Genomic DNA, 1,092,407 nt, shown 5'->3' with positions numbered 1-1,092,407 from the left:
CAACCAGATTTTGTTATTTTCGCATCAAAACTACTCTAAACTTATCCTTTTGCATTGGACATGAGTATTTTTGAAGAAACAACTGAGGTGGTAACTGATCAATTAGCCGTTGCCGTAATCCATTGGCTCTCCGAGTTTTTGGATTCCCCTTTGAAAGCAGACGCATCACCATCAACTTTAACTAACCCAATTGTGTTGTTCAAACTTTTTAAGATCCTATTGAACAAAGATGATTTCAAACTGGAAGCTTTTGACACGGCTATTTTCGCCAATGCATACGACGTCGTTAACTCAGAGACTTCTACCACAGTTCCTTTGCCAATGTGGTTGCAAATCGATGTATTGAATCAGCTGCTAGTAACGCATCTCAAAAAACATGCAAACTCAATTCACCAACTTTCTAAAGTTGATTTCTACAAATTAATCATATTACGGGACAAGAAGCAAATAAAAGCATTGTGTCAAACCCTCATTGTTCTTGGCACTTTTTCATCAAAGATGGCATCACGGGGACAAGCATTTATTGAGTTTTTACTGGAGGATGATCGCATGTTGCTCAAGAGGTTCGATATTTTGCAACGGGACGTGGATCACAAAACACAGAGACAACAATTTGATTCCCTAACACCCACCTCTATAAATCAAGGCCAGATCCCACTCGACACATCGGCTGATCCTGATTCAAACGAAGCCTGCTATGTCATTACTGAGGAAGAGTTGAAAGCAATTGAATGGGAATGTCAGGTGTTCAACCAGGTTATCAATAAGATTTGTTGTGAGAAAGAGCAACTTCATTCGTCTACTTAAATCTAGATAAAGCAGAATCTAATACATCCTCCTCAACTTGTTCACCTTGTAGCAATTTCAAACGTTTCAATCTGGCCTCCTTCTCATTCTTCAAATTCTTCTCAATCCTCATCTTTCTTTGATCAATGACATTCTCTCTCTTCCTTCTCAAATGTTTCCTTAGTGCGGAATTCTTACCCTTGACATCAGGCTTTATGGCCATCTTGCTTGTGGCATCTGTAGCTGATTCAGTCAATTCATTAATTTCGCCAGGTTTCAATCTTATTGACTTGGCCCGCTTGTCAACAGTCCCGATAGTATTTGGATCTAATGCAATCGAGTCAGCCGGAAGTTTGTTGAGTAACGATCTAACCTCCAGTTCCTGTCTTTGTTTAGTTGTTTCGAAGGGGTTCAATTCTAAAGCATCATAATTGGCTTCACCAGCTCCAGGAACTATAATTGAACCATATCCTTGTTGGTGACCAATGCCTAGTATATCTTCGAATGGTGCAAACTTGACCTTGTCCACTTTTGATCCAGGGATCAAATGGTTCATGTACGGATCAGCTTGATGCGATTTTTTGAAAACATCTTTCCATATGGTTACATGTGGACCCCATCCAACAGATAGTAATCCAGTGTCAGAAACGTCTAATGAGGTTGCAGGCGTCTGTGTGTAATAGTGATCCACTTCCTTGAAAGTTCGAATATCCCAGATTTTCAACGTCTTATCGGCACCACTAACTGCCATATATTTGCCTTCTCTATCAATCGCCAAATCTCGAATGGGCCCACGGGCAGATTGTATCTTTACCAATGGTTCTGGAGCATTAGGTGACCACAAAGTTACTTGCCCATTCCCGTGACCTAAATGTATTACCGCATTGTATGGATTGTGTTTCATTGCTAGCGTTGGCCCAAGTTTGGTTCTTATTTCACTAACTAGTTCACCAGTGGAAACATCATGATACTTCAAAAACCCTGTGTGTCCTGCGGTTGCCAAAAGAAAGTGATAGGGCAAAAAATCCAATAGAGTAGCTTCAACATGCTGTTTGAGTCGATGGAGCTCTGTTCCTTCTTTGTCGTAGATAAAAGTGTACTTCTTTTGTGCCACTGCGAAGTATTGATCATTGTGTAGATATTTAACAGCATTTACAGTTTCATTGAGGTGGAGCTCACACCCCAAAACTCCGGTCTTCCAGTCGATAGATGCAACGTGTCCCTTTTTACCCCCAAGAAGGAGATCACGTCCATTTCTCGAAAAATCAATCTGATAAGGACCAAACTCAGGGAGCTTGAGTTCGAATTTCTTGTTTGCAGTATTTGTGTCCACCTCCTTTGTTATTTCTTCTTGCTTGAATTTGAAGGTTTTTTCCATAGGACCATCGGCTTCTAAGAACCCCGCTTCTTCTTGTAAAAGGTAGTCAGTACCCTTAGCAGATTTCAATGCATCCTTGTACTGGTTTTCTATTCTCTGCAACTTAGAATTGAGTTTCTTGTCTTTGGAAAACTTGTGCTTCCTTTGGCTGGTGTTCTTCTTCCCTTCACCCTTTTGGTGGCTGTGATCATTCTTTGACTCGTTCATGGAAGAAGTAAAGCTTAGTACGGTGTGTAGAAGACGACTTTCTTCATCAAAAGAAGATCATCTCAAGAGAAAAGGGAAAAAATTCTGAGCTACCCATTTTGCACCTAATTCTTTTTCTCGGTTTTTCTCTGTTGTGTATAAGCTCACATCTCTATCAACTGATTTCCGCTTTCCTTTTCAGTCATCTCACAACAACTCAATTGAGTCATCAACAATGTTTCCCAAAAATCCATTATTTAAAGCCTTCTCTAGACATTACAGTGCCAGACTCAATGGCAGGAAGATTTTGAGATCAAGCTTTTTGCCCGGACCAATTACACTCCTTGTCGGTGGAGCTTTAGCCGGTATTGGAGGTTATTATCTTCTTGATTCACGATCCTCCATTCATGAATACGTGTTATGTCCACTTATAAGAACATTCACAGATGCAGAGCAAGGACATAAATTGGGTATATTTTTTATGAAATATGGCCTAGTACCTAGGCTTTTAGACGAAGGAAGAAATGATCAAAGCGATGTGTTGGGTGTTAATGTGTTTGGCCACACTTTGAAGAATCCAATAGGATTGGCTGCTGGATTGGATAAAGATGGAGAAGCAATTGACTCGTTGTTCAATGTTGGGTTTTCCTACGTCGAGATCGGTTCAATCACTCCCGAACCTCAACCAGGAAATCCTCAACCTCGATTTTTCAGATTGCCTCGAGATGACGCAGTTATTAATCGCTACGGTTTCAACTCTACTGGGCATTTCAACGTCATAGCAAGATTAAGGGTTCGTTTTACCAAATTGTTTGAAAAATGGGAGCGCAGTCATGCTGCTGGTTTAATGCCATTCTCCAATGCTTTTCAACAGGGAAAATTATTAGGAATAAATTTGGGAAAGAACAAGACGGGAGACGAAGTTGAGGATTACGTAAAAGGAGTGTCTAGACTTGGGCCTTATGCAGACGTACTTGTTATTAATGTGTCGTCACCAAACACTCCAGGATTGCGTGATTTGCAAAATGAATCTAAGCTCACTAACCTTTTGACCACTGTTGTGAAAGAGCGTAACACATTGCAAACAAATCTACTCGGAACAAAACCTCCAATTTTGGTTAAAATTGCTCCTGATTTAACCGAGCCGGAAATCATGTCTATCGCCAACTCGGCAAAAGAGGCTAAAGTAGATGGTATAATCATTTCAAACACTACAATTCAAAGACCGAAGGATAAACTATTGACCACTGATGAATCATTGATCAACCAAACTGGTGGTCTTTCAGGAAAGCCATTGAAGCCGTTGTCATTGAATGCATTGAAATTGTTGAACAAATACACTAAAGGCTCAGGTTTGGTCTTGGTCGGTTGTGGTGGAATTTCCAATGGTAAAGACGCTTTGGAATTCGCCAAAGCTGGAGCAACTTTTGTCGAGTTGTATACGGCTTTTGCATATAAAGGACCCGGATTGGTCGCTAAAATCAGAGATGAATTAGCAGCCGAGTTGAGAAAGGAGGGTAAGACATGGCAACAGATTGTTAATGAAAATGCGTAATCGTGGTGGTGCTACCAATGACATTGTGTATATTTGAATGCGCAAAAAAAGTGTAAACAAAAACAAAATCAATTGATATATCATATCTCTTTCAGTTATAATCTATTAATCTACATTAATGTCGCTTTCGAGACCAACTACCCCGATAGGGGATAGAAGACAGACCAATAGACGTCATCTGAGAAGATCGTCTGGTATTCCACTACCATCGCAATCACCACATCATTACCCAGTTGATGCTGACAATCTACCCATGGACTGCCCTGAAATTCAAAACAAGTTCAAGGATATTGCAGATGGGTTGGAGGATCTAGATGTAAATGTCAGAGATTTAAATCATATACACAATGCTGTTGCCAGTCAATTCAACGAATCATTTGCCAGCTTCTTGTACGGGTTGTCAATTACGATGTGGTGCGTTGACCTTCCCAAATGCCCGTCACGGAAAGCCTGGCAAAAATTACAAATGAGAAAGAGGAAGAAAGAGCAAATTGCCAAAGTCAGGAAAGAAATTGAAGGAGCCGAAAGATTGAATGCAGAGTTGAAGGAAAAAGTAGCCAAAGAAACAAGGCCGATTATGTATTCACGTCCAATGGGCACGCAACTACCAAAAAGAGCCCGACCTAATAATGAAAATGCCAAGCCTGGCATCAACCTCAACAAGCCAAGTGCTCCCGCAACACGAGTTTCTAGGATCCCTCAGCCTGTGTCTGGGATGCTAAGAACACAACCAGGACAAACTATATCACGTAATAATGCCCCAAACTTGGACCAGCCACCAAGATACATGCGAGGACTATTCAACAATGGAGTGCAGTCAACTCCAATAGGGCCAAATAGCAGAGTACAAAAGCCACAAAGAGCTCAACACTCGGGTCGAAGACCCCCATTTAGATGAGACTTTGGCATATAGTTCTAACCACCATGTATTAATTGAAGTTTCAATTCGTAAGTAACTTGAGCTATGGATTTCTTTTGTTGAGCCGCAATCAACATTAAGTAGTCAAGATTGTCCAAAGAGTTCATAATCTTTGTGCGCCTAATTCTCTCGTGGTCATTCATGGGTAACGAGTTGACACCATTAGCAGTGGAATCAGTCAGTTCTTGGTTGTCTGACATTGTAAAGCCGTGGCTTCCTTGATTGTGTTCAATTCGTCAATTTTTTTTCTCCCTCTTTTATTTTTCCTCATTGATTGAATCCATCTACAAGTTACTTCAATAAAAGACACCGGTCATGTCGACATCAACCAATGCCACTAACTTGAGTGAGGAAGAAAAGCGAAGAATCCTTAGGGAGAGAAGACAGGCCAAGATGGCCAAAGGAAAGGCAAGTGACAGGTTGAACAATATTTTAACTCAAGGAGCCTCAGTGAAAACTTCTACAGTGACTTCAGTTTTGGACAAGCCAGAGCCAGCTGCTGCTACTGCATTACCTACTGCCCTAACACATGATGATGATGATCCAGATATCCAAGATATCTCCACTATAACTGCTAGCGATCCTCCTTTGGGGGAGAAGGATCCTCAAGTTGAAATGAATGAAATGTTCAAATCCATTTTCCAGCAACAACAACAATCATCTCAAGATGATGCCAACCCAATGGCAGAGATTTTCAAAATGCTTGGTGATCCTAATTCCGTTGATGATCAGAACATTCAGTCTCCCAATTCAGCACAATCTCAGTATGAACAACAATTGAATCAGTATCACATGTACCAAAAACAAGTATGGAAGTTTCGCTTTTCAGTTGTGAGATTCTTGACAATAGTTACATTTTTCTTCTACCACTATTGTTCTATACCTTCTTTTACGTCATCAAATCATGCCTACGTCAGAGATTTGACTGAAGTTTATCCTTTGAGTGGATTTGCTCAGGGGTTCTTCACATTGGAGGTAGCCATCATTGCTAGTTACTACTTTATTCTTACGAAAAATGGCTTGTTTCATGCCGCACGCCAAAACAACCTTGTAATGAAAGGAGTGCAAATAGTGTCGATGTTTGCACCACAAGTGCAACAATTTGCACCTATTCTTCTGAGAGTTCTCGAATACAAGGAGTTGTTGGGAATTTTCCTAGTTGATCTCTCCATAGTGGTGGTACTATTCGGTTTATTGAGTTTTAGGGATTGATATATACAAGTAAAATATGATAACGGACTACAACAATTTTTTCATATCCTTTCTCTTGGCATCAATGATTCTCTCTGCACTCAGGAATTGTTTTCTCTTATAAGTAGAGTAAAGTAATAATCCAGCACTTGCAATAGAAACTCCAAACCAGGTGATCAAGTATTGCAAATGATTATTTGAAAATTTCATCGTCGGTTTGGCTGCAATTGGTACTCCTTGCTTTATGAATTCAAACTCTTGATAAAACAATGAGTCGTCAGATTCATCTTGTATGTAAAACGACTTTTCTTTGGAATCGTCTTTGGATTTGGTGAAGAATAACTTGCCGAAAATAGATGGATCGGCTCCCTGTGCCTCCAAAGTTTCCTTGGCTTTGTAGTCCAAGTGGTCGCTCAAATCATAAATCATTTGACAGTAAATTGGCAAGGATCCACTTTGTTGAGCCATGGCGGGAACATCAATAACATTGAACAACTTTGCTCCCGGTTCGTGCTCAAACTGTAGGTTAGATCTCTCAGGCATACATCTAAACAACGCTTCTATTTCAATTTCTCCTTGTGGCATTGCCAAGTGTGATAAATAGCCAGATGATCTAGTTGAAGGTATCACCTTATCCTTATGAATCCAACCACGTTCAATTAATATAGGCTCTCCTCCATTCGATCTAATAAATGGGGTAACAACAAGGTATCCCAACACACCATCTTTGATCCTTGGTCCCAAAAACATTTCTTGATCATAGTCAAATTTACCCTTGCATTTAAACCGTCTATATTCAAATTCATTTATGACATTAGGATCGAGGGTGGGCGGTAGTTCTTCAATAACAGGAGCAGCCAAATTATTTTCACACTTTGCAATCAAGTCATTCTTCCATTTGAGTCTGCGAACTTGCCAACATCCCAATCCAAATGAAATGATGGGCATCGCAAACATGAGTCCAAGGAGCACCCGTCTAATGATTGGTGTCTTTTTCTGATGAGTGATTGTCCTTAAGTTCCCAGGAACCGACTTCACCGGCTTCCAGTCAATGGTGGAGGTTTTCACCGAGCGTGAAAAGCGAAGTAGTCGATGTGGGAGAATGAGAATTTTGCCTCCGAATAAGGTTGGGCGAAGCATCGTGGTTTATAAAATTGTGAGGTGTATAGGGTCAGGGTCATAATTATTTTTTTCTTTTACTCGCTTATGTTACAAATTGATATGTAGGCTAAAGTGCACACACGCTCAAGAGTTTGTCATTGGTGCTTTCCCGCCTGCAGCTGGCTCAATCTTGATCCAATTGGCTAGGGCTACACCTTCGATGTAGCCATACAAAGGCGAGGTGCCATGAACTACGTTTATCCCCAAAACACCGATATTTTCACTAAACACTATTAATCGCTATTACGTTTCCACATCCGTGTGTCCTACAACATTAGCGAATTACATCTGACTAAACTTAACATCAATCAATCTCAGTACACCTGCGTAAAATGACTATGCGGAATAAGTCGGTACACAGTTTGTTTCGGAAGTAAAGCTTTCTATATTTGCGCAATTTTACTCGCTCCCCAGAATACCCATTTTTTTCCCTTTCCCCCTTACTTTTTCTATTCCAGTCAAAAGGATGCTGCTGGAAACACCAAACGATGAATCACTAGTCAGTGAGACAAAACAACAACGTCACGATAGGTTCTCGAATCAACTTTGGCAAGCGGCAGCAGCAGGTGCTCTACGTGGAACGTTAATTGCTTTGGTAACGGGGTATGCATTGTCTTTCAAGTACAATCATGGCAAAAACAAACCATATTTCCGCAATGTTTACAAAGTTTGGTGGTTTGTGGGCTGGAATATTGTGGGGGTGACATTTGCCACTGATACAGCAAAGAGGAACATAAGCAGGCAGGCCGCACTTGAAGACGAGATAAAGAGAACCAAACTTTACGAACAAGAATTTGCAAAGTAGATAGATAAAAGTTACTTTTGTTGAGTACGAATGATGTTTTTCCTGCAAGACAGTTGTATGCCTTGTTGTAGATACACACTTTTATTTACGAATAAAATGCCTCCTCGTGAAATTTCAACCCATTTTCACTTGACCATAACTTCACATTTTCAACCAATTGTCGTGGACCAGCTCCAATCACCCAAATTTTTTCAGCATTGATATCTTCTTGAACAACTTTGTTGCGTGGTAGGTCTCGACAGCAAATAAGATTATGATTCTCATCTTCCACTGGGCCTGAGCATTGAGTGAATCTTTCGTTGATACACCAGTTGTAATATCGGTGGCTTAGCTTTGGGCGTCCTTTATATATCCTCTTATCAACGTTTAATCTCCGCGTTGTTTCTTTGAATTCAGTGACCCAAGATTTGACTTGATCAGTTGAGTCATAGCCTGATAATGGGACAAATGGCTCATTCATGGATGACCTAAATGACAGACGTCGAGTATTGATGGTATCATTTGTCACTTCAAATTCATCCAAATTATTGCCTTGCTCCAACGAGCTCGCATCTTCACCGAGTACTTCGTCAAGATCAGCAAATTGCTCAGGGGAGGATTGTCTGCATAACGAGGTAACTTCATGCCGTGTACAATTTGAGTTGTCATCATCATCACCATCATTATCGTCATCTGAGTTGACCACAATCTCAACATCTTCATCTTGATTCTCACGATTTAAAGTCACCATTTGTGCATTTTCAGCTCCCCCTAGCAACGGAGTCTCCTCATTCTCCAAATCGTAGTGGGCCGAAGGAGCGGCAGACTTTTTACTCAAATTGGAAGCGTAGCTATAAGCATTCCTCAATTGTTGTTCCAGCTCTTGGATTGTTTCATTACCAGTAATGAAAATCTCCAAATCATCGCCATGTATGATACCATCAAAGTATTTGAGAACCAAGACATCACGAAAATCTTTTATAACCCACACCACCTTGGTTGGTATCCCATGGTAATTCATGACTCGAAGGATAGGAAGGGCAAACGATATAGCTGACCCTCCAACAACGATCAATATTCTTTTCGCATCCACGTGTAGCTTAGCCAATGAGAACTTTTTGTTCAGCGAGGTTTGTTTGTAGTTTAGAAATAGTAAATGGGGATCGTAAGTGCCTGTAATCAAATATCTATGGCCGTTGTAAAGCCGAAAATTACTCTTTCGAATAAGCAATTTCTGCACTCGATCTTGTGGTAATGATACCAAAGTATATGGATGGTAGTTGGGGATTAGTTGTTTGAATATCCTCACTATTAAGCTAGAGCTATAATTGGTCAAGCGAATATGAGCACCGGGAGCTGATGCCGGTTTTGCAATCAAAGTGTTGGGGAATTCAATGAGCGCCAAATTGGGTGACACATCAATGACCCTGACCTCGTCCTTTTGGGAAACTCTAGTTAGATAAACTCTGTAACTTATCTGGCCAATTAATATCAAACAGTTAGCAATGGTGTATAATGTGAAAGGCTGTGGCCTGATGTGTACTTGCAACGTAAACACAATTATCCACGTGCAAGTGTAGTGCAAGAAGTAAAACATCTTGTACCACTTGACTCTGAATCTTGACAATGAGGTCACAATTATCATCAAAAATGCAGCCAACGCCACCCAACCATAGATGTTTTCCACCTTGATAGCTTTGGCCCATGTTCCATTCCTATTGAAATATGCAAGATATATCAACGTGTGAATCACAGCTTGGAGAATTATCAACCGGCTTAGCCATTTGTGAATGGGGATAAGTGTCAAATAAAGTGTGTTTGGCAAAGGTGAAGGTCTTAATGTGAGAAACAAAACGGTTGGAAGACAATTAGCCGATACCCTCCCTAGCCTTTTGGCCAAGAATATGAGATCTCCATGATAAATATCTATGAGCGACAATGAGGTTAAAAAGCAGATCCAAAAACTCAACTGCACAATTGTCGAATAATGTAAAAGTATCTTGAAAGCAATGGCTTTAGTTGTGGCTGCTACCGTTGTTAATAGTTTGTCCTTCCAAGAAGCCGTTACACAATTTGGATGATGTTGGTGAAGTATGTAATGGTTCAAATTGGAATTAAATGATCGTAGGTAGTGGAATTTTGATCTATAATTCTTCACCACCATGTAATTATATGCTGGTATTGAAACGATGAAAACAAGGAGCAATATCGTGGTGATGTTTCCATACTTGTTTGTAATGTAATTTCGTAGATCAGAATATTCTTTGGATTTACCCTTTGGGAAATGGAAGTAATGTGAATATGCCTGTGTACAGTTCATTATTGTCTTGCTTCTCTATTTGATTATAACGAGTGCCAGCTCAATTTGTAACGTCCACCGTCTTAGCTAGGGTAGTGGTAATGATCTGATTTTCGCCGTTTCGGTTGCCAGGTAATGCTTTCCCTTATCGGATTATCCTTGGCTAAACTGGAAGAGTGGATATATAATTTATTATTTTATTTGATGCGAATTTCTATGTGGTTTCGTTTCACTATATAGATCAAATAGATAAAAAAAAGCATGATTCGGAATTGTTCGTCGGTACACGACATTTAGCCATGACGCACGGTTGCACGGCACCACATGGTCACAATACCGGGCCGAGTCTAATGAACATAAAACGAATTTACGAAGATAAAAGCTGGAAGAGATAGAACAAGATCGAAATAAATAACCGATGCGCTTTCTATACTAATATCGTATGTGCTTCTTTTTGTACTTGCTTTTACTATTGTCAATCAAACCGCTTCTAGTTGGTTTAGTTATTCTGCCACCCTTATTGCTACTTCCCACAAATCCACTTCTCGATGGTGGACGACTCCCGTTATTTGAGCTGCTACCATAGCCACTTCTGCTATACTCATTGTTGCCAAAACCGCTTCCTTCGTATGAGTTGTTCCCATATCCATTATTACGTCCATAACTGTTGAAATTGTTGAAATTTCCATTTTGATTCCTACTGGATGGACCAGATGGGAATCTAGATTTTCCATTATTCATTGGAATAAATCCGGTTCTAGAAGGTTGTTGCTGGCCATGTGATGAAATACTTGCATTGAAATTAAAATTGTTTGTGCGTTTTGTAGGTAGTCTTGGATCATATTCTGAGTCGTAGTCTCTTGATGATGCAGTTTCGCTCCGTTTCAATCTGAGAAAATATATAGGACGTAAATTACGAGGTAGATTATTACCACTGAAAGCACTACCAAGGTTAGGAATTCGCGATGACCGCTGCTTATCACATTCGTCTCCAAAATGTTCATCAGATGCACAATTATAACAATAAATATTAGGCAATACCAAACTCTCTTTTTCTTCATCGTGATTCCTTTTTGTCAAGTATGATCTCCATATACTTGGACAATCTTCATCTCCATGTTGAAATGTATCACAATTGCGACAATACTGCTTCTTCCGTACTTTGCTTTTACATTGCAGGATATAATGACCCTTTTCTCCGCATCTCAAACAAACCAAAGTTGACGGGCATTGACTCTCGTAGTGATCGCCCACTTTTCCACACTTGTGGCAAATGACAACTTTGCATTGTGCTCGTTTATGACCACGTTCATGACAATTATCACATATAGGTCCCAGTGATTGTTGGTTTTCGCTGTCTGGATCTGTAGCTCCGAAGTATCTTCCTTCACCTCTCAAGTTTATTAGTTCATCTGGGTCATTATTGACCTCTTCTAGAGCAAATGAAGTGATGGACTCATCCTTTTTGTTTGTGGTAGCAGGAGGTGATGTAGATGATTCATCACCCCGTATTATCGACTCTATCAGCACTGGTGCAAGTTTGTGCCGCTTAACTTTTTCACCTATAGTATCTTCAACAAAGGGTAGTATTCCAGACATATGATTATTGTGCTTTCCTGGGTGTGATGAATATACTTGAACAACTTTGTTTTTTTTTTCAACGCTGATGTCTTTTTTTTTTTTTACGAGAGAGTATTTCTTTGTTTGTAGGCACGATTCATGAGCTTTTGGTGAAGAAAAGTCAAGCGCAATGGAGAGGCGAATTAGGGTAGAGAGATCACCAATACAAGCTTCAATTAATTGATGTATTACATCAGGACCACTACACAACAAAAGAGACCCAAAAAGCCACCTTCTCTTCCTCTTTTTTATTCTTTTCAATTTGTTTCCTACAACACATTTCTAACGACATGCTCTCCAACTTGTGCCTCTAAAGCACCTCCCTGTCCTGTACCAGAAACGTCGATTGACGACTTCAAATACTCTTGATGCTTGGCTGCGGCTAAGGCATAACAAGCAGCCGATAACGTGAAAAATACTGCAACAACAATCAAACTCGTAGCTTGCAATGTTAAACTTAGGTATTGGATGGCTGCATTCAACAGATAGAATCCACATCTTGGTAAGTTTCCATCAAATTTTCTCACAAAATTGGTAAAAGTGTCTGTCAATGGACATATTCTCAAAAGAAATGGTATTTCAACAAATATAACAATTAACCCTTGAACCAAACATATGATTGAAAAAATAATGACCAAATTGAAATGGAATATGTTGGCTATTCCTAATGCTATGCATAAAAAGATGGTGAAGATACTGATCCATTGCCCATATAGGGAAAAATTCTTTTTCTTGAAGTCGTTTGAAAGTCCGCCAAAAACATTACTCGCTAATGATTCCCAAAGTGCCATCTCGGTTTAGATTAAAGTCAATTGATTTGTGTAGGAGTATATTTGATTGCAATGAGGGTGTCCTAAACAATGCGTTGTTGTTCTTTTTCCTTTTTCTTTTGTCTCAAATCCTTTTTCTTTCGAACAACTTCAACGGGCTATGCGCTATATGCAGGATATAGTACAGGTGCAAACGGCAAGCAGTTGTTCCTATGAAAGAGTTCAATAGTGAGTAAAGAGATAAGAAGTGATATTGGGAGGGCAATCTACATGTTGTTAAGGAGTTCAGAGAAGTTATTGAAGCAATTAAGCATTGCTGGACAATTCGCTTCATTTTTGCAACAAAACAAATCAAATTACAATCTAAAAGTGTCCATACTGCGACAAAATGAGTTCACTTGATTGAACCCAATACTTAAGCAACAGGAGACGAGAATGTTGTCAAAATGGGATTCACTCAATGAACTGTCAGGCATACAATATTGAAATAGGTATTTGGCCGTTGTTCTCATCACAGCGCTACCAAATACGTCAGAGCCTTTTCAAAAGTGAAAAAAATCCAAAGCAGCCTCCCATTATACCGAAAACCTTCTTCTTCCAAAAACACACAGTGAGCCAGTACGTCTCCCATGGGTAGAGAAATAGTAATTGGACTTGTCGGAAAACCATCGAGTGGTAAATCAACCACCTTGAACGCATTAACGGATGCAAATGCAAAAGTTGGTGCATTTCCATTCACCACTATCGACCCCAACAAAGCTACTGGGTATTTGGAGGTGGATTGCGCTTGTCAAAGGTTCAACAAACAATCGAAATGCAAACCGACTTATGGCTACTGTCGAAACGGGAAACGTGGAGTGCCAATCATGCTTTTAGATGTTGCTGGATTAGTCCCCAATGCTCATCTCGGTCGAGGTTTGGGGAACAAATTCTTGAGCGACTTAACAGAAGCTGATTGTTTGATCCACATTGTTGATGCTAGTGGAACCACTGATGCTGAGGGGAAAGCTACTCGAGGTTATGATCCATTGAATGATATTGAATGGCTACAAGATGAAATATTCCAATGGATTTTGGGTAATTTAAAAGAACGGTGGGGTTCAGTTGTACGAAGACATGTTGGAACGAAATCATCAACATTGGAGACGCTAAGGCAGCAATTGGGTGGATACGTAGCTAACAAGCAGATGATTGGTCGCGCATTGGATTTGATATCCGATTTACCTCCATTGCAAGATTGGGATGATGAGATGTTGGAGAGGGTGGTGAGAGCTTTCATGGAGGTGAAATTCCCCACGGTGCTATCACTCAACAAAATGGATCACCCTGACGCGGATAAAAATGTATCCAAGATTATATTAAAATACCCGAAATCAAAAGCAGTGCTAACATCTTCAATCACTGAAGTGTTGTTGAGGAAATTGGCTGCACAACATTTTGTCAAGTACGATCCAGGAACGGAATTTGTAGACACCAAGGAGGATCTACCAGATGACCCTGACTTGAAACCAATGGATGAGAAATTACAAAACAGGATTGAAAATATCAGAGATTTGGTGTTGTATAGATTTGGATCAACTGGAGTGGTACAATTACTACAAGCAGCTGCAGATTTATTGGAATTGGTTCCAGTTTACCCTGTGAGGAATATAAACAATTTTACTGGGTCAAGTGGTGATTCGGTTTTCCGCGATTGTATATTGGTCAAACGTGGTACCCCAGTTATATCAGTTGCAAGGAAAATTATGGGTGATGTGACGATTGCAGCAATTGAGGGTGTTGGTGGAATCAGAGTTGGTGAAGATGATACAGTAGACAATGGAAAGAATGATATATTGTCGTTCAAATTGGTGCCTGGAAGTCGGAACTGAGTGAAGGAGACAATGTAAGTGGAGATAGGTCAATCAAACTATCGGAGTTTATAGACGTATTTGTAGATGGGACCAAAGTTTAATGGTTATTTTATTCTGTTTAACGGATAAAGGAAAAGAGAATTATAAATTCCGCGGATTTCTCGTGCCGCCGTTTAGAGATGCCTCTCCACGCATTTCTGAAGTGCAAAGCAAACATATAAATTTACACAATTCACCTTACCTTATGTGGAAACTAATGCTATCATCCAATTCTAAACATCCTCGAATAACTCACAAATTAAATCAAACACAGCTTGAGCCTATCCTATCACCATGAGCAGGCTATTCATTCTAGGATCTACAGGTTTAGTTGGTGGTTTTGCCATTGAAGCTGCCCTTAAGTCCACTCAGTGGAGCACAATAACCACTCTTACCAGAAGCAAGCCCAAATTTGCCAACGATTCCAAAATTGATGCGATTGTTGACCCAGAAACTGACAAGTGGCCCAGTATCATCGGAGATGTTGAGCCAACGCCGTTTGCTTACATTTCGGCATTTGGTACCACTAAAGCAGCGGCTGGATCTGATGAAAATTTCAAAAAGATTGATTATGGTGTAAATTTGGATGCAGCAAAAGCAGCCAAAGATGCTGGAGTTAAGGTGTGTGTTTTGGTGTCTGCCACTGGAGCTAGTACAAAGTCGCCATTTTTCTATTTCAGAACTAAAGGGGAACTAGAAGAAGCTATAATTGCATTAAATTTCGATTACACAATCATCCTAAGACCAGGTATGTTGATAGGTAAAAGAAATGGCAAATCAGATTGGGCACATAAATTGGCTAAGTTTACACACAATCCTTTGCTTTCACCTTTGTTTAGATCAATTCATGCTAGTGATGTGGGTCAAATTGCCGTCTTTTTTGCTGATCGTGTGAAAAATGGCGATTTCAACGAAAAGGTTAAGATTGTTGATGGTGGTGAATTGTTGGATCTAGTGGCAAGCGAAAAGGTAAAGTAAGGGGGAGGTGTATTTTTTGTAGTTATATAAGTTTTGCTTTTGGCGCATTTAACTCTCTGCAGTGAGGCTGTATTGATTACATGAATCGTGTGGGATTTGTATTTGCTTTTGCTTTTGCTTACGCTTTTGTTCAGTGAAGAATATATAGACTGAAGGGTTGTAGAGGTTCTTTTCCGGAACGGATTTTGTATACTTTGTATACTCAGCCGTGAAAAGCACAGTAGAAAAAATTACAAAAGTGTATCATATGTTTATTTTTTTTTTAAATTAAGGGTTTTCTAGATTAAAAAGATAAAAACATATATATCTGACTGTAACTGATTTTGCATACACCAATTGACTATGGCTGAAGAAGCACCCAAATCGACGAATGCTCGTGACATTGGTGATGACAATGGTGTAGTCACAACTACGAAAGATGATTCTAAACCTGTCAAGGCTGTAGTTAACGATCACGAGGATGTGAAAAACACCATCAATTCAACCACATTGACCACCGACCAAGCTACCAAACTTGCGAAACTTATTGACTTGATCCCTAAAATACTTGCCAAATTAGACAATCCCAACTACGATGAAATATTCGGATACAGAATCAACACAAGCGACAAGCCACATGTTGATATCAATATTCGAAATGAAATCTTGCTCAAATTTCTTGCTGCTGATGACTATGATTTACAATTGAGCACTCAACGATTGATCAAGTGTTTGAATTGGAGAAACAAATTTCAACCTTTGCATGCTGCATTCAAGGAGGAATTTGACCCAGAGTTGAATTCATTAGGTGTCATTACTGATTTCTCTAAAGCTGATGATAATTTACATGTCATTACGTGGAACTTGTATGGCAATTTGAAGAATCCGAAAAAGATTTTTGAGAAATTTGGTGATAGTGGTGGTAGTGAATCTGCTGACGATGTTTTACCAGGAAGTCAATTTTTGAGATGGAGAATTGGATTAATGGAAAAATCGTTACGATTGATCGATTTCACTTCTAAAGACAATCATAAAATTGGTCAAATCCATGATTACAACAACGTGTCAATGTTTAGGATCGATCCAGGGATGAAACAAGCGACAAAGGAAATCATTGAGATTTTTGGTAGTAATTACCCTGAATTATTGAGTACTAAATACTTTATTAATGTTCCATTGATTATGGGATGGGTTTTCACATTCTTCAAAACAATTAGGGTCATTAACGAAGATACATTAAAGAAATTTCAAGTATTGAATCATGGTGATTTGAGTGAAACTTTACCCAAGAGTGAATTACCCGTTCTGTATGGCGGTAGCGTAGGTGGTAATGGTGGTGGTAGCAATGACAAATTAAAACCCAAAGGAAGTGATTTGTTTAGTTTGGACGTCAGTGATACAATCAAGTTGAGCGAGTATGGGGAATACGTATTGAAGCAAAAAGCCGATGAAGATGAAGTCAAACATGTGAATGACGAAGTAGAGTAGAGAGGCTAGAATAGAGTAGGTTGAACCAATATACGTTTAATATAATTCGAAATGATGATGAGTGACGTATTCAACATGTGAAGAATCCTAGTTGTGACAGGGTTGAAAAAACCCGTTTTGAGAAGGAGAAACTAGTTGGGGACTCCATCACATAGCTAAACTATGTACTCGGAGTTATACTTGCGAAAACGTGACACGAACATAAAGGGAGACAACAGAATTTAGATTTTTTTAAAAAAAAAATTCTTGCCCTTTTTCTTGAACAATCTCCCCCACAACTCTAAATTCTAAATCAAGGGGGGAAGAAGGGGCAAAGTAGATATTGAATGACTGCTGGAAACAGGGGAAAAACCCCTCCCATTTATTGAAACAGTTGTTGGTGTTCTTCTCAAAAGCAAATGATTTCTGCGGAGGAGCTCTAATTTTTAACCGCCTTACGCTCCTGCGCTTGTCGTGTTATTTTTCTGCCCAGGTTCTTCTTCTTCTTCTTCTTCTTCTTTTCCCTTGTTAAACTGACTTCCAACTATTTTTGTGTCGGAGATTTTTCTCGTATTTCCTTTAACTCAAAGTGGACGCTTTTGGCAAACACCTACACCCCCTGAATGTAATGTATGAGCAAAGCAATCAAGTATGTTCATAATCATTTACATAGCATGGAAGTGTCTAATATTGAGCTGTGGTAATAATAATAATGACAAAAATAGAGTGACAATATTTTTGCCGGAGATAGATATTATTACCGCCTTTGGATTTTAATAAATGCTTCACAAAATCAAAAGTGTTAAGCATTGAGGGCTTAGATGTGGGCTGATGAGCGATCAAACTGCACGGTTGTTCTTTCAAAAGAAGAACAGACACGCACATACGTAGAAAGAGAGGGAAGAAAGGACTGTGACCCCTTCATCAGCTTTCCACAGTGCTTTTTAGTATAATGAGCCAAACAGGCACTCGAAAAGAGGAGTGCATAGTAGTAAAACTTTAATCTTTTATTTTTATTATAAAGTATGGTGTTATCAGTGATTGTAAATATGTTGTTGAAAATAGAATGATGGTGATGAAAGTGATATTAGGGAGTGATAATATATAATTCTATGACTAATGCTAATACTGATACTGTTGTATAATCATACAACAGTTACAATTGGTTTTGATTAATTAATTCTCTACACTGTTCAGTGCTTCAGTGCTTCAGTGTTTCTGTGTTTTTCCTTTGTAATCATTTAGTTTTTACAACCAAAGAAAAAATAACACTCCAATGGTATCACCTTCTTTAGTTACTTTATATCTTTCTTTCAACCAAACCAACTATAACTACTAAAACATCCACCCCCCCCCCCCCCCCCACCATCATAAGAACAAACATATAAACATACGTGCCATCATCTAATCAACAAACTAATCACATCTACCTTCACCATTTGCATGCACAAACTAATCGTTGATCCTTTTTCTTCTTTTCTTTTTTTGATTGGGGACTTTCGGATAAACTAAATACAACTTCTTTTGCTATCATTATTTAATCAGACAACGATTTTACAAAGCTCTCACTATATTGAAACATGCATCATCCTAGGAGTTTCAGCTTTGATAAGTTAAAGAACAAGGTTACTCACCGTCGACATTCTAATGATTCCTCAATGATGGAGCTTGTAAATAGTCATTCAGGTAGAAGACATAGCTCAGATACGTCTACATCACTCCATCATAAAGTCGAATTTTTCAAGAGTCTATCACCACCAAAAGAATCTTCGCGTTTGAGATCTACATCATTTGCACTTGTCACGCCCGATCGTGAAAACAAGGAGACGTCAAATAAAAGCGATGGTGGCGGCGGTTTCAGTTCTCGATCACGGTCTAGATCTAGATCACGTTCAGTTACACATGTACAAACTTTATCCCCATCTAGCATTTTCAAACCAAGGACAAAGGATTTGGTTAAACAGGAAACTGCATATGTCATACTGAAGAAACTACAGATTATGTTGAAAGATTTGGGGTTACAGAATCCAATACCTTTAAAGACGTCAACACTGGGTTCAGTATCTAAAACCATCAAGGTATATGTCGCCAATTCAAATGACTGTATTTATCTCCCACCAGCGTCGTCGGCAAGTTTTACATATGAGGATGTCGAAAATGGAGGAGCGATTTTGACTGATGATATTGAAGATCCTGGTACTACAATCCTGGATAGTGATACACAATCTAATTTGGGCCATAGTATAGTTAATACCCCACGCGACAACACAAGTGAGGACTCGTCCTTGACCCATATTGAGGATCCAGTTGCAAACACATTATATCAAAGAATGCGTTCGTTGCACAGTCCAAACTATTTATGCACCAAGATTGATTCTGAACTTCCAATCCCCCACACTTTTGCAGTTATAATAGAATTGAGTAAAGATTTGTCAACTGTTAAAGATTTGATATTCAAGTTTCAATCAGTGACTCAAATAATGTGGCCAATGGGGGATCCATACAAGGACCCATACAATCGAGCAACTGCAAAGGAAAAATTTAAAATCGGAACCATGCAGTGGAAAACAACTTTGAATGATGCGGATTACTACATTAGTAGCTCGAACTCGAATGACGTGAAACTGAAAAACATTAGCCCCGAGGATTTGGCGAGGCGGACACGTTCTTACGAGCTAGTTGATTTTAAAAAGAAAACATCAAATTCAGGGGTCAGTGGTGATGAAAACACCGAAGAGTTGAGTTCATCTTCAACGTCAATCAATACATTTCCTGGAAGTCCTATGTTTCAAAACACCGAGCATAAAGCTGGTCTTTATGTATTTTTGTTACCGATACTCTTGCCAGAGCATATACCCGCAAGCATCGTGTCCATAAACGGTTCGTTGATTCACACATTGCTGGTGAATTTCAACAAAACCAGTGATAAATTGAATAGAAAGTTAAAGGTTAGCGCATCATACAATGTCCCCATGGTTCGTACCCCACCAAATTTTGCTAATTCAATAGCCGATAAGCCCATTTACGTTAATCGTGTTTGGAATGATGCTGTCCACTACATGATTACTTTCCCACGAAAATATGTATCTTTAGGATCAGAGCATGTCATCAATGTTAAGTTGGTACCTCTAGTGAAGCATGTTGTTCTCAAAAGAATTAAATTCAATGTGTTGGAAAGAATAACATATGTGTCCAAAAATCTATTAAAGGAGTTTGATTACGATTCTGAGGATCCTTACAATTTGCACCCTAAATCGAAAGAGAATAAGGTTCGAGAACGTGTTGTTGCATTGTGTGAGTTGAAAACCAAGACTAAAAATTCATCCAACACTGTGGGCGATCCTTATAAGGAAGAAGTGATTAAATGCCCTGAAAATAATTTACTATTTTCATGCTACGAACCTGAAAACGATTTGAACCCACGCAGGAATACGAAGAGTAAGGATAATGACAAGGACAAGACAATGATTGCATCACCTTTGGATATCAATGTTGCATTACCATTCTTGACGACAAAGAGCGACAAAACATTATTGACTTCTTCAGGCGTTAGCGATTTACTGGGAGTTAATGACGAGTCGTTGTTTAGCCAAATTCACACAAACAACCAATCTGCACCTAAGGCTTCCCCTCGTTCACGCCAGGCTTCAGTTGATGCTGCCAGTAGTCCCACTTCGCCAATAATTGGTGCCTTGGAGACTAATTTGGCTAATGTGGATGAAATTGGTCTTCATGCTGGTACTTATACTCGCAATTCTCGAGCACAACCAAAAACTGGTAAACCACAAGTATCGAAATCGAATTTTCGTTCGCCCAATACGTCAAACTATTTATCGGATGACATGTCGTCGAAACACATGCCCCCAGAAAATATCAAGAACGGGTACACGTTGACAACGAGGGCATTATACCCAGACTCAAACTATCGTCATATTCAAATTAGTCATCGATTGCAAGTATGCTTTAGGATATCGAAACCTGATCCCAAGGATGATTACAAGATGCATCATTACGAAGTTGTGGTTGACACGCCACTTATTTTGTTGAGCTCAAAATGTAACGAAGGATCAGTGCAATTACCTCAATATGACGAAATTGATACAACAACAACCACGGACTTGGGAGTCGTGGACTCTCAACCGCCGGAAAATGGTCCAAACTACACCAACAATGGAGTCTCAATCAAACCATGGAATCAAAATGAAGATGATCGAGGAATTAATAGTTTTGGTGATCAGTTGCCATCGTTTGAAGAGGCAACATCAGCTCCCAACTCACCAAAAACTAGGTCTGTCTCCATTGCTGAGGACCCATTGAGTGAAATACCATCTATTCCTACAGTGTTACCGGATGAGCCAGCGCCGGCTTATGATTATGAAGAACAATCACGACAAACGGAAGAATCTCAAACTCCACTGCTCGACTCTGTCAATATTGACGAAATAGTCAGTGAGGATTTATCAAATACAAATACAAACTCAACCACCTCGAGTGCCATGTCTCCCACAAACTCGTCAATATATGCAATTGGACAATTGGCGCAACATCGGAAACCATCAATTAAGGAAAGTTTATCATTGTCATTTGCAAGAACGCCAAGTGCTGGAAAAGATCAGGGTAGTTTACATTTAACACCACTGGTAAATGGAACCGTGTCATCAACAACGTCTTCTTTAGATGGAGCAAGCTTACGTCTGGCAGGAAGTAGCGGCAGCGCTGGATCACTCATGGGAGAGAGCGCACAGGTAAGAGGTGAAAGAAGTGAACAAGGCCAGGAAAGTTACTTTGGAGAAGAAACCAATGGCGAACTTCGATCTGGAAACCATGCTAGATCTACACCGCCTTCATCAACGGTGCCAGATCGTAATAGCTTATCGAGCAATGCTATTGAAGAGAGTGAGACTGGCGAAGACAACGATATTGACGATGATGTAGGTGATGGAGATGGAGATAATGATGATGATGTATCTCAAGTGTCACCAAAGAAAGTAACTTGTCTCAATCAAGATGTCGAGCTGTCTGATACACTGTCAATTACGCCTTACGGAAATTACGCTCAATTCGAGGACGCTATTGTCGATGATGAAGATGACGAAGGCAACATTGACGACCTGGACGAGGAAGATGAAGATAGTGATATAGAGCATGAAAATGGGTCTGATCCTGATGATGACGATTTGAGCAGTTTGGAGTTGCAAGAGACAACATTTGATCAAAGATTACCACTTTTACGACACATTAGCACCGATACTATACGTACACAATCATCGAGCAGACTACCACCTAATATGTTGCATTTAAATCGAACTATTTCAAGTAACAATGCTGCTCGGTATGGGGGCGGCAACTTTGCAGCTTCAGCTTCACCTTTACCTACCCCACAAGGCACTAATGTCGTCGCTGTTCATAGTTATTTTTCACCTATGGCGTCTTCCTCATCGAACCCGATGAATAGAAAACCGAGTCGGGAATGAAAACAATGGGCGGTGGACGCATCACTGAACGAGCAAGTTTCAAGAATGACAGTTTTCTAGTTCTATAGAGTTGTGACGTAATATGATATTTTTGTGATTTGTCTGCATCTAAATCTGAACGTTAAATAATTCTTTGGGTAATGATAAGTATGAACTCTAATAAGTGTCCTCGAGAGAGTTGAAATCAAGTTTTGAGATAGCAATGCAGGGGCAATTTCGTGGTTCAATAAGTCTTACCAATACTATCAAGTAAGGATGGTCTAGGAAAGCGAACTAATCGAGTCTAAAATCAATCTCAAACTGGCCCCCCGTCGATACAAACAAAGGGTGCCGCTTTACATTGATAACTAAGTCTACTATATAAATTACTCTAATAGAATATCACCCGCCTATTCAAATTCTAAAAAATGTCTCCTGTGCCTTCCAACTTGTGTTCCTTACGTGCTGGCCAATACTTTCCATTATATTCCCAATACAGGTCGCCAGTCACTGGATGCTTCTTTTTAATGAACCAATTAGGTACATAGTTAATCTTGTTTTCTTCACGGTACTTTCTTGCTTGACGTTGTTTCACTTCAACCCGGTGTTTTTCATCAGCAGCACGATCATAATTACCATTTTCCATATCTCTCTGATCAGGACGTAATCTGGTATCAGTTGGAGCTAACCAAGATTTCAAATTATCATCAAGACCATTCAAAGTCAAAGCAAACTGAGTCAAGTTGAATGGGACTTTTGGTCTGGGTGCAACTTGCCAAACCAAAAACTTGGATCCAGAATATGGATCGGTTGAGGTGGTTCCAGCACCTGCTTTACCAGGATCGTCCAAAATCGACATTTTCCTGGTGTTTCCCAGTGAATCCAAATGATCCTTGTTGATTTTTTTGGCAAAAATCTTGGAATTCCAATGTCCACCCAATGCCCATTGTGGTGTGCCATTTCTATCCAATGCCTGTCCTGACAATTGATAGGCTGAAGATGCCCTCCATCCACGTTGCTTCATATCCACGGTGATCTTATCACCAGTTGTATGATTCTCGACAACCATTTTACCATAATTGTCAACTGTTGGATTACCAACCATAATACCGACAACGGCCGTGTTGACTTTCTTCCAGCTGTACAACTCTTCAGCAACAATGTTTCCTTTTTTATCCTTGACTCCAGTATTTGGTCGCACTACACAAAACATTTTACCCAAATGTTTAAAGTCAAATGAACGACCGTAAAATTTTGAGTCAACTGCATTTTCTCCATAATACTCCCATTTGGGGGATGTTGCATGACAAGCACTGATAGGGGGATGATGACTGACTTGCTCGACAAATAGCCTATAATTTTGATCGGGTCTTGAGTACTCAAACGTTTCTCCTAAAAGTGGATTGAATGGCTTTGCAATTCTGTCAATGGTTGACGAATATTCGGTGGCTGCAAAAGTTGCCACATAAATCAATCTCAATGTAGAATCATCATAACCAGCTGCAGTGTTCAACAAGTCATTATACTCAATATCCTCAGCCAATCTTTGAAGCAATGAAGTAGGTTCATTAAAAGACACCGGCAAAGTCATTCGCGTCATGTCTTTACCAATCATCGACTTAAGAATACCCCATAAACCGACCTTAGGTCTATTGTCCTCATCCAACGCTAATTTTTTTCTTGGCGGGTTCTCATAACCCAAATAAGACCCTTCCTCATGTAGTGCGCGGTTGATCTCGCGTTGTGGTGGGTTGAGATCTTCATCGCCTGGAAGTGCTTTGGCCGATACATTTTGACCACCTTGTGAAGCCGCCTCATCTACCTTCGTTTGCTCAGATGGTGCAATCAGCTCAGAGCCATGTGGCACATCATTGGGTCCAATTTCTTGTTCCTGAACACCTTGATGGTGAGCAGCTTCAGCGCCAGCAGCGCCAGCAGCACCGACAGCACCAGCAGCACCGACAGCACCAGCAGCACCAGCTTTATCAGGACTTGCGTGGGGTGACTTGGCTGGAGTTTCTTGTTGTGGTGCAACTGCCTCAGGTTCTGGCACTTCGCCTTCTCTTGGTACTTGAGTTTGTTGTTGTTCCTCTGGAGGTACACCATGTTCCTGTGTAGATACTGCCTCCGGTTGCTCCTGCTGCTGCTTTGCATCTTGCTCGCGCAATATCTCATCACTTTGAACAATCTCTCTCTCATCTTCACCACCCAATTCTTGTTCCTCCTCTTCAAATTCATCAGCGTCGAAAAACTCATCTTCAGATTCATCACCCAACAACTCATCAATAACTTCGTTATCCAACTCAGGAGGTGGCGGGTGCAAAGGTTCAGCTTGAGCTTGAGGGTTGTGCTGCACTGCATCTAGTTTAGCATCAATTTGATCAACTTGTGTCTCGTCTGGGCTCTTGCTCAAAATCTCGCCGCTGGCAACACCCACGGCATCCCCATCTCTGGCGTTACTTGTTGCCACAGGTGACAATGTGCCCGCAGTTTCTCCACCCGCAGTGGCTCTGCCTGACAAATACTTTCTCAATTGCTTTCTTTGGCCCTGGAACACAGCTAATTTTTCCTCTCTTGCTTGGATTTCTTGCTCCAATTGTCTTATTGACTTTTCCCACAATTGATTAACTTCCAACTGTCTATCCAAGTTTCTTCTTAGCTTCGAGTCTCTAGCGTCAATGTTGAGGTTATATTTTCCAAGTAATTCATTGATTGCTTTGATAGTATTGTTCCCCACTATGCACACCTCCGCTTGTTTGGAATTTGGCTGAAAAGTGTCACTGTTCATAATCTGACTAAACAATTCCAACAAAGAAGATAACTCAACTTGTAGAGCTCTTCTAGATGCTGCAATTTCGTCATTCAAATGATTGACTTCAGCCTCATTCTCGGCATCGCTTTCATCATCGTCTGGCTCGGTTCCATCAGCATCATAATCAAAATTTTCATAGTCCATTTCTTGAGTACTGTAATTGTCATCCAAACTGGCTCTAGAAACGTGGTTGCGTGGATTCCCTGTTGGTGAAGCCATGGTAGAATCGGTGCTGGCACGTGAATTGCCAAAACCAGAACGTGATCTATCAAAGGCAACGTCATCAACTGATTCCTTGGACATTTGACTAGTATTGCGTTTGTGCTTGTTTCTTCCCGGGATCCTGAGTCTGTGTCTTTTCTTTTCCACTGACTCTGTGTCGTCAGTAATGGATGAGTCATCAAACTCCTCCGCTGAAGTACCATCACCTGCAGAGGTATTTGCTCTAGATGGATGTCTCTTTTTGATGTTATCTTTGGCAATGGTGATTGCGTTTTGCAAAGTCCATACCCACCTATTGGTTTCAATTGGATGATTAGCCTTCAAATGCCATCTAAGACCATTCTTACCATAAATTTCAAACTTCATTTTTTCTGAAGAGTCGAGGTGTAATGTGGCGTATCCCAAATTCAATGAGCCACGACAAGAGTTGATTGTGTCCTCTTGGTTTGTATAATACGACAATATTCCGTTCTGATCCAACACAAAGTACCTCAATTTGTAGCCGGAGGCAAAATTGGTCCATTTACGCAAGTACCCCTTGTAAACTGGTGCATTGCCGCTTTTAATGGCAGAGTTTGTTGCAGCAACGGGGTCCATAATTGTTTGATCGCGAGTCGCAGCTTTGATTAACTTCTTTAATGGCTCATCCTTGGAATTGACTAAATCTATTGGTAGCTTGCCATGCTTATCTCTTTTAAAAGGGTCACCACCGTGCTTCAAAATCCAATCACACATTGGCAAATCGTCCTTTTTGATAAACTCGTGTAAAACTGTATTGCCGGACTCTGGATCGGCACCATTTATATCCAACAACTCTGAAGCTCTTGGGTTTAACACCAACAACTTTTCCAAGTTATCAAAATCCCTCTCGCTGAAAAATTGTCTCAATTGAGTTGCTGATTTTTCAACAAATTTTGCTCGTTCAAATTGCATCAATTGAGCAAGGTTCAAGTTTTTGCAAAGCTCAACTGGTTGTTTTTTATCCAAATTAACAATGGTATCATTGATATCCGGCAAGGACAAAAGATACTTGACAACGTCTTGTCTCGTCGCGATTGCTGCCAAATGCAAAGGTGTATTTCCTTGAGGATCTTGTGCATTAATGTCCAACTTATACTTCAGAGCATTATCAATCAAGTATTGTATTGTTGGCAAAGTGGCAACTTGTACCGCATAGTGTAAAATGGTCAGTTTTAAACGATTCAAATCCTGATTTTGAATTGTTGTTTTGCAAGAATTTACTTCACCAATAATTGCGTTGATTTTGGAGGTATCTCCACTTCTCAAAGCATCCAAAAGCTTCAACCGGAGCAAAGACGCACTAACTGGTGATGCTTCCGTCATTTTTTCAATAGCGTTGTGATGTATATCGAAATTGTGATGCAAAAGTTGATCTGAGTCTAACGGGGAAGAAATTGACTGTCTATCTTTAAACTCTTAGTCTCTAAATGGTTCTCTATGTTGCACTTTAGTGTTATAGCTACTGTAATTTCCAAATGTCAATGATAATCTTGGTGTGTAAGTGTCGTCGTATAAGGCTAATAAGAGGGGGGGAGTTGATTGAGTTTATTTCCTTCCAAAAAGAAAATTAAACAAAATTGTGTGGTTTGAAGTTTTGTCCTGTTTTATTTACTTTAACTTTTTTTGTTTCTTTGGCTTCTTTCCATAAATTGCTGTCTGTGTGAAATAATTAAATCTCTCACAAAAAGTTGTATACCACTAGACCATTAAATAATATAAACAAACAGATTGGGTGATAACTATGTTACGTTTTTGATAGAAAAAGGAGAAATAAACCTGCTTACGAGTAGTTGTGTTTATTGACATCTTATGTACACCTTCATGGAACTTGTGGATGTGGCATCTAAAAGTTTAACTATGTATCCAACTATATTGTAGACTGTGATTGGTAGCAATGTCAGTAAATATTATGTCGTCATAGCAAAAAAGATGATTGAAGTATCCTTACACAAAAACTTGAAAATTTCAAATTTGGAACTAAAACCGCGGAGATTGGGAGCAAGCAACAAACCAGGAAGATGATAGTACGTTGGGCCTGTCTTGTCCAGCTATAGTTGTCATGACGTGGGAGGATATGGTGACACCACCTTTTTAACATGCCCCTCCGTACCAAGTACATACTTACCAATCTCCTCATTCGGTTTTGGTGGTCATCGTTAACTGATGCTCCCCCTAAATTGGCCAATGTCTAATTTACTCGCACATAATGCAGGATGGGTAGTTTCTATAGTCAAAGTGGGTTATATGGTGAGGGGACACCTCAAGATGAAAACTTTCACCCCTCTTCTTTTACTACCCGAGGAAGAAGAAATTGTTGTTTCTATAAGCAGAAGATTCAATGTGTACAATGCCAGCACAGTTTACTATTTACATGAGTTTAACAGCGTCAGTAAATGAATTGCTAACACAATCGGGAACCCCGAGTCCTTCAGCAAATACAGTGCCGCCAAATGATAGCTTGTAATTGTTTTTCTCCAAAACATCAAGTGCTCTAGCTTTCAACTCTTGGTATCCCAAATTGTATTGCGGAATACAATCTTTATGCAAGGAGTAGCTGATTACGATATCATTGGGCTCGATTGAATCCACTTCCAACTCTTGTCCTTCATCAATGACTTTAATATTATACTTTGATAGATCTACTTTCAACTTCTCCTGCAACACATCCCTGACAATTTTCAAGTTCAATTTGTTTGATGGGATGTTCCAACAATTGTAATAATGACCACCCATCATTATAGTTATTTTGTTGCACTCATTTGGAGTGGCTTTTTCTCCAGTAAATAAGCCTTGTACATTATTCTCGATATCTGAATCGTATATTGTCCCAAGTAGCGCTTGTGGGTTCCTATCAATGTTTTGATGACGTGGTCTCAAAAATCCAAAACCTGGTTTATTCTTTGGCAACAAAACTGGCTTTTTGGTATACAAATTCGTCAAGAAAATGCTAACATATTCAACTGACTTTAAATCTGGCACAAGGGGATTCTCCTGAGGTAAAGCTTGAGCTAAAGAGTGGCTGTTGATTGTGCTTCTAACATGATCGAATGACTGCCCATTCACCTCTCCTAATTTAGGATCACATTGTCGAACTGGAGTCCCATAATGGATGTTTGTGTTTGTGTTGTTGACCAAGTACTTGGCTAAGTGTTTGGGAAAAGTCTCCATCCCATCCTTGAGCTTAATCATAGGAAATGCTTTGAGGTCATCTTGCAAGGCAAAGAAATTAGCCCCTGGTGAAATCAACTTTTCATATAATTGCAATTCAGTCAGCAATTCCAACCCATTCTTCTTTGCCGATTTTTTCACAATTGATCTTAATATGTGTTTTACAATGGATCCAGATTGGGTTTCCACATCCTTCAAAAACGGCATCACACTTTTCATACTCAATTTACCAATGTCACCAGCATACACACCATGCATGATCGCACTAGCAACATTATCAGTCAATGCAGTGCTCCCAAATCTTCGCTTGAAAAACTGTTCAACAGTCTCGTCGTGAGCCAATGGTTTCACAAATGGCTCTTTTATCAACCCTTTGATCAATTTCCCGTCAACGCATTGAACGTGTTTGAAGAAATCAATTGTCGTTGCCAACGAATTAGGAACCTGCACAATTTCACCTTGTGCATCAGTTATGTATTTTCGATTAGCATTACTTGATTTGTGAATAACTTCAACCTGATCTTGTATGTTCAAGTCTCGTAAGATATCAATCATAAACAAACTCCCATTTTTAATCCCTCGTAATGTTCGTGGTCCTTTCTCCAACAAAATAGACTCACCGGTTTTAGTAACATGAAGGTGTGGCAGATACATCCAGCCACCTGGTCTATTGGATTTTTCAAATATTTCAATGTTCAAGTCGGGTCGCAATTTACTCAAAAAGTATGTGAATGTAAGTCCCAGGATTCCTGCTCCCAATACAGCGACATTGGAGTTCTTCGGTAGTGATTTCAACGACATGTATATTATTCTATGTAGGTTGGTAGTTAAATGACTTTGTACTGTACCAGCCTTGGCTGCATTTCTTGCCTGTTCGCATTGGCGGCCCTTGAAACGCACGCATCTTGTGAAGTGTTTTTTTTTCTGCCAACGAATTACAAGCGTCCGAATGATAATCACGCCATTCAGCCCAAGAAAGTGATACATTGTCATGACAAGGTTCTCAGTTCAGGTAACGTTTCCATACCCACGCGTAGCAACTTTCATTGCAATAACTATTTGATCATTTTGACGGAGTCAAATCAAGGTACTTGTATATACCAGTGGGGTCGCAGATGTCAAGAAGATAACAACTATGTATATCAAGATTACTTGGTATATTCGTTGATCAGGAAACAGTCGAGAAAGTTCATACATTTGGAGTCTTGCTTATCAAGATGATATTTTAGCAAACGACGGATAAGGTTTGACAGTTGGTAATGCGGGAATCTAGATCCATTTTGTAACTTGTTTACATATCGGATTTAAATTCAGCTCCTTTGTCTTCCCCACATTTCAATTTCACGAAGCATACGCTATTTTCATCACATTCATACGTGTAGATTGCTTCACGATACATCAAGATTAGCTCGTTTTAATCAACACCCCCTTGACAGCTCATGCGATTCTCGCTGACTGCATTCGTTAAAAATCGATTATGTTATTCAATTTCACCAAAAGGAGAAGGTTGGTCCGTAGAACAAAAAAAGCGTGGCATAGCTAGTTTATGTGCTAAGTCCGGATACGTTACCCATCAAATATTGAACACCTCTACAAGGCCGACTTTTTGCTTTGTTTAGTTATTTTTCTTGGTGATCCCCCCCCTCCCTTCCCCACTAAATCAGACCAATTATTATTATATAGTGTACCCCACAAAATCATCTACAGTGCTATAAATATGATTGGCATTGTCCTATCAAGGATGGAACCAAATAGCCAATCCTGCTTGAGATCATCGTCGCTTTTTTTCTAACCCACGTAACGAAACACCCACCATGTCTACTGAAATCCCTAAAACTCAAAAAGCCGTCATATTTGAAACCAATGGCGGCCCATTGATGTACAAAGACATTCCAGTGCCTCAAATCAAGCCTACGGAAATCCTCGTCAATATCAAGTATTCTGGTGTGTGTCATTCCGACTTAACTGCATGGAAAGGTGGCTGGCCAATCCCATACAAACTTCCCTTGGTTGGTGGTCACGAGGGTGCAGGTGTTGTAGTTGCAGTTGGTGAGAATGTTCAAGGATGGTCCGTTGGTGATTTAGCCGGAGTGAAATTGGTCAACGCAACATGTTTGAATTGTGAACATTGTCAACAATCAAATGAAGCTATTTGTCCTACCAAAACTTTAAATGGAATCACCATGGATGGTACTTTTCAACAATACTGTGCTACTGACGCCATTCAAGCGGCAAAATTACCTCTGGATATCGATTTGAAATCAGTGGGACCAATATTGTGTGCTGGTATCACAGTTTACAAAGGCTTGAAATCATCAGAAGCTAAACCGGGCCAGTGGGTTGCCATTTCTGGAGCTGCTGGTGGGTTGGGGTCTTTAGCGATTCAATATGCTAAAGCCATGGGGTTGAGAGTGGTGGGGATTGATGGGGGTGAAGAAAAGGGGGAATTTATAAAGAGTTTGGGTGCTGAAGCATATGTCGACTTTACCAAATCAAAAAATGTTGCTCAAGATATCATTGCCATTACTGATGGAGGTGCTCATGCAGCATTAAATGTCGCATCTTCTGAGCAAGCTATTCAAATGAGTGTGGATTATGTTAGAGCCAGTGGAACTGTAATCTTGATTGGATTGCCACCAAACGCAAAACTCTCAATTGATATCTTGACTGCTGTTGTTAAACAAGTTACTATTAGAGGTTCATATGTGGGAACCAAATGGGACACTACCGAAGCAATTGATTTCTTCCATAGAGGTTTGGTTAAATGCCCAATTAAAGTTGTTGGTTTGCTGGAGGTGGAACGCGTGTTTCAAGAGATGGAAGAAAATAAAATATTGGGTAGATATGTTCTCGATACTTACAAGTAAATGAGATGGTTTAATGAAAACGTTCTATATTTGAATTACATCCAATACTCAAGGACTATCAAACCTAACACAGTGATTACTTCAACTCTTCAAAAGCGGTGTGTAATGGAGAGTAGATTGTCTTTCCTTTGTAGAATTTAATAGTTTGTTCAGCTCTCTTGGCAATTCCTTCTGGAGTAAATTCAAAAAACTTGTATAAATCACCAGCTTTTCCTGAAGCACCGAATCTGTTCAAACCAAATTGTTCATGAGAGTACTTGGACCATCCGAAAGTGGACAAGACCTCAACCGACAAGATTGGAACACCATCTGGCAAGACCTCCAATCTGTATTCAATTGGTTGCTTGTCAAAAGTGTAGAAATCGGTAACGGAAACAACAGAAGCCTTAACTCCCTTCTTTTCCAATTCCTTAGCGGCATCGATGGAGATGGAAACTTCAGAACCAGAAGAAATAATAATAATGTCTGATTTTTCTTGTGGCCAGACAGTGTAAGCACCCTTCAAAGCCTTTTCAATGCTAGAGTGTTCCAATTGAGGAACACCTTGTCTGGTCAAAGCAATAACAGTTGGACGATCAAGACCTTCAATGGCGGAAATGTAAGCAGCGGAAACTTCATTACCATCAGCTGGTCTCCAAACTGACATGTTTGGAATAGCCCTTAAATGAGCCAAAGTTTCAATAGGTTGATGGGTTGGTCCATCTTCACCCAAACCAATAGAATCATGAGTGGCAACAAAGATAACACCTTGGTGTGATAATGCAGCCAATCTAACGGCACCTGCAGCGTATGAAACGAAATTCAAGAATGTACCACCATAGTTTCTGTAGTTGGCACCGAAAACATCAATACCATTCATAATGGCAGCCATACCGTGTTCTCTTACACCATATCTGATATATCTACCAGAATAGTTACCCAAGTCGGTAGATGGTGGTTGGAAATCAACAGAGTTGGCAGCTCTCGTCAAGTTAGAACCAGTCAAGTCCGCAGAACCACCAATCAATTCAGGAATAACAGGATACAAAGCATTCAAGACTGTTTCTGACAATTTTCTGGTAGCAGCTGGCTTGTCTTTGGAAGTATAAGTTGGTAAGGCCTTCTTCCATCCATCTGGTAATTTACCATCCAATCTTCTTTGAACTTCAGCACCCTCCTTTGGATATTTAGCTTTATATTCACTGAACAATTTTTCCCAAGCTTGTTGTTCCTTCTTGTTTTCTTCAACCTTTTCGGCAAAGTAGTTGGCAACTTCATCTGGAATGAAAAATTGTTCTTCAGCATCAAAACCCCAGCTCTTTTTCAATTGCTTAATATCGTCAGCTGCTAATGGAGCACCGTGAACTTTTCCGGTACCGGCAAGTTCGGAACCGTAACCAATAGTGGTGACCAATCTAATTAAGACTGGAGCACCCTTGATCTTCTTGGCTTCATCAATGGCATCAGAGATGGCTTCAATGTTGGTGTTGGCATCATGAACTTCCAAAACTTTCCATCCATATGCCTTGTATCTTTCTGGAACATTTTCAGTAAAGGCACAAGCAGTGTCACCATCAATGGAAATTCTATTGTCATCCCAAAATGCAATCAAATTGTCCAACTGTAAGTGACCAGCCAAAGAAGAAGTTTCAGAAGAAATACCTTCCATTAAACAACCATCACCAACAAATGAATAGATTTTGGAGTCTGAAATTGGAAAATCTGGCTTGTTATAAGTGGCGGCAAATTGCTTTTGAGCAATGGCAATACCAACAGCATTGGAAATACCTTGACCCAATGGACCAGTGGTGACTTCGACACCTTGGGTGTCCAATCTTTCTGGATGTCCAGGGGTCTTGGAGTTCAATTGTCTAAATTGCTTCAAGTCATCAACAGTTAAATCGTACTTATACAAAACCAACAAGGAATATAACAAAGCACAAGCATGACCATTGGACAAGACGAATCTATCTCTGTTGATCCATTTGGGGTCTTGTGGGTTAAACTTCATCTTTCTAAACAAAGCATGAGCAGCTGGGGCTAAACCCAATGGAGCACCTGGGTGACCAGATTGGGCGGCATTGACGGCGTCAACGGATAAACCTCTGATAGTACTGACGGATAACTTATCAATTGCAGACATTGTAGTTTGAATTCTTTTGGTTTGAGTACAATTGTTGGAAGAAGAGAAGGAGAAGAAGAGAAGAAAGAAGAAAGGAAGCAATTGTTATTTATAATAAATTGCTATAAATTTGACAAATTCACGTTTTTGTCGGAGGAAATCAAAAAAAAATGGGCAAAATGGCAAATCCTGCATATACATACGCAATTTATTAATCAATTACATAATAGTAGTAATAGAGAACTTGAATTTCTTAACGGATTTGTAACTACAATCTTTCCGAGACACCCTGAAATAGCAAAATTGATGTCCTAACCTGTAGAGAACTTGATCTAGGCTACATCTCGATCGCCCCGCCCCAATTGTGAATGAAATATGGGGCAATTTTTTTCATCAACAACTACTACTTCGCACAAAGCTATTGTCAATAAGTTACATTTCGGACAACAGTGAAAAAAAAAAAAGGTTTCTTTTTCATCAAAACCTCATTACATAATGTTGCATTCTTTTGCTATATTCACTTCAAACGCAGACATACTTGATTTGACACATTGATGTTACTCTTTAAACGCATATTTACACACACATACACACACACACACACACAGAACGGCTCAACTGTATAGCTACACCAAAGCGGCTCTAGCGACAGAGGGCAGTAGTTTTACCACCACCCAATGACTTTGTTACCCATTCCGGAAAAGCTTTTGGTTGGAAAAGTTGTACTTTAAACACAAAACTCATAACATCATCCCCAACAAATAACATTTCTGTTTCTCCCAGATTTTTGCTTATCCTCCTTCCCACGTGAGATTCGTCCAGCAAATTCATCATGTAGAGTATACATAACTTTGTGTAGAATCCCCTTTGTTTTGTTGGTATTTAACGTTTCTTTTCGTTTTGTATCATTTCCGCACTATCGGATATAGGAAAACTTTTCACTACAAAAAATGGTGGCTCGCTACCCTTCACTAACGCTTATGTCCTACAATTAGATTCAGTTATCTTTTGTCCTTAAATATGTCTCTAATCACTACCGTCAGCAAATGGACTCCCCTTGCGATTCGACTCATCAAAAGCAATATTTGACGGTGAAGATGCAGAATTGTCCTCAAATTCAATGTCAAAAAGGAATGATCCAACAGTGGATGCAACATCTCGATTGGAGTCAGTATCATTATATCGAATCACATCAGCAGGAATATGAGATATATTCAGTGACGATTCACTGTTTATCAAAATCTCCCGAGTATGCGCTAGACTACTTGGCGTGTGATCTGAACTTCTCATTGTCGTACCTTCAACATCGGAATGACTAATGCTTTTCTTATTCAATCGTTTCACTGATGTCGCTCTTGTAATTTGACCAATATCCGAATCAATATCACTATCATCTGTGTCATCCCGAATTGACTTTATAGTAAATCCGTGATGGGGGATTATATCAAATGAATCTTCATCCTCTTCATTCAAATCTTCATCTTCTTCCTCTTCCTCTATCTTGTCTACATTTACCAATTTAGGTTGAGCTTTGATTGCAGTCATTGTCGCTGGAGATGCATTTGTAACAGCACCTGTGCCATTACCACCTCCACTTGGGGGAACACTGGCTGCTTGTCCTTGAACACCAGCTACATTCTCTCCAACAATACTGGCATTCTCAATTGTGTTCAAATCAGAAAACAAAGACTCTGAATCATAAGAATATAAAGACCTCGTATTGTTCTTAGTTGGTCGAACGGTGACACCGGGAATATAGGCAATTGGTAATATGTTTGACGCATTGGAAATCGATGTGGCAACTGAACTCCTATGTGAATGATTCATGTAAATTTGATTAGCTCCATCGCTTCCCTGTGGATGCTGCTGCTGCTGTTGCATGTGCTGCTGTTGTTGCTGTTGGTGCATATTAGCTTGTTTGATAATCTTCTGCTGCCTTGCTCGCCTTTGTTGAGCTGCCAATTGTTGTTGTTGTCTTGACTTCAGTTTAAGAGCATTTGGACGAGTGAATGATTCATATGAAGATATTCTTCTTTTGGCTTTAGCCCTTGCCTCACCAGAAAGTACCCGACGCATGGGCGGTCGTTCAAGTGTAGCTGAGCCAGCAACTGCACCATTATGCCCCCCGTGAGGACCCTTTTGTCCTGCTCCTGCCCCTGCCCCTGCCCTTGCCGCAGTTGCTGTTGTAGTTGCAGTTGCAGTTGCAGTTGCAGTTGCAGTTGCATCTTTACCAAAGTGAGTATGTGTTGGAGAAGAGACCGTATTATTCAAGTGACCTTCGCGTTTACCAATACCAGAGAAATGTGACTCTGTTGGACTTAATTGGTCCAGAATGTTAGACCGTGAGTTATTGGCTCCTCTACTGGCCAAACTATGCAACGCATATCCTCCCCCCTTATCGGAAACAATCCCGTCTGTATCTTCATCCTGATAACTGTAGTCATATTCGTCATCTAACAATACTGGTGGCTTCTTCTTGTACACACGAAAATAATAATATAACGCAGCGAGCAAGGCAACAAGCACAACTCCTCCGATAGCCCCACCAACAATTGCTCCTGTATTTGTGTGGTGAGATGACGGATCGATCTCACACTTGTTGTAAGCACATTTGGCACATGTCTGTGAAACTTGAAAACAAACTTCATTCTTTTTACTACAAACACACTTGGGTAGTGTAGGACAGTTTGTAACACACCCGTCATTATCTTCATCTCTCTGTACTAGGTCCCCGTATTCAAAAATATACGAATTCGTGACCGCCATTTGTCTCAATGATGATTATGTGGTGGTGGTCTTCAGTACTTGAATGGGTCAATCTGTTATGTCTTGAATAAAAGTTGTCTTCTTGGGAGCGATAGTGAGAGCCTGAGGCTTTGTATAAGAAAGTAAGTTAAACGAAATAGTTAAAAAGTCAAATTACCAAAGGCGATGCTGAAATCGTACCGTTTTCTGCACAAAGGGGAGGAAATAAAAAAAAAAAAAAAAGTTTTGGACAGAAATTACACGAAACAAGATTAAAGACGTGGGTCTAAAAAGGGGTGCAATGTTGAATTTTATGAGATATTTTATACTTTAGGTAGACCAGTTAACTGTTCCTTTTGGTCGGCTTTTACTCTCATCCTTTTAACGATCCTCCTACAAGCTTTTCACTACACTCTCAATCCTAAATTTGTTTCACGACTTCATTTTTATCTTCTGAAAATGGAATCGCGTGAATCACGTTGTTTTTGTGCAACACACTTTCGATTCTTTTTTTTTTGCCCTTTCCTTTACGTTTAAGCGAATATGGAAAATCAATTTGGGGATCTGGTGGTCTCGAAGTACAAAATTTTGGATCGAGATTGCCAGAAAACCGTTTCTCAGACCAGTGTTAGCGATGGCGTGTGTGTGTTCTTTCTACAACGTACAGTTAACTGATACCGTATTCACCCTCGGCTTTTCGCTTTGTGATTTCTCTTCTAGGGCATTCTCTACTGTGACAATCAGTTTACATCCATTTCATCATCAACTTTTTCTAAAGTTTATAATACAACAACTACTTAAATATTTCAGAATTTAGGCGGGTGTACACAATTGAGTAAAGTTATGTATGTACGGAACAATTGGCAGTACCACTATACTTTCTTCAGGTTTGCATTTCTAACGAGCCATGTCTTTTCATCAAAGTATTTCTTAAATGGAGCATCACCATTAACTTCACCTTGAGGTTCTACAGAGTCTTCCTTTTGAAGCAACATCAGCAATCTCTTTGATCCAGAAGGTTTGGTCTCCTTTTTGGAAAACCATTGACCGACTTCAGTATTAAATACCCAACCTCTTTTCGTCAACTCATTTGCTGCATTGAATTTAGCAAAGTTGTCAATACCTTCACTATAGTAAAAGCAAAAGAACAATGTGTCATCATCAAATCTCAGCATATAGTGTGCAGAATTCAATTCAAACATTGGCTCTTGAGGGTAATCAATCAGCGACGGATGAACGTTCAATGGCACATATTGACGTGGTTTTTCTGCATCAAATGAATCAGGACAGTTTAACAATGATGTCTCTAGCAAATTGCCAACAGATTGAATGGGTAATGGATCATTTAATCGACTGCTGGTTATATTCATCAACAAATTGAATGAGTCACCCAAACCAGAATCATAATTAGAAGCCGATGACGCTTGTGAAGTATTTGATAACTTCTTCTTTAATTGCTGCGATGCTCGCTGATCCATGTCGTTTAAGTTAGAGTCACTCGTAAGTGGGGACGCAGATTGCGACCTCACAGATGAAAGTGGCTGACTCAAACCTGGGGGTGGTGCTTTGATAGGTGTACTGGAAGTAGTAGACGCCAACGCTTTAGCAAGAGGTACATCATTGTTAACCTTTGGAGTATTGTTTGCACTGGGCATATTATTTGGTACAGACGAAGCGGTTGATTCCTGAGCATTGGCTGCTTGTGCAGCTTTGATCGCACTTGAATAAGAAACAGTACTGGTGAGCGGTGGGGGAGGTGCTGGCACCACATTCATTGGCTTGGCTTTCTTTACTGGTGTAGTAGTAGTAGTAGTAGCAACAGTACCATTTGCCAGCACTTCAGCTTTCACACTACCGGTAGTCGTGTTTGCATGATGTTGCCCGTGTGAATGAGCATCCGAGGATGACGACACAGATCCGGATTTTGCTTGGCGTGGCGGTGGCGGTGCCGTGGATGAGGATGCAGAAGATTGGCTTGCCCTCGTGGCTTCTGGCTGTTGGGTTCCCAATTGTTGGAGCTCCAATCTCTTTCTTTCCTCTTCTTCAAACGATTCTGCAGCCATTTGTGCCAAACTTCCTTCCACTTCCAACTCTTCTTCTTCGTCATCAGCAACTTCCAACTGATCGTAAAATTCATCATACTCAACATAATCTTCGTCTTGGTTCATCTCAACATAGTAATCTAGATCATCCTTGATATCATCAATTTTGGCAGGATCTAACTTGTCATTCTCTAAATTATCCAAAACCTCTTCTAACTTCTCAATGTGAGTGTTATTTCGGTCTATCTTGTACTTGAGATCCTCTATCGAACCTTGTAGAGAATAGCCACCTTTTTTTTTCAGTTGAGTTCCAAGTGAATCCAACTCCTGGTCCAATTCTTCATTCTGGTTGTTCAACTGCTCAATCACTCCTGAAATGTAATCGCATGCCTCTTGTAGTTTCTCTACATCTCCAAAACGTGACAGCTTCTTGCTCTCTCGTTGTAGCTCTAACCCTTCGTTTGAAAATTGCTTGATTTTGGATGACTTTTCCAACTCCTTGAATATATCCATAGAGTGTTCGATCTTTGTTCGATTTTCTTGTAGTAAAGATTTGTCTAGTTTTATACTACTATCACCCAACCATATCTTTAACTGATCTCGCGACCTTTGTAGTTTCTTCAACTCCTTCTTCAAGTCATTCTCCAACTTGTCTCTTTGTGAAGGAACTTCACAACTTTGCATCTTCTCCTTGGTGTCATCGAACGCCGCAAGACCCTCGGCAATCTTCTTATTGACCTTATCAAACTCCTGCTGTAGTTTTCTGGCACTCATTTTTCGAATTGATCGATAGAGATTATCTGAAAAGCTTGTGGTGACTTCGAAAACTTGTGTTGTAAAAATCGATTTCGAGTGAGAGTGAGAAGCAAAAAAGAAAAAAAAATTCTTCGCAACCAGCAGCTCTCTTCCACAGAGAACTAGCACACCTTAAAAAGCTCACAAATGTATAACTTTTTTCTATAATATCACTATCTACTCTAATGTTCCTATTTCTTGTTTCAAGAACTCATCAGTAAAATGACAGATTTGGTTAAAGTTGTACTTAAATCCATCAATGCCTCCATAATAAGGATCTCCCACAATTTTATCAAACTCCATATTAGTTCTCCACCTACCAAACAAATCAACAACCGCCTTGCTTGTTTTTGGTTTCGTATACATCAAGTCCGATAAGTTACTTTCATCCATACCAATAACGTAATCAAACCTCTCGAAATCTTTGGAACTGATTTGTTGCGCAAAGTGTTGAACGGGCACTCCATGTTTTCTGCAAGTTTTGGCCGATCGAGAATCTGGTGGTTCGCCTATGTGCCATCCCGAAGTACCGAATGATTCAATATTTTTAAAATATGGTGCGTATCCCAACTCTTGGACTCTATGCTTGAAAATGGCTTCTGCCATTGGGGACCGACAACTAAAGGACAACAGTTAGTACTTGTCTAGAACGCAATGGGGGGAAGAGAGATTATTGTGTCATACATGTTGCCTAAGCATACAAATGCCACTGAGATTTTCTTATCTTCTGGGTTGAATAGCGGGGCCATATTGAATTCGATTCACGGTGGGTGTTTTTGTTGATTCATATGTCATAATTTCCATTTTTTTCGAGTCAACTTTCGCGAGCCACACAAACATTGAGCATGAAACTAACACACTCAGTTGAAACAAGCCTACTCTTTTTCAATTTATCGTGTATTAAAATCCCTAAAAAACGTTTTCACATACTTCATCAATTTCTTGAACTTGTCTAAAACTAGTACTTATAGCACAAAGTGTAGCCGCAGAATTAACGCGCGACTCTTTACTTTGTCCATCCAACTCAAGAAGCTTTCTCAAAGACTCAACAAAGAACTGTTGTGGGTCAGTGAGGGAAAGCTCCCTTCGCTTAACCAGATCGCTTGACATTGAAAAAATGTCAATCTCTGGTGTGGTGTGTGTATTTGGCGTGGTCCCACTAACAGTAGCGGGACCTGTAGATGGTGCGGTTGTTGCAGGTACACTAGGCGGGGCATTGGGTTTCGGTGTTGGTGCTGATGGGGCTGGAGTGCTTTTGATTTGCGGAGATTGCAATGAATTTTGAATCTGTGGTGTAGCCACATTATGGGGTGTTTTTATAGACGATGCAATGGCATTAGGAGTGGCTGCGGCGGCTGCCGTACTATTACGCTTTTTCTTTGGTGGCGCCTTCTTGGGCTTTGTTTGCAGCACCGAGTTGCGTTGTTGTAGAGGTACCTGTTGCACACCTTGTTGTTGGCCATTAGGAGCAAATTGCTGTTGCATATTATTTTGTACGTTACCAGCATTACCCCACGTCTGATTCATTTGCATCTGCTGCTGAGTTGGTTGAGGTCCCAAACCACCCACCATTGGCATGCCTTGGTTTGCAAATTGCTGCTGCTGCTGCTGCTGCTGTTGTGGTATCTGAGGAGGAAGACCCTGGTTGAGTTGTTGCGGGGATTGATTGAAAGTTGGTGCAAACAAATGAGGCGAATTTTGCACATTCGAATTTCCAAACATTTGTTCAATCACTCCTTGAGCATTCTGTACCATAGGCTGGACACCTTGAGCTTGCATCTGAGGTTGTGGTGGTCCTCGTGGTTGTGATTGTTGTTGCTGCCCTGGTGGTAGGGGTGGTTGTTGTTGCTGACCTTGAATGGCGTGAGGTTGCGGAGGTACCCCTGGATTCCTGCCACCTACAATTTGTTGTCTGCGTTGGGATATTTGCTCCTTAACATAATCAAAATATTTGGCATACTGATTTCTCAACTTGTCTAGCAAATCTGGGCCCGCTAAGTAAACTCCTCGCTTCAAGTTTTCCAAAATGTTTTTTGTCATATACTTCATTTGAATGAGTCTCTTTGTTCCTTCGATATTTTTAGTGAATAAGTAAAAATAGCTTATAATCGAATCGACATTTCCATATTCTTCCTGGATTCGGTTCATCGAGTCTCTTACTGCACCCTTGTCTTTTGGAGAAAGCAATGTCGTCACATCTCGCAACAATACGTTGTTTCTTGAGACTTCCTCAATTAACTGTCTGAGACGAAGTTTTGCCTCATCGGTAAGAGGAGGGAGTAAGGAGCTCAAACTGGGGTTAGCAGCTGCTGGACCAGCCCTTCCAGGAGGAGCCGAAGAGTCATTCATCACTGGGCCCCTCTGGTTCGGTACAGGGGACGATAGATTGTTCAGTGGGGCCATATTAGGCTTCATCAGTGGAGTGTTTGACGTACCAATCATAGGCAGTCCTTGTTGGGAGATTGGCACTTGTTTACCTTGCAGATTACCACCATTCAGTTGCATGGGGATTGGGACATTTGGAGCGATTTGAGGGATGGGTTGCTGAGCTTGTGACTGGGCATTTTGTATTCCTAGTCCCGTTGAGCCACTCTGCGCTGCGATTTGTTGTTTCCAGAGTTGGTTTTTTTGATGAAGGATATACTTTCGAATAAAAGTCTCCTTCATGTTGGAATCAAGCTGACCAGCAATTTGCTTTTGCTGTTGTAAACGGTTGAGCAACGTTAATGCGTCGTTTGAATATTTTGCGTAATCTTGTTGAGTAACTTGAAATTGTGGTGGTCTTTGATCAAATGACTGCTGAGGTTGCTGTTGATGCTGCTGCTGCTGTTGCAGTTGAGGATGTTGGAATGGCGCTTTTTGAGCGGGAACAGGCTGCTGAGGTACAGGTCGAGGGGGGCCTTGTTGGGATAACCCTTGTTGCTGAGGAAGACCTTGTTGACCAAAATCTTGATTCAATCCCGGCCCAGGTTGATTTGCTCCCAGTGATAGTTGACGTTGTTGCTGCGATTCGCGCTGCCTTTGTAACAACTGTTGTCGCTGTTGAGGAGTAAGGTTGTTAAAGTTTACCTGTCCAATTGGAGGGTTTCCTTGATTCGTTTTTAATTCGTTATCATTGATTTGATTCGTATTGTTACCAGCTATATTACCCTCATTACGAACATTCATCTTTTGTTGTTGTTGACGCATAACCAATTGCATATGAGTAGAATGGATATCCCTCACCAAGGGAAGAATATCTTGAGAAATGACTTTTCTTTTGATGCAATCAAAAATTTGGTTCCAAGTAGTCACACCCTTGGGTAAATTGGGTATTTTGGTAAGTAAAGGTGGAGGTATGGGGGAGCTTCGAATGAGCTGAAGAAGTTGAGGAGGAACCTGTTGATCTGCGCCTGTGGGGCCATTGGCATTCAATGCTTGTCTCTGTGTGAAATTGGTTTGTTGTTGTTGTTGTTGTTGCTGTTGCAGCTGTTGTTGAGTTGTCTGCTGTTGTGGGTTTGGTTGTACCGCCCCCAATGGTCGAGATGATTGCATTCCTTGACCCTGCTGACTATTGACCATTTGTCGAAGCTGTTGTTGTCGTGCCTGAATTTGAGCTTGCGATTGATTACGAGCTTGAGCTTGTTGTTGTAAAAATTGCAAGTTCTGTGGATTTGCGGGGCCCATATTTGGATTCGTATTCAGTGCATTGCGTGCCATTTGTTGAGAAATCTGCTGCTGCTGTTGGTTCACCTGGTTGTTTGGTGAAACTGATTGGCCACCGTTCACTTGTTGTTTCTGCAATCTCAACTGACTTACCTTCAGCTTAATCGCTTTCAAATAATCATCTCGTGATGGAGATTTCTCATAAACTATTCTCTCAAAATCTTGCGCCATTTTTGTCAACTTTTGAAAATCAAAGTTTGGGTTTGTGCCATGAAGGTCAGACAAAGTATCCATTATAATCTGAACAACTCTCTGTCTCTCTTCGCCTGTATACATGCCATGCCATGAAGGAACTCCGGCCATGTTGTTACCATTTGGGACACCATTGTTGATATTCATCATATATCCTTTGATAGCTCTTTATTGAAGGAAAATAATAAAAAAAAAAGGACCACTGAATATTATGCTTCTTCTCCGCCTTCAGCACTACTTTGTTAACTGCTATCAAACTCGGACAGATCAGATACAGGGTTGTATTACAACTGATGAATACAAAAAGAGTTGTACTAACCCGTTTGAAAAAACCAAATGATGTCGTAAAGTCTTGTAAAGTTGTTTGAAAACTCTATTCCTAAGAAAAATAAAAAAAATAAAATACATTAACAAAATAATAAAGAGATTAAAAAGCGTGCGGGAAAAAAATGTGGAAACGCTACCTGAATAAAACGAACCACATATGGAAAACAAGTCGGAGTGACTGCCCTTTCAGGGTAAACCAATGGATAACATAGGGTTGCAGCTGTGAAGATTGTTAATTTTTAATCCACTATGAGCAGTATAAACATTTCAGACACAAGTAATACAGACGAAATTCATTACACTACCTTCTATATTGTTTTATACAGTCTCTTAATTGCATGTTTATCATTATATTGCCGTTGCTCTTCCTCATCAATAAACTCTTGTGAGTGAGTTAGCTTCCATTGTTGCTTGATAAACCTTAAACCTTGAGTGTTTACCCCTAATTTTGTGCTTGTCTTTGATATATTGTCACGTAATTGCTGCTTGACAGCAATCAATTGATTCTTTATGTGTGGATCCTTTTGATGAATCAACTCCTTGGAATTGGATGAAACTATATCAAACAAAACCTTGCAGATTAGTGACAATCGGGTCACATTCCTTGAAATGTTTTCTTTATTAGTCCAAATTTCCATTACTTGCAACAATTTTAGAGAGTATGAAAAGGGCAAAACAACCAAAGCGTCATCAAGTTGTGACGGTTTAATCTTGATCAAAGTGTCGAGGACATACTCAGGTCCCGTCATATTGAAAGCAAGTAAAGCTGCATTCGGGGTGGGTCTGATTGCGTGTTTGTTTGTTTTCAACTCCAATTCATAGGCTCTGGTGGCTTCCAAATCCTCAATACCAATGTCCAACGCCTCCATCAATTTTTCACCCGCTTTTAGTGTCTCCATTGTTTGCTTACCAACTTTGGCGACATCACCACTTCCATCTTCATCTTCTTGTTCCACATCTCCTTCAGCTCGCACGGGCTCATCTTGATCTAATTGTTCTAATAACTTCGTTTCATACAATTCTTCCATTTCCTTCTCCCTCTCTTCTTCTAAAAATACCTGATCGCTTGTAGCGGACCACAATCTAATTGAATGGTCATGAGATGTTGAACACATGAATAATCCATTCTTGCTAATAGCCATACACCACACTTCACTTTGATGTGCTGGTAGCTGTTGTATGCATTCAAACTTGTCTCCATCCCAATACTTGATAAGCCCGTCTTTCCCACTGGAGAAAAAATTGTGAGTTTCTCCAATGAATTTGACATTCATGACCGAGTCTTGATGAGCAAAGATTGATTTATGACAATCACCGAAATCCAATCCCCAAATCTTGATGTTCTTGTCTGCTGAGGAAGTGATTATAAGTTTGGAGTCAGAAGAGATATCAATTGATAACACTGGTAGCTTGTGTCCATACAATGTTAAGAACAATTTCAACGAATCCAAGAAAACCACTTGGACATTATTATTCAACAAAGAAACAGCAAGATACTTGTCATCAGGTGAAACTCTCACACATAATACATCTTCATTCAAATCCAAAGTTTGCGTATGAACAAATTTGAGTTGTGATACGATAGTATTTGTCCCAGGGACTATATCCTGCTCAACTTTAAAGTTCCAAAATTTAACACATTTATCATTGCCACCTGTCACCAATGTCTTACCATCCGAGGTCAAATCCAAAGACCAAATTGCTGCACTGTTGTCATCCCCTGATGCATCAACCACCTGATGAGCTTTTTCAACGCGATCAACAAGTGACGAAGTGGCTAAATCGTACAACTCCAAATCTCCATTCTTGAACCCAACAACAACTAAAGATCCACCAGGTAGGAATTTACAACAAAGAGCATAACCACTTTCCAAAACGAATGAACGGATAACATTATATGATCTGGTGTTCCAAATTTTTAACTCACCGTTTGAAGCAGTAGCGAGTAATTTGTCATCGTCAGGGGAAATATCCATTGCTCGGATATCGAACCGGTGGCCCAACCTATCTATTGTGTGTTCCTTTACTGCATGTATATCAGTGGGTTGGACTTTTCTCAAATTATCTGGAGTACGAATGTTGGTATATTCGATACTATTGTTGCTCAATGCTGCTAAGATATGTAACTTCTTTCGACTACTTGTCCACAAACAGGAGCTAATTTTTGCGTGTAGTCTGACAGTTGTGAATGGTGTTATAAGCATGCTTATTTCAGAGCTTTGAATTGATTCCAAAATCTCTTCATCATCTAAACCTTTATCCTTTAATCTCTTCATCCTCTTTGTAATTCCTTTCTTCATTTCGTCTTCGGATCTCACGCGGAATATCTCCATGGTTCTGTCGGCATTCTGTACTAAAAATAGCTCTATTGGCACACCCTCGTGTTTAATATTCTTGAAATGCAACTCGTTGCCTCTGGCTTTACTCGTTTTCTCAAACATACCTCTTTCGTAAATCTTTTCTCCATCCTCGCGACTAAGATCGACTCCCCAAACTTTGACTTGATCTTTGTTCCCTGTGGTAATTACCATACTTTTGTCACTATTCACTCCCATCGACCAGCATTCACTACTGTGTGCTAAATGAGTCTCTATGCATTGTTGACTTTTCAATTCCCACAATTTGAGTAGCCCGTCTTTTGAACTTGTAAGTATGTAGTCATCCATACTATCAAAATCCAGGTCTTGCTTTGATTCTGACAAAAATTCCAACCCTGTAATGGGACCTTTATGTCCTTTCAATTTGAATAGCCCCAGTTCTCCTACAAGATCCCACATGATAATGCTGGTATCATTTGAACCACTAACTAATCTAGTTCCACTCGTGTCAAATTTCAACACTGAAATACTCGACTTGTGACCCTCAAATGTCATCAAGACAGATTGAGAACTTGCATCCCAGATCTTAATCTTTCCATCGTTGTACCCTGCTGCAATCAACTTTGTGTCTCTGTGGTACGCCAAGTGTGATACTGGACTAGGTGCTGTAACTGTACTAGCATTTGATGCTCCCGGTGTAAGTCCATCATTTAATCGTTGTAGCAATTCACCGGTCTTGATGTCCCAGATGAGGATCTCTTCTAATCCTGATGTTAATGCTCGTCCAACAGATGTGGACGATTGGGAGTCACTTGGCGGAAGCCAGATTATATTCGAGTGCGAGGTAATAACCCCAAAGCACTTCTCCTCGTCGTAACGGTTATACGATTTGACCATGGCTGGAGTCGAGTACTATCTATCGTTGTAAATAAGGTGAAAAAAAAAAATAGAAGCGATGCTCAAACCAATTCTTTTTTTTTTTTTTCTCGAGATGAGGCCAAACAACATCGAAACCTCGCTACAATGATTACAACGAATTGAAATCTATTGAAATGTAAAGCTTCTGGCTCAGTTAGCCAATATAGCTAATAATAAATTACCTAATAAGAAGAAAAATGACGGCTGTCCTTTATTGATCACTCCATCGTTCTGTTTTGAAGAAGAGGAGTTCTCGGAAGATGTGGATTCATTATCTGATGATGACGATGTCTTAGAGGTTGTTTCTGATGATGCAGGTGATGATGTTGCTGTTGAAGAAGATGTTGAATGAGCGGATGAAGTTCTAAGTCCAGTGATTTCGCTCAATCCACTAGCACTACTCACAGCAGCAGCCTCTTTAACTCCTCCATTCCAGCAATACTCCTTAAAACATTGTTTACATTCATCACTTTGCTCTTGGCCAAATCTTTCTTGTTGTCTTCGTATGATGGCGCATCCCACACATGTCAACCACTTGTCATCATCGGTTAAATTGTTTCTTGACATGACTTCAAATCCATTCCTAATGGCGCCATACTTTTCGGCATTCTCATACGACAATTTGAAAGTGGAAAAGTTTGAGTAGTAAGATTCATGATGATTCGACACGTAAACAACTAACGGCACGTCAGTGGCATTTACATCACTGTTGTTATGCCAAGTGATTAGTGCATCCAAATCGGAAGCATTGCATCCAAAAAACACTGGTTTCGATGACAAGTCTTCGTCAAGAAATGTTTCAACATCGGGGACAAAGGGGAAAGGTGTTCCTTTACCTTGCTGAGCAAACTGTCTTTTGTAAGTCAGAATGATTGATGTTGCATTGGGCCAGCTTTCATCAGTATCAGCTGAATTGTCAAATGCAAAGATTACATCAACATCACGAGTGTTTTGAATCAACGGGTAAAATGGGACATTTTGCAAATCTTCACCTCCATCAACCAAATATAACGTTTCATTCTTGATCATAGCAACAGATTCCCCACTCTCTTGTCCAAAGAATGGATTTGGTTCATACGAAGCAATATCCCATTCAGCATAACTCAAACGAGACAACAACCCAGTCAAGATTGATTTAATAACACTATTGATATCGTAGTTTCCCAACTGAAGCAAAACTTGATTGAATAAGGATGATGATGTACCCATAATGAACCCAGCATTGTCGAAATTACGCACACATATATTTGTGTCATTTGGATTCCCCGAGTGCACCGATGATCCCAAATATTCTACATCGGCAAATGCATTGAGTGATGGATCCCACAGGCCCAACTCATACGGAGAAACCTCAATGACGGTACTGTTTTCATTGATGATTAAGTCACCTGGCTTTCTTGCATTACTAACAACCATAAAGTAAGGCATCGTGTGGTCTTCAAAATGAGACATGTTCCGAACACTTGACCATGTTATATTTTCTCCACCACTTTCATCGGGAAAAAATTGATACGACAAGGCTCTGCCCCAAATATCAGTAATAGTGGTATCGAATCCGGCTTCTTCCTTTGCTAAAACCGCTTCTCGTAGGCCATAATAGTATGCTATTGTCTTGTCAATACGAATACCACTAGGGTTCAATATCGAGTCTTCAAGTTGCCAGATCGATGAACTCCCATTGACTATTTCTGCGACAGAAAGCCAGTTATTCATTACCAAGCTACCAACAAGCCAGTTTCCACCCGAAAGACCGGTGATGTATGTTGCTGATTGAAGTAAGCCGCCAACACCATGTTCATTGGCATCTTCGAATCTATCATCAGTAGCTAAAAGTTGACCTGCTCCACAAAGCATAGCTCGATAGCCACCACCACTAAATGCTAACCCTATAGTGATATTGTGATCTTTGGCATTGTCATTTATAAATGATTCAGCATCGAAATCAGTCAAATTTGACTTTTTTTGAAGAAAGTCAATCAAGTTTTTGTTTGTGATTTCTTGCCTTTTCTGAATATAGTTCTTTTCTAGATCCGAAATGTCGTTTGCATCTCGTGTCAAAGATCCCGACGGACACGTGGTATTGAACGGCGCATAAGGATTAGAATCATCTGTTGAGGCAGCTCCTTCTGTGCTACTTGATTCACTTCCATCTCCACCAAAGTTGCCCACTACTGACTGAAACCATGACTCTCCATCATCCGACGGTTGACTAGTCTCTGTCGAGTCGCTGTTGGTAGACGATGAACTACCTGAATCAAATGGCCATATTGCTTGCGCTTGAGCGAGTACGGCTGCTGATGCGCAAAGTATATGCAAAGCTTTCATTTTTGATTGTCCCTTGGAGGTAGAGCTAGGTTGTGGAATTAGCTATTATGGAATATATAGATTTTTGCTCATAAAGTGATGAGGGTTACTATTTATAGTTTTATCCGTTTCTGTTTTATATTCACCGAGCGGGAATCATTGTGGGATCTTTCATAAAAGTTGTGCAAAAAAGCTTAAGTGTGGATGCACGAAGTGTTAAACTCTAGAGAGCAAAAACATGCAATAAAAAAGAAAAGAAAAGTTGACAATATAGTCATGTAGCAACTTCTCTACTGTGACTGGGCAATCACGAGAAAGCTTACTTCGATGTAAAGATGAGGCCAAACAATAAGATTTCGTAATAATTTGTGTCCTCGGCTGTTGGTGGAGAATATGTGTTGCTGGGTTTGTGTACTTTGAGTTCTTTCAATCCTAATTAGGCAAGAGCAATAAAAGAAATAAAAAAGGATGAGTATGTTACACAAAAATTGCCAAAATACCGAAAAATCATATTTGTTTTGAAGAAGCTACTAGTGCGGACTTAAGAAGTATATATCAACTACCAAGTATTTATATCAACAGACTACGAAAGATCTCCCACAAGAGAACTCGAATCACATAGGAAAAGCAAGCAAAACACCAGAGAGTGTAGTTTGTGGGTAGGGGTTCCTTGTTTCTCAACGAAATGTATTCTACATGATAATTGCCCTGTCCGAGATGTGGCTTGAATTCCCCACCTCACTTCTATTTTGTTAAAGCCTTGTCCTCTTCCCTTCCCCCAACTAAAGATACAAATCTGTTTTAGAATCATGCTTTCATTACAGCGGTGACGTGCAACCGATATGTGCAGCTTATACAATTACTCTTTTTCAGGTTTATTCTAATAATCGTCTATTTCTAATTGCTCTATACCACGGCGCCTAGGTTCTCCTCGTTCCTTTAACAACAATAGGAATCATACCACCAGTAGAAATGGTAAAATTACGATGACCTAATACATTAATAAAACATCGAATAGTACCAGCATGAGAATAAGTTGCAATAAATGCATCTCTTTCAGCCAATTTTTCATCCACTTTACCTTGCTTGGAATCATAATCCAGTTCAAACAAATTTTGTAAAAACTTGTTGATTCTGATCGATTGATCAATCATTGATTCTCTTTCGTCACCAAACGCCACATCTTCTTCATCAACAACTCCATCAGTATTGAAATGAGGGAACCGTTGCTCAATTACACGTTTGGGTGAACGTTTATCACACAAGTTTTTCCCAATTGTTTCCCTAATCAATTCATCCACGTATGGTACAATTGTGTCTGGTTTGAGATCGTGCCAAGTGATTTGCAAAGTATTGCAAGATCGTTGCAAGGGCGAAACAAAGAATTTTGCCGGGATAGGTGCACCTAGTTTTAACTCCTGTTGCCATAACCGATGATTTTCTTCAGCCTGAGCCATCCCCAATGACGTCAATTGCGGGTCAGGTGCATATTCAATGCCGTCAATATGTCCCAATTTGTGCAACTCCTTGTTCCAGCGGTCCAAGCCATAAGTTTCAACAACTTGATTATGATATCCATTCCCATGACGGGCCAAGAACAAGAGCTTGTATTCGACATTATCGGGAGCATCTTGATTCAACTGGGTCAAATCATGAATGATCTCTTTCCATGGTTTCAATCGTCCCATGTGATCAGTAGCGTAGTTGAAAACAGCATCATCTGTACTAGATTCACTTTGTTTGAAAAATCCTTGAACTACTTTAAAATCCCAGGGAAACTCCAATTGTCCCTGTGGGTTACGTTTATTTTTCAATTCAGTTTCCCACAAGTGTTTGTATTGCTGTTGTTGCTCAACACCAGCGTGGGCATCCAAGTAGTCATTTTCAGTTGGGATTAAGAGAGAACCAGTCATATTTAGCTGCTCTGCGGTTGATGTAGCGTGGGCTTTTTGTCCAACGAATGTTTGGAAAGTTGAGAACAATTTTGGACGGGAAGGGAATTGAAGCATTTTATATGAACGCATTTGCGACTTGAAAAGAGATGCACAAAAGTGTTTCAATTCTTCCGAAATCTTTTGTCGCGCAAATAAGAGAGAATGAAACCGACAGAAGTCCGAAGAAGATGGTTGCATCTACTCCACTTTATTAACAATTGAAGGCATTTCTCTAAAACACATACATTACATATCATATATACTAAAATAAAATGAAACACACCAACCCAAAACAACTGGAATATACAAAATCTATCAAAAAAAAAGAAAGAACACAACATCGCTACAAGTGCAACGAGCATCTAGAAATACTTATTTCTTTATTTGAAATTTGGCTAATATAGGTACATGATCCGAGGGGAAATTTGGATCAGGAAATCCAATACAATGTGATACATACTTTTTATCAATTTCACCCAATAACCCCTTCACTTGAAGCTTCGACGTTGAGTACCATATGTAATCAATATTGTCGGTAAAGGCCGGTGACAAGTTTGTAAATGGCAATTCTCCAACAGCATCATAAGCCGATTTTAATTTAAAAGGATGATGGAATCCGGACTCGGTGAATTTTCCATAATCCTTACCTGATAAATCACTATGATCTTTGGATGATCCGGTGGAGAATAACTGATACACGGCTGATTGTTTGACTGAATTGAAATCACCACAAATGACAAGAGGTGCTTTTTTAACTTCTTCCATTGATGATGTTTGTTGATACTTTTTGATAAAACCTTGCAATTCTTCCAAAAGAATACCAATTTGTAATGTCTTGACGTCATTGAATGCTGGATCCCAGTGTAAATGGGTATTGACAAAACAAATACGTTCTCCAGTTTCCTTATGTTCCAAGTATGAAATCAAGGCAATGTTGTCTTTATTCATAAATCTATTGAATAAATCTTTGGTCTTTTTATATTTGTCGGATCCCATGCACACACTATTGTATTCAAAATTTTGCTTATGCACCAAGGTAAATTTATCCACCTTGTAAAAAGTGGCGCAACCATCAACTTTCTTCGAATCATTTTCACTCATTGTCTTTGATCTCGTTTTGCTAAAAAACAAACCCCTGTAACCCTTTTGTGCCAACAATGGTGCCCAAAACTCCATATAAGTTCTAGTTTCAACCTCTTGCATACATATCACATCAGTACTATAATTCAAAACCTCCTTCTCCAACAACTCTCTTCTATACTCCCATTGTAAAGCCCATGAAGGAGTAAATTTGTACATTTTGGGTGTTGCATAATGCTGACACAAGGTGTTGTATGACATCAATGTGAATGCATTACCAGAACTTTGCTCGTGTTTATAAGGCTCCTTGGTGTCAACAACCTCACCATCATCTTCCACTTGTAACCAATGACGAGGTTCAGGTGATGTTGTTGTAGACTTTTGATCTCTAATGGCAGCTATTAGTTCCTTTGTGCCTTTTTCAGCCACTAAGTTGGCAATGTTCAAATCAAGCGGGTTCCCCTCTACACCAAGGAATTGAAGCTCAAACAAATTACCAAAAGAAGCAGGTAACGACCTGATATTATTGTCGAAAAGATACAAGAACCTCAAGTTGAAACATAAGCCAAGCTCTGAGGGTAATTCACCAATTCGATTGTGCGATAAATCAAGAGTTCGTAAACTTCTCAATTTGCTAATATCAGGTGGTATACTAGTCAACTTGTTATTGTTTAGGTACAACGACTCCAAAAAGTCATAATGAAACAACTTTGGTGAAAGGTTAACCAATCCTTGTCCACTTAAATCAAGTTGGCACCACAATTGACGTCCTTGAGTTTTTAACCGCATTCTTTGTTCCTCCATTGAATCATCGTCAAGACCTTGGGTGATTTTCTTATTATGTAACAATGCTGCACTTGCTGGGTCCCTGGTTGCAAGTTTCTTTTTCTGTTCTTCTTCTTCAATACTAGCAACAATGACTTTCGTAGCTTCAATGAGTCCGATTGATTTAGTTTCAGCATATGGGTTCTTTAATTTTCTTGAGTTGGATGCATATTGTCTTGCGTAGTTGTGAGGATCAGTTGATGCCCTGGAAATCTGACACAACTGTTGTTGATGTTGCCAGAAATTAGTGTTGGGATTGTCAACGTGCAAAGTGCTAGCCTTTTGAATGGGAGTTTGTATTTGAGATCCTTGTAATTGTATCTGTTGTGCTTGGTGTATGTTCTGTTGTTGTTGCTGCTGCTGTTGTTGTTGTTGTTGTTGTTGTTGCTGTTGTTGTTGCTGCTGCTGCTTTTGAAGAGCCACAGCTTGTTGTTGGTTATAAAACTGTTGTTGAAAATGAGGCCCTTGCCTTGGTAAATGATTAGCTTGATATGGTTGTTGCAATTGCGATGTACCACTACCAATATTGAGGCTATTTCCGCCAGCCTGCTTCAGCTGATTTTGCTGAAACTGAGGGAAAAATTGTTGTTGCAAATTTGGCTGAGCTCGCAGATAGTTGTTTTGATATAGCCCATTTAAATTGTCATTAAAACTTTCACCTGGTTGGAATCCAGCACTTAGTCCATTAGATGATACTTGTTGCTGTGGCTGTTGCTGTTGTTGTGGTGGCTGCTGCTGCTGTTGTGGCGGTTGCTGATGCTGCTGCTGCTGCTGTTGTTGTTGTTGTTGTTGTTGTTGTTGTTGTTGTTGTTGTTGTTGTTGTTGTTGTGGGTGAGACAGCCCTTGGTGAAGTTGTTGTAATAAAATTTGTTGTGCTTGAAGATTCGATTGGGGTTGTTGGCCCTGGCTTTGTTGGAATTTACTAGCCAAATTCATGTTATTACTCTATGTGATGTGACGTAGTAGTTTTACCTTCCCCACCCTTTTGTTCACTAATGGGTCCAGGTTTATTCAATTAAGATTGCCTTCAGTAGATTTCTCCGCCTCCTCTATTTTTCTGTTTCTCAGCACTAAAACTTGACACGATTCTTTTGGCACTTGGATAGTTGTTTGTGATTGATCTAGAATAGCTTGATTGTATAATTGTCAATATCATGCAACCAAAATAAATTAAAAAGTTTGGGTTATACGAATGATGGATGCAACAACCTGTGCTTGTTTTTTTTTTTTTTTTTTGTTGAAGATTTTCGACTGGCATTTTTATTTTTTTTTTTTTCCTCTTCCTTTTTGTCATCATCATCTTGTTAACTTTTTGGAAATCCACACACGACTTTAGTTTGCTGCACATTTGTAACTTGTTGAAGTGCATTTTTTGCAACAGAGAAAGTGAAAGGTGTGACAGACAGATAACATGTGCTACTATAAAAGTATATTTGAGTGCTGTATCAATGTAGATTCTTGATCTAAGAACATATAAATAAAATAGTGAATAAATGAGTAAATGAGTAAGCAAATAAATAAATAAATAAATAAATAGTGATTGTGATTAGTTCACTTGTGGGATACCTCCACCACCAATGGGATGTGATCAGATGGGAACTGAAGATTAGGAAACCCATTTACTTCCCTTTGTTCACAATAACTTGGATCCACTTCTCCCAACAATCTATCTACTAATATATCATCACTCACAAAAACATGATCCAATACGTCAGAAAATCGCGATACAAAACTAGTAAATGGTAATTTATCGGAACTGTGTAAGTCTTGATACACGTTGTGCAACTTGAAAGGGTTATTTATGAATCCATTGGAATCTATTAATGGATTATTAATTCCATATTTGCGGTACTTGAATTCAGGTGATGATGTAGTGTTTATTGATTCGCCATTTAGTAAATGAACCACATTGGAATCGAAATTGGAATTCAAGTCGCCTAGGAGAATTATTGATGCATCGGGTTCCGTCTTAAACTGTTGTAATTTGTTTAATAGAATCTTTATTTGAAGTGCTTTGACGTCATTAAATTTTGGTGACCAGTATAAATGAGTATTGGAAATGTAATATGTTTTTCCTGTTTGCTTATCACGAAGCTTTAATATTAAGGCAACGGTGTTTCTTGATATGACTCTTTGGATCCAATCAGAGGTCAACTTGTACTCTGATCGATGATTAACAACTTCTTTGCCAAAATTGATCTTCAACTGATCTAGAACGTCGAATCTGTCAGTATTGACAAATATGCCCACTCCGTCTAATTTATCATTGTTGTATATCTTCAAGTTCAGTGGACATTGTTTTTGAACATAAAAACTGTGGTATTTATCGTTGGGGAATTGCGAACACCAAAACTTTTTGTATACAGAATACTCCATTTCTTGAAAACACATAATGTCACAACTAAATTGTTTGATAGTCTTGTTGATTAAAGGGAACCGATGGGTATCCCAATCTAGATATTTACGATCATTGTGATCATATACTCCTTTCCATATATAGTGTCGTGAAAGAAGATTGTAGGTCATGATTGATATCTTGTTGGAGTCATCTGTCAACTGATCCTCATTGGCATTGACCCAATGACGATATTTCATGGCATCATAATTGTCTATACTCATACTTGAAGAAGATTGAAAATTGCGAAGGGGAATTGTTAAAATCTTTGTTGAATAAAACTGTCTCGGTACAAGGATCATGAGCACCAGAAGGAATATAAAGCAAATAGTAAGCTTGTGGGATGTGGATGTGCTGAACAACGTGAATGTGTTTTGTGTGTGTGTGTGCGGGGAGGGGGGAGGGGGGGGGGGGGTATTATCAATATGCTTTATGTGGATGAAATGACTGTCGGGAGCTTAGAGCTTAAACAATAAATGCCTCTACTCAATAAGATTGCCAATGGTTGAATTATTCCGCAAATGCTCGGATTCTCGGATAAGACGATTTATAGATGGGAGGCTATAGTCATAAGTTATTGACCATAGATTAGTTGCGTAGGTGGTGAGAAATGAGCAACGGAATTGAAAAGGTTGATTAAGCTAAGTATACAATTACATCATCTTTTTCGGAACAGTCCCAATTCTTCAAGTTTTTCTACAAGGGTGCGGCTCTTTTTTTTTTAATTATAAAACAAGTGAGAAACAAAAGTGAGATTTATGTTGTGGCTGCAAACAAAGAGAATATAGGGGCCATCACAGACCCTCTATTGAGTAGTGGTGAGCAGAGAAGTTTGCTTAGTATATTCTAAATACTAGAACGGAAAGTAGAGAATTTTGTGAAGCAATTTGTTTTTTTATTTGGACTACATTTTGGCTCCAAAATTATTGCAAAAATTTCTACAAAACCTCCATCAAATAATATAAATACTATAATGTAAATGATGGCCACTAGTACTAAGGTACTAAAGATGTAAGTTTGTGTTCAGGAGAAAGTCCATTTGGTATCAACGTCTGTTGGCTTTTGTACGTAAACATCACGAACTTTCTTTACAGTTTTGATTCCCTTGGAGACGTTTAAATGATACAGGGAAGGGGTGCCCCCTTACTACTACTGTGCAAAGCCACAAATACATACACAAAGAGAGGAGAAAGAACAAGTATGTATTTTATAAAACAAAGTGAAAATAGAACCTTTTTTTGTTTTTGTTTTTTTTTTTTTTTTTTTTTTTTAAATTTTAGCCTAGCAGAATCAGGCTATACTTTATACCTATGTATGAAAAGTTTATACTAAGCGTAATGTGTGAAAATTAGGGTCTAAACTTGGTATAATACAGGGAAGGAAAAAAGGAGGTGGTAATTGTACCCCTTTTTCTTAACACTTCTTCCGCCTTGTGACATAACACGTCAATATGTGTTTTTTGAAGTCTAATAGGGCAGCAACACGTGTGAATAAAATAAAAAAGAGATCAACTCTCTTTATACTCAATTGAGTTAAATTTCGTTTGTGTTTGGTAGCGTCGGTTGTAACATTTTTATTTTTTTTTTTTTTTTTCTTCGCATGGGCAATCATTCGACTACATGCCGTCCCCTCCTAGAATTTTTCATCAAGGGTAGTTGGCAGTATAGTTGAGTATGGATAAGAGATAAAGCGGCATCTCCTTGATGTTACCCTTTCAAGTTTTCAGCATCATAGAAAGAGGGTACTTAGTATATGTTGTATGTGTGTAATTCCCAAAATTCAACCAGTTTGGGAATTAGCCGATCAAGAAAATGTCTCTGTGTGTGTGTTTACATTTTTTTGTTTTGTTCTTTTGTGTTTTGTTTGTGTTTTGTTTGTGTTTTGTGTTTTATAGTGAGCACAAAAGGTCGACACAAACACGTCCCTCTGTTCATTTTCCCCTTCCCCATTTTATAACAATAGGAGCCAGTGTAGAACGAAGAAAAGAAGGCCTGTTTGTTGTTTTTGGTATGGCAAGTAATTAGACCAATATTCAGACGGGTGATCTACAAACAAAAATCATAGTCAATAGTGTTGGGCTGATTGACACGTTTACGTGTTTTGCTTTTCCTCAAAACAATAAACAAACAAAACACGTGAGTACCAACTGGTTATCTCATTGTCGTTGGTTTTTGGGTGGTAGACAAATATACGTAGCAAGTAATGTTAGGGTGTTTATGAATAAAAAGAAAAAAAAAAAAGAGGAATAAGGGTTTGTTACAAATACATCAAGGGTATGGTTTCACACTCTATGCATAATCTATATACAAAACACATATACAAACACATATACAAACACATACACAAATAAACTTGGATATACATGTGTATCCAAATATATCTACTTTCTGTAGGAGTTGTTTAGTTGTTCAGTTGTTTAGTTGTTTAGTTGTTTAGTTGTTTTGTTTCAAAAACTGCCCTCCACCTCCCCCCCATTACAAACAAACAAACAAACCAACAAACAAATACAATTCCTCCTTTTTTTTTTTCTTTTTGCTTTTTTTTTTCGCTCTGCTTTTTTGCTGTTTTGCTTTTTTGGTTGTGTTCGTCTACTTTTTTTTTTTATTTATTTTTTTTTATTTTATTTTTTCTGGAAAACAAATTTTTGTAAAGTCTCAACTTTGAAACTTCAACCATTTGCATTTGCACCAACCAACCTACTCCACACTAGTCCTTTCTCACACCAATACTATACTTACTTCCTTGAGAAAGTGACATACCCTCAACTGTTGACTTTTGCGTCTTGTTTTGCTACACACAACTACTAAAACTGCATCTAGATTAGTTGTTTCATAATTGTAGTTAATTTACAACCAAAGATTTATCACCCAATTGCATATACGTATATATATATATATATACACACCTACACACACACCTACACACACACCTACACACACTAACAAACACATACACATACAGACACACTAACAAACACACACATGACGAGTGTTTATAATTCAGATCTCAAAAACCATAGACGGGCACCACCACCACCACGTCCTCCTCCAGTAGCGACACAGTCTACATCATCGTCATTGGGGTTTCTGAACACATCAACACTGGGGCTAGGGCTAAACTCAAAAAACATCAACAACATCAACTCCCTCCCACAAACAACTTCCTCCTCCTCCTCTGCCTCCTCCCCTTCATCCAATCAAATTCCTATTAGTCTTGGCTCAAACAAACGTCAATCTGGTTGGGTACATGTTAAAGACGATGGTATATTCACTTCATTTAGATGGAACAAGAGGTTTATGAATATGAACGATCGCTCACTAAACATTTACAAGAATGAACCTAGTATAAATGATCCAAATAGTCCTGAATTGCTTTTGCCATTGAATTTGATTAGTAATATTGTCTTGAAACCACAATCAGGACACTCTAAAAATTGTCAATCATTTGAAATTATTCCTAAAAACTATGGCAAATCTATCTTGATCTCAGTCAAGTCAAGCAATGAGTACCTCGATTGGTTAAATGCATTTTCGAGTAAATGTCCCTCGGCTCAGATTGGACAAGCGGGAAACTCAAATGGAGTTGCAATTGCTGGTTTTCCATCGTCTACATCAGCATCATCATTATCATCATCATCAGCGACTTCATCATCTGCATTGGCAAATTCATCATTACAGTCTAATCACAATTTGGCATTGTCGTTGAATGGTAGTAGTGGACTTTTAAATGGCGGCAATTCAGGAGTTTCAAGTCCAATCAACTTTACCCACAAAGTTCACGTTGGTTTTGATCCTGCTAGTGGTAATTTCACTGGATTACCAGAAACTTGGAAAAGTTTATTACAACATTCAAAAATCACCAATGAGGATTGGAAAAAGGATCCGGCTGCTGTTATTGAGGTATTGGAGTTTTATTCTGACATCAATGGTTCAAATCCTTCAACTCCAATGGCTTCACCCCAAGTCAATATGAACAAGAATGTGACCAACACTATTGACCATAACTCAAACTTGCAAGAATGGACTAAACCACCTCCAAAGAGTAGTACTACTCAGTTTAAACCAATGCGTTCAGCACCTAAACCCCCATTACCTTATCATTTAACCACGCAACAATCACACAATGAAGGTACAGCAACAGTATCTCCCTTGAGTAATTTACTCAATAAAAATGCCGGAACAACTGCAAACAATACCACTGCTACACCACCGGATGATAAAAGTGATCTTGTACCTGTAAGAAGAGCACCTCCACCACCGACAGGATCCAGTGTAGGAGGATCTTCCAAATCGCAGCAACAACTGCAGCAACAACTGCAGCAACAACTGCAGCAACAACCGCAGCATAGTCACCAACGTCAGCAATCTACTTCCAAACCACAACAATTGCCGCCATCATTGCCTACTGGTGCCAGCTTCAACAGAACACCAACATACAAGGTTCATCCTGATTTAAAGATTCAACAAAGTAGTACCAGCCTTTCACTGGATAAAGAAAATATGAGCGACAAAAGCATCAAGCATTACTCTCCAACATCAAAAAACAGCTCACCACTGGAGTCACAACACGCAAATGTTTCAGTTGTTCAATCACCTCACCATCACAAACCACATCAGCAACCACTTACCGGTCCAACTGGAGCTACTCATTCAGTAACGAAACCGTTGAATCCGCTAAATGAGCCGGTGAAGCCATTGCAATTGAAGTCTAAACAAGACCAAAGCACTCAGCGATCAGAAGACCAACCGCAACTGTCACAACAGCAGCAAGACAAATCAAAAGTCAAACCAAAAGTCCAATCACCACCTCAAGGCCCGGCTGTACCCAAAACTGCCAAACAATTGAAAAAGGAACGAGAGAGATTAAATGATTTACAAATCATTGCTAAATTGAAAACAGTTGTAAACAGCAACAATCCTAAACCATTGTTTAGAATTATTGAAAAGGCAGGTCAAGGTGCTTCAGGAAATGTATATTTGGCTGAAATGATTTCCGAGGGTAAAAAGATTGCCATCAAACAAATGGATTTGAATGTCCAACCAAGAAAAGAATTGATCATTAATGAAATTTTGGTGATGAAGGATAGTCAACATAAAAACATTGTTAATTTCTTGGATTCTTATCTTATCGGAGATTCTGAACTATGGGTCATTATGGAGTATATGGAAGGTGGATCATTAACTGAAATTATTGAAAATAATGAATTTAAATTGAGTGAACGACAAATTGCCACCATTTGTTTTGAAACTTTGAAAGGATTGCAACATTTACACAAGAAACATATAATTCATCGTGATATTAAATCCGATAACGTGTTGTTGGATTCAAAAGGGAATGTCAAAATTACTGATTTTGGATTTTGTGCTAAATTAACTGACCAAAGAAATAAACGAGCCACAATGGTTGGTACGCCATATTGGATGGCACCCGAGGTGGTTAAACAAAAGGAATACGATGAGAAGGTTGATGTTTGGTCATTAGGTATCATGACTATTGAAATGATTGAAGGAGAACCACCATATTTGAATGAAGAGCCTTTAAAGGCATTGTATTTGATTGCCACTAATGGTACTCCCAAATTGAAGAAACCAGAGTTATTGAGTAACTCCATCAAAAAGTTTTTGTCCATTTGTCTATGTGTTGATGTGAGGTATAGAGCTACTACAGATGAGTTGGTGGAGCATTCATTTATTCAGCACAAGTCAGGAAAAATTGAAGAGTTGGCTCCGTTGTTGGAATGGAAAAAGAATCAAAATCAGCTGCATGGCCATGGGGAATAAGTGAGAAATAGCAAGTGTAGGCTTATTTAGGTATAGACAGTGTTTGAAAATGGAAAAGATGGGATTTAAAGTGTAGTTCAATTTCCTTTTTTTTTAAGGTTTTGGGGTTACATTTGAGCTTAATCTTGGCATCTGTCAAATATTTGACAGCCAAAAGGCTAAGAGAAAAAATCATCGTCAATATGAGCAACATATGAGCCTGTTATACGCAATTGGAACAAGTGACGACGCAATAGAATAAAAGATATTACCTCGTCCAATCATATCGGTTTCAAAAAGGAAAAAAAAAAAAAATTGACAAAATACAAGGTTAGACCAAAAAGCAGCTATTACGTTAAAAGGCTAGTAGCAGAAGTAACACAAAATTAACAAAAGAGAAAAAAGAAATTTTTGTTTTTGGAAAATACAATTTACCCGCCGAAGAGTTAGAATTGAAGATGATCATAAAAAAAAAACAATGGAGCAGGGTATAAGCTTAGATGAAAAGGCATCATCATTTCTCATCATTGAATCAAAAGATAGCTTTATTGTTTTGATAAGCTTTGGATGATGATCCAAACGTTTCTTTTTCCCCCTCTCTAAATGTTTTCCAAATGAAAGCGCCTCATTTCTATCTCCTTCAAAAACAACTAAATTAAATTGAGTCGCTACTTTGTCTTGTGGCTCCAATCGTTTCATTTCCACTTGAGCCATGTATATGTATAGTTGAGCAAAGTCAATGCAATTCACCATGGGTCACACGACAAGTTGCCCCAACCAAAAAAAATGGACAATTTTTTAAAACGTTGTCTCCTTTTTGTGTGATAGCATTGAGAAATTACTTTTGCTTTTCTTTGCTTTCTTTGCTGCTTTCTTACTGTATTTGCCCCAATTCTTACACTTCATTTTTATTGTTCTATTAATTCTGCAATTTAAGGTTATTCGTTTTGATTGTTACACAAATAAACAATCGATGTCTATATGCTATAAATTTTTGAATACAAAAAAAATTTTTTTTTTTTTTTTTTTTTTTTTTTTTTCAAATAGCCCAGTCGGAATTCCAGATTGTATATAAAGTATCCCATTTACTTTCTCAATTTCTTGTACGGTCAGAGATCACTGTTGAGAGGAAGGAACGTATTACTCATTGCTGCAAAGGGAGATTAAACGAAAATAGACATCACCATTTATTTGAAATATTCACATTACTTTCTTGCATTAAGTCCTCATAGATATATATCCACTGGTTTCTCACAATGTCATACTGACATCATTTCAACTGATTTTGACACTTTTCCTATTTCCTTTGATTCTTTGACTGACTAGATAAGGACTACATTCACAAAAGACAGAACGCATATACGCTGAAAACCTTCCCTTTGCATAATTATCGCAGCACCGTTTCTTTCACAATTGTACACATTATACTATGAATTTTACTGCTGATTCAACAGTTCCTTCAGAATACTATGATGAAAATTTCATCCCCGGTACAACAAATATCCTTACTGGGACCCAACACGATACCAACTCCATCTCATCAAACAAATCACTTAAAAGAGACAAGAATGGGCTAGTCTTGCTCCCGCAACCTTCAGATTCAATTAATGATCCCCTCAATTGGTCCAAGCCTAGGAAAACATGGCATTTGTTATTGTTGGCATTCATCACGGCATTGACTGCTGCCACTTCCAACGATGCCGGTGCGGCTCAAGACTCATTGAATGAAGTTTATGGCATTTCTTATGACTCCATGAATACTGGAGCCGGTGTATTGTTCATTTTCATTGGATGGTCCTGTATGTTTTTCGCACCAGCTTCATCATTATATGGAAGAAGAATCACTTATTTGATTTGTCTTTTGTTTGGTACTTTGGGATGTATGTGGTTTGGTTTCAGTCGCAAGACTGCTGATACCATTTGGTCACAAATGTTTGTTGGTATTAGTGAATCATGTGCTGAAGCCCAAGTACAACAAAGTCTTAGTGATATTTTCTTTCAGAATAACTTGGGTAGTGTCTTGACATTGTACATTTTGGCAACTTCAGTAGGGTCATTTTTGGGACCTTTGATTGCGGAATTGATTGCTGAAGACATGACATTTAGATGGGTTGGCTGGTGGGGAGCCATCATCAGTGGAGCTACTTTGGTGGTGTTGTTTTTCGGTTGTGAAGAAACGGTTTATGATCGTCAATTGAAGATTTATGAAGCTGCTAGAATTGAAAATGGGAGACAAGGTGGTGGTGGTGTTGAATCGTCGTCACTTGTTGATGAAAAGCGTCGAGATGGCGATGGAGATAAATATGCAGAGGTTAAAACCATCACCAATGACATGACGAAAAGTGATGATAAAAAAACAAAATCGGATGTCTTGGCTACTATACAGTCACCCACCATTGATAACCGCAAAAACGATCCCAATTATGACATTGAAACCACTGATGAGAAACCAACTCCATATTTGAAACGAATTGCATTGATTACTCCAGCACCATACTTGCAAGGTTTCGGATTCAAACAATACCTCAACCGTTTTGTCATTTACTTCAAAGTATTTACCCTTCCAGCAGTTTGGTTATCTGGTTTACTTTGGGGATTACAAGATGCATACATGACTTTTTTTCTAACTACACAAGATACTTTCTTTTATGATCCACCATGGAACAAGAGCAATACTGGAGTGGCAATCATGAATGTTGCCACTTTGATTGGTGCTGTTATCGGATGTATCATGTCGGGTATATTTTCCGATAAACATGTTGTATGGATTGCCAAACGAAACAATGGAGTAATGGAACCAGAATACCGGTTGTACTTACTTTTTATCACATTGATTATCTCACCACTTGGACTCATTATGTTTGGAGTTGGTGCTGATAAACAATGGCCATGGCAATGCATATATGTCGGGTTGGGTTTTATTGGATTTGGATGGGGGTCAATTGGTGACACTGCCATGTCGTACTTGATGGATGCTTACCCAGAAATTGTCATTCAAGGAATGGTGGGGGTTTCAATCATTAATAACACCTTGGCTTGCATTTTCACATTTGCATGTTCGTACTGGTTAGATGGAGCCGGTACGGCAAACACATATATTGCTTTAGCAGTGATTGATTTTGTCACCATTGCTTGTATTATTCCATTCTTGTATTTTGGAAAGACATTTAGAAAAAGGACAAAGAATATTTATATCGGCATGGTTGAGTTGACCCAAGGAATGGGTTGATTTAAAAATCTCTTTAGCATTTCATCACAAATAGTGTGTACATTTTATATTAATACGTAATTACATTGAACTATTTTTTTAACACTTCAGCATCTTTATCCATTCATATCTAGATCTGTATCTACATTTCCTTGCTCAGGAACTCCATTCGATTCACCAGCATCACCATTGTCGGATTTACCCATATAATCGTTCAACTCTTTATCCAATTCCTCGGCACTCTTTTTCGGTGCTGGTCCTCTACCTGATCTGCTGCCTGCACCGGCGCCACCACCACCACGACGGCTGGAAATCCTTCCTCTTGATCCTCCCCTATTTCTCACAGCATAACCACCAAGCCCTTCTCGTCTCACTGGTCTAGGAGCTATACTAATCCTATCAGCCAAACTGATTGTGTTTTCAACAATTAAAATCTTTTGCATAGCTTTCTTACCATCGTATTTTTCAATTGCTTCTAAATTACTACGTTCACAATCATTTTGGAAACATATGTATGCAATCGTATCATTCTTTTCGTCAAACTTGATAAAATCAACATCATTAATTGTTGAAAACAATTTGTTTAAATCATCACCATTCAAATCAGGGTGGATATTTTTCAATCGTAATGTGGGACGTCCATTGGCTAATTGCAATACATCTGGAGGTATGCTTGAAGAAGAGCTTGGCATAGTGGTTGCCTCTGCTGCTCCACGAGGGATGTATACATCCGGTTGTCGTCTGCTATACGGTGGAGATCGATGTTGACGGTGGAAACGTGAGATTGGTCCTCTTGGTCCTCCTCCTCTGCCTCTTCTATTTGTGGGTGTAAACTTTCTTTCGGGTTTCTTTTCCCCAATTATGTCATCTAGTGACTTTTCTAATATATTTGACATGATTGTGTTTGTTGTTGGTATCTTGACTCTTGACTGGGTTGGTCTCTTTTTGGTAGAAATTTTTTTTTCTCTTCATGTCGTTGGATCTTTTCGTCAGGAGGAGAAAGAGAATTTTAATGACAAAATGACTAGAAACTAAAAAACGGCTTCTCAAAAGGTCTATTTAATCTAATCTACAAAAAAACTCAAGCACACATTCTAACTTCCCTCTCTAACCTCAATTCTTCTTCTTGCTGATTCCTTTGAAATAGTCAGTCTTTTCAAACTTGGTGCCAGTCACTTTACCATCAGCATCATAAGTAGATTGTTTTCTCAAGTAATCCAAAGGAACCAATCTTGGCCAATCAACATATTGGTAACCATTAGCAAGAATCCAAGATAAACTCCTAACATTAAAGATCAAACACAAGGCAATTATTGCCAAATTTTTCAAATCCAACAATGATCCTCTTGGGTAATACAAAACTGCCAACATAATCAAAAATGACGTACCCATCAAGTATGGCAACAATTGAACATAAGCTGGTCTCACGTCAATAAATGGTGATTGAACTGCATCTTGGTATGGTTTGTATTTACCAAGAAACAAATCATATGAATCTTGTCTACTTCCATCGGAATAGTTATTTTTGTAATAACGAGTAAGTGAATTTCTCAAATCTTGCAATGCGCCGCGATAGCTTCTCTTACCAGTACGTGTATAATCAGTTTTCAAAGCACCAGTTCCTGAGTATGCACAACTAACAGCGTCTGCATTGTCGGCCCAGAAATTTTGAAAAAACAAATTAAACAGAGGATCAACTTTGGCAAATGGAGTTTCAATTGATTTCAAGTATCCCGATTTAACCAATGTGTTTTGTAAGACCCATCTACCAATGGCACCTTGAACAACATTGGTTCTGTCCAAACAATCCATACAATTCGTTCTAACCACTGATTTTTGTAAATGAACAATTTGTCTTGCGTTCAAATCGATTTCAAAGTAATTGTCTGAAGTATAGCCCAAGTTAATCAAATGATCCAATAACAAGTTGATTCTGTCGTATCTCATACCTTTACATTCATGATGGAAGTCGAAATAAATGTAATGAACATGAGCTTTCAACTTTTCAGGTAAATTTTCCACAGCCGCTTCATATGCTTGTTTCACAGGCTGCTCGTATCCCAGTTGATTGACCAAGTTTACCAAGAAGTTGTCACCATAGAACTCCACTTGTTGAGTGAAATGTGCTGCAGTTGCATCTCCTGAAGGTTGAGTACTAATCTCCAAATTAGGCTTGTAACGCAAATTGTTAACTTCAGCCCAATACACTGGCACTGAACCTCTTGTTTGCAATACTGAATAGATGTGATTGTCATCAGTGGTGACAAATTGTTCCGTTTCATTGAAATTGGCAACATTACCTTGAGCATCAATACCACGACGGAAATATCTAGTTCCAGCTCTTTCAGTTGAACGACGCGTTAATAAAGCAAATTGTAATGCTCTACCATTAAAGATAGTGGCATGGGACTTAAAGTATCCGTAAATGATTGGAGTCGTGAATTCAAATCTAGAATCAGCTTCAAGCAAAGGCGTTGAAATAAATTTATTCCACCAAAATCTCTCATCAATTTTGGGGTGATCAGTAGTGTATTGTTTCTGCAATGAGTTGGTAATATCATATTGATTGTCAACGGAATAGTACAACGTACCACTTCTTAACTGTTCATCCAAAAGATCCAAATAAATCTTCTCCTCACTTGTTGGCTTAGCTCCACTCAACGATAAGATCTTGTACTTTTTGATCAATGCAATCTCTTTGTTTAAGATGGACCCAGTCACAAGATGCTTATCGGCAATGATCACATAGGAGTTCACTTTTAACTTGATGACACCAATGATGCATGAAATGATGCTGGTGTTGGTATTAGTCAATGTTGTTGGGTATTCCTTAGTAGTCTCAATGCTATTACCATTGTCGCCAATTAAAAGGAAGTTGTTGGCTAGCTTATTGTGAAAGATGTGAGTACCATCCTTGGCTATTGAATGAGTCAAAACCATGGTGAAGATGTACCTAGCAAGAGGAGGATGTACTGTCGAATAATACGTCGAGTAGGTTATATGTGTCAAAATGGGGAGAAAAAAAAAAAAGAATTGCAGATTCAAAGTCATGTGATAAAGTTTTTGCAATATCAAACATGGTGATAGTGAAACACCCATGAATATTGTTGACCGAGCAAAGATTAGTATATCGACGTGTCATGAGATTACCCCTCTCAGATCATGCATTTATATTTGATTCAGTGAGCCTAAGGTATTCGAAGTGCGTAACGAACTCTTTGCGTATGAAAATAACGTATAAGAATAGATATATTTCATTAAGCTAATATTTAATAGTACTTTTTCGATCAACTGCAGTGATTACTCAAGCAATGTATAGTACCATCAAAGGCGTGTTTTGGGTGCAAAAATGGTGGCCATAGAGTGCTTTCAGCACGCGTCATCTCTAGCTTTGTTCAAGAAGGAAAATTGATGTATTCCTTATACACACTATTAATCCAATCTCATTTGCACATCTACAAGACACGGTTCACCCAAGAATTCAGCAAAAAAGGGACATGGTACTCCAAATAAGAAGATACCCAATTGGAGCCCCATCAGCAGAGGAGCCAAGGAAAGATGTTGTACCATTGACGTGCGAACAGATTACACGAGATTTGAAAGCACCACTTGTGAAGCCATCAACTCACATTAATACAACACTCACGACCGGTAGTGTGCAGACCTTCAAAGGAGCTCTTACTATCACAAGATGAGAAGTTTAGCGACGATGTTGTTGGACAAAGTTCTGAAACGGTTAAAGAGTCTACTTATGCACCTCTTGCTCCAGAGAGGCTAATGCTGGCTAACAATGCAACCAGTCCAACATCTGCTGAACAAAGAGGTAAAGTGTCAATTGAAAATTCATCGCCAGAGGAACCAGCTAAGAAAGTCGTGGATGCCTAGGCTAGCAATATCGTGGACGTTGGTGAAACTGCAACAACGAGTTTTGTATCGCATGCCGTACAACCCTCATCCAAGCAGATCATTGTGGAAATAATTGAAACACTTCCCCGTACTTCACTGAATGACATGCTTATGGTTCCATGTACGCGAGATATTGATATTTCATTGCGAAAGACAATTCCACTTGACCCCCCTCTTGAAATTGTCTCTGGGCAAACACCAAAAGCTTCAGCAAAAGAGGCATTATCCACCAATGCAAAGGAGCAAGAGTCCCTCACAAACTTCATGAAACGTTACCAGATTAGGTAATAATTGAATTGCTTCCTGTAGAGGTCAATAGAAAGTTATCTATGATCATCGATGACAACCCTGAATCACAAAATATCGAGATGCCAATAAGAAAGCGTACAGGATCAATATGCATAGACCAAGATGACCTTGTGCAAGGTATGAATAGAAAAATGTTGAAACATGAAGAAGATGTCGAGCATTGGCGACAAAGAGTCATACACAGTGAGGAATTATTTCAACTTGCTTCAAAATTGTTTTATAAGGCGTTGAAGAGAGGTGGCTACGCGTTAAAAGAGGAAGAGTATGATAGAACGAAGGAGAGCTTTTCACTAAATCTTATTCGTCGTGCGCCCAGACATTGAAAAGCACTAGAGCCAACACATATGTTTTAATGGAAGTCACATCAGTCAACATGAAGCTCACCATACACAATAGTTGTTATAACCGATACAATTGAAACAATTGACCACGTTTTGGTGTCCACTTGGTCTATACATCGGGGGTTAATACTTAGAGCCGTTCAATAGATGAAATTAATAAAAAACTTCGAATAAGCCACTGTGTCAATTGTATTACGTCATAGCAAAAACTTTTTGTTGCGTAGAATTTATTAGAAGGACAGAGAGAAAGGGAGGGAGTATGTACAAACCGCTCACACCTCCTACTCGCTGTGTGCAACTTGAATATCTATGCTCCATCGAAAGGAGAGTCTTGCAAACCTGAGTCTAATCACCACAGAATATTGTAGATCTCGTAAACATGCATTGCCAAGAATTTTGACTCCGGAGTTTTATGGTTATTCTTTTTATCTCCAGTCATATTGACCCCTTTGACAAAAAAAAAAAGAAAAACCCCACGGATAATACAGCAACCGATAATCATAATAGCCCACAATGCTTTATATTGATCAACATTCCTTTGCGAGTACAAAGATAGACTCATAGTAATGCGAAAGTGAAAGTGAAGGATTAAACATGTGCTACATACGCATTACGCATATGATGCATGTAAAGAGGGACACAAATAGACCTCTTTTAAACTTATAGCAATCAATGTTCTTTCGTATTCTATAAACCTGCACCATATAAATAGGTGATCAATTCCATGAAAAAAGAAAAAGATAACCCCCGCCGATGTTTAAACCTAATCGATTCACTTCCCTTTATCCACGATTCGTTAGACATTTCACCAAATATCCACCCACAATGGTTTTAAGTAAACACATTGACGCTTATGATCTCGAGTATGAGTTATTGAGAGACTCACATAAAGTGAAATTGACATCGGATGAATTCAATGATGAGTACAATTCATCCAAATTGGTTCCAAGATACGTTATTCCTGAAAAATCAGCTAGTGAAGGTGACATTTACAAGTACTTGAATCAGGAATTGGCGTTGGATGGTATCCCCACTTTAAACTTGGCTTCGTTTGTAAACACTTATGTTGATGAACATCAAAAGAAATTGGCGGTTGAGAACTTGACCAAGAACTTAGCCGATAATGATGAGTATCCTTCTTTGATTGATATTCAAAACAGATGTGTTACCATGTTGAGTAACTTGTGGCATGCTCCTCACAAGACTGACCCAAAGACCGGTGCCAAGATTGTCAACTCCTTGGGAACTGCAACCACAGGATCTTCAGAAGCAATCATGTTGGCCGGATTGGCTTTGAAAAAGAGATGGCAAGAAAAGAGGAGGGCTGAAGGTAAATCCACCGAAAAGCCAAATATTTTGATGGCTACTTGTGCCCAAGTTGCGTTGGAGAAATTTGCTGTTTATTTCGATGTTGAAAATAGATTGATTCCAATCAACCCCGAGTCTGGTCATTTGATTGATACCACCAAGATCAAAGAAAATGTAGATGAAAATACCATTGGTATTTTTGTGATTATGGGATCTACATTCACTGGTGCTTTTGAACCAGTTGTTGAAATTTCCAAGATTTTGGATGAAGTGGAAAAGGAAAAAGGATTGAATATTAGGATCCACGTTGATGGTGCTAGTGGTGGATTTGTCGCTCCATTTGCTTTCCCTCATTTGAAGTGGGATTTTGCTGTTGATCGTGTTGATTCGATAAATACCTCGGGTCATAAGTTTGGGATGACTTCTGTTGGATTGGGTTGGGTTATATGGAAAGATGAAAGTTTGTTACCTAAGGAGTTACGTTTTAGTCTTGATTACTTGGGTGGTGTTGAAGAAACATTTGGTTTGAATTTTTCAAGACCAGGATTCCCAGTGATTTTGCAATACTACAATTTCTTGTCATTTGGTAAAGAAGGGTATACCAAGATTTTTGATGGCTGTTTATCCAATGCTCGTTTGCTTTCCAATTACTTGGACAAGAGTACTTATTTTGATGTGGTTTCAGTTATTCATAAATCAGCCACTCCCGAGGAGCAAAAGAAGCTCTACACTAGAGAAGTCAAGCACTTGCCATCATTGACTGTTAACGAATCATTCCAACCAGGTTTACCTGTTGTTGCTTTCAGATTCTCCAAGGAAGTTAGAGACAAGTATCCTGAAATTCCTCAAGAGTTATTTTCGACTTTGTTGCGTAAACGTGGATTCATTGTCCCTAATTATCACTTGCCACCAGATGAAACCAATGTTGAGATTTTACGAGTTGTTGTTCGTAATTCTCTTAGTTTGGCGCTTTTGGAGAAATTGATTGAAGATTGTACTGATATTATTGAATTGTTGGTTAAATCAGCTGAATCTGTTAGAGAAATCTTGTCAAACAAAGAAGAAGCTTCAGAACACAATACGTCAACTATTCATGACTTGTTGTTGAGTATTGCTTCCGGTGGTCTTCAACCAATTAGACAAAAGCAACATGAAAGAGATGGCCATAAAGCTGGTGTTGCTAAGAAGTCGTACCGTGGAACGTGTTAGTAAAGAGGTGTATAGTAGAATAAATACTTGGAGATTGTAGAGATACGATTTTGCAGGATATGGTGTAAAAGACTAGTTGTTACAGATGTGTATAGGATTTACACAATCTCTGAGCAAAACAATCATCTAATGTATATTTATGAAACATATCCATGTTACAATCTCCACAGCGAACGGCACAATAGTAAACCTCTAAATTCTAATTCACACTCAAGAACGGGACCTACAGGATGCACATAGTTTTACGTTAGAAATTCAAGGCAGTCGGCTGTTCTTTAACAGGGTGATCACTAAGTAAGTCAGAAAACAGCTATATATATCCAAGATGGACCGACTGTATAGCTTCTTCAAATGCATTGGGGATGCTTGTTAGCTTCAGCTGCTACCACAAAGAAAGAAGCGCAATGCGCAAAATGCTGCATGAAACTTTCATCAACCACTGATTGAAAGCGTCGCGAGCTTGACACTCAAATGGAAATTGCCTACGTTGTTTTCTGCAGTGACAACTCTCTACCTGTACTTGCTAACCAGTAACAAAGAGTTTTCAAAGGACCTTTTCGAATAGGCCACTATGATCCTGTGGCACATTAGAGAAGAGTAAAGAATAAAAAAAAAAAAGTTTCTTAGGTTGCGCAAAACAAATCCAATTAATTTTTTAATCGTCTGCATAATCCATCATACAACATTCTACTCCGAGACTGGTGTTTTTGGTAATATTCTTTATGCTGGGGTAAAAGCGAGGTCCGAGCTTATGTCTACATACTATATTGCCTTGCATTCTTTGAGTAGTTTCGGAGTTTTAATTGAGATATACCAATAATGTGTTTAGTATAATTTTTTATGATTGCTATTCTAATTTATTCAATTTTGATTTTGTGTAACTCAATCATCTCACTCCTTCGACTTCTGTGAATTGTTTAAAAAGGAGTGATCATCCCACTCTTTAAAAATCAGAAAAAAACATGAAGCATTCGAGTACATTTCAAATTGATTCATAGCTACAACGCTTCTTTAATCATGGCTGAAACTGATCAACAACAATTAAACACTTACAAGGCAGTGTCAATCATTACTTTGATTCTTTCCATTTATGGAGGATTAAAATATTCCGGAGTTCCAGAAAATTATTTATCTCATACTCCATACTCTGGCAGTAACATCTTGTTGATCATCTACTGGGGGGTATTGTATCTTTGGCAAATCTTGTACACGGTACAAACATTTTTCCCTGATGAATATCGTTTGCTGATTGTTCAATTGGTTGGATGGCATTTCCCCATTTTCAATGTATTGCATTATGTTTGGGCCGAATTGTTTACTTCAGGACATTACTTTTGGAGTGAAGTAATTGTCATTGTCAATTTGTTCAATATCTTGGGATTGTACTTCAGTCACAAGACTTTTACATTGAGACCAGTTGGCAATTGGTTATTGATTCATGCTCCATTGGTTGCTTTGCCATTCTCATGGTTGTTGTATGTACTTTTCTGGAATGGAGCTGTTTGGTTACACATTCACAAGACTTGGGGTAGAATTGTTGCCAATGTCTTTATTTGGGATTTCTTGTTGGTTCCAGGATTGTTTTTGTTGATTTTTAATGATTGGGCTATTGGGTTTAGCTCCTCCTATCTCATGTTTGCCTTGGCTTTTGGACAATTGGCAACTAAAGTCTTTGCTTTGCAATGGATCTTTGCTTTTGTTATTGCTGGTATTTTGGTGGTTTGGAGTGCTGGATCAATGATTATTGGTGGGGTAAGACAAGCAAGTGGAGAATCGGCTCCTTTATTGGTTGTTGAAGAAGAAAGAGTTGGTGGTAACTAAAGAGAACCCGAGAAAGAGGTCGGGAGTTTAAAAAAAACTATGCTGTTTTTGTTTTGGAATGGATCTATTGTTTTGATTTGAAATTTTGTATATGACGAGATGAAAAATACACCAGACCTGTCATTCAGAAGAGTTTTGTAGAACCTACTTACTAAACCGAACTATACACTATGAAGCAAGCAATAAAGTTCTCTTACTTTTGACGAGTCGCTAGGACGATTTATTTTGAATCCTCTTCTTCAGCCTGCTGAGAAGCTTGCATTTAAAACCCTAGGTGTCAGGACTTAATGTAACCAGTCCAAAAATTGCATTTTACCTCTTTGCGATGGCATCATGCCGTTTCCCATTAGATGTGGTTGCGTCCAGTTTAATCTTTTTAATCATTTCTTGTTTCATCAAATTAGGATGCTTATTAGTCACAATCAGATTATAGTAGTTTATATGTTTATGATGAGCTAGTGATGCTATGGTATCATTGTAGGTCGTTGTGAGAAACTCATCACGAGTAGTGTCTGCATTGCCAATCCCTGGGTATTTTTGTTTCAAAAGAGCATATTGATTTTTTTCACGTATCTTATCTGCCATGGCGAACCGGGATGGGGAAGTTTGAAAATATATGTGCTGTGTAAGGCATCCAGTTTTGGGATGGGGGACTTTTGTTTTGACTTGACTGGCTGGTAGCGACGTGATTCGTAAAAAGCCAACTATGGTGCCCAAAGCAACAAATTGGAGGTTAATTACGGGTCAAAGCAATAAAAATGACCCGCTGTGACTGAGCTGACTAGGCTGACGAGCTCAAACGCGTTTAAGCGATGTCATTCTACAAAGAGCGTTGCAAAAAAAATATAAAGTAAAAATTTGTATTTATCTACAACCCATTTACATACTAAGTTACTTGCAAATCTGAGTATGTGTTAAGAAGATATTCGATTTGTGGAAGGTTCCACTAGATTAAACATGTTGCGAGACATGGAAAAGTTGTCGAGTTTTCGACCAATTGATGACTTCTCCTGACACTTCTTTACCCCTCCTTCTAACTCTTTTTTTCAATTTCCCAAGAAGAAGGATAAAGTTTTAGATGTTGCATCAAATCTAAATGAATACCCTTGAAGGCGTGTGTATGTATGTGCAGCTTCTTCGGCATTTCTATAAATTTCCAGGCAGTTTTTGTAACTTTTTTCAAAGGGAATGGAGGGGTATACATCACAACATATTTTGTGCACATGCTATTGATTTGACAAAAGACACGCACAAATGTACCTACTCACTGCGGAAAGGGATGTCTCAAACCGCGAGTGGGACTATACATTGCCTATGTAACTCCTTGCAAATCCTCTTTTGTTTGTTAATGCATTACAAATTTAAAGGTGTTGGCGAATAAGCTTTTTCTGTTGTTGTTGTACTATTGAGAGATGTAATAGTTAAAAACTGTTTGTGTGTAAAATTACAAAGATGGTCCAATGGAAGTAGGAGCTTGCTGTTGTTGCAATTCCATCATGAAGGTATGTCATAGACTCACTAGATTGATCAGTAATTGCAAGGCATATCAACAAACAGCTGAATTATATTGTCCAGCGCTTTTAGTTGTGTTTATCTGCGAGTATAGATTTCAGTTGAGCCAATAACTAGGGGGAGTTAACCAGTAACCAATCAGCTCCAGAAGTATGGCTCTAAAGTTTCCTTTGTGTCCGATGGTTTGGATTGTCATTAGTTTTTAAACTTCGTCTCCACTTTGTTTACCGAAAATAGACTTAATACGAATGTACGATACAAACAATTATACAAACGCTGACAACAAAAGAGTGTAGGACTTTATAAAAAGGGAAAGCCTAATTAGAAATGTTATTATATATAATCTATCTTATATATGTTAATATAACTATGGTTTTAAGGTTACTAGTATATTCAATACCAATATTGTATTATCATTGTAAATAAATTAGTAGACAAAACAAAGACAAAGAGACAAAAAAAAATTATTCAGTTTACGGAGTCTCTCTCTCTTGATAGACCCATCATCTTCCTTTACCGTATTTGATATTCATCTTATTCAAACTATTCAGTACTCACAGACACATCCACCTACTACTGCTTCTACTATCGCTGCACAAAAGTATCCACGTACCTGAAAGTTACAATTTTGGTCTTCATTTGATCATCTCCTATAGCGTTTTACAGTAGTTTGACCTACTGGTATCAAAAAAGCTACTGATATTCCATGAACCAAATTCATTCGCCAACGACAGACAACAAGGAAGCACAAGAGAAACAACAACAACGACAAGAACAACAACCCCACCACCTGCCGCCACTGTCGTCATCTGCCAACAAGATGGCCACAATTCCCCCTCCAGCCATTGCTTCTGTAACATCTTCTTCCTCGGCTAATGATTCACCATCAATACACGATCTAATACAAGATGACGACAACGCATCGATGGATATCTTCAAAATGTATCAACACAAGAGCTATCTACCCCATAATCAAAGGATTTCCAATTTAGCTTGGAGAATACAAAATAGGAAAATACTCGTCAATAATGGTAATAGCACCAAATCAAACATTGGTAGTAAAGAAGGCAGTGGTAAAGTCACTACTAATGCAGGTGTATCCAAACCGATGGTTAGAAGAGATTCAGGGTCCAAGAACAACAATTTAACGAAAAGTGGGGTTTCAACTACCACGGCTCCTTCGTCAAACATCCTCAACAGTATAAATAAATCGACTAAAATTAAGCAAGAGTCAAGTAATGAGCCAAGTTTGGATGATTTTGATTATGTGGCTCATATTCGAAGAATAAGTCAAGAAGAATCCAAAGTGGACTTAATCAATGCAAGAGCTACAATCACTGTCAATGATGGTAAAAATGAGAGTATGGAAGACGAACAATCAAGCAACTACTTATCCACCTATATCAATAACCTTGAGTCCAATTTGAAAAATAGCTCCCTTATGCAACCACCAACTGGTGCTACAAGTACAACTACCACGTCGATAAGTCAAATGTCACCTGCCAACATGCAACACAGTAGGTCAATATCGGGTATTTTTGCTCCATTTGCGACAAAGCCTACAACATCTTCATCTTCTCCTCTAGTAACAACACCAGGTCCACTCCAACATTCAGCAAACCCTAATAAAGCCACTGCTGCTGCAACTGCTACTACTGCTTCTACCACTACTCATTCATCTCCAAGTTCTTCCTCAGCAATGTCAATCAGTGGCAGAAGTAATGGTTTACTCAATAACGGACGTAAAAAGATTTTACAGTGCACCAATTGTGAAACCAGGACTACTCCATTGTGGAGAAAATCTAATAATGGGGATTTATTGTGTAATGCATGTGGATTATTCTACAAATTACATGGTACTTTGAGACCATTGAGGAATAATGACAACAACAAAAACAACAACAATAATAATAGCAATAGCACCAATAACAGCTATTCTGCTGGAGATGTGAGCAAGCTCAAAATGAGAAATAGTGATGACAAAATCATAGGCAACACTAATATCAATTTACTTTCGTCAGAGTACACAATTGGAAGTAGTGGTGGTATTACGGGTGTGGGCAAGAGTGCAATTCATGATGGAGGTGAATACAATACCGGCGGGTTTGTCGGATCATCATCAGCACCAGTTTCAAGCCATTTTTCATATTCACAATCTCAACCAAAATCTCATCCACAACCACATCCTCAACCTCAACATCATCTTCATCATCACCACCATCTTCATCACCATCAACTCGATCCAACTAGCGAACCACAAAGTGGTGACTTGAACGCCAACATGGATCTTGATTCACAATTTAATTTTAATGGCAATCACAAACAAGAAGATAATGCCGATGCCAATGTCGACGCCAATGGATCATTTACCACTCATCAGATTGATAAATTGCTCAATTTGAATTTGTTCCAAACTGACTTCACATCGGATGGCAATACTAATGAATTGTTATTTCAACAACAATCATCATTCCATATGAACAACAACAACAACAACAAGAACAACAACCACCAACATCAACATCATGATGAGTTTGATCTATTGGATCCTAATGGACTACCTCCATCTTCAATCTCAGTAAATGATGAGTCGTTGGGGAGAGGAGGTGATGGCAACGACGGTGGTAATGATATGATTGCCCATGATGATGATGATGATTTGACATTTACAGGAAAATCCGGTGCTCAAGCTACCACCAACGATAATGCTCATCATCCTAGTCAATTCACGGGGAATAATACTACACCACAAGAAATTGATAATTGGAACTGGCTACAATTTTAATGCTGCTACTTTTCGAGTGTTTCTGAGATGTATAGATAAAGCTTTGCTTCTTTTAATAATATTTTTGATGAACTCTGAGTACCTACTTTTGGTAGACTCTTCCTCTTTAATTTAGATGATTTGACCTGGTGTAGTAGGATTTTCAAGTGGAGTCGGAGTTTCGAGTGTTACACAAGATCCTTGTTGTGTTTGACCAACCTTTGTTTTCTTTTTTTGTGTCATTTGTGACCTGTAACGATTTTTCACAGCCAAAATAATTGACTTCTTAAAAGATTAAATTAAATTCACCTTTGAAGGGAGGTAATGGTATAATAATGGAGAAGCGGTAGTTGCATTGGAGTCCAAAGTTTGGAGGGGAGCTTTGACTTGTTTGTGTGTTTGCGTGTAAAGCGTTGTTTACAGGAGCAATTATTGGGTGGCAATCCTATCAACATATAGTAGTTGCTCGCGTTTAGTTGATGTGTGTCTTAGCTGTTTGCTGCTTTTCTGTGGGGGCGGGGATGTAGTTGTGTGGCAAAAGCTGATTAGAGTGTTCTTGCAAGAAACCTTTGAAAGGGGGAAGTGAGAGTGTGTCTATATACATTTCTTTTCCAAGCTTTCTCCACAGTATATAAATAAAAACCACACATCCTTCTCCCCCCCCCCTTTTTCCACAACCTTTCTTCCCTTATAAATACCTAAAATTGTTTTCAAAAGTACACCAGGTGACCCCCATATATCAACAATGGCTAGTCAAAGTGTTCCCATGGACGAATTAAAACATGATTTGCAAGTTGAGCCTGATCATGGTGGGACTTGTAATGAAAATATTACTGATATGGATGTGGTTGTTGAAGCTGAATTAAAAATAAATGGGGACATCGATGTCACAAGAGATGATGAAGGGGTAATGGAACCTAATGGTGATGGTGCGCAAGATACTGTTGAAACTGAAGGTGCTGTTGTTGATGCTGATAAAGAGAATGATGTTCCTGATGTTACTGAGTCCAATGGGTTCAAGTCCAATGGCGAAGTTGTTAAAATATCGACTAATACACCAACTCAATCAGATTCATTGACTAAAAAACAGGGCAAGACTAAACGTCGCTCAAGCTCATCATCGTCTTCAAAACACAAGAGATCCAAACCAAAGTCAGCTACAGCAACAACTACAATGACAGTGTCCGAATCGACTAAACCTTTATTGTTTGGTCTTGCGTCTTACAATCAACATCAAATAAGGGATCCAATTGTGGCATTTGAAACATCACTCGAATCAACTAGGGATTGGATCACTTGGTTACGTTTAGAATTGATTGAAATTGTGTTTGATTCAACCTGGGACAAACCGGTTGAAGATGAAACAGCAATGTTGCAACAAAATTACTACTCGTGGAGTCAAGTGATTGGTGAATTTATTTTGATTGGGTTTACGTTGTCTGACTATGCGTTTAGGTTTACAGTGGTTTTACTTGTTTCGGTTGTTAAATTGTATTTGCACTTGATGCGTGGATTGGTTGGTACGGGGTTGAAAAAGATTGGGCTTGCTAGGGGTTCTGTTGCGCTGAAATGAGGAGGAAGAGAAAAGGGATTTAGGCTACATCTGTATAGCTCCAAGAGTAAAAAATGGGTATCGTGCAACGAATGTCATTATGAAAATCACTGTATCTCTAAACATTAACTAAACACCAGACCCGTTTTTCATCTTTACTCATAAAACAACACTTGTTTACCTTTACCATCTTTGAAATTTGATAATCCTTGCAACAACACTTTAGATATTTCCTCTTTACTGCCTTGCTTATAACGCAACTTGTTATAAGGAACATCTTGAATCTTACCGGTCTTGTACAATTCAATCAAATGCTTGATGGTGTCAACTTTACCTTGAGGATCAGCAACAGTATTGGCAGTCAACCAGTACCTTCTCGTAACCAAATCTTTGGCAAATTGTTCTCTAGCACTGTACCTAATCTCTGCACCTCCCAAGAACCCATAACTAACCAACTGTCCCTTGGTTGACAAGCTCTTTACCAAATTAGCCACGGTTGAGTCACAAGATCCATTAAGAGCTAAACGGACATTGGCTCCATTGGTGTATTTCGTGATATCGAAGTTTTCATCATTAAACTCCAGGTGAGAAATGACATGTTCTGCACCATATTTTTTTAATTCATCAATCTCCTGTTGTGGTTTACCATCACGAACTACAGAAATAGTTTTGACATCATATAGTTTGGCAATTTGTGAAACGTACCTCGAGACTTGAGAAGTACCCAGATTTTGAATAACATAATCACCTTTTTGCCAATCAGAAATATAGTTGTTTAACAATTGATAAGCAGTTGCTGGGTTGATGGATATAGTTGCTGCTTGATCCACTGACAAGCCATTGACAATAATCAAATTGTCGGCATCGGCAATGGCATAACTTCTCCAAGTACCAAATGAAGGTAGCTTGGGAATAACCAAATCTCCCTCTTTGAGTTGTGAGGCATTGGATCCTGATCCTGCCTTGACTACTTTATAAACACCTTCATTACCACCAACATGTAAAGGTCCATTTGGTTCAGTACCCAATTGAATTTCAGGACTTTCATTATATCCACCACGAAGTTGCATTAAATCGGCTGGGTTCAATGGTGTTGCCAATGCTTTAATTACAACTTGATCCGGTTTGATTTCATCGGGGTTGATTTTGAAATTGGTGGTGCCCAATAATTTGGGGATATCAGAGCCATATTCGGTATAAGTGACCGCACTTCCTTCAATTGTCATCGTGAGCTGAAAAGGATTGTTGAGATAGGAACTGACTGATTTTTTGGTAACTTTGAAAGGATGATGTTGCTTATATATGCGGAGAATTGGGTAGCAACTCTGCAATTGGATTTGTAATATGAAGAAAATGTGGTTCAAGGTAGCGCATTCCGGCTAACGGATAATTAAGTCTATTGTGCTAATATGCTATATCCGTGGATACTTTGATCTTGCAGCCCTCTTCAAAGAAAACCTCTCTCATTGGGAGTTCATTGAACCTTGAATACGTGTAGTGAATCATTGCAAGTCGAGAATTTTTTTTCCAACGTGATGTCACCTTTAAATGGTTTGAAATTGACATTAGGCGCTTATATTCGATTCCCAGAGATGAAGAAATTCCAATGTTAAAAAGCCACTTTCACGTTCTGCAGGCTACTGCCAAAATGGGCTTAGCCTTTATGATGTGCGAGGGATGGCTAAGGAGTGCACAGTAGAAATTTCACTGGCCACTTTCATTGTGTAATACGTTTGAGACCTTAATTGCATTTTATATTGCCGTTGATCGTTGCGTCAGAGAGTGTGGCTATGTAGGACAGAGAGAGTACAAAGGATCTTGAGTTCTTTGTGAAATTATCCCTCGTGGGAAAAAGGGCGGGAGAGAGACAACAAACAGACAAGGGGGGGGGAGCAATAATAGCATTGTCTCCATCTAGGCTGTGTAACAAATGGACTTGTAACACCTACTATGCATACCACGTTTCAGTGCCTTGTTGATTCAATTCATTCTTTTGAAAGCCACTATACAGGGTCCACGATCGCTTTAGATAAACTCCTCATAGATTTTTGTATTTCACCCCTCTTTTCTGGGTTTTTGGGTTCCTAAGTTCCTGGGCTTTGTTTGAATCGTGTGTAGCGTTTCAAAAACTTCGTAAATTGTGGTTACGTTTGTGTTATATTTACTTTCAGTAAATATGTTTGTTTACAATTAGTCCTAATTGGGAAATATGATTGCATAAACAACCTATCCTTGTTTCATTGAATCTATACAACCCAACATCGACAACAACAACAACAAACGTACGAGCCGAAGGTAAATACCTCATACTTTATTCAAGGAGGTTTTTCTTCTTCAGTAATGGAAACAATAAGTCAAGATACATGTAAAATTTTATCTTTATGCTGGCTCTCGAAATTTGTTCGTATGATCTTTTAAACTTACATTTTACTTAGACCAAAATTTTCTTCCTCGTTTAACTTACCTTTATAGTTTGATCATCATCGATATCACATTTTCCCTAGTGTCAACACAACTATTCATTGCTACATTGCAACCACACTCAAGCACAACTTGTCCTTTTGTTCCCTTCCTGTTTGTTATTTATATTTTTCTGTTGGGGGTGGGTTTATTTTTAGTCACAGAAGGAAAACAAAACCTTAAACTACAATAAACGATTTTTTTCAATAAAAGCACATCACTTCAAATTCATTTCATTTGCTGAGCTATATATATCGCAACCTGTTGAATATAACCACATCCTCATTCAAATAAACAACCTAACATTGAAAAATGGGGTTGTTCGGTTTGAAAGTAGGTAGTAATCGTCATAGTCACGCCCACGACCAGCAGCAGCCTCAGCATCAGCACCAGAATCAGCTTCCGGGTCTGGGCTCATACCCCCTCCATCGTCCATTGCATCCTCAACAGCATCTACCACCTCCAGGCATAAATCATTTGCATAAAAGATCTGAAACTACAAACTCGTATACTGAAAGTGACTTTCTGTCAACTGGATCTTCATCGTCATATACTTCAACTGAGTCAATTGGATATCATCTGCATCCTCAACATACTAAACCTTCATCATCACCCAGACCGATGAAGAAGGTTCCTCTTGCATTGAGACCTAATTTGGATATGTTAGTGGGAGCAGGACAATCTAGGGGTGACAATTTTGAAACATTGCACAATGGCCCTCAAAGTGACCACGGAATTTCATCTCAACCGCCACAAACTCTACAACAACAAGCGGCTCATAGTGCTCCAGCACGTCAAATGAAAAGAGAAGATGTCGCTCGTGGTGTGGCTGTGAACCAAAAACAAGAGCAACCTCAACAAGCTCAAACTATCGTCCCTCCCAAACAGCGTTCTACACCACGCAAGCCTTTGCCTCAAGCTCAAACACCAGACAAGCTTTCTTATGCCAATTCGCAACCAGTATTAACTCCTAAAAGTTCAACTCCCCAAGACATCGATTTGAACATTACACCTACATTTGGCACTTCAGCAAATGTCAGTCAGCAATCATTGCCGAGAAGTCAACCTGGTGGACAAGTTAATAATGTGAATACACCGAGAAGATCTTCTGGTCAAGAGAACGCCCCACAAGTGTTGCAGCAAGACATCTCACAGTATTATAACCAAGGATTATACTTTAAACATCAGCAGTCACGTGTAAACCCCGTTGCGCTGGAGACAACGAAGGAAGTAGATGATGCACAAGGCGAAGATGATGAGCTTTCTGAAGATGATGATTCGGAAACAACCAGCACTGGCTCTTTTCAACCTACACAACATCCTTATTACGAGCAATGGAAACGGTACTACCAAGCTCTTGCCTTACAACAGCAGCAGCATCAACAACAGCAACAACAAAGGAACTCAGTGTACTTTCAACAAAACGACCCACAGTTTGCATCTCAATACAATCAAATGATGCCATACGGGTATCCTCAGATGCCACCGCAGTTTCCAAACAATGGCATGAACTACATGATGCAACAACAACATCAGCAGTACCCACAGTTTAATCAGGAAATGCAATCACAGGTATTTCCAAACTCGCAACTGCAACAGTCTCTTGTGAGTAAACAGAGGAGAAGAAGTTCACAGACTCCACATTCTCAATCATTGCAAAATTTGAAACAACAACAGGATACAACTATGCCAGGTACATTCCATGAGTCTAATTTATCCCATTTAAATCAACAACCACACGATTATTTACAAGCATACCAACGCACCATGAATGTGGCTTCTGACAATGTGATTGAAACCGATGAACTTGTTCGGAATTCACGCAAATCCACAATCAAATCCGCTAGGTCAATTTCTGAGCCCCAACATGCATTCAAGAAACCAGGTAGTGGGAATAGAATAGCCTCATTAGAATCAAACTTTAAGCCACAGACTTACAATGTCTATAGTGACAGTGATGAAGAAGTCGAGGAGCCATCAGTTAATGTTAACGATTATAGTGAACAAGATTCAAATTTCAACCAACAAATGTCAAATTTGGTCTTGAGTGTAGATAAAGATGAATCTTCTGGATCAAGACAAATTTCCGATTATACAAAGTACTTATTCGACGATGATGATGACGATGAAAGTGCAGAAAAAGGAAACGACCAAAAAGATGAAGCACAAGAGGAACCTAATGAGACTATTATTGCCGATAGAGCACCATCACCAGTCGTCAATCACACGCCAATGGAATTGAACAGAAAAGACACCACTTCATCAGAAGATTCTTACAACTCGATTCAAAAGGAGGAAAATTTCCAGGTGGCGCCATATCCATCATCCACAACTTCCAAACTGTCACCAACTACTCCTCTGAAGCAAAAGAAGGGAAAGAAAGCACAGGTGCAACAAGATGGCTCACCCTCTACACTTTCACCACAACAGTCAGAATTGACCCAAATGCCACATCCCTGGCAACTGCAAACGAATTTCGACATGGGAAACAACATGTCTATGTCTGATTTGAATATGATGCCACAGACTAATCCAATTATGTCGATGCAAATGCCAATGAATGTACCCCAGCACATGATGATGCCGTACAACAATATGAATATGATGGCAATGAATATGGGTATGGGTACGGGCATGGGAATGGGCATGGGTATGAATCCAATGATGTATCAAAACGGAGCAGGATATCCAGCCATGAATCGTCATAGTATGATGATGATGATGCCACAAGACTCGAGACGTCAATCAATGATGATGTATGACCATATGCCATATGCTAATAAACGTAATAGCATGCCTGTGGGGTGGCATGGCAAGCAACATTCTCAACCAAAATTGGATGCGGAGACTCGAAAAAGAATCAAGGAGTTTAGGAAATTGCGTGGTAATATTGCTTCAGGGAACAAGACAATGGAGTACCGGTTACTTTGGACAAAAATGTTGATTACAGCCACGAATTTCAAATTGTACAACTACATCAATCTTAAAGGTGATTTTATTCCTCAGCAATCGCAACCACAACAAATTGAAAATAACAAAGCGGCATTCATTAAAGCTTCAGTGACGCATATCACGAAAATCATCACTGAAATTGAATCAGGTAACGATGAAATCAAAACCAGTTTAAAATGTAAAGCATATTTCATTTATGCGTGCTTGTTGAAAAATGATTTCGTTGAATCATACGAACAAGATTTTGGCATAGACAAAAATGTGCCCTCAGCAATCAAGTATTTCAACAAGGTGCTTGATTTGAATCGTCGTGATCCAAGAGTTTTGTACAAAATGGGTGAGATTTATGAGTACGATATAAGTGATGAAGATATGAGTAACATGGTTCATGCAAATGGTGGGATTGATGAAGTTACTAATGCTATTGATAAGGCAATTGAATATTACACCAATTCAGCTCAGTACGGGTATGAACGTGCCGAGGCTAAATTGGCCAAATTTGGCATTACTATAGAATCGATATAGATTGAGGTTGACTTTTTCAGTTTTAATTAAACAAATTCATATAGATGATTGGATAATTCTTGTGTAGTGCTTCGTAGGTTTGGTTAGGTTGCATTTTGATTTTTGTGTCTATCGGCGATTTGTCTCGATGCGGCACTTTCTATCTTCTCTGATTTCTTTTCCTATAAATAAAAACACAACAAAACTTCTAACTGATAAGGAATAATATCTCCCGTTGGTCCTCCACTACAAACTTGTGCAGTTTCATTCTTTGATCCTAAAGGACTTTTTCAACTCGTGAACCTGCTACTCGAATACATACTTCATCAATATGTCTACCCCTCAAGATATAAACAAAACACAACGAAGACGATCGATAAATTTACTAACTAGATCACCGTTATCTGGATCACCATTTGCAACAACACCTACGGGAACAGCGGCAACCAGTATTTATGGCCCACGACGTGGATCTCGAGGAAATAATGGTTCTCGCGGTGGGTCTCAGAGTAATTCATTTGTTTCAAATACGCCTTTTTTAAGAGATGGGCATGGCCTCACTGCGCCAATGGGAGTAACCAACTCCCTTACTAATGCTACAAATGAAGACCAGGAAGTGGCTATTGTCGATACTTCAAGTTCAGCCTCTCCCCCCTCGAGGAAAACATCGCTTCATGGACAACTGAACCAGAATCTATCTCAATTCACCAATAGCAGAGATGAAAACTTTGGAACAATTGATTTCAGAGAAGGTATGGATGATTCTCGTTTGATTTCTCAATTATCTAAACATTTGCCTCCTCGGGAAAACAGTTTAAAACTTGAAGGTGGTGATATCACGCATGATTTGTATAAATTGCAACATGAATCACAACAACTACAGCAAAAGCCGAGTTTACACAAGTCCAAGAGTTTTGATGATGAATATGTTTCAGATAATGGTCTGATTAAGTCGCGGGCTAGTTCTTTCAATGTACCTGGTGGGTTTCGAAGAGAGTTTTTAGTGCATCAACAACAAAAACAACTGCTGTTGCAGCTGCTGCAGAAAAATGTTTCAAATCACGTTCAAGATCAGCAAACTGCATACTACGGGTACACCGACGATGTTGCGGGGTGCACTAAACCCACGCCCAATTTTTTGACAAGAAACTTTATTGAGTTTCTAAGCATTTACGGTCATTTCGCAGGTGAAGATTTGGAAGACGATGAAGGTGTTCCTAGGTACTTCCACGTGCGAACTGATGAAGAGACACCGCTTTTAGAGCCATTGTCAACAACATCGCTAATAGCTGACGCTGATCACACTGATGTCGACTATAACCCAAAAGGTACAGCGACTGACACCAAAGCATATTTCCTACTCCTTAAAGCATTTGTCGGGACAGGTGTCCTATTCCTCCCTCGAGCATTTGCCAATGGTGGATTAGCATTTTCAATTGCAACATTGACAATTTTCGCCTTGTTATCATTCTGGTGTTATTTGATTTTGGTGTATGCAAAACTAGCCACCAAAGTGTCGGGGTTTGCTGAAATTGGATCGAAATTGTATGGTGCTTGGTTACAACGGTTGATCTTGACGTCGATTGTTATTTCGCAAGTTGGATTCGTGGCGGCTTACATTGTCTTTACGGCAGAGAATTTGCGAGCATTCGTTAGGAACATAAGTGTGGGGAACGGCTCTAATGCTGGTGCTGGTGCAGGTGCAGGTGGGTATGAGGATTTGGATATTGCTTGGTTTATTGCATTACAAGTTGTATGCATCATCCCCATGAGTTTAGTACGTGACATCACCAAACTATCAATTTCATCATTATTGGCAAACTTGTTCATCTTGACGGGACTAGTTACAATTTTCTACTACATAGCCTACGAATGGATCGGGTTGAACCATGGACAATTTGGCCCCCATGTCGAATTTGGGTTTAATCGATCACAATTTTCGTTATTCATCGGCACTGCGATCTTTGCATTTGAAGGAATTGGATTGATCATCCCCGTACAGGAATCAATGATTTACCCCGGACATTTCCCCATGGTGTTGGGAAAGGTTATGGCCACTATTGCCATAATTTTTATTGTTATTGGTGGATTAGGGTACTTGACATTTGGTGCAAATGTACAGACAGTGATTTTATTGAATTTACCCCAGGATTCAGTTATGGTTATAATGACGCAATTTTTCTATTCGTTGGCAATATTGTTATCAACTCCATTACAGTTATTCCCAGCTATTCGATTACTTGAATCACGATTGTTCAAATTGAGCGGAAAACTATCTTTTCGAATCAAGTGGTTGAAAAACTTGTTTCGCACATTGTTTGTTGTATTTATCGCTTATATTGCCTTGATTGGTGGTGAGAATTTAGACAAGTTTGTTTCATTTATTGGTTGTTTTGCTTGTATTCCTTTGGTTTATATGTATCCGCCCATGTTGCACCTACGTGGATGTTGTGACATTAGTGGAGAAGCGAAGAATAGAGGGTTGAGTGAGAAAGAAGTTAAAAAGCGGTATTGGTTGGGAGTTTCGGATTATATCTTGATAGGAATTGGTGGGTTGGTGTTGGTTTATACAACTTATCAAATCCTCTTCACTTAGAAGACGGGTATATTATAGACTTTTTTTTTTACATTATAGAATAGACAACTCGAAACCACTATTGACTCGAAAGAAAAATCTCCCTTTATTTCCAAACGTCCTTCCACTTCATTCTCAAATCATGCACTTGTTCAATCACACAATCATTGAATTGCAACCTCGACACATTAGCATCATGTCTCCATTGTCTCAACTGACGAAGCAATTCCTGGCGACGAGCAAAAACTTCAGGAACATTTTCCACTTCAAATTCATCATATTGATTCATCAAATTGTCAAATGTCCGTGGCATGAAATATTGTGTAGCCACACCACCGAATACCAATGGCGTAACAAATCTAACGGCAATGTTTCGATTACGTACCAATATACTACCAGTTAATCCTGCAGTTAAAATATATATGGCATTAGGCAACACGGGTTCTTTGACAATGGAATTGAAATTTGATTTCAAATTTTGCCATTCATTAAACCCAGCCAGTTTTTGAGTTTGTAATTCAGCTTCGAAAACATTGAATTTGGAAATGATAAATTGACGGAACTTGTTGCTGTATTTTTCCAAATTGGGTGTGGTTCGAATTACCATGCCATCAACAATCGATGCGTTTTCGCCATGGATCGATTCTTGTTGTTTGAGTTTTGATGTGATGGGGTCGATTGTGCCTGGTTTATTTACAATAAGCTCATCATCTTCGTAAAAGTGTCTGCCCATGGTGGTGGTGGTGGTAGTAGAGGTTAGGTGTGTCTTAAAGATTGATTGTGAATTTAGATTTTTTTTTGTCCATTTTGTAATGTATAATACAATAAATCAAGAGGTATTCATTTCTATGATGCTACCAGTTTCAATACCCCTTTAGATTTACTTAAGTATAATGTTATACACCAAGGTTATACTCATCTGGTGTTAAAATCTCACTTGCCAAGACTGTATTATGTTTTTTAATTACTTTTCTATCAAAGATCTTACCGTTGCTGAACTGAAAGCAAATATCGTAACTATAAAAAAGCATTTACATGGTGTTATTTAAGGTTTAAGAATTTTTACAAGGATGCAAATTTTGAGACCAACTCTTAAAATTAAAAAGTAGATCGTTTGGAAATTGTGGTATTGCAAATTTGAATGATGTATAAGTCGATGAATTGTTCTATGAATTTAAAATAACATTGAACTAAGTAATTTCAACACTGCTACAAAGTTGAGTTAACCATTTATTCAATATTACCAAGTTAAACTACTACACGCCTATTATCACCAACGGCTGTTAATCATGTTTCTACCCCCAATTACAATTCAATCCTCAAAAGTTGCCGCCTTCAATCCATTCTTGGCTTTTAGTTTATTCAAAATTGCTAGTTTTGCTGCTGACGAGGTTAAAACTCATCAATTTTTCAGAAATGACCCTCCGAAAATGCCTCCACCAAAACACACACATAAATTCAAGCCTGCAGCTGATTCGTTATTAGGTATCTCTGGAAGGGGGGGAGGCGTAGAGCAGTTGTGAGATGTAGGACTTTAGCCTGTCACGTGACTGAATATAATATAAAGGTTTGTTGATTAATCTTCATGGATTGAGTTTGGGGCTTGGGAATTAAAGTTTATGTTGATGAAGAAAATGTGGTCACGTCGAACCTTATTGGGTTGAGCCTTTACTCTTATATGCTGATAGCTACTCATGGTTTACAATTACATATCAACAACGATCTTGTTGGGATGGTGGTAAAAATTAATTATCTCACTAAATTACTTAGACCCTAGTGGACTCTCTTTCATGCGTTCTTCTCTTTCTCGACTGTAAGTTATGACTCTTTAATTAGTCATTTTGCACTTGTGATCTCCTCAGTAGATACCACAACGATCCCAGAAACAAAACGACCCAATCACGTACTACTAAAGACCAATTGAAGTTGCACCTTCTCTCTACAAGAGCAAAACTCTTCTTATAGCACTACCTTGAAAACTTTCTGTTATGAGTAATACGTAATATATATATATATATTTATGTACACCATCGCAACAACAACAACAACCTACTTCTACCATTTTCCCTACTTTCTTCCAAACAACCCTTTCTTCTTCTTCTTGTGCTTGTCTCCACCTTCTTTATTCAGTTCGGCAATACCACCCAACGGTTTTGCATTTTGATTATAATCTAAAACAACAGGTACCTGTAGCTTGACTTGATCATTATCTCCACTAGTCTTTGGGGTATCATTTGTATTGGTGGATGATGATGAACTATACATATTTGGTGGATGCAAAAAACCATTTGATTGTGAAGCACTGGATTCTTGATTATTCAGTTGCGATTGCTGCTGTGCGGGAGGTTGCAAATGCTGTTGCAGTTGCAGTTGCAGTGGCTGACTATTGAGCAATATTGGATTACTTGATGACCTTCTTGCTTGTTGTGTTGGTGGCAATGCTGAAGAATTAAATTGGTGAACCATTGATTTTCTACCAGCTCCAGGCAATGGCATTCCACCACGTCCTCCCATGTCCAACCCATCAATGTTTCCCATCATTGGCATTTGCGAGCGACGATTGCCACTCTTTTTAGTAGTCTTGAATCGATGCTCTATAAATGGATCAATTGGAGCAGCGTTATTAAAACTGGGTGAATTTCCATAGTGTGGTTGTTGAGGGTTGTATTGGTGATGTGATGGTGGTTGTTGCTGGAAATCTTGAAAATTGTTGATTCCTCCTGGCATAGAGTTTAGCCTACGTGGTGCTTGGTTATACCCACTGTATTGTGGTTGCATTGGCTGCTGTTGCGACTGTTGTGGGTACCCATTCATATTGGTCATTGAGCCATTCGATTTCAAATTCGGTGGGAATTGATTTGGAGGCATTCCGCCACTGGGTAACCCGTGAGGCGGTTGTTGGTCAGAGTAGCCATTGGGAGGACCGTTGAAGTAACCGGGTTGATTGTAGTACAGACTTTGGTGTTGATGGCTGTGCTGTTGTTGCTGGGGCGCATACCCATTTGGTTGATATTGCGATTGTGGTGGGTACTGGCCATTACGTTGAGGTGGGAATCCACCAACACTTCCATTTCTCTCCTCACGAGCTCTCAAAGCTTCTTCTCTGCTCTTCAATTCCAATTCCTTTTGAAGTATATGTGGTGGCAAATCACCACCACTTCCGCTACCTGCATCAACAAAGTTTTCTGAACTTTGGCCATGACTAGGTTGCATTGGTGGTTCCAACTTGGGAGTGTCGGTAGTACCATTAGGAACAACATCATTATACTGAATTATATGCTTGAAATCAGCCAATCCATCCTGACTCATGACTGATTCTCTATATCCATTGGGTTTTGTTTGATCGTCTTGAGACGGAGTTGGCTGTTGCATTGGAATAGACAATGGTGGACTATTATTGTTGAGTTTTTGCTTGGCAAAGCTAGATTCCAAATCCCGTAATCTTTCATTATATTGCTGATTCAATGATCTAAATTTAGCTTCATGTTCTGACTCCAAAGATCTCGATTTTTTCTCAAATTCATACAGTAAATTTGATAATCTCGTCTCGGTATCAATAATTTGTTGTTCAAGTCCTTTCAAAAATTGTTGTTGTTTACGAACATCATTGTCAATACTAATTTTGGAAACTTCAAAATCCTTGATTGATTTTTCCAATTCTTGGTGCTTTTGAGTTTTGGTTGCGATTTCTTCTTCCAATTGTTTTGCCGTGATTAATCTATCAGATGCAGGCTCATCAGTAATTTTGCGTTTGAAAAAAATCGACGACTTGTGATTAATCTTGTTATATTGGCACATGATTGAATACAAGTTTTCCAAATATGGGGTTCTTATTCCATTATCGTCTCCCAACAAGATTGGTTGTAATAATAACAAGTCAAGTTCAAGATCCAATTTGTGATAAAAATTGTAAAACAACTTGGGTGAATTGACATAATGATCATTTGTTTTGATTGATGGGTAGTACTTGGACCAACTATCCAACAAGTTTGCCTCATTTTCAAACCCTTTAACCAACTTGCAATCCATCTTTTTGATAAGTTTGAACAATTCATTGATTAACCCAGTAATCAATGGTTTCGACAATATTTGATTTTTCAACAAATCAGGGTACTCAATTTCAAATAAAATCAATACTGGATCAAAAACTATGCGAGGTAAGGCCAATTTCCATTGATATGTCATGAACTCCTTTGGATTGCTTGACTTGAGTAAGCTGATTGCACCATTACTATTTTCTTGAACATATTGTAAAAGTTTATACATCTTTTGATAGCTTGGATGTGATGTCAATTTACTTGAGCCACCAGTAGTGGTACCGAAATAAATACGCGAATCCTTGTTTCTAACTTGATGAACTAAGGTATTTCTTGATGTCTTGCGCACATCACTTTCATTCATGATTGACATAACCAACAATGATGATGCAGTTGCTTTAGGAAAACTAGCAGTGACAAATGGTTCAAGGTTGATATAACCAGTACTTTCAACAAGAATTATTGATTTATCATGAATAATCTTGCCCAAACCTGAACACGTTGTTTGAAAATCCTGTAATGAATTACAATTTAGAATAACAACATCATATCTCTTGTGACTGGGGAGTTCTTGTATAGATGAGTAAGCTTCGTGTGGTGAATACTGACTTGCCCCCAACAGGGTTGATTTCCAAATAATCGGCCTTGTTTTATCAAATTGTGAGTCAACAATGGTTAATTCAACTGCCTTGACTTGGTATAACCTCCATGCGTAAAATGAGACATTGGGATTGGATCCAACTATAAGAACATCAGTTAGTAAGGAAAACTCTGGCATTTTGAAGAAAAACACAGCAATAACTAAAGCAGCTTGAATCGTGTGAGGTGTGGGTGGATCTAGGGCAAAGAATATCTGCTAAGAACACAGAAAGGGGGTAAATGATCGAGGATTCTCTTTTCAAACAACAATCACAAACAAAGTGAGTAGAAGTAGAACGTGGAAATATAAAAACCGAGTGATATGTATCAAGACGTGTGACAACTATCTATGTTTGAAATTAATGTAAAGTACTTTTAAAGTGGTTGATATTGTGTAGGTTGGTAATTTTTCACACTGAAAGAAAAAATGAAACACGTATGATGACACACACACAATATACACTGGTAGTCACATAAATTCACACTGACAGACTGACACACACGTGTAAAAACTTATATTATTTTCTTGGTAGTGTGGTGTGTGTAGTGTGTTTGTGTGCGTGAAAAATAAGAAGAGTCTTCTCCAGTGAGGAAACTTTTGGATCGGTACCTTTTCGATGAAAATGCAAAAGTATGCGTCTGTATGTACGCGTGTGTGTGTGTGTGTGTGTGTGTGTGTTGTAGATGTGTGTGTGCGTATATGGTAGGAGTGTATTGTTGAAGATCTTATAATCTGATACCTTCCCCCTCATTCCTCTATATCGATCCTTATTCCCATTCTGTTGTTCTTGATGTTTGTTTTGCGTGTGCCTTTGAAAAAAAAAAAAAATCTGTCCCTCTCTCATAGCCTCGTTTTTGATTCCTCGAAAAGCTGCTGTTGCTCTTACCGTACAAGCTGGAGCCGAAAAGACGGTTGGTAAAATGTATACATACTAGTTAATACTTGTTGAAGTTGTTGTGACATAGCTAGTGAAAACTGTTCTTTATACTCAGTATTTGCTGATAGTTAGTTGATTCTATGTTAAGAATAAAAAAAAAAAAGCGTGTTTCTGTATGAAGATGAATTTTTTTTATGTTGTTTTTTATTATTTTTTTTTTCTTAGCTTCTGGGGAGCGTAAAAAAAAAAATAAAAAATAAAAGGTATAATTCTTGAGTGTCTGAAATCTTATAAAAGTGTCTGTCCTTTTCCCTTCCTTTGGCGGTTTAGCTAATAGCTAGTAATTTGATGAGTTTATGGTTGATAGTTGAGGGATGATAGAATAAGCGAATGTAGAAGTAGTAGTGTTGTTGTATATGTTGGTTTGTCAGTTGAAAAGAAGAGTAGTACAGTATGGGTTTGTTTTTTGTTGTTGTGGTTTTGAATTTTTTTGGTTGCTAAGACAAATCTTTTTCTTTTGGTTAAAATTCAAAAGAAAGAAACGAGGTTTGATTTTGAGTGACTAACAAAGACAAACAGAACTAATAAAACTAACAGCACTAACAGCACTAACAGCACTAAATCTCTTACTGTCTTTCTCTCTCTATACGAAACACACGATTGTGATTGCTATTGCTATTGCTATTGCTATTACAATACTACTACTTTCAAAGAGTATACTCCCTAGATCAACTAATACCTTAACACAAACAATATTTACTCATGCCACAAGTTTCTATTAGCAACTTGTGGCATGTGATATGTCAAAAGACATCTTAAGCAACTCAAAAAGAGCCTCACAATGTATATGTATAAACTCAGCCACTTTCAATCTATGGAATTAGATGGCGTACATATCCTCTTCTTGTTCCAATCTCTACAAATATTGATGCTGTCTCGGATGTATAAAATCTACTCAAAGAGTTTCATTTGGGTTATCATTAACCACAATAAGTTTGAGTTTTTACTCCATCGAAAAACACACTACTCCACCACTCCATACACATTTTTTCATACACTAGTAAATTCTACCTTCATGAGACTCTGGGGTACATAAAGTATTTCTTTGTTGATTGTGGTGATGCCTGTATGTGTTGCAAATCGGGTAGAAAAAAATAAAATTAAAGGAGAGAACAATAAGAGAGAAAATATTTTTTCGGCCGATCCGTTGCAAAAATTTAGTATGTGGGCACTTTTTTTTTTCTTTTTTTTTCTGTTGTCCGCAAGTTCCGATTCCGATTTGTTCCCATTAACCCCCTTAAATGAAAGAGAGAAACTAAACTACAAGTTAAAAAGGGGGAAAGTAATTTTAAATGTGCGGAGTTGATTACTATACACATTTATTTTTTCATAAAACCCTAAAAAATGTAATTTATACATAAGTTATATAATTGATGATGATCAGTGATGGTTTTTGTATTCGATTTGTGTTGTGTATCTAGATTGATCCCCCAATACTTTTTTTTTTGGGTGAAGAAAAGTAACAACTTTTCCTAATTAGGAAATACTATATATATATATATACGGATTCTCGTATGTGTCGTGTGACAGTTAAACGATACTCAGACAATTTTTCACAGCTTTTGTTTGTTTCTTTTTTTCTCTCGTTTTTTGAAACTCATACACTACCCTTTTGACACATCCAATCCAGTTATTCACTAGGAATGAGAGACAACTATTTGACCGACATAAAGCCATGATGGTTTATTCAGTGGTAAATGAAGAGTAATATTCGTTTTGAGGGTTATTGACTTCATTTTTTTTTTTTTTTTAATTCTATTGGTGTAGTCACATGTTTCCCTTCTTGGAGATTTTTCATTTTTGCAACAGTTTTAGATCAAAACTATTCAAATCGATTGAAGTACGGTTTAGGAACAGGGACACCTATTTAGAATCTAGGTTCAAGTTGCCATTCACACCAAGCGGTAATTTTTATACAGTCTCACCAACCACGGTGGCCACATAGCTTTCGATGAGACAATTATTACAAGATTGTGAAAAAAGCCTAAGATCTCAAATAATATATTACCTAATCATTCATTGATGCTTGTCGCACAGAGTTGTAAACATAAAAAAAGGACATTGCTGAGAAAAAGTCATCACGATTTCTCTTTCTTTCTTTCTTTCTTTCTTTCTTCTTCAACCCAATCCATCTCAGCGGCGTCGTTCTTCATTGTACCCATTTGATTAACTTCTTGATAGCTACTGATATATATTCATTGGATCTAAACAGCATCTCTGTTCCTTTTATGTGGAATAGAGAGGGGAGACATTGCGTTCTTCTTTTTGTTTTGATTATGAATATGAAGTAAAATGATGGATGTTGGAGATTGAACAAAGAAAGGGTGTATCTCCGGTTGATGAGCATTGGCATTGATTCTTTCGGTCATGAACCCTTTCACATTTTGTGTATACAGTTGCGTATATGTTTCTTCTTTTAGCTAATCTCTATTTCATCTCCAAAAATTTCAATGAACGTATTTTCTTTTCACAACGCGTTCTCAGCATCTTTCATTTCCAACAACAAAACTTTTGCCCCATGCTACGTGGACAATTGATTTTGATTGAAGGGTTAGACCGATCGGGTAAATCTACTCAAGCTTCAATACTAGCTTCCAGGTTCACTCAATCCAAGCTCATAAAATTCCCAGAACGATCAACTGCCATTGGCCAATTAATCAATGAGTACTTAACCAATAAACAATTTCAACTAAGTGATCAATCAGCACACTTGTTATTCCTGGCTAATAGATGGGAATTGAATCAAGAGATTTTGAATCTATTACATCAAGGATATTTTGTCATTTTGGATCGATATATATATTCAGGAATTGCCTACACACTCGCCAAACATAAAGACATGGAAACAACTGGAGCCACAGAGGCTACGAGTGTTGACAGTTCAACAAACCTATCCAATGTTGAATGGCTATTGGCACCAGATAAAGGGTTGCCTAAACCTGACTTGACCATGTTTCTAACTCTAGATATGGATGAAATAAGTTCAAGAAAAGGTTGGGGTGATGAAAGATACGAAATGGTGGAGTTTCAATCACGAGTGAAGCAATGCTTCTTGGAAGTACTTGATGATGCCAGTGATCCTAGTGTTAGGATTGTTGATGTGGGAAAGAAGTCGATTGAACAAGTGGCTGATTTACTTTGGAATGTTGTTGAGTCAAGTAAAGCGAACGTATTGACTGATAAATCTATAGGTCATGTATAGAGAGAACAGTACTAAGAGTGCTCCTTTGACAATAACACCTTTTCAAAACGCCTCTTTCAACGCCGTAGTGCTATTCCATCGAGTCCAAGTACTGTAATCGGTCCAATATCTTTTGCTTCAGGATATCCTGAATCTCACCACCAAGATAAACTTCATCCAATATGAAATACAACTTGTAAAAATTGAACACCAAATCAACTTCACAAACATTATTAAAGTAAACATCCAAAATCTCAACAAAAAAATGCAAGCTCTCCAAATATGATAGCTCGTTATCTAGTAAATCTATCGATATGATGAAGAACAAACCAGCATATCTTCGATAACATAGCTTGTGATTCTGAAACAAGACGAAATTGGATTGGTGTTTGGAATCTCTTGAGGATATTAATCGGTGGATATCGGTTATATTCTGTTGTTTTTGAGATGGTGTGTATGAGTTGTCAAACCATTTCACTAATCGGGATTTACCTTGACGATTGAGTACTAGAATGAATTGTATTGACATGGTGAAGTGAGTTTATAAGGAGGTTGTTAGTTGGAGATTGAGTTACTGGGAAAAGAATAAAAGCTGCTTGGATCGGTTCGGTGTTTTTTTTTTTTTTGTGCGCACTGATTGAGAAAAACAACCAAAGAGAGCAAAACCTTTATCCTTTACCAACGCGTTTTTTTTTACAAAAGTCATGTCTGACGATTTGGATTCAGATGACAATGACAATGATCAATTTCAACAAAGAGAGATAAGAGAAGCAGTGTCGTTTTTGATCGAGATAACTCCCGATATTTTGGCACCGCAAAACGACCTCAATAAAACATCACAATTATTTGAAATACTAAACAGTATCAATGATTTGATACAAGACTTGGTTATAATTGCACGCAGCACCGGTATTGGCATCTACTTTTACAATTGTGCGACTACTGCACCATTGAAAGCAATGAAGTCGCCCCCGGGGTTCAATCGATTATTCCATCTAAATGTGTTAAATTTAACCAATATGAAGGCTTTAAATGATTTAATTCAAAATCTTGATCAACGTCCACTAGATTCAATATTCAAATATGAGCCGATGAAACAAGATGTTGAACTATGTACTGTATTGAGCAAAATGATTGATGAGTTTATGCAAAAACGTGAGTTCAACAAACAACGAATGATTTGGATTACAAGTAATGATCATCCATTTCAACAGGATTCCACTTATGAGTCCTTGTTTCGAACAATTAACGATTTTTATGCATATGGTTTTTTCATTGAACCGATTTTCCTTGAACCCAAATCACATTCATTTGATCATCTGCAATACAAGTTGATTTTCATGAATTCAAACTTTATGAAACCATCACAACAACAGCCATCGCAAAAATCACAAGGGGTCGTTCAAGACACACAAGTGGATGATGCAAAGCAGTTGAGTGGGTTTAGTGACAATAGTCTCCTTTTCGAAAAACTGGTTCTATCTAACCAAATTCGTCAAAGTATCTTGAATATCAAACACGTTCGACGCGTTCAATTCACATGCAACTTGATTCTTAGTGACAATGGCAATCTAGGTGGATCAGTTGGATGCACCATCAAGGGATACAGCCTATACAATCATGAAAAAATCAAGAAACGTGAATTGTTGCTTTATACACGAGGTGAATTGCTCAAACGTGTGTATACTGAAGTTAATTGGACTAGAGAGAAAGATGGAACCAAGATTAATATCAAGAGTGCTCAAGAAGGAGGGGGATTATCGTTGGCTGATAGAAAAGCTGAAGCGGGAATCAAAAAGGGGTTTGAATTGGGTGGAGGTGCTGATGTTTTGTTGTTGGATCAAGAGCAAATGAAGTTTTTAAAGAATTATACATTTGATCATCGAGTTGAGAAGGAGAAACAAGGCAACGAAGAAGGAGAGGGTGAGGTAAATGATGACGAGGAAGAAGAATCCAAGAGTCATAAACCCCTTTTATTTTCACCTCCGCCATATTTGAAATTGATTGGATTTCGCGATATATCTCACTTCAACTATGCTTATTCATGCAGTGCACCAATTTTTATCACCGCTGATATCCATAACGGACTAGGTGGCAGCTCACATAGTTTAAATGGGGGTTTCAGCAATTCACGATCGACATTTGCATCATTATATCGAACTTGTATCAAGTTACAACAGTATGCCATTGTATTTGGATGCACTAGGTCGAATTCAAAACCACGGTTGTATGCAATGTATCCTACAAGAGCTGAAGGATCAACTAAATTAGGACAAGATAAAAGTGGCTCAGGGAGTGCTGATACTGATGCCACTGGTGGTAAAGATTTCCCTCAAGGGTTCTTACTAATTAAGTTGCCATGGTTAGAAGATGTACGAGCACTACCAGCAGCCTACATCAATGAAATAAATAATGCTAACATTGGATCACAGGGAGAAACAGGTACCGTGAAACTGGAGTACACATATGAAGAGAATAGTGGCTCGCCGTATGATGAGACTTTGGTGCAACAAATGAAATCAATTGTAAACCAACACAAGTTGCAAGTATACAATCCTCAAGATTATCCCAATCCATCACTAAATTTTTTTTACGATGTCATTAAACATGAGTTGTTACAAATGGAGTATGAAAAGTAAAGAAAATAATAGTTTGACGGAATCCAATGGGGTGGGGATGACATTGTTGGGAAGGACAATCGCGTATTTGGTTCTTGTCACGGCAGACACCTACATCTTTGAAATTGCTTGGTATTTTATTCCGCTTACACAAAAATGACATAGGCAAAATACGAGAATATCAAAAAACTTTGCAACTATATCTTTGAAGTTAAATGTTGCCATTGAAATAGCCACAAAAAAACCTCCTTTCTTTTCATTGTTGGCTAACTATACAACTACAACACTACCCAAGTACTGATTGCCGCTTAGGCTTATCATCAAGTCAAAGGACATTAATATTACAATCAGAGATTCAATCAAAGTTAAAGTACTACACAGCCACACAAAAATTAATTTCACCCAAATGGCGTTAACAAGTGTTATTGACAAAATTCTGTACCAGCTACATTAGGTATGGCACTGACGGTATGGCACTAACGTCAGTGCCATACCTAATGTAATAGCTCTAATCGTGATTTTATATCGTATACTAAAAACATCATCTTCATATGTATTTCTTTTCTACCAACCATTTGATGATATATACCATAATCAATTCACCACTACTAATGATGCAACGGAATGTGAAAATTATGAAATGCAGGATTTGGGTAATACGCCAGAAAGCAATGGTGTTGCAACCAATGTTAGACGCTTTCGGTATCCACGTTCTAGAAGAAGGGCTATTGTGATGTTGATTGCAACTCAAGTTATTTATTGGGGAAGTGTTTTGGGAACCGTACTCGGTAGTTATTATGTGTTCAATAACGTTTACGACGCAGAGTGAGAATATGAAACATTTTTGTGTTTCTTAAGCATTGTTTCTACACGAAAATGCTCTATCAACATCTCCATTGGCATATCCATCTGCAATAGATGCTATAGCTCCATAAAGTCCACCCACACAGATAAAAACAGCAAGAACAATACATATGGTGGCCAAGAACACCGGCACCTTGTTTTTGGCAAATTTTCTTTTTGATCTCCTAAACCAAGTAAGTGGCAGTTCATATGTTTGAACTTTACTATTTCCAAGCTCGTACAAAATCATACAAGCGGGAATGAAGAATGTGAATGAAGTTCCGATTAGGGCACCCATCAATGCCAACAAATTATCAAAAAATGGTATTGCGCCAGCCACCACAAATCCAGCAATACCCACGAGCAACATCATACTTAGCCAGGTAATCCAATGTGTCTTTGTGTTACTTTGCAAATGTCTTGTGCCTCTAAGTATACGAATATGGGCATATTTTGCAGCAAGATGAGCGGTAAAAAAGGATGAAAAAAATAATCCGGGTAGAGCAATGCCGTACCCAATTTTTTTAATCAAGCTACCAGCGGACCCAAGTGCAGGTGATGCCACATATTGTCCAACTTTGGCATATATAATGATTGCAAGAATAATATAGTTGAACATGACCAAACTTTGTCCCATCAAGACTGATTTTCCATACTGCTTTGGATCTCTCATTTCCGCTTAAATTGAAAAGAATGACGCAGTACCATTCAAAGAGAATGATTGAATTGCAACAGCTGAGGCAATTTTTTTGAATGGAATTCCCTGTGAAGCAACTCTAATCATTTTGTTTATGGGTTCACCTTTAGGAGCAGCTGCAGGCTCATCTTGAGCTAAACAAGCAACGGCAACTATCCAAACCGCCACAACGATACTGGACATGGCAAAATACCCCAAGCACGACAACACTTTCATTGTTCTGATTGAAGCGCCAAGCATGATTGAGATAACTGCAGCAATAACCACCCAAAACACGGTACATATTGGATGTTCAGTCAAGGCATTAAATGCAATTGATATAGCAAGCACGGCGGATCCATAGCATAGCATGTAAAAGATCCAGAAAGCTACCCCCATCAATTCACGAGCCCATTTGCCGAATAACATATAGGCAGCATCATCAATGCAATAAATGTGAGGATGGTTGTTTCTAAATTTCCCGATGGTAAACCCAGTATATGTGCAAAGAAAGCATAAACAACAAAGACAAATTAAACCTGGTAAAAACCCCAAAGTATTCAAAGTCGCAGGTAAACCAAGCACGCCCAATGCCAATTGAGACTTGGCAATCAAAATCGCGGCGCCATATGTTCCCACTCCCCGGAAATTGGGACCATCTTGCTTTGCGATTTGAAAAACTTCTTGCTCCTCAAGTTGATCTTGTGATGCTTCCAAGTCCAAATGCGCACCAACACTGGATAAGTCATCGTTGTTTGGGCAAAGTTCGTTCGCGTGTTTGATTTTCGATTCGGAGATTTTGATATCACCTTTTCCTGCTGTGGGCATAACTGATACTTGTATGAGCAAAAGGTGGGTGCATTACTAAAAGTAACAGAGATAGGATATTGATGGGGAATCAACTATTTAAGTGGTCGATTGAAGAGCCATTGCAAGATGTGTGGGGTGAGAGACATGTGCGCTCAAAACAATGTGGATACAGTTACCACATCAATTCAAAGCCCCAACGTTGCTAAATATTGTCTTAGACAGTCCTCTTGATGCTGCATGAATGTAGCCGCTTAGACACTAAATGGCATGTTGAAAGAGGAGAACTATTCGTAGTCATTCCAAATAAGAAAAGCTTGACCTATGATTCGCGGGTTTTAACGTTTACGACATGAAAATTCAAAATCCCAACTAGGTTGGCAGAAGCTATACCCAACTAGAGGGTAACAATATAGTTGCTTTAGGAGAGATTTGGGTGCTGGATAAAAGGTGTCTATGTAAACCCACCTCAGAGCACACAATTTGTCACGCCATTAGCTTCGTACGAGTTATGAACTTGTTTCAGGTTTAGCAACATATTGGAGGGGGGGGTTAATTACTTTTAGTCTTTGCAAAGTTTAAATTCACTCTGTCGGGGACCATATTGAAAGTTTCGGTATAGACACAACGATTGTCGATTTTTGCTTTTTTCAATGGAAGAACGTCAGGATTTATGGGTAACTGAAGCGATAAGAACCCGGTTAACTGCCAATCACACTCAATGGAGGCAACAGAATCGAAAATATCATGTGAGTTGATGCGAAACTCGTTTATTGTTTGTGTAGATCTTTAGTACTCGACTCGAGTCAAACTCCAAAAAGGGGTAATAGCGAGTAAGAAAGCGCAATCCATTTGTTCGAAGCAAAAAATGAGGGGTGGTATCCATAACTCAAGCTAAAATTATTGCATCTGTTTTTATTTATAATAATTGGCAAGTTCCCAAAATGAAATAGTTTTCATCAACTTCGATCAAAAAAAAAAAAGTGGTGGGACCGCAATGAATCAAGATCGATTAATTAGTACAATTGAAACACATACTGGCGGTGAACCATTTAGAATCGTGACAAGTGGATTACCTCGTTTGAAGGGGGACACAATCGTTGCTAAAAGAACATGGATCAAAACTCACCACGATGAAATCCGCAAATTTCTCATGTATGAACCACGAGGACATGCTGATATGTATGGAGGATATTTGGTTGACTCTGTTAGTGATGATGCTGATTTTGGGGTGATATTCTTGCATAATGAAGGGTACAGTGACCATTGTGGACATGGAATAATTGCTTTGGCGTCAACGGCAGTGAAATTGGGGTGGGTTGAGCGTACACAACCAAAGACGAGAGTTGGTATTGATGCTCCCTGTGGATTTATTGAAGCATTTGTTAAATGGGATGGGGAAAAAGTGGGCAATGTACGATTTGTCAATGTGCCTTCGTTTATGTATATCAAGGATGCTACAGTTGATACACCTTCTTTTGGTGAAGTAATTGGAGATATTGCATTTGGTGGTGCTTTTTACTTTTATATGAACTCCGCTTCATTGGATATTCCAATTGGGTTATCACAAGTTGAAACGCTAAGAAGATTAGGAAATGAAGTGAAAATAGCAGCTAATAAGAAATATAAAGTTGTTCATCCAGAAATTGCCGAAATTAATCACGTGTATGGTACCATAATTGATAATATTTCACCTGATGGTGGTGCTAGTCAATCCAATGTGTGTATTTTTGCCGATCGACAAGTTGATAGATCACCCACAGGTTCAGGAACAGCAGGAAGAGCAGCACAGTTGTTTGCCAGAGGTGAATTACAAGTAGGACAAGTTTTTACCAATGAATCGATAGTTGGGTCTGTTTTCAGTGCTAAAGTTGTCAAACAAGTTAAATATCATGGGTTTGATGCGGTGATTCCTGAAGTTGAAGGTAATGCAAATGTTATTGGTTATGCTAATTGGATTGTTGATCCCGATGATGAAATAGGAAAGGGGTTTCTAGTGAGAGAATAAAGAAGAGTTATTGAAAATGCAATAAATTCCAGTATCTGCTGATCTTGTTTGTTGGAGTCCGTCTCCAGCTGGGAAAATACTCTAAAACGAAGTACCCGTCATTCTTTTTCCTTTCTTACTCAAAACAGTGAGGATTTTGATCAGTTATGTACTGTTTTATGAAGATTATGTTATTAGCTTGATTCAAAAGTAGAAAAAATGTATTGCCTCTGTGGTCCCTTGTTTAGCAACCGTGTATGTATTGTAAGATAAGGGCGTTTGCCACAAAAGGACCGTTGCATTTCCAATACTTATGTTTGATTAAGGAATGGAAAGCAAAAACAATAAGAGGCGCATAGTTGCGTCTCTTATTGTCGTGTCGTGTAAATTGGACATTGGACATTTCTTTGTTGAGTTGTCCTGTATCGTGAGTTAAAACGAAGAGAAAGAGAGAAAAAGTAGTGTCAATTTTCTTGGCTTAAGGAACAAATTGTAACTTATTGGTCTGGTGTAATTTGAGTATGCACATACTGTTATATATACTTCGACTTGTACTTTGCTTTTTTACCCCTGATTAGCGCTTTATCTGAAACAAAGACGCATATGCCACATTTCATAGAGCACTAATTGAGACTTACCATCTGTACAAGCTGGACAAGTGTTTTTTAATGCAGTAGTGTTGAATGTGGGGTAGGAATCACATAAAGTATTTTGTCGCGATTAACCTTCTCGCGACATGCCAAAAATAGACATTGCTACACTCGATGATTATCAAATTAACCCCTTCTACAGTATGTACAAACAATGATATGTACAGTGTCTTATTTCTATTGAGTAAATGACGTCGGATATATGACCAAGTGGGCTGACACGACACACACAGTCATGAATCCCCTTTTCGATCACACCAAACATAAAGTCGGCTTAGACGGTGTTGTGATTGATTGCTAAGATGCAAGTGTCTATTTTTAGAATTAACAAAAGTAGTGTGTTAATTAACTAATAAAACCAACGCTTTTACGAGATATTGCTTTATATATGTGTTCAATGGGTTATGAGCAAACTTGAACAATAAAAGTTAACTATCCTTTTGTTAATCATATAGTGTAATTTTGCGCTCTTATTGTTCTCTCTTTCTCTTTAATATTTTTGTTCTAGATCAATTATTCATCAAGAGTCTTTTTTTTTTTGACAAATTCTAATTTTAGGTACTACCGAAACACTTTGATACAGGGCGTAAGAAGACAGATGAGGTTGAGGTCAGTCAGAAAACACGAAAGGGTCGTTGCAGTACCAGCAAGGATAAGAGTAGACAATTCGTTTTATCAAGGAGCGAAGAAGAAGAAGATAAAAATAGCAACACAACAAGGTGGTTCAGTGGTAAGCCTTTTCCTTGTTTCTATTTATATATTTGAAAGTGTAGTACAAACTAGAAATAGAGTCATATACTTTCTTCGTTTGCCTCTTTCTATACAATGCACTATACATGGTCACTCTTATTACAACCCTACTTCTTCACTGGTAGTTAGTGTTGGAATTATCATTTATATACATGTTGCAAGCCTGTGACTTTTTGACAGTTATGTATCATGTTTGATATGCAAAATGTATCAATGTTGTGCTAGACACGACCTTTTTTTTTATTTTTTTCTTTTTTCCTCCATCATTTATATTTTGTATATGACAACATACATACATAATATGCTAGTGTAAACTGTCTTTTAACACTATATGCATGAAAATTGGGAATAAGTAACAAAAACCTCAAACACGTTTAATTTTTAATTCTGTTAGAAAATGTTAAAAAATTTAAACCATCCAAAGGAGGAAAAGGAAAGATCGCCAGATTAATCTTTTCAAATCCGTTTTACTTTCTTTTATAACAAGTATTCAACATACACAGCCAAACACTATATTCACAAGATAACCCATATCTGTTGGAAACATCCAAAGTTACCGGGCAGTTTTTTCTTTTTTTTTTCATCACACGAACCTAAACCGATTTTAGACAGTTAGGAGTATCATACCACATCCCAGAGTCACCTTCCACGTTTGCAAACACCCAACCAAAGCTATCTACAAAGTTTTTAATTTTCACTTTTAACCTGCTGTGAATTTCATCTACCTTGATACCCGTGAACGACACCCCGCCCTTCAAATAGCAGAAAAATTTACACAATCAAAATACACCTACTTCACCAACACAACTGTCTTTGTATGTCTACTCCTTGGGTCTCATCTTGTGCTAGTACCACTACTAGTAACCACATACGTCGATCAGTATCCAAGTTTAGTTTTGAATCTTCAACACCTCACGCATCGGATTTCAACGCCGCTACCGCTGCTGCTGTTGCTGCTGAAAGTATCAAGAATTTCACACCAACCAGATACTCACATGATAATATGATGCCACTTGAACCAGAGCCGGGTACTAAAACGGCGAGAAACAATATATCATCACCAAATGGCCAACTCAATACGCGCACAAATGGAAACTCAATCGCAAAGGTGCATCACCACCAGACGTCGCCTAATCATCGAAATAATGACCATCATCGTCCATACAGTTTTGAATACTCCCAACTGGAACTAGGGGAGTCGATTTCGAATTCAAACATAGAATCATCGCCGAAACCAGAGGAAGAAATTACATCTTTAATGAATGGAAAAGTTGGAGTTGATCGCGTAAATATGTCATCAATATCCCCTCCACAACAACAACAACATCTTCGAAATGTACATTCGTTTCAACAACCACCAAGCAATGTACTTTCTCATGGTTATAGCTCATCAATTTCATCAGTGTCATCTACAGGCTCGATACCCTCCTCACCCGGAATGATCAACTATTCTCCAAAACACTCAAGAATAGCAAACTCGTTCAACATGCATAAAAATATGAAGAATCTATCATTAAATTTAAATGCTTCAAATGGCTCGTCCAACCCACTGCATCATTCCACACTTGCGGCAAAGAGGCTGAAATTATCTGACTCAACAACAACAACAACAACCTCATCCTCGTCAGATAAGCTGCACCTACTTCATTTTGCCCAACCCTTATTCCACAACAATACGATATACTCTGAGGATGCACTACAAACTCCTTCAGTTACTCATACTCCAACTTTACCACCACAAAATTCTAAACAGCATCATCACCAAGTGCAATCCCAAATGGAGTCAGACATGGATACCAATAGCATCACTACTGCTCCTACTAAGCCTTACAAATTTCCCCTGGAAATCACTGGCCTGCACACAAACCTCGAAATACCGCTACAAAGTGCGACCACAGATTTGTTCAACGAACGTATACAACCACCAATGCCACCTCCGTTTGCACCAAACTCCAAAGCATCACCATTGTCAACGCCACCTAGGCTACAAAGCCCCATGGGATTGGACAGAAAGGCGGTACAAATTCAGCAACACAATTCGCCAACAAAATTGCTGCGAAATATCAAGAAAATGTCAATTGAGTCGCCATTGGAGACAAATTTCAATAAACATGATGTCAATTCGTACCTGCATTCAAATACTCCACAGAGTGTAACTTACAACTCGAAGAAATTTCATGCCCCGGAAGAGCTTCAGGAAACTTCTGCAATAAATGCTTATCCTAATGGGCCAAGAAATGTTCTCAATTCCAAAATATTTCTTTATTCAGACCCATTAGACAAGATTGACATAAATCAATACAACTTGGTCATTAATGTTGCCAAAGAGTGCGCCAATTTGTCTCACTATTTTGAAAACCAACAACCAAATGTGCGCGAATATGTACATTTACCATGGTCTCATACATCTGCCATTTCCAAAGACTTGATGGCATTGACTCAGAAAATTGATTGGTTTTACCTGCAAAATCTTAAAATACTTGTGCATTGCCAGTGTGGAGTTAGTCGAAGTGCTTGTGTAATTGTGGCATACTATATGATGAAGTTTAGTATTGGCGTTAATGCCGCTTATGAAATGTTGAAGAATGGTACTTTGACTAACTTGGATTCAAGAGAAGCTGATGGTATTACCGTGGATAAATGTGAACGCATATGTCCCAATATGAGTTTGATCTTTGAGTTGATGGAGTTTGGTGATAAATTGAATAAATCAGAGTTTAGTACACTGCAATTGTTGGCTGGCTCACCAACTCAAATGAGCTTGTGAGGGTAAGCTTAGGTGCTTTTATAGAGGAAATGTCTAGTTCCGAATATTTAGCTGATACCAATGTAAAACTGCTAAACAAATACGTGTTGCATCTTTTGTAGACTTAGAATATAAATGTAGAATTGATCCTCGTAGTAAAAGGGTTTATAGTTCGTATACGATTAATTGGGCATTCGCGCACGACATTAAATTTCTGAAAAAAAAAAAACGTTTCCTCAAAAGTTTAATGTAGAAGTGACAACCAAAACCAGACAGCCAAAATAGTTGGTAGTTTCCACATTAAAACCACCACGAAAAAGCAGAAACAAGGGAGATAGCTCATCGAATACAAACACAAGGCCATAACTGTACCGCCTCCGATCTGTATATATGCAACGACCTCATACATCACTACACCTATTTGTGTCTACAAGATTTTAGAAAACTTTGATAATCAACTTACTACAATCAACTCACACCATGTCATACAATAGTACTCATTATACACCGCGGTACAACAACAACTCGTCACGAAAGTTGCATGAGCAGGCCAAGAACGATTCCAAAACAACAACTGGAACTACAACTTCGTCTGCGTCTAACACATCTTCAGCGCCTAGTTCAACATCACGAGTTAGAGATAAGAACTTCACATCATCAACAGGAGGAGCTTCATCCTCAGGTCAAGGTCCAGGGTACGGTCGTAGAGACTACTATATCGGAGCGGGGTACGCTAGTAGTACAGCTAGTAGTCGATCACGATACAACGACTCGTATATCCTGCTGAAATCGTCAAATACAACTGGACCACGCGATGCAAAACCTTCCATGTCAATAACACCAGCATCAAGCTCATTGTCGCTGGGCCATTATGGACGCAGTAAGGATTATAGAGGCATGGGTGAGAGATCAAGTTCATACTATGGATCAACAAGTGCGTCAGCGATTCGAAAAGGTGGTCCTCCCCTACTTCATAGATATGGATCAAGTTCAAAATATTCACTGGATTCAAAAAGTGGAGAGAAATTTATATCCCGTGCTGGACCAGTGACGGGTTCAAGTGGAGCTACAGCTGCCAAATCTAATACCAATGCGAATACAACATCGATAAGTTCCGGATATCGCGATGAACGACGTTCAAAATCAGAGTTAGATGAGCTGACCTCTACCGTACCTACTTGTAATGAAAAAGATGTGGATGTCGTGTCATCAAAGTTGAGTCCACCTGATTCTGAACCATTCATTTCAACAACCTCACGCAATGTCAAGGGAAGCTCATCTAGAAAGTCGAGTGTTGAAAGCATCACAAGGAAGCTGATAGGTAACAATGGAGTCACCGGAGCAAATTCAATTTTCGATATTTCGAGACGAGATGAAGATAGGAAAGAAAACATCGATCATGAAATGCCAAAAAGGGCTAAAGGTGATTTTACTTCAAAGAGTGAGAAACTGGATGAGAATATAGATCCCCTTTTGGGTCATGAATCGGTGCTGGTGAGTAAAATTCGTGAGCAAATTGGTGAATATGTGCCCAAGTCAGTGGAACTTGAAAACACGGTGGATCGGGAAACAAGTTCAAAGGAAGATGCTCCCCAGGTGGATGAAAAGATAAAAGATGACAACAGCAAGACTGGACAAAGCGACAACGAAAAGACGAGTGCATCGCCAAAAGATATGAATTTGCATCAAGAGACAAGCAGCGACACGAGTAGAGACCAGTATAAAGAAGAGCCTGAATCAATCGAGTCCGGACCAGCAGTGCTTGAATCATCACCACCTTCAACGTCTTCTTCATCAGCATTATCAACTTCAACAGGTATGAAAAAAACATCATTGAGTGATTACTTGAAGAAATCTAAAATTAAAAAGAAGGCAATTGAGTCTGCAACCAAATTGGATGTATCAGTATCACCCAGTGGGGATCAGAAAGTGAGTACCGATGGACTTGGAAATGGTGCTGGGGTTTCAAACCAAGTTGAGGTGGATGATGCTGATTCTAGATCTAGGGAAGACGACGTTATACCCGTTACCAATATAATGGAGGATGTCAAGATGTATGTGGATAAGGAGGAGTCAAAACACAAAGAAACTGATCAACCGGATTCAGTGGAAAATGAAAATTCGGAGAAACTGTTGTCGGAAAAGGTGCATGGAGTAACAGAGGATTTTGTTGATGACAATGACTCCAACGTTACAAGGATGCGTGATAGAGAAGATGAAAGGGTGGAAGAGTCAATTGAACAAATGGCCCAAGATGATGAGGAGGACATCGAAGAATCAATTGAGCCCAAAGACCAAGTGGATGAGGATATGAAAGATGTAATTGAAGGGATTCCAGACTCCATTCCGGAGCTTCTGTCGAATGATCATGATGTAAAGGATGAGTCCAAGTACGCCTCAACGCAGCAAACACCGGAGGCGGCAACTTCAGTCAAGTTTGCGGAAATTCACTCAGACACCCAGCTTGACAACGACAAGGAAATGCAAACCACTGACAAGACTGAGATTTTAAGTACTCCAAGAACCAAGTTGAGTCGTTCTGATTCATATGGCGAAGATATTTCTACGTTATCACCTGTCAATGAATCTGAATTTGATACTAATTTCAACTTCAACGATATTGGCACTATGCCCGAAATCCCTGAGGAAAATGAAGCGGGAGAAAAGGAAGCCAAGGATGTGAAAGTGGTATCGAAGCAAGAGAAACCACAGCATTCATTCGCTGAAAAGGAGGATGATGACATGGACAAATATTCAATTACTCAAGACAAGGATGATTTGTCCGAGGCTGAAACAGTTATCGGTACGCCATCACCTCGCTCGAACCAAGGTGTAAGCTTATTGAAGAGGAAATCTTTTGATAGTGATAGGCACACTTTGAAAAAGAAAAAGGTAGTCATCAGCTCATCTGAGGAAGACAATGCTGAGGAAGAAGCAAACCCACAGAGATCGCAAAAACCAAGTGATGATGAGTCCACTGAAAAGAAGGCATCTATTCCCGAGCCGAGATCCGCAACATCCATTGAATCAAAGGAAAAAAAAAACGTTTCCGGGAAAGCAATAAAAAAGGCACCATACAAAGTCAAACGCGATTCAAGTGGAAGATCACTCCTACAACGAGCATGTAAAAAGGGAAACATTGAAGATGTTCGTGATTTCCTAAACCGAGGTGCCAGTGCTAATGAAAAGGACTTTTGTGGTTTCACATGTCTTCATGAAGCGGCTTTAGAAGGGCACGTTGAAATTGTTCAACTTCTTATTGCCCATGGAGCTAATGTGAATGCCAAAGCAGATGAAGCTGGTGATTGTGAGACACCCTTAATTGACGCTGCTGAAAATATGCATCTTGAAACAGTAGAAATTTTGTTGAAGAATAATGCTGATCCAACTATTTTCAATATAGATGGGTTCACCGCATTGACCAAGATTTATAATGAACATTCCGATGAAGAAGGTTATGAGGATATCATCAAGGTTCTCGAAGAAGCTACAAGCAAATACACTGGTCGTAAAACCATTGTAACTACGTCACAACTGGGTCCACAAGAAGAAACTGAATTTGAGATTATTGACGACCCTAATGAATTTTATTTTGCTGGATTGATTAAACGTAAAGGAATTTTCAAATGGGCTGCTGAGAATCAAAAGGAAGTTGTCGCTAGTCATTTCGTTGCGGGGAATAGTCTTGAAGACAAGCCCGATATTTTGATCCTTGCTGCAAGGAATGGTCATTCAGAGTTAATTGATATCATATTGGGCTTGAATCCAACGCCTTATAACATAGATACCGAGAGCAAGTGTGGAGTCACGGCATTATTAGCCAGTGTGGGGAGGGGTCATTTTGATGTCGTACAATCATTGCTTTCCAAAGGTGCTGATCCATTCAAGACGAGAAAAAAGGATGGATTAACTGCGTTACAAATTGTTCAACATTCTCCACATTTTGATCCAAGAGAAGTTGAAATTATTCAAGAAGCAATGGAGAAGAAAAGTGGGACCAAGGTTGTATCTGCTGTGCATTCGAGAATTGTTTCACGAGCTACTTCTAGAGCTACGTCAAGGGCTCCTTCTGTGCCTGTGTCGGATGAAGAACTGGACGACAGGGAGAACCATGACGTTCACGATGAGGATGACGATGAGGAGACAGTAGGTCCTTCATCGAAAGTACCTTTTGTTGATGAAAAGGAACCTGGAGCAGCTGTTGAGGATGAGAACGATAAAATGGATATTGAAGAACCTGAGAAGGTGAAATTTGAAGAGCATGAAAACGATCACCGCCATGCAAATGAAAATGTTTCCAAGAAGATCAGCATGGATGAGGAGATAAAGAAGGAAAAATACGTGTCTGAGCCATCTCGTCATGAACATCATGATAAAGAACACCATTCCAAGAAAATTCATCATGAGGGAGAACCGAAGAAAAGAAAACACGAACATGAACCAGTTTCATTTGATCATCTGTTGAAGAAGGCAAAATCGGAGAGTCTGGTTAAACAAATTGAGAAGAAACTAACCCCTTCAGCATCAACAGCAGCATTGAAACCCAGCCCTAGTGACTCAACTGTACCCAAATTGCACAACCACCACAACAACAAGACCACCTCTGAGAAATCCACATCCTCACCCAACGTGGTCACCGCTCCATCTCATGATTACGTTGCTGATGCCAAGGTAAAAGCTCGCTCGCCACCTCCCTCATCACAGCCAACATTATCAGCTGCAGCACTAGAGGAACAAAAAGTAAAGAGTGCTGAAGAAGCTCGCGTATGGCAAGAGAAGGTTGAAGCCAAAAAGAAGGCACGTCGTGAAATGTTTCTCAAATTGGAAAAGGAAAAAGAATTGAAGAAGAAGGAAGAAGAAGAGAAAAGACTCGAAGAAGAGCGAGAATTGGCTGAATTGAAACGCGAACAGGATTTGAAATTGGCACAAGAATTGGAGCGCAAATCGAAGCTATTGGAAGCTAAAAAAGCCGCCATAACTCAAAAGAAATTGTTGGATTATTATCCTATTGGGTTGAGAAAATTGAAATTGAACTCTCAACCTACTGACGCTTCAATTGCCAAGTATTTGCCATTATATGTATTTGTCATCAATGATGTTGAATATGTTTTGGATCTCCAATTTTCGTTGCTCACATTAACTAAATTTATTGAAATTGAGTCTCAATTGACTATCAATGAAGAACAACCTTTCCTCAATGTTGAATCAGATGATAAAGTCAAACTATGGAAGCTATTCTATAAATTCATTGGAATGAATCACAAGTTGAGCAATGTTGCGGAAATCATCAAGTTTCGCAAGCAAGGTGAGCAGTTGTTTGATAATTTACTAATGAGGTTCATTCCATATACTGATGAGATAAAGGCAATCATTGAACGCCAATTTCCTCAAGTTTACCATAAAGTTAATGAACTGAAACCTGTGGCTGTATTGTTGGACTCGTTACGGGGATTTGATGATTTGGCCGATAAATCGGCCCAGGTAAACAATAATGAGGAGGAGTTTAAAGAACAAACTGATGGTGTTGATGGAAGTGATGTCAATGTGAAACTGTTGCCAAGATTTATTCCACCTCATTTGAGCTATAGAAAGGATATTCTCAAAACGGTTAAAGCTGCTTGCAATCCACTTTGGTAAGTGTACGGTTTCAAGGAAATGAAAGTTGTCGATGAAACTTCAGTGTTTGTGCCTATTTATTTTATACTTGTTTTTTAATGTTGTAATATTACCTGTGTTTAACACTTTTTGTGTAAAGTCAGCGGAAAGAAAAAGATTCTCCTATGATGAGTGTGTACCTCTCACAACGAAAGATTCAATGATGGGAGAACAAAAGTATGTCAAGTACTGAAACATATACACTTGTGTCTTTTACTAACTCGCAGTATAGAATTTCAAGACAAAGCCTATATCATGAGGATTCAGGGTCAGAAGTCGAATCAGACTCTGATGGTGTGAGTTACATGCCGCCAGATATGGAGTTTGAGTTTGTTGAAGTGGATAACTCTGCTACACCTCAAGAGGATGACAACCAACAACAGGGTATCGAAGAAGAAGAAGAGCTTGCGTTTCCGTTGTTCGCATCGGCGACCACTATCCAGACTGTTGAGCCAAAAGAAGCTGATGACTCCAGTGATCGAGGTCGATTGAAAATCAAACAACCAATTCAGAAAATCTCCTTACGTGAACATTCAGAAGAACGAATAAATAACGAACGTCCTGAATCGTATTACTTTGCATCATACACACCAAAAGAGAAACTACAATTTGCCCAAGTGGCTGTATCAGCGAATGACATTTATGCGCAATACTTTATCCAACCAAATCTGCATAAACTAATCAACTTGAATGAACATAATTCTCTTATAGAGAGAGAGCTAGAAAAGGAGAAAGCTCGTAAAAAGAAAAATAGACCAGGTAGAAAAAAGAGACAAAGTAGGATTGTTTGTCGTGAACGAAGACTTGAACGGGCTGCCATTGCAAAGAAGGAAGAGAAAGAACGTAAATTGAGGGAAAAACAGGAAAAGTATGGCAAATTCAAAAAGCAAGGAGGAAGACATGTGAAGAAAACATTTAATAAAGGAAAGCCCAATCGTGGTAAAAACACCGTCGGTAATACTAAGTATAGAACAGAGTAAAATAGTGCGCGATAAGATTTAAATTTTTAATGAAAACATTATTACGACGAAGTACTAGGTGATCGAGGGGATTATATGCAATACGGTCATAACACGATAGTTCAACTCTATATTTAACGATGTATAATGCCTTAATAAAGCTTAAAGAGAAGTTCTATTAAGGTTACCTGTAAAAATCTTTTCCCTCTTGTTCAGGATGAGTGTTGAGGAGTTTTGGTTCGTTCACGCCTTTTACTTCAGTAGCGGGATATCTTCTTTCTCGGACAGGTACAACTCGCAGATACCGAGCACGAAGGTTTATCAACGGAGGATTTTGGGAAGAAATTTTGAAAGCTTTCGGTAATGAGCCACACCTAGGACATAACTGGCCATATTAAGTGATTGAAAAATCTCCATGGATAAGTATGTTATCAGCAAAACTGACAGCGCAGAATAGAATTTACCGGGTCTCTTTATCTGGTATTCAAGTTTTTTTCGAATATTATATTGATGTTATAAAGCGGTATAAAGTCGCAACGTAATATAAACGAAGCAGGTGTCTTGTAACACCAAACTGGAAAACGAAAAGTTGTTAGGGATAGTCAGAAAAATGGCAAGTATACAATGAACGGTGATATCAAGGACATAATCACTGTTATGGAAGCAATTTCTGCCGACGGAAAAAGGTTAAAAACTCCAAGAGTAAAACGCTTGTGAGCAATCAAATTTCAACCGACAACAGCACAGAAGGAGTTTACGCCGTAACATAGAGAGGTTGGGTTACTGCGGGCACCTTTCGGAACTGGGAGAGGAACATATATGTCCCTCAGAAAATTCTGAGGGGTACCGAATTTTGATCATGGATAATTACTTCACACATTACAACGACACGCTCAAACTGCTCCTAGATGAAGCCAGAGTGATCCTGGTTTACGTGCCAGCCCATAGTCTGCATTTGATGCAACCCTTGAACGATTTTGTCTTCAAACCTATTAAAGATCGTTAGAGGGGCATTCTTTTCAATTATTTTGTCCAAGAAAAGAAACTCATTGTGCCAAAAGATGAGTTCATAGAGCTTTGATCTACCTCTAGAACGGAGAATATGAAAAAGGAGAACGCTTTGAGCGGTTTTGGAAAATTTGTGCTGTGGTCAGTTGAAAAATAAATGGTTTTCGATCAATCCCGAGCTAACGAGGAAAACTGACCTCGTTGTTGATAAAAATGCACCACTACCTGCTTCTTTGAATACGAAATTATGTATAAATGAGGTCTCTGGGGTGGTTTACCCGGAGGATTGTTCGGTGTCAACTGAAAGAAATATTCAAGCCAAAAAACGAAAAGAAAACAACTCCGTATTGCTTGACAAGCAAAATATTAAACAGCAGCATAAGAGAATAGATAACTTAAAAGCCCGCATTGAGCAATTGGAAAAGTTTACGAAAAATTAATTCCAATTTCGAGTGTTTAAGATCGATGATGATGCTAAACCATCATCGGAGATTAAGCTTTGACTGAAGAAGATAAAGCAGGAAAGGGAAGCAAAAGAGGCAAAGAAACAGAAAAAGAAGCCATTATCCGATAAAACCAACACTTACAGTTCATATTAGCTAAACGAGAATACTATCCAACGTTATTGTAGCACCATTGTAGGCAATACTTTTGTAACTCAGATGGTGAATTTTAAATTTTTCTCTTTGCCTTCGCAACCTCCTGGGAACGCGCTGTAGTATAGCGTATGTTTTTATTGCTTAGAGGTCACTACATCCAATGGTGGGTGAACACTACTGATTGGCTCCAAATCCTCCAACTTAGTACTTTCGGATGTTTCTTGTCCCATGGCAATTCTTTCTTGTTCCTCTTTTTCCATTGTCTTGTGTAAATTGAAAAAGTGAATCAACAACACCACACCAGCCAAGAATGCAACACCAGCTACAACTGCAAACACCACGACCAAATGAGGATCCTTCAACGCTGGAGTTACAGCCAAACTGATAGCGGCACTGATTGCCATAGTGAAGAGAAATAGTGCTGTGGTAATTCCTTTCATAGCTGGAGCTGCTCTGGTGTACGCAAGTGCATATATAGTGGCCATCGCAAAACATTCTGACGCACCAGTTAAAATGAAAAATGACGATGCCTGCCAAGCACTGATTGGTGATGGTTCAGGACAGTTGGTTGAGTGGTTGCCACATGGCGAAGTTTCATACACTCGGTGCTGCAAAACAGCTCCAGCAACTTGGGCCAGAGCTGCAATCACAAATCCAAGAAACACCCGATGAATTGGTCTGAAGTTGACGCGGTACCGTCTCAAAAGTGGGTAGACGATGTAGTCTAAAATCGGAATCACAACAATGATTGAAAGGGGGTTGAAATTGTTGAACAAGTCATTTGGTACTCCATTCAAATCCATCGCCCCTGCTAATGAGGTGGTAACTGAGGACAATCCATTGTCTGCCAAGTTGTAAAAGATGAAATACACAAACAACTTGCACGCGTCCAAAGTTTGTTTGACGTCAAGAACGTGCTGGTCGGTCCAGTTGATTGGGGAACCCTTTTTGAAATTTTCGCGGCCCCTAGCCCTCATGACAGATGGTTTGGCATATTCCCAAAAGGTGCCATCGAATACACGTTTGATAAAATTGCCCGAAAATGAGACAATGAGAATTTTAAGCACCACTCCTAATATTGAACCACTTGGTTTTTCAAAAACCAATTTCGGTTTGACCCACCAGAATGCAATTGGCATGACAAGGTAGAGTACCAATGGTACAAAGAACGCCAACCAGAAGCCTACACGCCTGGCGCAGTAGGATGTTGCCAACTGGAAAAAAGCACCAATATTGATGGACCAATAGAACACCAACGTGATACTTTCCAAAGTCTTTTCCCTATCAATGAGAACTTTTTCACCACTCTTTAACACTTTTACCCTGTTTCCGGACTCTGGGTACTGGTCCAACATCAACGGCAAAAGGTTGGGTTTGATGAATCCTGATCCGATTGCCAACGTGAATATAGCAAGAATACAAATTGCCAAACCAGCTTTGCCATTGGCAATGACACTGGGAGCGGCAGCAACAATAAACAAAACGTGCGAAATTCCACCAAACAATACACCCCACTGGATTGTTTTCCATCTTCCCCAAGTGGTATCAGCCAAGTAGCCACCAAACAATGGCACAACGTAAGCCAAAAATGTGACCAAGTTGGTCAAAGCACTAGCAGTCTGCAATCCCCTATCCAACGCACCAGCACTTTCACTACCACTGTTTGAAGCCGGTGCACCCCACCCGTGAGGCGAACCTTCTGGCAATGGTCTTTGCACAAAATTTGTCAAGATACCAGTAACAGAATAATACGAAGCTCGTTCTGCAAATTCAACGACACAAATCAAAATAATGGCAAAATTGATCTTGCCAATCACTCTTCTCAAGGATTGCTCCTCGGCTTTGGTTGGAACTCGTAACCCATTAGGATTGTATTGGTCAACATAGTTTGTGCTGTAATTGTTTGGGTCACTGTAATCGTATTCCTCGTCCAAACTGCGTTCGTCTGTTTGGACAACAACATTTTGCTTTTCAGAGGTGGCGCTGGAGGCACTGGATTTCATCTTTGGTGGCGAGTGAAAGAAAGGAAAGCAAACCGGAGTGGTGCTTCTGCCCCCCATATATAATGTTGAGCAATTCACATACCTGTGTTCTGTAAATGGAGTCGAAAAATGCCCTAATCAACCTATCAAACCAAAGGTATCCATATTCCAAGAAATTGGTCGTAAACACCACCCAAAGGCGTACAAGACATATTGGGCCTACTGTGGTGTCATTTTCGTGCCGTGCGTTAAATCGGGCTTGGCTGACAGTAATATCTTGGCATAATTTCAAGATTATACAGCTTTCGGAATAACTTTTAGATGTGGAGTGCGGATGTTACGCACATTGCCAAGTGATTACAGAAGATGTCCTCACGGCGTTTTTTTTTTTCTATTTTATTTCTCCATTTGATGAAAAATTTCTTGTCGTGAAGATAAGAAGAGGACGGTAACACAATCTATGTTTTTCTCGCAACAATAGTGAGATAAAAGGGCATATCATTTTATCAAAGTATAAAATCAAAACTATTTCAAACCGAAACAACTTTTTTTGTTTTTTCAACGTGTGTGTCTGTGTGTGTGTGTGTGTGGGGGGAACATTCTCTTAGTACTCAATTGCAATATCAGCAATCTTTTCTGTCACATCGCCTAAATCAATTTCAGCAATGGATTTGATGAAAACACTAAAGTCAATGTTTTCATGGAACCCAGCCAAGCCATCTTTGGTGTTTAACACTTTTTGCATCAAGTATGGGGAATTTGAAAAAGCGTACATGCCAACATCAACCGAGGTGTGTTGGATCGAAGCCCAAAAAGTTTCAGCTCTTGAAGCAGTCAAATTGGAAATGGTCGTCAATAAACTGCTTTCCCTACCAGCAGCAACCAAATTGGCAACTCTATCAACCTCTTCATCAGTGTAGTTTCCCAAGCCTAAACCTTCTTCAAAAATTGTTGACCTAATGAATGAAACTCTAGCATACATCCAAATCTATGCTATTTATTACGGTTACCTTGTGATTTACTTAGAATCGATTGATTACCTTTCCAATTGTGTTGAGCCGCATGCATAAATTTATAAATTTAATGGTAGCACTTCCAATGCCCGATCTCGGGCCTTCACTACTCTCTTTCTCCAAGGTACAACGATGATGCAACAGAAGTTTGGTAACTATACTGTATGGAATTACATAGCATTCAACTATGCAGGCTTTGCTTGTATAGCCGCAATAGTTTTCCTCACATCTACTCAACCATTTTATATCAAGGAAGTTATTGGGATCGAACCTAAACCAGGCAGTAACAAGGACACAAAAATCGGGCGTATTGTTGGGGGATTAGGATTTTTTGACGAGATCGTTTCCATGTCGACAGCTCCGATACTAGGAGCTGTTAATGATATATTGAATTCTCAAGGGCTTGCTGGTGCCAGAATAATCCAAAGTTTCAGTTTTATTGTCATTGCATTGGCGTTGTTTGGGTATGCCTTGAATCGCAATTTAATACCAACCATGCTTATTCTTAGGGGAGTGTTTGCTTTGGGAGTTACTGGGTGCATGAGCATGGTGACGGTGATGTTGAACCAACTTTCAATGTCCGACTTTTCATTTAAAAAGTTGTGGGGAAAAGATGATGATGAGGGGGAGGGGGAGGGGGAGGTGCTGGTGCTGAACGCACCGCGCAAAAATGGTAAGTTTGCAGCTATTATGGGCGTTGCCACAGGGATTGGAGCTATATTTTCTGTCTCTACACTAGTCACATTGCCAGTGAAGTTTTCAGAGTGGTCTGATATGAAATCGGCTCTTGCAGGTTCGTACATCGTGGTTATGGTGTTTGCCTTGGTATCATTTGCCATCCTTTTTATATTTTTGTACAAACCAAAGGTTGAGCCAGAAAGTATACACCATGGCCACTTTCTCAAAGAGGGAATACAGTTTTCCAAACACAGTAAGGAAGCTCAAGTGGCTTTTGTTGGTGCATTTGTGGCTAGGTCAACCACCGTTGCTACTACTCTCTATATTCCCTTGGTAGTGTACAATTGGTATTACAACGTTGGCGAATGCAAGTCAAAGGACAACTGGGCGGGTAAAATGACTTGTTATGACGGCTACATCTTTTCAGCCATATTAACTGGCGTTGCACAAACCGTTGCCCTAGTGTCTGCACCGTTTTGGGGGTATTTGGGTGATTCAAGCAGAGTCGGCAAATATCGCACTCTTGCCCTTGCTGGGTTGTTTGGTGTTTTGGGAAATTTTGGGGTAAGTTTGGTTACCACCATAACAAACTATAACCCCAAGACCGTGTGGTGTTTTCTTGGCGTAAGTGTGATTGGATTATCGCAAATTGGGTTAATCATCAGTAGTATGAGCATACTAAGTGGAATAGAAGACGCCCAACAAATCATGGGATCATTGAGCGGTCTTTACAGTTTTGCTGGTGGACTTGGTATTATGATCATTACACTAATTGGTGGATTACTAGCCGATGTATGGGTTTTGGGACCCTTTTTCATTTTGGGGGTGTTTAATGTAGTTTTGTTGATGATTTGTTTGAAAAGGGATGGCCAGGTGGTATATGAGGAAGAGGAAGTGAGATTAGTTGATGAGGAAAGGTGAATATAGAGCTGTATAGAATAGTTAAAGATGATAGTTTTATGTTGGGATTGGATATAGATACGTACCAAACGTGGTAAGGGGAGCATGGTAGCGCCTCGCCACAGTTTGCACCCACACGCAATTTATACTCTCAAAATAGTCAAAGTTGAAGGAGATTGTTGGCTCTTGAGGAATAAAAAGTTTCCACGTCGTTGTAGATTGTGTATGAGAAGAGAACTGCGTTAACTCCATGAAAGAAGCCGATGCGAATTATGAGTATACGCTTTCACTCGCAGGAGTCGTTTCGGTCTTGCTAAACCAACCATGAATCAATCAATACTCGAAAAGTATACATTGATCAAGGAATGGTGTCTAGACAAGGAACAATGTGTCGTTTTCCGTTCTTATCATAAAAGACATAGGATTGTTAGTGAAGACACTCAATTCACCAGACACTCGGTTGTTCAATACGTTCCTCCAACGAGCAACAGAAGATTACAAAGTTCTACCAAAAAAAAAACTAATAACAAATATTTCTCAATTATGTATTTAATAACCTACACCAATCAAATAATCAGCCAACTTTTCTACAATGGTTGTTGCTTCTCCAGGTTGCACTCCCCCTGGGTAGTGTGCAACTATGATGGCTTGTTTTGTGCGAACACAAATCAAACCTTCTGCCTCGTGCTTGCCGTAAATTGATCTTTCATCATTCCTCAACAAAAAATATTTCTGACCTTGTGCATGCAAGCCGTGGCTTTGCAAGTTTGAAGCATCATCAAAGCCGTTGGCGATTTCAGTGATTTCTTTAGGTTCCAATTGGAATGAGCCTGATTGAGCCCATAATGAATCACCAGCTCTCGAGTAGAGAGCGGCTTTATCCAACTTTCCAGTTGAAACTAAATTGGTGGTGTATGCGTCCCAAGACATGTTATAGATTCTGTTTTCGTGATGTGTAGTAAGGTGAGGATTTGAACTATCAGTCAACTAATTGAACTCGAATGATGTTGCAATTGATTGTCTTGGATTTAAAATTGGTTTGAACTTTATCTACCTTTAATTGTTCTAGACAACAGTTTTCGTTAGTAGATTTCTGTCGTTGGTGGTTGGTAATACTACTTTGTAGTGATAATTCTGCAAATAGATTTTTCGAGAGCAAAAGAAAAACCAAAAGAAAAAAAATGAAAGTATTACACTACTGTGCACTACTTGTCGAGAATGTTAGTTTTTTTTTTACTTGATGACGTCGCGCGGATTTACTTTTCTCATAAGTACACAAAAACAACAATTTGCTTTAATAGGCAAACTCCTTTTCAATACAAGAAATACCTTTACATTTTTCCTATCTAATGCTCCTGTGACTGATGCTGTCTCTTTGCCAGTGGCTCCACAATCTCCACATCAGATGCGTCAGATACATTATCAGGGGTTCCACCCTCAACCAATTCAAAAGCCAGCTCATCACCATCAGATTCAACCTCCTCTTTAACGGGCTTCTTCTTGAGAGTGATACTTGGGAAGCGAGTTTCATCGCCAACCACTAAGTACAATACTATGTTCTGCAACCCTTCAGAGTCGTCCTGTACGAGTATACCCTCGTTTAGTCCAGAAACTTGACTTAACTTCAGTTGGAGATAATCATCAAAATCAATGTCATAAATCAACCTTGATTGCCCGACTTGGATAGAGATGTCTGATTGGTAGAGGGATTTCAATTGAGCAACAAGCCATTCCAACGTTAACGAGTCAAAATCGTGTTTGCTCACATAAAGCACATCACGATATGCCGAACAACTGGGACATTCTGGATTCGGAGGACCAACTGGTGCAGAAACAATGGCTGTTTTGGGTGCCATTGTGGTGTGAACCATATGAAGGGACCCATTGTTTTGAAAATATTGTATGCCAATTGCACTGGCAAAACCGGATATAACTGCATTAGTGGTGGCAATTGCCGGTATGATATTACCAGCTATCTCTTTGATATCAAATTTAGACTTTAGCTCAATGTGAAACACAAACGATCGTAGATTAGATGCAGCTGCGACAAACGTCATAGTATCATCATCGTCCTTGTCAAATGAAATAAACTCTTCATTTTGCAATCGGCGCTGGAGATTTGCACTCGATGCATATAAAGCATACAAGTTTTCCGTAATTGACCAAACCTTTGTATCCAGAAGGGGGGTCTCCACTACATCATACTCTTGTAATTGCAATGGCGTCGGTGGTGTTCGCGTTTCCCACAATGCATCAATTTGCAACAAACGCTCAATATCTACCTTGTAAATCTTGTTTATCAAGTCTTGGAAAAAATTGTTGGTGTGTTTAATCTTTGACCGCAACTTTGCCAACTCGTTTGCCTCTTTGGCCATGTTTTCAATCTCAGCAGCGTTTTCTGTCTCTTTGGAAATCGCCTCTGAATCATTAAAACTGCTCTCTTGTTCATCAAACAATTGATAAAACAAAAACTCCTTGGCCCATGTAATGCAATGCACGGGAAGTGAAGGTGTTGATCTAATCGTGCAAACTGGGTACGTCATTGGTGTACTATGCGTCAGACAATCAAAGCAAAAACTGTGGTATGGTAAAATGGGGTGTACATGACCATTGTATCCTTCAGTCCCACTCTCCATAAACGGAGTTTTCAATAACAAGCACATTGAATTGACATAGCTTCTGGCTTCGATGTTGTCCAACGCGTTGTATATGTAATTGAATTGTTGCCACCACTGTAAGGGAAATTGCTTGGTGTCCATGATATTCCCATGGTGGGGCACAAGCTTGGTACTGAGATAATTGAATGACTCCACCGCTTTTGCCACTGTAATCGACTTTGATTTATCGATATCAGTTTTGCGAAACAAGAATTGACGATTCAAATTGGACAATGTGATGGTGTCCAAGTCAACAATGTGAATCTCACCGTACCCTGATAAAACAAGGTCTTTCAATAACTCACAGCCCAATCCACCAGCACCCACCACCAAGACGCGTGATGCCTGGATTTTAGTGAAACAGTCGTCTCCAAGGACCTTTTTCAAATACGTGTTCATAATGGGAAAACTTTACTCGTTGAACAAATGGTTTGTTTTTTTACTTTTTTTTCTTCAATCTATACACTAGTAAATAAAGACCAGACACCTTTGGCATACTGGACAATTTCATCACCGCCTAGCTTACTCTCTCCATATAACCTATCAACGAAACTGATTGGGACTTCACCAACGGTGAATCCTAAACTTCTAGCTCTCACCATCATCTCCATTTGAAAAACATACCCTTTCGATTGGGTGACGTCGATAATCTTTTTCAACACTGGTGTCTTGTATAACCTAAAACTTCCAGTCAAGTCGCTAACGTTTGGTCTAAGCACAACAGTGGCGAGAAAATTGGCTCCTCTTGAAATTAACTTTCTCTTGAAATCCCAACCATAAACACCACCATCGCCGGCATATCTAGTCCCAGTGACAATATCAAAATCTTCGGTCTCTTGTTTGGCAATGAATTGAGGGATTGCTTCCGGGTGATGGCTGAAATCAGCATCCATGATAATTACAAAATCTCCAGTCACATATTGCAAGCCATGAACATAAGCAGTGCCCAATCCCAATTTACCAGCTCTAGGACGTAATTGAATATGTTCAGTGCCGTAAATATCGATCAATTTCTTTGCAATTTCTTGGGTACCATCAGGCGAGTTGTCGTCAACAATGACAACCTCCCAGTCTAATTTGTTTTCAGTAAATGTTTTATTTAACAAATAGACAAGGATAGGTAAGTTCCTTCTCTCATTATAGGTGGGTAATATGACAGAGTATTTGGACATGTTCTTGCTGGACAAAAGTTACATTACGTGTTTATTTTTCTATAAAATTTAGTGAATTCATTTTTTCTGGAAGCGCTCTTACAAAATTGTTGTAAGGCTGACCACTGGCAGTGGCAGCAGCAATAGCAGCAGCAGTGGTGTTGACATTGTGAATGGGTCCTTGTGTGTAGATGGGCTTTGACGACCCACATTTCAAACAGCACAAATTTTTGGCAAAATTGTGATACTGGCACGTTTCGCATTTCCAGTCTCCAGCACGAAATGGGACATTCCTGTGAGACGTAGTGGAGGTGGAAGTGGAAACAGATTTGAAAGTAGGAGTGGGGGTGGCAACGTGGGTGACAGAAGAGTCAGCAACCGAGGCTGGACTAGCATCGCCATCACTCTTGTAGATCGACTCTTGGATCGCCACGGCACTGGAAGCCGGGAATGAACACCTAAAACAATGTGTTCTTCTTTGAAAATTGGAAAATCCACATGACGGACACGTCCAATCACCAGGTCTCGGCCTGTTTTTCGAAGCAGGAAATGGCGTTAGCAAATCACTCGCCTTGTCAAGCACCAGCGTTGACGATGGCTGAACCTCAATTACACAATCATTCAATGCTTTACCATTCATGGCTAGCGACTCGGTAGCTTCCTCGTGGGTACCAAATACAGCAAACCCGGAGACACCTTTACCACTTAATGTCCAGTATGCCACTGGACGGCCACCATATTGCGTGAACCAAGACTCCAACTCTGACTGAGTGGTATCACTTGGCAAATTCGAAAGATAAAGCACTTTTGATTGTTCAGAAACAAATGCCTTGACATCTTTGGCAATATCATATGGTTTGGTGAATACATTAGGATGATCTTCCACTGGGAGAGACTTTTTCAACAATTGTTTAGTAATGCTGGAGTACACATTTGGCACTTCAGCAGGCTCAACTTCCAACGCAGTTATCATATTTGTTAGAGACGGCGTTGTATAGCATAAAGCTTCTGGGTGGCTCGCAAGCCATTTTGAGTATTCTTTAGGCAAATCAAAAACCCGTGGGTGTTGCAAGTATGGAGGCAATACAACTCCCTTATCGCGTGCCTCTCGTGGGAGCTGAGCTGTTAATTTTGACAATTCAAATGTGACAAACACAAATTCACCTTGAACGGTTTGTATATACAGATCCAACTTGTTAATAGCATCCTTGAATGATCCGGCATCCCGAACATGCTCCCATGATAGTTTATACTTTTGTTGGCAAAAGGGAGTGATTGGTGTATTCATGGGGCGGACCAACACCGTTTTCTGATGTACACTCTCCAACGTTGTAACATCCAAAACTGTCCATGTCAATGAAATCAACTCCGTAGAGTCTTTTGTGACGTAGGTATTGGTGTTGTCACAGGTGGTGCTAGTATCAATAACAATGTAGAAGTCACTCATGGGGGATCTAGATCGTTACAATTTTCATATTTCGTATTGATTTATTTTTTTTTTTGTATCTTTTCTTTTTTCATTCTATTCTCACATATACATCGGTGTCTCCAATACAGTTCTACATGCAACATTGTTTATTTCTTTGTTGAAGTTTTTAAAGTCGTTCAATACACCATCAAAAGTAAAGTCGTGAGTGTGGTGGTGGACCATGTCGGTCAATTGAAACCAATTTGCAGTGCGGAGCCCGATTTGTTGTGAGCTTAGATGTGTATTCAAAAGATAACAGCGTGAGTCAGCGATTAAGCATTAGTAAAAGTCTACTTAAATAAATATAATTCCCCCCACTATACACTCTTTGGTTTCTTCTTTTTCTCCCTCTTTTTGCTAGCTTCTGCAACAAGCTCCTCAAACACTCGGGCCTCTTCATCTTCTTGTTCTGTCCTCGTAACTGTACTAAATACTTCACCCATCAACTTCAAAGCTTTGGCTCTATTTATCCTTTGAGTGATGGTTAGACCCTCTTCTTCCAAAACAGCATCACATACAGCTCTTAAAGTGCCCTGTATTTCAAACTTTGAACCATTCCAAGCAGCAGCAAGAACTTTGGCAAGTAAATATTTTTCCATCTCCGCCAATTCTTCGGCAGTGTGGTTCGGTGGTTCAACCTGCGCTTCTTTCTTGCCATCAACTGCATGCTGTTCACCGTCCTTTGATTCCTTCTCCTTCTGTCTCTGCACTTCTTCCAATTCTTCCTCAAGTTTTTCCATCTCCTGCTCGGCCGTTTGTTTCGCTTCTTCCTCCTCCTTCTCCTTCTTTGCGTGGTACTCATTATCTAGTTGCATTTGCGCATACTCTTCCATTGTTCTTTGTGCATCCAATGCCGCTGATACCGTCCTAAAGGTATCCTTCACTACACCACCTTTCTCCTTTATAGACAGCCATAATCCTCCCCAACCAAAAAGCGTTTGGCTCTTCAAAAATATTTTCGCTTTGCTTTTGTATACGTATCCCATGGTGTGTAAAATCTCCAAACCAAAACTTTCCATTTTTAATGATTCAGCTTCATAGTTCATCTTCGCCTTGAACGATTCCACAACATCATCTTTCATATCGGTCTCGGTGAGCAACGACAACTTATCGACAAGCTTTTTAGCGAGCTCGGCCCTTGTCTCAAGTTTCTTTATCCGACATTCCTCCTCAAATTTTTCCAACTCCTCTTTCTTGCGCTTCTCTTCAACTTCTGCATTCAGTTCAGTTTCCTCGTGAGCAGCATGTGACAACTTTTTTTGTTCACCAGAGGAAGCACCTTCGGTTTTCTCCACTATGTCTTTCTCCTTTTCCGCCTTTTCCCCATTCTCATCCTTTTTGTCTGCCTCTGACAACTCTGCAGTTTTCGATAACTCCAGTAGCAAAGTCAACTCCCCAATCCAATCTTTGAACGCTTCGCCACCAAATATCATTGAAAAGAATTCAGCGGGATCTTCAAAACCCTCCAGTGGTATAGATTCTTGTATTCCGTACTTGTCATATTTGCGACGCAACTGGTCATCACTCAACACTTGATAAGCCTGTCCTACTTCTTGAAACTTTGCTGCAGCATCAGGGTCATCGGGGTTCTTGTCAGGGTGTAGCCTGATAGCCGCCTTTCGATACGCCTTTTTGATTTCTAGTGAAGTTGCTGTTGTTTCGATGCTTAGGAGGTCATAGTAAGTAGTATCGACGACCATGGTGATACGATGATGGAAAAATGGATGGGTAAAGGATTCTGATATGAATAGTTGTGGAAGGGGAAAAAAAAAAAAATTGCAATCTTATTAGTTTACACGCGAGCACTATTTACATTAGTTCGAGTAATACACTTTTCTCAACTCCACAACTTTTTTACCTCTGTTCAATGCCAACTCTTCAATCGATTTTTGCTGTGTTAAAGCTTTGAAAAACCCTTGTGCAACCAAAACTGGATTTCTCGACTTGTGCACTTTTCCTCTGAGGTCTTTAATACCAGCAGCTTGGCATATTTCAAAGATATTCCTATTACATCTCAATCCGAAACCTATTGGCGCCGATTTAAATTTCAATTTGGTCGCATGGTATTTAAGTTCAAAGGAGCCGAGAATTGTTCTGTTATCGTACCTTTTTACAGGAGTCAAATTTTTGACTGCATTCCAATGTGCTTTTGTTGCAGCAGTACGGATTCCATCTCTTGATTTTCCAATACCAATACCCAACATACCGTTCTTGTCTCCTGCCACAGACATGACAAAGAAGTTGGCAATGTTACCCTTTGCCGTCTTTAAAGATACACGCTTCATTACCAAGGGCCTGATGTACAAGTTTCGTATATATTTTTCATCCAACCCCGTAAGTTGACTCAATTCTCTGGCAATCTGACTGGTATTTTTCACAGCTGTACTTGATTGTGGTGAATCATTTGGTGCCCTTGGGGCATTACTAAAGCGTATTTTCAAGTCACCACGATCTGGTGATTGTACTTGGGGGATTTCGGGATACGGTGTGCGGCCCAAACCTTGGTTTGGGTATAGAATTGGCTCATTCCATTCAGGGTCAGTTTTTGAGTAATCAAATGTCAATTGGGGGGCAACTTTCGATTTACCTTCACGGCCTTGTAGTTGTAAGTTCAAGTAATCCTTTGGATCCACCACCGACTCAGCGAGTTTAATGCTTTCTAATAACTCCGGGTTGTAGTAATTTTTGAGATACTCTAAATGTTTCTCTACTTTGGAGGCACCTGATTGCTTGAGGAGTTGCGACGTGGTACCAAAGCACCTCCTTAGTGATTTGAACATTTTTGAGCTCTTGGGTGGTGACTGGTGGTGCCAGAAAAATTTTCAAAATGTCAAAAAGAAAAAAATATTCTAGTATCCAATGTCGTAAAGTGACAATTAATGACACTACAAATAGTTCGATAATGTCTTATTCACTCTACAGAAACACCTTCATTCTCTTTCATTTCACCATTCAAATCATAATGTTTCACATCTTCCCCATTCCGCGGTCTATTCACAGGGGATGACTGCAATTGATGATTCTCTTGTTGTAATTTACCAACTTCTACTTTCAACTTTTCAACCTCCTTTTCTAGTCTCTTTCCAAACACATCAATGTACCAAGTGGCACCATTGTAACTTGCCCATATAAATATAAAAGTAACAAATGCGCCACATGCATGTTTGTATCTAAACCAAATCGGGCATGGCAACATTGTTAGTAATTGGTATCCAAATTGAATTAATGTGAACGCCAAGGTTTGCATCCACAAATAAGGCAATCCATTGACAAATTTTCCCAATGGTGTAGATTTGTTTTTCTTTTTCAAGTACGAAAATGAGGTCACTTTGCCCTTTTCAATCTCGGCCTTACGTTTAATTGTGATAAAGTAGTGGTAAGATACTTGCCAAATGGTGTAATATATCGACGTAATGACAAGACTGGTGAAAAAATTCCAGCTATCAATGGCAGCAATTCCAGGATACCGCTCTTTGACATACACTGGGTCTAGTTCATGAACAATAACAAACATTGTCACTGGTGGCATAATGTGAATAAAAGACGATGTGGTTTTCTCAACAGAATGTAGTACTAACGAGTTTCTCCAAGTGATGACAGCCCATGACAATGTTCCCAAGGATAACGAAAACACCGACACAAACAAAGTAGGCGACTGAGGGAATACCCAAATGAACAACAACAACAAAAGATTCACATAGTAGCACAAATCTGCCAAATAGTACTGGAAAGATTGCTTGAAATAAGTGTAAAATCTAATCGGCATCAAAACGAGAAATAGTACAGTGTGAAAATGGGGAAAGTATTCCGGGTACTTGCCGATTGTGAATCCAGCACATGCAATAGTAAACACACTAATCGCATAAAACAACTTTTCAGTAGACGTACTGGTAAGATTTTTATGTATCCTTTCATCGAATTTGGACAATCTTTGGTTCAAAATTTCCTGCAACTTATCCAACTCAATATTCCCCTTCTTGTTGTATATGCTAAACTTCTCCCTCGTCTTATTCTTGACACTATTGATTCTCCTTTTCGTTGAATTGCTAACCCCATTCAAGTCTAGTCCAAAGTCGAAGTCCCTAGCAAACACTAGCTTGGATAGATCCAAAAACGGAACTGATGTAGATGAATCGCTACGCATCAATTGTGGTGAGTCATTAAACAGTGACGTGCTTCCGTTTGAAGAGGCGTAAAAGTCGTCATCGTCAGCAATAGCTGAATCAACGTTGTTTGATTCATCTTTCAAGTTCGATAAGATTGGTTCGCTGTTGACCTTCTTCGCCATGGTTGTAGTTTGATGAAGTTGCTGTTGTTGTTGTGGTTCAATTTGATTGCACTATTTTTTGTTGATACGCACGTGTGATATTTGACAGACATGATGCAAAATGCGAGAGCTACCATTGGGTTAACCATTTTGAGTCAAGAGAGGTGTGTATGCGGTCACAAATGTGGTGGTTTATCGTGGGTCAAGAGGTAGATAGGCTTAAAAGCATGTCATTCTAGAGTTTCGCTGTAGCCACGAGAGCTTCAAGAGGACCATCGAGAGAATATATTTTCAAATCAGAAAGTTACGTTACTTATTCGATGTGTACTACATTAAGTCTTTGGGAGTTTATGCAAATTACATCGTCATTCATTGATTCGCCTATTTAAGTGGAGCAAACCTTTCTATTCTCTCCCTCCTTTCACCCAATTTGTCTAATTTAATTCCGGCACCAAATTGTGGGCCCCATGGAGAATGGGCTGGTATTAAATTCGTGTTGGTAACCTCTTCTCCACTTCCTCTTCTATAAGCTGAGTTACCAAATCCAGAGCCACCATTATCAGCGATATAAGTTTTGATGAATCCCATTTTATAACGACTCTCATATTCTCCTTCTCTTAAATGGTCACGTTGTCCACTCAATTCTTGGTCAAAAAGTCCTGACTTGAAAAGAGGCGTTTCAGTCTTGTCTTTGTTCTTGTAAAGAAGTATCCCTCCAACTATGGATGCGACAGCAAATATTTTGGCAAAGGTAATTTCAACTGGTTTCTTTTCAACATGGTGAGAATGAGACGAGTTAAATCTTTTTGCCAACAAAGTAGCACGCAAAGCTTTCTGACTGATTGAACTTGAAAACATTGTCGGAATATGTCAAGTAACGGTTGGCTAGAGTTGCAAAGAGAACGTAGTCGTTGATTTTCGTTACTTTGGTGTTTTTTTTTTCCTTTCGTTCTTTCTCTCACTCCTGAGCCAATGAAAAAGTTGGTGAAGAAAATCATCTTATATGCAGGAAGCATATAAAAGAGACGATTAAACAAACTCAAACCGTGTATATCAATGCCTATAAACTTATATGCTGTTATTTATGCTGTCGCGAAAGATAAACTGAGATGTTCCAACCGTGTTCCGCAACTAACTCTTTTATGAACCCATTCTGCGAAAACTTCTTCCAAAAAAGACCAGCTTTTCTGCTAAAAAAAAAAACACTCCTTCCCTCATTTGCCCTTTGACTCTTCCCATTCTTGGATCCAGTTTGATCTATAAGTCCTGGGATTATACGATGGGAGGTAACTTGTTGATGGTGTTGAGCTAGTAGTTTTGCGTGCTAATTTTTTTGCACTTCCAGTCAGTGAAAATCGGGTCAATGCAAAATCCGTGGCAAGTACAAATAAAGGACCTAGTAATAGTAGACTATTCGTAGGGAAATGTTTCATATGCATGGTCATCGTAAACGTCACCGTCACCGTCGCCAGTAAATTGGAAATCGAAAGAAAGCGATGTAGGAGAACAGCTGTTTTACAATATGGAAATTGAAAAAAAGATTTGTCACTTTATATTATATTTTGCTACAAAATCTTCTTTCTCATTTCTTTTTTCAATTGCGCTTCGATTTTGTGCAGTCTCAAAATAGCAAATCTCGTGACTTAGAGCAAACCAAATTATTGCTGCCATCTTGGCATGATAAAACTCTGTGTTTTGAGTATATGCACAGTCTGATAATCAAAGCCACGAATTACAAGTAGTCGCCTTACCGCCTAGGCCAAATAACACTTGGTTATAGTTGTTTCAATGGGTTTATAAGAGGATACCCTAGCACATAGGTTTTGACGGTGGCCAGTGAATTAATGTCTTTAGTGGAGAGTAAACTTTTGGATTTTGCAAATGGCTTCGCGAGTAATGGCCTATAAGCAGCGAAAGTTGAGCTCACTCGTACCTTCTCCTAAAGGTTGCAGCACAAGTATTTCCGCAGTACTTGCAGACACGACAACTGAGTAGCATATTGTGGCTATCCTCGCGTTTTAGATTTTGCAAACATGATGCCACCTGATGGACAATACTTTTGAAACAAATGAAGAAAGAAAGAAAGGGCTCATACTGGATCTTATTTTTACTCTTGATGAATCGATAATTTGAGGAAACCCCTGCAATATTATGTAAGAAATGTGATAGCCATTCCTCTGTAGACCCTATTTAAACAACAAATAGGTGACAAAAAGCTACGACTGTGTGCATTTTTTGAAAGAGCCCCATTTCGAGCTAACATGAATATCCCTGAGTATCGTATTTTACATAAGTTAGATGCTAATAATACAGAAATCGGTTATCGTTTTTTGTATACTTCTGATGAGTAGAATGCACCACACCTTACGTAATACATCATCCTCCCCGTAAAAAATTATTGCAACAGCCCAACAACCCACTATTTTGGTCCATCCATCTGTTTGGCTGCAAATAAACAAACAGATACGGAATGCATTGAATTTTTCCATCTTTGTGTAATATAAAGTGGTATGCAATAATAAAAGTATTATCATTTTTTTCCGTGGTTAATCAAAACAATAGAAACAATAACAGATGCCTTTAGAGTTATCCGTAAAGTAAATGATTCACTAAAACCACACATCCCTTTTACACAAAAGATATTGATGGTCGGTTATACTGCGGCATATAGATCTAGCCAGTAGAGAAAAGCCTTCCAAGCCAATTTCATGGACCGATGTCGGTGCTGATATTAAAATTATGGCTTCCACAAGACTAGACAACAAAGAAAAGCCAAGGGGTGGTAATGCCCACCATTACAGCTTAGTTCATCAACCACTGTTTCATTACTTTGTTACCAACTGGTTAATGTCCGACCACGGTGTGCGTTGCGGCTTGAAAAAGTGTTAGCCGTTTCCGAAAAAAATAACCGTTGTGCATAGGCGCTTCCATGCATTCAAGGATTGCTTGCTTTTTGCCATAACCGGGTATGGTGGTTCCGAAAGCAGAGTTCTTCTAGGCCCAATGAGTGAAAACATCGCTAAATATATAAGAAGCTGCTATCCCCTGTTTCTTCCCATTGACAGTTTCATCAAGTAGAGTAGCCAACAGAATGTCCACGTCATCAGATAATCAAAGTAAAATGGTCACAGATAACGATGACAACAATAGCTACTTATCTACAAATAGCAGTCAGGGGGAATTTGCCATTCACAACTTGGCTGACGTCACATCAATACGTACTGATCCAGAGAAGAGTTTGAGACTAACGCGAACAGAAACGAAAAGAGATTTGCAATCGCTAGGAGTCACTAGTGAAAAGCCACCTCCATCAATTACAGCTCCTCCAATCGAAGATCCCATTTTTCCAGAGGAGTATGGTTTAGAAACCACTACAGGGTTAGTTAAAGTGAAAACTTTGGAAAGTCTAGGAAGAACCAAGTCTCACAAGAGTGAACTCAAGGAAGACACAGAGTTTGTCACATTTACCATTGGCGATCCTGAAAATCCTCATAATTGGCCAATGACCACAAAGTGGCTTTACACATTTTTGCTTTCAATGTTGGTGATTAGTGCTGCTTATGGATCTTCTTGTCTATCGGGAGGATTATTCACAATAAATGACAAATTCGGTGTATCAACAGAAGTGTCAACATTGACGGTGTCTTTGATGGTGTTGGGTTTCTGTGTCGGTCCTTTACTCTGGGCACCATTGTCTGAACAAATTGGAAGAAGACCGGTGTATTTCATCAGTTTCGGAATCTACACCATTTTAAACATTCCATGTGCATTGTCACCAAATATTGGTGGTTTGTTAGCTTCGCGTTTTCTTTGTGGCGTGTGTGCTGCTAGTGCATTGACCAATGTTGGTGCTAGTTTGGTAGACATGCACAACGAGACTCGTGGTGTGGCAATTGCATTTTTCAGCTTTTGTCCATACAGTGGTCCAGTCTTTGGCGGTCTCGTGAATGGTTTCATTAGTGTGGGTACCAATAGATTTGACATTATGGTTTGGGTTAATATGGCTTTTGCTGGGGTAATGTGGATCATTGTTTCACTCATTCCAGAGACCTACCCTCCTGTGATTTTAAAGAAAAGGGCCAAAAGATTGAGAAAGGAAACTGGGAACATGAACATTATGACAGAACAAGAAGCAACACCATTGTCGTTTACGGAATTGGTCAACACCAATCTACTCCTTCCTTTGAAATTCACCGTCACTGAACCCATTTTGGATCTAGTTTGTGGGTTTGTTGCCTTAATTTACGCTTTGTTATATGCATTCTTTTTCGCTTACCCATACATATTCAGCGAATTATACGGATATAAGGACAACAAGATCGGTCTCATGTTTGTTCCTATCTTGATTGGAGCTGCATTCGCGTTAACAACCACGCCATACATAGAAAAGAAGTATAAGGAAATGTCCAAGAGGAGGAAACCCGAGCCTGAAGATAGACTTATTGGTGCCATGATTGGTGCTCCCTTCCCGTGCATTGCTTTATTCATATTAGGTGCTACCTCATACAAGCACATTATCTGGGTTGGTCCCGCTTCCTCTGGTATTGCATTTGGTTACGGAATGGTGTTGATTTATTACTCATTGAACAACTACATTATCGACACTTATGCCAAATATGCGGCATCTGCCTTGGCGACCAAAGTTTTTCTTAGATCAGCTGGTGGTGCTGCCTTCCCATTGTTCATTACATACATGTACGAAGGGTTGGGTTTACAATGGGCCAGTTGGTTGCTTGCATTTGTTTGTTTGGCCATGATTTTGGTGCCTTTTGGTTTCTACAAGTACGGGGGAGCATTGAGACAAAAATGGTGCAAGGAAGACTACACTATGCATTTAGAATAGAGTTTTAGATTTTGAGTTAATATACAAACTTTATTTATTGAACCTTTGTCTTTAATGATGTCAAGAAATCTCTATAAGATGGCTCAGAACCAGTCTTATCCTCAACCAAGCAACTCGATGCCCACATTCTCAAAGCCATGAGATCACGTTGTTGCGAAATCTCAATAGGCTCATTTGATGAAGCACCAACAACCACGTACAAGTTCTTCCAAATAACAGAGTCTTTTTGCTCCCTAATTTTGTTGATTATTTGACGAACCCTATAGTTGAATTCACTTTCCTCAATCGAATATTCTGGCAATTCTGTTTTACCAGTGGTGATTTCATACAAGTTTTCTGTTCCAAACACATCATGAATCAATCCCGGAACCACATTTCCTGAAACCCAAAGGAACAACTCACTACCATTGTCAATCAAATACAATCCGTAATTCTCCCAAGAAGTCTTTGTGTCATTGATTGGTTCGGGCAACACGACATCAGTTTCAGTATCTTCCAACCCACAAGCATCAGGCATGTTGTGCAACGAATACACAGTAGGATAGATCGAGTTTATTAAATGAGGGATAGGTAATGAACCTAAATTGTTCAAAGCAGCAGCTCTGTGGTCAGACGGAACGCGATCGCTCCTGAAAGCCAAGTTTTTGGTCAAACACAACAACAATAATGGCAACATTCTTAAGTTTGTTGATATTTGTAACGGAGATGCACCAGAAACATTTCCCGCAACCAATTCTTTTCTGTACACATTTAATATATCAACCACCTTTGAGGTGATAAAGTCTCTTGCTTCAGGTAAGGATGAAGATAATGCCTTTTCGATGGCTTTGTGAGTAAAGTAGTTTGTTATTGCTAATTGATCAGCAGATGCATATACATCCACCAATTTGGATGATGTTGGCAAAGCCAAGTTCATCACTCTGATTCTCCTCTCACCGAATGATGTAGAGTGCAACACAGCTGCTTGGAAGCAAACAATTGGTTTATTTATAGTCTCTTCAATTGCAACCTCAATAAGGTATGATTGGTCTCTTGGAAAAGTTGGGAAAGAACACAAATCTGAAGACCTGTTGAAGAAATTACCATAAAATGATGACATTCTCATTCCCGTAGAGCCTCTGACTCTCAATACTGCTTCCAACGCAATATCCTGAGACAAATGGTCGCCTACTTCTTTGGATAACTTGGCAACATCTTCATATTTGTTACTGGTCCACGCAGGATAAAAGTGAGTTTGGCCGGCAGTGTATCTTGGCAAGTTGGACAATGTAGCCACATCTTGGTACCCAGCGGATGTCAAAAACAAATCCACAGTCACTTGAGATGAGTTACAAGTAACGGCGAACGATTTGTAGAAGCTGTCGGCTGGGGTTAACAATGCCTTTGCCTCTTTAGCCTTTCCGGCAACACTAGCCTCGTCCCTTAAACTTAATTTACCTTCACCAACGTTGGGTAAAGTGGCACCAAAGCAGACTAATTTACCACCAACATTACTTATCAACTTGTGACCTGCCTTTAATGCAGGGCCAAGGGCAAAACCTTGATTTGTGGTGCTTTCGAAAAAGGAGGGAAAGTCGAGCAATAACTTCTCAATGGGTTCTCGATTCTCATCCAAGTTGACCAATAAGCCACTAGGAGATGGTAAGAATGGTTCTTCGGTATCAGCAACTACTAACACTTCGGTACCTTCCAAACCTTCATTGAATTTGATATAATGCAAGTTTGAATCTACCCCAATGAATGCGACTCTAGCAGTCTTGTTGACGTTGGGGATTCTGTCTAAACTTTCAAGAATGGTCCTGGTAATGGTGCCTGTTAATCCACTCTGCACAGCATGAACAGAAACATCAATGATGAAGACATAAACGATTGGTTGTGGAACTCTGGCCATATACTCTTTTGGTGCAATAAATTCAACAACTGCATGGTTCAACTCAACTCTGTCAAATTTGTTTCTCACCTGTCCACTAATCTCGTCATAATCAAAAGCACTTGGAATATCATTGAGCAAGTTACAAAAGTTACATCTCCAACGCCTTCCATTCTCGGCCAACGTCACAAACGGATTTATGTAACCACGACAACGGCGACATCTACTAATTGTAGTATCACATGTCACAGGAACATTCTCATCCTCAATTTTCAATGCATTGTATGGCTTGACAACTATTGCCAATGGTAACTTTGATTTTTTCAAAAGTGATCCACTATTGGGCACAACATTCAAAGTGGATCTAAAATATTCTGGGCTGGCGTTTGCTGTTTTTGATCCAGGAATCAAGGTTGTTGTATCAGGTAAAGTAATTGGTGGTGGTTGAAAAGATAACTCAACAATTGGAGGAGGTAAATCACGAGACAAGTCAGTGGTGTACAACGCATTGTATTGTATACCGGCGGCAATATTGTTTGGTTGCCCATATGCGCCTCCATACCCTGACACGCCACTTGCTGGAGCGGCAGGTGCTGCCCCTCCTGCTGCCGCTGATGGTGGAACTCCACCCATACCTTGACCATAAACGCCAGCTTGTGGCTGAGGATGGTATGGATCGTAGCTTAACTGTGGAGTGGCTTGAAATTGATCTGCTCCTGGTTGCTGATAAGCTGGATTAGTAGCACCAACATTCAATTGCTGAAATTGATTTTGCAATTGATCGGCGCCGTATGGTTGTTGTCCATTCATTGGTTGTTGATATTGACCTTGAGGTTGTGGAGGTTGACCAAATGCCGGCGGAGTTGCTGCACCACCTGGCGCACCAGCTGCATACTGGGGTTGTGGGTATGCTCTTCTTCTACCTGACATGTGGTGGTTTGAATTGATGGGGGACTCTACTGTTATTGGGGATTTAGATATTAATTTTTCAATGAAACAGATTTTGAATTTTTTGTTTGTTTGTACGTGGTCAGTTTTGACAACAGAAAAAAAGAAAAAAAGATAAACAGAGACGAGTGTACACGACTCTCACTTTTGGTAACACGGTAGCTGCTTCTTAACTCGCACGTGATCTGGTCTCATTTTCATCTATTACGATTGCGAAATTCTGTGTTAAGATCAATCAACAAAAACTTTCTCCGTTATCAACAATTATTACTTCTTCTCATGTCAGACTCAACCGAAATATATGAAAGTTCCACTGTTGACAATAGTTTGTCACGAAAGGCTAAAGACATTGCCGCTGGATTTGTGGGTGGTGCAACCCAGGTCTTGATCGGCCAGCCGGCTGACTTGGTCAAAATTCGACTTCAAACAACTTCAGCTACATCTTCATCACAAGTTATCAAGGATGTTATAAAAAATGAGGGCCTTCTAGCTTTCTACAAGGGAACTTTGCCACCGCTTTTTGGAGTTGGGGTATGTGTTTCCCTTCAATTTTATGGTTTCCATGAAGCAAAAAGACAAATTTTGCAATACACCGGTCAGTCACAATTGAATCTTTGGCCTCAGACTTATATTGCTGGTGCTGTGGCTGGTGTAGTAAACTCGCCTGTGACTTCCCCTGTGGAACAATTGAGGATCCTCAGTCAATCATCATCAGGAGAACTGATCTCGCTCACATCAACAGTGAAGAAAATATTTGCTGAACATGGTATACGAGGCATATATCGTGGGTTTGACATCACTTTGATTAGAGAATTTCAAGCCTATGGTGTTTGGTTTTTAACATACGAAGCCCTTATAAAGAAAATTGTTGAGTTGCACCATTACAAAAGCAGAGATCAAATAGGTACACCAGAATTACTTGCATGTGGTGCCCTAGCTGGTAATGCGTTGTGGCTTAGTTCTTACCCATTGGATGTCATAAAGTCCAATATCCAAAGCGACGGATGGGGAGCTAAAAGTAAATTCGATGGAAGCGCCATCAAGGCAGTAAGATACATTTACGCTCACCATGGTTTTACTGGGTTTTGGAGAGGAATAGTTCCTTGCTTGCTAAGAGCTGTTCCATGTAGTGCCGGTACTTTTGCAAGTGTCGAGTTAGCACTTAGACTAATGGGGTAAAATATACATCATAATTTATTTAACGAGAAAGACCTCCTAACGACCCAGAGCGTTGTTTGTGAAGAGAACTGCTTTTCCTATGCAACTCCGAAAAGCTTGTAGAACCTTCTTGCAGCAAGGACGTAAACGAGTTTGATCTCGACAACACCGGCTCTTCGTCTAATGGGGTTACTCTTCTAACGGTGATCAATAACACGGTACATATGAGCAAAACAGTACCGGCGATAACGAAAACGAGTCCAGGTCGATGTAAAGTACTAACGGAGTATTTGTACACGGACAAATAAAATACGGGGGTCACCAAGGCAAAAATGTTCTTCACCAACGCCAATGCACCGAAAAGTTCTCCAATCTTTGACTCTGGGTAAAACTTGATGATTGAAGAGTTTATTGATGGACCAATCAATGTACCAAATCCACAGAACACCGTAAAGATGAAAAAAATTGACGTTGTCGGAGCAAGGCTATAGCCATAAAAGCCTATTGTCTCACACACAAGGCCGATCAAACACATCGAAAAGTCTACCATGTCAAGTTGCGTCTTAAACACTTTGAATTTGAGTCCATGCTGAAGAATCTTGTGATTGATAATGGGTGATAATAGAATCAAAACAACAGCTTTACTTGAGCAACTAATGGCAAGTAGGTGGCCAATACTGTTTTGCGCCCAGTCGTAATTGTAAATTCCATACAAGATAAAGATTTCACCAAACGACATGGCCATGGTACTCATGACACAATCTATGAACGCCAACACAAGAATTGTAAACCTATCACGACTAACCTTGTGCCTGTTGGATTGTTTCACCATTTCATTTGGAATTGCAAGCATCTTCAAAGGTTTCAAAAAATTTAGTTGATTATACAATCGTTCATACCATGGAGACCGCTCCATCTGTCTAAGGTTGATTTCACTCAGAGAACGCGATAAGGTCCTCGATTTCTTTTTAGCTTTTTCTGATCGTGATTCTGGTAAGATAAAGGTTGTCATTAAAAGGTTCATAACTAGAATTGCAATTTCAAATTGCAATGGAATAAATTCTTGTTTTCTTATGTCAGCTTGCGGAGACAATTTTGTTGTTAAAGCAATAATAAAGTTCCCCACCAATGGTCCAACACTCAATCCAACAAACATGGCGGCAAAACCAATGCCTAGTGCATAAATTCTCTGATGGGGTTCAGCTACGTCTGATATGTAGCAATTGCACAATGCTATCAAGGACATGAGTCCTCCTCCCATATTGCTGACAGCCTCGCTTGCAATCATTGAATAAAACTGTAAGGTGTTGTAGTTGTACATAAAGAAAAACTTGAGTAACTTCCCCACCAAAAAGCAAAGAATCACCATTATAAGAAATGGACGTCTTCCATACAAATCGCTCAACGGTGCTATCTTTCCCGATGAGATGAGCATAATGATAGCTCCAGTAAGTGTGTAGCCCAATTGCAAATTAGACATTAAAACTTGGGCAGAATCCTTGTTGCATTTCTCTGCTCCAAGGCTGTTACATGCAAGTTTCAATGTGATAACTTGTCTGGTTGCCTCAGCACTTGAAATAGAAAAAGCCAATAAGAATGTGATGGTGGACACCATCAATACGCTTGGTCTTTTCAACCAGTGTATGCTTTTGTTCAAAAGCCGCTGTTCTCTCAACCACACTACATCCTCATTGTGCTCGTCCTCGTCATATTCTTGGTCATTTTCTAGAACTGCTTCGTAAATGTCATTTGCTGCTAGCTCTAAATCCGCCAAAGCTTGACCATTATCAGGAATTTGTGGCGTTCTAATTTGCCGACTCAGATTCGACTTTTGTGGTAAAAGTGGATCAATATCGGTGGGATCTTGCCGATTTGAAGGAACTGAAGACTCTGGGTACGACATTTGATAGCAAAGTGAATGAAAGTGGTATCCAAAGGTAGCTTGGAAGCTCTAATCAAAAGAAATAAAGGAGTGAGTACGCTTTCTTGATCTTGTTTTGAAATTGAGTTGCTATCAAAAATTAAGCGAACGGCTCAAAAATAAAAAAGAAAATCATTTCAGTGCGGAAATTGATTGACTATTTGGGATATAATTCCGTCCTGGGAGGGTTCGCAAAGGAGAGTGCCATACAATTCAGGGAAAGGAGATCACATTGTTTTCTTACACATAATTGGCCTCTGAGTGTGCTGGCACTTCGTAGACAAAGGTTAGAGTGAGGAGTAAAGAAGCCGAGTATAATTTTGGGCAGATTGCATTCCGAAGTGAGGATTGTTTTCCACCACTAAGTGTAATACCGATAGTAACCAATGCTAAAACGGCTCGTTTACGTCTTACAACTATCAAAGCCGCGAGTCCACAGTCTTGACGTGGGGCTTTGTGCATCTGTTAATGTGTGTCCTGGTTATTACTCAGTTAAGAAAGGGGCGCCTCATTGTTTAACTTCGTTACTCCAAAAGAAAAAAACAGAGAAAACCGTCGACGGAGGTTTACATCACACCAACACGATATGCTATCCAAACATACGCCTAGGGTTTCCAAATCCACCTTGAACATCGTCGCTCGCTTTATCTGGAACAATCACAAGGGCTCCAAACATTCCGACAATGAGGCTCTTGCTGACGCATTAAACCTTCTTTCGAAACCAGCAACAAAACCTACGTACAAGCCATCATTATTGAAATCATTGACAAAAGGACCAATGGATGAGCAGATATCCAATATACAACAAGATGTACACCTTAAGCAGGAACCTCACATTAGTGAACATTTTGTAAATAACCTACTATGGGGAATCAAGTCATCGTTGTTGGATTCCCGAATTAATCATTCACAGCTTTTAAACGATATGAACGTTGAAGAGTTGAGTAGCTATATCAAAAGGATTAAAAATGAAAGTATGTTACGTGAGATTGTGCAGCTTTTCTGTAGCCACGACAGATTGACGCCCAGATTATTGACTGACGTGTTATTGAATAAGTCATTGAAAAGTCTAGACGATTTCCCTATAGACATCAATACATTTGAAGGAATAGCGGGGATTGCCGACAAAGCAGCCGTCCACTTGAAGATCATTATGTTGAAGAAGTATTTTGATTTGAATCAACCTTTGGATATTATACGAAATTTGAAGACGAATTTCTCAACACTATATCTTCCATTGATCGAAAGCCATCAGCTCGCTCCCTTTTACGAGCGAATCGTATGGCGTTTTGTGTTTGAATACTTGCGACAGTATAACGAGGAGCACTACATAAAAACGTTGCAATCACTTCAGTCGAGTTTCTTGATATGGGAGTCATCGTCATACCCTTTAAGCCAATCAATTGCAAAGCTCATTTTGGAAAATCACGCTGGCATGGCCAAATTACAATCATTGTTTTTGGAAATTGCTTGTTTCGCAAAAACTTCGGAGGTGCCTAAATTGAGAAAGATATCAATACGACATAAAATTTACCACGATCGCGAAGACAAGAAACACCTTTACACTGTGCTTAGTGAGATGGAAAATTTTTTGATCTCATCGCAAGCTCTCGAGCTGAAGGCTTTACTCGAAAATTTGGCTGTTTACAGGCTCGAGTTAATTCAAGGAGTGTATGATAAACCCATTAGTTCGCTCGAGCGCTTGGAGTTGAGTAAAGCTTAGTACCGGACAGTGTAATTAGATTTATAAGGAGTGTAGACGAAATGAAAATGCGCAAACGTCAATTCGTGTGGTGGTTTATAGTACTCGCTTAGTGTGACCGCGGTTGTTCGCTGTGTTTTACTTGTTTCATTTGTGAGCCGCGTAGATTAATTAGATATTTTGCGCTTCTCATATATAAAAGAGCCAGCTAAGACAACGATTTTCTCAAACACCAATTGACGCTATAAAAGACGATGAAGGTCATTAGAGATAAAGATATTAAATCATTTCTTAACAAAAGGTTAACAAGGGAGTCCATTTTTAGTCAATTCCAACCGGTATTGTTGCGTGGTTTAGCCACTTACGCAGCTAACCCAAATGCAATCGTTCCTCCAAGAATTGTCCAACAGTCGAATAATTCTGAGTCAGACACTACCCATGTGTTCATGCCATGTATTTCACCTACCGAAGTGGGCATAAAAGTGATTAGTGGTGGTCCATCGAACAATACAAAGGGGTTGGGGTTTCAAGGGTGTGTTATGATTTTGGATGAAGTAACTGGTGAATTGAATGCAATCTTCAATGCCGCATGTTTAACTGCTTTCAGAACTGCATTAGCTAGTGTATTGGGTCTTACCAGAGTTGTGCCTGTTGACTCTGTCGACGTTTTGCCGGAATTGTGTGTGTTTGGGGTAGGTCAACAAGCTTATTGGCATGTCAAGTTGACTTTACTCTTGTATAAGGAGAAAATCGCGAAGGTGAACATACTAAATAGAACATTGGCAAATGCAGAAAAGTTGAAAGAGGAGTTGGGTAAAGAATTTGACAATGTTGAGTTCAGAGCGTTCCTGTTTGAAGAGGATGAAAAGTTCAAACCGCATATGGAAAACAGTTCAATCATATACGGATGCACTCCATCGACTTCAGCTGTGATAAAGAAAGACCATTTGAACAAAGATCCAAAATATCGAAAGTTTATTTCTCTCATCGGTTCGTACAAGCCGCACATGATTGAGTTGGATTTGGAATTGATGAATGATTTCAAAAACAATGGCGTCAAAGTGATTGTTGACTCAAAGGAGCATACGTTACATGAAGCTGGAGAATTGATACAATCAGGTTACACTAGTGACCAGTTGATTGAGATTCACGAATTGTATGAAACGGAAGAGTTCAGTACGATTACAGATGCAACAACCGGTACAACCGTACAAAAGATTGTAGGATTATCAATCATGGACTTGTGCATGGGGAAGTACATTTATGAAAACATCCAAGACGATGATGCAGTTGTTGTAAATGACTTTTAGACCAAATTTGAATGTGTAAGCATCCGTTCAAGGTACACCTGTTCATAAACGAGCTGTTTTGAGTGGATCTAGATTTCCAGTATAACATTTTCTGTAGGAAGGCTTGGCACATGACTCTGGTGCTATGTTGCATAATTTCTTTTTCTTTTTTCTCTCCTGCGTCGAGAAGTATTTTATTACATTCGCGTTATCACTGATTTGATCAAGTCAAATAGTGGCTTTATTTATAGCAATACCCCATAGCATTCACTAAATCATGCCCAAACGTGGTGAGAATTTGCCACTACTTGGTGGAGACACCTCTGTATTCAACAGCAAGCCCAAATCAAACACGAAGAGAAATATCTCATACATTTTGAATGTGGTTGCGATAGTTACCATCGCTATATTATTATTCCATAATTCGTCCAAGTCTGATACACCAAATGTGCCTGCATTTGATCCACACGGTAAAAAGAATATTATTATGATGGTCACTGATGGAATGGGACCGGCAAGTTTATCAGCAGCAAGGTCATTTCGTCAGCTCAAGGATAACTTGCCCATCGATGACGTATTAATCATTGACAAATACCTCATTGGATCATCAAGAACCAGATCATCGAGCTCTTTGATTACTGATTCAGCAGCTGGAGCCACTGCATTTTCATGCGGACTTAAATCATATAATGGTGCTATCGGTGTTGACTCAGACAAGACGCCATGTGGTACAATTTTGGAAGCGTTGAAATTGCAAGGGTATTTGACAGGTTTAGTGGTAACTACTAGAATTACTGACGCTACGCCTGCTGCATTTAGCTCACATGTTGATTACCGTTTCCAAGAGGATTTGATTGCCCAGCATCAATTAGGTGAATATCCTTTTGGCCGCGCGGTTGACTTGATCTTAGGTGGCGGAAGATGTCATTTTGTTCCAATCGCGAACGGTGGATGCAGAGCCGATGACAGAAACTTGGTCAAGGAAGCAGCCAAGAAAGGTTGGTCGTATGTTGGTGATAGAAAACAGTTTGATCAGTTGGATGGAGGTAAAAACGTCAGCTTACCATTGTTGGGTTTATTAGCAAATCATGATATACCGTATGACATTGATCGTGAAAGCAAACAATACCCATCTCTTGCAGAGCAGGTCAAGGTTGCATTGACTGCGCTCCAAGAGGCGACAAAGGACTCTGATCAAGGATTCTTTTTATTGATTGAAGGATCAAGAATTGACCATGCTGGCCATCACAATGATCCAGCAGCACAAGTCAGAGAAGTGTTGGCGTATGACAAAGCTTTCAAAGAAGTGATTGATTTCATTGATTCTACCGATGTGGAAACTGTTGCTATATCCACTAGTGACCATGAAACTGGAGGATTAGTGACTGCTAGACAAGTGACAGAATCGTACCCAGATTATTTATGGTACCCACAAATATTGTTGAACAGCACTCATTCAGGAGAATACTTGGCAAGAAAGATTTATAGCCAAAAAGTCAAGTCCGGTACCAAATTTACTGAATACATCAGGCAAGAAATATTAGAAAACGATATGGGTATTTCTGACTATACCGAGGATGAAGTTAGACAAATTGCCTCCAAATCATCACAACCAGATGCGCTTTTATATTTCTTGAACAACATGATTTCATTTAGAGCTCAAATTGGATGGACTACACATGGCCATTCGGCTGTGGATGTCAACATTTATGCGCATACAAACTCACCCTCACTTTTACATAAATTAAAGTCAAGAAATGCTTATGATGGATTGACTGGTAATCATGAAAACATTGAAATAGGTGCATTTATGGAAACAATAACTGGTTCGGATTTGAATCAAATTACAGAAATGATCAAGAAAACGGTCCATTCTCCTCATGGAAAGAGTGATTTGTCAGTGGATGAATTCCATGCAAATGTCGTACCCTCATTATAGTTAGATAATACAAATTAGATGAAAAAAAAGACCACTTAAGCCTACTCTATATCCCTGCATCATTTGTAGTCAATCATGGACAACGCATCTAATATGCCTTGCTTGATAGTGTCATTAGCAAAGTTGTCCTCAATTGAATTCTTGAGTCCTTGACTGTACACTTTTAAATTCTTTGCAATGGGTCCACCTCTAGCCATAGTGGCAACAATGTTTCGCTTCAATTGTTGGGCCAACTTTTGCCAGAAGATCGACAGCAACGAATCAGCTTTGTAGTGGTTTAGCAGCACCAGTAACAAGCTTTCATCCGATTTGTTACTACTATCATGTGGTAAATTCCATCTTGTTAATACTTCATCAAGTTTATCAAAATAATTTGAGCTACTTTGTTGTACCTCAGTCATTATCGCCGTGAAATTTCGCGGTGATTGTAATGCTTTGGCCAATTGGTTCCCACTGGTGGAAACTTGTCTTTGTATAGTTGATTTATCAAGCACTTGATAAAATTCGTTGGGGTCTAGGATATGTAATGCTTGCAAGTTGTGACAAAGTTTTAAATTTTTCACATTCAATGAGGTTGATCGATTAGTTTCACTATTTATCAACATTGAACATTGATGGATTAAACTTTGTCTCTTGGTTATTGCCGTGGCTCGATAATCCCGAATCAATTTTATTGACATTATGTTAGTACTATGGTCAGATTTGGCACTTTCATTGGGTGAAGTTGCAGATTCATACAAATTCATCAATTGTAAATACAATCGACTGGCTCGAACCACATCTGCATCCCCACCACCAGTTGCTGCTGCTGATCCTTGCAACTCCTCCAATTGTTGAATAATGAATACAAAAAATGAAGCCGTGCGTAACAACTCCAAAGTTTGATGTAGATTCTTCAAAGCATTGTTCAACTTAACAGCATCATCAAAAGGTTCAAGAATTTCCTTTCGAATCTTTTCAAATGGTCTGTTTATAGTGACCAATTGAGGATTAATACGATCATTCAAAATAGTCTTGTATTGTTCAATTTGTGCGCAATTCAATGTCAATGATTCATAGTTTGTGGATGAAATCCATTTCATTCGTTTATCTAGTTCAACCAAGTCGTATTTCAATTTTTTCAAAGGTGTTCGTAAATCTAATTGATTGTTGTCGTGACCATTGGTCGATATGACTAACGAATTGGCAAAGTTTATTGCATCGAAATCTGGTTCGAGGTACGCTTCAAAGTCCTCTAGGTCGTTACGTTGGGTTCCGTTTGAGGTCATGGCAGGGGATGGCGCCAGGTGGAGAGTATATCAAGTTCAGTTAAGTGTCCTTTGAGTTGAATTCTAAGAAAATTGATGAAGTTTATTGAAGTCAAAGCGTGCGCGAACCTAAAAACTCCTCAACACTCATCCTCAACAAGAGAGAAAAGATTTTTACAGGTAACCTTAATAGAACTTCTCTTTAAGCTTTATTGAGGCATTCACCTTGCATATACATCGTTAAATATAGAGTTAAACTATCGTATTATGACCGTATTGCATATAATCCCCTCGATCACCTAGTACTCGTCGTAATAATATTTTCATCATTTTTTTTTCGCAAATTCCTGGAATTCGCAACCTCATGGGATTAGTTACTATATATACATGCGTGCGGCTCAAAGCAACTGCAAAGGTACCTAGTTGATTCAAAGTAAAGCATATTGCAATCGTAATCAGTAGCATAGATCTGGATATATGCCAGTTTCATGTGGAGGCATTACCAAACTGAAATAACAGCCCTTCTGAATAAGTAGAAAGGTTCATGGCTTTCTTTGTACAAGCTCTCCCCATTCCCAAGACGGTCCCACATGCAAATACAGCAATTTTCTGCACACGAAGCTCATTACACACATGTCTCTATGTAATGTAAAGAGGAAAGGCGATAAAGGAAAGGGAGTAATGGAATGGTGCCAAGACAAGAAAAAAGAAAGCCACTTTGAAAGTTTTTCATTGCCCATGTAGTAAAGGCTCTCAAGAGCTGGCTTAAGCATGACAAGGAAGGTTGAGGAGATCAAGTCTACGTGCGTTAAAGGAGTGGTACGATAGGAGTGATATTGAATCCTCCAAGAGCACACCACCAGCAATGAATTGCTATCCCACCACTTGGTTCCCATATGGATCCTACTCCACTTGGGTCCAATTTTCCGCGCCAAGATAATTTTACAACTTTATCCACACTTTGAAATTTGCCCATGTGGGCTCTATATCGACATTGAGAAGCTGAGTATACTGTTAAATAATGGTGGTGGAGCTTCAATGGATGTTGGATGGACACGAGATGGATGTGCCCTAGATGTACCATGGACCCTTGGATGCACCCTGGATGCACCACAGATGTATGGACCTAAACTGCCTCGAAAAGATACCCAGAAACAATCGTTAACCTACAGTGTTTGACAAATTGATTGTTTACAATTAATTTAATTATGAATAGGGGAAGGTGCCCACATGGGCTATTCTCCTGTGGTATAAATAGGGTTGCAAATAACCCCAATTAATTAAAGGTAATCCCTCTCCTTTCGCCCTCCTCAAACCAAATAATGGCCTTCTTGTTCCCTAAATTATTAAACGTCTCGGTTTTGGCCCTTGCTGTCTACTTTTACATCTTTGCTGAAGTTCAAGCCGCTCCAATTGATAACTCCGTTTCTTCTAAAAAGAACATTATCTTTTTGGTTGGTGATGGTTTGGGTCCAAGTGGTGTTACCTTGGCTAGGTACTTTAGACAATACAAAGATGACTTGCCAGTTAATGATTACTTGGAGTTGGACAAGTACTTGATCGGGATGCAAGGTCACAGATCCAATTCGAGTTTGATAACCGATTCTGCTGCTGCTGGTACTGCATTAGCTACAGGAAAGAAAACCTACAATGGTGCGATTAGTGTTGATGCTGATGGGTTTCCAGTGGGAGCTGTGGGAGAAGCTTTGAAGTTGCAAGGTTACACTACTGGTGTTGTTGTTACAACAACTGTTACTGATGCTACTCCATCAGTTTGGTTTGCTCATGCAAAGAACAGAGGTTCCCAAAATTTGATTGCTGAACAAATGGTGGGCGAGATTCATCCATTAGGATTTGTTCCTTCATTGATCCTTGGTGGAGGAAGAGAGTATTTCCACGGTTTAGACCAAGGCGGTTTGAGAAAGGATAACAGAAGTTTGATTGAAGAAGTGCAAAACAATGGAACATGGAACTATATCGGTGATAGAGCTGGATTCGACGCATTGGATGAAGGTAGAAATGTTGAATTACCATTGTTGGGCTTGTTTGCTGAAGATGACTTTCCCTACAGAATTGACAGAGATGATTCCGAGTACCCCAGCTTGGTACAACAAACAAGAGTTGCGTTAAATGCGTTAGCCAATGCTACTGCAGACTCTGAACAAGGTTTCTTTTTAGTTATTGAATCTTCAAGAATTGATCATGCTGGTCATGCTAATGATTCACCGGCTCACGTTGCTGAGACATTAGAATACGACGATACAATTGCTGAGGTGTACAAGTTTATTCAAAACACTGATGTTGACACAATTGTCATGGCCACTGCTGATCACGAAACTGGTGGATTGGATCTCATGTCAACATCTTTTGACACATATGACGCTATTAGCAATGCCACCCATTCCGCTGAGTTCTTGTCCAATGCCATCTCCGATTTTGAAGACAAGGAAAACACGGAGTCATTGAATTCATTCATTAGGTCAACAATTTTTGAAGAAGGTTTAGGCTTGGGAAACTACACTGATGAAGAGGTTGATAGAGTTGCCAATTTGGTTGCTGCTGGTAGGGAAAGCAGTTTATTGACGACCATTTCCAATTTGACTGCTTCAAGAGCTGAAACTTTTTGGGCTTCGATCCAACACACCTCGGTTGATGTTGGCATGTACGCTTTTTCAAATTCCCCATACTTGATGCAAAAAGTGTTAAACACCAAAGATGGCTTGGCTGGGTTCCATGAAAACATTGACTTTAGTGTTTTCATCAAATCCATTGCTGAAATTGATTTAGGCGATGTGACAGAAAAGATTGCTGATATTGCAATTGAGTACTAAGAGAATGTTCCCCCCACACACACACACACACAGACACACACGTTGAAAAAACAAAAAAAGTTGTTTCGGTTTGAAATAGTTTTGATTTTATACTTTGATAAAATGATATGCCCTTTTATCTCACTATTGTTGCGAGAAAAACATAGATTGTGTTACCGTCCTCTTCTTATCTTCACGACAAGAAATTTTTCATCAAATGGAGAAATAAAATAGAAAAAAAAAACGCCGTGAGGACATCTTCTGTAATCACTTGGCAATGTGCGTAACATCCGCACTCCACATCTAAAAGTTATTCCGAAAGCTGTATAATCTTGAAATTATGCCAAGATATTACTGTCAGCCAAGCCCGATTTAACGCACGGCACGAAAATGACACCACAGTAGGCCCAATATGTCTTGTACGCCTTTGGGTGGTGTTTACGACCAATTTCTTGGAATATGGATACCTTTGGTTTGATAGGTTGATTAGGGCATTTTTCGACTCCATTTACAGAACACAGGTATGTGAATTGCTCAACATTATATATGGGGGGCAGAAGCACCACTCCGGTTTGCTTTCCTTTCTTTCACTCGCCACCAAAGATGAAATCCAGTGCCTCCAGCGCCACCTCTGAAAAGCAAAATGTTGTTGTCCAAACAGACGAACGCAGTTTGGACGAGGAATACGATTACAGTGACCCAAACAATTACAGCACAAACTATGTTGACCAATACAATCCTAATGGGTTACGAGTTCCAACCAAAGCCGAGGAGCAATCCTTGAGAAGAGTGATTGGCAAGATCAATTTTGCCATTATTTTGATTTGTGTCGTTGAATTTGCAGAACGAGCTTCGTATTATTCTGTTACTGGTATCTTGACAAATTTTGTGCAAAGACCATTGCCAGAAGGTTCGCCTCACGGGTGGGGTGCACCGGCTTCAAACAGTGGTAGTGAAAGTGCTGGTGCGTTGGATAGGGGATTGCAGACTGCTAGTGCTTTGACCAACTTGGTCACATTTTTGGCTTACGTTGTGCCATTGTTTGGTGGCTACTTGGCTGATACCACTTGGGGAAGATGGAAAACAATCCAGTGGGGTGTATTGTTTGGTGGAATTTCGCACGTTTTGTTTATTGTTGCTGCCGCTCCCAGTGTCATTGCCAATGGCAAAGCTGGTTTGGCAATTTGTATTCTTGCTATATTCACGTTGGCAACCGGATCAGGATTCATCAAACCCAACCTTTTGCCGTTGATGTTGGACCAGTACCCAGAGTCCGGAAACAGGGTAAAAGTGTTAAAGAGTGGTGAAAAAGTTCTCATTGATAGGGAAAAGACTTTGGAAAGTATCACGTTGGTGTTCTATTGGTCCATCAATATTGGTGCTTTTTTCCAGTTGGCAACATCCTACTGCGCCAGGCGTGTAGGCTTCTGGTTGGCGTTCTTTGTACCATTGGTACTCTACCTTGTCATGCCAATTGCATTCTGGTGGGTCAAACCGAAATTGGTTTTTGAAAAACCAAGTGGTTCAATATTAGGAGTGGTGCTTAAAATTCTCATTGTCTCATTTTCGGGCAATTTTATCAAACGTGTATTCGATGGCACCTTTTGGGAATATGCCAAACCATCTGTCATGAGGGCTAGGGGCCGCGAAAATTTCAAAAAGGGTTCCCCAATCAACTGGACCGACCAGCACGTTCTTGACGTCAAACAAACTTTGGACGCGTGCAAGTTGTTTGTGTATTTCATCTTTTACAACTTGGCAGACAATGGATTGTCCTCAGTTACCACCTCATTAGCAGGGGCGATGGATTTGAATGGAGTACCAAATGACTTGTTCAACAATTTCAACCCCCTTTCAATCATTGTTGTGATTCCGATTTTAGACTACATCGTCTACCCACTTTTGAGACGGTACCGCGTCAACTTCAGACCAATTCATCGGGTGTTTCTTGGATTTGTGATTGCAGCTCTGGCCCAAGTTGCTGGAGCTGTTTTGCAGCACCGAGTGTATGAAACTTCGCCATGTGGCAACCACTCAACCAACTGTCCTGAACCATCACCAATCAGTGCTTGGCAGGCATCGTCATTTTTCATTTTAACTGGTGCGTCAGAATGTTTTGCGATGGCCACTATATATGCACTTGCGTACACCAGAGCAGCTCCAGCTATGAAAGGAATTACCACAGCACTATTCCTCTTCACTATGGCAATCAGTGCCGCTATCAGTTTGGCTGTAACTCCAGCGTTGAAGGATCCTCATTTGGTCGTGGTGTTTGCAGTTGTAGCTGGTGTTGCATTCTTGGCTGGTGTGGTGTTGTTGATTCACTTTTTCAATTTACACAAGACAATGGAAAAAGAAGAACAAGAAAGAATTGCCATGGGACAAGAAACATCCGAAAGTACTAAGTTGGAGGATTTGGAGCCAATCAGTAGTGTTCACCCACCATTGGATGTAGTGACCTCTAAGCAATAAAAACATACGCTATTGACTAATATATTTGTTTTGTATTTTTTTTTGTTCTCTCTCAAATAAAATTTTACTTTCATCTTCTATTACTGCTGTTGATCTTTACCCTCCCCATGCTAGAGGTGTTTATTACCATCGTCCCTTCGATATGCTGGCTACTATACCACTTTTATACCATATTGCAAACGCCAGTGGAAAATATTATTGAAGATTTGAACATCGAGATACCACATATACCGACCATCTGCATTGATTCCATAAATGAGTCCTCGATTGTGATTCATTGGGATATTGAAGTGAAAAGTGAAGAGAACTTGTATTATATTGTTTTGATTAATGGCCAAGAAGTTGCCACTTTAACGTCAACATCGTGCAAGTTGAACAATTTAGAGCCCAAGCAAGTTTATACAGTCGAGGTGATTGCCAGTAATACAATAACAAATTTTAAATCCAAATCGAGGGCTATTCACGTGGAAACTTTAAACAAAGATGATGTCAAGGATTTTGTAGAAAACACCGATCTTTTGGAACCTATGTCTTTGTCAAAGGAGGAAAATTTGAATGCGATAACGATTGAGCAAATCAAAGATATTGATGACCCCGAGTTGGTGAACAGCTACTTGACCAAAGCTCAAAACGAGCTTTCCAAGTGCAACTCAGAATACAAAAGTTTCCAAGCATCTATTAGTGAGGAGCAGAGGTCCTTACAAGAGGAATTGAATTTTTATAAATCAGAATACGAAGAGGAGACAGAAACAAAGAATAAAAAAGACCATGATGTAAAGTCATTGGAGAATGTTAAGAATACCCTTTCATTCAAAAAGTCAAAATTGATGTCGCAACTAAACAATTTGAAGAACTCGTTGGCGATATATAATACAAAGTTTCAAGAAAATGATGCAAAGATTAATAAATTGAAAGAAAGAAACCTGCATTTGAGTGAGCTTGAGGAGCAGGCCCGGGCCAAAATTAATGTACAGATTGAGAAATTGCAACGAAGTTTGAATCATGATAAACAGCAATACGAAAGCATGGAAGAGTCTTTGAAAAGTTTGACAGTGGAGAAAAAGGACACTGTTATGTTGATGAACAAGCTCAAGCCACTTTTGGATCAATTTAATAATTTGCCAACGGCCGAACACTCCACGTCACCAAGCCCTGGCCCAAATTGCTCCTCAACTTCACTTCATCTGTTAAGTACATCTATATTCAACAAGGATGGGTCTCTCACCAAGAATGCATTCGACGCATTATTGAAAATCTTTCAATTGATACCATCATGGCAAGACGAAATAATGCTGGAAATCAACAATTACCAGGAGATTGAAAATCAGTGGAAATCAGCGTTCAAAGCGGAAGTGACAAATTTTGTTGCCGTCCATCAAGCATTAGAGATTGCCAAGTTGAACAAGGACGACAGCTATCAGCCAGTCAAATTGAACGAGTATCAAGCATCGATCGAGTTTGGTGGATACGGAAATGCATTGCCGAAACCCAAGTTCCCCAGTCATGGAAAAAATCTATCAGAGAGCAAGAGAGCCATCGAGGAGATTGACACTTTTCATAACTATTACGGTCAAGTTTACACCAACGAGAATCAAGCACCTTCCAAACAACCAACTTCCTTCACTCAGGACAATCATTACGACGAGCTGTACTTGCCACCATCACACGTTGCTCCAATTTCCGAATATCAACATAATAGTGGTGACCAGTCTTATATCAGTTTGAAACAAATCAATGCTATGGCACGAGGCGTGGACATGACCTCACCATTACAATCTGAATTTAACGATCCTACCTTGAATGAGCCTTTCAACGGAGGATTGCCTGTTTTTAACGAGCCTAGCATGGTGGCATCTCCTCCAGCTCCAAATTCATCATTGTACAGTAGCCTAGCACCTCCATTGCAACAAAGCTTGGAATCTAGATTCTACAATCCAAGCCATTCAACATCATTATCGGAGGTGTGGAACCCACAACAAGCGACAACAACAGCAACCGGCTCCACCTTGAATGACTTTGTTCAACCCACCACAGGGCGTGCGCAGAATGGATTTTTAGTCTCGCCATCACAAAACATCTGGCATAACGAAAGAGGTGCTGCTGCCGCTGCTGGCCTTGGAGCAACTGGATTATCTAGCAACTCGCCAATATGGAGGAATGAACTTTACGCTAATCATAATCAGCACTCAACTTCGCCCCAACCAAGAGAATTTCAACCGTTTGGAGACCACATTAATTTGCTAAACTCGGGAAGTCAATCTTTGGCCCTGCTTCAACCAACAAATTCAAACAAACACAATTCCTCTGAAGATCTTGTTACGTTCAACTTTAAGCATGAGTAGATTACAGTAAATGTAAGTACATAGAAAGTTCAGCTTTTGCAAGATCTCGCCCTGAAAGCTCCTCGCTTTATGTTTCCATTTTCACTTTTGTGTTGTGACCGGGGTTCAATTGTAGACACCTCTCCTGTGGCGTAAACCCAAAGCTTCAGAAAATCCCTCCCCGCGAATCCACCTCGAGATCCATCTCCCCCTACCCCCTCTTTCGCCTCCTCCAACCTCCAACCTTCCCCCCCTGGAAATGATCCGCCTTGTAACCTACTCCTAATTCGGTTATGCTCGGTGTATTTTGTGCGGCATTTATAACCGTTTAAAGGATTACCCAAAAAAAAAATAAAAAAAAGGAAAAAAAAGAAATCCATGCAGCAACCCCTCCCTTGATGAATGTCACTGTTGCGAATGGCTCTTTCGCGGGTCTCTACCGGAAAATTGGTGTGAGGTGTGAGGTGTGGAGAGAGGGGTGAGGATGTGGCGATTGGTCTACGTAATACCCTTCTAGCGGCAGTGCCTTTATCCATCCCCGTGCTGTCCCGTCCGATTGCCATTTCATCAGAATGCCTTTTCTTTTTCTTTTTTTGTTTTTGCAGACGTATGCCACAAAAATGCCTTTCGAGATGAAGGCACAGAAACGAGAAATTCTAAGCAAAATCGCTCGGAGTAGGAGAGATTTATATAAAACTAGAAAGTCATGACTTTTGAAATACTTTCTCTTCTTTTGCGTGTCACTATACAATATGACTGTTGACGAGGAAGAAGTATTTACTACATCTAATGAATTCAGAAGTGATACATTCACCGTACCCACGAGATCCATGATCGAAGCTGGATTTATGAATGCAACTTACGGTGACTCAGTTTATTGCGAAGACCAAGCTACTCTAGACTTGGAGGCTCGCATGTGCGAGCTCACAGGCAAAGAGGCTGCGCTTTTTTGCGCATCCGGCACTTTATCAAACCAAATTGGACTAAGGGCAAACTTATACCAGCCGCCTTATAGCATATTATGTGATTACCGCTCACATGTATTTTTGCATGAAGCTGGTGGACTAGCCACCTTGAGCCAAGCCATGGTTCATCCGGTTGTTCCATCAAATGGCAACTACCTAACTTATGAAGATGTTGTTCTGAATGTGACCTTTGATGATGGGGATATTCACGCCGCTCCAACAAAAGTCATTTCGTTGGAAAACACCTTACACGGAATTATAATGCCCTTGGAGGAAATAGCCAAAATTAGTCAATTTTGCAAAGAGAATGATATAAGGTTACATTTAGATGGTGCAAGACTATGGAATGCATCAGTCGAGACTGGTATCGGTATAAAGGAGTATTGTTCATACTTCGACTCAGTGTCACTTTGTTTGTCAAAGTCCTTGGGTGCCCCAATGGGCTCCATACTCGTTGGAACGTCGACACTCGTCAAGAAAGCAAATCATTTCAAAAAGCAAAATGGTGGTGGAATTAGACAAGCAGGTTTAATGGCATCCATGGCTTTATACGCAATTGAGAATCACACACAATTGTTGAAGAAGTCACACATTTATGCAAAACAAATTGGTGATTTTTGCCATGCCCATGGTATATTACTTGAGTCACCGGTTGACACAAACTTTGTATTTGTTGATTTAAAGAGGAATCACATGGATGACAAGTTGCTTATTGAATTGGGTAAAAAATACAACGTTAAACTTATGGGTGGCCGTATTGCATGCCACTTTCAATTGAGTCAACAAAGCATTGATAATCTCAAGCAATGTATTTTGGAATGTTTTCAAATCAATCAAAAAAACCCTCACAAGGCCGATGGAAGGAATAATAAGAAAATGTACAACTTTGATGCTATAAAGAGGTAGGAAGAAATTGTATAGAGTTAATCGATTAAAACTATATCTACCTTAGCTGTACAAATCATCCTCTTCTTCTTGATTTTGTTGTTCCGCGCCAAATGATGCACCTCCCTGGTTAAACTTGAAGTTAGTAAATTGGCCTCTCGAGGCCATCAACTGCAGGGCATATGCCTCATAACGACGTAGTTCAGCATCAGAGACCGATCTCTTTGCTGTCTTCATTGCCTCTTCAAAGTGTGAGGTAGTGATATATGGAACAGGATCAGATTCTTCCTCAGCAGCAGCACCATCTCCCTTCATTTCAACATCTTCCTCTCCCTTCTCCTTGCTGGCCCTAACTTGAGCCTCGATTGAGTCCTTAATAGCAAATTTGGCAGCTCTTTGCACAATGTAGCTCAAATCAGCACCAGAAAATCCATGAGTGATCTTGGCAATTTCGTTCAAGTCTAATCCGGGTTCTAATGGAGTGTTTCTCAATTGAGCCTTCAAGATTGAAAGTCTAGCCGCTTCATCTGGCAATGGAACATAAATCAATTGATCCAATCTACCGGGTCTCAACAATGCTGGGTCAATTTGATCAGGTCTATTGGTAGCACCGATGACGAAAACATTCTTTTTGGCATTCATACCATCCATTTCGGTCAATAACTGGTTAACAACTCTATCCGAAGCACCACCAGCATCACCATTGGAACCTCCTCTCGATTTAGCAATGGAGTCCAATTCATCTAAAAACACAACTGTAGGAGCAGCAGCTCTGGCTTTGTCGAAAATGTCACGAATGTTGGATTCAGACTCACCATACCACATGCTCAATAACTCAGGACCCTTGACACTGATAAAGTTGGCAGACACTTCGGTGGCAACGGCTTTAGCCAACAAGGTTTTACCTGTACCTGGTGGGCCAAAAAACAAAACACCTTTGGTAGGAGCCAAACCAAACTTTTGATACTGCTCAGGATGCAATACTGGGTACTCAACGGTTTCTTTTAACTCATTCTTAATGTTGTCCAAACCACCAATGTCGTCCCAAGTAACATTGACGTTTTCAACAACGGTTTCACGCAATGCCGATGGGTTGGAGTTGCCAAGGGCAAATCTAAAGTTTTCTTGAGTAACGCCAAGTGAGTTCAAAACATCGGCATCAATAGTTTCTTCTTCCAAATCAATAAGGTCCATCTTTTCACGAATTTGTTGCATAGCTGCTTCAGAGCATAATGATGCTATATCGGCACCCACGAAACCATGGGTCTCCGCTGCAATAGCTTCCAAATCAACGTCATCAGCCAATTTCATATTCTTGGTGTGAATTCTCAAAATCTCCATACGGCCCTCGGCATCAGGAACTCCAATATCCACTTCTCTATCAAATCTACCAAATCTTCTTAATGCCGGGTCAATAGAGTTTGGTCTATTGGTGGCAGCGATAACAACAACATTGGATCTTGCCTTCATACCATCCATAAGAGTCAACAATTGAGACACCACTCTTCTTTCCACTTCACCATTGGTTTTGTCTCTCTTTGGAGCAATGGAGTCAATTTCATCAATGAAAATGATGGATGGTGAATTCTTTTCAGCCTCCTCGAATGCCTTTCTCAAATTTGATTCGGATTCACCAGCCATTTTCGACATGATTTCTGGACCATTGATCAAGAAAAAGAAGGCACCTGTTTCGTTGGCAACAGCTCTCGCCATGATAGTCTTACCAGTACCTGGTGGACCGTACATTAAAATACCCTTTGGTGGTTTAATACCAATGGATTTGAACAATTGTGGGTGTCTTAATGGCAATTCAACCAATTCTCTTATTTGAGCCATTTGTTTCTTGCATCCACCAATATCATCATAACCAACTTCATTCATATTATTTTCTTCATCTTCACGATTAATTGGTTCACCTTCACAATGAATAATGGTGTCTTGAGCGACAATTGCAATCTCTTCTGGGTCAACCTCAACAACCTTGAATTCAACTTGTCTCATACCACCCCTTACAGTAAAATAGTCACCTTTCCTGACTGGTCTATACGCCTCGACGAAATATGGCTTCAAATAAAGATCAAACAATGATCCCGTGATACCTTCAATGGTGTCTGCAATTGGCAAAACAGAAATCCTGTTGGCGTATTTGATATCAGGGCATGGATGAACAGTGATGATGTCACCTAATCTGACGCGCAAGTTATTACGCACACAACGATTGATTCTGGCAACGCCATCATCCATGTCGTCGTCCGCGAGAACAATTAAAACTGTATCCTTTCTCTTTTTACCCTTAACAAGGACAGTGTCACCACGAAACAATTGCAACAATTCCATTGTGTTAGATGACATTGTGATAACTGAATTGTCGTCATTTGTGGCGTCATCAACAACCAAGGCATTGTCTTTCTTCTTTCTCCTTAAAATGGCGGTGGCTGTTTTATCATCAACAGCGGATGCTCCTGAAGCATCGAAATGTTGTTTCTTGTCTTCTTCTTTTGTCATTTCTGTTAGGATGAAGTGGTTGTGTAAGGAAGAAAGTATAAGTTGTTGGAGATTTTAATTTTGATGGCAAATGGAAATTTATTTGTTCAAAAGTGTCGGAATAAGAGAAACCACGACAATGAAAAAAGTGAAATAAGAAAGCGGGAGAATAGAGATAAGAATATAGAAGGCAGGCGCTCCATCTATAACAAAATGATATTGAAGAGCAGTAAAGTGCTAGTACATGCTTTGTGGGGCAGAGATAGGTGAAGTAAAAATGGTGGTATAGCTAGCCTCCGCCACTCTCAGCAAAATCATACTCAGTCTCAACTATGTCCATGTGTCCTTTTTGGAGTTGATTTGGTAGCACATCTCATGATTTCAAGTTCTCCCCGAGAAGAAAATAAGGAGTGGAGATTTCGTCCCCGTACTTTTAATTCAACCCCAATGTCGTCAAACGCTTCTTGTATCTTTTGCAAAATCATCAAGGGTGAGATCCCTTCCTTCAAGTTAATTGAAACCGCGAAGACTTATTCATTTTTGGATATTCAACCAACAGCCAAGGGCCATGTATTGATTATTCCTAAACATCATGGGGCAAAACTTCACAACATCCCCGATGATTATTTGAGCGACCTTTTGCCTGTAGTCAAGAGATTGGCCCGGGTTTTGAAGTTGGATGAAAACAATTCACCCGATGGTGAAGGATACAATGTTTTACAAAACAATGGTAGAATTGCTCACCAAGTTGTTGATCATGTTCATTTCCACTTGATCCCTAAAAGGGATGATAAAACCGGATTGATTGTTGGATGGCCAGCAGAGGAAACCAACTTTCCAAAATTAGAGGAATATTACAATGAATTGAAGAAGGAATTGGAAAAGGAAGAGAGTGAAAAATTGTGAGTAGGATTTGTATGTATTACAAAATTCCCCCAATTAAACCACCAAGGTAGCCAAATATATAACTTGTGAAAAATGTTAGCGTTGTAGCACCAAACGGGAAATAGCTGACAGTGTAGTATGCAACAGCCAAGATTTCAATGATACTAGTGAATATTGTAAGTAAACTACTCTTTATCACCACGCTTGAGTATAGGGTCAATAGTATCGACGTGAAAAACACCGTGGTGAACACTATCCTGTCACGAGACAACAAGTGTCGTATATAGCTGTGTGGTCCCTGCAATACTCCAAACGAAACGAGAAACAAAACCGAACCTCCTGTCCAAAGCAACCCAAACTTCCTTGGTCTTAGTGCCAAAACGGGGAACATGAAAAAGCACAAGACAAAACACAAGATTGATGCTCCAAGACAACAACTAAACCCAACTAACCTTTCTAGTCTAGATAGTTTGAACCATGATGGCTCTTGTGCATTGTTTGTAGCATCTTGAATTGATGTGGGTAACCTACTGTAGAGGTCATTAGCGCCGGATGTGAGATAATCTGTCCATTCCAGTAGCACAGGTTGATTACTACCATTCCCCAGTTGTGTGGATCTCACGTTCCAGTTGCGAAACAGTTGTCTAAACACGTTCTCTGTATCACTGGACATACTGTGGCAATCAACAAAACAAACAAAAAAAGTCAACTTCAAGGAAAGGAGAAAAAGAGAAAAGAAATTCGATTAAACCAGAGGCTATTCACACAGTTCTACCTTAACTTAATAATGGAAGATTTCTTGAAAGATAGCCCCTCCGAAATTCCTGCCACGCAGGACAAGAACAATGAGGGATTCAATAATTTTGTTTATACAACTCAGGATAATGAACGCTTTGGCAATGAACACTTTGACAATGAACGCTTTGACAATGAACGCTTTGAAAATGAACGGTTCAACACACAATCACTTAACTTGAACTTGGATCCAGATAGGCAGCAGAATTATTCCCTAGACTTGACAAATCAATACGATGAAAACAAGAATGATGCCTCAGGAACTTATTTCAGTAGTGGAAGCAACGTAAACACCAATACTCCTGCCTCGGGTTTCAATTCCAATACTCAATTATCGGGAGGTGACTACTTGAGTCCAATGGGGTTTTCGTATAACCAGCAGGGCCTGCAAACGCAATCGCAAAATACGGTCAACAATCAACCACAACAACACGGCCACCAAAGGATGAATTCGGAGACGTTTTCCGGCTCCAATCCAGGCTCATTTACTAGTGAGCCATTTTTGGATGATGTGGCGTTTTCACAAGCAGTTTTGGGTCCACAATTAAATGTGTCTCAATATGGATCTAATCAAGACAACTTGTCACCACAGCTGTTTTCACCTCAATTGCAAAGTACGCAACCCTTTGTCGCTAATTCAGCAAACTTGGATGAATTAATTTCGCCTGGGAACAACTACGAGGAAAGTACTTTTCTCAATCCCCAGTACTTTTCGCCACCAAACCGGCAAGGCAACCAATTTAATTCTTTGCGTTCGATTGCTGAGGATACTCTTGATACAAAAGGAGACATTTTTAGTCCAGAATTGTCGAGACATGGAAGTACCAGTGGACCTCCTTATGGTGGAAATAACATTCCTCAAACCAATTCATACTTGTCTCCCCAATTGAACCCTGCTTTTTATGCTTCGCCCGATTTCAATGATGGTTCCTATTTGAGCTCACCGCCGCAATACAATCCCAATAATGTTGCTTCCAACATGAGTACTTCCATTCCAATAAGACAAGAGAAATGGGATTCCTTATCCCCTGTACCCTCGCAGTCTACTGCACTAAGTACATCGGTGCCTAATTCCAAGCGTGATGTGCCTACCAAACAACTTTCGAAAGAGGAAAAGTTGAAAAGACGTCGAGAGTTCCACAATGCAGTTGAGCGAAGGAGACGCGATTTAATCAAGGAGAGAATAAAAGAATTGGGAATCATTGTCCCACCTTCGTTATTGAATCCACAATTGAGTGCAGTGCAAGCCTTGCAACAAAAGACCAGCATCAATTCGGGCGACTTAAGCGATTTGATCAGCTCAATCAAGGTGAAAGAAACCAAGCCAAACAAGTCAACCATTTTGAACAAATCGGTTGACTATATCAACCATTTAAATTACGTGTTGAAACAACAAGAGATTGCACGAAATCAATTGACGATGCAAATAAAACAATTAGAGTAAACAGATAGTTTTTATAGGAGATAACCTTTTCGTTTTTACAAATAACTTTTTTCAATCGTTTATTGATTAATGACATAAATAAAGCCCCATTGAAAAGCTTTTTCCAATTTGGAAGTAAAGTTTATTGAATTTGTGAGTAACCAGAGAATGGGTTGGCGTTCTTTGACTTCAAGTACTCGTCCGACTTCTCTTGCCATTCTCTGCCCAAAGATGCTGGAGCTGGTTTAGCCAACATCTTGATACCAGCAAACATAAAGATTGATCCAATGAAACAACCAGTGACGATCCAAAAAATTTGTGATTTTTCTCCTGGAGCATATAACGGTCTTCTTGGTCCCCATTCTCCAAAGGAAATGTAGTAAGCAGCCTTTTTCTCAGCGGGAGACAACTCTTGCCATGGCAATTCCATTCTTGATTTCAATTCCTCTATGATGGTTTGTTGGTCCTCCTTTGGCAAAGTGGTCCATCTTGATTCTAACTTGCCAATGTATGCATTGGACAAAGCTCTAGGTGCTGACTTTGCAACTGTGCTGTTAAACCTGATGGCTTGTCTTTGTAACGATCTGGTGAACATTGTCAGTGGTGGGTGGGTGTTGGTAACGTTGATGGGTTATTATAAGGTGACAATTTTTTAACAATGTTTTATTTTTTTTTTTTCTTCGTCTTTCTCTCTTTATAATTCTTTGTGCGTGTAAAAAAATTCTCACCTTATTTGATTGGATGAAAAAACGTATACATAGAAAAGGGAACCAGTGTGGGAAGAGAGTGGAACGCAAATGCAACTGATATTGATGTGTATGCGGCGTACCTGTGTCATGAAAGGGACCAGTATATAGGGGGTAGTCGCGGGTGAGGGGTTGGGTTGGAGAAAGGATTTGATTATCCTATTCGCAGTACCACTTTCAGTCACTTTCCCTGTCCCTGTACTTTCGGGGACAACTAACCTACTTCTATACCTCTTTGCTACGTTTCTGGAGGGTATCTCCAAGTGTTCCTAACAGGTCTCAACTGTAACTATTCGAAACTCTATTTTACTCGTGCGCTAGGTGAGCAAAGAAAAATCAGGTCATATTCATGCACCTCAATTGGTCTCCCTTCTATAAACAATTCTAATTAGCGATCTCCTCAACAGTGAATCTGTAACCTCCTTCAGCTCAATTTTAAAGTGAGAGTTTTTGATGGAGTTGAAATAAGTCAAGAATTCAATCACTGAACCTCCAACGCCAAAATAGATATTCTTTGCTGCTATTAGAGCTCGTCCCTGTTTGGTGTCTGCGTTTTGAAGAATCTCCTTGACAGACTCGGCAACCACCGGTAAAGTTTTGGTGGAATAGATTGTCTCTGAACTGATGATAAAGTCAATGTTGTATCCTTGAACTATTTTATTAAACTCTCTACCCCAAGATCCTGAGATTGGAATGAGCTGGACACTGTATTTCAGCAACTGGCATTCAAACTCCTCGATTAACTTCTTTGACACAAACACCTCATTGTTTTCGAACCGGCAATTTATATCATCGGTGGTTAGCTCATGAAGCTTTTCAACCGGAAGAGTTGATGCCCAATTGATTAATAAATTAGGTATGGTGACCAATCTGAGCACCTCATAGTTGAAGTCGGATAAAACAATTTTCATTGCTTGGTGATTGTCTTTTTCAAACTTTTCTTTCAAAATATAACAGCTAGGCAAAGCCGTACCGCATCCAAGTTCCAAAATTGACAGATTGAATAAGCCATCAGTGATTGATTCGTGTATCTCATCAACTGTATCATATGAACACTCCCAGCTTTTGAAACCCCCTTCGTAAACATTGGTTTGCACATCAGCATCATTTTTGTCAATTAATAATTCGCTTAATTTCAGTACATCTTTATCCTCCATCATGATTTGATGCTTTACGTCATAAAGCTCCCTTCTATAGATTAAATGGCCATTTGGTGTAGTATAATTATCAAGTGTAAGTCGTACATTTTCCAATGTCTTGAGGATATCTGCAAGAGAATAAACTTTTGGTTGATGCTCAGGAAGTACTTGAAAAGTCTCTAAAGCACATTCTTTTCTAGTTGCAGCCTCCACCTGTGTGTTATTTTCATCAAGATCATCATCACCGAGATCTTTATTGGTGAATCCAAATGCAAATGGCATATCTGGGTTTAGTGCAAGATGCTCATCGGTATTTGAATCCGTCAAATGTGTCGCACAAACAAAAATATATACTAAGTAGAAGAGTAATATCATTTCACAAATATCAAATCGCGGTAGACCAGTATCATTATCATAGAAGCCAAGATTTAGCTGTGGAGCTATCATACCTACAAACTTAGTGCACATATTCAAATGGCGATTTGTTTGCAATGAAGAGCAACTTGTGTGAGTGACACTATCAGTGATATACAGTGTCAACAGGTACAATATTACTGCCGAGTTTCAACAATAAAAGCCGTATCATGTACCATCGAAGCATAACTACGAGCCATTGAAGTAGTATTATGGGCCATTGAAGCCATATTTTACATGCTTAACACCGCATTTCTCACGTCAATGCCAAGAGCCCATCGTGATGGATCTATCTTCAATTACTGATCAAACTATTTTATCAATGTGTTTCTCACAAGTATTTGTTGGGACCGAGACCAGTTGGAACAATATTGGGGAAGCAGTTTCCTGTTGCTGAGCTTGACGAATTTAAAGACCTCAAAAGCTCCCCTGGAAACCTTTTTTACAAAACAACTGTTTAGCAACTTACACAATTGCATTGCACCGTCATTCAAGTGTACATCCGAAATATTTTACGTCTGATATTTGCATATGCTTGCCAGCGCTGCCACTACTACATTTTATACTCAAGTCCCAATATCAGTTTATATCAATGTGATCGTTGAAGGAGGTTGCAGATACACCACATTTATAGGCAAGTGAACGACCCCTTATTCGACTTGGGAATAACCAGCACCCTCCTGACTGACTTCGCCTTAATTTCCTAGCATTTTAGTACTCACTATTTGATTGGCACTAAATCGACTTTCCAGATCTTGTTTGCCATTTTAAAGTTTGTGGTTTCCTTTCATCGACGTTTCTCAACACTTGAAATCCCGTGATGCAACTGGGTGGTCTTAAATTCAGTCGAAGAGGAAACTCCACTTAATGGATTCCAGGTTTTGTCAGTTGAAAAGAAGAACCGGCTAAATGGTTGAGCATTTCAAATTTACCGAGTGGAGAGTTTGCTAGTAGACTTTGGGGCGAATATATTCGCAGCACGGAGGTTGTGAGAAAAGTTGTGCCAGCTTGGCTGATTCAACTTGAGCAGAGATGCCCGGTGTGAAGCTACTTTTAATACTTAGACTTGAAAGCAGGAAGCTTATTTATTGATCTATGTATAATCCTCAGAATCTAATGACTTTTTGAAGTCACAGTTGTCATCGATGCAACGAACAAACTTGGGGTATTCATTTTTGGAAATGGTAACACGAACTATGATGTCACAAAGCATGCATAATCAACAATGAGAAGGGAGGGACATCAGTTCTACTATCTACATTAAGATACTCCCTCCATTGTTCCTGGGGTATCCTATATATGTGATTCCAGAACCACTGCTCATAACCAGAGCCATTGAAGGCTGTTTCCCCTCCCATTGTTAAAAGCATATGCCCTATTCTAACCTATGTGATTTAATCCCGTGGAAGCAACGAGAGCCTCTCAATCAAGAACCCTCCATCAAGAACCCTCCATTCACACTGCACCACTCGTTCAACTGCTTAACCACCAAAGGCAACATAAGAAAAGCGACCACCTGCATATTGTAAAGTATCCCCGGTGTATCCCCACAGAAGGGGCGATCATGTGTAAACAATAAGCATATTCAGCTTCTAGATCATCTCTACCAACTCATGTGTGGCCTCAAAATAAATTACAGTAAATCACAATAAATCGACAAAAAAATTAAAAGGAAATGAGATCACTCACAAAGCTCTACAAAAGCCTCCATCCCCGTCGGGCTATTCCATCTCTATTCTGTGGCTTGAATATGCGCTATTGTTATCTCAAGGGTACAAATAGACGTTGAATTTCCCTTTGTTGCTGCGAATTGCAGCCGTTTTATTTTTTTTTCCATTTTCAATGGTGTTGCGGATGGAGCTAAATCAACAATTCGGTTTCTAGGTGTGTATTCACTATGCTGCCATGTGGTGACTTATAATGATTGTGTAGTGGGGATTTCAAATGTCGGTAACCTTGTGGTTCCACATGACTACCGGGTAGCCCCAGTTCAGATCCACTACACAGCCGCGAGGAGCAGTGGGTTTTTCCTAACTCGAATTTGATAATAATTATTAATCGACACCACAGCTATCCACAGATCTGATGCCGGGATAAAGGGCAGTCCAGTCCATGTCTCCTGGTATGGTTGTCACCCTGGATCATGAAGACCTGTTGTTGTTATCATTTTGATGCTTTTCCCACTACACGACCTACCTAATAGTTGGGGATCTGCCAGGATACAAAGGAAATTCAGGACCAAAAGTTTCCACAGGGCAGTTGCTACCAATAATGGGGTAAAGTGGAGATACTTCGATCCCGTCGCCCTAACTCCCCGGTGAAAAGCCACATGTCATTCGACCCTGTTTTTTCTTCTCATCCAGCCGCTATTTTCAAAGGGTGAGGTTGTGGGTGTCGGGTCAATGCTCTGAGAAAGGTTCAACGAAAGAAGGTGTCTGCTTACGGAAAACTACAAAGAGAGAAAAGAAAGAAAGAATCTCAAAGGAAATAAATTTTTCGATTCGATTCGATTTTAAATCTTATAATTCACCTCGTCGACACCTTCCATTTTTTTTGGCAAACGCACGGCAATTCCTAATGGGTAAATTTGAACACTGTCGATGTTCCAGATACCTTCCTTGTAGTAAATGTCCCTCTTCAAAAATTCAATGATTTCTTCTCTTGAGTTGGAAGCTAAATGGAAAGTACTACCAGCAAATTTTGTTTTCGATTCATCGGTGTAGATTGCCCCTGCGGCACGGACTGGATTGGGAACGTTGGCGGGAATATCAGCAACATGTTGTGGGCGAACCTTGGTTCTGTCGGTGTGGGGAAAGTCGTAGATTGTAACCAAGTATTCAGATGACATGTTTCGTAAGCAAGTTGAAAATCTTCTAATGGGGGATAACACACTGACTTTAAGCATATAGATTGTGTGTGGGGGAAGCTTTTTGTTCGAGGGTTTGTTGCGAAGAATTTTTTTGTTGGCGGATTCTGCATCCGCACACAAAACTGAGCTAGCCTTTGAAACAATTTGCCAGCTTGCGACAATTGAAATAAGATGCGGTAATTGTTCCATTTGGTTTAGGTAGCGCCATATGACTAATCTGGTAATAAATATTAAGCGCGCTTAATTAGATATCGCAGGGAGAAAGAAAAAAAAAAATTTCCACTTTTTCATATCACTTTCTTTTCAACAATCATGTCAAAGGGAAAAGTTTGTTTAGCGTATTCGGGAGGTTTAGATACCTCGGTCATTTTAGCCTGGTTATTAGAGCAAGGATATGAAGTAATTGCGTTCTTGGCAAACATTGGTCAAGAAGAAGATTTTGAAGCTGCTGAGAAAAAAGCATTGGCTATTGGTGCCACCAAGTTTGTTGTTGTCGATGTTCGTAAAGAGTTTGTGGAAAAGGTGTGCTATCCAGCAATTCAAGCCAATGCTGTTTATGAGAATGTGTACTTGTTGGGAACCTCATTGGCAAGACCGGTCATTGCTCAAGCACAGATCAAAGTTGCTGAAGAAAATGGGTGTTTTGCTGTTAGTCATGGGTGCACTGGTAAAGGTAACGATCAAGTTAGGTTTGAATTGAGTTTTTACGCTTTGAAACCGGATGTTGTTGTGATTGCACCATGGAGGGATCCAGAATTTTTCAACAGGTTTGCCGGAAGAAAAGATTTGTTGGAATATGCTGCTGCTAAAAACATCCCTGTTGCTCAAACAAAGGCCAAGCCATGGTCTACTGATGAAAATTTGGCCCATATTTCTTTTGAAGCCGGTATTTTGGAGGACCCTAATACCACTCCACCAAAAGATATGTGGAAATTGACTGTTGATCCCACCGATGCTCCAGAAAAGCCAGAGACCTTTTCTGTGGTTTTCGAAAAGGGTTTACCAGTTAAGTTGATCTTGGACGAGCAAAAAAAGACATTTACTGACCCAGTTGAATTATTTACCGAGGCAAATGCATTAGCCAGAAGAAATGGTGTTGGTAGAATTGATATTGTCGAAAATAGATTTATTGGTATCAAGTCTAGGGGATGTTACGAAACTCCAGGGTTAACCATTTTAAGATCGACTCATATTGACTTGGAAGGATTAACCATGGATCGTGAGGTTAGAGCTATTAGAGATCAATTTGTCACGCCAACTTGGGCCAAAATATTGTACAATGGTATGTATTTTACCCCTGAGGGTGAATATGTGAGATCGATGATTCAACCATCACAAAACACGGTAAACGGTGTTGTTAGAGCTGCATGCTACAAAGGATCCTTGACGATTTTGGGTAGATACTCAGACACAGAGAAGTTGTACGATGAGACTGAATCATCCATGGATGAATTGACTGGATTTTCACCAGAAGACACATCTGGATTCATTGCCGTGCAAGCTATCAGAATAAAAAAGTATGGTGAAGCTGCCAGAGAAAAGGGTAATATATTACAACTTTAGTTAACTAATGAAACAATTGGATTCTTTGTTACCCGATTTGTAGTGAACTCCTTCGCAATTTCGAGAATGCCATTATGTGCAACCTGTCCTTTCCACGAACGTTTATCTCTCTATGAGCTCTCCACGAATCGACTCATTTACATGGTGTCTTCAGCTGTGGTTCCTTTCAACGATTTCAATGTTTCTAGAAACTGTTTCGGGTTGATCAGCTTTGGAATACTTTTCTTTGCTGTTTGGTTTGTTTTGCTCAATTCGAGATGACGCTCAAGGTGATGCACCCAGGCATTTATAATCTCTGATCCATTTTCAACCTCTTTAAATTCGTCTCTGTGATTTGTGTAGTAAATTGCACTGAGCCAGATGACTTTGTTGAACATTGGGAATCTGAATTTTGTTGGGACTTTGGTAACCCGTTCTATGTCGTAAATTTTCAACTGCATGGGCATATCGCGTAGAGTTAGATAGTTGCCACCGATAACAATGGAATCTTGTGGCGTGTGCACACAATGAATCCATCCACTGGGGATTATGAACAAATCACCTGGTTGTAGGGTAACCTTAAAACCACCTGTTGGATAAACTTTCTCCTTGTTGCGGTAAACAAAATGTTCAGGGTACCAAATGAAATTCTGATTTGGCTTCAAGCACCACGACGTGTATATGTCAAGATTGTTCTCAGTTGGTGGAAACATGAGAAAGGACTTGCATCCTTGGATTATAGTATAGTAAACTGATGTGCCACCAAAATCAATATGGAAGTCGGTAAATGAGTTTTTCACTGACATGAGACAATATTTTGTCACTTTACTTCGGTCTTGTTCATCATCCCACACCTTGTCCACAAGATCTAACTCGCGAACCAACTTTGGTCGTTGGAACTTGGTTCCTAAACCAGGAGCATCAGATATCTCTAACGAGATGACATTGCGAAGTCTATCACGATGGTGCTCCTCGGTTTCAAAGTAATCACGCCATTGCTGTAGTTTCCACCCTGGTGATACACCTTGCTGCGAAATGACATCCATAACCTCAACTGGTCTATCAGGTCCACAACAATCAGTAATGTAGTCAATGGTAATCTCTTTTCTCGGCCGTGGTAGTTTCATTCCACAGTCAGCATTGGGAACAAGAATTGGTTTGTTCAGAATAATCAAGTCATTCCGCACAGCTATATCTTTCTCACCCGTGAATTGAAGAAACTTGGGAAGCTGAAAGTGGGATGCTTTATCTAGAGCAAACTGGTCTCCTTCATTCAATGCCACGTAGTCGATTGCAGTTCTTGCTCTCTTTGACCTTCTCTTGTGTTCAGATGGACCATGTTTGTCGGTGCATTTATTGCAATGGTAGGAGACAAAGTCACCCAAGCTGTAGTCAGCAATTTCCAAGCATCTAGAATGAAACCATTGCTTGCAATGGGTACACTGAATCCACATTACATGGTCGCATGTGCCTAAACATACGGGGCATTCATCTAGCATTATGGGTGGGGTGATTTACAAAACAAAAAAATTGAAAAACGCCAATTCCCCACGAAAGCGGAACCTTTTTAGCTAAATATAATGAGACCAGTGACGAGATGTGTGCAAAGATGCCTCCTGTCAGGGCAGCAGCAGCAGAAGTTTCTCGAAGAATACAAAATCAGAACAATGTTGGAGCAACCGATTTTCCATTACTCAAGAATACCCTTACCACCACTTCTGTTGACTCATTTGTATAAGCAATCAGAAAAACTATCACCAACTTTCATTTTACAAAATGCTAGAGAGACCATTGAGAATTTGCTTATTTATAATGCGAGACGTTTGCGTGAGTTTAGAAACCTCCCCTATCTTGTTGTGCTCAATCCATCGATTCTGGAGAGTTATGACTCGTACCTTCAACTGATGAGCTCGTTGTTAAAGGCTAGTTTGTACACTCCACACACGTTAGAGGAAAACGCCACCCTAGAAACAGTTTTGAATGAGTTTATGGATATACATGCAGATACATTGCCCAGTTTGTCGAAAGGTTTTGCCGAAGTGAGTAATCTCTTGAGTATGAGCAAGATTGCACACTTTTTGGATCGGCATTTGAAAGAGAGGATCAGCATGCGCTTAATTGCCCACCAGCATATCGAGCTATCGCGATCTATTGCTGGCAATTATGTCAAGGGCGGAAAATACAATGGTATAGTTAAGATGCTTCACCTACCTGATGTGATTAAAAAGAATGCTGAGTTAGTTAATGATATAACAATGATGAAGTATGATCAGTCGGTGCCGGTTGAAATTGATACAAGCAATGCAGCATCATTGGACTTTCCTTACATTGAATACCACTTGGATTACATATTTATGGAAGTTTTCAAAAACTCATTTAGAGCGCACATTGAAAACAAGGTTTTCGACCCAGTAACTGTTACCATCTCCACACAACAAGCACCTCGATTTATGGAGATCCGTATAAGAGACAGGGGTAAAGGTATTTCCAAGCGCGCTTTGAAACACATATTTGACTATTCATTTACAACTTACGAAAGTAATGAAGGCGAAAGTTTTAAAACGTTAAATGTTCCACCAGAGCATTTAGGTGGTGGACACTCCGTTGCAGGAATGGGATTTGGCTTACCTATGGCAAAGCAGTACATTGAAGTGTTTAACGACACAGCTGAGGAAACAAAGGGGCTGTTGACGGTGCAAACATATCCACAGTGGGGCACCGATGTGTATATAAAAACAGTAGGCCAATAGAAAACCAATAAGAAATAGAAATTGTGACCGTTTCATTGTGCTCTTAGTAAGGTACGTTGTACTGTTTAAGGATGTGAGTTCTATTATATATCACCAGAATCAACACACGAATGTTGCAGTACGGCTCTTTTTTTTTTTGGATAATTTTTCAGACCACGTAAGGTACATTTTCCACCATTAAAGCTTTGCCAGAACATGAGCATCATTGACAGCATCAAAAGCAAGTTCCACAAATTGGACCCATCCACGCAATCCAATTATACTGATTTCAAGGTAAATAGTACCACATTGGAATTGAGCGTTTCATTTGAAGATAAAAAAATCGAGGGAAAAGTTTCTTACGATTTGATCAACAAAGCCCATACCGGTGAGCTTATTCTTGATACAAGTGTGCTCATCATCAAAGAGGTAAAAGTTGATGGCTCTGTCGTTACTTTTGAGTTGGAGGAGCCTAAGCCAGTTTTGGGGTCAGCTTTGAGATTCCCGATTCCCCAAAACCCCGCCGTGAAAGTGGAAGTTTCATTTGAAACTACTAATAAATGCACAGCAATTCAGTTTATTAAAGGAGACACTGGTCCTTACGTGTTTTCCCAATGTCAAGCTATTCATGCACGTAGTTTATTCCCATGCTTTGATACGCCAGCTGTGAAATCACCATACAAATTCATTGGCAAATCGCCAGCAAAGGTTACAATGTCAGGAAGACCGGTAGCTAGCGACACTCCCAATGTTTACGAACACGATCAGCCTATACCTATTCCATCGTACTTGGTATCCATTACGTCTGGTAATTTGCACAAGGCGCCCATCGGACCTAGATCAGATGTCTACAGCGAGCCAACAAATTTGAAGCAGTGTCAATGGGAGTTTGAAAAAGATATGGAGAGCTACATTCAGATTGCTGAAGCTTTGGTGTTTGATTATGAGTGGGAAAGGTTCGACTCGTTGGTGTTGCCATCGAGTTTCCCCTATGGTGGTATGGAGATTCCCAACATGACTCAATTGACACCCACCTTGATCTGTGGAGACCGTACTCAAACAACTGTCATGGCACATGAACTAGCGCATTCGTGGTCAGGAAATTTGGTAACCAACTGCTCATGGGAGCATTTCTGGTTAAATGAAGGCTGGACAGTGTACCTTGAGAGAAGAATTTTGGGAGCCATTGCTGCCAAGGAAGCCAAGTCGCAAGGCAAAAGTGATGATGAATCAAAAGCATATGGTGAACAGGCTAGACAATTGGATATGATATCGGGATGGAACTCATTAGTTGAAACTTGTAACACTTTTGATCCACAATTTACTAAATTGGTTATTGATTTGAAAGGAAAGGATCCAGACGATTCCTTTTCAAGAATCACATACGAAAAAGGGTTCTTTTTCTTGTACCATTTAGAGACAAGATTAGGTGGAGTTGAACATTTCGATCCGTTTATCAAGTACTATTTTAAAAAGTACAGATATCAATCGTTAGACACTGCACAATTTGTGGAAACATTGTATGAATTTTTTACCCCTTTGGGAAAGAAGGAGATTCTAGACAACATTGACTGGGATAAAGAATTATTTTTATCTGGTGCCCCTGATGAGCCGGTCTTGGACACCACTTTGGCCAATGAAGTTTACACGTACGGTGAAAAGTGGATTGATTACATCAAAAAGGGCGATTTTTCCAAAATCCCATTTAGTGAAGCTGATGTCACCTCCTTCCTGGGAGCGCAGAGCATGTTGTTTTTGGAATTCTTGCTGGAAAAATTCAAAGCGTTGAATGTCCCTGCTGATCTTGTCAGAAAGTTGCCACAAGTTTATCCAAAGTATGCCAGTAGCCAAAATGGCGAAATTCTTTCAGTTTGGAATGACATTTTGATCGGAAATGGAAACTACACTGCAGAAGATGGCATTGTCAACATTTTTGCTGATTGGTTGGGTCGCACGGGAAGAATGAAGTACGCCCGTCCTGGGTATTTATTGTTGAAAAATGGAGTGAGTAGTGATTACGCCATTGCCCAATTCAAAAAGCACGAATCGTTTTACCACCCAATCTGTAAAGCGATGATTGAGAAGGATTTGGGATTGGCTTGATTTGCTGAATCTTAGAATGTGATTGGTACGACCAAGATAACCACAAGGGTATTGTTTAAAATAGGATGCAGCGCTTGAAAACAACGAGGATAGGTAGTTAAAGACAAGAAACATTGGACTACACGTCAAATAGGAAATTAATGTTTTAATATACGGAGGAGGACCTATTGAATAAATCACCTCTGCGATTGAACCATCGATTGAATCATTTTACGGTAGTCCATCAAGTGTCACATCTCAGTAATCAGGGGTAGAGCATATTGGGACGGCAATCCACATGATAAATCAGCGTTGGATGAGTAATAGCCGTATCATGAGCTACTCAACCCGTGTTTTGGGGGATTGACACCGCATTTTGGAGCTCGATGCTGTGAGTTTAAAATGTCGGATCTATCTGGGACAAGCAAACATTGTAAAGATATCTATGTGACCTGAACGTTGTAAATCTTGCCATTGCTTGTGAGTCTTTGTTATCATCAGTGGTTCACTTACTCATTTACTTTAACACCAATTGAAGATAGAAAGATGCATCAACAGTTCGGTAGAAGGACTTTATCTTCAAGAGCCATTATGGCGAGATCAGATATCAGTGCGTCATCAGTACCATGCTCATCTCAGTTATCACCGAGTTCCGCCAATGCTCAAAATCGAGTTTCTCTCACTTAGCACCGCATTCGTAGAGCATAACCATGCCCCGTACACCATAGGGCTGACGGTTTAACATACTGAGACAGAGGGGAATAGAGTGTCACTTAGATCTGATATGTGATTGCTACCGTAAAGCATGCTCTAAGGGATGTGACCTCTATTATCAACAAGATAGTAGAAAGCTGTTGACACCTGATTAGTTGGAAAATTTTACTCTTTAAGGAGTAACCACTCTAATCGTCTCCACTCTTGTGTGTTGATGCTCTTAGACGCCGCACTTATGTACACCACGCACGTGCTGTCGTGTCACAACACTTACAGCCGACGCCACAACACATATTTACCACACTTTGGTCACAATCAGACTCTAAAATAGAAAAGCGGCAAAAAGAGAACATCAGCGTAAATTTGAATATACATTTGTTTGGTGACGGGATACTTGATCTAAAGTTTATATGAGTTGGTAGCGTTACTTCACAGTTGCATTTGGCACCCACAAAAAGATCACATGCTGACACTCTAAACGATTTTTTAGCACTTGGATGACTCAAGAGTGAAGAATTTTAGGACCGACTAAGATTGCTGGTGGGCTTGTTTTTGACAGATCAATTTTTTTAAACACAATGGATGGATAAATCTTCTGTAAGAGCGACCTAATTATAACTTCTCTTTTCACACTTTTGCTTCATAAGTATGCAAAATAATAACAGCCCCCATAAGATTTAGTGCAATCGCAACGTGAGCTCTACACATATACTATTGTGCCCGTAAGCACTACCAATGCCTTCCTACGTCCTGCCATACACCTAGGCCCTTTGCCCTCTCGCATAAGGCAATTGCTTTCGATTGCAAAAAGCAATCCAAGAGAATAAAATTCGATGTGTCAACGGAAAAACAAAAACAAACTATCAACACAATCGAGAGTCTCGACAAACCACCAAAAAAAAAGACAAAAAAAAGACAAAAAAAAAAGCTTAAAAAGCGAAAAACTAAGAGAAAGATACCACTAAATTTGTCATACATCTCCTCCACGGCTGCCTCAATATTCAATAGTTGGTACACTTTTTAATATCATCAACGTGTCAAGAAAAAGCCTATCATGGATCAAATAAAAAATCAAATCCCAACCACAACCGAGGAGCTCCATTATTATGTCGAGTTGGTCATGTCTAAACTCACAACACATTGGGACCAATTGACCGACATAGTCCACCACCACACTCACGACTTGACTTTTGATGGTGTAATGAACGACTTTAAAAACTTCAACGTTAATTCTGTTACAGTGTCATTGACCTTGGTTTCGGTTACCACATTGGTTCTTTTGGGAAAGGTGCTTGGTGCTGGTGCTGGTGCTAGTTCTGGTGATGCTGGTAGCTCTGATAAATACCATGGTGCCGCTGATGCAAAGAAACATAAAAAGAAATCTGGAAAGAAGAAGTTGAGTAGAGCCCAAAAATCCAACAAAGAGATTCAGGAAATCTTGGACTACGTCGAGCTGGAATATGTACCTGAAATTGACAAGTATATTGAAAGCTATGAAACGTTATCCAAAGATGACCTCGAAAACAAGTTTAAGTTCTATGATGAAATGTTGTTGAAGGAGTTGGTCAAATTGGACGGTATCGACGTCACTGGCAACGACATTCTTAGGGAAAACAGAAAAAAAGTCATCAAATTTATCCAAGACCACCAAAAAAGATTGGATAAGTTCAAAAGAGACATCAGTGTATAGAAAAATCGAATCGAAAAATTTATTTCCTTTGAGATTCTTTCTTTCTTTTCTCTCTTTGTAGTTTTCCGTAAGCAGACACCTTCTTTCGTTGAACCTTTCTCAGAGCATTGACCCGACACCCACAACCTCACCCTTTGAAAATAGCGGCTGGATGAGAAGAAAAAACAGGGTCGAATGACATGTGGCTTTTCACCGGGGAGTTAGGGCGACGGGATCGAAGTATCTCCACTTTACCCCATTATTAGTAGCAACTGCCCTGTGGAAACTTTTGGTCCTGAATTTCCTTTGTATCCTGGCAGACCCCCAACTATTAGGTAGGTCGTGTAGTGGGAAAAGCATCAAAATGATAACAACAACAGGTCTTCATGATCCAGGGTGACAACCATACCGGAACTAAACAAACACCACTAGCTTAGACTAACTTGTAGCCCGACAACTGAGCTAGAGCCAGCTGTGGTGTTTGTTGTAGCCTGCGTGCAGAAAAAACTCTCTGCTTCTCGTCGTCTTCTGGTGGGTTATAGCTGGTATCACCGAGCCGTCAAGCATGAAACAACATTGCACTGACCTCCATGATCCTCAATCTCTTCAAATTAGTTCTGCATTAAGTAGTTGAATTAAGAGCGGAATACGCGCTAGTTTAGTTTGAAACGCATACGTCACTTTGCACAAATGACAAATTTGAATGATTATTGCAAAACATCAAAAGCTAGGATTAGCTCAGCGTTTGCAGTCATGTCCACGCAAATTTGTGATTACTTTAGATCCATAAAACTAGCCCACAAAGGTTCCCCAGGAGATTATCTAACCCTCTCCCCTCTTATATTACCACGCCTCTACTGTTTTGTTTCGGCTTTTGCCGGCTCCTGTCGGCTCTAAGTTCGGCATATAACCCACCAATTATCTGGTAGCTCATAAAAATAAAAAAAAAAAATGTTGATTCAGAGTCATTCGCTTTTGAGCACCCACTTTTTCTTTGCATCATACAATGCTTGAAAGCCCACCTTATACCACCTACAAATCATCCAAACTCGGAGTGACTCACTCTATACGGCATAAGCTAAATTTTCTTGATGATAGATTATGGAAACGTTTCAGCGCTCGCAGACTCGAGTTGATTGATACTATGGACCTTAGTTCTCGAAAAGCAAGTGAACAGGAATTGGAAATTAGAAAAGTGGCCGAGACATTGCGAATAGAATTTCAGTATGATGAGTCGTATACAGATGATTTTGATAAGTTGGTGCGAGCTGCAGTGCAGTCTGTGCGAAGAAACAGAAAACGAAACCTCAAAAGAGAACGAGAGAATGAGCACACCAAGAAACAGAAACGAAATAGCACTTCCTCGAACGAAGGGAGCGATCGCTTCTTATCGGAAATTGTACAACACGAAGATGAGGTGTATGACGTCAATTACAGTAGGACCAAGAAGTTTTCTTCTCATGACCATGCGGTGGATATGATAGAACATATGACAAAACCTCGGCTCCCTCCATTGTCTAATTTTGCCATGCCAGAGATTAACCTGCCGCTGGCAGAGGTTGCCAAAAAGACAATTTTGAACAGAATTGAAAGGTCCAAAACATGCAACGAAAGTTCCAACGATTTGCGGTCAAGCAATTTGCAATTTCTAGGTAAATCTGTCATGATGAGTTGCATTGGATACATTTGTGAAAAGTCCTTCATTCATGTGAACCAACAGTCATTGGATTATCTTAGAAACAAACTTTGCCAAGATGCTAATTTAGCCAAGTTTTTCCGAGAATTGGATCCACAAACAACAACCACAATCAATGACGAAGTTGCTGTTATTTCGTTGTACACTTTGTTGGGCGGGTTGATTAAAGATTTCGGATTCGATGAGATTATCAATCCGGTGAGTGAAGTTCTATACGTTTCTGTTGTCAGAGAATACCCTTTGATTAGCCGGAATTCAGTACCCTTCTCCTCACAACAAGAGGATACATTTTCATTAAACAAGTTAGCTGAGGTTGCATCAACAATTCAAAACGAGAGTGTAAATGTTCATGACCATACCCACCTGAGATCACACTCACCTGCATTTACCAGAGAAAGCTCAATTGACAGGAGAGCACCTGCTGAGCCAAAAAAACGCATAATCTTGAAATTCTTAAATCAATCGTTGGAATTCCTTTACCCATCAGGGTTATCCGCAACTCCACGATTCTGTGAGCTTTTGGAAAATGCTAAAAGTGCATTCAACATTTCCAATTCTATACTAGAGTTTCGATACGAAGGTAACGTGATTCAAACTGACCAGGAGTTGGAGAAAGTTTTTCGAAATGCCAACCCAGTGATTGAGCTTGAAATTTCTACTCAAACAACAATTCCAATTCAGCGCTTTGCTGCTTTGCATAGTGCACAGCAGGCTCCATACACAGGAATAACAACAAGTGACATCCAACCAAAGATAATTCTCCCACCGCCTTTGCAAACTGGGGAAATGCATCAATTTAAGCCAGAAGAGTACCATAGACCTCAGCCTATGCTACCGAAATTCCAGCCTCTATTGTAAATGTAAACTGAGACCTACGCAAGAGGATAGATTGCCCCACGTGATTAAATCCTAGAATAGTAAAAAGACAGGTTTTATCAACCACTCTTTGCTGTAGTGTTTACTCCCTTTCTGACGTCAATAATCATGCATAAAATAATTCTCAACATAAATTTACGAGCACAAAATATTTTTTCGGAGTCCAAACCCAACAAGACAACAAACAACAAACAACAAAACTTTTTTTATGTTGGGAGTGAAGAGTAATCTCTTACGACAGTCGCTAAAATGCCACATGCGACATTGTTCGCCTACTAGTCGGTAAACACTCCACTTCGTATAACCAAAGTGGTTTCAACTAGATGCCGCTGGAACTTAACGGTATGATTATTGAAGTCCACTACTTACACAGTACACGCACACAATTCATACACGAAGTCCACGCATACAGCCCACCAAGTTTATTGCTTGTCCGTTTTTACAAGCTTACAAAAGATTCAGATGTCTTTATCGGTTATATGCACACCGGCCTCAACAAAAAAAAAAACATACATAAACGCCAACATTACACAAAAGGTCGGGTTATGTAGCATCAAGCTTTGAAAAGTTTAGTATTTATTCAAGTTTGAATCCTCCATTGACTTTGAAACTTCATGATATGGATTGCAAAGGATTTATTCATAATCTAATCCATTAGTTCTTAGGAGTTTTACCACACTACATCAACGCTATTCACAAAGTATTCATTAATAGGTATGTATTGGCGTGAAAAGCCAATATCATCAAGGGAAGCCACCACTAAGGATGAACCGCAAAGGATGGATTGCATAGCAAGGACGGTATAGCGTGGACCGCATAGCATGAACAATATATGGAAGGGCTTGTGACACACCTATGTTATGAAGCTTGCTCTAGCTAACTATCAATTTTTCACGCGTGAAAATGTACAAAAAAAAAATACCCATCTTGGCATCCCCTTCAGTTCATGACATGGAGACATACTAACCTATTCACCAGACTTAGATCATTCTACAGACCGTTTAATAGATTCCGAACCATGTCAGAATCACCAACTCCGAGTATCATGCTGGACTATTCTTCATTACATAGCAACTTGGCGCCACACTTTCTCGGATTAAATTCAGTCTCCAAAGCTGAACCTTCAAAAGTCACCGATTTTGTCAAATCACATCAAGGACACACAGTGATAACCCGAATTTTAATTGCCAACAATGGTATTGCAGCCGTCAAGGAAATCAGATCGGTTAGAAAATGGGCTTATGAAACATTTGGAGATGAAAGAGCTATACAGTTTACAGTTATGGCAACTCCAGAGGATTTGGAAGCAAACGCGGAGTATATCAGAATGGCAGATCAGTTCGTTCAAGTACCAGGTGGCACAAACAATAATAACCACGCTAATGTTGATTTGATTGTGGATATTGCCGAAAACACCGATTGCCATGCTGTATGGGCTGGGTGGGGTCACGCTTCTGAAAATCCCCTTTTGCCAGAAAGGTTAGCAGCATCTCCAAAAAAAATTATATTTATTGGACCACCAGGGTCTGCTATGAGGTCTTTAGGGGACAAGATTTCGTCAACTATCGTTGCACAACATGCCAATGTCCCTTGTATTCCATGGTCAGGAACTGGTGTTGATGAAGTTTGCGTTGATCCCGAAACTAACTTGGTTTCTGTTAGTGATGAGGTTTATGCTAAAGGCTGTTGTACAGGTCCCGAAGACGGGTTGGAAAAGGCGAGAAAAATTGGATTCCCAGTTATGATTAAAGCCTCCGAAGGTGGTGGTGGTAAAGGTATCAGGAAGGTTGAAAGCGAGGAAAATTTCACCACATTGTACAACCAAGCTGCCAATGAGATTCCTGGTTCACCAATATTTATCATGAAGCTCGCTGGTGATGCAAGGCATTTAGAAGTCCAATTATTGGCTGATCAATACGGAACAAATATTTCCTTGTTCGGTAGAGACTGTTCTGTTCAAAGAAGACATCAAAAAATTATCGAAGAGGCCCCTGTCACTATTGCCAAGAAGGAGACTTTTACCGAGATGGAGAAAGCTGCCGTCAGATTGGGTAAGTTGGTGGGGTACGTTAGCGCCGGTACTGTTGAATACTTATATTCCCATGCCGAGGACAAGTTTTATTTTCTTGAATTGAATCCAAGATTGCAAGTTGAACATCCTACAACTGAAATGGTCACTGGTGTCAATTTACCAGCAGCTCAATTACAAATTGCTATGGGTATTCCAATGCACAGAATTAGAGACATTCGTACTCTTTACGGAGCCGATCCTCATTCTGCTACTGAAATCGATTTCGAATTCAGTACTGAAAATGCAGTGGTCAGTCAAAGAAGACCATCACCAAAGGGTCACTGTACTGCTTGCCGTATCACTTCTGAAGATCCCGGTGAAGGATTCAAACCTAGTGGAGGTTCCTTACATGAATTGAATTTCAGATCCTCATCCAATGTTTGGGGTTACTTTTCAGTCAGCAACCAATCATCTATTCACTCGTTTTCTGACTCACAGTTTGGTCATATTTTTGCCTTTGGTGAAAACCGTCAAGCTTCAAGAAAGCACATGGTTGTGGCATTGAAAGAGTTGAGTATTCGTGGTGATTTTAGGACCACAGTGGAGTACTTGATTAAATTGTTAGAAACTCCCGATTTTGAAGATAACACTATCACCACAGGATGGTTGGACGAGTTAATTACAAAGAAGTTGACAGCTGAGAGACCTGACCGTACTGTTGCTATTGTTTGTGGTGCCGTGACCAAAGCACATATGCAAGCAGAGGAAGAGGAAAAAGAGTACATCCAATCATTGGAACGTGGTCAAGTCCCTCATAAAAACTTGTTGAAAACTATATTCCCCGTGGAGTTTATTTATGAAGGCGAAAGATTCAAGTTTACTGCAACGAAGTCATCTGATGATACCTACACGTTGTTCCTTAATGGTTCCAGCTGTACAGTTGGTGCACGCCCCTTGTCTGACGGTGGGTTGTTATGTGCATTGGGCGGAAAATCTCATGCCGTTTATTGGAAAGAGGAGGCAGCAGCAACAAGATTATCGGTTGATGGAAAGACATGCTTACTTGAGGTTGAAAATGACCCCACTCAATTAAGAACTCCATCACCGGGAAAGTTGGTCAAGTATTTGGTTGAAAGTGGAGATCACATCAACGCTGGTGACACTTTTGCTGAAATCGAAGTTATGAAAATGTGCATGCCATTGGTGGCTCAAGAGAATGGTGTTGTTCAATTGATTAAGCAACCGGGATCCACTGTGAATGCTGGTGACATGCTTGCTATTTTGGCTTTGGATGATCCAAGTAAGGTCAAACATGCAAAACCCTTTGAAGGAACATTACCCGACATGGGTGCACCAAATGTTCGTGGTTCAAAACCTGCCCACAAGTTTAACGATTATTCAGCCATTTTGAGGAATATCTTGGCTGGATACGATAATCAAGTCATTATGAATGCGACATTGAAAAAGATTGTAGAGGTTTTGAAGGATAGAGAATTACCCTACTCTGAATGGCAACAATGTATATCAGCATTGCATTCTAGATTGCCTATAAAGTTGGATGAATCCTTGACCTCATTGGTGGAAAGATCCAAGTCCAGAAATGCTGATTTCCCTGCTCGTCAAATATTGAAACAAATTAATAAAGCAGTTCTGGAGGAGGCATCATTGAAGGATACCGTATCACCTTTAATTGTCATTGCCACCAGATACGAAAAGGGTTTAGTGGAACACGAGTATGATTTCTTTGCATCTTTGATTGATGAATACTACAATGTTGAAAGCTTGTTTGTGGGACCAAATGTCAGAGAAGATGACGTGATTTTGAGATTACGAGATGAAAACAAATCCGATTTGAAGAAAGTTATCAGCATCAGCTTGTCCCATTCAAAAGTGTCGGCAAAGAATAATTTGATCATAGCCATACTTGAGGAATATCAACCGTTGTTGCAATCGAATTCATCGGTTGCAGCTTCAATCAGAGACTCTTTGAAGAAGTTGGCACTGTTGGACTCACGTGGGTGTGCCAAGGTTGCATTAAAGGCGAGAGAAATCTTGATTCAATGTTCATTGCCTTCAATTAAGGAAAGATCTGATCAATTGGAACACATCTTGCGGTCATCTGTATTGCAAACTTCTTATGGAGAAATGTATGCCAAACATAGAGAGCCAGATTTGGATATTATTCAAGAAGTTGTCGATTCAAAGCACATTGTGTTTGACGTTTTGTCGCAATTTTTTGTAAACTCTGATGAATGGGTTGCCATTGCTGCTGCAGAGGTGTATGTCAGACGTTCGTACCGTGCATACCAATTGGGCAAAATTGAATACGACTTCCACGATCAGTTGCCCATAATTGAGTGGAAGTTCAAGTTACCAAGCATTGCCAATTCTAGATTTAACGCTATTCAACAACCAGCCAGTGACGAGGAAAATACAGCAATGAAGCATTCGGCATCAGTATCTGATTTATCATTTGTTGTTGATTCAAAGACAGATCAGATGGAAAGAACTGGTGTTTTGGTTCCTTGTAGACATCTTGATGATGTCGACGATATGTTGACCGCCGCATTGGAAAAACTTCAACCAAGTGACGCTTTAACCTTCCAGGCCGGGGAGGAACAAACAGAGTTGCTTAATGTACTCAATGTTGTAATCAACAACATCGACGGTTATGGAGACGAAAACGAATATTTGGCAAGAGTCAAAGATCTTTTGGAGGAGTACAAGGATGATTTAGTCAAGGCTAGTGTGCGCCGTATTTCCTTTGTATTTGCCCATCAAGTTGGTTCATATCCAAAGTACTATACATTCACTGGCCCTGATTACTTGGAAAATAAGGTTATCAGACACATTGAACCGGCATTGGCTTTCCAATTGGAGTTGGGAAGATTAGCAAACTTTGACATTAAACCAATTTTTACAAACAACAGAAACATCCATGTTTATGAAGCTGTGGGAAAGAATGCACCATCCGACAAGAGATTCTTTACAAGGGGTATCATCCGAACCGGTGTGATCAAAGACGATATAAGCATCTCCGAATATTTGATTGCCGAATCCAATAGGTTAATGAGTGACATCTTGGACACTTTGGAGGTGGTTGATACATCCAATTCAGACTTGAATCACATCTTTATTAATTTCTCAAATGTTTTCAATATTCAACCAGCTGAAGTTGAAGCGGCATTTGGTTCCTTTTTGGAGCGATTTGGTAGAAGGTTATGGAGGTTGAGAATTACTGGAGCTGAAATTAGAATTGTGTGTGCTGACTCTAAAGGTAATGCCCTTCCACTTCGTGCTATCATCAATAACGTCTCTGGTTACGTTGTCAAGTCGGATCTTTACTTGGAGATGAAGAATGCTAAAGGAGATTGGGTATTCAAATCAATTGGCCACCCAGGACCTATGCACTTGAGACCAATTTCAACAACCTACCCAGTGAAGGAGTCCTTGCAGCCAAAGCGTTACAAAGCCCACAATATGGGAACAACTTACGTCTACGACTTCCCTGAACTTTTCCGTCAAGCAACGCTTTCCCAATGGAAGAAGTACGGTCAAAAGACACCTAATGACGTGTTTACATGGTTGGAATTAATCTCAGATGAAAATGGTGGATTAACTGCTTTGGAAAGAGACCCTGGTTCCAACAAAATTGGTATGGTTGGGTTCTTGGTTACCGCAAAAACTCCGGAATACCCTCGCGGACGTCAATTTGTCATTGTTGCAAATGACATTACCCACAAAATTGGTTCCTTTGGTCCTGAGGAGGACAAGTTTTTCAACAAGTGTACCGAGCTTGCAAGAGAAAAAGGCATACCTAGAATCTATCTTTCTGCCAACTCAGGTGCGAGAATTGGCATAGCAGAAGAATTGATTCCGTTTTTCCAAGTTGCTTGGAATAAGGAAGGATCACCCGAGGAAGGATTCAAATATTTGTACTTGACACCGGAAGCCAAACATGCATTGGACGAAGATGGTAAAAGCGACTCATTGGTCACAGAAAGAGTTGTCGAGGAAGGGCAAGAACGTTACGTTATCAAAGCAGTTGTTGGTGCTGACGATGGATTGGGTGTCGAATGTCTTAGGGGTTCCGGATTAATTGCTGGTGCAACATCAAGAGCTTACAAGGATATATTCACTATTACTTTGGTAACCTGTAGGTCAGTCGGTATTGGTGCCTACTTGGTCAGGTTGGGACAAAGAGCTATTCAAGTTGAAGGGCAGCCAATTATTTTGACAGGTGCTCCCGCAATCAACAAAATGTTGGGTAAGGAGGTGTACTCGTCCAACTTGCAATTGGGTGGAACCCAGATCATGTACAGAAATGGAGTTTCGCACTTGACAGCTAACGATGATTTGGAAGGTGTTGAAAAGATTATGGAGTGGTTATCGTATGTGCCAGCTAAGCGTGGAATGCCGGTGCCAATATTGGATTCTGAAGATTCATGGAACAGAGATGTCGATTACTTCCCACCAAAGCAAGAACCTTTTGATGTTAGATGGATGATTGCTGGTAAAGAGACTGAAGATGGCTTCGAATCGGGATTGTTTGATAAGGACTCTTTCCAAGAAACATTGTCTGGATGGGCGAAAGGTGTTGTTGTTGGAAGAGCACGTCTTGGGGGTATACCTATTGGTGTTATTGGAGTTGAAACCAGAACGGTTGACAATTTGATTCCTGCAGATCCCGCAAACCCTGATTCTACTGAAACACTTGTTCATGAGGCTGGTCAAGTTTGGCATCCAAATTCTGCTTTTAAAACTGCTCAAGCTATCAATGATTTCAATCATGGTGAACAACTTCCTTTGATGATCTTGGCTAATTGGAGAGGATTCTCTGGTGGTCAAAGAGATATGTACAATGAAATTTTGAAATACGGATCGTTCATTGTTGATGCTTTGGTTGATTTTGAGCAACCAATCTTCACATATATACCTCCATTTGGTGAGTTGAGAGGTGGTTCATGGGTCGTTGTGGACCCAACAATCAATGAAGACATGATGGAAATGTATGCTGATGTCGATTCAAGAGGTGGTGTTTTGGAAGCCGAAGGTTTGGTTAGTATCAAGTATAGACGTGATAAGTTGTTAGCTACAATGGAGAGATTAGACACAAAATATGCTGCGTTGAAATCAAAAATGAATGATACATCGTTGACTCCGGAAGAGCACGCAGAAGTTAGCCGCAAATTGACAGCCAGAGAAAAGAAATTGTTGCCGATATATCACCAAGTGTCAATACAGTTTGTTGACTTGCATGATAGATCTGGGCGTATGTTGGCAAAGGGTGTGATTAGCGGTGAGGTCAAATGGTCAGATGCCAGGCGTTTTTTCTTTTGGAGATTGCGCAGAAGATTGAACGAGGAGTATGTGTTGAAAATGATTGGAACACACCTCAAGAATGCCAGCAAGTTGGAAAAAGTGGCACGTTTAAAGAGTTGGATGCCTTCTGTCAATTATGAAGATGATCAAGAGGTAAGCAACTGGATTGAAGAGCACCACAGCAAATTGTCAAAGAGATTGGAGGAGTTGAAGCATGATGCAACAAGGGCTGATTTGATGAAGTTGTTGAATACCGATTCAAGTGCAGCCTTGGCCGCCGTGAAGGAGTTTGTTGAAAAACTTCCACAAGATAGTAAGACTGACTTTTTAAATTCTTTATAGAAGCAAAAATATAAAAACATTGAAGATTTAGATTTTTTATTTTCGCAACCAGAGTAGTTTTCGTTATTGATATGCACCGCTTTATCTTGTTTGCACTGTTCATTCTATTCACAAGATGTGAAACGACCACATTCATAGTAAGCCTCAAGCCCAAGGAGACACTTGATACGTTTATGCAGTACGATGCTTCCTACCCAGAAGAGCTTCAAGTCAAAGAGTACATCACAAGATCATTCAAAATAGGCTCATTTTCTGGGTTCACAGGAGAATTCAATGACCAGGTTCTCGATCGACTATCACGATGCCCTTTGGTTGATGAGATATCACTGGATATTGTCGTCTACTCCTTGGACACCCACTTTCAGATGTTCGCTCCTCGTCATTTGGCACGCTTGAGTAGACGAAAAAGATTGTTACCTATAAGAAAGTATCCCTATGTATACAACAACGACTTCGCTGGCAAAAAAGTGAATGCTTATGTTATCGACTCTGGGGTTTACATTGGGCATCCAGAGTTTCAAGGTAGAGCAAGAACTGGTAGAGATTTTTCGAATGAAGGAGAGGGAGACAACAATGGTCACGGGACACATGTTGCTGGGTTGATAGGGGCAAAGTCGTATGGCGCAGCCAAGAATGTCGAACTTTTTGATGTCAAAGCTTTAAACTCTGTTGGCACCGGTACATTGAGCACAATTATCGCAGCTATTGAATTTGTCGTGAATCACCGGTTGCGCAGTGGTAGACCAGGAGTGGCAAATCTATCTTTTGGTGCACATCATAATGCAATATTGAATAGTGCTATGGAACAAGCAACCCGTACTGGCCTTGTTTTTGTCGTAGCGGCGGGGAATTCAAACATTGATGCTTGCTTGATGAGTCCTGCAAGTTCGCCCTATGCTATCACTGTGGGAGCTATAGATGATCATGGCGATTCAGTGTCCGGCTTTTCCAATTGGGGTCCATGCGTGGACATATTTGCAAGTGGGTCGAATGTCAGAAGTGTCGATTTCAAAAACATTTACAGGTCTCTGATTTTATCGGGCACATCCATGGCTAGCCCTATAGTGGCGGGAGTAGTAGCAACATTACTAAGTGAAGGAGTGAACCCGGCGTGCGTCAAGGAGAGATTGATTGAAATCGCGACAACAAACAGAATTTCCAAGACTAGTTTGTATTTCAGGCCCAATACACCGAACAAAATAGCTTACGTCGAAGTGGAAGAAAATTTCATGAAAGCGGGAAATGACAGTGAGTCGGAAGACGAATTGGATTCATATGAAAGCCCCAACCTGCCATGAAAAATGACACCCACTTTCCGGAAAGTATCGCCAAATTTAAGGAAATTCCAATTGACCATCTTTCCATCTTTAGCGTTCAACTCTTATAATTTTTCCACTTCGATTTTTTGTTATGCTAAGATTCCAAATCTTGTTGTGTATTTAATCCGAACCATAAATACGTCTCAGATTCCCAGTAGCTATGTTTATAGATTTTGGTACTCTGTAATGCTAATAAAATCCAATTTGCTATTGATTGCTTTGGTATGCATATGCGCCGCAGATGAGCCATACTTTGTTTCTTTGAAAACTACTGAATCTTTGGACAATTTCATGGAATACGATCAAAGATATCCCAAACATCTCCAAGTACGAGACCTCATAAGCTCTTCGGTGTCAATCGGCGAATTCAAAGGTTTCGCAGGGAATTTTCCGAAAGAAATTATTGACAGGTTGAAACGGTGTCCACTAATTCAGGAAATCATCGAAGATTCAACCTTTGAAAACTTAGAATACGAAGTTCAAGACAATGCCCCAAGGCATTTGGCACGGGTCAGTAGGAGAAAACGGTTGAGGCCAAATAAGCAATATCCATATATTTATGATAATAAATTTATGGGACAGGGGGTAAATGCGTACGTCATTGACTCTGGAGTTGAAGTTAACCACCCGGAGTTTGAGGGTCGGGCATCAGCAGGAATCGATTTCACTAACGAAGGATCAGGTGATTCAAATGGTCATGGCACTCATGTCGCAGGGTTGATTGGTTCTGCAACTTACGGGGTGGCCAAGAATGTGAATATCGTGGAAGTGAAGGCTTTGAATAGTAATGGAGCAGGCTCATTGAGCACCATTCTTTCAGCTATCGATTTTGTTGTCAAGCATCGTATCGATTCAGGGATGAAGGGAGTCGCAAACTTGTCCTTAGGTGCATACAAAAATCATATACTCAACAAGGCAATAGAACATGCCACCAAGACGGGACTAATATTTGTGGTGGCAGCGGGTAATTCGAATATAAATGCTTGTACGACAAGTCCGGCTAGCTCAAAATATGCAATAACTGTAGGGGCTATTGATGATTATAATGATTCGGTGGCAGGGTTTTCAAATTGGGGTGAATGTGTGGACTTGTTTGCAAGTGGGGCTTATGTTAAGAGTGTTAACGCACGAAACCCTTATAGTTCCCTGGTTCTATCTGGTACCTCAATGGCATCCCCAATAGTCACGGGGATGGTTGCTAATTTATTGAGTGAAGGAGTGGCTCCTTCAAAAATTAAACCCACCTTGTTGAAGATGGCAGCAAAGAATCGTATAACAAAGTCATCACTCTTTTTGAGGAAGCATACACCCAATAGGATTGTGTACAATGGAATCAAAGAAAAGGCATTGTTGGCCGAGAAACTATCAGATGAGAATGAGAATGAGAATGAGAATGAGAATGAGTGATTTGTGCACCACAGTCAATTAGACATGTATAGATTTAGAGTAGATTATATCGGTGAAATCATTTGGTTCACTTTTGCAACACAAAAAAAACATTCTTCTGAGTATCTCTCCCTTTTTTCTTACAACCACTTTTCAACCACGCAACTTTGTTAACCCTCCATGGCAGCGAGAAAGAATAAAGCTTCGAGAAGGAGCAAGGAGGAGTCGGATCCAATTGAGATATTAAAAAGGACAGCAACTGTGATTGGTAAGAGATGACACAGATTTTGATGCTGTTTTAAATTCCCCGTACAACCCCTTCTTTTGGTACTAACAACAAACTCCATCCATAAAGATAGCAATGCAGAGGGATACGCATCAGGATTTCCAATGAGTGGCTTTAAAACACCTCATTTTGATTCCAAAAAATGGGCAGAGGTTGAGAAGGTAGGACTCGGTGAAAACAAGGGGTACTATCATAGAAATCCAGGTGAAACTTTAGCAGAGAATGATTATTATGATATATATTCCAACAAATTTGATCCATATCCTGCTTGGAACCCAAAAGAAACCGTTCCGATTACAAGAGAAGATATCGAAGCGGTATTTTTGCAGTTGACTGCAATATTTGGATTTCAATTTGACAACACAAGGAATATGTTTGACTATTTGATGCGACTTTTGGATTCGAGGGCATCACGATTAGGACCCGAGCATGCATTGCGGTCTATTCACGCTGACTATGTCGGAGGAATCAATTCCAATTTCCGAAAGTGGTATTTCGCAGCACAAATGGATTTGGATGATTTTGTTGGATTCGATAACGTGAAAAATGGGAAAGTCAAAGACACCAATGAAGCAGTCCCAACTCTTGAAGCTGCCGAAGAGCAATGGGTGGCAAACATGCAGGCACTATCCCCCACATATACCGTGATACAATTGGCATTGTATTTATTGATTTGGGGAGAAGCTAACAATATAAGATTCATGCCGGAATGTATTTGCTTTATTTTCAAGTGTTGCAACGACTACTACTTTTCGATTGATCCTGATGTTCCAGTTGAGAGAGTGACTGTGAGTTTTTTGGATCATATCATCACACCTTTGTACAATTTTTATTGCGACCAGTTATACTCTTTGGTGGATGGGAGATACCACAGACGCGACAAGGATCACAGCACGGCCATTGGTTACGATGATATGAATCAGTTGTTCTGGCACAGCAAAGGGCTAGAGAGATTGGTGTTGCTGGACAAAGAGACCAAATTGATAAAACTTCCCCCTAGAGAGAGATATGCTCGGTTGAATGAAGTGCAATGGCACAAGGCATTTTACAAAACATTCAAAGAGAAGCGAAGCTGGTCTCATGTTGTTACAAATTTCCATAGGGTGTGGATTATTCACTTGTCGGCATTTTGGTATTACTCAATTTACAATTCCCCCACTTTGTACACACATAATTACCAATCATCGATGGATAATCCTCCGACATATCAAACTCAGTTATCCTTGCTTTCTTTAAGTGGGTCTGTGGCTTTGATGATAAATTTGGTTAGTCTTTTGTTTGAATTTTCGTACATTCCTCGGAAATGGCACGGGGCACAACCAGTTGCAGGAAGATTACTAGTGACTTTGCTATTTTTTATCCTCAATACTGCACCAACTGTTTACTTGCTTGGATTTCAAGGGACTGGAAATCAATCAAAACTTGGGTTAACAATTGCATCCATGCAATTTACATTGTCCATTTTTGTTGTCGTGTATTTATCTATTGCTCCCTTAGGGAAAGTGTTTCTGAGAAAGCCAAGTTCCGCCAACCGCAAATACTTACCGCAAAAGTTTTTTATCACCAACTTTTACTTGCTCACTGATACTGACAAAATAGCATCTCATGGTTTGTGGCTTGCAATATTTATATCCAAATTTTTGGAGTCATACTTCTTTTTGACGCTCTCAATGAAGGATCCTATTCGTGAATTGAGCATTTTGAAGAATATAAACTGTTCAGGGGAAAGCTTGTTCGGTTCATGGCTATGCTCAAAACAACCGTATATTATTTTGTGCCTCATATACTTGACTAACTTGGTGTTGTTCATATTGGATACCTATTTATGGTACATCATTTGGAACACCTTGTTTTCTGTTTGCCGCTCCTTCTACGTTGGGGTTTCTATTTGGACGCCATGGCGGAACATTTTCTCAAGGCTACCAAAGAGAATATTCTCCAAAATAATATCAGTAACTAATGAAAAGAACCTCAGATCAAAGTCTTTGATTTCGCAAGTTTGGAACTCAATCATCATTTCAATGTACCGAGAACATTTGATATCATTGGAAAATGTTCAAAATCTCATCTATAAACTGATTGAGGATCCAAGTCAAGAAGGAGGCATCATTTTGAAAGAACCGATGTTTTTCGTTTCTCAAGAAGACCAGTCTTTTAAGTCGACATTGTTTAGCAAACAATCTGAGGCTCAACGACGAATAACTTTTTTTGCTCAGTCGTTGTCAACACCTATGCCGGAAGTGGGACCTATACATTTTGTGCCGTCATTTTCTGTGTTAGTTCCTCATTACAGTGAAAAGATTATCTTATCCTTGAGAGAAATTATAAGAGAGGAGGAGCAATACTCACATGTGACAATGCTTGAGTACTTGAAACAGTTACATCCATTAGAGTGGAGCTGCTTCGTAAAAGATACAAAAATGCTCGCCGAGGAATTTGAGTCAGACTCAGCATCAACCGATACTGGGAAAGACAAACTTGATGACTTGCCGTATTACTCTGTTGGATTCAAAATTGCAACACCCGAATACATTCTCAGGACAAGAATTTGGGCTTCCCTTCGATCGCAAACATTGTATCGTACAATCTCCGGTTTTATGAATTACGCAAGAGCCATAAAGCTTCTTTTTGATGTGGAAAATCAAGGATCCAGTTCTTTTGGTGACGATGCTGAGAAAATAGAGCATGCTGCAATCATGGCTCACCGAAAATTCAGAATCATCACATCAATGCAAAGAATGAAATATTTCACGCCGGAAGAAAGAGAAAACACTGATTTTTTGTTGAGGGCTTACCCAGAGCTTCAAATTTGTTACCTTGATGAAGAAATTGATGAAAATACAGGGGCAGTTACCTTCTACTCGGCACTCATTGATGGGAGCTGCTCATTTTTGGAAAATGGAGATAGAGAGCCAAAATATAGAGTGAGATTATCTGGCAATCCGATTTTGGGAGATGGAAAGTCGGACAACCAAAATCACTCGTTGATATTTTGTCGTGGTGAGTATATTCAGCTAGTTGATGCAAATCAAGATAACTACTTGGAAGAATGTCTTAAGATTCGCAGCGTATTAGCTGAATTCGAAGAAGCAACGTTTCCGTTGGATCCGTATACAAACGAATTAGAGCGTTCAAATCTGGCATTTCCAGTGGCTATCATTGGAACAAGAGAGTACATTTTTTCTGAAAATATTGGTATTCTTGGTGACGTGGCTGCAGGAAAAGAGCAAACATTTGGTACCCTCTTTGCCAGAACTCTTGCCCATATTGGCGGTAAGCTACATTATGGCCATCCTGATTTCTTGAATGGGATTTTCATGACCACCAGAGGCGGCGTTTCGAAAGCTCAGAAAGGTTTGCATCTCAATGAGGATATTTACGCGGGAATGAATGTTCTCCTCCGTGGTGGAAGAATCAAGCATTGCGAGTATATGCAATGCGGTAAAGGACGGGATTTAGGATTTGGATCTATCCTCAACTTTACAACTAAAATTGGAGCCGGAATGGGCGAGCAAATGTTGTCGCGAGAGTATTTTTATTTAGGTACTCAGTTGCCCATTGATCGATTCTTGTCTTTCTATTATGCACATCCAGGGTTCCATTTGAACAATGTATTCATCATTCTTTCGATCCAGTTGTTTTTGTTGGTCTCAGCAAACCTTGCATCTTTGAGTAGAGAAAGCGTTATATGTGAGTACGACAGATTTAGACCAATCACGGATCCGAAGAGACCCTCTGGTTGTTACAATTTGATTCCTGTCATTCATTGGTTGCAAAGGTGTGTTGTTTCAATATTCATTGTGTTTATTATCTCCTTTGTCCCATTAGGTGTCCAAGAATTAACAGAGAGGGGATTTTACAAAGCTATAACAAGACTCAGCAAGCAATTTGCATCTTTTTCACCATTGTTTGAAGTATTCATTTGTAAGATCTACGGACATTCATTAGCAAGTGATATTTCCATTGGTGGTGCGCGCTATCTTGCAACAGGGAGGGGATTTGCAACAATAAGAGTTCCATTTGTAACTCTTTACTCAAGATTTGCCGTGGAGAGCCTTTACTATGGGATCATATGCGGATTACTCATAATTTATTGTTCCATATCAATGTGGATCACACTGCTTTTGTATTTTTGGATGTCTGTTGTTGGTTTGCTAATTTGCCCTTTCTTGTACAACCCTAATCAATTTTCGTGGAATGATTTTTTTTTGGATTACAAGGAGTTTATTCATTGGTTACTTCGCGGCAACAGCAAGGCCAGAATCTCTTCGTGGATAAATTTTACGAGATTGCGAAGGAGCAGAATCGTCGGCGTGAAGAGCAAAAGGATGAGCTTGAATGAGGAAATCAAAGTGGTTAGTGAAGTCAAACCATCAAGAGCCAAGCTTATGTTTACCGAATCAGTTTTTCAATTGTCAGTGATTGCAATCATTGGGGTGGCATACTTGTTTGCAAATTCACAGAATGGCAATGTCAGGGCTACACCGACGAACAGCGTTTTGAGAATTGCTGTTGTAACTTTCGGACCCATAGTAATCAACTTTGTGCTCTTGTTGGTCATCTTTTTTGTGTCCATACTTGTTGGTCCAATCTTCACATTCTTTTGCAAAAAACTTCCATCATTTTTGGCTGCCTTTGCTCATTCCTTGGCCGTAATCAACCACGTTTTCTTTTTTGAATTACTATGGCTCTTGCAAGGTTGGGACTTTGCGAATACGATTTTGGGATTCACTCTTGCCACATTGATTCAATGTTGGTTTTTGCAAATGACGACAATTATATTCGTGTCAAAAGAATTCAGACACGATCGATCCAACCGTTCCTGGTGGTCAGGGAAATGGGCAACTGCTGGATTAGGTTGGTACGTAATCACGCAGCCAATAAGGGAATTTTTCTGCAAGACTTCGGAAATGACCTACTTTGTTGGTGATCTATTTGCAGCACATGTCATATTGTACACTCAGATTCCGATCTTGTTAATCCCGTACGCAGACAAGTGGCACACCTTGATGCTTTTCTGGTTGAAACCAGGAAATCAGATTCGTCCCCGTGTTTTGTCAAAGAGACAGAAGAAAAAACGCAGGTTGCAAGCTATATTGTACTTTTTCCTTTTCTTATTCAGCATGCTGTTATTTGCTTTTATTTTTGTTATTCCAACGATTTTTACTAAATATTTAAAGATTGACTTAACAGAATATGTACCACGCGCTTTACAAGTGCAACCAACAGGGCCATGGCCTACCAATAGGAAAGTAGGGTTTTTGAAAAGTTTGGAAATCAAGCAATTTTAGGTGTTTAGATTAGCTAGATAATATATTGCCTAAATTGATCCAACATCAGTGGATATTTATGCTCCACAATTTGCAAAATCTGCTCTTTTACGGCAGTGTCACATTCATTCTCTACCAAGTTGTAGTGCTTAAACTTTGCAAATGACTGCAAACGATTACAGATCACACATTCGGGGTCTTGTATGAAGTGGTCATTGTCCAACGCATAACGAGCAGCACACAAGTAGAACTCTAAGAATTCTTTGTCTATTCCAGAGTCCTTGAAAAGCTCAACGTAGGAGGTTTCGTCAAGATTCAAAACAAATTTGTATCCACCTATTTTCTTGTCATCACTCATATACCTCAACGCCGTGAGATAACGCATGGGCAGAGCAGCCGTAGGCGGGCCCAAAGCATCCAACCGATTTGGATTCGAACTTTGGTTTTCGTCGTCATTCTTAGACACGCCATTTGTGATTCGTTTGGCCCCCAAAGCATCCAACCGATTTGGATTCGAACTTTGGTTTTCGTCGTCATTCTTAGACACGCCATTTGTGATTCGTTTGGCCCCCAATTTGGCGAGCTGATCATGGGTGCTGTGGTTTTGGGGATCCAAGTCAAGAACTTTTTGAAGCGCCTCTTTTGCGCCCTGAGTCCTACCAAGTCCCAAAAGAGCGTTGGCACGCCGGTAGTGGAGCTTCACCGCAATTTTGCTTGATCCTTCAAACTTCAATCCATTGTCTGTATCCTTGAGGGCCCTCTCGTAATCGCCTAGTTGTAAGAAACATTGCGACCGATTTGCGTACAATACGGGATTACACGTATCTATTTGTATTGCATCGCGGTAAAATTTTGCAGCCTTCCTATATTCATGATTGGTGTATGCTTTATTCCCTTCTTGTTTGAGTAGCTCAGCTCGATTCATACCAAACACATCAAAAAGTTTAAATTTTCGGTTCAACAATTCCAGAAATTATTGAAGTTTGCAATCACGAAACATTCCTCAATGTCAGTGGAAGAACTAATTGACGAGGTAAATGCGATTAAAGCTATATACCCAGAATCTGTAAACCAGGAAGCTCCGCAAATTTACAGGTATGTCGTACCCAACCATGAACTGATTGAGATCCAGCTCCATTTTCCACTTAGTTATCCTAATCAAAGTCCTGAATTACTTTCAATTGCAAATAAAGATCAGTTAAGATACACCGACACCGTATATTTGGTAAAATTGGTCACTTCTTTGATAGTTAAAACCTTTGTCCCTGGTCAAGTCATTATGTACGAATTATTGACTCACTTACTGGAAATTCTTGACGAATATCTCGCGCATCGTAAACCGCCGACCAACAAGGAAGCAGAGGTGCAACCAGAGTCGCACTTAGAAGATTCGCCTGCTGAGAATGAATCGTCGCTTGCAGAACAAACTGGGCAGGCGGGAGATATAACAATTAATTGGGTAAATTCGGACGTTATAACTGATCGCCGCTCTACGTTTATTGCTCATGCATTGGAAGTTCACAGTTTAGAGGAGGCAAAACTGAGTATAGAGTGCCTACTACTGGATAAGAAAGTTGCAAAAGCTGCACACAATATATCAAGCTGGAGGATCAAAAAAGACAACATAATCTATCAAGATTGTGATGACGACGGTGAAACAGCCGCCGGAGGAAGATTGCTACATTTACTTCAGGTATGTATTAGTTGTTTATTTGCGACGGCGACCATTACTAACTCTAGTGCAGATGATGGATGCGTGGAATGTGGTTGTAGTTGTCAGTCGATACTTTGGTGGTATTCATTTAGGGCCCGACAGATTTAAGCACATCAATTCTGTTGCAAGAGATGTCATAACGAAAGGCGGATTCATCCAAGAAGCCAACAAAGAGAAGGAGGCAGGTCGTAGCTCTAAAAGAAAATAGCAGGGCAGTATGCGTTTGGTACTTTACGTAGCTCGCCTCTTGTTTCTTCTGTCTGGAGAGCCTTCCGGCTTTCTCTTCCTCCAAAGTGTATCAAGCTCTCCAACATTCGGTACGTCTTTATGTCGACTGCGACTAGGCTCATATCTCTCATCATTATTAAGATCGGTTTTATTTGTAGCCGCGATCCATGACTTTCGGCTCGTATAGTTTCGATCACTCATGATAGACCCATATCCGAGTACTTCAATCTTTGGTTTACGCTGTGCCAATTTTAAAATCTTTGACAGCAGCGGCAACAGCCATTCGGAGACGTCATCAATTTTTCGCCTCTGTTCTTCACGATTATCGCTCACCTGAGTGCTTTCTGCTTTCTGCATGAATTTCATGTTCATGACTCGTGATGATAGACTTCCTGACATTGTAGCTATTTGATGATGTATCAAGAAGCACTCACTCGTAACAAGCCGAAGATCATCGCCAATTTTTTCCTATTTTCTTTTTTTTTTTTTCTTGCAGAAATAGAGGTAATCTCAACTCATCCCAAGAAGAGGTCCCAAACCATCACCACTACATTTGCAATGAGATCAGACTTTAAGTTCTCTAATTTGCTTGGAACAGTGTACAAAAAGGGGAACTTGGTATTTACGGAAGATGGAACCAAACTTTTATCCCCTGTTGGCAATAGAGTATCATGTTTTGATCTAATAAAATCTCAGTCGTTTACTTTCAGCTACCAGCATCGCAAGAACATACAATGCATGGCTTTAAACAAACAAAATACGCTTTTGATATCCATTGACGAAGATGGACGAGCAATACTTTTAAATTTTGTTTCTCGGGTAGTGCTTCATCATTTCAACTTTAAATCCGAAGTTAATGCTGTTGCATTTAGCCCTTGTGGGAAATACCTCGCTGTGGCCATTGGAAGATTTATTCAAGTTTGGAAAACTCCTGATTTCACTGAGGATAGACAATTTGCACCATTTGTTAGACACAGAATTTACCTGGGACATTTTGACGATGTGTTGAATATATCGTGGTCTCAAGACTCTCGATTCTTCATAAGTACAAGCAAAGACATGACAGCAAAGATTTATTCCCTAGAGTCAGATGAGAAAAACGTTGCTAGAACCTTTTCAGGACATCGTGATTACGTTGTAAATGCGTTTTTCAGCAAGGATCAGGAAATCATTTACACCGTTAGTAAGGATGGAGCGTTGTTCAAATGGGAATTTTCTGAACTAGACCATGAAGATGAGGAAGATGGCGATGAGCAAGGTCAAAAAGTTTCAAACCCAGATTGGAGAATCACCTCAAAGGACTTTTTCTACGCCAATGGAAAGCTCAAATGTGCCACATTTCATGCAATGTCTTCTCTATTAGTTGTTGGATTTTCCAATGGAGAATTTCGAGTTTACGACATCAGTGATGGTTTTACTCTTATACAACTGTTAAGTATGGGCCAAAACACTATAAACACTGTAAACATCAACAACACCGGGGAATGGCTCGCTTTTGGCTCTTCGAAGTTGGGTCAGTTGCTAGTTTACGAGTGGCAAAGTGAATCATATATCCTCAAACAGCAAGGTCACTTTGATTCCATGAATACACTTTACTATTCACCAGACGGTTCACGATTGGTTACAGGCTCGGACGATGGAAGGATAAAAATTTGGGATGTAGCTTCTGGTTTCTGTTTGATGACTTTTAATGAGCATTCAGCTCCTGTAACTCAAGTACAGTTTGCTAGAAAGGGACAGGTATTGTTTTCGTCGTCGTTGGATGGTACAATTCGTGCATTTGATTTGATTCGGTTCAGAAATTTCAGAACATTTACTGCCACTTCTAGAATACAATTCAATTGTCTTGCTGTGGATCCAAGTGAGGAGGTAATTGTTGGCGGGTCTCAAGATAGTTTTGAAATTTATGTGTGGTCGGTTCAGACTGGAAATTTATTGGACTCGTTGACCGGTCATGAGGGACCAATCTCTTGCTTATCTTTTGGTCAAGAAAATTCTGTTCTTGCTTCCGCATCTTGGGATAAAACGGTTAGAATATGGAATATATTCTCCAGAAATCAAACAGTTGAACCAATCGAGGTGCAAAGCGATGTCTTGTGTATTAGCATGAGACCGGATTGTAAAGAGTTGGCAGTCTCCACTTTGGATGGGCATATTGCTGTTTATGACATCGAGGATGCAAAGCAATTACATTTATTGGATGGAAGAAAGGACATCATTAGCGGAAGATACCTTGAAGATAGGTTTGTGAGCAAGAACTCAAAGCGTGGGAAATACTTTTCCACTATCACGTATTCCTTTGATGGTCTTACGCTATTGGCTGCAGGTAACAACAATTCTATTTGCATGTATGATATCGACAGTGAAGTTTTGTTGAAAAGGTTCGTTGTGTCTGAGAATATGTCCATTGATGGAACTCTTCAATACTTGAACAGCCGCAAAATTACAGACTCTGGTCTCAACGCTGACTTGATAGACAGAAATGGTGAGAATAGTGATTTGGAGGATAGGCTTGACAACACTTTACCAGGGTCACTGAGGGGAGGAGATCCAAGTGAGCGTAGGGTGAGACCCGAAATCAAAGTCACCTCAGTCCAATTCTCACCAACAACATCCTCATTTGCTGCTACAACCACAGAGGGATTATTGGTGTATTCCGTCAATCAAGACTTAGTTTTTGATCCATTCGATTTGGACATTGAAGTTACCCCTGAATCTGCATTAGAGTCTTTAAAAGAGAAGGAGTACTTGATTGCATTGGTTATGGCATTGAGATTGAATGAAACTTATTTAATTCATCAGGTCTTGGAAAGTATCCCTTTGGTAGATATCAAGTTAGTGTGTCAAGATATTCCCGAGATATATGTTGACCGAGTTCTTCACTTCATTGGGGAACTATTGAACAAGCATGACTCCCCTCATATTGAGTTTTATTTAATCTGGATCAAGTGTATCTTGATGCTGCATGGAAGGTTCATCGCTGCAAATAAATTCGGATTTCGTTCGTCGTTGAAGTTGTTATCTAGGTATTTGAATAAGGTTGCGAAGGAGATGGTGAGAGTTGGAAAAAGGAACGAGTTTTTGATGACCTTTTTGAGCGCTAGCAAAAAATTGACTGAGGAGAATACCAAGGATGGTGGTGACATGGTATTTGAAGTGGACGAAAGTGACAAAGACTTAGAGAGTGAAAATGATCTCGACGACGATGAAGGCTGGATCAAACCAGATGTAAAAACATCCACAGGGAAGGATGCGTTTGCAGATGTAGATAGTGGGAGCGACGATGAGATGATAGAGGTATAGAGACGACACGTAATTTGAATTCAACCCTTAATTTAGCTATTGTTAATAAAGTTCCCCCTATTCTTCTTCTTGACGTTTCAAAGCTCTTAGCAACTCCAAACCCTTCAAAAGTTGGTTCTCCGCTTCATTGAAATCCTCAAATTGTAAAGCCGAATTGGCAAATTTAGTGTGCTTCTGAATTTGCACAACTACATCATCCCTATTTAATATTTCCTTGATATTCTCTTTACTAAGCGGTTTTTCATGATGAGCTGGACGCGTCATTTTTACACTTGCTTGTTTCGCGCTTTCTGTCACAGATTTGGTATCGCCCTCAGGTGAATTTGGGGCAAATACTTGAATTGATCCGGATTTGTTAATGCCAGCTAAGTCGTCAGTTGGTAAATATTTCGGTGCATGGGGAAGTTTCACACCTTCGGAGTCTGATCCTTCGTCTGGAGTGAAATGGGGAGCCCCTGGGAGATTCATATCATCTGTACCAATGTTGTCAAGATTCAGATCAGAGGTATTTTGTGATAAGCCACGATAGACAGCTGTAGCTGCATTTGATGTGTCCACTTGGTGAGACTCGTTTTCAATGGAATCATCTTTGATTGGATTATCCGATGAAGAAGGGTTTTTGGGAGTGGCTTTAGCATCTAGCGTGATGTCATCATCTTCTTCTTCACTTTCAATTCTTTCAGTAGTACCTTTCTCAAATCTTTCATCACCCTGGTCAGTGCTTAGTTTGTTTAATTCCTCTTCTAGCTCTCTTTCCAAATCAGCGTTGGTGGATTGTACACCCTCCTCCAGTTGTACTTCATCCTTCGCTAATCTTGTGAGCTGGTATTTCAACACCTTAAGTTTCTCTTTGTTCACGGCTTTGAAATCGTTCCAATCTTTAATCTTGGGTCCAAAAATCGCCGCAAAGTCAATGCTGTCACTTGAGCTTTCAAATGCATCAAGTACATTCAAGAAACACATTGCAGCTCTGAATTTAGAGATCATCTGAGCTTTGTTGTCAGCATTGTAGAACTTTAGACTTTCGAGACATGAATTGAATAAGCTATAGGCAAACTTCACAACATAACGAAAAGATAAGTTCTTATCATTCAAAACAGTATGGAGACCTTCATCTGTTGTATCCTTTTTCATGGACTCAGTGTCATCTAAGAGCTTGATGGTGAATTCTTCATTGGACTTTGATCTCGTATGGATCTTGTTGTTTAGGATATATTCAAGCACATAAATCTTATTAAAGTAACTAATTATTGGCTCAACGTTCTCCAATTCAATTGCTCGATGAATGTATGGACTAACATTTCTATCTGACCTAAGCTCTTCTGGAATTGAATTTTTTGCGATTGACATATGTAGACTACTGTGGTATATAGTGAATGGTAGATTGCCCTTAGAGAATCATGCGAATATAGAATTCACTTGTGTTACACAAAATTGCAATCCTTCCCAATTTGGCCTCGAGAGAAGAGTGAAGCAGGGTATCATAGTTGCTTATTTCACATAACTTCCTTTTTATGGCCATCCGTCTCACCATTGTTGCTACTGGCTGGTACAATCAAGATAGCTTAAACCCCCCTTCAAATAAGTTTAAATCTGATACGCTACAATATTACTGGCGCAACAGTATTATCCTAGATTTCCAAGTCAACATCCTCGTGTATTAGAGAAGCTATGTACAGACTTCTCAGCCCCTCCACCCTACCAACGTCTTTTTCATCTTTCAATTCTTAGGTTTGAGGAAATCGCCTTCATCCAATTCAGGCATTCTCAATATTACGCGTTCTTTGTTTTCAGCTTCTTCCTGCAACAACTTCAAGATCTTTGAATCTTTCCACTTATCAGGCAATGGTGTTACTTCAAAATTCTTTGTTGCCCAGTAATATATATCCCAATCAGCTTCATCTAGTAATTTATCATATTCATCCAACTCTTCTTGCGTCATTTTGTTAAGATACTTTTTAGCGAACCTGCTCAACAATAAATCGCTTTCTAGTATTCCTCTCTTGCGTGATTGGTAAGTTAACCTAGCACGCTTGATTTCAATCGTTTCCCCAGTACGAACGATTGGGGCAATTTTCAATTCAATCGTTTTATCTATTGGTGGATTTTGTGGCTTACCGTTGTTGGCAAGACACAAGGCAGACTTAGAGAACAGTCTTTTTGAGAATGTAGTGTATCTGAGCATTCTTGGAGTCGGAGCAAAGTGGATTAATGTAATTACTAAGTAAACCTAGAGTTGTCGTTTGCAAAAATCTTTCACCTTTTCACCACGATATTTATATACAGTACATTGCAAGAAATTTGCTATTTGTTTACAAGGCAATCTCAGAGTGAACAGTTGACACAGAGAAGAACACAATTCCCCAAAGTCAATTCAACATCGACGATAATTCAGCCGCCTAATAACGTACGCACTCACAAACACACTCACTCACGCACTCAGATACCCATTTACACACCATCAATTATTGAGCTCATTACCTCTGTCATGGGAAAGGCTGCATCAAAATTGTCCAAAGACGACCTCAAAAGACTTCAAGAAAATACATACTTTGATAAACGAGAACTCCAGCTGTGGTACAAAGGGTTTTTGAGAGATTGTCCTAGTGGCCAACTAACTGAAGAGGATTTTGCAAAGATTTATCAACAATTTTTCCCCTTTGGCGACCCAAAAGACTATTGTCATTATCTATTTCTTCAATTTGATCAAGATAATTCCAACTTCATCGACTTCAAAGAGTTCATTTTAGCATTTAGCATTACCAGTCGTGGAAAGATTGAGCAGAAAGTAACGTGGTCGTTTGATTTCTATGACTACAATAAAACGGGGAAACTAAGATATAATGACATAGTACCAGTAATAAGTGCAACGTACAAGATGATAGGTCCCATGGCTGCATTACCTCCAGATGAGCTGACTCCCGAATTAAGAGCAGAGAAATGGTTTACGCTATTGGGGAAAAACAAAGATACAGATGTAATAACACTTGATGATTTTAAAAGGTTGGCTGAGATTGATCCGCTGATTAAGGGTGCGTTGGCTGAGTATCTGGATTTAGTATGAGGTGCAATTATTTTGTAATGAATAAAATTTATATTACATTAGTTGAAACAAACTCTATACCTTTCAACTCTCAACAGCTTCTAGTAATCCATCCAAAAGATCGTCAACCTCATCGATCCCCACATTTGTACATATGCTAACAACGTTCTTGAACTTTGCTGTTAATTCACTGTAATCGATCAAACTTTGTAGTTCATTCTCCAACTTTGCATTTATTTGTCTATAAGCATTTAATCGTGCCTTGAGGATCTTTGTAGGCGGTAGTTGTCTTAGGAAATTCTCATCACTCTTGAGATTCTCAACCGATTCGTTGTTTGATAGCTTGTTGAATAGTTGTGGTATGATAAATGGCTCGTCAGCATCATATTGCTGGTTGTCATCAAATTTGACCTCATCTTCAGCGACCACTTCTTGCTGCGATAAAAGTAATTTATCTGATACGTTTGCAGCTTGCAATTTGAAGGTGTCTAGTTTTTCCAAGTTTTCTGTCAATTTCTTTATTTGGAATCGATTATTAGCAGTAACGATAGTTGCATCGTGTAAAGCCAGATCCAAAGCTTTAATCTGCTCTCTTTTGGAGTTTAATATATTAGTATATTCCAGACTAGTATCAGACAATAATTGATGGATACTGTGAAAGATTTTGTCGGAAACATTTCCCAGAATAACCAGTGATGAATCGGGAGCTGTTGAAGGCTTGCCACCGTTATACTGTTCCAAGTCCAGAATCTGTTCCATTCCCACAGTATTGACGCGTTCCTCAAAAAACTCTTTACTAGTTTTGATTAAATCAAAAATGTGATCGTCCACATTCACTTCCGACAAGTCATTCAATATTTCAAAATCTTGACATTTGATTCCAAGTTTGTTAGCAATGCTTGCGTCAGCACCGAGTTCCAACAATAGCTTCACGAGCCAGCGGTTTTCTTTTTCAATTGCAATGTGCAAAACTGTGTTGCCGTTGGTATCCTGGGCATTCAAAATTTTTTCCTTGAATTCCACAAGTTTCTTGTCGCCATTCAATAGAACATGCTCCAATAATTTTGTAATGTAATATTTGTAGCTTTCATTTTTACTTGATTGTAAGGCAATATGATGCAACACGGTTTGATTCTTTTTATCTAAAAGCCAGATATCAGGGTGTAGCCATTGCGACAATATCTCTTTGAAGTTCCCCTTTTCCATAGCATTTGTAACCAGAATGCATGCAATCAATGGAGATTCGCCATCGATATTACCCCGAGTTGGAGAATTGAGACCCAATTCAATGAAACCAGAAACGAGGTTTGCAGATGCCAATGTCAGTGCAAAGTGTAGTGCTGTTTGTCCTCGTTGATCCAATGGTATATCTTTTATATCATCTTTCGCGTAGTTTTTGAGAATCAGCTCAAACTCTGCACTCAAATCACTTACAGAAACCCCATTCTCAGACTGATCATCTTTCTTAAAGACCTCACCAAGAACCCGCTTGATGTCATTCGCAAGATCCATTTTCGTACCCTCCAATGTCACCGGCGGGAGCGTATAAGGAAAATTTGGATTACTTTCCACTTCAGTTGATTTAGTTGTAGAAGAGTCTGAAGACTTGTTGAGATTTTCGTTAGTTTTTTGTCTCTTGGAAGGAGATCCTTGCCCTTCATTGCTTAAAACAACATCACCATCTAAGGTTCTCTTTTTGTATTTGGGAAGTGTTTCATAATCATGAACATCAACAAGAAACAACGATTTTGTCATGTCATAGATATCGAAATCCAATGCAATCTTGACTCCCTTGTTGTAAGGAACCCAGATTCCACGAAGGGATCTATTTTCATGTTTTGAATAATCTAAAACTTGTAAACCATCTTTTGAGGTAGGATTTCCAAAATACTCCAAGTTAGACAAAACTTCATTATTCAAATAGTTTTTCACTTGTGTTTGCGCCAAAACATTTAACCTAACAAGTATTTGAAGTAATTGACTCGCATTGATAAATGAATCTTGTACTCTTCTTAGCACAATTATCTCATCTTTGCTCTTCTCTGGAGTCATACTAGCCTCATCTGAGATTTTTACCAGCAATTGTATAACTTTGATCCCAGAGTGTACCGCCGCAGTGATTTGGGTGTCGACAATGCCATCTATATGTGTGTTTGATAATTTTTGTTGAATTGATAAAGTGGTGCTATCACCAATATTTGCAGGTGAGTCCATATCCAAGAGAGAGGGGTATAAGATACAATAACTGGTTCTAAAGTATTAGTAGTGAGTAGGTTTATAATCCGGGTGTGGTCAAACTATTGGTGAACTGGGCGTATGATATGGTAATATACCCAGAAAAGGGAAATTTAAAAAAAAAAAAATGAAATAAAAATTTCGACGTGTTTTCCAATGTCGCAAAAAGTTCCGTATGTCGCGAAATTGACAAAACATCCAAACAATCGTAAGCACTCTTTGGTGTCTCATCTCATACAAAACTTACACACACATCAGTCATGGACTACTCAAATCGTGTTAATTCCAAGAAGGGGGCAGGAGGAATTGCAAGTACTGAAGATCAAAATGTGCACAGTAAGAAAAGGGTGCAAGAACTTTTGGCTACACATATTCTTGACATTGATAACGACCCCTATGTATTTCGAAATCATCTTGGAATTTTGGAGTGCAAGTTGTGCTTGACTACCCACAATAACGAATCATCTTATATCTCACACTTGGGAGGAAGAAAACACCACTTGAACCTCGAGCGAAGAAGAATACTAGACGAGAAGCTGCGACAACAACAAGAGTTCCAACGAAAAGTTCAAGACCAAATCAGTATAAGCAATGTGGAAAAGAGACAGTGGAAAAAGATAGGACGGCCAGAGTACAAAGTTATCAAAATACGTGATCCAGAAACCCTTCAGCTTGGTATATTAATTACCGTGAAATGTTCCAAGATTACTATTGATGAACCATTTTTCAGGTTGATGTCGTTTTATGAGTTGACGTCCAAGAATCAGAACTTAGGTATGAAATTTATCCAAGCGGCAAACCAAGAGGAAGAAGAAGAAGATGATGATTTAAAGCCAAGTGATGTACAATATCTTGTGATTTCTGCAGAACCTTACGACAATATTGCCATAATTGTACCCAATAAACAGGAAATTGACAAGCCTCAAGAAGAAGGCAAGATGTCCAAAACATACTGGTGGTTTTGGGACAATGATACCAAGGAGTTCTTTTTACAGTTGTTGTATAAAAAGTGATGTACAAATTTCTGGAGTTAAATGTATCGATTATAGTGTATTATTATATTGATGTCTTTTCCGATTCGAAATTGCATCTGTGTAGTGTCGGATATAAATCAAAATTAATCTTCTCCCTCTCTTTCTCCATAATATTCCCATTTTCTTTTCTTTTATTTTTTTTTTTTTTTTCAACTTTTCATTGTAAATCGAAATTATCTCCAACAATGACGACACAAGAGCTTACGAAACAACAGATAGGGTTCTTTGAAAGGTGCGAAGAGTGTTATCACTTAATTCAAAATTTTTTAAATGGCACGTTGCCTAATGGCTTGGTGCCATCAAGGCACAAGAAATACGAATACGATCCAGCTCTAAGACAAGTGGTAAAAGAAAAGATTAAATCGAGCATGGATAAGCTAGAGAAATCGATAGACCTTCACGGGTATGTACTGGCACGAAACGTAACTTCAGAAAATAGATTACTCGTACTAACAGTTTAATCCAGGTTGAAGGAAATTGCAATCTCATATAATGGAGGTAAAGATTGTTTGGTCATGTTGATTTTACTTTTAGCTTCGATCTACAAGAAATTCCTCGGTACCCATGAAACAAATCGTGGTGAAAATTTCTATTCGAGCGGCATCATACCCCACGACTACAAGCTAGATTCCGTTTACGTCAATGCCGAAACTCCATTCCCGCAGTTGACAGAATTTATCAGACAATCTACACAATACTACCACTTGAACCCAATTTTTATCAAAGATTCAATGAAATGTGGATTTGAACACTACTTGAACGAAATTAATACAAATGTCAAATCAGTTATAGTGGGAATCAGACACACTGATCCTTATGGCGCGCAACTTCAAGATGAACAGTACACCGACAGTAACTGGCCCAGATTCTTGAGAATTCATCCTATACTAGATTGGAAATACGTGGAAATCTGGGACTTTTTGGTGGGATCCGATGTCAATTATTGCACCTTGTATGACGAGGGATACACAAGTTTGGGTGGTAGCAATACCACTGTCCCCAATCCAGAATTAATGATTCCTGGCGGTGAAAACAAATACCTACCCGCTTATATGTTGAAGGATAATGCTGATGCTTTGGAAAGGCTAGGCCGGGTGAAAGTCCAGCAATAATTGTTCATAAACATTACACTATAGCAAAAGGAATAAATAGACATTCTTGACAACTGTGTAGATAACTTGATTGATGATTGAAACTACTACCCATTGTAATTCTTTCTTGACGACTTGCTCGCATTTGCACTCTTCACTAAAACATCTTTAAAGTAGTCCTCTGAACATGGCCCAACACCAATTTCTCCAAGGGCTTTTTCGGCACTCGTGTAACCAATTCTTATAGGTATACTTTCATTCACAACCCCATTATTCTTTTTCTTCAATTTAAGCGTCTCCAATTTCATGATCAATTCAACTTCTTTTCGATTATTTTCGTCAATCAAATTCTGTAAAGATTGGAGGTATTCCACTGCTTTGGTTAAAATTTGTCCCTTATTTGGTTTTCCGTCTTTTGTTCCGGTCTTACCTGCAGTATTGTTCACATCGTCATCATTGGGTGATCTATCCGAGGGACTGCTTTCTGTCTTCAGCTTCAGCTCCTCTTTAATCTCGAAAAATTCACTCGGAATCAAAGTCAACAACTCTTGTATTTTATCATTAATATTATCTCTTCGTTTCCTTTCATTTCCTTGGCCGTTTTCATTGTCATTATTTTCATTGTTATCCTCAGCATCGCTCCCCTCTTGAGATTTGATATAAGCTGAATTACGTCTTGAGTGAGGTTTGCTGATACCACCATGATGTACGGTGTTAGTACCTAATCCACCCCCACTACTACCGCCGACGGTACCATTATTACCCCCACTGCCACCACCACCACTACCACTAAATGATTGTGATAATTGACGCTTGATATCAGCCGACCCGCTTAAGAAGTCGTCAAAATTTTCTCGTCTAATCTCAGGGATTGAGTTCTGGTTCGCACCACGACCATGGCGAGTGCCATCCTCCTTGAATTGATCGTTTGCGTAGTTCTCAAGATATGTGTCAAATTGTGACATTTTGCGAATGGATATAAATCAGCTTTAACCGGTGGCTATTCCCGTTCCAGATTATAGTTTATTATCCTTTTTTGTTTTATAAATAGAAATTGAACTCTCGCATGGTCGTGCATATGGACATAAAGACATATTATTTTTTTGAACCAAGCACGTGATTGGAAAATTGGCTCAGTGAAGTATATATACAATCTATTTGCAGAGATGAAGATCTCATAGTACAAGCTCATCCTATTTTATCAACTGATTTTTAAGTCGTTTTTGCAACTTGTGAAACTCCTTGGTGAGATAAGCGATTCTTGAGTTATCATCTCGTGTTAATACTCTCGACCCATACTTGTTGAAAAAAGAACTACCACTCAGCATTGCATTGTACTCATCAATAACTGTTTTGAGAATATTATAAGTGACAAAGTCCCCTTCAAACCCCAAAAACTTCATTTCCGTATACACTTTCTCAAATTCGGATAAGTCAATGTTACCATTGTACACCCAAATTGTTCGTAAAATTTCATTATATGTTTGTTGATTGCAACATAGCGTGTATAAATGTATGTCATCCTTCAATTTGTTGAATATTGAAAGCATCAAGTTGCCATTGAATAATTGATACCCGAGCTTTTTAAACACATGGTTGGTGATGGTCGGGAGAGTTAAAATGTTGGCATTGAACTTGACCGGGTCAGATCCATTGTCGGCGTATATTTTGTCAAGCACATTGTCATACAGTTCATTCCATTCATGCATATTCCTTTCAAGAAATACATTTCGCAAATAGAATCGATCATTTAAAGTGTTTTCCTTTTTTGCCGTCTCTAAATCTTCAGAAACCCTCCGCAATACGCCGTCAAAAAATTGGTAAATCTCAACTGAAGATCGCATATCGTCTATAATCGTTAACGTTGGAATTAAAGCTGCTTCACATTTCTCGTACAACCTCTCGCGAAGATCGAAATCCAAGGATTGCACCGTTATTCTGCTTTGAAAACTAGGTGCAGCTTCTTTGAAAAAACCCCCACTCTGTTGTTCATCACGTTTGTAGCTTGTAAGAAGAGAATCAATATTCACTGGCTTTGGTTCAACTTTCGATTTCTTTTCATGAGGTCTCTTTTCGTATGCTTCTTTTATGAACTGACTCAACCTTTGGAAATCTATCTTGTTGTTCGTGGTGAATAAATCATCGTGTGTCATCAGATGTAGAACTCCTTTCGGCTCCACATCGTCCAATTGGTCTATTGAAGATTCAGAAATAGGGATGGCACCACAATGGTCTGAAGGGGGTTTATTCACACTGTGTGTGGTTTGCGATGCTTCATCCAGCTCAGTCGCATGGTGCATTGACTCTATGCGGTTTGTATGCTGAAGTCTCTTTTGACATTGAATAGACGCTCTCAATCCGCATAGCTTATGATAGTGCAAACTTTTAGATATCATATGCCGTAGACTCATGTCTGTTAGGACAAAGATGGGTTGGAAAAAAAAAATGAGATCTACAGGGATGGATTTTCGTGTGAGTGCGAAGAAATTGGGCCAACTTTAAACTAGCACGATGCAATTTATTAAACTTCTACTTAGCGCACCCTTCATCTGCAACCTGCCATGTGGTATCACCGGTAACCTGCTATGTGACTTCACTCGCAACCTCGAACATTAACACGATCATCTCTTCTAGCCATCGTCATTAAAGTCATCACCAGAACTGGTTTCAATGGAGCTGCTGTTATGAGGTGTTATACCATTCGGTTGTACACTTTGCGGGGCTGAAATGGCATCCTTCACTTTCGAGTTAATATTTTCGTTTTCATATGCTTGACTTGAGCCATTGAAACTGCTTCCTGTGTATAGTAGAGAATCTCTCCAATGTACCGCACCTACCTTCATAGTTTCATTTCCAAAATTGTCTGCTTTCACCACATCATTTGACATAGAGTTTTGATGTCCATTGACATTCAAGTGTTTTGGTTCGCTTTGCTGAAGTTTCACGACACTTGATCCTTCAGGTTTTGCACCCTCTGGTACCTCAGGAGTGTGCTCCACCTTATGGACTTTGGATGTCACTTTATACTCCCGTAGCTCCGCATCCACCAATTCAATCTCCAAATGTTGTCCATTTTTGCCTCGTATATTGTCATAATCCTTGTGTAGCAATTTCCAGTCGTCCCCCAACTTGTTGGCGATAAAGCTGATTACCTCATCACAGTAACCCAACAAGCTCACATCAAAGTTGCAGTGCTCTATTGGATCCTTATTAATCAAAATTTGCGGCACGTAATGCGGTATCTTGTCAACAATATCGGCCACAGGTGCCACTTTCAAAGATGTACCGATACTAATCAACAAATCGCAGTTTATTATGTCTTCACCAATATGATCATGAAATCTTCGTGGCAATGCTTCGCCGAAAAATGTAATATCAGGCTTATAAATACCAAAACTTTCAGAAATATAACAGTCTTCGTCCTTTTTTAGTAACCTTTCCCGCTTGCGGTCGCATGCCTTACATCGGGGTAGCTCCTGTTTACGTATCTCTGGAAATATACTTTCACCAGGAATATTATCTCCGCAAGTGAGACACGTGGCAGTGGCAAATGAGCCGTGGCATTGAACTAAATTCTCCGGTCGTATTCCAGCGTAGCTTTCAATATTGTCAATATTCTGAGTGTAGTTTCGGAGTAATTTGTTTTTTGATTGAAGCACTTGGATAAATGAATGCAAAGGTGTGAAAGTATGTCCTGGAGGTAGAATCATGTGAGCTATGGAATAAAAAAGTGTTGGGTCTGTTTGAAATATCTCCAAGTCAAAAACCTCTTGTGGGTCACTTAGACCTAAATGCTTAACCATGGAATAAAATCCCTTTGACGAACGAAAATCGGGTATTCCTAAACTCGTTGATATACCAGCACCAGTTATGACCAATATTCGTTTACTATCACGAATGAGATTTATAGCGTCTTCGTATGTGGACACATCATCAAGTCTGTCTCGTTTTGAGCGTACTTTTTCCATGGCACGATTAAGAATCTGTACACACGCCAGTAAGTCAACGTTATCAAAGTTGACATTTTTCGGTATAAATCCTAGCTTCAAAACAATCTTAATAATATCCTGTCCCGATGCTGATGCTGGTAGATATTTTTCAAGAAATTGTAATCTTCCCCTGTCTTTTAGATATCGCCTCGTCTCTTCAATCTCTTTTGGTGGGATGGGAGTGAAAAAGAATTCTGAATCGTGAGAAACTTGGAAGTCATTTTCAGCGGTTCCAAATCTCACTCTTTCATCCCCGTCCTCACCTTCATTCTCACTGAGATAGCCTTCAGAGCTTTGGACGTTGCTTGAACTAGTTTCTTCGTTGCTATTTTCGTTTCGCGGCAATCTCGTTTGTTGTGGCCATGTCGTAGTCATATCACCTGTCAAGACATCTCTATAACCATTATCGCTACCACCACCACGACCCACACTTAGTTCCTCAAAAGACGCCGAACGGGACACATTTGTTGACGACGATGACAATGATGATGATGACGAAGATACTCCTTCAAAGGGTCTTGTCTTGGGTGCCAGATTAGTGGTAGGATTGGCTTTGAATTTTTTTGGAGGTGGCGGGTCACTATCTGTATCTGAATCGATTATGACAATATCAGCCATTCTTTGGGTGAATACACGGTGAGCGATTTCTTCAAAACTTAGGTTAATAGTATTTGGCGCTATTGTGATGCAGATTCCTGCTCAAAACTGTAACCAAAACAATTCCTTAAACTCGCTTTAATTATTCCTTTCTTTTTTTTCCGAGGCACAAAAGTCAAAGTGCTACCATGATTGTTATGGTTTGACTAGCCTAGCCGTATTTGGCACGTGTCTCTCCCCAACCAATACAAAAAACAATCTCCCTAGCCCAGTCGTCTTAATACAGTCAGATCCCCCAATAATCTCCTCTACAAAATAAAGAACATCACGTTGAAATATTTGCAACTTTAATAAAACTATACAATAAATACAAAAAAGTTAAAAGTTACCAGTAACTTTCCATTCAGCTTATAATTTCTCACCTGGAATAGCTCTACCAACGGTAGTGATATCATCGTAAATCAAAGTTGTGACGAAATCAGAGTATCTTTCACCAAGAGCTTCTGGAGCAAAGTAAGCAAATGCTTGCTTGAACTTGTTGCCTGGTTTAGCATTCTTGGTCAATTTGGCGTATTCTTCATCTAATAATTGTTTGACATAATCCTTGGTAATAACCTTGCCAGTGTTGGTCTTGGCACCATGAGTGACCCATTGCCAAATTTGAGTTCTTGAGACTTCAGCAGTGGCTGCGTCTTCCATCAAGTAGTTAATTGGAACGCAACCAACGTTTCTCAACCAAGCTTCAATGTATGAAATACCAATAATGATGTTTGCTCTGATACCACCTTCAGTAATGACACCTCCTGGAACAAATGGACTCAACAAGTCTCTTTGTGTTACTGGCTTGAATGGTTCCTTTGGTGGCAAGTCAATTTGGTTTGGACCCTTCATGTGTTCATTGAAAACTTTCAAAACAACTGGAACCAAAGCTGGGTGAGCAACCCAACAAGAGTCACAACCCAAAGAGACTTCCCTCAATTTGTCTTTAGTGACATTTTCTAATGCCTTTCTGTTTCTTTCTTCATCATCCTTGATTGGAATTTGAGCAGCCATACCACCCAAGGCGTGTACCTTTCTCTTGTGGGTGGTGTGTACCAACAACTTGACGTATGAAGACATGAATGGAGCGGCCATGGTGACTTGTGATCTATCTGGCAAGATAAACTCTGGGAAGTTTCTCAAACACTTGATGTAAGAGAAAATGTAATCCCATCTACCACAATTCAAACCAGCAGAGTGCTCTCTCAATTGGTAGATAATTTCATCCATTTGGAATACAGCAGGGATAGTTTCAATCAAAACGGATCCTCTAATGGTACCTCTTGGAATACCAATATAATCTTGTGAATAGTTGAAGATATCGTTCCACAATTTAGCTTCCAAGTGGTGTTCCATCTTTGGTAAGTAAAAGTATGGACCAAACCCTCTAGCCAAAGTTTCTTTGGCATTGTTGAAAAAGTAGATGGCAAAATCAAAAATACCACCAGAAACTGGCTGACCATCAACCAAGACATGCTTTTCAGTTAAATGCCAGCCTCTTGGTCTAACAATCAAAGTTGGAATGTGTCTACCTTCTTTCAAGTTCAAGGCATATTTTTTACCATTTGTTTCATAACTCAAGTTTCTTCTAACACCATCGTACAAGTTAACTTGACCGTCAACCAAGTTTCTCCATGCTGGAGTTAATGAATCTTCAAAATCAGCCATATAAGTAGCAACATTCGAGTTCAAGGCATTGATAACCATCTTTCTATCAGTTGGACCAGTAATTTCACATCTTCTGTCAATCAAACCTGGAGCCAATGGTGGGCCAGTCCAAGTTGGGTCATTTCTAATATGTTCAGTTTCTGGCAAAAAGTTTGGCAAGTAACCTTGGTCTCTTCTCTTTTGTTCTTCTTTTCTATTGTTTAACAATTGTTGTCTAGTCTTTTCAAAACCACGGTGTAAAGTAGCAACAAAAGCTAAAGCTTCTTGTGAAAAAATGTGTTTAGCATTGTCTGGAATTGGGCCAAGAACTTGGACACCTTTAATTTTTTCAGCAACAGTTGGGAATGGACCTGACATTGTTTTATAAAAAGTTATACTCTGTTTATATAAGATATGAGTAGGTTGTAAAAAGAAGAAAAGAAACAAAAGGAATCTTGGAAAAGGAATAAAAAATCAAGGAGAAAATCAATTGTATTTATATATCAAAGAAAAATCTGGGGGGGAAGGAAAGGAGGATATTGTCTTAATTGAAAAATTAAAAGAAAAGAACTTTAACGGAGGTTGGTTGAAGACGGACATTTCACAATAGAGGGAGAGAAAGACAGAGAAAGCGACATTTATCTCTTTTTCTCCCTTTTACCCCAGATTTCTTAAACAAATGTCTAATAAAATGTCGCATTTATTAATGAAATCAGATGTCGCAATCTATGATAAACTGCATACAACTTGTTACCCTCGGGTGGATGGAGTTGCCCGAAATAGTCACACGCATTTTGTTTGACTCTGATTGGTGTTGAACTAAAGACTAAAAAGCGGTTTTCGGAAACGCTCAAAAAAGACAATGAAAAAGAAGTGAGCTAAGACGTTCGAAGAAGCTGCTATGTACTACGAGTACAATGGTTGTGTGCCATTGGTGTTAGACCTTAGTACTGGAGATGGAAATTCCTCTATGAGCGCAGTACTAGGCTCATTGATTTTCCAGTTAGCGGTGAATTGTAACAAGAATAGATGAATTTGTGACTTAACCGAGGAATAAAAAAAAAAGAAAATGTAAAGCACAACAGGAAAAAAAGTCAACCAGAGTCAAAAAGAAAAAACTGCTAGTTTGAATAAATAGCGTCGATAACAAAAAGAATTTCGTAAATCTATAGGTTGGTTTAATTGGATTAGGGGATTGGGTAAAACGTTTTTTATCCAGTTCGCCGAATCATTTCAATTGGATAACGATGGTTATGATGTAATTGGGAATACCTCTGGTTGTTCCGTCACAACCTAATGCGTTACCAGTAAACATATTTCAATCAAACTCTGTCAAACTTGTCCCGTTTACAACATTACCCACCGCAGTGACAATCAATTACATCCCTTACATGTCCCCCGTCATTTACTTACATCCGTCAACCCTGAGTAATAGAGCATCTCATTCAACGCGACCGTTTTAGTCAAAGTCTTTTAATTCTGACTCGTCGTTATCACCACGCATGGAAAGTTGTTCTTTTCCGACACTGAGACCCGCTCGTTATTTCCTTATTGGGAATACCCAGCACAAAAAGTAACTGTTTATACCTCGGAATTTTCTTCTAATTTTCAAGCGTGTCTCCTACAGCAAAGACTTCATATGCAAAGAGTCATGGTCATGATTCACAACACAAACGAATCACCTGTTTTAACTGAACCATAAAGTCCGAAAAAAAAAAATTACATTACAAATGCAAAGCTATTTTGACTTTCTATCTCACTATGTCTATATACATAAAATTGTGAAATACAATACAGCGCAATGCATGCATTAGCTCTACACTCCCCCTCTCTTTTAATGCCAGTTTGTAAACTCTTTTGTCCATTTGCTGTTTCCATTGATAGCTCCTTGAAGACCCTGTTGTTTTGGAACGTAGTTGATTCTTCTATAGGAGTTGAGGTTCTTTCTCAAAACAAATTGGTAACAAGTTGCAGTACCATTTCTACTAGCCACGACTGAACTTGACAAAAAGAATTCCCAAATTCTATACCACTTGATTCCATACTTGTTGACAACTTTATCCTTGTTACCAATCCAGTTTCTGTACCATCTCCAAATAGTAGCTGAGTAGTGTACACCAATATTATCAACACTAACAATCTCAAACCCAACCGATTCAAAACAACTAGCAACAAAACTCAATGGAGTTGACGCATCGGCACCAGGGAAAATGTACTTGTTCATAAACAACCCCCATTCCAAATCCTCGTATTGCCAATTCTTTCTTAAACCTGAATATTGTAAAAAGAATAATCCATCATCTTCCAATGCATCTCTACATTGTTCCAAATAAGCAGTTAATCTTCTAATACCAACATGTTCAGCCATTTCCACCGAAGTGATTTTATCCCATTTACCATTTGGTTTACCAGATTTGGGAGCATCACGATAATCACAACAAACAATCTCTGATTGGCTTGGTGGAACACCATTATCTTTTAACCACTGGTTACCCCATTCAACTTGATTTTTGGCTAAAGTGATACCGGTTACTTTGGCTCCATATTGAGTAGAGGCATAGTTGGCCCATGCACCCCAGCCACATCCAATATCCAAAACATAATCACCTTTTTGCAAATCAATTTTCTCAGCCATAACTTTTAATTTATTATCTTGCAATTCTTCCAAGGTTTCTTCTCTAGTGATATCACTAATAACACCAGAAGTATAAACCATTCTTGGACCCAAGAACCACGAGTAGAAATCGTTTCCTCGATCATAATTTTCTCCAACTTGTTCTTCATCTTGTGATTGTGAATGGAAAATAACTTCAGGAATCATACCAAACAAGAAAAATTTAAATAATCCCCAAGTGAATCTGAAATTTGCCCATTCGTGTTTATATTCCATAACATCCAAAGCGTCTCCCTTGAAGGAAACTTTACCATCAAAATACAATTCTTGGAAAGTTTCAATGGGGATCTTGGTACCTTGTCCATTGTTTGAATCTTGATACTTGGCCTTCAATTCAGGAGTATGGTACTCCAAGTAGTAAGAAATCGGTTTATTGGGGTACTTGACCTTTTCATTGATTCTTGGTGAAATGGTTGACATAACTGTCCAATAAGCCATCAAGATTGGTAACGCAAATAAAATGAAAAAGAACAACCAAGTCTTGAACCCTAAACCAAGCTTATAAGTTATAAATCCAGGAACTGAAGTCAAAATACCAAGTAAGATCCAGTTTGAAAATGAAGTTGAGCCGGGTCCATCTGCTGGCAAGGGAGCATTGTGAATCGTCGGTGAATCAGTAGTCCAAACACCGCTTTCATTGGATGCTGGTGGCTGTGGTTTAGCAGCTGGTGTTTTGATAAAAGTCACACCGTCAATCATTTGTGAGTATTGATGTATATAGTATCAATTGATGGTCAATTGGTTAAATATATCTACAAATGGAATAGAAGAAGGAGTTTTCAAAATGATAATTTTTTTTTTTTGTCTTTTGTCCTTTGTTCATGGACCCCTTTCAAAAAGATGGTGAGAGGAGAGTGTGTCTGTTTATACGGGACAAGGTGTTCAAAATTTGCACTTTTTTTTTTCTGACGCGTCAAAACAATCTACATGTAGATCTGAGACATGTCAAACGCTCATTGACCGATGACCAAATGATGATTTCGTTCGAGGTTACAAGAAAACACTAACCGACGAGCATCCGGCTCCCTTGTAGTTACTGCCGTTGACACTACTCTACATGAGATAACAAGCTTGACATGATGGGCCATATACTTATATATATATTCATGCTAATATAAAATATGCGATACAAAGTCAAAATTGTGCCCTAATGTATAATTTCCTCTTCAACTGGACATAATCCAACAATAAGCCACCATCGTCAATCAGCATCTCCTTAGAGCTGCTTTGACAACGTTTTTTCCTCCTTGGTTCTCTCAACAATATAGGTTTTAAATGCAGATCTTTAAAGAATATGCTTAAATAGATATCATTGGCTCGTATGTTGGGTTTTTTACTCATAATCTTGAACATAATGACATTCACCAACTCATTGATATCTTGTAGTTTATCCTTCCGAAGTTTGATGGCAATAAAGTCATGATGGTCTGATGCAGAGGACGATGTCGATGACGGTGATGGCTCAACTGGTGATCCGGAACCTCTCGAACCTGGTGCTGTTGCGTTTATTGTTGCAAGAGGCGGGGTTGATTGTGAGTCTTCAAGGAATATATTGAGTCTAAGGAAAGGGCTAGGTTCAACCGGTGAACAACTAGCTTGTGAGATTCGTGACTGGATGGGAGATGTCGTCTGTACACACAGACTAGGCCTTTCCCGTTTGAGCGTGGACGGTAATATTTCATCTAGTGCTCTCAGATCTGAAGTTTTTGATCCTCGATATTGTGGTGGTGTGCGAAATATGTCAGACTCTCCTCCTATGCTCATGTGTTTGTCAGCAAAATTGTATGCGTTATCAATGGAAATCATTGAATCGTTAGATGCAAAAGTTGAATCGAAAAACCCGGAAAAATCATCATCAATTCGAGGAAGCTCAACTTGCTCACCAAGGTCTGTAGATGGAGATTGTTGAAGGTTAACTTTTGTAGCATCACTAGTATTAACAGATGATGTAAGCGACGAGTGGGATAATTGTGCTAATGGCGATTCCATCAGGATACTTTTAAACAATTCCAGTCCTTGTGGTGGTTGTGGTGATCCCAGCTCACTCACGTTACAAATTTTGGTTTCATTTCTCAGTGGCGTCGTCAATGGTGAATGTAGTGTTTGAGGTCGCGATATCCGAACTCTAACTGAATTTGTGGATTTTAGATTTACGCTCTGGTTTTCTTCTTCTTCTTCTTCTTCTCCTGGTGTTGTGGGGCACTTTTCGAATGAAACGGATCTTGGCTCAAACTTGTTCGAAATTGGAGAAAGTGGAGTGACACTTGTATTTGCAGCGTTAGTTGCAGGTCTCTTTGCTAGATCCAATTCTGATCCACTTCTCAATCTTTGTGAAAGACGCTTCATGAAACGTGCCGGTGATGTCAAAATTCTCTTTGATGTGCTTGAAGATGGCGAGCTTGGCTCAGATGTAGTCCTGTCACCATCAAGTTGTAAATTGGTTCCTGAAGGGGATCTTTTGGGGGGCGGTTTGAAAAAACCCAAGTCATCCTCCTTTGGCGTAACTGGTGGTGTCGATATCGTTAACGATGGAAGTTTTGTAGTTATTTGTTGTTGGAGTATTTGAGATTGTTGTTGTTGTTCTTGTTGCTTGAAGGTATCGGTCGACTTCACTGAACTTAGTGGTGTCAGTGCCCTACTCAGAAGTTGTTCGACGTTGTGATAGTCTTCTCCTTCTTCATCGTCAGATAACTCGAGTGGTGGAGTGACATACAAGCTCGTGGGTCTTGCAGGAGATGAGCTTAGGCTCAATGGTTTTGGTTTATTGAGTTGAGATGGCATGAACAGGGAAACAGAATGGAATGTGTAAACTGGCTTTGGAAATATGGCTGGTAAAAATGAGCGGGAAGATTGTAAAGAATGTGTTTTGGTGGGACCCGTGTTGCTAGAGAAATACAATAACGAATGTGAATGACTTTGCTGTTTTAGATCGTCACTTGTTTAGGGATGTAAACAATCTTTTCCTTTGAAAATATATGCTATTATATACTCTCAAAGGTTGAATAATCAGAAAATGTGAAATTTATAGAAAAAAATTATTATAGGCAAAAAAAGGAAAAGAAACGAAAAGCTATCACAAAGTGAAACTAAACCAACCATAACTTTAATTGTACACTTTTCAAGATTATTATTAGAAAAGCACTTTTACTATATTCCCTTTAAAGGCAGAAAATGAAAAGAAAGTACGCAATGCAATAACCTTTGCAAACAATTGGGCTCACTACTACAAGAAGTGAAGCTTTGAATAACTTCTGTTCTGGTAGAGGATTAAATTGGTAGTTTGAGACTGTAACAAGAAACAGAATGCAACTTTTCCCTGCGTTGCATGTTGCATTAATTATATATGCACTGGTTGTTCGACATGAACCATTACATACTTTTTGCACATTGATCGGCGGCTCTTCCGAGATAACCACAACTAACCGTAGGTATATTTTCCATATCGAACCTCAATTGCAGGATTTGAAAGAACCCTTCCATGCATTAGTGAAATCATGCGATACTTGTTTACCTACCCAATTTAGGTATACACCTTTACCAAAAACTGCTTCTTTAGAGCTATGATGAGTTCTAATGGAAATTTATACTACAGAGAGTTACTCCATTTGGAAACGATATTCATACTTCTGTTGTATTGGGACAGTTTAATAGACTTTCGGGCGTCAAAGTAGTGCACAAAATGCTAAAAAAGAGAGTGAGAGAGAGATTCAGTCTGGATATTACACAAAGCTCTGAATATGTTCCAGTTGCCAGCTTATTCTATTGTTTTCTCTCCTTTGATACTGAAACAGTCAATGGATTATACGAAGTTTCAATGGCATTGACACATTTTATGACTCAAAGGGGGAAGAGTAGAATCACTTTCATTTGTGTGACGAAGCGAGTAAGAATATTACAATTATACTGTTAATAAGCTTCTCTTCTAGATCTTTGCTAATGAGATTGTTACCAAGTGCAACTCTACATCAATGAGGTTGGCTATTAACTTCTTCGTTGGGAAAATGATCGATTAATATTGTATTACACAAAGAAGAATTATTCTTTCTAGCACATCAGTGAATCTCGAACCACTTTTTTTTTTCCTTTTTCTTCTTTTGTTTTTCATTTTCTTATGAGGCAAAAGCACTAAAAGGACAGTCTTCTTCTCATATAAAGATTGACTGACTGGCTACACGTAAAAGACATAGCCATCGCATATACTTAGTTGTTACGAAAAGCTTCCAAATGCTGGGCCTAAGTGCTTTTGCATGCATATGTATGCAAGAACATCTAAGTGGCATAATTGATGTAAACAAAACTACATGGAATGCTTGACGACAACAAAATTTTGAGTTAGAGGGGATCACAATTACTAGCGCCTTCCGGTCCCAATTTTTTTTGGACATTTTGAAATAGCATTGGGAACGTTATAGTTGTACTTAGGGGGAAAAGAAGTAACAGACGATCGACGGAGCGTGAAACAACGACAATCAAAAGATGATCATTTCTTACATAACGTTTTCCATTCTCTTTTGATACATTGGCATGAGCAACCGGAGTCGCGTTCCTCACAAAACGTGCGTGGTATCAGTTGTCGCCCGTAGGCTGCTTGTGACAAATGCAAGAACAGCCTACCAAATCTACAAGTTTATAAACTGGGTTCATTTCTCGGTACATTAGACATAACAATGTATCTTAGATGTGTATAAAAGCATGGTATCAAAAGTAGTCACCACATCTCTCTCTCTCTCTCTCTCTCTCGTGGAAAGAAAACAGATCCACAAACCAGCATCACCCTCTCTCATATTATTGACCTCGATTATGACGAACCAATTTTAAATTGCACTTGACTTTTTCCTTAACATAAACTAACATTTCATCATCAGTCCATGCCTTATTTCTTTCTTCATCATTGTGTGACAACAATGGTACCAATTCATAGTGTTGGATTAGATTGGCATCATGATAAATCTTGCGACTTAGTTTCAGTTTGATATAGCTCATGGACGATAACTTATCTTTGTTGATCTTGAGAACAATGACATCATTGCTGGAATTTTGTAGAAATATTTTTAATTTGATATACTCTGGCGCTTGCTCTTGTTGTTGCTGTTGTTGTTGTTGCTCTTTTTGTTGCAGCTTCTTTGCGATGTGAAGTTTCTGCGGTTGAATCTCTGGTTCTTTAGGTTCCAATTGGGTTAAATTATCACTCTTTTTCAGCCACAAATTCTTCTTTACGTTCAATGGCTTAATCTCATCTTCCAACTCGTCATGAGGATTCGCTTTAGCTTTGGAAGAGCTTGTATCTTGTGCATACACTTGTTGCAATGGAAGAGTAACATTTGCAGACGAGAGCTTTCTTTGGAAATGTGGATGTTGTGGGTGATGATGATGAGATAATGGCTTTTCAAACTTGTGGTTGTTGGCCATCGATGAATCATTGGTGAAAATTTCTTCATTGAGTGTGGTTGGTGTTAATGGGGTAGTTGGTGGAGTAGCAAATTGACTCAAATCTTTGGCATCTTCGATGGGATTGTGTTGACGAAGATCCAATAAACTTGCATCACTAAGAGTACTTGAAAGTTTCCTAGGTTTCACAACATTCAATGGCTCAAATTTGGTTTTGTTGTCTTTTAGTGTTGATGTATCCAGATCCTGCTGGTTGGTTTCATGTGCATTTACGGGGTTTGTTTGGTTATTAATTGACGTTTCTTTGGTATCAATTGAGAGACGATGGGACTCAACACTTGAGTTTGAAGTTGAATCGGCTCTTCTATTGAGTTTGGAATAGTTTGAATTATGTGATGAATGTGATTGTGATGAGTTATGAGACTGTTGTGGCGACCGATTTGCAGTACTTCCCTCGCATAAATTCCCTGTACCTGCATCTACACCTATCGTTGTGCTTTCATTCACGTTTGTATCATCAAATCTCAACTCACTAAGCTCTTCTCTAGTGTTAAGGTATTCGTCATTTTCCTCCACTTGTGCATTATCCTCCTCTTCCTCTATCTCATCTCCTTCATACTGGTCAAATAATGATGTGTAACTTATCAAAGTGTTTGAACTCAATGATTCAGGTATGGAGTTAATACTACCACCACTAGCTGTTATCGCCTCCAATTCTGGCTGATCGGGAATTTTGAATACACGACTAGTAGTGCGTGATTTAACCAATCGTCTTGTGGGAGAAGTTATTGAAACAATTGATGATGGTGATTTGGAGGGTGAGTAAGTGTAGTTGCTTTGGTGCCCGGATCTACAAAGATGTTGTGGCGATGTTGTAGCAGTTGCTGCTGCTGATGCTGAGTGTCTAAATGACTTTCTCAAAGTTGAGGCAGTCATGGTCTTGCCAGTTGTTGTCGTAGTTGTTGATTGGTCATAGTATTGATGTATTGGTGTGCGAGGCGATGTACTACTACCAAGAATCTGTTCACTCTGGCGACGATTCTGTTGTTCATAGATTTTGTGTTGATTTTGTTGTGATGGTAGTGGTGCAGTAGCCGAATATGTAAAGTCATGTTGTTTGTAAGGCGCGAATGAAGTAATTTTATCAATTAAAACTGAACCAGCCGATAATTCTTGAATAGCAGATTCGATATGATTCTCCTTGTCAACATTGATATAGTTACCCGAATCGAAAATGAATGAATGTAATTGTTTTTGAAAACGATGCTTGTCATTGCATCTTGAATGCTTGACAACTGTTTGTAAATATTCGTTCAATCCTATACAGATCTGTTTCAATTGAGTAACAACTGTGGAGTTTACTTTTGTCACTTCTCCCAAATTCCACTGCGGAAGACTAGCATTGACATTGGACAAGCCAGCATCAAATTGAATAAAATCTTCAAATGAACGACTAGCGAAAACAATTTGTAAATCATATTGCATCTTGACACAAAACCATATACTTTTGGTGGTTATATCCTGATAAATTTCGTCAATCAAACAATCAGTAGGTATTAAGCGTTTGCTACTTTTGTTGGATGGAGGGTCAGTCTTGAATTCATGGAGCCATTCTAACGTAATTGGTCTCGTAATATCATTAATGGCAATATCCAAGTAAGAAGCAGGAACCAATCCTAATTGCAGATTATCTTCCAATTCACACACTTTTAACCAGCCGTTACCACATTTCTCAAGTAAACGGAGAAACTGTTTTTGTTTGATTGATAGTTCGCGCGGTGATTCGGCAATGAAGGCGTATTTTGATACTAGTATAACCTGTAGTGAATTATCTTCAGAGTCAGTAGTGTGTTTGAAACTTTTATGATTATGATGGTGGGATCTATGAAGAAATGAATGGTGCGAAGCTGTATGTTTTGATGAGTGAGTGGGGGAGTGTTGAGTTGCAACAAAGTTACTTAGCCTTTTTTTAATTGGCGAGGTTACTTGTTGTTGTTGTTGGTGATGATGATGGTGCGTGTCTTCGGTCAGGGACCGCGTATGCAGCAGTTGCAGCAGTTGCAGCAGTTGCAGTTGTTGTTGTAGCTGTTGCTGAAGTTGTTGCAGTTGTTGTTGCTGCTGTAGCTGTTGTTGTTGTTGCAATTCTGCATTTGTTAACGGACCCGAAATAACAATATGTTTCAAATTCTTCTTCAGCTTGAACTGTTTGGATCTGAATAGACTTGTTGACATACTAACAAAAATGTGAAGACAAATCTTATAAAGAACGTATGCCTTTCGATTGGGTTACCTCTGATGACTGTCTGATGAGAGTGGGCGACTAACAGCTGAATTAAGTCGGCGAATAAAATAAACGAACGATTTTGATATGAGCGTGGAAAAGGTTGGACCTAGCGTTGAAATTCACAACACAATAACAAATACAAAGGTGTATGTTGGGGCCAGCTGTGTTGAATGGGTGAACTGCTGATGCTTTGGCTTCTTGGATAAGAAAGAGGTTGTTTCGTGGTATACTTTATAAATCTTCCTAAAGAAAAAAAACTGTACGATTTTTAACCCTTGACGCTTGTCAATTGTGGTTTTGTTTTCATTTAGGCCTTTGTGAATTGAACTTTTTTAAAAAGAATAACACAACAACAACAACAAACAGATAGATAGTCAAAATCATAGTCTTGTGGTCTACTACTTATTACTGTTGTTAATTTCTCAGCTTTGTAACTCAAATTACAAAAGCGTTTGTACTTTGTGTAATATTAAACATTCTTATGTTGTTGAGACCAATAAAAAAAATTTTTAACAAAGACAATAAAGCTAATTTTAGTATAGTATTTTACTATTGTTATTTTTGTTGAACTGATTTTCTTATTGCTCTTGTTAAGTCTTCTTTTGCATATTGTAAAAGTGGGCTCTATGAAGATCCTTACATTGAGCGCTAAGGAAAGAAGATCACGTTTTTAGAGGGTGAAGAAGGATATTTTACGTGAGTAGTGAGTTAACTGCCATTCGATGAGATACATTGCTAGATCTTGGTCAATTTTTTTTTTTTTCTTGTAGCCTTTTCATTCAGTGCTGGCTGTTCATCCTTTTGGTGGAAGGGGGACTCCACAAACGTGGTGCAAAACACTCAGAACATAATCTGAACAGAGCAAGAATTAGAAATGACAATGAAGCCTTTTAATTGTACACACTTCACGCGTGTTGATCGTGTGTAATGAATCTGTCTTTGCCCTCGTTGTCAATTGTGTTTAATACTAGGAGTATTAGTACTTTTCATCTATATTACTCAAATTTATCCTTTTTCCACTCAATTGTCTTGTGCATGTCGTCTATTTTTCAATTGTTTTTCTTCTTCTTTTGTGCTGTTTCATAATGTACGTTTATGTCAAAAGACAATAGAGTAAATAGGCACAAAAAAAGCAGATAAAGCTCATAACCGAAAATAAGTAAACAAAGAAAGGCCACACAGACAGACATCAAAAAAATATTAACAAGTATGCTGGATACTGCCTCATATTAGAGGTTTTTGTACTACAAGGCTATAACCTTATCGGATTTAATTCTAAACTCCTATGGGGAGGAGTATTGGACAATTATTTGGGTATAAAAGTTTGTGTGCGTTGCTTAGTTACACAGCAATCATCATGATGAAGAAAAAGCCAACCAAGCATACACACTCACTTTCAAAGCACATCTTCTCACAGCTGAATTCAGTTTCTGTTTGTTGGGAAAGCATGAATTCACCAAAAAATATCCCAACTTCGCACGCACCGACTATAGCGCATTTCCCTTACTTTGTTATATAGCGCTCTTTACCACGCTGTACATCTTGTGTGGTACTATTTTGTACATTGCACAAAAATCAAATAACCATGTCTGGTTATGATATTTCGAATTTCATCTGCATAGAACAACCTGCTCTCAAAGACACTGTAGTGGTCGTGGGAGAAACAACTATTGGACGCATTTGTATACATCGCCTTGAAACGAGTTTGCACTCCTCAATTATTTGTTGGTTCTTGTTGACGTCATTGTGTATGAGAACCCCTTGTCTTCAAATCGAGGCGGAGGCGACCACTAACTACAGTGACACAAGCAGAACAGATTTAATTTTTGTATGCTCTTGAGAGCCGCATTCCATGCTTCCTCGGTCATACCACATTATGTGTAGTTTCTTCTCATCCACTTTCTGAGACAGTGACCTGTTCTCTCTATACGTTTTGCGCTGAACCCTGCATATTCAAGAATGTGCATCACACAACGCATGAGAAAAGAGAAAAAAAGTGTGCATGTAAGTCGGAGATTTGCATTCAAGGCGTACGTCTTTTATAGAAAAAGGTCGCGATATACAACCATTGATTATATGAGGAACACTTTCGTGGTTGCAATAAAATTCGGACGCTTGGATTGTAGCCAGCTGGGAGCCAAGTCTTACTTTGAATACAATGTGACTCGAAACTTATGGTGGAGTCAGCTTCAGAGTTATTCATATACAAGTTTAGAAAGGACCTCCATTCACGAAAGACACATTCTCGGTGGAAAATGTTAGGCGCAACAGTTCCGTCCTCGTTTCACCACCTTCTCTGCCTTTGAAAACTACTAAACTCAAACAGACCCAGGTTCTTTATGCAAAAATTTTGCTAGACAAAATAAAGTTTCAAATGTCGCGAACCCGATGATCAAGAGAATATTTTATTAAGCTTTCGCTAATTCACGTGTATGGTTTTGTCCTTTTATTATTTTTGATCAACTACAGAAAAGGATCAAATTTTCTTGGAAGCTTTGTGGGGGTGGTGAAGGTGGCAGGAGGTAGATTTAAAGTTGAACTAAGATGCGCAGACCAAATCATGGAAAGAAAGATAGGCCACTATCCAAACAAGACTATATATACTTAGCTCTCCTCAACCCTGGTTTGGAACGTCACTTTGTTGTCATTCTGCTCCTCCTCTTTTTTTTTCATGCAGCTGGTTTATTTAGTTTGCTTATGAGTACTTTGTTTATGCACTGGTTAAGAGTTTATGGTTAGTAAAATAGCGTGTTTATCATTTTTGTGGATTGGATCTTTTGTTGACAAAACATCAATTGCCAACCATACCGAAAAAAAAAAAGACAATTACTAATAAAAAGGACTAAAGATCGACTACGAATTTTGTCTACTGTTTTGATCTCTGACCAATGCGTATTAATGCGTTCCTTCATGAATTTGTTGAACTGTATGTATAGACCATGCATTCGCATCATATACATCCTTGCATCTCTATTACCACTGGCACATATAATCGAATGATTTTTGCATATCTCCAAACCTCTTTCGCATAAATACTGGTCCGAAACTCATAACCATTCGCACTAAGACCGTTTTTAGCCCTGATATAGGTTCCAAATTCTTGATGTCATCAACAAGAACAATAGTGCTCAACTAAAGGTGGAATACAGACAAATGAAATCATGATGAATGGTAGTGTTTCAGTTGATAAAAAAGTCGATTCAAGCACAGCCTTCAAAAGAGTGCACCCCCCCCCCCACCCACACACACTTTTCAGCTTCTGCATAAACGCACTTGGATAAATCGTGTTTTCTATGCAAGAGTTTCTACTTTCGTATGTTATACATCGTCATCCGCTACCTTGTTGGTAGCGGATGGAATTTGGATTGACGTGAAAAAAATTGTTGTCTTTGTAATACACGCTCATTGCTACACTCTTTCTGTGTTGCGCGGTTCACACAAAAGTCACCCACAAAATTTCGCCACAATTCTTAAAAAGGTTATCAACTTGATCATTGTGACTAAGGGGATTGATGTGGTAGGATTGTGAAGGAGGAGATGCAATCTAGCTTGGTAAAGAAGAGAGTGTAGGGTTGGAAACCTTTTTTTAGATTTTACATCTGAAAAGCAGTGACGAATGTTAAAATTGTTGTTAAATGGGTGGGATCCATTCATGAAGTTATTTATTGGTTGGACTTGGTGCCGATTATTCTCTCATAATTTAAATACATTAATGCAAAAGTGGTTTTTGTCTCTTACTGTGTTGATGATTCCAACCAGTTGAAGGAAAAATTTATCTCAAATTGTTGCAAAAATAATTTCAGCCCCCAATAGACTCAAAACTTCTTGGGTCAACATTGCTTTTGGATATGAATTGCTACCTTACATACAAAAATTGTCCCACGTGCTTCATTCTATAGAGGCAAGTACATTCTCTACGTTTGAATTTTCGGATCTTAAACACCGAACACGTGCTTACAACTTTCCTAGGCGCTACCAAAGCGCCGATTGAATTTTCACTATTACAATCGATTTAGAACGCACTTTTGGTCACTAACCATGAATTGCCGGCTCATTCAGTTGGCATGGAGTTCCGTTAAGCCACTTCTTCAAGCTTTTATTTGAAAGAAGCGCAAGATAGAAGAAGAGCCTTCACTCTCCACCCCCTCCACATGGGTTTAAAAAACCGCGATAAATGCGAAAACGTAATAAATTTTATACACAAAGCTCGATGTTGCTTAGTTAAAGATTTTGGACTATGGAAAAGAGCCATGCGAGAGGAGAAGGAGAGGCTTTAAAGCCAAATTGTTCGTGGTTTTTGTAAGGGCAGTAGAAAATTGACAGCAATTTTAGAAATCGTTGCAAGCTTCTGTATGCAGGATCACCCCTTGAAACATGTGGTTTTCGCTTCGGAGTTCCCTGCAAAGAGCCATTCCTGATAAGTGTTTATGCCCACCATTGTAAAATCACCAGTACTTTGGATACGGCCAGGATTATTCTGTGGACTCTACGGAAGTTGATTTGGTATAAAGCAAACAACAGAGAGAGCACGAGGGAAGAGGGGTATTTACACGGAGAGAGACAACAAAAATAAGCGCTATTTTAAAATTTTAGCCAATAATAGCAACTTTAAAGCGACTTACATAATGTAACCACAACACTACAATCGTTGCTTCCTTCCCCTTCCGCCCCCCATCCCCCCTAGAAACGTTTATATGATCTATCTACAATCTCTCCTCGTTTCAAATGCATCATTGAAACGTGGGGACAAACACATGTGAGGGCCTCGAACTGTTATTCAATTAGTAATAACGTGAGGCTTCGATAGCAAACAAAACGGATAGTTTGAAAAGAGAAAAAATATTATCCGCGCTTTTGCAACCATGCCAAATTGTGTATAGAAGCCAAATATTTATTATGCTTGCTCCATCTAACTTTTATTCTTTTATCCGTTAAGTCATCGTGCATATCTTATCCTAAAAGCAAAACTACACAACTTCAAACTTGAGTATGGATGACATATAGATTTCTTCACTCCCCCTATTGTTTCAGGTATTGTGTTATAACATTTGTTGCTCAATAGAAAACCACACATACAGAGTCAGAACGGTGGCCTTTGGGAGAACCTAGAATTGCTACTGTCTCAAAGTATTTAAACATGGGTTAATCGCAGTATTTCCTCAATTAGATTCCTCTATCTCTTTTTTTCACACCTCAACTAATTTAAAATTTTAATTATGGCTCCAGTATTCACAAACTCACAAGGTAATCCAGTGCCAGAACCGTTCGCCACTCAAAGAATTGGTAAGCATGGTCCATTGTTGATGCAAGATGTCAACTTGATTGACAACTTGGCTCATTTCGACAGAGAAAGAATTCCAGAAAGAGTTGTTCACGCTAAAGGTTCAGGTGCTCATGGTGAATTCGAGGTTACTGATGATATCACTGATATTTGTTCTGCCAAGTTTTTAGACACCGTTGGCAAAAAAACCAAGGTTTTCACTAGATTTTCACAAGTTGCCGGTGAACAGGGTTACCCTGATACTGTTAGAGATCCTAGAGGATTTTCCACAAAATTCTACACTGAAGAAGGTATTTTGGATCTAGTATACAATAATACTCCGATCTTTTTCCTTAGAGATCCATCAAAATTCCCATACTTTATCCACACTCAAAAGAGAAACCCCCAAACTGGTATGAAGGACCCAAACGCCTTTTGGGATTACTTTGTTTCCAACCCAGAATCTGTCCACCAAGTTACCCTTTTATTTACCGATAGGGGTATTCCAAAATCATACAGAAAGCAACATGGTTTTTCGGGTCACACATACAAATGGTCAAATGCTAAAGGTGATTGGTATTACGTTCAAGTTCACTTTTTGTCTGATCAAGGTATTGAGAATTTGACTGTTGAGGAAGCTACAAAGATTGCTGGTGAAGATCCAGATTATCTCAGAAACGACTTGTTTTCTTCCATTGAGAAAGGTGAGTACCCATCTTGGACTTGTTACATTCAAACAATGACTGAGGAACAAGCCAAGAAGGTTCCATTTTCCGTTTTTGATTTGACCAAGGTTTGGCCACACAAGGACTTCCCATTAAGAAGGTTTGGTAAATTGACTTTGAACAAGAATCCGGATAATTTCTTTGCTGAAACTGAACAAGTTGGTTTTGCACCAGCAAACACAGTTCCATCTATGCAACCATCGGCCGATCCAGTTTTGCAATCAAGGTTGTTTTCGTACACCGATACACAAAGGTACAGATTGGGCTCAAACTATGCCCAAATCCCAATTAACAACCCAAACAATGGTGGCAAGGTTTTTGCACCAAATGTCAGAGATGGTTTTATGACTGTTAATGGCAACCTTGGTGCAACACCTAACTACTTGGCTTCCGATGTGGATGTCAAATTTGATCAATTTCCAATTCAACAAGATCAAGAAGTTTGGGAAGGCGCTGCTACTCCATTCCATTGGAAAGCTACTCCAGCTGAATGGACTCAAGCCACTGAATTTTATAACAAGGTCTTGCCTAAGCAACCTGGTGGTCAAGAACGTTTGGCACACAATATTGCGGGACATGTTTCTGCTGCCAGACGCGATATTCAAGACAGAGTTTTCAAATACTTTGGTGGTGTTAGTCCAAAATTAGAGGAAGACATCAAGAAGGAAGTTTTCGAATTAGACCCAAGAAAGTAAATTAGACGGCTCTATATAGTTGGTTTTAAAGTGAATGATATTTATTGCATTTAGAGTAATTGTTGTAGGGGGGGTATTTATTTTGCTAATTGAGAAGCGAGAGGATCGATGCTTAGTCATTTAGTGCTACTCTACATTGTAGGTGTTTTGAAATGGTTTCATTGTGATATACCTCCCTTGTTTGCGACTGAAATTCATTTTCCCTTTTTTAACGTTTTCGAATTACAACAGGCCCACTTCGAAGCTCCACGGACCTTACCACTCCGTGTGTCCCCCCCCAATAAACGAAAACCATTGACTTGATACTTGATTCTTTCGACCTCTTATCGTTCATTAATTTGGGCTGACTAATAGTCCGCAAATTGCTATACCTTATACGGTATGCGTTGAATTTGCGATAATCTCCTGCATATAAGTTTTTCTCTTTTATCAATATTCTTCAATATTCCACCACACCAAAAACACTTCACTATAGTTATGGTAGATTTCCATGGAAGAATTTTATTCAGTAGATATTGTGCATTCAATGTGCGAAAGCTGTTTTTTGTGTCCCCACTTTAGAACTGTGGTGGTCGTTAGACTATTGCTCAAAATGCCACTGCAATTGAGATCAAATGATATATAAATGGCTGGTAGACCCATCAAAAGTGGGCCCTAGATCTTGAGTGCATTTCTTTTTCAAGGTAATCTATTACAAAATGACTCCTCCACCAGTGCTCACTAATTCTCAAGGACAAGCTATTCCAAATCCACCCTATGCCACCCAAAGAATTGGCAAACATGGCCCGTTGTTGTTGCAAGACATTGACTTGATTGACAATTTGGCCCATTTCGATAGAGAGAGAATCCCAGAAAGAGTGGTTCATGGTAGGGGTTCAGGTGCTCATGGTGTTTTTGAAGTTACTGATGACATCACCGATATTTGCGCTGCTGATTTTTTGAGTGAAGTTGGTAAAAAGACCAAAACATTTACAAGGTTTTCTCTTGTTGCAGCTGAATCTGGTGCCAATGACTCTGCAAGAGATGTTAGAGGTTTGCTACAAAGTTTTACACTTCTGAAGGAATTTTGGATTTTGTTTATATTCACACACCAACGTTTTTCATTAGAGATCCATCTAAATTTGTTGATGTTAACCATGTTCAGAAAAGAAACCCGCAAACTAACTCCAAGGACCCTAATGCTGCTTGGGATTTCTTTACGTTGAACCCTGAAACTGTTCATCAGGTTACTATCTTGTACACCGACCGTGGAACTCCCGCTTCGTTCAGACATATGCATGGGTTTTCAGCCCACACTTTCAAATGGGCCAATGCTAAAAACGAATGGGTATACGTGCGTATTCATCAATTGACTGACCAGGGTATTAAGAATCATACCGCGGAAGAAGCCACTCGTCTTGCCGGTGAAAATCCAGATGCTGCGCAAGATGATTTGTTTCAAAGCATTGAAAAGGGTGATTACCCATCGTGGACTTGCTATGTTCAGACAATGACCCCAGAGCAGGCTAAAAAGGCTCCTTTCTCTGTGTTTGATATGACCAAAACTTGGCCACATAAAGATTACCCATTGAGACGATTTGGAAAATTGACATTGAATGAAAATCCGCTCAACTACTTTGCTGAAGTGGAACAAGCCGCTTTTTCACCAGCAAATACTGTCCCATCGATGCAACCATCAGCTGACCCCGTCTTACAAGGAAGATTGTTTTCTTACACCGACACTCAAAGATACAGGTTAGGGGTCAATTTTGCTCAAATTCCGGTCAACTGTCCTCTCAGAGGTGGTGTGCAACCCTTTGCCCCTTCCGAAAGAGATGGGTTTATGAATGTTAATGGAAACCTCGGTGCAACTCCAAATTACTTGACAAAGAGAGAACGGTATACCGTCAAGTCATTTCCACTTCAACAGTTTCAAGAAATATGGGAGGGTCCCGCTGAACCATTTGAATGGGTTGCTACCCCGGCGGAATTCGACCAGCCCGCAGTGCTTTACAATGAAGTGTTGTCAGAAATCGAAAAGAAACACTTGGCTCATAATATCGCCATTGATGTAGCTAAAACTGAGCCCGAGATCCAGGATAGGGTTTTCAAATACTTTGGTGGTGTCAGTCCTGAGTTAGCCGAAGCTGTCAAAAAGGAGGTGTTTCAGTTGAGTCCAAGAAAGCAGGGCAACCACATCTCTTGAATTATTTAACGTTTGTCTTTTAATTAGGAATGTACAGAGTGATTTTTGTTTCATCATGAATAGTAATACATTTATTCTAATACGAAGAGAAATATACAAAAAAGACGAATTGAAATAGGGGTAGGTGGGATTATATATAACCGTGGGTTCCCCATAATCAAGCAATTCTCAACAATACCCTATCATTGAATTTTAAAAACTCAGTAATATTAAACCTCACAACATCAATATTCTCAAAATTGTTTAGATTGGGTAATTTGATGTACAATTTACTGTAAAACACTTTACTCTTAATTGCATTTTTAAAATCACCAACTGTTTTAATTTGCGACTTGGGCAATTTGAAAGCAATTATTTCATCGTGTGGATTGACTATTTTGCATTTGATGTATTGATGTTTCAAATTGGCGATTGTATTGGCTGAAGTTGGTGAAGGTGATCCTGAACTATGAGAATAACTCGAAATGGCAGATGTGTGGGGGTTAATTGCATTACCACCAACATTAGACTGAGTGGCATTGACATAGCCACTAATTGGGAAAACCTGTGGATTGATACCCATGGGTGACATTTTGGTAGGCATGGATTGTGGCAATTGGTATGGTTTGTCATTATTAGGGTGAATGGGTTGGTGTGGTGATTGCGTTTTGACCTTTGGAAGAGCGCCGAGCTTGGGGCTATATTGTTGGCTCTGAGGATGGATAACAGGGCTTGACATTGTTGGTGGCCTCTGCTGCAACTGTGGTGAATGCAGTGACAAGGATGTTCCATTTGGCTGTTTCACATTCTGTGGTGATGAAGCGTGTCCATTAGACAAAGGTGGTACTGATGCATTTGTTGTAGATTTGGGTTTCAACGATTTGTTGCGTGCTATTTTGACAGTGTGGGAGCCACGTGATGTATCTGGTGAATGCCCGCCTTGTTGGTGGCCTTCCTCAATCAAGGAGAAGGAAGCAGCTACACTGTTGGTCGATGTGTCTGCAAGATCTGATTGCTTACGGAGCAAATTTGGCAGATTTACCACACTGTTGGAAGTTTTGCTTCCATTACGCTGGTTTGCTTTCGAGTCGGCTCTACTTAAGGATACCGACCCTTGTCGGGAAACTTGTGCCATTGACATTATATGCGACGCTTGTTGATAGTTGTTGTAAATATTTTTTGACTTGGTTCGTGCAGGAAGTTCAGAGTCATCAACTTCCACAGCCTCTTCTTCCTTTTCCTCTTCTTTGTTTCTCATAGCTTCCAATTCTTGCTCCCTCAGCATTTTCTTTTCCTCGTAAACTTTAACAACATCAATTGAATTTGGAAGGATCCTGTTGCTGATTTCTTCGTTTACCAACTCCGTTTCATATTCCTCATCAGTTGGCTCCACCACAAAGCCTGGCAAATTCTTGTACCGCAACTCTAACCATGTGATCAATTCATTCGATGTCTGGAAATATTTGTTCAAGATGAGCTTATTGATGTAGACGTTCAAGTCATTACATCTTTTCAACAACATGTTAACCTCAGTAGTCTCCTTTTCTAAATCTGCCTCAGATTTGGTATTTGCATCGCCGACAGTTATTTTATCATCTTTGTAGTGATTTAAGGTGGTGGTTGTTGGTAACGGTTCAGGCAACTTTGGCAACTTCAAGTCTTGGCTACTAATCCTGTTGACTAAATCCAACATCGTTATATGCAAGTTGTAAAAATCTTGATAATAGCGACACAAATGTGCCCTGGACTTGTCACTGTATTGAATGTCCAATCTATACCAATACCTCTCTTTGAACAAAAGAAAGTTCAGAATTGATGCAGAAACTGGATATGCTTTGTTATTGATTGTTTGGAAAATGGCCTCAACCTTGTTGAATTGTAAATTTAGATAATTGTGTTCTTTCACAATGTCAACCTTATCAATTCCATGGAGCCAACTCAAGGTGATTGGATTCACTTGGTCATTAAGTGCGATATCAACATATGTGGCTGGAATTAGACCTGGAGGACACAATCGCTCAATACATTTCACCAATAGCCAACCGTCGCGAGGCTCGTCTAGCAACTTCAATATTTCTCCCTTATTGACACTCAATTCATTTGAAGATTCGGCTGTGAATGGAAACTTGGTAACCACGATAATGGTAGGTCTAAACTTGTTGGATCCCCCACTTTCTATTTTTGCTTTTGGTTTAGAGATTGTAAGAGACCTCAATGGCGTAGCAAGGGAACGAGACGTGGAACCTGATGAGTGACTTTGGTTCGTATTGTGTGATTGGTGTGGCTGCAGTTGAGGTGGTATGGCTTCGGCCAACTTGTGATCGGGTTGATGCGTTGTGGCGGGAGGGGCCATAGTGATCATGATTATAACAAATTATCTCCTTGACAAAATTTCCTTGTGATGCTAGTCAGCTTTGATTGTTGAAAGTTTCGATAAGTGTGGTTTGGTAAAAGGAAAACAAAAGTAGGTAAAGCCCAAATATACAAAAAAATAAAAATACATAAAAAATTTAGACAAGAGATAAATATAAGGCGCTTGATTAATTTTTATGTACATGCCGATGCAAACTAGTTACCCCTATTATGCACCCAATTTAACCAGCAAAAAGCGTGTGACAGTTTGGCCATTGAAAGCTCTCATTGTGGACCCTCTTTTTGATGTGCTCGCCAACTCTATATGAGGCCAATGCCAACTTAAAAGCCGAAGGAATGTGAGAACGCCGTGCGCGTTTCATTGAGAATACGAGAGCTAAAATTTGAGAGTTTGTGTTGCGCCATTGTGTAACTATGACATTTCTTTGTTTACACTTTCTTTTTCTTAGCAAAGCAAATGTTGTTGATTGAAACGCGTCGGCGTTTTTTTCCCATGTGGGCGATGGGGTTAGGGTCTCATTGGTAAGAGCAATTGAGGATATTAGCACTGTAAATCGCATGCGATAGGGAAAATCTCGAAAGAAAAAAGAAAGATAACTGATTAATCATATAATGCTGTGGTCCTTACTCACCTGAATACTGCTTTAGAGTAAGTAAAGCCATAGTCATAGTCATAGTATTTCTCCAGCTTCCTCTTAGAAAATTGTATCCATCATGCGAACCAAAGAAATTCAAAAATCATTGTTAAGATTACAAAGAAAGTTTTGGATTATTAACGATGGACGTTCTCATAGTTATCAATCTCCTTCCAGCCATTTTTGCTTAACTAAATAGATGTAAAATCAGTCTCGCTGGTAATCCGGAAGTGTGAATATGTATGTAGAACAAGAGAAGAAAAGAAGAGATGAGAGAGTATTGGAATTTTTTTATTTCACTTTTTCTTCTTTTGGGCGTGTCGCCAAAAAAAATTAGTTGAACCATATACACGACCTTGGTCAAGTGCTTGTCGAAGTTGTATATTTTGCAAAGTCGTTCCTCCCGACTAATACGACACTGGGGATGAACCAATACCAGGATCAAACTATTGTTGGGGGACTAGTACAGATGTTCAAGTGCCCCGAAATCCGAAGCATCTTGAAAGTCGCTATAATTGAGGTTTGGGCGAATTTCACACAATAAGGAGTTCTTTATCTTTTTGAAAACGGCGCCTTCAAGCTAGTCCATTTGAAAGCTCGGAAAAACTAAGAAAATAACAATCGCTAAAAGAACATAATATTTGTGTCATTTCGCTTGTAATTGTGATTCGTGGCGCTTTGAGTCAAGGTAATATTAAACGTTTATAAGTTTCCTTGCATTGAACATTCTCAAGTGATACAGATCCACAAGGTCATTCATCTAGAAAAAAATTAATCAAGACGCAACTAAACAAAGATAGTAACTGCGTTTACGGACCCTGTTCAATTGCTTTGAAGTGGGTCAGTTTAAAGTGCTTGGTGGTTTTCCAAGTTGATGCTGCAATTACAGTCAGTTGAGCTATATGGAGTGTAATTGAACTCTTAACAATGGTGTCAGATTGAGCGATGCTGAAGTAGATGAAAAATTGAGCAGAATTTCAGTTTGTTCGGGGTGAAATTGAAATCTTTTTTACGCGTATATGCACCGGCGATTATGTATCTGACATGTAAAGGACCCAAATTGCGATTTGAGATTACTTTGACAAGTCGGTACGAAATTGGAATTGACTCCTAACCACATGCATAATTTTTTTTCCCTGAAATACGTCAGCTGATTTCATGCCATTTAGCAAAAGCAAATGCATCTTCTTTGTTCCAATGCAGCAGAATTGGGTGACTTTTGGTGTCTTATTTTTGCGCTTCAAACCCCTCTGGCCCTACAACGAAAGAAACATGCAAAGAAAAAGTTAAGTATTGGCTCTCGTACATTGTTGAACTTGTTTGATTACGCTGAACACAAATTGGGTGGCGACATAGACATCGCCTGATTTACAAAATTAGATAGCTGACCCAAAATGTCACAAAACTAGCGGTGTCGTCTATTTCAACCTCAACTGAGTGTTTTATATCACACACACTGAATTACTGAAAACTAGTTGATAATAAAGCTTTTTATGTCCGGCTGAAATTACCAAAGATGGGGGCGATCTTTATGGTTTATTAAAGACTAACTAATTCTTGTCAGAAACACACCCTGAAACTCAAAAGCAACAGAAGCGGCCGGTTGTCATGACAACCGAATTTTACGAAATGTAAGTGATGAAGGAAAAAAAAAACAGAAATGAATAAAAAAAAAAAAAAAAGTACAAGAGGGAACAATAGGGCACTACATGGGGAGATTTTTGCGAACTAATATTTGCATATTTACTGTACACCCTTCCCCTATTGATGTTTGTGCAGATTTCAAACCCTATTCTGTGCATCTCTTTTTGTGTTGTCGCTACTCTCTCTCTGTACAGTCTAGCCCCAAGTGATGTCATATTATTTGACCTTTTAGAACCATCTCACTCGATGGCCCTTACTCCACTTCCTATACTTTACAAAGGAACAAAACGCTTATTACCGAGAACCTTGTGGGAAAACCAATTGATGTAACGTATGTGCAAGGGGAACCAGTGGGCAGTGGATGTTGTAAATCCGCATTACCAGATACGACCAAAGCGGACATTGGGTATAGCTCATTTAGCATACACTGCCGGCACTATGGTGCTTCTACGCGGAGACGGAAAGCAGCATAAGAGCCGAAATGAGAACGGAAAAATCTATAAGTCTTTCCTTGTCACTTCCAAAGATCGAATTGGGTACAAAAGAAGGAAGCAAATTATTGGTAAAAGTTGCACCATTCCTTTCATTCGGGTACTTAGTTTAGTGGTTTTGATGTGGGCTGGGATAGGTCTGGCCACAATTGGGCTATTGTTCCCGGACTTTGACTAAGCATCTGATTAATGGTCTGTTTATAGTTGGTGCAGTGATGTAAAATCTATTTGCGGGTTTTGTTTAATTGAGCGAGTGTTTTATGCAGCTTTTCCCACAATTGTGAATCGATCGATAACCATTTGATCACAAGATCCGTTTTGAAGGCAAGTTTCAAGCGGGAAGTTGGGAGGTTACGCTACGCACAAAGCAAACTGTTGTCTGTAGAATTCAAAAGAACGAGTTCAATGCAAATCTTATGTTATATACAAGCACCGTCTGTCAAATAGAGGAGGGAGTAAAAACAGAAACACAACAAGCTCAGATTATAGCGTGGTTCTTTGCTAAGGAGGCCTTCCGCGGAAATGCACAGGAGTCTAAAATTGGTGTCCAGTAAGGCTATTGTTGCAATGAAAATAAAACTTTTTCAATTTGATTGAACTTCACATGCGTGGCTAAATTTACCCAATTGGTTAATTTCCAAATCTCCAAAAAAAAAAATTGGGTTTACAGCAAGAAAACACACGTTTGGTGGAAGGTTAAAGAGCATGCAAACGTTTCATGCATATAGCCTTCAGTCAGAGTTCCATATACTGTAAAACAGTGGTACTTTCGTTTGTTCCTAAGTACAATTGATTTAACCATACACACAACTGTGGAGTCTTTTTACATCCAAAATATTAATTTGCTTATCTTGCATTCAGCAATTAGCCTAACAAAGCGAACGGCATTTTGAAGACTTTTTTTTTGTTCTATGTTTTGGTTCACAATCAATGCAATCAATGATAAAATAATATTTTGTTTTCATTACATCAATAAACGGGGCGATATCACAATACCAATTGTTGAATAAAGCAAACAAAAGTCGCCAATGCAATGGAATTAGAAACTGGTTTTGTTTTGTACCCTGAATAAGAAATTATAAAAGCGCCCAACTTGTGGACATCTGTACCTTTACTTAAAACGATGGACTCACTATATGCAGAATTATATGCACAATGATGCCCTGAATAGTTTTTAAACCCGATTTTCTTTGTTTTGTCTTAGAGTATTGGTTCTTGCAAAAGCCAGAGAGTGTCCAACATCGGAACGGTATTCAAGCAGTGTCTAATGTGAGATTTCGCCAAAGAGTGATCGGTGTTATGCTCTTTTGGTGTTGATGTTGCTGCAGGGTGATCCAGGAACTACATTGAACCTACCCTGTTGTCCAGTTGTACATAGCTTGCCCGATTGAATGACATACAAGGAATATGCAGCTTATGCAAATAGTGCTATAGGCAAACAAGTTTCGCCACAAGCTCAAGAAACAAAGCCTTCTTTCAAAGTAAGGTTTTTTAAAACTGAGTTGGATGGAAATAAGAATTGTAAAATTTTAGCCGTTCTTGAACAAACGAGTCAATGTGCAATGGGGGGCGTTTTTTTAACCAAGAATCTTTTACATATTGAAAGTTAGCACAACTGATTTATACAGATGCCCTTTTTCGTCTCTGCGTTTACGATTTTTAATACTAGCTAACAATTTGATCTCTTTCGTAGAGTCTTGTTATCTTTTGCATTTTTTGGATCTGTAGAACCAAGTTTACTCAAATCAGGAGACCTGCATTTTTGTGCCACCAAACATTTACACCCTCTTTGCAACCAAGAACTCACCAAGACAGAGAAAGAAGGGACCGCAAACCAGTTCGACTGTAGAATTGAACAATTGATGTGCTCTCAGACTAGGCTACGGGGTTTTCGTTTACTATTATTTTGAACATGTCAAGGGGTTGCCCCACTATGATTTTCTCCACTAAAAATTGACAATTGATGGAGTTTACGCAAGGTTACCAAATAGAAAATATACAGGGCGGATTACCATGCAAAAATGCTAGTTGACATTTTCCTTATTCATGTACACCACCACATGACGCAACTTTCCGTTGCGCCAGCCAAAAAGGTCAAAATCTATTCACTCCGACGTCCCGGAGAGATGCTGAATCCTTGCATCATGCTAAAGGAGCTTATTTTCAAACCTTTGTCAAGTATGCATAAAAGGGCACAAATGTGAAATTGGCTCAAGTAGGTAGGGGGTGTAGAGGGGTGACAGTGCCCCAATCGTTTGTTCTTTGTTGCATTGTATGGCTCTAACCTGGCAAATGCAAACAAAAAGAACTCCCTCCTCTTCTCTCCTCCACCAATGACGGGAATAGATATATCCTAAGAAAGAAACCAAAAACAAAATAAAGTAAAAAACAATAGACCAAATATGCTGATTTGGTTAAGCTTTTAATCATTGGGCGCTCTATGGTTTTTTTATGCAAAGTTTACTATTTTTTTCATTTTTTTATTTTCTTATAGCCTATGAGACAATAACTTTTCCAATGTAATCTATAGTCATCTTTAGAAACTGTGCATTAAATGAGAAGTCCCCTACTACTTGAAATACTTTTAAAAAACAAGTGCTGTACATGCGTTGAGATTAATAAGCAATATCTAATGGAAAACAATAGAAAAAATAAATAAAAATAAAAATAACCTTACCGCAAACCTGTATTGTTTTTTCCACTGGTACGTTTGTGCTACTACGTTAAATTTCAATCAGACACTAAATTACAAAGAACCAAAAAACTGTGTGTGAGAGTGGGTGTGTGTAACAGAATTGAATTTTTTTCAATGGCTCTAAGGGCTCAAGACCATCATTTAATTAATTATACTTATATATATATATATATACAGGACAAGTTTTCCATTGCATGTTTATAAACCAGTAGGGAAAACCGAAAAAGCGCTCACTTTTCAGGTTAACGTATACAATTGAGTACTAAGGCTCAGTGACCAATCAGTTGCACCAGTCAAAGGCAGAGTATCGCCCCATTACATATAACCTTATCAACTGAAATTGACTGCTGGATGTATTGTTTATATTCATCACCATCAGCAACGCCAATCCATTAGATTATCATCATTCATCAACAAATCCAACCATTCCCTTATTCACAGAAATCTACCACATTTTGAAATACAATTATTTCGTCCTATCGTTTGAAAGCTTATTCAATTCACACAAGAAACATTTCAATTCACCAGAGTAACTCCACTCATTACTTTACAACAATAGTCACCTTACAACCTATTTAACGCTCACAGTTTAAGCGCCAGTAAAACTTGTTGACTACCCCACGTGACGACCGAAACAAACAACGACCTATTCTCCCTATCCGATCATTGTTATCGTTCATTCGAACAATAACTCATCATAAAACAGTCCTAGTTGTGTCCCTGAAGACATTCTTCATTCAGAAGCAGATAACAAAAAGTACCGTTGATCAGCTGTGCGTTTTTCGGTTTTTTTTTTTTACTTAAAAGGGACATCGAACACAAAGTTTAATAGTCTTCTAAAAACATAGTAGAGTGGAGACGATAAATAATTGAAAGGAATTAGAAGGTCAAGACTGTTGTTACAACACATAAGGTCAAGAGAGAGGAGAATCATTAACAAGCCTACTATTTTTGCGAGATTGTAAGTATTCCACTTCAATTGCGTCTGCTTCTCATTTCCATTCTCCACCAAGCCAAACACAGCAATCTCAACCAGTCACCCAACAAGGACAGCATAGAATTGAACCATTCAACACAATCCTGTGATTACCATTTGTGTGGAGTTGAGGTCTAAAGGTATTAAAATTTTTTTTTTTTTTGTTTTTTCAATTCACAAACACAATCATAGTCAACGCTTGTGAACAGGCCAGACTATACCACATACACATCCACACATCAGTAATTTACTGTTTGTAAAAGTTTATTCATCACCACCAAACAATAGGAGTAAAGGGTAGACAACTTGGCTTTTGTGCTCTCAATCGACGCATCGGATTTAATTTTTTTTTTTTCACTTTCCATTTCAGGTACACACAATACACTACCAAGTGAGCTACCACGTGACTTCATCAAAACAGACCAACCCAATCAAACCAATCACACAAGCTCCACAGACTCAAAATAGTTTCTGATACCATTAAAAAATCAGTCGGGGAAAAGTTACATTCGGATATACTCGCTTATTATTTCGTCGCCACGTATGGTGAAGGATCCAATCACCGAGTCTGCAAAAACCTCATCATCAAGAGCTGCTGACGATACTATACCAGTGGAATCATCATCACCGCAAATGGAAATGTCATCGCCATTGAGAGCACCTTCTCAGCAACCCAACACATTATCAATGCATCATGACAAGACACATTATCATGAATTCAATAACAATAGTAACAACGAATTTGACCCCACACTTCAACAATTTAATCAAAACCTGCTACTATATCAATTAATGAGGTTTGATAATACACCTGATATACCTTTTCCCCCGTCTGTACACCCCCATGGTATGCTCAACAGGCTTGCAACTAATGAGCCTCTTTTACATCTGCATTATCAGCAGTATGCTTTCGGTTCAGGCATGCCCCAGCTACAACCTAGTGAACAGAAAACATTGCAGGCCCAACGAGAAGCTTACCAGGAAATCATTGCACAGCAAAACGAAGAGCTACATCGCCAGTATCCATCGAGTGTACCTTCACAATTTCCAGTGCCCAAAGGTGAAATTGCATTATCCCAAACAAACTCTGCCATTTCATTGAATGATTTAGACAGAGACAATAGCAATCGCAACACCGCCACTCAAGCCAATTTTTATCAAGGGAATGAGACATCTGGAAGTTTCTACGGTGATGACGCAACTGATCAAATCCCATTTTCAGCGAACGAGTCAACAACCACCTTTTTGAACATTCTTGACCCCAATCAATCAACAGATGCTGTATATGAATCAGTAGCTAGTGAATTCAGCATCTACAATGAGTATGATGCTACCAATGCTTCAACTGATTCGCTTCATAATTTCACTCAAACAACGTCTGGCCGTGCTCGTCTGTACCAACACCCCAGTATCAATAAGGACTTGTCGCATTTACAGTTTCTCGATGTAGCATCTCAGCGTCGATTTCAAAGTGTCAATTATCCACCTATTAACCAAACCACCCAATCATTGGAAACACAGTCTTTCATGACACATCAAAATATGCAGTCTATGGCGGTACAAGACACAAATATGGACCTATCGGCGACACCAACGTTTTCTGATATTTCAAGCTTCACTTCCAGTGCTTCACTCCATCATCCAATTGCAACCACTAGCTCCTCAATGAACACTTTTGACCCCAGCCTCTCCAATGACGCAGTGCCTACAGCCACCATCAAGACGCCAGTTCGTGCATTGAACAGTCCCTTGGCAAATGCTGCCATTGGCGCATCTTCAACTAGTCATCACAAAATTTCTAAAAAACCATCATTGTCAAGATTGAAAACAACATCAAGAAAGAATTTGAAGCACATTCCCGGTGCTATTGTTTCATTGGAGGGTAACAAAGCTATTTCATCAACAAGTCCATCACCATCAACAGTTTCTGCAAGATTAGAAACATCAAAACAGGATGCCCAAGCTTTTACAAATGAACCCCATTTGCAAGAAAATTCACCAATCTCAATAAATGAATTCCCTTACCTAAGATCTCAATCGCAGCCACAATCACAAGCACAGCCACCGCATCAACCACAACCACACCTATTAAGAACATTTTCAAACGCATCACCTAGCTCAATGGCTGTTGCTTCAACTGGTCGTCCAAGCGTTTTGACCACTCCAACTAGCGCCGGCAATTGTCCCAGAAGTGCCAATGTGTTTCGCCAAGATTTCGGTCCTACAACTGCAATTGCATCCTCTTCCATGTTATCACCAGGTGTTCCCTTTTCGCTGCCCAACGCAGAATTACTCCATAGACAAGAACTTTGGAAAAAGAACTACAGTTTGAACCACGGAACACAAACTGGCAGGTCCAATGTAACCAAGAGGAAGATTCAAAGAAAAAAAAGTCTGAAACTTGTGCACGGTTTGACTAAGGTGGATGACAATGACGTTCTCGACCCAAAGGTGAAACCAAATGACCAACGAGATCCAGTTTTAGGAGTTCAGCAATCTACAAGGTCAGCACTGCAAGGCAACGCCATGGGTTTCAATTCCGATGTCAGCATAGATAATAACGATGGTGTGGAAGTTGGCGATTCCGTTGGATCAGATTTCGGAAAGGCAACACTACAGCCAACACAAGGCAAAGCTAACAAACTCAGAAGGTCCAAATCGACGCCGTTATTGCCAAACACTACAAGTGATTCGGGAATCAATAAGGACCAACCTGTGAAGAAAAAGTACACGAGAAGAAGGTTGCTTCCTAGGTCAAAAAAGGGCTGTTGGATCTGTCGTATCAAGCACTTGAAATGTGACGAAGTTAGACCTTCGTGCGGGGCTTGTGTCAGGTTCGGATTGACTTGTGATTACAGCCCTACTAAACCTGATTATGTCACTGACAAAGAGTTGAGGCAGAAGAAATTGAGTGAGATAACAATCACCAGGAAACAAAACCAAGCTTTGGATAAAGGGCTAAGCAAAAAAGGAGGTTAGTAAGAGTATTTTCAACCTTACACCATTATTGCATTTCTACTATAAACAAAACATTCATACCCATTATTACTTTTCAACTATATTCAGTTCTTGTGCATACTATACAAAAAATTTATTTATTTTACCAAAATGTCAGTGATTCAATTTCATTCTTTAATTTCAATTGTTATTTTACAAATTTCAACCGTGATGGACAGAGTAGTTTTTCAGAAAATAGAAGAAAGAGATTTTTTTATAATTTGTGTAAAGCTTGTGTTTGCTCTATTGTTTTTGAGTGTCTGTCATTTGTACATCTCTCGCACGAAGAGCTTCCTCCCCCCCCCCCATGTTTGACTTTGTGACGCATCACAAGACTCCACTTGAATTATTATTGTCGGTTTTGCGTAAATGGAAAAACTCTACAATTTCTCCTCAATTCCGTACGGCATTTTGGAAGTTGGGGTTACAAACAGCCGGAATGTGGATTAATTCAGGAACAATTGACAAAAAAAAAAATTAGACGATGAGGAGATTAATCCGAACATTCTGAGAAGCACAGAGAGCCACAAAACAAACTAGAATAGTGTTACGTTTGTGTGAGGAAAATTAGACGACAAAAGCTGATGGGATGAGAGAGAGAGAGGGGTGTGCGTATGGGCCCGATACGCTTGATCCGATAACTGCTAGAGTACGCATTTTTTAACTCGATTTGCTGAAACAACCCCATTTGTGGTTCTATTTGATTTGCTTCTCCGTGTGGTATAGGTGAAACAATTTTTATTAATTGCGATTTGTTCTACTAAAATTTGCATTGCAAACTGACTTATTCACTCCCATTCGCTAACCGAGAGCACTTTGTTAACAATCACCTCTGTTTCTGTTGACGATATTATGGTACCATCGTTTGTAGATCCATATTGACCATTCTCCAAAATATTTTCAACACCACCTCGGTACTCAACAATCGAAACGACATTGCCAGTAAACCCAACCCATGGACCATTTAATGGATCAATCAACGGTGGATATGTATAGTCGGTAAATTGTTCACGTTCTTCATCAATAGTTGATTTTCTTCGCCTAAGTTTTTTTTGTGACTGGTCCTCGTTAATCACCATCAGACCATTTGCGTCGTCGTCTCCGGCATTCAAAACGGATGATTCGTCCAAAGGTCCATCACCGTCATTCACTAAGATTGATACATTGTCGCCTTCTTGATCTTGATCTTGATCTTGATCATCTAATATTGCTGATGTCGAGCCATGCTCACTCTGACCATCCCCTGAGTTGAACAGTTGGTCATCGTTTTCAAACAACTTGTTGAAGTCATACGGATTCAAAATGGCCCTCAAAGCAATAAAATCACATAGTGGGACATAGTTCTTTTCAAAGTTGTACAAGACACCAAGTGTTACAAATATCAACGGCGTACACAATAGCGATAACAAAATGGCACTATCCAAGGCCAAAGTCCCACACATGAACAATTGGAAAATTATCAAACCCAAAATAACACGACGAAAAACTATGGGCCAAATTTTTCCAGTGGAGTGAGATGGATGAACAAAGTTGTACACCAATTGGTACTTATAGACAAATAATCCCAAAATGAAGTAGATCAACCCACAAGTGACAATCTTTGTCGACACAACTGAGTAGATCAAAATGATCATGAATATCATGATATGTTGAGGAAGATTTATTCCAAAATCTAGTATTTGCGGGGTGTAGTAGTAGGACCTGTAATCTCTAGCCGTTTTCAAAATGAATGATTTTAAAAAGAAGAGTTTCCCGATAACGTTCAACAAGAATAAGTCCCCCACTTGCAATAACTTTACTGGAAACATGGTCAATCCTTGTAACAAAATCAAGTCAACGTAAAACAATGACATTCGTCTCAAAGATGTGGCGAGTTGAGTGGCAATTTTGGTGGTGTCACTTATGTAAGACATGTAGTCCCAAAACGTACCAGCGGCAACATAAATCAAAAACAAGTTAAAAAAGATGAAGAAAAAGTTTTTCGATAATGTTGACAACTCGAGTTCACTATTGGATGAGTATCCTTGAAATCGAGACAAGTACCGGTAAAAGTAGGGAAACAGAATGTTTAACAAGGTAAACAACAATGGTGGAAGAATACCAGTGACAAAAGTTGTCAACCATTTGGATTTGCCAATGAAATGACCCACAGCTGGCCAGAATTTGGTGATTGTTTTCAAATCAAGCAATGACGTCAATGGAACAACTAAGAAAATAATGAAACCATAACTCAAGACAATCAAAAACGTAATCATGTAGGACTTGACTAGTTTTTCACTGTATTGAAATTTGAAGCTTCCCCAAATGATGTCTTGTGGTGCCGGAGCCAAACTCACAATCAACTTGTAAACACGAGGATCTAAAATAGCTTGAGCAGCCATTTGAGCAGATGCGACTGAATCCATGGTAATGAATGCTGATGGTACAACCCTAAATTCAGGATGTTGTTTAGCGTCAATAGTGGTGGATTCGGGATCAAATTTGTTCTGGATAACTCTTATACTTTCATCGAGTTCAACAAGTTCTCTTGACAATTGGTCAATCAGTTCTCTAGCTTTGACATTATCCAAAGGTTCGTTCCATTCAGGGTTAACCGCAGGAATGCGTTGCTGGTTGTAAATATTGATATCCATTTTGTACTCAGACGCATATGCATATTCTAATTTTCTCAACAATTGCTGTCTCTCATCAAATTTGGTTTCAAGCGGGGTCCAGTCGTAAATCAACTTGACATCCATAACTCTTCCTATTCCCAAATCTTCAATGAATTTTTTAATCCTTTCTCTACTGAGCAATCTCTTCGGTATTCCGTCCAAACGGATCGTTCTATCGGTTATGGAGTTCTGTGAGGCTAGATACTTTTGTCTTGTTTTCAATACCTTATCGGTATATTCATACAAGTAGTAAAAAACAACAACGGAAAACAAATATGTGAAAATTGGATATACCCATAAGAACCTGGGGAAATCATCATGAAAATCGGGATTCTTTGGTTTCAGGCTTATACCCTCCTTGTCATAGTTTCCTGTGAAATAGTACCGTATAGGACTCAAGATGGCCACGGAGAATATAGCCAACACAAAGAAGATTTTGATCCCCATTTTGAAGAATGACAAATAGACATAGCAGTCCAACCCTGAGTAAGACAATACGTCTTCGTCTTTCAAATTATAAACCACTTTGATCCAGCCAAAAAGATTATTAGGTAATGGTTTCAATATATTTTTAGCCTGTTGTCGCAACGTCCGAACAGCATAAATGTGGGGCCATCGGTATCTCATTATACAAAATAGTAGAAACAATAGAATACCAGATGTCAAAGTCAAGACCAACTGTGCTGCAAACACTCTTTGCGGTCCAACTGAGTGTATTGGTTCAGGATTTTTATTTCCGTTTGATCCATTTCCTGTGGCCAAGGACCCATCTCCTATAACTTGCCAAGTAACTTGGACGAATTCAAAGATGGACATTGACTCTTGTGGTGCTATGATGTGTCAACTTATGACGGAAAAGGAGTGTGCAGTTGTTATTGTTGATGCTCTAGCTAAGACGGTCAAACTCTATGATATTTAGTTCTTGTTTACGATTGATTTTTTTTTTTGATTTGTCACGCTATATGCACAGCATAAACAAAACAATAAATAAAGTTGTAGCAAATAGTAGTAGTTGCACCAATGACACCTACGAACACGGTACTTCCACTGAACATGAGCTTACAGCTAAGAGCATGCTAACCACTGTTGAAGGAACGTTGGCTTATACAGACTGTGGCTCACATTGGTATAGATATACAAGGTGTGACGAACACCTAGACGACACTCCTGCATATAATTTGTCATTTCTAAAACGCGCTTTTTTGTCTTTTGAAATAGCGCTTTGGAGAATCGCACACAACGTAGGGGGAAGAATACTAGCAGGTTGTCCCAATGATTAGTAACTTATTCAATTGCAAAGGGTAGCTCGCATGATGTATAGGTGAAGGCAATGCTGGATATATATATGAGGTTTCCACTTGGTGTCATACTCTGGGTGTAACTTTGTGAGCAATCGAGAACAAGCCGCACTTAACGCGGCCTTTACACCTCCAGCTAACCCATACCCAAACTTTGTCATCAAGGCGTTACATCTTCAGTCTTTATACCACTATTGTACGTCTATAAACAACACTATTGCAACTAGCTACTCACCGCCAGTTTCTCCTGCGAAGGAACCAACGCTAGAGGTTTAGCCTTGCATTTTCGAATCTTCACACGACCTTCATTTTTTCTTTTTGGCTCCAATTTTCTAAATTTAGGAATCATCAGAGAACAGTCTAAAACAGGGCTATCCATTTCATTGACATTTACATCTTACTGCTTTCACAGATACTAGGGTCACCCATTCACGTCACATCTTTGAACTAACTAAAGCATCTTTTGTCTTTCATGAACTTAACAGCAGGTATTTTCATGGCTTCTCTATAATAACATTATGTCTCAAATATCAAATTCAACAAGAGACGGTAATTATGCTAACAACACAACTTTCCCCAGACCATTTCAAGCTCCATCTAGAGCATCGACAAGCATCTCATTTGCGTCTATTACAACTTTGCCTGCTGAAGATGAAGAGCGTGATTATTTTGATGAAGAACTCTCCTTAATTTTAATCAATAGTGATTCTCAAGAATGCAATAAAAACTTTTCCATCTTTATCAAGTGCATCGTTGACAATTTGTACAATAATGATGCTGACACTAAACCTACTTATGAGAGCTTGTCACTATATGCGCTTAAACTTTTAACCCTGAATTTATTTGTCAAGAATTTCAAATTTTGCATTGGGAAAATATTAGCATTTTTGGAGACTTTCACTACAATTACCAACTACAGATTGGAGTTTACTGATGACGGAAACAGCGAGAGTGAGTGGGAGGTTAATGATCAAGTGGCATATGAATCTGAGTGCTTGAAGGAGTTTTTGTGTATAACTTTGCTACTTTTACTCAAGCTAAAAAACACTTCCAATGATCAAGATTTTGCTGACGAATCAAGTGATGTACTGAGCACATCTTCAGCAACTTCAAATTCATTGGATTTAGTCAACGGTGATATCTTATTCAAGACGTTGGAACAATGTCGCTTTATATTCATCATGTCACAATTTATATCAACTCAGATTAAAGCCGTCGCTAAGGAAGAATCATCGTTTGTCATTTTAAAATTCGGCTGTGATATCATTTTTGAATACTTTTATTATGTTGAGATATTGTCACCTACAGAGTTTATGGATTTGACATTCAATAATAATGAGGTGATTGTCACCATCATTAAACATTTATTATCGTCAGAGGGTTTCAACAATTACGATTTGGAAAGTGATGACGATTTCCACAACGAAGCCAAATTGGTTGCCTATGAAGAGCTAAAGCTCTTGCTACTCATAAATGAGCAGTTTTTAATGAGTTCATATTCGCGAAATGAACACTCAAACAAAGTTTTTGAGGAATTGATCCATAATGATGATAATTCGAAAAGCAACGTTAACAATATTGTTGGATTTATCAATTTGCTCATATATCATTTGAATCGTGAAGAGTCACAAATCATTATATTGTTGATTTTAAAATTTTTATATCTCGTGTTCACCACTTCATTCACAGCTAAATTAATTTATCGAAATGATTTGAAAATCTTGCTTGATATTTTTTTAAGAGAATTGGATAATTTAGAGCACAAGGATAATATTTTGATTGTGACGTATTTGAGAGTATTGTTCCCCATTCTCATGTTTTCTGAACTAAATGAATGTGGCGGATACAAGAGTCACGAACTTTACAATGTATTGAGTAACGTTGTTGTTAATTCAGGTCAGAAACAAGACGATGCCAATGAAGGCAAGTTCATTCTGGATTTAGCAATGAAGTGCATGAATGTCAAATGGCTTAAAAAGTCATTGTCGAACCACAAAACTAAGGTCAATGAAGCACAACGGGAAAAGGAGTCTCCAGAGTTATCATCTCCCGAAGACTTAAAAACAGTTGAACGTGAATCATCAAGACTATTTACTCGTATTGCTTCGGTTCGATCATCGAGTAGAAGCGATTATCATAAACATACAACAGCACACAATTTTTTGGAGAGACAAAATAGTGAAAAATCAAAATCAAAACGAGATCTAGATCCAGGAGCTTTGGCTCAAGCATCATCATCACCTTCGATATTCATGGAGAATAACAATAATGTATTTCTCGCTGATTTTTCAAAAAAGTTGACATTGGGTGAGAATGGTAAATCTGCTCTAACTGGCTTAGATTTGAATGGTTTATCCACCTCCGCCACAATCAAAAACAAGAATAACAACAACAACAACAACAACAACAACAACAACAACAATGTTTCTGGTACTGGTTTCGATTACCGTGACTCAAATATCTTAGATTTACCTAATGAATACCTCACATCAAAACCATTACCCAAGATCCCTATACCGGAAAAACGACGTCGACAATTGTATCAAAATGGAACTGCATCATCTTCATCAAGCTCACTTGAGTCGAATTCATCAATAAAGCAAAAGGCTTTGAAAAAGAAGGCCCCACCACCTCCTCCTCCTCCGCCAAGACGAAGGAGATAACACCCAAAGGACAACAGCACATGTTAATTAATGTTTTTTCTTTTATTAAATCTACCAAATAAATGTAATAGTAATAATCATGTACATACCAGTTGTTAATAAGTAATGCAGAAACGTCTATATATTCGTAAACATATACAAATTTTCTTTCTCACATGGTGATATCCTGCTTAAAACTCAATACATCATCAAATCTCAATCCATTAATTTCGGTCTTTGTATACGAGTCCAATTCGCGCTTCAACACTTCTTCTTCAGCATCATCTTGATCATTGGTATCACTAGATGCAACCAAAATGAGTCCTCTACTACGAATTAATGGGATTAGTTTCGGTACAAGATCAAGCAAATGAATGGATGTGATTAGACCAAATAAGTTGTTGTTCATGGTAAAATTTACTGCCTCTTTGATGGATCTGATGATCAACTCTTGATAATTGTTCAATTCAGTGGATGATGATAAAGATGGGGAGGTGGTAGTGGAGTACTTGTTGGAAACTTTATTTTGTTGATCTTTCCCTTCGTCAATCAATAATCCGTTAGTTGATCGTTGTTCAAATTTTTTAAAGTTGTTGTTATAAGTAATTCCATTCATGATTAAAAACACGGGGAAATTTGGTTGTTTCCAATTCAAAATTTTACAAATCAATGAATTTGAAGAAAGGAGGATAATTGATCTTGATGATTGATGATGGTTATTATGGTTGTGTTGGTTTTCCTTGGATTTGAATGGCTTGATGTGGTTAAACACATCATTCAATGTGAAATCAATATAGTTGTTTAAATTTTTTTGAATGTTGCCGACAAATGGCAACACCTCCAATTCATAAAATGATGGGAAAATCAACTCCAAATTGATATTAATTTCAGGAGACAAAATTTCCAAAACGATATCCAACGGCAAATATATAATACGTAACAATTTTTTGATTAATCCGATATCCTTCACGGTCATGTTTGATAAATCATGAATGACCTTAGAATAGTCAAATAAATCATTGGTTATGGAGCTAAGTTGTTCAAGTGATAAATTGGGCAAGTATAAATCAATAGTTTCAGTAATGGCAATCGACCAATGTGGACACACAACTGGTGTGCCATCGTTCAAGAGACATACTCTGATTCGTAAGTATTCTCCTGATAATGAAGTTGCGGTGACAATTGATGATGATGAAGATAGATATTCTTGTTGCACTTGTACTGGGCGCGCATTGGGACCATGGTTTAACCCACTGGCATTGACAGCGGCATTGGCATTGGGTGATAAAAAATTGTTTGGCGATAACCCACCCGCGGCATTCAATTTCAAGGTCTGTTTGTTCTTGATGATACTTGTTGACGATTTCCAATACGTGTCGAATTTAGTAGTTTCAAGCACAGTTCCTGAAAATGGGAAAATTATTTGATAGTTGAATTTTAATTGACCAATGTTTCTCAACCTTAAATCGAACAACGGCAACTCAATCGAACTAATCTCTGGCGATGTAGTATCAATATGCGAAAACGACAATGCGGTAGTCTTGGCAATTAATCGCGTTCCAAATTTGGGGAAAATCTCAAAATCGATACGAAACTCATTCAATGAGTCAACATCAGTTTGGAAAACACAATTGTTATTGTTTGCACCACCATGATGATTCTTATCTTCCAAAGGCAACAAAATATTTCTCGGAACAATATCGGAAATGTTCGACGTTAATGTAATTCTCCCTGGTTTCAAATCAGTGATTGAATTGAATAAATTTATAAAAGATTGATCATCATGAGGGAAAATCAATTCAATTAAAACCTTTTGTTCTAAGAAATTGTGGCCATATCGTCTCAATGGTAGGATCGGTGGTGGCAATTGCAAATCAGGAATACTATCGGCATTGTTTTTATCAATCGATTGACCACTATCTTCTGAGTCATCATTATCATCGCTCATTCGGATAGGATCACCTTGGATCGACATTATTTTGCCCGATTCAACATTCAGGTGATTATCCAATTCTGTATTCATATCCTGATGATAACTAAGCAATTCATTAATCACACCAACGTGCCCCTCTACAACACAATAGTACAACACATTGTATCCATCTTCATCCAAAATATCCAACTTGGCGCCAAATTTGACCAATTCTTGAGTTGTCTTGACATGCCCTTCCGCGGCAGCATAAAATATCGGTGTCCACTTGTTGAACCCATCAGTCTTGTTCACCTCGGCTCCGTACTTGATCAACAATGTAATCAATTTGTAATGACCCTCACGAGCAACCACGTGTAGTGGAAGTAATCCTTCAACATCTTGTTCATTCACCAAAACTTTCACCAAATCAGATGACTCTTCATTTGATAACAAATACTCCAAGACTTTGTAGTCGCCGAATTTACACGCATAATTTATGGGCAAATACTGAAGTGTTTCTTTATTGGTTCTAGGAAATGGATTTGATCCAAATTGAACCAAATTCTTGATGATGTTTAAATGCCCATGTTTAATTGCTAGCAATAACGGCGACATTGAATCGTTATCAAGGTCGTCGATATGCGTTGTTGGGAATGCCGGAATAATGATATCCAACAAGTCACTTCTATTATTTTGAGCCGCGTAATGTAGACAAGTACGTCCATTGAAATCGCGTCTCTTGAGCAAATTGCTCACTTCTTGTGGTGAATACGTCTTCATAATATACTCCACGATAAACACTCTAGAATGATTAATTGAATCATTTGAGTTTATAACTTTAACGCCATTGTTTATGACAACATGATGGCTTTCATTGTGGGTGGATGCAGGTGGCATAGAACAACATTCATGAAACACAGTCTTGTTGTTGTTGAAATCATCATTAACAAATGTGAAATCAATATCGAAATTGATTAGTTTCAAAAAGGATTCTAAAAAGGAATCGGATATTTTGAGGTTTGTGATTGATAAAAGAAAAATCTTAGACGCCTTGTATCTGACAGTGGCATCAAAGGGTTCATTGGCTAGTTTTGGCGATCCATTGAGTTTCTCTACCCATCGAGCAAGTAACGACAAGTCTGGATCCTTGATGGTTGCAACATTGACAAAACTAGAATATAATTCATCAACCTCGGTGTTGCTATTGGGTGAAATCAGAATCGAGGTTTGTCTAATGAACGGTGGAGCATGATTATTATGTGATGCCGGTGAGTTTGACACTATATCAGAGGCTGAGCCTGATGCTGAAGGAGGAGCAATATCTCGTTGTACCGAATCAGATTCAATCGATGACGAGATAGTACTGTGAGCATTGTAATTAACCAAGCAAGAATAATCTCCATCCATAATACTCTCAATGTCAAACAATGACAGTGTCACCAAATCACTCAATTCATTGATTTCATTTTTATGAAACACTGGCTGTACACTAACAGCAGTACTAATAAATAGCTCCTTTGTATGAGATTTTGATCTCTTGTCCCATTTTTTCACCACTTTAGAAAACCCCGTTTCATTCAATTCAATAAATTGTTGTAATCGAATAAGATCCTGATGAATTTTTTTGAAATTTTGATACAAATTAAGAAATGAAATGGAGTTTCTGAAATTCAAGTATGCTGCTGAATCCACATTGGCGGTGGTTCCATCATGTGAATGTTGAAGAAGAAAAGCATGAGATTTTGTAAAGAGTTCATCTCGTTTCAAAACAAGTAGATTCAAATTAATGGCCAAGTTGGCTTGTTTTTCAAGGTAAAATGAATTAACCTTATCCAATTCTCTTTCAACTCTAAAGAAAAACGTGGCCTTGTTTTCCTTTAGAGATTGTTGGATTTCCGATATCGACAGATTACTGTTACCTGCAATCACTGAACTGACCGTATTTCCATTTGTTTTGTTCGTTGGTATAGCTAGTTGCTTAATCAACTTCTTTAAAGCCTTGTAGTCAATGAAATGACCTGAATATTCGGGCAATTCCAATTGTCTTGACGCGAGATATTTACCAAACTTCATCTGTTCTGAGGAGTAGTCGATGCAAGATCAAAAAAAAACAAAAGGTCTCTTTCAGCTGGTTGATCCAGTGAGGTGCCCAAAATTGTACGAAAGGTTGATTTGGGAAAGAAAAGCAGTTAGATCATATAAAAGATTGAAACTTTTGGTCAAACAATTCCTTGGGTTTATGCTTTTGATAAAATCTTTCTTTTGTGTCAAGATGAAAATAAATTTTTCTTTGGCGCACGTGGACCACTTTGTATGTAACTATAGTAACTGATATCCTTTTGAGTAAGATGTGTTGTTCTATGTTCGACTGGCGGTTCCGGCAGGAAAACAATAGAGGAAGAGCACAATGTCGTGAACAACAGTTTACATCTACAAAACCTTCCTACACCTTGATAATTACATGTACTTTACTGACCAAGTCAAAACTATATGCAACTTATCTACTTTACACATATACACTCCGCTATACCCCATTCCACTCCTTAGTTCTTAGCTTCTTTATTCTCGGCTTGAGCTTTTTCAAAATGTTCCTTGAATAAATCAGCATTTTCCTTATTACCAAATCTAATAGCTAGAGTTTGTGCCTCGGGTTCACCTTCAGAAACATCAGCAGTAACAGTATAGACCCAAGATCTATCGGATCCGATATTTGGTTTCAACTCATAATCTGGTTGAATCAAGTGATTGGCACAAATTTTCAAAGTCTTGTCTCTTCTCATAACAATACGAGTTTTGCCCGTTGTCTTGTGCTTGAGAAATTTCACATCACCAGTTCCTCTTTCTTTCCATTCCTTGGTGTCAGCGTGGAAACGGAAAAGCTTGGCACGCACTTTGTATACTACATCTTCGTCTTCTTCGTTGGTCTTGACTTCAACTTTCTTGTCCAAGTGGATCACGGGAGTAAACTCAACATCAGCTTCTTCTTCTTCAGCAGCTGCTTCATCGTCATCAGCAGTAGCAGTAGCAGCAGTAGTAGTGGCGCTTGCTTCTTTCTTGTTCTCCTCTGATTTTGATTCTTCCTTTTTGGAGTCAGTTGCCGCTTCTTGTTGTGGCTCTTCCTTCTTTTCCTTCTTGGCTCCAAACATAGAAAATACATTTGAAGTTGGCGGTTTTGGAATTGATGATGATGATGATTCCTCAACACTTGGTTTCGTTCCTTCAGCTGACATTGTAGATATCGTAAACTTTAATTGATGTGAATGTGGTATATCAAACTGAAACGATTTCTGTTGAAATCAAAAATTTTCTTTCCTTCTTTAGTTGCACTTTTGGGTTTTTTCTATTCCTGCACAGAAACAATTGTCACAAGAGGACAACCAACCAACACAACACAACACAGCACAACGTAACCACTCTGATGTGACTACTGGCACATTTTAACTCTATCAACTTCTTCTTTATATACATATACAAGATTACATCTCTCTAGTTGGATCTAGTCAATACCGAATTTGTCAACAATTCCAATGCACTTCTGGCATCAGATTCAGGTAATATACGTAAATTAGCCAATGCATCCATACAATACTTTTCCGCCATTTGTCTAGTTTGTTCAACACCTTGGTATTTTTCAACAGCTCGACGTGCAATTTCAACATCACCAGGTTCATTAAACTTTCTTGCAATCAATTCCCCCAATTTAGGTTCTTGTTTCCAAGCAAACAATACTGGTGCTGTAGCCAATCCCAATTTCAAATCAGCTTGACTTGGTTTACCAAACGCCTTATCGGAACTTGTGTAGTCCAACATATCATCAACGATTTGGAAACACAAGCCCAAATTACGACCAAATTGGTAACAATTTTCAATAACATCATCTTCAGCACCACTAAGCACGGCTGCGGCACGGCATGATTTAGACATCAACGACGCGGTTTTCAAATAAGTCTTGTGCAAATAGTATTCAAATGCGGCTTGAACATTGGTATCATGGTCAACGATATCTTCTTCATTGACTGAATATTGATGCTTTTCAGTGGGTACTTTGCCAGTTGGTTGTGGTACTCTTTTCTCATCCCCATCATTATCTATAATTTCTTCCCCACTATTACTCAATACGGTGTTTTTCAATTGCATAAATTCTCCTTCAACCAAATTGGCAATTGTTGTACTCAATAATTCAATAACTTCAGGGTTTCTCAACCTAGCGATGGCAACAGAAGCTCTACCCAAGAGGAAATCACCACCCAAGACAGCCATCTTGTTGGTGAATGCAATATTACCACTAGGTCTACCTCTTCTTGCATCCGATAAATCAATAACATCATCGTGTAATAAACTAGCAGTGTGGATCATTTCGACAATTTCTGCCAATCTTCTTTGTTTGGGCAATATGCCATTTTGTTTATCCATTTCAGGTAGTCTATCCATTGGTTTACTCAAAGGGTCCAATATAATCTTGGGATTTATTCCATGCAAGATATTCAATGGACTTAAACTATCATCAACACTATACCCAGCAATTGATTCCTGACCCGGTTGTGGTGTACCTTTAATGTGTTCTTGTTCAGTAACATCATACTCATCAATCTTGATTCTTTGACGTTGCAGTATAGGAATCTTCAGTAATGCTTTACTCAAGATTAGCACAATTAAAGGTCGAACATTTTTACCTTCAGCTTCGAAATAATACGAACTTATTCTATTCAATGTTGGGTGGCCAGAACCAATTAAACTAGCAATGGATTTGGCTAAATTGGACATTTCATGACTGACGATGGAAAATGGATCTTGAAATTTAGTTTGAGCTGGTGGTGACACCAATTTTTCAGCAGTTTCAACAGCTGTCTTGAATGAATTAGTACCGGTGGAGTAAGAAGCTCGTGGGTGGAAGGAATACTGGAGCCTTCGACTCTTGACTATGTTTCTTAGCATGTGAATGGAGGATGCTTTTACTAATGAGTGTGGTGGTGGTGCTAGTAGAGTATGCAAAAGTTGAATAATAAAGTACACAGATGTGGTCTATCTCATGGAATCTGTTCCTTTGTCTCTCTGGTTGCTAAAAAAAAAAAAAAAAACAGAAGAGAATTTTTTTTTTTTCTTCTCTGTTTTATTTCACTCGGATGTTTTTGTTGTTTTTGACATTTGTGTTTATAACAAATACAATGTACCCAATTGATGTGTAAATAACATCAACTAAACATCTGGTAAGCAAATTGCCCATAAGCACAACACATCTACATATAAGACATTCATCAATGCAAAAAGCAAAAGTTGTAGAATTAAATAAGTACGAAAAAGAAGAAACTATAGGATAGAAAAAAGGCCACTGTATACCAACCATATCCTTTACTATAATGCTGAAGAAGATTTTCAATGCCCAGCAACAGCTGCCGTAATAGCCACACACAACCTATGTGCTACTGCTACTTCATGTTGACACCACCAACAAAACTAGCACCGGCTCATTGATATCCTTTCCTTTGAGATGGATGCATGTTTCTCAAAAACACATCGGGTGGAGTCAATGTACCCAAGGCTCTTTGTGCATAAAGATCCAAAAACGTTAATCCAAACAAGTAGGATGCATTAACCCATCCAAAACCTTCAGTAGCAACACCTTTAAAATCTAAACCTTGGTTACCATACTCGGCATCCACTCTGATGGGAACTGCACCTTTCGTGACATTGTATTTTTCAACAACAACTCCATTGTAATCAACAAATGACTTTGTCATCATGTAAAGCCATCTATAAGCTAATCTTCTGGCAATACCATCAAATCCATAATTCACCAACCCAATCCAAGCCAAAATTTGTTGTGGAGCCCAGCCAAATGGATAATCCCATTGACGTGAGGGCCTACTCAATCCAACTTCACCTCTCGATTTCAACGTACCGGCAACTAAACCTCCGTGTTCTTCAAATTTGGGGATTGAAACATCAACTAATTTCGCAGCTTGTTCTTTTGAAGCTAATTTAGAATATAAAGGCCAGAAACATGTTGCTGATTCATAATCTTCTTGTTTGTGTTCATGCACGTTATAATCGTAATAGATGCAATCTTTTTCATTCCAAAGATACTTGTCGACATTTATTTTCCGTTGTTTGGCCCTCTCAATCCAAATTTCCGATGAATGGACTTTACCATCTTTACCTTCCAATAGATCATTAAAGCAATTTGAAATAATAAATGCAAGATCGTTTTCATACTTGTACAAAAGTGAATTCAAATCCACTGTGGCCAAGTATGCACACTTACCTTCTAATCTGTATGAAGTATCATGACCAGATTCTCTAACTGCTCTATCGTGCAAGAAATACTCATCCAATTTGGGTTCTTTAATCTCTTCATTGTTGTATTTTTCAATAAACTCTGCTTGACTAATGCCATATTTCTCAACATAATCTTTCAATATAGCATTGAAATGAGAAGCTTCGGTTTCAGGTGGAATACCTTTACCCTCTGGGTGATAACATGATAGTCCTGTACGTTCATCCAATCTTGGAGAACAACACCAAACGGTTTCGTACTCCTTGATAGCAGCCAATGCTGAACGACGCAAAAAATCAACCGCTTCATTGACATCACCAGGATCGGTTTCCACGATCTTGTTAAATACCCTCAACGCCATATCGGTTAAAAATGGTGGTTGCGAACGACCCAAATAATACGATCTATTTGCGTTTAGGATTTTCCCATAATATTCAATCTCAAATATGAAATTTTCAACCATTCCTCTAGCAAGTTCCAAATGATCAAGGTTTTGGCCAGGATGAACATCAGTTAATAAACCAAGAGTTTCCATGTATGAATCCCAACCATACAATTCGTTGAATCTACCACCTGGTACAACGTATGGCCACCCAGTCAAATTATTTGGATCATTCGGATCAGGACGCGATGCAATGGCCAACAAACCTGGTTTCTTGTTGATTGATTTTATATAGTCAGCATCAATCTTTTCTGGCAAGTATTGAACATCCAAGGGAATATCCTTTGAGCTATTTTTGATCTTCATAAGGAAATCATATTGATCCTTGCGGTTGTGGGGAACATAGATTCTATAACTTTCTTTGCCTTCATGCAATTTGCCATCTTCATCAACATAAGATTCCTTAATCTTTGTATCTCTGGACATTTCAACAATGTTTTCCCTTGTGATACGTCTAGTTAAATTCTTCCAAAACGAAGTTGAAATCAATCGTTTCATTCTATTGACGGGGTTCTCGTTCAATCTTGCTTCGTCCAAAACAATTTGGTGTCTACCAAATCTACTAGCAATGGTCAATTCTTGCAACAAGTTACTCAACATGTAAGTGCCTCTAACTGATGACAGTTTGAATCCATTGGAGTTCGCTGTCCCCAATCTCAACACTTTGGGACCAGTATCTTCGATTGTAATTTGGCAATTGTTATCAGTATCTTCATTTTCCAACAACTCCTTTAAAGTTTCTTGGACATCACTAATGTAGTACTTTTTCGGACGAAGAATGGAGTCATCCAACGATGCTCTTCTGAAATGAAGGGTGTTTTGAGGTGGCGGTGCCAATGATTGTGAGTTGTCTTCGTGTTGATAAAGAGGTACAATGGAAGGTTTCTTTTTCATGGCCAGTTCAGTTGCTTGTCTAATAAACCTTTTTTCTTGAGCTCCATCGATATCAATATCATCGGGTGTGACAGAGTCTGGTGACACCTCGCGACTTAACTTGGGAAATTTCTTCTTATCAAGGGTCTCTTCCTTGTCGTATTCTTCGTCTTCGTCAGCATCAGTATCATGATTCATATGGAGGTTGAAATTTACTTTGGCACCCGAACCTGGAGTGTTGCAAAATGCAATTCCTCCTCCATTATCTCCTCCTGCTACTTGCAGCAGTGGAGATGGTGATTTTGACTCACCTGAACTTGGAGGCTCGGATCCTTCCTTAATGGAGTCAGTAATGGGATGTGGTTCATTCAACTCCTTTAGAAACTGTTGCTTTGTTGATGTTGATTCAAAGGTACTAAAAGTCCGAACCCTATTTAGTGGGGAGTTTTTACCAAAATTCTTTTTCCTATTGTCACCATAATATTTTTCAGCTAAAGCAAAAGGATCTTCGTCACTTGACATAGAAGATTGTCTTCTATGGTGTCTAGTATGAGATATCTGATCGGTAGTACTCAGTTGAGACAGCATAGTTGGAAGTAGTGGGTGTATGTGTTGCAATAAATAAAATAAAAAAAGAGTAGTTGTAAAGAATACTTTTGTTTTTGAATTAAGTAGTTCAAATGCAAATTGAAGATGTTGGGAGTTGAGTTGTGATGAGAGTTAAATGAGCAAATGAGATGAAATACGATATATAAGTGTGTGTGTGGGTGTGTTTGTTTGTGGGTGGGGTGTCGGATGTGTGTTGTTTCGTTGATGAGAGACTATTTATGCAATGAAGATTAAAAATAGTCACTCTCACACTAAATCAAGAAAATGGTGTTGCACCGAAGATTACGGAAGAACTTGAATTATGTGTGTGTACTACTGCATATAACTTATATTAATAAAATAAAATACATTCCCTTGTAATTGTGTTGATGTACACGACTTATAAGTAAAAAAAACGCTTTTATGACGTATTATATATATATATATATATATATACATGTATACATATATAAATATGTGTACACCATATGAATGTTACATCTAAGAACAAGTAACCTTAATGGTACAACAAGATGAAAGGACCTTTTCTTCCAGCATACCGTTCGAAAATTGGATAAAAGTTTGTATATGCAAAATAGATTATTGGGGTGCAATTGTACGTCCAAGAGAATTTCAGTTTGTTGAGTGTTATTGCACGTGACTTCTACTAAAAGTGTGTCTCCTATTTTTTTCAGGATTCTATTAAGTCAGATTACCCACCAGCCTTTTCCACTGAATCAGATCGTCAGTTTTTGGTACTCTACTCAACTATTTGTGCGTCAGATCACAGTTTTGAGAGCTTTGTTTTGATTCTGGATAATCTTCAATGTGGAGATTTGGAAACTCAATAACATTTTAAGCTCCCTCTATCCTTCATTTGGGTATTCAACTGCGTAAGAATGATGCTTAAATCCAACGGTTTAACAATCTGTGGTTTAAACGATTGGACTCAAGCTAAAATAGTTTTTATAAAAGGACCCCCTTTTAACTTCCTCGGTCAAAATCGCATGTGTAATTTCTACCTTGTTTTACTTCGTCCCCCGGAGAAAGTTGGAGTGATCTATTGGTTTACGGCGAAATGCGGAATGTTGAAAAATATTTCACAGCAGACACTTTACGTAAGTTAATCGTAACATATAACGTACTAATTAACTAAGCAAGTGGTGGATGTATTATGTAATACGGTATGGGGTAAAAACACACCACAAACACACACTAACACATACATACATACATACATACATACATACATGCTCACACACACAATATAAAACGTTTCCATTGGGCGTCAAAATATTTATGTATTTGTATATAAATATAAACATAACTTCAACAAATTATTCCACCTCCTTTGGAAAAAAAAAAATTGAAAACTATTTTCATTAGAATCAGAGTCAATTGAAATACAGGTATTTCATATTCACAACAACTACAACAACAACTTACATACTACTACATTATAAAACACAATGGTTAAAGTCGCAGTTTTAGGTGCCGCTGGTGGTATTGGTCAACCATTATCTTTATTAACCAAATTGAACCCCAATGTTGATGAATTGGCATTATTTGATGTTGTCAATGTCCCTGGTGTTGGTGCGGATTTAGGACACATCAACTCCAACTCCACTACTGAATCATTTTTACCATCTTCAAAGGAAGACAAGACTGCTTTGGCTAATGCGTTAAAGGGGGCTGATCTTGTTATTATTCCAGCTGGTGTTCCAAGAAAACCGGGTATGACTAGAGATGACTTGTTCAATATCAATGCATCTATTTGTCAAGGTTTGGCTGAAGGTATTGCTGAAAATAGTCCCAAGGCATTTGTTTTGGTTATTTCTAATCCAGTCAATTCAACTGTGCCAATTTTTGCAGAAACTTTGAAGAAAAAGGGTGTTTACGATCCAGCTAGATTATTTGGTGTTACTACTTTGGATATTGTTAGAGCCAATACTTTTATTGCTCAATTGTATCCAAAGGATACCAAGCCAACTGATTTCAACGTTAATGTTGTTGGTGGTCATTCGGGTGAAACCATTGTTCCCTTGTACTCAATTGGCTCTACCAAAAAGTATTATGATGAATTGAATGAAGAACAAAAGAAGGCTTTGATTCACAGAGTTCAATTTGGAGGTGATGAAGTTGTTCAAGCCAAGAATGGTGCTGGATCAGCTACTTTGTCAATGGCCTACGCTGGTTACAGATTGGCTGAATCTATTTTGAAGGCAGTTAGAGGCGAAAATGGTATTGTTGAATGTACATTTTTGAACTTGGATTCAAAGATTAAAGGTGCTTCTGAAGCCAGAAAATTGGTTAAGGATTTGGATTTCTTTTCATTGCCAGTTAAATTGGGCAAGAATGGTATTGAAGAAGTACAATATGATATCTTGAATAAGGTTAATGATGATGAAAAGAAGTTATTGGAAGTTGCTATTGAACAGTTATCTAAAAATATTGAAAAGGGTGTTGCATTTGCCAGCAAGTAAGAGGACACAACACTCTTTTGAAAGTATAATCTACAATATGCTTTTATAAAAACGATGATTTAGTATATATCCAACTGTAGGGTGTAAAATTCCTCCTTCTTCTACTCTATTGTAAACTCATTTGAAGTGACAATCAGCTTGATGGAGGCGTACTTTTGTACAAACTCTTGAAATACAACATCAACATCAATGTCTTCAATCGACCCACCACGTGTCAAATGATTAATAAAACCCGGTATATTCAACATGAGAAAGGCCAATTGCTCCATGGATAAATCAAACCCAATTTTCAAATCCATTGCATCAACTTGTTTAACCAATGCAGATATGCTTTGTAAGTGTTGTTGCGGCAGTGAATTTTTACCCAAGTAGTTGACAATTATACTCTTGTTTGTTTTCAATAGCATCATTTGGAAGAAGTTGTATATGTACCAATCTGATTGGTGTAGGATTACAAATGTGAACTGATTGGCATCAATGTGACCGAGAAACTCAGTTAAATCTTGTTGGAGTTGTCTCGTATCGGTTGTGGTACAATCAGCCTTTATAAACCAGCAGGATAACCAGTCTACAGTTGATTGCAAGGTGATTTCAATCATATATTGGGAAGGTATCCAACTTGTTTTCCGGTTGTTGTAATCCCCCCCAATTTGGTTGCAAAACTGAAAGAAAACATCAATTTTAAATACTCAGAGTAGAAAGACAAGGGATCTATAGTATATAAACAAAACAAAACAATTGATAAAGAGTACAAGAAGTAGTTTTAAGGAGGGAAGAAATACATTTACTCCATACTTGAAACGAATTGTTCGTTGAACGGAAGGGGGGGGGCGAATGAAGGTGTTCTGGGTACTAACTACAGTTTTTAAAACAAAATGTATAAGAGGAGTAAAACTATAAAATGAACAAAGTTGAAAGTATTTGGAGTATACACAATTTGGATTAAAGTAGATGTAAAATCATATTACATTATATGCCATCAACTGTAGATCCTACCATTCACTTTTGTAAACTACAATTTAGTATATGTTCTTCCTCTGGTTCCTCTTTCTCAATAGTGTTTGGTGTGTTTTGTTGTTGTGTTCTTGTCGCAACTGAAGTGCGACACGACACAAATGAAAAGCTAATCTTGATTATCTCCATTTGCTATATATATATATATATATATAGATACATTCCTTCTTAAATATATATCTATATATCCCTTAGCTTAATAACACTAACTTGTAGTGTTTATAGTAAGCTATGCTATACTATATTTGTAAAGTGTTTGTTGTATATTGCTTGCGTCTTTGAACTATAAAAACAAAGTGGCAAAAGAAAGAGACGCAGAAGAGACAATGACAAAAGACAGAAGCAGAAAAAAAAAAATCTTCTACACCTTAAGAACCAATACCAATCAGAATTCCAACATTCCCATCACCACATTACATTCATATATATATATACACACACACACATACACACATACACACATATATATCTCTTATCAACACGTCAAGCACAGCGACAACCACAACTAATCAATATACCAATCCATTGACTCAACAGATTGATTCAGAGTTATTCAAAACGTATCAAATCTCACTGAATTTGGAACATTTAAAACAACCACACCCACCCACTAAAGAGTAGTCATCACACATCTACCCCTCCCCAAAAAAAAATGGAATCAATATTGGACTTTTCAACTGATCTAGACATTGCATTGTTTGATCAAACTGTTGATGCTTTTTACAAAGGTTCTGGTGAAAATCAGAAACAAGCACAATCAGTATTGAATCGATTTCAAGAACATCCCGAATCATGGAAATTTGTTGATAATATTTTGTCCAATTCTACAAACCCGCAATCTAAATACATTGCCTTGTCATGTTTAAACAAATTGATTCAATATAGATGGAAAATGATTCCTGAGGAAGAAAGAATTGGTATTAGAAATTTCATTGTTAATATGATTATCTCGTTATGTAATGATGAAACTGAATTTGAAACTCAACGTGCTTTAATCAATAAGATTGATTTGACCTTGGTGTCGATTTTGAAACAAGAATGGCCTCACAATTGGCCAGAATTTATTCCGGAAGTCGTTGCTAGTTCAAGATCTTCATACAATGTATGTGAAAACAATATGATTGTACTCAAATTGCTCAGTGAAGAAGTATTTGACTACAGTCAAGATCAATTGACTCAAGCTAAAGCACAGCAATTGAGAATTAGTATGAAGAATGAATTTGAAAAAATTTTCAAATTGTGCTACGAAGTATTGGATAAAACCACCAAATCATCATTGGTTATCGCCACATTGAATGCATTATTGAGATATATTCAATGGATTCCTTCAAATTACATTTACCAAACTAATTTATTGGATATCTTGTCAACCAAGTTTTTAGCTCCAGTTGATACTAGAGCAATTGCTTTGAAATGCTTGACAGAAATTAGCACCTTGCCAGAAGAAAATGCCAAAACATTGTTATTTTTCAAAAACACAATGGAACAATTTTACAATATTGTCCCCATTACTACAAACTTGAAGGAAAGTTATAAAGTTGCCTCTACAGCCGATCAATCATTTTTACAAGATATGGCCATGTTTTTGTGTTCGTACTTGGGAAACCATTTATCGGTATTGGAACAACATCAAGAAGCTAAAGATTTACTTCAAAATGCGTTGATTTACTTGTTACAATTGTCAAGAATTGAAGAACGTGAATTATTCAAAACTTGTTTAGATTTTTGGCAAATTTTTGTCCATCAACTATTTGTTGAAACTAGAAATTTACCCAATAATGAGTTGAGTCCGATGATGCAATTGACTTATGGCAGCACCATAAAAGCTGGTTCATCTGGTGGTGCTCCTGATCCCGCAGAATTGGCCAAATTCCCATTAAGACAACATCAATATGCTGATATCTTGTCGAGGTTGAGATTAGTTATAATTGAGAATATGGCTAGACCTGAAGAAGTTTTGGTTGTAGAGAATGATGAAGGTGAAATTGTTCGTGAATTTGTCAAGGAAAGTGACACCATTCAATTATATAAATCAATGAGAGAAGTTTTGGTTTACTTGACTCATTTGAATGTTATCGACACTGAACAAATTATGATTGAAAAACTTTCAAGACAACTTGATGAAAGTGAATGGTCATGGCAAAATATAAATACCTTGTGTTGGGCAATTGGATCCATTTCTGGTGCCATGAATGAAGATATGGAAAAGAGGTTTTTGGTCAATGTAATCAAGGATTTGCTATCATTGACGGAGATGAAGAGAGGTAAAGATAACAAGGCAGTTGTCGCTTCCAATATCATGTACATTGTTGGTCAATATCCTCGATTCTTGAAAGCTCATTGGAAGTTTTTGAAAACAGTGGTTAATAAACTTTTTGAGTTTATGCATGAAACTCATGAAGGTGTTCAAGATATGGCTTGTGATACATTTATCAAAATCACCACCAAATGTAAACGTCATTTTGTTGTTGTACAGCAAAATGAACGTGAACCATTCATTAATGAAATCATCAGGGATATTCAATCAATCACCGAAGATTTGCAACCACAGCAGGTGCACACTTTTTACGAAGCGTGTGGTATAATAGTCAGCGCTCAAAACAACAAAGAAGCTAGAAACAAATTGTTGAGTGAATTAATGGCATTACCAAATATGGCCTGGACTTCAATAATACAACAAGCGGGTCAAGATCCTACATTATTGACCAATACTGAAACTGTGAAGATCATTGCCAATATCATTAAAACCAATGTTGCTGTTTGTAAAGCTCTAGGTCCCGGGTTTTACCCACAATTGGGAGGCTTGTATGTGGACATGTTGTCATTGTATAAGGCCGTTTCATCAATGATTTCCGATGCAGTTGCAAAGGATGGCATCATTGCTACCAAGACCCCCAAAGTTAGAGGTTTGCGAACCATTAAAAAGGAGATTTTGAAAATGATTGAAACGTATATAAACCAAGCGGAAAACTTGGAGGAAATTGTTAGAGATTTGACTTCCTCATTATTTGGTGCCGTGTTAGAAGACTATAGCTCCAATGTACCTGATGCTAGAGATGCAGAGGTTTTGAGATGTATGACTGCATTGGTGGCAAAGGTGGGGCCATTGATACCCGATGGTGTGGTTTTAATTTTGCAAAATGTATTTGAGTGTACTTTGGACATGATCAAGAATGATTTTGTTGAATACCCTGAACATCGTGTTGAATTTTACAAACTTTTAAAAGAAATCAATGCCAAATCATTCCAAGGGTTGTTGCAATTATCAGGCGAAGCGTTCCAATCATTAATTAATGCTGCACTTTGGGCATTCAAGCATAATAATAGAGATGTTGAAGATAATGGATTATCATTGACGTTGAACTTGATTGAAAATGTCGAACACTTGGGTGATACTCCCTTCACCAAGGCATTTTATGAAAATTTCTATTTCCAAATCTTGTCTGATACTTTGTACGTATTCACGCAACCCGATCATAAAGCCGGATTTAGATATCAAGCGCAATTATTGGCTCAATTGATCCATTTAGTTGAGGATAATGTTATCAAGTATCCACTTTACACATCTTCACAAGCACCAGAAGGAACATCAAATTCCGATTACTTGAAACAATACCTTTCACAGTTGCTTTCATCGGCATTTGATAACTTACAACCAGAACAATTGACCAATTTCTTGAAAGTTATTACTTCAGTTTATGATGATTTGTTCAAATTTAAAGCAACATTGAGAGATTTCCTCGTTCAGTTGAAACAATTTGGTGGTGATCCTACTGATTATTTGTTTGCTGAGGATAAGGAGTTGGAGAAGATTGAAATTGATCGAAAGCAACGTGAAAAGGATTTACAAGTTGGTGGATTGATTAGGCCCTCTGAATTGGATGATGATTAGAGGGGCAGCTTAGCTGGGATGTGGGAAGGGGGTTAGTAGAAGTAGTTGTTTTAAAATTTGTATCTTCTTTTTTTTTTTTCTTTCTTAGTAGCTAGGTGGTAATAGCTCTATGTATAATGTCTATTTGAATATATAAAAGGTTCATATTTCGATTCAATGGATGGAGTGGTGGTATGAATGAAGGTGTGGATGCAATTTGCCTAGGATTTCTCTTTGGATCACGTGCACTATCAATTTACAATTTTCAATTATCAACAAAGAGTGAACTCTCGAACTCTTTTGAAGAACAGAAAAAAAAAGATTTTCTCGTTTCTTTTACTTCTTCTTCTTCTTCTTCTTCTTCTTCTTCTTCTTCTTCTTCTTCTTTCTTCACACCAGAAGATCAATTTCATCAACGAACATGGTTCTTGTCTTTTCCCAGAACCATCCGGGAATTGTCTTCCGTTTTAAGTCAAATGGTGTTTTAATTGTTTTAATTTTTGGAAACCTTTTTCAACTTTTGAGTTTTGAAGATGCTTCAATCTTTATGTTGTTGTACTCAATCAAATTTCATTTCCTACTTTTTGGGACAATTCAAGTCGGGTGATTTGTTGTTTTAAAAAGATCAAGATGGAGTTTGATTGATGTGGATGATGAAATAGTTATGAACGAGGGGGTCAAGTTAGGTCAAGTTGTCGATTAGTTAAACTGCACTATTTATCTCTGTTTTAGGACGTTCTTTTTTATGTACAAGTACACACCTCTCTATCTCTACTCTCTTGCAAGTTGATTCAATGATTTGCCGTACAACTTGACGGCATCAGAGATTCTAACAATACCCTTATTTGGACCTGGAATACATCCTTTCAAGATCAAAATTCCTGCTTCGCCATCAACATGCAACACTTCTTTATTGAAATCAGTCATGTTTGAACATCCCATTCTACCGGGCATCTTTTTACCAGGCAAGACCCTACCGGGGTTTTGATTACCTCCCATTGCACCTGGAGTTCTATGGGCTTTGGAAACACCGTGGGTTGCTCTACCACCTTTGAAATTCCAACGCTTCATAACACCAGCAAAACCTTTACCCTTGGTAACACCTTTAACGTCAACCAACTGTCCTACGGCAAAATAATCAGCTTTGAGTTCAGTGCCTAAGGGAATCAAATTAGTGGAATCACGGACTCTAAATTCTCCAAACTTGTATTTGGGTGATGTGCCTGCCTTGTTAAACATTTCCAATTCGTGTAATCGTGGATAATTTTTCAACTTGTCTATTGTGCCAATGATGTTGGCATCATAGCCATACTCTTCTTTAGTCTTGTGGCCAATAACTTCAACAGAATCAATCTCTAAAACTGTTGCTGGAATTTGTTCTCCCTTTGAAGTAAACCAAGTTATCATACCCTGTTTGATGCCAAATAAGCCCGGTCTTTCTAGTAATTGTTTGCGCTTGTTGCCTTCTTCAACTGAATGGTTCTTCGTGGGTGGAGTAGTTTTTAGTGATGTGATGGCATGGATGGATGTTAGTTGTGCTGCGTTTCGTATAAACTGAGTGGAAACAGGAGCCAAAGTTGCACTTAGCAGTTTTATACAAAACATGGATTTAGTTGGCTATGAGTGTTTCTGCTAATTGCAAATGATATTGATGGTGTTTTTTTGGTTGATGAAAAAAAATAAAAAAATTTGGTGAAAAATTGATTGACTGAGAGTGTGCTGATGCAGAAACTACGAGGTAACTAGTATTTACAAAACGTGCAAATAAAACAGTATTTACATAACAAGAAAAGCCCATGAGGCCATCCATCTATTTGATCTTTCTTTCTTTAAGCACAATGGTCTCTCCGTCAACAAAGATACCTTTACCTTTATAAGGTTCAGGCTTCTTGTACTCTCTAATCAACGAAGCAAATAATTTAACTTGCTGCTTATCGCATCCTTCAATAACCAACCTAGCTGGGTTAGGACTACTCACTTTCAATCCAGGTGGAACAACCAACTTCGGCGTGTATGGGAACCCAATTTTCAATGCAACCACATCTTCTCCCTTTTCATTCTTTTCAATTATAGCTCTGTACCCAGTACCGACAAATTTGACGATTGATAAATGACCTTCACTTGTCCCTATAATTGCATTTTGTATAGCTGAACGTATCGTACCCCATAGAGACCTTTGGGTTTTGTTGAGTGGTCTTTCCACTTTGACTGAGATTTGGTGATTGTCACCCTCTGGTGGTGTATGAATATGTATGAATTTAGGCAATTCGGTTCTAATTGCACCAAGTGGTCCTTTCACTACAATTTGTCTATCCAAGACAAATCGTTTGTTTCTCTTTGTAAATGTTTTGCAAAATTCTATGGGGATCGATTCGATTGAGTAGGAAACACCATCGGTAATTTTGATTGGTTTTTTACCAATGTTTGATAGGCAGAGCCTGGATGTTGAAAAGTAGCGAGTCAGCGTACGCCATATGGAATACATTATGGAAACTTGGTTGAGTTGGCACTGAAAGTCACAAAGCTTTTAGCGTTTAACTTCGTTCTGAAAATTTTCTGAAAATTTGTTCCAGAGTGGATTGCGCTACCGTTACATTTCTGCCCTTTTGAAAAATTGAGTTCGAGTTATTCAAAGCTCATCTCTTGTGCAAAAAGATCTCCAACTCGCTCAACTTAAAGTCAGTCAACCACGTATTAGTAAACCAGCATGGTCAGGGCATTAAAACATCATGAAAAGAAGCTTTTAAAGAAAGTCGACTTCCTTGACTGGAAGCAAGATCAAGGACATCGAGATACCCAGGTGATGAGAACATACCATATTCAAAATAGAGAAGATTACCATAAATACAATAAGATATGCGGTGACATAAGGAAGCTCGCCCACAAGCTATCACTACTCAAACCAACAGATCCGTTTCGTATAAAACACGAGCAATTGTTACTCGAAAAGCTATATAATATGGGGGTTTTAGCCACCAAATCCAAAATCAGTGATTTAGAAAACAAAGTTACCGTTAGTGCCCTTTGTCGAAGAAGAATTGGAGTTGTTATGTGTAGGTTGAAAATGGCGGAGACTTTGGGAGATGCCGTCAAGTTTGTTGAACAAGGTCATGTTAGAGTTGGCCCCAATGTGATTACTGATCCCGCTTACCTTGTAACTAGAAACCTCGAGGATTATTTGACTTGGGTAGATGGTTCAAAGATTAAGAGAAATTTGCTTAAATATAGAAACAAGATTGACGATTATGAGCTATCATAATAGATCTGGAAAGGGATTTGTTTATGTAATTTTAAATGCGATTAATACCAATGATACAAGATCCTATTCGTATCCTTTAGTGCTTAAATATTACACCCGTAACCTTTGCTCTAGCTCCCTCTTCACTTGTGGTTCCATACTTAAATATGGAGATCACTTTCGTGCAAAAAAAACAAAACAGAGAAACAATGTTTTAGCGCATAGACTAGAAAACACACTTTGGTATCACCACATCTTAACTATATTCAAAGGGTCGATTTCCCCCAGTTGCACACGCTTGATACAATCAATGTGCAGGCAACATGTCATTTCCAACTATCAATCATTTCCAGTCTCTTGGAGTGACTCCCACAACTTCCTTTGCTGATATAAAGCGAGCTTACAGAAAGCTCTCGTTGAAATACCACCCAGATAAGACACCTGACAAAGCCCATCATGAAAAATTTAAGGAGATCAATGCCGCCTTTGAGGTGATACGAAACCATTATGAAAAATATAATAACACTACAGGTCCCCAAGTACCTACTAGCGCGCCCAATACACCACCAACTTTTCAACCTTCGTATACAACTTACGCACATTTCTCAACATCAGGTCCAGGGCAAACGTTCTCTAGTAGACAGTACTACAGTAGGTTTTCACATAGTGGGCATACTGCATCCAATGCAAGAAATAGTGGTGGTAGTGAGGGTAAGTCTGGTACACATTCAACCGAACAAGCATACTTTCAAGCATTCCACAAGTCACAAGAAGAGCAACGAAGGCAAGCTGCTGCTGCTGCTGAACGGGCGAAAAGGAGTAGAGAGCGATTGGTAGAGATGTTGAAGGCAGAGGCAGAAGCTAAACGAAAGGAGGAGTTGCGACGAGCTGAAGCTAGAAGAAAGGAGATTGAGAGAAAGGAAGAAGAAAGGAAAAGAATGGAGGCTGAAATAAAAAAGATGAAGGAATCAAAACAGCGAGAGGCCGAAGAGCAAAGGAAGCAAAGGAAACAAAGGAAGCAACGAGAAGCGCAAGAAGCTGACACCGCATACACGGGAAAGACCGCTGGCCAAAATCAAAGTACAAATGGAGCTTCTGAACCCCCCCTTGATGACCCTAATGAAGATTATAATCCATACGACCACCAACCACTGCATTCAAAAAGCCAGCAAGAAAACAAAGAATATCAAGAAGCAAAACAAAGGCGACGAGATATGATTGATGCTGCAGAAACTGCCAACCAATTTTTGAAATCCCAATTGAATCCCAGCGAGGAGGACAAGTTTTATCAATCAAAAAAAAACCAACCTAATGACTCAAATGCAACAGAGGAACAGTATATGCCCACAAGCAAACGTCGCAAAAATGGTGATTCAAGTGGGGAGAAGAGGGCTAAGTTTAAAAAAGCACAAATCAACCCATTTACATCAAACAATGACATACCCGATATTGAACCCATAATAATATCGGATGGATCGTATCATCTGGATGATGATGATGATGATGATGATGACGAAATTACTATAATCAAGGAGACACCGCCTGGCATGAAACTGAACCGTTCGTCAAATGCAGTACCTAGAAGTGATACTACTAATACCCAGAATGGCACTCATCCTTTCACTGACGAGAAAGCTGATGCTGAGTACGCCCCTGAAAAATTAGATGAATACATTCCATTCAATGTGAAACCAAAAGCTCCACCAAGGAGTAGTACTACCTTGCCAACAAGACCAGACAAGAAGAGCTCACCCATTTCACCAGGCAAGCCAGCACCACCACAGACGACGTATACGCGACATCGAATGGCATCGCCGCACAAACGATTTAAAATCAGTACTAGTCACAACTCCTCAGCTTTCGATATGGGCAACTTGGATATCAATGTAGGAGACATCGAAGAGGTTGATTTCCGAGATTTGGAGGATAGCCTCCCAGAAAGTCTGAAGAGAAAGCAACCAAACACAAACTCGGAGAATATTTCAGCAAACACCACATCGAGGAGAACACGATCGGCTCAGTTCACTGACGGTACGTCAAGTGCTGAGACTTTGGCAACGCCATTGAATAAAAATACAGTTCGCGGTCATTCAGCTGCCCGGTTCCACACTAGTGACGAAAGATCATCAGCTCGACGACTTAGTGTATTGGATTTCCATGCGTCCCCCGAAGTTCACAATTTTACACCGCCAAATCCTCCCCCTCTTGATCTTAGTCCGAATATAAGTCGTACAAAGTGGAAGCGATTCGTCGAATCAGTGGAGAATTATCAAATGTTGTTTATTGAATACAAGGAGCTTATAGTTCAGTATCAGATCGAAAGAACTCAAAGAGACTTTGCCTATTTTGAAACAGTGAATGATTTACAGGATACACACAACCTAGGCGTGTACAATACCTGCTTGCAGCGAGACTTGGAAGTGATTACTAAATACCAAGAGGCTCTCCGTGTGTTTAGTCATACTATGACATTGTTTCAACAAGGCTGTCAATGGATCAGGAAGATCAAAGAACACGACCCCAACTGGGTTTGATAAAGATATATAGAGTGTAAAAAAAAAACACAACAAAGCCTGTTAGTAGAACAACAACCTTAGTGGTGATTGTAGGGGGACACAAAAACTCACAATGAATTTTCTGAAAATTTACGCGTTTTTATTCAAGAGAGCTATTTTTTTGCACACGTCACATAGCAGAATTCGTAGAATAACTCTGTTCACATCCATCCATTCATTCATTCGCTGCAGACAACAGAGTCTCACTCACATTATCATGGATAGGAACAGAAAATTGCTATTGTCAGTTGGGTTGTTGTTCCATTTTTTCTATCTATGGTCTATTTTTGACATTTATTTTGTCCTGCCTTTAGTGCATGGCATGGACCACCACGTTTCCACTTACGATCCACCAGCGAAAAGAATCTTTCTCATAGTAGGTGATGGACTTAGAGCAGATAAGACGTTTCAGAAGTTGACACATCCTCGAACAGGAGAGTATAAATACTTGGCACCATATTTACGAAGTTTGGCATTGAATAATGGAACGTGGGGAATATCAAACACGAGGATGCCAACGGAATCACGACCAGGACATGTCGCAATGATTGCTGGATTTTATGAGGATGTTTCTGCTGTTACCAAAGGATGGAAAGAGAATCCGGTGAATTTCGATTCATTTTTTAATCAATCAAAACATACCTATTCATTTGGAAGTCCCGATATCTTGCCCATGTTTGCCTATGGAGATGGTGTTGTTCCCGGGAGAATTGATGTCTGTATGTATGCACACGAATTTGAAGATTTCAGCAAGAGTTCAATTGAATTGGATTCATTTGTGTTTAATCATTTTGATGATCTTTTGAGCAATCTGACGAAAAATGCCACCTTGCATGAGGAACTACACCAAGATGGAAACGTATTTTTCTTACATTTGTTGGGGCCAGACACCGCTGGTCATGCTTATCGTCCGTACTCAGCTGAGTATTATGAAAATATCGAGTATATTGATTCAATGTTGAAAAAGGTTGTTCCGCAAATCAATGAATTTTTTGGTGATGACAAGACAGCTTTCGTTTTCACTGCTGATCACGGTATGTCTGATTTTGGATCTCATGGAGATGGTCATCCTGATAATACGAGAACTCCCTTGATTGCTTGGGGTGCTGGACTTAACAAGCCGGTTCGTTTAAAAGATGTGGAGCACTTGGAGACCCAATTGCTTAAGCAAGATCCAATTGCCAGCGGATTTGAATCTACTTACTTTGACACGTGGGAGTTGGATCATTTGGTTAGAAATGACGTGAATCAAGCTGATATTGCTTCATTGATGGCTTACTTGATTGGTGCCAATTATCCAGCAAACTCTGTTGGTGAGTTACCATTGGGGTATATTGATGCCGACCCACAAACCAAGATCAAAGCACTTTACGCAAATGCTTTGGCCATTGTTGAGCAATACATCGTTAAGGAGAAGGAAGTTTATAACCATCAGTTCAAATTCAAACCATACGAGCCATTTCAAGAAAAGACGATTAAAGATTACCAAAAGGAAATCGAGAGCATGATTGAATTGTTAAAGGATGCACCAGATGCAGAAGTCGAAATGTTGGCCATTGAAATCACAGAAGAGTTGATGAAGAAAACATTGGCCGGGTTGAATTACTTGACCACTTATAATTGGGCCTTGCTCCGTTCTATTGTCACATTGGGCTTTATTGGATGGATCGTGTATTCGTTTATTTTATTTTTGAAGCTTTTCATTTTGTCAAAGAAGGACTTGAAAAAGGTCAAAAGTCTGTTTGCACCAGTGACTTTATCATCATTTGTCGTATTGGGTGCGTCACTTGCCTACTTGCTATATTATCAAAGTTCCCCATTCAACTATTACATGTATACCGCTTTTCCACTATACTTTTGGTACACTATAGTGGTTGAGTCGCGACACTTGGTTGATGGCGTTGGTGAATTGCTACGTGGAGTTTCACTTGGTGGTAAGATTCTTATATTCACCAGTTTCATAGGAATGTATGAAGGAATAGCTTATGGATTTTTCGAAAGGTTTACATTTTCAATCATATTTTGTATAGTTGGTGTTTACCCAGTGTTTATTCTGGATTCATACAAGGTATCAGGATTGATGAAATTTTTATGGTTTTTCAGCTGTCTTTTCATGTGCATATTCACCAATTTAAACCCAATCAAAACGGAAAACTTGCTTCTTATAAACTTGGGTGCTATAATTGCATTTGCAATTAGTATTATTGGATTCAATGAGGTTGAAAAGAGAAGTTATGATATTGGTGTTCCACAAAAAGTAATCACGTGGGCACAAATACTCGCTATACCGCTCATCACATACGCTACTGATACATCTGTGGTATCATTACAGTCGAGAAATGGGCTTCCCTTGTACTCGCAGGTTCTTGGTTGGGTTACATTTGTGGCTTCACTTATAGTGCTACCTGCACTTCACTCCATCTACCCATCAAAAGATTACCGATTCAGATTATTGATTATATTCATTACATTTGTGCCAACATTTGTGATCTTTACTATTTCTTATGAGTTATTATTCTACATTGGCTTCTCATTGGTGCTTTTACAGTGGCTTACAATTGAAGAGCTTCTCAAGTACTCTCAAGCAGAAATATTAATGAAGCAACAAGAAACGGGGAAATTACCACAGGGGTATTGGGTTCAAGTGATTAGGATTGCCATCATTGGTTTCTTTTTTTTACAAGTGGCATTCTTTGGAACCGGTAATGTTTCATCAATATCTTCATTTTCTTTGGATTCAGTTTACCGTTTAATACCTGTTTTCAGCCCATTTGCAATGGGAGCGTTGTTAATGATCAAATTGATTATCCCATATGTGTTGTTATCTACATGTTTGGGTATCATGAATCATCAGTTGGAGGTGAAGAGATTTACAATTTCGACATTGATTATATCAACGAGTGATATCCTTTCATTGAATTTTTTCTTTTTGGTACGGACTGAAGGGTCATGGTTGGATATTGGAGTTTCCATTTCCAATTACTGTTTGGCAATCTTGTCGTCGTTGTTTATGTTGATTTTGGAGTTGATCAGTTCGATTATATTGAGTGGCGTTGAATATACTCAAACCAATAGAAAATTGGATTATGAGCCTATCAGTTACAGAGTGAGGAAAAAGAAAGTTACATAGACTACCAGGGTAATGAATAAAAGTTTCAAGAGTGTTTTTTTGTTTTATGATGTTGACGATGTAGTCTTAGACCATACAATGAGCTTTAGTCACCTGCAAGAGGGACTTCCTCGGGTCGGTTGTTACATGAATATGACTCAAACGCAGACCAAATTCGGAAAAACTGAAAAAAAAAAAATAAAAAAAAAAAAAAAAAGAAAAGGAAAAGAAGAAAAAGAAGGCTCTTAGTCAGATTCGTTTGGCTCTAAGCACCTCATCTAGCGACAATGGCAGACTCTTCCTCCGAACCTAAAAGACATGTGTTGATGATCGATAATTACGATTCCTTCACATGGAATCTATACCAATATTTACATCAATCTAGTCGATGTGGCAAAGTTGATGTTTACAGAAATGATAAAATAGACATTGAAACCATTGAAAACAAGATCAAGCCCGATATAATATTCATTTCACCAGGACCAGGACATCCCTTAACTGATTCTGGTATATCGCGTGATGTAATTAGACACTTCAAGGGGGAGTTACCTATATTCGGAGTTTGTATGGGACAAGAATGCATCTTTGATGTGTTTGGGGGTGATGTTTCATACGCTGGAGAAATTGTTCATGGTAAAACTACCACCATCAATCATGATGGAAAGGGGATGTTTGAGGATGTACCACAATCAGTAGCAGTTACTAGATACCATTCACTTGCTGGTAGCGAAAAGACCTTACCTGATGTTTTGGAAGTTACTGCAGTCACTGAAACAAAACCCGAGGTCATCATGGGAGTAAGACACAAGACGTATACTATTGAAGGTGTGCAATTCCACCCTGAATCCATCTTGACAGAGTCAGGTCAGTTAATGATTGACAATATTTTAGGTGTACATGGAGGAACATGGGAGGAAAACAAGGCATACAAGTTGAAGCATAAACAAGTGGCCAATAAATCATTTGCCAAAAATGAAAATATTTTGACCACGATATACAGGAAAAGAAAAGAGGACTATAAAGAGATTGAGAATTTACCTGGTCGTTCATTCCACAATTTGGAAGTTGCTTTATCACTAGGTGTAGCTCCACCAGTGATTAATTTCTACGAACGCCTTAAATACACTCAAGAAGTCCTTCGTCAAACCATTATATTGTCTGAGTTTAAAAGAGCTAGTCCTTCGAAAGGGGACATTAACATTAATGCACATGCTGGAACTCAGGCTTTAACTTACGCCATTAATGGTTGTTCAACAATTTCAATCTTGACTGAACCAAACTGGTTCAAAGGCTCGCTTGAAGATTTGTCATTGATTCGTAAGGTTATCGAGGGTCCACAAACTGAAAAGGTGGCCAATTATAAACGACCAGCAGTGTTGAGAAAAGAATTCATCTTCAACAAGTATCAAATCTTGGAAGCTAGATTAGCTGGAGCAGACACTGTTTTACTCATTGTCAAGATGTTGGATGATTTTGATTTACTACAGGAGTTGTATTCATACTCATTGGACTTGGGGATGGTCCCCTTGGTTGAAGTCAATGATGATAAGGAGTTGACACAAGCATTGAAATTGACTCACGACAATGCTACTTCAGAACCATTAATTATTGGAGTTAATAATCGTAACTTGACCAATTTCAATGTTGATTTGGGAACTACTAGCTCTTTAGTTGAACATGCAAAGGGTGAAAACAATGGTAGAGAGGGCGATGTTTTGGTTTTGGCATTATCTGGAATCACTAGTGTTGATGATGTTAAAAAGTACAAGTATGAGGATAATGTCGATGGGTTCTTGATTGGTGAAAGTCTAATGAGAGCTGAAGCCAATGGGAAAGCAGGTGAATTTTTGCATGATTTGTGTACTTGCTAAGACAGAAAACGATTTTGATAGGATGTGTATATATTAATAAAGACAAGTTCATGTATGACTTACCAGTTGTATGGAGTTTCCTTCGATGATTTGAAGACTTCGCGTGAATAAACAGTTTATAAAGGACGCGTTTAAAAAAAAAAATAGAAACAAGTGACACACAGTACATTCCCCTTCAACTCAACCAGATCTACTCGCTCATCATGGAAGCAACAACTAAAAGAATAGACGCTACGCTCTTACAACTGAACCAAAACAACCTAGTTCGAATCATCGGCAAATGTGAATCATACGATGCAAACCACCAACAGGCAATTTTGATAAGTAATGGATCAATCAAACTAGATTTATCATCAGCAGCAGCAGCATCGGATGGATCCAACGGTAATGGCACATTACAAGTGAATAAGAACTACGAAATCATTGGAAAAGTGAGCCATAACCCATCTGATTTGAAAGTACATGTTTATTCAATTGTTGAATTGACTGATAATTTGAATTTGAAAGCGGCGGAGAAATTGGTTCAGTATACTTATAAAGTACCGGAATTGTTTTATCAGGAAGCATAGAGATCAAGTAGTAGAGTAGAGCTTAGTTTTAGATTTACTGTGTCATCATCAACACGAAATGTATGTAACGTTTAAGCAATTTTTACTTTCAAAATATTGTAGACGTGTTTTATATTCTCTATAGAAGTGCCAAGTCTTGGGCAAGATCACTAAATCTCTTTTCCTTTGAGGAGTACAACTCATTCCATTTCTTCAACCATTGTGGTGGTGGTGCTGCTCCCGCGTTGGAGTAAGCATTTGCATACTTGAAATTTCCATAAGCAATGGCCAATCTATACCCAGCTTCAGCTGAAGAACTAACCACAACATCACCAATTTTCTCCACAAGGTCCAATACGGGTGCTGCTGAAGTTGATGAATGACAATTCAAACCTGTGGTTTTGAGTTGGATTGTTGACAAGTCATACACCAATGTAGCTAATGCAGTAATTGCCGCGGAATAAAGCTTTGCTGAAGAATCCAATTTCGTTGTTTTATCTCCGACTTGGCTTAAAATGTGGCTGAATGAAGTATTGTAGATGTATTTGGCAGAGTCACCTTCGAACGGATCAATAAAAGCTTGGATAAACCCAGCGCCATCAATGAAATTAATCAATACTTTGATAATCATCATGAATAGTGTAGCACTCGATGAATCGACGACTTCCAATCCCAGTTCAATCAGGTTGGAAACTGACTCAGCAATGGTTTCCTTGGTCAAAAAGTCATGAGCTGTGATTTTAGGGATAGCAAGTCTAATCAAATCGAATCCAATTAATTTGGAGGACGTTTCCCAAGACGAGATAATTTTGGTGGCATATTGCAAGATTAATTCGATGGCGCCGTCGGATGATAAGTTGGAAACCAAGGATTCAAAAGTAGATAATTCATCTGGTGTGAATTGGTTGGTTTCCTGTGATGCATTCAACTTTTTCAATCCATTAAGTATAGATTCCTTTTTGAATTCTTTGTATGCAATAAACTGCTTCTCAGGGATTATTGACGTTGCTGAGGGGTGACTCTCAGGTTTTCCCTGGTGTTGATGTTGTCTGACATACGCATCTGAATAAGGGTCATTCACCAAGGCCGAAGTCGACAGGTGTGCCAGATTGGCATCAGCTGCTGCATCTTCACTCAATCTTGCCCCGGCAGTATTGGTCTCTAGGAATCTCACCACTTCATCAGTATAAGACGAAGGTAATTCATTATCAGCAAGAAACTTTTCTGCAACTGTATATGGATTTTGATTTAAATTGTATGGCAATTTCAATGGTGGTTCTCCATCTTTGATATCAACGTCAAATACATAATCGTATTCCTTTCCTTCATAAACCTGTTTCTTTGTCGAGCTTGCACCACCAACAACATCACCAATCTTGTGCCATTCTCCACTTGACCATTGATGAGCCTCAATTGTTCCATTGGCAGTTTTCACCATAATGGTTGCACCTTCTTTCTTGCCTGGTTTCGACAATGCCTCTATTCCTGGGATATCAGTCTTTTTCAAATCATCCAATGATTGTTCCGAAATCGACGATGATTGTACTGCTTCGGTGAAAGCTTTCAACTCTTCCTGTGACGCAACGCGATCAGACACCAGAGTGAAGACGCGTATCAAGTTATCCGAACCACCAACAGCAAAGTCTCCATTGTTCAATACAGTGACACACCAGACTGAAATACAAGGCAACGTAATCACTTGTAATGCTTCACCTTTTGATAAATCCCAAATACGCACGGTACGATCTTCACCAGTTGATACAAGATTCCCATTAGGCAACAATGCTAAATCATAAACAAATGAATCGTGACCAAATAATGTTTTCAAGATCCTGCCTGTTTGTAAATCCCAAACTTTTATGGTTCCATCATTGGCGCTAGATACAAATTGATTACCACCAGGTAAAATCAACAATTTTCGAACAACATCAGTGTGGCCCAAAAACTTTTGAATTTCATGATCCCCTTGCCATAGTCTAATTGACTTATCAGCCGATGCAGTCAAGAATTGGTTCTTGTTGTTGACGATTTTACAATCCCATACTGATGATTCGTGTCCTTGAAGGATAAATTTGGGAACAAACTCTTGCAAATTCCATACAATTGCAGTACCATCCCATGAACTTGAGATGAATTCACCATGAGCAAAATCCATTGCACATACATTGCCTTCATGTCCAATCAATTGATATTTCCCATCTTGATCCAAATCGGTACTATCAATACTGTGTAAATCACTCAAGTAAATCATGGTATCTTGTCCGCCGCTAGCTGCCAACTTTTCCCCTACGCCATTTGGTTCAACTATGGCAACTGAGTTGATAAATGATTTAGTTGGTGAATGGAAGAGAATTTTTGAATCTGAATCCAGTGAGGTATTGACCTGATTCCAGACTCTAGTGGTGGAGTCTCTCAGCACCGATACAATCATAGGTTCGTCGCCAATTGTTGAGCTGGCCAAACCTCTGACATCTTGCTCGTGACCGGTTAATGTGGAACTAAGTTTGTACGACATGGTTGTACTCGTGATTGAGTCTTGGAAAATGACAAACTTGCAGTGGCAACGAATTTGATTCACTTTAGTTGGTGTTGGTAGCGTTGGGGCCAAATTGCAAAAACTCAACCATACCATTGTTGCATGATTTCTACAGGACAATCACAACCCCCACCTATGTATATCTCTCTAAATATCTATTGGAATAATACTAATAATATAAAATGTCTACAGCCTCTAAAATTTAGTGGTGTTTAACCAACATGGAGTCTCTAGCTGGACCAGTACCAACCCATTGAATTGGCACTTGAAGATAGTTTTCAATATAATCAAGATACTTTTTAGCATTTTCTGGCAAGTCTTCATAGCTTTTAATCTTGGTTATATCAGTTTCCCAACCTGGTAAGGTTTCATAAACAACTTCAACATTGGCCAAATCGATTAAATCTTCAGGGAAACTTTTCAATTCTTTACCATTCAATTTATAAGCAACACCAACCTTGATTTCCTTAAACTTGTCCAAAACATCCAATTTGGTAATGTTTAATGAAGTATAGCCATTGATCAAATTTGAATATCTCAATACAACCAAATCTAACCAACCACATCTTCTTTTTCTTCCAGTAGTGACACCATATTCGGCACCTACATCTTGTAATGTTTCACCAACTGAATTCAATTGTTCAGTTGGGAATGGACCTTCACCTACTCTGGTGGTGTAAGCCTTGACAACACCGTAGATGTTTCTAATGGTCTTTGGTGGAATACCCAATCCGGTTAATACACCACCAATACCAGTAGAGGATGAAGTGACATAAGGATAAGTACCAAAATCGATATCCAACATCAAGGCATTGGCACCTTCAATCAAAATCTTTTTTTTTGCAACAATGGCTTCATGCATGTACTCAACAGTGTCAACAACAAATGGTCTCAACTCTTCTCTGTATTTAGCATATCTGGCCAATTCTTCTTCGTAATCATAATCAAATTCCCCATATCTCTTCATTCTAGATTCAACTAATCTCATATACCTAGTTTTGAATTCCTCCCATGCCTTTGGATCAGGATTGACTAAGTGATGAACTCTAATACCAGATCTCGAAGCTTTAGTAGAATAAGTAGGACCAATACCCTTTCCAGTGGTACCAATTGATTTCTTATTTTCCGACAATTCAGCTTCCTTCAATTTATCGGTTCTTTGGTGGAAATCAAACACCAAATGAGCTCTGGAACTAACAAACAAACGACCACGACAATCAAGACCTTTAGATTCTAAATTTGACAATTCTTCGAAAAAAGATGGCACGTGGACAACAACACCTGATCCAATAACATTTTCACATTTAGGGTTGACTAATCCACTGGGTAACATATGGAAATCATATTTCTTGTCACCAACAACAATAGTGTGCCCGGCATTGTTACCTCCTTGACATCTAGCACAAACTTCAATGTCATCACATAATAAGTCAACTAATTTCCCTTTACCTTCATCACCCCATTGGGATCCTAAAACAACGTCACACATGATCTGGTGATCTATAGTAATTCTATTAGATGAATCTAATTCTTTTAAACTTTTAGAGTGTATTACCCAAAAGTTGAACGATTGAAACCGTTGAAACCAAAAAAAACCCGAAAGAAGAAGAAGTCAAACATTGAAAAAATTAAATTTGGACTTGACTTTGGTTGGTGCAAAAACACAATTGGACGATTTGAAGCAAAAGAAAAAGAAAAAGAAAAAAAAGAAAAAAAAAAAAAAAAGAAATTGTGTCCGCATTTGCACGACCGTTGGGGTGAATCATACAAATGTGAGATAGCGATCCAGATATATATAGCGCCTAGAGGTCTCAATAAAAAGTATCAAAAAGGGAAAAAGGTTGCTTGGTGACCAAGAATCAATAGCTTGCAATCTTTTCCTCCGCCCATTAAGCTCAAGCATGTGCAGCCAATAGGGCCCAATCTACAACATAGCACGGACGTGTGTGTGTGTCTCCAATTGTATATTGTCACCAATATTGATAGTCTAAAGAATTTTACTAACTAATATAATATGCCACCACTATTCCACCACCCTTCATTTCTGCTCTTTACTTCTTCCCTTAATCTAATTTGTTGATAATGGCTTCAGTAAATTCAGTAGTTGATGAGTTACCACCGATATCCTTGGTTCTAACCTTACCATCAGCAATAACATCATAAGTAGCTTGAGCAATCTTGTCAGCTTCTGTATTCAATCCCAAGTGTCTCAACATCATAGCGGCAGACAAAATCATGGCGGTTGGGTTGGCAGTATTTCTACCTTCAATGTCTAAACCAACATGACGACAACCTGGTTCGAAAACAGCATATTCTCTACCAAAGTTGGCACCAGGAACCAAACCTGGACCACCAATTAAAGCAGCACCAATGTTTGACAAGATGGAACCATACAAGTTTGGAGTAACCAAAACATCAAACTGTTGTGGTTTAGCAACTGCTTGCATGGATGCATTATCAACAATTAAATCATTAACGGCAATACCAGAGTAATCTTGTGCAACATCCTTGACGGTTTGTCTGAATAAACCATCACCCAATTTCATAATATTGGCCTTGTGGATAGCAGTAACCAATTTTCTATTGTTTTTTTGAGCAAAATCAAATGCAAATTTAGCAATTCTTTCCGACTTGAATCTGGTGATAACCTTCATCGATTCAACAACACCTGGGTATGATTGATGTTCCAAACCAGAATATTCACCTTCAGTGTTTTCTCTAACCAAGGCAAAATCGATACCTTCATAAACTCCTTTAACACCAGGAATGTTTTTAATCAACACCAAAGAGGCATAAATATCCAATTCTTTTCTTAAAGCAACATTCAAAGATTTACCTGATTTGTCAGATGGAGTATACAAGATACCTTTTAAACCAACCTTGTTTCTTTTCAAAGATTCAACGGCTTCATCAACACCATGATGTTTACCAGAATCACCAGCAACACCACTAACATCAACAACTTCCCAATCAATTGGAATATTTTGTGATTTGAAAATGGTTTTAACAGAGTCAGTGATTTCTTTACCAGCACCATCACCTGGAATCAAAGTAACAGTGTATCTTCCACCATACTTTTTTGGTAAAACTGATTCAGGAGATGAAAAGGTAGCAAATGAACGAATTGCTGACTAGAAGAAGCAAAAGTTAGTATGATAGTTTCTTTTGTAATGTAGTCGGTTACACATGTACACTTTATTGACGTTGTGTGCCTGGGTCTGACCTCTGCTGTGAGGGAGAGTTCTCGGAGTTGCAATGGACAACGTCATTTTTAATTGGATGTTCGGATAAACTTTTTTTTGACCAAAATCAGTGCAACAAGTAAAACAGGCAAATTGTGTGAACTCTTTTAGCATCACGTAGTGTAATTGAGGTGGTATACATACTCTTTGAGCAGAGGCTATGGTTCTAAGCATGATTGTATAGTATTACTGTAGTGTTGAATAGATTGATGTTAAAATAAAAGATGTGATATCCTTTTGGTCTATTTTTTTTTTTTTTTTTTTTTCGTTCTTTCTGTCTTTCTGCTCTTTCAAATATTGAGAGAATTAAATTTAAATTTTTTTGTTGCCTCAAAACACACAGACAGACACACACACAGACACAAACACTTAATAACAGAAGAGACTCTTGTAGTAGGGGTGTATTGTTGGATACACATTGAGGGTGTTATGTTCCAAATTCAATCCTACGTAACAATCATTTGCTCTATTTAATGTAATTGCTCCCTCTATGACACCAGTCAGGAAGAATCCACTTTGAAAGGAGGACAGTTTTGAGTTTTATAAGTGCTTGGTTGTTGCAAAAATCATACTTTTTTTTTTTTTTTTTTTTTGGAAACAGTCTTACACCAAAAGTAAACACCAAAAGGTCATCTTCTAAGCGGGTCATTGTTCAAGGCATCCGTGCTTCCAAAAGGATCTTGAGCTCTACTGGTGTTACTCTACTGTGTTGTTCTCAATCATACTCTCCTCTCATGAACCATCGGCTTTATAATCATTTTGTGTGCAGTATTTCACTAAAATGAAAATAATTGTGTTTTTGATGTTCGACTCCGAGATCAGAATTCTTTGATTGACTTCTAAGATCAACAGACTAGTTAATTATACTGGATGATGTAAGTTTTCGATTGAATTGCCTTGCTGTATCATTCTGCAAGATCAAAATTATAATAAGGAGCGAAGTAATTAAAAAGAGAGTGAGTATAGACATACTGACCGATGTTCAAATTGGATTGAAGCTATTTGATTGGTCCAATGGAAACGCAGTTACAAAGGGAGTAAAAAAGAAATTTTAAAACTCCGAAAAAAAAAAAATAGATGAAAAAGAAGTGAGCCGCATTCATTACTCGTTATGGAGTTTAAGTATACGCTATGGCAAAGCCCATCATCTCATTGCTTTTGAAGCAACTGGGACGACGATGTGATCAAAAATGATCCAACATGCCAAGTTCGGATAATCAAACAATACTGGAATTGCACCGTTGTAGCAGTAGTAATGTACTTTTCAATTAGTCTTTTCTTTTTCCTTTTTTTTTTTTTTTGGGGGGGGGAGGGGGGTCACATGTGTGTTTGTTAAGACAACGACGCAAGAGTGAATCGATATTCAAAGAGACAGGCATATCAAAAGCCATACATTGTCTAATAAAAGCTACTCCAATTTGACCACTTGACAGAATCCGTTTCTCCAATATTCAACAATCAAAATTTAATAACATAGTATGTTTTCTCTTGTTGTAACTGACTGGAAAAGAAAAAAAGAACCGGCTGACAACATCCGGGAATTGGTTGAAGTTGAAAAAAGCCACAAGCTGGTTATATAATAATATATACAGTTACTACAAATCCAGGTATAAACTTTGAGCTTGTCACACATATTTGGAATTTATAACCGAATGTTATGGGGCATTCATTTGCCCATAGGCAATCCCTTTTAATGATCCGTGAGTAACTGTGCTCCACCGAAACAATGCTAAGGTATACACTATTACCAGCACCACCCTTTTTCCTTCTATTCTTCCCCCCCCCCCCCCCCCCTCTTCCTCTGATGGTTATATATGCAAAAGGGATAGCTGTGTGTGTGTACCATACGGAAATGCGACCCGAAAAATTTCGAGACTCAATACCTTAATTTCAACTCTGTCTGCTTGTTTTCAATTGTACATGTCTAACAAATGTCACTTGAGTCAGATCCGTAAGAGCATTGATCTAGTCCATTTTGTTAACCCAAGTAGAAAATTGCCCTCTGCGATTTTGGCCGTTGGTCTCAACCGCTGAAAACGGGATCAACGGCGGAAAAGGTTAAAAGAGGAGAGAGAAAAAAAAAGTGTGTGTTTGTCGCCTAAGCATTGTCGTATTTCCCCAAACGCGACATTGATGAAACATGTGGAAAAATGCTTTTGGGGGGATGAAGGTTTCTTCCGTATTCCATAGCTCTCCAAACAAGATGACAATTGCAACCAAGACATTCCCTACATTCAAACAATTATACCGCGTTATTTCACAAGAACTACTCGCATACGAAAACAAAACGTTAGCAGCACAAGCTCAAAAGGAAAATACTAAATTAACGGCGTACTATACATACTTGAAATCAGTAGCTCAACGAGATGGTAAATCAGTGGATGATTTAAACAGTAAACTAGACTCGTTGAAGAAGAACAAGTTGCAAACAAATAAAGAGGGCGGTGGTGTTTCTGGTGCTGCTACAGAGAACACTGAGTTGCAAGATTTGACTACGTTGCACAATATAATTGATGACAAGATTGGTATCAATAACAATTACGAATTGAATAATTTAAACAATGTTGCTATATTTTTAAAGAATCAACGAGAGTATTTTGAATTGTTGGTGAGGTACAATCCTGGGTTATTGATGGATCAACAAGAAAATGTATCAAAGTCAGCCAATAGAGTTGGATTGGATGTCCCTGAATAGAGGAGTTGCATGTTTGCAATCAATTACATATGCTACGAAAGTGTTGGTTCATTTGTCGTGAAGACAACCTCTTTTTGAACAATAAGAAATACATAATGATACAACATTTTCAAATAAAAAATAAAATACACACACAGTTGAACCTCTTGTCTACTGAAACATTTTCTACACCGGTTTTTTTTTTTTTTTCTTTTTTTTGGGCTCCATTTTCTAATGTAGTTTTCTTTTTCTATCACCACCAACCATAATTTCATCCCCACCTCCATTTCCATTTTCATCATCAACAGCAGCAGCAGCACTAGACCCCGATCCATCTTCACCAGTCCCCATAGATCTCTTGCATCCATTCATCAACAAATTGGGATTTTCCCTCTTTAATTCGATATTTTCACCATAAAATTTCTTTAAATTCTCCATAATCAATAAATCGTCATAATAATTCAATTGCAATTGTCTTATAGTTGGACGTCGCTCATAAATCAACTTGAATGAATTGTGATAATTGTATCGATAACAATCCATAAGATAAGCAATGGTTAATCCGGTTGATAGCGACCCATTACCATCTTCAGATACAAAAAGACATTGTAAATCATAATTGATCAATTTAAACAATGAAATCAATCGAATCAATTTGAAAAATTGTAATTTCAAATTGGATCCGGTAATAATGGGGCTGTCAATTGACAAGTGATGATTTGATGGTAAATTATGGATCAAATTGTTGGCATTGGGGTTACTGAAATAAAATGAATTCATATAATTGTGTAGAATTTTACTGTAATCTCGAGTGAATCGTTGCATCAATTCCTGCCCCTGTTGTGGTAGTGCTGCTGTACCAGCATCAAATGATGGATCTAAACTCAACACCAATACATCCGATGATATGGAAACATACGGCGAGTTTTCAATCAAGTCAAGAAATTTCAAAGTTGACCCGCAATTGACAATAATCTTGATGTTATTATTGGATACGAAATTGTATCCTTCAGCAGTTGCCGATTGAGTTTGTGGTTGAGGTGCATAATGTAAGTTGTTAATGACTTGAGGTGTAGTTAATAATGAAGTATATGGTCCTAACCAAATACCAGGACAAATTTCTTGTGCTGTATCAGGATTGAAAAACATTGATTCGTTAAAAGTGGCATTGTAATTGTGAAAGTTGCGAGGTTGCAAATAGTTCTGTTGCTGCTGTTGTTGCTGCTGTTGTTGTTGTTGCTGCTGCTGCTGCTGCTGCTGCTGTTGTTGTTGTTGTTGTTGCTGCAATTGTTGTTGCTGCAATTGTTGTTGATCTTGCTGTTGTTGTTGAAACATGGCAAGTGTATTAATATCGTGTGACTATCTTCTTCTGCGCTTAGTGAAAAGTTTTTCCAGCTGGGATTGATAACGATAGGCAATCTGACAACGTATGGCACACAATTTTTCTGAGGTAGTGGTTGTCACTCTGTATAACCTAAACAAGTAGTGGTTGAAAATGAATGCCCTTGGTTGTAGCTTTTGAAATTCCCTTTTCCTTCTTTCTTTTTTTTTTTGCAACACCAAGTATTCCCGTGGGAAAGAAAGAAAAAAAATAAAAATTAAAAAAAAAGAAAGAAAAAAAAATAAAAATTTAAAGCTAAGCTGAATTTTTCTCCCTTTCTTTGTTTGATGTGCACGCACTGGGTTGAGCCAATGTAGGGCAGTTTTTTTTGTTGAAGTAGCCAAATATAACTGTGGTGCCAAAATAGGTTATACTGTTCCTCCTATGAGTATAGTGCTGCAAAATGAAGAACGAGGATGAAATTTAAAGATTAATAGAAACACATAAAAAGAAAAAAAAAAAAAAAAAAAAAGAAAGTCATAAAAGTAAAAAGAACCAGTGAGATATTCTTTTGGTGGTCTTTTATATATATATATTATACACACATATATATATATATAAGTATGTATTGTTGTTGTTTAAGTATATGTGGTATAGTTTATATTTTTTGAGTAGAGTACTACATACTACATACTATACATACTATACATACTATACATACTATACATACTATACTTACTATACATTCTATACTTACTATACTTACTTTATTTGGTAATAACGCGTAGGCGGGTTTTTTTTCTTTTCTTTTCTCCTGGAGGGGGTAGTGTACTTTTGACATAAAAGCCAGCCAGCTAGCCAGCCAGCCAGCCGGCTCTTAGGCTACAGAGGAAGAAGAAAAAAGCAAAAAGCAAAAAGAAGCACAGTGAGCTTATATAACGTGTTATGTAATCAGAACAAATTTCATCTCTAAAAGAGAAAGTAGTGCACTGTATGACAAAATAATAATGTATTTCACAACAAGTACACGACTCCGTAGGGGTAGTGCAAATGTGTTCACAAATACTAATTTTATTTTTTTTTTTTTTTCAGTAAATCCTCATTTTTTGAATGCAATGCAAAGTGATCAGCGTTTTGATGTAGACTAAAAAGTTGAGCATTTAAAACGTATAGTCCCTAGAGCTTCTTCGATGGTTGCTGCTGCTTGATTTTAGTTGCAATGATACATTAGTTTGTATAACTTGCTCTGTTAACAAAATAAAAGAAATAAATGAACACCAAAGACGCGTAATGAATGGCGAGTTACACTGGTCAAACCCAGTTCACACATTCTCTTGAACCCGTTATTCAACTTTTCTGTGTAAAACAACGCAGAGATGTGTCTATGTTTGTTTGTTTGTTTGTTTGTTTGTGTGGCATAGCGTGGATACCGGGTGGTCGTGGAATATCCGTTGGTGTTTTGGTGTAATGTCGCAAAATAATCTTGATATATATGAACTAGACTTTTCACGTGACTTTCTCTCTCTCTCTGTCTCTCTCTCTCCCAACAAAAAAAAAACACCTAATTGCAATTTCTCGGAGTTAAAAACAACGTCTCCACGTTTTGTCTTTTCACTTTTTGATTGCTATCAGGTAGCTCTCGTTTTTTCAAATGCAACCGCTTATACTACAACTGTTCAACTTGATGAGCAACAGGTGCAGCAGAAAGGACGTACTAAGCTGTTTCATCGTATCTCTTTTTAGTGTGAACTTATTACTGTTGTTGTTGTTGTTGTTGTTGTTCCTCTTCTTCTTCTTCTTCTTCTGTCACACTTTCTCTTTGTCTTGTCTTTTACGTAGGCAACACAAAACATCATCCCCAAAACCTCCATTCTCTTTGGCTTCTTTGTTTTTTGTTTTTTGTTTTTTTTTGGTTTTATTTCCGCTCTAAACTCAACAATTAATATATCCATATCCATCTGATTCTTTTTGTTTTCACAAGCTTTTACCTACTTCTTCTTCTTCTTTAAATTCTCTTCATCTTCAAAGCCAAAAAGTCATGTTTAGAACATCATTACCAACTATCCTTAATCGTTCAGCAATTGCATCAACAAGATCAATTAGATTCTTGTCCAACAGCAGCAAACCCACAGTTTCATCAGCTACCAACTTCTTATTACCAACAACAACCAAAAGAGCATCATCATTAAGTACTGTTTTAGCCGCTGTAAAACAACAACAACAACAACATTCCAACCACAGTTATAGATCCAATTCCTCAAATATTTTCAAATTGTTGTTTGCCAGTGCTGGCGCTTCATTTTTACTTACTGCTTCATTTGCCAAATCCATTTATAATGATGTTGCTGCAGTAACTCCAAGACAACAAGTGGCTTCAAATGTCACAGTTAATCCAGTCACCAAACCTGCTCCAACAAATGCAAGGTTTGGCAATTATTTAAACTATGAAGAATTAACCATTGGATCAGTTACTGGTTTATTCTTGGGAATCATTTTGGGTAAATTGTCTCAAGTGTTTTTATTTATTTCATTGAGTTCGTTTTTACTTGTTGAGTTTTTACAAAGCAGAAACATCATCAATGTTCCATGGAATTATATCTTTACTATTGGTAAACAAAAGATTGATTTGAAGCAATTGGTGTTTGAAAAACCAAGTTTTAAAATTTCCTTTGTATTGAGTTTGATTATTGCTGCTTACAATGTATAGACGAAAGAAATGACAATTTCACATACATGAAAAAGTACAGTTCAACTAATCATTACTATTAAAAAGGTGCATCAACATTCTATTTATACTTCTATAAGAGGAGGAGGTGGTGGTGGTAATCAATACTTAAATTGTATTAACTCGTAATAATGATAAATTTCGATTCCTAATCTTTTCGGAAACTGATTGTGATATTCTAAATCTTGGTTCAGTAATTAATGATGTAAAGTAATCATTATCATTCCCATGAAATTGTAATAGAGTTAGTGTTGAATTTGGATGCAAATATGAATTAAAATCAACTTGATAAACTGCAACATCTTCTTCTTCTTCTTCTTCTTCTTCTTCCTCCTCCTTTTTTTCTATTTTACCGTCAATGAGTTCCACCCAACTTTTATCAGCATCATCATCATCTTCTTCTTCTTCTTCTTCTTTATAATATTCAGATTCATACTCTTGTCCCTCTTCTTTATCAAGTAGCACTTGATCAATTGATTCCATCTCAAATTCAAGACTATACAATTGCCGTACAAGCAAATTGCACTTTATATTATCTTCAAATTGGGCATAACTTGTCATTGTCTCTATTGATACAAAACTTACTACATCAGCAAACAACAACTTCGATGACATAACAAAGTGAAATAAAAGTATTGCATAATAGGGTAGTTACTTGTCCTTTTTATAAAAAGTTTTGATAAGATCAAATCATTGACTATCAAACATACGTATATATATATATATATATATGTACATATATACATACATACATATATACATACGAGCACATACGCTTACACAGCAAGTATAAACAAACACAGTTGGGATTCGAGATGTGTAATTTATTTTATGGTCACGATATCACCTTACTTTTTCTCCTTCCAAATTTGTGACCCTTTTTTTTTTTTTTTTTTTTTTTTCAACTGTCTTTTATGATATGCTTCTACTACTACACTTTCCCAATAAAATCAATATCATCAACCTTTCTAGTATTAAACTAATATACAGATCACTCAGTTTTTTTATCTAAATTAATCAGGAAGTAAAGTAAATTGATCCTCCCCCTCCCCCTCCCCCTAACCCCTCTCTCTCTCTTTCTCTCTCTCCTCAATTTTCAATTTGCTTTGGCAACTGAGCAAATATATCAAATGATCCAGTACCAACATTTGTTAATTTACCCATAACAATCTTGGCCGAAGGACTTTCCAATTCTTCACGATCACCATCCAAAACAGCCTTGGTCAAGAACTGACACGTGGTTTCATACGACATTTTCATAAAACTCGAAGTTGAACTATCAATACCTTGTCTATTAAATGCCAAATAACTTCCTTCACGAGTCATCATATCGGCAATTAAATCCAAATGACGTGATGAAACACTGATTCCATACGTGTCGAAAACACGATAGACTTCATTAACAATGGTGTTTCTTGCGGCTTCAACTCCATACGTACGCAATACAGAAGCAATGTCATTTGATGTAATGGCATTGACACTGATGAAATCATCTTGTTCCCACATGGCTTTGAAATTGACACCTTCAGTAGTCAAGATTCTCTTACCCAGCAGGGCATCTGGCTCTGGTCGCAAACATCTGCCAATGTGCGGTATTTGACGTACAACTGTTTTGCGTAAAAGCTCTTCAACAATGTTTACCATCAACAATTTTTGCGTTTCATTCCCATTCAATTCAAGTTTAAATTCACACCATTCACCATGTTCATCATCAAAATTGAATTTGGTAACCATGTTGTGTTGAGCTATAACTTCAGCTTGACGATCTTTGGCTAAACGTGATAACTCTGGTTTCTTGTCCATATTGGCATCACCATCGGCATCATTACCATTCTCCTCTTCATCCTCATCGCTATCACTATCACCATCACTATCAGAAGAAGACGATTCATTGCTTTCTTCTGCATCTTCCATCTCTTCGTCGCTGGTTTCTTCTGCACGTTTCATTGTTTCAATCTCATCATCATCTGGTCCGTCATATGACACGTGTTGTTTAACCTTTTGTTTCAGTTGTTCCAAATCTCCTCCATCTTCTTCTTCATCAACATCGTCTTCATCATCATCGTCTTCATCCCTCAACTCTCTTATTTTACCACTAACTGTTTCCATATCTGTCTTACCAGCAGATTTTCCCACCGTAGGCATGTAATCAGGTTTCTTTTGCTTCTTCACTTCTTTAACAATTTGAGTTTCCAAAGAATGGATAAAAGATTGAGTAACAACATTTTCCAATTGCTCTTGACTGATATCATACTCAGTTTCGTATTCATCTTTAGTATAGAATCCCAAATGAATCACATAAGATCGACTATTTGACCCATCTTCATCTTGTGAAGTCGTTTCAGTAACTGTTACATTATCAACAAATTCAGACAAAACAACTTTGGCGATTGATTTACAAAATGCATCAGCTTGTTCATCACTAACATCAGGCAAAATCGGCAATGTCATTTGTGGTGTCTTGATTGCCGCTGAGGCTGTCATGATGATTTCTCTCATACGTGGGATACCCAATGTCACGTTGGCAGCACCATGACCAGCGAAATGGAATGTGTTTAATGTCATTTGAGTTGATGGTTCACCAATGGATTGCGAAGCAATAATACCAACTGATTCTCCAGGGTTAATCAAAGATCTCATATACTTCAATTGCATCAATGCTCTAAACTTCTTTTCAGTTAGCTTGCCAGTAGATTTAGCTTCTTCTTTTGATTGCGCAAACAATTCTGGATGACTGGTGACAAATTTGTCCATCTTTTCTTGAAATTTCTCCGACACTGAACCAAGATACTTGGCAGGATTATAGGTATTGATAACTGGATCATATTTAATCTCTTGTTCATAATGTGGAACATCCTTTTGTTTCTTCAATGATTTACGAACTTTTTTCGAATATGACAATGCTTTAGTAGTGTCCAAATTCTCCACCATATCACCTGGATTATATTTCGCCAACAATGCATCGTAATTTTCTAAACAAAATTCAAATTGATTCATATGTGATTGTTTGGTAGTATCAATTGAATCACCACCATAAAGAAATTGAATCAAAGTTCCATCACCATCACGTACAGAGTTATCATAATTGACATGCACACCTTCTAATTGCTTAGTCAAACAACGTTGCAAGTAACCTGATCTTGATGTCTTGACGGCGGTATCAATAAGACCTTCTCTACCAGCCATACAATGGAAATAGTACTCTTGTGGCCTAATACCCGAATAGAATCGTTGCTTGATATATCCACCGGCTCTTGCATCAGTTTCAAATGCTTTAAATGAAGGTAAAGTTTTTCCTGAAACCATTACTGGTACCCTTCTACCTTCCAAAGCTTGTTGCCCCAAAAGACACATGATTTGTGACACATTGACATTGGATCCCTTGGCACCTGATAAAGCCATTGCTTGCATAGAGTTATATGGGAACTTTTTCATTGTACCTTCAGGTACACACTTGGAAACAACTTGGGACGTGATGGCATTGACTTTGGATTGAGTTATAGCATCCAAAATACCCAATTTGTCATCATCACGCAAAATCTCCTCCAATCTTCTTCTCAACTCCTTGTTGTCATTGCCTGTGTCGTCTGGCAAGTTTGTAACTTCAGTTGCCGCTTGTCTACCAACGTCAACCGACAGCTTCAAAATGTCCTTTCTCCAAACATTACCATCCTCGGTTAACCTCAAGTCATCCATACCGCAAGTGAAAGCAGTCATCATGATGTAATTGGTAAACAATCTTCCCAACACACTTAATGCCTTTCCAGCAACTTCAGGACCATAAACTTCGTGCAATGAATGAACAATACCAAATTGAGAAGCACCATATTGCGACTTGTCCAAAATACCACTCAATAATTCACCATTTTTGAAAATAACCTCATTTTCAGTACTGTGTTCACCCCAATAATCATTCTTGATTTTATTTTTGGAAATTAAATTAACACCAGGTACATTGTCAGGCTTGATGTTTAATAAAATAGTGGTAATCACTTGTTTACCAGTCCACAACATTTCAGGCTTGAAAATAGCCGGAGGCAATGTAACAAGCCTTGATCTTGTCGTGTGTCCATCTTCTGGTCTAATACATCCATAAATCAATTGTTGGTATGTTTCTCTTGTGAAGAAAGAATCTTTACTAGTCAACCATACACCAGCGGAAATGTGATCTTGGATCAAACCTCTCAATGGTGCACCTGAAGTTGGTGTCAAATACTGTGAGTCAGTATTGGCCAAATTCAATGCCTCCGCTTTAGCATTTTCATTTTGTGGGAAATGCATATTCATTTCGTCACCATCAAAATCAGCATTATAAGCACCAGTGTTTGCATAATGTAATCTCAATGTCTTTTCACCCGGTAAAACTCTCACCTTGTGTCCCATCATTGATGCTTTATGCAAAGTAGGTTGACGATTCATAATCACCACATCCTTGTTCTTGATATGTCTGTACACCTTTTTACCAACAAATGAATTGCTTCCTGTTGGTGTCAACAATTGATTAGCCAAGGCTTTTCTTTGTTCTAAACTCATACCAATCAATGAAATCAAAGAGCCATCTTCATTTTGAATTTGTACCGCACCTGGCCATTTCTCAGGACCATTGATGACAGCTTGTCTCAATTCGGCCGCATTATGTGAAGTCACAGGTTCTGGATATGTCAATTTTTTGGCAAACACTGGGGGGACACCAATTTCATTAGTCTCCAAATTTGGATCTGGTGAAATGACTGAACGAGCGGCATAATTCACACGCTTACCCATCATATGCTTTCTAAACAAACCTTCTTTCTTTTCCAACGCTTGCTTAATACCAGGGTTTGGCACTTTACCCGCTGGTGCATTTTGATTCTTGGTTGAATCTATAAATGCATTGACATCGTTTTGTAAAGTGACAAAAGAATTCATCAATCGGTTAAATGCAATTTTTTTCTGTTCCCCACTTAATTTAGCCTCATACATTTGAGATATCTGAGTGTTCAATTCAGCAATCAAAACTGTTGTTTTCAAAATATTTGACAACAATTCATTTTGTGCATTTTCGTGGATTTCATCTCCCAATTTAGAAGGTAATCTAAATCTAGTTGGTGGCACCAAAATGGATTGTTTAAAAAAAATGTCGCCACTGACATACTCGTGTTGGTATGGTCTTGAGTGGAAAACTTTTTGTAAAACTGGTTGCTCATTCTTGAAAACAGCCCTAATGATATTTCTCACTTCTGATGACAAGACATACTTCGATCCACCTTTGTGCTTAATGTTTGGAATATCACTAGCAGCTGATGAGTTGCTACTTCCATTCTTTTTAATCATATCTGGACGTTGCAAACCCCTAACTCTATTATTGGTGATTTGCTTGTCATTAAGTGAATTCTCAAAGATTTTTGTAAAACCATCTTTTCTAAAGCTGGGTGAATACATTCCACAATTGCTACACTTTGGTCTACTCAACAACCTGCGGTAGAAGCCATGTATGACTTCCTTTCTTTCTTCTCCTACAGATGCAGTGATAATCCCCTTAGCGTTGGTTCTCCCATCCTTCAAAGCTGCTGAAATTGCATTCTTTACAAATTCCTCTCTTCTCTCCATCAACTCCTTCTTTGTCTTTGCATCAACAGACACACCTTCATCTTCTTCATCTTCATCGTTATTACTCATCTCCTTGGCCGATTTTCCAGCAGGCATGATATTTTCCAATTCACTGCACTCCAACAACAATCCGTACTGTATAAGCTGCAACTTACATTTGAACAAGTGCACTTCAAGATGGCTCAACTTAAAGTGGTGGCAATATAAACAAGAACTTCTCAAAAAAATGTACAACTGGTTGAAAAACATTGGATTGTAAACAGGTACTGGCAACTCAATGTGACCCATGTGACCAGGACAAAACTTCTCATCTAATCCACATGTAGTACACACATTTCTCAAAAATGCTCCGAGTGACAAGTCATATAAACCACCATTTACTGGATGGCCCAAGTTGTCAAATACGATTGGGTTGGTGATTTGTTTTGAGGACAATTTTTGGACTTCATTATCCGATAGCACTCCGAAATCAACAGATGTGATTTCTGAACCAACTGGTTTGGAAATATCCATGGTTCTTATGTAATTAAGTTGATTCTGGATAAAGGTGTAGATTTGTGATTGGATTGCAATGAAATTTTTTTTTTTTTTCGTCTCTGCTCTTCTCTCTTTGCTACCACGACGAACACAAAAGAATGAAATGATCATCTCATCATACACAATATGATACTTACTTTCAAAACAACTTTCCCCTTCACATTATATTATACAAATGACCGAGTTATAAAACTACAAAAGATTATTCCTTTTCCAGGTCACCTCCTCCTAAGTGTAACCCTTTTCTCAACCCTTTGAATCCACCTCCAATACCCTTTCCAACACCTTTTCCTACAAAACCGACACCCTTACCAACACCTTTTCCTACACCCTTTCCAACATTTCCCACTGTACCAACAGCGGATTGACTCTTTGGCTTAACGTTCAAAACAAATTTAGGTTCAAATGATAAAACGGCATATGCTTTACCTGCTGGTTCTCCATCCTCTCCTTCTAGTGGGATTTCCACTTCAACAGAACCATCCTTCATATCATACGCACTCAATTCAACATATCCGACACCCAAGAAATCATCAGCATCCACAGCATCCCAGTCGTAACACTCGAAACGTAAAGTCGAGTCGTACTTGTTGGCAACTTCAACCTCTCCCTTGTGATTCCAAGTTGGATCAAGCGTCCTTTTGACTGTTTTCGTTTTGGTGAATGAATCCTTTTCAGTGTTGAGATATACTTTCATGTAAGGATCAGACTTTCCGTTTCTATCGGAAGCTGGTAATCCCTCTGCCTTCTTCACCTCAACATACAAGATACCTGAATTGTCCTTTGAATCTTGTGGTGGAACTCCTGATGCATAGATTAATGGAACCCAAGAGAATTGTACTTTGAAAGATGCGCTTCCATTTCCTGACAAGTCAAGAGTCATTGGCTTTTCTAAACCATTTTTAATTAATTGTAATGTGGGGATGGTTGTCTCTGCAACGCATTTGTCCAACCTATTGTCGTCCTCATCCTTGACAAGTCTGAAACATGTTTCAGCCCATTCAAGCTCAGTAATGACTGTATCACCAGTCATTTCAAGTTTCGATTTGTGTTTTGTTAATTCTCTGCTAACGTAGTCTGGGTAACCTTGGTTTCCCGAGTACACCTGCAAGAATGTATCACTCTTTGATACTGTACCTTCAAGAAGCTCAAAAATTAAAATACCACTCTTGTATTCAATCAATTGATCAACAGATAACCTGAGCTTCTTACCGAAATTTTCATCGTCAATTTCGTCATCATCAATATCCTCTTCCGGTTTAGCTTGTCTTTCCTGATCAGCATCTTCCAATCCCCCAGGGTTCTTGTTGGTTTTCTTTTCCTCCTCCAGCTTCTTCTTTTTCTCTTCGGCTGCCTTCTTTTCTTCTTCCTCATCTTTGTAATCTTGTGTGGTCATGACTGGCAATGCTGGGTAAAATGATAAGGTATAGGTGATTGAACCCTTTGGTCCCTTTTTCAGAACCAATTTAGACGTCCTTTCCTTCTTGTCCACATGCTCAATGTACAATCCCCTTTCATCTTTGTGAATGAATTCGTTCAATTTGACATCAAATGATCCAAGAGTACGATCTGCGGAATGACTCTCAACATCCATGGCTTCAATAGTCAATTTTTGATTGGCCGAGGAAACTGTGACATAATGTATTTCGTTCCATGTTGGGTCCAAGGATGAATCCACGGCCGCGGTCCTTGCTTTTTCAAACCCATTAATCAAGATTCTTGCATATGGGTCAATTTTTCCGATGTGTTCCAAGTTCCGCAAATCTTCAGCATGTTCAATGCCAACTCTGATAACCCCAATAGGTGGCGTGTATCCACCAGCACCACCAGCTCCCTCTAATTGGACTGGCTTCCAGTTAGTACTAATTCTAACCTCACCTCCTTTGCTCAATGGAAACCAAGTTTGCTCAACCTGTGTTGCATCAATCAATTCATTCAAACTCTTGACGACTTGACCAATGGGCTTTCCATTCTTGTCTTTAATGATAATCTTTGCTCTAGCTTTTGCACGATTGAAAACAATCTGTTCTGTGACTGCGCCCCAACCTGGGTTATTAGTGTTCTTTTGAACCGGTGTCTCCAATACCGATTTGCCATCGAAAATGAGTTGCACGCTAGTGGAAGCACCCTTGTCTCCCCCTTTCAAGTTTCTGGCTTCGGGAATCTCAATTCTAGCAACACCAGTATTCAAGTCAGGAGGAGGTGTCGTGGCACCATCTGCCTGTTTGACCTCTTGTAAAACTGGTTGATATGTCATTCCAAAAAGAAGTTCACCCACAGGCTTATTGTTTCTCAAAAATGCAGCAGTAAGGTGATCTTGTTGAGGATTATCAACCAATGTTTCCAAATCAAATTGAACTGCACCAACCTGTCTATCTTTTCTAATATCATTGTAATCTATAACACTAATAGTCAATGGCTCCGATAACGATGAAACTGGGATATACACAGTCTCGTTCCATACAGGTTGACTTGTGTCATCAATAACTTTTGTCTTGGCCAAAACTTTATTCAAAAATCCAAATGTCAAGTAAGGATCCAATGTGTTACCGAGATATTTGAAACCTTTCAAGCCACGAGCAGAATCAACGCGAATTGTCAACACACCAATTGCTGAGTCCAAAGCGTTACCAGCCAACAATTGTTGAACGTTCAATTGGAATGACATAGGATTGAAAACAATTGGTCCCACATATTTCTTTACCATTTCATTGATCAAGGGATATAAACCTGGAATTGCTAAAACTTCCCACCACCACGAAGATTCCCCTAAAAGCTTTGTATTGAAATCAAATTGTGGAGGTTCGATCATTGATACATTCACAGTCTCCACATGAGGGAAGGACGACATCAATCTCAATCTAATTCTGGCCATTCCTTTGAATGAAACATCAGCAATGGTTACTGGAATCGTGACCCCAAAAATTGTCGCTTTGACAACAATTGTTTCGTTGACGTTGTTCTTCAATTGTTTGTTGTTTGCGTCAACATTGGCGTTTGGAGTGAATGAAAACCCCCAGTCCATAACGACAACATCTGGTGCTGTACCAATCAAAGTTTTTACGCAATCAATTCTTGGTGGTTTTGTTCCCAATGAAAAACTATCAAGCCAGACTGAAGTAACAAACGATGGAATAGGTAAACCAGCCAAAATAGGATTTGCTTGATCACAAACGATTTGTGAGATAGATGGCTCCAAGTAGTACCAAAATTTTTCCAAAAAGTAGTTACACCAATCCATTGTCTCGTAATCATCCTCAATCGTCTTCACCGAAAACTCTCTCTGAGCTTGCTCTCTCAACACTCCTCTATACTTTTTAACCGAAGCACGATACAAGATTGCAAAAACCACCATGACAAAGAATAATGGAGCAACTGAGAATCTGAACCATCCAATAATCCATGACAATAAACCACCAACAATTAAAAAGGCAGTATTGTGATACCAATCACCATATGCAGCAGATGGCAAGTATTGATCAAAAACAGACCCCCTCGACAACAAGTCAACAGTCTCATCAGCTGCGGTCAATGCGTCGTTAGCCTCAAATCCACCAACTTCTTTCCATCCTCTAAAAGTTGGGTCAACTGGTTTTCTTGGAGGTGGTTTACCTTTAACGTTGGTCATGTCAAAGTCCTCACTTGGAGTAAGACCAGATGCATTCTTTTGACCTGAACCAAGTTGAGACGTCTGGCCAGAAGTGTCTGAAGTAGTTTGCTTTTCAACTTTGGAAGAAGGGGTAGTTGATCTCCCTGCAGAGCTATCGTTTGACGAACTATTGATTGGTTTCACAGGTGAGTCGCTCCTTCTTGCAGGCAATTGTCCATTGGTTGCGCTTCTTGAGGGACCAATGTTATTCTGGTTCTCTGCTAAAGCACCATTTTGGTTGGGAGGATATCTTTGGTCCACATTACGAGGAGCGTTGTTTGCGACATTGGCATTCTTTTTGTGACTTCCGGAAGGTGCCTGTTTTTCATCTTCCAACGGAATATTTGGAGGAGGTAACAGCGGTGGTGGGCCAACCAGTTTCTTATTCAATGAGGCCTGAGATCCATTTTGTCTCTCTTGGATACTCCTCTTTTGGTCATTGCTATGAGTTGAACCTTTTGATTCCTCTGGCTGAAGTGCTTCCTTCGGTGATGGCGCTTGGTCAACTGACACTTGTTTTGGAGGCAGGAGCATGTCATTGGGCTGTAGTAGCGTTAGTAACTCACGACTTTTCAAGAAAAAGGGGGTGTTGAGCATGAGATATACATACATTTGATGCACCACCAGTTTCTGGTGCAGCTGTTACATCCATAATGACTGTATTTTATTCAATTGAAATGACTAGCAGATGTGAAATATTCAATTGATACAATATGTTTAGCTCTGGAAAGTAAATCGATTAACTTCTTGGTTAGAGTTTCGTGGTTGTTTGATTCCCTTTTTTTTATTTTTCTGTTTGCTTTTTTTCTTCCGGTGCGGATGTTTGCTGCTGCTGCCAATGAAATTTAGAAACTTACACAAAAACCACAGTGAAATTTCATGTTTGATTTAGGGACAATATTATAATGAAGACAAAGCAATAAGAGGAGGGGGGAGGAAGTCAACTGAAAAGTACAAAAAGTACAAAAAGTGATTGCAAAATCCGTTCAGATGTTGTATTGACGCTACGAAACAAAAAACAATGGTTGAGATAGGCTATTACTTTTCTCTTCTGACACTCCCGGTCATCAAATCAAAAAGGGACTTTGACAAAAAATATTGTTGTTGAAGGAAGTTTAATTTAATCTGCCAAGAATCAGGTACAACTTATACACAATGTGGACTTTGAATGAGCTGCAAGACGTAGCAGTACACGTCTATTAAAGTAGCCACCGATGATGTATCATGTCAAGCAATCTCTATCTGAAAACAGCGTGAATACTGGATGACTTCTCGTATCGGCACTTGTTGGACCAAATTTAACAAGGTTTTGTGCAATGACGTAACCTCTATTTGTTTGGCATAAGAATCTCCAAGAATTACGCCACAGAGACAACCTTGATGAGCTAGGGCTATTCCAGTAAGCACTTAAAAGTGATTTACGGGTCCTCTTTTCTCTTTTCTCTTTCTCAACTTCAACAGCACGACAAGTACATTGTATCTTTGCTTCAGCTAAGCCGTGTTGTTTGAGAAAATTACACAATCACGAGATGGAAAAACGTTCCTCGGGATGTTCCAACAATCAGATTACTAAATCAATCCATAAACAGTATCTAGTACATGCTTGATTTATGACATGGTCATTTGCCAAAATATGACGAGGTTGAATGTATGACAGTATTCTAAGTACTGTTCAAGTTGATAAAAATGAATCAGAAGTGGCATTATCTTGTCAACCAAATGTATAGAAAGTTGTGCGCTTCCTCATAGTCCAATATTGAACTCTCAACATATTTGGTATTGCAAATCACATGAGTTTTGAAGGATTTGGGATCAAATGGGGCGTTATTGGCCAAAACGAAGGCTCTTTTAAAGTATATCCCCACGTACACCCTATATCTTTTTCACGTTTGTTTCAGCTCTTTTGCCACGCTAGACGATACATGGTTCGCTAGATAACGTCTTTATTGTCAATTGATCTAAAACTTTCATCATCCTTGAAATAACTCAAACTATTCTCAGCAAATAGCATATGTAGCTGCTTACGAAAGTACAAATTAAACCTAGTAGAGATAATTTCGCTGTGTAGACTGACCACATATTCACCGAATGGAAGGACTCTAAAGAGTTATTGCATTGGAAGATCCGAAAGTTCCCTCGATGACATCTTAGATTAGCTTTCGGGAAAATGTAGTTAATAGTCACAATGAGACTACTTTTGTACTCTTCTGGATGAGAAGTTCTTGCAGCCAACACAGTTTGCTCTGAACTCAACTATAGTTCAAACTTTTTGTTATGAGATACATAAAAATCTGCTATAATTGCAAACTCATTCAAACCCATTTGCAGCTTCCAGTGAATGACGCTAACTACGACTTCAAATATTGACTAAACCGTTTTGGCGCCCATCAGCATTTCCACTTGCGACAGCTCAAAATGAAAGTGAGGGTTGCCTTTACGCCATTCTTATCAAAGTTACTTCTGCGCGGAGTGGCATCAATCAAGGAACTTTCCGTCGGGAAGATCGTATCATATTGATTTTTGTCTTAATTACAGATTTTGCGACACTATTCGAAAAAGTGCGATGAGGTTTTGAAAATTTGTTTCACCAAAAATTTTTAATTACAGTCAGTCACCTCTACTTTTTCGGTGATCTTGTTACTTCAAGTGCCCCATATAGAGAAAATCTTCACTTCTCACAATACTCACCTCACTCCTATAAAATGTCTACCAATCTTGAGGATGTACCAATCGAAGTTTCCAAAGTTTTCGACACCATCTTGGTGTTGGACTTTGGTTCTCAATATTCCCATTTAATCACTCGTCGTTTGAGAGAGTTTAACGTTTACGCTGAAATGTTGCCTTGTACTCAGAAGATTTCTGAGTTGTCGTGGAAACCAAAAGGTATCATTTTGTCTGGAGGTCCATACTCCGTTTATGCTGATGATGCACCACATGTTGATCATGATATTTTCAAATTGAATGTTCCAATCTTGGGTATTTGCTATGGAATGCAAGAATTGGCTTGGATCAATGGAAAAGGTGTTGCCAGAGGTGATAAAAGAGAATATGGTCCTGCTACTTTACGCGTTGAGGATAAGGAATGTGCCTTGTTTAAAGATATTGATCACTCGCAAGTTTGGATGTCACATGGTGATAAATTGCATGCTTTGCCAACCGGTTTCAAAGTAGTGGCCACTTCAGACAACTCTCCATACTGTGGTATCTCCAACGAGACTGATAAAATCTATGGTATCCAATTTCACCCTGAGGTTACCCACACTTTGCAAGGTAAACAATTGTTGAGAAACTTTGCTGTAGACATTTGTCAAGCTCAAACCAACTGGAGTATGGAAAACTTTGTTGACACTGAAATAGCCAGAATTAGAAAATTGGTTGGACCAACTGCCGAAGTTATTGGTGCCGTTTCTGGAGGTGTTGACTCAACTGTTGGAGCCAAGATCATGAAAGAGGCTATTGGAGATAGATTCCACGCTATTTACGTAGACAATGGTCTCATGAGGTTGAACGAAACTGAGAGCGTGAAAAAGACTTTGGATGAGGGGTTGGGTATCAATTTAACTGTGGTTGATGCCGGTGACTTGTTCCTCGGAAGATTGAAAGGAGTCACTGACCCTGAGAAGAAGAGAAAAATTATTGGTAACACTTTCATCAATGTATTTGAGGAAGAAGCTGCCAAGATCAAACCACATGATGGTTCAGAGGTTGAATACCTCTTACAAGGAACTTTATACCCTGACGTCATTGAATCCATCTCATTCAAAGGACCATCTCAAACTATCAAAACCCATCATAATGTTGGTGGTTTGTTAGAGGATATGAAATTGAAATTGATTGAGCCATTGAGAGAATTGTTCAAAGATGAAGTCCGTCATTTGGGAGAATTGTTGGGAGTACCACAAGATTTGGTTTGGAGACATCCTTTCCCAGGTCCAGGTTTGGCAATCAGAGTCCTTGGTGAAGTCACTAAAGAACAAGTTAAGATTGCTCGTGAAGCAGATGCCATTTTCATTGAAGAAATTAAAAAGGCTGGCTTGTACAGGCAAATTTCACAAGCTTTTGCTGCTTTGTTACCAGTTAAATCTGTTGGTGTTATGGGTGACCAAAGAACTTATGAACAAGTTATTGCCTTGAGAGCCATTGAAACCGTTGATTTCATGACTGCAGATTGGTTTATTTTTGATGCTGCATTCTTGAAGAGAGTAGCATCCAGAATTGTCAATGAGGTTGACGGAGTTGCACGTGTAACCTATGATATCACTTCCAAGCCACCAGCTACTGTTGAATGGGAGTAGTTGTATCGAGCGTTTCTCGTTTAATTTATAGATGTTCTATGTAATTTTTTTTCTACGAACTATTCGAATACAAATTTGTGAAACCTTTGTCGTAAAACCGTGGCAACCACTAGTGAGTCATCATGCGATATACTCAAATGAAATTCCTCGCAATTGGGATCGTATTTGTCATTCCATATAAAGGGCTTTCCTGTTTCATCATTGAAGCGATACCATTCATTGAAATTGAATTCGTTTTGCTCGTCTTGTTGTAAAGTTTTGAACAATGCTTCTTTCGCAGCCCAAGAGCCTGTCAAAAATTGAACCTGTCGATCGGTATTCATTTTATGGAACCTCGGCAACTCTTTTGTAGGATGTAATATTCGTTTACATAGCCTTTCAGCAAATGATGATGTCTTTGCTTTGAGTAGCTTCTCAAAGCGCGAAGCTTTGATGACATCAATTCCAATCCCAACTACTAATCCCACTTTCTTTGCTGTTGTTGGTGGACACCGCGTCATTGATAATGCCAGATTTGGTGGTGGTGAGACAACGTTCTGCATCCGGTCCGCGTTCTAGGCAGCCACATCAAATTTTTTTCTTTTCAGGTCCAAGTAAACATATACATTTTTACTGAGTCACCTAGTTCATAACTCTCTCCCCAAATATTACGCCCATGTCATCTTCAGTCCCTGGATCGGTACCGTTACCTCAGTCAAGACATGACTTGAACACCTACTGGGGTCGTGTGAAGCACTGTGCTGAAATCTCGGATCCCACCATGCTTCTAAATTCGTCGAAAGATATTGAAACTGCCAAAAGAATGATTTGGGATTATAAGAATGGAGTTATTCCAACCATGACTCCGGAATTATGGAGAGCAAAAAGAGTGCTCGATTCTACTTTGCATCCAGATACTGGCGAGACTGTGTTTCTCCCGTTTAGAATGTCTTCTTGTGTATTGTCGAATTTAGTGGTGACTGCTGGTATGTTAACCCCTAATCTAGGCACTGCTGGAACATTGTTTTGGCAAATTGCCAACCAAAGTTTGAACGTTGCTATCAACATTGAAAATTCCAATAAATCTCACCCCTTGACGACAAGAGAAATCGCTACAAATTATACAATGGCTGTCACGGCTTCGTGTTCAGTTGCCCTAGGATTAAACTCAATAGTCCCCAAATTGAAAAATATCAAGCCAAATACAAGGCTCATTTTGGGTAGGTTGGTTCCATTTGCTGCCGTTGTCTCTGCGGGTATTGCCAATGTGTTTTTGATGAGAAGTCAAGAATTGAAAAAGGGAATTGTGGTGTATGACAAGGAAGGCAAAGAAGTGGGGACTTCCAAAATTGCAGCTTGGTACGCTGTTGGTGAGACCGCGGCAAGTAGAGTGATCAATGCAACACCTATTATGGTTATACCGCCCTTGATATTGGTAAGATTGCAAAAATCTAGACTATTAAAGGGAAAGTCAAAGACTGTTGAGACGTTGACCAATATCGGATTGATTTTTGTCACCTCTCTAGCTGTTTTGCCCTTTGCTTTAGCTGTTTTCCCACAACGTGAAACTTTACATGCCAGCAGGTTAGAAGAAAAATTCCATCATTTGAAGGATGAAAAGGGAAACCAAATTACTGAACTAGAGTTCAACAGGGGTATTTAAGAACTTGATACACTAATGTAATCCTTGTATATACATGATTAGATCTCAAATATATAGCTCTTTTTGGTTACCAGAATTTCCACTCTGGTACATTTTCCACAGCAAGAGCAGCCTCAATCTCTAAACGGTTAGCATAGTTGCAAAAACGCTCCAATGAAAACTTTTCGTCATCTGCCACCAGTTGCAACAACATTCCTACCCCTTTACCACCCAAAGAGGTTTCAAAACTTTCATAACCCTGACGCTCATACTCCAACATTGTTTGGTGTATAACCGTTTCCTCGACATCATCATTAACCAAAGTTATCGCACATCCACCACCACCTGCTCCTGTCAATTTAGTTGCGCCAATTTTCAATTCATCTCCAATCATTTTGACCTTTTCCAACGAAGGATGCGATACCCCTAATGCTACTAAAAGACCGTGGTTGATGTTGACTAGTTCACGCAAAATTGCAGTTTCTTCGGAACCAAAGTCCGGGTGGGTCATAACACGATATGCTTCTTGTACCAAACTTCCCATTGAATCTAAAACTGGTGTAATGAGCGAGGGGTACTTGTTGTTTAGTTTTCCAACACCACCAACTAACTGGGCAGTGCTCTTTGGGACTTTAGTGTTGGTCAACAACAATTTAACGGGAGGCAATGTTCTTATGTTGGTTCTTACGGACGGTTTTTCCGGCACTGACGATCTTTGAAACATCACTGCACCGCCATGTGTGGCTACTGCATTATCGATTCCTGAAGGGTTTCCATGAAAGCATTTTTCACCAATAAGTGACCACCTGTCAATGAATTCGAGATCGGGTATATCTTGTTTTGGTGTAGCCTCATTTTCATGCACATGTGGATCATTGATCCAGCCTCCTAGTTTTGACAATGCTGCAGAGAGACAAACAGCAGTTGAAGCAGATGAACCCAATCCAGCTCCAATTGGCAATGTGGACCTAACAATGAAAGTCATCCCAGAACGCGTCTCATCGCAGAGACATACGTACAAGTAAAGAAAGCAAAAGCAGGCCAAGTGATGGATATTATTATCTTCAAACCCACCAAGCATACCAGATAACTGATCTACAATCTCTGGTACCAATTCTGGAGGAGGGACTGGTTGATCCTTCGCATCAAACTTCACGTAATTTTGAATATCATTCCATGGGATTGAACTCTTATTCCATGTGTGATCAAGCTCTATGTCTGGGAATTGTAATCGTATGTTGTTTGGGTCTGGTGATGGTACGACAAGTAAGTAGCATCTTAGACTCAACGCAGCTGCAATTGCTGGCTTTCCATAAACGGCTGAGTGTTCACCAAATATTATGACCTTCCCTGGAGCACTAACAATGAATGGCTCGGGGGATTTAAGTGACATCTGCTATACTTAAATTGTCGTATGGGTACGATAGTAAAATTCGTAAACAAAAGATTTCACCATACAAAAGAAAAGGGAAGAAAAAAATCTCTTCTATCGTTGAAGAGCTGCAGCAACAAAGCCATTATAGACTAAACAATCTCCTCCTTTGCAATGCCATCATCCACAGCGTCAGTCGGTGGATTGGCGTCGAAAAATTTACCGCTAAAGGCTATTCAGCCGACACAGAACTGGACTTTTGAAAATGTGTTGGCATTGATAAACAATTGTCAGGATCCATACATTTCAGAGGCATTGGATGAATACTTGCTACTTATTAAAGATGTCATTTTAAACCCATCACCCTTTTCTGTTGAAGAACCAACATCGACGTCTAAGATCACAACGCAAGAAATATCAGTAAGAGGTATACTATACACGAATATCACCAAACAAAATATCCAAGATGGGGAATTGATCCAAAAGTATCTTAACTTGGAGCTTAAGGAGATTGTCAGGGTCATTGACCAAGTCTGTAAAAAACTTCCACCTAAAACTGTACTCAAGTTAAATTTCAAAAGCAAGCTCAATGACGATAAGGCCGCTCAATTGGATAATGAAAGAATAGGGCTTTATATTTACGATGTACTACGAGAAAGAAGAACGGTTTTAAAAATTGCACGAGAGAGCTTAGTTAATAAAACTAATCCGGATACATCTTTTGTTATACGAAACATTGGTAAAGAATTGTTCTTGTCGAAAGACTACATTGAAAAGTTGATCAAAACTCTCCAGAATACTTTGGACTCCATTGTTAGTGAATCTTACAAAACTGGTTTATCCAGGGAAATAGATGATACTATTTTCAATGAGTCGATATTATTTTCTATCGACTTGTGTAAAGTTTTGATTGAAGCTGCTGCTCAGAATCCTTTGGTGACAAAGGATCTAGTGAAACAATGGTTTGAGTTGATGCAACAAACAAACTTTTCAATTGCATTAGGACCCCACTTAAAGCACCCAGAGTCATTTGAGTTGATTAAAACATTATTTACAGTGATATCGATTGAGTTTCTTGATCTCGATAATGCATATGACTCATTAGATGATGACAGCGGCTCATATGTATCTGATGTGGAGGTGTTTTCGTTCATCAATAACGTTGTCACTAGTGATTACAGCGACAACGCGGTTATAATTTACTCATGGGGAATCATCCTTTTGAGAAAATCGTGCTTTTATCAAGAGTTTCCCACCTCTTCATCTGCCAAAGCATTTGAAAGAAGTTTTTCTATTCTTTCATTGGAAAGCATTATCAACCAATGTAACTCTAAAAGTTTGGTGTTGGATGTTTTTGGTTCATTAAAAGTTTTAAACGAAAGGGCTAAATTTGATAAATTGTATTCGACCGTGTTGTCATCAGTTATTACTGCCTCCATCGCATTGTTGGAGTTGACTCCGCAAATCACAGATGCAATTGCCAGCATTATCAGAAGCTGTCCAAACACTGTCGTTGAAAAATTCTTCAACAATGAAGCAACGATTGAAGCGTTCATAATCGCTAGAGCGAAATTCCCGCTCTTGCTATCGCCATACATCAAATTAGCTTCCATAAATGGTGACTTTGCGTTGCACGAGTTTAACAATATGAAATCTTATATTCAAGTGTACAACAGAGACTTGTTTGATAAATTGTACCAGATTGACGACCAAAACCCCGAGCTAGTGAAATTGACTGATGGAGTGAACTTGTTCCCACCATTTGAGTCAAACAAAAAACTCGCAATGGCTCTCACCTCAGGCACCCGTGCTAAGATGCTCCCCGCTGCCAATCCCAACGAAGTATTGGTTACATTCTTGCATGAATACAATGGTTGGGCTTTTATTGGAAGGGTACTTTACAATATATCAAAGGGAGTAGTCAGCATTGACGAAACAAAGGAAGGGTTGATTCTTGATATTTTGAAGCTAATGATTAGTGTTCTGACAGATTGTGGTGAAGATGACATTAAGTTGATGTTGGAGACTATGTCAGCATACACCGACGATTCTGATATTGTTGAAATTGTTCTTCGATTTTTCAAGCAATCTTTGCACACCAGGAATATCGCTATCCTGTCTACTGTGTTGAAATTGTTGTCCAAGTTGTTTCCGATTATCGCAGATAGAATTTGGCCGTACTTGCCCAAATTGTCATTGTTCACTCATGATGGCAAAGAGGGTCTCGCATCGAGAATTTTTGGTGCTGTGGAGATAGTCAATGGTGATTTCCGTTTTTCATTGAATCTTGTTGAATTTGCCAATGCATTAATCAGGGATTGTATCAAACTTCCAACTACTTTCAACAAACCCAGAGAGGGTGTTATTTACCAAATCGTTTCTCATTTGGTGTTTTTGTTTGAAAACTTTTCGCACTGCCATTTTGCTCGTGTTTATGACAAGTTCAAGCTCGGTAGCTCAATATTGGATTTCCTCACCACCGTTTTGACAACAACTTTCGGAGTAGAGAAGGACTGTGTACCAGAGAAAAAGCTCACAAGGGTGTTTGCCCTTGGAAGCAAGCATATATTGAATTGCTTTTTGGCGACCGATACAAACTACACCCGGACGATATTGCCGTTGATAAATGTAGTTGATGAAACCACTCGGAATATTGATTTGTTCGAATTGACTGACATATCTGGATGTTTGTTTGACGAATGGATTTCCCATTCCTTTTCATTTGCTGAGTTAGTTATCAGTTTGCGAAACCAATTAAACTTGGCTCCACTGGCCTTAGAGAAAATATTATTCGAAAAAGCGTCAGATTTGGTCACCATTTTTGCCAACAACGAGTCCTACAAGTTGAGTTCAATAAAATTACTCACGAGCTTGATAGGAGGAAAATGGGAAAATGAGCCAACGCCTTCATTGTTATCTCATTTAGGGCATTACGATGCACAAGTCTTGAAGCAATCGTTGATTTCAAGCTTAAAGAATTCGTTGGATGACTATAATTTGCGAGCAGCTTTAAATGAATTTATTTGCGCTGTGATGAGGAGCCGACAAGAGGGTCTCGTTGTGTTATTCAACACTGGTAAGAATGCATTTCCTTTAACAAAAAACACGAGTGATTCCCTGTATAACGAACCGGAAGGCCTGAATGAGTCTGTTGTACAAGTTTTGAAAAAAAGTGCTCGAGATATGAAATACTATCCAAATTTTGTCAGTCTTCATTTAATTGACGCAATTGCTTTATCGTGTAATTCATGGACAACAGTGAAGGAGACTAAATTTGATAAAGAGTTTATTCAGATAATGATTGATCGGGTCAAAGTGCAAACAATAAATGCGCCAAAATCGATTGACGAATTCATCGATAGAAGCTACGAGTTGATGTTGGTGGCGAAGATTGCCGACATTCTTGCATTGTATCTATTCACCACCAAAGATGGAACATGCCGCAATCAAATAGTTGAATTCATCAACCTGGGACTGTTCATTGATATGGCCAAGCGAAAATTTGAAATTAAGCATTATCAACATTCTTTACATGCTGATTTGGAAAATTCATTTACATGCTCATTTCCAAATCTCGAGCTTGCGAAATTTACGAGCTCATTAAACAAACCAAACACTATTGGACTCAACTCAATCTACAATGTAGCATTGATGGACAAGTTATTTCACAATCAAGTCCAGTGGCTGGATATTAAAGAACAACTCATTGCATCCAGTGTGAATAGTCAATACTTGATGGCTCAACTCACCGCCGCAAAGTCGTTTGGTACCTTGTTGGCAAGCTTTTGTCGTCGTTATCAGGGCCCATTGAACCAGGACTTGTTGAAACTAGTTGATTTCTTGTTGAAGGTTGATATTGCTGAAAGCATTCCTTCGGAACAATTTCGTCAAATATATTTTGATCGAATTGAACTTGGTTTTTTTATCATTTATTCTTTTTTCAATGTCCAGGGTGATACCAAACGTGATGAAAACGAAGTAGTGTTTGAAATTGTTAAAAGTGCAAGCACATTGTTGTCATCAAGTAGCTTGAATTTTATTACTGATTTGGTTGCGTCAAAGGGCACTTATCGACCTTTGTTACGGATTGTGTATTGTGCATTGAAAATGATTAAAGGTGAATCAAAGACTATTGTTAGACATTTGAGTTTGTTTCAAGATTTGTTTGATGCAATCATCATCAAAGGCATCAAATCTTTGTCAGTTGAATTGCAAAATGATGTTTTCATGTTAAGAAGAAGCAACGATAAAGACTTATCGCGATACAAATTTGCTGAAAAATTTGATGATTTACAATTGATTTTATCAATTTTAAAAGTATTTATCGCATTTAAACCAGATGAGCCGTTATTGTCCCTGTGTATTGCGTCGTCTATAAAACAAGCCGGCACAGTAAAGACATTGTTGCACATGTACACCATGTCGTATGCAATTGATACTGGTGACGAATTTGCATTTGCGCAAATGAGTTTACTGTACTTGATGGAATTGATGTCAATTGATTCAATGGCGCATTCAATCGTGTCAATGGGTCTTTATGTGACTTTGTTGGAGAGTCCCATTTCACGTCCAATACGAGCTGGTGGACTTTCGGTATTGAATGAACTGAAGCATTATCGATTATGGATCGATGGTATATTGCCGATAATTATTGCCAGCATATCAGTACTAGGCGCCTCAATTGTGCCTGAAATTTGTGTTGCGTTACAATTATTCGCTAAACAAATTGAATATTGTGTCAATAGTTGGGGCCGTGATTCATCAAGTTTGAAAATTTCGAGTGGTGCTGTTTTTGAAACTAATCAAATATTGGTGATTTACAATTTATTGAAAGCAATGAATGTTGGGGATTATTTGAGTTCAACAATGTCGGACTGTATGGATCACCAAGGAGTTCGTCACGATGACTCCTTTGGTGATTCACGCGATGAGGATAGTGATGCTTCCACTGTAATTGATATGAGGATCTTACCTGGATTGGATTCAGAATCAAATCGTGATGATTTTATTGATTGTATTGATAATCTACTTAAACATCCCAAATTCCTCACGTCAAGAATAATTGCCAGTTCTGCTGAAGAAAAGATGATTATTGATCGGGGTGGCGAAAGATATGAAATGTTTGTGAAGAGCATTTTCGAAGATATTAGAGAAATGAAGAATAGTTTAGCATAGATTGTATCTTTATATAATAGTTTAGAATTTTTAAAATTTCAATCACATGAATGTCTATATAAATTGATCAATTAGTTTTTGAAATAGTAGTTCTTGTGGGTGTTGACGGGAATGTCTCCATCGGGTTCACTAGATTTAGTCAATTTGATTTCAAAATCATTTACAAACCCAGGAGTATTCTTCAAGGTAGTGTTGGTAATACTGGGTAATTTTGCATCATGTTTGGTAACTTTACCATCAACCAAGTTGCGCCAACTGGTATTACACTGTTGAACGATTTCAACAGTCTCTTTAGCCGACTTGAACTGGCCATCAAACGCAAATGCATTGGCGGGTTTACCATCAGCCAACTTGTAATCTCTAAACCATTGTTTTGTAGCTTCCAATAACCCAGGACACAATTGTACAACATCGTTTACGTCATTGACTCGCAGTGCCAATTCGTCCTCGGTATCAATCACAATTACTTTCCAATCCATTTCTCCATCATCGATTAACGCCAATGATCCAAGAATCTTCACCCGTTTCACTGATCCAGTTGACAACACATTAGATCCAATTTCACACACATCCAAAGGGTCATTATCACCGTACAAGTTGTAGTGTTGTACAAATGGATCTTCCCAAGTTTGTGGGAACGCACCATAATTGTGAATATATCCATGATAAGGAAATAAATTTTTAACAAATCGTACTTTACCATTTTTGGTATCTTGAATAATGGGGTTTCCCGGCACCCTTGTCGCAATTTCAAATTTGGCATTTGACCAACGTGGTATTTCACAAACAAAATTGGCTTCTCTTGTACGGGGGTCTAAATCAAGGGGGATATCGTGGAAATAAGACATGATTTTACCTGACTCGGTAGTGGCATAATTGGCATATGTGGCGGTGTATTTGGTACCCTGACCAGTGGGGATCACCAAGGGCGCTTTTGCGGTGGTTTTTATGGTGGTTTGTGAATCCGGGGCTGGCGATGTTGATGTAGTTGTGGTAGAACCACTTGTACGAGATTGTTGAAGATGTTGATTAGTTAGTGAAAGTCTAGCTATTGCAGTAGTTGGTGTTGGAGTTCTCATTGTTGTTGATATTCTGGTTATTGATGTAAAGGTGGAAAATGGTGATCTATGAGTTTGATGAAGAACAAGTCTCAGCATCTTTTGATTGTATGAAAAGTAAATATTTCAGGCGGGGTAAAAAGGGGATTTGGTAAAACAATGAACCAAATAAAAAAATTTTATGAGCCGAGAGAGTAAAAAAGGAATTTACTTATTGGAGATAACTAACTCCACTTTCATTTGATTCCACCTACACTTACAGGTTTAAATTTCCAATGACAAGCTATGCTTATTCAATTGATTTGCTGCTCAGACAACTGACTTTAAATGCAACCCTTTAATCTCCATCCGTTTCCATCTCCTATGCCCCATCTTACACTAATTTGGAGGTTTACCCAAAAATTCAATTCTCCCCTTTTCATTAAAACCAGCATTTTCGTCACTGATATCAACAACACTCGACAATTGCTTAACTTCGATATCAGCTAAACCCATTGGATCTCTAGGAATCCAAACCCCAGGACATTTGGCAGAAATAGCTGGAGCATCATAAGCATGCTTATCGTCAGTGGGCTTGGGTTCAACATTGTATGTTGCCGGAACCAATTTCTTTACATGACGAAAATTGAGAAACACATCAGGTCTAATGAATCGAATCAAGAAATTGTTTGATTTTGTTGACTTCATATCACGATCGGCTAGTAATGGAACCACGGATATGTTTGATGTATCAATATCAGTTTCAGGGTCATATTGACGGACTTTTTCAAGCACGCTTCGTTTAATCCGCTCTTCCTCTTGTTGTTCAGCAAGATACTTTTTCTCAAATTTGGGATCATTATCATGCCTCTTCCTTTCAATAATTCGTTGTTTAAACTCAGATTCTCCCTTGAATGAACATGTTTGGGAAACACCATCCAACGCACGCATTGCATCCAATGGAACAACTTGCAACAAATGACTAAATGATTGATAAAGGTTGACGTGAATGAAGATTGTCGCCACAAGGGCAATAACTTGCAAAACAATGGGGCCCCAACCTTTACCAACAGCAAATATGGCAAGCATACACAATTGTCCAATGTAAATACCAGTAAATGTTTGAAATAATGCTCGAGGATAATGTTGACCTCTAGTATCAGGCCCTTCAACAAAACAATACGTGAGATTATGACAATATGCAATGTAGATTAATGCAAATCCAATCAATCCAAAAGCAATAATCAATGGTGAAATAACAGAATATGCCAACGAGATTGTGGCCAATTGAGTGAAAAGGGGAAATACCGTGCCCCATGCAACTGTTCCCAATCCACTAAATCTATTCCATTTCTTCCTCACAGTGTTATCCAACATATACCCCAAAATGTAATACAAAAACAATCCAACAACTTGAAACAATGAGGCACCAGCAATACCCATACCTTGTAAAGTCAAATAAGAAATGTAGAAATTCGACGATAATGGTAATTTTGCCGCCAAGATATCCAATGCAGAAGTTGGATCTTCAATAATTTGTGTAACAGTTGCTGTTGCTGAAGATGCCAATGCAGTAACCAAGAAACCATTGACAATTAAAAATCCAAAATAAGCCAGTTGTGTATACAATTCAATACTTTGATATGAAATGGCACCAGCAACTTTAGCCATGGCACGAATATACATTGGTAAAAGCATATTCAAAAGCGAAAGCATTGCCGTGGGTAAAATACCTGTAACTATACCCAATAATTGGTCTGGCAAATTTTCAATCCATCTTAACCAATGTAATTTATTGGTCAAGTAATTGAAATTGGAAATAACACCAATAAATGCCACGGGAACGGCCCAGAATACAATAACGGCGCAAATTGCCGCAAATGCCAATGCTCTTCTCGTCAATCTTTCCCACCAAAAAATACGCAAGTTTCGCCATTGTACATCCTCAGGCGCTACTCCAATATAAGCAGGGGATACACGAAGTGGATTGTGATGAATCACTGTTTGATAAGCCAATTGTGCATGGTATTGATCATAAAATTCAACAAAGAGAGAATTGTTTGGTTGGGTGTGTCTAAATTTCTTTTGCAATTGTTTAACTTTTTCATCCAAAATGGGAATTTGTTCCTGGCAGTGTCTTATTGTATCCACTTTTGATGAAAAGAGTCCACCTGCTCTATATCTAGGACGTTTCTTTTCCGGTACATAAGCACTGATTTCATCAGCTGGTTCCAAAGTAACCCCCTTTTTATCAGCCTTCATTTTATTCTTGACGGCTTTCTTCAACAATTTATTTTCAGCAATTTCCAATCGATTAACCATTGCTGCTCTTGTATTGACTGCATCTTCCAATTGCTTTGAAGTTCTTGATACATAAATTCGCTTAACACCATTGAAGATTTTGAAAATTTGTTTGCCATCCAAAAGGGAATCAGGTACACATTGAAACAAAACTGTTCTTGCCGGCAAACTCATGGCATATTTAGGTGTTGATAACACTGCATTTTTCAATGAATTGAAGAAAAACAATTCGCGGTAAATTACATAAATCACGGCGCCATACCATATCCAACCAATAAATACATGAGCATAATATCGCTTTTCATGTTTAACATTGGCAATTGATAATTGGTCAAATCCTTCAAGATGATTTCCATTAGAGGCATTAATAGGTAGCAATATGATCCAAGTGAGTAGGCCAAAAGTAAACAAGTAACCAAACATTTTCAAATACCTTAAAAAGAAATAACCATCCAAACCAGCTTGTTGTAGTATAAAAGACTCTGGTTTAGTCAACAAGATAAAGATCCATCTAATTGGATCCTTGGGTAGTGGTTCTGGTTTCTTTTCCTCGGGAACTAAATCAAATGAAGATTTAGGACTGTAGATACGTCTAAATTTCAATCGTAAGAGGATAAAGCAACCAACAAATACCCCAAATAGTACAAGATTGGCAACTAATGAGGATACTACCGTTGAAGTAGATTGTGAACTTTTAGCAACCATTTGCGATGGGTTATTCTGAGCTAGTAGTGGAAGCGATGTGTAAAATGATCTGTATCGGACCTAGTCTTGATATACTCCAATCTGTTGATTCTCTTTTGCAGTAAATATTGTACTTTGGTTATGATGACTAAGGGTGATATTGAAATGATGATGTGTCGTCTTTAGATGATTATTTATTGCATATCGTCCTCTCTTTCACCCTTTCGTGAATAAAAATTCTTTCCCCTTTGTTTCCCTTTGTGGTACGTGGTATGTTGTCATTGTTGTTGTATGTTTTCATCTCATACTTTTTGTTTATTGCTATTGTTCTTCAAATGATGGTAGCGTTTTACACAAAATCAATATTCATAAGAGAACAAACGTTGTGATTGATTTATATGCAGTACGTTAGGAAAAATAGTAATGTAACAGCCCTTTCATCTTATATGCACTACTACTTAATGTTCAATTTGGTCTTATAGTTGTACCTGAATTGTTTTAGACATATACTGTTATCAATTAGCTTACATGGAAAAGACTATCCTACCCACCCTCAAGAACATTGTTGATAGAAAGCAAAGTCAATTCTCTTTATGAAACTGGACCTCGGTATAGTTTCCTCAAAATCCCCTTTCTGTGTCATAATTTCACGCAACACACGACAAATGACAACCACAAGAGAAAACAAAAAAGAAAAAAAAGAAATTTTTATACAAATTGCGTGTCTAATTACGTAAGTTGAAGCTGTTTGATGATGTAATTGTCAAAAAAAAAGTCATACACGTGACTTAGTTTAAGAATCTATGATAACAAGTAATGACTACTGCTACTCTGAAGGACAACTTATTGATGAATACTATCATACATAAGCATTGTATATCTCTTCAGTATCTATTATGCAACTCCTCACAACGAAACACCAGCATCCATTCCCACAATTGAACCAGTAGATGTAGCCAACTTACTCAACAATACATATTGCGCAGCACACTCATCAACATCAGTAATTTGTCCAATTGGTGATCTCAGCTTAGCGACATCAATCTTGTCCTGGGGAAACTTTTTACCCCATTCAGTTAAAAGTAAACCAGGGCAAACCGCATGTAATCGAATTTTGGGACCTTGAGTCTTGGCTAAAAACTTGATTAAATGAATCAACCCAGCTTTAGAAACAGCATAGGGGATTGAAGATCCATATGAAATACGACCAGCAACTGATGCACTAGCTATAAATACACCACCATCTTTATTGGCATCAAAGTGCTTCTTGGCGGCTTTGAATAGAAAAAAATGAGCTTTAACATTGGCATTGAAAGTACCATCCCATGCTTCTTCATCCATACCTTCCAAATCGTCATATTCGATAAATTTGGTCCATCCAGCATTGGAAATCAAGATATCTATCCCACCCAATTGCTCAACTGTTGATTCAACCAATTGACTCAATTCATCCATTTTGAAAACATCAGCTTTTAATACAATGGTTTTAACACCATACTTGTTTTGTATTTCATCAGCCAACGTCTCTGCACGTTCCTTGTTATTGGCATAATTAATAGCAATATTGACACCCTCTGCAGCTAATTGATGAGCTATTGCTGCACCCAAACCTGCACTTCCGCCAGTAATTAAGGCATTTTTACCGTTCAATTGAATCATGTCTTGATCTGTGCTGAGGTTTTAGAAAATTGGAATCTGTAGAAACTGTTGGTTTTAGTGATGATGGTGGCGATGGTGTATTTATATCAAGCCTCGGAAATAGGGGGATTCCAATTAACTTTTGTCTATTTTTAAAAATCATTATTATGTTTTCTTTTGTCAACAGCGAAATGCGGAGATATATTAAGATTTCAAAAGTGCATTATTATGCATACACGCTAGTGTGGGGGGGCGAAGCGGAAAAATACATAAACAGAGCATGAGATTGTTGTGGACGAAGAATACAAAATCTTCCATCTTTAATGTTAGTTACAACAGGAGTGATACATCTCAAGCTTTTGTTCGAAAAATTGAAATCTTGTGAGGGACCTACGAAATCCAATCGATGTGCCAAGAGAAAGGAATTATTTTCTCTTTTTACAGCCTCATTAGCGGGACCCTACTTTTCAAAGATTTATTCTTTCGCTAGAAGAATTTCAGAAACATTGGTGTAATTACCATTAGTTGAGCCCTGTTTAGTTGAGTTTCTATGATGACTCGGCACCTCTTCTTTATGATGCAAAACACACAAAAAGCAGTAATCCTCGCCACTTCTATCCACTCAGGAAACATTGTAAATAAATGAATGGAAAGATCAATTTTAGCAGGCACAATAAAGCCAATCTTTGAGCTCCGTCTCTTGTGCAGCCCAAAGAAGCAGTGAGATAACTATCTACAGCTTCCAAGCACCCTGAAGCACCCTGTCCTAGACAATGCATCAGGTAGATCTTTGAATTGCCGTCAATCGAGGCTTTCGTAATTCCAATGCATGAAATGCCACCCTCAAAAGAATAATAGAACACACATCGTGATAATGGGTAGAAGAGAGCGTCTTTTTAGGCTTACTGAGTAACCAAAAGATCTTGAAGGCATCAAATTTGGCTTTCCAAGCTTGCAAACCACCAAAATAAAACCATTTCGTGTGTCAAAAATTAACTATCGTAATTTCCATCACAAAAACCCAGATTTCAAATTTAAAAAAATTAGGCTTGATGGCTTAGTGGTCAATTCACCACTTTAAGTAAGTACTCCTAATTTTGTATGGCAATGTGACCGAGTGGTTAAGGTGTCTGACTCGAACTTTTGAATTTTCTTGAGATTAATTCATTTAAGTGATCAGATGGACTTTGTCCGCACAGGTTCAAATCCTGTCATTGTCGATATTTTTTTCTTTTTTTCTCTCTTTAATTCTTACTGCTTCTTTCTTTAGACATCACTGAGACGAGATCCGTATGACTCTTAAGATTGGTCGTCTCTTCATTTTTCAAGAGTGTAGTACGATGTTGCCCTATGTTACGGAGTATCATTGGTTGAACTTCATATTTCTTGTGTGGTTAAACTAAAAGGCGCCAAAAAAAAAACCCCCTCCCGAACTTCAAAACAAAATGCTCATCAATATAACAACATCTCTTCAAATCTAATCCCATTTCATGCCACGCTCATCAAAATCAGCCAAACTTAAAATCAAAAAAACATCACCACCACCACAAGGTTACGACAAGATTGCCCCTACGATTCTCAAATACAAACAGAAACTTAAAACAGCAACCACTAATAACACCACCAATACCAACGCATCTTCTTCATCCACTACTGATACATTCCCACCAGGCACCAAACCGACATCACTATGGCCCATCTACAAAATTACCCACGACGTAACCAGATACGTCTACGACCTTTATCAACGAGACAAGATTAGTAACGAGCTATATACATGGTTAACTTTACAAGATTATGTTGATGCATTGTTGATTGCTAAATGGAAGAAACAAGGTTATGAGAAACTATGCTGTACTCAATGCATTGGAGGTGGGGCTGGGGGAGGTACTTGTATTTGCCGAGTTCCCAAAGTGGAGTTGTTGAAACGTGGTCAAGATGATAAAGTTGATGTGGAGTGTGTTACTTGTGGATGTCGTGGTTGTGCATCGAGTGATTGAGAAAAAAAGAGGCGACAGAGAGAGAGAGAGAGAGAGAGAGAGAGAGAGAGAGAGAGAGAGAGAGAGAGAGAGAGAGAGAGAGAGAGCGATGGTGGTTGTGTGGAGTTTACGGTCTTGAAAGTTGCATTTAATGTTATCACATTGAATTAAAAATTGATAAAATTACATTTGTTTCCCTATACTAAACCTTGTACACAAAAAATAATACCCAATTGTCCCATATCCATATTAAGCCCATCACATCTACCCAAAAACCCTATCCAAAAGCTCTGTTTTTTTACAGCTCGTGTTGCAATTTCTCCAATTTTTGAGTCAAATTCTTGTTCTTGGACTCACTGAATCCACGTTTCAAAATTGGACTCGATTTGAAAGCGGAATATCTGTCATCATCATAATCATCGTCATCATCAACGTCATCATCATCAACGTGTTCATCATTCTTCATGGTGCTGCTTGCCACCACATTATTCAACTTCAGATGCGATGATGTACTGGAAGTACTTGACGACGATGATGTAGAATCTGACAACAACGTCAGTTGCATCAATAACGAACTCGAGGCTGCTGCACTTGCACTTGTTGATGGTGGAGTCTGTACATAATGTAATGGATGCAGTGCAGGAATGTGTATGTTACTAGCTTGATGTAATTGATGTATTTGTGGTTGCTGCTGTTGTTGTATACTTAGTTGATTCTCATTCAATGGACTAAAGTATTCTTCAAGATACGAAATGATTGAATTTGTAGTTGGCGTTTTGCGTAATGGCGTGGTGGTAGACTTGGGCGTCCTTGTCAAGATAAACATTTGTTTTGAAGTCGATCCAAATATGCTATTGCCATGTTGTAGTTGATAATGCAGCAGTGCCAGTTTCACCAGCAGCGGTTGCGATTGCGATTGCGATTGCAGTGGAGCAAATTGAGCTATGTGGTACAGCAGGCTTGCTTTGGAGTTGTTATTTGCTGGTGTTACCGGTTCCAATAGTGGGCCAGTTTCACTTGTTCTCAATGGTGATAATTCAAAATTTGAATTGCAGCTGAATGATGACGTAAATGTCAAGTTTTTTCCAGCGAGTATATTTTCGGGGGATTCAGTGATATGAAATTGGGGTATAGTGTTGTTGTTGATGTTGTTGCTGTTGTAGTAGTTGCCCCCTTTGCATGAGTTGCTTCTAGGAGTTGCTTTTGGAGTTGACAACACTGAATTGGTAAGGTGGGAAATGGGTGGTAGTTTAGTAGGTGATTGAGAATATAAAGTATCAGCTGACCATGGTAGATCTAATGAATAGTTGTTATTATCTGACTTCAGTTTCAAAGATACTTGTAATAACAGATCGTCTTGATCATCATCATCATGGCTAGTTCTTTGGGACTTGAATTTTTTGATTGGCGGATCCAATATAGTGATGTCTTCTTCTCCATAGCCATCATCATTGTCCTCAGAATTAGTGGAGTATTGTTCTTCTTCAAGTGGTCTCTTGTAAGATATAGTTGGTGAAGACATTAGAGTGATTGGCTTCTTTCTAGTCTTTTTTTTAGATGTAGTTGCCATCTCCAGAGATTTTGCATCCACGTTTTCACTCACTTGTGTTTGACTATTCGATTTTTGAGCAGCAGCAGCAGTAGTGGCTTCCGCTGCAGCCATTGCCGCATTCATCTTTGTGGCATAGTTTAGTTGATCCATGACTTCATGATACGAAGACTTTTTGACACTTCTACTTTTCAAAAATTGTTCTTCGAATCCTGGTTTTATACACCAATAATGGCCTTTACCGTCTTTCGATCTCTCTCCTTTTACAAATGCCTTGTTTAGTGACAAGTTATGTCTTATTGAATTCTGCCAGCCAACATCTTCTTTTTTGTAAAATCTAAATGTATCAGATATCCACAGATAAATATTTGATAAAGTTAATCTTTTTTCAGGGTGAGACAAGATTGATATGCCAATAAGTGTGGCATATGAATAAGGAGGTTTCTCTTCGGAATATAAACTAAAAGGTTTACTAATGGATGAAGTATTGTTTGTGGTGCTTGTCTCGTAAGGAGTTGTAGATTCATTTTCAGTTGTAGTTGATCTGTTTCTTTTTTTCTTAGTTGGTGGTGATCCCTTTTCTTTTTCAGATTTGTCTGCCAATGGTGGTTGTTGTTGTTGTTGTTGTTGTTGCTGCTGCTGCTGCTGCTGCTGCTGTTGTTGTTGTTGTTGTGGAGATGAAGATGCTGGTGACAAATATGTAGATTGCATACTGTACAAACTCAGATCATAGCTTATAGTTGATAATATTGTTGGATCTAAATGAGTAGTACGTAATGGAGTATTGAATCCAAACGTATTAAATGGGCCTTGATTCAGTTTTTTGATGGAACTGGTACCAATAGTACTTGCGCTTGGAGGTGTCTGTGTTGATAAGCAAGTGGGTTTGATTTTGGTTGATTTCGATGGTGTGGTGGTAGATGCGCCTACGGTTGAATAATAGTTGGTAGATTCCAGTAATGGAACCTTACCACCGGATGGTTCGTCACTTGTGAATAAAGATGACATGATGGGGGGGGGGGGGATTGGAAAGGTGGTGATATTACTTGTGTATGTGGTTGATATGTGATGGTTTTTGATAGGTGTGTGGTTGAATGGAAATACTTTGAGTGAACTATTGGTGTGTGATTGTGTGGTATATTTAGGTATTGATATATGTGATGATGAAAGTTAAGTGGCTGACTGGGATTAAAAATAAATAAAATGTATAAAAGGGAAGATAGGGGGGGGGGATAACTGAGTGAATTAGTTGAAATCTTTGACACTTGAAATGTGAAATGTGAAATGTAAAATGTGAAATGTAAAATCTGATGACTTGCTTAATTTAACTTGGACACTAACACTAACTTTAACTTAGCTAACTTTATCGATTGCTCAATTCTATGTTTAGTTATAGATCAAATGTAGTCACGATAGGCAGCAATCCTACTTGGAATAAGGATTTATTACACGCGTAAGTAAACACACGTATATATACCACACAGAGTTCTGGTTAACACACATGAAACGCACCTTATAGGAATCCTAATGACACAAACAATAAAGATGATATGTTTTATTTGATGGTACAAAACGCGAAATCTGAGATGTCTCCAATGTTACACAAAACAACCTAACTTTCACGCCTTTTGAGAAGCAATTATGTTACACAAAGAAACACGACTTTTTTTTCTCTAAAAAAAAAAAAAAAAAACGCGAAAAAATTCATTTAAATTTTCCCATTGCTACATCATCAAATTACACATATTGTACATGTTGTACATATTAATAGAAATTCCATAAAAGCCTTCAATACAGTTGTATGTATGTAGGTAGGTATGTATGTGTGTATGTACAGGTAAACATTGAGTAGATGCAATCTTTGTGCATCTGAATCACGTGCTTTTTTTTTTTTTTTATACTTTCTCATTCTTCTTTGCATCTAAAAGGTATTACCCCATCACGTATTGTTGTCATCACCAAACTGCTGTAAGCAGTAGATTTATACATTGCGATATCCATCATAGTTTAATTTTCTACATGCAACAACTTCTTCGGTTGGCTGTGGAGAAAAACTGTGTCATATGTAATGTCTAGCTCCACATCACAAGTAAAATGACACCCTCCCCATCTCTTCTACGATTTACAACTTTCTCTTTGTATCTAGTAACAAAATACCTTCAAAAGCCACACTATTTATAATACCATGAGCCGCATGTGGTTGCTAAATCTTTTTATTATGGTAGCAATCAATGGTAGCAGACAAATCGTAATCCTTTCTCTCCAAGAGTAGAAAGCTATCGTACACCTACACCTTTCTTAAACAAATGTATGGTCCTTTTCCTTTGGATAAGTTTTCAATTGCTAGTGATTGGTGTAGTGTCAACTTCAATCTTTTTACCACACGTTTTTGCTAAGACTCATAATTTAGTCCAAAATTTGGGCAAAAAATTTACAAAATCTTTTGAAACAATCAATTTCGTGTAAATATACATTGCAGTTGATATAAATGCATATTCAAAGTTGAGAAGACAGCTTTCTTTGAGCATTAATCAAAAAGCCACCTTTCGATTTGTCCCCTCTTCAATTGGAATTATACGCCAAGGAGCTCCAAAAACCGAACAAACAACTACAAAGGACTGGCGACAAGCTGCTGTAATGTTATAAAGCTAGCCATTTTAAGCTTCGCTACTATAATATCTCAACTTCAATGCATCAAAAACTTCATTGACAGATAAGTGGGCTCAATTCCAACCACACTTCCACTCCACCCAAAGTTTTGATTCAAATTACACGACCTAAAAAATGGATCAACCACAGAATAATAAGAAAAAAAAAAAAGAGAAATTGGAACTTCACTCAACTCCATCTTTGACTTCACCAGCTTGGTCATTAATCATTCCTTTCTTTCCTTCATGGACGATTCAGTCAGGTCTTTAATCAGGTTTGTTAGCAGAGGTTTTTATTCTTCACCATATGTCTTGATTTTAGATGCTGTGTTACGTCATTCTGTCTTATCAGAAGATGATTTAATTCATTTAATTGGTATTAAACGAAAAGAATTACGGTCACTTTGTAACCGATTAGTCGAAGATAGATTATTGATTAATCATATTCAAAGAGAAGACAATGGACAACAGAAATATGTCACTAGAACATATTTCTATATCCACGTTACTGAGGCTATTGACTCAATAAAATGGAAAGTTCATACCATGGTTAATCAATTAAAACAAGAAATGTCAAGTTTTGGTAATCCACAAGGGTATGTATGTCCTCGATGTGGTAAAAAAGTATCACAATTGGATGCCATATCTTTATTAAGTGAAGACAAGACTGAGTTTATATGTGATGTATGCCAAGGAGTATTGATTGAAGATGATTCATCACAACAAGCAATTTTAAAACAAGAAAAATTGGAAGATCTAATGTCACAAATCGACCCTATAATCAAGTATTTGAAAATCATTGATGATTCACAAATTCAAGATAATGATTTTGAAAGTTCATTATTGCAAGCAATTCCAGCACAATCAACCACTGCTGCTCAATATACTTTATCTAATAAAGTTAGTTCTAAATCAAGGTCAGGAATTAATGCTCAAGCAATGCAAAATGCAACAGCTAGATCACAAGCTACTTTACACGTTTCCATCACTGCTAATGATGAAAATTATGAACGAGAACAATTGGAAAAGGAAAGAAGAAGACAAAAATTGGAACAAAATGCATTGCCTTCATGGCATTCAAATAGTACTGTTGGTAACTCACAAAATGTTGATTACGTAAAAGATGAATTAGACGGTGATTCCACCAATAATATTCAAGACAATGGTGAAACAAAAGTTAAATCAGAGAATGATGATAATAATAATGGTGTTGCTATTAAAGAAGAAGGTACTAGCGAAGTAGAAGATGGGAATGGTACAGAGATGTCTTCGGTATTGCCTACTCCAGAACCTGTATCTTCGACTGTACCGCAACTGTCCTCATTCAGTAACAACAACAATGTTGCTGCTCCTACTAGTACTACACACACCGATCTCAAAGATCAAGAAGCACAGAATGCATTGGCTGAGTATTATGCTCAACTTGCTGAACAAGAAGGTGACGATGATGATGATGATGAAGATGATGACGATGACGATGATGACGACGAGGACGAGTTTGATGATTTGATTTAGTAGAGCCATGTCGTGATATTATAGAGTGTGTATGTATGTATGTATGTATGTATGTACGTATATAGCCGAGTAGACTTAATTGCCGTCCAGTGCATTTTAGTCAAATACTTTGTATAACCAATACTTGCTGGTTTAGTGCAATTCTCATCCACAACAAACAGTACATAAAAAGAAAAACTTACAGTGCATATACAATTCGGATTTCTCTCCTATTTTATCCGACCGAGAAATGACTTTTTTGTCTCCGGGGGAAATAAATTTCTACTCCAACCAAAACGAGAAAAGAAGAGAAAGAAAGAGAGAGAGAGAAAAAAAAAACCACCTGTTTTTTTCTCTTTACAAAAACCACTTTGATAGAACAACAGAAGGAGGAAGATATTACAAGATAGATATATATATACACAAACACACACATACACACAAGTATACACAAAGGAACCAATTGGCCAACAGATAGAACACCTACTCTATAATATCTAACTACAATTATATCACCAATGTCAGGACTTGTTACCCCACATTCTCGTCCAGGAACTCCGTCTGGTTTAGCAACCACCACTGGTGGAAGTAGTAGTGGTGGTGGTGATCAACAACAGCAGCAACTGCAACCAGATCAATCTTCTTTAACACCATTGTCCGCGTCAACGCAAGGACATTCCATTTCGAGGCCCTCGTCTGCAGCAGCAGCAGCAGCAGTAGCAGCTACAGCTACATCGTCGCACTCGTCAAGTAAACCATCGGTTCCTTCTTATGAACGGTCGATTTATGAACAATTTATGGGATTGTACAAAAGTTTGCTTGAGATTAAAAACAATCGAAATAAATATATTGATCTGAAACAAGTATACTCAATATATGATACTTTTCTTGATGCTATAAATGAATTGAAATTGACAAGAAAGGATGAAGAATTGAAAGGAATGAAGTTGGATTTACCCAATAGTAATGATTCAATAATTGATGATATTTTCCAATTGTTGAGTTTATGCTTTGTTACTTGTGGATTAATCAAATTTGCTCCTGCTACTTATTCAAGTTTGAGTACGGTGATGAAGTTGTTGACTCACTTGAAAGAATGTAAAGTTTACACAATGGCTGATTTGGAGCCTGTTGGCCAAAGATTATCAGAAATTAGTGAGATTATATTGTCTAGTCAAGATAAATATGCTGCTGATGATGATGAAGAACAACAACAAGGAGGTGCTGATGGTGGTAAATTATCGCAAAATCATCAAATTGAGGAAAATTTGTTACGTAACAAGTTGAACAAGTGCGAAAATTTGTTTAAAGAGTTGGTTGATAATTTTGAAAATATACCTCATGATTTAGAACCAATTTATCATGCATTGATTGATTTAAGACATCAGTTGTTGACTTTTGTTACTGATTTTAGTGGTCTGGGAGACGATGACGATGAAACTAAACGTAATCAATTAAAGGAGAAGATATCCGGATTCAAGAATGAATTGAAACAAATTGAAAAATTACGTGATGAATCCGATGGTAAATTCCATAGTCTGGAAGTTCATGATGAACATCAATTGGATTCAATACAGGCAGTGCTTAATGGATTGATTGATGATTGTAACAACTTGATTTCTGATTTATTACTCCACGATGAAGCATATACTTTGGAATCATTGGAAATTAGTGATGATGCCAGTCCTGAATTAAAGAAACAGTATGATCAAGTATACAAAAGCTTACAAGATATGAAGGCAACATTGGAGAATATCTTGTTGACAAGAAGATGGACATTGAGAGAAACAGATTTATACAATTATCAAAAGACATTGAAAACAATTGATGATTCAAGAATCAAAATCTTTGATCAAACTCCCAAAGGTACATACAAAAAGTATCAAACATTGATTTTGTACTTGTTGAGAAAATGTTATTCAATAGTTTACAAATTATTGGAGAGTAGTGAACCGGTGAGTGAAAGTTTAGCTCCAATACATAATCAATTGCAAACGGTCAAGAGATGCTTATTGGAGTTGAAACGTGTCGATGGATTGAATAATTTACGTGAGTTGTATCCATTTCAATTCAAGTTGGCTTCAATTGACAATTTAAGAAAAGATGGGAAATTTATTATCCATCAAACTGTACCTGAAGGTCAGGGTGCTGTTTGTGCTTTGTTGAGTGAGTGTTTTGATATCCTACAAGAAATGAAGATTGATTTGGAAGAGAAGGAATTGGAAGATGAGGATGACGAAGAGGAGGAAGAGGAAGAAGATGAAAATGAAGGAGCACAAAATGCAAAGGGACAAACCAACAATGACGAAGAAGGTGCAGGCACCAATAATGATCCAACACTGGGTGGAACGACAACCACTACAAATGGTGCTGCATCGCCCACAAAAACTGGCAAGGTTGCCATTAGTGGCAGTTTTACCAATTCCAAGGAATCAGGTGAAGGTGGATTAGGTACAAATTCTGAAGTTGATGATGTTGAATTAAAGAGAAACCGGTTCAAAGAGTTCAATGAAGCTGATTATGACGTTGAAAGTGAATCAGCATTTGGTGGTGATTATGATGACGATGATGATGCTTTGAGTATAAATGATAGTGAAGTTGAAGGTAATGACTACTATTGATGTGGAACCGACAGTTTGACAGGTGTCAGTGCGTGTAAATTGTAGTTGTATATTTTTTGAGTACTATAACGTTTAGCTTTCGAATATAAATTTTTTTTTTTAGTTTTCTTTGAATTGAATATATGTTGTATAGATGCCAGTTGCTACACATGGCTTGTATGCTCTTGGTAATGGCAAAGTATGGTGTGATGAAAAACGCTACCCTTTAATTGCTGGTGCAATTTCAACATTTCAAGAAATTTCTTTTGTCTTCGTTTGAAAAAGAGAAACAGAGACAAGAGATACAAGAAGAGGATACCGGAAGAGATAGAGAGTTCTAGTAACACCAAATAGAGTGGGATTTATCAGAAGAAAACCACCATATCACCAAACATAAGGGATTTTCAACAACGTCATTGCTATTACAAACATCGAATAGATTTTGAAATAAAAGTCTATTTACTAAAACATTACTACTGAACAACGCCATTGCATACAATATTTGACAAAGTATATCTCACCCAAATATCTTTTTCCAAGTGCGCCACGATGATGTCAGCTGGATTCCAATGGGGAATCAATAACACCAATGACAAACTAACCAATCAGCATCAGCATCAGCATCATCTTCATCATTGCCACACACCACGATCGTCATCAGTAGTCGAGTCAAGCCTATCGAGAAAAAGAAAAAGAAGAGCCGAAGATGGAGATGGAGATGTCGATGATATTGACGTTGCTAAAGCAGATAAACAACAAGATGACAAATTTACAGGCAAATCGTTTACATCTAATGATCGCGGGCATAGTCATCGAAAGCAATTTAATTTCAATTCCAACAACAATAGTAACACAACAAGTTTCATACCTAAGACGACCACATCCACATCGTCATCAGCAATAAAGTACAAACGAAGCAAAACTCCCCGCATTATTGGACAACCACTACCACCATCGCGCATAATTGAATCGTTAGATAAATCCGACTTGACCAAACTCATCACTTCATTAATCGACATCCACCCAGAGCTTAATCAAACCGTTTCAAAAATCGCCCAGCCACCAAATATGAACAGTATCTTGCACATTTTACAACAAAAGCACGAATCAATTTTGAAAGCACTACCTTATAAATGCGATTCTCGTTCCGATTACTCATATTTGCGAATCAAACCTAACCTTGTTGATTTCTTAAATTGCTTGGAGGATTACATATTGTGGATCTTGCCTCCTAATCAACATGGCCATGATTTGATCACTCAGTTGTGGTTTTTGCATGAATTGACAAATTTGATTCATAAGTTGCCCAATTTCACTAATCTGGAATTTCAATATACGAGGAATTTAATTTATGAAACGATTATCAATTGTTGGATTATTATATTCAATGAGGATTTGGCTAATGATGCCATTTTTGAATTTTTCCGCAAGAGGCAGCTCAATGGAGATGTTGGTAGGGAAGAGAAGGAAGATGGAGAGGAGGATACCGATGATGAAGATGAGTTGATTGAAAAATTGCGGGTGCATCAACGATACTGTTCCAAATTTGGACAGATTGTTGAGATATATCAAGAAAAGTTGCATCAGTATAAACTAGCCATGAGAGAGCAGTACATGAATGGTAGTATTGGTGGAGATGGTATTTCTGCTGGTGCTGCTGGAAGTGGCGCTACAACGGGAAACAGTGGTGCTGGTGTTAATAACGGCAATAATTTTAATGGAGATGGCACCGTTGCTACAAATGCCAGGTTAAATGAGTTTGTCACTGTTGATTATTCACAATATTCACTTAATAACCCATTTAGGTGAGTCAAAGTTGTATATGAGTTTTACACTACTTTAGTTGCATTTAACAAGTACATTGTAGAGCAGTTTCACTTTATCTTCTGCAGCATAGCCTTGATTATTGCGCAAGTTTGTCAATGAAGTGAACTCGTTTGAGTACTACGAAGATGAAGTGGCCAAAGAAAGAGGCCTCAATTTTGGTAGCTCCAACTAAGGCGGTTCACGACTTTACAATGATCAAGTGTACAAATCTCGACAGACAATAACTGAAACTAAGACAGTGGGTGGGCTATTGCGGAGGGAGTAATTTGCTATGCATAGGTACATATATATATATGTATATATACGTGCCTTTATAGAAAAACATAACCACGATTAGATTCAGTCTTGTTTTGTAAAGTGGCTGAATGGTGGCTGAAATCGTGACACGTCGAAAAAAAAAAAATTGTAAAGAAAAAACAAGAGAAATTTCAAATGCGACATTAAGAAAGTCAACAAAAAAATAAAATAAAGAACAGCCATATCATATACTGAAGATCAAGTCTTTGGAGAGATATACTTGTATTGATTCACACTCATCTTATTTAGGACCAGTCAAGACATACAAATCTAGAGAGAAATAACATATCATCATCATGTCACAACTTTTAAACTTATCAGTACGTCATTCCAAAAATAATAAAAAAAAAAAAGAAAAACATTAGCTATTCACATAGTTCAATTTACTAACAGTCATCTTTATTTAGCAATTTGCCAACTTATCCGATAGGTTCAGTGTCGAAAGATTAAAATCAGATTTTGCATCATTACAATCAACAGTTTCCAAATTACGTCCACCACAAGAGTTTTTCGACTTTAGACGTATTTCCAAACCAGCCAATTTTGGTGAAATTCAACAACGTGTTTCATACAATTTGGGTTATTTTTCAGCAAACTATTTGACCTTTGTTGCATGTTTGAGCATTTATGCATTGGTTACTAATTTACTCTTGTTGTTTGTGTTGGGGTTTGGTATTTTGGGAGTTTGGGCCATTAATCGATTAAATGGCGAGGATTTGGTGACTCCCTTTGGTAGATTAAATACGTCACAGTTGTATACTGGGTTATTGATTGTTACTGTTCCATTGGGATTTTTAGCTAGTCCTGTTTCTACTTTAATGTGGTTGATTGGACTGAGTATTGTTGGAGTTGGAGCTCATGCTTCGTTTATGGAAAAACCAATTGAAACTGTGTTTGAAGATGAAGGAATTGTTTAAAGAAGAGAGAAGGACAGATGGGTTGAGGGGTTGGAGTGAAATATGTGGTTGTTTGTGGGTTGAAGGAGAGTTGAAGTTTGGAGCGTGTATTGTATAGATTAAAAAACACAACACAAATTCGATGTTTTCTAATTATAATCAAGTGGAGTCTAGGGATAGTGTATCGAAGTGACTAGGCTTCATTTGTGAAGCTTTTTGTTTATTCTCTTCCGCAATCATGAGTCTCTTACAATGTGTTCACTCTAATGCTAATAAAATTTATATTAAATGCTTTAGAATCCACTATACATATACTTTACACATCCAAGATAGGATACAGCACAACAAAACACAGCTATACTATTACTCTCTATTTCAGACAAACAGCAACTCTCAGCATACAACAACCTTTTGAGTGCAAAAAAACAAATACACATGTATTAATGGACTCCATCACAATGTAAAATATAAAAATAAAGATGAACAAGAAGAAGTTGAGGTTAGGTGTAGGCTAGTCATGATTGTAAATGAATTTCGATGATGTATAACTGTTAATGATGACGTTTGTATCAATGAAATAAGCTTAGATACCCAACTTAGTTCTTCTCCAGTGTCTTCTCTTAGCATTGTATCTGATCTTGTTATCAGTTCTCAATCTGATCCATTGTGGCAATGGTCTGTTTTGTTTTTGAGCCTTGGCCAATTTTTGCTTGGTTCTGAATGATTTTTGAGACTATAAAGGAAAGCAAAGTTAGTATACAATGTTGAGCTCATTGCAGGACGTGGTTTTGAAGGAGCGCTTCGTTTGAGCCTCGTTGATTGCTATAATATCTCGCCGTCATTCACGTTGGCTCTCATCCCACTCAGATGGCGTCTTCCTCTTGAATCCAACTCTTTTTTTTCAAGGTTCAACTGTGGAATGCTATCGAAATAGCTGCCTTATCTGACTCGCTTGTTGAACAGTAGATCTCATGATATCCGCATTCCTCCAATTAACCAATATAATGGTTAAGTACATACAGGCATCGTTGATGTTATTCAAATTTGATGTATGAGTTTCTAAAGGAGAAAATTTTTTTTTTAAACCAAAAGTTGAAAAATTGAAAAAAACACTTTCTTGGTTTCCTCGTTTGTTATGGTAGCACTGGTGGTAGCGTTTAAACAATTTTTTTTTTTTTTTTTATTTTTTTCGATGTGCGGTACGTGAGTGAGAAAGACCTAAAGAGTGAAAAATTTGTGAAATTTTATCAAATCGCTTTTACACAACCACCACCCAGTCTAGTTCTACAGTTTTAACTCAACAATGACCAGAACCTCAGTCTTAGCAGATGCTTTAAATGCCATCAACAACGCCGAAAAGACCGGTAAGAGACAAGTTCTCATTAGACCATCATCAAAAGTCATTATTAGATTCTTGACCGTTATGCAAAAACATGGATACATTGGTGAATTCGAATACATTGATGACCATAGATCAGGTAAAATCGTTGTTCAATTGAACGGTAGATTAAACAAGTGTGGTGTCATTTCACCAAGATTCAATGTCAAGATTGGTGACATTGAAAGATGGACTGACAACTTGTTGCCAGCTAGACAATTCGGTTACGTTATCTTGACTACTTCTGCTGGTATCATGGACCACGAAGAAGCTAGAAGAAAGCACGTTTCTGGTAAAATCTTGGGTTTCGTTTATTAAGCGGGAGAAAGCCAAAAGAGAGGGAATTGGGAGAGTTATTTGCATCAAAAAGAAGAAGCTTAGGAGACGCCACTTTCCCACTTTAGATAATGTGTGTACTATAGAGATATCAATCGGAAACAAAGCGTAATTTAGCATTTTTGCCATACCCTAGGATGTAGCTACTTGTAGTTGATTACTTACTCTGCCAAATTGCAGAAAGGAAGAAATTAGGGCTACAACCATTCTATTCATTTAAACACGTGTGCACATTATTTTTTTTTTCATTTTCCTTCTGTACTTGTGTGCACTACTGTGTGCACCAAACTCAATGTCATTTTTTGTATTGGAAAAAATTAAAATTGAAATTTTTAAGCTGTTTGAAAGGGGATCTAGAAGATACATACAATCATAACAATCACCAATATGTCAGCTGGTATGTTTCGAATCAGTTCAAGAGAGATACAAGTTGATGGCCCTTTCATCGGAATGGAGACGTAATGGAATAATGAAGGGTTGGAGAATCTGCCGAAGGGAGTCACCGACTGCATGGAAGATCGTCATCGTGGAAGAAACGCAACCATAGGTCATTAATGAAAAGACCGAAACTAGTCTATAAATTAATGCGTCGAACCCATCAGGATACTGAAAGACCTCCAGGATGAGTAATGCATCTCACATCAATGTCTCAATAGCTCAACCAAATGTTGCAATTTTATTACAATGTATCCACTTTCAAGGGGCCATCACCATGTTTAACGCATTCCAAATACTAACATTTCCAATTCTAGACCGTTCCCAAGTTTTTGGTGTTGCCAGAATTTTCGCTTCATTCAACGATACTTTCGTCCATGTTACTGATTTGTCCGGTAAGGAAACCATCTCCAGAGTCACTGGTGGTATGAAAGTCAAGGCTGACAGAGATGAATCATCTCCATACGCCGCTATGTTGGCTGCCCAAGATGTTGCTGCCAAATGTAAAGAAGTTGGTATTACTGCTGTTCATATCAAATTGAGAGCTACTGGTGGTACCAAGACCAAAACCCCAGGTCCAGGTGGTCAATCAGCTTTAAGAGCTTTGGCTAGATCCGGTTTGAGAATTGGAAGAATCGAAGATGTTACTCCAGTTCCATCAGATTCTACTAGAAGAAAGGGTGGTAGAAGAGGTAGAAGATTATAATCTTGTTGTTGTTGTTGCCGCATTTATTATGCTTACATCAATCATGTTTATCATCACGTTTCATCAATAATCCCACTAATCACCAGTGCTACTAATATTTGTCATTTTTTCCAACCATCGTACCACAGTTGATAAATAGAGTACATTATTTTGTATTTCAAACAAAGAAACCAAATTTAAATATATAAAATTTAGTAACGAACTGATTTTTTTGTAGTTGTGTATGTTGATTATTGTAGGCTCAATGATAGGGGATTGTTTTGTAGACTCTTGGAAGGGATAGTAGATTCCAGAACCCAAAAATATCAATTACCCTGCACATCGAAGCTGATACACATTTATGTTCCAACTACGGCATTTTAGGGGTCCCCTACAAATCTCGGTCCTTTCGATTACAAGATGGTCATCGATATCTGTACGACATATATCGTCAACTGATTGTAAAGAAAGAGCGATTATCCATTGCGCTATCAATTTATTGTTTCCTGGTTTAGGTGATCGCCGATACAATGCAAAATATGAAGAAATTAACCAACAAATAAACAAGGCTTCTTTGGTGGGGGACAATATTCATGGAACTGCTGTTAAGGACAGTCCTTCACTATTAAGATTCAAATTCAGAGGGATAGAAAGAGAACAAGATTCTATGAAAAAGTTGGTTGACAGATGCGAGGTTTTAACTGATCTTAAAAGAGAATTACCCTCGTCACCCGCGAAGGACTATATCGACCCCACCATATTATGCAACGAGTATAAACCGCAATTTGAATCTGAAGACGAATTCTATAACGAGGTTTTGGAATTTGACAAATTCAACCATTTGACAAAGTTTAATCCATTGATATTTTGCAAAAATTCGTACCATATCGAAAGATGCGCCGAAGTTCTATTTGAAAAGGAGTGTGATAGTCAAAAAATATCTGTAGCATTGAGTAATCTACGAAAAGTTGGAGCCAGGGCTTTGAGAATATACTGGCAAACATATTTAGAACGAAATTTAGACTTGAAAAGGTTGAATTATTCCACAATTGTCAATGCATCGGGTATACTCAACATGTTGAACATTCGTACGAGAAATCTCATTAAACGAAATTTGCAGACCGAAATTCATTACAGCAATGTCTTTTACCAGTACTTGGGTCTATTAGTGGTGGAGAATGGACAATTATCACCACACTTTATTCATAGTTTGGCGAGGTTCCTCGAAAGCGGCAAAAGACTTGGAAATACTTACTGGCCTATGAAGGAGCCTTCACCTGAGCAAGTTGAGGAAGTTGAGGCTACCATCATCAATTTACAGGACGATAATGCTATACTGAAGAAATTGATTCAATTTGCTGAGTACACATTGAAGTTGATTGGCAAGAGAACTGAACTACTTCAAGGTCACCTGACACAGAAGAAGTCTTTTATCGAGATAGTCAAAGAATGCTATCCAGCATTAAATGATGAGACCAATATGGCAAAGTTGGGTCACTTGATGATCAAAGATTACAAAAAGTATGCCCTTGACTTGTTAGGATTTGATGAACCAAAGCTTAGCTTTGTATCGAAACTGCATTTAATCAAGGTTTTCACAGCATCCAATTTTGAGCTACCCGTGGTTCCCAATTATATTCCACCAATAAAGTCCCCATATCAAATTCTACCACCCATTTTGAATTCCAACTTAATCAATAGAATTCTACTTTTGAGCAAGCATTTGTATTTTGGCACTTCAGAAAATGGAGAATTTATGAAACTGACTCTTCGAAACTTTCAACTATATGGTGTCATATCATATTCGTTTTTTACAAGGTTGGCTTTAGAAAGAATGGAGGCAACGAGCTTGACTACTAATCAATTGAGAAAACTTAATGAAATTGTCGACAGCCATTCATTCAAATCCTACATTGTTGATTTAATGAAATTTTTTGAGAATCAAGAGGACAGAAAATCGTACATGAAAAATATTGAAATTTTACTGGTAAACTACTTACTACCATCAGACCAATTTCATCTGATATTTGGCTGCTTGTCAGAAAGACAAAAGGAACGTTGGTGCAATGACTTGATCACAAAGATTGTCACCGTGATGATGCAATTGAATTGGCAATACATTGATGATTTCCTTGTCGAATTGAGATCTCAGTTGTTGAAACGAAAGGAATACTTCAACTCAGTACCAGATAAAGCCCCACATACAAGCAATAGCATACTTCTAGAAGATTCACAAAATGGACCCGTAATTGCTTCCGAAATGGAAACGTCACTTTACTACAATTTGACAATGGAATATTTATCCTACTTGAATATAAAACACCACATCGGCCAACCAATTGGGTTTCATAAATGGTGGCTGGGGGTATTTGAGGAGAAACTTCTACGAACGTATGGATTTGACAACGTGGCCCGCATTGGATATTTATTGGATGATGTAGCGAATGAATCAATTGGAATGGATGTGGTTAAAGAGTTTTCAACTAGGAAAGAGGCTATCGACAAATCTTTCATGGGTGCTTATATTAACAACAAGTTGAAGTTTCGTCTTGGTATACCAACAGGTCCATTTTGGAACTATGTATGGAGTCAGTTGCAACCGCCAAAGCTCAATTTTGAATCCACAATCAACAAGTTTCTTTTGATGAATTACAAAATAGCACCTCAATTTTTCGCTAAAACTGGACTAAAGCAGTTACAAATTCTTGATACGATTTATATCCATGGTGAACTCGGCAAGAGATACTACAGATTTATAATTCTATTTTCTTTAACCAAGTCAAAGTTGCCGCCTGCTACACTAGAGGCTGTGCTCAACCTCTTCATTGATAAAAGGTTTAAAAAAAGGTTAAATTATGTGACAGGAGCGCTGAATCCATTCATGGGAGATTTTAAAATGAACCACATCTATCATACATTAATGGCTGAATACATGACATCAGAATTTCACGATCTTACTTTTCATAATCAGATTTTTCATCAATTCATAGCCATGCAACTTGCCCAAAACGAGATGGACTTGGTTAATTGGATCAAGGGGTTGATTGAACCTTTAATTAAACAGTTGGAAGGATGCAATGATGAGTATGATAGACAGGCTGTTCTATTCAAATTTGAGCGAGCGTATCAGTAGAGGTGTCGATGCAATGACATATGTATTATGCTTAGTTGTGTTAGTTAGTGTAGTATTATAATCATTAATGACCTATTAAATGTTTTTTATAATTATTAATATAGTACTTACACATATATTGGATTCAATGTGTAATCGAATACAGATATGTAAATAAGTAAGCTAGTTGTATATATAAAAAAATGTAACATAAGATTGCAAATAAACTTGAGTGAGAATTGTCGAGATTTCAGGTGCAGGAACTCAAAAGGTAGCATCTTATGTTTTAAATTCAAAGTAGAACAGTATGACAATCATGTCAGTTGTATTGTGAATGATCTCATGGTTGCTTGTACTCCTTTTGGGTTGTGTATGTATAGAATATCCCAATTAGGTTGCAAAATCCAAAGCGCACAAAAACAACAAATTGTTTTGCGCATTGCAAAAAAAAATAAATACAACTTGAAAATAATATTTTCCTTATCATCACTTTTGCAGGTTTTTACTCAATCGGAACAATCTATCCCATTATGTATTACTGAGTACGATAGTACATATACAGGCACCAAAACCGTGTCAATTTTACATTTGCAAGCCTTCAATAGATAGAACATTAATCAACCTCCCTTTTCAAGCATGTATAACCTTACAAGTTTTATCACCATATTGACATGCATAGGTATATTATTGTATATTGCTCGCAATCTAGTAACAGCCTTATACAAGTCAATTTTCACAACTAAGGCTGTTGTTTCTGATAAGGAGAGAACATTGTCCTCCAGCACTGCTAAACCTACTACTTCCTTATATGGCAAAGGCAATGATACAATCCCAAAACCAACGCCATTATTGATTACCCCCGAAGATGTGAAGAGCTACGATGACAGACCATGGAGGCCATTTCGGTGGCCATACCACCAAACAATGTCTATTTTCAAATTGGATATTAATCACTGGCTTGATATGGACAAATATTACCAACATTATATCGACGAGAAAGAGAGGATAAGACTCAAATTTGGCGATGAAAATTTTGGTATGCTACCTGAAGGTCATGATGCATGTATAGAGTTGATGGAAACAGTTGTTGATCACATGCTTGAAAGATATCCTAAATTGTTCACTGTCATTAAAAATGGAGAATGGGATACCACTGGTAAAATCATTAGAAACGAGGTCACCAAGGAAGTTTTAGACATGACAATACCTCTCAAGAATGAGCCACTAGTTTATGTATCCAAATTGGCAAAAGAGGATTTTTACGTCGTTTTAAAGAGCTCTAAAGACGGGTTGCATTATATGGTTGCCGGAGCCGTCCCATTTCCTGGTGGCTCATTTTTCATCAAAGACAAGTTGGGTAAAAATATAGACACCATCCATCAAAAAGTCCCTTATTATGAAAAAAGTTTGCAAAAGTCAATGGAAAGATGGTTTGGTAGATTGACAGCCCAAGATCCTGTAGAAAGGGCTAGTTGGTACATTACATGGGACACTAAGTTGAAGGTTAGCAATATCTATCAAGCGGAGAAATTTTTTCCAAATATGAAAAAGGATCTTGAAGAGACGGCACCACGTCAGTTCAATGTTCGTGTTGAGAGACAAACTTTGCGTCGTTTACCGAGAACTGAAGCCATTATTTTCACCAATCATCCCATTTACTACTCAATTGAAGAAATGAAAGATGAACCAATGGTCCCATCACTATTGAAGAAAATCATATATGAAGGACCAGAAGATATTCTCAAGTACAAAAACTTTGAAATGGTGCGGGATAAGTTGACACCGTATTTGGATGACTTGATTCAAAGACAAAAGGATTTGGGAATTATAACTAATGAAACACCATTGAAAACCCAACCCAATTACCCATTTGCTTATTGGGTCAAGGATAACGTGAACATTTCTGAAACAGAAGGGTGGACAAACCCAAGTCCTGTTTACAATAAGAGGCATATGAAAACTGAGGGGTTCGATGCATCAAAGTTGGCTGATAATGAATGATTGTTAAACGCACTAGATTCGTAGTTGAAGTAGTCATTGGCGCAAGGGCTTTTTTTGCACAGGTTTCTTAAAGAAATTCTCGGCGAGCTCTTATACTTGTTTACAAAGTATCCTATAAATAGCACATGTTCACACATATGTTGTGAGGGGTTGCAGGCGGGGAATGGAAAATATATTCTGCCATAATGCGCAGCGCAAAAAACTCCGGGTCGTGTACATTGAGCTAAAAACTGAGCCCTGCTTTTGCTAGGGAAGGCTGCTACCAATCACAATCACAAAATGAAAAGTAAACTAACCAGTTTCGAAATGATCAGTTGAAAAGTGGTTACAATCCACTTCGACGATTGAGTTGACCTGCTCTTCAATCGCTGATTTTATTTACTTACATAATTGATGAAGCTTCAAACCTTATATGTGAACTGATATCAACAAAACTCAATACCTACCAATCATTAGATAGTCAACAACAGGATAATGCAATATACCATTTCTAGAGTACTACCATCAGTATCGATAAAGACCATCATCACTTGTCTCTTGTGGTACGCTGTATCAACAACGACATCACAGTTGACCAAACGTATCTTGACGGAGTTACCCTATCCGTTATTTCTATCACAATGTCAATTTTTAGTTGGAGCAACACTATCTTTTGCAACAATCATAATGTGCCGAAATGTACCTCACGTGAGTGAACGATTTCCACCAGGAAGTGTGCCAGATTATAACACCAACAGCCAACCGATATTTTCATTTCGCATGCTACTAAAGATTTTCCCGTTGGGTTTGTTTCAATTTGTTGGAAAGTTCTTTTCATTAACTGCCACTTCATTGATACCACTAGCCACAGTTTCAAGTATTAAATCATTGAGTCCCTTGATTGTGGTTTTTGGGTACAGAGTTGTCTATAATGTTATATTTCCAGTTGTAACGTATGTGTCATTGATACCATTGCTTCTTGGGGTCATATTAATCATATTGTCCGACTCAATTAGGAACTCACATTCCCATACCAATTCGTTGACGAGCGAGTACGGTGAGTTCAATCCACAGCATTTAACGGGGATATTCATGTGTTTGATGAGTACAGTTGTATTTGCCGCTCAAAATATTTATGGGAAACAATTGATAACGTGGGACAGTATGGACGAGAAGGTGCGAAATCCAGTCTCGTTAGTATTGCATACAGATACCAGACCATCGACACCTGATCCAGAAATTGAGTTGAAGTTGCAGCACTCGAAGACAAATGGTGATTCTTTTTCCGATCGAAACCGTCTTTCAATACCAATCAAGACCAATATGGGGACACTTCCATTTTCCACATCAGATCTTACATTAGACGAGATAAAGGAATGCCGTTTATACATACCTCCATTACAACCACAAACTAGCTCGTCGGCACAATACACACGAGCAGTTTTGAATAGTTATACAAACGCTTACAATCCATTTGCATTTATTGTAAACAAGTTTGAGCTCGATAAGATTGCCAAGCCAGATAAGATCTCAATAATTCTATACACCTCGCTCATTGGATTCTCATTTTCCATTGGCGGGTATTTATGCAATGAGTATCCGCATATGTATCAACATTCAATTTTCAACAAGTTATTGTCTTTAATCCTTTTAGATAGCTTATCACATTATGGACAAACATTACTAGCACTTCATCTTTTAGGTTCAATACCAGCACTATCGTATTCCATTGCCTCGATGATGAAGAGGATCATTTTGATTTTGATGAGTATTATACTAATGGTGAACAGAGACTCAACCAACTCATACTTTGGTAGAGTTACTATGGAGCAGTTTATTGGAATCACCTTAATTGGAATTGGGTTATACTCTTATGATAGGTGGGGTTCACGGACTCTTAAACCAAGGCAATGAAAAGAGAAAGTCCTACAAATAGATTAATCTATATACGTACCAACTCTATTTGATTGAATGTGCGGAGGCTAGAATGCCCAGTTGAGAACTCTTTGCGAAGTAAAAAGCAAAAGCAATGCATCTACATCACAAACTCAACCACGCCCGTAATTTCCATGACTAATCATCCCTCTATCTATCCTCGAATGGAGGAGGTAAATATTGAAATGACTAGTGTTACTCTAGTATGCGTTGTAGAGAGCAGCAATCGTGGGGTAAACGAATCTAATTCAAACTGAAGCGTCTGATTAAATAACAAAATTGTCGCCCTACAATAATACGCATACAGGTATAATACAATGTAGAGAAGAAGAAGAAGAAGAAGAAGAAGAAGAAGAAGAAGAAAGTGTTGAAAATTTTTTGAAGAGAGAGAATCAGCGAGCAGGAGAAATGATGCTGTGTTGGATTGAAACCTTTTGTGTAACGCACATTTCGCTTTCGTCTTTTTCAACACTCAACACCTTTCGCCGACTAATACTACTCCATTGAAAGTGAGACCCGACCATGTATTACAGTTCAGTGGTCATTGCGCTTGCGTGCTTTCTCAATACCATTACTGCAATTGGATTCACAGGCCAATTTAAAAACATACCCAATGATGTACCAGAACTAGCTAAAGAGTTGCGTCAAACAATTCCGAACTTAAATAACTACCCTCTGAGGTTCATGGTGGATTTGTACAGAATCAGTGATAAGGGTAAAAATCACAATTTTAGACCTATATCAGCCATTGTTGATCAAAACTACCAGTTCAAATATAAAGATTTAGCAAACGGGGAGTACGAATTGATTGCCAATTCTTATGACTTTACATTTACAAATAACAGGTTTAAGATAATAGTCGATGACGGTAAAATTGTGGCATGTGAAAGTTATTTGGGCCAAGAGCAATCTAATTCATCTGAAGTTACAGAAATCAATCACCAAACTCCATTGGAAATAGAGTTTAAAGAGGTCAAGCAATTTTACGAAAAATCTGGTGGAACTGTATACGATATGCTTCTCAATAGTCCCTTTGGATTTATTTTCAAAAACAAGACATATACAATAATTTTCATTGTGGTCTTGACGATTTCAGTGGCACCTACAGTTGCTCAATGGATTAATCCCGAGTTTGTTGAACAGTTCAAAGAAGTACAAGTGCAAGCAGCACAACTGAGATTGGAAAAGTCAGATGTCGCAGAAACTCAGGATAATCCAATAGGGGTAGGCTCAACAGGAGCCAAAAAGTCTAGTGGATCAGTTAAAAAGAGAAGATAGATAATTCCGAGTAAACGGTCCTGTCTTTGTTGAAACGTGCTGGTATGGGGTTGTCCCAAATGAAAACTGTCGTAGCTTCATATCGTCATCATTCATCTATACAACATACACTTTTCCTGTAGAATCACCAATCATCAACTTCAACACTCCACGTATTAATTTATCTTCGTTGTCGATTTCTGAGCATTTCAATAAACAAATTGTCGTAATCTTCCCGCTGATATCGCGAATTGGAAACCCTTGTAAAAGGTTCAACGCCCATCCAGCTTCAGAATCATGCAACAACTCCCATATCTCCACTCGCTCTTTCCGTGCTATTACCACAAGCTCATTGGGCCAATATACGTGACTATGAGAAGTACCCGGTCTACCACCACTAACTCCTGGTATACTTGCCGTTCCAAAAGTTATTGTTGTCACGTTGTTGAAATCATCAATTGCTCTGGAAATGATGTGGCCGCCATTCACATTGTATAGACTCAACTTGCCCTGGTCTTCATTTCCTCGTAGTATGGCTATCATTCCCGAATCATTTGATATGCTGGCAAAACATCTTGTAGGAGAGTCATCGACATGGGTAAACTTTCTAACAAATGTGAATCTTGTCAAATCCCATAAAATAACTACGCCATTTTCGTCCACACTGATGCCAATTTTGAAACTCTTACTACAAGTAATGCTTGTAATTGGGCGAAAATGACCCCTTAATGTATTTATATGATCCAATGATAGTTGAGGTTTCACGTGACATTTCCAAACTGAAATCAATCCATTCTCTGCTCCAGTTAAAAATGTCTTGGACCCAATCTGCAAGATGAATGTGATATCACATGAATGGATGTTGGTGAGGGTGGTGTCGTTGATAATTAAAGAGCCATTGGCAAAGTTTGACAACTTTGACTTTCGAATCAATAATCCGTCCTCGCATGAAACACATTTGTGCCTTCCAACCCATCGATGAGGATTTCTGACGCTGATCTCTAATTTAGTTATTGGTTCCTTAATCTTTGATTCAAACACCAAAGCAGGCGAAACTTCAGTATTCAACAACGTCAAGTAATACGAGGGCAAATTTAAAACCTCTTTCATTACATGTGGTTTCGTAAACACTTTTGCTGGAGTTTGACCAAAATTGTTAATCATACCAATGATTGCACGCTTTTGCACATCATCTTCGATATTATCCAAATCAATTGCTCCATTATAGGAGTAGTGATGGAATACATTCAACGAGTCAATGGCATCTTGCCCACTTTGCTTGAATCCAAAAATCAAATCGATCCACAAATGCAAGTTTGCTGAAACATACGGACTTTCCAAAGCTTCCCTATTTTTCGCAATAAACAATTTCGGATCTCCTTTAGCCCATGGAGGCAATTTAACGTTATCACATTTTTCCCCATTTTGTAAATGTCCAAATTTGAAATTGTTTGAATTGATAAGGAAATCGGGTAAATAGTAAAATTCGGGGATTAACTCTCTAACATCCGTCGTGTTCTCCCGTGAAGCAGAAGTCCATGCTTTCTCGACTGAATTGAAAAGTCTGTCGGCGTGATCAAATTTCCCTCCTTGTAGTAGGAGGTAAGATTGAACATATGGCTTCAACCTAATCAAATAGGATGTGACAATCATGGCGGATGAATAATGTGTTCCGTAATGGAAAGGGGGTGATTCTCGATCGTCCAAACTAGCCAATGCATCAAATCTTTCAACAAACTGATTAGCCCTACTAGGAGTTTGTGCACCCATAGGCTTTGACAAGTCTCTAAATGTTTTAGGGTCAGCCAAGTCCAAAGTCTCGCTAGTGTAATCTGCAATCACCCAAGGAAATACCGGATACTGTGTTAAATCATTGAACGTTCTTCCTGCTAACGTGTTTATAATCATCAAGTAATAAAAATTCGAAATCTCTCCCATTCTCCACCTCTTGGTCGCCGACAGATAAAGATAGCTATTGAGCGAAGTATTGGAAAATGCAGACACCAATTTGGAGGAGATGCTCTCATTGTGCACAGTGTTTGAATTCAGTGTCAATGCTTGCGCGAGATCAGGCTCGATGTCTTTACCAGTAGCATAGCGAGACAATTTGTTGTAAATAACGCTACTTTCCTTCGTTGTTGAACACGTTATCAAAATGTTGGAACCATCACTGAAAAACATTTCAAGTGCGTTGTCACGGAGCAAAAACTGGCGTTTCGATATGCAACTCAATTTTTTCAAACCCCAGCTCTTGGTTCTATGAGAGTGACTCATTAATTCTAACTTGCTTGATTGCAAGTTAACCAACTGCATGATCGGGTCCCTCAATTCCTTGGGAGCATCGTTTACATCAACAATATTCCCATCCCTATCGTGGAAATAATTTTCAATCAAGTACAAATATTTTGATCCCAAAATCAACAAACTTTCCACCGGCACCAATCCGCTAATTTGGCATACATTCCAAAGTGACACAATTTGATCACCAACGAATAGGCTTCTACTAACTCTCCTGTTCTTGTCATCAAAATTTTCATCGCTTTCATCATCGTTACTACTGTCTTGACTAGTCGATGTATCTGAAGAATTGGTCATACTTCCTAAAAGCTCGTTTGACAAATCCAACGTATCAATGCCGTTAGGAACAACAGTAAAGTTTGACTCATTCGACAGAGTCGTTTCAACATCAGATTGTACCAAAGGTACTTGTACTTCATAGCTTGGTTTTTCCGATTCAGACAAAAGATCTTCAATCACAAATCTTGGTCGCATCCTGTCATCGTTTTCGATGTAATCAAGCATGCAACAATCGGGGACATAAAAACCAAAGATTCGTGCTGTTTCACGCTTCAAAGATTGGTAGACTTGATTGTATTGAGACATGTTTTCATTACGATCTTGAACAGTTCGATTGTACTTGATCCTCTCTGATTTCAAGGTTTGTCTTTTCATAACTTGACAATCATTTTCAAAGCTTTTCACGTATATACTATTGGTTTGGGCAAGCTTTGCTCCACTATGAAGACTAACTTTCACAATGCTTGATACTTTCAAACGCTCTTGCTTTAAATATTCTTGCTTTAATGCCTGATAGTCTTTCAAAATGCTCTTGACAATAGGAGGATATTTTTTTAGCTTTGACAAGGTGTCATTATCATCTCTTGTCATCAAATTTGTGAAAAACTCATTCATCAAATTTGTGTCAAAACCTAAGTTCAGTACTATTTGTGGAAAATCATCCATCCACTGCAAGTATGCTGTTCTGAGAAAACTGAACGTGATTTCAATCGACACCTTTTCATCATTGGGCCCATTTGTTAACACCATGCCTAGGATGAGCTTGATGATAGACACCAACAGATCTGGTCCAAGCAAGACCTTATTGAAAACTGTCACCTGTCTGTAAAGAAGTTCCTTGAGCAAGATCGTCAATTGTTCCGAGCTGGAACCGAATGCAATGTCCATCTCGCACGCAATCTGCAGAAGTAACAATAAAACACTTTCAGACAAGATGTGATCCAACATCTTCACTTCTTTCGTTTGATTCCTTTCCAACAATACAGCTTGACACGCTACACAATCTTGCAAGTTTTTTGTTGCAACAAAATAGGATTTACTTGAAAAATCTTTGTGAAATATAATCAACATCGTTGCTAAGTTTTTTGAAAACAGAGCCTCATCATGAATGAAGTTCGCAACAGTGATAAAGTCTCTAATTTGCTCAAAAATTTTGGGAAAAATGTAATCTAATGATAAAAGCTTGCTAAAGTCGCTCAATGCGCTGAATGAGGCCTCAAACCTGTTATACAGTAGCCTGGAAGTAAAGTATTGAGTTATTATATCCAGGAGACGTGTAAAAAGCGAGGCAAAACCATTTAGGGTTGTCTCATCCGAAAACCATACCAAGCTAAGCTTCAAGTACCCTAAAATACGTATTAATCCATCCATAAATTGTGGCAGTTTTTCCATTTTTGACAACACATTGAACTTCTCTAGCCAGTTGCAGTACAAATTTATCAGATGAAGGACATTGAACGATAAGGATACATCCTCTGGAGAGTTTTTTTTAACTGGAGTGGAGGGAGCACTTCCCACACTCATACCAAAACTGGTACTCAAAGAATACATCGCATTCAATTCCAATTCGTTGAGAAGCGATAGAAATTCGGGAATACGAATATCAACACCGTCCATATTAGAATCTTTCATGTCGTAATGGAATTGTGAAATGCCAAAGGAGGCATGGATAATTGCTGTCATAACGTTCCCACTTTTCCACCAAGACTCAAGGGACAGCGTCAACATATCAAGCCCGTGGTTTTGCAGAAAGAATCGAGTAACAATATGCTTTCCCAAGACGCTCAATAATCGCGTTAGTAATCGCACTCCACAACACACCGCGACCTCGATCTCACTTTTGAATAAAAGATTGATCCAGTGAATAGTGATTGACCGCGAAAATTTCTTCAAAACTTTGATAGGTGTTTCTGGATCACATATAAAATTTGTGAGAGCCTTCAAAACAGCAATTGCACAGGTTTTTGAGGTTTTGGGATTATAGATGGCAAACACGATGTAAGATGATACTACTAGAATGGATTCCGCAGTTGCATCTAACGGTAAAATTGTCGTTACCAATCGCAATAACTTTTGCTCAAAGTTTGGTGATAATGAATCATCTTTGACTTTGGTACTCTTGAGAAAATGTAACAACCTTTTCAATAAATTTGCTTTTCTTATGTAAAAGAGGTTTTGCTGTCTGTAGTCGGAAGTTGCAACCAATGGATACACATGGGAAAGAAGAAAATTGAATGAGTCTGTTTGGTAGAACAAGTCAAAATTCAAAATCAACGTTCTGTAGCAATTGAAATCGATTATAACAGATTTAGTCGAGTTAGCAAAATCAAAACCACAATATTCTAACAATGTATTTAATAAATTTTGGCTGTGGCATCCAGAATTTTCAACATCATTGTGCTCCGAAGCTCCATCGTCAACGTGGAAAGTAAGACTTGGATTGACAGCTTTGTATTGAAAAAGTACGAGTCCTAGCAAGTTATAGCCATTGAATTCTTCAAAATGTTTGCAAAGTCTCCAATCATTGGAGATAAGTTTAAACAACAACGATAAAGTTCTCAAAATGAGGGAGTCTCTCAACGATTCGTCGTGCAATTTGCAAGCATCCTCCATAGTCTCTAGTAACCGAGGCAATGCCCCAAGTGTATGAAAATGATGATGTAACGAAGTTGGATTACAAAACATAATCTTTGAGACGATGTTGCCGCCTGGGTTGATACTTTGATACATGTCACTGAACACATCATTGCTATCAAAAAGCACATTCTGTTCATTAACAGCACACTGATGCACTCCTTTCTGTAACTTGCGCATAAATGTTATACGCAAATCTTCTGATTCGTTTTTATCACGTTTGTATTTGGCTGGAGTCGGTCTCCCCTTTTGATTGCTTGATTTACCTTCTAAACGTTTAGAAACAATTTGTTTCCTTGTGAAAGCAAATAAAGTATTGTGCGATAGTTGTGCTTTTAAATTTGATAAAGTTGCTTCGTTCAAAGTGGAAAGCCGAAAATTGGTGCCAAGTCCCATGCAAAATAAGCATTCAATCAACTCACAAGCTAGACTCACATTGCACAAAGTAATATTTCTGACAACTAACCCGCAATTTGTTTCACCAATCGAGATCTTATTCCAGCTAACACTATCCTTGTGAAGACCCACACATGGAATGCTTTCGTGATACTCCCCATTAATGTATAGATTGAGATTACTTCTCTCATCAAATGTTAAAACAAGTTGAAATGGTTCATCGAAAGCTTCGTTAAGGATGTAGTTGAAGGTGAATTGTGACCTTGATTTATTTACCGGATTTTTTAACTCCACCATTATCTGGTTTCCGTTGAGGATTCTAAGTGAGAAAACAGAGCTTGTGGATGAATCTGAGCTTGATAAGGATGCAATGCAAAAATTATTGCTCAGACTGTTAGCGTTAGTTAATTTAATCCATCCGTATATTGAGAATGATTTATTGATGGCAGTTGAAATGGGAAAGTTAATTTGCTGGTTCGTGAGTACGAATGGATAATGGGTTGGATATTTCTCCAAAATTTGATTGAAGAGTTCGAACAAGTCCTGACACACCAAACCATTCGTTTCTGTGTACAACGGGGAGACGAGATTTTGGAATGTATTCACGTCACAACCGAGCTCCATCAAGATTAGGATTAACTTCTTGAGCGAATCTAGCAAAGCATTACTGCCATTGCTTTTCAAAAGACTCATGTACTGTTCAACTAGTATCGGTAGGTTCTTATGATTTTCTATTCGGAGAATTTGGCTTCGAGATAGTAGGGAATGTATTATCTCCAAGGCAATGCAGCCAAACATATTTCCGTCGTGGAATGTCTCGGATATCGAGGATAGCAAAGCCCCTATATCGTGATTGAGAGGTAGCATCACATTCTCCAGATCATAATGCACTATGTTTGCAATTGTTGTCTCAATCCCGTAGTTCTCAATGTTTTCTGACAATTCCACTTCCCAGTTGATTAATGCTTCTTCATCGATTTCTATCAGTGGAAACGATTCTTTGACTTTTTCCAATATTTGTAGCTCTATGGAACGACTGTCAGCATTGTTGGTAGGTGTCATAATGCCGGCGATGTGGTTCCGCTCTTTCCGAGAAGACTTGTTTCGATAATGCAATTAACGAGGGAGGTGGCGGTAAATGTTGTATTGTTTGTAAGTTTTCTCAGTGTGTGATATTATATATATTTGTGGCGCGAGCGGATGCTTTCTGAGCGAGCACCACCGGACACGGTTTTTGCAGCGTTTTGGGCCAGCAAAAGCGTTTTCAGTAAACGGAAGTTCCAGTTTTGTATGACTTGGACATGTGGAGAGGTATCAGGAGCATTAAGTGTATGGGTTGAGTCTCAGTTTAACACATTGTCTCAAAAAATGTCTACGACTGTTCTCTTTACATATATGTATACATAATAAAGACTTTCCAGCTAATCACTATATAATTATCTGGATTTCGAAATCGTCTTCCAACTCGGTGTTTGCTACAATGTCATTAAGGTCTAGTTCTTCATCGTCGAAAATCATTTTCACGGAGGGCAAGTTGATTGAAGATTCGTCGATTCCCTTTTTCTTCAAATAAAACTTTAAAAGTCTCTCAATTTTGGTTTGAGGAGTCACCTTACAAGAAATCCGCTTATTATCTTTCCCTTTAAGTCCTATCGAGAAAACCCCTTCCTCGTCATTAGCAAGATCTACCAATTCATCTTCTTTGGAATTGGGCTCGTCCATATCATCTTCTTCATCCTCACTGCTAGATTGCGAAAGTTCTTCCGCAATAGTTGTCTCCTCGGTCTCTTTAATCTCTGGCTCAATTACACTGGCTCTTAGTTCTGGGTAAACATTCATAAAATTCTCGCTATTGTCCTTGGGTATTAGAAAAAAGTGTAGAGTTGTTGGTGGCATTGTCTCCACCTTGTCAACCAAAGCATTGAATTCTCCACCCGGTGGGGCAATTCTAAGCGTTCTTGGTGTATAAAAGGAATTTACAATCATCTTTCCCTCGACCCAGACTAAACTGCAAAGTTCAACATCGTAACGATCAAGTAATATCGGAGGCAACTGACTGGAGTAGGTGCTTTTGTAAAAATCCACTGCGTATTTGATTATCTTGCTAAATGATTTCATACCTTTACAACCAAGATCTACCTCGACGGTAGCATCCACAGGCGCCGGAAGCTTCGATGTAATCTTAATAATGTAACGTCTCTTCTTTTCATCAGCTTCGGAAAATTTGTAGCCATGATCCTCTGCTGACGACTTCTTGGTGGGTTTTGTCTTTGGAGAGCTCTTAACAATCTCTAGCTCCAACACCTCCTCGTCTGAAACATCAAACACTGGAGTCGATGATTTTGCTTCACGCTCATTGACTTTTTGCTCAATCTCGCGAAGAATTTGCTCTTTGTCTATTATTGGCGGTGCCATTACCCCTCGAGTGACTGTGGTAGTAGTAGGTATGGAGTTAGCTTCAGGTATGGGGACAAAATCCAGCTTTATTTGGTTTGCAGTGTTTGCTTCACAAGAGTTAGGTACTTGTTTAGAAGGTAGAGCGCCTTCAATCTTGATGGGTTGCAAGGGTGCATCAGACGAGTTAGGTGTTGCATCTCTGCTCTTGTGCTTGTGCTTCCTCTTTTTCTTGTCAAAGCTACTACTCAAGGAAAAGAAATCATCTTCTAAAAAAGACCTTTTTTTATGTTTTTCTTGATCATTTGTTGAATGAGGTTCGTCAGCTTGGCTTGTTGTCATTGGTATTTCATTGTTAAAATCAGGCATCATTCATTACGGGTTTTTCATCACAAGCATGTAACCACAATTCTTGTTTAGTTTAATTTTCCGCGCTGTTCAAAATATAAACAATATACATTGGTATATGCAATGGGATTAAGCAATGAACTTTAGAGGAAAGTTTTTGCTGAACTATGGTAATAACGAGCGTTTCTACGACATCGCAAAGCAGTATAAAGCGCATTGGGGTGAAAAGTTGTTTATCTTGGATGAGTCCCTAGCACAACGATTCAAAGATGCGTCAAGAGAGAACCTCTACATTCCTCCCGAAGAGTTAATGATTGGTGAACTAACAGTCAAGGAAGTGGACTCTGATTACGTGAAATTTAGGTTTGATTCTGATATCCTGGTCCATGTCAGTTTGGGGAAAACGTCACATGACGTCACTTTGGGACCAAACCCCACGGCGTTGAATGAATTTACAAACCGAAATGTTTTTGCCGTTGGGGTGGGTGGATGTATAACATCTATGCAATGGCTACTGGATAAGTTGGACAAAAAGGACGGTACAAGCTACTTAGCTATTGGGGTCATCAGTGGAGAAAAGGGACTCTCAGAAGTCAATGCTACTAATCCAGAGTTGAATGTTTTCAACAATGTTCCCCAAAAGAATATCCAATCTTGTATACAAATATGGGAATACAACGCATTTTTGAATGAGTTGCACCTTAAGCACGTATTGGTGACTTCAAACTTTGAAGCTATAACAGATATCCAATGGGCCCCAATCTACACTAACAGTCCCGTGATAGGTATCCTAGGTTGCGTCCTCAAAAATGGGGAGATTCACTTGCTAAGAGTTGACGACACTTTGCCCCAGTTTGGTGTTGTTGAGGAACCGTCTTGCAGATACAGATCAAATAGCAAAGGTTCGTCCAATCTCACTTGTTTCTCATTTGTCGGTGCTGACAAACTACTATCAGGAAGTGCAGATGGGTATATAATGGAGTTTGAATTACCTTTACGTCAAAATGGAAATATATCACAGCCTAATTTCAAAACATTTGTGTCGGATGGACCGATTTCGAGCATTGTATCTGTGCCCATTAGTTGTGATAACGAGTATGTGAATATCATCAATGGCCAGGCATACAGAGGAATGGCTTTTTCAACCCTGGATCCATTAGTCGATGTATTTTGTCCATTATCAGAAAAGTCGACAATAAAGCCCACGTATAATTACATCATACAGGATTTGCTTCTTGCGCATAATCCCGAAAATAGCAATATCTTGTGTCTTCGATCGCTACAAGATACATCTTCGACAATGTTGAGGTTGAATAGTCATATGACAACGTTCAAGCTATCGGAAATCTTGGGTCATCCATTCATGTTAACCGGAACAGATGCAGGTGATGTTATATTGATGAACTATACAAGAAAATTCTTTTCCAGTAAAGGAGGAAATAAGGTGATGGTCCCATTAAAACTCTGGAAAGTCACTTTGGACGAAACCAGCACCATATCAATATCAGCCGATTACGAGAAAATGGACATTGAAAGCCCAATCCAAGCATCATATATGCCATTGCAAGTCATGATTAGCTCCGTCGCATGGAATGAAAATGTAATTGGTAGTTCAGTATATGCTGCTGGAACGGCATCAGGTATTCTACTAATTGAAAGGTTGGATCCCAAATTCAAAAGCTAGTATTTAGGAATCGATGAGTTAATTACTTCTGACCATTTGTCAATCCCACCGTCTATACTTTTCGCATTTTGAAAACCTAGGTCGTGTAACTTTTTAGTGGCTAATTGAGAATCATTGCCGTACCTGCAAATCAAATAAATGTCATCCGATTTTTGAATGGGTAGATACTCCTCTAACGACTCGAGCTTTCTAAATACGGGGTCCCATTCAATGTTTACAGAATTGGGAAGTTTGGTGATGTTGTACTGTTCCTTTGGTCTGACATCAATCAACTTGTGAACCTTGCCCAGATTTAGTATGCCATGGTAGTCCTTTACAGACACTCTATGCTTTTGATCCAAGGGCTCATAAGCAACCTTCCCACAAAATGCAACATAATCAATCTCGCCATTCTCAATCTTCTCCTTGGTTATCTCTCTCCTCTTTCCACAAGCTATACAATTGATCTGTTTGGGTCTCATTTTGAAATTCCTAATTTGTTGATGGGGGTAGGCTGAGTACGACGAAAGAAAAGGTTTGAAATTCTCTTCATTGTAATATTCCGTTAGAACCTTTATCGTTTCCATAGCCATCGCAATCCCAACCATTCCAATTGCTGGACCTATAACCCCACCATCTGCACAAGATGTTACTGTGCTTGGGCTTGGTGCCTGGGGATAAAAACATCGATAACAAGGACCAATATTTCTGAAATTCAATATTGTAAATTGTCCATCCGCTTTGAGGCCAGACCCACTCACGATGGTTTTCCCTAAAAGCACACACACGTCATTAATGAGATACCTTACTGCAGGGTGATCTGTACAATCAAGAACCAAATCGTATTGATTGAATATTTCAAAAGCATTGTCATTGCTTAATCTCATGGGATGGGTAAAAATGTTCACATGAGGATTGATCTTTCTGATGAAGGCTTTTGCTGATTCGCATTTAAGAGTTCCCACAGTAGTGGTCTGATGTATAACTTGACGATGGAGATTGCTCATATCGACAATGTCATCGTCAAGTATGCCTATTGCGCCCACTCCAGCGGCCGATAAGTACTCCAATACGGGAGACCCTAGGCCGCCCGCACCAACAACTAAAATCTTGGACATCTTTAACTTTTTTTGAGACTCTAATGACCCAAACTGCGGCACTATCATTTGCCGACCATATCTCTTGTACTCGTCAAGGCTGAAGTACTCGTCGACTTTTGAATACACGTTGGAAGTCCGCTTCAGCAGTCTTAACGTTTCATTTTCGAGTTCTAGTAAGCGGATCTTATCACGTAGTTCGTCTTCTGTTGTTGGTGTCATCACTGGGTTTGGAAAAGATTCACCAAATAAATGTTCGCGAAGAGCTGATGTTGTTGAAAAAATACACTTTGATACAGCTTTATTTCTAAACTTAATTAGCCCTACTCAAATTTACACAATCTTTTGCTTAACAAAGAATGATTTCAAATGACGCAATTGATAGACACATGTACCAATCAAAACAAACAACTGGACAATAGACCACTTTACAACTCTTGAGTTTGTAGATTCACTTTGATCTCTAAACAAAGCTTCCCTCTCTCTCATTGTTTCCTGTTCCCAATGGATCTTGTCCAACTTTTCGTACAAAGTGTTGACTCTTTTTGTTAATTCGTCAACCAGCTTGGTGGATTTTGAATCAACATAATCATGAGTTGACCCTTGGACAACATCAAAGAATATACGATGTAATTTATTGTGAGTGTTATCGGAATACACTGGCGTCAAACAGAACTTGTGTTCCCCAGAATCCAAAGAAGTGAACGTGAATTCACCATTAGGTGACGACTTTTGATCAATGACTTGATGATTGTTGTCAAATGTTTCCTAAGATAGTTAGTATTAATTGAACGCAAAAAAGCATTTTTGATATATACATACAACAATTGTGATTTGTACTCTTAATTTTCCATTCTTTGAGTATTCGTTTGAATGATCGTCCTTTTCATAGGCGTCAATCTTACCAACAACCAAAGTATCTCTTTGCAATTCTTCAAAAAAGCATTTGGTTTCACCTGTGCGAACATAGAAATGCAAAGCATTCGTAAGTTGAAGTAATACAACAGAGACAGCAATTAACCTCGACAAACTGAGCATTATGTGTGATGTGAAGGAAAGTTTTCGTGGAAGGAGGAAATGTGATTTTACACGTATTGCTCTGATTTGGCACTTTTTTTTTTCATCAATTTTTTTTTGTTGTCGATTTCTTACACGTGACATTTTCATACGCGTTTCGATTATACAATCTCTACACATCCATCACTTAGCAATATGGGATAACTTTTACTTACCTTTCCGCTTATTAATAAGCTTCTTCTTCACGTGCTTTTTCATTTTAGTTTTTCTCTTTTCCTGTTTAGCCAATTTCACTGCTTCTTTTCTTGCCTTCTTTTCATCCTTGTCCTCATACTTCTTTCCCTTGGGTTTGTTGTGTTCGTCCTCGTCCAGCAGGTCCTCATCCTCGTCCTCGTCATCATCACTATAATCCTCTTCAGAGCCTTTGTCGGTTTCGGTTTCGGTTTCGTTTGTCTCTTCATCTTGCGCCTCATCATAGTCGTCGCCATTGGCTGCGGTTGTCTCCTCAGACGGTAGGGCGGGTGCAACCAATTCCCTCATTGTGTCAACACCTCCTTCTGAAAACTTTTGAAAATCTCTTTCGTCCAAATGCTTTAGGGATCTAACCAAGTGCAAGGATCTGAAGATTTCATCCTCAATTTCTTGATCCTTTGTCGTCTTTAAAGGAGTTGAATCTAAGTAAGAATTCAAAGCTTGTTCTATATCCTCAATACCCAAAGGTTCAGTAACAAACGTGAATATTGCTTTCTCCGGATATATGTCAATATTTTGTCTCGCAAAATAATCGTTTACATTTTTGATATCCATTCGTAAGAAATCAAGAGCCATGGGATGGTCGGGCTCTACCGACTGTGAAACATCAATAATGTACAATTTGTCCTTGTGCACAATAGAGTTGTATTCACTTAAATCCGCATGAACTAATCGACAGTTTTGAAACAACCGCCTCATGCAAATAAGCATTTCTCGATAATATTTGATAATGTCTTCAATATTTTTGAATGAATAGTCCTTCAATTTAGGAGATGGTTGATCATCACCTTCAGTTAAATACTGCATCACCAACACATGCGATTTAATGACGTACGGCCTGGGACAGGGCACGTTGCTTTGGTAAATCCTGTTCAAATTTCTAAATTCCTTTTCAGCCCAAATTTTAACCATTTTTCTTGGATTTCCTTGATCTTTGGTATTTCTAAATCTAAATTCTCCGTCGACATACCTCTTTCTGTCCTTAAAAACCAAAATTGAAGTTTTATATATTTTCACGGCAAACTCTTCTGTAACACCTTCGTCATCATGAGTTCCATGGTAAATGTTTGCTTCCTTCCCAGTGCTTATGCAGCCATTGATTCTAGTTATAAGACCAGAACGAAAAATTTTACCCAAAAATCGTAATGTTCTAGCATCCAAAACTTGCTCAACAGTTGCCCTCTTTGATCTATCTTTTGTAACTTGTGGCCCCTTTTTGAATGGCTCAGTCTTTATTTTATCGGCATACTTGGTAACAATATCCTCCTTCTCCAATGGTTTAGAAGCTAACGGTTTACTGGCCTGACTCAGAGTAGATTGCTCATTATCATCTCCACTATCAGAATCAGTATCACTGTCTATCTCCAGATCAGAAAAATCCAACTGGCCCAACTTCGACTCTATCTCTTCGGCACTCATCGATTGTAGTTGCAAATGCGATGAGAAGCTTTTTCTATCACTTGTTGCGAGGTTGAATCAATGGAAAAAAGAAAAATAAAATAAAAAAAATTGGAACACATTGAAAGTGTCTGTGATCGTTTCAAGCTAAATATGGCAATTCCATCCAGTCTACAACGATTGTTACCGCAAGTATGTTCCAAAAAATTAAGTTCACAAACGGTAATGTACTAACTTGCAAGAAATTTTTGGGATTCGTCCCATTGTTTATTGGCGTTGAGGTCATCCTTGGAATCACAATTCTCAATAAAGCCGGTGGTTTATATGGTATTCTATCATTGTTTACGGGCCATCCTATAGACTTTTGGCAGTGGCTTTACAATTCTTTGGCTCTTATCATGTTGCCAATATACGCCACGGCTTTGATAAATTTGAGACACAAGTCACGAAATTTGCGAAAAATATCCTTAGCCACGGTTGTCTATCTCATTGACACTATTATAGGAACCTTCTACACAATTTATTTTGTCTTTTTTTGGTTCAACTCAGAGGATGCAAGTGGTGAAGATGCCAGTGGTGATGCGTTGATGAAAAGGAAAACGGATTCAAGTGACGAAGGAGCTGATTTATCCTCTCAGTCTGCTTCAGCCGGTAGAGAGTTGTTTTTTATATTTGCTACAACCATAACAATGTGTTTTGTCAGGATTTACTTTTCATTAGTCATGGTAAGCTTTACAAAAGCGTTGTTGAAGAAAAATTCGATGGAACGACGCTATAGAGATGGATCAAGTGATACTGTTGATGCCGACTCTGAAGAAAACGCAATTTTAAACTCAACTGGGCTCTATGGTGAATTCAAGAAAGTCATACTTGATTTGGAAGTTCGAGCAAAGGAGTTCCTCGATGAGTTGTTGAATTGACGTGAATAGTTGTTCATAAGGATTCATTCTGAATATAGAGGACCAGTGAAGGAATTTTGAGCAATGAATGGTTATGTTTGTGCAAAATTTGTTCTAACACGCGTATGAATAGTGTGGTATTGAGTAAATGGAAGCACTACAGCCTGCTCTTTTGATAGACATGATGTTGTTTGTTCATTATATTAACTACTCCACTAACTCATGACACCCTGATCTTTTAGAATCGATAAAAGATACGGGAACAAATAACGTTTGTAGCAGTCATCAAAGTTCATAACGTAAAACTTTTCAGAGATTCAACGATTTTTTATCCTGTACATTCTGAGGAGTTGTACTCATATGAAACCACCCTGGAAAATCTCTCCAGGTTTCTTCTAAGGATTTGTTTCAGGATACTCTAACATATTCAAGAGGCAAAGGTTTAAGGAAGCTGCTTTATAACTTTGTGGGAAGCAAAATAATGACCATGCTAATCTATGCACCTCTAACTAATATACGCAGCTACACCCATAAACAGTTTCAATTAACACTCCATAAGAGGCTACGAATTTTCAATAACCATCGTTCTATACACGTCAAAAGCGTAGTTGACCAAGAAACACCTTAGGACCCGGAGTAACTTCTTATGAGACAAAATCTGGGGAGAAGAAAAATAGGGATCGGAGAAAAATAATCTCCGCCCAACCCCCGATCTTTGCTACGCATTTTAATCATTGTTGCTCAATGGGACAAACACCAAGTACAAACCGGGCAAATGACCCCAATGGCGGGCTTCTGATTACCCTTACCAAAGCTGACGTCTACAATCTTTTCTACACAAGATGCTTGCAAGTGCTAAAACCGCTGGAACTTGCGTTTGTTAGATTCGTAATAGATGAAAACGATAAAACAACCATATCGAAAGCTGACTTGAAAACCAAATTGAGTTTCGGAAAGGGTATATCGCTTGAACTATGGAATGAACTAATGGATGATGTTCTTTTTCTAATGATGAAGGGTTTGGGCAAGTTTCCGTTTTTGATGGATGACAAAGAAGCGAGTGAATACTTGACAATTCAAGAATTTGTCATTGCATTCGTTTTCATGCTGGGGAGATATAATAAAGTGTTGAGTCAGGATTTTGATTTTTTGAAATTATGGTTTGCGTCTTTATCAGAATCACGAATAAAACAAGTTGTTGATGACAAGGGGGATGTCGCATTGGAGGTGCCTTTGTTACTTCCTTTTGAAGAGTCTGATGAGATAAGCCTTAGAGCGAAGAAAGTGGATTGGAAAAATGCCCCTTTTTGTTCATTGAAAGACATAGATTCTGATCTGTTGCAACTAGATGCGAAGAGCTTCGTTGAAACTAATACCATGTTACTCATTGCCAGTTCCACCCAATTGCAAAAACGAGGGTCAATGGGGGCACAATTCATTTCACGACTCAAACAATGGAACGAGTTTGAAGTATATGCGACATCAATTTTGAGGTTCATTGATGTCAACTTGCTGGCAAGTAAATTGAATGAGGAGTCAATTCTTTTTGATCAGTTCTCAAAGGGTGTTTTGGATCTTTTGCCCAACTTCTATCAAAATAGTTTACAGAGGTTGTCGACAGAACTTTTTACTTCATCGACACTTGTAAATGATGAAGCACATTCTAGTGAGCTATTGCAAAAGGGGATCCAGTTTAAGCCTACCAAACTTGTATCAGTAGCAACGCTCGCTTATATATCTTCTGTGTTAAAAGGAATTGGGAGTGATTTGCAAGTAACGACAGAAAATGCAGTAAAATTGTACGCTGGGTCAGAGTCTGGCTTCTCGATCCGTTCTTTAGAAACCAAGATCTTCAAATGGCAGGCTCCCACTTTCTTAATTGTTAGTGGAAAAAGAATCAAGCAAAAAACAATGGAAACCAACAGACGTTATCAGAACTTTGATGAAGCATATCCAAGGTACTTTTTAAAGCAAGAGAATCATTTACGACCATGGCAGAATGACAATGACAGAATTACTTATTGCGTTGTGATTAAAGAACCTTGGCAAAGCTCTAACAAGAAGAATTTTGGAGATACATCTACAGTAATTTTATCGATGACTCCTCGTGCTGATTGCTACAAAAGTATTCATAGTGATGTGACGAAAGGAAAGCTGATATACTTCAATAACCAGGGGATGGGTTTGGGGTTTGGTAATTTGCAACCATTAAACAAAAATGGTCATCAAAGATACTACCCAGGAGATGTCTCCTTGACTATAGAGGCCAATTTAGAGTTTGCTGTATTTAGACATTTGGTCCAGCTGAAAAACAATGCCACCAACTTCTTTAAACCATCAACTCAGGTCCAGCTCGCCAATGAGAATTTTGAGGATAGGTTCACCATCACTGATCTCGAAGTATGGGGTATTGGCTCAATGAAAGAATTAGATGAACAAAGAAAGCAATGGGAGTGGGAGGAAAAGCAAGCCAATGCTAGGCAAAGTGTGAATGTACGAAGTATGGGTGAAGAAAGAGCATTTTTAGAAATGGCAGGTTTAGTTGGTAATCACGGTAGCTACAATCGATAAAGTCACTCCTAGACTAGGTAATTTTGTATAAACAAGAGTTTAGAATATAATTGGTTCCAGAGTTACTCTAATGTCTGCGCAACACATGTAAATGGTTAACCGTTAGTTACTATTGCCTTTTTTAACACGAGAACTATTTCACTTTACTTTTCAATTTCTTTGCAATTGATTTTGCATTATCATAGTCATTATCCTTGATTTTACGTTTTTTGTTGTCTCTATCATGACTTCTGCTGTTTCCATTTTTGTTTCTGGCAGATCTTTCTTTCAAAATTTTTTTCATTGTCTCAGTTTTCTTGAACTCACTACTGGTTGGATCTATCGCAAAGTCATGACTTTCAAAAACTTCATCGAATCTAGGATCATTCAAGTTTGCTTCAAAGTTGTCTTGAACCATTTCTTGATCAATGTTCTTCTTTTTTGATTTTTTGTTCTTCTTTGACTTTTCATTCTTGAGCACGTCCCTCATGCTAAAATGTTCATGCTTCTGATCATTATCCATGAGCACCAACTCCAATTCGGCCTTTTCCTTTTCAGATACATTATCAGCTTGTTTACCACGACGACCCTTGCTTTTCTTCTTTGAAGCATTGCTTGTCTCCTCTTCATCTGGTTCCGTTTTCAATTTACTTTCCTTGAATTTGTTGAGTCTCTTTTGACGTCTCTCTTTCTCTTTCATCTTGTAAGCTTCGATGGTTGTTTTCTCAGAGTTTGCTTCCACTGCTTCCTTTTCTGATGCGTCTTTTAAACCTGGGTCAAATGTTATTTCCATATCCACGTCGTCGCTTTCGTCACCCGAGTCTCTACCCTTTTTGAAAGTTTTCCCCAACAAGCTTTGATATTTGGACTTCAAATCAAATCCATCACCATTCTTTTCTAATTCGTCATCTTCATCTGAATCACTAGCCAAGTATGCCTTGAAATCATTTGCCTCTATTTCCTTCTGAGAAAGTGGTCTTGAAGATAACGTGAGCCGTTCCTTTGGAGTCTCATCCCATGTTAATTTCACTTTGGAGTGCTGCAATGCATCAGTCACAAATCTGGATTCAGGCTTGTAATTTGGTGATACCTTGAAGCACTCGTCTTTCGCATCATTTTCATCAAACTCCATATCCTCTGGTACATATCGCAAGTCAAAAACGTTTGCTGTTGATTCGTATTCCGTACCATCAACGTTTTCATATATATTTTTCGCCGTTTGAACAGAGTCACACTTCACGATGGCGTAATAATATCTTAATCGCTGGAGTTGATATCGACGTAAAGCCTTGCTGTCGTAATCCTCTTTTCCATCATCCTGCTCGTACAATTTACGTGTAACCCTTTCCAATTCTTTAGGATCTTGGATGTCAACATCGGAATCTAAATCTGACTCTGAATCCGACTCTTCCATCTTCTTACCCTTTTTTTTGAACAATTCCCTTGGTGGTCCTTCTATTTCTTCCTTCTGCATCCTCTCTTTTCCAAACTCTGAAGGGTAGATTTTAACCGATTGGATATTTCCACCTTTTGGTACAAACGACAAGAATGTGGCCATCAAATCTTCTGCTCTCAAGTTGTCCCAGTCCATGTTGACAACAGCAAAGGATGAGGTTGGGTCTGCTTCTCCTGGTGCATTTTCTTCCAACTCAATCTCAGACTCGCTCTCCACTTCCTCTAACTCCAGTTCACTATCTGATGAAGAATCATCAGATGACAGCTCAGATGAGGAACTAGCAAGACCTTTACCTCTTGCTCTATCCAACTCTTCCTCTTCGCCTCGAATTCTGCGACTCAAAGCTTCCACATCATCCTCCTCCTCGTCCAGCTCCTCTCCCAGGTGCTCTTCCTCACTTTCCTGGCTTGAGCTTTCGTCGCCATATTCATAGTACTTGTTAAGTTCTTGATCTTTTTCTTCAAGCTTTCTTCCATACCTGTCAATCTTGACTTTGCTTCCGGTAAGCTTTTTCAATTCCTTTTTGCTGAATCTATCATCTACCTTGACTTTTAAATTCTTGAAATTTGGAAATTTGAATCTGGGATCATTATGAACCGATTTGAACCTCGAGTCCTCAGTGACCGGTTTGATATCGTTTGGTTCCTTATTCTTGCCAGTGCTTGGGCGATTTTTATTTGGATTTGCCATTGCTTTATCAGTGATGAGATATTTGGGTAAAGACTCTTACAACCTCATCTCAATACACAAGAACGCAAAAACAAGGGAATTAAAACAACTGTGTCGCGAATTAATTGACTGTTTACAAATCTTTGCGACATATGTACAATCTCATAATTGGGTAATCTATATAAACAAAATGTGCTAGTAGAATGGCTTAATTGCTTCGCGAAGGGTTGAATCGACTGAGACACAGTATGGTACCTCTGCATTATTGACAAGTCTATATATATAGATCTTAACCTTATATGGAATCGCAATGAATTGTCTGGTTTTCCTTAACTTTGGGCACGTGATGTCATAAAAAAGGTAAAATTCGTAAAAAGTCCAATTGATGCGACAGCTGTAAATAGGTCTATCTCTCTCTCTCTCTCTCCCTTTCCCTTTGTTTCTCTCACAAGCTTTACTTCAAAATCAAACAATCCTTTACACTTTAATTTTTTTTTGCCACACATTTTCAAAGATAAGTGTATAAAAAATCCAACCAAAAAACAATAGCAGTATTTACATTGTGCATCAAGGAACTTGCAAGCAAAGTCAAAGTGGAAACCTTGATTAGATCTTTTTACCAAATACAAGTTTGTCGCATTTACAGCACTTTTTATACTCCAATTAGCATTGAAAGGGGTCCATTAATAACACAGTTTATATTGTTCAAAGATAATATTTGCATTTGGTTTTTAAGCGACACCGTACAATACTCAAAGACACATCCACAATTAAACCATCACGCGGTGTAAAGAATGTCCAGTGAACATACATCTAACAGGGCTTCTAACAATCAAAACAACGCCAGAGATTACAAATCTCGACTTGCATTACCCAATGATTCTGATGATTCTCAACTTTCTGACGAAGATGATTCACTTTTGAGACTTTCACAACAAGCACAACATAGGAAGTTGAGTCAACTGCAACTTGTCAACGAGGAGCCTCTTGAACCACTGGAACCTGTTGTTACAGCAGCTGATAGCGGTAGTGAAATAGACGAAAATGAAGACTTTCACAATGATCCGATTATTGAAGAAGAAGACGAAGACGAAGAAGACGACGACGACGACGATGGCGAAGAAGAGTCATTTGGCCGAAGTGATAACGAACGAAATGAAGAGGATGAATTGGAAATGCTAGAAACTGCCGATTTTCTTCGTCAACTTATGCAAGCTAGAAGGGTAGCAGAGATCAATTCTGGATCTGGTGACGACAGAAACATCAATCGTGATAGCAGTAGCTCCAATGAGGAACAAAGAGCAGAGGGGGATTTAGATGATACCCGTGCTGAGTTCCTTCGTGCAATTGGTGCTTTGTCGGGAGCAAGAGGAAGTGAGGCACCAAATGAAACCGCCGCCGGAGGGAGTAGGAGTGGTACCGACAGAGATGCCCCCGCGGGGTTTGTTGACGTCATGCAAAGATTAATGGGAGGTGGTATTATGTTTGGTGGTAGTGGTGGTTCACAAGATGGTGAAAATATTGGCGCACTCATCAACAATTTGGAGCAAAGGGGAGACACTTTTATTATTCTTGAATCATTGAACCAAATCTCGGAAAATTTGCTCATGATGAATGGATTAACTGCTGAGCGTTTGATTCCATCCAACAGATTAGCCAAGAGTCTTGTGAATATAATGGAGGACCCAGCATTAGAGGATGAATTGGAGTTGCACCTTGTTGCCTGTCGTTGTTTGTATAACTTTTTGGAAGTCAATCAGGATTTTATTCACGATGCATTGAACAACAACGCCGTACAAGCATTATGCAATAAGCTTTTAGAAATAAAGTATATCGATCTTACGGAGCAAGCATTACAGACGCTTGAAATGATTTCCAGAGATCCCATATCACATAACAGTATTATTTTAAACAATGGGTTAACTGCTTGTTTGCAATACCTTGATTTCCTAACAGTCCATGCCCAACGGAAATGTCTTAGTATTGTGTCGAATTCGTGCACCAATATCTCCGTGTCGAATTTCAACAAAATCAAGGAGGCTTTCAACGGCATAACCGAAGTTGTTAGAGCACATAATGACCAAAACGTTGTTGAAAATGCATGGATCACAATCGCAAGAATCATTGAATGCTTTAAGAATAAGCCAGAGTATTTGAATGAGCTCTTTACGGGCAAGGAGTTATTCTTTAAAGAGTTTGTCAATGTAATCTTAGTCAGTTGTAACAAATCGCTGAATACCAGTGCAGAGTCTGAACATGTTGCGTTGTCTTTTAGCTCGTGCCTAAGCTTGATCAAGTCATTGATCATCTTGTCGAGTGTCAGCATTGAAGTGTCCAAGATTCTATTGAGTGATTGTGACATTGGGTCAATAATTGTAAAATCGTTGAATAAGTTTGCGAGAGCAAGGCGTGGGGAAAACGGTGATTCCTTGAAAGGTGATGACGTTGAAATCTCGATTGAGGCGTTGTTAGCTGCTCCCAAAGAGTTGGTGTCACAGTTTTTGACTTTGATAGGGTACTTGGTACCAATAAATTATACACCAAGAAAAGCGCTTTACTTGAAACCGGATTTCGAAGATTACGAGGAGAGAGTGTGTGTTAACAATAAAAGAGAAGAATTGTGCAATGAGATTATTCCTGATGATTATTGGAAATTTATCAACGAAATTTGGACATTGCTGATTTACAGTATTCAAGCAACAACAGATGTCGACATTAGGCGAAGAGGGTTCATTGTTTTGTACAGAATCGTCAATTCCATGGATGCATCTCGGTTGGGGCAAATTAAGCATCATGAGCTTGTTTCTGGATTATTAGCTTCTGTTGTCAATCAATACCTGCCACAAGTTTTGCAAGGATTAAAGAAGTTGTCAGAGTCCAGAAAGCAAGATGAGGATGTAGACATGCGAACCAGTGACTTTGAAGATTTCGATGATGCTCATGACCATCTTTCCAGTGACGAAAGAAACAATGATGAAAGCGATGAAGAGATGGATGAAGAGAGCCATGACCCTGAAGAGGAGGATGAAGAGGATGACGATGATGACGATGATGACGATGATAACGATGATGACAATGATGACGATGATGATGATGAAGATGATGATGAAGATGATGGTGAAGACGAGCATGAAGACGACTTTCCCATCACTAACCGGGCAGATGACCTCAAGAGTCTCAACTCAACCATGTTGATATTAAGTGCATTGGAGATATTAAATGTATTGTTGCAAAAAGCGCCAGGCGTATTCTTACAACCTTTTGAAAGAGAGGGATTGATGAATGACGTTGCTTCTATATTAAAAAGCTCCTCGTTTTTAAGGAGAAGATCTAGGTCACGATCTTCGCAAAATCATTTTCTGACCTCATTTGCAAATAAATACATCGACGTCGAGTTTACTAAAGAGTACGAATATAGAACTTCGATGAGGGATGTTTATTTCAGGATAAAATTGGCAGTTTCTGAAATTCACAAGGCATACAATGAAGAGAAGATGTCTCAAAGCAGTGAGCTTTCCGAACACATGCACATATTACATCATATCAAGGACATCTTATCCGATACAAAGGCTACCAAATCATTCAGTTACGACCAATGGCTACAGGTCTGGGAACAATTCAAGTTTGCTTTAAAGGGAGGATCTTCTAAGGTTCACGTTTCCAGTTTCGAGCTCATTTCTACCGGTGTTTTTACACAACTAACAACCTTGTTGGCACAGAATGATTCAGAACACGTTTTTGAATCTAATCCATGTTATCGTGCGTTCATCCACTCGTTTTTTAATGACAGCTGTGCAGATGCAAAGTTGCTCGTGCATCAATTGCTTGAAGCTTTAACAAGGTCAGAATCTTTTGAGATTGTGGCAGCTGGAGGTCATAATCATCACTCAGCATCGTCTCGTGATCAACATCAAGCTACCTTAATGGCGAATCAAATTAAATTGAAATTGAACTTGGAGGGTGATCTGGGCGATGTCAAGATGCCCACTAGCTTGCAAAACACAGTTGTGTCTGTCCACGCAATTGCTACATTTAAATCAATCCTTTCATTCTTAAAACTGAGGCTACAATTTATGGAACAATTATCAAGTATGGGTTCCAATCGAAGTATAGGTAATGAAGATGACGGCAAAAAGTCAGACTATAGCTTGGAATTTTTGATTAATGGGGAAGTCATTCCCGTTGAAACAACAATATATGGAGCTATTTATAGAGCAGCTCAATCGAAGCCAGATGAAATAGTTGATCCCAAGAAAATTTGGAATGGAGTTCACCAAGTAACCTTCAGAAAAGTCAGTACCGAAGTGAGCAGTGAGAGTGTGTTCAAAAACTACAATACCACTGTTGACGATACTGAGTTGGCAATTTACGATAAAACTACGATTGGTGTTTTGCAGCTATTAAAAGTATTGTTCAAAATGAATACATTTGTTCATCATAGTGGTAAACCCAGTGTTCCGGTTAAAGAATTCATCAATTGGAAATTAACAGCAAAATTGAATAGACAATTGGAAGAGCCTTTGGTTGTGGCTAGCGGTACATTACCTGGATGGAGCATAAACTTGACAAAGCAATTTCCATTCATATTCCCATTGGCAACGAGGATATTCTTTTTTCAGTCTACTTCGTTTGGCTATTCACGTTTGATTCATCAATGGCAATTGAGGACAAACCAAGATTACGAGGACGGTCGAGGTAGTGATACCTCAAATACTAATTCTGCATATAACCAAAGACCGCAATTGGGTAGACCAAACAGACACAAGGTTAGAATATCGAGAAAGATGATGTTGCAAAGTGCATTAAAAGTATTGGGTATGTATGGTTCCACTCCCGGTATTTTGGAAATTGAATACTTTGATGAAGTTGGATCGGGATTAGGACCAACTTTGGAGTTTTACTCAACAGTGTCCAAAGAGTTTTCGAAACGCAAATTGAAGCTATGGAGGGATGAGGACAGATATGATGGTGACGCCGAAGGGTATGTTGAGAATAAGCATGGTTTGTTTCCATCACCAATGGATAAGCAGCAAGTTAATAATGAAAACGGGAAAAAGATTTTGTATTTCTTTTCATCATTGGGTAAGTTTATCGCCCGGGCTTTGTTGGATTCAAGAATCATTGATTTCAATTTCAACCCCGTATTTCTCAAATTGGTGCAATTTTTCAATCAAAAGAACTCATCTTCACAATTACAACCAATGAATCAAAAACTAATGAAAAAGATTGTTTCTTTACAAAATTTGAGAATGGTTGATCCCGAGTTGGCCAAGTCATTACTGCATTTGCAAAAATATGCCAGGGGTTTTGAAACTGTTGCTCCAGAACAAAGAGATTTTGTTGAAATTGATGGCGCCAAACTTGGTGATTTGGGGATATATTTTGAATTACCAGGTTACCCTAAATACGAATTGATACCCAACGGTAGCGATACATTGGTTCAAGCAGGTAATTTAGATCTTTACATTACCAAAGTTCTTGAGCATACATTGTTTACTGGTGTTGTTCATCAAGCCAAAGCTTTTATGGATGGATTTTCCAAAGTATTCCCCATAACTTCATTGGTAATATTTTCTCCACAAGAGTTGGTTGAGTTGTTTGGTAACTGTGAAGAAGACTGGTCATATGATGCGTTGTCTTCGGCAATTGTGGCTAATCATGGATATAGCAAAGATTCGCCAGAGATTAAAGATTTGATTCAGATTTTAATTGATTTCAATTTGGAAGAAAAGAGGCAATTTTTGCAGTTTCTTACTGGATCTCCCAAATTGCCCATTGGTGGATTCAAGGCATTGCGGCCGGAATTGACGGTTGTCCGAAAACATGCTGAAGATGGGTTGAAGGATGACGATTATTTGCCTAGTGTTATGACTTGTGCTAATTATTTAAAGATACCAAAGTATTCCAGTAGGGATGTGATGAAGGAGAAGTTGTTGCAAGCAGTTAAAGAAGGAGCTGGTGCATTTTTATTGTCATGAGGTTGGAGTCGTGATTATGTTTACAGCAAAATAGCATATTGTCAATAAAGGGATAAGAGCGGGATTGTTCTCAAATGAATGTAGAGAAGGATTATTGTGTGCGGCGTTTGTTGCTCTTTTTGGTGCGAATCTCTGTCAGTGACGATCAAATCCAACAAACTTTCGGTGCAACACCAGCAACGTGATTCTGGATCCACAAACACCCACACACTCTCTCTCTCTTACGGTCCACAATGTCCGTTAAATTTGAAGAATTGGTTACTTCATTGATTCAAAGTGCACCATCGTCCGAGTTACCTCAAGTTATCAGCTCTTTGAAGACAATATCCGGTGCATCCAAATCAACTATTGACGATGCTATATCTGAATATATCAAATCACAACCAATTGTCATATCTGACTACATCATCAGCTCATTAAACAAAGACCTTCATTCATCGAAATTTATTGATCATATCAAACAAGAGAAATTCACTTTTGATATAAGTAAGCAAGAAATAATTGATGTCGAATCATATACTCCTGATGTTTCAGTGGATTCCAGCTTGGTTGATAAATTGCAACAATATGGTGAAGACAATTTCCAAGATTATACATTTACAATCATTCCTGAATCGGAAAAAGTATATACAGTAGTTATAATTGGTGAAAAGTTGAATCAAGATAATTTCTACACGGGGAAATGGCATAGTCAATATGCTGTCAATAATGGCCAAATCACTGGTTCAATCAATTTAGACATTCATTATTTTGAAGATGGAAATGTTCGTTTGAAATATAACGAATCAGGGGTATCGAGTTCGAGTGTTGGTGATGGCGGTGGTGAAATTAGTGGCTCGGTTTCCAATGCTAGTGATGTTGTCAATTTCATCAATCAAGCTGATAATGCCATTGAATTGAAATTGATTAATCAGTTCCAACATTTAAATCAACAATCATTCAAGAATTTGAGAAGATTGTTGCCTGTGACTAGATCCAAGATCAATTGGGGTAGTGCTATTGGAAACTATAGATTAGGATCAGATGTAGTTAACAAAAAGTAAACCTTTTTGTTTCATAAATACAATCATGCTGCCAACTTTCAGGTCAGCAAATAGACCATGCCCGGTATAACTCCCTCTCGTCCTCTCTCCCTCTCTCGCTCTCAATCAAGGACCAACACCTCCTCCTCCTCCTCCTTTTCTCCCCTTTTTAAAACAACTTAAACAACATCCAAATCACAAAAAACCCCAACAATATAATCCCGACAATTCTCGTCAACCCAGCATTTCGATTCATAACGTTGGTCAAATTACTCAGTGTACTCTTAACCAGCTGCATCAAACTTGAAAAATTGTCATTTAATTGATGTAATAATCCCAGTTCTTGTTGTATTGAATCATGAATGTCGTTATTGACGGTGGTTCTAAATTGATGTAATGTGTTGGCTAGTTGTTCGAATTTTTGATTGTTTTGTTGTTCTCTATGTGAATATAGGTTACTGCTCATGTTGGAGTTGCTGTAGTAGTGCTACTGGGTTGTTTTGGTAAACTTTTGGTGGATGGAGTTGTTGCGGTTGTATGCGGTGTTTTGCTGGGTGTAATTTTTTTTTTGCTGTTGTGACCAATGCCCCCCACTCCACGAAGTTTGATGAATCTTCCACGAGAGCACCAAAGTATCTCAAATCTACGCAATATGTGAAATAATAAAGAGGCAACGTGTATGGACTACTATAAAACTACTACGTTAGTACCCAGAGTTACCAAATCCAGCGCTAGTGTTTTGTTGGTTAATATGTTGTGGGTTAGCGTAGGGAGGATATTGTTGCCCGCCACTGTATTGAGCATTATAGCCTGTACTTTGCTGATACAGCGGATGTGAAGGTGGTTGTTGTTGTTGTTGGAATTGGAGCTGGGGCTGAGACTGCGACTGCGACTGAGACTCTGGTGCTTGCTGGTGATATTGCTGTTGCTGCGTACCAGCTGGTTGTGGTTGTCCCGTAGGTTGTTGCAATGATGGATGTGCTGCTTGTGGGTGGTAGTACTGAGACTGCGGACCTGTTGCTTGTTGTGGTTGTTGCTGATGCTGCTGGTAATGAGATTGAGGGCCCGGAGTTTGAACTGGTCTTTGATACCGAGATTGAGGTCCAGTGGTTTGTGGTGGTGGTGGTGGTTGTGATTGTTGTTGTTGGACAATTTGTGGCACTGCATGTGATACAGTAGGGTATGGAAGCTGGTTGTAGGAACCAGTGTTGCCTTGTTTTGACCTGTTATTTATCAGCTTATCTAATAACTCATTGTATGACTTGACCTCGGTATTCAATTGGGTATTCAACACACCCAATTCTTCTTGACGAACACTATATTTATCTATGAGACTGCCCAATTGAATTCGTGATGATATGACATTGTTGTATAATTCAGTAACTTCATCCTCGTTTATTTGTGATATGTCATTAGTCGACAATACAGCCAATAACCGGTCAATTTGTTTTTGATCAACGTTTAACAACCTGTTCTCCATTTCGTTTTCTCGTGCCAACTCTTGAGGGGTTTTATTGACAATTGGGGTGACATAGTTTAAAGGGAAAATGCCAATTTTACCATTTGGTAAAGACCCTCTCCACCAATCTCTATAAACCGATTCAATGACGGTAATCACGTCACCTTTTCTGAAAGAAAGCTCATCTTCTTCATACGATATCAAATCGTACAACGCCCTAACTTTTGATACGGTTGCAACTGTTTGCTCAGCATCTGATCCAGCTGGGGATGCTGCCCGTTGTTGCTCCGGTTGTGGCTGTGGTTGTTGTTGTGGTTGTGGTTGCGACTCAGGCAAGGGCTTATTGTTCAAATACTGTTTCTTCAAGTTCTGCTCATTTTCGTATTCCTGTAATGACAATTTCAATACCCTTTGTAATTCTTCATCTTCCTTGTTTTTATCCTGTTGTGTCCTTTCCTGCTTTGCTGGCTTACTAGGACCCTGTTGAGCTTTGATATACTGAGGATACTCTGTTTTCACTTTGTTATATGCATCATTCATTGGTTTCAACGATGGATCTGACTTAAAGCTTCTATTCAATTGTTCGAGAACTTCAATTATTCTATACTTGACTGTAATGTGTAGCTTCTTATCCAGTAATTTCTTGATTAGGCAATCTTCAAGAAAAGATTTACTAGCAATTTCCTGCTTCATACGAGATCCACAATTTTCAGCAATGGCAACCAATAATGATAGGGATCTTAATATAGTATTGGCATCCTTTGTGGATGTGATTTTTGTCTTTAGCAAGTTGACCGCTCTACTAGTTTCCAATTCAGGGTTGGAAGATATCTTATCGCACACATCAAGAATGTACTGCCAGTTATCTGAAGTGAGTGTTGCATCAGTAGCTTTGTTTATTAATGCGTCGAGTGTTGTCATTGGTGTGTTGATGGTAGGTATACAATCTGGGGATTTGGGTTCAATATTGCCACTGGTTTCATTCGATTAGATTCTGTATGAATGACAATTTTCTGGTGTAAATCAGCCATTAAAAGTTATATGCAGTACGACTAAAGAACATAAGTTTGGTTGCAAAAATAGAGAGAGAAGGGCTAAGGAGAATAAATAACAAAGGGAATTATCACTATTAGTGATCCTATATGTGTGAAGGATAAGATGAAGAGCGAAGGGAAACATTAAGGAGGCTATCAATTGGCTCGATATCCATGGACTTGGTGGTATAGCGTTGGTTTGGTACAAAAGTGTACTGAAAACAAATGAAAAGTGTTTTGGAACTGACCGCGAGTATGCTTTCGATAGCAGATCAAGTGGCAATCCAATCCTCAACCCTGTGGCAAAAAGACTCGCCTGTCAATAGTGTTGATTTTCGAAACAGCATCTTTTCCAGATGCAACATAGTTTCAAGCAAATTTGTTGCAAAAAAAATAAATAGACACAACGAACTTTGCTACTCAAGGTATATCTGTGATCTACAATGCATCTCTCATCTCTTACATTGCAAGGAAGAAACTACTCTATTTTACCTTGTTGTACAACGTAAACAAAAAGTCAAAACTTCACTTGCCACCAGACTGCGTTGAGGTTCAAAGTGTGAATATGGTAGCACACTAGTAAGCTTTCAATTGTAAACTCGCCTCCCCCCCCCCTATTTTTTTTGTTTTTTGTTTTTTGTTTTTTGTGTTCCTTTTCTTTATACACACACACATTTCTCACTCTGTTTTCATTTATTTAGAAGTCGATGATGATGATGTAATGCATGCTTTTGAGTAGATTGCGGATATATGTAAGTGTATGTGACTTAACAAAAATAGTGCAACTGCAATTTCCTAAAGACAATTGAAGGATATTGAGGAGTTGTGTTGGTGAGGTTCTGGTGTTGATTGTTATTATCAGTACTTCCCTACTTCCCCCCCCCCCCCACCACCCCCAAATTCATTAGCTACAAGACTTGCTTATTGTTTGTTTGTTTTGTTTGGTTTTACGATACGAGACAAGATTTTTCTTTATCCAAAAAGACACACAACCAATCTATTGTTATTGTTTAAAGAGATCCTTTTCCCCTTTTAGATGACGTAAACTGTTGGTTGATATATTACCTATTACTAAATCAACTTTTCATTCTTCCAATTGACTTCATTGTAGGCTGAGTTCTGAAGGCTAATTACACACAACGCATGCTACTGCTACGACAAAAAAGAACACTTTGTGGTGTTTTTATAACACGATTAGAAGAAAATTCAGAAACGGAAAAAGATCGTGTTTTTGTTTGATTGTAATTCTTGTTTTATGTTTTTATGTTTTTATGTTTTTTTTTTTTTTTTTTGTTTATTGTTTTTTGCTTTTTGTTTATTGTAAAAATTTTCAATTTCATCTTCAACACAACTTCTTTATACAAGAGACTACTACTAGTCTTGGCCAGTAATCGTCTTTCCTTCTTTCTGTTACATTAAAGGTGGTTGAAGTTATTCATTGATTTTCCACTTTCTTTGTTGTATACGAACATGAGTACTTCAGCAGAGAAAACTGACCATTTGTCACCACCAACATCACCACGCCAACGTCATCGGTCCTCATCAGTAGGTAGAATATCAGTTGGAGATACTTCACCTTCATTGTCAACCATGGATACCACGAGGGCATCCAGAAGAAGATCTAGCGCCAGAATTGCCGAATTGAAACGCGAAACCAAATCAGATTGGGGTATTGCCAAACATCTTTTGATTGGATTTAGAGAGTTGTGTTATAGACAAACTTGGATTTTACCCTTTTTGGTTTTAGTAGCTGCGTTTGGAACATTCTTTCTTTCTAATCTCAATGGTAAGATTCATCAAGTCTTGGAAGATATGATTGTACCATCATATCACATCCCAGGAACTGATCAATATGGGAAAGGTGCTAACGATTTCAAATTTGTTGGATTTTATGCTATTTTTTTTACCTTTTTGAGAGAGTTTATGATGTGTTGTGTATTAAGACCAATTAGTATTTATCTTGGTGTGACGAAGGAAGCTAAACAAAAGAGATTTTTGGAACAAACTTATGCCATGTTTTACTATGGTTTAAGTGGTCCTTTGGGGTTGTGGATAATGTCTAGAACGCCATTATGGTTTTTTGAAACTACGCCAATGTATCTTGAGTATCCACACAAGACCCATGAAATTTACTTTAAGGTGTTTTATTTGGGACAAGCAGCATTTTGGGTTCAACAATCAGTTATTCTTGTATTACAATTGGAAAAACCAAGAAAGGATTTTTTTGAATTGGTGTTGCACCATATTATCACCATTGCGTTGATTTGGTGTTCATACAGATTTCATTTTACTTGGATTGGTATCGAAGTGTTTATCACCATGGATGTGTCTGATTTCTGGTTGGCTTTGTCGAAAACATTAAACTATTTAGATTCAAAGTTGACTGGCCCGTTCTTTGTATGGTTCATTGCTGTTTGGGTTTATTTGAGACACTACATCAATTTGAAGATATTGTGGTCAGTTTTAACCGAATTCAAAACCGTTGGTGAATGGGAATTGAACTGGGAAACTCAACAATACAAGTGTTACATTTCGCAACCAATTACATTCTTTTTAATTTTTGCCTTACAGTTGGTTAACATTTACTGGTTGTTTTTGATTTTGAGAATTTTGGCAAGATACATCTTTTCTGGTGAACAAAAGGACGAGAGAAGTGAAGATGAGGATGAAGAAGAAGAAGACACCAGCAATAGCGAGGAAGAAAAGAAGGAACAGTAGACCACATAGCTAGATAATAATTAACGATTAATTTATATTTTCATGATATATGTTTGACTCTGAGTCGTAGAAAGTTAAAAGTGTCGCGACTTTTCAGCAAAATGTAAACAAAACGTGAATGTGAAACGCCACACCATACAAATCACATCAACGACCAAAATGTCTTCAAGACTACAAGCATTGAGCAAGGAAGAACTCATACAAAAAGTTCTAGAGTCAGAAGCAATACTTAACGAGTTTCAAGAGTCAAGTAAGGATCTAGAAAAAGCGTTGGAGGATGAATTGCAACAATTGGAATCGACAAATTTAAACCTTGAAAACCAAGTCATCGACTTGAAAAAACAGCTTCTTGCATCAAGACAGCAGAATCTAGACCAGGGGAAGGATCTAGATGAACTACAAGATCTTCTTTTGAGCAAGGATCAAGAAATTGCCGGTTTACAGCAGAAAATAGTCACCATTGAAATTTCTAATGCTTCAATGGAGAGCCAAGATCGAATCATGCTTAGTAAGTACGAAGTGCAACAAGCCTTCAACAATGAGCTACTAGAAAAGTTGGCAATGTTGGAGGATGAGTTGGATAGGGTCAAGAAACAAAATACCGAGAAACAATTGCACATCACCAATTACAAAATTCAAATCAGTGATCTACAGGAAACAATCAAGCAGCTAGAAGCAGAACAACACAAAGATGGTGACACACTGTTTGTTAGTATGATGGATGTGTTGAAGAGCACGCCTCCACCAAACGTACTTCGAGATCTCACCAATACATCACAGAGTAAAATGAAGAAATCAGATTCGTTACAGAAGCTAAAAAATTTGACTAGAGATCTTGACATTTTTCTAGGAAAGAACAATCGCTTGGAAAATACCTCAGTGGAGAATTTGAAAAAAATGTCCATGTTGAAGGCACCTTCACTGACAAAATTGACTATACATCTGGATGACGAGGGACATCTAGACACAGAGAGAAAAACCAAACGATTTTCCTACAGCAAACGATACTCACAACTTCCCTCAATTACAGGGAGTCCAAGAGCTTCAGGAAAGTAGTGTTGATGTAACTGTTTGCATCATTTAAATGTATAGACTTCTTTCTAGGTGTAATAGATGCTACCAGGATTATCAAGACACGCAAAAATGAAAACCTCCTTTCTCTCTGTGTTTTTATTTTATTTTATTCTATTTTTCCAGTTTTTTGCCCATTGAACTACACCACCTTCTTTGAAAATACAGTTCATCATGGATTCATTTAATGATCTACTCAAAAGATTTGACAATGGTGAGATATTTACCTACCTCGTTGATATGAGCAGAAAGCTCTCCAAGGAAGAAGAAGGCTTGGATGAATCTGACTATCAAATATATCGCGATCAATTGAATCAACTTATTGATGAACAAAGAAAGAGACAACCACAACCAGTAATAAAAAAGAAGAAAGGAAATGAAGCTGCCACCCCAGAGCCCAAAGTCCAATCTTCAATGAATATATTTAGATTAGTCTCGCGAAACTTGGTCCTGGTACTACGTGTTCAAACTTCGAAAGTATATGATATGGCGAACCTGTTGTTGAATGACGTATATTTAGACGAGCATGGCAACTTGCGCCAACTGTCCAAAGTCGCTATAATTATCCTCATTGATTTATTTGATCATTTTGCAAGTCAATTGGGATCGTTGATAAGCTTTTCTGTGGCTCAGATTTACAAGATTTTGAAAAAAGATGCAAATGTCGACGCTGACTTGGTTTATTTGTTGTATTCAGCTTCCAAAAATGCAACAAAACAGGACATTGATGACAAATTGTGTGCCAAGTTGATCAAGATTACAACAAAGTCAATTTTGCAAGAAAGCATCTCATTCGACATGGATGATGAAAAATGCGCCTCAACTGTGCTTTTGAAAAAAAATTACACCCAATGTCTCAAAAGCCTTTTAATCTTGAGTATATCAAGCCACTATGAGTCTTTGTTGGAGGCTTCGGCTAGCTCAAGCTCAGCTGGGGCCAAGATGAAACCGGAAACTATCATGACCCAACAGCACCATTACCAGCAAAATTTATTAACTACTCACGAAAATGTGTTTGGATATTGTTTGTCATGTCCGTTAAAAGAAGTACGTGTGGCTGGGATAGACTTGTTGGCAAATCTTTTCATCAATTTTATCCCCACTGGTAATTTCAATGCCATTGAATACTTGATCACATTTTACCCCTTGCCAGACCAGAATAATTGGGACGCAAGCTTATCAGTGAAGATTGACAACAACGGGGAACCATTGATAGAAACCAAGAGGGATAAAAACTCAATAGTCAACCATGATAGTCAAGCTGTTATCAATAATAAGTTGGAAAAAAATCTTTTACAATCAAGTATTGCTGCCAGTATCATATTCTATATCCAGATGGAACAGTTTCAAAACCCGGAATATTTGTCCACAAACTTGATAAACATCTTGCAGTTGGTGCTTTTGAAATTTGACGACTTGAGACTTGATAATGATAAAATAATTCATATTCAGGATACACATTGGAACAAAACTTTGACAAACTGGACCGTTGTCCTTGACTATATTGTCAAGGAAACTGGCTCTGCTGCTGGTGATGTTCTTGCAAGCTATTTGTACTCAAAATTAAATCACAACAGTAGATCTGCCAATGCCGGTAATGGAGACAATGCTGAGCAGATTTCGTTAAATAGGGACAGAAAGAGGGAATCAAGAATATTTGGATTCAAAACCACCAAAACTTCAAAAAGGAAAACAACCGGTTCGGATATCAATATTTATACGAATCCATATCAAGCTTGTCTTGTGTTGTCTGTCATTGAAAATATCATCCCATCCGGAATCAAAATCGACAGCTCTGATGAAAGGGACAAAGATGAAGAGAAGACAAGTCTTGATGAGTTGGATGACGATTTGGAGATGGCAAATAGCAATGACTCTCGAGGATTATCGTTTTTGGAAACTACTTTGTTTACTTTGATTGCCAATGATAATGAATACACGCGTAATTATGCCATAAAAGCATTGTTGGTTTACGCACGGTACAATCCGGCCATAATTAACCAGTTGATACTATTCGCATTCAAGTTTGTTGACCAAGAGCATAAACATTCCGAAAAGGCATCAACAAAGGGGCAACACAATACATGCGGTATATCTTCGGTGAGACTTCTTAGCTACGCGTTGGCATTGCTGTCGTTAATCAAGCAAACAGATCCAGCTTTACTCCAGAATACAATAATTGTCAAAGTATTGAGTTTTTGCACCCAGAATTTGAAACATAGTGGCAACTCAAACATCAAAAACTCTAGTTGTTGGATCATATTGTCTTCGTTGGTTTCGTTGTACAACTTTTCCGAGTATGTCAAATTGAATTCATCGCAGTTTTTAATCTTTTGGAAAAGTTTACTCACGTCACAGTTTCTTGGTGTCAATTCTTCTTCGTCGTCATCGGGAAACGAACAAACCAATGAAGTCATTTCCAATTTGAAAGTGAGAGCGTTTGCTTTGGTGTGTTTGCACAACTACTTGAAGTCAGTTGACTTGACCCCGGAATCATTCAAGCAAGTGCTGTTCTTGTTGACCAAATCTTACAATTACTTGTCACATTTGGAAAGCAACATTGAAAATGTGAGTTCTGTTACAACTTTGAACTCATCCTATTTCAATGATTATGACTATAACCCCAACTTACTCAATAACATTTTATACTCCAATCATTCGTTCAATGGGAAGTTGAATCCGGAACGAATGATTGTTAGTTTGGTGTTTTACAGCAAGAAAGTGATTTTACAAAGCTATAAAGAGATTGCAAATTCCCTCAAAAGTGAAATCAACTCTAATCTTGTTATTTTTCTTATTAGAATTTTCAGTGATCACAAGATATTTTCGAGAAACATTTCATCCGAGAGCGACAAGTCAACAAAGAGCAAATTAAAATACCCATCATCACATTCAAGCTTGATTGATGAATCTTCGATTTATTTGGGCGAGGATTACAACTACAATTTTGGGTTAACGAGCAAATGGCCGTATGAGACCACAGAGGGATCTACTGGATACACGGACCTGGAGGATGCGCTGAATAATACGGTTCTTCAAAGTGAAAGTGTTTTCGCGTTACACAAGACTGAACAAGCGACATATTGGTTCCATTGTTTTGAAAAAGTTGCATTTTCTACATCAACTCTGTCTATATCATTCGATCCCAACGATTTCTTGATTAATGATTCTCCGTTAAATGGCAAATCCTCATCGTTGCTCATGACCTCGTTAGTTGATCTTGCAATAGATTTGTTTGAAGCACTGTTTGCTCATTTGACGAGCAAGATTCAGTTTTCGTTATTGGAACAAATTCGGAACTCGCTCACGGCACATCAAGTTGATGAGTTGAGATTGAAAGCTGTAATGTTGAATGTTTCAATTGCGATGAATGGCGTGGTGAAAAACATGTCTGATAAGAACTTGACGTTAGAGATTGGGGTTGCGTCAACTTTGATTGACGTTATCAAGAAAATCAACCTCCAAAATGTGGAGCTTCTTACTATGAATGCCGAAACAATAGGATTAATCGCGCTACTTATCAATAGAGATGAGGTTCATGGGGTCATAACCAACCTTATAAATGACGTTGTTACTGATGAAAATCCTTTCCAAAGGGGATTCTCCATCTTATCGATGGGTAACATACATTTGAGGAGAAAAATTGGACTCAAGGAAACTTACAACATCGTAACTCAATTGATAAATGATCAAAACCCTGTCATTTACTACTTCACGTTGAAAAGTCTTGTACAGATTTTCGAATCCAACTCGGATATGTCATCATTAGCACCACATGTGTTGGAAAGGTTATGCAGCAACTATTTGAATGATAGTTTTGGATATGACGTTAAGAGTAACATATCCATAAATCTCAAAACAAGGTTCGGCTCGATTGGGTTAATGTCAAAATTATTGCAGTTGATTATCACTTCCTTGGGCCCGGCACTCCGTGAATGGCATACTCATAACAAGGCAATGTTGCGGAATTTAATTGTTGCTTTGAGTTATGGTATTGGTCTAGCTACTTTGGATGATTACATTAAGGTATATCAACAGTTGATGGAGCTATTCAAAGAGTTGATCATATTTGATCCAAATCTCATTGAAGGGGAAATTGGCGTGTTTACAAAGTTACTAAACTTGATCATTTCAAAAAACTTGAAAATCGCCGTAACATGTGTGTCTCCAACGTCATTAAACACTGATTCGATATTTCCATTCACCACGAGTTTTGACTTGTATTCTTCAGCATACAGTTGTTACTACGAACTTGTTAAGATCTTTGGTGTTGGGATAATCTCACCAGAGACCGAGTACTTGTTTTGGGTATCAATGAATATTATACCGTGCCCAGAATTGGAACGACTTGTTTTGCTTTGGATAGAGTGCAGTTTGGACAAAAACTGGTTCAACACATTGAATACATTGCTCAAATCAAGTATGAAGAAATTGGTGGATCCATTCCTCGAGTCCAATTATCAACAAAAGTTATTACCATTGAGTCAAAGACAAAAGAAGCATAGTAAAGCCAATGTTGTTGATTTCAAGGACGAAGAAAATGAAGTGATTGTTGATGAAGATGAGGTAAAATTGGAAAAAAATGAGCCCATTACATTGAACTTTAGATTGTTCATTTATGATGCATTGAACCATTTGTTGCTGATGGCATATAAGAACCCGAAGTTGATTGAGCGATTGAAAATAAAAATTGCTGAAATTGTTAAACTTTCATTTCTAGGTGCCTCTTCTCCTATTCTTGACTTGAAGTTGAAAGGACTTGATTTGTTAAACTCAGCATTGGAATTGTTTGGTGACCTCGAGGATCCATTATATCCTTCCACATCGATCTTGGAGCAACAGCAAGCTCAGATCATTAGTGCATTGGTGCCTTGCTTTACTCCTGGAAATGATTACAAGGTGATTGTACATGCTATTGGGGTCTCCTCCAATTTCATCAACTTGCCCCGCATAAAGTATTATTCAAAGCAAAGAATTTTGAAAACATTGATACAATTATTGGAGGAAATCTCTTCAAACAAATTTTTGAAATTTGGGTTTTTGGAAGATATGTCGGAATTTGGAAAAAAGAGTATTCAGTTGGCAATTTTGAATTGTTGGGCGTTGTTGAGGATTGAAGCTTACGAGGAGTCAGATCAAAATGAAGATGAATTTGAACAAGTGTTGGAAAAATATTCACAATTGTTGATCTCATTATGGATTTTATCATTGAGAGAGTATTCCATTGTCAAGTATAGCGAGTCATCTAGTAGAGAACTCGAGATTTATGGCAATTATTGGATCAATTTGGTAACAGTATTGAGTTTGGAGACCGAAACAAATTACACATTAATCAACGAGTCTCTTTCCGGAGATAGTGAAAACTTTTTTTTCATCTTGTTCAGTCAATGTATTGAGTCATTGATTAAAAACAAAAATGTTGTCCCGATATTGAAATCGTTTAACAAGTTGATGCGCATAAGCAGCTTGGTTGACTTGTTATTCAACGATCACATCTTTGGCGAGTTGATTGATGTTGTTGATCGATTCATGTTGGTTGAAGACGATGCTGAAATCCAGTGTTTGTTCTTGGATAGTATGGAGGCGGCGTTCCGTACCTACATCTCATCTCATAAAGCTGATTTGGAGTCAGGATTTGACAAGTTGTTTGAATTGATTAGAGTAACAATGATTCCTTTGTTTAGGATCCTCCCTTTCCTCAAATCTGATTTTGACAATAGCTCGGACAATTATGAGACATTAATCAGAAATGCAGAAGGTGCACCAAATCTATTGATATTGAAAAAGACGTTTGAGAACTTAGTCAAGATGATTACGTTATTCCCCGATATTGTCAAGAAAGATCTTTATTCTTGTCTTCTTTACATTTTCGCAAAAGTCTACGAGAGCAAAAAGGTGTTTTTGATTTCAGTTATACTTCCGTATTTAAAACAGGTTGTTACTGATAGTCAAAGACTTGGTACTAATTTTGTCGAGCCATTTTATCAAATTGTTTCAAAATTTTATACAATTGACGCAGCTGAGAATTACACAATCTTGACTACGGTTATTCTTGTCACATGCGGTGCAATCAAACTAGATGAAGAACAATCAAAAAGATTGAGCAGTGGATTGCTTCAATTGTTACTGAGTGATAAAACAGCTTCATTGAGCTTGCAATGCATCAAGTCATTATTGCAACAAAATGGTGTCCACGTTGACTTTATCCTCAAAAATTTAATCACTGATCTCGTTGGTGTTGCTACTGGAATTGATCCTGTTGTCGACATCAGCACCAAATTATCATTTGAAATATTGATCTTGTACACCAAGAATGTGGTGGATAACAAACAGAAGTTGGAGGCAATTTATTCACTCTTGTTACCTTTATTGATCAAAAGAGGTACTGACGATAAACTATACACACGCGATAAACTTTTACATTTGATCAGGCAGGATGCTCTGGTGTTTAAAGAGGTTGTCAATAAATGTTTGACCCCATCACAAAAGACAATGGCGGAGGAGCTCTTGAAGGTGAAGGGAGAAACTTCGCTGGATATTGAAACAGACCCTCAAATAGAACTAAAAACTTTTGGATAGGCCCGTATAGAGTAGATAGCGGATATGAATACCGTTTCTTGAACAAACTGTGTTTACCCTCTCACATTGGTTCAATTTGTGTCAATGTTTTTCTTTATATTTTTGACATTAGACGCGTCTTTTCATATTTACGATTTTTCATCTTGCAATACTCTACCAAATCACGTTATCAGAACCATGACTGAAGAAGGCATTCCAGAAAGCTTCAATCTTTCAAGTTCATTGCTATTTGCACCGGCCGAATCATTAGTGGAGAAAGAGACTGGAAGAGATCCGAGTTTGAGTGTTGAGGCAACTGATACAACCGACCTACCAGAAGATCATGACACTACACATCTCCAACCTGAAGATGAAAGTATCGAATTGCCACAGCTAGATAGAAAAGAAGTGAAGTTGTTTTCTGGTCAGTTTATAAACCTTGAAAGAAGACAACGCATTGGGCCTCAAGCACATACTCTCGAAACAAGCAATTTGTACATGGACATGGACTCGCTTTTTGCCAAAGTAGAGCTTAAAAACAAAATCAAAGACAATTCATCGAAACTTGAGTCAAAGAAGAAGCACCCAACTACACCAAAGAGTATGTCCTTATGGACAGAAAAGTATAAACCGCAGAATTTTCTACAGTTGTGCCCAGCTGGGAACGAGAGGCAGTATAGAACGATTATGCGATGGCTTCAAAAATGGTCTCCTATGGTATTTGGTGAAAGAGTAAAAGAAACGGATGGAACCGATTCGTTAGGTAGACCAAATCGCAAAATTTTATTGATTCATGGACCACCAGGAGTGGGCAAAACTGTTGCTACCCACATTTTGGTTCGTCAAATGGGGTACAATGTCCAAGAATTGAATGCCATGAATAGTATGGATACCTTGCCTCAAGGATCGGCAAACAGTTCCACAGGTAGTAATGCTTACTCAAATGCGTCAAACGCTTTAAAGTTGAAGATACAAAACACATTGACATCGAATGCGGTGTCAAGAAATGGGAAACCATTTTGTTTACTCATTGATGAGTTGGACTCATTAGCAAACACAAATGACGTTGTCAAGATTTTGCAAGACATCATCAATGCCGACCAGCGTGCATATTCCAAACAGAAATACGTGGACAATAACGATGCCAAGAAACTGAAAAAGGGTGATAGGTTATTAAACAGACCCATTATTTGCATTGCCAATGATATATACTCGCGACAACTGGGTAAATTTGGACCGAACCCTTTGGAGAAGATGAGAGCAATATCCGATGTTGTCACATTTCGAAAACCGGCAATTGCCCAAAGAGCGACTGGTGCCAAAGTCAGTGGTAGTGCTATGAAATCAGTCAAGGATTTTTTAATGAGTGTAAGTCAACGAGAGAAAATGGGATTAGATTATAGAGATATTGGCGAGATTTGTGAGGTATGTGATGGAGACTTGAGAGCATGTTTGAATCAAATGCAATTTTCAGGAAAACGTGTGGCTTCGAGTATGAATGTCAAGAAATCAGCCGTAGACAAGCACATGTCTTGGTTTACAATGGTTGAGGATGTTTTCCGAAGAGATCCTCAATTGAAAAAGGAAGACAATTTCAATGTTCTTTTGCAAAAATATATGGATGGACATGGAAAATCCATCACTGGAAGCAGTGACTTGGTTGATAAGTTTATAAATGGTGTTTTCAACAAGTACTTGGATGTTGTCCACTTGCAAGATGATACATTAACCAGGCCGGGCGAGTTTAGTGATTGGCTACATTACCATGACAGTTTCAACAACAACTTCAATGATGCCAATCAGTATAATGCCTTGATTGCTTTGAAAAGTTGGACCTTGTTTAGTGATTTGAAAACTTTTAGGGATATCAATCTGCTAATCCCCAATGTGAAAAACTTGTCGTTTGAAACATTTGAAAAATTGAAAGAAAATCGTCACATTGTGAAGACGCTAATTTCAAGTATTCCAGCTAGTTTACGATTAGCCCTTGGAAGTACAAATACCCATCATATTGCATGTTATTTCTTACCATGTCTTACGAAAATTTTATCACCAAGCTTATCCTCAAAAATGAAGAGTAACTTAACCTCAGCTGAAGTGACCAAGCTTGAAAAAGTTGTCACGTTGATGGATATTTTCAATTTGACTCTTGAAACGAAAAAGGATTTTGAAACTGGTCAAGTTGACCTCCATTTTGGGCCCGATTGGGACTCATTGTCCCATTTCGACACATTTGTCGCTTCAAGATCAAGTGCAATGGAGCTAAAACAACTTCAATTGAAACGACAACTATTGTTCCCATTGATTAGTGCCGAGTTGGAAAACCAAGCAACGTCGACGCCAAACCTAAAACGGAAACTGGCTGCTGTTGCTGCTGATGCTGATGATGACGATGGTGCAGGGCGTGATTCTACAAAAAGAGCCAAAACTGCAAGAAATGGACAAACTTTTAAATCTCAATATGATGATGTCAATTCTACTGTCAAATCGGACAATGAAGTCATAAAACAAGTGCCTAGAATATGGGTCAATTTCAATGAAGGGTATTCGAATGCTGTTCGAAAAGAAATTACTTGGAAAGATATATGGTTGCCATGATTGGGGAAAGGGGTATACGGAGAAGAAGCTTTTCTCAATGGGAGATGGCAGGGGGGGGAACATAGCCCGAGAATTTGTCTTTCTATATAATGCACAAGTACTACTTAATAGCTACATCAAGATACTTTTCAAACAATTCTAGTGACATTTCAAGCGATTCAGATTCGATAAAAAGCCGGTTCAATCGCGTTCGATCGTCCTCATGTATTCTAGTTCCCAATGTCGAGCTTTTCAATACACGACTTCTGTAGTTTCTTCTTGTTTGTATTCTCGAAGGTCTATCCAGTGAAATTTTGGCTGTTCCCCACTGTTGGCTCTCTTGACTCTGTTGCAAGTGCACCAAATTGGGTTGGCTCGTGTCCGTTAGCTTTGGTAGACTTATTGGTCCAAAATCGTAATCAATATGTTGGTCTCGATTAAATACTTTCGGTAACAACTTGATTCGGTCAAAGTAGGATCTAAACTTGTACTGCTTCTTCTTAGCCAGTGTTTTTGCGGTGGTTTTTGATGTTGTTGTGACTTGTAATTGCAGAAAGTTTGAAATTAACGATTCGGTTGATGCTGCTGACACTTGAGGTGCAAGAGTGTGTGGAGTTTCTGGAACTTCGACAATATCAGAAAACGTCGATGTGGTAAAGGAGTTTGTGTATCGTGAACTAGTTGAGCTCTCAGTTGCTCTTGTGTATGCATATCTTTTAGGTGGTGATTGCAGCAGCAGGTTGCTGCCGGCTTGCAGCTCAGTTTTGTTTAACCTTCTTAGCTTGATTGGTTTGGTCAAACTTTTCCTCGATGAAGTTTCCATACCTTGAGCAACATCATTATCTATTGGTTTGCTATCTGCAATTAGTCTGTTTCTAGCAACAACAAATGAGATCATGTCGTCTTCATGCGTTTGTGCTTGCGTTTGAGTCGCAAAAACCTGACTTCCTGTGAATCCTACCGCATCGTCTTCCTTGTTGCTGAAACTAGGATTTTGTTGCACCGTTCGATACCCCTTGAAATTGTATAAATTACGCTTTGCCACTCTCTTACCAAAAGTTGGCTTTCCTTGGCTTTCAAAATCCGCTACTGATGAGCAATTGGTGGATGAATGGAGTCGTTTTTTCCAAAAACGTTTCCCAGTTGTCTTTCCAGGCAAAAATTGTTCTTTTGAGACATTTCTATTAATTTCTGTTCCTTTTATTGACCCACTATCAATTATTTCATTCGCCATTTCGCGGTTTGCCTCGAGTTCAGACTGAGGTTCCATTCTAGGCGTAGCAAAACACGAGAAGGATCTGAGATGATCCATCTCTACTTCTTGTGGTACCGGCACAAAGACGTTGTATCCAGTATTGTCTTTATTCAAGATGGTTGCATTTTTAAGTGTGTTTGAGGACTCACGTATTGGATTTTGCTGCGGTCTTGAACTATTACCTTCTATGGGGTGGTTGTTACCACTCTTTTCTCTCTCTTTGAAACCTCGGAGTACTTTGTCACTTTCATGACATGGTGGTGAAGCTTCTATAGTTGAGGAATGCGCAAACAGTGCAGCAACTCTACTCGCAGCATCTGTTGTTGTGTGTTTGATTTCACTCTCGGGATATACACTTGTACTGGTAGATGCTTTCTTTCCCCCTGTAAAGTACGCAAGGTCTTCCACATTTGTTTTGACTATTAAATCATTTGCATTTAACCGAGGACTAATGATTATTCCAAACCTATGTTTCCCTTTACTGGTGGATGTTTTTCCTTCCATGGCTTGTATTTTATTGAGCAGATTAGGATATTCGATGTAAGTTAGGCTTGATGTGTTTCCTCAGCTCATTCAAGTAAGATGTAATCTCCAGAGCCTCTTAGGTCAACTCTTCAGTTATATTTCTAAATCTTAAGTTGCGGGTTTGAACTGTGGGAAAATTGTTTCATCTTTGCTTCAAGTTGCAGAGGTGTGGAAAAGCCTGTCATAGATTTTTTTTTTTCCCTCCCCATTTGAAGTCTCACATGATTTTGCAGCCATCGATCACTAAACGTGGACAGATGTAAAAGCAAAGACACATCAACGACTATGCGACAAGCTACTGATCCAAACTTTGCTCCCTCGAAAGATGGATTCCACAACAAAATCCGTGAATAGAAGGGTGGGGAAAGAGAAAGTAAAGGGAGTGGAGAGAGGCGTACAGAAAAGCTTATGCCCAAGTTGTATTTAGTGCACACCCCTTGATATTCAAAGGATCAACTGGCATCGAAACAGGTAAAATCCTAGAGACGGGGGGTGGGTATGCAAACTACGCTTAGTTTGCTTAATAGAGTAAGGTTGAGTTTAGTTTCGACACACAAAAAGACTACTGCAACTGCAGAGTCATCTGCAGCTTGCAACAAAGGAACACAACCTTAAGCTTCTGCGTGACACTACAACACTCACCTAAAAGGCCAATGTTTCTTCAGAACTCAAAATCTTCCTACTCTTTGTTTAACCGACACAAATCTAAATTGGTCTAGATTTTTTTCTTTTTTTTTTTTTTTTTTTTTTTGGTTTCAAGTTGTGTGATTGATCTTTTCGTGTGTCGTGTTTCTCATTGTGTCATGTTGTTTGTATCTCTCTTATTGTGTGTCTTGATGTATCTGCCGTGTAAAAAATTTATCGTGATACAAAAGGCTCAAAATCAAATCTCCATTTTAAAAACCATACATCTGCTTGACACTACTCATGTGCATAGGGTAATGCTATAGTATCATATGCCAAGTAACTGTTGTTTTGATAACAATCACTTAGTGCTTTGGACATTCGTATGAAACAAATAAAACCATTTGTACAAATAAGAAAAAGAAGATGGTCGTGTAATATTGTGATTTATGATTTATTATTTGTTATTTGTTATTTGTTTTTGTGTATGTGTATGTGTATGTGTATGTGAATGTGAATGTGACGTTGTAAACAAGAATATGTTACAGAATAAAATGCGTTTCTTTTTGTCAAAAGAAAGAATGGTTATGTCACATCTTAATATTTTACGACACACTGTTTGAACATGGCCCAAAAAAAGAAATAAAATAAAAAAAGAGTAAAAAAAAATTTTTTTCTGGTTTTAGATGAGACATAGACATAGACATAGACATAGGCATAGACATAACACACGACACACATACGACAAAACGACAAAACGACAAAAACGAGACAAAGGCGTATTACTATTATAATAATAATCATCTTCAAATAAAAGTCAAAACATTCACACCACCATCATCTTCATCAATACACCATAGTCATACATATACTGATACCACCTTACAGCTTACTGTACATCAGATATACACATACCCAACAGGACTACTATTTCACTAACACAAGATATAAACTACATATTATCGTCATACATATACAACAACAAAGGCAGAAAAAATACAACAACTAAACCCACAACAAAACTAACCACCCACACATACAAACATACACACATATACATACACACTTCTTACCCCACACACACATATATATACTCAAACAATGGATGGAGCAACATATGTTTGTATAAAACAATTCAATGCCAGACTTGGTGATGAAATTAGTCTCAAGATTGGTGACAAGATACAAGTTTTAGCTGACGACCATGAATACAACGATGGTTGGTACATGGGTAAGAACTTGTTAACTGGTGCTGTTGGGTTATACCCAAAGAGCTTTACTCAAGTTTTATCCAATACCAACAATGATGAAAAAACTTTGTTGAGGTCTAGGTCAAGAAGGGTTTTAACACCCCCTGGCAAACAAATGAATAATGGCGATCATCAAAACATCAATAGCTCAGCAGAAGTCAACAATAGCAACAACTCCAATACTCATAATGCGCCCAACGTACCTAGTAAATTAAACCCCAACAACACTAACAATAATAGCTCACACGAGACCATTCCAACTCCTTTGAAGGAGTCTTTTGACAAATTGTCAATAAAAGATAACAATAGCGCTACAGCTGGTGGTGGTGGTCACAATATGATTAATGATGAGATTGACAAAGCTTTAAAAGAGATACAAGGGGATAACAAACATGCCAATGGATTCACACCCAACAACAATTATAATAGCTACGGCAACAATAACAATAACAATAACAATAACAACAACAACAACAACAACAGTCACAACGAGTTCAAACCAAAACAGTCAAGCGTGGCCTCTAACAACAACAACAACAATAAGACACACGCGAGGAACCCATCTGAACAATCTTTGACTGATGATTTGAACCCTTTACAAGCACATGATTGGACTCCAAAACAGGTGTCATCATACTTTGCTTTGGTTTTGGGTTTTAGTCCGGAAATTGCCAACAAGTTTGCCAAACACAAGATTACAGGAGCCATTTTATTTGAAATGGATTTGGGTCATTTAAAAGAATTGGATATTGACTCCTTTGGTACTCGATTTGAAATTCATAAAGAAGTGGAAAAACTAAAGGAAATGAATCTTCGATCACAAAAGTTGAAACTGAAATCGCAACTGCAGTCTAGAGTAAATTCCATTAATAGGACTGATACTACTTCTTCGACATTGAATTCAGCGCCGACTGAGGACACGACATACCCTGACATAGATGAGAAGCCACCAAAACACGAAAATATTTTACTGCCGAATGGGAAACAAAACGAGCTAATGCCGTCTGCCATGTTGGAAGACACTTCGGACTCAACTATCAAACATTCAAGAAATAGATCACTTTCTATGGACAATTTGGCAAAGCCTTTCGGTGAAGGATCATTTGCTTCGCCTAGAAAAGCACCTCAACCTCCACCACATGGCGATAGTCCACTTGGCTCTGATTACAAGTTTGGATATGGAAGTCAGTCACCATACAATAATAATGAGGAAAAACCAAATGGATTGTACATGACTCGTACAAATGCATCAGCCCATGCTTTATCGAGACCACCTTCTTCAGTTTATGATCAAGCATCACACAGTAGACAAGTGTCGCAATCTTCCAATAACCATCAAAAGAAACTGTCAATATCAACCAATAATCACAAAAGACACTCGTCTTTATTTTCATTCTTTTCAGGAAATGAGGAAGGTGGTGGCGACAAGCAAAGCCATACACCAACCCAAACACAACCAAAATGGCAAAGTAAGAATTTGCAGCGGGACGAAAGTGTGTGGTCTCATGACGATAAATTGATTTCACCAGCACAAATTAGACGTGAAAATAGCTCCATGACAAATTCACCCAGGAGAAGATCTCAATTGTTTGATTTGTCTAATTCTCCAGTTCACATAGATGATGCCGGATTATCGCCCAAGAAGCTGAAATCGGTATCGATGAGGGCAAAATCCACTGATGCATTGAAGGACGATAACAAGCGTGTTGCTAGTGATTCGCAAGCAAATCTTTCCAATACTCGTCCCGGAGCTTCGCGGTTGAAGAGTTTGCGTACTACTTCTACTCAAAACATTCTCAATTTGACCGGGTCCAAGAAGCTGAAAACATCTGCATTTACTGAAGGTATCCGTGAAATTACTCCTAACGAAGCTATTAAGACAGCAAATTATAGCGGTTATATGTCAAAGAGATCGGGTAATACTTTTGCTTGGAGGTCGAGGTTTTTCACTTTACATGGAACGAGATTGTCGTACTTTACTTCATTGAAGGATAAAAGGGAAAAGGGGTTAATCGATATCACGGCCCACAAAGTCATACCAATAAATAGTGAAGCTGAGGATATAGACAAAGCTGATAAGTATGCGGCAATGGTGGCCTCAACCACAATGGCAGGTAACTATTGTTTCAAGCTTGTACCACCAGCACCAGGATTTAAAAAGGGTCTTACTTTTACCCAACCAAAGACTCATTATTTTGCCGTTGGCTCGGAAGAGGAGATGAGAGGTTGGGTTAAAGCACTAATGACTGCAACTATAGACATTGATGATTCTGTGCCAGTGGTTAGTAGTTGTTCAACACCAACAGTTAGTTTGAGTAAAGCCCAGGAGATGTTGGCTAAGACCAGGGAAGAAAACAAAATGAAGGATGAAGAGTTGCGGGCCAAGGGGTATATCAGAGTAGATGAGGATTTTGGTAATGATTCATCATTTCAAACATCAATGTATTCGACATCGACTTTGGCTCCAGAGCGAGTACCACCCAAGTTATCGATTGATACTCAAAGCAATAGATACAGTACAAGCACTTTAAATGGTCCACCAAAGACTCCAAGCGTACCTGGATCACACAATCTGGGTGGATTTGCTTCACCTTACTTGTTGGCATCAGGATACCTTTCATCGCCCAAATCAGGCAACTTTTCATCGAATAGTGGGACCCCAGTTACCACAAACTCGGGATATTTTGCCGACACTGTTGATCAAAGGCCATTGAGGCCACCCTCACTTCAACAATCACCATACGAGAAACCAACCAGTGGGTCGTTCAACCCGTATGCAAACGATAGCGAACCCACATCAACTGCATATTCAACTGCATCCTCAGCGAATTCTCAAACCAACCATAATTCCAATATCAACAACAGCAACAGCAATGGTACTGCTACCTCACCCAACGTGAGTTCCTTTAGTCAAAATTCTAAACGAGAGGAAGTTTCGGAGCCTAGTTCATCTACTGGTACCAACAATAAACCGCTTATGTCTACTTCGTCTGGCAGGTTGATGAGTGGAAGCAAAAAGAGAGAAAAGATGATGGCTTTTAGTAGTGATGATTCAGGTAACCATACGTTTGTGATTAAGTCGAAGAAGTGATAAATTAAAAGCCCCAAAACAGTGCTAATTTGATCAACAATATGATCAATAGCCATATATAGTTCTTTTTTAAATGTGTTTCAATAATGAATGACTTACTGTTTTATAATAAAAGGTATTGTAGAGTGGGAAGGTGTGTGGTGGTGGTATTCGTGATAACAAAAAAAAAAAAAAAATATTGTAGACAAAAGCACAAACGAAAACAAGAACAAAAACAAAAGCAAAAACAGTGATCGGCTTGTACAGTGGAGGCAAAAGACGGAACAATATAGCCAAAGACATCACACAACCATAATCATTACGACATACTACACTTATAATGCAACTACCTGATGCGACAGCTGATCCTGAGCTTCCAAACATACAATACACTACTCACTACCTTCGTTCGATAATTATACATTCACTCGACACATTCAATCATCAAAATGCAGAATTTGCCAGTGAGCGACTATTAGCTTTGAACCCCCATGATTTGGATTCAGTTTATTTGTACTGTCTCACATTGTTCCATCAAGCTAAAGTGAAATCATGCTATCGCAAACTAATTGAAATTAGCAAGTGCAACAGTAGTACCACATCATCATCACCATCGTCACCATCATCATCACTACTGGATTTGAATCATTTAGGATGCAGTTATCTTTTCGGTAAATGTTGTTTACAGTTGAATAATAAATCCAAAGATGGCATTTTCCAATTGTTAAAAGTGAAGCATTTATATAATGGAGATCATGAACGAATGAGTATCGAAACCCGATTTGATTATAGGAATAATCGCAGTATATTACCTGATGCAGCACTGGTTTATCATTTATTGGGGGATTTGTATCATAGTATCAATGATATCAAGAATAGTGCATTGAGTTATACTCTGTGTTTGAAATTGAATCAGTTTGATTTTGAAGCGTTTCAAAAATTGTGTAAAATGGGAGTGGATATGAAGGTGAAGAGCTTATACAAGGTGCAAAAAGATGGCAATATAGAGCTGCAACTACAACAGCTGGGGGCAGGGGAAGTACTACTGCAGTCACAACAACAACAGCAGCACCAGCAACACCAATTCAAAACACCACAGGCGCTAGGGGTTCATGATATACCTGATTTGACCAATCCGTTCACTGAAAAGATGAAAGCAGTCCCCGATTCCACTAGCACCACGGGAAATCCATTAAAGACTCCCACGATACATGTTGATGAGTTTAATTTTTCAACTCCAAGGATTAAAACGGCAACAGTCCCTGATGCGCCATTGCGAAAATCGAATTTGAATACTGGATCTCATCATTATGACGTAAGCAACACTACTATTGCCAATAACACATTTGAGTTTGTCAAACCAACAACTACATCGACAGGCTCGCATTCAGAAGCTGCAGGAGGTGGTGGCAACAAGAAACGAGGTAGTCGTGTGTATTCTAAAATCACTTCGCGGTTAATCTCGCAACCATCGTCTCATACAACAATCAATAACCCTGCTGAAACTCCCAGTAACAAGAAGAGTTTGAAACGGAATAATTCAATTACTTCAGAGGATAATAATAGTAACAACAACAACAACAACAATACAGGTCTTGGATCATCAACAGCAATGACCACAAGTTTCTCGATTGCTTTTCTAAAAGAGATTGAAAAATGTGAGGCATACCTTTTACATTTATATCTGATCTTTGCCAAAAGTTTCAAACTATTGTCAAGTTTTGATTGTTACAAGGCAATCAAAATTTTGGAACATGATATACCTCAACAAGATCGCGATACCCCCTGGGTATTGAGTAAATTGGGTAAATTACATTACGAAGTTATGAATTATAAACAATCAGAACAATATTTCAAGAAATTACGACAAATTGATCGAACTCGATGTGAGGATATGGAAGTTTATTCAACTTTGCTTTGGCACTTGCATAAAAAAGTTGAACTTACGTTTCTTGCCAATGAATTACATGATATTGATTCTAATAGCCCCATCACTTGGTGTGCCATTGGTAACTTGTTTTCACTAACTCGAGAACCTGATGAAGCTATACGATGTTTCAACAAAGCCATAAAATTAAATGATAAATTCACATATGCCCACACATTGAAAGGACATGAATATTTTGCCAATGACAATTATGAAATGGCAATGGAAAGTTTCCGTGTTAGCTTGTTATTAGACCCACGTCATTTCAATGCCTTGTATGGAATCGGCATGATTTATATGAACTTGGGTGAATACCACAAGGCCGATTACCATTTCCGCAAAGCCATTTCTATAAATCCCATAAATATCATTCTCATTTGTTGTGTTGGTATGGTTTTGGAGAAATTAAACAAAAAACCAATGGCTTTGAAACAATACGAATTGGCATGCAAATTACAACCAAGTAATCCATTACCAATTTTCAAAAAGGCACAATTGTTGTTTAGTTTACAAAATTACCCTTTGGCTTTGAAGAATTTTGAAATTTTGAAAAATATTGCTCCTAATGAAGCTAGTGTACATTTCCTTTTGGGACAATTGTATAATTTGCAACTGGATAAGTATTCGGCAATTAGAGAGTTTACTATTGCTTTAAATTTGGACCCAAAGGGGAACTACTTGATTAAGGAGGCCATGGAGTCGTTAAATGAATGACTGAATGAATGAATGAAGAAGGGAGACAATTAGTTTGTGTGTATACAGTTTCAAATGAGGATGATTTCTTAGCGTGGCATTTGCTCGTGCCCTGTAGACTTAAGTTGTTGGATTGCCACAAAGGCAATGGATGTGCAGTATGCGTGGCGTATGAAGTGAGCTTTTGCAAATTAAGGTTTAGATTGTGCATAGTGGCCTACATGATCTAAAGAGCACATCTAGCTTATGCTGACTTCGGCCTAGTGGTGTGACACGTGTGTCCGAGGGTGGCTTTTGTTTGTTATACCGGCCACTTGGACTTTGATGGAAACACCAGATCTCAAGTCTTGAAGATCTAACTAAAGAGGGGGGGAGGCATAATGTAGGGATTTGAGTATACAATGAAATTTTCGAAGATATCTCGATGCAAGCCGTGCTATAAATCAACTCAGTAACGTAAAAAGTACGACAAGCAAAAAAAAAAAAAAAAAAAAGTAACTTTAGACAGGGTTCATCGTCCAAGACGTCACACTCCCATCTTATTTCGTTTAACCTACCCACCTTTGCTTCACTCGTTTTATCTTTTTCAATACATTATTTCCCGTTATTTGTATATGCTTTCCACATCCTCCTTCATTTAATATAACTTCACCATTTACCATAATGAAACTACATCAAATCCACTACTTGTTGATTCTACTATTGACACCATGCATAATCCATTGTCATATCCTTGATCTAGGTTTGAAACCCAATTACTACCAAATAGGCGACCCAGTAGATCTTCTAGTCAACAAGATCGAATCTGACAAGACTCAACTCCCATTTGCATATTATTCACTCACATTTGTTTGTCCGCCCATGAACAATGCCAAACCAGTTCATTTATCGTTGGGCGAAATCTTGCGCGGTGATCGAATTTGGCAAAGTGGCTACGACCTCAGATTTGGTATTGACCAACCGTGTTTACGATTATGCGACTTGCTTGCTACTCAAGCTGGAATCAGACGAGCTTCAAATTTAATTAAAGATGGATATGTTGTTCATTGGTCGATTGATGGATTACCCGGCGCTACTACTTTTGAAACTAATAACCATCGCAGAAAATACTATGCTGCTGGGTTCCCCATGGGATTTGTCGATCAAGATGTGAGCTATTTGTATAATCATGTCATGTTGGTGATTCGATATCATCGAGAAGCAAATACTGGGAAATACACCATTGTTGGATTTGAAGTATATCCCAAAAGTGTCATTAATGAGGAATGCCCAGGAACTAGTAAAAACTACCGAAATTTCCCCTTGCTTTATAAAGTTGATGATAAGGGACAATTGGCTCTGGAAAGAACAACTATCTCATACACGTATTCAGTGTATTGGCGAGAAGATAAATCGATAGATTACGAATCAAGATGGGATTTGTACTATGAGAATGAATCTGGTGAAAGTCAACTGAAGATTCATTGGATTTCATTTGTCAATTCGACGGTTTTGATCTTTTTGGCTTCGTTGATTGTAATGATTGTTATGGTACAAGTTTTGAAAAAGGATATACGACAACAATCGCCAAGCTTGCCAATCAGTGAAGGTGATGTTACTGGTAATGCTGGTGCAGCAGCAGCAGCAGCAACAGCAGCAACAGGCGGTGGTTGGAAAAATTTAGCTAATAAAGTCAACATCATCCCTCGAGGTGAATTGTTATTAACAACGCTAGTCCTGGGTGGTGTACAAATGTTGATTGCTATAGTTGGGGTTGTTGTAATTAGCAGTTTGAATTCAATCAAATCAAAAAACTATTTCTTTAATAATCACCAGGGGGCATTATTTTCATTTGCCATTTTTTGCTTTATGGGATCAGGCTTGGTATCGTCATTCTTGGGGATAGTTTTACACAAATTATTTCGTAAAGAGACCAACCAAAAATACGGTGCTGGTCAAATTTTAATTTTGTCATTATTATTCAGTGCAGTGGTGCCGGCATTTTTATTCATATTGATGTTTATTTTGAATTTCTTTGTGTGGGCACAAGATTCATCGACCGCATTGCCATTTGGAACAATTGTGGTGTTTGTGTTGTTGTTTATCTTGATTCAGTGTCCATTGGGCATAATTGGGGGTATTTATGGAAACAAGTACAAGTTTAACCCAAGAAATCACTTGTCCATTTGTGGTGAAGAGGAGAAATTGCAACCACCACATGATGGGGTCAAGTGTAGTGGTATAAAGTCTTTGTACAGGTTGGTTTCACCAGTATCATATCTCAAAACAGTAACGGTTTTTGGTCTTATCCCATTTGGAATAGTTTATGTTGAGCTCTTATTTGTGTTTAATTCGGTATGGTTGGAAAAGACGACGTTTTATTACATGTATGGATTCCTATTCATCACCACAGTGATGTTGTTGATAATCATTATTGAGTTGACAATAGTGGCAATTTATGTTTCATTGGTTTACTATAATGACGCAAATTGGACCTGGTTGTCTTTCAAAGTTGGTTCAAGTATCGCTTGGTACATTTATGGATACTCAATCTACTATTTTATTACTGTTTTAAACATTGACGATTTTGTTAGCTCATTGTTGTACTTTAGCTATATGGGATTAGCCTGTTTCATCATCGGTATTGCATGTGGTGCCGTTGGAGTAATAACGGGGTTGTTGTTTATACGAAAGATTTATGGAGCAGTTAAATTAGAATAGAAGAATATAGAGATAGTTGTAATAGAGTAATGTTCTATACTACAATAGCGAAATCTATGCTTGTTTTATCTTTGAATTTCTTTGTGTGATTTTGTCGAATATGTAAAACATTATTTGTAGCTACTCTATTCCAAAGATGAAGCACCAGTGATAATATCAACCAACTCATTGGTAATAACAGCTTGTCTAGTTCTGTTATACAAGATGGAGTAACTGTTGATCATATCACCAGCATTCTTTGAGGCATTATCCATAGCGTTTCTTCTAGCAGAAATTTCAGAAGCATAACCTTCAGCCATGGCAGTCAACAAGTTGTTAGCCAAAGAGAATTCAGCCAAACTTTGTACAGCATCTTCGCCTTCAAATTCGTACTTGTTGATACCTGGAGCATTTTGAATAATGTCTGCAGCGTAAACAGCAAATGTTGATGGTTCAAAAGAAACACCAGAAACAAACTTGTTGTAAAGAATTTCAACATTTTCGTAGTGACCCAATTTGGCAATTTCATCTGCAATCAAAGCAACTTCAGTAAAATTTGGTGCTTCTTTACCAACACCATTGAATGCCAATTTCAATTTATCAGCATGGGTTCTTGACAATTGAACTTTAACTTTATCTCCCACGGCAACAATATCGACATTACCATTCAATTCTCCCGTTCTCTTTCTGGCGGCTTTGGATAATTGAGAGTGAATTGATCCACATAAACCCTTGTCAGAAGAAACAACAATCAATAAAGTCTTTTCTGGGGTTTTTGAAGCAGCTGCATTTTCTTCTTCCAATTTCTCACCTTCTTTTGGATCAGCATTCTTGTTGAAATCCTTTTCACTTTCATTGAAAACACGTGAAGATTGCATAGCTCTTTGAGCTTTGTTCAATCTGGTAGAGGCAACAATCTTCATGGTGTTAGTGATTTTCTCAATGTTCTTAATTGATTTAAGACGATTTTCAATTTCACGTAATGTAGCATAGTTTCTAGTTGGAGCAGTTAGTATTTCACGTCTCAATTGTCTATACTTAAAGAGCCTCTTCAGTACGTCTTTTCACCCTGTGAATACGCCCAACGCAAAGTGCATCCCTAGTTGATCTGTATATTGTCATGAAACATACCTTACACGTGGAGCTGCACGGACAGCTTGATTGACTCCTAAACGAAACATTGCTGTACTTTTATTGTGGAATATGAATCAGTAAAGCTAAATAGTAAATGCAATGTTGAACTTTTCAATGGATTTTTTTCTTCCTCTCAACACCAGTAGACAAATGCTACCAATTGTACCTTTTCGCTCATTCTTTCTTTCGGGTTTTGACACAACAACAGAAATTTTTTAACTTTTCTTATTGGGTAATGAATTGGGATATAAATATATATTTTGAACATAATTACACGACATATACATGAACACAGAACATAGATATAACGAACTAGACATGGACAATAATCAGTTCTAAAAAGAGCGATGGAGAGTTCTTAGTGTCTCTGTTTGGCGATAGAGGCTCAGGAATTCAGTGATTCTACCAGGAGGGCCGAGAAACATTTTGCTTCTGTATCAACGACATTGTTTCGTACTTTGATCTCCATGAAACTACATCATACGATTCCGTTTAACCCAGACACGAGAATCATCACTAGGAAACTTAAATATTATGCATTCATCAAATTCAATCTACTCCGGCAAACAACTATCTTTATTTCGACGGATCGTTCTTTTGGTAGCCTTGGTAACCTTGTATTGGGTAACTTTCTAGCATCTTCAAATACTTTAAAATCAAACTCTTGCAATTTCTACCAGCATCTTCTTGATGATATTGTCTACACTTCCTTACAGCTTCATGTGTTACCCTTAATTCATATACTCTTATCCATTGTTCTCTCAACATTGATTTTCTTGCTGCATCAACCTGTGACAAGTCGTTATAACTTATATCATCAAATGAGACAAGTTCGGGCCTCAGGTGGTTTTCATAGCTGTCCAATTTTCCTATATCGAAAGCAGTTAGTACGAGAATTCACATATAGTTGGTGATAGTCAAATGGCTCACACGATTGACCAAGATTCGACGCTCGGGCCCTCATCAAAAAACATACCCATGTTGTGTTAGTGATCTGTGATGTATGGCGTGATGTGACGTGAGAATAATTATTAGATCGCTAGACAATGCAATATGGTGGGGGGTCGATGGATTGTTGGATACTAGCTTGTTGCACCAATTTTTTTTCTCTCCTAGTATTTGATTGTGTGTGTGTAATAATGAAAAGGTGAAATTTGACTGGACCAAAATTGTTACAAAAGACACTACTACAACTGTTATAAATAAGCACTGCTACCAATTGGGTGACAGATAGTAACGCGTTTTCATTACATCTTAGTGTAACCGTGTCATCTTCAATAGGGAAGCCAATGTTATATGTAACCTCTAAATCCACAACAAACAAATGTTTTGAGTTTGTTTCCCGTTGAATTGTCATTTTGGTTGCAAATTTTCACCAAAGTCAACAACACACACACACAACAACGAATTCTATGCAGCAGAAAAAATTCACAAATCACCGCCATATGTCAAAGTTAATTATTTTTTTTTTTTTCAGAGGAACATTTTGACATCAAATAGTCACATCCAACCATAGTAGCTTCCCAGGACATAAAGCTTGGTTGGTTTTCTTGTCTTACGTCAAAGCTTTGCTGTTGAGGTGTCCAATTGTCCGTACACAAGGTGCTAAAATTTCAGAATGACAGAAAAGTCAGTTCCCCCCCATACATCCTCGATTGGTCACATTTCATTCAATGCAAAGTACATATCATATGCTCATACTTTTTTTGCAGCACTGTCGTTTCTTGCGGCATTGGCTGTAGGGAGCTACTTGCATTATCACAAGATTGTTCAAAATGCCTCGTTCGGTTACCCTGATGAATGGTTCCCAAGTGTTTCAGCAACTATTGGGGACAGATACCCTGAGAGGTCAGTGTTTCAGATTGTGATTGCCATGACTGCTGGTCCCAGATTTTTGCTTCTTGCATTCAACTTCTTAAGCTTGTACAAAGAACTGTCGTATTTACCTTTTGTTGCATTAATCGCTGGACTTTTGAGAACATTAACTGCAGGTGGTTGGATGTATATTACATCCACAGATGATCATGATGCCCATGACGTGTTTATGATAGGCTACATCGTCTTGACGATACCGTGGGATGTATGCACTACTTTATTGTCACCAAAGGGATCCTTTCAAAGAAAAGCTAGATTTTATACGGGTGTCAGTTTCTTTGGTACGTTGCTTCCATTGATTTATTGGTTTATTCAACATAAAGTACACATAAGACCTGGTGCTTACTCAGTTTATGCGTATTTCGAATGGTCTCTCATTGGCTTGGACATTCTTTTCGACGCTTGGTCTGCATTGGACTATAGAGATATCGAGGTTACAATTTCCGGTGAAGGGTTGAAATTAGTATCGGGGCAAAAAAAAAAGCCCATTCAAGAGACCCCTATAAAATCTGTTAAGATAGAGAAGGTAGATGAATTTTCCAACTTTGAAGTGATTGCCAATCTTATCAACTCGTACATGTATTGGACCGTCTTGACATCTTTGTTTTTGTGTGTGTGGTATTTCCCGCTATGGTACATGGGTATATCCGGATATGAAGCGGTTGTCATATCAATATTCTTGTCACCATTATTGTTGTTGCCACAATGTTTGAGAGTCTACCTCGCACAAATGCCACAGTTGACAAGATCATTGACTGTCGTCTGTGGTATTGGTGCATACAAGTTTGAAGACCCAGAACAAAAACTATTGGCTATAACAGCGGGAACCGTATTTGGTATCATTTCAACAGTAAATGAGTTCTGGTCATTATCCAAACATCCGAAGAAATTGAATTCGTATATTGCAACTTTTATTTTGGGACTTTTAGCAACGTCCACATTCAAGTTTTTATTTTATTCAAATAATCCTATATGGCCAATAATGCACAAGGAGAATGGTGGTTATAACCCATTGGGTATATTCATTGGATTACTTGCAGCTTTCTTTACGCCTGTATTAAAGAGAGAGGAGATATCGAGTCTTACAAGTTCACATAAGGTTGGGGGATCTCTCTTGTTGGGTGCAATTGGTTTTGGTGGATATTATTTCACATTACAAGCATTATTATCAGATTCAGGAACGTTGGCCCTCTGGACGTGGGAGGGCTACCCAATAAGAGGGCCGACTCCAGTAACTGGTGCGTTCCCACACATTCTCACATTCGCAATCGCTCTTCTCGTAACTTTGAAAGTACATCCAAATGTATTTAGCAGTTGGGGCTACAATATCATTGTTGGAGGTGGGAGTGCCATTACATTTTACTTTTTGAAAGATTGGGCGGGGTTTATCGGGACATTGGTGTTTGTGTTTTACATTGTTTCAATTGGACCACTTATGTTGCACTCAATCACTGGCTACAATCCAGCAGGAGTGTTTTTCCTTGGATATTTCTTAAATGTTATAATTTCATTAGCTAGTGTTTGGATTGTGGCATATGCTTTTGTTCCTGGTGGCCCATTACTAAGAGAAAGAACCGATATTGTCTTGTCAACTGCTGTTCTTCTGATTTTTGTTGGAATAGCCAATTACCAGTTGAGAAAGAAGGAGGTATCAATAATCAGCTTTTATAGCAAAAGAACTTTCAAGCAAATGTCAACAGTTGTCACTGTGCTTATTGCATTGTCATTATCCACTGCTATCAAAAGATGGCCCACTGGGTTGGGTAAGCCATATCATCCAGAAACGGAAACCTTCACTGCTGGAATATGGTGTGTTCATTTCGGTTTGGACAATGATATGTGGTCATCAGAAACAAGAATGAGGGATCTTATAAAGGATGCAGAACTAGACATTATCGGACTTTTGGAGACAGACACACAACGGTTGATTGGAGGAAATAGAGACTTTACGCAAAAGATTGCTGAGGATTTAGGCATGTATGTTGACTATGGCCCCGGTCCAAATAAGCATACTTGGGGAGCAGCTTTATTATCGAAATTCCCCATAATCCAGTCAACGCATCATCTTTTACCTTCTCCCGTTGGTGAATTAGCCCCTGCCATCCATGCAACATTGGACATTTATGGCAACTTGGTTGATGTTGTTGTTTTCCATTCAGGTCAAGAAGAAGACGTGGAGGATCGTAGGCTACAGAGTTTGGGCATTGAAGAAATCATGGCCAATTCCGAAAGACCGTTGGTGTTGTTGAGTTATTTGGTTACCGATCCCTTAGTTGGTAATTACAACACCTATGTTTCTGAAAAGTCAAGGATGCATGATATTGACTCAACCGATTGGGATCGTTGGTGTGAATATATTCTTTTCCGTGATTTGAGGAAGATTGCTTATGGCAGGATTTCGAGATCAACAATCACTGATACCGAATTACAAATTGCCAAATTTGGTTTTGGTGGTTTTGAAAATCACGATTACCATTTTGTTGATGAGAATGATGTTGATGAAAATTTGAGAATGCCACAATTGTTTAGGGGTGATGGGGTGAGAGGACATAGGTATCATGTTTTTGACGAACCAAGGTACTTTGCCCCCGGACTTTAGTACAAAGATTGTAATATTTCTTTAAACTTACTTTTTATAATCATTAATGCATAAATACAACTTTTACATAAAAACACTACTTTCAAGCAAATGCAAATCTTATTCCAACAAACCTTGTTGCTCAGCCTCGGCGATTCCTTCTTCTTGATGGGACTGCTCTATTGTGTGCAAGCTTTGGCTATTTCTTAATTCATATAATCTAATCTTTTTTCTAATTCGTTTCGACTGCCATTTGATTGGAACAAAGGGCAACACTCCTTCCCTCTCTTCGTATAATTTGATGTTCAACCAAATAATGACAAAAAGCCAGTAGCAGCAATAGGTGATGACACTGCCATAGGTTGCTGAATTTGTCCACCCGAAAATAGCATTGAGCACCATCCATCCACCGTCGGTTAACCCATTGCAACAATTTACATGCCAAACACTTTTAGCAATGTCATAAGATCCTGGTCCACTACCAGTCTCACTGACATCCAATCCACCACATTTGCGAACAAATGATTCTAATTCGAGAAACCATACCCCGCGACTCATTAATCCAGCACTGACAATGTAAAGAAAACACGTTGACGTTATTAAAAAATACTGCAATGACAACTTATTTCCTCCTTTGTATAAGGTGTAACCCACCAATGCACCAAGTGCAAGTCCACAAGCGATTGATAAAGGGAATGACGAAGCTGGCGAACTCACACCAATACCTCCTACAAACACCACGGCCTCCAAACCTTCTCTCAAAGTTGTCACTAACGGCAAAATGGCCAAAAAATACTTTTTACCAAACTTTTCTCTTTTTGAAGAAGACGATAGCTTGGTAGATACAACCGGCGCTGCGCTTGATCCTGTTAATGGAACGCTTTCTGACTCCACGCTTGATCTTGTTCCGCCATAGCTGATGACACCATCGTTAACATCACTTTCGCTAAACTCATCGGAAAGGATACCGTCGTCACCCAATTTTGCAATCTCCTCTTCACCTTCTTCGTCTCCCTCTTGATTATATGCATCACCCAACTTGATCCACCATTTCAATTTCATGACTTTATTAATACGTAATAATCCAATACCCATTACAGTGATTATTATACTTGACAATATCGAAAACACCCCTTCCCAAACACGCTCCGTATATGCCCAATAATCTTTCCCAATGAAATAAAATGCTAAAATAAATACTAGCCCAATCAAAAAGCAAATCACAAGTCCCAAAATTGCACCCACCCATACTTGAATCTTTAGTTTTCGTTGAACTTGTTGTAGATGAGTGCTTGACTGACTAGGCGTTGAACTGGTACTTGTGGTGGTTTTGGCGTCGGACTTGTGAGATCGCTGATTTATAAATGAAAGAAGTACTGAAATGATAATTGCAGACTCCAAAGTTTCCCGAAGAATAATGAAAAAGATCTGTATCGAAAAGTAATCCTCAATCTCAACCATATTGAACAGGCTGTTTTTATATGGATAAACAGTAGATTTTAATTGACTTTGGTTGTGAAAAATAAAATAGTCTGATCTCTTGAGAAGAAGTGTCGAGAAAAAAGAAAAGAGAAGAACGAGGGAAAGCCAAGATAATCCACGACACTATAAATAAAAAGATTTTGCGACAATGATGGAATACGACAGGAAGCTTTGTGGCTAAGTTGGTCAAACTCCCACCCAATCTACACCTTCTAGAGACCCATAGAGTGAAAAATACTCTGTATCATTATCTAAAATAAACTCCGTTTAAACTCCTTCGTCAATCTCTAAAAAAAAACCAAAAAAAATAATAACTCCAAGTCAATTGCATGTACTCGAACACCACAATGTACTAGTAATAATCAGTGAGACAACTCAAATCAGCCCTACAGAGCCGCAAAGTTATTCCTTATTGGTAGGGAAACTCAACTGTTGCAGTCAAACAAGTAATATACTCATCATCTTTTGTAAAAGCTCTAGCGGTGACCAAATACTTTCCAGGTGGAACTTCCTCGGGAATTTCAACCTCTTTTGTAATCACTTGTTTCCCCTTTTCAATGGGACACTCTAAATCGACCTTGGTGATTTCTTTACAAATGTCATAGGTTTGGTGAATCAACTTGATGAATCCATAACGAACATCAACTTCGACATAAGCACCATCGGTTATAGTCTTGTCAAGAGTACCTTTGGCAGTAAATGTCAAATTGGCCCCAGCTTCAGGTGGATTAGGTGAAATAGTAATTTCATCAAGGGTTAAAAGCTGTTTACTGGAGTAGTCACATACCTCAATTGGAGACTTGCCTGGTACAGGCTTAGTATCATCATTGGCGTGGGCTTCATTGGCAACATGGAAGAAGTTTTGTTGTTGAAGATCATATTGGGAATTGAGGTCACTGGGTGTATTGAACACGGCAAGGGCACGGTCGACGTACTCATTAAAGAGCGAAAGTGAATTGACTGCAGTTAACGTTGCGACAGTTGTAAAGGCAATCTTAGTAAAAGCAACCATGACGAAGTGGGACTAGATTATCTGTGTTGAAATGTACTAACGAAAGAAGAAAAGTTGTGGATGAAGATAATACTTTGCCCTCCCCTCGATTTTTGATAGCATTGCTACTATTAACTTTTTTTTGTTATCATAGTACATACACACATACACAATTGCAAGCCACGGTCGTGTCGAACTGGCAAATTACAATAACCGAACATGGACAAACACACTCCATTACTGCTGTACTATACTATGTGTTCTACTACGCCGCGACCCTGAAAATGATGTGATATGCAGTGTACTACAAACGTGTGGGCGCCCTCTCTCACCTCTCTTCATCTACCCTGATATGATCAAATTTGCCGTCATTGTGTCAAATCTTTCCCTTATCAATTTGGCTTCAATTTCCAATAGTTCATGATATATAGCTTCTCCCTTCGATCCTTGCAGTTTTAACATTTCCTTGATATTAGCTTTCGATAATTTCCACACGACTGAGTCATTTACAGTAGTGTAAGCAATAGGTCTGTAATGTGATGCATCGTCTAAATCGCCAAATGCAACCATAGGTACAATTGAACTGTGTAGTTCTCTTCCCTCGGGTCCAAACTTGATCACAGATCGAATTAGTCCCAGTTCAACGATGAAAAAAGATGGTTCGTCTTTTGAAGTGTTGTAAAATTGTAAATCTTCCGGAATTTGCTCCTTGACGAAATATGGAGCCAATGGTGCCCAAAACTCGGCATCTTTGGAACACAATCCTTGAAATGTAATCATCATCAAAGGCAATGGCTGTTTTTGTAAAAACTGACTATTAGCATTCAGGTGTAGTTTGTGTTGAGTTTTTTGTTCGTCATAAACTGTTCTACTAGCTGCTTGAAGAACTTGTTTAGTTCTTGGAGTTCCAAACTCACCACCAAATTGATTAAACAATTTATTGCTAAACGAGGATGGTGATTGAATCGATGACGATCGTGCCATGCTTCCACTCGAGTTTGTGTTCACTCGCGTATTTGCATTTGTATTATTAGTCTTTGCTCCAGGAACAGATCTTGACGATGTTTGACGAGTGACATGCTCCAATGGGTTGTTTTTTTTTAAACTCTTGTACGTCTTTAAAAATGAGTTTTCACACCACTCCAAAGCATAGTTCAACGAACTAAATAACTCAATAGGTGGAGATGAGCCCTCGTCCTGCTCGCTAATTTCAAATAATCCAGCATCACGCAATCCCTGGATCGTATCGTCCTCTTCGCTCACTCCAGAGATGATCAATTGCGTCTTGAACTCACTGGCCAAATTTAGTATTCTTCTGAACCCCTCAGCCGCTGAAAAGTCCAAAGAAATAACCCCCTTCATATCAATTATCAAGAACTTTACCGGTCTTTTATCAAACTTGTCAGTTTCAAATATCAACCTGATTTCCTTTTCTACTCCACCGATCGACCCAAAGAATATAGTCCCTTGCAACTTAACAATGCAAATTTGCTCCCCCACGTTTTTCAAAAATTCTTGTTGCTTTGGGTGACGCAAAACGGTTGATCGGGCAACATTACCGGAGTAGATACCTTGAACAACTGGAGTCCTTGCAGCCTCAACCACAAATGATAAACATGCTAATAAAATACCGATCCCTATACCGGCAACAAAATCAACTGCACCCATAGTCACTACAATGATAATAATGGTTGAGTACTCAATCTTTCTCAATCTACCAATAGTATCCCACACGGACTCTTTAAGAAGCTCGTACCCCAATAAATAAATCAAGGCACCAACAACACATACTGGAATATAGCCAATAACGACTGGCCCCGCAATCATGACTGCCGCCGTAGCTATAGCCAACATAATACCGGCAAGTCTATCATTAGCGCCAGCCCTGATAAACAACACTGAATTGGTGTACACCAAGTAATTTTGAATAGACCCGACCAAACCGGAAATTGCATTTGAATACCCATGAGCAACTAGTTCTCGATTCACATCGACATCATCCATTCCAATGGATACCGCTAATGCAGGCACATTGATTGGAACATGCAAAATTCCAAAAAATGTTAATGCCAACATCGTTGGGATTTGTCTCATAATGCACCACCAATCAACCAACTGAAACTTGTACAACTCATAAAACTCAAACCAAGGTTGGTCATCCTCTACTGCTGGAAACACCCAACCCATTCTTCTTGCATCATCTAAGTTCCACGAGGGGATTAGCAATACAATCAAGTGAAACACTGCAAAAACGGCAATAAAGTATCCAGGCACAAGTAGCGAGTTGTGAATTCTATGCTGAAGTAGTATCAATATCACGGCCAAGATTAGTGGTACCGTCCATTCCAAAAGCGTGGTTGTGTTGTAAAATAAATACTTGAATGTTTCGTAATTATAATTTAGCCCACCTTCCAACCTTGACGATACTTCAATCCCAGTAGCTATTAAAAAGTACCCCACTCCCCCTATACAGCCAACAAGAATGTGTCGAGGAAAGAACCCAACTAACACCCCCAATTTCAATTTTCCTAGCAAGAAAAACACCAAACCGGTCACAATAGACGAGATGGCATATGATGTTATTGTAGTTGCAATTATCGCATCCTGTTGATTTTCTGCAGAGTTTTCTGACATGATCAGTTTGGAAATGCTAAATGCCATGGTATGGAAGAATGGTGTAACTTCAATCATTTCCGAACCAATACCCGCTTCGAATGCAGACCCACCCAATGAATAAACCAATTGAGATACGATACATGACATGTAAAACATCGAAAGTCCTGCCGGTGCTAATGCGGCAAATATGGGTTCACTAATGGGGAACATGATCATTCCGTAAGACAAACCATCTAAAATGTTGAGCAAAGTTCCCAAAAACACTCCAGGAATGAATTGGAATGGTTTGGTAAGTAGCTGATGTAATCTACTTGGATGAGCTGGTTTTTCAGGAATTGATCCTGCGCCGTTCGGTGTGTTGGTAGTATATGATTGTCTTTTAGAATCTGAAACTCCCCGAAAATTCGAGTGTTGTTGCACACCAATTGATCCTTCTTCATCACCTGTGGTGTAATCAGCATGTCGATTGGCAAGCAAGGGAGTTATACTGGAATACGTAGGCGACGACGACGGCCTTTCGTATTCCCCTATGTGAGAGGGTTTGGCACTCGAGCGGTTTGGTTGCACCGGAAATTCCTCTTCCTGAATGCTAGTGTCGTAATCATTGCCTCCACCATCTCCTTCATCATTATCGACAACACCAATGTTGGCAAGGTTTGCTGTTTGTTCGTGCACTTCAGCGCCTGTGTTCACCTGGGGTGAACTTGTACTTTCAAGAATGCTTGGTCTATGACTCATACTGACATAGCTTCGCCCGCTGATGTCAAAATTGGGGTTGTTCAGGTTATTGCTGTAGTTGAATGCTTCACTTATGGAATAGTTTCTGATTCGATTGGGCTTGCTAGCCAATTTAGCTTGTTCGGTATTTCTGGAGCTGGTAAAGTTTTCAAAGTCGCTTTGATTGGAGGGATTGTTTGAAGAAGTTGTGGCTTCTGGAGGATAATCAACTGTGGCTTCCAAAGAAAAATCATCATGATCTGTTATTGAATCATCAAATTTACCGGAAGTCTTTCTTATTTTAGAATTCTTTCCTCGGTTGTATGTCGAGCTCATGTTTTAAAAATCTTTGAGATACAGATTGTGGAGTGTTAAAAGAGCGACGGTACCTTGTAAACTGAATAAAACTGTATGTGTTGACTATGTAACTTAGTGAAAATCCTTCAGCGTTAATAATTGTGCTTTGCTTGTTATCAATGAAAATTTAATAACCAATTAAATTACATGACACAAAACAAATCGACAGAGTCACGTGCAAGATGGGGCTGGAACAACAGGTTATTGAGAAGTACTCAAATGCCAGAATCAAAATTGCAAACCAAGGGTCATCACAGCGACGGAGTAAACCTCGGTCTACGTTGCAATGGAATTACTCAACCTGTTGAAGTTAGTACCCACAGTTAGCGTGGTAAGATTTTTCCCTAAATTTCTTTGTGTAAGCTTCCTCTCTACGTGTCCAAGATAATGGCGATCCAAGATGTACCAAACCCGTCGAAATATTTCTTTGTAAACATTTTTTGTAAGAAGTTCGTATGTTTTGTTAAAACAAAAGGATGGTATCAAAGCAATGTCTGTCTTTGGACAAATGGTTGTTACCAGTACGAAGGGGCCATAGAGTGGTATGGCGTCCAAACATATTGTGCATGAAAGGACAAACTTCAGTATAGGAAGTAGTCAATATGATCATTTATGTTTCGTATAAATCTTGTTGAATGAGTTTCGCATACTATTTATTTGTTGCAAATTAAAGCAAATTTTATTTTAAATTTGTTCAACAGTTACTAGGGTTGCAATATCCCCGATCAAGTACAACAAGAGCTTTTCTGCAACTTTGCCAAGTTCTATGAACCAATAAAACTTCCGATTCCAGTTAAATAAACTTTGCAACCTTCGAAACTTTGGGTAGTGGATGATACTAGTCATTCGGTTACCTCCTCGGTACCGAAGTTGCACATCTACCACAGACATGCGAAAGAGCGTAGAGAAAAAAAAATAAATTTTTCGACGACACACATTTTATTTTGAGATTTTCATCTGCCACTTTGTACTGTAGCAACCGACTTTGTTGATACCTTGTGGTTGTGAAAAGCTGAAAGTAAAGCTTTTATGGTAGTGTATCCTGCGATACGAATGACATATGCGACTCTCACGATGCTATGGATAAGGTTGATAGACTAAGGCTCGTTTAGTTTCGGCGTCTCCTAAACAGCTACAGAGCCATAAGTAACACAAAAAAGCACAAAGTAGTTTTTTTTTTTTTTTTTTTTTTTTGCAGTATCATCCGCAATAGATTGCTATGGCACTTTGTTGAACGAATCTAGCCAGGCATCAATGACATTTGAGGCGCCAGGGTGGTTAAACTAAGCTTCTCATCGCCATCTTGTACTCTGCCAAACTCAGTTTTTTTTTCGAACACACATCCACATTGTTTGTTTTTCTTCTCTTTCGGTCCTCTTTCCTTTTCACTTTTTGCTATTTTGGCTAACAAGAATAGCAAACATAAAAAAAATTAAAAGTAAATGACATACACAAAACCCCCAAGAGTCCCTCAAATGACGATCTGATTCGATTGTTCATCTTTTTGGAAATCCACTCACTATATAAACCAAAACAATTCCCATTCCTTATTTCTCGAGGAATTTATTTCATCACTTTCCAATCACTCAATCATAAATCTATATTTTAAAACCATGTCTGCTGGAAAATACTTTTTAGGGGCTGCTGCAATTGTTGGTGGGGTTTACTACTACGACCAAAACGTTGAACGTATCTTGCCTAGAAAGGAGCACGAACAATTGGCTCATCAAACAGCCAAAGCTGATAAAAAAGCTCATGAATGGAACAACAAGTTGACCCAAAAGATCGAGGACGGCAAAAAGGAGATTGAGAAAAAGACCAATTCAGTTACCTCCTCTGTAAAGGAGTCCGACACGTATCAAAAGCTCCGTGAAAACAAGGAGGACTATAGAAAGTCAGTCAAGGACGCTGCTACCCCAGAGGATGAAAAATCAGTATTCAAGAGAGGTATGCAAAAATACATTGATTTTGTCAATTGTCTTGGAACCAACACCGTCAAGACCGGTGAGACTCAAATCTCGTCAGCGGGAGCTTTGCCCGAAGTGAAGGAAAAACCAATTTTTGGCAATTGGTTCGGCAAGAGCGATGTTGATGAAGCAAAGGACAAGGCTGAACACGAAAAGAATAAGTTGTTCAATTGGGGCTCAGAAAAGGCTAATGAGGCTGAAAAAAAGAAAGATGAGTGGAGTGCATGGGGATCTAAAAAGACTGACCAAGCTAAAGCCGATGCTGAACACGAAAAGAACAAGTTATTCAACTGGGGTTCTGATAAAGCAGATGACGCAAAAGCCGAGGCTGAAAGGAAGAAGAATGAGTGGAGTTCATGGGGATCCAAGAAGGCCGACGAAGCCGAACAAAAGAAGGATGAATGGGTTTCTTGGGGATCTAAAAAGGCTGATCAAGCTAAAGCCGATGCTGAACATGAGAAGAACAAGTTATTCAACTGGGGTTCTGATAAAGTAGATGACGCAAAAGCCGAGGCTGAAAGGAAGAAGAATGAGTGGAGTTCATGGGGATCCAAGAAGGCCGACGAAGTCAAGGCCGATGCAGAAAAGGAGAAAAACTCCTGGTTCAGTTGGGGCAACAAGAAAGCAGATGAAGCCCAAGACAAGAAAGATGAATTGGTTTCATGGGGCAGCAGCAAAGCTGACGAAGCTAAAGCCAAGGCCGAAAAGGAGAAAAACTCATGGCTCAGTTGGGGAAACAAGAAAGCTGACGAGGCTCAAGATAAAAAGGACGATTTGGCATCATTGGCAAACAAGAAATTGGATGAAGCCACCAAGGAATTCAACAAACAATATGACGCTTCAGTAAATGAACTCAATAAGCAATATGACAATTTGGGTAAGGTATTCAGCTCCACTAAAGATCAAGCCAATGAATCATTCAAAGTTCAAAGAGAAAAAGCGGTACAGCAATACAATGAAGCATACAAGAAGTTTCAAGAATTGAGCAACGACTTGGCTAATGATCCAGAAAAGAACAAGAAATTGTCAAAAGCCGCCGAAGACTTTAACAATTCATTGGAACATTTGAAATCTTATGGTGATGACGTTTACCACGATATCAAGACAAAGTTGAGTGAGTTGTTCAAGTAGACTTATTGTGTAGGGGAGAGATATATATATATACAATTGAAATATTACACGAGTGCATCTTCTTTTATTGGTGGAGACAACAATGGGACTGAAATTTTGTAATTGGTAGCGAGTTTATTCGTTTTAATGCACCCTCTCCCCCCCACCCCACTCTTTAATGATTCGTAAAGTGCCCAAGCTTTACGGCAACCAGCTAGCCAAATTCAAATTGGATACAAATGCACCTACACTGGAGCTACTATCAAGGTTGGGGATTGTGACGTACCCACGTTCCGGATTAGTGAATTGGTCAAAGACGGGGCTCATTATTCAAAACAAGATCAATTCCATCATCAGAAAACACATGGACAGTATACAGTTTGAAGAGTTGAGCTTGTCTTTGCTATCGTACAAGACAGGATGGATCAAAACAGGCAGATGGAACCAGCCAGAGATTTTCAAATTACAGAATGGCAAGTGTGCCGCTGATTTTTTACTCGTTCCCACTTGTGAAGAGGAGATTACCCAGTATGCCAAACAAGAATTGGACAGTTATAAGCAGTTGCCACTCAAGTTTTACCAAATTAAGGAAAAGTTTCGTGACGAAAAGAGACCGAGGGGAGGTCTTCTTCGTGGCAAAGAGTTTTTAATGAAGGACGGGTATTCGTTTGATGTAGACGAGGAGAAGGCTTTGGAGACATACAAGTCAGTTGTTGGAGCTTACCACAAGATTTTTGACGAATTGGGTGTTCCCTATGTCAAAGCTCAAGCAGATAGTGGCGATATTGGTGGAGACTTGAGCCATGAATGGCAATACTTGAATGACACAGGAGAGGATACGGTGTTTAGTTGTGATTCATGTGGTCACGTGTCGAACCAGGAGAAGACGATATCATACCCCAAGGAAGGTGAGTCGGTTGCCGGTGATGGTGTGTCTGTGAGGTATTTCATTACCGATGACAAGTCTACATTGGTGTGTGCGTACTACCCCGCGGGGAGAAAACTTGAGCCAAAATTTGTTCAGCTTGAGGTTCCCGATATGTTGTTGAATGTGGATGAAAAGGATGTTTTTAAAGAGTTTGAACAGGTTGACGATTTGTCAAGGAGGGTTGTACGAGTAATGGATGCTCGATTGAATTCAAGGTCCAACTTTCCTGATTTCCCAGTTGAGTTCCATAACCGATCCATGATTACCACGTTGACTGATGTTCCTATAGTGCTTGCAGAAGCAGGTGAAGTTTGTGGGGAATGCGACAGAGGCACATTGAGCGAACAACGAGCAATTGAAGTGGGCCACACCTTCTATCTAGGAAACAAGTACTCGAAACCATTGGGATTAACTGTGGATGTACCAGAGGAAGGTAAAGTGGTTAGTAAGACGGTAATGATGGGGTGTTATGGTATCGGTGTTAGTCGAATTGTTGCGGCAATTGCAGAGATTAACCGAGATAGTGATGGGTTACGCTGGCCACGAAGTATAGCGCCGTGGGAGGTAACAATTGTTGAAGCTTCAACCAGTGCTGAGTTTGGCGATGTTTATTCGCGCTTCAGTTTTGATTACAGACTTGATGATAGAGATGTTTCACTTGGACTCAAGATTAAGCAATCCAACATGATGGGTATTCCATTGGTGGTGATTCTAGGGAAAAGATTCCCAATGGTAGATATTGAAGTTAGAGGCAAAAGACGAGATGGACAGCCACTAGAGGTCAAACACCAGGTACATGTAGATGATTTGTCCCACACTGTAAATAGTTTATTAACAAACATGTAAAGTAACTAATACCTTTCTAAGCAAATTTCCCAGTCAACTTGGCAAATACATGTAAAATGATGACTGAAAAGATGAAACCCACAGCCAAAAACAACACAACCAATGGATCAACACGTAAACCTTGAGCTTCGTCAGTGAACAACTTCATCATGGTAGAAGAGCTTCCACCAGCACCAGCCGATCTGGTGCTCAATGGGGTGGCATTTGATGTTTGTGCTTTTTTATCAGCTGTAGACTTTCTTTTTACAGCACTTCTCAACCCACCTGGAGCTTGACTAGACGAAGACGATGACTATGATTACGTTAGTATTGTGATGTAGACTTATTTTAGAATGGGCATGAACATACCATTTGATTGGTATAGTATCGATTTTAATTGTTATACACAACACGTAATCAACTTAATTTTCCCAATTGACAATTTCAGTTTTTTCGTTTCTCTGATGTGGCGCTACCAAAGGAACATCAACTTGTTTCTGCCTGTCTGTCTCTCTGTTGTTTTTTTTTTTTTCCTTTCTTTGTTCCCGAGAGACAGAAATTGTTTTTTTTTTTTTTTTCAACAAAAAACACGACCTAAAATAGAACCGAGCGAGAGAGTTTGTGTGTGTGTCAGAGTGAGAGAGAGTTTTCTTTTCAATTTTTTCTTTGAACAACACCCTATGGGGCACCTAACACACCATGGATTTTAGAAACTTGTCTATTACTAGTACCACCACAACCACCAATCAAATGGACAATATAGTAAAGCGTCGTCCTTCTTTATCATCACTATCATCGACATCCGGTTATTCCTCCTCGTCGACGCCTTTCAATACAAAGAGCTATACCCCAAACGCTCTCATGAACAAAGACTTGCAAAGTTCGTGGCTCAACCAACCAAGTTCAACTTCGATTGGCCCTTGGGTAGAGCAGCAACAACAACAAACTCTCGAAGCCTTGGACAAAACCTTGGACAAACCAATTAATGATGAGACGACAAAACCTAATGATAATGAACCTCACGACAACAATGACCATACCGACGATGAAGAACTTATCCCCACTGCGATTGTAATCAAAAACATTCCATTCGCTATCAAGAAAGAACAATTGTTGGACGTGATGACGAAGCTAAATTTACCTTTACCTTATGCATTCAATTACCATTTTGATAATGGTGTCTTTAGAGGTTTGGCGTTTGCAAATTTCACATCCACTGACGAAACATCTCTTGTGGTGAATCAACTCAATGGTAGGGAGATAGGAGGCAGGAAATTACGAGTCGAATACAAGAAAATGTTACCTGCTCAAGAAAGAGAACGGATTGAACGGGAAAAAAGGGAGAAAAGAGGTCAATTAGAAGAACAACATAGATCAACTTCCAATGCATCTTTGGCATCCTTGTTATCACAGGCTTCGACAACAGCCGCCACGAAGAACCTTAGTGTTGCTGGTACCTCTTCTTCACAAGAGAGAATTCTTTTGAATTTGCCCTTTGGTTGTTCACTGTTTGCCCCACCAGAAATTAATTTCAACGATCCCGAAATTTTAGAATTATACACGCAGTTGGTACTTTACCGCGATGATGCTTCGAAATCTGTGTTTGAGTTGGCAATATCACCATTGAACTTGAATATTGCTCAGAGGAAAATTATTTCATACATTTGCAATTATCTACATCTATTGGAGCTTTTTGACAATGGCATGATTATAATCAGAAGAAAACCGGGTCATATTTCAATCGCCCCCGGTCAAACGCGCCAACAACCACTTCATTCGGCCTCCATGATGAATCTTAACCAATTGGCAAACCCTCCTGAGTTGTTGCGCTCACATTCTCAATCGGCCATACCCATGCCAAGGTTGAGACAACAAACATCAACGCCAACGCAACAACAACCTCAATTAGTTTACCAACAAAGACCTTACACACAACATGGATATTACCAGCAATCTCAACAACCACCACCACCGCAATTGGCTCAAAATTTGTCAGCAGGAAGTTCTGCTGCTGCATTGTTACGGACAAACAATAATAGATCGTATGTCGACGTGAGATCTACACCACCATTGACACAAGTGGAAAGTAATCCAATCCCACAACAGCAGCAGCAGCAGCAACAGCAGCAGCAGCAGCAACAGCATCAGCAACAGTTTTTCCAGCCCAATACTGCAAGTACCACCAATAATGTTCACTCACAACCGCAGACGCCATCAAGTGGATCGATTTGGGGCCCAAGGTTTATATAGAGTTGTAATGAAGAACCCAAAAAAGAAAGATATGTCATCACAATTTACCTGATACTATAAAACTACTACTACTATTACTACTCTCTCTCCATTTCTCTCTCTATTTAAATCTCTCCAACAAAGACTGGGCTGAGGCTGTATCCAAGTAAACAACCCCGTTCTCCGTTGTTACTGCATTTCCTGACAACAATTGCTCTAATGATATAGTAGCCCCGGATTCTGGTTCTTCTTCCTCGCCTCCATCTTCGATTCTACCGCACCTTGGATGTTCTGGTTTCAAAAACGAATCCCCGAAATCCTTGTCACCAATTCGTTCGGTTATCCTCTTTTGCCATCCTTCAATACCTTCACCATCACGTAATAAGGCAACAATAATTATCGACATATTATCACACCCTATACCGGAACCATCGGAAGTTGGTGAACAACAAAGATCCATAATTTCTTCACAAATTTTCTCAAGATCTTTTTCTTCACGAATTGCTTTTCTTATAAAATCAATAACTTGTTGAGGGTGCATACAATCCCAAATACCATCACATGCCAACACAACAAATTCATCCTCGTCCAAGTTGATTGTATGTGTGATGACATCGGGGTAACATGTGACAACTTGTTCTTCTGGTGGGAGATCAACTGATTTTTTGAATTCGAAATCGGCAATCGATCGCGAAAGAGCCAAGTTCCCATTGACTCTGTCTGCATCGACATATCCTCCTGCAGCCATTATACGTGACTTTTCCCCTTCCAAAGATGGTTTATGATCAAATGATAATGCCTTGGCCACACCATTGACTGACATAATCGTACGCGAGTCACCAGCATTACCACAGTAGATGCGGTCTGGAGTGATGAGTACCGTAGTGGCTGCACACCCACTATCATCATCACGCATGTAGATATCCTTCAAGATAGCTTGATCACAATCTAAAAAGCCTTGTTTCAACGCATTGACATAATCCTTTCCGTTATACAGAGAAGTGGCTCTTATGATTTTGTGCAAATGTTCACCAGTAAATATAGCAGCTTTTTCTCCTCCGTGACCGTCATATACACCAAAGAACGCGACGTAGTCTGCATTTTCTTGACTATTCTCTTTCGACTCACTCTTAATACCATCAGACTTGTCATTCTCGGCTTTATCCAGTGCTTCTTTTTTACCGTCGTCCTGATTCGCTTTATCGTCATCATCGTCATCATCATCATGATCATGATCAGAAAATTTATTCAAATCTAAAACTGTGGCATGGGCATCCTCCATATTGATTCTCCAACCTTGCATGCTTGACAACCCGTATGCCAAGTATTTGTCATGACCCTCCTCTGAGTCTTTCTCAGTAATTGGTTGTGATAGAATCTGTCCCATGGTTTATTGTTGAAATGAGACAAAGATTGGGTAAAGTTTTAGTATATCAATAAAAAAATAAAAATCCTCGCTAGTTGTGAACGTGAATATTAATGGCAATTGTTGGATTGGCTTTGCAAAAAAGACAGTAACAAATATAATAAACGTGTAGATTTTCTATTTAATGGGGGGGTGTGGTAGTGGTGGTGGTGTTACTTCAACTTTTTGTTTATGGTTTCTTAACAGAAAGGCGAAATTTTTCCTCTTGTGATGATGAATTTCTTTTTTTTCTTTTTTTTTCTGTTTCAATTCATTTGTTCAATTTAGTGCCTCCATACTGTATAACTACTACTACTCATCTAGTATCTTTGAAATACCCACGGAGGTGTAATTGATCAGCACTAACTAGTTGTTTGCAAAATCTATTGCACATGTAGGATTTGCTTGACTCATCTGCTAAAAGATGCATTGAAAAACATATTAGCTAGTTTACTGCTAAATGCAGTTCCTTACCGATTCAACAGATCTAGAAATCCTGCTCTATATAAGTTGTAATTTAGACCCCTACTGAAAAGAGCTACAAAGATAGGGTTACTCGGCACGTGTCAACTCTCAAAGAAACTTTACATTGACAATATCACCTACTTAATGAATGAAGTTCTAAACAGTAATAAGTGTTTCAATCACTTCGCTTCTCATTTACTTCGTAGTACATTTGGATGAACCTCTCCACCTAGCCCTCACAGATGTTGAGAAACTCTTCAACCTGTCCAATATGATATCGTCGTCGTAATTGTTCACCACAACTTTACCATCCTTGACCACGCCTTGCTCTTGATCATGGTCCATATCCAATGATTGCACAGAATCCAATCTGTGGTCCCTCAATACAAAAGAAAGAATGATCAAGGGGAAACAAAGCACCAATCCAGTGATGCAAAGATACCTCTGCACGTGGGCATAAGCAGTCACAACAGCGATTCTTGCTGGTGATCCCCAAGTGTTTGTGATAATGAATTTGAAGGGTGCCTCATAAGCCAATTTTGCAAGTTGTACAGCATTGGGAACTCCTTGACTTTGCATCTTGTCCAAAATAACATCGTGCATTTTATTTGTCCAAATGGCTCCACTAATGGAGGCGCCAATTGAAGAACCAATGTAATAACTGGCGAAATAAACCGAAAGAATGACACTCATATACTCATGGTTAGTGACGGTAGTAATGCTGACTTGTGTTGGTCTATTGAAGAAAGCGGCACCAAAACCCATTAAACATAATCCACCAATGACACCATCAAGGTATTTTTGACTTTCCACTCCGTCATTGGCACCACGGAAATGAAACAAAATACCCAAACTTACAGCCCAACAAACACAACCGAAAATGATGAACCCTTTCAATCTTCTAACACGGACGACAACAAACCCCAAAAGCGATCCTACAACAGTGGCAACAAATGAATACGACGATGTGATTCTGGTGGCTGCTTTGACACTGGCGTTCATACCAACAATCAAAACTGTGTACATAAAATCATTGGGCATGTACCAAATCCAATTAAGTAAAATGGCAATGAGTAATGCTGACCATACACCACGATCCTTCATCAATGGTAATGGCATAATTGGCGACCTAGCGAATTTGGCTTCCCACATGACAAATACTGGAATTAGTACCACACCAATAACCAACGGAACAATTGTCGAAGCTCTAGCCCATTTGGAGGTAACACCACCAGCGAGCGTAAATGGAACCAAGATTAACCCCAAAATGAGAATAACGTGTAACAACCCAACGACATCCAAATCCCAAAATAGCTCCGTTACCAATGTTTTCCAATAAGCAAGGCTTTTCTTAGAGTGTTTCCTCTGGCTATTAATCTCCTTTGTCATTTCCTGCCACTCAGGTGTCTTGCGAGCTTTTATCTGCATGTGAATCAAACAGCCAAGTAGTGGTACAGCACTTAGTGGAAAAATGAACGCCCACATACCGATACCCCAATTCCACGAGTAATGGGCCTCCGCAGAGGCAACCACATCGCCACCAACCCAGGTGGTTATTAACAAAGGCAATGCCGGAACAAAGGAGCACACTAAACGCCAATTCAAATTTGAAAAGTCGGCTAAAATGACTTGCAATATGATGGAAATACCAGTGTTTCCTATTTGATAAATCACTGCACCACCTGCAAACCTATTGATGTCATATGCTTGTGATTGGATGACAGTACCCATTGAGTAGAACACTATAGCAAAAATGCACAATTCCAAACGTCCAAATCTATCAGATAATCTGGCATAACAAGGTTGAGCTGCAGCACTAATTACTGATTGCATAACAGTGACAGCAGCGAATAATGAATGTTTGTTGTACGATGAAGTAGCATAGTATTGCAACTTTCCACGTACCATAGCATCCAACCTGTATCCAAAAGAAATCAAGAATATGCAAAAGAAAAACCAAATGATGAGATACGGGTTTTGATATTGTTTTTGAAGTATTTCGATCCGTCTGATACCAATTGACTTCCTCGTCTGTTGTGGAGGGGCTTTCTCCTCACTTGATTTAGATGAGGTATCAACTTCAACCTCATCCCCTGAACGAGTTTTGACGTCCTGTTTTGTTCCCTTCGAGTTTTCAACTTTAGCTGGTTCAATGAAGTCCATTTTCACCCAATGTCAATGCGATTGAAAAATAACTCTTGCAAAAGTAGAAAAAATTCTAATCAATTTATATTGAGGTAGTCTCGGAAATGTTTTCACAATATGCACGATTATACTTGTGTGAAATAATTACCACCAAGCATTGTAAACCAGCAATTAGTATTCCCTATTTCGGTGAAGTATTATCAAGTATTTAAATTTGGGCAATTCTATTGGTTTTGCAGGAACTTTTGAAAGGATATATTATTAAATGCGAACATTCAAGTAAACGCACGTTACCAACCAATCAGCAGGCAATCATAATCAATTAATTTATGCTTGATTTAAAAAAGAAAAATAGCCAAACCGATTTTTCTTGGATTAAAGGTTTTCCCACTATGTTAGTAGTACTTTAAATAGGAATCAGCCAAATTTTAACTAAACTTCTTTTTCTTGTAGTTCTGGCCAATGCGCTTGTTACTCAAAAAGCATAGAATGAACGCAAAAATGAACTCTCCTTTTCATTTCAAAATGAAGGAAACGAAGAGACTTGTTGGAGGAAGGCAAAAGCAGCAGAATATTACTAAGTCTTAGAACCAGAATTTTATCGGGGGGAAATCTTTACTGGATTTGGTTGCTCACCGCCGTATGGGAGTGTTGATTGATATCATTTGCATGCAAGTTACTCAAACTTTGTAGATCATTGCCTTCACACTTTGATTCGTTACATTCTCACACCATTCGCTCACCTGCAATGTAATATACGCGTTGCGAGTTTCTTCTCCATGCATGAACATTCCTGTAAAGTTTTTAATCGTTAAAAATGATCGTCGAGAACCCAATAACCAAGTTACACTTCTCCAATAGAACTTTTGCTACGAATCCAACCTTCGGTGTGTGTAAAAGAGTGAGAGAAAAGCTATTCTAAATACCTGGACTCTGATTGGGTAGATCCATGCTCATCAACTCTAAATTAATAAGGTTTTGTTATTAATTTGATGTTGCTTTTCCTGTCTGTTCACTCTCATTACAAAGCTTGGCCAATTAGGAACCAGATTAAAGTGGGTGGTGAACAAGAAAATTATTAGGTAAGCCATGTTATGCAGGATTTAAAGTTTCGAATGACTGGAAAAAAAGATTTTATGCCTTGTTTTGATAATCAGATTAATCTAAGATCGTAAACAAACATCACCAACTTTATCCTGCAGAGAAAAGTTTCTGTAAAACACGCCATACATTTGCGTGTTGAAAGCTCAGAACTCGAAATCAGACGATGCGCGGTAAACCCAGCTGATCCGACGTAAAAGTTAACGCAAAAAGATAGGTATTCTATGTAGCCAAAAGTTTATAGTGTCTCTACACGTGACCTTGATGAAGGATTATCCTTTGTCTCTTGTTCCATGCAGCCAATGCTGCACTGGCTGCATGTTATTGACTTCTAACCAAACTAAATACACTTGTACCACGCAAAGAGATAAAGGGCCACCTCTCAATGTCCCCACCTAGATCTTACAGACGTTGAGAAACTCTTCAACCTGTCCAATATGATATCGTCGTCGTAATTGTTCACCACAACTTTACCATCCTTGACCACGCCTTGCTCTTGATCATGGTCCATATCCAATGATTGCACAGAATCCAATCTGTGGTCCCTCAATACAAAAGAAACTATAATCAAGGGGAAACAAAGCACCAATCCAGTGATGCAAAGATACCTCTGCACGTGGGCATAAGCTGTCGCAACAGCGATTCTTGCTGGTGATCCCCAAGTGTTTGTGACAATGAAGTCAAAAGGTGCTTCGTAGGCCAATTTTGCAAGTTGTACAGCATTGGGAACTCCTTGACTTTGCATCTTGTCCAAAATAACATCGTACATTTTATTTGTCCAAATGGCTCCACTAATGGATGCACCAATGGAAGAGCCAATAAAATAACAAGCATAAAACAACGAAAGAATGACACTCATATACTCATGGTTAGTGACGGTAGTAATGCTGACCTGAATCGAAAATGGGTTCAAAAATCCGCCACCAAAACCCATGAAGCATAATCCACCAATGACACCATCAAGGTATTTTTCACTTTCGATACCATCATTGGCACCACGGAAATGGAATAGTATTCCTAAACTCACAGCCCAGCAAATACAGCCAAAGATAATAAAAATTTTTAATCTTCTGACACGAACCACAACCAAACCCAAAAGCGGTCCGACGATAGTGCCAACAAATGAATACAACGATGTGATTCTGGTGGCTGCTTTGACACTAGCGTTCAATCCCACAATCAAAACTGTGTACATAAAATCATTGGGCATGTACCAAATCCAATTTAGGAAAATGGCAATGAGTAATGCTGACCATACACCACGATCCTTCATCAATGGTAATGGCATGAGAGGAGATCTAGCGAATTTGGCTTCCCACATGACAAATACTGGAATTAGTACGACACCAATAACCAACGGAACAATTGTCGAAGCTCTAGCCCATTTGAAGGTAACACCACCAGCGAGCGTAAATGGAACCAAGATTAACCCCAAAATGAGAATAACGTGTAACAACCCAACGACATCCAAATCCCAAAATAGCTCCGTTACCAATGTTTTCCAATAAGCAAGGCTTTTCTTAGAGTGTTTCCTCTGGCTATTAATCTCCTTTGTCATTTCCTGCCACTCAGGTGTCTTGCGAGCTTTTATCTGCATGTGAATCAAACAGCCAAGTAGTGGTACAGCACTTAATGGGAAAATGAATGCCCACATACCGATACCCCAATTCCATGAATAGTGTTCAACAACCGAGTCAACCACATCGCCACCAACCCAGGTAATAATTATCAATGGCATTGCAGGAATAAAGACGCAAAGCAAACGCCAATTCAAATTTGAAAAGTCGGCTAAAATGACTTGCAACATGATGGAAAAACCAGTGTTTCCAATTTCATAAATGACAGAGCCACCTGCAAACCTATTGATGTCATATGCTTGTGATTGGATGACAGTACCCATTGAGTAGAACACTATAGCAAGAATGCACAATTCCAAACGTCCAAATCTATCAGATAATCTGGCATAACAAGGTTGAGCTGCAGCACTAATTACTGATTGCATAACAGTGACAGCAGCGAATAATGAATGTTTGTTGTACGATGAAGTAGCATAGTATTGCAACTTTCCACGTACCATAGCATCCAACCTGTATCCAAAAGCGACCAAAAATATACAAAAAAAAAACCAAACGAAAAAGGGGTCTTGGTATTGTTTTTGAAGTATTTCGATCCGTCTGATACCGATCGACTTTGTTGTCGTTTTTGAAGAGACTTTGTTGTCACTCGACCTAGAGGAGACGTCAACCTCATCTTCATCTCCTGAACGTATTTTGGCCACTTTTTTTGAATCTTCAAAAGTTTCTACTTTTGCTTGTGCCACAAGATCCATTGTTAAAATGTCGTTTTTGGAATTGTGACGAGTATCTTTTAATGAGGGGGAAATGTCTTCAACATTATATATAATGCTATATGGTGGTAATGCTTTTATCATGCACAATCTGCAAATCTCGTATGTGTTTTGGCCAAATGAAGTTTAATAATGCTATACGGTGGTTAGTTTCCTTGTTCGGGGATCCATCATACGTTCTTGAAGTTGAACAATCTTATTGGACCTGGATGCAATTCAAACTGATAATATTATAAATGCATATTTCATTAGTAATTGATGCTAACCAATCACCCCCAATAAAATTAAGATTGCCCAAAAACAAATCATGAAATTGTTATCCGGCGTCGGTTCTATTCATTCAATTAATAATTTATGCTTGATCTAAAGATTGAAACTTTATTTTCTATTACTGTTATTTTTATCTTGTGCAAATCTTTGCTTTTTGTGATACTTGGGGGTGCAGCTAATATTTGTTCATTCAAAAGTTTGTGTATGTTATCAAAAGAACAAGAAAGAACAAGAAAGACCAGTTGTGGTGGGGTCATACGACTTGGATGTAATATTAACCCTTCATAAGGGAGGCCTTTTCAAAGAAAAAGTCCGTATTTTTGAAGGTCAAGGATTTTGCAATTGGATGAAGCGTGATTACACAAAACGAGAGCATTGCGTTAGGGATGGAAGGCTTTTAGATACATCATATATTGTTTATGGGCAATATACTCCGTAAAGGCACTGAAAAAAGTACAGATATAGGGATCTACAGCAAAATTGTTTGTTGAAAGAGGGATTTCGCAGAAGATTGGGAATCCATAGATTTTACGCCAGGAGTGTGTTTTGCTCATTTTGTTCAAGAGAACATTAATATACTCACAATTGGTCGAGCAATAACTCTCCTTCACATTTATCATATTACAATTGGTTCACTACTCGCGAGTATCAACCATGTGTTGATATTTGATGCATGGTCACTTATGTATTAAAATGAGTGTCGACAACGTCATATTGTTAAGATGACTTAATCCCGGTCACAAGAACATTGAAATACGATAAATTCCAATTGGATAGATATGTGTTTGTCCTGCTCTATTGTTAGCCTCTTTTACTGGTTCCAACCTCTCGCCTGTATACCCTTTTTCTTGGCAAAACTTAGCGGGTAACTTATAAAAGTATCCAATATACAGCCACTCTCAAGAAAAAGATGCGTGGGTTCGCATTAAAATTGTGAGGTGGCTTGCATTTGACTAAGGGAGTTTCGATTGAGCTGATGAACGTAAAAAATGAGGTAATAACATGCACAACCTTTGGAGCGATCACGTCCACTTTCATTAGATTCGTCTTACTGAAGCAGAATGACCAAAATACAATATTTCCATTAACTTCTAACCAAATTAAACACAATTATATACAACAATAGAATGCAATGCCACCCCTTAAGTTCTCAAATCTATCGCTTACCAATATTGAAAAGAGATTTTAACTTTGTAAATAAGACATCATCATCGTAGTTATTAACCACAACTTTACCGTCTTTCACAACACCCTTTTCATGGTCGTGGTCCATTTCCAAAGACTGCACTGAGTCTAATCTATGATCTCTCAATAAAAACGTGATCATGATCAATGGGAAACAAAGCACCAAACCGGCAATACAAAGGTATCTTTGCACTTGAGCGTAAGCTGTAACCACGGCTATTCTTGCAGGTGACCCCCAGGTGTTTTCGATGATAAATTCAAAAGGTGCATTATATGCTGACAGCGCCAATTCAGTAGCATTGGCAATGTTCATTTCTTGCATTTTGTCTAAGATGACCCCGTGCATTCTGTTTGTCCAAATGGCTCCACTGATGGAGGTACCTAAAGAAGAACCAATCCAGTAGCTTGCCAAGTATACGGAAATAATGACACTCATATACTCATGATTAGTGACAGTACTAATACTGACTTGAGTGGAGTAAGTGAAAAACCCAGCACCAAAACCCATTAAACATAATCCACCAATGACACCATCAAGGTATTTTTGACTTTCCACTCCGTCATTGGCACCACGGAAATGAAACAAAATACCCAAACTTACAGCCCAACAAACACAACCGAAAATGATGAACCCTTTCAATCTTCTAACACGAACAACAACCAAACCCAAGATAGGACCAACAATCACCGAAACAAATGAATACAACGATGTGATTCTGGTGGCTGCTTTGACACTGGCGTTCATACCAACAATCAAAACTGTGTACATAAAATCATTGGGCATGTACCAAATCCAATTTATGAAAATAGCAATCAACAAGGCGGCCCAAACACCACGGTCCTTCATCAATGGTAATGGCATAATTGGCGACCTAGCGAATTTGGCTTCCCAAATTACAAAGATTGGGATGAATACAACACCAATAACCAACGGAACAATTGTTGAAGCTCTAGCCCATTTGGAGCTTACACCTCCAGCCAATGTAAAAGGAACCAAAATAAATCCTAAGATGATGATGACATTTAACAATCCAATAACATCCAAATCCCAAAACAAGCCAACGATTAATTTTTTCCAGTATGCAAAGCTGGTTTTAGAGTATCTTTGAGAATTGTGCTCCCTCGTCAATGCTTGCCATTCAGGGGTTTTTCTAGCTTTGATATGCATATGAATAAAACAACAAAGCAAAGGAACAAAACTAAGGGGAAAGATGAATGCCCACATACCAATACCCCAGTTCCACGAGTAATGCGCCAAAACCGATGAGACAACATCACCACCAACCCAAGTGTTGATGATAAATGGCAATGCGGGGATAAAAGAACAAAGCAAACGCCAATTCAAATTTGAAAAATCAGCCAAAATGATTTGCAACATGATAACAATACCAGTGTATCCAATTTGGTAAATGACGGATCCACCTGCAAATCTATTGATGTCATAAGCTTGTGATTGGATGACAGTACCCATCGAATAGAATACAATTGCAAACAAACACAACTCCAAACGTCCGAATTTGTCAGATAATCTGGCATAAAATGGTTGAGCTGCAGCACTAATGACGGACTGCATGACATTGACGGTGGTGAACAAAGAGTGTTGCAGGTAAGATGATGTGGCATAGTACTGTAAGTTTCCACGAACTGTTGAATCCAAACCATACCCATAAGCAACCAAGAAAATACAGAAAAAAAATAGGACTCTCAACACGGGATTTTGGTACTGCAATTGTAAGATTTCTGCTCTTCTTATACCAATGGACTTGGTGGTGGTGTTTAATGCTTCTTTCTCTGCATTTAATTGCGTTGCTGTTTCCCCTTCGTCGCCAGAATACGTCTTGTTATCCTTTTCAATCTCATCATAACTTTCAACCTTTGTTGGCTCTGTACGGTCCATTTTTGGTGCTATTTATTTAGTCGGTTGTTCCTCTGACAGATATGCAACTTACGATATCCCATGACGCTTTAGGTGGATGATGCCTTGAATTTATATTCCAAACTTCTCAAATGTCTTACTCTCTCATAAGCAAACGTATCGCATTTCCCAGTGAAGTTCTACTGCCTATTTCTCTTTGTACCACACAACATCTTCGAAAACAATAGCACAACTACTCTCTATTGTTTTCCCATCATCGTAAGTGATATCCAATTGGCAGAAAAAAAAAGAAACAAAGACCAACTTCAGCCAATGACTTCGGTTCATAAATCTGTTTGTACTATGAGGTTTTGTTTGCCTTGTAGTTTTTTCAATATTTTATTTTTCTTGGTTAAGCATCGCTTTATATCACAAACCTCCCTTTTAATTACTAATGTTTGTTACATCCGCCATTTTTGTCAGGAATGACAAGAAAAAACTTATTACTAAAGTGCCTTTCAGTAAAATGGAACCAAATAATTTTTAAAAACAATAATGTCAAGGGTTTGTGTAATTCTGAACTCAATAAAATGATCTTTTGCCATTTTTGCATTGTTTCTTATTCCTTTTTTTTTTATCTTTTTAATCTAAAAAAGATCTGGATCTTCTTCTCCTCACGTCAATTGTGTTGCTCTTGTTAGAATACTTCAATAATGCGGAGTACTATAGAGGATGACACAAGCGATGAGGATAAAGCAGTATGGGAATAGAGGTACATCATCTTTTAGGCTTCACTGTTTGTATCTCGTAGTACGTCACCTACTTGGTCTTTGTTCTAATCTCTACACAAACAAACAAAACACCAAGAAAAAGTGAGAAAACTTAATTGGCTTAATAGCAATTGCCTTGGAGACAGGATGAGTAAGTGATTCCTGTTTTTTTATTGTGTGATGAGTTTTTTGCCAACTCTATATATCGTCTTTAGTTTCTTGTACAAAGTGGGTCGTAATTAGTTACAAAATGGGTCAAAGCCCTATTGTGAAAATTTTTTTTCCTATTGAAGCTTACCAACGTAAATGTTCACATACTTATCCATTATTCTTGACGACAAGAAATCTATTTCCAAATGACCATACCAGTTGGGTCATTCAGTTGAGCAGTAATTGATAGTAGGAACAATGTGTGGCTTATATTCTTTTCCGCCTCATCTGATTTAGCTTCGCACCTCAAGTACTCCCCGATCTCGGACTAAGTATGTACCTCATTAATTCGCCGCATTTCAACAACTGGCAGCCTCCATTGTTTGATATTCATGGTATTGTGAAAGGAAGAACCGTAAATGTCTTTCCACAAACACACTCTTCGTTTTCGAAAATCAAAAACCACAATTGAGATTTCCCTCGTCTTTTTGTGGTACCGTTCACCACTCTCTGATATAGCTGCCATATTTGAATCAGACACCTTCCGGTATACAATTACAATCTAAATTTATTTCTGCTCGTCTATAAAATAAGTTTACTATACTGGCTTACCCCCAATGAACTCGCTCCATCTTTGAACTTCCTCTGGAACAACAACTTTTTCTGGAACTTCATCAAACTTGCTCTTGGTTGAAATTTTGGCCTTCAAACAAGAAGCAAATAACTGCGAAGTGTTTGGCTCATTAAACAATGGGATAGCAAAATCAATAGCATTTCTTCTCATAACGTAATCCTCGTCCAACAAATCTTGAGCTCTGGACTTGGCTAAATTAAATACAGCCCCAATGTATTTGGCTTGGAAAATTTCACGCAAGGCTCGCTTATCAGTTTTGGGAAATTCAATAACTTCGATTGGTTCAGAAACATACTTGGATATGTAATCTGCAACCGTTTGACTTGCAGTGTAAAAATTATAACCTAATCCAGATAACTCTTTTGCGACATTTCCAAGCTTGTCATTGGATAAATCACCACCAAACAATATACCTTGACCAGGTAATGGTACATGGAAATTCATTGTTGATTGCATACTAGTCCAATACGCCTCAAGTAGATCTTTACCAAAACAAGCCACTTCACCGGTCGAGGCCATTTCAACACCCAAGAAAGGATCAGCTCCTGCCAACCTAGTGAATGAAAATTGTGGCACCTTGGTAGCAACACGGTCGTATTTTCGGTCCATGAGATCGACTGGCTGTGGTACACCTTCTTTTATGAGGGCCCTCACGGCAACGTCAATGAAATTGATACCAAGTACTTTTGAAACAAACGGGAAAGAACGAGATGCACGAATGTTACACTCAATAACCTTTAATTCACAGTTATCATCATCAAGAGTTCCATCTTGGTCGTTTTTGATAATTTGCATATTGAATGGTCCAGTAATCTTCCATGCTTCAGCAACCTTGTCAGCAATGGTTTTCAAACGGTTCAACAAAACTGGTGACAACTTTTGTGGTGGCAAAACCAAAGTTGCATCCCCTGAGTGAACTCCAGCATTCTCAACATGTTCCGATATAGCATGAACCAAGACTTGACCTTCATTTGCAACAGCATCAATATCAATTTCTTGTGCCCCTTCAATAAATTTGGAAATGACCACAGGATGATCGCGTGAAACCTTTGAAGCATTGGATAATTTAGCGTCCAATTCGTTTTTGCTATTGATAACAGACATTGCTGCTCCTGACAAAACATATGAAGGACGGACAAGAACTGGATATCCTACTTCATCAGCAAAGTTTTCAGCTTCTTGAATGGATGTTAATTCTTTCCATGCTGGTTGGTCCACTCCAATGGAATCAAGAATTTGCGAAAATTTGTGACGATCCTCGGCTTTGTCAATGTCTTCTGGATTAGTACCAAGAACATTGCAACCATTGTTTTGTAATGACAATGCAATATTTTGTGGCAATTGACCACCAACTGAAACAACAACACCAGAGGAGTGTTCCAATTCATAAATATCCAACACTCTCTCCAATGACAATTCTTCAAAATACAATCTGTCAACTTCGTCAAAATCAGTGGAAACAGTTTCTGGGTTGTAGTTGATCATGATTGTCTTCTTGCCGCTTTCTCTCAATGCACGGGCAGTGGATACAGCACACCAATCAAATTCCACTGAAGAACCAATTCGATAAACACCAGAGCCCAATACCAAAGTTCCTTTATCATCGAAATCAATATCAGAGCTGGTAGCATTGTAGGTTGTGTACAAGTAGTTGGTGTTTGCTGGGAACTCAGCAGCTAACGTGTCAATCTTTTTAACAAATGGGATGATGCCAAAATCTTTCCTTGCTTTCCTCACTTCCAATTCTGGTGCTCCAACACAAAGTCCAATCTGCTTGTCTGAAAATCCCAACTTCTTAGCACGCCTCATCAAATCGCTATTAATTTTAGACAATTCGCCAACAGATTCCAATTCACGATACATATTGACAATATTCATCAATTTGTACAAAAACCATTTGTCGATTTTTGTCAAATCGTGAACTTTATCGACTGAATAATTTTCATGCAACAAGGCTTGTCCCACAGCTAACCATCTTCTATCAGTAGGGTTTTGCAAAGTCTCATCCAAATTTTCAAAATGGTCTCCCTGAAAACCAATGTAAGAAGGATCAATTTGTCTAATTGCTTTTTGAAAAGATTCTTCAAAGTTTCTTCCAATAGCCATGACTTCACCGACCGACTTCATTGCTGACCCAATATCGCGCTTGACATGTTGGAATTTCGATAAATCCCAACGTGGAATTTTGGTGACAATGTAATCCAAACTAGGTTCAAAGTTTGCAGAAGTGGTTTTGGTAACGGGATTTGGCAACTCTGGCAAGGTGTGACCGAGAGCTATTTTGGCAGCAGTGTAAGCTAAGGGGTATCCAGTGGCTTTTGAAGCCAACGCCGAAGAACGTGATAGACGAGCATTCACTTCGATGACTCTAAAGTCTAACCCATCAGGCTGTAAAGCATATTGAACGTTACATTCACCAACAACACCCAAGTGCCTTATAATCTTAATTGCAGCAGTTCTCAACATGTGATACTCTTCGTCACTCAACGTTTGCGATGGAGCAACAACAATGGAGTCACCTGTATGGATACCCAATGGATCGAAATTTTCCATATTACAAACTGTGATACAGTTGCCAACACGATCACGAACAACTTCATATTCTACTTCTTTCCATCCTTTCAATGATTTCTCAACCAAAATCTGAGGCGCCAAAGAAAGTGATTGAGCAGCTAAATTTCTCAATTCGTCTTTGTTAGCAGCAAATCCAGATCCGAGACCACCCAACGAATAAGCCGACCTGACAATAATCGGGTATCCAACTGAATCAGCTGCTTTTAAAGCATCATCGACAGTTTCAACTGCGATAGATTCCGCAATTGGTATGTTTATTTCTTTTAAAGCTTGAGCAAACAAATCACGGTCTTCAGACGTTTCCAACGTTTTAATTGGCGTACCCAAGACTTTGACGCCATACCTATCGAAAACACCCATCTTATCTAGCTTGACACCTACATTTAACCCAGTTTGGCCGCCAAATGTCAACAAAATACCATCCGGTCTTTCTCTCTCAATGATATACGTGATATACTCTGGAGTCACTGGTAAATAGTAAATCTCATCAGCTAATGCATGGGACGTCTGATTTGTAGCGATATTTGGATTTATTAGAATTGATTTCTTATCAGCCTCTTTCAAGGCTTTGATAGCTTGTGACCCTGAGTAGTCAAACTCACCAGCTTGACCAATTGATAAGCCACCAGATCCAATGACAAGAACTTTTGAAACGTCGACAAGTTTATGTGCATGTTCATCTTTGAATTTCTTCAACAAGTCACCACCAGCATACTTCAATGCCTCTTCATTTATAGATGGAATTGTTTTGTTTCCATGGGCAATAGTATCAGCATTCGTTGCAAAAGAGCATCTTTGCGCTGGTATTGATGCGCTTGGTAGAAGCTTGAGCCTGCGTGATAAGAATTTGAAATTGTTCCTTAACAACATCCTTGTATGGGGTAAAAGAATTGGGTTGTTGAAACTAGATGAAAGAAATGAGAATTGGGAAAAAGGATTGAAACTTATAATAGAAAAAAAAATTTTCCCAATGAGTCAACAGAGTTTAAAACAGTGAAATTTTTTTCTTCGTATGAAAAATTAACCGCGATGTAAAATCAATTACCTAATTCGAAAAGAGAGAATCATAAAAGATAATAAACGTTGGTAAAAATGAGGAAAAGTACACTACCTTTTCTGGTAGACCTGACAAAGATTTCATTGCTATATGGGCTTGAGGATAAAGTCTTCACCCATTAATGTAGATGGTATGGGCATATAGCCATGAACAACTTTTGGGCTTTTCTCTGGGAGCCATTTTGGGTTCTGATAACTAGAATTCCAACTAGAGTAGCCAGAACTCTTTGCAAAAGAAAAGGTGATGTCACCTTTCGTACGGTATCACAAAATTGACTACTAATGGGCTACCATATCCTTTTTGAGCTCCCACTCTATGAAGTTGTTCACTGACGAAGCTCAAGGTTTACGTGTTGATCCATTGGTTGTGTTGTTTTTGGCTGTGGGTTTCATCTTTTCAGTCATCATTTTACATGTATTTGCCAAGTTGACTGGGAAATTTGCTTAGAAAGGTATTAGTTACTTTACATGTTTGTTAATAAACTATTTACAGTGTGGGACAAATCATCTACATGTACCTGGTGTTTGACCTCTAGTGGCTGTCCATCTCGTCTTTTGCCTCTAACTTCAATATCTACCATTGGGAATCTTTTCCCTAGAATCACCACCAATGGAATACCCATCATGTTGGATTGCTTAATCTTGAGTCCAAGTGAAACATCTCTATCATCAAGTCTGTAATCAAAACTGAAGCGCGAATAAACATCGCCAAACTCAGCACTGGTTGAAGCTTCAACAATTGTTACCTCCCACGGCGCTATACTTCGTGGCCAGCGTAACCCATCACTATCTCGGTTAATCTCTGCAATTGCCGCAACAATTCGACTAACACCGATACCATAACACCCCATCATTACCGTCTTACTAACCACTTTACCTTCCTCTGGTACATCCACAGTTAATCCCAATGGTTTCGAGTACTTGTTTCCTAGATAGAAGGTGTGGCCCACTTCAATTGCTCGTTGTTCGCTCAATGTGCCTCTGTCGCATTCCCCACAAACTTCACCTGCTTCTGCAAGCACTATAGGAACATCAGTCAACGTGGTAATCATGGATCGGTTATGGAACTCAACTGGGAAATCAGGAAAGTTGGACCTTGAATTCAATCGAGCATCCATTACTCGTACAACCCTCCTTGACAAATCGTCAACCTGTTCAAACTCTTTAAAAACATCCTTTTCATCCACATTCAACAACATATCGGGAACCTCAAGCTGAACAAATTTTGGCTCAAGTTTTCTCCCCGCGGGGTAGTACGCACACACCAATGTAGACTTGTCATCGGTAATGAAATACCTCACAGACACACCATCACCGGCAACCGACTCACCTTCCTTGGGGTATGATATCGTCTTCTCCTGGTTCGACACGTGACCACATGAATCACAACTAAACACCGTATCCTCTCCTGTGTCATTCAAGTATTGCCATTCATGGCTCAAGTCTCCACCAATATCGCCACTATCTGCTTGAGCTTTGACATAGGGAACACCCAATTCGTCAAAAATCTTGTGGTAAGCTCCAACAACTGACTTGTATGTCTCCAAAGCCTTCTCCTCGTCTACATCAAACGAATACCCGTCCTTCATTAAAAACTCTTTGCCACGAAGAAGACCTCCCCTCGGTCTCTTTTCGTCACGAAACTTTTCCTTAATTTGGTAAAACTTGAGTGGCAACTGCTTATAACTGTCCAATTCTTGTTTGGCATACTGGGTAATCTCCTCTTCACAAGTGGGAACGAGTAAAAAATCAGCGGCACACTTGCCATTCTGTAATTTGAAAATCTCTGGCTGGTTCCATCTGCCTGTTTTGATCCATCCTGTCTTGTACGATAGCAAAGACAAGCTCAACTCTTCAAACTGTATACTGTCCATGTGTTTTCTGATGATGGAATTGATCTTGTTTTGAATAATGAGCCCCGTCTTTGACCAATTCACTAATCCGGAACGTGGGTACGTCACAATCCCCAACCTTGATAGTAGCTCCAGTGTAGGTGCATTTGTATCCAATTTGAATTTGGCTAGCTGGTTGCCGTAAAGCTTGGGCACTTTACGAATCATTAAAGAGTGGGGTGGGGGGGAGAGGGTGCATTAAAACGAATAAACTCGCTACCAATTACAAAATTTCAGTCCCATTGTTGTCTCCACCAATAAAAGAAGATGCACTCGTGTAATATTTCAATTGTATATATATATATCTCTCCCCTACACAATAAGTCTACTTGAACAACTCACTCAACTTTGTCTTGATATCGTGGTAAACGTCATCACCATAAGATTTCAAATGTTCCAATGAATTGTTAAAGTCTTCGGCGGCTTTTGACAATTTCTTGTTCTTTTCTGGATCATTAGCCAAGTCGTTGCTCAATTCTTGAAACTTCTTGTATGCTTCATTGTATTGCTGTACCGCTTTTTCTCTTTGAACTTTGAATGATTCATTGGCTTGATCTTTAGTGGAGCTGAATACCTTACCCAAATTGTCATATTGCTTATTGAGTTCATTTACTGAAGCGTCATATTGTTTGTTGAATTCCTTGGTGGCTTCATCCAATTTCTTGTTTGCCAATGATGCCAAATCGTCCTTTTTATCTTGAGCCTCGTCAGCTTTCTTGTTTCCCCAACTGAGCCATGAGTTTTTCTCCTTTTCGGCCTTGGCTTTAGCTTCGTCAGCTTTGCTGCTGCCCCATGAAACCAATTCATCTTTCTTGTCTTGGGCTTCATCTGCTTTCTTGTTGCCCCAACTGAACCAGGAGTTTTTCTCCTTTTCTGCATCGGCCTTGACTTCGTCGGCCTTCTTGGATCCCCATGAACTCCACTCATTCTTCTTCCTTTCAGCCTCGGCTTTTGCGTCATCTACTTTATCAGAACCCCAGTTGAATAACTTGTTCTTCTCATGTTCAGCATCGGCTTTAGCTTGATCAGCCTTTTTAGATCCCCAAGAAACCCATTCATCCTTCTTTTGTTCGGCTTCGTCGGCCTTCTTGGATCCCCATGAACTCCACTCATTCTTCTTCCTTTCAGCCTCGGCTTTTGCGTCATCTGCTTTATCAGAACCCCAGTTGAATAACTTGTTCTTTTCGTGTTCAGCATCGGCTTTAGCTTGGTCAGTCTTTTTAGATCCCCATGCACTCCACTCATCTTTCTTTTTTTCAGCCTCATTAGCCTTTTCTGAGCCCCAATTGAACAACTTATTCTTTTCGTGTTCAGCCTTGTCCTTTGCTTCATCAACATCGCTCTTGCCGAACCAATTGCCAAAAATTGGTTTTTCCTTCACTTCGGGCAAAGCTCCCGCTGACGAGATTTGAGTCTCACCGGTCTTGACGGTGTTGGTTCCAAGACAATTGACAAAATCAATGTATTTTTGCATACCTCTCTTGAATACTGATTTTTCATCCTCTGGGGTAGCAGCGTCCTTGACTGACTTTCTATAGTCCTCCTTGTTTTCACGGAGCTTTTGATACGTGTCGGACTCCTTTACAGAGGAGGTAACTGAATTGGTCTTTTTCTCAATCTCCTTTTTGCCGTCCTCGATCTTTTGGGTCAACTTGTTGTTCCATTCATAAGCTTTTTTATCAGCATTGGCTGTTTGATGAGCCAATTGTTCGTGCTCCTTTCTAGGCAAGATACGTTCAACGTTTTGGTCGTAGTAGTAAACCCCACCAACAATTGCAGCAGCCCCTAAAAAGTATTTTCCAGCAGACATGGTTTTAAAATATAGATTTATGATTGAGTGATTGGAAAGTGATGAAATAAATTCCTCGAGAAATAAGGAATGGGAATTGTTTTGGTTTATATAGTGAGTGGATTTCCAAAAAGATGAACAATCGAATCAGATCGTCATTTGAGGGACTCTTGGGGGTTTTGTGTATGTCATTTACTTTTAATTTTTTTTATGTTTGCTATTCTTGTTAGCCAAAATAGCAAAAAGTGAAAAGGAAAGAGGACCGAAAGAGAAGAAAAACAAACAATGTGGATGTGTGTTCGAAAAAAAAACTGAGTTTGGCAGAGTACAAGATGGCGATGAGAAGCTTAGTTTAACCACCTTGGCGCCTCAAATGTCAATGATTCCTGGCTAGATTCGTTCAACAAAGTGCCATAGCAATCTATTGCGGGTGATACTGCAAAAAAAAAAAAAAAAAAAAAAAAAACTACTTTGTGCTTTTTTGTGTTACTTATGGCTCTGTAGCTGTTTAGGAGACGCCGAAACTAAACGATAAGTGAACGACAATTAGTAGCTCCATCGATTGGGGATGTTAACTCGATACACGTGGAGTTGACGTCCTTTGAAGTACCCCGTTGAGCTGTTTTTTGGTGACTGTTTTCTCGTATCAGACTACTCCCTTGATCATGACGTATTATTTGTCGGCGATGGAAGCTACTAGAATTTAGTTTTTTGTGTTATTTACGTCCGGCATGTGATCAATTGGTTGGTCCAATACGCAAAGTGCTGAAAATTTTAGTCCACCTGAAAATGCGCCACACATTACCGGGAGCGAGTTCGTTATGCTTAAAGTCATATGAACGGTACTCTAACTGAAATATGTATAGAATTGACCTTAAATACCAGGTCAGATGTTTCGCTAGTAAAGGCACTGTCACTCGAAAAATAATCGCCTCAAATTGGTTCAGAATTACGATAAAAAAATTGTAAAGACTACTGTAAACACTTTAAGAGGTAAGCTACATGTGCTTCAACAATTGCGATAGTCCTTGAGCATTTCAGCGTAGAACTACAAAAACACACGTTGCAGTATGACGTCTATATATAATCTAATACCTAATACATTCCACGACAACTCCACAGACAGTTTTACAATACTTGTTCCACACTTCCAAATCCGAGGTGCTGCAAGCTCTGACTCCTTCGATGCACATCCTATCCTACCATCACTCAGAGAGTTTGGACAATTCCTTAAGACCCTGACCCGGCACACGCCTCCAATACCTCTTGGATTCACCAAATAACAATTGTCTACTTAATTTCAAAACAGTCAACAACACATCTTTCCTTGGAAAAAATTCTCCAAATACAACTTGAATTACACTGTCTTTTCCTGGTCTCTCCACTTGAAAATTCTTTGTCAAAAAGCACAAGTAAAATATAACCTGACCATAATTATGGAAACCCTCGTGTATTACCAAGTCAATCACATTATTGATGGGTATGAAAATGGTTCTGCTTTGAAATGGCAACATCTTTCGTGACTCAAGTTGAGCTCCAATTCCCTTCATGATCGTCAATGTATCCCGTGGCTCTTGAATGAAATAAAGCAACAAGATGAAAACAAGCTGAACTAATACGATACACCAATCAACCCAAGTATGACACCTTTTGTAACAATTTACCCCCGTTATCACGAGACAAATAGCAGAGCCGCATAAAAGCCAATATCGACCCCGAAATATTAGTGGCGGGACTCTATGCTTGACGGAAAATTTCAACACATTCAACGTTGTGAGGCACTTCATATCATGCTCAATCGAAGGTGTGACCTCCAACACGAAATCTTTCGTTGATGACATCAAAGTTGCATTGTATAATTCTTCACTTTCATCAAAGTGAAAAATGTTTTGGAATGAATTTTGCTTGGTGTTTATTATTATTAACTATACAATCGCTACGTCTTAGATTGTTTTAATTTCCGATTGTTTTTGTCAAAAGAGGTCAATTTTTTCGCGCACGTGTGAATAATATTTTGACTTCGTTCTCTTCAGTTAAATTCTACATGGTTGCCTAACGATTCTTTATATCGTCAATAGTTCCAACAACTGTTTCGTTCTTCCTTAACTCCTTTCTCCGTTCGGCTGTCGTCATTGGCTTAGATCCAGTGAATCCTGTTCTAATCTCAATTTCACGCCTTCTATTAGCTTCAGCATCTTCTTTAAATGCCTTCTCCCTCTCAATGGCAATCGCATTCATACTTTGTTCATGCTCAATTCTGACCTTCTTCAACTCTTCATTGTACTGTTCAATTGTCTTTATGTCGTTATTTGTCGTCTCACAATACCTTTTGAAATCGACAGGAAGCTTCCTCTTCAATGCCAATTCAATCACTTCTGGGAACTTTCTCTCCTCTAACACGAACTTTGACTTGATTTGCTTTCTAGTGCGATGAGGGAACAATTGCGCAATCAATGAAAAATCGGTACCAAACATACTCAAAGCACGGTAAAAATCATTTAGTTCGTCTGGAGTCCACTTGTCTGTGTATATTCTTTTGCTATATGTTGTGGATGTGACGGGGTTTGCGAAAGGGTTGGAGTCCTCAACTGTACGTCCAGACGCATCAGCTCTAGGCTTCACAACAACAGCAGATTCTTCGTTGAAACCAATTTTTCCACCCACCAACGTTAACTGCAATGTTGAAGACGTTGATGGTGCTTCCTCTTCCAAATTTAGCAAGTCTGTTCCCGATTTTGGTTTCTTACCCTCCCGTTCGAGTCGAATTTCTTCGTCAGTCTTTCCTTCATTTTTCAACATCGCCTCCTCCAAAGATATTCTTTCATTTCTTGCTCTCATCCTGTCTAGTCGCCTTTGCACTTTTTTCTGCTTCAATTGCACCTCTGCTTCTTGTGCCAATTTGAAACTGGAGCTAACATTCCCAATTTTCAATGTCGGTTTACACAAATCGGCCATTGTCATGCCCTCATAATCGAAATCAAGTTCTCCATACAACTCCAAGTCCTCTTCTTTAATGCCGGACGGAATTTGACTGATGCTGGTCACAGTCGTAACTAAATTCTCTGGCGCAAGAGGAATCAAATAGTCCAACGACTTGTTAGCAACTCTGGTGAATCCATCACTTTCCTCCTTGACCTCCGGTTTCGGCGCATCCCGACGTCTAAACTTCCGCAACTTGTTTGACCTAGGATCAATCCCCACAACGAATTCTTTGCTCACCACATTCATCTCGCCCCTCTTGGCAACATTCAATGATGAGGGTGCTGTTTCTGGATCATTCATGATCTTGCTTAAAGGTGCAGCAGAAGGTCTCAATGCAGGAAACAAATGACGAACATTGGAGTTCAAAATTCTAGCTGCTGTGGTGGTACTTGAGGATGCGGTTGGCGCTGGAGAGTGAGTAGTAGTGGGTGGCTTGGAAATTGCCACCAGCAGTGACGGCTTGAGTGTAGGAGCAGTAGAATTAACCGGCATCAGTACTGAGGTTCTTTTTGCATTTCGCGTGCTCAACAGCGATCTTCTTCTTTTTGTAGATTTTGGTTGTGGCACTAAAATTCTAGCAGCTGACAGTGTATCATCGTTACCTGGTCGTTGAGAAACAGAAGCGGATCGGCTTCGAAGGCCGGGGTTAATTCCAGATAATCTTCGTGATGAGGCCCTACGTAGACTCTGTGCATGTTGTTTGAGCGTCTCGTCATCCTCGTCTGAGCTATCTGCAATTGCCGACTCTTGTGGTTTCAGATTGTCTATTGGATCCACTATATCATCCAAAACGGGGCTACCGGAAGCTGCTCCTCTAATATTGAAAGTAAATCGTGGTTTCTCTAGCTGTGTACTTGGTGGCGTGTCCAACTGATCAGATATAGGTCTAGAGCGTACATCCGATGACGCTCTTGCGGTGCCCTTTTGGGAAGGTTCAGGAGTGGCAGTGGCCCTAGGCGTGGCTTTCTTTCTGACTGGATTCTTCAACTTTGGAGTAAACTGACTTCCCTTTTTGACTAAACTACTCATGCCGGATACAAATTTTGGAACGTAATGTTTTGGTTATCTAGTAGTTGTACCGATTAACTTGATCTATGTTTATATTTGTATTTTTTTTTTCTTCTTTATTTACCCATCTCCAGAAATTTGCATCATTTTCCATCTCACCAAATGGCCGCGTGCAAGTATACATGGTCCGCCAATAACGCGGATGATTGGGTTTTGAAGTTGGGGTTTGTGGGCACTGGGTATGTTGCATCGACAAGTAGTGGGGGATTATTTGGTTACTCATTGCTGAACGTTTCCGCCCCATTGATCAAGATTGACAAGGCCCACGAAGCCAGCATCAATGATATGAAAGTGATCGAGGAGAACCTAGTAACAACTTGTTCCACTGACGGTATCAAAATTTGGGACATTAGAGTGGGCAGCTGTCAAAACACCTTGGGCAATGGGAAATCAAATTTTTTGTCACTAGCTTCTCAAGGGCATCTTTTGGCTGGGGGTACAGAGCTATTAGGTGCCGATGCTGAAGTACATGTTTGGGACTTGAGAAGTCCAGAACAAGTGGTAAGATCTTTTGTTGATTCGCATCACGATGATGTCACTGCACTAGAGTTCCATCCCACCATGACCAATTATTTAATGTCAGGCTCAACAGATGGCTACGTGAATATCTACGACATGTCTAAATCAGACGAGGATGACGCATTGCATCAAGTGATCAATTTCGGTTCTGTGCATTCGTGCCATTTTATCACGGAGTCAAGAATTTCGGTTTTGACACATATTGAAACACTTTTGATTCACGATTTGAACGACACAAATTATGACGACTTAGTGGGCCCCAAGTTTGACGATAGAGGGGATTTGAGAAAGCAATGGCCAGATAATGAGTATGTTGTGGACGTTTCTCCCAGCGGGTTTGCCGCGTATGGTGCGAATTCATCCAGCAAATTATTCATCATACCATTCAGCCCAACTAAGGAGAAATTTAAGGACTCAAAGATCATTACTTTGGATGGCGCCCATGGTGAAGAGGTGGTGCGAGATGTCATTATAAAGCCGAATACAACACGTTGTTTGACTTGTGGTGAAGATGGTAAAGTAAAGCTTTGGGACTTACCAGAGGCACTCAAACATTATTCCATCGAAAATGCACCTGTTGCAACTATTGGAAAAGACAAGGGAAAAACAGATACTAAGAAACATCACAAGAAGGCACATAAAAATAAAAGCCGAAGATTCAATCCTTATTGAAGCTATAGACAAAAATTATACTCAAAACCTTTTGATGATATCTTCAACAACCTCATTTGTAGATGATTGTCCTCCCAAATCTGGGGTTTTAATTTTATCTTCAGCTAAGTTAGCATCGACTGCTTCATATATTTTAGCTGCAGCTTCTGGGTATCCCATGAATTCCAACATCAAAGCGGTCGATCTTATTGTCGCAATTGGATTTGAAATACCTTTTCCTTCGATATCTGGAGCAGATCCATGACATGGTTCACCAATGGCAAATGAATCACCCACGTTGGCTGATGGGACAACACCCAACGATCCTACCAAAGCCGCAGCACCGTCACTTAAAATGTCGCCATACAAATTTGGTGCAACAACTACATCGAAAACCTCGGGGTCTCTAAACATCTTGTAAACCATTGAATCAACAATTTGCTCCTTATACTCGACATCCTTGTACTTGTCCTTGTTTGCGTCGTATACTTCTCTACACGATTCACGGAACAAGCCGTCTGATTGGGACAAAACGTTCGACTTGTGTGTAACCGTTACAGAGGGTGACTTGTGAAGTTGTTCACTGGACGAAGAGGCATCTCTAATGCCTTGTCTTTGAACTGCTATATCATATGCCATCTTTGCAATTCTTTTCAGCGCAGTCTCAGTGATTCTCTTGATAGCTTCAGCAACCTTGGTTCCATCTTCTTTTTCGAAAGTCTTTTCTTCTTTCACATATAAATCTTCAGTGTTCTCACGAACAATGACCATATCAACGGGGCGTCCTATTCCCTTGACAGATTTTACAGGACGGACATTGGCATAAAGGCCCAACTTCTTTCTCAATGCAACAATTGGAGATGAGTAGCCAGCAACTTTGGTAGTTGGAGACGAAACAGCTCCAAACAAGGCTCCATCACACTCATTCTTCAAAACATCAACAGTCTTGTCTGGTAATGCTGTTCCTGTTTTTTTAAACAATTCATATCCAGCATCTAAATTGACAAATTCAAATCGCAAATCGTACTTTGCTGGCAAACTTTCCAAAACTTTTTGACCTGCTGGAATGACTTCTCTACCAATTCCGTCACCTGGGATCAATCCAATTTTAATTGTCTTGAGTGCTGGAGCAGAGGTAGAAAAGCAACGCATTGACGATCTAACGGGTAGCATAGTCCGGTTCTTTTTGGAGCTGTGCAAGACTAAAGGGGTCAAGATACCGAAAGAAGTGAAAAAAAAATAACAACAAAGTGAAAAATTTGGAAATCAATTTATCAATTTCGTCGCGGTTAACTGGGGGCCTATTTTGACACAAAGAAGACAAGCAAGAATCTAAATTTCGCCGTGGAGTGTTCTGTAGTGAGTCACAGAGTTTAAAAATAAAGAAAAATTAAATATCTGGTGATGCCGGAGCGGAACCGAGTGCGGGCCCATGTTGCCAACTCAAGACATAACATTCTACAATAAAAGGATCCGACACACACCTGAAAGAACTTGGCCCAAAAATCTTATGACCACTCCCAAATTTAAACAACATTTATTTATATACAAGACATTACAAAAGTTTCGTAGCAAGTTCTTTTACTTATCCTCGCTCTTGACAACACCAACCTTAGCAGGTCTCAAAACCCTGTTATTCAAAGTGTAACCAGTTTGTTGAACAAAAAAGACAGAACCTGGTTCTTTATCGGGCTGAGCGATTTCGAAAGTGGCTTCATGCAAGTTTGGATCGAACTTTTGCCCCAATGGCTCTATCTTTTCAATACCATGTTTTTGTAATGTTTTCTCAAACACATTTCTCGTCATATCTACTCCTTCATACAAGTTCTTCACTTCTTCATTGGCTTTGAGAGTGTCCTCTTTAACGTGATCCAATGCCAAGTTGAAGTTATCTATTGACTCTAATAGGTCTTTGGCGAGTTTTTGCAATGCGAAATCTTTAGCACTTTGTACTTCCTTCTTGGTAGTTTCTTGCAAACTACGGAAATCTGCTTTTGCTTTAGCATAGTGGTTCTTCATAAGAGCCAAATCTTTGTCTTTCTTTTCCAACTTTTCTTTCAACTCCTTAAATTCAGGATGTTCAGCTGGTTCACCTGATTCATTGCCTTTTCCATTTGTAGTTTGCTCTTCTGGTTTCTGGTTTTCTTTTTCGGCTGCATTGGTGGTTGATTCTGTACTTTCTTTCTCTTCCGGTTTCGTTGAATTGAAACGCACAAATTGTTGTCCGGGGACACGAACAGAGTATCTAAACGCAGGGGTGGTTACAGAAACACGACTCTGTATCGTCCTCCTTATTGATTGCAGCAAAGTTCTGTGCATTGTGGGTAGTATTGAATATTAAGTGACGGCGAAGAAAGCAAAAAGTGTTTTGGAGGTTAGAACTAAAAAGAATGCGAAAATTTTTTCTAAACAATTCTGTGAAAATTGGTAGCTCTGTGAAGAAGCTATTCTAAAGCGGCTCCATGAAAGAGACAAGATCTAAAAAACGAGCTGAATAGGACGGCTTCATGTAGTCATCATTCAATACTTGATGCATTCATGGGTAGTTACCTAGGATTTTTGAAACCGAAAGCTTTTTAAAAAAGAGTTGTTGCATTTTCAACAGTTACAAATACAACGTGATGAGGAAGAAGCAGAGACGTTTTGGCCTTTTTAAAGGCGGAGGCTATACAAGCTTGCACCTTTCCCATTCATGCTCATTCACTTACAAAAATCAATTTGTTGCAATTGAGGCTGCACAGTAACTCAACACAGAATTCACAGAATCAAAAAGGATTCAGGAAAATGACATTGAAAAGAAAAAAAAGTCAGAAAAAAATTTCAATATTGTCAGATTGACTTCAACAATCCTCAACACCTTTCATGTTCAAATTACCTACTCGTTGGCTTTCTGTCGGAAGACCGTTACTATCTCAAGCAATCTCCTCAAAGAGTACCAGTCTTGGTCCAAAGCTCGCTGCCAAACAATTTATAGAGCCTGGAACCCCTCAAAAGAAGGAAAAGAAATTGAGAAGGAGAGAGAAAAGATTGAAGAAGCAAATCATACGAGATGTCAACACTTTAAAGCAATATGATGCCAAAAATGTACCCTTTCAGGTAGACCCTGTTTTGGGTGATCCTAAATGCCAGTTTTTCACTCGAATTATGCAAAAAGTTGAAGACCAAGACTCGAATTTGGCGTACAATGTTGATAGGGCAGAAATGGAAAAGCTTTTGTACGCAGCCGAAAAGTTGTCTCTCGAAAATGTATCGAATAACGAGGAAATACGCCGAGAGATACAACAGGTTGAAGAAAACAAGAGGAAATCAGTGTTGACAATTTTGAACTTGAGAAATACCAATAATAACGATAAAAAGAAGTTGGCAATTAAGTACGCACGTGAAGAATTACAGCGGGAACCGGGCGACACCGCATCGCCAGAAGTTCAAGCCGCAATAATGACAGTTAAGATTCATTTCGGAATGAGGCACGTCAAGGAGAATAAAAACGACCATGCCACTACAACAGCAGTTCGTGAATTGGTCCAATACAGACAAAAAATCTTGCGGTATTTGAAAAGACAAGATCCCAAAAAGTACTACTATGCGATTGCCAAGTTGGGTTTGACTGATGATGTTATTACTGCCGAGTTCAACATGGGACGAAAATATTTGCAAGAGTACAAGGTATGGGGTGACAAGATTTTGATTAAGGAAACACAAAGCACGAAGAGAAGGAATTTGAAAATCAAGAACCTTAGAGATAGAGTTAGTGAATATCACGATTTGGCAAAGAAAAACTACGAAATCATGCAAAAGGAAAATCTCCTCTAAAGCTTTCATCTGTATATATATTAGTTAGTCGAGTTATATAAAGACTTATTATTTCGTATTAGATTTCTTTGCATCACATCTTCCTGGCGTAGTATGGGGTTCCAAATCTCGAAAATCTTACCAGCTAAAGTCTCATTTTCCTTTGACTTCTCATCTAATGATTGAAGCATATCGTCATTATCCTTGCACAATTGGTCATAAATCAACTTCAATTTGTCTAACGTGTCTTCCTTATCACTAAGAGCAATCGAGCTCATGATATCTTCTGCAGGTAACTTGTCAATTGCAACTGGCTTGTCTTCATTCAAAGAGCCTCCCTGTTGTTTTCTTTCTTGTGCCAGATGTATGAGATAGTCCAACTCGTCCAACTTCAGAGACAACGAATTTTCATCGTATATGTGATTAAATTCAGTCACTGTGCTATCGTGAAGATATTCCTGAAGCCGGGTGACTCCAGTTTCCAACTTTGCAGATCCTGCCTCTGATTCAACAATTGTTGGATAACATTGTCTAATCTGTTCCTCTGAAAAGGATGTTTTGAGCACCTGCTCAACCGCTCTTCTACCGAGTACTTGAAGTCTCCGGAATCTAACTTTAGGCGATGAGTTCATTGCTGCAGTACGCGTGGCATCAGACATATTGATATTGGCATTAACACCCTTTGTTTATATTTCACTGGTAGCTTTTTCAATCCGCAATAAAAAGCAAATCTAAAGAACTGCCACCAAAAAAAAAAAAAAAAAAGGAAGGGAATAGAGGCGTGCTACTGCCAACTTCATTTGTCTATTCTACTTCAATACAACTGATGTCAGACCCCAGACAATTAATCGCTGAAGCAGAGAAGCTTCTCAAGCCCCAGCTGGGGTTTTTTCTGTTCATATCTGGGTCTTCGCAATCTATTCGGAAAGAAGATGCAACTGATTTGTACATTCAAGCGGCCAACAGTTATCGCTTGAAGAAGGATTTCAATCAAGCAGGAAATCAATTTTTGAAAGCTGCAGAAGTGCAACAAAGCTTGAATAATCACAACGATGCTGCTAATCACTTAGTTGAAGCTTATAAATGTTTCAAGTCTTCCTCACCCTCGAATGCCATTGATGCATTATCGCAAGCAATTCACATTTTTTTGACTCAAAACGGCCAATTCAGAAGAGCTGCCAATTTTACCATGGACTTGGCAGAATTATACGAGAGCGTTGGAGATACCACAAATGCCATCAAGAGTTACGAGCAGGCTGGTGACTACTTTACTACAGATAATGCCGAGGCCCTCTCAAATAAAGCTTTCCTCAAATGCGCAGACTTGTCAGCATCGAGCGGTGAATACAAAAAGGCTATTGAGCTATACGATATTGTGATCAAGAACCTGTTGAACAATTCGTTAACAAAATGGAGCTTGAAGGACTACTTTTTCAAGTCGTTGTTATGCGTTTTGTGCACTGAGGATGTAGTTGAAGCGGAAAAGAGAATGGAAAAATACACACAAGACGATCCTAATTGGCCGGAAACTAGGGAATGTAAGTTGATTGAGGGGTTATTGGAGAGTATCAACAACGGAGATGTTGAGGATTACTCAGATAAAGTATTTGAATATGACAAATTTAGTAAACTCGATAAGTTAAAGACACAATTATTGTTGAAGATCAAGACATCAGTTGTTGAAAATGATGAGGTGGATATTTTATAGGTGCTTACATGCTTTAATTTAGTACATGTTTTCGTTAAAGGTAACAACTACACTCTAAACTAGAAATACGTCATATATCAAACACTGGAATAAATAAAAATGCATACAAAAAAAAGAGAAGAATAAGAATGAAAAACTAGAACTACCCTGAAACCTGCGTCTAAACTCATTTGTTTCTCTTGAAGATCTCCCCGTACGAAGGAACACTAATTCTCTCGTAGCGAGCTCTGGACCAACGTCTGATGGCTTTTCCTTTCCAAGTCATAAAAATATAACTTCCATTTACAATCACCGAAATTGCAAACATAGCATAAGTCGTCTTCAATAAACCTTCTGCAGCAATCCAAGGGGAAATGGCAAAAGAAAATCCCATACCAATCATATTTCTAATGAACAAAATCAACACAAGACTTTCACTTGCCAATTTCTCGTAACATTCAACTGCGTAAACCAAACAAATTGCGCCCGATGAACTCATTGCAAAACCCATCAAACCTTGACCAGCGACAACAGAAATGGCCCAATGTTTGCCGTAGTACGATCCCAAACCATATGCCAAAATACCAGCGGCGTTGAGAATCGTTGGGATAAGCATAGTGTGCAATCTATGTTCTGGCTCCAAAATACCGTTGTTACGTTCGGCCATTTTAATAGCAAACCAATCCACAAATTGTCCACCGTAAAACATTCCGATAACATTACCGATGAAAAGACCCATAGTGGTCAAACCGACATTGTTCACAGTGAAATTATAAGGCTCAGCTGAGTAAATTGCTGATTGTGTATTTATAACAAGGGATAACCAAAACATTTGAAAGCCATAAATCATACCACTCCAAACAACAGCAGGGAATGTAACTAAATAAAACGGTCTCAAGAAAATGCACAACCATGATCTTGTGTCATTCTGTGCAGTGTGATACAATTTGTGTCTTTGCCAATACGTCCACTTCACTTGATCATCGTCATCAGATTTGGCATCCACCACAACATCGATGTTGTACTTTTGCTCACTAGACACAATATCGGCAATTTGTCCGGTTTCATGTGATTTAATTTGAGCAAGAATTTCCTCTTCCAATTCCTCCTCTTCGTTTTCAGAACGTCTGAAGGTAGTCTCTTCCATCCAGAAGAAACCAAGTATTAACATAGGGATATATATGATAATTTGGATGTAGTAACACCAGCTCCAATGCATGCTCTCACCAATATAACCAGCTGCAACCGGACCCAAATCTGTACCTCCATATAAAGCTAAAATCAAGGAACTAAATGCAGTAGATCTTTCATGTTGAAAGAATAAATCATTTGCTGATATTTCAACCAATGTATCAACAGGAGAAGCAGCTAAACCAGCCAAAATTCGGAAAGCGTGGAAATAGCCAATATTTTTTGATTGAGATCCCATAGCACATGATACAATTGCAAGAACAGTACCCATGTTGTATACAAAAACCTTTCCCAATTTCAAACCCGTTGGTTGAATAAAACAAATACCAACTCCCAACCCTAAAAATCCTAGAGCAACTGCAACACCCAACTCGTTGTAAGAGGTGTTGAATTCAATGACCCAGTCAGCAAAGAATGGACCCATAAAACTCAAAGTAAGGGCCAACATAAAAGCCCAGAACCAAAGGAAAGCAAACTGCAAACTCCTTTTCTTCTTGGACCACCTCAAAGGGTCGTTGACGTTGGACGTGGGTTGTGGGTGCAAGATAATATTACCATCTCCCTTCTTCACGTTCAAGGTACCGTGCATATCAACAAGATGGACTGTACCTGGTGGAAAATTGTAGTCATCATGTATTACTTGTTGTTTCTCTTCGTCAGACATTGTTTTCTATTGAATGTTGTAGGCAACTAAAAGAAAAAGGAAAAAAAAACGTAGACTGTTGATCATAACATATACTTCAAAAAACAAAGGAACAACGTTTCCATTTAAGTATTGTTCGTGGCTGAACCAACGCTGTATAGTTGGAGTTTTTGGTGGTGGGTGAGCGGATTATTTATTTTCTTACTGCAAATTGTTTGTTTTGTAAGCACACGCCGTTTGTAAACAACATCTAAGAAAACATGCATTCGGTTAAGACTGTTGGAGATTTGCCAAGCAATTAACCACCACAAAAAGCTTGTTGGTCTTATCTGCACCAAAGTTGGCCCAATGAAGCCTATTTATTATATTACGGTGTGTGTTCTTTTATGCGGTGGGGTAGTGAGTGATAATTTTTGAAAAGTCACAAAACGTTCCGCACAAACAAAAAAATATAATCATTTCCTCTTGGGAAAGCTCGTACATGCCAACTAAGATTTCCTTATAACTTGATAAAATATTGTTCAAATCTTGGTAACCATGCATGAACGAAAGGGGAAAGTTTTACCTCTATTTTCCCCAGAGAATGAGCAAGCTTGATAATCTCAAAATACTGAAAACCTTTTGCAAAACTGTTCATGACGTCAATTGTCATTTACCATTTCCATCAAATGTGGAGGTGAATTTGGATAAGCTTTATGTAGATCACAATGCAGTCCAGTCCCCCCCCCCCCCCCCCAACAACTATGAGCTTGATTTCACAGCAGAATGATGTTAATGGCTTCACCAAGAATGTTTGATTAAGAAGTTCCACTCAAGCGATAAGAGCCACTATCAAATCCACATGTTGTGGGGGAGAAGGGGGGGAACGTAAAATTTGCTTCAATTCTAAGTTGATGATAATAGTTCACACACCAATGGTACTTCAAGATGGTCGAGCTCCAAAATCCAAAAATACTGAGATTTCAACGGGAATCGTGTACCTCAAGAAACTCTTTAGCCCTGTGTAGCACGATCAAAATAAAAGATTCTTCAGGGTGTTTATCAGCTGGCGCCTCTCATATCGAAGTTTGAAGACCAAAAAATCCCGATTTATTATTTCTAATGACCCTTTTATCAGACGCTTGAGATTGAAGCAATCATCGACTCCACATAATATCCAGACTAATCTTATTTCATGTTTGCTTATTGATTTGGAACACCACAAACAAAAAGAATAGATGAAATCTCGTCATTTTCTTCTGCACCTAAAATTGATCGAGTTTTGTTCTCTTGACTTTCGGGTGGACAAGCGCGCGATTTAAATGAGCCCATCTATCAAAGCAATGAAGCCGTAGGCATGAAAGGAAGCTTGATGAGGTTAATAACCTTTAGATTATCCGAATGTCAGAGGGAAGCCTTGCATGAAAACGTTACTCAAATGGCCCATTTCTGAGTCACATGCAATGGATGGTAATTCTAGCGGGTGATTGAATACAATTCACGTGGTCCAACTTGATTCAGGACAGATGGGGAATGCGGGGGAGCCCTTTCAAAACGTTCTGGATATATCATCTGTTTACATTTATGTAAAGCACTTGTCTCTTCGATTCTACGCAATCTGAAGTTGTAAATGCCGCGCCCTTTGCTATCACGTCAATCCCATAATCGAAAGTCTCAGAAGTTCAGTTCGTACTAACTCACACTAAATAGCAGGATGTTTCGAGACAATGCAGGGGTATCTCGTGCCACCAATGATACTCATCTTCACACAAGTTGCATGTGTGTTATCATTGCTTTTGATATGGTACTGATAATGACAAAGTATGCTTTTGTGGTTCATAAAACTGTTTTTGATGAGAAAAAAAAATATTTCTAAAATAACAACAATGAATTTTCTTACCAATCTGGAACATACATTCATTGCATACTTCATCTAATTACTGAACCAGGGGAGGTCTACTTCATCACTAAACAAATAATTCCTGACAACAGACTTTGAGACAACTTAATACTTCAACCACAATCACGGGCTTCCAATTGATATATTTTTGTCATTTTCCCAGCTCCAACAATGTTCATATCATGGTACTGCATCTACTAAATCAACTAAAAATTACAAACAACCATGTATATTCGAATATCACACCAACAGACCTAGAGAAACGTAGTCATCGTCTGAGACCAACTAATGACTACTCTTTACGGAGAATGATTCAGAAAACTCGCGAAGTAGTGCAAGGTAACCAAGAGAAGAAACACAAGATACGACGAAGTGTAAATGTGAAACAAGACAAAGAGCAATTCTTTGTTACTATCAAGTACAGGTCTAAGAAAAAGAGAGATCTACCTTATAAGGGAGTACTTGGCTACCCAGATTGTATTATAAATGACACAGATCCAACCAAGGAGGAAAGAGAAAAGTTTGAGAGATTTCGAATAGAAGGTATGGCATTACGAAATCAGGTGAATTGTGAAAACTCAAAAAGTGTTCATGAAGAGGTAAGAGTTGATGCATCGAGCGAGCAAAAGAAAGAATCAACCCCTTCTTCTGTTGCCTTGAACAAATCAAAAATCAAAAAAATAATGTTTAGGGATCATGAGATAGAGACGTGGTATATTGCACCATATCCAGAAGAATTCTCGCAATGTGAAACTTTATACATTTGTGAGTTTTGTTTAAAGTACATGAACTCACCTGTCTCGTACAAGCGACACCAGTTAAAGAATTGCAATTTTTCAAACCACCACCCACCAGGTACCGAAATCTATAGGGATGCAAATGTATCAATTTGGGAAGTTGACGGGCGAAAAAATATAAACTATTGTCAAAACATTTGCCTTTTGGCAAAACTTTTTTTGAATTCAAAAACGTTGTATTATGATGTCGAGCCATTCGTGTTTTATGTTTTAACAGAAAGAGATCATGCTATCCCAACAAAACATCACTTTGTGGGGTATTTTTCGAAAGAAAAGTTGAATAACCTGGATTACAATGTCTCTTGTATTTTAACTTTGCCTATATATCAGAGAAAGGGATATGGTCACTTGCTTATCGACTTTAGCTACTTGTTAACGCGGAATGAGTTCAAGTTTGGCACTCCGGAAAAGCCATTGAGTGATTTGGGATTATTGAGTTATCGAAATTATTGGAAAATTACCATTGCTTACAAGCTACGGGAACTATATGACAAGTACAAAAATCTGAGTCAACTCGATATTTCACTAAGTGTGTTGTGCAAAATGACTGGTATGACTCCAGCAAATGTGGTTGTGGCTCTAGAGCAACTTTGTGCTCTTTATGAAAAGCAAGATGGAGATGAGATTAAATTTGCAATCGTGGTAAACTGGGACTTGATAACTGAGGTCATCACCAAGTGGGAAGCAAAGTCTTATGCGCGGTTAGACTACTCCAAACTTTTATGGAAGCCAATGCTTTTTGGTCCAAGTGGTGGAATCAACTCTGCACCGGCATTAATGAACGGCGGGAAATTGAATACTCTTCATAATAGTGTTTCACAGGTTGCTGATTTTTTGAAGGACGACATTTACAACCCATACTCTTTTGTGGAAGAGGCGTGGAAGGAAATTGCAATGTACGCAGATACAACTAAAGGGGGCAGAACTCAAGAAATTGAAGGTTTCATCGAATGCAGACCTAATAGTTTCCAAATTAAAATGAAGCCAAAGAAAAGATCCAAAGAAGACGTTGAAGTCGACTTGGATGCCGTCGCTGACATTTTTGAGTCAGACGATGCCTCAAAGTCAGATGGCTACGACGAATCCAGCTTTGTGGACAATGATTTTGAGTCAGGGGAAGAGGACGACGTAGATAACGACAGTCCGGATCTTGATGAGTCGCTACCGGTGATCTCATCAGACTCTGAATCAGATTCGTACATTGAGGAGGAAGAAGTGTATAAGCATCTAGCCAGAACCAGTGTTCCAAAGAGATCTTCGCCTCTGAAAAGGAAAACCATAAACGTATTGAAAGGTGATGACAGACCTCGAGGTAGAGGGCGACCGAAAGGAACATTCAAGTTACCGCGATCAAAGAACTTTATCTCCAAATCTTTATCTCAATCTAGAAGGTTTAGACATCGCTGAATTGAAATTTTGTTTGTATTATATTTGCTTATGACCTTAATGGAAAACTTTTACAGAGTTGTCAAAAATTGTATCTATAAATTTCTCTACACCTGAATTATCAGTGATTCCATGTAACTTGCAAAGAATCTCAGCCACATGGCCAACTTGAACAGGCTCGTTGCGAGATTTGAACAATGGCTTGCTAAGAATGCCAAGTCTAGTTTCTGGTGCGGTATCATGCTGAAGACTTTCTATTCTCTTCTGCGCATACTCCCGATGTTTCGTATAATGCTCCTTTTTTATTGAAGGAAATGGTAAATTATCGTCAAGTTTGAATTGAGGTTTTTCTTCGTTGAGTGGTCCAGCTTGAACCTCTGGGTAAAATTTGTTGGGGTATGGTGTGATGAATTTATAACTAGCATGACTTTTCCTTATTTCACACCATGGCGCATCCGTTTCAATCATGAGCTTTTCAATTGGTATTTTGGATGCCACAACCAAATTTGTCTCTGTTTTTAGCGAACAGCCATTGATACCGATATAAAACCCGAGGTCTAACAATTTGTTCAATTCCTCTTCAGTTCCAGTGAACGAGTGCACAACGCCATTCTTCACAACGCCATCATCAATATAGGGTTTAAGCACATTTATGAAATCATCGCATGCAGCTCTCATGTGTAAAAATAGAGGAATGCTAAAGTCTATCTCAGTGAGAATGTCCAATTGAAGTTTGAACATTTCAAGCTGTTGGTGCTTGGTTGAATAGTGTAGTCTGTCATAATCCAACCCAATCTCTCCAAATGCCTTTACATGTCCCAGTCTGTATCCCTCAATTAGAATTTCTTTCAACTCTGTGAGCTTCTCATCAACATCAGGTCTCAAATTTTCGCTGTAAGAGTCACCTTTCCTCTCATAGAATTCACTGGCAACTGAACAAGGATGTACTCCTACGGTGGAATTGAATTGGTTTTGATACCTCTCGCATAACTTAAAGTGTTCACGACTCTCTTTGATTGTTGAAGCAGTTATCAACATTCGATCCACGTTGAACAAATGAGCCCTGCTTATAACATCTTCAATATCACAAGGGTGTTTCGCATTGGTGGAACCATTATAGTAACCCTGAAACATGGAGTCAGAAAAGTTGACACCTATATCAAAATATCTTGGTCTCCACGACATATTCCTTGTTGAGCGTTTGCATAAGTGGATCATAAAGATGTGTTGTGTTTGATGCAAATAAAAACTTGAGCAAAAGAAAATTTATTGCAAAGCACAAAACAGGGCCACATACAGCACCATTATACGTTGATTCAATGTCTGAAGATCTCGACAGGATACTTTCTATTGAGGAATCGTCACTCAACAGAAATCGCGAAATAGACAGAATTCTCGCATGTAATGAGCAAGATTTCTTTGCCATCACTGAAATCAACCCTTTAACCACAACTTTTGACGTCATTCCACTGTTGATTACCAAGATATATCGAAAAAAGTCACTTCTTATACATCCTGACAAAACGGATCATCCTCGTGCATCAGAGGCATTTGATAGACTTAAAAAGGCACAAAAGGTTCTTGCCACAACCGATGAAAGTGAGCAGGATTTCAAGGAAAAGCAAAGATTGATGTCAATCTATGCCGCATTCCACTCAAATGAAGTACCTTTGAGTTTTAACGATCCAATAAATGTTGCAATAAGATCCAAAGTGAACGAGGTAGTTGAAAACGAGTTGGCGCATCTGGAATTGGAGAGATTGGCCAAAGTAAGCGAGGAAACAAGAAAGAGTGAAATACAGAAACACTTGAGAGAAGAAGTAGAATTGAAACGAAAGATGGAAAGCGAGTGGGAAAAGACTCGAGATACAAGGGTTCAAAATTGGAGAAAGTATTCAAACAAAATCGAAAAGAAGGGGAAAAAGAAAAAGCAAAAACCCAAGGTGTTGGCATAGGAGGACTCAACATGCCAATCGACCAAAAAGCAGGCTGCGGGGTAATGTCAATCAAAGCTATCATAGACTAGTGACACTTCGATTCATCAAACCACTCTGTGAAAATCGCAAAATGAAAGCAGAGAAAAAAAAAAATATTAATGCACTAGATGGATGTATCATTATATCGAACATGGAAAACATCAATACCACGATCTTATCGATCTGTGTTTTATCCTTTGTGACTGGATTCTATGTTAGTCGAATTTTAAATAACGTCAAAGCACCACCAAGCAGTCGCAACCAAAATCCCAAACTAAGAACTAGTCGAGATGAATCACTAGACGAAGCCGATGAAGAAGAAGAAGAAGAATTGGATATCAACTCAATCGCATTGAATGACATTCCAGGTGAAGTCAGGATGACTCTTGTTGTAAGACAGGATCTAAAAATGGGGAAAGGTAAAGCAGCGGCTCAATGTTCTCATGCTACTTTATCGTTATACAAAAAAATCATCAATCCAAATTCAGATGCGTACAATCCAGACATGATGCGGAGATGGGAATATGGCAATGGGCAAGCAAAAATCACCCTTCAGGTACCGAATCAAGAGGAAATGGATTTGCTTTACGCTCAGGCAATCAGTTTGGGTATAAATGCTTGCATAATACATGATGCTGGACGAACGCAAATAGCCGCTGGAAGTGCAACTGTTTTAGGTTTAGGACCAGCGCCTAAAAGAGTTCTTGACCAAGTCACTGGAGAATTGAAGTTGTATTAGAGGGTTCGATGTGTATAAAAGTTGTATAGACTGCATCTAATTTTACCTTTTAAGTGGACGTTTAACCAAAGGGTTGATTGCGGAGCTGGCTCGTCGTTTAGTCGCTCTCATCGCTCCAAGGTTGTCAACATCATCATCATCATCATCGTCAATTAATGGATTATCGTCTTCATCATCACTGACCCCAATTCCAATACCACCAATCACATCATCATCATCGTCATCATCGTACAAATCATGCACATCATCTAACCCTATAGATGAACGCCCATTGCCCCTTCGGTCTCTTCCACCAGAAGCCGCGTCATTCCCGTTCCTTAGTTTCTCCAAATAATCTATACGTGCCCAAATCTCTCCTTCTGTCCTCTGGGGTAGTAGAATAGATAGCTCAGCAAACGACAATTCCCTACTTCGTCTATTGATCAAAAGTTCGTCCTCCTCCATTGTCCACGGAAGATCTAGCTTGGTGCTCTTTTGTTTCTTTTTGGTATGACTTGTCGAAGGTAAGTTCTTTTTCATTTTTTGCAATTTTTTGTTACTAAAATCAACTTTCTCCTTGTCTATTTTCAAAGGTTCGTCCGCTTTATCTGTATTATGTGGGATAACGACGGACCCGGATCTAGAATAGTACCCCAGACTTGGCCCAGCCAACGACCCGTTTCTCAAGCTGGAAACTGTTGTCTGATGTACACCAGCTGTGCCACTTATACTTGAATTTCTCGAGGGTCCACTGATACTTCCAGCGCTCCCAAAAAGGACGGGGAGATGTGCCAATGATGTAGCTCCCAGTTGATGGTGTGGTATATTCATGGATTTTGAAGGCAATGAGGATACTGATGCCCTCGCTATAGACAGTATTGATGCTCTTTCATCATGTGTAATTTGTATTATTGAATTATTACGCAAGGCAGCTGCCGCGACTGAGATGGAGCCAGAGTTATAATCTCGCGGATGTATGCTTGTGCTATCTCGATTACGTGCAGTTGCGTTGGAAGTTGAGTTTCGTGGTGTTAGTGATGACGGGGTCTCGGGGTGTGACCTATTGTGGGGCAAGTTCATCGTAGGGTCAACGGAAATGTCTGCGTAATAACCACCTGATCCATTTGTTCCCGGAATCACAATTCCAGTTCGGCTCAGTGTTTCCATAGGATTTTCTGATTCCGGTGAGCCCTCATACTTGTGACTTAGACTGGTGATCAGACTTGCTCGGCCTGAGCCGTAAACTCCTGGCGAAGCAGCCTGCATCTTAGGAGTAGTAGCATTGGCAGGACTGGAAATGTATGATGGTGAATTTGATAGAGCGTTAAGCCCTGCCAACGCTGAAGATATACTGTTGTCGAAACCTTGAAATCCTCCTGTTGGTGTTGCGTCGTATGTGAATTCTGATTCGGCTGTGTCCGTTTTCGATACTGAGCTCAAACGAGCCTTTTTCTTTGAAGTTGAGCTTGTCATCGTGGGGTTCTGTTTGAATTGATCGCCCAATGCTGCGGCTGACTTTGGTGGATTCTTTAAATTCCCAGACTTTAATCTTCTCCATCGAAATTGACAGGCATTGGGAGTTCTGTTCGTGAAATGACTGGCAATCGCTTTCCATCCTAGTTTTTGTCTATCTTTCAAGTGCATTAGTAGAACGTCATCTTCGGCATCCCAAGAGGTTGGAGTTCTGCTAGATACTTTTTGTGAAGTCGATGGTGAGGCTTGGCTCGCAGATAGCGAAGACTCTGGGGACATGGACTCACTATCCCTCTCCATCGTGATATTTTTTTTAGATCCAAAAGCTTTTGTTTTTAGTCGAGCGTCAAAGATATTGTGGGTTTGATCTAGTGTCACAGAAGTAGGACCTGTAGTCAGAGACAACCGTTTCTGAGAATTTTGTGGAAATAATTTGCGACAATTCTGGCCACGGGTATTTCGATTCCGTCTATAATCTCTAAGAGACAAACTGTTGTCGGGTTTATATTATGTTGGGGCGTGATGGGGTTGGCACCTTTATGATGATCTCTATGGTTCAAGATGATCATCGGTTTGTCCAACTTTTTTTGGTTCAACAAATATCAATTCTAGCCAAGTTGTTAAAAAAGTACTGCGGTGTGGGTGTGTACTATGTATTGGGAAATAAGTCATGTGACTTGTATAATTTTGTCACACAATAACTTCAATCATCATGCACCACAGTCTAGCAAGGAAAGCAATACTAACATAGGTTATACATGATGGCCACAAGTACGAGACGTTCGTCTTCCTTTGAGTCGCTACGTATATATACATGTTCACTCTACACTCCCTACCTTGTCAGCCCAGATCATTTCCGCTTCCACAATGGTATTGTTATTTGCTCGCATTTTGTTCATAGTCTCCATGTACTCTTCATATTCATCACTGTCGAACACAATTCCTCCTCCTGCTTGTAAATATGCCACACCGTCCTTGAAAACCATGGTTCGCAATGCAATACAAGTATCCATCGTTTTTCCGTCGTAGCCCCAATGTCCCACAGCACCGGCATAAACTCCCCTTTTCTCCTTTTCCAATTCAGCGATCAACTCCATTGCCTTCACTTTCGGCGCTCCACTAGTAGTACCAGCAGGAAATATTGATCTAAAGGCGTCAAATCGGGTTTGATCCTCACGTAAGGTTCCACTTACTTCCGAAACCAAATGCATCACATGTGAAAACCTTTGGATAGTCAACAACTTATCTACCTTGTTGGTCTCGGGTTTACAAACACGATTCACATCATTACGTGCCAAGTCAACAAGCATGATATGCTCAGCCCTGTCTTTCAAACTTGATCTCAAAATTTCCGCATTCTTCTCGTCTTCTTCATTCGTTTTACCCCTCTTGATTGTACCGGCAATAGGATGAGTCACAACCCTACCGTTAGTGTCAGATTGCACTAATAACTCTGGAGAAGCCCCAATTATTTGGAAATCAATCAAGTCAATGTAAAACAAATATGGAGATGGATTCACCGTTCTCAAGTGGCGGTAAATATTGAATGGGTGTAGCTCAGTAGGGCGGGCAATCCTTTGGGAAGGCACTGCTTGAATGATGTCCCCTTTCAATATATGGTCCTTCAAAGTGGAAACGTGCTTTTCGTACCCCTCTTGTCCAATGTTGGACGTAAATGTTTGGTTCAACTTGATAGGTCCTTGACGTGGAAAGATCTCCTCGTTTGATACATTTCTCAACAATAGTTTTTCAACTTCATCAATCTTTGATACCCCTCTTTTATACTCCTCCACCAAGTCATGAGATTGGTCGACTTTGACGTTGTAAATGATTTGAAATCGTTGGTATACATGGTCGAATGCCACCACCAAGTCACAAAACATTAGTACCGCTTCAGGTAAGCCGAGAACATCCTCCAATGGCCTCTTTGTTTTAGGTTCAAAGTACTTGATACAGTCGTAGGAAATGTACCCAGTTGCACCCCCGCTGAATTTTGGTAAGCCGGGCAATGAAGCTTGTTTGAAATGGGATAGTTCCTTCTCTAGTACAGTTATTGGATCTACATCGCAAAATTCGGCACTGAATTTTTTAGGGTCATCTCCTGTTTTGATCACTTTCAGTGGGTTAATTCCAATAAAAGAGTATCTGTCAACAGTGTCCCCATGAACAGACGACTCGAAAAGGAATGAAGGCAGCCTATCAGTATCGTTGATATTCGCTAATCGAAGGTAGGCTTGATGAATGGAGATATCATTGTGACTCACATATTTGTAAATTGGATACAAATTTGGAGGGTTGGAAGACACCGAATTCGACTCGATCGTCTTTTTCAATGTTTCAATTGAAGGTTGAACGGGTTGTAGCTGGTCAAGGAAAGTTAGTAGAGTGTTATAGGTTCAGTCGATAAGGCTGACACATACCATGTTGGTTTAAACACGATTTGATGTGATTGTACCTCAGAGTCAGATACGTAATGGAGAGAGGGAAGAAAAAATTTTGTTGCAAATAATGCGAATGCGAATGACTAATATATCTATTCTAGACCTGCACCTCACAACTTGTAATTCTCGTGAATAAGGTTCAGTGAGTATATACATAACTATATACAAATATCTTCTCTACCATCAAGCATGCAGAATCCGCCAATGGGGTCCAAATGGAGTACTTCATGGCCGACTAATGATGTACCTATTTTTACGTCCTGCTCGGGTAGATATAAAACATCTACTTCAATCCCTAAATCTGGGCAGTAAGCCTTACATATGCCATATTCATCCAAACGATCAAAATGAGTGCAAATACAGTCAAGTTTCTTATCTTCTTGAAAACCATTCTTGAACTGATGTTGATGAAGCCAACTGAGAATCCAAAACTTGTACATACGATATTGCCATGTTTTCCTCAAATCGTTGGAATTGATAGAGTTTATAATCAGTATGAGTTTGCGTTCAGGTAACGGTCCATTCAAAAGATAACCAAGACTCTTTAAGTTGTTGAACCTTTCAATAAAATCCAAGTAACTGTGTCTTTTCAAAATCGTCTTTTGATAGTCTTGCTGAATGTGTGACAAAAGCTGAAATTGATTGAAAAAGGCTTTTCCAGATTGGAATACGTCAAGTACTTCTGTATATCCCAGTGACAATCCTAGTGGTACATGAAATTCACTGCCAACCGTTGCATATTTCGGCGCAAGATAATTGTTGGAGATGAGTTTTGCATTCAAGGAAATTAGCCCATCTTCATCCTTGGCCATAACACTATGCGAATACTTTCGAGACTCATAAACTGGAATCATGACGTTTTCGTGTTGAACCATCACACCATCATTTTCAAACTCATTGACATCTAAATCCTGGGACTGCGAAATCATAGGTATTTGATTCTGAAAACAGAATTTGGAGACCAAGCAACCGGTGAAGATTTTCACTTCTTTGTGCAAAAAATCTGCTTGTGGGGTGGTTGTATTCGAAAGACTAGGTTTGATGATATCGCTGCTTATGCCACATGTTGTTTCATTGAACTTGGTCCTTATAATACTATTTTCGAACAAAGACAAATCTTTTAAAGATGTTGCCGCCCCGTCAAGCTCTCTCACTTTTTGAAATGTTTTCAAAACACCGCTTATATAGTTGAGGTTATGAATGTCTGTTTTATTCAATGAGTTCTCCAGTCCATCAACGTCTGATTCATTTCGTTGCTTACGACGAAGCAATCGGAAGAATGATGGTTCCAATCGGCCAGTAAGACATTTCTGTAGTATATTCCTGTTGACAATCTTGGTGTTTACATTGGAAATGGAATCGAAGCTCACGGACACTTTTTTGGCAAGATCCTCAAACGGGTTAGATTCATAGGAATTAAACTCAAATGTAATTGTTAAGCAAGTTGCTTTGGAAATCCCTCGTTTTCGTGTACCTTTCGTACCTTGTTCCATCAAGTCAATTACATCCCCCCAGATTTCCTCATTATTATCGTAGTTGCTGTACTCGTGAAATCTCCTATCTCGCATGATTTTCTCAGGATATATATTACCCCATGTTTTATTGTTGCACAAATGAGTCAAAGTCTCAGCAAGTGACCTCTTTTGGAATATGGATTTGAAAATTTTGGTATCAGGGGAAATATGAGTAATGATATCAGGAACATGTATGTTTATCAAATGCTTCCGTGAATTTAATGACTCGATGGAAATGCCAAAACTTGAAACGCCTTCCTCGTCGTCAACAAGTGCATAAATTACATGGTCTTGGTAATATTTCCTACTAGTTCTTAAATGCGCGAAATTATCCTTCACATCGAAGCCAGACGGCGTTGGTGATTTCAATTGGTCCACACGTGTCACACTGAGATTCTTGGGGGTTCCAAATAGTCCCAGTGATAAGTATATGTCAGTAATAGTGGTAGTGTCATCAAACACTTTTAGATCAAGAAGCAAGCAATGTATGTCTGATGCTGTAGGCGTTGAATTAAAACAGTCCAATTTTTCAAGCTCCATAACGATGCTGCTGTGAGGATAAACAACGGCAAATTTCATTGCCATAATCACGTCAATGAAATGCCTTCCTTCAAAAACATTCAAATATGCGCTAATTTCTTCCTTTGGTAAACTTTTTAACTTTTGCATAAACTTGTTGACTTTTTCAACCCCGTCTTGGCTTGACATTGTTTGCTTGAAATGATAAATGCGTAACCAAACATTTTGAGCATTGACAAAGTATTGACTTTCCAAATGAAAGTTATTTGAATGACCCCACAAAAACACATTTGATGAAAAGTCTCCAGCATAGTTAGGCACCACCCATTGGCAGGAATCAACTAGATTGCCATGAGTTGCATATAGTAGGGCATGTTGATTATAAAGTGATGAATTGATTCTTGCCACGTCGGATTCTTTAAATTCCATGCTGTCTATGACGTCCAATGATGAAACAGGACAAATTTTTTCATCAACTAGTTGGCTAAATACTCTTTGGATCAATGGCGATGTCCGTTTTTTCCATTCAATTGTATCCATCATGAATGTTTGAATGAAGGAAACTGCCCTTTCACGATCTGATTGGGAAGGGTTGTACCGCTCGCGTAGAATCTCGCTATAGTTAATGGCTCCATCAGAAACAAACTTGTACAAATGGAACTTCACATGTAGTGGCTTGACAGCTAAAATCTCATTTTCATCAGTCAATACTAGAACGTGATTGAATCTTTCATCAAACCTGGCAAGCAAATTTTGGATAACAACCCCAACTCTCATTAGGTTTTCTTTTTCAAATTCGACGAAGGATCCAACTTGTGGAACATTGTGCTTATTAGCCACCACTATTTTGTGGAAATCAATGGGTGCAATCGTTGGTGTGTTGGTGGTAATTCTGTCAGACTTTGACAATTTGAAAGTGGATACACGGCTATTCTTGAATTGGCCATGATGACGGTAGAACTTGTTTATCGAATTATGTAAAGACAACCTCTTCCTCTCTTCAGGGATCACATTTTCTTCAAAGACTTTGGACCCCATGGTGTAATTTTTGACACCGCTTACTCCATGCAAGATCTTGTAATTACTCCTCGGTCGTAGCAGTCGCCAAGAAGGTATTTTGTAAAATCGTAACATCATATATGGAACTCTGTTCGTATCATCGGCTTTATGAATAAAGGTAAAGGTATGCCGGACAAGGAAAAACTGTCTGCAAAAATACCAACTTCAAGATTACAATTTATTTTTTTGGCATCGCGCTCTACATGTAAATTGAATAGCCCATATACACACGCATACAATCCCATCCCTTTTCTATACCCAGCGTTGCACTATAACAGAATTCTTCAACTTTGCATCACCAATCAAGACTTCATTACTTTCCTCAATTGGTTTAACCGGAAAAGCATGGCTCAAAGTGAAATTCCGTCCGGCATTTTCAGCATTATACTCGTGGTTTCTAACGAAATCATAAACCGCCGAAATCGAATCACTGGAATTGAACTTGTGTGAAGTTCTTTTCCCATTCGCAAACCTTATTTGAACGGCAGTATCACCTTCACCTTCGTCAGTAGTTTTTTGTGGAGTATCTGGTTTTGTTTCCTTCATATTAACCTCTTGGGTTTCAGTAGCAAGGGCTTCACCAGGAACTGGAGACCCAAGTCTATGACCTGCACCATGGTATCCACCAACTTTTCTCTTTGGAGGAACGTAATCCTCGTCAGTCCTTTTGGAAACAGTCACATCAACATCATCGCCTGGATCCACTTGCAAAATAGCAATGGGAACTCTTCCTTGTTCTATTTCGCTTAGTATCCTCTTATTTTTCTCATCATCGTAGCTGTACAACGGACCATCACCAACTGTGAACCCCTGTCTCCAAAATGTGATTTCTCGATTGACTTTTTTTGGACGGAAACGATTCAACAATTCTCTTGCTTGTGCATGTGGATCTTCAACTGGTTCACTTGGTACGGTTCCATCTCCCAATTTGAACCCAGTCCCAGTGAAATGAGCAGTCTCGTGGGAACTTTGTGGTTGCTGAGCACTTGGACGATCATCAGGAGTGTTCATTTGCTCTCTTGCTTTTTGAAATATCTGCTCAATCAAATTTTGATCACCATTGCCTTTATCTTTATTGGGGTCCTCCACTTGCAATGCCGATTTTTCACCACCAGTGAAAAAGTTGTTATTGGTGCTGTCCTCCTCCAGATCTTCGTCGTCATTATTCAAGTCTCGAAAAGTTTTGATACCACCTTGTGGCTTCTTGTTCGTCTTCTTCTGGGCTGGAGTATTTGAGCGGCTAGTGGACGCATCACTTTGTGAAAATACCGGTGGCTCATGCTGCTCTGCTGGTTGTTGTCCGTGTTCACTGTTGGCATAAAAATCCTCAATTGCTTCAACTAAATCGTTGTTGTTCCTTTGCAAGTACTGTTCCGCCAAGCTTTTAGAGGAATTGGTGATTGAAATGAACTCTGCAATGTGTGGATTCTCTTCTGACATAACAAAATATTCAAATGGAGCAATGTATTGAGTGCAATTGTTGTGTATCTCTGATTAATGTCTTGGAAGCTTTTGACTCGGAGAAATGTATTTTGTTTGATGGCAAAAACCTCACTCTGGTGCTACCTAACACGAGGGAAAACTACTCGCAGGTGTACACTCTACAACTCCCACACTCCACCAATATTAATACACAATTGGAGTGTATATTAAACTATATAATGAACCGATGTTGAACCTAATAATAACAAGTGATAATAAAGCAAACACACAAAGTGGATGCAAAAATAAAATAAAATGAATAATAAAAAAAAACAAAAAATTAAGTAAGTAGACTTTCATAACAGCTTCGTTAACAAACTAACAGGTGAAATTACATTAATGTTGAATAAAATGTAACAGTTAAATGACACTATGCATCAACATTCAAAAGAATTGAATCAATGCAGAACAAGAATTGGCCACATTTTGGAATGCTTAGTACTTAGCACGGAAGTCCTTAGCTGCGTTGACCATATTGGTCAATGACTCCTTAACTTCTGGCCATCCTCTAGTCTTTAAACCACAATCTGGGTTGACCCAGAATTTGTCAGCTGGGTAAACCTTCAAGATTTCCTCAATTCTTGAAACAAACTCTTGTTTTGATGGAATTCTTGGGGAGTGGATATCAAACAAACCTAAACCAATGTGGTTTGGATATTCAGCAAATTCTTGAATGTAGTGTGGGTCATCCTTTTTGGAAAATTCAATAGAGACAACATCAGCATCCAATGCCTTGATATGGTTAGGATCCAAGTCTGAGTAACAGAAATGAGAGTGGATTTGGGTAGAGTTTTCCACACCTGAAGTGGCAACTCTGAATGATTGAGCAGCCCAGTTCAAGTAGTCGGATCTTTCCTTACCAGCTCTCAATGGCAAACCTTCTCTGATAGCTGGCTCATCAACTTGGATAACCGTGATTCCAGCCTTTTCCAAATCATTGACTTCATCTCTCAAAGCCAAACCTAATTGCAATGATTGAAGTTTACCTGAAACATCATCTCTTGGGAATGACCATCTCAAAATGGTAACTGGACCAGTCAACATACCCTTCATTGGTGACTTGGTTAATGATTGAGCGTAAACTGACTCTTTAACAGTCATGGCTTTTGGTCTTGAAACGTCACCAACAATAATTGGTGGTCTAACATATCTTGAACCATATGATTGGACCCAACCGTTGGTGGTGAAGGCAAAACCATCCAATTGTTCACCAAAATATTGAACCATATCGTTTCTTTCAGGTTCACCATGAACCAAAACATCCAAACCAATTTCTTCTTGGAATCTGACAACAGTTTCAATTTCTTTATTGATAAATTGTTCATACTCCTCGGCAGTGATTTGACCCTTGACAAACTTGTTTCTGTTGATTCTAATGTCTTTAGTTTGAGGGAATGAACCGATAGTGGTGGTTGGGAACAATGGCAAGTTGTACTTCTTCTTTTGTTCAGCCAATCTTTCTGGGAAAGGAGACTTTCTAGTTGACAAGGATTCGTTAATGGTTGTCAATCTTTCTTGAACCTTTGGGTTGGTGGTAATTGAAGATTCCTTTCTGGCCTTGATGGAAGCAGCATTGGCTTCCAATTTCTTTGAAACATCTTCACCAGAAATGTGCTTAGCAATGGTAACAACTTCGTCTAATTTTTGAGTAGCAAAAGAGAACCAGTCTTTGATTTCAGCTGGCAATTTGGTTTCAGACTCCAAGTCGACCGGAGTGTGCAACAATGATGATGAAGTAGCAACGACAACCTTGTCTTGACCAACTTTTTCAATAGCCTTGTTAACAATGTCAGATGCCTTTGAGAAGTCAGTCTTCCAAATGTTTCTACCATCAACAACACCAACAGACAAAGTTTGATCACCTTTAATAATTGAAGCAACTTCATCCAATTGTTCAGGAACCCTAACAAAGTCAAAGTGGTAACCAGCAACTGGTAAATTTTCAATAGCTTTCAAGTTTGGTCTGACATCACCAAAATAAGTGGTCAAGATAAGCTTTGGAGCATCAGCAGTGGCTAAAGCATCATAAGCCTCTTTGAATTTTGATTGGACAGATTCTGGCAAGTCCAAAACCAAAACAGGTTCATCGATTTGAACTTCTTCGGCACCAGCAGCTTTCAATTTAGCCAACAATTCTTTGTAAACTGGCAATAATTTTGGCAACAATGAAATAGGATCCAAATCGAGAGAGTCCTTGTCAGCCTTACCCAAAAACAAAAATGAAACTGGTCCCAAAATGACTGGTCTTGTGGTAATTCCCAAAGCTTTAGCTTCATTAAACTCGTCAACTGGTTTAATACCAGCAGCAGTGTTCAACTTAAAGTCAGTAGAGTGTGAAAAAGTTGGTCTAACGTAATGATAGTTTGAATCAAACCATTTAACCATTTCCAAAGCAGTAACATCAACAGCTGGAGCAGAATCGGTAGCTTTTCTTTGCAAACCTCTACCCATAGCAAATAAGACATCAATTGGAGCTAAATCAAACTTGGTGTATCTTTCTGGAATAGCATTGAACAACAATGACAAATCCAAAACTTGATCATAGTAAGAGAAATCGTTGGATGGGATAACATCAACACCAGCATCTTTTTGCAATTTCCAATTGTGTTCTCTCAATTGCTTACCAGTGGCCAACAATTCGTCAACGTTGGCTTTGCCACCCCAATAAGATTCAGTGATCTTTTTCAATTCTCTTTGTCCACCAATACGTGGGAAACCTAAAACAGATGATTGTACCATTGTGAAAATATGACTAGTTTTCTTTTTATAATTGACAATTGGGAAAGAAAAAGCTATAATGAAAAGGGAAAGAAAAGAAAAGGAAAGGAAAAGAGGTAAATGAATATGAATATTTTTTTTTTCGTTCCTTCAAAAACGTGGGTATCTTCTTATAGTTTTCGATTTCGAAGTCAAAATTCATGATTCCCTTTTTTAATTAGTCGTTTATTATTCAAATTCTTTTCTCTTTCAGGTCATTATGTGTGTTTGTGTATATACAGTAGGTAGTGTACTTTAGGTCAAAGTGAAAAATTTTTGTATTACATATGAGTTTTTGTGTGTGTTTGTTGCCTATTCTTAAGAATTATTCTCACTATTCAATGTGGCTCACCATATGGAAACTCACGCCTCTCGATTTTGGTCCAGCTTTGTAGTGCCTAGGAATGTCCGACTGTTCTAATCTCAACCGTTGACTCATTTATTGTTGTAACATATTGTAACATCTTTATGGTGGAGCATTCAAAAAGCTGATTCCTTTAGTACATTTTTCTTCTATATGAGACCATTGACAAAACGTGGATATCTTTCTGTTAATCCACAAAGAGAGAGAGCCTTCGGTTTCATATGCAAACAACAACAAACACATTGAGGAGAACAATGCAATTCAAAAATATAGGACTAGTGCACGTGCAATGGTGAGGTGAGAATTAGTACCACAAAAAAAAAAAATAAGAGAAAGAAAAAAAAAAGAAGTTACATTGACCGTCTTCATTTTCTCCTCGTTCCTCCTATGGACCTCGTTTAAAATGGGGAAATCGCTGTACCAAATTTAAGAACAATGCTCATTCTCCCCCCCCCCCCCATCTACAAGCATCGCGTGACAGTCACAGCATTAAAAATTACATTCCTTTAAACTATCATTGGCATGGGAATGTAGAAGAATTTCCAAACGTCTTTTCATTCATTGAACGCGGTTACTCTTGTCCATGCTCTCAACCTCTTCAGGCATCACCTATAATTGCAAAGAGGCAAATGTAAGCCAACACTCGTTCCCTTTTGCAACTATTTTCACGCAAAATTTGAGTTGCAAAAGATTTGAAAAGATAGGAGGGTGCTTTGCCTTCTTACTAGTGCACACAGCTGTAAATGCTATTAATCCGTACAAATACTATCTGCGTCTTGTTTAGTCTTCTTTCGAGAGAGTGTCTTGCGCAGTGGCTATATGCTTTTATCTCACAGACCAATTCAGGATGAGCAATTTTTTTCTTTCGTCTGCGCATTATCAAAATCGCCGATGACTTTTTATAGAGACTCTCTTCTTCTCTTCTCTCTCTCTTTCTCGATCTCTCCCCCTTCGTAGACCCTCTAATGCCTTCGAAATACCAATCAGATTTTTTACAATTAGCCTTGGACTCTCAGGCTTTGAAATTTGGCAAATTCACTCTCAAGTCTAAGCGTGAATCACCATATTTTTTCAACTTGGGTTTATTCAGCACTGGACGCTTGTTATCAAATTTGGCAACTGCATACGCCGAAGCCATTATTGAAAGTAAATTAAAATTCGATATCTTATTTGGCCCAGCTTATAAAGGTATACCGTTGGCAGCAATCACTGTTGCAAAATTAGCAGAATTGGATCCTAACAACTATGGCGATATCGGTTATTCCTTTAATAGGAAAGAGAAGAAAGACCATGGTGAAGGAGGTTCAATTGTTGGATGTCCATTAGCTGACAAAAAGATTTTAATCATCGATGATGTTATTACCGCTGGTACCGCCATAAATGAAGCTTTTGAAATTATTGCACAAGAAAAGGGGCAATGTGTAGGGTGCATTATTGCATTGGACAGACAAGAGACAACGGTGACAGACACTACAAAATCAGCCACTCAAGCTGTCAGTGAAAAATACAATATCCCTGTGTTGTCTATTGTTAGTTTGACTGAAGTAATTACCATTTTAAATGGCAAGATAAGCAATGCAGATTTGAAATCTATTGAAGAGTACAGAAGTAAATACGGTGCTTAAGAAGTTAATGTTTATAACAAAGCTGCTCTGGTTACCAAATAACTGTGTTATCCTCTAATTTTCATAATCTTTTTCTTTGGCACTTTGGGCACATTTGGCTTATTCGACGCAGCCAGGTTTGAATCAGTTTCTGGCTCGGGATCATATATACTCTTTGTCATTGGGTGCTTCATTGTGAAATTCGAATGAATGGGCACAATAGTATTCATCCTGAACCCCTTCACTTTGGGAATCTCCTCCACTTTGAAATCGCCTTGAAAATCAGGTGGAATTGCAATACCACTCTTGGCACTAACACTATCTAAACTTGTAGGATGTTCCGCCAAATATTCAGCTATTCTGTTATACAAGCTCCTCTTGGTGGTAATGCTTGGATCAATTGGTTTGTTATCATTTTTAAAATCTTTCAACAATACCCTTACTCTACCCGAATTACCAAAATCCTGAGGATGAGTCTTGTCTAATTCCAACAATGCTGGAATTTGCAATGATCGACAAGCATCACAAATAGTTATCGCCAAGGGGTTTTCAACAGCACGATCGATACTAACTCGCCTTCCTTCTTTGTGTGATCGATTCAAGTCGAAATAACATGGATATATGATTTGAAATTTCTCAAACTGAGCCTTTTGTTCAGGAGTGAAATGCTCAGGATCAAGAATATTACTCCTTGACTGGTGTTGTTGAGTTTGCTGTGGTGGTGGAGGAGCAACATTTCCAAACGGAGCCTGAGGAAACAACGGCGGTTCCCGTCCCTGGTCTTGTGAACGAACAATTTTTGGTTCAGGTCTCTTGGGAGCCACTGGAGTCTTTAAATTGGGATCAAACTCCGCAATATCCATATCAAGGTTATCTATTTCATCATCATCTACTTCTTCTAAAACTGGTCTTCTAGACATATTGGTTGTTGATTGATAGTCCAAAAAAGGGTTGACCGTTTTCCATTACGTTTTTTTTTTTTTTTTCTTTTTTAAGTTTTCCCTCCCATTATATTCTTTACAGAACCTACTTTACTTCCATTCACACATCAGTTCTTATTACTCAACTATAAACTTGAACCAAACTCAACTTTTGAACTTTGGAAGTTCACTAAAGTCTAAAATCTCAATAAATGTTTCACCTTCATCGGCACTGTTGACTCTTTGTACAGCCGCAACACATCTCTTGTAATCAATCCGCACTTGCCAAATACCACCTGTAACATCATCCAACAAGTTTCTTGCAAATTCCCCTCGTTGCGCGTCCCAGAGCTTGAGCATTTTTTCGCTCCCACTAACCACCTTCAATCCATCGTGCTCAAAGCACGTTATCGCAGCGGCATGACCTCTCAATTTACTTCTCAACTCGCCTGATACAGGGTCCCAAATTCTTAGCGATGCATCAGCAGCAGCAGATACTAATACACCATCAACCAACGCCAATAAACCAACCAACGATGAATGCCCTTCCAACACTTTTAATAACTCACCAGTTTCAAAATTCCATATGTTTATCGTCGAATCCATCGATCCTGAAAAGCAAACTTTTCTATCGTAATCTATTGCCGTTGAATAAACTCTATCTTGATGACCTTGCAATATGTGTTTGCATCTTCCATTATCAAGCAAATCCCACACCCGTACGGTTGAGTCATAAGAACCGGAAATAATAATGTTTCCATAACCTGATAAAGAGCGGACGGACTGGGTATGCCCAGTTAAAACCGCAATCAAGTATGGGTTTTCACTATCTCCACTATCAAATGTGACTTCGTCAACCGCGTCCTCAGGAAGAATGGGTAATCTCCAAACATGTATATTGTGATCGCGAGATCCGGTGACCAATAGTGGATGCTCTGGGAAAACAATGTCTTGGCCGTGAGAATCTTTTCCAATGACCGAAGGTGTGATTATGTCAAGGCACCTGATGGTAGACGTGTGACCGCGAAATACGTGCGTACATTTCCCAGTGGCCATATTCCAAATTCGCACCGACCGATCAGTCGAGCCAGTGACCAATGTGTTTCCGTAATACTTCATAGCCCAAACCCCACCTTCGTGTCCTTCCAAGACTTTCATCAACTCACCAGTGTGGGTGCTATATATAAGGATGTACTTGTCATCAACCCCAGTGACGATTTTTTCCTCATCATGTTGTAAACACGTAACCACTTTATTACCATGTCCTTTAACACTTATTCTCTTTGGTTTGTATGTTGGGTCTAACCATCTGTTAACAATCATTCTTCGTTTCTTGTACAACACTTGTGCGGGATTAATATTGCCAGGTAAAGTGCACCACTCATCAACTAACTGTTTTGTATCTTTCAATTCATATTTAATTACAGCCTCATCAGTAATCAATTTGTCTTTCTTCAACAAGTTTTTCCATAGAGCAGTGTTGTTGATGATTTTGAACCATTTTTTGGATACTTTCGATATGGAGAGAAGCGTTGCCGCATCAAGATAAGATAAAACTTTCATGGCAATTTCAACGGGTAGATTACCAATCAAGTCACGTTTTAACGAATCATTGAGCAAACCATTAAAAGTACTTAATGACGAACGGTTAGTTTTCTGCAACAACCGGAAAATCAAATGATTTTGGTTTTGCGGTGTGAGAAACTGGGATAAATGGTCAATCGTGTTGATCAACTCTGCTTGTGTTCCAGGTACAGTTGCCATGTGATTATCAATAATCTCCACATCCAACCTTCGAGACATTCTTCCAGGGGTTTCTGAAGCTACGTCATCATCGTTTTCATGATCCAGCTGAATAGGTGACGCACTGGGGGAGGGTAATGGTAGCTGTTGAATTGGGTCTTCCTCCATATCTGAAACTGGGGTTTGACTGGGAGAGTTGATTGTATTTGGCGTTTTTGGACGACGTAGTTGATCACGTAAAGGAGTAACATTCTGATTATTGGTACTATTCGTTTCAGGTGCATTGGTACTAGCACCAGGATGACTGATACTTTGCACGTTTCTGTGCTCTTCTCGAACTGTATCATTAAGATCCACCGTGCTAATGTTGTTATTCCCATTGGGCGCTATTGTAGTAGCCATACTACCAGGTGACTCCACTTGAAAACTTGCTGAACCTATCAGGTCGTACCCCGACGTCAATCGCTTTTTCGTTGGTGGGTGTACGAGACCATTCGTTCGATACGAATGTACCCGTGACAGGGCTGAAATTTGAGTATTGGAGTCTGTATCTGAGGAAGTAATATCTTCACAGGATACCATGCTATCACGCTCCACTGAGTCATCGTCTCCCGCATTTCTCTTGCGTGAGTTTTCTCGGAAATGTTCAGTCATTGTGAGGTCACCCGATTCCGACTGCTCCATGGCAAATCGTTGTCGGTGCCGATTTTGCTGTGGTTCAAGTAGTGACAACCTCTGGTATTCTTTGTGAAGAGGAACCTCAACCAACTTTCCATTTTGATTGACAAGCTTGTACTCAAACTTTGCAGGTTTGTCTATGAGAGGGTAGACAAAATTAGATGGTTTGTCAGTATCTGGGTTTGTCAGCATGATCGATTTGTTAACAAATAGTAGTGGAAAGGTGTCAAGTGATGTAGTTTTGAGTGTTTCAAACAGAGTACTTTGGTGAACTTATTCTCTTCGTGGCGTTTTGAATATTGATGGTTTTATTTGTATTCAAATGTCTTTGAGAGATCCGAATTTCCAACTTATAATATATTTTGACCTATGTGTTGAGAATATTTCAAAAGAAAACAAACTAACCGTCTTTTGGCGGAACTTGGATGTTCAAAATATTTGGCTTGTGCTTGTTTGATAACCACTGTATCTTTCCGCTTCACTTCAGCAAATTACTCTTGTTTATTTTTTTTTTTCTCAAATTTAATTTGACATCAATTAATTAGACACGCTACAGAGGTTACCACAATATTGACCATTTTATAACTGTGCTGACTATATTAACAAATACAGACTATATCTCTATACATCTAAATACCTTTTCAAGCTTCCACCTTCTTGAGTGAGATACCAGGGAAACCTGGAACAGCAGCATCTTTGACTTTGCCCTTTATCTCAATATCGACATTTTCACCAGTCAAAACATCTTGTCCCTTGTCACTTCCATTGTCGAAGGCAATAACTTGCAACTCCTTAACTTTGATCGAGTAAGGTGAGTTTTTGATGAGATTAACGACTTTCTTTAAAGTGTCAACTTCGTTGAAATTCAATTTACGGTTAAACACAATTTTTGGGTCTTCAGTGTTGAGTCTGATTTTCAACTGGTTGATAAAAGGCATGGCTCTCTTCATATCCTTGCCAACTTTTTCCTTTATCAAATTGTTATCCGAAAGCTTCTGCGTTTCAAATAACTCACGCACGAATTCAATGTAATTCTCTTGCCAATCAGGGAATGTGTTTGACACCAAAATGGTCAACTTAACAGAGTCTCCTGTTTCCAAATCAGCCTTGCCTTTCTTCTTTCTCAAACCAGAACCTTCAGCTTCACGAATTGCACGGGCGACATGTCTAACATACTCCAAGGATTCAGACACTGACTTTGACACTGGCTTTGAAGGCTTTGGAAATTGTGCATTTTGCACACTACCTTCTTTAGACAACACCTCTTTGTAAAGATACTCAGCAAAATGAGGAGCAATTGGTGCCAACAATAATGCCTGGTATTCAATGTATTTCAAAACAAGGTCTTTATGCATTCCAATTGAGGCGGAATTGACTGACTCTCTATAGAAATCCCTCGCAATTTGAAAATCAAACAAACCAAATTTCAAAGCTTGCTTGTAATTACTCAAAGTATATTGATAGTATGATTTTTCAATCAATTCATTCATTTCATTCTCAAATGCTTCGTCAAAGAATGAATCATATTCCCCAGTTCTCAATTCATTTTGTTTTTTCAACTCATCCTCACACCAGTCTTTCAATGTTGTCAATCTCAAAATAGCGGCGTTAGCATTAGATTCATCAAAGTTGGCATCTTCGACAGAGTCACCTGCATCAGCCATGGCTATCCTTGATGCATCTGCTCCAAATTTCTCAACTATTTGCTCCAAAGTCATGAAGTTACCAGTAGATTTGGACATCTTGGCATTGTTCAACAACAAGTGACCGTTTGCCCTAACTCCTCTAGGCCAGAGTTTTTTTGGGAATAAAGCAACATGAGTGTAAATGAAAAATGTCAAATGGTTTGGAATCAAATCTTTACCTGAAATTCTCACGTCCAAAGGATAGAAATACTCAAACTCTCTTCTCATCTCTTTCAATTGATCAAGTGGGATATGGGATTCAATGTCATCTCTACGGGTAAAGATAAAGTCAAAAACTTCATCAGTCAACTGTTCCGGCTTTATATCAAACTTACCTGGAACCTTACCATAATAGTCTGAATGCAAGAAGCGATCAATAGTGTAGTACGCCATGTACACTGTCGAGTCAGATAAAGACTCCACCAAATACTGGTGGTCCCATGGCAATTTCGTTCCCAATCCAAACTTTCTAGTAACGGCCCAATTTTTCATCCATGCAAATACACCTTCAAACCCATTTCTCGTTTCGCTTGAAAACAATTCCATATCTTTGAGACATTCCAAAGCTTGGCCTAACCAAACCTCTTCACCGTAATCAATAAACCACTGGTCTTCCAAGGAAACACAACAATCATCACCAGATCTCGAAATGACTTGGTTCTCGGGTTCACTATAGACAAAGGCATCACCAGAGGCAATCAAATCCTCCTTGACCTTGGGTTTGGCTGCTTCCACCTTCTCTCCCTTGTACTTTCCAACCATCATTGTACCATTGTAAAAACCCTCTTTATATGCCAACTCCTTGGCCTCAGCCAATTGCAATGCATCTTTTGGAGATTTAATTTTGAGTTCATTGACTAAAAACTCAGCACATTTGTCACCATATTTCTCAGTATGTACAATTGGTATTATCTCAGTGTTTACCCATTCTTTTTCAATTCCGTAGTATTCTGGTTTATTTGCGAGGTCCTTTGTCGTTATGTAATCATCTGGCGAGTCTGATGGCACACAAGTGACAACACCAGTACCCTTTGTGGCCTTAACTGTCTCCATTGGCAAGACTCTCAAATTCTTGGTTTGAGCCAATGGCGCATCAATTTTGGATCCAATCAATGCCTTACCATTAATTGTTGCAATGGGCTTGTAGAAACCTCTCTTTGGAGTCAAGTTCTGGAAGGACATGTTTTTGAAAGCACGTTCAGTTGTGATGAAATACTCATCATTTCCTGCATCAAAAATACCATAATCAATCTTTGGACTCACAAAACAAGTAGTTTGACCATACATGGTCTCAGGCCTTAATGTGGCTGCAACTAAGTATACTTTTTTATTACTCAAGTTGACATTTTCCTTCTCCAAAGTTTCTTTAGCTGCAGGAGCAAACTCGTCTACTCTGATCTTGATACCAACATACTCCTGTGGAGTTACACCTTCACCTGATTGTCTATCATGATCTAAACAAGCTTGACCATCTTTCTCGGAGTAAATGGTGTATCTTTCTCCAAACTTGATCTTACCGCAGTCTCTCAATCTATTGATTTGCCACCTGACAAATGCATCGTAGTATGGGTTAGCGTCAGTAGTTACCATTGAACGCCTCCAATCAACTCTGGAACCAAACGAAGAAACATCCTTTTGGCACAAAGGAGGAAAGAATTCAAGCCAGTAATCAGTGTTGGCAAACTTTGCAACCTCTTCTCTAGGAATACCCAATTGCAACATGATTTCAAATTGAAACTTTGCTCTACCCGTTTTAGCTGCTGCTTTGGACTTGTTGGAGCTAAATTTTGTCACGTCTTCTCTCTTGGCTTTTGCCTCAACTTTTTGCTCAGCAGTTTCATCTTCTGCCGGAGCACCTGAAAAATCAGCTCCAAATAATTCAACCTCTCTTTTAATTTTATCTGCTGCAGCCTTGATTGGCATACCAGTGCAGTGGAATCCCAAAGGAAATAATGCTCTTTTACCATTCATTCTTTCGAATCCAGTTGCAAATTCCACTTTCGATAAGGTGAAAGCGTGTCCGGCATGTAAAACACCGTTCATATATGGGTACGCCATAGTAGCAAAGTATTTTGGATATTTTTCTCTAACTTCATCAATGTTATCCGTAGGACATTCTTCAAATGTTGGGGCATTAATCTCGAACAATTTATCTTCTTCCCATTGTTTTTGGTACTTCTTTTCAATCTCTATTAAAGCGTCTCTTCGAAACGTCTTTTCGAATGTCACACTCATCTTGAATCAAATGAGTCACTACTGATCTTGTTTAGAGTGAAAAATTTATTGGAAATTTTTTTTTTCTTTTCGCATTTCTCTGTACTCACAAATCGAGAGATTTATAAAATTCAGTTATGTGGGATTAATTTATTATTACGTCAAAGAATATGTACAATAATATTAAACCCTTCGTCTTTTAATTGATGTAGGTACCAAAATCGGTCTTGTGGCCACCTCTTCAGAGTTTGTTTCAACAGCGGTATCATTTCTGTTTGTTTTCAAGACTTCCACAATTGCTTCTTTGGTAGTCACTTGAATTTGGAAATTGTCAATTTCAATGGTACTGTAACCTAACGAAATCTTTCCACTGTCTCTGACCGATCCAAATTCTACCAACGCCACTCCGTTAGCAGGAAGCAAGAGGACTTTAGAAACCTGTCCAAAAGTTTTCTCCAAAAAGTTTTTGAGCTGGAAGGTATTCAACGAGGGGTCCACATTGGCTAGTCCAATAGTTCTAAGAGTATCAAAGTCATCTGGGGTCCAATTTGTGTGCCCTTGCGGTTTAGATACATTGATGTTTCTTCCCTTCAACGTGATTCCATTTTTCTTCAAGGCATCTTCTACGCTACTTGCATCACGGTAAGTAATAATAGCTAGACCGCCATTATGTTTCATGCGACGTTTCTTTGTATCATAAACTGCTTTGGGCAATGCTATGAAATCAATTTCACCACACTGCGAAAACTCGTTCCTCAATTCCTCCTCATCGATTGAAAAAGCAATATTGGAAACACGAATTTTGCGTTCAGAAATGGGTGTTGTTCTATCCTTCCGTTCTTGGGGTTTGGAATACTGTACTTCCCAGGCAAAGTCCTGATTGAGATTTTGGTCATGGTACGTCCGTCCATTGTACAAAGCAATTGCTTTTTCAGCATCGTGAGTCCTAGTATACTGAACGTAACAGAACCTACGAATTTTATTCCTTAATTGTGAAGGAAACCTTATGCTGACAATAGGACCTACCTGAGCAAACATTTCTCGTACATCTTGTTGGCTAAATGAGCTTGGATAATTGTTGACAAACAATAAAGTTCTCTCCACTCTTGTGACCGTGATCTCGTTTGACCCTAGTACCTTATGGGTCCTTGTCATTGCTGAAAATACTTCAAGCTCATTTGTAAACTCAATCACCGCTTGCTTCCCCCCATTGAGCTCCACTATATCCATTTCTCGAATTTCACCACAACCAGAAAAGAAATTTCTCAAATCTTGTTTGGTAACATCATAGGGTAAGTTATTGACCTGAACTGCAAACTCTTCTCTTGAGCGCAGGAATTCCTCCGACATATCATGGCTTCTTTTGCGGTCTACATGCAATATGGGCTGCGCAAGTACATCATTTGCTTTCGATTCCATGAATTCTCTAAGCGCTTTGTTGCACAAAGTGACTGCTTTTCTATAGCTATCAATAGTCCCATGCACTTGTTCATACAACAACCATTCCTCGGTCAACTTTTCGGGAGCATCGAGCTTTTTAGCATGTGACAATGCTTTCTTGAACGTTTGCCTAATAGATTCTTGATCAACGTCATGCTCAATGAAGCAACGAATTCCGTAGAGCCAAACCTCTGTCTCCAGCGGAAATGTTTGAAACATAGACGTTATCACTTGCGTGGCATGAGAAAACTTACCCAAGGAGATGTAGAGTGATACCGCCAACTTTTCCACAGTATGAAACGGATCCTTGTTGTCCATGGCATATGTCACCATAGTGTCAAATAAATCGTCAAGAGATTCAAAAGTTTCATGTGACAATTCATTGTGATACTTGTACTGCATCATAGCCAATGCAACAAGCTTCCAATCATTGTAATCGGATGAGCTCCGTAAATCTATAGCTCTAATTCTGTTTTCTATTTCAATAAATCTCTGTCTGCCATCTTCGCCCAAAGCAATACAATTTTTTATATTCTCTGCGTAAGCGGTGCAAGAATTTGGAAATGTGCGAAGGTATTTGTCTAGTAACGAAGTCAATGCATTCTCGCGTACCTCTTCAGACATGTAGATCATATAAATAACAGACATCCAAAGTTGCTGACTCTTGTTAGAGAAGGAAGTTTCACTTTGCGTAGCTCTTGCAAGCATCGTTAAAATGTGAGTGAGATTTGGTTGATATTTGAATACACTCTCCATATAGTCAATCCAAAGAGCGCAGTCTGTGGGTCTCTCCTTGATTTGTATCTCGCATTTCTCATAATATGGCAACTTTTGTTTAGTGTCGGAGTACACTTTGTTTGCCACCTGCATTAATCGATCATAATCACCTATTTTGTATTTGCTAATCAAGGATGAAAATTCCTCAAAAGATTCGTTCAACTGCTGTAGGGGATAGCTCAACCTCTTCAAGTGCAACTTTATCAACGCATCCAAATCAGTTTCGTCGTTGGATTTGATGTAACGTTGTTGAAGCAAGTCCAAGCTTATTTTCCAAATTTCGTTTCCATTGACAAAATCATATCCACAAAGGTGAAGCCCCTTTGAAACGATTGCTCCGTATTCATCATCAGTAATCTGTTCATTAGATAGTAGTTGATTAGCCAACTCCAACATTGCAGTCATTATAGGAACTGTTGGATAATCATCAATTATTGTTTCATAAAATGCATATTCCAATCTCGACCGCTCTTGGATATCTTCAATAGCACGTATCTCAAATAACCAGTTGTTCAACTCTGATTGACGTAGTCTAAAGTACTTTGTTTTTTCCTTGTAGATTTTGTTGATTAGTAGGGCGGTGTCAGGAATGACCTGAAGCCTACTCAATATTTTGTCGTAATTTTCCGGCGCGTATGGATTCTCGTTGACCAAGATCTCAAATTCATCGACTAATTCTTTTAAACTCATTGAAAGTAAACCTATATGGTATCAATTGAAATGACGTAACAAAGAAGGTATGTACTCGAGACTTTTGGTACAAATCATTCATTTTTGTAGTATAAGAACAGACACAAAATTGTGAAGACAGAAAAAATAAATTGAAAGTGCAAAACTCCATCGCTTTTCAGATGAGGAAAGATTTGTGAGTAGTTACTTCATTCTGTATCCCCACCCCCACGTACAACACTGTATAACCATGGATGCAAAAGTTTACCTACAGTCCTTTGGCTGGACGGAAGGACAGCCTTTGAAGAAAGGGGGATTGAAGAAGCCAATTTTGGTGAAACATAAGAAGGACACAAAAGGGTTGGGACATGACTCCAATGGTGCAGACATGTGGTGGGAAAAGCTATTCGATGGACAATTAAAGGGTTTGGAAGTGAGCAATGGAGATAGCGGAAATGGTGTTTCCTTTAAGCATAAGAATGAAACGGTGTTGAAGAACTTGAACAAGAACATGTCTCCTTTGTATCGAATGTTTGTCAAAGGTGAGGGTTTGGAAGGTACGGTGGGGAAAACAGATCATATAAAAGAGGAGCATGTTACAGATTTGGCAAGCAAGGCTGCAGCAGAAATGGAGAAATTGACAAGTACATCACTACTTGAGACCGGGAAAATGAAGGAAAAGAAAAAGTCTAAAAGCAAAGGCAATACAGAACAAGATAAGGCAGATAAAAGCAAGAGGAAACTAAAGAAGGAAAAAGAGAAAAAGCTGAAAAAGAAGAGAGCGAAGAAGGAGCTAGAGGCAATAAGTGTGAAGGACAAAGCTAATAGCAAAAAACGACGGAAAATCGGAGGGGCAAACGTTGACAGTGAAGATGTGATAGTTGACAGAAAGAAGCGGAAAAGAGATGGACGCACAGAAGGACTGAAGCGACGTATATACAGTTAGAACAATGACACTGGGAGTAAGTCACCGAGACTAGCTAAGTAGGGTAATATTATAGACTTTTTACATATCAGTTACTCTATGGTGTAACTATTATAAACACAAAGATTTGGAAAAACTGTGGCTGTATTGGTCCCATTCGATTGATATCTGATCTGAAGCATAGTTTCCGATCAATGTTTCAATCAGTGACACAAAATTTGTGGATCAAACAAAAATACATATGAAAAAGTAAACACTCACAACAGCCGTCAAAAGAACGACAAAAAAATCCATCAACACCAGCACCGCAGCAGTTGACACACATGCTTAATTGGCGAGCTCAATTGGGACTTGTCATTGGTTTGCTATGGTTACGGTTTTATCCATTTCACGTTATTCTATTTGCATGTGGGACAATTGTTTCAGTTATCGGATATATTGCAATTTCTGTTAAATTGTTCCTGGCTCAAGCTTCAACCAGTTTTAAATCGTCACGAAGATTCCGCTTTACACGTCACAGTCAATGGGAACGAGAAATTGAAAAGTTTGACAGGGCAACATCCAACGTCAATTCACATATAGTTGATTCGGAAAAAATATCAGTGTTGTTGTCAGAGCTTTTAGATATAATCATCAATGAGTTTATCACTGCGTGGTTTTCTAAAATCAGCTCGTCCACATTGTTCGAGAAAGATGTTAAAATTGAAATATCGCATGTATTGAAAGACATTGCGCAACGGCTTCAGCATATCGACTATGGAAAACTTATTACTTTGGAGCTTTTGCCATTGTTCAACAACCATTTCATCGCTTACGCCGAAGCACAAAAGCTAGTGTATAACGACACTTTTGATGGCTCAGGTACAGACGTGTCTGCAGAAATTTTATCTCATTTCAATAATGGTGATTTGCATGTGGGTGTTACTCGCGATCAAGTTGACAAAATGGAGATTAATATGCAAGAAAAAACATATTTGAGAGGGCGGATCAAAAAGCTACTTAGCAGGAGTCTTTCGGATGGAGAGAAATCAAACGAGTTGGTGGTTTTGTTTGTTACCGAGATATTGGCTTGCACCATCTTGGACAATATTTTCAATTTATTAACTGACCCTGATTTCTTGAATTTGCAATTGATCAGGGTTATCGGGGACAACTTGAAACGACGAAATCAGGTGAAAGAGTTACGCTCTGCTTTGGAAGAACACACTTTGTCATCAGTGTCAAATGAAAAAGACATGCCACTCAGTGCCACGGGCGACATCGCAAACATTATTCAGGAAAGTTTTTTGGAAGACGACACCAATGATAAAACTGTCATTCAATTGGACCATGAGTCGGTTGAATGCTCCAAGGCAGATAGGCTTGTTGCTTTGTTGAAATCTTCGACTCAACTGAAGCCGTTCCAGCAGTACTTGGAAAGCAAACACAAGTTATACTTGTTGAAATTTTGGGAAAAAATTGAAGAGTCTAAGCCCCCATTGTTGGATAGCTTTCAAGATTGGGGTGCGTTAAGCCTCACCAAAAAAGATTGCCTTGAAATCAAGGAGAGTTATTTTGACAATGGCCTCATTGATATTGGTGGTGCAAATTTGGATAAATTTAAAGCTTTGACCGCAAATGGGTCGGTAGGAGACACGCTTGACCTTCCAGACTGCAAGGGAATTTTGATAAAGCTACAGGGGAGAATTTTTCAAGAGTTGTTTGCCGAATATTTTTACAATTTTTTGTCAGCAGGAGTTGCCAAGAATCACGTGGAGAAGGTGGATGAAGGGGAAGCAGTTGTTGATCAGATCGAAGACAAGCTTGCAACTATAATGAGCGACCCCAAATATGATGTTTTGGAAAGTTTCTCCGTCGGATCTCAAAATGAAAAGTTTGGTTCAGAGCTTTATGAAAAATTGTCTCCTCTGAATCGAACTGATCGATATTCTAAATTATTCGAAGATGATGAAGAATACTCTGAGGATGAGGATGACTCCGACGAGCTAGATACAGACAGTGATTCAGTAATCATGAAGGAAAGTTGTGAAAGCATGGAATTGGCAGGTCCTGGTAATTTGAATTTAGCAGAAGAAAAGATTCCTGCACTTGAAAAGGAAATTGAAAACTTAAACCAGCAATTGATTTATTTGGAACCGTTATTGCGTAAAGCGCAATTGACCAATGACCAATCGAAGTTAAAATTGCTACTTAAATCCAAAAACGGAGTTCAAAAAGATATTGCATTAAAAGAATTGCAAAAGCAGCAATACATTGTTCAAGAAAGTGATAATAGCTTGTTTGGAAAATCCAAAGTTAGCATTCTGTCGATAGTGCACCAGAATGATAAGACAAGGGAGTTTGTATTGTACATTATCGAAGTACAAAAGTTCTCAACTGAGGATCCCAATGTCGTGAAAGCAGGGTGGGTAGTTGCGAGAAGATACAGCCAGTTTCATAGATTACATGGGTATTTGAAGCGTCGTTATCCCAAGGTTTCATCCTTGTCGTTCCCACAAAAGTCAATTCTGGTGTTGAAGTTTCAACAAAAGAACATTACAGAAAGTAGAAGACACCAGCTTGAAGCATACTTGAAAGCTCTCATTGAGATTCCCGAAGTTTGTTCAGACATGGCATTTCGTTCTTTTTTATCTTCGGAGAACTTTCATTTGGGGAAGCATCAACGGTTTGATGAACCGAGGAAGTTATCGGCATTGTTTGGCTACCGATGGTACTTGAGTTCATCAAGTAACAGAAATACAACTAGTGGCCAGTACTCGACAACCCCTCCAACCACTGATGGTAGTGAATTTTACAAAAATAGGCGAGAAATGGAAGTGGAGTTGCGTCAATTTGACGAAAAACCAACAAGCAAACCCCTTTTCATCAAACCTATTTGTGACCTAGTCATTACAGTATTCAATCTTCATTGGCTTAAGGGTAGGGCTCTCGTTGTAATTCTTCAACAATTTTTCGGCACCGCTGTTGAAAATAAAGTTTATGATGTGATTCGTTCCAACTTGAATGAATCCAACATTTCAAGTTGGTTGACAACATTACGCGAGCTGTTATTTCCCAATGGCAAATTCAAGTTGGAACCGGCGGTGAGAAGTAAACAGCAACAACTACAAACTCGTCAAGAAGCCAAACAATTGTTCGACACGTTTATGACGGAAACTTGTTCCAAAATCGTTGGTAGTGAAAACACTGCCAATGCTGCAACAACAATATTTCTGATGTTACAAGTGAGCCAGTTGAACAAGGATCTTTTGTTTCATTGTTTTGATGTAATTTTAGATGAGTTGACAAAACACAAATAGTAAAGTGATTTGTTGATGCAAATATCAAAACGCCTCCCTCATCAAAACTCGCAAAGTCTTATCAATCCGTATCGGATGAGGAGGGGGGGAGGGGCGAAAGGCGGAGAAAACGTAGCTTTGTTTTCTGGGATAGATCTTTCTCCATTATGCATTGTTTGGGAAGACAAGTGGAGGTGGGGTAAATACTGGGGATTGATCCCCCAATTGTCTAATTTACTAATTGCTTATAAATTTCATGTGCATTTTGTGTAACTTTTACTTTTGTGAAAGTCCGAGATTCTCTACATGATGAGAAAGAGTTGACGATACAATTACTTTGTTTGCGACACGTCTTTCAGATACCAAGGAGCCAAGACCGACTTAGCTAATAATTTTTTGTTTTCGACCGCTTCGTTGTACGCTGAATTGGCTGTGTATTGAGAATATTTAACGGGAGTGCATTAGCTTCTGGTGCAGAGGAGATTAACTCGATCAAACAGCGCAGATATGTAGCAGGTACATTTTAACAGTATGCAAATGCCATTTGATTTGCATTCATGTATGCTGCAAAGAGGGAGGAGGTACCTAAAGGACATTGAAGAGAAAATTAGTATTAATGATTTGCGAACACACCAAAAGCAACTTTTGATATACCCCTGTCTTTACTTTTGATTACCCGCTGTTTCGTTTTTTGATAGGAAAGTGGTCTCTTTTGTGATCCCCTTTCAGCCCAATTAGAAAGGATCTGTAGTGCTGCTACTTTATTTGTTGAATTTCGTCGTATTAACACCTTGATAGCCTCACAAAAATGAAACAAAGTAAAAAAATAAAACTGATTCGGTTGGGACGGAAATACAAATTAATGTTGAGCTTGTTTATGGTTATAAGTACAAACGTGTGTCCTGAAGAGTAGAAGAAGACACTGTCGTGCGTGTGTGTGTTTTACATGATGTTTGTATAATACTGTAGAAAAAAACAATAGGAAGTTAGCAAATCCCCCACGGAAAAACTTAAAAATTTTTTAAAAATAATAAACAATTTATGTCTTGGCGTGTCATCCTCCAAATTTTGTTATGTACAACAAAAGTAACATTGCTTCCAGAGTGTTAGCAATGGTTACGTATGTAGCAATTGTAATCCACAGCCATTGCCAAGATTCAACCGCACAAAAAATTTCTAATCAGCTGTAAAGGATGTACCTCTTTTTTTTTTTTTTTTTTTTGGGGGGGTGGACATTGTAGGGTACAGTAGTCGATTTAAACTGCAATAGATAACATCGCAGTCAAGAATTTCTAAATCTCGGAAAATCTATTTTTTTTTCTTTTCTTTTTTATTTTTGGGGTGATCGATGAGAGGTGAAAGATTATTTACTTTCCACCACTTACGATATAATTTATACACGCCTCATGTCCGCTCGCCGTATCTCCCAACTCTCCGCCTGTAACTTGCCGAAGTAGTCCTACTAATTAAATTTGCTGACTCAAATTTCGTGAACAAAGTTGGTCACAACAAGGCGTGTGCGTGTAATTAGGCTCCTAACCATACTTTGTATTAATTTCTTTTCATCTTCCCCACCTCGCGTGGTTTGTTACTTTTCTTTCGTTCTTTGGAGTTTTGTGTTACATTTTACAATACAATACAATACAATACAATAGAACTTCAGAAAATTAAGCAAATACGCTAAAATCAAAAAAAAACATCAAGGAAAAGTTTTTTTTGTATTTTAGATTTGTTGAGTAATTTTGTATTATGAAATGCCGTGTGTTTTATAAGAATGTGGTACTCACTTGTCCTGGTTAACTTAAAAATGTATATAAAGGCTCCCCCAAAATCCCATCAGTTTATAATTCTCATATTTCTCTTTCTCTTTACACTACAATACAAGTTAGTCAAAGATGTCAGTTGAAAAAGCAGGTACCAGCCATATCGAAGAGTTTGAAGATCCTAAAGCTAGCACCTCTCATATAGAGGTAGGGACGGATTTGAAAAAGTCTGATTCCGAATTGGGATTGGATGAAATTGAAGAAGAACCATATTATATTGATTTACCAGAATCATTGCAAGATTTGACTCAAGAAGAGTTAAAACAGTTGGATAAGAAAACAACCAGAAAGATTGATTTGAGATTGATGCCGATGTTGATCTTCATTTACATTTTGAACTATATTGATCGTAACAATATTGCTAGTGCAAGATTGGGTGGATTGGAAGAGGACTTGGGTTTGGTTGGAAATCAGTATGAAATCATCATTTCGGTGTTGTTTGTTGGTTACATTTTGTTTCAAGTTCCTTCAAATATGTTGTTGAATAGATTGGGTCGTCCTTCTGCATATTTGGCCGTCGTCATGACTCTTTGGGGTGCCATCTCAACTTGTACTGCTGCTGTGCAAAATTTCAGTGGATTGGTTGCTATTCGTGTTTTGCTCGGTGTGGTTGAGTCGGCTTTCTTCTGTAGTGCATTGATGATTTTGTCTTCTTGGTACGATAAAAAGACTTTGGCTTCAAGGAACTCGATTTTATATGCTGGTTCATTAATCAGTTCCGCTTTTAGTGGATTGTTAGCTGCTGCTATTTTGGAAATGGATGGTTTGGGAGGAATTGAAGGTTGGAGATACTTGTTTATCATTGAAGGTGGTATCACGGTTTTAACAGTTCCATTTGCCTACTTTATCTTGCCAGATACTCCTCACAATACCAAGTTTTTGAGTCAACAAGAGAAGGACATTATTCAATGGAAATTGAAGAGAGATTTGGGTAACGTTGATGATACTGACGTTGAAGCTAAAGTTAGTGATTGGGAAGGTCTCAAATTGGCCGTCGCAGATACAAAAATGTGGATGCTTTGTGGTATGCACAGTTTTTTGGTCGCTGCTTGTGGTGTCACCAACTTCTTCCCCACCATTGTTGGTACTTTAAACTTTAACCACACTATTACCTTGTGTTTGACCGCTCCACCTTACGTTGTTGCTGTTTTCGTCACTTACTTTTGGGCCAGGCATGCTGACAAAACTGGGGAAAGAGCTTTACATGTCATCATTCCCTTAATTTTGGCCTTGGTTGCATTCGTAATTGCTGTGGCGACATTGAACACCGGTGCCAGATACTTTAGTATGATCTTAATGATTCCAAGTTTATATTCTGCATTTGTGGTTATTTTGACATGGATTTCAAACTCGTGTCCTAGACCACCAGCAAAGAGAGCTGTTGCTATTGCATTGGTCAACTGTTTGAGTAACTCTACTTCAATTTGGAACTCATACTTATACCCTTCAAGTGATGGACCACGTTACGTCAAGGCCATGAGTTGTAACATTGCATTTCTTGCTTTATCCATCATTTTCGTCATTATGTTGAGAATTAGATTGATGTTCTTGAACAAGAAGATTGAGAACGGTACTATGAACTGGCAAAAGGAATTGGGTAAAGGTAATGATGGCTCAAAGATCTCAGCAGATTTTAGATACTTATATTAAAGCATTTGATATGTTTACATAAAAGAATAATGATGACACGAGAAATACCAGTTTGTTGTAATCAACCCTTTGTTATCTAGATGTTATCTAGATGTTATCTCTACCGAGATCTCATGATAACAGACTGTGTCACAATGAAGTAATTCATTTTGTGCTCTATTGTGCTTATATTAGGTTTAGTGGGTTTTGGATACTCTCTTACAAAGACCCACACATCCTGAATTTTCTACACCGGAATCTCGACACAGGTGGCGCAACCACCAACTGGTGAGAGTTTTGAGCACCTTTCTATCTTGCACAAGGTACCCCAAATGGTAAACTTTAACTTCGAATGCTTGCATACCCCTCCCCCTCCACGTTTGACAAAATGAGGAGTGATTAAATATTATTAAATATACACACGAAATTATCAATAGTCTTTTTCAAGGCTTCGGGTTTATGATATTATCGCCGAAACACCCGAGATGTTCTAAGCGGAAAGGTACAATTATCTAACGCGGCGGGTACAATCTCAGACGCCCAAGAGTTGCAAGGCTTAAGATAGTGGGGAAAATTGCAAATTCTTGTTCAAACATCTTGCATTAGGCAAAGCTCACTTTTGCATAGTTGAGGATGATAAGTTTATCCTTACATAACTAAACACATCTTAATCCATTTCGCAACATACTTTCCACTACTTGATTGTAAAACCATATTGCACTCGTTCAGTGGAAAGCAGTAACAAATTTTATAACTCTCTCAAAATGACGACTGTATTCTGGACATGGATTCACATCATCCCCTCGAGGACTGCTCTTTAGCTTTTGTTAATTCAAAATTGATTGATAAGCTTATTTTCTGAGCTTATCTTGATCAATATTATATTCGTCAACCCATATTTGTATTCTTTCCATATATGTTAAAGTCTGGTCTCTCCCTCTCTCCAAGAAAACTTTAGTGCCAGAAAAGAAAAATTGCTCTACTGCTTACGCAGTCCACACATATTATATATACACCGCTGAAAACAACTACAGCACTCAGTCACGCTTGAAAGAGAGAGGTCATACATACTAGATGATGTTTACAGACGGAGTTCTTCATAAGATGCTTAGGTCAGATTTTTAGCTTTATTTTTTTTTTACTTCAACTTATTTTTCCCACCATACCCCACGTCCCAGAATTAGCGTTTATGATCTTGGAGCCCAGAAGGTGTTTGGGCTATTACATCGGTGTTAACAACATCGCAGCACAAGCGAGTCATACGTGGATTCGAAGTGCTGTGTATTCTTTGAAGCCAGTTGCTCAAATGATCAACCAGCCAACTACAGTCGTGTGATGCGTCCCTCACACTTGGCCCATGAGCACTACTAAAGAAACGGCTGAAACAACATCCTTTGTTGTATCTGCTCCAAACTGCTTCTCCACAGAAACTTTTTTAAGGTTTTATCTGCTACCCCTTATAATAAAGTCTAATAGTGGAAATTCTTATTCCTCACGAGCGAGTTCTTCCAAGGCGGGAAATTTTACAAACCCCCGCTCAGAGATACTTTACTTCCAATATAAATAGAGGTAATTCGGACCATCATTTGAGACTTCCATTGTCTGCTTCCTGTTTGATTATTTTACCAACTCAGCCTCACTCAAGATTAACCGACCTTTTGCAACCATTTTCAAAAAAAAAAATGTCCACTGAAAACAAGCTCCTTAGGACAGTGAGCAGTACTGTTGATGAACCATTTGTTTCGGAAGCTTTAGCAAACGATGATTTGAGGTCACATATCTCCAAACGTGAAGGCTCAGAGAGTTTAAAGAAGTCGGACTCAAATAATGGATCAGAAGATGTTGATGAAAAGTCACCTTATGTCAATTTACCAGAAGCGTTGCAACATTTGACTCATGATGAATTGAAAAAGTTGGAAAAGAAGGCTATAAGAAAAATCGATATTAGATTACTTCCTATGTTGGCTTTTATTTACATTTTGAATTTCCTTAATCGTAGCAATATTACAAGTGCTAGATTGGGTGGTTTGGAAGCAGATTTGAACTTACAAGGAAATCAGTACCAGGTTTGTATCTCCATTTTGTTTGTTGGTTATATTTTGTTTCAAATTCCAGGTAATATGGTGTTGAATAAAGTGGGTCGTCCATCGATTTTTGTTTCGGTTGTCGTGTTTAGTTGGGGTGCTTGTGCCACAGCAATGGGAGGTGTACAAAACTACGCTGGATTGGCAGTCACTCGTGTTTTGTTGGGTGTTGCTGAATCGGCATTTTTTGGTGGAGCTTTGATGATTTTGTCTCTATGGTATGACAAAAAATCTTTGGCATCGAGGAACTCACTTTTGTACATTGGAAACCCACTTAGTTCTGCATTCAATGGATTGTTGGCTGCGGGCCTTTTGAAAATGGATGGATTGGGAGGTATTGCCGGATGGAGATGGTTATTTATTCTTGAAGGTGGTATCACTGTCTTAACGGTTCCATTTGCTTACTTCATTTTACCAGATAAACCAGCAAATACCAAGTTCTTGAGTGAAATGGAAAAAGAAATTATTCAATGGAAATTGAGAAGGGATTTGGGTGATGTTGATGACTCGGACAAAGAGGCAAAGGTTAGTACATGGGATGGTTTTAAGTTGGCGGTAAAAGACATGAAAATGTGGATGATTTGTGGTCAAGTTGCTTTCTTGGCCGCTTCTAAAGGAATCACCAACTTTTTCCCCACCATTGTTGCTACATTGAACTACAGTTCTACAATCACGTTATGCTTGGTTGCACCACCATATCTTCTCGTTATCCCGGTTTCATACTTTTGGGCCAGACATGCTGATAAAACTGGGGAAAGAACTTTCCACATCATTATTCCATTGGCGCTTTTGGCTGTGTCGTACGTGCTTGTTGTAGCAACAACTAATTTTGGCGCTAGGTATTTTGGAATGGTGTTGATGATGCCTACTTCAGCCGCAGGTTTTGTTATTGCAATGACATGGATGTCAAATACTTGCCCCAGACCTCCTGCAAAGAGGGCAGTTGCTCTTGCCTTGATGATTGGATTGTGTAATTCGCCATTCACTTGGACTCCCTTCTTGTATCCAACTGGCGATGGTCCACGTTACGTCAAAGCCATGGTTTGTAACGTGGCCTTCTCGGTGTTGGCAATACTTATGGTCGTTCTTTTGAGAATAAGATTGATGGTTTTGAACAAGAGAATTGCTAATGGAACCATGAATTGGCAAAAGGAGTTGGGAAAAGGTAACGATGGGTCCAAGATTGATGCTGATTTTAGATACTTATATTGAGATAGCTGAACAAATAAATATGTATTGAAGATAAAATTCTGTTCCGTAGATGGTTTCGTCGTGTGAAATACCTTGCAGGAAAGAGTGATTGACGAATTGCATAAGGGGATTGTGCACGTAATCCGGCAATCTCCGATCATCCTCTCACAGCCACATTTCACACAAATGCAAGCAAAGCTTTGCCCCTAGCCGTGAATATCGATGTTGTAGAAATCTTTTTTTCCATTTTCCCCACACATCATCTCCACCTTTTGTCTCAAAAAGCTTGAAATCTTATTTTCTTATTGGTTTTTATTTTGATGCAAAATAATATATGATGTGGAATATTAATTTCAATGATGACCAGAATTTCGTATAATTACGTCTTTTTGCATTAAAAGATAACTCATGCGGCGTAGATTCTCAGAGCTGCAAGATGGACTACTAACAACTAATAACACTTAGGAGCGCATTCCTTTTATTTTTTATTCGGGGTTTCATTTTTTAATAATATTCCATGTTGGACTCACAAGTATTTACTATTCACCGGTTTCTGAATGTGAAACCACCATTTGCTTGGCACACAAAGATCACTCATCGACTTGCTTGTACAGATTAATGCGTTAAGGAGGTATAGGTTTTATCCACTTGTCAGTTTGTTTTCTTGTGCTTTTATTGAATTACCTCGGATAAGCTTTCTTTTGGTTTGTTGAATTGTCACGCATGCTGAATTTTACTTAGCATGATTGAAGATACTGAGGGGTAACAAGTGTTATTCTGATTATTGCATTGTTGTCTCGCTAATCTCGTGAGTTACATTCTATATGCACATTTTGTTGAGGCCAATTTAGAGCAAAGGAGTGTACTGCTTGTTGTTTTACGATTTATCGCAATTACAGGACACAATCAGCGATGAAATTCATGACGATGAGAAGTATACCATGGGCTTTATGGTCAATAAATGGTTGAAGGCACATCAATTGAGATAAGCGTCGACTCTCCGCTTTTCGTAGCGTTTAATTTCCAATATTATTTGAGTTAAAAATTATATGAATCCTGACCGTTTTAGATGGAAAGAATACGCAAAAGAAAAAAGCGCATTCAAACTAACATGGGTGGGGTGTGTTAAACAGTAGATTCTTTCATAACTTGCATCAGATCAGATGGGTATAAAAAGATGGTAATCGCTTCCTCAATTCATAAAAACTCAAAACCCAGACAACAATTGTATAAGCAATGTCGGCTGAGAAGGGTGCCAAATACTCTAATGACTCCGATGGGGAACAAATATTTGTTTCTCAACCCGATAAAGTTGAATATGTGAATGCGGAATCAGAAAAGCATGATATTAAAGAAGATGTGACAGGAGCTAATTCAAATTTGACGTCCGTTGATGATGATGAAGAGGATGATGATAAACCAAAGGATCATTATATTAACTTGCCAGAGTCGTTGCAGCATATGACCCAGGAAGAGTTGAAAGAATTGGACAGGAAAACAACGAGAAAGATCGATTTCAGATTGCTTCCCATGATGATGTTTATCTATATTTTGAATTTTCTTGATAGAACCAACATCACCAATGCTAGGTTGGATACCTTGGAAGCTGATTTGAAGTTGGTGGGCAATCAATATCAAGTTTGTATCTCGATTTTGTTTGTTGGTTACATTTTGTTCCAAGTTCCAGCAAATATGATCTTGAACAAGTTTGGTCGTCCTTCAATCTTTATTACTGTGGTGATGACGACATGGGGAGCTATATCTACAGTCACTGGTGCTGTTCAAAATTACGCTGGTCTAGCTGCAACTCGTGTTTTCCTTGGTGTTGCAGAGTCTGCTTTCTTTTGCAGTGCTTTGATGATCTTATCGATGTGGTACGACAAAAAGTCATTGGCTACAAGAAACACTCTTTTGTTTGCAGGAAATCCACTTAGTTCTGCATTTAGTGGATTATTGGCTGCGGGTATTTTGAAAATGGGAGGTTTGGGCGGTATTGCTGGATGGAGATGGTTGTTCATTCTTGAAGGGGGTATTACTGTGTTGGCAGTTCCGTTCGCTTACTTTGTCTTACCGGACAAGCCAGCTAATACCAAATTCTTGAGTCAACAAGAAAAGGATATCATTCAATGGAAATTGAGACAAGATTTGGGTGATGTTGGTGATTCCGATGCTGAAGCAAGAGTCACAACCTGGCAAGGATTTAAATTGGCAATCAAAGATGAGAAAATGTGGATGGTCACTGGTCAGTTGAGCACTTTAGTCTGCGCGTGTGGTATTGTCAACTTTTTCCCAACAATTGTTGCTACGTTGAATTTCAACAGGACCGTTACATTATGTTTAACTGCACCACCATACTTACTTGCAGTCCCAGTATCATATTATTGGGCAAGGCATGCTGACAAAACCGGAGAGAGATCGTTTCACATTCTCATCCCATTAGCGGTCACAACTATATCTTTCGTCATCCCTGTTGCCACAACTAATTTTGCCGCGAGATACTTTAGTTACTGTATTATGATTCCCGGTATAATTGGAGCATATGTGGTTATCATTACTTGGATGCCAAACTCATGTCCAAGACCACCAGCAAAGAGAGCCGTTTCGATTGCCTTGATGATTGGATTGAGTAATTCTCCTTACACGTGGACAGCCTTCTTATACCCATTGAGCGATGGTCCACGTTATATCAAAGGTATGAGTTGTAACATTGCATTTCTGGTAATGGCGATTATTTTGACTGTCATGTTGAGAATTAGGTTAAAGCAGTTGAACAAAAAGATTGAAAATGGAACTATGGATTGGCAAAAGGAATTAGGAGAGGGTAACGACGGGTCAAAGATTGATGCTGATTTTAGATATTTATACTAGTTAGATTTAATGTTAAACATTCAGTATATGAATCGAAAAAAAATGGTTTACAAAGCAACAGCTCTATAGATGATGAATTCGTTTAAGAGATATGATTTGTGGTATTTACGTCACTCACCTCTTTCATAACGAGTAAGCGTCGTTATAATATCTACGATTATCTTTCGTGTTGTGGGCTTTGCCATAGAAAAGGGAGCTGCTCAGACGCCAATGATGCAATCTGTATAAAGTTCCAACCACTTGAAAGAGATGTCGCGACACAATCGATGAAAGTGTAATAAAAAAAAGTGTCTAATTACGATTCTGCAGCAGGGACTGAGATAATAATAGCCGACATGCATTTCCCTTTGAGGACAGTAATATTTTTTTCAGGAAAACCAGCACCGTTTTGTAGAAATAGACCCGTCCACAGCATATCATGTAAGTGACCTAGTTGGGCATAGTCAATGACACGTTCCATATTCATTTTGTTTGGAAAACTTCTCACTGCTCATCAGACCTATCAACGCTCCCCTTTGGACCGACTTTTAATGATCGGGTTATTTTGTGATCATAGACTGAGTCTGCGGTCCGTTGAAAGAAAATTTTGATTCTGGCACTCAATGTGAAACGATGAAAGTGTTTACCTCATGCTCGACTATATGTTGATCCCTCCTTCTTATCATGTTTCCATCCTGAAGGTCAAGCGGAAATTCTTACGACTGAAATAGGTAAAAAAACCCAACGTTTTTCATTCACCGATGCCAAGCAGCTCACTTCCATTCATAGTGGATGTGCAGTTATCTTACCTATGAATGACCAAGGAAAACTCACATTGAAACTTGGTTGGCAAGATTGAGGCTTGGTGGTACAAAAACGAAGAGAGAGAGAGAGAGACAAATAAGTGACAATGATTTTACACAAAAAGTTGTTGCGAAAACGAAAATTCTTGTCACAGTAGCTAAAGTCATGACACAGAGGAATTTATTTGTCAAGAGTAGTTCCTCGTCGTGGAATATGGAATATTCAGTATGCCTCTTGAGTAATGTGAAGCCACCTCACAACTACCGTGTAGAATTGAGCTGTAGAGTTTGAAATCGAGCCACACAAAAGTATCCTATTTCAATGGTAGGTTTCATCAGCCTGTTGCAATGACGCAAAATGGACTCGGACGTAGCGCATTTGTGTGGCCGCTTTAAGCTATTCGCGTTAGACACGGCAGAAACTTACATGAGTATACATTTTGGTTACAAAATTTGTTGAGGGAAATATTTTCCTTTTTATCAAGTTTATTGGCCAAAAAGTGGGAATAGACATCTCTTGATAATACCCCACATGGTGGCAAGTGTCCAGATACTATGAATAAATATTGGAAAAAATTTGCAAAGCCAGGGAGTATTTGAATCACTGCATATTATCGTCGAGTATCTCGTTATGGTGTCCTCCCGGAATTTGAAACACAAGCACAAAGTCCAGTCCCCCTAAGATGACCTAAAAAACGTCTACTCAGTACATTGATGACGCCGATGACAAGCAGCCAAAAACATCCTTTGTGGAGAAAATTGATAGCGAGGGTGGCCACAGCTCAAAAAAGGATGTAGTCGAAGACTTTGACTCCAACCCTGGAACAATTAGCCTGGGAGAGGATGATTATTACACTAACTTGCCGGAATCATTGCAACATTTGACTCAGGAAGAATTGAAAGAGCTTGACAAGAAGACTACTAGAAAAGTCGATATTAGAATGATCCCTATGTTGATGTTTATTTATATTTTAAATTACCTTGATCGTAACAATATTGCTAGTGCTAGGTTGGGAGGTTTAGAAGAGGACTTGGGTTTGGTTGGCAATCAGTATCAAGTGTGTATCTCCATCCTATTTGTTGGTTACATCTTGTTTCAAGTTCCTGGTAATATGATTTTGAACAGGTTTGGTCGTCCTTCGATTTTCTTATCAACAGTTATGACGGTTTGGGGTGTCATTTCAACGGTGACTGGTGGAGTGCAGAATTTTGCTGGATTAGCTGCAACTCGTGTTTTCTTGGGTGTTGCTGAATCGGCATTTTTATGTAGTGCCTTGATGGTTTTATCAATGTGGTATGATAAAAAATCTTTGGCTGCGAGGAACTCACTTTTATTTGCAGGATCCCTGATAAGTTCTGCATTCAGTGGTTTGTTAGCTGCTGGTATTTTGGAAATGGATGGATTGGGAGGTATTGCCGGATGGAGATGGTTATTTATTTTTGAAGGGGGTATCACTGTCTTAACGGTTCCATTTGCTTACTTTGTTTTACCAGATAAACCGACAAATACTAAGTTCTTGAACCAAATGGAGAAGGATATCATTCAATGGAAGGTGAAGAAAGACTTGGGTGATGTTGATGACTCTGACGCCGAAGCGCAAGTCACTACTTGGCAAGGATTCAAATTGGCTGTCAAGGACGAGAAAATGTGGATGGTTACTGGTCAAGTTAGTTTTTTGATTGTTGCTTGTGGTATTGTCAACTTTTTCCCAACCATTGTTGCCACTTTAAATTACAATCGTACAGTCACATTGTGTTTAACTGCCCCACCTTATGTTCTTGCTGTTCCAGCAACTTATTTCTGGGCTAGACATGCTGACAAAACTGGAGAAAGATCTTATCATGTTGGTATTCCATTGGCTCTTGCATGCGTTTCATTCATCATACCAGTTGCGACAACCAATTTTGGTGCTAGATACTTTGCAATGCTATTGATGATGCCGAGTTTGCTTACAGCGTACGTGCTTATTATAACCTACATGTCCAATTCTTGTCCTCGACCACCAGCAAAGAGAGCAGTTGCAATTGCTATTATGATTGGATTGAGTAATTCTCCTTACACATGGACCCCATTCTTGTACCCAGCATCAGATGGTCCACGTTATATCAAGGCCATGAGTTGTAATATTGGGGCCCTTGTGTTGGCAATTGGGTTGGTGATTTTGTTGAGAATGCGGTTGATGCGTTTGAATAAAAAGATTGAAAATGGAACCATGGATTGGCAAAAGGAGTTGGGACAAGGTAATGATGGTTCTAAGGTTGCTGCTGACTTGAGATACATGTATTAGATTGAATTAGAATAATACTAGGCTATGTATATATATAAAGTTTATACTATAAATATTATGAAAATATAGGACTGGAAATTGTATGGGATATGAAGTAGTAGTGTGGTAGCGTGCAACCCATTCTAGCGAGGAGCAGACAAAACAAGAAAAAAATTCGATTGAGATGGGCAACATCATCTCTCATTGAAGAGAAAGCACCACAGTACAAACCCACAAAGAAGGCGATAAAGGCAAATCACAATGTCTTCAGATGATATCAAGGTAGATGAAGTAGACCAAACTGAAGAGATTGAATACGATATTGACAAAATAAAGATTCTCCCTGGAGCATCAGAGGATGGATCGTCAGCATCATTCCAAATTCTAGATGAGGATCATACGCTAGGAAATGCATTACGTTATATAATCATGAAGAATCCAGAGGTTGAGTTTTGTGGGTACAGTATACCACATCCCAGTGAGAATAAGATGAATATTAGGATACAAACGTACGGTAACATTTCGGCAGTAGAAGCTTTACACCAGGGTTTGGACAATTTAAGTGAGCTTTGTGGAGTTGTTGAAGAGAAGTTTGAGCAAAAGTTAAAAGAAGGTGGATACAGCACTGAAGAGCCTTAAATTGGAGCTGAAATGAATGGGGAATGGCAGCATGGGCTATAAAGGAATTCCCGTTTAGACAACCAAACTTGTTTGTAGGTAGATATAGTTGCTAAATGCATGAGACAAAGGTGTGGTGAGTTATTCAATTCAGTTGATGTAGGAGGGGACCCATCGTGGTAGAATCACTTGGTTCATTCATTTCGAACGTATATTCTCCAAACTACTTCAAATGCAAATCTTGATCTTAGTTTATCTGATCTGATGTAAATACGAAACTAACGTACTTCATGTATTGCATGGTATTCCAACGATTTCTAATATCCTATTTACAATTCTTACTTGTTCCATCACAGACGTGCTTGTAGTTATTGATGATCTATTAGTACATGTATTTGTGTAATGTCTCACTATGCGATGCTGTTCTCTCACTGTGCACTATGCCAAAAAAAAAAAAAAAAGAAATTTCACAAAAATTCTTTCCTCTTCTCTCTTCTCCCTTGGAGACAAACAAAAGGGGAAAAAAAAAAAAACTTTCACATCTTCTTACCACTTTTTCCTTTCTTTCTCATTATACATTTTAACTTTGAATTAATCAATAAACTATTCAGTCAATTAGATAACAACTACATAAACAGATCAAAGAGAATGTCATATAACAACGGAGGATATAGAGGTAATTCAGGTGGATACTCCAATGGGGGAGGTTTCGGTGGAAGAGGTGGTTCAAGAGGTGGCTATGGTGGCGGTGGATCAAGAGATGGAGGTAATTACGGTGGTGCAGGTGGCTACGGTGGTGGTAGAAGTGGCGGTTTTGGTGGCAGAGGTGGTGGAAGATTCAACGATGCACCCAGACAAGAATTGACTGTTCCACAATGGGATTTAGAACAGTTGCCAAAATTTGAAAAGAATTTTTACACTGAACATCCAAATGTTGCTGCCAGATCAGATGCTGATATTGAAGCTTTTAGGGCTGAAAACGAAATGAGTGTTCAAGGTCATGATATTCCACATCCAATCACCAATTTCGATGAAGCAGGGTTTCCTGACTATGTTTTGAGTGAATTGAAGGCACAAGGTTTCCCAAAACCAACTGCTATCCAGTGTCAAGGGTGGCCAATGGCTTTGAGTGGTAGAGATATGGTTGGTATTGCTGCTACTGGTTCGGGAAAAACTTTGTCTTATGCTTTGCCTGGTATTGTTCATATTAACGCTCAGCCGTTATTGAAACCTGGTGATGGTCCCATTGTTTTAGTTTTGGCCCCAACAAGAGAATTGGCTTGTCAAATTCAAACTGAATGTAGCAAGTTTGGTTCATCTTCAAGGATCAGAAACACCTGTGTTTATGGTGGTGCTCCAAAGGGTCCACAAGTTAGGGACTTGGCTAGAGGTGTCGAGATTTGTATTGCCACCCCAGGTAGATTAATTGATATGTTGGAAGCTGGTAAAACCAACTTGAAGAGAGTCACTTATTTAGTTTTGGATGAGGCTGATAGAATGTTGGATATGGGTTTCGAGCCTCAAATTAGAAAGATTGTTGATCAAATCAGACCAGATCGTCAAACATTGATGTGGTCCGCCACATGGCCAAAAGAAGTTCAAGCTTTGGCAAGGGATTATTTGAATGATCCAATTCAAGTAACCATTGGTTCATTAGAGTTGGCAGCATCTCACACAATTACTCAAATTGTCCAAGTTGTCAATGAATACCAAAAGAGGGACATGCTCGTCAAGTACTTGGAAAGTGCTTCCAGTGACACCAACTCAAAAATCTTGGTTTTTGCTAGTACCAAAAGGGCATGTGATGACGTTACAAGTTATTTAAGATCAGATGGATGGCCAGCTTTAGCCATTCATGGTGACAAGCAACAACACGAAAGAGACTGGGTCTTGAAGGAATTTAGACAAGGGAGTCATTCCATTATGGTTGCAACTGATGTTGCTGCCAGAGGTATTGGTATGTATATCATATGAATTGTGAGGGGAGCAATTTCAATCCCCGAGACTATTAACATTTACATTTTAGGAATAATGCTTTATCAAGGGAAGTTGTGATTTGGCGGGCCAATTCACAAATGGGAAGGATTTAAATGTGAACTAAGAGGGCAGGTTGCAGGCGAATTTTTTTTTTTTTTTTTTTTTTTGTTATTCTGTTTGCCCTTTATTGATTTATTTGATTGGAAGAAAGTGATAAAAACAAGCTAAGATCAATGGGAGACTTGCATATGCATTGCACAAGCGTGAAACTGCTAATGTCGCACATATTTGTTAAGTGAGTTCAACAATGACGTTCTTGTACAAAGAAAAAGTGAGAGGGATGCGGTAACGCGTATCTTTCAAATCAGGTGTACTGTCCGGCGCGGATACACTCTTCCCTTCTATGATGATGGGAGTGCCGCCTAGAATGAGGAAATGAACAGTGAAGTATTCTCTAGTTTTTTTTTGAGTACTTTCACTTTGATTCTCACTAAATTTGAGGACAATGGGTTACACCTGTATTCACACAGTACAAGATTTTAGATTGAAGCATATCCATGCTCAACCGTATGACTGTTCCATCTTTGGGATTGTTCAATGTCATTGAAGAGGTCAAATTATCAAAATAATATGTGTGTAGTGTTTTTGTTTTGTGTGTTTAGTGTGTCTTTCTTGACTTCGAGATTTCTTCTATATCAAACTTCAATAAATTGGGGGTGATGGCATAATGGGATAGCATTCAACGGGTGATGTCCGCTTGACGTCATTTCCGATGATGCCCCTATCATGTCAATTGCACGTTCACATTTCCAATACAAAGTTTTTCCCCGTAGTTTTATTAATCTACTTCTGTTGAACTATAATAAGTCATTATTCCTGAATGATGTTATGCTTGTTTGCAATGTGCATTGTTACTAACTACGTTACTTTAGATGTCAAGGGAATCACTCACGTTATCAATTTTGATATGCCAGGTAACATTGAAGATTATGTCCACAGAATTGGTAGAACTGGTAGAGGTGGTGCTACAGGTATGGCTATTTCATTTTTCACTGACAACAATAAGAAGTTGGGTGGTGATTTGTGCAAGATTATGAGAGAAGCTCATCAAACCATTCCACCAGAGTTGCAGCAATATGATAGAAGAAGCTATGGTAGTCATATCAGGTATGGTAGAGGTGGCCGTGGTGGCCGTGGTGGTTTTGGTGGTTTTGGTGGTGGACGTGGTGGCCGTGGTGGTTTTGGTGGTGGCCGTGGAGGTTACTCATCAGGTTCAAATACTGCTCCATTGGGTGGTAACCGTCGTTACTAAACAGTATAAACCACAAAAGCCTTTTGTATGATCGTCTGCTATTCTACTTGAATGAAGATGAGATGAGCTAAGTTGGTTATCTTGTCATCAATTATTGTTTGATTTTCTATATTTTCTCACTTTTTTTCTAATAGATGTGTACATAATAGATTTTAATTTAGTATTTATTTTTGTATGGTTGAGGGGATTGTAGGAGATGTAATCAACGGAAAGGGTTCATTGCTCAAACTATTGATATGAGGCGTTTTGAACATTTTTGACATTTTTGTGAGGTGAATATAAAAGCACGAATATAGAAGCAAAAGGGGCAAAGTGGAGGTAATGTTGGATCACTTTTGGCTTAGTTGACAATGCAAGAATGAGCTATAGGTGCACCGAAGAAGCACCTACTTTCTGAGTTAACTACTACAATATTGTATTGGCTCCCTGCTTATCAAATAACACCACACATTTTGTAAAAAAAAAAAAAAAAAAAAAAGGGGGTACAAATAGTGCTGCAAAAAGCCCACAAATTTTGAATCTGCCACTTTCGCCTTCTTTTTTTTTTTTTTTTTAGGGCTCTATTGACTTTATTCCCACTGGGAAGGTAACCATCACGGTTTAAATCACATTTATAGGGTTTCATCAAGGGGAGCACACTTCGGAAGGTAAACCGATATATCTTCTCCTTGTCCTTATTGGTGGGTTTTTTTACAATCAGGAAACGCTGAAGTACAGTTTTGGGTTTATTGTTTAAAGAGGATGCAACAACAAATGAGTGACACCGAGATTATCGGTTGTTTCTTCCTATTAATATACAAGATAAACTGTAAATGATGATGAGGTCTTTTTTTTTTTTGTCAGGGTCGAGGCTTTTAATGTTCAAAAATGTGAGAAGCGACTTTATCTAGGCTTTGATTGCTATATCGACTAAATCCTGCTACTGTCACAGGATCGTTCAAGATAGCGTGTTTGATGAACTAACACGATTAGTTGCAACTAATTTGGGTAATAATTTAAGATCACGATTTAACATGTTGCATACAAGGCGAGTTTGTCTTTTTGTGTATTTCTTACTATACTCTACATCTACATCTATTTGATACATATACTCTCATTTGTTTGAACGAAGCAGTCATTTTTGAAGCTTAAAGGGTTTAGTTTGTCCTGCATTATTCGGACGTTCAACCCGTAACATACTTCAATACTTCTGAATTAGAAAAAAGTAGTGGTGAATTATGTGAACAACTCTTGCTGATCAATATTTGAATAGATCTGTTGCTCAAGCAATGGAAGACAGGTTGGTTGCAAAAGCAATGAGTATGGTTTATTTTTTCACATGCAAATTGTGAATTTACGAAAAGGTAGTGTATTTGTGGACAATTAGTATATAACACTCACAAGATCATTAAAACTTCGTAAATAAATACCCTAAACAGTAATAACGCTCAATCAATGAACACGATTGAATAGTCAAGAATCACTTTAATTCATGGTCTTTTTACATGAAGGCTTCTTTGAGTAGTACACGGGAGGTAGCTACACTCACCACATCTTTACCTCTTGTCAATTGATTCTTTATCAACTTCATCTGCCTAAGTTACACAATCTTTGTGTCTACGAAAATGAAAAAAAAAAAAGGACCAACAAAAGTTTATATGCAGTACCAACCTAATCTTACAGCATACATTTTAACCTAACCGAATGCATCTTCTATTATAATGAGACATAGAGTCTCTCAATTGACGAACTTTCAAAGAGTGTCATAGCTTGATGATAATGTCATAGTAATTGGAACAACCAAAAGTTATTCCATTTGGTTCTCGCAATTACAAACATCTCTCACTCTCTCTTCTCCCCCCACACAAAATTGAATCTACTTTCTCCCCTTTTTTTCCGGTTTATTACGTATTAATTGCACATGTAATAATAATATTTCATAAAGCTTTATAGAGTTTTTAGTATAAAAATTTTTCAGCATTGTTTAGACTAGAAACGACACTTCTTTTCATAGCTTTAGTGTTGAGTGCTTCCTAATCTTCACTTTCACTTACAAAGACTAAGACAAAGCCAGTACTCAAACATCACACTGTTGTAATTTATTGCGGTCTTGGCTATAAAGAGAGACAGTGGAAAAAAAAAGAGGAATTCAAATCGTGCTGTCACAATCTTTTTACAATGTCAGTTCAAACAGAAACAAACAACAGTCCAGTGAATGATATGGATCTGTTAGCATCAGAGAAAGCAAAGGATTATGTACTGTCCAATTGCGGTGGTCCAAAAGGTATCACTTTTTCGGGTGAAACCTTTGTTGTACCAGAAACTCACGACATGGTAAAGACTTTGTTTGATCCATCAATACGTAAATCGAATTTGGAATTAGTCATTTTGACCTGTCTATGTGCCAACTTGCTTGTGTTTTTGATCCCACTGAATAAAGCACGCATTGTGGTGTTTATTGGATTATACATTTTTTGGAGGTTATCTTACAATTTTGGAATTGGATGGTTGTTGCAACAACAATCAAACCACAACAGGTTGGTCTCTTGGGCCAAAGATGGTAAATTATTTGATACCAAGAATGATCTGTTTTGTGCTAAATTGGTTCAAAATGAAGTCAAGTCTCAACGTGGTAAAAATTATGTCATTTCATCATTACCTATTGAGTTCAACACTTGGCTTGTGTTTAGGAAATTTGTTGATTTAATTTTGATGTCAGATTTTGTTACATTTTGTTGTGTTGTATACACATGTGCTGTGGCCAATGCTGACGAGTTTTCTAATACTTGGACTGTATATTTGAGAATAGTCGTTGGGTTTAGTTTGATATTGTTTAACTTGTGGGTTAAAGTCAATGCCCACAATACAATCAAAGATTATGCCTGGTATTGGGGTGATTTCTTTTTCAGACAGATCAACAATGAAGAATTGATTTTCGATGGGGTTTTTGAAATGGTACCGCATCCAATGTACTCTGTCGGATACGTGGGATATTATGGTTTTGCCTTGATTGCCAAGTCATATACGGTATTGGCAATTGCAATTTTTGGTCATTTTTTGCAAATGATTTTCCTTCATTATATTGAAAACCCTCATATCGATAAGATCTATGGTCCATCCAAAAACGAAATTAACCTTATCAAGATTGTCAAGTTGAAAGATTTAAAACACTTTGAAAATATGCCTCCGTTGGTTGGATTCTACAATTTCAATTGGATGAGAGCAAGTGATGTCTTGAATTTGATATTAATTGTCACATATGGAGTTGTGATTCCAATCTTATCCAAAAGCTCATACAAGTTGTTTTTTGCTTTAACTGTAGGGACAAAGTTGTTTGAAAGTTTATTTATCAATACCATGTTGATTTTACAAAGTTACTCCAAATACTTTACCAAATGGTGTCTTTCAAATGATGTTCCAGTGGAGAAATCATTGAACAATTGGGCAATTTTGTACAATTCTTTGATCAATTTGACTTATTCGTCTTTATTTGGTATGAATTTAGCGCATGTTCTTCAAGGAACCACTGAGGTACTTTTCCACGATTTTTTCTACTTGAGAGTGTTTGTTGGTTGTTTATTGATTGTGACACAAACTTGGATCAATGCATCAATCATTGATCTGATTGGTTACTTTGGCTACTTTTATGGTGATTTCTTTATTCCTAAATCGCAACACTTAACCAAGGCTGGTGTTTACCGTTACTTGAACAATCCAGAACAAATCTTTGGTGTTTGTGGAGTCATGGGTGTGTTTATCATTTGGCCAACTTACGAAAACATTGTCTGTTGTATCTTGTGGGTTGCCAACAATTTTATTCGAATCAACTTTATTGAAAAATCGCATATGTTGAGAGTATATGGCGAACAAGAAGTGAATCAAGATTCAGGGGTTACGAAAACGTTTAAAAAACATTTGATTCCTGATGTAATTCAAAGAAGAATTAGTAATGATGAGCCAATGAGGAGAAGAAGAAGCAATCCTGGATTAGGTATTGCTGAATCATTTGAAAACTTTATCAAAGACTTGCAAAACTCCAAGGTTAAATTATCAAAGCAAAAATTGATTGAGTTATCACAAAATTTATCATTTGCCAATTCTGATTATAAATTGACACTTCCCGGCTTAAATGTTGACCCAGCAACCAACTCCAAATTTATAACCATTGGAACGCCAATCAAAGTCAATTGGCAATCTCCGGCTGCTACTCACTCTTCAAAGGACTGGATTGGTTTATACAAGATTCTGCAAACTACATATTCAAGAAACAAAACCTTGCTTTCGTCATCTGGTAGATGGACCAATTGTGCAACTGCTAATGGATCATTCACTTTCATTAAAGATAAATTGTTTTGGGAACAAGGGGTTTATGAAGTCAGATACCATTTAGATGGTGGACATGATGTGGCTTATATTTCCGAACCGTTTGAAATTAAACCTCAACATATTGATGTGCCTAGTGACGAATCACAATTGGATGGATTTGCTGCAAAGTTGAAGACGGAAATCTTTGATAAAGTGTTTGATATTGATTCAATCGATACTTCGATACAATCAGTAGCGACACAGTTGGATACCAATGTATTGGAGTTGTACAACATATTGAGCGTAATTGTATCTCAAGCTACCAATACTCGTATTAGCTCCAAAGTTTTCCTCAATCAAGAAAACATTACTATAAGGGATGTGGCTAGGAAATTGTATGGCATTAATCAGATTCTCAATGATTTGTCATATGACTTGACTGTCAAAAAGGATCAATAAAAGAAAAAGTATTGAACAGAGCATTAAATAGAGCATTGTGTGTATATACAAAAAATGAGGTTTTGTTTATTGATATGGTTTATAAACTTCTTCCCCCCTCTTCCTCCCTCAATTCATTGAGTTCAACAAATACGAATTCAAATTTGCTCTAATCAATTTAGACATTTTGCAACATTCATCAATCAATTTCTCCATATCAGTAGTTGATAAACCATCATCTTTACCCCCGCCTTCATACCAACATCCCACAATTTCATCGTTTTTCAAATTCATAAAGCTTACCAATGCATAAACACCATCGTCATCATCGTCGTCGTCATCCTCTTTACTACTCTTCTTATCCAAATCTTGTCCTATTTGAACATCTCCATTGGGCATCAATTTAACAACGCCACTGGAAACCATGTCTCTAATCTCGATTCCAGCGTCAATTATAGCCAAGCTTGATGCGACCACGATCCATTGCATGAGCCACAACATCCCACTAAGTCCTTTACAATTTGGGTCAGTAGATATGATGCTCACTTGTAAATCGATTGTAGATTTGGGGTACTTGGACAACAAGATGCTTGGTAATAGACATGTTTCCAAATAAGAGCTGAATCGGTGTTCAATTGCAGTCATTCCTGTCCTATACCCCGATGCATTAAAAGTATCTCTATTGTTGTTAGAGCTGCTGTTGTTGAAGTTGAAGATATCAGCTTGTGGTTGTTGTACATGAGGAAGAAACTTGGTTTCTACACTGATACTAGCTTTATCAATGAATGATCCTCGGATTGGTCGTGGTCCAAACACTGAAACCTGAATTATTGTGGTATTGTCGATTTCCAAGTATGCCGAACCATTGGAGTTTGTAATTAGTCCATGTTTGAGAAAGAATGGCGGTACTTGATTCAGTGAAGCAGTTGCGGGCTCCGGTTGTGATGGGGAGGAAGAAAAAGTATCGCTAAGGCTTGGGATATTTGGCGCCAATGTATTTACTGGACCTGTTATTCTTCTTCTGTCACTCATATTCTGGTTGGAGTTGTTTCGGTCGGAGAAACAGCTTGTAATGAGATGAGAATTAGTTTTGTATAATGGAATGGTAGCGTTTTCGAACTAAACAAACACTGGCGCTCTACTCTATCATTATATTTATCTAATCATCTCTCTAATTATAAATAGTCTAATTCAGCTGGGGGTAAGAAGTGCAATCTCAACATACACAGTAACAGCTCTTACTCCCTTGAGCAGTCTCTTCCAAAAGCATACACTTTCAACCAATCAATACAAATCAAAATTTGATTCTTAACAGAAAGACACATGTAAATATAAGCTGAACGCCAAAACAAATAAGTCAAATTACCACCAGTAGACACATTCGACCACGACCCCCAGGCCAAATCAGCCACGGCTTTCTCACTTCCAATGTATGCTAATGATCCTTGGTAATTGTAAACGAAATGGGGTAAATTTTTCTCTAATCTATCAGCTCTTGATATTAAAGTCTGTGATGATTTAGATTCATGATCAATCTTGTATTTCAAACTTGACAATTTTTGCAATTTGTTGAAATAATCGGCCAAATATTCACCTTGTTGATGAGCCACTTGAGCCGTTGGGGGATATTTCGTAAATGTACAATCACCCAAGGCAAAAATATTTGAAGAACCTTGTAATTTTAAATACTTATCAATAAGGAACCCACGCTTGGCGTTCTTTTGTGCGTCAATCTTGTCCATCAATACATGTGTGAAATCTCTAGTGGCGTTCCCAGTGGCCCATATAAGCATACCATAGGGAACAATTTCAGTATCTTTAGTTTGCTTGTGGAAAACAGTGCAATATTTATCATCAACTGAGTTGATTCTGGCATTGGTGACCAAATTGATATTTGTGTCTTGGAAAACTTGATTTGTATACTCAACTAATTTTGGATTGAATGTATGCAACACTTTTGGCTGTGATTCAATAAGCGTTACTTTTAAATCCTTGGCTACTTCAGGCATCCATTTCTTCAAGTCCTGATCGATATAATCCTGAATTTCACCAGCGGCTTCAACACCAGTTGGCCCACCACCACATACAATAACATTCAATAATCGTTTACGTTCTTTATCATTTTCCGGTAATAAATTGGCGGCTTCAACTAGGTCAATCAAAGTCTTTTTGATCCTCAATGAGTCTCCTACTTCTTTGACAAATGTCGAGTGTTGAGCAACTCCTGGTAACCCAAATGTTGAAGGTTGAGCACCAATACCAACAACCAAGTAATCGTATTGAAGTGTAGCATTAATATATTCAACATTTCCATCGCCGATTTTCTCTGATTTAGTGGATGCTGAAGATTGTTTTGAATGACCCGAATGTACCGTTGTTGATTGTTGAATTTTCAAAGTATTGGTTTCAGGGTCAATATCAACTGCTTCGGCTTCGTAATAAACCACTTGTCCTTTACATAATCTGGTAATTGCTCTTACTGGTTCAATGATTGACTTCATTTCAACAGTTCCGGTAGGAACACTAGGCAACAATGGGGTAAACAAAAAGTAATTTCTTGGTGATACTAAAACCACATTGTATAAAGTAGTGTCCAAATTCTTCAACAACGCAACTGACCCCCATCCTGAACCCAAGAGAACCAATGTCTTTTTCCGTTCACCACTGGGGAAAGTAGCTGACTGTGGCACTTGTTTGCCAGGGTGTGTTTCGACATAAATCTTGTAACCAACGAACCCGATAAATCCAACAACACCAAGTGCACCGGCACCGAGCGCATATTTGAATACATTAAAAATAAGCGAAGTATACGTAGGTTGAGATTTAGGTTGAGGTGGTGGTGGTGGTGGTGGTGGATTCACCGTGGAGTATGATTTAGTCAAACGAGGTGTTGCTAGTTTAAATCTGGCCCCTATTGTCGAACTTGGCCTAGGAGTAGGTATGAACCTCCTGGTTGCAACTCTGCTAAACATTGGGAGATTATTGTTGATACCGATCTAGTTCTTTGAGTATTCAAGATAAGATCTTTTTCAAGATTGTTTTCGATTCTCTCTTTTTTTTTTATTATTTGCGCCGATGTGAAATTTCCTGGATCGGATTAATTCTCACTTTGATAGCAAAAGGGTCTGACGAGTGGAAGGGCGATATAAAAAATCAAATAGCAAACACGTAGAAAACTAATCAGTTTTCTTGAAACTAGATGACGGTTACGCGTAATGAAAGCTTCGTGGTGACTGTTCTAGCAATTTATACAACCGCTCATATTTATTGAATTTCAGACCTAGAACACCGGGTATAAAATAGCTTTTCTTCGATTGCATATAATAGCAATCCTATATGAGCCATAATTAAGTTACACAAAACTGTGAAAGTCTCTGAAATTCACGGAGTTAAGAGGGGGAAGACCTTGTGAACACAACAACTGGAAAACTGGAAGCATAGGAGATAAAGTTCCCCATCCGGTAGTAGAGTTCAGAGTGTCCTCAATACTCACAGAGACGTATACCTTGCCATTTTCTTTTCTCCCTCCCTGGTCCGATATCGGTACGGTTCTTGCGGATGCATACGCAGAAAATAAAACCGTAAAAACATTTCTTTTTGTTGGATGTGTGCAAAAATTTTCGGACCTGCATAATTTCGGTTTTATATATCCGGACACGTGCAACTACAGATGATGCGCATCATCCAATCAATTAGCCTCGTTTATGAGGAAAACCGAGTACTAAAACGTAAGAGTTAATCACTGGCTGATGGCACAATTTAAGCTTCAAATGACAGAGAATATGAAGCAAACGGGTGATTTTCTCCCGCTTCAGAACCGTCTCGGAGTTCAGAAAACTCAAGAAATACTAAACCACAGTTCTCTGTGACTTTTGTACGTGCCGAGAATTTTTCTCGTAAAACCTAACGCAAAGAAGTCAATTGTGATGATAATTTCCACATACTTGATTCAATAAATACACAGAACACGATACAAAGCGTATAAAAAAAATCTAATTATTACTGCCTAAAATGGTGTGGAGTCAAACTATCTCCCTCAAAGTCTTCCCCAATCTCACCTGCTTGCGCTCTCCCCTTGCACCTCTCGCCTAGCTCAAAATGGTGCTAAATAATCAATAGGATTATTACTACCACCTCCGCCTATATTCCCAGGCGCAAATCCATCCAATGCTCCAAAAATCTCTTCAAAATTCAAATCCTCATCTGTGTTGTAGTTGTCACCATTGTTGTTTGCAACAAATGAGTTTTGGGAATTGTAGATGTTACTTCCTTGTTCTGATTCGTATTGGGTGAATTGATGTTGCTCTGCCTGTCCAGAAAATTGTTGTTGAGGTGGCTGGAACGGTTCTGGTTGCGATTGTGTCTGTGCTTGTTGCTGTAATAGTTGTGGCTGTGATTGTGATTGTGGTTTCTGGTTACTTGGAACGTGTTGTTGATTATACATATAAGGTGGGAGTATTTTGCCAAAAATTTGCGCATCAAGCTTATCAAAAACACCCGGCATGTAATTGGAAGTTAGTCCCGCTCCTGCATTTTCACCAATCTCTTCATTTTCTTCTTCTTTGATAATCAGAAGTTTTTCAATATTGGCTAAATCTTTGGGGATTTCTGATGTTGATTGAAATCGAGCGATGCTGGCATCTTTGAAAAATTCACCTAAATCGTCCTTTTTCTCATGATAGACATATCGATTATTTTCATCAAAATGTTTAAATGTACTCTTGACGTTGTCTTGAAGTAGCAAATTGGCATTCTGTTGCATTTGCTGTTGCGCTTCTTCAAATTGTTGAGCCTGTTGTTGATTTGAATGCGAAGACATTTGCTGTTGATGTTTCTGTTGTTGTGGTGGTGATTCTTGCTGTTGTTGTTTCTTCTTGTGCATCGTTTTGGACGCAGTTCTGCGATTCAATTGTTCAAACAACGTATTCAACATGTTGTAAATACGCAACGAACTATTGGAAGAATCCTTCAACGAATCCAAAACTTTTTTACCAATTTCGATATCCTTTTTGATTACTTCAACGTTCAAGTCATCATCAAATAACACCCCACACGCATTAACGCCAAGTCCATTATTGTTGTAGTTTGCAAAATGAAAGTAATACATCAAACATGCGATACTGAAAAAGATGGTATACATCGAAAACCAATAAGTCCCAATCAACAATTGCTCGTCAATCATTTTGTTTGCCAATTTCACAACCATACGGGCAATCTTGATACAATTACGTCCTCTAATTAGCGATCTTGGATCAGACAATGACCCATTCATTGAATCACTGACGAAATGAATAAAAGGACGATAAAGCATAATTTGACAATTCAAAAACGATAAATGTAGATAATAATTGGCAAGAACAAATTTTTCAGGAATATCCGTTCGCTTCACGTTTGGATCGGTTGGTTGTAGTTCACGTGGCAAACTGTCTAACCAAACCTTCAATTCCATCTCTAGTTCGGTGACTTTGGTATGTATCCTATCTGGTGTTGATGGCAAGGGAGTAGTTGACGTCAGTGAGTTTTTTCCCAAGGTCGATGTCGAAGCTGTTGAAGAGTTTGTGTATGAGTGTAATGATTCCTGCTTCATTGGGTTTGAGCTTGGTGGCTGCGAGTGTGGCGATACTTGCAGGCTTGCGGGTGACGGGTGCGACTGATTAGAATTGTGAACATGACTCAAGTTGGAGTTGTCATGTAGATACTTGTTTTCTTCACTATTCGTAATTTTGACGGGGTATAATTCCTTGAGAATATGTGACAATATAAACATCAATTTTGTGTGGTAATTTGCACACCCAGCTGAGCTCAATCTTCCTCCTTGTTTATCAAACAAATATCCTTGTCTGGTGACGTTTTCATCATCTAAATCATCTGGTAACTCTTGATCAAATTGGTCCTCGGTAAGAGAGCGAGGCAATCCCAATAAACTATTGATATAGATGTCCATTTTGTAAATGGTGAAGAACAAACGCTTCCTAGTGTCGATTTCCATTGGATCTAATTTGCGCTTGGAATTTTGGAAAATGGATAAATTACGATGCAACCCTTCTTTTAATGCACTTCGAAGAGCTATACCAATGTATGAATAGCAAGTGGATAATCTAGCTGAACATTGTAAATACATAATCATCATGACAATAGTTTGAATTGAACTTATATCACCAACATTTGTGATATCCATGAGCTTTCTTGCTTCCAAAAAGTATTTGAACCCATCATCTTCCAAGTTTTCATTATGGCTGGTCTTTTTGTAAGGTGATTTGCTGAACAAACATCCGCATGCTAAACTAGAATAAAGAAACGGGAGAAATTTTTGTTGTCGGTCACCGTATTCACTAGGGTCTAATGAATATAGCAAGTCGATCTCTTGAATAAGTGATGGACGATGGTAAAATCTAAACAACACACATGCCTTATTCCAAGTTGTGTATATCAATTCTAATGCCTCTTCTTTGCTTGGAAGTATCAACTTGACTTCGCGGGGGGTGTTGGCACTGTAGTCTTCGCTGATAGTTTCAGTGGATGCTTTTCTTGGTGGGGGTACAATAGTCTCCTTATCATGCATCAAATCAGCAATTTCATTGGTATTTAGTGCCAATGAGGATGATTTTTGAGTCATGTATGAAACAATTTTTTGAAACCTGTCCAAATCAAAATTTAAATTCTGATCCAAACAGTTGAATTGTAGTTTAGGGAGCAATGCGCTGATTATTTGTTGAGCAATAATTAAATTCTTTGTCGGAAATGTGTCCACTGGTATACCATTTGGAACATTTGACGGAGCAATACCACCAGTAGCTCCACCAGTTGCATTTGCCTTGTTGTTGGCACCACCAGAACCAACACCAGCGGAGGAATTACCCGCACCCGCACCCGCACCCGCGCCAGCTCCAACTCCAACACTGGCATTAGCAGGAGAAGCTTTCACTAATTGAGTGTTGTCGCCATACAATGTACCGTTTGCTGCTGCTGCTTGTAACGCAGCAACAACATTGGGCAGTGATGGTTTAGGTATACCTGAGTTCTTTTTGTTTCTAATGTTTGGTTCGTCATAAGTACAACGGAATGAGTATACTGTACAATGAATACAGGGTTGTCTACCATCACATTTGACTTTCTTGGAACGACATGTATCACAAGCACGTGTGACTCGTCTTCTTTTTGGTTCTGTTGATGGTTTTTTCACCATATTTGGTCTCGAAGAGGAGGATGATGTGGGGGTTCCGGAAGTGGATGACGAGATCGTGAGTGGTGACAAATCTTGAGGATCCGGATTCATAGTGTAAAAGTGTGACTTGGCTGTAACAAATGAGTGAGTGTATGTGTGTATGTGTGAGTGTGTGGTGTGATGTAGTATGAATACGGGAGTAGAATGTAGCTAATATTATGTACACATATATATATATATATATATATATGTAAGTATATGTATATGTGTTGAATATTTGGTTGCAAAGATGATGTGGTGAAAAATGTGGGAAAATTGTTTGACTTTGAGGATGGAGACGTACTCCTAAACCAATTTTAAACTTTTTTTTTTTTCCTAATAAAAAAATAAAAAAAAAGTAAAATAAAAGTAAGAATGAGAATGAGAATGAGAATGAGAATGAGAATGAGAATGAGAATGAGAATAAGAATAAAATTACAATATTGGTTATAAAGGTGCAGGTGCGTATGTCAAATGTCATTAAGAATCTCATTTGCAGCAACAGTGAACTTTATCGTATATGCACAGACTGTTATCTACACACATATGCAATGGAAAAAGATCAAAGTTGCATCAAACTATCCATAAAATGGTTGCTAAGACTGCCCCATATGTATCAACCATTCACCATACTAACAATTGTATAAACTGATTGAGTCTGTTGTGTTCCACAAAAAGAACAAAAATACACAAAAAAGCGGGAGATACATTAGATGTCTGTGGTTTGTGGGTGGTGGTTGGGATTGCACGCTAGCTGTGGATAAAGTTATAATAATTACGATGGACCCACCTAACCAAAAACTCAAAAGATTTTATATTCTATTAACAAATTACACTGATCACCTTATATCTGAAGCTGTTTGTTAGTATCGTAACAGATCTTTTGTGCCACAACTATTTTGGCCATTCAATGGTAACTGAAATGGTGTCTTTGAATTTGGCTATTGTTTATACATATGTGTGGTAGAGGGGTAGTCGGAACTTTAAAGTTGCTGCGTTTAAAGTTAGAACTTCGAAGAATGTAGAGGGGAAGGGGGGGGGGGGGTAGCTGGAGATAAGGGAGGTGGGCTCAACCAATGAAATTCAGATATTTGTTACATATTGTGTCGAGTTTCATTAAACGTCGGAACTGAGTTGGTCACACAATAAGATACTCACACACAAATTATGGAGTAGAGAAATGATAGAATATATAATAGCAGCTTCTCTCGTATACTGCAACAGTTATTATAATAACATCACCAACAAAATACAAAAACAGAAGAATGAATGGTAAAATCACTCAACAAATTATTTCAAAATAACTTCAAAAAATTCCTTCTAGAATGTACTCAACACCATTCTCATTTCCAGTTTACAATGTGTCAACGGTAATCTCCAGAGATAAACCTTCGACCCGACTGTGCTTAATCTTTTTATCTAAAATTCCGAGAAATGAAACCCAATCGTCCTTTACCATACAATCACCCAAACTTTTACCCCACCGCAACCCATGTCTCTTTCCTCTTTATGCACCGACAACTTACACAATCTAGAAAAACATCTGATTTTCCCCTTTTTTATTCACCAAACATTGATTCTGCCTATATTAAGATTTATCTTTTCAAACTTTATTACCCCTTCCATATCATCATCATGAAAGCTCTTTGTACCATCTTACTCATTTTCTCATTCATCATTTGGAAGTTGCTCCATTACTACTCTATAACCCCACCCACTTTTCGATGTTGTTGTCCCACCTACCCCCTTTTACCCAGACAATATTCAAAATTATTTGATTTTTAAGTTTGTAGTTACAGAAAGGAATACTACAGCAGAATTACACCACCTCGCTTCGTAGCTCCTCTCCTCCGTTCGTCTTTCTTTTTCTTTCTCTCCCTCAATTATTCCAGACCCCTACATGAGTTTATCAGATTACGATTGCATCAAGTTGCATGTAATGTACTTTTCTGTTTCATGAATAAGGTAGTATAACCTCTTCACTCTCGAAAACCTTTGATTTGTATTAGATACGACATTTTTGTGTCCACTTGAGATCTCAAAGTAACAAATACAATACAATCTATTGTTTCATTAAAACCGTTCTAACGCATCATATGCATCATGCACATCATCTGAACTGGAAAATGAGTAATAGGCTATGTCATGACCTGTTTAGTCTGACTAAAAGAGTCATGATTGGGATCCCCTATAGCGTGTTACATTTCCGGGTCTATTATCTCGTATGGAGCCCCCATTTGGTTGTTGGGCACTTCCACAGATTTCACAATTTCATCAGTATTCCATTTTGTGAGACGTCACGTGAATGATTCAATAATGGATATCGCGGAGCCAGAGGATAAACGGAAGTTGCAAAATAAGCATTACACCAAAAGAATGCGCAGGAGAATATAGCTCATTATCCAATACATGAACAAAATAACAGACATCTTTGTATATTCATCGAAACTTCTATGTACACAGACGTTTAACTGACATTGGCACCAACAACAGTACTATTCTTACACTTTTCTCCCTTTTCATTAACCAAATATGCTGGTGGTTTACCTTCTTCTTCAGTATAGATAACTTCGAAATTCTCAGTAGTGGAGAATTTAGGCTGAACAGCTTCCCAAATCTTCTTTTTAGGATTCAATTGTTTTTCAGGAACACCATTATAACCTTCAAAAAAGATCTTGTCACCAGGTTTCGATCCTTGTGGTGGATTAACAAACTCAACCACACCATCATCTTTATTTGATGCACACAAAACCATCGCACAACTCTTGACACCTCTCATGGTTACTGGTTTCAAATTGGCAACAACAATGACATATCTCTTTTGCATTTCTTCAATGGGGATATAATTGACCAATCCTGAACATACAATTCTTGGACCTTCTTCATCACCCATATCAATAGTTGACATGTAAAGAGAATCGGCATTGGGGTGCCTTTCTGCTTTTTGAATGAATCCAACTCTAAGATCAATCATGGCTGGAGATGGTGGGGTGGCAGATGCTGCTTTTTCATTCTGTTTTTGTTTCTCCTTTTCTGCGTTGGCCTTGGCTTTAGCTGCCTTTTTAGCTTCTTTAGCTTCAGCCCTAGCTTTCTTTTCTTCCTCAGTTAATTCTTCATATGGCTTTTGGCCAGATTGTGATGCTTCTCCTTTTTGTTTCTTCTTATCTGATTTAGCATCTCCTTTCACAGAAGAGGCATCTTTTCCTTGAGCATTAGCAGCGGCAGCTGCAGGAGCAGCAGCCGGTTTCTTTTTCTCCTTGATTTCTCTTGGTATTTCAATATCGTAATCAATCTTGATCGGTTCTGGGACACTGACTAATGTGTTTTGAACCAAGTCAGCCCATCTCAACAAGTGTCTGTGTTTGGCGATATCTTCTTTCGAAGTCCATTTTGATGCCAATGGGAATACTTGCTCAAATAAGATCAAATCACTTCTACTAGGAACTGATCCAACGACAAAAGTCTTATTTCTCAATGAATCATTAATTTGTGTCAATGTATCATTTTCATTTAGTCTTTTCGATAATGTTTCAAATTGAGAAGATAAAGCCAACTGCTCATCATTGAGTTTGGGAAATTCAATGGTGTTAGCTTTTGATGGAATTTGATCAAGTGACAATTTGTTGAATTTGGTGATGAAATCGGACATGGTGCAGCGAGATACAAATATATAACGTTTGACGATGTGGAAACGTGGTTGTATGGGAAATCTAAGTTGTCTTGTAGTGGTCAAGAATAGGATTTGACTCAAACGACTCTTCATTTGATGTCTCTCTTTGGTGAAATTTTTTTTTTTTTTCTTTCCTTCGTTTTCTCCGCCAAATTCAATTCTTTTAGTGGAAACCATCAATTTTGTTGCGTTTGCACCTTTGGGCTTGCGAGGGGGTTCGTCTTGCAGTCATTTCGAAATGTGGAGTTGTGTGTGTAGTAGCAAATGGTTTGAAGATTAGTAACGAAATGCAACGACGTGTAGAGTTTTTGCAATACCAAAGCAAAACTATTCTGAAAGATGTTTCTGATGTCCTTTAATACTCTGCTGTGAATGAACCTGTATCGGGTGAGCTCTTTTTATGACTTATCGTTGCCCAATGATACTACCTTGGACTCTCAACTCTTGTTTTTGCGAACCACACACCGGTTTGTTAATCTTTTGCAGCATTTAGATGCAAAACTATATAAAGAATTTGGAAAAATTGATGTCATCCAAAGATGAGGACTATATGACACCTCAGCTATGTCATCAGACTTACGTAGCCCACTGTTCGAGCGAAAGTCTAACTTTGGTGTTTTTGGTCAAAGTGGGTGGTACCTGGAAACTCTTCCGGTAGCGCATTCAACCGAGGCTGACCCTTTTATTGTTTTTTCTTTTCTCATTTTTGGCTATTTACGGAAATCTCAACCACTACGAGCGCATTTAATAATAATAATAACAGACGTTTTACCACACCGATATCACATTAGATGTCCCCTGATCAAATGTATATATAAAAGAGAACTAGATATTTGTTACCAAGAGTAAAAAATAGAAAATGACTGAAAACCAGGAAGTAAAGTACGCCGACTCAGATCATGAGAATAGCGCTGAAAGTGAGAACCCCACTGTTAAACCAGTATGTATTATTTTTGAGGTCCCACATTGTTGAAAGCCATCGGTACTAACATTGTTGTTTGCAGAGAAGGAAAAAGACGTCGAGGGCGTGCAATCATTGTCACAAGGCACACATGACATGCGATCCGGGTAGGCCATGTAAGAGGTGCATTCAACGAGGATTGGACCAAACGTGTGAAGATGCCCCTCGTAAACGGAAAAAGTACCTTGACGATGTTCCAAACTCTAGTTTGACTATCAAGAGAACGCAGAGATTACCACAGGACCCTCGTTCGAGCCATGAATTGCAACATGGCTATTCATTGAACACGTCATTACAAAAACCTGATGCTCAAAACATGCCGCCGTTGGGGCAAAACACCCATACATTCCTTGACATGCAAACTCGATTACAACTGCGTCAGTCAAACGAAAGAGATCAACAAGTACCACTCTCACATGATGGCACTACACTACAACAGGAACAGCAACCACAATTACAACTACAACATCAGCTTTCCCATCAACAGCAGGTACATCCGCATACACATTCAACAACACCACACTTGGCCAGACCCGCTTCGACATTTCAGGACCTGTATCAGGTGCACCAACAGCCGCAAAGACCTCAGCTGTTGCCACAACCCAATAATTTTATTCCCAATCACACGACATATCAAGCAACCTTGTTTCAACATAATGCCTTGGGACTGGCAATGCAATCTGCACCAGACTACTATTTTCATAACTCGTTCAACCAGTCACGCCAACATTCGCAACTGGAGCACGAACAACCGTCGGCGAGCAGTAATTTAGCTCCCCATTTGCAACCGCCAGCGCCGCCAGCGCCGCCACCACCACCATCATCATCCCAACAACCAACCAATGCAAGCTCACCAACTTCATTCATTCAACATCAAAAAAAGTCCAAGTTTTTTTCTTCAGCTGCTGACTTGGAGTATGCTACACTTTCCAATATACTACAAGACAATTTCAGTGGCCATCATACAACTTCCAATGAAGCGACTCCCAACTCACATATCATGTCACCGAACTTGTCCCCTCATAACATGTCCAGTGCAGCAAACACGGTACCGCCAATACCTTCGGTGGAGTACCAAGCCGAAAACACAGAAACATCATCCCGTACCAATGGAGCAAATCAGAAGCACTTGGATGTACCTTCAGCCCCAACGTTTCGAAACACAAGCACCATGTTTGAAAATTCAAAGTATCCCAAATGCGATGAATCGATTAATCAGTATTTTATTGGTCAGGTAGATTCGGAAAAGTCGTCATTATTTCCTGATATAATCACGGCCATTGAAGAGATGAAGAATACCGATTACGCAGTGTATCAAGAGCGCAATGCGAAACTGAATTTATCATTCTCGATTGGAATCCTGCATGATGAAAACAATTCGAGTAGTGTTAGCGGAAAAGAAGATGCTTTTTTCAAAGAACCCGAAGAGATATACGCGAAAGTCACAAAACCTTTCTCCTATACGCCTGGATACCATTCGCTTATTGCGTACTTACGCAAACGGTTTCCCAAACCTTTGCTTGTTGAAATGGCAAAATCAATGGCGATCTACCGGCCATCATTTATCGCTTGTACAAATTCGCTAAAAGAGCACGATTTGATTTTCATGGAACAATGTTTCCAAAGAACATTACTCACATATGACAATTTCATTAAGGTCAGTGGTACCCCAACCATTGTATGGAGAAGAACGGGTGAAATTGCTTACGTGGGCGATGAATTTTGTGTCTTGACTGGATGGAGCAAAGATCAACTAATGGGTAAATGTCAACGAAAATTCATTGTTGAGTTGCTAGATGACAAGTCAGTGGTGGAATACTTCCAAGTGTTTTCTAGAATTGCATTTGGTGACTTTTTGGGCGCAACAATGACCGAATGTACTTTATTGACACCAAAGCCTGATGTCAAGATAAGAACCGGTTGTGTGTGGACGTTGAAAAGAGATGTTTTTGGGATTCCCATGATGATTGTGGGGAACTTCTTGCCTATAATATAGAGTTTAAAGTTGTAATATTATTACATTATATATATATAAATATATATACGTTTTATGAATGCAAAAATTGAGGAGCTATGTAGTGGGTAGCGTTTGTTGAGCCGCCCCCCTCCCCTTCCTTCTGGGTGGAGCGGCTTTTTTGTCAAAGGGACGACGTCCCACAAAACTGATCACGTTAAAAGCAAGCTTTTATCAAATGGACAACGAGGTGCCACATCATAACATGCCACCATCGCCACATCAACAGATGCCTAAACTCACAGCTAACTTGCTCTTTTCAGTCACAACAATATGTCTTGGCTCCCTACAATTTGGGTATCACATGGCTGAACTCAATTCACCCGAGTTGGTCCTCACATGCAAGCGTTCACAACCAGGGCCAGTGCCTTATATGGATTCATTCTGGGGCTCACATGGTTATATCCAATGCATACCAATGACTCCGGACCAAATTGGGTTGGTTACGTCGATATTTTCCATTGGTGGATTAGTGGGGTCATTCTATGTTGGTCATTTAGCCGACAAGTATGGCAGGAAGCTTACAAGTTACTTGCATTGTGCTATGTATATAATAGGATCGGTATTGAATGGGTTGGCCAATACGTTTTATGGATTGATTTTTGGTAGATTTATCTGCGGATTAGGTGCCGGGTCTGCATTAGTCATTACATCATTGTACATCAATGAAGTTTCACCCACGCATACAAAAGGGTTATTGGGATCCATGAACCAAGTAAGTATCAACGTGGGGATATTGCTCACCCAATTACTTTCTCTCAAGTGGTCTAATGACAACGATTGGAGATGGTTGTTGATTACAGCTGGTGTTATTGCCGCAATCAATGTCATCGTATTGACAATATGGGTTGACGAATCACCTATGTGGTTGGTAAACCAGGGGAACCATGATCAAGCATATACTGTTTTGCATAGGCTTAGAGGAGGAAGCTACTCTGGAGTCACTGCTGAAGTAAACAGTTGGAAGACAAACGACGAGTCAGCTGAGGAGAGTAACTCGTTGATGGAAGAAGGTGATTTGGATACACAGCAAGACCTGTCCAAGAGTGCCACTACTTTATGGGAGTACATCACATCTCCCGAATTCAGACCCTCACTCATTGCTTCAGCCGGCGTTTTGCTTTTGCAGCAATTTGATGGTATTAATTCCATCATTTTTTACGGAGTTTCGGTGTTGGTGTCGGTTTTCCCTAACCATTCAATCTTGATCAATTGTTTGATTTCATTGGTGAATGTAGTGGTTACGTTTGGCTCTGCCACTATTGTAGATAAAGTTGGTCGCAAGCCGTTGTTGCTCACGTCAGTTAGTTTTCTTGGTATTGCAACTGTCTTGATGGGTTTCGGAATTATCTGGACAAGTTCAATAATGTCCATTATAGGTACCTTTACATTTATTACATTTTTTGCCATTGGTCTTGGCCCAATCCCATTCTTGTTGGTGGGTGAAGTGACGCAAACGAAAGCCAAAGCATCAGCTCAAAGTTTTGGTACTAGTTTGAATTGGATTGCCACTTTTATTGTTGGGTATCTGTTCCCAGTATTGTTGCATGCAATAGGGGGTTCGGTTTACTTTATATTCACAGCCATGTGTGTTTTCAGTGTTTGGTTCATTAGAACTTATGTGCCTGAAACTAAGGGGAAACTGACTTATCAAGAAGTGTGGAGTGGATGAAAATGGAATCCATATAGAGGGCTGGAGCCCTATAATACATGATTGAAACTTATTGTGGTGCTACCTGATGTAGTTTAACACAAAACAATGCTCTTAACTATGAACAAATTGGTAGCAACTCTTTTTTTGTCACTCGCACACTCTAACACACACTCACACTCTCTCTACCATCAAATTTCAATTTTACAACACTTGAAATTTTTTTCTATGCTAAAGGTTTCCCCTACTAACTAAAGGTTTACCAACACATATACAGCAATGCCTACTAGATTAACCAAGACCAGAAAACACAGAGGAAATGTTTCTGGTATGTACATTCATATAGCGCAGGAAGAAAGACGAGGAGATATTGAACTTAGATAGAGTTACAACTTAAAAGGCGAAAAGAGGATTAATTTTCACCAGTCGACATCGAGATGTGATTTAACCACACATAAGCAACCACGATTTGATCAGTATAAGTCACGCCCGATGAAGGATATGTGATAGGGGGCTCGTTCAAAGTTGTGTTTTCTTTTTGAGCTTCTAGTCCAACAACCTCAAGCACTCCACCAATTAAGTTCGCCATCTAGTTCAAGTGACATCTCTCTCAATAGAACCCAACTCAGGATCCAACATACTAACGTTTCTATTTTTATAGCCGGTAAGGGTAGAATTGGTAAGCACAGAAAGCATCCCGGTGGTAGAGGTATGGCTGGTGGTCAACACCACCACAGAACTAACTTGGATAAATACCATCCAGGTTACTTTGGTAAGGTTGGTATGAGATACTTTCACAAACAACAAAACCACTTCTGGAGACCAGAAATCAACTTGGACAAATTATGGACTTTGGTTGACTCTGAAAAGAAAGACGAATACTTGAAGAGCTCTTCTAAATCAGTCGCTCCAGTTATTGACACCTTAGCTCACGGTTACGGTAAAGTTTTGGGTAAAGGTAGATTACCAGAAGTTCCAGTCATTGTCAAGGCTAGATTTGTTTCCAAATTGGCTGAAGAAAAGATTAGGGCTGTAGGTGGTGTTGTTGAATTGATTGCTTAAGGGTTGTACTTGACTTTGTATAAAATTTAATGATAAAAAAAAAACTTGGTTTACTTTCCGACTTGGTCTGGATGTAGGGAGGGGGAAAAGGGGACGGATGTGGAATCTGTTTCTACAAAGTAGTTTTTTATAGTTTAAACATGTCCTGCATATAGCCTAAGCTTCTCTCATCGGTTGTAAAGATTTCCCATTGTATACATTTCGAAAGAATCAGATCCAGATATTAACACAATTTCTTTCATTGGGACAAACAGTGTTCGAGACTACTACTACAACAACATCACTTACGTTTGTTTCCCTTTCCCGTGGTCGCGTATTTTCTGCCTATTTGATGCATAGATATACTCAGAAGAGTATTTTTTGTCCAAGATTTTCACCACAACTGACCCATTCAAGATCATTACACACATCATTATTATTAATGAATTCCATCAAAAATTTGACTGAAAACCAGTGGAAGCCAGCTGATGCCATACCACAACATGTCCAAAACTTGTTAGTTCCTACATCGCCATCTCAACCAATAAACTACATGCTTGCATTTTTACAAATTGTCTCGTCATTGAAATTTCAAAAACGTACAGGATGGTTGGATCATGGTGTACCACCATTAGACACGGAAAGTATTGCTGACCATATGTACCGAATGTCCATCATTTCAATGATCGTCCCTCCTGCGAATGTGAACAGAGACAAGTGTGTCAAAATTGCCGTTGTTCATGATATCGCCGAATCACTAGTAGGAGACATCACACCATACGCAGGAATAACCAAAGCCGAAAAACATCGCAGAGAAGAGGAAACCATACATTACCTTCATGACATGATTAAGCCGTACAATCCAGAATTTGCCAAAGAGTTGGTTGAGTTATGGTTTGATTATGAGGAGATTAGAAATACCGAGGCGAGGTATGTCAAAGATATTGATAAGTTTGAAATGATAAGCACTGCATATGAGTACGAGTTAAAGTTTGGCTTGACTTACAATTTAGATCAATTTTTCACTGCAAGAGCAGCAATAAAAACTAAGGAAGTGGGTGACTTGTGTGATGCTTTATTAGAGAAACGTGCTAAATTGGTTGCTGAGACGAAAGGTGATGCTCAAAAGTAGATATAGAGTAGAATTAAGCATTATTTATATTTAGTTTCTTAGACCAAGAAGAGTCTTCTTTTGGAGTTTTTTTGCGCACTTGATTTTTTACGATTTACTAAACTTCTTTTTACCAACATCAACCGAACTCTACAACTCATATGCCGATTCCAACGACGGAGGAGGACAAGACTGACAACGTGTCCAATACAAAACCCGAATTTGGACTCTCTGGTCGAAGAATAATTTACGACAAAGATGGCAAACCGTACGTACAAGTATGCTTTTTTTTAACCAGCTTTTGATTACTAACGGATATCAGGTGTCGGACGTGCAATGAGTTACTAGACTTTCAGTTTGCAACAGGGAAAACAAAGCCAGCTAAATTAGCTATGCAGCTGGCTTCTGAGAATGTAACCGCAACTCCTCATAGCAAACTCAAATACGCGAAGGAAGAGCCACCAGATGTTGCGCAGCTAGGCAAATCATCATGGACATTGCTTCATTCAATAGCAGCGACTTTCCCAGAAACACCAAATACCAAACAACAGCAAGACATGAAACTGTTTCTCAACTTGTTTGCTGGTTTTTATCCTTGTTGGTACTGTGGTGAAGATTTTGTCAGATACATGAATAAGCATGAGCCACAAACAAAATCGCAGGATGATTTGGGGAAATGGTTATGTGAAGCTCACAACGATGTTAATAAAAAGTTGGGGAAACCACAGTTTGATTGCCAATTTTGGAAGCAGAGATGGAAAGATGGATGGGACGAGTAGAGAAGAAATGTAGATAGACAGGGACACCTTTGATCCACACGGTTTTGTACATAGTCACGTGAATCTGAAATTTGCGACAGAGCAGAAGAATTAATTTGTTGTAGCAAACAATTGTATATCAACAACAACCTTTCCAACAACGCGTCAACACACAACATGTTCAGCAGAAACTTAGCCAGATCTATTGAGCGAACCAAATTTTACAACCAGTCAAGGCCATTTTCATTAGGGGATTGGTTTAGGTCGTGGAAGGATGCTGCTCAGTCGCAACGTCTTATCTATCCACCGCCAGCATCACTGTTCACCACAAAGAATAGAATCATAGATGTTTGGGTTACAGAAAAACAGGATATATACAACTACATCAATGTTAAGCCCCCATTGTTGCTTAACTTCACTTTTGCTACTCCAAAGGATAATAAAGTGACACAAGCATTATTTGATGTCCTTTCGGACAAGTCTAAATATCCTCTGGGAAAAGAGCCAGTGTATTTGGTAAACATCTTAGCGGATTCCGATGGTGGCAGAGAATTGATGATGGAGTACGTTGTTGGAAGTAAATTGCCATGTATATTGGTGTTGAAGCATCAACTACCAGTGGGGAAATTTGTTCCAGATGTGAATAATTTCAGTGAACAAGACATTATTGAATTCTTAAAAGGAGTGTAGGATGAAGAAATAGGTGGTGAGGCGCAGCTTTAAACATTGAGCCGGGATATCTGAATAAAACGGTTTTTGCTCCTTAAATTGGTTTATTGTTTTTCAATGCCGAGTTTGTTGTCTGCGTCACCTTGATTGGTCTATTTATCGAGTATAAATTTTGTAATTGCCACAAAAGAAACAATGTGAATTTTCAGAATCAGAATCAGAATGTAGGAGACTCAAAGGAGGTTGATTGTTACAAGGGGAGGGACCTACAGCCAGTGATCTGAGAGCATTGAGAAGCTACAGAGCCACGCCGTAATCGCTTTTTACTTTCTACGTTAGTTGTAAACCCTATTGTTACCAAGCTTGCCGCATTCAACAATGAAATACATCAACTATCTAATTTAACAATTTGCAACTTTTTGACACTGCCAAGTAAAATCTCTATGAATCCGTTCCTGAAAGTTTTAATACCTCTCTCATGAATTCAATTCCCGATTTGTAGGCTAAAGTGTTGATTACATAATAGATTACATAAACAAATCTGCTAGAAGATACGCGGATATAGGTATTACATGCAGGACAGATGACTGTAATAAATCCCCACCATTGAATAATAATTACACGCCACATGGACTGAATACACTTTGCATCGGATGGTAGGAGGTATAGATTAATGTAGAGTGCCACTTTCTCTTCTGATAACTTTTCCACTTAACGATTAATTTTTATTTCCGTTTCACTCTACTTTGTTCTTCTATTAATACACAATATCCCCATTCTTACAAACAATTCAAAACAAAGAGCTTCGAATCAGATTTCATTCATCGACAGGTTCCCTTTTATTAGATTCAATTCAAAAGTTTGTCCGAGCTCGCGCTTTGAGTTGGTTGAGTTCTTTGATTGTGTTTTTGCAGAAAACATTCGATTTGGTAAAATCAAAAAAAAGAAAAACATTGGTTTATTGTTACATAGTTGAGCACAAACTTCAGCGTTTGATTGATCAACGAAACCAAAGAGAAATCGGTAATTCCATTATCCTATTAGTCTTCTTGATTCATCCCCCTTCTCCCATTTCATTGCTATAAGTATACTACAAAAACTCCATTCGATTGCACACTTTACCATAAATATAATTTAGGTATTTGCAATAGTACATATTAGTTGATTTTTAGTAATTTTTTTACTAATTGGAGTGAGAGTGAGAGTGAGAGTGAGAACAAAGAAGAGAGAAATTTAATTTTTCAAAAGCATTCAGCCGAATACCGGAGAGAAAGCTTAGTCAGAAATCAGTTAAATCTTGTTTCATTGCATGACTGTGGTAATAGACTCAAGCTCAACAACCACAAGAACCAGTACCACAACTGCAGCAAATAAAAAGGGACCTTCGAGAACACAAGACATTCCGTTCAAAGATCGCAGCATATACTCGAGCCATCAAAGCAACCCCACGTCACAACATCAATTTCAATACCAACACTTGTACAAATCACACTTTCGTTTCAATAGGAACAGTCCAAAAATGTCTCTATTGCACCACCCACAACCAGCTACTTCACGTAATAACGGCTCATCCTTGCAGGAACAAAACGGCGCCAAAACTCCTAGACATTATGTACCCGATGTGTCCACGATCCCCATAGTGACGCCTCGTCCATCGAGCACCAACCTTCCGTTGTCATCAAGACCAGTAGGTACTCCACAGCCACCGCCAGTGATAACTCAGGATATGCGAGACCACACCAACCTACCCGATGAATTGCCAGTGGTTAAATGCGTAGCCAGGGCGCGAATCCCCACAACGCATGGTCCAGATATCTTTTTGCATTTGTATGAAAACAACGTTGATAATAAGGAGCATCTAGCTATAGTGTTTGGTGAAGACATTCGTTCCAGATCTTTGTTCAAACAAAGACCAGGAGAAACTCAACAAGATAGGATGACAAGAGGGGCTTACGTGGGCAAGTTGACACCAGGAAGAACAAATGCTGATTACGATATTGACAACCAACGCCGATTGAAGTTTGACGAGCACGGCAATTTGATCATAGATGAATTCACGTATTCAAGTCCCACATTGGTTCGTATCCATTCCGAATGTTACACTGGTGAAACCGCGTGGAGTGCAAGGTGTGATTGTGGTGAACAATTTGATCAAGCGGGGAAAATCATGGGTGAAAATGGACATGGGTGTATGGTTTACTTGAGACAAGAGGGTAGAGGAATTGGTCTTGGTGAAAAATTAAAAGCTTACAATTTACAGGATCTTGGTGCAGACACCGTCGAGGCAAATTTGATTTTGAGACATCCGGCAGACGCTCGTAACTTCTCCCTAGCAACGGCGATTTTGCTTGATTTGGGACTAGTTGAAATTAGATTGTTGACCAATAACCCCGATAAGATCATAGCCGTAGAGGGTAAACACCAAGAAGTGAAAGTTAAAGAGAGAATTCCCATGATTCCTTTGAGCTGGAGAGGTGGAAATAAAGACGGTAACGGGATTAACAGTAAGGAAATCGATGGATATTTGAGTACCAAAATCGAAAGGATGGGACATCTTTTAGAAAAGCCAATCAAGATCAACCACGAAGCTGTTTAGAGGTTAATGTGTATAAAAAGTAATGAATTAAGGACTCTAGAGAGGAATGTCGTTGAGGTAGATGAGCTTCATTATTACAAAAGTCAAAGATATAATGGGTTCTAAGCGGCGCGGCCGCAAATACAAAAGAAAAATTTGAAAAAAACGCAATTTCCCAGAGCCTTTACTTTACCATCCGCATCTCTTTGCCACACACATACAACAACATAAATTCAAATGCAAGTGAAAAACAAGGCCAAGCTAAAAGATAAAAATGTTGCCGTTACTTTAGTACCTGAAGATTCCGAAGATTTGTGGTACTTGTACAACCTCATCAAGAAGGGTGATACAGTGCAATTGCTTACCCATCGAAATGTGAAAAAGGGCAATCAGAATCAAATCACAAAGGGAAAGCTGAAGATGGAAAAGATATTGGTCAAACTAAGATTGTTGGTTGAGGACGTTGACTATATTGCTAGTGATTTGGTAATGAGAGTCAATGGAAAATCTTTGTTACAACAAGAGTATGTGCCATTGAACAGTTATCATACAGCTGAGATTGAGTTAAACAAGGAGGTAAGCATTGTGAAATCAAGTTGGGATGAGTATGATATGACATTATTGGACGAGTTATGCTCAATTGAAAAGAAGGCTGATATTGGTGCAGTTGTGTTTCAAGAGGGAGTGGCCCATCTATGCTATGTAACCGATCAAATGACAGTGTTACAATCAAAAATTGAAAAATCTATTCCGAGAAAGAATAAGGACTTTGGAACTCGCGACCTAGATAAAGCTATGAATTCATTTTACAATATGATCATTCAGGGAATCATTCGTCATTTTGATTTCAATAGACTAAAAGTTATTATCCTTGCGTCACCCGGATTCCTAGCAAAGACATTGTACGAACGATTAATACAGGAGTGCATAGCTATGCAAAACTCATCAACCAAGGAGTCCAAAATTTGTCAACTGATATTGGATAATAAAAACAAAATATTGGTAACACATTCCTCAACGGGTTACTTACAAGGATTGGAAGAAGTATTGGCCGATCCTCAACTGCAAAAAAAGCTATCGGACACCAAATTTCTTGAAGAGTCAGAAGCATTACTGCGGTTTCAAAGAGCATTGAATGACGACGATGGAAGGGCATGGTACGGGCTTGAAGAGATTACAAAAGCATTGAATTTGGACGCTGTTCGCTATTTGATGGTCTCGGATGAGTTGTTTCGCAGTGATGATATAGAAACCAGAAAACAGTACATTGACTTGACGGAACGAGCTAAACAAATGGGGGCCAAAGTATACATTTTCTCCAGCTTACATGAACTGGGGATTCAACTAAATCAACTAACTGGAGTGGCGGCATTACTCAAGTATCCTATACCAGACTTGGACGATTCTGACGAGGAGTGAACCAGTGAAGCAGTGTCATTCACTTGAATCGACGTTTATATTCATCAATATACCATATATGTCCCAGCCTTGCATATATTAGAGTATCTTGTATTATTCCCAAAAGTAATCCGGTTGTAGTTCCTCTAATGATCATTTTTCTAGTCTGCAATCGACTCAAATGTTGAAATCTAGTGTAAACTGTTGTGCCTATGAGAGCGGCAACCGTAGTGTTTACGAAATCAATCTGTCCTCGCACATAATCCAAGCCATACTCAAGTAGGAACAAACTTCCAACAGCACCACCATACTTTAAACCTTGTTTGATCCCCGCTGACGTCCCGCCCACAATGATTTCATAATTCTTCCTTTTGTGATAAAAGTACCATCCTCCTTTGGTCTTGGGTAAACGATGTCCATTTTCAAGTAGGTATCTTGCGGCAGCTTTTTGCACTCCATCATAAAATCCAGTCATTAAACCTATTAGCCCCGACGTGGTTGCGAGTGCCTCTATCCTGTCTCTAGGGTAAAGATGAAACCTTTCGCTCTGACGGGGGTCATACGATTTTTCATTTTGAATAGCTTCAAGGCTACTTGGAATCTCAGCGAGGGACATTTGGAAATGCTAATGTGAATGGAAAATTTTGGGGGTTTTGTTAGGTTTGATTTTTTTCTTTCGAGATCTAATGAGCCTAGTGTGAATAGAAGTAGATGCTTCAACTACGACAACGTATCTCTACAAAGATCCCGTATACTAAGCTATCTGTATTCTACTGATCCAATATAGATTTGACAAACTCAACGTAATCGACATTGCCATCAGCAGTGACATTGACACCCTTCAATAACTCATCAACTTCCAGATCGGTTAATTTCTCTCCAATAGAGGTCAAGATATACCTCAACTCACCCACTCCGATGTATCCTGTTTGCTCTTTGTCAAATACTTGGAATCCCTTTATATAATCCTCTGGTAATCCCAATGGTTTGAAACCATCAGGACGGTTGATAATTTCCTGGTAAGTTTCAAAATCAAAATCAGGGGTCTTGATAGATTGTTGTAATTCCGATATTTCAGCAAGGGTTGGGTTTTGACCAATAGCTCTTAATAAATCACCCAAATGTTCTACTGGAATTCTACCAGTGCCCTTTTTGTCAAAAAGTGCAAAAGCGTCCTTGTAAGTTTTTGTATTTTGAGACTAGTCTGTGTTAGTAGTTATGCTCGTGAGGGGGCAACGTGAGTTACAGTAACGCCAAAAGGGGTAACTTTGTGGAGACATACCATGGTAAAGCTAATATCAAAAGGCAGTCCTTTCTTGAATATACTTTTGATTCTGATTCAGAAAAAAATGTAAACAAACGCAGTTTATATAGACGAGACCATGGCGATTGTGCACTACTTTTTTTTATTTCCCCCCTACTATATGTTTAAAGGACAATCAGCACTCATTACAGGGGCATCTAAAGGCATAGGATTGGCTATAGCTAGTAAGCTTGCTGCTCAGGGCGCGTCAATTACATTACTAGCTAGAAATGAGAGTCTCTTACAGCGATCTGTGCGACAACTTCCTAGGGAATACAATCAACAGCAGCACTCAATTCAAGTGATGGACTTGCTAACACTTGTAGAGAAGGACTGTGACTTGTCTCAGTTCCAAGAGAAACTCAAAAACCATACAATTTTAGTCAATTGTGCTGGTGTGACGACGCATTCACTTTTGCAAAGAACTAGTCAACAACAGATTATGGATACAGTCAACCTCAACCTCACGGTTCCCATAATACTAAGCCATCTATGCATCAAACACATGTTACGACAACGCAAGCAGAATCCGTCAATTTTAAACGTTTCGTCGGTGTTGTCATTGACTGAACATGTTTTACCCGGAACATCAGTGTATGCTGCTTCCAAAGCTGGTCTCTTGGGGTTCACAAAGAGTTTATCGAATGAATTGAAGGGCAGAATACGAGTAAATGCTCTTCTTCCGGGACTAGTGAAGGAAACTGATATGGGTATGAATGTTAACAGTGGCTTGGAGCAAGTATCGTTGGATGAAGTGTCCAACAAAGCAGTTCAAGTGTTGAGCGACTTGTCAATGAATGGTGAGTGTGTAGTTGTAGAATAAAATTCCCACGCGCCGAAAAATCATTCTCAACCCCTACCCCTTTGTTCACTACACTTTACATTCTTTAAGCATAGGAATGCTACAGCTTTTCATTGTCTCAACTGTGTTATCATTGTTGGCAAATGCTAACATAATAGGAGTTAGTGATGAGCGACAGGCTCTTTACCAGCCAATCATTGGTGAAAATGGTGAAAAATACTGGCATTGTTTGAATGACACTTCAATAAGACTATCTTACGACCAGATTAATGATGATGTTTGCGATTGTCCAGATGGATCAGATGAACCAGGTACTAATGCCTGCCCTAATCCGCCGTTCAAATTCTATTGCCGAAACGAAGGACATTTTCCAAATTACATTGATCAATTCAAATTGAATGATGGGGTGTGTGATTACGACCTTTGTTGTGATGGATCTGACGAGTATAAACTAGGCGGTTGTGAAAACAAATGTAAGGAGATTCACCGCCAATTAGAAGAGTACAAGCATAACAAGTTGTCATTCTTGAAAAAGGCTAGCGTTAAGAAGGAGCGGACAATCAAGATTGCACACGAGAAGAGGTTAAAATTAATCGAGAATTTGAGAAAATTGGAGCAAAAAGTGCCCGAATTGAGGTCCAAATGTAATAGTTTGAAACTTCAGTCAGAAAACTTGGATGATGCTGACGAATCAGTGTTTGACCACTTGCAAGACTATTTTGGCGGATTGGCCGATAAGGTCAAATTGCATAAGCGAGATATCCTCCACCAAGAATCAAAACTTCAAGCTTTGGAAACTATTTTGAACTTTTTGTCCACCCATTATAACCCGAACTTCAATGACGCTGCGGTCAAAGAAGTTATTCAAAAGTTTCAAGAATACATCTCTAATAAAGAAGAAGAAGCATTGGAGGACATTCACGAGACGAATCAAATAATACATCAATTGGTAGAAAAGGCAAAGACAATGTCTCACCTGGGTGTCGAAAAAGTGAGTCATTTCACTCCGTCGATACCAAACATGATACGCTATTACTATCAGCTTTTCACTAGCAAGTTCTTACCCAAACCAGTAGTAGAGTACAAGTCAGACTTGTCAAGTAACGAATTAGATCACGAAGTTGAAAAATTAGAACAAGAATTGGAAAAGTTACAAACAAGAATTCAAATTATAAAGGACAATTTAAGCGCTGATTTCGGACCAGATGACATTTTACGAGCTTATGATCAACTAACGTTGTCCAAGGATTTGGGTGGCTACAATTACAGAATCAATTTAATCCAAGGGATATCACAAGATGACATCTTTATTGGTAAATTCAAAGAGTACAAAGATGGAAAGATCTATTATCACAAGGGTGCTCGATGCTGGAATGGGCCCAAACGGTCAGCAACAGTGGAATTTATTTGTGGCGAAGGGCCCGACTTAGTATCAGTCAGCGAACCCGAGAAATGTCATTACTTTTTCACTATTCAAGGTGAATCGTGGTGCAATTCTAAAACGGAAAAAGACCTCCTCGACGATTTCAAAATAAATTACGATCTATTATAGGGTTTCATTAATCAAACGTGATTTTCTTACCTTGGAATTTAACGTTTTTCAATTTCTCTTCTGCTAGTTTCTTAGCTTCCCATGAAGGATGGATCTTTTTCTCTTCCGCAGGAGGAGGCGTAACCAGCGCTTTAGATTTACGTTCACCTAAAGGCTCAGTATTAGCACCAGTGGGTTGTTGCTTCTCCGCCAATAATTTTGCCTTCAATTCTCTCTTTCGTTGCCTTTCCTCGTACTCACGTTGCCTCGTTTCCCTTTCACTTTGAATCCGTTCTATATTCTTGACAATGTGTTTTGCTTCTTTGCCATATTTCTGAGCCCATATTTTTTGTCTTGCTCTTTGACCTCTTCGGTTTTTGCGTTGTTGCGTAATGGACTTTACCACGTCATCGTTGTCAATGTCATCACTTTCATCATCAGAACCACCCGAATAGTAACCTTGAGCCAACTCAGGCAAATTGTACTTATAATCAGGATTGGCTTTTGATTTCTTTTTTGGTGGCTCTTCTTCGAAAAAATCATCACCCAAATCTATTTCGGAACCTGAATCGTGACTTGATTCGCCGCTTGCAGCTTCTGATGGCTCTTCATCGGTGACTTCATTATAGTCGATGTTGGGGTCTAGGCCATTTTCCTTCTCTTCGTCATCATCTTCTTCTTCTTGATCAGATCCTGCCACCATTCCGTCAAATGCAGCAATCTGGTCTTCGTCTGATAGCTCACCCCCTGACTCTTCGGAAGTTTCATCAGATGTGTTATCACCTGCATTGCTATCGTCTTCATTAGCAGCTCTTCCCTTTTGCTTTCTCCTCTCCTCGAATTCCTGCTTTGACAAATTACCTCTTACCATTCTGAAGCTCCATTCTATATCATCAACCACCGACTTGACAGCTTTACTATTCCAAAGATTTGAGCAGTAGTTATTTACCTCTTTAGAACTTTGACAATATTGAACAAAAAAATGTGATGGATTAAAAGGACTGGACTTGTCCAAAATGTACTTGCTAATATTTTCGGGAATATACGCTGGTGGATTGGTCTTCAAATGTTTGGTCAACAATATCGTCGATGTGATGCATTTGATCAATTTTGCAGTTATCAATTGGCTTATGAAATCATTTTGGTTAAACACGTCAGGAGCTTTCTTTTGTTTAACGTATCTTTTAGTTTCTTTTTCCAATTTAATATAAGCTGAGTGGTATTTTTGCTCAAAGTATCGAGTTTTGAGTGTCTTGATCTCTGCTTGTGCTTCTTGCTTGTTTGTCGGTAGTTTCTTTGCCAACTTGTTCTTATGGTTCAATGCAAAAAGCAATTTCTTTGTATGAGGATACCTAGGAGGAACATCTTCGAACTTTGCTTCTAGCAAGTCCAATTTCCACATTTGATTGGTGTGTTTCATTTTTCAAAATGTTTGAATCAAGAAGAGTAAATTCTGTGCACCAGAGTTGTAATTAACGAGATGAGCTTTAATTTTCCAGATTTTTTTGTGTTTCTTGATTTGCAACTCGAGAAAACTCACCAACGCTATGGCCGACCTACGGGAAGTAAAAAGGCAGAAGCTAGAGCAGAAGCCTCAAACGTACCAGTGTGAGTACATTATCCCCAAGAAGAGTAAAAGATGTCGGATGTTGAGAAAGAAACTGAACAAGTATTGCTCAGAGCACATGATTCACGATACAAGTTCGACTAAGAAGCGAATTCCGTGTCCACTAAATCAAAACCACACGATTTGGGAACAAGATCTATCTTCACATTTGGAGAAATGTAATGCAAGACCAAGAGACGATCATGACCCTTGGTATGTTGAAAATATAAATCACACATTAAATTCTTCAGCTGAAATAGTGTTTGACAGTGGTCCAGTTCATGACGAGGACTATTATAGAAAATTGGTTGACAAGATACAATTCGATCCCCTCGAAATGAGGGTATGTGAGCACCAAGGATTGGTGCCGCAACTACTAGAAAAGACAAATCAAAAGCATGTAATACAACAATCTTCCCTCATAGGCAATCTAAGACGGCTCGGTTTGTTGGCTAATGATAACTTCTATATGGAGTTTGGTTGTGGCAAAGGTGAGCTATCGAGGTATGTGAATCAATGCGTGTTACATGATTTGTCTGGAACTACTGAAAATTATGGATTCGGATTGATCGATAGGGGTACAAACCGTCTCAAAGCAGACAACAAGATCCTCCAAGACTCGGCACCATTTTGTGTAAAGCCTGTTGTCAAGAGAAGCAAGATCGACATAAAGCATCTCAACGTTGATAAGTTCTTGGAAGACATCCATCCAAAACAAGTGGTTGCAATTTCAAAACATTTGTGTGGGGCAGCCACAGATTTAACATTGAAACTGCTATTAAATTCAAGTTTGTTCAACAACGAGAAGCTTGGAGGTGTTTTAATAGCAATGTGTTGTCGTCATGTTTGCCTCCAAGATGAATTTTTACCCCAATCCAAGGAGTATTTGTCTAGCATTGGATTCAACACTTCTCAGTCAATCAAAGCATTGAAGAAGATGGTCTCGTGGGGCGTGAATTTAAACGTTGATACTAGAGATATTGTTGACGCTGGTCTTAATTCCAAACAGAGGTACGAATACGGTATTAAAGCACGAAGAATCATTGATGAGAGTCGAGTATACGCATTGAAATCGATATTAGGCAACAAATATAATATTGAAACGTTTTGGTATGTCGATACAGATACTACTAAAGAGAATGTGTGCTTGTCAATAACGCGGAATTGAGGAAGTGAGGAATTGACCAGAAAACACCTTCACATCTGCTCGCGTTTCAAGCCTGTGGATAGTTACTCCATCGATTGATGCTGTCGAGCAAACATGAATGGAGCAGATCTTGTATCCCTTATCACTCATGCGCCAATTGTTGACAATAATAAGATCAAATAAACAATAGAAGGGGGGGGGGGGTAATGACACCCGACACTGAAAGCAAACTTGTTGATCACAAAGAAACAAACCCCGACTACCAACACAAAGACTCTCTAGATATTTCTCTATCATCATATATCCCTTATTATACCTCTTGAACAGAGGAACAGTGAATAGCGTCACGTTCCATCAATTCCAAGGAACGTGAAGATGTTCCAGCTTCCACTACTGAGCCTGCATAGACAAATCTCTGTTGAGATGGGTTTTTGTTGAACATTTCGTAAAATTTACGTTATGCCTTTGATAATTTTTAATGAGACTTCATTCTGAAGCAACAATAGTGTCGTTGTCTGATGCGATATCCTTCCGATAACGATTGCAAAAATAGTGAAAGAATTTACGGAACTTCTTATTTCGTCTCACATGATAAGGAAGTTTGATGTTCGGGTTGGCAATAACCACAATTACGATATGTTCTTCGGATTCCATCGGAGTCGCGATAACGGCCTCGTCGATTAACTACAGCATGATTAGAGCGTCAAAGGTATCTAAGTGTATATGGTATTCCTATGTCCAATTTCTAGCTATCGCATCAACAAGGCAGGAGCAACCAGTAAAAGTTTGAAAGTGTGATATTGGACACAGCTTAGTTTGAAAGGTGCTAAGCGTTTGTACAATGTGGAACGTATTGTGTGGCCCCATCAGATGTAAATTCCATTATGTTGTCCAATTTTTGTGTAAGGTATTTTTGACACTTCCAGCAAGATTACAATTTGTGCCAAAGAATACCTCGATGGATACAAAGGAACTAAAGGGGTGTGACAGTACACCATAAGAAATCGCCAAAATATGGCAATAAAGTCTTCATTAGATATTTTGCGCTGTCATATGAAGCTCTACCCATTTGAGGAATATATAGCATGCAACTTGACATCAAACAAAATGGTTTTTGCCCGTATACCAATGCTATCTTCAAAGTCTCTAGACATGCCGTAGCTGTTTTGAAGAACCGTTTCGGAAAGACGACAAACTATACTACACGATCTTGGTGTTCTTAAGTCAGTTTCATGGCCGAATACACTTTGTGTAATATTTACCCATTCCCAAAAGAGAAACGGTAGTGCCTGCAACATTCTTCCTTTCTTTTTTTTCTTCCACGATAGGAACGGCACCACCGCATTACTATTCTTTTGCGTTTTGCTAAGATCATATGAAAGACGTGGAAGGTAAAGTGAGACGAACAAGGAATTTCAAGAGGCTAGCAGTTGTTGGGGTGTTGTTTGGTATTCTAATATGGGGGTCATCATTCTTGGTTTCGTCTATTAACCATTTTCTCAAAACTTTGGAAACCAAATCCTACCATGATATTCATTTCCATGCACAAGAGCTTGAATCGGAATTGAATGGAGCAATATTTGCCACCCCTTCGAATAAACCGACCGAATTTGGGGGCAGGATTCCCTTGAATAAAAAAGTGTTTGATGAGCATATTTTGACAACAAAACAACATCAAATACAATGGATCAGGTCACCGTCGTCAATTGATAATGATAGGGGCACTTATGTGATCAAGAATGACACAAAGGATGATGAATTTGAGGTTGTAATCAAATCAGTTGCCGATGAAGAATACAACCAAGTCTTAATTGAGAAATCGCGATTTCAATACAAGGATGTAAATTACAATGTAGAGGACTTTATTGCTTCACCAGACTTGAAAAAAGTAATTCTTAAATCCAATGTGACATCTCAGTGGAGACACTCTTCAGTTGGTCTCTATTGGATACTCGATGTTGAGACACAGCAAGTGGAGCCTATTTTCAAGGACAAAATTTCCACCGTATCATGGTCTCCGGACTCATTGAAGGTTGCATTTGTCTACAACAATGACATCTTCTTGCATCACATATCACAGAAAGAAGCTGTACAAGTTACAAACGATGGTTCAGCTGAAATATTTAATGGAAAACCAGATTGGGTTTACGAAGAGGAAGTGTTTGCAAGTGATGTTGTTTTGTGGTGGTCTCCAGCGGGTGACAAATTTGCATTTTTAAAGTCCAACAATTCACAAGTACCGGAATTCATCATACCATTTTACGCACAAAATAATTTCGAGGATTACCCCGAAATTGTTAAAATCAAATATCCAAAAGCGGGCTATCCAAATCCAATAGTTGATATTTGGACTTATGATTTGAATGAGGGCGAAACTAGGAAACATGATTTGAAATCGGAAAAGATTGAGTTGTCTGAGAGGTTGATCACTGAAGTTGTTTGGGTAGGAGATGAAGTCTTGATAAAGACATCCAATCGTGCTAGTGATTTGCTTGAGATTCATCTCATTGGAAAAGAATCGAAATTGATAAGATCACACACGGCTGACACTTCTTGGTTTGAAATAACGTCTCATACGTTATTTGTACCCAAAAACAAAACGGCTGGGCGCCAACATGATGGTTACGTTGATACTATTGTTGAAAATGGATTCAATCACTTGGCTTATTTCTCCCCACCCGATAGCTCAGAGTATCAGTTATTGACAAAGGGTAATTGGGAGGTGGTTGGTGGTGTTGGTGCTTTTGATTACAACACAAATACCATTTACTTTACCAGCACCCGCAAATCCTCCATTGAAAGACACATTCACTCGATTAATTTGTTGGATAGATCAGATGATGGACTTCCGTATATCAGAGATATTACCTCCAATGACGGCTACTACTCGTCTTCATTTTCATCTGGCGCTAGATTTTTATTTTTGTCAATATTAGGTCCCGATGTGCCCAAACAGCAAATTAATGATTTAAAATTGGAAAAGAAGGTGAAGGTAATTGAAGATAATGCCGAGTTGAGGGAAAAATTGAGGAAATATGTGGTTCCTGAAGTTAAATACAGCACTGTTGAGTTGAAGGATGAACAAGGTGGAACTTTTTTAGCAAATGCTGTTGAAGTTTTACCGTTGAAATTTGATAAGAACAAAAAGTACCCAGTTCTTTTCCAAATTTATGGTGGTCCAGGATCGCAAATGGTTGACAAAAGGTGGGCGATTTCATTTAATTCGTTGGTAGCAGCCGAATTGGATGCAATTGTCGTCACTGTTGATGGAAGAGGTACCGGATACAACAACTTGAATCGCGAGTTGGGCTCCAAATTTAAATTTATTGTGAGAGACCAATTGGGCAAGTATGAGCCACGGGATTTAATTTCGGCTGCTAATATATGGGCAGAAAAATCATACGTTGATCGTGAGAGAATCGCCATTTGGGGTTGGTCATATGGAGGATTCTTGACGTTAAAAACAATAGAAACTGACATCGAAAATCCTATCTTCAACTATGGTGTTGCCATTGCCCCAGTCACGAAATGGAAATTATACGATTCAATCTATACTGAGAGATATTTGAGAACACCACAAGAAAACCCCCGAGGTTACGAAACTGGATCAATTCACAATGCGACAAACTTTAAACACGCGAAAAAGTTTTTCATTGGACATGGTAGTGGTGATGACAATGTTCATGTACAACATTCTTTGCAATTGTTGGATGAGTTTAATTTGGCCGAGGTTGAAAATTTTGAATTTATGATTTTCCCTGATTCAAACCATGGTATGACGTATCATAATGGACAAAAAGTAGTTTATGACAGGATTTTGGATTTCTTCAAAAGAGCATTCAATTATGAGCTCGATTAGTGTTGGTGGAGCTGTGTTTATTGTAATAATACGTTGTTTTTGAATTTCATGCCCATGTCATTATAACGAAACCATCGTAGCCGCTTCGGATGTCCGTTTTAGGGAAAAACTGTAAAAGATGCCACGTGATGCATCTCAAAGGATTTTTTTTTTTTCTTCTTTTTTTTTCACCATTTGAAATTTTTCAATTTTGGAAAAAAAAAAGTCCATCTCCTCTACACTTCCCCTTCCCTCTCCACCCTTTAGGACACACAAACTATTCACAATGATCATCTACCAAGACGTTATTTCAAACGACGAATTATTATCTGACGCTTACGATGTTAAGTTAGTCGACGATGCTGTTTACGAAGCTGACTGTGCTATGGTTAATGTTGGTAATGGTGACATTGATATTGGTGCCAACCCATCTGCTGAAGATGGTGAGGAAGCATTGGAAGATGGTTCTGAAACCGTCAACAATGTTGTCTACTCATTCAGATTGCAACCAACTCAATTTGATAAGAAATCTTTCACTACTTATATCAAAGGTTACATGAAGAGAGTCAAGGCTTATTTGGCTGAACACAACCCAGATGAAGTCGAAGTTTTTGAAAAAGGTGCTACCAAGTACGTTAAAAAGGTTTTGGGATCATTCAATGATTGGGATTTCTACACCGGTGAATCTATGGACCCAGATGCCATGATTGTTTTGTTGAACTACAGAGAAGACGGAACTACTCCATACGTTGCCATTTGGAAACACGGTGTTAAGGAAAACAAAATCTAAGTAAAATAGATGAATAGTCTTCAATTATTTCAATTCTGGAATTAATAAGCAGTAGTGGTTGTAGATGCGTGTCCCTGGAGCACTCACGGCTTGGCTTCTCTCCCCCTCCCCCCCCGAGTAGATCCCCTCTCGCTCTCGACATAGTAGGGAGATCAGTTCCATATAGAGCTACATGTTCTTCAATATATGCAGTTCAGGACAGTTGTAACAGTTTACAGCTTTGGTTCCCATTCAAGTTGAGAACAAAGAAAAGTAGACGAAAAGAGAATCTCATGTTTGACGTTCAAAACAATTGAAGGTGTACTTTCAGTATGATGTATTTGTACAAAAATTATTATTAATAGCATTGAAGAGAAGATAGAACCCGGTACATTGTTTATCCCCCTTCAGTACAAGCAACACACAGGATCAGCCGAGAAGAACCGTTTGGAAAAGCAAAAACTCTTTGACTTCAAGGGCATTACAAAAAATCTCACCAAAGCAAATACAATTGATCATAGCAAGCCCTTTGGTCGATACGGACATATCCGCCATCTTTAACCTTTTACACACATGCACACACAACTATACAACTTTGAGAAAAAAAAGTAGCAGCACAAAATGTCGTAGCCGATTGAAATTATTGATACTGACAGTTCAATGTCATCAAACAACAAGATCAGAATCTTATTCCAAGCTGTGCCCAACATCAGAGCAGCATACCAGATGGATAGTTACCAAAAGATACGGAAAACTTTCAGTTTAAATCATTGTGTTTAGAGGATGGCAATGAGTACAGTAGTAGATCATATACTCTCTGTCTTTATCCATTGGTTTCTATATCTTACAAAACCATCTGACAATGCAATGTGTTTTGTGGTGCTGTCGTAGAAATTACGCGTCCTCTTCCAACTCCAAAAAAAAAATAAAGTACCCATGTGTAGTTTACAATCTATCGCTTACTCTTTTGCAAGGATATAGTGATATATATACAAATATATACACCTGAGTTCACTCCCATCATGAATACTGAATCCACTCCCAACTTATCACAATCATTCAAAGATAGAAGTCATCAACATCGAGATAGCACTGGCAGTACCACCACCAATGCACACTCACCTACACTTGAAAACTCAATTTCATTAAACAGTGTTTTATTAAGAGGTGGTGTTGTGGATGACATAGATGATGTACCTGATAACCATAAAGAATCAATGCATTTGGCAGCAAGCAAACTTGTGGAAAATCTCACTTTTAATGACCAGAATCAGCAAGATCAAGTTTTGCAATTTGACGATAATTGGCAACCAAAACCGAGTGGATTGAATCATAGCACACCAGTATTGAAAACCAACCATTTTGACAATAAGGAGAATTGGCAACATCAAGTAGACCCATTGAAGGAGCGTGATGATCAGCAACGCAAAACGGAGAAGCAGCTTCCGTATCCTGTTTGCGTTGATGAACAACCAATAGCACAATCTCAGTCAACAGAATCTGGAGTTCATGTTCCTCATCGTAGTAAAAATTCTTCTACAAGCAACGTCAATTCAAATGAGTCTCAATTGAAGAATCCTATCATGATGTCACAATTTCCATTTCCTTCAAGTCCTGATCGTAGTAGCCCATTTTATCATAGTACTGCAGTGAACTCGCCACATGAATTTGATTTGCGTCAACAACAGCAACAGCAACAGCAACAGCAACAGCAACGGCAACAGCAACAACAACAACGACAACGGCAAAGACTGCCTCTTCGAAACGAAATCAATGGCTATACTATAGATCAGCAAGGGTATAGTGATGGTGTTAGCGACTCCAAAGATAATGATGGTCGATTTATGACTGTGAGTCGCCGACAATGGGAGATGGTGCTAAGTAAGTTATCGAGATTAGAGAAAGAGAACGAGCTGTTGCTTATCAAGATGCTGAAGTTAGAAAGTGATAAGAAACACTTGGATAAAGAAATTGAACAGTTAGTTGATCCATTGCAAGTATGTGGAAATGGTCTCGAGATCGATAATCAACTGCGACGAAGTAGCTTGAGGCAACTTTCAGAAAACCCGAATGATGATGTCAAATTACAAACTTCTGATACGGTTATCCCAAAGAATGTGCGTGATAGTCCCCTGCTTTGTCAACACAAATATCACAATGATTCTCGTGCAGATCAATCTCTTATTGATGCGGACATGAGGGAAACAGAGGATGAAAAGCAAAATCAGGAACAACCATCAGGATCGTCATCACATGATAATAAAGTTGATGTTGCTTTACCCAACAAGGATGAAATTGCAGCTGACTTTAACCAACTGCCATCTTCGCTAAATCGCTCCCTATCCAACCAGCGCCATCCCCCAGCAACTACAAACGAAACGTCAGCAACAAACTCCACGCAAGCTAGTAATTGTGCTAATTCGAGTACAAACACCACTTTAACCTCGCAAACCAATTTCTTTCCCAAATTTGATATAACTAAATTTACATTCCCCTTAAATGGTCCCAAACCACGTCAATACGATTTAGAGAGGGTCGATCAATTATCACATGATGATTTAGTATATTGTGTCAAGAACACCATTGCTATGTTTACTATCCCATTGGATGAAAATTTTGCGGTTAGTCTATTACGACAAAGTTATTTTATTGGTATTGTGGCTAGATTTGTCAAGATTGTTCACAAAATGATTTTCCCAAAGAGAGCTGATTTGAGCTGTTCAAAATGGTTTGAAGGAAAGATGTTAAAATCCAATGGTAAGATTGATGACAAAATGATTGGGTTGCAATATATATTGAAGGAGATGTTGGAATCTCTTTATCCGTTGCTTCGTGAAAATGCACATCAGTGCAGGGACAAAGCAAACCGGGCATCTGCGGAAAAGAATTTGAATATGTGTTGATGATGCGCTATGGGAATTTCAATTGCATTCCGAAAAAAGGAAAGGACGAAAAGAAAAGAATGGTTTTTGATTAGTATGTTACACAAGATCATTATGAAACCTTAATGCTATTTACAACGATGACAGAGTTGAAACAGTTGGGACTAATCTCAACCAATTTTAAATCATCATACGGTAGATGCCTGATATGTTATTTCTTGAAGGCTTATATAGCATTTGTCTTAGTATGATCAAAGCTATTGAATTTTTTTCTTGTCTTCCCCACTTGCAAAGACAATAAAAGCGTACAGTCACAAAATCAACGAAAATGAATCATCTTTTTTCTTTTTGGTATTTACCATGAGCCATAAATGAATTTGGTTCCTTGGACCAAGTGTGTATTTGGTCATTATCACTTTGGTCATATGGCAAAAAGTGGTCTGTTTTGTTTAAAAAATAGAAAGGGTATGGGTTTATTATATGTATATGTGTATGTATGTAAGTACGACGTAATAGCTGTGTAGACTAAAAGTAATGTAAAGTAATGATTGCTATTACTTTGTACTATGCTACCATAATAGATTTAGTTTGATAATATGGAACAATTCATATATACAATAGGTTAGTAAGCACCAGGTGCAAATGATTGACCTACAACAGAGCAGAATACAGTGTTACCAGCATTGACTTACTGATTTTCTTCTTCAATATCTGTTGTATATGAGTTTAACAAGCACAATGTTAGGTTAAAGTTGCAAAAAAAAATCAGCTAGGGGATGATGTTACAGAGGGGGGGGAGGGCAAAAACTATACGAGTGTCAGGACAAAGAGGATGCTCTATTCATGAAGTAACCGTAGCCTTTCCCAAACTATCATCTATGATAGCATTGAAACGACCAGAAGACCTACTGTGTTGTATAGCTTTGAATCATTGGTCACCCCCATTACGAAATGCGTAGAGTATAGACAATGCATATATTACCTGATCAATCTCTTTGGCAATACGTGTAGCAGTGGTTTTAATAGTTGAACATTTCAGCACTCATTTTTAGAATTTTTACGTCTTTTTAAAGTGCTCTCTTGTCATCAATATGAAATTATAATACATCATTCATTATTACACATACATCACGTACTTTACACAATCATTCACTAAAAAGCACATAGAAAAAATAAGAATCATCAACAAAACAAAAAAAACTAAAATACACACACACACCCACACCCACACCCAGACATTGAACACTGCCCATCAAGTACAGATATACTCAATTGAACTTTTACACACACATACACACATACCAGTAATAGTACAAACAATTCATATCACACCAGTACTACTGCTACAATTAACTTACTACTGAACATAAAATGCATCACCATTTTTGTTTACCGGTCTACATTTAAGCAGCAACAGCAAACACTTCGATACTACAGACTTTGACAGTGTTAACGTACCACGACCTACTGAACTCGAATCTATACCAAAGCGTCAACGAATTCCATTCAAATAAACGATTAAATTCAGCAACAATATTCCACATTATAATTCACAATGAGCTATCTAGAACATTCGCAACCACCAAAGCACCTGTCACAACATCAATCACCGCCTGGGCAACAACAATCAACTCAATCGCAATCGCAGTATCCACCACAAATGAGCAATAACATTTTTTCCAATCAATCATTCCAAAGATCGCAACAGCAACAACACCAACAACAACAACTGCAACAACACCAACAACAACAACAACAACTGCAACAGCAGCAACACCAACAACAACTGCAACAGCAGCATTCACAAACGTTGCAATCAATTCCGCCTCAACAATTTGGTCCTCGAAGTAGAGGAGACTCAATTTTTTTACCTCCACCAATATCATCATCACAAATTCGACCAACTTCTGAGCAATCGTATGAAACGACATCAGGAAATCCGCGCTTGAACCAATCAACTGGTAATCCACTTGGATCACGCTCAAACAGTATATTTAGTTCCCTCATCAATTTACCAGGATCCAATGGCAACTCCATTAGTGAGCAATCGGGTCCTCCTACGCAACAACTACACCAGGCTTCTACTTCTGCGGGCGGAAGCAAGACTGCTGGGGCCACCGGAAACCAGGCTCCCAATTTACCACCAACATCACGCTCACGGCAAATGTCCTTAATTCCAAATCAAGAGTTTACTGTTGAAGATTTGGAAAATTTGTTTGGTAACAATAGGGAAAGCATGGCTAATCTTTTTGCTTGGCAACAGGGTGATTTGAAATTTTCACTCAGTGGTGCACCTGGTGGGCCAGCTGGAAGCACCTCGAGTGTAACCGCTACAGGCGCTGGTGCTGGTGCCGGTGCCGTTGCGCCAAATAATATCAGTAGCGCCAAAGGTAAAGGTGGGTCACTTGATTTGTCAGCATGGATCGACAATACCAACCAACCAGGCTCGATAGGGTTCAGCAATAGTATTACGGAGATAATACAGAATATGATATCCAATGGATCAATTGATTTCACTAATATGAATGATCAACAACGTCGTGATTCAATTTTGAAAATTCTAAACAATCAATCTACATTGAGAAACCCTCGTGGATCTATTTCGTCGGCCAATTCTTCGAATACAAATACCACTTTAAGGCAAGATATATTTGAAAAGGGGAAAGATTCAAGTAGCAAGCAAAATACTGATGTCGCAAAGCGTGGAAAAGATCGAAAAGCTAGGCGACAAAGCAGCAAAGGCGAAAAGGAAGTATCACCTACTTCGTCAGTCTCATCAAAAGCATCTAAGCCGAATGATGAACCACAATCCCCAAAAACGTCCCCAAACATGTACAATAGAAGCATAATGGACCCATCTGCTTACCCCACATCTTCCTACAATCAACGCCCTTCAATGAATTCACAGGGACAAAGGGTATTCCAAACCAATGCAAACCCATTGTCCCCACCAAATCAGTATCAATATTCATCATACCCCAATTTCAGCAATCAACTTTCCTTTCTGGCGATTCTGCCGGGGGGAAACAATCGGCAAAGCAGCTTTATGGGAGGATACCAATACTCATTATCAAATCAACCACAGCAAGCTCAAGGACAGATACCTCCACTGCAAATGTTTGCACAACCTGGCCGTCAACAAATGCAATCCTATCAGCAACCATATTTACAACAAGGGATACCCCCACCACAACAACAGCAGCAACAGCAACAGCAACAACCACAATACTACGTACCTCAACAGCAGCAATTCCAGCAGCCTCCGCAGTATGCGCAACCACAACAACAAGGACAACAACTGTTGCAACGACACCAGAAGCAACAACAACAACAACAACAGGTCGAAGGATCAAGGTCAACTAAGAAAAAAAAGCAACCATCAAAGCGTTCACGTAAATCAAAGGAGATTGCTGAGTCTGTCAATCCACAAGCTGTTTCCCCCACCAATCCCAATCTAATTCCAGCTCAACAGATTGCCAGGTCCGAGGATGGTCGGCCGCTTTTAGGAGCTACCAAGATTGACCAATTAATGTTGGTGATTCAAGCTCGTGATAAAGGTGTAACTCAAGCAATTGATCAAGGACCTGACGGAAGTATTTTGGCAGTACGTGAGGGTTATGGACTCGGGGGTCAACCACTGCAAAGCGAGGTGGTTCCACGACCAGTTAGCCTTGTTGGTGGGATTGAAAAACCACATAAGTCCAAGTCGCACTCATCACCTCATCTGGATGGGGAAGATGTACATGATAGTAAACGTCAAAAGGTTAGAACACAACAATGTCCTTATTGCTTGAAATACTTTACCCAATCTACTCATCTCGAAGTTCATATTCGTTCCCATATAGGGTACAAGCCTTACGAATGTACATATTGCCACAAGAAATTTACTCAAGGCGGCAATTTACGAACACATTTACGATTACACACAGGTGAAAAACCATTCACTTGTGACGTATGTAATAGGTCCTTCAGCAGGAAGGGCAACCTTGAAGCTCACAAACTCACTCATGAAAATGTGAAGCCATTTGAATGTAAATTGGACAATTGTGATAAATCATTTACTCAATTGGGAAATTTGAAGTCACATCAAAATAGATTCCATTCACAAACTTTGAATACATTGACTCACAAGTTGGCTGAATTGAGTGGGCCTGCTTTGGAAAGATTGCCTCCTGATGAGAAAGAATTATTGATGTATTTCAAAAGCTTGTATAAGAACTCCAATAAGGGAATTAGAGGAAGAGGAAGGCAAAAGAATGCTGGCTCTGTGGGTTCCGATGGTAGTCCTGAGGATGTGAAGGGGTAGAGAGTGAGCCAAAGGTTGGGAATTGCTATGGAGATGAGTTGAGGTATCTCGGGTTTCGATCTACGTTTGTTTTCTATGTGATGATGGTTCTCCTTTAATTTAATCAGATGGTCTTACCAATTGGTTATATATTTTACGATTTTTTGATGTTTTGTAACAGTATATAATGTAAAAACTCATTTGTTTCTAACTTATCCACAAGAGCCTATGGGAAAAGCTTTAGAAGAGCTTTTTCTGAGTTTTCGCGTTTTTGTCAATAAAGAGCGTGTCCTTATTTACGCACAAAATCAACACTTGTTTGAAAATTTTCTCAAAAGTCCAAACAACCACCACGATTCTTCACCGTGTATTGCTCCCACCTCTGACTTTGCTTTTCCCATCGAAATGAACTTCCTCAGCAAGACATTGAGTACATTTACTGGCTCATCAATACCATATACATTCAAAGAAAAAATTGTTGACCCAGTAACACCTACCTCCACATCGCAACTTGAAACTAATCAAAATTCAATTTGGACTTTATATGATGGTATCAACCCCAAGAACTCGTCGAAAATATCGATATTTGAGTTTAATATTCATGAACCCAAGACTCAACGATATGAACTACTAGCTCGGAATGCTTTCAAGAAATTAAAATTGATCAAATTCCCAGGCATTATTACCATATTTGACTTTATCGAAAATGATTCAAACTTGTACATAATCACAGAAAGAGTTGTGCCATTGTCAAATTACTTGGAAGTGAACAACTTGAGTAATGATGCATTAGTTGCTGGTCTCTACTCGATTGAGAAATCATTGAAATTCATTAATGAGGAATGTAATTCAGTCTATGGTGGATTAAATTTTTACAATTCAGTGTTTGTTACTCGACTGGGGGAATGGAAATTGATGGGTTTTGAAGTCGTTACTAATTTGAACTCGGACCCCGATCAACCAATTTATCGCTTGAGCCAAAATTTGCCTCATCTCCAACAGCAAGATCTTGATCATGAATTTATTAGACAAAACCCCAAGAAGTTGGATGGGTATAAATTGGCATGCTTTGTGTATTCTGTGTTTGGCAGGAAGGATGTTGTTGACACTAATGTGAAATTGCCTGTGAAATTAGTTGGTCCTGTCAAAAGATTATATGCCAAAAGATCCACCATTGCTAATTTCATAAAGGAGTTGGAATCTTTTCACAATCAGAACAAAGTAATTCAATTTGATCATCTGTTGCACGAGTTGCAGTTTAAGAATGATGGCGAGAAAATTGCCTTTTTCAAGTATGAGTTGCCACAATATATTGATGATGATGATATATATCCTCCAGGAATGTTGAATTACAAATTGCTACCTGAATTGATACGCCAATATAAACAATTGCTGAAAAGCAGTGGTAATGCAGTCGCCACCCCTGGTACTACTACTACAACAACAACAACAACAACGACTTCTAATTCCAATGTCCTTGATCCAGTAGCGAAACAAGAGACATTAACTGCTATTCTCAATCTAATTATCAAATTTGGTACTAAATTGAACTCCGAAGAATTCAACAAACAAATCAAACCGATAATTTTTGAAAGTTTTGGTCTAGCTGATCGATCAGTGCGATTGGTGTTGTTGACTCATTTGCCTGAGTATCAAGATTTTTTCCAAGATTCTGAGATTCAATCAAAGATATTCAGTCCTTTAATCACTGGATTCCAAGATACAAATTTCTTGATTAGAGAAACGACATTGAAATCAATCACAATCATTATTGATAAAATTTCCATCAAGCAAGTTAATCAGGAACTACTACGTATTTTGGCAAAGTCACAAATGGACCCTAAACCGTCAATAAGAGTAAACACGTTAATTTTAATCATTAAAATCTCATCCAAGATATATACAAATTCCAAAAATAGCGTCCTCATCACAGCATTGTCGAAATCATTACGCGATTCATTTGTCCCATGCAAAATCACTGCCTTGAATGGATTCAAGTCATTGATTGATGAGTTTTCCTTGGAAGAGATATGTTCAAAGATATTGGGACATTTGGCGATATCGCTTATGGATAAGAAATCGGCAAGAGTACGCAAAGAAGCTAAGGAAGTATTTGATCTTTACTTGAATTCAGTTGAAGCTCATGCGAAAGAGTTGCCTGATGTTGAGCCCGATGAGGATGAAGAAGAACGTGAATTTTACAAACGATATGCGCCAAAACCACAACCAGTAGATGAGGAAGTAACCAACTCTACAACTAATGCGTCAATTTCAGATTCACATACAGGCAATGATGGTGGATACTTTGGATGGGGTGTGGTCAACAAACTCGCTTCTTTTGGTGGTGGTGGCGCTAGTACCGCTGGTGGTCAGTTAAACAAGGATTTCAATCAATCGACGCCGGATATTACTCGTATTGGTACCCCTACACAACAACAATTGCCTATATTGGAAACTCCTATCAACACAGGTGAAACTAAGAATAACAACGACGACGGCGAGAGTCAAGGGTGGGACGACAATGAATTCAATGATGATTGGCTTGCCAATGATGAGGCAACAATTCAAATGCCACTAGTTGAGCCGGTTCGCAAACTTAATCTTGGTAAATTAACAGATAGCACACATACGTCAACTCGAGGCACCAGACCAGTGAGAAAACTACCAGGTGGTGCTAAACAAAAACCGACATCCTTGAGATTGGGACATGGTGGGAAGGCCAATACGAACAAACCCAAACCAACATTGAATTTAAATTTGGCTGTTGATACAGGCGATGATGAAGAAGAAGATGGATGGGGTGATGGCTGGTTATGAGGATACTAGTGTTCTCGACTATTTAGATTTAATATTTATTCAATACATTTCATTATGCATTTGAGAAACGATTTAGCAACTGGTAATGTGTTGACAATGCTTTGGAGGTTTCAGCTGAAAACGTTGTGATTAGTTGGGTGATCCTCTCGCGGCTCACGTTTTTGGTTCAGCCTTGTGTAATTCTTGAAGAATCATTGATGAATATACATTTTACTTTTTTTGCAACCAATTCTTAGCAAAATGTGACTTCTAAATCAAGATGGTTATAAGATGGGTAAGAGAATGAACCGGATTTGAAGTCCCAATAGACACCCCGTAAGCTAGAATACATATGATTTTTACAGAGCAACCCGCTATGATTGTCCACTAGTTGATAAAAATCTTAAGCTATACGGCGAAACACGTAAGGTTTTTTCATGCAACACAAACACGAAATATTGACTAAAAAAACGAAAAATACTGTACACGCTCTTATGGCCAAGTTGGTAAGGCACCTCACTAGTAATGAGGAGATCGTAGGTTCGAATCCTGCTGAGAGCATTCTTTTTGCCCTTTTCCACTTTCTACTCCCTCGTCTTCTCTCTTGACAACATTGCAATGAAGTAGAGTTCATTATAATTAGATTTTGAACAAAGACCCTCAGTGAGTGAAAAATTCTTTTCAACCAAACGTGCGTGTCTAAAGTTTCAATTTTTTTATTTTACTTTCAATATAGGGAGAGAAAGCTAAAACAGAAAGAGCTAAACTATAACCACCCAAGTATACTATAGCCATCTACACCTCTTCACATGAATAATCAACCACGTAATGATAAGAAATCGCAATTAAACAAAAAGAAGACTAGGCTTTACGACAGTCGAAATATCAAAGCACAAAACAATGATGCTTCTTATGATCAAAAAGACACCAAATTGAATGTGCCTGAATTTTTACAATCAAGAAAGTATGAAATTAATGCATTTGAATTGTCGCAATTGAAAAGCAAACAAGCATTGAATTCACGATGTTTTCAAAATTTGCCTCGACTGATGAGACGAAGAGCTGCGTCCCATCATATAAGTCGGATTCCCAAAAGATTGAGAGCCAAAGCATTGAGGGAAATGAAAGGAGCTAATGCACCTTCAAGAAAAGTGGCTAGGGGAAGAAATTTATACAAGTTGTTGCAGAGGCAGAAGTTATTAAAGGTGGCATCAAGAATGAAAAAAGAAAGGTGTACTCCAGGAGAAATTTGGACAAAGTGTAATATACGTGCCAAACATAAGGAGATTTCAAAGACATTGGATCAAAGATGGACTCCTCTGGAGAAGAAGCTCAATAATTCAGTTGGTTCATTTGATCATACGGCAGTAGGATTTAGGGCTCTGCCTCCACCAATAAGTATAAGGTATGGCAAAAGGCAGCTTAAATTCTCATGGATTCCAACCCACATATGGCACGCAAAACGCTTCAAGATGTCGAAAAGATGCCATTTTCAAATTCCTTATACTCCAACACAAAAATGTTTCAGGTTAATGAACAGGCAAAACAAGTACAAGGCAGTGTGTTTTGATACTTCATACAGGGGTACCTTGACGCTCACGTGGACACGCGACACAGCCGTTCCCTATTTTGTAGGGACCTTGCTAAACAGAACGATTGCCCCTTCTTCGATTTTAACTGGAAAGAGATCATACAATGGTTTGATTTATATTCGAAAAGAGCCAGTTGCTTTCGGTTGTATTTATCTTTCATTAGAGAGTAAGGTGATGTTTATACAAGTTCAAACGGACAACTACGAGAAACTTGTGGATTCACTTAAATTCTTTATTTTACGTGATTGGCCTGGAATAGAGCTCACCGACTGCCGGTACAGCTTGGGTAGCATCGACTTGCTGGGGCCATTAAGTTTACAATACTTGAGCAAAGTTTTGCATTTGCGAGATCCATCTGAGGAATTGAAAACTGTTTGGGCGTCGTTGTCTTCACACAGTGACAACTCATTGATCCCAGTAGGCACTACATTGAGCTTCGAGATATACGATCCTCGTCTTTGGACTAGACCTACAAAATTTCCCATCAAAAACGAACAAGATATTTATGATACGGTAATGCTTCTAAATAACAAGTGTGTTGCGGACCCCAAAACGCTCAAGTCATTGTTCTCACCTGAAGGGAGATACGCGTCTTATGAAAACCAACTATCAATCAAAGAATTGGGAAGGATTCAAAGTCACGGGACGCCATTTGAAAAAGTACTGCATAGTACTATTCCACTTTTGTTGACTAAGACTGAAGCTCAAACGTGGTCATTGATATGCCCTTGGTATTGGACCTTGCCCATTTGGATCCAGTTGGTGAAGATACCTGGTATCAAAGCAGGTGGATTGAAGCAAATTTATCAGTTCAATTTTGAGAATAACAAACCCACATATCCATATGATTATGCATGGACCGATGACGGGCAAAAGTACAATTGCATGATTGGTGATTTGAGTCGAGGGACTGACGCTAAGAAGCCAAAGAAGTACATATCGTTACAGAAATCGGAAGATCGGTTCAGTACCCTTTACGATGCCTACACTTGTGACTGGCATAACTTGAAGTGCGCAATATATACATTGCAAAGAATGGAAGAGGCAAAGAGGAACTCGTCGGGTTCTCCGGCAATCGCAAATTCCTTTGCGACCAAAGTAGCGCATGCAGTCTATGCCAACAAGATCCAAGATAAACATAAAAGTATTTTATCAGTTGTGAGACCTTCTGAGTTTAGAAAAGACCGCTTTTTATTAGAAGCAGAAGATGGCGATTTATTATTAAAGATGCTCCCCATTGCTTTGATTTCACTCAAAACAATTGGAGAAGGAGTTATTGAAAACAATGCTCGAATATATGAAAAGAATATCTGTAAGGATGAATATGTGGTTGGGTTTGTCACTACAGGTGGCTTGAATTTGAATGAAGGTAAATTCACGGGAATTGGTGGAGTATTTTTGACACCACATTTATTGAAAAATCCCAAAAATCCACTTTATGTGAGGAACCCAGGAAAGGAATTGATGTATGCTTGTCAGTACCGGTTTATAGAGCAATAAGAAAGACACGTCCGAAATCAATCTGCATAGGTCAGCAGAAGTTTTGGCGTCTTTTAGAGTCAAGTGTTAGAAGTGTCATCTAATGAAAAGGTCGTGTATAGCTGGCAAACCATTTCTTTCTTGATTATAAATACCTCTCAATTCCCACCAACTTTTTTTTTTTACCTTTTTTTCTTTCCCTTTTTTTTCTTTTTCTTCATACTTACCTTGAGATATTGCAGGAGATCAAGTAGTCTTGCAATCATTTACTAGATCCAGAGGCATTGCACATTTTGCCTACACTCTTACTGAATGTCTTCTCGGAGCTGACGTATGGAGAGTGGTGAAGACCGCCATGGATTGAAAAATGCCAACTTTCATTAATGGTTCAGCTGTTTATTCTGTGGTGTATGAATACTTTGATATTTTGCCTGCTTGTTAGGTTGATTTGGAGGAGTTGTTCTTGCCACGGAGGCCGTTGAATCAGAAAGTGTGGGTCTTTTAATTTTTGGTTTCCTTTACTTAACTTTTAGAGTTTTTCTTTTTCAGTTTGATCGATTGTCGATAATCCTGCATTGTTGATATCGAATTTTCGGGGATACGATCAACACAATTATGTGCACAGTGGCCCCGGATTGTATCCTCGCTGTTTTTTGTTGGAGTTGAAGCTCTATTTATAGATGCTTTTAATATAAACTCCAGTTTCGAATTGATAGCGTAGCATGAGTAGAGAGAGTTTGTTGGACCACGAAAATCACGTCTCTTCGAATGTTCATTATGTCTCTCTATACAACCGTTTTATGAATTACTCACACGTTTCAATGCTTTGGAATCCACATTTTCACTAACGCCTGTTTGAATAAATCAACATTGTATTCTATAATTGTCAATGATTTTTCTGAATCTGCAGAGGCACCATTAAAGTTTTCGTTCCGTATCAACGCCACTAACGCCAATCCTCTGATCATTTGCTTCAAGTATAAAGTAGATCCATTTGACAAATGGCTAACTGAGCGCAATTCTTTAATTCCATTGGCACCTTTGACCCCATTCTTGTTGTTGTTTTGATCATTTTCAATATACAAGTCATCTAAATCAATTGTAATGTCAATAAACTCAGCACATACTTCATATGTTTGTATATCGACTGGCAGTGAGTCAGTAGCTACATAAATTTTGGAATTAACGTCAAATAAAAATACCTTATCAATGCTTGAATGTTGTACAAGATTATCCAACATGTGTTCCAAAGAAGGCAACTCTGGAATTAAACGTTGCACTATTCTTGAAAATGCTTCATATACTGAATGGTCAAAGATTGAAGTTAAGTAAAAGCTAACCAGAACTCCTTCCAATCCCAAATCTAGTAATTCATCGCCTGTTCTTTGCATGATATCTTGTTGGGCATCCATGCGATAATCTTCACTTAATCCATCAACCTTGTGGATCAAGACCTCTATGTTGATTTTTGGATTGACTCTATAGGCAAAGTCAATAATCATGGACAAGTTTGTTAAAGCATTCAAATATTCATCTTGAGAATCAATTACATATACTAAAACCCCAACAGATGAAAATAACCTTTCTGAATCATAATTTGGCTCAAAGTAGTTTAATTGTCCGGGGAGCTCCATAACAGACAAGTCAATCAACGATGAGAATTGTTCATTAGTTGGTTTGGATGTACTCTCAAGGTATAATGTATCTAGCGGTTGCATGTTGTGGAAAACGACTTTACAGATCGAGGATTTCCCACTTCTTCGTAATCCCATTAGCAATATAGTCGCATTGGTGTCCTTCGGATGGGGTACAATTGTAGCTTCCATGATGTATCTTTATCGATTACCTTCTTTGTTTACTCGTTTCTTGCATTCTTTTGAAGAGAGATTTCATCAGCGGATTTTTCCATCCACTGCCAAAAATTGACTGTAGAGCCGCACTTTCGACACAAACTCAACCTACGAACCTTCACTTCAAAAGCATATTAAAAACATCGCTACACATCTTATTTATGGTCTCAATCTCTTTGGATCTCTTGGGAATAATGAGGCACGACGAATGTTTTTCAAGTCCAAAAAGAACATAACAACTCTTTCCAAACCAATACCACCACCAGCATGTGGAGGACATCCATAAGTGAATGCATCAACGTAATCGTTCAAACCTGGAGTATTTGGATCAACTTCATGTACTCTCATTCTTTCTTTCAACAACTCTGGATCGTGAATACGTTGAGCACCGGATAAAATCTCCTCCCCTCTCATAAAGAAATCATACGAGTTGGAGTATCTTGGATCTTCTGCATCTGGCATGGTATAGAATGGTCTCACAGCCAATGGGAACTTGTCCAAGATATAGAAATCGGTGTCATACTTTTCGCGAACCAACTTACCCAATAATTTTTCATTTTCAGTTGATAAATCTTCAAAATCGTCGACTTCTTTACCAGCTTCTCTCAACATGGCTATACCTTCTTTGAAATGCAATTTAACCATGTTGATTTTGAACTCTTCGACTGGGAATTGTTTTCTAACAGTGGCAATTTCTTTACCATATCTCTCCTTCAATTCAGTAAAGATGAATACAAATAAGTCCTCCAACACTTGCAAAACTTCATCGTAATGTTCCTCAAAAGCCATTTCCAAATCTAATCCGGTGAATTCAGTCATGTGACGATGAGTGTTGGAGTTTTCAGCTCTAAAGACTGGTGCAACTTCAAACACTTTTTCAAAATCACCTGCAATCAATTGTTGCTTGTACAATTGTGGTGATTGTGCCAAAAATGCGGACCCTTTAAAGTAGTTAATCTCAAACACATTTGAGCCACCCTCAGATGCAGCTCCGATGATCTTTGGTGTATGAATTTCGGTAAACCCCTTCTTTGACAAAAATTCTCTGAATAGTTGTGAAACACCAGATTGAATTTTGAAAATAGCTTGATTGGTTGGAGTTCTCAAGTCAATAACCCTTGAATCCAACCTAGTGTCCAAGTTGACGACAGGTAATCCCAATTCCTCAGCCTCTTGTTCAGTTCTTGATGCGTCTTCCAACAAAAGTGGCAATTGCTCAGGAGTTTCTTGAATGGTGTAGATCTTGGTGATGTGTACTTCAGCATCTTGAACAGTTGCTGACTTGACCAATTCATCAACTTTGGACACTTTACCTTCTACCAAAACAATACTTTCCAAACTAATACCTCCGGCCCACTTTACCATTTGTTTTGAAATGGCTTTGTCATCGGTTTCCTTGTTGGTCTTCAACAATGCTTGGATGATGTTGGTTTGTTGTCTCAAAGCAAAAAAAACCATTGTTGCACCTTGTTGTCTGGTTTTATGAACTCTTGCTCTGAGAGTGACAATTTCACCATCGTTTGCAGCTGATAAATCAGCAATTTGTGATCTTTTTACATTCGATTTGGTCGATGAATTGATAAGTGGCAACTTTCCGTAATTGGCTTTTGCTGGATCATTTGCTGCTTCCTTCTCCCTAGCCTCTTTCTCTTTGGCTAATTGTGCTTCTCTTTCGGCCTTTTTTGCTTGCTTTTCCTTCTCCTTTTGCAACTTCTTCAACGCTTTCTTTGACAATGGCTGTCCATCCTCACCCAAGACAACTTCTTCAGCTTGTTCAGAAGATGAACTTTCTTGTTTTGCTGTTGGTGACTCGTTACGCTTTTCGTCGATTGATAAGTTTTCCAATTTCTCTGTAGCAGACATGATAAGGTTTGCTAATGGGTTGATATAGGGCAATGAATGGGATGAAAAATTATATTAAAATTTTCAGACTAAAGAAAAGGTGAGGCATATTTTTTTTCCAGTTCATGCAGATATGAATCATTCATTATTCATCATTCATCATCATCAATTATTAGTCAGAGATATGGACAGAGCAGGTTTTCTGAGAATACGTCTAGACTACTGCATTATACACGCAAAGATTCAGAACTCTAGGAAGCAGACTCTTTAGCTTTCTGTAACTCCTCCTTTCTTTTCAAACCTTCTTGTTTCATCCTAGCTCGTCTTTCTTCAATACTTTCCCAACCTTTACCTTGTGATACTTCTAGTATCGAGTCTTCAGCACCAACACTTGCAGTTTGCTCCTCGACATTTATGATATTCTTCTCGATGGCTTGATGTAGTAGTTTCAATTTCTTAAAATTTTCTCTAAATCTATCAAACGAAACATTTGTGATGTAATTCAAATACTCTTCAGTAACAAAACATTGATAAACCTCATTGTCGCCTAAATACCCAATTGGTACATCCAATTTGATTGAGGTTCTAATTGCCACATTGTAATTACTTCCAATCCCACTTTCTCTAAACCCACAATTCATGGCAACAGAGTACAACTTATTGGCAGTCACTTGATTTCGACATTTGACATGCAATATTAGCGCTTCAAATTTGTACAATATCGATCTGCTCTCATACGATGATGTTGGGTACTCATGCACGTAGTGGAAATCTATAGATTTGAACCAATTGGCAAGATTTGAAGTATCGTGGGTGACGAATATCCATTTTCCTTCATTCCCTTTCAGTACGAGCTTGCTTTGAGTTCCCTCCAAATATACAGAAACTCGACCTGAACATGATGAAGTAGTCACCATGTCGCAATGTGAATTGATCAAATTGATAATTGGTATACAATGTTCATCTATAGTTCCCTTAGGGGATGCGTCCAAGTTGTCTGGCCCATTTGTTGAGATCTCTTTGAGTATGCTTTGCTTTTTTTGAGCAAACGAGTCTTGCATCATAGTTGAGATGCAGTGAAAGATACAAATGCTGAATAAATTTTTTTTCAAGAAACAAGATCGCGTAGAAATAGAGCAGCACTTCGACCGAAGTGGTTGCAAATACTGTAAAACTCCGTGCGCTCATAATCGAGAAAGGCTACAACTTAGGATAATGTTTTGCGTTTACTTTTTATTTTTTGTTGATACAACAGGTCATGATCTTTTGACTTCCTCCTTTACTAGCTACTTTAACGCTATCAAAAACTTATCCTCATCATCTTTGGAAAACTGAAATAAAGTCTTTAAAACTGGCAACAATTGTTCTCGTTGCTCTTTATGCTCAAAATATCCAAGTAGAACGTTTTTCAAGTATGCAATATTAGTATCAGCTTGTTTTTCCTTTCCCTTCTTCTCATCCAAACTTTCTCTTTCGTTTCCATTGGCAATGGAGGTTACACTCTCAGCTGACCCGCGTCGACTTTCATTGTCCTTCATCAATCTGTATTGCTGAGTAAGTAGCTTATAGTTTTTAGAGAGTCTCTCAAATTTGGAAATATTTTCCTCATTTAACTTCTTCAAAGTGGTGTTCAACTTCTCGTAATCTTTAACCTTGTTTGATGAAGCCGAAAGTGCTTCCCTTAAAGTATCTATTTGCAGTTGCAATTCTGAATCCACTTGGTGGGTGTCAATAGCTGCCTCATTATGTGATGCAGAGGCTGAACCTTTAAGTTTATCTTCGAGATTTGCAATGCGTAGTTTGAATTGAGCTAATGTCGCATTCATTTCATCAATTTCCTTTTGCTTCTTTTTGATCAATTTTGCACTATTCCGCTCCAACTCAGTCCTTTCATCTTCTAGCCTTCTAAGCTCTATTTTGTGGTCGGAATCCTTTTGTCTCATCATTTCATCTGCCTCAATCAACAATCGTCTCAAATTTCCCCCTTCTCTTGTCTTTTCTTGCAACAAATTTCGACTTTCTGATAAGTCATCTTCTAAGCTTTCAATTCTTAAGTTATACTCTTTTGACTTCATGGTCAATTCATCGTATTGTCTCTTGTACAGCTGAACATCGTTACTAGCTGTCAGTTTCTCAGATAATAATTTATCTAAGCTACTTCGTGTGCTTTCCAACTCATTGCGAATCTCTTGTTTCTCCTTTTGTAACTTTGACAATTGCACATTTAACGATTTCTCATTTTCAATGAATGATTCCTGTTTGGTCAAAAGCTCATTCTTATTTCTAAGTGATTCCATGTAATTGGATTGTAACTCGTTATTTGCGCTTTCTAACTTGTCAATTCTTGATTGAAGTACAGTGTTGGCTTCATTTAGTGACTTTACTTTTTCTCTGAGATCCTTTATTGTCTCCTCCTTGTGGGTCAAATTGGATTGTAATGACGAAATTTCTAACTTGTATGAAGCATGGTTGCTTTTGGCATTGGAACACTCTTGCAATCTTTCCTCCAACTTTGTTTTCTCTTCTTTTTGAACATTCAAATCCTTTTCAGTGGCGTTCAACTTTTCATTTTGCTCTTGCAACTCCTTTTTCAATGTCAGTATTTCTTTTCGAAGATTATCTTCTGATTGCTTGTTTGCTAATTGTTCTTTATGCGATTCATCTTCTAACTTAGAAATTTGTGTTTGCAAGTCTTTCACTTCAGCCATTTTTTGAGATACTGTATCCGTCAATGACTCGACTTTGCCGGATAGTAAAGAGACCTGCTTTCGGAGTTCGGCATCCGCACCTTGATACGAAGCGTCTACTACATCTCCATTGGAACTTCCGACCTCTCCCTTCAGCTTCAAATCCTTAATTTCCTCCCTCGCCGTTACCAAGTCATTTCCAATATCTTTCATCAGATCTCTTAAATCTTCAATTTCGTCCCTCTTTTCAGCCAAGGCTTTATTTGCAACCTGAAGTTCACCTGCAAGTTTCTCAAGCTCTGTATCCCTCAGTTGAAGTTTATTCCTAACCTCTACCAATTCCTTATCATCGACATCAGACAAACGCTTCAGTTGATCAGGCATTTCAACGTTTCCTTCTTTTGCAACAGACTTTTCCGTCTCTTCAACTCTTTTCTCAAGTTCGAGTTTCTCTTCTTTTAACTTTACGACATCGTTTTCATGTGCATTTATTTGTTGCTTTAACCCGTTGTTTTCCTTTTTCAAATCCTCAATCTTTCGAAACACCGCATCCTCTCCATCCTGTTCGTACTTGGCAATCTTGAATGTGAGGACAGAGTTTTCCTTGGTCAACTTCCTAATTTCATTACTCTGTAGCTTCGTTTTCTCATTTAAGCCATTGAGGTAGTCAATAAGTGTTTTTGCTTCAGATATGGACGACACCGGAGTGTTTTCTCTAAGCACGTTGTCGAAAATTTTGATCAATTCTGTCTTTTTCTTTTCAACTTTGTACGCTTCCAACAAAACGGGGTACTTCTCTTCATATTTGGCAAATTTCTTCATTTTCGACCTAATCGAGGGAGGTAAATTGTCAATATTGATGGTTGAGTTTTGTGGCTGTTGTGATTGTTGTTGTTGTGGAGGTGTCTCGATCAGACTATTGGGTGGTGTTGATACTCGAGATTGCACATCAGACTCCAGTTCGTCTTTTGGTTGAATCAATTGGTCGGAGTCTGGTGTCTCTGTTTGTAATATTCGTGCATTCCGTTGTAGTTGAGCCAATGGGTCTGGTTTTTGTTGTTGTGATTGAGTCTGTTGATCCGCCAAATTAAGATCACTAAGACTCTTGGCCACATCTTCAGAGAAGTTTTTGATCTTTGAAAACATTCCTCTATTGCGTTCCACTTTGTTCTTTGTTGTATAGTTTGGGTGTTTGATCTCGTGAAAGTTTCAAACAAAATTTCCACACAACCAAAACAATAGAGACGCTTTTCAAAATGGAAATTTTGTGTTATCTCTGAATGGCCCTTCCCACCCATAACAAAAGCTGAATCCAGGAGTATGCCACTAAGCAAGAAAGAGATCAAAGGTTTGCTCTATAAGATAGAGGTTGCTATTGATGAGATTGAAGAGAGTGTGGCTGAAAGGGCAAAGTTACATGAACTCAGCCTACAGCCCTCCTCCAATGATAACAAAGAGTTGACCAATCAAGTACACAAGGTGATCGACAATTTCGAGTTGGCGAAAGCAGAAGCGGAGAATAGCAAAGAAGAAGATTTTTACGATCAGCTCAGACAGCTTTCTGACAGATATATGGATATTCACTCCAGTCTTGAAGATGATACCGATATTGATGCACCAGGGTTCAGCTATGTAATACCATGCCCTCCAAAGACAACCACCACCAAGGCAGTGAGATTCAAAGATGACCCAGAGGAAGCCAATACTTCTGAAATGATGGGTACTCAACCATTTCAGCCATACAGAGATGTTCCCGAAGAAGAAGAAGAAGAAGTAGGAGTGGGAGAGGAACCAGACTCCCGATCCAATCATCAAATGTTTGCTGAGCACCAACAAACAATGATGCGACAAGACCAGGACTTGGATTATTTGCATCAGCTGATAAGTAGACAGCACATGATGGGAAAGGACATTGACCAAGAGTTGGATGAGCAGTTGATAATTTTGAACGACTTGGAACAAGGTGTTGATAATTCAAGCTTTAGATTACAACGAGCAACAACAAGATTGAATGACTTTAGGCGGATGGCTAGAGAGAATGGAAACCTTACCACAATCGTGATCCTAACCATCATTTTAATTCTTTTATTAGTCGTACTTAATTAGACAACACACAATTACATTGTACACTCTTTGTTTCAAAAGTTGAATTCGTCATTTTCTTCTTCTTCTTTGTTAAAAAACCAAATAAATATAATGATGTCTGAATATACAATTAATCCACCAGTAACACTTAGTATGAATGACTCTAACCCAATCAAGTTACAATGATATAAACTCCACGGTAAAGCAATGCCACTAATGATCAAAACACCTGTTGTAAATCTAGCAAATTCCTGTAAAGGACTAGCATTCCCTTCATTAGAAGTTCCGTAGTCGTTGAATGTGAGAAAATTGTTATCTCTTGAGTTCTCTATCGCATTTGCTAATATGTTTGGTAATGGTGCCGATAAAAAGATGGCGATAACCCAAAGTGGTTTATAGTTACTATATAATGCACATGATAGTAATATCAATAGGAAACCAGACGCAAGAAATGCAGATAGGAATATGATTTTGTTCAATGGATTCATCTATGAATGCGGGTGATGTACTATTTGGATAAGAGATTGTTGAAAGTTAGAGGACTTTCAAAATCTTACAGCGTTTTCTATCGGGTGCTACCAAAATCGAACCAAAATCAGGCACCAAAAGAGAACACCACTATAAACTGAGTCGAAACTAAGTGTTGAATCACGAAATAAAAACTATATACCATCAACATAAACAAATCCCTCAACCTTATCCAGAATTGAAATTGCCTCTCCCCGTAAATCCTGCTCCATTATCCTATTTCCAAAACCAGCCTTTGTTTGAATTTGGAGAGCTTTCTGTGTGCTCTTCAACATTGGTCCAATCAGCAGCACCTATTGGTTTCAGCTTTATGATTTTTGTAACAACACAATTGCCATCATTGAAACACTCTTGCTTAGTTTCAATATACTTGACTTCATTTGTGTCCAAGTCTGTAAAGACATTAGACTTGATGGAAGTTGAGGTGACATACTTGTCGTTATCAGCGACCTCAGACTGCTTTTGTTTCAACAGTTCCAACACTTTGGATCTATTAGCTGCTCTTGTCTTGGCTTCCTCCTCTCTCTTCTTTTTCAATTCAGAAAACTTATCCTGTCTCCAAACCAAATAGTCTTCATAAGTGTTGAAAAATGTACCTTTTTCTTTCAAGTCAATAGCCCTGCTATTCTCATTTGCCCCGAGCTCATTCATATACTTGAAAAAATCCTCTTTAGTAACCACAGAATCACCAAAATATTTCTTCTTAAAGTCCAAAACATCCACTGGTACTTCGGCTTCAGGGAAGAGGCATCTCCAATATCCTCTATCATCCCACAATGATTTCCCATGCTTGTCTAAACAATCATTGTACTGTCTAGTGGAGGGACCCTTGTAAGCACGGTATCCGAAAGGCGTAGATCCAAACTTGAATGGAAAATCTCTTCCAAACCCATTGTTGTTCCACAAATCAGTAAGAGTGGAACCACCGGACTCAGTATTCAAATCAGCATCCCTGGTTTGATAAAATGGAGGGAAATTGAAAAAATGTGGCTTGCTATCATTGAAGTCATTATAGTCATTGGAGTCCTTAGGATTGAATAGCCAATTGGACGACCATTCCCTTGCTTTATCATTCAATTCTCTACCTGCATCCATAGACACGTCAACGATAGCGTTGGTCAAAGATCCAATATTAGACACAATTTTGTCAAAGCTTTCAACGTACTTGTCAAGATCACTGATCGAATTGGATGAGTCCAGGTCGGGTTTCTCTAAGGAATTGTCAGCATACGACGTGTTCTTGTTGTGTTTGTTGCACATTATAGTAGTAAGTAAAGGCGCTGCTTTTTCTTCTTTTGTAGGTACCCCCTTGACAGTGGCGCTTTCTTGAAATCACGCAAAATTTCCAAGAAATTCCCCGTTGCGCTACCATATACAGTATACTGAAGAAAAACACAGTGTAGTCAGGCTAAAAATCTGCCTGGGTGACTCGAAAACACAAATATCTTTCTTCATGTGGAAAAGCACTCTTCGACTAAATGTGCTGCCCCAATTAAGATGCTTCACAAAACGCCGATTTTGGAGCCTGTTTAGTCTTGAAGAGGTTGACGCGCCGAAAAGAGAATCAATCCATCCTAATACCCCAGCACGTACTAGATTTGCACCATCACCAACAGGATTTCTCCATCTTGGATCATTACGAACGGCATTGTACAATTACTTGCTTGCCAAAAATACAGGCGGTAAGTTTGTTGTCCGAATTGAGGATACTGATCAGAACAGATTGGTGGAAGGAGCAGAGCAGAACATATTTGATACTTTAAAATGGTGCAAGTTGGACATTGATGAGAGTCCTATACGTGGTGGGCCATATGGACCGTATAGGCAATCGGAGCGCAAAGAGATATATCAGAAGTATGCAAAGATTTTATTAGACAAGGGGATGGCTTATAAATGCTATTGCTCAAAAGACAGGCTACTTCAATTGCGAGAAAGTGCAAAATTATTGAAACCACCGACAAATGTGACGTACGATAGAAAGTGTCTCAGTAACCATGACCAAAGTGAAGATTCCTTTATTATCAGATTCAAGTCGCCGTACAATTATCCTAGAGTAACTGACTTGCTACATGGAGAGTTGAATTTGCAACCACAATATAACTCCAAAGATCAACGCTATGATGATTTTGTAATTATTAAAAACGACGGCATGCCAACATACCACTTTGCAAATGTCGTTGACGATCACCTTATGAAAATTACCCACGTGATCCGGGGAGAAGAATGGTTACCCTCCACCCCAAAACATATTGCATTGTACGATGCATTTGGTTGGACACCACCAAAATATATACATATTCCCTTATTGACCTCACTTCAAGACAAGAAGTTGTCTAAAAGGAAGGGTGACTTCAACATATTGCTGTTGCAAGAACAAGGTATACTACCAGAGGCGTTGGTTAATTTTGTTGCGTTATTCGGATGGGCTCCACCAAGGGAATTAAATGTAAGAACAAGTGAAATTTTCAACTTGGATGAATTGGTGAAACAGTTTTCGTTGGATCAGTTGACTAAGGGTAATACCAAGGTGAGTGACTCGAAGTTGCATTTTTTCCAAAAGGAGCATTTCCAAAGGACACTTCAAAATGAGGAGGCGTTCAGACAGTTGATAGACGAATTTTACCCTGAATTCAAAATTTTGAGCAAGGGCAAGAGCAAGGGGTACCTTTTGACTTTGTTTCACCACCTTGGTCCAAATTTGGACAATATTCATGGTGTGGCTGATCACAAATACCTTTTCGATGATGTTGATTACACGCAGGTGAAACCACCGAAAGACACCAATCAAGCGAAACAAATTGTTGACAATATTTTAAAACATGGCCTTGACAATGCCGTAGATAGACTAGCCTCACAAGGAATTCAAAAAAAAACGACTTTCATGACTTTGAGAGCAGCTCTTAGTGGAGGTAAACCAGGATTGCCAATCCCAGCATTGATATCACTACTAGGAGAGAAAGAGTGTTTGAAACGAATAGCTTCATATGAAACTACTATATTGTAAATAGAACTTGTAAATAATCAAACAAGCACCAACCTATTAACGTAATCTAGAAAGCCAGTTTCACGTTGCTCATTATTCTCTTCAATCATTGGACCTGTAAAGATACAATGAACAACCATATCTGGGTGGTAATATAATCCAGTCAACAATTTTGGTGTAACTAAGAAGTACTGGGACTTGTTATTCTGACATGCTGTGTGAACGAGATATCTGTGAGCCATTTGTTCATTCTTTGGATCCATACCCTGATTGATCTCATCCACTATCCTGAACGGAGCATCAGTCAATCCCTGAAGAGACATGATAAAAAATATAGTGGAAACAGCTCGTTCACCACCGGATTGTGATTGATTGTCCAAAACCTTCAATTCTGATTCTTGTCTAAACTTTACCAAGATCTGCAACTTCCAATCTTTAAACCGATCGGCTTTTGCCAATTCAACTCGCCCTTCACTAGCAACTTTTGAAAATCGTTTACTAAAAGCCACTGATATCCTGTCAACAAATTTCGTCAAATCACGTTCCCACTCAGCAGCAATAGTTGCGATGCGTTCGTCAAGATCCCTTTTATCCGACTCGATCCTCGGCAACTCCGACTCTGCACGCTCGATATCTTGCACTTTTTGACGTAAAGATGTGATAGATCCCTTATCACCCATCGACATGATGGACAATTCGTCTGTCAAATGGGTTATCTTGTTCTTGATTGTATGCTCGGTAAATGTGTCTTCCTCAAGATATGGCTTTGCAAATTCAGCAATCTGTTCCCTTTGCTCTTCCGTCAATGAGGAATGTTTTTCTTTATACTCTTTGTACTCCGGAGAATTCTTAATTTGGTCATAGTCTTCCTTGTATTTTCTCAAATCCCTTGCGAGCTCCCTCTTTATCAGCTCGAGTGATTCAATCAAGCTAATCACCGATGCCAATTTATTGCGCAAGGTTGTCATCTCGAGCTCCTGAAATTTACTCCTTATTTGAATTTCGGAAAGTTTAATGTGTAGCAGACTCATCTCCATTGACTTTTGTGCCAATTCACCATACAATTCTGCAATCTTTCGCTCATAGTGCTTAACCCTACGTGAGTAGTCCTTATTCGAATCCTCTTCCAATTTATGTTCCTTTTCTTTCTTTGAGCCTATCTTGGCCTCCAAATTCGTAACAGCACTCATCATTTGCTGGATCTTTTGTTGTTCGTTCTTGATTTCAGACATTTCGTACCGAATTGCACGAATATCTGACGTAAATTGTTCGATCTGTACCTTATGATTCTGATAAACTTCTCTCTTTTCTGTAATCTCCCGATTGATTCTTTGTACGTTACCATTAATTCTTTGTTTATCTTGTTCAGAGATACCCGATACTGCAAAAAACTGAGACTTGCCGAATTTCTCAGATTCGTAGTAAACCTGTTTAGATCCATACTTTGATGTACGGATATTGAATAAGGTGTCTCCTGCGACGAATTTTTTGAAAGGCACGTCAGATGATCTTATCAATCTATCAACTTGTTGCTGGCTCATTTCGTGCTTTGTCACGGGAATGGTATGTATCTTGGAAGTATTACAAAGCATACTAAGCACTTCTTTCGGGCCAGTGATGAAATCCGACAAGTAACCCTCAAAACCAAATGACCTAAGCTCTTGTTTTGAATAATGGGGTCTTGGTAATTCATCGTTGTCAACCATTCTAAGAGCAATATTTATACGGGTCTCTTTAGCAAACCTGCTCAACTTGTCGTAGCCATCCTGGCTCTTTGTTGTGAATGAAAATAAGGTAGTGTTGTCAATGATCTTTTCCATGGCTGGAGCAATTGATTTATCAGTAATATTGCACGATATAACTGGAGCTTCAAAGTAAGCGCCCCGGAAATTGGTTTCACCCCGCAACTTGCGATGTGCTTTCAAAGATTCATCACGAAGTCGGTAGCTTTTACCCTGAGCTGCAGACAATAACAATTCCAACTTGTCATTTCCTTGCAATTTTGATTCCTCACGTTGAATATTTCGCGCCAAATTATTCAAATCCGATCGTAAGTCACTAGTATAGCTGTTTTCATCTCTGAGTTTCTCTTCCATTTCACGCAATTTGGCTCTCGAATCAGCGTACTTGGTATTGAGTATTTCGAGTTGATCCTTATCTACTCGTTCTATAGTCTCGAGCTGATGGTTCAAGTTAGCCAATTCTCTTCGTACTTCTTCCAATTCACGTTTTTTCAGTTCTGTTTTGGCTCTGTACGAGTTCAATGAGGCAGACAGCTCTGATACACTATCTTGAACCTTGTTTACCTTGCGCCTATACTCCTCGATTATCTTCAATACACTGTCCTTTTCTTTTGATGTATCTTCAAGTTTTCGTTTTTGAAGTTGTACTTCTCGTTCGAGCTGCGACTCGTTCTTCCTCAATTGATCAAAGTTTTCGTCAAAAGAGGTGTACCTTGACTTGGCTTCATCTAATTGATCTTTTAAAGATGCCCGCTTCTTCTTCAAATCATTGTATCGTGCATAAGGCAACAAGGTCTGGTGAGTTTCAATTTCCTTCATCTTGTTATCATACTCTTGCAACTTTTGCACTTCTTCTTCCAACTTTGCTCTTTGAGAGTATAATTGATCTAATCTTTTTTTCAACACATCAATTTGGACATGCAACTCTTGACTTTTGATATCTTTTACAATCAAGTCCTCGTGCAATGTGAGTAAATGTCCATCTTTGAGGGTTCTTTCAGTTTCCATCAATAATTTTTCCAGAGACATACCGGCAAACTCTGCAACTCTTTCCTGTGGCAAGAAATGACAAAGGTTGTCTAACTGTATATTGAATTTTTCTCTCAACTGCTTGATTGCCGACTCGGTACTCTTCTTATTGTTGATTGCCCACACCGAATCTTTTGCAGAAAAATCTCTTTTGATAACAATGGGTGGTTTACCGGGAAAATTTTCCATGGTGATTTCAATGTCAGCTCTATCATGTCCTGTTTTGATCATCGATTTGAGATTCTTACGCTTGATTAAGTCAATTTTACCACCAAGTCCAATACAAATAGCTGCAACTAGGGTTGATTTACCACTACCATTGGGACCAATAATCATATTAAGGGTTGGAGATAAGACAAACTCAGCATATGAATAAGTTGTAAAGTTCCGAACCTTGATCTTCCTCAAAAACCCTGGTTGAAAGGGAACTTTCTCTCCAACTTTTCTTCTCTTGGCTACATTTTGATCGTCAGTTCCACTCATGGCACCAGGATTCATGTTGTATGAAGGTTTCCAACATAAAGTTCAATAAGTTCTCTGAATTTTTATTTTTTTGTTTCAAAACTTTCAACTGGACGCGTTTGTGTTCACATTTGTTGGAGGTTCGAGGGACTGCTATGAACCAAGTATATATCTACACCTGTCTTTTTTGAGAAAGAAACTCTATACTAGTTAATAATACGACACACTATACAATGTTTGCAAATGCGCATGATCTCTTTGCCATTCAGTTAAAATATTCATCATTTGATCTTCCAATATCACATCCAGTTCATCTTCAATATCTCCCTTTACTTCCTCTTGTTTTCTCTTGTATTCATGTATCATATTAACCAATTTCAAAATACCTTTACCGCCAATTATTGCATTTTCATTATCATCCTTGATTTCAACATTTATCACATGTACAATCGATTTCAAGTCCAGTTGTGAGTTGGAGTTGTACATTCTCAACATTAGATCCTCAACCACACTATCAAAACATCTCTCTTCACACGTTATAACCAAGTCAAATTTACCAGCATAAGCATTTTCTTGCCACTTTTCGGGAGCTGTCTTTACACTTTTGTTCCTCTCCAACATGTGTAAAACTCCGTTCTGCTCATATGATTTTCTTGCGTTTTGATTTAGTAGATCTTGGTATATTTTTTCATATGGTGTACCAAAGCTGTAAACGTTAGGTTTGTCAATGCTTGGACCAGGTAATCTCACCGCAGAACCTGTACCAAATGAATGAACATCATAACCCGCATCCGCCAACTGTTTATGTGACTCCATTGATCTATTGTTGTTTGATGCGCAAACCGTACATATCTTGAGACTATCTTTGATCATGTTTAATTATGGAGTATGAGATATGAAGAAGCCCTCTAGTGGATATGATCTATACTTTGGTCTTCTAAGTCTTCTGTACAGAGTTGAAAGAAAAAAAAACAAGACACTAGACCAATCCACAGACAATGTCGTAAAAAAGAAAAGTCAGAACATAATATTACACGACATTGGTTATTACGATTGCTGCAAACACATAAACACACCCTCTCTCTGTTTGTGTTACCTCCGCAATGTTTGTCAAAAAGTGTAATATAAATAGCATTGGAAATTTCACTCGATTGAATTTCATGAATGGCAAATACGGGAAAGTAAATACCACCTTTCAAAACGATGAAGATTACATTTTATTACTTTTTTCAACTTTACTTACTTTTCCAAGCACTTTCCATTGGAGTTGCTGGGAATCGAATCATTGGTGATGTGTTGTATGTCCACTCGGGACTTGACTCCAAAATCATTCTCAGAGAAGTACGTGAAGGAAATGTGCCATTAGACTTGAAGATTGACGACGTTGTCAAAAAAGACCATTTCAATTTCATCATCAATTTGGACGCAGTTGAGTACATCAACAGTCAAAATGTGGCAGCAACAGATTCAAGTCATGGCGATGAATCTTTGATTCAATTGGCGCAGCAATACATTCCACCAGAAAGCTTAGCTTCCACTTCGATTGGTGAGAGAATTCTCACAGGAGTGGCCAACCTAGTTGGTCCTTATGTTGGAAAAACTTTTAAATACATATTCAGCAACATCATCTTTAGATACATCAGGTACTTTTATTTCTGGGCGTACCACATTTCGAAATACACTATTAAAGTTACAGGATTGTACCTTGATAATGTTGACACCCCTGTCAAATGTTTTTATGGATTGGATTGGATTGAGACTCAAGAGCATGGAATCAACTTAGTGGGATGGGAAACATTCACCTTGCATGATAACTGCCAAGAGACTATCAACTCCAAATCCATTGAAGCCATACTTTTACAGGCACATTCATTTGCCAATGAGAACAGCCATTGTGAATTTTACAAGAATGAACCAAACGACAATTCTGGTGAGTGGTATGCTGATATTCGTACCTTGACAAGTACTTCAGGAGAAAATATTTGGGAATTGAAATGTCCTCATTCTCCGGCTGGCAATAAAAAGGAATCGTTCTTGACTACCTTTTTAACTTTCCTCAAAACTGTCACATAAGATAACATGCTAAGTTTAACTATATAGTAATGCTACTTATTTATCCAAAACAACAAACTCTTCCTCGCTTTTGGGAACTGTCAAGTTGACAAAGTCATCATCTTCTTGGACTTCTTCCCACGATTGATTCAACGCCGAGTCCTGCTGCGATGTGATCACTAATGGGTGGAAATGTATGATTTTGTTTTCACTACAATCTTGTTTAAATTCTTTGTACTCATCCATGGACTTGAGAAGTACCCCTATCATCATTGATGGATCAACCATTTCAATGTCGAGTTTGTTGTAATTTGCCGTATGGTAAGTAGTTATGTTTATTGGCGCTTCGACAACCTGTGGCAAATGCGGATCAAAGTATAGTAAATGATTCTCATTCTCGTATCCAATAAAGTAGAAGCTAGATGACGGCTTGCCTCCAGCTATTCCAACAGAATAAGGCAATGATAGTAGCTGTAGAATACTCTTGTAATAATACTTATTAACTTGGTCAATTCCCAAACGAACTGGGAATAATAATAGTAATGGCTTCTGCTCCTCGTTAAACAAATCCTCAATTTCATCGTCGAATAAGTCTGCGTTCTCACTTATGTACACATATGGTATTTCCCCCGGAGTCTCTAACTTTTTAGCCTCTATCGTAAGTTTCTTTATTGATAGTGAAGCGGCGTTGGGTCCAAACCATTGACCCGGCTTCACAAGTAGCGGCAGGGAACTAGCCACTCGTATGAAATTGTGAAGGGAAAAGGGGGAGGTTGGGTCATCTTGAAATAGTTTAAGGATATCCAATTGCGCACTTTCATTGTGTTCCTCTGATAATTTGAGTAAAGCAATTGCCAACAAATTTTGAGAAGTACGTATCATACATCCCCAACCGGCATCACTGGTGAAGTTGTCGTTATCAAATAAACCACGTAAATTGCTCATATTGGTTAGCGTCAGTTTGCTGAACAAAACCGATGGTAAAAATGAAACAGGTTGAGGACCATCTGCCGATTTGGGAATGGGAGTGAAACCGCATCTGTAGGAAAGCCACAACAAAGATTGGATGTACTCTTTTGCCTCGGTTTCTGTTTTGAAATGGTTCCCTAGAATGCTGATACTTTTCTGTTCCGTATTCATGTTGTATGTCGTGGAGTGAGTGTCGTCCTTTGCTTCCTGAGACCCCATATTGATACCTGAGACACCCTTAAAGAATGAGGTAAGCCTCTCGAATCCTGAACCAGGGGCTACATCATACGACCGTGGTTGATTAGTTGCATTTTCTTCTATGTCTTGTTGAGATTCAGATGCGGGTTGAGGCTCTGTCATGGTGTGTCTATGTGTGCGTGTATATGTATGTGTGTGTATGTGTGTGTATGTGTGTGTACGAGCAGTGAAGACGTAAGCTTGTACAAGGTAGTTTTCTTGATAAGCAAAAGCAATTGATAATGTGTGAAATTCGCCTTCTCCTACAATGCGAAACTTTGTGCTTGATACGCAACCCACGAGGGGAGACTGGAGCGGCGAGCACGCGCACTATAGCTGATCAAACTACTCGACACTCACAAAAAAGCGATGACATCAGATCTATAGCGCAACACATAATTGTTTTACAACTCAAATAATTACCAACAATAATGCCCAGTAGAGGAAACAGAAAAAGCAGAGGCTTATCAAGAGGACGTCGCGGAAACCGTGGCGGTCACGGAGGGAGCCAGAGAGGAGGAGGAAGACAACACAACAACAAACCAAAACGTGGTAATGGCAAATCATCGCATTCTGAGTATAATTCTTCAGCACAACACCAGTCATTGTTTGATCCAGACTCACTATGGATGCCAAGTAGAGAAATGGCACAAGCAGGGCATAACTATGGCAGACGAGCCTATGGCAAATTTGCTGAAGAGATTGAGTACACTTCACGACACCAAGGTGAGATTATGTCACGCAAGTTCAGAGATAGGCCTATGGTGTTTGTAAAGGCAAAAGAATCATATGATCCGAATGAGCTTTTGTATAAACTAACTCAGAAAATGCAAGATGATCCATTTCAAATGATTATCGATGAGGATTTTAAAAGCATATCTTTGGATTCTGAGGAAGAAGAGGAAGAAGAGGAAGAAGAGGAAGAAGAGGAAGAAGAGGAAGAAGAGGAAGATGAAGAAGAAGAGGAAGATGAAGAAGAAGAGGAAGATGAAGAAGAAGAGGAAGAAGAGGAAGAAGGGGAGGAAGCCGAAGAAGTGCATATTTCTGGGGTGGAAAAGACGAAGTCTCCAACACGCAAAGAACCAAAGGATGCGCTTGTGCAAATAGATTATGAAGAAGAAGTTGAGGGCGCCACAATACCAGAAACTGCCACCGGAAAAGAACAATCCACCGATCGTGTTGATCTCAGTCACAATTCTCTTAATGACTTACAAAGTGAGCAACACAAATTGAGACAAACTGATTTTTTAAAATCAGTTAAGCAACTGCCAGAAGCAGCCTCTGAGGATGAATTAGAAGTTTTTATCGATGATCCAAGATACGCTGAAATGCCAAACGTATTAGAGCAAGGTGACTCATCGTCAGAGGACGAAGAACCAGAATCACGGCTTGACGATGAACAAGAATATGGATTTTTAGAAGAAGATTACGAATTCGATGTATCAAAGATATCTGTTACAAACGTTAGATTTGGGATCAGCAACCAGTATTACTTGAAATGTCATGAACTCACTGGATTTGATGAGGAATTCGTATGGATTGACGAAGATGAAGTTATTGAGTATGCTTTGTCCAATGGGGTAAAGGAGCATCGTTTATCTAAATTCTTGTCTTATATTACCTCTGGTATGATTGACCAAGACAAGGAGGATACCAAAGCGAAAGAAGACCAAGTATACATTAGCAGCGACAGTGAAGATGGAGATGCTACAGACGAAGATGAAGATGAATTCGATAAAGATCGAGACGACTATCCATACGACTCAGATGATAATTTGAATGACTTGATACGATACTCAAAATCAAGTACGCAGGGCTTAATACTGATGCAAGATCGTGATTTTTCAAACAATACACCAGCCAAAAAGAGACGAAATTTTGACAACCTTGGCATTGATGAAGAATTACAAGATGCATTAACCAATCAGATTATAAATTATCGCAAGAACAAAAAACAACAAAAACAACGCCGCCAAGCTCAACAAACTGAGGACGCAATATTGAGCCATGACTTGTTGATCAAGTATCCCGACTCTCTAACCATTGCCCAAATCAGTCATGAGTTTTCATCATTTATGCAAGACGAATCACGAACAACATTGAGCTTCCCCACATTGGATTCTCATGGCAACAAGACCTTGCAAAGTATAGCAGCAGCATACAATATGCAAACTGATAAATGTGGTCGTCACAATGTTCGTCATTATATAAAAGTTACCAAGACAAGGAAAACATACAAAAATGTGCCTAATTTCAATCGAATCAATGCCATCATGCGAGGCCGACCAATTTTCCATCGTATGGATGTGAAACGGGAAAAGAAGGGGGACAAAGATGGTAGTAGTAAAGTGAAGCGCAATGGTGGTGGAGGTGGTAACGAGCCACGAGCCAAGTTTAAAGAAGGTGATGTTGTTGGAGCTGAGGCACCAGCTCTTGATCAACTGAACCTTGGTAGAATAATGTTGGAGAAATTAGGGTGGAGCCAAGGACAAGGATTGGGTAAGACTAATGCTGGTATTAATGAACCTATCGTGGCTAAAGTGAAAATGTCCAAAACTGGTATTAGATAGAGTTTGGTTTATAGATGTGTGGTTTACAAGGAAGGGATAAGAATCTAGGAATGCTTTTTCATCTTGGTCTATTTACGTTTGGATTTCTTCTTCTTTGATTTTGATGCAGTCGCCAAAGATGGAGCAACGGCGTGATTTTCTAGTTTGACATGTTGAAATAACTGATTACGTGAACCGAATGACTGGCCACAAACAACGCACCGTTCCGCGTCAACACCGGCAGCAGCAGAAGCACCGCCACTAAGCGGCACAGGCGATGTCTCTGTGTTCGATGTATTACTTGAAAGCTGCTCAGGTTGAGGTGATGACGTCGAACTAGGCTTTGTCTTTGACTTTGCCGGTGCTTTCTTTTTCTTCTTCTTGGTCTTTTTAATACCGGTATCCCAATCATCATCAGAATCGTCCAATTTTGATTGGCTGAGAAGCCTGGCCAAGTCGGCTTCAAGTCTATTCTTTTCGATTTCTTCTTTGGATAGCTTGGGAGTTGATGAAGATGGGGATTTTTCGGTATTTGGGGTGGCGCCGTCAACATTGTTCTTCTTCAGCTCATTCATGGTATCAGTATTACTTCTGAGCTTCTCCTCAAATGACACAATAGAACTATCCTCTTCTGCATTTTCAATCTTTTCGTTCGCCGTATTATCATCGTATACTTTGGTTACACCGGAATGGCCAATTCCATTTTTCTGGACCTCTTCCTCATCTTCGTCCTCCTCAGCACTATCTTCACTCTCGTTCTCAAATTCACTTTCAGCGGTCTCAAACTCATTATCATCATCTTCATCATCTTCATCAATACCTAAATCAATACCTTCTTGTTTCATTTCCCACTTCATTTGTCTAACCGCCTTTTTATGCTTTTTACTCTCCTCATGAATCTTAAACTGTTGTTCATTCTTCAAGATTCGATCACAAACAATACACTCAAACTCGTGAACTTCTTCAACTCCACCATTTTCACCATCCACCCCATCAGCATCACCAATATCATCATCACTTGCAAATTCTGAATCGGTACTAAACTCTTCCTCATCTTCACCAATAACATCATTGTTTACTCCCAATGAAACATCATTAAGATTATACTCTTCAGCCAACATTTGTTCTAATTCAGCTACTTCACTTTGATCCAATTTCTGCCAACTTTGTTCTTGATATACTTGATCTCCATTCAATTTCAGTTTCTGTTTCAATAATCTCTGGCGGAGAATTTGTTGCTGCATTTCCTCCATTTGTTTCTTACGTTGTTGTTTATTAAACTCTTCTTGAGCAAGTTTGACCCTTGGATCTCGTTTCTTGATAAATCCAACGAATTTCCGCACAGTCTCATTATACTCTTTGCGTGCTTCATCACTTATTTTCTTATTTTCCCGTTCCATCAATCTTCGTGTACGACGATCTTGTGCTGCTGAATACCGATACTCATATTTCCAGTTAAACAGCTTACATGTAGTGAAATTCAGCCAAATTTGATAAAACTTCTTAATTGATAAATAATCAGCATGACTATTGCCAAATAACGGGTATTTCAAATAACTCGAATCTATAGTGTAGACATTATTGTCATCATCTTTATATTTGTTGAATTCTTGCAAATTTTGATATTTCCCATGCTGAATCTCTTCACGAGCCAATCGTTCAAAGATCCGACTGACAATAGAATAGAACCCCAGGATAGAGTCGTCAATAGTTGAATACATGCTAGGGTTAAAGTATCGTAGAATTTCTTCACTTGAAATTGAAGGGATGTGAGATACACCATCATCAACGACATCCTCATCGTTCAAAATACTCAGCTTATGCGAGTCGTACCATGCACGCTCTTGTGGGTCACTAAGTACTTCATATGCTGCTGAAACGAGGGAAAATTTATGGTTGGCTTCTTCAACGTTTCCTGGATTCTTATCGGGATGTAATTGTAATGCTTTCCTTCTATATGCTTTTTTCAATTCGGAATCCGTGGCGGTTGATGAAACTTCTAATAATTCATAGTAGCATGTTTTCATAGTTGTACAGAGCGGTTTGCATGTATAAGGGTGTTTTAAAGAGATGAGTTTGGGCTCGGCTTTTTCCTTTTTCTTTGCAATTGATTTTCGACTTAAGAGCAAAGACACATGAACTGATGGTGCTCCAAATTCTCTAATCATTATTTATTAAGCTTCTGAATTTCTACAAAATGTATAGACGATATGTAGTGAAGTCAACATTACTAAACGTGCTCTTCACTACCACCCCTTAGCATGGTAATCATCAAATACAGCATCATCCGCCGGGTCACCACCAACAATGGATTTTTGAATCATGACTCCATCAGGCATAGCAACTCTACCCAACTTGTGGTCAATTAATAACGCTTCACGCAAGGACGAGCTGAGCTCTTCATTCTCAAAAAGCTCTCTTTCCTCTTCTGTCATCGCCTTGCCTGTATTGTCATTTGATTCCGCGTTTTTGTTATTGTCTATGGATGTATCAGTTGTGGTGATTTTCGGAACGCGTGGTGCTGATGGTGGAGGTGTGGCTAATGATCTGGATGAGTGTACAGGAATTGATGATGCTGAGGTTAGAGAACTAGGCGACTGTTTGCGAGTGGCTTCGGAAGCAGGGGATTTTTGTTGATTAATTGGTGAAATGGGTCTGTTAATCTTATCGGCATCAGGTTTTCCCTTAAACTGAGGCACATCATTCGATCGAAAGTTGCCGCTGTAGTTGCGATTATTGTTATTGCTCTCCGGTTTCAATTTGGTCATGGAATTGATGTATATTCGACTCAAATTGATAGAAGACTTTGATAAAAGATTCATCAAGGAATGGTGCGACACAGACCGCGACAATTTATTCAAACTATTTGACAACAATTCGTGTTCTTCCTCTACTGTGGTTTTGCTGTTGGGCACTTTGGACACATTGATGTCGGAAATCTTCACACTACTACCTTGCTTTTTGAGTGGTGTGCTATTGCCATCAAAGCTATTATTGACATCAACAGCCACAATGCTTTCGGAAGCAGAAGATGAAGAATTTGTCCTATTAGTTGCAATGGAAGCTGGGGATTGCACTCGTTTGCCAATGCGAGGAATGTCACTAAACGAGGGGAACTTGCGGGTGAAAATTAATGATGGACGTTTATTCTCTTCATCAATGGTCATTACACCTGTAGTTGTTGATCTTTGCAACTTTGGTTTATCGGTTAAAGGAGCGGGAACGGGAGCGGGAACGGGAGTTGAAGATTGCGAGTGCGCCATCTCATTAAGGAACAATCCCGACAATAGCGATTTTGGCTTGTTGATGACCGGTGTAGAATTAGAGTTTCTTCTCTTGTTGTCCAACGATGAAATGGTTTCATTCGACAAAACAGAAGAAGGTGGTTCAATCTTGGTAAAATTCAAAGATTGGTGCTTTGGCACACTTTTGGATGACGCTGCAGTGGAGTTGATTGAGCTTGAGTACACCGAGACCCATTCGCTGTCATTATCGTCCCTACCGGATGTGGCAGTGGAGTTTTTCCTTGTAGCAGAAGAGTTTTTTCTCGTGGCACTGATATTCATGTTTGTGTCATGCAAAGATTGTGCCTGTGTGAATGTATTCTCAGAACGTTTCTCGTTGCTAAAAGAATCCTTCTCGTCCTTTTTTTCGTCCTCTTCGTCCTCTTCGTCCTCATCTTCATCCAGTAGTTCATCTTCAGAAATGTCGGTTGAAGAACAGTTACCATTTTTACGGCGGAGGTCGATTTCATCAATAGTTTGGTTGGATGCTTTTCTAGACCCATTTAGTATTTCTGATGAGTTGTCTTTGAAGTTGAAATTGTTGAATAAGGAATTCTGTCGCTGCACTTGAGGTTGTTGAATGGGTACTTGCTGACTACTAGTTGACGATGAGTTGAAAATTTTCCCTTCCGTGGCATGGACTGTGGAAACTTCACGCAAAGGCGATGATTTTGGGTTGGATGCAGTTAAGTGGGATTTGATGGAGTGGTCGTGGTGATTCGAACTCGACGAGGAGCTCCCTATGTAAAAAGTATCACTGGGGTTGCAACGGGCATTTCGCGGTGATACCGTCTCAGTGATGTTCTTTGTTGGTGCTGATAGATGTGGTGAATTATGATTTGAGGTATCAACAACACCTCTCGGACTAACATTGTTTACACTGAGTTTCAGCTCTCTTGCTTGTTCACCACTAAGGGAGATATCCTTGTTCGGTGGTTCTTTGTCCGACGCGTTATTCTCCACTTCTACATCATTTTCTTCCTCCTCTTCGTCATCAGATATTTCTGAAATGTCCGACATATCTGATTCGGCCAAAGGCTCAACCTCATGAACAATACCAGGCCCACCAACAGTTTGTTTAGTATCAAAAGCAAGTGATTCTAAACTCGTTTGTGTACTTCGTTTCCTTGTTTGTAGACTGAAATTTGATGAATGGCTGAATAAAGTTGGTCGTTCTGTCAAAAATTGAGTTGTTTTGGGCTTCAAGTCTTTTAGATTTTCCTTGAACAAATCATTTAGTTCATCATTGGTGTTGCGTCTGAGATTGTGAGTGTCTTGACTAAAACTGTCATGAGCTTTATTGTGCTGACAAAGTCGTAAAACACGTTGATTAAGTAGTCTCCAAGATCGATTGTTGAGTCTTTCGGTTGTTGATATGTTTGTGCACTTTATATACAGCAAGTCACTAGTTAGCTTCCATAGTTTGAATAATGAATGGTCAGATTGGTTGTCATAGTTGAAGTTTAATGGTATGGTTGATGCAGGCTCCATAACTTTTCACCTTTATAAGAAGTTACAAAAGGCCGTGAAAAAGAAGGGATATGATGAAGCGATCGTAGTACGCTTGGAAATCGAACAAAACGAAGGGCAAAATTCAAAACGGAAACACGTAAAGGCTGGATTTTGGTTTATTCAGTGTGTGCACCTGGACGTGATTAACACCGGGGGTTATAGATCACACGTTGGGTGGAACAAAACGCGTTGCTCTATTGAATATGTTATGTTGAGTGAATTATGAACCACCAACGTCTGGGCGTGATGCAGTAGTTTGATTAGCTGTTGAAGTAAGTATGGTATGGTTTAGTAAATGTTAAGCTGTTGAAAAAAATGGATGACCCAAATTGATTTACTTTTTTTTTTTTTTTGGTTGTAATAGTGGCTGTCAAAAAAAAAAAAAAAAAAGAAAAAGAAAAAGAAAAAGAAAAAGAAAAGTCAAATTGAAAAGAAGAAAAAAGAAAGAAGGTTGTCACAATTTAGATTGATTGAAGTGAGTGAGTAACAATAGTTTGATATGAAAGAGTATTTGGAAAATTATTAGATATAAAGTGGTGATTTGGTGTACTTCACCCTAGTCCTCCGCTGTTGTAATAAGTGTGATGATACTAAGCTGTGGTGGGCTTGAATGGGGTTAATAAATGATCTCTCCTACCTTTTGTTCTGTTGTTTCTATTCTCTCTTTGTTACTTGTATGCATACAATTTTTGTCCCCCTATTGTCCTCTTCTTTCACAATCGCACTTTGTAAGATTGGTTATAATTGGATAAATACATTTATCTACATGATAACAACACAGGAGGGTTATAGAGTTGTGTAACACTGATAGAGACGAAAATTATTCGTATTTACTTCCTCTGGAGTTTCCAAAGCGTCTGGAAAAAGTGTCTATTCTTGATATAACACGCGCAAACTACTAAACTTTACAAGATTATTTGCAAACCTGCTTCGTTCTACATCCAGGGGAAGGGGGGGGGGGGGTGAAGGGGTGATACACTCTTTAATATCCAAGAGTTTATTATAGAGTAATATTTGCCAAATGATCATCTTTTACTTGTAAAAGTTAATCGCGCTACCAACAAAATTCAGTGCATATCGAAAATCCAAAAAAAAAAAATAAAGTTTAACATGAAGAGAGTGGGCTTTTGTAAATGGTTATATGGTGTTAATTTTACGGTATTGTCGGATGTGAATCAGGGACTATTTTGGTAACATTCTATATCTTCAAATCAACTAGTTTCTTCATTTCTCTCTCTACGCATCCATGTGAATGCAGATAATTAGCAAAGCTACTGTTTGACCATTAAGAAGAGGGCAATTTCCATTTGTTGAATGGACCCAAAACCAGATCTGGTTGCAGTTTTCTTTTATTCTTCTCTTTGCATCTCTTTGACAAATTGAACCAACTAACCACTAAAGAGAATCACAAGCCACTCGTAAAAACCATTGGCATCAAACAACTAAAGACACAATAATAATAGAACACAATATTACGGTTTGTACTTTGATAATAACTTTGGTGGCAGGCTATTCCTATCACACCCCTTTCTTCTGGTGGGTGAAAAACTGTGGCTTTCAAAAGTATATTGCACAAAAAATACAATTGTAAAATGTTTCAGTACTGCATATAAGTTTGTGTCATTGAATATTGTGTTTCTCCTATTTTCTTATTGCAACGTCGCACTTATGTATTACGACACATAGCTCACTCAACCACTACTTAGATACTAAATACTATCTTCTCACCAGACACTTTGCCTTCCTTTGACAATTTAAACCCTTCATCAACACTATTCAACCCATCTGACAATGCTTTTAAATTAGCATGCTTGATCATGTTTATATGCTTTGGCAATACATCAAACCACCAAGGTTCATAATACTTCAACATGTCATCAGGACGTCTCATTGTACCACCTCCATATTTCTTTGACTCTGTAATTGCCAAGTAAGCCAATGTCTTGCCAAAGTGTATTTTGGTGTTGTCTCTTTTTTCATGCAACTTGATGGTTTTGTCATCAAGAAACAATAATGAGTCAAGGTACACGTCACCTGATACTTGACTCGTTGCATCGTATACCTGTTGGAATGTTGATGCATTTGCAACCGTATCCAATGCAAATTTCAACATTCCTTTACCGATTTCCCTAATTTTGGAAACGACATCGACATCATGATAATCCAAGACATAGTCTGCTCCCAAAGATTTGAGACAATCATGATTCTTTGATGAGGCTGTAGTGATGACATTCAATCCATAGATTGATTTAGCTAATTGAATGGCCAAGAGTCCTGTTGCAGTGGCTCCACCCCAAATCAAAATGTAATCACCTTCACTATATCTCTCACCAATTCTCAACTGATAAGAAAAGGAATCACCAACGGTAACTAACCCCAAAGTCACACTTGCAGCACCAAGGAAGGTGGTAATTGGGCTGGAGTTTTCCACCACCTCATCACTCAACAGTTTATACTTAACACAACCAAATGGATTGACAACTACATACTCAGCAAATGCTCCATTACTCAGTGATGAATTACCAACAACAAAAGCACCAACAAAATCTCCCTTTGCGAAATGAGGCACGTTTTTACCCACTTCAACAACAATCCCACTAACATCACATCCCAATATATCACCTTGTGAACATGTACCTCTATCAATTGATTTCCAATCAGTTGGATTGATCGCAAATGCTTTAGACTTGATCAATATTTCATCAGCCGATATAGTGGGAGTAGGGAGGGACTCTTTGATTTCTGTGGGAGATTGCTTATTTCCTGAATAAACTGCTGCTTTCATGGATACTATTGGGAAGAAGGCGTTGTGGATGTTTTGAATAGTTATCATCTAGTTACTGCGCAGCAATGCAATTACAAATCAAAGTTTTTGTAGTTTGTGTCTTTGTGTAAGAATCGTAATCGGCCACCTTTAAGCAAAAAGTGATTATTGTACTCCCCCATTAAATCGAACGAAAAGTCTTTCAACAATCGAGAAAGTATTGAAAGGAAAAAAGATACAACTGTAAGACTTTAATTTGGAAATGGAAGCCATCTACACTAACCCCCCCCTCCCTCCCATTTCGGCGTCAAATATCAAAAAGACTCTTTTTCACCCAAATTTACTACAAAAAAGATAGAAAAAAAATATCACTAACTATCGACTCAAAATCAGTTATGTATCAAATACAACCTTTTCATTAGAAACACCCTCTTTAGACAATTTCAAAGCTTCACCAGCACTTTGCAACCCATCAGGTAAAACCTTCAAATTTGCATGTTTGACCTTATCAATATACTTTGGCAAAACTTCGGTCCACCAAGGAACATAATCCTTTAATAAATCTTCTGGTTGATGCAACATTTCACCAAAAAACTTGGTCTTGGCTATGGCTAAATATGCCAAAGTATGACCCCAGTGAATTTTGTAATTATCTCTAGATTCATCCAATTTGATATTTGATCCATCTTGAAACAAAGTGGAGTCAAGGAAGATTGTTCCTTCTGTAGTGTTTGCAGTGGCATCATAAGTTTGTTGGAAAGTTTCAGCTGATCCAATTGTATCAAGCCCAAATTTCAATGATCCTCCAACAACTTCCTTGATCTTGTCAATAACTTTGTCATCATTGTAGTCAAACACATACTCTGCTCCCAAGGATTTAAGATACTCATGATTTTTTGGTGACGCAGTAGTGACCACTCTCAAACCGTATATCAACTTAGCCAACTGCACTGCCAAGATACCAGTGGCAGTAGCTCCACCCCAAACTAATATGAAATCCCCTTCAACAAAATTTTCTGGAATCTTGAGTGAGTAGGCAAATGAGTATCCCACGGTGACCAAGCCTAAAGTGACACTGGCAGCTCCTTCAAATGTGGTAATTGGACCTGATGAAGTCTTGCTAGGGTCCAGAACCAATTTAGGGTACTTAACAGTGCCCAATGGGTTGGCAGCCACATATTCAGCCCAGGCCCCATTCTTGGGTGACACATTACCAACAATAAACGAGCTTACATAATCACCAACTTTGAAATTGTCAACTTTAGCACCAACTTTTTCTACAATTCCACTAACGTCACTACCCAAAATATCACCTTTTTGACCAAATTTGAAATCAACATGTTTCCAATCAGTTGGATTGACGGCAAATGCTTTGGATTTTATAAGGATTTCGTGATCAGAAATCTCGGGGATTGGCAAATCATCTTTTATTTTAAAGTCGGGAACTCTGTTTTCATTGATCACTGCTGCTTTCATTGTGACCGCTAATAAGGGATTGTCTTGTGAAAGTGTGTTGATGTGACTCCCAATTGAATAAAGAGGAAAGGAATTAGCTCACCTATTTATAGTCATTTGTCAGATTTAGTTTCAGTCAAGGTAGTGTACAGAATAACAATGCGCTTATAAAGAGGAAGTAGTGTCGCTAAAAGCTTGAAGATCATTTTCCACGGCAGAGTTCTTTGGACACAATAGAGATAAAGTGTGGTTGCATGCGTTAAAGCAAAATGCAGAATTTGCAAATTGCACAAAGATCATAAGCTATGCCAAATGGGGGTAAAAGACCGAGCACACAAAATCCACACTCACCCGAAAAAGATTACTAATACGCCAATTAATAGACTAGTTCCATAATTAGTCATTTTTTGAATTCCGATAATCACGCCACACTCAAAATGCTTGTTTCTATCATCAACTCTCACGATCCCCAACTCAGAGCGTAATGTTTGACTAGCCAACGACCCCTTTAAGAAGTCGTGCGTGTTCAACGATTATTCTTTTCCAGTGCACTTCGGATATGTAACTGCAGCACAAAAACAATGAAAAATAGCAATCGGTTATTGTTGCAATAACTAAAAAAAGCATTATATCTCTTAGATTGCTCCTATTCACACTTTCGCATATTTCCGTGACATATCCATCATCATTTTTCGAGAACAAGTGATACGAGACACGACACACCACAATTTGGGGTTATAAACTAATCGACAGTGTCTTCAATTAGAAATCTACATTGTTCGTTTTAAGGATGGAAAGATACCCTAAGTATTTTCTATATTAAAATTTTGGTGTTAAGTTGTCCCTACTTTACACCTCACCTAATTATACTCAATAACTTCTTGCTCTTTGTCTTCAACATTTGGGATATCTTGTCTAACTTTATCCTTGATCAAATAACAAACACCACAAGCAATAATACTAACTCCAGTGATCAATACCAACATCATGTTGGAATTACGATACAACCTGGCTCTATCTTCAGGCCAACCTGAATACAATGCGTAAGTAGCAGTAACGGACCCCAAATTTCCCAATCCACTAACTAATGCTGCACTCACTGCAGTTCCCACATCTCCATATCTGGGGAAGAAAATTTCAGCAGACCATGACATACAAATTGGCACCGTTGGTCCCAATCCATAACCAGCAATCAACAATCCAGCATACTTGTTCCATGGACCATGAGCAAATGTGGTAACCACCATACCAACAATTATAATGACACATGCTCCACAAAAGATTAATGGTCTGAATTTCTTGAACCTATCAGCAAATGGGGTAAGTGTCAATATACCTCCTAAATCAAACAACCAAATTGGCGCATACAACAATGAAACTTGAATAGAAGTCAAGCTGGGGTTATTGGTCTTGATGATCGTTGATCCAAATACAGCCAAACCAAAACCAGTACCAACAACGCCAAAATACATCATAATCAATGGCCAGATACGCAAATCAGTAATAATTGCGACAACGTCTCTCCAAGTCCATTTGAGCAATCTGTATCTGTATTCAATATCTTTTCTATGCAAATCCCTCTCGGTGGTATTCAAGGGATGCGATGGGGTAAAGTATCGATTGTACACTTTTTTAATCTTATTTTCCGACTGTTTAACAACATTGAATGGTCTATCGGGTAACCACCAGAGTAAAGATACCCCCACAGCCATAGTAATTGATCCATAAGTCAAATACATCCATTGCCAACCATAATATCCTCGATTACCATCAATCTTTTGGAACCCAGCACTCACCAAACCAGCAACAGCTGCCGAGATTTGTGCTGCAGTAAAGTAGTAACCAATTCTTCTAGTGGCGCGATCATTGGGATACCAGAGGGAAACGTAGTAACTCATTCCTGGCCACGTACCTGCGCCAACAACACCACTAATGAATCTAACTGCAATCAAAGCGCCGGCATTGTTTAATGCACAGTAGCATGTGTAAACCAACCCCACGGTGATGACGATCCTTGCTAACCATGATTGAGGACTGACTTTGGTCATGACAAGATTCATGGGCACATCAAAGATAATATAACCAACATAATACAAAGCAGAAGCAGTGGATGTATGTTTCGAGCTCAAGTTCAACGATTGAGCCAACGAATGCCCAACTTCAGCATTCATTGTTAATGTTAACCCATAACAATTTGATCCAAACGAAGTGAGAAAGTAAAGACACCATAATGCTGGAATGATGCGGAAATCCAACTTGCGGTAAATCTTGTCCAATTGATGTTTGTCCAACTCATTGTTGTTCAAGTCTTGATAGTCATGATCGATTTGGATTTCATTAATTTCAAGTGATTTGGGTCTCGATCCTTGATCGGAACTGGATGTCATAGTCTGTGTTTTTGATGAGTAAAATGGAAAAGTTTTCAAAAGAATGTCCTTGCCATCAGTCTTTATATATTCTTCTCTCTAGGGCTTGAGAATCGTGCGTGCTGCTTTGAGTAACTATTAGCTGCAGTTAACCGTAAAGAAAGTTGCAAAAGATTCCCATTTAATTTATTTTTCTTCTTGTTTTGTTGGGTGGAAAAGCTCAATTTGCACCCGAACACACATAATTAATGCATAAAAATTTGGACTGAGGATGACTCTGAGTCAACTTTTTTTTTTTTTTTTATACAAGAATCCGAGAGTCAAACCTTACTCGTGTGATGATTCACAACAACACAAACTAGCACCCTTCTTCTATGACTTTACACAAAAATTTAATTCATATATTCAAATACGAAACGGAACTCTTTTCTACTTCTATTCTATCCTGATTTAACCCAACAATTCTCTGCTTGTTTAATTCTATCAATTGTAATCTCAGCAAATTCTTTACTTTGATTCAACACAAATGCGTGCTTGATTGGATTCTCAACATTTTCACAAATTTCAAACCTATTCCTTTTGGGATTCAGTTGACCATATTTCGAAATCAAATGATCCCTAGTTTCATTAGAAACCCAATGATCCAGTTGAGCAAAGAAACACCAATTTTTAAAAGAATATTGATTATCGACATATATCCAGTCATTGACTTCATCCAGCTTTGAAATCGCATCCAATTCGTCCCTTGCCATGTTCAATGCTTGGTTGACAAGGCTGGGTGTGTTGATGAGTTCCATTGTTGTTTGTAATGAATGTTCCAACCCAACATTTTCATGATCTGACCCTTCTTCAATCACTTGTTTTGGTGCTGTCCAATGATGGGTTAAAATGTACCTTTGCACTGATTCAGGAATGTATGAACACAAAGAGCTAAAAGTCATTGCCATGCCAACTATTGGCAATTTAGAGTTGTTCAATCTAACCATCTTTGTGCCTGATTCAGACCCGGCGATATCATTTGTTGTTGGTGTAATCATTCCATTAAACTTTATTTCAAACTTGTCTTTTAACTCTTCATCTTCCAAAAGCTTCTTTATCGTCCTTTGGGTAACAAATCCTCCCAAGGAATGAGATAAAAAATACAAGTTGGGTTTATTAGGCTGTTGTTTGATTTTATCCTTGATTACCACATATTTGTGGTTGATTTGCTCCTCAACTTTGAAAATATGTTGCTGTTTTGTGTTTTGCTTAGTGAATCCCAAGTAATCCAATCCAAAAACTTCAAATTGGGGGAGTGCACGTTGAACATAGTCAAGATAGGTGACATAATATCCAACAAGGCCAGGATTTCCCGGTATCATTATAAGGATATCGTTCGACGACGACAGGAACTCTTTCCGCGGAGAGATATAGGCTCTGGTCTTTGGTTCGGTGTCTAGGTACTCAAACGGCATACTTTGTTGTAGAAGAGTTGCTGACTTAATAAGAACTTTGATTCAAACAGAGTTTGATATTTAAAATTGCGCAGAAATAAGCTCTTCTTTTATTCTTTTTTTCCGCAATCACGGAGTTATCTTGAACACTTGTTTCTTAAACCCGGGGCCCTCAGAGAAGGTGATCATCACTATTTTTATTCAACCTCTTTTTTAATCCCTATATACTAGCCATCATATATATTAAATGTATACCTGGACGTAATCAATGGTTTGTCAGTTTCTGGCACATCTGATGAATGCAAATTTCGTTCATAGTAGTTCAAATTGCCCAACTTATCCAACAAAATAATCGTTTGCGTTCTAGTGCCGTAGTAGTCACCAATAGAAACCAAATGAGTTTCGGCACCCTCACGTTTAAGCGGTGGCACAAAGATCGAATTCCTCAACTCCATCACCTTAACGTCAAAATCATTTTGTTTCATAATGGATCTTTCATATGTGTCATGACTTAGTAATTTAAAGCAGTCCTCCACAAGTTGGTCTTGGGTACAGTTATTCTCAACTGAAGCATCAATTACCTTCTCAAGCATTTGCTCACCAAGGTCAACCTTTTTCCAAGGATCGTTGTACAAGGAATTGGACATGCCGAATGTGGTCTTTGTCGCAAAACGATCAGGATTTGCCATATCTTGCAGCAGACATTCCCTTTCAAACACTCGTCCATGGTGCCCTTTATTACTCAAGATATTCAAGTGGTCGATACCGTTTTTTTCATCAACCCGTAACGAACCATACAATAATGTGAACCCCCCGATATTCTTCAAATCAAGGGACGCGTTGCCATTCTGAATGTTTGCTGAAAAACTATCTCTCCATTCGTCATCTGTTTTTGTCGTCTCCAAATAATTCAAGGGCAAAACCCCTCTTGACACCTGTTTCATGGTACCTATTCTCATGTGTTAGTAAATCACAACTTCATAAATGTATCATTGTGTAATACATACTCTCGGTGTCCATATCACGGTAGTTTACCAATACTGCAATTTTCCCTGATGTCGTCACTCCAATCCATGTCCCATGTTCAGGTCTGGCAAGATCTAGCGGAGCCAACACTTTTGTGTTGTTGGAGATCTGCCTAAATTCAGCAGGCTTGGTCGGTCTTCTAAAGAACTCATCCCTATTTGAAAGAAGTATAAATGGGTACTCAGGGTGGTTTGTAGTGGCTATAGTGATACACATCGAATATTGCAAATATGATTTGGGGTGTATTATCTGGTCATTGATAAAGTTGGGGATAAAATTTACGAGTTTATATAAAACTTTTTGGGGTCTTTTTTTTTAGCGCCGCCCGCCCTCCGATTCCCTGGATCCAAAAAGAGAAAAAAAGAGGATCTCGCATTCATGCATTTTTGTGGGGAAGCAATTTCTGTGTAGAAATATGCGCCCCAATAAATGTTCCTCGAAGTTGAGGAAGTCGAAGGCACCTTTCTTGAGATAGTGAAAGACAAAGCCTAAACTTATAAACCTTTATTGTAGAAATACACTTTATCGAGACACCAGTCGGCGCAATTTCCCTTTCGGTAGCGCCTTCTCATTCAGTTTCTTCTTTTTATCATCTTTTTCTTCGTTCTGGTTCTATTAAGCAAAGTATATACACAAGGGAAGAGCTACTATTCAGAAAAATACTTAGAACATGCTAGGTCTTGAGCGGTCGGTCTCTGCTCTGGACTCCATTGCAAGCACGACATAACGACTTCGCATAGCTCACGTCCAGCGTCGGGAAGAATTTGTGTACGGGTAAGACCTCGATCGAACGGCAACAGATGCCCAAGTGCATGACTCAATGTTGCAGCTTGTGGCCAACATCCTCCTACTGGAACCCAATACTCCTGCGCTAGGTTACCAGGAATTGTTGGGCTTCCCAACGTTTGGATAATCTTACAAAGCATATCGACTTCATTAGCACCAGGAAACAATGGAGCGAAATTGATAATTTCGGCAGCAACTGCTCCATAGGCCCAAATATCAATTCCACAATCGTACTTGCTTTGCCTCAATAATATTTCGGGAGATCGGTACCACCTAGTTGAAACATAACCTGTGTAAGGTCTCATTGTATTCACATGACGAGCCAAACCGTAGTCTCCCAACTTGATGATGAAATTGTCATTTCGTCTGTAAGAAGGCACCGAATCCTTGGATCCATAATAATGAGAGGTTGGAATAACTAAAATGTTTTCAGGCTTGACATCGCGATGAAAATATTGATGATGATGAATATGCTTGATGGCTTGCAATAATTGCGATAATATGCTCCGTAAAGTCATTGACGAAAATCTAGTGCCCTTTCTGGATTTTATTAGCTGGTACAAGTTTTGATTGAGCGCCTCCATAGTGATGTGCAAGTGATGATCTAAATCGTCAATAAAGATTTCAAATATCTGCACCAAATTGGGATGAGAAGGAACACTTGAAATGAATTTGATTTCTTTCACTTTGGCATAATCATGCAAAGATGGAAGCTTTTTCTTCATGGTTTTAATTGCAACTAGGTTTGATGTGTTGCGTTTTGAATCTTCAAGTGGATACAACATTGTCCCTGATTTGTGCATATGTGCGTGGAGCAATTCTTCCTTGGGGAATTTGATTCTGGCTAGCTCAACAGTACCAAAACTACCGTTTCCTAGACTGCTGATTATCTGGTATCGTTGTTGGTATGAATGAACTGTGACATGCTTTGGAGGTGAATCGTTATAATATGAAAGAGCCATGTTTGGCATTGCGTGAAGCGGAAGATAGTGACAGAAGGTTTTAATTCAAATGGAGGTTTAGATTAAGTCCATACACGTCAAGAACTGATGGTGTTAATGCAAATTGTTTATGTGGTGGAAAGTGTTTGGTAAATTTGCAACACATTTCGTTATCAGAAATTTCATTCTATACAGAACCGCTAAACATGTAACACAAATAACAGTGTCAAAATTTTAAAACAAAAGAGAAAACCACGTATATTACTGAAAGTATCTATATCCGTATATACTTATTGAAAACATATTCTGATTAAAAAAACTCTACAAAATTTCCATCATAATCCTTTTCCTTTTTCACCTTGGTTTCCTCATCGTCTGACTCAAAAAAATGTTCCTCATCAGAAGAAATTTCAATTAAAAATTGCGTAGATGGAGCTGGTTCAATGTCCCTATCATTATGCGGTATCTGATCAATGTAATGTTGGTAATTTCCGCGAGTATCAGTGGCAAGCAACACGCTTGGATCAACAGTATAGCTACTGATCCTAATTTTAGGCGTCGGAAGCACCGATTCCTCTTCATCTCCCTCCACTAGAGTTTGTTCCCGAATATATTTATTCGGTTTCGTAGTAATCCCGTCCTGCATGCTTAATGTGAAAAGATGGTTCAAGGAACAGTAATCGCCTCTAGGACATGCCAACTCTTCTTCGTAATCGGGACAGTTCCAAACATGTAAAAACGGGCAATTTCTACCCCGTGGACACCAGTGTCCCACCGAAAATGGTCTGCATATACTTATCTCATACTTTTTATCTCCATAATGTTCCGGAACCAAGTGACTGTACCTGCATTGAGATTTGGTACATCTATTCTCCAAGTTGAAATAACATAAAGGGGTATTGTGGCAATTTGGAGTATGGCTCAAAAGACAATTGCTGTCTGCACAATAACCATTCAAGTAGTACGGACAAATCCGAATCTTTTTCTTGTTATGTACATATGGGCAGTTTGAACCTTTTTCACAAAATCCTAAACAATTTAAAAAGGATCAACAAAAAATAAGGGGGCTTCATGTTAGTAAACATGTTTCATCTGTTTAAGCTTGTAATACGTACCTAATGATGTGAAGTAGTGACAGTTGACTCTATCATTACTGAAATTGGGTTAGTATGGTGACTTATGACATGCAGTAGTCAATATACATACACTCTTGAACCATGTTGTGATGTGTAATAACCAGAGTTTGTCACTTCATACAACTGGCCATTCCAGGTTATAGTATCCCCAGCATTTTTGTAGTAAATCAAGGGTGAAAGAATATAGCCATTAGCAACAACCGAATACTTCTCTCCATTGATCAAAACTCGATCACACATGGCATTCTTGGCCTTATACTTTGATAGTTTCTTCTTCAACTTGTCGATAGCTTTGACCTCCTCCATTTGCTCCCCATATGGTAGTCCAAAGGATGATACTTGTCTAATCTTGATCAACTCGTTCCTAAAAATGTTGACGTTAATTATAGATTTTCCGTCATCTGATTGACGATACAACTGCTCAGATCGAGGGCTAGATGTGCCACCCTCAACATCTCCAGTAGGAGAATGGGAGTTTGGCACACTTTTGCTCTTTACGAGTGACGATTTCGTGAATGATCGTTTCCCATGCTGTGTCTTCCTTACCTTATTCTTATTCTTAGTTTTATTCATCTTCTTAATCTTCTTTTTCGAAGCTCCCGAGCTCTGTTGCCCTTGTACCTCTTCCTTCAATATCGCAATTTCTTTGCACAAGGCTGTAATCAGAGCGGGCTTATGATTGGCAATATTTGTTGACATGTTTATGACGTAGTGGTATGATGATGAGTTCGTATCCGTTACAAAATAATATTTTTTGTTGAGAAGTCGATGTTGCTTTTTCTTTCTTCCCACTTCGATGTGATGATCAAAACCCATCCACAATTAAAGTATAAGAGATGTCGCTAAAAGGTTCCACCACAACTTCACAGCTTCTCAAAGAGAAAAGCAACCCAGAAAAAAGGTCTAGCAAGAAGAACGTAACAAACTTACAAGATATTGAATCGGCGTTGTATGATTTAGAATTAATCGACAATAATCAACCTGACTCTCGGAGAGTTTGCAATTGTATGGCCCGCAAACATCCTTTGTTTGAAATTGCTCCTAATTGCTTAAGCTGTGGTAAGATAATATGTACTAAAGAAGGTTTACAACCATGCTCGTTTTGCGGGACAGATTTAATGCCAGTTGGTGAGAAGGATGCGATCATACAGGTTTTGCGTAATGAAAAGAAGGAGCTACTAAATCGAGAGCAACAAGTTGAAACTCCAGCGCAATCAAAACCCAAAAAGAAAATCGTTGTCAAGATGAATCCTGGGGAGAAATTTTGGGAGGCACAAGATAGAGCATTCAAATTAGCCGAGAAGGAAATGAAGAAAAGAGATCAACCAACTGAGGCTACTACCCCGGAGGTTGTATTCGAACCTGAAATTAATTCTCAACAAGATCCAGATTTAGCAAACGCAAGGGAAAGACTCGAAACGTTATTGAATTTTCAAGAAACAGGTGCAGAGAGAACAAGGATTATCGATAATGCGTCAGATTTTGAGATGCCAACTCAGTCAATATGGCTTTCTCCCGAGGAGCGCGCTCTTAATTTGAAGAGAAAACAGAGACTAGCTAGAGAGGAAAAGAAGGAGAAAGATCGTCAGAAACGAGGTGAGAAACAGGTGGAAATGGTCATTAAGAATGGTAAGGTTGTAATGGTTGAAAAATACGCACCTGTTAAAGAGGAAGCCGCGCAAGATGAGCTAGAGTTGATTGATGATATTCAAAACTCTAAAAGGATACAAGATAAGAGCGATTCAATTTGGGACTACGATCATGATAAGACTAAATGGGGAAAACCAATATATTTTTCTAGTTCTGATGGCCAACTGGCAACAAATAAAGATGCCAAGCAAGAGACAAAATCTAGGGTGCAGTTTGAGACAAACAGAGACACTTCGGAGTTGATAGCAACAATGATATAGAATGCACATTTATCTCCTCATTCTTTGTTTAAACCTCCGCGATCTTGGATCATTTATTTTGAGCCTCTTGTAGTTTTGTGCGATAGGTTTTCTAGTTTTCTTGACGGGACTTCCATGAGTGTGGTCTTTTTCTGATTCAGATTCAGATTCACTCTCTGAGTTCATATAAGCGGCCAACGCTGCTCTCTCTTTGTCGTCTAATTTGTCTATCCTCTGTTGAACGTCAACTTTGTCCAAAGAATTAGTCTCATTAGTTGGCCTCGGTGCCATTTTAGACCTTCTTGTTTGTCGCTTTTGAGTTTTTCTCTTTAAAATGGGTTCATTCATAGACAAGGGGATCTCAGACTCCTCTTCCTCCTGTACGTCTATGAACTCTTCCGCATTGATATCATCCACTTCTTTTATCGACATATTGTATACATCCATTAATTTTCTACCCATCCTATTTGGCTTTAAAGGCGATGGTGACACCAGGAAGTCTATAGCATTTCCAGCAAAAGTGGGGATTGTAGATGACTTGAGATAACGTGGGGTTTCTGCTGCTTGTTGAAGCTTCTTTGTGATCGTAATTGGCGTGGCTTCTAAAGACCCCTTTGTTGGAGTGGAAAAAGATAGCCTTCTCCTTGCTTTAACGGGTGTGGAATCGATGACAACTGAGTCGAGGTCGTGATTAGTATTAGGGGCATTTCTTGATTTGTTTTTCAAGGGAGATGACTCTGGTGGGGTCAATTTATAGTCGAATATGGATAAAACTCTCCCGTTTGCTTGTGGCGTTGGCCCAAGCTCTCCGCTAGGAGTCGGAAGAGCATTCTCTTTCTCAGTCTCATTGTCTTGGTTCGTTGACTTGGCTTTATCACTGACTGTATGTTTGTTCAGTTTCAAGGACCTGTACTTTGAGTACAAAGCTTTGATCTCAAGATTTTCATTGACATCCAGTTTCAAAGGTAGTCTACCATGCTGCACTTTGAATCCATGTTCCCAATCCTTAATTTGCTGCTTAAGTTTTAGAATGGCTTCACTCATTGAAGAGAGTGTTGCTTTAAAACGCGTTATGTTCAAAACAAAAATACACTTATGATTTCTATTTGTGGAATTTCTCTATTTACAAAGTGGTAGCGAAAATACGAGCATTTTCAAACCAAGAACTAGAGCCATGATTTGATTGAATCATATTTAATGCTTTCTTCAAAGCAATCTTCTCTTGTTTCGTGTCTAACAGAGCGCCAACCTTTTCCCATTGATCCATAAATGAAAAACTGCTTCCTTTGTCCCAAAATTTACAGAAAAAGTCACGCAATGCTATCTTATCATTGATGACTGCTAGAAGAATGATGACTTTTGTTTGCATATGCAAAAGTTGCGACGCGGTATTTAAGCTCTGTTGAATCATATCCCACTCTTTCCAAAAGTAACTCCAATTCCTTGTACTTGCATATGTATATAACATTTGTTCTCGAAGCCATAATGGAACAGCTCCACGCTTGGAGAAGTTTATACTTCTTATAAGCTCTCTCACATTTTGCGCAGCTTTCGGGTCTTGTGCGATGGGGTGCGTTTCTGGTAATAAACCTTCTCCAGTCCGCAAAATGGAATGCAAACGCGCAGCATCGATTGGAAGATACTCATCACTTGTCAACGACCACAATAGGGCTTGAAACTTGTCCACCGCAAAGAAATGAATCTCGTCTCTTGAAAAAGCGGTGATATTGGAAATAAAGATGGAAAGTCTTTCAAATTTTTCAGTTCCTGTAATGGACTCTCTCGTATCTAGCAATAGCTCCATGTATTTTATCACATCATGCACTATCTCTTGGTTCCAATCAGCCGCTTCACCCAATAACTTTAAGCAAGAGTGTTTACTCAATAGGCATTGCTCAACATCAGTGAACGTCACAAGATGTGGATTTTCAAGGTGCAACGTTTTGTAAAACGCAAATTTCTCAGACCATTCATCTATTGTGAAACCTGCAAACTTTGAATCAAAGCTATTTTTGTACTGTGCAAGGCTTCTCTCTGACCTTTCCCCTGTACAATCTTTTGCGATTGAACGCAAAGCAGCAACGTTGTGAAGCATCGAGGATGTGTGAAGATGCTTGCGCAAGCCATAAAAGACACTCTCTGTATCTTCATAGCTTCGCCTAGGTGGCTCAGGAACAAAATTTTGTTCAGGCGCATCTTCCTCATATAAAGATTCCAAATTCAACTCCAACCTACGGTCATCACTTAAGATATGCACCACTGCCCCGCCGACGCCCAATTCACACCTTACCCACAGGTTGGCACCAATACCAAAATCGTTATGGGTTGCGGGTGGACCTTGTCTAGCTCTTTTTGCTAGTCTTCGACGGGTTCTAGAACTTATAGAGTTTGACGTCATACCTTCAAGACGTGGCAAATAGCCAAATTCGTGCTTTATATGCTGTTTCAACTCGTATGAGGCTTTGTATATGTGTTTCTCTGACTTACCCGAGGCGAGGATGGTGAATCTTTCCGAAGAATGTTCATCCACATGCTTTGGATGATCCAACGGAAGAGACGCCAAGTCATATATTTTCAAGTTAGTGAGCCCATATTTCTTCACGAGCAACTCAACAAGATTTCCCACACTTTCAGGAGCATCATTAGGTAGTTCTGGAAACTTTTCGTGAGTGAGAGGCTCCAACTTTGACGTATTATCTTTTCTCAAATACCATGGGGTTGTGCTTTCTCCACTTGTATCAGATTGTGGTAGCTTTAATGAAGTGGAGAAGTAATTAATACGATAAATTCTGACAGCAGAACCAAAAGATATACAGTCCTTAATGCACTGTGCTGACAGTGCCAATCTCAAGGACATGCTTGAAGTTACTAAACAAGTTGGAATTGGAGAGCTGTGAAGAGAAAAAAAAATGGTTTGAAAAGTTGCCACACAGTAATTTTTTGCAAAGCTCATCTAATCTCATCACAATCATTACCTATGGCCAAGTTAGTCCACAACGTACAGAAAAAGCAGCATAGGGAGAGATCCCAGAAATCAAGTAGAGCGAAATATGGCTTGCTTGAGAAGAAGAAAGATTACAGGCTAAGAGCAGCAGATTATCACAAGAAGCAAGCTGCGCTCAAAGCATTAAAAGAGAAAGCCAAATCTCATAATCCAGATGAGTATTACCATGCTATGACCAAGAAGCGAACAGATGACAAGGGAATTCTTATATCTGACAGAGATAGCGAAGTATTAAGCGTGGACCAAGCCAAGTTATTGAAAACCCAAGATATCAACTACATACGAACCATGCGCTTGCATGAATCAAATAAAATCAAACGTCTCCAGGATGGAAAGCTTTTTGAAGGATCAGGTAAGCACACTGTTTTTGTGGACTCAACTAAGAGCAAGGAATCTTTCAAACCTGAAGAGTACTTCAACACTGACAAGTCTTTAGTTGAAAATAGACAAAATAGACTTCGATTAGACCAATTACAATCAAACTCAGGCTTGATAAATTTACTGAATTTTGAGGCGAATGAAAAGGATAAATTGGATGAAAAGAAACTTAAACTGTTCAAACAACTCCAGAGAGCAATTGCGAAGGAAAAAGAGTTGCATCAAGTGGAGGATATAATGAGCCGAAACATTGAAAAGATGAAGAAGGGAGATAAAAAGAAAATAGTTGACGTAAACGGTAAAACGTATTTCAAATGGAAGACACAAAGGAAAAGGTGATTTAATCGTCATTATTTAGACTTCTATTTATATATTCCACGAATAAAGGTATTATTCGGTCAGCTTCTATTGTTCTCATTCTGTTGAGACTAATGAAGGATCTTCTTATTCTTTGTAATTGTGCAGTACTCACTGTTCCCATCGGAATTTCCACCACAAACTCGTTAACAACAACAGCACCATTTGTAAGCTGTTGTTGCTGAAGAATCTGTGTGACAACTTCGTGCGTTTTTCTATCCAACTCTTGGAGAAAAGAATTGTTTGAGGTGGATTGTATAGTGGTAGCTGCGTTAGGCGTTGGTGCATTCTTCAAAACTAAAGCATTCCATATATCATCAATCGGTAACTTTTCGTCAGCGTGACCCGACAAAACCTCAAATAACGGCGAGTCCCATCTGGTATTGCTGTTTGGTTCCTCGTACCTCATCAGCAATTGCTTCATCAATACTGGACTCCACTGATCTTCTGGTGGTAGTTTTTCGTTCCACTCAAGACACTGTTCGATAGGCGCCGTCACTTGAATAACGCAATGAGGAGTAGCCATTCCCTTCGACTCACAATATAGTTGATAACGAAATCCCTTTATGTATGCCATTGAGTCAAGGATGACAATGTTAGTCTTAGAGATGTCCCTCTTTACAAACGATATCTGTGATCCTCTAGCCAACTTTTCTTTATTCGAATCTTCATAAGTATCACGACCGATGCCTAATGTCTGATCCGAATGGTAGGAAATTGTATAATTGTGTCCCGACTCCAGGTTCTGCTTAGCTAAATCAATCCTCTTTTCTAACCCCTTTCGAAGTTCATTAGCCCATGTAGTTTTCCCTGAGCATGGGAAGCCTGCGAAAATTACCAAAGGCATTGATGATCCCTTAATGAGGGGCTTGCCTAAAAAAATTTTGCGAAATTTTTAAAAAAAAAAGATATTGGAACCAAATAAGTATTCCCCATTTTGCAACCTCTTGTTAATTACATTACCCAACAACATGTCAAAATTTACTCCCAGGAGCGTATTCCCAAACTATAATATCCCTTTATCCAACTTCAAGGGCCACCATCAAAAAGCTTTGTCAAAAGTGGGACATCTCGCGCCTCAGTTGGATCTAATATTAGAAGTTCGAGATTGTCGAGCCCCCTTAGCTACCACGAATGTGCTATTTGACAAACTATTATCAACTAAACGTAAGCTCATACTTTACAGTAAAAAGGACTTGTCCATTTTGAAACCTGATCTACTTAAGAAATGGCACAATTCAAAGAATGAAGAGTTTATGTTTATTGATTGTCGTCATCGCGGTGATTGCAAGCGAATAATAAATAAGATGACTCAAATATATGAAAGCTTTGAGAATAAACCTCCATTAGGGTTGAGGTCCATGATTATCGGAATGCCAAACGTTGGAAAATCAACATTAGTAAATACCATGCGTCAAGTTGGCCTAGGGAGAGACAATAGAGACTCGGTGTCAACAAAGGTTAGAAAAGTCGCCAAAACTGGTGGACAGCCTGGAGTTACAAGATCAACAAGTGAAATTATAAGACTATCGCGAGATCCCGATATTATGGTGTATGATACCCCTGGCATTTTTTTACCTACTGTGAAAAGCCCCGAAACAATGCTAAGTTTAGGCTTGGTTGGTTGTATCCACGATTCATTCATAGATCCTGTTGTTTTGGCAGATTACTTGTTATTCTTATTGAACTTACAGGACAGTCTGGGTAAACTTTATGGAGATTATATGCTGCATCCAACAAATGACATTTACGAATTGATGTATCATATTTGCAAACAGAGGAACACATTGAAGCAAGATGGGAGTTATGATGAATTGGGAGCCGCAACCCATTGGATTAATCTTTGGAAACAAGGAAAAACAAAAAAGTATCGTGCATTGTTTGATCTAGAGGCGATCAGAGAAGCAAGCGAACTGAATATTAGGGATATACTTAACCTGGAAAGAGAAAGGGTAGGGCTATCAAAAGTACACGAGCGAATTGTTTGTAGCTTTGGCGATGACGGCTCCTCGTCAACCACTCATAGAAAAAGGTCAGCTAAAGATCGGGAAGCTGACATGCGAAACAGATTATTCAAATTATAAAGTATTGACAAGGATTCACCCTGCTAAGATCTCATCTATATCAAAGTATTCATCAAATTCATCATTGTTTTCCATGCCGAAAACAGTGTCTGTTTTCCGTTTCTTGCGGCTTGGTTTCGATTGAGTTGTAAAATTAATGTCAAACACCGATTTCACGGTGGCTTCAATGGAGTTGGCACTCTTGTGATCGTCAGTGTATAGTAGATTTTCCTCCACGTCAAATACGTTACCAAGGTTGAGCAATGTCTGTTTCTCATCGCCCGTGAGGTATCTTTCAATAAATTGGTCTTGACTCACAAAATCAGTTAACGAAGCCTCATTTAGTGAACTGTAAAGTATTTTCTCGATATAGTGATTGTAGCGTTTTGTTGCAGGACAAGATGATAAGAGCATATCTTCCAAGGTGAAATTGAAATTTTGCCGCGGGGAAGATGCCGTTGACTTTGACTCTAAAAGGCCGATCTTTATATTATTCAACACATCCGGCTCAGTCGCGTCGTTCCTCAACTTCATTGCACTCACGAATGTCTCCATCGTAGAATCTAGTGCATTTTGCCCCAGTGACTCGAGATCAGGAAACCTGCCAATTTTTTCATCTTCTTTCATAGCCAATCGATTTAGGACAAAACCGTACCCCCATTTTTCTCCCACCCGAAATCTTTGTGGAAGTGCACAGCAAATCTGTACTTCATCTGTTTCCTTTTGCACATACCGTACGATAGACACAGACTGTAATTCAATCAATGCCTGCACAAGGGAATTGAATGCTACTTTGTTGTGTGCTTCAGATTTTACACTTGGGATAACATAAGACGGCTCATCTGTTAAATAGGCAACGGGTAAATGTTTTCTGTCAATGAATCCCATAATGTTGATCCCTGGTGATGTTTCCAATGTTGCTGCTTCTTCCAACTCTGGTAACAATGCAACCACGTTCCTTTGCGAATACTTGAAGCCATACATATATTCTGAGTCTTTAACGTATTCTTTATCATTCTCTAAATCGCTCGATTTGTTATTGACCCTGGTTGAAACAAAGATCTCGTCTGAAATGTCCGTGTTTTCTTTGATATAGTACTTGGTGCTTCTTTTCACACGAGTCACGTCTTTTGTTTTGGGGTCTTGTATAAACTCATGACCCAGAACTTGACTCTGGGCTCGGATTGCCGGATACACTTGAACATTGAGGTGTATGCCTTCACCTTGTAATCCACCTTGAATGAAGGATAGCGAGCAATCAGTCATACAACGAGGACCAATCAACTTCAAAGGCGGACCACTTGATGTGAAAGCTTCAAAATCAGAAATGCGGAGCCTTCCGTCAAACATTGCTGCCAAATTCTCGAAATAGCTTTTAGTCTCTGCATTGTGCTCATTGTTGAGCAACAACAAGTTCGTGATCACAGGGTAACTCTCGGCTATGTTTTTCAATTTATCCAAGTCCGTATTAGCATCGCTGATAGTGCCAGCTCCATTGGTCACAATGTAAATACTTCGAACGAATTTGTTTGCAATTTGACTCTGCAACGCCTCTGCCAAAGCATCTAGAATGCAATAATCGCCAGGTGAGTCTACAGCATTATCATGTGTTTTGATTGCCATGTCATAGAATTCCCTCACTCTAGAAAGTGAAACAGGCTCGTTATAGTATACGAATTGAACATCAGTTGGTGTGTATATGAGGATTGAGTAGCGATCCAGTTTGCGGTTTCTCAATAATTGTTTACTCAACATATCTATAGCGAACTTCAATGCCAATTGAAAATCCGTCGCATCCTGACTTGCAACCAGTTTGGCTTCCATTAATTTTGATGCATCTATGATCAAGGTTATGTATTCTTTAGTTGACATTTGTAGTTTTGGATAGGGACTGGTTACGTAAGAGACGCGCAAGGTGCACCAACAATTTAAACCCTACACTTTATTTTTTTAATCTTAGTTTACACACTTTTGGGTTTTTCATCTATAAAATGAATTATCTATTTAACTCCCATTGTCTAATGGTGCCATCTAAACCTGAAGAAACAAACTGGCCCGTTTGCTTTTCATTATCATAATCCAGCCACGTTAAGCTTGTTACTCCAGAAGCATGTGCAAGGGGAAACTTGACAACCTTGGATGGCTTGTCTACTGAGTATAGTAACAAACCACAATCAAGTCCTCCACTCAACAAAAGTTTGGAATCTGGAGACCACTGGGCGTCATACACCTTACTAGTGTGGAAAGCCCATCTCGTCGAAACTACAGACCCATCCAGTTTGAACAAAGTGTATTTCCCGGACGAATCAGCTACAGCAAAGTGCTCCCCATCGGGTGATACTCTTATTAAAGTTGGTGGAGTTCTTAATGTGGGGAACTGTTGGGAGGTGACTGAGAGTTTGTTCCCCGCCTCTATCTCAATTCCAACAATGGTGTTCTTGGAAACATTCGTAACCATCAAGATTGTTTTTGATAAAGGCGCCACGTTTGTGCTGGAAAAACCAAGGTCCAATGAGGATACCAATTCGAGATCCTTGCTGTACAATTGTAAATCAGATTCGAGAAGGACAACGATGTTGTCACCAATTTTGCTCAACTGTTTTGGTTGCGAGGGCAATTTGGCAGAGGATACCACTTTCCCATCCTTCCATCTCTTAATTGCATCATCCCAACCTATGGAGTACAAAGATTCGTCCACCGTCAATAAATCAACCACATAGTTACTATGCTCATCTCCATCCTTACCCTGTCTTGTTGGGTTTGGTTTCAATCCCTTTGGTTCTATCTCGCTCTTGTACAACTTCCCGTCCGATCCTCCACTATATAGGATCTTTCCAGAGATAGCTAACTTGGTTATGGGGGCTTGGTGACCCTGTACCACTTGAACAAGCTCACCGTCTTTAAAGTACTCCAATTCACCACCATAGGTCAAACTTATTATGTACTCTTTTGTCACTGCCAAGCCCACCAACTGTTGAAAAATCGATGGCTTTTCGGTAGCTTTAAGAGTCTGTATAAGTCCATCATTCACACTCCAAGTTTTAATCGACCCATCAGCAGATGCAGTAACGAATTTCTCAGAGTCCAGAGTCCATGCAACAGCGAAAATACCTCCATCATGACCATTTTCAATTTTCTTGATAAATTCACCAGTTTTACCTTGGTAGATACAAATAGCCCTATCAGACCCAACCGAAACCAAAAAATTTCCATCTGGGCTAAACTTGACATCACGAACTGAGTTTGTGTGATTTCCTCGCAAGCTTTTGTCAAACTTGAATGGTGGACCTTGGAAAAAAACCATTGCAAAGTCATCACTTACAGTAGCAGCTCTATAAGGCCTTTGTGGCTTGATATCGACGGCATTTATTGTGGAACTATGGCCCTGAATATCACCAATTGAATTACCTGAATCCCAAGAAAAAGCATGCCCAAACTTTTCTTTTCCCTGACCGACTGCTATGATTCTAGCATTATCTGCATCCCAAGCTATCGATCTGATTGGACCCGACATGACCTGGAATTCACTCTTTATGATAGGGGGCTCAAATACATCATCGTCCCCTTTCTTTGGTGCAGCATCCCAGATTTTGACTTGTCCAGACTCATCACCTGAAGCTACGTAAAACCCGGATGGTGAGAATTTTACCGCGGTGGTAGGATGTATATGCTTGGTAAAAACAACAACTGGAGAGTTGGAATTGTAATCGGCTGATCGAATGATTACTGATTTCCCATTAACATAAGCCAATCGATCATTAACTGCATCGTATGAAAGATGTGATGATTGACCCCTTTGCGTCGATGGCTGTGGTGGAGCAATTGCAATTGGTTTGATTGACATTGTTCTTGTGGATGTTCCGCCAATGTGTGTGCTTTGTACGATTGTGATTGGGCGAATAATTTTGAGTTTTGGAGAGAGAGAGAAGGTGAAGGAAAAGGGCGAAAAAAAAATTATATGAATGTTTCCGACAAAAGACGTCACGGACACAAATCGTACATATTCAAGCCCATTGACGAAATACAATGATTAGGATTGCGACTTCTAGATGCACGTTGAAAGGCGTTAGATGCTTCTCAACAGTGTCATTGAAGTTGAATGCGAAAGAAGTTGGTAAACCTCCACGCTTACCCGAAGTTAGGGCCGAGCCATTGGTTCCTTCTCCCCCTAGCATCACCCCAATCGAAACAAAAGTTGTTCCACCACCACCACCACCGCCAACTGTGAAGAAAGGCAAAAAGTTTTCTCTTTTTGGGTTCCTTTTCAAAACATCGATCCTAGCCGTCATTGTTTATGGCGGAACAATGTACCTTGCTACAAAAAATGATGATGTGATGGATTTTGTCGTTGATCATGAAATCCCATACCACGAGGAAGCAATTGATTTTATCGAGAACGGCTCATACGATGACTTGGAAGAGCTCTGGTACACCATCAAAGGTAAATTCACCGATGTAAAGTTACCATCGAAGGGAGACATTGAGCAATTTACAAGCGACTTGGAGCACAAGAGCGGTGATTTTATCAAGGAAACAAAGAAGAAAATTACTGGAGCAGTCGAGGAACGAAAGGGGACTGATTTAACACCCGTTGAACAATTACAGAAGCCAGTCGAGGTAGAGAGTATCACAAGAGATGTCGCCAGATTACCATTGATCGAGCTCAAATCTGATATCGACAGTTCTGTCGACAAGTCGGTCAAGCAGACCATATCATCATTGAATGATTTGATTCAGTCTATTGACGCCAGCTCATTGTCCAAAACAAACTCTGGTCTTGTAAAATCAATTGACTCCAGCATCAACCAATTGGCTAACAAATTAAACATTTTGACTAAAGAGTTTGACAATGAATTGCAAAATAAACTCAAAGTTTCCCAAACTGAGCTTCTTTCATCATTCACCAAAAAGGAATTGGAATTAACCGAGAACTTGATATACCAATTCAATCAGGAAAAGACTCAGTTGGAGAAAAGATTAAATCAAAGATTGGAGCACGAAATAAAGGCAGCTAGGGAAGCTATTAGTCAAGCAGCAACCAATGCTGTATCCATGGTGAGAATTGAACAGACCAAGAACTTTGAGGCATTGGTTACCGAAAGAATCAACGAGGAAAGAAATGGCAGATTGGCCAATTTGGAGAAATTAAATGACAAGATTAACGAATTGGAAAAATTTGCCGAGAATTTTGAACATCAGATTGTCAACAACCACAAGAAGACCTTGATACAACAATCGGTCAATAAATTGAAGTTGTTGTTATTGACACCTCCCGAAGCATCAGAAAGACCAAAGAGCATTGAACCATACGTCAAGGCTTTGAAAGAGGTATCAACTGATGATGAAGTGTTGAACTTGGCACTTAAGGATTTGAATATTGTTCTTTCAAAAGAGTCCACTCACTCATTATTGACAAACGCCCAATTATTAACACGTTGGGAACAATTAGAACCAGACTTGAGATCTAGTTCATTGTTGCCACCAAATGCTGGTTTATTGGGTCATTTGGCATCGGTAGTTTTTTCTAAGCTCTTGTTACCTGTTAAGGGGGTGAAAGAAGATGGTAACGACATCGAATCAGTTATTGGAAGAGTTGAGTCGAGTTTGGCTAGAGGACAGTTGGATATAGCCGTTGAGGAGGCTACCAATTTGAAGGGATGGAGTAGAAGACTAGCAAACGATTGGGTTGTGCAAGCTAGGAAAAGACTTGAAGTTGAGTTTTTGCTTAACTTGATTGAAACAGAGTCTAGACTTTTATAAGCATTGGAATCTACGAATCTTGTATTGTGAGCAGCGGTAATTAATTGATTCTCTTGCAGTCCCGTTTACTTTGTCGTTCCTAATCGTAAATTATACCGTCCGTTTTTGTTCTTGTGATGATATAGATCAACCTAATCCGGCAGTTTTGGTTTTGATGAGGCGCTGGATGAGATGCGCAAAAAAAAGAAAAAAAAGAAACCAACAATGTGGAAGGACTTGGCTACGGACCAACACAGAACCTCTTAGAAATGAGTGCTATCGAACGCGTGTCTCGGACAGATATAACTTGCCAGAGATGTAAACAAAATACGGCCATTTTGAAAGCTAGAAGTGAATTTCATTGTAAAGAATGCTACTTGCGACTTGTACGTGGGAAACAAAGAAAGCAGATGTCTACCGAAAAGTATAAAATCAACTACAAAAAATCAAAGCTTGGTACACTAGAAAAGGTATTGGTGGCCTTTTCTGGAGATGTGTCGTCACTTGTTTTACTTGACGTTTTGGGAAACTTGCTACAGGAGCAAAACCAGACCCATAGAGGATTACAAGGATTTGAAATTGTAGTGGTAAACTTGGATGAGAAGGAGTTGAAGGAGTTGAATATAGAGGTAGAAGGGATACTACCGGAGCTTTTGTCACGTTATGAACCAGTCGAGATCATATTCAAAACGATATCTTTGAACTCTTTTGTTGATTTCAAGAGCTTAAATCAAATCTACATAGAGAATGATTTTAGCTCAACGGCAAATCCCGTGGATATAAATGATTGCTCGTTTCTTGATTTATTGAAAAGGTGCCCGAACAAGTCATCTGCAGAGGACTTGTTAACAATTGTGTTTGAAAAGCTACTTTTGCAAGCTGCATACGAGGAGGGATGTGGAACCATAGTCTTTGGCCACTCGATGACTAGGATTGCTAATGAGATAATAGCTCTTACTGTTAAAGGAAGGGGCTCTTCCATACACAGATTAATATCTAACAGAACTGAAACGTACAATGGCAAGGAGATTGACATTATCTTCCCGTTGCGAGACCTTCTATTTGCGGAGATTGATGAATATGCAACTCTTTCAGATTTGAAGAAATATGCAGTTCACTCTGCAGTGGTGAAGTCGAGAGTATCAAAGAACTTGACCATTCGAGATTTGGTCAGCAATTATTTCAGCAACTTGGACACCACAGGTTACTCATCAACGACATCGACAGTGATGAAGATAGGTCAGAAACTAGGATCGTCCGAATCCAAGGTACAGAACACTTGCAAAGTATGTGGCGTGAATATATATCAGGATCCCAAGAACTGGTTAAAGACAATTACAGTAAATGATCCAGCTCCTATTCAAACTGATGAAGAAAAGGAGTATTTGGAGTTGTACTTATCAAGTCTACAACATAGCTCAAGTGGGAAAATAGCCGGTGAAAACATTGTTCTTTGTTATGGGTGTATCACCACTTTAAATGGAGTAACGGATGACGAATTTATTTGGCCAATAGAGCCACTTATAAATTTAGAGTATAAAGATGTGATGAAAGGAGCCAACAAGCAGCAAGTGCTAAATGAGTTTATTTTGACAGATACTGAAGATGATGAATTATGATAAAGTATGTGTTTCATAGCTTTTTAGTTCATTTTGTACCACACTGTAATTTTCACAACAATTATTTTATTTCAATTGTTGACCTCTTTCTTTGATCTGAATCGTAGTTTGCAGTACAACCCCATCACCATCATGTTCTCACCGGACTTGTCACCTCGTGGTATACATCACCTATGGTCGAGTAATAACAATCAGTTACTTCTCAATTCTTCACAACAACGCACAGCCAACAATTCTGAAGCCAAACATTACAACAAATTGTTTGCACCACCATTGTCATCGTACACAGCTGCATTTCCAGGTCCTGATCCATCGCAAATGGAATACCTACAAATCACGCGATCTGATAAGCCCCACCCAACTGTTGATGATTTAGCATTGTTGATGAGAATGAAGGAACAACGCTTAATGAAGATTAGAAATACTGGTTATTCAACAATTAGACCAATTGGTATTGGGAAAACAATGGAGGAATTAGATTATGCACAAAGGGGCTATAGTGCTGTAGAAGATAGTACTATCAACAATAATGTTGCTGCTGAAAATTCGAACGAAGAAGAGATGAGTACGATGCCGTTGAATATTGGCGAAGAAGAAGAAGTTGATTTGGATGCAGAAATCTTGGATGCGGATGAACTTCGATCGGATGAAGAAGACGACGATGATGACGATGATAATGATGATGATGATTATGATGATGGTATAAACATACCGCAGAGCCATGATCATCACCACTTCCGAAGAAATCAAGGATATATAATGGATGATGAAGGGTTCATGGCTGCCGAGGTGGAGTATCAGGATGATCACAGTTTGAACTCGGAAACAAATACCCATATGTTGATTAGTAGTGCAGTTACAGCTACTGTTTTACCCACTCGTACAACTGGGAATCGTACCTCAACCACCAATCCAACAACTGCCCCTTCATTTCAAACTTTAGAGGAACAGCATTTCGATAATGAAAACGACTACTCTGAACAAGATATGCTTGTTGATTAATTTCGTTCTAGTGTTTTATAGAATCTACTTTTGCATCTTGTAAATGTATGGCAGGAACCATCCATTTTCCACAGGAACAACGCGAACCTTTCCAACTGTAGCCTCCAACTTTTGAACAACATTTAGGGCATTGGAATTTTCCTTCAATCTCAGATTTCTCTAGCTCTTCTCTCATCCAACCAACTGGTTCGGAAAAGAAGTAATGAGAGCACAGCTTACTTGCTGGTTGAACTGATACTATTCTTCGTGAATTTGGAGCGGTTTTGATGAATTGTGATTGTCGTGAATCGGAGGTTGGTGCTTGATGATCTTCAACGTCGGTATTATGAGCGAGAACCCGCCGACAACGTTTACAACGTAGATCATATGATGGAGGAGTAGAACCGGTGTCTGCAATGACTTTCCTCATTGTGATGTCTCTCAAGTTGCCACCAGATGGATCTTGCTTTAGTGATAGGTTCCTTACATAATCTCTGTACTTTGGATTTTGCTCGTCGATGGTGAAACCCATCAGCTCATATAGCTTCACCTGATCAATGAACGCTGAGTTTGGCCCTGCATCAGGACATTTCCTTTTTACTGCATGCAATGCTTGATCGAAATTTAATTTGTAATATTTCATCAAGTACACTATAATAATTGCCACTGAGCGAGAGACTCCATTTGCGCAATGAACCAACACTTTCCCCTTATTCTTTGTGGCTTCATCAAGGAATTTATCACATTCATTAAAGTATGGTATCAAGTTAGTTGTTTCTTCATCTGTCACTTCGATTTGTTTATGTTGATAATTTTGAGTATAGATTTCGTCAATGTGTCCCGGTAGTACTGATAAAATGTGCGTGATCCCGTACTCTCTCTTGAAATCCACTTGATTGTTTATAGGCTCTATCGATGAAAGAAAGATCCCACCTAGAATCCTTTCAACCAGCATTTTCGGGCTAAATAACGACTCGGAGATGAGCATCGATAGAATTAAAAAAAAATTATATACGCGCAGATGTTTTGTGCCATGAAGTGGTCCAGTATCACACTTAAAAATTGTACCATTTTCTAAAAATAATATACATGATAAGAATTGAAAAAGAGGCTATAAGATTATCTCACCTCACTTGAAGCTCCAGAATCTCTTGAGTCCTTGTAGATTCTCCTTGGCCAACACGAATGACGACTTTTCAAAAATCTCATCAATCTCCTCCAAAGTCTTTCCTTTAGTTTCTGGCATAAACAAAACTTGATAAAAGAAACCCAAAAATGCAATACCACCGTAAAATCCAATGGTTAAACCAGTGTATGTAAGCGCTTCTTTCATTCTGTTGAAGTTGTAAGTCACAGTAAAGGACCAAATATACAACAATGCAGAACATAAGGTGACACCTTGTGACCTTGTACCAAGACTAAAAGACTCTGATGGAACGACCCAAGTCAAACAAGCATATGAACCAAAGAATCCCATGTACAAGATGAGACCAGTCAAGTAAACACCTTCTGCAGCTGGTAAATTGGTATCAATAGGAATCAAGTATCCAACACCAACCAAAACCAAACCAATGAAAAAGCCAATCAAGTTGTAGCCCCATATCCTTCTACCAAATTTATCCATGTACAATATTGCTGGAATAGTACCAATCAATAATGATCCACCACCAACTAAGGACATAAACACTGCATTTTTGTCTGAAAACCCAATTTGACCCATCAAGTCTGACAAGTAATACATAACGGCATTGATACCCGTCAATTGTCCCAAGGTAATCATAATCAAACCATAAATCAATGCACGTCTATTTCTTGGCACTGTGAATAACTCGACCCAAGCTTTATACCTCTTTGTTGTCAAACGAACCTCTCTCTCATGTTCAGCAGCTTGAATCATTTGTAAAAACTCAACTTTGCTTCTTTTTTCATTGATATCTCTCAATCTTGCAAACACATTGAACGCTTCTCCGTATTTACCCTTTTTTGCAAGGAAACGAGGTGACTCTGGTAAAAAGATTAATCCAATCAACAATATGGTGGAAAATACCAATGAAGAACCCAACATATAACGCCATCCGGCATGAGTTGATATAAATATAGCGGCAATTGCATAACCCAAAACTTCACCAAAGGCAATGAAAAACTGATATGCACTAACCAAAACACCTCTTTTGTCACTTGGAACCGACTCGGCAATATACACATTGACACCACCACCTTCGATACCAACACCCAAACCCAAAATAAATCTTCCAGCGTATAACACATTGGTTGAGTTTTTGTTGAAAAATGACGAACCCACCTGTTTGGGGATTGGAGTAGCGGCACACATAATGGCACCAATGGTATAAAGAATACACGACACAGTAATGGCATTCTTTCTACTAAACTTTTGCAAAGGTGGCAACATCAATGAGCCACCAACAGCACCAAGAGGCATCAAAGCTGAAACAAGCGAGTTTTGATCACCACTAAGATGCAATTGCGAGTTTAATCCTAGTTGAGCACCACTAATGATCGATTGGTCGACACCGCTCAAAACTCCAGCAAATGAAGCAAATCCACCTAGCAAATGAACCATATGTCTCTTATCTTTAAAATCCAAGGGGATTTCGAAACGCTTCAAGCTGTTCCAAAAGCCGCTGGTTTGCGTTTCAGCTGCACCAAGTTGTCTATATTTTTCAAACTCTTCATCGACATTGAAATCGGAACCTTGCTCCAATGACCCTTCATCGTATTCGATTTGAACCTTCTCTTGGTGAGAATCAATTGCTTTTTCAATTTCCAAACCGGACATGGCAAAGTGTTTTGATGATAACGAAGGAAACTTGGATCGAAACTGAACAGTGGAAATTAGTATCATTTATATAGTTTATGGGAAAGTGAGGAGCACATAGAGGAGAAACTAATAGTAACGCGTACAAAACCCCCCTCCCCGAAGGTATCCCCCATATGCACAGAGCTCATTGTATAATTTGCTATTGTGACGACTCCATGACAATCGGATTAACTACTCCGTGTCTACATAGCTGTAGTTTCCCCATTTCTTTTGGTGGCTTCCTCGCATTAATTGATTGTTACTTGTACGACTCATTGTTTCTTTTTTTGAGTCTATTGTTTAGATAGTTGTGCTGGTGGGGTTGAAAATGGAGGAATGTAGTACAAAAGAAGAGAAAAAAATTTCAATTTTAGTTGACTTTGGGGGATGCACTTACACTTTGGAGAACGTAACGGAACGGATCATAAGATCATCTACTGGTATGGTTGTACAGCTGGGTATGAGCCTATAGCAGAACCAATTTGAGTCATTTTCTCTAGCTAATCGTCCTCCACTCAATGAACCGGCTACTCTAATGAAAAGAGAGTGTTTTACCCTTCACTACCATTTGATGTTTTGTGTTCGGATTAACTCTTTTTTATTCGCGCGAGAATTGTTCCGTGCATCATGCGGAAAAACCTCACAAAAGAATCTCTTTCTAACTTATTCCAAACGTATACACTCTCAGATGGTCCTACACGCCTCTTTTCCATTGTTCTAAATTTATGGAGTAAAACTTTGTTGGGTAAATGCCCTGTCGGACATACCTAATCACCTTTGCATATGTGTGGGCAGTTCCTTGTTCATTGTTCAATTAAATGAGAGGTGTGGAGAGAAATTACTATACAAATCCTTTTACACTAAAAGTCATTTATTGTTAGATTTTCCGGATTTCCTAAAGCTGAGAATTTCTTTTCGAATTCCTCACTTAAATGGTCTTTTAATTTAACCATCGAGTTACCAAACGTTTTATGGCATATAGTACATTTGAGAGGTGTTGATTTGATAATATTCTCCAACACAACTACTGACCTTGTATGTCTTGTAAATTCGGATTGATCCGAGTCTTGTACTTCCGCTGAAGATGTCTCTGATGCTGAATCAAAATTGTCATTCCGATTAATTAAACGGTTGTAAACCTCATTATACAAGGGATTCAATTGATCAAAGGGGACAAAAAACTTGGTGGTGAATGAATTGTAGTGTTTTCTATTCTTTAGTCTTGGTGAGTGAAAGTCCTGTGTAATCACATGGATGTGTAAATTGTTCAACGAGGGTATTGAATGCACCCCAGCTTTGATAAAATTATTTCTCAATTCTTGAACCAGCGCGTCATCTTTAACACCCAACTTTTCACGCAAGCTATCTGCTATCAAATTTTTGGCCCTGTCCACGTACTCTTCTATCATCTTATAAGATTCCTCGCCAGTGAAATCCTTGTAATTTGAGTTGAATACATCCAATGGGTGCTGGTGAGTGACATCGGGGTGACGAGGTATTACTAACAAGTGACGAACGGCTTTGGGAAACATATCTTTAATAATTACTACATTCTCATCGTGGAATAGCACCGAGTCAAACTTTTCAGGTTGATCGATAATTTTTTGGAACGCATTGGCGAAGCTCATGTCGATCGAAGAACAATATGACAAATTGAAAAGATTTTTATTATGCAATTTCATAGCGCATCTTTTAACACGTTATGAGCAAGAATCAATGCATTTTTAAAAAAATGATTAGAATTATACAGGTACAAGCAGAATTAGTAATTTACTTCCATCAAACTTTCCTCTTTCTCGGGGTAACTGTCTCATTGATATCTATTGTCTTTGATTTGCAGGTCGAAGTTGTATCCCCGGTCTTGCTCTCTTTCTCAGAACTTTCCCCTGCTTCGGCCTTTTGGGCATTCAACTCTTCATTATCTTTCAATTTGACCTGTTGAAGCTCATTGATAAACCAGACAACTGTTCCATACAAAAATACAGCAATAACAAGTAAATTAACGAAATGTATGGACCTTGTTAAAAAAATTAATGTAGCTAGCGATGTAAGTAATAGAATGAATGATGCATGAGTGGCTTTTATCAATGCAGGGGTAGTACCTGGAGTAAATATAGACTCCCACAATTCAACGATGAATGCCATAACGAGTGGTCAGGACGCAGAAGGGGTGGTGGAAAAGAAGTGTAATTTCTGAGGACCCTAAGCAGAAATTCTTCTTAAGTTGTTTGATTTGGTGATGACGTTTTGCATATTGATTTCGCGATTGCGAAGAAACGGCAAAAAAATTGAAGTGAACACATACACAATGAAAAAGTTATTTATTGAGGGATATCTCCACTGGTTGAAGTGGAAAGCATGTGACTTCTCCTTTTCCTCCGAGAGAGAGATAGAGGGATTACGAACAACTCACTTCTTTCCTCTGTCAACTAAAAACCTCTAATGGTTTGTGATTGAGGTCGTGTAATACAGTCATTTATAACGGTAGCGCTTCTAAATGAAAGAGAGTGACAATTTAGAATAGTAAATTTGTCAGTAAGACTTAAAAAAAAACTAACATATAGATCCATTGGCAAGATTAGATACATTCATAAACTAGAGACCAAATTATACATCTGACGACTACTTTCTAATAACTGATGACAGCAATGATAGTACCAGACGATTCATTTATTAGTGATGACGAAGAAGAATATTGGTATGTATCTCTCATAGCAAGTGCCAACGGGGTTGGGACTCGAGCTCGTGACGAACTTTTTTACTAACTACATCATTTAGTCCATTGTGTGTGGAAGAGATGGATATCTCGGACAAGAATTTCAAACCCTGTCCTTGTGGATATCAGATTTGCCAGTTCTGTTATAACAATATCAGACTGAATCCAGAGTTGAATGGGAGATGTCCTGGGTGTAGAAGATTGTACGATGATGAAAGTGTCGAATACAAAACTATTAGCCCAGAGGAGTACAAGATTCAACAAGCAAAGAAAGAGAAGAGAGAGCGTGAAAAGAAGCAACGTGAAAAGGAAAAGAAGGAACTGGATATGGCCAACAAGAAGCACTTGGCAGGATTAAGAGTGGTTCAAAAAAATTTGGTTTATGTTACTGGATTGAATCCACCATGTAGCCCAGATGAATTACATTCAGTTTTGAGATCGGACAAGTACTTTGGTCAGTACGGAAAGATTAACAAAATTGTTATCAACAAAAAGAATCCAAATCCCCTGAATTCTGGAAGTCACCACCATCAAAATCCTGGATTGGTGGTATACGTCACTTTTGCCAAAAAGGAAGATGCTTTGAATTGTATAACTGAACTTGATGGATCATTATGCGATGGAAGGGTATTGAGAGCAGCACATGGTACTACTAAGTATTGCTCTTCTTATTTGCGTGGTCACCCATGTCCGAATCCAAATTGTATGTTCTTACATGAACCAGGAGAAGAGGCTGACTCATTTACCAGGAAGGATTTATCGACACAACAAGGTATTAAGATGGGAATGACATCAAGAGCACATACTACATCATTCGGAGAGGATACATATATTCCTAATCACCAGCTTAGTCAAATGACTGATGAGGATTTACAGCAATACCAGCAACAACATGGTCATAGTAACAACAACAACAATGCATCGCATCCACATTCGCATAATGATTTGAACAAGGAACATTTACCAGCCACGGCACATTGGGCAAATATCAATGGACAAGTTTCAGGAGGCAATTCGCCAGGCGTCAATAATAATGTACCCTTGGCAAACTCAGCTGCATTCCCCACATTGGGCGAGATTGCTCGTGAGAAGCAACAACAACAACGTAAGGAACCCAAATCTAGAGTGACAAGTACCAAGTTATCAAAGATTAACAGCGCCACTCCGGCTGACGATGTTGATTTGAATGATAATTTGGTTATTCCATTTATTGAGCTGATTGTAGCAGAGATCAAAACATTGGATGAAATCAAGAATGTCAAGTTTAAGAGATTGAGTGACGAAAAGCCCTTACCGTTATTTGCATTTGGTGGAGATTTCACAGACACAACCAAGCCAGAGGATGAGAAAATGTTGGCACGTCAAGTGATTGAAAAGTATTTGTTGAGGCCAATTAAGAACTATCATTTGGCGTACCCAAACCATCCAATTATGCACCAACAAGCATTGTTGCAACGTCAACAACAACAACAGCAGCACCAACAGCAACAACAACAGCAACAGCAACAAGGCACCCCCGTTGCAGCAAATATCCCATTACCAGAGAAAACAGACGACCAACATTTGCTCTTGCGCCAATTACAACAACAACAGCAATTACAACAATTACAGCAACAACAGCAACAACAGCAACAACAGCAGCAGTTGAATCAACTAAACATGATCAAGACTGGTGATCGTGTCAATACATCTACTCCACCACCACCTGGGTTATTCGCTGGTAGAACACCATCTACACAAAATGATGTTCCCTTGGTTGCTCCTGGTGCTTCCCAACGTACTTCATCACAATTGTTGACACAATTAATGAGTAAGAAATGATTTATATACATGTAACGATGTAATCAATACACAAAAAGTAAAATATATCTTAGAAAAGTCCTAAAGAGGTGTCAAAGTTCAAACCGTCCGGTGGAATATTTACCAATATCAGATTTACTAATTATATAGTTCAACTTGTGAATGGCTTCTATTGCTCTAGAAACGAGTGATGATTTCGCTTTATTTTCTATAACCTCATCTGTTTCTTCGTCTGTGCTTCCTCTTGCCTCTTCTATTTCGCCGTCTCATTCACATTCTCTTGCTTCAGCTCCCTATCCAGATTCGTTTTCAACTCATATATCCGATCATCCAAGAAATGCCAAGCTTGCTTTGGGTTCATAACTTCGTAACTATGAATAATTTTTCCTGCCTCTTTAGCATTATCCATAATCTCTTTACGAATAATACTCAATCTAGGCGCCGTAGTCAACAAATCGTCAACAAAAATTTCATTTTCAAGTTGACGAATCTTTTCTGGAATGATTTTCATCTTTGTTTGCCATGATTTGAGATCCTTTGGATCTAGTTTGGGTTTATGGGTCATTTGTTGTGATTCAAGGTATGAGACACAAACGTGGTATTCGTACAATTGTTCATCGAGTTTGATCAAGATGTAGAATCGGTTCTGTTGTTCCGGAGTGAATTCTGATTTGAGGGCTTGGTATTCGGATATTAGTGAATCTTTGCGTTCCAAGTATCCATTGAGTTTTCTTTGTGATGACATGATATGTGGGGCAAGGGGGTGGTGGAAGCAAAGTGTGTGGTGGATGAGTTCAGAGAGTTGTTGAATCTGAGTAGCCTGTTTATTAGGTCCACAATGGGTCTAAAGCTCCAAAAGGATGGTGTGGTCTCGTGAACTTTAAAACGGGTAACCGTGGTGCATTTGTACGTTTGATTTGAGATTTGGAGATATAGATTTTGTTTCAAAACAAAGGGAAACGATAGTCGATATTTTTGAGGCGTTAACTATATACAGGTCTACGTTTCCTCTATTTACCTATTTACAACATCATTACACTTGCCACACAACGACTCTGGTTCAGGTGCAGTATACTTCCAACAACGTCCACATTTATAATCGTCTGAATGTTTAATAGCAACGCCAATTTCTTCACCACCGATATCCATAATTTGTAAATTGTCAACTTCACCATTGTCAACAAGTTTCACCTTGGAAACTAAAAACAAATCATCAAGATATGATTCATTTGATTTTATAAATTCAAATAAAGTTGAATCTTTGCCCAGTGGGTTTGTCAAATTAATTTCCAATTCCAATTTATTCTTGAAGAAATTGTTTTGCTTCAATGTTTCAATCTCCTTGTAGATTTCATCTCTCAATTTGAAAAAAATATTGAATTGCGACTCCAAATCATGATTAATGTAATCATCAGGCAACTTGAACGTAGTGGATGACTCTTTGAAGGGAGAGTCACTGACATTTTGATTAATATTTACATACTCATCCCAAACTTCTTGCACAGTCAATGGTTGGATTGGAGCCAATATGCCAACATATGTCTTTAAAATATCATTTAAAACAGTTTGAATTGCCCTGCGTCTCATTGAACTGGCCTTATCTGTGTACAAGCAATCTTTTGAAACGTCAAAATAAATTGCACTCAAGATGGAATTAACATGAGCATTGACTAAACTCACAACTCGTGAAAAATTATAAGACTTGTAATACCCAGCACAAGTTGATTGCAACTGATGCAATGTGTGCAAAATATACTTGTCCAAATCACTCAATTGTGAGTACGCGACAGGAGCATCAAAGTCGTACAAGTTGCCCAAAAGATACTTGAATGTAACTCGATACTTTTTACCCACTTCACTTACTCTAGTCAACACTTCTGGATGAAAACCAACATCTTGCTGATAATTGGAAGATGCTGCCCATAATCTCAATCCATCAGTGCCCAAGAATGGTGTCCATGGTTTCTTGCAACCTTCAATTGCTTCATGAGGGGAAAAGATGTTTCCTTTAGTCTTTGACATTTTTTGACCATGTGCATCAGTAATGAATCCATGAGTAATTACAGCTTTGTATGGGGCTAGTGCCTGAAATGATTCTCCTATGTTTCCAGAATAGATAACCTTGTTGAGCAAAGAAGACTGGAACCAACCACGATGTTGGTCACTACCTTCAAGATAGACGTCAGCCAATGGTTGTGTTGTATCGTTATTGCACTCCTTGATATTGTCACGCAACGTGCTCCACGACGTACCTGAATCGAACCAAACATCCATCGTATCTTGTCCTTTGTAGTAATTGGTTCCATCCATATTCGAAGGCAACCAACGACTAATATCAGATTCCTTGACAAACCATTCATCAGTGCCAAACTCATCAATTTTGGTGATTGTGTGATTAATCACCGCTAAATCCAATACTGGTTTATGTGTATCTGCAGCATAAACAATAGGTAATGGTACCCCCCATGATCTTTGTCTAGATATACACCATTCATCTCTGTTTTCAATAAACGATGTTAACCGATTGTACCCACTAGCAGGATGGAAATTCACTCTTTCCAAAGCTTCACGAGCAAAAGGTTTGATTTTATCAACATTGACAAACCATTGGGGCGTAGCACGCTGAATGACGGGAGTTTGCGATCGCCAATCATATGGATAAGAATGGACAAAGTTTTTATTGACATTGTAGATCATATCATGTTGTTTCAAAACATCAACACAAAGCATATTGGATCTAATCTCATTTACTTTTAACGCCCCCAATTTTTGGAAACCTGGAGGCAATTCTTCAACAATGTATTTACCCTTGTTATCAACGCATGACGATTCAATGGTAATTCCGTTTTGCTTGGCAACGAGATAATCTTCACGCCCATGAGCTGGTGCACTGTGTACAAGGCCGGTACCTGCTGTACCAACAACATGGTCACCATGTATAACTGGTCTTTTCATATTGTCTTGAGCTGCGGGGTTCACATAATGTATGCCAATCAATTCAGATCCAGGGATCTCAATATTAACAAGAGAATATTCTGGATCTAGTTTGAGCACCTCTTCCGCCAATGGTTTAGCAACAACAAGTAACTCATCACCCTTTTTAATCAAAGTGTATGTCAAGTGTTCACTGACACAGATTGTTTTATTTGCTGGTATTGTCCACGGAGTGCTTGTCCAAATTAACAATTTAATCTGCTCGTTGACTAATGACACATTTGGGTCACGCTGTTGCAAATAATTGCCCAATTTATCATCAACAACGGGGAATTTAACATATATAGCCACTGACTTGTGTTTATCATTATACTCCAATTCAGCTTCCGCTAACGCAGTTTGTGTATCACATCCATACCATACTGGTTTCAATTGTTGACTCAACAACCCATTCTCTACCAATTTACTGAAAACTTGCAACTGGTTGCTTTCGAACTTATGATCCATGGTAATATATGGTTTTGTAAAATCAGTCATTATACCCAATTCAAGAAATTCTTTACGTTGGTTTTCAATCATATTCATAGCATATTCTCGACAAGCTTTTCGAATCTCAACTGGATCTTTAAACTCTGATTTGCCTAATGTGTGTTCTACTTTTAATTCAATGGGCAATCCATGACAATCCCATCCTGGTTGATACTTGATCAGTTTGTCTTCATGAATCAATTGGTACCTAATAATTATGTCTTTGCATATTTTGTTCAATGCGTGACCAACGTGGAGTTTCCCATTGGCATATGGCGGTCCGTCATGAAGAACAAAAGGTTTGTAGTTGATCTTGTGTTGTTGCTGCCATTTGTAGATGTCGATCCCAGTTCGGTTAATGAGTTCATCACGAGCAGAACCACGCGGTATTTTGGGACTGAACTTGGTTTGGGGTAGCTGTAAAGTTTTTGAGTAGCTTGTCTTGTCTAGTTGTGCCGCAAAAGTAGCAAAGCATCTCGTTTGACGATGCGACAATCGTAGCATTTGAATTACGGTGGGTGGTGTTACTATACTGAACAGAATTCTTTGAAAATTTTCTGTTGCAAAAATCTACTCACGCGCAATGGCGGTGACTTAATAATGATTCATACAGTAAACTACACTGCCATTTATTTGAAACGTTGTTTATTCAAAACAGATAATAAATACACCATGAACAAAGTAATAACTACATAAAAAGGGAAAAACAGGGGTAACAGTATAAAAAATCGTTTCAAATTCCGCTTATAATAATTCTATTTCATCATCATCTGAACTCTCTGTCCTAAATTAGGACTCATTCAAGTGTGGGTAACAAGTGTGTGTGTGTGTTTGTGTGTGTATGTGTGTGTGTATGTGTGTGCTTGTGGATGTGCTTGTGTTTGTGGACAGGTAGGGAAAGCTATATATAATTCTATGTTCTCCCAATTTAGTTGTTAGCCTTGATGTTTTTAACCAATTCAATGTATTTTTCAGTTGAGAATGATTTTGGACGTTCAATTGGCATACCAACACCTCTGTCCAAAATCAATTGTGGCAATACACCGAAAGCTCTGGCAACACCGAACAAAACAGTGTAGAATGATTCTTCAGTCAAACCATAGTATTGCAACAAGACACCAGAGTGGGAGTCGACATTTGGCCATGGGTTCTTGGTTTTACCTTGTTTGGTCAATACACCTGGAGCAACTTCGTAAATATTTGAAACCAACTTGAACAATTCATAGTCTGGCATGTGTTTCAAAGCAAATTCTCTTTGAGCAGTGTATCTTGGATCAGTCTTTCTCAAGACTGCGTGACCATAACCTGGAACAACTCTACCAGCATTCAAGGTTTCCCACAAGTACTTTTCAATATTTTCCTTGGAGTAGTTTCCTTGCAATTCCTCCCTCATCTTAAACAACCATTCCAAAACTTCCTGGTTGGCTCTTCCGTGCAATGGACCAGCCAAACCATTCAAACCAGCAGCCAATGACAACATTGGTGATGACAAAGCTGAACCAACCAAATGGGTGGTGTGAGCAGAAACATTACCACCTTCGTGATCAGAATGGATGGTCAAGTACAATCTCATCAATTCCAAAAATTCTGGATTTTCAAAACCCAACAAGTTGGCCAAGTTGGCACCATAGTCCAATTTACCATCAACCTTGGTTGGCAATTTACCATCCTTAAACACATTTCTGTAAATTTTGGCAGCAATAACTGGCAATTTAGCCAATAATGAGATGGAATCTTCATAAGTGTACTTCCAGTAATCCTTCTTGTTGACACCCTTGGCGTAAGCTTTAGCAAATTCAGACTCAGATTCCAATGCAGTAACAGCAATTGAAAATTGAGCCATTGGGTGCAAATGAGCTGGAGATCTGTCAATCAAATCCTCAACGTGTTTTGGCAATTCTGATCTAGCAGCCAATTCTTCAGAAAATGCCTTGGTTTGAGCATCGGTTGGGACTTCACCAGTCAACAACAACCAAAACAAAGCTTCTGGCAATGGCTCACTTCCACCTGGGGCTTTTGGCAATTCTTTTTGAATGTCTGGAATGGTTCTTCCTCTGAAACGGATACCTTCAATTGGGTCCAAAACTGAACCTTCCCAAACCAAACCCTTGATACCTCTCATACCACCATAAGCTTGTTCCAAAAGAACTTCACCAATAACGGTTTTACCATATTCTTTTTTAAATTGTTTAACCTCTTCAGCTTTTTCTGGAATCAACTCATCCAATCTTTGTTTCAAAGTCTATAGAGAAGGAGTTAGTATAAAGTGACCAAAATAAAATAAAAAATAAATAAAAAAAAAAAAGACGATGCTGCAATGAAACACGTAGAGATGGGAAAAGAAACTCCTTCGTGTTTTCAATGACAAAGATCTATTCAAACATACTGGTTCAGCAGTGGCATAAGTTCTAACTGATTTAACAGCGTTTCTAGCCAAGTTTGATGAGCGTTGGAAAGATCTTAATGATGACATTGTAACTGTGATTGTGTATGATATTATTCTAAATCAAAAGTAGTGATATATTCAATTGAATAAAGAATGAATAAAGCAAGAATAAAAATAAAAAAGGGAAATATTCAAATTTGAAAAAAAAACTATGAGGGACTTTTTTGGTTGTTGGGATATTTCAATTGATATTTATATATACCACTACAACAACTAGTTATACTCTGACAAAGACAAAAGAAAAATAACCCAGACTGAAAGTGAATATAATAAATGTCGCTGCATAAAAAAAGCAGCAGCAGCAGCAGCAGCAGCAGCAGCAGAAACAAAAAATAAAATAAAAAAATAAAAATTGTCTGCCTTAAATTAAAATTGTGTTTGTGTAACTTAGAGACATTTGAAATAAGTGATACCCGATTTACCGACTTTTTTTTTTTTTTTATCACCGAAGGAGACATTTACTATACTATTTTTTTTTTATTTATTATTTTTTATTTTTGTATTCCAGAAACCGAGGAAGGAATAACATACATAAACTTTTGATTGCGATTATGGAAAAAAAGAATCTTGTTGAGTTTCGAAAAAAAAAAGAGCGTGTTAGCAACTGACACTATGTAGGAGTGTATCATTGCAAGAAACAACCTTTATCACTAATTAGTTTTGCAGTTCTGCTAGTACCCATTTTAACAAAATTGTAGTCAGTGTTCTTTATTTTGTGTCTGATTCCAAAAAATGTCGCGTTTATCAGTATCAACCAATTAGATTGCATTATTATTGTGCAAACAAAAGAAGATGCCACTGTGTTGGTATCAACACAAAAACAAAAACCCATTTTGCTTTAATTCATTTTTTTTTTTTTCTGAGCAACACCACACGACTACATTACATAATTGTCAATTGTTTTCGTTTTTTGTTTTTTTTGTTTTTTTTTTTTTTACTTTGCACCGAGTCTTGTAGAACACAGCACATGCTCGGTTAAATAAGTTTGCTTGTGTTAAAATAGTAAGTAAAAAAAACCGTTGTCGAATATTAAGCATCACTCTGCTGTCTAGAGTCAACTCACTAAGAAAACAATAGCCTATTGTAACTGCTCAGTATACACGTTAGCTCTGCATCAATTGCGAAATACGATTAAGTGTTGGTTATGAAGATTTATATTCCTTTTTGATTGGTCTACCCACAAATGTAATATAAAACAATCGTTGAACATGGCAAATGATAGTTATTATCACTACCCCAATCGAACAAAAGACGTATAGCTTCAATGGCTGCTCCACAGCGTATAAGGATAGTCGTTTCAATTGACTTAGGTGTGCTCTATATATTCAAAAACACTTGCAAGAATAAGTCCGTGGGATAAATTCAGGAAAAAAAAAAAAATGTCTGATCTTACAAAAAAAAAAAAAAGAGCCGAAAAATGTCTCCCAAATTTTCTTTTTAAATTAAAGCAAACGTTTCCTCAAATTATTTCAATCAGCGACATTTGTTCTATTTTGAAATTAAGGTTAACGTTTAATATATCCCAGTATATTTCATAGAAACTTGAGTGGCAAGAGACAGTCGAATAGTAAAGGCAGTATTGGTTGTTAATAAGACTATTTCAAATAAGTTGTGTATAGCTTGCACAGGTAAATCTACGTATTGTTGGCACAAGAATGTGGTTCAGTCAATACAATAAACCGCCAATCATAGTGCTCGAAATGAACCTTCAATAAAAAAAAATGTCGTACTACAGTTTCCCCAGATTTTCGACATTTTCTTCAAGTCGATTTACGTCATTGCTTTTAAGTTTTACAAAATTGGGTCCGACACTACCCTATGAAATCCTCAATATCCGAACATTTTAGCACATGTGTATGTGTGTGATTTCACAAAAGGACACTTCGGAGTTCCCAATAACCAAAATTGTGTGTGATCTACTAATTTTCTCAATTGAGAACTAGTATCCCTACTAGTCTTTCTTCTTTAAGGCGATTAAGCAGACTGAAAAGTCTAATTTTTTTACTACTTTTCTAGTGCTTCGCTTTCCCCACAACGTTTCACTGTTTAGTAGTCCACACTTTAGGTGATACATGGATTAGTCTAATTTAGTCAAACTAAAAAAAAAGGTGATCAACTGATTCACAATATCCCAACCAGTTCCGGAGTGCAAACTGTCGCGTAAATAAAGACCAAGGGGGTGGAAAATCGCTAGTATTGATTTACTTCTCTTGTTTCAACACTTTTAAAACTTAACATAGAACGCAACCAGTTTCATCACTCCTCGATACAACTGAATTCAGCTAGTGCCTGCCAAATCCAAACTTACTCGTATAAGTTTTTTTTTTTCTCTCTGTCCGGTATTTACAGGAACATCATCTGCAAGGTGGTCGAGACATTTTTTTTTTATTATATTTTTTCTTCTTCCATTTTCTTTGGTGCAGGTTAAAGTTACACAAACCTGAACCAGAATCTCGGAGTTTTTTGAAATTTCTTGAATATTTTTTGTGGGGGTGGGGCATTCTCACAGAAGAGTGAAAAAAAAAAAAAAAAAAAACCACACCACATTTACCCACACACACATAGACACTTCCGGGAATATCCACTCGTTTTCATTCGAAAGTGAAACATTACAAACATTGATACATCATTGGGGCCCGAGTTGTTTATACATGTTGAAAAATAGGAGTAACAGTACCCATATTATAGAAGTATGAACGACTCGGTAAAAACAGTACAAGAAGTTTTTTTAATGAATTTCTTGGATAATCGTACTTTACAAGTTCCCAAATGCGGTTAGTCTATTCTTGAAGGTCCAAACGTTTAAAGGGCTTCTCGATCTAGCTAAGAATTTCCAACCGAAAGACGGACTAGTTTGCCTAATTTTACATTTTCTTCATAAAAAAAAAATGTATTGCCGTTGACGAATTCAATTTAGTCTAAGATTCTAACCAATTTTGTAAACATAATCACTACAACTCTCAGTCACGGCACCACTATGTAAACATTAACAGTCTTTTGTAGAAACACATCCAGCCTCAGCAGGGAGGGAACCCTTGACGAGGGTATACCTGTAGTTTACTTCATTCTATGTGTAGTTGACTTCAACGCTACCAATTACTCCTTGCGCTACCCCAACCGTTTCTTTCTCTACAACGAAAATTTTTTCTTCACTACTTTATTGAAGTAAATCCATCACCGAAAAGATCCTCCTAATCACAATCAATCCTATATCACGAGGAAATATCTGTATATACTCATTTATTTGAAAATATACGAAACCAAATTCACACGCAAAAAGAGAACTACGGTCGTTATCTTTTACAAACAAACCCTTTCTCTTTTGATTCCACAAATTGGTTCAGCTCAGAACCACATTGTCTTCTCTTTTGGGACTTTATCTCCGGTTGCATGCCCTTTTTTTCAGTTAGGTGTACTCGGTAAACGAATCCCATAAATCAAAATCATCACCCCCATCCTTTTTTCACCTTTTAATTGAGGCAAAAAGGGTAAACGGGTAGATAAAAGACATTATAACAGAGAGATCGATGTATGGATTCTAGTGGATTGATCTTTTTGAAGGTGTCTTACATAAAAAAACTTGTCTCTACAGTTTATTCTTTCTACAATCATCATCTTGAACAAATAAATAAGGTTCTTTCAGAGGAAAGTACTACCAACAACCCCACCAACCCCACCAACCCCACCAACCCCACCAACCAACCGTACACATTGTACCTTCCACCTCCTCAAATTGGTTGACCAACAAATTCTCTCAATTTAGGTCCCACCATTTTCCGTTTGTTCATCAATTCACCAGCCTCACCTCTACCAACAATACATTTCAATTTAAACTCACAAGATTTACACTTCAGTTTAGAATCAGCAAATTGCGGAACCACACGACCAAGCCAAAAATCACAAGCTACATCAATCGTCAGTTGTAAATCTTGTTTCTGAATGAAGTATTGACAAATTTCGAAAACTTGTTGCGTTAGGGCATTATGATACTCAACTGTAGTTGACTCAGCAACGAAATTGTTGAACAAGTTGAATAATTGAGCTGATCTTGCTGCCAAGTACCGTAGAGTTAGTGGTGTTTGCCATGTCCGCAATAACGGTTCCATGTAGTGTTTATATGGGAATGGGTTTGATGATTTAGATTCGATTTTTTCAAGTTCATCCAAGTATGATTGGGTTGATGGCGATGTAAATGAAAATTCATTGGCATTTTGAAACAACAAATCAAATCGATACTCATCATAGTGTTGTTGTGGTGCCATTGCCTTGTCGTCCCGTGGAAACCCTTCGATTCCCAATGCAGCTATTCCTTTATTCACTTTGTTTGTTGTGATTTCGTCATCATATGGCTTAAATCCAATGGGTTTGCCCCGGCTCAATTTGATAAAATCATGATAGAATAAATTAGGATTCAATCGCAACATTTGCAACACCATAATTGGGCTCAATGGCTTATCAATATCGACTTTTTTCCTGGTAGCATTTTCAAGTAATCCATGATAAGTAAACTCAGCATCCATTGTCAAAACCTTGAAAAATTTCTGATACAAATAAGTTTGGCACTTGGCTCCCTTTATCACTGATTGGAAATGAGGTAAAGTGTTTTCACTACGAGTTTTCACATCCGAAATCACAAGTGATAATCCGTTATCGGACTCTTTATACTCTGAAAGAATCTTTTGAGCCTCAGGGATAAATCTCGTCAAATCTATCATGGGTTTAGTCCCAGCTTTATCTTTGTCAAATTCAAAATCCATCATGTTTTTCATCTCAGTGATAAATGTCAAGTCAGTGGGGTTGCTGTGATTTTGAAACTTGAATAAATCAACAATGGATGAAACGAGTACGGAATTGTTTAGTGCCTCAACTCCGTGATGGGGCTCAATGATTTGGGACTTGTTCATGTCAATATATCCATGTAAGGGAATTTCCCTAGCTTGTGAGTTTGTCAATAATGCAAACAATCGTGTGATTACTTTATGAGACCAGGCATTGGCTAACACCTCTTCCTCGGAACTTGTCAGCAATTCATCGACAACCTGAATTGATTGATCAATATCTTGAGCATGAGAAGAAACTTCTTGTGTTGTGTTTGGAACCTTTCCTTTACTCTTTAGTTGCTTCTTCAACGTGGCAACTTTCTCCGAGACAAAGTTCAACATATCAGTAATATCAACCAGTGGATGTGTCTCCTCTTCCAAACGAGCATGGTGGGCAGTACCTTGCTCCATTGCTGGTGTAGATTTCAATCGTGGTGAGCCAGCATGCACTTTATAATAATCACGCATCTGACACCAATTATTAACCAACAATTTCGTGACAGATAATCGAGGTGTTTTGATGATTGAAACATCAGGATTATGTTTAGTGTAAAACTCAAATGGAGTCCTATGTGATGCAAGTGGACTTACAATGGGTAATGTTGTTGAATGGGGTAAATTCCAATTCTCGTAGAGGATGCGTAAAACTTCATTGTCTTTGAATGCAAGCTCTTCTTTTGGTTCAGGTGGAGAAGGAGATGGTGCGGCAGCTTCTTTGGTTCCGTTTTTTTTCCCCTTTACCAGTTTTGTTGCCATACGTTTCTTTGTTGTTTTGGCTTTAGCTTTAGTCGTTGTTGCTGCTGATTGTTCAACTTGTCTAATTATACCTTGCGCATATGCTTCTTCCTCTTTGTCATCGAGGTGGGATTCAAAATCACGGATTTGTGCGTGAGTAAAGTTAGTTCCGTGTTTTTCAATCTTGAACAAATCATCATCATAACCATGTTTATGCAATACACGTGTATCACCTTGCATTTCAGACAATGCGACGCCAATTTTGGACTTGTCTTGTGGTGATACCGATCCAATGGTGTCCCCCAATGTAAGCTTCTCTAATGCTTCATCGACACCATCAACTTCTACTTGGATTTTTGGCATCACCATTGTCTTATCTTGATCAAAATTCAACTGTTGGGCTTGACGACTAACGCGCACGTTTGAACGCAGAATGAATCGATAGCTGAGAAGTTGCCCTGAGTGTGCTGCTATACGCAACCTGGTGAAACTGTGGTAGAATAGTTGGAAATATAAACGTTCTCGTGCCATGAGTCTAATTCTGCAAGCTCTTTTTCACAATGAAATCAACCGATGTACCACTTTGAGCTTTGGAAGTTGACTCTTTGATCAAGTACGATAATAGGCCAACTTGGCGCTCTTTATATACCACCAGTGGATCCCCAATCCTGATATAGATCTCTTAGTGGTTACCCTTACTTTGATGAAACGTAAATCAAACGTGTTTCGGCGGTTGACCATGTGCTGGTGGGAGTAGTGGTGCAATTGGTTCTTTCTTTTTCGTTTCTTACTATTGCGCGTAAAATCTAATGAGTTGCCCAATTGGGACAAGACAATTAATACATGATGAAGCCGTTATGAAGTACGGAAAATAATGCAGTTAAAAGAACTATGAATGATCGCTGTTACAATATCCCACTCTGGATCACAAGTGACTCTATTGTGAAACCGCTTTCAAGATGGTCGTGATTTGTAAATGTGCATTCAGACAGGGATAAAATTTCACAAGGCTCAACAATGGATTGACTTTCCTACACGCTATTAATGTGCTAGTCAGTGGTAGTTGTGATGGTGACCCTTGGCACTATTAAAGCTTGTAATTTCATGCTGCAAAGAAGTGTCTTTTAGTCAATTCAATTTGAATCTTTTAAATGTACTAAAACATGAGAAAATGCTCAAGCAACTGACACATCCAAGATACCTAATGGGGACGGGTAATCACCTTCAAAGTTAGTGAGCTGCAAGATACGGTTAAGATGTGATATGGAACTGTTGGGTACCTCAATATATGTAGAGCGAGTTAATCAACGGATTTCGAAACGGAGTTCAGTGTAAATAATCAGGTGGGAAGTATACACCATGAGTGTAGTATCACAAATATGTCAAACTAATGTAATATTTTAACCCCATTGGGATATGTCTCTTTGACTGAAATGGATTTCTTAATTGCGAAAAAAGGGGCGCGCGTTTTGATTTACACAAAATTTCGATATGTTCAATATTCCCAATTAAGTAAAATTATGAAACCATCAGTAATCAACTACTTAATTTGAAGGTAATGAATACCACAGTGCTTTCAAGATTGCTTTCATCAACCAAATAAAAAGACCTACAAACTACCATCTTCATCTTGCTTCTAAATCCACTCTGCGTAGCCGAAGCTAATCGTATAACAAGTTAAGATTTTAATTAGAATCGAAATATTACACCCATGCTCACATTGTTTTGCGAGTTTGGCAGTTTCTTGCATATAAACCCAAGCAAAATTGTTGCTTTAGTCGTATGATGTAAAGTTGCAGTAATTGACTAAAGCTGGTAATAATTTAGCCTAAATGGGATTTGTTGGAGGCAGGCGAAGAAAGAGAGAACTTTTCACCACTACCACCCCCTTTCCAAATAGACTTTTCTGTCTGTTGTTGAGTTGAAAATTAACATGATAAAAAGAGGTGCTCCCAAAGTGTGGTGTTTGACGACAGTTAATTGGCAGTGTAGTAGGTATATCTAAGCTACGATGGGGATCACGAGAGACTATTGAGACTATGTAAGGGGACTGAATCGTAATGTATTATTTTCTTGAAGAACCTTTGAAGTAAATTATTTTTTTGATACTCTAGTCTTACAGGATAAGTTGAGAGTAGGTTTGTTCATTAAGTATACCTCATTTTTGATAATCTCCCAAATTATAACATCTCCCCAAAACGCGTGTTTGTGGGCATGGTGTACATCATCTCCTTTCACAACAAGTGCTTTTGTATTTCATTGAAAATCCCGCAAAAAGTCAATCTAAGTCACACAAACTCAAGTATCTGCATATTCTACTATTGTTCCCGAGATACCCACCACCACATACACAAGTCTTCCGATATTAATAGAGCTCTTCGATCATACCGTACGTGTGCATATATGCAAATGCATGACCCGATAAGTTGGTCATTTAAGGTTAGGGCCCAAAAAAGAACAAGTTTTTTATAAACTTCCGAGATTTCGAGTTTGTTGGTGGGACCAATCGATTGTCAATCGCCTCTTCCAAAGTGATGCATACTTGGTTTCAATCTTAGTTCATACCTGCAAATGAGTCGCAGTCTGCTTGGGACTTCACTCGCTGGAGAATCATAGATAGACTCTAGAGCTTACAAAGTAGTTTATAGTGGGTAACTACTTTTTGTGTACAAACTTATATAACTCATTATGTAATCTCGATATTCACTCTTTTGACTCTCTTTTTGTATCTCAACAAAGTTTTGGGAAACAATCAATTTTGAACATTCTTCCCCCACTTGTTCTTGTTCTTCTTCTTCTTATTCTGGTTCGTTCATTACGTTCAACATCAGTGCACATATACATTAACCAGGATATAGCAAATTAGGAAGACAAACGGTGTTCTACAGAAAACAAAGGAGCTTAATAAATCAAGAGAATTTTTAAGGTTGGCTTTCTTTTTTTTTTTTTTATTTTTTTCAGGAACCATACAATTGTTAACAAAAAACTACGCGTGTCCCTTTGAAAAAAACTCATAGCCACCGAACGAAGCAGCAACTACTACTACTACTGTCACCGTTACTGCCATACATCGAGGCATAACAGGAGAGCATTGAAGAGAACATTTGATCTGCTTATTTGCATTATTCGCCATTGCTTTTTATTTTTTTCCCGGCTTTCTTTGACCAAAAGTTTCATTATAGACAAAAAACCCCAAGTTTGTATTATCATAAACAACAACTGTTACGTTTTTTGACCTTAACATAGAGTATCGATTTTGCATCATATCCACAAGGGCTTCCCAAATACTTCACCATTTTCTCGAACGCTTTTTTATTTACCATGATAAACAAGAATTTGAATTTGCATTTGAAACTAAACAAGATGGAGTTCAATCAACCATCAATATCAACTCCATCTGGACTGAATTCACAACCATATACACCAATAGATCAAACTTTGAAAACACCGTTGGAAGCTCCTGGTGAGTACCCATTCAACCCACCTCCTTTACATCATCAAAATTCATTCAATAGCCAAAACACTATACAACAACACCAACAACCATATGGCCACAATAATTCATTTTATCAGAACCCACAATATGCTGAATCCGACGATATATTGACAGATATCGATGAGCCAGAGAGCAACAACTCCAACAACTCCAACAACTCCAATAACTCCAACAACGGTGGTGCTAGCTCCAACAACGCGTCCCTCAAAAGACCACAGTACCCGATGTCAAATGGTATGAAGAACACGTCAATTTCAAATTTGTCATTAAATGAAATGAATTTGATGAATTACAATGCCCAACAGCAAGCGCAACAGCAGCCACAACAACAACAACCAAGCAGCGCGTCAATCAGACTGCGTTCATCACTGTTGAATCTTCGTAAACAATCATTAACAAGAAACAACTCAAACAACTGGCTTCACGTTGGTAATATCCACAGTCTTCGTCCCAGAAATAGCAATGCTAGTACTGATTCGTTGGATTGTGTACCAATACAAGCCAACTTGTTCAATGGTGGACCTGGCTCTAGTGCTAGTAATACACCACCTCATTCCGCTGGTATTCAATCGCAATCACAATCAAACTATTTCCCACAACAACAGCCATTATCAGCTGCTGGAAGTAATATACAGTCTCAAACAGCATACTTCCCACCACCACCACCACTGGCAAGTTCACAATTGCAGGATTATAGAGATGTTTCATCTTCAGCTCCATTCCAACTCCCACTGGCACCCCCACCTTTTTTACAAAGAAGTAGATCGAGTACATCGGGAAGTATGGGTGGACCATCTGTTCCCTACCATTTGAATACTGAATCAGCAAATGCCCAAGCTTTGAATAATTTGAATGGACGGTCCAGCTTTAATGCAGATGCAAATGCAGCTGGATTTGCGTTGGATTCACCATTTGAACCACATCCACACCCACTTTCAGCACAACAACTGCTGCAACAATGGGGCTCACAACCATGTGCACAACAATATGCACAACAACAGCAGTACTCACAACAACGCACACTGCTGTTACTGCTGCAGCTGCTGCAACTGCTGCTCCAAGATGATACAGTTATGGATGAAGCACGATTCAATAGCAATTTCAATACTAATTACGTCTCACTTGGTGAAAAGAAACGTGATTCTTTGAAGTTGAAAAGAGGTATGCATTGATAGGAGCATTGGTGGTAGGGGTGCTTTGTCTACATAGAGTTTAAAGATAGCTAGATAGATTTATATATCAAAACCAAAAACATTTGAAAAACACTGTATACGTTTCATTGCATATACATTGTCTATATTTCATTAGATTGTACAAGGTGGAGTTGGCTGTCTTCCATCTCAGCATCCACATCTTGTTTATCATCATCCTGGATATCAATATCATCCGATAATAGCGGCGCCGAGTATTTGATATTGTAAGGTAGATATTTTTCCAAAACAGCTTCCTTTTTAACCAACTCATCAACAGCGCCAATGTCATCAATATCAGTTGTACCACCAACAGTATAGTCATCTCTCTTATCTTTGGCTTTGGTAGCACTTACTGGTTTCACAATGTAATCATTCCAATCACTATTTCGAATACTCTTGATTTTCAATTGTAAGTCTAAATCCAAATCACTTTCGTTTACGCCTTGTTCAGTATTATTAGTTGTCCCTTTCAATTTTCGTTGTCCCTTTAGTAAGCTTTGTTCGAATTCGTTAGCTATGAATTCAGTAGCGTAAAGAAACTTCAACTTGTGGCCTAATTTCAAATCCTTTTCAAGTAGATGATTTAACCATTTCAATTTGTTGTTGTTATTGTCATGCATCAAAGACGACACATTGTCCACTTCTTCGCCGCTTTTGCTGCTTTCGTCCTTCTTCGAGCTGGTTTGACCATTACTCAGTATGAATTGATGATAAAAATCCTCTGGGTGGTGGTGGGGGTGCTGTTGCTGTTGCTGTTGCTGGTTGTCCTTTTCATCAACTTGGGCTCTAGCATTCTCATCAATTGCATCTTGTTCATTCCTCCTCTGTTTTCTTTCGGCGATATCTCTAATTTGTTCTCCATAATAACTCAATACCCAACTTTTAAACAGGTTTATCGACTTTGTATTATACTCCAGTTCATCAAAAAATTCATCATGGATTCTATGCCCCTGGGTAGCTTTCACCAACCCCAAATTGATCATGGCTTGCATTACATCCTGTACTTCTGGTGAATTAGTTCTTGTTCTAATAAGACTACAGTCTATTGACTCTGTGGCTAATTTCGACAAGTAGATGATATATAAGGATGTGATTGTGTTTAATGTTGATGGTTTACATTTGTCAAATCCTTGTGTTTTGAGTATTTGAGCTATTGATACTCGTAGTAGGGAAAAATAAAACGAGTCTTCCATGGCTGAAAGGGGAGTTATATGACGGTTGAGTAACGCTAATAGTGCTTAAACAAGTTCAGTAATAAGAATGAATTCATGTTTTGATATTTTTCATAGCTCTCTCGGTTTCATGTAAAAGAGAATCCTGTAGAGGTATAATTATCTCTCTCTTTATATATGCCATTACTAAACTAATAAACATCTACAACAATAGTCACTGTACATCGCATCTCTCTCTTTACAACCCTTGTTGCAATCTCTCACCCAACTTCTTACCGGCGAAACTTAAGGCATTAAACAATCCCTTTTCACTCAAATCGATATTTTTTAAATCGACAACACCAGCAGCTCCCGAACTCACGGGAGCGTTAGTTACACGAGACACAATAGTAGCCGGATCATACTCCAATATAATCCCACCATCATCAATAGTCTCATCAATGGCCAACACCACCAAATCGTAATTTTCAACAATAGTGGTTTTATCAATGGTATTATTCAACAATATATTCAATGATTCAACCAAATTGCTCAATGTTGAATACATGAGACATTCATTTTCATTGATTGGAGCCACAAGTATGATTGATGTATCATTGATTTGTTTATATACAATTAAATTGTTATCATACAAGAGAATATCTTGATGCACTTTGTTGATTTTGGAAAATAATGATTTCTCAAATTTCAATTGACTGGAGGATTTGGAGGAAGTGGACGGTTTGGCTGTTTTGGGGTGGTGGCTACTGTTACCGCTTTGGGAGCTACTAGAGTTGTTGTTGTTGATATCATTTTCGGTTGGTGGTGTGTAGTATTTAGCGTATAACCTATTGCCTTCGTTGTCTAGTATTAGCAATGCTGACACTGTATATAACGATACATTCAATGACATTTGGGCAATGTAGTGTGGTGTGCTGCCTATCAAAAGCTCTAAATGTTCAACTGATAATAACTTTGTTGATTTCGTTGATGAAAATGAAAAAATTCAAACAGCGTTAGAAAACACCACACACGTTGTAATGGGTTATATGCAGGAATCAACAATAATGAGCCACCAGCCCAAACACACTTCTTGCGACTAACGCCATCACCCTTGTTACTAAGCTACTTCTACTCATCCTGCTTATAATGGAAAGATATCCAATCAAGCTATACAAATACTTAAATGTCACACAACAGCGCCTACATCCCCTTAGCTCACCATTTCAACCATAAATTGATGAATCTTTTTATGCATTGGATTGTTGTCATAAAACTCATTATGCTCATAATCCAATTCAAGACTCTTCCATCCAAACACAAAATTAATAATCAAAGCAATCATCAATCCAAAAGCAATAATCAATGGACCAATTGAATTATCCAAATGTTTATCACTTCTTTCCAAAATGATATTTCTTCGAACAATGAAAATATAGTATCCCCAAAGACAACTAAATACTGTTAACCCGAAATAAAAATAAGCCAAATAGGTACTCAATTGATGGAAATTGGATCTGATGGTTGATGAATAAATGATGAATGTAACTGACATTAATAATGTCGTGACATGCAACCAACGATTAAATGTACGCTCATTGGCAAGCCACACTTTAGGTTCTATCTTGATTGGACCCATGTTCTTAATCCATTGTTCAGGTTTAACCACACCGGCGGGTAGAATGACTTCTTCATCTTCGGAATCAACATCAATCAATTTTGAAAATTGTTGAGGGAACTTGATCAATTTCTTCAAACGATTAGCTTTGGTAATACCAGTTTCATCATCCTCGTCTTCATCTTCATCAAAGTCGGACGATTGATCATCAGTAGTAAAGTTGCCCAGTTGTTGTTGTTGCTGAAGCTTCTTTGGTTTACCTGTTGGAGAAAGATTGCCTTCATCCTCTTCTTCATCGACTGGCGTAATCTTTGAATCGTCAGCTTCTGTTTCTCCGGTCTCTGCCACTGACACGAGCTCATCTTGGTTGTTGCTGTTTCCCTTATACAATAAACTTCCCGAAAATGATGCTGATCGAGGTTGGAAGTTGGAGGTGTTGTTTTTCAAAATCATTGATTTAAACTTTGACAAGTTATCATCATTGCTTAATTGAGTGATTCCATCATTGTTAACTTTTGTAGGAACTTTGGGTAAATCATCATTTATGTCACCTTCCAATTCATTAAACCACATGGGAATGTTATCCAATTTATCATCCTCCAAGTATAATGATGCAACACCATGGATGAACTTGGAGAAATTAGGAATTTCTTTAACTAAGTAGCTACTATTGATCAATTCATTAATCCATTGCAACTTTTTAAAGTTTTTAACTGACGATTTTTTAATCTTGATCTCCATCGTTGAAAATGGGAATTTGTTGTATTCACCTTTTCTCAAAAATTGTTGATTATTTTTAGGGTTATCCAAATCCAATCTATGCCATTGATGGGGATCTCTGATGGGTAAAATTGGATCAAATGAATCTTCTCTGATAAAAGTTAAATTGGAGTCAATAATGATTCTAATCTTGTCATCACCAGGAATCTGAAAAGCTGTTCTCTTGTAAGTAGTTCTCAAAATTGGTTGCAAGTTGTTGTCATCGATAAATTTTAACAATCTCTTGACAGTAGCTTCATCATTGATTTTAACAAACTTTTTGGGAACATCATGGTTTATAACAAATTGATTGATATACTTTTGCCTCAATTCAATCTTGTCATCAACATGGAAATTGGAATTGACATCAAACTCTTTTCTTTCCATGGTGATTTTAGGTTTGTCTGATAACTTCCCAATCCACCTAATTCTCAATGTTGATGAATTATTGAGTTTGGTTAATTTGTGATTGTAAAGGTCGAAATGTTCATTGTCAAAGTACAAACAATTGATGGTTTGATCAGTTTGGGTGACTTTGTTATCTTTACCATTTGCTTCATCTTCGTCATCGTCGTCATCATCATCGTCATCGTCATCATCATCCTTTTTAGAGTTGTAAATCAATACAGGTAAATGTCTCAATATAGTGGTCTTTACCTCCATCAAATTTTCAGGATGAACCCAAAACTTGAAAGATTGAAACTCTCCACTCAATGCCCCATCATTAAAAGATGACAATTTCGATAACGATTGATCGACTTCGTAATTTTCTCTTAAAAATTGAAACAAAGTTCCAATTTTGTACAACAATGGTGAATAATCTTCCGAATGGAATGGTAATTTCTTTAAACGAACATTCAACAATGGTTTAACAGAATAATTGGAGTGCAATCTATCATGTTTCTTGACGATTTTGATAAATCCAGTATAGTTCAAACGTTGAAAATGCTCTAAATTTTGCGCTTCATTCAATAAATGGTCCAATTTCTTAGAAAATGCATCAACATCGAAAGTGTCGGCTACCTCAGTTTGTTGTTGCAAGATATCCAACTCATCATTCAATTCATCAAATTTGTTGTGTTGGAATGTGAATACTTTTTCCAAATTTTCATCCAAGGCACTAACAAAGTTTTGCTCATCTTTATCAGTCCAGTTGTTTTTCAAAATCACCCCTTCTTTGAGCAATTTCTTTAATTGGTTGTAGTTGATGTAAAAGTCTTTCCATGGTGCATAAGTTTCAGTTTCCAATTTGGTACCGAATAACATTTTGGAATCGTGTCCTCCTTGTTGTTGTGGTTGTTTATTTGTGGGGGATACAGTGACCGTAGTTGGCAATGAGGACTGTTGCTTGCTGGTGGCTGATGGTTTGGATTTGGAGTCTTCACTTGATGCCATAATAAGAATATGCTTGTGTGGGATTGAAAGTAAAGGGGGCTATTCAAAAGGAAAAGAACAAAAGATAGATTTAGAAGGGTGAGTCCTCAAAGTGTGAGTTTTCAATGATGGGTAGTGGTAGTTGGCTGGTTAATTGGTAGGATTCTTGTAGTGGAATGATAAATTGTAATTTCAGAAATGAAATAATGTTGTCTTTCGTTTACCTCTTGCTACCGCTGTTTTGTGAAATCTTTTTTACTTTCTCTTTATTGACTTTTTTTAGCCTTTTCTACTTATGGAAAACTTTCTCCCTTTGTAAATGTAGAATACTTTTATTTCTACCTCGTCAATCGTATTGTATGACAGAATGTAGTTGAGCTGAGTCGAATGTGATGCCCCGTTGACTCAAAAGCAATGTCCCTTGCTTTTCTTCGTTCACTTTAATCGAAAGGAAATGAAGATAGTTTTTAATTTTTTTGGCTCGAGCAACGTGGGCGGATACCAATTTATAATAAATATTCGTATTCAAACAATGCAACATTAAATTAATATTGGTAATCTCTCTGTATTATATGCCAATTTATTGATTAAAAGCCTGAGTAAAAGTAGTGGACATAAACAGTCGGTATTGTTTTTTCTGAACACAAACAGGTAGGACAGTTGTTTTTCATTTGATTTGTGTATCTACTGAATGGTACAACTTTATACAAACACACATCATTAATAGCCAACTTCTCAACCACACGAGGTTTAACTTGCATCTAAAGTGACCGAATCAAGCCCTTTGTGAAGGGAGCTTAACCCCTTCTATCTCATTGAACTTTGTTTCAGTGGTTGCGTTGCTCCACAGAGCTTCATGTGTGGAATCGCACACCTTTTTACCTGTGGCATTGTGGGACGCCATTATAGGTTTAAAGACGATCTAATAGGTCTGGTACCAACTTTTGTGATTCGAAGTTTGCCATCTTTGTACTCCATTCGGAATGCATGTCGGTAGTATTCTTTTTTCAAAACAAATCGTTGAATCTGACAAACCCTTCGAAAGAAATGTACGTAAAACCAAGATCCTCATCCAACAACAAATTTGAAAGCGTATCCCTCGTAGAAGAGGATAGATGGAGGGTGTGGTGTGTTTTGGTTGCCTTTTTTTGCAACACACCAAAATTGATGGTCGTGTATTATTGATTAAATGTGTGTTTTGTGTGTAGACATACTTTTTAGTTTTGTGTAAAAATAGTTCTCCATAAATTAAACCCACGTGGGTTATACTTATTTCAAGTTTGCACAATTCTCAATTAAATCGACTTTCAATACAAACTTCTGTATCAGATGAATCAATATGATGGTAGCTTACCGTCATTTATTCGTCAAGGAACTGGGTATAGTACATATAAAAACTTTGGAATGAGTGAGTGAAATACAACTATCCTCCTTGAAGAGTCCTTTTTCACATTTATATGTACAGGCTAATGCGTCAAATTTTACAGAAATAACCCGAAGACTTTGCTACTCAGGCTCTCATGATGGATTGGACATACTTGTAGAAAGTAGTTATCACATTCGTGATATACAACTGTCGACTAGTTGACGTTGATAATGGTACCATTGTAGCTGTTCATGAAACAGAAAAGGAGAGTTGAATCCAGGTAATTTCAAAGCAGTGAAGCTGAAGCCTATATCACTTGGTCTAAAGTTTTTTTACCATTATTCCCCTTCTTACCAAATTGTTGCAAAAAGGGGAAGGAGGCAATGAATTTTGTGCTATTTTCCAACTTGAAAAATTGTTACTCTTCAGTTGAACCTTATTCAGTAAACTGACAAAGTTGGTCCAAAAAACAGCAAGTAGCAAACTCGGTGGTAGTCTGTATTTCAGTACAGTCTCAACTTCTCACATGAGAATCAATTCTTTAGCTTTGTTGTATTCAATTGGTTGTCTTTTGAAGCGCAATTGTGTCCCTTCTCATCATCCTGTGAGTGAGAGAGAAAAAAAATTGGTTCAACCACATATCATTGTCGGAAGCAACCTCTCTTACGCCAAATGTTTGATAATCCTATACTTGATCACGAACGAATATACATTCAAGATGACCTATCATACAATTTTGTGAATCCTGAAAAGAGCAAAAAAATAGACGATGCGTTGGGTGGTCACTTTTGGTCTATCATTAGCAAGATGCTTCAGAAGATTACATCATTTGTACTATCTTACTTGAAAAAACCTCCATATATCGAATCACCCAAGCAAGAAGAGATTGCAGATGAACCTGTTGCTAGTAAAGACTCCGATATTGAAATATTAGAAGAGGTAACCGTACCACACAAGTATCCCATCACTAATGACTATCATCTTATCTACAATCGTCGAGAACAATCCTGTCAAAACAGTATATTGGAGGAAAGCCTTCGAGAATACGTGGAAAATAGCACCACAACATCACATGACACTACTGGTCAGATACTACGAGACCTGGCATTGAAGAACTCGAGACCTAATAGACTAGGAAACACTCAACAGAATGGCCAAAATTTTAGCATGAACTTATCAACTACATCCCCATTACACTCCACCCCAACCAAAAGAGCCAATGATCAACCGAAACCATCAATTATACAGCAAGCCACGTCTACGGTTACTCCTAATCATGATCACTTCTTTGATATCAAACCCAAAACCAATTACCAACAATCAATCTTGAACTTTTACACTCCACCTAAACCAATTTCAATCACTTCATATTCAATAATTGATGATTTGATTACCAATTTTAAAATCGATCGTATTTCTGAGACCTACAAGAAAGCTCAATTCAAAACTCAAGAATTAATAACAGCAAAAAGGCTAGCTGCTAAAGCTAAAATTAAACCATTAGATGATTCTCAATTAGCGAAGGTAAATCAAGCATGGCAATCCAATCCTCGAACAGTGTGCACTACTGAATACAGCATTGATATAACTTACGCTGACTTACAAACTTTAAAAGACGGACATTGGCTAAATGATAATGTAATTGATTTTTATCACAATTTAATCATGAAACAGAATCCGAAAATTTTTATTTGGACAACTCATTTCTATTCAAATCTAGCATCAAGAGGATATAGTGGGGTGGCAAGATGGGCCAAACGGAAAAAAATTAATTTATTCACCAAGGATAAAGTTATCGTTCCTGTGAATATCAGCAATACGCATTGGGCATTGGCATTAATAGATAACTTGCAAAAAACAATAACTTACTATGATTCGTTGGATTTTAATCAATCGGGTAATCCTGAAGCAGTTGAAAATTTACAAATGTATATGGATAATGAAGCTCAACGATTAGGACACAATGCCATCAAGTACAAGTTAATTCCGTACATTGATGCACCACAACAAAAGAATGGATCTGATTGTGGGGTATTTACTTGTACTGCTGCTCGGTATTTGGCTCAAGATCATCTGTTTAATTATTCTCAAAACGATATGAAGGTGATTAGACGACGCATGGTTTACGAAATTATGAATAACCAATTACTAAGATAGCATTTTTAGTAATAGTATGTACAGAATTATTCGACAAGCCACTTTATTCCCTAAAAGATTCCCAAAAAGGAATGAGATTTAGCATCGCCTTGATATGCAGCAATATCAGCAATTTCCTTTTCATAATCAACTATCTTCTTATTCGAGCCTTCAATCTTTTTCGATAAGTAATCAATACGACCATCCAATTTATTGTTGATTTTGTAAATACCACTCAATTCAGATTCAAATTTTTGGATCTTGGTCACTTCCAAATTAATCAAATTGGTTAAGTAATCAGTCTCATACAACTTCCAAATTCTCAAATCGCCAATTATATTTTCAAATGCCGCTTTGAATAATGGCCTACCAGTAGTGATCTTATTCAATACTCCCTTATCCCTCTTTAATGAAATCAAATCAAATTTCTCTAATGTTGTTAATGTATCCATTGTTTCTTTTGATGATTTGAACAAGGGCAGTTTGATCAAATCGTTATAAGTAACAGATTCTTTCTTCAGTAAAAGCTTCATAATGAGCCAAACTTGAGCAGAATTCCAGTTGTTGTCACCTTTATCGATCCTTTGATTACTCAAAAAGAATGTAGTGATTAATTCCGCAGCTTGAGTAATCATTTCCGTTACTGCACTTTCGGGATCTTCACCTGATTTGACTCGACGTATAAATGCTTGCAAATCCAACATCCTTCCTCCTAGTGGTTCCAAACAATCACTCAATACAACACTATCTTTGACGTTCAAAACATCACATACGTATTGTTTTGAACTCATCATTGATGCATCACTCAAGGAGATATCTTTAAACACTTGATTAGGCAATGCTTCATTTAAATGTTGTAATGAGCCAACATCGGCAGTGAGAAAGATAACATGTGCAACGTTGTTTTGGATCAATCCCGATGCCCACTCGGCAATCAACGGGTAAATAAAATCATTCAGATGAACATCAGCTCGCCTGGCAAATTTGTTGACCACAATGATTGGTTTTGATTCCGGGTGCTGTGATAGGAAATCCTCTTGTCTTAGAATCTCAATCTTTTCATCATCCTTCAACTTCTTGTTCCTACGTTCAATACTTTTAACATACTTTTGATAATCGGTTTCACAAATATGTCTAATAGATTGAGTAGCCAACGAAAACATGTTCTTAATCTGGGTCTCTTTGCTTTCACTCAATCCTGACTTTTGTCCCGTTAACCCTTGAACCGCCAAATCAACAAATTGTGAAATTGAGTTCGTCCACGTAAAGACAGGGAAATATCCCAATTGTGAAGCTGTACTTCCAATCAAGCTGTTTTCTGATCTTGCTTTACTCAATTTATCACATTCAATCACCAAGATCTTGTTATTCAATCGATCATCTGAGCCCAACGTATGATCCAAAACAAATTCCTCTTTACCTGAACCTTGTGGTCCCTTGACAATGATAAAACTATTCAAGTTTTCTAAAATCCATAATTTCAATTGTTTTGACTTTTCAAGTCTTTCCTTCCAAAACATATTGCTTTCCTTTTTAATCTCATCTATGGATTGAGTATCCAGTGAAACGTCATCATTTGTTCCAACTACTTCATGAAGTTGCGTGTCTATGTAATCATAGCTGTTAGACACTAAATTGGCAAGTGACTTGTAAGGGATGTAAAGTAATTGGAAAAGTTTATTTTGTTTAAAGTGATCAAATGTGTGTCTGCTATGAGTTATCTTGTATTCAATAAACCATTCTCTGATTGGATCAAAAACCATTACTGCAAGCCCAGCCAAGAGAGCTAATATAATCGGGATTGAAATCTTGGTATGGTTTGAAACAAAATCAACCAAGTAGTTTTTCCTCTTTATAGGACTAAATTGAATATGAATAGTAGTTTTACCATTATTCAACTGCATCCCTGTGATACAATGCTTGGCACAAGTCGCGGCTCGAATATGGTGAAACAACACTGATGACTCGGCCGGATCAGCTTTAATATCATCAATCAATCCATACCTTCTGAACAAAACATACAATTCTTCCTCGGTCAAGGGATCACCTTCAAATTTGATTGCTAATTTGGGACTTGGAAACCGTTTCAAATCCTCTATCCAAGGAACACCCTTGACACTATAAACTTTTGGAGCCCTATCAGTCAAGTAGTCAAACACTCGACTAATGGCATTCTCGTTTTCCTTTTCATTCTTGGCAACATTATTTCTGATTCGATCAATAAAATGTCTTGCTGTTTCATCTTGTGGGAATTGATACTTCACAAATGCCCCCGAATCCCTGGCCAATGCTACTACCTCCGTCAAAGTCGACCCTTGAGGTAAAGGGGATGAAAGGTTCTCCACTTTCTTCTTGACTTGTTCATCAGAATATCGTGGGGCAAACAATGCAAGTCGTGATAAATACGATTTGATGAAATTTCGAGACGTGGCAAATGAATAGTATAACAATACTTCATTACTTCTTTTATCAATGACACCAGTTGCTGAAACCGAATTGTCAGCTTCTGTGGAATCTGATTGCTTTTTTAAATCCTCTATATCAGTGGCGTAGAATCTGTGTGCTTGCAACAACCTTGGTACCCGCCTGATTCCCAGATTTCTCAATGCCCCGAGTCTAGCGATAGAAGGCATTGTGTAAGGTAGCAAGTTCAATTGGGTTCTTCTTCTGATAATTCTTGGTGGCTGAATATTTTCAAACTTGCTCAAGGATTGAATTCCAACAAAATCAAATGACCAAAAAGGGGGTTGCCTGTGCTACCATTTCTATTAGTTGCAAACATCGACTCATTGAATTCGTCGGTCAGCCACATACATGTAAGGTTATATTACGTTAATATTAACAGCGAGAAGGTTCAAGAAAACTCATCATGGTCTGTCGATGGCATCACTAGGGCTAAACTTACAGGCAAACATTGGATGAAACAAAGTCCCAATTTTACAAAGCTTCACTTACGAAGAATGTCTCAAACTGTCTTTTAATAATATATATTAGTCAATCTCTACTCCTTAAAATGCTATACTCTATGAGGAGTAGTTATTAGTTTGAAGTTCAATTTTGGCCTCGCTTTGAACCCGTGTACCACTATGATACAAGGGTCTTCGAAGAGGCCTGTTGAGAAATAGTAGAGTCTGTGTCGACGTTAAATTATCCCAAAGTGAGAATGTATATGTATATATATATTGATCAATACATATCTATGGAGATCCCCAGGCTAACTCAATGGGTCACTTTCCAAAAGAAAGAAAGATGAGTATATGTGAAGATGACGATAAAAAAATTTTTTCAGTTGAATATTTCACCAAGGAATATCGCACAAATTATACAACTCATAATTATCAAAATCGGTGAAAAACTTGAACTCAAATCCAATATTAAACTATATGTATATACATATATATATATATACTTGGTCTAGTCAAGTGCCAAACTTGGTATGGTCCCCGTTGCTGGTGTGGATATAATTCTATAAAAATCAGACGTTTTCAACGCTCTGACAGGTAAATTATCATTCTCATCTCGACTCAATTTGCCACTTTTGTAATTGTAATTTTCTTTGATATATTCTCGTACTGGTAACAAAGCTGCCTCTCTGCACAACTCCCTTAAATCGGACCCACTATATCCTCTGGTCCTCTCTACTATCAGCTCCAAATTGAACTCTTGCTCATCGACTTTAGCGTCTTTCAATATTTTTGCCAAAATAGATCGTCTTTGTGAGGCATCTGGCTTACCTATAGCAAATGTCTTTGGCATTCTCCTTAAAAACGCTTCATCAATATCAGTTTTCCTATTGGTTGCTCCCAAGACCATTATCTGTCCATTGGATTTTAAACCATCCCATAGGGTCATAAACTCGGCTTTCAACATTGCACTAACTTCATGATCACTCGACGACCTATCCCTTAAAAATGAATCTATCTCGTCAATGAAAATAATACATGGTTGCAACTTATTAGCTAATGAAAAGATTGCATCCACTATTTTATTTGACTCTCCATACCATTTGTCCATCACAGTTGACATTCTAATCGATAAAAAGAATGCGCCACTTTCCTTTGCAATTGCCTTGGCAAGCATAGTCTTCCCACATCCTGGCGGACCATAAAAAAGTACACCTTTAGGAGACTTGATCAAATTCAGATGGACTGCAAATAGTTCAGGATCGGTTAAAGGTAACATCACTGCTTCTCTCAACTCGTCAATGGTGTCTTGTAACCCACCAATATCTTCAAATGAAACAGAGATTTCGTCTGGTGTCACGAGTGAGCTCAACAACGTTTTCTCATACTGATTGAGTGAAATATTCTTTAAATGTGGATTGCTGTTTTGTATCTTTTTTAATATTCCTTTGCCCTTCTTGTCGGATTCTTTATTCTTGATGCTCTTGTCCAAATATTCATTTATTATGGCATTTAACAAATAGTACACAGATAAACTAGCTCCAGTTAGCAATAACAAATCACTAACGAGTTTAACATTTACCTTGAGCTTGCTCAAGTCGAATTTTAAATTAAACATAGCTAGAACTGGATTGTCTTTCTTGAATGAAGACAAAGTTGGATAACTTTGTTGGAGGAAAAATCACAATCAGACAAATGCAAAACCTAGTACTGCTACCAGGTTTGATAGTTCCCTTTTTTTTTTTCTATCTGTGGGAGATGATCATTTGAAGTATTATCTTCACCACTATACATTTAGTACCTATTACTAGTTTAAGATATGGCAAAATTTAAGAGTGGGGATGAATCGTCCGCCATAAAACTACCGAACCAAATACTAGACCAAATCAACGATAAACAAGCCAGAGGTGAGTATGATTCAAGTGATGCCAGATATGGTACTCAAAGCAGTTCCAGCTCCAAGAAGAGAAAGTCAAATAAGGTATTATCTCGAAAAGAGAAGAGAAAGCAGGAACGAGCTTTGAAGAAACAGAAACAGAAACCAAATGGGAAAGGAACAGCTTCATCGTCCAAAACTTCACATATCAAGCTGCAAAATGGTCACACCTCGAAACGCAATGGAAGTAGAAGTTCAAGTAATCATCTGGACGATGTCATGGAAAAGTTGAAGAAACTCAAAGAAACAAAAAACAATAAAGTGGTACGAGTTATAAAGGCAGATGATTTGGACGATGATTCGATGTCTGATATTTCTGGCCTGGAGGATTTTGAGGATGAGAAAGATAGTATTAATCCATTAGAAGCATTGCGTCTTTTAAAAGAAAAGAAAAACAAGGGCTCAAAGCAAGAAAGTGAAGTACGAATTGTGAAGGAAGACGATCTCGAAGATGACGATTTTCTGAGTGACGATGGGTTAAATGAGAGCGAGAACGAAAAGGATCCCATGGAGGCTTTACGACGATTGAAGGAGAAGAAATCAAATGGTGCAGCAAACAGTAGTGGAGGCATCAGGATTGTCAAAGAGGACGACTTGAATGATGATTCATATGATGAAGACGACTCTTGTTTGTCAGATAATAGCTCGGAGTTTGGAGGTTTCGAGGATGACGAATTTGATGAAGAAACAAACGAAGCTAGAAAAAGCAAAAAGAGCAGAGTAACGCCAATTGATGATACCGTCACTCAAAAAGATGATGAAGAGATTGAATATTATGCAAAAAAGCTTGGCTTGAAGCATGGCAAAAACTCAAAATTGAGTAAAACTGACGATAATGATGTGATAGGAGGTCTTTTGGATGGGTTGGATTTAGATTTTTCCGACAGTGTAGATAGTGCAGAAGAGGTTTCAGCAGAGGATGATGATGAAAGCTCTGACCATGCTCAACACAAAGTCAAAGAGGGCACTAATTATGCACGTCCGCCAAGCTCCAGAGAATTCGAAAATGACGAGGATGACCTCGAGTATTACGCCAAAAAATTGGGAATCAAGAAAACCGATAATTTGCCTGATGCCGACGATGATGATTTAAACCATTTGTTAGATGGGTTGGACTTTATCAGCGAAGAAGGAGCTGAAGTGGGTACTGAAGAACTGGAGGACGAATTTGAAGATGATGAACTGGATGGATACACCGACGAAGAAGAGAGAGTGAGGGAGAATCCTTATATTGCTCCCGGTACTGACGAAGAGACTCGACCGGATGAATCCACGTTTGAACAAAGGTATATACCACCGGCATTACGTCGTAAAATGGCTTTGGAGGCACAAGATGCTAATTCTGAAGAGATTACCAATTTGCGTAAGGCAATAAAGGGTCCCATGAATAAGCTCTCCGAAGCTAATATATCCTCTATTGTCAATGATATTCAAAATGTATACATGTCTCATCCAAGGCAAGTGGTGAATGAGCAACTCACCAATATCGTAATAGATGGTGTTGTTCAGCAAGGTCGGTTGTTGGACACATTTGTGTATCTCCATGCATGTCTCGTTGCCGCAGTTTATAGACTACAAGGTGTTGAATTTGGTGCTCACTTTATTCAAACATTGGTTGAAAGGTTCCAACAATACAACAGGGAGAGTAGCAAGAAAACTGAAGCTTCAAATTTGATAATATTGTTGTCTTCAGTGTATTTGTTTCACTTATTATCTTCCAAGGTGTTGTACGACATTGTGAGAGAACTCATCATGAATCTTGATGAAAACAATGCAGACTTGTTGTTGCGCTTGATTAGAAGTTCTGGAAACCAGATGCGTACTGATGATCCTTCTTCGTTGAAAGACATTATTATCTTGTTGAATGAAAAATATGCAAAGTTACTGCCAGACCTCAAAACTTCAAGAATCCAATTCTTGATTGATACAATATCCACGTTGAAGAATAACAAGATGAAGGTGTTAAATGAGGGGAACCATCAATTATCAATCAGACTTAAAAAGTTCCTAAGTGGTATCAACAACAACAAAGGTGGAGATCCAATACAAGTGTCATTGGACGATATACAAAATGTTGAAAGTAGAGGAAAATGGTGGTTGGTTGGATCAGCATGGAAGGGAAATGAAGCCATAGAGAAACCAAGCACTGACGTCAATGAACTCGAAATCAATGACGTACTTGATGCGGCTGAGCCTAATTGGTTGGAGTTAGCGAAAGCGCAAAGAATGAATACTGATATTCGAAGAGCTGTGTTTATATCTATTATGTCAGCTACTGATTTCGTCGATGCGAGGACAAAATTGGACAAATTGTCATTGAAAAGAGCACAAGAGAGAGAAATCCCCAAAGTTTTGATTCATTGCACCACCATTGAACCTTCGTGGAATCCTTACTATGCTGTGTTGGCGAATAACTTATGTGACTCGCATTCGTTCCGAAAGACGTTTCAATTCATGTTGTGGGACTTAATCAAGGAGTTGGATGGTAACGACATTGACGGTGAAGAAGAAGGGGCTAATGTTTTAGGAATCAATGACGGTGACGAAGAAACAAAGTTGAAAAAGATTTTGAATCTTGGAAGATTCTATGGATTTCTCATGGCGGAAGACTCATTGCCATTGCATTCATTAAAGGCAGTCAATTTTTTGACATCGTCACCTGACACAGGTTTGTTCATCGAGGTATTATTAATGACCTTTTTGGATCAGATTGGGAAAAAATCAAGAAAGAATCAACTTGGAGCAGGAATGGCAATTGACAAGGCCAGTAACAATGATCATCTCTTTGATGATAAATTGCTCGTGGAGCGTGTGATCAAAGCCAAAGATCAAATTACGTTACTTAGGGGGTTGCAATACTTTTTGCAAGAAAAGGTAAAATTTAGTGATCTCATCACCAAGGAGAAACAAAGAGTGAGAGTAGATTGGGGAGTAGATGCAATGTTTGATGTTATCGACGAGTTACTAAAAGAAGCTGATGGATATTGAAAGCCCTATGTACATAAATTTCTTTTCAATATAGCAACGGATTCAACATGTTTTGTTTGCGGGAAAAAGTCAAAGCCGACAACATCCTCAACTCTATACTTTTGGTTCTCACCTTGCAATTTTTCAAAAACGGCCAAGTCTCGAGCTTGCGTGAATACGTTGCAACTAACATAAACAATCATATCTGGTTCAAATTCCAAAAGTTGTTTCAAAAACATTTCATCTGAACCCTTTCTTGAAGGATCAACAATTACCACGCTTCCACTGCCTTTAATGCCACTTTTTTTGAATTCCTCGTTACCAAATATGTTTGAGGCATCTCCTAAAATAAACTTTGTTCGTTCCGGGTAAAGCCCATTTAGCTTCATATTATGGTTTGCATATTTGATACTTGACTCACTGATTTCAATCCCAAATACATTCAATTTCTCATGAAAGTTGGACAAGGCAATACCAAAGAAACCGACACCACAATATGTGTCAACCACATTTTCGACAGGAGATGTCAACTGTTTCATATGGTAACGTATATAATCCAAAACCGAGGGCAATACTGAGTTGTTATTTTGGAAAAAACAATTGGAATCAAATTGATATATGAAATCCTCAATCTTTTCAGTAGTGACTTTTGACTGCCCTTCTAATGCTGTCTCATAAAACTCTCCAGTATTGTGGTCAACTCGCATACTCTGTCTCAATGTAAGTTGCTTCATTGGTGGGCCCCGAAGGTACTTACTTCTTGCTTGTTGTAGTTTATCATTGATTTCAACAGTGGCAATGGGACAACTTTCAACATCAATTTTCCCTCTGTTATTTACATGTTGAAACCCCAACTTTGTACATTTTCCATCTCGTACTTCAAAGTGTGGCGTAAGCTTCGTTCTATATGAATACTGAAGTGGTGAAGGATTGACAATCCCCAACTCGCGTTCGATTTTCAAATTTGGGTAGAATAACAGATACGCCCTTTTGATTACATTTTGTTTGAACAACAATTGCTCAGGGTAAGATAGCATTTGTAGCTGACATCCATTACATTCCTGAAAGTGTTTACATAGTATCATGCGGTCATTCCTCTTGCTCTCTCGCAGACCCTTGTTCAATACTTCAATCAATTCCGCTTCTGCATAGAATTCATGGTGCATTTTGAGCAATATCTTGACTTTGTCGCCGACTGTCGTTTTCGGAATTATCAACACTGTGTATTTGCCAAGCACATTTTCGGAGTCGGCATACTCGGATGCGTACATTGACTTGGGTATAATCGCAATTCCCTCCCCAGTGTGTATGGTTCCCCTTATTTTCACACTCGGTACGATATGGTCTCGCCGTTGGAAAGGTAAAAAAGCTTTCACAACTTCATATGGATTATGAATGTCGGCATCGGTGATGTTAGTGTGTGTTTTGTTGGAGTAGTCTTTGAGGAATTGGCGAATCTCGAGAAATGTGACGTTACTGGGATGAGTTGGATCAGCCAAATCCTTCCTCCGCTTGGTTTTCTTAAAGTATTTAAGCAACGAGGAAACTTTTGCTTGTTTCTTCGGAGCCGAGCTACTCGAATATGACCTATGTATAGTCCATAGTAGTAAAGATGTTGGTCGTATTCTTGCAAACATAAGATGCTGCGATAAAAAGCTTCAGGTTTTGACATATTTTTTGAAGCGATGCTCGTTTTGCAACATATTGTGAAGCACTACCAATCACATTAATCACATTATTCATTCAGCTTATATACTACACACAGCTACCTATACTACACACCACTACCTATACTGCAACGGCTTGATTACTCTGCAATGGTATATCCTCATCTGGATACTCACTCAAGTCAAGTGTTACCGTTTTGGAGCTGTTTTCTCTTTGTTCACGGTATATACCCACTAAAGCATCGGATTTTTCATACAAATTATTCTTCAACGAAATAACAATAAACTGAAAGTTTGGACCCGCGTGGTTTTTGATGTAATTTCCAATCTTTGCCACATTGCTATTATCTAAAGCGGCATCTATTTCATCCAACACGAAAAATGGTGCAGGTTGGAAGGAATGGACAGCAAATAATAGAGCCAACGCAGCCATAGTCTTTTCACCTCCCGACAACAATTCCATATCCTGGAATCGTTTCATAGGAGGCATTGCATGGTACTTCACACCTGACAAGTAAGGGCTATCCTCATCTTCGAGGATCAAAAAGGCTGAGCCACCCATTGGTGATAGACGAGATTTGGTTAACTCCTTGTAAGTGGCATCAATGCAGCCTGATATATGATTAAATGCTTCCATAAATTTATCGTATCTCTTTTCACTAATTTCTCTAAACTTGTCAGCTGCTTTTCTTTCATTTTGGCGTGCAACCGTGTAATCCTTATCATAACCCCTTAACTTATTCTCCACTTCCTTGAATCTCTCCATGGCTTTAACATTAGGTGCCAACTTTTCCAAATTTTCAATAGTGTTTTGAAGCATCACCTCAAGTTCAGCTTCCAATTTAGGACTGAATGTATTTTTGTATTTTTGGTCAAGCATTTCATAATCAACCTCAATCTTGTATATTTCATCCAACGCCTCGTCAGAATCCTCACCCATGGAGATACTATCAAGATCACCTGCCTCTAATGGCAAAATTATATTTTGAATCTTACAATTTTTCATAATGTTAACTCTAACAGAGTCAACCTTCAACAATGTTTCTTCTTGTTCAATAATTTCTTTTGCAAGATTCGTAGCCTCTTGCGATTTTTCAGCTAAATCGTTCTCGACTATTTTGGATGATCGCAACTTTGTCTCTAACCGCTGCTCTATCTTACTTTGCTCTTTCTTTAAAATTTCATATTCGGCTTGAGCACTATCAAGTTCTTCGTGTAATCTTTTCTTCTCTTCTAATACATGTTCCAATTCCTCTTTCAAATCCACGACCTGGTTCTTAACGGTATTTTTTCTCGATTCAGTCTCCTCACATCGTCCCGTGTCAAAATCTAATTTGCTTTGCAATACTGAAATGGATTTCAAAAATAATGCTCTTTCCTTCGCTCTAGTCCTCAATGCAGCACCATGTAATTCTTCATACTTGTCTATGCCATCCTTGATGTTCCACTTTTCGCAAAAACTCTTGTATATAATGGACTTTTTCTTTTTAATTTCTTTTTGCAATTTTGCAATCTTTTTGTCAATTGCTTCAAAATCTTTTCTCATCTTTGCCAAGGACTCATCAAAGTTTTCGCACTGCTTTTTCAAGAAATCCATTTCACTACCTTTATCATTGATTGCCCTTTCTAATGAACTTTTTTGATTTTTAAAAACCGGTAATCTATCGTCCAACAGACTTATTTCCTCTGCCAACAAATTGATCTCCAATTCTTTAGGTCGAGTCTCTTGCAATTTCAAAACCCTAGACAACAAAACCTCCTTTCTTTCATTCATCTTTATCCACACCTGTTTGTCCCAACTGATATTCGCCGATGATTTGCGTGCTTGTTGACCACCAGTCATTTGGCCTGACTTGTGAATCACTGACCCTTGCAAAGTCACAATCTTGTTCTCAAACTTCTTGGACGAATTCCATCTCAACGATCTAGCCACATTGATATCATCGGCAACTAAGGCGTTTCCAACAATGTATTCAACTGCCGGTCCTAATGACCTATCTTCGTACTCAACAATATCCATTCCCGGCACAGCAGAGTCATGTATTGACCTCAAATAGCTCAAGTTAACTGGTTCAAACTCAACTGAATCCAATGGGATAAAAGTGGCAACCCCTGCCCTTCTTTCCTTCAAGAGATCAATACACTTGTATGCAACTGCAGCTGTTTCAACTATAATCGCATCGGAGTTTCGTCCTAAAATTGTCAGCAAAGCAAATTCGTATTTTTGCTCAGTTGGCCAAACTAGTTCGTGAACTAATCCTTTGATAGATCCAGCCGGAAGCAACCTTTTGAGCGTGGATATGTTCTCCCTTAAATTCTTTTGCTTGTTAGATTCGCGTTGCTGCGACGACAAGTCTTCCAATTTGAGCAATACATCTTTTAACTCGGTATTGAGCTTGAGCTCTTCTTGATTGAATAAATCCTTTCGTTTTATAAGCTCGTTTCTGGCCGCGTTCATTTCCTCCTTTTTGTTCAATACTTGATTAATTTCGTTTTCCAAGTCATTCAACTTTGATTTCAACTCCAAGTTAATACTTGATTGGAGCTCTTGCATCCTAGATTCGGCATTAGACTTTTGGTTAGCTAAACTCTTCTCCTTAATTGCCAAAGAGTCCTTTTCATGCATCAATACTGAAATTTGTTCCTCTAATTCTGATCCACTTGCTGCAAGATACTCGGCCCTTAGTTTCTCATATTCTTGTTGACCCTCCTCTGGTATGTTCAAATTCGATGAAGCGGCTATGGAAGCTCTAACTTGTTCTTCAAATTCCTTAAACAATTTTTTGCTGTCATTGAGTTGTTTTTCAATGGTTTTAATCTGTGTCTTTTGCGAAGCAACGTCTACTTCCAAGTCTGAAACTTTATTCTCCAGTGACTTGATCTTTGAAGATAACGAAGCCTTGCTTGATTCTATAGGGATCAATCCTCTCTTGGTAGATTCGACTTTTTGGCCCGCCTGCTCAATTTGTTTGGAGTAGCTTTTCAATTCAAGCGCAACTTTAGAGTACTCTGATGTCAAAGCTTTATACGCATTTTCTTTCTTTGATACTTCGCTCTTCATTTCCTTCAAATGGTCGCTCTTTGATTTGATTTCTTTCTTCAACTGGTGATGTTTGTTTTCATTGTGGTACAACTGATATAAGTTTAGTTTCTTTACGAGATCATTTCTCAAAATAAGGCTCTTTTCAAATTGTCGTTGCTCGGATGCTTGCTCCTTGTACTGCTTTGATTCTGAATTGAGGGTCCTCTTTCTCGAAAACACCTCGTTGGTGACTTCGCGTGCCCGGTCCTTTTCTTCTTTTAATCGTTCATACTCTTCGAAGTACTCGTTGGATCCACTGATATGTTCAATCATGGCAGACAAATCATTAGGATTTTGTGACGCGATTTGTTCAACATCACCTTGAAATACTAGAAAGTTTCTTGCCTTGACAAGAATGTTTTCTTGCTTTAGAACCGCTGCGTAGTTTAGTCTTGTAACCGACTGATCATTGATCTGATACTCGGTACTACCACTTGCTAAGATTGATCTTTTCAACCTCATTATTTCTCCATCATCTTTTTCATAAATAGCTATGACATAGGCCGATCTGGGGTCTTGTTCAAATTCAAGAGTGCTGTCGTTCAAGTCTTCGCCAAGTGTATCTCTTCTTCCTCTGTATATTAAATCTTTTAACTGCCTTGATCTAAGTTGCGACGAGTTCAACCCCAAGACAAACGATATAGCATCCATCATATTAGACTTTCCTGAACCATTCGGACCAATTATTGACACGAAATTTGATGACCCAAAGCCTATATTGGTCTTCCCACGGTACGACTTGAAATTGTTTAATTCCAATCCTACTAATTTCCCCATGATGAAAACTTTGTGATGATTGGCAGGTATCTAGTTGTGTGTGTTGTTTTCACTTGTTGTGTTTTTTTGAAACGCGACATTTGGTGAATACAAGAGGAACAAACAATTTCAGACGCGTAAGGACATATGTACTAAGGTTACTATTTTTATCATAATCTAACGCTACATCAAGAAGGTTCACCAATTGACTTCAAATACTCGTTATGAAGCCTTTCTTGCTGCTGATATTGCTTCATCAACTTCTTTTTCATGCTTTTACTGATTTCTTCTCCTTTGCTATCAATTGTTGGAATTCCCATCTCATCAAACTCTTTATATAAGGGATCATTCTTGAACACTTCATTAGGTGGTATTTTCAGCTGGGCTAACTTCTCTGCCTCCTTCTTTGCCTTCAATGCTTCTTGCTCCTTCCTTTTGGCTTCCTTTTCCGCTTGCTGCTTAACCTTTGCCTCTTGTTGGTTGAGCAACAGCTGCTTTTCCGATTCATTGAGGAACTTGACTAACGCGTTTCCGTCGGGTCTGTCATCAAGGGAAACATTAAGGTTGATTAAATCAGCGCGAATTGTGTCCGATGCAGTCAAAAACTCCTTCAAATCGGCCTTCTTAATCGCTAAATTTCTCACTTGGTCTCTGAATTGTGCCAATGCTTTTACGTATGGCATGGCGACCTCCTCAGTTGATCCAACACCCTCAGAAGAAGACTCATCCACCCACCCAAGTTTGTCAGGTCTCGATTGGAAACCCAAAATGTTGAGTATTTTCAGGATCCATGATGTAACCAGCAATAAAGCTTCAATTCGAAGCTCGCTTTTGCTCGTGGTGGCTAACTGTATATAATTGTTGCTCTTAGACACTAGTTCCACCAAACACTTAATGGCATCCCCACTTGCCAAATTATCGTTGAAGGCAGCATCAACGTCGTCTTGAGCTTTGCTTAATTCAGCGTACAATTGTTTTTCATTCTCGCCTATACGTTTCGAAATGTACTCTCCATTTTCCACTTTATGCTTATACTCATTGTTTAAAGCACGAACATTTGTGAAGAATTTGCTAAATGTGGACTCAATTGACATAACCTCGCTAATCAAGCTGTCCTTGAAATCTAAAGGTTTGTTCCATGGACATAATGCAAAAACAAATCTCAATTGCCTCGAGCTGAAATCTTTCAATGCATCATTTATGGTGATAAAATTTTTCAATGACTTTGACATCTTTTGGCCCTGTATGTGCAAGTGACCATTGTGCATGAAATAATTGACCCATTGATTGTTGTCAAAGTATGCTTCTGATTGAGCCAACTCATTATCATGATGAGGGAAGCATAAATCGACACCACCACTATGAATATCCATTTGAGAACCAGTGATATCAGATGCCATTACTGAGCACTCGATATGCCAGCCAGGCCTACCTTTCCCCCATTTGGAGTCCCAAGCTGGTTCACCAGGTTTGGATGCTTTCCATAATGCAAAATCGCTAGGACTACGTTTCGAGTTACCCAAACTCAAAGAGCCCTCACCATCATTGATCAAACTCATATCGCCTTTGTTCCAAGGTTGCAATTTGGCGTAATCGTGTTTTGAATGTTCATATTTGACAGTGTCGAAATAAACGGACCCGTCTTCGGTTGCGTAAGCATAGCCATTGGAAATAATCTTGTCGACGTAATCAATGATATCTGGAACGTATTCGGAAACTCTCGTAGTAATCGATGGAGATAAAACATTGAGCTTTGACATATCCTCATTGAACTTGTTTTCCCAGTATAAGGGAAGTTTCTTGAAAATGCTAGGCTCTGTGACCGATGCACCATATTCTTTGTCCAAGTACACAACCGCAACATCCTTGACGTCGTCTAGAAAGCTATGGTAGGAAATATTCTCATCATTAATGGCGTTGATTGCTCTCACCACAGCTTTCACATACATAGGGAATTTGGGCTTCTCCTTCTTTACTTCTTCAAAATTTGGAATTGACTGAGACCATGTAACAAAGTCTTTCTCTACGTCCCCCTTGAACTCAGGTAAGTTCTTTTTAACGTAATACTTCAAAGAAGTTCTAGTCAAGTCTAAAACCTCCTTGACATCCCTGTATTGACTAGCGATTTTCTCTTCAAAAAGGTGCTGTTGACGAGCAGCTATAATAATCTTGTCATCGATGTCTGTAACATTTTGAATAAACAAAACATTATAGCCAAAGTAATCTTGCAAGATTCTTCTGCAAATATCAGTTGACACATAATTTCTAGCATGTCCCATGTGAGAGTGATCGTACACAGTTGGCCCACAGCTGTACCACGTAATATGGCCAGGTTTAATTGGATGAAAATCGTTCTTAGTACGAGTTAAGGAGTTGTAAATCTTTAATTTGGGTTTTGTTGATGACTTATCACTTGGTTCGTACCATTTTGGTTGTTGGACAGATGGCTTTTTAGCTGGAAATGCTGCTGCTGATGTAGCACTAGTTGAGGTTGACGACATGATTCGAGCAAGGTTTCGTAGTCTTTGGCTATAGATCATACAGCCAATTGAAGTTTAGCGATGGTGGTGACGTGTTTTGACTCTTCCAGTGACTAATTTCGCGGACTTTCATCACCACCTACTAAAGTTTTTTCCTTGTTCAATGTTGCAAAAATAGATCGTCAACAATGAGATTATACAAAAGAGTAAAGGATGGATCGCGTTTTAGAGTAAAGGTAAAGGCATTAAATGCATAATTGTGTTGTGTCGATTCATGGCTCAAGAAAAGTTCGTGCTTTGTCAGATGTATCATTGTATTCTACATTCATTGTCATGTGTCCTTACAAATACGGTCAACAGCATAATAGACTTTACTAAATCCAACTCTCAGTTAATAAAATTGTCGCATGACGTATTCACTCCATAATGAAACTAGGCGTGTTTCGGATGTGAATACTCTAGAACGCAAATTATAGGTCATCATAGAATTGAATTTGCAAAGTGAAGCGTCGTTCAATATAATACACGAATCTGATTATTCTTGAGAAGACGAATAACAGACCAATGCAGCTTATTGAATGTATGGTTTAGTAGGTCCAATGGTGTACCAAGGTAACAGTATACTTAAGTGTAATATCTCTCTCAAAGATCTAACAGTTGGTTTAGCGTTTATTGATTTTAAAATAATATTGTTTTAGGGCTGTAACCTAGAAAATCTTTTTGCACGTGCCTTGCTTAGTGGTGTGCACACAAACAACTCACATACAAATTTCTTTTACTCTCACTTTGTGAATATCTTGTACAACTGCTGCTACCAACTTCTCACCAGAAACAAAAAATTAATTTTCCAATCTATACAGTAAAGAGAGACAAAGTTTTCACTCTACATTCCAACCCATTCCTATTAACAACCTAAACCACATCAAAAATGTCATCAACTGTTAAAGCTGCCAACTGGAGATTCGTTGAAGTTGGACGTATTGTCTTGGTTGAAAACAAAGACTTAGCCACCATTGTCGAAATCATTGATCAAAAAAGAGTATGTTCTAAAATGAAATGAATGGAAGACACAGATTACCAGAGAGAGACATAACAGGGGACATAACGGAGGTCATTGAACAGGACTGTGTTTTAGATCCTTTTACAATACTGGGTCGGCTACAAACACTCCCTAAGGCGTTCGTCTGGACTCATATGTGTATCGACGACTGTGATCTTCTTCAATGATAATAAAGAACCATATACTAACTATATATTTTTCTAGGCTTTAATTGATGGTCCAAAAGTACCAAGACAAGCTATCTCATTAGCCAAGGTCACCTTGACCCCAATTGTCTTGCCAAACTTGCCAAGAGGTGCCAGATCCGCCACTGTCCAAAAGAAATGGGCTGCTTCAGAAGTTGACAACAAATGGTCTTCATCAGCTTGGGCTAAGAAGTTGGCCACCAAGGAAAGAAGAAGTCAATTAAGTGATTTTGAAAGATTCCAAGTTATGGTTTTGAAAAAGCAAAGAAGATACGCCACTAAGAAAGCTTTGGCCAAGGCTTAAATGAGGCTCTCGTTGGGAAGAACTAAAGAAAAGTGAAAACATTGTGCTATAGTCGACTTTTACTTTCTTTTTGTTTTTAATATATGTTTCATCTGGGAAAGACCAATATTTTTTGTTGATGCTCCACACCAATAGTCTGTGGGTTAAAGGCAAAAAAGAATACCATTCATCATGCCACTTACATCATCATTTCATCAAACTTGTTTTAAACCATTCCAATTTTATAAGTTTATAAAATATAATATTGAAAAAAAAATCACGAATTTTGTATAAACTGATAAAACTTTGTAGAGCTTCAAAGTGTTCTTCTCTATCATTTTATTTACAAGACTGTATATATCTAAATACAAAGCGTTACTTTTTGTTTCCTTGGGCCTTTTCGTAATCACTAATCAATTGTTTTTGCAATTGTGGGCTCGTTTGAGAATATTTGAGGAATTCAAGTGAAAATTCTCCTTTACCTTGAGTACATGCTCTTAAACTAGTGGAGAATCCAAACATTGAGTTTAATGAACATTCGGCAGTAACAGTAAATTCATCTTGTCCATTGACGGTCTCATTAATCATACCACCCAACTTATTAACCAAACCAACAACTGAACCTTGGAACTCATTTGGTGCAGTGATTTCCACATTCATAATTGGTTCCAAAATCACTGGTGAAGCATTGAGGAAAGCTTGTCTAAAAGCACCTTGTGTTGCAGTTCTAAACGCCAATTCGGAAGAATCAACAACATGTGTTTGACCATCATTGATGAGCATATTCACCCCCAAGACCTTGTGTCCAATCAATGGACCTTTTTCTAAACAGTCATCAAATCCTTTGTTACATGCTAGCAAAAACTTTTCGGGAATTTTTCCTCCAACAATCTGGGTCTCAAATTTGTTTTCACCTTCAACGGGCTTCATTTCACCAACAACTCTACCATATTGACCAGCACCACCAGATTGCTTCTTGTGAGTGAAATCAAAGTTGGCAGGAGCTGTGATGGCTTCTCTATAAGCAACTTGAGGTTTACCAGTGACGCAATCAACTCCGTACTCCCTCTTGATTCTTTCAACGTAGATTTCCAAATGCAACTCTCCCATTCCAGAAATGATTGTCTCTTTCGACTCAGAATCGTAATGAACTTTGAATGTTGGATCCTCTTTTTGGAATCTATTCATGGCTTTCGAAAACGCACCATTATCTTTGGATTTGGGTGCAATACTCAAAGAGATAACGGCTTCAGGAACAAACATGGAACTCATGGCAATTTGTTGCGACGATCCTTGGCCAATAAAGGTATCTCCTGAAGCACAGTCAATACCAAAAGTGGCACAAATCTCACCACTTCCAACTTCAGCCACATCCTCCATATCGTTGGAATGCATTCTCACCAATCTGGAAACTTTAACCTTTTTACCTGTCTTGATGTGAGTCATGTAAGCACCCTTTTTCAACTTACCTTGATACACTCTGATATAGGTTAATTGACCGTATGGACCTTCTTCCAACTTGAATGCCAATCCTACAAATGGTGCAGCACTGGATGGAATCAAGTTAACTGGAGTTTCACTTCCATCTTTATGAACTTCCAAACCAGTGTTTAAAATCTCGTTGGGTTGTGGCAAGTAGTCAACAACGGAGTCCAACACTGGTTGAATACCTCTGTTTGCCAAAGCTGAACCCATGAGCACTGGAGTAAACTTTCTTCCAATAGTTGCACGTCTTATTGCTGCCTTTATTTGTTCAGGGGTTGGTTCTTCACCTTCCAAGTATATGTCAGCCATTTCTTCATCAACATCGGCCAACGTTTCAATCAATAATGCTCTTTTCTCCTCCACCAATTCCTTCAAGTCTTCAGGTACTTCAGCAGTTCTGATAGTTTCACCTTGTGAACCTTCATTGTACAAGGCAACACGATCAATGATATTGACAACACCTTTCAATTCATCTTCAGCACCAATAGGAACTTGAATGGCAGCAGCAGGCATTTTCAATTTTAAGTTAATTTGTTCAATGGCTCTCCATGGATTAGCACCCATACGATCCATCTTGTTGATAAAAGTAACTCTGGGAACATTGTAACGACGCATTTGTCTATCAACAGTGACTGTCTGTGATTGAACTCCAGCAACTGCACAAACAACCAAAACGGCACCATCCAAAACACGTAAAGCTCTTTCCACTTCAATTGTGAAATCAATATGTCCTGGTGTGTCGATCAAGTTGAAATGGTATGATTTGTCGTCCTTGTCCCATGAACAGTAAGTAGCTGCTGATTGAATAGTGATACCTTTCTCCCTTTCCAAATCCATATGGTCCATTTTGGCTCCAACTGAATCACGACCTCTAACTTCGTGGATCGCTTTGATTCTTCCAGTGTAGAATAAAACACGTTCAGTAAATGTAGTTTTACCTGAATCTATATGGGCTGAGATACCAATGTTTCTAATCCTTTTGGATGCTTTGATATCCTCTTCCGGAAGATTCTTGATTATCTCATCTATAATCACTTTCTCCTCTTCATAAGTTTCCGGTTGTTTTTGCTTTAAGTCATCGAATGAACGTAGCGAAGTTTGGAAACTTCTTGACAAGACGTACGATTGTTGTGGTTTAGCCAAGTGCAGAAGCGGGAGCTTCAGCAACTTGTGGCTCCTCAAAACATTGCGTAGCACACTCGTCATGTCTAAATACAACAGTGTCTGTGTGTGTTACTTTCCACAATCAGATCATTGGCTGAAAAATTTTTTGAGAAAAATGTTGCGAATACAAAACAACTAAATGTATATGCTCTATACAATATGCTATTTACAAGCTAGTTTCTTGGTTTGACACCGAGTCCATTGACATTTCTATACATCATCACTCCCTTGGCATCTTCTTTGTCATCGTCCACAAATTGGCATTTTCTAAGACACTTCCATAAACTAATCCACATTGATTCACCTTCATATCTATAGTGTTCACCCATAACTTTTTTAATGGCTTCGGTTGCTTCTCTTGCATTATAGAATGGGATTCTTGACACATAATGGTGCAACACATGAGTTTCAATAATGTCATGGAAAATGTGTTGACCGATAAATCCAAAATTGCGATCAATAGTTGCAGCAGCACCACGAGCAAAAGTCCATTCCTTGGCAGTGTAGTGAGGCATAGTAGGATCCGTATGTTGTAAAAAAGTGACAAAAACCAACCAGTGGTTAACCCATAACCAAGGGACAAACCAATTGATCATCATGTTGAATAATCCAAATGTCTTGTACCATTGGTAAACCACAGTAAAAGTGGTAATAATACCAATGTCGGATAAGATAATGTTCCAGTACTGATGCTTTTCGAAAACTGGCGAAGAAGGGGCGTAATGTGATCTACCATACCATGTAGTTCCTTTGTATTCTTGTCCAGTTGCATTGGTAGCCAAGTAGAATTGTAAACCACCCAATTGTTGAAAAATCAAGATGGCAAAGGTCCAAATTGGACTTTCTTCCATCAAATCTTCAACTTTTTCAACATTGCTCTTTTTCAAATACTCCTCTTTAGTGTATGGAATGAAAACCATATCCTTAGTTAAATGGCCTGTAGCTTTATGATGTTTTGCATGGCTGTATTTCCATGAGAAATATGGAACAATCAAGTATGAGTGAAGTACCCAACCAATGAAATCATTAACCTTTGAATAATCAGAAAATGCACCATGACCACACTCATGAGCTAATATCCACAATCCAAATCCAAATAACCCAATTGCGTACGATTGCACCATCCAAGCAACACCTCTAAGAGCACGTGACACAGTTTCGTGTCCAGTAACCTCAATATAAGGAATGAATTTGTGTCCAACATAACCAATTAAAATCATCATGGTGATATCTCTTACCACATACCCCAATGATCTAATTAATGATCTCTCATAACAGTGTTTTGGAATAGCTTGCAATATTTCCTTGATTGTATAATCAGGAACTTTAAACACATCACCGTTGGTATCAATGGCTGTTAAGTTGGAAGTTGGCGTATTGGTGCTCAAAGTGGCAACATTTCCAGATCTGTTGATGAGAGAACCTGAGTGGTTATCCAAGTTAGTTGTTGTAGATGCATGGACCGTACTCATAATGGATATTGCAAAACAAAAAGGTAACGACCTATAATTCGGAAGAAGAGAAGATATATGGAGCTCGAAAGATTTTTCCAATTGTGCAGCTTACACAGTACCAACTTTCTTATCATCGCCTAAACCTTCATTGGCTCCACCGTACAAAACCGGGCAAAAAATTAAAGAAAAAATTTTCCAAGCTTTGTAACCTCTTTTATGTCGATTTTTCTTTCTTTTTTCTTTGTTATTTAATCTGGAGATGATGTGCCCAAGTATGAGGAATGAGAGACTTATTACTAGAGGAAAAATATCACTGAGACACATTCTTGTCGAATTTAGACTGTGCCCTTATTGTCTACAAAAAATATGGATAGTTGTCGTGTAAGGTTTCTCTTCCCACGTATCTAAACGTATACTTGACGATCCATCTGAAACAACACCGCCTGTGGGTCCAAATTTTTCTTCTCGCTCCAAGGAACAATTAGATTTAAAATGTAAACAATGTCTCAGCCATATGTTTCTTGCTATATGCAGGTATGAAACAGTAAAATAAATGAAAAAGCCGTTGCACTAAAAAAAATAATATGAAGTGATTAGTTAGGTGGTAATTGGAATCGAGGGATAGAAATGTGGAGGATACTGGAGCGGTGAGGTGAAGGGGCTGGGTTCAGAGTCTTGAAAGTAGTGAGTGATACCACACACTTCTTTTTTTTCCGTTTGCCTAGAACTGCTCTTATGAACATTTCTCCCTAAACTGCTGCAAAATTTACATTATGTTGTAACCCCAGTTTCATCAAACCTGGCCAGCTGTCACTTGTTTGAGTCTAAGCGAAATTAGCCCCCAGAGAGGGTGCTTGTAGCATTCTAGATGTTAAGATCAGAAGTGTCTAAGATACAGTTGTTTTACTCTCATTTATGGGTTCCCTTGATCAAGTCACCTGACCTCGGACTTGTAATACCGAAATGGATGATTTCCTGCTATGTCGTGTGTGTGTGTCTTCCGGGTGTTAACTTCTTTGATTTGTAAAATGTGACATCAAATGTTGCCATATGACCGACATCCTTTCATTTACCATATGCTGGTGATGGGAGCAACTGCGGGGTTGAACAAGTTGTGAGCATAGAAGTACAGCAACTACAATTTCAGGTGCTGATAAATTTTACAATACTTCCCAATCCGGTTTTCAACTCACAATGTTCCATCTGTGATTAAAGCAGGTACTGTTATAGCGTTCGATAATTCACTCTAGGTTGAAAGAAGTAAAATTTTAGTCGATTTTTTCCTATTCTAGCTTTGATGGTTTTCAGTTTCTCTTCATCGCTAGCCAACACCTCGCCTTTTTTTTTTGCACGGTGGAAATTTGGTACGGCACTAAATATGAAGATCCATACGTTTTGGTTGTCGTATCGTAAGATGTACTGCCATAGTTGTGGCTTACGTTACCCCAACGCATACTCGCTTGCCAAATTTCAACACTTGCGTGATACTGTGGTGGCTCAGAGCTTCACATATAGATCTGTAGGCGATACTTATTAATTGGCTATCACCCCGCTCAACCCCTCGTAATATGTTTTCGTAAATGAACAATAAAACAACTTTTGGCAGGCATGGAAAAGCAAAAAAAGAAAAGAGAAATGCAATTTGCAATTGGAAACACAAATACAACCATTTCACACGAAGTGGGGTCATCCAGGTCAAATGTATGGTAAATCCCGATTCAATCTTAACTATGTGGGATCTGGGATCGACTATTGTTTCTTAGATTCAAAGTTGATACAGAACAATGCATTAAGAGACGGGGTAAATACATTAAAACCGTTTACCATAATCAGTGTCAATAACCTAATTAAAGACCAATTAGTCAGGCTCTTGGTATGCGTTAGGAGTTAATGCGTGTAGTGTAGATTTCTCTAAATTGCTTAAATGAAGATTCATTAAAACTTCAAATGCGAAGGGTGCAAAATATAAAAACGCAGTAAAAAATAAACTCTTATAAACTCTAATTTTTTTTCTTTGGGGGTGGCAATCTGTTTACTCAATAGGGAAATTTTTTTGCATAAAAAGCAAAAATTACACAAAGTTAAAATCTTATTCGTAAAAAATGGAGGGGTGTGTACCTTACCGAAACAAAAAATACACATATGGGAGTGGTTTATTTATTGTACGTTTTGCACGCTTTTTCTCTTATTGGGAAATTACAAGGATTGTTCACAGAGTTTGAAAGAACAGGGATCAAAACCGGACAACGTTGAATAAGCTTTCCCATTGTGTCAAGCTTTCTCATTGGTGGGTGACATTTGATGAACATTGTTTTCAAAGCCACAACATCTGGGGAGGGCTTCTCCTCATTGTTAAAGATTGCCACTTATCAACCAATGTTAGTTGATGCCGTGCGCTATAGGTTGGCTGATGTTATGTTGTTTGCCAATTTTTTAGACAAACGTTTGACTCAAGCTCGCTTTGCTTATTTGTGTTCTTGAGGTTCTAAATTTGGAACAAAAAATGAAGGAGTAGAGTAGAACGAGATCTAAGATCCTGGTTTCTCATTTCGTATGCTGTGGAAGTTCATGCTTTTGTAAGATTAGGCGTAAGTGATACCCTACAAGTGAAGGGACAATTTTCACGTCAAAGCTAGAGTGATTAACTCCCATATTGAACAATGCAATAGTTTCCACGTTTTCTGCACGCAACCAAAGAGGAAAGGAGGAAGGGTCAACGAGAGCTCCACAATACAAGCTTTCCGTACAGGATTGTTCTTCATTGTTGGAGTGTGGAAGTTTTAACCCTTTGGGTAATGCAGAGCCCAATTAGTACTCCACTGGTTATGTAACGTCATCTCTTATCCTTATTAGGAATGGTTAGAGAAGTCGTCTTGATATTGATTCTGGACAAAAACCTCTCCTATTTTTGACAATGTGAGAATATCTGGCAACAGTTGAAACTCTTACACAAAGTTAAGAGCATCAAAGGTGGAATCTTGGAATTGCGTTGCAACATCCTCACGCCAGATCTGATAGCAGTAAATGATTTTCGATGTAATAGAGTACCTAAAGGGATGAAAATAGAACAGAGCCACTGGAGTTAAGGAAAATCCAGATAATTAGACTCATAACCTTATTTGCACCGGAGGTGGAGCAAAACTCATGACGGAAATTGCACCCCACTGACATGAAATTTATGTTGGTTGATGATTAGTAGACGGATCAGGGCTCATACCATGGCTTTAATTTCAAATTAAGCTTTTAGTAACAATTTGAATAGTACCGTTGGGTGGCGGAGGCTATCTCATGTCCTCGACTTCGCTTCCTTCGATCTCTTTCGATAATTTAACAAGGGCTATTCTCACTTACCCTTTACACGACTTTAATATTGACCCAGGAGCTTACATTTTAGCTAGTCTCCTGATAGTCATGGACCCCATTTCAGTCGGCCTGTTCCAATTTTGCGTTGCAGGCTAGGTCGAAATGTTCTGAAGAGGCACAAATCATTGATTACTGGATTTAGTTATTTTTACGACTTTGTGGTTCATACCAAGAAAAAAAAAAAGGTTTCTACAGAATGAATGATTATTGGGGTTTAGATTTTGTCTTTTTTGCAGTTGTAAAGTCCCCTTTGCGTACTGATTATCATAGTATTTAAGCTTCCCTGTGTTTAGTGTGCTAAAAAAAAAATTTCCTAATCGGGTAATGTGGCAGTTAGGGAACAATATTTTTTCTCTAATCGATTGGAGTTTTGTGTCACATAATGAAACGCCCTTTGACTATTACTTCCATGTTTAGTTAAAGGCATAACATGCATGAAACCATATGCCTCCTTTTGCACAGACTACACAACATTCAATGTATATTGCCAACTATGTTTTCAGTCACACAACAAAGGGTGGCTCGTAAAAGTTCGAATAATTATAAATATCATCGAGTTCCTCGAGTTTTCAAATTTAGCCATTCATTTCTTTTTCTTCTTTTTCATCATCACTGAACACCCTCTACAAGAGAAAGACATCGAGAATATTCAAACTCCTCGCTAATTCATTACTCGCTACCACTACTAGATTCCAGTTGCTAAGATCCTCCAATAACATCATTACAACAACCACAAACATAACAAAATGAAATTCTCACAAACTACTTTACTCGCTGTCTTGGCTTCATCTGCTTTTGTTTCAGCCGCTCCAGCCATTGTTTCTGAACAAACCATGGTTAAAAGAGAAGATGTCAACGATGTTTTGGCCATCTTGAAAGAAATCAAAGAACACAATGCCAAGAGAGAATACTTGGAAGGTGATGCATTGATTGAACATGACAAAAGAGCTGACTCTGCTTTGGGCAATTTGATTACTGCCTTGAGCAACTCTGGTATTATTGGTCAAATTTGGAACACTTTGACCACTAATGATGCTATCAAGACTTCACTTTCGAACATTGTTAAAGATGCTATTCAAACTGCTGTTGTTCAAGGTCCAGCTTTGATTTCAGCTATCTGGAACTCTGGTTTATTGGGAAACATTTTCAACACTTTCTTGAACGATGCTGATTTGAGAAACGCCTTCTTGGGAGTTGCTCAATCCATCTTTGGTACTGCCGTCAACTTGATCACCTCATGGTTGAGTGGATCCTCATCATCATCAGGCACCACCACTGCTGCAGCTTCCGCCTCAACTGGTGCTGCTGCCAAGAGAGAACTTTTGGATCTCAATGCTGAATACATTGACAAGAGAGACTTGTCATCAATCATTCAATTCATTGTTCAAGAAATCTCAGACTCAGGAATTGTTTCCTCATTGGTTAACAAGGCTTTGGCTGATCCACAAGCCTCAATCAGTTTCTTGACTTCAGCTTTCCAAAACGGTTTGGTCATTGCTCAAGATGTTTACGACTGGGCTAAACAATCAGGATTGTGGGACTCTGCTTTGTCTTACATTTCAGCCAACGCTGGTACTTGGGCTAGTGCCATTGCCTCCTTCTTGGGTAATGCTTTGACCTCTGGTAAAGTCAGTGCTTCAGAAATTGACAATGCAAACTCTGGTAACTCAGCTAGATCTACTGCTCCAGTTAGCACTGCTGCCGCTGCTGCTGCAAACTCCGCTATTGCTGCCAACACTGCTGCTGCTGCCAACACTGCCGCTACTACTAGTGCTCCAGCTGCTATTACATCCAATGCTGCCGCTGCTACTGGTGCTTCTGCTGCTGCCTCGGGTAACAATGATGCCTTAAACTCTTTGATTGGTAAATATGGTGGTTCATCTGCTACCGATGCTGCTGCTGCTGTAGATACCTCAGGATTGTCAGGAAGCGTAAACCAATTGGTAAGTGCTGCTGGCCAAGCTGCTTCATCTTTAAAGAGAAGAAACTACTAAGCTTAAAGTCGAGATAAGGACACAAAGAGGGGATGAACATACCAACCCAGTGATCATGATTTTGTTGGCTGCAGCCCTCCCTGATTTTGATCACTTTCCCACATGTGTCTACGTGTCTTGTTGGTTATTCCAAAAAAAAAAAGAAAATTGAACTGTTTGAGATATTTTACTTTAGCTTTGGTGGCCACTATTTTTTGCGAAGATTGGGCTTTCTTGTCGATTATTTTAGGAGTTTGAAGGTTTCATTTGTTATACCAATTTGGTTATTTTCTTTTATACGTTATACTAATTCATATTCAATTCTCAGCCACAAAAAAATATACAGTTGCTATTATGAAATAAAGATTTGTAGAGTTATCGAGGAGTTGCAGCGACGGTTTGAAGGTTGGTGACGATTGCTTGTCACACAAAAACAAAAACTTTTAAGGCAAGTGTAGAATGCCCTTTAATCTGAGAACCATATTGTGTGTGAAACAAGCGTTTTTTCAAAGGCACAGTATCGAATGGTTTAACCTTGATTATCATGTGGTGCAATACCCGGAAACCATTTTGACACCCCGGTGATCAACTTTGTGCTAGCAACAGCAAACATTTTCTCACAACAGTGTGACACGATATTTTCTTACCAGCCCCAGATTCACATTCTCCGAGGAGAAAAAAAAAATAATAAGTACCATACAGAAAGTAAAACAGAGAAAAGCACACCACTTTTTTCTTTCCCCATCATCAACAACCCCAACAACCCCAACAACCATCATGTCATCAATTATCAATCAATTAGGTCTCAACACTAGAGTCCCATACCACTTCTTATTCTACGCATTGTCATTTGGAGGTACTGCCTTCTACTCATACATTGTCTCACCAGTGTTGTTTAAGGAGTTATCAAGAGATGATTTCAGCAAAGTCCAGGGTAAGGTTTTCCCTCGTTACTTTAAGTATCAAATCCTCTCACCACTTTTGATTGCAGCAATCACTCCATTCAAGTACTGCCCATTCACAATTGGTACTTTGGCAATTGCCTCATTGTCGGGAATTTTCAATTTGTGCTACTTGGAACCTAAATGTCATGCTATCAAGGAGGAGAGGATCAAGTTGACTGCTATTGGCAAGGAAAAGAAGGACAATGGTGAGCCAACTGATGAAATGCAAGCATTGACTACTAGTTTTGGCAGATGGCACGGATTGAGCATGTTGATCAACAACTTGTCTATTTTGTCATGGGCTGTCTACGGATTGACTGTAGCCAAAGGGTTGACTTTGATTAAATACTAAATAGTGAGAGAAGGTATGCTAAGTTATTCTGTTTTTTGTTTTTCTATCGTTGTTTCCTCTTGAGATCATCTTGTTTTCGTAACTTCTCTGCTTCATTGTACTCAGCTAGCTCTTCTTTGTATATGGTTGCGGTGAACTTGAACAAGTAGAGGTACCAAATGAAAAGCTGCACTATTGCAAACACAACAAAATGGCCACTCAATTCCACCGTGGCAATGTTGGGGTTTATCATCCATCTCTTGATGATCCACAAGTAATGGAAAATGGTCACAGTCATTACCACCACGCCAACAAGAAAGAACTTGATATCTTTGATAAGTTTCGGTGTAATGTACTGCTGAATCAATGAGGGTTGTGCTGTAGATCTGGCGTCGTAAATGCTCATACTAATCGTGTTGTGAAAAGTGTGGGGTCAGACGGATCAGAGTTTCAAAATGGAGATTCTTTATCAGCGGGGCCGTTTGATACCACTAAAGGCAGGTAGTAGCGTGACTCTAGGCGCTATCTTCGCGAGCGGGAGTAAGAAAAGGCCTACATATATTGAAGTCCTCCTTTAATTTCGGTTTATTTCGCCTCATGTCAGCAACTGTTTTGTGGTATAAGAGGTGCAATACACCAACCCGCAACCTTAAATATTCCGCGTCATCGGATACTTTGTTGATAGCGGTCCTGTAATTTGTGTCATGAAGCTGGATCGATACTGCCCCTTCGGAGTTATACCTCCAGCGTTCGCCATTGACAGAATCGGCAAATGGCGGAAGAAAAACAAAAATTTCTTTTTCTTTCTTGACGGAATCTCTTCGCGCATATCATTTATTTGCAGCAAAAACTTTGTCGGTCTTTGTATGTAGCAAAAACAAGGTCATAGTCTCTTGACTCTGTTTCAAGACGGGGTCGCTCTCTCAGTCAAACCCCACATGAGCTTCATGGCATCGTGTATTCCTCTTTTTTTTTGGTTGGGGGGGGTGCACAAGAGCATTCAACTTGTAATCCGATACTTTTCTTGATTTGAGCGTACAAAGAAAAAATGCCCTATAATTTCCTCACTTGCATTACAAAATGCCTTACATGAAAATTTTTATGCCCAAAATGCCTTACTTGGTAAGGAAATAAGGTAGACTATAAAACCAAGTAATTCCCACAATGGAAGGAGCTAACTGAGTTTATGCAAAGATTGTAGACAACTCTATCCAACACTATCAATACAGGTTTTCCCAAACTGGAACTGTTGCAAAAAAAAATAAAGAGCTTCCATTCATGTCTTTGAAGGAAACCAAGTTGGAAGATGGATACTCTGTATCTTCATCCCAATTTCAAACAACAACAGAACAACTTAGTAGTGACTCCAAAGCCAATGACTCACCCTTTATCTCATTTTTCAAATCATTTAAGGTTGACAAGACTAAAGTTATCAAAGGCGCAGATGTACTTACGCCAGAAGACAGCCTACGAAATTACCAAATAAAGTTGATTGCACTTTCCTCTTGTATTGGGTCTGGTTTATTTATCAGCAGTGCATCCATGATATCCTCTGCCGGTCCAGCAGGAACGGTTATTGGTTACTCGATTGTGGCAATTTTGATGTTTTTCGTTGTTCAAGCTTTGGGAGAATTGACAAGCTCTTACCCGGTTAGGGGGAATTTTCTTATTTACAACTCGCGTTTCATTGACGAATCATGGGCATTTGCTATGAACTGGAACTATTGTATGCAATGGATCGTTTCCATTCCATTATCACTAGTTGGTGCATCAATGACTATTCAATTTTGGAATGATAATATCAATCCTGGTGCTTGGGTTGCCATTTTCTGGGCGTTTTTGTGCGCAATTAATATTTTTGGAGTCAAGGGGTATGGGTATGGCGAAAGTGTGTTTTCAGTGATCAAAGTCGTCGCTATTTCTGGATTTGCCATTTTGGGTATAATTTTGGTTGCTGGTGGAGGTAAACAAGGATATATTGGTGGTAAGAACTGGCACCCCCCTTTTGCTAATGGGTTCAGGGGTACGTGCAACACGTTAGTCAATGCTGCATTCAGTTTCGCTGGTACCGAATTGGCAGCAATTGCCGCCGCTGAGACTTCAAACCCACACAAAGCATTGATTAAAGCGACAAAGCAGATATTTTGGAGGATTGCAGTGTTTTACATGTTGTCTGTGATATTGTTGTGCTTTTTGGTTCCTTTTAACGACCCCAAATTATTGGGTAATTCCAATTCGTCAGCATCGCCATTTGTTATTGCCATTTCCAACGGTGGCATCAAGGTGTTGCCATCGATATTCAATGCAGTTATCCTAATTGCGCTTTTATCAGTCGCAAATGCTAGTGTTTTTGCCACTTATAAGCCATTGGTTGCATTAGCTGAGGCTGGTCACGGACCCAAGTTTTTGGCATACCTTGATCGTAAAGGAAGACCAATTTTTTCCATCTTGATTGCCTTGGCGTTTGGTTTGATTGGGTTTGTGGGTGCCTCGAAGAACCAAGAAACTGTGTTCACATGGTTGTTGGCATTGAGTGGATTATCGTGTATATTTATTTGGTTTTCGATATCATTGGCTCAAGTTCGTGTGAATTATGCATGCAAAGTACAAGGATTGGACTTGTACCGTCCATTTAAGGCTATTGGGGGAGACTATGGTGCATATCTTTCACTACTTTTGAATGTTTTAATTCTCATGGCTCAGTTTTACGTTGCTTTGTACCCAATTGGTGGCAAAGCATTGCAAGCAGATACCTTTTTTCAAGCATATTTGGCTGCTCCTATAGTGTTGGTGTTGTATGTTGGCCACAAGATTTGGACGAGGAATTGGAAAATGTACATCAAAGCTGAAGATATGGATCTTTTAACTGGTAGAAATGAAATCGATATGGATGTTGCGATGCAGGACCATTACGATGAAAAACAAAGGTGGAAGCAAAAGCCGTGGTGGTATAAGGCTCTAGATATATGGTGTTGAGTAATAAATTGATAGAGTATAGTTACACAATAATGAAGACATGATAAATTGAATATGCTTTAGGTGTATAGTTGACGTGATCATGTGACACTTTCGATCTCGGTGAAGAAAAAGCAGAAAACAATACACAACACACGCACACACACACACACACATATACACTTTTGTAACGAATTTCCAACAAGGTGTATACAACCAATTGGAAAACCGATATGAACAACGTCCATCTGCTTCAAACAGATCTCGCCCATTTGAGCTCCGAAGCAAAGAAGAGGTATCCGGATGTGCGGCAAATTGTCGACTCAGTCATCAAAACCTTGAAATCGTTGACCCCAACAACTGCCCTAAAGGATGTAACTGACGATAGTTTGAAACTACAAACAGTAAATGCATTGATACTAGCATGTGACTCGGGAAACCTCAAGCTTAACAATTCTTCAATTCCCATCATTCAAAAGCTAATTCTGGTCCATTTCATTCCTAAGGAGAAACTCAAAGATGTGTTGAAGACATTTTCCGAGGCTTCACATTTGGCAGAGGGAGTTCAAGTTAGAATTCTTCAATGTCTTCAGCAATTAACACAGGAGTACAAAACCAAAATTACAGGGGATGTCCTCTTGAGCATGATTAGCCTTTGTTCAGGATTGACAAGTACGAACAAGTCGTCCACTGTTCTGGGAGTGGCTTCGGCCACTTTGGAGCAAGTGTTTTCAAATGTTTTCGACAATATTAGCATAACCCCTTCCCCTGGGGACAAAGGGATTGACATTGAGAATGAAGAGGTGGTAAAAGTGGACGATGCTTCATACGAGGGATATTGCGTCTTTGAAGATTTGAATCGGATTACGACAAACAAGAAGCCCAAATTTTTGAAAAGTGGTATAGCCATAAGAAGCCAATCAGCTCTCGATATAATTGAAAACGTAATCCTTCATCATACCAAATTGTTTCAGCAACATAAAGAGTTGGCGTACTTGTTGCGAGCTCAAACTGCTCCTTCTTTGTTAAAGATATTGAATTCACCATCGAGAAGCTATCAATTGACCCAAAGGGCTATACGGGTGATTCAAGTCTTGCTTACCACACAAATTGAAAGCTTGGAGATTGAAGTTGAGCTAATCTTGTCGTACTTGAACCACGCTTTGCTTGAAAGTCAGCACGATGGTTCTGTTCCTTATTGGGAAAAGATATTGATTCTTGAAATGTTGAAGAATGTGTTTGCCAAATTCAACGTCATCAAAGTGATTTATGAAAAGTACGACCACGACGAACTGAAGAAGGATGTATTGAAGGAATTGTTCAACGTACTCAATACCTATCTACAAAATGATGTTCAGTTTGCAAATGACACATTGAAATTTGGTGTGCCGGATTCAAACAATGTGCACACGTCTGTGATTGATGCTACAGATGCGGTATCTTTGTCACGGGAAAACTACAAGATTCTGTTGCTCGATCATTTAGATAAAACTGAACCTCAAGCAAACATCCCTGAATCTTATTCCACCTATCTTATTTTTGAGATTCTTGTTTATTATTGTAATGGAGTATCTGATTTTGTTGCAACAATGCTGGAAATTACTGTTGATGAGCAAAATTTGGAAAAGAATGTTGATTTCACCAATGCAATTTTAACGTCAACTGCAGCGGAAGTTATCCTTTTGCTTGACAAGTTTATTCATTCTGCCTTGGATGATGCTTTGTTTCGAGATTTGTTGTCTTCGTTTCAAAAGTTTACCCATTCCGTTGGATTGTTGGGCTTGGACTCCATCAGAGATGATCTACTTTTGAGGCTTTCAAAAGCAATTACAGCTAGCCTCATTACTCTAGGACCCAATAAAGAAGAAGGAGAAACTTCTTCAATACATGAAGATCCAAAAAAGCATTCACTCGCAATTGGGGAGTCGATGGTGGAGTCTGTTACATCCAGCCGCGTGTTTTTCAAAGGAGACGGTGATGTGAATAGCAGTACGTCGCTGGTGAATCTGATCAACTCTAGACATTTCAATTCTCGACATGTGCTTTGTTTGAAGACGTTGATAAAGTTGGCTATTTCATTGGGTACGACGCTTGCACAATCGTGGTCCATTATTTGGATATCATTGCAATGGTGTGCCTACTTTCTCCAAGGTCCCGATGAATTCAGTAATTTTTCAAGATCAAAACAAAATCAGGACTTGGCTAGTGTGCGACAACCACATATAACCGACGCTGATATGCGTAGTATCCAAGCTTCACTTCAATCGCTTTTTGATGCAATGAGTGGTTATGATGCAAATGCGCTTATACTGCTGTTTTCATGTTTAGCGGAGTTGAATGATGTTGCATTTTTAGACGATGCGGGTAAGACTGTCAATTTTGATTTAGTGGAATCTCCTTACAACAAAGCTTATTATTTGCAAAAAATCTTTCAAATTTGTCAACTTGTGCCGGCAAAAATTTTGATTCAAGATACGAGTGTTTGGGACTTGGTCATTTCTTATATCACTAAATTTGGTTCAAGAAGAAATTTGCATTCCAATTTACGTTTGTACATTGCCGAGTCATTTTCGAGACTAGTTGAAAAATTAGCGAGTGATGGATTTCATAATGATTTGTTGTCTCTGGCAACGGCAACGAGGACATTAGATGGGTTAAACAAGTATATTACTTGTTTGTTTGAGCATGGGCCACCAAAGGAATTGTTGACTCTCAATTGTGAGACGGAAATTCATTTATCAGTATTGACAGAATTGCATTCATTAATTGACAATTATGACACCCATTATCAAGGTTCATGGGCCCAAGTTTTTGAAATCCTAAATACACCTTTCAAGACGATAGCATCAAAAGATCAGAATTTGCGGGAAAAAGTACAGCTTTTAGTGGAAAAATCATTTGATACGTTAAAGTTGATACTTGATGAGTTTTTATCGTCATTGCCATTTAAACAATTCAAGTTTCTCATTGACACTGTGGTTAATTTTGCCCACCAATCGTATGATCTCAATATTTCTTTCAGTGCAGTGAGCTATTTCTGGCTCATTAGTGATTCATTAAAGTCGAGGCTTTTGCAATTTGAGGCCAGTGCATCACAAAAGTTGGAAATAAAGCTGGAAGATGAACTTGTTGAATTTATCAATTTGAATGATGAATCTTATCAATCATACATTTGTCTTGAGATCTACCTACTCTTTTGCTTGGCCAACTTGTCTAAACAAGAAACGAGTCGTGCTCAAGTAAGAGATGGGGCTATTCAAACGTTTTTTCAAATTGTTGATGTTCATGGCCCAGCTTTGGAGCAAAGCTGGAGTGTTGTGCACTTGTTGGTATTGCCATGCTTATTTAGTATCGATCCAGCTGAGAGTGTTAAGGAATCGTTGGAAACGATTCGATTATTATTGGAAGGGTTCACTAATATGTATCGCAAATTTTTCAGCCATTCCGAAACCAGTGCATTTCATGACAAATGGCAAATGATTTTCGACTATATGGAAAAGCTTTTGTCGCATAAGAATATTGATATAAACTTGATTGTTTTCAAGTCTTTTCAGGATTTGATTGATCCATCGGCTGCGATTGATACAAGACAAATTCGTAACGCATTGTTCAATTTATGGAAAGGGTATTCAATTGAGTATGATTTGGTAAATTCGAGTTATCAAGACTCACTTGTGCAGTATATGCAATGTTTCCCACCATTGTACAGGGTTATTCAATCTGACTTGACGCTAGACGAAGTGAATACAGTTGTTGATATTTTCAACAAGGGTGCCAGATATCCGGTGTTGCCATTACACCAATCAGATGCCAACAAGTCTAGTAAATTGCAATCGACTATATTGACAAACATTTCCGTATTGGATAAAAATGATGTTGGAATACAAGCTGCTGTGGTGCAATTGCTCGCAAATGTGATTGTGTATCCATATGGAGTTCGAATGAGGATTGAACAAAAATTTCAAAATAATGTATTTGTACAAAAAAACTATCAAATCCCAACATTTATTGGTATTAGTCATTTGGGGTTGCAATTGATGAAGAGTAAATTTGATGAATTTGGCTATACTCGAGTATTTACCGATGAACAAAGTATTATCAAAACGATAAAGGCTCTCATTGAGGCTGTTGAGCGCAAGTTGCAAGGTATATCAATGGCGAAAACCCCGCTTTGGATTGAAGCTCATGATATTTTGAAGGTGTTGATAAATGAGTTGATCAATGAAAAGAAGGAGGATCTAAGTGATGAACTTTGGTCGTTACTTACAAAGTCATTGATGCTTACCATTGCTTTTGATTCGGATATAGCATCTGATGCTGATATCAAAATCACTCACTACCAAGAGTTGAGTGAGCTAATTGTTCCCAACTTGATCAAGAAAGATAATGCATTGATTTTGGATTTGGTAAAGAGTGTTTATGAAAATTCATACCTCTACAACCGCAATAGTGATGAAAAGGATTTGATTTTAAACAATGTGACAGATGAAAAAGTGGCCATTGGTCACTTGACTTCGTTTAAATTTGATGAATATTTTGGTACAACTGAACAATTGCATGTGTTGCCTAATACCAAGATTCGATTCAATAATTTGAATGAGCTATTCCGGTTACTGAATCTTGACACCAAGTACAAGTCCTCGTGTGAATTGTACCTTTTGAGAAGAATCAGCTTTACATTAAGAAGAGCAGTTGCTGATTTGAAATTGTCTGGAAATAGACCTTTGCCACGAGTACAATTGAATGAGATATTGGTGGTTCTCGAGCAAATGCTCCGCATGCAACCAGCATCGAACGCAAACGAACAACAGTTTAAGAAATTAAATAGGTTGTTGGTGTTGCTTACTCCATTTGCCAATAAGTTTGGTGACAGTAACAAGTCACTTCTTGCAAAGGTATTGATGAAGTTTTGTATACAAGATACAATGTGTCGTAGAATGTAAATAACAAATCAATGACGCGACACAAACCAAAAAAAAACAAAAACCAGAATCCATCTGCGACACAAAATCAAAACCGAGCCAAAAGAGAAAAAATAAAAAATAAAAAAAATAAAAAGAAAACATAATCTGTTTGTCTTGTCTCTGTTTGTCTTGTCTCTGTTTGTCTTCTTTCTCTCTCCCCTTTCAAACCAAAAACAGAAAAACCAAAAACAAAGAGAGAGTGAGAAAACAGAAAAAAATTGGATTCTATTTTTACACCCACCAACCAAATCAAACTAAACTAAACTAAACCAAACCAAACCAAACCAAATCAAGCCAAACTCACACATTAGAACAACAAACAACAAACAACAAACAACAAACAACAAATAACAAATAACAAATAACAAATTCTCACATCTTAACCAAACACTGCTAGTAAATAACTTACTTTCTTTCTTCCTTCCTTCCTTCCTCCCCCCTCCCCTAGGCATATTGGTTTTCACTCTTTAGTTGACAAGGAAGCTTACCACATACGCAAAGTAGCTTACTCATCCACTCCACACACTTGTCTGACTTTTCAATAAGGAAGGAGATCAATCCCGCCTTATTCCATTCGCTTTTTATATAAAAATAAAAAATTAAAAAATTAAAAACAAAAAAAAAAAAATAGAAAAAAATTTAAAGAGGCAACTGACAGCCACAGCCATCTTCCCCATCGTTTAGAGCTAAAACCATCACTAAAGCATAGATCATACCCTCGTTACTACTACTACTACTACTACTACTACTACTACTACTACTACTACTACTACACCATAAATGTCATTTCATAGATCCAGTGGAAGTCCTACACGTGGCTATACTGAATTTGATCCTGAAACTGGTGATGGAATTGGTAGAAAAAAGTCGCTTGTGAGACCAGAAAGAACACTTTTAGATGAAAACCATCCAAGGTTTCACTATACCCAAGTTGCCAATCAAGAGGCTGATCATATAAAAGTACAACCTTCGTCTACGGGTCTAGATCCATCGAGATCAAATGAATTGGGTCGTTCAAGATCACATCTCAGTGCTTACACTTCAAACAGATTTGATGCAAATCACCTTGATGATGATACAGAGGGTATTCCGTTGATGGATATTCATGATTCTTCACCTCAGGGAAGTCCCAATACCCACGATTTGAAAGGAGGTAGAGAAGTTTATGGATTGAATGATGAAATCAAGGATTATTCCCAATCGCCTCTGAAGAGCAAAGTTATATCCAATGGTATACCTAGACCACAAGTTCAAGGTACCAAAAACCGGAAAAAGGATGCCGACAAGAGCGATATTTATTTCTGGAAGGTTTATTGTTATGCAATTACTTTTTGGGCACCAGCTCCCTTGTTGAAGCTATTTGGACTTCGAACCAAAGATCGTCAATTTGCATGGAGGGAAAAAATTGGATTGATTTCGTGTATCTTGTACATTGGTGCATTTGTGGCGTATTTGACTTTTGGTTTCACCAAAACTGTTTGTTCAACTGAACGTGTTAGAACCAGAATCAATGAGGTCAATCACGGATATTTGATCATTAATGGTAGATCATTTGATTTGACCTCGTCAAAACATCCAGCTGCAGCAGGAATTGGTGCTGGTTCAAATGTGTTGTATCCACCCATTAATGCTGGTGGCAAAGATGCTTCATTTTTGTTTCAAAATGTTAATGGAAATTGCAAGAATTTAATTAAACCAAGGGACAATTGTACTATCCCTTACAATGATGACAATGAACTTGCATGGTATATGCCATGCAGAGTATTTAGTCAGGATGGATCTGACGACGTCAATAACACCAATGCATATTATAATGGTTGGGCTTGTCATACAAGTGAAACTGCTCGAAAAGCATACTATAGCTTGAAAGTATCTGGTGATGTTTATTTCACGTGGGATGACATCAAAAATTCTTCAAGAAACTTGGTTGTGTACTCGGGAAATGTATTGGATCTCAACTTGATCAATTGGATTCAACATGATGATGTGACATACCCAGACCTTTTCAACAAGTTACGTGATGATTCTACATACCGTGGCATTGATATCTCGTTAGTATTGACAGACCCTAGTGAACGTCAAGCAGCAAGGTGTCTTACCGAGATTATCAAGGTTGGATCAATTGATTCAGATACAATTGGATGCATTGCGTCGCAGATTGTATTAATTGTGTCGTTGGTGTTTATCTTGTCAGTGGTTATTGTCAAGTTTGTTATGGCGTGTTGGTTTAGATGGGTTACTTCGAGAAAACAGGGTGCAACCGAGTATGATAACAAAACAATGGCGGCACGGAACAAGGCTATTGAAAATTGGGTTGACAATAGTGCTGCCGGTATGGGACCCGAAATCAAGACTGTTCCAGTTAAAGCAAGAGCCAATTACAAAGCTGCCAAGACAAATAGGCAGAGCGTGTTTCAAAGAGCACAGAGACTTGCTTTGGGACCAAATGCAGACTTGTCGCAGTATTATGATAATCCAAGCGCCCTTTCAAAGACATTCAAGTACACTACTATGTCAACTCAAGCAGCTCTTTTGGGTAAGAATGGATATGGTAAAAAGAACACTTTGATGGGGAACAGCGGTGTTGGTACCGGTAAAAACAGTACTAGACAATCAACATTGTATTTAAATGACCAAGGTTCATCAACTGATTTGTTAAATCGTCCGTTGACAACATACAACCCTTTTGATGGTTTTGAAGATTCGGTTGTGCATCGTTTATCTCCAGATATTATTCATCCCGACGTTGTGCCTCAACCACCAGTTGAGTATCAACCATTTGGATACCCATTGGTTCACTCGATCAACTTGGTTACTTGTTACTCCGAAGATGAAGATGGTATCCGTACAACATTGGATTCTGTAGCCACCACTGATTATCCAAACTCGCACAAACTTATTCTTGTTGTCTGTGATGGTATAATCAAAGGTTCAGGAAATGATAGAACAACACCAGATATTGTTTTGGATATGATGTCAGACTTGACGGTTCCAAGAGATGAAGTTCAAGCTTATTCGTATGTGGCTGTCGCTCAAGGTAGTAAACGTCACAATATGGCCAAAGTATATGCTGGTTTTTACAACTACAATGATGAGACTGTTCCCCCCGAGAAACAACAACGTGTGCCCATGCTTACTGTCGTCAAGTGTGGTACACCAGAGGAAGCCAATATGCCTAAACCTGGTAACAGAGGTAAACGTGATTCTCAAATCATTTTGATGTCATTTTTACAAAAAGTTGTATTTGATGAAAGAATGACCAGTTTGGAATTTGAAATGTTTTCCAGTATTTGGCGAATTACAGGATTAATGGCGGAATTTTATGAAATTGTGCTCATGGTTGATGCTGATACCAAAGTTTATCCTGATTCATTGACTCATATGGCTGCTGAAATGGTTAAGGACCCCATGATTATGGGATTGTGTGGAGAAACAAAAATTTCAAACAAATCTCAAACATGGGTCACGGCAATTCAAGTGTTTGAATATTACATTTCCCATCACCAAGCCAAAGCGTTTGAATCAATCTTTGGTGGTGTAACCTGTTTGCCAGGATGTTTCTCAATGTACAGAATTAAAGCGCCAAAGGGATCAGATGGATATTGGGTGCCCATTTTGGCTAATCCTGACATTGTTGAAAGATACTCCGATAACGTTGTTGACACTTTGCACAAAAAGAATTTATTGTTATTGGGTGAAGATCGATTTCTTTCGTCCTTGATGTTGAGAACATTCCCAAAGAGAAAACAAGTGTTTGTTCCTAAAGCTGCTTGTAAAACCATTGTTCCTGACAAGTTTTCTGTGTTGTTGTCACAACGTCGTAGATGGATTAACTCAACGGTGCACAATTTAATGGAATTGGTTTTGGTTAATGATCTTTGTGGAACTTTTTGTTTTTCAATGCAATTTGTCATTTTCATCGAATTGGTTGGTACGTTGGTGTTACCAGCAGCTATTTCCTTCACCATCTATGTTATTATTGTTGCCATTATTTCCAAGCCCACGCCAATTATGTCTTTGGTTTTATTGGCGGTCATTTTCGGTTTACCTGGTTGTTTAATTGTTATTACGATTTCGTCAATGTCGTACATTATTTATTTTTTCATTTACTTGATTGCTTTACCAATTTGGAATTTTGTTCTTCCTTCGTATGCATATTGGAAATTTGATGATTTCAGTTGGGGTGAAACAAGAACTGTTGCTGGTGGTGATAAAGGACAGGATCATGGTGGTACTGAAGGTGTGTTTGATGCATCAAAGATTAAAATGAGGAGATGGAGAGAATGGGAGAGGGAACGTAGAAGTGCTGAATATGTGCCTGTTGGAGGTGAAGCTGGTGCTGGTGTTGGCGCTGATGATAGTTTGAATGCCAGTCCCTATGGCAGAAGTCAAGTGCAAAATTTGTCCATGCCTTCAGCTGTATGGGATCCATCGAATAATGAAAAGTTAATTGATGGTTTTGATCAAGAGGGATCATCTTCAGGGTCTAGTTAAAAAGCATTGTATAGTTATTGCATAAAAGATATAAAAAGTAAAGCATTCTTTTTTACTTCTTTTTTTAAATTGTGCATAGATCTCTTCTGTAGTAGCCCCAGACTCTGGTTTTTGTGTGACTCGAGGAAAAGCTTAGACAATTATAGAATTTATACGGGTGTAGTAATAAAACTGCTGCTATGTGAAGTAAAAGTGTCTATTAAAATACTCTATACAAGAAGTGTAAACTGGTTCAAGTACGTCGCATTCTAACTATGAGTGTGGTTCAGTTTGGGATTCCAAAATTCATAAATTTCAACGCAATATGATTTTTTGTGTAATTAATAAACTTCAGGACTTATTGTTCACTGGAAATTAATTATTTTTCAAACTGTAAACAAAAGTGATTAGCAACCCAATGCGTAATCGTCCGAGACCTGCTCGGATCGGCCTATGAGGTCACCAAGCGTGTGACCCCCAAACTATCTTTTTAGTGGTTAAACTCGTTGAAGAAGTCATGTGCGCCTCATTTATTTGCTGCAATATGTTCCTCAACATGCAAAAACCCTGTTTCTTGTTCGTTGCTTTTAGTCAGTTTTTTTCAAATACGAATTCTAGTTGACAGAGCAGTAGCAGCTGACCCATCACTTGAAGTCAGTTCTGTGAATGATACATCACTGGGAGGATTAGATAAACCACCTTTTTCAATATACAATTCTTTGAATTTCTTCAATCTCCATGAATTCTTGATCTTTCTAATCAGTGGTTTGAATGAGGAGTTTGGAGTGGCTAAAGCGTACAACATTTTGTGTGGAGTAAGAGTGGGAAATGAAGAATCTTGAAGATGATGGGATCAAATAACAATCTTGAATAGTGTAAATGACAACATTGTTGGAATTTTGGTGCCCTATTTATAGTGAAATTGCGGAAAATTAATCTCTTTCTCTAATGCATGCACGTTTTTATGAAGTATGAAAGGGACTTAAGTGTAACAATGCAGGGTAAATTAGGCTAGAATCGGTTAGTGGAATTTTTTAGTCCAAACTTTTTAGTTCTTAGCCTTTGTTCTATTTGTGTTAAATTGCAAAATGTTTGTGTATATATATATATATAATACATATATTGTGTGCCGCGCGAGAGTATACTGAATAAAATTCCGGTTCTTGGGCGTTGGAATGGTTAACAAGAACAGGAAATCTAGAGCGAGGGAAATGAGATTGGCGTAAACAACAATGGGTCTGGATCAATTATTGGTTTTATTGTCCTTTGTACTGTTTTATTTTTGTGTATTTGAGCTCAACAGAGAGTTGATTTAGACGACACGAAACGAATGCAAACGAGAAATTCTGAAATTTCAGGCTCTTTTGGCTCATGTAAGTTTACGCCTCTTTCGAATGTATCTGAAAAGGACACAGAAGGAGTTGCAAATTTGTAAATAAGTAAAAGTGATACACATCCACCACTCAATGCAAGCACAAGTAGTACACTTATGTTTATCAGACTATAGGTTGTTTTGGGATCTCGGATTAACAACCCCTCCAGTCACAAAGAGAAATTACGACTTGAAACAATTCCATACTCTTTGAACGAGCCGTAATTGGTTATGGTTATGAACAAGGCGTCAATTTTTTTTTTTTTTCTTTTATTTTTAGTTATTCTATTTGATGTAAGTGAACAATATCATATGTTATTGATCTCCTCAATTTATTATTGCTGCACTTTGTTTTCTATTTCAGGCGGTAAAAGAGGTACTTTCTGAAATTTCAGATTTGTGTAAATCTTGGCGGGCAAAGAATAACCACAAAAAATGATACATTAACAATATTTAAATTTGTTTTCACTATTGCTAAATCCGCTTAGAAATTTATCCGATTGATTTTACGCACTCCATTTACATTAATCGTATATGTACTTTTCTTCCTCAAATGACTAAAGTGTCTGATTACAATCAATTGTAGAAATTACACATCAACACTGGCAGTCAAGGAGAAAAGTATAGGAATCGATCCATAGAGCACCATTTTTTTTCCAAAAGGGAATGTGGCCAAAAAGTTGATTGGGGTATATTTTTCAATTTGTGGTTGAATACCCACCAAAGAAGACAATGTTCATAGAACAATTCAAAGACCGAGAATATACATCACAGTAAATTCCATCATCATCCCTGTGAACGGAACCGAAGAAGTGAAAACAAAGAAATCGACTTTGGGAAACAATAAAAGATTTTTGATTCCGTTTCTTCGCTTGTTGGCAATAACTCTGTTTGCGTAACTACGGCCACAACAACTCCTATTGTGATCCGGTGAATTTTGATTTTTTGTCCTTTTAAGGAAACAAATTACTTCAGTGGCTTAAATCACCAAGTGCTAGAATAAGGCATATGATAAATTATCACAAAAATATGCTTGCTACTCTTTTGAAACCTGGTAGCTTTGTCACGTGATATGATGATGATAAGCTCTATCCTTTCTCGAGGTAGATGATTTTCTGAGAGCTCCTGAATAGTGTCATAAAAATCAGCGGAGCTCACTGATGCTGATAAACTATGCTGCAACTTGTATGCAATTTTTTTTTTTTTTTTGTTTTTACCTGTTCAATAAGGGTTTGGCATAAAATTGCTGCAAAAATATCTTCTTCATTGCTCTTGTTCTGCTTAAAGATTTTGGTGATCAAGGTTGCACGCATATTATCACCTCTTTTCTTCACCATCAAGGATTTCCCATCTTGATAGCTGGTGAGGAATATAGAAGACAAAATTGATTGTGCTCCAAACTATTTATTGATAACAAATTAACTTGTACCAAAGTGGTAGCAACGCACTCTCAAAAAAGCAAGAAAATCACCACCCGAAATGTTTTAGCCGTGATCCCATCTCATGTAAGAGAAGACATACATACTCACAACATGAGCAATAACGACGCCAGATCTACAGCACAACCCTCATTGATTCAGCAGTACATTACACCGAAACTTATCAAAGATATCAAGTTCTTTCTTGTTGGCGTGGTGGTAATGACTGTGACCATTTTCCATTACTTGTGGATCATCAAGAGATGGATGATAAACCCCAACATTGCCACGGTGGAATTGAGTGGCCATTTTGTTGTGTTTGCAATAGTGCAGCTTTTCATTTGGTACCTCTACTTGTTCAAGTTCACCGCAACCATATACAAAGAAGAACTAGCTGAGTACAATGAAGCAGAGGAGTTACGAAAACAAGATGATCTCAAGAGGAAACAACGATAGAAAAACAAAAAACAGAACAACTTAGCATACCTTCTCTCACTATTTAGTATTTGATCAAAGTCAACCCTTTGGCTACAGTCAATCCGTAGACAGCCCATGACAAAATAGACAAGTTGTTGATCAACATGCTCAATCCGTGCCATCTGCCAAAACTAGTAGTCAATGCTTGCATTTCGTCAGTTGGCTCACCATTGTCCTTCTTTTCCTTGCCAATAGCAGTCAACTTGATCCTCTCCTCCTTGATAGCATGACATTTAGGTTCCAAGTAGCACAAATTGAAAATTCCCGACAATGAGGCAATTGCCAAAGTACCAATTGTGAATGGGCAGTACTTGAATGGAGTGATTGCTGCAATCAAAAGTGGTGAGAGGATTTGATACTTAAAGTAACGAGGGAAAACCTTACCCTGGACTTTGCTGAAATCATCTCTTGATAACTCCTTAAACAACACTGGTGAGACAATGTATGAGTAGAAGGCAGTACCTCCAAATGACAATGCGTAGAATAAGAAGTGGTATGGGACTCTAGTGTTGAGACCTAATTGATTGATAATTGATGACATGATGGTTGTTGGGGTTGTTGGGGTTGTTGATGATGGGGAAAGAAAAAAGTGGTGTGCTTTTCTCTGTTTTACTTTCTGTATGGTACTTATTATTTTTTTTTTCTCCTCGGAGAATGTGAATCTGGGGCTGGTAAGAAAATATCGTGTCACACTGTTGTGAGAAAATGTTTGCTGTTGCTAGCACAAAGTCGAAAGGTCGGGAGCAGAGGTATCAAAATGAAGATCTGGCATTTAGCGTTGTGCTTACACTGTTGATTGAACACAAGCATCAATACTTTACCTGTTGACTATCGACCAACCTTCCACGTCTCTGAAATACTAGTGGTCACTTTATAGTTGCCTAGAAGTTTTGTATTTGTGACACATTTCTCTATATCAATTATATTATTACATCTACTACCTCTATAAAGAATCAATCATTTTATAGACATTATCAAGTGCCCTCTCTTGTACTGAAGTTTCATAGTTGAATATGTCCTGCTTCAACAACTCGATTCTATCAGTTCCATACCACACACAATCACTTTGTAAACCCAAACTCATTTCCTCGTCTTTATCTGCTTCCTCATACGTCCGTTTCAAACTCGAAACTTGTTCGTATTTCTTTGCAGCAACTTCAGCGTTGTCAACAATTTCTTTGGGGATTCCACACATCAATGCCACATTCATTCCAAATGATCCTGGTGCTGTACCACTTTCCAATTTATACAAAAATGTGATATCCCTCGACTCCTGGTCGACAACAATTGCCATTCTCATTGGTTTGATTTGTGGATGCGACTTGAATGATACGCTTAAGGTATTATAATGTGTTGCAAAGAACCCAAGTGGTTGTAGATGAGTAGCCAAGTGGTGCAAAACTGCTTCAGCAATGGCAAACCCATCACTACTTGAACCGCCTCTACCCAATTCATCCAAAATCACCAATGATCTGGGAGTAGCGTTACTCAAAATTTTCTTGGTTTCTGAAAGTTCAACAAAAAAAGTTGATTTACCTTGCATGATGTTATCATTTGCACCTAATCGGGTCATTATTCTGTCCACGGGGGTTAATTTAGCCAGCGAAGCGGGTATGTAGCATCCAATTTGACTTAAAATGACAGCCAAAGCAGTGGTTCTCATAATGGTAGATTTACCAGCAGCATTGGCACCCGTCAACAATCCAAAATTGGGCTCATCACCACCCAAGTGAATATCATTAGGGATAAAGTTTCCATTACCAACAAAACAAGGGTGTCTCAATTCCTTGAAATCGAGCACACCATGGTCACCTTGCACGAATTCTGGGCGACATGATGGGTAACTGATTGATTCAGATACCTTGGTTAATGCAAGTATGCAATCAATATTGGCAATGCAATTGATCACTTTCATCCAAGTGGAGTAATGGGCGTCGAATTTGGCATACATCCTGTTTCTCAAAGTATCACAAACCATCTTGTGCAACTCTCTTTGCTCCATCAATTCTCTTGCCAATTGCTTCACTTCTGGTGACCAATATCTTTTCACTTTCGATGTAGCACCCATAGTTTGCCAACTTTGTGGGACGTGCTTAACCAATTTCACAGGAAGTTCAATAAGATAAATTTCTTTTCCTGAATCACGATAAAATATCTCATGCGATTTGAAATCTTTTTTGTAACCTTTCAAAAGCTCATTGAGTTGGTTTTCCAAACCGTCAATAACACCTTGAGATTTGTCAAACTCGGCATCGACACCCTTTGCAGGAATAATGATATCGTTCACGGCCTGTTGTCTATCGAATGCATCCTCCCATTCTGAAATATGCTCAACCATATCTTGAGGGAATGATTGCAAGTATTTATACAATACCCCACACTCAACGTTGGCAAATTCCAACAATTGTTTTGAGAATCTGGCGATACTTTCAAAACTTTCAACAACTTTGAGGAAATCCCGGAATCGAAGGGTTCCACCATGTACACGAGCAATTAAACGTTCCAAATCAGGCAAAGCTGTCAAACAGTCTTGTAAGGTAGATCTCAACTCAGAACCATCACTCATTAAATAATCTATGGAATCGTACCTCAGACTAATCTCATCAATACGCATCAATGGGTGCAAAATCCACTTTTTCAAATGTCTTTTACCAAATGGAGTAGTTGCTCGATTCACCAACTTCAACAATGTTCCCTGATCTCCGCCATCGTAATTGTTATTGAGAATTTCCAAATTACTCAAAGTAATACCATCAAGAATCATGTGCGATGTTTCATTTTCTGAAATTTTGTATTGTCTTATATTACCCAAACTCATGATACTCTCATCCAATTTAAGAGTCTTCAAATAGGACAATAGTCCTCCAAATGCATTGAATGCTACGAAGTGTCTTTTTTTGAAATCAACGAGTACCTCAGGGTATTTTGAAAAGTCGTCCATGTCCTCAGCATCATAGTACTTTGATTTAACCAATTGTTCAACGGCAACATCATAATCCCAAAACTCAGTAATTGGATTTAAATTGTTCCAAATTTGATTATTCGAATGAGCACAAAATTTCAAGACCTGGGTTGCAATATTGCAAAGGTTTCCCTTTTCACAAATGACTTCCTTAGGTTTGACTTGTGTAATTAATGTGTCAAGCTTGGTGCATTCTGCATCATCATATAACTCGATCAAGTTCAATTCCGAGGTTGCCGTATCCACAAAGGCAACTCCAAATATCTTAGACCCATCTTCGCATGCTTCCTCTTTGATACTAAGACAATAAGTTGACATGTCATCTGTGATCATATCCAAATTGGTCAACGTACCTCCAGTCAATACACCGGTCAATTCCCTTTTGATGATCTTTTCCTCTTTAGAACCACCACCCCTCATTTCCTTCGCCAACATGGATTCCTTTTGATCCACTTTTGCAACTTTATAACCATGGCTAATAAACTCTTTTGCCCAGTGTTCAAAAGACATCTCCGGAATGCCTGCCAACTTCATATTTGCCCGTCCTCCACCAGCAATCTTAAGATCAAATTGAGTATTTGCAATTATAGCATCATTTTCATACAACTCGTAAAATTTCCCTTTTTTGAAAAACACGACGGTGTTCCACATTTTGGACTTGATTTCCCAATATTGTTTTTCAAAAGCAGTAAATTTGGACCATGCAGACTGCGGAATATAAAGTGTTCTAGGGTCGTAATTTGGGTCATCCGGAGATCTTTTTTCTGCATCTTTGATATTGACGAGCCACTGGTATCTTTCCTCATTCTCTTTGGCAAAGTTCCTTTTAGTGGTTGGTAATGGCTTTGACAGAAATTGTTTTGTAACATATCCTGAAGCGTCATATGACGAAGATGCAGTAAACTTATCATTCAAGTCATTGGAAGTGGTGGTATTAGTTGTGTCCATGGTTGTATTAATCTCTGAAGATGATGTCTCAGTGGGAATCGACCTTGACTTTGACTTCTGTGATTGACTCAATTTCTTAGGTTTGAAAGCAATATCTTCGTCATCCAGGACATCTGGCTCACCGTCATCAACATCATCACCATCATCATCAACCACAAAGTCACTCATATCGTCATCATCATCATCATCATCATCCGCATCTGACATATCTGGCCGAAAATCATCTTCGTCGTCACTTGGCTCTTGCACAATCTTTCTCTTCTTACGAGATGACAGGATGACAGGATCTTCATCTTCATCTTCATCTTCAGATTCAGCATAATTGACTTGCTTTCTAGAATGGCGACTGGAATTGATGGGGCTGGAATTGAGTGCTGGTCTATGATCCTTCGAGGGCGTGCTTTCGTTGTTGTTGTTGTTGTTGTTGTTCATGGCATTTGACAGAATTGGTTCTTGTTTTACCACGTTCACATCCGGTGGCGAAGTCAAACTCGAAGAAAAAGACAAATCTCTAAATTCGTCTTCATCATATTGCATTAATGTATTGTCATTTTCCTTATCACTTGATAATTCTTGTTTAACCGTCACTTTAGACCTCAAGGGTGATGATGATGATACACGGCTTTGCAGTACCGAGTTATTTGCAGACTGATTTACATCTTTGTTCCAATCACTTTTGGCTGCCACGGGCTTGAAGAAGGACATCAATGATGCTTGCTTCTTTTTGTTGCTTGAGGAAGAGTTACCACCACCACTGGCTTGGGACATCCCTTTTCTCTTTGGTGTTAATGTTGCTGGTGTTGCAGTGCCCATTATTGATGAGTGTAGAAGGGTAAAAATCAACTAATACAGTATCAAAGTTGAAGAAGAAGAAGAAGAAGAAGTAAGCCTAGTTTTGTTATAAATTGGCAGCGGTTTTGTCTATTGGTAAATCTATTACAATCCAATTTCAATTTGAACTTTTCGCGTCTCTCCTTCGCTTTTGTCTTTTGACGGTTTTGTGTCGTGTTCGTATTTTATTCAATCGCGTGTAGATGCTTTTTTCACTTTGCAACTATTTGGAAGGTAAAACACCAGAAGGATATCAGATGGTCAATGCAACGTTCAAGGATGGAGTGGAGCAGTTTTAGCACAGACGCGATAGCTTGCATTTCAAAGCACACAACGAGATCATTCGATGCAGAAGAACAATGGGCACAAAATTTACCTATAAGATCAAGGATCCCAATTCGTGCGAAGATTACTCTACTTTGGCCCTTGGATTGCAGTAGTTAACATCACTTGGGAATCTATAAACCGATTTGCATCGCTTGTTAAGTTTGGAAGAATCCAGAAATGTAAAGCTTTTTGTCGCCATATCAGAAAAATATAGTCCATTCTTTGTTCACATTTCCAATACAAATTGAATTATACCCAGACGTTGACTAACTAACCCTTCTTATTTCAACAATGCGTCTATTCTCAAGGTTAACCATCATCATGGTTGTTTCATTCACTTCGATATCAGCTCTTTTCACCACGACTCAAGAAGAACACGCTATATTCAAAATCACTTCGCAAACTCACGACAAGCAAACCATCATAGGGTTCTTACAAGACGTGGCCAATAAGATTGCTGAATCACCATCCCATCTCAACCGATTTCATCAATGGGCCACTTCACTAACCTCATCTGCCCTCTCAAAGGAAGATAAAGCTTGCCTTGACAACACTGTAATCAAGTTTTACATCAGATCCTTGAAATTGAGCGAACATACATATGAAGCCAGTGAGTGCAGAATCAATTTGAACCCGAAAATGCAATCGATACTACAACCAACACCAAATATCCACAATTTGTTGTTGAGGGATAACGACATGCTTGAGACCCAGATGAAATATGTCTTGATGGATGAGTTTAGCCGGTATCAACAATTCAAAGATTACAAGTTCAATGATTTCCAACATTTGAATTATGACTTGTCATGCATCATTGACTATCAGCAGTTGATGCAGGTTGAGTTGATGGAAACTGTGGTGGAGGCAAACTTGGAAAGAAAAATAAAAGTGGATGAAGCATGTGGGTTGAATGCATTGAATCAAAACTTTATTGGAATGTCTATCGATTATATAACCACCCACGTACCAGTCAATGGAACATTTTATTGCAAAAAGGGCAGAAGCAAGACATGTAATAGGGCTATTGCTGACTCTGCAAATGCTCGGTATAAGCTACCTTATTATTAGATTTTGTATAAATAGAAGCTTCAGATGAATTCTTCGTGACCTGTTGTTTCTATCAAGTGCTTTGCTTTATCCCACATCCATCTTTATCAACGTGATATCTAACAATCTCGATAGCAGCTATAGAGTCCTCAGCACTATCGTGGTCACCAACTTGTATGTTTCTACTCAAATACTTGAATGTCAAATCTTTTAAGCTCTTTCTGGAAGTGGGCGTGCTCTCAAACTTTGGATATAGTATTGAGGTGTCAATTATGTGACTATGAATCAACCTCAATGCATTCATATCATTTTCCAACCCATGTCCAATAAGAATTGTGTCTTTGTCCATCACCGTTCCTAGCTCTTGAATCATTTGGTTGAAACTGACAAAATCTCCGTCCAAAGCTGATATCCCTGAAAATCGAGTGTTGAAGTCAACAATTTCACCAAATGGAAGAACATAAGTGTCCATGACTGTCTTTAACGTGAAGTAATCAACAGCGGTAACTCTCATCAATTCAAAACCCTTTGTTGTGTATCCCATTTCACAATCTAAACCCAACACTCGATATTTCCCCTTTTGTTCAAAAATTTCCTCAGTCTTTACATATGAACGCATACTCTGTTTTTCTTCAACGCTCTGATCTTGATAAACATGGTATTTGTGCTTGTCGCAAGGCTTGCAATCATCTTTTGGTCCCAAGCAGCATTCATAGTATCTTGTTTTATTGTCTGGATTGCGTCGTATTTTACCATAATGAAACTCACATGTTGTAGGTTCCAATTGTTGACTCAATTTAAACTCAGTATCGCATCGCTGACAATTTCTAGTGATTTTGGCATTGGGAATTGATTCAGGTACAGACATGACATATCCATATTTTCTCAACTTCAGTATTGGAATCTCTATTGACTTTAGTAGTTTCAACACATCCTCTTGCGAACGTTTCTTTACTTGGTTCCCCAGTTGAAATTTCTCTGGATGCTGAAGCTTCAAAATGGCATTTCTCAACGTAGATGCGTAGGTACGATGTGTTGTATTTCTGGCAATATCGTATTCAATCTCTATTGCCTTCAATTTAGGCGTTTTTAAGGAGGGCCTCTTGAGCTTGATTATGTTTGCTATGGTTTCAATGTGTCTCTTTCGATCTGCAAACTGGGCTGGATTTGTAGTTACTGGCTTTGGTAGGATTAACTTCAAATCTTCCGTATGATCATCAGTCGTACCACTGTCTGCTGTTAATTTGAGCCTCTTGTTTGTACCTGCATCATCTTCTGATGTCCTCTTGCGAGGGTGTAATTCTGATGGAGTCATTGGCTTGGGGGATAAAGTATGTGATGGTGTCAGCTCAGAGAATTTTGGTATTAGCTATTGACTAAGCGCAACAAAATGTTTTTTGAAGAGCTTGTATGGATTTGCAAAATAAAACCGACGACATTGTTCCCACAATTTACTACTACACCTTGAAATACTCAAATCAGGCTTACTGCTCCACTAAAATTCCACCTTCCAAATCTTCACCGAAAGCATTTATAATTTATGTGTGACAAAAACCCACAAGCTCATCACACTCATCACACTCTTCACACAATTTTCTCGCACTATAAATATCTTTCATTCCTCATCGATTTTTTTTCCCATTTTTTTACCCTTTTTCTTTTTCTTTTCTATGTCGACGTACTTCATAGGATCATTTCTATAGTAGACGTCCCTCTTTGACTCTTCTAAAGAGCCACTGAATCCAACTTGGACGATGAGTTCATATGGCATCAATGCAATCAAAAGTGAGAAACATGCAAATAGAATTTGATGTAACAGTCTGTCTATTCAACTGCCTCAACTATCTCGTAAAAGAGATTCAGAGGAGCGATGATCTTTGGCTCTTTGTTTTGGTTGTTTATACCGAACTTGAGCTTGCATTGGTGTTTGTCTGACAAGTATATGGAAAATGGGAATAAACACAAACGAGAATGACAAGTACATACAATGTAGTATAAGCAGGTAGAATTAAACTATACACAGTCACAATTTTCTTTTTTACACAACTTGGCTGGACAGTTTTGGTGGGTACTCATAAAGATTATAATAGTCAACAACTTGCCCATTCAAGTTATTCTCACCTTCAATGGGCAAGTAAAAAATATTTCTCCAATTGGGTTCGCCAATTATCCAAAAGTCCAACCAATTTTGTTTCAATCCGTAATCGGTAGGTATATCTATATGCAAAGGATCGATGCTAGTGGCTCTGTTTCTGTTGAAAACAGACATGATAGTCATTTTCATTGTCATCACAAACTGATCAATACCAAGCAAATTTAAACAAGTTTGAAATTCGTTATTCTTGCGATCTGATCTAGGAGGTTGAGTAAGTGAGTCAGCAACTTCTTCCGGAACTGTTGAATGATTCAGTCTTGGGCTGTATATTCTCGAATTCAATGAACTGAATTCCCAAGTAGTTAACCCACGCAAAATTTGAAAAGTTTGAACCAAACAAAGGAAAAAAATCCAAATATATTGTAGCCAACACCATACCAACAAATTGAAATGGAATTGATTATTCTTGTAACCGTAGCATAGATTTTCGTCAATCAACCTGCAGAAGAAGCTTTGATTATCTTCATCATCTGACTCGATCGACTCCTTCAATTTATCAAAATACTGAATAGTCAAATATGTGAACAAAAGAATGGCGAGATTCAATGCGTAAACAAATGTGATAAATAGCTTATGGTTCCTCACTCCAATCTCGTTGTATACCCACGGACAATAATGGTCAAACCTGGCAACCAACTTTTTATTATGTCTAGAGAATCTGGAACGAAGTGGTTTGCGAACAAATGAATTGACGCAGAAATGATCAGTGTCAAACTTTCCACAGCTGAGCAAGTCTTCAACTTGTGAAAGAATCACGGCATTGTCAGTTGGGGTCGGTACAAATCCGGGGTTGATGAACATGGCTTTGAAAAACGACCAAACGAAAATCACAATTGATATTCCAATGAAAAGGTTGGCAAAAAAATTGGAAAATAAAGTGGCTGGAAGTATTTTAAACATCCAAACTATGATGCACCAAAATGCAGTGGCTGAAAAGATTCCGGCTAATAAAGGTGATTTTGGAAGCGGTTTATCATCTATCAAATAGGTCGGTATTATTGTTTTGTTGATAATATAAGTTCCAAATGCGAAAAATGCAAAAGCTAGAACCAACTTCGGAAATGCTAAACCTTGTGATGTAGTGCATATACTTAGCGAAATAGGTAACAAAACAAATGGTGCTAGATACGTTGACACCTTGCCCACTTTTGGACTAACCCATCTGACTTTTGGTGCCCAATTGTTCTTGGGATCTAGTCCCGACTCTATCAACACCTTTCGCCATGCTTGTGAGCAATTCATATCTTTCGCTATATCAAAACTATTCTTACCCACGTCATTCTTTGCAAAAATGTCGGATCCACCTTCAATCAATGCTTTCATAACATTCTTGTGGCCTCTCATAAAACACCAATGAAGCGGAATGAATTGACTATCGTCCGTTTTGGAAACATCGGCACCAAATCTCAACAAAGCATTAACGGTAAAGATGTCATTTTGATAACTAGCCCAGTGAAGAGCAGTTCTGTTTGATCCATCTGGCTCATCAATATACAAGTGTTTTTTGTTGCTTGGATCGCAACAGCTCAACAATAGGTATACTACTAATGTAATATTTGAACTGTGAACTGCCAAGTGAAGGGCATTATAAGTTTGCAAATCTCGCAAGTTAGGGTCAGCAGATGTGTTGGATACTAAGTACTGAACAATGTAAACAAGGCCATTTCTGCATGCCCAGTGAAGTGGTGTTGCTCGCAATTCTCCACCATATAAATTAGGATTGGCACCATTCTCTGCTAAGTACTTTACTAAGCTGAGTCTATTATTGATACATGCCCAGTGAAGACCACTAATACCATCACTGAACGTATCGTTGACCTTTATGGACCCCGATTCGATCAACTCTTTGACAGATTCAAGTGATCCTTCCTGACAAAACAGCATAAACTTAGCCAAGCATGGGTTCAACTCTTGTTCTGTCGGTTTGGGTATTTCATCAATGGGTGAATCATTCAAACCAGACTCTGGCTTGTCGATAATAACGTCCGTTGACTTGAGAGATGCTGCTTCGGCTTCTTCTGTGTCTTGATGTGTTGATTTGATTGAAAATGATTCTAGTGGAATTGCTTCTGCATCCGCTATTGTGGTAGTAGTCTCCTTAGAATCGTTTTGCTCCGAATTTGCACCATTGGCGGATTTTCCATTCACTGATTGGTCGATCGTTGTAGCCATTGTTGGTGATATTTAACTCACTCGATATATCGGCTTTAATGTGGATTTATATTTTTTTTTCTTTCCTTTCTTTTTTTCCTCTCTACTACTCAGCATGAGGGCCTGGGCTGCGCATTGCCCACAATGTGATCGCTCTTTTTTTGCAACAAGATGCGAGATCACAGACAAACTGCCATAGCAAGATGATGTTGTGACCGTGAAAACGCACTTGTAAGAGAGCTCCTGAAGTTTACGGTTCTCGAGATGGATTTCACAATTTGGTTTATACAATAAATTTACTTTATTCAATACCCGACAAATTTTCCTTCTAACCTAATTGATATTGTGATGCAGTAAAGTTGAATCGGTTTCCTTTACTTTCGAATCTGCAATGGACAGTGGTTTTGACGAAGTGGTGACAGTGGCATTACTGGTTTGCGTTGTAGACCCACTAGTGCCTTTTGTGCTGACACCAGAGTTAGTTGAAGAGACACTTGAGCTGCGCGGTTTCCTCTGTAACAACTCCAAAATTTGGTCCCCGGCTTTAATTGCGCCTGGCTTGATTGTTTCGTCCACAAATGGTTTCACTTTTTCATCAACAAACGGTTGTACGGTGTCATTGATGAAACCTGGACGAACCTCGTCCTCAGAAATCAATCCTTGGTTTTTCTGCCCAACTCTAACCAAATGCTTTTCCAACAACAAAAAGTTTCTCGAGTTTGCTTTGTATCCTATCTCAATCAAACTACCAATGATGGGAATAAATCCTAAAGCGAAATCGATAGCAATGTTCAACAAGAACAATAGTTGCAAATCCAATGGCAACCCACCTTGAATCCTCCTAGCGAGTGCCAACAACTGCAACGACCAATACGTTTGTATCACTGTCCCCACAACCGGTACCACACTCACGATACTCGACCATCCAAATTGGACCCCAAGTAATTTAAACCAATAATCGTACCTGTATGCCTTCTTTTTGAAAATTTCTAAGATGCCAATATCGTGTTGAGAAATACCCTCTGGGATTCTTCTGGTTATCTTCTTGTGCTTTGTTCCGTCTTTCTTTTGAATAGGTACATATTCGTAGTATGGGTCTTCAACTCCCAACTTATTCCACTGATTATCTTTTAAAAGACGGTTAGCAATCCACTTGACGATAAATGAAGACATTGATGAACGTGAGGGAGTAGGGAAATGTGTCAACTTTAGCTTGAAGTTTAGTGCATTTATATAAGTTTTGGGAAAGTAAAATTGCCAATAGTCGTGATCATGTGCCACAATATTTCTCGATGCACAAAGTGTTAAAATATAGAAAAATTCACTTTGGATTGCTAAGTTGCTATTGAACTAGGCAGGTGGTACTATAACTCACACATGTGAATTAGTATATGTTGAGACCAGGATTAAATTTGCCATAATACTCATCATCTGTATGACTAAGTGGCTGTGCGTGCTTATCTGGCTCGTGACTGTATGATGTGCCTGTCTATCTTATCGGTGTGAAACCATCGCGGGGGCTGGCCCATATGTAGAGACGCTCAACATGGTTTCCCACAAGCTGTCCCAAACTCATTGCAATAGCTTTCTCTTTCGCTTTATGTAGCCTTCTCCCCTTTTCTTTGACCACCACTGGCACTTCTTCTTTAGTACTAGGCTTATCGGCGGTACCTCGTATTTAGATTGTTTAATTCCGATATTTGATCTACGCCGCAATTTAAAACAACCCAGTTAAAAATGAACCTGAAATTCGTTAGCAACTTTTGCACAACACTTTTCATCTTCACAACCACAAACATACCATGGCAGTAATCAAGAGACTCTTTATCAAGGCTTCTAATAATTACGACTCAAACTTCCAAATTGTTCCTGTAAACACAAACCAACCACTCGAAATCAAATCCGATATTGGGGTTTTCAAACTTTTAGTCAACATTAAGCAATTTGATGGGTCGCAACCCCATTTGTCAAACAGTCTATACAATCAAGACGACAAGACCTACCTCAATGGGGAGAAAATAGACTTTAATTCTGTTCAAAAGGATGAAGGACCACAGCCAAACTTAAGAATCAATATCGAATTTACGCCAAAGGAAGATATCAAAGGAGGCGACTTGCTATTTGGTAATGACTTTACCTATGCGATCAAAGATTATGTTCCCACAACCTTGATGAACACAGGCTTGAAGCTATTCAACTGGTTCATTAATGACACTGTCAAGGGGGACGTTTACAATGATAAACCATATCTTTATGGCTTAGCATTGAACAGTTTCAGCTACATTGGGATAAACCAACCAAAGCCATTGGGCATTATTGATGAGAAGTCACACCCAATGAATTACAAAGAGGATTTCAAAGGATCGGTTGAAAATCCACCTTCCTCATCAAATGAAAGAAAGAAACGCTTCAATACAACTGCAAAATGTGAAGAATTCACATTCGACAAAGGACAAAAGTACAATTTTCAATTTGACACTGATTTCTTGAAACTCGCCGATTCCAAGTATTTAGTATCTATCCCAAAGTTTGACTTTGATGTCAGCAAATACGCCAATGATACTTTAAACAACGTCAATTGGGTCATAAAAGAAGGGGGATTTGAGGGTGTCGGACTTGGAAAGTTGGGTTTGATTATCAATTTTGCGTTGAAGACTGAGGAGAAGGAAGAACAATAGAGATTTGGAAGTAGAGACGGATCTATATAGAGTAACGTTGGTAGCTTGTTTTATTCGGTAGCTCTCAAGGAATTTTTGTGTAAAGATTTTTTTGTTTTGTTTTCAGTTAATAACACAGTTTGTATAACTATCATACTTACATACGAATCCACTATAGCAGCACCGGTTCCTTTGAGTGTTTAGTGTTTGAAAATTTACTTTCCATAATCTAGAGAACTATGCCGGATCAAGAAGAAAAGAACAATAACTCAGGGCCACCAAATCTACGACGCTATGGGGACGAGCTAGAGTCATCAATAGGGGCCATATTTGACAGCATCGATTTTAGCTCAATAGAGAAACAAGCCAGCAATGAAGAGGGAGGAGGTGTAGATTCTGGTAACCGAATACGAGACGAGGTGCACTCTCAAACCGCAACAACCAACGATGATGACATGAAGAACGCAATCAACAACGCATTAGATGATGTGTTTGACTTCAAGAGTGAACCAGTAGATAGAGTGACCAATGATGAAATTAAAAATGACCATAATGCCGGTGATGAGCATGTAAAATCTACATTTGAAACAACACAGTTGATGAGTGAGTCCAGGCCCACTGGTGTAGCTCTTGGTTCGAGCAATCCGGAAATTGATGACGCCATAAATCTTGCTTTTAACAATCTACTAGAAGAGCGAAGACTGAGCCGAGAGGAACAGTCACAAAAAGCAACCGCACGAGAAGAACCTCACCAGCTAAACAAGAAGGATACAAATTTATCACTGGAAAAACATTCCTTGATGCAGTCTCCGGCACTTGAGAAGCTGGATCCTGCGAATGAGTTCTCAACTAGGCAAGATAAAGCTTTGCACAAGAAAACACCATCCTTGACTGGAAACCAGCAAGATGAAGGAAATCGAGAGAAACAAAAGAGTGACAAAGCCACCTCTGCTGAGCTCAACAACAATCAGCAGGGTGAAGATGATGAGTTGGAAAGCGCGATTCGTAATGCATTAGGAAATCTTTTTGACAATCAATCGCCCAAAAATGCCTCAAATGAGAGCGGCCAAATACAACAAGAGAAAGGGTACGCTAATTCAAAAGAAAGAAATAAAATCGAAATGTCCGAGTCAATCAAGCCTCATACAAAGCACACAGAACACTCTGCCATAGAGTTACACGATTATCGTGACAATGCTCGCGGTCAAAGTATTGCACCGCCTAGAGCTGTAGACAAAGCCCTCAATAACGAATCGATGCGTAATCAGAACGGTACAACTACCGATGCGAATGATAATCTCGATGAAAGTTTAAGGGGAATAATCGGACAAGCGTTTGATGAAATATTTGGAAAAGAGTCATCCGATGTGAATAGTAACGCGCCTGATGAAGTCAACATCAAGGACCAACACAGAAATGTATCGGACCTGAAATTATCTGAAGCTCGTAGTGGGCCGGACCCAAATTTGAGCTCCCAATTACGCGCAAATGTTGATACACATATTTCGAGGCCTCAAATAAACTCATCTTCAGCCCCCTCATTCAATACACATTATGACGACCATGAAGACCGATATTTAGTTGAAGCAATTGGTGCTGCTTTCAGGTCAATTGAAGAGGCAACAAAAAGCGCCGTTACATCTCAACCTAGCCCTGATTTCCATTCCTCAGTAGATGAAGAAAGAATAGTGGGTAAAAGGAGTGACGAAAGGTACAACCAATTGCTGATTGAAGGTGTAGAAGCTGACAATGCCACATCTGACCAAGACATCGAAGACGCTATTGCAGATGCGTTTAAAAGCGCCATGCAGTCTGAGCACTTTGCGAGTCATGATGATACATCCCAGGGCAAAATCGAACAGCAATTACGCCCAACACTGAAAAAGAAATCAGTTAAAAGTTTAGCCAAAGAAATCACGCAACAAGTACAAGATCACTTTAAAGATGAGCGACGGGTTCGGGGACGACTTTCTCCGGTAGAAGAGGCTTCCAATAAAGGGACAGCTTCGACAGTTAAGAAGCACGTGCTGCACAATATTGGAAGCCAGAAGACGGAAGAGAAGCTTCACACGGCCATCACAAGTGCAGTTAAAATTGCAACTGGAATTGAGAAAGATGATGAGATTGTCGATATCGAACAATTGCAAATGAACGATATCTTGCATAATGCCATCAAAATGGCATCAGAAAATCCCCAAGAGCTCATATCCGATTTAGAAATTGATCAGATTATCGGTATCGGTGATAGCCAAACTGCACGTATTCTTGGAGGGCCCAACACGACTGATCTCAAAGCCTTTAAAGCCAAACCACCACCTGCTAAACATTTCAAGCCAGCCAATGATCAGTTACGAGTACCACCATCACTTGAAGAAAAGTCAAAATCAGCTATTCCCCGCAAAGTCCAGAAAGGAGATGACAACCAATTCAGCGTCTCTTCTAAACTAGTATCAAACGAAGATGCCGCTAAGAATTCTTTACTTTCCAATCCAGATATCAAGTCTCAGCTATCATCGGTTATGAGCTCTTTGACTTCTAGGATTAATAGTGGTGAGCTTGCAGATACAAATATATTGTTCACAATTCGCCAAATCACCGAGGAACTAGCGTCTGGTGGCTCTTTGGCTAATTTTTTGTCGAACCAAACCCCGTTAGAAGATTTCAAATCAAGTAATGAGGAAGCAGATCGAAAAATGCTTGCCAACGCTTTAGGGATGGCGCGCCACTTTTTACTTGGCTTTCCGTCAGAGCCACAAATGGAGGCAAAATCTATTGACGAGATCAACGCCATGATATCCAACTTGAATGAGGATTTTTCGTCAACAAATCTACTGCTTTCGAATGAGAGGGCCGAGTTTATTTCCTCAATTGCGAATTTGACTTTAACCACGCTTGTGGATGAAAACACAAACGTACAATACTCGTTTGAAGTGTTTGACGAAATAGAAAAGTTCAGAAATTCTTCTCCCGAGGCCCGTAGAAGAACTAGGGTTGGAAACCGGGAACGAAAGAAAAAATGGAGGGAGGAAAATGCTGAACGGAACCGAGATATCGAACTTAGAACAAGAGTGACGAAGAAAGCTTTGGTCGATTTTGGTGTAGATGACACACCCGAAAAGTTATCGTGGATAGAGTCTGAGATCTCGAAAAGGAAAGCTAGGAGGCAGGCACGATCCCAAGCTGAAGATGAAAGAAATGACGGCGATGCTAAAGTTGAAAATGCTCAGTCGTGCGCTTCTAATGATAAAGTTCACAATGTTGCTCAGGATAGGCGTCTAATAAACCAGGTTAAAGACGTGTTGAAGATATTCTTTGAGAGACCAGACAAGTCAAAACAGTCATCTCATTTGATCACGGCAGCTACCGTAATTGGGGCATTATCTTTGATCCACTCCGAATCAATAAACTTGGACGAGGATATCATGTTGGCCGGAATGAAATCAATTTTGAAGACTATTACAGAGCACGTGCATATCCTTGATGCTCATCGAAGTAGACTCAGTCTGGCTGCTTTACATACAGAAGCGTCCAAACGACGGTTGTCGGAAATTTTGCTGAACTCCAAGCGATTGAAAGTGGATCCGGTGGCTCTTGCAAGACTACAAGATACCATGTCACAGCCATTACATATTAACGATGGCATCGTCAGCAAGCCCAGCTTACAACTACCTCGCACCTCCCCCTTTATATCACATAAAGTAGGCAACAACGCTAGTATTGGTAGTTCTACAGGATTACGGAAGCCAGGATCATTTCAGAAACCTAGACCTTTCGAAAAACCAGTAAAGGACAAGAATAGGAGAGAAAGTTTAGGCTCCCCTAAATTGTATTCAACTACCTAGCTGCATTCTTGATATATAAACTTAAGAAATCGGACTGGTTTCCTTTTGTAGCCAATTATATGCCCTCTTATTATTCAACTCTAATAACTTATCGCTGAAATCTTCTCGAATACTTTGGTGATATTCATTAATCCACCGGATTTCAATCTCCGACAAGTACTTTGTGTCAATCAACGATTTTGCGAAGGGAACTTTTGTCAAATATTTGAACCCCAAGAATTTGCCTCCATTTTTTGTTTTCCCAAACGAATCATCAATTTCCGTGATTTCCAACTCGCTTTCGACCCTAAACCCAACATCTCCGTCAATATAAAAGCCTGGTTCATCTGTCAATATGGCGCCCGGCTGGAACAAGTCTAGCTTGCTTGTATCGTTAACAGTGGGCAGAATATATAAGGGTCCTTCGTGAACTAATCCAAAACTCCCCACTCCGTGCCCCAAACCGTGTACATAGTCAAGTCCATGATTCCACAACGGTTGACGAGAATAAGAGTCCAAAACGATACCTGTTCCTTTTGATCCCGCGGGAAACTTTGCCATTGCGACTGCTAAATGGCCCTTTAAAACAAGAGTGTAGTATTTTCTAAGTTCATCTGTGACAGCTCGCTTGTCAAAAAGATATGTTCTTGTAATATCAGTTGTGCCCTCAAGATAGTGGGCACCAGAGTCCAACAAATACACTTTTCGAGGGTCAATGATATCGCTGTGATCTTTTGTAGGCGCATAGTGTATTATGGCTGCGTTGGCACCTGTCAGGGAGATTGTTTCGTAACTCAAACCTTTAAAATTGGGCAAATTTTTTCGAATGCTGTAAATCTTGAGCGATGCGTCATACTCGGTGATTTTTGCATGTTTATTAATCAATTGATGTTCTAACCAGCTGGTGAATAAGATAAAAGCGAGTGAGTCCTTGTATTGAGCAAGTTTCGCATTATGAGATTCCGTTTTGTTCTTGAAAATCTTGATATTTGCAATGATTGAGTCATGGATGATGTGGCGTTTGCTAAAAGAGTCTGGAATTGCATCATACAATGCCCATGATGTTGCTTCTTTGGTTGGGAGTACAATCCTCAAATCCGGGTCGAAAACTGTTGCTTGTAACTGAGATGCATCGCGATAGAACTCATCATACTCGGCAATTGTTAAACTCTCAATTGTTGACAAATATTTCTTCAATTCAGAGCCACTGTTTTCCAATTTTTGATGGTCAACATATAAAGCGACTGAAGTTGAGGTAACGATAGCATAAGAAAAAAACACAGGGGCAAAAGGAATATCGGTATCAGCACGCAAGTTGAAGAGCCAAGCAATGCTATCAAGCTCAGTCACCAAATAGTGAGTACCCCCTTTTTCTTTCAATATTGACCTTACCTTTTTAATTTTAGCATTAGCATGTTCGCCGCTGTATTTTAAATCCCAAACGTAGATTGGCCCCAATGACCTCTTGGGTTTTTCCGAGCCCCAAACCTCATCAACAAGATTGATTCCTGATAACGGCCTAAACTCAAAATCCGAAGGGCTCTGTCTGAAGAATTCTCCCAATGCAAAACTAAGGGTTCTGGGATCACATGAAAGGACGTTACTAAATTCATTTGCGACAGCTGCTTTAACCGCATATTGATACCACAAGGGATAACCAGTTGTATTTTGCTTGTTCAATTTCCAGAGTTTAAGGTCCAATTGTTTCTGCGCTTGCAAAAAGTATCTTCCATCAGTTGATAAGATTGCCTCACCCAGAAGCGTGTCTGGATCAGTTAAGGTAACGATGGCAACACCAGCACTACCTGTAAAACCCGATATGAATTCCCTCCTTCTATCTGACAATGCCGTTTCTTCAGAGTGGTGTTCATCTTCAGATGGAATTATGTAAACTCCGATGTTGTGTTTCCGCATTTGTTTTCTCAAACCATCCAATCGCTCGGCTGAAGAGAGTGACGACAAGGGATGCGAATACTGTTCTGATGGTAAAGCGGGAAGCGGTGCATCATCGTCTGAATAATCGATTATGTCGTCGCCTTCTTGAACAAGCGTTTCATTTGGTGATTGCATCAAATTGTTGGGAAAACAAGCTTGAAATGGACTGAACATAGACTTGAAGAATGTGTGGGACAGTAAAGAGTGAGTTGAAATCTCATTCTCTTCTTCCAACTTCCTTGTCCTAGCCAATAGAGGCTCCTTTTCTGTTAGGAACAGTGACATGCCAGTAGACAGTGTTTACAAGGTGAGAGAAAAGTTGGGATGTGTGTTGTTGAGAGTTCTAAAAAAACTGTGGTGGTTTTTGTTAATCTTTGTGAAATTGCAATTTAACTTCTGTGCGGCATCAAACTGGTGGACTCCTTTTCTTTTCAGCATTTTTTTGTTTTGGGGATGGAAGGTGGGAGTTTTTGAGCACGGAACCTAGCTGAAATCTCTCACAAATTAAAGAAATTGAATCTACGAGCTATCGGAGTCCATCAATGACAATTGAATTTTATCTTACTGATATGCACAAGTATCTCTGGTTATTCACTATATATTAGCGCTACCACTTTATCTAACGACACGTAAAAAAAAAGTTGACAAAATTTCAAACACTTTGGGGGTGTCTTTTCACTTTCGTGATTGCAATCGATATGTTCAACTTGGTAACTCGCATACAGACCGCTGCCAACCAGGCATTGACTTCAGCAAGTATACTTTCCGGTTTAGTGATACTCTTGACCCTACTTCAGTTATACAGGGACAACGTTTGGTCTATTGACACCACCACAATCTCCAACATAGAATCAAAATCATCACTCAAATATTCATTTCAATATGGTTCAGTCAACAGGAAGCCAAAAGAAAATGTGAAAATATCTTTTGATTTAAACACGGATTTGAGTGACCTTTGGAATTGGAATACCAAACAAGTGTTTGCATATTTAACAGTAGAATATCCAGGAAAATCCAATGGCAGTTCCAACAAGGTGACTTTTTGGGATAAGATCATACGAAATAAAAAAGATGCCAAATTGAGCTTGAAAGGTCAAAGGGGGAAATATTCAGTCTGGGATGTGGAAAAGGGATTCAGAGGAAGAAATGCTACGGTCAAATTAGAGTGGAATATTCAACCATATATTGGTCCTTTGATTTATGGTGAGACTTCAAACGTAGGATTTTTGGAATTTCCAACAAGTGAGAACAAATAGTGATAATGCAGTTTTTTAAGTGATCTATAAACAAAATTTTATGTGTGTATATATACAAGAATTGTATCAGTTGGGTGGTCCAAGTTGGGAAGTATTGTAGACGTTTTCCAGGTATTTGGGGGTTCTTGGAATAAATATTTTGGTGTTGTTGTGGTTAAACAACAACTTTCGCAACACGTCTTTTGCCTTTCGTAGTCTTGTATCTTGTGACGAATTTAGGTAATCGACTTTACCGTTGAATTCGCTCAAGTTGGTATAATAACTGAGATCTGATTTGTAGAAAGCGTAGATCTTGGGGTAAGTCGTACATAGTACAGTTTCCGCCTCCTTGTTTCCCTGACAACATTGCAGGACACTATTAACTAATAACCTCGATGCTTCATTTAAAAGTCTAAGCTCGGCGCTTGCATCACGTGCAGGATTGAAGTACTCGATGAAATTAAACTGGTTCATCGAACGTGACCCATAGGGATCCAATTTGACATTAAATAATCTACCCGAGGAGCTTTTCAAAAGGTTAAGATTCCCATTTTCCTTCAACTGGGACCGAATCGTGCTCAAAGACTTGATTCCGAAATAGTCTGAAAGGATTTTGTAATTTTGAGCAATTGTCTGCTCATCGTAAATGTCACATAAATAAACCATGCACATTTTGTAACATAGCTTCTTTTCTTTGTACAATTCAAGTTGTGAAAGGTTACCCGTTATCAAGTTGTCTTCTATGATCTTTAATAATTTGGAGAAATGTGCTTTTGGAGTTTGTTCCAAAAAGTAGCAAATAACATAATTGTAATCAGTTATGTTTGGTCGAAGTCCCATCTCTAAAACATCAAGTGTGTCCTCCTCTTGATCGGTGTCGAATTTATTATTGCTGAGAAGATATTTCATCCGATGTATTGTAAAATGACTCAATACTTCATTGAGAACATGAGGGATAATAACATGGCCGCCCTCGTTTCCCATATCCAAAACAAATTCACAAAGTATATTTTGGTAAACTTTGAATTTTTGCTTCAAAAACTCTCCATATTCAGCGCTATCGACTTCCTTGTAACAAGCGGACAAAAAGCAGTCAATCTTAGCTCTTAAATCAAGCGGCAATTTCCCATCAAAAGCCTTTTCACAAAACAAAACAAACCGGGAAAACAAGTCACTCCCCCTTTTGAGACCAACCGACTCGACATACTTTATCACAATGTCGCAAATCAAAACGCTGTCCCTTTTAAAATCAAGATTTGGGTTTGATTTTGTTTTCTCTGCATCGAAGCCGTATAACTGAAGCATCTGCTCCAACATTTCTCTACTGTTCTTATAGCTTCGGTCGTATCGTTTGTCTAAAGCTCTCATCGCCTTCATCACATGTATATAAGATGCAGCACTTACCAACACCCTTTGCCGGTTCATTTCATTAAAAATTTTCATCACATTCAAAGGCTTGTAACTTTGGTAGACCAAGTTCTGCCTAAGTAGCGGTATGTACAATTTTTCATCAAGTCGGATTTTGAATGCCTTTTGTCTCTTTACAAGACCTTGTAAGGTTTTCACAGATCTTCCTTTGAGATATCCGAGTGAATTACTTCGTGACAATTCTATTGCATTTTCCCGTAAGCTATCCATTATGGCGCTCAAAAGATCTAGTCCGCCGACTTGAGATTGAAATATGGAAAACTCCGACTGCAAGGCTAAGGAAACGATAAAGTTGACTTTGATGTCGTTGTATCGTCTAATGTGCCTCGAATTATCCTGACGACGCCAAAGTAGGTGATTTTTCAACTGTGAAGAATATACTTGCAAGTTGGAGAATGGAGGCGATGACAAACCATGTGCAAGATATGCTACATCATCTGCTTTCGCGTATTGCCCGAGTGTTGAATAGGCTTGAATCAAACTACTTGCAAATTCAGGGTCACATTTATGAAAATTCTTGGCCATTTCAAAAAGTCTATCCAAATCCTTTAGAGCACAATTTTGAGCAAAGTGGCTAGCAACGATACCTAGAGCTTCACCAGAAACAATAAGAAGTTGATGTGATTTCTCTCTGACGAGATATTTTTCAAGAGTCTCAAGGATCAGTTCATTAGCTCCTTCTAACAACTTGATTTGCAAAACAAATGGGAATGCCTGCGTAATACCATCTCTATCTGCTTTCTCCTGAGAGACCAAGAAAATATAGTCCTCGAAAATAGCCATCAATTCGGTTTGATTGTTTTGCCGTATCTTTGCTTTCATCCTGGCTATAAATATCGTTGCATTCATCATCAATCCTCGATCCAAAATTTGTTCGTAAAGCCTTTCCAACTCACTGTCTGCTTCAAGAAATTCCAATGCTTGCATAGTGATCCCATAATGAACAGTGTCTGGTAAATTACCCTTACCATACATATTTTCAAATCTGTCTTGTAACGATTTCCAATCCTTGTGCTGCACACAGAGATCAAGAAAGATGGCCTCCTGAGATTCATCATCATGAAGATCTTCGTTTTGCAAATAGATTTCGTAAATTTTATTCTCGTCAAGTTTCAAACAAGCTTTCATAACATATGCGAGATCCAAGTGGTTTAAGACATATTTCCTAGCTAGATTTCTTTGTCTCCATTGTGCTGACTTGAATTCAAATAAGCGGTACGTCACGAATGGCGCACTCATTGAAAGATTTCGCATAATGCCAGTTAAAAAGTCATATGAAACAGATGTATCATGATATTTTTCAACGATTTTAACGACTTTTTGATAATAGTCATCAAATTCATCCTCACTTGACGGAATGCCGATCTTCTGAAAGACCTGGTCATATTGGGATGATATGTCACTGGTGAACCAGCCATCACCCTCAATTAGTTTCGCATATTTCACAAAAGTGTCGATACATGACATCCTGGATTCAAAAGTATCACCTACTGCTAATGAGTTCAATACAAGGATTTTCAAAAGATCTCTTTTTTCTTCTATTGTCATTCCATCGCCCCGCAAGGCTGACGTTACATTTTGCTCATTGAAGCGAATTGGGCCAGCTGGAGAGCGCTGTAACTCCAAAATAGTCATCGTCTTGTCCAAGAATGTCAATTCGTGATTCGGTACAAATCTTTGAGTCAATGGAAGAATTAGATTTTCGTAAACCTCATATTGACCTGTATGCAAAATCAATAGCAATAACTTTTCTCTTTCTTTCACTACCTTCTTCTTCAAATCGAGTAAAGGCTCGGTCTCTGGTGATGCTTTCAAAAATTGAATAATAAATTGGAATCCTTTATCTGGAAATTCAAAGGTTGCTTCGACCACCTTCGAAAAGTAAGAAGCTGCTTGAGTTACTTGAGCCAGTGTCAACTGGCTTAAACTAGCTAGGTATTCATTTCTCTCATTTTCGTCGAATATTAGTGAGTTTGCCTTGCTATATTCGTGATCAAGAAAGCTTCCCAAAAACTCTTTTGTTGGTGCTTTTGAATGATTGAAAGTGGAATAATATCGAGTAGTTACTTCGCCAAAGTATATGGTATTTTTTGAGGGTGAGATTATTGATTTTGATGAGTAGCTTAGTCGTAGCCCGGGGATTGGCTTCTCTCTGTCACAGCTTCTGATAAATAAAGATTGTGCATGAAACAGACGCCAAAAGATTGACTGCTGGGGACGTCTCAAAGTAGTTTTGGCAATGGATAAGGTATTTCGCAGTCGTATCATCATGTGCTATATCATGCTCCGGGAAATTTTCGTCAAAGTATGTACAAGAATGGATTGAATGTGCTTTAATATGATACCTTTCACTCGTATGATTTGTAGATGAGAGGTGAAAAATTCTGAAAGAGGGAGCTACCAAAAATGGAGATGTCAATGCCAAAAGAAATGCAGTATCCAAAAAGAGTGTATTATCTGTACAAGCTATAAACAATAGTGAACTAGCTTCTTTAAAACATCAATTCATCAATTAAATCTTTACCTTTCAGAGTCATTAAATCAGTTTTTTTTGTCTGTAGTCATTGAAGATAAACTTCTCATACAGTGTGAATATAAAAAAAATCATCACCAAAGTAAAGAAGAAAGAACACAGCAGCAGAATCACTGCTTCTAGATGAAATGACGTTTCAAGCCGCTAGATCCTTAAAATTTGAAAGACATTCTTTCGAACTGCATACTATAACGTTAGTAATTAGTTTCGCCGATTTTATTCATATCTGCACCTAACCTTTTCAGAAAACGACCTTTCATCAACTACTCACCAGTCAACATTCCTAGAAAAAAATTTGTACACAAGAAATGCGACTCCTTCCTCTTATTTGTACAAAAGAAGGGACTGGGAAATGTGTTATGTCCGCCCGGTCGGATAAAATCATCATCAATTTAGAAGCAGCGAAAATCATTCTTTTCGAAAATCACTCACATACCCTATGATAATGAATGTTAGTACATTTAAAAAATTAATTCTCATAAATCAGTCAATTTCAATGGCTCATACAAGGCTGAAACTTAACGAATATGCTTATTGTCAACCTATGTACATTCAGTTGGAACAATTGGTAAAATGCAATTAATCATCGCCGGGAGAAAAGACTGAATAGACGGTGAATTCAACATACTTATGATTGAAGCTTGATGATCACTTGACACATGCAAGTCTCAATCAAATTTCTGGGGAAAGAAGAAGAGATTTTCGGGAAGGAAGAGGAAAAGTTTTCGTTGGTGAAATTTTTTCTTTTCAAAATGAACTGGAGCAGAAGAAGAGGTAAGCTACCATTTGATGTGCTGCGAAAATCATCACAAACACGGAGGGGGGGTGTAGTTTCCATCAAGAAATGCTCAAACGGAGTGATGGATATGCAGCTGTATGCATTGAGACTAAGCTCAGCTATTTATGAATCTCTCTGTGCTTTGCCAAGAAGTACATCAATCTAACGCAAACAATAATAGCCACACTTGAACCATTTCAATGGAGGCTTGAATGAATCTTCTCGAAAACTGATGCTGTAGTTGGTTTCTCCTTTGACTCTTTCAACTGTGAGATGGCCACGCTTCCACCCAAAGAAATCAAAAATAAAATCACAATCAACCATCCATTCAAACTTGAAAAGAAGAAGGGGAAAATCAACGACAAGGAACATTCGAATAGCCAGTGCAAGCTTGAAACTACCACCCAACCTTTGGACCGTGTGGAGGAAGAGAAGGTTTCCAATATGTATAACCAACAAACTGGTAGAATGATTGAATGGAAAACAACATCCATCAAAACAGTAAGTGCTAAAACCATCGACGCACTTGTTTTCCCAAACTCTACTTTCAATCCCCATTCGAAGTCAAGGTTGAAAAAACTTGGCTCGTTTGGTCTTGAAAATACGAGATAAAGAGCCGCGTAAGCACTCATCAAAATGGTGTTCACTACCATCCCGAATATCAAGACGTCCTTTCTTCTTAGTAAATCTATGATCCCAATAGGGGCTATTATGAATACAATTCTCATCACCAAGTCAAACTCATGAACTAATTTTATTTCATCCATTGTCCTAATTTGACAAGCTAAACATATAGCATACATCGAATTCAACAATTTGATAACTCCAATCAAATCAATAGTCAATTGCAATAATATCCCAGTATTAACTTCTCGGAAATATTTCCTACCGAATAATTCATTCACTGAACAGCTTCTAACGTTAACCGCAGTGGAATACTTTTTAACAACATAGTGTTTATCACCAAGCCGCCTTCTTTCGTGCCCGAGTTTACTTTTGACATTCTTCTCAGAATTGGCCGTCTCAATACTCTCTAATACGTCAACGGCTTCCGTCCAATCATTATTCGCTGCCAACCATTTGGGACTCTCCGGAAAAAGCATTACGGAAATTGTAGCTATGGTAAGGGGAACAAGATCAACCAACCAATGTAGTATCAAGTACTTTTCATCGCGTATCAATGGCATAGCCATCATAGGCAACAGGTACATTAGTAAGTTACCTAAACCGGTTGCCAAAATATAAAACGACAAAATTCTACCCCTTCTTGGAGTTGGAATGATCTCATACTGGAAGATAGGAATAACAGCATGGCTCATTCCTATCGCAATTCCCTTCACCATTTTACCCAATGCAAGCAGCAAAAGTGTTTCTGAAACAAATGTAAAGATGATACCGACAAACCATATTGCACAAATACATTTAAGGGCTTTGTTGTAGCCAAAATGAGCAGCTATCTCTCCTCCAAGAACACTTCCAGCTATAAAAAATGGTTAGATTAAACAGACAAGTGGTGGGATATCTTATCCAAGTGTGTGGCTATTTACCAATTGCTCCTAGAACGTTACTCGATCTGAGCATGTTCTCTTCTATCTTTGTTGGATATGTGTAGTATTTGGTAAAAAAGTCCAAATGCTTCAAACTGGTGTGTGAATACATCTCCATACCTGAAGCTAACCCAAACACAGACAAACTCACCCCAATTAGGTAGCAGTTGTACATTTTCATTGACCTTGCCATCTGCATCCTGACCATAGTGAAGTAGTTGTAAATTACAATGAGTAAACCTTTTCTCTTCAACGACCTGTAACTAATAAATGTTTTGCAACCAGGGTCGTGTACTTTGTGGCAAATGTAGTGTCGTGTCATTTACGAAAAAATAAGACACACAATTTAGATGCGCGTATTATTCGATTGGCAATTTTTGAACTGTATTGCAAAATCCCATCCTCAATTGGCAATGAACGATGACACCAGTACGGCCGAAATTGGAGAGAATGGGAAATCGTATGCCCATCTAAAGCTGATTTTAGATGACGAGAGAAGCCAACCCGAACTACTCATAACCAAACAAACATTAGCCAACTCTCCAACCATATTGTATATCTACAGAGACTTCAAAGTCAGGACAAACAAACCTTTCAAGGGACTGTCTAGCAAGTTGATAAATGATGCAGAGTATCAGTATTTGACACCACCGGAAGAAGATTCCCAAATGGACGTGTTTGACGAAGATGATGAGATTTTGGATGAACTAGATACAACCACATATAATTCCACCACTAGCTTAGAGCAATTGCAGAAAGAAGAGGCCCCAAAATTTGAATTGGTTCAACTCTTTGTCAAGTACCAATCTGTTCTGGTCAATGGGGTGGATTACAAGCTCAAATCCCATGTGAGGTCTTCATGTTTGATACGAGCCAGTCTAGCACAAGAGGAGGACCATATTCTCTTGTCACTCAAATCGGGGTTTCTCATTCTACTCAGAGTATTCCTTGTCCCTAAGCAAATCGGGGACGTGGATTTTGATTATCAACCATCGCTGAAGGACAAAAACTTTTTGTTCAAACCATTCATTGTACAGTGGTGGAGCTTGCAGCAGCCACACAACTACCCAGAGTTGAGTACTAGCGGGTATATACTCAAGTCGTCACCTTCAGGGCTTTCGACAGTATCATGCTCAGCCTCGCAGTCATTTCGAATTTACAAAACGCTAGAGCAGTCTAATGCAGGCACAGTTTTACAGAATCATTTGAATATTCCATTGAATGGATTTTTGGTTGACTGTTGCTTTATTGAGTCGAGATCGGCGTTGCAATCAGATATATTTTTGAGTTTATTTTTCACCGAGGATAGAAGATTATACATCAATTTGTTTTGCTGGTTCAACTTTTACGCTGGCGATAGTGGTATATCTAAATCCACCCTTCCCTTGGAAAACACTTTCGACATACCGATTTTCATTGCACCATTGCAGCGAAACTCTGCGTACCTTTTTGTCACACCTAAAAAGCTAACTGTTATATCTGTTCATGATATAATGTCTGGTCACCATGAGTTTAAAAGTGTTGATTTTCGAGCAGGCTCTTTTCCATCCAACTATTATATTCCAAAGTCTCAGATCAGGAGCATGGATCACCACGAAGTAGATGAAGTCATACTCTCCTCGGACATCGGAGTTATTTACTCTATCTTGGTTTCAAGAAATGGAGTGGAGTCCATAGTACCAATTGCCAGAGCATCGGATAGTATTACAACATTTACATTCGAAAGGGTACATGGTGGTTTTGAATTAATATATGGCAGTACCTGTGGTTCAAACAAAAGAGTTTTATTAAGTAATTTGTATGAGGCTGAGTATACATGCGACATCGATAATGACACCAAGTTGGTTCACTCCAAAGCCGAGCTTCAGAAAAATTTGGATAATTGGGCACCCGTTGTAGACTTCCAGGTAATTCCATCATCGCAATCAAATAAGTCTGATGAGCTATGGGCAATCACCGGGTCCTCCTCGAAAACTAAACTCACACATATGAAAGTTGGCTTTTATGGCGTGAGGCAGGGTGATTTATATCCAGAGCTTCGAAAGGTGGTCCAATCTTGGCATTTTAAACTTCACACAAGACTGATTTTGGTCTGTGCATTTCCTTTTGAAACCAAACTTCTTGAATACGAAGGATTATCCGAGGAAGAAATTGTGGAGGTGGAGGATGCAACAATAAGTAAAAATGAACAAACCATCTTTTGTTGCGCTGTAAATGCCACACAATTGCTCGATGCAATTGACAGTGATATCGACTACCTAATCCAAGTGACAACAAATTCAGTGACATTGACTGATTTGGCATCAATGAGCACATGCATCACAGATGAGTGCATATTATTTGGTGAGATATTTGCTAATTGTCTAATCTTGATAATTGAGAGGGGAGCCAGTACACTACTTGGCACTTATGCATTTGAGCCAGTCACAACAGCTGATGGCGAGGCTCTTGATATCAATCTCAAACTTGTGTCGGAAATGACCTTGGAATTTCAACCCTCAATGTTGAAGAGATGCATGGTTAGAGGTATTGAAGCTTTTGCTATTGGTGCGTATGAGGGCTTCATTAGATTCTATCAGCTGGATGAGATATCATGGAGTATGATAGAGGAGGTTGTGCTCACCGAAAGTCTGGCAGACCCTACTGATTTTGTCCCACATGACTTGATATACACAAGCAATCAGATTTTTGTTGGTACCACAGGAGGGTACTTGGCTCGGACTTCTCAGCAAATATCGAAATGGGACTCAATTTTGAGAATTGGCTCAAGCGAAGTCAAACTATACGCAAGTATGGACGAGGAGTATATTTTCATACAATGCAGAAACTTGTACATGATGAACATTCGATCTACTAGCAATCCAAATCCCGTTCATTTTAACGACCTGACTCCCAAAATCGTAAATTCATTGGTTGAATTCACTACTCCCACTACGTATCCATCTCACAAAAGGTTGGGAGTTTTCCGCAACAACGGGTTTGTCATGACGGACATAACAACGTACACGAAACCCGTATTGAAGCAAGTTCAAATCCCCGACGAAACCAAGAAGTTATTATATCTACCGCATATTTCAATTTTTATTTTACTCTGTGGTTCAAGGCGTGGGAAGCTAAAATTTGTGGATCGGATGACGTTTAGATTGTTGGAACATACTGAATTCAGCTCAAAACGATTAGGCGAGGAAGGGGTACTAAGTAAGAACGAAGTACCGCTTTGTGCTTGCATTTGGCTGATTAAACGACATGATCGAATGACCCATAAAGTTCTTTTAGGATGTTCAAACACTGATAGTGAAAGGACGGCTGGAGTGGTTAAAGTTTTAAACATAAAGAGGTTGAAGTCGGCCGAGTTTATTTCGATTAGCGTGTCGGAACTATCTTCATTTGACCATTCTGGGCCGATAACCCATATACAACAGGTTCAGAATCGGATTTTTTTCACTGATAAACAGAAAATTTACTTTACTTTCTATGACGAGGCTGAAAAGAGATTCAGCCCAGTTCAATTTTTTAAAGCAATGCCAAGCGAAATCACCTCGATGAGTGTTTCAGGAGGAAGCAAGATCCTCGTTACCACCAAAGAGGATTCCTTGTTTCAAATTGATACTTCATCACTGAACAATGTCCTAGCTTGTTATCCCAAATCAATACCCTTTTTGAGTCAAGTGAATTTCAAAGACAGGGTTTTTGCTAGTGCTGAAAACTCACTGGTAATTGTCATGGATAGCTGTGACTCCACATTTTACCCATTCAAAGGAACTAAGATTCAAATGTCAGGCATTGCAAGGCTCGTATCTGCCAGCTTGAGTGATACCCAGAATGAATATGAAAATGGAAATGTTGTTCTTGGTGTTACCATTAGTGGTGAAGTGTTTGCATTTCGTTTAGTCGATATTCATGGCAAGGAGATTGAAGAACTTTTGGCAGATTTGAATAAGAATTCGGCATTTAAATTATCCTTGACTGATCACTTAAATAAATTGGATCGTCCATTCATTAGTAAATTAAGTGGGACAGGTTTGCTATCACTCAACAAGCCATACTTTGATTACCCCGAGAATAGACACGATCTAAATGCGGAAACACCCGAAGTTGTTGACTACGACCTCGAGGAATTGTCTACAACTATGAGATTCAACATCTAAGCCTTCCTCGCACTGAATATATTTATATACGTAGATACTTTACTTCAAGTCACCCCGATTCGGCTTGGTTTTTCCTCCTTTGCCTTTCAAGTCTATACTGCTGGGCTGTCAATTCTCCATTACGCCCTTCCTCGTTGGCATTACGAAGCTCTTGCAACAAATTTCTTGCTCTTGACCCTATCGGCGCGTCCTTCTCCTCTGACATGTTGTCCCCATTTTCAGTAGGTTCTTTAACGGAGGTGTCCATGTTCTCATCCACAAGAGAAGCCAACTCTTCAGATCCCTCTCTCAGTAGGTCCAATGTGCTTGATTTTGTTGGGGACGGTGGTGGTGCACCTTCCGTGGAATATTTGCGATGATTTTCCAAAATTTGACGCCTCATTAAAGCCTTCTTTCGAGCCGATGAGGGCTCTCCTTTCGCTGGACCCACTGATTTCAACTTCTCTAATAACGAGTCCATAACTCCTTCATCCTCGTTATTGTCGGTGGTACTATTCGGAGTACTGGTGCCACTACCATTCTTTTTGTTTGCTGCTTCGGCCAACTTCTTTCTTTGCTCATAAATCCTAATTTCTTCCTCACGTTTCAAGTTTTCCGTTTGCGCACGCTTGAAATCTTTCATAAAGTTTGTAAATTTGCTGATGAAGGAATTCTTCACAAACAGATCTTGTGCATCCTCTCCAAAATAAAGCATCAAGTCTTCAAACTGTTTTAAGGTATAATCAGCCTGATCCAAAAGCAAACCAGCTTTTCTTGATGCTTTGGGCAATGCGGGCAAAACAAGTTTTAAAACACGATCCAGTGGGTGGAATTTGGAAATATCAGACAAGTTCCCAATATCAACTGAGCTCTGCACGTTTTTGATACTTTGAACGTAATCTTTGCAATCATTGTAAATGTGTTCAATTGAGTATTTTGCAGTTTCATTACATCTGGCTAGTTCATCTAGAAATTCAAGATACTCTGGATATTGTGTTCGAATAAGTTTTTCAACATAGTGCAAAAATGTCATACTATTTTTTTCATCTTTCATAAAACCCAAACGTTGCAACGAACTCAATTTAAACCCACGAGCTTGTTTTGAAGAATCATTCATGTAATTTCCCACTGTTAAGATTATTTCAAACACCCCCTTCAAGTGTTTTGAGTTCTTGATACTGTCTACCGATGCATCTATTGCTCTCAACTTTGACACCAAATCTTCATAATCCTTTTCGTATTGAGCAATCACTGACAATGCTCTAGTTCTCGATTTCCAGTAATGTTGCAAATTATACATCAACTCCAAGAACAACCTGTCGGGTCTCTGTAATTCTGACGGGTCCTTTTCCGGTTTTCTGATTTCGTCAGTCTTGTAATCGGTAGAATACGGCTCAAAATTCCTTATAGCTGAATTGGTAATCTCAGTGATTTCCTCCTTGCCAAAGAATTCCAAAACAGAAAGATTGGTGACGACATCTTTGTCGCATCTCAATATCTTTATGACCAATTCCTCATCTGATAATGAGCTGAATGCATGTAAGTTGATACTAAATTGTTGGGCAACGTCTCTTGACAAATATGATACCTTATCCATATCCTCTTTTTTCTTTGATGCCAACTTTTTGATTTCCTTGGCGGCAAAGATGATTTCAATTTCGTCGAATACTCCCTTTGACATCAACTCACTAGCAAGGGTGTCAGATTTTGGCTCCTTCCAAAACGAGTTATCAACTTCGGTATGGTCAATCTTTTCCCAGTGCAATTGTTTCAATTTTTTCTTTGGTCGTGGGATGTTACCCAAGATTGGCGAGCCGATAGAAGCCGGAGACGGAAGTTGCGGTGAGCTTCGAGATGAAGTAGCGCTTGGTAAAGGTGGTGGAAGAGGCGGAGCTGGCGGTGCCGATGCAGATCCATTCAAAAAAGCTGGAGGCGGAGGTGGCGGTGGTGGAGGTGCAGCAAAACCAGAGGAAGCAGGCGGTGCTGGTGCTGGTGCAGTTTCTGGCTCCTCTCCTCCCAACAACGGTGGCAAAGGCGGTGCCGGAGGAGGTGGTGGAGGCGGGCCACTAACTGCTTCGGCGCCTGATGAATCTTTCGATTTTGGTGATCCAAGGGGTAATTTTTGAGTCACTTCTTTTGAAAAGTTTGTGCCATCTTTCTCGAAGTTGGGAGCATCAATAGGTTCTGCCAATTGAACTTTGTTACTCAATTCTTTGAGGAATTGAGGATCCATGGAGCCAATTGTTGTCATTCTATTCAGTTTCTTGTGTTCCTTTACTGTTTGGCTAGAAACGTCTGCATTTGTTTGTACTTGACCCTTCATGTATTTGTCTTCGAGCCTGTCCATCACCGATGTCTTTTTCTTTGTTACTTTTGGCTTATTTGCTTCTGCTAATTGCCTCCTTAATTCATTTCGTAATCTCTCAATTTCATTCAAAACCTCTTTCGTCTTGTCCTTAATTGAATCATCAGCCCCTGATGAAAACGTATACTCGTCCTGATTTTGAATATCAAAGTCGATATTGAAATCTTTAAAGCTTGATTCCAACTCTTGTAATCTTTCAATTGCGAGAAACTTTTGCTTGTTAAACATGGAGCTGGTGTTGAATTTCATGATGTCGTTCGACTCACCTTGCAAGTTTGATAATTTTTTTCTCAACCCGTCAAGCTTGGTCAAGTCATCACCACGCATTCCACGTTTCCTCCCTGGTGGTGGAATAGGTGGTAAAACAGTTTTTGGCTCTGGCTCGGCTTCAGATTCCACATCCGAATCAGATTCCGAAACGGTTTCCACAACTTCAGGCTCCGAAGGGCTTTGTTCTTCCAATTGGGGTTCAGCATAAGTTTCAAAATCAGTCATTTCCAATTCTCGCGCCATGTTTTCAATATCCCCCATCTGGTCCCGCAATGCTCTCAATCTCTTCAGTGGTTCGACTTGAGTTCCCAAACGTTTATTATCCAATCTAGATTCGGCCCTGCGACGATGAATTTGTTTTCTCAATCTATCGGCCAACTCAGCATTGGTAGTTTTCACCGATGCCGTTGTCTTCTTACCCTTTTTGGAGACAGACGTTTCAATGTCACCACTATTCAACATAACTAAAAATTCCCTCATTTCGAGTTCCTGCTCTTGCTTTTCCCTCATCAATTTCGTTTTCAAGTTGCGCATTTCTTCTTTCATTTCTTCATTAGTTCTTCTAAATCTTTCAATTATTAGCTCTCGTTCAGTAACCTCGTTTCTCAAACTAGTAATCATTCCTTCAGCTCCCATTTCGATTTGCCTTGTCATTTCATCGCGTTCCGCCGTGGCTTCTTCTGCCACTTTCCGATAGTACTTTACTTCCTCCAAGGCACGTCTATATTGATCATCAGTACTCATATTGGCATATAGTTTATTTATGGCAATGTTCAAAGCGGCATCTCCGTCGCTACTCTGTTGAGATGATAGGTTTTGTATAATGTTATCAAGTATTCGTAAACTTTGTCCCAACTCTTGTTTATTGTTCTTTTTCTCAGACTGAATGAGATACAAGTGTTGCATAGTACTAAGAAAGTGATCTTGATTATCTGATCCTTTAAAGTTTTCCCATAAAGACTTTACCAAGTCAACAGGATCGTTGAAATTTAATTCACCATCAAAGCCCAGGATGATTCGCATTTCCTCTTCATCATCCTTGGCTAATGCCGAATATCTCTCTATATGTTTATCGAGCAATGGTTGCTGTATATTCTGAAACTTGGAAAACAACCGAAGTAATCCGGCTGCCTGAAATTGTCCCCTTAGTTGGAACCTCGATCTCAAATCTGATGCACTTTCGATAATAATGTTTATAAACAACACGGTTGCAACACAATACTCAGGTAAATGATTCTCTTTGGAAGATGAGTCCAAGTACTGCGTCTTGATTTCTTCTCTTTCACCGACGTTTGAGTTAAATTTACCAATTGCGTCAACAGTTCTCTCAACTAATCCTAGCCAAACCTCAAACCGTTTACAATTTACTGGTGGTGGTTTCCGTATCAATTCTCTCTTTTTACGTGCATTGCTTTCATCATAATCTTCAAAATCATAAAGCGCTCTTTCGTTTAATGCATCAAGAGCTTGAAGGACTTTGTGGTATCTTGAATTGTCATTGGCGTTGTAGGATATTACAAAAGTGAGCGCATCTGTCGCCAATTTCCTCACAATCAATCTTGGTGACAAGAGACTGCCACTAACAGCATTAACAAATATATCAACATCAGTTTTGATCCTTTCTGCACCGAGCTTCTGGTTCATAACGCATTTCAAACAACGCATTATGTAATGCTCTTTGTCAAATACTTCATCCTTGATTGAAATAACTTGTTGAGTGTCCAATCCATCATGAAGCTTCTGTAAATACGATGACAACAATGCATCTCCTTGGCAGTCATACACAAACTCTCGTACCCATGATATTGGTTCGCTTCTTAATTGCACCCATAAAAAATTTAATTGTGATGTTGTGATTGATTTCAGCATTAACCATCTAGCATAAGTTTCTGGTAATTCACTATTGGCCTTGTGGACATAGCGGAGCTGCCTTTCGTATTCGGCGCGTCTATCTTGCTCAATCATCATCCACTTTCTATCTGTGTCGTAGTTCAATAAATCCCTTGTTGCTTGTGGTGGTAAACTTTTGAAATTTAATTTTTCCAACATTGCTTGAAACATTTTGTCAATTTCAAATGCTGAAGAGGGACGTTCTAAATGAAACTTTTCCACTCCATCTGTTGACCCTCTATTAGTTTTTGAACTGAGTGATATGTTTGTAGACATCCTGCTCAATATATTAGTATTTGTTGTGGCATTTGTTTGTTGACGTGATAACTGTGTCGGAGTATCATAGGGGTTGAGAATAGCTTTTTCTGTGCCCATGGTAGATACACTATACGCAGATGATTTTCTATTATGCTGGGAAGGAGTTGAGTATGGGGATGGATTTGCTGCTGAACTTGATCTTGCAGGAATAAAGTGCGAATTTTGTTGTAGCTGCAGTTGTTGCAGTTGTTGCAGTGGTAGCTGCAGTTGTTGTTGCGGTTGCTGTGGTTGTCGTTGATGATGATGGGGTAGGCTATGCAGCAGCAGATGATATGAATTGATAGGCTGTTGCAGGTAATTTGAATGCTGAAACTGTGACTGTTCTTGATACGGATTCTGAGACAGTCGTCTGCTGTGAGAGGACCCTTGTGTTCCCGTGGACAAAATACTTGCAGAATCTGTTGATGATGCATCAGAAAAGGTTTCAGAAGTATGTTGCAGGTGGTGGTGTTGACGCGATTGTGTATCTTTATCCCTATGTCGTTTCAACCCAAACATTGAACTTGAGGACTTTCGAATACTTCGAAGACTACTGCTGCCCGTACCTGAAGCTGCGTCCAGTTGTTGTGGTAGTTGCAGGGTTGATGCAGTTGATGAGTATGGTTGTGATCGATTCAACTCTTCATTTACCTGTGCATTGAATTGATTATTAAAGGTGGTCAGTTGTTGGTACGGGTTCGTTGGAGTGGAAGAATTGTTGTTGGAGGAGTCCACAGGTTTCCTTCTCATTTTCTAGTGTGTATGTGTATATGTCTGCACTATTCAGGGTGCTACAGACTTCGTAACAAAATAAGATTGATAGGGGATACTGACGTTGACCGGTTGAATTGTACCTGGATATGACGTGTGGTTAGGAAATCAAGGAAGAAAAAAATCAAGATTTTTATTGAGAGAGAAAGCTGGCAACGAAAAAAAAAGGTAAGAGTGTGCATCAAATCTCAAAACAACATGGAAACACATGTGAGAGAGGTAATGAGAACTGAAACCAATCTTATTTTGATAGCTTTGTTGAATGCAGTAGGAATGACAACATAAAAGAAAGCATTTACACACAAATTGTATGCGAACTGTCGCTTCAGCTAGCTCATTGTAACTTTTTGGATTTGCACGTGACACAACTAATATAGAGAAATTGTTCAAAACGTTCAACAGCTTATTTAGCTCCATTCTTTGTTCCCTTTCAAAGCTACAAGTTGAGGTACATACCAGTAGGTAAAAAATGACATCAAGCGCCCAACCAAACACGCAGAGGCTAAAAACTGTTCCTCACACCATTTTGGTTCCTTGTTTTTTTTTTTGTCACTTTGTTGTACAAAACGGCTAGCCGAAACACTATGAAAGCCAAAGTAAAAAATGCAACGATCAATACGTCGTATAAGAGAGAGTGAAAATTGACTCCCTTCCATCATCTGATATGAGAGAGGAGTATGTGTTGGTAGTGACTTGCCAAATCACTACATGGCAATGAACCTCTTGCAATAGAGGCGCACAGGGTGTACTGAGTCGGCAATAAAATCAGTTTAAAAAAAAAACAAAACAATAGGACAAACAATTGTAGACGATCGACGCACGCATTAGCTCCAAGGCTGGTTAATGCTTCCAATTATGGGGCCAAAAAAATTCTTTTTCCTTTTGTGCCCTGATTTCCCCTAGCGAGGCGCAATGAGGACAAGCAGATACTACGATTCAGAGAATTCAGTGTACAACTTTAATAACATTACATACAAAATACATACACCATGATACAATCAAATGTCTCCAATGGTCACAGCCGCGATTGTTCTAAGATTAATTCCTATCTGCTTCCATATTTTCAGCCAACATCTCAAGAGTCTGATCCAATTCTTTATCCATCTTGGCTTTAAACTCTTTGCTTTTTGATTTTGAACGTTTCAACTCACTATTTTTCATATCAGGACTATTGGATTTAGTCTTCATTTTTTGTAGAAACAATTGAGCTTCCGTTAGCTCTGATTGAGGTCTTGCCTTTTCTGGTGTGCTTGTAGCCAGGCTTGGCTTCAGAGTAGATCCTTGCCTCAGTTTCAGTTTGAATGCATTTGGTTCCAATTTGGAGTCTGGTTGAGATGTGGATGACTCCTTCACTTCTGATTTAAAATTCGACGATGCGTCTTCAAACTCTCGAGTATCGGATTCATCTTCAGGTGTTGCCAAACGTGAGCTTTCTGGCTTGGTACGCAGCGATGGTGGAACTAAATTATTTTTGGAATTGTTACTACTTGATCCGGGTTTTGCATTTGTCTTTTCATCTTTAACTGACTTCTCGCTGGTTATTGGCTCTGAAGTACTTCTAAGATCAATCGACTTTCTCGCAGCAACTGAATCAATAGACTTTCTCACAGCAGAAGATGAAGAGTCAATCGACTTTCTTACAGTGGTTGAGTCAGTTGACATATGCAGTGTGGTTGTTGTTGTCGTACCATAGTCATTGCTTGCTGTCTTTCTCTCCTCCTTATCTGAAATCAAGCAAGAAAATGTCTCGTAATGTATTTCTTCAATGTTCAAATCATTCAAATGGTTTACATTCTCCCATAATCCCAATTTACTATAAAATATCTTGAGCCTGATTTGAGCAAGGATAAGGTATATTTTGATTAATTTTGATTCCTCCTCTTCATTCAACTTTAAATCAAAGATGTGACCATTTACCAAATCAGTATCGCTTGCAGCAGCAGCAACTGAAGAAGATGCAATTGATCGCATAGCAGAAGATGAACTTGAACTGGTTCTTTTGTAGAAATTTGAACCACTTGTTGCTGATCCACCATGGACATAATCGTCATACAATTGAGTTTGCTTTAACTTGAAAACATTGGACTTGATGAGTCTTAGCTTGGCAAAAAAATCACACAAGTTCCGCAACTTTACTACACAGTAATGACACAATGGATAACAAGCAATCATCACTTCATCAACTTCAGTAATTTTGTAATGATGAAGTCGGCAATGTTCCAACAATTTGGCTCTTGATTCTCCACAAAATGCACAAGGTTCTTCAGTGGCGATTGATAACAATTCAGGCGCGACTGGAGTCCCACCACTGACAACTCTGGAACTACCTTCACTGTACCCCTTTATTGGTTCAATAGAAACTCTTCCATCAATCAACGAGCTCCAAAACACTTTATTCTTTTGCCATCGATTAAGTAATGTTGACGATGGAAGATTGGGTATATGCATAACAGTGCTTTCGATCTCATCCGTCCAAATTGGCTTGAAATAAACGTGATTTTTCAAATGGGTTGAATCTAATGTGAAATCTGGCTTGAGTAGTGCGTACACAAAGCCTTTAAAGTCTCTATTGTAGTTGTTCAAGTCAAATCGTAATGACGTGATCAATGGTGCATACAAGCTATTGGAAAGTTGCTGGACTTGATAGTCTTCATCAACAGACTTGGTATCAAGATTGAAGCCCTTTTGCTCCAAATTGGGAGTACTTGCATGACTAGATGAAAGCATAACTCGTTGCTTATCTTCCATTTTAAGAAACATTTGTTTCAAGTCTTGTAATTGATCCTGCAAGTTACTAATGATGATGTTTTTCTCATCAATTTCTTCATACAATTTCTTATTCTTGATTTTGAAATTATGGGTTTCCCGAGAGGCATTAGAAACCATTGTATTTGCTTCATCAAATAGCGTGGCCGTTAAATCATCAACTTCAGATTTCAACCGACCATTTTCATTCTCAGCAACTTCCTTTTTGATGTTTGCATCTTTGAAATCCTCTTGTAGTTTGAGATACTTGGGTAAAATCAATTGATAGTTTTCATCACTTTTAGTTAATACTGCATTTTTTGATTGCAATTCACTAATGGTCTTACGTAGGTGTAGAACGGTTTCTTCTAATTCAACTTGTCTATTGACTGCAGTAACTAGCCGCGTGGATAGATTCCCAATCTCTTCTTCCAACCTTTTATCTAGGTTTCCGTCGTCTGCTGACATTTGATTTGAGCTGATGATAAAACGTATGGTATCGGTATAGAGTCGTTTGCCTCGCGTAGTTGAATTTTTTTTTTTTTTTTCCGCATTTTGTAAAAAATGACAACATGTCGATTATGTAATATCACACTGTCTTTTTGGTTTCATGTTTCCTGACAGAATGTTTTCAGCTGCAGGAACACGAATAACAAATTTTACTTCGTTATTTTATCACAACAAGCGACTAAGGGATACTACTTATAAAGCAGAATACCATTTGCTACTTTTTCTATGTAGGGTTAGCTTTGTTTGCTTTAAGAAGAGGATTAAAAGTGTTTCACGTGACTGTCACGTTACTTTGCCTTCTTTTTTTGACACAAATCAATGACACAATATGTTTTTGCTCTTTTTCAAAAAGCGGGACATAAAGTGTGGCTTATCTATGGCATCGAAAACAAAGATTTCAAATGCTAATATAAATGGAATTTTTTATGCTTGATAGGCCAGTGAGGTGCAGCAGAGCGCCAATGCTATATGGCACAACATCTCTGACTCCATCAGATATCAATAGTGGACCACCAATTGGCAATCATCTTGCCAAATTCGACTTGACCAGTTTACCACTAGAAATCATTGACAACATACTAATCAATTTATCTCAATTTGACTTGTTGAGGTTGTGCCGAACTTGTTACAAAATGCATGAGTTGTGCAATCCGTTTCTATATCATCATATAATTATCGATCCGCAATTTAATATTTTTGCCAATGAATATCGATTGGCAGGTAGAACCTACATTAATAGCTCGTTCAATTTGAAAAGATTTATCAAAACATTCAACAAAACTTCCACTGATAGCAACCATGTATACTCAATTCATTGCAAAAGTCTTCCTGAGTCACTAAACTTGCACGACCACCAATTGAAACAAGGGTTAGTTCAATTGTTTGGCAAATTGCGTCACTTGAACAGTTTGATTTGGTTGGACGATCAGTTCAGTATCGAGCTATTAAAATTGTTACCTCAAAAGCATCTTTTAAACACACTTGTGCTTAATTTGAACTTTTGCAGTCACTTGATTGATACTGATGAAGATGTTAAACGAGGAGATATTTCAAAATTTAATTTCCCTAATTTGATCAATTTTCAAATCAAGCCATTCCAAAACTGGTCTAAATTGATTCAACTCATTGACGTAATACTCATAAATGTCAATGATGCGGGCCAAATAAGCAAGCAGCTTCAAGAATTGTCATTTTCAGGTCAATTTTTTGCCACCAATGTGATAGAAACAATTTTTTTGGACACTAGTTTGCAGTATCTTTCCAGCTTGACTTCACTTTCACTTAATGACTCCACTGTGACTACTTTTGATGCTAAAAATTTATCGCAAATGGTTGATTTGTCAAAGTTGAAATTTTTACAATTGAGACAAATCATTGAGATGGGATATGATGAAAACCTACAACGCTCATTTCTTATTCAACTTTCTTCTTCACTACTTTGCTTACGCCATTTATCGTTGGAAATTGAAGAATACAGAGATACTATTGCTGAGTTTCTTTTGTCAATACCGCCAAAACTAACATCACTTGATATCTTTTCAACCACAGAGCAGCCTATTGAATTAGCTCAATCTATTGCAAAGCACAACCAATTAAAGAAATTATCATGCAAGATCTATCTATCTGCAGATGACCGTTTATACAATGCTCCCCCTGAATTTTACTCCGCTTTGATTCCACTCAATTTAACTAGTCTCCGAATCTGTAGCACCGCAAATATACAGGGCCTAGTGAATTTACTATCATCACAAAGGAAACTCAAGTATTTGGATATAGTTGGTGCAAACCACGCTGGTGCACCAAACTTGGGCTTTGGCATGGTTCATCCGACAGTGTATGATGAATGGTATAAAGTGCAGCACGAGGTGTTGTTTTATCTCAGCAGTAACTCAAACATGGAGTATATTAGATACGATGATTGCATATTCCAATGTAAACCTGATATATCTGTGAATCCACGAGGGGATTTAAATACGTGGTTTGAGGAGCAAGTGAGGGTGTTTTGTACATTGGGTTTACCAGAGAAGCGTAGACATAGTTGGTATCAATAAAGTTTAGACTCTATGTATCAGTTAAAGCTTTCATTTTTCATTTGCGCCATTTTGCAGTCAAAAAAAAAAAGAACTAACTTATAACCGAGACCTTTTCAATTCCAAGCAACCACGTATAAATAATTACTAACGCGGAATCGAGGAACGCTCGATAGATGATAAGAACAGGTTGATGCATGATTATTGCTGCTTTCCACTAATGGCTCGGATAAAAGATTCTAGTAAAACGTTTTAAAGTGAATAAAGTCCGCAATCACGTGAATATCACGTGAAATAACCTATTTATATTGAGTTCCACTTGAATTCAGTGACAACGAAACGTGATCCTAGCCATCAGCAACTTTTGCTAACAAGGATCTATGCTTCGTCGTCCGTGCTATGCATTAGCTAGCCTCCATGCGGTACCGATTTTCGCTTTTGCTGCGTAATAACTGCTAGATGAGTCAAGAAATGAAAATTTTTTTCTCAATCTTGTGCTTTTTGAACTCCGAAAAAGTGCAAAACCTCAAAAAAAGTAAAAATGGCTCAACAAAATTCATCTATTTTTGTGACTAGGTTAAGAGTTTTGCTATTGTTTACTTTGTGAATGCCTCTCACACATACACTACTTCTTTACCCCTCTTTTCCATAGGTCGCCTTTGTTCAACCAGCCAATCAACACACATTTTTACGGCGTTCCCCCAACCGCGATTTTTGCTTAGAACGCAGAAAGCGAAGTTTTTCTTATTCAACGAAAAAGCTCACCCTTTGATACGTTTTGCATTGTTTGCTATAGAGAACATAATACCTGTTCAGGCTTCTCTTGGCTTTTGTGGTGGCAATGGATGAATGGAAGTCGATACATGTAAGAAGGGTTCAGTGACAGAGATCTTTGGTTTCGTATCAACGGAAGTCAGAGAGAAAGATCTACTATGTATTGCTATTATTAGTCACAATTCCTCTCGTTTACAAAGAAAGGCGTGTTGCAGAATGACAAAAGAAAAATTTCTTTTTTTTTTTTTTATTTTCTCGGAAAAACTATACATCTAATCCAACAGCGGTTAAAAATGAAGCATCCATCCATATACTGCGGTCAACGGTAGTACGGAAGTTTACAACCAGTCACAAATAAAATACAATACAACGCACGTCTCTCTTACACAAAAGTATAATACACCACACATCCACCCACCCACCCAGCCGAGTTAAATAAACAAACAAGAAATGCCTCGAAGGAGTATAAACCACAAACAAATACCACTAGTTTTCAGAGAATATATAAACCCATTAAGATTCCCACCAATTGCCAGATCATTTACTTCTCATCAGTTTACTCAACAAAGTTTGATTACATTAATACTTATTCTTCGGACACAACACACAATTAAAGATGCTCGCTACTCAACACCAACAATCATCATCAATTAAGATGACTGCCGCTCAAAAAGAAGCTCAAATCATGGCTGATATCAAAGCTAATGCCAGAAAATTCGAAAACAAATTTGAAGGTTCATTCTTGGGTGATTACTTTGGGTTCGCTATCAGAAAATAAATCACACTAGACTTCAACTACGATAACATTGTACAACCATTGGAGTTGCTACTGCAGCCGCTGCTGGGTTTACATCATTCATTTTATTTCTTTGGGTTCACTTTATAGACTGAATAATTTCAATTTTTTTGGGAAAATATTTTAAAAGTTGAAAATTTTTTTTTATTTACAACTTTTTAAAGACTGAAACAATAATAATAAATAATTTTTTGCCATTTAAAGTACCAATTGTAGTTGAACATTGTTGCACGTAGTACCCTTCTATGACGGAGGTACCAATTGGGGTTATGGGTGTTCTGTTGTAATGTTGACAGTCGCATTTACTTTTTTGTTCACCTCCACTGGCTTCGTATCCCACCTGCCCCCAAAAAACCCCACTTGTAATCTCCACATGCGCTACCAGGAATCCCCAATTTTATACCTAACACAATTGAGAGGGGGTTGTACGGGTCTATGGCGCCCATACACCTTCTAAATATACAATTGTTGGGTTCAACCACACACTCCACCAGTTAAGAAAAGTTTTAAATCATCTTAGTACATCCTCTATGAACTCTTGCCACTACTTTTTTGTTCCTTTATTTCACCTTCAGTTGATTTCTTCCCAACACTGGCATCACCTTCTTCATCATCCTCACCAATCTTGAACATGTCAGAATTATAATCGGGCACCGTTTCTGCATTGAAATCTTCATATAATCGATCCCTGGCCCGATCTTGTCGTCTATCTTCACGAGTCAATGCCGTCTCATCATCATCATCACTGAGATTGTACTGATCTAAATCATTGTCTGTTTCATCGTCATCATCAGAATCGTACTCAATTAATTCGTAATTCTCACCCGTTCTTCTTCTACGACGACGTGTACTGTGTGATCTACTTTGAATCACAATTATGACCACAACAATAACAAATCCAAGTCCAGCTAGTCCCATGAGATATTGTCCTGTATGATCCTTCTTGTAAACATGTTCGCCATCTTCTGTTTCTGCGGTTTCAGAGGCAGCAGGCGTAGAAAAAAATGTTGTTGAAGAAGATGGCTTCGATATCTCAGCTTCTTTCGTGTTCGATGATGGTTCAGCTGCACTGGAAGACGCAGTCGTACTCGTAGTGGATAATTCTTCTTGCGAGGTGGAAGACGATCCTTTCACAGTTGACGATGATGACAATGTTTCAGTTGACGACTCCACTTTAGTCTCAGCTGTGTGTTGTTTCCTCTCTGATTCAAGTCTATCCCTTCTAACTTGACTATAGTCCCTTTCAATGTCAAACGTTTCTGCTTTCGATGCATCAATAGTTGTACCAAAAAATCGAAGTTGCCAATTAACAAGCTTTATATTAACAGGATTAGAATCACCAAACACTTCAAGTGTCCATTCGCCTAATCCATCTTCACCCCAATGAGCAATACTGGTAAATGTCCAATCTTGAAATCCTCTTGAACTGAAATCAAGGGGTCTAAATTTAGCCAAATCACTAACAACTCCACTAGGTGATACTAATCTGACCCCAGTTCTGCCTCTGAATGATGAATCAATATTGGCTTTGACAGTGACATGCTCAATTTTTTCAAAATTCATCACTTTGAGATCCTCTTCGGTTACGGTAACCTTGGAAGAGATAACTTTATCGTCATCCCTCTTTGGTGGTTGCTGTTGTTGTTGTTTTGGTGGTTGATTCAAAGAAATCTCTTGGTTAACTTCAATCTTGTCACAATAGTGCCATGATTGTGGCTTCACATTCTTCCACGTCTTGGCAAATTCCACCATCTTGTAAGCGTCTATTTTACCATATCCATACATGTGAGAATATTTCCTATTCAATGCAGTAGTTTGATAATTGCCATCTTCTTCATTTACTGGGGTGGCACTCAACACATTGATATATTGTAAATCTCTCCAAGTCAAATCGGGATTGGCACCTAATATCAAAGAAAATATCCCACTAGCCAATGGTGCTGCCGCCGAGGTTCCTCCATGCCGAGCACTACATTTCTTCTTGATGTCGGTAGTGTGAATATATTCCCCTGACCCAGATGAATATGTAACCACCATAACTGCAGAACATGCCTCTGAATACAATGGATGCATTCCTTTATGATCAATAGCACCAACAGTGATGGTGTAAATCGAATTGGTGTACCCGTCAAAGTTGCATGAATCGGAAAATCTTCCACCATTTCCTGATGCAAACACATAAATTGCACCTTTACCCTCTCGACCTTCTTGAATACCCCTCAACATTGCCTTTTTCACAATAATTTCTGGCTCACTCAAAGTTCTACCATTATCAGTTGGACCCCATGAACATGAATAAATATCATTAGTTTCCAATCCGTAAACCAATGCAGAAGCTTCTTCAGCAGAGGTGATGGGTCCAGACAAAATCCTGACACCACTCACTTGAGACTTGTAGGCAACTCCAACTCCACAAACGTCATTTTTCACCGCGGCAATTTCTCCTGCACATCTAGTTCCGTGATAGTCATCACTCAATCGAGGTAAAGGAAGCGGTCCGTTATCATTGAAATCCCAAGATCCTTTAGCGTTAAAATTTGCTTTCAAATCGGCACTCTCTGCATCTAATCCATCATCAACAATGGCAGTGACAATTCCCTGACCGAGTATATCCTCCAACCAAAGACCTGTGGCGTTAACATCATGACCGGGATACTGTAAATTGAACAAATGCCACTGTGAAGCAAATTCGGGATCATGAATATCCAACTTTGATGCAATTTGGGCATACTTTTGATGTGCCTTGTCAGATGGTGATTGCTCATTTGATGGCTTTTCATCTCTTACTTCCATAGGCACAGGTAGCCTTTTGGATAACTTCTTTGCTGGTAATAAATGCAATGATGCCACATCATTAACCAATTCATCGTGAATATCTTCATACCCAGTAGATCTCTTCATTTTATTGTAATTGTTTGATTTGTGATTCCCCAAAAATGCATTATGAGGATGTAGTTTGTCTATACTGAACACATAATAATTTTCTAACGATGGTAATTGATGTTCGAAGTTGTAATGGTTCGAATACTTCAGTATGAAATCGAGTAATGGTTTCTGTGATTGAGTTGTATTCAACTCCACTAGAAAGTAATTTTTATTCTCGTAATCCCTAGGTGGAACTTGAAATTGGTGTGTCAAGCTAATGAAATAGATAAGTACGCAGAGCAACAGCTTGAGTGACAACATGTCTGTAGTGAAGCCTGCTTATTTGTGAATATGAGTTGAGTGAGTGAGTGGGTGAGTAAGTAAGTGTGTATGTGGGGGAAAGTCTTTATGCTTATTCCACAGTTGTATATCACCTCTAGTAGGTGAATCTCTATGTTTGTTTGGACCTGTATTGGTGACAGAGGTTGTGTGAGATTTGAACGTCGGCACTTATTATCCTTCTGTACTCTATAATATTTTCAGATCCTCTCTGTACCGACAAAAATAACGACTTAAAATTTATGTTGTTGGTAAAATGATGATAATTTTCTTCCTAAAAAAAAAAAGAGCTAGAAAAAAAAACAACAATAAAATTTTCATCACACAAAGAGATGTCAACTGAAGTCTTTAAAAGTGAATTTCACATGTACTATAGAGTGAGATCAGATTCGGAGGAAACTTGTCAGTGTCTCTTCGGTTGCATGTCTGGATGCTGTCTTCAGTTGTATGATCCACTTTCTGTCTAATCAGCATTGTTCTTTGTTGATTTTTTATTGTCGATTCGAAATGACACGTATAACCATAACGCGAAAAATACGTCAAAGTGAATCTTAACACGATAGAGTAATTTCATGCTTTACTGTTCTGATCAGGACACTTGAAACCTCGACCAACGCCCTAAACTATGAGATAATGAAAACACCTCTAGCTGTACTGATGCACTCGTTTATTATGCTACTCGTTGCTAATCGATATACCTAACCTTGTCACGTGCAACTTTCGGATTTCCTCCTTTTAATACCGAATATGGAAAACAGTTAAACGTCGTAGAAGCGAAAAAAATAACAATAATCAGCCAATACCCATAAAATTATCTTGTTAACAATTGTTATTTGTCGCCCATAATTCTGATATGACGGTTTCTATGAGACGAGTAGCAGTCATTGCGCTCACGTTTTTTGCACTTGCGCTTGCCGATTCCGGTATGGATATGGATGAAGAAAGACCAGAATTCCATCCCATAAATGCCGGATCAAAAACATTTCATTGGATCTTGACATTGTTTGTTTTGTTAATACTACCTTCAATTAGCACGTCATTAGCATTTGCTAATAGGCTACATTGGTCATTGCTTCTACAATACATTTCCACAACATATTCCATCTTTGAATCGTTGTTTTTAGATTTCCCGGATAACAAGGACAATCATGAAAATAGAACTTCAAAAGGTACAAGCTGGTTTTTAAGTATCTTGTTGGGAGCCACAATTTTCTTGGGAACTCTCATCAACGGTAGCAATCTCATCATCAACAAATTTTATCCTCATTTGTCCAAGCATTACAATGAGTATACCATGCCATACAAGATTTATAAAATATCATCATTGCTTTGTCTTCTAACTGGTTGGGTTAGAGTGTGCATGGCACCAGTTGCATTATTTGGATTTTGTTATGGCATTCACACCGGCCAATGCATTGCCCATGGAATCATGGGCTCAGCATTCATCATGTACTCGTTCATCTTGTCAGTGGTGCTTGTAGTTCCATGGATTCGCAAACATCAATTGCACAATAATAGCTCATTCATGAGATCACAAGAATTTTACGACTCCACGGTGATGATGTTGTGGGGTATTGTTAATACATTCACAGAACATCGTTGGGGAAGAGAAGCATGGAACATGGGTGACTATCAGCATACCGCCATGGGTATTATTTGGTGGGGTGGTGGGTTATTAGGAATGTATTTGTCGAGAAACAATCAAAGATCATTTGTTCCTGCCCTTTTGTTGATCTTCACTGGTTGGCTGATGAGTGAACATTCACAACATTTGGTAATCTCAACAAAAGTCCACGCTTTGTTTGGAATTGCATTGATGGGTGCTGGTGTCACAAGGATCATTGAAACAGCGTTTTTGTTGAAGGACAAAGCTTGCAGCGAACTGGGCAAGATTCTCACGTTTCAATACTTGCCTCCATTTGGGTTAGCTTTGTCAGGTATTTTGTTCATGGGCGCTAATGAGGAACAGTTACAGTTGGTGCATGATTTAGGGTCTGATCATTCTGCATATATCTTGGTGGTCTCTGCTGCCGCGTTTCTAATCTTTCTTTGGATTCAATTGTGCATTTGGTTGTATTTGAGACTAGTCGGGTACGATGAAAACGGAGAGCTCGACAAGCTGTATACACCTGTCAATGTTGAAGAATTTGAGTTGGGTGACATAAGTGGAGACGAAGAAGAGGAAAACGATACACCACCAGAGGAGTTTAGAGATAGTAGGTAGTCTAAGCAATTGCCCAAAAAAAATGTAGTGGTGTGCTTCTGATAGTAGGCATCATCTTATCGCGAAAAAAAAAAAAAGAAAACAAAAGAATGTGATATCTTAGTAATACACTTTTCTTATTGGATTCTCACAACAATGAGTGCCATATTATCAGCGGACGACTTGAATGATTTCATATCACCAGGAGTGGCCTGTATTAAACCAGTACAAGACGTTCCCGCCAGTCACGAGTCAAACGAGAGCGGAGAAGTTGAAATTCAGATAGATTCCGAAGGTAATCCACTTGAAATATCAAAAATTGATGGAAAACAAACCAGTTTAACGCCAGCACAGATTTCCCTAGCGGACTGTCTTGCTTGTTCAGGATGTATAACGTCAGCTGAGGAAGTTTTAGTAGCACAGCATTCACATCAAGAGCTCGTAAAGGCATTGAAATTAAAAGATAAGATATTTGTTGCCAGTATATCACAACAACTGCGTGCATCCTTGGCCATGGCGTATGATCTACCGGTAGAAACAATAGACAAACTACTAGTCAATTTATTAGCCGATCAAATGGGATTTCAAAAAGTTGTTGGAACATCTCTAGGGAGGAAATTTTCGCTAATCAATGAAGCAAAATACGTTATGGCAAATAGAGGTAAAGATTCGAAGCCAATACTATCATCGATATGCCCTGGATGGGTGTTGTATGCCGAAAAGACACACCCCTATGTGCTACCCATGATCTCACCCGTAAAGTCAGCTCAGCAAATCACAGGTTGCTTGTTAAAGACTCTCACCGCCGACGAGTTTCATGTACCAAAGTCGCAAGTTTATCATTTGTCAATCATGCCTTGTTTTGACAAGAAACTAGAAAGTGCTAGACCAGAGATATTCGGCGACACGATTCCGGATGTTGATTGCGTGTTGACACCAAAGGAATTGATCGCGTTGCTCGAAGAAGAGAACTACCAGCTTGTGCCCAAAATTGAGCCAAAAAGTTTGACTTTACCAATAGAGGAAGTCTATGACCTTGTAGCTCCAAAGTACTGGCCATATCCCCGATACTCGTGGACCAACGATCCAGGTTCCTCATCAGGTGGGTATGCCTTCAATTATCTTCGATTTTTCCAGAACGATTTGATACTGAAAGGATATAATGAGAGTGATTTTTCAATGAAAGTGATACTGGGAAAAAACTCAGATGTGTTTGAAATGAGACTAATGTACAAGGAGGAAAGAGTCGCAAGTGCAGCAATCGTCAATGGGTTTAGAAACATTCAAAATTTAGTGAGGAAGCTCAAACCGAATGCAAAGACGGTTGGGAGAGTAAATCCATTGGCTGCACGAAGAAGAGCGAGAATGAAGGAACCTGAATCCACCTCTGTTGAAGAAACGGCTGATCCGTCCAAGGTTGATTACGTTGAAATCATGGCATGTCCTAGTGGATGCATCAATGGTGGAGGCCAAATCAAACCACCCAATGACGTATCCGAGAAGGACTGGATTGGTGAAGTTTTGTCAAAATATAATACGGTTTCTACTTTTGATTTATCATTGCATCCAGGGGAAGTACAGCGGCTAAAGGATTATAGGGATTTATTTGAGCAACTGTATGGCGTTAATGAGGATAGGTTACTAAAGACTCATTTCAATGAAGTTGAAAAGCCAACTGATCCAACAGCAATACTTGTGGGATCAAAGTGGTGATCGCATGAATGATGTTAAACTGGATAGATGATAGATGTATAGATTATATGCAGTATGATGTTGATACAGCCAATGAAAGATTGAATTTTTATTCTTACTCAAATGTAAGCTACCATGTCACTAAGTAAAAAAAAACACCAATAGGCAAAAAACTCAAAAAAAAAAATCAAAAACCCCAAAGTAAGACAGCATCTTAAGAGACTGTTGCTATTATAGGTTGTTTATTCTGATCACCACATCATACCCGAGTCATCAAAGGGAGTAACACAAGGGAATAACAGAACACCTGCGGGCCTATTTATTTATTAATCAAAACATATTCATACCAGTCTATACCAAACCACCATCACAATGTTTAGACAAAGCGTAGCATCCAGGTTAGTACAAAACTCATCCGTCAAAACATTGGCCATCTACAATAACATTCGTTTCATTTCATCTTCACAAACTTTGCTCAAACCAGCTTTAGCTGCAGAAACAACCGAATATTTACCCACTGGAGGATCCACACAATCAGCATGGCCAAAGGGTTTCAGACAAGCCAAGCCAAAGACTTGGGAAGAAGGTCATGAATCGGCATTGAGTAAAGCTACAAAATACTTTTTCTTGAGTGAAATAGCTCGTGGTATGTATGTCTGTTTGGAAATGTTCTTTAGAAGTCCATATACGATATATTACCCATTTGAGAAAGGTCCAATCAGTCCCAGATTCAGAGGAGAGCACGCATTGAGGAGGTATCCAAGTGGTGAAGAAAGATGCATTGCTTGTAAATTATGTGAAGCTATCTGTCCGGCACAAGCAATCACTATCGAAGCTGAGGAAAGAGCTGATGGATCAAGAAGAACATACAAATATGATATCGATATGACCAAGTGTATTTATTGTGGTTACTGTCAAGAAAGTTGTCCTGTTGATGCTATTGTTGAAAGTCCAAATGTTGAATACTCCACTGCCACAAGAGAAGAATTATTGTACAACAAGGAAAAATTGTTGGATAACGGTGATAGATGGGAACAAGAGTTGCAATACTGTATCGATGCCGATGCTCCATATCGTTAAAAGCATGTATTTACCAGTGTAATACAAGATAATATTTAGCATTCCTCGCTTCAATGTAAGAAAAGTACGTAGGCACGAAGTAGAGCAACGCGTATTTCTATATCAGGGCTGCAATTTGTTACTTGCGCTGAATAACCCAAGGAGTCCTCATTGGCTTTTACTTCTTTAAGTAACCTCTTTGAGTTTGTGTATGCAAAAAAAAGTTATACGATCGCGTAAAATAATTCCAATTGTTCCCTCAAACACCTTTTCTTTCTTTCCAAGGCCATTACTATGTCACTAATCAAAGATTCCACTAAAATTGTAATAACGGGTACATCTTCAAACTTGGGGTTCAACATAGCAGTACGTCTACTTGAGGATTTACCGAATGACAAGGAAATCACATTAATTGTTACTTCGAGAACATTACCAAAAGTTAAAGAAGTCATATCGGATATTAAAAATTACATCATCAACAAGATCCCCGACAAGATCAAACTAGTTGAGTTTGACTATTTATTGGTGGACTTTACTGATATGGTATCTATTCTATCTGCATACTACGAATTGGACAAGAGGTATACACGTATCGATTATTTGTTTATCAATGCCGCTCAAGGCGTTTATGGTGGAATTGATTGGTTACAAGCAGTTGTTGAAGTATTCCAAAACCCAATTCAAGCCGTAACAAATCCTACTTATAAACTTCAACGTACTGGTGTTGAATCTGCCGACAATATGGGACTTGTATTCCAAGCAAATGTATTTGGTCCTTACTATCTTATACATAGAATCAAACATTTACTTGCTAATGGAGGCAGAATCATTTGGATTGGATCACTCATGTCTCATCCAAAGTACTTGTCATTCAATGACTTGCAATTGTTGAGATCACCCGAATCCTACGAAGGGTCAAAGAGATTGGTGGATTTATTGCATTTTGGAACATACAAACAACTTAAAAAAGAGGGGGTCAATCAATACTTGGTGCATCCAGGTATATTCACTAGCTTTTCTTTTTTTCAATTTTTGAACGTATTTACTTACTATGGTATGTTGGCTTTGTTTTATTTGGCAAGATTCTTGGGATCCAAATATCATAATATATCGGGTTATATTGCAGCCAATGCTCCAGTGGCTGCGGCTATAGGTAAGACCAAACAAACATCAAAAGTTGGTTCTGCTTGTACCAGAAATGGCAAAGAATATTTGATTGATGAAGAAGTGGATACCACAGGACTGGAAGATGTGGCCGAGTATCTCAAAGATTTGGCAAATGAGTGGGACGCAAAATTTAAGAATCAAATTGTCAACACACGTATTCCTTAATGGTAGATTGACTCCTCCAAGCAATTACATCCGCAACCGCTAGCACATTCGTTATTACCATCAGACCACCATACTTGGGCACATTTGGTATGTAGGATGTGTTCGCAGTTGCCGCATAACGTAAAGTTTTTAGTTACTAGTAACCCACAGTAAATGCAATACTTTAACTTCAGACGCTTATTTGTGTTCCAAGCATTTGGGCATCTAGTCTCAATTGAGGAAACTGTATTGATAAATATCTGACTAGGGAGTTGCTTCTTTCTTTTTCTAAATCCAACTTTACACTCATGAATATCGTAGCTATGATCATGTTCGGTACCATTGTAATTGAATCTCAATACTTCCAATCGATGAATAGGGAGGTTCCACTCATATAAAGTTTCAGCATATTGCGTTCGATACATTTTCATCTCAGCGTCATTTAAAAAGTCAGGAAGTGTTGACAAAGAGGACGCATCCTCGAATAGATCTAGCTCCTCCACATTTTGCATTTCTACGGAGACAGTCGGAGGTGGTTGATGTTTCATCTCTGTCATCAAACTCTTACCATTTTTCAGTTTGTTGACCAGCATATGAGAGGTCAGTTTTGGGGTAGACGTTCGATACGCACCTTGCGGTTCTACCAATGAGTTTTGAGAGCCATTTTTCGAATTTAAAGCTGAGAAAGAATGCACCATTTTCCTTCCGTATCCGAATCGATCCACCGAGTCAGTGTGAGCACTATGATTATCAAAGGATGATGCAACTGAGTGAGGATAGTCAATATTCCTAGAATTCGTTCGTGTGTGCAAAGGTATTCGAGGTTCAAAACTGTGTTCCAGATGTTTGGCGTGACTGGTGCGCAAACTTTGATGACTTGATAACTCCCGTTCACTCTCATAAGTACCATGCGGATCGAAGCGATTCGTTGTGTAAGGTGATTTGTGTAGCACACATGACATTGTTGCTAGCATTTGGGTATTTTGTCTCTCGACAAAGTAGTTGAAAATTTCTCTAATGAGCCATGTATACCCAAATGGGTGGGTTCCCCATATTGACAACACGTCATTCAATTTGGCTTTGGGATTAAATGTCTTACCATCTGGTTGCTTTGATCCAACGCGAGAAACCATGCTATTGCTTACATTATTGGTCAAAAGGATTTCTAAAATTCTCCAAACTTGAGCTATTTCGTCGAGTCCATTCTTTGAGGCCACTCTTGAGTTGTATCCGGCAAGATTCTCGGGTCGGTCACCAACAAGCTTATACTCACGTGCCAATTCTATTCTGTTTGGTAGCAAATGATTGAAATCGATAATAACAACGAGGTTTTTGATGTCATTATTAGAATCGAGTTTACTTTTGTTTCCGTCATCCTTGATCGAAGACTTATAGTTTGACAAACTCTCTCCGTGGCTGGTAAACTTTTTCAAGGATGATTTATGCGCGCTTTCATTGGAGATGAACCGACCACCTAATCCTAAATTGGATCGAAATAGTCCAGGAACTCTACTTCGAGACGAAGCATCGTGTTTTAGTATCTCCTCTAAATCTTCCTCAAAATAATCTTCCGACGACGAGGACGTCTCGGATTGGTTACCTGATGACTCTGAGGCCGAGTCACTCTTATCAACTGCATCAATTTCGGCTGATCCGCCACCAATTGGACTTTCAATAACCTTCAGAGTCAGGCTCGATTGTTTCAACAAACGAAAATTTTGGTGTTTCTTTCCACCATTTTCGGGATTAATTTTAGGAATGAAAAAACAAACCAACAGGCCGTTTGGTGCCCAGACGGCACCACAACCTTTGGGAATAGGCGTGGAATCGAAGTTTCCTTGCCCTTTACTGAAATCGTTGTCAAAATTACCTCGTGATTGAGCATTTTGAGTGTTCACAGTGACTGGCGGAATCAAGTCATCTTCATCCTCTACATCCTCACCCGAGGAATAACCGTGAAACCCTGGTTGCTGGTTTATCAAATCATCAACCCAATCTTCATCTCCCACCTCTGGAAGAAACGAAGAATTATCATCTACGTTGTTTCCTCGAGTTTCCATCATTGCATCGTCATTAAGCTCCACCTTTTCCCCCATTAGATATCGCAAACAAGGCTCAAGGCAGAATTGCTGATACTTGTTTGTATAAAAATATGCAATCTGTTCCAAATGATTTTCCATTTCATGTCTCAAGTCTTTGCCAAGTTCATGTGTTTCTTCAATATTGAACATTATCGAGTTTTGTCTCTGCAATCTGTGAGCTCTCTTTTTCAGTAGCGATTTGTCAAATTCAATTTGCTCGAGATATGGATATGAGTGAGGGAAGCTGAGAGCTAGACGGATAAAAACTAATTTTTGCTCTGAAACATTTTCAGTCAGCTCTTCGAGATGCGTATCTAACACACTATCGTCAACTTGGCTCTTGTGCTCGGGTTCTTTCCCATCTTCACTCATAACACTCTTGTCCTTTGTGGAATTCACAGCCGTAAGAGCAAGACGAGTGTTCTCCACCGAGTCAACCGATCGTCGGTGGTCTGGTGGTTTTGAAATATACACAGGAACGGGACCTTTGAGGCTGATGACTAAATCCCCAGTAGACACCGAAATCTTTTCGAATCTGATGAATGGAAATTTGTGGCCCACAATACTAACTTCTTCACCCAAGTTGGCTGGACTGTCACCACCACCATATACAGAGCTGTCTTTCCGATCTCCACGACCCATGCGAACACCGGATATCCAGTTCAAATGATCAAGTTGATTGAACTCAAATCCTGATTGTCTATGCTTCTCCGAAATTTGGTACGATGTCAAAGCTGATAGCAAATCTTCTCCATTTGTTTTGGCTAAATCATCAATTGTAACCTCTGGTTCTTGACAATAGGTCTCATAGTTGTATTTCGCTTGATTAACGGGTTTATCCGTCATGGATAGATCAGACTCCAGATCGTTTTTAAATACATTGAAAAACGTTGGATCATAGTTAACCAGTCTATATAGTTTATCATCACTAGGCCACAATTTCAAATCAACGTCCAGATCAGACCAGGTAACCAATTGAAACTCTTTCCAATTGTTTTTCGACTCAAATCCGTTATATGATTCATGCCTTGTTCTCCATAAAAAATCTTTTATTGGTCCATGATGACCGACAAAGGAGTAATCAGAAGATCCTTTCAATCGCTGAGTTTCTTTGCTAGCCAAGTACTGTTGGTATGCATCCTCATAGTTGATAATATGTATTGCATCATTTCCTCCTCTCAAGGGCATAACTCCACATGCTCTATCCGATCCAAAAGGTAATGCTCGTGCTCGCGCAATTGCAAATTCAACCTCAACAACCACACTGGGTCTGATATCATTCTCGGCTCCACTATCAAAATAGTCAAACTTTGCTATTGCTCTATTTGCGTTATCACTTTCTAAATCCCAAAACTTTATTGTACGATCATTAGAACATGTGATGATGTTTTTTGCACCCTGAGTAAAATCAAGCCCATTAATTTTGCCGTGGTGAGCTTTTGTGACTTTGAATACAGGAAGAGCACCTTTCCGAGTATCCCAAATGTATAGTGAATTATCATGAGTCAGAGCAATCTCATATTGATTTTCGTGGTTCCACTTCACTTGGATTGCACCTGCTCTCCAATCGGCCCATTTCGAGACTGGCTTTCTTGGCGTTCGCATATCCCAACAAAGTACAAATGTATCAATAGAGCAAGTAGCTAGCATTTCTGGATCAAACGGGTGGAAATTTATATCTGAAATAGCCCTTGAATGTGAATGTAGAATATTTTCAATGGCATTGTTGGACGGCCGATTTAAATCCCACAAAAGGGCTTTTTGATTCGATGTCGATACACACCACGATGGCTTAACAAATGCATGAGGCGACCATTGAACGTCGGCAACTTCCCACGATGTTATATGATGTAGCCAACGTGGAGGTGTAAACGGATCATCCATGTCAATTACGAACAAACCACGTCGGCCAGCCAACACGGCATCCCTCCCATTTGGGGAAAGTGACATTGCCCCAATTGCGCCATCTACCCTTAGCAGAAGAGATTTCCCAAATGTCGGCGACTCATAGGGATTAATTAGTTGATTCACCATTTGGTGTGGAAGAGGTGTAGTTTGATTGAAATAACTGATTTCTCGCGGAAAAGAAAAATCAACTTCTGACTGTGTACAACTTGGAGAAACAACTGCATAATGAGTGAATCGACAAGTAAAGATATTGAGATGATGGATGAAGAGTTTGATGACGTTGAAGAGAACGTCGTTGATGTGCCACGCGCTGTTAACGAAGCTACACCAGGAGAAACCAACCAGAAGCTGTCGAAGGAAGAGAAATCAAAGCAAAAGCAACAATCACTATCAGCTGCCGCCGCTGCCACAGCAGCAGCAGCTTCATCATTAATCCCCGATTTGCCCGACCTCACACGTAAGGACAAAACACTCAAGGAAGTTCTAGATATGATGGATGATGAATTTGCACCGATCATACCGGATGCTGTCACAGACTATTACTTGGCTAAAAACGGATTTGAATCATCTGATGTTAAAATAAAGAGACTTATTGCCCTAGCTACGCAAAAGTTCATCAGTGACATAGCACAGGATGCTTACGAATATAGCAGGATCAGAAATGCTAGCGCCGTGTACAATTCGTCCAATCCACAAGCAAGAGCTAAGCAGTTGCTTCAGGGACAACAATACGCTAACCAACAAACATTAGCAGGTAACGGCAATGCTAATGCGGAAAATAATGAGCAGCAAGCTTCTCAGCAGTCGCACTCTTCAATCGGCAATCAACAAGGAAAAGTGGTGTTGACTATGGAAGACCTTAGTAACGCATTAAGTGAGTATGGAATGAATGCTTCCAGACCAGGTTTCTACAGGTAGGTTTATAAAAGACTAACAGTGTATCAATATTAAAATTATGTAAGGTTTACATTCCTCCCATGCCACCAAACTGTTGCATCATTCTTTGCATCATTTGTGGATTTTTCATCATCTCTTGTGCTTGTTGCATCATTTGCGGATTACTTCTCATCATCTGTTGCGCTTGTTGCATCATTGCTGGATTATTCATCATTCCAGCTAATCCACCCGGCCCGCCACCCGCACCACCACCGGCACCGGCACCACCACCTAACATACTCATTGCTTGTTGCATAAAGTTTGGATTTGATTGTGCATTCTGCATCATTCTCTGCATTTGAGAATTGCCTGCAAACGGACCGCCAGGTTGTCCGCCTTGAGCTTGAGCTGCTATTGCTGACTTTGCCATCGATGACATCATTCTATGTTGTTGCAAAATCATTTCAACCTCCACTACACTACATCCCGAACCTCTAGCTATCCTTACGATTCTGCTGGGCTCTTTGATGAACATTCTACCATCACTTTCCAACTCCTTTGTAGTCATTGAATCCATAATAAAAATCATGTTTCTAATTTTGTTCGATGTTTCCTCTTCGCCAACTTGTGACATAAGGCCCGACATTCCTGGTATCATTGATGCAATATTCGTTAGTGGTCCCATCTTCATGAAATTGTTCATTTGGTTTTGAAAATCTTTCAAAGTAAATTTCCCTTCCTTGATATTTTCAATTGTTTGTTTGTGGCCCTCATCTTGGTGCAAGTTTAAGGATTGTACATGTTCAATGAGTGATTGGATATCACCAATACCCAACAATTTGGAAATGAACGTCGTCGGCTTGAATACCTCCAAATCACCGATGTGCTCACCAGTACCAATAAATACAATGGGAGTCTTTGTTGCAGCGACCGCAGAAATGGCACCACCACCTTTGGCATGTCCGTCCATTTTCGTCAAGATTATAGATCCGAAATCAGAGCTTTCCTTGAAAGCACGAGCTTGCGACTCAGCTGCTTGACCAATAGACCCATCCATCACCATTATGGTCTGACTAGGATGAATAGCCTCACCAATCTGCACCATTTCAGTAAACAATTGTTCCTCTTGTCTGTGTCTTCCTGAAGTATCCACAATAATAATGTCAAACTTCTCCTGCTTAAACTTTTGTACACCCTCGGCTGCAATTTTCACCGGGTCAGGTTCCAAGTACGATCCATAGTAGGGTATATTAGCTTTTATAGCATTTTGTTTCAATTGATCAAAAGCACCGGCTCTGAAAGTATCAGCACACACCAACCCAACTTTGAATCCCCTCTTTTTGTAGTAAACTGCTAATTTCGTACACGAGGTGGTTTTACCAGCACCTTGTAACCCAACAAACATGATTACATGACTCGACTCTTTGGAAACCCTTACTTTCTTCCCATTAATGGTTTTGGTGGTTGCGGAAAGCTTCTTTGGTTTTGGTGGCTCAACGTGTGAATCAACTAGAGCACACAATTCGTCATATATGATTTTCTGCAACTTCTTTCTCCTATTTTGAGATGATGTTTCTTTCAATACGTTCCCTTCCTCGATCTTATCCCGTATATTGCCTCTCAATTTGGCGACAAGTTTAACATTGATATCTGACTCTAACAAAGCAGAGCAGATGTCTTTAATCATTTGCTGAATTTCATCATCTGAACCTTTTTCAACAGAAGAGAGAGCGCCTCTGAGTCTTTCTCCCAAGTCTGCTAAAACCATGGTGATTGATATGAATGAAGAACCAGCGTCAAAAGGAAATGGAAAAGAAAAAAAAAAAAACCGAAAAATTGTGAATGATAAATGTCTCCATCTTTTGGTAGCAAGAGGGTATGACCAGCCATGAGTAACGCCTCCACACCACAAGACAACAAGGCGGAGCAAAAATCGACCGGGGAGACTGACAAAGGCAAACCCAACGTAAATTTCACAGAAGGTGGTGTTGAGAATTACAAGTTTTACCCAGACGACCCCAAAAATCATCGACACAAATATAAATGGGCAGCTAAAGAGGCGTCGAAATTTTACGATCCTTGTGAAGAAAGCAGACAAGCATCGATGGATTGCCTTTACCGAAATCAGGACGACAAGTATGTTTGTCAAGACTTTTTCGATGCTTACAAAGAATGCCGAAAGGATTTCTTTAGAAAGAAGAGACAAGATAAGATAGATGGAAAGCCAGGTTGGGGATGGAGATAATTTATATAGCAAAAATAACTATACGGTATCGAATACTGGTAGATTCAGAGTCATGTATCCTGTAAGTTTGTCAATAGTTTCTTCTGGCTGGTTGTTGAAAAATTGTATGTTGAATGTATCCGAGTTTACAGGAGCTGGCTGTTGAAACAAATCAAAATCATCATAAACATATGTGTTTCTTCCTGTGTTTTCATTTAAAGCCGGATTTGTGGTTAGTATGATTCCAGTAGAATGCCTGGCCATGTGTCTATGATACAAGTGGGGAAAAGTGTTGTGAGCTTCGAGCTTCCCTGTTTGTTTGTTGATTGAGCAGAGGAGAACGGCTGTGATGCTTTCTGCTTCGTCTTTCAAGATATTGTTGTAAACCTTTTTGTAGTTGTCAATATAATCACCTTCTGTGTGTAGTAGAATTGCATTAAAAAACGTGTCTAAATATTTTGATATGTCGACTTCAATTGTGAATAACGCATAATTGAGTTGCAAATTTATCAATGTTTCACAATCCTCTTTGGTAACCACTTCTGCCAACTTCAATGCCAAGTTTCTTTCCCAATCCTCTACAAAAATGTCATTGTGACGTCTACACCTTCTTTTGTCATTGCATTCTGAAATTGGCGTATCTTTAAGGTAACCAAAATCCTTTGTGATTTCAGAAAGATTTGATTTAAACTCCTTTGTCAAGTGTAGGGCTTCTGTCTTTTTTGACTTTCGAATTCCAATCTCTGAAAAGTGTGATAAATCTTGCTCCAAGTGTTGGAGAAAATTGTGAAAAAACGTTTCCCGAAATTGAACAAAAGGGTTGATTTTCATCCACTCAGAAAGCTGCACTTTTACTTTGTTTGAATTGAACCTTGCCGAAAGTGGTTTTGCCAGATTCAAAAATCTCAAATCGTTGGTTTTGAAATCAACCACCTTTCCGGTAAATGGAACGTGTATGGTATTTACATTTAGTTTTTTGAAACAAACATTATCATCCACAGAGATTCTGTCCAAAACATTCAATTTTCTAATGAGTATTTTGTTTTTAGGTAGTTGATATGAATTATTGGACATTCCACAAAAGAATTTGGCAAAATTGTGCAATTTCAAAAGCAATGATTCCAAGCTACCCGCTGGTTCTATATTGAACACTCCATCTATAATCGAGTTGACATTACCAAACTTGATATCACAAATGTTTGGTTCTGGACAGTCAAGATTTATGCGGTAACTAGACCCCGATTGGAAGTAGCTTGAATGCAAACCATCCACCAAGATGTTCTTATCAATGTGGGTGTATGGATATGAAGCTACATTCAATTCTAACAAGTCAGGGTTTTCTGTTGGGTTTGTTTTCTGACGTTTGGAACTGGGTCCATCATACCTTTTTGTCCGTTTTTTAGAACTCTGCGGTGGTGGCTGCGAGGGTGCTACCTGTTTTCTAAGGAAGAGCATTTTATTGACCCGTTTCCACAAAAAATCATCCATCATTTGGTCAGCACTTGTATTGCCGTCAAGCAGACAACCTTGCATGTGATCCTGCAAGCTGGAAAAATAGCGAGTGCTGAACGGCTTATGGAGATTACTAGGAAACAATGAAGATTCATTTCTTGCACGCTCTATGGTTTCCAAAACTGAATGAATTTCTTTCTGTAACAGTTTAGCTTCTAAATCTAATGTCTCGGTGGCTCTGGAATCACTTTTTTTAGTTCCGTCGCTCTCCTCTGTATTCAACATACTTCTTATACGTATTGCATTCTGTCGCCTTAGTGGTATACTTGAATTCAACAAAGGAGTTCGAGCTGTTTGAGGACTTCTTGCCGATGTCAACAAAAGTCTCTCGTGCGGTTGGACAGATATACCAGATTCCTCCATAAGCAGCCCTGAAATATCTTCGTCGTCGTTTTCACTCATTTCATCTTCATTGTTATCTTCATCGGAGTAGTAAACCAACCCGGCATTTGCGTCCTCCTCGTAGTGAAAGCTCTGGTCATCTTCATCATCATCGTCCTCGCCTGACTCGACAAGGTACGCCTCCCTTCGTTCTGAGCGTGATAATTCTCTAGATAAATTTCTCAACTGTGACGGTATATTATTTAGCTCCAAAGTTGCTTGATGGTTGCCACCTTCACGATTGATTAGTCTATTGAAATGAGTCTGTAGCCTATTTATATCATTAAAATGGCGAAGAATTCTAGCTCGAAAGAACCTTTCCTCATTTGGCCGCAGCATGGAGTTTTCATCTCGCAACATGAGATCTGATATAACATTTAATGAATTCAACGTAGGAAATGACTCGGTGGATGCATTACGAAATCGTCTCACATTGTGCGAAAGTCCTCTTTGTTCGTTTCCCTCTCGACGCTCTGAGGGTGACGAGGGAGGTGGCATATTAGTTTGAAATGTGTTGTGGAGAATGAAATGTTATAATTCTAGGAGAGTTATCATCGTCATCAAACAACTGCCACAAAATAGAGTGCGGGCAAAATGAAAGATTATCCTCCGCTACCATGCAACCACCAAAAAAAGTCTAAAGTGCACGTGAGTGGGACATGGAGGTAAATATTAAGCAATTGAACTATTAGCAACGTCGTTTGTAGTGAGCTTTGGACCTAGGTTTTATCATCCCAGCTTCAGATAACAAGAAGCATATCATGGGGCACATTAAATGAATTTGCCCCAGCAACAGATTGCTAGAGGTTTTATACACTTTTGTCACAAAATTTAAGGAAAAGCTAAACAAATTGGATTAAAGAGTGAAAAAGTTTGCAATGGGGTTGCCAAAGTTATCGATGGCTTTACTCAATGAAGTATTGGTTTCACAAACTCCATGGATTAATTTCGCTACTATCATCAGTATATAAGCGTTATCCCCGCCAAGACGGATTTATTTCCTTTTTCGTCTTTCTTTGTTTGCTTTTTTCTCTTTTCGCAGTTTTTTGAGCCGTACGGTTAACACAGATAACAGTTTACGAGGAGACTAAAGTTACAACCTTTTGCTTACAGAAGCAACCTCATTGTAATCGCAATGGAGACGAATACAGCTGCTAGTGAATTGAATCCACTTTTGGATACCGAAGTTGTTGATGAGTACACTGAAGCGATCCATGATAGTGAAGATAGCGTTGAAACAGATGAAGATGAAGAGCTCACTTGGATAAGAGAACATGTTGAACTACACAAACAAACTTGCTGGCTTACAAGGCCATCGATGTTTCAATTGTGTTTCCTTCTTGTTGGTATTACTTTGGCGATGTCGATGTCTGAGGGCACTAGAAGAATCGTTCTTGTAAAGTTGGCATGCAACTCATCATTGGATTCCAAAGGGTTTTGTTCACCAGTGAATACACAGCTTATATTGTCCACTTTTGACCAATATGCGTTATTGGGGAGCACAATATTGTCATTTGTTGCTATTTCTCAGTTCGGTTTGTCTGATCTCTATGGTCGAAAGCCTTTCTTAGTGGCTGGCGTTTTATCATTTACTGTTTCCAATTGTTTGCTGTTTTATTTTTATCACTATGACACATTCCAATTTGGTTGGTTGCTCGCGTCCACAATTGTGTCGGCTCTTGGTGGTGGCTATATGTTGATTGGAACTATTGTAAACACTTGTGTTGTTGATTTAAACCTGAAGCCGTCGCAAAGAGCCAATGCGTTGGCTAGAGTTTCAGCATTTACCAATGCCGGCCAGTTTTTGGGGCCAATATTAGGTACGCAATTGAGTGCATGGGCAAAAGCGGCATACGATGCAAACACTGGCAAAAAGTTTCACATTGCAGGTGTCACGCAAAGCTCGAAAGTATTGCAAAGTGAGTTGTTCATTTTGAAGCTTGAGTTGGTAATTGAAATTGCTCTTTGTTTGTTCGTTGTGTTTGTATTTAGCGAGACTCGGACTCCAAAAGCATTGGCAAGGTCGAGAGCCAATTCTGTTACAACAAGAAGCTCCTCTGAGAGTAACCAAGGAGGAAATGATATTGGCATTGTGTATAGGCTCGGCACGATGCTTTCCCCTTTAAAAGCGTTGCTTCATGGTACAGGGAAAGTCAAGGTGATGGTGATTTCATTAACGTTGGTTATTGTGTTTGATCAAGTATTGATGATTGGATTCGGTCAAGTCATTCTTAATTGGGTTGTTTTCAAGTTTGACTTTGAGGCTACTGACATTTCCTACCTTTTATCCATCTTTTCTATATCCAGAGTTGTCAGCCTCCTCGTGTTGCTCCCATTCTTTCAAACCACAGTTCTCAAAGGATGGTTGAAATTCAGAGTTTTGAAATCACGATTGGATATGGTTGACTTGATATTAATTGTGATGGCTTTGGTGGTTGATATTGGTGTATTTGGGTTATTGTACGTAGCAAGGTCAAAGGCCAATGTTTATGCCTCCTTGTCACTATGGTCGTCTGCCTCCTGGACCGTGCCTGTGCTAATTGCGGCAGTGTTGAAGTACTTCCCAACAAGCAAAGTTGGTGAGTTTTATTCTGCCCAGGCGTTGCTTCAAAACATACTCATGGTCGTTGGCCCTCTTGCTATAATGGGCATTTATAAATGGTCTTTGACAAACGAGTGGGACAGTTTTATCTTTTTGCTTTATGGCGGTTTCATGGCCATGTTCATCGCTGTGATGTTAACTTGCAAAGTTGTGTCAGGGTTAAAGAGTAGCACTGAGGAGGAAAGAGTTGTTAGAAGAGCCACATCAGTGAATTTTGCGAGTGTTGTGCCTGAGGATGATGATGCAAGAGTTTAGACTTCTTTTTGATAGAGTTTTAATTTAGATGTTGTTTGCTATTCACTGGTTGTTATCCACCCTTTTGAGCTCTTGATCGGTTGTGCTTCTACTCAAATGCAATACACGTTTGCATATGTAGACAACAACAATAAAAACTCCCATCCAGAAGGCATAAAACAAGTACACAAGACTTGCATGTCCAACATTCAATGCCACTTCATATACCCAGGTGATTAGTATTGGCGACACCAAGTTCATCAACGACACGAGCAATGTGATTGCACCATACACTTGCCCGGAACTGGAGTTGGGGAAAAATTTGATTATTGTCGAATCAAACACAGGTCCAATCAATGCGTCTAGGGAAAAACACCCGGCAGCAATGTAAAATCCTTTGCTATTGGCTGAGTAAAACGCAAGGAATACAAGAACGGCGATACCAAACGATGATAACATAAGAATATACTCCACCATATCAAACAGGCGATTCAAAGACTTCAAAGCCAAAATTTTCTTTAATATGGTTTTCTCGAAGAATGGAAGAATGAGTACAAGTGAGATGGCCCGTGATATTGAAATCGTTGATAACAAATACGCGATATTATTTGAACTCCATTGAAATTGGTATTGCCCATATTCAATCACCACTTGGTTTAATGAAAAAATCAAGGTCTGGTAAGCGGCATAAATCAACACCAATGAGACAACAACGAATCGCAACTGAAATAAACGATGCTTTTTATTCACTTTTGCCACTTCACTAGGATACGTCAAAATTTTCATCGGTTGTATGATGTCAAAGCTTTTGAATATTTGATACAACACAATTCGATTGACGTTAACGTCTAGGTCACTTTGTTCAGATGCATCCGATCTTTCACTTTCATCTTCGAGCTCTTGCTCGACCAATTGCTCCTCCGATTTCACCTTTGCCGATTCGTTTCTTGACTCTGGAAACAAGGTAACGACGTACACCAGTAGCATAAGCAACACCGCAAGCTCAAACCTCAAAATTGTAAAGTCAGCTTCGCTAATTTCATCTACAGATTTACCACCAGCCCAATTACCAATCAATGTGCCCACTAAAGGACCAAACAGTTGGCCAATAAAAGTTGCCGAAGAAGCCAAACCGAACTGATAGATCCTGTTTTCAGGTAATGTGAAATCTGAAACATACAGTTCCGTCAAAGCACCAATTATGTTGACCCCACCAAACATACATGACATATAGTTTGCTAAAAGTAGCTTGCCAAATTGTAAACCTTTGTAATTTCTGAATAGATGGTACTGAAGCATTCGTGATACTGTTATGGTAATAATAACCATAACAAAGTAGAGCTTCCTTCCATACACGTTGGAAACTTCACCAAATTTAGCAATGGGAATCAATGCAACAGCTGTTGTTCCCACCAATAAATATTGGTTGAATCTTGCAACGATGTATGGGGCATTTTCCTTACTTTTTCTCGATTCCGATGCTTTGGCATAGATTAGTGATTGTCGTGTGCCTTCAGCACTGGATGAACTTAGTGTTAGTACACCTATCAAAAAGATTACGGCGTACACACTGGGTCGCTTGTAGAATGGTTTTGTAGCATTCTGTTTGATTTGTTGCTTTATATAAACGATATCATCGTCCTCATGACTAGGGGTATCACTGACACTACCGTGTTCGGATTGGTGGTTACCTAATAGATGCTCGCTCTCGTGATTCTGCTGTGGCATTTGCTGTGAAAATCGTATTTCTTTCTGGAGTTGAAATATTTTTGTTTAAATTGTTTGCTGTGGGAAAACGCGCAGCGCAAAAACAAACAAAAATCACTCAGACGACATGATATGCAAGAGACTCGAAACCACTTCTGGTGGGAAAGCGAGTGTAGAGTGATCAGATTATGTTGAGGACTTAAATGCAGGTTAAATGATCAGAGGTAATCAGCAACTCAGCATGTAACCGAATTTTTATTTTCTTATGACTAAATCATCTCGGAAGTATAATCCCGAATGTCGAAGGGAGCGCAAAATAAAAAGCTTAAAAATTCCGAATTTCTGACTCAATGTACCCTCCCGCATCACACCTATTCGTCCATGTCTTTCATAGAAGAGATTGAATTGAGTCCTGTTCGTGTACACTCGAGAAACCTAAACTCCACTAAAGCTGATGATAGTCCGGTGACGCCCCTTGGAGAACTACCAAGCAATTTCGACACATACCAGGATCAAAGTGTTGAGTCCGTGGTTGAATTCGAGCGAGTTTCCGACAGCAACACATCTTCGTCCTTTTCACACTTGCCACATCCTGACAGGGATTCACTTTCCAAATTCAAAAGCTTGCAACCCTATGCAGTTCTAATTGGATCATTCTTGGGACTTATTGTGAATCTCGGCTTGATAAATTCAATTGGTGCGGTGCAATCGTATGTTTCGGTGCATCAATTTAGAGGATACTCGGCAAGCACGGTGTCTTGGATCTTTTCGATTTATCTAGCATTGGCATACGCAGGAGCTTTAGTTTCTGGTCCGTTGTTCGATTCGAACGGAACGACGTGGCTATTGATATATCTGACGTTGTTTATATTTGCTGGTTTGATGGGAGCGGCAAGCAGTGTTGAGATTTGGCACTTTATTTTGAGCTTCATCAGTTTGGGAGTCGGGAACGGCTTCGGTATGGCGCCATTGGTGTCGGTTATCGGCCACTGGTTTACTCCAAAAATTAAGAATCTGGATACCCCCAATATCATGGATGATGATGACAAGTTGGAAAAGTTTGAAGGAATGGATAGCAAATTAGGCGTGGGATTCAGTACGGGACTTGCCACAGCTGGTGGAAGTATCGGAGGCTTGGTATTTCCATTGATGTTGAGATCATTGTACTCACTGGTGGGATATGTGTGGGCACTCAGAATATTGGCTTTCACTTGTTTGGGTTGTATGGTTTGTTCAATTGTTTTAGTCAAGGAGAGATTCAGAAAGGAAAAGAGGTCGAGCAGTGCGGCCACCTCATTTGAGTGGAATGAAGTACCCAGTAAATTTATCGAGTTTTGCAAAGTGAGAGATACAAAATTCTTGTTCATAATCTGCGGTGGTTTCTTCACTGAGCTAAGTCTTGTTTTATTGGTAACATACTTTGCCAGTTACGCCATAGCTCATGGAATGAGTGAATCGGATTCATTGATCTTGATTACAATTTGGAATGGTGTGGGGACGTTGGGGAGATTTTTACCTGGATTAGCCAGTGATTACTTTGGTAGGTTCAATGTCAACGTAATAATGTTGGTGGGGTATTGTTTGACAATATTAGTGTTGCTACTACCATTTGGAAGCAATCACAAGGTTCTTTATGCTTTTAGTGTTTTGGGAGGGTTGTTTTCTGGATCCATACTTAGTCTCTTACCAGTTTGTCTATCGCAAATATCGAAAGCCAACGAGTTGGGGAAAAAGTATGGCATTTTGAATTTTTACCTTTCATTGGCTAATCTTTTTGGTATCCCAATAGCTGCAGCTATAATTAAGCATGGTAAAGTTCATGATTATGATAATTTCATAATATTTGTTGGTTGTTTGTCAGTGGCAGGGTTATTCTTTTGGCTACTTGCTCGCGCTCGCATAGTGGGATTGAAATTGAATGTGAAGGTGTAAATACCATGGATAGTTTTATATACACGCAAAATGAGGCGTCTCTCTCTATACGCATTGTAATACGCCTTTGCAATATGAGTAACTCGTTACTGCAAAATTGGCGGATAGATTGGTAGCGCAATATCTCCACTCAAAAACATCATTGGCACCAGTTTCTTGGCGGTGAAAGAGCTACAGTAAAGCCTTTTACGTACCGGAGAGCTAGTAATATTACTGGTCAAGATAATACCTGATTGTGAGCCGTGAAACTAGAAAAATACGATAAAATCTTTGTTACTTTGTTGTGCTATGTTGTTTTATGGGTGTGAGAGACTAAAATTAGTAAAGCTCTACACGTTTCTTTTTCTGAATCTTTATTGTTTCATTTTTACGAAACGGACCAAAACAATAGAACTGAAAAGTATTTGTAAACATAGTTACCAGCCACATAACAAACTACTCCACAAGCCATCATGAGAAGGCTTAAGATAGGGATACGACCGCAGCTTATAGTCCTTGTGTGTTTTGCGTCGTTGTTTTCCCTTTTGATACTAGGTATTGTTACGGGGCTATATTTTAGTGAAAATCTCACTCAGCTGAGGTCCGAGCGGTTATACGTTATATCACAGTTGAAATCTACACAGGTTGAACAAGCATTATCATTCATTGCATATCAAGTCGGTACATTATCAGCCATTGATGCAATCACCACGCCACTTTCACAATACAGAGCAGGTAACAATTCCAATGCAGTATTCACCAGTGCTCAAAACACTTTAGACCAGTTTATGTCATCTACCGAAACTTTTGCTGCCGCTCGACTATACAACTTGGACTTACAGGTGCTGGCCAGTTCATACAACAATGCAACAATTGTTTCCCAATACGCGGCTGACAACTTGTTTCCATTAGCACAAAATAGTTCCATCCCACCAGCGCTACTAAATTCAAGCGGGTCCGATTTCTACTTTACTGGACCTATAGCCAATGACTCAAGCGATATCTACAGTCCATATTTCATTGGAGTGACGCTTCCGGTTTACACCAATTCCTCCATTATCATTGATAAGCCGTATGTTGCAGGGTATTTATCAATCATTGCTAGTGCACAAGCAATTCAAGATGCTTTGAATTCCACAACTGAAGACTACAATGTAATTGCAGTGAAGCCGTTGTATGGGGAACTCACAGACCTAATTGATACTTTGAACTCCAGTCAACGAGCTGAAGCTGCTATTGGGTTTCAATTGGTGTTTCCAGTTCTCAATTCTTTACTAAGGCCGGGAGAGTTGTACAACATTAACACCTCAAGCTCAGTGAGAACGGCAATTCGATCACCCTCGGGTACATCAACAAACGTTAAATCCTATTCAGGAGCCAGCGTTGCCATAGGATATAGACAAATTATGCAAAACAATCTTTTATGGTCAATCGTGGTGATCCAACAGAAATCAGTTTTCAATGCTCCTGTAAATAAATTGAAAAAAATCATTATTGGCGTTGTTTTTGGAATTGCAGTCTTTATGTGTTTGATTACATTCCCCTTGGCCGTGTGGTTTATCCGACCGATAACTCAATTACAAAACTCAGCTGAGTACATTTCAAAATATAGGAAGGAAAGGATACTAAACGAAAAGACCACCCATGATTCGAGAAACAATAGTGTTGCGTCAACTGCCACTTCCACGTCAGGATTTTCAACCGCTGTACGACTACCAGCACGCATTCACACTTCAAAAAAGTTTTTCAAGGATGAATTGACTGAACTTTCAGAAGCTTTTAATATAATGACTGAGGAATTAGACAAGCAATACAGCTTGTTGGAGGAGCGAGTTAAGCTTCGTACGCGAGAGTTGGAGGCGTCCAAGATCCAAGCCGAAGCAGCAAATGAAGCCAAAACGGTGTTTATTGCAAACATATCACACGAGCTCAGAACACCATTGAATGGTATCCTCGGAATGACGTCAATTGCAATGGAGGAAGATGATCAAGAAAAAATACACGAGTCGTTGAAGTTGATATATCGTTCCGGGGAGTTGTTACTCCATATTTTGACCGAGTTGTTGACCTACTCGAAAAATACCCTTAATAGGTCTAAATTGGAGAAATCAAATTTTCAAATCCTTGAAATTGTTTATCAGATTAATTCAATTTTTAATAAGCTAGCTGTTGATCAGCGAGTTAATTTCAAAATTGTGGTGAAACCATGCTTATTCAGGAAACTAATTCTTTATGGTGATTCCAATAGGATCATCCAGATCATTATGAACTTGGTCTCTAATGCGCTAAAGTTTACCCCTGTTGATGGGTCAGTTGATGTCATTTTCAAATTGCTCGGTGAGTATGACCTTGACAAGTCAGCAGCCTGTGATTTCACCAAAGTGTATTTAATGCACGACAAAAAAAGAAGACCACACTCTTCAAATTACAATACCGATTCCACTTTGGTGCAAACTCCGCCAGCGGCCAAGTCAATCGACCCAAAAAGTGATAACGATGCAGACGATGATACACATAGTATCGCCACCATTTCAACAATTCAGTACGAAAATGCCTTGTTTGAACAACAATTTTCCATCAAACAACTGTCATCAAGGTCGTCGCTTAAATCAGATGACGAATCCGACGTTAAGTCAGAATTCATTATGCCAAGTGCAAAAGACTTTAAATCGTACCCCACAATGAATAAAAAGGAAACCGACAAGGGTCACAAGGCGTTCAAAATTAAAAGCATGCATCATCCAAAGACATGGGTTATTCAGATTGAAGTTCGTGATACTGGATCCGGTATTGACCCAGCATTACAAGAAAAAGTGTTTGAGCCATTTGTTCAAGGGGATCAAACATTGAGTAGAAGCTATGGTGGAACTGGATTGGGATTGAGTATATGCCGACAATTGGCAACAATGATGAAAGGAACACTTACATTGAAATCTGCAATTGGAAAGGGGTCTGCATTCACATTGACGATTCCATTGCCACAAACTGGGGAAATTCTAATTCCACCCGAGGACCTTGAGGCCTTTTGTGATGACGAGTTTAATCCAAATTCCAAACTGAATAGGAAAGTTGCATTTGAGGATGATAATATTAGTGATGAGGACACCACTGAATTGACTAGAGGTCGAAAATCATCAACACTCAAATTGAAGCCATCAACTGTTGCATTTGCTAGGGGTTCAACCGGTACAGCACAATCTTCTGATGCTGGTGTCAACAGCGGAACTCACAGCACTGTTTCCACACCATCGGGATCATTGGTCACTACTCCACCAACTTTGCACAACCATTTGTCCGATATCAAGATTCTTGTTGCTGAAGACAACCAAGTCAATCAGGAAGTGATCAAACGAATGTTAAAACTTGAAGGATTTTCCAACTTGGTTATGGCGGCAAATGGGGCTGAGGCAGTGGAGCTAGTCGAACAATCCATGAACTCTACAGAGGAACAGCTGCTGCAACCATTTGACTTGGTGTTTATGGATATTCAAATGCCCATAATGGATGGTATCACAGCAGTCACCAAGATTCGACAGGAGTTAAATTTCGCTAACCCGATTATTGCTCTCACGGCATTTGCTGACGAAAGTAACATAAAAGAGTGTCTCAATTGTGGAATGAATGGATTTTTATCCAAACCCATAAAACGCAATAATTTACGCAGCGTCATAAGTAAGAATACTAGTATTTCGTTGCACGAGGCAGTACTTACGCCAATGTCGGGACATTCACAAAAGAGCTCTTATTTTCTGTAATAAAGTAGATGGAAGGTTTATATATATAATGATGTTACGAATTTAGAAATCGATGCAAATGACACTTTTAATTTCATCTTGGTTGCATTACCAACTGCTTTTCTGGGTCAAAACAATCACATTATGGGTTTACGGTATCTCTTTTCACTGAAGGTGCATTTCGGTGTATCATTGCAAACTTGATTGCAATTACTGCTTCGGTAATATTGTATTTTAGCAGTCATGAAACCGTTTTCTTTTATAAATGCCTATGCAATTCGAATTGTCAGACAGTTTTATATTGTTCAATAACTTTAATTTAGCAATATTGTAAACACCTCGATGCTATACATAATGATCTCTACTATAGTCAATTATAACAGTAAACGTAAATTGAAGAAAACCTATAAATTATTTTCTTTATTGATCAATTGGTAGAATGTTTGGCACTGGGCCCAATGGAGTAATTCCATAAGGATTAATCTTGATATGAGATTTAGTGTAGTGGTACTTGATGTGTTCAAAGTTTGTAGTTTCTTGAAAACCGGGAATCTTCCAATATAACAATCTGAGCCAATTGTGAATATTTGGATAATGTGTTCTAATCATCCCAATATTACACTTGAAATGTTGGACATAAACAGGGTCAAATCTGATGACAGTCGTAAACAATCTGATGTCAGCTTCAGTCAATTGGTTGCCCAACAAAAACTCATTTTTGCGGTCCTTTTCCTTGTTTTCTTTCAACAATGTTTCAACCTTGTCCAAGTGGGTAAACACATTGCGACATTCCTTGTCATAGACTTCTTGTTTGGAAGCAAATCCAGTTTTGTAAACACCATTGTTGATATTGTCGTAAACCCAACCATTCAATTCATCAATTTGAGACTCCAACTCCTTTGGGACTAAATTCAAATCAGCATATTCAGTGGGCAAAATTGAGTTAAAGTCAGAATTGAGCATTCTAATAATTTCAGCTGATTCATTGTTGACAATTGTTTGTTCCTTTTTATCCCACAAGACAGGAACAGTGAATCTACCACTATAATTTGAATCAGCTTTGAAATACAATTCTCTCAACCTTTCAAAGCCATATAGATGGTCAGGGGTACCCAATGAAACGTCATCCTTTTGAGGCAATGACTCCAATTCTTCCTTTGTAGGAAATCTCCATCCTTTGTCATCCATGTGCCAGTGCACAATTGACAAGCCAATGATGGAAACCAATCCCTTTAATCTTCTAGTGATTAAAGTACGGTGAGCCCATGGACAAGCAAAGGAAACATACAAATGGTACCTGCCAGCTTCCGGAGGAAATCTAGAGCCAGGTTTGGCACTAATCCAATCACGAAACACTGATGGTTTTCTTTTGTAGTTACCATCTTCATCAGCAAATTTCAAGATATCGATATTCTAAAGATCACGGTTAATAAGGTTGCTAACGATAGCTATTGCAATGATGACGTACTTTAGACATAGCTTAGGGTCGCAATTGATGATGATAGTGAGGAAAAGGTAAGAATAAGCTCTCTGCAAGAAAGTGAATGACTTTAAACTTGAAGGGTTACCTGGAATGTGAAAGTCTGGAGTAAAAGGAAAAGGGAAAAAGCAATCTGATTATATGCAGGATATTACTATCGAATTACTAAAATTGAAAATAGAGACACACAACTAAAACACGCAAACAAGAGAGATGTAAAGGAGTGTGGCTGGATTAAACTAAGCGGCCCGGCGTTGAGAGGCGTTTAATGTAGGTAGTTTCATTTTGCTTTACAAACGATGATAATAATGATTGCTGTCCTCTTAGCAATTCTTGTTGTGCAATTGCTGTGTCGTAAAGTATAATTGTCACCGATTATTACTAAAAAATACGACATCGACAGTCGTGTGTATTGGTAACACAAAAAAGAAAAAAAAGAAAAAAAAGACACAACATAAAATGAGGTGAGAGACAGAATGAGCACCAAACAAAACAAACTAACAGTCGGTCGGGTTGAAACTTTTTCTTTAATCCTCAGCAAAAGCGGCTCATTATTTTACATCAAAAGGACAACCCTCTTCTCGAGATAACTCAAACACAAATTACCATAGAAACATGACAGTCATGAGAAAAGAGACAACTGACGACAAAATAAATCCCCAACTTCGTCAAGACACAGCTAAGGCAAAACTGCCACAACAGGAAGAAACACAATCAGAATCAACCACAACAAAGACTACTGATTTCGCAACTACTTCCACTGACGCAACAGCTTCTACAAATACAGGCGCACGCAAACTACCTCCATTAGCCAGTCTACAATCTGTGTACCGAAGTGATTACCAACCATTCACCACTTTTTTACCGTATGAACCTGCATTCAGAGAGCAACAATCGTCCAATAGTAATTCAACTGCTGAGACTATAGCGACTAATCTTGCAGCCAGTGCTTTATCAAGATTAGAATCGGGTGATTTTGATCCCACGGGGAACAGTAGCTCCCACAGTAATGGAAAAGGTGGTGGTGGCGATGCAGGCGAAGCACCTAAGGGAGCAAAAGATGACGATCAACATGCATCGGATCCAGAAGCTGCCCACCATCAACTACAAAAGCATCAGCTGCAGCAACAACAACAACAACAACAACAACAACAACAGCAACAGCAGCAGCAGCAGCAACAACAACAACAACAACAACAACAACAACAACAACCACAATCACAACCACCACCACCACAACAACAACAACAACTACAACAACCACCACAACAACAGCTGCAATCACAACATCCAATCAAATCCAGAAGCAAATTCTCAGCCACATCCACTAAAGATCAACAAAAACCATTCAAATGCACATTTGAATCCTGTGAATGGTCATTTGCCCGTCAATCTGACCTCACTCGTCATTTCAAATCGCATATGGCTCCACAATATCATTGCCCCTATTGGAAAAACGACCCCACGTGTCACAAAAACGGTGGTGCATTTAATCGATTAGATGTATTGAAACGTCATTTGAAATTGGTTCATTACGTCCGTGACAAACGATTGCCCATAGGTGAAGGGAATCCTATAGGTAGTGGTGTAGGTGCAATCAAGAGTATTGGGGAACCAGGATGGTGTCGATCATGTCAACGCATGTTCCCTAATGACAAGGCTTTTATTGAGCATTGCTATGAATGTGCCTCGCAGACGCAACCTACTGAATGGCGAACTCACAAGAGCACAGCGGGTGGTGTTGGTGGTGGTGGTGGCGGTGGTGGTACAGGTTCTGGGAATGTATCCTCTTCAACGGATGCTGATTCACGTCAAACTAAATTTAGAGTGCTTTTAGGACCACCTCAAACAAAAAAACAAAAGACTACAACAAGCACATAGGAACTGAAATAAGCACATTTATAATAATACACAAAAAGGAGGGATAAAGGGCGAGGGAGTCAAAAACTTCAATAGCATCATCTCCAAGTAAATAATCTATTAAGCAGATTGTTCGCTTTCTCTCTCATCTCTTTCAAAGAAATCAAGAATGGCACAATTCGGATGAATGATGTACACCGTTTTTGTAGATGCCGATCTAGTTCCATCAGGCATTGAGGCATCATTATCATCATCACCATCACCTTCATTTTCGTTATTGGAAACACTCATCAAAATTCTATCCTTGACCAATCGCTTCAACACCTTGTAGGCGATTTTCCTCTCCTTGAAATATTCGGCTTCACTGGCCAAATCGTCTTCTTTTTGTAACAAGTACCATTCGACTAACTCATCGGCAGTTAAACCTTCTCCACCAGCTTTATCATCTTCGGAAATCTTCTTCACTAATAGGTTCATCACTGAGACGTATTTGTCGTATGATATCGTTGTAGGCTCAGCTCTAGAGGAACTCGATTCGGCAACATTGGAACCCTCATCCATGACATTTGCATCTGCATCTGCATCTGCATCTGCCCCACCTTCTTGTTGTTGCTCGTCATCATCTTCCATTTCAATATCATCCATTTCAACTCTAATAATTGACTGTTTCAATAAATCATACGCCTCAGCAACAAAATCAGGGGTGATTTCCTCAGTACAGTTGGCTCTAGCAATAGCTTCGCTCAATCTGATCATTGACTCCAATTGACGCACAGTGATCCTATAAGATGACCTACCCAACCCTTGTGCATCATCATCACGCAACTCCTTATACCTAGTAACAAGGAAATCTCTAGCTTGTTTGGTCATTTTGGGATTAAAAGTCTTTGCATACTTGATGTACCTGGACAATTGTTCAGCTGAATATGGTGGATCAATGGCATCATCTCTAAGCATATGCAAATCAACAATATGTGACGCCAATTGCGTGTCAACACGTTCATTACAATCATCCAAAATGACAAAAAACAAATCAAATCTCGACATGATTGGTGCAGACATGTTCAAATTTGATCGAAGGCCAATTTTACGATTGTATCGACCACCAATGGGGTTTGCTGCCGCCAAGATGGATGTACGTGCATTTAACGTGGCATGAATACCTGCTTTTGCAATGGAGATTGTTTGTTGTTCCATTGCTTCATGAATAGCCACTTGATCAACAATATCCATCTTGTCAAATTCATCAATAGCACAAATTCCATTATCGGCCAACATCAATGCACCAGCTTCAATTGTGTATTCACCACTTTCTTCGTCTCTCACTACTGCAGCAGTTAACCCCGCTGCTGAAGAAGCTTTACCTGAGGTGTAAACAGCACGAGGACTAAATCCACAAACATATTTCAAAAATTGCGATTTGGAAGTTGATGGATCACCAACAATACAAATGTTGATATCACCTCTCAAATTGATTCCATCAACGGTTTGCTTGTGAACACCGGAAAGCAACTGCAACAAGATACCCTTTTTGATAGTATCGTGACCAAATACCGCAGGAGCTACCGATTGCACCAATTTGTCATAAATGTATTCATCCTTAACCATTTCTTTCAACTCATCAACTTCGGATTGTGGTAATGAAAGTAAATAAGCATCGGAGTTGTCATTGTCTTCATCACGCTCATTACCAACTTTATTAATCATTGAACAAACATGACACGCATTGAATGCCAATTTATAAGTTAAATCTCTAACACCAAGTGTTTTTAATCCAGAAACACCAGAATTCAACTCGGTGCTTCCCTTATTTTCCTTGATTGATTGTGGCTTGACACCAGGTAAACCCAATTGCGATACATCAGGGATAACAATTTCACAACCAGTAAATTTACACTTGTCGCCCGGTTTAGCTCTTTCCACCGTTTCACCTCTGAGAATAACATCCAATGTCCTTGGCATCGATCCAGTGGGGATTTCGTTGGCATTTTCTTGGATCCTGACTCTTTGCCAATCGATAAATAATGATTTGGACACATTTAGGGTAAAGTATGATTGATTCTCACATGAGGGGCATGAAGTAGGCTCAGTGTATTTGAAAATCTGTTCCACCCCTTCAATTAATGCTGAACACATATCACAAGTGAAACTTCCCATGTACAATTCTGGCCTAACTTCAGATGTTCTAGTAACGGTACCAGTGATGGTCATCAACGAACCAATCTTGTTAGAACGGACATCTCTAATCCTTTGCACTGTTGGTAAATTGAAAAACGAGAGCTGGAAAACTCTCTCATTCGAAGCAGCACTGGCTGTTGATAAACTATTTTCACTTTCTGGTTCATCATTCTCCACCTGTCCTAATAAATTTGTATGAAGCAATTGTGGAGCATATTTTTTCAACAGTCGTTTCAATGCATTAAGTAAAAATGGGTAAAATCTATAATACTGCTCTGATATAGCAGTAGCAAGAACACCATTTTCTCTCGACATTAAATCTTGATAGTTAATGTACAATGTACTATATTCAAATGTCTTCATTGATTCAATCTGCGCCAAGTAAATCTTCCCGTCCCACCCATTATCCAATTGTTCGGGATCAACAAACTCCTCGATAAAATTTTCGAAACTTTCACGAACTTTTTCACCAGTAACATCAACTACTTTAGGAGCAGCAATTTGTCTTCTTCTACCAGCAACTATTGGCCTTTGTTGAGTTACAACATGTGGTTGCAGTTGCAGTTGCAGTTGCAGTCCTAATGCTGTAGATCCATTTTCTGAAAACATAATGGGTCCAGTTGTAGTATTTGGTGCTGGAGTAGATACATCTCTTCCATATGATGATGATACTTGTGAATTGAGTAGTTGTGCAGTATCTGATGGTATAGCACCAGGTGAAGAAACAAAATGGGACATACTTGACAGGAGGCGTTAGTGATGAAAAGAAGGAAAGTGGTTGGGCCAGTAGTGAAATTAATTTGGAAATGTAATGCTTATGATTTTACTTTAAGAAACAGTGAATTAGACGCGTCTGATAATACACAAAAATTTTAAAAGGTGACGCTACCAAAACGTTCCATACATTAGATTTCCTAATCGGGAATAAATTAGGTGTTATATTGTATATATACACACCAACATATTATCGGAAAGAAACGCACTGCTTTACTCATTCATGTCGAGGCTGAAATAAAGGTAGAGCTGTAAACGGTGTTTGACTATCTCTTCTTTCTTCTTTCTTTATCTTTGTTCAATGTGTGTAGCGTATTATTCGGTACAAAAGTACACAACTTAAGCAACTGTTTCACTTCAATCAATTTCTTTTTCAACATCTACTCATTACTCTGACGATGTTGGAGTATCACTAGTGGAAACACAAGGCTTTTCTTGCAGAGGAAACTCTCATTATAAAATGCCACCGAGTGGTTTGCTACCTAAATAAGAGTTTCAATTGGGGATTTAGCTCTCGAGATTAATTGACGGTGGTTCGACATCAGTAGAAAACAGAAATGTATTTGTATTGATGAGTTACATTTGATTCTTTGTCCCTACTCTCACTTTCATTATTGTTACCTACCTTAATGGTAGTGTCAGCGGACTTAGAACTAAAAAGCTTCTATGAAGCGCGTTTTTAAGTGATAACTGTAAGAGTATAGAAGATTGGTAGTAGATATATCAACTTTATACAACCTTCTTAGGGCCGGTGTTATTCAAGATTGTTACATGGTTTACAATCTTCTATTGCTGAACTATATCTTGTGACGTTTTTACTAGGATTGTAAGTATGATATATTCATGAATGATGGTACATTGTCAATTGTTATACTATTTGATGATACGTATTGGGAAAGGTTATGAACGTATGTAAACATAGATAATCTGACTTCACAGCCCTAAAGCCTTTCTTACTGAGCTTTCGTTTTTTACAGTCGTGCATATAATTTCAACAATTATAACCAATATCTGAATTTGTTGATGTAGTTTTAATGCTGAAGTTTGTATATACGAATTTCGAAATTTATTGCTGGGTTGTTGTATAGACTTTTATGTTCTTTCATTCCCTCAAAGAAGAATTATGGATTGAAGAAATGGCGCAAAGCCCCCCTTTTGGAAACAACGTGGAATTTGCGACCAAAAACACGCTACCGGTCTTTCATATAGAAAAAACACACGATTTCAAAACCGAATACGAATAACCCCCTTTTTATCTGCTTCCTCTTTTAGAAAGGAGAAAAATTTCAAAATTGTGATTTTGCTCTTTCTACAGAACGATTTATTGTTCTTTTAAAATCTATTTCTACTCAAAACTCTCAGCTTTGGAGCTTTTTGCTCATTTATCGGTCCCCCAATACCCAAATCAAATAATAAGCAATCTTACTCAGTTCATGCGATTCGTTTACGAGTTAGTTGGAACTAGCGGGGTTTAAAAGAAAGTGTAGGGCGGTACCTGTTACGGCTCCTTCTCTTCTTGGACGTTTTGATCTGGGGATTGGGGTCGATGATGAAGTTCAAGAGTTCGGTGTGGGCTTTTCGTCCGGTTTCGAAAATTTCAAACTTGTCCCCTTCTTGACTTTTAAATTTACTCCCCTCTCGACTTTTGAACATCTTGGATATGTCGTGCAATCATTCGGTTAATATTTCTTTGGCCATCTTTGTGTTTGTAATCCCAGTTGAATGATTCAAATTGAAAATCGGTTGTCCTTTCTACTTTAATGGGCCTTTTGGTGAGGAAGTTGTTATCAATAGTTTCAGATGCTTTTTCCCAATAGGAATAATTCCATGATATTCTTAGTTATCAAACCAGCATACTCTAGTTATGTTATTTGTTATGTTCTGTTCATCAATTTTATTCCATTTAGAGCATATTCCTGGTGTTTTTGCTTGTAGTCCGTTTGATAAGATTAGTACGTATTTCATTCAATTTGAATATAATAGACTATTAGTTATTTTATATTAGGATTTTTTGGATGAAGAGTTCTAAGATTTACAGGTTTCGTCTTGATTCAATAGGTAAGGAGTAGGTTAAACATTTGTCGCCAATTCAGCTTGCTCGGTTTTGAACCAGTAAAAAATACATGCCCCAATATCGGTAGCTGATATTGGACTGATGCCTTCCAGTATAGCCACGTAATCTACATTAATCTCTTTCGTCATAACATCATTCTTTAGTAATTCTTTTAAATAGAATTATATAAAAGTAGTGAATATGTATATACAAGAGGTTCATCCCCCCTAGCTCCACTTCTACTGATCAGGCAACATGTTTACATCAAACCATCCCAAGAAATCATCATCCTGGTTATCCATCCATCCATTCGACTGTTGTTGGAAAAAAGAATCAATTTGGGAAACAAAAGAACCAGACCCACCAGAAGCGCCTGTACCGATTGTGCCCGGGGCGCTAGCTCCTGTTTGTCCTTGCTGTTGATCACTGTTGAAAACTGGATATTGCTCATTCACATTGACTTCTTCGATTGTGGGCAAGTAACTCTGTGGTGGTGGCGATTGACCGAATGGGAATGGAGGTTGTGGTTGCGCTTGTTGCTGTTGATGTGGCAATTGTTGTGATCTAAGTTGAGGTGGTTGCTGATTAGTTGGTGCACTGGATTCAAGAATAGGGGTGGCTTGTTGTAGTTGCAAATGCAGTGGATGCAGTTGTTGTTGTTGATGCAGTGGGTGTTGTGGGTGTTGCGGATGTTGTCCTGGGATTGGTGACTCGGTTTTCACAACTGTTGGTTCTTGATCCTGGACATTCATTATTTCTCTAGTGGACCCAGTTGCTTCCAACATTGATAATGGAATACCATTGATTTCCAATGGCTTGTTGTCACCTGCATTCAGCTTGGCTTGATTCATCGCTTGATCAGTAGGGACCAAAGTGGTGATGGTGGTACCATTGGGTGTAGTTGTTGTTATAGTGGTAAAATCGTCCTTTGTTATTTGATTATAAAATGGCAATGGAAGTAACTTTTTATCATGAGGTTCGATTTTCTTCGTTGGTGGTTTGCCTTTATCCAAAGCTGTTCTTCGTTTACCTTCGTGAACACACCAAACTAAATCATAAAACAACGACGCTGTCAAATGGGATCTCATGCGGGTGATAATACTCGACCCTTCATCCTTATCCTCCTGAAGGAAGATATCTGGATACGTATACAACACTATATTGAGATTCTCCAAAACTTTGGCGGTTCTTGACATGTCATTTTGTAAATCTTGCCATGAACTTAATGTGTTTCTAAACATTCGATGTACAGTGACAATTGATTGTCTTGCAGAATCAACATATTTATCAAATAAATATTTTGATAAATGTAATTTGAAAAGAAGCAAAACTGAGTATGAAACTGCTTGTCTGATATATATCGGTAACTCAATTAAGCTGGTTTCTTGATTCATTTTCGATACAATGGTGATGATACGAGTTGCTGACAAGTATGCTGAACTGACATATTTAACTTGATCTTCAATTGGAGTGCCTGGTAAAAACGCAAAGCAACAAATCATCAACTTGATGTAAAGGTAGTAAACTTCAATAGGTGATCCTTCTTCAATTTGCAATTTGAACCTCAATCGCTCCAATTCCCTATCCAATAAGTTTAGTGATCCGGCACGATTCAGCGGTTCCAATAACCCATCGGGTCTAGTAACACTAATCCCCATGACATTAACCAATTTGCATTGGAAAATAGACAATGAAATTAAGCATCGAAACTCCTTGGGCAACGATTGGTCAACTCGGGCGTTTTCCAATAGGTAATCAGTAGTATTTATACTTGGTGGTAATCCCAACAACGATGACCAAAACTGTTCACAAAAAAATAAAGCCAACCATGATCTTGTTCTCCACTTTTCAGCATCAGGACCTAGACTCACTTGATTGCGACTAAATTCTTGGATAAATTCTCCACCTCGATGTAATCCCAATTGTAAAGACAAATTTTTGGCCAATCCAACAAATCGATAAGAGCAATCATCGAGCACTTTTTCATTTGGTAATGGCCATATCGACAAGATAATCAATGCTTGAATAACATGAGTCGAGCGTGGAGTTTTAATCCAGCATGTCTCTATCGCCAATTGCTTGATTAATGACGCTAATGACATGTATAAAGTTGGTTCTGGCTCCCCTAAACTTGCCGTCAATATAACAACCCAGAATAACAAGTTTGATTTATGATATAGTTCAGTAGCTGAGCGTGAGTGGATAATTGGAAAATATTTCAAGTTTCTCGTCATGAATCGGTGATGCAATTCATTGGCTTTTGCCAAGGGTAAATTGACATCGCCCAAAACGAATTCTGATATTGGCTGATAGTTTTCCTCCTTTATGTCAAAAATACTCATTGTGGAAGGTGAATTGTCTGAATTATCGTGCATTAATGGAGGGCTTTGTTGGATTTTGGTGACTGATGGAATGGGTGACATATTTGGACTATTGGCATAGGTTGAAGATGATGGTAGTACCATGGGACTAATTACTGCATTTGATGGATACAGGTTGCTCCGTTGTGGTTGTGGGTGTGCGTGTATAGGAGTATTTGTTTGTGATTGTGATTGTGAGTGCGAATGCGAATGTGCGTATGCTTGATGTGGTGGCAGATGTTGCGGTTGGACATGAGGTGAAGATGTTTGATTGAGAAACCCCATATTATGTTGACTTAAAGCCTGGGTCAAAAGCGACTCGTTCTTGGTTAAAAGATCGATTTTAGCCTTTAATTCATCAACATCCAGTTTCAATGATTGGATCTGTGATCCCTTCTTGGGTCTAAATTCAGGGTCAATGTCACATTTCAATCCCATGCGTTCACATCTTTGACATGGTTGTGGGTAATTATCCAGAGCATTGCATTTGATCTTGTGTTGACGACAAAATGTGCACGAGGTGACTGGTCTATGTCCTGTTTGCTTCGATTGTTTTTGTGATGATGATGAGGTTGTTGTTGTCGTGTCTTTTGGTGAGTTATCGGTCGATCTGGTGGATTTGGTGGGGCGCTCGCGGGGTGACGCACTACTAGTTGACTTCCTTTGTTTTTTCAACTCGGGGCCAGCGTTGGGAGTCGAAGGTTTTGTTGACGAGACAGAAGCGGCAGACTTGGAACGTTTTGGTGCGGGTAATATGGGGGTATTCGCGTAACGAGGTGACACTGAAACCAATGGAGATGGTGTTTGTGGAGAATGAGCCATTGGTGCTGGTTTAGGCAATATTTTTACCTTAGCTTTTTCTGTATACTTCATGGTGAAGGGGTGTATTAACGGTAAACCAAGGTGGTTATGACTAGTGACGCTGCTGCAAGTGATGCGTAATAGTCCGTGGTTGTGTGAGTCAATTGGGGTTTAGTGAGATCAACACACAATGCCCTGTGATACTAAATGCTTTGGTTGTATACTATTAGGAGCAGGAGAGCAGTAGTTTTATGCAAATGTGACAAGTTTTGACTCAGTTGGTGGGGGTTTCCTTTCTTCCAAAGTGTATTTGAAGAGAAGAATGGACTGTTTTGATAAAAAAAAATTTGACTATTAATTTCAGAAGGAAAGAATCTTTACTATGAGTGTAATTTTTTTCTTTATTATTTTTTATTAACGGGTTCTTCCTATTTGGTTCTTGTTGAAAAGTCTATAGCTTTAATTGGTTTTGTGTTGTTTTGTTGGTTTTGGTATGTGTGTATGGATGTTTGTTGGTTTTAGTTCAGGTTACGGAAGTAAACATTTAATGAAGTTTTAATATTGCAGTAAGGATGTAAGGTAGTGTACTTGGGTACTTATTTCCTCCCAACTGATGAAAAAGATAAAAAATTTTTTTCATCATTGGACTTCTGTCTTTTGAGTTGGATAACACAAAAGACACAATAAGAGAAGTTGTTGTGAAAAGTGCATGACATCGTGTCGTGTGCGCAAATGTTAGTCTAATTGCTGCTTTACTACTTCTGTCGCTCTCGCCCTCAAAGAAGAAAGGAGGGGCAAAAGAGGTTTTACCGTGGTAGCACGAGGCTTTTCCCTTGATTTGACTTGAGGTATTTAGCTTTTTCCAACTAAATCCGGTTAGCAAAATCCAAGAAAAAAAACGAAAAAAAAAAAAACTACAGATTTCACTAAGGTAGCAGAACTAAAACATTAGAATCATCATAGACATTCCAATTCAAGATGACTAACAACGAAGAAATAGAAGACGCAGTTTTTTACCTAAAATATGGGTTTTGCTCCTCCATTACTTTCTAAACTTTCGCTTTTTGAAAAGGGTCTGGATTCGAAAAGTCTGCCAGCCAGGTTGGTGACGTAAATGGATCCCCAATAGAACACGAAATACATCCATGTTTGATGAAACAATGGCAATGAAATGCAATTGATGCTAACTGCCGAATGTGTTTTCTGTGAGAGTTTAGTCATTAACGGATTTCATTTCTATTGTATTTTACTGTTTTTCACCCATTCAACCTATTCTTTGTAGTCACGGCATTTGAAAAAAAAAAAAAAAAAAAAAAAAAAAAAACAATAAAACAATAAAGTTATCTAAAAGATCAGTGGTACTGTATATAAAAATGATGTATACTAGAATAGGAAATTATTCGTGTATCAAGTTGTCATCAATGTTGCATCCCTTTCACGAAATCAGTGAAAGGGTAACTCTACGGTACTCCACAACAGAACCTTTTACTCAATGAACGAAATTGACAACGATTTTCGAAATATAAAACAAAACTAACTAACCAAATCAAAAGACTGATTCGCAAAAAAAAAAAACCTATACACTTTGTAAAACAATAAATAAAAACAACTCTTCCCCTACTCGTCATCTTCCACTTTTGGATCACCAATACCATCTTCGTAAATGGCGAAAACACAATCACTTTCCGGTAAACAAGGTGAATCATAAATTTTGCAAATTCTTTGTTCACCTCTACCCTTTTTCAATGATAATCTCGTAGTTGAAGCATGAGCAATAATATTACCACCAATGGGTTTTTTAGGATCAGGATTATACATTCCTGACATTCCATCAACTTGAGCAACAACTTGGTTAGTAATAACTACAGCAATACCAAACTCATCTGCTAATCTTTGCAATGTTCTCATAAACTTGGCCACTGATGTTTGACGAGCACTTAACTCACCTCTACCAGCGTAATCAGTACGATATAACGACATGATGGAATCAACAATTAGCAATGAAAATCTCAGTTCAGCCATCATTTGTGCTGCTAAATGTAATAAATTTAATTGATGTTCAGCATTGTAAGCTCTTGCGTATGCGACATTATCCAAGCAATCGTTGGGACTTAATCCATATCTTTCAGCAATGGAAACTAATCTATTGGGTCTAAAAGTCCCCTCGGTATCAATATAAAGACATTTACCTTCACCACCACCCATATCAATTGGTAATTGACATGTAACTGTCAATGTATGACATAACTGAGATTTACCGGTTCTAAATTCACCAAACACCTCAGTAATTGAACCAGTTTCAACCCCACCTCCCAACAATGTATCCAACTGTTTGGATCCAGTAGTTAAGCAAATCAACTCCGATCTTCTTGAATGAAACTCAGATGCAGTGGTGAAACCCAAGGGCACTAATTTAGCAGCCTCGTTGGAGATTTTCTCGGCTTTTGCTTCACTAATACCTTTGACCGTGATCAATTGCCTCTTGGGTGTATAAGCAATAGATTCAATAGTATGATACCCTTCAGCTTTCAATTTCTTAATGTCTGATGTAGTGATACCGTTACCCTCAAGTTGTTCAATAAGTAAAGGTCCATTCATCTCCTCTTCTTCTTCTTCTCCATCGGCACCGAGTTGTTGCTGACGCGCGTGTCCTTCTTCTTCGTCCATATTGTGATCTTGTGCCACAGATGAGGTGGAAATGTTGGATGCTTCGAGTCTTTGCAGTTGTAATTCAACTTCTGTTTGCGACATGCTTAAACGTGAATAGTGTGGTAATACAGGTGTCTATGTGTGAATAAAGAAGAAGAAGAAAAGGTTGTACGCGTTTTGGTGTGATCGCGTTCAATTTTTTGACATTTTTTGTGTGTGCGCTACCAACATGATGATGATTTTCGCCTCCCGCACAGAGCAAACAAAAATTTTTGGTTGCAAAAAAAATAAGAAAGAGAGAAAAAAAAGGAATATGAGAAGTCGATTCAGATCTTGTGCATGGGATCTGGAAGACCGGAACGGTGTATTTTTGAAGTCTGTGTCTTTTAAAAGGATCATTGTCTTGATTAAACGTTCCAAGAAGGTTAATTTTTGAACATGGAGATACGAAAGAACACTTCTCATTGAGATTAACAAGTCAAGGAAAGTTTACTTTGGACAAAGTGTATCTCTAAAACAGTGAGATATGGTTTACTTTGTTTTTAGAATGTGGACTTGCCAAAAATATGCGATCACATTTAGTGTAAATTTTGGTTCTGAAGATTTAAAATCACCCATTTTCCGAAGTTCAGTGCTAGTTTGAGCCGGTTTTCAGTTCCAAAAATAGACAGTACGCTAGTTTTCTGCTCGAGAATAAACTAATGGCAATTCCTTCCGTTTGGCGCTCATTTCCAAAAATCAAACTGGGTAAGTTCACACTAAACGAGCTAAAAAAGAAAATGATTAAAGAGCACAACGAGAGAATGTCTAACATCATGATTTTGTGGAATAGCGATCCTACTGAGATACGAAGCGTACGATTTGTTAATTGCAAAACCTAAGAGTATTGTGGCTAATGATAACAAATTTCTTTCGTTTGGCAACAACTGTGACGATAAGGAATTACGTCGTATAAAATACCTTTGACTTGCTCGTATAGAATGAAATGAAAAAAAAAAACAAAAAAAAAGAGATACCTCGTTTAGCTTGAAAATAAAAATTGTGCATTTATACACTACCTGTCTAACATCATTACACAAAGAGCCGGAAAAAAAACTAACGTTTTAAAATGCAAAGACTAGATTTTCACAGTTAACGATGACAAGGGGTGCATTAGTAAAAATGGTGATGGATCTTACAAGAGATGGGTTTATCTACAAGCTATCTCCATAATGATTGGAGCTGCCCATTGTCATTTTTTCCTCGTTTACATTTTTTCTATCGTACAGTTCTTGATCTTTTGTCGTTGCTGCTGTTGTTGTTGTTGCTGATCCTCGTTTAGACTCATTGGTGTCTCTCGTTTCTTTTTTTTCTTTTTTTATTTTTTATTTTTTTTTTTTCCGTCTTTCATTTGTTTTAATGTTCTATTGGCAAGAAGAAAATATTAATCTCTGTTCATACACGCTCCTTTCTTCTATCGGTTTCTTGTATAAATATCCATTGAATAACATCCCCTTCGCTTTACCAACTGTCATTCTTGTTACTCTTTGAGAGGAGCAACTACTTCTTTCATTACATACAAATATTCACAGTCAATTAGTGTCTCTCTTCAGATATTTCAACCATATCACACACACACACACAGCCATCGCCACATACGCACACAGTCATCAATGTCCTCAAGTAAAGTTTACTACGACTACTCCCTGTTTTCTAATGGAACTTCCTTTATGGATGCTTACAACAATTTCAACCAAGTTCCCAATTTAAACTTTGTTGAAAAATTATGGGCTAGTTACTACTATTACATGAACAACGATTTATTTGCTACCGGGTTATTATTCTTTGTTACTCACGAATTTTTTTATTTCGGTAGATGTTTACCATGGGCTATAATTGATAGGATCCCATATTTCAGAAAATGGAAGATTCAAGATGAAAAAATCCCTAGTGATCAAGAACAATGGGAATGTTTGAAACTGGTTTTAACTTCACATTTTCTTGTTGAAGCGTTCCCCATTTGGTTTTTCCACCCTTTGTGTCAAAAAATTGGAATTTCTTTTGATGTGCCATTTCCCAGTATAAGCCAAATGTTGTTGCAATTGGCGGTGTTTTTCGTATTGGAAGATACTTGGCATTATTGGTTTCATCGTGGGTTACATTATGGGGTTTTTTACAAATATATTCACAAGCAACATCATAGATATGCTGCTCCCTTTGGGTTAGCTGCAGAATATGCTCATCCAATAGAAGTTGCCTTGTTGGGGTTGGGAACTGTTGGGATCCCAATCTTGTGGTGTATTATCACTGGCAATTTACATTTATTTACAGTTTCAGTGTGGATTGTATTGAGATTGTTTCAAGCAGTTGATTCTCATTCTGGATACGAGTTCCCTTGGTCATTACATCACTTCTTGCCATTTTGGGCAGGTGCTGATCATCATGATGAACATCATCATTATTTTATTGGTGGATATTCATCTAGTTTTAGATGGTGGGATTATTTCTTGGAAACTGAAGCCGGTCCAAAGGGTAAAGCTGCAAGAGAAGCAAAGATGAGAAAACAGGCTGAAAAATTGCAGAAAAAGACCATATAAGAAGGGGGGTGGGGTAGCTGAACAGGAGATTGTGTAATTCACTACTGTCAACTTCGAATCAAGCTAAAAAAGAGCTCAAATATGTCTTCTTTACCGTTTCAACATTGGGTTGAGTTTGCCTTTTTTTTATATACTTGGGCTGTTAAGGAGTATGCTTATTTGTATATTTATAGAATTCATCAAGAACAAATTCACAAACTATACCTAGAAATTTCCATCACATAACGACAAAACTCTAACCAATTCCTCTATACCCCTCTCTCTTCCTATTGCTTTGACTCCAACTTTGACTTTTCTTGATTAACCCAATCTTCATACTCTTGCCTCTTTGCTACAATATCAATAAATGGCAATCTCAGTTGTAATTCTTCAAATGCATTTATACCAACAGCATCACCCAATTTTAAACTATCCTTCATTTCAATCGGTCTCAAATACTTCAGCTCTTCAAAAACCAACTTGTCCTCTCCATTTTTGATTGACAAATGCACTGGATTTTCAATTGAAACTAAAGCTCCGACCATGACTATAATAAATCCAACAATGGCCTCAATGTAAATATCCAATGGTAAAGAAATAGACTGAAAAGAGCTATGATGATCGTGTTGTTGCTGCTGGTGTTGTTGGTGTTGTTGATGGAGATGGTGGTTGTAGTGTATTGCGTATTTATGGAATTCAAATGCAGAGTATCCTGAATGAATTAGTAGGAGTATACCGACAAAGTATAGCATATACTTGTAAGATGAGGAAGACCCAGATGTTGATGTCATATTAATCGATTGTAGTAGTGACCGATGCTAGTACTATTGAATGAGTGTGCTTGTGCGTGTGTTGAATGTATCAACTGTTGTAAACTACTTAACCTCTTAGCAGTTTGTTCAAAAAAAAAATAAGCACAGGAGAAAATTGTCTCTCAAACTCAAAATAAATTAAAGCAGAATTTTGACAACTGACAACACAAACTGTATAGAACACTACTAATACTTTTCTAAACACAACAGCAACAAGAGGAAACCCATAACAATCAACTAATCACACTAGACAAGCAAAGAACATACACGCGCGAGTTACTTTCCCCCAACATCAACACATCCTTTACACTTTGGTCACAAACTGTTGTTGATCTTTCGTTGTTCACCAAAATAAAAGAAAAAACAAAAAAAAAAATAATTGCCCAAAATTTTTGATAAGGTAAACGGCAAAAAGCATAGTTGAAACTAAAGTTATTGCCATTATATACACCACCTTTTGAGCGTATCGAAATCGACAAACAATCATAGACCATAACCATTGAATATTCAAACGCGTTTACTTAATATTTTTGTTTTGGAATTGGAATTATTAACTGAATTATGACTGAATCCACAGTTGCTCTGGAAGCAACTACTCCTACAAAGGATACTAATGCAGCTGTACCCACTCCGCAACAGACACCACAAGAGATACCCCAACAGAGATCTCAGCAGGCATCCCAAAAGCCACTGCAACTGGCATCGCAACTGGCATCGCAACTGGCATTGCAACAAGCACCGCAATATAATCCCAAGATAATTACGTCGCTAGACTGTAAGTTACTACAATACGAATACGGAGTACATAAATTAGAAAAGTTCATTGCTAGCTTAAAACGATTGCAATCTTCAACTACAGGAATTCCATTGATTCATTATATCGTCTTGTTAACAGGAAGTGTCTTTGCAATCAATGACAAAGCATTTGATTCCAGGTTTCACAAATTGTCCAATTTTAAACCCATTCAAATTGGCACCATTAACATTGCGGCAAATTTGTCTCACATTCCTTATGATATACCTGATTTACCAGTACTGGCACTTGACGATTTCCCATCCCTTGAAGATACGCTAAAGTGTTTGAAACAAGTTGAAGTTTTGAGTACCATCTGTTTGAATGGCTACAAAAAGAGGCTTGAGTTGGCTAAAATTGAAAAGGCAAACACGTCAAAGGGTTCCAATTTCGACACATACTATTCCAAATTGGATCACATTATTTCTCAAGATATATTCCACCAAGACATTGATCTACAATTGAATGATGTGTCTTTTCCATTATCCAATGATGAGCTGACCAACATCCAACATTACGAAGAAGCCTCATTAATTGATATGGATCTCAAAGAATTGTTTGTGATTATACAACAAATGGAGAAACTGTTGGTTAAATTGAAACCCATGATTGAATCATTAAAGAAACCAAAAGTCAATGATTTATATGCAGTGCACAAGATTTTCCTTCTCACTTCGAGATTGAATGAAATTTACACCATTGTACGAAGATTCGGAAGGAAAATATATCTTTCCAATCATGAACATTTAGTTGATTCCAAGTTTCTTTATCATTGTGCTAATGCAGCATATTTCAAGACTAATATATTGAAAAATATGGATGACTATTACAACTCAATGAAGAAGAATGGTACTCTTATTGCCAACATTACGAGATTAATACGTCAAGATACCAAGCTAGAGATTAATCCTAAAAATGTTAGCACACATATAAATTTTGTCGTACAAGGTCTTAATGTGACTGAAAAAGCATTGAACGTATTGAAGGAGTTTGGGATAAGCTGGATTGTTGCTGAAAAAAAATTTAGAACTGTCTATAATCTACCCAGAGATAACTTGGACAAGATTTATGAGACTATACCTGAGTTGAAACCAAAACCACCTCAGTCAACAGGTGCGCCAAAAACGCAACAACCACAAGCTACAAAACCTAATAATGTTCAACCTTCAGCCATGGAAAGGCACTTAAAGACTTTAGATTTGAATGACAATGGTGGTGGTGGTGGCGGAAGAAGATCACGCTCGTCTTCAACTTCGAGTGTTACTAGTAATGGCAGCAACACATCAGTTCCATCCTCGGGTCTAATGAGAAGAGGATCATTGACGTCGCCTAATAAGGGACTTGGAAATTCGAGAGTCTCATCGCCAAGAGCTAGACCAAATTCGATGTTGTTTCAGCAACAACAACATAATTCGTCAAATTCAAGTCTCGAGAATGGAAACGTTGCAGATGGGAAAGCAACTGGTGGTAAAGCAAACTCCACTCAGGGCCAAAGCACTTCAACTCAAGGACGTCGGAGATCTAATTCGCACCCACTAGCGAATGAAACTATAGCTACATCCGGGGCAGCTGCTGCTTTGAAAGCCAATGGTGCCAAGGTGTCTTCTCCGCACAAGCAACAGCAACAGCAGCAACAAGAACAGGCGCAGCAGAAACAGCAGCATCAACAAAAGACACAACGGCACCCACTGTCATCTGATACGCCCAATAACGTACAATCAGTGAATGGCGACGCACTGAGTGCACATAGTTCACTCACAAAGAAGTTGATCGCTGTTAGTGAAGAGCCATCGGAGGATGCTGTTCAAGTAAATGTAAAGCGTTCAGCATCTCAAAGATTGCAACAACATATTCGAGATGCAGCAAAGTCTGGTGATTTGATGACCACTCAAAGAGAGACATTCAATTCCGTTGTTTATGATCCTAATCACACTTCTGAGCTCAACATGAAAAGATACGTTGAAAGGCCGAAAGTGAGTGAATCACAATCACCAGAGCCAACAGTGCCACCACCTCCTTCTGGTGCAATCCCAGCAGCCGCATCAGCAAGTACGCACTCACACCAATTGCATTCCAAAAATCCAGGACACCCTGTTCGTAGAACTAGAGATCAAGTCACGCGAAGCAATACACAGCGCAATAGTTTCATTCCCGAGTTCCCACCCAAAGCGACGTCAGATAGTCAATCAACATCGCAAGACAACTCATCCAATTCTACTGCTGCGTCCAGCTCCACGTTGGGAAGCAGTGTAGATCTGACACAACAGCCAGCACCAGCAACTGCCTCTTCTACTACAACTACTCAGACAGAAATCACCACTGATACAATTTCCGGTTTTGATGATCAAAACACCTTAATTGTGGGCTCGTCCAATGAAGCAACGTCGGCAACAGCGACTACAGAGGAACCTCCAGTCATTAAAAAGGTTAGATTTACAGGAGTACCAGAATGGACGGCTGCTGAAGATGCACCAACGAAGTTTTCGCATGCCATTTTAAGAAATTTTGCCGTTTTCAGATCTCCGGCAAAAGCTAATAAAGAGCGTAATCACTATTTCACAAAGAGTGATCGATTGTTACAAGAAGAAAGTTTATCATTTAGGGCTAATCAAGCTTTAAATGAAGGTGAACCTGTTTTGCCATCACAGGTTATGCCCCCAGCACCTCCATCAACTACGAAAAAGGGGTTGGGTTTGTCGTCTAAATTTAGATTCAAACTGCTGTAAAGACTAGGGATAGAGATAGATGATGTTTTATTAGTAGTAGCGACCCTTTTAATTAATTTTGTAATTCGAATGAGTTAAACTAGAGCGGCATAACTCTAGGCTTTTGTAGGTGACAAAATTTTGTGTGTCGTAAAGTTAAATGCGACACATCGGATCATCGCAAAAAGATTCAATCTTTTATCCATTTCATTTTAAACCAAATTAACATCGTCATCTCCACAATAATATCCCTCAACCATGAGACAAAAAAGAGCCAAGGCGTACAAGAAGCAAATGAATGTATACCACTACACATTCAAATTTCGAGAACCTTATCAAATCATAGTCGATGATGAAATTGTCACCACTTGTCAAAAATCCTCCTTTGACATCCACAAGGGTCTTACACGAACTATTCAAGCTGAAAACAAACCAATGATTACCCAATGCTGCATGCAAGCACTATATGACACCAAGAACCAAGAGTCAATCAATTTGGCCAAGACGTTTGAACGAAGAAAATGTAATCATCGTGAAGCTATTGCTCCCGCTGATTGTATTCACAGTATAGTTGACATTAATGGTGAGAATAAGCATCGATATGTAGTAGCGACTCAAGATTTGCAATTGAGGAGGAAATTGAGAAAGGTGCCAGGTGTTCCTTTGGTGTACATGAATCGATCAGTTATGGTTATGGAACCACTAAGCGATGCCAGTGCCAAGTATAGTGAGGAATGGGAACTGAAAAAGTTGACTGGTGGATTGAATGATTTACAAGCAGGAAAAGTTGTTGAAAAGCACGAGGAAGAGGAAGAAAAAGATGACGAGGAAGCAAGTGGTGCGCTTGTTAAGAAAAAGAGGAAAGGACCAAAAGGGCCTAATCCATTGAGTGTAAAGAAGAGAAAGAAAGGTGAGGCGACTAATGGTGACCAAGAGGGTGGGGAAAAGAAGAGTAGAAGGAGGAGAAAGCACAAAAAATCGGGAGAAATGCAGGGGCATGAAGGTGGCGAGAGTGATGATGGTGATGGGAATGGAGGCGAAGATATGGAGGATAGAGTTAACGACACTGGAGACAGAATAGTAAACGAGACAGTGGAGAATGTACCAACACAGGACACAACCCACCAACAAGAAATTGATCAAGAGTAAATATAAGGGTTATCTGAATAATAAATTAACTTTTATAACATCTATACAAATTATGTAGCTTTTTCTCTCTAACCTCCAATCACCAACTCATCCAGTTGTAAAACATCAAAACTATTCTTACTCTCATTCTTCTTGCCCAAACCTTCCCCGTTCATATCTCCATCAACCCGTTTCCTTCGATCAATTTTCATCACAAAACTAACACTAGGATCAATCAAGCATAACTTACAATCAAATGCCAACGAATTTTGTCGTAAGGTTTTGCGAAACATGGTGCACAATTCCTCCAATAATGATTCAAACTCTCGATCCATTTTTTGAAACCAGGTTGTGTCATATAGGATGAATGTTGATTCTTTTAGCCACGATATTGTAAATCCACCACTCCCGTCTCCTCCATCTCCTCCTTCTCCTGCATCTTCATCATCTTTGCTGCCGATTTGGTGGTATTTGGCCAATGAATTTTGCAAGTCGTCTTTAGTGACACCGAAAAATGTATCTTGAATGATTATCGCATTAAACAACGCATCATCAATTTGTTGTTGAGTCATTGATTCAATTTGCAATTGTTGCTTTTGTTTCAATTGAGTCAAATCTAGACAATTTTGTATCGTTGATGCAGGAACAAATGTTAATCGAGTAATGACGATAAAAACCGATCGTTTCGGCTCTTGATCTTGTGATTCAGTATATAGATTATAAGATTGAGCCAATTCATGAATAAATTGTCGTTGTGGTGATGTCATTGGTGGGAAATGGTATGATTTCTTGGGTGATTCAATTCCTTGACTGATTTGGTAATTGTAATCTTCAAGAAACGTACGGATGATGTTTTCAATTCGTGTACACCATTTGGACTGTTTGGCAAATGTGTTCAAGACATAATCGTTATAGATTATTTTTTCGTCTTCAGGTACATCAACAGCAAAAGCTTCACGTAATTTTGCATCACGTTTCGCTGCAGTACAAGATTCATTACATTCCAATATGGTTCCAATTGTAGTTAGATTATTGAGGGATGCACCACAGGGCACAGTCTTTTTCAAGTTGCCGCATTCACATTGAATTGTGACCGATTCGTTACATTCAACTGCGTCGCAGCTCTTGCTTTTGCCCACTTTATCAAAATGACATTTCAATTTGCATAAATGTGGACAATTCTTTCTCACTTTTTGACACTTCACCAAACACTGATTGGCAGAAACATGATCATCATCTTGAGTGCATTTTGCTGAACATGTACGTAAGCATGGATGTCCACATTTCTTCGACACCAAACACATTTTCCCACAACTGACACGTTCTTGAGAGCACAAAACTGGTATATCCAGCCTAGCTCCACAATCACATCTCTTTTTCACCAACACGGTACACTTGGGGCACGACACATCATCATTGTGGCATTCATGGGGTTCGGGGCGATGACCACATGTTGTTGGTCTGGTGCACTGTTCGTGGCATACCAACTCAGTGCCACATCTCACTGGTGCAGGGATCACAGTTTTGCCACAATTACAAACCAAATCTTCATTTGTTGACTCCAAACATACTTCACATGGACCACTATGGCACATAGCTTGACATTGATGTTGTCCACACAATTTCAATCGATTACATGTTTGTGTGCAAATGTGTACAGCTTCAATTGACATGATGTCATCACGTAGAGTACGACGCAAATTGTTTCTTACTGCTTTCTTCTTAGCCCGTTCTCTTTCCAAAGCTACTTGTTCATATGGACAACATTCAGCACGATGATAATGTTTTCGACAGCTCAATAAAACTGAGCATTTGTGATGACATTTGATTTTAATACCCAGTTGAAAAAACTGACAAGGGGCGCTAAACTTTTCATGGCCACATTCACATGTAATATCAAATATCGATGTGCATTCACAGGGACCTGAGTGACATTTGAATTGGCAACGACAACCGCACGGCAACAATTTGTCACAAACGTTGTCACATTCAACCACGGGATCGGTACATTTTGTCCTATTTGAAGAGTCAACTTGAATACTCCCACAATAACAAGTTGAAATGACGTCCGGTGAGTATTTGCATTTAGCGTGATCCATTCTTGGCGGCGGCTGACAGGTGAATGTTTCATAATGTTCTCCACAAGAGTAATAGTACTTCTTCACCTTACCACAAGACCCACCCCCAATCCATTTCTCACCCTGATAGTTTACACATTCCACGGGCTTGCGCTTGGAACACTTTGTTTTCAATTTAATGTCACCACAATAACACTTGTACTCAACCTTCTTTTGGCATTTACCACAAGAACCACCATGGCAGCCTTTAGTACACTTATGATTTAAATCACACACAAATTTACCACATGGATGATCACATTTCCAGCCTTTCTTATAAGGTGTAATTATACAGGGCAATTGTTTCTTTTCCTTTCCACAATGGCACTTCATAACAGGACCAGATGCACCACAAACCGGGTGTTTACCTGGATGACATGTATTCAAACACTTATGAATACAGCTTGGGTATTTGAAGTTGCACAAATTGCCACAACTAAAAGGCATCAAAGGGTTCTTGTCAGGATTTTTCACTTTGCCACACCAACATGTGAACTTCTTGGGAAGTGTTTTTGATTCATGGTTGCATGCAGGGCATCTCCAGGTTCTGTTTGTTTTGTTTGTAGATGACCCGCGTAATGCCCAATCTTTGATACACTCCAAGTCGTAAACTCGAAAACATTCTTGACAGCTCCATATTGTTGAGTCTTGATCAATTTCACCAGTGCAAACAAGGCATATATACTGACCCTGCTGGATCTCAGAGAGGATTGTAGATTCCAAGGTTTCATCAAGTGGTGAACTCTCTTTCTTGTCTATTGGTGAGTGTTTTGCAGTCTCCTGTTGCTGGCTATCGCCATTGGCGGACTCCTCTCGATATGGTTGTATTTCAATTTCTATTCCATTACGAACAAAAGTTTGCAGTGACCCACTCGGTAGGTGTTCTGAAGCTTTGGGGTTGTCCTGAGTCATTGTTTGTAGTAATGGACTTTTGAATACAATTTGGTGGAGAGAGCTTTCAAGTAGAATAAGGGTCTTTCTTTTATAGAAATCAATCTGTATATAAGTTTCTTTTTTTTTTCCAAATCACATCAAACCAAATTTGTATCGTATCACAAAATGTATAGTGAAGTGAGACATCCAATAACAAAAGAAGGGGAGGAGAGACCTTCAATTAGTCATAGATGGTATAATTGAAAACAAACGAAATGCCAATTATTTATGGCAATGTAGTATATCACATGACTTGATTCCAGCCTAAACAGGCAACTCCTAACTCCGAAATCACACCGCCCTAACATTTCAATCTCATCAAATTCGATTTTGACAATAAACTACATGTCGTTCGTCACTAACCGCACCCCCTACCCCCCATAAGAACTGAATATACACAAAAAAATTAATCTCATTATATAATCAAACAAACATTACTTAAAAAAAAAAATAGAATACATGGGATACAAAGATCAAGCGTCTTTCTGAGCCTCCCCGCCTTCATATATCCTTCCCTTCTTTCACTTCGTGTTTCTCACCCTACTCTAACACTTCTTCTCTTGAAAAAATCCATTACTTTTCTAGCTGCACTTGTTTCCTTGTGCGTGTTGTTGTTGTTGTTGTTGCCGCCAGCACCAGGAGCAGCAATCGAATGACGTTTCGAACTGTTATGTCCATGCCCACTGGAACTAGAACTGGAATGAACACGTTTGGAGTCCTTTTTATTCATATGGGCATCATTTGCAGGTTCCAAAACCTTTCTTGTTTTGGATTTTGGCTTTGCCGTTGCTTGTGAAGTTGAAGAAATAGTAGTTGTCACTGTATCACTTTTGTTGGTCTCTTTTGACAATGGCGTTGGTGCTGTGGAATTTGTCGCATGAGTTGAAAAATTAGACCCATCCTTTGTTGTTGGTAATGACACGTTTGAGCTCGAAGAGTGATATGAGCTGTAAAAGGACAACAAGCTGAATCTGTTTCTCTTTTTAGCTTCTTTGTGTTCACGATTCTCTTTATTCTCGTCATTAGTGTGGTATCTTCTTGATGTACTTGATCTCCTATTAGCATCCACTGACTTTCTTGTTTTTGGTTCTGCCGTTTTTGGTTGGACATCGTTTGTTTGTGGCTTGCTCTCGATATTGGTGGGACATGGCTTCTCGATATACTCCTCCATTGGTTCGGGTAAATTCTCGTCAGTTGGCTCTTGTTTGCCTTCGGCCATAAATTCGTTCTTCACTTTATCTTTTGACTCCGGAATTGCCTCGACTTGTGGGATTTCATCATTATCCGACTTGTTGAGCACTGTCTCCACTTCGTCTTTCGCCAGATCAGTTTCTGCTTCCTTGTTCAAAGACTTCTGGTCCTCCTTTGCTACTTCAGATGAATCTTGCCTATTGAGCGAGTCACCAACTTCGTCTTTCTCAGCAACAGAACTCTTACTCGACTTTGTAGGTGAGTGATGAATGCTTTCCGTTAAATCCAATGCTTCAATCTTATCCTCTAAGTAACTCAATACCGAGTTTCTCTTGTTATCTGGTGACGAATTGTAACCGCTGTAACCGCTATGTCCGGGTAAGTTGTCCTTACTTAACACGCCATTAACGTGCACATGAGTGACAACCGAGTTTCTTCTACTAGACAGTGGACGGGAATCAGCACTAAATGTCTCCTTTGGTGGCGAAGTTGAAATGTATTGAGTCATTGAATTTGGATATGAAATATTGGAATTTGTAGCTGGAAATTTGATAATGTCCTTGTACGAAATAGTGACTGGAGAAGGTGAAATCAATGAGGAAGTCATTGACGATGGATGATACGATGTAGGTCTTGGTTTCTTTGCTGCCGGTGGTAACTTGGAGAATTCCTTTGGTGGCAACAACTTAGCAATAGGTGGCAAGGCGTTAGAAGAACCTGGAACAGCCGGCTTGGTTGGACTTTCAACAATTGTTGATATTATTGAGGAGTTTGGATAATTGGCAGATGTAGTTGTCGATCTTGTTGCGATTTCATCATTAACCATCGACTTCAATGCAAAGCTAGCCGATGATGTCGAATTAGAAATTGATGCAGACTTTTGATGTCCCCTTGTTGGTGATACAGAAGATGGTTTCTTTGGCGATGAGGTTTTCGATGCATTATCCGGTAAGTCGACAGGTTTAGGTGAGTTGGAAGTGGACATGGAAGGAGACGCATATAGAAGACTGATACTGGTTGACGAGTATGATCTCGAGTGATCCGATGCTGGTTGGGGTCTGGCACTTTGTGGTTGCAAATGCGACATTTGCTGGTGATGATATATTGAAGGTCCCATTAATGAGGATGAGCTGGTTGGCGTGTTGATCATTGAGAACCTCTTATTGTATACGGGTGTTTGTTGTTCAGCCAAGGCAGCAGCAGCCACACTTGCAGATGTAGCTGCATGTTTTTCTCGATAAATTCTATCCCATTCTGGTTGTCTAATGGATAGCAATGCCGAATATGAACTCAAAAATGGATGGTTCCTAATTGCATCAATACCTATTCTTTTCCTTGGATCGGAAACGATAATTTTTCTAAGTAAATCACGTGCCAATGGACTAACATACTCGGGAAACGTCAATGGAGTTTTGCAGATATAATGATACAATTTGATAATGTCAGACCCATCTTCATTTTCTGGATCGTCGTCAAATGGCAAGTACCCTGACAACATGGCATACAATATCACTCCCAACGACCAAACGTCGGCTTTTCTACCCTCATATGGAGTTTGTGTCAACACCAATTCAGGGGCAGCATAACAAGGAGACCCGCAACTTGTCTTCATAAGATCATTACTTTTGTCACCACATGAATTTACAAATCCAAAATCACTAATGATGACATTCTTGTGTTTGTCAAGCAACAAATTTTCCAACTTCAAATCACGATGAATCAATCCTTTAGAATGCATGTAATCAACACCGCTGACCAATTGGGCAAAGATCTTTTTCGCCACTGGTTCCTTCAAGTACTTATGTTGTAAAATGTAATCGAATAATTCACCGCCGGATGCATATTCCAATACGATACCAACATACTTCCCGCTCTTCATCACTTCCACCAAGTTGACAATATTCGGGTGGTTTAACAACTTTAATGAGTTAATCTCTCGATGAATCTTAACCTCTGAGTCAGAGTCTTTAATAATGGTGGACCTCTTCACCAATTTGATGGCCACTTGACTCGGATATTTGCCATCTTTCCTCCAGCCTAATTTGACTTTACCAAACTCACCCTCTCCAAGGGTTGAGCCTAGTATATATGCACCGAACCTGACTTCTCTCTGGACTCTTTTCTGCATACCAGAGTGCATTTGCGAGGATACGGTTGAACTTGATGATGACGGGGGTATATTCAGTGGTTGATTTTGGCTTGCTTTTGTGGTTCCTGCTGCCGGTAGTTCTGGTATGCCTCGCGGAACTTGACTGTTGGGAGTATGACTGGAGCTACTAGAGTGTCTTGACGATGATCTTCTGGGAGGTGCATCATCAGTATTTGAAAATGCTTCTTCGTGTGTGATGGTGACTACGTTTGCCGACATGCTTCTGCTGTATATTTTGTAGCCAATTTGTTGTTTTGATTATAGTGAGTGGATTATACACCTGGTGAATAATTATGATGGAATTAGACACTCTATGTGAAGTCGAGGCACTGAACGGGTGGTTCCAATTGTATGTGTTTTGGGTTTCAAGGGAAGGTCCTGCTGGTGTTGTTTTGGCTGTGTACACCCCTCTGGTTGTTAGGTAAAGAACGGTGCGCAAAATTGGAAAAAATTGAATTTGGTCCTTTGGAGTAGCCTGATTTTTTTTTTTTTTTTCTTGCGCAAAAGACCAAAAAAAATATCCTTTATCAAAGGTGCTGTGTGTTGTATCAGTGTATGTGGTGGTTCTAGCGAACTGTCGTGAAAGGTTGAAAAGTAGGTGTATTCAAGATCTGTTGGTTAAAGGAGAAGTAGTGATCATTAAGGATTTTGACGATATGTTATTAAACAAATATAGTTGGGTCAAAATTTATCAATTTCGTTATTGTGTAGGTGTTATGGTTTTTGTTTATTGTTATGTTTTACTTTTGTATGTTGTAAACATAAACAAAAACAAAAACAGTTTTCCCAATTAGGAAGGAATGTAAACATCAGTGTCACAACTTTAACACATGAGACATTTCACACAACCATTTTCTCGTGTTTTGTCAAACTTGAAACAAATGGTTAGGGGATAATACAAGAGTTTTGACCACAATACAATCTACTGCCCGCCAAGTATACTAAGTATAATGTGGTTGTCGGTTATGATACCCACTCTATTGTCTTTTTCCATTAGACGATGAACACTTTCATGCAAATATCACTATTGTTCTTAGCTTAGCGTCCTCCTTTTTCAATGGATGTGTTTCCCCATATGGATCTGATGAGCTTCATCGTTGCCAATTTGTGTTAATTGTCGCCGAACCATATCCTAAGACCATCTTTATTTAATGAATAGGTGTTCTCTGAGTAATACATTCCAAGTGGTGTCTTATTCTTGTATTTTTGGTTGTAGAGTGAAAACTTTCTTGGACTATGATTCAACTAAATATGTAATAACTCTTGCGTCAAATTTGCAGGTGAGTAGCCACACATTTAATGCATTCTAATGCTTGTCTCATCTGTCATTGAATACCCCCTATGCCTTCCCATAATTGCATGACCATATAGGCTTGTTTTTTTGACTTCTTCTCCTCAGCCGGTGGTCTTTTTACAATAATTTTGTTGCAAAAAAATAAAAGAAAAATTAAAACTACGCTCTACACGAAAAATGGATCATTCAATTCTACTACATTTCCCAGTCTCTATACATTAATCACTTGACACAAATGAAGTTTACCAGTTTGTGATATTCTTCTCTGCTTCACCAAACACAGAATTACCTCCATTATCAACATCTTGTACATAACTAGCCCAGTCTTCAAACAACTCCACATCATCACTAAACATTTCTGGTAGGTTCTTTTTCAAGAAATCTAAACAGTATTCGTTGATGATTTCAAACTCAAGCAAGAATGCATCATGTCCCTCAGGTGAATCCAATTTTTTCAATATTGAATTTGGGATATTTTCACCCAATAGTTTTTGTTCTCCATAAGTGAATAAGCCATCCGATTCAATACCTATTATCAAATGAGGCTTTTTCAAAGTTTGCAAATACTGAGGCAAAGGATCTTCATTAGTGATAGTATCAACTATTCCACGAGTAATGTCATGCGTGTCCAATTTTCTGGTTATAGAAATATAACAATTGGCATCAAATCTCTTGATAAATTTTTGGCCCTGATATCGCAAGTATGATTGCGCTGTGAAGTATGTAGGTAGCTTCTTGTCCTTGTTTGTACGTTGACCATTAGTCAGTTGCGATCCTTCATTATGCAAGAGCCAGTGTTCTTCATCTTTTGTCTTTGGATATACTTTACCAGATTCATCAATTTCGTCGTCTCCTTTGCTATTCAAGGACTTGCCCAATTTTCTTCCAAATCTGGTTTCAAATGAATTTCGTGATCTATAAGTAAGTAGCGCCGCCATTCTAGCAGCACTCAACCCCGAGTCAGGTTTCAAGCCTAACTTGTTTTCATAATAGTAGCCATCATCATAATATGGATCACTGAAAATACATTGACGTTGAGTCTCATTCCATGAAATACACCATGCGGAAGCTCTGGCTGAAGTGGCTAACGCAATTACTGTTTTCACGTAATCAGAGTTATTATAAGTACTGGAATATTCCATTGCCAACATACCACCCATTGAACCTCCAATCACACAAGCAATCCGCTTCACTTGTAAAGAGTCCAAGATCAATTTTTGTATACCCAAGTCATCCTTTGCTGTAACTAAGGGGAAATTTGGTCCGTATGGTTTGCCAATGGACTTGTCAATCGTGACTGGCGAGCATGATCCATAAGGTGATCCCAAAAAGTTGATGCAAACAATGAAAAACCGCGATGGGTCAAACGTCTTGTCTGTGCCTAATAATGGACCCCACCAATCTTGTACATCCGATGACCCCGTCAATGCATGACATATTAGTAATGTGTTGTTGCCTCGTTTGTTCAATCGACCCCACGTCTTGTACGCGACGGGGAAGTTATACAATGTCTCTCCACATTCTAGTGTGTATTCTGGTATTTCAACTATAGTCTGACCTGGCACAAGAGCTGCATATGAGTTCGTTGCTCGTTGTTCTTCCGTGATATCTTTGTAAACGTTTGTCATGATGGCAAAAAGCAGGTACTTGGTTATTCTTTTATAGGGAACGCTTGGTATCGATGTTCGAAAGGATCTGAATTGTCCAATGCAGTAACACTTTAGGGTCAGATGGTGACTTGGATCTTTTCACACAGCACAACTGTTGATTTGATGGGGTGAACAAAAAAAGCAAAAAAAAAAAAAAGGCAAAAAACTGTGGATGCCAAAATTTTTGTGAGTTGAAATGTTGTACGATGAAGAAATATGTTTCCGTAGATTTTATTGTAAAGCTTTATAAATACGCAGTGGATCACAAATGAGATACAATGAATAACAACAATGTGCTTTTAGGCAGTTGGTCGTATTTTTTGATGGACAATAACCATGAAATTTTGATCTTCCTTTCTCCAGTTTATTACTCACTCATGATAGCCAAATTTCACGTGATAGGATTTAACCAAAAATAATAAATAAACCCGGCAAAAGAGTTGCCGAATGGGGAGGACCCCTATCTGGAAGAGATCCAATAGACAATGCCTACACTAATTGCTGCTGAATAATACAAACTCAATATCTCTTTAAACAAATTCTAACTCTAATGCTAATGTACATATGATTGAAGTTCTTTCTGTTCCTAGCGCTTTCCTTTAAGATTCAGCTCGTGCTTTTTCCTCTCATCATCTTCACGTTCCGTCAAATCCCCATCGGCATCCTCTTCATCACTAGTACTGTCACTGTCATACTCGCTCTCCGATTCGTCTTCAGACACCTCAGCTGTTTGCAAACCGGATTGAGCCTTGAAATCAGGATGATGACGTTTGTAATTGGCATTATGCAATTCTTTAGCCCAGATCAAGCTTCGTGCATACTCCATGTCAGAGTATATTGCCTCAATAGCAGTTAAGACACCGTACTCGTGGTTGATTTGGTTACTCACACTCTTTGTCTTTTCAATAATTTTTAAATCTTCAGTTACAGTGACGAGTGCTTTTGCCAATGATTTTGCTGTCAACTTCTTCAATGCTAACCCAGCACCCATATCCTCAATCCTTCTCGCATAAAAAAACTGGTCACCGAAGAAGGGTTTAATGATACTAGGACATCCAGCTTTCAACGCAGCACCAGTGGTACCAGACCCGCCGTGGTGCACAGCGGCATCAACTTTAGGCAACAACCAATCATGAGGAACAGAGCCGGCATTGAATACTTCGGGAGGTAATTCTACTTCCATTTGATTCTTGTCTTTGTGGCTTCCTCGGTCAGACCATCCTTTGTTCAAAATACACCTAACATCAGCTTCAAGAACAGCCTCAACCACCGCTCTGGTCAATGATGCTGCATCCTTCACAACAATAGATCCGAATCCAATGTATACAATCTTTTTCTCATCCTTGGCTGCCTGATCGATAAAGTTAACCAAATCCTTCTTAGGTTTATAGTCTTTTCCACCTTCATCCAAAAACCAATATCCGGTAACCTTGACCCAATCAGGGAAATCATTTGCTGGTGGTAACACACATGGGGATACGTTATATAAAAACGGTACTTTTGTTTGCAGCATTCGATACAAATTTGTTTTCGGTAAATCCAATTCTCTAACACGCCATTTGTTCACTTGGGCCAGGATTCCTTTCCAGAAGACATTATCAAATAAGACATGGGTCATGTAGTTGTATGACCCACCTCTCTTTTGATCAGGCACCAAAAACGCTTGCGGGTATGCCCTTGTTCTGGTCCATGGCATTGTGAATGCTCTAAAATAAGGAATCACTAAAGCTTCGGCAATGTGTATTCCAGCCATTGCAGAAGGGCTCTCAATTAAAAGATCAGCTCCTTGACAAGCCTGCCAACTGGTGGTCAACAATTTCGAAATCCAATCCTTGAATTTAGCTTGTGCATCCTTTAAAAACGTAACCGATAATGTACTATGCCCAACCATGAATGACATCAACTCACTTGGATTTCCAGCAATTTCTTTAAACTTTATGTGATGGTCTTTCTCTATCCAATCTTTAAATTCGCCATGTGTAGCTATTGTAACTGTGTGCCCTTCCTTTTGCAATCCCAACGCCAAGGCAATATAAGGTTGAACATCACCTCGTGATCCAATGGTAAGAAGGGTAATATTGTACGATGTTGAAGGTTTCATTTCGGTTTTGAAAAACGGTGAATCTTCTAATACGATTGGAATGTCCAACCCAGATGCCGAAGTCAAACGATCTTCAAACATCTTGATCCTTGCGAGACTCACCTTCAGCTCGGCAATCTCCAAATCACGATGATTGTCTCTGTCATCAAGTCTTCTTCTTTCAGAGTCTGTATACTCCATTCGTGTTTTTGACAACTCCAAATTATGGTTGGGACCCCATTCATGTGGTTTTGGGTGGAAACTTTCATTAGCGTGAAGTTTGTCCAACAACTCCCAAGCAACATTTGTGAAATCGTCACGAGACTTGGCAAATGCAAATTCCAAATTCAATTCTTCCGCCCCTTGTAAAGTGAGTTTTGTTCCCGCATATATTTTTCCACTAACTGGTTCAATACCATCGATGTTTGTCAACGGAAGGATCATCTTGGTAGACACACCTGGAAGCAAGCTTCTGAAACAAATATCATGCTCAGCAACGTACAACTTACCGTAAACTGGAACCGTTCTTATCAAATGACAATAATAGGACGCAACCAACCTCGAATTATACAATGAAAAGTGCTCTTGGAAATGTTGTAAAGCTTCTTCACGTTCTTTTGATTCTGAGACATAGTATTTATCCTCGATAGTATAATGGATGGGAGATGCAGAAAACTTTGCTGTCATATTGGAAAACAACTTAATGTTCTTACCAAAACCTCGCTTTCTAGTATCCTTTTGATCTAATCGAAGCGACGGAATCGGAAGATTGTCTATGGCATTGATTGTTTTCTGATAATCGCTATCCCATCTGTCTGAAGCATCTTTCAAGTTTTTGAACGTGGACTCAAACGTAATGTCTAAATCTTTGAATACATTCTCAGACATTGCGCGTGGAAATGAGAGATGATCCTGCTCAAGCTCCACCTCAGGAAGGTTGAATGTTGGGGTAATTTCGTCCTTGAAAGGTAACCCGAAGGAAATACCAAACTTTTTAAAAGCTGATGTGTTTTCGCGTGACTCCTCCGGCAAATTCGAATTTATCAAGTTTTGAACCACCCTGTTTACTGATGGTGATAACGACGTAAATGTCTTTTCCAATTCTGGTTTTTTGGAACCAAACATCTTGTGCCCTTCTTGAACTCTTGTTGCCTGCTTTTGCATCACATCCTCAAAAGTCTTGAAAAAATCGAGACCACTCTTTGGAACCAAAAGATAAATCTCTTCTTCAGCGTGCTTGAATTTATCCTTTATCTTATCCCGCTTCTTCTTTTCCTGAGGATTGTTAGTTACATATTTGATGCTAAAACTCAAAGGTATATCATTTTCTGCCTCATCAATGATACCGTCTTCCTCTTCGAAAAGGGTACGACGTCTAAAGTCGACAATATTTGCAATAGGAATTTTCACAAACACATCCCCAGTGGTGGTGGCATTACGAAGTTGGAAAATCAGTTTTGTCAAAGTATTGCACCATTGTCTTGCCGAATGCAAATTGTCACATTGAAATCGATATGTTTTTTTCTTTGCAACCAAATTGATCCACACGGAGGAGCTTCTAGCTTCGACATTATCTTCAGTAGCCTCGAATCCTTCTTGTGAGAGCATAGAATCGAGATCAGATGCTGTTTCCAGTATAATGGGTGGTGTAATTTGACCAGATGTGTATCCACTACGGATGGCTGATGGAGTTTGTGAGCCTCTCAGTATCGGCGAGGTTACATCTTTGATTTTCTCCTTGGTGGCTATCTCAGCGTACAAACAAGTCCTCAAATCAATAACCTTGAGAGGAAAGTATAAATCTGTGAATGAACTGTAAATTGTCAATGTTTCCGTACGAAGAATTGCCCAATATCTGTGGGTTAATACCGTTTGGAATTTGGAGTCCCCATACTTTGCCGTCTTCATACCCAATGCTCCACTATGAACCACCGTAGCTGAATCGTCAAAGTTTCTTGGATCAGCGGACTCTTCAATGCTGTATCTCCGGGGTAGAAAAGCGAAATAAACCAAGGCCTTTTCCGTCAAATAAATATGCCCTTGTAGAATCACATCTTTGACTAACCAGGCATTAAAGTTTCCACGGAATATGTCATCTGGGCTCAATTCAAAGGTTTGTGTCAACCTCTCTGCAATCTTGTAACGTAGCAACTTCCTCGTGGCACTTAACTTGCCACCATCCCCAGGCTCATCTTGCCGGTTACGCACTTTAACTAAAACTCCTTCCTTGATATGATGCGGGTCCAATTTTTCAATAACCGATTTCTGGAATGGTGTCAAATGTTCAATTTGATCGTTGGTCAATCCCTGGTTTCCCCCGTCTTCAAGAATAATGGTATTTTTCCTAAAACTGGCAAGGGTATCGCCATCTGTGAGGGGCTCTTCTTGGGCGGAGGCATCATTGTTCAAGGTTGAGTAAGAGGTCACCTCCAGATCCATTGGTGTTGCTGATGGAGGATTTTCTGCTCTTGCGAGAAAAGTTTCATCAGCTTCCTTCCTTGGTACGCCAGGTTCAGCTAACCGAGAAGCTTCAAACTCTTCCTCCTCGTCACTTGACTCGTCCGTAGATGAGTTTTCACCACTAGTTATGTCATGAGGTAGTGTTTTGTGACTACTTTCATCGGCATTGACATTTGAGTGGTGAGGATTGTGGACAGGTTGAGGACTTGCTGGACGTGAATTAGGTGTACTATGAATTGGCAGTGATGCACCACTCGTTGTCGAGCTGGAGACTTTTCCTGGATGCAAATGTTTCAGGTGTTGGTGTTGTTGTTGTTGATGATGGTGATGGTGATTTCTGTGGTTATCTTCGTCTATGCCATCCTTTTTTCCTTTCAAAAAGTTTTCCATTGCAGAAGTTTTCAAATTGCGCAACGATCCAAATCCAGAACTGAGAGTGGTGTTGTTCATCAATGTGGAAAAGAAGTTTGCATTCATGTCACCAGATGGCATGGCACAATCCTCCTCTGATTCTTGAGTATCACTGCGACGGGGTGCAGATTGCTTCAACTCAGAATTCGTATGCGACTCCTCAGTCAGTTCCTTAGCACGACCACACGTGTGATTCTCAGCTTTTCGCTTTTCGTGTTTGGGACCGTTCCCCAGCTCATCTTGGCTCGTTGTCATCTCATTCTTGCTTTTGCCTTCGCCAAAACCCAGATCACGTCTTGTTGCAGTTTCCCTTGTCTTTTTTAGCAGTGCATCATCAGTATGATGCTTATCGTGGTGTTCGTCTTTCTCCGGCGAATCACCTCGCAAGCTTAGTGTGTCATCGATTGAATGTGTAATTGACAGAAGTTTATCTCTTAGGGTCATGATTGAAGTTATTGATTGTACACGAATATATAAAATCTTTTCTGTAGTTATACAGAGAAGCAAGTAATGCCGCTAGTCTTTAGTGATTAATATGGTAAACTTGGTTGATATGGAATAGATATATGTGACTAGAAGATGTGTTGAAGGAAAAGGATATGCTAAAGAAAAAAAGAATCGCAGTCAAGCAGTCTTATAGAAGCAATGGAATTTCAAAAAAGCAAAAGCAAAAAATTAAAGGGTTTTGTGTTGTTTATACGTTGAAGTTTGCCATTTTATCCGGGGGGGCAATAGGCAAAAAGAATATATGAAAGTTGCTAACTTGTTACAAATGGTATAGCTTAGCTCGAAGGTACCTGAGTCTCGAGTGTGACCAACAACACATGATGCATGCATACCACATTTTGACTCACTCTTTTTTGTTTTTTTTTTAGTTCTACAGCAATGGTTTGATCGTTGCTGCACAGTCGGCGATGATTTTCTTTGCATATCGAAATTAGTTACTTTTCGCGGCGAACGGATAAAGCGTTTGAATATAGCCTAACTATTTTTAGCAAACAAAATGTTTGCTCTAAAGCATGCTTTAGTTCTGATCCAGCTGTAGCTGTAATATATGAGATTTGTAAGGTCCGCTCGCAGACAGACTTTAAGGTTGCAGTACTTTGTGCAGCGGATATAGTGAGCTTATATTTTTTTTCCCCGTTCTTTAAATACTAGCAGGTGAACCGGAGTTAAGAAATTTTACGAAAGTGTAAATGTTGTTCCACAAAACCCCCGCAATCGCCTATCGCGCTGTTGATCATTCCGCACCTAGTAGATCTTCAAGGGGTAGAGGAGAAGAATGAACTCATAGATCAATGGCGAATGGTACCATTACCTCACTACAAATAGACCACAACAACACTATTATGCGGAGTTCTTCGCGATGATTTCTATGTAAAGATTTTCTATCTATATACAAAATCCCCCCTCAAGTTTCAGTCACTCGAGTTTGTTTGATTTCAACAACTTGTTGAAATGGCTATTACGGTTATTGTGTAATGTGGCGAAATCGCCATCTTCAACAATTGAACCATGTTCATTAAGCACGACTATTCTATCACTGTTTTTGATTGTTGACAATCTATGGGCAATGGAAATAATTGTGACTCCCTTTTCCCGATTTAATCCCAACAAATTTTTCATTACTTGCTCCTCACTAATGGTGTCCAAAGCTGAAGTGGCTTCGTCTAAAATGAGAATCTTGGGTTCTTTGATTAAAGTTCTGGCCAATGAGATTCTCTGCTTTTGTCCTCCACTTAATTGAGTTGAAGTAGAAGCACCTATCTTGGTGTCCAAACCATCAGGCAAGTTCCTAACAAATGCTACTGAATGGCTGAGTTCCAATGCCCTTTCTATTTCTTCATCTGTAGCATTTTGCTTGCCAAAAATTGTATTATCCCTCACAGTACCGCTAAATAATAATGGCTCTTGTTGCACATAACCAAGCTGTCTTCGGTAATCGTTCAAATTCAAGTCTTTGATTTCAACCGGTGATTCAGCTCCTATAGTGATCAGGCCCTTGTTTGGATCATAGAATCGCAATAACAATTGACTAATGGTGGACTTCCCACTCCCTGACGGTCCAACCAAACACACATTCTCCCCTTCCTTGATATGCAAGTTCAAATTTTTAAATATAACATCAGGTCTCGATGGGTAAGTAAAATCCACATCTTTGATAACTATATCTCCATTAAGCTTTTGCTTCTTTCCTATATTGTTGGAGATTTTTGGCTGATATTCGACCAACTCAAACACTCTTTCAGCTGCTCCCAAACCCTTCATCAATTCTGTATAGAAATTTCCCAATCCAAATACCGACGAGCCTGTATAGACAGCATACATCATAAAGCTCGACAAGTCACCAATGGTTAGCTCATTCATACCTATAAGTTTAGTACCGATTACCAACAACCCAATCATGGTAATGTTCCCAAGAAACCCATTCACTGAAAAATAAATTCCCGATAACTTGCCCTCTCGTAATGAACTGTTGTATATGTTTTTGATTTCTTTATTATACCCATGCACCACTGATTGCTGCTGTGCAAATGATTGAATCACTTTAACACCATTCAACTTCTCCTCGGTGACTTTCGTCAATGCACCTATATTCTCTTGAATCAACCTTGACAATGACTTGATCCGTCTTCCGTAAAAAAACGACATTGCAATTAAAGGCGGAAACAACAAACTCATGCACAAAGTCAATTTCCATGACACATAAAACATCATTGATAACCCCACAACTCCACTGATGATACTTCTCATCCCATCACTGATATTCATACTCAAGCTTTTGGAGATAATTTGTGTATCGCTTGCAATTCGCGAAATCAAATCACCAGTCTTCATGCCCAGTTTTGTGGGACCAATGTCAAAGAAATACGCATCTTGAGCCAAGATTTTGGAAAATAATCGGCATCTCAATCTTGCAACTAGCTTTTCACCCACTGACCTTAATAGGTATATTCGACCAAAATTTGCGCTCGATCCAATAACAAATATAACTGCCAATGCGGAATAAAACAGTGTAGGTGTCAATCCAAAAATCAACTGCTTGTTGTCCGAATCTTCTCCCTTTTCTTTCTTGTCGTCATCATCGTCCAATGGTTTTGCAGTATCTATAATTTTCCCAATGACTAATGGTAAAGACATGGTTGTTGCTGACGATATTGCCAAACATAACAATGCAAACATAATCAATTTAGACTCTGGTTTGGCCAATTTAATCAATTTAAGTAAATCCCTAAACAATGAGGATCGGGGAGCTTTATCACTTTTGACAGATTGGTCGGCAGAAGTACCTGTCTGTGTAGTTGTCGGCGAACTATTGTCCAATCTATGCTGCTCCCCATTTTGGCTAGTTGAATTTAGTCGTATTTGGTGTAATACAAAGGACCTTTGTGTCCCGATAATAGGTCGTGGAAGGTGATGAGTCACTAATGGAGCAATTGCCCTCATTCGAGGAGCTTTTGCTATCACACCAAGCAACAACCGCCTCAGTAAAATCATTTATGTTATGTGATGTTTGCCGACTCGGTGGACCCGAAGTAGATTGAAAAAAATTAAAAAAAAATCGTGCACAATATTCCGAAATTATGTTGGGCGATAAGTAATTGAGGCAAAAGCATTCACAAACAAGATTGTGATAAACCTATTACAAGCTTACAGTAAGGAATGTATTAGAATGTTTCTGTATCTATACTTCAAACACTTTGTAGACTATAGTTTCTGCAGAAAAAGCCGTAATTGAATCTTTTCCCAATATTTCCCCTACAACACCCCCTCTCTATAAAAGAATCTTGAACCCACGACTCTTTGCAATCGCTTGCAATTTGATCAAATCACTTTCTGGTAGATAAGTTGACTTTATTCCCAACACAAAATCTTTGCCACAATTTTTGAACATAATAGGACTAAGCACACACAATTTGGTATAATTCAAACTCCAATTCTTCAAATTAGGCAATGGCTCCAGTAAGTCACACGGCTCGACAATTTCAACTTCGTTTTGATTCATCAACAAAACTTCTAGACTTGGTGGTAGATTGTAAATAAAATCCTTTGAAATATAAGTCAACATGTTATTATTCATATTCAACGTGGTTAAATTACTGGGGAACTTCTTCAGCATACCCCACACATCCAAGAAATGCTCGTGATTGCTTCGTATTAGATTCTCTGAAAGATCAAGTGTGTTTAATGAGCTAAAGTATTGGAAAAGCTTTGACCAATGAGCAACATAAAGACTACCAATTTCACTTGATTTTATTGTAAATTTGTTAATCTTTTGCGTCAAATTGTGTCGACTTAGCTCCAATAGTAGCTTGATAATGATTGAATTAAGGGAATCGGGGTTTTCAATAAATACCAAATGAGCATCAATATGGATGTTGATTTGTTGCGCATGTTCAAAGTAACTGCATATATTCAGATCATTGGACTCAAGAAGACGAAGAAGTCCGTTTAGGTCACTGATGAATTGATGGTAGTCACTGGTTTGTCTGGTAAATTTAAACTCAATCAATTTCGGACGTACGTGTTGAAACAATTTACCTTCAAAAGAACCATCATTCACCATCTTGTCCTCGAATGCACTAATAGTAAGCCCAAAATCTGCTCTAGAGTCAACACGGGGTGCACCGTTCAGTATCAAAAGCACACCACCAAATAAACGTTGGTAAAGCAAAACCATGATTGGCAGTGCTGACTCAATGTTTTTGAAGTAATGAACCAACTCAGTGACTTTTTCAGTGTTGAGGCTTTTAAGTATGCGGAGAACGACCTCATTAGGTAGTTTGAATATGGAAGACATGATATGAAAGCAAAAACTGTGGTGGTGGCTACTATGTTGGTGACTTCTTTCACTGATAACAAGTAAAGGGAAAAAAAAAGTACTTTCTTGATGGATTTGATGACCTAAAGGGGAAAAAAACTTTTCTTCAATTTTCAAATGGGCCGCCTCCGACATTCTCAGATTCAGCCTGGAAAATCACAAAACTGCAAAGAATGAAAATGTTTACATGTTTCAGGGTATATGAATATGACTATTACATTGTATTTCTAGCTATTCTATATAGATACGAGTAATATGACACTCAAAAGGAAAACTATTGAACAGAATCCAAATTGAGACAAGGAAGAAGCTCCATTTGTTGATCAGTTTAGTTCATCCATCACACCTTCTGATAATATGATCCATAATTCGCTTCCACACCGTTTGAGTTTATATCCTCATCGCCCATAGCTACATCACCCTCTTCCGGGACTTGTTCGAATCTTGGCCCATCCATCTCATCAGCATCGAGCATGTCCAAATCTTTATCGAATTTCAAATTATCCCAATAATTGTATCCCAAATCTCTATAAGCTTCAGTCTCTTCCTCAATTTTTTTAGTGTTTTGCTTTGCCTGCCGCTTCTCCTCCTTCAACAAAAGTCGTTTACTTTCCAACTTGTTTTCCTCATTGATAATGTTTCCCAAGTCGGTCCATGACATAAGCCCATCTCGTACCAATTGAAGAATTTGCTCGTGACTTTTGAATGCCCTAATAGATGAATTATTTTTAGCATTATATTTCTTTATGAATCGATTGAATAGCTTGACAAGCCACCTCTGTAAGCGATATAGAACGAGAAATCGGTAATCGTACCATGATATGACTTTCAACCCAGATGTAATAATGTTCTGAAAATGATTGACAATTCTTTCATTTACGTATGAGTCGAGTTGTGATGAAGTATAGGTTCGAGGAGCAGATTTGGTCTTGAATATCCCACCACCGAAAGGGGTCTTGAAATTTGGTAGTACATACTCACTCTTCTTGCTTTTTACTGTGGAGTTAGCTGACTTGTCATCATTCAATTTCAAACCGTCAAATAATGTGTCCAATTTTATACGTTTCCCAGACCTATCGACAATTCCTCCATTGTCGCTATCATCATCACTATCAGAATCAAGGGCATGTTTTTTACTATTCATACCTTGGCATACAACTTATCCATAACTTGATTTGATGCTGTTGTTGGTGTGCACTTGATATACTTTGTGATATTTTGCTGCTCCTATTATCCAGCGCAATTTCTAGATGCTTCTCTTTCGCGCTACACGTGCAGTGTCGAAAAAGTCGCATCTTAACCACATACGACATTGTTAATAGTACGTGAAATGCCCCATGTAATGAGATTGGTTCTTCAAAGCACTCCCATGCGGACTCTTAAGGCGAACTCGAGTCTAAATCCGCGACTACTCAATGGGAAGCTTTTCATAGATGATAATTTTAGAAAGTGTAAACGTAAAGCATTGTTTCACGTCACTGCGTGTACTGTATATAGTGTATGCACTATTCTTCATATTTGCCAAAGGTCGTGTGACTGTAAATCTTTACAAATGTGCACTACCGAAACTTTACCTATTCGTCGTGTAAGAACTCATCAGGGATGGCGTGTTATTCTTGGTACTTGATGACATGGTCTTGCGATTTTTGGGTTTGCGACAATAACAACTGAGATATTGGTTCATTCAGGTACCAAACTTGGCAACCACTTTTTTTTTTCTTGTCGACGAGGTACACAAACCATACAAAGATGACTGAGCTATAACGAAAGTTGGAGAGAGCGCGTCAATATAAAGTACAAATATATGACTTATACACACGTGAACAGAAGGCTATGTGAGTATTACATTTTATGAACAACCAGCATAATTTACCCATTAAGTTCGAAATGTAAACAAAAATTAAAAAGCGGAAATTGGAACAATAGGCGACTACCACTTTTTTTTTTCGTGTATTGGTAAAAAAAGAACCATTACATAATGAAACTGTGTAATAATCTCTCTCTCTCCTCACCTCACAGCCACTGTGCGTATGTACACCTGATTTGTTCAGGTTTGATCTATTATTGTTCTCCAGTGTTTGCGTCATGATATTAGCGTGCCCCTTTCGAGAGAACAATGCACAAAAATAATCATTTTTGTCGCCATTTGCCTCCACACAGCCATATATCGCATTAATGTGGCACTTATGACGTTACCAATCCAATAAACAAACGTTCAGTCTCGAGAACAATAAGCTTTGGTTACAGACTTTGGTTTCGTGTTTGGTACTCTAGAGACCACAGCCTTCCAGATGTAATATATAAAGGGTTGCTAATTTCCTCAACATCGAGGTGAATGAATCGTTTGAGCCATAAGCAAGACTTTACTCATCATATACAATTTTTAAACAAGATCATCACTATAATGAAATACTCCGCTATACTACCATTGGTTCCATTGGCAATTGCCGCACATAACGATGTGGTTCAACAAAAGAATGTTTTGGCTGCTGATGTTGCCTCAGGCGCTGCATCTGTTGCTGATGCTGCAACTTCAGGTGCTGCTGGTGCTGCGGGAACTGCTACTTCCGGTGCCGCCTCTATTGCTGGCGCTGCCACTTCAGGGGGAGCTTCCGCTGCTGGTGCTGCAACTTCGGGAGGAGCTTCCGCTGCTGGTGCTGCAACTTCGGGAGGAGCTTCCGCTGCTGGTGCTGCCACCTCAGGAGCTGGCTCTGCTGGTGATGCTTTAGAGACTGAAGGTGCTGCAGCTGAAAGTGGTCTTACTGGAGAAGATGATGAAACAGACACTGCTGGTGGTGCTGAAGAAACCGGTGCTGACGAGACTGGTGCTGACGAGACTGGTGCAGACGAGACTGGTGCAGAAGAGACTGATGGTGGATCTGGCGCAACTGAAACTGAATCAGATTCTGATGAAACCGGTTCAAGTGGTGGTTTGGGAGGAGAAGAATCAGGTGAGTCGGGCTTAGGCATTGCTAGCACTGGAAGCCACACACAAAGTAGTGGTGGAAGCAGCAAGTCCTCTAGTTCAGGTGAGTCCTCCTCATCAGGATCAAGTGGTGGCTCTTCAGACTCATCATCTGCTAGTGCTGGTGCTAGTTATTTGAGTGTTGGTGCTTTGGCTTACGTTGCTGCTGTTGCTTTATTATAGATTTAAAAAGTGTTCATAGTGAGATAATAATAATTATAGGTTTTTATTTGGGTTAATTTTGCTATTACACATTCTCTATGTAGGCTCGTCGATGCGATCCTTTATATTAAAATAGGGATGTCTGTGGAAGGAGAATGTAACTCGTGGTAGGTTGCTGCAAAATGCAGCGAGATCAAACAAATAAGAAAATCATGTTTTTCCTTTAACTTTTGGCTGCAATTTTATGCGAATTCGCTGAATCCCTTATAATTTCCTTTACCATATAGCAATCAAAGCTTTGACCAAAGCAGTGTCTAGTCAACCTGGATTATATAAATCAGTAAAGAAAACACCTTGTAAAATAATGAGATCTCAGTTACTTCTTTTCCACTACAAAAGTATTGCTTATCTCCCAGAATGAAGTTTTCATCATTAATACCAATCGCTTTAACCACGGCTACTATTGCCGCACAAGGAAGTACCGTCGTTGTTGGTTTCACCACAACTATCATCAATCCAGATGAGCCATCACCTGGAGGAGAGCAACAGCAACCAACACCGAATCAAACCCCACAGTCGCCTACTGGCGTTATCGTGACTCCAACTCAAGGGGGAGAAGGTGGTGGAGAAATAACAACTGTGACTGATACCAATACAGGTACTGGCACGGGAACCGGAACCGGTACCGACACTGATGATCAAAACACTGTGACTGTTACTACCGAGGCTACAACTGGAACAGAGGGAGCTGGTGGAGCTGGTGGAGGGGCTGGAGGACAAGCCAATACCACAACTACTGAGCAAGCGCATACTGGGCACAATGAAACTACTACGCAAACTAATCAAACGGGGACAGGAACTGCTACTGTGACTCCAACTGAGTCCCCTGCTACTGCAACTAATGCCGCTGTTGGTTTGGCTGCTGGTGCATCGTTGGGCTATCTTGTTGCACTCTTGTTTGTTTAGTTTGGAAAAAAAGGAGAACTGCAGATCCTGCCCTTTTTTTTTTTTTTTTAATTTTCCCAATAATTCTTCTTAATATCTATGTTTATGACATTCTTTGGCAGTTTTTCCCCGTCTTGTACGTGTATAGTATCTTTTTACCTATTTGTTTATATATATATATCACTAAGTAAATTTAATGCCAGTCTTTTTACAACAGTATGATAGTGCCTCACTTGGATAATCTGACACGCGAGAAAAGTTAAGCTTTCAACGAATAAAATTTTTTCCAAACACATTACATCTTCGTATCAAGCAATAAACAATCCAGCTTATGAACAAGTATGTCGAAACCTTTTTACTTTTGTTCCATCTTTGTTCATGATGAAAACCTTACTCAGCTCACTCAGAGTCTACAATGCTGATAAATAGTTCCTAAAACATTCATCAAAATATCTGAACAGAACTTGGATGGAATAAATTATGCATTACCAATTAAATACTAACCAACTCACTTAGCTGATATAATTGGACTCTTTGGTCTCAATTCCTCAATCTCGTTTGTTTGAGGTACCAAAAATTGAGCCGATAAACTTGTGCTTGCCCCAGTAATATTTTGCTTATACTTAATGACTGATTTGTCATGCAATTCATCATTGTATGCTTCAGGATCAAAGTTGTTGACCAATACGTCTGGACCTAGTATAACCCATCCTGGCCGTAACTTGACATGGGTTTCAGGACCCAATCTTGATGGAATTATATGCAATCTTCTATTCGAGTTGGAAAAATTTTCAGCAACTTGATAAATTTGTACAGGACATGCATTTCGACCATGCTTGGAAGTGATTGAAGGGCTCTCAATCTGCAAGTCGGTGTCGATATTGCAGTGGATCAAGTCGTTGTCGGTTGATCTTCTAACTGTGCCAGTGATACACATCCAACAATGCCATTGTTGTTTTTCAAATAACGATTTTTCTTTAGCTGTGTTAGCGACATGCGGATAATAAGGTGACTTGTCATTAATTGGTAAAAAAATGAGCTCTTCTGACCGTCTAAACCTCTTGTTAAAATTGTCGCTATTTAACAATTTTGTCAATTGTTGAATTTTTTGTGTTGTTGACCAAATAAATAGGAAACCTGGTTTGGAACACAATTTGTAAATGGGCAAGCTGTTTAAAACTGGTAATATAAACTGATTATCAACCAAAGCACCAATCATGATGACATCAAATTTGAGGTTGTGTTTTTGAATCCAAGTATTTAAAGTTGGAACGATTTTATCAGTGGGGCAACGAACACCAAATGCTTTTGTTGCATGCTTGGCAACCTGTTGTTTCTTCAACTCGTGTAATTTATTCAATTTGGGATACCCGTCAAGTGGGTTGACTACATTTCTAATGAATTTTGTAGCGTATTCACCTGAATGGATGTAGTGGTTGTTGTAATCTATGGGTTGCAAAACTGCCTTTGCAGCATCTTTCTTTACTTTTTCTGAAGAGGTGAGTTTTGATGACTTCGTAGTGGTGGCAGTTGGTGAAGATGGTGATGTCTTCTTTGTTGATTGGGTTCCTGATGTGGCTGTGGATGCTCTTGAACCAAACTTGTTGTAAGTGTACATGGCCGTTGCTTCCCCTCCTTGCTCGATACGTGTAATATAAGGGGAGGAGAAAATCAATCAATGATGTGGGAAAGGTATAGCTTTCAATTTATAGCACAGGCACGAGTACCAGCTTTGTTTGAATTTGGCCTTGTGATGAAACAAACTGTAAGCTGGGCGGTATGTAAACAGTGTCAAATTGCCTTAAAAAATATAATTAGTAGTGGGAGAGGAATGCTTATAGAAAAAGTGGTTGGTTTCATGTTGTTTTTTTTCGCTCTTTACACAAAATCAAAATTGCATTTGTTTCAGGAACAACAGAGCCACACACACACACACAGACGCACTTTCATTTGCGTTCTTTTATTTTTTTGTTTTTGCAATTTCTTTCATAGCATAACAGAGTACATTACAACTGCAAGAATAAAGTAGGTTTCACAATTGCGCTTCCAATAGCAGCGACCCCTTCTAATGACATTCATAAAACTAGAGGAGTTACGTGCCAGACAAAGGCTCAACTACGACAGCTTTGTTATCAAACACCATTTGGATAAATTATTAAGACCAATTGAAGAATACAATAAAAATGTATGTCATGTTTCAACATTGTCGAAAGCTACGCCAACAAGTGCAATATACTAACAGACTTACCTAGTTTGCGATCCCTAACTCCTCCATCAAAGAACGTATTGGAGTAACTGATGAATTGGTTGAGAAATTACGAGAGTTACGAGCACTGCAGGTTTGCACTGACAACTCCACTATACCACACCTGCTACAACACGAGTTTCCCATTAAGTTAAGCACAGTTATATGCAATGACAAACATTTGTTTGAGCTAACTACATATTTTATAAACACATTGGTTGCATATATCAGAACCAATGATTGTCACGAATATTTGTCAACTATTGCCAAGGTTTTGAGCAATCACTTGAAAACGTTTACTACACATAGTTCCTTGGCTCCATACCAACTATCCTATATCAACAGATTAGTGAGTGAAGTGTTGAAAATATGTGAATCCCATACCGAAATCTTGACCGATTGGTTAAGTGAAGTCACTTTCTCAACAACTACAGCTAGCGGAGTATGTCGTCACGGAGTGAGCTTACTCCCAATTCAACAAATCATTGAAAACTTCCTCACTAATGAACTAGAAACATTTAAAACTGCAAATTGGGAAAACTTTATAAAGTTGAGTCAAAACTCACCTGAATTGAGTGACTATTTATGTTCCCAACAAATTTCCGTTTTTGATGAGATGATCAAATTGTATTTCTTCCCATCTCAAGAGTACCAGTTGTTGCATATATCCGTACTTGAGCCAGTATTGAGCGCAGTGATTACAATAATGGAGAACTCAAGTACTCCTGTAGGTAGTCATTACTTTGGAAAATTCGTCACCATGTTTAGAAAACACTTGAACTTGCGTGGGTCTCACACCGATGATTCGGTAGTGTTCATTTTGCATACGTTATTGAATTTAGGCGCAACAACAACGTTGAATCGATTAGTTGATGATTTTCACTTCCAGTTGTATTTGAATGATAAACTTCAAGACCATCAAAGCTTGGAAACGTTTCTCTATGTTTTGTCAAAAATATTGTATAAACAAGACCAAGGATTTTTGAAATTACTGAGTACCAAGAACCGAACCCAGATGTTGATTCACAATTCCAACTTTATGCACTACTTGCGAATCAAGGTTAAGAAAATCCATAATGATGATGCAGAACAAGTTTCTCACAGATTCACTGACATTTTAACCCAATATTCATCATCACTTGAACCTTATATCGTTGATACACATAGTGCATTGATATTCCAATATTTTAAATTGTTGTTGCAATATTTCCAAAACAAACCTTCACTTGACACCTCCTTGAACCAACTTTCATTGATGATGTTTCTCAAGTTCAATATGCACCACAATGCAACCTTCATTGAAGTTGTAAATTACCTTATTGTCAGCTATGAACTTTACCACCACCATATGAAATTGTACGAAATGTATCAATACGATCCTATCGAGTCGCTGAAAATAGTTGCGCAATGTGTAACCCCACCTGACAGTGAAATTTTGAGCTATTATGGAGTTGAAAATCTGGCCAAGTGCATCAATTACGTGGCGTTGCCGCTACAGTTGGAGTTGTGTAAGCAATTGATTACCGATCTTTATATCTGTTGCAAATTGAAGCCAGATGGGTGATATGGCTTAGATAGAAGGGTGTGTACATCCAACAATCTACCATAATGATATCATTTCCTCGGTTTATTCATCTCTTGTAATACTATTCGTCCCCACACTCGCCCCGACGCAAGTAATCAACCAAAACCTTTTTATGCAACACTCCGCAACACGAGCCGTCGTCCTTGTTCAACAACACAATGACTCGATTTCCTATTCGCTCAAATATCAAGCTAGCAAAACTCAATGGAGAATGCTCACTGATGAAAAGAGGATGGGTGTCAACATATGGTGTAAGATCCGTTAATCCATCGAGCATCTGCGACGCATCCAGTAATGCTGTAGATCCATAAGTGAAGTAGTCTTGATCAATAATGTTCAGTTGACGAGTTGATGTCCCATTGCTTTCATGAATCAAGCGACAGTAAATCTCACCAACATCTTGCTGTGTCACCCCACATTCTTCCAAGTATGCATTGATGCGATCAAGACAAATTTCTAAATCGGCAAAGTATATGAGCCCAACACAGTTTCCACACTTTATGATTGGAATACATCCGTCCAAAAGACTGTGATTGGCAAGAATGTGAAGTTTCTCTTCAAGAACGGTGGTTGATACCCAGCACAGGTGAGTCAAATCAATGTAAATGTGGTTACTCTTGTCCCGTGCGGAGGACGAGGAGGACTTTGACTTTTCGGGAGCAAAAATGAGACCATCGTCAACAATGTCTATTACCCTAACCCTGGGGTCAACTGGCTCGTTTTCTGATGCCATAAACGGGTAGTCGTTATTGATCAATACCGATTCATAAATTGAATTTTTTTCCAACAAGCCGCCTGACCAGTTAGCAACAGAGATGGCAATAGCAATGGGTAGCACATAGGTGTATGAAGAAGTCAACTCAAACATAATGACAACAATAGTTATGTTCATTCGTGTTACTCCGGCCATGAAAGCTCCGGCCGATATCATGGCATAGATACCTAGATCGATACAGTTCTTCGAAGGTGATCCCGGCGCGGACCCTGACCCACACGAAAGTGAATCAAAAACAAATGCCATGACCCCATTACCCAAACCCGTATCGCTATTTTTGGCCCACACACTTATTCCTTGGATTATCATGGCAAATATCCGGCCAAATAGAGCACCAACAACCATTGATGGGACATAGATACCACAAGGTACTTTCAATCCAAAGGTAACAAACGTTAATCCTATCTTGACTAGAAGGGCAAACGATAGGGACCATAATTCATGCACATACTCTTGGCTGGTTGTTGGACACAACGATCGATCTAACTCTCTTCCGGAACAAGAAGTGGCTAGATCTAAAACCAACTCCGATGATGCTTGCTTAGTATATGGATTCCAAAATGTGATCAATCCAGTCACTATTGCGATAACCCCAACTTCCAAAATTGGATTTTGCTTGATGATACGGTGTTTACGAAACACCCGTGGCCACCAATTGATGAACTTGACAAAACAGGCACCAAAGATCCCCCCTGCCATTCCAAGAATTACAAAAAAGATCAATTCAATAGGTTTCCAATCTGAATAGTATTCGAGTTCAAACAATACTGTCTTGCCCGTACCATATGGATTCAACATTTTCAAAAACAACGTGGAAATAATTGCGCAAAAAAACACTTGAAACAACTGATGGTTCGGTAAATGATTGTTAATCTCCTCTAAAATGAACAAGACACCGCCTAATGGTGAGCCAAAAGCTAATGCCACACCAGCTGATGCACTAGCTGACAATATCTGTTTTTCAAAGAAATCATTGGTATAAATGAATGGGAAATATCGCGATGTGATATTACCCACACATGTTGCCAAATGAACATATGGACCTTCTTTACCTAATGACATGCCAGAGGCAATGGCCAAAACCAAAGCCACTGATTTGGTGAAAAGAGTATATACACCGAGGAATCGGCGTATAACAAATCCTGAAAGGATAATCTTAACTTCGGGTACACCCGAACTCATAGCTGTATATATTACGCGTGGCTTAATTTGTGTGTGTGGTGGCTCGAATTGAGCTTTTTGGTCGGGCTCACCATTCTCAATCTTTTCTTCTATGCCAGTGGTTATCTTTGTTGTTAGTGTAATTAAACATGCAGAAATGGCAAAAGCAGCAGTCAACATCACATAGACGATAAAATCCCATCGTATCACACTTCCAAGGTACAAGCTACGACACAATTGAGACCAACTGACCCAATTTGGACATTGTGGTTCATTGAACGGTGCTAACAGTCCATGGCTCGCTGTTTGCTGTATTCCATTAGCACAACACGATACCTGACTTGCAAACCAGTTACTTTTACAGTATCCGTACTTGACCCCAACTAGCAAAATCTCAACCTTGTCAATCATAAATGCAATAAATGAAAAAAATAAGCCAATAAGAACAATTAAAATCCATTTGCCCAATATGTAGTACTGCTTTTGCAAAAATGGAATTCGCTTAGTGTTCGAGCAATCGTTTGTGTCAATTGTCTTGTCATCTCCAATCCATTCATTTTGCTCTAACGAGTAATTGAATCGATTTCCCTCGAGATATGCCTTCGTCCAATCTATTGTGGTAAAGTCATTGTAATAGTTTCGTAAAGAATGCATAGGATCAATCAAGTTATCGCAAAAGTTTGAAATAATGGATTCACTGGCTTTCGATGTAAGAAGTGACGTTAATTCATCATCGCCATTATCAATATCGAATTCACTTGATTCCTGGTCTAACCGTGGACTATGGATAACGTTTCTTTGTGAATTTTGCCTCTTGAAAACCTGCGATCGTATATTCAATCTATTTAAAGACGACTTCTTCCGTGGCAGAAGGAGGTGCTTGGGGATTAATGGTGTTGAGGGAACAGTCGTACTCACAGGTCTAAGTGAATGTGATTGATTCTTGATTGATATTTTGGGATGGTCAAAAGAGCGAGCTGTCTTGAGATTGGGTTTGGTGTTTGAGCTATTCGATGATTGATGTGCGTTATCCTTTTGAGGTGATTGTTGGTTGTTAGAGTAATTTGCACGATGTGGGGTTGAGTAATCTTGGACATCATCCTTTCCGTGATGCAGTGCTTTATTGTGAAGCGTGTGGGAATTGAGCATCTTGCAATGAAACCAATCAGCTCACAAGTTTGAACACAATGATTTTTTCGGTGTATATGAGAGGTGTGAAGGTGCTGATAAGGTTGTTTACATTTTGATGTAGTAGTGGACCAAAAAAAAAAAAGTAAACAAATAGAATACATTACGTCATCATTTGATAAGGGGGAGTGGACATTTATGAGAAACATTTGAACGAATAGGACTGACTTGGGGAGCACAAACAGTCCTTGATAGGTAAATTGTAATGTCGGTGCATTCAAATGGGCTAAGATTAAATCGTTTTGAACTCTTGATAGCGATTTTGTAAGATTTAATATTAGATGTATTGCGGACTTTGTTTCAAAGGGATTGTTTTTGAACCACTAATACACTTTCATCTAATTGTCCGAGATTTGAGCTAGTTACCTCAGCTCGATTTACTGGTATTCGTACTTAATTTTAATCTGCGATTTACTTTCTTGTTTACCAATTTCGTTTGTATGGCGATTTAAATGCCTACAAAGAAGGTCGGTCTCGATGATTATTGATGGTGAACCACTGGACAGAAGAGCTTGCCTGTTTCCTATAAACTTTCACTTTTCCTTGAGGGATCGCAACCAAAGAGTTCCCCCTATTTTCTATTTAATGAGATCTGGGGAGTTTGTGCCTTCTCAGGAAAAACTCGGAGTATGGAATTGTTCGGAGTCAAAAGTGGCACAAAAGTCTCAATTTTGTGAATTTCTCTCCACTCACCAAATTAAGCATATCGGAAATGCTCAACAAATCCAGTAATATTTGTCGGAGAATCAGCAAAACAACTAGCCAGTCTAAATGTTGAGTAAAGTAGAGCACTCTGCAGTGGCACTATCAATCAGTGCCACGCGTGAGGTACGATCTGGGTGTTGCTCAAATTGATCAGTTGTGTTGAAGTAAATTGTGATTCAAAACGTAAAGTAGTGATTGAAGCTGGTTCATCGGGGTTTGATTTGAATACAACAAGGTACATATCCATCCAATCAGCGAGACGGAAAATGTCAAATTCCTTGTCTGACAGCCACACTCACAAATTGCCCTCTATAGAAAAAATTTTGGTGCTCGCACTTCAATTGAAGGAAAAAAAGAGTAACAAACCCGGAAATATCTCTTGTTTCATCGGAAACGATAGTATTGGTAAAACTCACCCGGAATTAAGATCCGTTGGGTGGCAGCTTTTGTACGCCAATCACATCTTACAACTTAGCTAAAATCCGCTTTTCTAGACTTATGGTTTATAGATTGTGGGAAAGGCAAGATACTTTGTTATCTCCACTACCAGTTACTGTGTAGGCCGTTGGGTAGACACCCCCTCTCGCATACACACGACTAACCCCAGAAGAAGAACAGAATTTTTTTTTCTGCTGTTCACAAAGCAAAAAAAGTCTTCCCCACCTTTTCCATTTTAGGATTCTTTTTTTTTCTTTGTTCTTAAATATCGGCTAAATACTATAAGACGAGGTTTTTATAGCTATACCGATGGAGCCTAGAATGCACAGGTATTTAACGCAAGTAGGTAGTAAAAATTTGACCTAATAATCTCATGGTACCCCCTATTCAAATTGTTGAAAACAAACTATACTTTCCTATAGAACCACCCATGTGTCGCACATATCTCAACTGTTGAAGAATTTTCTAGCTCGGTACGATCTGTTTCGGAGTCAAAAAATTTTTTCTTTCCCCCATATCGCGCCATAAATACAATAGACACACAACACAATCTTTTACACATAAAAATAAACAGAATCGCATACATAAAAAGGTTCAAAGTAAAGTAAAGAATGTATGTTGAAGCATTTTTAATTCTTTATAGTTCCTCAGATTGGGCGTATATATATATAACAACTCTGAAATTCCGTCGCAAAGTTTTTTTTTTTTCTCTTCTTTTCACTCTTCTCAATTTCTACCCCTTCGATTTACCTTACTTCATCGTATATATTCACACAAGTCAAAGCGCTTACTTTTTTTCAATACCATTCGATACTATTAGAGTTGTTGATCAATTTTGAGAATAGAGAGCCCTTTCCCACTAAACAAATTGTTATTTTATTTTTTCCAGACTTTCAATATTTAAAATTTACCCCATCGGTATAAAAGTCTCGGAGTTTCCCGCCACACCAAAGTGTATATAACTAACTACAAACTGCACATCCAATTTCTTTCAGAAACAGCCACCAACTATACTACAACAGTAAACATGTCCTCACAACAAAAAATTAAGGTCAAGAACCCCATTGTCGAAATGGATGGTGATGAAATGACAAGAATCATCTGGCAATTCATCAAAGACAAGTTGATTTTTCCATACTTGGACGTTGATTTGAAATACTACGACTTAAGTATCGAGTACAGGGATGAAACAGATGATAAAGTAACAACTGATGCAGCTGAAGCGATCTTAAAATATGGTGTTGGCGTTAAATGCGCAACCATTACCCCTGATGAACAAAGGGTCAAGGAATTCAATTTGAAAAAAATGTGGCATTCTCCAAATGGTACTTTGAGAAACATTCTTGGAGGTACGGTGTTTAGAGAACCAATTGTCATTGACAACATTCCTAGAATTGTCCCTTCTTGGGAGCAACCAATTATTATTGGAAGACACGCATTTGGTGACCAATACAAAGCCACTGATATTGTTGTACCTCAAGCAGGTGAATTGAAACTAGTCTACACTCCAAAGGATGGTGGTGAACCAATTGAATACCCAGTGTATAACTTCAAAGGACCGGGTGTTGGTTTGGCCATGTACAACACTGACGAATCAATCACTGATTTCGCTCTTAGCTCTTTCAGATTGGCAATTGAGCGTAAAATGAATTTGTTTTCATCTACTAAGAACACCATTTTGAAGAAGTATGATGGTAGATTTAAGGACATTTTTGAAAACTTGTATGCTACTAAATTCAAACCTGAGATGGACAAGTTGGGCATTTGGTACGAGCACAGATTGATTGATGATATGGTGGCACAAATGTTGAAATCTAAAGGTGGATATATTATTGCTATGAAGAACTATGACGGTGATGTTCAATCGGACATTGTCGCTCAAGGTTTTGGTTCTTTGGGTTTGATGACTTCAGTTTTGACCACACCAGATGGAAAAGCTTTTGAAGCTGAAGCAGCTCATGGTACCGTTACTAGACATTACAGACAACACCAACAAGGTAAGGAAACATCCACCAACTCTATTGCATCAATTTACGCATGGACCAGAGGATTGATACAAAGAGGTAAGTTGGATAATACCCCAGAAGTTGTTGATTTCGCCAACAACTTGGAAAAAGCCGTCATTGATACTGTTTTCAAGGATAACAAAATGACCAAGGATTTGGCTTTGGCTCAGGGAAAAACTGATAGATCGAGTTATGTCACTACAGAGGAATTTATTGATGCTGTAGCTGACAGATTAAACAGAAACTTGGGCCGCTCAAAGATCTAAGACAGTTTAGGTAAGGAGTTTCTATTTGTAGAAGAGAAATATGTATTTGATATCAATGTGTGAACCCTGTAAGAATTCTTTTACGAGAGTGGTCCACAAACCATTTGAAAATTTAATACGAAAAGGAAGAAAAAAAAAAAAACAAATTAAAGTCAAACATCATCAAAAGTACCCAAATTTAAAATAAATCTGGTTTAGCGGTAGATCTTAACATATCGTTACATTCTATACAGGCTCCCACGATGAATGTGGGCTCCATATTAAATGATGATCCGCCCCAAGGTGGGTCGCAGTCAACGACTCAAAAGGCTCAATCGTCGCCAGCTTCTGACATGCTGCGGCCATCGGAAACTCAATTGCAACAACAACAAGAACAAAGACAGCAACTACAGCAACCACGTCAGCAACCTTCCAGTCGTTCATCTTCTCAATCCGTGCATCAAAGACACTCAATTACAAACATGTTGAACGACTCAACACAGGATAAAGATTCGGCACTTGTGAAGGCTACAGAACCAGTGCCGCTGCCACTGGTACAAACGCAACCTCCAAAAGAGTTTCGAAAACCTTTCAACTCAAGTGCAATGAGCTCTCCGGTATTGACACAACGACCTCCACCGGTAGCCGTCGGTAGCAGCAGTGCGATTTCCAGTTCTCGAACCAGTCCCAACACTTCTAAACGAAATAGTATTGCCAATTTAACCAACCCTGAAGAACCACCCACGGTCAAACGTGAAGAAGAGGAGGACCATAGAAGTTTGACTTTTGAACCGGGTGAGAGAAAGACAAGTAATGTACCCATGTTGAATCCCAACGATGATGATTTGACAAAGATCAAAAAAATCAAACAATCAAATAAGCCCAAGAGATATGCTACACCACCAATATGGGCTCAAAGATGGACTCCTCTGAACGAGCGTGGTGCAGATTGTGCTAGTAATGGAGTACCTAACGATAGTGGTAATGTTGGCGTTGGAACACGAATCTCACTGAAACCTGTTTTTGACAACACGACAACAAATTACGTTGATCTTCAATGCAGCATCACTGGAGTCATTCCACCTTCTTCAATTACACGTACTACGGCCGAGTGGATATACGCCAATTTCGCCAACATTGAGGATTCGAATAGAAAAAATGTCGAATTGGAGTTGAAGTTTGGGAAAATTATCGATAAAAGAAGTGGGAATAGAATCAACCTAAATGTTATTACCGAGTGTATCTATACAAATGAATCGGATATCCGTTTCGATATGGAGGTCGAAGAAATTGCTTGGAATGATATACGTAAAATGTTTGATGAATTGGAAAAACGTTTTCAAGAGGAGAGAAGGACAAATCCAAGTATCAAGGACAAACGTAAATTCAATATGCTCGAATCTGATCAAACAGATTCGTTTTATCAACTTGGTAACAAAAATGAACATTTGCGAAAAGTGAGGATATCAAAGGATAACTTACTTGATCCACCTAGGTATACTGCCATACAAAAAGAGCGTATCGCTGACTTGTACATCCACAATCCTCAATCAATGTACGACTTGCGCCTCTCGCTTTCATTAGAAGTGCCTGTTCCTGAGGGTAATATTGAAGCAATAATGTCAAAGAATCAACCACAATTGCAACGTGGTAAGAAACGGGTGTCATTTACTCACACTCCAACAATTACTCAGTTTGATCTTACGCGAGTAATGATACCTCGCGAGTTTAAGAATAAATCTGGTAAGAAAGTTGTGAATCATGAGACAAAGTATGAAGTGGAAATGGAAGCTGACACACTGGCGATATTCCAAAGCATTGACAAGGTAAGACAAGGAACTGATACTTATCGGTTGGAGGAGGAGGTTGAGATATTTTTGAACAATGCAAGGGTTATAAATAATCGGGTAACCAAGTTAGCATTGTGATGGAGACAACTCAGTCGATTGTATGATGTACTATTATGTATGTGGTGTAGTATCTGTTGAGATTGTATTATTCTACTTGTAAAAGTTTATTTTGTAGGTGTCGAAACGTTTGAGCTACAGGAGAGCGCCCTGAAGTGCCGTGGCCGCTTTACCCTTCAAATGGTTGTACTCTGCGCCGCATGCTAAGTTCATGGTTCCTAGTTCCTTCCGAGTTCGCGTCAAACGCAATGCCGACTAATTTTTGTTTTCTTTTTTTTTTTTCAACTTTTCCATCCAGATAGGTGATCAAAAGCATTTCCCCCCTGAATATCTGAGATCTCCAGAACTAATCTCCAACATGTACGTAATCTATGTTAGTGCCACGATTGCCGTACTATGTGTCTTGGTATATGTGACGTTGATATTATTTTCGCACAAGCCAAGACCACCAACTTCGAGCGAATCATACTACAAAACCAACGACAATGCCAACGCATCATACGAATTGCCTACTAGAATTGACTCAACTAGTCTTGAAAGAAAACCACAGGTGGAGATTAGCGTTGTTATACCGTGCTACAATGAAACAAAAAGATTGAGCAAAATGTTGAGTGAAGCTGCTGGGTACCTTGAACAACATTATCAAGGAAACTACGAAATCATCATTGTTGACGATGGGTCAAGCGATGGAACTGCAGAATATGCCATTCAATTAGCAAAAGAATACAAGTTGGAACCGCACACAATGAAGGTGGTCCAATTGTCAAAGAATAGAGGTAAAGGTGGTGCTGTCACCCACGGTCTCTTACACACGCAGGGAAAATATGCGTTGTTTGCCGACGCCGATGGTGCTACTCAATTCTCAGACGTTGCCAAACTAATTGACTATCTCGGATCTTACCCCAATGAACCTGCCATTGCCATAGGTTCGCGTGCACACATGGTCAATACTGATGCTGTTGTGAAAAGATCGCTTATACGTAACTTCCTTATGTACGGTCTTCACACTTTGGTGTTTATTTTTGGTATTAGAAAGATTCATGATACTCAATGCGGTTTCAAAATGTTTAATATGGATGCAGTGAAACAAATTTTCCCTCACATGCATACGGAAAGATGGATTTTTGATGTTGAGGTATTGCTATTGGGGCAGATGCAAGGTATGAAAATGAAGGAGATTGCCGTAAACTGGCAAGAAATTGATGGATCGAAAATTGATTTGGCAAGGGACTCAATTGAAATGGCAATTGATTTAGTGGTGACGAGATTGGCATATTTGTTAGGGATATACGAGTTGGACGAATGTGGAAGAGCTGGCAAAAAGAATCAATAAGGGAGGGATGCGTTTCCAACTATATAGAGCAGTATATTATAGACGTTACAACAACATCAGTTGATAAAAAAAATTGAAGCCACGATATATATTAGCTTTCTGGTATTGAGGGAAAAAAATTATTAATCATGGAATACACTTTTCTTCTTCAGACATAGTGGACACCACGAGAATTGTGCGTTCAATTGCTTCTTCCTTTCCCATATACCACTGTCATTGTTACCTATTAAACACACCATTTGCCACGAATGTACGTTGAACTACCGTTTGATGAATTAAAAGTCCTGCCAGATAAGAGACGAATAGCCTACTTTTACGACCAAGATGTAGGAAACTACTTCTATGGAACGGGTCATTGTATGAAGCCCCACAGAATCAGAATGACCCACTCACTTATCATGAACTACGAATTGTATAAAAAGATGGAGATATATCGAGCCGAGCCTGCAACGAATCTAGAGCTAACTCAATTCCATACTGATGAGTATATTGATTTTATCGATCGTGTTACTCCTGACAACTTGCATTTGTTCCCACGAGAGGCCCAAATCTTCAACGTCGGAGAAGATTGTCCCGTGTTTGATGGGTTGAATGAATTTTGCAAAATATCTTGTGGCGGGTCAATGGAAGGAGCGGCAAGATTAAACAATGGCAGTGCAGATATTGTCATCAATTATGCTGGCGGACTTCATCATGCCAAAAAATCAGAAGCCAGTGGGTTTTGCTACACAAACGATATTGTTTTGGCTATTGTAGAGTTGCTTCGGAAACATCCGCGAGTGTTGTATATTGATACCGATGTGCATCATGGTGATGGAGTTGAAGAAGCATTTTATACCAATGATCGAGTAATGACATGTTCGTTTCACAAATTTGGTGAATTCTTCCCGGGAACTGGTAATTTGACCGATATTGGTATTGGCAAAGGTAAATACCATGCAGTGAATGTACCATTGCGAGACGGTATCGATGATGCTTCATACAAGTCGATATTCGAACCGTTAGTAAAGACGATTGTTGATTGGTACCAGCCTTCAGCTATTGTATTACAATGTGGTGGTGATTCGTTAAGTGGCGATCGGTTGGGACCATTCAATCTATCCATGAGGGGCCATGCAAATTGTGTGAATTTCGTGAGATCTCTTGGCTTACCCATGATGGTGCTTGGTGGGGGTGGATACACAATTCGAAACGTTGCACGAACGTGGGCGTTTGAGACTGGGGTATGTAATGGAGTCATATTACCTAAAGAGCTACCCTACAATGGGTATTACGAGTATTACGCACCCACGTACGAACTTGATGTGCGCTCGTCAAATATGAATAATGCAAATTCAAAGGAGTATCTAGACAAATTGTTGACGCAAATTGTGTCAAACTTGGATCATACAAAGCACGCGCCATCAATCCAACTTCAAGAAGTGCCCGCAGATAAGGAGGATCTTGGCGATGTGAATGAAGACATGCCTGATGCAATTGATACTAAAGGAGGTTCGCAAATGCAAAGAGATAAGGAAGTTGAAAGGGAGCTGGAGTTTTATAATGATGAGGAAAAGGACAAAGGTGAACGCAACGTGTTTGAACAGGACAAGATTGTTGAGACCGATGTTCCAAAAATAGACGAATCAAAGGATGTGGAGCATGGGGTCACTTTGTTTGAGCATGAACAAGCAGAAATTGATCAGTTGAACAAAGAAGGAATGGATGTAGATGGTAATGATTAAAGCTGGGATCATGCTTGTAAATCGCATAGTAAAATTTTGAACCTCATGTTTCTTTACAAATTATCAATAGATGCGATGTATCAAATCTAAGTAGGACTAAAGAAAGCTGATCGTTTAAATCGCAAAAGTAGTGCTCTCTTTATTCTTCTCGTAAAATAATTGTGCATGAATCACAAAATTGAAAACAAAAGAAAATAAAGTTGCAAAAAATCTTGCGAAATAGGAGACGTTTTGTTGTTGTGCGTGTGAAACCTTATTCCGACACTTCAATTGCAATAAAAAGGTTTCAAAGTTGACACAGATGTGTTTGAGGCGTACAAGTTTAATGTGAATAGAGAGTAGTGTAAACAAAGCCCCGGCTGAATTCTAAAATCATTGCAACAAGCGTACAATGACAATGTTACAAAATCTCCGAATGATCCCAAGCTGGGGAGCAACTAACAATTGATGCGCATGGATGTACATGGTTGTGCATTGGTCTACGCTTGCTTCAATTCGGTGAGCATCTCCAAGAAAATAAAGTTCCCTTGTTTACCAACATCGACATCAATGTAGAGTCACCTTTTTTAGCGTGTACAACAGAAAAGTATAATAAATTGTATTGACCGAATTGAGAGACACCAAGGCTAGAACTGGTAAGTTCACATATTGAATAGTACTATTATTTTTTTGGCAAGTTTTCGTGATTATTATAAAAATGCAAAATTTCTTGAAATAGTAGACTTTAAAAATCTTGCTAAAGTTATAAATCTCGCTATTTTCCCACAAACCAAACTGCAGCCTTTCATTATCGTACCCTGATTCTAAATCTTCCCACCACACAGAAACATTCTCAACTACCACATTCATTTAGCTGAATAATAACGTCTTTTCAAAGCCAGGACAACAGTCAATCACATTCGTTTATTCCACCATACAACTGGCTAATTTTTTCAACCCTAGTCTCTCATTATATTCAAACCTTTCCAAGCAAAAAAAGTCATTCATTACAGCCTAAAACAATGAAATTGAAAACCAGCATCCCTTTACTTTTAGGATCAGCTGGTCTAATCTCAGCAGAAATTGATACCACAGTTACCGAAACAGTCACCGTCACCAAAACTTTGTATACTCCAGAGGAATCGTTGAGTATGGCTGAAGAAGCTGCGAAGGCAGCATCCATTGCATCAGTGTTGTCAGTTGAGTCATCAGCATCAGTTGCTGCTGTTCAGCTGGCTGCAGATGCATATTACAACTCCATAGCTTTAGCTTCCATAGGTCTACTTGCACAAGAAACGGCTTCATTAGAGAACAAGGGCTACAATGCTACCAACGATGTTACCACCCACTATGTCACTGTTACTTTCAAGCCAAAATCCAAAGTAACAACTTCCGCCTCAAAGGAAGATGAAGAGCCAACTCTCGATGTCGATACGGCTGAAGCTCAATCTGACGCAAGCTCGTCTGATGCTGTCACCATTCCTGCAGAGGAGACCTCTAAAGGAGCTGGTTTTACAATACTCAACAAACAATACACTGGAGGTGTTGCTGGTTTGTGTGCCTTGCTCGCTGCACTCTTGTAATTCTACTCGTTATTGCTTTATACCCATTTCGTATCGTTTGTATTATTTTTGAATAAATCGTTTCGTCAATATGTTTATATGAGGTAATAGTAAATCTATATAAAGTTAATCTATTTCTCAAGCTCTTCTTGCTTGAAGATCACGAAGATATTTCTCCTTCTCTAAAATGTAATACTCCATCTCGTTCAATCCTTTGGGGATTTTTGGTGGCACTTCGGGCTTTGGTTCTTCTTCATCATCATCACTATCGTCATAAACATTGAATGGCTTGTTGATACTAGCTTTTTGAAAAACACTTGGACTGAATTTACCATTACCTACGTATCCTGTTCTATTAGTTCTTAGATCCACCTTGAGGTCATCTTTTGTTACCGCATTATTTGAAAATCTCATTTGCCTGTTAAAATGTTCACTTGGAGTAGGGGCGAAGTACTTTGGATCTATTTCATCTTTGATTGGTAATTCCAGGTTAACATTGTGCTTGGCATTGCACGTTAGTGACTTGACTGGCTCATCTAGTAAGTATACTTTGGTTGGCAAGTTTTCAACATTATCATCTAAACCTATTGAGTCGGCTGAAAACGGGATTGATGTGCTGTCTTTGAGGTTTATATTCGATATTGGTGATGGCGGTTTTCTACCAGGTGGTGCTGGTAATGGCTTAGAATGAGACTGATGAGGCGGTGGTGGTGGAGGTGGTGCTTTAAACTCAAGGTCAAGATCAAAATCGTCCAACTTTTGGTTCTGACCAATATGGCTTCTCGACAAGTCTTGTTCAAGCTCGTCCAAGTCTCCAGATCCATATACACTAATGGGAGAAATATTTCGTCTAGATGGACCTGAGAAGAATGCGCTTGTACTGCTATCACAGGCTGGTTTGCCCCATATTGATTGCTTTGATTGAAACTTGTCCTTAATCTTGTTGAATTTTGACATGTACTTATTGGGGCTCTTGCTGCCTACTTTGGGGTGCAGTATAATAACCTCATCTGGATTTTCATGACTCGAAGCACTTCCTTCATTAGTGCTGATAAAGTATTGACTAGTCTTCAGAAATATTGAGGATCTCTTACTGTGTTTTGAGTTTTCCAGGGAGACAAATACATCGTTGAGTGGATTCGATTCATAATAGTAAGATTGTGGTGGAGGAGATTGCACTGGTGACAAAGAACCGCCGTACGGCCCGCCATCACCATCACCATCAACAACGTGATATTCCTCTTCATGGTATGGCACCTTTGGTGGTAATACAGGTGCACTTGGGTAAAATGTCATTTCCAAATAAAGCATACCTGCCCTTTTACCTTGAAATGCCAAATCATACCATTTATCTAGGATGTACTTTCCATCTCGCTTATTCCCCAGATCGGAAAATACTTGAGATGCATCAATCTCACAACTACCAATCGGCGTTGGATCACCTTTTGTTTCATCCAAAAGATCAATTTTTAGTAGTGGCTTTTTTTCCCGAGCTATTTCAAATCTGAGTTCATGAGTCCATTCTGGTGTTTGGCCAGCCCGAAAATCTGATTTTGTCTTTTTGGCAGTAGTTCCTAACCTTATAACAACATAGGGTGATTGTTTATCTAGTTTTCTTCGGTTGGGTAGATGTTTTGCACGGACAACCATTATCACCAATATTCCATCTGCTGATTGTGATTGCGACGGGGAATCCATAGTAGTGTTTGGCAAGTCAATCTCATCGTCAAAATGGTCGTACATGTTCGAAATACTGGTTACCATCGTTGGAGACATTTGGTGAATAGTGTGCAATTATTCTCTAGGGTTAAGTTTACTTTCTCAAACTAGGCTTTGACACACTTTTTGAGCTTTTCACTATGTGTATGGAGATAATCCATCATCATCTTTTCTTGATTGAATGGGGCATTGCCTTGTTGGATCACAAAATCTAAAGTGGGCTGGTTCTATTTTGGTTTTCGCTCGATTCGGAACTAATGTCATGACATGGATAGTTCCGACAATGTCAGTTTTACGCACAAGATTTATAATATAAAAATTGATGACAAGAGAGCTAAGTACGGATATGCAATATGCAAACAAATCAGAGGAGGTTGTTGTACCTAATGTGAACGTAGAAGTGCAGAAAACCTGAAATATAAATCTACCATTCCAATATCATTTCGGCATCATTTTGATGATAAATATACTAAAACGTCAAAAACTCAACTTAAAAACATTTGTGGATATGTTATCCCAATATATTAACCATACATCACCGGGAAAAAATTGCCGCAACCTAATGTTAAAGACAGCCCCTTCATTTGTAAACTACTCAGTTTCGCTGTCATACTTGATACGAGTTCAGCATGCTACATGGTAGCGCCTCTTCCCATCTTTGCAATTTTTTTTTCACAAGGCACACAAAGCCATACAAAAGTGAAGTCGAAATATCCATCTTAGTCATTACATTACTTACAACTATAATGTCATTCAGAGGAGGAGGAGGACCAGGTACTGGAAAAGTACTATTGCCGTTTGGTTTGGATTACGCAGATGTAGTAAAATCGTCAGAGGACTCAGAGAAACCTCAATATGTTCTACCGGTGAATGGTGAGCCCTCTGAAATTGAATCATTAGCAGCCAAACAATCGATACGATTTCAAAAACTAGTTTCCGATGGACCATTTTACACGGGAAGAGTTGAACCTAACCTAATCAAGAACAAAGACAGAGAATCATCCCGGCGGAACGAGTTGGTTAGTGCAAATGAGGATGGTATTGAGCGATATAGTGATAGATATAAAAAAGTGCAGAAGATTGGTCGAACTATTGAAGAACATCCGTATCAAATTCAGTTCTTCCCAGAGGAATTGTATCCAGTGATGGGTATATCAAACAAAAACAAAAAAAAATACTTAACATTATCAAAATTTGCATCTAATGGAGGGTTACGAGAATATTTGAGTGAAGAAAAACAAGAAACAATTGACGAACAAGCCAAAGTGCAGGCTTTGAAAGAGCAGATGTTTAATCAAGCTAATGTAAATGATGATGGGAAAGAAGCAGGAACAGGAGAGAAAGAGGACGTGCCTAGTGAGGAGGAGGATATGGACGATGAATTTGATGACGAGGATGAAGATGATGATTACAATGCTGAAAAATACTTTGATGATGGAGATGACGATGGAATGGACGACGCGGGAGATGATGAAGCAGCATTTTAAGGAATGAAACGAATAAAAAAGACAGCAACTTATAGACTACGGATGATGCATGTATATCGAATTAAGTTATATACTAAATGTAAAACTAATTAATGCATTTCTTCCACCAGGCACTTTACCAAACCACCTTCCAAATTTATGCTCTTTACTAACCAAAACAAACACCTTCAATTGTTTGGTATCGAGGATTTCAACACTATCTATTTTCACAACAAAACCACGCAAGTTCTCCACTTCCCCAATCAAAGTAAAAGTTCTCAATGTGGAGTCTAATTTCCAAATCTTTATAGTACCACCAAACGAGCCACTAAAGAATATGTCACTATATGCTGGCGCATGTATAGCTGTGATCCAGTGCGGTTGCGGAGCCGGTATTTGTCGACTGGCTACATTAGTTGCCAATTCTGCACTTGCTTGTTGTGGTTGAAATTGTGGCTGCAATCCATGTGCCAATCTTTTAGTATTCTGGGCTTTCTTCTTGGCTAGAGACCAAAGAGCAATATTACCGTTATCAGATCCAGTCACGAAATGAGATTCGTCAATCATGGAAACCACATCAATAGAGCCTTCACTATGGAAAGGTTCATCATTGCCAATTTCTTCATCTTCGTCGCTCTTCTTCTTTCTCTTCTTTTCAACTGAATCACCTCCGCGAAATGTCAACCTTGACTCTTCAGGTATTTTCCAAAACATGGCTGTTTTATCTCTACTTCCAACAGAAACACAAGTCTCTCTAGCTAAACTGGCAATGTCGGTAATATTATCCTGATGACCATACAATGTCTCCAATTGAGTAAATTGATTGATCGAATATGTTCTTACTCTCAAGTCGGCACAGGCTGCAAATAACTGATCAGTATTTCTTCTAAACACGATCGAATTCACAGCTGATCTGGTGGGAAGAACTTTCAAGCACGCCAAGTTTTCACTTGACCAAATGATTAATCGCGAGTCTGAGCCTCCGGTTACAATATACTTTCCATCAGGGGAAGCTGCTATGCAATTAATCTGCTCCCAATGATGATTCAATCCAGGTTGTGTTGTATTTAAAGTGAAATATTTGGACCCACCTTTAGTATGCTTTATCCTTTGGGGGTTTTTGCCCAGATTGATATTCCATTTAATGATTTCCACATCTTTGGATACCGTATATAGGTACGGGAAATGGATGCACATGCTAGTAACATTTTTGGACCCTATACGAGTCGTTGTCAATTTAATCTCATCTCCATCCAATTGCTGTGAAATTTTGTCACCCCAAAACTTATATACATGTCCCTTAGCATCTGCTACATCAACTTGTAACCTTTTTGCCAAGATCTCGTCGTCAAGATCCTGAGCATCAAAGTCCTCAGAATCGCGTAGTTCTTCATTCTTTAAGTTTTCAAGATATTGCTTGGCTAATCTCCTTCGTTTATCAGCAGCACTTTCAGTGGCAAATTCTTCATCCGATGAAAGTTCCTCCTCTTGTCGTTGGTCTTCTACAGACTGTTCGTTTTCAGTGTCACTGGCGCTTGATATCTCTTCATCATATTGTGATGTTGTCGTTGAGGGCTGTGGAGTGGTTGATTTTGATTTTTTGGTCCTTGTTGTGCTTGTAACTTTGTTCAGACGCTTTCTCTTCTTTGAAGGATCAGATAGGAATGGATCGCCCGCCATAGTTCAGCAACGATATAATGTCGTAGGTATAGCGATGATCTCTCTACACATGAATTTTTTTTTTTTTCTAATTTTCATTGAGCGCGATGGCATCAAATGCAATCATAACCTACACTAACAAGTAACAAACAATTAATCGAATTCCTACTTATCAATCCTCTAACAAATCCTCAATATCAGCATCTTCTTGTGCATCGTATGCAGTTTGATGTCTTTGTCTGGTTTCTTCGGCCAACTGCTCCAAAACAGCTTGAGTCGTCTTTACATTCTTTCTAGTCTTTTTACCCCAACCAAATTCATTGGCCTCTTTCTCCAAACTCTCCTCCAATTGCCTCTGAGCTTCAGCGTCTCTCGCTGGTTTTTCTGCTTTTTCCTTTTCATCCAATTTTTGTTGGTGTTCACTTTGCTTCTTGGCTGCCCATTGTGAGTAATATTTACGGAATATGAGATATGCACAGATGACTATTGCTAGACGAAAGTATTTGAGAAATGTGTCTTTCTCGATGTATTCATATATTTCTTCAAATGCCATTGCTTGTGGTTGGTGACGTCTATGGATGGCTTGCGTTATGGAAGAAGTTGAACAGGAAGAGGCAAATTATTTTTCGGTATTAGGCTGTTAAAGGAAACAATTCTCGGTTTAAAAAGAATAGCTAGTGCCGACTATGCATTGATCAACGCTATACTCGAAAAAGATTTGTGTCTGCAAAATGTAGCTACCTAGCATATCCTGCAACTCGTAGGAAAGACATCTTGTGGAAGAATTCACAATCTACATGACTTTGCTTTCACTTTGTACATATACAATGCACGTTTACAAAGATAAACTCAGATTCACCTCGAAATTAGACGAATCAAAAGCTCTCCTCCGTGACAACTCTTGCGTACTTGATGTAAATGACATTCTATAACAGTTCATTTCATTCCTTTACAACTCTTCGTCAGAATCATCATCTTCCGCAAATGGGTCCAATTCAGGAAAATCACCAACTTCAACTTGTTTCGGCTTGACAAAACTGCCATGGTTAGGTCGACAAACAAACAATTGTACACCATCAATATCACCACTGTTTTTACCTACGGGTTCATCAAATTCAATCCCCACCCAATCTTGTTTCCCACCATCCAAATGATCGATCGTCCCCACAAACCGCACCGTCCCTCGTCTTTCGCCTTCAATGTTGATAACTCGGCATCGATCATTAATGTGGATTGTGGCCAATTTCGCTGCATTTTCTTCAGCAATGTGTTTTTGCAATAACTCGTATTCCGGATCGAACCGACCTAGTTTTTGTTCTTGTTTCCATTGTAAAACAGTATTGTTTCGCTTACGATACTCTTCTTCTGGCATTTGATAATAATCGGGGGTGGCACCATCGGTGACTGATGATGGCGATATGGTTGATGTGATTTGGTTTGTGGTTGAATTGGGATCCATGTCAATCACGTGGATACGACTATACTCTTTCAACCCCAATTGATCCAAGTTTGTCTCTTGATCTTGCTGTTTGGAGTAGGTTGTTGGTGTTGACAATTGAATAAATTCGTTGGAATACTTGTTGGGAAAATATTGAAGTAGTTGATTTTTGGGTTCAACTCCAGTGATGAGTTCTAGTTTTTGTTTGAAATAGTCTAGGGTCCATTGAGGGGATATTCTTCTTTCTGATGATGTCAAATCAGATGTAATGAAGATGTTGATGTCACTCATTAGCTGGTTGGTGAAAAGTTGAAGTTGGAGAAGAAGTTTGTGTTTGAATTTTCCTCAATTTGAAAACAAATACAAGTCGACAACAAAGTACACAGTTATACAAAATGTAATGTATTTATACATAAAATAATACAACTTGGGGTATCAGAAATAAACAAAGGGTAAAAAATAATACAGATTAATGTGTTGTCTCTAGCGTATCATGGGTGATGTTGGACAGATCCACTTTTAGGTTGTTGATAATTAGAAACAATTTTCCAACATCCCAATTCCACCCGTTTTCTCTGTTGTTACTCAACTGAAATGGTCATAAGCGGATATTAATCTCTCACTTAAAGAAGTTTTGAACTTGGTAATGAATGCCTGAATCCTGAAAAGCTGTTGATCAATTTCCAACTGCTTTTGCTGCAAATCTTGAATAACAATTTTTTTATTCAAATGTGCATCTTGAAATTCACGTTCATAATTGAGGATGTTGCCAGTGATTGATGATTTGGTATCCCTAATCTTTTTCTCACGATCTTCAATATCCTCCGACATTTTGGCTTGTAGGCTGTAAATTTGCTGTGATTTCTCATCATTGCTACGTTTTTGCTTGTACTCATCATTCTGAATAGTGGCCAAATTGGTTCGTTGACCAGCGGCATATTCTTGCATTGAGTCAAGTTGTTCATTGATTTTATCAAGCTCGACTCTATTTTGACTTAATTTAGCATCAATACTTCCACGCAACAAGCTTAATTGATTCGACTCTTCTCCAAGGGTCTTGTCTTTGAATAGTTCATCTCTTCCATAGGCAATGTTGGAATCAATTAAGTCTTTGAGTTGTAAACCGAATGTATACCCGTTGGAGTTGCTATAGTTGAATTTCTCAACAATACTGTTATAACTGACCACCAATTTTTCAATGGTAAAACAACCATTCTCGGTATCAGCTATCCTTTCTTGAAGATCATCTTTTTTCCTCTCCAATTTCACATTTTCAGCTTCAATTGTTTTTGATAGCTTGTCACGTTTCAATTCCAAATCAGTAATGTCTTTGATTGAAACACCACTAGCTTGAAATTCTTGCTCCAAGGTATCTCGTTCCTTTTGTAAAGTTTTCAAGTTTTCATTGGCAGAATATACTTCATCCAGCAACTGGTGCAATTTGGCACTCCATTCTGGTATTCTCTTTTGCACTTCTTCAATATATTCACGAAGTTTGGTAAAGTCTTCTTCCAAGGCTCTTGTTTTCCTATCAGCGTCATCTCTTAGTTTTAAATCATTCAACAATTGCTCATAATTTTCATTCAATTTGCTCTTTTGAACCGAAAGGTTCTTTTCTTGAGTTTTGAATTTTTCCATCTCTTCTTCAAACTCTTTCAACATTTGTTGGTGTGGTGCTTCGTAATCCTCATCGGCATCAAGAAATTTGAGGTAGCAGCTATAGTTGTATCCCATGAAAATGCGGTCAAAATCATCATTGGGGCTGAGATCATCGACAATGGCCACATTCGATTCAATGTAAGTTAGTATCCATTCAAGAATGGCCAAGAAATTAGGCCAATTTTGTCCTCCAACCGCATTAAATTGTAAACGTGATATCGTACCGAGTGCTGGATATTGTAATGACTTTAGTAATGGAATTATTTCTTGCTCTGCTGACTTACGAAAAACATATGATGGATCAATGAAGTGGTACATGAATTTGAAAATTTCATAGAAATTTCGTTGTGTGGGAATCTTTAGGGTGTTTTCATTCAAGGATATTGATGTCCTAACTTCAAAGTGGTTGGTGGCTAGAAACTTGTATATTTTCTGTGCCATTTGTTCCTGTCTGGCTCTGTTGACAGCTCTATCTGTAGGTACCAGATGTAGTACTCCATATTGAGGTTGTGGTATATGTGATTGAAGTGGTATCAGTTGTGATGACAGGGGAGTCGGTTGTGAAGAGTTTAAGTGTCGATTAGTGGCTGGTTGTTGTTGTTGCAGCTCTTGCAGTAATTGAAACAGCGTCCTTGGAGCATTTGCAAGTTGTGAAACCTGCAGCGAAGGTATACCCACACTTGTCCTCTTTTTATTGGTTGAAGCAGGAACTGAATACAAAACCGATCTTCGCTTGTTTCCAGTTGAAGGTGTAGCATCATTTATGAACGCAGATTGTACATTTCCTTGAAAACTGTGTCTTGGATTTGCTTGCTGCTGACCGTACCCATTCGCACTTGTAGCACCTCTTGCGCCATAAACGTTACTGAATGGAGTCGTTGTCCCAACTGTTGATTGTAATGTTGATGATCTAGAAGCTGTCCCTAGAGACAATCTGGGGCCCCCATTTGCAAACTGTTGTTGTTTTCGTAGTGGGAGTAGTGGTTTTATAGGTGGTGCATTTGATGAATGATTCATCCTTGACGATATGAATGCATATATATATATATATATCTGGGAGGATAGAGGCTTGCACTAAGCACTTTTTGGACTTTCTTACGCTGTTGCGTTTTTATGGCTCTTGTTTTGGATTTCTTCTTTTGTGCTGTATTTTTGGAGCAATCACCGCCAGTTTGAAACTCAATTGAAACTGTCCACTATAATTAGTATGTGTGATGAAGGTGTATTGTATGTATCGATGAATAGATGCAGTTAATTTTGATAGTTTGTGCAGTATCAACTCAATAAATGGTGTAAACTATATATACCAATCTACTGTATAGAAGTATAATTTTTTTTTCTTTTTTTCGTCTTGTTTTTCTTTCTCTCTCTTGTCGTTGTTTTTTGGCTTCTGTTTGTTGTGACTTGAATTTTGATTTGTTTTGATTTTACGAAATTGAAGTCGTCCCAATTAGGAAATAACCACACGAGATGCGTACCTATATGTCACAACTAATTAACTGATACTACAACGAAAGATTCTCACGACACGACACACAGATATAGAGCTTACTATCTCTACGAATCTATTGACAAATACTTACCAATCATCTCTATGAATACCTGTGGAGGTTGCTCGAGCAATATAATAAAGACATGTACGAGTGTTATTTCAAAAATGAGCAAACTGCATCAACAAGGCGCCTCCCTGAGAGACTGGCACCCAACTAAAATGTAACCTAAGATTATGTTTAAGTAACATTAACGAAAAACCTCACGGCACGCAGCATCTGTTGAAACCCACCACTGACACATCTCGTTGATTAGAAAGAGATTTCGAATCTTGTGTTTCACAAAAAACGGTTAAACCAAAATTACGAATGACCCGGAATCGTTGATTAGCCCAAAGTACACGACCAATAGAATCGCTGATGCTGGCCCCACCTCCATGGGTAAAAAGCATTCTTCATAAGTGAAGAGAGTATCGTAAACTATACTATACTGTACCCCTTCCTCTCTGCTACTTTCAAGGGCATGATGAGTGGAAACTCAAATCTCTATTTGTTATAGTATAGAATGTAACATATAAAAAAACAATTAAACAATAAACAAAGTGACAAAGTGACAAAACTTCCAAAACTAAATTTGCGAAACACGAATTATGAAAGGAAGAAAAAAACACCTCAAAACGTAAGGGGAACAAGCAAAATAGATACTTCTTCGATAGCCCTGGATTTAGACACTGGTTTTGTTGAAAAAAGAAAGACGTTTACAAGAGCACAATCAAAGAGAAATCAAACACGCTGCTATCATGAGTACTCCGTCGACACCCATAGCTGCATCGGCTGTATTGCAAAATAACGACGCAACCACGTTACCTGACTCCATACGCAACAATCCCTTGGCCCAAAGTGACAGTAGCAATAGACTTGACAACCGTACCAAATCAAATAGAAACAGCGATCAAATACACGTTACCCTTGACAAACCGTTGACGCCTTCACCCCCAAATAGAAAACGTGCGTCAGCTTCATTTCTAAGGACACCAGAACAACCAAAAGACGCAAGCAAAAGATATTCAGGAACACTACCGTACACTCCATCTTACAAACGAACAAGCACTGGATCATACAAGTCGCCTGATGGAAAATTGGTTTATCACAATGTCAATTCACCATTTAGTGCCGCTCATTTATTAAAGACACCGCGACATTCGGGTATTGAGGATTCACCTACAGGTGAGGATGAAGATGGACACAGAGCAAAGATAATGAAAACACCACAGTATTTGGGCACAGCAAAGAAATTGTTTCAAGGTGATGAAGGAAGTCCCAATGATAACAAGCGAGACGATTTAACAGAAATTAGTTCACAATTGAGAAATAAATTGAGTTCTGCATTGGGTAAATTACAAAAAGATGACTCGGCACACAATTCAAAGATTACATTCACTGAGTTATCGTTTGATTCACAAACGTCACCAACAAGGAAATATACACCGAAAAAACATTCTGCCTTGGGAAACAATTGGGTACCTACAAATACTCTTCAAAGAGCTAATCTTAACTTGCAAACATTGCAGCAATCACCTATTGCCAAATCAAACAACTCGTCGCCAAAATTAGAACAAAGTCATGGTTTCCGATCAAATACAACTTCACCTTTGAAGCACTCGCCTGTATTGAAAGGTGATGCGCAACAACAACATCAACGCCACTCACGATTAAATGACATGCCATCCCCTGATGAGGAAACAAGTGCACATTCGGCTCTATTGGCTGCGTTGTCACGACAGCGCAGGAAATCACGATCATCGTTTTCAAATAGTGATACAAAAAGGTCATCAATAACAGCTGAAGGACCACCAACTTTACAAATATCGACACAAAAGGAAATTAAGCTACCGCCGCTTAATGTTGCACTAAATGGCGAGTACACTTCTCCAATAAGGGGATTAACTGATAAAAACAATGAACAAGATGCAGTAATATCATTAATGTCATTAGCATCACCACAATCAGCTAAATATGCTCATTCACGTAGTCAAAGCTTGAACAGTAATGGGAACTACCCGTCAGGTGGAGGCGCTATTGCCAACCCATTTGCTGATAATGTTGCATCACCAATATCTTCACGATCTTCACTGGTGCAAATCCCATCACCTACATTTGCTACAATGCAGCCACCACATTTACCTCCGTTGACTCGATTCATGAAGAGCCCCGAAGCAAAGCAAAAGGGGTCCAGAAAGGGACTTGTCTTTGCTACTGATGATACTGATGAAGAAGACGCTGTAGTGGTGGGTGATGACCGTGGAAATGGCGATAATGTTGACGATAATGACTCTGATAGAACTGTGGAGGAGGACAAATGAGAGAACAATTTTTGGATGAACGATGAGGAAGATGGAAAGTAGAGTCAATAGAGACATACATGAAACACATTATTTTTGTAGTTTTTATTGATTTTCCCTAGTAGCATTTGTGTCTGTGGTGTGATATATCGTTCGCGGATGAGACATGCTATAAAAGCTCTTCTCGTAAGTACAAACGGTATTTGACGAGGTTTATCGAGTGTAGTGGTGGCGCTGGTGGTGGAGGCGTCTCCTAATAGGTTTATTAGTCGCACAGTTGTGGGAGATGGAAACAAAATGTTGAACTCTTTCCCGAGATGTCTGTCTTGACCAATTGGACATTCAGACAAGTTTCTATACAACAACAACACGTGTGTACACCTTGGGAAGACAACACATGGTACAATGCCACACCTCAACAACAGCTGCACCAAATCCATGTGGATTTAATCTACAATGACCTTATACCTGATCCTTTTGTAAATGACAATGAGTTAAACGTCAGTTGGATTAGTGAATTGACATGGGAGTATCGATGTTTATTTGGTGTGCCAGTGCCACAAGAGCAGCAAGAAGCGTATTTGTTGTTTGACCAATTGGATACTGAGGCTGAAGTTATGTTGAACAATGATGTCATTTTACACAGTACTGATGCCTTTCAGAGATATAAGGTTTTTGTAAACTTGTCTGTTGAAAATGAGTTAGTATTGAGATTGAAAACTGGGGTTGAATTAGGCAAGTCATTAGAAGAAGACAATGGACATCGTGAATGTTGGAATGGTGATTGTAGTAGAGTTTATGTCCGCAAACCTCAATTTCAGTATGGATGGGATTGGGGGCCGAAGTTGATCACTTGTGGGTTCAATAAAGTTGAGCTTGTTGCAAAAAATTATGTTGATGATTTGTTTGTGAGGTTTCAATTGAATGACGAGTTAGACGCGGCTCATGTTTGGTTTGAGATTGAGAGTATATTGTTTACATCTGTGAAAAAAGCCCAAATCGAAATCAGTTTGGATGAGGTGGCTATTGGTGTGATTGAAATGGATCAAGTTGAATCTGAAATGAATGTTAGTTATGTGTTGGAAAAGGTTCAATTGTGGTATCCTATCAAACACGGCAAGCCCAACTTGTACAAAATCAAGCTATTTTTTGATGACGAGTTGATGGTTACTAAGTCCGTTGGATTTAGAAAAGTTGAGCTTGTAACCGTTGCCGATGAATATGGTAGTTCATTCTACTTCAAGATCAACAATAAACCTATCCAAATGGTTGGATCAAATTGGATCCCTTCTCATTCATTTATATCCAAAGTTACCAAGCAAGATTATCAAGACTATATTGAATTGGTAATTGATTCAAATCAAAATATGATCAGAGTGTGGGGAGGTGGGCAATATGAGCAGAGCGAGTTTTATCAATTATGTGATGAGTACGGTATTTTAGTATGGCAAGATTTCATGTTTGCATGTGGGATATATCCTAATGTTCCAATACACAAACAAGTTGAGAAAGAAGTGCAAGATCAAATAAGACGATTACGAAATTTCTCCAGTATTGTCATCTATACAGGTAATAATGAAGATTATCAGATTGCTGATGCCTTGAAGTTGAACAAGAATAATGCTAGTCAATTCCCAGCAAAATCCATATATGAAGAGACGATTCCCCTGGTATTGATTGCAATGGCAAATCAAGTGGTGTATAGATTTGGATCGCCATACTCAGATAATATTCACAGTTCGTATGATTTGAAATTTGGTGATTCACATCAATGGGACGTTTGGCACGGCAAAGTACTCCCATATCAGTCTTGGCGACAACTATCAGCTAGATTTGTCAGTGAGTTTGGTATGTTGTCGTTACCCTCGTATTCAACATTGAGTAAATACATCACCAATGAGGACCAATTGCGTCCTGACCTGAAAATGATTGATTTTCACACCAAACCAACAAACAAGGAGAATTTGGCGCATTATGTGTGGTTTAACTTCAATAAACCAAAATTGCTCTTATTACATGATTGGATTTATTTAACTCAATTGATGCAACTGGAAGCCATAAGTTTAGCATTCAGGTACTGGAGACGCAATTGGGACAAATATCAATGTGGTGGTGTATTGGTGTGGCAATTGAATGATTGTTGGCCTAGTATTTCTTGGTCAGTAGTTGATTTTGAAAAAGTTCCTAAATTGAGCTATTACGGAATGAAGAGGGAGTTGAGTGATGTGAGTGTTGGTGGGTGTAAGATTGAACAAGAATCGGTTGATGAAGCGCCATTTGCTGGTCAAACGGTGCTACAAGAGCCGATTGTGAAACTTGACGTGTGGGCATTTGGTAATGATGGTAACTTAACCTTGAGTATTGAATTTTACAGCTCAGATGGCGAATACATTGATGAATATAAGCAAAGTGGAATTGTACTTGAAGAAAATAAAGTCAACGCAATCATGACTGGTGCTATATTCGATCATTTGAAGAAGACTACAATTGTCAATATAAAGTTGTCCAAGGACAGCGAAATAATAGCTAGATCCTCAGATTGGCCACAACCACTAAAGACATTGAATTGGGGAAAATTAACATCAAAGCTACACATTGAGGTTGAGCATATTGGAAATGGCAAGTTTGTCTTATCGTCAAATAAACCAGTAAAGGGACTACAATTGTATTTTGACGACACTGATTGCAATTATCGCTTTAGTGACAATGGGATTGATCTATTTCCTGGTGATCCACAAGTTATACAAGTTATACATTTACTAGAAGAGGATGTGGGGAAGATACGATATAGATATTTGAGCTGGTGAATGGATGTCATGTTTAATCATCCAATGATGACATTGATAATTGTATAGAGTTCGAAAGCAGGATGCACAAAATATTGTGTCTTGTGACCATATAATACAACTAGGATCAACCAATGATGAAATAGATAACAATGATGACACACGGATACACTTCTGAAAGTTATTACGTAATTGTTAATTTCTTTTTATTTCTTTTCTTTTCTTTCCTTTTATTTTTTTAGTTTCACGTGACCAGAAGAAAAGAAAATTAAGAAAATCCCGTAATTAGTAATACTACAGTAATACACAACTACCAAGTAAGTAGGTGGTACTTATAAGGTAGGAAAAAAATTTATATCAACTGATTAATATAAGAAGAGTTAAAGAATCAATTTCATCTTTTAATACAACAAAATCCATCGCACATACAACACGTCATATCTATAGACTACTAAGGACGTTGTTCTTATTTAACTGCATTTCTACATATTTCGTCACTATCAATAAAAGTTTACATACACCAACAAGATTATTCCATTTCAAGTTATACACGCGCGTGGTTACCAATGACAAGGATACTTTTACTTTTACACCCAACTGTTGTTACTGATGCTCACTTGGTAGAGTCTATCAAGTCAGATATTGCCAAGAATCACAGCGGGAATCACCATATTGACCAACAAATTATCAATCGAGTTACTCAGGGTGAAGTCATCCTAGATAATGCTTCCTATAATGAGATTAACTATATCAATCCTAACGAAGATGAGTACCGTGAGATGCCATTACTGTTGATTAAATTGTTGTTTGATTTATTGACTACTGAAGGCGGAGTTGTCAAAGGAGACCTACCAAAAGACCAAAATTTGGATGTTTTAATGCAGGGGTTTATTGTCGAAGAAGATGGGTCATGGACCAAACCTAAACCAATAACTGAAACCGTATCATTGAAGAAGAAACTGAGTAATGGTGGCGGCAATTATACCCATTTGAACGGAGGTGCTAGTGCCAAGAAATTACCATTGTTTAAAAAATTGTCTAATCAAAATGTTGCGACACCAGGACTTACAGACACATCAGCATCAAATACCGATGAAGAGAATGAAAATGGAGGAATGAAGAGGAAACTAGTAGAGACAAAGCTCACCTATTTCAGTGAGTCTGACGATGACAATGATGGTGATGGCGACGACGATGGTGAAGAATACATCAACGAAGATGAACTAATACAGGATTTGAAAACAGACAATTTAATCATACCCAAGAAATGTGAATTACCCAATGGTAAAAGAAGAAGGAAAGCATGTAAAGATTGTACTTGTGGGTTGAAGGAGTTGGAAGAGTTGGAAGATAGCAAACAACAAACACTTCAAAACTCGATATTGGGTAAAATGGCTCAATCAGCAAGTTTAGAAGCAGAGAAAATTGAAGCAAGGTTGAAACAAAAGCAAGGAGAGAAGATCAAGTTTAAAGAAGAGGATCTTACCGAAATTGATTTTACTGTCAAGGGCAAGACTGGTGGGTGTGGATCTTGTGCTTTGGGGGATGCTTTCAGATGTGATGGATGTCCTTATTTAGGATTACCACCATTTAAACCAGGTGAAGCTATTACCTTGGATGGAATGGATGAGGACATTTAGATAGGGAGGAGCAATAGGTGAACGGGTTTTATTTATATATTATTTTTTTTTAACGTTTAGGAAAATCTAATGGAAGATTCTGGGAATAAAAGGAAGTACGACTCGGTCGAAAGACTCTATAACTCTAATTCTTTAAAACTCTATCTCTAACTCTATTCTATTTCCTCTTTATATAATCACGATACAAGCTTCTGACAATAAACGCAATTGTATGCCTTCCAGCAACCAATGGACCTATTCCAATTACGAGTAAAGTGGCATATAACCACATCAATCCAACAGTAACATACCCCTTGAAATATTCTCTTGTGAATATCCAGTTTCGATACAATGGCAATGGCCAAAGTACCCACATTATCAACAAGACGAAAATTGCAGCACCAGTGGATATTTTGATCCATAAATCGAGTTCTTTTGGTGATATTGGTTGCAATGTGGTAGGCAGCTCTTCTGGTTGTGATTCTAATTTGGTGGCTGAGGTCGATGATGATTGATCAGATTCAATATTTAGTTCAATATTGGATTTATCTTTGTTCACTTTGAAGTTGTCTTCTGGCACCAATTCCACGGTATTATCTTCTGTGTTTTCACTATCTCCTTCTTCATCAACAAGGATAGTAGCCTGTTGCAACACCTTCCAATCAAATTTCTGTGGATGGGCCAATGTAATAATCACACTAGCGATACCAGGTAGAAACAATGCCGTCAAAGCACCATATAATGCTGGCAACTGGCCACCTAAAGTTGTAATGTTTACAGCACCATCTAGCTTATAAGCAGTTGTCGTCCACACAGTGAACCCAAACACAATACCCAATATGGGCGACATAACCGCTGCATACCAACTTTGTCGATTCCATACAATTGACATGATCAAAGGGATAACTCCCGGACATATAATCAAGGGAGTGAAGTAACCAAACCAAGTCATATTGACACCAACATAATGCAACATGAGCGAAAACCCAGCGGCACCAAAAGTGAATATGATACAAGCGATATGAGACACAAATATCAATGACTTGTTGTGAGCTTTAGGGTTGATGTATTTTTTGTAAATGTCAAACGTTGTTATGGATGATACTGAAATCATTTGTGCTGATATGGTTGATGTTACAGCAAGATACAAGATTAACAATAACCCACCAACAGCTCCCTTGCCCAATGTCGCCATCAAAGTATAAGGCAAAGCATAACCGGAATCAATTTCAAATTGAGTCATTTTACGAGGCCAGGTGGGGAACTGGGGTGAATTTTCCAATGTGATTGCAGCACCACCAATAATGGCACCCAAGGGCCATACATTGGACACGATTGCTAACCCGGCAGTCAAATATGCAGGTACTGTCGCTCTAGGCGTAGCTGAAAATGTTTTTTGCCAAAATGAACTATCCATCACCGTAAGGCCGAAATTACCACAAGTTAAAATCAAGCCAAAGAGAATTGCTCCTTGTGATTTACCCGTGATTACACTATTTGCGTAATTCCCCGGTATCTCTCTACTTCCACCATATGCTGCCAAATTGTCATACAATTCATCCAAACCACCAATTTTCGTCAATACACCGGTATTGAAGTAACACAATACAATCAACAAGATTAAACTATGGGCAAAATCCGTTAAAAAGGTTGCTTTTAATCCTCCATATATGGAATAACACAAGACAGAGAAAATCGTCAATATCGTAGCGGCAACAATGTGTAAATTACCTGCAATTATGGATATGGCCCCCGCGGCCGCCAAGATCATACTAGCACAAGAAACCAAATTTGTCGTTAGTGATAAAAACATGTACAACAAATGAGCCAATTTTCCATATCGCAATTCAACAATTTCCAAAGATGTGTGCGCCTTGGGTATTTTCTTTTTAGCATGGATCCCCACCATTGCCATAACGGCAATTTGAATCACAAGACCAGACATGTAGAAATAAGAACTTTGGACACCATAGTTGTAAACCATTGTTGTTGTCCAAAGTAACTCATCGGCCCAACTCCAACTTGAATAAACTGCTGATGCAGCAAGTAAAGTGCCCACTGATCTATTGGCAACGGCAAACGTTTCGGTACTATTGTTATCCTCTTTCATGTATTTGCGCAACAAATTCGTCGTGATGACCATGCCGATGGCGAATCCGCCACCGACTCCAACTAGGACTCCGTATCCAGCAGCTTGGGGTAGTAATGTTACTGTTGACGCATCTGAACTCATGGTGGAGAGGGAGGGGTGGTATGTGTTTGCTATCAAGTGGGAGGACTACATAATGGTTTAACTCTTCTACTTATATATACATATATATACCAGGTCAAAAATAAGGTTTGCAATGAGGGAGGTACACTTTGTGATAGATAAACCCCATAGGGTGTCTATTGTTTTGTTGCAAATAGATTAAAAATGTGGCGCTTGTTGCGATACCAAAGCTACAGGCGAAAAAGGGGGAAAAAATGGGTGACAGGGGGCAACTTACATAAAGTTCTTTTATCCAGTTGTGGCATGTTTGACATAACCAGAGAATTTACTTTTAAGCTTGAAGATAGGACCCCTACTATACTAAAAGTTTGCGATCTCATGAACTTTTAAAAATATTAACAATTGCCTCGCTCCATTGCAAAAAAAAAAAAAAAAACCCCACTTTGCTGCTAAATGGTTGCGAAAAACTGTGGCTCATTGATGAATGACGTAGATTGAAGCAGAACATCGCCGAACGGAGTTAATATTAAAAACGTTAGAATGTTGCTCATGACATGCAATTTGTACCGGAACCATTGGGCGTTTTAATCAATTGTAAGTGCGGTATGGTGTAAAAAAAAGGAAGGACAAAGAGTTGTGGTGGTGGTTTAGTGCGTGCCGAACCGAAAATTTAGATCATCATCATAAAGCCACATGTCATCATTTATCCGTGATTGACGAAACCTGATGGAAGAGTAAAAACATGTTGCATTTTCGCTTTTAATGAGTGGCATCTTTTTCAGTTCAAAGGGTTGAGTTTTGAGACTAGCTACTATGTTTTTTGATAGTTGTCAATTTGTCTTATCAATTTTCAACATCCAATGAAATGAGGAAGCTTTTGCACAATTATCATTCCTTTTCAGGAACTTAACGAAATTTTAAAGGGAACCATTTCGGTTTTGGTTTAGCCTTGGCACTACGGCCAACCACTAGGAAAGCCACCTACATTTCTTCATTCGTGTAAAATACAAAAAAGGTATATCCAGATCCTATAAACAGAATAAAAGCAATTAGTCAATTGACGGTTATACGCTCAACAAGGGTTGTTCTTCTTTTCCTTCTTAACATCAGTTGTTTGTGTAGTAAAAGGGGGGGCAGTTTGTTTGCACTACTAAGACACAAACTAGAGCAGCTTTTCACCAGAATCGTATCATATCCATAAATTGGAGTTTGAGTTGAATTAAAGGTTGGTTTGATGTCCTACAATACAAGTACACAAGTACTAAAGCGTCTTTACCAATTTTTCAAAATATATATTGATTTAGCACAGCAACAGATTTTGTGATACTTTGTCTTTATGCACGACGGAAAAAAAGTTTGCGTAAACTCCGTAGTATTCATACACAGAAACCAATTTTGGGTAGTGTGCTTTAGCTCAAAAATGGTTTAACACAAACCCAAGTTAATAAAAAAAAAAAAAACCAAAAAGCAAAGAAAACAATTGCTGTTGAATTTTTGTGATATATTTCTGTAATATTTTTTTATAGTTCGTCCGAATAATGAGATATAAAAAGTTACAAATTGTAGAAACAATTGAAGTCTAATCCTGAAGAATGAATGCATGGAAGAAGAAAAGCTAGTTCTGTGTAATTGAGTATCAGAACCCAACAACAATGGCAACAACAACAGTAACAACAACAGAAGCAGTTAGACCAATCGCTGTACAATAGACAATGTCAACAATTGAAAACCTAAAAATAAAAAGCTGTCTATTCATATTGTTTTTAACAATTTAATTTGCGCTTGTTCATGGCCACACTCTGCTATTCTGACAATCTTCTCCATATTTCCATTGTCAACATTATGTTTTATAAATCAGTTTTCCATATTGTTTTATTCCAAATCTATCCTACTTTACCAAAAAAAAAAAACATAAACAAAACTGTGGCGATTAAAAAAGAAATCAATATCTAAAATTAACAATAGATAAGCTTATTACACGTGATGCCGTATTATAATAGTACTCTATTGTTAGTACAATCTTTTAGATTATGCGCTAACAGGAACAAGGTTTGGTTTGGAGACAAGTTTTGTGTTTGCGATGTTTACATTCAAGACAAGGACAACAAAGGTTCAACTAGAGTCAGCATAAAGTGACGATGTTGATTGACTTTGAAAGGGATACATTTTCATAGCCAATGAACGTAAATTTAGATTTTTCAAAACTAATCGGTGCAACACGGAATTGGAATATAGAGGCACACAGCTTTGTGTAATAAATGGAATAATTGTCGGTAGAATATTCCAAATAGTTTGTTACAAAAAGAAGAAACAACCTTACACAAACTAAAGAGGGTTTCGTGTACCTGTTTACAAAAATATATCAAATTTCAGGTACTCTACTTCTTTCAAGTTATGATTATTATTGTTGTTTCAACAATGGAAGGTTATCAAAATAAGCTTTTTTCTTTGTCTTCAACCGAAGAAATCCCAACGACAACGAAGATCTGAGGCTTACATTGGCGCTGTTGCAATAGCAGTTCTCTGTAGATCTCTCTCTTACCCCTGACGTCAAGATATGCATTAAAAGAACGTAACTTCAAAATCGTAGTGCATGCAAAATCAGCTGTAATATTGAAACTCTTTCTACCATTTAGTAGATTTTTGTGTAGTCTCATTTTCAGTCAACAAAAAATTGAAAAGGACAAGACACAGCCTTCATTTGTTGGTTGTGATTCCAACGGAATTTAGTTGGAATTCAAAATTGTGTAAGAAAACACGTGTTTCACCTACCTTCCGTTAATCCATACACTGGTGTCTCAATCGAGGCAGTGATTGGAGAGTCGCTCACACTTGAGAAAAATCTTACACTAACGAGCTGTGAACTTTGTCAGTAATCGTCTTTCACCAAAATCAAACAAATCAGGCGAGCATTTGACGTGCTTGATTTATATCTTGAATTCAGCCCAGTTTTCTTCTTTCTTCATTTGTCTCTTCCCCTCAAATCTTTACCCCTTAACCCCCCCCCTTACTACTTAGTGAATTTATACAATAGCAGCGTCATAGTAGAACTAGGGGCACAGACCAAGAAAACAAGCTTTGTAAACAATAGAAAACAATACAATAACGACGATTATCTTTTCTTTTTTCTTTGGATGAAACGATTTTTGATATGGAAACGGTTGCAAATGTTGCCATTCACTCGGATTTTCAAAACTTATTGAATCACCAAACATGGAGAAAAAGGATCAGATGTAGTACACCCTCTCTCTTTCTCATCTTTTGATTTGCACGGTTCAATTAAAGGGGGAGGGGGGGTGAGGGGGAGGTTGAGGGAGATGCTTTAAATATAGACAAATGATGTTAATTCCAGTATCTGTGCCGATACGCCTCGTAGAATCATTATCATCACATATTACACAGTCGCTAATTGAACAATCAAGAAATGGAATTCTAAAGTTGCAAAACTGATTAACAAAGAGTACCTTTATTAGAATAGATGGTAAAGATTAAAGAATATTCTAATGTACATACACAAATATCAAATATTTTTACACCAATGCGGCAACAACAATACCACCGCAGCAAACAGTTGGCGAAAATTTGTATAGAAACTAAACTTTGATCAAAAGACAAAGACAAACAAAGACAAGTCAAAACAAAATTGAAACAAAATTGAAACAAAATAAAACTAAAGGAAAAAAACTCACAGCCAGATGCTGATCTCTATAACTAAAACTCAAACTCGCAACAATTCCCATCTCTCTCTCACAATTTCATCATTTACTGTTGATGAAATGCATCTAAACCATATCCTTGCGCATGTGATTGTTGTTGTTGATGTTGTTGAGGATGTGCACCTTGTAATTGATACTCTGCTACACCAATTGGAACTCCACCAACTACACCAGGATGGTGTAATTGTGCCTGTTGTTGTTGTTGTTGTTGTGGCAATGAGAAGGGCATACCTGCAGCATGCACATTAGCTATACCGCTAGTACTATTATTATTGTTGGTGTATGTGGTGGCAGACAATGGTGATAGTTTCTCTTGATCATAAAATCCCATTGATGAAGCAGCAGTACTGGGGGCTCCAACACTATTGGTTGCTGCACCAGGAAGTGGTAAGTTACCAGTTGATGATGATGATGCCAAGGATGTTGATGAGTTTTGCAAGTATGGATTGGTGTTTGAGATGATATAGCTTGGGTATCCTTGTAAATTGTTCAATTGTTGTTGTTTGAAGTAGTTTTGATATTGATCGTGTTGTTGTTGTTGAACAGCTTGGGTGGCTTGTACTTGTTGTTGTGCGGCTTGTTGTTGTTGTTGTTGTGCCTGTTGTTGTATTTGTTGTTGGTGTTGCAACATTTGTTGTTGTGCGGCAGCAGCAGCAAGAGCAGCCTCTGAATGATGACGCTGTGATTGGACCGCAGCAGTAGCTTGTTGTTGTTGTTGTTGCTGTTGCTGTTGCTGTTGCTGTTGTTTGGCTAGTTGTTTGGCAGTTGGTTTATCCTTACAAACCAAACAATTTTTATTCTTACCATTCCTCTTTGGCTCATACTTGTAGTTGGGGTACTTCAACGCATGGTTTTTCTTTTCATCTTCAGCCAATTTATTCCAATGTTCCTTTTCGGCAGCAGGTAAAGCTCTCCATCTTCTACCCAATTCACGAGAAACTTCAGGGTTGGAACGTATGACTGAACCTTCGTCCAAAATAGCCTGATGGTATTTTTGCCTAAACAAGATGAATGCATTTCTTGGACGTGGGATCTTGTTGCCTTTGGCTTTACATATACATTGAGGTGCACCATTAGCATCAGTGGGAGAAGTGTTGTTGTTAGCGGATGAAGATACTGATGAACGAGTTGAGCTGTCAGTTTTGGGTTTACCTGTAATGGTGGTGTTAGGGTCTGTGTACGATACAGATGGGGTGGTTTGGGAAGTTGATACTTGGGAGTATGCATCTTGTACATATGATTGTTGTTGAGGGTAGTAACCATTACCAATAACAGCAGCAGCAGAAGCAGCCGAACCATCTTGAGGTTGTTGTTGTTGTTGTTGTTGGTTACGAGGTGGCATAATTTGAGCTAGCGAGGGTAACGTGTTGTTGGTAGTGGCAGTGGTACCGTTATTCTGTCTTGTTAAATCATCACCAGGCATATTGTGAGTGTAGTATACAGCTGTAGACATTTATCAATGTATATCAACCAGGCAGCAAAAAAAGGGGAAATGAAAAGTTAATCTGATGGGTAAAAAGAGTGTCAAACTTCAGTTAAGGGGAGGGAGATAGAAGACGTGTTGGATGAATATGTTGCAAAATGGAGGTGGGGAAGGGAGATTCAAACCAAAATGATTTAAAGAAAAGACTAATGGAGATATCTATATGTTTTTATATTGAAATAACAAAATGGACCTTTCTTTCTTATGGGTATCGGATAATAATAAATCAAAAAAAAAAAAAAAAAAAAGGTATCTTCCTTTGTGGTTGACGGGAATTCTAATAAAAAAAAAAAAAAAAAATTAAAATTAAAAATTAAAAATTAAAAATTAAAATTAAAAAAATTAGAAAATAAGAAAATAAAATTTTACAAAAAGTAACAATCATATCAAGCCCTTTTGTGTGAAGTTGATTTTGTCAATGTGCGTGTGCCTAATGCGAAATATTAGCTTTGTGTAAAAGCTTGGTTAATATGTATTAACTCCTCTTGTGTAAACTGCGTAGTGGTACAAAAATCAAAAAGATTATCACTCGTACACTACCCTGTTTTATATACATCAGTACACGACTATTACTCTATTTGTATTTTTTATATTTTATGCATTGCGGTTAAATCTATAATGTAATGTAGGATTAAGAAGCAGGATTAAGAAGACATACGTTTACGTTTCCCTTTTTTATATGCACTACTTAGATATATATTCCAAATCAACAACAACAACAACAACAACAACAACAACAACAACAACAACAAAGGATTATAACAAAAAAAAAATTATCATATGCACAGTAGATTAAAACAGCGACAACCACAATGAGTTTTACTGCATATAGTTCGGGTAAATAAAAGTATATACTAACAATCACAGTGGCTGTTTAGTTTGTTATCTGCGAGGGTGGAGAATATTTAGATTAGAGAAAACACGATTAAAAGTGCATTCTCTTTTTGCACTACTACTTCTGTCTAAAAACACGTACATGTACACCTGTGCACAAGTGTATACACGTGTACGGCGTTCGCCTTCAATTAGATCATCATTCATGCTTTTTTTTTTTAGTAACACAACCCCCCCCCCCCCTTTTATACAAGTGATTTGTGGAAAAACTTTGAGTAAAGGTTTGCGGATAAATTCTGAAAATTAAAAAAAAAAATTAAAAAATTAAACTCACAACAAAGAATCTCTTTGTGATTGGCTCATGGCTTATAATTTTGTTTTTTGTTATTTATTTTTATTGCCGGGGTTTGTTAAACTAATGAACAATACCAATCATAATCCAGGGGGAAATAATAGGTTATATAAAGTTACTAAGAGGGCATAATGTTTGGAGTACAATAGAAAGAGGCGGTTACAAATGTACAACTTATTATGTTGTGCACAATAGGAGGTGCTTGTTGCTGGTGGCTGTGGAAAACCCAAATAGACCAGTAGACAATAGAGACAATGAAGTTATGCACTAAAAGTTAAACAATAGCGTTATAAAAACAAAGAAATGGAAGGAAATATATCCGATGAGGCGATGAATGTTGAGTATTTACACTGAACAAATTATAATAGTTAATTGTCTTGTAAAGAATACCACTTGTCTTTTTGGCTCTTTGTATGAGACAATAGGAGGAAGGCAAAACGCATGGTCTAATACAATCACTAATAGTCAAATATCGAGGGCGGGTGAGTAAAAGGGTTGTTTATTGTTGTATATATCTCTCCCTCATTAGATTAATCCGTTGATACGAATATTTTTATTTTTGTTTGTTATTATTTTTTTTGAACAATGGACACACCCCATTATTACACAAAAATAACAACTAAAATCAAAAATTAAATATAAAACTGGCAAAACAACAACAACTTAAACGAAAACAGAGACCAAATATTACAGTTGAAAAGAACAATTTATAAAGCAAATAATATGAGTTGATTCTTACATATATGCTAACACTAGTGCAGTATACAAAACATAGAATACACTACTTCGTTTTGAGTGTTTTATACTCACAAATCGAATTAATTGACTTATCCCACATGTGTCCTAGTATTACTACTATTATTAACCCTTTCACTACCCTTGACATAAGGCATTATGCATATAAGCAGCACAAACATAAATTAAAAAAAAAATCCCAAGAAACCAAAAATATCAAAAATATCAAAAATATCAAAAGACAATGATGTCATTAAATATACTGTTTTTGATGGTTTTGTGCACTACTTTTTATCGTTCATTTTGAAAACTTGCGAAATTTGTACACATGTGATGTGAGTGTGTTTAACGAAAGTTGTGGTTATCTCTAACCTCATTCGATGGTATTACTACCCATTCACCACTAATAGATTAGTTTTTTCCCTGAAAGAAACAAAGGCGTTGATTGTTGGCTCTAATTTTATAAATTATTCATAATTACACACAAAACTAGGAATAAACCTGCATATAAAGTGTGCGCAATATATCACACAATAAAGATAGAAACAATAGAAACAATAAAAGCAATTAAAACAATAAAAACCATTAAAGAGAGAGAGAGAGAAAGAAAATAGAACACAGTATTATTAGTAATCACGTGTACCTGGTTCCAAAAAGAACAAGGTACTCTATGCGCTTCAAGAAACTGTGATGGTTATGAGTATTACAAAATTGAAACATATGATTCACTAACTCTACTTCACTAGCGCCCCCCCCCATTTTTTTTTTTTCTCGACTGTCATTGACTTGGGTGAAAAGTTTAACTTTTCTTATCTCTTTGTTTTTACTTCCTCAACATTGTTGTACAGTCTTTGGCTATAATATTAAAAAAACACGGCTGAGGGAAAACAAAGAGAGTTTACGATTGTCTATTCTCTTTACATCTTCCCTTCCCAATTAGTCTACAGGTTTGAGATCAGATCAGATCTTGTTTACTACTCCACTCAGCGAACGAAAAAAGAAATTTTAATCTCCGTTAGGCTAAACATGCCCTCCTTGAGATGTACTCGCAATGACGTTTTCTCCTGCCTGGCTTTCCTCTATCTTAACAAGGGTGCATTGCACGTATGCGATAGCTGCAGTCTGTAGCCGTAACTGCACGACTGTTCGAATAAACGTCATTTAGCGTTTTAAACATAACTTTTAACAAACATCTTCCCTTTGTTGCCAATATGCAACAACTAAAACAATATGCATACATTCTTTATGTTTCTCATAACCAAGAAAAAAAAAAAAGGAAAAAAAGGGGAAGGATTGTACTGCTTGCCGCCATATCTGATTGTTTCTTTTATCAACAATGAAACAGTGGAACGTCAGGGGGGAGGGTAAGAAAAAGAACCCTTTTTTTTTTGAAACAATAAAGAAATGTGTAATTAATAATAATGGGAGTAGGTAGACCAAAGAAGGGAGGGGAGCGATAATGAATTCTATTTTGATGGTTGCAAATTGTCAAATAACACTGTTGGCGAAACAAACTATCGAAAACTTAACATGCTCTATTTAGTATTTAGTCGATTCGACTAAATGCATAGTATCCGAATTTCTGTGGTATACACTGTAAACCTAAAACTTAATTCTAGCATTACATCGACTCAAGAAAAATGTTGGTATAGAGGGCTACATTACTTCACTTACGCAAGACAATAGCGCACTCACTCACTCACTCACTCACTCACTCACACTAACACGCTACCAGAGGCAAACAAGTGGAGTAAAAAATGTTAAAGTAACTTATTTTTTTCGTTCAAATCAAGAATGGATCGTTTCCTATCATACGACTTCAGTTACACAAATCACCTCTGACAATAACAATTGAACAATTTTTGGAAACAAAAAAATAAACAATGCAACTTGCACGATGGGATTGACAAGAATTGTCTACTTTTTTGGCAGGTCTAGTATCTCTTTACCCCGTTGTGCATTCTCTCTTTAGTCTAGGATGCCCGCCTTTTCTTATTGTACGTCTACTTTTTGTGCATTGGAGGCTATAGTCAGTATCAACAACGTGGGCTACTGTTTTTCAATTGCGCCGTCTTTAAAAAAATTTACAAAAAGGAAACAAGGGGGGAGTGGTATTGGATTCTCCCCCAATAAATCAAATTTTTTTGTTAAGCTTTGTCTGACATGTACGCAAATAACACTTCTCTAATTGTTATTAGTTTAAAACAAGTGTTCATGGATATACATTTGTGATCTTGTTTCTCAAACCATGATGCTTAAATAGTGACTGTAGTTGAGAGCTAACATCTCATTGGGCTTGCGTTTGAATATGAATATGACTCTGTAATTCTTTAAAGAGATTTCCCACTACTCCCCACTGTAAATTTTTGCAACTTGCTTTTGTATAAATTTTGTTGCAAAAATTGCACAGGCCATCTTTTGGCCTTTATAATTCACATATTATAGCATGTTTAGTTTTCACATGCTTAGTATATGGCAAGGTGGTCGTGGACAGCTCACTACACTAAGAAACAAAGTCAAATAGTCACATGGATTTATGGCTTTTGGTTGGTCTGTTGATCTCTCTCCGCTTTCGGACAAAAAGAAAAAAGAATGGAACCCAACAGCGGAGCAAAAGATCCGCCGCTGACAAAATCAGGAAAAAGAAAAAAAGAATCGAGACTCCCCGTAAGAAAATGATTATTAAATAGAAGGAGAGGGAGAAAGATTTGTAAAACTCTAGAGGCTGACATAACGGTAACCCAACCGAGGCACACTATATCGTTTGATTGAACACTTACATTGATGTTGCAATCTCCGTCATGGGTGGGGTTCAGTTATGCATTTTGAAGAATCAACCAATAAACAACTCCGCTTTTCAAATCAAAATGCGATTTATATGCAGGATTACTTATAGGACATCTTAACCCAATTTAGAAATCACTAACCAAAACACACATTCATTGGAGAACTAAAGGTCACACACACACACACAAACATTTGCTTATGAAAAAGGATACTCCACTTCAAACCCTACCAACAGAGTCCTATTAATTAGTTTACATAATGGGTTCTCGTTTCGTATTCTTGTACAATGTTTTAGTCATATGCAAATTTACAAAGTGCAGCAAAGAACTAACAGAAACCATCTCAACACACTCTTTCTCTCGACGAAAATTTTTTTCTTGGTACAACATCAAAAGTAAAATATAGAAAGAAAAAAAAAATATCATTGACTGAAACTCATCATTTTCTTTCTTTCTTTCTTTCTTTCTACAAGACTGAGATCCTCATTTCAGATCTAAAAGACATCTTAATACTCCCTACAGTATCCTCCTGTGTCTACAATGGAGTCAGTCATCAAAGTTTCCTTGTCGGTTTGTCCATTTGTTCAATCTACTTCAACCCAGGCATTGCGTCAATTGAGTAGATCGTCTGGTGGTTTGGCCCAACGTGCTCGTCAATGTCCTTATATGGCCAATGCACTCAAGGCTCAAGAGCAACAGCAACAGCAGCAACATGAACAACAGCAACGTCAAGCTGTCAGATCCTACTCTTCAGCTTCTAGCCCAAGAAGAGCTAGTGTCAGCCGTTCGTCCACCACTCCTGATGCTTCTGCTTTTGTTCCACCACCACCACCACCAGCAGTATCTCCATATCGTTTGCAAAATGAAAACTTGTCCGATGCTCAAGTCAATTTCAATGGTAATGAACAAAAATTTGATTTCCAAGGGTTTTTAAATGATGACTTGAACAAGAAGAGAACTGATAAATCCTATCGTTTCTTCAACAATATCAATCGTTTAGCTAATGAGTTCCCAAAAGCTCACCGTGCTCAAGAAGATGATAAAGTTACCGTTTGGTGTTCAAATGATTACCTTGGAATGGGAAAGAATGAATCAACCTTGAATGAAATGAAGCGTGTTTTGGACAAGTATGGGTCAGGTGCTGGTGGAACTAGAAATATTGCTGGCCATAATGCCCATGCTATCAAATTGGAGTCTGAATTGGCTGCTTTGCATAAACATGAAGCGGCGTTGGTTTTCAGTTCATGTTTTGTTGCCAATGATGCAGTATTGTCATTGTTTGGTCAAAAGATTAAAGATTTGGTTATCTTCTCCGATGAGTTGAACCATGCATCAATGATTCAAGGTATTAGAAACTCCCGTGCCAAGAAACACATTTTCAAGCACAATAACTTGGTTGATTTAGAAGCTAAATTGGCGCAATACCCTAAATCTGTTCCCAAGTTGATTGCGTTTGAGTCGGTTTATTCCATGTGTGGATCAGTCGCTCCAATTGAAGCCATTTGTGACTTGGCTGAAAAATATGGTGCAGTTACATTTTTAGATGAAGTCCACGCTGTTGGTATGTATGGTCCTCATGGTGCTGGTGTTGCCGAACACTTGAATTTTGAAGCCCATTTGAAACTGGGTATAAACCCTGCTGATGTTGAAACTGTCATGAGTAGAGTTGATATGGTTACTGGTACTCTTGGTAAAGCTTATGGATGTGTTGGTGGTTATGTCACTGGTAAAGCAAACATGATTGATTGGTTTAGATGTTATGCACCTGGTTTTATCTTCACCACTAGTTTACCACCGGCAATTATGGCTGGTGCTGCTGAATCCATTCGTTACCAAAGAGCTACATTAAAGGATCGTATTGCGCAACAGAAAAACACTAGATATGTCAAGGATAACATGAACCAATTGGGATTACCAGTTATCCCCAATCCATCTCATATCGTCCCTGTGTTAATTGGTAACGCATACGATGCCAAGAGAGCTTCTGACATGTTGTTGGATAAACACAAAATTTATGTGCAAGCTATCAATTTCCCCACTGTCCCCATTGGTGAAGAGAGATTAAGAATTACTCCTACCCCAGGCCATGGTCCTGAAATCTCCAACCATTTGATTGAAGCTGTTAATGATGTTTTCAATGAATTGAATTTAAAGAGAATCAATGACTGGACTGCAAGTGGTGGATTATGTGGTGTTGGTGAAACTGATGGAGCACCAATCCAGCATATTTGGACAGATGAACAATTGGCATTGACTGATGCTGATTTGAATCCAAATGTTGTTGATCCAATCGTCGCTCCGTTGGGTGTCTCCTCAGGTGTCGCTTTGTAGTGAGCTAGACACGAGAGAGCAGGATATTGCTCCAAATCTTTTTCTTTATAGTTTTATCCAATATTATATGCCAGTAACTCTTTAACTGCGTACGCTTTGTAGCTTTTTTTGTTTTCTTAAAAAAAAAAAAAAAAAAAAAAATCCACGCGTACATCACTTAATGTAAACAAAACCAAGTAAACAAAATATACAGCTTCAACCCATAGCATCTCCTATAGTATGGCTCTTGATAAACCACAGGTGATTAAGCTATATGTACACCGAGTTGTGAAATCGTTGATACCAGCCGAGTTAGGCGAAGAATACATACAAAGTGTTGCCCACGAATTGTACACCTCCTTAATCAACACACAACCTATTCGTGAAGATATATCCACCATTATCAATAATCACAAACAAACTTTTCTCAGTAATGGCTTGAAACAAGAATGGGCTCAATTTCAATCACTCGTCAATTTGCTAAGTCAACATCGATCACTTGATCAAATTGCCAACTACTTGACGTTTTTCGAAGCCATGCGTGATGATGATGATGATGGACAAGCTGAACGTGGCGATAAGCTAGATACGGTGGCCGTATCATCACCAGCGATAAACACCAAGGATAAAACTTTAGCACAATTGATCCAACCTTACTACAGATCCTTACCTGAAGATACCATCCTCACTTATTTGCCATACACTTTGATGGGTCTTGACTCGAAATTGTTTACATTTACAAATAACTACAAGCGGATAGAGATACCGCAAACGATAAATAATAGCTATAGCTCCCTATTGAAAGGCTTATTTGAGTATGCATTATTATACAAGCAATTGGATATTTTCGTTGTCAAAAATAGAGGCAAACAAGCACTGGCGATAAAGGGTGCATTCATTGCATTATTGGATACGAAGTTGAAGCAGTATAGCCATGACTTGAACCAAGTGTTTAGTAAACTGCCACTGAGTGTCTTGTCTGTCTATCAGGAAATTTATGAATGGATCTTTACATTACGATTCTTGTATCGTGCGTCGTTACGAATGATCGAATTGGATGGGTATCAGTTTCTTAACCACATTTACAAGTTCACTAAATTTGGTGATAAGCATGTATCAAGTATTGCTAGTCTGACATTTACTGAAATTGTGAAACCTTATTACAATGTACTTGAGTTTTGGTTGATCAAGGGGGAATTGATTGATCGAAATAGCGAATTCTTTATATCGTTTAATCAAGATGGTGAGCATTTCCAATCGATAATCCAGTACCACCGTGACAAAGTCCCCGAATTTATCAAATCAAGTGACCAAATTTTTCAAATTGGTAAAACACTAATCTTTCTTGAAAAATATTGTCAAGAATTGAAATTTGTTGATGATTTTAATATCAAGTACTCAAGGGAGATTTTCACCAACCATAATGGATTAGCTTCAATGACAGTTAATGAAACCATTGATGTGATCAACCGGCAATATAATGAAGTACTCACATTTTTCACACAACTTGTACATGACAAATATCACTTGTTTACCCATTTGCAAAATTTCAAAAATCTCTACTTTATGGAGTTGAATGATTTCGTGGAATCGATAATTATCAAGGGAGAATCAGCATTCAACTTAACATCATTGGAAATCACATCGAGTCAATTACATCAAGTACTACACGATGCTATACAAATCTCATCGGTTAAATTGCGTAAAGACAATGTTGAACGTATTGATTCCAAAATTTTCAACCCGCAATTGGAAACATTTGGGTGGGATTCGTTCTTGATTGATTACAAGATTGGTGATTTGCCAATACTGGATCTTTTGCAACTGTCAATGGTTAAATATCTCAAGATTTTCCATTTTTTTTGGAAATTGCGTCATTTACAAATGCTTTTAAAATCCAATTACTTGGCGTTTGGTCAATTGCAAATGACAATGACACCTCGTGTTAGAGGTAGCTATAGAAAATTGGTTAGTCAAGTCAATGGAGTTGATATTAGGAGGCATCATTTGATTAAATTCTTGGATGATTTGGTGGGCTATTTATCTTACGATGTGGTTGAAACTTCATTTGAACGAAATATTATTGACAAGCTTTGTCATCGTGATCAAACAACGGACAAGAAGCTAGTTTTGGATAAACTGTTTATGAAATTGCCTCAAGCTGTGGAGGAGGAAAAAGACATTGACCAAGATACTGAACGAACCCCCATGAATAAATTGACTATCGATGAGCTAATCACAGTACATGAGCGATACCTTGACGATATCGTGTATACAAAATTGTTTAATGGGTCAATCAAGGGAGCCAAGACAAGCATCAGTTTTATTGATCAGATTTATGAGATTTTGCAATCGATTTTCAGATTCATAAATACTAGTCAAGAGTACCTATCCGTCATTGAAACGTTCTTGGTATTGATAAATAGTCAAGAAAGAGTACATGATGGATCACTGCTGGATCAAGATGAAGAGTATCAGCTAGAAAAGGATATTGATGACGGTATGAAAAGAATGACTAAATTGTGGAAGATTCTTGAAGTGGACATTTTCAATGGTGAGTTTCAGATATTGGTTGATGGGTTTAAAGAGGATTTGAAGGTGGATAATGATTTAAAAGAGTTTGGTAAATGTCTATAGGAAAAGCATTGTGTAGAATATCCATAATATTCTTTTTGTTTTCGGTACAACGGGGTGCGTCCCTATGATGTAATGGGGGAAAAGAAAAAAGTTTCGATTCAGAAAAGTCTAGAGCTTCTTATCAATTAGCGTGTAACAAGCAACTTAAGACCAATACTACTTACCACCAGCTCCCTCCCTCCCTCCCCCACACACACATACACTCATGCCAACGGATCAACCTGATGATAACATACTCCAATTTGTGCTTTTCCAGCTGAAACAAGTCAAATTATACAATCTACCTGCCAATTTACTCACTCAACTTGCAACTGGTAATGGTATTGAAGATCAAGTTGAATGTATATGGACGGGTTCCATTAAATTAATTCGAGAAATCAAACAAAAAAACACCCACGACTCTAAAAACCATAAATCCAACGAAACCAATACCAACAAGGTCATCCCTGCATTTACTCAACATCGATTGAAATTGGAATTTATAAACAATCACAATGGCACAAACTTATGGGGCGAAACATGGTATGCGCCCATCAACAACAACAACAAGCATCTCCGTGCCGAATTGGGATTAGTGCCGCGCGAAGAAGATGTAGACACGGCGCAGGTGGCCAGTAATGTGCAAATGAAACAAATTATCGGCATTGCTCATGATGGCACCACTACGATTAAAGAGCCATCGCATGATTTGGGTATTGTGTCAACTCAATGGTTTCGGGTTATTGTACAATTGCCCAATTCAGGGTACCATCCACTAATAACCGACAGTGTTGAAGAAGAGGAAGTAGGGACAGGAGGCGGTAGCGATCTTCACAACCTTGATGATGCGACAAAAGTGGCACAGATTGCCCTCTTGCTACGTTTCAGACATGATATTGACTCAGAAGAGTTTCTTGAGCATTTAGAGAATTATAACATGAGATATGATCATTTACAGCAACAGTATTATTATGATCAATGGGCTCAAATATTCGATCAAGATACGGTGCTGAATGGGGGTGTCGATGATGATGATGATGATGGTGATAAGTCGAAGGGTTCACTGGATGATGATGGTGGTGAGGATTTGAGTTTGACTGATAATGAAAATAACTATGAAACAGCCGATAGACAAACACTAGCTGGTCAAAGCTCAGAGAGTGAAGAAGAAGAAGACGATGATTTTGGTGACTTTATAAGTAAGTAAATGACAATTGTAAATTATAGAATTTCTATCTGCGTCCTTGATGTTGTTGCAGCAGCTGCAGTTGTTGCTCTTGCAGTTGTTGTTGTTGCTGTTGCTTCTTCTTGTAATACATCTTTTGAATCAATGGGTGATGCGCTCCCAACTCCTTATTCTTGTTCCTGCTATACTCAATATAAGCCATATCTTCACCACCAGCCAACCCAGCCAACGAACCAGCCGATCGAGTAGCACCACTTTGTTTGCTATTGTCCATCCTTTGTCTTTGCTCTCGGGAAATGAAATTCGTATCTACATCATCACCAATTTCCAAACCGGCAGCATCTTCATTCTTCAACAACACTTGCTGCAACAATTCTCGACGTTCTCTAGCTGATGCATACGCCAAGTCAGGTAATTGCTCCATGCCACTCAAATGTGTAATGACTTTGAATGCATAACCTTGGTCAACTAGGAATGCTTGTCTCTTTGTGGAATAATACATTTCTTGAGTATCTTTCGACACCAAAGAGTAGAAAAATGCATTAAACCCTTCATCATTACGTCTCTTGGCTCGCAAAATTCTACCTAATCTTTGAGCCTCTTGTCTTCTGGACCCATAATGCGATGATATTTGAATCAAACATGTAGCCTCAGGCAAGTCAATGGATGTATCACCCACTTTCGACAAAAAAATGGTGTTTATTTGATCATTGTGTTGGAAATTCTGCAAAATCTTCATTCTCTCCTGTTGCGGCGTAGATCCATATATAAATGGTTTACCAAGTTTCAATGCATACTCTTGAAGTGCATACACATTATCACTAAACACAATGATCTTGTCGCCCCTCTTTTCATGATAATGGATCAAAAACTGACATGCTTGAAACTTGGTAGGATTCATAATATACAATAGCATCCTTTTACGGGCACTTTCCCGCAAATACTCTTGATAAAATTCAGCCGTCATCGGACACCACACTTCAGCACATTGAACATTTGCAATGTGTCCCTTTTGTGCCAAGTCCATCCAATTTGCTTCGTACAATTTGGGACCAATCAAGAAATTCAAATCATCAATCTTGTCATCTTCACGCACCAAAGTAGCTGTTAAGCCAAGCTTGGCGTGCGCAGCTATAGTCGTAACAACACGTCTAAACATATTGGCAGGGACAACATGCACCTCATCCAAGATGATAAACCCCCATTCTCGTGATCGAAGAAAATCCATCACTTTTTGCGAATCATGCGACCTGTTACGAGTGTTTGCAACCATTGAATACGTGGAAACTACTAAGCCAGATTCACTGGCAAACATTTCTTTGTTCTCTGATGTGAATACAGCAACTTTTTCCGGTTGTATTGTACACCATTGCAAGAACTGTTGCCTCCACTGCATAACCGAAACTGATGAGGTACACAATACAATAACAGACTTTCGGATGGTGCAAGCAGCAGTAATTCCAACCAACGTCTTTCCGGCACCACACGGAAGCACAATGATACCTGATCTAGCTCTTCCATTTCCAAACATTTTCGACAATGATTTCTCTTGATATGGCCTGATTTGCGTTGAGGGTTTCAAATCAATTTCAAGGTCGGGATTTCTTGCATCATTACGGAAATCATACTCTTCCAAAACTGGATAGTCAATCTCTTGACATCGCCTCTTTACAATTTCCACAGAGTCGTGGGATATCTCGAACGAGTGTACAGTGTCCAAGTCATCTTCGTCGTCTCGACTTCCAACAACCGAAGCAAAAATGTCTTCAGCTTCATTGGATGGTTTTGTTGCGTCAGCAGCGGACTCTTCTTTCTTTTTGGTTCCCGGTATTTCAATGTCATTCTGCGGAGGTGCCGATTGAACCAACCCGTTGCTGGTCACAGTGTTTTCAGTGGATTGTATTCTCAAAGGGCCAATAACCTCATCTTTGAGCAACATTTGCAATATATCCGCTTGTGTACTTTCAACAAAATACCTATTGTTTTTCAAAACTAACTTGATCTTACCATATGATACAGTTGCGGCTTTAATAAATTCGACAATGGTGTCTGTCACAGGCACTTTTGATAACCTATTCAATACAGATATTATATCATTGGTTTCTAGTCCCACTGAAACGGCTGCATACAATGAAAATGGAGTTATCTTGTACTCGTGTATGTGTGAGGGCCTCGAGATTGGCTCAGCAATTGTGATTAAAAAATCTTGCGCTTGCTCAGCTAATGGCGAGAATGACTCTAGAATAATCCTCATGTCATTTGGAGATATCCATAAGGGTCTCGTAAAATGGTCTGGCTTTAATTTGAGATATGAGAAATCGGATGCACCAAAAGACTTCGAAACTGCATCAGGGATATAACCTGGAGGTAAATCAGGGGTTACATCTAGCAAATCATCATCTGAAAAGTTTTGCTCCAGTAACAGACCCTTGACCGAGTTTACAGCCATACGGGCCTTTTGTTTCTTTAGTTGTTGAGCAACTTCATCGGCAGTTGCCTTATTTGCCTTCCTCTTTCTGGGTGTACCATAATCATCATCATCTATGTCAATGTACCCTTCATCAGAGAAATTTTCATCATCAAGTTCAGCATAGTTGACAGACTGTGATCTTTTGGACATAATAAGTAGCTCTGATCCCTATCAAAAAACCAATAAAAGGGTCAGATGTAAGGGATAAAAAGATGTGATTTATGAGAATCTTGAAGTTCTACATTTTTGATTTCTTTTGTAAAGAAGGGCGTGCATCTTTTTACAAAATCATCAATTTTTGGCAACCATGTTCAAATCTATTGACAAATCTTAATTAACGAATAAACTCACCCTGATACAACTCTAATCGGTAAATTTATATGACCCGCTAGCTAAAGTAATGCTACCTCCTCTGTAGCTGCCTTTTTTCATTTTGTTTTTGTTCTTGGTGAAATCCTTACCTCTAACTTGCAACAATCTTTCACTGGCTTTTTCTCCCCAAGTTCCAGCTGCACCTTTGTATGTGTTATCTTGCAACGCTCTGTCTTCAAAAGAGATTTTTGATCTATCTATTCTAGAGAAATGCTTTCTTTGACCTGGTTTAAGTTCAGGTTCAGGAGTGGCTGGTGTTGAGTTGGAGTTGATTGATTCTGTCACTGATGAGCCTGAAGAGGTACCGGGTTCAACTTTGACTTTCTTTTGATTATGTGCGTCGTCTGAACCTTGGTGTTTCCTTTTGTTTGTATATGACTTTGAGTCGGAGTCGGATTCACTTGATGAGGATGAGTCGGATGAACTGGAGGAATCTGATGAATCGGAGTCTGAATCTGAGGATGAGCTTGATGAATCTGAAGATGAGTTTGATGAATCTGAAGATGAGCTTGATGACTCTGAAGATGAGCTTGATGACTCTGAAGATGAGCTTGATGATTCTGAAGATGAGCTTGATGATTCTGAAGATGAGCTTGATGACTCTGAAGATGAGCTTGATGAGTCGGTGTCTGTTGATGAGCTGGAGGACGTGTCACTCTCTGAAGATGAGGAGCTGTCCGTGCTGGAGGAGGTGTTTGATGATGAAGTCTTTGACGTCTCTTTCTCATCGGTGGCTGCTCCCACTTCTTTAGTGTCGTCCTCGTCGTCACTTTCATCGCCTGAAGTATCTTCGTCTCCGGAACTAGTCTCGTCATCGCCATCAGAACCGCTTTCGGAATCAGAGGACTGAGCCTCCTTCTCCTTCGCTTCTAGTTTCTGGACAAAGTCATATACTTTGTTCACTGCTTTTTTGTCAAAGTTGCGAACTTCCAAATTTTCCACCAAAACGGTTAAAACCTTAGTATCCAAACTCTTCATTTGTTTGTCATTCTTGACAATATCTTGAATACACTTTAGGATTGCTTTCAACTTTGATTCAGCTGAAACACTCATTTCTAGCAAAACTGGAAGATCTTTTGGAACAGCTGCGAGATTTTGGTGTGTGTGCTCAATTGGTAGTGATGAGATGGCAGATGGGAAACTTTTGAAAAAAAAAATTAAAAAAACTTTTTCTTGCACAAAAGCACAATCAACAAATTGCAAAATTTCTGCTTGCAAATTACACACCCGAAAGTCTCCTCAGTATAATTTAAGGACTACATTTACAGCTCCAAATCTAAAATATACTATCACTTTAAAACATATACTAGAGGAAAAAAAAGGCGCGTATTACCTCCGGAAGGGTCAAATCAACAAATACTACAATTTGGATTTCTTATCAATCAATTGAAATGGAACGTGGTTTGCGGCATCGTAACCATATACGTGGTCCATGTCGAGATTTAAAATCAGCTTGTATTGCTGGTCGCGAATGGCATTTTTGTCTCCATTCAAAGCAATTTCAGGAATCATAGACCTCTTCTTTTTGTATTCCTCGTCACGTTTCGTCATTGACTCTCTGATGATCTTAACCACATCATCTGGCTGTTCAGAATTCACCAAATGTTGTCCGTCTTTGATTTCAATAGCACCAGCCAACATATCCGATCTGATGCTGGTACGAATCCAGGTGATACTCTCTCTTACGTTCCAATTAGCTGCGCCGCCGATAACATGGAAAACAGGAACTCTGATCAATGGCAAAATAAGCATACCCTTTTGCATAGCCATACGGGGACTCAAATAAGTTGTCAATTGACTCACTTTCAGACACTTGGTCTTATACACATCTTTTCCTTCCGCATTCTTTGTCTTGTAAATTTCATCAGCAATGTAATCTTGTAATACTTCAGACTGGAAACGCTTAGTAAATGAGTATTTCTCGAAATAATCTCTAGCATCTTGTTCAGTATCAAAGGAATCTAACATAATGCCAACCAACTTTTTCAACAGCTTCATGAATCTTTGTTCAGATTCTGGTGTTCCGTAAATGACTGGTTCTATTGCCACAACTGAGTCAAACAAAGCCGGCTCCAAAAAAGTTGCATACAAGGCGGTAAATCCACCCATGGAATGACCAACAATAAGGTTTCTCGACTCAAAATCGTTCTTCATGTCTCCTGTGGTTGCTAGTTCGTGCTTGACAACCTCAATAACGTCCTTTGAGCCATCATCCCACATATAAACACAACCCAATTTCCCTTCATTTGCCAAACTTGTATCACCATGACCAATAGCGTCAATAGCAAGAACAGTGTCCAAAAACCAAGGTACTTGGTGAGATTGTGAAAGCTTGTACAACTGTTTTATGAGGTATGTCCATACTGATTTATTAAACCCAGTCCCGTGACAAAAAACCAAATTAAAGGTCAATTGGGACTCTGGATTGGGACGTGGAAAATTAGATTTGAATTTGTTGTACACAATGGTTAAGTCTTGGGCGTCTTTGGCAAGCAAGGTGCTTCCCTTTGCGCGAAAAGGATAAGCTTTTGCTTGTTTCTTTTCAAGTGTGAACGACATTGTGCTTTACAGGGAGTTCTAGTTGCTTGGGGCAAAAAATGTTGGAATTAACGAAACTCTTATACTCTGCTCGGGTAAATTGGCGGCTTGTGGGGGGAAAATGCGCAAAAACGGAGAATGGAGGTACTAAAATGGTAGCGAATCGCTCTAATCTTACAACGGAGTTACAATGAAATAATATTGTACTTTATCGGCGCATACATCCGAACAAGGGGGGAAGACAAGAGCCCCCGCATTGAAAAAGTTTGGAACCGATTTGTTGATACTGGTATCAAAGTTTGATAAGCTAAAAGCAACGCACCAGGCGTAGGGTGATGCCAGATCCAAAAGGATAATACATTTTTAAAACATATCAAGGGCCAAAGTTACTAGCAAGTAGTTTCTGTAATAGCTCCACTTAATCAACAAATCACCTCCTTTCATGGGCGAGCTTTATGCAGACTATGTAGTATACCTCGGACTTACCAAACCCTTGAGCACCACATTCGAGCGGATTTAGAGATATGCACGTCGTATAAAATAAAATTTTCGTAATGCGTTTTTTGAAAATTTTCAAATCACATTCACTTTACGATATTTACCTTCACTGATCCAGCACATACACTCATTTGACACTCTTCATGACTTCAAGTAAGATTAAAATACTTAGGACGGTACACCAGGTGAGACAATGGAGAGCCCAGCTCTTCTTGAATAACCAGTCAGTTGGGTTTGTTCCCACCATGGGGGCATTACATGCAGGTCATTGTTCCTTGGTGTCACAGTCAATACAGGAAAATGACAAGACTATTGTATCTATATTTGTCAACCCCTCCCAGTTTGGACCCACTGAAGATTTGGACAAATATCCCAGAAGTTTGGATCATGACTTGGAGATATTGGAAACACAATTCAAGAGCAAACCTGTGGATGCTGTATTTGTACCGAAGGTTACCGAAATGTACCCTAGTGGTATTACATTGGATGTCGAAAACCAACGAGGTACCTTCGTAACTGTTCACGGTTCTAGTGAGCAACTTGAAGGAGTCACGAGGCCACAGTTTTTCAGAGGTGTTGCAACTGTTGTCACCAAATTATTAAACATTGTGCAGCCAACAAGAATCTACTTTGGTCAAAAAGATGCCCAACAATGCGTTGTCATCAAGAATTTGGTAAAGGATTTACACATTCCCACTGAAGTGAGAGTGATGCCAACTTCTAGAGAGAGTAACGGCTTAGCCATGTCATCAAGAAATGAATATTTGTCAGACGAAATGAAGAATAGAAGCTCAGTCATTTACAAAGCGTTGAAGAACGGGGAAGCATTCTATAAAGAGAGAAAAGACAAACAGGAGGAAGTTAAAGCAAGTGAAATCCTTTCTGAAATTAGAAAAGTTCTTCAGCAAGATCCAGATTTTGACATTGAGTACATTGCGGTTAGTCATCCGGAACTTTTGACTGATCTTGACGTAGTAAAACCTGGCTTGGGAGCTATTGTTTCATGCGCTGTCAAGGTGCCCAAAGAGGATAGCGATGAAAAAGCTAGATTGATTGACAATATCGTCTTGCAATAGAGTTTTACGAATTTAATGATAAAGGTTTTTAGGGGAGGTATAGAAAAAAAAGTGTTTATTGGTTCAAAGTTTCTTAATTACATTCGTTTTCGTTTACGAAATAGTAAACTTTTTCTGTTTGTTGTCGAGGCGTCCTTCTCTTCTGATTTTGGGACTTTTGTATTTTGCTCTTCATATATCACTCGATCCTTCTCTAGTTGACGCTCAAATTCCTCCCTTGCATTTTTCTCCACACCCTCAATCAATATACCATGAGATTCTTTAGGAACACTGTAAAACACATAACCAAAATCTAGTAACCACAATGGATCGACGCATGTCACAAAATTCATATACTCTTTTGAAGTCAAGATCAAATCATGGTAGATGACAAAGTTCAGACTTAAATTACTATTGAGCAAGCTACTCGTGGGGTGCAAATACATCTTCATGTAGGGATGGCGAAGGTTAACAAACTCAGGAGCGCCATGAATACCCGTTTTGACAAGCTTGGCCAGTTGATGGTAAAAAGCTGCGCACAAACATCTTCGAATATCATCATCATTCTTGGCTCTGTAAAATGGAAGCTTTCTCTTTTGCATAATGAGCGCCAACTGCTTTCTGATCTCCTTTGCTCGAAGTAGTGACTTGTGTTGTATGAAATTGCGGTCACACCACTCATTTATTCGATTCCAATTAGAGCCGAATTTGTTCATATTCGTTTCCCATTGGGTGTAAACATTTAGTAGTGTCAAATGATCAGATTCTGCAACAACAAACCTTTCTCTTGCCGAATCAGCTTCCTTGGCTCTTTCTTTGGATCTTTGAAAGATGCTGGAAACACTCAACATAGCAACGATGGTGAGGATATCTTCCGAACAACGAAAATACTGTTCAGTCGACAACAAAATGAGTTTGGAGAGAGTTGGCTCGATCGGAAATTGAATCATGTCGCGTCCGAGTTTGGTCAATTCACCGATATTGTCTAATGCGCCCATGGCCCACAAATCATACAATGAACAGTTGAGTAAATCTTTGGGAGGACTATCCAAAAATGGAAAGTTGTTAATGTCACGTACATTCAAGGACTTCAAGAGCAACATTGTATTGCTCAAATTAGTCCTTTGAATCTCGGGTATGGGCTGTTGATACATGTTTTGAGGGTCCGTGGCGTGTTCAGTGTATAATCTGTATGCGACACCTGCACCAGTTCTTCCTGCTCTACCGCTTCTTTGCTCGGCATTTGCAAAAGAAATAGGAACTACTTGCAATGTATCCATCCCAAGTTTAGGATTGTAAACTTTGACTTTGACCAAACCACAATCAATTACGTACTTTATACCGTCAACTGTCAATGAAGTTTCCGCAATGTTTGTTGCAACAACGACTTTCCTCTTTGTAGTACTTGATTTATTGAATATCCTTTTCTGCAACTCTTGCGGCATCGAGGAATAGATGGGCAAAATCTCCAAAGGAGGTGGGTTCTCCAACATATTTAGCTTTTCACGTAACAAGTCACAAGTGATTTCAATATCCTCTTGACCGGTCATAAACACAAGAATGTCGCCATCATTTACAAATTCGCCCTTTGTATCACTTCCTTTACTCAAATGGATCGATAAAATCTGTTTTACCGCTGTTTCAACATAATCCATTGTCACGTTCTTGTTGAAGTAAATATCAACAGGAAAAGTTCTTCCTGGAATGGTAAACTGTGGTGCTGCTCCAAAAAATCTTGTGAATCGATCAGCATTCATTGTCGCTGAAGTGACAATTAGCTTCAAGTCTCTTCTTTTGGCTAATAGTCCTTTGAATAATCCCAAAAGGATATCCGTATTTAGTGATCTCTCATGTGCCTCATCAATGATAATACAGCTGTACTCACTTAAAGTATTGTCCGCTAAAATCTCCCTCAACAAAATACCTTCCGTCATATACTTGATTACAGTCTTTTCGGGATTTGTCTTGTCATCAAACCTCACTGAGTACCCCACTTCCTCCCCTAGTTTAACGTGCATTTCTTCACTAACCCTTTTGGCAACTGACATCGCAGCAACCCGTCTTGGTTGTGTACAGCCAATGATTCTTCGCTCGTCTGTGGTTGTAGCCAATCCTTGTTCATATAGAAACTGGGCCAATTGGGTTGTCTTTCCTGAACCTGTTTCACCAATAATGATTGTGACTTGGTTGTCACGAATGGTGGAGACAACATCGTCTCTTACCGCATACGCAGGTAGACTTTTCCTTTGCTTTTGAATTGTATCATAGTCAATATTTTGTTCTGTATCCTCCTGCTGCACTCTAGCTTCTTCTTCTTCCTTCTTTGCAGTTGATGCGACACCCGTTTTCTCTTTAGCCTGTTTTGCCCTCTCCTGTTTCGACTTTATGTTTTGCACCACCAACGACCCTTGTTTTGCCATTGATGCCAATTCTGACGCGGAATCCTTGACTGGATCAACAGTTGGACCTGCTCCTCTAATACTGGATCCAGTGATCTGCAAGGTCAAATGCTCTCTCACATTTTCAAGGAATGGTGGAATCAAAACTTGACTAATTATCGGTATACGATTAAAATCGTTGTTGGGTGCATGATCGTGATCGATGTACTCCCCCAGTGAATTAAAATACCCACCTGTACTTCCCTTTGAAAATACCAGAGAAGTGCTCTGCTTCATAGACGGAGAAGAGTTTTGCTTCACTGCTCTTGATTCCCACTTGCTCGAGGGGTTAGTTTCTCTTGGATTGCGTGTCGCGTCGTGTACTCGTGAGTTTGATGAATTACGTTTGTTAACGAGCTCTGTTGTTTCCAGGGTATCTTTGACAAAGGTAGGTGCAACTTCTTTTAGCCTTTGGGCATCTTCTTTCTTTATTCTTTTGAACTTTGGCTGAGTTGGAACTGTATCTTTAGGTCGTATTTTGATGTTTGGAGTGATGATCTCATCGATATCTTCGTCCTCATCAAACGATAACCTTAGCGAAGACTTACCAGCCCTTTCCACAATTGGGCTTCTTTTCTGCCCCGACGCTTTTGCTTCCAATATCGAAGCTTGTATGTTATCATAAATATCCTTTGCATGCTCATCGTTTTTTAATCCAATAATCTGCGTAAACTTTACAAAATCTTCAAAACTTTTACCTCTGGCTTGTGCAATCACTGTTTGTGTCAAAGAGTCATTTTCCGGCTTATTCAAATAACCAGCTAGCTTCTGCTTTATACTCTGTGTTGTATCATCACCATTCATGTCAATCTTTGGTTGAAAAAGATGAGTTTTACAAAATCGCGAAAATGTTGATTCCAAGTAAATATACATTACATAGGAGATGACATGAGCAAAATACCCAAGCGATTTCAGATATACTTCAAGTATGCCGTTGGTTTCAAGTGCAAAATCATACCTCCTCCAAAAACACCATCAGAGTTACATTTTATAACCGAAAGCTTTCGCAATTTAGCTACGGTTGATATTTTGAAAACGACGCCATTGAATTCGGAGGCATTGGTTGACAACAAAGTATTTCAGGTTGATATACTATTCAGTCCAATTCGTAAAAAGAGTGTGTTTCTGCCTTTGTCAATTGATGATGAAGAAGCTGAACAGATTTTTGACTCACATCCGAGGAATGTTGTCATACGAGACAAACTCAAGGAGAAGCTACTGAATTTAATATCAATTCCGAGATACTTGTACGTTGAAAATGACGAAATGTTTTCAGGTAACCAGCGACTGATTCAATTCGTACATGAGCTATCTAGTAACGGACGAGATCTTCTTGGTAAGTATGATTTGTCACTAGGTACTATTGAGAATCCCTTTATATCACTTACCAAGTTCGATCCTAGTTTGAATGAGAAGCTGGATAAGTTTAGACTACGACGGGCAATTCGAAATGATGTGCAACATTTTCACAAATTGCAGGATATAGAGATCTACACGAACCATACACACATTTTACATAAACTTGAAACTAATACATTTTGAATTTTATTACTTTCTATTTGAGATCATCTTTTCAACCTTTTCTTCATCTTTTCTCAACACTTCGTTCAAATAGTTTAATCCCATTTGTTGTTTGACCAAAATTTGCGAAATCTTTTCAATAGCATCATTGGGGTTATGAATATCCTCTTTTGATTTGCCCTTGGTGGCTACGCCATTATCAAAAGATTCGTTCAAAACATTTATTGACTTGTCAAATTGAGTATTGATATTCTCGGCTCTTTCTTTGAGTACCGCCATCTTGGCGAAAATATCCCCTACTTTTCCAATCGGACTGTTTGGATCATTAAGTTTATTGATCAATATATCAAATTGCTTGGCAATCTCTTCCTCCTCTGGTAGCAAAGGGTATCCCTTTAATTTAAGCATCGCCAATACCGTAGCCAAACGTAACAACCTCCGCGAAAGCTGTGTGTGTCTTGTCTTGGCTTTAAGAATCCTCGTGGTATTTTCCAAGTCGTGTTTTGCCGACAATGTATTTAGTCTTTCATTAATCTGATTCAATACAACCTTCTCCTTGGCTGCGTAATCTAATTGAGTTTCAACTCGTTGCGCAACTTCATCATACGATGTTATCTTGATGGGGTAAAAATTTTGCCCAGGTCTTTCAGTCATGGCTTTATCCCAATCTTCCGGCGTTTCATTGGCTGGTCGTGGCTGAGACATCAACACATTCATTTCTTGGTCATTGAATTTATTGTAAAGATGCGTCTTTAACGCACATTTAGGTGAATTGGGATCCCATTGTTCGTAAACTTTAGCCAATTGATCGTTCACGGCTGGAGTATATGCTGCGGGGTTGGCGGTCTGAGGTTGATCAGTACTTTGACCGAACCTGCCAAGTGTTGAAACGTTATTCACGGTAGGTTGCGTTTGCTGGGGCTGACTCCAACTAAATGATGGTTGCTGGTTATTAGTGGTATTGGAGAAAAATGTTGACTGTTGCTGCTGCTGTGGCTGTTGCTGCTGTTGTTGCGGCTGTCCTCCAAACAATCCGCCACCACCACCAGTTGGCTTATTCCCAAAAAGCCCACCACCTCCTTGAGTATTGGCATTGTTTGACCCAAAGAGACCGCCACTTTGCTGTTGAGTATTACTAGATCCAAATAAACCGCCACCTGATGGTGCGCTGGGCTTGTTGCCAAAAAGACCACCTGATGTTGATGATTGTTGGTTGCCCCCAAATAATCCACCCGTGTTGGTGTTGTTTTGTTGTTGATTGTTTCCAAATAGACTACCAGAATTTCCTGTGTTGCTTTGTTGTGCATTTCCAAATAGTCCGCCTCCGGCATTTGAAGTTTGCTGCTTGTTTCCAAACAATACTCCAGACGTGCCGGCGTTGCTTTGTTGGTTGTTTCCAAACAAACCTCCAGTGTTTGATCCTTGTTGTTGATTATTACCGAACAATCCTCCTCCTGTGGTTAGAGTTCCGGCAGGCTTGCCAAACGTAGAGCCTCCAGTGTTTGCTCCAAACCCTCCAGTAGTTGCTGGGTTCGACGTTTGAGTCGTACCAAACAACCCACCTCCAACTGGTTTCTGTTGATTTGATCCAAACAACCCTCCTGACGTTGCATTGGTGTTACTATTCTGCGATTGACCAAACAAGCCACCTGTTGAATTTGTTTGCCCAGTGGTATTTGGTTGTCCAAATCCAAATCCCGTATTAGCTGAAGTAGCTGGCTTGTTTCCAAATAACCCGCCTCCGGTGGTGTTATTATTTGTATTCGATGTCCCAAACAAGCCTCCTCCAGTATTACTGCTTGCACCAAACATGAAATGTGATTCGATTGTGTTGTGTTTTGCGATGGTTTTTTTGTTCAATGGAGATGTTTATTTTTCGTGGTGATGAAAAAGATGCGATTTAACTTTTTAGAGTTGATAGAAGTTTCGTCGAAAATGCAATGTGATAAAAGAAATATTATTTGAGAGTCTCATACGTAGGTGCAGTGTAGAAACTTGGATTGAGTGATGTTAAAAGATTGTGTATTTGTAGAGATGTACAGAGAGGGTTTCAAAAAATGGCTATCAACCAACACAGGTTGCAGCCAAAGCTCAAGCCTCTTCATGACTTACTTGATTCCTCTTGAAGATTCTGTCTTTATGATCTACGAGTACAACGATGATTGGTCCCTTGAAGTTAAATGTATTTGCAGAATATGTATATTCTCTCATCTAGCTACTGCTTGGGGCAGGAGCAGTTGCAGAAGCAGGAGTCGCAGTTGCGGTAGCTTCATGCTTTTTCAAAAACTCCTTAGTTTGTCTGACATCCTTTGAATCTGGTCCATAAATTGGATTCTTTTTATCTTGTATTTGCTCTTCAACACCAGGGATCTTCTTGACTAATTTCAAATTGTCAAATACACATTTACTTAAAACACCTTCACTAGCACGACAACGACTGAAATATTGGTTATTTTGTTCTAAACATTCATAATGTAACTTGAATTCGTCAAAACAATACTTGTTTAAATCTTTCAATACTGATATAGCGCATCTGGTCACACGTCTTCCTTCTTTTAAGCAATCTATAGTTCCTCCATTGTGCTCGTCCTTACACAACATGAAATCATCATTATATGGTTTACATCTGTCTCCAATGTAGTATGATGCTGATAATAACGGTGCTGAAGTGGCTCCTACTTCATCCACTTCTGGTATAGTATTTGGCAACGGAGTTTCTTCCTTATTTTCCCATTTGTGTCTGCCTATAAAGAATTCCCCGAACATGATGTGCGTATTATATGACGTTGTGTATGTTTAGATAGTGAGGATGTATGTAGCCTTTGCTTACTTGACTGAGTTTTCGAGTTTTCTCAACTAAAATTTTATTTCAAATTCGCAAATTCTGGTTGGATAGTGCGCGAACAAAGAAGAAAACTGAGAAGAGATTTAGAAAGTAGTGTTTCTAACGAATCAATTGAGTTTTCTCTATCTTCGGAACGAGTTGATGAAAACCCTTTCACTATTGCTTTCAGAAGCTCACTTGTGTTTCAACATTTCAATATCTGCAGTCAATTTACCAACAATTCTTTGACCGTAATGGCCTTCAGAAAAACAATAACGTTTCGGGAATAGATCCCTAAACGACTGATCGATAATCGACTTTGGAAGTTTTCGTCCTTCGTATATGTTTTCTGTGAGTATATACGCCTTTGTAGAAAATTGGTCTTACTCCCCCTCCAGGTAAGCCTGATGCTGTGTTAACATTTTCTTGTTGGAATTTGATCAATCAGTTTACCAAAGCTGCAAGGGGAAGGTCTAGTTTGATAATGATACGACAGCTTTGATCACCTCGGCGAATACAAACTTGAGTAATCTCACGGAAAGTTTTCCCTTCGTGGGACCACTTTTCCATCAATCAGCACGCCATTCTTTTCACCAATGTGAATTTGGCACAGATGGTTTACCTATGGGCGCTTTCTAACCCAATATGTCGATCACGGCCAGTCCTTTTTGAATATGTGGCAAGGTAATAGATATTTCGAGTCTTCGACGTATATTGAAGAGACTAGCTTACAGGATAATAAAGTTGTATTTGCACTTAAATAATAACGCTTACCAATGCAAGGTGGCATTGTAGGTGGTATAATCAGAGAGGCCAGGAGATGATAGCCAAAGAGCTGGTTCAGAAAAAGTACTTGGGCTTGTATTGTGGTGGAGAAAGTGGCGTGTACATTAACCATGGCGCATGTAGTCGTTCCAGTTGCAAGCTCTTTTATAAGCGTCTCGCTTGATTGCAGATAATGAGTTGAGACCCTTTTATTTGTTCCTACAGTAGATTAGCTTCCAGTACAATTACCATTACCATATTCTGACGCTCTAGTCTGAAAAATTGTATTGGGCATGATTCATTAATGTTTGATCATATTTTGAATGTTTAGTACCAGCATGACTAAGCTTGGCTCTTTAATTCTTTTCAATTTAATCTCATTGATCAACAGTCGTACCAAGCTTTCAAATTCCATAATTACTGAGTTGACCTTTGCATTCAAATATTGCTGTTGTAATTTAGTTTGAGATTCGGTGGTCAAGTTTTCCAAATGTTTCCCAACGCTGAGAACTGATAAATAAGTGGCCGCCATTTTCTGAAAATTACCAAGGTTTATATCATCCTTGCTCAACTTTTCAAATATTTCAATTTGATCATGGAGTAAAAGTTGCAACTTGGCTACACTTTTCAACCCAATCAATTGCCTTCTTAGAGTTAATGTTGTGGAGACTTCATCATTCATTTGATTAAATTTACCATCGTACTGAAGTAGTTGAATCTTGAACTGCTTCAAATCCTCTGATATCGAATTGATCATGTCATCACCACCATTTATTGATTTTCCCAATTTGATAAAATCAGTATAGTCATGGTTGACAATATCTAACAAGTTTTGATTCAAACTTGACGAAAGTTCTTTTAGTTCTTGGATCAACACAGCAAGGGATGTAAATCGATGGCTCTTGTATAGAAATTGATCAATGGCTTCTGGGTCATTGTTAAAATTTTTGAAATCAGTGGTGGATATTGATACAGGAAATGGAAAATCTTCTTCTTCTGATATGCTGTCTGTTATTGAGGTGTCAGCGAGCTTCGACATGATGAACGACTGGCTTGGGGGATTGTCTTATGCAGTTCAGGTCTGAACTTTAATGATGCTTCGGGAATGCGAATCTGACAACTTAAACGCTACCAAATTCTTCAAAAATTTGCATTCAATCCCCAAATAGGATTGCATATTTCTGGACGACTAGTTGTACATACACTCATAGGTTCAAATTACCTCTTGTATTATGAATGCTGTTTGGATGTTGTGAAGAAACAGTACGGCGTGTTAGTTTATACCTGTTTGTGACTAGAACAATGTAAATGTAAACTTTTCAATTATCTCTACATTGTAAAAGATGAGGTCTCGACTTTGGAAGTGTGACAGTTTTATTTACCTGGAAGGCTAACTTGCTTACATCGAACCTTAGGGTAGGTGTAAAAAAGACATGAGTAAAAATTTACTATTTATTTCTCCTCGATTCCCTCGAAAACTCGGGTATTGTGTCCTTTGCTATGCGACCCCAATATCTTTCCTCTTTTGGATCATGAAGCCGCAACACTCTTTGCCTAAGAATAAACAAAGATCACTTATGCCTCTTCCCGCATCCATGAGATTCCTTTCCGTGGGCTGCAAAAAAATGTGTGCCTCGGTAGTATTTTCTCAGTTTCGGCCGATCTTTTAATTTTTCCAAAGTGGTATGATTATTTCCTTCTTTTTCATGCAGACACGAAAAAAACATCTTTTGCTGCACACTGTTTACGGACTTGAATATCCGGGGTTATATAATTAGATCTTTTTGATATCAAGTACATTGTGGAATCTCTTTGAGGTAATTCTAGAACTTGATTTCCAGCACGGAGGAAAAAGCAAGAGGCTGTTGCGATGCAATTTTAAGGGTGATTATATTTGCTATTCTTGCTCTTCTACTCACTATAACGCTCTAGTCTGCAATAACGTATGTTTCTGCTTTCTCCACATTCAAATGGCATTTCTCTATTGTCTCTCGGACTCTAACTTTTTTTTGTGTCCCCTAACATCATGAAAATACTTTCGCCACGACAGGTGGCATCATGCTGCATATATAGTAAAGCAACTTAGCGCCCAATGCAACATCAATAGGCACAGCATAAAAATAATCTGGAGTTTCACCCACCGTCAAATATAAAAGCTAAAAAAAGAATGCAACTTAAAACTATCAGTTGCATTATTCACAAGGGGGTGTTTGATTAAACGGATTTAGTTTCTAACAAAAGAACGGACTATTATTTGAAATTTCTTGGGGTAGAACGCTACAACATACCTATAAATATCTGTTGTCGCTCTCCTTTTTAAATGTTTAAAACCATATCAATTTTGAAATCTTTAAGATCAACAACTTCAACCTCCCATTACAATTTATCAAGATCTTTATATCGAAGTATGTCAATTCCATCAAGCCAGTACGGATTCGTATTCAATAAGCAATCAGGACTTAATTTGAGAAATGATTTGCCTGTCCACAAGCCCAAAGCGGGTCAATTGTTGTTGAAAGTTGATGCTGTTGGATTGTGTCATTCTGATTTACATGTCATTTACGAAGGGTTGGATTGTGGTGATAATTATGTCATGGGACATGAAATTGCTGGAACTGTTGCTGCTGTGGGTGATGATGTCATTAACTACAAGGTTGGTGATCGTGTTGCCTGTGTCGGACCCAATGGATGTGGTGGGTGCAAGTATTGTCGTGGTGCCATTGACAATGTATGTAAAAACGCATTTGGTGATTGGTTCGGATTGGGGTACGATGGTGGGTATCAACAGTACTTGTTGGTTACTAGACCACGTAACTTGTCTCGTATCCCAGATAACGTATCTGCAGACGTGGCTGCGGCTTCAACTGATGCTGTATTGACACCATATCACGCAATCAAGATGGCTCAAGTGTCACCAACTTCGAATATCTTGCTTATTGGTGCTGGTGGATTGGGTGGAAATGCAATTCAAGTTGCCAAGGCATTTGGTGCGAAAGTTACTGTTTTGGACAAAAAAAAGGAGGCTCGTGACCAAGCAAAGAAGTTGGGTGCTGATGCAGTTTATGAAACATTGCCAGAATCCATTTCTCCTGGCTCTTTTTCAGCATGTTTTGATTTTGTTTCAGTGCAAGCTACATTTGATGTATGTCAAAAGTATGTTGAACCAAAGGGTGTAATTATGCCCGTGGGACTCGGTGCTCCTAATTTATCGTTTAATTTGGGAGATTTGGCATTGAGAGAAATTCGAATCTTGGGTAGTTTTTGGGGAACTACTAATGATTTGGATGATGTTTTGAAATTGGTTAGTGAAGGTAAAGTTAAACCCGTTGTGAGAAGTGCCAAATTGAAGGAATTGCCAGAGTATATTGAAAAATTGAGAAACAATGCTTATGAAGGTAGAGTTGTTTTTAATCCATAGAATGGGGGAGAGGCTAGGTTAAGAGGGAGTTGCGGACATAGGCTTGGTAATTGTGGAGTTACAGGTTGAGAAAAGGTTTTGGGGTTGATTGTTTTGGAGTTTGGGTAAGGAGATTATATAGCAATTGGGGGTTTTTCAATATGACAAGTTTTAATACTAGATGATGTAGCACATGTCTATTTTAGCTCTAGCTGATACCTTTCAACCACCAGTTGAATTAAACCCAAATGAAACTGATTAGCATCATTTACAAAATCAACAAAATTGCCATCAAGTTGGATATACTTGTGAAAATGGCCTAGATGATTCAATTGACAATTGATGCAAAGATTATAAAGCAACGAGTCAATCAAATCATCAGTTTTATCCCCCTTCGGTAAATGTAGATGCTCAAGTAGTTGATGTATTGCCAATGGCGCCAGTGTTTCATGTCGATACCCTTTTAATTGATAAAGTTTACCAAACCATGAGAGAATCAAATCACGTCGTATAATCTTGTTTGTCTTTTTCAATTTTGTATTTATCAGATCTTTAGTTATGAATCGATAAAGCCAAAAATGAATTAGTTTCATTGACGTCATGGGTATGACCAACGCTGGATACATTTTGGCCCAAATCAAGTTTTCCAATGTATGATTGGTTAAAATTGTCGGCAAGGTTTGTGCGTTATTGTTTGATCTAGTTCGTTGAATTTCCATGATTTTGACATTGGATAAGCCAGGTTGTAGTAGATCGTCAACAAGTTGGTTTGTTATGTGATTCAAGTATCGTTTATTGTCTAAAACCGTGTCTTGATGAAGCAATGGCGTGTAAGATGCGCCAAATTTTGTATCGAGATTGAGCTTTTCCCAATGAGTCACTAGAATTGGCCAAGATGAAGAGCTGGCTGCTGCTAAGGGTGATGTTTTGCAATAGGAAAAATTTTTGATTCCAATGTCTATTGCTAAGGTAGTTCGACGAGTCAAGTTGTGCCATTGAATTAAGTATAATTGGTATTGAGCAATGATGCCTTCAATACGTGATGCTTTAGTGGTTCCGAAAATCGGAGCCCCGCAATGTAGTGCTATGTCATTGAGTGCGGGTATCTTGTAACTGTGTAATTGTTTTGTAAGATTAGTTATTTGTTGTTTATTCATAAAATGTGCTTTGGTGGGATCTAGTGGTTGGTTGGAGTAATATTTTCAGTGAAATGCGAAAGGCGCGACATCTGCCATTACACAAAAAAAGTGGTCAAACTATCTTGAATTGAAACCAAATGCAATTTATTTCATGGTGGTTTGGTATAATTGCACTGGTGGCCGTTGTAATTATCCCACGTGCTGTTCTCAACTAGAATGAAAAAGACGCGTCACAATTAAAGATTAGTTTATTATAAATCCCCGCAGTCATACAAGTATAAAACTTTAAATCGCCTGTTAGAAAGACATAGCACTAAAATGAATCTTGTCGGAAAGACTCTTTAAGCTCGTAGACGTATTAAAAAAACGGGCTCCATATTGATGTTGCCTATGGAATGCATACTCGTGAAAAGAATTAATTCATACAAGACGACTGAATTTTCGAGACTTTTTGTTTGCAGTGGCGAATCTGTTGTCAAGTTTATTTCTCAAATAACCATGTGCTATAAATAAGTGAGCTTTTCTTTTTTCATCAAGCATCGTGGGTGATTTGAAAAAATAGTAAAAATTGTCTGCAATTCTCGAATGTGATGTTACACAAACTTGAAATTTACGATTACATAAGGTATTATCTGGCGCCGTTCCCTCAGATAATTCTACAGTCCCATGAGTCTAATAAGGTAAAAAAAAGGCTATATCAAATGCATTGGAGTGCACGTTCCGGCGATACAAAATGACTCAATTCAACTTTGAGTACCAACCACATTTTTTCCGAGGAAAAGAATTAAAGTCTCAATGTGAGCATTTTCTACTAGAACAAAGTATGCCATCTCACATCTCAATGTCGGTGTTTGGACACGCTGGTTTACTTGTGTTTTGATAACACTAGCAAGGTCTCAAAATTAATTTAGTTTTGATTGAAGTTGTACAAAATTTGTCAAAACGCAAAGTTCAAAAGTAGCTTTAAATTGTCGTTAGGGTTACTTATAATACTTGTGAAACCTTCTACTGTTGTAGTACATATTATTTTCCAAGCGGCAACAAAGTAGGTTAAGAGTAAAACTATCAAAGATCACACGTGCACTCAAGTGGTAAGTTGACGAAATGTTGCACTGCTTACTTTGTCCTGTGGTAATTATTAGTATAATGGTTGAATAATCTTCTCCACTTTTTGCTTTTCTAAGACACTAGTTTGAAAGTTGCATGATGCTAAATTTTTTTAAGAATCGGAAGTTAACTTCCCTCACTACGCAATAGATAGTAAAGCACACTAGCTATCCAATTTCGATGACTCAATATCCACTTTGAGGCTTTTAAGATTGGAAAGTGTGAAGCTAAGAAATGTTTGCTGATTTTTCATTGTAGAAGAAAAATAAAATGCAGAAAAATCTTCAGCCAAAGGTTATTTTCTTGGTTTGTTGCCGTGCTTTGTATTTTTCAACTTACGGTGCAGTTCTTAAGCGTACGAGGAAACTGAAGATCCTGATAGCAATTTTTAGTTTGCTGAATCAGTCTTTCTAACACAGCCGATTTAAAAACTAGACTTAAACCAACAGGTTGTAGTTAGGATATTGGCTCTTCTCGTATTGTTCACGCTTTTGTGTGATATCTCGGATATTAACAATTTGAAAAACAATAGGAATGCTAAACTTACAATCTAAATTGGATTTTGTGTTGAAGTTCTTTTCCTTCTCTGTACTTTCTATATAATCCTAAACTCTAAACACACGCTGTACACATAGACATACGCACATTCCCCTTTTGCCATAGCCCCGCCAAGGCCAAGCCTTGCTTTGTTCCTAATCATAAAACCATCCCCCTTTTTTTCTTTTGCCAACGTACACGAAGTGTACAGTATTCTGAATATGCTAATTATTGTAACTTACTTCTCCTTCCTATTCGAGGTTAAATTGTTGGAATTTTACAAGAAATTCGAAATTTACACCCTTCTGCGTGCTTTTCGGCACAGACTCTTCAAAAAGTTTATAAATACACCATCGATTCTTCATGAAATAAAACATAGCACCTGTTCTTTGATTTTCACTTCAACTTTTCATCAACACATTTTCATACATCTACAATGCAACACTCAATTGTTTTCATCACTTTAGCTGCATTCACCACTACTTTTGTCATGGCTCAAGAGGGAAATAAAACCATCGGCAACGATACGAATGGAAACAACGACACTACGACTACTTCAGCAACTGATCTTGCTGGTACCTTGAGATTGGGCACTGCTGGTACTATTGGTGCTTTAGCTGCTGGTGCCATCGCTTTAATTATTTGAGTTGGGGAAAAATCACGACTAAAGGAGAAGAAAGTTCAAGGGGTGGTGGGTGAGTCTACTTAACTAAGGTTTGTGGCTTCATTTTGTCGTTTGCTGTTAACAAATTATTGCTAATGAGGGTGTTGTGCTTGTATGCTATCGTGTGTATAACTTTTTTATAACTTATCTAATTTGTACTATTTGTATCAATGCATCTCCTCATTGATTTGGGTTTAATACTCAAATGCCCTCCCATCAAGGAGTGACCGACTTGCACTATATGAACTTATAATTGCATCACGCGATTGTTGGAGCAAAATGCTTCTTTCGTCAATAATTTATTTCTTTCTTGTAGCTTGGCAATTGAGTGTCCATCAAGAAATTGTAACAAATCTCAAACCAATGCAAAAGAGGCTGAAAAGAAACAACAAGGTATACTACGTCACTATGAAGAGAGAAATATTTGCTAATTTCGTATACCCCCTATGTAATGTATGCAAATTATCCTTTTAGTTGTGATAGCAAATTACTCATTTTTTTTTTGGTTGCAAAAAAATATAGAGGAACACTTTTTCCTCACTCTTTTACTACTCATCTCTGCAAAAGCAGTTACTTGAACCACGTGGTAATTCAGCCTTTGATGAGCTTTAGCTATAATAGAAACATTATTTACAACATTACCTTAATTAATTGCTCAATTACCTTCTACTTGGAATTAAATTGATTCTCCACTAGCTAATTAACCCGCAATACATGTAGAACAAGTTTGCAAGATACTAACTGCACGTCTGAGCAAATGAAACTAGAATTTTAAATACCAATAAATCAGATCCATTTCTCATTTGGGAAGAAATAGACTAATAAGCTGGGGAAAGTTACATAGCCTACATTCGTCAAAATCTAGTTCTCAATTTGTACCTAAAACAATCTTTACCTCTTGTCTAAACGTTTATTTCGAAATAGAATAACCAAATATTAATAACCCCCATCCATACTCCTTAAACTTACAAATTGTATACCAAAAACTAAGAACGTTAATACATGGACAAAGTGGCGCCGTTGTCAACTACAATACTGGGTAAATGTCGCCCGATTTGCGGACAACACAAAAGTTTAAATTCCTTTCAAAGAGCGGATTAAAGCATTGAAAATGGTTGAATTTGTCGACTAATGGTATCAAATCAAAAAAAAAGTACCCCTTCATTGGGTCTCTTGATCAATACAAAAAGAAACCAAACGATGTCATATGTGCAACCCGTATAAATCAAGCAATAGACCACATATCTGGCAAAAAGTTTGACAGTATCATTTCCACATACTACTTCATTATTGGTAAGTATTAATCCATGAACTGAATGTTACTGTAGTTGCATTTGGCTTTCGTCTTAAACTTAGCAACAAATTCGATGAATTTGTCAAAATTGTTTTTCGTCTCTCTTCTCTTATGGGTATCAAAACATGACACAGAATTAAAAGTCACATAGGCACTTGTCAAAGAAAGGGAAACCCTTGCTGCAAAAGGAATCGCATCGGAGAACGCTATTCAACAAGAGTTGGAAAATAGTACTCATTAGGGTGCATTGCAATTATCTAAAGCTCGAGTCGTTTCAAGTCGGTTTATTCATATATAAGTTCATATAATTTATGGGGAATATAATTCAGTATTTATATACTTCTTGTTAACAAATCGTGTACTAGAGGACGTATCTCTTAAAGAGCGTTGGCTATGGATTATTATCTTGGTTGGATCCAACAACACACTGCCTCCAAATCTTATCGCAAAAACAAGCCCTACGGCGCTACACTATCAGAGAAACGCGGTCTACAACATCTTAAAAGTACCGGTTTATTTCATTTCAAGCCTAGTTACTTTGGCCTCGCCATTGGACCCCAATTCTTTGTCGGATTCTCTTGATATCTAACCATCTTCACCTTTCGCAACTTCAGAATCTTGTCACTCTCTTCATTGGAAGTATCAAAATCAACGGCAACATCAGTTGCCAATTCCTGCTTTTTTAAGTAATTGAGTATTTGCGCACCAACAGATTTTTCATTCAAGTTCGGACTATAAGTTATATCTTGTTCCAATTTAGTCAACTTTTCAGTAATTTTTTCATTTAATGAACCTTCTGACTCAAATTTGGACTTCATTTCTTCAACATATGCCTTGTTTTGCTTGATTGTCCATTGACGAATAATTTCGAGATTCTTTTCCCATGGTATATCACTCTTAATACAATTTTTTTTGGCATGAGTCAAACTCAACTTGTAACCCATGTTCCCCACTGCTTTACTATATTCGTCAATTGATATTGGTGGTGATTTAAACATTGAACTTAAATGGTTCAAATTGTAAAAAAATGGAACCGAGTCTAATTCCGATTGTGTTAGGGTCAACATCCCTTTTATTCGTTCTGATGTTTTGTATGTTTGTTTATCGCAATTTTCATTAAGCTGAAGTATTTTATTGATAAACTTTTGGTTATGCAAGGGGCCCACAAACATTGGTCCAGCAACATTAAAAGTACTGCCACAGAATTGACAGTGACTGCTGACTTGACCCACTAACTTTGGGTACACGTACTTGTTATCATTCCGAATACCCAATGGTTGTGCAATTTTGTGTCCACATCCATTACAGCCAAAAGTTAGCATGGTTTCGCTAGCCAAGTTTTTCACTCTAATTGGACTTGTCTTTACTTTCACCCAAACTCGGAAATAATAATCAATACTTAAGCTTAACATTGGCTCAATTGACTTTTTGTATTTGGCTGCAGTGGCAGCAACCGATTGCAACATCAATCGTATCCCCACCTCATGGTTTGTTTCACTATTGATATATGAATTGCCGAAATTGTTCCCACCATACAATGCAAAGCATTTTTCAGGGTATCCACTGCCAGCTAAAACAGCAGCATCGGTACATGTAACCAACAACATTCCATCTTCCTCTATGCATTGAATTGCTGAATCAAGAAACGGGGATGCAGTACCGTAAGGATCAAGATCAACTATGTTGAATTTGTTTGTTGTTGATGCCATAAATTTTATAGCATCGTCTTGATTGGCAACAACCTTCCCGATAAGTTGATTATGTTCAATGTTTCTATTGATCGATGCAACTGCATCAGGAGATAAATCGTTAGCAACAATTTTGTAAACATTGGGGATTTCCAATCCATATCGACACGATCTCAACCCAGAAGCTGATAATGCTTCCAAAATAGTTAACCCGAGTAATTTGCGTTTTTTGTTTTTGCTTTTATTCTTTAATTCATTTTGTTCAGCACGAAGCTGATCGTATGCAATGATTGACAAAGTAGAAATGTCTCTATTGAATTGTTGGATTGGGTTGTAGAAAACTTCATCTTTCTTAGGGGTCAAAATAGTCGCTTTTCCTTCAGTGGTGTAATTGTATGGACTTGACTCGGTAGGAGTTGATGTGGCTTGTGAATGTACTGGATTTGCAGCTTTGACACCCTCTGTATTTGACGCTGGCATGGCGATATTCTTGAGTAATGATCGTAATCGTCGATACATGAGATGATTTAAATGCTTGTGCAAAAAGAGAAAAAAAATTATTCATGGAGATGCGCAATGTTGTATATCCGACCTAGGCGTAAACACACCATTCTTACATAACCTTCATCTCACACATATATTCCAATACTTGTAACTTTTCCAATGTGACATCCAGCCAATTCAACTCGCTAATTGATAAAGGCTCAATCGACTTGCCATTGTAAAATCCATCAATCTCTATAATGCTTCCCACATCAAAGTTCAAAGCGGAAATCTGAGTCTGAAGTAGTCCTTTCACGTTAACATCGACTGACTTAGTATCAATATTGGCAAGCATAGGGATCTTCCCCACAGTAAGGTTAAATGTGTTTGCATCGTAGTTGATAATTTGACAAAACATGCGGATATGTTTTGGCGCATGAGCTGACGCTTTTTGAACAAGCTCAGGTAGCAAGTTAGGCAGTACCACAATTTGCGTCATAGCTCATCTTTTGCTAATATGGTGATAAACAAAATACGGTAACCTCAAGAGTAGTTCTAATGGTCAAAATCGCATTTAGTTCAGAAAAGAAAAAAAGAATACCGAAAACGTGATATATCCAATCACCCACGCCACAAACTCACTCCCTACATGTCTACTGAACAATACAACATAACTGATGACGATGCTTATCTAGACTACGACTCCGACTACGCCTCCTCGTCTGGTGATGACTCTTTGCTACTGGAGTATGACGCTCTCTCCGCGCAACAACAATGGGAAGAAAGCATGAATCAAATACAAATGGTGTTGGGATTGGTATTGTTCCCATTGGTAGGAAAATTACTAGGAAGGCGGTTCAGCAAACTTATTTGGAGGCGATTTGCTGACTGGTGGTGGACGTAAACGGAAGCAGAGGAGGAGCTGTTCTAGGTAGAAAATAGATGCAAATACATAGATTTCATCACTTATTAATCACTATAGAGTATTTATCAACTGGGTAAAGTCGTCACTGATTTGTTGTTCAACGTATTCCCGAAACACCAAAGCCACAAATGGTTGAGTAATTCCATAGCTAATACGACGTAGTAAATTGTTGACATACCTCAAGTATTCTTCATTACCCATATTTGAGTCTTGTGAAGAAGCTGAAACTCCTGAAAATATCGACGACTCGTCATCGTTTTTCACTTTGGACGGCGATGAGGTTACACTGCCATCACCTTGTAGAGATTGTTGCAATCGACGATAAATCTCCAAAATCAACTTGAATGTGATTTTATAAATGAATAGATTATCCAACTTGATATTGATTTCCAACTTTTCAATGAGTAGCTGTTTTGAATTTAACTTGATGGGGGAAGAATTTGTAGCATAGGCACCACTGTTGCTACCATTGGATATCATTCGCTTTGGGGTATGTGGAGCAGAACCGAATGATGACGAAGTGGTACTGTCGCGATTGTAACTTGGCTCTTGTTTCACTGGTACATCAATATCAAAGTTTTTCAAAATCGTAACCATATTCTTGACAAAACGTACTTGGTATGGTGGCTGTAGCGATTGTGAGACTTGGCCAGAATTTATCACATGCTTCACTGATTGGTCAGCTGCTGGCAGTCTCAACACTTCTTCTTTTAACCCCGATGGTGTTGCTGTCCTGCGTTCCTGTATACTGTTTAGTTTATTCAAGTATCGCTTTTGTTGTAGATTTTGTTGTTTGTAGATTTCTTCTTCTGTTTGCAAAGCCTTGAGTAAGTTACCTAGTGATATATTTAGCTTCAACAATTTGCTCGCTTCGATGGGAAATTTAAGCGGCTGATCATTCAACTTGATAAGGTCTTGGTGATATATTTTGTAAACATTGAGAAAATGTGTGGTACGATCTGAACTGAATGGAATTGACTCTAAGAGTCCTTGCACATATGCAATCTCTTCATCGAGAATTGCCGGATGCAGTGTAGTTGTCATTTGTAAGAAGTGAAGCTGCTAGAAGGTTTCTTTTGATGGTATTAGTTATTTGCGCTTTGTCGTTCCACTTCTGCTCGTCAAAAAAAAAAAAAAAGTAAGTGTGATGTTGCACTATGATCCTGTTCCTTTCCTAATTGGGACAATAAATTGCACGCGTTGATCAAAAAATTTTGAAGAAAACCTGTTCAACCCAAAAAGATATGCTCTTTAGACTTATACTTGGTATAAGTATAACGTCATTGTTATTGACTATTCTACTCATTTTTGGGGACTCGCCGAGTTTTAGAAACACCCCTGTACAACATGCAAGAGTCCAGTTGTTCACTGTATTTGGGAAATTGAGCAATTTCTACAACTATATTGATAAAAGAACAGACGGCAAATTCATTCAATATTTTGGATGGTTGGTACCCATTGGATATGTAATTGTGCTAACTATATGTTTCCAACAGTTTTGGGTCAAGACAAAGCCAATGATTGATATTGGTCAGATAAATATGAGTTACATTCTACTATCAATGGCCTTGACCTACGGATCTACTATACTTTGTGCATTGAGCGATCCAGGTACAGTCACTATCAAATCAATAAAGTCGTATCCCTATCTTCCGAACCAATTGATATTTTTCAGAGACAACAAGTGCAACACTTGTCAAGTTCTGAAACCAGCAAGGTCAAAACATTGTTCAGTTTGTGGTCATTGTTACTTGTTGTACGACCATCATTGTGTATGGGTAAATAATTGCATTGGATGGAAAAACTATAAATGGTTTTTCCTTTTCCTAGTTGCCAATATCAACATGCTTGTGTATGGAGGTATTCTATGTTACCAGGCGTTATCATCTCATTTGACACAGTTGACACAGTTGTGGAGGGTGATTACAAAAACAACTGATGCTAATAAAGTTACAGGGATTTTTCTCATTCTCTGTTCAATCTTTAGTCCAGTTGTTGTACTATTTACTGGTTTACACTTGCGGTATATCTATTTGGGGGTTACTACTAATGAATTGGACAAATGGGGCGAAGTCGAGTATCTTGTGGACTTGGGACTGTTGTACAAAGTATCTCCTAGCATCGGGAATGAGACTTTTGTTGAGAAAGCTAGGGACTCAACTGGGGCTATTGTATATATAAGTTTGAAGGATGAGAGGATTTTGATCCTGGAAGCCACTGTCTCGGGTTATACGCTTACACCAGTAAATTCTGTCGTTGATGATTTGGTTAACGACTATGATCGTGGATTTTGGAATAATTTTAAGGATAGAGTGCTAATCTAAGTTGAGTCAGAGCATTACAATCATTTTATTGTGTAGATTACCCCCCCAACTTTCACCACTTTGGATGTTGTCACACCTTACTCCAAAAGCAGTTTCTTTACATTTGGTTTATAACTTTAAATTAAGTTTTTACAGATATTATTCCTCAATTCCAGAAAACTCCGATTTATTTAACATTTTAAGAGTTGTGAATGGGGGTTTAAATTGTTAGTAGAGTGAGGGATAAAAATAATAAAATTGTTATAGTGTAGAGTAAGTTAGTGAGAAGTGAAAAAAAAAAAAACAATTGAGATAAGTTTTTTTTGTCGTAATTGTCAAACAGGTTCAACTCAGCATACCTTTTCAACACGTTAGGGACCCGTCTTACTGCATCCCTGTCACTGACACAGCAACTAGGGTTTAGACTAAATTCCAAATGGTGGCCCAGAACCTTTCAAATAATGGTGATTCAAGTCTGAGTGAAAGTAGGAAGCAAGATGAAGAATATACAAATCCACAAAACCAGTCCGCATCCCACAGCCATATTACGTCAAATTTGAAAGAAGACAAGGATAATTTAAACGAGTCGTATGATGACTCCAACTCTTACAATGAAAATAACCAAGCACAAGATAATGCAGTCGAACCAAAGTATCCCCACCACTATACGCCAGAAGCCACACTGGATCCTCCACATCTCTTCAACTCCAGCAATCAAATCAATGGCACATATGGCAACCAACAATCAAGACCTCCTACAACACAACCAAGTTCAGGTTACCTCGATCCTCAATGGGGAAATATGATGTTTGATCCCAGTGCAGCCGATTATTTGTACGACATTGAATTACCATCACACCTATCACAATCAGGAAACAACACGGGAAGCAATGATACTAATATCATGCACCACATACAGTACCAGAATAATGTACATCCAGAAGTGAACAATTCTCCTGCTCCGGAAAGTTTCAGCAATCAAAACCAGCGCGTTTCACTACCCTACAGGGAGGATACATTAAGCCAGAGCCAGCTGCCCCAAACAACTTTATCTCAGCAACCAAGAGATTTTACTCCAAGTGTGGCAGCTCCACATGGACCCAATTCGTCAAAACCAACAAAACAACGACGCCCCTGTGATCAATGCCGAAGACGAAAGACCAAATGTGTCATTGTCCCTAATACAAACAACTGTGTTCAATGTGAGGCAAAACAGTTAACATGTACATACACTACTCCCGCTGCGAAAAGAAAATCATCGGAACTAGAACTGGATACTCAAAAGAGAGGAAGACCCAATGTCGCGGCACCTGTTGAAAATAATCGAATACCAGATGTGCCAATACGAGAGGTGGCTCCTGTTCAAGATTACTCTGCCATGAACAACTCCTTACTTAAAAAGACATTGTCCTTGCAATTCCCTCGCTCGAGTTTCTATGTGGGACCAACCAATTACTTGTACGATGTCAACTTGTTGAATCAAATTATTGATAACCGTAACAACAATAACAATCCAAGTGGCGCTGCAAAGATTGAACAAGCAAGTTTAAGCAGTTCTATATCTTTGAGAAAAGTTAGCGATAAGGTGCATTTCGTCTTGAAAGACGATCAGTCACCTCAGTCCTACCAAACCATGTCAAACGATGTTGATACCATTGAAAAACTCATTTCTCCCCATGGGCAAATCTTGATTGATTTGTATTTCAGAATCATCCACCCATCGTATCCAATTGTGCATAAAAAGGTCTTTTTGGAGAAGTATGCACGCACACATCGAGAATTCACTGCGCCCTTGATAGCGGCTGTGTATGTGCTAGCAATTCAGTGGTGGGACTATGATCCACAATTGAATCGATTCCCTAAACCCAATGTGGAACTCATACTAAAAATAGGGCTCAAAAACTATCTTCAAGAGATCCTTAAACGACCAAAATTGAGTGCTGTCCAAGCAGGATTACTATTATTGCAATGCAAACACATTATCAGCTGCAAAGCTACAAATAACCAAGTTCAAAATAGTGGCGACGCAGATTACTCGGAATGGGTTCTTTGCTCTCAAGTTGTCTCACTAGCCGAAGAGCTAGGGCTCGGTTTAGATTGTAATAATTGGAAATTACCGAAATGGGAACGAGGCTTGAGGAAACGGTTAGCTTGGGCTGTGTACATGGAAGACAAGTGGCTTTCATTGAAAGATTCCCGACCATCTCATATCAATGAGAACAACTGGATTGTTTTACCACTCTATGAGGTGGATTTTCCTGATAAACATGGAGATGGAGATTTGAAAGAAGGGTCGTCAGATTTGGACACTGGAAAGAAAGTATTTACAAATCTAATTGAACTATCCAAGATTTTGTCGGAAATATTGGATCAATTCTACTCAATGAAGGCAATGAGAGAAATCACAAACATTAGCGAGGTGTTGAAGTTGGCTAAACCGTTACAGTTGCAACTTCGAAACTGGTTTTATTCATTGCCGAGCGAGTTGCAAATGAACTTGGTCCAACCAAGAAAATTGTGCTCCAATGGGTACTTACACTTGGCTTATTTTGCCACTGAATTGACGTTGCATAGAAAGATCACCACGATCATTTATCAACAAACAAATGCTGGTGACCCACCACCACCAGAATTGATCAATGTGTGTCGATCAGCAGCAAAAACCCGTTTACTAGCTTCCATTGAGTTTGTTCGTGACTTGAAGCCCGAGCATATTCATTCCTTTTGGCATTCTTCGTCGTCGTCTAATTTTACCTTGATTGGTACATTTGCAGCAATTTTATTCATATCGTCGCCAACGCAAGAAGAAGCAAATTTTTATCGAGATCAAATATTCAATTATCGATGGATTTTGAAGATTTCTTCAAAAGGATTTGACCAAGTTGCTGAGGCGTTATCTCAATTGGATTTGGTTTTAGGCAATATACCAGGTTTGCTCAATGATAATGTCGACATGCCAATGGTCTTGCCCAATGTCCAAGATCAACAAATTATGCCACCAACGAGTCAAAGTAATAGTCCATTCGCTGTTCCTCAAAGTCAGCAACCGCAGCTGCAACAGCTGCAGCTGCAGGTTCCAAGCGTGGCGCTGCGTCCAAATGTTTCCTTCAATGGTAACCCCACCAATCAACAAAAGATGAGGATGCCGTCCAATTTGCGAGAGTCACCCTACAACTCTCCTCAAAGTTTTTACACGCCACCTTTTGTTCCTTCTCCACAAACCAGAGCTGTCAATTCACCTCACAACTCTCAAGGAACTACATCGCGAGCAGTGTCACCGAAAGCCTATGCCAATAGGGGCTCAAACTATACTGGCCAATCTCCTCATTCATCCGTTGTCACCAAGTCACCAGAGTCAACTACAAAGTAAATTAGAAGAATCTGTAACACTATTATGTATATCAACAAACTCTAACACACTACTTTTTGCGAATCCTTGTGTTATACGATACTGGGCTCCATTTCTCAATCAAAAGGTATCAAGAAGGATTCAGCAACAACTCTAGCTCTGGCATTCAAAAACAACTTCATCTCACTAATCTCCTTGTCAACATCCTCCATAAATTCAATTATAAAATCAACCAATTTATCCTTTAGCATTTGTTCGGTATGGAAATTAGTAATCAAGAAACTGATATCATACCCTTTAATTGGAACTCTCCTCAAAATGAAAAAACTCTCTGCTCTAGAAGTCAAGAATCGAGTGAATTTATGCACTAGAATCTGTTCAATTTCATCAGCTTGCTTTATCTTGATCGATACCCGAACTGAATTTATACTAGGTTCAATTAAAATCTTTTCATTTTCATTACGGGCAATATGCATGGGATTGAGGATGAGTTCAGGATCATGTACACGAGTCACTTCCACCTCCGGTCTATTGTGACGTTCAACCAATTGAGATGAAAAATCTTGTAAACATATGGCGGCGGTGAGTGAGGACCTGACGGCAGTCAAGTACGGTTTTAATGATTGTGACTATCAATGTTAGTAATGATCGGTCAAAGATATTTCCTGAAGTTTGTACATACCATTGTAAAGAAAGCTGGATGGTGGACTAAGCTACTACCGGCGACTTTAGGTCTAGCTGCAATATTGCGTTGAATTTCTCAATTTGAGCTCAACTTTAATTCCGAACAAAAGAAAAAAGAGAAAATAGAAAGATACATTTGTTTTTTTTTTGCAATATACACGACATACCTCTCTTTAATAGTTCATCTTTTTTGCTGGTTTCTTCACCTTCTTTGCTGCAACGGCAAGAGAACCAGCATCGACCTCTGAAATACCTCTCTTTTTAACAAGTCTCTCCTTCATTTCATTTTCATCTCTAAGCGTCTGGTATATTTCAAAAATTTCATTGTTGGAATCATCTCGATTCAAATCAAACTGCGAAAGCCTGTCATCTTTTACTTGTTTGAGCTTCTCCATGAACGCCTCTTTTGATGCCCACACGCTTTGACCAAGTTCGCCTTTTTTAGTCAAGTCATTGACAACTGCCTCAATCATATCCTTCCGCAATTTCAACACCTGCTTTTTCTCATCAATAACGTCCCAAAATAATTCCAACGGCGTAGACCCATTCCTACCACATAACTCAATAAAAGCATCCTCATTTTCAATAAGATGAAAAACATCGTGAAATCTTGTCTTCGCGTCTAAGTTAAGTGTATTTAAAAGTGAACGATAATTTTGACGTGCTCTGCGATCATTTCGATAATTGATCTTTTCTTGGCTACTAATTTGCTTTTTGAGATTGTCAATTATTTCTGGATTCAATTTTGACTCGTATAGCTGTAGTATGTCTAATTCATTCAAATGCTTAAAATGTTTATTCTGCTTGAAACGAGGGTCCTCTACCAAATTTGAGTAAAGTTCTTGAAAATCTGCTGCTTTCTGGACTAAAGCACTATTGATCAGGTGAAGATAATGGTATAATTCGTCAGATGCTTGCTTCTTTTGTCTCTGGGATTCAGTATCATGCTTTTGCTTTATCTCGGTTAGATACTTGTAAAACATCTTGGCCAAATCAATGTCTGGCAACATTGAATGCTTGAAAATTGGGTTCTCTTCCTTCATCAATTTCTCACGTAAGCTTACCCATCGAGTCTTGTAATCTAGCTTACCGTCTTTCCTCAATGATTCCAACTCGTTGATGAAGTTGATTTTGAAATGCTCGATGACATTGGTCTTGTTCTTAATTTCGTCTTCAAATCGTTTAACGAGATACTCCTCATATAATAACTTTCTCTTCAAGGGACTGTGGACAGCCCAATACTCAGGCTTACCGACTAATTTCCTCATAACAGTTTGGAAAGACCACGTTGAATCGACATCATTATCTTTCAACAACTGAACAAACATCTCATCTTCTTCTTCTTCTGAGAGATTAGTAGGGAGCGTCATACTGGTAGGTACTTCCACTGGTTCTTGTTTGAGGGCTCGGTCTATCGCTTCTTCTTCTTCTTCTTCTTCTTCTTTTCCTTTTTCTTCCTCCTCTTCTTCATCTTGTTCTTGCTTGTTCAGCGGACTGCCTTCTTCTGGTTCTGCTGGCTTATCCCAAGTAGTTTCTCCTGTTGATTCATTGTAGTAGTACGTTCTCCCATCATCCGTTGTATATTCTTGCCAACCGGAAGTTGAAACAACAGCTTCCTCCCCCTCTGGCAATGTCCAGCTAGTCTCTTCTGTCTCTTTATTGTAATAGTAAGTTTGCCCATCTTCAGTCTTTAATTGCTCCCATATAGGCATGGCTGAAATGTGGGGATGATAAATGAGGTTGGGTGGTGTGTGCAAGGTGGGGATGGACTTACGATGGTGCGCTAAGCCCGCGTTGCTGTGTCATTTTGCGCTACCGATTGAGTTGATTGATCATAATGTTTAATTATGTAATCTGTCGATTTTGACATTTTCCCCTATAATCTTACTCTTTTTTTTAACCCCAACAGCAATCTTTTGACGTCATTGAATACACTGTTGAAGTATACTACCTATCTGTCATTCAGTCAAGCAGTGCCAATCTACTTTGACACAACACGGTTAACTAAAAGCCACACAGTAGATTCCAACAACTGAGACCACAAATTCAAATAGCAAATAAATGGCAAACGACGATCCTAATAAGCCCCCAACGGTACCAAGTGGGTGGCTTGCAAAGTTTGATGATAAATACAAGACTTGGTTCTACGTTGACTTATCGACAAAGAAGTCACAATGGGAGGCTCCCAAAGGAACCGTGTTTGATAAAGCCGATGATGTCCCACCTCCTGCTTACAGTCCCACCACATCTAAAGCAGAAACTGTATCACCAACCACTTCAAAACTGAATGTTCCTGCAAAAGATGAGCAAAACAAAGGATTGTTCAACCGTCATCATCAGCAACAACCTGGCTACGGTGGTGGTGCTGCTGCTGCTGGAAGTATTCCGCCACGAACCCAATATCCTGCACAACCTGGCTACGGTGGCTTCCCTCCCCAACAAGCGTATGGGGGTTACCCTCCTCAAGGCTACGGGGGTTATCCTCCTCAAGGCTATGGTGGGTATCCACCTCAAGGTTATGGAGGATACCCACCACAACAAGCACAAAGAAGTAGATTTGGTGGTGGAGCAGGTAACATGGCATTGGGAGTTGGTGGTGGTTTACTAGGAGGTATGCTTCTTGGAAATGCCATGAATGACTGGGGCGATAGCGAGAGAATGGAAGGGTACCAAGACGGCTACCAAGATGGTTTCGATAATGGTGGCGGTGACTTTGATGGTGGTGACTTTGGTGGTGGTGATTTCTAAAGAAACTTTATTAGTTAAAGCAAACTTATTGAAAATAAATAGTTTACATTACACGTTGTTCTAATATGACTTGGATCTCTTCAAGCTCTTCCCGAATCAAAGACTATGGTCTCTATGGTGGTCTTGAGATTCTCCGTCTTTTTTCACATTTCTGATTTTTTTTTTTTCTTTTTCATTTTTCAACCAACCAAATAATGAGAAATACAAATTACAAAACTTTGATTTTGGTGATTCAGAACTAGATCAGCAGTCCCCATTATTTATTGCATCACACAGTATTCCAATTATGAGATTCACTTCAGTTTTGAGACAAATACCCAAGTTGAAGTTGTCGGAGGTAATAGTAAGAGCAGGTGAAGGTTTGCCAACTGGTATAACAGGAATTTACAAACATCCAAATCCAAGACCAGCTCTTGTCACTTTGTATCATGAACAGTTGAAGGTGCTAAACGACAAGTTCCCAAAAGATTCAGTGTACAGACAATCGGTCGAACAGTTGACAAAGAATAGATTGAAAGTTGTGGAAGAAGAAGAGATTACTGAAAATATAGAAAATAAAATCGGAAATGGATTAATTGAGGAACTTGTCATTCAAGCTGCCGAAGAGTTGAACTTGAGTCATGAGTTGTCTGCTTTGAAGTGTTGGGAAGAGTTGGAGGAGAAACCGTTGGATGACCAATGGGTCTATTTTGGTAAGAAAATCTAATGTTTTAGTGACATTACTATTTGTAAAGACTTAATCATTAACTACAAAAAAGAAGAATAGTATAAAACACATGTAGATAACAGAAGTCGTGAACGGGATACTCTGCGTAAATATGAAATCCTCACATCTTCTTTTACAGCATCGGCATCTTTTCATCAACAACAATTGTTCTTGACACCAGAGTTTCCTTGGGAAACGTCAATACCACTAGCGCCTCCACCGGAAGCGGCTCCTGCGTCATCATTAACATGCTTTTCTTGAATAATTCCTGCCAACTCATAAAAGATGGCATCAACATTTTCATTACTCTTTGCGGATGCTTCCAAGAATGGCACATGCAATTTAGATGCCAACTCCTCTCCTTGTTCCTTACTTACTTGTCTATTGACATCATCGTCACACTTGTTACCCACCAAAAAGATCTGTGCATCCTCGTTCGCGTGTTGGGATACAGTTTGAAACCAATTTTCAACGTTTTCAAAACTTCTTGAATCAGTCACATCATAGATTATAACTATACCCATAGCACCTCTATAATAGGCGGTAGTAATAGTTCTAAACCTTTCTTGACCAGCGGTATCCCAAACTTGTAACTTAATCTTCTTGCCTTTGCTCTCAATAGTTCTTATCTTGAAGTCGATACCAATGGTTGTGATAAAAGACGGATTAAATTTATCCTCAACGAATCTCAACAACAAGCATGACTTTCCGACTCCTGAGTCACCGACTAATAATAGTTTCATTATCATGTCGTAAGCTTTAGAAGAAGCTCCTTTACCACTCATTGTGAATTATATTTGATAGTGTGTATTTAAATTGAAATATGGATATAAAAAGACTGAAAGTTATTGCGTTGACGGGTATATCTCAAGTTGAATTCAACGATTCTTAATTCTAAACAACGGTCAGTTTCTCAAAAAGTGTGTAGTGGATTGGCGGCGTTCTAATGTGATAGTCTCCTTTTTTGCTACAGCAAATCGATTTTTATCGTTTCTCGTGAGAAGAAAAAAGCATTAGACACGAGGTCGTGCAGTTTGTGCAAAACTTACAACCGAAGCGGCACACCTGGCCATTATTTTAGAGAAAACTCTTTAAAACTCGGGGCTCTATAGACGACTATATATACTTTACAAAAACACTTCCACATTCAACTCAACGGAGGAAGCGGCATATGGGATGTCAAAATTGTTCATCACCTCAGGATGTAAAACACCAATACACCCGACTTCTTTAGCCTCGCCATTTGCTTGACTTCTGAAAAAGATCTTTGCTCCTCTTTCATCAAAGAATGTAGTGTTGGTCTTGTCCTCCTTAATCCAATAACCTCTTCTTTCATCCTTAGATGGGTTCTCCAACCAGGGGGTTCTCATAGTTTGCATAATCTTTCCCAACAAACCTTGAACATACTCGAAGCCAGATGTCTTACCAGCATACACAGCAGCCCAGTTACGCTGGTTGAAAGCACCCCTTTCCAAGCTTGCATCTTTCAAAACGATGTCGCCACATTCAAACACTTTAATAGGCAATGAATGCTTTCTATTTTCTTTGATTGTTTTTAGGATACCTGGTAACAAAGTTGTTCTAACAACTTGGTATTCAATTGTTTTTGGATTTTCCAACCTAACTGCTGTACCATCATCCTTCTTTCTCAACCATCCAAAATTTTCGTCATGGGAACACAATGTTAACGGCATGACCTCCAGGTAGCCTGCTTGTGAACTGGCTAATCTCAAAATATCCGCTACTTTGTTCACAGGCAACGCAGATGCAACCATACTCTCACTGCTTGGCTTGGTCTTCTTCAAGTTATCGTATCCATAACCAATGGCTGCATCTTCCATAATATCACATTGGTGTAGAATATCTGATCTAGTAATCGGGATTTTAACGTCAAGAATGTCCTTGTTGTCCTTTGAAGGTGTGGCTTCCAATGACATCTTTTTCAACAACTTGGCAATTTCTTCACCAGAGTAATCCAAACCCAAACATGAGTTGATATAGGATATTTCTGCTTGAGCTTCTCTTGGTGTCACATTAGGAGTGACGCGAGTCTCACCATTGTGTTCGGAAATGATTTTGAGTGGCTCTATTTCAAATGGAGTTTTGCTATACCTTGAAAACATTGCTACCAAAGTTTCAATCACAATCTCAGTCTTGGTTCTATCAGTTCCAGTGACATCGATCCAAACGTTCTTCGTATTCAAAGTGATCTTTGAATGGTCTGAGTTGATAATTGGTGGTAAAGAAGCAACAGTTCTGTTTGCATCCAACATGACTGGATATACGGGAGAGTCCCTAATGATGTGCAAATACTTACCAATGTTCTTATCCTTTTCGTAGAATTCCATCAACTCTTCTCCGTTCATGACCTTTGACTGGTTCAATGGTTTGAATTTGATGTCTTTTGGTGGTAATGCTTCGTACGAAAATGGTGGGGTCAAAGTATCCAAGTCATGGGTTCCTATGGCCACCAAAGTTCTATTTCGACACAAGTTGGTGTGTAATTTATCCTGCAACGCAATAAAAGAATCATAGGATCTTTGGTCAAATGTAACATTTCTCAAAATGGCGGAAGCTGCATATTGACGAATAGGGAACGTAGATTCCTTGATCGTTAAAGAAAGTTCTGGTGTTTCCGGCTTCAAAGTGTACTTCGGTTGTTCTTTATTTCCCAAAAATTCATTCAAAGCTTGGGCAATACCCTCAATGCACAACATGTCATATCTGTTTGCAGGAACTTCAATCTTCAATTGTGGTCTTTCATCACCTTGGCATTCATCAGTGGTGTCTTCGTCCAACTCGATACCGAATTGAAAACACAACTCGTCAAACTCTTCGGTAGTGTAAGATCTACCCAAAATCTTGAAGAGGTCTTCCTTATCAACTGGGATAGTGGGCATGATAGATGTCTAACGTACTTAGCAGTGAAAGTGGTGCTGAAAATTTTTTGAGTCAGAGAAAAAAAGAGAGAGAAAAATTAAGATGAAATGTTGACAACAGTGAATCTTACTCATTCTACCAACTCATCCTTGGGTTTGCCTTTTTTTGCAGCAGCGGCTTCAATATCATTGACTTCATGTTCTAAAGCCTCTAAATCGAAAATGGGTGGTTCTTCAACGTTGTATTCCTCTTTAGCTCCATCATTTGCGTCCTTGTCAGCTCCTGGCTGACCATAGATGTCCCACCAGTCTTTTCGTTTGGGCTTGAACCATTTCCGCCATCCTTTAGGCTCGGTTTCGGTATCTTTTTGCTCTTCCATTTTGGCCCTGGCTTCATCAAATTCACTAATCAATTGTCTTTGCCTCTCGCCTTGTTCAGGGTCTGGTTCCTCAATTTCAGCGAAATCATCACTCAACACCTCCCAATTTATCAATTTCAAAATCTTTGGAATTGCCTTTCTATATGACATGTGACCCTCAACAAACTCTGTGCAATCAATGTTTTCAATCCCACTAACGGATTCCAATGCTGATAGCCCAGCCACTGTCAGGATTCCACCACCGGTTGCTCTAAATAGGTAACCCAAAATCCAATCTTTCTTTGAGTACCCATTGATGAACTTTCCACTCACAACCGAACGAGCTTGAGCGAGATGGTCCACATCAATGGAAATCGGTGACCCTAAGAGAATGACATTTTCGATCAACCCATAACCACCTTTACGCGCCATTTCAATCAAACACGAATAAATCAATCTGGCACCTAGTGAGAACCCAACCAAAGTTATTGGCCTCACACCCAAATTTCCTGATAAAATTGTTTCAGCCAAAATCTTCCCCGCCTTCCATGCTCTGTCCAATGACACATTCCACGGATTATCCAACAAATATGATAGCTTCGATAACGCCATTGGAAGTTGAATTGCTGACATTAAAGCGCTAAGTATGGTGGCACCCAATATTTGCTGAATAGATGTACTTAACGCTTCACTTGCTAGTATACCAATAGTTTGCCCCATTGATTGCAACATCTCCGGCTCCCAAAGCAAAGAAAACATATCTCCCATGACTGGGTCAACTGTTGAAAATGGAAGCCTGACATCATCCATCGCACCGTTCATCCAGCCACTTACAGTGACTATTAGATTTGACCTTTTGTTGTTATGTAATGGTTTGAGCTCAAATGTTTGTACGTCTCCTGCTCTTCTTGCACCAGCTTTGTTGCCCACTTTCGCACCTATGGCAACTCCACTTGTAGTAATCAAGACACTACCTCCAACACCTGCCAAAAACCCGCTTGTTCCAGTGATACCAACTGTGGTTAAACCTGCAGCGATACCAGCTCCAATAACAGGTGCCAACAAGCCTGCCAGTAATCCAATGGCCAATCCCCCACCTAAAGTTGCCAAACCAATCATAGCTAACCGCTTGTTCCTGTTTTTCTTGATCTGTCGTTTGACAAACAGCTGGTCACTTAATGATTCATCTTTATTCTCAATCGACCGATCTTTCGTTTCCATATCGAGACACTCCATCAATCTTCGCTCAAATTGTAAAACCTCCAAGCTGGATATGCCTACAATGTCAGCAAACTTCATCAAAAGGGACCTCGAACGCGCATCATAATAGCCGTCGCTGAGGAGTAACAAAAATAAGTCACATATCAAAACCCATCTTAAGTCAAAATCATCGCCAAAACCACTAGGTCTGTGCAATTCCAAAGAGGTTAAACTTTTTGACAAATCGCTGATTTCCACACCGTGCTTACTCAAATTTTCAATCATCTCTTTTTCTTCCTTGATCAATCCCAAATGTTCATACAATTTCAAAGCCGTATTTGATGACCAGTTGGAGAAATGTCTTTGAGACTCACTCATTTGCTTTGCCAACTTACTACTTGTGCCAAATTGCACCATAACTAGCTTTGTAGCCATCTCCACCATAATTAACTTGGCCATGCCAACGTATGCCAATCGTTGTGAATCTGATAACATATCCTTTGTATCAGTCAATGCCTCATTTGGATCGACTTCATCACTGTTGTCAAACTCTTCATGCTCAGCGTCAAAGATTACACGATTCTCTCCATAAGTGCGTGGTTTCCGAGTAGCATTCTTGAACAAGAAGTCAGTTTTCTTATCTAAAGCAGCATACTTGTTAACCTGCTCTTCTGTGTCTATCTTGGTGTAGCCAAAGTGAAAATTGTTGTTGTGAATAAAGTCACGTCCAGATTCAGATTTGTACTGGAGTTCACCCTTTTCGTTGTAAAAATCAAGGTCTGAAATCGTTTTCATTTCTTTCCAATTAGATTCACTGAAAAAATCATCCTCCTGTGTTTCTGGTTCTAATTTGATTTGGGCATTATCGACAGGGTCTTCCACATTCTCCTCAATTTGCGGGGTGTTAGGGTTGGATGCGGTGTACACTTTCTCCGACACTTTGGGAAGTGACTCGCTCGTTCTATTTTTCGTATTCATTGAACTCAAATCAAACTCAACAAAATTGTTACCACTGGTTTCATCTTGCCGGGATTGGAGTTCGTCTTGTTCGAAGTAGTTCTTCTCTGAAGCAACACTAGGTGAATTAGGGAGGCTCGGAAGATGACTAGCTCCTTTTCGGGAACGCGATCGAAAACCATCGTGTGTGACAATGGATGTAAGCAGCTCCCTAGAGCTCAAGCTTGGCGGTTGAAATACATTCTCGTTTGAGGATTCCCTGGACATGAAGAGCAGTCTTTCATCGATAAGAATGGTGGTGATGGTAAGAAGATGGATGAATTTACAAGCGCGAATTTTTGAAATTGTGGAATTCAACTAACGAGTAATCTATTGAATATGTTTCAACATTAATTACGAAGCAAAGTTAGCTCGAGTTTTGATGTAGAAACCTGTAATACGCGGATGATCGGAAACGCAAATGCATAACTCTAATTTCAAATCCTCTGGTAGAACTGTTTTAATAGAACTAAGTCTGCTTTCTCGTAAGTCTACAGATCACTTACTTTTACACATTTTTTATTAAATATCAACGACCGAAATGAAGCTCTAAAAATTTAAAAATCACCTAAAGTGGCATTGTAAACTTTCTCATTGTAATCTTGGTAAAATGTCACTTCCTGTGGAACAGAAGAGTTGAGACCACACTCCTTGACAAAATCGATACTTCCGATTCTCTCATTGAGATAGTTTTCAAAATCATCAAGCTTACATGAGAAGCCAGGGCCAGTGGCACATTTTTCAATGGGGACAACAGCGTCATTGACTATGTATCTGACATAGGAGTCATCACCGCATTGGAACTTTTCGGTGTAAATTCTTGCCCCTTGAGGGACAATTGATGAGTGGACATATGGGTTGGGGAAAGGAATGTAGTCCGTTGGGAGATCAGATAAAGGTTCTACAATCCCCAATGCGCTGTGATAAATCTCCAAGTCAGTATCATGAGTGAAGGACAACCAAATTTTGTTGCTAGCAGAGTCATCCTTCAACAAGTTTAACGAGGCGTTCAATAAAGTGGATCCAATAGTTTTAGTGAAGTTATTACCTGGACCATTGGAGTAGTAGTTTGACAAATCATTGGCGTACGAGGCCTTGATATACTCCTCGTTAGTAAACAAATCACAGAATTGTGAGCTTCCGCGAACATTAATTTCAAAGGCACACCAATTGACAAAGGAGTTGACATCCAGGGCGGTCAAGTTCAAACCTGGGTTAGGCTTGTTCAATCTATCGGCTATGGTTTGCAAGTAGCTGGTGTTGTACTTGGCAACTGTTTCGTCATTGATTGAATTATCATAGTTAGGACATGAGTTTCTTGGTGTTAAGCTGTTGACTCCGGAAGTTGCTGCCTCGTCAATAATACTAAACTTAACCGTCTTGTCTTCATCAAAATCATCACCGAGAAAACCCCTAGCAAAATATCTTGAGGTTTCGTAACAACGGCCAGAGTTTGATGAAAATACTGGCAACGTTGAGTTTTCATCGTACAATGAACCATACTTAGCTCTGAAGGCAGCACCATGTCTCAAGGCATCAGTAGTGCCAGCAAATGTACCTTCAGAATTTTTTGGTGAGGTTTCCTTCTCGTATTGAGTAGTGTCAGGAACAAAGTATTCATAGTCATTTAAAAAGGACAAATCCCCTGTGAATGTACCATTGAAGTCTTGAAACTTTTTGTAAATTTTTTCCAACTTCTTCCCCACATTCTTCGAAGGATATCTTTCACCGTGTCTCGACAACAATTGTACTTGTTGGACGGTACATCCATCTGGAATAGCCGGGTCAATACCGTATGACTCTCTACTAATGTAGGGACCCAGCCCACCGAGGAAATTCAAGATGTTATATCCGTCAACCTTCATTTCTTGAGGAGTAGCAACATCTTGATAGATGTTTTGACTAACTAATAATAACCCACTGTTGAGCAAATTTGAAACAGCAACCATTGTTGATGAGCATTAGAGAACGGATTGTATACGGGTGGATTTTAGTAGCTATTTATATTCATTCCCATCGTCAAAACCAAAAAAGTAAGCACCCTCTTCTTTGTTGTTTTCAATTTTCTCAAAATTACACATTTGACGTGCGCAAAATCGATAACCACGTGCCCTCTAATTAGAGATTCTAATTAAAATTCAGAGTTTCGGATTAATTGACGGACCAATTTGGAACAATTACATCAAAATCGGGTAATATCAAAACATAGGCTCATTCGTCATTGTTTGAAAATGAATACAGTAAGATTAATTATATCCATTTAAATAGAAAACGTGCACCGGCTTTGGAATGAGGCTTTATTGAATCATCTGCACGTGCGTTTCTCTAAGGTCACCATACAAATAACTTTAGTAGACCATTGGCTCCCCCCATGTGGTGTCTTTAATTTAATCGTCTACTAAGAAGAAGGTACTTACAAAGAGACTCACAACAATGAAATGTTTGCAACATGGTTTTACTCTATTCGTCAAGGACCAAATATGATCTGCGCAGAGTCCAGGAATATGTTGCATCGAGCCATATTGGTCGAGCTGCAATTCAACCTTGATAAACAAAATCAAATGAGCTCAAGACCGACCCGTTGTTATACAATCTGTCGACGGAACTACCCTGCTTAAGGCCAATAATAAATGGTTTCGTCATAATATATACTTTTCCATAAACACATATGCAAAAAGCTCCACCTAATCATCTCTATCCCCGAATGTGTTACTGCTCAACCCTCCAAAAGGAGAGGACCGGTACACAAGGAAAACAGGAAACAATGTCAAGCAGTGGAGATTGCACTGTCATAACAACAACTGCGTTCAAAATGAATTTCGATACAATGAACATCAAGCTTGCTTCTCGAGCGCCGATCTGCCAAGGAAAACGTCTACAGGGAATCAAAGAAAGCACAAGGCTTCTATCTTCCACTGAGAGCCCACCTTGACACAGATTGATGGATAATTAGTTATAGAAGAAGAAGAAGAAGAAGAAAAAGAAAAGGAAGGAAAGAAAAAAAAAAATTTGGTGTGAAAAATTTCTCTCTATAACATCTCGTTCGCTCACACTCACACGATGAGATTTTACGAAAATGCTGCACAAAATTGGGTGAGGGACAACTTTTCATCCATTCTTACCAAAAATGCAAACTACATAACCATGGTTGGTGGAAAATCAAAATCGAACGAGCTAGACCGTGATTCCCCTTCCACATTGCCATTTACGAATGAAAACTCACTTGAACCTTACCAAATTCTAGATGCATTCACTGTCTGTTTCAAACACATTCTTGATTCTCATGAATTGGACTCCTTCATTCAAAAGGTGAAAGGTGATTTATACAATAGGGACTATATCGCTGCTTTCAACGATGACAACAAGAGGTTTGGATATGCGGCTAGGTGGAGCCCCTCAAGGGCATTGGCTTATGCCTCGTTGTTTTCCAACTTGGAACCAATTACAGAATTGTTACAGGAGTCTGAGAAGGTGAAGCGTGTGTTGTGTGTTGGAGGCGGTGCAGCTTCAGAAATAGTGGGGTTGGGCGCCGTTTACTGCAGACTCAAGGAGTTTCATCCAAACTCTCCTTCGCGATTGGATATTGACGTTGTCGATATCGCAGATTGGACAGTGGTGGTGAATCAACTTACGAATTATGTGAAACAAAACTGGGTGTATAAGGAACATAACTTTAATACGCAATTCAAGCATGAGGATATCTTATCGACCAAAATTGATGACTTGGCGTCTTTTGATTTGATCACATTGCTTTTCACTACTAATGAGTTGTTTGCAGAGAAGAGGAAAGAGACAATAAAGCTTTTACAAACATTGAGTACCGGTTGCAAAAGTGGTACTCTTTTGTTGATTGCTGAAAGTGCTGGTTCCTTCTCCCATATTACCATAGGAAACAAGCAATTCCCGGTGCAGTTTTTGATTGACACTATTTTAGTTGGTAAACAAGGCGAGGGAAACGGGTCGTGGGAAATCATTTCCGAAAAAGAGAGCATTTGGTACAGGATTAACGAAAGAGAGGTCACTTACCCACTAAAGCTAGAAAACATGAGATTTTTTTACAGGCTATATAGAAGGAAATAAGCTCAAGTCGACATATCATTAATTTCTTCCACAAACTTTGTTTGTAAAGTACGCAACAAATCTAGCTTGTATGAGGAGTCGCAATCCAAAGTGCGCATTTGATTCAAAGCAAAGTATAATTCCAACACCAACTTTCTCCGTTTGGAAACCAACTTTGAATGTGGATCGTTACACTGTAACACTTGCAGCTTCAAAATTTCAGCAATTGATTTCGATTCTCGTAATAGCTCCGGCGGTAACATTTGAGATGATTCTGCATATCTAATACCATACCGATCAAATTCAAGTTTCCCTGGCTCCAACTTGAACTTGGACTCCAATTTCCCGTCAGCCTCAATTGTCTTCATATGCGAGGCCAAAACACACGACTTGCTACCTAAGATCTCAGCGATTTCTTTGAAATGGGTCGTCGTGAATACCGAAGCGCGTGTGGTGATTAAATGTTCGAGTAGAGCAAGACAAATGGAAAATCCATCTCTTAAACTTGAGCCCCTTCCTAATTCATCAATAATGATAAAGCTCTCCAGATCTGCATTTTTCAAAATCCTGCATATCTCCGTCATTTCATTAGAAAAAGATGACGCATCCAAATCAGTAGTGTCGGAAGAAATCCTCGAAAATATGCTCTTGTGGATCTTTATCGTAGCATAATCGGCGGGGACATAGAGGCCCATTTGTGACATTATCAAGATGTACGCGATTTGCTTCAAGTAGACGGATTTCCCACTCATATTGGCGCCGGTGATGATTTGGAACCTTGAAATTTCAGGAACGCATGAATAGTCATTGGGAACGAAGTCAAGGACCACTTGCTCAAGTATGGGGTGTCGGGATTGCCGAACATGAATGTATTTTCCAAATTCAGGACACACGTATGACTTGGTTTGTGAGCTAACAAAACTGGCATAACTGCACAACAAGTCCACTGTGGCAATTGCTTCGGCAATCATGAAAAAAATTGGAGTATTTTCACAACTTTGTTCATACAATTCCAGTATGATTATACTGCTTATGTTATTTATCTCGGCCATGATTCCACTCAATCTTGAGCTTTGTTTCAACAAATCAATGGTTGTACACTCAATGCCATTCTTTTTCTTAATTATGTTTATGAAATCGGGATTATCAAACGCAGTGCACTTTATTCTCAAAAAAAATCCCCTCGATTTATCATACCTGTAGTCAACCACTGCGCCATTCTCCACAGAGATGTTTTGCACATATTCATTAACTTGCTCCAAGATTGTTTCCCTAACGTTGCGTGACACATCGAGCAAGCCATTGACTCCGGACTTTACGGCATTCGCCCTCTGGTGTGCAACATCTATGCTTCTTTTCGCCAGGCGGCAGTCCTCGTGTATGAGTTTGTTTATCAACAAAATCGCCGTTCCAATATTTTCATGTTTCAAAATATCACTCACTTGGACAATCAACGGTGACTCGCTGGGCTCTAAACAGTTGAGTAGCTCGCTGCAAAGCAATAGAGTAGACTTTAAGGAAAGTATATTGTTGATCATCAGCTCTTGGCTAATATTCGATTCGGGGTTTAAGAAGCTTGCAAATAACTTGTCCAAATCTGGAAATTTTTTCAACACATTCTTAATAGCAAACAACATGTTCTCTTGGGAAATCAACTCCGTCACCGACTCCAACCTCAATTTAATACTCTCAACATTTGTTAACGGCTGTCTTATTGATGTTCGTAATAACCTTTGTCCCATTTTTGTGGTACATTTGTTCAAGAATGAGAAGAATGTTGTTCCATTACCATTGAGACTGGAGACAAGCTCCAAGTCTCTTATAGTACTCGCGTCAATTAGCATAAATTTGGCATTCTCGACTATATTTATTCTAACCCTGTTTGACTGTTTGAGCAAATTTGATTCTAAGCAACAAGTAAGTAAGGCACCGGCAGCACCGACAGATAGCCCACAATCACTCAACAGTGCTGACATTTCAGGTCCTTGTGTATGCAGATGAGTCTTGAGTAGTTCTACCCCACAAGCAGCATCAAATGATTTCGCCTTTACTAATTGCTGTTGAACAGTTTCATCCAAGTTTGATGCAAGAATGTATCTCAACTTTTCGAATTGCAGGTTAGATCCATCTGGAGCAATGACAATGGTAGGTTGGTAGATGTTGATTTGGTTTACAGTTCTAGCAAACAACAGGGTGTCACAAAACTCCATCAATGAAAGTTCATATGTTTCAAAATCAAGAATGGCAACCCCTACGTCCATTTGTTCCGACTTTAGCTTGTTAATAGCCATGACCACATCTCGTTTACTATCAGCCTTTGACGTGTTGTGACGTGTCGATGCACGAACAGTTGTGATAAATCCATACTGACTGTTGGTCAAAGACATTGAAATGTGTGGTCAAAATGGTTCGAGTGGTGTAGTTTTTTTTTTTGGCAACCCCTTTTAGAAAATCAAACAGTATATTTAGCACCACTTCTAACAACACTTCAAACAATATCTTCGCAGCGAAGTTGGCATCACACGCAAATTGACACCATTCTCAAATCTTTAGCTTGTTGATCAACTCTTCTAACTCCTCATCGCCTTCTTGGCGATCCACATTACCATCCTTGTTGTTTTTCTCAGAGACCGGTTCCTTTTCCAACCGGTCCTCAATCTTTTCTAATTCCTCTTCAATTGACTTACTCTTTCCACACTTCTTCTGCCCTTCTTCATAATACCGATCAAGAACATCTTTCCAACCAAGTAAAGAGGTCAAAGTGTCGGCAAACTCATCACAATCCAGGAGCGCAACAATGTCCTTCTTCCGTCGACCTAAATCACCAACTTTCTCTCTGTTCACCAAAACTCGAAGACAACGTTTTTCCACACTGGATGGTAAGGAAGCAAAGGGGTATACGGTCAACGAAGTACCCGAGATCAAAGCGACTTCAACGTCATCACAGTCTTTGTCCCAGGTCTCAAAAAACTTTGATGGTAACCCTTCACCATAGAATGTGATATCAGGTTTAATGAAACCACCACACTTGGCACAAGTGGGAACCCCCTTTGGGATATCCAGCTTCACTTTCTCTATTGGTACTTCCATTTTGCAGTCGATACAGCGACTTGTGGCAAATGATCCGTGAGCTTCAACAATGAATTCGTCCTTGACTCCAGCTAGCCTATCCAAGATATCTATATTTTGCGTGTAAACACGTTTCAATAAGTTCTTCTCTTGGAGAATCCGCACCATGTAGTGAAACTTTGTAGGAGCAAATTTGCCAGGGAAAAGCTCTTCAGCTAATGTGTAAAATGGTTTTGGATCCTTTTTGAAGAAGTCGATGTCAAAGACAGCTTCAGCAAAGGGGAGGTTGAGTTTCGCCAAGTTGGAGTACAATCCAGTTTCTGGACTCCTAAAGTCAGGGATTCCGGCTGCCGTGGACACGCCAGCGCCTGTGAATAGACACACCTTCTTCTTTGCTTTCAAAGCTTCAACTAGAGGGGCTAATGTTGCTTCCATGATTGAAAAGAGTTTCAATGTGCAGCTTGTGTTGGGTAAAATATAAAGATCTCTTCACAAGAGAAAAATTTCTAAAGATCCAGTGACGAAAATTTCGCCACTATCACTACTTTAATTAATGTCCCCACCAACAGATACCATAGAGAAGCAGATATCAGAATTGAATATTGATGAGAATTCTCCAAACGTTATTCATCAAAAGAAGCTAGCTGCCGAGAGGTTGAATAAAGCTAAAACAAAGCGTGATCAAGAGATTCAAAATTTAAAAGATGAGCAAGCCACGAATGCAAGAAAAGGCGAATTGATTCAACTACACTCCGGCCTCGTGGATGAATGCAGGCAATACATTAAAAAGTTTGTTGATCAACTGATGGATTGGACGAATATGGAGTTAGCAATTGGACTTGATAAGAAGAAACCCGGATCAATCGCTAGGTATTTTGAATTACCATTGCAATTAAAGGAAAATCGATTTGTCGTTAGATTGAAGGATCCAGATTGCTTTGATGACAGTAAAGGTAAATTTGATGTCTCTGATAGTGACTCCAATAACGAATCTGAGTCTGAATCTGAGTCTGGATCTGAGTCTGGATCTGAGTCTGAATCTGAGTCTGATAGTGGCCATGATACCGATGAAAAGAGTGGGACAAGGACCCCTACAAATGTCACATCCCAAACCCAGTCCCCTGACAAGTACACAAACGAAGGAGTACTGGTGAGCATAGATTACACTTTGAGTTCCTACGCTAATGCTAGCATCTACTTTGAAAGCAAGAAAGCTGCCGAATCAAAGCAGGCAAAGATTGAAAAGGGTGCTGAAATTGCATACAAAAATGCCGAGAAGAAGATCAATCAGGATTTGGTGAAAAATTTGAGACGTGAAAATGGGACCTCTTCCAACGCGGAAAGAGAGAAGTTTTGGTTTGAATCATTTTACTGGTTTGTTTCAAGTGAAGGGTATCTATGTTTGGCCGGTAGAAGCAAATCACAAACTGACTTACTTTATTTCAAGTACTTTAGTGATGATGATTTTCTTGTGAGCTCTGAAATTGAAGGATCGTTGAAGGTTTTTGTTAAAAATCCCCTCAAAGGGGAATCTGTACCACCAACGACAATTTTACAAGCAGGCATCTTTGCAATGGCTGCTTCGCAAGCTTGGAATGGGAAGATTAATACAGCAGCTTGGGTATTGCATGGAAGTGAAATTTCTAAATATAATCTGTCAGGTGCCTTGCTTCCTGCTGGTGAGTTTGAATACCTTGCGAAAAAGCATTTCCTACCTCCAGCTCAACTCGTTATGGGCTTTGGCTTGTATTTTTTGGTTGATGAAGGGTCAGCTGAAGGACACAAAATTCAACGTGTCCAAAAGGAAAAAGAGCACGGTTTGGTGAGGGTATTGGATAATAAAAAACGAGTATTTGAAAAGACAAAAGTGACAAATGTAAAGACAGAGGATGATGTACAAGAACCTGTGCGTGAACATGCACACGACGCTAGTGAGAAAGATCCTGGAATCGACGATACTTCAAATACTAGGGGCAAGAAATCCAAATCGAAGAAAAATGTTTCAAAGTATGACGATTTTGATGCTGAGGAGAAGGAATTAAGAATGAAGTTGTTGGGAATTGGCAAGAAGAAGGAATCTCAAAAGGAGAAGAAGCTGCTGCTGCTGGATACACCAAATGTGAAAGGAGAAACAAGAGAGGAAACTAATCAAAAACACGAGAAAGAGGTGCAAGAATATCTACTTGAAACAGATGCGGCGAATGAAACACTCTCCTCATTCTTTGACACGTTGGATTTCCTATCATCCAAACCCGCAGTTGGCGATACAGTGCTTGATATAGTTCCCGTGTTTGCACCTTGGTCAGCGTTACAGAGATTCAAGTATAAAGCAAAGATTCAGCCAGGATTGGCCAAAAAGGGTAAATCAATTAACGAAATCATCAACTATTTTACTCATAGACGTTTGGATAACAATAGATCTGATCCAGACTTGGATTGGCCAACTGAAAGAGAACTTGTTAATGCTGTCAAGCCCAATGACTTGATGGGTGTATTTTCTGTGAACAAGATGAGATTGATTGTTCCAAAGAATAAGTAGGTGGAGGATGTACAACCATGTTCAGAAAAGCATTACTGAGGTGTATCTGATAATAGTTTACATTTATTAATGTGGCGAGATCATTGTGCGTAATTCCCGAAAAAGAAGTCATAATTTGGTCTCTCTTAGCTTGATTATTGCTTGCGCGACGAAGCGAAGGTAGTCGGCACCCGAGTGAGGCAATCTACAGCCCACTCGGATCGTACGTTGTAGGCTTTTATGAAATAGAAACACCCATCATTCTATAATTGGTCCCGATGGTGCAAATTTCGGCATTTTCATTCTCAAATGCTTTTGCTCTATTGCGACATTTTTTTTTTTCCTGCTAACCGCGCCGCCACAGTTTGGTCCTCCACTTTAATTTGTATTATGTAATACATATCTGACTAGCACAAGAGTGCCAAGAATGGGAAAAAATATGTCAAAGAAAAGTTACCCAAGAGATATATATCTCTTGCATATGTAAGGGAAGCTGGTCTGTCCTTATCCAATTAATTACGGCAGGGTATCCAGGTGGTGTGATATGTATAGTCTTGGTAACTGTACTACGTAAAATAATTCAATTTGATAGCAACACCGTTACAGTCAATGATAAGATAAACAAAGATGTTGATTACATTTAAGTGCATTCTGAATTGTCTCATGCGGCACCAAAATTAAAAATATAAAAAAAAAAAAATTTTTAAATCCGCCTTAGCCTATCATTACTTTTGTGTCAACTTGCGTCGTCTTTTTGTAAATTTGCAATCACATCATACAAGTATATGCGCGAAATGTATTAATACCGGAACAATAAATTCCCTCCTCTCTTTGTCAAGCAAGCAATTCATTTCAGTCTCAATTATATTATCCGTTGTGCAGCGAAAGTACCACATTGTCGTGAAATCAAATCTCTTTGTATGTCCCCTCTTTTATTGTCTTTGATAATTGAGCCTGTGATATCGTGAGCCACAGATAAGAATCGTAAGTTGGTACAATTGCCGTATGAGTTTTACTGGCACTCATTTTCTCGAAATTGTATAAAAACCCTTAACTTAATCCTCTCTAGGAGCCATTTACGATTTGAGATTAAAGTCTAGGTCCCTCACAATGTCTTCCGTTAGAACATCAAGCTCATCTGTTGAACACGCAGACAATGAGAAAGCACAACATTTGAAAGTTGTAACCTACGACAAATCAATTGTTGATGATGATGAATACGACTTGGATGATCCAAAAAATTATAGCACCAATTACGTTGACGAATATAATCCAAGGGGATTGAGAGTTCCAACAAAAACTGAAGAGCAAACATTAAGAAGAGTTGTTGGTAAGATAAATTATGCAATTTTCTTAATTTGTGTTGTTGAATTTTCCGAAAGAGCTTCTTATTATTCAGTTACTGGTATCTTGTCGAATTTCATTCAAAGACCTTTGCCTGAGGATTCACCACATGGGTGGGGTGCCCCAGCTCACGATGACGGTAGTGAAAGTGCTGGTGCGTTGAATAGAGGCTTACAAGCAGCCAGTGCTTTAACAAACTTGGTTACATTTTTAGCTTATGTTGTGCCATTGTTTGGAGGTTACTTGGCTGATACCACATGGGGAAGATGGAAAACGATTCAATGGGGTGTTGTATTCGGAGGTATCTCCCACGTCTTGTTTATTGTTTCCGCTGCTCCAAGTGTCATTGCTAATGGGAAAGCTGGATTGGCACTTTGTATTCTTGCTATTTTTACCTTGGCGTTTGGATCTGGATTCATCAAACCAAATCTTTTGCCATTGATGTTGGACCAGTACCCAGAGTCGGGTAATAGAGTTAAAGTGCTAAAGAGTGGTGAAAAAGTTCTTGTTGATAGAGAAAAGACCTTGGAAAGTGTTACCTTGATCTTTTATTGGGCTATCAACATTGGGGCATTTTTTCAATTGGCAACTTCTTATTGTGAAAGGCGTGTTGGGTTTTGGTTAGCCTTTTTTGTTCCATTGGTACTTTATCTTTTTATGCCAATTGCATTCTGGTTGGTTAAACCTAAATTGGTTTTTGAAAAACCAAGTGGATCAATCATTGGCTTGGTGATTAAGATCCTCGTTGTGTCATTTTCTGGGAACTTCATTAAACGTGTCTTTGATGGTACCTTTTGGGAATATGCCAAACCATCGGTCATGAGAGCAAGGGGTCGTGAATACTTCAACACCAAAAAACAAACCCCCATCACTTGGACTGACCAACACGTTCTCGATGTCAAACAAACCTTGGACGCTTGTAAGTTGTTTGTTTATTTCATTTTTTACAACTTGGCAGACAGTGGGTTAGGTTCAGTAGAAACATCTTTGGCTGGTGCAATGAACTTGAATGGTGTGCCAAATGACTTGTTTAGCAATTTTAATCCACTTGCAATCATTGTTGTCATCCCTGTTTTGGATTACATTGTTTATCCACTTTTGAGAAGATTACGTATCAATTTCAGGCCAATTCAGAGAGTGTTTCTTGGATTTGTCATTGCTGCAATGTCTCAAGTTGCTGGTGCTGTTTTGCAACATCGTGTTTACCAAACATCCCCTTGTGGAAACCATTCAACCAATTGTCCCGAACCATCGCCCATCAGTGCTTGGCAAGCATCATCTATATATATCTTGGCCGGTGCTTCTGAATGTTTTGCTATGGCCACGATTTACGCACTTGCTTATACCAGAGCAGCTCCCTCGATGAAAGGACTAACCACCGCGTTGTTTTTGTTTACATCCGCAATTAGTGCTGCAATTAGTTTAGCTGTTACTCCCGCATTGAATGATCCACATTTAGTAATTGTGTTTAGTGTTATTGGTGGTGTTACATTCTTGGCTGGTGTTGTTATGTTTATTCAATTCTTTAATTTGCATAAAACTATGGAGGAAGAAGAGAAGGAGAGAATCGCGTTAGGAGGTTCTATTGTTCCTGAAAAGATCCATCCAGGTGAAGCCTTGGAGCCGGTTAGCAGCGTTCATGCTAGGTATCCATTAGATGCAGTGACGTCTCTAAGATCAATATGATGAGAAAGAATATGTGTACGTGTGTGTGTGTGTGTGTGTGTAATATATATTGAATATGGTGAAGAGCGTTTTCGAACTATAGAGCTGCATCCAAACAAGTAATGATTGCCAATATAACTGTTGGTTGCCACTTTTAGATAATGTTTTGCGTTTCTTTAGGTATTTTGATCTTCTGTTGACGATGCGATGAGGTTGGTGACAAGCCACGATCAGATGTATTATCACCATCACTGAGATCTTGGTCCGTGATTTCAAAAATCATCTCCTCATTGCCATCTTCGTCGTGACTTAGGTTTAGATCATCGTGGTCTCTGTGTTTTTGAGGCGATAATGGAGCATCTAGTTTGAACTTATTGTTGTCGACATCGTTAGCACCTTTGTTTTTCTCATCCTCTTCAACATCATCGTCTTCTTCGTCGTCATCGTCGTCGTCATCATCGTCATCATCATCGTCATCGTCATCGTCATCGCCCTCCTCTCCGTCTTCATCATCATCATCATCACAACCGGCACCATCCTCATCCTCTTCCTCCCCTTCCTCTTCTATAGCAACACTCTTGTCACTATACTCCTTATTTTCAGCCTCAATCGCCAATATTCTTCGCCTCAATATATCCACCACATCAACCCAGTCTCTCATTCCGCCCATTCCAATATCACCACAAACCAACACCTTCTCAACTGGTTTCAACACCTCAATACCAAATCCAGGAGAGGTAATGGTGGCAATTTGTTTCGCCGTCATGGGGTGAGTGTACATAAAAGTGTTCATCGCAGGAGCAACAATAATTGGCTTTTTCACCTGCTGTGAAGTTGATGGTGCCCAGGATCTAATTATTGACGTGAGCAAATTGTCTGCAATACCATTAGCAATCTTTGCCAACGTATTTGCCGACAATGGTGCAACTAACATAATATCTGCCCATTTTCTCAACTCATTATGGAGAATCAACTTGTCAAATGGATTCTTTGGCTTTGCCGAGTGGTTTTGAGTTGAGCTAATTGTAGTGGCTTCGTTGTAGTTTGCCCATTCGTCTTCGTCTCTCCATATTTTGACATCGGCATTAATCTTGGAGCCCTTGAGGAAATGACTGGCAGCCTTTGTCACAATCAACTGGATTGAAATTTTGGATGTGCCAAATAGTTGAAACAACTTGTCAATGATTAAAGGTATTTTAATCGTAGCAACGGATCCCGTACATGCTAACAAAATGTGAAACTTACCATCATCTTCCTTGGAGAGATATTCTTGAAATGGAACAGGAGGACCAACTGGGGAAGCTACTATTGTCTTGCTTGCTTTTTTCAATGAATTTCTTCGAGAAGAATTATTGCTACCTGTGCCGGTAATCTTAATAGGCACTGCCGCGTTTGAACTTGGTGATAGTGTCGTTGCAGGGACAAAATTTTCTCCACGTGTGGGACTTGGAGTATTCATTCGAGCAAGTTCATTTTCGTCAAGTTTTGGCGTGGGCTCACGAGCTGGTACTGCTGGCTTAGCACTGAAAGAAAGCCCATCGTTGTTCTTTTTTCTGTTTAAAGATGCTTGTCTCGATGGCGTATTTGAAGATGGTTGTCTTGCTGCCTCAGGGTTATTGTCCTGTACAGCCACATTTGTTGATGATGGTTGAGATGAGATTGTAAACCTACGCAAACGCTCTTGAGACTCGGTTTGATTGAAAGACACACTGGCATTTCGGGTGGGTACGTTTTGGTCTTGAGGGACTGGTTGCTGGATGGATGACGTTTGTGGTCTTGTGTTTGTTAATATTTTAGGTGGTGTATCTGCAGCATTAGATATAGCAGTTCTGAGAGATGGTGTTCGCCTTGTTAGTGGTGCGTTTGACTCGGCGTAACCTCTTGGTTCTTTGTTTCCTTCTTGGGTACCCGTCGACGCCATATTGTGAGCACAGTGGTTGTAACTGTCAAAATCGGTTTTTTTCCTGTTTCCATTTTTTCTCTCCAATCTTTTTCAAAACACGTATCAACAAAAGAGAGCTGCTATCACGATATGAATCTTCGCCAACAAATTACCCAGTTCTTATCACTTGCATATGTCTTTTCGTCAGCCTTTATGCTATGGAAGACATTGTCGGTAGTGGCAAACCTGCATTCGCCAATTGTTGTTGTATTGTCGGGATCAATGGAGCCTGCGTTCCAAAGAGGTGATATTTTGTTTTTATGGAACAGAGATAGAAGACAAAAGGTTGGTGATATCGTTGTTTACGAGATTGACGGTAAGAGTATTCCAATCGTTCATCGTGTATTGAGAGAGCATCACAATCTGGAGAAACAATTGTTGTTGACCAAAGGTGACAATAACGCTGTTGACGATTTGTCATTATACGCGAAGAAGCAGAGCTATCTCAATCAAAAGAACGATCTAGTGGGAACGGTCAAGGCGTACTTGCCATTTATCGGATACGTTACCATTCTAATCAGTGAGAATCAATATTTCAAGTTTGGTTTACTCGGTTTGTTGGGTATCTCGTCGTTAATAAGTGGGGAGTAGAATAAATGATCTCCTAATTGTTATTAGGTTATATAGAACATCCATTGTCCTCGGTACATGTTGACAGGTTATTTTGTAAAGCTCGTCTAATCGTCAAAAATGGAAAGAAAAAATTGAAGAGAAAAAACCCAAAAATGTAAACAAAAAAACTCAAAGAAACATATCAATTCAAGCCAATGAGAGGTACGTTAAGTAGCTGCCACTAATGGAGTCTTCTTTCTACTAACCTGAGTCTCAAGATTACAAGATTGTTGTTCTAGGTGCCGGTGGTGTAGGGAAATCCTCCATAACTGTGCAGTTTGTACAAGGCGTATACATTGAGAGTTATGATCCAACAATTGAAGATTCCTACCGAAAGCAAATAGAAGTTGATGGCCGCGCGTGTGACTTAGAGATATTAGATACAGCTGGTGTAGCACAATTTACAGCCATGAGAGAGTTGTACATCAAGAGTGGGAAGGGTTTTTTGTTAGTGTACTCAGTCACGGATGAAAATTCATTGAAAGAACTTTTGGCCTTGCGCGAACAAGTTTTGAGAATCAAAGACAGTGATAATGTTCCTATGGTATTAGTGGGAAATAAATGCGATTTGGATGAGGATAGAGTTTTGAGCATCGAGGATGGTGTCAAGGTAAGTCAAGATTGGGGGTTGGTACCATTTTATGAAACAAGTGCCATGTACAAGACAAATGTTGATGAAGCATTCATTGACGTGGTTAGGCAGATAATGAGAAAGGAAGCGGCTATTAGCGCTGAGAAGAAGCAGCAAAAGGAAAAACAGAAAGTGGAGCAACCTGTTGTATCGAAACAACCTGTTGCTGAACAGCCAAAGAAGGTGGAGCCAGCGAATGCAAGACAGAACCAGTCGACAAAGGGGAACAAAAGTAGCTCTGGCAGCAAGTGTTGTACCATTATGTAGAATGTTATAAAATTTAATAATCGTATGAGAAGGGGGGAAGAGTATTTTTTGTTCGGTTTAACAGTGTATTTTGTACACGTTTTTGGCGACTGTCGTTTGCTCTGATAGAAGTCATGGGTGTACAACATTTCGGCCGTTGATGGCTAACACAAGGAGGGAAACTAAAGTCAAAAAACTATGAGCCAAGACGTTGATCTGTGAAGACGTGTGGCTATTCTTAGTAGGTGTCTGTAACCTGTGTGAATTTCAAGAACTTGGGTACTTATAGATACTTGAATTCAGCGATGGATAGCACCGTTTTTTTTTTTTTTGCAGCTATTTGAACCAAAAAAGTCTGAGTAACAACAAGGACTGTAATTAAGTGAAGAACTAATTTTCAATTCATTCGTGATACTTGCTATGGGCTATTGTTCTATTAACCCGCCAACAGTGACGGTGTCACAATGCAACAAGTTACTTTAATTTATATTGCGAGGTGAAAGCCTCGTATTTACAGAAGCCGTGCCTTTGGCCCATTACTCCACCCACCCAAACCAGTGTTCCCCAGGACAAAGTACAGGCTTACTCTACTCTTTAGTGCCTTCTGTTTGCACCTGGTAACCATTGCAATGAAAGATGAAGGCTCTTCTTTGTGGTGGCGGAGCTTGATTACAGAAAGATAAGCTCTTAAACAAAACTGGACTACTAAATAGAGTGGCACAGCACATGCGGTGACTAATCGAGACATTCTGAGATGAATTCGAGCATGTAAAATCAACAACTCGTGCATGGCTACTCTTTCAAAATGTCACAAACTTGAGTTAATAAAATAAAGCAAAATTCAAACCTGACAACAAATAAGTAGCCGTGGCCGAGCGGTTAAGGCGCCAGGGTAAGGTCACAACTTTACCATACTTTCCTGGTATCTTCGGATGCGCGAGTTCAAATCTCGTCGGCTACATTATTTTTTTTTTGTTTTTTTCTTGTTTTTTTTTTTTTCCCTCTCATTTTGCGTTCTCCTTTTTGCATTTCGCAACCGAACTGAAAAAACCACATGAGGGTACACACTCCTCTGTGACATTGCCTTTGTCTCGCATCGTTTCGTAGCTTTGTCAACGGCCTCCCCACCATACAGGGTACTGCTATCGACGAGTCTGACCACCTCGTATCATAAAGGGAAATTTGGTCGCAATCCTCATTCTAAAGTTGCAATTCTTATTGCGCCTATTCTTACTAGAGATTTACCTATATACCTTTAAAACAAAAATTCTACCATGTCGATGGCCCAAACGTTTCTCCTGGAGCCAAACGCTTTCTGATATTTGTCGAGATTTGAGTGTCAAGAGTCCCATTAACAACATTGTTTCCCCACCAGCTTGGGAAGTCAGTTTGCGTCAAACCCATCGCCAACGAAATGATCAAAAGACTCCAGGCTAAACCAATATCTAACCCAGCAGATAAAGAATAATTGTACTTGGTCCACCAGTGGAAAAATTTTCTCTTAATCCACCAACCAAAGAATAAACCAACAAGACAGTATGATGTATAGTTAAATGGTGTTGCTGGTGGAATATAACCAGTACCTGAAAAGAAAACGGGCCAGTGCAAGTACTTGATTATACTGTTTGGGTATTTTTTCAAAATTAACCAACTGATAACAGGAAGAACAGCACCAATGATGAAGAAATACAACAAAGCGTAGTACAACTGACCATGTGAAAATTGACGTTGTGGACCAATGACCCCCCAAATGATTGAAGCATTGAAAAATACCTTGGCTCCTGGACAGGTAAAGTTTGATGGCTGGTCATCTGTACAAAGTCCGTCAATAGCACCATAAGCCCATCTCATAACGGCAATTTGAACAAAACAGGACCATATAGCAGCAGTAAATTGGGAAAAGAACAAGTTATAAGGTGAAATCTTCATGTAGTGACCCAATTTCATATCCTGAGCAAAAGTGACCGCTTGGTTGTTGGTGATATAGCCAAAGGTCTTGAAAAACATCATAGCAATTGGTTTACCGGGAAGCATATAACCCACAATGAACTCCGTTACAACGTTCAACCCAACACCAATGTTTGTTCTTGCGTAGATGATTGCTACTGGAAGTAAGAAGAACATGGCAATGAGAAGTGCAACAATCAATGCCCACACTGGCATTTCAGTTTCCCAAGCTCTAACAGTGGCAATTGACATCGCAAAAAAAACCAAGAATGAAACAAGGAACCACCATTCTGGTACCCTCCTGTAACGAGCCATTAATCTGTTGTGAACGTCTGGCTTTTCCTTGAGTTTGAATTGCTCAATAATTTCTTTACCGTGGAATAAAACAGTGTGAACTATGGTAGCCAATATGGATGCAAATGACAAACCATACGAAATGGCAAATGTTGTTGACAAAAACAATGGCGAGTATTTTTCGTACTCGTCTTTTCTAAATGTCAATGTCTTCGGATCAACAATTCTCGCAACCTCATAACTTTGTTGCTTGTTATCGTAGGATCCAGACGATGAAATTGGCAAGTAATCACCATACCATGTATTGGTGAATGAGATAGCTGGGACAACAACCCAGAAAATAAGAATCATTGAAAGGAAAATTGTACCAATAGTTCCGGCAGGTGGGATCAAAGGTGAGCCAAAGTAACCGGCAATTTGATTCCAGTCAAAGGCAAACGAGTTTGGAAACATTCCCAAGCCTGATGACGATCCAAAGATTTGATTTATGGTGACGTTGTTGGGTTTTATCCAAGTTATCCACGAAAAGTACGACAATGCCGTGAATATGTAACCAGGGAACCAATAATAGAAGAACCCAACAATGAATACTGTCAAGAAAAAGGCAAGACGGGAAATGCGCCAACCATTAGCAGGGTGATTTTCATTAATGTGCAAATTGGTCAAAAATGTACAGGTTACCAAATTTTGTGGCCAAATAGCTGATGGACTGTCAACAACCACTCTTCTAATTAACCCACCCATTGAAAACCCAATCATATTTGTGGCAAGAGTACACACAAGAGCAAACCCAATACCGAAATCAATGTTGTAAAATTTGTTCATTGAAACCAAAATATCTGTGGAATATGCTGGACCACTATTGAATGAAGCATTTGCCATAATTGTAATAACCGCGTGTTCTTTGATGTTGAATGGACCCGGGTTCAAAGGAACACCGAAAATTTTCCAGTTGGGGAAACATCTGGCCCAGAACCGTCCCATTGGATAAGCCAAGATGGAAGTGACCAAGGTGGTGATTGTGATTGTAGGTCTGTGTAATGAAAAGTACATATTCATTGCAGATCCGATAGTGGTCAAGATCAATCCAATAGTCCATCCTCTGATTGTAGCTTGTGGCATCTCAAAATCATCAGAGCTAGGAACTGCTGCTCTGACTTCAGGATATGGTGAGTCATCTTCGACATGAACACCTGCATAGTCATCGTGGATGATGTCATCAACTAACCGAGAGGTCACCGGGTCAAACTCCTGTGACTTTGACACCACCAAATCCAAATCGGGGACTTTTCTATCTGCTTCGAAATCCTCATTGGCAACCTCTTGTGACGCAATCTCAGCTGCTTTTTCATTCAAATCGTGATTAGCGTGTTCTGAACCAAGCTCGTTTTCAACTGCCCGCCCACCGCGGGTCAACATGTTTCTAATCTTCTCCATGTTGCTTTTGGTATAGAGTTAAAGAAAAAGGAACTGAATCTGAAAAATTGTGGATCGTCATTTTGTTATATAAATTTTATGCATAAAATGCTGATGAGACGTACTTTATCGGCAGATTTCAAAACAAAAAAGGGCATAAAATTGTATTTCAATTGTTTTTCATTCGTTCATTGTTTTGAGGCTGCAAACTGCTCTAAATTTCTATTTTATTTTTTATCTTTGTGTAGTCAAGCTTTTGTCCATGACTGATTTTTTATACAATAAGTAGCTGAATATTTCCGGTTAGTAGAGTGGATAAGAGTTGGTGCATATCGAAAACAACAATCCAATTAACTTATCCACTTGTGTAGCCAAACTTCTTCTCCCCTCTCACTAGCGCCCTTTGGATTTATCGATACGGCACGAGATGAAATGAGGAGACGGTAGACCGTTTGATACCGGCTTTGCCCTATTCATCCTTTTCCAAGTTCAGAAAGCTGAAGTTAGCAATACATTATTCTCTACGGTTATGAGCGTTTGTTTACTTCCATTCAGTTCAGATATGAGATGAGTTACTTACTTTGTATTGGCGTAATTGCACGAGACTTTCAGATAAGATTACAGCCCACCAATAGTATTGATTTTGAAAAAAAAAAAGGCAAAGGCACGTAGGTAACTGGAGTTTCCATTATACCTTCATGGTGAAACTGCATGGGTTAAATCCAGCGTAAGGCATTTCAACGAGAAAAAGAGTAGCTTGAAAGAATAAAAAATGGGCCGGTGCATTAAATCCATAAAGGCGGAATGTAGCGTCTACACTCTCTGGCTCCACTTTTTACTGTATTGTATCCTTCTATTGTTGTATACTTTGTGATTCAAGAAGTGTAGACTAATCTTTGACGTATTAAAATTTAGTTAAGACTGAAATGTGTCACACCATTTAGTCGTACGGCACCAAAAAAATAAGAAACTAAGCATAATCATCAATTTGACACAAAACCAATTAAAGACATTTTCTTTTGTGAATTTCAGTACACAAACATGCTACCCAGAATGAGTAGACATTTTCTGAATTATACGACATTTGATAGTGCGTGGGATTTATCCAGCACACAAAGTTCACGCCAATTGATCTACACATTTATGTGGATCAAACTTCTTGATGCCACACCATCAAATGGTTCAAAACACCACCACCGCCACCACACTCCATATTTTGCAATAAAATTAACCTTTCTTTAAACACGAACAAGGTTTCTGCAATGGCGCTAATTTTTGTAACCACTCACACATGTAAACATTGCAAAAAACTCTATTGTTGACGGAGGACCCCCATGCTTGCAAAAGCATTGTTTACGGCATGTAGCCAAGGCAATTGTGCGCTCATGTAGTAGGCATAATTCAACTGCAGCCGTTGTAGCTGGATCTTGTACTTTATTTTCAACAAAGGGTCAAAAAGTGGGGGGAAAGATGCATACATTGTGGCGTCAATCTTAGTATGTATTGTGAAGAGTCTGTTACAATAAGTAAATGCTATTAGATCTCTATTGATCGCAATGCTTGATGCAGGACACAAACATACTAAACAGCTCCAGCTCAGGAGGTAATCTCTTCGCATTGCTGCTAAATAATACACCTTTCATAAGACTCAAACATTTGAAATCAGTTTGCTCTTGCGAACTGCATTGTTATCCTCCACTCATTCAAAACCAGCCCACTCGTCTTCGTCTTCCACATCGTTTTCCTCTTCGTCTTCCTCCTCGTCTTTTTCCTCGTCTTTTTCCTCGTCTTTCGCATCATTTTCCTCCTCGTCAACGGATGTCTCCCTAACAAAACAGGCGGCAAAAAATCCAATACCTCCATCTTCTTTTGAATTAGATCTCACACACCCACCTGCCAACTTCTTACATGTCTCAGGGTCTCTTGATAATGCAAAAAACTCCGACTCAATACCCCGTCTTTCCCAACTTGGAAGCACATCGTCTCTGGTCGCCAATTTCCAACCCTGGCTTTGTATCTGTGGATCAGAAAGCAAATCAATCACTACCCTTTCATTCTCTTCGACGTGTATAGAACAGGTAGAATAGACAACTTTGCGAGCACCCGGAAACGATAATGCATGCTTCATAATGATGACTTGAAACGAGGCCAATTTTTCAAGCCTCTGATCGTTACTCTCTTCTTCGTCTGATGCCCTGCCAAAGATACCAGACCCACTGCATGACGGATCAACAATGAGACCAGTGACTTCGGGAAAATCATTTGAATTTATCTTTGTGAAATCATTATGCAACACTTGAATCAATTTCTTTTTCAGTTTGCCAAGGGCACGTTCACTCATGGTGCGTAGTATTCCTACTCGTTTCTCATCTCTTTCAACTGCATAAACAACGGAACTGCTATCATAATTGGGAAGATATGATGCCACATGTGAGGTTTTATTTCCAGGGGCAGCACAAGCATCAATGATTTTGGTGTGTTCTTTATTGTGGTTCAAAATATGAGCAGGAAAACACGATGCCCGATCTTGAATAATAATTTCACCTAACTTGTAAGCTTCAGTTAGGGATAGTTTTTCTTTTGGATGGATACCAAATAGATTGGGAATGTAGTCATCGGCGTAAATTAGTCCTGGTCCTGTTAAATCTTGAAAGCTATTGACCGGTTGTAAATTTGTAAAGAACTGATGCTTTTTAAAGAACCTTTCGGGATCTATTTTCACCGTGTTAATTCTAAACCACCTCACTGGAGTTTCATCTTCACACTCTTTTGTTGGTAATTGGTCAACTGATTTGACTTTGTATCTCAACTTTAATTTGATAAATTCTGCCTGCAATCTTGTCTTGTGAGCCAACACCGCGTCTTTAATTGGATGCTTCCCACTTTCAATTCTACCCCTAGCACTGAATATCAAATCATGAACTAACAAGGTCAACAATTCTTTGCTAATCTTTGACTTCAAGTCTCGTTGGATTTTCGATTTTTGAATAATCTGTTGTATGTAGTCATTATATTTTAAAGTGGAATAGACCAATGCAAACACATGCTTTGGATTTGTCACCTTTTTGTCATTGAATATACGTTTTTGAAGACTCCCATCATTGTGTTTGAGGAACTTTTCTGCGTCGAAGTACAACTTCATCTGGCTCGATGAGGGAAGGAGGATGCCGCATTAAAAAAAGCGATGAAAATTGCGCAAATTTTAAAGAAACAAAGAAAAGGTGATGAAAGTAAAAACCGCATCACTCGAGAGTGCTGCAAAATATCCTTGATTCACGAAGCTGTCGCTTTGAAACCCTTTATACATACACTCGCTTCAACACCTCTACATCTACTCGCTTCAACTCCATAAACCTTTGGGGAGGTACCGCCACGAATTATCTCTTCAGATCATTCATTTGCTTCAATTTCTTCTTTTTCTTTTTGTTTTCTTTTTTTTCTTGACTTTAAATTTTGTTCAACACCACAAGCTTGATTCAAATCCAACCACCACCAACACTTCTTAGAGGCCACAGCATAATGGCACCACCACCTCCACCCAATGCTTACCAACCAGGAACAAAGTTAGTTGTCGGATCACATCAAATCTCGATCATCAAATATATCTCTGCAGGTGGTTTCGCCCATGTGTACACATGTCATATTGAACCCGCATTCCATGGATCAAATACTGCTTGTTTGAAGCGGGTCGTGGTTCCAAGCAAGTGGCAATTGAGTCTCCTTCGTCAAGAAGTGGATGCTATGAGAAGGCTACGAGGAAATAAGCATATTGTGTCGTATATTGATTCCCATGCAGCTCGTTTAAATGAACCTAACAGCCACCACCAGCAACAGTATGAAGTGCTATTGCTAATGGAGTATTGTGAGAATAACGGATTGATTGATTTCATGAATACCAGGCTAGTCAATAAACTAACAGAGAAGGAGATTATTGATATAATGTACCAAGTGACGATTGGTGTTGCCATGTGTCATCATTTACGACCACCACTTATACATCGTGACATCAAAATTGAAAATGTGTTGATTGATTCTAACCATGTGTTTAAGCTATGTGATTTTGGATCGTCAGTAAATTATATGGCGCCACCAAAGAACCCACAAGAGCTACAATTGATGAAGGATGATTTGATGCAACACACAACACCGCAATACAGAGCACCCGAAATGATTGACTTAACAAAGGGGTTTCCCATAGATGATAAGCTGGACATTTGGGCTTTGGGGATTTTCTTGTACAAGTTGTGCTATTACACAACCCCATTTGAACTGCCCAGCCAATCAAGTTTGCAAGATTTAGAAAGAACAATATTGAATTGTTCAGAAACATTGAGATTCAAAGACCAGCCAGGACTGATGTTCTCACCTAGATTAAAGAATGTCATCAAAGTGTGTTTACGTGCAGACCCTAGGCGTAGACCAAACGCCGTGCAGTTGTTGGGAGAATTGAGTCAAATGAAAGGAGAAACTAAAGTACCAAACGTAATCCCAGTCAGTATTTTGCAATCCGCTGAAGCAAAAAAACCGGCTGTTTCAGAACCCAAGAAACCAATCAGTCCCACCCCGGAACCAAACACCAAATCTGCCAATACTAAGTCAGTTGATGCCTTTGCATCCATCGATAAAACCAAATTTATGAAAAAATTGGATACAAGAACGATTTCATCACCATTTGAGCTGGAACCAAAACGAACAATAGCCCGCCCACTCAGTGCGTATTACGACAATGGTCACAAACCCAAGATATACTCACAGGGAAACAAGTCAACACCATCAATCCAAGACAAAGTCAAACAGGAACTCGCAAGGGGCTATGAAACCACTGATTTGGGCGAGACAGAGGACACCATGGAATTTTTGAAAAGCAAGGAAACCGGGAATCATGAAGGCGGCATGAAGTCGGCATGGGACAGCTTAAAGAGAATCAGCACTGGTGGAAGCAACACTTTGAGACGAATCAGCACTGGTGGAAGTATCAGTGCCAACAACACAGGTGCTTCAGACTACGGTAGTAGAAGAAAGAGTCTTAAGCAAAGATTAACTGGAAGTCGAAGATCATCTGATGAGAAGCCTGTGACATCATCAGACGAAACGTCTGAGAAAGAGAAGCTGATTCAAAAACGAATGCAGGCATTACTTGCCCAAAGCGAGTCGCAACAAGTCCGCAAAACTGCACTGGGTTACGGGCGCTTCACCGATAAGAATGTGGTGGACGACATTGATTCCATTAATGAGTCTCCTTATAATAAAAAACCTACAACAAAGAAACTAGCACCACCCAAAGTCCCTGTCAATTTATCATCATCGAGACAACATAAATCCCCCACTCCGGAGAATGTCAAACCACCAGCTACCAAGCGTTTACCAAAGCACAAACCGCATAATCCCCACGATAAGTCGGAACTTCATTACGACAAGCACAAAAAGCCACCTCCAACTAAACCGAGAAAACCCACATTTCTCAAAGCAGGTCAAGAGCAAGTTCGAAGGTTGAGTACCGGTAGTGATCTATCCTTACCCGATATAGATGACTTAGAGAAGCAATTTTCGAAACGATTCCCAAATTATGTCTAAACATGTCTAGCATTGAATACACATCACAAAACATCATTACAATTTGCTACTACTCTTTTTCAAAGTTAGATCAAATGGTGTGTGCTCTGGAAGCACATACCCATGAATATCAGCAAGATCTCCTTTTAATAATTTGCCAAACTCTTGTTCTCGTAACCCTTGTTTGTCTTCTTTTAAAACAACTTCAGGAGTGTTCAATCTCTCTTTCTCGTAATCTTCATTTCTCTTTGTCAAGAAATCTTTGATGACGGCAACTACTTCATCTGGTTTCTCACCATTGACCAAATGTTCCCCATCAGGGATGTCGATGCCACCAGCAAAAAACTTCGGATCAATTGAACCCCTAATCCAAGCAGTACTCTCTGGAGGATTCCATTTTGCTTTTGTTCCCACAACGTGCAAAAATGGCACTCTCAATGCTGGGAATGCCAACATACCTTTAGGAAGCGACATCATTGACCCCAAATAAGCTGCAATTTGAAGATTCTTTATGCACTTGATCTTGTACACCACTTTACCTTCTTCATCCTTGGTCTTGTAAATCTCATCAGCCATGTAATCGTTCAACACTTCTGGATTATGTAATTTTGTAAAGGAAAACTTTTCAAAAAAGTATTTAGCATCCTGTTCAGTATCAAACGTATCCAAAATGAACCCTGAAATCTTTTTAAACAATTTCATGTACTTTTCGGCACTATCTGGAGAAGCGTACAAGACGGGTTCAATAGCGATAACTGAGTCAAATAAAGAAGACTCCAAGTAAGCCGCGTAAATGGCCATAAAACCACCCATTGAATGACCTATGATTACAGTTCTTGCATCTGCATCGTTTTTCAAATCACCAGTGGTGCGAATTTCATTTTCAACAACTTCAATCACATCTCTGGCACCATCATCCCATGTACATACAGGGCCCAATTTCTCCGCGTTGGCCAAACTTGAATCACCATGACCAATTGCGTCAATACTGACAACAGTATCCAAAAAGCATGGCACTTGCAACGATTGCGAGAGTTGAAACAATTTCTTGATGTGATAGTTCCAAATTGATTTATTGAATCCTGTTCCGTGGCAAAATACAAGATTGTAAGTTAATTGTGATTGTGGGTTTGGACGTGGGCAATTTGATTTGTATTTGTTATACACGATTGTCAAATTTTCGGCATCTTTTGCTAGTAATGTAGAGCCTTGCGCTCTAGTTGGGTGAGCTCTTGTCAGTTTCTTTTCAAGTGTAAATGACATTGCTTATTGATACTTGCTGGAGGTTTATCATCTTGGGATGTGTTTTTGATTGGCTTTAAATAGAATTGTATAGCCACAAAAACGGAGCACCTAAAATAAGACTGTGAAATTTTGTTGCAGCAAAATTGTCCGAATGAAAGAGTGGGGAAATGTTTATTTAACTTCGTGATCAATCTACGCCAAAGAGAATAGCCGCTATGGTTAAATACAAGCTCCAACTAAAAGCTATAAAACATTCATCTCTCGCAGGCACCTCGGTTCTTCGCAATGTGGCGTTTTCGCATTCTTTTACTGGACCTCGGAACAAGATTTAGTGCAACTTTATCCGAAAAAGTTTATTTCTCATACAAGAATCTCTAATGGCATACAATTACTCCTCGGAACTGGAATATTCCTCTATACTATCTAAAATATTATCAACCCCCTCATCAAACTTTTCATTAATCACGTCAAACAAACCATCTCCTTTAGCTTTCAATACTCTGCCAAATTTCCTTCTTGGTCGCTTCAAATCATCTCCATTTGATTCACTGGATGATCCATTGCTTGAACCACTCCAACATGAGTTCAAGTGACTGGTGAATATGGTTGAATTGTGGTAAAACCAATCAACCATACTCTCATCCATGACGGGGTTTATAGGTTTCAATGGCGTTCTATTGACATAAGCAATGGTAAATTTAACTAAACTCTTGATATCGGCTGATGGACGCTTGCTAAACAAATGCACTATACTTTGATAAGAGTCACCAAATCCAACAAAAACCAATTTTTTCAATTTGGTGAAAAAAGAAATGTAGTTATCCCAGACGTATAAAAGTACTTCTTGTGCAAAAATGGTGGGGTTGTATGAAGATTCGTGCGAAGTGGACAATCCTGGGATTGGTAATTGGAAAGAGGGAACGTTGATGTCAATGTAACCAATTTTGTCCTTGTTATCACTATCTTTTTCCTTCTCCACTTTATCCATTATTTGAAATAATGGTTGCTCCAATAGTATAGACGAATTGCTTTCAATTATACCTGTAGTTGGATTAATATTTGCCCATATCTCTGGAGGATCATGTATCGTCAATACAATAGATGTACAATCGTAAATTTCTCGACTAGCCATAATCAACTCATCTATCTGTTGAGGCAAGTCGCAAGTAAAATTGGCAGTCTTTTTATCTCCCTTATCGTGGTTTATTATTGGTAAGTTGATGAATTGTTTCTTGGTGTAAGCTTCATTGTTTTGGTAGAATCTGATTGGATCAGATATGTTGATCAAACTATACCTCTCTTTATCGAGGTTGGGTAAATCATATACATCGTCGAACGACGTCTTTGGCACTCCTGGTTTCAAGCATTTCCAATATTTAGATTGTATTTTGGTAACCTCATCCACAACCTCTATGGCATCACCATGTGGTTGCATTCGTATTGTATTTTCAGGCGGTTCGCCGAGTAAAACTTTGGCTACTGCCAATGCACTATTACTAATGGAGGTTAAATTGTATCCTCCTTCAAGGATTACCGCCAATTTACCTCTCGCTATTGCCTTTAGCAAATGTGTCATGTATCCGTATCCTGCAGGACTCACGTGACAAGCACCAATCACGTCCCCATCAGCTGCATCAAAACCAGAACTGACAATAATCAAATCCGGATCATATTCCAACATAACTGGAATGATGACCTTATTGAATGCATATACATAATCACCATCGTGCATCCCATGTGATCTCCAAGGAATATTCAAGTTAAACCCTTCCCCAGCACCTTCTCCAACTTGCTCTGCGCCACCATACTTTGTTCCTGGATAAAATTTACCATTTTCGTATCTGTGTAGTGAAATATACAAAACTCTTGGATCATCATAGAATGCCTTTTGGGTACCGTTACCATGATGGATATCCCAATCAAGAACAACAATTTTTCGTACCGATTCAGGGTATGACTTGAGGATGTTTTTGGCAGCCACTGCAACATTACTAAACAAACAGAATCCGCCGGGAGAGTCTGGCTCAGCATGGTGTCCTGGAGGTCTGACTGCTGCAAGTGAATTTTTGACTTTTCCTTCAACCACTGCTTTACAAGCTTCGATAGCTCCACCACAAGATAATTTAGCGGAAAAGAAAGAATCGTTGTTGACGTAAATGGAATCACCAGTGGCCGTTTCTTTCAATAACTCATCCTTGGTCATTGTTTCAGTAGATTGTATATGCTTTAGATGTTCCTCAGAGTGAACTTCCAATATCTCGTCAGCGGATGCTTCTCTGATGGGAATCTTCTCCATGTATGGACCCAATTCGTCAATTCCTGATAACGAGTAATCCTGAACTAAACCAGCTTCCACTAATTTTTTATAGATTCGATATATACGACGAGGGTCCTCTGGGTGTGGGTCGGTATATTCAAAGTAAGATGTAAAAATCTTGGCATGGTATCTCATTCTCACGTCGTACACCAATCCGGTCTTTAATGGTATGTAAAACAATTCAGGTTTAGCTGGAGGCACCACAACAATTGGTCGCGGCTGAGACTTTACCACATGATGATCATTCTTTTCGAAAGATTTAGATCCGTTGACTTCGCTGAATCCATTCTCCTGTTTGATACCATCCTCTTCAAGCTTGATCTTTTTCAACGGCGGCTGTTCCTCGATCGTGGGGTCATTATTTGACTCGTCTTTGTCAACTGTTTCTTCTGCAACTGCCTCAGCCGGTACGACATCTGTTCTCGATTCACCATCATCATCATCATCATTCTCTTCTTCTTGCTTGACAACAACAGCAACAGCACCATCATGTTCATCTATCTTTGCATTAGCGTTGACAGTTTCGTTTGTTATTGCATCCGTTGTTTGCTCAACTGGAGATTCTGATTTCACGTCCTCGGACGCAAATTCTTTTTTCGACTCGTCAGACATGGTGAAGATTTAGGTGATAGAAGTGGATTGTGAACCAGCAATGTAAATGAGTGTGTATGTGTATAGTATAGGCCAGCTCCGTATCAATATTGTTATCCCAGGAATGTGTTACTATTCAATAATGATAATTGCAGCCTGTAAAGATGGTTGTGAATGTCTAGATTTGTTTTTTTTTTCTTTCTTTAATTCTTTTTATTTAGACAACAGAAAGATTCATTTAAAGAGAAACAAAATTATAATTTTTCAATCTCTCTCTCTCATTCAGTCTCTCGGTCTCATTGACGCACACTCACACACTCGCTCTAGAGTTTTTGTGTTTTATTGTGTCTCTATGCAATGAAAGCAGTAGCCTCACTTTTGTGATTTGTCGCATAATTCAATGTCACGTTATTCGATCACACGACAAATGAGCCGTTGCACTTAATCCGAGACTATGACTAGGCACCACCGTTGTTGAGACAAAGAGTTTCCTTATGTCATTGTTAGTCCCCAATAGTAATGATCGCCACGATGCACACGGTGATCCTAACGAGGATGCATTGTTTTATAACTTAATTGCAGAGCGAAACTTATCTAGTCTTGGACAACACATGTGGAAGTTTTCACCGCAACATGGATTCTTTAAACAATCTGATCCAAACACAGATGACATGGAATTTAGATACACAGAAGAAAATTTTGGTATAGAAAAGTCTTGGGGGGCGATAATCAATGAATTGAATGAATTGAACGCATCTGCTCCCTCCAATGTTCAATACAAGTTGATTTTCTTTGCTAGGCACGGTCAAGGATGGGCAAATGTTGCAGGAAGGAAGTACTCAAAAGAGGAGTGGTACAACAAATGGAGGTTCTTGGGTTCAGATGGTGAAATAACTTGGGGTCCAGATGCAGATTTAACTGAATTGGGGATCAACCAGGCTTTTGAAAATCACGATGCTTGGAGAGAACAATTGGATAAGGGAGCACCATATCCGAAGTCCTTTTATGTTTCTCCTCTTCAACGATCGATCAAAACACACATAATTACGTGGCCCGATACGAATCCTTCGGTGATTGAAAATTTACGAGAAACCATTGGATTGCATTTATGTCACAAACGATCAACCAAAAGTCAACTTGAATCAAAATTTCCATTCCTTGTGTTTTCTAAAGACTTTGAAGAAGAAGATAAGCTTTTTGAATCGTATGTGAATCCAAAAAGAGAGCAGCTACACGAGCAGTTTATTAGAATTCATGATGTGTTGCAGGATATCTTCAATAATGACAAGAACGACGTTATTAGTATAACTTCGCATGCAGGGACAATCAGAGCATTTATCACAGTGATCGGACATAGGAAGTTCACCATACCTACAGGAGGGATGATACCCATTGTGGTAAAAGGTGAAATGGAGTAGTAAGTTCATCTCATCAAAAGGGTGAAAAAAAAAATCAAAAAAATTTATTAGGCACAAAAACTGGCTCATCAATAGAATACGTAGAATAGACTAATTCTAACATCTACACCTTTTTTTATCAATGTCAGAGATAAAGAGGAGGAGTAAAGAGCATCACGGTCTAGCACCGGCCAAAAGATCAAAGACTGTGAAGTCCAAAAACCCTGTCAATACAGAAACTCAACTTTCTGAATGTTTCAAGACTGTATCGACATCGCTTTATGTTTCATTGGCGCCTACATTCAACAATGACCCCGTGATTGGAATTAAACAACAACATCTAGATTCATTGGTGATGAAGTTCCATCCAAAGTTGAAGGGGGTAGTTCTATCATATTCAAATATAGAGTTAGAGACGGAGGCACATGATCAAAATCTCGCGAAAATAGAAGGTTCTTCCCCATTCACATTTATCTGGGTCAATGTGCAGTTTCTAATCTGGAGTCCAAGCGTCGGTGACATATTGGAAGGAGACATTTTCATGCAAACTCCATCACATTTGGGAATATTGATTTGTGATGTATTCAATGCATCGATTAAACGATACAATATCCCTATGGGTTGGAGTTTCACGAGCAATCAACAGGACGAGGTAGTGGAAAGCGGTGACAAAAAATCGTATGGGTATTGGAGCGACGAAAATGGACAAAAAGTTGATGGTAAAATAAAGTTTACTGTGAAGAACGTTTACACCACCGGACGTGTTGTCAGCATTGAAGGTACATTGATTGGGCCAGGTGAAGAGAGAAGTGCTCAACCTGTTTATGAACAAAAACATAGCTCAAAATCAGTGTCAAGCGGTAAACATAAGAAGTTTGATGACGATGAGGAGGAGGAGGAGACAAACACTGCTGTCACCACAACTGAAATCCCCGAGCCCAATGAAAACGAGGACTTACCTGCCTACATCAACAATAGTGAAAACGAAGATGAAGATGATCAAATTGTAAACAAGTCCGATTCAGCTGAAGATGAAGTAGAATCCGATTAAATAAACTATTTACAAAAAAGAAATAAAAAGCGACATTGCATATATCCATTTTTTTTTTAATGTCTAGGTCTATCATCATTTATCATACGCCATATAACATCCTTCTCTCGCTTTGTAGGTCTATCAAAATTTCTCCTCCTGTATGTCCCCGAACCAAAGATTAAGCGACGTAGAAACAGACTGTTTTTCTTAATTGCTAAAGAATAAGTTGATGACGACACATTCATTGAAGAATCATTAGTCCCCATCATTGTTAATCTTTGAACCTTGTGCAATTTCTTGAAATTAAACCACGTTATTAGCCCTCCTTGTATAAGAGAAAACACAACCACCGCCGCGAATCCCAAATTTGAATCTTCAATGTAATTTTTCAAGTTCATTCCGTAAAACGCTGGGATTAACGTTGCAACAGTTATGCCTAATGTGTAAACCGTAACCTTCAACTCAAACAACATGAGAGAATTTCTATTTGCATCAAGAATGATATTGACAATTTCTTCAGTGGCGCGAATATCATTCAATAAACTACCTGCTTGTTGAACACACTCATCACATTGTCTATAATAACTCTCCAAAATCATTTCCAAATCCTCAAAACTTTCTTCTTGTTCATTTCCTGGCATTTTTGGCTTGCTTAAATACATGCCTGCCAAGTCTTCATCGTTTTCCAACAATTCTTCCAACACATCTCTGATTAACAATGCCTTTTGGTGGAAACTAGACAATTGTTTCAGTCGTATCAATAGTTCCTGCAACTTCTTTCGATCAACTTGGTTTTCCAACTCTCCCAAAATCATCCCACAACTGGAAATATATGTCTTGATTTCCGCTTCCAAGTAACTCATCACACTAACTAAAATCAGCTCCAATGCCCTGAACTCGTATGGCATAGATGTGGAATTTGATGACGACTTCAACTTCATTTCTAAATCGTACATCAATATACCCAATTTCGTCGCCACTTCACTATTGGAAGTGTCAAACACCATGACCGAGTTCTTCTTGATTATGGCTTTTATATACAACAAGTTGACCAATATGGCATTTGATGGACGTATCATGATTGTTGGGACAACGTCAATCGATGAAGTATCGATCTTTCGTAGATCTCTTGGAAACAAGTGGTTTTCTTTTAGAAATTGCATCTTGGGGTATTTTTTCGACACGGAGGTGATGTTACCTTTGGAGTCAAATATAGTACATGAAACGTATAGATCATTCGGTTGTATCGGTTTCAACTTGTTGAGGATTCTGTGGTGATGGTCATTGTTTGGTTTTGCATCGAGTGGTGGTTCTGATAGACTTGTGGTTAATGGTATGTGTCCTTTCGATGTAGAAGAAGAAGAAGATGTAGTGGTAAGTGAGTGCCAGTGTATTCTCGGCCTTTGCAAAATCAGCCCATATCTTGGAATACGTCGAAGTATTCGATGCATGGAGGTGTTTGGTAAGTGATGTTTGGTTGATAAGGTTGAAAGAAAATTGTATCAATGCCGCACAGCAAACGATGGACCTCAGTTTCTTTTTCTTTTTCTGTCAGCAATCGTGGCTGATAAAGATATGAATTCTACAAGAACGAACATACTTTCTCTTGTGGACAATACTACCACTACCAATACTATCACTACCGCCGCTAAGTTGCTCCACCCTTTCAGTTGCAAATTTATTTATCTTTAATTGATGTGTGTATAAAGAAGTAAAACTTTATTTAATCGAAAAACTTTCTTGTTGGTGAAGGACCAAATAATGCTAGTCTAATGGCAGGCAATGCTTCTTCTTGCAATATTTTCAATCTCTCTTCCAAAGTGTTTACAACCTCAATTTTTCCGGTACCATTCACGATGATTACCCCGCCAGCAATATCTTTGCTCAAGAAATCCTTTTCATCAACAGTTACATCGACTTTTTGTTTAGTCTTTTCTTCATAGTTCTTGGACGCTTCCTTTGCTGCCTCTTTCGCAAGATCGACATCAACTTCTCTCACTTTAATACTTACTTTATTCTCCAATAACGTCAAGATCCCTTCTTCAATCAAACCAACCAACACAGGCTTATACTTGGCTTTGTCTTTAGTGATATTGTGTAACTCTTTTTCAGCGTCGTCAAATATCTGATTCAAAAACTGGTCTTTCTCTCCAAGAATCTTCAATCTAGTTTTGTTTCCAATTGTTGACTTGGTGATTTGCTGAGCCAAGCTTGCTTTTTTTAATTTTTGTTCATAAGTGGCATCAATGGCGGACGTTTCCAACCTCACGGTGGATGCTTTCTCAATTTCATATTCCTCGTCTGCCTTCAACCTAATCTCCTTTGCTTTCTCCTTTGCTTCCTTCTCAATGAAGGCTTGCATTTTGGTGAGCTCGGATTTTACCTGATAAGAATGAGTTAGTATAGAGTCAATGGAACAACACACTACGTATTAATCTGTTACATACTTGTTCGTCCAGTAATGCCATTGTGTGAGATTGTGTTTTTTCTGTCTATGCGTCAGCTGATTGATGGACGGTGTTGATTAATCGTTCATTAAACTCTCTCGTTGAGAATTGAAACTCAGAGAGAAAAATGGATTAACCACTTTTGAACGCCGCGCACGCCTAAAACTGCAAAAAAAGTATAGCACTACAAACTTCCTCTTTATATTATAAATACGCCCTTTTAATCTATCAAATTCTCTTTTATTTATACAATCTTATCCAACGCGTTCTTAGCAAGTTCAACACCCAAGAAGGTGGCAGCATTTGCAGGGAATGATCTGGCCAATGCAGGACCAACACCTGGGAAGAAAGCCTTGATACCACCCTTTGCGTAAATATTTCTAGTAGTTTGAGCAATGGAGATAGGTACATTTGAGGATTGTTGAGTTGATTTGATGGTGTCAATTGGGAAAACACCCAACCACATAGCAACACCTGCGAAACCACCAGCAGTCATAATTGCCAAGATTGACAAATCTTTACCGGGAGTTGATAATTCCTTTTTCAAGTATTCATAGGTAGCAAAATACAATGCTGAACCTGGCCCATCTCTAGCCAAAGTGGCTGCTGAACCTTTGAAAATGGATCTAATACCACCAGTCTTGTACATATCGACTACAACACCACCCATGCCTTTAGATTTTGCTCCTTCTTGAATTTGCATCATAACCTTGACTCTTTCGAATGGAGCTGCGACTAGAGTAGTTGGAATGGCACTAATGAAACCAGCAGCTGAAATATCTCCAATGGTGAATTGCTCAATTGTTTTACCAGTAAAAGATCCAACAAGTTTTTTACCAACATCGTAACCCCAAAAAGAAACGGCAAACATTGGTGTAACTCCCAACAATGGTGGCAAAACACCACGGTAAAGACCTCTCAACCCATCTTTGGCAATTGTTTCTTTAACACACTGTACTGATGAATTATACAAACCAGTTTGTAATCTCACCTTGACCAAATCGAACGGGTGTCCAGTCAAGACGGCACAGATACCACCAAATCCACCGGAGGCAAATGATTTGACATTATCTACCAATACTGAATCAACGTCGTCCATATTTGAAATAATTTATACTTTGTTTTATATAATGATATTTGTTATGTATGTACCAAGTAAATGGATCTTTGTTTGGCAAAAGATTTGCGGAGAAAGGCAGTGCAACGGTAAAAAAAAATGACTAGCAATGGTAAGCAAAACTCAATGAAGGATATACCCTTGGGATAAGTTTGAAGAAATTGGCTTATTCTTATATGAAAAAGGTCAGAACTTTTTTCTTTTTCAAATCATAAGAAATAATTTTGAAAAATTTAGAATACGAACTTCTCTTATTGGCGCCGATTTGAAAGAGAAAATCAGAAAAAATAAAATAAAATATGGGGTTCTTTTGTGGATGTCTAAAAAGTGGGACAGAAAAAGATACATGCGTATATACATGTACTCACATATCTGCAATGGAAAGCGGGGTGGAGGTGCTCTTACAGGGTCCAGAGAGATTCATATGGTACTGTATTCGTCATAATTTTCGCCAACAGTATGTCCTAAATTACGAACTTTTTTTTTTTGGTTGGTCTTGATTGTGTTGATTGTTTTGATTTTCTATTTCACCGAGGTTCATGTAAATGTCAGCATATTGCTCGGTTGATTGTACATTCTGTGTCATCATCTTTTTTTTTTTTTATCAGCATACAGTACATTGTGGTGGTGATTGTTTTCTAATGCACGCGGAAAACGACACATTTAAATAATCCGATGCCACACAAGTTGGTCCATCACATACCTTCGGACTCCAATGAGTGATCAGCAACTGCTTTCACTTAGGTATGAAAAATCCTCGAGAAAAGTTGAACTTTTTGGAGTAGTGGCTTTTGCGTTTTCACGTGATACTTTTCTTTTGAAAAGTGGGTGCAATCTGAGGGACCGGTGTGTTTATCGATGCACCGATGTGCTTTTTTAGGCTCTATATATGCGCTTATGTGTCCAGCAAGGGTTGGTCACGAAAACGACTGCCCTGTTCAGTTTGTGTCAGGAATTTGTAACGAAATTTCGTAAATGCTTTTACCAGAACTTGGTTTCAAGTTTGATGTATACATCTCTTACAACGACCGAGAAAAGAAACCCCCGACATGATAGCTGGTAGAAGCTCCATATACAATAGATACGTTGAAAGAATTGCAACCGGGTGTTGATAGAATCCTGGTCTCCAGATGAAGCAATAGTAGTTATAGAATTTGCAACACAAAACGATCTCGCTAACAAGGAGGAGTCCACTACTTTTTTTTTATTTTTACCAATAGAAACTTCCTGAAAACCTTTCTTCTTTAGAAACGACAATTTACAAGACCATTACGGAAAATATTGTGCACTCTGTCAATACTACTAAAAGCTTACAACCCAGGCTAACTTTATGCTTGATTAGCTGGAAGTGTTTAACAAAAATAGACGTTTCAAGAATGGGGGCGGAACACCAACCACATCCTTCAAGTCACACGCCTCACACATTTCACAAGTAATGCCACACAATGCAAACACTGCACGCCCGGAACAGGGCGTGTCAGTAATTCCGTATAATAGCGGATACGTTCCAGTGCTTCAAATGAAGCCTGCATAGAATCTGCGAATGAAAGCTATCGCTGGTTTTGCCAAAATACAGGGGAAGGAAAATACTTACTATGTGCCCCAAAAGGGACGAGTTTCTGAACTGAGTCGTACTCGGTAGGTGCGTAATGAACACAGATACACCACCAGGTCACATCCCGCATATCTACAGGCTGACACATTCTCCAAGATTTGAGTGCAGGCTATAGCTTAGACGGTGTTGTTGAAGTTTTTTGTACTACAATTAATCCTACCTCGAAGAAAGTGACAACATAAGCGGAAGCTACTCATCTACATTTTGTACAAACTATATCACTCTGTGCTACATGATATACAACCACTGATTACTGACATACAATTTCAAATTGATGAGCCGCATTAAATTACCAATGTGGAAATAAGAATACGAAGCAAGAGAAGAAAAAAAAAATAATTTTGTCTGTTGTCTGTTGTCTGTTGTCTGTGGTTTTTTTTTTTCTCTCTTATTTTTTTATTGAATTTTAATTGCGGTTGTCGAAACAGAGTGTCACCAATTTCACTTCAACAAAACTGTTTTCATCAACAGAGGTAGCCCCATCACGAGGACAAATACATCACTTACCGAGCCAATCAATCAGCCAAACTCGGCTCATATTACGTAACACACACACACTAACTCCCTACAATCAGTTTTAACCATTGATAGACTCATTTTCACTGTATGGGATCACAACGTTCACTTTTGCCATCCCCTTGATCGTCAATTTTCATTGGACAAAAAGATTTCGACACACTCAACAGAACGAGAAGAATTTTTTTTTTTCTTTTTTTTTTTTTTGGTTGAGCATATACGCATTCCCATTTGCATCCAAACACCAATAGTTAAAGGTCGCGTCGAGTTTTGATTATATTTGCTGGGGCCCAGTTTTACCATTTGATATTACAAACCAGATTTCACCCAGGAATAGTTGCCGGCATTGCCAAAGTTTGAAAGGGGGGCATTGAGACCTGGCAATGGCTATACCACCGGGAAAGAATGATAGCAAATCCAATCAACATGCCGCTGGTGCTCGATTTCGTCAACGGAAAATTTCCGTTAAACAACCGTTGTCCATATATAAGCAAAGCGATCTACCGACACTAGATGGTTCGGATTTAGAACCAAGTCAGATACACCATTTGAATTCAAATAACATAGGACAACCTCCACGAGATGTTCATGCCGTTGAAACAGGTGTTGATAAAAACGAGGAGGAGGAGGTGCATTTGCAGCAAGTGATCAATGCGGCTCAAAAAGCATTATCAAGCGCAAATGCAGGAAAAGCGAATGAGGTGTACATTCCGACACCAGACGCATCCAAGATATGGACTGAAGCTGCAAAGTATTACAAGGATCAAAAATTTAATGAACCTGAAACGTACATCAAGTTTAGTGCCACGGTTGAGGATACGGTTGGTGTTGAGTACAACATGGATGAAGAAGATGAAAAGTTTTACAATGAAGTATTATCAAAAATTCAACCTCCACCAGGAAAGAAGAAGCATGACGATCTGGCAAAGTGCACGGAATTGGAATTTGAAACCATATGCGATAGATTGGAAAAAACAATTGAAGCAAGGCAACCCTTTTTATCAATGGATCCATCTAACATTTTGTCTTATGAAGAGATGTCCAAGTATATTATCGAACAATTTGAGAGCACAATCAAAACAAGTAATCCATATATAGAGTCCAGCGGCGGTAATTTGGAACACTTATCGACAACAACACTCAAAGAACGACTATCTAAAGAGATCAACTACAAACCTTTTACAACCCTCTTTGATAGGGATCAAGAGCATACAACCCAAGTACGACCAATACCCAAATTATTAGAATTTTTTGGGAAGCCTATATACGACCACTGGGCTTTAAGAAAGATTGCGAGAAAGGGCAAATCAGTTCATCCCACTCTTAGATTTGAAGATCCTAACGCTAACGAAAAAGATAATGAAAATGACCCATATATCTGTTTTAGAAGGCGTGAGTTTAGACAGGCACGGAAAACTAGAAGGGCTGATACAGTTGGAGCAGAAAGAATTCGTTTGCTACAAAAGTCTCTTCATCGTGCCAGAGACTTGGTCATGAGTGTTTGTGAACGAGAAATTTTGAATTTACGAAATTTGCAGGCTGAATTTGATATATTCAAAACTCGTTTTGAAGCTAAACAAGTTAAAAGGGAATTAGGAATAAAGGGTGATGATTACTTGTTTTTTCCACATAAGAAGAGAAAAGTTATCAAACCCAAGGAGGACGAAGAGGAGAAGGAGAGGAAAAGGGAAAAGAGGAAACAGGAGCAAGAGCATGCCGCAAAAGCCCATCATCATCAACAACAGTATGCCTTGCAACAACAGAATGCAAGCCAACAAAATCAACGCGACGGAACATCGACAAACCAGCCTTATGTCAAACTACCACCATCAAAAGTTCCTGACATGGATCTTGTTACGGTTTCATTAGTTTTGAAAGAAAAAAACGAGACCATCAAACGCGCAGTATTGGACAAGTTACGTAAAAGAAAGGAACAGGATAGAGGATTTGTGAATGTCACCGACGACCCATACGAACCGTTTTTTGATATATCCACTAATGACAAGTTGGTCGAACCAAGTCACATACCATATTCATCTATTGCTGCAACCAACTTTCATCAGTTTAACACCTCAAATTACCTAAATGAGCCTTTGAAAGCTTTAATAGAGGACAACAAGTCAATACCTGGCGTACGCACATTCAAAGGTTCCAATGGAGAGCTAATACCAACAAAAGCTTTCCCCATTACTTCGGCACTTTTACAAGAAAAATTCACAAACAACAAGTTCAACTCGCCCAGTTACATTGCACAGTTGTTGCAGGACATTGAGAATAACAACTACGATCACTATATTCACGGTTTCAGCAAGGAGAGTGCCATTGAATCAACAAGGGATGCAGAAGAGAATGCTAAGTTTTCAGAGCCAATATTGAGGTTACGAAAGCGAGTTGGTAGAGGGGGTCGTGTTTTCCTTGATAGACGCGGCCAAACCACTACCGATGTTGTTGATGAATTTATGGATTTTTCTCAAATATGCGAGGACGAGGAAGAAGTGCCCAATGTTTATGACAGCAAGGTAGACGAGTGGAAACGTTTAAGATCAAGGTGGAAGTATGACACTGATCTACTGGAATCACAGAAGGGAGCACTTGACCCTTTTAGTCTCGATCCGTCGAAGCTCAATAATATTAGCGACGACACTCAAGCCATCAGATTCGGATCAATGTTGTTATCTAAGTCGTATGGACTTTTAAAAGAGTCTATTCAACAAAAGCAACAATCCTTTATGCACCTGGCGCGTATGAGAGCTCTTCAACAACAACAACAACAACAGCAACAACTTGCGAATCGACAAGCCCAGGCTCAAGCTCAAGCTCAAGCTCAGCAAAAGCAATTGAATCATCAATTTGGCAATGAGCACGTGCCATCATCATCTCCCAACCAGCAAAAGCTGAAGCGGACATTGTCAGAACGGAAAAATACTTCAAACTCAGTCAATAATTCCAAACCTCTTTCTCCAGCTCAAAATTCAATCAACAAACTGGCAGGACATGTTTGATGAATTTCAAGACAATCAAATTAATTAATGCATTCTAGGTGTAAATATTTGTAATATATCAAAGCATAAATAGAAAGATAATTAACGTAGAATTGTAAAGCTAAAGTTTCGACTGACGGATTTCCGGAGATTAAGTTGCTGTGCGGAACGGAGTTGCAAAAAGGTGTGGAGTATATTACTAATTAGCAACTACGAAAACTTGAGACAAATATAAATAGCTGCCTTCAACTCTCTTTCTGCACCCAAAAACTTTCTCAATCATACCACACCATTACAACAATGTCCGCTTATAAGAATTTGATTGTCTTTGGTGCACACGGTAAAATTGGCCAACATTTGATCAAGCTAATTGCCAAGCTGAGCGTCAATGCTACAGCAGTTGTTAGAAATGACGACCAAGTAGCCACAATCAAGAACATTTCATCTGGTTCTTCAAACATCAGTTCATCAAAATTGGACCTTGCCGCTGCATCAGTTTCGGACTTGACATCAGCTATCAAGGGTCACGATGCTGTTATTCTAACCGTTGGCTCAGGTGGAAAGAACTTGTTACAAGTTGATTTGGACGGAGTAGTGAAAACTTTTGAAGCCACAGTTGAAGCTAAAGTTAAAAGATTGGTTATTGTTAGTGCTTTGTTTGCCGAAAATCGTGAAGCTGGGCTCAAATCCGGGCTCCGGGACTACTACATTGCTAAGCACTATGCTGATCGTATTTTGATTGATGAATTTGGAAACAAATTGGATTACACAATTGTCAAGCCTACACTGTTGACTGACGATTCACCCACTGGTAAAATCAGGTTGTTTAAGAGTCTCAGTGATGACCATGGATCCATCTCTAGAGCTGATGTTGCTCAAGTACTTTTTGATATCCTTGGTTTCAAAGACACTTTTGGAAAGAGTTTTGATATTGCTAATGGAGATAAAAACATTGATGACTCAAAGACCTATCAATAGAGAAATTTGTTCTTTTTATAAGTCTATCAAATCTACACCCTCTACATATTTCGATTAAAACAATCCTTCAATCTCACCATCATCGTTAACCTCGACATTCATGAAGCCAGCGTGTGTTGGTAAACCTGGAATTGTCATAATTTCTGCCGCTAAAGCATACAAATATCCTGCCCCTGCAGAGCACCTCACTTCTCTAATTGGCACAGTAAATCCAGTTGGGACACCTTTCAATGAAGGATCATGTGACAAGGAGTATTGCGTTTTGGCTATACAAATAGGCAATTTGTCAAAACCTTGTTGTGTGTAGGTTTCAATTTGTTGTTTTGCCAATGGAGACAACTCAATGTCCTTGGCTCCATACATCTTTTGAGCAATCTTGTTCAACTTGTTTTCAACTGTGTCGTTGACATCATACAAATACTGTTGTTCACCTGGTGGAGCTTGTTTGGCGGCCCTGACTACTGCTTCTGCCAATTTTTTGGCACCTAATCCACCTTTTGCCCAATGGTTCGATGGAACTGCATAATCAGCGCCAGCTTCCAAAGCCAACTTTTCAATCAACTTGAGTTCAGCATCAGAGTCAGTTTCAAATTGGTTGATTGCAACAACCACAGGAGTTTTGTATTGCTTAATGTTTGAAATTTGTTTGGCCAAATTGGCACACCCTTTCTCCAACAACGCCAAGTTTTCCTGGACGTATTCTTGAGGCAAAGACTGACCAGGTTTGACGTCGGGTGCACCTCCATGTAATTTCAAAGCTCTGGTAGTGGCCACCAAAACGACAGCATCAGGTTTCAATCCCGAGCTTCTGCATTTGATATTGAAGAACCGTTCACCACCCATGGTAAAATCAAAACCAGCTTCAGTGACTACGTAACCAGGGTGTCCGTTGTTGATTGGGTTTGAAGGTGAAGTCAACTTGAGCGCCACTTTATCGGCCACAACAGAAGATGCACCGATAGATATGTTAGCAAAAGGTCCTGCATGAACAAACACAGGAGTTCCTTCAACTGTTTGCATCAAATTTGGCTTGATGGCATCTTTCAATAATGCTGTAATAGCACCAGCAACTCCGATATCTTCTGCTGTGATGGCAGTACCGGTTTCCTTTTGTGTACCGATCACAACTTTACCAACACGTTCTCTTAAATCCTTGAGAGAGTTTGAAAGAGCCAAAATCGCCATCAATTCACTAGCAACTGTGATATCCATACCAGTCTTTCTTGGTGGGTATTTACTGGCTTCATTCTTGCCTTCACCAATCGTGATCTCTCTAACAAACCTATCGTTACAATCAACCACTCTCTTGATGGTGATGGACTCAGGGTCGATGTCCAATTTGGCAAACTTTTCAACCTCATCAGCAGTGAGGTCGTCAGGATTGGTTTTGTTAATGCCCAATTTTTGTAACCTTTTCAACATCGACGAAGTAAAACTTCTCTTGCCCTTTTTAGCTGGCACCAATCTTTTGTAAAATCCACCAATGCTTTTCGATGTGGCTTCGTGAAACATTCTTGTGTCAACAGCGGCACAAAGCAAGTTTTGAGCAGCTGAAATGGCATGTATATCACCTGTCAAGTGCATGTTGAATTCGTCCATGGGTATAACTTGTGCGTAACCTCCTCCAGCTGCACCTCCTTTAACACCAAAGGTAGGTCCCATCGAAGGTTGTCTAACATTGGCAATAGAGTTGTAACCAAACTGCGCACCAAGTGCTTGCGCTAATCCCATAGTTGTGGTTGATTTTCCCTCACCCAATGGCGTGGGAGTGATACCAGCAACCAAGACGTAGTAACCCTTGTCATCTGCCGATCCCTCAACTTGAGCGTCAAGTCTCTCAATAACAGCTTTGGCATCAACTTTGGCTTTGTAATGACCAAATGGTTCCAACTCCTTATCCAATAATCCCAACTCTTTTGCAACTTTGGTTATCACTTTCGGTTTCTGAGCCCTTGAGATATCAATGTCGGATGGCACCGGGGTCTTTAAGTCCAATGGAAGTGGTTTGAATTGATGCTCGTGTGCCTTTTTAGCGTGCAATATAGCAGCATCGTACACATTTGAGCACAACATTGCCACCGTCATTGGACCAACACCACCGGGTACGGGGGTAATGAAACCAGCCTTCTTGACCACGTCATCGTAGTCAACATCACCCACTAATTTCCTTCCGTTTTTGGCTGTGGGGTCTTCTTTGTAGTTGATACCAACGTCAATGACAACGGCTCCATCCTTTACCCACGACGATTTGACATACTCTGTGATACCAACGGCAGCAACAACAATATCTGCCTGGGATACAATGTCGGGCAAGTTGTTTGTATGACGATGACAGATTGTTACTGTACAGTCCTCATTTCGCAACATGGTTGCAACAGGAGTTCCAACAATATCCGACCTTCCTATGACCACCGCATTTTTCCCTCTCAAACTGATTCCAGTGGTCTTGATCAATTCCATGATACCATTAGGTGTACATGGTTTAAAGTGGGGTACTCCTCCCTTTTTTGACAATTGACCCACGTTGTAATGATCAAAACCATCAACATCCTTTTCAGTGACAACGGAGTTTGTAATCAACGTCTCATCAATGTGTTTGGGCAAAGGCAATTGAACTAAAATGGCGTGAACATAAGGATCTTTATTCAAACGATCAATCTCATCTACCAAATCCTCCTGACTAATATTCTCATCAAATTTGAGAAGATTTGCCTTGATGTTGGATTTTTCAGCAGCTTTCAATTTGGAGCGTACATAAGCTGAAGAGTCTGGTCTTGACCCAACTTGCACTATAGTCAAAGAAGGTTTGAATTTTAGCTTATCGAATTGCGTAGCGTCAATTCCATAATGGTCTTTGTTGTATTGCAAAACTTTTTCAGCAACGTCATTTCGTATTTTGGCAGCCAACTTGGTTCCTGATACAACGGTTGCGTTTAGTGCTAGTAATGACTTCGAAAAGAGCCTTTGTTGAGAAAACGTCAGTCTCAAAACACGGTGGGTTGACCTCAATCTCAACATGGCGTTTTTACGGTTGTCACGACTGTAGTCCGATGAGTCCAAACTTAAAAAAGACTCATTTGAAAAAAAAAAAAAAAAAAAAAGAAAAAGAAAAAGGTTAAAAATATTACTCAACCGTTTGTTACACAAAGCTGCTTACGGAGGAAGTTACAAATCTCTGTCACCGCGAACTATCAAGAGAGGGAATAAATTTTGATTAGTAGCTTAAGACAGAGGCAACTCGTTATTCATTCTGTAGATAGCATCACCCTCATTCACATTGTTCTTCCTTCTCTGTACTCACAATGTTTTCCTTATCGACATCGTCATTGGGTAGAACCAATGTAAGATCCTCGGCTGTCCTCAATTGATGCAACATCACTTGTGCACGTGAAACACCTTGCTCCTTTGTTGAAGCCAAACCAAGCTTACTCTTTCTTGTTGTTAGTCTTCGCTTGAGATTATTAACACTTTCATATTCATTTTCAACAGCAACTGTGTCCAAGTCCAAATCTGAGGGCGAGACATCAGGCTCCGATGTCTCAGTTAACAATTTGCTCTTTCGATTTTCTCTTTTTGTTTTGGCATGGTTAGAAGTGGACTTCAATTTCTCCAACAATGAATCGATAACAGCTGACGATTCTTCAACACTATCAACAAAGTTCTTTTCGTCAGCTTCTTCAACCGGAGTTTTGTTTGCCGATTCATCTTCAATTTTCCTCTTCCTAGCATCATAAACTCTTTGTTCTTCTTCCCTTTGTATATTGTCGATATGCGCTTTCTTAAATTCAGCCACAAAAGTGGAAATTTTTTGAAAAAAACTGTCTTTTGCCTTTGCATCATTTGGCTCTTCACCAAAATACATCATCAATGATTTGAAGTTTGACATTGTTCTTCGCATGCGAGATTGTACAAGGGCGTTTCTGCTTGTAGCGTTTTGCATTGGAACAGTGACGGTTTGTATAATCCGGTCAGATGGATGCAAATCCTTGTCTCTGCTCAATCTTCCATGTTGAAGTGAATTGTTTATTATTTCCACCTCTTTATTGAAGGCTTTACAGTCGGCTTCCAATTGTTCAATTGATACATTTTGAGTCTCAGTTAAAAACTCTAAATCATCAACAAAGGACCCATATTCCGAAAACGATTGCCTAATAATCTTTTCAATATAATGGAGAAAGCTCATCGAGTTCAGTTCATCCTTCATATACTTGAGCCTCTGCAAGGAGTCTAACTTGAATCCGCGAGCTTGTTTTGTTTGCTCATTCATAAAATTCCCCATGATTTTCATCACGCTCAATACCCGTTTGAAACCATCCGACTCCTTCACACACAAAATACCCAGATCAATCAAGTCCAATTTTTCTTTCAAATGAACATACTCTTTGTTATACGACTGTGTGAAAAGTAATGCTTTTGACCTAGCTCTCCAATAATGCTTGAGGTTGAAACACAATTCAAGATACAATCTGTCAGCTCGATCAAGTTCATTGGGATCTCTTTGTGGCTTTTTGCCTGTGCGAGGGTCACTTGAATACGGCAAAAGATTCTTTGCCAAACTATCACTCACTTCAACTAACGAGTCATTATTAAAGAATTCAATAACACTAATATTCTCCAATATGTCCGGGCTGCATCTTAAAATCTTCAAAACAAGCGCTTCATCTGAAACCCCTGCAAACATGTGCAAATTGATTCCAAATTGTTGTGCCAAATCTCTAGAAAGAAAGGATACTTTTGCTGTTTTAGAGTCGGCATTTGCTCTTCTATTCTTCTCCAATTCGGGAACTTTCTTCAGTGGTTGTGAAGCAGCAAAGATTTTCTCAATTTCGGCAAATATACCTTCGTCTGCAAGCTTTTCCAGAATTGAGGAATCCTCAACTTCGTTCCAAAAAGTCTTTTCAATATCGTTGATTTTATTCCAGTGTAGTTGCTTCAACTTCACTTTAGGTTTTAACGTAGTTTGAGGTGGTTCGTTGGTGGTACTTTGGTCACTCTCAGAAAGGGAAGTATCGGCAGATCCGGACACAGTTTTCAGTGTGGTCAAAAGTAATGATAATGGTGGTGGTGGTGGTGGGGGTGCACCAGGTGGTGTTGATGCAGATCCTACACTATCAATTGAGACAACCAGTGAACTAGATGTATCTTTTTGAGCAAGTGCAAATGGTGGCAAAGGCGGCGGAGGAGGTGGCGGAGGAGGTGGCGGAGGAGGAGGTGGGGCTATGGGCTCAGCTACTTGCATTCTGACCCCTGCAGTTTCTTCTGGTTTTGATGATGCCAAAGTCTTGTCTTTACCTTCCAATTTCAAGTCGACCATAAAAGGTGGAAGAGGTGGAGCCAGTGGTACATTCACTGACCTCGTAGCTATAGCTGCTCTTGTACTTTTGCCCAGGTCTTCCAAGAATGTAGGTACAGGAGGAGGTGGAGGTGCAATAACAGGCAGAGCCTGCGATAGAGCAGCCGTAGGAGACTCGTTGCATTTGGCTTGTTCAACGGCTTTGTCCCCTTCCTGGGAAGCACTTTCCGAGATTGAATTGTCATCTTTTTCTTGCACTGGTATGTTTGGTCTAGAATATAAAAGAGGGGGGGTGGGTGGACCACGAAAAGCTTTCTTGGATGTTTCGAGGTTGGTTCCGTGGAAATCAACTAAAGCTTCAATTTGATTATTTATCTCAACATCATCATCAGTTTCTTCTCGATTGCTAAGGTCTTCAAAAGAATGGTTGATATTCCGATTTCGGAAATTTTTAGCCTTGTCTTGTTCAAGCTGCTTTATTTGCCGTTGGAGCAAGCTGATTTGACGCCCAAGTGATTTGATCTCTTGCAAATGTGATTCATTATCTGTTGCTAGCTTGCTCTTGTTTTGCAATTCAGCATTTTTTGCAAGACTTTCATTTAGCTGCTTTTGTCGCTTCAACTCTCTCTTCAAAGTTTTGGTCTCAGCAATGGCATTGCGAGCAATAGATTCTGATGCTAAGGAGTCAATCAATCTTTCAACAGTTCCAGCTGAAAATGAGTCTTTTTCATTGAATAGGAGTTGCAGATGGGGACCAGTCTCGATTAAGCTATCAAGAAGTAAGAGAACCTTGTTTTTTAAGCCACTCGAGTTCAGCGAGGATTCAAGTTTTGCAATTTTCAGATACACTTGTTGAGCAAGTAGACTTTCGTTGTTTCTCGGGAAACTAGATCCAGATGTTTCTGGCTGCGACTGGTCTCTCAAATCGATTTCTCGTGACTTTTTCTTTTGACTGCCAAAGAGTCCATATCTGCTTAGCTCTTCCAAATCATCAGAGACAACAAGTGAGCTTGCCAGTACCGATTGTGAGTCAGTCTCGTCATCATGGTTCAGAATAGTCTGTGGTGTCGGTAGTGTAGGTAGCGTCTTGCTATGTCTCATTATCTTCTCCTCTTCATCTTCTCTTGCCAACCGTTCATATTTCTCCAATTCCTGATGGATCCTATCATCTTCAAACTGTTTGATTGTTTCAAATACAGAGAGTAGATGTGATTCTTCAAGCTCTTTTCGGATAACAATCCTCTTGCGTGCTGGCCCGGTCGTGTTTACAATAACATTAATCAATATGAGTGTGATGGTGATATAGTTTTTCAAATACGAATGGTCGCTTACCTTACTTCCCCAGCTTGCTGTTCTCAAAGAGCTCCCAAAAACTTCCAACCACGCTCTAAAATGTGATGTCTTCTTATTGCTGAACGATAAATCTCTTAAGTGATTGACTATATTCATTCGTAATTCTTTGTGGCCATTTTTCATCAAATTAACTAAAATCTCGGTGACGAGAAACCTGGTACTCATTCTGGTAGATGTTAGTGCTCCCATTAGTGATGTCATGATGACAGATTTACTTATAGGGGTATCATGGTCATTATTCGATTGTTTCAAGTATGCCTGGTTTTCTAATGCATTCTTTAAGCATTTGACGAGAAGGTATTCGTGATTGTATTCCTCATCTGACTTTATAACTTTTTTACTAATCAGCGACAAGTTCACCGCTAGAGCAGTTTCCCCCTGTAACGATAAGAAGCTTTGGGTCCATGTCACTTTTTCTTGCTGGAGTAACTTGTTTTCAGCTAGATGCTTCTCCAACTTGACCAAGCTCTTAAGATCAATGTCTTTATTTAAAAGTTTCCAAACGAACCAACCGGGAGAACCCTCATTTATCATAGTCTCTCGATGTTGTTGCGGTTCTTTTGGAAGAAAAAACGATCTTCGTCGCTTTGAAGGCATAGGAGCACTATCTGGTTTTGCATGTGAACTCAAATCAGGAGTCTTGGAGTGAGTGGATCTAACATTTTCTGGTAACGATACAGCGGACATTGAAGCGAGCGACATTCGACTCAAATCAAAAAAGCTATTTGTCTCATTTTCAGTTAAAAGAAGGTCCCATTTCCGTTCAGTCGACAGATTTCTCAAACTAATTTTAGCCTTTTCAGGAAACGCTCGTATCGATAGTAACTTTTCAAACAACTTTTCCACAATCTCCTTACTGGGTATCTTATTCTTGTTAATGGAAGCTCTTTCGAAAGTATCAATTGTTTCATTCTGTCCCTGTATCGTTGTCACATGTAATGAGGTGGGAGTTGGTTTTAACATATGCCAAGTGATTTGATCTTGTAACCTCTTAGTTAAATTGTCTTGCCAAAGCTAAAGTGATAAGTAAGTGCAAGTACTGATGGTAGCTGTATATAGTTCATCCAAATGGTATATGGATTTGCAATCTCTTATATTATGTGAATTCAACCGTGGGCAAAGGGTCTTATTGTCTTTTGTATATATTTCCCCTGGATCAAAATAAAAAAAAAAAAAAAAAAAATTTAATTAAAAATTAAATAATGATAAATTGTAAACAACACACTACTATCACACAGACCGACAGAAACAAAGAGAGATAGAATTCACATCTTGAAAACGTCGTGTCGTAGTATATATATCTACGACACTACGACGCGTACATTTTGTGATACTACCAAAAAATTGTAAACAAAACAAAATAGAAATGAGAAGAATCTACGCCGTGATTTTGTTTTACAACCAGCTTCATTAAAAAATTCACCCACCAAGCTCCATAGATTTCGAATGCCAACCAAAAGCAAAAAGCAGTCTACCTTGGGTCAACAAAGTATACTCGCTTATCTTGGCATTGATGGAAGTAAAGCCAACAACGACAAGCCCAAACAACATCACAACAAGCACATATCAAGGCAAAATTCGATATTGAGTGCCACTAATAACGATGATGGGTTTGGTGATGATTCAAGCTATGATACGTCAATTGACACAAGCATGGAAATGCTGAATTTCAAAAATCCGACATTGGAAAGCGCGGTTTTACAACACAGGGCCAATCAGTCTTTGTCATCGCAAAGAACCCTAAAAATCCTTGGGGAGTCGAACTTGGTCAACACCACTCAAAGCGGGAAAGATAACCTCAAAAGAACAAACAGCGATATACTAAGCACTTTTGAGGGTGGCCAAGCCAAAAAAGTTGCAAAGCTTACAAATTTTAAATCGCCAACAATTTCCCAAACAGAGGGAACCCAATTGAGTACAGAGCAAAAGCTGGTTATTGATTCAGTTCTTGCTGGATGTAATGTCTTTTATACTGGGAGTGCAGGTACTGGTAAGTCAGTGGTACTTCGTGAGTTGGTAAGGATCCTTAAAAGCAAGTATGGAGATAATATGGGTGTAACTGCACCAACTGGAATGGCTGCTTGTAATATTCAAGGTCAAACCATTTTCAAGTTTTTAGAGATTGGTCTTGCCTTTAAATCTGCGCCGGATCTTGCAAACATGATTAGAAAAAATCACCACAAGTTGAGTAAATGGACAAGATTGAGAGTTTTGATCATCGATGAGGTATCAATGATTGATGGGGCGCTATTTGACAAATTGGAGAATGTTGCTCGATTGGTAAGAAAATCTGACAAACCTTTTGGGGGGATCCAAATCGTATGTACTGGGGATTTTTATCAATTGCCACCAGTTGCTGTGAATCGAACTGCCCAATTTTGTTTTCAGTCAAAATCATGGTCTAAAGTTATTAACAAAAACATTGTTTTGAAACAGATTTTCAGACAAAAGGGGGATCACGATCTTATTGAAATGTTGAATGCACTTAGAACAGGGGAGTTGGGTGATGCGATTGTTGCTAAATTTAAAGACCTTTCGCGAACAGTACATTATGACGATGGGATTGAGCCGACCCAGTTGTTTCCAACCAGGAAAGAGGTGCACTCGGCCAACAGTGACCGATTAAAAAAACTATCCTCAAAAGCTTACGAATTCATGGCCAAAGACAGTCACAAAGGTGAACATGTTAAAAAACAATACGACCAACTTCTATGTGAGGAAACTTTAGTCTTGAAGGAAGGTGCTCAGGTGATGAACATCAAAAACATCAATGACCATTTGGTCAACGGAACACTTGGTACTGTTATGTTTTTCACCACATTGAAACTCTACTTGAAGATACTAGACATATATGGTGCAATTGAAGCAATGGACTCGCAGATGTTGAAAGAAGTCAAATTCATTACTTCGCGTATTGGTTCAGTAAAAAGTTGGACAGATGATGACAGATTGGTGTTTCAACAAGTTCCGGACGAAAGAAAGACTCATTTTGAGCTGCTTGTGCAGATGGCTGTCCTAGAAACAACAGCCAATATCTTACCAGTTGTTCTTTTCAAATTGAATGGTTATGACGAAGCTGTACTCGTTGATAGACAAGAGTTTACTGTTGAAACCGGACACGAAAATAGAGCGGATGGTAATCCATATAGAGCTCAATTACCCTTGTTGCTTTCATGGGCAATGTCTATTCACAAAGCACAGGGTCAGACCCTTCCTCGTGTGAAAATAGATTTAAACAGAGTATTTGAGAATGGACATGCATATGTGGCTATATCCCGAGCTGTGAGTAGGGAGACTTTGCAAGTAAAACATTTCAGCATAGGGAAAGTAAAAGCATCACCTATTGTGAAGCAGTTCTATCAACATCTAGAAAAGTAGATTAGCATATAGCAATTGAATCATTGCATGAAGTAACCGATGCGGTTTATCTGTAGAGGTAGCTGAGTTTTATGGGTCCACTTATATAACTTTATCTCTTAATGGTAATTCTGTGACGACCCTTTTAATTATGTCGCGTGCAACAAGAATCGAAATTGCGCAGCAAAATAATGCTTGCCTCGGATGAAATCAATCCAATCAGTTACTCCTACCCAGCAATAATGAATCAATGGTCGGAACCGAGCAAGAAGATATTTGAGACTGGAGATGTAAAGAGTTTTGAGAAATCCATAGCGTTTCGTGAACTAGTGCAAATTTTGAACAAGATCGTCTTAGCTGTGCAAGATATTAAGGTACCACCCGGAGTTTTGGATCCAGCTATAGTAACCAGAGATATCACGGTATTAGATAGTGACAACTCTGCCACATCGGTACAAGAGGCCCATGCATATCAAGAGAATGTGGGAGTCATGCTCAGGATACTACATGATCTTGAACAGACTATTGATGATACTCCCCCGGTCAAGGGACCCACAAGATTTGGCAATATAGCTTTCAGGACTTGGCATGAAAAAGTAGAGCACGTGTTAAACTCATTGACAACCTTACGCCCGCCCGCTGGACTAAACATAGACGAATTCTTGATTGAAGCAAGGTATTATCTTGCCAATTCGTTTGGCTCAAAGATTAGGATTGACTATGGTACTGGGCACGAACTTTCATATTTAGCATTCGTTGGAGCTTTGATGCGATATGATATACTCAAATCACCAACAGGAGAGGAGCTATTGGTCTTGTTTTCCAAATATTACGATCTTGTACGTCGTTTAATTCTCGTGTACAACTTGGAACCAGCTGGTTCGCATGGCGTTTGGGGTTTGGATGATCATTTCCATTTGATTTACATCTTGGGGGCATCGCAATTTTGCAATGACGCAACGGCGCCATCGGTGAGAAGCATTTTATCAAGGGATGTACTAAATGGCTACAAAACATCCAATCTTTACGTCAACGCAATTGCATTCATTTTCAAGTTAAAATCAGGTCCTTTTAATGAGCATAGCCCAATATTGAATGACATACATGTGTCTGTTTTTCTTTGGACAAAAGTAAGGCAAGGTCTTTTAAAAATGTATATGGTTGAGGTTCTTGGAAAGTTACCTGTAATTCAACATTTTTGGTTTGGTGACAAGTTGTATCCATGGGCTGACCTGACTTCAATGAAACAACTCCCCGTGAATTACAGCGAAGACGCAAAGAGTGCAAACACTACTATTGACAAAGGGAATAGTGCTGGAACGAGTGCTCCATGGGCCAAACCTGGTATTCATCAAAATACAACTTATACACGTAGGTAGATTCTAGTTTCTAGTTTTAAAGTTGAATGGTGTTCGACATAAAGGACAAGTTGAATTTCCTGAGCTCTTGAACCATTTGTACAAACATGCAGCATGGAATTTATTGTTGCATGTTTGACACGTTTTCGACGGTAATGATAAATCTTGATGCAAGATTGAATAACAAATTGCGCAATCTTCAAATCCTGAAAAATGTAGATTGATATTTTTGCAAAAAAGTTCAATGGCATCACTGATTGAACCGTTTTGTAAGGAAATAAGTTTCTGCGATGCCAACAACCAGGCTTTCCATCTATTTTCTTTTACTCCAACCCTCGCAGGTCCATCAATGACAACATTTTCCAACGGATAATGAGCAGGAATTTTGACCACCATCTCGAGCTTTTGATCGTCGACGAGATATGACGTTTTGATTTCATTAGATACACGATTTATTTTGATTGATAAATTATCCTCTTTTGCCAAAAGCTTTTGTTTCTCAGCTTCGACCTGCTCCAATACCTCTTTGATCAACGGCGGTGACAAATATTTACTGGTTATTCTCTCAACCTTCATTTGTAGCTGTTTGTCTCTGATTTCCTTAAACCAAAGTTGGACCTGAAATCCACAATACTTGAGGCATTTATAGTACACGTGAAGGGCGAGCACTTTCAACTCCTCCTCACGACTCGAATCTTTGAACATGTATCTTATATCATAGTCGGTAACACTTTCAATTGGGAATGTTGACAAAAACTTGTTACTAAAATCCACATGATCAAAAATGTAGTACAAAAGTGTTTGGAAATCTTTGCCTTCCAACACTTCATTCAAGTAATCATTTTTAATTGACAAGGTGACATCTTTGAAAAAATCGGTGATTACGAGCCACGATAGCATATACCTGAATATGTCTGCAGTTGAATCAACTTTAAATTTTTCCGCAATCTCCAAAACAGGTGAAGGTAATTGCGCTTTCTTATTCTCATCTTTAGATAGTTGATACTCAATGACAAAATCGTCCTTCTCTTCCTTGTACAATTGCAACAAATAATAGCTGCTGAGTTTTTGCTTTGTAAGGGAGACTGTTTTGGCGAGAACAATCAATAACTGAGACTTGAATCGTTGTACAAGTTTTGTTGATATTTTGGAAAGTTGAAGAGCTCTCTCCAAAATTGTGTCCACCAAGTAAGCAACTTGACTGGCATTGTTGTCATTCGGAGCAGTAGCGAGCAATTCAATCAATCTCTCGTCCTGTAGCTCCAATCCATTAGGGTTGCGCTTCAACATGCTTGCATAAACTTTCAAGGTATAGTACTTCAAATCTACCCTATCATCGGCCATATCGAGGTTATCAGCGATAATCTTGTTGACCAAGTCAACATAAATATCAGGTAAGGTATCCTCAACTGTAAACAAATGGCCTAGGAAGATGAGTACTTGAATTCTTATATTGATAAATTCAGGATCGTATGCGATTGACGACTCAAACCAATCGTCAATCTGTTTCAAAACCATGGCTAGCTTTACTCCGGGGAAAACGTTTTTCAAGCCGGTCTCTTGATTGAGAAAAGAGACAAGTATCGTTATCCACTTCAATCCCAAGGTAGTGATTTCGCTTTCCCTTTCGACGGCCAAAATCTCGGAGAACGCATAATTTCTGGCACGCTCTAGAGTTTGCGAACCGAGAAAGTTTTTTATACCATTAACAAAAGCAACGCTTTTCAATGGATGCTTCAATAACTGGACATAGTTGATCTTCAATGATTCAAATTGCAGAAGACTCATTTGCTCCGATGCATTTTCAATAGTCTTTGTTAAACTCCTTCCTGCGTAGAAAGCAAAAAGGTCATTGCCTTTGGTTACCAAAGCTAATGGATTCTCCTCGTTGTCACCAATCAAATCTGCGATGCACTCCGTGTGTTTCTCTCGAGCATGTTCACCGACGACCTTCATCAAAATGATTTCCTCCTCCTCGCTAACGTTTTGGGTGAAAACATAATCTGAGACGAGCTCCTTGCTGATCTGTGTCAACACTTTCCACTTGGGGTTATCCATTCTCAACTCAACGATGAGTTTTGCTAAGATTACTGCTTCCTTCGGTACAGCTTCCGATCCATAGTTACACAAGTATACAGCCGGACCTAATGCATTTGCCATAGCAATTTCAAACGGTTCTATCCTGTTGATGAATTGCTTTAATTCTAATTCAAATACTTCATACAGAATCGGTGCCTCACGGAGTAGTTCTTCAACATCAGTCAACTGTGTTTCAATTGAACAGGTGCGAAGGTGCATCATCAAGGACGCATAAAACGAAGCTTCATATTGACGTAATGCTTGCAAGAATTTTACCAGTTGCTTCACGTTTCTCCAAGCAAATTTTATTACATTCTCGATACCTAGCTCGATAGTAACATCAATGGAATTGGTTTTCAGGACGATGGTAATAAATGCAAGAGACGATTGTTCGTCCAAACCTTTTATTACATCACGCAAGGCTTCTTTGTCTCCAGATACTAATAATTTTTCCAAATATTCTGGCTCAGCCAGATCGCGCGACTTTTCTCTCGAATAATGATATATATCAGGGTAATCTGATTCGCTAAAATCAAAATCAAATGACTTGACAAAATCATCTCTTTTTTCAACGTTCGTTACCAAAAGATTTGCGAATGACTTATTCAACAACTCTACCAACTCTCTGTCAGTCAAAATCTTTTCGGAGAACACTTGATTCAAAATCTGTCTTGAGATGACGTATGACGTACCTAAGTGCTCCGGCAATTGCTTGACAAATGCTTCCATCGTTGGCGTAATTGTATCATTCACCGCCAAGTATGCACTGACATAGCGCCCAGCAAGAACGATATCCACTTCTTGAGTATTACATTGCTTCACCGCCAATTCTACCAACTCGGTAGCTTGATCTTTGAGATTCAGCATTTTCAATAACTCAAAAAATCGAACTAAATATTCATCAGTGTACAATGTGTCTTCAATATGCTTTTGAATCTCGCATTGAATTGCGCATAAAGATTCCCTCAACAATACCTTGTTCTCAAAATCCCTAAACTGTGATATTAGCTCTTTGTCAGTTGATTGAAACCTCGATTTTTTGGAATTCAAAACATTGTTTAAAATCAATTTCATGTTCTCGACCTTGTTTTCGTCAAATAAATCCATCACCTTCATTGCGCATCGCAAACAGGATGTTTTGAACATTTCACGATTCTTTACAAATTGCTCCATAAAGATCTTTGTAAAGAACAGAGACTCTTCTGTGTCCCTAAAATCGATTACCTTTTTATCATCCAGTTTGAAATCTGTAAACAATGTAGCGACTACGTCGTAGTAACTAGGATCTGAGTCACAAGGTCCTAAACGGATATAGCTGTGTAGTCTTGAGGAACTTTTGCTTCCACCTATGTCCCAAATTGATTTGCTCAACTCCCAATGCTTGGGAAATCTTGTGAGTTGGATCAAAACTTGCCAGAACGGGAGAATCACCGGGGCGTATACAATTGCCGGTTTATTCTTTGCAAATTTCACTTTCATAACTGCTTTGGAAATTGTTTTATACAAAGCTTTTTGATCCATTGACTCCAAAAGGAAATTCTCTTTAGAACACGTTGACAATATTAACGTCAATATACATTTAAATAGACGCAAATTCATCGTATCTTCTTTCACACTGTGGACAAATCTTTCCCATATGACATCCAGGTCCAAGATCAGCTCAATAGATGTAACTAATTGACATTTCTTGTAAATCTTCAAAAGCATATCAATAGAGACCATCAAAGTGCGGTCGTACTTAATCTGAATTTCTGAGTCAGATAAATACCTAGGATCTGACAAAGTTTCTGGAGATTCAATAGTGGCAACTGAACCGACCAAGTTTATAATCTGCTCCTCAAAGATCTCCCACACTTTTTCGAATTTGGTCTCATCGCCTTGAAAATTGTCGAGCAAAAGTCTCGCTGCTGTTCTTGAAACGCTTTTATCTGGGTCCATGGTACCCATGAGCCAAATTGGCATTGTTATTTTTAAGTACTTCCCATATCTTTTTGAGCCCAAGATTTTCAAGAGCGTGCCTTGAATTTGATGAGTCATTGCCCTCACATCTTTGGAATTGTCAAGGGCAATTTTGGGGTACAACTTTACCCAACATACGACTGCGATGTCGTCAAACTCCGTCGATTTTTCTTCAATAATCGAAAGGAGATCATTGAGTGCTTTTTCTTTTGTTTTGGGATCTTTCTTACTTAACGACTTGAATATTATGGCAAGGTCTGCATTAGACACTGACAGAAAATCGGGCTGGTTGGTGAAATAATTCAAAGTGACATCTAATCCCGCGCTTCCTAAATTTCCCGTGAATCCTTCCTTGCTTGTCTCCATTTGCAATTAGGTTGAATGTATATGTAATCAGAGGAAGAGTGAAAAATTGTAGAGATTTTTTTTTCTCTTTCTCTCTTTGGTATATGGTCTCGTTTGCTAAAATACGTCATTGCGTCGTGACTTTTGTGTCACTCTATCTACTTACCAATCCGGATCAAGAAATGGGTTGTTGTTGATATCTTTCTTTGATTTAAGGAAAAAGTCAAGTTTCCTTTGCCCTTCAACCACGGTTACTTGCTTTTTCGGTGATGGTTTGTTCACTTTTTTCTTGGTTGGCAGACGTTTTGGAGGTGATATCGATGGTTTTATCTCAAATGGTATAGGTTGTGACAAATTGAAGTACCTGCTTGACTTTTTGATTGGAGAGTTGTCCAATTGATCTAATGTTGTCTTTTGCTGCAGTGAAGTTTTGCTACCTTTACTGCGAAATTTCTCTTTCTTCTTTTGAATATACTGATCAAGTAGTTGAGGATAGTATACTTCAACCAATGATTTGGGAACCCAGATGTAGCTAATTGAATCTTCATCACCTTTTCTCCTGTGAGGTGATTCAATAACTCTTCTTGCTTCGACCGACATGGGGAATGCGTTACGAACTTCCCGTTCGTCGTATTTAAGCATGACTTTTCCAATACCATCCTCTAATTTTTCATTGGTAACTTTTATCATACTGGCATATGAGGCCAATTTGAATATGATATATTTGATTTGCCAATTGTAAGTTTTGGGAACAAATAAGTAGTCGGTGCTCAGCACTATCAAAGCTGAGTCGCCGTCAAAATCTATCTCCTCTATTTCGCTCACACGTGAAAGCTCCTCCCTCATTCCCGACCCCAATCTTATTTGAAAATTTATCGAAAGCTCTCCCGAGCTCAATGTCCAGGGCAAGAATACCGGTAACCTCGTCTGTACTAGTGGGAAAAAATACAATAGCACGAAATATTCATCAAATTCAAACCGTTCCGTGACAGCAAAACCACGTCCAAAAATGTCGCGATTCGAGCCACGCAACAGTTCATTGAGTTTCTCTAACAAATCGGAAAATAGCGTTTCTCTTTCTTGTTTATCTTTCTTAGCATCCCAAGGAAAAACCGAATTAACACCCTTTTTGACAAAGCAAGCTTCTAGTTCCTCAGAAAAGTCTGGTGGTGGTTCAGAAGGTGTCAAATCACCACGTTTTGCTTCTTGTAATTCCTGTTTGGTCAAGGATCGGTTGTAAAACTTTCCAAACAAAGTACCGCTTAGCGCCAAATTTGTCGCATTCTTAATGCCCATTTTCTTAACTCCTGATGAGTAGTCACCCCTTCTTAATGTGGCCAAAAATACCAATCTGGATCTAGTTAATCCGGTTATTTCTTCAACCTTGCTCATATTCACTGGAGTGACGTAATATTTTTGCTTCAAAGTGGCCAGCTTCTTTGTTGGTGAGTGTCCAATGTCTTCAACAAAGCGACTATAATTTCTCAAAACTTGAGTAGCGCCAAACACCAAACTATCAACGTCATTAGTTATTACGAAGTCCACAATTCCCAACTTTTGTAAGTACGCGCATTGTGCCTCTGCTTCTCCTGTAGCTTGGACAAACTCAATGCTATTAAGTTTCAAAACATCTTTTAGGTGCTGGATAAATTCTTTGGGTTCAGAAAAGTTTTCCGTACGGTGAAGCTTTTCTAGTTCTTTCTCATGATCCAGTGGCTTCCCAGCTCCAGATTTGTCGGGTTTCAAGATTCCATCAAATACCACCATCACCGATATATTCAAACCAACCAAGGCAAGAATCTTGGACATGAAATTTTGTGTCAAAATGGTTTCTTTATCATTTTCGGGAATGGAGCTGTGATCTGCGTGGAAGATAAATATGTAGGCATCAATGGCTACTCTTGGGGGACGACCAAATTTTGTAATATATTGGTCAACCAATTCATCAATGGTTATTCTCGCGTCAAACGCCGGTCGCAAGACCTCCCATAGTTCAGGGATACCCATTTGTGATCGCTTTCTACGCTATTGAGTTTTGCAACTTGGTGCAATAAGAAAGGGAATTGTGATATAAATAATCGCTACTTTTTTTCCAGCTTTATTTACAATTTTTCCATTTTGGGATTTTAAGCTCAATTAGACGTATGACGTATTGGTGTGGCTCCAGCAAAACTTTTCACATAAGAACTCCTCATAGAAGCTAAGGCGTCGAGATAAGTTATTTTATCGAGTTTGGCCATCCTATCGAATTCAAGAAAGCTGATGGACACTGCGTTACTTTAGGCTACGCGTCGGGGAACTGAAAAAAGCCCATAACTTTTGAGGCATCAATTGAGCTCAGTCGTCGAGTATTGTGTTATTTCTTGCCTTTATGATGAGCTTCAATTCGTATTCTGTGTTTTTGCAAGTCGCTCTACTGTGTGCTTTGAGCTGTCGATAAAAAAGTCGGCATACAGGGGTTCGTATCAGTCGTTGCACACAGACGCAGCATCACCAAAAAAAAGAGAAAAAAATCTCCGCTCAAACATACTCCATTGTCGTCAGTTTATCACCACGGACTTTTCAAGATCATTCATCAAGCCTAGCGCAACACGATGGAGGAGAAAGCTGGACAGCTACTATGTGGTGGTTTCCAAGGCACTAAGGTCACCTCACAAGCATACAAATTGATTGTCGAACACAAGATCTCATCAATGATATTGTCCCGTAAAAATGCAGTTAATGTGGAACAAATGTCAAAGTTGATCAAAGACCTACAGTACATCGCATACACCCAAGGTAACTACAAGTATCCACTCATGTTTGCCATTGACCAAGAAGGTGGGATTATGAACTCATTGTTTGATCCCGATTTCATTACTCAGTACCCCAGTGCCATGGCAATGGCAGCAACCGGTGACCCACAATTGGTGTACGAGATATCCAAAGCCATAGCAATAGAGTTGAAAATGATTGGTTTCAGTATCATATTGGGGCCTGTATTGGATGTGGTGACAAAACTTTCGCACCAACTCGTGGGAGTAAGAAGTTTTGGGACCACGGTTGATGATGTACAAAAGTACGGTCTGATGTGTGCAAAAGGTTTACGAGATGGGGGCTTGTTTACGGTGGGGAAACACTTTCCTGGTATAGGCAATGCAACTGTCGATTCGCTACTTGAGTTGCCCATGATGGGCGACACTTTGAGTCAAATTCGACAAAACAATGTTGTACCTTTTGCAAAATTAATTGATGCAGGTTTATTGAACGGAGTAAGTGTAGCTGGTTGTGGGGTGCCAAATATTAGCCCTGACGAGACGCATGCGTGCTTATCACCAGTTATTATCAATCAACTATTGAGACAAGAGTTGGGCTTCAATGGGTTTGTCATTAGTGAGTGCTTGGAGATGGAAGCATTGTATCACTCCATCGGGTTGGGTCAAGGAGTAATTCTAGCCATTAATGCTGGTTGCGATTTGGTAATGGTTTGTCATGACTTGAAGTTGCAAAATGAAGCCATTGAGTCGATAAAAAAGGGTATTTTGAATGGCAACTTGGACGAAGATGTAGTTGTCACTAGTTTTGAAAGAATAGAAAAGCTACAAAAACAATTGCCGACTTGGAAAGAAATTTTTCCCGATGGTATAGCATCAGCACAACAAAGCCCTACTTTGTTCAAAAATGAGTATCCGGAACAATGGAGGCGACATCAAGAATTGGCATCGTTGGCCTATCAAAAGTCAATAACCTTGGTGCGCGATTACGGTGGCTTGCTTCCATTGTCCAAGCACTACGAACAGACATCGGAAGTTGAGTCAATATTGGTATTGAGTCCTTTGCTAAGTCCAATCTCACCAACACAATCAAAACCAGGTAAACTTTTTACTGGCGAAGAAGTGTTCCAAAGTTTTGGTAAGTTTCTATCCAAGCATCCACTTAATACGAGAAAAAAATACGTTGTCTTGCATACAACTTACACCGCGAATGGTTTGACGCCACTCCACGAGTCATTAATCGATAAAGCAAACGTTGTTGTTGTGTTTACTAGTGAAGCTGCGCGAAACATGTATCAAATTGGTATTGTCAAGTACATTTCAGTACTATGTGGAGCAAACCCGTCCTCATTTGGAGGAAAACGGTCAAAGCCAGCCAATCCTTTGCGAAAGCCATTGATTGTGGTTGCCACGCTGTCGCCTTACGACTTTTTCTATGATAAATTGATGGGCAGTGTGTATATTTGTTGTTATGATTACACAAGTAAAGCATTGGAGAATGTTGCTGCTCTACTAATGGGTGACTTTGAACCACAAGGGTGTATACCGGGTGAGCAACGAAACGCCACAAAAAGACGACACAGTCACGATGAAGTTAATGCCAAACAAATCAAAAGAAAGTGGTTGGTTGATGAGTTTGATATGGCAAGGGATTTATCTGGTTTGATCAAATTGTGGAAAGAAATTGAAGGAGGGGAAGATAGTGTCAATATGCAAGATGAGCAATATTGCAAAAGATTGGGGGGTCTTTTATCCACCTCTAATCAAAAGCATTTTGTTGTGCGCAATTCGTCATTAAACATCCTATATGGAGCTGTGTTGACGTGGTGTGATGGCACTATGGGACACATACTCTTCATTGTTGTTGAAAAGTCCAAGCGGTTGCATAGCATTGGTAAAAATTTGAATGCTAGAGCAGAGCGATATCTTACAAGAGAAAAGAACTGCAGCGAAATCAGGTTGGGATCTTCTTTCCCCCTTATTATGTTTCCAGGAAATCTAAGTACTGGTAGCAATTTGTTTTTGAGACGCCTTGGATGGGAAAATGACAAATCGCCAAGAAAGTGGATTTTGGTGTTGAATGAGTTGAGTGGGTGGCTGGTACCGGAACGTATTCTAAAAGAGTTGATGATTGTTGGTGTCAGGTTTGATGTATGTACTGGACAAAGTCAGTTGGAGAAATTGATTCAGAAGGGAAACCTAACACCTCAGTATAGGGCTTTTTACAAAGAGGCCATCAAAAACATACCGTCGAGACTGATACATGAGGTTAAAATTATCATTGCATTGGAACCAAGTTCGCAAAACGTGATTGGCAGTGTTATATTATTCACCAATAAATCAGAGTTTTCCAAATTCTTCCCGTTCATTGATCAGTGCATTAGTGAGGACTTGCGAGAGAGTAGTATTGCTGCTCCTGTAATAGGAGGGATCATTGCACCAGTAATTGATCAACTGTATGCCAACTTGGTGGATATCTTCAAGTACGGTTTGATTTGTAGTGCCATCACAAAGTTGAAGAACTACATACTCGACGAAGATTCATTAGATCAATGCATCATGTGTGATGTTGTTGATGACGAAAAAACAATAACAGGTATACGCGATATCGGGTTTGAAAAATGGAAATACTACTACGATTATTATGATAAGAAGGCAACTCAGTGGAAGAATTGATATGGTAACGGCTAATTGTATACATTGTAGATAGACGACGGATAAAATTCCACAATCTTTCACCCGCGCGTCGGAATTTTTATGTCGAGTAACCGTCGTGACATATTTTTTTTTTCCCACGTTAAGGAAGAGCCGTTTGTATGAGATTTCCGATTCTAGAACTAATGAGGTTTTGTTAAAATTTCGAGCCCCTTTTTGGTTTGCCGACTTGGCAAAGTCTATCACCACGAACCTTCATGATCGTGCGTTTGATAAATCGCTTTAATTTTTCAATTATATTAGTTCTAGTGACCCCGGTGTTCTACGTAATAAAGCTTGCGATTAAAAGACGACCGGAGAGGTGAGAGGAAAAAAAAAAGAATTCTAAAACGAAAGCGAAAATGCGGGGAACAAACTTACAAGAAGAATTGAGTTTTAGCGAAATAGGGGGAGCATAAATAATTAAATACGAAATGGCACATCTTTCATCTCATGTCATTGAAATTGAATACTAGTCATTTTGGGCGACAACGTTCTAACCCAACGTTTTTTCGACCTCTTAACTGTTGTGGAATCTTTCATCAATTGTTTGCATGTGCTGGTGTCAAGATTACACAAAGAGTCCCTGGACCACCGGAAAAAATCGTAACAACTCAGCCTATTCATTTCCGTGAATACTGTTAAGGAGCTTGGGTTTACAAACAATTGAAGTGTGTCGCAAGCTGCCTTGATAAAGAAAAGCAAATGCTGCTGCAGCTTTTAAAAGTAACGTGTTTTTCTTCGTTACTAAAATATTTTTTTGTTGGAAACTAAAAATCTGCAACACTGTTCACTTGTACGAGTTTATTGCAAAATCAGGCTACTCTTTTCATTCGGAACAGGTGGATACTTAGAGCAGAATCGGCTAAACTACGCCAGTTCCTCTCGCTAACGTTAGTCCCTTTCGTGGCTGTTCTCAAAATCGTTGCTGGCTGCGTTACAGTAAGCTTTTTTGTGTTTCCAAATTTTTCGACCTCGGAAAGAATCGTTATCCCGGCATGGAGGATGTCGGAACTCTTAAACCTTCTTACCCCATATTTCGTTGCTTTTGTGCAAGTGTACACGACCGATCCCGGTAGTTTCTGGTTGTACTCAACAAGAATCAACACCAAGGGAGGGGTGTCTTGACAAGACTAGCTGTTGCTATAAGCTGCGGTAGACAGTGAGGGGCTTGAGAACTGGATAACAGCACTGGCAACGACGAGACACCCAGCAAATCTATAGGCAATATAATGTTACATTTTGACAAACAAACGATATATGGTACAAAATTGAAAAATTTTCTTTGGTTTTTTAAATAATTGAAGAAGTGGGTTAATGGAAGTAATTTCCTGAAAAATCTTTCAAAAGTTATAAACCAAAAAGAGTATAAATACACCTATGATTTCCCTCTCCAATTCTTTTCAATTTCTTCTTTCTTATTTTCCCATTGACTTTAACTAAATAACTACAATCGTATATTTATTCAATAATCATGTCACCACCACCACCAGCTGCCGTTGAATCTACTATCAACTTCGAAGGACACCCTTCAATCAAAAGCACACAAGACCCATTGGTGAAAAAATTGAACTTGACGACTGACACCATCGTCAGACACAATGCCGCACCACCAACTTTGTACGAAGATGGTTTGTTGGAAAAAGGAACTACCATTTCCTCCACTGGTGCTCTTATGGCTTACTCCGGTAAAAAAACTGGTAGATCTCCAAGCGATAAAAGAATTGTTGATGAAGAAACCTCATCAAACCACATTTGGTGGGGTCCTGTCAACAAACAAGTTGACGAATTGACTTGGAAAATTTCCAGATCAAGAGCTTTGGATTATTTGAGAACCAGAGAAAAGTTGTTTGTTGTTGACGCTTACGCCGGTTGGGATCCAAGATACAGAATCAAGGTTAGAATCATCTGTGCTAGAGCTTACCATGCTTTGTTTATGACCAATATGTTGATTAGACCAACTGAAGAAGAGTTGAAAAACTTTGGCGAGCCAGATTTCACCATTTACAATGCCGGTCAATTCCCTGCTAATGTTCACACCAAAGGTATGACTTCATCTACCTCAGTTGAAATCAATTTCAAAGATATGGAAATGGTTATCTTGGGTACTGAGTATGCTGGTGAAATGAAGAAAGGTATTTTCACTGTCATGTTTTATTTGATGCCAATTAAACACAAGGTTTTGACTTTGCACTCTTCATGTAACCAAGGTGTTGACAAGGGTGATGTCACTTTGTTCTTTGGTTTATCCGGTACTGGTAAAACCACTTTATCCGCTGATCCAAACAGAAAATTAATTGGTGATGATGAACATTGTTGGTCAGACAATGGTGTTTTCAACATTGAAGGTGGTTGTTATGCCAAGTGTTTGGACTTGTCTCAAGAAAAGGAACCAGAAATTTTCAACTCCATTAAATTCGGTGCTATTTTGGAAAACGTTGTTTACGATCCAGTCACCAAAGTTGTTGACTATTCAGATTCATCGATTACTGAAAACACCAGATGTGCATACCCAATTGACTTTATCCCATCAGCTAAGATTCCATGTTTGGCTGACACTCACCCATCAAACATTATCTTGTTGACATGTGATGCTTCCGGTGTATTGCCACCAGTATCCAAATTGACCAATGCTCAAGTTATGTATCACTTTATTTCAGGTTACACTTCCAAGATGGCTGGTACTGAGGAAGGTGTTACTGAACCACAAGCTACATTCTCTGCATGTTTCGGTCAACCATTCTTGGTCTTGCACCCAATGAAGTACGCTCAACAATTGTCTGATAAGATTTCTGAACACAAGGCTAACGCTTGGTTATTGAACACTGGTTGGGTTGGTGCTTCAGTTGCTCAAGGTGGTAAGAGATGTTCATTGAAATACACCAGAGCTATCTTGGATGCTATCCACTCTGGTGAATTATCAAAGGTTGAATACGAAAAATTCCCAGTCTTTAACTTGAATGTTCCAAAGAGCTGTCCAGGTGTACCAAGCGAAATCTTGAACCCAACCAAAGCTTGGACTGGTGGTCAAGAATCATTCCAAAAGGAAATTGAATCTCTTGGTAAGAAGTTCAATGACAATTTCGTTAAATATAGTGATCAAGCTACTGCTGAGGTTCAAGAAGCTGGTCCTACTGTATAATAGTGGTTTTATTCCTTTATAGTCATTTTTTCTATAATATCATTTATTGGTTTCTTCTGTTTGGTTAAAAGCATTAAAACTACGATATACTCTAGGAATGGCGATGTTGAGACGATAATATTGTCCAGTGTCGTAATTTAAGTTGTGTCGCAATTTTTTACGACACACAACATTCCACCATAAACTAAACCCACCATTTAATACAATAGTCAGATTTTTCCATGGAAAACCAAACACTAGAAAGAGTTTATTTGATTAAGTATTTGGTAAAATCTTCACTTACATAGCTGTGCCAATTTTTTCTTTTTACGATTGTAACTGATTGAGTCAAATTTTGTAACAATTTCCATGCATTTTTCGAATGCATCACTGTGTTCAAGTCATTTATACAAGCCATATGGGGCGAAAGAGAAGGTCATGCAATTAAGTATCTACTGGTTTAAGCATGTGGGACAGACTTAGCTACGTCCAATAATTGCGATACTCCCACATTCAAATCTGCCCTTCGTCACTTCATCTCAATTCTACGATGAACCCAATACTTTTGCCCTTCTTTGTTAACAGGCACGGCTTATGCAAGCTTATCAAAATGGGAAGAGAAGTGGAACTTGCTATGCATAATCTACAAAGGTTCCCAAGCGGGTAGTTGCAGCAAAATCTTTTCGAAATCGACTGTAGTGATAAATAAATGCTATTGTTTCTTGCTGCGGAAGGATTGTATCGGTAAGCCTATTCACAATGAACTCAATATTTCCCAAAGGAAGCTCCCACATATACAATCGCAAACCATGGTGGTTTGTTCTGTCAGTGTTCATTGAATTGAGACAGTTCTTGGTAGAGAAACGCAAGCTAATGCTTACATAAGCGCTTGAAAATTATATCCGCTTTTATAACCGTTCCGCTCATTACACGAACATTACACAATTAAATGTACAGTGGGTAAAATCAACCCCTTTTCTGAGTAAACTCCGACCCTTCCATAATATGTCAGGCTCCCTTAATGCGGGGACAATGCGGACTTCCATTTTTTTTTAGAAAAAACACATGCAATCTGACGATCACCCTCGAGCTGTGTAATGGTTATTTAACTCGGGCAACGTTAGCTACCGATATAAAGAGATGGGCAATTCTCTTTTCATGCCTGACATCGATACAAACATGCCTCTTCTTCAACTACTACAACGAGGTCAGCATGTTAGATTTTAACATCATGGGTTATACCATCAGTTTGTTTGTTCTAGCACCAGCGTTGATCGTGCTTTATGTTGTGTACAAGATAATCACGGAGGTATATTTAATGAAGAAGTTGGGAGCATCCAGAGAAACAAATGTTGTAAGTGACGGAGCTTTTAGTCTCAAGCTTGCATTCACGTTGATTGCAAGTAAAAACAATGGAACCCTCATTGACTATGTTGCCGAAATGTATCGCGGTGCCCCACATCCTGAAGTTCCTACATTTTCCCTGAGAATTTTTACGGTGAAGTTTTATTTGACTAAAGATCCCGAGAATATCAAAGCACTTTTAGCTACTCAGTTCAACGACTTCTGCTTGGGTACGAGGCACGCTCAGTTTCAAGCGTTGTTGGGTGATGGAATATTCACTTTGGATGGCAAAGGATGGAAAGACTCGAGACAGATGTTGCGTCCACAGTTTGCCAGAGAACAAATCTCACATGTCAAGATGTTGGAGCCACACATTCAAGTTCTTTTCAAGCATGTGCGCAAGAACAAAGGACAAGTATTTGATTTGCAAGAACTATTTTTTAGATTCACCGTTGATTCAGCCACTGAGTTTTTATTTGGGGAATCAGTTGATTCGTTGAAGGATGCCAGTGTTGGAATGCAGGCTGATTCGAACGAATTCGACGGAAAGGAACAATTTCCACAATCATTCAATTTTTCCCAAAGCTACTTAGCGTCGAGAGTGGTTATACTGTTTATGTATTGGGTCTTAAACTCCAAACAGTTTAGAGATAGCAACGCAGTTGTTCACAGATTCGCGCAACATTATGTTAAAAGAGCCTTGTCATTATCACCAGAGGAGTTAGAGAAACAGAATGGATATGTGTTCCTTTACGAGTTGGCTAAACATACAAGAGATCCAAAGGTTTTACAAGATCAATTGTTGAACATTTTGGTTGCAGGCAGAGATACAACAGCTGGATTGTTGTCATTTGTGTTTTTTGAATTAGCCAGGAATCCTGCAGTATTGGCCAAGTTGAGAGAAGAAATTGGCACCAAGTTTGGATTGGGCAAGGAAGCTAGAATCGAAGAGATCACTTTCGAGTCATTGAAGAACTGCGAGTATTTGAAAGCAGTTCTTAACGAATGTTTGCGTTTGTATCCATCAGTTCCACAAAACTTCCGTGTTGCTACAAGAAACACAACTTTACCTCGTGGTGGAGGACCCGACGGAATGTCCCCTATCTTGGTTACTAAAAACCAAGAGGTTCATTACAGCGTTTACTCAACGCACAGAATGGAAGAATACTACGGTAAGGATGCTAATGAGTTTAGACCCGAGAGATGGTTTGAGCCACAGACAAGGAAATTGGGTTGGGCATTTGTTCCATTCAATGGTGGTCCAAGGATTTGTCTTGGTCAGCAGTTCGCTCTAACTGAAGCTAGTTACGTTACAACCAGATTGGTGCAAGAGTTTAGTTCCTTATGGATGGATCCAAATACTCAATACCCACCACACAAGATGTCACATTTGACAATGTCCTTGTATGATGGATGCAATGTCAAGATGGAGTAAGGTGATACTTTTAGGAAGTAATGTTATCGTTTTTTCAGCTTAGATTTGAATTTTGAGTATTTACTATGTGAACATACAGACGCGATGGAAGGATAATCTAATGTAACGCATCCTAAAGTGCTTGAAATGAATAAAGCAGTGGCTAAGTAGCCGATATCTCTCTTCTAGCCTTTATGTTCATCATATTCTGCCTTCAGCTCAGCTTTCAAGCTAGTTACGAACTGGCTAGCTCATGTTAACTCAGAACCCTTGCACATGATTATTCTACTTTGCAAAGGTTTACTCTAAGAACGAAGCAATTTCACCCCTTAATTAAAAAGGAGTGCTTTTTCATCTTGAAAACTATTGATGCGGACGCGGACTTTAAGAACCACTAAGCAATGTGTGACCTCAACATCAAACGTTTGACGACAAAGAGGGGGAAATTGTATGCTTCTATTACAAGTGCTGGCAGTCACAATGTCCTCTGACTACAAGAACGCGAATATACTCTAAGTCCAATGCGGAAAGCTTTCGTATGACACGTGACATTATTTGTTGGAATTGGGGATGTAGCCTAGATTGAAGCGTCTATTTATGGCAGTTAGTACGTAAAACATTGGCCACCTGAAACATGAACAAATCTTTGGCTTTGTGCTCTTACGGAGTTAAAATATTATAACCGGAATTAATGCAGGAGCATCTAAAAAATGAGTTTTGTGACGTATTTGATGTGGGGAGGAATTACCAACAATTAATAATAAATACATTCGGAGTTTGGGTTGAAAAATTTTGTGGTTTTGTTTTCTGGGAAGAAACGATACTGCGGAGGTCATGGACAAAGCAGGCCCTTACTTTGTGACGATTACCCATGTGATAGAAAGTTACATGTCTAAAACTTCGTTGCAGATGATGGCATTCTCAGTGTTTCTGGAAACTTTATCTATGAAATCTCAAGAGTACCAAATTTTTGCCTAAAAATCGCCTACATCAAACCTCAAACTTTGGTGTCAATTAATGTACATAGGTCGTTAAATCATCTGCACAATCGATATTTGCTAAGGTACACCTCAGAAAAGAAGAAGAGCATGGTTAGAATTACCGCCAAAACGGTATTCTGCACATTAACTCCGCAGTGGTTCTCCTTTTATTTGTATTCCCCCTTATCTTTATTTCTGAGGGTGAGAACAAAGTTCAGCATGTGAAGAGCAATTGTCACGATTGTTACTGGGACCCTCATTTGTTATTTCACAAGTCTGGTGTTGTAATGTTGTCTTGAATAACGTAAAGCGGATTTAAAAGATAATTGCGGATAAAAACCAACGATATTACAATAACCTATTGTGTTTGCATATATGTAGGATAGTCATATTCTTTTGTTACACAAATGGCATGTGAAAAAAGTATTTCCTAATTAGGGGCAAACCAAAAAATGTTTGATATATAAGGAATCCAAAATCACCACAAATGATAGTTGTTCTGCATTTATTATTAAATTCATTACCAAAGATCAGTAAAATTCCAACAATTATCAAACAAACATGTCAGATTTTGATATTATGGAATACTCCACGAAGTGGTACATCATAGCACCAGCATTGATCGTCTTTTATGTTGTGTACAAGAAAATTAATGAAGCATACTTGATGAAGAAGTTGGGAGCGGTTAGGGAAACAAACCCCGAAGGCGATGGCTACTTGGGATTCAAACTTCCATTCTGGTTAATCGAAAGGAAAAAGAACGGAACTCTTGTTGACTTTTCTGAGCAAAGATTCCATGAAATTTCACACCCAGAAGTTCCTACACTTTCAATGAGAATTTTCACAGTAAAGCTTTGGGCGACTAAAGATCCCGAGAATATCAAAGCACTTTTAGCTACTCAGTTCAATGATTTCTCCCTAGGTACAAGACATCCACAGTTCAAACCTTTGTTGGGTGATGGAATATTCACTTTAGATAACCAAGGATGGAAAGACTCGAGACAGATGTTGCGTCCACAGTTTGCCAGAGAACAAATCTCACATGTCAAGATGTTGGAGCCACACATTCAAGTTCTTTTCAAGCATGTGCGCAAGAACAAAGGACAAGTATTTGATTTGCAAGAACTATTTTTTAGATTCACCGTTGATTCAGCCACTGAGTTTTTATTTGGGGAATCAGTTGATTCGTTGAAGGATGCCAGTGTTGGAATGCAGGCTGATTCGAACGAAATTGACGGTAAGGAACAATTTGCCGAGTCTTTCAACTTTTCTCAAAACTATTTGGCCTCGAGGGCAGTTATGCAAGGATTATATTGGCTATTGAACTCCAAGAAGTTTAGAGATAGCAACGCAGTTGTTCACAGATTCGCGCAACATTATGTTAAAAGAGCCTTGTCATTATCACCAGAGGAGTTAGAGAAACAGAATGGATATGTGTTCCTTTACGAGTTGGCTAAACATACAAGAGATCCAAAGGTTTTACAAGATCAATTGTTGAACATTTTGGTTGCAGGCAGAGATACAACAGCTGGATTGTTGTCATTTGTGTTTTTTGAATTAGCCAGGAATCCTGCAGTATTGGCCAAGTTGAGAGAAGAAATTGGCACCAAGTTTGGATTGGGCAAGGAAGCTAGAATCGAAGAGATCACTTTCGAGTCATTGAAGAACTGCGAGTATTTGAAAGCAGTTCTTAACGAATGTTTGCGTTTGTATCCATCAGTTCCACAAAACTTCCGTGTTGCTACAAGAAACACAACTTTACCTCGTGGTGGAGGACCCGACGGAATGTCCCCTATCTTGATCACCAAGGGACAAACTGTGAATTATTCCGTATATGCAACCCACAGACTGGAAGAATACTACGGTAAGGATGCTAATGAGTTTAGACCCGAGAGATGGTTTGAGCCACAGACAAGGAAATTGGGTTGGGCATTTGTTCCATTCAATGGTGGTCCAAGGATTTGTCTTGGTCAGCAGTTCGCTCTAACTGAAGCTAGTTACGTTACAACCAGATTGGTGCAAGAGTTTAGTTCCTTATGGATGGATCCAAATACTCAATACCCACCACACAAGATGTCACATTTGACAATGTCCTTGTATGATGGATGCAATGTCAAGATGGAGTAAGGTGACAGTTTCTGTTTTCGAAAACTTGTATAATATGGGCTCATTAATATATTTATCACGATAACTAAACCATGTAAATGTTTGAAGTATTCTTACGGATTGTAAAATAAATGCTATCCATAAGATTCGTTTATTCACCTTTCGACGTAGTTGATCATCGTGTAGTTGTGGTGCTTGAGAAATGCTACTTTGTCGATTAAGTTCTGATTCTTTTCTCAAATCATTAATTTCACCTTTCAAATCTCCATTTTCATTATTGAGTACGGAGTCGTGCTCCTTTGCTTCACTCAATCCGTTCACTTCCTCATAGTATTAGTCAGTGTCACTTGCTGCTGAATCGTCATCGGACTCCTCCTCCTCCGGTGCATTTATCGGTACCTCCTTGAGGGTATATTTGCGATAAGCATCGTCATAAAGCTGATCTTGTTTGCCACTTCTTTTTGCCCTCACAATAGCATTCCGAGGATTTTCGAGAAATAAACCTGCAATTTTCGAAGACCTGAGGATAATATCATCATTCATCACCATTCTCTTGCATGCTTGAATGCCTGTACAAAAGTGAAATATACATTGACGTTGCAACTTAAGATCATATTAATGATATCCACTACTTCATCGAAAGCTAATCCAAGCTGACCAGCGAGTCCAACTCTTATAGGCAGGTAGACGTAAAGCATTTCTTGAGGCACAAAGACGGAATAGACTTTGTTGATGAGACACATTTTTTGAACTCGTATGTCATCCAACATTCAGGTACACCATGTATTAGCAAGCGCCACTATTGTTCGTCTTCAGGAACAGACTGAGGTAAAAGTTTTCCATGAGCCAATGAGAGGTACCGAAAGTACCAGCTCGTTTGTAAGGGGTAGAAGCAAATGGTCAGCGTGACGGAAGTTTGACCACGTCTTTATTCGGAAGTGTGCGAGAAGTTATAAAAGGAGATAGAAATCGACCTCTACCGCTAATGCGCCCAAATGTGGGAATGATTCTCCTCTCATGCAATGCATCCAATTTGGCTGTCCCTGTTGACAAAATTTTGTGAGATTCTCCTTTCATATCCAAAATTGTTTCGCCAAAGTTCCAACAATTTTCGGGCGGAATTCCATAAGTTCTGATAATATTTTACAACTCTTTGAAATGCTCTAGAGTAACACATTCGAAGCATGGATAAGGGGTAGTTATTGATGAGCTGGGGATAACATAAATTTCTTTCTGACGTCTCATGAATTGTTTGATCCCAGTTTTTGGGCAACACTCGACTTCTCTAGTCACCCCTGGCCAAATTTGTAAACTGTTTCTCATCTCATGGGTTACCTTTTTTGTACATTTCAGTTATTGACTTATGCAAGTATTCTTCGTCTTCTATGTCTAACTTTCCGGTCTTTAACTTTACACTCGCGTTTCTTTCTTGAGTCTTCCTTTTTTCTTCAACATTTTCGAGGTAAAGGTCAAAGAAAGATACAAGCCCCTTAAAGGTAATCTGGTTGCAAGACTTTTCACTTCAAGTGCAAGTTCTATATGAGCCGATGTAGTTGAGTCAAATATTTGTCAGAGGTGTTATCTACCAAAATCTCAAGATCCTTAGTTTACACTTTTGCAACATTTCCTCAACTCGATCTACTACGTAGTGGTAGCGGTTGCCACACGAAAAAGAAAAAAAAAAAAACGAATAAAATCAAGTTTGCACCAACTAGAAGCCCCATCAAAGCTAGCAACTTCTTAATCAAAGTCGGAATACAATGTCCTATCAATGGTCATCAGACCTGTTTGCCGAAATTTACAATGCCATCAAGTTTGAGGCAGACGTTGATGTATCGGCCATCGATTTATCAAGTATATCACATGATCTTGCACAAGTTTTAAAGACTCCATCACCACTGACTGAATCTCGAAATAAGTTAAAATCCCCACTTAAGTTTAGTAATGGCGATGTGGTCCGATTGAACGAGGAGTTTGTTGAATTAAGTGTCTTGCTAGCCACAGAGCTTGATTTGGATGAAATGTGTACTGCTGAATTGTTATATTTCAGCGAGGATGTCAGTTATAAAAAGGGGACATCATTGCTTGATAGTGCTAAATTATCATACTTTGGTCGTGGTGAATACATTTTGAATATTTTGATCTACCTTATAGGAAACAAGATATTGCCCTTGAACGCAAGTGACGTCTTTAAAAATACGTTAGAGAGCTTTCAAAAAGTTTATAAACTAATTGATATTGTGAATGACATGATTGACAAACAAAAGGTGACGGGGGACTTGCTGAGTTTAGTGTTTATCAATGGGATCAATTTCGCAAGGTCTCAGTTGTTTAAATTTCACGAACTTTTGGGCACTTTATTGTTCACAATGAGTGAATCTTATTTTGAGGATATCGGAACTGTTGACAATTACGAAAAGGTTATAAAAATTATCAAGCTATTGCAAAATGATGACGTATTTATCTTTCATTTCCTTCCGTTCGTTTTAAATTTTCAAGCTAAAGCCAGGGAGAGTGCAGGATTGATTGATCAGTTGTACACTTTTATTACAAAATCAATTCTGGTGGGGGAAAAGGAAGATATGTTTGACTTATCGCAATCTCAACTTCATGGATTTGAGATTGTAACGGGGCTCATTTTCTTGACAGAGTTTATTCCATGGTGTAAACAGCATGATATCGAGAAGTACGACTTTCAGAAAAATATTGTCGTTTACATGGAACAATTAATCTCAGTCGGAGTAATGGAACTATTATTGAGCTATTGTGCGGAAACTGGTACACCAGAAACAAGGCGTGTTTTCGAATTATCAGATACATATGACTTTAGATCATTACTACAAAGAACTGTTCCACCGTTTGTGCCAAAAAAATTTGAGTATTCAGGCTCTGCAGAGCTCTTACATTTGGCCAAACAAAGACCCGACTTTGTGAATGTGGTCAAGTTGGTTGATGTGTCATATTTGAAATTGAATCCAGAACTCAATGATTCTTTGGTATCTCCATTATTGCAGCATTTTTTTGGAACTTTTGTTGCAGATGCCGCATTGATTTTGACATCTTTACGAGATAGCGAAGAAGATTTTGCTTTGTCCTTTTTGGATAGAAATGAAGACATTAGCGATGAGGAGAGCGAAAACGAAGAGCGTTCGAAAACGGAAAAACCACGTTTGCTGGAATTCGATGAAATTGCCCAACGTGCTGATTTGGAGAGATTTTATTTGGCTTTTGCGTACAATTGCAATAACAGACCCGATTTGTGCTCGGCTTTTTGGGCCGACGAAACCAACTCTAATGAAGTATTTGGATTTTTGTCATGGGGTTTGAACAATAATACATCACCTTTGATTGCTGCTAGCTTTAGTGTTCTTTTGGCAGCATTAGCTTCTGGTGGATCCAATATTGCAAGCAAGATATGGGATATCTTGATCAACAACAATAATCACGCGAAAAAGAATGATTATTCAAGAATTTCTATTGAATCTATCGTTGACTCATTGAATTACTACATTGAATCGCTAAACACTAACTTCGAACAAGACTTAAATGACCAATTGAACATATATCATAAGCGTCATGAGCTTGTTTTCTCAAATAAAAGTATGGGAAATGTCAAAGACACTGGAGAAAACAAGATTGTTATCGAGCTTGCCGAGGACTCTATTGTCTCAATATCTGGATTTGTGAGGTTGATTTCATCAATCATGATAAATCTATCAGGCTCCGAGCGTGCAAATCAAATCAAAAATGTAGCATTCAATCGCTTCATGCCAATCATCAAGGGATTCTTGAAATTTGACAATTTGATCAATGGTGGGAAAGTTTTGCAAATTGATGTTAACGCGCATAATTCCACGATGAATCCAAATTATATAAATTTACCCGATATCCACGTTAGTGACGACTCAAGAATTGTGTTGTTAAATTTGACTTTCCAATTACTTGGTAATCTTGCTGAACAGAATCTGGATTCATTCATCAGATATGAGTCCTGGCGAATGTTGGATCGTTGGATGTACCATGGCTTACATTTAGCTCAAACCCAGCTGAATGATTTATTTAGCAAACAAACGGAAAGAAATAAATACTCAAGGAAAAGATCGATTGGAACGATCGAAGTGTATTCCAATAACTTGACCCATTATAGTCAAGTACTCAACTTCGCAGACCTTGTCAAGAAATTGTTGCAACCATTGAGTTTGGAGGATACTCAGAAGTATACTTTGGCTTATCCATGTGATCTAGGTTATGGGTACAGACCAAATAACAAAATTGGAGTATGGCCGTACATTGAATTCCTTTTGGTGAATGTGTTGGGACAGTCACATAGTTTGACAAACGAGCAGTACAGAGACTCTTTGCAAATGTTATTGCTTCAGTTGTGCATCGAGTCCTTGCATGAAGTGGAATGGAAATTCTTGAGTGAGTCCGCATTGAACATTATCAGAGATTTTAAATCATTTGAGTCTATATTTGACTCATTGATTCCAGGATTGCCGATAAATTATGAATTATTTGTTAAGTTGCATCACTCACTAGCAGTGTTTACATGTTTTCTTGACAGTAATGCCTACACTGCACTATTCAAGATCATCGACCATGGGGTGGAATCAGTTAACGCTTCGGCCGAAATCGCAACCTTGGTCGGCCAAGCATTGAATGTGTTTGATTCTTTGTTGGGTATGCAGCAGAACTTTCGTGAGTATTTGTTACCTGTTTTGATACGCAAAAACATACTGCAACAGCCAGTGCATAGAAATTCAATTATGAGTATCCACACATCTATGACTAAGAGTTTGAATCAACCGACTTCCGTCTTTGATAACATATACCACTCCAAAATTCTTGGATTGTCAAGTGTGAAAACTTTTTATGACGTGTTTTTATTCCATTTGTCATCCGTTGCTCACATTGCGCTATTTGTTAATTGTGACAATTCAATTTCTAGTGACGCATTAAAGATATTGAGCAAATTGGGGAAAGAAGATCATTTTAAAAGTAGCAAGTCGGAAGCTGACCCTTTGTTGAGTAACGATCGCTTACTTACCACGTTTTTGAACATTGATGAATCAGAAAAGATCAAGTTTGCCTTTATTGATAAATTTGAAGAGATCGAGGATACGTTGAAGATCAAATTTGAAATTTTGGATTTACTTGCTAGCATGCTTGATCCCGCAAAGAAGACACTCAACATGGCGCATTTCTTGTTGGGATTCAACATCAAAGCAAACAATTTGAGCTTGAACGATTCACAACACACGACTTTACTAGACATTCTTTTGAGCACATTGAAAGACAGCGTCAATTTGATATCAGAGTTGGATTTTGGCAATGGGAACCGTCATGTAATTGATGTCGGTCCAGCAAAGTTGTCATCATTGATATTAGAGATTTTGATCAAGCTTTGTTCAAATCCGGCATCTTCACAAATTAGCATGAGTAAAGTGCGTGATCAAAATTTAGTAGAGATGTTGATTACTTTCCAGCCAAAGTTGGATTTGATGACCAGCTGGTGTGGACACGAGTTTGATGGAGATCTTGATGTTAATGTTGAAAATTACTTCATTAGCTCTTTGCCAAGCATAAACGCATTCACAGCTTTTATCACACAACGAGAATTGGCATTGAACTTGTTGTCATTGGAGTTTTTCAACACTCAGTCAACAACTCAGAAAAAGTACTATGCCGAGCTTTTGATTTTCAAGAACCAGTCTCCCAATAGGACATCAAGAATCGTTGATTTTCTTGATATCTTAAATTTTAACTTCAAGAACTTTGAAGTTGAAAAATATGACTACTTGAATCGGTCATTTGATGTTGAAACGATATTGAAGCAAGTACAGGGTCCAAATTATACTTTGAATTACACCATTTTGGAAAAAATTTATAAAATTTTATGTCAAAGCTCAAACATGGTGACACCCGAATCGAAGCAGCAGTATAGTGAAGAGGTAATGGCTGAGGGAAACAAAATGCAGGAGTTTGTCACGAAGTATCTTGTGATGAATAATTCACGTGATGTTCAATTGAAATGTCTAACGTCGTGGTGCCAGTTGATGTTGGTGTTGCAAGATGAGATAAACTCGGGTGATTTTATCATTGATGTTTTTAATGCCATTTTGCCGAAAGTTTCAATCTTTATTGAGTCAGACACGGTATTTTCAGAAGAGTTGGTGTCACTTTGTGGGTCGCTATTCAATACTTTCGTGAGCAAGTTTGCCAAGTTTAATGACGACAAGCAAGCAAAATTGGTCGTAGAGCAACTAATGCCATTGTTCCAAACATGTATTTCCGGAGTGATCAATTCTCATGCTACGCCCAGTATGCGATCAGAATTTTACTCAATATTGAACAAGTTTATTCTGAAAATTTTTCAAAATAGGTTTTTATCGACAAAGGTTATGGAATTGGTAAGATCCGTACACAAAAAGCTTTTGCCTATCATAACCAATGACGCATTGTATTCTGAAGGGCTTTCACGTATTAATTCGATCTTTTTGATCGAGTCGCTTTTGAAATTGGAGAGTGCGAGCCTGAGTCAAGAGCAATTCATTTTCTCCCACGTCCTCAAGCAAAGCTTTTTGTCGCAAGTTATTCGTGCATTAAGACGAACAGACCAGGTGATTAGGTTGTCCACGTCACCGACTTCCGAATTGACGTTTAACGAACTTTTTGTTGAACTTACCGCGTTTAAGGCGAACGTATACTTACTCATCAAAATAGCTCAATCACAAAAGGGAGCTTTACAATTAGTGCAAAATGAGCTTTTTGCTACTTTGAAAAGCATGGATCTACTACAAATTGATCCCGACTTGGGCTTAACATTGCATGCGCATGAAGTTCAGGATTTTAAGAATATTAGTATAAAGGTGCTTTTGGATACACCTTTGTCGTTGTCAGACTTGGTCAATCCAGATTCCAAATATGAAGACACGATCTCTTTGAATGAGTTGGTGGTTCCAATATTTGAGTTAGTTACAACGGTGCTACTTTCTATGGGTCCGACTTACAAGCCTGGAGTTGTGCAAACAAAAGAGTTTATGAAGAAAGTTGACGAATTGGTTATGGGAGTTTTGAAAAGAGACTACTTGTTGGAAACTGGACAAGTCAGTAAAGCTCTTTCTGACAAGGAAGGTGATGAAATATTATTGTTGCAAAAATTGGTGCGATTATTTACCATTATAGATTCAGTAGTTGGAGCTTAGATTTAGACATTACACGACTTCTTTTTTTTCTAAGAGCACAGAAACTCGCATCACTTTTGTTCAAACTTAATTCTACACTTGCAACTGTTTTGACCAAACTCAACCATCAATGTCAGAATCCGATTTTGATAGGACAGACCCTTCAAAGTTTTTAGGTGACCTAATAGGCTCCCCGGTGAAAGTCAAGTTGTACAGTGGTGTCGAATATCGCGGCGATTTACAAACTATTGATGGATACATGAATGTTGTACTAGAAAATGGCAAAGAGTTCATCAAGGATACGATGACTAGAGACTATGGTGACTTGTTTCTTAGAGGCAACACAGGTATGTAATTGCGGGTTTTGATGATCAAGTTGTTCAACTTTTTGGTACTAACAAATTCCACCTAGTTTTGTACATCACTGAAAATTGAGTAGGAGATGGTTATTTTGAAGGAGTAGGGTGAAACGCAGAGTTGAGTAAGAGGGTTCCAATTGAGAATTGAGATGGATGTTGTTGTTACACGTTCGCTAGTGAGAAAAATTGGTTGTATTCCACACACACTCATCCGTTGTCTTCACTTTATTACAAAAATATAGATTCTTGTGTAATTTCAATCAACGATATGTGAATGATAAAAGGTCAAGTGGACCGAGTCAAATTGATATAGCCTATCTTTGGTGTGGTAGAGTTCACTTCCTCAAGGTCGTGTATATATTCCCAACTATCTCTGCAATGAAAACTTCTGGCAAATAGAATTAACGCATGAGACCAGCGAGAGTGAAGAAAACAGAAAAAAAAATCGGTTTTCAATCTGGACAAACGAGGTTTTCTTACCAACAACAACAACGATCAACTATGTCATTTGTGATTAAAAGGCAATTGTCGTCATTGATTCCACCAAAGATTGCTTCGGCTAAGGTATGTGATATTGCACTTGTGGGTATTGTTATAGAGATGGGCATTTGACATGTGGTACGCAGAGGGTTGCTTCGTGGCCGTCTTGAGGATTGGGGTAGTACACAATCAAGGAGGCCGTGACCTTCTAAGTTAGTAGAGTATTTATTGGAATTGTTTGACTTCAAACGGTAAAGATATTCCATTTTACCGTCACATGTGAGCACCAGCTAAAAGCGTTTTCAACAAAGCCACAATCCGGTTTCAAATCGTACACCACCACTAATGAAACAATTCAAGTACTAACGCATCTTTTTAGAACCTTGGTTCAGCTCCAAATGCTAAAAGAATGCAAGAAGTCGTTTCTTTTTACAAGAAATTGCCTCAAGGTCCAGCACAAGCTGCCAAGAAACCAACAAACCCATTAGCCAGATATAGAGCTGCTTATTTTGATGGTGACAATGCTTCAGGAAAACCATTGCTTCATTTAGCAATCGTTGTGCTCATTTTTGGATACTCCTTGGAATACCAACACTTGAAAGCCCACCATTAAAGTGTGAGAATATAGATTTTAAAAGAGATCTTTACTGAAATCAACAGTATACAGAGCAATGTATAAAATATTCCTTAAATGTTAGGCTCTTCTATGTAGCTTACTTCGATTGCATTCTTGTGATTCCTGTTGGACGAATTGTAAAATCTCGCACGACCTTATTTAGGGTCCCGTACTTCTGCGATTTGTAGATATCTCTGTAGACGTAGCCCAATTAGAACCTACAAAAAGAGGATATCTGACTCCACACAGCCACTTGTTACCGATTGATTCCGTTTGGTTTTTGCTTTCATAAGTGACCCACTTTTTAAGCCATTTTCGTTGTCCAACATATCTTTAGCAAAAAAAGGGTTGGAAAAGGTCCTTTTTTTTTTCTATTCCTAACTAAATTTTTTAAACAGCCAAGATTTGGATAATCAATAATCTCAATTGTCTTCTTTGTCGAGAAAGCAAACGACTAGTGGTTGCGTCTAGTCAAAGATTTATATCAAAGAAAGCATCCTTGTTGGTATCTTTTGTATACTACATTTTTTTCACGGAGTATCCTCCACATTAAAACCCAAGAAAAAGGAGGCAAAGTCACAACAATAATCGCATCGACCGAAGGTTGCGTAATCCATATTGAATTTAATTTATCTACAACCAATTGCGTTTGAATCAATACAACATAGTATTTCTATATCATGGATGCCGATAAACCATTTGTTCAAAGGGATATAAGCAAGAGTCAGTTGGCCGATGGCAACCAGTCCAATACTCCCTTTGTTTCACACCCAGCAACCCCTCGTATGTTGAGAAGTACTAGTGGGAATTTGAAGACAAAATCAGAAGTGGATACATCTGGCCTGAATGAAAAGAACCTGGATGCGCAATTGTTACCACCGCTTTCGATTCCATCACCTGCTCCAACCCCGGTCGGAGTCTTGAATGTACAAGGACAAAAGGCGAGTACCAAACCACTCCCTAAACCGAGGGATGTGGTATCACCTACACTGAGTAAGGGGTCGCAAGGGCAGAACCCACTGCAGCAAATGAATCGCAGTCCGATGACTCCGAGCCAGTATTCTAATCATCCGTCTCAGCAACGCCATCAGACACCTCAGCTGCAAAGGCAACAACCATCGTATCAATATGATCCTAACCAGCAAACACAAACAAATCATGTACCCCATCCATCAAGTCAACTTCAACCATCACCATCGCAAACGCCGCAGCAACAACAATACCGTCTGCAGCAACCACTGCAGCAACCACTGCATCGTCTGCAGCAACCACAGCAACCACAACCCCAACCCCAACAGCAACCACAGCAACAACAACAATCTCACCAACCCCAACAGCAGCAGCAACAGCAGCAATTTCATAGAAAATCTATCGGCGATTGGAACTTTGTAAAGACCATTGGGGCTGGATCCATGGGAAAGGTGAAGTTGGCTCAGCACAACACAACTCACGAGATTTGCGCAGTCAAGATTATACCACGAGCCGCAAAGCTTTATCAAAGAGCTCATGCGCATGATCCACCACCACAGACGTCTCAAGAAGCTGCTCAGAGACACAAGGAATTCGAAAAGGAGTTGGCAAGGGACAAGCGAACCATTCGTGAGGGTGCGCTTGGTAGATTGCTATTTCATCCGTTCATTTGTAGGTTGTATGAAATGGTTCCCATGACCAACCACTACTACATGTTGTTTGAATATATTGAAGGTGGACAAATGTTAGATTACATTGTTGCTCACGGCTCTTTGAAAGAAAAGCATGCAAGGAAATTTGCACGGGGAATAGCTTCAGCATTGGATTACTGTCATCGAAATAATGTGGTGCATCGAGATCTTAAGATTGAAAACATTATGATAAATGAGAAGGGGGATGTAAAGATTATTGATTTCGGTTTGTCCAACTTGTATTCTCCAAAGAATTTATTAAAAACATATTGTGGGTCGCTTTATTTTGCTGCACCTGAGTTGCTTAGTGCTAAACCTTACATCGGGCCAGAAGTTGATATTTGGTCGTTTGGTGTGGTGCTATATGTGTTGGTTTGTGGGAAAGTGCCTTTTGATGACCAATCAGTGTCTGTACTTCACGAAAAGATCAAAAAGGGTAATGTAGAGTATCCGAATTTTCTTTCAAAAGAGTGCATCAATTTGCTATCGAGAATGTTGGTGGTGGATCCTAATAGAAGAGCTTCTCTTTATGAGATTTGCTCGCATCCTTGGATGAACAAAGGCTATGATCATAAAGTGTCAAATTACCTTCCACGAAGAGAACCCTTGCGTTTACCATTAGACCCCGAAGTTATCAAACAGATTGCTGCATTTGATTTGGGCTCGGCACAAACCGTGAGTGATGAATTAACAACCTTGCTCACCAGTGTTGAGTACCAAATGAGCACCGAAAACTGGTACAACATAACAAGACAAGGCAAGGAGTATGCATCTGCACCAAACTCCAATATTCTTCCTGATCCCACTGGTGGGTTTCATCCATTGATCTCGATCTACTATTTGGTGGTTGAAATGAGAAAGAGAAAAAAGGCAAAAGAGGAAGCTATCAAGGCTCAGCTTGCGCAACAAGAGCAACAAAAACAACAGCAGTTGCAACAACAATATCAACAACAAATGCAACAGCAAAAGCTCCTACAACAACAGCAACAGCAACAACAACAGCAACAACAGCAACAACAACAGCAACAACAACAACAACAGCAACAACCGGTTTACACATCCACGCCAATTCCTGTGGAGGATTATGCACCCCAACCAATCAAGGGTGTAGACACAACACCTCGATCTAGAACACAACAACAATCGCATGAGACTGCTACTCAAGTCCCTATAGTGGGGCAATACAATCCATCTAGAGAAACCCCAAACACGCCGCAACCTAGAATTGTTGAAACATTTGCTGGCACCTCGTCGTCGAAAACTTTGGACCCAAGGTACGAGCACTCGTCAGGTGTTACATCACCAGCTGCTCAAACCCCAGTTATTTCAATTCCTGAGCAAGCCCATACATCCAATACTCCCTCCACGTTTGACAATCCACCCATCGCATCGAACAAGCCCGATCAACTTGAAATTCCTTCCCAGCAACCAAGAAGTCCTCGAAGCACTACTCCGATTGATACATTGGATCCCACAAGAGGTGGCGGCGGAGCTTCAGGTGGTGGTGCCGGCTTCAACAACTTGTTTAGGAAACTTTCAAGTAAGAAATCTAAAGGCTCCGGATCTCCAAAGGTTGTCTCCCCCCCTAGCCATGACTATGATTCTGCAAGAGGTCTGCCTCATTCTTCTCAAAGCACCCTTGATCCGTTGATGCGTCGTGGTGTAAGTATGAAGGTGACAGCAAAGGAAAAAGAAACCGGTGCTAGGTTATCACCTACGAAACCGGAAAGAAAAGACAGGAAGCGAGACGCAGCAGTGCATGCCCACTCTGCATCTACATCTACACCTAATCGTCCTCACGGGTTCATACCTGTTGAATATTTGCCACCACTACCAAATTACGATCCAAGTACTAATACAGTGACTCAAAACACATCTACAAAACAGCAAACTTTAGCAGTTCCATCATCACGTAAATTGCACCCTACAGCAAGAGCCAAGTCAGTTGGTGGTCAAATTAGGAAAGATGCGTATGGTCGTGGCAGAAGTAATACAGCTAGTCAAAACAATGCCAATATAGATCTTGCTCATTCAACTAGTCCCCACAATACAGAGTTGTCATTTGATGAGAGTGCCACAGGAGCATTATTTGATGATGTTAAATTGGATGATATGGAAGTTCAAGAAGTACCGCAACTTACCGAGGACGAGATTATCAAACAGTATAATGAAGCTAAACCCGGCTCAATGCCATCTATTGAGCATTGTAAGACTCTATTCTTGAAAGGGTTTTTTAGTGTTCAGACAACCTCAACCAAACCATTACCAGTGATTAGATACAATATCATCAATGTTTTGAGTCGGTTAGGAGTCAGATTCCAAGAAGTTAAAGGAGGTTTCATTTGTGTTCACACGCCATCAGTACAACAACAAGAACAACATCCCTTGCCACCTCCACCATCACATGAGGATGATGCAGAGGATCAAATTTTGGATGCGTATGCCAGCAATGATGATGGAAATGACGAAGAAAATAAATTGTATGGTGATGCATTCAAACTGAAATCATCAACTTTAAGGTCTTCATCATTTGATGAACCAAAAGTGGAAAACAGATCTGAAGGTGCTCGAACTCCAAGTCGTCAAACATCGATGAATATGCAATCATCAGGACTATTATCACCATCAAGTACCCACAACAAGCCACAAAGATCATTAACTATTGGTGGGGGTGGTGTAAGTGGATCCTCTGGGCATAGGAGAAAAGTTTCTATCGGTAATACGTTCCTCAATACTTATCGTAAGAAGAATAATTCACAAGTGCAAATGCCACCAAATACCCCAGCTACTGCACGTACAATTAGAGGAATGTATGGTGATCACGACAACGGCGAAGATGATGATAATGATGATGATGGTGACGGTAATTTCCACAATGGAAGTATATCCAACCGTACAGGAATTGATTATGCCAATGATACTCTTGAACTTGACAACTCAGCCGATTCATTGAGCGGATACGCGGGGGGAAGTGATATGTTGATCTCGTCCAAGATTGAACATCGTGCTAATCATCAACGCACAACCAGTGCCGCTAGCGCAGCTAGTGCTGCAAGCAACTCTAGTCAACAATACCAACAATACCAACAACAACAACAACAGCAACGTCGCAGTGGTGGTGGAGGTGCAGGAACAAGTGGCTCTTCCAAATCCCCATTGAAGTTTGAAATCCATATTGTTAAGGTGCCCCTTGTAGGATTATACGGTGTCCAATTTAAAAAGTTGTTGGGTAATACATGGAACTATAAAACTTTAGCTGGTCAAATTTTGAATGAGATGAATTTGTAACGAGTGGGGGAGGCGAAGCATGGGTGTGTGAGTGAGTGCGTGTTTATAGGTTGTGTGAGTTTTATTCGTTTTTTGAATTCTTAGTGAGTTAGATGTAGAGTTAAAAGAGGTGAAGACGGATCACTCTATTTTTTTTAGAGAAAAGGATAGCAATTGCACTATTCAAAAATGGTTCTCTTTATAAATGCAACCTACTAGTCACCCAAATTACCAACCTCGCATATGTCTTTGTTGTCTTCTTTCAAATCGTCTTTGACTATCCAATTTTGGATCATCAGAAGTTGGGATGCCACCACCACTTACATCACGAAGACGACGGCCACCAACAGTACGTGACTGATTACCCAGGTGCAGTTGTTGTTGTTGTTGCTGTTGCAGTTGTCGTTGTAGTTGTTGCAATCTCTCTCTTTGTTGTCTAGCTTCCAACCGAGACGATTTTTTCCTAACTGCCAATAACCCTGCCAATTGAACCTCCTTTTTCTTATTTGCGATAAATTTCCGTTTCTTAACCTCATTAGTGAAAACAGCATCAATAAATTTCGATCTTGACAATTTATTAATCAAGTGACGTGGTGATGTTGAAAATTTATCACGCTTCAACTTGATCAAGTAATCATTGAGCTCAAATACATTCTTGGCAATCAATTCCAAATGAATATTGGACTTGTCGACATCAAATTGTGGTTGTGAAAAATGTTCATTGGGGAATTCAGGCGAGAGTTTACGCTTTTTGGGGATTTCCAATGCTGGATAGTGGATGGTTCTTTTGTATAATCGGTTATTGTCAAATAACAGGAGCCATTGGGATTGGAAATCAGGGTCAATGGATTTGTTTGTCCCGGTGTTGGTGTCGGTGTTATCAGTGGTGAAAATGGGGTCAATACGGGTGTATTCTGGTTGATTGGGGAAATGTCGATCAAGCCAATCCTTGAATTTATAAGTGGTGGAAATGTACGATATGATAATGTACAACACCTCGATCTTGTCTTCAATTAGTAAATAATCAAATTGAGGCAAGTCTTGTTCACTTTTAGCTGCTGGGCCATCATCATCAGCCTCGACCACGGCATCAGCCTCGACCACGGCATCAGCCTCCACTATTTCTTCAGCATCCTGTTGTTTCTCTTCTTCTCCACTTTGCTCAATATCATCACCATCTTCTTTGATTTCAATAACATCAGTAGGCACAGCAATACCACCCAAAGGTGTACTAATACCAAAATATTGTCTCACAACTTGCTCAAATTTAAGCTCATTGGATTCTTTACTGCCCATCAAAGAATGAATCAAACTCAGCTTCAATTTATCAATAAACAACACTGAGTATGTATTAGGAATAGCCAAGCCATACTCATCATTGTCGTACGTCGATGGTTTGGGGAAGTAATTCAACAATTCTAATTCGAAAATATCGACATCGAAATATTCCAGTTGCAATTTTAGAAATCCGCGGAAATTATACAACCAATTAATGACGTAGGTGTAGTTGTACGTATTACGTAAATTTTGTAACGTTTCTGCATACGGCTGGTCGGGTGACTGGTTGGGGAGGATTAAAGGTGCGTGTTTGGATAACGATGTGATTTGATCTTGAGTGCCAATGATTAACGAGTCGAGTGATGGTGGGGGATGACTCTGTTGTGGTGGTGTGGGTTTTGGTTCGGGTGAAGGTTCTGCACTCGATGAGTCGATTATGACCCTGCTGGATGGCATTGTTGTTGACAACAGGAAGAGTTTTGTTAAAGTTTGTGGATTGCGTCGCGTTCGAATGAAAAATTCCCTTCACTTGCGAGAAAGTATGAAATTTTACTCAATGTCGCATGATTGGCATTTCGTGACATTCACTTCAACTCGAAATTGATTTTGCAATCCTACAAAGCTTCTACAAAGCTTCTACAACGCTTCAAACATAACACAATCATGAAGTAAAAACAACACACTCTGTATTTCCCAAAAAACTAATAGTAACATAAATATATATACATATACACAATCAAGAATCAAAAATGAAAAAAAAAAAAAATATTCTATCAATTCAATGGAACTGAAACTTTCATAACAAAAACCACATAGCTTTAGCTCCTCCCTACTCCAACAACTTCTTCAATTCATCATTCAACAGCTTAATCAAAATCATCTCATTACTAATCCTCATCAAAGCACCATGTTTCGATAAATTCGGCAACCCTTCTTTGTTAACTCTAGCTCTCTTCGTCTTGCGTTCAGCTTCATCCAATTCTGGCAACTTGGCAAATGCTTCCAAGTCAATAATTTGTTCAAGACAGCGTTGGTATGCTTGTTTGCACAATTGACGACGTTTTTGTTCAGAGTTGGAGTGGTTAAGGCGCTTTTGTTCGAGTGAAAGAAGGGGTTTGTTGTTTGAGCGTCTGCGTTTCTTAAGGTGTGGTTTTGATGATGGCGTGGTAGAAGGGGTGGACGTGGACTCTGAGTCGTACTCCTCTTCTTCTTCATCATCATCATCATCGTCTTCTGCTTCTTGCGTGCCTCGTCTCTTTCTACTTTCATCGCCTGATGTAGGTGGTGTAATCAATTGAGAATTTGTTGATGATGAAGAAGAAGAAGACATGCTTTGTTGTTTTGAATCTGTCTTGACATCCTTTAATTGTTTTGATGGTTTTGTTGGTTTTAAAGGACTCTTTTTCAATAGTGATGCTTTAGATCCACCTTGTTTTGCTTCTTCAACTTGTTTTTCAATTGGTGGTGATGAAAATGGTGATTTCGCAGGCACTGAAAATGCTTCAGCCAATTCATTTTTGAGGGCAACGTGGTCTTGCAATTGCTGCTGTTCTTGTTGCTGGTGTTGTGGATACTGTTGTGGCTGTGGTTGAAATTGTGCTTGCATTACATTTGAATGAGTTGTAATTGTTGGGTTGGAGGTAAGTGGTGATAATGAAGATTGGAAACTGGAATCTGTTGGATAAAAAGGTTGCGGTTGATGCAATTGAGGTGTTTGGTAGGTTTTTTGTGGATGTTGGCGTGGCTGTGACTGTGGCTGTAGCGGCAATTGTGATTGTGGTTGTGGTTGCGGTTGTTTATTGTGTTGATTATGCTTGGGTATACTCATTGTACGCATTTCGAAATTGAAATCAAACCCAAACTCGTTACTATTATTATTATTATTATTATTGTTATTATTATTGTTGGTGGTGGTGGTATTCTTTGGTGATCGACTATTGTGATAAAATTGTAAAGGATCAGCAGTTGCTTGTGGGTTTGCTAAACTATCCAAAAACCGTTCCAATGCATTTGATTCAGTGTTTGTGAAAAAATGATCAAAATCGTCATTTCCTTCCTCTTGGGTTTGTTGTGTTAGCTGCGTAGGTTGTAGTTGTTCCTGTTGAGTAGGTTGTTGTTGTTGCTGCTGAAGGTATTGATGCCCTCCATTTATTATTTGTTGTCTGGAATCAGCAAACTCATCCTGGGGTAACTCAGAAGATATGCTTGAGTAATGTTGTTGTTGTTGATGCAGTAGGTTTTGCTGTTGTTGAAGTTGCTGAGGTTGATGAGGTGGAGGAGTGGGTAAATTGGTAGTATACTGTGAATTCAACATTTGTACTTTATTCAACTCTTCAAATGATCCAATGGCCGATTTTTGTTGCAAAGTATTGTACATTGAATAAGCTTGTTCAAAATCCATGTCAGTTGAGAATATGTCCAAAAAGTTATCAAACCCACTAGTGGAATTGGTGTTTGTTGGTTGATCTGGATCTAGTTGTGTAGATGTCATCATCATTGTCAGTGGTGAATTATTATTCATAATATTAGCTAGAAGAAGCTTGTTCTTTTGTTAATAATGCGTGGGTACGTGTCTGATGTGGGCTATCTAGCTGGCTTTGGTGGTATTAAAGCGATTGTAGAACTGAATTGTGTGTATATATATTTGATGAGTAGCGTGCACCGCCTGTGTGTGTGTGTGTGTGTGTGTGTGTGCGTGTGTGTAGTATATATGATGATGATTAAGTAATGCTATACTATTCTGTAATGTTTTGCTTGTGAAATTTTACAACACACAAATACTTTAGCAAAGAACAAACTTGAAAAAAAAAAATTGAAATTGTATGCACTCAATTTAGTGTAATTCTAGGTTACCTTTTTGTCTAAGTAACTGGTGTCTGATGAAACCTTTGGTAGTAACTGATGGTAGTAATTTGGTATATAAGACTGATAATAGTAGTATAAATTTGTAGATATTGGTGATGAAGATTAAATGGTATATTATTTTGTATATATATAGATATATATATATATATGTACTTGTAGTATGCTTAACAGTTTGTTATAGTAAGTATGGGGGGTGGGGGGATGGATATTACCAAATATTACTATTATTCAATTGTAGCTTATATACAGGTTAACTCCGTTGTATACATAATAATATTACATCACTGATTGTTATATATGCACTTTGTGTAACAATGGTTCTACTGTTATAAAGTAGTGTACAAGACAATTTAACGGAGTATGCTACCGAATTCAATTTAATTTTTTCTTGTTGTTAGACGAAGTACTTTACTCTTTTTTTTTTTTAGTTAATATGTTTCTGCTATAATTTTTTAAGTTGCCTTGCATTAAATCCTATAACATCACTACTTGCCCCCCTCCTCCTCTCTCTTTTCTTATTGTCTTATTGTTAAGAATGAGATAACCCACGGAGTTTTATCTATATGTATATATTCAAAGTATTTATTTTGCGGAGAACAACACACAAACATGTTGTGTGATTCAAAGACACGGTGTAACAGGAATGGAAAGGAGGGGGTCATGGGTTATGGGTCTTGAATCTCATAACCATTCCTTCCAATCATTTCCTTTTCTTTTTTACTCTACGACTGTACTTTTCAATTCTATTCGCCCTCTGTAGTAGGAACAGCTAATGGCTGTTTAATTTAGTATGCAAGTGAGCAGAAAGTAAATATCATTTTAAATGAGGACAGGGTGTTCCTACACAAACAGCATAAACAAAGAGTAATCAAGTAAAAAAGTATAACTTTACACAGCCCAACAAAGTGAAACTGTTTACAATGTTTTGATTGATAACGATTGGGAAACACCACAAATATCAACAAACAACAACAACAACAACAACAACAGCAACAGCAACAGCAACAGCAACAGCGAATCAACTGACACACATTCTCTTCTTGTTTGTGTTTTTCTGAATTTCATCCTTTTTGTGCATACATTGCTTTTGCAAGAATCGAGAGTCATTGGGGTTTACTCTATGCAAAGATTGATCTCGTGCATCTTAAAAACGATGATGCACCCATACTTGGCTTTGAATATGTCTACAATACGCTACTTTTTTCAAGCTCCCAGCATGGTAACGAAGGTTTAAGATTTCATTACCGTTGACAAAATGCCTCTACTAAAGGGTCTAAGTTGTTCTAGAACTTTATTTTCTTACTGTACACGGTAATCCAATCATTGCCTTTTGGATTTGGTGTTAACGTCACCAAATGATTTATTATTCTAAAATAATAACACTACTTCCTTGATCCCAACAGTGACTACTGTTACATCCATATTCCTCCATCCTCCTCTTCCACTAAAACCTTTTCCAATTCCAAATTTTTGTCAGTTTTCGCTAATAACATTTTATCGAATCTTAACTTCTTTCTGCCATCTATTTCAAAAGGTTCATAACCATTGCTTGAGAAACAAAAAGTAAAAAAAAAATCTACCACATTAGGAAATAAATTTCACACCAAAAAAAAAAAAAGTTTAAAATCAAACCTTACCCTACAATTGATACCATTCTACGGTTTAAACTTTCATTAAAGCCGTTGTCTCGAAGCAATGCGAATCTCTACATGTGGTGGAAGAGTAAAGTGGGGCAGCAATTCCATCCTCCGCCTTGTTTTACTTAAAGTCCGCTCAACTAGCAAATGACTGACGGATAGCGGGAAGATTTTGAAAATCATCAAATCTCGTGACATATAAAGCATAAGCAACTAATTATAAACCTTACTACTAAATCCAGGGGGGAGGGGCAGGGGATTCGCATATCCATCGTATGACTCATGATACTATTTTTCATTATAGACTGCGATCAACGGCAACGGATTTCTAAAAGAGTATAGACTTGTGTGGGTGCGTGCTTGCTTTTGTTAGTACATTTCTAGTCAAAATCCCTGTAACATCTAAGTTCCTCCATTTTTTATGTTGTTTGATGACGGCTTTTGATCGTCATGTTTAGTCAAAATAAGGATCAACGAAGCTTAACGTGGATGTTTTCAACCAATTGACCGCGGTTACTGACCAGTGTTGCAATCCGTGATAAAATTACAAAACATTGGTGTCTGCTAGTATTCTACCTGTTTCAGGAACAAACGTAAAATCGCATAACTCATCAAGACGTTGAGGAAAACATTTGCAACCGGTAACTCCGCTATATTTATATGTTGATTATACTCGTTCCTCCTCTTCTCTGCTCCTCCTATGTCTCAATTTCTTGACGCAAAAATTGCATTTTTGACAGATACATTGACGCGTATATCAATCAAACATTTTGAAAAATAATTGAAAAACTTCTGCAAGACTTGCCTCAATAGACACAAGTTCCCGCCATTGATGTCACTAGACACACTACTAGCCCAACACTTGCCCAAAGATGAGCATTTCAAATACATTTACATCCAATCAAAACCAACATACATCAAATCACCAATAAATATTCCCAAATCAACCCCTGCATCAACCCAGGAGCGACCTGATACTGTCAAAATACGACACTTTTTCAGCTTAATTGATCAAGATGTTATTGTTTTGGGGATTGAAGTATTTACTTATTTACAGATATATCCAACTTGTATTGATCAATATATATATGTATCTAAATGTGATACTACTGGATTGAAAAAATTGAAATTTCGAGTTGGCGACGTTGTAAGGGAAGTGTTGCGGTATATAGTGGATTATGATGTTGAAAGATACAGGATTAAAGACAAGAAACCTGTTGAGCAGCTGGGTGAGGTGAAACTGGAAAAGAGTAATGAGTCCGGTGATGGTGGTTACACAAATTCAACTGTGGCATTGATTGACAAACTACAACGCAAATTGACAACCGATCCGAGTCATTTCGGTACCCTACCATACTATAACAACAACACCCCTCACCCCAAAACTAGCGGCTCTAATTTCCAATATCGTAAACTACCCACAACGCAAATCAATTGTCATATATGTTTGTTCACCAAAACAGCACCGCAATACATTTTCCCCAATTCATCTAAAAACAAGTACAAGCATCTTGGTAATGGACAAGTATTGCTCAAATGGTGGTTGCGGATCATTGAATCTGTATGTGGAGACCAATGGCCCGTTAAAAAATTGATTATCCCCGGTTCGGATACAGTGGCGATGCGCAAGTTTATTGATCCATTGTCGCAATGGTCAATTGGTCACATATTTAGTGCTGATGGCTCTGATTCCAATCACGAGTCAAATGAAGCCAATGCAAAACTGAATTTAGCGGTTTATAATATCCCGCTTTTCCCTGATGATCCAAAAGGTCGGTTTTTGGAACATTTGATTGTTGAGAATCGTTATTTCAATGTTTCAGTTGATCGATTTTATCAAGAGTTGGGTTTCAGACAAGAGTTTAGATTAGGTGATTGTGTTGGGTTGATTGGGTGTAGTAAAAGCTACACAACGGCAGAGCAACACGTATCCGAGGCGACGGTGGTGGATGAAGAATCCGTGGTTAAAGATTCAAATGATGCTCATACTAAAGATGTGATTGTTGTATCCATCCATCATTATAAACAATTTATCAACAATGTAATAAAACTGATCAATTTTGATAAATTGATTGACGTTGAGTATTTAACCCAATTGCAAATCCCTAGTTTTTTCAAGGAGACTATTGGCATGGATGAGTTTGAGTATGGTGGTGTTGCTGAGGAGAAGAAAAAAGAAGAAGAGATGAAAAAACTTGGCGATGTAACAGGGGAAAAGAGAAAGTTGTTGTTAGATGTAAATGGCACTGGTGGTGGTGGTGCTGCTGCTGTTAATAAGGCTAATGATCTTACTGGGTTGATCAAAAGAAAAAGGAAGAATTAAGGTGTAAATTGATTTTGTTGCAAACATATCAAGAAACAGCTGCAAAAAGAAAAAAAAAATATCAGGAGAAGCAATACTTTTCCTGGTTTTGCCTTCTCTTGTGCATAGTCACTCCATCCCCCAAACAAACCTTAAACAAAGCCTTTTTGTTACAAAGAGATGAAGTTGGGATACTTTATTATCTACTTGGTCACCACATCATCATCATTTGCGTATGCTTCAGAGTATTCTAAACGGTTGAGTGCAAAGATATCATCAGTCATTTCACCAAAATTCTACACTGGCAAAAACGGAAACAGTGATGAAGTTGACAACAAGAGTGGTTATGGTTCTGGTTCCGTGTTTGATCATTATGTTTATGGACAAACACCTGATTTCCACGTCCAGCAACAACAACAACAAAGCCCCCACAATCAAGCTCATCCTCATTTGACTCATGCAAATGTAGTTCCACAATCCAAGCAATACGAACTCCCACCATCACCCATGATTTACCCGGTAAAATTGCCATTCCCACAATGGCTAACTGACTTCACTGGATTACATGAATGGCCCGGTTTGGATCCACCATATATCCCCTTGGATTTCATTGATTTCAACAAGATTGTCCCTGTCCCCAAGCATCCACAAGCCAGTTGTTCCTCATTACAACTCCGATCCCCAGCATCTTGTTCATTTGATTGTTTTAATTGTGTTGAATTTGATGATGTGTACACATGTCCCAAATTATCACAAACATTTGATGATGGACCTAGCCCTTATACTTCTAAACTTCTTGATGCTTTGAGTGAATCACAAACGCAAACGACTTTCTTCACATTGGGAGTCAATATCGTTCGGTTCCCCGAGATATATCAATCTGCATGCTTAGCAGGTCACATAATGGGATCACATACGTGGTCACACAAGTTCCTACCCAGTTTAACTAACGAAGAGATTATCGCTCAAGTGGAATGGCTGATTTGGAGCATGAATGCTACGGGGTTCCATCTACCCAAATGGTTTCGACCACCTTATGGTGGGATTGATAATCGAATCAGATCGATATTGAGACAGTTTGGCATGCAGCTGGTGTTGTGGGATTTCGATACTTTTGATTGGAAAATGCTTGATCATTCTAATATGAGGAATGAACAAGATGTGTATAATGATGTGAAAAAGTTTAAAGAGGAGAGAAAAGGGGGAGGAAATGCTGGCAAAGGTACTTTTGGTAGCGGTGGTGGTTTGATTTTGGAACATGATGCTATTCAACGTACTGTTGATGTTGGTATTGAAATTTTGAATAATGTGGTTGGTGGTGGTAAAGATCACCAATTGACGGTACCGAAATGTGTTGGTGGTATTGATTATATAAAGTCGTTTCCCAAAGAATAGGAGCTGGTGGTGGTGGTGAGAGCAGTATTCATTTGTATAAGTTTTTCAGTGACTTGGGTATCAAAACTTTCAATGACAATTTAAAACTAAACAATTATGTTTGTATAAAAATGGAAATAGTAGCTATAAAAATATATAAAAGAATGGCAATTGAACTGGAATCAACTATAGTACTGTGTGATTAATTAGCTGGAACAGGAACTGAATTATTCTTCAACAAATCATCCTTTTGCTTATTCAATTCATTAGCAGCTTCATTCAACCTTGGTTCAATCTTATCTCTAGTTTCTTTTAAAAACACCTCTGCATTCTTACCATTAGTAACAAATTCTTGAGTTTGATTCTTTAAAGGAACAATATAGTCATCATTCAAAACTTTAACCGTCTTTACACCAGTATTATAACTAGCAGTTAAATTTTTTTCCAAATACGACTTGTTTGCTGGTGTTGACTTCAACTCTTGATTATAAGTGGATACAATCTGATGTTGAATTTCATTTGATTTTGAATATGCAACACCAGTAATATTCAACACAATTGACTTGATGGTGTAATAAATTTGGAAAATTGAATCTTCAGCCTCATTTTCAACTGGCTTGAGGAACGCATTGTTGATGTGGATAATTTGTTGATTAACTGGTTTGATGAAATTGGCCGTGGTGAAATTGATAACCTTGTTGGGTAAGTCAATGAAAAAATGATCAAATATACCCAATGCGTAAAGATTCAATCCATCGAAAATTTGAGCAACTTCGTAAATTGGTGAAATTGTCAACACATTACCAATGAGAAATTGATAGACGGGCAAGATAAATTGTTGGTAAATTGATTGGAAGATTGAAATTGATAAAATCAATTGCTCCAATTGTTTAACAAGTGAGTAATTGTTCACATGTTGAAGAGTCTTGGAGTCAAACTTCTTCTTGGGTAAGGATTGTTTAACCTTTTGTTTAACTTGGTTGATGTTATCAGACATGATGTTGTAGTAAGTGTGGGTTTTTAATAAAATTTGTGCACGTGCTAAAAAACCAAAACTCAGGGGGGGGGGGGGTGTAATATATATATATATATATGTGTGTGTGTGTGTGTGTGGATGTTTCGGACTCAGATTACTTTTTGTTAGTAGTAAACTTTAATAATCTAGTGGTTGGTGTAGTAAAGTAACTTTAGTAGTCAAAGGGATACTATGTTGATGATAAAAGAAGAACAGAGGGGGATTAGAAAGTTCAAGTAGAAGGAAAATAGGGAAATTTGCTTGTGCTTTTATACCCTGACTCGTTTGATAAAAGACTCAAAGTGTAAAAATATATACATCTATATATTTTATGGTTAGTTATAGGTAACAACAACAACAATAAACAGAGGAACAAAGGAGGACAGAGAACTAAGAACACATGCATATAGATACACAAGAGTAGTCAGTAAATAACACATGATACATATACTAACTACGCAATATGAGTTTACACTAACCACTATTCATCTCATCAAAAGAAGAAAGTTTGGCATGCGATGAATGGGTTAATGTAGTTGTCTCTGATAGAGAGGTCTTTGGAAATATCACATGCTATAGAAGAGTGCTGGACTACATCAGATGACTATTATTATTACTATTATTACTGTTTTTTTTTATTATTATTATTATTTTGTTGTTGTTGTTGTTGCTGTTACTGTTACTGTTATTGAGTTATTCTCAAATCAAACTATGTACTTATTCTCCTGTGTCATAAAGAGTATTTCTGAAACAAATCTCTATATTAAATATGTTGTTCTATTTGTCTTATGATGATGTAATAGTAATACTGACGATAATTCGGATGATTACGTATTAATACACACACACACACTCTCTCTCTCTCTCGTTATCATCGGCTTATAGCATCATTGAATTCATATTTACAACAACAACTACTACTACTACTACTACTACTACTACTACTACTACTATTCTTCTACTGTGGACATAATAATATTTTATGCTTGCTATTACAATTTGCATGTGATTTTTAAAGTTGCTCACATTTTTGTGTATCTTTTTTCCTTTTTTATGAATTGTGGCTAAAAACTACTTCTTTTATGTGATGCAATTGATTTTAGTGTAACATTTTACTTTTCAACACACATCGTCGTTTTACCACTAACTACAACTAACTAAAATTTTCATTCAATGATAATACTTTTAAGGGTTGATGGATTGTAAGAGTAAGTGTTATGCATCATCATTGGTTACTAGAACTTACTCTATGATGCATATGCAACTGAATTAATCACCATTACCATTACCGGTCACCGGTAAAAATGTGGCCATCAAGAAAAGATTTTTTCCTTCCCTACACTGTTACACCCCCCCTTTTTTTCCCTGTGTTTAAACACTGTGGTTGACTTCCTTCTGTTTTTGTAACTGAGTCATTTGCTAGCATAGCCTAATGTTACATGTATACATGTACACACATATATCTATAGATAAGAAATAACAACAATTAACATTTGATGCAGACACCAACCAAAAAGAATAAAAAAAAAAAAAAACAAAAAAAGCAAAAAACACAACCAAATTAAAAAAAAAAACGAAAATATAATAAACTCAATTCAGCAACAAACGTTTGGTAAAATCTGAATGTTACTTCATCCAATGAAATTGTGTTGACAGAAAATACACACCCTTCAAAGGAGAAAAGGGTACATACGTAAATCAAACGTTTGCTCTTTCCTTTTCAACAGGAAAGAAATCTAGAATCACATGCTTGCTTTAATAACCAGAAGGACAGTGAATAGCGTAAATGTACTTTGCTGTCATTTTAGGTTTTTTCTCGTGATCAGAACAAACTAAATTTCCCTCCACCCCCTGATACCTGTCCTTATTGTTTACAGACTTACTTGCGATTGTGACGAGTGAAGATTGTTTTTGACCGAAAATGGTAATGAAACCTACACATTCAGATTTCTTAACTCACACACTGACAATCACACACACACACACACACACACACAAATTGTTTTCGGCTTTGTGTCGTTTTCGTAACTTAAAAATAGACTTTTAGTTCATGGAACACGGGTGATGAGATATTTTTATCAAAAAATGTCAAATGTTTTCAATGACATTGACAAGTTTACTGAATAAAGCGAGGCTTATAGTTTGCACTTTTGGATGTGTTATTGAAACAATCCGTTTGGCTGTGCAGAGCTTGCTTTTTCCTGTGTTGTCCTAGCATCAACACTTTTAAAAATCCACTTTTCATGCAACTTATGCCGAGGGAACACTTATGTTACACAAAACTAGCCACTGCTGAGCATTGTAGTTTTTATACAATACGAGAAAATGTCTTTTTAATAGCCTTGTATAATTTTCAGTTTTACGCGTCGCCTTCTTTGGTTATTTATCAGAGTTATTATTTGATATCTGTCGTGTCGCATTACCACCATCGAGTGATTACTCATTGTAACAAGCTTTGGTCTTTTCCTTTATTTTTTTTTTTCTTTTTTATTTCGTTGTTTGCTTCTCACGCTTACGTCCCTGCTACCCCTTCTTCTGTTTGTAAAATTCTCTTTCATCTGAAACCTCTCGTTGCCCCTCGTGTTTTATGCCCCACTTATATGCATCTAGTTATGTGTACTCTATGCTAAAAGAGTTAAGAATAAGGTTTGTGCTATTTTTCGTCAAGACAATACAGTTTGTGTAACTAATGAACGATTTCAATCGTTTCATTGCAAGAGAAAGTAAGTTACGATTACACCCCCTAATTCTAACTTTAGTGTCCATGGACTCGTTGTGGAAACGATCAACAGTTTAAGGCATGTATAGAGAAGACGTTTCTAGTTTCGATGAGTAGTCGCCAGTTCAACACAGCAATTATGTCAACCATTCTTCTCGAGATAATATCGCGCTTTTTTGTTGTTTCGTACAATTCTCCTCTAATTGTTTGTGTGTGCAATTTCCTCGGCACGCTGTAAACTACATTTACACAATATACATATATTAGAACGCTGTTTAAGGTCATATAATTGTCACGTTGCGTTTACAACTTTTAGAGAACCCTCGGGTTAATACGGACTAATATTTCGAAACTTATCCCGGCGGAATGGATAGGCAATTTCTTTGGATTTACGACAAGAGTTGTTGTTCATTCGACGCTTCTCTGACAAAAGGTTATTACTTTATTCATTACAAGGCTTTGGCTTTATGCAAATTAAAGCTTTGAGCACTCGTTTTGACATCAAGTGGCATATTTAATAATATACACAATAGGTAGTGTCGCAATTTTCTAATGTCCAAGAACTTCTTATCACGACACTAGACCTGTTGTCAATTGTTTATTATGTTTTTTTCCAGAGAGGCATTTGAAGAAACGGAAAACAAATCTCCAAGTCATTTTTTCTCTTTTTCCTCTTTTCTTCTTCTTCTTCTTCTTTATATACATCCTCTTTGTTGATCTTTGCGTATTTTGTGTGTTGAGTCTAAGCAAACTAACTTCTTACCTTTGTAATTACAATTTTTAAGTTCTGAAGTTCTTTCAGGCCTGAAGTACTTTTGAAATTGTGATTCTGGAAAAAGAAAAAAGTAGACACATTTATCTCCCCACAATTATCGACACACCTTATGCCTTTCAATATAGAAATGATCGAAAAAAAAGGGGGATACAACAAACGTCGCACCGATTTTTTGATTGTCTCTATCGGAAGGACAGGTGGCAGCTTCATTGTTTAAAAGAGCACGAGGACAGCATGGAGTGAAACTGAGCTTGGTCTATTCAGTTTAATGCAAAGTTGTTTTCCAATTCAAAGGGCCCTCTTTGGGGGTCTTTCCAAGGCAGTTGCTTTACATTTGCATCAAATTGAATAGCTCGTGTTGACGGTTCTTTCTTTTCGTGACATCTGTCCTGTATCGATCATTTTCATGATCAAAAATTATATCGCTAATCGTGTGACTGTGTGCATCCTTATCGATTAAAAATAGTATGTGTCAGCATTATCGGTTGAAAGTTTTTTCACTTCTTAAACATAGTACGTTGTCTATTTCAAGTCGCATACTATAGTAGTACCTTCGGGTTACTTACTTTGTTGAATGTGAATATATTTTATCGTTCAAATTGTTGTTATGTTTGATATGAATATCAATCCATTTAATTGGACTGTCGAACCTTGTTGATCTTCTTTATCTCCGATTTGGTGTCACTATTAGTAGCCTTGTCCTTGAGCTTGACGTTTTCTCACTAGTATGGTGATTCCATCTACGTCATCTATCTATTACAAATGATGTCTACTTTTCTACATATGGCTACAAATATGTTAGTGGGCACTTAATCCAACCCACTCTGTGATTGATACAAAACACATTGTTAGTTGCAAATTTTCAAGTCAATGAGTCTTATTGCATGTTACTCGTCCAGAACGTGTCAAAATTTTTGCAATAAAACACAACCTATCACGTGCCCGGTTTTTCTTGTGTATTGTCCTCCCCAGAAAATATTCCCACTCAATTTCTTTCTTTATTTCTTCTTGTCTAGAAAGAGTTTGTTGAACCGTGTCATTAGTGGCCTGATAATATTTTGTACTATAGATATACTATTTTTTAGTCTTTTTTGCATTCTTTATACGAATTGATAAATTTTCAGCACAATTCTTTGTTAATATCTTCAAAAGAATTATATTTTATCATGACTTCACCCCTTTCAATAAAAAAATGATCAACTTAATCAATAAAGTTGATCATTTTTATCAAAAGGTGGGGGTTAGACCTACATAAATTTCGAATAAAGTTGTTACGCCTACTATTTCAATTTTTTTTTAATTCAAACTACTGCTTTTCTGTGAACTCTATTTTATCATCTTATGCTTTAAGAAATCCAAGATCTGTGTCAAGGTGTAATCAGTTTGTGAGTAACTTAAAAACTAATCTTTCAAATAGACATTGAAGACTGTTTTTTCAAGAATTTATAAAAATCCACTATCAAATCTGGCGTTTAGATGTTTGATAAAAACATAGCTCATGTGTTCATAAGTTAAAGTGAATGTTGAAATATATATTTCAATGTTTATTACGTGTAGAAACTATCCACTGAATGGATTGTAGAGTTTGAAATTATCTCTAGTCTTTGTTGATTTTACAATCTTCTAAAACCTCTTTCAAATTTGTATTTGATACAACTATACACACACACACACACACACACACACACTTATTGTTGCTTGCATTCAGCTGGTGGTTGTTTCTCACCTTGACCGTCTTGACCATTTTCTCCATCTTCATCTTCGTCATCGTCATCGTCATCATCTTCTCCATCTTCATCCGAATATTCACCTTCTTCATCGCCATCGAATTCGTCAGGATAAGCAAAGTCAACTGCATCACCGGTAAACCAATCAACTGCTCTGGGGATCAAACGATCTTTGATTTCTTCACCCAATTGGTAATCCAATTCCAATCTAGCTTCTAACTCCTCGTCTTCTTCTTCTTCTTCATCATCGTTGTCGTTGCCCTCTTCACCATTATCTTCAGCATCTTCATTGTCCTCGCCTTTTTCAACTTTTGGTGGTTTTGGTGGATCAAAAAAGTTGAAAAACGATTCAGTTGGGGTAATTTTCTCAATAGTTCTTGTTTGTTTAGTTGTCTTATTTCTTTGCTTTCTCCTTTCAATATTGATGGTTGGATTTTTCTCCTTTGACTTCCAATTGATTTCACATCCAGTAGCATGATCATAAACGAAATCTCCACTATATCCCAATTCAGCTTGATAGTGGTATGTCTTGGTCAATGTGGTATTGGACAAATGTTCATTGTCACCAAATTCAAAAATTAATTCAAATCCTGGTGTTGACAAGTATTGCATACGAATGTCAATTAAATGTTCCAATACTTCTGAGTCTCTATCGGTGATGGTTTCGGAAACTGTGGATAAGTTTTCTAAAGCAGTCAACCAGAATCCAGGAATACCTTTGGCATCTTTACCCACTGCTGATTCTTCCTCCTCTTGTTCTTCTTTGTTTTCGTCATCCTCATCGCCCTCCTCTTCTTCTTCATCCTTCTCTTCAAGGGATTTTCCTTCTTCAATTTCTTGCTCAGTAGGTTCAACATCTCCAACAATAACTTGCTTCCTCTTGGCATAGAGTGGTTCATACTTCTTAAAATACCTCTTTTCCAACTCCAACAATTCCTTTTGAAACTCAGCCTCTAGTTTCATTTGTTGCTGTTGTATAGATTTCAAACCATAAACCCTATTCTTGACAGCTTGAGGCAAATTAGCAACATAGCCACTATTCTTACCCACCAAATCACCCAATTTTCCTTGAATCATAGATAACAACACTGGATTATTAGCCAAAGTTTGATTAATCTTGTTTTCATTGCCTTCTTCAATCGTTGGCACTGTTGGTGGCTGCGATTTCAAATATGAGTTGGTGACGGAAGCAGGTGTATTTTGTGGGGTGGGTGCTTTGGAAATATCACCGTTCTTTTTCTTGATAGGTTCAGACATGGTAGGAAATCAAACTACTGGGTGTTATTGAATAAAAGAAGCTGTACTCTACTTCCTATTCTTATTCCGATCAAAATAAATTGCCGAAAGGAAAAAAAAAAAAAAAGAAGAGGATTCTCGCAAAATTTCTTTTTTTTTTTTTTCCTTCTTTCTTCTTCTTTTGACGAAAAGAGTTAAAATGGGACACATTCGACCACGAGGTAGAAAAGCTTTATCAATTACACAACTTTACTTATTTGTTAAGCACCCCCAACTTGAATGGATTTCTCCGAAAACTCAATTGAACTCTCCATTCCAATATCATCAAACTTTCCATCCAAATAATCATTAATCTCATCTTTTCTCTTTTCCCATTTCGATACTTGACTGATTTTCTCCTCAATTTCAGCAATTTCATTATCAATAGTTTGTAAATTCTCTTCACTTGTTAAATCATGTAATTTCCAAGTACCTTCTTCTTCAATTTCCAAAATGTAATCATGGTACTTCATCAACAATGGACGATGAGATAACGTAATGAATGGAATTTTTTTCAACTGCAAAAGTTCAAAAAGATAATCTTCGACATCAGTGCTAACTGCATTGGTACTTTCATCAAGAACAACCAATTTAGGATTCTTGAATAAAACACGAGCAAGACTAACTCTTTGCTTTTCTCCACCACTGAAAACGTCCTTCCATTCCTTAACGACATTGAAACTACCTTCTCTTTTCAAAAGATATTCCAATTTAACTTCACGAAGGATGTGGTATAAATAGTCATCATTGTATCCCATTTCCAACATTTCAACATATGAATGAGGGTAAATGATTTGATCGCGTAGATTTCCCGTGGTGAAATACGTCTTTTGAGGGAGATAGAAAATATCATCATCATTAGGCTTGGATAAAAGCCCACTGTATAATGGCCATAATCCAGCAATAATTCTAGCAATTGATGTCTTTCCTGATCCATTAGAACCCAAAATCAACATGTTCCTCAGCTTAATGTGGAAATTCAAGTCTTTAACTAAAGGCATATACTCTGAACCCTCTGGTGTTGGTATAATCACTGGAATGTGTTCGAATCGAAGTCCATTTGGGTAGTTGTTTTGAATTGTTCCATGGATATCAGCAATACCCTTTTTATCACCATAATCGAATCTAGGCGAATGCACACGATGTAATTGCGTCAACAACTCAAAAACTCGATCAGTATACCCAGTCAATGTATTTACATCTTTTATCGAGTACATCAATCTCGATCCAGCATCAGCAAGAGACAACAATAATCTCTTATTGGTGATAAATTGCCTCATGTTCTTACGTTCACTTATAGCATCTGCATGTGCATCGGGCGCAATATCCTTCTTCTTTTTACCTTCAGCAGGCCACAATTCATCCAAAAATACTGGCAATCCAGCAAAAATATACCCCCATGCTGACCAAGTATATTTTAAAACATAATCTTCCAATGTTGCATACCAAAAGTGGGTATTAATCTCCTTTTTTACGTGGTCCATCAATTTTTTGAAGTTTTCAGCAAGTTTTGATTTTTCAATAAGTGATCCTTTGTAGAATCCAATTTCTTCACAATTGGTCATAAAATTCAAATGCTGGTTAAAATAGACACCTTCAAGATGAGCACCTTGTGCTGACAACTTACCAAATGCGGGAGTTGCCCTCTTTAACATGATGGCCGTTAAGAAATAATTGGCAAAGATACCAAGTATAGCACCACTGCCCAAATTGTCTCTTAAATAAACCGCAAAAAAAATCAAATCGATAAATGGTTTACCCATCGATGAAAACAACGACGATAATGAAGAGCAAAACTTGGTCACATCATCAGTGATGTATTGATCAATATTCTGTAGTGCTGAAGCTCCTAAATCAATCTTGTAATAAGCCATAGTTTGATCGAGATACATATCATGAATATATCTAGTCAAGTTGGTTCTAAAACCCAAAGCCAATCTTTGATCCAAGTACTTGATAGCAGCATTGGTGTACGAGGCCGGGAATGCAATCAATAACCAATATATCAAATCACGAGAAAATTTCTTTCCATTTGCAGCAATCAAATTCTTGACAATTTGACCATCCAATTTAGCCACTAGTAACGATAGCCAGGTTCTGAATATTAGAAAAAAACATTGCGATAACAATAATGATGTATTTTTGCTGTAAAATTTAGGAATCAAAATCCTCCATATGATGGCCAATTGACTGAGGAATTTAGAGTTGAATAAAACTCCCTTTTTCTGCAGCAAAAGACGTTGGTGAACAGCAAAGTCCTTGTATAAATACTTGTCGGCAGCGTACAAATCATTATTTGGCTTGGGAATTATAATCCTCTTGATGGAGTCTTTACCACTAGGGATGAAAACCTCTCTTGTACCATTCTTTAACATATTTGACGACTGACGAATAAGACTTGGTCGTCTCAATTTTTTAGCCAATATGTACTCATTATACTTGTTTATGATACCTCGTATGGAAAAATACAATCCAAATCCAGCAGTAGCAATTAAGGTGCTAAAAAATAAAACCACTGGACGGGATTGGTAATTCAAGGTGACTTTGTTGTGTTTGTATGTAACAACAAACTCTTGCAACAACAAGAGGATATTTTTCACATCCTGCTTATTGTAGCCGGCTAATCGTGATATGTTTACCATGACCTTAGCTGGTGCAGGTGAGTCAAAGACAATCGGTGCTTGATTCAGGGAGTTGATATCGAGTGTGTTCACCAATTAATTTTTTTTTTTTTTCTTTCATTGCTTTGTGGAGTAGATTTCTACACGTGATTAATGGATATTAATGTGCGAGATTACAAGAATGTATTGGAGCTATATAATCAGCGTGTGACATAGGGCAGGACATCACGCTCAATAAGGACGGGGGTCCGCTGCTCGGGAATGTCTCTAAGAGTGTCTGCTTCGTTGGCTACGAAATGGGAGCAACGTTAAACGCTATGTTGCACCATTTGAAACTCAATAACCGCTAGCAACAATGCATATGACAACTCTTCACCATTGTAATCGAATCATGTCTACTTCTTTGTCATTCTTTCAGCAACACAGCTTTTAAATCTCTCAAACTCCTGTTCACAATCACCCTTTTTTATTGTTTGATATTTTAGTAGTACACAATTACCATACTCTGCACCATATTTTGCACATCCACTTGCGGCATTCATCAACCTCTTTGCCGGTCTAATTCTCGTGCCATTAGACATTGTGTTTGAGGTGTTTTAATTCTGAGATGGATCAGCTCTTTGAGATATTTTGTAAGGAGAAAAAGAAGCTTTTTTTTTATTTTTTTTTACCACACCGAGCGAGCCACAATACAGAACAAAGTATTAAGCACCAGAGGGCTGTACCAAGATGGGTTGAAAGTAGTTGTATTCCATAATGATTGCGTTGGATCAGCCTGGGTCACTGTCCGCTACTGTTCTAGCAACCACAATTCCTCCCTCTTCTATGATTTTTACCACCTAACTCGTATTTACGTAAATCCTCTGCCCCTCACATTTCGCACACCCAAAATCAATGACTAATTTTTATGCGCATACGGCACGCTCAATGGCTCTATAAACTGTTATCTCGTGAGCAAACACAACACAACAACAGAGGAAAAAAAAATTATCTCGGAAATAGAAAAAGAATTCTCTGTGTTCCGTACAAAAGTAACCTGTACGCAACATATCTTTGACACAAGATCTAGAATAATCCAATTCAAACTGGTACCTCAAACGTTTTATTTTACGAAGTATAAGTACAGTGGAATCTCCTCGAGCAGAAGAAAAACACCAGCACAATTAGACACTGAAACCACTCCCTCCCATTACCACTGCAAGTCCTAGAAATTTTTTTTTCTTATTTAATCCGCAATGGACCCCACAAACGACCCAAATTTCATGCCCCCGTCAAAGAACAAGAATATCGAGCCAACAGCTCCGCTGCATGCTATACCGCAGAATATTCCAATCCAACCATTTGTAATGGAAGATTTGGGCGAAGCTTTGGATGATCCAGCGCCACACCCTGCTTCTTCATTGAAACCAGCAGTTATTCGAGGCAGATCGTACGAAAGTGGTGGTGAATCTGAGTCACGGTACCATTCCAAAATTCCTCGTAAGCATACTGAGTTGACAAACTCATCATCAGACGAAGAAGAAATCATTGTTGATATCGCTGAGCCAGAGGAAAAACCACACAAAGAAATTCTTCCACCATCGATACAGGTACGTTCTTCACAAATTGCTGATTTGGAAGAAGTGCCCCATGGAATACAACGACAGGCTACTGAGTTGTCCGACTACAATTTTCCTACGCATAGATTGGCTACTACATTAACAGATGAATCAAAGTCCCCCTTGGTCATTGTTGCTTGCGGAAGCTACTCACCCATAACTTATTTACACTTGAGAATGTTTGAAATGGCATTAGATGCTGTGATTGAACAAACTAGATTTGAAGTCATTGGTGGGTATTACAGTCCTGTATCTTCAAACTACAAGAAGCAAGGATTAGCTCCAGCGCATCATAGAGTTAGGATGTGTGAATTGGCTTGTGAACGTACCTCGTCATGGCTTATGGTTGATGCTTGGGAATCATTGCAACCAAAATATACCAGAACCGCATTAGTCTTGGACCATTTTAATGAAGAGATCAATATCAAACGAGGAGGAATCATGACAAAGTCGGGCAAGAGAAGAGGGGTCAAGATTATGCTATTAGCAGGAGGTGACTTGATCGAGTCCATGGGAGAACCAGATGTGTGGGCTGATCAAGATCTACATCACATTCTTGGAAAATATGGATGTTTGATTGTGGAGCGGACGGGATCTGATGTAAGAAGCTTCCTTCTCAGTCATGATATCATGTATGAACATAGGAAAAACATTTTGGTGATTAAGCAATTGATTTACAATGATATCTCCTCGACAAAGATACGATTATTTATCAGGAGAGGAATGTCAGTACAGTACTTATTGCCCAATTCGGTTATTAGGTACATTCAACAGCATAATCTTTATGGAGATTCAGAGCCTGTTAAAGAAGTAATGTCGGAACGAGCAGACTAGAATTCAAATTTAGAAATTCTTCCTTCAATAAATAGAGTTAGACATATATATGTATAATATAAACAATTCATGAGTTCTTTACCATTCTTGAGTTTTCAACCCATATTTGCTCTTCTTGGCACCTCTTACTGGGGTGATCAACTTTGATCCACCCTCCAAAAATGAGAACTTGTCTCTTCTTTTTTCCTCAAAAGCTTGGATGTACTCCTCTTTTTGTAATGTCAATCCAATATCGTCCAATCCATTAAGCAAACAATGTTTTCTAAACTCTTCAACCTCAAAATGTTCAACCAAGACGTCATCAGTCTCACCATCTCTTATCTGCTGGTTTGGCAAATCAATCGTCAATTTGTGTCCACCTTCAATAACTGGTATAAGCTTTGACTCAATAACATCCTGAGGTAATCTAATTGGAAGTAAAAAGTTTTTGAAGGAATTGTTGTAAAAAATATCACCAAATGATGGAGCTATTATTGACTTGATACCAAAATCTTTTAAAGCCCATGGCGCATGTTCTCTAGATGAACCACATCCAAAATTGTCACCAGTGACAACCAAAATTTCAGCTTTTCTGTATGGTTCTCTATTCAAAACGAAATCGGTTTCAACATCTTTACCATTCTCCTTGACAAATCTGGCCTCGTAAAACAACCCATCTTTTAATCCAGTTCTTTTGATGGTTTTCAAAAATTGTTTTGGAATAATGGCATCGGTATCAACATTAGCTTTAAACAATGGGGCTGCGATGCCGGTCAAGACTGTAAACTTATCTAGACCACCGGCAGAGTCCGAAGTAGGTTTAGGTTTTGGCTGAGTTGGTTCCGGTATATCCTTAAGTCTATCATCTTCAACAGCCTGCGATACATCCATTGGTACCTTTTCATGCTCATACACAGCATCTTGCAATTCTTGGTCTTCCTCGCCCAGTTCAATCGCTACTTCCGGCTCATCTGAGTGTATGTGTTCAAATTCCCTGATATCGGTAAAATGACCCTTTATAGCAGCGGCAGCAGCCATTGCTGGCGACATCAAATGAGTTCTTGATCTAGCTCCTTGACGACCTTCAAAGTTTCTATTTGATGTAGAGGCACATCTTTCTTCTGGACTCAATATATCAGGATTCATCCCCAAACACATGGAACAACCTGCTTCTCTCCATGTAAAACCGGCAGCTTCGAAAATCTTATCAAGACCCTCTTTTTCAGCTTGTCTCTTGATAAGACCGGAACCTGGCACCACTAAAACTTCTTTAACATTGTCAGCTTTCTTGTGGCCTTTTGCAACCTTAGCTGCAGCTCTCAAATCTTCAATTCTCGAGTTTGTACACGAACCAATGAAAGCTTTGTCAATTTTGATTTCCTTTAATGGGGTGTTCGGGGTCAACCCTTGATATTTCAATGCTCTAATCATACCCTCTTTCTTGATGGGATCATCAACTTCAGCTGGATCAGGTACTTTGGCGGTTATTGGCAATGCATCTTGTGGTGAATTACCCCAAGTGATGGTTGGAACAATATCCTTAGCAGCAATCTTGATATCGTAATCAAATTTTGCACCCGCATCTGAATGCAATGTTTTCCAGTAATTTACAGCTTTGTCCCACTGCTCGCCTTTTGGTGCCAATGGTCTTCCTTTGATATATTTGAAAGTCGTTTCATCGGGCTTGATCATACCTGCTCTGGCACCAGCCTCAATTGCCATATTACATATCGACATCCTTGCTTCCATGGATAACTCTTCAATAGCCTTACCCGCAAACTCAATAACGCACCCAGTACCACCAGCAGTACCAATTACACCAATAACATGCAAAATCAAATCCTTGGAAGTGATACCTTCACTCAAAGATCCATCAACAAAAATTCTCATATTTTTGGACTTTGTTTGAATGATAGTTTGCGTTGCAAGAACATGCTCAACCTCTGAAGTACCAATACCAAAAGCCAAAGAACCAAAAGCACCATGGGTAGATGTGTGTGAGTCACCACAAACAACAGTGGTTCCAGGTAAAGTGAATCCTTGTTCTGGACCGACAATATGGACGATACCTTGTCTGCTATCACTCATTCCAAAATACTTGACATCAAAATCCTTTACATTTTGTTCTAAAGTCTTGACTTGTAACTTAGAGTCACTTTGCTTAATAAATGAATCAACATCTTTGAAATTGATTCTTGGAGTTGTGGGGATATTGTGATCCACTGTAGCCAATGTACAATCGGTTCTTCTCACTGATCTGTTGGCATTTCTCAACCCTTCAAAAGCTTGTGGCGATGTAACCTCGTGCACCAAGTGTCTATCGATGTACAATAAATAAGAGTTGGACTCGTCTTTGTAGACAATGTGGTCCTCGAATACTTTGTCATATAATGTTTTTGGAGCCATGATTAAATTGGTGAGAGTGACTTTAGTGTGAATATTTCAAAGATTTCGTTCAATTGAATGGTATAAATACATGGCTCAATTTTTTTTCTTTTTCATTTTTTCACCAAAATGCGTCATCTGCATTACGGACCGGAACAGGAGCGGTTTCGGCCGCACCGCTTCTCTAATTCTTTTTTCCTTTGGCTGGGCCAATGATATTCTCACTAATCATAAGCTCTAAATTTGCACCTTTTTTTGCAGGGAAACACACAGGGCGGGACTAGCAAACACGGCTGGTGATATAGGAGGCTTATGAACAAACATTTGTGGGTCCCTCTGGCCTCTGAAAGAAAAATGATCACTTTGACGACTCTATGTTTGAATTTTTCAGCTATATTCGAAGTTCGTGAGTTTTTTGTTTGTGGATGGCATCGAACTTGAGGATTGGAGGTATCCGTCTATCATCAATAGTGACGTCATGTTCAAACAATTGTCCCTTATTTCTCCTTTGATAAGAGTAGGCATAAGGAGCGAAGATCGTGCTGGTTGCATATTCTCGGAGATTATGCGTTTTAAAAAAGTTCACGTGCAATGATATCGGAGATAGGGAATAAGGTTTTCTCCTCATCTATAAGAATCTTACCGGGGCAGCCCCCCCCCTTTGAGCCCCATCACCCACAAATGACAAAGTATAAATGTAAGGAGTCGTCCATAGTCCTAAATTAACTGAATTCTTCTCGAGAAGCTTGTGGTATCATGAGTTATTCCAAAACACAATCAAGACCAAAGTATGCAGTCATCACTGGTGCTTCATCTGGTATAGGATACGCATTAGCAACGGTGTTTAGTAAAAGAGGCTACAAGGTTATCGGTGCTTCCCCACAATCAGTATTGCATTTGCAAGACCCGCTTGTCAAAGAGTATGGAGTTATCTCGGTTCCGTGTGATATCACAAACCTTGACGATCTAAAGAGGTTAAAAGATATTGTCCTTAAGGAAACCGGCGGTTATGTGGACATTTTGTACAACAATGCCGGTATAGCAATTGGTGGTCCTGCAGCAGAGATGGATGAGGCAAAAGTGAACAAGATCTTCCAAGTCAACGTCATTGGTCATATCAATGTCACGAAACAACTTGCCCCATTTGTCATCAATGCAAAAGGATCAATAATCTTTACTAGTTCTGTGGCAGCTAGAGTTCCTCTTGCCTGGACAAGTATATACAGTGCAACAAAAGCAGCTATTGATGCATACGCTCAAACATTACACGGCGAAATGGCACCATTTGGTGTTAAAGTCCACAGTGTAATAACAGGAGGGGTAAATACGCAAATTGGCGCCCTGGAGCCACTTGCAGAAACCGAGAAACGGTTCCAACACTCTTTGTATAATGTTGATGGCATTTTAGAGAGTACAAAAGCAACGAAAGGGATGAGCTTGAAGAGAGGAATTAGTCCTGATTCATACGCCAACGATATCTCCAAAAAGGTGTTAAAGAGACTGAACAAATTCAACTTATACGGAGGTTCCAGAGGGTATACATTGCACGTCATGGGGAGGTACTTTCCATTGTGGTTAGTTGAATATTTGATGCAAAAGACGTTCAAACAGCTCAAGGCATTTAGAAACATCAGGAATGCAGTTAGGGAGCAAAATTGATTTCGTGGTTTGTGCTTATGTATGAATGATGTATAGTCCCCTTTGAATACGTTGGTATGCTTGCTATGTCTTTCTATTCATAAGTTTCAATATCAATAAGTTTAGTTGTGCTCTCATATTAATGCAATCACCCTTTTCAAACAACTAACTTACAATTCGTGAATCGGCTTGTCCAATGTGCCTTTTCGACGGAATTGCAAATATATATCCGCACCTGGTTTTCTGTTTTGACTCCAAATGCCCCACACTTTTGACGAATTCTCGTTATCGAAGTTATATATAAAAGTGGCAAATTGTCAATGTGAAGATAGCTTCCACAACTTGTCTCTTCAAATCTGCTTTTCATAAAGTGCCTTCTTTTAACGAACAAAGCTCCAAAATGAGTGAATCCGAACGGAAAAATACAGATCAAAAGTATGTGCTCATCACCGGCGCTTCAGCAGGTATAGGATATGAACTTGCCAAGGTTTTCAGCGCAGAAGGTTACAAGGTCATTGGTGCTTCACGGACAGTGATGGACTCACAAAGTCCTCTTGTTGCAAAACATGGGGTTATTTCGGTCCCATGTGACATCACCAAACTTGATGACATCAAGAGGTTGGAAGATGTTGTGTTCAAAGAGACTGGGGGCTACTTAGATATCTTATACAACAATGCTGGAATTGCTATCGGAGGTCCCGCGGCCGAGATGGATGAAACCAAAGTGGACATGATGTTTCAAGCAAATGTAATTGGACAAATCAATGTCACCAAACATCTTGCTCCGTTCGTGGTAAACGCAAAGGGGATAATCGTTTTCACCGGTTCTGTATCTGCCAACTTGCCGCTCGCATGGTCGAGTGTTTATAGCGCCACAAAGGCAGCCATTGATGCGTATGCTCGTACTTTACACGGGGAGATGGAACCATTTGGAGTGAAAGTATACAACATAATTACAGGAGGTGTCAACACCGGGATTGGTGCCAAAGAGTCACCCGCAGAAGTTGAGAAGCTGCTTCAAAACTCATTGTACAATGTTGATGGTCTTTCTGAAAGTATTATTGCCACAAAGGAGATGACTGAGAAGGATGGAATGAATGCGGGGCTCTACGCTAGAGACGTCGTTCAGAAAATATTGGGTAGACCAAACAAATTCAATTTGTATGGGGGAGGTAATGGCTACACTTTGAATTTTATAGGAAGATACTATCCTTTGTGGTCGGTAGAGTATATCATGCAATGGTACTTCAAACAGCTTAGGGTGTTTAGAAATATAAGAAAACTGGTCCTGAAAGGTGCTTGAGGGGAAACAACGTGTGGGTTTTACAACTAATGCAAGTCTTTGTCTTTTATCTCCCCTACCTTACTTAATTATTCTAGGTGTTTACTCCATAGAAAGATATTACGTACTGCCCTTGTTCTATAAAGAATTAAGCAGCCGAGTGTTGCGTTCTTTTGTTGTAATAAAACTTTTGTTATGCTTTTACCAGAGATACGCCTCGAATTAATTCCGCTCCCATTCAAAGCCTGTCATTTGACAGTGTAGGGTGGAGTTGAACTAAATGGTGGAGCTTTACTTGCCACTTCCCCTTAACACCCCGCAGAATATTTTCTTCGCAACATTTTTTTGTGGCACAATCTAGATTTGTCTTGTGATAAAAACCGCTCATATAAAGACTAGCAAATTCTTCAAACAAATGGTGTATATTAACTGTTATATCTTCCAATACCTACTGCTATGAGTCATTTGAAACCAAGAAATTCTAGTCAAAAATACGCAGTCATCACTGGTGCTTCATCTGGTATAGGATACGCATTAGCAACGGTGTTTAGTAAAAGAGGCTACAAGGTTATCGGTGCTTCCCCACAATCAGTATTGCATTTGCAAGACCCGCTTGTCAAAGAGTATGGAGTTATCTCGGTTCCGTGTGATATCACAAACCTTGACGATCTAAAGAGGTTAAAAGATATTGTCCTTAAGGAAACCGGCGGTTATGTGGACATTTTGTACAACAATGCCGGTATAGCAATTGGTGGTCCTGCAGCAGAGATGGATGAGGCAAAAGTGAACAAGATCTTCCAAATCAACGTCATTGGTCATATCAATGTCACGAAACAACTTGCCCCATTTGTCATCAATGCAAAAGGATCAATAATCTTTACTAGTTCTGTGGCAGCTAGAGTTCCTCTTGCTTGGATTAGTATATACAGTGCAACAAAAGCAGCTATTGATGCATACGCTCAAACATTACACGGAGAAATGGCACCATTTGGTGTTAAAGTCCACAGTGTAATAACAGGAGGGGTAAATACGCAAATTGGAGCTGAGGAGACAGTTGCAGAAGCTGAAAAGCAATTTGGAAACTCATTGTACAATGTCGACGGAGCAATTGAGAGTGGAAAGGCAGCAAAGGAGATGAGTGTGCGAAACGGGGTCAGCGCAGAGCTGTATGCTAGAGATGTGGCTCGAAAAGTGTTGAAGAGACTGAACAAATTCAACTTGTATGCGGGAAGCAGTGGATACACGTTACATTTTATTAGCAGATACTACCCCTTGTGGTTGGTTGAGTATATCATGCAATGGTTTTTCAAACAGCTCAGGGTTTTTAGAAATATTAGGAAATCCAGAAAGTAGATTACGTTGAACAAAGGTTTGTAACACTATTGAAGTGTCGCTAAAAGCATAGAGAGGGGGATGCTCTCACATTCAAGCTTAGGAAAATATAATATGCCACGTAGTCCATATCTCTGGCTACAGTATTGGAGAGTTTTCTAGTGGAGCCAGTCCAACAGGAAAGCGATCAAAGTTTAAAGTGCTCACTTATACGACTTCTGCCCAACTTCTTCCACTCTGAGCGCTATTTACACTTGTAATAAGCGTAAGTCCTACTCAAAAATAATGGTATATTGTTATTATAAAATCATAATGTGTCTCTTCTAAAGGTGACAATTTTTATGGGTTTTCACAATTTCCGCTTTTGTGAGACTTCGTCTTTATTGATGAGGTCGCGCTAGCTCAACGTCTGCCATTAACTTTTCAAATTACATCGAGAGCCCAGCGCCACCCACGCAACAGAAACAAATGATCCCAGCAGGAGGAAGAAGATCAAAAATAAGACCACCGAGGAAGTCGTTGATCAGCTCCTCAACCTCTTCCGAAGATCCTATTACTGATCCTGCCGACGATTTCGCCAAAAATTGGTCGATTTTGCAGAATGCAATTACTCAAATCCAAAGCAAGAATGTGTCAAGTTTATCCTACGAACAACTATATCGTAAAGCATATGTTTTGGTGTTGAGGAAATTTGGCGGCCAGTTATATGACAATGTCGCCGATACAGTAAAGCAACATTTGCTAGAACAAAGATCTCGTTTAGCGAGCCTTAGGTCCAGTCCCGAGCAATTTATGCGTTTGCTAACTCAAGAATGGGACGAGCATTTGCAAAGCATGAAGTTCATTAGTGATGTGTTGATGTATCTTAATCGTGTGTATGTAAAGGAGCACAAGAAGCTTTTGATTTATGACTTGGGGATTCAATTATTCAAAGAGTATGTGGTGCTGTACAATGACAACGAAATCGGTTCTCGAATGATACACATTGTGCTTGATGAAATTAGCAAAAGCAGAACGGGAATTGTGGTTACATCGAGTATGTACATCACTAAGATCATAAACATGATGGAACTGTTGACAGAGAGTAATTTGTCATCTGAGATACAGTATGGTGACAATTACTACCAAACCGTGTTTGAGCCATTACTTTTGCAAAACTCAAACGACTTTTTTCTGAACTTATCTAAAGATTTCATTGCATTCAACCTGGGCTCCAAATATTTGCATGCAACGTTCCAATTCATCAATGAAGAGGAGAAACGTATCAAGTTTTTATTACCTCAGACTACACATGCAAAGTTAACTGCCTTGATGGACAGTGTTTTCATAAAAGACAAGATAGACAAAGTGATACAACTGCAACAAGAAGGACTTGATTATTGGCTTCAACCAGTGATGGCAAATATCACCAGGGATTCCGGTTTTCAAGATTCTAATCACCGAACTGAGTTGAAAATACTATATCAGCTTATAGGTAGAATTGATGATGAGTATCAGCTTTTGAGGCTTAGATTGAAGGAAGCAATTGTCGCTCAAGGAAGTTCGATTCCGGATATTATTCGCTCAACGGTGGAGGTCGCAGGACCTGAAAAGAAGGGAGGTTCTTCGTCCCAAACGACATTTGCGATCAAATGGGTGGATGCGGTTCTACAATATAGATCGTCCATGCTCGAAATTTGGCAAGAGTCATTTGATCAAAATCTTGTCGTTGAACAGACTTTAACCTATGCAATGAGAGATTTCATCAACGGGACAAAAGGAAAAAATTCAGCAACCTCAATTAATGCTCCCGATCTACTATCAATCTACATGGATTACCATATAAAGCAATTAAGCAAAGGCTCAACAGGGAAGGAGTTGTCAACTCAATCCGGTGATCAAACTGAAATACTTATGAACAAATCTGTGCAGTTACTTCGATTCATTAAAGACAAGGACGCTTTTGAGGCTTACTACGCAAACCATTTCGCCAAAAGGTTTTTAAATGCAAAGGGTTCAACTATTGGAGCTCTGAAGAGTGGCGATATCGAAGAAATGCTTCTTTCCAAATTGTGCGAAGAATTGGGGTCTTCGTCTTTGGATAAAGTTATAAAAATGAACAAGGATATTAAGATTTCGCGAGACACCACTCGGGACTGGAAAAATCATTTGTCAAAGGTTGAACAGCTGCTGTCTTTGATTGAACTAGACTTGAAGATTTGTAACGTTTCAGTTTGGCCAAATTCATTAACAAAAGATTACAAAAGTAGCAAACCAGATGGCGAGGAGTTTGCTTTCAAATGGCCAAGACAATTGAGGGAAACAATACGTGAGTTTGAAGAGTTTTGGCTCTCAGGAAAAAAGAACGATAATAAGTCACTCTATTGGTCACCCAAGTTTGGATCTATTGATTTGAAAATCACTTATCCATCGAAAACATACGAAATTAATTTGTCAGTGTACTCAGCAATAATCATGCTACTATTCGCACCAGGCCTGTCTTTGGATGGAGAACCTAACCTGGCATTTGAAGAGACAAAGGAGTATTCTTACCGTGATATTGTCGAATTAACAGGTATACCCAGTCTAGAACTTAAGCGACACTTGCAGTCAATAGCTGTTGCGCCGAAGCTGCGATTGTTGATCAAAATACCAATGAGCAAAGATATCAAAGAGGACGATGTTTTCCGCTTGAATGATAAATTTAAGTCACCTACCGTCAAAGTCAAGGTCCCAACTGTTTCCCTAGCATCCTCAACTGCAAGCGGTAAGAACAAAAAATCAAAAGAACAAGAAGAAACTGACGCTGTAAATGCAAACATTTCAGAAGGGAGAAGGATTGAAATCAATGCCGCCATAGTGAGGATATTGAAATCTAGAAGAACTGTCAAGCATAACGAGTTGATTGAGGGTTTAGTCAAACAGTTGAGCAATAGGTTTCAACCACTGGTGGTCCTGATTAAGCAGCAGATCGAGGATCTTATTGACAAGGAGTATTTGGAGAGAGATGCGAATGACAGAAACGTATATCATTATATAGCATAGAGATGAAAGTGATGTTTCGGTAGCGCCACTTTAAGAATCAACAAAATCTATAGAAGAACAAAAAAAAATACACGACTTCTATTCCTAAAAGGTAGTCAGAGCCCTCATGTCAGCCAACGACGTACTAGATGTTCTCGAAATTCAACGAGATGAACTTCCAGCTCGCAAAAAGCAGAAATTGTCCCCAGCAGTGTCAGAGGGTGCCGCAGGCAACGGCAGTCAACTGAAACCACTCACGGGAATGGCAAGAGAGTTGTACAATCTTGTGGGTCCTAACACGCCTTCACTTGGCCTAACGCCAACCCAAAATACCAAGGATCGAAAAGGGTTTAGACCAAGTCCGTGGACAAGATTGATTTTCAAGGCAAAAACAGATGGGATCGAGTTGAAGCATTGGGTGAAAGGATCCGAAAATTTACATGCGCTGGTGGAGGAGTCCCTGAAGCCGTACTATTTTGAAAGATTCAACGTGGATATAGATATTCCTGAATTGGTGGACGAAGAGACTTACACAGAGATTTGGAAGGACCTCGTGGATGAGAAGCAAAGTAAGGCTGAAGAGAAAAGTCGACAAGAAAAACTGAGTACCGACAACAATAAGAACCAACCAAAAAATAACGAACACGAGCACATCACATCAAAAGAAAACGACACTACAAAGGACAAGAAAGAGGAGAAAACATCACATGATAAAGCAGAGAATGGGACGATTGTCAATACATCAGCAGAGGGAGATTTGAAAGACAAGGAGCATGAAGACATCAACGAATCGTCTCATTTCAAAGAGTGGAGTTACCAAGAAACTCGAACTTTATTTGACCTTTGCAAATCATTTGAATTAAAGTGGCCAATTATACAGGATAGATTTCCAAGCGGAGGTTTTTCAACAGAGGATCTTAAGGAGCATTTTTACAATGTTTGCGAGAAGATTCTTTCTCGACAAGAAATAAAAAACCAGAGTCTCATAGATTCTATCAGGTCATACTCCAAAGAGAAAGAGATTGAAAGGAAGCAGTATCTCGAAAATCTTCTTCTCAGGACCCCTGCAGAAATTGCAGAAGAGGAGTCACTAGTCATCGAAGCTAGAAGGTTCGAATTGGCAGCAAAAAAGATGCTTATGGAGAGATCCAACTTGTTGGGACTTTTAGACTCTCCGCAATCTACCCAAAACGTTGCTCAATTTCAGTCATCACAAGGCATTGCCAACTTGTACAGCAATCTTTTGGCATACGATAAACACCAGAAGAAGAAGCAACAGCAACAGAAGCTAGTTGCACAGGATCCTATACCACCACCAATACCTTTGGCTGCATCATCATCTTACAAACGGGATCGTGGCTTTCAAACTCAACTACAGCAGTATCTTTCTAGCTTATTGAAACAAAACTATCACACAAGTTCAGCAATCAAACAAGATGCAAATGCTATCCACCAATTACTATTGAAACGGCTCACACAAAAAGAGGAGGAAGCGTATGGATTGTATTATCATGGTACTGAAAAGTTGACCCCTGGTGTCACCTTGAGATCTCAGCAGAGGTTGCTGGGATTGCAACAGAAGCAATCTGTTTTGAAAATGGCCGCAGCACTTATGCAAGAGCTAGACATTCCTACTGCAGGTGGAAGTGCCGTCAAGCCAATAATGCCCACGAGGAAGACAATGGCAAAGTACGATGAACTCTTGAGGACTGTGGTGACTTTGTTGGATGTGAAAAAGGCCAAAGACAAACTAGAATCAGAAATTTCATTAATCAGGAGCCAAAGAGGACTTCAATAATTGTATATGTATTTTTAAAATTCAAGATCAAATTTGGTATATACTTCGTCAGTTGTAGTTGTGTAGCCGGAGAATGTTTGGCGAAACACTTGAATAAGCTCCTGTTCTGGGTCAAGCTTTCCACCGTCAACACTACTCTCTGATGGAATCGATGTAGCCACAAAAGGGAAAGCCTTTCTTAATTTCTGTTCAAACTCCTTGAACATAAACTCTAAATCTGAAGGCACCCAATAACCCTCAAACAAAACATGCCGAGTCGAACCCAATATGGCACAAATTTGGGAAAATGCACGAACCTTGTACTCTTCTGCCTCCCCAAAAGTACTTTCGTCATCCAATGCATTCTTGAAAATATTGAATACCTCCATGAAAGTCTTGGTCGAAAACTGGGACCGATGTCGAAAAATAGCCAGGTTGTACTTAAACAAAATTTTGTAAATACTTTTCCACTTTCCGACTTCGCTCTTGTCTTCCATTTCCATCAAACCACGCAATCTGGAATTACATTCTTCCATGCTGGCGAGAACATGGGGTTCATGCTCACCCAGATTAAACTCGTCGTCTAGCTCAAGACCATCATTAAAATCGTGGTGTAGCTGATGCGCATTGTTCACCACCTCTGCTTCGACACCCAACAATGATCTTATTTCAGTTAAAAGGGCCCCATTTCTATTATCAAGGGTATAAAAGGTCATTTCTTTGAACAAGGTAATACAAGAGTCCTTATATGCAGCATTACTGCAATTGTTACTTTCCCTCTTGATACTCTTTAGCACCTCATAAACCATCATATTCAATTCACTCGGCGAGTCACAAGTACTCGAGCGATTGAGCATGTTGTTCAAGATACCGAATTTAGTGCTGATCAAGTCATTATCAGGCACATTTCTCAACCTATGGAAGGAAAATAACACCCATCCTAAACCGCTCAAGCGATCAATAAATTCAAAAAGTCGTAAAGGTGTCTTAAAAGAGGCCAATCCTTGAATGACATTGACAACAACAGATTGCTTGCAATTATTCAAATTGTAAAACCTCGACACTTCCATATAAAAGTGGAAAACATAACGACCTCGCACCAGTTCGTTCCCTATAAATGGATATGTTTGTAGCACTAGTTTATCCCCGTTCTCGTCCAAAAGGTGAGACACCAAAATCCAGATTGTGATACAATCACAAATCAATTTATCACTCATCTCTGAAAACTCATTGCCATTCGCTAGCCTGTGCATATACGAACTGGCAGTGTCAAGTGATTTCTCTTTCACGGTGTTGAGACTTTTCATCACCAAGGGATTCCTTAGCTTTCCTTTGAGTGCAAGGAGCTGCTCACCAATAGACATACCGATTCCGGCAATATCTATATTGAGTTTTATTGGCAACTCCACTTTCATTTGCTTGATTAGTAATAACATCTGAATCAAACTCGGTGGCTCTACTTGTGACTTTTCAATTCGGGATCTCAAAAAGCGTAGAAACTTTTTCCACAATTTCAAAACCCCGGGAGTGGAAAACGCCATCGATGCTAACTTGCTTGTCATTATATCCACACCCTCTGTTGGAAGTCTAGCCCCTTTAGACAAGGCGATTTCAAACACAACGCTAATTCCTTCCACTGCTTGGTTGAGAAAGCTTAAGTCGGTAATGTCATTGAGGGATGATATGAGAATCTCCACTTGTGTCCTCAAATTGGTCTTAGAAATCAGACTCAACAAGATCAACAAGTTAAATTTATTGCAAAACATGGCCCGCTGCTCTTTTGAGTTTGAGTATTGTGTTGTGTTGAATGATAGCAACTTCGTTACAAGTCGCTTTACTTGGGAACCATCTGTTAGTGATGAAATATGCCAAAATAGTAATTGCAAAAACCTATTAAAGAACGAATCTCCTGGTATATCAAATCGTGACCTGACTTGCGAAAGCACACAGAGAAAATAGTCCTCATCTGGAAAATTGGCAAACCTTCGTGATGTTATGTTTCCATACACCTGTAGAATCAATTTATCATCGATTTTCCAATTCCTCATACGGTTCATGCTGAAGACAATCTCAATGTACCGATAGTATAGTCCTAAATCAGTAGTGTCGTTAAACTTTTGAAAAACCAATTGCAATGGTTCCCATGTGGCCTGTTTTCTCGTTATACAACAAAGGTAAAAGACGCTTTCTAAAAGGTCATAAAAGTTGTATCTATTATAACTTTGCACAGACATGCAAATCGAGGACCACCAAACCCCTTGCAACTCTAACAACCTGCACATGACATAAAATGACTCCGCTTGCTTGTTTGCAGAACCTCCACGAAAATCCAACATCTCAAATTGAACACTTTCTGCCATGGAAAAAAACCAAGACCAGTACGAAACTCCATAAACAGCCATATTTTGCCTTCTACTGACTCCTTCATTTATAAGACCCATAATCAGCATACTGTACTGAAGTAAAACCATGTATGGAAGGCAAAAGAATTTGTCACTTTGTTTCATCACTGAACTGTCCCGAAGCGAAGCAACCATTGTATTGACCCAACTCCAATCTGACTCCGAAGGAGAGCGTTGGAGAATCAAGGTCCAAGCTATCAATGCCCCAACACAGTGGTAAAAGTCCCGTTTACGAATTGTACCCCGAACAATCTCTGAATTCAAAAGCAAGCACAACTGGTCTGCCAGCTCCCTTGAACCATCAATGTCAAGCAAGGACAATTGGAAATGCTTCTCTTCGAACACAACTGAAATTGGATCTTCAAAACGATGGAATGTTTTACCGTCCCCGGTATTACCGAGTTTCATCAATTCAATATCATTGAGTAAACATCCTGGAGCAAACGTAGGTTCATGAGACAACTGCAATTGATCATTGGAATAATGATTGAAAACTTTTGGTCGCTTTCGTAACTGATAAAATCCTTGTTCACGACTTTCAGCCTCAATGTCAACAGATGCTAAAAGTGGTGCTCGATCACCGCGGCTTCTAGATCCTATAGTTGACGGTCCGAAATAGCTTTCGATCAATCCTTGATTGGCAACGCAGTTTTTCTCTTTCTTTTTAATAAGCTTACGAGTTCCTGTGAATAGTGCTTTAGTGAAGGACTTGGGTTTAGCTTGTCTTTGAAACGAAGCAACACGAGCAGTAGGCGCTCTCTCGTTTTCAGCCACATCCCCTAGTGAATGTTCCGCTACATTCATACTGGATCTCTCGTCAACTGATGACGCGAAGTTATCAATCGTATTATACCCAGAGCGTGCAGTCCAAGTAATATTTTCATCATGCTGCTTTCTAGCATGACCCAAACTCGACTTTCTTCTGGCAGTACGAGTTATCGACCTCCGAGCTGAATTCTTGCTTGTCACATGAGTCCCGTTTTGTCTACCAATGTCATACGGATAGCCTCTGCTTCCGGGTTTGATCTTTGGCGTTAATTTTATTCGTCCCAGCCTTGAGTGCGCAGTGGATGTGAGCATACGGTCGATTACGTCATTCTCAAGAGCTTCACCCAAAACATCGTTCGTATTCTGTAAGGCATAACGCTCATCGTCGTTGAATGAAAATAGATCTAGATCACTGTCTGACTCCGTCTCTGATGTAGAGCTAGCTGATATGTCCGAATCGTGAAACAAAGTTGTTTCACGAGATTGCGATAAATCATGTTGCTCCGCTAGCAAGTCATTCGTAACATAATTTTCGGGTGATACGTATTCAGCGTCATCGTCGTTTAAAAAAGTGTCCTCGAAATCATCATGCAACCGAAATGAGCGATTCCTGCTCCCTATTTTCTTGATGGCAACTCCCCTTTTGAATGCACGCTGGGGTTTAGCTTTTTGAACCAGCCGTGAAAATTTTGCTTGGTATATAGGTAGGTGCTTAGCAGATTCAGGTAATATTCCCTTCAAAGCATTTTTTTCCTTTCTGTATCGGCCACCAACCCTGACATATAAATTTTCTTTCTCATTTTCTTCATCAGAACTAGAGTACAGCTCAGTATCTAAATCAATGTCTGCCTCGGACTCGTAGTTGTTGACATCATATGCCACATCATCCAGTAATTGGGAAGATTCTAAATGCTGGTCTAAAGTGGGGGTACTTGGATTCATCTCATTTGTAAATTCGACATCGCCATTGAAACCTGACCCTACACTCCCCCTCTCTTTTTGTTGTTCCTCTTGTTGAGCCTCCTTTGATTGCTTCCCTATGATGGCGTAAAAACTTTTTTGCTTGAATTTTTCATCTTTAGGGTATTTGCTCTTTAGCCTCAAATAGTTGTAATTTAAAAGTTTCACAACAGCTTCAAGGTTCTGGCCATTCTCTTCATACACAGAGTTCAACTCGTGTGCATCTGCTAGTCCCAAATAGGATGCTTGATCTGATAAGTAAGGATGCGTACTAGCAAAGTTACGTTTTCTCAAACTCCTTTCGGACACAAAAGTCAGGTACTTGGAGTTAATGTACGCCTGTAGGTGCCCTGCATTTTCTTCATTCTCAAAATGTATAGGAACGGTTTCCAAAGGTTTTGGGCTGGTTCCGCTGTGTATGTGCTCCACTTCCATCAGGGCTTCCTTATCGCTATCTTCAACAACTTCATCTTCCTCAGCTAGTACATCGAGCGGAGTTGAGGTATTGAATCTCCCCAAAGCATTTTCTAAGGCTTGTCGTTTCCTATTCGGGAGGTGTGATAGTTTTCTTTGAAGAATCTGTCTCGATATTAGTGACACATCGAGTGATCTCCTCTCTTCTTCATCAGAATCGGAGATATCACTCATTGCTATTTTTTTTTTCCCAATACGATATCACTGTTGTGTTTTGTTTCGTATCTTGGCAATCTTCTTTCCTATAACACTATACATGAACTGCGAAAGTAATGGGGTCGATGAATCAATATTGTAAAGACAACTCGAATGTGTGAAGAGTAGTTGTGAGTATTCTATTTACATTCTCTTTGTCGCGTAAAAACAAGAAAAAATGATAAATCACCTTTAACGCGCTGCAAGAGGTCACGTGTAGATTGCTGTACCAGAGCTACAATAACTCCCGCTTGAGAGATTATGCACACAAAATAATGCATTCTATACTTTACTTCAAAAGGGATAACCTCCCTTCCTCGATTGTGCGATTTGCATTGTCTATACACTTAATTCACTGTTACATGCGCCATTAATGGCGAGTGACTTTCCCTGTCTGTGTAACTCCCTTTGTGACAATTTCAAAGTATTCGAGTAGAGCTCATCATCAACGTATTCTCCAAAGGTCAAATATCCTTCCAATTCGTGTGTGTAGAAATACTCTCGATGATACAAATCCAATTTCTTATTCGTTCGAAGTCTCTCGATGAGATCAGGGTTGGAAGTAAACGGTCTTGAAAATCCAATTACTGTTCGGTCATCAGAATTGACGTCTTGAATTAATGACGAGTAATGCTGGATTTTACCATCAACAATGGACAAGTTGGAGTTGTTTGAGGCAATACAGCTTGGATCTCCTTTATAATTTGTGGCGTACCCACCAGCTCTTATGATAACACCAGACCATTTCAGTAGTAATGAGGAGTTTGATCTACCCAATGGATTTTGATCGAGCGATCCTGACACACGTGGTTCCTGGATTGAAACGTAAGCGATCTCGTTACCAGATTGTTTAAGTTCCTCTAAATAAGACAACACATGTTGACAATAAAGCAAAGGAGGAAAAGTTTCATCAATGGGGTACTCATCATGTGGGTAAATCATTCCAAAATGGGTTGACCAAGCGCTTAACCTCACCCCAAATCTCGTGCATCCTATACTAGGGTGTTTGATAAACATCTCGATAATCTCAATCAAAAACCTGCACCTATTTTCAACTGACCCACCATACTCATCATTCCGCATATTGGAAACGGGGGAAAGAAATTGCTCAATCAAAAATCCCGAAGTTCCGTGGAGCTCAACAAAATCAAACCCAGCAACCGTCAAACAATTCGATGCAGCTGTTACAAAGTCTTGCTGAATCTGATGTATTTGCTTAACGGTCAACTCTTGCAAGGGGTAGTTCAAGTTCCTTGCAGCTTTTGCCTGATCTGGGGAGTGATATATGGGCGAAGGGGCAGCAAAAGGAAGCCCCTTCTTCTTTAGCAAGTGTACATTTGATGTGCGTCCTGGTGCAAATATTTGACACGAAATGAAGGATCCATTTGCGTGAACTTTATCAGTTATTAGCTTTAGGGCTTTGCATTGTTCGAAACTCCATGCTCCTGATTTATATGGCATCAACCCACTTCTAGGTGAGACTAAGGTTGACTCAAAAATTGTCAATGATGCCTTCACCTTACTTCTGGAATCGTAGTAATCGACCATCAAATCGGTTGGAAAATTTTCTCCATCATTTGTGGATCGAGACCTCGATGTTGGTAAGTGCACCACCCTGTGGCTCAATCGGACATCATTTCCAATAACTATAGGCTTGAATAGATTAGTATCCTGTAGCTGCATTGTCTGGGCCTTGTGGTGACCTTTTCAAATTCGATTTTCATGTTTCATAGCTACATGATGGTAACTTATACTTTTTTCGAAATTTTGAAAGCTTTTTTTGTTTTGTTGAAAGAAAGTTGCATCCGATTCGGAACGAAGTTTTACCGATAACTAACCGAATGAAGCTTCGGAACAGATTGACACACTTTTAGGTTTGGGCCGAGACACCCCAAATAAGAAGAGTGAGCACCGGGTACTCCCATTAAAGTGATGGTGCTCATTGCAAGTTACTCCTTCTCGGGTCTGTACAAATTATGGACGTTTAATCTTCCTATTGAAGATATTGTGGCTCCAAACAGTGTAATTTTAGGTCAAAGATCAGCCAAGCAATGCCGGGGGAGCACAGAACGTTTCCAATAGAAGAAAAGATGTACTGTGGAAGCATCCTTTCTCCACATTTTGTAAGAATGTCGCAAATTTGCTAAGGGGTTGATTTAGCGAAAGTTATTCCGAAAGCAAATGAAAAAAAATGAAAGAAAAGAAAACCAATTGCACTTTAAATTCAAGGACGGACAAAGAATACAGCCACTCACTACACTTCTTCAGTAATTATTCGAAAATTGCCTAGAAGTCTCCATTCATGTCAGTAGAAGCTAATCTGCGCTACTCCGAGCTCATCAACGAAAACACCGACAACAATGAAGTATCTGATCCATCCAGCTTCACAACATTGCAAAAAGTGGAGTTTGAAGGGGAAATACTCACTATAGACACAAACAACTGGAGGCATTCGAGACTACTACAAATTCAAATCGTTTCCGCTTACTTCGTTTTCATCTTGTTTGGATTAAATGAGCAAACTGTTGGAACATTGATTCCCAAACTACAAGAGCATTATCATCTTAGTGACTTGCACGTTAGTTTTATATTCTTTTGCTCCGTCTTGGGCTACTTGACAATGGCCTTTGTGAACAACCAGACTCATGATAAGTTGGGAATCAGAGGGGTAGCGGTATTGGGTGCCTCGGCAATGTGTTTGGGAAATTTGAGTGCATCGTTTAAACCACCTTTTCTTATTTTTCTTATTTGTTATTTTTCGAATGGAGTGGGTCTCGGCGCTTTGGATGCATCATTGAATGCATGGATGGGTAATTTAGTTGATTCGAACCAATTGTTGGGGATCTTGCATGGTTGTTATGGTATCGGAAGTTTGGTTTCACCTAGTTTAATCACATATCTCTTGGAGAAGCCTAGCAGTCCGTGGGATTGGAATACTTATTATCTTTTGGTAGCTTCCTTTGGTGCAACTGTGCTCGTTTTAGTTGGATATACATTTAGATTCGAAACACCAAAAAAGTACAAGTACATGGCGCAGTTAAGGCACCAAAAGTCCAAAGAGAACAAGCTACAGGATGGTGCAGATCCAAATGAAGTTGAACTCGATGACATCAACAAGACAAATTTTGAAATTGACGAGGACGACGAAGAGGATGAAGAACACTCAGCTACTTTTGCCCAAGCTGTGAAACTGCCGCTCATATGGGGGTTCGCGGGAATTCTTTTCATTTATGTCGGTGGTGAGGTTGCATTTGGTGCTTGGTTGGTTACCTACCTTTTAAGAATTAAGAACTGGACATACAAGGCTTCATCACACATTGCAACCACTTTTTGGTTTGGACTCACAGTTGGTCGATGCGCTCTAGGCTTTGTCACGGCACATTATTTCACTACTGAGTTGATGGCAAATCTTGCATACATTGTCGGTTCGTTATTGGGGTATGTGCTCTTTTGGCTCCTATCGTTCACGCAACAAGTAGGTCTTCTATTTATAATTGTATTCTTGACGGGAGCTATGGTTGGTCCTATATTCCCCACTACAATTGTTGCACTGGTCAATATTTTACCTGCAAAATTCCAAACTGTCGGTATCGGCTTCATCTGTGCTTTAGGTGGTGGGGGTGCTGCTGGAATTCCATTCTTGATTGGTTTAATGGCTGATTCTAGTGACGGCGGGCTAAAAGCGTATCCGATTATGATCATTATTATATTTGCTGTGCTTTTGGTGCTGTGGTTGGTAATTATGAAGAAGCACACGAGAGGTTACAAGAGGAATTTGATTTAAATGGTTGTGTGTGGGTAATACAACAGAGACTGCAAAAAACCGACATAGAGATTGGACTCGACGGCTTACTACATTCATGAAGCCTTTTTAAAATTACTTAGAATTTATACATTAAATTACATTGCTTTTTCTCAGTATACACCCTCTGAAGACTAATCTAACTATCACGCTATGTCCACTTATTATTATTATATCTTTCCACCAAGCTCGGTCCATTCGCTAGGCGTGTAACCTTTCTGCGTAAACGCATGGATTGAAGCAATTTCATCTCGTAGCTGGCTATTGACCAACCTATGTCTTGCTAATTTGTTCTTGCCTTGAAAGAGCGATGATACAATAACAACCGCAAATGCTTGTCCACACCCTCCTGACATGTCTTCGACTTGAACGAGTTCTGCATTTAGACGTTGTTGGATTATTTGCTTTAGTGAGTCTGATGTGAGTGCTGACATGGTGTAATTGTATTCGGGATAAGCGGGTGTAGTTGTATTCTCATCAAATGATGGTCAAGATAAATCGGGTTGGGTAGTCATTTTGCAAGAGAACGCACAGAGAGAAAAAGAAAAAAACAAAAATCGTAAAATGAGACAATGAGAAAATGGACTTGTCGCTGAATTTTGCGACACTAAGTTTTTGCACCCCCATTTATATAATACATTTTGTACATTATAGCTATAACATCACTTTGCATCTTCTTTCAAAGTTGCTTCAATTTGATTCAATATCTCTTTAGTTGTGAGATCCTTCTCTAATCCATCAAACCCACAAGCATTGAAAATTTTCATCAATTCCGGTGGTATAATACTTAATTCCTCATGTTGCTCGATCAATTGATTTACAACTTCAATAGCCAAAAAGTAAGCATCCCCAGATTGATCATTTTGACCTTGTGATTGTTTTGATATGAGAATATTTGGAGCTAGAACAGTGGCTAAATTGTGTGCATCCATTTTGGATCCAGTATCTTTATCCACTTCAGAAAATGAAGCCACCCAACTGAAAAAGTAAAGCAAAACCTCAAGTAGATTCCGGTGGTCACGAGGTAGTAAGCAATATGTAAGCTGGAGGATCCTCTTTTTCAGTTCGAGGGTTGGTTCTATTTGTGAGGAAATCCACAAATCATAGTAGTTGAATGTTAGCAATGGCGTGGGCAACTCACGCAACCATTTCTTCATCAACGCAGCAAGCTGAACCGCAGTATGAGCACTGAAATCTGGTGATTTATATGGACTCTTGTTGATTTGTTCCGTCAACTCGCGAAGTTTTTTAATATTACCATTCAATCTGAAAATTCCTTCAACTGACATATCCTTTTGCTTCAAGGCGCTAATCACGTCATCGATAACAATAGGGATTCTCAACTTTGAAGGTCCAACACCAAGGTCTGAATCGACTCCATATTTCTTAGTTAATATGCTCAATTCTGTTCCAAACACCGCATTGACCTTGTCCTTTGATGCACCACCGCCACCAAATTTTAACTTTTCCCAAAACGTCGGCGGTTTCTTCAACTGAATCATCGTTATCAATTCATCCTTGTTGAATTTGTCATGACTCATTTGGCAAAGAATCGCAACGGCGATATGCCTCATAATGAAATGCTCCCGTTTGGTCAACTCAGAATAAAATTTTTGCTTGCCAACAGTGGGAATCTCGTTACCAGGGGCAGTGGTAGTGTTCAAAATATGATCTAAGGCACTACTGGGGGTAGTTTGTATAGGACTGTGTCCACTACCCTTGAGTTTATGGGAACTTGTTCTTTGATATAGCTTATTTTGATGCTTAAAAGCATTGGGTCTTTGATCACGAGCTTGCTCAGCGGCTACAATTCTTGGAATGTCGTCCAAAGTTAATGACTTCTCGTTTTTTAATAAATCAGATGTACGATCGAGGTGTGTTGATGTCATTTGTCGTTGAGGCTCATCTCTAATTTGTAGCTGCTTTTTGACAGATAATTCTTCCTTTCCATCAAAGGAGAGTTGCGACCCACTACTTGTTTTCCTTCCAAACTGTGGTGGAGGTTGTGCTTGAATTGCCATATCTCTTAGATCAGCAGAAAGACCACTATCTCCAGCCTTTGAGATATCAACTTCATCTTGGTGCGCTTGGTCACCCTCAGGAGCCGTGATGATTACCGACTTTCTTGCCTTCTTTTTAACCGATTGCGACAATTTCTGGCTTTGTCTTTTACTTCTTAGCCTAGTTACATCATCCAAAGTTTTGCTATAATCATCTTGTTCGTGTTGATTGTTTGGCGTTTGCAAAAGCTCTGATTCTTCCACTCTTGGTCCGATTGTAAGGTTATTGAACTCAATATTCATCACTGAGCGTGACCGTAGCAAAGCAATCTTCAAAAGATAAACCAATTGAGATAAATCGGTTACTATTTCAAACCCAGTTATTCCACTTCCATCATAGCAATGTGGGCAAACGATAGATTGGCGTGCAATATCAAAACGGGCTAGGCCAACTTCCGATTGACCAATGGGTTGATTGCACCTGAAACACACAAAACATTTCCAGTGCCACCTGTGGTCACCAAGTTTGACACATGATTTCTCAATACTTTTGGAGCAGGCAGTACAAGCGTCTGTCGAACTCAGAGGAACGGCCAATTTCGCTTTAAACTCTTCCAAGTCTTCAATACTCTTAAGTTTATTCGACTCAATCATCTCATACGTTGAAACGAGTTGTAAAAAATGATTCAATGCATCAGTGGTTCCGTTCAACTTGTTCAACTTTAATGCATTATACAAACCAATTCGTATCAAGAGTTTCAAATAGTGAGCAGACCCAGTGATAACAGACAACAACTCTGCTGATAAAGTTCCAGATTTGGATATACTAGCTGATTTTCTCAAAATGGCCAAGTAACTCATAATCTTTCCTGTGATGTTTCTTGGCTCCTTTTTCAAAAATTGGAAATATTCGTTTTCATTTACTGAAGAGTCCAGATGTTCTTGCTCGGGCAGGTCATTCTTCACCACAAGTGTTGTTGATGCCACTTTGCATTGCTGCAATACGTAATCCAAAGCACGAAACAAAATTTCAACATTTAAAATCAACTTACCAGTGACGATTAAACCGTTGTATTTATTTCCTGTGCACGCATTAAGAAGCATATCGGAGATACATGCGGCAGTGCTCTGTTCATACCCAGACAACATCAACCAGCAATTCATTACAACCTGCTCAATGTGTTGCTCTATACCCACTAGCTTTTCTGAGTTGAGACTGGAATCCGACATTTTGATAGCCCTCAAGTCAGCTAGTTTCTCGTCAGCTAAGCCGTATGTTTTTTGCAATCCAACAGAGTCGGCAGTGATGCAAACATTCCAAAACTTGTGAACCATAAAACATTCTGGATGCCAATGTTGAGTCCTTCCACCTCGGTACAACTCCACAAATTGTTTCAAAATTGATGATTGGCACCCTTCACAATGTGACGCATACAACTTTGAATAGTGGAAATGGCAAAATATATCATTTTCATGTTCAAAATAGCTTTCATCTGAATCGAACACGTGTTGACAAACTGAACACTTGAAATGTTCCAAATGGTATTTGTTGCCCAATGCAGTAATGTAAGGCCCACGCAACGCATTATTGCAACTAAAACAAATCAAATCAAGCTTCTTAAAGTAATCGTATTCACAAAGAGCGACTTGTGTCGAAGTCCCATCTCGTGTAATTTCGAATGGGAAAAACTTTGCTGAACACTGTTTACCACATTCATGGCAAGTGAAACAATCGACATGGTAAGCACTTTGAAGAGCACGTACAAATTGACCAGTGATTTCAAGTCCACATTTCTGACACACTTTTCGGCTCTTTTTCTTTGTTTTGGATCTACCAGACATTGTCGGTTGCCGGTCAGGTGCAGGCAACGGATCCTTATTGACTCGTATCTCCTCATTGGCTTCTTGCTTTTCAGGTGTTGGTGATATGGCAATGGAGTGCCTTTGAGATGGGTCGAGGTTTGATCTATGTGATGATGATCCCCCTCTACGAGAACTTTGTCTTTGCATATCTGGCGTATGGTGTCCGTTACTTGAGCTCACATTGATCAATTGTTGTGGCTGCGGTTGTTGTTGTTGATTGGGAAAAGCCGAATTCGATTCCCTTGGAGTATCAGACAAGGGCGGGATCAATGTCGTCCAATTTGGTTGTGAATCGGTTGGTCTATGCAGCTGTTCATTGTTCCAAGGACTTCTGCTAGAGCTAGGATGTTGCTGTTGTTGTTGTTGTCGTCTTATTTGAGGTGATGGTGGGGGAGCAGATGAAGGTTTTGGGGACGAAACATTCATAGGATATGTGGGATACTGCTGATAAGCATTATGACTAAGTGGGTGGAATAATCGATTTTTGGGGTTCTTTTGATCAGAATTATGAGAATGTGATCGCGAGTGCCTATTCGCACCTAACCGTCTATCCGATGGTGGTGCAGTATTTGGAATTGGATATGTTTGTGGATGACGTACATAGTAATAGTTTTGTACATCATCATTTCTGGTCACTGCCTGCATTGGGGATGCCAATTCGCGCGCTTTTTGAGTTGATCTTAATTTGTCCTCTGGTATGGGTTCTTTATAGTCATCGGGATCCTTACTCATGGTGGTAAACTTAGTGGGTTTCTTGATATGTAAAACTCAAAAGGGTGAGTAGGGAAAGGACAAAGTGGTAGTAATAGTATCTTGGTCTCAGCACAAGCGTATACACAACGGTTTTTGGCTAGAGGGTTAAGCTTGAACAAAATATAAAATTGGCGAAAGTTATTAAAGAAGGACGAAAAGTTGGATTAAATAAGGGGGAGGACCGTAAAAAAAACACACAGTAAGAACACTTTACTGTGTATAAACAAAGGGAAGTTTATTGAATCACTGTGGCTTTCTCTTTTGGTTGGTGTATGGGATCAGATAGATGGATTGGTAGTGGTGGATATCTGTGTGAGTGCGTGGTACGGGAGCTGAAATGGTTCTTGACAAAGTATGATTTCTTATAGTTGACAGTTTTGATTTTTCTTGTTTGGTGCTATTTTTTTTCTCTGTTGTTTTGTTTTGATTTTTTTTTGTTGTTTACATTGTACAAGGTTGTATGCAGTATGTGTGGTAATGCTATTTCAAACTGTCAATTCCTTCCACACTGAGTAGTTTATAAGGCGGATCTTGTAAAGTATAAATAGGAAAAGAGAATAGTGCGTGTAGCTTCAATCTGGGAGATAATGATAGAGTTTAGAAGCTTTCCTCTTTAAAAGCGAAGAGCAAACGCTTAGAGCTAACTCTAATCTGCATGAATAAAATTAACCACATTGATATCAAAGCAAAGAGTTTGGTGTTTCGAGTTAAGTCTTTGTAACAATCACTGTCATCTAATAAGATCAGCAATGTTGCTTGAATGGATTGATTACACCCGGGCAACAACTTGTACTCCTTTGACTTCAATCGTGACTAAAAATAAACTTTTTTTTGGTTTTCTCACCTTCTACATAAACGAGGATATGAAAATTAACACGTATTACATGATGCATTCCATTAGATAGACTAGACTACTGATTGTGAGCCTTCGTTTGCACTCACTTGTTTCAACAATGAAAAGGGTGAGCACAATACCTCGTTCATGCGTTGGAAGATTAGTGTTACAAGGACGTGGAAGCTAACCACTATCTTGCCTCACAAACAATAGCTTTCAACTTATTGGCTTGTCCAATGGTGCGGCTTTCTCAAAACAAATCAAATATTTGCACGTGACCCGTTACTCTTTTCATCAACTCCCACTTGAGATTTGCATTCCAGCTGAAGTTGCTGTCACGAAAGCTTGAGAGTGTGCTTCATAAAACAATATCGAGTTGCGAAGAGTTAGTGGGGGATACCTCCACCATTCCATGTTCTATACAGATCATCCCTATCAAACACTTGCACTTATGCGGTAAAAAACAAAAGTTCAGGCTGTTTTTTTTTTTTTTTGGTCTCATTTTGCAACAAAACTTTGGAGAGATTTCAAGAGTTCCTGCTTTTTGCAAAGGATGCTATTCAAATGTCAAAGTAAAACCACTACAAGTTCTATACATCGCTTTCCTCGTAAACTGAATCAGAAGATTTCATCCGAGGAAGAGATTGAAGCTTTACGTTCGAATTACTTTAATTAGTGAACAAAGTAAAATCACGGGTAAACTTTCCCATTTATATGAAGATTTAGCTTCAACTTTTCCTTGCAACTTTCTTTGGTGGCCCGATTTCTGCATGTTTGAAATCAGAAAAAAAAAAACCTAAAGTGCCGTGTAATGCACGGTTTTAAGAGACAAGAACTTGTAACTTAGTAATGTTAAAACTATATCAGTATGCCTAATTTTGGTAAATTCGTTCATTCGCGGCTAAATGCTTTGACGGGGCGTCGAAGGAATTGCGGTTTCGGGATGAACACAAAGCGTGCACAAGAATTTCTATTATACGAGAATCTCTATGTCACAATGATAGGTGGGGGCATTATTTTCTCGGCAATTTCCGCCTCGTATATTCTGATGATTGAAGTACGAATCGTTGATAAAATTTTTAGCAGACTCACCACCATTTAAGGTTTTATAGTTGATTGATTTCTAATAAGTAAGAGTGTTTTTAGTCACTGTAATAAGCCAAGATTTTGAAGTGCTAGCCCCTAGAACAACAACCCTTTCTTTAACCAAGGTAATATCGGTAAGAATATTTCATCATGTGAAAACGCGCAATATCAAACATCACCAATAATTTAAGCTCTACTCTTCAGAATACAATTCGTTCTGTAAACCATGCACCGAATGCCGTCTTTAGTGCGATACAAAGGTGAGGGGACAGGTTTGCAGGTTATTGATTTTTCACTCTTTGTGTGTACGGCACTTTTGTCACATTTTGAAAAAACTCAATACTTTAATACGGAAAAGATGTTCCATTGACGGACGCTAAAAAAAGAGGTGAACTTGATGCATTGAATAAACTTTGGCCATGCATAATATAAACATTTTACCACAATGCATCTCTATTGTCTATTGTTATCTGCCAATAGGGTTAAGACGAAAATAATCATACATACAACAATGATGGAGTTAGGATTTACAAATCAACGACGTAGCTACCCAGGTCTCGAATTGAGGTTATCCGCTTTGGAAGAAAAGTCATAAGATAGCCGAGATCAACTTCGGGGGTATTTTTGCCAGTAGCTCTCTGTTTTAATTTTGACACCTGGTGGCTATTGTCTTCCAAAGCTTCACACAATTGAAGAACAATAAAAAGAAAAAGAAATTTTAATCTTTGCGGGATATTTGGTTACATCACAAAATTTTCACTGTCAGAAGACGACCATATGATTAAATTTGTTTTCAATTTATATTTATGTTACAAATGTGAAGGATCACAAGAAGTTTATGAGCTAGTGTCCCACATTTTTAGTAAAAGCACAATCTTTCCTTGAGTAGCTGGGAGTCTTTAGCATGTTGCCACTGTAAGAATCTTCTCTTGAACCACTGACTCCAACCACAGCAAAGTTCCTTCGATATTAAGTCACATGGAAAAGTGTATTCAACGCACATTGTTCATTCTATAAAACCAAAAGAAACCAATTTATCCTTACAAACCAAACAAGATGCGCCTGATCATTGTCACATTCTATGCTCAAGCGCTTAAATTGTACTAAATTACTACATTCATCAACTTTTGAACTTTGTGTGACAAAAGCTTAATTTTAGAAAATTATTGAAACGCGCAACCCTCCACAATGAATAGTTGAACATAAATCAATGCAATATGTTTTCTATGAGGGGTTTAAAAAGGTCACTAGAAGAATCATTTTTCGTGCCTTTTTTGGTGCCGTGCATGGAGAGCACCATTCTTTTTGAGTGAAGTTTAGACAATAAGCTTTGCTTTGTACAACATCGCATGATTGTTTTAAAACAATACAGATCTTCACCATACGACCACTAGCCGGATGCGGAGACACTTGAAAGGATGGTTTTACTCTATGACGTGCATCTACGTATATATAGAGATAAAATCCTCCTGTCATAGTTGGGTGTATATGTCTACACACCTTATTCAGCAATATCGATCCAAACATGAGTACTGAGAAGGTAGCAACAGTGTCTGGTGGTGTGGATCCAATCACATCCGTTCACAGTACTGGAAGTCACTTGGATGCACAAGACCATGAAGTCAATTTAGATGCTGTTTTGTCCAATCCATTGTCCTTGGGTGAAGTTGGTACCACTTTAACTGACGCTCAAAAGATTTTTGTTATGAAGCGGTTGCATTTTGACTCATTGACTAGCTTTGATGAATTACCACCTGAGTGTACTTTTATATTTGAAAAGATTGAGCAAATGTCGACCGAAGAAGCTGTTGAAATTTTAAAACAAGCCATAAAAGACCACAAGAATGATGTTAACATCAAGGAACACGATTTGGAATTATGGCAAGAGTTGGTTGACTACCAACCATCAATCTTGCATCAGCAATTACAAGGAGGAGAGAAAACAGAGTCATTCTCTGATGACCATAAAAAGGACAAACTTCCCGAGTACACATCAGTAATCGAAGCAAGTGAAGTTGATTCTATTGACCCTTCAACTGGTAAGCCTGAAATTGTTGACTGGAGTCTACAAGTTAGATTGGAAGCTGTATTGATTGCTTATTGGGCGCCATATCCGGAAATTAGAGCAATCACTCTTCCATTTGATGACCCAACTATCCCTGCTGAAACATTTAGAGTTTATCTCATTGGTATCATTTGGACTGCTATTGGAGCTGTTATTAACCAATTTTTCACCGAAAGACAACCTGCAATTTCACTTGCTGTTGCTGTTGTTCAAATCTTTTTATATCCTAGCGGTTTACTTTGTGAATGGATCTTACCTAAATGGAAAATTAAACTTTGGAAGAATTGGGTCATTGACTTAAATCCTGGACCATATACTTATAAAGAGCAGATGTTGGCCACTATATTTTGTTCGGTTTCAGGTGGTGGTACGTCATATGTATCATCCAACATCTTGATGCAGAAATTAGAAATGTTTTACGACAACAAATGGGTTGACTTTGGTTACCAAGTATTGTTGATCTTGTCAACAAACTTCATGGGTATTGGGTTAGCGGGATTAATCCGTAAGTTTGCAGTTTATCCTGTCCAAGCAGTGTGGCCAATTATCTTGCCAGGCATTGCCTTAAATAAAACTTTATTGACCAAGTCAAAGAAGCAAAACATCAATGGATGGAAGATTTCAGGATACTCATTCTTTTTCATTGTTTTTGCTGCATCATTTCTTTACTTTTGGGTTCCTAACTACTTGTTCCAAGCATTATCTTATTTTTCGTGGTTAGCATGGATCAAGCCTGATAACCAAAACCTTGCTGTGGTCACTGGTTTCATTGGTGGATTAGGACTCAATCCAATCCCCACCTTTGATTGGAATATGATTAGTTTGAACAGTCCATTGAAAGTGCCTTTCTATAACCAAACCAATTTAATCACTGGTATGTTTATTGGGTTCTTTACTATTCTCGGTCTTTGGTATTCAAACTACAAGTGGACGGGATATATGCCCATCAATTCGAATGTTATTCACACAAACACCGGTGAAAGTTACAGTGTTAGGGCTGTGGTTAATGATAAAAGTTTGTTTGATAACGAAAAGTATCAGGAAATTGGCCCTCCATTTTATTCTGCTGCAAACTTGTTTGTTTACGGGGCATTTTTTGCGATCTATCCATTCCACTTTGTTTATGAGTTTGGTATGCAGTACAAACAAATGTGGCACGCATTGAAAGGGTTGGGTTCAGCACTTAGAAACTTTAGGGAATCAACTTATGAAGGGTTCAATGATCCACACAGTGTCATGATGAAAGTTTACCCAGAAGTACCTGAATGGGCGTATATGTGCATTTTGGTCATCTCAATCGTTTTGGCCATATTGTGTGTCAAAGTGTATCCAGCTGAAACTCCAGTTTGGGGTATCTTTTTTGCTTTGGGTATCAATTTTGTCTTTTTGATTCCATTGACTACTGTTGCAGCTAGAACTGGATTTTCGTTTGGTTTGAATGTCTTGGTTGAGTTGATTGTTGGTTATGCCATTCCAGGTAATGGTTTGGCATTAGCATTCATCAAAGCTTTAGGTTACAACATTGATGGACAAGCTCAAAATTTTGTCAACGATTTGAAACAAGGTCACTATGCCAAACTTCCACCACGTGCAACCTACAGAGTCCAATTGCTTTCAATTTTAGTTGCTTCGTTTATCCAATTGGCTATTTTGAACTTCCAAATCACTGGTATTAAGAACTATTGCGAACCAGACAATAAACAAAAGTTTACATGCGTTAACGGTCGGACATTCTACAACGCTTCTGTCCTTTGGGGTGTTATTGGTCCAAAGAAAGTTTTTGGTCACTTGTATCCAATTTTGCAATGGTGTTTTTTGATTGGATTTTTGTTGGCGTTCCCATGTATCGCTTTAAAGAGATGGGGTCCAAAAAAGTTGGTAAAGACATTCGAGCCCACAATTGTTATTGGAGGTATGTTAAACTACGCACCTTATAACTTATCTTATTTCATTCCTGGTGTTTACGTATCCTTGGCTTTCATGTGGTATATCAGGGGCAAATACGAGGCATGGTGGCAAAAATACAATTATTTACTTTCGTGTGGATTGGACGCTGGTGTTGCCTTTTCATCAATCATCATTTTCTTTGCTGTCATGTATCACGAGAAGGACATCAACTGGTGGGGTAATACTGTCATGTATAATGGTTACGATGGTGGTATGACAGGTTGGTTAAACGCTACTGAACTGGCTCCTGATGGATACTTTGGTCCAAGAAAGGGGCATTATCCTTGAAGAGAGGGAGACGTTGAAAAAAAGGTTTTTATACTGTATTTAGTTTGTAGTTCAAAGATGATGATGTTATGACAGCGCGCTATAAGAGGTGAAAAGTTGACCCACGTAATAAATTCATAGCGAGATGTTTCAAATATTTTGTGGGAGTCACTACCTTATAGGGCCTCTCCGGTTTTCGATCTACAAGCTCCTTGATGTTGACGCAATCACAAGGAATACCATGCTCTCAGAGGTGTCTCAATCAGGGGAGGGGAGTGCGTACTTTTCTTTGTGAACGACTCCTTGAAATTTTTGTGCCTTGGGATTTTCCTCTTATTGTTTAACACAACAGGTCCATCAGTGATTTCGACAATAACCCACAAGCCGTCACAAGCGGTATTTCGAAAATCAAAATTGCTGGCCACATTTAGGTCACTTCATCACTACGCGGAGTAATCGAGTGACGTGTTTTATTGTTACTCACTCTCGAATCTGATGCACCAAATTTATTATTTTGTGGGGAAAGACAAAAGAACAATAGCAATACTTATTTTGAAACAAGACCGTGGGCTTTTACGATTTCACTGATTTCCCAGTCCACTTGATTTTAACTGTGTTTGCATGACTGAAATCCAATGAGCAATTTGCAACCACTCGGTTGAATGGTTACCCCACAAGAGAGGCATTAAATGCAACATCGCTAAATTGAGCTCGCGTAACAGGGGTGCCGAAAGCAGACGCCAACAAAGCCATGCCCCATACCACTCGAACCTGCCTCTAGATATTACTCAGCTGAATCAGCAGGTGTTTGGTCGGGTACGACATGGTAAACTTATCATGAAACCACGAGACCAATATTATGGTTTTGTTACCAGAAATACAATTTAGATCACGTCAAAAATGTCTCCTTTAGGAAGTGTTGACACAAACCCAAATCTAGCCGGAAAAAGGATAAATTCCATCACTGATTCAAAAAGATTATTTCCAATTACTTTTTTGTATGAAGTAGAGTAGAGGTGGAAACAGGTCCCCACCAAATGTGAAGCTTTCTGACTTAGTAACCATCTCAAGAGTTGCTATGCTTGATTTGCATAATCAAAATGGGTCATTTCACATCTCTCAAATACTCATAAATATGACACTCAATTTCGTACGGCACGAAAAAAAAAAAAGAAAATGCTAAATAAGATTCCGAGTTCGATTACACAAACCTGTTTACATTATCAGAAAGCTAACCACAATTTCAGAAAACAATAAAAAAGTGATGTGGCATCAAGCAATAAAACTCACGTTATCATCCAATAAAATTGCGAGAAAAGAATATTATCAAAAGTGTATGTGGTTAGTTGACAGAGGAGTTTGAACGGTGTAACCAAAACCCTTCAACCGATCAGTTTCAAGTGCTTGCAGTCGTCGTAAGAATTGTAGTTACTACATCATCAAAAATAGTGATGCTTTTCCTTTTCTCGAGATTCAAATGCCATCAACCTGATGCCACAGATAAGCTTATTGAAGGTTTATCCGCCTTTTGGTGCCGTACGAACACACGTCCACTAAAAAAAAAAAAGGCTTGTCCAAGAAAAATTTGGAAAAGTTTAGAGTGACTAAAGTCTCATAGCATGCGATACTTGGCACGGATTAACATTTTTGACAGGAAAGTATTTGTGTGGAAATATCGATAGTTTCTGTGTTAACCCACTTTTGATAATGAATTTTACCCATTGCGCATGACTTGATTTTGCTTACATGAAAACACTTAGCTATTCAGGAAAATACTAGCGGAGCAAGGGCGAAAAGAGGTTCAACTGGTAACGAGCAGTCAAGCTGAACACAGTTGAGTTTGTCATATCTGAACTGATTGAAAACCGCCAACATTAGCGAAAAAGCCGGTACATTTTTTGATCCTGTCCACCTTTTGAAAGTTATTTCAAGAAATTTAGGCTTCAAAACTAATGCACAAAATACAAAAATAGAAACTGTGGATTGACTTTTGAAATTCATGAAGCCATACTCGTTTGAATATCTACATTCATACCTGCTCCATTTTACATGGTTCCAAGGTCACACTCAGGTATCACCCAATTCTGGTGACCAGACTCAGCTGGTGTTTTGTATCTCCGCAACAAGCTGGTTATGAACTGAAGTGGCGTTTTCAACGAAACTGATAACCAGTTTCAATTTAATTGATTAGATACGAGTTTTTGTGTGACACTGGTAAATTGCAACAAAAAAAGCAAAAGTGAGTGTTATCCACACACGAGGCGTCTTGTTTTACGCCCAATGCATTCGAAATTGAACCTAATTGTGGTTACAGGAAACAAGTTTATTAACTTTATCACTTGATCAACTTTGTTGTGCCGTGCGTGTTTTATTGTTTCTTGTGGTTCATATCAACCAACTTACGATCGTTCTTGTTTTCTATTGTATGCATAGAGATGAAATTACAATAAAGATATGTGATTAATTGTTGAGATTATTGCGCAGCAGCAACAGCATATAAGAATAGTAGACCCTGCACCTTCTTTCTCTTGTTCAAAATTTTCAATTACAGCACTTTCCAACAAGAATAGCTCCCACTCGCACCCATCATGAGTAGTGAGAAGAATGTTCACTCAGTACATGAGACTGCAGCCCCTATAACATCACTTCACAGTGCTGGCAGTCACTTGCAAAGAGAAGATCATGAAGTTAACTTGGATGCTGTTTTATCAAACCCATTGTCTATTGGTGAGGTCGGTACTACCTTGACTGATGCTCAAAAGGATTATGTTTTGAAGAGATTGCATTTTGATGCGTTGACGAGTTTTACTGAATTACCACCTGAATGTACTTTTATATTTGAAAAAATTGAACAGATGTCAACTCAGGAAGCTGTTGAGATATTGAAGGATGCTATAGAAGAACATGAGTACGATGTTAATGTTCAAGAACACGACTTGGACCTATGGAAAGAGTTGGTTGATTATAATGCTCATGGATTTCACCACCCCGATGATGAGAAAAAGTCAGAGTCGTCAATTGATGAAAAAGGTCACCAAGTCAAAGTTTCAACACTCTCACATGATGCTGAAACGTCATCAAACGACCCTTCGACTGGTAGACCAGAAATTGTTGATTGGGACTTGCAAGTTAGGTTGGAAGCAGTGTTGGTAGCTTATTGGTCTCCATACCCTGAAGTCAGAGCTGTTACCCTCCCATTTGATGATCCTTCCATACCAGTCGAAACATTTAGAGTTTATCTCATTGGTATCATTTGGACTGCTATTGGAGCTGTTATTAACCAATTTTTCACCGAAAGACAACCTGCAATTACACTTGCTGTTGCTGTTGTTCAAGTGTTCTTGTACCCAAGTGGATTGTTATGTGAATGGATCTTGCCTAAATGGAAAATCAAACTTTGGAAGAATTGGGTCATTGACTTAAATCCTGGACCATATACTTATAAAGAGCAGATGTTGGCCACTATATTCTGTTCGGTTTCAGGTGGTGGTACGTCATATGTGTCGTATAACATTTTGATGCAAAAGTCTGAATTGTTTTATGACAACAAATGGGTTGACTTTGGTTACCAAGTATTGTTGATCTTGTCAACAAACTTTTTGGGTATTGGTTTGGCTGGATTAATCCGTAAGTTTGCAGTTTATCCTGTCCAAGCTGTTTGGCCTAGTATCTTGCCTAACATCGCATTGAACAAGGCATTGTTGACCAAAGCAAAGAAACAAAACATCAATGGATGGAAGATTTCAGGATACAACTTCTTCTTCATTGTTTTTGCTGCATCATTTCTTTACTTTTGGGTTCCTGACTACTTGTTCCAAGCATTATCAAACTTCTCTTGGTTAGCATGGATCAAGCCTGATAACCAAAACCTTGCTGTGGTCACTGGTTTCATTGGTGGATTAGGACTCAATCCAATCCCCACCTTTGATTGGAACATGATTAGTCAGAACGCACCTTTGGAGGTGCCTTTCTATAACCAAACCAATATGATATTTGGTATGTTTATTGGGTTTTTTGCAATTCTTGGAATTTGGTATTCAAACTACAAGTGGACGGGATATATGCCCATCAATTCGAATGCTCTTTTCACAAATACAGGTGAAAGTTACAGTGTTAGGGCTGTGGTTAATGAAAATAGTTTGTTTGATAACGAAAAGTATCAGGAAATTGGCCCTCCATTCTACACCGCTGCCAACTTGGTTGTTTACGGGGCATTTTTTGCTATCTATCCATTCCACTTTGTTTATGAGTTTGGTATGCAGTACAAACAAATGTGGCACGCATTGAAAGGGTTGGGTTCAGCTTTAAAAGATTGGAGAAAGTCGACATATGAAGGTTTCAATGATCCACACAGTGTCATGATGAGGGCATACCCAGAAGTGCCAGAGTGGGCATACTTGTGCATTTTGGTCATCTCAATCGTTTTGGCCATATTGTGCGTCAAAGTGTATCCAGCTGAAACTCCAGTTTGGGGTATCTTTTTCGCTTTGGGTATCAATTTTGTCTTTTTGATTCCATTGACTACTGTGTATGCCAGGACTGGATTTTCGTTTGGTTTGAATGTCTTGGTTGAGTTGATTGTTGGTTATGCCATTCCAGGTAATGGTTTGGCCTTGTCATTCATCAAAGCTTTAGGTTACAACATTGATGGACAAGCACAAAATTTCATAAATGATTTGAAACAAGGTCACTACACTAAGCTTCCACCACGTGCAACCTATAGGGTTCAGTTGCTTTCTATATTCGTTGCTTCGTTTATCCAATTGGCTATTTTGAACTTCCAAATCACTGGTATTAAGAACTATTGCCAGTTGGACAACACCCAAAAGTTTACGTGCCCAAACACAAGAACCTTCTACAGTGCTTCTGTCCTTTGGGGTGTTATTGGTCCAAAGAAAGTCTTCGGTCACTTGTATCCAATTTTGCAATGGTGTTTCTTGATTGGATTTTTGTTGGCGTTCCCCTGCATTGCTTTAAAGAGATGGGGTCCAAAGAAGTTGGTAAAGACATTTGAACCAGCAATTATCATTGGAGGTATGTTAAATTACGCACCTTATAACCTATCATACTACATCCCTGGTGTTTATGCATCCTTGGCTTTCATGTGGTACATCAAGGGCAAGTATGAAGCATGGTGGCAAAAGTATAATTATCTTCTTTCAACTGGTTTGAGTGCTGGTGTAGCTTTTTCATCAATCATCATTTTCTTTGCTGTCATGTATCACGAGAAGGACATCAACTGGTGGGGTAATACTGTTGTCTACACTGGTTATGATGGAAATATGGTAGGAAGATTGAATGCTACTGAACTGGCTCCTGATGGATACTTTGGTCCAAGAAAAGGGCACTTCCCTTGATCATCTGGAGGGATGTTGACGTTTCATTTCATTGTTGGGTTAGTTTGTATGTTTGTTCATTTTAATATAAGTAACGCGTGTACTAGACTTTATGGAGGAGAGCATTTGATTTTGCTTGGCATGTAAATGACAGTCGCGGTTCCGGTAATATCCTGCTGTAGATTTATGCGAAGGAACTATGCGAGATCAATATGAAAGGTGGGTTGAAATCTTTGCTTTGCTTCCAGAAATGCGGTAATCACGATAAGACTTAAAGCCAAAGGCCCCAAATCGCAAGGAAAGAGCGTAATCCCAGACCCAAAACGAGGTATATGAAGTGCGCAGGTATTCAGTTCTCTGTGAATTTAGAGCCGCACGAGCATTGAGTCAAGTCAAAATAATTTTGTTTCTTTAAAATAGGCTTTTCTACTCTTGAGTGGTTCCTGCGCCTCTCAAATTTTGAACTAAATAAATTACCAGGAAGTAAAAAGGAAAGCGCATTTGATTTAGGTGATTTTGTGTCATTAGAGAAGGAAATTTTGTTGCGACGAGCGTTGAAAATTTGCACTCGAGACAAATCCAGTGTCGCACGTAACGAACTTCTTCGTCGACATGAACGTTGAAGAGTGTTTTATTTTCTTAGAACATTGCATAGAGAAAGGAGACCTCATGTACTTCCATGTGTGAGCTCGTCGTATCTGTCTTTCAATGTAAAAAGCTCACCCCTTACAGATTGGTGTGCTTGTCGGATGAGAAATCTTGACAACTAGATGCTCAGTAAATGAACATTCCTATGGTTTAAATCAAAACGAGATAATGGCAACTTCACAAATTACTCAGTATGGCATTGGTGGTTGTTGCTTTGCCGGTTCAATGACTATTCGTATCACTAGGCGCTCCGTCTGTTTGCTTCCTATGGTCCGTTACCACACGGCACAAAAGGCAAAACAATAAGAGAAATTTATGATAGATCGGCAATACACCAACGCGCTTGATATTTTGCACAAAGTCGGACATTGAACTTAATGTGAGTTCAAAACAATAGAAAAATACTTTATCTTCCAATAATATCGTTTTGTAGAAGTGACAGGAGTAAAGAACGATGTCTGTGCTATATACCTGAACGAGGCAGTCACATAACACCTGAGACTCATCTTGGACAACCACTCTTTTGGTTTGAAAGAAACATCTGATTTCCTATTTGGACCATATAAGTTTTGTGTAGATTTCCTTCATATTTAGCACGAAGGGAGATCTGCAATCTAATTTTAGATTTCATTTCGTGACAACGACAGTAAGAACTAAAGCAAAAAAAATCTCAAGTCTTTTAATCGCGAAAGGTTGCCAATGTTTTTGTCGTATGGCCTTAGGAGACTTAAAAGATGAAAATGTCACCCAAACTACGTACCTCGTAGGTGTAATTTTTGCCGTTTCCTAAAAAAGTTGTAGTTATAGAAGTATTACTTTTTTTTCTTTTTTTTCTTAGGAGGGAGAGGGGGAACCTGTCATTCCAACTAGTAAGGAGGCTCTAAACTTTATGCACAAGATACTAAAAAAAAAAAAATCCTAGTCATTGGTTCTGTACATGTGCCATTCCAATTTTAAGGCATTTGGATCACTTAGGACCATACAACTATTGCATGCTTGAGCTTGGTGCTACGTAACCTACAATAACTGGCACCAATTTTTGAAGTCCTTTGGTGATATGATTGTGTACAGAATCGCAGAGTAAAACTCAATCCAATCTAAAACGAGTGATCTTTATTTCACTATATACTTGTTGAGGGTTGAGAAAAGGGCCATTCATGTGGCCCTACATAATCCAAGTACTTTACTACTGTTTGCCATTGAATAAAGCTGTGGTCATTAGAAAATGGGGCGAAGTGGGTTATCTATAAAACAAAGCACACAAATTTGAAGACTCGTCGGTGCCGTACGAGTAAATTTCGATGTTTTTCGTGCTACAAACAACCCAACTTCGGCGCCTATTGTTCTCCATACTATGCACAAAGGTGAAAATAAGTCATGTAACACTTTTCGTTCTGTTGGGGCCGACTCTGTTGTCTATAAGAACTGCGGATTCCTCTCCATTTCTTCCTATGGTATTTTCTCATTCCCCACCAAACTGTGTCAGCAGATATCAGTGTTCAAAGTAATGAATAGCGAGAAAACTGTTCACCCAGTAGCTAGTACTACAGCTCCAATAACATCGCTTCACAGTGCTGGCAGTCATTTACAAACGCAAGACCATGAGGTTAATTTGGATGCCATTTTATCGAACCCATTGTCCATAGGAGAAGTTGGAACCACATTAACTGATACCCAAAAAAATTATGTGTTGAAAAGGTTGCATTTTGATGCGTTAACCAGCTTTGAAGACTTGCCACCTGAATGTACTTTTATATTTGAAAAAATTGAGCAGATGTCAACTCAGGAAGCTGTTGAGATATTGAAGGATGCTATCAAAGAGCATGGAGACGATGTCAATGTCAAGGAACATGACTTGGACCTATGGAAAGAGTTGGTTGATTATAATGCTCATGGATTTCACCACCCCGATGATGAGAAAAAGTCAGAGTCGTCAATTGATGAAAAAGGTCACCAAGTCAAAGTTTCAACACTCTCACATGATGCTGAAACGTCATCAAACGACCCTTCGACTGGTAGACCAGAAATTGTTGATTGGGACTTGCAAGTTAGGTTGGAAGCAGTGTTGGTAGCTTATTGGTCTCCATACCCTGAAGTCAGAGCTGTTACCCTCCCATTTGATGATCCTTCCATACCAGTCGAAACATTTAGAGTTTATCTCATTGGTATCATTTGGACTGCTATTGGAGCTGTTATTAACCAATTCTTCACCGAAAGACAACCTCCAATCACTCTTGACATGGCCGTTGTTCAAGTGTTCTTGTACCCAAGTGGATTGTTATGTGAATGGATCTTGCCTAAATGGAAAATCAAACTTTGGAAGAATTGGGTCATTGACTTAAATCCTGGACCCTACAATTTCAAAGAGCAAATGTTGGCAACGCTTTTCTGTTCAGTTACCGGTGGTAGTACGTCATATGTGTCGTACAACATCTTGATGCAAAAGTCTGAATTGTTTTATGACAACAAATGGGTTGACTTTGGTTACCAAGTATTGTTGATCTTGTCAACAAACTTTTTGGGTATTGGTTTGGCTGGGTTAATCCGTAAGTTTGCAGTTTACCCCATTCAAGCTGTTTGGCCTAGTATCTTGCCTAACCTTGCGTTGAACAAGGCATTGTTGACCAAGTCAAAGAAACAAAACATCAATGGATGGACAATTTCAGGATACTCATTCTTTTTCATTACCTTTGCTGCATCATTTCTTTACTTTTGGGTTCCTGACTACTTATTTCAAGCATTATCAAACTTCTCTTGGTTGGCGTGGATTAAGCCTAGTAATCAAAATTTGGCTATTGTCACTGGATTTATGGGCGGTTTAGGACTCAATCCGGTGTCTACATTTGATTGGAACATTATCAATCGTAACAAACCTTTGACTTACCCCTTCTACAATCAAACCAATATGATTGTTGGTATGTTTATTGGATTCATTACCATTATTGGGGTTTATTACTCCAACTACAAATGGACAAAGTACTTGCCAATCAACTCAAATGGTCTTTTCACAAACACTGGTGAACCATATAGCGTTAGGGCGGTGGTTAATGAAAATAGTTTGTTTGATAACGAAAAGTATCAGGAAATTGGCCCTCCATTTTACTCCGCTGCTAACTTGGTCTTGTATGGTGCCTTCTTCCTTATTTACCCATTCCACTTTGTTTATGAGTTTGGTATGCAGTACAAGCAAATGTGGCATGCTATGAAAGGATTAGGTGCAGCCTTAAAGAATTGGAGAAAGTCGACATATGAAGGTTTCAATGATCCACACAGTGTCATGATGAGGGCATACCCAGAAGTGCCAGAGTGGGCTTATTTGATTATTTTGGTCATCTCAATCGTTTTGGCCATATTGTGTGTCAAAGTGTATCCAGCTGAAACTCCAGTTTGGGGTATCTTTTTCGCTTTGGGTATCAATTTTGTCTTTTTGATTCCATTGACTACTGTGTATGCCAGAACTGGATTTTCGTTTGGTTTGAATGTCTTGGTTGAGTTGATTGTTGGTTATGCTATCCCAGGTAATGGTTTGGCCTTGTCATTCATCAAAGCTTTAGGTTACAACATTGATGGACAAGCACAAAATTTCATAAATGATTTGAAACAAGGTCACTATGCCAAACTTCCGCCACGTGCAACCTACAGAGTCCAATTGCTTTCAATCCTCATAGCATCATTCATCCAATTGGCAATCTTGAACTATCAAATCACTGGTATCAAAAATTATTGTGATCCTTATAACACCCAAAAGTTTACTTGCCCAAACACAAGAACCTTCTACAGTGCTTCTGTCCTTTGGGGTGTTATTGGTCCCAAGAAAGTTTTTGACAACTTATACCCAACTTTGAAATGGTGTTTCTTGATTGGTTTCTTATTGGCGTTCCCCTGCATTGCTTTAAAGAAATGGGGTCCACAAAAATATGTGAAGACGTTTGAACCAGCAATTGTCATTGGAGGCATATTGAACTACGCACCTTATAACTTATCATACTACATCCCAAGTGTTTATGCCTCGTTCGCTTTCATGTGGTATATCAAGAACAAATACGAGGCATGGTGGCAAAAGTATAACTATCTTCTTTCAAGTGGTTTGAGTGCTGGTGTAGCTTTTTCATCAATCATCATTTTCTTTGCTGTCATGTATCATGAAAAAGATATCAACTGGTGGGGTAATACTGTTGTCTACACTGGTTATGATGGAGATATGGTTGGTTCGTTGAATGCTACTGAACTGGCTCCTGATGGATACTTTGGTCCAAGAAAAGGGCACTTCCCTTGATCATCTGGAGGGATGTTGACGTTTCATTTCATTGTTGGGTTAGTTTGTATGTTTGTTTACTTTGATGATAGTGATTCTAACTTTAAAATTGTAAAAGTAATCAAGCACTCTCTTAAATGAGTTCATATCGATTGGAGTTTTGTATCACGTGGAATATCAATGGCAGTTAGTTAATGCTCATTTGACAACAATTCTGCTACAACTGCATCGAGTTGTAAACCCAACAACACTTCAAGAAGTGCCTTTGCTGGCCTACATACTTTCCTCTACAATTTGTTGGGTGACCGGAGTTGGGGAGACTTCAGTTTATCAACTTTGTGTCATTAGCGAAGGAAACAAAAAGAAAGAAAAAACAAAAGTCGCCTTGACGTCGCTGTGTGGAGTGGTTACATTTTAGGATGCGGGAGACAAGCGTGCGATGCAATAGGATGCATTGTTGCCTTAGTTTTTGTTTTGTAGGCCGCGGACGAGTATCTGGCTTACACAGGCGCCTCTCGTTGCTGATCATGGAAAAGCAGTAAGTTTGCTTGACTTAGAGGAAAGATAGTTAGAAAGGTGGTTCATTGCAACTCAATTGTAATATCTATTATAATTCAACTGATCAATGAAGCAGCTACAACACATTTCCTCTTTTCATTTGTGGAGTCTCAATGTGGAGGAGCATTTCGGTTAATTTAGGATTTGAACAATGTCACCCCGAAAAATTATATTTTGAATGATTTTAAAGTTTTCAAAAGGAGACAAACCTCAATTTAATTTCATTTGCTACAGAACAAACCAATTGACAACAAATACCTACACCCTTCTTCGCATTATGTCAGACGTCAAGGTAGAAACAATCGATACCAAACCATTCCAAGATCAGAAACCAGGTACTTCTGGTTTAAGAAAAAAAGTTACTGTTTTCAAGCAACCTCACTATACTGAGAACTTTATTCAAGCAATCTTGGATGCCATTCCAGAGGGAAGTAAAGATGCAACTTTGGTTATTGGTGGTGATGGAAGATACTATAATGATGTAGTCATTCAATTGATAATCAAGATTGCTGCTGCCAACGGGGTCAAGAAAGTTATCTTGGGTCAAGATGGGATCTTGTCGACGCCAGCTACTTCTCATGTGATTAGATTATTGGGAGCTACTGGTGGAATTATCTTGACTGCAAGTCACAACCCAGGTGGTCCAAACAATGATTTGGGTATCAAATATAATTTAGGTAATGGTGGACCCGCACCTGAATCGGTGACAAACAAGATTTTCGAAATTTCCAAGACATTGACCAGTTACAAATTGGCTCAATTGGAAGACGTTGATATTTCCAAGATTGGCCAAGTTAAAGTCGGACCTATTGAAGTGGAAGTAATCGACTCTACTAAGGACTATGTCGAAATGTTGAAGGATATCTTTGATTTCCCATTGATCAAATCATTTTTGGATAAAGCCACAAAGGAAGATGGGTTTAAGGTGTTGTTTGATGCATTGAATGGTGTTACTGGTCCATATGGATACAAGATTTTCGTTGAAGAATTGGGTTTGTCTGAATCATCAATTCAAAATTATAAACCGTTGAGTGATTTTGGTGGCTTGCATCCGGATCCAAATTTAACCTATGCGCATACTTTGGTAGAAAGAGTTGACAAGGAAGGTATAGCTTTCGGTGCTGCTTCAGATGGTGATGGTGATAGAAATATGATTTATGGTGCTGGTACATTTGTTTCTCCTGGAGATTCGGTTGCAATTATATCTGAATACGCTGATGCTATTCCTTATTTCAAAAAGCAAGGAATCTACGGCTTGGCCAGATCAATGCCCACTTCCGGTGCCATTGACTTGGTGGCCAAAGATAAAGGCGTTGATGTGTATGAAGTCCCCACTGGATGGAAATTTTTCTGTTCTTTATTTGATGCAAAGAAGTTGAGTATTTGTGGAGAAGAGAGTTTTGGTACTGGATCAAACCATATTAGAGAAAAAGACGGATTATGGGCCATTGTCGCTTGGTTAAACTTGTTGGCTGATTATCATAAATCAAACCCAGGTAAACCAACATCAATTGAAATTGTGCAAAACTCCTTTTGGGATAAATACGGAAGAACATTCTTTACTAGATATGATTATGAAAATGTTTCTAGTGAAGGAGCCAACAAATTGATTGACTTGTTACAAACCATTGTTGATGAACATAAACCCGGTGATGAATTAGCACCAGGATATATCATCAAACAAGCTGAGAATTTCTCCTACACTGATTTGGATGGATCAGTATCTTCCAAACAAGGATTGTTTATCAAATTCACCAATGGGTTGAGGTTTATTGTCAGATTGTCAGGAACAGGGTCATCCGGAGCCACGGTGCGTTTGTATTTGGAAAAACATTGCAATGATTCATCAACTTATCAATCAAAAGTTGATGAGTATTTGGCTAAAGATGTTGAATTCGTTTTGCAATTGTTGAAGTTTAAGCAGTTTTTGGGTAAAGAAGAACCAGATGTGCGTACTTGATCAAAGAAGTTGTTACAAAGAGACTCTTTTTCTTTTTAATTACATTTGAAATTAGTTTGTTGAAATACACAAAATTATACAAAACCATTTTATTACAGATTTATGACGTGGGTGCTTGCTTCCTCTCTCTCCCCCCTTCTCCTCCTCCCCCTTTCTCTACTTTATTTCAATTTCGACTTCTTTTCCTTACCTTGAGTTGTAGATGACGCATTTTCATTATCTCTCTTTAATGAAGGGAGTTTGAACCCAGTATCAGCCGATTTATCATGTGTTGGAACCTCTCCTGGTTTTGGTGTGTTGGATCTACTACTTGATCCAGATCTCGATTCCCCAACATCTCGCTGCTGCTGTTGCTTTTGCGACTGACCCAATCGTTCACTCAATTGAATCCCCAGACGTTGAGCTTGTGCCATTTGTTGATCACCTTGAGGTAAATACAGCTGGTACCCGACAACTTTGGCATTCGACACAGCAGCAGCAATTTCCGGATCATTAGGGCGATGATACAATAATCGTTGTCCTGATCCAACGCCAAATCGTGACGCGTTCAATTCTTGTTTACGGTTGTATTCATCCAATTGGCTAGCTTGTAATTCAACAGCTTCTTCTAATCTTTTCCTCATTGATGTTTCCCGTAACCTTGCTGCGTGTTCCATTGCTTCTAGTTCCATTATGCGTGTACGATACAAGTCGTTAACGAGTTCTAGTTCAGAAATTCGCGTTTTCAAAATGGTGACTTCATGATTGGGATTGGTGTTGGATCCATTGTTGTTGTTGTTGTTACTGTTGTTGCCATTACTGTTGCCATTACTGTTGTTGTTGCTGTTGTTGTTGCTGTTGCTGTTGCTGTTGTCACGGTCCTTAAATGTTTTATCGTCATCTCCTCTGGGGGTTTCATCACGACTAGGAGTATGTGAAGGTTGCTCTGAGCCAATTTGTTGTTGATGTGGGGGAGCTACAATAGATGATGATGACTGTTGTTGATTTTGATGTGGAAGCAGCTGTACATGCAGTTGAGTAGTAAAACTATTCAATGAGGGCAAGGTTATCTCACCAGTAGCAACCTTATGCAAAGGTGGCAATGTGGGTGTTGATGATCTTGATTGTACAGCTGAAAAAGCCGGTGACTTTGTGCTTAGCGCTGGTAAACGTGGCAATTGAGGTGGCGTTACACTTGAGAAGATCGATGACGAAGAGCCAGTGGCAGTTGACATTGCACTTCCACTAGGTCTTTCCTTATTACTCATCAATGATATCCCCTTTTGTCGAGACCCAATACCAAATTCTGGTTTGAATGTGGCGCTTGGACCTAGTTCATTCGACAAATTTTCCAACACCCCAGCTGCTGCATGCATTGAATTCGATTCCGCGGTTGACGAAGCATTTACTGTAGAAGTGGTGTTGGCGTTGGCGTTGGCGTTGGCGTTGGTGCCAGTGGTGGTTGTTGTAGTTCCTCCCGCTATGGGTTCATTTCTCACTGCAGATGACGATGTAGTTGTTGAAAGCATCAATGGTGAGGTAATTCTTCTTAATCCAGGAGCGAATTGAGTTGGAGTTGACGACGGGTAATGTAAAGGCACTTGTTGGTGTGCTTGCAACACGTGGTTCGGTAAATGTGGTGGGAAATGTGGTGTATGGTGCAACGAGCGTTGTTGATAGTATCCATTTCCATTTATTGAAGTCAAGTTGTTAAATGAATGAGACCCGGAAGCACCATTATTATTGTTGCTAATGTTGTTGCCGGTTCCATCTTGTTTGAAAATTGCTGGTGAGTTGGCATTGGCACTGGTAGTAGTAGTGGTAGATGCTGGTAAAAGTGGTGTATACTCTACACCGTTTGAGTTACCAGATACACCATTCTTGTACTTTTTCAGTTTAGGAGATTTTCTACCAGATTTGGAATCTTTTGATTTCAATTCAGGATTATTTGTTGAAGACGCTGATGCTCCTGCCTTTGAAGAATGAGTTCCTCCTGCACCATTTTGTTTAACTCTATTTCTTGACTTGATTGTGTCAGTTTTCAAACTAATTGGTCTTGGTCGTCCATGCAATTTGAGAAACAAGCCACATGCATTACACAACACTTGACCAGTTTCATCTCTTCGCCATAATGGTGTAGTTTGCGTCTTGCAATTTCGACAAACGGGACTTGATAAATTAGTTCTTGATGATGATGACGAGCCATTTTCGTTGCTTACTTGGGAAGTGGAGGGCTGCTGCGGTTGTTGTTTTGCAGTAGCATTAGAGTGGTGATTGGCTATTGGTAAATTGGTGTTATCTGTTGGCTTGGGAAACGAACCACTTTCATTATTGGATCCAAGTGATGGTAAAGATGGTGATTCGTGACTCTTCAACTTTGATGGTGGAGTTGGCAAAGGGTGAGAAATAATGTCACCAGTCTTGTAACTTGGAGATTGGAAAGTAGATGGTTTACCACTAGATTCATACTCCACTTTAGGTCTTACTGCAGGTGGGGTAGACAAGGCAGAAGCTGGTGTTGTCGCTGACTCCTTGACATGGCTCGTTCTGAACTCTGCGTGGTGAAGAAAACTGTGGTGGTTATCTTCAGTTCCGGTTGCTTCATTTGCAGCTGTATTCAGTTGCTGCAGTTGCTGATGTTGCTGCTGCTGCTGCTGCTGCTGCTGCTGCTGAACTACAGTCAAGTCTTCACCATTTGCTGCTTTGAATGTATCTTCAAACTTTGGTAGCACAGTAGAAGTTGATGTTGCAGTTGTTGCAGTTGTAGGTGGACTCTTCAACTGTACTGATTGAGAAGGACGCAGTTGAATATCAAGTAAAGCCATGGTTGAAGTAATAGTTATAATGTACAAGTGTAACAGTAGAAGTAGCAGAAGTAACTGTCAGTGGTAGTAGTAGTAGTAGTTTTGGTGATGGTAGTAGCAATGAGTGATAATCAACGTGCGGGTGTGTGTGTTAGTGTGTGTGTGTGTGTATGTATACGGTCTTTGATAAGAAAAGAACAAACTGATAGTGAAAAGTGAAAAAAAAAAGGAAATTTAAATGATAAATAAATTTTTCAATTGGTTGAATGTGAGGTGAAAAATTAACCAAAAAAAAAAAAAAAAAAAAAAAAAAAAAAAAAAAAATTTTTGAGAAAACAAAAAAAACCCTTCTCGATAAACGAATGTATATGATGTGTGTTGTAAAAAAATTGATTGAACAAGGAGTTTGTTTATCTAAGTTATAGCGCACACCTTCTCAAAGTGAATGGGTTTTTTAGTGGCCACGTGTGATAGCAATAGGGATGACAATTGAATGTACGTCTATACTATGGTGTGCAGTGTGTGTGTGTATGTGTTGCACCTGTTTCTTCTAATTCTTATGATGATGATGATGATGATGATGTGATTATAATGTTTGTTACAACAATTTGGTTGTTTTTATCAGTAACAGAGAAAGAGAGATTAAAAATAAAAAAAAAAAAAAAAAGGTAAAAATTTTTTTTACTAAAATGGTAGTGTACTGTTGCACACTATTTATAATTAGTAGCACTTCTTCATTTATTGTACGATCTTTTTGTTTGGTGCTTTGTGTTTTGTTATCTAATCAGTAGTATACACAACAATCGCAAGGCAAATAGTTGTATTCTTCTTCTTCTTCTTCTTCTTCTTCTTCTGTTTTTGTCTGTCTGTCTGTCTGTCTGTCTGTCTGATTATTTTTTTTAACTCTATTTTGTGTTAATGTCTGATTCAACATATACTACTACTAAAATATAATATAATCACATACACACACACACACTCTCTCTCTCTCTCTCTATTTTAGTAGCTTTACTTTTATCTACACCAACACTAACACTAACACTAACACAAGACTACTTCTTTGACACTCTTGGCATTTTTTTGATAGAGTTGTACACTTTTTTTTTTTACTTTTCTATTTTTGGATAAGCTGAATTTTCAACTCCGCTTCCCCCCCTTCCCAGGCTTTTCCCCTTTTTAAGTAGATTAGATAAGGTTGGGTAAAACGAATAGAAAAGATGAGATGTAAAAAAAAAAATGCATACAATTGATAAGACATAATAGAGGAGTGGAGAATGCGAAAACTTACTTTGCGCGTTCTTTACTAATTGGGAATACAATTGAGCTAGCTGGGGGGTACAACTTCAAGCTGGAGGTGAGGAGACGGATTTCGTTTTTGTCGGTACTTTATGCACTTAGCTCGATATGTATAGCTGAGGAGTTAGGCAAAAAGTTTAGTCGTGTATTATTGGTCAAATAAAGGCATTCGTGTCTTTGTGTAATTAACTTTCTCTATATAGCATGGCTAGAACTTCTTCTTTCTGTAGATCTTTTTTTTTTTTTCACCAAGGTGGAGAGTGATTGCTGCTTCGATATCAGCTCCACCTTGAAGTAGAATTAAGTTGTCCCACCCTCGAAGCTTCCTTTAGTGGGAGGGAGAATAATTGTGTAGATTAGATAACTTATCTCTAATATGTCACAAGCATCTATCTTTGTTATCTTTTGTGCGTAAAAACTCATAGCAAAAGAAAAAGAGAGAGGGGGATTTTTCCGTAAGGCACCAAAAGAAGATAAGCTTTGAAAAATGTTGTCCTTATTTCTTATCACTCACAACCAATGAGCCACAATTTTCCAGTGGTGTGCTGAGCAGGTGATTCCAATTGGATAAATAGCAGAAGATAAGAGCACGTACTATTGCGTGCTTTATATTTGCGTAGATAGCTTTTGGTCCGTAAGCATAAGGGTTGATGGAAGATAAAGAGCCTTCTTTTTCTTTATTAGGCAGATTCCTTCATATCTTATCCAATTTTGTGGGGTCTCATAATTGAAGAGTCTGTAAAATGCACCACTCTCAGGGATAGTTTAATCTTGTTGTTTTTTAGCAATCAAATTCAAACAAATTCCAAAAAATTTGATACTTAATATAGAGAACTCTTTTTATGCGAGATTATTGAAAATACCAGGCATTTTAAACACTTGATTACCTCTTTACTTAAGTCTCAAAGTCATGAACACCATTGACACTACTTGAAAGTGATAATGATGAGGCCAAGAATTGCTATACCCTAATCAAATGCTACCAGTTGTAATTTAGCTTTATACTTTGGAAGGCGTAATAGGAGTACTCGTTATAATCAGAAGTTGCAAAAATTCCGTGGACATGAGCTCCGCTGAAGTTCCATTATTGCAGAGCTGTCAAAGATGTTACCTCGTAAAAACAAAACTTCTACTATTCTGATTATTGCCTTCGCACTGTTCGGTTGTTATCATCTTCTTTTTTTTTTTTTCTTTTCCACCGGTGCTGCTACCAAGAGAATTTTCGAAAGGGGGAAGGGGGTCTAAGCTTTAAAAAATACGACACAAGCAAGAAAAGAAAGAGGGTGACACGTTAAATTTTGAAATCTCAAATTGCTTTGGATTATAAGATCACAAAGCACAAAGGGGCGAGAGAGAAGAAAACTTAAACACCCAATTCGAGTTCAGTTTCTTCGCCAGAGCATATGATTCTTTGGGAACAAATATTGTACCTCAATGGCTCTTTGTGGTCAAACGGATGGAAAAGACAGAAAGAGAGTGACAACACTGTGATATGCTTCTGCATTGTAGAGGGAGAAGGGTTATGTAAACACGAGGCGTGAATGGAAAAGGTCAATGTGTAGTAGGTACCAGAATGACCTGATTTTAGTCCATACAGTCTACAGCCCGCCTTACATATGCTATCCACGCATCACGAAATCGAGTCCAGTTATGCATAGCGACTGCGCATTTCAAGAGTATCGTTTTGACATTCTGCTCCCTCAGCCACTTCCAATTACACGAGAAACTTCAGTGCGTGTACACCGCCACAAAACAAAAACAATACCTTCTCTCATATTAACGTATTTTGATTATTTATAGCATTACCTTTTGTTAGTGTCAAAAGACAACAAAATTTGACACTGAAAATTCCACAATTGTTGCGCCTACATTTTGTATTAACAAAAATTTTCTTTTCTTGTGATCTTCATTCAACACCACCACACCTTATTCTTATTACCATTTCTATATACACCCAATCAATCAAATCACACGATTAGATTAGATTTAACCACCATATAGTACTCACCTTTTATTTCTTTTTTGACAACCAAATAGATCAATTCCAAAGACCTCAATCACTGGTGGTGTTTGTTTGTTTATTTGTTTTCTTTCTTTTGCATACTTAAAGACGATTTTCTCCTTATCGACAGAAAAAAAAAAAAAGAGAAAAGAAAAAAAATTCTCAACAAACTATAAACACACGTCTAACATAACATAATATCTCATAAGACAGAGTTTTTTACAAACCGATATATCATCACATAACACATTCATATACATATCAATACAATGGTGAACGGTCCTGCTGAACTTCGTAGAAAATTAGTCATTGTTGGTGATGGTGCCTGTGGTAAGACTTGTTTATTAATTGTATTTTCCAAAGGTACATTCCCAGAGGTATATGTTCCCACAGTTTTTGAAAATTATGTTGCTGATGTTGAAGTTGATGGAAGAAAAGTTGAGTTGGCACTTTGGGATACTGCCGGTCAAGAAGATTACGATAGATTAAGACCATTATCATACCCAGATTCAAATGTCATTTTGATTTGTTTTTCAGTTGATTCACCCGATTCTTTGGATAATGTTTTGGAAAAATGGATCTCAGAAGTTTTGCATTTCTGTCAAGGTGTCCCCATTATTCTTGTTGGTTGTAAATCTGATTTAAGAGATGATCCCCATACCATTGAAGCCTTGAGACAACAACAACAACAACCAGTTTCAACTTCTGAAGGACAGGCTGTTGCTCAAAAGATTGGTGCTGCTGATTATTTGGAATGTTCCGCCAAGACTGGAAGAGGAGTTAGAGAAGTGTTTGAAGCTGCTACTAGAGCTTCATTGAGGGCAAAAGATAAGAAGGAAAAGAAGAAGAAGAAGTGTGTTGTTTTGTAGATAATTTTATCATATAACCTAATCCCCGCACCCATTTTACAAATGTTTTAATTGAAATATAGTTTTATAATGAAGAAGATGTAGAGGCTTGGAGCATTGGCGGTATGGTTGAGAATAGTCTTGAGCTCTGTCATTGCTCCATTTCACGAAATCACCCGCGCCTAGCTTTCAACTCTGATCCAATTCTTTGTTCCACCTCACACAAAAGAATCTCAAAATCAACAAAACAGGCTCTGAAAAAAGAAAAAAAAAAAAAAAGGAAAACAGACAGCGTAGCTCTGTAACATCAAAACAAACTCGCAATAACTCCTCCTACATCCATCAAATGGGATCCTTACGTTCTTTCATCAAGTCAGTTCGTAAAGCCAAGACGATTGCTGACGAACGTGCTGTTATTCAAAAAGAATCGGCCGCTATTAGGACATCATTCAGAGATGTCAGTCTTGATCAAACAACAAGGCGAATCAATATTTCAAAATTGTTGTACTTGTACATTATGGGTGAAAAGACCCATTTCGGTCAAGTGGAATGTCTCAAGTTACTTGCGTCGCCCCGATTTGCTGACAAACGATTGGGATACTTGGCGTGCATGTTGATTTTGGATGAAAATCAAGAAGTGTTGACCTTGTTGACAAACTCATTGGATAATGACATGCAACATCACAATGCATACATTGTTGGATTAGCGCTTTGTTGTCTTGGTAATATTGCCTCACCTGAATTGGCTCGTGATTTGTACACCAATGTGGAAACGATTATTGATTCAAAGAATAATTTTTTAAGAAAGAAGGCATGCTTTGTTGCTGCTAAATTGGTCGAAAAGGAACCTGATTTGTCAGAGTTTTTCTTGCCGAAAGCATTGGATTTGATTAATGAGAAAAACTCATCGGTGTTGTTGGGTACATTGAGGTTGATTGAGGCATTGTATTATGTATCGAGTGAAAATAAATCAGCCTTGACAAAGACAATTCCCAAGATTGTTGGTCATTTGAAACGAGTTACAACTATGGGGTATCAACCAGATTATGATGTTATGGGTACGACTGATCCGTTTTTGCAAGTTAGTTTATTGTCTGCTATCCGAACATTGGCAATTGACTTACCCTTTTCAGAAGAAATTAACGACATCTTGACTCAAGTTGTATCGAATTTGGATAGTGGAAAAAATGCTGCCAACGCCATCTTGTATGAATGTGTCAAGACCATTTTTGCTATTCAATCTGATCAATCATTGAAGATCTTGGGGGTCAATATCTTGGGTAAATTCCTTGCTACAAAGGATAATAATACGCGTTATGTTGCTTTAGATACGTTATTGAGCATTGTCAATATTGAGCCATTGGCTGTTCAGAGGCATAGATCAACCATTGTCAATTGTTTAACTGATGGAGATATTTCCATCAAAAGAAGAGCGTTGGAGTTATCTTTTGGTATCATTAATGAACAAAATATAAGAGTGTTGGCGAGAGAAATTTTAACGTTTTTGGAAGAGTGCAATGACCAAGAATTGAAACTGTATGTGACTTCACAGTTGACTATTGCTGCAAACAAATTTTCTCCAAATGATAAATGGCATTATGATACCTTGGTCAGAACTTTGAAAGCTGGAGGTAACGCGTTAACACCTGATATCATTTCCAACATGCTTGCTTTGATTTTGCAGTGTAATGACCAGGAGTTGAAGAAGCATGTTGTGTCGAAGTTGTTTTCGTCATGTTTGCAGGATGAAAGTCAATTTGGGTTAGCATTGGTTACCATTTGGACTTTGGGTGAGTATGGGGACATGATATTGGGATCCACAGTTGAAGTGGGTGACAAACCGGAGCAAGTGACTGAGGCGAAAATTGTTGACTTGTTTGATGAGTTGCTTGATAATTCTACATACTCCCGTCAAGAGCACATTCAATTGACTGCGTATGTATTGACATCAGCATTGAAATTATCGGTGAAGTTCAAGAGCTCTCAAGTGATTGAACGGTTGAGGCGAATAATCAACTCCAAGACATACGATTCAAATTTGGAGATTCAAATTCGAGCAGTGGAGTATCAAGAAATATTTGGCCAGGATGCGGCATTGAAGCGCGGGTTGCTTGCTAAAATGCCAGCGCCACCAATTAAGGAACGCGAATCATTGAAATTGCACAAGACAGGTAATAGTCATAAACGGAATGAAGGCGGCTCTGGTGGTGGTGGTGCTACTGCTGGTATTTCCACAAACTCCACTCAAGATGATTTGTTGTTGGATTTAATTGATACTGATGATGCGCCAGCAACTGCTAATAATGATATACTATCGGATATATTTGGTGACAGCAACAAGAATACAACAAGTCAAGTCGCCAACTCAAGTGCTCAAAAGGGGATTGTTGCATTTGAAAATAGCAATGTAAAAGTATCATTTGTTCCAAGACAATTTGTTCATGGTGACGCTACAGTAGAGGCAATCATTAGTTCCAAAACTCCATCCAAAATCGATCAATTTCAACTTTTGATTGCTGTTCCCAAAACGCAGAAGTTGCACATCACATCAACTTCAGGTGGTGATAGTTTAATTTACAACCAAAATCAAATACGTCAAGTTTTGAAAATCTCGGGTCAACCGGGATCCAAGTTGAAGCTTAGGATCAAGCTTAAATATAGGGTAGATGGTGGAGGTGGCCTAGTGGAAGACCAATTTGATTTTGCTGGGTTTAAACAGACGTTATAGAGAATGGAGATGTTTACCTCGGCTTGAGGTACCGCTTATTATCATACACAAAATCTTTGGCATCCGAGAAATTTTTTTTCAGCTTCAATTTCTTTTTTTTTTTTTTTTTTTTTTTTGCTTCTGCTTTTTTAGCATTGCTACAGTTTTTTTTGCGAATCACAATAGAACAACAAAGAACTAAAAGAAGAATTATGTCATCGACACAAATCCAAACTGAACTGTGTCTCATTGGTGAATGAGTTTACTTGTTTGTTTGTTTATTTGTTTGTTGGGGGCTCTCTTTGCAAATGCTTTTGTCCTCTTGAAACTGAAACTGTTTGAAAATTTTCATTCTATCATTCTTCTTTCTACTCTGTCACTCTCGTATCCGAATCCACTATGTTTAGAAGAACTATCCAATCACAATTGCGTTTCAAACCAATCAGACAATTGAGATTTACTAGACAAATTTCCACCGATATCAATAATGGTCAAAAAGGATTGCCAACATGGCCCAATAAAGAAGCCTTTTTCAGTGTTTACGCCAAAGAAGGACGTGCTTTAGTTGGTTGGTTTGTTGCCCTTACTGGTATTATGCTCTGGGGGCCATTGGCAATTGTTGAATTGTCTGATTCTATTGATCATGTACCTAAAGATCATACTGCTCAAGTGACCGCCCAAAGAGTTGGTTTGGATGAGTTCAAGACTGAGGTTAATATCCCACAAACTTATGTTGGTCCAGATAAGGAAGATGATGGCGAAGATGATGAATAGAGAACAGAGGTAATAGAGTTTAATTAGACACGTTTAGAGAGATGGATAGCAATGTATTCTTGAATGCAGTTTTATTATATGTATTTTCTCTTTTCGTCACAAGTTGTAGATATCCCACAACGACTTAATTCTATTAAACCGGACAATATTTTTAATTTTCCGATTTTGCAAACTGTGCAACGTTTTTAATTCCGACTCAATCAAGTATTCCTCTTCATGACCTTCGACATCAACACGTTGACATTTATCCAACAAAATCTTATTCTCTTGCTCAAATTGGGTAATAATATTTATGATTTCGCCCATATCGAAAATCAAACTATTGATCAATTGATCATAACTAGGTTGTTGCTTGTATCGAAACAAGTAAAAAGTCTTTGATGCAGCACGATCAGCACTACGGGGAACTTCTTGAATTTCAACAATGTTGGCTTTAACTAATTGATAGATTTGACTTCTGACAGTTTTCTCCTTGAGTAGTACTGCTTGAGCAATAGATTTCTCGTCGGCTAATCGTAATTGTTTGATGCATCGAAGTACGCGGAATGTGTCATCTTTCATTGTGGCTTTGATTAGGGACTCGTAGTTGAACTGTTTGACGGCTTGTGATAGGTGGCAAAATGAAACTGTATAGCGACCTGGTGATACTTCGATAATGAATTTGGTATAGGTCCCTGATGCAAGTAATTGTAGATGTTGCTGAATAATGGATAATTTTCGATCATCATTGTCATCAGAAGAGTCAAATGTGGATGATGATGTGGCTAAGCTGTGGCCATTTTCTAGTTTCATCTTCTTTGTGGTGGCATCGACCAGGTTATCGTCGTTATCGTCCTCTGGGTATTCTCTCTTGACATTTACTCCCAGAGTGTTGGAAATAATGGAACCATGTAAATCCAAGACCTTGGGTAGGGATCGCAATATATCCTTGGCGGTGAAAATAATCCTTTTCTCAGCAACAAGTCCACTTTCTTGCCCGTTTTTGAAATCATCAACATCTCCAGGACCATTCAACAATCCATCAATTTCAAGAAAAGGATGTGTCAAATCAGGACTATTACTTTCAATTGATTTCAACCCAGCTTGGAAAACCATGGCTGACAAGACACCAATTCTTGACTTGGCTAGATTTGTAAATGCTATTGTGCGTGAATGTTTTTCGAATCGGGCCAAGTTGAAGCAAAGCACCAATTCAGGGTTCAACTTCTTTACTCCATGTTCATGAATGTACAAATCAGCAGTTGGTGGATTTTCAATAAGTTTTAAAATCTTTTCTTTACAAGTGGCGATTATTTCAGCCACTCGTTTGATTTCTGAAGTTGTTGCTGATCGTGGTGTTTTCTTCATTGTGTCTTCAAATAATTGATTCCAAATATCATTCATGTCATGGTTATCAAAATCACGCAACATTTTTAACCACCCTTCATTGAATAATCGAAGGATGATCTTTTCCTTGGCTAAACGTTGTTGTTTATCCTGATCAAATTGCTTAAGGTACTCTTCCAATTTGATATGACCCAATTCCATTACATTTTGCACCACTTCTGCCTCCTCTTCGCCATATTCTTGAGTAATGTGGTTCAATATATCACCACTGTTGATCAATATCTTTAACCCAGTTTCATTGAGCGAGTAATGGGTAGATTTATCCCTGTCCTGCCAGAAATATACACAACCAAGTTGAATTAATGAAACAAGTGCTGACTTGACTGATTTTAATGTAAGTTGGGTACGTTGACTCAATTCTTTAGCGGTTTGACGACCTTGGGCAATTAGCACCGAGATGATTTTTGATGCCACTTCACCTAAATGAGTCAGCGCGACCGATGTGTACAAGTATGATTTGGGGGATTGTGCCCTCACTATATCGAAGTTATCTTTCTCCATGACAGGTTTTTCGTAGACTAGGGCTAGCCCGGGATATGTGATTAGGCTTGTGGTGCTGATGAGTTTTGCATTACATACAAAGGAAAAAAAAAAAAAAAATTTGGTTCTGGTTCATTTACGATGAGGCGAGATGGAGACGCAGTCCGTTCTTTTGTCTTTCTTCCCGCTCTTCGCCCCATCAATGCGGTCCATAAAGCGGTGCGGCTTGTGCAGAAAAAGCTTACGTTGAGAGCTACAACCACTGTAGTGAGCTTACTCTACAAGAGTATGAGGTGGCCAGCACCCAGTCACCGCCAACTAAAGAGGAATAACACCCTGTTCAATACGCTTTTTGCATACAGAGATCATATGATATATTGAGTGATGTTACATCCAACTACTAACTACATACTAAAGGACTATTGTTCTGCTGACTCAGTATTAAGGTTTCCTTTTCTTTTTTTTTTTTTTTGGCATGTTGCAGCGGGGAAAGAAACCGTATATTAAGCGAGTTTACATCAACAGGTGACTCTTTTCTGTAGTGGAGGCTTTAGTGATACCATTAAGTTGGTAGTTCTTGTTGGTCATACTCTTAAAAGTTTTTATATTAGTCATGCTACGGCCACGTGTATGAGTTGATGAGATCGGATCTAAGACAGGTTGGCTCATACTGGAGCTATCAGGAAACTATTTTTATGTATCAGAACATGGGTGACGCTTCTCATTCAAGCATAAACATGTGAAAATAAAGTAGTATGATGTAGTATCCATAGTTTGTATAATGTAGTAATAGTAATGATGTATGTTGTTATCGTAATTATTATTTATATAGTGAGGGTGTGTATCTTATCATTGCCTGAGATAAGAGAAAAAATAAAAAACAATAACAGAGCACAACAATCTAAAGCACACGCACACGCTCACTCACTCCCTAATCTGAGTCATTTTTACAACAACAAGGAGAAGAGAAAGAACCAAACACAACTTTTCCTTACACTTTTTTACAATCACACCACCCCCTTCACCAAGCAACACAATCAACGTACAGAACTTCGTATCTGCTACATCACCAAAATCATCATCACTCAGTGTGTTTCCATCTTAGATTTTGCACACGCATTTTTACACAAGGAGCACGAGTGATACACGTATTTATTCAACGCTTCCCACCTTTCATTCACATAGGCACTTCAATACGGAAGAAGAGGCTTCGGCAAATAGTCTACACTTGAAGAGATATATTTAAGCACAGTTCGGGCCCTTCAGATCTACAAAGCGTGTTGTGTGTGCCCTAAAAAAGCAACAACAGAGATTACATTACTAAACTTTCGCGTCTACGGATCATTTTTCCTTAAACACAGACACATACACACAAATTACAACCACAGTTTTTTCTTTTCTTTTGGCAACAACAAAACCAAACAAATACACCCTACTCAGCATCATTGAGAAACTCTTGGAAAGAAGAGTTTGTCATTTTCAAAATAATAGGAGCGAAACATAGACCATCCAACGCCAATCAAATCCTATAGGGAGAAAAATATTTCCAGTGATTATGCATAGCCTGAGTTCCATATAGAAAGAGTCCAACTTATTCGCCACACCAAATATCCAAAGTTACAAAACACATTACATTATTCACCATGTCAGTTGATTACAATACTCGACCTCAAAGTGACGCTATAGCCAAGAAGCAAACTGCAAAGCTTACCCAAGTATTGATAAATTTCTTTACAAAAGCAGCTCAAGTTATACTAGATTCGAGAGGACTGTTTGAATCGCAATCGTTTAATGAATCGCCATATGGTGACAACATTGACCAACAAAGTCAAAGAATCAACAAATGGTTCAACCTTCATATGCTGTCTTTGTATGGCGCAAGCAAAGAAGATTTAAAGTTGTGGAAAACAGCCGATGTGGTGACAATCCCACCAATGATAATTGAAACGTATCTTGACTTGAGACAATTGCCAGCAAATCAAACATTGGTGCTATTTGATGATCAAAAACACCCTTGGACTGTGGCAAATGCAAACGGCAAAAAGCAGGAAGTTGTTTTAGAGCGTTGGCTCATCGAATTTGACCAAAGAATGCCCAGCCAGACAGCTGATGAGCTACTGACAATCTACAAACAGGCAATCATTTTGTTTAGGACACTATATGGTTACTCTAGGTTAATGCCAGCTTATAAGTTGAAAAAGAGGAACATGAAAAAGTTGTCCTTGGGAAACAAGATCCTCGACGGAAATCAGCCCATAAGTTCCAAGGGAAGAATTGGCTTGTCTAAACCGATTATTGATCTGTCCAATTTACAGCAATCACATACTACGCAAAAAAACTTCACTCCAATCAATACTAGCATGGGTGTGTTGAAAATTTCAATAGCATACAGGAATCATTATGACTTTTGTCTACACGAACACGAGGAGGTACTATCAGCACATTTTGGTAAACGCGATGAGGATGCCAGGAAATTAATGTCTCTTTCACCTTCGTCATCGTTGACCTCATCCAAGGGTAACAGTCCACTGTTTACCAAAGGTGAATCATTGCCAACGAAAGCTATTACAAGGGAACCATACAAAGTTGGGTCACGCGAGATTTCACCGACTCCGGCACCAATCAACGCGGGTGTGCAAACTAGCCAGCCCACCACTGTGCAAAACATTCCCTCCTCATTGGAGAGAAAAGTTTCAATCACCAGCAACAAATCAATATCTAATGCGTCTTTGGCTGCATTTCTAAGAAATCCAAGAAGTAGCACGCCATCCACCAATGCTGTCCCAATTGCTGGTAACAACAACAACAGTAATACGTATGGTACTTCAATTCCCAGATCAGTAAGTTCATCCACTGGTCATGATGATGGGTTGTTTTCCCACCCTGACAGCAGCAACAACACTCCACGATTCTCGTCCTCATTTGGTTCCAGAGCCAGTCGTCGCTTCAGCAACACTAGTATTCGTCAGCATACTCCACTGTCTGATTATTTTGGTCATGGTAATAGTGTTGATGCGGCATTGAGTGGGTTATATATGGATGAAGACATTAATGATTTTGTGCGAATGATTGATAGCAAATCGGACTTGAAATTAGGGAGAAGCAACACAGATGATTCTGTCAAGACAAGACCAATTATTGAGTCAGCTGATAGCAATGATGTGAATATATTGCGTAGATATCAACTGTTGAAGGGTAAACATCAGCAATTGGGTGATAGTGTCAATGCTAGTGTCGTGTTACAATCAAGACAAAGTAGCCGTAAGAGTTCATTAAATTCGCCACCAGGATCATTTGACCAATCCCAATTGATCGTGTCGTCATTGCAATCAAAATTGAGAGAAACGTCACCAACAGCTACCAGTATTGAACCCAACCGGCCGTTGATTGTATCACGCGGGAACTCTTCTAATGCAGCTCATTCCACGATTACAAGCCCTCCAAGGCCGACCAACACCAACACCAACACCAACACCAACACCAACACCAACATTAACGCCAATACTAACGCCAATATTAACACCAACACTAACACAACTGATACAAGCCATCAAGAACGAAAAGCTAGCCAGACAAGATTATCGTCCATCCATTCAGTCCCTTCAAATAGTGTCAGTAGTGGTACACCTGGAAATGCAGCAAGTGTATTACCTTCTATCAAAAGCAAACCAACAACTGTTGTCACAGGATTAGCCACTAGCCCCTCAATTTATGACTACCGATCATCATTCAAGATTGAAGATGCATCTGAGGAAGATGCTGCTTTGAGAAGAAAGGCTAGTAAAAAAGATGATTGTGAGGATGAAGAGGACTTGTTGTTCACCATGAGTGATATGAATTCAAAGTAGGTGATTGTAGAGTCATTTTCCATTGATGTAAATAGAGTGATAGGAAATCGTTGCATAAAGAGGCTACTCTTAAGTCTACCGATGATATAGGTACTATCATTAAGTTATGTATATTAAAGACCCTGAATATAATCGTATTTTTGCGTGTTTTTTTTTTCTTTTTGTGAATACCAAACCTCAAATAAGCTAAGCTCCATCAATTACTCATCGCCATCTTGACCTGGATTACAAGATTTGTAACCCAAAAAGGTGAATAATCTCCAAACACCCCAAGCCAAAACGGCACCCAAGATTGGACCAACCCAGTAAATCCAGTGGTAATTTGGGAATGATCTACTAGCAATACAAGGACCAAATGATCTTGCAGGGTTCAAACCAGCACCAGTGTAGTAGACACAGATTAAATGTCCCAACATCAATGAAACACCAATAACAAATGGAGCCATAAAAGTAGCTCTTGATTTTTCAACAGCCATCATCAATACAGTAAAACACAAGATAAAAGTACCAAAAGCTTCCAAAAACACTCCTCTTGATCTTGAAGCGCCACCACCCAAGGCGTTAGCAAATGCAATATCACCGGGAGTCATTGCTGAAGCAGCACCAGCAGCAGCCATACCAGCAATCATTTGTGCAATCATCATGACAACCCCTCTGATTGGATGAATAGCTTGAGCCAAAACTAAAGTCAATGTAACTGCTGGGTTCAAATTACCACCAAACTCTAAAAAACATAAAAACACCCATCATCACTCCAAACCCAAACCCAAATGAAATCATAATCAATTGCATTGGATCAGATCCACCACCTGGTTGTGGGATGTTTGGATCTTGGTTGGCAATTTGAGCAATAACAAAAGCAACCCATAAAAAGATAAATGTACCGAAAAACTCACCAAGGAAGGCAATTAAATGGTTTTTAAGTGGTGAATTAGTGTATGCTTCTTGGTATTCTGGTTCGTATACTGGACGTTGTTGTTCAATATCGTCAATTGGTGATGTTGCTTCTACAGTCATATTAAAGATGTAATTGTGTTTATATACAGATAGTGGTCAGGGAAGCAGATTTGAAGGTAGCGATTGAAAGTAAGTTGGGGGAATGTTGTAATAGTTAAAAAGAGAAATTGGAGAAACCGTGGAGGAATTGCGCATGCTATTTATAGAGTTTGGGCTTAAGCTCATCTGGGCTTTTCCAAATCGCAAGCTTTATGGTTAAGAGTCAGTGTAGCCATTCTTAATTCTGTTTGTAAATGTACAACGGGGTAAAATAATGTAAGAAGTTACACAAACATGGTAAGTATCAGTAGCAAAAAGACAAAAAAAGAAATTTTCTTTTTTTTTTTTCTCCTGTTCATTGTTGCTTTGGTCTCATTTCAGCGCCAGTGGAAATATGCCCACTGGGGTGGGCGTGACCCCCCTTAGGGAATAAAGGGTGTTTGGAGTCTAGCACTGACTGTTGGGGCAATGCTGTTCCTAAAGTCTCCTTGTGTGCATTGCATGGGGCCCTAAGGGATGTAGCTTTCTTTGCAGCGCTGAGCATCTATAAAATCGAGGCCGAGGAAGTTGAATTGCAGATCTAATTAGAGTCTACTAAAAAAATTCTCAAGAAAACGTTTAAAAATGAGGGGAGAAGGAGAGAGAGCAGAAAGATGAAATTTCCAGCGACAATTAAGCTCTTAAATGGGGACAAAGAAAAAAGAAATTCTTGGTTCATTAGCGTTATGTATGAGTGATATTGTTTATTCAAACTAGGCTTCTATAACTACTTAGTTGTTTTCCAAATGAAACGGATGGTTTTTGATTAAACAATTGCAATTTGAGTATATATAAACCTTATTGTTATGCAGTTTTAAACTGGTACACAAATTGGCAAAGAAAAAGTTTTTTCCTTCATCGTAAACTAAAACTTTACAAGGACAAGGAAGACAAGGAGGAGGAAAAGAGTATTTTACAATAAGAGTCATTCATAACACAATAAGAGAACAGATCCTTCACTCCGTTGTATAGACAACGGAATAGTAACAATTGATATACAAGCCATTTTGAAACTAGTGATCTATTCATCTTTGTATTGTCTTTTTTTCTATTCCCGCCTCACTCGTACTCCCCCTTGTAGGTCGGTTCTAGATTAGCATTTTGTGGTTCACGATGACCCAACGAGTGGATTATTCGGGTGTTTTAACTGGTCACAAATCAATCCTTTTTGATTGAGTAAGCGGATCAGATGGGAGCCATGACGTCCACTTCTCAGAAGGAAGGAATTGGCTATGCCAATCCATCGAAGCCACCGATAGACCAATGTACATATAACATTTTAATAAACCGTACTTATATGCAAGGGGGGCTAAAAGGTATTTTAGAAGCAAAAAAAATATTATTATTTGAGTTTTACATTTCCGAATTGCTATTGCTAAACGGTATGGTCATATGACCTGTGGATGGCTAGTTGGAGGAGAATTAATTGAAAGTGAACAATTCTATTGGTTTGTACCTCCTGAGTCAAATGCCCCCGTACTTCCCGTAATGGTTTTCTTCCTTAACTATTTTACACAGACTGTACTCCTTTGTCAGTGTGATTTAAACTCTATTACATTGTTTTTATTATTGGTAGCTCAACTATAATCTCTTTTAGGAAATACATTGGCATACATATAAGAGCTCATACATACAATAATACTTTCCACTAAAGTTGTTCTATTTTTTTTTGGAACAGTACACAAAACTGTAACCGTGATTCTAGGTTCACTTCTTTACTGGAATGTATACCGCCAGAGCAATGTGCTTTTCGCAACTTGACCCCAATTGATCTCGTACGACAGTAATGTATTGTTTGGTTAGGAATTCTTCCACTTTTTCTCTGGCGTGGCTCGGGACTCACCCTGTATTCCATTCGTGACATGAGATTTTTTTCCTTTTGTGTGCATCACAAATTTCATAATATTCATAACCATACCAATCGTTGAAACAAGGGCATTGAAAAAAAAAAAATTCAAAAGACCTTCGATTCTTGGCTATGTTTTGCATAACAAACAACCGCTTTTTATGTACTGCATTTCGTAAATTTACTGACGTAGAAAGTTAGAGTTGCAGGTAAAAAGTATGGGATTCTGTAACGATTATGTAGTATGACGCTTATATACTGTTTTGTAGCGGGATAGGGTACACTTGTACTAAAATCGCATGCGTCTACAATCCCACTCGGCAGTTCCATTTCTTTCCACAATTACTTTCGTCCTTGCGTAGACCTTAAGCATTTCAGTTCTAGTTTCGGAAATACAAATAAGCGACTCAAACTGGGAAATCTCTTGTGTTACAAACAAGAAGAAAAAGTAAAAAGAAATTCTTAAAGCCGGCTTTCACTTGGTGCAGATGAAATTGTTAGAGCAACAGACGATTCCATGGTACGTTGTATATGCATTTGAAAAAAAAAACTATAGTCTATAGCTAAAAGTGGCGAGCCAGCTGAAACACGATTGCTGAAAGCATGCACCGCCATCGTTGCAAAGCCTCTGCTGTCAAAAGCAGATATTCTCTTTCGAATCGAGATTTCTTAAGCGACTTTGCGTCTCAAGGGTTTCAACAGCACACGTCAAGTTTCTTCTTGATATCTTGAAATTTGCCCGACAAAGTAGCCGCAAATGCAATATTTCTTATTATAGTATTTCTTCAATACCGAATTTTCGATTCAAGTTCAAACGCAAAAAGCCATAACTTGTTGACAGAATTGACCTATTTTTAGAAACCTAGATTTCACACTTTGTATTATCAAGACATGTTAGTGGGGAAACCTTGAAACGTCATCCATGGCAAAGAATAAATGGGAGAGACAAATTTTTCCAAAAGTTCTATAGGCGTAGCTTGCAATTGCATGTTGCTTCCCGTCGATACTTTTGCTTCCACCAACTATTTCACCATGAGGTTATTTATGAGGAGGCTGCTAAAAAGCTTATGTTTGGTCACGTGATTTTTATTGTCGCATATTTTCGACACGACTCTGCATCACATTTTGAAAAATGGTGTGCAAGATGGAGACAAAACATATCAGTAACATCCATCTTTGAAACATTAATTGCATACAAGTCGGTCGTCAGTATAATCAACCTGCACATAATTACGTTGACAATGAGCAATAGACTTTCATCACTTTACCGCACGAAATCCAACGATACAACACACAATGAGCAACAGTCGAATCATTCAGCACTATCCACAACAATCAATAATGGTACACGAACAAATGGCCTTCGCAAGTTGGAATCACACTCCAAGGACCTTTCATTACATGATATAAGCATGAATACGTCTCACTATGATCGAACCCATAGCCACAACTCATTAACAATTTTTAAGCTGCAGGATGCCGATGACGTCGTTGATTGGATTGACAGTATCAAATCACGTTATGAAAACTTGAAATCAAAGCAGCGACAGGAGCTAAGCGAGTTGATACAAAAAAAGCAGGAAGAGGACATGAAAAGAAAATTGAAAGTGGATATGCAACAAAGACATTTTGATGATGATTTTGTCAAGTTGGGCAAATTACTTGCCTATAGGGATGCTGTGGAAAAACGGGAAAGAGAAACTACTTTCGCGCTGCGACATGAAGTTCCAGAGTCTCGGTCTGAAAAATTACAATCTTTTCATCGATCTTCACTCTGGAATCATCAGAGGAACGAAGTTGATTTAAGTGATGACGTTGATATGAAGGAGTCAAACAATGAAACTGTGGAACAAGATGGAGAAGAATATGAACAATCCTCTGAGGATCAAGAGATACAGAAATTAGAAAATTATCCGAGTGGCACTATAGGGCTTGACGAACGTGAAATGATTGAAATCTCGTCTAGTGAAGAATCGGAGGCGGAGATAGTGCATAATATGTATGGCCAATCACTACATCCTTCTCGGAATGAGTATCAGGAAAACTATCGCGGCGCCTCTGGGTCAATTCAAACATCTCAAGAGTTGTATGATTATGGACACTCCAACTTTAGGAGAATAGATCCATACGGCAGTAATTTCGCTAACTCGGATGATGGACAAGAACGATATAGTGCGAGAGAGGAGCATCTGCAAGAGGGATTATACGAGGACGAGCAATACAGCGACGAGGAGGCTTACTCAGAAGAAGAGGAAGGCTATTCGTCGAAAGAATATGACAACGATGATGGGTACAGAGATAATGAGGATTATAGAGAACAATACCAACAGGAGATAGATAGGGGATACGATTACCGAACTGCGAAAGACTATGCTTACTACACCGAAACAAATCACCATCCCCAAGGTTATTTGGATTCGCAAGCAAAAAGAGACGAGTCGCAGGAGTCTAGTTTCGAGCCTGTTGTCGAAGAAATCTCTTCAGAAGAAGCCCAACCTGATTACGAGAATACCTCACCAAACAAGGCTGGGGAGGCGATTGTGCAGCATGTGCAAGACCTAGAAGAAGAGAATGGTGGCAGTTACGAACCCGATGATGATGATGAATTCAAATCTATGATTCAAGTTGATGACTATCAACATGATTCTCGAATGGAGGTGGCTCAAGTTGATCTGCTGGGTGAAAGTAGTGTCGATTCAGAGATCGAGTCAGTGGAATACACGGAATACGCATCGACCGAAGCGAGCTATTCAAGACAACATTCTGTTCCTATCTCAATTGGTGCTAGATCAACCTCATCCTGCTCGCAGTCTGAGCTGGAAAACATGCCTTCAAATTTTGATTCACAAGCAGAAGCATTCGCGGATGAGGAGAATGAAGAAGATGACGACAATGACGAAAAATCACGTGTTTCTGCAAGCACATACAGTACATTAGTGGCTTTTGCTTCAAGGGCTCTAAGTGATAGATCATCGCGCAGCTTCAAGGAATCTCATGCACAATCGGGGTACATGGCTGATGCCGAATACACTGATAACAACCTCGCAAAAGCTTCAAAGGAGGATGAAATCGATTCTGATGCAACCTCGAAAGATAAAGATTTCCGAACCGAAGAGATGGCCCCTGTTCCGGATCCATTTTACGCGCAAGAATTGAACGAACACCGAATGAAAGTCAATGATTTGGATGAAAACAGATCCGAAGGTTCTTTAGCTGACGAGAGTCAATTTGAATCACATAAAAGTGATTTCCATGTTGACAGACGAGAGGAACCTGATAATGTTGCCGACACTAACGCACAAAAAGAGATTGTTGTTCTGCAATCTCATAATGGAGAGGTACCTCAAACTGTGTCAGCTCAAACGGAAATGGCTGAAGCTCGAATCGGTGAAGTTGATGACAAAGCCGCATACCTGAGTGATGAGAATCCTCCAGCGCCGATATTCAAATCAATTGAAGAAGAAGAAGATCCTGAAACTGTGTTGCAAAATCTAAAGGAGGCCGAAAAAAAATACAACATAAAGATTGATGCAGTTGAGGATCTTGAGAGGAGTATAAAGTCGTTCTCGGAACCACCTGATGAGAGCAACCCAAAACGCAAAGAGCTCAAACTGGGCGCTTATATGTTAGATGATTTGAATAAACAACTGGCACAAACTCAAGGTCCAAATGAAGTGAGACGAATCCCTGTGCCTGTGTTGGAAAGAATTGATGCTGACGTTAGCGAAACATCTGCGTCATTTGACGGTAATTCTAGTGCCATAGAACTGGACCAAATGGAAGTAGATGATGATCGAGATGAAATCGAGGTGGACAATATGGAGGTTGAATCTGCGGAACAAGTTCATAACAAGTCCTCTGAATATTTTAGCGGCAACATAAAACCTCACGAGAGTAGTGTTCGATCAGTTGTTGGTGTTTCTGAAAAGGAGTTTGACGGGGATAGAGGACAATTAGACGACTTCATGGAAGAATCACGCACATCTGGACAAGGTAGAGAAGAAACGTCTCTACTAAACCCAAATAACTCTTCCCATACAGCAACCGAGCATATTGTTTCTGAAGAACCTGAGTTACAGGATATTGACACGCCGATACTTGACACTGTACATGAATCAAGTTTTATGACCAACGACAATGAACCTACAACGGCATTGGATGAAGATGAGGGGGTATTTGGTGGAGACGAGCTCAACAGAGATGAGTTTGAGAAAGAGGAATCTCATAACGACATTCCAATAGTGGAGACAACAAGCTCCGACGTATCCGACCTGGCTGGGCTTGCTAATGAAAATGATGAGGTCATTAGCATCAGCAGTGGTCCTGATAGTGAATACGAGGAAGTTACCGTGACAAGCACTGGCTCTGATGTGCAAGAAGGTGAAGTCAACGTAATTAGTACTGATAGTAATAGCGACGAAGAGGACCTTACTGTCATTCATATTAATTCAAGTGATGAGGAGAAAGGCGAAGAAGTGAGAAACACAGATGAAAATGAGATCATTTATGAGTCTGCTAGCTCGGGACAGCATATAGAGGATCCAAGCACAAAGGAAACTACCACCACCACCAACGTACAGCTTGAAACAGGTTCATTACGTCATAGTGAAACTGACGAAGTAGTATCGACTAGTAATGCTCTTATTGAGTCCAGTGAAAACGAGGAAACAGAGCTTCAACAACGTCATTACGAGTTTGAGTCAACCAATAGAGATGCTTACAGCGATCTCGTTCAAGACGTTTTAGATCTAGCTCATCAATTAGCTGAAAACGGGGATCATGAAGATGGTATTCAAAATGAATCGTTTTCTGTGCTGGCTACACCGAATGATCTGCGTGTTAAGAGCGCAAGAGAAGGCTACTCGCGTGGAGTGCTGAAGAAAGAAATCTCGCATGCATCAGCTGAGACCAAACTTAGTCCTTCAGAGATCCGCAAGAGATTACTTTCGATTTTCCCCAATATTGGGCCATTAACAAGTCTGGTTAGTGCGACTCATACAGAAGTACCTGAACCAGTAATCCGGGACTCGTCGATGACTCATGATGATGAAGGAGATCATGGAGCCAGATCTACTGAAGTCTCAGTGGGAGAGAAAGCCCAAGGGGAAGAGTCTCGCGTGGAATCTTCGGATTCCGACCAACACCAAAATCTGCGTATTGCAGTCGTTGATAATCAATTGCTCCCGACAGCCACTACCGAAGGCGTGGAGCGTTTCTTGCAAGATGTATATCGCGGGGAATATTCTCGTATAAGACATTTGTTTGAGGAGGCTCCCTACTATGAAAGCGCCCATCGAGACCAAACAGAGATGGTGGAAGGGGAAATTAAAGACAATCCAAGCCAAGATGTAGCTGAAAAAGAGCTCCTTCCTGGATATAGTCTGAACGATGGCTTTATTAACGATGCTTCCAATGTTGATGAAACTGATGAGGAACTAGTTCACGAGGATGACTCATACAATGAGGAGCGGGACAGTGAATATCCACCCAATGACAAAAACGTTAAAGGAGTATTACAAGCAGCTAGCGGATTTTTCGAAGAGATGGACACAGGTGAGGCTTCAGCGCTGCAAAGTGATGAAGAAACTAGCCAAGGTGTTGAAACCATCAAATCTTTGGCCAATGCTGTTTCTGATTTTGTTGAAATGGTTGATGAAGGTGGGTCAGACTCGCATGACAGTGATAGCATCGATGAAGTTGGCAATGAGAACGAGAGCACATCTTCTTTCAGAAGCGAGCAAAACAATATAGCTGAAGCGGCAACCCAATTTGTTGAACAAATGGATGAAGGTGAAACTTTGGAAGAAGCAAGCGCATTGGGTGAGGAGAAACATGGTACTGTCTCGGACAAGAGAACCCCCAATGCCGTTAAGTTTGCCGATTTTGCTTCTAAGAGATTGCATTCATTTGCGGAGGTAGTTGAAAGCCTTCACAGTTCAGTTGAACTGCATGGACTGTCAGAGAATGAAGACGATGGAGAATTGATTACAAGTATCAATGTCGAAATTTCACACGTACGTCCTTCAACAAGAAGAAGGAAAAGGAGAAAGAGTATAAGGCATCGTTTGCAAGCCAATAGACCCTCTCTGGTGTTGCCTATAGTGGAGCCAGAGATTGCAGTGTTACCTGTGCCTGTGTCTGTGCCTGTGCCTGTGTCTGTGTCTGTGCCTGTGCCTGTGTCTGTGCCTGTGCCTTTGCCCGTGCCCACGCCACCATTGGAGCCAGTTGTCGAGAAAGACATAATTGAAGAGGAATCTACCTTCGATTCAAGATACAGTAGCCCAAGCATGGAGAGTAAAAGTGAGTTACCCGATGCATATCAAGATGTGGTGAAACATGGGGTTGATGTCAATGATGCCAATTCCGTGGTTACCTCCGCCCACGTAAGTGAACTACCAGACGAGCCAACAACTGGTCACGTCTCAGATGAAATACAAGCGACATTGGAGACTATCACTCGTATGGACACCACACAACCATCACTTGAGTTTACGGAAATCACTGCCCTGCCAATACATCGACGCAACCCATCAAAACGAAAGGCACGTTCACGGAGGCGGAGAATACTAGGTTTGGACTTGAGTGAAATCGAGCGGTTCGAGCCTATGAACGTTTTTGAGGAACAACATGTTAATGAAACTGGGGAGAACGAGTCAGACTCTAGGGGCAGGAAAAGAGTGGCATCAAATGATTTGTTGCGTCAATCATCGTTTACCACTATGGATCATCCTGCGTCTCGTACAAGATCAAAGTCGCCTTTGAAAAAAAAACGAAAAAATTGAATAAATAATGTAAACAGTCTAAGCTAGGTAGGTCAAACCAAATTCGAACACTCCGAAAAACACCATATTTGTTAAAAACGATCTCGTTATGGAAATTCCCAACCCTCGATAAAACCAACCGTCCTTCTTTTTATAAGTGTCAACTGGTGTCAGTGATAACCCGTGCAGCTTTCTAAATATATTAACCACAGCAGCTTTTTGCACGAGCGATTTAGCTGTGTCTATGGGAAAGATGATGATCCAACTTAGAACACCAGATAAACCACCAGATAATAAAACTGTAAATGGCGAGTTAATTGACCCGTTTTTGTTGGTCAAGTCGTTTGTGAATAATTTTATCAGTTCATACAAACTGAAGTACACTCCCGTAGACAATGAATCACGAAGAAGGTGTAGCTTGAACCCGGAATAAAGTCCTCTGAACCCTTTGGCTGTAATGATTGTGTTGCAAATTTGTAAAGTAGTTGGCGTCCCCAACCTTGTCTTTACACTTCCCAATGACGAATTGGCAGTAACAAGTTTCTCCAATTGGGAATACACTTTGATGAATTCAAAGGGACATGCAAATACACTAACTCCGGCCCCAGCTACACAACCGGAAATGAAACAGACTGGAAGATTTCTCCAAAATGGGTGCTCCTGTCGTACTTTGCCATACCAGTTATTCTGAAACATTGCCGTGTAAATATACGGCTTACAGAAGGTGTAGATTGACACATTGAGGGATTTGGAGAATGATGTCGATATGAGTGGAGCCCAAACACCTCTAAAGAAGCCTCGAACTCCTTCTGCCATGTATGTCCTCCTCGCACAGTCAAGATATCCTTTGAAGTGGCTGTGTGTCTGCATTCTCACTTTAATAGTATCAAGTGGGTACCCAACCAATGTGGACGCTAGTGATGCGCCATATGCAAGTATACCTGAACGAAACGGCTGTAGCTGTTCGGGAAATATATGTACCGCATGTTTCGGATCTAAATGGCTAGCTATTGCAGGTATTGGCTGGTCATTCTTGTGCACGTTGCCTGACATTTGTCGCTTGCTTGTTGAGAGGGGTGCAATTTGTTTAACAATAATGCGAGCTTTTTGTTGATTGGGATTCCATCCGATGGAAATGCGTAGTTGACACAAAATCGCAGATCTAAATGAACTATTTCTCGTAGGTTATAAATTGGAGATAACAATACACGTTAGGCAACGTTATTGGTGCTCTACCTTTATAAGATCTTCTTTTCGGATAGCTGGGAACGATTTGTCTCGAAATTATCCCTTGCTGATGCGTTGTTGGTACAGAAGTTTGCGAACTCGAAACTACTGAGACACGATCTTGAATCTGTTCAAAACCCTCGACACGTGGACCAAATGAGATTGCTTTTAGAGAGATCAAACATGTCGGTTCTAGCATGCTACGCCTATTTCAATGTGACATTGACAAGTATACATGTAATAAAACAAAGAAGACAATAGTTTCATCTGTATAACTGTTTCACAAGTAACTAACTACTTTATTTCCTGGATTTCCTAATATTCTTGTAAACCCTGTGTTGCTTAAAAAGCAATTGCATGAGGAATTCCACAAACCACAACGGATAAAATCTACCCATCAAATGAAGAAGATAGGACCACCTTCCACCATATAAATTGAACCTTGTCAATTTCTTCAACACCTTCGGAACTAAATCTTTTGCGTACAGTTGAGGACTAATTCCATGCGTGGCCATATCCCTCGCTGCGAGGCCACTTTCTACGACGCCATCCACATAGTATAAGGAATCCTTAAATTGTCTCTCAGCTTCATCGACGCTTTCTCCCTCACCTATGTGGGTGTTGACTCCTCCAGTGATGACACTGTGAACTTTGACTCCAAATGGTGCCATTTCTCCATGCAAGGTTTGAGCATATGAATCTATGGCAGCTTTTGTGGCGCAGTACATGCTAGTCCATGCAAGAGGCACTCTTGCTGCAACAGAGCTAGTAAACACAATTGACCCTTTGGCGTTAATGATGTATGGAGTAAGTTGCTTCGTTGCATTAATATGGCCTATGACATTCACTTGGAAAATCTTATCAACCTTTGTTTCATCCATTGATGTAGCGGGACCACCAAGAGCAATTCCTGCATTGTTGTACAAGATGTCCAAATAACCCCCGGTTTCTTCAAATACAAAGTCCTTCAATTTCCTTAAATCATCGAGGTTGGTGATATCACACGGGACAGATATAACTCCATACTCAGCGACTAGGGAATCCTGCAAATGTAAGACGGATTGTGGTGAAGCTCCAATTACCTTGTAGCCTTTTTTGCTAAACTCTTTGGCAAGTTCATACCCTATACCAGATGATGCACCTGTGATTAATGCGTACTTTTGATTGGGATTATTTAATCTAGATTTGCTCATTGCGTGTGCAAAAAAAATTGAGCTCGGGGAGAAAACTCATATTGCAACATGGAAGATATCGGGGTATTTGTATTCGTCACGAGCATTGCACGAACTTACTCAATGGTAGACTCAGTGGGGTATTGAAGATAACTAATGGAAGTGGTAAAAATAGAACGGAGAAAGACAACAATTTCCGCGCGGACTTTAGCTTTGGGTGTAAGCTGTACGCTTGTGATAATGCGGGACAATGACACAACGCAAGACATACATACACATTTTTCAAGGAGCGGCTATACCCAGTGTTAAGGGGAACTACTCCACTAGAAAGGTTGAATGCTTTCTAGGTGTGTGTGTGTGTGTTTGTGGCAAGGTTAAAGAAATGTGTTAAATTTTCTTAGCCTACCTCCATGATGGATCAACATAGCTGGTTGATGATGTCTAAGAGTCTCATCAAATTTTGAAGAGTCTAACAATAAGGCGAAAGTTGTATTGTTACCTTTCAATCGGCAGACTGCCCTCTTCTCTTTAAAAAGGTCCATGGTGTTGCGAAACAACACTCAAAGAAGTATTACACACATTTTGCTGCGAAATGTTCATGATTGATAAGATACTACAAAATCATGCTCATCAAGCGCACGATCAGCCATTGAAGAATGCACCACAACGTGTATCCACTAAGGCGATGGAAATACCGGATCGAGGTTGGGCCCCTCTAACACAACCATTAGCCCCTGCCTCGGCATTCTGTCGGCGAAGTTTACAACGTGATAAACAATAAGGATCTTCACAATTGCAATATTTACAAGCTATTCACATTAGTAACCTCTTCTTCTAGCATCGTTAACTTGTGCCAACAAGTTCTTGAACCCGGCAGAAAATTTCCTTCTCCACCACTCTCTTTTCAATTGTTTCCTATACTTAGCAGGACGAATGTATCTTGATTGAACTCTTTGTAAATATCTAATCTTATTTTCATTACCAATTCTTTTAATCTGGGTGAATGCTCTTGCCAAGTTATTATAATTGACATCAACTGTTCTTCCAGCGTTGGTGCCAAACTCCCTGATACCTTTGGCAACTTCTCGTGGAGTTGGTTGCCTATTAGCCTCGAACCCAAACCTTTCATTTATAGACTCACTAAAGGACAAGTCCGGGATCGAGTTTTTTAACAAGTCATCGATATTAACAGTTGACTCGGGTTTGGGTGAGTATTTAGCAGCAGAGACATCTTTAGATGTTGAGTTGAACCTGAGGGAACCTATGAATAAGGGTGTGATTACAAAACCAGATGGTCTGAGTATCGTTGTTGGCGTTGTGGATTTCTGAAGTAGTCTTAACATGAGTGTAGAGGAGTTTTAAATCGGCGTTATCGTGAAAAGCTTTCGGTTGAATTTTTGCAAAACTTTTTTTTTTTTTTTTTTTTCTATTTTTTTATTTTTTCGTTTCTGTTGGCCTTTTTGTTTGTTTGATCAGTGTGAAATTTTTGGGGACCCAAAAAATAAAATTACTTACAGTAAGAGGGTAATAGCTTATCTATGTTCAATTAAGCAAGTTTCAAATTCAATATTTGATAGCATTATCTGAAACCCTAGTCTGATCTTGCTTTGAACTTTCCAAACTTTACCGAGGGACCCCTATTGGACAAAGTTCGGACTTTTTAATATTTAAAGATGGCACAGAATACAGCGAACAATACAGAGGCGCCATTTGCCAATGCATCGATGTATCTCAACTCGGTATGTCCTGGATACACACTTCTCGAAGATAATGTGCACTACCCACTACCGAACAATGTCCCTGCATCGACAATGGAAATTGCATGGCCAGTGACAATCGGGAAACTGATTAATGCGAAGTTGGAATTGGATAGCGAGTATTTGAATATAGCTCGCCCGCCGTTGGGACCGTTTGAATCAACAACTTATGTTTCCTTGCCACTCCATGTGGTAAATGCATTTAAAGAAAAAGTGCTTCATTGTGATAAACAACTGGAGGGGAACTTGCACATCGGAGCAAATGTCAATCCTTTGACACAAGACCCTTTTCGAAATGCTACAATGAATCCCGGTGCATTGACAACAATCGTGGAAACAAAGCCTAGATTTCAATCAAAGAATCCGTTTAATAAGTTGACATCTAATTTCAACAAGCTATTTGTCAAGGACGAGATTTATGATAACGTGGAAGCATCGGACGTCAGTATTTTGAGCTACAATGACGATTTTGCTTCATGTGGGAAACTATTGATATCGGCAAATGTTAATGTACTTAATGTCATAGGATTATCGGACTCGTCAGAGTTTCAACACACCAAAATAATAGAGACGAAGAAGATTGAGCAGCCATTGCTACGACTACAATTCAGCAGTACATGTATCATAACATCTTTAACGGCATTTGTGTTAAATGAGGAGCCAATAATAATTTTTGGGTGTAATCAAGGCAAAGTAGTGGTTATCAAACCAAGGAGTATGAAGATGAAACAAATTGATTTGAATTTGAATTCACTGGAGCAAGCATTGCATCCGGCGAATGTGTCCACGGTGCATGCGATAAGTCATCCCCTTTATGATTATCTTGTCGTTGCCGGGACGTCCAATGGTGAAGTGTTTATCCTCAACCCGCTTGGAAAGAATGAGTTGCTAGATTATAAAAAACAAGTTGTCGGGACAGACTCATATGTCACGTATTTCCGCAAGTTTGACCTAAGTGTATTTGGGGAACCCAAAGATGATCAATTGATTGGTCACTTTAAATTGTGCCATAAAGCGATAACGGCCATTGCATCAACGATGTCAATGGAAAATTCTTTGCAAAATGACATGTTGCCATCATTGATAGCTGTGGCTTCAGAAGATGGATTTGTCAAGTTTATCGATTTCATGTTTTCCTATCGTTTTGATCAGGAGGAGGTCACCGATAGTATCGTTACCGATATTGTATCCAACTACTTCAACACGGGTGTTTCCGATGTCAAGTTTAGTCCTGATTTGAGATTTTTCACCGTTGTGGGGAAAGGTGACTTGATTGAGGTGTTCAAAATGACCTACTACAACATCAATGCCTTATTGAAGAAACCAGAACGTGCAGGGCGGTCAAGAAGTGGTACAGTAAATAGTCATAACTCACACTATACGTCAATGACGGCAACCCAAAGTTTGCAAGATCTTGTTCCTGAGAGGCTGTACCCACCAATAATAAAATCTATAGAAATTGTTTGTCGTTTCAAAGGGCATACGAACTCGGTCAAGGCAATTCAATTTTTCAAGGATATTGATGAGTCACAGCTGGTGTACAAACTTGTCAGTTGTGGAGATGATGGAAAAGTATTTGGATGGGAGTTTGACTACAAAGCGGTACCGAAGGTAAAGAAGCCACACGCTGCCACCCAAAGCAAACCACGCGAAAGTAGAAGATCGATCCATGAAAAGAAAAGTAGTGTCCATATTGTGGCACAAAGCCCCAGTCCAGGACCAATACATTCAAGATCTGCCCATCGAAGAAATTTGTCATCTTCAGATCCAATTTTAAACACACCTTCATTCACAAATTTGTTATCCACCAAGGGCTTAAACTTGACCAGTATGTTGCTGGATGACCATTCGCCAAAACCAAGACAAACTGAAACAATCATTTCTTTATACAAACTGTTGCTTGATCTAAGAAGCAAGAAGAGTATGCAGAAAAAGTATATTCAGACAAGCACCATTATATCGCCAATTGTCAACGACAAGTACTTGCCATCGATATCTATACCGTTGGTAACTATAGATTTGACAAGTATTGTACCCGATGGCAAGATTGGCAATGTTGTGATAGACCAGCAAGCGGTGTGGTGTTTTTGTAAGAATGGCGATCTATTCAAATATACAGTACATATAAATTAAGCTTTTATTGATTGAAATTGTCAAACGCATTTCCATCTAGTCCAAACCCCAATTCTTCTTCGAGTTTATAGTAATCTGGTCCTAGCGTGTTGGGAAAATCGTTCAAGTTTATGCCACTCATGTTGGCATCTCCGGAATCATATTGATAATTGTTTGATTCAAGGCTTTGGAAAGAAAAATCATTCAATTCTTGTGGTTTGGGGTAGTCATCTTCCCGAATATTTGATGACGAGCTAACATCAAGAGATCGATTCTGTCTTTGTTGCTCTTCCAGTTCTTGTTTTTCACGTTGTTGGATCTGCATTTGCAATTGTATCTGTTGTTGTTCCTCTATTGGTTTTCTGACAAAATCACGGAACGTTCTAACCTCCTCCATGATAAGTTGCTTCATTTCATCTAGTTCTTCAAATGTCTCGAATGTTTTAAAATCGAATTTAACCTGGCATTCAGGTTCGTCTCTAGGGTCATGCCACACTTCTAAGTATGGATGTTCCAATGCTTCATTGACACTAATACGTTCGTGTGGATCCAATGCCAACATTTTTTCCAACAAGTCCAACGCCAAAGGATTAGCATTGGGGAACAAGTGTCTATAACTAATCTTTTTCATAAATGGTAAAGACCTCACATAATTTTGTGCTCTTTGTGAACCAATCTTCACCAATGTCGATTCCGGTGGTGTTCCCAAAATCATCAAGATTTGATTCAATTGGTCAACGTAATCTTTACCTCGAAAAATTGGCTTACCTCCAAGCAACTCTGCTAATATGCATCCAACAGACCACACGTCAATTGCCTTTGTATAATTTGTAAAACTAAGCATAATTTCTGGTGCACGATACCATCTCGTTGCCACGTACTCTGTCATGAATCCTTGATTTTGTTCTGGATTCTCTGAAAAGCCCCTGGCTAGACCGAAATCACAAATCTTTAATTCACAATCCGCATTCACGAGAAGGTTCCCTGGTTTCAAATCTCTATGTAGCACATCTGCTGAATGAATGTATTTCAATCCACACAAGATTTGATATATAAATGATTGATAGTGCAGATCAGTCAATGGTTGGCCCGATCTTATTATTTGATGCATATCACATTCCATTAATTCCTCATAAAGATAAATTTCATTAAATTCACCAGTCAATGGATTGGGGATAATATCCAAGTCGTAAAGACAAGTGATGTTCTTGTGTCCTCTAAAAAATTGTAACAATTTAATCTCCCTCAAAGCTCGTTTGCAAAGGATCTTTTTGCTAAAGATGTTTGTGATTTTCTTGATGGCTACATATGATCCGTCAGCTGAGGAGGACAGATTGGTGTTTGGGTCGGCGCTAGTGCCATCATCGTATTTGGCTGAGCAAACGATACCATAAGCCCCATGACCCAACTCCTTGATGATCTTGAATCGTCGATCAATAATGAACTCCTGGTTGTACACTTTGTTGACTGACCTGCCATAGTATACTGAATCTTGGCTCATTTTGGATGTGCTGTGGAAGAAGCTCTCTCAAGGTAGTGGACTTTTAGACTTCTCTGTGTTCCTTTATAATATAAACGATTTTGCACTCACGGTGTAATGTGTGTGTGTGTGTGTAGTTTTTTTTTTTTTTTTCGTCGCTGGGTGCGCTCTCTGTTTGTTTTGGAATTGTTATAAATAGAACAAACGGCATATACGAAAGAAAGAATATACCAATAGATCAACAATAAACTACTTTATCCTATTGTTTTCCCTCATGGACAATGGTTATGATCTTTCTTTTGGATGCAGAAAGTGCCGCATCGAAGAAGACTTTGTGGTTTGAAAAATCATTATCTGAAATTTTCATTCTCAATTGTGCCGTACCCAATAACCGAGAAACCCTATGGAAACAATGGGTAATAATGCAACAGGGGAAACATGTACGATTTTGTTATATGCGAGGGGAAGGGTGAGGGGGGTTAAAGATTACTTGTACGGTACAACAATGAGGTGGGAACTTTTGAGGCGGTTCGTAGCTTTGCGGTAGTTTCGTTAAAGTCTTAAAATGTGGGAGAAGTGGGCTTAACTAATGGATATTGGAGTTGAAGACTTCTTTGTCTTTGACCAGTGAGAAATTGATCCGAATGAGGCACAATTTTGTACTCAATGTACGGCGTTAACTTGGGTACACAAAACCCATTGAGATCCGATCCGATCGATATTACTAATTAGTTAGAAATGGAGAGTATGCGAATTGTGTTTTAGGAGTAGGCTGTGTTGGAAACAATCGTCGGTTGTTAAAGCTATGATGTCATGGGTGATTAGGCAGCTCTAACAACATGTGATTTCCAAGCTTAAACCTAGTTAAACCTTAGGATTCGCTTCGCTCTGGGTTTTCGTCGCATGTTACGGTTTCACTTTAATCGAATGATTATTGATGCACATGCAGCTGCAGCTGCAACTGCGCATGAAAGTCTCTCTTCCTAGAAATCCCTGAAAGTTTAAAAAAATAGGATACGCCAGCAAAAGGTGGAGAAGAAGAAGAAGGAGCAACGCTAGTAGGTAAAGACAAGTAATCGTTACTATCTTGGAACTCTTTCACACATTGAGTTTATGCAACCTCCGGTTTACAGTTTACAATTGTGGGTTTATGCAATCTCAAATATCCCCACCAATGGCCTGATCAGCAGTGTAGGTGAAAAGTATGGGATTGAATACACGTGATTTGTCGTAATATCTTTGAGTGTGAGTTAATGGGGAGAGGAAAAGTGTTTGCCCTAACCCGCCTCATTGTTTCCATAGTCCTACCCTCCTCTTTGTTTGCCTTTTCTTAGAGGCGACTTTTTGGCGGTATTTTGTAAACCGGACACAGGGAACGGTTTACGAATAAAAATTAAAGTTTGGGCGCTGCTGGTTAATGCAAGTGAAAACAAGCACAATAAGGTGATAAGCGATTATTATAATTCATCATAATTTCAAATGATCAGCTGTCATTGCCATCATTTATTATTTGCAAATTACAATACAAAAAAGGTGGATCTGAGGCGGACAGTATCTGATCGTATCTACTAAAGGAGTAAACGCACTGAAGCGTAATGGATCTTGTAACAAAAAGAGGGGAAGGGGTTCAGGAGTCAAACGTTGTTGTGCGGTCCATCCTCGTATTTTATTTTACGCTGTATGCTCTAGTCTCTCCTTACTCCTTGCTCCTTTTTGTGTAAGAGGTCATGATTTTTCGTTTCACCCAACAACAGATGTAAATTTTATACTTTATTATTTTGTAATTGGTAACTCTTATTACAGGAAGCTTATAGTTTGTTTCAAGTTGTTTTTCTCCTTCAAGGATGTTAATTTTTGTGTGAAGTATAGCAAGTGTGTCTGAAAAAAATAATTTCTGTTTTGGACTGTGGGGAATGATGAATGATACTAAACAAAAAAGCAGATCTAAGGCAACAATTAAGTGGTCATTGCCCAAGCCAGTTGTGTATTGAAAAAAATATGTCATTCAAATAGGCAGGCGATAATTATAGCGATTTCATATCAAAATAGCTCTCCTTGATTATTTTCTTGTTTCAAAAAGTGTAATTTAAAGGCAACGGAGTTGGAAAAAAGTATATATTGACTCGTCCAGGTTTGGTTTATCAAACGCTAACTCGATCGAACCCACAAGCAAAACAATTCATACAACCACTTTATCAGTCAACCACTTTATCTGCCAACCACTTTATCTGCCAGCCATTTTATCTGCCAACCATTTTATCGCAATATTGAACTGCGGGTGAACCTCCAGTTCTTGACAGTATAATAGCAATCAAAATCCTCATAATTAAGTTTCACCTAAAGTCTAATCCAAAACAAAAAGTTTAATCCCATTACACCCAATTGCTAAAGTTTATTCCAGAAAGTCATAAGTTATCTGGTGATAGAAACCATTGTCTTACGGTTTATTCTCTCTCCCCTAAAACTTGTTTTTGAGAAATTCAGCAAACTGTACCCCACTCCACGCAAACAGAAACTTTTTCTTCAATTTGGGTACACATTTTCGGAATCATACTGTCTCTCCATTGTGTTGTTGTGTTTCTTTTTAGCAAAAGTTACACATTTTTTCACCAACGCTGCGGACTGAATTCAATATAAATAGACGCCCAATCTGCTGTTTGGTTTTCATCACGTACAATCTAATTCGCTTTGTATTCCATTTTGACTTTTTTAGTGGTTGAAGAATACAATTATTGCATTGCAGACTCAACTAACCAGCAACGACAACAACAACCCAGCGAAACCCAACTTTTGATTCTTATTTTTTTCGGCGTCTGAATCTTTTCTTTTTTTTTTTTTGGGGGGACTTTATTTTTTCATATCACGCGCAATTTGACTCCGAGAAACTCAACAATAAAACCTCAAAACGATGAACTCCAGTGATAGGACAGAAGACTTGGCCTCATTGTTCTTGCCAGACTCGCTTCAACATACACCTCAACCACCGACAACGCCTGCTACTGCTTCTACTATGACTGAAAGGCTAGTTGACACATCCAACTACTTGCTTCCCAAAGATAATACCGGGTCCACTTCATTGCCAAACAACACCAGTTACCAAGACTTTCTTAATAATAACAACTTCATCAACAGACCTACAGGAGATGAACAAGAGCAACTGATTTCTCATGTCAATCACTATGCACCATATCTTCCCTACGACGCCAACTTCATGGCACATTATCCAAGTTTTCACAATCCAATGTACCCATACTTTCAAGAAGATATACAACCGTATAATGCATTCGCACAAAGTGAACCGTTACAAAGGAACCAGCAATATGAAATGGACTTGCCGCTCGAGGAAGAAGTTAAGGAACCCGTTAGCCCGAAAAAGAAACCCAAGGGAAAGAAACGTGATCTTAAGCATGCTCTAGTGGAGATAGACTACAAGCCAGCGAAATTGAAAAAGCTTTTGGATCTAACACCCTCGGGAGCAACCAGTATAAATGATTACAAGATTATCGACAATAACAACAAGGAAGTATCGGTTGAGTTTAGTGGGTTTCTTAATGGAAAATTTTTTACCAATGATATTGATAATAACAACTACTTGTTTACGAAAAATGAGCTACAAAAGGAAGAAAGTAAGCCCCTCGAAGACCCAAAAATTGTGTCTTGCTACAGGCGAAATTATATTCAAGTGTTAATTAACATGAGACTTGCTGGCGTCACCAATGATTTTAAATTGCTCAAGTTGCAAACAAGTGAGTACGGGTACTCTACAACAAGGGTTATAAAATATTTCAGAATTGAGATCCAAGCTGTGACAAATATCTCCAATTCCAAGAATGTCCCCATTGTTGTGAAAGATTATGAAAAGGAAGTGATGAAGCATGAACCAAAGGATGACATTGTTCAGCCAATAAGTATAGGTGCGGAGCACGTTGTTGTCTTAAATGAATCAGGAGCCAACAATGAATTGGACAAATACTTTGCCGTAAAGAAGCTACAGTTTAAGAATGCCACACCAAACAATGGTAATCTCACTTTTCAAAACTATTATCACTTGAAGGCGAAATTGAGCTGTGTGGTTGCTGATATCTACTACGACGACTACGTTGATGACATGGCTGATCTCAACAACAGTGGAAACACCAATGAGTTTCTACTTGCTGAGTTGGTGAGTGAACCAATCATCGTTCGTGGAAGGAATCCCAACTTTTATGCCGAAAGGAAGGATGTTTTGATACGGTGTCGTCCATACTTGTCGAAAAAGAGCTACCAATTGGCTACAGAACTGGCACGAGACAAGCAAGAGGAGGAAGAGGAGCATGTTAGTCTAGAGTCAACTGAAGATGATATCGATGACCAATTGGATGAAGGACATGTATCACCCACTGATAAACCAAAACAAACAAACTTAACCAGTTCTGACATTGATTTGAACGAAATTGATGGATATAAATACTACCCTATTTCCAGTCATTACTATCTTCCGCCAGTGAATGTGGTCTATTTTCCCCACCGTGCCCACCATCCGATTGAAAAAGACGATTGTGAATCGGCCGTGGAGCCAGTGGTACATAGGAAAAGCTCAAATGTGTATTTTAAATAGATTTATGATACGATTGGTAAGTTTAGCCGAAGTGTTTGGTAAATCGTAAAAAAAAAAAAAACTGCAGATACGGCGCTAGTCATTAATTCGAATACGAAGTGATCAGCTCTTGTTACAATGCCCCTGGCTATATATATATATATATATCCCCCCCATAGACCCATATTTCTTGCCAAGATTTTCTCACCAACACCACAACACTATGAACATTATTTTAGTCTATATTGTTTCCGCTGTTGCAGCACTCAACTTCATCAGAGATTTTGCAAATGGTTGCGAAAGTCAAAAATGCATCGATGCTAGCAAAGCATTAACAAAGAAATGTGAAAAGGAAGAGAGCAACGTGTTGGGATGTATTTGCAAGCTCAACGATGATGATTATTGGAAAAAACTTAGTGATTGTATTCAAAGTTGTGATACCCTGCAAGATGTTATTGACACCTCACCAAGTGGTTTGAAGCAGTTGTATTGTGATGCCGCTCTGGCTTATGCTTCATTGTCTACACTTTTTCCCACAAACAGTTTGGCTTTAAGTGATTTTCAAGGGGAGGGATCTTCAGCAATTGGTGATGTTGTTAGTACCTTATCGGCACTTTCTAAATCCGTCAAGTCGGCTACTGGAACAACCTCTAGTGGAAAGACAAGTGAAACATCCATGGACGCGTCAACAAGTTCAGATAAAACGTCAAGCAAGACAACTTCAAACATGGCTGCCACAATGGGCTGCGGATCTATTATCTCTTTGTTTGTTTTAGCTTTGTTGTGAGTAATTAATTTTAAGCTTTACTTTTTTCATGTGTAGTTACTGCTCTACACGTGATGAAGAGGAAAATGAACCAAGGGAACGGCGTCCTCTGGGTTTATGCAAACCAGTTGATGCTTTTGCAGCCTTAGTACGGTGCGGCGCTCGTTTCTCGTAAGTTTTTCGAAAAATTCCTAATTAGGTATGTACACAAAATCAAAGCACCAAAAATTGGTCGCGATATAAATACTCAACCATCCACCTCGAATACCAAGCAAGTTATCGACATCATCCCCAATGAACGGCTTTTTATTGTTTATCATTTCCGTCGTTACGGCTGCTAGTAGTGACACCATTTCCATCTCATATGATACCAGTCAAGTATTAACATCAGTGCTGGGAAGCACCGTGCAAGCTAGTGAATCGCCAATTGGACCGAAAGGCTCGTCAGCAATTGATGCCATTCTTAGATCGTTATCAGCCCTTTCAGAAACAGGAGACTCTTCTGATGTCGTTTCCGAAACTGCAGATGCATCGGAAGGAAGTTCAAATGAAACTGCTGCAAGTGAAACAGACACCTCCGAGGAGGAAAGTTCCTCCAGCTCTAGCTCAGCTGAATCATCCGAGAAAAGTGAATCCAGTCAAGCTGCCGCCACCACAACTGAGTCAAAAACAAACTCCTCTACATCTGCCTCCAATATCGGTGCAACTTTGGGCTGTGGATCGGCAATTTCTCTCTTAGTATTAGCATTATTATAATTGTATAGTGAATGAAAAGATTACCATGTTTGAAGAAGACTGCGAAATCTGGAAAATTTAACTTTTGTGTTTTGAAAAAATCATTTCCTAATCGGGACAAAAAGATTTTCACGTCGATTGAGTGGAAGGACACATGTCACAGGAAAGTGACACGACTTGTGATGTAAAGACAGGGTTGTCAAGTGGTACGAGTTGGCTGGTATCCCATGTATGCTAATTGGCGTCATCCACAAAGAAGCGTCTTCATACGAAGCGTGAAAAAATTCTTGTTTTGAACACACTCCTTAAAACACCTCCTTCAGTTTCATATCTGTTTTAGGTAAACAACAATTTTTCTTCTTCGTATTCTTTGTGTCAGACATGGTCCCGTGTATATATAAACGACGTTATGGTAGGGACTGGGCTTCTTAGTATGGCAGTCTTCAAAGCCAATGTTGTTCATCCTTTTCTTACTACGTTTCACATTTGCATCAAACATAGCTGCTTATTGGGGCCAAAATGCCGGCGGAAACCAACAAAGTTTGGGTGATTATTGTTCCCTGTCGCCAGCAGACATCATTATATTGTCATTTTTGAACGACTTTCCCTCCCTCAGCTTGAACTTTGCTAATCAATGCTCACAAACCTTTGGTAGTGGTCTTTTACATTGTTCTCAAATTGGCCAGGATATCAAATCATGCCAAAATCAAGGCAAAACCATTCTCCTTTCATTGGGAGGTGCTACAGGCAACTATGGCTTTTCAAGTGACTCTGAAGCTGAAACTTTTGCGGGCACTTTGTGGAACAAGTTTGGTGGTGGTCAAGACAATGAGCGACCATTTGATGATGCTGTGGTTGATGGTTTCGACTTTGATATTGAGAACAAGGATCAAACGGGGTACCCTGCATTGGCAAAACAATTGCAATCATACTTTGCATCCAGCTCGAAAAAATTTTACCTTTCTGCTGCCCCTCAATGTCCTTACCCTGATGAGTCAGTTGGCGACTTGATGTCTCAGGTTGATTTGGATTTCGCTTTCATTCAATTCTACAACAACTATTGCTCTATTGATAAGCAATTCAACTGGGATACGTGGAGGGATTACGCAAGTGGGAAAAATATTAAATTGTACTTGGGTATTGCTGGATCGCCATCATCAGCGGGATCTGGATACGTGGACTTGTCATCAGTGCAAAATGTATTATCAACCATCAAGAATGATGCATCATTTGGTGGAGTGTCCATTTGGGACATCTCCTCAGTGCCGGAACAGTACATGGAGGGAATAAGTGAAGCATTGCAAGGGTCGGTATCATCACCATCCACCAACTCGGCAAGTGGTAGTTTTACCACATCTGGATATACTACTGTCACTGGCGAAGCATCTGCATCGACGGCAATTACAACTCCTACCACTACCACTGCCACCACCGCCACCACTTCCAATGCATTCTTGAACTGGATTAATGGATTCTTTGTGCAACTGACACAAGCTACAACTTCTGATATAGCCACTTCTGCGGTGGCCACTTCAGCAGTAGCTACTCCTCCGACAACCACTTCACAAACAGCTCCTACAACCACCAACTGGCTTGGTGGTCTCTTTGCTTCTGAAGTCACCACATACGTTACGATAACAACTACAGTGGCCCCCTCGATATTCAAAAGAGACATCATTGTTGATTCTGAAGCCACCAACTTTCACCCTGGATACCTTATTATTGTCACATTTATTTCTATACTCTTTTTCATCTAGTTGTATAAATTCATAGCCTCATTCCAATCAGGGAAAATAGACGATAAATCTAAATTATTCATAGCGTTTAAAGCTTCATCCCCGGTAGTGTCATCGGAAAGAACATGCAGGATTTGCATTGTGTTTTCGATATTGCCATAGTCGCTGATGCTATGTCGTATCTCGTCATCCTGTAAGTCTGCCACCTCTGAAAACATCTCTTGCAACTTGTGTAGTGTTTCAATCCAGTTCTTGCCCAATCCCCATGATTGCTTCCAACTATTCAAAGTGGTTAGACAGTCCCTGGCTCTTGCCTTAAACCTCTGAATCGATTGGTCAGGAAAGTGTTGTTTTAATACTTTGGCAGGGTAAGCAGCAATGTACAAACTAGTTGCACCAGCTGTAAATACTTGAAACCCGGTGAAAGGAGCAATCACCATGAGATTCATTGGCTTCAATCTTTTCGTTATCAGGTCTAGATTGTCCAAGGTGTCAAACAATTGTGCAGTAAGGTCGTTCCACCAACCTCGAGGACCAATATCGGGCAGGGCGTAAAAATACTCCCGGTTTAAAAAAATTCGGCACAAGAAACATAACCCGTGGAAGTAGGCAAAGTCCGCAGCTGAACCATAGCTGATATGCTCCTCGAGGTGAGAAAAATGAAGAGAAGTGGGAAGGGTTTCTTCAAACTTGTCCAATTTTTTTGACAATTTGTAAAATGAAGACTCAGGATCCCAAGGTGCTAATGGGTCTAACTTCGATTCAGTTAAGCCAACCCAAGTTCCAATTTCCCTCCATATTTCAAACAAATAGATCATAAACCCATTGCAGGATATTTTTGACCTATCTGTTTCCAACTTGTCGATGTCATTTCGAAAACATTGACTTTGAATTTCGCCAAATATAAAGTTTCTCTCATGATCGGGAAGTCTGACATGGATATCAGATAAACTGATGCATGAATGACCTTTTCTGCCACTCGAGTTACACCTATCCATCATGTACACTCCCCAAATCGCTCTCCTCCTCACCTCATTTTCCAATTCATTTGTTCCTGTTGGCTCTTCGTTGAGCCCCAAAATCATTGCCATCCGAGCAGCTAGGCCAACGTACATGTAACTTCTAGAAGCATTTCCCTCCCCCCATTCGTGACTACTGAGAACGCACAATGCTTGCACATTGGATAACGTTGGGTTGTCAAACTCAGCCAGAACCAACTTTCGTGCATGCCATCCAAAATCGAGAGACGCATTGAGGGCATCAGGAAGTGTTTTATGCAATCGAGCACAAAGGGCAAGGATTGCTAACAACACCACTGTATTTGGTTGTAATGGTGTTGTTATTGGTGGTTGCTCAATAAAGGTTACTGGGTTGAACTCGTCGGACCTTAGAAATGACATGAACGTGGGCTTGTGAAATATAGGGAAAATCCCTTTATACTGGTTGTCGAAAAATATCTGAACCATTTCGATGATTAGCTCTTTGCTGGGTAGAATAACTGGATTTTGACTAACTGTCTTTGGCATCAAACTCTTTTTCTTCATTTGGGAAGCCTTCAAGGTGTAACTGCAACTCAAATTCAATTCCGCACATCGTTGGCATGTAGATCGATTGCTGTTGACACATCTTAGCTTGCTCTGACGACAACGATTGCAAGCGACGTTCGCCCTTGGTTTCTTGAGTAAACTCATCACTGTCGATGCTTGTTGATAGAAAAAGCCACAGTTTTTGCATAAGCGCGAAAATTTCAACAACAATAGGGCATTCTGGGAGATGTACAGTACCAAAAGAGATGGACACTAGTTCTATTTTACAACGTTACTAATTGATGCCTCCTTCGAGGAAGATCTACTTCATCCACTTCTTTGCATGTTTCATTCCTTGTTGCAACTTTTCAATATGCACTACCAAATGATGACTCAAAATTTCTTTTTCATTTAATTTTTTTTTTTTTCTTTTCGACAAAACATACGCCATGTCGTCAACAACATCACTCACAACGGACCTGCAAGTGACCTTCCAGTACTGTAATGAAGCGGTCTTGGAGCTACATTGCTCGCCATTTGGTTTAAGTGGTATATATATTAGAATTGCTGAGGCAGCAATTATGGGTATTGGATCCACCTTGGGTCTGATTACAGGAAGTACTCGCGGGTTAATACATTACAATCATGCCAGCGATCTACAGGACCAAAAGTATAAGCTTTACGTGGTTATAGATGAGGAGGGAATGTTACGGATTGACTTTACTAAAATCACAATCCAGGAGAACGAGTCTGAGAATGGGAACAAAGGTGACGATGAGGAGCAATTACCAGATTTGATTTTCAAAGGTCCCTGTCCAGAAGGACGACCCGATAATGTAGAACCTTTTATAGGGATATTTAGCTTTGAAAAAGAATAGAATAGAATTAATGTCGTGACAGTGCGATCTCTGACATCTGTTTTTTTTTTTTTTTTTTCTTTCTTTTTTCGTTGGTAGCTCGGATGTAATTTTGTGCGTGCATGTAGGCAAAAAAAAAGAAAGGCTAAACCTCGGTATTTCAAAACCTAGCGGAAAAAGGCTAACTCCACATACTAATTCCCCATAATGCTCAAAACACTGATTCACCACAGCTGGTGATATGTAAACCATTCGTAGAGTCTCCATACCTAAGCCAACCTCTCATCTTATCCACTACCATTTCCTCCATTCTCCCCCTGAAAGCCCACATGTGGGGTAAAGTTCATCATTTTCCATTAATTTTTTTTATGTTCTCTCTGAATAACCGATAAAGCGGTCAGCGGGGGTAAAAAAAATAAAAAAAGAGAACAAAAGAGTCTATGTATGGGGATTATCACAAGCGCGAGAGCCAGAAATTTAAATTTTTCCCAACTGTTCCCCATATTTTCCCAATTTTCCACCCAACTTTACTTTACTCTTTTCTTTCGCCACCACTACTCATTACTACTCACTACAGCTTATTCACCATGGAATCACTCAACAACTTAAACGGTCAAGTTAAAGACCACACCAAGAAAGACATTTTGGAAAAGCACCCAGACGATGTGGTCATTGTTGCCGCTTACAGAACCCCCATTGGTAAAGGTTTCAAAGGTTCATTTAGATCAGTTGGTACTGATTTCATTTTGACCGAGTTTTTAAAAGAGTTTCTTGCAAAGACCAAGGTTGATCCAAAATTGATCGAAGATGTTGCTATTGGTAATGTGTTGAACCCAGGTATCGGTGCTTTTGAACATCGTAGTGCTGCTTTAGCTGCTGGTATTCCTTACACAGCTGGTTTCGTTGCCGTCAACAGATTTTGTTCATCTGGATTAATGGCAATCTCAGATATCGCAAACAAGATTGCTGTTGGAGAAATCGATTGTGGACTTGCTGGTGGTGTTGAATCGATGTCCAAGTACTACAAAAAGACTATTCCTCAATTTGACCCACATTTGGCTGACAGAGAGGAGGTATCTTCTTGTTTGATTCCAATGGGTATCACTAACGAAAATGTTGCCAACAAGTACAACGTGTCAAGAGAAGCACAAGATGCATTTGCTGCCAAATCGTACAACAAGGCAGAAAATGCTATTGCTACTGGTAAATTCAAGGAAGAGATTTTGCCAATCAGATCCATCATTCGTGATGGCAAATCCGAAAAGGAAATCATTGTTGAAACTGATGAAGGTCCAAGGAAAGATGTTAACCCTGCTGGTTTGGGTAAATTGCCACCTGCTTTTGGTGGTAGCACCACTGCCGGTAATGCCTCACAAATCTCAGATGGAGCTGCTGCTGTTTTGATGATGAAACGTTCATTTGCCGAAAAGAATGGATATCCAGTTCTCGCTAAATACGTTGCCTGCTCCGTCTCTGGTGTCCCACCAGAAATTATGGGTGTTGGTCCAGCCTTTGCCATTCCAGAAGTATTGAACAGAACCGGCCTTAAGGTTGACGACATTGATATCTTTGAAATCAATGAAGCTTTTGCTGGTCAATGTTTGTACTCCATTCAATCTGTTGGTATTGACGAAGACAAGGTTAACTTGAACGGTGGTGCTATTGCATTAGGACATCCTTTGGGAACCACTGGTGCTAGACAATATGCCACCATCTTACCATTGATGAAGCCAGGACAAATTGGTGTCACTTCTATGTGTATTGGTACAGGTATGGGTGCTGCATCTGTTTTAGTTAGAGAATAGGTTTTTTATAGGAATATATGATAAAAATCTAGGATTAAAGTGGAATCGCAGTGAGTGTAGGTGCACAATAAATCACCACTATCAACTAAGTTCTGTCAACTAAGTTCTTTTGGAATTTCTGTCAAAGCGCGATGCCGAGGAAAGAATTGATTGACACAAAATATTCAATTATCAAAGTCCTCTGTGATCAATATTGGTTCAAAGCATCAACGACGTAACAGCTGGAAACTGTTTGCTATTTACTGTTGAAATTGATTCACTCTAAGATGAGCAGAAACAAATTCAATTTAAAGCTTCCGTTGGATGAAGGTAGGGACAATGAAGAGCTCATCAACATTCTACCATCGTACCAAATGTATCGCAACACCATTTCAAAAAACTTGACACCCACCATCGAGGATTTGAGGCTAGAACCACCATTGTATGATCAGATTCAACCGTTTCAATCTGCACCGACATCACCCGAGCCAGAACTAGACGACGATAATCAAGAAACGATATTGGAAAACGCACACAGGCTCAAGAGATTGACATCGCTCAACAAGGAAGTTGCAAAACTGTTACATGTCACAATCCACCTCACAAAGAGCATTGGAAAACCGGGTGAAACCTACTCCGTTATTGATCCCCTTAGTGTTGAATACAAACAGGGTGATTCAATCTACGGAGTAGTGCTAGTCACAAATAAAACCCAACAACCCATCCCATTCGACATGTTTACAGTGCAGTTAGAAGGAGTGTTGAGCTTTGGCAACTCCAACAATACCCTAATGGATCAGTCACTGCAAACTTTCACGTTTCTAACGATGTTTGATTTTAATGCCTCTTGGAATGACGGATTCCTTGATCGGTTGAAATCGGATCACAACAACCCCTACAAAGCTGATCATTCTAACTCATTTGATCCATCTGATAACACATATTACCACTTGGATCCAAAGAAGGTATTTCAACCTGGTGTTACATACAAAAAGTTTTTTGCCTTTGTCATGCCAGAAAGACTTTTGGAAAATGGATGTCAATCTTCTTTGATAAAGCACTTGCAGGTGCCGCCCACGTTGGGAGTCAGCAAAAGTGAAACCATTAGCTCCCTAAGACACAAATGGAAAGGTGAAGCCGAATCCAAAAAGTATGCTTCAATCACAAATGATCTTCTGTTTACTGATGCTTCGATAAGCTATGCAGTCAGTGCAAGAGTTATTGGACGCGCCGGTAACTACAAACAACTTTTGGGTGGTAATCACAGTAATCAACTTCTTGGCTCGGACGAGTATGTTGTTGCAAACGAAGACTACGTGTACATAAGGGTGATACCCGTCACACAGCCAGTATTTTCCCTCAATCGGGCAATGATTAATCAGGAGGCTAAATTGTTGTACAGTGGGTTGGTTGAAGATATTAAGCAAAAGATGGCAACTGGAAAAGAGATGACTCGGCAAGGGCATGGATTGGTGCCGTTTTCAAGTAATGGAAGTGAGCAGGAAACAAATCTACATCCAACATCAAGCTCGGTCGAGCTCTCAAAAATGCGACAAATGTACAAAGCAAAGAAGTTGGATGAGAGCAAGGTGTATGAGGTGTTTTACCCAATCAAAAAGAAGCCTGTATTCGGTGCGTCGAAAGTTGCTGGAATGCTTGCACTTGCCACGCCAAGGAAGGAGTATGTGATGGAATATGTCAGTCCACCCAGGTACCCAAACCATTCTGCAACCACTTTGCATATTCCACTCGACATTGTATATGTCAATGACAAACGATCAAGCCCTCCGGAATTTCGCTCCATTTCGGTTGAGCTAGTATCGCTCACCGTGAAATCAAAGAAGCACCCAATCCCGATTGTAATACACCCCGAGATGCTTTTTGAAAACAAGACTAAAGGAACGAGCCCGTCACAAGATAATTTTGATGTACTCACGATCAAGCGCTTTCAAAATTATGCTCTTCATCTATCGAAATTGATGAAAGAAGCACCTGAATTGGAAGTTGAACCAGAAATGATCAAGAGTATAAAAGGATTGGCTGGTTTGACTACAAAATATGTGCATTTAAAAGTGCAGAACGTTGGATATGAATCGGGTGGGGCTGCTTACGCTTCAGTCAATTCCATTCCATGGGAGAAACAAGTTGTAAACAGTGAGAGCACAACAGAGAGGTTCGAGGACGTCAAATATGTCAAACAGTTGATTATCACGGCGAATATGGGCTCATTAGAAGTAAGACCCATGCGTCTTGTTGATTTTTGTTTGGTTCCTGATTTTCAAAATTGTCTTATTGCGAGAATATATTATTTAAAGATTGATGTGAGATTGCAAAATAGTGAAAAGATCTCATTGAGAGTACCCGTTATATTGCAACGAAGTAAGTAGTATATAGTGGTTTCTGGGAAAATTACAGCAATCTTTGTCCAACCAGATGGTTTAATTTGTCATAATTTTCGATATTTCCATGCTTTTGTGAATTTTTCTCGAAGGTTTTGAAAATCGACAATTTCACAAATCTCTAAACTCAAACTCGATTCAAACAGTCAACTGCTCTATTCAACCCTTGTCAAAGTCGGTATCGCCTACTACTACGTATACGATGCTTTCGAAAATGCATCTCTTTTCTACGTAGCTTGCGCTCTAGATATACTCATTTCAGCACCTGAGGTGGCAACTCGCTTGAAATATTACCAAAACAGATCTTCATCTATAACTGAAGTTCTGCCATCGTCTCCATTTTTGATATGACCACCGCAACAACCTTCTCGCAAATATGTTACATTTGGCAAAACCTGAGCATCAACGAGATCATTCATGAAACAATTGAAAGTGAGTTTTCCTATTAGGAACATTCACATCGGTATGAACAAAAATCAATAACAGTCTTTGAAAGCGTAAAATTTGTGACATTGTTTATCGACACCAAGCTAATCTTGCATCTAGTTGAGAAGATGGTACTGGGCTTAACGGGTTCCACTTCTTGCAAACAACATTCGATTGGATTGAGCAAGTGCAGTTGATTTTAGGTTTCAAGTCTGACCAAAAGGCGTTGAATTCACTTGCTGGAAGTTTCATACTCTTATGTCATATATCCCTAATGGAACCGGCTTGGAGAATGCCTCAAGGGTAAAACGAGGTTGCTAGAGGTCATTGTCCAAATTCGCACGTATTTTCATTTTGCCACAGGCAGTTCTAAGAACCTTTCACGTCAGTATTCAAAGAGTGATTATAGAGGGCAGTGGAGAACGTTATATTTGACTGAAGAATATCGAACAATTACTTAAATACGTTTGATTGACGCATGATGACGAATATTGTCTCAATCGTGGCGTAATTCGCTCATAACCCAGCTCACTCCACTGCTAGTCCCACACGCATTACATCATCTTGTTGGCGGGCTTGATGTGCAAACGTGCCCCACTCCAATACAAACGCAAATATTGAATTTCTCACGTCCTGTGTTTTGACATGTGGAAATTACGTTGACTGGCGTTGAAACAATCAGGTTCTACAAAATATCAAGGTCTGAAAAATATACAGAAACCAAAAAACTAATACTATTCAAACAATTAAATGGACAATACAGTCAATGGGATGACTACAGCTAGAGTCAAACTTTCGTCAGTAAATTGGCGGTGTAGGGCAATATCGCTTTTTGTATCATGCATGACTAAACTGGCTCCGTTGGCCCTAGTAAGGTTGATGAGATATTGAGATCACCAAGCTCACTTGACCATGATAGCCTTCGACCTGTCCGCCACCACCGACATCATAAAGCGTTGACATTGAATTTGGAAATTACAATCAAACTTGTTCATTTAATCCTGCATAGTTGGTACATGGTACCCATAAGGAGATTGATTACTGTGGGTTCATCTTCGAGCTCTAACGCTTTGAGATGGTAAGGTAGTTGCCGCAGTTAAAATGGACCATTGTGGGAGTCGAGCTATGGGGGGGTCGAGCTATGCGTTCCCGTGTCTTGAGTTTCTGTTGAGGGGTCTCAAAGGTATACGCCTTCATTGAGATGAAGGAAATTACATCGGTCTTTGACGAACCCTTTCTGCTGCACAGCTCCAATGTCAAAAGTGTCATACACCACACGCTAGAACGACGATTCTGCTACTAATGCGGAACCTCAAGAAACTATGGAGATGACTACAACTTCCTAGACTCGAGAACTAAAGACGCCCATGTGTTGAATAGAGAGCAGTATGAAGTGGTAGAGACATACTGTGTTGAGCAATCGGTACGAAAAACCTCCAAGATTTCTTATGGACCTAAGCACAAAGTTGACATTTTTCACTTGATCGAATTGATTGAGTCCTTACAACCTAGCGATACAGTGTCATTGGCATTCAATTTGGACTTTGACCACATGTTCTCTTTTGATATGGACAAGTTTATGAAATTATTTAAACATATCAGCGATCGAGTTGTTGCATTGTCGATAGGTTCGAAGAAACTTGCAATCTAGAATTTACAAAGTTGACACTCGGGTTTGCTTTAAGGTATCTATTTCTGGTCGGATGTAATTTGTCAAGATTTGATGTCGAATCACCTGCCTGTGTTGAAGAGGTTGACTTGTCGCATAACAACCTGGAAGAGATCCCAGCACGGCTTACTTGTTTGAGGACCTTACTTTAGTGAACCTCGCAGATAACAAACTTTGTAAAGGTCACATCCATTTCCTGACATGCTTCGTCGAAGAGTCGGATATATCATGCAACCAAATTGAGGAGGTCAAGTTGACGTTTCCAAGACCAACCAAACTCATGTATCTTGCTTTGCATGGCAATAAAATAAAAGGGATTTCAGATGAATCCAGTGGTGATAATCCAAAGTTGTATAGACTTGAATGGGTAGAAGAAAAAGGGAATAAGTCTAGATTCAACATCACAGTGCCAAATGGAATCGTCCAGAACTACTTCAAAGAGTGACAAATCAGTTATGCTTGGGGAGAATGAGTGAAATGCAAGTATAATACCTGGTGCAGGCCAACATTTATATAGCATGACGGCATAATGGAAGGTTGCAACTGTGGATGTACAATAGTTGATTGACCCAAGGTAGTGAGGAATCGACCCAGACGGCTTCGCACTAGCAATAGTGGAGCTGTGTTTCTTGACTATGGAGTAGTTCACTTTTTTAATTTACGATGAAGTCCACACTCTAACCAATGGGGTTCCACACCTCATGGCATTGTAGTTTTCAATTGAGTCTTTCATACTTAGCATTTGTTTCTTCCCCTCCATGCCTAACCCATTCGTAGTGTATTTTGTATTAGCTAGCTCACAATTGATTAGTAAATGCCGATCACATCTGAAGATGCCAAAAATGTATGCTGCTCAGCTTGTGTCGATATGTATGCAGTGTTATTTGAGTTCTTTTTCACAATGGAGCTTTGGAATAAAATCAAGGATTCAAGCACTCAAGTCAAGGGTATATGAAATAGAGACAGATACAGTACAACAGTGACAAGCAGTGATGAAGAGACTAAAAAATCATAGTATCATTGTAGTGTCATTGGCCATACCTTGGCAACTGTTTTATAATAAGTACAAAATCGCACAAATTCTGTTGTAATTCTTAGACAAAATAGTACTGTTACCATGGAGAAGAAAAACTAAGCACACACACAATCAACTGAGAAGATAATATGACGACTGGCTACGTTACTAAGAGAGTCGATTGTGACCATGGATACTCCAACTAATTCGCAGTGGTGTGTTTAAGTACAGTTAGATGGGGCAATGTAGCTGAGGTCCGGATGTTGATTATACTGAGGTCCGGATGTTGATTATACTGAGGTCCGGATGTTGATTATACTGAGGTCCGGATGTTGATTATACTGAGGTCCGGATGTTGATTATACTGAGGTCCGGATGTTGATTATACTGAGGTCCGGATGTTGATTATACTGAGGTCCGGATGTTGATTATACTGAGGTCCGGATGTTGATTATACTGAGGTCCGGATGTTGATTATACTGAGGTCCGGATGTTGATTATACTGAGGTCCGGATGTTGATTATACTGAGGTCCGGATGTTGATTATACTGAGGTCCGGATGTTGATTATACTGAGGTCCGGATGTTGATTATACTGAGGTCCGGATGTTGATTATACTGAGGTCCGGATGTTGATTATACTGAGGTCCGGATGTTGATTATACTG

The 1,092,407-nt window shown here is 38.9% G+C and overlaps 493 protein-coding genes, 1 non-coding gene and 2 pseudogenes across 496 annotated transcripts, besides 2 other annotated features; 238 read left to right on the top strand and 258 right to left on the bottom strand. All coding sequences in view use genetic code 12, as the record gives it.

Annotated features, from left to right (window-relative positions):
- Positions 1-60: 60 nt before the first annotated feature.
- CPAR2_804920 (uncharacterized protein) lies at positions 61-807 on the top strand (the record flags this gene model as incomplete). The annotated part of the gene is made up of 1 exon (XM_036808373.1): positions 61-807. One exon carries the CDS (start codon positions 61-63, stop codon positions 805-807), a length of 747 nt encoding a protein of 248 aa, XP_036665116.1.
- Positions 800-2,371, bottom strand: CPAR2_804910 (uncharacterized protein; the record flags this gene model as incomplete). The annotated part of the gene is made up of 1 exon (XM_036808372.1): positions 800-2,371. One exon carries the CDS (start codon positions 2,369-2,371, stop codon positions 800-802), a length of 1,572 nt encoding a protein of 523 aa, XP_036665115.1.
- Positions 2,372-2,585: 214 nt separating this feature from the next.
- Positions 2,586-3,905, top strand: URA1 (dihydroorotate dehydrogenase; the record flags this gene model as incomplete). Its single annotated transcript, XM_036808371.1, has 1 exon — positions 2,586-3,905. One exon carries the CDS (start codon positions 2,586-2,588, stop codon positions 3,903-3,905), a length of 1,320 nt encoding a protein of 439 aa, XP_036665114.1.
- Positions 3,906-4,023: 118 nt separating this feature from the next.
- Positions 4,024-4,803, top strand: DAM1 (Dam1p; the record flags this gene model as incomplete). The annotated part of the gene is made up of 1 exon (XM_036808370.1): positions 4,024-4,803. The coding sequence occupies one exon, from the start codon at positions 4,024-4,026 to the stop codon at positions 4,801-4,803; it is 780 nt and encodes a 259-aa protein (XP_036665113.1).
- A 17-nt stretch (positions 4,804-4,820) lies between these two features.
- Positions 4,821-5,024, bottom strand: CPAR2_804880 (uncharacterized protein; the record flags this gene model as incomplete). The annotated part of the gene is made up of 1 exon (XM_036808369.1): positions 4,821-5,024. The coding sequence occupies one exon, from the start codon at positions 5,022-5,024 to the stop codon at positions 4,821-4,823; it is 204 nt and encodes a 67-aa protein (XP_036665112.1).
- A 115-nt stretch (positions 5,025-5,139) lies between these two features.
- Positions 5,140-6,036, top strand: CPAR2_804870 (GET complex subunit; the record flags this gene model as incomplete). Its single annotated transcript, XM_036808367.1, has 1 exon — positions 5,140-6,036. The coding sequence occupies one exon, from the start codon at positions 5,140-5,142 to the stop codon at positions 6,034-6,036; it is 897 nt and encodes a 298-aa protein (XP_036665111.1).
- Positions 6,037-6,063: 27 nt separating this feature from the next.
- On the bottom strand, positions 6,064-6,972 carry SHY1 (Shy1p; the record flags this gene model as incomplete). Its single annotated transcript, XM_036808366.1, has 1 exon — positions 6,064-6,972. The coding sequence occupies one exon, from the start codon at positions 6,970-6,972 to the stop codon at positions 6,064-6,066; it is 909 nt and encodes a 302-aa protein (XP_036665110.1).
- A 670-nt stretch (positions 6,973-7,642) lies between these two features.
- Positions 7,643-7,981, top strand: CPAR2_804850 (uncharacterized protein; the record flags this gene model as incomplete). Its single annotated transcript, XM_036808365.1, has 1 exon — positions 7,643-7,981. One exon carries the CDS (start codon positions 7,643-7,645, stop codon positions 7,979-7,981), a length of 339 nt encoding a protein of 112 aa, XP_036665109.1.
- Positions 7,982-8,066: 85 nt separating this feature from the next.
- On the bottom strand, positions 8,067-10,280 carry CPAR2_804840 (putative ferric-chelate reductase; the record flags this gene model as incomplete). The annotated part of the gene is made up of 1 exon (XM_036808364.1): positions 8,067-10,280. One exon carries the CDS (start codon positions 10,278-10,280, stop codon positions 8,067-8,069), a length of 2,214 nt encoding a protein of 737 aa, XP_036665108.1.
- A 411-nt stretch (positions 10,281-10,691) lies between these two features.
- Positions 10,692-11,858, bottom strand: CPAR2_804830 (TRAMP complex RNA-binding subunit; the record flags this gene model as incomplete). Its single annotated transcript, XM_036808363.1, has 1 exon — positions 10,692-11,858. The coding sequence occupies one exon, from the start codon at positions 11,856-11,858 to the stop codon at positions 10,692-10,694; it is 1,167 nt and encodes a 388-aa protein (XP_036665107.1).
- Positions 11,859-12,148: 290 nt separating this feature from the next.
- On the bottom strand, positions 12,149-12,670 carry TVP18 (Tvp18p; the record flags this gene model as incomplete). The annotated part of the gene is made up of 1 exon (XM_036808362.1): positions 12,149-12,670. One exon carries the CDS (start codon positions 12,668-12,670, stop codon positions 12,149-12,151), a length of 522 nt encoding a protein of 173 aa, XP_036665106.1.
- Positions 12,671-13,278: 608 nt separating this feature from the next.
- On the top strand, positions 13,279-14,520 carry CPAR2_804810 (uncharacterized protein; the record flags this gene model as incomplete). The annotated part of the gene is made up of 1 exon (XM_036808361.1): positions 13,279-14,520. One exon carries the CDS (start codon positions 13,279-13,281, stop codon positions 14,518-14,520), a length of 1,242 nt encoding a protein of 413 aa, XP_036665105.1.
- Positions 14,521-14,835: 315 nt separating this feature from the next.
- On the top strand, positions 14,836-15,519 carry CPAR2_804800 (uncharacterized protein; the record flags this gene model as incomplete). The annotated part of the gene is made up of 1 exon (XM_036808360.1): positions 14,836-15,519. One exon carries the CDS (start codon positions 14,836-14,838, stop codon positions 15,517-15,519), a length of 684 nt encoding a protein of 227 aa, XP_036665104.1.
- A 342-nt stretch (positions 15,520-15,861) lies between these two features.
- Positions 15,862-16,986, top strand: SFH5 (Sfh5p; the record flags this gene model as incomplete). Its single annotated transcript, XM_036808359.1, has 1 exon — positions 15,862-16,986. The coding sequence occupies one exon, from the start codon at positions 15,862-15,864 to the stop codon at positions 16,984-16,986; it is 1,125 nt and encodes a 374-aa protein (XP_036665103.1).
- Positions 16,987-18,545: 1,559 nt separating this feature from the next.
- Positions 18,546-22,439, top strand: ECM21 (Ecm21p; the record flags this gene model as incomplete). Its single annotated transcript, XM_036808358.1, has 1 exon — positions 18,546-22,439. The coding sequence occupies one exon, from the start codon at positions 18,546-18,548 to the stop codon at positions 22,437-22,439; it is 3,894 nt and encodes a 1,297-aa protein (XP_036665102.1).
- Positions 22,440-22,839: 400 nt separating this feature from the next.
- Positions 22,840-26,796, bottom strand: CPAR2_804770 (oxysterol-binding protein related protein; the record flags this gene model as incomplete). Its single annotated transcript, XM_036808356.1, has 1 exon — positions 22,840-26,796. The coding sequence occupies one exon, from the start codon at positions 26,794-26,796 to the stop codon at positions 22,840-22,842; it is 3,957 nt and encodes a 1,318-aa protein (XP_036665101.1).
- Positions 26,797-27,840: 1,044 nt separating this feature from the next.
- HEM14 (oxygen-dependent protoporphyrinogen oxidase) lies at positions 27,841-29,442 on the bottom strand (the record flags this gene model as incomplete). Its single annotated transcript, XM_036808355.1, has 1 exon — positions 27,841-29,442. The coding sequence occupies one exon, from the start codon at positions 29,440-29,442 to the stop codon at positions 27,841-27,843; it is 1,602 nt and encodes a 533-aa protein (XP_036665100.1).
- A 1,013-nt stretch (positions 29,443-30,455) lies between these two features.
- ADH2 (alcohol dehydrogenase) lies at positions 30,456-31,508 on the top strand (the record flags this gene model as incomplete). The annotated part of the gene is made up of 1 exon (XM_036808354.1): positions 30,456-31,508. The coding sequence occupies one exon, from the start codon at positions 30,456-30,458 to the stop codon at positions 31,506-31,508; it is 1,053 nt and encodes a 350-aa protein (XP_036665099.1).
- A 76-nt stretch (positions 31,509-31,584) lies between these two features.
- TKL1 (transketolase) lies at positions 31,585-33,630 on the bottom strand (the record flags this gene model as incomplete). The annotated part of the gene is made up of 1 exon (XM_036808353.1): positions 31,585-33,630. The coding sequence occupies one exon, from the start codon at positions 33,628-33,630 to the stop codon at positions 31,585-31,587; it is 2,046 nt and encodes a 681-aa protein (XP_036665098.1).
- Positions 33,631-34,635: 1,005 nt separating this feature from the next.
- Positions 34,636-36,375, bottom strand: OPY2 (Opy2p; the record flags this gene model as incomplete). Its single annotated transcript, XM_036808352.1, has 1 exon — positions 34,636-36,375. One exon carries the CDS (start codon positions 36,373-36,375, stop codon positions 34,636-34,638), a length of 1,740 nt encoding a protein of 579 aa, XP_036665097.1.
- Positions 36,376-37,226: 851 nt separating this feature from the next.
- On the bottom strand, positions 37,227-39,170 carry NOT5 (CCR4-NOT core subunit; the record flags this gene model as incomplete). Its single annotated transcript, XM_036808351.1, has 1 exon — positions 37,227-39,170. One exon carries the CDS (start codon positions 39,168-39,170, stop codon positions 37,227-37,229), a length of 1,944 nt encoding a protein of 647 aa, XP_036665096.1.
- A 198-nt stretch (positions 39,171-39,368) lies between these two features.
- Positions 39,369-39,940, bottom strand: LTP1 (tyrosine protein phosphatase; the record flags this gene model as incomplete). Its single annotated transcript, XM_036808350.1, has 2 exons — positions 39,369-39,810; positions 39,876-39,940. 2 exons carry the CDS (start codon positions 39,938-39,940, stop codon positions 39,369-39,371), a joined length of 507 nt encoding a protein of 168 aa, XP_036665095.1.
- Positions 39,941-40,100: 160 nt separating this feature from the next.
- Positions 40,101-43,235, bottom strand: MED15 (Med15p; the record flags this gene model as incomplete). The annotated part of the gene is made up of 1 exon (XM_036808349.1): positions 40,101-43,235. One exon carries the CDS (start codon positions 43,233-43,235, stop codon positions 40,101-40,103), a length of 3,135 nt encoding a protein of 1,044 aa, XP_036665094.1.
- A 488-nt stretch (positions 43,236-43,723) lies between these two features.
- On the bottom strand, positions 43,724-46,630 carry DIP2 (snoRNA-binding rRNA-processing protein; the record flags this gene model as incomplete). Its single annotated transcript, XM_036808348.1, has 1 exon — positions 43,724-46,630. One exon carries the CDS (start codon positions 46,628-46,630, stop codon positions 43,724-43,726), a length of 2,907 nt encoding a protein of 968 aa, XP_036665093.1.
- A 171-nt stretch (positions 46,631-46,801) lies between these two features.
- On the bottom strand, positions 46,802-48,976 carry PLB5 (Plb5p; the record flags this gene model as incomplete). Its single annotated transcript, XM_036808347.1, has 1 exon — positions 46,802-48,976. One exon carries the CDS (start codon positions 48,974-48,976, stop codon positions 46,802-46,804), a length of 2,175 nt encoding a protein of 724 aa, XP_036665092.1.
- An 899-nt stretch (positions 48,977-49,875) lies between these two features.
- Positions 49,876-50,868, bottom strand: CPAR2_804670 (uncharacterized protein; the record flags this gene model as incomplete). The annotated part of the gene is made up of 1 exon (XM_036808345.1): positions 49,876-50,868. The coding sequence occupies one exon, from the start codon at positions 50,866-50,868 to the stop codon at positions 49,876-49,878; it is 993 nt and encodes a 330-aa protein (XP_036665091.1).
- A 393-nt stretch (positions 50,869-51,261) lies between these two features.
- Positions 51,262-53,730, bottom strand: CCR4 (CCR4-NOT core exoribonuclease subunit; the record flags this gene model as incomplete). The annotated part of the gene is made up of 1 exon (XM_036808344.1): positions 51,262-53,730. One exon carries the CDS (start codon positions 53,728-53,730, stop codon positions 51,262-51,264), a length of 2,469 nt encoding a protein of 822 aa, XP_036665090.1.
- A 615-nt stretch (positions 53,731-54,345) lies between these two features.
- On the bottom strand, positions 54,346-55,389 carry CPAR2_804650 (uncharacterized protein; the record flags this gene model as incomplete). Its single annotated transcript, XM_036808343.1, has 1 exon — positions 54,346-55,389. The coding sequence occupies one exon, from the start codon at positions 55,387-55,389 to the stop codon at positions 54,346-54,348; it is 1,044 nt and encodes a 347-aa protein (XP_036665089.1).
- Positions 55,390-58,170: 2,781 nt separating this feature from the next.
- CLA4 (serine/threonine protein kinase) lies at positions 58,171-60,969 on the top strand (the record flags this gene model as incomplete). The annotated part of the gene is made up of 1 exon (XM_036808342.1): positions 58,171-60,969. One exon carries the CDS (start codon positions 58,171-58,173, stop codon positions 60,967-60,969), a length of 2,799 nt encoding a protein of 932 aa, XP_036665088.1.
- A 1,408-nt stretch (positions 60,970-62,377) lies between these two features.
- CPAR2_804630 (uncharacterized protein) lies at positions 62,378-64,177 on the top strand (the record flags this gene model as incomplete). The annotated part of the gene is made up of 1 exon (XM_036808341.1): positions 62,378-64,177. One exon carries the CDS (start codon positions 62,378-62,380, stop codon positions 64,175-64,177), a length of 1,800 nt encoding a protein of 599 aa, XP_036665087.1.
- A 95-nt stretch (positions 64,178-64,272) lies between these two features.
- CPAR2_804620 (uncharacterized protein) lies at positions 64,273-65,052 on the bottom strand (the record flags this gene model as incomplete). Its single annotated transcript, XM_036808340.1, has 1 exon — positions 64,273-65,052. One exon carries the CDS (start codon positions 65,050-65,052, stop codon positions 64,273-64,275), a length of 780 nt encoding a protein of 259 aa, XP_036665086.1.
- A 217-nt stretch (positions 65,053-65,269) lies between these two features.
- Positions 65,270-67,096, bottom strand: SAC1 (phosphatidylinositol-3-phosphatase; the record flags this gene model as incomplete). The annotated part of the gene is made up of 1 exon (XM_036808339.1): positions 65,270-67,096. One exon carries the CDS (start codon positions 67,094-67,096, stop codon positions 65,270-65,272), a length of 1,827 nt encoding a protein of 608 aa, XP_036665085.1.
- Positions 67,097-69,537: 2,441 nt separating this feature from the next.
- On the top strand, positions 69,538-71,229 carry GAD1 (glutamate decarboxylase; the record flags this gene model as incomplete). The annotated part of the gene is made up of 1 exon (XM_036808338.1): positions 69,538-71,229. The coding sequence occupies one exon, from the start codon at positions 69,538-69,540 to the stop codon at positions 71,227-71,229; it is 1,692 nt and encodes a 563-aa protein (XP_036665084.1).
- Positions 71,230-72,246: 1,017 nt separating this feature from the next.
- On the top strand, positions 72,247-73,050 carry CPAR2_804590 (uncharacterized protein; the record flags this gene model as incomplete). The annotated part of the gene is made up of 1 exon (XM_036808337.1): positions 72,247-73,050. The coding sequence occupies one exon, from the start codon at positions 72,247-72,249 to the stop codon at positions 73,048-73,050; it is 804 nt and encodes a 267-aa protein (XP_036665083.1).
- Positions 73,051-73,362: 312 nt separating this feature from the next.
- Positions 73,363-73,635, bottom strand: CPAR2_804585 (U2 snRNP complex subunit YSF3; the record flags this gene model as incomplete). The annotated part of the gene is made up of 1 exon (XM_036808336.1): positions 73,363-73,635. One exon carries the CDS (start codon positions 73,633-73,635, stop codon positions 73,363-73,365), a length of 273 nt encoding a protein of 90 aa, XP_036665082.1.
- Positions 73,636-75,268: 1,633 nt separating this feature from the next.
- CPAR2_804580 (uncharacterized protein) lies at positions 75,269-77,347 on the top strand (the record flags this gene model as incomplete). The annotated part of the gene is made up of 1 exon (XM_036808334.1): positions 75,269-77,347. One exon carries the CDS (start codon positions 75,269-75,271, stop codon positions 77,345-77,347), a length of 2,079 nt encoding a protein of 692 aa, XP_036665081.1.
- Positions 77,348-78,071: 724 nt separating this feature from the next.
- CPAR2_804570 (uncharacterized protein) lies at positions 78,072-78,899 on the top strand (the record flags this gene model as incomplete). Its single annotated transcript, XM_036808333.1, has 1 exon — positions 78,072-78,899. The coding sequence occupies one exon, from the start codon at positions 78,072-78,074 to the stop codon at positions 78,897-78,899; it is 828 nt and encodes a 275-aa protein (XP_036665080.1).
- A 134-nt stretch (positions 78,900-79,033) lies between these two features.
- MRF1 (Mrf1p) lies at positions 79,034-80,104 on the bottom strand (the record flags this gene model as incomplete). The annotated part of the gene is made up of 1 exon (XM_036808332.1): positions 79,034-80,104. One exon carries the CDS (start codon positions 80,102-80,104, stop codon positions 79,034-79,036), a length of 1,071 nt encoding a protein of 356 aa, XP_036665079.1.
- A 1,546-nt stretch (positions 80,105-81,650) lies between these two features.
- CPAR2_804550 (uncharacterized protein) lies at positions 81,651-84,815 on the top strand (the record flags this gene model as incomplete). The annotated part of the gene is made up of 1 exon (XM_036808331.1): positions 81,651-84,815. One exon carries the CDS (start codon positions 81,651-81,653, stop codon positions 84,813-84,815), a length of 3,165 nt encoding a protein of 1,054 aa, XP_036665078.1.
- A 310-nt stretch (positions 84,816-85,125) lies between these two features.
- Positions 85,126-87,390, top strand: AVT4 (Avt4p; the record flags this gene model as incomplete). The annotated part of the gene is made up of 1 exon (XM_036808330.1): positions 85,126-87,390. One exon carries the CDS (start codon positions 85,126-85,128, stop codon positions 87,388-87,390), a length of 2,265 nt encoding a protein of 754 aa, XP_036665077.1.
- An 85-nt stretch (positions 87,391-87,475) lies between these two features.
- Positions 87,476-88,102, bottom strand: CPAR2_804530 (uncharacterized protein; the record flags this gene model as incomplete). Its single annotated transcript, XM_036808329.1, has 1 exon — positions 87,476-88,102. One exon carries the CDS (start codon positions 88,100-88,102, stop codon positions 87,476-87,478), a length of 627 nt encoding a protein of 208 aa, XP_036665076.1.
- A 1,334-nt stretch (positions 88,103-89,436) lies between these two features.
- Positions 89,437-93,009, bottom strand: CPAR2_804520 (uncharacterized protein; the record flags this gene model as incomplete). Its single annotated transcript, XM_036808328.1, has 2 exons — positions 89,437-92,147; positions 92,979-93,009. The coding sequence occupies 2 exons, from the start codon at positions 93,007-93,009 to the stop codon at positions 89,437-89,439; spliced, it is 2,742 nt and encodes a 913-aa protein (XP_036665075.1).
- A 2,492-nt stretch (positions 93,010-95,501) lies between these two features.
- On the top strand, positions 95,502-96,185 carry CPAR2_804510 (bifunctional thymidylate/uridylate kinase; the record flags this gene model as incomplete). The annotated part of the gene is made up of 1 exon (XM_036808327.1): positions 95,502-96,185. The coding sequence occupies one exon, from the start codon at positions 95,502-95,504 to the stop codon at positions 96,183-96,185; it is 684 nt and encodes a 227-aa protein (XP_036665074.1).
- A 70-nt stretch (positions 96,186-96,255) lies between these two features.
- On the bottom strand, positions 96,256-96,693 carry CPAR2_804500 (uncharacterized protein; the record flags this gene model as incomplete). Its single annotated transcript, XM_036808326.1, has 1 exon — positions 96,256-96,693. One exon carries the CDS (start codon positions 96,691-96,693, stop codon positions 96,256-96,258), a length of 438 nt encoding a protein of 145 aa, XP_036665073.1.
- A 175-nt stretch (positions 96,694-96,868) lies between these two features.
- Positions 96,869-98,803, top strand: CAS1 (ATP-dependent DNA helicase; the record flags this gene model as incomplete). The annotated part of the gene is made up of 1 exon (XM_036808325.1): positions 96,869-98,803. The coding sequence occupies one exon, from the start codon at positions 96,869-96,871 to the stop codon at positions 98,801-98,803; it is 1,935 nt and encodes a 644-aa protein (XP_036665072.1).
- An 832-nt stretch (positions 98,804-99,635) lies between these two features.
- On the bottom strand, positions 99,636-101,129 carry CPAR2_804480 (annotated as a pseudogene; the record flags this gene model as incomplete). Its single annotated transcript has 1 exon — positions 99,636-101,129. A coding segment is annotated over one exon (1,494 nt).
- Positions 101,130-102,105: 976 nt separating this feature from the next.
- On the top strand, positions 102,106-103,116 carry CPAR2_804470 (proline racemase family protein; the record flags this gene model as incomplete). The annotated part of the gene is made up of 1 exon (XM_036808322.1): positions 102,106-103,116. The coding sequence occupies one exon, from the start codon at positions 102,106-102,108 to the stop codon at positions 103,114-103,116; it is 1,011 nt and encodes a 336-aa protein (XP_036665071.1).
- Positions 103,117-105,312: 2,196 nt separating this feature from the next.
- Positions 105,313-107,262, top strand: CPP1 (tyrosine/serine/threonine protein phosphatase; the record flags this gene model as incomplete). Its single annotated transcript, XM_036808321.1, has 1 exon — positions 105,313-107,262. The coding sequence occupies one exon, from the start codon at positions 105,313-105,315 to the stop codon at positions 107,260-107,262; it is 1,950 nt and encodes a 649-aa protein (XP_036665070.1).
- Positions 107,263-107,721: 459 nt separating this feature from the next.
- CPAR2_804450 (uncharacterized protein) lies at positions 107,722-112,878 on the top strand (the record flags this gene model as incomplete). Its single annotated transcript, XM_036808320.1, has 1 exon — positions 107,722-112,878. One exon carries the CDS (start codon positions 107,722-107,724, stop codon positions 112,876-112,878), a length of 5,157 nt encoding a protein of 1,718 aa, XP_036665069.1.
- A 181-nt stretch (positions 112,879-113,059) lies between these two features.
- Positions 113,060-113,876, top strand: CPAR2_804440 (uncharacterized protein; the record flags this gene model as incomplete). The annotated part of the gene is made up of 2 exons (XM_036808319.1): positions 113,060-113,073; positions 113,129-113,876. 2 exons carry the CDS (start codon positions 113,060-113,062, stop codon positions 113,874-113,876), a joined length of 762 nt encoding a protein of 253 aa, XP_036665068.1.
- Positions 113,877-115,596: 1,720 nt separating this feature from the next.
- Positions 115,597-117,522, bottom strand: CPAR2_804430 (uncharacterized protein; the record flags this gene model as incomplete). Its single annotated transcript, XM_036808318.1, has 1 exon — positions 115,597-117,522. One exon carries the CDS (start codon positions 117,520-117,522, stop codon positions 115,597-115,599), a length of 1,926 nt encoding a protein of 641 aa, XP_036665067.1.
- A 526-nt stretch (positions 117,523-118,048) lies between these two features.
- On the bottom strand, positions 118,049-118,426 carry CPAR2_804420 (uncharacterized protein; the record flags this gene model as incomplete). The annotated part of the gene is made up of 1 exon (XM_036808317.1): positions 118,049-118,426. One exon carries the CDS (start codon positions 118,424-118,426, stop codon positions 118,049-118,051), a length of 378 nt encoding a protein of 125 aa, XP_036665066.1.
- A 163-nt stretch (positions 118,427-118,589) lies between these two features.
- On the top strand, positions 118,590-120,056 carry CPAR2_804410 (uncharacterized protein; the record flags this gene model as incomplete). Its single annotated transcript, XM_036808316.1, has 1 exon — positions 118,590-120,056. One exon carries the CDS (start codon positions 118,590-118,592, stop codon positions 120,054-120,056), a length of 1,467 nt encoding a protein of 488 aa, XP_036665065.1.
- Positions 120,057-120,584: 528 nt separating this feature from the next.
- Positions 120,585-120,965, bottom strand: PFY1 (profilin; the record flags this gene model as incomplete). Its single annotated transcript, XM_036808315.1, has 1 exon — positions 120,585-120,965. The coding sequence occupies one exon, from the start codon at positions 120,963-120,965 to the stop codon at positions 120,585-120,587; it is 381 nt and encodes a 126-aa protein (XP_036665064.1).
- Positions 120,966-121,381: 416 nt separating this feature from the next.
- Positions 121,382-123,091, bottom strand: UBA2 (E1 ubiquitin-activating protein; the record flags this gene model as incomplete). Its single annotated transcript, XM_036808314.1, has 1 exon — positions 121,382-123,091. The coding sequence occupies one exon, from the start codon at positions 123,089-123,091 to the stop codon at positions 121,382-121,384; it is 1,710 nt and encodes a 569-aa protein (XP_036665063.1).
- A 59-nt stretch (positions 123,092-123,150) lies between these two features.
- DPM1 (dolichyl-phosphate beta-D-mannosyltransferase) lies at positions 123,151-123,864 on the bottom strand (the record flags this gene model as incomplete). Its single annotated transcript, XM_036808313.1, has 1 exon — positions 123,151-123,864. One exon carries the CDS (start codon positions 123,862-123,864, stop codon positions 123,151-123,153), a length of 714 nt encoding a protein of 237 aa, XP_036665062.1.
- A 31-nt stretch (positions 123,865-123,895) lies between these two features.
- On the bottom strand, positions 123,896-125,290 carry NRP1 (Nrp1p; the record flags this gene model as incomplete). Its single annotated transcript, XM_036808311.1, has 1 exon — positions 123,896-125,290. The coding sequence occupies one exon, from the start codon at positions 125,288-125,290 to the stop codon at positions 123,896-123,898; it is 1,395 nt and encodes a 464-aa protein (XP_036665061.1).
- Positions 125,291-125,628: 338 nt separating this feature from the next.
- On the bottom strand, positions 125,629-127,011 carry DJP1 (Djp1p; the record flags this gene model as incomplete). Its single annotated transcript, XM_036808310.1, has 1 exon — positions 125,629-127,011. One exon carries the CDS (start codon positions 127,009-127,011, stop codon positions 125,629-125,631), a length of 1,383 nt encoding a protein of 460 aa, XP_036665060.1.
- Positions 127,012-127,125: 114 nt separating this feature from the next.
- CPAR2_804350 (mitochondrial 37S ribosomal protein uS5m) lies at positions 127,126-128,091 on the bottom strand (the record flags this gene model as incomplete). Its single annotated transcript, XM_036808309.1, has 1 exon — positions 127,126-128,091. One exon carries the CDS (start codon positions 128,089-128,091, stop codon positions 127,126-127,128), a length of 966 nt encoding a protein of 321 aa, XP_036665059.1.
- A 131-nt stretch (positions 128,092-128,222) lies between these two features.
- Positions 128,223-129,599, bottom strand: CPAR2_804340 (glycerophosphocholine acyltransferase; the record flags this gene model as incomplete). Its single annotated transcript, XM_036808308.1, has 1 exon — positions 128,223-129,599. The coding sequence occupies one exon, from the start codon at positions 129,597-129,599 to the stop codon at positions 128,223-128,225; it is 1,377 nt and encodes a 458-aa protein (XP_036665058.1).
- A 360-nt stretch (positions 129,600-129,959) lies between these two features.
- On the bottom strand, positions 129,960-130,436 carry CPAR2_804330 (uncharacterized protein; the record flags this gene model as incomplete). The annotated part of the gene is made up of 1 exon (XM_036808307.1): positions 129,960-130,436. One exon carries the CDS (start codon positions 130,434-130,436, stop codon positions 129,960-129,962), a length of 477 nt encoding a protein of 158 aa, XP_036665057.1.
- Positions 130,437-130,792: 356 nt separating this feature from the next.
- Positions 130,793-131,017, bottom strand: CPAR2_804320 (uncharacterized protein; the record flags this gene model as incomplete). The annotated part of the gene is made up of 1 exon (XM_036808306.1): positions 130,793-131,017. The coding sequence occupies one exon, from the start codon at positions 131,015-131,017 to the stop codon at positions 130,793-130,795; it is 225 nt and encodes a 74-aa protein (XP_036665056.1).
- Positions 131,018-132,669: 1,652 nt separating this feature from the next.
- Positions 132,670-134,421, top strand: TPO3 (spermine transporter; the record flags this gene model as incomplete). The annotated part of the gene is made up of 1 exon (XM_036808305.1): positions 132,670-134,421. One exon carries the CDS (start codon positions 132,670-132,672, stop codon positions 134,419-134,421), a length of 1,752 nt encoding a protein of 583 aa, XP_036665055.1.
- Positions 134,422-134,455: 34 nt separating this feature from the next.
- SEC24 (COPII subunit) lies at positions 134,456-137,221 on the bottom strand (the record flags this gene model as incomplete). The annotated part of the gene is made up of 1 exon (XM_036808304.1): positions 134,456-137,221. One exon carries the CDS (start codon positions 137,219-137,221, stop codon positions 134,456-134,458), a length of 2,766 nt encoding a protein of 921 aa, XP_036665054.1.
- A 297-nt stretch (positions 137,222-137,518) lies between these two features.
- On the top strand, positions 137,519-138,418 carry YMC2 (Ymc2p; the record flags this gene model as incomplete). The annotated part of the gene is made up of 1 exon (XM_036808303.1): positions 137,519-138,418. One exon carries the CDS (start codon positions 137,519-137,521, stop codon positions 138,416-138,418), a length of 900 nt encoding a protein of 299 aa, XP_036665053.1.
- A 19-nt stretch (positions 138,419-138,437) lies between these two features.
- Positions 138,438-140,300, bottom strand: CPAR2_804280 (uncharacterized protein; the record flags this gene model as incomplete). The annotated part of the gene is made up of 1 exon (XM_036808302.1): positions 138,438-140,300. One exon carries the CDS (start codon positions 140,298-140,300, stop codon positions 138,438-138,440), a length of 1,863 nt encoding a protein of 620 aa, XP_036665052.1.
- Positions 140,301-140,904: 604 nt separating this feature from the next.
- On the top strand, positions 140,905-142,041 carry CPAR2_804270 (uncharacterized protein; the record flags this gene model as incomplete). Its single annotated transcript, XM_036808300.1, has 1 exon — positions 140,905-142,041. The coding sequence occupies one exon, from the start codon at positions 140,905-140,907 to the stop codon at positions 142,039-142,041; it is 1,137 nt and encodes a 378-aa protein (XP_036665051.1).
- A 233-nt stretch (positions 142,042-142,274) lies between these two features.
- CPAR2_804260 (uncharacterized protein) lies at positions 142,275-143,330 on the top strand (the record flags this gene model as incomplete). The annotated part of the gene is made up of 1 exon (XM_036808299.1): positions 142,275-143,330. The coding sequence occupies one exon, from the start codon at positions 142,275-142,277 to the stop codon at positions 143,328-143,330; it is 1,056 nt and encodes a 351-aa protein (XP_036665050.1).
- Positions 143,331-143,586: 256 nt separating this feature from the next.
- On the top strand, positions 143,587-145,248 carry CPAR2_804250 (alkaline phosphatase; the record flags this gene model as incomplete). The annotated part of the gene is made up of 1 exon (XM_036808298.1): positions 143,587-145,248. The coding sequence occupies one exon, from the start codon at positions 143,587-143,589 to the stop codon at positions 145,246-145,248; it is 1,662 nt and encodes a 553-aa protein (XP_036665049.1).
- Positions 145,249-145,307: 59 nt separating this feature from the next.
- On the bottom strand, positions 145,308-146,516 carry CPAR2_804240 (Golgi transport complex subunit; the record flags this gene model as incomplete). Its single annotated transcript, XM_036808297.1, has 1 exon — positions 145,308-146,516. The coding sequence occupies one exon, from the start codon at positions 146,514-146,516 to the stop codon at positions 145,308-145,310; it is 1,209 nt and encodes a 402-aa protein (XP_036665048.1).
- A 1,301-nt stretch (positions 146,517-147,817) lies between these two features.
- CPAR2_804230 (alkaline phosphatase) lies at positions 147,818-149,326 on the top strand (the record flags this gene model as incomplete). The annotated part of the gene is made up of 1 exon (XM_036808296.1): positions 147,818-149,326. One exon carries the CDS (start codon positions 147,818-147,820, stop codon positions 149,324-149,326), a length of 1,509 nt encoding a protein of 502 aa, XP_036665047.1.
- Positions 149,327-149,851: 525 nt separating this feature from the next.
- Positions 149,852-151,777, top strand: CPAR2_804220 (uncharacterized protein; the record flags this gene model as incomplete). The annotated part of the gene is made up of 1 exon (XM_036808295.1): positions 149,852-151,777. The coding sequence occupies one exon, from the start codon at positions 149,852-149,854 to the stop codon at positions 151,775-151,777; it is 1,926 nt and encodes a 641-aa protein (XP_036665046.1).
- Positions 151,778-151,884: 107 nt separating this feature from the next.
- On the top strand, positions 151,885-154,119 carry CPAR2_804210 (uncharacterized protein; the record flags this gene model as incomplete). Its single annotated transcript, XM_036808294.1, has 1 exon — positions 151,885-154,119. One exon carries the CDS (start codon positions 151,885-151,887, stop codon positions 154,117-154,119), a length of 2,235 nt encoding a protein of 744 aa, XP_036665045.1.
- Positions 154,120-154,850: 731 nt separating this feature from the next.
- Positions 154,851-155,969, top strand: GLY1 (Gly1p; the record flags this gene model as incomplete). The annotated part of the gene is made up of 1 exon (XM_036808293.1): positions 154,851-155,969. One exon carries the CDS (start codon positions 154,851-154,853, stop codon positions 155,967-155,969), a length of 1,119 nt encoding a protein of 372 aa, XP_036665044.1.
- Positions 155,970-156,011: 42 nt separating this feature from the next.
- Positions 156,012-158,453, bottom strand: CDC48 (AAA family ATPase; the record flags this gene model as incomplete). The annotated part of the gene is made up of 1 exon (XM_036808292.1): positions 156,012-158,453. One exon carries the CDS (start codon positions 158,451-158,453, stop codon positions 156,012-156,014), a length of 2,442 nt encoding a protein of 813 aa, XP_036665043.1.
- Positions 158,454-158,879: 426 nt separating this feature from the next.
- Positions 158,880-159,338, top strand: HNT1 (adenosine 5'-monophosphoramidase; the record flags this gene model as incomplete). Its single annotated transcript, XM_036808291.1, has 1 exon — positions 158,880-159,338. The coding sequence occupies one exon, from the start codon at positions 158,880-158,882 to the stop codon at positions 159,336-159,338; it is 459 nt and encodes a 152-aa protein (XP_036665042.1).
- A 16-nt stretch (positions 159,339-159,354) lies between these two features.
- SFT2 (Sft2p) lies at positions 159,355-159,990 on the bottom strand (the record flags this gene model as incomplete). The annotated part of the gene is made up of 1 exon (XM_036808289.1): positions 159,355-159,990. One exon carries the CDS (start codon positions 159,988-159,990, stop codon positions 159,355-159,357), a length of 636 nt encoding a protein of 211 aa, XP_036665041.1.
- A 114-nt stretch (positions 159,991-160,104) lies between these two features.
- On the top strand, positions 160,105-161,556 carry CPAR2_804160 (basic helix-loop-helix domain-containing protein; the record flags this gene model as incomplete). Its single annotated transcript, XM_036808288.1, has 1 exon — positions 160,105-161,556. The coding sequence occupies one exon, from the start codon at positions 160,105-160,107 to the stop codon at positions 161,554-161,556; it is 1,452 nt and encodes a 483-aa protein (XP_036665040.1).
- Positions 161,557-161,677: 121 nt separating this feature from the next.
- Positions 161,678-162,130, bottom strand: COX5 (cytochrome c oxidase subunit Va; the record flags this gene model as incomplete). Its single annotated transcript, XM_036808287.1, has 1 exon — positions 161,678-162,130. One exon carries the CDS (start codon positions 162,128-162,130, stop codon positions 161,678-161,680), a length of 453 nt encoding a protein of 150 aa, XP_036665039.1.
- A 507-nt stretch (positions 162,131-162,637) lies between these two features.
- CPAR2_804140 (uncharacterized protein) lies at positions 162,638-163,867 on the bottom strand (the record flags this gene model as incomplete). Its single annotated transcript, XM_036808286.1, has 1 exon — positions 162,638-163,867. The coding sequence occupies one exon, from the start codon at positions 163,865-163,867 to the stop codon at positions 162,638-162,640; it is 1,230 nt and encodes a 409-aa protein (XP_036665038.1).
- Positions 163,868-166,346: 2,479 nt separating this feature from the next.
- On the bottom strand, positions 166,347-166,739 carry OFR1 (Ofr1p; the record flags this gene model as incomplete). The annotated part of the gene is made up of 1 exon (XM_036808285.1): positions 166,347-166,739. One exon carries the CDS (start codon positions 166,737-166,739, stop codon positions 166,347-166,349), a length of 393 nt encoding a protein of 130 aa, XP_036665037.1.
- Positions 166,740-167,015: 276 nt separating this feature from the next.
- Positions 167,016-168,266, top strand: ARG1 (argininosuccinate synthase; the record flags this gene model as incomplete). The annotated part of the gene is made up of 1 exon (XM_036808284.1): positions 167,016-168,266. One exon carries the CDS (start codon positions 167,016-167,018, stop codon positions 168,264-168,266), a length of 1,251 nt encoding a protein of 416 aa, XP_036665036.1.
- A 137-nt stretch (positions 168,267-168,403) lies between these two features.
- Positions 168,404-169,744, bottom strand: CPAR2_804110 ([Histone H3]-lysine-36 demethylase; the record flags this gene model as incomplete). The annotated part of the gene is made up of 1 exon (XM_036808283.1): positions 168,404-169,744. One exon carries the CDS (start codon positions 169,742-169,744, stop codon positions 168,404-168,406), a length of 1,341 nt encoding a protein of 446 aa, XP_036665035.1.
- Positions 169,745-169,912: 168 nt separating this feature from the next.
- CPAR2_804100 (alpha-ketoacid dehydrogenase kinase family protein) lies at positions 169,913-170,995 on the top strand (the record flags this gene model as incomplete). Its single annotated transcript, XM_036808282.1, has 1 exon — positions 169,913-170,995. One exon carries the CDS (start codon positions 169,913-169,915, stop codon positions 170,993-170,995), a length of 1,083 nt encoding a protein of 360 aa, XP_036665034.1.
- A 195-nt stretch (positions 170,996-171,190) lies between these two features.
- Positions 171,191-173,077, top strand: LKH1 (bifunctional aminopeptidase/epoxide hydrolase; the record flags this gene model as incomplete). The annotated part of the gene is made up of 1 exon (XM_036808281.1): positions 171,191-173,077. One exon carries the CDS (start codon positions 171,191-171,193, stop codon positions 173,075-173,077), a length of 1,887 nt encoding a protein of 628 aa, XP_036665033.1.
- Positions 173,078-174,824: 1,747 nt separating this feature from the next.
- Positions 174,825-175,460, top strand: SNL1 (Snl1p; the record flags this gene model as incomplete). The annotated part of the gene is made up of 1 exon (XM_036808280.1): positions 174,825-175,460. One exon carries the CDS (start codon positions 174,825-174,827, stop codon positions 175,458-175,460), a length of 636 nt encoding a protein of 211 aa, XP_036665032.1.
- Positions 175,461-176,583: 1,123 nt separating this feature from the next.
- On the top strand, positions 176,584-177,993 carry CPAR2_804070 (uncharacterized protein; the record flags this gene model as incomplete). Its single annotated transcript, XM_036808278.1, has 1 exon — positions 176,584-177,993. The coding sequence occupies one exon, from the start codon at positions 176,584-176,586 to the stop codon at positions 177,991-177,993; it is 1,410 nt and encodes a 469-aa protein (XP_036665031.1).
- Positions 177,994-179,029: 1,036 nt separating this feature from the next.
- ACC1 (acetyl-CoA carboxylase) lies at positions 179,030-185,686 on the top strand (the record flags this gene model as incomplete). Its single annotated transcript, XM_036808277.1, has 1 exon — positions 179,030-185,686. One exon carries the CDS (start codon positions 179,030-179,032, stop codon positions 185,684-185,686), a length of 6,657 nt encoding a protein of 2,218 aa, XP_036665030.1.
- Positions 185,687-185,757: 71 nt separating this feature from the next.
- CPAR2_804050 (S8 family peptidase) lies at positions 185,758-186,984 on the top strand (the record flags this gene model as incomplete). Its single annotated transcript, XM_036808276.1, has 1 exon — positions 185,758-186,984. The coding sequence occupies one exon, from the start codon at positions 185,758-185,760 to the stop codon at positions 186,982-186,984; it is 1,227 nt and encodes a 408-aa protein (XP_036665029.1).
- Positions 186,985-187,191: 207 nt separating this feature from the next.
- Positions 187,192-188,412, top strand: CPAR2_804040 (S8 family peptidase; the record flags this gene model as incomplete). The annotated part of the gene is made up of 1 exon (XM_036808275.1): positions 187,192-188,412. The coding sequence occupies one exon, from the start codon at positions 187,192-187,194 to the stop codon at positions 188,410-188,412; it is 1,221 nt and encodes a 406-aa protein (XP_036665028.1).
- Positions 188,413-188,781: 369 nt separating this feature from the next.
- On the top strand, positions 188,782-193,968 carry GSL2 (Gsl2p; the record flags this gene model as incomplete). Its single annotated transcript, XM_036808274.1, has 1 exon — positions 188,782-193,968. One exon carries the CDS (start codon positions 188,782-188,784, stop codon positions 193,966-193,968), a length of 5,187 nt encoding a protein of 1,728 aa, XP_036665027.1.
- A 13-nt stretch (positions 193,969-193,981) lies between these two features.
- On the bottom strand, positions 193,982-194,872 carry CPAR2_804020 (uncharacterized protein; the record flags this gene model as incomplete). Its single annotated transcript, XM_036808273.1, has 1 exon — positions 193,982-194,872. One exon carries the CDS (start codon positions 194,870-194,872, stop codon positions 193,982-193,984), a length of 891 nt encoding a protein of 296 aa, XP_036665026.1.
- Positions 194,873-194,953: 81 nt separating this feature from the next.
- On the top strand, positions 194,954-195,869 carry CPAR2_804010 (uncharacterized protein; the record flags this gene model as incomplete). The annotated part of the gene is made up of 2 exons (XM_036808272.1): positions 194,954-195,640; positions 195,693-195,869. The coding sequence occupies 2 exons, from the start codon at positions 194,954-194,956 to the stop codon at positions 195,867-195,869; spliced, it is 864 nt and encodes a 287-aa protein (XP_036665025.1).
- Positions 195,870-195,892: 23 nt separating this feature from the next.
- Positions 195,893-196,261, bottom strand: CPAR2_804000 (uncharacterized protein; the record flags this gene model as incomplete). Its single annotated transcript, XM_036808271.1, has 1 exon — positions 195,893-196,261. One exon carries the CDS (start codon positions 196,259-196,261, stop codon positions 195,893-195,895), a length of 369 nt encoding a protein of 122 aa, XP_036665024.1.
- Positions 196,262-196,447: 186 nt separating this feature from the next.
- On the top strand, positions 196,448-199,192 carry PWP2 (snoRNA-binding rRNA-processing protein; the record flags this gene model as incomplete). Its single annotated transcript, XM_036808270.1, has 1 exon — positions 196,448-199,192. The coding sequence occupies one exon, from the start codon at positions 196,448-196,450 to the stop codon at positions 199,190-199,192; it is 2,745 nt and encodes a 914-aa protein (XP_036665023.1).
- A 57-nt stretch (positions 199,193-199,249) lies between these two features.
- Positions 199,250-200,542, bottom strand: CPAR2_803980 (uncharacterized protein; the record flags this gene model as incomplete). Its single annotated transcript, XM_036808269.1, has 1 exon — positions 199,250-200,542. One exon carries the CDS (start codon positions 200,540-200,542, stop codon positions 199,250-199,252), a length of 1,293 nt encoding a protein of 430 aa, XP_036665022.1.
- A 370-nt stretch (positions 200,543-200,912) lies between these two features.
- CPAR2_803970 (succinate dehydrogenase assembly factor) lies at positions 200,913-201,377 on the bottom strand (the record flags this gene model as incomplete). Its single annotated transcript, XM_036808267.1, has 1 exon — positions 200,913-201,377. The coding sequence occupies one exon, from the start codon at positions 201,375-201,377 to the stop codon at positions 200,913-200,915; it is 465 nt and encodes a 154-aa protein (XP_036665021.1).
- Positions 201,378-201,680: 303 nt separating this feature from the next.
- On the top strand, positions 201,681-202,256 carry CPAR2_803960 (frequenin; the record flags this gene model as incomplete). The annotated part of the gene is made up of 1 exon (XM_036808266.1): positions 201,681-202,256. One exon carries the CDS (start codon positions 201,681-201,683, stop codon positions 202,254-202,256), a length of 576 nt encoding a protein of 191 aa, XP_036665020.1.
- Positions 202,257-202,319: 63 nt separating this feature from the next.
- On the bottom strand, positions 202,320-204,449 carry SWI6 (transcriptional regulator; the record flags this gene model as incomplete). Its single annotated transcript, XM_036808265.1, has 1 exon — positions 202,320-204,449. The coding sequence occupies one exon, from the start codon at positions 204,447-204,449 to the stop codon at positions 202,320-202,322; it is 2,130 nt and encodes a 709-aa protein (XP_036665019.1).
- Positions 204,450-204,730: 281 nt separating this feature from the next.
- Positions 204,731-205,483, top strand: CPAR2_803940 (uncharacterized protein; the record flags this gene model as incomplete). Its single annotated transcript, XM_036808264.1, has 1 exon — positions 204,731-205,483. One exon carries the CDS (start codon positions 204,731-204,733, stop codon positions 205,481-205,483), a length of 753 nt encoding a protein of 250 aa, XP_036665018.1.
- A 206-nt stretch (positions 205,484-205,689) lies between these two features.
- Positions 205,690-206,616, top strand: FAD1 (FMN adenylyltransferase; the record flags this gene model as incomplete). Its single annotated transcript, XM_036808263.1, has 2 exons — positions 205,690-205,907; positions 205,971-206,616. The coding sequence occupies 2 exons, from the start codon at positions 205,690-205,692 to the stop codon at positions 206,614-206,616; spliced, it is 864 nt and encodes a 287-aa protein (XP_036665017.1).
- Positions 206,617-206,702: 86 nt separating this feature from the next.
- Positions 206,703-207,560, bottom strand: RTG1 (Rtg1p; the record flags this gene model as incomplete). The annotated part of the gene is made up of 1 exon (XM_036808262.1): positions 206,703-207,560. The coding sequence occupies one exon, from the start codon at positions 207,558-207,560 to the stop codon at positions 206,703-206,705; it is 858 nt and encodes a 285-aa protein (XP_036665016.1).
- Positions 207,561-207,788: 228 nt separating this feature from the next.
- On the bottom strand, positions 207,789-208,991 carry CPAR2_803910 (uncharacterized protein; the record flags this gene model as incomplete). Its single annotated transcript, XM_036808261.1, has 1 exon — positions 207,789-208,991. The coding sequence occupies one exon, from the start codon at positions 208,989-208,991 to the stop codon at positions 207,789-207,791; it is 1,203 nt and encodes a 400-aa protein (XP_036665015.1).
- Positions 208,992-209,225: 234 nt separating this feature from the next.
- Positions 209,226-211,202, bottom strand: CPAR2_803900 (uncharacterized protein; the record flags this gene model as incomplete). Its single annotated transcript, XM_036808260.1, has 1 exon — positions 209,226-211,202. One exon carries the CDS (start codon positions 211,200-211,202, stop codon positions 209,226-209,228), a length of 1,977 nt encoding a protein of 658 aa, XP_036665014.1.
- Positions 211,203-211,589: 387 nt separating this feature from the next.
- On the bottom strand, positions 211,590-213,245 carry MLS1 (malate synthase; the record flags this gene model as incomplete). Its single annotated transcript, XM_036808259.1, has 1 exon — positions 211,590-213,245. The coding sequence occupies one exon, from the start codon at positions 213,243-213,245 to the stop codon at positions 211,590-211,592; it is 1,656 nt and encodes a 551-aa protein (XP_036665013.1).
- A 1,456-nt stretch (positions 213,246-214,701) lies between these two features.
- MTS1 (Mts1p) lies at positions 214,702-216,240 on the bottom strand (the record flags this gene model as incomplete). Its single annotated transcript, XM_036808258.1, has 1 exon — positions 214,702-216,240. One exon carries the CDS (start codon positions 216,238-216,240, stop codon positions 214,702-214,704), a length of 1,539 nt encoding a protein of 512 aa, XP_036665012.1.
- Positions 216,241-216,675: 435 nt separating this feature from the next.
- On the bottom strand, positions 216,676-218,322 carry CPAR2_803870 (uncharacterized protein; the record flags this gene model as incomplete). Its single annotated transcript, XM_036808256.1, has 1 exon — positions 216,676-218,322. One exon carries the CDS (start codon positions 218,320-218,322, stop codon positions 216,676-216,678), a length of 1,647 nt encoding a protein of 548 aa, XP_036665011.1.
- A 2,004-nt stretch (positions 218,323-220,326) lies between these two features.
- CPAR2_803860 (uncharacterized protein) lies at positions 220,327-223,161 on the bottom strand (the record flags this gene model as incomplete). The annotated part of the gene is made up of 1 exon (XM_036808255.1): positions 220,327-223,161. The coding sequence occupies one exon, from the start codon at positions 223,159-223,161 to the stop codon at positions 220,327-220,329; it is 2,835 nt and encodes a 944-aa protein (XP_036665010.1).
- A 5,268-nt stretch (positions 223,162-228,429) lies between these two features.
- CPAR2_803850 (catalase) lies at positions 228,430-229,893 on the top strand (the record flags this gene model as incomplete). The annotated part of the gene is made up of 1 exon (XM_036808254.1): positions 228,430-229,893. One exon carries the CDS (start codon positions 228,430-228,432, stop codon positions 229,891-229,893), a length of 1,464 nt encoding a protein of 487 aa, XP_036665009.1.
- A 698-nt stretch (positions 229,894-230,591) lies between these two features.
- Positions 230,592-232,078, top strand: CPAR2_803840 (annotated as a pseudogene; the record flags this gene model as incomplete). The annotated part of the gene is made up of 1 exon: positions 230,592-232,078. A coding segment is annotated over one exon (1,487 nt).
- A 157-nt stretch (positions 232,079-232,235) lies between these two features.
- CPAR2_803830 (uncharacterized protein) lies at positions 232,236-234,419 on the bottom strand (the record flags this gene model as incomplete). The annotated part of the gene is made up of 1 exon (XM_036808253.1): positions 232,236-234,419. One exon carries the CDS (start codon positions 234,417-234,419, stop codon positions 232,236-232,238), a length of 2,184 nt encoding a protein of 727 aa, XP_036665008.1.
- A 6,995-nt stretch (positions 234,420-241,414) lies between these two features.
- UME6 (Zn(II)2Cys6 transcription factor UME6) lies at positions 241,415-243,850 on the top strand (the record flags this gene model as incomplete). Its single annotated transcript, XM_036808252.1, has 1 exon — positions 241,415-243,850. One exon carries the CDS (start codon positions 241,415-241,417, stop codon positions 243,848-243,850), a length of 2,436 nt encoding a protein of 811 aa, XP_036665007.1.
- An 806-nt stretch (positions 243,851-244,656) lies between these two features.
- On the bottom strand, positions 244,657-247,338 carry CPAR2_803810 (uncharacterized protein; the record flags this gene model as incomplete). The annotated part of the gene is made up of 1 exon (XM_036808251.1): positions 244,657-247,338. The coding sequence occupies one exon, from the start codon at positions 247,336-247,338 to the stop codon at positions 244,657-244,659; it is 2,682 nt and encodes an 893-aa protein (XP_036665006.1).
- A 1,000-nt stretch (positions 247,339-248,338) lies between these two features.
- CPAR2_803800 (uncharacterized protein) lies at positions 248,339-250,483 on the top strand (the record flags this gene model as incomplete). The annotated part of the gene is made up of 1 exon (XM_036808250.1): positions 248,339-250,483. The coding sequence occupies one exon, from the start codon at positions 248,339-248,341 to the stop codon at positions 250,481-250,483; it is 2,145 nt and encodes a 714-aa protein (XP_036665005.1).
- Positions 250,484-250,634: 151 nt separating this feature from the next.
- PHO81 (Pho81p) lies at positions 250,635-254,447 on the bottom strand (the record flags this gene model as incomplete). The annotated part of the gene is made up of 1 exon (XM_036808249.1): positions 250,635-254,447. One exon carries the CDS (start codon positions 254,445-254,447, stop codon positions 250,635-250,637), a length of 3,813 nt encoding a protein of 1,270 aa, XP_036665004.1.
- A 470-nt stretch (positions 254,448-254,917) lies between these two features.
- YRB1 (Ran GTPase-binding protein) lies at positions 254,918-255,604 on the bottom strand (the record flags this gene model as incomplete). Its single annotated transcript, XM_036808248.1, has 1 exon — positions 254,918-255,604. One exon carries the CDS (start codon positions 255,602-255,604, stop codon positions 254,918-254,920), a length of 687 nt encoding a protein of 228 aa, XP_036665003.1.
- A 256-nt stretch (positions 255,605-255,860) lies between these two features.
- CPAR2_803770 (trans-hexaprenyltranstransferase) lies at positions 255,861-257,309 on the bottom strand (the record flags this gene model as incomplete). The annotated part of the gene is made up of 1 exon (XM_036808247.1): positions 255,861-257,309. One exon carries the CDS (start codon positions 257,307-257,309, stop codon positions 255,861-255,863), a length of 1,449 nt encoding a protein of 482 aa, XP_036665002.1.
- Positions 257,310-257,839: 530 nt separating this feature from the next.
- Positions 257,840-260,551, bottom strand: NTH1 (alpha,alpha-trehalase NTH1; the record flags this gene model as incomplete). Its single annotated transcript, XM_036808245.1, has 1 exon — positions 257,840-260,551. One exon carries the CDS (start codon positions 260,549-260,551, stop codon positions 257,840-257,842), a length of 2,712 nt encoding a protein of 903 aa, XP_036665001.1.
- Positions 260,552-262,020: 1,469 nt separating this feature from the next.
- On the top strand, positions 262,021-263,034 carry MDH1 (malate dehydrogenase; the record flags this gene model as incomplete). The annotated part of the gene is made up of 1 exon (XM_036808244.1): positions 262,021-263,034. The coding sequence occupies one exon, from the start codon at positions 262,021-262,023 to the stop codon at positions 263,032-263,034; it is 1,014 nt and encodes a 337-aa protein (XP_036665000.1).
- Positions 263,035-263,135: 101 nt separating this feature from the next.
- On the bottom strand, positions 263,136-263,633 carry CPAR2_803740 (uncharacterized protein; the record flags this gene model as incomplete). The annotated part of the gene is made up of 1 exon (XM_036808243.1): positions 263,136-263,633. The coding sequence occupies one exon, from the start codon at positions 263,631-263,633 to the stop codon at positions 263,136-263,138; it is 498 nt and encodes a 165-aa protein (XP_036664999.1).
- Positions 263,634-264,700: 1,067 nt separating this feature from the next.
- Positions 264,701-267,940, top strand: CRM1 (exportin; the record flags this gene model as incomplete). The annotated part of the gene is made up of 1 exon (XM_036808242.1): positions 264,701-267,940. One exon carries the CDS (start codon positions 264,701-264,703, stop codon positions 267,938-267,940), a length of 3,240 nt encoding a protein of 1,079 aa, XP_036664998.1.
- Positions 267,941-268,690: 750 nt separating this feature from the next.
- CPAR2_803720 (mitochondrial 54S ribosomal protein uL3m) lies at positions 268,691-269,524 on the bottom strand (the record flags this gene model as incomplete). The annotated part of the gene is made up of 1 exon (XM_036808241.1): positions 268,691-269,524. The coding sequence occupies one exon, from the start codon at positions 269,522-269,524 to the stop codon at positions 268,691-268,693; it is 834 nt and encodes a 277-aa protein (XP_036664997.1).
- Positions 269,525-269,729: 205 nt separating this feature from the next.
- Positions 269,730-270,404, bottom strand: MRPL6 (mitochondrial 54S ribosomal protein uL6m; the record flags this gene model as incomplete). The annotated part of the gene is made up of 1 exon (XM_036808240.1): positions 269,730-270,404. The coding sequence occupies one exon, from the start codon at positions 270,402-270,404 to the stop codon at positions 269,730-269,732; it is 675 nt and encodes a 224-aa protein (XP_036664996.1).
- Positions 270,405-270,626: 222 nt separating this feature from the next.
- Positions 270,627-271,178, top strand: CPAR2_803700 (snoRNA-binding rRNA-processing protein; the record flags this gene model as incomplete). Its single annotated transcript, XM_036808239.1, has 1 exon — positions 270,627-271,178. One exon carries the CDS (start codon positions 270,627-270,629, stop codon positions 271,176-271,178), a length of 552 nt encoding a protein of 183 aa, XP_036664995.1.
- A 302-nt stretch (positions 271,179-271,480) lies between these two features.
- CPAR2_803690 (uncharacterized protein) lies at positions 271,481-273,691 on the top strand (the record flags this gene model as incomplete). Its single annotated transcript, XM_036808238.1, has 1 exon — positions 271,481-273,691. The coding sequence occupies one exon, from the start codon at positions 271,481-271,483 to the stop codon at positions 273,689-273,691; it is 2,211 nt and encodes a 736-aa protein (XP_036664994.1).
- Positions 273,692-273,929: 238 nt separating this feature from the next.
- Positions 273,930-276,842, top strand: MCD4 (mannose-ethanolamine phosphotransferase; the record flags this gene model as incomplete). The annotated part of the gene is made up of 1 exon (XM_036808237.1): positions 273,930-276,842. The coding sequence occupies one exon, from the start codon at positions 273,930-273,932 to the stop codon at positions 276,840-276,842; it is 2,913 nt and encodes a 970-aa protein (XP_036664993.1).
- A 266-nt stretch (positions 276,843-277,108) lies between these two features.
- Positions 277,109-278,692, top strand: TRP3 (bifunctional anthranilate synthase/indole-3-glycerol-phosphate synthase; the record flags this gene model as incomplete). The annotated part of the gene is made up of 1 exon (XM_036808236.1): positions 277,109-278,692. One exon carries the CDS (start codon positions 277,109-277,111, stop codon positions 278,690-278,692), a length of 1,584 nt encoding a protein of 527 aa, XP_036664992.1.
- A 203-nt stretch (positions 278,693-278,895) lies between these two features.
- Positions 278,896-279,261, top strand: CPAR2_803660 (uncharacterized protein; the record flags this gene model as incomplete). Its single annotated transcript, XM_036808234.1, has 1 exon — positions 278,896-279,261. The coding sequence occupies one exon, from the start codon at positions 278,896-278,898 to the stop codon at positions 279,259-279,261; it is 366 nt and encodes a 121-aa protein (XP_036664991.1).
- Positions 279,262-279,379: 118 nt separating this feature from the next.
- DOA1 (Doa1p) lies at positions 279,380-281,755 on the bottom strand (the record flags this gene model as incomplete). Its single annotated transcript, XM_036808233.1, has 1 exon — positions 279,380-281,755. One exon carries the CDS (start codon positions 281,753-281,755, stop codon positions 279,380-279,382), a length of 2,376 nt encoding a protein of 791 aa, XP_036664990.1.
- A 223-nt stretch (positions 281,756-281,978) lies between these two features.
- Positions 281,979-283,265, bottom strand: ADE12 (adenylosuccinate synthase; the record flags this gene model as incomplete). Its single annotated transcript, XM_036808232.1, has 1 exon — positions 281,979-283,265. One exon carries the CDS (start codon positions 283,263-283,265, stop codon positions 281,979-281,981), a length of 1,287 nt encoding a protein of 428 aa, XP_036664989.1.
- Positions 283,266-283,839: 574 nt separating this feature from the next.
- Positions 283,840-285,192, bottom strand: IDH1 (isocitrate dehydrogenase (NAD(+)); the record flags this gene model as incomplete). The annotated part of the gene is made up of 2 exons (XM_036808231.1): positions 283,840-284,907; positions 285,163-285,192. The coding sequence occupies 2 exons, from the start codon at positions 285,190-285,192 to the stop codon at positions 283,840-283,842; spliced, it is 1,098 nt and encodes a 365-aa protein (XP_036664988.1).
- Positions 285,193-287,158: 1,966 nt separating this feature from the next.
- CPAR2_803620 (uncharacterized protein) lies at positions 287,159-287,713 on the top strand (the record flags this gene model as incomplete). Its single annotated transcript, XM_036808230.1, has 1 exon — positions 287,159-287,713. The coding sequence occupies one exon, from the start codon at positions 287,159-287,161 to the stop codon at positions 287,711-287,713; it is 555 nt and encodes a 184-aa protein (XP_036664987.1).
- A 210-nt stretch (positions 287,714-287,923) lies between these two features.
- Positions 287,924-289,027, bottom strand: CPAR2_803610 (uncharacterized protein; the record flags this gene model as incomplete). The annotated part of the gene is made up of 1 exon (XM_036808229.1): positions 287,924-289,027. One exon carries the CDS (start codon positions 289,025-289,027, stop codon positions 287,924-287,926), a length of 1,104 nt encoding a protein of 367 aa, XP_036664986.1.
- Positions 289,028-291,051: 2,024 nt separating this feature from the next.
- CPAR2_803600 (uncharacterized protein) lies at positions 291,052-291,720 on the top strand (the record flags this gene model as incomplete). The annotated part of the gene is made up of 1 exon (XM_036808228.1): positions 291,052-291,720. One exon carries the CDS (start codon positions 291,052-291,054, stop codon positions 291,718-291,720), a length of 669 nt encoding a protein of 222 aa, XP_036664985.1.
- A 126-nt stretch (positions 291,721-291,846) lies between these two features.
- CPAR2_803590 (uncharacterized protein) lies at positions 291,847-292,299 on the bottom strand (the record flags this gene model as incomplete). Its single annotated transcript, XM_036808227.1, has 1 exon — positions 291,847-292,299. The coding sequence occupies one exon, from the start codon at positions 292,297-292,299 to the stop codon at positions 291,847-291,849; it is 453 nt and encodes a 150-aa protein (XP_036664984.1).
- A 528-nt stretch (positions 292,300-292,827) lies between these two features.
- RPA190 (DNA-directed RNA polymerase I core subunit) lies at positions 292,828-297,840 on the bottom strand (the record flags this gene model as incomplete). Its single annotated transcript, XM_036808226.1, has 1 exon — positions 292,828-297,840. One exon carries the CDS (start codon positions 297,838-297,840, stop codon positions 292,828-292,830), a length of 5,013 nt encoding a protein of 1,670 aa, XP_036664983.1.
- Positions 297,841-298,066: 226 nt separating this feature from the next.
- On the bottom strand, positions 298,067-302,165 carry CPAR2_803570 (tricalbin; the record flags this gene model as incomplete). The annotated part of the gene is made up of 2 exons (XM_036808225.1): positions 298,067-302,056; positions 302,124-302,165. 2 exons carry the CDS (start codon positions 302,163-302,165, stop codon positions 298,067-298,069), a joined length of 4,032 nt encoding a protein of 1,343 aa, XP_036664982.1.
- Positions 302,166-304,215: 2,050 nt separating this feature from the next.
- GUA1 (GMP synthase (glutamine-hydrolyzing)) lies at positions 304,216-305,808 on the top strand (the record flags this gene model as incomplete). Its single annotated transcript, XM_036808223.1, has 1 exon — positions 304,216-305,808. One exon carries the CDS (start codon positions 304,216-304,218, stop codon positions 305,806-305,808), a length of 1,593 nt encoding a protein of 530 aa, XP_036664981.1.
- Positions 305,809-305,867: 59 nt separating this feature from the next.
- PPT2 (holo-[acyl-carrier-protein] synthase) lies at positions 305,868-306,350 on the bottom strand (the record flags this gene model as incomplete). The annotated part of the gene is made up of 1 exon (XM_036808222.1): positions 305,868-306,350. One exon carries the CDS (start codon positions 306,348-306,350, stop codon positions 305,868-305,870), a length of 483 nt encoding a protein of 160 aa, XP_036664980.1.
- Positions 306,351-306,463: 113 nt separating this feature from the next.
- CPAR2_803540 (uncharacterized protein) lies at positions 306,464-307,450 on the top strand (the record flags this gene model as incomplete). Its single annotated transcript, XM_036808221.1, has 1 exon — positions 306,464-307,450. One exon carries the CDS (start codon positions 306,464-306,466, stop codon positions 307,448-307,450), a length of 987 nt encoding a protein of 328 aa, XP_036664979.1.
- Positions 307,451-307,517: 67 nt separating this feature from the next.
- ERG12 (mevalonate kinase) lies at positions 307,518-308,822 on the bottom strand (the record flags this gene model as incomplete). Its single annotated transcript, XM_036808220.1, has 1 exon — positions 307,518-308,822. The coding sequence occupies one exon, from the start codon at positions 308,820-308,822 to the stop codon at positions 307,518-307,520; it is 1,305 nt and encodes a 434-aa protein (XP_036664978.1).
- A 153-nt stretch (positions 308,823-308,975) lies between these two features.
- On the top strand, positions 308,976-313,976 carry NUP188 (Nup188p; the record flags this gene model as incomplete). The annotated part of the gene is made up of 1 exon (XM_036808219.1): positions 308,976-313,976. One exon carries the CDS (start codon positions 308,976-308,978, stop codon positions 313,974-313,976), a length of 5,001 nt encoding a protein of 1,666 aa, XP_036664977.1.
- A 71-nt stretch (positions 313,977-314,047) lies between these two features.
- Positions 314,048-315,055, bottom strand: CPAR2_803510 (inorganic diphosphatase; the record flags this gene model as incomplete). Its single annotated transcript, XM_036808218.1, has 1 exon — positions 314,048-315,055. The coding sequence occupies one exon, from the start codon at positions 315,053-315,055 to the stop codon at positions 314,048-314,050; it is 1,008 nt and encodes a 335-aa protein (XP_036664976.1).
- A 357-nt stretch (positions 315,056-315,412) lies between these two features.
- CPAR2_803500 (uncharacterized protein) lies at positions 315,413-318,019 on the bottom strand (the record flags this gene model as incomplete). Its single annotated transcript, XM_036808217.1, has 1 exon — positions 315,413-318,019. The coding sequence occupies one exon, from the start codon at positions 318,017-318,019 to the stop codon at positions 315,413-315,415; it is 2,607 nt and encodes an 868-aa protein (XP_036664975.1).
- Positions 318,020-318,904: 885 nt separating this feature from the next.
- CPAR2_803490 (SDR family NAD(P)-dependent oxidoreductase) lies at positions 318,905-319,657 on the bottom strand (the record flags this gene model as incomplete). Its single annotated transcript, XM_036808216.1, has 1 exon — positions 318,905-319,657. The coding sequence occupies one exon, from the start codon at positions 319,655-319,657 to the stop codon at positions 318,905-318,907; it is 753 nt and encodes a 250-aa protein (XP_036664974.1).
- Positions 319,658-320,739: 1,082 nt separating this feature from the next.
- Positions 320,740-320,856, top strand: a tRNA (tRNA-Ser).
- Positions 320,857-321,126: 270 nt separating this feature from the next.
- BUD31 (U2 snRNP complex subunit) lies at positions 321,127-321,636 on the top strand (the record flags this gene model as incomplete). Its single annotated transcript, XM_036808215.1, has 1 exon — positions 321,127-321,636. One exon carries the CDS (start codon positions 321,127-321,129, stop codon positions 321,634-321,636), a length of 510 nt encoding a protein of 169 aa, XP_036664973.1.
- Positions 321,637-321,913: 277 nt separating this feature from the next.
- HCM1 (Hcm1p) lies at positions 321,914-324,172 on the bottom strand (the record flags this gene model as incomplete). The annotated part of the gene is made up of 1 exon (XM_036808214.1): positions 321,914-324,172. One exon carries the CDS (start codon positions 324,170-324,172, stop codon positions 321,914-321,916), a length of 2,259 nt encoding a protein of 752 aa, XP_036664972.1.
- Positions 324,173-326,058: 1,886 nt separating this feature from the next.
- Positions 326,059-327,327, top strand: TFA1 (transcription factor TFIIE subunit; the record flags this gene model as incomplete). The annotated part of the gene is made up of 1 exon (XM_036808211.1): positions 326,059-327,327. The coding sequence occupies one exon, from the start codon at positions 326,059-326,061 to the stop codon at positions 327,325-327,327; it is 1,269 nt and encodes a 422-aa protein (XP_036664971.1).
- Positions 327,328-327,824: 497 nt separating this feature from the next.
- CPAR2_803450 (uncharacterized protein) lies at positions 327,825-329,927 on the top strand (the record flags this gene model as incomplete). The annotated part of the gene is made up of 1 exon (XM_036808210.1): positions 327,825-329,927. One exon carries the CDS (start codon positions 327,825-327,827, stop codon positions 329,925-329,927), a length of 2,103 nt encoding a protein of 700 aa, XP_036664970.1.
- A 528-nt stretch (positions 329,928-330,455) lies between these two features.
- Positions 330,456-331,715, top strand: CPAR2_803440 (uncharacterized protein; the record flags this gene model as incomplete). Its single annotated transcript, XM_036808209.1, has 1 exon — positions 330,456-331,715. One exon carries the CDS (start codon positions 330,456-330,458, stop codon positions 331,713-331,715), a length of 1,260 nt encoding a protein of 419 aa, XP_036664969.1.
- Positions 331,716-332,326: 611 nt separating this feature from the next.
- Positions 332,327-332,947, top strand: CPAR2_803430 (uncharacterized protein; the record flags this gene model as incomplete). The annotated part of the gene is made up of 2 exons (XM_036808208.1): positions 332,327-332,350; positions 332,438-332,947. 2 exons carry the CDS (start codon positions 332,327-332,329, stop codon positions 332,945-332,947), a joined length of 534 nt encoding a protein of 177 aa, XP_036664968.1.
- Positions 332,948-333,509: 562 nt separating this feature from the next.
- Positions 333,510-333,952, bottom strand: CPAR2_803420 (60S ribosomal protein eL39; the record flags this gene model as incomplete). The annotated part of the gene is made up of 2 exons (XM_036808207.1): positions 333,510-333,659; positions 333,947-333,952. The coding sequence occupies 2 exons, from the start codon at positions 333,950-333,952 to the stop codon at positions 333,510-333,512; spliced, it is 156 nt and encodes a 51-aa protein (XP_036664967.1).
- Positions 333,953-334,229: 277 nt separating this feature from the next.
- On the top strand, positions 334,230-334,622 carry RPS22A (40S ribosomal protein uS8; the record flags this gene model as incomplete). Its single annotated transcript, XM_036808206.1, has 1 exon — positions 334,230-334,622. One exon carries the CDS (start codon positions 334,230-334,232, stop codon positions 334,620-334,622), a length of 393 nt encoding a protein of 130 aa, XP_036664966.1.
- A 405-nt stretch (positions 334,623-335,027) lies between these two features.
- On the top strand, positions 335,028-335,781 carry RPS14B (40S ribosomal protein uS11; the record flags this gene model as incomplete). Its single annotated transcript, XM_036808205.1, has 2 exons — positions 335,028-335,037; positions 335,393-335,781. 2 exons carry the CDS (start codon positions 335,028-335,030, stop codon positions 335,779-335,781), a joined length of 399 nt encoding a protein of 132 aa, XP_036664965.1.
- Positions 335,782-336,121: 340 nt separating this feature from the next.
- Positions 336,122-338,893, top strand: CPAR2_803390 (uncharacterized protein; the record flags this gene model as incomplete). The annotated part of the gene is made up of 1 exon (XM_036808204.1): positions 336,122-338,893. The coding sequence occupies one exon, from the start codon at positions 336,122-336,124 to the stop codon at positions 338,891-338,893; it is 2,772 nt and encodes a 923-aa protein (XP_036664964.1).
- Positions 338,894-339,508: 615 nt separating this feature from the next.
- Positions 339,509-340,873, top strand: CPAR2_803380 (uncharacterized protein; the record flags this gene model as incomplete). The annotated part of the gene is made up of 1 exon (XM_036808203.1): positions 339,509-340,873. The coding sequence occupies one exon, from the start codon at positions 339,509-339,511 to the stop codon at positions 340,871-340,873; it is 1,365 nt and encodes a 454-aa protein (XP_036664963.1).
- Positions 340,874-341,347: 474 nt separating this feature from the next.
- CPAR2_803370 (uncharacterized protein) lies at positions 341,348-342,766 on the top strand (the record flags this gene model as incomplete). Its single annotated transcript, XM_036808202.1, has 1 exon — positions 341,348-342,766. The coding sequence occupies one exon, from the start codon at positions 341,348-341,350 to the stop codon at positions 342,764-342,766; it is 1,419 nt and encodes a 472-aa protein (XP_036664962.1).
- Positions 342,767-343,309: 543 nt separating this feature from the next.
- Positions 343,310-344,065, top strand: CPAR2_803360 (uncharacterized protein; the record flags this gene model as incomplete). Its single annotated transcript, XM_036808200.1, has 1 exon — positions 343,310-344,065. The coding sequence occupies one exon, from the start codon at positions 343,310-343,312 to the stop codon at positions 344,063-344,065; it is 756 nt and encodes a 251-aa protein (XP_036664961.1).
- Positions 344,066-344,161: 96 nt separating this feature from the next.
- BPH1 (Bph1p) lies at positions 344,162-350,713 on the bottom strand (the record flags this gene model as incomplete). The annotated part of the gene is made up of 1 exon (XM_036808199.1): positions 344,162-350,713. The coding sequence occupies one exon, from the start codon at positions 350,711-350,713 to the stop codon at positions 344,162-344,164; it is 6,552 nt and encodes a 2,183-aa protein (XP_036664960.1).
- A 366-nt stretch (positions 350,714-351,079) lies between these two features.
- On the bottom strand, positions 351,080-352,414 carry CPAR2_803340 (uncharacterized protein; the record flags this gene model as incomplete). Its single annotated transcript, XM_036808198.1, has 1 exon — positions 351,080-352,414. The coding sequence occupies one exon, from the start codon at positions 352,412-352,414 to the stop codon at positions 351,080-351,082; it is 1,335 nt and encodes a 444-aa protein (XP_036664959.1).
- A 115-nt stretch (positions 352,415-352,529) lies between these two features.
- CPAR2_803330 (transcription factor TFIIIC subunit) lies at positions 352,530-354,077 on the top strand (the record flags this gene model as incomplete). The annotated part of the gene is made up of 1 exon (XM_036808197.1): positions 352,530-354,077. One exon carries the CDS (start codon positions 352,530-352,532, stop codon positions 354,075-354,077), a length of 1,548 nt encoding a protein of 515 aa, XP_036664958.1.
- UBA4 (Uba4p) lies at positions 354,074-355,375 on the bottom strand (the record flags this gene model as incomplete). Its single annotated transcript, XM_036808196.1, has 1 exon — positions 354,074-355,375. One exon carries the CDS (start codon positions 355,373-355,375, stop codon positions 354,074-354,076), a length of 1,302 nt encoding a protein of 433 aa, XP_036664957.1.
- A 111-nt stretch (positions 355,376-355,486) lies between these two features.
- On the bottom strand, positions 355,487-356,191 carry ERP5 (Erp5p; the record flags this gene model as incomplete). Its single annotated transcript, XM_036808195.1, has 2 exons — positions 355,487-355,921; positions 355,976-356,191. The coding sequence occupies 2 exons, from the start codon at positions 356,189-356,191 to the stop codon at positions 355,487-355,489; spliced, it is 651 nt and encodes a 216-aa protein (XP_036664956.1).
- Positions 356,192-356,377: 186 nt separating this feature from the next.
- Positions 356,378-357,841, bottom strand: CPAR2_803300 (protein kinase; the record flags this gene model as incomplete). The annotated part of the gene is made up of 1 exon (XM_036808194.1): positions 356,378-357,841. One exon carries the CDS (start codon positions 357,839-357,841, stop codon positions 356,378-356,380), a length of 1,464 nt encoding a protein of 487 aa, XP_036664955.1.
- Positions 357,842-357,973: 132 nt separating this feature from the next.
- On the top strand, positions 357,974-358,740 carry CPAR2_803290 (uncharacterized protein; the record flags this gene model as incomplete). The annotated part of the gene is made up of 2 exons (XM_036808193.1): positions 357,974-358,012; positions 358,063-358,740. The coding sequence occupies 2 exons, from the start codon at positions 357,974-357,976 to the stop codon at positions 358,738-358,740; spliced, it is 717 nt and encodes a 238-aa protein (XP_036664954.1).
- Positions 358,741-359,463: 723 nt separating this feature from the next.
- On the top strand, positions 359,464-361,290 carry CPAR2_803280 (TLD domain-containing protein; the record flags this gene model as incomplete). Its single annotated transcript, XM_036808192.1, has 1 exon — positions 359,464-361,290. The coding sequence occupies one exon, from the start codon at positions 359,464-359,466 to the stop codon at positions 361,288-361,290; it is 1,827 nt and encodes a 608-aa protein (XP_036664953.1).
- A 133-nt stretch (positions 361,291-361,423) lies between these two features.
- Positions 361,424-363,415, bottom strand: CPAR2_803270 (pre-rRNA-processing protein ESF1; the record flags this gene model as incomplete). Its single annotated transcript, XM_036808191.1, has 1 exon — positions 361,424-363,415. The coding sequence occupies one exon, from the start codon at positions 363,413-363,415 to the stop codon at positions 361,424-361,426; it is 1,992 nt and encodes a 663-aa protein (XP_036664952.1).
- A 773-nt stretch (positions 363,416-364,188) lies between these two features.
- Positions 364,189-369,372, top strand: CPAR2_803260 (putative ubiquitin-protein ligase; the record flags this gene model as incomplete). Its single annotated transcript, XM_036808189.1, has 1 exon — positions 364,189-369,372. One exon carries the CDS (start codon positions 364,189-364,191, stop codon positions 369,370-369,372), a length of 5,184 nt encoding a protein of 1,727 aa, XP_036664951.1.
- A 233-nt stretch (positions 369,373-369,605) lies between these two features.
- Positions 369,606-370,415, top strand: CPAR2_803250 (uncharacterized protein; the record flags this gene model as incomplete). The annotated part of the gene is made up of 1 exon (XM_036808188.1): positions 369,606-370,415. The coding sequence occupies one exon, from the start codon at positions 369,606-369,608 to the stop codon at positions 370,413-370,415; it is 810 nt and encodes a 269-aa protein (XP_036664950.1).
- Positions 370,416-370,563: 148 nt separating this feature from the next.
- SFT1 (Sft1p) lies at positions 370,564-370,860 on the bottom strand (the record flags this gene model as incomplete). Its single annotated transcript, XM_036808187.1, has 1 exon — positions 370,564-370,860. The coding sequence occupies one exon, from the start codon at positions 370,858-370,860 to the stop codon at positions 370,564-370,566; it is 297 nt and encodes a 98-aa protein (XP_036664949.1).
- A 237-nt stretch (positions 370,861-371,097) lies between these two features.
- Positions 371,098-372,774, bottom strand: HSE1 (ESCRT-0 subunit protein; the record flags this gene model as incomplete). The annotated part of the gene is made up of 1 exon (XM_036808186.1): positions 371,098-372,774. The coding sequence occupies one exon, from the start codon at positions 372,772-372,774 to the stop codon at positions 371,098-371,100; it is 1,677 nt and encodes a 558-aa protein (XP_036664948.1).
- Positions 372,775-374,357: 1,583 nt separating this feature from the next.
- On the top strand, positions 374,358-375,605 carry LAG1 (sphingosine N-acyltransferase; the record flags this gene model as incomplete). Its single annotated transcript, XM_036808185.1, has 1 exon — positions 374,358-375,605. The coding sequence occupies one exon, from the start codon at positions 374,358-374,360 to the stop codon at positions 375,603-375,605; it is 1,248 nt and encodes a 415-aa protein (XP_036664947.1).
- Positions 375,606-375,764: 159 nt separating this feature from the next.
- CPAR2_803220 (uncharacterized protein) lies at positions 375,765-376,661 on the top strand (the record flags this gene model as incomplete). Its single annotated transcript, XM_036808184.1, has 1 exon — positions 375,765-376,661. The coding sequence occupies one exon, from the start codon at positions 375,765-375,767 to the stop codon at positions 376,659-376,661; it is 897 nt and encodes a 298-aa protein (XP_036664946.1).
- A 189-nt stretch (positions 376,662-376,850) lies between these two features.
- On the top strand, positions 376,851-383,255 carry CPAR2_803210 (uncharacterized protein; the record flags this gene model as incomplete). The annotated part of the gene is made up of 1 exon (XM_036808183.1): positions 376,851-383,255. One exon carries the CDS (start codon positions 376,851-376,853, stop codon positions 383,253-383,255), a length of 6,405 nt encoding a protein of 2,134 aa, XP_036664945.1.
- Positions 383,256-383,432: 177 nt separating this feature from the next.
- Positions 383,433-385,832, top strand: CTF18 (Ctf18p; the record flags this gene model as incomplete). Its single annotated transcript, XM_036808182.1, has 1 exon — positions 383,433-385,832. The coding sequence occupies one exon, from the start codon at positions 383,433-383,435 to the stop codon at positions 385,830-385,832; it is 2,400 nt and encodes a 799-aa protein (XP_036664944.1).
- Positions 385,833-385,932: 100 nt separating this feature from the next.
- Positions 385,933-387,570, bottom strand: CPAR2_803190 (uncharacterized protein; the record flags this gene model as incomplete). The annotated part of the gene is made up of 1 exon (XM_036808181.1): positions 385,933-387,570. The coding sequence occupies one exon, from the start codon at positions 387,568-387,570 to the stop codon at positions 385,933-385,935; it is 1,638 nt and encodes a 545-aa protein (XP_036664943.1).
- Positions 387,571-389,316: 1,746 nt separating this feature from the next.
- On the top strand, positions 389,317-392,556 carry BOI2 (Boi2p; the record flags this gene model as incomplete). The annotated part of the gene is made up of 1 exon (XM_036808180.1): positions 389,317-392,556. The coding sequence occupies one exon, from the start codon at positions 389,317-389,319 to the stop codon at positions 392,554-392,556; it is 3,240 nt and encodes a 1,079-aa protein (XP_036664942.1).
- Positions 392,557-392,875: 319 nt separating this feature from the next.
- CDC27 (anaphase promoting complex subunit) lies at positions 392,876-395,176 on the top strand (the record flags this gene model as incomplete). The annotated part of the gene is made up of 1 exon (XM_036808178.1): positions 392,876-395,176. The coding sequence occupies one exon, from the start codon at positions 392,876-392,878 to the stop codon at positions 395,174-395,176; it is 2,301 nt and encodes a 766-aa protein (XP_036664941.1).
- Positions 395,177-395,818: 642 nt separating this feature from the next.
- On the top strand, positions 395,819-397,855 carry CPAR2_803160 (uncharacterized protein; the record flags this gene model as incomplete). Its single annotated transcript, XM_036808177.1, has 1 exon — positions 395,819-397,855. One exon carries the CDS (start codon positions 395,819-395,821, stop codon positions 397,853-397,855), a length of 2,037 nt encoding a protein of 678 aa, XP_036664940.1.
- A 125-nt stretch (positions 397,856-397,980) lies between these two features.
- Positions 397,981-399,015, bottom strand: ATP3 (F1F0 ATP synthase subunit gamma; the record flags this gene model as incomplete). Its single annotated transcript, XM_036808176.1, has 2 exons — positions 397,981-398,830; positions 398,966-399,015. 2 exons carry the CDS (start codon positions 399,013-399,015, stop codon positions 397,981-397,983), a joined length of 900 nt encoding a protein of 299 aa, XP_036664939.1.
- A 529-nt stretch (positions 399,016-399,544) lies between these two features.
- Positions 399,545-399,948, bottom strand: CPAR2_803140 (uncharacterized protein; the record flags this gene model as incomplete). The annotated part of the gene is made up of 2 exons (XM_036808175.1): positions 399,545-399,837; positions 399,945-399,948. The coding sequence occupies 2 exons, from the start codon at positions 399,946-399,948 to the stop codon at positions 399,545-399,547; spliced, it is 297 nt and encodes a 98-aa protein (XP_036664938.1).
- A 638-nt stretch (positions 399,949-400,586) lies between these two features.
- On the top strand, positions 400,587-403,442 carry CWH43 (Cwh43p; the record flags this gene model as incomplete). The annotated part of the gene is made up of 1 exon (XM_036808174.1): positions 400,587-403,442. One exon carries the CDS (start codon positions 400,587-400,589, stop codon positions 403,440-403,442), a length of 2,856 nt encoding a protein of 951 aa, XP_036664937.1.
- Positions 403,443-403,541: 99 nt separating this feature from the next.
- On the bottom strand, positions 403,542-404,882 carry FTH2 (Fth2p; the record flags this gene model as incomplete). Its single annotated transcript, XM_036808173.1, has 1 exon — positions 403,542-404,882. The coding sequence occupies one exon, from the start codon at positions 404,880-404,882 to the stop codon at positions 403,542-403,544; it is 1,341 nt and encodes a 446-aa protein (XP_036664936.1).
- Positions 404,883-405,312: 430 nt separating this feature from the next.
- CPAR2_803110 (sterol transporter) lies at positions 405,313-405,915 on the bottom strand (the record flags this gene model as incomplete). The annotated part of the gene is made up of 1 exon (XM_036808172.1): positions 405,313-405,915. The coding sequence occupies one exon, from the start codon at positions 405,913-405,915 to the stop codon at positions 405,313-405,315; it is 603 nt and encodes a 200-aa protein (XP_036664935.1).
- Positions 405,916-406,236: 321 nt separating this feature from the next.
- On the bottom strand, positions 406,237-409,563 carry CPAR2_803100 (uncharacterized protein; the record flags this gene model as incomplete). Its single annotated transcript, XM_036808171.1, has 1 exon — positions 406,237-409,563. One exon carries the CDS (start codon positions 409,561-409,563, stop codon positions 406,237-406,239), a length of 3,327 nt encoding a protein of 1,108 aa, XP_036664934.1.
- Positions 409,564-411,197: 1,634 nt separating this feature from the next.
- On the top strand, positions 411,198-412,682 carry CPAR2_803090 (uncharacterized protein; the record flags this gene model as incomplete). The annotated part of the gene is made up of 1 exon (XM_036808170.1): positions 411,198-412,682. The coding sequence occupies one exon, from the start codon at positions 411,198-411,200 to the stop codon at positions 412,680-412,682; it is 1,485 nt and encodes a 494-aa protein (XP_036664933.1).
- A 157-nt stretch (positions 412,683-412,839) lies between these two features.
- CPAR2_803080 (uncharacterized protein) lies at positions 412,840-414,435 on the top strand (the record flags this gene model as incomplete). Its single annotated transcript, XM_036808169.1, has 1 exon — positions 412,840-414,435. One exon carries the CDS (start codon positions 412,840-412,842, stop codon positions 414,433-414,435), a length of 1,596 nt encoding a protein of 531 aa, XP_036664932.1.
- A 16-nt stretch (positions 414,436-414,451) lies between these two features.
- On the bottom strand, positions 414,452-414,786 carry CPAR2_803070 (Arf family guanine nucleotide exchange factor; the record flags this gene model as incomplete). Its single annotated transcript, XM_036808167.1, has 2 exons — positions 414,452-414,709; positions 414,784-414,786. The coding sequence occupies 2 exons, from the start codon at positions 414,784-414,786 to the stop codon at positions 414,452-414,454; spliced, it is 261 nt and encodes an 86-aa protein (XP_036664931.1).
- Positions 414,787-415,113: 327 nt separating this feature from the next.
- On the top strand, positions 415,114-416,664 carry PIN4 (Pin4p; the record flags this gene model as incomplete). Its single annotated transcript, XM_036808166.1, has 1 exon — positions 415,114-416,664. One exon carries the CDS (start codon positions 415,114-415,116, stop codon positions 416,662-416,664), a length of 1,551 nt encoding a protein of 516 aa, XP_036664930.1.
- A 100-nt stretch (positions 416,665-416,764) lies between these two features.
- Positions 416,765-418,030, bottom strand: PTC2 (type 2C protein phosphatase; the record flags this gene model as incomplete). Its single annotated transcript, XM_036808165.1, has 1 exon — positions 416,765-418,030. The coding sequence occupies one exon, from the start codon at positions 418,028-418,030 to the stop codon at positions 416,765-416,767; it is 1,266 nt and encodes a 421-aa protein (XP_036664929.1).
- Positions 418,031-418,708: 678 nt separating this feature from the next.
- Positions 418,709-420,676, bottom strand: CPAR2_803040 (uncharacterized protein; the record flags this gene model as incomplete). The annotated part of the gene is made up of 1 exon (XM_036808164.1): positions 418,709-420,676. The coding sequence occupies one exon, from the start codon at positions 420,674-420,676 to the stop codon at positions 418,709-418,711; it is 1,968 nt and encodes a 655-aa protein (XP_036664928.1).
- Positions 420,677-422,141: 1,465 nt separating this feature from the next.
- On the bottom strand, positions 422,142-424,088 carry CPAR2_803030 (uncharacterized protein; the record flags this gene model as incomplete). Its single annotated transcript, XM_036808163.1, has 1 exon — positions 422,142-424,088. One exon carries the CDS (start codon positions 424,086-424,088, stop codon positions 422,142-422,144), a length of 1,947 nt encoding a protein of 648 aa, XP_036664927.1.
- A 1,444-nt stretch (positions 424,089-425,532) lies between these two features.
- Positions 425,533-427,458, bottom strand: CPAR2_803020 (uncharacterized protein; the record flags this gene model as incomplete). The annotated part of the gene is made up of 1 exon (XM_036808162.1): positions 425,533-427,458. The coding sequence occupies one exon, from the start codon at positions 427,456-427,458 to the stop codon at positions 425,533-425,535; it is 1,926 nt and encodes a 641-aa protein (XP_036664926.1).
- A 1,476-nt stretch (positions 427,459-428,934) lies between these two features.
- CPA2 (carbamoyl-phosphate synthase (glutamine-hydrolyzing)) lies at positions 428,935-432,414 on the bottom strand (the record flags this gene model as incomplete). Its single annotated transcript, XM_036808161.1, has 1 exon — positions 428,935-432,414. One exon carries the CDS (start codon positions 432,412-432,414, stop codon positions 428,935-428,937), a length of 3,480 nt encoding a protein of 1,159 aa, XP_036664925.1.
- Positions 432,415-433,064: 650 nt separating this feature from the next.
- Positions 433,065-434,660, bottom strand: CPAR2_802990 (uncharacterized protein; the record flags this gene model as incomplete). The annotated part of the gene is made up of 1 exon (XM_036808160.1): positions 433,065-434,660. The coding sequence occupies one exon, from the start codon at positions 434,658-434,660 to the stop codon at positions 433,065-433,067; it is 1,596 nt and encodes a 531-aa protein (XP_036664924.1).
- Positions 434,661-434,817: 157 nt separating this feature from the next.
- CSP37 (Csp37p) lies at positions 434,818-436,302 on the bottom strand (the record flags this gene model as incomplete). The annotated part of the gene is made up of 1 exon (XM_036808159.1): positions 434,818-436,302. One exon carries the CDS (start codon positions 436,300-436,302, stop codon positions 434,818-434,820), a length of 1,485 nt encoding a protein of 494 aa, XP_036664923.1.
- A 1,184-nt stretch (positions 436,303-437,486) lies between these two features.
- On the bottom strand, positions 437,487-438,122 carry CPAR2_802970 (phosphatidylinositol N-acetylglucosaminyltransferase; the record flags this gene model as incomplete). Its single annotated transcript, XM_036808158.1, has 1 exon — positions 437,487-438,122. The coding sequence occupies one exon, from the start codon at positions 438,120-438,122 to the stop codon at positions 437,487-437,489; it is 636 nt and encodes a 211-aa protein (XP_036664922.1).
- A 211-nt stretch (positions 438,123-438,333) lies between these two features.
- Positions 438,334-440,292, bottom strand: CPAR2_802960 (transcription factor TFIIIB subunit; the record flags this gene model as incomplete). Its single annotated transcript, XM_036808156.1, has 1 exon — positions 438,334-440,292. One exon carries the CDS (start codon positions 440,290-440,292, stop codon positions 438,334-438,336), a length of 1,959 nt encoding a protein of 652 aa, XP_036664921.1.
- A 141-nt stretch (positions 440,293-440,433) lies between these two features.
- Positions 440,434-441,522, top strand: CPAR2_802950 (uncharacterized protein; the record flags this gene model as incomplete). The annotated part of the gene is made up of 1 exon (XM_036808155.1): positions 440,434-441,522. One exon carries the CDS (start codon positions 440,434-440,436, stop codon positions 441,520-441,522), a length of 1,089 nt encoding a protein of 362 aa, XP_036664920.1.
- A 21-nt stretch (positions 441,523-441,543) lies between these two features.
- Positions 441,544-442,653, bottom strand: LYS12 (homoisocitrate dehydrogenase; the record flags this gene model as incomplete). Its single annotated transcript, XM_036808154.1, has 1 exon — positions 441,544-442,653. One exon carries the CDS (start codon positions 442,651-442,653, stop codon positions 441,544-441,546), a length of 1,110 nt encoding a protein of 369 aa, XP_036664919.1.
- A 429-nt stretch (positions 442,654-443,082) lies between these two features.
- On the bottom strand, positions 443,083-443,820 carry MGE1 (Mge1p; the record flags this gene model as incomplete). The annotated part of the gene is made up of 1 exon (XM_036808153.1): positions 443,083-443,820. The coding sequence occupies one exon, from the start codon at positions 443,818-443,820 to the stop codon at positions 443,083-443,085; it is 738 nt and encodes a 245-aa protein (XP_036664918.1).
- Positions 443,821-444,363: 543 nt separating this feature from the next.
- On the top strand, positions 444,364-445,314 carry CPAR2_802920 (mitochondrial 37S ribosomal protein uS15m; the record flags this gene model as incomplete). The annotated part of the gene is made up of 1 exon (XM_036808152.1): positions 444,364-445,314. The coding sequence occupies one exon, from the start codon at positions 444,364-444,366 to the stop codon at positions 445,312-445,314; it is 951 nt and encodes a 316-aa protein (XP_036664917.1).
- A 20-nt stretch (positions 445,315-445,334) lies between these two features.
- Positions 445,335-445,952, bottom strand: CPAR2_802910 (MIND complex subunit; the record flags this gene model as incomplete). Its single annotated transcript, XM_036808151.1, has 1 exon — positions 445,335-445,952. The coding sequence occupies one exon, from the start codon at positions 445,950-445,952 to the stop codon at positions 445,335-445,337; it is 618 nt and encodes a 205-aa protein (XP_036664916.1).
- Positions 445,953-446,119: 167 nt separating this feature from the next.
- Positions 446,120-447,001, top strand: CPAR2_802900 (uncharacterized protein; the record flags this gene model as incomplete). Its single annotated transcript, XM_036808150.1, has 1 exon — positions 446,120-447,001. The coding sequence occupies one exon, from the start codon at positions 446,120-446,122 to the stop codon at positions 446,999-447,001; it is 882 nt and encodes a 293-aa protein (XP_036664915.1).
- A 166-nt stretch (positions 447,002-447,167) lies between these two features.
- CPAR2_802890 (uncharacterized protein) lies at positions 447,168-448,835 on the bottom strand (the record flags this gene model as incomplete). The annotated part of the gene is made up of 1 exon (XM_036808149.1): positions 447,168-448,835. One exon carries the CDS (start codon positions 448,833-448,835, stop codon positions 447,168-447,170), a length of 1,668 nt encoding a protein of 555 aa, XP_036664914.1.
- Positions 448,836-451,001: 2,166 nt separating this feature from the next.
- Positions 451,002-452,897, top strand: SAS3 (Sas3p; the record flags this gene model as incomplete). The annotated part of the gene is made up of 1 exon (XM_036808148.1): positions 451,002-452,897. One exon carries the CDS (start codon positions 451,002-451,004, stop codon positions 452,895-452,897), a length of 1,896 nt encoding a protein of 631 aa, XP_036664913.1.
- Positions 452,898-452,933: 36 nt separating this feature from the next.
- On the bottom strand, positions 452,934-454,061 carry CPAR2_802870 (3'-5'-exodeoxyribonuclease; the record flags this gene model as incomplete). The annotated part of the gene is made up of 1 exon (XM_036808147.1): positions 452,934-454,061. One exon carries the CDS (start codon positions 454,059-454,061, stop codon positions 452,934-452,936), a length of 1,128 nt encoding a protein of 375 aa, XP_036664912.1.
- A 134-nt stretch (positions 454,062-454,195) lies between these two features.
- CPAR2_802860 (uncharacterized protein) lies at positions 454,196-454,831 on the top strand (the record flags this gene model as incomplete). Its single annotated transcript, XM_036808145.1, has 1 exon — positions 454,196-454,831. One exon carries the CDS (start codon positions 454,196-454,198, stop codon positions 454,829-454,831), a length of 636 nt encoding a protein of 211 aa, XP_036664911.1.
- Positions 454,832-455,003: 172 nt separating this feature from the next.
- CPAR2_802850 (aminoacyl-tRNA hydrolase) lies at positions 455,004-455,591 on the top strand (the record flags this gene model as incomplete). The annotated part of the gene is made up of 1 exon (XM_036808144.1): positions 455,004-455,591. The coding sequence occupies one exon, from the start codon at positions 455,004-455,006 to the stop codon at positions 455,589-455,591; it is 588 nt and encodes a 195-aa protein (XP_036664910.1).
- A 42-nt stretch (positions 455,592-455,633) lies between these two features.
- On the bottom strand, positions 455,634-457,343 carry DOT6 (Dot6p; the record flags this gene model as incomplete). Its single annotated transcript, XM_036808143.1, has 1 exon — positions 455,634-457,343. The coding sequence occupies one exon, from the start codon at positions 457,341-457,343 to the stop codon at positions 455,634-455,636; it is 1,710 nt and encodes a 569-aa protein (XP_036664909.1).
- A 518-nt stretch (positions 457,344-457,861) lies between these two features.
- On the bottom strand, positions 457,862-459,466 carry TRP2 (anthranilate synthase; the record flags this gene model as incomplete). Its single annotated transcript, XM_036808142.1, has 2 exons — positions 457,862-459,406; positions 459,464-459,466. The coding sequence occupies 2 exons, from the start codon at positions 459,464-459,466 to the stop codon at positions 457,862-457,864; spliced, it is 1,548 nt and encodes a 515-aa protein (XP_036664908.1).
- Positions 459,467-459,642: 176 nt separating this feature from the next.
- CPAR2_802820 (uncharacterized protein) lies at positions 459,643-462,555 on the bottom strand (the record flags this gene model as incomplete). The annotated part of the gene is made up of 1 exon (XM_036808141.1): positions 459,643-462,555. The coding sequence occupies one exon, from the start codon at positions 462,553-462,555 to the stop codon at positions 459,643-459,645; it is 2,913 nt and encodes a 970-aa protein (XP_036664907.1).
- Positions 462,556-462,828: 273 nt separating this feature from the next.
- On the bottom strand, positions 462,829-464,016 carry SHP1 (protein phosphatase regulator; the record flags this gene model as incomplete). Its single annotated transcript, XM_036808140.1, has 1 exon — positions 462,829-464,016. One exon carries the CDS (start codon positions 464,014-464,016, stop codon positions 462,829-462,831), a length of 1,188 nt encoding a protein of 395 aa, XP_036664906.1.
- A 477-nt stretch (positions 464,017-464,493) lies between these two features.
- Positions 464,494-466,797, bottom strand: MET6 (5-methyltetrahydropteroyltriglutamate-homocysteine S-methyltransferase; the record flags this gene model as incomplete). Its single annotated transcript, XM_036808139.1, has 1 exon — positions 464,494-466,797. The coding sequence occupies one exon, from the start codon at positions 466,795-466,797 to the stop codon at positions 464,494-464,496; it is 2,304 nt and encodes a 767-aa protein (XP_036664905.1).
- Positions 466,798-468,144: 1,347 nt separating this feature from the next.
- URA5 (orotate phosphoribosyltransferase) lies at positions 468,145-468,804 on the top strand (the record flags this gene model as incomplete). Its single annotated transcript, XM_036808138.1, has 1 exon — positions 468,145-468,804. One exon carries the CDS (start codon positions 468,145-468,147, stop codon positions 468,802-468,804), a length of 660 nt encoding a protein of 219 aa, XP_036664904.1.
- A 47-nt stretch (positions 468,805-468,851) lies between these two features.
- Positions 468,852-469,703, bottom strand: SEC65 (RNA-binding signal recognition particle subunit; the record flags this gene model as incomplete). Its single annotated transcript, XM_036808137.1, has 1 exon — positions 468,852-469,703. The coding sequence occupies one exon, from the start codon at positions 469,701-469,703 to the stop codon at positions 468,852-468,854; it is 852 nt and encodes a 283-aa protein (XP_036664903.1).
- A 165-nt stretch (positions 469,704-469,868) lies between these two features.
- Positions 469,869-472,316, bottom strand: CDC4 (SCF ubiquitin ligase complex subunit; the record flags this gene model as incomplete). Its single annotated transcript, XM_036808136.1, has 1 exon — positions 469,869-472,316. The coding sequence occupies one exon, from the start codon at positions 472,314-472,316 to the stop codon at positions 469,869-469,871; it is 2,448 nt and encodes an 815-aa protein (XP_036664902.1).
- A 449-nt stretch (positions 472,317-472,765) lies between these two features.
- On the bottom strand, positions 472,766-476,044 carry CDC60 (leucine--tRNA ligase; the record flags this gene model as incomplete). Its single annotated transcript, XM_036808134.1, has 1 exon — positions 472,766-476,044. One exon carries the CDS (start codon positions 476,042-476,044, stop codon positions 472,766-472,768), a length of 3,279 nt encoding a protein of 1,092 aa, XP_036664901.1.
- Positions 476,045-476,206: 162 nt separating this feature from the next.
- On the bottom strand, positions 476,207-478,930 carry CPAR2_802750 (U6 snRNP complex subunit; the record flags this gene model as incomplete). Its single annotated transcript, XM_036808133.1, has 1 exon — positions 476,207-478,930. One exon carries the CDS (start codon positions 478,928-478,930, stop codon positions 476,207-476,209), a length of 2,724 nt encoding a protein of 907 aa, XP_036664900.1.
- A 229-nt stretch (positions 478,931-479,159) lies between these two features.
- CPAR2_802740 (uncharacterized protein) lies at positions 479,160-479,855 on the top strand (the record flags this gene model as incomplete). The annotated part of the gene is made up of 1 exon (XM_036808132.1): positions 479,160-479,855. One exon carries the CDS (start codon positions 479,160-479,162, stop codon positions 479,853-479,855), a length of 696 nt encoding a protein of 231 aa, XP_036664899.1.
- Positions 479,856-480,790: 935 nt separating this feature from the next.
- On the top strand, positions 480,791-483,133 carry CPAR2_802730 (uncharacterized protein; the record flags this gene model as incomplete). The annotated part of the gene is made up of 1 exon (XM_036808131.1): positions 480,791-483,133. The coding sequence occupies one exon, from the start codon at positions 480,791-480,793 to the stop codon at positions 483,131-483,133; it is 2,343 nt and encodes a 780-aa protein (XP_036664898.1).
- A 1,874-nt stretch (positions 483,134-485,007) lies between these two features.
- Positions 485,008-486,585, top strand: CPAR2_802720 (uncharacterized protein; the record flags this gene model as incomplete). The annotated part of the gene is made up of 1 exon (XM_036808130.1): positions 485,008-486,585. The coding sequence occupies one exon, from the start codon at positions 485,008-485,010 to the stop codon at positions 486,583-486,585; it is 1,578 nt and encodes a 525-aa protein (XP_036664897.1).
- Positions 486,586-488,246: 1,661 nt separating this feature from the next.
- Positions 488,247-489,860, top strand: CPAR2_802710 (uncharacterized protein; the record flags this gene model as incomplete). Its single annotated transcript, XM_036808129.1, has 1 exon — positions 488,247-489,860. The coding sequence occupies one exon, from the start codon at positions 488,247-488,249 to the stop codon at positions 489,858-489,860; it is 1,614 nt and encodes a 537-aa protein (XP_036664896.1).
- A 1,215-nt stretch (positions 489,861-491,075) lies between these two features.
- CPAR2_802700 (uncharacterized protein) lies at positions 491,076-492,707 on the top strand (the record flags this gene model as incomplete). Its single annotated transcript, XM_036808128.1, has 1 exon — positions 491,076-492,707. One exon carries the CDS (start codon positions 491,076-491,078, stop codon positions 492,705-492,707), a length of 1,632 nt encoding a protein of 543 aa, XP_036664895.1.
- A 1,723-nt stretch (positions 492,708-494,430) lies between these two features.
- On the top strand, positions 494,431-495,777 carry CPAR2_802690 (uncharacterized protein; the record flags this gene model as incomplete). The annotated part of the gene is made up of 1 exon (XM_036808127.1): positions 494,431-495,777. One exon carries the CDS (start codon positions 494,431-494,433, stop codon positions 495,775-495,777), a length of 1,347 nt encoding a protein of 448 aa, XP_036664894.1.
- A 240-nt stretch (positions 495,778-496,017) lies between these two features.
- On the top strand, positions 496,018-496,395 carry RPC19 (DNA-directed RNA polymerase core subunit; the record flags this gene model as incomplete). The annotated part of the gene is made up of 1 exon (XM_036808126.1): positions 496,018-496,395. The coding sequence occupies one exon, from the start codon at positions 496,018-496,020 to the stop codon at positions 496,393-496,395; it is 378 nt and encodes a 125-aa protein (XP_036664893.1).
- Positions 496,396-497,022: 627 nt separating this feature from the next.
- Positions 497,023-499,663, top strand: DBP2 (DEAD-box ATP-dependent RNA helicase; the record flags this gene model as incomplete). Its single annotated transcript, XM_036808125.1, has 2 exons — positions 497,023-498,331; positions 499,284-499,663. 2 exons carry the CDS (start codon positions 497,023-497,025, stop codon positions 499,661-499,663), a joined length of 1,689 nt encoding a protein of 562 aa, XP_036664892.1.
- Positions 499,664-501,820: 2,157 nt separating this feature from the next.
- Positions 501,821-504,406, top strand: CHO2 (phosphatidylethanolamine N-methyltransferase; the record flags this gene model as incomplete). The annotated part of the gene is made up of 1 exon (XM_036808123.1): positions 501,821-504,406. The coding sequence occupies one exon, from the start codon at positions 501,821-501,823 to the stop codon at positions 504,404-504,406; it is 2,586 nt and encodes an 861-aa protein (XP_036664891.1).
- Positions 504,407-504,514: 108 nt separating this feature from the next.
- On the bottom strand, positions 504,515-505,417 carry CPAR2_802650 (exosome non-catalytic core subunit; the record flags this gene model as incomplete). Its single annotated transcript, XM_036808122.1, has 1 exon — positions 504,515-505,417. The coding sequence occupies one exon, from the start codon at positions 505,415-505,417 to the stop codon at positions 504,515-504,517; it is 903 nt and encodes a 300-aa protein (XP_036664890.1).
- A 206-nt stretch (positions 505,418-505,623) lies between these two features.
- On the bottom strand, positions 505,624-507,357 carry CPAR2_802640 (uncharacterized protein; the record flags this gene model as incomplete). Its single annotated transcript, XM_036808121.1, has 1 exon — positions 505,624-507,357. The coding sequence occupies one exon, from the start codon at positions 507,355-507,357 to the stop codon at positions 505,624-505,626; it is 1,734 nt and encodes a 577-aa protein (XP_036664889.1).
- Positions 507,358-508,478: 1,121 nt separating this feature from the next.
- ASG1 (Asg1p) lies at positions 508,479-511,661 on the bottom strand (the record flags this gene model as incomplete). The annotated part of the gene is made up of 1 exon (XM_036808120.1): positions 508,479-511,661. One exon carries the CDS (start codon positions 511,659-511,661, stop codon positions 508,479-508,481), a length of 3,183 nt encoding a protein of 1,060 aa, XP_036664888.1.
- A 2,395-nt stretch (positions 511,662-514,056) lies between these two features.
- Positions 514,057-515,238, bottom strand: ARC1 (Arc1p; the record flags this gene model as incomplete). Its single annotated transcript, XM_036808119.1, has 1 exon — positions 514,057-515,238. One exon carries the CDS (start codon positions 515,236-515,238, stop codon positions 514,057-514,059), a length of 1,182 nt encoding a protein of 393 aa, XP_036664887.1.
- Positions 515,239-516,118: 880 nt separating this feature from the next.
- On the top strand, positions 516,119-518,216 carry ZCF11 (Zcf11p; the record flags this gene model as incomplete). Its single annotated transcript, XM_036808118.1, has 2 exons — positions 516,119-516,199; positions 516,264-518,216. 2 exons carry the CDS (start codon positions 516,119-516,121, stop codon positions 518,214-518,216), a joined length of 2,034 nt encoding a protein of 677 aa, XP_036664886.1.
- Positions 518,217-518,412: 196 nt separating this feature from the next.
- HGT18 (Hgt18p) lies at positions 518,413-519,906 on the top strand (the record flags this gene model as incomplete). Its single annotated transcript, XM_036808117.1, has 1 exon — positions 518,413-519,906. The coding sequence occupies one exon, from the start codon at positions 518,413-518,415 to the stop codon at positions 519,904-519,906; it is 1,494 nt and encodes a 497-aa protein (XP_036664885.1).
- Positions 519,907-520,164: 258 nt separating this feature from the next.
- RPL28 (60S ribosomal protein uL15) lies at positions 520,165-520,947 on the top strand (the record flags this gene model as incomplete). Its single annotated transcript, XM_036808116.1, has 2 exons — positions 520,165-520,213; positions 520,547-520,947. 2 exons carry the CDS (start codon positions 520,165-520,167, stop codon positions 520,945-520,947), a joined length of 450 nt encoding a protein of 149 aa, XP_036664884.1.
- A 421-nt stretch (positions 520,948-521,368) lies between these two features.
- CPAR2_802580 (5'-deoxynucleotidase) lies at positions 521,369-522,058 on the top strand (the record flags this gene model as incomplete). The annotated part of the gene is made up of 1 exon (XM_036808115.1): positions 521,369-522,058. One exon carries the CDS (start codon positions 521,369-521,371, stop codon positions 522,056-522,058), a length of 690 nt encoding a protein of 229 aa, XP_036664883.1.
- Positions 522,059-522,198: 140 nt separating this feature from the next.
- ERV1 (flavin-linked sulfhydryl oxidase) lies at positions 522,199-522,816 on the top strand (the record flags this gene model as incomplete). Its single annotated transcript, XM_036808114.1, has 2 exons — positions 522,199-522,305; positions 522,360-522,816. 2 exons carry the CDS (start codon positions 522,199-522,201, stop codon positions 522,814-522,816), a joined length of 564 nt encoding a protein of 187 aa, XP_036664882.1.
- A 156-nt stretch (positions 522,817-522,972) lies between these two features.
- Positions 522,973-523,485, top strand: CPAR2_802560 (uncharacterized protein; the record flags this gene model as incomplete). Its single annotated transcript, XM_036808112.1, has 1 exon — positions 522,973-523,485. The coding sequence occupies one exon, from the start codon at positions 522,973-522,975 to the stop codon at positions 523,483-523,485; it is 513 nt and encodes a 170-aa protein (XP_036664881.1).
- A 1,288-nt stretch (positions 523,486-524,773) lies between these two features.
- On the top strand, positions 524,774-526,060 carry RIB1 (GTP cyclohydrolase II; the record flags this gene model as incomplete). Its single annotated transcript, XM_036808111.1, has 1 exon — positions 524,774-526,060. One exon carries the CDS (start codon positions 524,774-524,776, stop codon positions 526,058-526,060), a length of 1,287 nt encoding a protein of 428 aa, XP_036664880.1.
- A 216-nt stretch (positions 526,061-526,276) lies between these two features.
- Positions 526,277-527,458, top strand: CPAR2_802540 (ribosome dissociation factor; the record flags this gene model as incomplete). Its single annotated transcript, XM_036808110.1, has 1 exon — positions 526,277-527,458. The coding sequence occupies one exon, from the start codon at positions 526,277-526,279 to the stop codon at positions 527,456-527,458; it is 1,182 nt and encodes a 393-aa protein (XP_036664879.1).
- A 19-nt stretch (positions 527,459-527,477) lies between these two features.
- Positions 527,478-528,053, bottom strand: CPAR2_802530 (uncharacterized protein; the record flags this gene model as incomplete). The annotated part of the gene is made up of 1 exon (XM_036808109.1): positions 527,478-528,053. One exon carries the CDS (start codon positions 528,051-528,053, stop codon positions 527,478-527,480), a length of 576 nt encoding a protein of 191 aa, XP_036664878.1.
- Positions 528,054-528,207: 154 nt separating this feature from the next.
- MLC1 (Mlc1p) lies at positions 528,208-528,722 on the bottom strand (the record flags this gene model as incomplete). The annotated part of the gene is made up of 2 exons (XM_036808108.1): positions 528,208-528,636; positions 528,720-528,722. 2 exons carry the CDS (start codon positions 528,720-528,722, stop codon positions 528,208-528,210), a joined length of 432 nt encoding a protein of 143 aa, XP_036664877.1.
- Positions 528,723-528,819: 97 nt separating this feature from the next.
- CPAR2_802510 (3-oxoacyl-[acyl-carrier-protein] reductase (NADPH)) lies at positions 528,820-529,563 on the top strand (the record flags this gene model as incomplete). Its single annotated transcript, XM_036808107.1, has 1 exon — positions 528,820-529,563. One exon carries the CDS (start codon positions 528,820-528,822, stop codon positions 529,561-529,563), a length of 744 nt encoding a protein of 247 aa, XP_036664876.1.
- A 76-nt stretch (positions 529,564-529,639) lies between these two features.
- On the top strand, positions 529,640-531,094 carry CPAR2_802500 (uncharacterized protein; the record flags this gene model as incomplete). Its single annotated transcript, XM_036808106.1, has 1 exon — positions 529,640-531,094. One exon carries the CDS (start codon positions 529,640-529,642, stop codon positions 531,092-531,094), a length of 1,455 nt encoding a protein of 484 aa, XP_036664875.1.
- A 7-nt stretch (positions 531,095-531,101) lies between these two features.
- Positions 531,102-532,493, bottom strand: BUD22 (Bud22p; the record flags this gene model as incomplete). The annotated part of the gene is made up of 1 exon (XM_036808105.1): positions 531,102-532,493. The coding sequence occupies one exon, from the start codon at positions 532,491-532,493 to the stop codon at positions 531,102-531,104; it is 1,392 nt and encodes a 463-aa protein (XP_036664874.1).
- A 127-nt stretch (positions 532,494-532,620) lies between these two features.
- CPAR2_802480 (tRNA:m4X modification enzyme) lies at positions 532,621-533,847 on the top strand (the record flags this gene model as incomplete). Its single annotated transcript, XM_036808104.1, has 1 exon — positions 532,621-533,847. One exon carries the CDS (start codon positions 532,621-532,623, stop codon positions 533,845-533,847), a length of 1,227 nt encoding a protein of 408 aa, XP_036664873.1.
- A 1,354-nt stretch (positions 533,848-535,201) lies between these two features.
- Positions 535,202-537,685, top strand: DAP2 (Dap2p; the record flags this gene model as incomplete). The annotated part of the gene is made up of 1 exon (XM_036808103.1): positions 535,202-537,685. The coding sequence occupies one exon, from the start codon at positions 535,202-535,204 to the stop codon at positions 537,683-537,685; it is 2,484 nt and encodes an 827-aa protein (XP_036664872.1).
- A 265-nt stretch (positions 537,686-537,950) lies between these two features.
- TMA19 (Tma19p) lies at positions 537,951-538,454 on the top strand (the record flags this gene model as incomplete). Its single annotated transcript, XM_036808100.1, has 1 exon — positions 537,951-538,454. One exon carries the CDS (start codon positions 537,951-537,953, stop codon positions 538,452-538,454), a length of 504 nt encoding a protein of 167 aa, XP_036664871.1.
- A 1,001-nt stretch (positions 538,455-539,455) lies between these two features.
- CPAR2_802450 (uncharacterized protein) lies at positions 539,456-541,336 on the top strand (the record flags this gene model as incomplete). Its single annotated transcript, XM_036808099.1, has 1 exon — positions 539,456-541,336. The coding sequence occupies one exon, from the start codon at positions 539,456-539,458 to the stop codon at positions 541,334-541,336; it is 1,881 nt and encodes a 626-aa protein (XP_036664870.1).
- Positions 541,337-542,870: 1,534 nt separating this feature from the next.
- CPAR2_802440 (uncharacterized protein) lies at positions 542,871-545,621 on the top strand (the record flags this gene model as incomplete). Its single annotated transcript, XM_036808098.1, has 1 exon — positions 542,871-545,621. The coding sequence occupies one exon, from the start codon at positions 542,871-542,873 to the stop codon at positions 545,619-545,621; it is 2,751 nt and encodes a 916-aa protein (XP_036664869.1).
- Positions 545,622-545,828: 207 nt separating this feature from the next.
- CEX1 (Cex1p) lies at positions 545,829-548,417 on the top strand (the record flags this gene model as incomplete). The annotated part of the gene is made up of 1 exon (XM_036808097.1): positions 545,829-548,417. The coding sequence occupies one exon, from the start codon at positions 545,829-545,831 to the stop codon at positions 548,415-548,417; it is 2,589 nt and encodes an 862-aa protein (XP_036664868.1).
- Positions 548,418-548,884: 467 nt separating this feature from the next.
- Positions 548,885-548,957, top strand: CPAR2_t_cp_Thr(AGU)_58. The gene has a single exon. It is a non-coding gene; the product is annotated as a tRNA-Thr (tRNA).
- A 248-nt stretch (positions 548,958-549,205) lies between these two features.
- Positions 549,206-551,488, top strand: CPAR2_802420 (ribonuclease P/MRP protein subunit; the record flags this gene model as incomplete). Its single annotated transcript, XM_036808096.1, has 1 exon — positions 549,206-551,488. The coding sequence occupies one exon, from the start codon at positions 549,206-549,208 to the stop codon at positions 551,486-551,488; it is 2,283 nt and encodes a 760-aa protein (XP_036664867.1).
- Positions 551,489-552,285: 797 nt separating this feature from the next.
- Positions 552,286-553,293, bottom strand: CPAR2_802410 (uncharacterized protein; the record flags this gene model as incomplete). Its single annotated transcript, XM_036808095.1, has 1 exon — positions 552,286-553,293. The coding sequence occupies one exon, from the start codon at positions 553,291-553,293 to the stop codon at positions 552,286-552,288; it is 1,008 nt and encodes a 335-aa protein (XP_036664866.1).
- Positions 553,294-553,476: 183 nt separating this feature from the next.
- DPS1-1 (aspartate--tRNA ligase) lies at positions 553,477-555,180 on the bottom strand (the record flags this gene model as incomplete). The annotated part of the gene is made up of 1 exon (XM_036808094.1): positions 553,477-555,180. The coding sequence occupies one exon, from the start codon at positions 555,178-555,180 to the stop codon at positions 553,477-553,479; it is 1,704 nt and encodes a 567-aa protein (XP_036664865.1).
- A 230-nt stretch (positions 555,181-555,410) lies between these two features.
- Positions 555,411-556,220, bottom strand: CPAR2_802390 (tRNA methyltransferase; the record flags this gene model as incomplete). The annotated part of the gene is made up of 1 exon (XM_036808093.1): positions 555,411-556,220. One exon carries the CDS (start codon positions 556,218-556,220, stop codon positions 555,411-555,413), a length of 810 nt encoding a protein of 269 aa, XP_036664864.1.
- Positions 556,221-556,445: 225 nt separating this feature from the next.
- Positions 556,446-558,992, bottom strand: SYS3 (Sys3p; the record flags this gene model as incomplete). The annotated part of the gene is made up of 1 exon (XM_036808092.1): positions 556,446-558,992. The coding sequence occupies one exon, from the start codon at positions 558,990-558,992 to the stop codon at positions 556,446-556,448; it is 2,547 nt and encodes an 848-aa protein (XP_036664863.1).
- Positions 558,993-559,166: 174 nt separating this feature from the next.
- On the top strand, positions 559,167-559,952 carry SYN8 (syntaxin; the record flags this gene model as incomplete). Its single annotated transcript, XM_036808091.1, has 1 exon — positions 559,167-559,952. The coding sequence occupies one exon, from the start codon at positions 559,167-559,169 to the stop codon at positions 559,950-559,952; it is 786 nt and encodes a 261-aa protein (XP_036664862.1).
- A 32-nt stretch (positions 559,953-559,984) lies between these two features.
- Positions 559,985-560,419, bottom strand: CPAR2_802360 (uncharacterized protein; the record flags this gene model as incomplete). The annotated part of the gene is made up of 1 exon (XM_036808089.1): positions 559,985-560,419. One exon carries the CDS (start codon positions 560,417-560,419, stop codon positions 559,985-559,987), a length of 435 nt encoding a protein of 144 aa, XP_036664861.1.
- A 256-nt stretch (positions 560,420-560,675) lies between these two features.
- On the bottom strand, positions 560,676-561,719 carry CPAR2_802350 (uncharacterized protein; the record flags this gene model as incomplete). Its single annotated transcript, XM_036808088.1, has 1 exon — positions 560,676-561,719. One exon carries the CDS (start codon positions 561,717-561,719, stop codon positions 560,676-560,678), a length of 1,044 nt encoding a protein of 347 aa, XP_036664860.1.
- A 193-nt stretch (positions 561,720-561,912) lies between these two features.
- Positions 561,913-563,463, top strand: CPAR2_802340 (glutamate--tRNA ligase; the record flags this gene model as incomplete). The annotated part of the gene is made up of 1 exon (XM_036808087.1): positions 561,913-563,463. One exon carries the CDS (start codon positions 561,913-561,915, stop codon positions 563,461-563,463), a length of 1,551 nt encoding a protein of 516 aa, XP_036664859.1.
- Positions 563,464-563,480: 17 nt separating this feature from the next.
- SMC5 (DNA repair ATPase) lies at positions 563,481-566,711 on the bottom strand (the record flags this gene model as incomplete). Its single annotated transcript, XM_036808086.1, has 1 exon — positions 563,481-566,711. One exon carries the CDS (start codon positions 566,709-566,711, stop codon positions 563,481-563,483), a length of 3,231 nt encoding a protein of 1,076 aa, XP_036664858.1.
- A 174-nt stretch (positions 566,712-566,885) lies between these two features.
- On the bottom strand, positions 566,886-567,548 carry SSU72 (RNA polymerase II subunit A C-terminal domain phosphatase; the record flags this gene model as incomplete). Its single annotated transcript, XM_036808085.1, has 1 exon — positions 566,886-567,548. The coding sequence occupies one exon, from the start codon at positions 567,546-567,548 to the stop codon at positions 566,886-566,888; it is 663 nt and encodes a 220-aa protein (XP_036664857.1).
- A 330-nt stretch (positions 567,549-567,878) lies between these two features.
- On the top strand, positions 567,879-568,748 carry CPAR2_802310 (uncharacterized protein; the record flags this gene model as incomplete). Its single annotated transcript, XM_036808084.1, has 1 exon — positions 567,879-568,748. The coding sequence occupies one exon, from the start codon at positions 567,879-567,881 to the stop codon at positions 568,746-568,748; it is 870 nt and encodes a 289-aa protein (XP_036664856.1).
- A 36-nt stretch (positions 568,749-568,784) lies between these two features.
- Positions 568,785-570,056, bottom strand: CPAR2_802300 (cysteine protease; the record flags this gene model as incomplete). Its single annotated transcript, XM_036808083.1, has 1 exon — positions 568,785-570,056. One exon carries the CDS (start codon positions 570,054-570,056, stop codon positions 568,785-568,787), a length of 1,272 nt encoding a protein of 423 aa, XP_036664855.1.
- Positions 570,057-570,364: 308 nt separating this feature from the next.
- CPAR2_802290 (uncharacterized protein) lies at positions 570,365-572,503 on the top strand (the record flags this gene model as incomplete). Its single annotated transcript, XM_036808082.1, has 1 exon — positions 570,365-572,503. The coding sequence occupies one exon, from the start codon at positions 570,365-570,367 to the stop codon at positions 572,501-572,503; it is 2,139 nt and encodes a 712-aa protein (XP_036664854.1).
- Positions 572,504-572,571: 68 nt separating this feature from the next.
- On the bottom strand, positions 572,572-574,509 carry CPAR2_802280 (uncharacterized protein; the record flags this gene model as incomplete). The annotated part of the gene is made up of 1 exon (XM_036808081.1): positions 572,572-574,509. The coding sequence occupies one exon, from the start codon at positions 574,507-574,509 to the stop codon at positions 572,572-572,574; it is 1,938 nt and encodes a 645-aa protein (XP_036664853.1).
- Positions 574,510-574,728: 219 nt separating this feature from the next.
- Positions 574,729-577,257, bottom strand: CPAR2_802270 (uncharacterized protein; the record flags this gene model as incomplete). Its single annotated transcript, XM_036808080.1, has 1 exon — positions 574,729-577,257. The coding sequence occupies one exon, from the start codon at positions 577,255-577,257 to the stop codon at positions 574,729-574,731; it is 2,529 nt and encodes an 842-aa protein (XP_036664852.1).
- A 1,723-nt stretch (positions 577,258-578,980) lies between these two features.
- CPAR2_802260 (zinc-binding alcohol dehydrogenase family protein) lies at positions 578,981-580,111 on the bottom strand (the record flags this gene model as incomplete). Its single annotated transcript, XM_036808078.1, has 1 exon — positions 578,981-580,111. One exon carries the CDS (start codon positions 580,109-580,111, stop codon positions 578,981-578,983), a length of 1,131 nt encoding a protein of 376 aa, XP_036664851.1.
- A 324-nt stretch (positions 580,112-580,435) lies between these two features.
- CPAR2_802250 (zinc-binding alcohol dehydrogenase family protein) lies at positions 580,436-581,518 on the bottom strand (the record flags this gene model as incomplete). Its single annotated transcript, XM_036808077.1, has 1 exon — positions 580,436-581,518. The coding sequence occupies one exon, from the start codon at positions 581,516-581,518 to the stop codon at positions 580,436-580,438; it is 1,083 nt and encodes a 360-aa protein (XP_036664850.1).
- Positions 581,519-582,357: 839 nt separating this feature from the next.
- On the bottom strand, positions 582,358-583,884 carry CPAR2_802240 (uncharacterized protein; the record flags this gene model as incomplete). The annotated part of the gene is made up of 1 exon (XM_036808076.1): positions 582,358-583,884. One exon carries the CDS (start codon positions 583,882-583,884, stop codon positions 582,358-582,360), a length of 1,527 nt encoding a protein of 508 aa, XP_036664849.1.
- Positions 583,885-584,303: 419 nt separating this feature from the next.
- On the bottom strand, positions 584,304-585,317 carry CPAR2_802230 (uncharacterized protein; the record flags this gene model as incomplete). The annotated part of the gene is made up of 1 exon (XM_036808075.1): positions 584,304-585,317. One exon carries the CDS (start codon positions 585,315-585,317, stop codon positions 584,304-584,306), a length of 1,014 nt encoding a protein of 337 aa, XP_036664848.1.
- A 206-nt stretch (positions 585,318-585,523) lies between these two features.
- Positions 585,524-586,538, bottom strand: CPAR2_802220 (uncharacterized protein; the record flags this gene model as incomplete). The annotated part of the gene is made up of 2 exons (XM_036808074.1): positions 585,524-586,245; positions 586,304-586,538. 2 exons carry the CDS (start codon positions 586,536-586,538, stop codon positions 585,524-585,526), a joined length of 957 nt encoding a protein of 318 aa, XP_036664847.1.
- A 431-nt stretch (positions 586,539-586,969) lies between these two features.
- On the bottom strand, positions 586,970-588,070 carry IME2 (protein kinase; the record flags this gene model as incomplete). The annotated part of the gene is made up of 1 exon (XM_036808073.1): positions 586,970-588,070. The coding sequence occupies one exon, from the start codon at positions 588,068-588,070 to the stop codon at positions 586,970-586,972; it is 1,101 nt and encodes a 366-aa protein (XP_036664846.1).
- A 289-nt stretch (positions 588,071-588,359) lies between these two features.
- On the bottom strand, positions 588,360-589,884 carry CPAR2_802200 (uncharacterized protein; the record flags this gene model as incomplete). Its single annotated transcript, XM_036808072.1, has 3 exons — positions 588,360-589,078; positions 589,165-589,202; positions 589,256-589,884. 3 exons carry the CDS (start codon positions 589,882-589,884, stop codon positions 588,360-588,362), a joined length of 1,386 nt encoding a protein of 461 aa, XP_036664845.1.
- A 137-nt stretch (positions 589,885-590,021) lies between these two features.
- On the top strand, positions 590,022-591,095 carry CPAR2_802190 (uncharacterized protein; the record flags this gene model as incomplete). The annotated part of the gene is made up of 1 exon (XM_036808071.1): positions 590,022-591,095. The coding sequence occupies one exon, from the start codon at positions 590,022-590,024 to the stop codon at positions 591,093-591,095; it is 1,074 nt and encodes a 357-aa protein (XP_036664844.1).
- Positions 591,096-591,104: 9 nt separating this feature from the next.
- Positions 591,105-592,118, bottom strand: CPAR2_802180 (uncharacterized protein; the record flags this gene model as incomplete). The annotated part of the gene is made up of 1 exon (XM_036808070.1): positions 591,105-592,118. One exon carries the CDS (start codon positions 592,116-592,118, stop codon positions 591,105-591,107), a length of 1,014 nt encoding a protein of 337 aa, XP_036664843.1.
- A 79-nt stretch (positions 592,119-592,197) lies between these two features.
- On the bottom strand, positions 592,198-593,931 carry CPAR2_802170 (uncharacterized protein; the record flags this gene model as incomplete). Its single annotated transcript, XM_036808069.1, has 1 exon — positions 592,198-593,931. One exon carries the CDS (start codon positions 593,929-593,931, stop codon positions 592,198-592,200), a length of 1,734 nt encoding a protein of 577 aa, XP_036664842.1.
- A 120-nt stretch (positions 593,932-594,051) lies between these two features.
- Positions 594,052-594,795, top strand: CPAR2_802160 (rRNA-processing protein; the record flags this gene model as incomplete). Its single annotated transcript, XM_036808067.1, has 1 exon — positions 594,052-594,795. The coding sequence occupies one exon, from the start codon at positions 594,052-594,054 to the stop codon at positions 594,793-594,795; it is 744 nt and encodes a 247-aa protein (XP_036664841.1).
- A 1-nt stretch (position 594,796) lies between these two features.
- On the bottom strand, positions 594,797-595,660 carry KTI12 (Kti12p; the record flags this gene model as incomplete). The annotated part of the gene is made up of 1 exon (XM_036808066.1): positions 594,797-595,660. The coding sequence occupies one exon, from the start codon at positions 595,658-595,660 to the stop codon at positions 594,797-594,799; it is 864 nt and encodes a 287-aa protein (XP_036664840.1).
- Positions 595,661-595,784: 124 nt separating this feature from the next.
- On the top strand, positions 595,785-596,897 carry MTG1 (putative GTPase; the record flags this gene model as incomplete). Its single annotated transcript, XM_036808065.1, has 1 exon — positions 595,785-596,897. The coding sequence occupies one exon, from the start codon at positions 595,785-595,787 to the stop codon at positions 596,895-596,897; it is 1,113 nt and encodes a 370-aa protein (XP_036664839.1).
- Positions 596,898-596,912: 15 nt separating this feature from the next.
- Positions 596,913-598,748, bottom strand: YKU80 (ATP-dependent DNA helicase; the record flags this gene model as incomplete). Its single annotated transcript, XM_036808064.1, has 1 exon — positions 596,913-598,748. One exon carries the CDS (start codon positions 598,746-598,748, stop codon positions 596,913-596,915), a length of 1,836 nt encoding a protein of 611 aa, XP_036664838.1.
- A 124-nt stretch (positions 598,749-598,872) lies between these two features.
- CPAR2_802120 (uncharacterized protein) lies at positions 598,873-600,720 on the bottom strand (the record flags this gene model as incomplete). The annotated part of the gene is made up of 1 exon (XM_036808063.1): positions 598,873-600,720. One exon carries the CDS (start codon positions 600,718-600,720, stop codon positions 598,873-598,875), a length of 1,848 nt encoding a protein of 615 aa, XP_036664837.1.
- A 182-nt stretch (positions 600,721-600,902) lies between these two features.
- Positions 600,903-602,636, top strand: CPAR2_802110 (uncharacterized protein; the record flags this gene model as incomplete). Its single annotated transcript, XM_036808062.1, has 1 exon — positions 600,903-602,636. One exon carries the CDS (start codon positions 600,903-600,905, stop codon positions 602,634-602,636), a length of 1,734 nt encoding a protein of 577 aa, XP_036664836.1.
- Positions 602,637-602,884: 248 nt separating this feature from the next.
- NCS2 (Ncs2p) lies at positions 602,885-604,234 on the top strand (the record flags this gene model as incomplete). Its single annotated transcript, XM_036808061.1, has 1 exon — positions 602,885-604,234. One exon carries the CDS (start codon positions 602,885-602,887, stop codon positions 604,232-604,234), a length of 1,350 nt encoding a protein of 449 aa, XP_036664835.1.
- Positions 604,235-604,366: 132 nt separating this feature from the next.
- On the top strand, positions 604,367-605,236 carry CPAR2_802090 (uncharacterized protein; the record flags this gene model as incomplete). Its single annotated transcript, XM_036808060.1, has 1 exon — positions 604,367-605,236. The coding sequence occupies one exon, from the start codon at positions 604,367-604,369 to the stop codon at positions 605,234-605,236; it is 870 nt and encodes a 289-aa protein (XP_036664834.1).
- Positions 605,237-605,243: 7 nt separating this feature from the next.
- YVH1 (tyrosine protein phosphatase) lies at positions 605,244-606,170 on the bottom strand (the record flags this gene model as incomplete). Its single annotated transcript, XM_036808059.1, has 1 exon — positions 605,244-606,170. One exon carries the CDS (start codon positions 606,168-606,170, stop codon positions 605,244-605,246), a length of 927 nt encoding a protein of 308 aa, XP_036664833.1.
- Positions 606,171-606,344: 174 nt separating this feature from the next.
- Positions 606,345-608,078, bottom strand: CPAR2_802070 (uncharacterized protein; the record flags this gene model as incomplete). Its single annotated transcript, XM_036808058.1, has 1 exon — positions 606,345-608,078. The coding sequence occupies one exon, from the start codon at positions 608,076-608,078 to the stop codon at positions 606,345-606,347; it is 1,734 nt and encodes a 577-aa protein (XP_036664832.1).
- Positions 608,079-608,893: 815 nt separating this feature from the next.
- Positions 608,894-609,715, bottom strand: CPAR2_802060 (uncharacterized protein; the record flags this gene model as incomplete). Its single annotated transcript, XM_036808056.1, has 1 exon — positions 608,894-609,715. One exon carries the CDS (start codon positions 609,713-609,715, stop codon positions 608,894-608,896), a length of 822 nt encoding a protein of 273 aa, XP_036664831.1.
- A 97-nt stretch (positions 609,716-609,812) lies between these two features.
- Positions 609,813-610,178, bottom strand: CPAR2_802050 (uncharacterized protein; the record flags this gene model as incomplete). Its single annotated transcript, XM_036808055.1, has 1 exon — positions 609,813-610,178. The coding sequence occupies one exon, from the start codon at positions 610,176-610,178 to the stop codon at positions 609,813-609,815; it is 366 nt and encodes a 121-aa protein (XP_036664830.1).
- Positions 610,179-610,681: 503 nt separating this feature from the next.
- NOT4 (CCR4-NOT core ubiquitin-protein ligase subunit) lies at positions 610,682-612,570 on the top strand (the record flags this gene model as incomplete). Its single annotated transcript, XM_036808054.1, has 2 exons — positions 610,682-610,731; positions 610,812-612,570. 2 exons carry the CDS (start codon positions 610,682-610,684, stop codon positions 612,568-612,570), a joined length of 1,809 nt encoding a protein of 602 aa, XP_036664829.1.
- Positions 612,571-612,802: 232 nt separating this feature from the next.
- Positions 612,803-613,294, bottom strand: CPAR2_802030 (uncharacterized protein; the record flags this gene model as incomplete). The annotated part of the gene is made up of 1 exon (XM_036808053.1): positions 612,803-613,294. One exon carries the CDS (start codon positions 613,292-613,294, stop codon positions 612,803-612,805), a length of 492 nt encoding a protein of 163 aa, XP_036664828.1.
- Positions 613,295-613,563: 269 nt separating this feature from the next.
- CPAR2_802020 (isoleucine--tRNA ligase) lies at positions 613,564-616,515 on the bottom strand (the record flags this gene model as incomplete). Its single annotated transcript, XM_036808052.1, has 1 exon — positions 613,564-616,515. One exon carries the CDS (start codon positions 616,513-616,515, stop codon positions 613,564-613,566), a length of 2,952 nt encoding a protein of 983 aa, XP_036664827.1.
- A 424-nt stretch (positions 616,516-616,939) lies between these two features.
- CIT1 (citrate (Si)-synthase) lies at positions 616,940-618,484 on the bottom strand (the record flags this gene model as incomplete). Its single annotated transcript, XM_036808051.1, has 2 exons — positions 616,940-618,253; positions 618,398-618,484. The coding sequence occupies 2 exons, from the start codon at positions 618,482-618,484 to the stop codon at positions 616,940-616,942; spliced, it is 1,401 nt and encodes a 466-aa protein (XP_036664826.1).
- A 3,701-nt stretch (positions 618,485-622,185) lies between these two features.
- Positions 622,186-624,252, bottom strand: DEM1 (Dem1p; the record flags this gene model as incomplete). Its single annotated transcript, XM_036808050.1, has 1 exon — positions 622,186-624,252. The coding sequence occupies one exon, from the start codon at positions 624,250-624,252 to the stop codon at positions 622,186-622,188; it is 2,067 nt and encodes a 688-aa protein (XP_036664825.1).
- A 3,123-nt stretch (positions 624,253-627,375) lies between these two features.
- CPAR2_801990 (uncharacterized protein) lies at positions 627,376-628,680 on the top strand (the record flags this gene model as incomplete). The annotated part of the gene is made up of 1 exon (XM_036808049.1): positions 627,376-628,680. The coding sequence occupies one exon, from the start codon at positions 627,376-627,378 to the stop codon at positions 628,678-628,680; it is 1,305 nt and encodes a 434-aa protein (XP_036664824.1).
- Positions 628,681-628,802: 122 nt separating this feature from the next.
- CPAR2_801980 (uncharacterized protein) lies at positions 628,803-629,894 on the bottom strand (the record flags this gene model as incomplete). Its single annotated transcript, XM_036808048.1, has 1 exon — positions 628,803-629,894. One exon carries the CDS (start codon positions 629,892-629,894, stop codon positions 628,803-628,805), a length of 1,092 nt encoding a protein of 363 aa, XP_036664823.1.
- Positions 629,895-630,111: 217 nt separating this feature from the next.
- On the bottom strand, positions 630,112-630,765 carry CPAR2_801970 (coatomer subunit zeta; the record flags this gene model as incomplete). Its single annotated transcript, XM_036808047.1, has 1 exon — positions 630,112-630,765. The coding sequence occupies one exon, from the start codon at positions 630,763-630,765 to the stop codon at positions 630,112-630,114; it is 654 nt and encodes a 217-aa protein (XP_036664822.1).
- A 300-nt stretch (positions 630,766-631,065) lies between these two features.
- Positions 631,066-633,624, bottom strand: VTC3 (vacuolar transporter chaperone; the record flags this gene model as incomplete). Its single annotated transcript, XM_036808045.1, has 1 exon — positions 631,066-633,624. The coding sequence occupies one exon, from the start codon at positions 633,622-633,624 to the stop codon at positions 631,066-631,068; it is 2,559 nt and encodes an 852-aa protein (XP_036664821.1).
- A 2,017-nt stretch (positions 633,625-635,641) lies between these two features.
- On the top strand, positions 635,642-637,126 carry ULP2 (SUMO protease; the record flags this gene model as incomplete). Its single annotated transcript, XM_036808044.1, has 1 exon — positions 635,642-637,126. One exon carries the CDS (start codon positions 635,642-635,644, stop codon positions 637,124-637,126), a length of 1,485 nt encoding a protein of 494 aa, XP_036664820.1.
- Positions 637,127-637,176: 50 nt separating this feature from the next.
- CPAR2_801940 (uncharacterized protein) lies at positions 637,177-639,738 on the bottom strand (the record flags this gene model as incomplete). Its single annotated transcript, XM_036808043.1, has 1 exon — positions 637,177-639,738. The coding sequence occupies one exon, from the start codon at positions 639,736-639,738 to the stop codon at positions 637,177-637,179; it is 2,562 nt and encodes an 853-aa protein (XP_036664819.1).
- Positions 639,739-640,519: 781 nt separating this feature from the next.
- On the bottom strand, positions 640,520-641,626 carry CPAR2_801930 (uncharacterized protein; the record flags this gene model as incomplete). Its single annotated transcript, XM_036808042.1, has 1 exon — positions 640,520-641,626. One exon carries the CDS (start codon positions 641,624-641,626, stop codon positions 640,520-640,522), a length of 1,107 nt encoding a protein of 368 aa, XP_036664818.1.
- Positions 641,627-641,827: 201 nt separating this feature from the next.
- On the top strand, positions 641,828-644,932 carry SGD1 (Sgd1p; the record flags this gene model as incomplete). Its single annotated transcript, XM_036808041.1, has 1 exon — positions 641,828-644,932. The coding sequence occupies one exon, from the start codon at positions 641,828-641,830 to the stop codon at positions 644,930-644,932; it is 3,105 nt and encodes a 1,034-aa protein (XP_036664817.1).
- Positions 644,933-644,937: 5 nt separating this feature from the next.
- CPAR2_801910 (uncharacterized protein) lies at positions 644,938-646,182 on the bottom strand (the record flags this gene model as incomplete). Its single annotated transcript, XM_036808040.1, has 1 exon — positions 644,938-646,182. The coding sequence occupies one exon, from the start codon at positions 646,180-646,182 to the stop codon at positions 644,938-644,940; it is 1,245 nt and encodes a 414-aa protein (XP_036664816.1).
- Positions 646,183-646,699: 517 nt separating this feature from the next.
- SMC1 (cohesin subunit) lies at positions 646,700-650,437 on the bottom strand (the record flags this gene model as incomplete). Its single annotated transcript, XM_036808039.1, has 1 exon — positions 646,700-650,437. One exon carries the CDS (start codon positions 650,435-650,437, stop codon positions 646,700-646,702), a length of 3,738 nt encoding a protein of 1,245 aa, XP_036664815.1.
- A 167-nt stretch (positions 650,438-650,604) lies between these two features.
- Positions 650,605-652,917, bottom strand: CPAR2_801890 (cysteine--tRNA ligase; the record flags this gene model as incomplete). Its single annotated transcript, XM_036808038.1, has 1 exon — positions 650,605-652,917. The coding sequence occupies one exon, from the start codon at positions 652,915-652,917 to the stop codon at positions 650,605-650,607; it is 2,313 nt and encodes a 770-aa protein (XP_036664814.1).
- A 907-nt stretch (positions 652,918-653,824) lies between these two features.
- RPL14 (60S ribosomal protein eL14) lies at positions 653,825-654,445 on the top strand (the record flags this gene model as incomplete). Its single annotated transcript, XM_036808037.1, has 2 exons — positions 653,825-653,935; positions 654,161-654,445. The coding sequence occupies 2 exons, from the start codon at positions 653,825-653,827 to the stop codon at positions 654,443-654,445; spliced, it is 396 nt and encodes a 131-aa protein (XP_036664813.1).
- Positions 654,446-654,799: 354 nt separating this feature from the next.
- On the bottom strand, positions 654,800-657,115 carry CPAR2_801870 (uncharacterized protein; the record flags this gene model as incomplete). The annotated part of the gene is made up of 1 exon (XM_036808036.1): positions 654,800-657,115. One exon carries the CDS (start codon positions 657,113-657,115, stop codon positions 654,800-654,802), a length of 2,316 nt encoding a protein of 771 aa, XP_036664812.1.
- A 131-nt stretch (positions 657,116-657,246) lies between these two features.
- On the bottom strand, positions 657,247-658,545 carry FAD3 (Fad3p; the record flags this gene model as incomplete). Its single annotated transcript, XM_036808034.1, has 1 exon — positions 657,247-658,545. The coding sequence occupies one exon, from the start codon at positions 658,543-658,545 to the stop codon at positions 657,247-657,249; it is 1,299 nt and encodes a 432-aa protein (XP_036664811.1).
- Positions 658,546-662,636: 4,091 nt separating this feature from the next.
- Positions 662,637-663,884, top strand: OP4 (Op4p; the record flags this gene model as incomplete). The annotated part of the gene is made up of 1 exon (XM_036808033.1): positions 662,637-663,884. One exon carries the CDS (start codon positions 662,637-662,639, stop codon positions 663,882-663,884), a length of 1,248 nt encoding a protein of 415 aa, XP_036664810.1.
- A 756-nt stretch (positions 663,885-664,640) lies between these two features.
- On the top strand, positions 664,641-665,159 carry CPAR2_801840 (DUF4149 domain-containing protein; the record flags this gene model as incomplete). The annotated part of the gene is made up of 1 exon (XM_036808032.1): positions 664,641-665,159. The coding sequence occupies one exon, from the start codon at positions 664,641-664,643 to the stop codon at positions 665,157-665,159; it is 519 nt and encodes a 172-aa protein (XP_036664809.1).
- A 43-nt stretch (positions 665,160-665,202) lies between these two features.
- CPAR2_801830 (uncharacterized protein) lies at positions 665,203-665,544 on the bottom strand (the record flags this gene model as incomplete). Its single annotated transcript, XM_036808031.1, has 1 exon — positions 665,203-665,544. One exon carries the CDS (start codon positions 665,542-665,544, stop codon positions 665,203-665,205), a length of 342 nt encoding a protein of 113 aa, XP_036664808.1.
- Positions 665,545-666,416: 872 nt separating this feature from the next.
- On the top strand, positions 666,417-668,114 carry CPAR2_801820 (uncharacterized protein; the record flags this gene model as incomplete). Its single annotated transcript, XM_036808030.1, has 1 exon — positions 666,417-668,114. The coding sequence occupies one exon, from the start codon at positions 666,417-666,419 to the stop codon at positions 668,112-668,114; it is 1,698 nt and encodes a 565-aa protein (XP_036664807.1).
- A 212-nt stretch (positions 668,115-668,326) lies between these two features.
- Positions 668,327-673,036, top strand: MON2 (Mon2p; the record flags this gene model as incomplete). The annotated part of the gene is made up of 1 exon (XM_036808029.1): positions 668,327-673,036. One exon carries the CDS (start codon positions 668,327-668,329, stop codon positions 673,034-673,036), a length of 4,710 nt encoding a protein of 1,569 aa, XP_036664806.1.
- An 801-nt stretch (positions 673,037-673,837) lies between these two features.
- CHS3 (chitin synthase) lies at positions 673,838-677,551 on the top strand (the record flags this gene model as incomplete). Its single annotated transcript, XM_036808028.1, has 1 exon — positions 673,838-677,551. One exon carries the CDS (start codon positions 673,838-673,840, stop codon positions 677,549-677,551), a length of 3,714 nt encoding a protein of 1,237 aa, XP_036664805.1.
- A 580-nt stretch (positions 677,552-678,131) lies between these two features.
- CPAR2_801790 (uncharacterized protein) lies at positions 678,132-678,335 on the bottom strand (the record flags this gene model as incomplete). The annotated part of the gene is made up of 1 exon (XM_036808027.1): positions 678,132-678,335. One exon carries the CDS (start codon positions 678,333-678,335, stop codon positions 678,132-678,134), a length of 204 nt encoding a protein of 67 aa, XP_036664804.1.
- A 2,099-nt stretch (positions 678,336-680,434) lies between these two features.
- CPAR2_801780 (uncharacterized protein) lies at positions 680,435-680,776 on the top strand (the record flags this gene model as incomplete). Its single annotated transcript, XM_036808026.1, has 1 exon — positions 680,435-680,776. The coding sequence occupies one exon, from the start codon at positions 680,435-680,437 to the stop codon at positions 680,774-680,776; it is 342 nt and encodes a 113-aa protein (XP_036664803.1).
- A 43-nt stretch (positions 680,777-680,819) lies between these two features.
- CPAR2_801770 (uncharacterized protein) lies at positions 680,820-681,338 on the bottom strand (the record flags this gene model as incomplete). Its single annotated transcript, XM_036808025.1, has 1 exon — positions 680,820-681,338. The coding sequence occupies one exon, from the start codon at positions 681,336-681,338 to the stop codon at positions 680,820-680,822; it is 519 nt and encodes a 172-aa protein (XP_036664802.1).
- A 402-nt stretch (positions 681,339-681,740) lies between these two features.
- On the bottom strand, positions 681,741-685,475 carry MSH6 (mismatch repair ATPase; the record flags this gene model as incomplete). The annotated part of the gene is made up of 1 exon (XM_036808023.1): positions 681,741-685,475. One exon carries the CDS (start codon positions 685,473-685,475, stop codon positions 681,741-681,743), a length of 3,735 nt encoding a protein of 1,244 aa, XP_036664801.1.
- Positions 685,476-686,156: 681 nt separating this feature from the next.
- CPAR2_801750 (uncharacterized protein) lies at positions 686,157-686,933 on the top strand (the record flags this gene model as incomplete). The annotated part of the gene is made up of 1 exon (XM_036808022.1): positions 686,157-686,933. The coding sequence occupies one exon, from the start codon at positions 686,157-686,159 to the stop codon at positions 686,931-686,933; it is 777 nt and encodes a 258-aa protein (XP_036664800.1).
- A 52-nt stretch (positions 686,934-686,985) lies between these two features.
- On the bottom strand, positions 686,986-688,227 carry REX3 (RNA exonuclease; the record flags this gene model as incomplete). The annotated part of the gene is made up of 1 exon (XM_036808021.1): positions 686,986-688,227. The coding sequence occupies one exon, from the start codon at positions 688,225-688,227 to the stop codon at positions 686,986-686,988; it is 1,242 nt and encodes a 413-aa protein (XP_036664799.1).
- Positions 688,228-688,527: 300 nt separating this feature from the next.
- On the bottom strand, positions 688,528-688,683 carry CPAR2_801735 (uncharacterized protein; the record flags this gene model as incomplete). Its single annotated transcript, XM_036808020.1, has 1 exon — positions 688,528-688,683. The coding sequence occupies one exon, from the start codon at positions 688,681-688,683 to the stop codon at positions 688,528-688,530; it is 156 nt and encodes a 51-aa protein (XP_036664798.1).
- A 267-nt stretch (positions 688,684-688,950) lies between these two features.
- On the bottom strand, positions 688,951-691,239 carry AKR1 (palmitoyltransferase; the record flags this gene model as incomplete). The annotated part of the gene is made up of 1 exon (XM_036808019.1): positions 688,951-691,239. One exon carries the CDS (start codon positions 691,237-691,239, stop codon positions 688,951-688,953), a length of 2,289 nt encoding a protein of 762 aa, XP_036664797.1.
- Positions 691,240-691,551: 312 nt separating this feature from the next.
- Positions 691,552-692,391, bottom strand: CPAR2_801720 (DUF4112 domain-containing protein; the record flags this gene model as incomplete). The annotated part of the gene is made up of 1 exon (XM_036808018.1): positions 691,552-692,391. One exon carries the CDS (start codon positions 692,389-692,391, stop codon positions 691,552-691,554), a length of 840 nt encoding a protein of 279 aa, XP_036664796.1.
- Positions 692,392-693,020: 629 nt separating this feature from the next.
- Positions 693,021-693,896, top strand: CPAR2_801710 (uncharacterized protein; the record flags this gene model as incomplete). The annotated part of the gene is made up of 1 exon (XM_036808017.1): positions 693,021-693,896. The coding sequence occupies one exon, from the start codon at positions 693,021-693,023 to the stop codon at positions 693,894-693,896; it is 876 nt and encodes a 291-aa protein (XP_036664795.1).
- Positions 693,897-694,114: 218 nt separating this feature from the next.
- CPAR2_801700 (uncharacterized protein) lies at positions 694,115-697,717 on the top strand (the record flags this gene model as incomplete). The annotated part of the gene is made up of 1 exon (XM_036808016.1): positions 694,115-697,717. The coding sequence occupies one exon, from the start codon at positions 694,115-694,117 to the stop codon at positions 697,715-697,717; it is 3,603 nt and encodes a 1,200-aa protein (XP_036664794.1).
- Positions 697,718-697,738: 21 nt separating this feature from the next.
- CPAR2_801690 (uncharacterized protein) lies at positions 697,739-699,916 on the bottom strand (the record flags this gene model as incomplete). Its single annotated transcript, XM_036808015.1, has 1 exon — positions 697,739-699,916. One exon carries the CDS (start codon positions 699,914-699,916, stop codon positions 697,739-697,741), a length of 2,178 nt encoding a protein of 725 aa, XP_036664793.1.
- A 413-nt stretch (positions 699,917-700,329) lies between these two features.
- SPC3 (signal peptidase complex subunit) lies at positions 700,330-700,887 on the top strand (the record flags this gene model as incomplete). Its single annotated transcript, XM_036808014.1, has 1 exon — positions 700,330-700,887. One exon carries the CDS (start codon positions 700,330-700,332, stop codon positions 700,885-700,887), a length of 558 nt encoding a protein of 185 aa, XP_036664792.1.
- A 66-nt stretch (positions 700,888-700,953) lies between these two features.
- On the bottom strand, positions 700,954-704,562 carry CPAR2_801670 (uncharacterized protein; the record flags this gene model as incomplete). The annotated part of the gene is made up of 1 exon (XM_036808012.1): positions 700,954-704,562. One exon carries the CDS (start codon positions 704,560-704,562, stop codon positions 700,954-700,956), a length of 3,609 nt encoding a protein of 1,202 aa, XP_036664791.1.
- A 1,240-nt stretch (positions 704,563-705,802) lies between these two features.
- On the bottom strand, positions 705,803-706,948 carry CPAR2_801660 (uncharacterized protein; the record flags this gene model as incomplete). The annotated part of the gene is made up of 1 exon (XM_036808011.1): positions 705,803-706,948. The coding sequence occupies one exon, from the start codon at positions 706,946-706,948 to the stop codon at positions 705,803-705,805; it is 1,146 nt and encodes a 381-aa protein (XP_036664790.1).
- A 196-nt stretch (positions 706,949-707,144) lies between these two features.
- Positions 707,145-707,345, bottom strand: CPAR2_801655 (uncharacterized protein; the record flags this gene model as incomplete). Its single annotated transcript, XM_036808010.1, has 1 exon — positions 707,145-707,345. The coding sequence occupies one exon, from the start codon at positions 707,343-707,345 to the stop codon at positions 707,145-707,147; it is 201 nt and encodes a 66-aa protein (XP_036664789.1).
- Positions 707,346-707,502: 157 nt separating this feature from the next.
- On the top strand, positions 707,503-711,300 carry CPAR2_801650 (uncharacterized protein; the record flags this gene model as incomplete). The annotated part of the gene is made up of 1 exon (XM_036808009.1): positions 707,503-711,300. The coding sequence occupies one exon, from the start codon at positions 707,503-707,505 to the stop codon at positions 711,298-711,300; it is 3,798 nt and encodes a 1,265-aa protein (XP_036664788.1).
- A 49-nt stretch (positions 711,301-711,349) lies between these two features.
- Positions 711,350-716,851, bottom strand: BNI1 (formin; the record flags this gene model as incomplete). Its single annotated transcript, XM_036808008.1, has 1 exon — positions 711,350-716,851. The coding sequence occupies one exon, from the start codon at positions 716,849-716,851 to the stop codon at positions 711,350-711,352; it is 5,502 nt and encodes a 1,833-aa protein (XP_036664787.1).
- Positions 716,852-717,910: 1,059 nt separating this feature from the next.
- SEC2 (guanine nucleotide exchange factor) lies at positions 717,911-720,085 on the bottom strand (the record flags this gene model as incomplete). The annotated part of the gene is made up of 1 exon (XM_036808007.1): positions 717,911-720,085. The coding sequence occupies one exon, from the start codon at positions 720,083-720,085 to the stop codon at positions 717,911-717,913; it is 2,175 nt and encodes a 724-aa protein (XP_036664786.1).
- Positions 720,086-720,540: 455 nt separating this feature from the next.
- On the top strand, positions 720,541-722,178 carry CPAR2_801620 (F-box protein; the record flags this gene model as incomplete). Its single annotated transcript, XM_036808006.1, has 1 exon — positions 720,541-722,178. The coding sequence occupies one exon, from the start codon at positions 720,541-720,543 to the stop codon at positions 722,176-722,178; it is 1,638 nt and encodes a 545-aa protein (XP_036664785.1).
- A 1,369-nt stretch (positions 722,179-723,547) lies between these two features.
- Positions 723,548-723,709, top strand: CPAR2_801610 (uncharacterized protein; the record flags this gene model as incomplete). Its single annotated transcript, XM_036808005.1, has 1 exon — positions 723,548-723,709. The coding sequence occupies one exon, from the start codon at positions 723,548-723,550 to the stop codon at positions 723,707-723,709; it is 162 nt and encodes a 53-aa protein (XP_036664784.1).
- Positions 723,710-724,255: 546 nt separating this feature from the next.
- KEX2 (kexin) lies at positions 724,256-726,913 on the bottom strand (the record flags this gene model as incomplete). Its single annotated transcript, XM_036808004.1, has 1 exon — positions 724,256-726,913. One exon carries the CDS (start codon positions 726,911-726,913, stop codon positions 724,256-724,258), a length of 2,658 nt encoding a protein of 885 aa, XP_036664783.1.
- An 883-nt stretch (positions 726,914-727,796) lies between these two features.
- Positions 727,797-729,155, top strand: CPAR2_801590 (uncharacterized protein; the record flags this gene model as incomplete). The annotated part of the gene is made up of 1 exon (XM_036808003.1): positions 727,797-729,155. The coding sequence occupies one exon, from the start codon at positions 727,797-727,799 to the stop codon at positions 729,153-729,155; it is 1,359 nt and encodes a 452-aa protein (XP_036664782.1).
- A 135-nt stretch (positions 729,156-729,290) lies between these two features.
- On the top strand, positions 729,291-730,847 carry NAR1 (Nar1p; the record flags this gene model as incomplete). Its single annotated transcript, XM_036808001.1, has 1 exon — positions 729,291-730,847. The coding sequence occupies one exon, from the start codon at positions 729,291-729,293 to the stop codon at positions 730,845-730,847; it is 1,557 nt and encodes a 518-aa protein (XP_036664781.1).
- Positions 730,848-731,198: 351 nt separating this feature from the next.
- CPAR2_801570 (uncharacterized protein) lies at positions 731,199-731,906 on the top strand (the record flags this gene model as incomplete). Its single annotated transcript, XM_036808000.1, has 1 exon — positions 731,199-731,906. The coding sequence occupies one exon, from the start codon at positions 731,199-731,201 to the stop codon at positions 731,904-731,906; it is 708 nt and encodes a 235-aa protein (XP_036664780.1).
- Positions 731,907-732,179: 273 nt separating this feature from the next.
- Positions 732,180-733,217, top strand: ERG27 (3-keto-steroid reductase; the record flags this gene model as incomplete). Its single annotated transcript, XM_036807999.1, has 1 exon — positions 732,180-733,217. The coding sequence occupies one exon, from the start codon at positions 732,180-732,182 to the stop codon at positions 733,215-733,217; it is 1,038 nt and encodes a 345-aa protein (XP_036664779.1).
- On the bottom strand, positions 733,214-737,311 carry CPAR2_801550 (uncharacterized protein; the record flags this gene model as incomplete). Its single annotated transcript, XM_036807998.1, has 1 exon — positions 733,214-737,311. One exon carries the CDS (start codon positions 737,309-737,311, stop codon positions 733,214-733,216), a length of 4,098 nt encoding a protein of 1,365 aa, XP_036664778.1.
- Positions 737,312-737,410: 99 nt separating this feature from the next.
- Positions 737,411-738,103, top strand: CPAR2_801540 (uncharacterized protein; the record flags this gene model as incomplete). The annotated part of the gene is made up of 1 exon (XM_036807997.1): positions 737,411-738,103. The coding sequence occupies one exon, from the start codon at positions 737,411-737,413 to the stop codon at positions 738,101-738,103; it is 693 nt and encodes a 230-aa protein (XP_036664777.1).
- Positions 738,104-738,149: 46 nt separating this feature from the next.
- On the bottom strand, positions 738,150-739,829 carry SRP54 (RNA-binding signal recognition particle subunit; the record flags this gene model as incomplete). The annotated part of the gene is made up of 1 exon (XM_036807996.1): positions 738,150-739,829. The coding sequence occupies one exon, from the start codon at positions 739,827-739,829 to the stop codon at positions 738,150-738,152; it is 1,680 nt and encodes a 559-aa protein (XP_036664776.1).
- A 120-nt stretch (positions 739,830-739,949) lies between these two features.
- On the top strand, positions 739,950-740,306 carry CPAR2_801520 (uncharacterized protein; the record flags this gene model as incomplete). Its single annotated transcript, XM_036807995.1, has 1 exon — positions 739,950-740,306. The coding sequence occupies one exon, from the start codon at positions 739,950-739,952 to the stop codon at positions 740,304-740,306; it is 357 nt and encodes a 118-aa protein (XP_036664775.1).
- An 18-nt stretch (positions 740,307-740,324) lies between these two features.
- Positions 740,325-742,676, bottom strand: CPAR2_801510 (uncharacterized protein; the record flags this gene model as incomplete). Its single annotated transcript, XM_036807994.1, has 1 exon — positions 740,325-742,676. One exon carries the CDS (start codon positions 742,674-742,676, stop codon positions 740,325-740,327), a length of 2,352 nt encoding a protein of 783 aa, XP_036664774.1.
- Positions 742,677-743,313: 637 nt separating this feature from the next.
- Positions 743,314-745,035, top strand: CPAR2_801500 (uncharacterized protein; the record flags this gene model as incomplete). Its single annotated transcript, XM_036807993.1, has 1 exon — positions 743,314-745,035. The coding sequence occupies one exon, from the start codon at positions 743,314-743,316 to the stop codon at positions 745,033-745,035; it is 1,722 nt and encodes a 573-aa protein (XP_036664773.1).
- Positions 745,036-745,077: 42 nt separating this feature from the next.
- Positions 745,078-746,742, bottom strand: CPAR2_801490 (uncharacterized protein; the record flags this gene model as incomplete). Its single annotated transcript, XM_036807992.1, has 1 exon — positions 745,078-746,742. One exon carries the CDS (start codon positions 746,740-746,742, stop codon positions 745,078-745,080), a length of 1,665 nt encoding a protein of 554 aa, XP_036664772.1.
- Positions 746,743-747,018: 276 nt separating this feature from the next.
- Positions 747,019-748,653, top strand: CPAR2_801480 (uncharacterized protein; the record flags this gene model as incomplete). The annotated part of the gene is made up of 1 exon (XM_036807988.1): positions 747,019-748,653. The coding sequence occupies one exon, from the start codon at positions 747,019-747,021 to the stop codon at positions 748,651-748,653; it is 1,635 nt and encodes a 544-aa protein (XP_036664771.1).
- A 452-nt stretch (positions 748,654-749,105) lies between these two features.
- SLN1 (Sln1p) lies at positions 749,106-752,387 on the top strand (the record flags this gene model as incomplete). Its single annotated transcript, XM_036807987.1, has 1 exon — positions 749,106-752,387. The coding sequence occupies one exon, from the start codon at positions 749,106-749,108 to the stop codon at positions 752,385-752,387; it is 3,282 nt and encodes a 1,093-aa protein (XP_036664770.1).
- Positions 752,388-752,786: 399 nt separating this feature from the next.
- Positions 752,787-753,843, bottom strand: ECM4 (omega-class glutathione transferase; the record flags this gene model as incomplete). Its single annotated transcript, XM_036807986.1, has 2 exons — positions 752,787-753,779; positions 753,835-753,843. The coding sequence occupies 2 exons, from the start codon at positions 753,841-753,843 to the stop codon at positions 752,787-752,789; spliced, it is 1,002 nt and encodes a 333-aa protein (XP_036664769.1).
- Positions 753,844-754,461: 618 nt separating this feature from the next.
- Positions 754,462-755,727, top strand: CPAR2_801450 (uncharacterized protein; the record flags this gene model as incomplete). The annotated part of the gene is made up of 1 exon (XM_036807985.1): positions 754,462-755,727. The coding sequence occupies one exon, from the start codon at positions 754,462-754,464 to the stop codon at positions 755,725-755,727; it is 1,266 nt and encodes a 421-aa protein (XP_036664768.1).
- Positions 755,728-755,826: 99 nt separating this feature from the next.
- On the bottom strand, positions 755,827-758,622 carry MCM6 (MCM DNA helicase complex subunit; the record flags this gene model as incomplete). The annotated part of the gene is made up of 1 exon (XM_036807984.1): positions 755,827-758,622. The coding sequence occupies one exon, from the start codon at positions 758,620-758,622 to the stop codon at positions 755,827-755,829; it is 2,796 nt and encodes a 931-aa protein (XP_036664767.1).
- Positions 758,623-760,950: 2,328 nt separating this feature from the next.
- SEF1 (Sef1p) lies at positions 760,951-763,944 on the bottom strand (the record flags this gene model as incomplete). The annotated part of the gene is made up of 1 exon (XM_036807983.1): positions 760,951-763,944. The coding sequence occupies one exon, from the start codon at positions 763,942-763,944 to the stop codon at positions 760,951-760,953; it is 2,994 nt and encodes a 997-aa protein (XP_036664766.1).
- Positions 763,945-765,489: 1,545 nt separating this feature from the next.
- RAD51 (recombinase) lies at positions 765,490-766,623 on the bottom strand (the record flags this gene model as incomplete). The annotated part of the gene is made up of 1 exon (XM_036807982.1): positions 765,490-766,623. The coding sequence occupies one exon, from the start codon at positions 766,621-766,623 to the stop codon at positions 765,490-765,492; it is 1,134 nt and encodes a 377-aa protein (XP_036664765.1).
- Positions 766,624-768,173: 1,550 nt separating this feature from the next.
- Positions 768,174-769,097, top strand: ERG25 (methylsterol monooxygenase; the record flags this gene model as incomplete). The annotated part of the gene is made up of 1 exon (XM_036807981.1): positions 768,174-769,097. The coding sequence occupies one exon, from the start codon at positions 768,174-768,176 to the stop codon at positions 769,095-769,097; it is 924 nt and encodes a 307-aa protein (XP_036664764.1).
- A 266-nt stretch (positions 769,098-769,363) lies between these two features.
- CPAR2_801400 (uncharacterized protein) lies at positions 769,364-769,867 on the bottom strand (the record flags this gene model as incomplete). The annotated part of the gene is made up of 1 exon (XM_036807980.1): positions 769,364-769,867. The coding sequence occupies one exon, from the start codon at positions 769,865-769,867 to the stop codon at positions 769,364-769,366; it is 504 nt and encodes a 167-aa protein (XP_036664763.1).
- Positions 769,868-770,449: 582 nt separating this feature from the next.
- Positions 770,450-773,407, top strand: CPAR2_801390 (protein phosphatase regulator; the record flags this gene model as incomplete). Its single annotated transcript, XM_036807979.1, has 1 exon — positions 770,450-773,407. One exon carries the CDS (start codon positions 770,450-770,452, stop codon positions 773,405-773,407), a length of 2,958 nt encoding a protein of 985 aa, XP_036664762.1.
- A 237-nt stretch (positions 773,408-773,644) lies between these two features.
- CPAR2_801380 (rRNA-binding ribosome biosynthesis protein) lies at positions 773,645-774,535 on the top strand (the record flags this gene model as incomplete). The annotated part of the gene is made up of 1 exon (XM_036807977.1): positions 773,645-774,535. The coding sequence occupies one exon, from the start codon at positions 773,645-773,647 to the stop codon at positions 774,533-774,535; it is 891 nt and encodes a 296-aa protein (XP_036664761.1).
- Positions 774,536-774,603: 68 nt separating this feature from the next.
- CPAR2_801370 (uncharacterized protein) lies at positions 774,604-777,543 on the bottom strand (the record flags this gene model as incomplete). The annotated part of the gene is made up of 1 exon (XM_036807976.1): positions 774,604-777,543. The coding sequence occupies one exon, from the start codon at positions 777,541-777,543 to the stop codon at positions 774,604-774,606; it is 2,940 nt and encodes a 979-aa protein (XP_036664760.1).
- Positions 777,544-778,099: 556 nt separating this feature from the next.
- Positions 778,100-781,123, bottom strand: CPAR2_801360 (protein kinase; the record flags this gene model as incomplete). The annotated part of the gene is made up of 1 exon (XM_036807975.1): positions 778,100-781,123. One exon carries the CDS (start codon positions 781,121-781,123, stop codon positions 778,100-778,102), a length of 3,024 nt encoding a protein of 1,007 aa, XP_036664759.1.
- A 1,317-nt stretch (positions 781,124-782,440) lies between these two features.
- On the bottom strand, positions 782,441-783,826 carry MET2 (homoserine O-acetyltransferase; the record flags this gene model as incomplete). Its single annotated transcript, XM_036807974.1, has 1 exon — positions 782,441-783,826. The coding sequence occupies one exon, from the start codon at positions 783,824-783,826 to the stop codon at positions 782,441-782,443; it is 1,386 nt and encodes a 461-aa protein (XP_036664758.1).
- Positions 783,827-784,433: 607 nt separating this feature from the next.
- On the bottom strand, positions 784,434-789,242 carry UGT51C1 (Ugt51c1p; the record flags this gene model as incomplete). Its single annotated transcript, XM_036807973.1, has 1 exon — positions 784,434-789,242. The coding sequence occupies one exon, from the start codon at positions 789,240-789,242 to the stop codon at positions 784,434-784,436; it is 4,809 nt and encodes a 1,602-aa protein (XP_036664757.1).
- A 978-nt stretch (positions 789,243-790,220) lies between these two features.
- Positions 790,221-792,296, bottom strand: MDL1 (ATP-binding cassette permease; the record flags this gene model as incomplete). Its single annotated transcript, XM_036807972.1, has 1 exon — positions 790,221-792,296. One exon carries the CDS (start codon positions 792,294-792,296, stop codon positions 790,221-790,223), a length of 2,076 nt encoding a protein of 691 aa, XP_036664756.1.
- A 277-nt stretch (positions 792,297-792,573) lies between these two features.
- On the bottom strand, positions 792,574-793,599 carry CPAR2_801320 (uncharacterized protein; the record flags this gene model as incomplete). Its single annotated transcript, XM_036807971.1, has 1 exon — positions 792,574-793,599. The coding sequence occupies one exon, from the start codon at positions 793,597-793,599 to the stop codon at positions 792,574-792,576; it is 1,026 nt and encodes a 341-aa protein (XP_036664755.1).
- Positions 793,600-793,960: 361 nt separating this feature from the next.
- CPAR2_801310 (uncharacterized protein) lies at positions 793,961-794,764 on the bottom strand (the record flags this gene model as incomplete). The annotated part of the gene is made up of 1 exon (XM_036807970.1): positions 793,961-794,764. One exon carries the CDS (start codon positions 794,762-794,764, stop codon positions 793,961-793,963), a length of 804 nt encoding a protein of 267 aa, XP_036664754.1.
- A 1,260-nt stretch (positions 794,765-796,024) lies between these two features.
- PGA23 (Pga23p) lies at positions 796,025-796,768 on the top strand (the record flags this gene model as incomplete). Its single annotated transcript, XM_036807969.1, has 1 exon — positions 796,025-796,768. The coding sequence occupies one exon, from the start codon at positions 796,025-796,027 to the stop codon at positions 796,766-796,768; it is 744 nt and encodes a 247-aa protein (XP_036664753.1).
- A 396-nt stretch (positions 796,769-797,164) lies between these two features.
- Positions 797,165-797,713, top strand: PGA22 (Pga22p; the record flags this gene model as incomplete). Its single annotated transcript, XM_036807968.1, has 1 exon — positions 797,165-797,713. One exon carries the CDS (start codon positions 797,165-797,167, stop codon positions 797,711-797,713), a length of 549 nt encoding a protein of 182 aa, XP_036664752.1.
- Positions 797,714-798,200: 487 nt separating this feature from the next.
- KAR4 (Kar4p) lies at positions 798,201-799,310 on the bottom strand (the record flags this gene model as incomplete). The annotated part of the gene is made up of 1 exon (XM_036807966.1): positions 798,201-799,310. One exon carries the CDS (start codon positions 799,308-799,310, stop codon positions 798,201-798,203), a length of 1,110 nt encoding a protein of 369 aa, XP_036664751.1.
- A 450-nt stretch (positions 799,311-799,760) lies between these two features.
- On the top strand, positions 799,761-801,501 carry CPAR2_801270 (uncharacterized protein; the record flags this gene model as incomplete). Its single annotated transcript, XM_036807965.1, has 2 exons — positions 799,761-799,877; positions 799,945-801,501. The coding sequence occupies 2 exons, from the start codon at positions 799,761-799,763 to the stop codon at positions 801,499-801,501; spliced, it is 1,674 nt and encodes a 557-aa protein (XP_036664750.1).
- Positions 801,502-801,583: 82 nt separating this feature from the next.
- On the bottom strand, positions 801,584-804,607 carry GEF2 (Gef2p; the record flags this gene model as incomplete). The annotated part of the gene is made up of 1 exon (XM_036807964.1): positions 801,584-804,607. One exon carries the CDS (start codon positions 804,605-804,607, stop codon positions 801,584-801,586), a length of 3,024 nt encoding a protein of 1,007 aa, XP_036664749.1.
- Positions 804,608-806,816: 2,209 nt separating this feature from the next.
- IDP2 (isocitrate dehydrogenase (NADP(+))) lies at positions 806,817-808,061 on the top strand (the record flags this gene model as incomplete). Its single annotated transcript, XM_036807963.1, has 1 exon — positions 806,817-808,061. One exon carries the CDS (start codon positions 806,817-806,819, stop codon positions 808,059-808,061), a length of 1,245 nt encoding a protein of 414 aa, XP_036664748.1.
- A 242-nt stretch (positions 808,062-808,303) lies between these two features.
- Positions 808,304-809,968, top strand: CET1 (polynucleotide 5'-phosphatase; the record flags this gene model as incomplete). Its single annotated transcript, XM_036807962.1, has 1 exon — positions 808,304-809,968. The coding sequence occupies one exon, from the start codon at positions 808,304-808,306 to the stop codon at positions 809,966-809,968; it is 1,665 nt and encodes a 554-aa protein (XP_036664747.1).
- Positions 809,969-810,305: 337 nt separating this feature from the next.
- ALG5 (dolichyl-phosphate beta-glucosyltransferase) lies at positions 810,306-811,280 on the top strand (the record flags this gene model as incomplete). The annotated part of the gene is made up of 1 exon (XM_036807961.1): positions 810,306-811,280. One exon carries the CDS (start codon positions 810,306-810,308, stop codon positions 811,278-811,280), a length of 975 nt encoding a protein of 324 aa, XP_036664746.1.
- A 248-nt stretch (positions 811,281-811,528) lies between these two features.
- RPD3 (Rpd3p) lies at positions 811,529-813,004 on the top strand (the record flags this gene model as incomplete). The annotated part of the gene is made up of 1 exon (XM_036807960.1): positions 811,529-813,004. One exon carries the CDS (start codon positions 811,529-811,531, stop codon positions 813,002-813,004), a length of 1,476 nt encoding a protein of 491 aa, XP_036664745.1.
- A 1,001-nt stretch (positions 813,005-814,005) lies between these two features.
- On the top strand, positions 814,006-814,566 carry PGA34 (Pga34p; the record flags this gene model as incomplete). Its single annotated transcript, XM_036807959.1, has 1 exon — positions 814,006-814,566. The coding sequence occupies one exon, from the start codon at positions 814,006-814,008 to the stop codon at positions 814,564-814,566; it is 561 nt and encodes a 186-aa protein (XP_036664744.1).
- Positions 814,567-814,683: 117 nt separating this feature from the next.
- INN1 (Inn1p) lies at positions 814,684-816,309 on the bottom strand (the record flags this gene model as incomplete). Its single annotated transcript, XM_036807958.1, has 1 exon — positions 814,684-816,309. The coding sequence occupies one exon, from the start codon at positions 816,307-816,309 to the stop codon at positions 814,684-814,686; it is 1,626 nt and encodes a 541-aa protein (XP_036664743.1).
- Positions 816,310-817,010: 701 nt separating this feature from the next.
- Positions 817,011-817,751, top strand: RPC31 (DNA-directed RNA polymerase III subunit; the record flags this gene model as incomplete). The annotated part of the gene is made up of 1 exon (XM_036807957.1): positions 817,011-817,751. The coding sequence occupies one exon, from the start codon at positions 817,011-817,013 to the stop codon at positions 817,749-817,751; it is 741 nt and encodes a 246-aa protein (XP_036664742.1).
- Positions 817,752-817,817: 66 nt separating this feature from the next.
- On the bottom strand, positions 817,818-819,410 carry RRP9 (Rrp9p; the record flags this gene model as incomplete). The annotated part of the gene is made up of 1 exon (XM_036807955.1): positions 817,818-819,410. One exon carries the CDS (start codon positions 819,408-819,410, stop codon positions 817,818-817,820), a length of 1,593 nt encoding a protein of 530 aa, XP_036664741.1.
- Positions 819,411-819,561: 151 nt separating this feature from the next.
- CPAR2_801170 (uncharacterized protein) lies at positions 819,562-819,942 on the bottom strand (the record flags this gene model as incomplete). The annotated part of the gene is made up of 1 exon (XM_036807954.1): positions 819,562-819,942. The coding sequence occupies one exon, from the start codon at positions 819,940-819,942 to the stop codon at positions 819,562-819,564; it is 381 nt and encodes a 126-aa protein (XP_036664740.1).
- Positions 819,943-820,338: 396 nt separating this feature from the next.
- Positions 820,339-821,118, bottom strand: CPAR2_801160 (uncharacterized protein; the record flags this gene model as incomplete). The annotated part of the gene is made up of 1 exon (XM_036807953.1): positions 820,339-821,118. The coding sequence occupies one exon, from the start codon at positions 821,116-821,118 to the stop codon at positions 820,339-820,341; it is 780 nt and encodes a 259-aa protein (XP_036664739.1).
- Positions 821,119-821,412: 294 nt separating this feature from the next.
- On the bottom strand, positions 821,413-823,503 carry CPAR2_801150 (kinetochore-associated Ndc80 complex subunit; the record flags this gene model as incomplete). Its single annotated transcript, XM_036807952.1, has 1 exon — positions 821,413-823,503. One exon carries the CDS (start codon positions 823,501-823,503, stop codon positions 821,413-821,415), a length of 2,091 nt encoding a protein of 696 aa, XP_036664738.1.
- A 1,273-nt stretch (positions 823,504-824,776) lies between these two features.
- On the top strand, positions 824,777-826,339 carry CPAR2_801140 (uncharacterized protein; the record flags this gene model as incomplete). Its single annotated transcript, XM_036807951.1, has 1 exon — positions 824,777-826,339. The coding sequence occupies one exon, from the start codon at positions 824,777-824,779 to the stop codon at positions 826,337-826,339; it is 1,563 nt and encodes a 520-aa protein (XP_036664737.1).
- A 296-nt stretch (positions 826,340-826,635) lies between these two features.
- CPAR2_801130 (uncharacterized protein) lies at positions 826,636-829,125 on the top strand (the record flags this gene model as incomplete). Its single annotated transcript, XM_036807950.1, has 1 exon — positions 826,636-829,125. The coding sequence occupies one exon, from the start codon at positions 826,636-826,638 to the stop codon at positions 829,123-829,125; it is 2,490 nt and encodes an 829-aa protein (XP_036664736.1).
- Positions 829,126-829,670: 545 nt separating this feature from the next.
- Positions 829,671-830,744, top strand: DRE2 (electron carrier; the record flags this gene model as incomplete). The annotated part of the gene is made up of 1 exon (XM_036807949.1): positions 829,671-830,744. One exon carries the CDS (start codon positions 829,671-829,673, stop codon positions 830,742-830,744), a length of 1,074 nt encoding a protein of 357 aa, XP_036664735.1.
- A 157-nt stretch (positions 830,745-830,901) lies between these two features.
- On the bottom strand, positions 830,902-832,956 carry CPAR2_801110 (sodium:solute symporter family protein; the record flags this gene model as incomplete). Its single annotated transcript, XM_036807948.1, has 1 exon — positions 830,902-832,956. The coding sequence occupies one exon, from the start codon at positions 832,954-832,956 to the stop codon at positions 830,902-830,904; it is 2,055 nt and encodes a 684-aa protein (XP_036664734.1).
- Positions 832,957-836,697: 3,741 nt separating this feature from the next.
- On the bottom strand, positions 836,698-838,104 carry RFG1 (HMG domain-containing transcriptional repressor; the record flags this gene model as incomplete). Its single annotated transcript, XM_036807947.1, has 1 exon — positions 836,698-838,104. One exon carries the CDS (start codon positions 838,102-838,104, stop codon positions 836,698-836,700), a length of 1,407 nt encoding a protein of 468 aa, XP_036664733.1.
- A 5,277-nt stretch (positions 838,105-843,381) lies between these two features.
- Positions 843,382-845,172, top strand: HEM1 (5-aminolevulinate synthase; the record flags this gene model as incomplete). The annotated part of the gene is made up of 1 exon (XM_036807946.1): positions 843,382-845,172. One exon carries the CDS (start codon positions 843,382-843,384, stop codon positions 845,170-845,172), a length of 1,791 nt encoding a protein of 596 aa, XP_036664732.1.
- Positions 845,173-845,391: 219 nt separating this feature from the next.
- On the top strand, positions 845,392-847,788 carry SPC98 (Spc98p; the record flags this gene model as incomplete). Its single annotated transcript, XM_036807944.1, has 1 exon — positions 845,392-847,788. One exon carries the CDS (start codon positions 845,392-845,394, stop codon positions 847,786-847,788), a length of 2,397 nt encoding a protein of 798 aa, XP_036664731.1.
- Positions 847,789-847,993: 205 nt separating this feature from the next.
- On the top strand, positions 847,994-848,974 carry CPAR2_801070 (uncharacterized protein; the record flags this gene model as incomplete). The annotated part of the gene is made up of 1 exon (XM_036807943.1): positions 847,994-848,974. The coding sequence occupies one exon, from the start codon at positions 847,994-847,996 to the stop codon at positions 848,972-848,974; it is 981 nt and encodes a 326-aa protein (XP_036664730.1).
- Positions 848,975-848,999: 25 nt separating this feature from the next.
- On the bottom strand, positions 849,000-851,573 carry CPAR2_801060 (TFIIH/NER complex ATPase/helicase subunit; the record flags this gene model as incomplete). Its single annotated transcript, XM_036807942.1, has 1 exon — positions 849,000-851,573. The coding sequence occupies one exon, from the start codon at positions 851,571-851,573 to the stop codon at positions 849,000-849,002; it is 2,574 nt and encodes an 857-aa protein (XP_036664729.1).
- Positions 851,574-851,786: 213 nt separating this feature from the next.
- On the bottom strand, positions 851,787-852,848 carry SRP40 (Srp40p; the record flags this gene model as incomplete). The annotated part of the gene is made up of 1 exon (XM_036807941.1): positions 851,787-852,848. The coding sequence occupies one exon, from the start codon at positions 852,846-852,848 to the stop codon at positions 851,787-851,789; it is 1,062 nt and encodes a 353-aa protein (XP_036664728.1).
- A 306-nt stretch (positions 852,849-853,154) lies between these two features.
- CPAR2_801040 (triglyceride lipase) lies at positions 853,155-854,354 on the bottom strand (the record flags this gene model as incomplete). Its single annotated transcript, XM_036807940.1, has 1 exon — positions 853,155-854,354. The coding sequence occupies one exon, from the start codon at positions 854,352-854,354 to the stop codon at positions 853,155-853,157; it is 1,200 nt and encodes a 399-aa protein (XP_036664727.1).
- Positions 854,355-854,974: 620 nt separating this feature from the next.
- PAN6 (pantoate--beta-alanine ligase) lies at positions 854,975-855,907 on the top strand (the record flags this gene model as incomplete). Its single annotated transcript, XM_036807939.1, has 1 exon — positions 854,975-855,907. One exon carries the CDS (start codon positions 854,975-854,977, stop codon positions 855,905-855,907), a length of 933 nt encoding a protein of 310 aa, XP_036664726.1.
- Positions 855,908-855,984: 77 nt separating this feature from the next.
- Positions 855,985-859,128, bottom strand: CPAR2_801020 (DEAH-box RNA helicase; the record flags this gene model as incomplete). Its single annotated transcript, XM_036807938.1, has 1 exon — positions 855,985-859,128. The coding sequence occupies one exon, from the start codon at positions 859,126-859,128 to the stop codon at positions 855,985-855,987; it is 3,144 nt and encodes a 1,047-aa protein (XP_036664725.1).
- An 84-nt stretch (positions 859,129-859,212) lies between these two features.
- On the top strand, positions 859,213-859,866 carry CPAR2_801010 (uncharacterized protein; the record flags this gene model as incomplete). The annotated part of the gene is made up of 1 exon (XM_036807937.1): positions 859,213-859,866. The coding sequence occupies one exon, from the start codon at positions 859,213-859,215 to the stop codon at positions 859,864-859,866; it is 654 nt and encodes a 217-aa protein (XP_036664724.1).
- A 6-nt stretch (positions 859,867-859,872) lies between these two features.
- On the bottom strand, positions 859,873-861,657 carry CPAR2_801000 (FG-nucleoporin; the record flags this gene model as incomplete). Its single annotated transcript, XM_036807936.1, has 1 exon — positions 859,873-861,657. One exon carries the CDS (start codon positions 861,655-861,657, stop codon positions 859,873-859,875), a length of 1,785 nt encoding a protein of 594 aa, XP_036664723.1.
- A 399-nt stretch (positions 861,658-862,056) lies between these two features.
- CPAR2_800990 (uncharacterized protein) lies at positions 862,057-862,611 on the bottom strand (the record flags this gene model as incomplete). Its single annotated transcript, XM_036807935.1, has 1 exon — positions 862,057-862,611. The coding sequence occupies one exon, from the start codon at positions 862,609-862,611 to the stop codon at positions 862,057-862,059; it is 555 nt and encodes a 184-aa protein (XP_036664722.1).
- Positions 862,612-863,735: 1,124 nt separating this feature from the next.
- Positions 863,736-864,473, bottom strand: CPAR2_800980 (Golgi transport complex subunit; the record flags this gene model as incomplete). The annotated part of the gene is made up of 1 exon (XM_036807933.1): positions 863,736-864,473. The coding sequence occupies one exon, from the start codon at positions 864,471-864,473 to the stop codon at positions 863,736-863,738; it is 738 nt and encodes a 245-aa protein (XP_036664721.1).
- Positions 864,474-865,841: 1,368 nt separating this feature from the next.
- Positions 865,842-866,852, top strand: ADH5 (Adh5p; the record flags this gene model as incomplete). Its single annotated transcript, XM_036807932.1, has 1 exon — positions 865,842-866,852. One exon carries the CDS (start codon positions 865,842-865,844, stop codon positions 866,850-866,852), a length of 1,011 nt encoding a protein of 336 aa, XP_036664720.1.
- A 176-nt stretch (positions 866,853-867,028) lies between these two features.
- CCE1 (cruciform cutting endonuclease) lies at positions 867,029-867,988 on the bottom strand (the record flags this gene model as incomplete). The annotated part of the gene is made up of 1 exon (XM_036807931.1): positions 867,029-867,988. One exon carries the CDS (start codon positions 867,986-867,988, stop codon positions 867,029-867,031), a length of 960 nt encoding a protein of 319 aa, XP_036664719.1.
- Positions 867,989-870,050: 2,062 nt separating this feature from the next.
- CPAR2_800950 (uncharacterized protein) lies at positions 870,051-870,260 on the top strand (the record flags this gene model as incomplete). The annotated part of the gene is made up of 1 exon (XM_036807930.1): positions 870,051-870,260. The coding sequence occupies one exon, from the start codon at positions 870,051-870,053 to the stop codon at positions 870,258-870,260; it is 210 nt and encodes a 69-aa protein (XP_036664718.1).
- A 1,845-nt stretch (positions 870,261-872,105) lies between these two features.
- On the bottom strand, positions 872,106-873,740 carry TRM1 (tRNA (guanine26-N2)-dimethyltransferase; the record flags this gene model as incomplete). Its single annotated transcript, XM_036807929.1, has 1 exon — positions 872,106-873,740. The coding sequence occupies one exon, from the start codon at positions 873,738-873,740 to the stop codon at positions 872,106-872,108; it is 1,635 nt and encodes a 544-aa protein (XP_036664717.1).
- A 133-nt stretch (positions 873,741-873,873) lies between these two features.
- On the bottom strand, positions 873,874-874,242 carry TEN1 (Ten1p; the record flags this gene model as incomplete). Its single annotated transcript, XM_036807928.1, has 1 exon — positions 873,874-874,242. One exon carries the CDS (start codon positions 874,240-874,242, stop codon positions 873,874-873,876), a length of 369 nt encoding a protein of 122 aa, XP_036664716.1.
- A 150-nt stretch (positions 874,243-874,392) lies between these two features.
- Positions 874,393-874,647, top strand: CPAR2_800920 (uncharacterized protein; the record flags this gene model as incomplete). Its single annotated transcript, XM_036807927.1, has 1 exon — positions 874,393-874,647. One exon carries the CDS (start codon positions 874,393-874,395, stop codon positions 874,645-874,647), a length of 255 nt encoding a protein of 84 aa, XP_036664715.1.
- A 72-nt stretch (positions 874,648-874,719) lies between these two features.
- CPAR2_800910 (uncharacterized protein) lies at positions 874,720-875,712 on the bottom strand (the record flags this gene model as incomplete). Its single annotated transcript, XM_036807926.1, has 1 exon — positions 874,720-875,712. The coding sequence occupies one exon, from the start codon at positions 875,710-875,712 to the stop codon at positions 874,720-874,722; it is 993 nt and encodes a 330-aa protein (XP_036664714.1).
- A 200-nt stretch (positions 875,713-875,912) lies between these two features.
- On the top strand, positions 875,913-876,992 carry CPAR2_800900 (palmitoyltransferase; the record flags this gene model as incomplete). The annotated part of the gene is made up of 1 exon (XM_036807925.1): positions 875,913-876,992. One exon carries the CDS (start codon positions 875,913-875,915, stop codon positions 876,990-876,992), a length of 1,080 nt encoding a protein of 359 aa, XP_036664713.1.
- Positions 876,993-877,407: 415 nt separating this feature from the next.
- On the top strand, positions 877,408-880,341 carry DAL81 (Dal81p; the record flags this gene model as incomplete). Its single annotated transcript, XM_036807924.1, has 1 exon — positions 877,408-880,341. The coding sequence occupies one exon, from the start codon at positions 877,408-877,410 to the stop codon at positions 880,339-880,341; it is 2,934 nt and encodes a 977-aa protein (XP_036664712.1).
- A 95-nt stretch (positions 880,342-880,436) lies between these two features.
- ARC19 (Arc19p) lies at positions 880,437-881,005 on the bottom strand (the record flags this gene model as incomplete). The annotated part of the gene is made up of 2 exons (XM_036807922.1): positions 880,437-880,949; positions 881,003-881,005. 2 exons carry the CDS (start codon positions 881,003-881,005, stop codon positions 880,437-880,439), a joined length of 516 nt encoding a protein of 171 aa, XP_036664711.1.
- Positions 881,006-881,177: 172 nt separating this feature from the next.
- On the bottom strand, positions 881,178-882,716 carry CPAR2_800870 (uncharacterized protein; the record flags this gene model as incomplete). The annotated part of the gene is made up of 1 exon (XM_036807921.1): positions 881,178-882,716. The coding sequence occupies one exon, from the start codon at positions 882,714-882,716 to the stop codon at positions 881,178-881,180; it is 1,539 nt and encodes a 512-aa protein (XP_036664710.1).
- Positions 882,717-883,065: 349 nt separating this feature from the next.
- IFU5 (WW domain-containing protein IFU5) lies at positions 883,066-883,752 on the top strand (the record flags this gene model as incomplete). The annotated part of the gene is made up of 1 exon (XM_036807920.1): positions 883,066-883,752. One exon carries the CDS (start codon positions 883,066-883,068, stop codon positions 883,750-883,752), a length of 687 nt encoding a protein of 228 aa, XP_036664709.1.
- A 286-nt stretch (positions 883,753-884,038) lies between these two features.
- MCI4 (Mci4p) lies at positions 884,039-884,458 on the top strand (the record flags this gene model as incomplete). The annotated part of the gene is made up of 1 exon (XM_036807919.1): positions 884,039-884,458. One exon carries the CDS (start codon positions 884,039-884,041, stop codon positions 884,456-884,458), a length of 420 nt encoding a protein of 139 aa, XP_036664708.1.
- A 155-nt stretch (positions 884,459-884,613) lies between these two features.
- Positions 884,614-885,243, bottom strand: SEC4 (Rab family GTPase; the record flags this gene model as incomplete). Its single annotated transcript, XM_036807918.1, has 1 exon — positions 884,614-885,243. One exon carries the CDS (start codon positions 885,241-885,243, stop codon positions 884,614-884,616), a length of 630 nt encoding a protein of 209 aa, XP_036664707.1.
- Positions 885,244-885,585: 342 nt separating this feature from the next.
- Positions 885,586-887,358, bottom strand: FRS1 (phenylalanine--tRNA ligase subunit beta; the record flags this gene model as incomplete). Its single annotated transcript, XM_036807917.1, has 1 exon — positions 885,586-887,358. One exon carries the CDS (start codon positions 887,356-887,358, stop codon positions 885,586-885,588), a length of 1,773 nt encoding a protein of 590 aa, XP_036664706.1.
- A 110-nt stretch (positions 887,359-887,468) lies between these two features.
- CPAR2_800820 (uncharacterized protein) lies at positions 887,469-890,120 on the bottom strand (the record flags this gene model as incomplete). Its single annotated transcript, XM_036807916.1, has 1 exon — positions 887,469-890,120. One exon carries the CDS (start codon positions 890,118-890,120, stop codon positions 887,469-887,471), a length of 2,652 nt encoding a protein of 883 aa, XP_036664705.1.
- A 329-nt stretch (positions 890,121-890,449) lies between these two features.
- On the bottom strand, positions 890,450-891,841 carry PHO113 (acid phosphatase; the record flags this gene model as incomplete). Its single annotated transcript, XM_036807915.1, has 1 exon — positions 890,450-891,841. One exon carries the CDS (start codon positions 891,839-891,841, stop codon positions 890,450-890,452), a length of 1,392 nt encoding a protein of 463 aa, XP_036664704.1.
- Positions 891,842-892,952: 1,111 nt separating this feature from the next.
- CPAR2_800800 (25S rRNA (uracil2843-N3)-methyltransferase) lies at positions 892,953-893,972 on the top strand (the record flags this gene model as incomplete). Its single annotated transcript, XM_036807914.1, has 1 exon — positions 892,953-893,972. One exon carries the CDS (start codon positions 892,953-892,955, stop codon positions 893,970-893,972), a length of 1,020 nt encoding a protein of 339 aa, XP_036664703.1.
- A 2-nt stretch (positions 893,973-893,974) lies between these two features.
- CPAR2_800790 (MutS family protein) lies at positions 893,975-896,338 on the bottom strand (the record flags this gene model as incomplete). Its single annotated transcript, XM_036807913.1, has 1 exon — positions 893,975-896,338. The coding sequence occupies one exon, from the start codon at positions 896,336-896,338 to the stop codon at positions 893,975-893,977; it is 2,364 nt and encodes a 787-aa protein (XP_036664702.1).
- Positions 896,339-896,492: 154 nt separating this feature from the next.
- On the bottom strand, positions 896,493-897,455 carry HST2 (histone deacetylase; the record flags this gene model as incomplete). Its single annotated transcript, XM_036807911.1, has 1 exon — positions 896,493-897,455. One exon carries the CDS (start codon positions 897,453-897,455, stop codon positions 896,493-896,495), a length of 963 nt encoding a protein of 320 aa, XP_036664701.1.
- A 118-nt stretch (positions 897,456-897,573) lies between these two features.
- On the top strand, positions 897,574-899,559 carry CPAR2_800770 (uncharacterized protein; the record flags this gene model as incomplete). Its single annotated transcript, XM_036807910.1, has 1 exon — positions 897,574-899,559. One exon carries the CDS (start codon positions 897,574-897,576, stop codon positions 899,557-899,559), a length of 1,986 nt encoding a protein of 661 aa, XP_036664700.1.
- A 1,089-nt stretch (positions 899,560-900,648) lies between these two features.
- Positions 900,649-902,568, top strand: PTR2 (Ptr2p; the record flags this gene model as incomplete). The annotated part of the gene is made up of 1 exon (XM_036807909.1): positions 900,649-902,568. One exon carries the CDS (start codon positions 900,649-900,651, stop codon positions 902,566-902,568), a length of 1,920 nt encoding a protein of 639 aa, XP_036664699.1.
- A 133-nt stretch (positions 902,569-902,701) lies between these two features.
- On the bottom strand, positions 902,702-904,468 carry CPAR2_800750 (phosphopantothenoylcysteine decarboxylase complex subunit; the record flags this gene model as incomplete). Its single annotated transcript, XM_036807908.1, has 1 exon — positions 902,702-904,468. The coding sequence occupies one exon, from the start codon at positions 904,466-904,468 to the stop codon at positions 902,702-902,704; it is 1,767 nt and encodes a 588-aa protein (XP_036664698.1).
- Positions 904,469-904,579: 111 nt separating this feature from the next.
- Positions 904,580-905,080, top strand: CPAR2_800740 (signal peptidase complex catalytic subunit; the record flags this gene model as incomplete). The annotated part of the gene is made up of 1 exon (XM_036807907.1): positions 904,580-905,080. The coding sequence occupies one exon, from the start codon at positions 904,580-904,582 to the stop codon at positions 905,078-905,080; it is 501 nt and encodes a 166-aa protein (XP_036664697.1).
- Positions 905,081-905,256: 176 nt separating this feature from the next.
- RSR1 (Ras family GTPase) lies at positions 905,257-905,999 on the top strand (the record flags this gene model as incomplete). The annotated part of the gene is made up of 2 exons (XM_036807906.1): positions 905,257-905,263; positions 905,320-905,999. 2 exons carry the CDS (start codon positions 905,257-905,259, stop codon positions 905,997-905,999), a joined length of 687 nt encoding a protein of 228 aa, XP_036664696.1.
- Positions 906,000-906,839: 840 nt separating this feature from the next.
- Positions 906,840-906,939, top strand: a tRNA (tRNA-Leu).
- A 308-nt stretch (positions 906,940-907,247) lies between these two features.
- OPT1 (oligopeptide transporter) lies at positions 907,248-909,656 on the bottom strand (the record flags this gene model as incomplete). The annotated part of the gene is made up of 1 exon (XM_036807905.1): positions 907,248-909,656. The coding sequence occupies one exon, from the start codon at positions 909,654-909,656 to the stop codon at positions 907,248-907,250; it is 2,409 nt and encodes an 802-aa protein (XP_036664695.1).
- Positions 909,657-911,334: 1,678 nt separating this feature from the next.
- On the bottom strand, positions 911,335-912,777 carry CPAR2_800710 (rRNA (cytosine-C5-)-methyltransferase; the record flags this gene model as incomplete). The annotated part of the gene is made up of 1 exon (XM_036807904.1): positions 911,335-912,777. One exon carries the CDS (start codon positions 912,775-912,777, stop codon positions 911,335-911,337), a length of 1,443 nt encoding a protein of 480 aa, XP_036664694.1.
- Positions 912,778-913,154: 377 nt separating this feature from the next.
- Positions 913,155-915,209, top strand: PRK1 (serine/threonine protein kinase; the record flags this gene model as incomplete). The annotated part of the gene is made up of 1 exon (XM_036807903.1): positions 913,155-915,209. One exon carries the CDS (start codon positions 913,155-913,157, stop codon positions 915,207-915,209), a length of 2,055 nt encoding a protein of 684 aa, XP_036664693.1.
- Positions 915,210-915,245: 36 nt separating this feature from the next.
- Positions 915,246-916,451, bottom strand: CPAR2_800690 (alpha/beta fold hydrolase; the record flags this gene model as incomplete). Its single annotated transcript, XM_036807902.1, has 1 exon — positions 915,246-916,451. The coding sequence occupies one exon, from the start codon at positions 916,449-916,451 to the stop codon at positions 915,246-915,248; it is 1,206 nt and encodes a 401-aa protein (XP_036664692.1).
- Positions 916,452-916,821: 370 nt separating this feature from the next.
- HDA1 (histone deacetylase) lies at positions 916,822-919,362 on the bottom strand (the record flags this gene model as incomplete). Its single annotated transcript, XM_036807900.1, has 1 exon — positions 916,822-919,362. The coding sequence occupies one exon, from the start codon at positions 919,360-919,362 to the stop codon at positions 916,822-916,824; it is 2,541 nt and encodes an 846-aa protein (XP_036664691.1).
- A 473-nt stretch (positions 919,363-919,835) lies between these two features.
- On the top strand, positions 919,836-920,759 carry CPAR2_800670 (uncharacterized protein; the record flags this gene model as incomplete). The annotated part of the gene is made up of 1 exon (XM_036807899.1): positions 919,836-920,759. One exon carries the CDS (start codon positions 919,836-919,838, stop codon positions 920,757-920,759), a length of 924 nt encoding a protein of 307 aa, XP_036664690.1.
- A 121-nt stretch (positions 920,760-920,880) lies between these two features.
- Positions 920,881-921,789, top strand: CPAR2_800660 (DNA-directed RNA polymerase I subunit; the record flags this gene model as incomplete). The annotated part of the gene is made up of 1 exon (XM_036807898.1): positions 920,881-921,789. The coding sequence occupies one exon, from the start codon at positions 920,881-920,883 to the stop codon at positions 921,787-921,789; it is 909 nt and encodes a 302-aa protein (XP_036664689.1).
- A 56-nt stretch (positions 921,790-921,845) lies between these two features.
- MRS2 (Mrs2p) lies at positions 921,846-923,222 on the bottom strand (the record flags this gene model as incomplete). The annotated part of the gene is made up of 1 exon (XM_036807897.1): positions 921,846-923,222. The coding sequence occupies one exon, from the start codon at positions 923,220-923,222 to the stop codon at positions 921,846-921,848; it is 1,377 nt and encodes a 458-aa protein (XP_036664688.1).
- A 272-nt stretch (positions 923,223-923,494) lies between these two features.
- VMA4 (H(+)-transporting V1 sector ATPase subunit E) lies at positions 923,495-924,239 on the bottom strand (the record flags this gene model as incomplete). Its single annotated transcript, XM_036807896.1, has 2 exons — positions 923,495-924,154; positions 924,219-924,239. 2 exons carry the CDS (start codon positions 924,237-924,239, stop codon positions 923,495-923,497), a joined length of 681 nt encoding a protein of 226 aa, XP_036664687.1.
- A 223-nt stretch (positions 924,240-924,462) lies between these two features.
- CRC1 (carnitine:acyl carnitine antiporter) lies at positions 924,463-925,317 on the bottom strand (the record flags this gene model as incomplete). Its single annotated transcript, XM_036807895.1, has 1 exon — positions 924,463-925,317. The coding sequence occupies one exon, from the start codon at positions 925,315-925,317 to the stop codon at positions 924,463-924,465; it is 855 nt and encodes a 284-aa protein (XP_036664686.1).
- A 2,532-nt stretch (positions 925,318-927,849) lies between these two features.
- EPL1 (Epl1p) lies at positions 927,850-930,468 on the top strand (the record flags this gene model as incomplete). The annotated part of the gene is made up of 1 exon (XM_036807894.1): positions 927,850-930,468. The coding sequence occupies one exon, from the start codon at positions 927,850-927,852 to the stop codon at positions 930,466-930,468; it is 2,619 nt and encodes an 872-aa protein (XP_036664685.1).
- Positions 930,469-930,747: 279 nt separating this feature from the next.
- Positions 930,748-931,425, top strand: CPAR2_800610 (uncharacterized protein; the record flags this gene model as incomplete). Its single annotated transcript, XM_036807893.1, has 1 exon — positions 930,748-931,425. The coding sequence occupies one exon, from the start codon at positions 930,748-930,750 to the stop codon at positions 931,423-931,425; it is 678 nt and encodes a 225-aa protein (XP_036664684.1).
- A 54-nt stretch (positions 931,426-931,479) lies between these two features.
- Positions 931,480-934,443, bottom strand: MIS12 (Mis12p; the record flags this gene model as incomplete). Its single annotated transcript, XM_036807892.1, has 1 exon — positions 931,480-934,443. One exon carries the CDS (start codon positions 934,441-934,443, stop codon positions 931,480-931,482), a length of 2,964 nt encoding a protein of 987 aa, XP_036664683.1.
- A 250-nt stretch (positions 934,444-934,693) lies between these two features.
- On the bottom strand, positions 934,694-939,034 carry BNR1 (Bnr1p; the record flags this gene model as incomplete). Its single annotated transcript, XM_036807891.1, has 1 exon — positions 934,694-939,034. One exon carries the CDS (start codon positions 939,032-939,034, stop codon positions 934,694-934,696), a length of 4,341 nt encoding a protein of 1,446 aa, XP_036664682.1.
- Positions 939,035-939,517: 483 nt separating this feature from the next.
- CPAR2_800580 (uncharacterized protein) lies at positions 939,518-941,449 on the top strand (the record flags this gene model as incomplete). Its single annotated transcript, XM_036807889.1, has 1 exon — positions 939,518-941,449. One exon carries the CDS (start codon positions 939,518-939,520, stop codon positions 941,447-941,449), a length of 1,932 nt encoding a protein of 643 aa, XP_036664681.1.
- Positions 941,450-941,619: 170 nt separating this feature from the next.
- Positions 941,620-942,807, top strand: RRD1 (peptidylprolyl isomerase; the record flags this gene model as incomplete). The annotated part of the gene is made up of 1 exon (XM_036807888.1): positions 941,620-942,807. The coding sequence occupies one exon, from the start codon at positions 941,620-941,622 to the stop codon at positions 942,805-942,807; it is 1,188 nt and encodes a 395-aa protein (XP_036664680.1).
- Positions 942,808-942,810: 3 nt separating this feature from the next.
- Positions 942,811-947,190, bottom strand: CPAR2_800560 (ubiquitin-protein ligase; the record flags this gene model as incomplete). The annotated part of the gene is made up of 1 exon (XM_036807887.1): positions 942,811-947,190. The coding sequence occupies one exon, from the start codon at positions 947,188-947,190 to the stop codon at positions 942,811-942,813; it is 4,380 nt and encodes a 1,459-aa protein (XP_036664679.1).
- A 141-nt stretch (positions 947,191-947,331) lies between these two features.
- CPAR2_800550 (crossover junction endodeoxyribonuclease) lies at positions 947,332-949,176 on the bottom strand (the record flags this gene model as incomplete). The annotated part of the gene is made up of 1 exon (XM_036807886.1): positions 947,332-949,176. The coding sequence occupies one exon, from the start codon at positions 949,174-949,176 to the stop codon at positions 947,332-947,334; it is 1,845 nt and encodes a 614-aa protein (XP_036664678.1).
- A 587-nt stretch (positions 949,177-949,763) lies between these two features.
- NGS1 (Ngs1p) lies at positions 949,764-952,598 on the top strand (the record flags this gene model as incomplete). Its single annotated transcript, XM_036807885.1, has 1 exon — positions 949,764-952,598. The coding sequence occupies one exon, from the start codon at positions 949,764-949,766 to the stop codon at positions 952,596-952,598; it is 2,835 nt and encodes a 944-aa protein (XP_036664677.1).
- A 1,492-nt stretch (positions 952,599-954,090) lies between these two features.
- Positions 954,091-955,758, top strand: PCK1 (phosphoenolpyruvate carboxykinase; the record flags this gene model as incomplete). The annotated part of the gene is made up of 1 exon (XM_036807884.1): positions 954,091-955,758. One exon carries the CDS (start codon positions 954,091-954,093, stop codon positions 955,756-955,758), a length of 1,668 nt encoding a protein of 555 aa, XP_036664676.1.
- A 1,192-nt stretch (positions 955,759-956,950) lies between these two features.
- CPAR2_800520 (cytochrome P450) lies at positions 956,951-958,516 on the top strand (the record flags this gene model as incomplete). Its single annotated transcript, XM_036807883.1, has 1 exon — positions 956,951-958,516. The coding sequence occupies one exon, from the start codon at positions 956,951-956,953 to the stop codon at positions 958,514-958,516; it is 1,566 nt and encodes a 521-aa protein (XP_036664675.1).
- A 1,520-nt stretch (positions 958,517-960,036) lies between these two features.
- Positions 960,037-961,602, top strand: CPAR2_800510 (cytochrome P450; the record flags this gene model as incomplete). The annotated part of the gene is made up of 1 exon (XM_036807882.1): positions 960,037-961,602. The coding sequence occupies one exon, from the start codon at positions 960,037-960,039 to the stop codon at positions 961,600-961,602; it is 1,566 nt and encodes a 521-aa protein (XP_036664674.1).
- Positions 961,603-962,123: 521 nt separating this feature from the next.
- CPAR2_800500 (uncharacterized protein) lies at positions 962,124-962,351 on the bottom strand (the record flags this gene model as incomplete). The annotated part of the gene is made up of 1 exon (XM_036807881.1): positions 962,124-962,351. The coding sequence occupies one exon, from the start codon at positions 962,349-962,351 to the stop codon at positions 962,124-962,126; it is 228 nt and encodes a 75-aa protein (XP_036664673.1).
- A 990-nt stretch (positions 962,352-963,341) lies between these two features.
- On the top strand, positions 963,342-968,786 carry CPAR2_800490 (uncharacterized protein; the record flags this gene model as incomplete). Its single annotated transcript, XM_036807880.1, has 1 exon — positions 963,342-968,786. One exon carries the CDS (start codon positions 963,342-963,344, stop codon positions 968,784-968,786), a length of 5,445 nt encoding a protein of 1,814 aa, XP_036664672.1.
- Positions 968,787-968,895: 109 nt separating this feature from the next.
- Positions 968,896-969,200, top strand: LSM6 (U4/U6-U5 snRNP complex subunit; the record flags this gene model as incomplete). The annotated part of the gene is made up of 2 exons (XM_036807877.1): positions 968,896-969,112; positions 969,178-969,200. The coding sequence occupies 2 exons, from the start codon at positions 968,896-968,898 to the stop codon at positions 969,198-969,200; spliced, it is 240 nt and encodes a 79-aa protein (XP_036664671.1).
- A 425-nt stretch (positions 969,201-969,625) lies between these two features.
- Positions 969,626-970,217, top strand: ATP17 (F1F0 ATP synthase subunit f; the record flags this gene model as incomplete). The annotated part of the gene is made up of 2 exons (XM_036807876.1): positions 969,626-969,688; positions 969,984-970,217. The coding sequence occupies 2 exons, from the start codon at positions 969,626-969,628 to the stop codon at positions 970,215-970,217; spliced, it is 297 nt and encodes a 98-aa protein (XP_036664670.1).
- A 683-nt stretch (positions 970,218-970,900) lies between these two features.
- On the top strand, positions 970,901-975,169 carry KIN2 (serine/threonine protein kinase; the record flags this gene model as incomplete). The annotated part of the gene is made up of 1 exon (XM_036807875.1): positions 970,901-975,169. The coding sequence occupies one exon, from the start codon at positions 970,901-970,903 to the stop codon at positions 975,167-975,169; it is 4,269 nt and encodes a 1,422-aa protein (XP_036664669.1).
- A 207-nt stretch (positions 975,170-975,376) lies between these two features.
- CPAR2_800450 (uncharacterized protein) lies at positions 975,377-976,882 on the bottom strand (the record flags this gene model as incomplete). The annotated part of the gene is made up of 1 exon (XM_036807874.1): positions 975,377-976,882. The coding sequence occupies one exon, from the start codon at positions 976,880-976,882 to the stop codon at positions 975,377-975,379; it is 1,506 nt and encodes a 501-aa protein (XP_036664668.1).
- Positions 976,883-977,255: 373 nt separating this feature from the next.
- On the bottom strand, positions 977,256-978,920 carry INO2 (Ino2p; the record flags this gene model as incomplete). Its single annotated transcript, XM_036807873.1, has 1 exon — positions 977,256-978,920. One exon carries the CDS (start codon positions 978,918-978,920, stop codon positions 977,256-977,258), a length of 1,665 nt encoding a protein of 554 aa, XP_036664667.1.
- Positions 978,921-981,760: 2,840 nt separating this feature from the next.
- Positions 981,761-983,251, top strand: RTT109 (H3 histone acetyltransferase; the record flags this gene model as incomplete). Its single annotated transcript, XM_036807872.1, has 1 exon — positions 981,761-983,251. One exon carries the CDS (start codon positions 981,761-981,763, stop codon positions 983,249-983,251), a length of 1,491 nt encoding a protein of 496 aa, XP_036664666.1.
- A 159-nt stretch (positions 983,252-983,410) lies between these two features.
- Positions 983,411-984,625, top strand: CDA2 (chitin deacetylase; the record flags this gene model as incomplete). The annotated part of the gene is made up of 1 exon (XM_036807871.1): positions 983,411-984,625. The coding sequence occupies one exon, from the start codon at positions 983,411-983,413 to the stop codon at positions 984,623-984,625; it is 1,215 nt and encodes a 404-aa protein (XP_036664665.1).
- A 181-nt stretch (positions 984,626-984,806) lies between these two features.
- On the bottom strand, positions 984,807-985,601 carry CPAR2_800410 (uncharacterized protein; the record flags this gene model as incomplete). Its single annotated transcript, XM_036807870.1, has 1 exon — positions 984,807-985,601. One exon carries the CDS (start codon positions 985,599-985,601, stop codon positions 984,807-984,809), a length of 795 nt encoding a protein of 264 aa, XP_036664664.1.
- A 5,200-nt stretch (positions 985,602-990,801) lies between these two features.
- Positions 990,802-992,097, bottom strand: NAP1 (histone chaperone; the record flags this gene model as incomplete). Its single annotated transcript, XM_036807869.1, has 1 exon — positions 990,802-992,097. One exon carries the CDS (start codon positions 992,095-992,097, stop codon positions 990,802-990,804), a length of 1,296 nt encoding a protein of 431 aa, XP_036664663.1.
- Positions 992,098-992,336: 239 nt separating this feature from the next.
- On the bottom strand, positions 992,337-994,757 carry PXA1 (ATP-binding cassette long-chain fatty acid transporter; the record flags this gene model as incomplete). The annotated part of the gene is made up of 1 exon (XM_036807868.1): positions 992,337-994,757. The coding sequence occupies one exon, from the start codon at positions 994,755-994,757 to the stop codon at positions 992,337-992,339; it is 2,421 nt and encodes an 806-aa protein (XP_036664662.1).
- A 374-nt stretch (positions 994,758-995,131) lies between these two features.
- On the bottom strand, positions 995,132-995,317 carry CPAR2_800380 (uncharacterized protein; the record flags this gene model as incomplete). The annotated part of the gene is made up of 1 exon (XM_036807866.1): positions 995,132-995,317. One exon carries the CDS (start codon positions 995,315-995,317, stop codon positions 995,132-995,134), a length of 186 nt encoding a protein of 61 aa, XP_036664661.1.
- Positions 995,318-995,971: 654 nt separating this feature from the next.
- Positions 995,972-997,168, top strand: CPAR2_800370 (nicotinamide-nucleotide adenylyltransferase; the record flags this gene model as incomplete). The annotated part of the gene is made up of 1 exon (XM_036807865.1): positions 995,972-997,168. One exon carries the CDS (start codon positions 995,972-995,974, stop codon positions 997,166-997,168), a length of 1,197 nt encoding a protein of 398 aa, XP_036664660.1.
- Positions 997,169-997,246: 78 nt separating this feature from the next.
- LEU1 (3-isopropylmalate dehydratase) lies at positions 997,247-999,553 on the bottom strand (the record flags this gene model as incomplete). The annotated part of the gene is made up of 1 exon (XM_036807864.1): positions 997,247-999,553. The coding sequence occupies one exon, from the start codon at positions 999,551-999,553 to the stop codon at positions 997,247-997,249; it is 2,307 nt and encodes a 768-aa protein (XP_036664659.1).
- A 735-nt stretch (positions 999,554-1,000,288) lies between these two features.
- CPAR2_800350 (uncharacterized protein) lies at positions 1,000,289-1,001,191 on the top strand (the record flags this gene model as incomplete). Its single annotated transcript, XM_036807863.1, has 1 exon — positions 1,000,289-1,001,191. One exon carries the CDS (start codon positions 1,000,289-1,000,291, stop codon positions 1,001,189-1,001,191), a length of 903 nt encoding a protein of 300 aa, XP_036664658.1.
- A 379-nt stretch (positions 1,001,192-1,001,570) lies between these two features.
- Positions 1,001,571-1,002,473, top strand: CPAR2_800340 (uncharacterized protein; the record flags this gene model as incomplete). Its single annotated transcript, XM_036807862.1, has 1 exon — positions 1,001,571-1,002,473. The coding sequence occupies one exon, from the start codon at positions 1,001,571-1,001,573 to the stop codon at positions 1,002,471-1,002,473; it is 903 nt and encodes a 300-aa protein (XP_036664657.1).
- Positions 1,002,474-1,002,908: 435 nt separating this feature from the next.
- Positions 1,002,909-1,003,805, top strand: CPAR2_800330 (uncharacterized protein; the record flags this gene model as incomplete). The annotated part of the gene is made up of 1 exon (XM_036807861.1): positions 1,002,909-1,003,805. One exon carries the CDS (start codon positions 1,002,909-1,002,911, stop codon positions 1,003,803-1,003,805), a length of 897 nt encoding a protein of 298 aa, XP_036664656.1.
- A 447-nt stretch (positions 1,003,806-1,004,252) lies between these two features.
- On the top strand, positions 1,004,253-1,006,808 carry CPAR2_800320 (cullin; the record flags this gene model as incomplete). The annotated part of the gene is made up of 1 exon (XM_036807860.1): positions 1,004,253-1,006,808. The coding sequence occupies one exon, from the start codon at positions 1,004,253-1,004,255 to the stop codon at positions 1,006,806-1,006,808; it is 2,556 nt and encodes an 851-aa protein (XP_036664655.1).
- A 106-nt stretch (positions 1,006,809-1,006,914) lies between these two features.
- Positions 1,006,915-1,008,585, top strand: SWC4 (Swc4p; the record flags this gene model as incomplete). The annotated part of the gene is made up of 1 exon (XM_036807859.1): positions 1,006,915-1,008,585. The coding sequence occupies one exon, from the start codon at positions 1,006,915-1,006,917 to the stop codon at positions 1,008,583-1,008,585; it is 1,671 nt and encodes a 556-aa protein (XP_036664654.1).
- Positions 1,008,586-1,008,599: 14 nt separating this feature from the next.
- On the bottom strand, positions 1,008,600-1,013,342 carry MMS22 (Mms22p; the record flags this gene model as incomplete). The annotated part of the gene is made up of 1 exon (XM_036807858.1): positions 1,008,600-1,013,342. One exon carries the CDS (start codon positions 1,013,340-1,013,342, stop codon positions 1,008,600-1,008,602), a length of 4,743 nt encoding a protein of 1,580 aa, XP_036664653.1.
- Positions 1,013,343-1,013,702: 360 nt separating this feature from the next.
- CPAR2_800290 (uncharacterized protein) lies at positions 1,013,703-1,015,046 on the bottom strand (the record flags this gene model as incomplete). Its single annotated transcript, XM_036807857.1, has 1 exon — positions 1,013,703-1,015,046. The coding sequence occupies one exon, from the start codon at positions 1,015,044-1,015,046 to the stop codon at positions 1,013,703-1,013,705; it is 1,344 nt and encodes a 447-aa protein (XP_036664652.1).
- A 619-nt stretch (positions 1,015,047-1,015,665) lies between these two features.
- Positions 1,015,666-1,017,147, top strand: CPAR2_800280 (uncharacterized protein; the record flags this gene model as incomplete). The annotated part of the gene is made up of 1 exon (XM_036807855.1): positions 1,015,666-1,017,147. One exon carries the CDS (start codon positions 1,015,666-1,015,668, stop codon positions 1,017,145-1,017,147), a length of 1,482 nt encoding a protein of 493 aa, XP_036664651.1.
- Positions 1,017,148-1,017,335: 188 nt separating this feature from the next.
- On the bottom strand, positions 1,017,336-1,017,599 carry CPAR2_800270 (uncharacterized protein; the record flags this gene model as incomplete). The annotated part of the gene is made up of 1 exon (XM_036807854.1): positions 1,017,336-1,017,599. One exon carries the CDS (start codon positions 1,017,597-1,017,599, stop codon positions 1,017,336-1,017,338), a length of 264 nt encoding a protein of 87 aa, XP_036664650.1.
- Positions 1,017,600-1,017,827: 228 nt separating this feature from the next.
- On the bottom strand, positions 1,017,828-1,021,760 carry LRG1 (Lrg1p; the record flags this gene model as incomplete). The annotated part of the gene is made up of 1 exon (XM_036807853.1): positions 1,017,828-1,021,760. One exon carries the CDS (start codon positions 1,021,758-1,021,760, stop codon positions 1,017,828-1,017,830), a length of 3,933 nt encoding a protein of 1,310 aa, XP_036664649.1.
- A 3,467-nt stretch (positions 1,021,761-1,025,227) lies between these two features.
- CPAR2_800250 (uncharacterized protein) lies at positions 1,025,228-1,028,002 on the top strand (the record flags this gene model as incomplete). Its single annotated transcript, XM_036807852.1, has 1 exon — positions 1,025,228-1,028,002. One exon carries the CDS (start codon positions 1,025,228-1,025,230, stop codon positions 1,028,000-1,028,002), a length of 2,775 nt encoding a protein of 924 aa, XP_036664648.1.
- A 2,567-nt stretch (positions 1,028,003-1,030,569) lies between these two features.
- Positions 1,030,570-1,033,338, top strand: CPAR2_800240 (uncharacterized protein; the record flags this gene model as incomplete). The annotated part of the gene is made up of 1 exon (XM_036807851.1): positions 1,030,570-1,033,338. One exon carries the CDS (start codon positions 1,030,570-1,030,572, stop codon positions 1,033,336-1,033,338), a length of 2,769 nt encoding a protein of 922 aa, XP_036664647.1.
- A 2,134-nt stretch (positions 1,033,339-1,035,472) lies between these two features.
- On the top strand, positions 1,035,473-1,038,241 carry CPAR2_800230 (uncharacterized protein; the record flags this gene model as incomplete). Its single annotated transcript, XM_036807850.1, has 1 exon — positions 1,035,473-1,038,241. One exon carries the CDS (start codon positions 1,035,473-1,035,475, stop codon positions 1,038,239-1,038,241), a length of 2,769 nt encoding a protein of 922 aa, XP_036664646.1.
- Positions 1,038,242-1,039,055: 814 nt separating this feature from the next.
- Positions 1,039,056-1,040,738, top strand: PGM2 (phosphoglucomutase; the record flags this gene model as incomplete). The annotated part of the gene is made up of 1 exon (XM_036807849.1): positions 1,039,056-1,040,738. One exon carries the CDS (start codon positions 1,039,056-1,039,058, stop codon positions 1,040,736-1,040,738), a length of 1,683 nt encoding a protein of 560 aa, XP_036664645.1.
- Positions 1,040,739-1,040,899: 161 nt separating this feature from the next.
- Positions 1,040,900-1,043,542, bottom strand: GZF3 (Gzf3p; the record flags this gene model as incomplete). The annotated part of the gene is made up of 1 exon (XM_036807848.1): positions 1,040,900-1,043,542. One exon carries the CDS (start codon positions 1,043,540-1,043,542, stop codon positions 1,040,900-1,040,902), a length of 2,643 nt encoding a protein of 880 aa, XP_036664644.1.
- A 3,546-nt stretch (positions 1,043,543-1,047,088) lies between these two features.
- Positions 1,047,089-1,047,688, top strand: RHO1 (Rho family GTPase; the record flags this gene model as incomplete). The annotated part of the gene is made up of 1 exon (XM_036807847.1): positions 1,047,089-1,047,688. The coding sequence occupies one exon, from the start codon at positions 1,047,089-1,047,091 to the stop codon at positions 1,047,686-1,047,688; it is 600 nt and encodes a 199-aa protein (XP_036664643.1).
- Positions 1,047,689-1,048,013: 325 nt separating this feature from the next.
- APL4 (Apl4p) lies at positions 1,048,014-1,050,395 on the top strand (the record flags this gene model as incomplete). Its single annotated transcript, XM_036807846.1, has 1 exon — positions 1,048,014-1,050,395. The coding sequence occupies one exon, from the start codon at positions 1,048,014-1,048,016 to the stop codon at positions 1,050,393-1,050,395; it is 2,382 nt and encodes a 793-aa protein (XP_036664642.1).
- Positions 1,050,396-1,050,773: 378 nt separating this feature from the next.
- Positions 1,050,774-1,051,148, top strand: CPAR2_800180 (uncharacterized protein; the record flags this gene model as incomplete). Its single annotated transcript, XM_036807844.1, has 1 exon — positions 1,050,774-1,051,148. The coding sequence occupies one exon, from the start codon at positions 1,050,774-1,050,776 to the stop codon at positions 1,051,146-1,051,148; it is 375 nt and encodes a 124-aa protein (XP_036664641.1).
- A 96-nt stretch (positions 1,051,149-1,051,244) lies between these two features.
- Positions 1,051,245-1,053,035, bottom strand: CPAR2_800170 (DNA-directed RNA polymerase III subunit; the record flags this gene model as incomplete). Its single annotated transcript, XM_036807843.1, has 1 exon — positions 1,051,245-1,053,035. One exon carries the CDS (start codon positions 1,053,033-1,053,035, stop codon positions 1,051,245-1,051,247), a length of 1,791 nt encoding a protein of 596 aa, XP_036664640.1.
- A 1,622-nt stretch (positions 1,053,036-1,054,657) lies between these two features.
- CPAR2_800160 (serine/threonine protein kinase regulatory subunit) lies at positions 1,054,658-1,056,862 on the top strand (the record flags this gene model as incomplete). Its single annotated transcript, XM_036807842.1, has 1 exon — positions 1,054,658-1,056,862. One exon carries the CDS (start codon positions 1,054,658-1,054,660, stop codon positions 1,056,860-1,056,862), a length of 2,205 nt encoding a protein of 734 aa, XP_036664639.1.
- Positions 1,056,863-1,057,062: 200 nt separating this feature from the next.
- AQY1 (Aqy1p) lies at positions 1,057,063-1,057,506 on the bottom strand (the record flags this gene model as incomplete). The annotated part of the gene is made up of 1 exon (XM_036807841.1): positions 1,057,063-1,057,506. One exon carries the CDS (start codon positions 1,057,504-1,057,506, stop codon positions 1,057,063-1,057,065), a length of 444 nt encoding a protein of 147 aa, XP_036664638.1.
- Positions 1,057,507-1,060,984: 3,478 nt separating this feature from the next.
- CPAR2_800140 (uncharacterized protein) lies at positions 1,060,985-1,066,525 on the top strand (the record flags this gene model as incomplete). The annotated part of the gene is made up of 1 exon (XM_036807840.1): positions 1,060,985-1,066,525. The coding sequence occupies one exon, from the start codon at positions 1,060,985-1,060,987 to the stop codon at positions 1,066,523-1,066,525; it is 5,541 nt and encodes a 1,846-aa protein (XP_036664637.1).
- An 18-nt stretch (positions 1,066,526-1,066,543) lies between these two features.
- On the bottom strand, positions 1,066,544-1,067,557 carry CPAR2_800130 (uncharacterized protein; the record flags this gene model as incomplete). Its single annotated transcript, XM_036807839.1, has 1 exon — positions 1,066,544-1,067,557. The coding sequence occupies one exon, from the start codon at positions 1,067,555-1,067,557 to the stop codon at positions 1,066,544-1,066,546; it is 1,014 nt and encodes a 337-aa protein (XP_036664636.1).
- Positions 1,067,558-1,068,030: 473 nt separating this feature from the next.
- Positions 1,068,031-1,068,924, bottom strand: CPAR2_800120 (uncharacterized protein; the record flags this gene model as incomplete). Its single annotated transcript, XM_036807838.1, has 1 exon — positions 1,068,031-1,068,924. One exon carries the CDS (start codon positions 1,068,922-1,068,924, stop codon positions 1,068,031-1,068,033), a length of 894 nt encoding a protein of 297 aa, XP_036664635.1.
- A 797-nt stretch (positions 1,068,925-1,069,721) lies between these two features.
- CPAR2_800110 (mitochondrial 37S ribosomal protein bS21m) lies at positions 1,069,722-1,070,246 on the bottom strand (the record flags this gene model as incomplete). The annotated part of the gene is made up of 1 exon (XM_036807837.1): positions 1,069,722-1,070,246. The coding sequence occupies one exon, from the start codon at positions 1,070,244-1,070,246 to the stop codon at positions 1,069,722-1,069,724; it is 525 nt and encodes a 174-aa protein (XP_036664634.1).
- Positions 1,070,247-1,070,576: 330 nt separating this feature from the next.
- CPAR2_800100 (uncharacterized protein) lies at positions 1,070,577-1,072,793 on the top strand (the record flags this gene model as incomplete). Its single annotated transcript, XM_036807836.1, has 1 exon — positions 1,070,577-1,072,793. The coding sequence occupies one exon, from the start codon at positions 1,070,577-1,070,579 to the stop codon at positions 1,072,791-1,072,793; it is 2,217 nt and encodes a 738-aa protein (XP_036664633.1).
- Positions 1,072,794-1,072,797: 4 nt separating this feature from the next.
- On the bottom strand, positions 1,072,798-1,074,273 carry MKC1 (mitogen-activated serine/threonine-protein kinase; the record flags this gene model as incomplete). The annotated part of the gene is made up of 1 exon (XM_036807835.1): positions 1,072,798-1,074,273. One exon carries the CDS (start codon positions 1,074,271-1,074,273, stop codon positions 1,072,798-1,072,800), a length of 1,476 nt encoding a protein of 491 aa, XP_036664632.1.
- Positions 1,074,274-1,077,160: 2,887 nt separating this feature from the next.
- Positions 1,077,161-1,078,849, top strand: REP1 (Rep1p; the record flags this gene model as incomplete). The annotated part of the gene is made up of 1 exon (XM_036807833.1): positions 1,077,161-1,078,849. One exon carries the CDS (start codon positions 1,077,161-1,077,163, stop codon positions 1,078,847-1,078,849), a length of 1,689 nt encoding a protein of 562 aa, XP_036664631.1.
- Positions 1,078,850-1,079,051: 202 nt separating this feature from the next.
- Positions 1,079,052-1,079,615, top strand: CPAR2_800070 (uncharacterized protein; the record flags this gene model as incomplete). The annotated part of the gene is made up of 1 exon (XM_036807832.1): positions 1,079,052-1,079,615. One exon carries the CDS (start codon positions 1,079,052-1,079,054, stop codon positions 1,079,613-1,079,615), a length of 564 nt encoding a protein of 187 aa, XP_036664630.1.
- A 273-nt stretch (positions 1,079,616-1,079,888) lies between these two features.
- On the top strand, positions 1,079,889-1,080,350 carry CPAR2_800060 (uncharacterized protein; the record flags this gene model as incomplete). Its single annotated transcript, XM_036807831.1, has 1 exon — positions 1,079,889-1,080,350. One exon carries the CDS (start codon positions 1,079,889-1,079,891, stop codon positions 1,080,348-1,080,350), a length of 462 nt encoding a protein of 153 aa, XP_036664629.1.
- Positions 1,080,351-1,080,781: 431 nt separating this feature from the next.
- On the top strand, positions 1,080,782-1,082,086 carry CHT1 (Cht1p; the record flags this gene model as incomplete). The annotated part of the gene is made up of 1 exon (XM_036807830.1): positions 1,080,782-1,082,086. One exon carries the CDS (start codon positions 1,080,782-1,080,784, stop codon positions 1,082,084-1,082,086), a length of 1,305 nt encoding a protein of 434 aa, XP_036664628.1.
- Positions 1,082,083-1,083,756, bottom strand: ZCF38 (Zcf38p; the record flags this gene model as incomplete). The annotated part of the gene is made up of 1 exon (XM_036807829.1): positions 1,082,083-1,083,756. One exon carries the CDS (start codon positions 1,083,754-1,083,756, stop codon positions 1,082,083-1,082,085), a length of 1,674 nt encoding a protein of 557 aa, XP_036664627.1.
- Positions 1,083,757-1,084,040: 284 nt separating this feature from the next.
- On the top strand, positions 1,084,041-1,084,469 carry CPAR2_800030 (uncharacterized protein; the record flags this gene model as incomplete). The annotated part of the gene is made up of 1 exon (XM_036807828.1): positions 1,084,041-1,084,469. One exon carries the CDS (start codon positions 1,084,041-1,084,043, stop codon positions 1,084,467-1,084,469), a length of 429 nt encoding a protein of 142 aa, XP_036664626.1.
- Positions 1,084,470-1,085,035: 566 nt separating this feature from the next.
- Positions 1,085,036-1,086,253, top strand: POT1 (acetyl-CoA C-acyltransferase; the record flags this gene model as incomplete). Its single annotated transcript, XM_036807827.1, has 1 exon — positions 1,085,036-1,086,253. One exon carries the CDS (start codon positions 1,085,036-1,085,038, stop codon positions 1,086,251-1,086,253), a length of 1,218 nt encoding a protein of 405 aa, XP_036664625.1.
- Positions 1,086,254-1,086,519: 266 nt separating this feature from the next.
- Positions 1,086,520-1,088,619, top strand: CPAR2_800010 (uncharacterized protein; the record flags this gene model as incomplete). Its single annotated transcript, XM_036807826.1, has 1 exon — positions 1,086,520-1,088,619. The coding sequence occupies one exon, from the start codon at positions 1,086,520-1,086,522 to the stop codon at positions 1,088,617-1,088,619; it is 2,100 nt and encodes a 699-aa protein (XP_036664624.1).
- Between the last annotated feature and the right edge of the window lie 3,788 nt (positions 1,088,620-1,092,407).

This window comes from Candida parapsilosis, contig 005807 (assembly GCF_000182765.1).
Source record: "Candida parapsilosis strain CDC317 annotated contig 005807".
Classification (NCBI taxonomy): Eukaryota; Fungi; Ascomycota; class Pichiomycetes; order Serinales; family Debaryomycetaceae; genus Lodderomyces; species Lodderomyces parapsilosis.
The sequence above is the reverse complement of the archived record's forward strand: the minus strand, read 5'-3'. Positions and strand labels throughout refer to the sequence as shown.